The sequence below is a fragment of the Sturnira hondurensis genome, unplaced genomic scaffold (genome assembly GCF_014824575.4).
Source record: "Sturnira hondurensis isolate 20B ecotype Veracruz unplaced genomic scaffold, ASM1482457v3 Scaffold0004338, whole genome shotgun sequence".
In the NCBI taxonomy this organism is placed as follows: Eukaryota; Metazoa; Chordata; class Mammalia; order Chiroptera; family Phyllostomidae; genus Sturnira; species Sturnira hondurensis.
In genome coordinates, this window is record NW_028076969.1 from 131,394 (window position 1) to 1,284,826 (window position 1,153,433).

A 1,153,433-nucleotide genomic window follows, 5' to 3' on the forward strand; every position below is an offset into this window, starting at 1 on the left:
TAGGTGGGGAGAGAAAGAGAGAAGAGGAAGGGGGAGAGAGAGAGAGAGGGAGAGAGAGAGAGAGAGAGAGAGAGAGAGAGAGAGAGAGAGAGAGAGAAGCATGTGCGATGAGCAATAGCTGTGGACCTTACAGTTGCTGCTAACTGCCCTGGTGTGTGTGAGGGAGAGAGAGAGGGAGGGAGGGAGAGAGAGCGCGCAGCGCGAGAGAGCGAGTGAGCAAGCGAGCAGAAAAGAGGTGGAGAGGGGGGGAAATAAGAAAGAGAGAGGAGGAAAGGAGAGAAGGCAGGAAGAAGGCAAGGGAGGATACAACCATGCTGTGCTGTATGAGAAGAACCAAACAGGTAGAGCTAAAGATTTTTACTTCTTGCTGTTGTGAAATTACCAGAGCTCAGTGTTTCCCTGAGCAGGCAGAAAAAAAAAATGTTTTAACTGCTTCTGCTCTGGCCATGGTGCTCTCTTTTCCTTAGCATATGGTAACTGCCGGTTGCATCCCAGCTTTTATTCTGTTCTGTCTCTTATGCTCTGGTTTTGAATTGATGCTACTAATTAAGATGAGGTTAGGAAAAAATATGCCGGTTTGGCTAGAAATACGATGGTGGGGGGGGGTATTAGTAAATGTTTAGCATTTCAGGTCTGGTTTTGCTGGTGTGGGTGTAGAAATGGGTGTGGGGGAAAAGATGAAGGCTCTACCTACAAGAGGGGGAGGCAACCCTTTATATTTGCAAAAAGCAGGCTGAAAGAATGACATTCAGTAATGAGTATTGCTTGTGTTGTCTCACAATTTTCTCACATGTGCTGCGGGAGAAGCCTTCCTTCCTACACGCCTGAGCTTCAAATGGGCGCAGGTATTAATGGAAGAACATGTGGAGGTTTTATTTATTTATTTATTTATTTATCAATGAATGAAACTGTGATTTGGGAGATGCTTGGTTTTCAAAAAGAGAATTTGAAGGCGACGGGGGCTGAGGGACAAATTGGCCGCATGGAAGGGGAAAATCCCCTTAGCGATTGTGCACCAGCTGGTCGGAGGAGATGGTGGACCACGCCCCTAGGAGCTTTGAGCTCAGATGGGATGGGGAAGACTAGCCGAGTATTACCTGTTGGAAATCAGGTCTTTCCTCCCCTTCTCTTACATCTTTCCTGGGATTGTCAGTGACCAGAGTCAGGCTAACATTCTAGATAAGCATGGTGACTCATTTTCATCAGGAAGAGGGACACATACAAGATGAGCAAGAATTCCAGTCCCCGCCCTCCTCCCGCATTGCCCAGGTTTTTCTTCCATTTCAAATTGCTCACTTATTTCTTGAAAGACATTTTAGAAACTTGATTGGAGTAGGTTGGGGAGGAACAACGAGTACGTTATTCCGCAGGAGCCCACAGTGCCCTGGCATTCGCCGAATGAGGCTTTCAAACATTTATTGGAACACGTTTGAGTGATTTTGGCGAAGGATACGGGGCAAAATGGGCGAGGGTGTGCTTGTGCGTGACTGTGCGCGCGCCCTTGGGAGGGGATGGCAGTCTTGGTCAAAGAAGCAAGCCCTTTGCGATTGATTGCCTTAGGGGTGGGGGGCAAGAGATAGGAATTGGGCATTATTCCGGTGCAGGTATTGGATATTGAGCAATTTGTAATACACTTGCTAATCCAAAGGGGGTGAAGGAGGCGAGTGGAGAAGAAACAGCCTGCCAGATCTGAACATTTAGCCAGCGCCCTGAAAGGAGGGGAGGGGAGTAAGGCTGTAGGAGAAGGAAGAGGAAGGGGAAAAGAGACAGAAACAGAATATCAGAGCAGTGGGTGGAGAGAGAGAGAGAGAGAGAAAGAAAGAAAGAAAGAAAGGAAGGAAGGAAGGAAGGAAGGAAGGAAGGAAGGAAGGAAGGAAGGAAGGAAGGAAGAAAGAAAGAAAGAAAGAAAGAAAGAAAGAAAGAGAAAGAAAGAACGAACCTGGGATTTTGTGTGTGAGTTGTGTAGAGGTGTGTGGGGAAGAGCATGAAAGCCTTACGTGCTGCACTTCCCTAAACTGCTCTGTGGCTCTAGAGACTGATGTTTCCTTTGGCTCATTTTTCAAGCCAGGGCACTTCTCCCGGCCTTCATTCTAATACATAAATGCAATAGATACAGGTGGCTGGGTTAAGCACACTGTCAAGGAAATGTTCTGAGGTTGCCCCATTGATGAGCTGGGGAAATACAATTTAGGAAGGCGAAGCCCTAAGGAAGCCAGTGGTATTCATTTAAAAATGCTTTAATTTTTGGAAATAAGAATATCCTGCATTATAACTTTTTGCCACTTTATGTATACACTTGCAAGTATATGCATACCTCCCTTTGACAAAGGAAACCAGGCATGATCTTTAGAAAGGGAACTGGGGCTAAAGGAATTCTCTTCCCCCAAAGGGGGAAGCTGCCTTCACTAGGGTACTATCTCAGCAGCAGCCCCACGTGTTCAGTGAGATGTGCAAAGTGATGAAACTGAAATTTTGTGTTTGAGAGTCATAGAAATTAGCACTAAATGTGTATAGCATCTGCACACTTTGTATACAATAGTCATGCATGTACTCTGTATGGCGTCCACATGCCTGCCTGTGTGTGTTTCAGCATAGTTTATATTCAAGAGAGAAAATGAAAGGTATAGAAAGTGTTCCATTTTGCCCATGCATTTTATAAACATGGGCTTCTGTGTGAAATGGTCCTGTTCCCTCTTTATCACGGCTCTGTATCCTTCACATAAGTCAGCAGGTAGGATAATATGAAATCAAACTGAAGGAAATAATGTATTCAGGGCGTGGGCTCCATACGATACTGACTGGCATTTATGTAGTGTGAGTACTTCAGTCTCACACAGGTTTCCTGTTTGTGGGTGAAATGATCCTGTATCCTACATGGCAGAAACTGATGGTGCTTATGTTTCTTCTGGCATCATCCCAGCCCCTACCAGGGAATAGAACAAGGGCAAAAACCTGCAAAGGTCTAAACTCAGCCACACCCATAAAATCCAGCAGAAACATGGGAGGGGGCTGGAGAGATTGCACTTCCTTCCTCTTCCACTTGAGCGGCATAAAGAGGCGATCTCAGATTTCTGCGTTGTAACACATTGCCAGTGAGTGAGAAGAAAGCATAAATGATCTTTATTGACCATTCATTACCTACCAGTATAGATGATTACAGCAGGAGGAAGAGAATGGCAGTGGGGTGGAGATGGGAAGATGATAAAGGAGTGGGTAAAAGAGGAACGAAATAGAAGAATGCCTGAGATTTTATTGGCTTATGATTTTCAAATATCTTGGGGCTAACTTTAAATAGCTTAATTACCATGCATATTGCAGATGATGAAAAACTTGCAAGATAGGATCTGAGTCCACGAAGCCAGAAAACTACGAGGTATTTCCTTTGTTTAAAACTAAGGACTTTAACTGAAGTGTAAAGACTACCAATACAAGCAAGTAGCCCCTCAGCCCTCACCCTTAAACCATACCAACATCTGCCTTTTTCTTCATACAACAAATAAACCTGATCTTAGAGAGTGTGATCTGTGGTTTAGAGTCCCAACCTCTCTCTTCCTTGCAGTGTTGGAAAGGTGTGGAAGGATGCCGCCTGATTGCTTGATGCAGACAATTCCTCCTAGTTCTAAATTGGATTCCTCCTAAACCTCTCTGAACCACACCCAGTGTCACCCAGGGACTAAGTGAATTAATTAAATGGAGACATTCTATTGAATATAATTGAAACTGTTCATTTTTTTTAAAAAATGCTGATTTCTACCACACATTTCCAAATTTAAACAGAAGAAGAAATCATTTAAAGGGTTGGTTCTTTCTGCCAGATTATCTGGACTTGTAGAGAACCTTGGAAAATGTATGATGAATCTAGAAATGTGTTCATATCTGGGGAGTCTGTGATTCCTTCTAAGCCATACACAATGAGCCTGCTCTCTGTCTCATGCTGACAACTCTGGTCTCTGCCTCCTCACCCATGCTGAGGCAACTGGGATAAGAACACGTGGGGTTAATTTTTTCTCTTGCTGAGTTGGCACAACTAGAGAAACCTTTCATATTTTATGCTAAAGGGCAGTGCTCCTGTTCACTGAGAGGGAGATTGGCAAGGGGTCTCTTTTTCCTCTTTCTGAGTGAAGTTGTCAGTGATATGCCTGGGGCTGTTAATTCCACATACTTCAGTTTTTTTCTGGCAGGTGGGGGGGAGGAGGGGGGGTCCTTTCAAGCAGTACTAAAACACTTATATTAACCAAATGTTCTCCTTGTTCATACTGGTAAAGTAAGAAAAGTCTAAAATTTTCCTCTAATATTAAAGGAACATTTCAAAGGTTGCACATACCCAGGTCATCTCAAGAGAAGATACAGCATTCACTTCCCTATTAGCTGTCAGAGACATTCAGGCAACCAAGCGTGTCTGTTGTCAATCAAAGAAGTGACTGTGGGCAGGGATTCTCCCGTCTGAATTTCAAGTGTTGCCAGGCTGCCTCTGCACCACCACACTGAATTCTTCATAATGGTCTCTGAGGTGTTGTCTCTGAGGCACTGTGCTGGGAGTCCTTAGTTTATGTCATATACTGATTCTATGATCTTGAATGAATCATATAATCTTGAGCTTCATTTTCATTTTGTAAGATGGATGCTAGAACACCAAATCCAAAAACAAACAAGCAAATATCCCACTCTGCTTGCCTTAAAGGGTTTTTGTAGGGATTACACAAAATGAATGTGAAAACGAAGATTAATACAAAAGTTAAAAAAAATTTCTTTCCCAGATTTGCAATGTGAGATTTGGCTTAAAACTGCCAATTGTTCAAGATTGTCCAGTGTTCACTACACCATCTCTTTCTACTAAGGGATAGCTGCTTCTGGTAACAGTTGGTTCCTCTGTTTATGCCCCTGCTCCTCCTATTTTTCTCTCCAGAACCTCATTCCATCCTGTCCTACTCTCTCTTGAGATTTCGTCTTCTCCTTTCCCCATTGCCTATGAATATGGCATAGGCATATTCATGCCTATGTCTTGCCTTGCCTATGTCTTGTCATGCCTTGTCTCTTCTTTCTTAAAGGACCATCTCCTCACTCTCCTGTCCCTATCTCTACAGTGCTCTGGCTCACCCTCCTGTTAGAATAAAGTTCCTAGAAGTTCTCCCCACACTTTCTCTTCTTCGTTACTTCCCAGTCCCAATTCCATCTACTTTAATAGGCTTCTGTTCCCATAATTCAACTGAAACATATTCTGAAAAAGACACCACTTCCACCGACTCTTCAGTTTGTCTTTCAATATCCCTTTGACATTTTATATTGTTGTCTTTACTTCTTCCTGAAATGTTCTCCTCATTTGACCCCCATGGTAACTCTTCTCATTCTCCCTCTCAGACAGGTCTGTCTCAGTCTTCTATGTTGGCTTTTAAAATTCTCTTATCCCCCAAATGTCAATTATCTTCTGGTGCATGGTTTAGATCAATTTCTCCTTTTACTTTACACACCAGTTCTAAGTGGTCTCATTCATATTGGGAGTTTTAACCACCTGTGTGATTTCCAAATCTGTACACTGGATATTTCTCCTGAGTTCCTGGTTCATTAGGTATCTCTGTCTAGGTATTTAAGAGGTAAAACTGTGTTTATTGTGTACAAAACCAGATTCAGTCTTCAAATTAGTCTCCCTCCAAATTCCCATGGTATAGCTGGTTTGCAAACTCTAGAGACCTGGGAGTAATCATGAATATAGTACTTTTTAAAAAATCCCCACATCCAGCTACTAAACTCTTCAATTCTACTTAAAAAAGATTTTGAATCCATCCTCTACTTTCCAACTCCACCACAAATAACCTGGTTCAGACTTTTACTACCTCTTATCTGGACAAAGGCAATAGCTTTTTACATGGACTTCCTACTTCCCTCTTGCTCTTCTTCAATTCTCCTTGCAAATAACACTGCACTTACTTTTACCTAACACAAATATTGTCATGTGGTTTTCCTCCTTAAAATCCAATGTGTCCTCTTAACTGGAAGCAAAAGTACAAACTGTTCAGCATGGAAGACATGATCTTCTCTTGCTTACCTTCCTAGTGCCATCTCGAAACATCCTTTCCTCCCACCTTATGATACAACATGCATTTTTCAATCCTTGGTGCCTTTGGTCATACTATACTCTCTGCCCACATTACCCTCCCTCTCAGCTGGGAAAATTCCCATTTTCCTTCTGACAGTTAGCTCTTTGAAGCCATTCTTGACTTCTCTAAGTTAAATTTCTTCTACTTTCTTTGTAACTATGTTATATTGTATAATATCACTATTCTGTCAATTGTTGCACTATATAGCATTTGTTTGTTTGTTTGTTTTTTTCACATACTGATGTCCATACAGTGAGCTGCTTAAGGGAAATATGAAATCCTAAATCTTTTTCCTATCTCCAGTGCGTACTAGAATACAGTACCTGGTTTTAACTGTGGATGATCTGTTTGCTAAATGGGTATGGAATGTAGCTTATAGACTTTCCATTATTTGTGGCATACCTAAATGGATGGAACTACCAGTATATTTTTTCTTTAATTTATTGGCATTAAACTTTGAAGTGGAGCTGATTATCATTTGTTTTTGTTATTGATCTATAGGATGATAGCCATTATTAATTAAAGCAGGCAAAAAATGAGCCCATTAATACTGCATTTCTCCAAACTGCCATAACTGGTACCATCTGGAAACGCCCCTTTGCTGTCCTCCTCCCCACCAACCAGCAGCGTAGAGCCCCACTCTCTGAGATTAGCAGAGTCTCAGGAAAGACATGTGGTTAGCCCTTTCCTTTGGCTAAGTGCTTGCTCTTATTGCATTGTTCACAAAGTTTGCAAATAAACCTTGACTCAATTTCTTGCTATTCTTAGTTGACTTATTTCATTAATCACACAAAGTTCAAAATAGGCTGGTGTGTGCTCAGGGACCTGTGTTCAAGAATTAAGTTTATTTTCATTTTGGAATTCTTTCCTTTTCACTGAAATATCCACATAATAATATTCCTCAAAGAGAAATCTTTCATGGAGGTAAAGGGTGGTTGAATGGTAAGCAGTTTTTCAAAAGTCGTGTAAAATGAAGGAGACTCAGATCAATTTTTATCTTTTTTAGGTTTAATAGACTGAAGGGATTTGGATTCTGAAGTAGGCATACTGTGCCCAATATGAGGCAAATTATAACCACAGCTTTCCATGAAAATATTTCTTACCAGACTCCAGGTAGTATAGTTTTCTCTTACTAAATTGGCATGGCCTTCAGAAGAGAAATAAGACAAAATAAAATTTGTCTTCAACTGCCCAAATTGAGTAGTGTTTCCTAATGTCCACACTCTTATTTTATATCTGACACATTGTTCTCAGTCTCTGTTTTGGAGTTATTCTATTTTTTTGTCCTCCTCTCAAGTCCAAGTGTAGTTTTCCTGTTGATTACCACTACCTCAGGCGAGTGCTGAGTGGATGAGGTTATGAAAGAAGAGTTTTCAGAAAAACGTAAATCATTCCAAATGGGTATTTTAGACAAAACAGGCATTTTGAGCTGTGTCTGACCCATATTAACTTCTCAGTAAAAATATTTACTGAGGGAATAAAAGAAGTAAGGGAAGGATCATCAAGGACATTAGGGGATGTTTGGGACAAGACCATTCTCACACACCTCTTCGGAACTAACTTGGTATAAATCCATGTTCAGCTCTTATTGGTCCTCCTCACAAGGTGGTGTGGTCAAAGTTACACTTTCTTCCTGTCTGTTTAGCTCAGAGTAGCATACTTGCTGTGAATTTACATTGTAGTGTGGTGGTTTGACCCTCCAGATTCCCCATTTTTAATTATTTACAAGCTTTATTTTGTTTGTGTAATGTCCTGTTTCATGTCTTTGTAGTGGAATAAACCCTTCTTCTGGGTTCTAGACCTGGCTCTGCTAATTGCTTGTCATGTGACCTTGGGTAAGTAACTCAATCTTTCTGAGCCTCAATTTATTCATCTGTGTAGTAGACACATAAAAAATGCTCCAAATCCTGACTTATCTTTTCTACTAGACTGGTTGGAGGTTTAAATAAAGTTATAAAAATAAAAGTATGTTTGCAAACAATGTGTTTTTCAAGTATGGGATATTATTAGTTGACTACAGGAATTCCATATATTGAAACCTAAAGTATTTATGGTTCTATGCAAAGAAGTACCCTTGTTCTCTGTATAGAAGATATAGATACATAGACAGACAGACAGATAGATAGGGAGATATAGATGTATATCTTTTATTCTTATACCTTCTCTCTTATTCACTACAGAATAAATATTAACCATGCTAATGGATGAGAACATAGTATATCTTTGCCATGATACCCAAGGATCCACTAAAATGCATTAGAAAAATTCACTATATATCTTTTTCACTTTTTCTGTTTTAGTCTTTTCTTCACCTCTATATTTGTGTTCTTCATTTGCTAAGTGAGCTGCTTCTCCTTCATCTCCATCCCCACCCCCACCTCACTTCTAAATCAGGTTCTCAGCACTAATATTACCAAGCATGCTGTGCTCACATCCATCACAGGAGGGCCCAGTCAGGCAGAAGAGTAGAGAGGGAGCATGGGACTGGTTGGGAGAGTGAAAATGGAATGAAGTCTGGTTAAGGGAAGCTCCAAGATTATCATCTGAACACCATTTTCATACAACTTTAGGGTTTCTCAGTGCATCAAGAAGTGATAATACAGTACTGAACCTTTTCCAACTCAACTCCAAATTCCATAAATAATTTTCTAAGCTCTCAATATCTCTACAAAGGACATTTCAGTTCTCCTGCATCCCTGGTTGATTGGGATAAGTTAACTAATTTAATAAAACAAAGCTTATCAAATTTTCAGATAAGCAGTGGAGTTTTGAAAACTAAAGAATCTTATTTCTTAATATATGGATAACATTTGAAAATATTTTAAGTATAATAATTGCATAAAATTTTGTCTAAGAGATTTTGTTTTTCCTGGAAATGAAAAGCCTAAAATAGAACACTTAATATCATGCGTATTTTGAAAAAATACTTTTTTATAGGGAATTTAAGTAGAATTTAACAGAAAGGTTTGTTAACTAGAAATTTAGAAATAAACTGGTGTCCAGAGTGAAACAGTTATATCTTTGATCGTACTTATGCTAAGTTAATGGTCAGTGTCCCCTTTAATCATTCATTCTAACCACCTCTCTCTCTGCCTCTGTTTCTTGCTCTCTATGACCTTCCTGCTGTCTCTCTCTGTCTCTATCTCATACACAAACACATACTTCTATTATTCATGTGTCCTTTGATGGTGTATGAGTAATAGAAACGAACTTTAAGGGTCTGTAGAGGGAATCTGTTGAAAGAAACTTAGATATCACAGAAATCAGGAAGTTTAACAGGACAATTTAGGGGAACCAGAGTAGAGCTGGGAACCTCACCAACAGGAACTCATAGACTGTCTTCCTGGAGTCCAACATTTAAAGGATTCAGTTGTTAATAACACCAGTTTTTGTGTCTCTCCATTAAAATTCTTCAAAATTCTAATTGAAGACATAGGGAAGGAGGGAGAAAAGGAGAGAAAATTAAAATGAGTGAATCTGATTGGTCTTCCTTGAATCAGCTAGTTACCAATGGATCAATCATCTCTGACTGAGAGAAGAGCCAGGTCATATGGTTTAGACAAAATTCGGAAAGGCTACACCTGTGAATCTAGTGAGAAGATAACTTGTCTGAGAATGTGACTCCTGAATATATACCTGTATATCAATTATAAAGTAGCTACCCAGATCAGGAAAGATTTACCTCAAATATGAAGGGCCACTAATTTTTCCCTTTCATTTTGCCTTGTTTTGCATATTATTATTGGTAGGCTTAGTTAGCATCACTAATGATTCTGAAAAGAAGAAGTAGCCACACAGATAACTGATCTCATTGACTTTTATATCTATAAAAGAAAAGTTAGGGCAAGTGTCCACATTTGGAGTTGACAGGTATAGGTTTTTCACCATTTTTCCAAAGCTGAACACTGGCAGGTAGGTAAGCACCACCTATCTAAGAGGAAAACTCGCTCCTGTGCATCCTTGCTAACTTGGCATAGCAGAGCTTTGCTCTCTTTTCTTTTCTCTTTTTTTAATGTGTAGGATCTATTTTTGCTAAAGAATTGGGCAATAATGGACGTAAAATATCTTACTTGGATTATATCAGAAAAATGCTACTCTTTGATATTAGTCATCTCATTTTGAATGCCATTTAATTAATTCCATCAATAATCATCATAAAAGAATTTATCTATTTTTTTTAGCAAATTGGCACTTTTAAATATATTGAGTTATTGTCTCCATATGCATTTGTTTGCTCTACATGTAGAATTTTGGTAATTAGCCTTTCATCCATTTTTTTTTGTAATCCTAGTTCCAATAACATTCAAAAACATTATTTTTAAATGAAAATTTGAAAGACCTTAATATCTTTCCATTATTGACTATATAAAGAAGCTGGATGAGGCAAAGAAAAAATAAATGAAACTATCTCCAAAGATTAAGCAAACTCAAGAACTGATTGCTTTTCTAAATGGCTTCAGAACCTCTAGGCACAACGAGCCTAGGAGTTGGCCTCAACTACTGTTAGAATGCAAATGCTCTTCATCCTACTTTGCTTTAGATTAGAAACCAATTTACCTGCTTGAAATATAAGCTTAAAAGTAAAATTAATCTTCATATTAGATCCTTAACAGTTATTCCAAATGATGCATTCCACAGTTGTACTAAAAGTCCAGTAGAAGCAATTGTCTCCATTATTAACAACAACAACAAAAAAAACCAAGGCAGAATTTTTTAGGTATATTTTACTAATTATGCTATGACAGTTGCCCCATTTTCTCCCTTTTATCCTCCTGCACCCTACACCCTCACTCCAGTATTCTTCACTTAGTTCATGTTCATGGGTCATACATTTAAGTTCTTTGACTTCTCCATTTCCTATACTGTTCTTAACCTCCCCCTGTGTTTTTTGTGCTTACCATTTATGCTTCTTATTCCCCGTATCTTTTTCCCTATTCTCTCTTCTCCCTCTCCCTGCTGATAAGCCTCAATGTGATCTCCATCTGTGATTCTGTTACTGTTCTAGCTGTTGGCTTAGTTTGTTTTTTGTTTTTGCTTTTAGGTTCAGTTATTGATAGTTGTAAGTTTGTTGTCATTTTACTGTTCATAGTTTTGATATTTCTCTAGATAAGTCCCTTTAACATTTTATATAGTAAGGGCCCGGTGATGACAAACTGCTTTAACTTGACCTTAACTGGGAAGCACTTTATCTGCTCTTCCATTCTAAATGATAGCTTTGCTGGATAGAGTAAGCTTGGATGGAGGTCTTTGCCATTCATGACTTTGAACACTTCTTTACAACCTCTTCTTGCCTGCAAGGTTTCTTTTGAAAAATCAGTGGATAGTCTTATGGGAACTCCTTTGTAAATAACTCTCTTCTGTTGTCTTGCTGCTTTTAAGATTCTCTCCTTATCTTTAATATTGGGTAATATAATTAAGATGTGTCCTGGTGTGCTCCTCCTTGGGTCCAACTTCTTTGGGACTCTCTGAGCTTTCTGGATTTCCTAGAAATCTATTTCCTTCTCCAGACTGAGGAAGTTTTTCTTCACTATTTTTAAAATAAGTTTTTAATTTCTTACTCTTTCTCTTACCCTTCTGGCACTTCTATGATTCAGAATGTTTAAATTAGTCTCAGCACCCTGGTGAATACATAAGTCTCCACTCCTTACAATGTACACAAGTGTGCCCAGACAAAGAAATATGGCCTAAATGAAAGAACAGATCAAAACTTTTGAAAAAGAACTAAGCAACAAGGAGATAGCCAACCTATTAGATGTGGAGTTCAAAACACTGGTAATCAGGATTCTCACAGAAATGATTGAGTACAGATGTAAAATATAGGAAGAAGTGAAAGCTATGCAAAGTTAAATAAGGAAAAATATACAGGGAACCAAAAGTAAAGGGAATGAAACTGGGACTCAAAGCAATGCTTCTGAACAGAAGGAAGAAATAAACATTCAATTGGAACAGAATGAAAAAACAAGAATTCAAGGCATAATTTTTTAAAGAGAAAATTCTCAGTCACTAAATAATTAACTTACAGTTAGATTTCTAGGTGTGTGTTATATTGAGAAAAACCTATTTCAGTTATCCATTCCCTTACAGGGTTCTAATGGAGAGGGGAAATAGGCATTGAGTATATTTGGGGTGGAAAGTGCATTTCAAAATCCTATTTTAAACCAATAAAAATAGTATTTTTTGAGAGGTGTAAGGGAATAATGAGACGTCATAAGTGATCCATCACAAACTTTCCTCACTTCATCTCTTCTGAGGCATTTAGCAAATTTTTCTTTCAAAGTTTTCTTAGATTAATATTTCTAAAAATTTCTGAGATTTTCAAAGGAAGGAAAAATGGTATTATCTTATTTAAAATATATTGGCCCTTTATTTAGTTGAATCTCACTTGAGGGTTTTATTCAAAATATATACATATTTTTTTCTGAAGAGTGAGATCTTCAGAATTTTACACTTAACTCTCAATCATTCCTTTACTCCAGGCAAGAGAAGGCAGTTCTGTTTTTCTTTATCAATGGGGGAAGGTACTCTGGAGAAATCAGGTTGGTATTTAGTATTCATTTGGATATCTTTCATGCTAATCTAAATTCAGTGTTCCCATGGCTTTGTCTGCCTTTCACCGAAAGACAGTGATAGCTTTTGATAATTCAGCCATATTTGTACTCCATACTGGTGGACAGTTAACTCAAGAGCTGCACTGAAAACATCATGAAGAGCTACTTTCTTGTATATTCTTTCTTCCATCTTCAACTTTGTACTTTATATCTTTAGGGTAAAACCAGTATAAAGGAAGAAATTAAGATTATAATTGAGAAAGGAGGAGGAGTAATCAGATAGAATTACTTAGTTTGGAATCTGGCCATAACTCTCTAGTGAAAACTGTCATGGGAATATTAATGACCACAGATGGCTCAGACTTCACTTCTAAATGTCATCTGGAAGATACATTAAACCCAAGAACAAGAATATTCAGGGAAGAATCCAAGAAGTTTGGGCACTAGTATACTGAAGTGTACTTAAGCATAATTAGGACCTGTTTTTATCCTCACTTAAGTGGGAGAAGCTATTGATTTTCATTGGCTAAAAAAAGAAATGGAAATTTTGTCATCACGAGTATTGTCTTACTTTATGCTAAAGTATGTTTCAGTGTTTACCATTTTTCATCTAGACCTCTGCAATTCTCTTATGTCATCATTCCAGTATCATACAAACTGATCGGCTAGTGTACAAACTAAAGTTTATTTTATTAAGTATATCTTATCAAAATTATTCTTTTACTGAACTTGGGTATATTGTAAAAATCCATCCATAAAGAACGAAACTATAGAAACCATAGGAAAACCAATAGAAAAATTAACTTTCTCACAATTCAAGATTTACAGATATTAAAAGTATCAGTTTTCCCTCTATTCTTTGTTGTCATCTCAGAAGGTGTCATTTTTGAACTAATTATTTTTCCCTAGATTAAACTAATTATTTTCTCCCTAGATTAGATCTCTGACTCTCCTACTTTTGACAATATCATTTCCAGAGACCAGCATATTCTGTTACCCAGTTCATTGCTTAGAATAACTGATTACACTTCCTATATGACAGCTATACATGCTATCTTACCAGTTACCAAATTCTACTGGCAGTGTGGTTTACATCCGTCCTTTCCTTCTGCCAGCCTTTCTCAACCAGCATTCTAGAAAATAACCAAGCCCTGATACCCTAAGGCCCTAAAGCCCATGAATTAACTTCTTTCCTATGCATCTAGACCACATTGCTACTAGTTACATAGCATCTTTGTAAAAATTTAGAAACAGTCACTCAATTTTTTTTTGTTTTTGTTCTATGGTTCAGATGAGAAACCACAAGTGAAAAAGGCTGGATAGTCACTGAAATTTCTGGTTTTAGGCATTACCTTTACATGCTGCCTGCTGCTTAATCTTTTATTTTACTTCCCTTTTCCTCAAAATTTCAATAGCTTTTCTTCATTTATAGGGTTAATTGTATTTATTTATGAGCATTTTCAAGGTTCCTTTGAACCTGATAATTTTCTATTCTTGCCCTACCTCCTATTGGCTCTGCCTTTGACTAGACTAGTGAATGTAATCTCTCTGGCTTGCCATTTGTATATAAACAAAATTATTAAACTAAGTTGTTTCTAAAGCTTTGCAACTTATAAAATAACATGTTCAGTAGCAAAGCTCCTCCACTTTGTCTTTCTGTCCCAGACAGACTTAGATTGAATTATTTTTCCTTATTGTCATTTCTACTACTTGGAAAGCCCCCCTTCTGTCTCACTGAATCTCATCTGACCTCTGTGGCCTGAATCAAGAGTTATCTCTTTTGTGAAGACTTTCCTGACTTCTATCTTTCTCTGTGACTTATTTCCCTGTCGGTTCTTTAGTAGCACGTATTACCTGTTTGGCATTCATTAAACAAAACCTTACCTGACTACCACTTTTTATTTGTATGTACCTAATTTCCCCCAACTAGTTTGCAAACCCTTTGAAGGTAAGGCATCAAGTTCAGTGTTTGGCTCAAGAAACACATGGTGACTGATACATTGAAATGTACTCTGTGATAGCTCTATGTTAGACTCTGTTGGGGTATACAAGACAAACAGAAGACTCCGTAAACTCTCAGAAAGACAAGTAAAGCTATGGTGATTCTGGGGCATTTGAAACCATGAAACATGCCTTCTTTCCTGAATCTCTTTACCTTCTTGGCATCCATAAACACCTAATTTTGCTGGGGTTTCTCTCCTACATCTTTGGTTGCACAAGTTTTTGTTGTTGTTTTTCCTTCTTGGCTTCTCTTTACCAATCTCTGGAAAGTTGTTGTTACCCAGGCTTTGTCCTCATTCTTGTATGCTCTTATTCAACAGAAGCTCCAGGGATAATCTATTCTATGGTCATAATACTCACACAGACTAGTGGGTCTCAAATTCTTGCGGTTTTTTAATCACTGGGTTTTAGAGCTTTATGTCTAACTCTCTACTGGAAATCTTCTCATGATGATCCTTAGGAGCCCCAACTTCAACATATCCTAAAAATAAGTCATCAACTCTTATTGCAAAATATCTTCTCCTTTCTCATCCGGTCATCTAAATGGAAACGGAACCCTAATCTTCCTTTTATCATTAGATTCTACTACTTTTTTTAGTTTCTATGGGAAAACAAACAAATAAAAACACTTTTATTTGTTCTTGTCCCTCACTCCCTACCTCAATAATATCTTGACTCTTTTCACTTTTCTCTCTTTACACTGTCATCTCCAACTCAGTTGTTTTTCATGGAGACTAATGTAATAGGGCTTCCCTTCCAGTCTCCCTTCTTTTACCCTCAGTCTTTTAAGTTATTCTCCTCTCTGTAGCCAGAATAGTTTTTTAAGTGCCTATCAGATTATGTATCTTCTCCACTTAAAAACCTTAAATAGTTTTCCACTTCACTTAGAACCAAAACCAAACTCCTTATAACATGGCCTGTAAAGTTCTATATGATCCAAGCTTTGCTTCTTTGTAAGACTTCTTATAACTATGCCCCTTAGGTCACCAAGTCTGCTGATATCTCTTTTGTTTTTAAAACACACCATACACATATCTTCTTCAAGTATTTTGCATATGTTACTCCCTCTACCCAGAATGCTCTTTCTCTGACTCTTTGAGAGGCCTTCGGTGACAAATCCATGTGTGTGATGTCAAAATCACTCTCTCACATCTCACCCCACTTCTTTTATTTTTTTAAGGATTACTTTTAACCTGACTTTTTAAAAAAGAATATTTAGTTGTTAATTTCCTGGTCCCTGCCTATCTCTTAAAACTTCAGAATCTACCTCTCTCTCCTCACATCACATACTCCATTGAAATTGCATAATTTCATGGAATAACCCATGCTTTAAAAAATCTTTTCCTCCTTTCCAAACACTATGTCTTTTGCTTGGAATGTGTTTCGTTCTCTTCTTTTCAAGTAACACATTTCCAATTTTTTTCCATGATGTAGTTAGAGTTGTTTTCTTCTTAATGGAAACTCCCTAAGCCCTCCAGGCAGATATGACCATTCTCTCCTTTGTGCCACCCTCTTTGCATGTAGTGCATATTTCTATATTCAACAGACTGTATTAGAAGTATTCATTTACATGTCTGCCTGTTTTACTATACTAGGAGCTCTTCTACGGAAGAAATCATGTTTCATTTATTGCCTGTGTACAACTCATTTCAATGCTTTGCATATAATAGGCTCCTATTAAATAGGAGCTGAGTTAATGGAGCCGAAACAAGTGAACAAATATCAGTGTCCAGTCAGTAGTATGGCAAAATTTGTATAGGTCTCAAGCAAAGGTTTTTCACTTCCCACTGATCAATCACGGAACCTGCCCACCTGGCACAGTTTATAATTGGACACCTAATAGAGAGCTCACACAGAGCTAAGGCCACATGGACTTGGATTTCGCCCAAGTTATACCAGCTGGTTGCTTCAACAAATAATAGTCACCATTTTGTAGAAAGGTACTTTAACATGAAAAAAACATAGCCATACTTTAAAAATTAAATTTTTATAACCTGGAGTAAGGATGAGTAGCAGTTTAAAATATATACCTATAGTTCTTAAATCACTAATTTGTCTCCTAAGAATGGTGCTGAACATTTAGCCCTTTCCTAACACCTGAAATTGTGTCTTCTGGTACTGATCCCACAGACATCCTGGTGAGGCTTCTCATTCTTCCTCTTTGTTCATGATAGGACCCACAGCTGCATGTACACATACTCTCCTTTCGCTCTCTTTAATTTCTAGTTAGAAAAATTGTACACTGTGATATTTAGTTATTGTTGTTTTTTCCTGGTCCTTGTATATGTGCTATGAAATCATCCAGTCATCTGATATTGTTGTACCTATTTCCAAATGATAAACAAAATGGAAAGTACTAGTAATTTTCCCTCCAGGGAAGTAAAGAAACAAATGGCCAGGTAATCATTATCTTAACATCTGACATGTCTCTTATACACAAAAATACGATTCCTTCTGGAATGGGTAGCTGTGAAGGAATTCTGAAGAGGGAGAAATATTATTCAGTGTAGTCTGTTTTCTTTTTTAAGAATATGTATGAGAATCAAGAAGGAAGAAGGATGGTTCATGATCATTAAGTAGCTAGGTCTTGTTGAACTTAAGCTAAATAATGTAGAGATTAAATATACATTTTTGAGGCTTGGACAGGAAATTCAAACACTTTTTTAACTTTATTTTTCCAGGAAATGACGTTCTAAGTTTCAGACTGCTAACTTGCAAAGCAAACTTGGAAACACATCTCATTTATAAGTGGGAGTATAATGTTCACTCCAAAATCAAATTTGGGAGGAACCTAAAGAATGAAATTTTCCTGTTTAGGGAAAAGATGAGCATAAGTAAGGCCAAATAAAGAAGACTTCAGCTGAAAAAAATGAGTCACTTTCTCAGTTGTATGTTTTTTGTTTCAGTAATTATGTGGGAGGTAGAGAAGATGCATGAGTAGTTTGGGTTGCAGAGTAAAGACGTGAGAGAAGCTAGTATTCAACATAGGAGAGGTTGGCTTGGTGGGATTATAATGGAACTTTGAAAGGCCCATAAGACTCAGGTGGAACCTTTAGAGTAATTTCTAGCAAAGAATTCATTTTCCTTTCCACTGATCTAGCCATACATTCCTTTGCTTCCATTTCCCACAGACCTTTCTATAGGCTGTTTTCTCAGCAGAACCCTTTAAGTAGTTGAAAACTGTTTCATGTCAAGGCTCTGGACGGCCCAGTTGCTGTGTACCCAGAGACACTGCAGTGTTAAGCCACTTGTCCTATCAGACTCCAGGAATAGCCAACAAATCTGGGTTGTTCTGATTAATCCAAATTTCAGCCAAATTCTCTGGAACTAAGAAAGAAATTTTCTTTGGGCTCTAATAAAGGGTCAACAGGTCAGGCCTATATTGCTAAAAGAAGATTAGAGAATAGACTAGGCTAAGGGATAATAAAATCTTCTAGGCACACTCTATACATACAAACTTTTATTACTCCCTAACATTAGGTGGTGCTATTATTTCCACCTAAAATTCTTTCTCTCTGCCACTGTGCCAAATCTTGGTCTGCCTTCTAAAATTCTGTTGAAGAAATGTTATTTACAGCAGTGAAGGTTTGTAAGCAGCCCAAGAGCCCATCAGTGGATGTGTGTATAAAGAAGCTGTGGTACATTTATACAATGGAATACTACTTGTCCATAAAAAGAAGGAAATTTCACTGTTTGCAACAGCATAGATGTACCTGAACAGTATTACGCTGAGTGGAATAAGTCAGATAGAGAAAGACAAATACCATATGATTTCATTTATATGTGAAATCTAGTGAATAATATAAATGAACAACCAAAATAGAAACAGACTTATAGAAACAGAGAACAAATGACAGCTGCCAGAAAGGAGAGGGTTGGGGAACTGAGTTCAAAAGGTGAAGGCATTAAGCAAAAAAAGAAAAAAAGAAAGAAAGAAACAAAACAAAACAAAACAAAAAAACAACTCATAGACACAGATAATAGTATGTTGATTTTCAGAGGGAAAATGGTACAGGGGATTGGGGGAAATAGAATTCTGTTGGAAAATCACCTATTTATAAAATCCAGACATTTTCTTATTCCCCACTAGATTTATTCTGTGATTCCTTCTCCCTCATATTGCTTGTATGTGTGTGTAGTGTGTATATGTGTTTTATATTTATATGTATTGTCTTTTCCTATCTCTTAGGCACTGCTTAATTTTCATTCTTGAGTTCTCCTGTTTTTAGATTTCGCAAGTCACTAAATGATGCTTGCACATATCAAGTCTACAGTTTAAGTCACTAACTACCTTTATATTTCATCTCCCACGATGTGCAAAAGAGGATGAAAAGTTGTCATCCTCTTTTATTGTGTTGAATGCCTCTTTTATTGTATTGTAATCAATTTTCACTGATTCGTAGAGCTATGGTGATCTTAGAGACCACCTAATTCTTAAAAACTGTTTTTTAGCCACAAAAACTTTTGTCCTAGATATTTCTCAAAATCCAAATGCACAAAACAGATACAATTTGCTTCTGTGGTAAAGCAGAGTTTGGTGTCCCAGAGCTCTGTGTGGTCAGTCCTATCCTCTCCTTCAAAGCCCATCTGATGAAGCCTAGGGAGCAGAGTTTGGGAAACGCTGATCTACATCCAGTCCTGAATGGTTCAGATGTTGGGAAGTTTGTGCTCAAGGTGATTCCCCTCAAAGAAGGTTGAACTAGATCCTCCTGTATCAACACTACATAGACCAGAGGGGTGACAGAGGATCATGTTCTCAATTTCTGGACTTACCTATCCTTAAATATTCTAAATTTGTGAAGTCAACATTTAAGTGGTTCATCAGTGGACAGGGGTCTTTTACAAATGAAGACAAAAAGTTAGTTTTCTGTTTGTCACCTTTTGACTCATTTTTTCATTTAGTCTTTTTTGTCTGGAATCAAGATTTTCCTTAAATGTGATATAAAGTTCATGTACTCATTCAACAAACATTGATTCATCCTCTACTGAGCCAGAAGCTATGCTAAATACTGAAACTATAGAAATATTTTTTAAATGGAATACTCTCTATCCTCAAGCAGCTCACAGTAGAATATGGTAGGCCTATACGTGTCTATTTAAAACTTTATTCAAGAATGTGCTCTGAGATAATTTTATCAATCTTGGGTATATTTTTCTAATTCTCCAGGGATGTTTTCCATTACAGAAATATATTAGTTTTTTTTTTTTAATTTGTGTAGTTGTGACTATCCAACCTGCCTTGGAAGTTTGGAGGGTAAGTTTTGTGAATAAGATAATACTCATAGGTACTAAGACTTAAATACCACAACTCCAAAGGAGCTGTTGCTTACTCTTACTGTTGTTGTCGATGATGGTGATCTTGTGTGTTTGTTAAATTAATTATATTTCTAAGTATCTTTTGGTAAGAATACTTCAAGGATTAGTTTGTAGACTTTGGATAGTGTGTGTGTGTGTACATGTCTGAAGTTTAATAACATTAATGCTCCTTAGAGCTAGTATATATCAGTTCTTAAAATTTGGAACTGAAATATAATTAGCCTATGTTATAGATATGGCCAATAAAACAGGAATAGCAATTTGAGCATGCCTTACACTTAGAAGACAAGGAGACCATCACTTCCAGGCAACTGAAATGTGAGCCTCTTAAGATCTAGACTCAGCCACTTTGAGTCTTCAAGGAATGATGCAAAAATGTTTTACATTATCTGCAATGGTGATAGGACCCAGGGTCTGGAGGCTGTGGTATCCACAGACTGACGTCCTAATAAGTTAGTGGTCTTATCGTTGTCGTGTTTCCTACACTTGATCTTAGCCAAAAGGCCGAGAAGCGATACGTTGTTGTGTTTCCTGATTCCAGTTTGCTTTCCTTGGTTCTGGCCTATTTTTTTAGCCTAATTCTCTGGTCTTTCTGTCAATAATGTGAGCTCTGATATCATCCAGTTTCTATTCCTTACATCTAAGAACCCTGCTGATATAACCCTATATCCAAGAAATCAGGCCCAAGCTACTAAGATTTTTCACCTAGATCATTGCAACAGCCTCAAGTCTTTTTGCACTTACTGTTCCTTCTGCCTGAAATACTTTGTTCACACCTATTCTCATGACTTGCTTCCTTAATTTCTCGGGGCTCTGCTCCAATCTCACTTTTGTGGATATCGACAAGGAGGCTTTCTCTAATCACCTTCTATAAAGCAGCACCCCATCCCTATACTCCCTTTCTGTCCCCTTTTATTCTATTTCATTTTTCTCTCCAGTCCTTATTGATCTCCACCCAAGATAGTTATTATTTGCTCACACCAGTAGCATGCAGACTTTCTGAGAGCTTCCTGACTCTTTTAGTTACTGATGTTGTCTGGCACCTAGTAAAGTGCCTGCATATGTTGGATGCTCAGTAAATATTTCTCGAGTGAATGAGTTTAAATTCTGCTCAGATGCAATAAGAGCACTAAGCCAAAAACATGCTATAGTTAATATGGACACCTTCTTCCATGCCATTCTTGCTTTTGGTCCTTTAATCTTGACCAGTAGCCTCCGACATGTTTCTTTCCATCTCTGTCAGTCTAAGATATGTGATACAATGGATTTCCTAAGATTAATATAACAGAAATTTGGTCCTCCCTACCACTACAAAAGGCATATTTATTTCCCCTTTTACATTTTAATTGTTTAAATATCTGGGGAGGAATTTCCTGCTGTGGTAAATTTATACTCATTAAATTGTCAAATGCAGCTGTATTATTTATTTATTTACTGCAGGCACCGTGAGGGGAAAGGCTTACTTTTGCCATTGGCACCATATGGCTTTGACTTACTATTGTATTTTACCTGATAGTCTTTGGACAGGCCTATCAGGGTGATGAATGGGTAAGAGGGGGAGGAGTTCAAACACTGGTTGAGAAAGGATAACAAACCTGTAGCAATAAGTCACATACTGTGAAGTATTTTAAACACTGAATAAGATGGAACATCCATCGTACATCCTATTTGCATTCCAGTGTAATCTTCAAAGAGTCAACATGGCAAACACATTCCAAGATAAAAATAGCAAGATCTTTTAGAATAGATTTAACTTGCCACAAAAAAGAAAAATCCTATATGGTTACTAAACAAGCTGCGATTCCACATGGTTGGGATTGCAGCTGGAATTCTATGTATACTTTTTCTGAGCATCAGTGTCTTATGAATGGAGGTTTTTTAAAAATAAAACTTTAAAGACATTCTGAGGCATTCTAAGAGAAAATTTGATTTGTGGGAATTGAAGATTAAAATGCATAATGGCGCAGTACCAGACACTGTGTTCTGTGGTTATAACCTGATCTGAAGCCAGAATCTAATGCCCTGGCATTCTTGAAGTCCATTCTTCATTAGAGGCTTTATTCCAGACTGAAGCACAGTGATAGCTCTGCTAACATAGGGCGTGTTCAGTATATCTGGATCCATCTGCCACTCTTGTTAAAGTAGGGATCCTAAAGAAGGAAGCTATTATTTAATCTTTCATCTTTCCCCAGAGCAAGGCATCTTTAAGGTAATATAGGCTAGCTCCTATATTACAGTCATGTGCCACTTAGTGATGGGGATACATTCTAAGAAATGTGTTGCTGAGTGATATTGACCTTGTGGGAACATCATTGAGTGTACTTACACAAACTTAAGGGGTATAATCTATTACACACCTAGGCTATGCAGTGCAGATGATTGTTCCTAGGCTATAAGTCTATACAGTAGGTTACTGTACAAAACAACATGAGAAAAAGATCAAGCACAAGGGGAAATGATGCAATTGAAATGCAAGATAGACACAAGATGTATGAAGCTGCTGCCAGCAAACACAGCATACTGTTTTACACCAAACTTTATTTTTGTATGTAGAAAGAATGCACTGTAAAACAATGATTATATAAGTATGGTATTGTGACTAAATAAACCAATAACATAGTTGTTTATTATCACTATCAAGTATCATGAATTATACACAGTTGTGTGCACTGTGCTGTGAAGTTACAACAGCTATGGTGTTACCGAGTGATAGGAAGTTTTCACCTACTCTTATGGGAACACCATCAAGCAATTTCCCAAGAAAAACATTTTTTGAAGCTTTTTAACATTGGTTTTGGCAAGAATTAAGGCATCAAGAGCTCCCACAAAATGAAAAATAATTTGGCATGCAAGCACACACATGCACATGCATAAATATATATACACACACACAGCGAGAATCTAAACTATTGAAATTTTAGGGGGATGATGTGAGTTCTGGCCAAGATGGAGGTGTAGGTAGAAACCCTTCGCTTCCCCTCAAAACTGAAAGGAGGATAACAACCAATCTAAAATCAATGAACAACCAAAAATGGCAGAAAGTCAAACTGCATGGAGCTCTGACAACCAAGGAATTAAGAAAAAATCAACCAGAACAACCAGACCAGTAAGGCAGACCAGGGAAGCCAACTCAGAAAAACTGCAGCAAGGCGGCTGGCGGGCGGGGCTTACTGCTGAGCTCTGGGGAGCTGCTAGGGAGGGACTGACTTAAGGGAAAAACCAAGACTCAGAGCTGACCGTGGGCTATGGCTGGGGTGGCCACAGTGAGAGATACTTTCAGTCCAACACCACAGTCTGTTGGAAAATGCACCAGAGGCAAACAGGCAAGCTGCATTGTCCCCTCTCCGGCCCCTCCCCCACAGGCAGTGTAGCAAAGAGGGTTGCCCTGCCCAGCTGAATATCTAAGACCCCACCCCCTTACTACTTGGCAGGTGTACCAAGATAAAGAAATATGGACCAAATGAAAGAACAGAGCAAAACCTCAGAACTAACCGATGAGGAGATTGCCAACCTATCTGATGAATAATTTAAAGCCCTGGTAATCAAAATGCTCACAGAATTGATTGAGCTTAGTCAAAAAACAGAAGAAGAAATGAAAGATACCCAAAATGAAATAAAGCAAAATATTCAGGAAACCAACATTGACATGAAGGACACCAGGATTCAAAGCAGCAATTTGGAACAGAAGGGAGAAATAAACATCCAACTGGATCTGAACTAAGAAACAAGAATCCAAAAAACTGAAGAGAGGCTGAGGATTCTCTGGGACAACTTTAAATGTTCCAACATCTGAATCATGGGAGTGCCAGAAGGAGAAGAACAAGAGCAAGAAATTGAAAACTTATTTGAACAAATAATGAAGGAAAACTTCACCAATATGGAGAAAGAAATAGACTTCCAGGAAGTCCAGGAATCCCAGAGAATCCCAAAGAATTTGGACCCAAAGAGGAACACACCAAAGCACATCATCATTAAGTTACCCAAGATCCTAAAAGCAGAAAGAGAAAAGAAGATAATTACCTACAAAGGAGTTCCCATAAGGCTATTAGCTGATTTCTTAAAAGAAACCTTACAGGCAAGAAGAGTCTGTAAAGAAGTATTTGAAGTCATGAAAGGCAAGGACCTACATCCAAGATTGCTCTATCCAGCAAAACTATTGTTTAGAATGGAAGGGCAGATAAAGTGCTTCCCAGATATGGTCAAGTTAAAGGAGTTCATCATCACCAAGCCCTTATTATATGAAATGTTAAAAGAGACTTATCTAAGAAAAGAAGATAAAAAATATGAACAATAGAATGACCGCAAACTCACAACTATTAACAAATGAACCTAGAAGAAAAGAAAAACAACAAAAACAAAAACTAAGCAAACAACCAGAACAGGAACAGAATCAGAGAAATGGAGATCACACAGAGGGAGGTCCGTGGGGAGGGGGAAAGGAGGAATAAGGGAAAGGCACAGGAAAGAAGAAGCATAATTGGTAGGCATAAAATAGATGAGGAGAGATAAAAAACGGTATAGGAAACAGAGGACTCAAAGAACTTATATGTACAACCCACAGATATGAACTAAGTAGCAGGGAATGCTGGAGGGTTGGGGGGTCAGGGTAGAGAGGGCATAAAGGGGGGAACTGGGAAAACTATCATAGCATAATCAATAAAAATACTTAGAAAAATTTTAGGGATATTTGAGATTTCAAGTTTGGGTCTAATGTAGTGGTCAACTGTCATGCATCAGAACATTGGATTAATAATAATTTTTAAAAATTAAAAGGACTAACTTAGAAATTTTAAAAAACTAAAACTAAAGCATATTAGATTGTGCCTCTTAATAAGATTATTCTTAAATCATGATCTCAGAGTCACTGTCCGGGTCCAAAAACTCAGAGCCAAGGGTAAGTCAGCCTTAGATAAACAGATTGTCTGGCCTAGGCCACCAATCTGTCCAGCATTTGTGACCTATAAAGATTTTTCCTGCAAGCATCTCTGCTTATGCCAACTATTTATACATGCACAGTGGAAACTTCCAGAGCTGTCATTTCCCAGGTTTCCTTTGCTTACACAACCAATTACTACTGTACTGAGCCTTCCTTCCTCTCTCCTTTCTTCCCTTCCTTCCTCCCTTCTGCCATCTTGTCTTTCCTTTCTCTCTATCTCCCTTTCTCTCACCTCACACCCCCTCTCTCCCCTTCCCTCTTTGCTACTTTTTGGAGCCAGGAAAGTCTTAGTTAACCCTTACCTTTTGGTCAAGGATAGAAGCCAACAGAGAAGATTTTAAGATTATAATGTTCAGACTTTGCATTCTTGGTGATGTGTGAGGATGCAGGTTGCCACAGGTGGAGATACAGAAGGGTCTAATGAAAGGGATAGAAGGAATAAGAAAGAGATAGATAGATAGAGAGAGAGAGAGAGATCTTCACCTCATTCTGAAGAAATAGGAAAAAAAAGTAGAAATAATCCAAGATAAGGGAAAGGAAGCTCAACAGATATCTTGAATTAAACAAAAGCCTTCAGAAATACTTGCAGTGCCCTAAATTAGTACATTGCTATATCTTATACAGAAGATAAATCAGGAAAGACACCTTTGCCTTCTTACCCTGTTTTATATATTTATTAAGTATCTCTTTCTAGGAAGCTAACAACCAAGTTGTATTTCTTGAACCCCTATATGGACCTGTGATAGGTACTATGGGACATATTGTGATGGGGCAGGGGAATATAAACCCCACCACTGAGGAGGTGAAAGAAGACTGGTATCTAAGAAATATGTACAAACTGAGGAATGACACAAATGAAAATAACAAAACAACGTAGTCTGTAATTAAAATACACAGGTGCTGTGCTGTGAAAGATCAGCTAGGGAAGGCTAATATAAAGGCTTGAAAGGTGGAAAAAGTAGGGGAGTGTTCAAAATGAGGGAGAAGAGACAATATTCCATCTAAGTGAGATATTGGTGGAGCCTTGAAAAAAGAGAACAGTGTTTGATGGTGAAAATTAGCAGGAGTGGAATATGTGTGTAGTGAAGCCCAGCCAAATCATTTGTCCTGCTTTGCTAAGAAATTTGTACTATTAGCAGCTTTTGGCTGAAAGTACCATATGTTGTATATTTAGGGTACATATACCTGCAGCATTGCATGGTGGAGACTGGAGTCAGGAGGGCAAGTTGAAAGGTTATTTCTTTTTAGAAAAAGGATGAATGAGGAAGTAAAACCTTGAAATAGAGTGTTCACAACAGACATTGAAATGTAAAGCTAATTGCAGAGCTTTTGAGAAAAATGAACCATTTTCAGTGCCTATGGGCCACAAATAAGTGTCAATACATGTGGTCTGTGACCTTTCCAATTTGTCTCTCCAAGTGGCATGGGGTATAGGCAGTATGACAAGGTAAGTCATAGAAGCAGTCCTTGCTTTAGGTAGTTACCCCAGCCCTTCCACAGAGCCATTTGCTTTTCATTTCCCTATTTCTTGGGTTGCTAGCTTTATATCCCATCCTTATTTCTTTTGACCTGTTCAAGCATTTCTTTTTGGTCTCTGAGGCTGGGATCCCCTGCCCATTGGGCTGCCTGTCCTGCTCTCTTCTCTACCCTTCGGCACCAGTTATGGCATTGGACTCCATCCCTCCATTTCACACCCACTGAACCCTAGGAAGCATGCCAGTTCTCCTAAATTCCCCTGTGATGAGTAGAGAAATGAAATGTATAATCGTAAAATTTCCAACTTAGATAGTGGGGTGGGAATACTATTGGCAGAGTTGATAAACTTGAAATGAAGAGTTGTTTTTGTAAGAAAAACAATGATTTGGGTTTATGGTGTGGTCAGTGTGAATGAGGCATCCAGAAACAAATGCCTAGTTGAAAGTTCAGAAATGGAGGGAGAGGAGACAAGTGCAAGTGACTCAAAGGTGTTATTGAAAGCTTATTCGTTTTCAATGACTTCAGTTGAGCAAGCATTAGAAAGAGAAGGGCTGAGGGAAGGGGCTTACTTTCCCTTCAATGGAGGAAGATACCTCATTAAAGAAACAAAAAGATCAGTGAGCAAAAGAACCAGCATACAAAATGAGGGAAGTCCATAAGAAGAAAGCTCTAAAATAGAATAGAGGAGATTATTTATCAGAATGATCAAGAAGGATGAGAATGGAGAATATAGACCATTGAATATCAGAGGACCATTGTCAGTCTCCAAGGGGGCAACTTAATAGAGTGATGAGAATTAAAGCCAGATTGTAGGAGCTGAGAAAGTGATTGAAGTGGAAATGCAATTGACAGAGACAATTGCATTAAATTTTTTTTAGCAAGGAACAGAGGAAGAGAAATGAGATTCTAGTCTGGGTGCTATTTTTTCAAGCTAGGTACAGATGTGTCAAAGCAAAGGGAAGAATATGGAAGGGGAGATTGATAAGCTGAAGGAGGAAATGAACGTGATACCAGTGAAGAGATTGGTTCAAATTCTTAATTTCAAAAAGGTTCCTCGTGAAGAAACGACATGACTTTGAAATCATTCAAAAGAACTTATGCACCCCTATGTTCATAGCAGTGTTATTTACATTAGCCAAGTGTTGAAAACAGCCTAAATGTCCATCAGTACATGAGTGGATCAAAAAACTATGGTACATTTACACAATGGAATACTACACAGCAGAAAGAAGGAACTCTTATATTTTGTGACAGCATGGATGGAACTGGAGAGTATTACATTAAGTGGAATAAGCCAGTCAATGAAATATCATATGATCTCACCTCTAAAAAGGAATCTAATGAACAAAATAAACTAACAAACAAAATAGAACCCCAGGCATGGAAACATGGAACAGACTGAAAGGGACCAGAGAGGAAGGGAGAGGAAGATAATTGTGGAAAGAAGGGGAAGGGACTAGACAAAGAACATGTATGAATGACCCATGGACATTGACAACAGTGTGGGAATTGACTGTGAGAGCAGTGGGTAGGATGGGTGGAGGAGGGCAAAAGGGGACAACTGTAATAGAATAACAATTAAAAATGATTTTGAAAAAGATGTAAATAATTAGCCACCGGAAGAAAAAGGAAATAGAAGAAGCTATGAGATTCATTAGATTGGAATGGGGATCCTGTCAGATTTCTGACCCCTCTGCTTCCTTTTTTTCCCTCAGTGAATCACTACAATCAACATCTTAGCATAGAAAAGAGGAGACAAAGCCTTGGCTGAGTAGCTCAGTTGGTTAGAATGCTGTCCTGATACACCAAGGTTGCGGGTTTGATTCCTGTTCAGGCCACATACAGGAATTAGCCAATGAATGTATAAAAATGTGTAGCAACCAAATCTCTTTCTCTCTCTAAAAAATCAATTTAAAACATTTAGAAAAGAGGAAACAAAAATCTTCAGGAAAGTTTCCTAAGCATGAAGAGTGAGTCAAGAAACACGTTCCCAAGTGGCTTATGGGTCACCTGACTTCATATCACCTGGAGAAGCTTTTAAAAATGATGGTTTCTGGAGGAAAGACTTCATTCACAGGTTCCTCAGATAATTCTTATGCATGCAAACTCAGAAGCCGTGCCTTATTGGAAAGTGAAGCAATCTTAGAAACACTAATTTAGGAGCCTAATAAGAAGCTACAATGGCTCTCATCCTGTGCTCATTTAAATCTTCGCATCTCTCACAGTGTTTCCTTTCCTAAGTATATCTGCAGGGAAAGAACGGAACTCATCCTGCCTGTGCTGGCGTGAGCTCTTGGTTAAGCCCAGTATACCAGGAAAGCATTAAGGTCTGAAAACCTCAATACTGATCATATACATACATGAAGTTTAAAGGATGATATAAACCACTTATTTTTCCCGCCTGAATTCCCTTTCATTCTGTTAAGAGTTTATTTCAGTTAGAGGCATCTGGTAACTACCTTCCTTCTCGGGCTCCTTTATTTTTCTCTTTCCCTATATCCCATCTTTCGTCCCTTTGTCTCTCTTCCTCCCTCACCTCAGTTCTATCCAAAACTTGAGGTGGAACTTTAGATCTTTGTGGTCCTGTGCATTGCCCATGTTCCTTCCTAGTCGGTCACCATTAGCATCTTCAGGTGTTTGGTCCCTAGAGCTTACAAGCTGTTCATGTAGAAGACGAAAATATACACTTGCTAATCTTGACGCCTTCCTTATCATAACTATGATACATCATCGTATATTAAAAAGTCCTGTTTCTTAATCTAATCTTACTCCTCATAAGGGGTAAAAGGGGGAGGAAAGTGTATGAAAAAATGTCAAGTCCAATTTTTCCACACAAGTATACCTTTTATTATTTGGAACCCATTCGCCAGGAGGCCCAGAATAGGGAAGCAGAGGCACTAGTGGTTGAGTTCTATGAGTTGTACATTACAAGTTTCCTGCTAAGGGAAGCCCCTCCCCCAACCTCTCTCTCTCTCTCTCTCTCTCTCTCTTTCACACACACACACACACACACACACACACACATGACACAAGAACTGCAATTTTATTTTGTTTGAAAAGTTTGACTTGGTGTTTGAAAATTACCTCATTAGTTTGAAGTTTATCCAATTGGCTAATTGGGGTATTTTGCTTGGAAAAATCAACTCACTCCCAGTTATCTAGTTATCTATTTTCAACTGGTGTGTAGCAGGAATTTTTAAAACATGTAATACCTGAGTAGTGTAGTCAGGCACACTGACCTCTTTTCCTTAGGTTGTAAAAAAATAATAATAACAGCCAACACAACTATAGCTGTCTGATACCTAATGAATTTTTTTAGGTCAGGATGGCAAAAAATATAATGTATTTTTTGTGTGTGTCCTACAAAATGTTAGTATTTAGTTTATGTGTGTCATGAGAGAAAAAAGGTTGAAAAATCACTGATCTAGGGTGAGAAGGAGTCTATACTGCATGCCGCACAACATTGAACTGGACCCTGTCATCAAGAGTAAACTTATTCTAAATGCATTTCATATGTAAATTCTATACTTTTCTTTCCTCTCTCTGCATTCCATTTTATTCACCAAAGCAGAAATGAGAGGTTTTAATTCCTTAATTTCCTTTTGTCAATTTGCCAATATATTTGGTATATTTGGTATATTTTCCAATATACTAAAAATAGTAATTTCCTCCATTTATATCTGGCCCATGCTTTTCTAAAAACACATGTCATCTGTCTTTCCTTGCCTCCCTCACTGTTCTAAAAGTGTTCCTTCTGAGGTCGCCAGTGGCCTCTTCATTTTCATTTTCAAAGACCTTTTCTCAGTCTTCACTTAACATTTTCACTGCATTGGACTCTGATGAACACCCTTTCTTGGGATTGGTTCTCTCTTCACTTGGATCCTCTTTTGGCCCTTTTCAAGTTTTACTCTCCTGTCTAGGATGGATTTCATTGGATCAGCTTTCTCCATTTGTTTTCTAAATACAGCTATCCCCTAAAACAAAACCTTTATCTCTAATTTTCTTCATCAGAAATCTCATCTACCTTCATAGCTTCAAGCATCACCTAACTGACATTCCAGTTCATATTCGCTGTACTAACATGCTTCCCACTAAATCTCTCCCCTTCCAAACATTTATAATTAAAATGTCATCCATCAGTTTTCTCCAAAAATTCATCTCCCTGTTGGAATTTCCTCATTTCTGTTGATTTTTCTAGTCTGAGAGATGATTTTCTCATCTGATTTTTTAAAGTACATATTAAGTCCACCATCCATTAATTCCAAGTTTATGCTATTATATGTTACTTATTTCTAAAATTTTATTTTTGGTCACCACATCTAAATAATAAATATTTTGAGGGCAAGAATTGTGTTTTTCACATCTCTGCATTCCCGATTTTTATTCAAATTCAATAAGTGATTTTTATTATTAAGATGTTTCAGTCAAGTTGCCAATATTTTGCATATATTGCTCTCTTTGTGGTCATTTTTGAGAGTTACCAGTTGTGATGAAAATGAATACACATAAAGATTTAACTGAGGCTTAGGCCATAATCTTGAGATAAAATGGCAGCTAATAAATTTACTGATAGAATTTCCATAACATTATTAACAGTATATTTTGTACAATTTTATACATGTTTGCACTGAATGTGGCCTGCTTTTCAGAGCCTCTGACAGAACAAACTTTCAGTTAAAAGCCAGAGGAAAGTGGAAGAATCTAGAGTTAGATTAGGTTAAACAGACATCCTAATGAGAGGCAAGGCTGAGCCAAAAATTGGAGACTGGACTTCTATACCTTATTTTGGGGGGTATCAGGGGATATACATTTTCATTTCTTTTCTTTTTGCATTTTTTATTGTTGTTCAAGTACAGTTGTTTCCATTTTCCCACCATCACTATTCCTTGACCCAGCCATCCCCTCCTCCCACTCTCAATCCTTCCTCCCTTTGGCTTTGTCCGTGGGTCCTTTATACATGTTCCTTGATGACCCTTCCCTTTCTTTCCTGAATTATCCCCCTCCCCCTTTTCTTTTATTTTTCTTGACCAAAATATGGCACAGATTTTCCAGTGTCAAAGGAGGGTAGGAAAAGTTTTGAGTGGTGGCCCTTGCTTACTTTCGGTTTCATGCCATTAGTTTACCAAAGGTAACCTCTACCTCTTAATTTCCTATTTCTCTTAGGACTATGTTTATGGATTCTTAGAATTGATGAGCTGGAAGGGACTTGACCATTTGGTTCAAACCTCTTGTTTTGGGTTACGTGGCCTGCTTCCCTTGCACCTTATCTGTGAAGCCTCAACTTTATACTGGCCCTTGAATTTGGGTAATTCATCCAAATGAAAATATTGTTGTTTTATTAAGGATAACATATTTGTCCTGTTTCTATTTAATAGATTTTCTTATGAAAAAGTGGATTCTATTATTTTTGGATATGTAATCTTTGAAATGTAAAAATTAGTCCCAAAAATATTTCCCCAATATATGGAACAATAATAGGAAGGAAATCTCTGTATCTCTCTTCTGGTCACACCTTCCCCCATCCCAAATCAACAAATACATAAGCCCTGATTCTGCAATAAGATAACTGCCATTTTTGAGGCTGGAAAAGTCAGCTCAATGGATTCTCATTGGTTTGGAGTTTTCTGTACTGGTATAAAAGTCTGTATTTCAAATACTCCATTGTTTTCCATTGAATTTATGAGTTGGTCGCTATATGTGTGACCCACATTCTTGTTCACTTGTCTAGCTATAGTGGATCCAACAGCAGATTAAAAGAGCTAATCTGGAAAGTTTTTCTCTGGAGAAATAGACTTAGGAAATACAAACTCTCTCTCCTGAAGGACCCAACTCTTCCCAGGGAGATCTGAGGAAATGTGAGCAAATCCAATACTACTTCAGCACACCTCTCTCATACTCTTTTTTAAAAAGCCCTACTTTATCTAAACACTCCTTTCCTGAGTCAAAAGAGTGCTTTGGTAAAATCTGCCTTTCTATGGGCAAAAACGATCTCACCCGTCACTGTCACTGTTTTAGAAAGGCAGATACTGCTGAACTGGACAAACGATGCTGTTTGGTTTTTTCTCCAGTAAAAGACTGTTCAAATTGCTTGAGAAAGAGATGCAATGCAATGTTTATCTCTGTTTACAGATGTTTAACCAGTGCCCCTTTGGAGGGTCATGGGCCTACAGACAGCATCATGGTAATTACATCCATTGCTGCAAAGAACAGATGTGCAAATTGGTAGTTTCTTAGGGGAAAATAATACCAAGTCCACTTTCCAGAAATGTACACAGTGAAGTGCAGTTGTAACATCCTGTACTAAGGTTTCTTTTGTGTCTATAACTGAATGTGCTCGCATTTAAAAAACATGACAGTTCAGTAGGACACCTCACAGGGACATCCAGGGAACTAGAAAATTATTCACTTTGGGGTGTTTAGAAATTCCTAGTGATACTGGACAATTCTTCATATCCCAAAAAGGAATAATAAATCTTATTTTAAAGTTTTCCAGGCAAGAGATATATATTGAGTAGAGGATTGAATTAGGAAACCTCTGGTGCTTCATAAACCTCTGAGGTCTATACATCTTAGATATAAACAAGACTTCAGTGAGGCCAGAATATACCAAGGTGATTATAACTTTGACAAGTGAACAGCAAAATATTCCTCAAGTGACCACTGTGTGGTCTGGCAGGGATCAGTCTCCAGGCTCTTTCCTGAAAACTAGAAATACATGGTTCCTTACTTTAAAAGCCTTGTTACCTTGGATGTAGCAAGAAATATCACCTGAAATCATTTCTACTAATGCCTTTTTGTATTAAAAATACTTGCTTTCTCTCAGGATTTATATTTATGTGAATGTATGGAAATCAGTGTTATCCCTGAAAATCAAAACTAAGATACACTAACTAAACAAGGTAAGCTTATTGTTTTTAAATAGCTTATTGACAGTTCTCTTATCACAAATATGTATATCATTATAAACTTCGCTGCTTTCTCTTTGTGTGAATTCTCATTTTCTCTGAAACTATGTCGAATATTGTGTGCAAATATTATACAGAGATCCAGTGCTCCTTGAAGGTGAGAGTCCTTCCAGACTGGGGCTATATGTACCTTCGTATATGTACCAACCAAACTTTGTGGAGCACTGTATATCCTATAACTTAGTAAATGTGATAAAACTTTGGAAGTTAATTTGCATTTACATTACATACTGTAACATGCAATGACATTATGCCTAACCTGGGAAGTTTGTTTCTGGGGCAGAAAAGCATTTTTTTGTGCTTTCATAATTCCATACAAACTATCCAGCAGCACCAAACCAAGGATCTATGATTAAAATGTAATGGAGAGACCATCTAGTCTGCTACTCTGGATCTTTCAGGCCAAGAATGGAAGGATAATAAAAAAAAAATCTTTCAACTGCTTTAGGCCAAAGCATGCCTTTTGAAACTAATCATCTAATTCAGCTATCTACTTTGTCCCAGATTCAGCCTCTCATTCTCTGGCCAGAGGACTCAAACAAAAACGCAGGAGGACATGAAGGGTAGCCTCGGCTCCATCACTGATTGCCTCACTTTCTAGGCCTCAGCTTCCATGGCTATGAAATGAAAAGGTTTAATGATCTCCCCTAAGACTCATGACTATGTTCAGTGTGTCTATGCATGCTGAAATTTAAAATTGAGTTCCTATTTGTGGGATAGCTCCAAATGCCTCTAAAATCAGGAGACAATGGGATAGGGATAGAAATAGAGACATTTCTGTCCGTATTCCATTGATAGGGACATTTTCAATAAAAGCAAGGACGATATTTCTAAACAGGAATATGGCTCAGGCCTCATTGTGGTCTAAGCCCCCTAGAGTTCTTACTAAAATGTGTTTCAGGTGCTCTACAGCGCTCTATACCAAACTCCCTCAGTCGGCACCGTAGGAGGTGGGGCCACAGATCTGATCTACACAAGCACACCGGGTGGTAATATATACGGGGGTGTACTGAAAGCCCTAATCTGGATTAAAGAGTACTTTTTCTGCTAATCTAAAATTTAGTTGGGAAAAACCCCATTTAATCTACTCTAAAACACAGTTTTGTAATAATGGAAGCATTATGTGTCCTTCCTCATTTCCCAGAAAGGAAAAGTGTTAGTGGAACAGCCCTTTAGAAAATAGCTTCTTAGAAAAGCAAGCAATTTCCTAGTTACAAATGGATTGTATTTCAAAAATAAATTGCTAAACCTGAAACTTAAAGTACTTTCTCCATTGCAATAATGTAAAATAGTCTTAAGACTTCTAGACCTATCTATACAATTTAGGTTGATCCAAAATGTAGCTGAAATTCTCTACCTCTGTAATGAAAACGTAGAAGAAAACAATAATGTTACTGGGTTTTGGAGAGTAATAGAACCAGTTCTTTATATCCGGCTTCATTTTAAAAATATATATTCAGGTGTGCGAGCACGAACACACATGCACACAGCTGCCGTTTTCTGATCAGGTGTCATGCCAGCCCATTCAATAGCGGTGAGAATAAAAATTGTAGAGAAACTTCCGTTTATGAGGTAACTTTGGGTCATAATGGCATGAGTGAAAAGAGAGATGGATCAAAAGGAAATTTCCAGTGATGTGTGGGCAAAATTTAGAATGGAGGGGTGGGGAGGGAGGTTTGAGAGCAGAGCAGGGGGAGAAAACAGGGAGAGAAAAAAAGAGAGTTAAAGAGGAAATGAGTATTTTATGTGGGCAGGTGATGAGCTGAAGTGGAAATGTAGGAGAGATGAGTTGCTTGTGCTTATTTACATGTAAGGAGAAAACTTATGGGGGTTTATATGTTTGCGTCCAGACAGAAGAGAGAAACACTGGTTAAGATATTTTTGTCAGTTACCCATATTTACCACCAGATGGCAAAATTAACCCAAGGCCTCTTGGGACCTGGTGTGGGGTTATAGGAAAGAGGAGGGAAAAAATATGTCACTTGGTAATTCATTCTTTTACGCCTCCAATATTGAGTTCCCACTATGTCCAAAGAACTACGCTAGAACTGACGTTGACCTGACCAATGAATGGGTCAAAGTCCCTGCCCTCAGTGAACTCACAGTTGGGTGGAGGGCTAACCAGTCACAAGACTGGCCCCGGACGACTAGTGAACATTCTTTTTAAGTAGTGAAGAACAGACTTGCCCCTTTGGTGACTTGTCTCAATGTCTACCCTAACAAAACCAAAACCAAAAGACAGGCCCCGTAGTTCTTTTTCTCCACTGACCTGCCCATACCTCCTTGGCAGTGCCTCCCACACCTCTGCACCCCACCTCTTGGTATTTCAGGATCCTGTCTTCAGTCTTCTCTCAGATAAAAATGTACTGGTCTTTGGCCTCCTGCCTTCAAAATGTTTGCCTTGTCTAAGTGACTGGTATGAATCTGATTAACCAAAGACAGGAGGTTATTACACCCTCACTTCTAGTATCCGATGCATTTTAGGTGTTTTTGTTTTTCCCACAATATCAAAACCTTGTAACATTTAAACTTTGGGGGGTAATGGACACCTCTTGACTTTCTGAGAAAAGCTACGGACATTCAGCAGAAGTATAATTATGTAAACATAATCACATAAACGAACTATATGACACACTGCTTCAGATTCAGGGGCACCCTGAAGCCCATCCTTAGACCACCGCATCTATCTATCTATCTATCTATCTATCTATCTATTTAATAATTCAAAGTACCGACCCAAATGGTGAGAGTTGTGGAATATAATGGGGAGCAGGGGAGAAGGTGTAAGTAAACTTTTCCTAAGCCGGTCTGATTCTGACTGGTGTCTCCCACAAATGTTTTCTCTCCAGCGCTGGCAACTGTTTGGCCTCCCTTCCCCAACTCCAGCCTTTGTCTCCGGGCCCCTCCCCGGCATATGCACTCTGGTTTCAGTCCCACTGCCCCTCACAGCGGCTTTTGCTCAGCTTCCTTCAGGCGCTCCCTCCGGCCTCTATCCAGGATGACCTCATCCCTTTGTTTCTCCAGGGTTGTCACCAGTCTGCAGCTCCCGGAGCCCCCTTTCCGAGCTCGGGCAGGGCTGCAGGAGTGTTGGGCGAGGCCTGGCCCCTGGGGACTAAAGGGACCCTGCACTGGGCGTGGCCTCTGCCTGCCGCCCAACCCCGGGAGGCGGTTGGTCTGCCAAGCCCCTCCTCCAACACCCCGAATCCGAGGGGGGCCTTCTTGCTTCCCCAAACAGCTTGGAGTTTTATTTTATTTTAAGGTACCGCCACAGACTCTTGTTTGGGAGATCAGTGCTTCTTTCAGTGGCTGGAACAACAAAAGCCTCATCCCACGCGCCAGGCCTGGCCAGGCGGCGAGCTGCGGCACCGTCTCCCGCTATTGCCCGGTGGTTAGTCTGGTGGCCTTCACCTCCCACCCGCTTGCTTCCTGGGATGGAGTTCTCTCGCGCGTCAAGGTTGCAAAGCGGGTGGGGAAGGAAGAGGAGGGAAAGCTGGGTCAGTCGGAAGTCCGCTCATGGTCCCTCCCAGTTTTTCCTTACTAGGGGCTGCCCAGAACCTAAAGCATTCCTCGGGCTGTTGGCATTTGTTTCTCTAGTGCAGGAAGGAAAGACACAAAGCTACCGGTAGGAGGGTTTCTTCATGTCTGTTCTTTTCACCTTTGGAAACTAAACAGGAATTTCTTGTCGTTTTAATGTAGCAGAGGCAAGGAGAACAGCTAAGGTCCGATCACAGAGACAAAAGTGTTGTAGTCTTCTTCATGGGAGCTTTCTGTTTCCCACGATAAAATGCGGGTCCCAGAGACCATGGCAAATGCGTTTCTTTGGGCGTGGGGTGCAGGTAAATGATGCGGGGGGGTGGGGGGGCGGGGGAAGAAGGGAGATGACTTCTGTAGGTGTGGCCAAGTTTAGGCTTGGGGTGAGATTTTCTGCTAACTTGGAAGCACATGGTACCGATACGTAGTCTTTATTCATTCAGTAGTATTGTAAAAACATGATTGAAGAAGACAATTGTAGGTGATAAAAACAAACTTTATTTAACACTTCATGAAATGGCAGTCTCCCCAAGGGTCCAGGGAACTGCAAAAATGGGTGGAAAGCAGGAAACTATTATAAGATAGAGAATAGGAAATGTCAAGGTGAGAAACATTCAAACTTTTAAGAGGTTTTTTAGGAGTTTATTTGAGCCAAAATGACAATAATTGCCAGGAAACAAAATCTTAATGGATTGAGAAAATGCTCCAGAGGATGGTAGATTTGCAGCTTATTTTATACATTAAAATAAAAGGAGGACATGTAGGAGAGTTACTCGAAATCCATTGGTGGTAGATCAAGGGGACGGGAAAGCAAAGCAGGGGCAGGATAAAAAGAAAACGAAGAGACGTGTACTCTGCTTTCACATTGATGGGTACAGGATGGTGAACATTCACAGCACATGGAGATGGTATTCAGGAGACAAGATAACAACGAGGGGTTCTGTGGTCTCCTGCTTTGGTGCAGAGGTTGTGCCTTGAGGAGTCTGGAAAAGATTACTTTGACATTCCAAGAGTATGTTATCTTAGATGCAAAAAGGAAATTGGCAGGCTCACTTAAGGTAAAGACTGACCGTTGTCAAGGAAGCTACAGGTCTAAGAAATGACTACCACTGTGACCTGTTTTTAGTTAGGCATTTTTATGTTCGGACCCTTTTATGTGGTTGCTTTTGGCCTCTGACTTTGTAAGACCCAGCCTGTAGGCCTCCTCTGAGCTTGTCAGGTTTAGTAAGTGGCCCCTATTTTGTCCACAGAAACAAAGAATTAAGTACGGAGCCCAGAGTTGGCTTGGTGTTGGGGATTGGCTAAGGAGATTTCTGCATGTCTGGTCAAGTGGAATTCTTACAGGGACATAGAGAATTATTTAAGTTTTGGTTTGCTGACATGGCACCCCTGGGATGGAGTGAGCCAGAAATTTATTTCAACAGTATTTATTGAACACTTACACTGTGACGGACTTTGTTTCTGGCTGTAAAATGACCTCAGGTCCACGTGAGAGGAAAGCTGAAAGGAAGAAAGAGAAGCAGAGAGCCCAGGCATTGAACTGCTTTGGGCCTGAGTGGGTCCGCAGCCCTGGAGTGGGATGACTGTGAAGAGACCTGGGAGCATGGAGCAGCTGCAGAGGGGGACCAGCCACACTGGCAAGTGCTGAGGGTAGGAAGCTGATGGGAGGCGGAGCTTCCACTCCCTGTGTTCTGACCTCTTTTTCTTGCTTAAATAGGTTGAAACCAACTGTGGCAGAGAATGAGTGATTTGCATATCTTATTTATTTATTTTTAGCAGCCTTGGTTTTTTCCCTCTAACTAGGCCAGTAGATTTCATTCAGATTTTCCACACAGACTGACAATTTGGCTTTAAAAATTGTCAAATAAGGCATTCATTTAGAATGCTTTACTCTCTCTTTGCTTTTGGGAAGGTGGAGAAGGTGCAGCTTTTTGTTGACTGATGAGTGATGTGTTCCCCCATTCTGAGGGGGTTGGGGTTAGTCTCAAAGGAAGGCAGCGTCTCCTTTCCTGATACGGTGGGTCATTTACTAGTTCACAGAAACATGTAGGTGAAGTCATTCTGACCCGTGCAGAGTCAAGAGTCTGAGCACATGGGAGGGCTGGCCGACAGACAAATTCTGTGCTGGATCATTTTGGTGATCTCTGGGGAGTGGCACATTTAGGAAGACTTTAATCTCATGATATTTTGCATGTATATAATTAATTTTAGAAGGTACTGTATTTTTCAGACCATAAGAATCATCCTCTAGGTGTTAGAGGAGGAAAATAGGGAACATTTTTGAAGCAAAAAATGTGGTAAAATATTTAATAACATAAATAACAATAGTTCACCAATGTAAATGTAGAGAACTCAACAGCAACATTAACAACGATTATTCCTACCAGATTTGGGGGGTGTAGTCTGAAAAATAAGGGTAAGTTGACAGTAGAGGCTAAAGTGTTGAGGACAGGGGGTACCTTCCATGCCAGAGTAGGATTAGATCACAGTGAGCTTCTCTGCTGCTATCTTATTTAGGGCAATTGGAAATCAGAACATGTATAACTGAAATTTGCACACAGTTAGGACTTCGATACTTTGAATGTTTGCCTCTTTAGTCTCCTGGTGAATTCCCTCAATGCATAGACAGAGTAACGAGGTCTAGAGAAGTGAAGAGACTTCCATGAGGTTGTAGTCAGTTTGACACTTGTCAGATTTATAGTCCTTGTCTCCTGGTTTCCAATCCAGGGCTTTTGCTGCTTTACCTGCTGCCTCTTAGCTCTCTGAATTTCATAAAGGTACCTCTGAAATTGTACTTTTGTTTAAAGAGACATTCAAAAGAACTGTGGATTTACCAGGACAGATGTGCTTAGTCTGAGTGTCATAGGGCAGTGCATTTCACACTGTGATGTGTGAAAGATTTATTACAATGTAGATCCTGATGAGTGGATCTGGGCAAGGTTGCAGTGCATCACCACCCAGCTCTTGGTGGTACAGATGCTGCTGCTCCCTATGCGGAGCAGAAAAATTGTGAACATCACCTTTCGTCCTTGCCTGTCCTTTGTCACTGATAAAACAGCTCTGGGAATTCGGATCTCTCCCCTCCTTTTTCCCCTCTGGTTACCAGGTCATTGTGCTCCTTCAGCTAATCTGGATGCCATTCACTACGTGTCCTCACCCAGACCTGAGACTGTTAGAAATAGTCCCTATTGATAGGTGTCTTGAACTGGAGGGTATGATCTTTTGTCTAGTGAGTTAGCACTATCTAACTTGATTTCACAAAACCGTTTGTACATAAGCAACTTGCTTAAGTCTGATAGTAAAAACAAACAAACAACAAATCTATTTCTCTCTCACACGTGCCCTCACAGCTGCAGCTCCTCCCCTGGGAATACAGCTGGCTTGCTGCTAGCTCAGAGGTATGGCCTTTCAGCTGGGGCTCACTCCGCAAGTCTGTGAGCACTTCCCACCACTCACTGCTGTCCTGCGCCTCTCAAGCTGCTCGAAATACCCAGATTCAGGTCTGCCTGCCTTTGTGCACGGCCACGTCCAGCAATTAGCTAAGTGATTACAGGGAAGAGGCCCTTCTATTGCGGGGAAGCGCCAGCGGTGACCATTTCTTGGTTCTCTGAAGCTTGCCTACCTCAGAGGTGCCTCTTTCTAATTGTAAGCTATCCTCAGGAAGGAAACAGAATTTAATCCAAATTATAATACATAGTCACTGGGAATTTATGAACTCCTTACTGTATGAAACAGTGATCAAGAGTTCACATAGCAAAGGGGTAGGGAGGGTGAAAGCTATAGTCAGACTGCTCACATTGTCAGATCCTAGCTCTACCCCTAGTAAATATAAAATCTCCCCAAGTATTAGTTTCCTTCTGTAAAAATAATAACATACCCACCCTGTACATTTGTTATGAAATTTTCTATTGTAGGGGAGAAACAAACTTCCCCCTACCCTAACCAAATTTAATGCATGCATATGGTTGGAAACTGTGCATGCATGAGAGTCAGACCTACATGCAGGAGAGGTTCATCGAAGACATCCTGAGCCAGATGTGAGGTAAGGTGCCTTGGGGGCTTCAGGGGGTCCTAGCATGATGATAAGAAGAGTAGACATTTAGTAAATAAATATTTGCCCTGCCATATAGGTGGGTCAAAAATATTATCGCTGATAGTCTCTTATGAGCAAGGCCCGTAAATCAAGTTCTTCTAAGTATTAAAGGAAGGAGCAGAAGTTTCTCTCGAGCCTGACACTAAAATTGCCTTGATCTCAAAACAATCCATATACCACAGAAGCACATCTTTGGGTGGCTCATTCTGAACCCCCGTATCCTGCAAAACACTTAACTCAGTATCTGGTATAAAGTGATTATTGAATGCTGTCCTCTAAAAAGATCTTGAACTCGATTACAGTGTGGTGGAAGGGGGTTTCCCCTGCCAACAACAATTCTCTAGGCACTAGCTGGGTGTCATACCGTTCAACTGAATGCTGACACTATGCACAGGGTGACAGAAACAGATTCCATAGGTAAAAGGCTCAGTTCCACAAGACGACCCTCCACTTTAGATGCCAATTGCAAGGTCAGGTTATTAACCGTTGCTTCTGATGACCAATCACAAATTGGAGTATCCCGTGACCCTTCGCTATCTGAAGATGCCAGTTATAAGTCCAGGTTGTTGCTGACTGGCCGGCTGCAAATCACAGGTTCCCACAACCCTCTCTTCTTGAGTTCAGTTAATTTGCTACAGCAGCTCACATAACTCAGGAAATCTGTTTACTCACTAGGTTACTGGTTTATTTTATAATATATGTATAAATATATATGTGTTTATAATATATATTACATATTATAGTATATATTCATAATATAAACAATATAAAATATTCTTAATTATATTCTACAGATATACAATATATCACATATAAATATATAGGACATGTATTTATACAAATATAATTAATGTAACATATAATAAATATAGCATATAATAAATATACATTTAAGATATACTGTACACTATATGCTAAGTGTATAATATGTAAATATAATATATATTTATCATATTGTTTATAATTTAAATTATATAAGCACATATGTATTTATGATATAAATATATATATATATATATGGAACAGCCAGATGAAAGAGCCGCTGCATGGGAACAGACCTGGGAAGGGGCAGGCGCGTCCATGCCCTCTCGGAGATTGCCACTCTGCCTGCGTCCCCATGTGTTCACAAAGCCTGAAGCACTTCCCACCCTGTCCTTTTGGGATATTATTATAAAGGCCTCATAGCATAGTAATGACTGATAAAATCATTAGCCATTGGTATTTGATTCAACCTCCAGCTTCTCCTTCCAAGTGGTCAAAAGTGAAAGCGAAAGTTCCAATCCCCTAAGCATGGTTTGTTCTCCTGGCCAGGAACCCCATCCTTGGGTGAAGTCCAATAGTTACATTAACATAACAAAAGACACCTTTATAGTTCTCATCACAGGAAACTCAGGGGTTTTAGGATCTCTGTGCCAGAAATGGGGACAAAGACCAAATAGGGTTTTCTTTCTATTTTTAAAATTTTTTAGATTATTTATTTATTTATTTATTTATCTTTAGAGGGGAAGGAGAGAGAGAGAGAAACATCAATGTAGGGTTGCCTTTCGTGCATCCCCTGCTGGGAGTTGGCCTGCAGGGAACCAGCCTGCAACCCAGACTTGTGCCCTGACTGGGAATCGAACCTCGATCCTCTGGTTCGCAGGCTCGTGCTCAAGCCACTGAGCTATGCCAGCCAGGGCCCAAATAGGGTTTTCTTAATGTAAGTTGCAATAGCACAGACTCTATTATTAATATAACAATATTCCTGTGCTTAAAGAGTTTACAGAGTAATGAAGAGTTTGGGGAATAAGTGCACTAGAAACTACAATGCAAAATGAAACAACAAAAATTTTTTAAAAACCCAAAGCTGCAGTGGGAGTTTAACATAAAGGTAGGTCCTGCCCCAGAAATTGGCAAACTGCACAGCCTGTGGGCTGTTTTTACGTTATAAAGTGGGGGACAGAATATCGAGAGTAATGCTATTTTGTGATAACTTTAAAATAATGTGAAATTCAAATTTAGTGTTCCTACATAAAGTTTTATGGAACACAGCCCTGCTTATTCATTTATGTAGCATCTTTCATGTACAGTGACAGAGTTGTCACAACCCAGACTATAGATGGGCGGGCAAAACTAGGTTTACAGTTGTGAGTACACGAAGCACAGTTTATTCTTCTATTATTATTTATTTATAAATTATCTATTTATTATTGTTACTATCAATCTACTTTTGCCCACCGCGTATATGGCTCAGAAAACCAGAATATTTACTATCTGGCCCTTTGCAGAAAAAGTTTGCTGACCCCTGGAGCTATCCATGTAGGATGACATAAGAAACTCTCCACCCAAGGAGGTGAGAATTGGGATGAGTTGTGAAGGGTAGGAAGGAGCAGTGTTTGAGGGGCCCAGAGAACTCAGGGACTGAGGAGCACATTCAGTGAGCAGCCTGTGTACTTACTTGGCTAAAGTAAAGAGTGTGGGAAGGACAGACCGGGTCCGTTCCATGATTTTCTCAAATGCTAAAATAGCACATGACTTCTTATCTTGATAAGCAGTGGGGATAGTTAAAGGTTTCTCGGGGAAGCAGAGTTGGGGTGTTTGGGAGTAAGCATGTTATAACCATAATTCTGTTTCAGCTCAATCTGATAAAATGTGTAGCGTAGCGTGGAAGACCGACCAATTAAGAGAGCATTTATAGTGTTAGCGTTCAGTGTGCTTTCAACCTTAAAGTAAGGGAATAATTCTCAAAAAGGGAATAATTTGAGTCTTTTGGTAAAAGAAAATTCTTTGTCTAGGAGTTCCGTGCACACCTCCTACCACCACTGCCAACCATCCCCATTTACCTTCTCCACAGTGATTTAAACCTGTGCTATGGTTCTGGGAGCTTCTGTGCCATGGCACAGTGGAATTGGGGTGTAACCACAAAGGCTGTACAGGGACCAGGCAGATTTATTTTGTTAGGCTTACTGAGCTTTGATGTGACTTAAAACTAAGGAATTATTGTAGCATGGAGCTGTTGAGTTGCCCCAACCACAAGGAAAAATGGCTGTTGGATTGCCCTGGGAATCTTTTATTCCCAGTCTTGGGTCCAGTCCTGAGCTGACACAGGGATATGGGAAATCATTGCCTTCTGGTGAGTAAATCAGAATTGTGGGAAGAGTGGTTGAATCATCCTACCTTCCTGGAACACTTGCACTCAAGGCTCCATGTTATGACACATCAGTAACGGATCCGCATTGAATGCCGTTTCACAGTGCCAGGCACAGACTTGGTGCTCTGTGTCTCCTTGGATCATGCAACACTGCTTATGAGAGGGTTGTGGCCCATCTCATGGCTGTCTGTACATCAAGAAGAAAGTAATTTTCATTGAGCTCAAGACCTCAGAATCAGACTTGATTTTTAAAAAAAATTCTACTCAATTTTGCTGAATTATTCTGTCTCAATGATCAGATTATAATAAGTCACTGGATGGCAGGTTTCTATGGACTAATTCAGAAATTGTAGAATTTGACTGCCTAGTTTTAAAAACAGATTAAAAGTAATTCCCTGTCTTTGAGGACTGCAGAGGATACAGTTTCTCCCCTCAGAATGACAAAGTGGGGGTGTGCTGGGTCTCTGTGCCATGATGGACCCTGTCATTGGATTCCTCCAGTGAGCTATGTGGCCACCAGAGAAGTATGATGTCCATGGAATAGTTCTAGATGGATTTCTCTATCTGCCTCACTACAATTGTGAGAAAAATATCAAGAATAGTTGGTTCAAAGAAAAGGCAGTTGTTTAATTTAGGAACTCTGGCTGGATTTAAATTTTCAGACTTGGGAGTAAATCACAGAATTTATTGTTTACCACCTGTCCCATTCCTTCCTTCTGATAAGAATGCACAAGAGTGAGTCTAGTTTGTTTGTCTGCTTATCTCATTAAATTAAATAGCCATAACTCCTGACCTGTTCCTCCCTCTTCCCCCTACTATTGTTTCTATGCTTACTCTCTGGTATTTTCTCTCTTCTACTTTCCCAATTGATATGAAACCTGGTCTCTACACTATTCTCAACATCTCAAGTGTGCCTCTTCCCTGTCAAAATCTTAAGAAGGAAAATGAGTGATGACATCATTTGGGTGATGAGGTCATGATACCACAGCCCTTGCTTTGAAATTTTATTTGTACTTTTCTGGTGTGAAGAGATTTTGAAAGGCGAAGTGGAGATTGCAGTGACAAGTCTGAAGCCTGGTTCTTTAGACTCTCAGACTAGCTCAGCACTGACCATGACAAAGTCTGGCTCTGGATTCCCCTACCCTCCACTCCACTCTTCACCTTGTCTGGATGACTTGGGAAGTAACCTGCAGAGAGTAGATCAGCCCTATTTTCCTAGAGTGATTTTACCTTACATGCAACTTGTACAAATATTTTGAGTTCAAATCTGGCTCTGCCACTAAATAGCTGTGTGATTTTTGAGCAAATTACTTAATGTCCCTGTGCCTCAACCCCTTCCTCTGTAAAATAATAGTGCCCATTGCACAGTCTTGTTAGAACTAAATTAGTTAATATATGTAATATATTTAATGTATATTATTTGCATGTATGTATAAAACATAGTAATGTGCTTAGAAGAGTGCTTGCACATAGGGCTATATAGTAATTTTTAAATTCGTTATTAGTATTATTTTCTCCAAGGATCTGAATGTATATTATAGTCTTTACCTTTAAAGGATTTTTTTATTTGGAGGAGAACATTTATTATTTTTATGAAGAGTGTATAGCCCTGAAAAAAATGATTCCATGACCTATCAAAGAGAGAAAAATCATAAAATATTTAGCAAATAATGCACCTAACCTTTAGCCTCCAGGAAGTATCAATTTTTACTTTGTTTATATTGTCTTCTTTCAAGCAATTACTTATTGAGCTCTTACCTGTGAAGCACTTTACCAATACTATTTTTCATCATCAAGAAAATTCTGCACAGTAGATATTAGTATCCCCATGTGAAGCATGAAGAAATTGAAGTCTAAAGAAATTAAAATTTACCCCAGGTCATGAAGTGAAGCAGTACCTGAGCCAGGATTTGAACTCAAATCATTTGACCCCAAAGCCAGGCCAGGGAACATGTGATTGTGTCAGTGTCAGTGAATGATGACCAAAAGGACCCTGGATGCCAAAAACGAAGGGAGAGGCAAGAAAGGCAGAATGACAAGAACAAGAACATCATGAGCAAATGTAGACTCAGTTATGATTTACAGAGTTTTCTAGTGTCTTGTATATTTGCCTTTAAAGTGACTTGCAGGTCTGGGATAAGAACTCATTTAAAATGGAAGCTTATTTGTCCTCAAACTGTATATAGTTTACCCAACACCCTTCCTCCCGCCAAACCAAAAAATTCAATTTTTCCTCGAATGTAGAAGAATACAATATGTCTTCGAGAACCAGAAAGAGAATATACTTGCATTTTTTTTCTCTCTCACTCTGTTGTAAAACGGCAGTCACCTGGTGATTGGTGTAGGACATAAGGCATGTGTAGATTTATGTGGGTAGATAGCAGTGTCCCTGCGAAATCATCCCACCAGCTACCTTATACAAAGGAGCACACTGTGGAAAGCAGCATGTTTGCTGTGCAAGTGCAGCTTCAAGAAAAATCACTTAGCTCCCCCCATAAATGTGTCCCTGCCCCTGTCCCTCCTCCATAGAGCATCTGGAGCAGCCTCCGTGATAAGATTGGAAATGTAGACCAATTCTGTGAATTAGAAAGTACTTCAGCCCTGGCCAGGTGGATCAGTTTATTGGAGCGTCATACTGTACACTGGAAAAGTGCGGGTTCGACTCCACTCAGGGCACATAGCTGGGCTGTGGGTTTGATCCCTGGTCAAGGCACATGTGGGAGGCAACAAATCAATGTTTCTCACACTGATGTTTCTTTCTCTCTCTCTCTCTTTCCTTTTCTCTCTCTTAAAATCAATAAAAATATATCCTTGGGTGAGGATTAATTTTTTAAAAGTATCTAAAATAGTCTCAGGGCTGATATTAGGATTGTTACTTATTCAATCATGCCTTTTGAGTGATAAGTATTGAATTCTTTGATTGAATTTTCTGTTTGGTTTCTTAAAATGTAGAGAATTGGAGGCCTAGGTTAAAGATACATCCTACCATTTGGGGGGCTTTCCACCAATCTGTTTTTTTTTAAATTTTATAATGAGGGCAGCACATTTGCTTAGCCTATTTTATTGTAATTCCTTGAGGAACAATCTTATGAAGTTGAAAATACTTTATAATCAGTAATATAAAAACTCAAGCTACTGTCTTTTTTTGCAAATGGAGTTCCTTTCCACTCAACTAGGCTTTATAATAACATGCACTCTGATGACACATATTATGTACCCCCACTAGATATCAGGTACAATGACATTCAGAGAAGCTTTACAGACTGACTCTAATGGGGCTGTGATCAGATAGAGCTGGAAATCCCAAATCCTGATGCTCCTCTCCTTAGAAACAGATGCTGCTCAGCTAATCTCCCACCAAATGGCTGGCAGCTGCATCCATAGCTCTTACCAGATGTGAGTAAATAGATTTCAGAACTTGAGCAGGTAATTGTTTTACTGGGTGTGTAAGGGACACAGCTAGGTCACTGGGATAAATATATGAAACAGTAGGTAAATTAGATTTTTTCTTCTTTTTTAAAGAATATTTTAATTGATTATGATATCACAGTTGTCCCATATTTTTCTCCCCTTTATCTTCCTCTGCCCTGTACCCTCCTCTCCTTCCAGTAATCCTCCTGTTAGTTCATGCCCATGGATTATACGTATAAGTTCTTTGGCTTCTCCATTTCCTATACTATTTTTAATCTTCCCCTGTCTATATTATACCTACCAGTAAATAAGATTTTTCTCATTGGTAAATGAGGTGGAGGTTGTCAGGTGAAGAGCACATATTTTAAGAATGAAAAGACTTCTAGTTTTAAGTGGATTTCTGTCAACAAGATGCTGGACCATGCAGTGGTTTAGGGATGGATAAAAGAATTAGTGTGTGTTATGTGGTAGAGAAGTAGGATTGTGATTCATCATGAAAATGTAAACAGATCCTCCCCCTTCCCGAGGATAGGAAAGAACTGAATTGAGTATTGCGGTGCACTTTGGACTTATTTCTTTTGCTTATTTCTTTNATTTTAAGAATGAAAAGACTTCTAGTTTTAAGTGGATTTCTGTCAACAAGATGCTGGACCATGCAGTGGTTTAGGGATGGATAAAAGAATTAGTGTGTGTTATGTGGTAGAGAAGTAGGATTGTGATTCATCATGAAAATGTAAACAGATCCTCCCCCTTCCCGAGGATAGGAAAGAACTGAATTGAGTATTGCGGCACACTTTGGACTTATTTCTTTTGCTTATTTCTTTGACTTATGTCTTTTGCTTATTTCTTTGAGGATAGATGGCTCATTAGTACTGTACAGTTAAGAAACTGGACTCTACTTTGCCTGGATGGGGATACCAGCAACCATGGAGATGAATACAGTCTCATGACCAAACCTCCTTTGGTATTTATATTATTAACACATCTTGACTTCATCTAATAATAATGTGGAAATTTTTGTGAAATGATATTGATGACAGCCGTGATTATGATGAGAAAAGTAGTGGCAGTTACTCCTTTTTTGAGCATGTACTGTACAATATGTCAGGACTATGCTAAAAACTTTATATACATGAACTAATTTAACCCTTACAGCACCCCAGTGAGATGGTTCCAATATTTCCCCATGTTACCCTTAGAAAACTAACTGATGTGCCCAAGCCAAGAGCTAATAATTAAGTGGCAGAGCCCAGATTCAAACCTATATACCTTTAACTCTACAGCTCGTGCTTTTATATACCAGGGAATATTGGCTTTGCACGTTCTTTTTCTTTTAGTTTGTTTTCTGTATTTTACTTTTTTAGTGTATTTTTTCCATTACCATTTAGTCCCCTTATACCTGCCTACCCCCACTGCAATCAGAACACTATTGTCCATGTCATTGGGTCATTTTTCCTTTTTGATCAACCCTTCCACCCTTTAGCTATTATCCTGCTCTCCATCTATGAGTCTGTCTCTGTTTCATTTGTTAGTTCAGTTTGTTCACTAGGTTTCTCACAAGTGAAATCATGCTATTTGTCTTTCTCTGACTGGCTTATTTCACTTAGCATAATGTTTTCCTTGACCCTCCGTGCTGTCACAAAGGGTAAAACTTTCTTGTTTTTTTATGGCTAAGTAGTATTCCATTGTGTAAATGTCCCATAGTCATTGAACTCACTCACCTACTGATGGACACTTGGACTACCTCCATATCTTGGCTATTCTAAATAATGCTGCAGTAAACGTAGGGGTAATTATGACCTTTCAAATTAGTGTCCTAGGTCCCTTTGGATATATATTTCCAGAAGTGGGATCACTGAGTCCAGAGGCAGATCCATTTCTAAGTTTTTGAGGAAACTATTTTCCACAGTGGCTGTACTAATCTGCATTCCCACCAACAGTACAAGAGGGTTTTCCTTTCTTCACATCCTCTCCAGCACTTGTTGTTTGTTGATTATTGATAATGGCCATTCTGACGGGTGTGAGGTGGTATCTCATTGTGGTTTTAATTTGCATTTGTCTGATGATTAGTGGACCTTGAGCATCTTTTTATATGTCTATTGGTCATCCATATGTCCTCTTTGGAGAAGTATCTATTCAGGTTCTTTGCCCATTTTTTAATTGGGCTGTTTGTTTTTTTGGTGCTGAGTTTTGTAAATTCTTTATAAATTTTGGATATTAACCCCTCATCAGATGTATTGGTGAATATGTTTTCCCAATCTGTGGGTTGTATTTTTATTTTGTTAATGTTTTAAGCACTGGATAACATAACAAGGAACAGGACTGAATGTAGGCTATGACCCTTATAAACTGGAGAAAATGGACCCCTTTATATTTTCTCCATGTCTCAGTTGGGTTGTGTTCCTCACATAGTCTTATGAGGATTGAATTAACATACTAACTGTATATGTTGGACACTCATAAATGTAGAGGATAGAAGAATGTGACTGCTGAACAGTGGCTTGATGAGGACTTCTGGCATTCCTTGCCAAAACAAGCAAAACAAGGATATGCAGCGAGTTATCTGGGTGCTGTCCATTTGCATGCTTTCTGATCACTAACATAGTGTGACACAGTCACTTAACTATAAATAAACAGTTTTGGAGCCTCAGCCATGTTCCAACACTACTTCAGCTACCAAGCTTTTGAGCACTGTACAAAACTGAAGGGCCTTCTCTCAGAAAATTTATAGTGCAAGGGAAGATTCCGTTAATAATGAAATAAAATGCCAGGTGATTCTGGCACGAAGAATGAAAAGCAAGGTAAGTAGATCAAACGTGACGATATTTCAGAAAGACTGCATAATAGAGGGGATAAGGAAGGTCTTTCTCATTCATTTATTCACTGAACGAACTTATGAAATACGACTGACTTAGAATGTAATTTATGAAAGATGTTTAATTTAAAAATATATTAACAATCATTATTCAGTATAGTAGGAAGAATATAGTAACTTTTTTATTTTTTAAAAGATTTTATTTATTTATGCATTTATTTATGTATTTATTTATTTTTTAGAGAGAGGGGAAGGGAAAGAGAAAGGGAGAGAAACATCAATGTGTGGTTGCCCCTTGCATGCCCCCAGTTGGAGACCTGGCCCACAACCCAGGCATGCGCTCTGACTGGAAATCAAACCAGAGACTCCTCGGTTTGCAGGTCAGTGCTCAATCCACCAAGCTACACCAGCCAGGGGAATATGGTAATTTTTAAATAAATACTTGTCATGTCCTGTATTCCTAAGTGTCCAACATTAGTCATTTCACATATCTTACCTGGAAGGAAGACAGTTTTCTGCCAGATTTCCTGGGCTCAGGCTTCTCTTTCTTCTGGTTGGCTCTGAATGCTTTCTGCAGCAGCTCAGACTGTGGTTTGCTCTTGGGAACTCTCAACAGAAAAGAACTAACTGTGATAGTGATACAAGGTGCTGTCTGTTTGGTAGGCTACCTTTCTATCTTTGCTCAGATGTGTTGGCTGCCTGCTGCTCTCCCCTTCTTTCCATTTGTTAATAGAAGAAGTCTCACCGTCCCTCTCATGTCCTTGTGGATGATTTTAACCATTTAAGCAGCTTGGTATGGAATCCCTCCTTTTTTGTTCCCAGCTCACTGGTGACTAAAAGCACAGAGACCTCTCAAAGAGTGGGGTTTAGTGTCTCCCTTACTTTGCTTGCCTTTCCCTTCTTTGAGCATGACACTTGTCGTAGTAGTGAACACTTGCACAAGTAATGAACATTTGTAGAGGTAGTGAATAGCTGTAGAGGTAATGAACACTTCTAGAGGTAGCAAACACTAGTAGAGAAGTAGTGAACAGTGGTAGAGAAATAGTGAACACTTGTAGAAGTAATGGGCATTTGTAGTGAACAGTGGTAGAGAGGTAGTGGACACTGGTAGAGGTAACAAGCACTTATAGAGGTAGTGGACACTTGTAGAGGTAGTGAGCAGGCAATGTTTATCAGGATCTGTTCTTGCGCATCAAGAGTGGAGCCCCTTCCTCCCAGAGCTGACTCTCAGCACTTATTTGCCTGGGCATCAGTGACTTTGATCTTGATTCAGTCAGGTGACCTATAACTCTGTCTGACATACCTAGACGTTTTCTGAAAGAGTTTAGTCACATTATTCTGCCCAGCGTGTGCCCTGATAGATCGACCAGCATAAGTATATGCCTCATTTCAAACCTGGGCTCCTTCTATCCCCAGTATAAGAAAGGGAACTTCATTCCTTGAATGACTAAGAAACTAGTTATCCTACCATATGACTTTAGACTCCGGGTTCATTATACAGAAAAATGTAAATAGAGAAAAGGGGAGAGTTTTCAGTAATCCCCCATAAATATTTTCACCTGTTTTACTAATGGAGAAGCAGAAACATATTTAAAAATAATTTTATTGATATGACCGTAATGACTATAACCAATCCATACATAAGATGAATATAAGCCCATTGCTTTATCTTAGATTTATTGACATTTCCGGGAGCTTTTAAAAATTGCTATTATCATAATGTAATTTCTATAGTTCTGTGACCTCTCTTTGTCTGATCCCTGCTCATTCATTTTTCATAATTGGTTTTTGTGTTCAATCTCACCATATGAAGTCAGATAATCAGTTAGGTATTGGGGAAACATACTTGCTTTAGTCAGATGCTTTTGAAATCCATCACTGAAAAATAAAGGATTTTAACAAAAATTGACAAAATATAATCTAAGATGTTGCCTATCATCGTCTTTCTGAAAAGGCAATAATTGAGATGTTTAAATTTGGATTTATTCAATAAATGTTAATAAGCATCTACTTTGTATCAGATGCCATCATAGAAACTGGAGATTCAGCTTTGAACAAAATAGAAAAAGCATTACACTGCTGACTCTTGTCTTTCAGAAGGCATCAGTTATAATATTCCCTTTGCCTCTTCTCTATATCTGTCTCTGTGGGACAAATAGAATTACAAATTTACAAAATAAAAATAACTCTTTTGAATGAGCACTGAATTCTCCAGTATTACTTTATACTGTGTTGAACTTTCCACCTCATATTCTTTTGGAATCACATGAGATGTACATGTTAAATAAATAATATATGAAATTGAACTAAAGACCTATATCTTGATTACTTAGCTATTATTTGAAAAGCTAACATTACCATTCCAATGTCCAATGTGGGATATTTGGTTTTCTTATATTTATGTCAATCAGTGAGCATTTATTGACCACTTATTATAAAACTTTGAGCTGTAGCAATATGCTACACCCTTCAATTGAAAAGGAAAACCAAGCTTCCTTACTACCATTCTGCCAGGGTTGACGAGATGACTCTTGATGTCTCACATTCTCCTGTAGAATTGCTTATTTATCATATATTTGTGCCCTCACCTACCCAGGAACTACAAAAGGACTTTGCACCAGACTGAAAACCGGAGTTTTAAAAAAGTGGTGACATATCTTGGCAAAATCACAACAGTTTCATTGCTTCTGCCTGCACCCTGCTCCCCACCCACTCATATCATAGTTAGATCTTTAAACTGGATTGAGTGTTGACGGGACCCTGGGTATCTCAGCAGAGTGTATTCATCTTTTAAATAACACCTTCTTCCCTACAACTGCCCAGAAGCATGAAGGTAATTCATCTACCAAACTAGAGAACACTAGCCCCTTCTCCTTTCCCTCCTTCATAAGGGCCATTTCACTGGATTTCTGATCTTTGACTAGATTCAAAGAAAGCACAGAAGCTTCACTATGAACTTCTTTTTTTATTTTTTAAAGATTTTATTTATTTATCTTTAGAGGGGAAGGGAAGGAGAGAGGGAGATAAATATCAGTGTATGGATGCCTCTCATGTGTTCCTTGCTGGGAATCGGGAACTGGCCTGCAACCCAGGCATGTGCCCTGACTGGGAATCAAACCATGATCGTGTGGTTCGCAGGCTCATGCTCAATCCACTGAGCTACACCAGCCAGGGCTGAACTTCTTTAATACTTAGACATTTTTCCTAAGGTACATGCTATCAACTATGCTTAAAATCAACTAAGCTTAAACATAGAGTAAAATTTTCTTATGCAAATTTCACCTCAATAAATTATTAATTAAAAATAGAATAAGTCATAAGTAGATATCTGCCAGATTATATATATATATATATATAACACTCTGGTCATTTTCCCTTATGGGCTGCATAAGATTATGATAGGCATGGAAACTATAATGTGTTAAAGAAAACTTTGTTTAGAATATTTCCAGCCCTTAAATTTTCCTTCCCCAAAACACTTTTTGCTCAATCAAATTAAAAATATTTGGTTTACTAAAAATATTCTTAGAAGAATTAGTATACATCAAAAAATGTTTAAAAAACATTTACTATTCAATACTGCTTAAGAGAACATTGAGGTATTATAATAGTAGTATTTATAGCTGGCAGAAGTAGATACAGAGCCAAGTTTTTCAGTGCTCTGAAGGTTGAAGTATTCCTATGATAATTGGAAAATGTTAAATGAATTGAGGTGTCCCAGTTGAATGGATGATGTTATTTTAGTTCTAAGAGTTAGGCATTCATGGATTTCTGCCTAAAGTTCTTTTGTAACATAAAGAATAAAAACCTTTGGACATCTTTGAATGAATCTTAAATTGTCCACTTCTCCTTCCTCCAACCAGAGTAACTATGTTGGATATTAAATAACTGCTACTTATTTTTGGCTTTCTTATCTGTGATTCTTAAATATGAATGAAAATCATTGCCTTTTCATCTAACGAATTTAGAAACTTGACTAGGTTCCAATATTTGGTACCCTCCATCCTCTTCAGACCAACATTCATCCAAGATTCTAGCCTTGGTTGAAAAGTAAAGATTTCAGAAGAAGAAAGGAGTTCAGCCAAGTTGAAGGCATAGGTAGATACACTGTGCCTCTTCTCATAACCAAAAAGAAGGAAAGCAACACACTTAAAAACAAAAAAACAACCACAACTGACAGAAAAGTGAACTGTATGGAAGTCTGAAAACCAAGGAGTTAAAGAAGAAACATTCATCCAGACCAGTAGAAAGGGTGGAGATGGGCAGGCGGGGTAGAGAGGACTCATGGCAAGGTGGCAGCTGGTGGACTGGGTGGTCCCACATACATGTGTGGATAAACCAGGAGGAACAACAGGGGAGGGAGACAGACCATGCAACCCAGGTTTCCAGTGTGAGGAAATAAAGCCTCAAAACCTCTGACTGAAAAAACCTGTGGGGGTTGCAGCAGTGGGAGAAACTCCCAGCCTCCTAGAATGCATGCAAAACCACCCACCCAGGAATCAGCACCAGAAGGGCCCAATTTGATTGTGGGTAGTGGAGGAAGTTACTGAAAGCTGGCCAAGAGCCAAGCAAGAGGCATTGTTCCCTCTTGGATCCCTCCCTCACATACAGCATCACAATACAGTAATGGGTTGCCCTGCCCTGGTGAATACCTAAGGCTCCACCCCTTACTGTGTAATAGGTGCACCAAGGCAAAAAAAAAAAAAAAGGACCCAAATGAAAAACAGATCAAAGCTCCAGAAAAAAAGTAATTAAGAGATAGCCAGCTTATCAGATGCACAATTCAAAACACTGGTAATCAGCATGCTTACAGAAGTGGTTGAGTATGCTCTCAAAATAGAGAAAAAATGAAGGCTATGAAAAGTGAAATAAAGGAAAATGTGCAGGGAACCAACAGTGATGGGAAGGAAACCAGAACTCAAATCAATGGTTTGGAGCAGAGGGAATAAATAGACATTGAATCAGAACAGAATGAAGAAACAAGAATTCAAAAAAAATGAGAGGTTTAGGAACCTCCAGAACAACTTTAAACATTCCAACAGCCGAATCTACAAGGAAGGCCACAGTATTGCAGGTCATTGAAGCAATAAAATTGGCCTTGGGGTTGGGTGGGAAAGGAGAGGACCTGGGTTCAAATACAAGTTGAGGCACTGACTGACTCACGCACTCTATGAATTTAGGCAGGGTAACTTTTCACGGCCTTTTGTGACCTTTTCTTTCAGAAACTGAAAAAGTTGTGCTAAATGTACTGAGTGATCTCTGGTTTCCCTGGGCTCAAAACTCGTTTGTTGTATGTAAGCTCTTGTATTTCAAGTCAAGGAAAAGTCTATTTGGCCTAACATGTTAGGGTTCTCCCCACAGCTACTCATAGGAAAGGTTCTCTTCTTCTTGTCATCATTCTACAATATACATGTATTCTCAGTTCAATCACTTCCAGTACTGTGAACAGAATTATGCCAGAAAATAACCTCTAGTTTAAGCTAATTAATAGAATCAATTACAGGTTAAAAAAAAAGACACACACTATCTGGCAATTTTTACCTAATATATATTTTTGTCTCTATATGTTCAATTACTTAAATCTGACCTCATCTTAGGCTGATTTCTTCCCTCCACTTCCCTCCTCCTGTCCTTCTCATCTCTTCCCCACTCCTTTCTCATCATCTCTTCTCTCTCCCTTCCTCCCATGCCCTTCCTTCCCTTCTCCCCCTTTCCTTTCCCCTTTCTCTCTCTCTGTCTCCATCTGAAAAATTTGTAATAGTTGTCTTTTTTCTATGTAATCCAGTGTTTCTATATCTCTAATGGTGTCAAATGGTCCAGCCTGTTCCTCCAGGCTGAGCTATATGCCCATGGATTACTTTGAGCACCTCTTTGGGTGTATCTACCCAGCTGGGCACCTAGCTGTTACAGAATAATAACACTCCTAAATCTGGTCTTTCAGAATTCTTTTCTTCCTGCACACCCCTTTCTCTCATGTTTCTTTCATTCCTGGACTGTTTGGGTGATCCCACAATCTTGGCACCCAAATGCATGCAGTCTGAGCCTTTCTATACAGTCATTGTTAACATAGAGGCTGTGCACAGAAGCTTAAGTCCTAATCATTTGGAAAGTTAAAGTGGTGGATGAACTGAGAAATTGAAGTGGGGATGGGAGCATTGAGAGGAGCTGTGCCATTATCCGTGTAAAGTTTCTTTCTTTATATCACTCAGACTCTCAGCTTCCTTATTTTTATGTTGCCCATCTTTGAGTTTCATCTCTTTTGCTTTATATTCTTAAGAGGGCGGGGGGAACTCTACTAGGGTAGCTTTCTTGAGTTATCTTGAATTTTCTGTACACCTGCCCACTCTGAGATAATTGGTGTGCCTACTTCTCAAGGAACAGTATTTGTATTAAAGAATCACTCGGTGTCAATCCCCAAGTACAGATGTCTTGTCATGTGTGATGGCACCTCATTCAGAGAACTCAAGGTACAGTAAAATAAATTAGCAACATCTTAGTTCCATGCTCCAGTCAGAACTGTTCGTTTGACAGGGTCAGGCTTCTGTCTCTGAGCAGAGCGCTCCTGGCAGACAGCTGCTCTCCTGCCCCAGAACGTGGTGTCAGTGTCCGAGGAGGAGCCGCCAAGGGCAGCAGGATGGGGAAGGCGGTAATGCATCAGCAAATTGAGCAGTGTGGCATCAAGGTGCTGGGAAGAGGGAGCAGGTTAGGCCTCTGCAAAACGTTTTTCATCCACGTTTTCTTTCTTTGTGTGGATACCCACACAGTTACCTGAGGAAGAAGAAAATCTTGTCCTGAATTTTTTTGGAAGATTGTCAGTTCTGCTTTTACTCTCACATGTAGCTTATTTTCAAACATACCTTTGTATATCCATGACATGTTTTTTTGTGATTTATCAATGTATTTATTTTTTTAATTTTAATTTTTATTTAATTCTTGTTCAAGTACAGTTTTCTGTCTTATATTCCCAGCCCTGCCCCCCCCAGTGCTCCCCACCTCCCTCCCATTTCCGCCCCCCACCTTAGTTATTGTCCATGTGTCCTTTATACTTGTTCCTGTGAGTCCTTCCCCTTTTCCCCTATGATTCTCTCCCCTCTCCCCTCTGGACCTTGTCAGCCTGTTCCGTATTTGAGTGTCATTTATATCCATGACATGTTGATGTAGCTACAAAACAACAGGCTTATATGTTTGTCCAAATTATGTCAGTCAGGCCTATGTCATGATTAGCTGCATCTAGGTCACTGGGGCAGAGCTGGTATGATGTACCATTGTCTTGGCTTGCTGTGGCTTACCTCCTAAACTGGAGCGAAGGTCATGGTCAGGCCAAGGTAAAGATTGGGGCCAACCACAGAACTTGGTACATAACAAGCATTTTATTATCGGTTTTTAGAAAGAAAGTTGCTGCATTGTTCACTGTTGTATGGAACAATGTTCGCAAAAGTTATGTATTCTACAGTTGAAGGAAGGAATACATGGAGACCATAAGTAACCACACTGGGGCACCATGGTGAGCAATGGAGCTACGTAGAATTTGGGTTCTTGCCTGTATGTTTCTTTCCATGACTATACCTTCTATCTCTATCCTGTGATTTAATTTCCTTGTGGAAAAATGTCATTTGCAGCATGTTATTTTGTAAATGTTATATCAAATGATAAAATTTTGTATTATAGTCTCTTGCTTTTAGTACTAGAATGACTCTATTGATAATATTCTAAAACGAATTTTAGGTTTAAATTGCTTGGGAGTAAGAGTTTGTGATTTGAAATATATGCTGTTTTATCAAAGGTGGAAATGGTGGGGTTTTTTTCTTTTCTTTAAACTCAAAGAATAATGGCCATTTTCTGTCTTTAAATTGTGAAGATCTAGTGTGTTGATTACTGGTGTTGGACCACACACAAGGGAAAGCACAAATCATTTTGTGACTGGCATTCTGAATCGTCATATTCTGAACAAAAAGCTCTGGAACTCCTTTGCAGTTTATACTGATAGAATTTGTTGTCTAAACCTTGTCCTGAATCTGTTGATTTTCTCGCTAGACTTGAAGTCTTAGGGACAGAAAAAAGACCTTTCCATAATATTTTTTGAATGTGAAGTTTTGCACAGAGTCGATCTTAGAAACTCTGAAAAAGCAATGTCTTTCAGAGTTCTTTAATTAAAACATAGGGTGAATGTGCTGTGAATTGCCAGGATCCATCTGTAGAAATGCTGGTTGAAGTTTGGCAATGAAGAGACATTGAGCTGGGGAAAGAAATGCAAATAAAATAATACCAGTGGTACTGCAAGGCCAAAAGGACATGAGTTTTCCATAGAATAATGTGTTCTCTGCCCAGTCCTCCACATGGACAGCGGAGGCTTCATTTGAATTTCCACAGTATTGTTGGTGTGTATGCTTGGCACAGTATAAGACATTCACTAAACATTTGTTAACTGCTGTGAGCTGAAGGGAAAAAAAATCACTCCATCTCTCCTTTCTCCCCTCACTCCCTTCTCTCCTCCAAGGTTGAAAAAAACGATGAGGACCAAAAGATTGAACAAGATGGCATCAAACCAGAAGATAAAGCTCATAAGGCTGCGACCAAAATTCAGGCTAGCTTCCGCGGACACATAACAAGGAAAAAGCTCAAAGGAGAGAAGAAGGGCGATGCCCAAGCTGCTGAGGCTGAGGTGAGTGAGAAGAAGGAAGATGTCCCTGCTGCTGGTGGTGCCGAAAAGAAGGAGGGAGAGGGTTCCACTACCACCGAGGCAGCCCCAGCCGCTGGCCCCAAGCCCGAGGAATCCGGCAAAGCAGGAGAAACTCCTTCCGAGGAGAAGAAGGGGGAGGGTGCCTCTGATGCTGGTGCAGAGCAGGCAGCCCCCCAGGCCCCTGCCCCCTCAGAGGAGAAGGCCGGCTCTGCTGCGACAGAAAGTGCCACTAAAGCTTCCACTGACAACTCGCCGTCCTCCAAGGCAGAAGATGCCCCAGCCAAGGAGGAGCCTAAACAAGCCGACGTGCCTGCTGCTGCCACTGCTGCTGCTGCTGCCACCACCCCTGCTGCAGAGGATGCTGCCACCAAGGCGACGACCCAGCTTCCAACGGAGACTTCGGAGAGCAGCCAAGCCGAGGAGAAGATAGGTGAGCAACAGTGAGGGGTCAGAGGCCATGAGAGAGGTAGGGGTCACCCACAGAAGCCTTGGGAAGGCCAGGCCATGTGGGCCAACAAGAGAAAGGGAGAAAGTGTAGCTTAGACGGCATTGTCAGGACATTAAGGAAAGCTGTGCTTAATTCCCCAAAGTGGCAGGATAAGAACCAACACTGGCCACTTGTATTCCCAAACGTCTCCAAGCCTGAGAGAGAACTCTGCCAGGAATAGAATAAGCTGGCAATTATCATATTAATTGGATTGGCATAACAAGTAAAACTAGGTAATCCTAGTTTAAAAAATATTCTGTGTGCGGGATAGACAGTTTAATTATTAATTACTGAGGCCACATATATTTTCTGAATGGGAATTAGCCAGTGTGAGGATTTGGCTCTAGGAAGTGTCTGTTGTTAGTACAGCCAACTTCTTATCGATTCAGATCATCTAGTTTGTGAATTTCCGGTAGCAAAAACATAATCTCAGACCACCTTTCTCTTATCCCACAATATGTTACTGGGCATTCTCCCCACCATCAGTTGGTGAGTAGTGTGCCTATCTGTGTTTATGCTCAGAGAATGCTGATCATACCACTAACTGGGGTCATACTAATTAGGGAAATATTGTCAAAAACAAAAGAACCCCCCCAAATATAGACTATATTGTGAAGTTAAACATAAATTATCATTTTATTACAGAAGAAACTACTTCCTACCATATGTATAAATAGTTGTGGGTTGACTATAATTACTGAAATGTTCTGGATTTTCTTTGGTTAAGAGCTCTTACTCGAAAATCATAGTGTTTTCACTACCATTACCAAAGAGCCTGTGCAGAATTGAAACAGAGCATTCCCAAAGCAAGATAAATGTAACAGACTCTTACCTCTGGAGACTGAACCCATCCCTCACCCCATCCGTTCCCCAGTGCTGAAAGAAGTCAACAGCCTCCACCACCCTTTTCACTCTTGAACACCCACAAAGACCTTCAGGGGAAAGTTGCTTCTGTGACAGTTTAAAAGATGGGTTTACTCCTTTAGAATTTCATGAACTTAACGCATGTGTCCAAAGACCCAAATTTGGACTGGACCACACTTTGTCTTGGGAAAGGACTTATTCAATGAGATTGTTTTGGGAAATGTTTGACAGCTGACCATTAGATTGAAACAGTAATTATTGGGAATTTGCTTTTATTTCTGTTTTTCCAAATTAGATACTGGAGATGAAGGATGATTATTTTAAATATTTTCAGTTCAACTTCTGTCATCTCACCTCAAAATTCTGTAAGAGGCCAGATTGTATTATTAATAGCATTCTCCAGCTCAAGATAAATCACATGCTTCTTTCTATCAGTGACTCATTTTCAGTCTTTATTCTAACTACATACCTGCCTCAGGGGCCAGACTTTGGGGTGAAGAAGATGAGAATGTTTTTCCTGGACAAGGTAAGGCGTGTGGCAAAGAATGGGGTGCTGGTTTTAATTCACTCAACAAAACAAACTCTGTTAACTACTTTTCTTTAGATTAAAAACTTTACACTCAGATATGATGGCTAGAAATCATTTTGCATATAACAAACAGGCTACCTACTGCATATTTTCAAAAATCTTATAAGTTAATTATGCTTTTAAAACAATAGAAATTATTTGACATTATTCAGACCATATTTTTAAACAGGGATTTCTAAAATTGTGAGCATACACAGAAAATCATGATGTGATTTTAGGTATATAATGATGATGTAGATTAATAGAAGAAGGACTTCTTGAATCAATGAAAAGTATAAAATATATATTTTAAGAACATTTTTTATTATTTTTCAAGTTATGGTAATTCAAATTAATTAGTAGAGTATTTTATGTAGTACATGCTGAATAAATGTCAAATAATGAATGAATAAAAATGGACTGGATTTGATATATGGGTAATTTGTTCACTGGCTCATACAATCCTCCTGCAACCTTGCTTATCCTACTTGTTTATTTGATTAAAAATGTGCCTGGTGAGTAAAAACAAATAGAGATCTTGCTCTGTCCTAAATTTTACAAGTTCTGGCTGAAAAATATCTCATTAGTTTGATGTTATTATGTTTGTTTTAAAGGTAATTGAAGGTGTAAGTACAGTTCAACTCGAAGGTAATCACAAAGGCCAATTGTTTTACATTGTTTCTGAACTTTGGCTGAGTAATATCCTCTGGGTTAGATCCTAAAATGCTGTCTGTAGCTTCTCTCTGGAATGATGTATCTATCAGCCTTGCCTGCTGTGCGTAATGGGCACAGATTGCCCATATATAGCGAGTTCCATGGAATCATAGAAACTAGAGGTGACGAGGAGAGCTATCACAGTGTCTCTGGCCCAAATTCCCAGAGGTCCTCTACAGCACTTTCTTCTATCTCCCATTGGGTTTATTTCCAGTCCAGGGTAAACTAATATTTCCAGCTGGGCTCTACTGTTTGGAAATGGATGCCAACCTTGGGTTGCCTGGAGACATGCAAAGAGGTGATCTGAGAGGGTGGAGTGGGGTTGGGGCAAAAACAAGTCAAAAGAGAGAATTCAAGACAATAATTCCATCAAAAGGTTTAGACCAAATCTGATCACTGCTTTAATATATATGGAAATGCTTTGTAAATAATAAATATGTTGCTTATTTTACCTTGCTACCTCCCTTCCTTTTTTTCTTCCATTTATATAAACTTTTTACTGCGATAGGACTTGGGGTCACAAAGATGAGTGAAGTACGGTTACTGGTCTTGCACAGTTCTCATTTGGAAGGGGGGGCGGGATGAAATTCAGAGGGTGGTGTTGAAAACATTCACAGTAATAATCTCAACTCAATTTGATTTGCAAACAGATATAGGGTTTCTCTATGTCAAGGCACTGTGGCAAATAATGTGAATGAACCGGTGATTTTTGCAGTTTGATACATGCTATAAAAAGAGGTTTTACATAGTGTGTGTCTCCATAGCTAAATTACTAGCCAAAAGAATAGCTGCAAAATTTAGTTTCTGGAATGGTAATTATGTGTAAGAAAGTGACATTTTCAGCCCATCTCTCTATTTGGGGAAATCGTTTTTGTTCCCCATAACAATGTTTTACTAAGGCCCATAGTAACCACCTATAACATTTTTCTCTCTCCACAGTCTAGATCCCCTTCCACTGAACTCTGTGATAGATGTGAGGTTTCCCAAGGATATTTATACTTATTTGGCAGGGTGCCTCATAGGCAGTTTTGATTTGAAATGTGGTTTCAACCACTTCCCAAATTTATACACTACTCGTAAAGAGTGAAATTTGGATTTCTAAAGTCCATAAATGCTGTCTATAAAACACGGACAGCTGTCAGAGACTCAGTGCTGCTTAAACACTGTTGATTATTAAGCTCTTATGGTGCACTTTTATGTTGCTAGAGTAATCATTTTTATTGGCTTTTCTTGACAATGATCCAGTGGCATTTGACGGTACTTTTCTTGTACTTTTACATTCTGAGATTGGGAGAAAATAAAATAGGCTTTGTGCCCACAAGCATATTCATACACAACAGGGTCATACTGATGGGCCTCTAAATCTTCTCCTTAACTTCAGCCCTGCAGTTCTTGACCCTCTTTTAAAGTGCTCTGTTTTATCTCAATTCTCAATTGCATTTTTTCTTTATCTTATCAGTTGTGACACTTTTTAGTTATCATTGGAAAATACCACCTAGGACTTGCCCTGGGTAATTTCTGTCCGGCATGCCCAGTAAGATAACACAGAGGAAAGAACCCTGGACTAGAATGAGGACACCAGGGCTCTAGTCCTTAATATTTCTACCACACAGCTGTGGGGTCTTAAGCAAGCCACTGCTCTCTGGTCCCCAATTGTCTCATCTTCAAGAAGAAGGGCTAGGATACTTGGTTTTTAAGGTTTTTCTTCAAAGGTTAAAATAAAAATTTTCTATATTTGGTGGCCCTTAATGAACATTTATTAATTGGCAAGCCCTGTGCTAAGAGCTATGTGGAGATGATCTCATTTAACCATCATAACCACTCTATGGTATAAGTGCTGCAATTTCCCTTCCCCTTTTACGGATGAGGGATCTGAGGCTTAGAGAGATGGTGGTTCCTAGTTGCTGTCAAGAGCTAGCAAACCATGGGAACAGAATCCCGGCTGCCTAGTTACAGAGGCCACGTTTTAAACCCTGACACCACAAGTACTATTCTGGAAGAAACAAAGACAAGAGAGATGTTAAGAACCCCAACATTGTGTCCTGATCTAAGAGCATCCCCCTCATTTGTATAACTGGATACTGAAGATTCATTTACAGATGGGTGTCCAGTAACTAACCATAGTTCCTGGTCATAAAGGCCTCAAAGTCCCATCACCCTGAAATGATAGGGAATATTAAATAAGTTCTGAGTCATGGGTTCTTAGCTTGAAAATACTTCAAGTACTGTTTTATTAGGCCTAAGAGAGCTGTAAAGATCAGCTGAAATAGATGTTTCTTAGCAAGAAAACTACTGACTCCATTAAATATGCGGGGAGAACTAAAAATGAGAAACTGCAAGTTTCAGAGCTCAGTCAGAGGAAAGTAATTTCTTGATTCCAGGTGATCCCTACCCTAATTTGGATTATAAAAATTAGTATCTTAAAATTCTTGTTCATATCCCACCAACCTTTGGCAAGGTGTATTTCCAAAGGACCCTGATATCTTTATATTTATAATTAAAATGATATAAAGAACTTATTGGACAGATTGCAGAGCAATCACTACCTCTGACATTAAAAAATCATAAGCATGTAAAAGATAAGATGTGTTTTAGAATCAAGAAGCTCATATTGTGAAGACTTTGATCTGTTTCTTTCATAGCTCATATTAAATAACTACTGTCATCTAATAAAGAAATAAGTAAACAGAAAGACATGTAAGTAACTTCTCCAATTTCAAAGCAGTAGAACTATATTTGGGACTGAAAGTCAAACAATATTTCTTAAAAATATAAAACATGTTTCAGATGCTATGTTCACCAAATGTTTTTTTCTTTTTTTCTCTCTATACACACGTGCACTCACATAGTCCCAGAAGGAGAAGGAGAAAGAACCAAAGGCAGGAAGTGTTATTACACAGTCAGTCCATTTGGCTACGCATGGAGAGAGAGCAGAGCACTCAATGTAATGGACTAAAAGCATTGTGTGGTCATCACTTTCATTTTGTGCTCAGAGTGATAGATGGCTTCATTAAATAAAGAATGAAAAGCCTTCTGTAACCATGCATAAAAGGAAGGGAAGAAGGAAGCCAATGGTGCTGTTTAAACTGCAAGAACTGAGCTCTTGAAGATCTCCCAAAATGATGTCGTTTATAGCATGCACATAAAGAAGGGGGCAGTTTGAAAGAATATATAAGTTTTGTGAGCTCTCTTAGTCATGTTTAAATTTTGCCCATAAAAAATTACTGAATTAGGTGCTGAACTTCAGCTAATTAAGAAATGTTGAATCTCTTCTTTCTTCAAAAAACCTTTAGCTAGTTTTTTATCTCAGAGCAATAAAACTTGGCTCTCTAAGCAAACAATTTATTCTGGGTTCTTAAAAGGATTACCCATAAATTGTTTTCATAAGGATAATGAATATGATTATGTTTTTAATTGATCCAATATCTTATAGGATGTATATAATGCACACATTCTATATTTTCAGCATAGAAGACTAAATACCATTTAAAATCAAGACACCTAGGTTCTCATTCAGACTCTGCAAATGATTTTAGGCCAGTTTTGTTCACAAATCTACAAGGAAATGGGGAGAGTTAGAAGTCGAGACTGAGGCTCTCTGATGAAATTTATGATATATGAAAATTAAAGTCCTGCTTAGGCTGATTAGTGGAAAATAGTCCAGGAAGACTTCTTGGGGTAGAGGTTACCTTAACTGAGTCTTGAAGGACAAGAAGTAGCTAATGAAAAGGGATACTTTCTACAAAAAGCAAAACACACACACACACATGCACAAAAACCTCATTCAAAAAAAATTTAATTCATCGCAATTCAGCAGTAGCTATTGAAGATTACCCATTGGTAAAAAAAAAAAAAGTAGCTCCATGCTATATTCTGTTTATTGTTGAATCCCTTGAACCTATAACAATAATTGGGACATAAGAGATAGTAAATATTTGATGAATGAGTTAAGAATGAATGACCAATGTTATTATAGTAGAGAAAGTCCAGGAGACTAGATAAACTTCAGCCTTTGAGCCCTGGCTGGTGTTGCTCAGTGGGTTGAGTGCCAGCCTGAAAACCACAGGGTCATGGGTTCGATTCCCAGTCAGGGCACATGCCTGGGTTGGGGGCCAGGTCCTTGGTGGGGGTGTATGTGAGGGGCAACCACACATTGATGTTTCTCTCCCCCTCTCTCCCTTCCTCCCTCCCTTCCTCTCTGAAAATAAATAAATAAAATCTCTAAAGAAATATTAACTTTTGGGCAGGCAAATTCCTTGAGTTCTTTGGGTCTGAGTTTTTCCTTCATAAAACAAAAAATGTTGGACAGAGAATCTCAAAATCACCACCATTTCAACAATGCCCACATTATGACACATTATAAATGTATATGCAAATTCTAAGTGACAAGGGGAGGCAGACACTTGCTAAATGGAAAGCTGTGCTGCCGTCCACCTTGCTGCTGTTTCAGAACTGGAAAGCCATGCCATTACTCGGGTATTTGTCAGGCTTGAGGCAGCCAGATTTCAAACCACTTAGAGCCTCAGAGACCAACAAGAGCATTTCGCATTATGCTTAGAAACATATTGAGAACTAGAGGAAACCAAGACTGCTGCTTTCTGAGAGCAGGTGATTAATTCCATTCCAACTCCATGAATGACCTGTGTGTGTGACTCTTGCCAGTGTGTGACAGGTACACCCAGGGAAGGAATGATCTGCCAGATTCCTTGGCTCCTTTTCCTTGTTTGACATGTTTAAGTAATCTTTACAAGGTGTTAAGAGTCTCCTGAACCTGCTGTGTCCCACTATAGGATAAATTGTTAATATGTTTCCAAATCAACAGTGTTAGGACAGAGACCAGAAAATAGGCTTTCCTATTTCTGTTGCCAATTCTCCTTTCACACAGACTATTAACACAATTTGTGTAGAGCTTATGAATCACTCAATCTACAGACCAGAGACGACATTGGTATAGGGGGCTGCACAGGTTTCCCCCCACATATAAACTGTAACTTGAAGCAATTCATCATGTATGTGATAAAAAGACAGACAGGACCCCACTTTGTGGAACTGTCTCCAGTCTAATACAAGGGCTAACAAAGCCAGAGTTTAGCAATGTGATTGCAGCATTCTCCCCATTGGTATAGTCAGATCCTCTTAGCAAGAACAGCAACAATGTAAGATTTCTGTTCCCCCTTTTTCTTCTTTAATATGGATGGCTTACTACAGTAGGTTGATAGGAGAACCTGGCTTTCATTGGAAGGAACAAGTCAGTGTCCTTTCCTTGCCAGTTTAAAAAGCAAGATGGTAAAAAATAAATAAAACAAAACCCTTTCACTTTCTAATTAGCTATTTATGCTTTTTACCCCAAATGAAAATCAGCCATTTAAGATGTACCACTGTGTTTTTGGGACATTGATAGTGGTATGCACACAAAATTAGTACAGTTGTCAAGCTACATACCACTTTTGAACTACTATGAGGAGAAACCCATCTCTATTTTCCTACTATGCTGATAAAGCAGGGGTTTGCAGGAGTGCCAATCAACAAATGACAGAATTGTTTTTCATGTTCAAGATTAGGCTGTGACTTTGGTACACATATTTATCACATCAGGAGTCTCTGTCACAGGGGTAAGTTGCAATAGGAGTCCGAACGAGCATTCTGCATATTTTTATGTAGCATAGAATAATATTTCCTTCTCCAGTCTCTCCCCGTAGCATTCATTGCAGTTATTGGGCATGTGCCCTGAGGTGTGTGATGATTGCACATGGGTGTGTGTTACAATATAAAAAACAAAGCATAAGTCATTACGATCTATGGTTTTATCAGATATCTGCAGTGATGTGTCAGTAAACTGGCTCTCTAAAAAATAAAAATAAAACAATAAAGAAAAAACATTACTCCAAACTCAAAAAGCCTTCATTTACAGTGTTTGACAATCTCTATGGTTTAAATATCCCAATGGCTGATTCCAAGCTACTGAGGAGTTTTCATTGAACACACAGTTGGGAAGTGATGATCTCAGTAGCCAATATGAGCCAGCTCCATCATACCCCAAATCATTATGCTTTAGTGATTTAGTAAACTTTTGGTAACTCCAAAATATGGGAATACTAATTATCAGCTCCCAAACAATGCATCAGTATAGAAGCACATACATATCTATTTAGAACATTCACCTGTTTATATGCATATGCATGTGAAGCCTTGAGAATTAGGTTTAACATTTGCAATGATTTCTGTTATGCATTGTACATTTATTAAAAGTTAAGGTAATGGGTAAAATCTGGAATTGTACCTGCTATCCAATTTGGAAAATAATTGTTACTGAAGGGATTAATCTATTGTACTCACAAGTCTGATCTGAGTTGCATGTTTTTGATGAGGTTTTATTTTTTTTTAAATTTTAAATTTTTTCAGAGTTGAATTCAGGATTGGGTTGAATTGCAAGCATTGCTCACTTTTTATTTCTATATTTTAATTTGACCTTTATTGTATTTTTTAATTAGTATTTAGTTCCCTTATACCCCTCTCCCTCCAGCAATCACTGTAGTGTTGTCCATGTTCATGAATTCTTTCCTTTTTGACCAATCCCTCCAACCCCCAGTCTCCCCCTGCCACTAGCTGTCATCCTGCTATCTATGAGTCTGTCCCCATTTTTCTTGTTAGTTCAGTCTGTTCATTAGATTTCACATATGAGTGAAATTATATTGTATTTTTCTTTCTCTGACTTGCTTATTTCACTTAGCGCAATGCTCTCCAGGTCCATTCATACTCTCACAAAATGTAAAATTTTCTTCTTTTTTATGGCCAAGTAGTATTCCATTGTGTAAATATTCTATAGATGTTGAACCCACTCATCTACTGATGGACACTTGGGCTGCTTCCATATCTTGGTGATTGTAAATAATGCTGCAATGAACATAGGGGAACTTATGTTCTTTCGAATTAGTGTTCTGGGTTCCTTTGAATATATTCCCAGAAGTAGGATCGCTGGGTCAAAAGGCAGATCCACTTATAATTTTTTGAGGTATCTCCATACTGCTTTTCACAGTGGCTGTACCAATCTGCCTTCCCATTAATAGCACAAGAAGGTTCCCCTTTTTCCACATCCACACCAGGACTTGTTTGTTGATTTACTGAAGATAGCCATTTTGACAGGTGTGAGGTGATATCTCATTGTGGTTTTAGTTTGCATGTCTCTGATAATTACTGACCTTGAGCATCTTTTCATATGTCTATTGGTCATCCATATGTCCTCTTTTAAGCAGTATCTATTCAGGTCCTTTGCCCGTTTTTTAATTGTTTTTTTTGTGTGTGTTTTTTTTTGGTGTTGAGTTTTGTAAGTTCTTTGAATATTAACTTCTTATTAGATGTATTGGATATGTTCTCCCATTCTTTGGGTTGTCTTTTATTTTGTTGATGATTTCCTTTGCTGTACAAAAACTTTTTAGTTTTATGTGTCTCATTTGTTTACTTTTCATTTCCCTGTCTGGGGAGATATATCCGATAAAATACTGCTATGATCAATGTCCAAGATTTTTGCTATGTTTTCTTGTAAGATTTTTATGGTTTGGGGTATTACATTTAAGTGTTTGATCCATTTTGAATTTATTTTTGTGTGTGGTGTAAGAAGGTGGTCTAGTTTCATTTTTCTGCACGTATCTGTTAAATATTCCCCAACACCATTTATTAAATACAATGTCTTGAGCCCACTGTATGTGCTTATTTCCTCTGTTGAATATTGATTAACTATGAAGGTGTGGATTTATTTCTGGGCTCTCTAGTATGTTCCATTGATCTATGTGTCTGTTTTTATGCAACTACATGATGTTTTGATTACTATAGCCTTATAGTATAGTTTGACAATAGGTAGCATGATCTCTCCAACTTTGTTTTTCTTCCTCAGGATCACTGTTACTATGTGTGGCCTTTTGTGGTTCCCTATAAATTTTTGAAATATTAGTTCTAGTTGTGAAATACATCATTGGAATCTTGATAGGAATGGCATTGAATCTATAGATTGCTTTGGGTGGCATGGACATTTTAATGATGCTAGTTCTTCCTATCCATGAATATAGTATGTGCTTTCACTTAATTGTGTCTTCAATTTTTTTCTTCAGCATCCTATCATTTTCCAAGTACAGGTCTTCTATGTCATTGATTGGGTATATTCCTAGGTATCTTACTCTTTTTGTAGCAATTGTGAATGGGATTGTTTTTTTAATTTTTCTTTCTGTTTGTTCATCATTAGCATATAAAAATGCACCTGATTTCTTGATATTAATTTTGTATCCTGCTACTTTGCTGAATTCATTTATCAGTTCTAATAGTTTCTTGGTGGAATCTTTGGGGTTCTCTATGTACAGCATCATGTCTTCTGCAAGTAAAGAGTTTTACTTCTTCCTTTCCAATTTGCGTGCCTTCTATTTCTTCTTCTTGTCTGATTGCTGTGTCTAGGACTTCCCATAATCTGTTGAATAAGAGAGGTGTGAGTGGACATCTTGTCTTGTTCCCAATCTTAAGGGGCATGCTTATAGTTTTTGCCCATTAAGTATGATGCTGGCAGAGTTACATGTACATATGTTCCCTCTGTTCTAACTTTGCTGGGAGTTTTTATCATTAATGCATGCTGGATTTTATGAAATGCTTCTTCTGCATCTATTGATATGGCCACATGGTTTTTATCCTTCATTTTGTTTATGTGGCATATCACATTTATTGATTTGTGAACATTGTACCAAATTTGCATTCTTAGAATAAATCCCACCTGATAATGGCATATAATGTTTTTGATGCCGTTGCTGTATTAGGTTTGTTAATATTTTATTGAGGATTTTAGTTTTTGTGTTCATCAGGAACATGGGCCTATAATTTTCTTCCTTTGTAGCGTCTTTATCTGTGTTTGGAATTAGGATAATGCTGGCATAGTAAAATGACTTTAGAAGACTTCCCTCCTCTTGAATTTTATGAAATAGTTTGAGAAGGAGAGATGTTAGTTCTTAGAATGTTTGGCATAATCTACCTGCGAACCCATTTAGTCCAGGGCTTTTGTTTGTTGGGAATTTTTTAATTACTGCTTCAATTTCACTACATGTAATCTGTCTATTCAACTTCTGATTCTTCTTGATTTAGTTATGGGAGATCTTATGTTTCTAGGAATTATCCATTTCATCCAGGTTGTCTCACTTGTTGGCATATAGTTGTTCATATTTTCTTATAATCCTTTGCATTTCTTTGGTGTCAGTTGTTATTTCTCATCTTTCCATTCTGATTTTATTTATTTGGGTCCTTTCCTTTTTTTCTTGATGAGTCTGTTAAAAAGTTTGTCAGTCTTGTTTATGTTTTCAAAGAACCAAGTCTTTGATTCATTGATCTTTTGTATCACTTTTTTTTTAGATTTCTATTTTGTTTTTGTTTTTTTTTCTGCTGTAATCTTTATTACTTCCTTCTATTCACTTTGGGTTTTGTTTTTCTTTTTCAAATTCCTTTAAGTGTGAAATTAGATTATTTGAGCTTTTTCTTGTTTTTTTGAAATAAGCCTGTAATCCTATGAAGTTCCCTCTTAGGATTGCTTTCCCAGTATCTCACAGATTTTGGGTTTTGTGTCATTTTCATTTGTTTTAAGGTCTCTTTTGATTTCTTCCTTTATCCCATTGTTGACCCATTCTTTGCACATTTTTCAGTGTCCTTGTGATTGATTTCTAGCCTCATAGCATTGTGGTCACAGAAGATGCTTAATGTGATTTCATTCTTTTTAAGTTTATTAAGACCTGTTTTCTGTCTAAACATGTGGTCTATCCTAGAAAATGTTCCATGTGTACTTGAAAAGTATATATATCCTGTTGCTTTGTGGTGAAATGCTCTGAAGATATCAATTAAATCCATGTGATCTAGTGTGTCATTTAAAGGCACTGTCTCCTTGATTTTCTGTTAGGAAGATCTATCCATTGAAGTCAATGGTGTAAAATCCCCAATTATGTATTTCTATCAATGTATCTCTGTATGTCCATCAAGATTTGCTTTACATATTTAGCTGCTCCTAGGATGGTTATGTAAATGTTTACAAGGGTTACATGTCTTGATGTATTGCTCCCTTTATGTTTACATAGTGTCCTTTATGACCCCTTACTATAGCCTTCACGGGTTTTACAGTCTATTTTGTCAGGTATAAGTACTGCTATACTACCATTTTTTCTTTTCCATTTGCATGAAATATTTTTTGCTTTGCTTTACTTTTACTCTCTGTGTATCTTTCAATCTGAGATGGGTCTCTTGGAGAAAGCATATAAATGAGTTTTGTTTTCTTACCCATTCAGCTGCCTTATGTCTTCTTTTTGGAGCATTTCAGCCATTTATATTTAAAGTGATTATTGATAGATGTGTATTTAGTGCCACTTTATTTTTAGGCTATTTTTTTGTTTTTAAATTTTCTCTTCTCCTCCTCCTTCTTCTTTGTCTTCATTTTTGTCTTCCCCTTCTCCTTCTAATAAGGCCTTTAACATTTGTTGCAGTACTAGTTTGGTGTTAACAAACTCATTTAGCTTTTTCTTGTCTGGGAAGCTCTTTATTTCTCCTTCAATTTTAAATGATAGCCCCACTGGGTAAAGTAACCATAGTTGTAGGTCTTTGCTTTTTCTTCACCTTGAATATTTCATACCACTCCCTCCTGGCCTGAAATGCTTTGTTGAGAAATCAGATGACAGTCTAATTGTTGCTCCTTGTATGTAACTACCTGCTTTTCTCTTGCATCTTTTAGGATTATCTCCTTGTCTTTAAGCCTTGTCATTTTAATTATGATGTATCTGGGTATAGGCCTCTTTGGGACCAACTTGTTTGGGACTCTCTGAGCTTCCTGGACTTGTGTGACTTTTTCCTTCACCAGATTAGGGAAATAATAAGCAGTTTTCAGTCCTTATTTCTTCAAATCAGATCTCAATCACTTGCTCACTCTCTTCTCTGGGTATTACCATGATGTGGATGTTCTTTATTACCCTTTATTTTGTCCAAAATATTTCTTAAGCTCTTCTCATTTTTTAAAAATTCTTTTTTGTTTTTGCTGCTCTGCCTAGCTATTTTTTTCTACCTTGTCTTCCAAATCACTGATTCAATCTTCTGCTTCATCTAATCTGTTTATTGCTTCTATTGTATTAATTTTTTTGGATATTGCATTTTTTTAAATTTCTGACTGGTCCTTTTTTATGGTTTCTGTCTTTTTTCATGCTGTTGAGTATCCTTACAGTCATTACTCTGCACTCGCTCTCTCTAATAAATTTCTTCCCTCCATTTCATCTAGTTCTTCTGGAGAATTCTCTTATTCTTTTATTTGGGGTCTGTTTCTTTGTCTTCCCATTTGGGCTACTTCTTTGTGTTTTCCACCTTAGTTGTTACACTGATTAGTGATATAGCTTCAAGCTATAATCAGAAGTCTGACTTAAGCTTCATAGGGTGGGGCAGAGTAATTCCTGAAGGAGGAGCTATTGCCACCCTCAGGTTGATGAACTTGGAGAAGAGTGCTGTCCCTGAGAAAGATGGCTTCTGTAGTATGGGGAATGACTCAGCACAGGGATTCTAGCAGCTGTTCCTTCAGTTGTCTCCCCAGAGCCACCAGTGCCAGTTTCCTCAAATGTCTCCAGTCTGTACTGTCTCCCTCTGCCAGAGCCCAGAGTAAGTGGCTGCACACAATTTTTTTGTTTTGGCTCTGTAAGAAGCTCTCTGTGTCTCTAGCTGTCTCTCCTTGGCAGACAGAAACCCTGCTGCTTTTCATAATTGCATGTTCTCTACATTCCTTTGCATCTCTGGTGCTGTAAGTTGGGGATCCCAGCTTAGGGTTTAGACCTCACACTTCTCAGGTGGAACCCCTGGGCTGCTGAAATATCCCTCTGGAATTTCAGCTGCCACCTGTGAGAGCCCAGCCAGTCCTCTCACACACCTCCTCCACACTGTCTAGGAGTTTCATTGTGGTGAAATGATTTCTTCTGTCTGCCTATGGTTATAAGGCATCTCTCCAGCTAGTGTTCAGTGGATTATTCAAAATGATTTCTCTGAATTGCTGACATTTTAAATTTCTAATGCAGAGGAAGTGTTGCTTTTTGTCTTAATAATTTTTACCAAGAATGATGCTTTTAATTCTAGGGAGGAACATTGTGAAATAGTGAATTTACAGAGAGTAGAATAAAAAGTTGTTATAATTCTCAGCATGGGTACCACTTGTTAAAAATATGCATATTATATATTGTCTATTGTATATTATATATTAGTTATATATCATATTATATATTAACCTTCCAAAGAGAGCTGATCCAGCTGAGAAAGGAATGGTAGGGGAAATGAAGATAGCTAGACAGGCTCAGAACTCCTTTAACTCTGTTTCTATCCTTCCCCTCTCAATGGACTTTCTCTGGGCTGTGAAGTACAGTTTGGAAATTACAAATTTAAGGAAATTTTCTGTCAATGACTTTCTACATGTGGCCAACAAATCACCAATGTCCAAATAAGTCCCCCTCACTCACTGTAGCTGTCCCTCACAATGAGTGCAGTTAAATGCCACCATGCTGACTGAGATAGGTGATGCGTATCATGTCAAAGGTCAACAGATCCTTTCTTATATTATAGTCTAGTTGTTTAGTCACAGGTGGGATTGGTTTGAGTAGCCTCTAACTGTGGGGTTAGGTCCACCAAACAATGTTCTAGTCTACTTTGGTTCTATAATGTTAAAGCCATGCAGAGTTAATTTATAAAAATGTTTTATAAAGATAAGCCCAAGGAGCTTTTATTTTATAAACCCTCGTTTTAAATGCCTGAATCAGTGAATTTGGATTAGGTTCCCTAAAGCCCTGGAATTCCAAGCACCTCAGGAGCAGCTTCTGGGTCTGGGGTTGTTTGGCAGAGGCCAGACTGGCTGGGACCCAGTCCTCCACAGTCACGCAGTTCTCTTCCCCCCTCAGTGACCCCTTCTGGACCTTGGTAAAATGTTGACATTTTAACAGGTAATTATTGAAATTACTGTTCTTAAGTAATTTTCTCAAGTAATTTAAGGCCATTTTCAAAAGTCCTTGAATTTTGGCATGATTAAAACTTAACAGAAGATAATTTAAAACTCGTATTTTTATTCAGGTGTCCACTCTATACTTGGCTCATATTGTTTATTTTTACAAATAGATGATATTCCCAGGTATATTATAGGAATTATCCAAATTCAAAAAAATGTATAGTATGAATTATAAACAAATGAAAGTTAGGTGACTCATTCAGGGATACTAATCAAAGCTAAGTAAAATTACTACATCCATGGCTTCTGGGTCTCTAGGAAAATGAAACAGTAATAATGCAATAATATTATTTAGTTCAAGTCCAATTTGCAACATAATTGTATGAATAAAACATTCTCTCTGATAAGATACCACTGAAAGAATTACATCTATATAATTTTGAAGTCTCCACAAAAGTAAGATTTCTAGGAAGTTAAAGCCCAAAATCTGTCTCTAGAATTCTGAAAAATCTGTCACCTTTCTCTCTCTCACTACTCATCCCAGTGGATGAAGGCTGTTTGTGCTTATCTAAAAAGGATGCCTAAGAGGAAAACACCCATGGATAATGGGGCCAGTTCTTATTTAACTCAACCGACCAACATTCTAAATGCCACTTGAATGATTAGCATCCCATGAAGCAACCCATTGGGATAAAAGGAGTAGATCCAATAATGTCATAATAATCTTAGGCTTAGGGTTTGAGAGGCTGCCACTAATTCTTTTAATTTCTCACAGACCACTCTGAAGACCACTCATACAAAACTACATACTTGTATCTCTGCATATAAATACCCTACAGAAAACCTCCCAGTGCTTACTTTTTACAACCCAAATGAAATCTAAGTTATTACCATGGACACAAGGCTGCCTATGATCTGACTTCTACTTGATCTCTCTGATCTGGCCATATACTTTCTTAAAGTCTCTGAACACACCAGCTGGGGGGCTTTGCACTTGGTTTCTCCTTTGATTTTCCCATAGCCACTTCTCATCACTTAGATCTCCATTTGGATGTCACTTCCTCAGAGAATTCGCTCCCCATTTACCAAAATAGCACCACTCCTGCCAACCCAATCAGTTCTACGTGGAGTTTCCATATCGATCTTTATGCCTAAAAATGACCGTATATCTATCTAAAGTGACTTATTTATTTCTCACTAGACTTTCCATCCCTTGAAGACAAGGACTTGGCATTCTTTAGCACAGTATCTGCAGTATTACGAATGGAGTCTGTCACACAGACCTCAAGGGATGTCCACTGATTAATTAATAATATGAATTTCACCTATGAAAAGAGAGTTCTTTTTATAAGCAGTTTGAGGAAAGGAAATAATCATTTCATTTTTCCAGTTAAAAGCCCACAAAAGGAGCTAAAAATGTTTCAGGCAACTGCCCATTTTTATTGCTTGCGACCCAACTCTTAGAGTTTGTAAATTAGAAGCTTCGTTTCCAGGACCTACTTCTCAACATCACCCAGGCACCCAGACACTCTGAGTCTTGAAGAGGATGTTTGGTTCAAAAAGGAAAATTTGGCTCAAAAAGGAAAATTTTCACACTCTGTGAAAATTTCACATGGACCGTGAAAGAAGTTTGGGCTCCTACGAAGAACCAGGTGGGGTGGTGGATAAGAACTTTTTAATGAAGGAAGAGAAAGGGGAGGTAGGAAGAAAGCATGGGGTAGAAAATGGGAGAAAGTCCAGGGAGAAGAAAAGTAGTATAGGACCAGAAATGGAAGTATTAGAGGCAGAAAGAATAAGGAAGGAAGTCAAGAAAGAGAAGGTAGAAAAGGGAGGAGAAAGCACGGGGCTGTGAGGGGCAGTGCAGAGCAGAGGAAAGGTGCTGAGCTGCGTACCCAGTGGGTTCCCTGTAAGCTCTGCAGTTAACACCTGTCTGGCATGGGCAGGACAAATGTACCTTCCTCTCTGGTCAAAAGATACAGTTCTTTAGCGGTCTTTCATCCCTAGCAATCTCTGTTCTTGACTTCACAAATAGCAGGCCCTAAAGGGCTCCTTGGCAAATGGATTTTCTGTCTTTGAGCAGGTCTAAGTGGCAGATGGGGCCCAGCTCCCTAAGGAGAGACGTACCCCTCCCCCTCTCCCTTCCCCCCCTACACCAGGCTCACTGCTGTTAGGGCCCTTCCGCAGTGTCAGTCTCCAGTCACCCCGTGCCTCAGCACACCAAAGAGAGGCTCTGCCTGTGCTTGCTACCAGGCAGAAAAAGAAAAGTTGAGTTTCTTTATTCCACAAGTTTAAATGTGAGTCTGTTTTCAAACAAATATGTTACGAGTTCCAAGGCACAGTTTCAGAAACTTTTTTTTTTTTTTACTTAGAATGCTCATATGGATGCAGTATTAGAATTGGACCATCCTGAGTTCACTTCCAGGCTTCTCCTTGTGTGGCTTTTATGATTTGTTGAACCCGTCACTTCGTCCATAATAGAGAGATAGTACTGTTACCCTCAAACAATTGTGGGAATTTAATAATGTGACGTGACGTATTTAAAGAACCTGGTGCAGTGTAGGTCCTCAATTAATCATTTTTGCTTGACTTTTCTACTGACAATCTGCAGAAAGTTCTCATGTTCCTCTCACCCTATATGGAGATCCCCTGGGCAGATCTTCACATTGGAGATAGTTAAAGCAGAGGCAATTTGTCACCTTTCCATGGTAATACAGTGGAAGAGAATCTTTCCAGTAAATAAAAAGAAACTTTTATTAAAATGAAATGTGAGGACCTACATCTAAGATTGCTCTATCCAGCAAAGCTTTCGTTTAGAATGGAAGGGCAGATAAAGTGCTTCTCGGATAAGGTCAAGTTCAAGGAGTTCATCATCACCAAGCCCTTATTATATGAAATGTTAAAAGGACTTATCTACAAAAAAGAAGATAAAAATATGAACAGTGAAAGGACAGCAGACTCACAGTTATTAACAACCACACCTAAAACAAAAGCAAACTAAGAGGACAGCTAGATCAGGAGCAGAGCCACAGAAATGGAGATCACATGGAGGGTTAGCAACAGGGGAGCAGGAGGAGGAGAAGGGGGGAGAAGGTACATAGAATAAGTAGCATAGACGGTAGGTAGAAAATAGACAGGGGGGAGGGCAAGAGTAGTGTGAGAAATGTAGAAGCTAAAGAACTTATGACACATGGACATGAACTAAAGGGGGGATGGTGGGGGAGGGGGTGTGCAGGGGAATGAAGGGGGAAAATGGGGCAACTGTAATGGCATAATCCATAAAATGTATTTTTAGAAAAATTATTTTTCTTGGTGATCCAAAGTAAAGTATTTCAAAGTGTATAAAGAGCTACGTCAGAAAAGTACGGTACATAATGGATGCTGCAACAGTAGACAGAGAATTGCAACAGCCATGCATTTAGCCAACTCTTCCTTGGAGGCCTGCAGTGCAAGGGGAGGGCCACAGGTGTTGGAGCTGAACTTGTCATTGTTTGAATCAGAGGTCCTCTCCCTAACCAGCTCTGTGCCATCAGGTTTGCCATAATAATACCCTCGTTACTGAACTTGGTAGTGGTTAGTATTAAATAGATCACGTGTAAAGTGGATGCTATTATGTTTCATTAAACACACAGAACGTGCCTTACTTCTGGTTCCTTTTAACTGAAGCATTTTTTTCTTGGCAGTACACTTGTGATTTTATAAAGGAAATTAATGTGTAAATAGGATGTGGTTTATGGCCTGCAAGGAAGATGAATTGATTTGCAGTCTCTTCTGGGAGACAGAGACTATTCTATTTGGCTCACCTGGTAGCTCAGCAAGATTACCGAGTTCTTACATTATCACTGATGACTGAGTCTGGAAGTCAGCCAGCGCCACCGGGTAGTGATGCTAGGCCCCGTGTAATTGGTCCCTCAGAAACTGCAATCTAGGGATTTGATAGAAACTATTGGGGTCCCCTAGGGGAAATAGCTAATACACTCTTTCTAGGTAGATACCAGCTATCAACTGTCATATCTTGGTTCAATCTTATAGTCTCAAACCTAAAAGAAAGCTTAAAAATCACCTAGACCTGGGAACTAGGTCATTTGCAATGTGTTATATTGTATATGTACATGGATGATATTCTCATAGCTTGTATTTCATCAGATACTCAGTTGGGACCATGCACAAGTAGAGTAAGTTCCCTGTACTTGAATGTCATTAGGGTACGTTGTGTAGCTGTGTGTTTTAATGAACGACAGAATGTATTCAGGGATTCGGGCTGCCTGGTCTGTCCAAGGTCACATAATGAGCTAGTATGAGAGCAGAGGAGATAAACCCAGATGTCCCCATGACAGTATTTTCCTGCCATTCAATAATTTTGATAGTATATATAATTTTCATGCTGCAATAGGCACTATCAAGCATACAGATGTATAAAAGTGAATGTCCATTGTCATGGAAGTTACAGTCTGGTTGAGAAAAAAAAATAGGATCTTAAAAAAAAAAATCCAGGACCAACCAGGTAGGAACAATGTAAGTGCATGCCTGCTGGCAAGCTGCTGTTGGTAGTTGCAGAGAAGGAATGCAGACGTCATGATGGCAAGTAGGGTCCAAAGAAAAGAAATGAACATCGCTCTGGAGTATTGGTTTGGATCCTGGCTCTGGACCCGGGTGTTAATTGGGGGAAGGTGGGATATCCTGGATCCACTTATTAAAAGCCTCGAAGCAGCAAGAGGACTTCCCTCTCGGTGTCAGTGCCATAGCGAATAAAGAGTGGTTGGAGTTTTACTTTATTACATTATTGTTGCCTCAAGAATAACTCTGGTATCTCTGCAAGGAGTACACATAGCACAATCCACTCTCACTAATTCAGTTCAAAGGCTAATAATAATTTTAGCTTATTCGATAAAGAGGATTTGATGAACAGTGCCGAGGCTCAGTTTTTAGCCATTTGAAAGAACTGAAAAATAAAAATTAGTTTCAGAACAGCTTAAAAGTAGAACCCAGTCACAATAGGTTGTTTATTTTCTATCGCTTGGCCTGGAGTCATTTCTTCCAGACTTCCCCTTTCATCCAGGCTCCACAGCTGGAAAAGGAATTACGCTGGTGCCCTCTGCTGGAAGGAAACGGGAAGTGTTTCAGGAAACAATGGTCCTGGTCCTTCCAACGCAGGGGCAGAGTCCGCCTTTCTGGGCCCACAGCAGCCTCCAAGCTGGATTCATTTAGGGCTCTTTACAGGCCTCCCAGCCAGTTGTGCTGTGGCATCCTGCCTGGACTTTTTAGCCAGAAGGAGTAATCGGATTTTTATTGTAAGGAGGTTGTCACTTGATTTTTTTAAGTAGTCCAAGAAAACTGCTCCCTTTTACTGTGTAAAAGAGTAAGTTTGAGAGTTGGACACTCCTTTCTTTGGACACAATACTGTGACTCATCGTGGGTGGTAGCCATGTTGCTACAGAACAATAAATACCTCTTGAGAGGCCAGTAAGAGACTCTGAGGCCATTTTTTAATCCTGTTCAGTTATTGTTATTTTAATAGTGAGGAAAGCACATTGACATTCATGGCTAATTTCTTGGCTCCAATAATTGGAGTTAATGGCATGGTGTTAAATTAGACTTAGAGTGTCTACTCTGGTGTTCCTGTGGTGCCCTGCTCCACTGATTCTTTGCTAGAGGTGAAAAAACAGTCCTCTGCAATTAAGAAAGGAGTAGGGGAGTGCTGAGAGGGAGAGCCAGAAGGGAGAAGAGTTGGGAATTCTCACGTGTGCAAAGTGGAGGTGAACTTCTAAAATACGAGGATGGGGGATGTGGAGAGGATGTATTGAAATGATCCTTCCCAACATCCCACTTTTATTTTTATTTTATTTTCAGAATCAATTCTGTGGACATGGAGGGCTGCCTCTGGTTTCCATAACAACCTGGCTTATTGAAAGACTGCAGGCTCCACAAATCCCCAATTATCAGCCTTGCAGGACTTATTAATGGAGCCCAGCATCCCAGTGAGGCAGGCAGCTCATGGCTGGCACGTGTCTGCTGGACTGGCAGGCAGGCGCGTGGAGGGGACAGGAAGGAGGAAGGTGGGGGGAGACAGCAGCCATTTCTCCTCCTGTCACGTCAGGAGGGTGCAATCATTCAGGAAGCTACGCACGCAGCTCTCTAAGAATGAAGTGGCTGTGTCTGCTGTGGCAGGCAGCCTAGAAATCAGAGGGAAGACTCTTTTCTAGCCCCACCCCAAAAGCCATCTCTGCCTGAAGTAAATCCAAATCAATATATCGCATTGCCATGTATGTTTATTAAGCTCCTATAATTAATTGAAACTTCCTCACAAAGACCATGGTGATTCTAAATTTCTAATATTAACTCAAGCCTTAGTTACAAGTGAAGCCAACTTAATGCATATTTGACAGCTTTTAGGTCCTCACCATAGAACAAGCGCAATAGCAACCATAAAACCACTGAAGACAACAATGTGTATAACAGTTACTAGTCTTCTGCTGGCCTCTCTGCTAAATTCTCTGCAGGGAGTTTCTGTTTAAACCTCACAATGGCCCTGTGATGAGGGGTGTCACTGCCCCTTTTTGTAGATGAGGAAACAGAAGCAAGAAAACTTAAACATCTTAGGCCACATGGCTAGTGAGTGGGACTACATCAGCATCTCTTTTCTGCTTTCTCTATATAATTACCTCTATTGTTTTCTTGTTATTTAACTTGGATGACCTCAAGATAAAAAACGAACAGCCCATTTACAGTAAAGTCTGTGTTCTCCACTGTGATTAGGTAGTGGAATATGCTGGTTAATCTTTTAATGACATGTTTTGATTAATAATTACCATCTGTGTTGTTATTGAGTTTTCAGTTGGGATATAATAAAATATATACAACATTAGAAGTACAGTCATCATGATCATAAAATATTTCAAGACCATTACACAAATGTCAATTTTTGTTGTGGTGAAGACATGTAGGTGGATAGAGATGTCTGAGTGACAGAACACCAGGTGTACTGTTTTGTAGCACAGAAAACTGTCAGTGCCTTAACGCTGTGAATTTTATGTATTTCCAAGTACTTTATGTGAACTACCACTGAAGTTCAATGTGGTCAGAGAAAAAATCTTTTGGTGTTAAAGATTAGTGCTTGGAAGACCTGAAATTAATTAAGCACCCTGGATCACTAGACTGGGTTTTTATTAAACCAGAACCTTATGCCATGTGAAGAGTGAGACATCACTGCCTTGAGGTGGTTCAGTCCAAATCTGTCCTCAAAGACAATGACAGGAGATCGAAGTTGGCAGCATTTTCATTGTAGTCACTCAAACAACAGTTTTTATTATTTTAGTCTTCAGGGCTGATAATAGAACTTGCTCACAAAGGCTCTGTCTTTTTAAAGACTAAGAGAAGTGATAGTAAGGACTATTTTAGTTAACACGTACGAGCATATCATTGAAGCACACAATCACCTGGGAGGCGTGCACTATGTCCTCATTTCATAGGTGGAGAAATCAAGACACAGGATGTCACATAACTTGCCCGAGGTGTCGCGTTTGGGAAGCGGAGGGTTCCAGATTCAAGCTCTCGCAGTCTAGATGCCAAGTCTGTGTTCCTAACCAGAGTTGTCTATACGCACGGTCTCCAGTTTACTTATTCCTGTTCTCTCTGGTATCCACGACAACCACACCTAACCTCCCATGCTACACTGAAATAACTTGCCAAAGTTATAATGACCTCATGTTGCTCAAATCCAATGGTCAATTCTAAGGCCTTTCTTTTTTTTTTTAATCTACCAGTAGCACTGGAATTTTGATCGCTCTCTCCTGTTTGAAATACTTTTGTTACTGGTCACTGCTCATCCAGCATATTACCTATTCCTGGTTTTTCTACCTATTCCCTTTCAGTTACCTTTGCTCTTCTTCTTCATTTCCTGGTTTCTAAATGTTGGAGTTTCTTTCTTTTTTAAAGTACATTTTATTGATTATGCTATTACAATTGTTCCAATTTTTTCTCTCCTTTCTCCCCTTCTTTCCTGTACCGCCCCCCTCATGCTCCAGCATCCCCCTGGCACACACAGTTCATGTTCATGGGTTGTACATGTGAGTCCACTGACTTCTTCATTTCCTATAGTATTCTTAACCTCCCCCTCTCTATTTTTCTAAAGATTTTACTTATTCTTAGAGGGGAAGGGAAGGAGAGAAGGAGAGAAATATCAATGGTTGCCTTGTATGGTATGTATGGTTGCCTTCCATGAGTCCCCCGCTGGGAACTGGCCTGCAACCCAGGCATGTGCCCTGACTGGGAATCGAACCGCAATCGTGTGGTTTGCAGGCCCGTGCTCAATCCACTGAGCTACACTAGCCAGGGCCCCCTCTCTATTTTGTGCCTACCTATTCTGCTTCTTATTCCCCGTACCTTTTCCCCCATTTCCCCCCTCTCCCTCCCCATTGACAACCCACCATGTGATTGCCATTTCTGTGATTCTATTCCTCTTCAAGTTGTTTGCTTAGTTTGTTTTTTAGGTTCAGTTGTTGATACTTGTGGGTTTGTTGCCATTTTGCTGCACATAGTTTTTGATCTTCTATTCTTAGATAAGTCCTTTTAACATTTCACATAATAAGGGCTTAGTGTTGGTGAACTCACTTAACTTGACCTTATCTGGGAAGCACTTTATCTGCCCTTCCATTCTAAATAATAGCTTTGCTGGATAGAGTCATCTTGGATGCAGGTCCTTTAAATACTTCAAATACTTCTTTCCAGCTCCTTCTTGCCTGCAAGGTTTCTTTTGAGAAATCATCCGACAATCTTATAAGAACTCCTTTGTAGTTAACTGTTTTCTTTTCTCTTGCTGCTTTTAAGATTCTCTCCTTATCTTTAATCTTGTGTGACTTAGTTATGATGTGCCTTGGTGTGTTCCTGTTTGGGCCCAATCACTTTGGGAGTCTGGGCTTCCTGGACTTCCTAGAAGTCTATTTATTTCAACAGATTGGAGAAGTTTTCCATTAATGTTTGTTCACATAAGTTGTCAATTTCTTGCTTTTCTTCTTCTCCTTCTGGCACTCTCCTGATTCAGATGTTGGAGCGTTTAAAGTTGTCCCAGAGGTTCCTAAGTGTCTCCGCATTTTTTTTTTTCATTCTTGTTTCTTCATTCTGTTCTGGTTGGATGCTTATTTTTTTTGTTTTGTTCCAAATCATCTACCTGAGTCCCAGTTTCCTTCCCTTCACTGTTGGTTCCCTGTGTATCTTCCTTTATTTCACTTTGTGTAGCCTTCATTTCTTCCTTCATATTGACCAAGCTGAACCAATTCTGTGAGCATTCTGATTACTAGTGCTTTGAACTCTGCATCAGATAGGTTGGCTATCTCCTTGTCCCTTAGTTCTTTTTCTGGAACTTTGATCTGTTTTTTTATTTGGGCCATATGTCTTTGTCTTGGCACATCTGTTTTGTCTAAGGGGTGGAGACTTGGGTATTCACCAGGGTGGGTCAAACCTCTTTGCTGCTCTGTGGCATTGCATGTGGAAGAGGGGTCAGAGAAGGAACAATGCCACTTGCTCTGTTCTCGTCCCACTGTCCATCACTTCCCTTGCTTCCCACAAGTGATTTGTGCCCTCTAGGTGCTATTTGTAGGCAGGTGAGTTTGTGCTCATTTTAGGAGCCTATGTGTGTCTCCTGTGAGGCTGGGAGTTTCCTCCACTGCCACGGTCCCACAGATCTTTCTCTTAAGCTGTGGTGTTGAGGCCTTAGTTGCCAGCACTGAAACTCTGGATATCATGGTTGGTCTCTGTGCTCCGCTTTCCCCGAGGCTTGACTGCACACCAGTGTAGGATTGCTTATGCAGTCTGCCTGCTGCCGCCCTCTCTGCCCTGCTGCCCATATCGGCCCTCCTAACTCTGGTTGAATGTTTCTTCAGTTCCTTGGCTGGTGAACTTACATGCAAATGTTTTTCTGGCATTTCTGATTGTTCTTTGTTTTTAAATTGGTTGTTCTTTTTTTGGTTGTGCGAAGAAGTGAAATGTTTTTGCCTACACCTCCATCTTGGTCCCTCCCCTTAGAAACCCCTTGGAGTTTCTAAATGGCTTCATCTTGTACCTCCTCTTCTCCACTTATTTTTTAAACTTATTTATTTGTCTTTAGACAGAGGGAAAGGGAGAAAGAGAGGGAGAGAAACCTCCATATATGGTTGCCTCTCACATGCCCCCCATTGGGGACCTGGCCCACAACCCAGGCATGTGCCCTGACTTGGAACTGAACCAGCAATCCTTTGGTTTGCAGGCCAGCCAGTGCTCAATCCACTGAGCCACACCAGCCAGGGCTCCACTTACATTTACTCCCTTTGTGATCTCTTCTAGTTTGTGGCTTAAAATATTGTCTACAGACGGGTAAATCCCAATTTTCCATCTGTAGCCTAGACTTCTCCCTGCATTTCAAACAGCTTCTTACTCTACACCTCAACTTCTATATCAGTAGACACTTCAAACTAAACATTTTGAAAATAAAACCCCTGTCTTTGCTCCCTGAACCTGTTCCTTCTCAAGTCTTCCCCATGTCAAGTGGCTAGTCTATCTTTTCCTGAGGCCCTGCCTGTACATCTTGGAATTATCCCTGCCTTTTTTCTTTAACAACATTAAATCTGTTGGCAAATCTTATTGCCTCCACATTCAAAATATATCTAGAATCTGAACACATGTCACTTGGATAACAGCTAAGTCTTTACAATGGCTGTTTTAACAGCCATTGATCAAGTCTGTGATTAACATCCTCCCCGTTAGATCACCACTTGGCTCTCATCTCCCTTTACTGTCCCTTCCTAGTACCATGATTTCCTTGCTACAACTCTGAGAAACACGTGCTCACATCTAGTGCATTTGTATTTGCTGTTTCCTCCACCTGCACACCTCGTCCTCCAGATGCTCATTGAGTTCACTCGCTGGCCTTCTGTAGCCCTCTGTTCACACGTCTGCTCTCAAGGAGACTTTCTATTAGATACTGTTTACTCCACCTTCATCCCAGCTCTTGCCACCACCTAATGTGCTGTACATTTTAATTTTTTAGTACAGTAAAATAAAAGCTCCATGAGGTCAGGGTGTTTTTAGTCTTACTATTTTGTACACTGCTATATTCCCTGCAGCTAGAACAGATAATGAATACTCAGTAGGTGTAGCTGATTCAATGAGTGAGGGAGAAGATACCTATTTAGTCAGAGTAGCTGAGTGAATCCTTATGGTTAATGCATAGGTGACAAAGGTGACCCCAAATCACCCTCACATTCAATTGTTTTATTCCTTGTCCTCTCTGCCACCTAGACAGATGTTCCCCGCCTTCCTCTGCCCCTGCAAGTTCTTCAGTGACTCTATAGTTCTCACATGTTATTCTATGCCTCTTAATGACCAGAAGATGTTGGCAGCTTGACAGTGACTATAAATGGGCTGTGTCAGTCAGTGGCTCCTGAGGGCCAGATTCTTGTCCTAGCCTCAGTGCTTCTCCGTTGCTCCCTACAGGGAGTGCAGGGTGTGGAGAGGAAGTTGGTTCATCTTCCCATGTCTAAAAGCAGATAACCATCTCAGCAGTTCAAAACTACTGGGAATTTTCACTGACTGGAAATAGATGACAAAAACACGCTTTTGCTTAGGAAGAAGCTGCCCTTCTCTCTTGTTAAATCATCAAATCAAAGTCATGCAAGCTTTAATCTCTAATAAAGAGTCTCTGGTGGATTAAAATATTCTACTTATCATAAATTATGGTTAAATGAGTGTTTACCTATTAGTAGCCCCTTTTCAGTATGTTGACTTTGCATACATGTTGATTATAGTTAAAATGATTGGGTCATTTTTCACACAGGAGCATATTTTTTTCCAGAAGAACCATTGAATAAAAATTTATATATATATATATATATATATATATATATATATATATATATATATATTCAGGAGTCTCTATTGGCTTTTATCAGTTGGAGTCCAAAGATTAATGCTTATATCATTTGTTAGCTTTGCACAATTGGAAAACAGTTTTGTGACCCAGATAGCTCCAATAAAACCAGCAGTCCTTCTATTGGATTCTAACCGTGGTGGGTAAGGTTGCCTCAGTCAAGGTAAAACACTGTGAGACAGACATAAATAAACCTTGTCTATATAGCTGTAGACAAACTGGGGTGAGAAAAGGCTGCTTTGCCTCCCCAAAGAACCTGGAGTTTCCTGGGGGTATGTCTGTATGTGCTGGTACTTAGTTAAGAAAATGGGTTGAAGAGATGTGGATAGGGGGTGGAAATGGGCACAAAATTAGTGATGAGAGGCGTGGGGTATGGGTGCCAATGCTACCTATAAGTTGCAATCAAAAGGAATGTCTGATGGGAAGGAAACAGGGTGACATCAAGCAACTGTAAAGCTTCAAAAATCCATGGATTGAAACCCATGATGGTAGAAATTTAAATAAGAGAACAAAATGTGTTTGTATGATTGATGCATTGGAACTCGGAAGCAATTCAGTTACCCGCATTGGTAACTCTTCATTTCTTCCTCATTCCCTTACGGTTCCCACCACCATCCTGCCTTTTAACAGCAGCCCAGCCCTTGCATGACAGAGGAAAGTGGGAGCAGCAGGAAGGGAGACCACTGTAGGTGCAAAGAGCTGTGATTAATCTCCATTGCCGCTTGCCTGTAAAAGCAGCAGCCATTCTTAGGGAGGGGAATTTCCTACGCCCCAGACTTCAGACAATTGATTCTGCCTGTCTACTGTGGAAAGCTTTGGTGTACTGAGGAAGTTGTTTGGCACTGGCAGGAGGTTGATGGGAATATAATCGTGCCAGCTCAGCTATTCATCTTTAGCAACCTGTGTCCTGACACCTGCAGAGGATGGCAGGTTTGTGCCTTGTCACCACGTGTGTAATGTGCACGAGAAAAACAGTAACAAGGTTAATGTCATCCTCTCACAAAGAGAGTTTTGTTTTCTCTTGCTCTCTCCCATAGTGCTGTAATTGTCCCCGTGCCATCTCTCCCAACCTTCCATCCTCTGCTGCCACCACCATGCTCCTCCCCAGATCTCCCGAGAGTCATCACTCCTCAGCCCATCAGCCAAAGTTAGTGGGTTCCCATGGTTACCAGGCAGCTGGTGTCTAGACACTGTGAGATGCCTTGCAATTGAGCTGCAAATCTAGCTCCTATCACACATACCCCTCCCTTCCCTCCTCCTCTTCCTTCCATTTCCTCTTTATTTACAGCAGGCATTAATGCCAACACAGGAAGGAATTTCCTTTTGACAGGCCATTAAAAGGAGGAGGGGGAGAGAGAGGGAGAAAAACCCAAACTTGCTGTCTTGTCATATCCGTGAAGTGAGAAAAAAACTGAGGTGACAGGCCCCAATCTTTCTTCCTCATGAAAGACTTTATTTAATTAAAATATTTTAAATTGGAAAACAGTGCCACTGGTCCACTGGGAGCCATAAGCATCTTTAAGAGCCAGTTAAAAGCATTTCAGGAAAGGGCTTCAGCTGATGGCTCTGGGTCGAGGTAGAATCTTTTCACCGTCTCTGTACAATCAATGCCAATTCTCTTTTCTCAAGGGAATCACACATTCATAAGCATTACTAGATGGAAAAATTCAGAGTGGGACACAGGCAGATACAATGACTGGCCTTAGTAATAACACCTCAGGTATGGAAAGTCAAGTTTAATCTCCCTTATTTCTTCTGAGAAAGACAAAAGCCGCCCCTGACAGCCAGGAGCTGGCCTGGCACTCACAGATAGGCCTTAGCTCTCCAGTTAACATAAACAAGTTCATAGGACACCAACATCAGACTTTGTATGATGGTTCAAGGCAAAACAAACCACCGTAATCATGTTTGAACACAGACTAAGTATGGGCATTGTTTAAATCATAAAATGTCCAAGTATTTCCCTAACCTGCCTAGTAAGAAAATGATGATAGTTGCCTCGTTCTTCCTTTCTTCTAGATATTGGTTGAGATTTGCAATCATAAAATGACCCTGCTTCATTACAGCATCTAATTCAGAGCTAAGCTCTGCTTCCTTAAATCCAAATCTCCTAGCACAAGCTCGGGAGATTTCTAACCCCTGACACTGTGATGTCTTTTGGTTCCTCATGGTGTATGTTCTCTCTAGCTACAATGTGGCGACGAACCCTGCTTTGTTCGACCACGGGTGATTTCCTAGTACTCTTTGGCTGCAAGGTATGGACACTTTATAGAATTTCATTGTGTAGTATAATTTATACTCAAGCTAACTTCCATGAAATATCTTTTTCTTATTTTCCCCTACAACTTTTGAACATTGCCAGTACTGTCTTTATCCCCAGAATTATTACTATGTCTCCCTTAATTCACTAATCCTCCTTCCAAGATCTCATAAAAATCTAATTTAGAAAACGAAATTAACTCTTTATTTTCCTATAGCTAGTATTTTTGTTTGTTTGTTTCGATAATTAGACCAGACGGTCCAGGCTCCTGGAAGAGTTGAGAAGATTCTGTACTGCTCTTCGGGACTTTGATGACCCGATTCAGCAGTGATGGCAAAGACACGCAGGTCAAACCATCAGCCAACATCCAAGTCCATCTGAGTAAAATTATAGTGAGACTACGACAAAAAAGGATTTCGTATACATTCATCTAAATGACAAGAGAGTCGTGTTCCTTGTCTCTGACTCAATGGCATTAAGGAATTTGTGGGGGCAGTAACCGTCTCCTCTCCCGTCTTACATTATCATCTGTTGGCTCTTTGTAGCTATTTTAGCCACCACTATCCATGACAGAGAAGATTTCTAGAAGACTAACTTGGAAGCAGAAAGATGTGTTCAGATATGACTGCACTGGTGCAGACAGCAGTGTCTCCATCACCCCCTGAAATGCCAGCCAGGTATAGTGCCATCTATCTCTATAGGCCCCACCAATGATGTCACTCACTATCCCTCTTTCAGGCTGAGTTCTGTGCCTAGTTCTGGGATTTATGTCATTCTCATTCCTAGGCTAGGAAAATAATTCAAAGGGCCCTACACACACAAATTGCCTTAGCATCAAGTCAAATTATGCCTAAATACCAGTAATTGACTTTTTTCTTTAAACAGTTCCACTAACTAGACTGCTTCTTGGATTGCTTTATCTAAGTGCCTGTCTCATTCATCTCTTTTGTACCCTTGTCTCTCTGAGTCTAAGGCCATTCCTTATTCTCATCACTCTCTTAGAGATTAGAATCTTGTTCTTAGACCCAAGATTACGGAGCCCTATGACTGGCTGACAGATTTCCCCACATGTCCATGGTTTATCTCTATCAGTCTCTTTCTAGTTACATTCCACTAGCCTCTAATGCTTGTTGACATCCCTTGCTGTTGACCTCCTAGTTGACTATTTTCTCCTATTTTGACTTCAGATATTGTGTTAGCCTTACTCACTTTCACTTCCTTCCATTGCTACTGCTGGTTTCACTCTCCAGTAGTAGTAGTAGTAGTAGTAGTAATAGTATGGTTAGTCTCTATTCCCTTTGACTCTGGCATGATTTTCATCTGGTGCAACAATATAGTTCCTACTTTTGTTTTCTTCTTTCTGTCCCATGGCCACAAGTAAAAAGATGTATTGAGAAAGAAGAATCAACAGATATACATAGGTTGCGTGTGGAAAGAGAGAATTTTAAACTTGGCTCACAGAGAGAATGGTAAGGCCAATCTGGTTATATTTTAGTGAGAGTGATAGTATGGTATAGACTGAGTATGTCCAGTATAGACTGAGACATAAGGTTAGCATCAGGAGAAGAGTCAAAGATGTAGAGAAGCATTAGAATTTGATTCATATGAGGCCAGGAATCATTAGTGTTTTGTGATAGAGGAAGTAATATGCTTAAAGTGATGCATAGGGATTAACAATATGGCAGCAATGATATAAATTTGCTGGTAACCTGATTATAGGGTCAGGATTGAAGTCATTTGAAAGAATGAGTTTTCTGATGCAGAGTTAGGATGTAGATTTTAGCTAAATGTCAGGAGTATTTTATACTTGGAGCTGAAATGGCCCATTGACACAGAGGCTAGGAGTGCTCTGGGGTCCCCCGTGCTAGCTAAGGCACTGTCGGGGGGTCTCCTGAGGTCCTTTCTACTCTAAAGTTTCCATGCAGAATCTGATTACTTTCAAGTAAATAGGTTTTGAAAGAAGGAAGATAGTAAGAGGTAAATTCTAGATATCAGATGTTTGAAAAATGGTTTTATCAGAGAAAAAACACTGGGTGGAGAAAGGAGAGAAAGCCTCCAGTTGAATGATTTTTCAAATGGCAACATTATTCGGTGGTAGACATAGTTGATTCTCAAGTTATGTCCCAGATGAGCTACAGACTCACCATGAGTCTTCATTCTTTAACTACCTATTGTCCCAATGTCTCCAGATAGCCAAAGCTATTACATTCTTTGCCATTAAATACAAGTAAAGAGCTTTGGCATCTTTGACTAAAAAGAGAAAAATCAGTACAAATAAAAATATTACTTTTGCGATAAAGCTCTGGTTGTATTCCAGTGAGTGCTATTGATTCTTAAAGCAATTTTTCACTCACAGGCAGTGCCATAATTTGACAGGCCCCAGGAAGCCAAAACTCACAATGAGTGCAAAATGAATTGTCACAGTAAGAGATGGGGATTGCATTTACTCACCTATGTGCAAGCACAAACACCTTTATAGGGCTTTCTTGTTATAATAATGTTTTTTAAATTAATTTCAAAATTGAGTTAAACCTTCTCAGTTGGTTTTTTAACACTCTGCTTTCCTTGGGAAGTGGAGAGAGTAGTAGTCAGGGGGATAGCATGCACTTTTATTTCCTCTTTCTCACAACAGAGTCATGATCTCTCACAGATTTTTAGATATGACAGCATTTGTAGTAATTTTTGCTACTTCTGAACTTTCATTACCTAGTAACTCTTTAGTTATTTAGTTTCTAAGACCTGCCATAATTGATGATGACTATTCAGCCTAAGTTACAGTTGTAGAGATGCCCACTTCTTTTCCTCTCTTTATAGCGTATCCACTCTACCTCTCACAATTGGCTCTTAGTATGTTGAAGTCTGATACAACAATAATCCCCAGCCCTGGTTCTGCAAGCCTCCAGAACATCTAAAATTACTTCTGGTAGTCCTTAAAGCAAAATTATATTGAATTTGCCTTCTTTTTCACAAAGGAGAAAATAAAGGGAGGGAGGTGAGGACGAGAAGGAACAATGAAGGAGGAGAGGACAGAAAAAGGAAACGGATGGAGGGAGAGAGGGGGGAAAAGAGGGAGGAGGGAGAGACAGATTTATATAGTACATTTAGTACTACTGGAGAGAAAGGCGAATTGAAATCAAGCAGTACGATCTTCTGATCCTCCAAAGTGTGAGAGGTGTTATAGTATTATGGGAAGATCCAGTGAATTCTAATTAGCTCTGTGACTTTCGACAAGTCACAGAAACTCTCCATTTGCCATTGTTCTCAGAGGAAGTGAGGAGCTGAGATCAGAAGATCCCCAAGATCTCCTGCAGCTTCCACTATTCTGTAATTTTATAATGACAGCTGACTCTGTGACAGTATATACAGAATTTTAATTTTTGTCCTGAATTGTATGGTTTATCCATTTGCATTCATGAAATTAGCAAGACCATTGCCAAGTGTTTAGTTTTCTTTGTGCTGTGTAGATACAGCCATAAGGGGAAATTAAACAACAAAGATAATTAATTGTCTGGCTTACTGCAAATACTACCCAAACACATCATGGCAAGTCATGGCAAGGCCCGAGCTGAATATGACTCATAAATGCAGTGCTTGCATTTGAAAATTTAAATGCTACCCGAGCATAGATATCCATATGTAGGAAAACATTTTAGGGAGCTGCATTGCTATTGGAGTGACTCTTCCAGAGTTAGAAATATATCTAGTTTGGGTTTCTGTATTTAACCCTGGAGTCAGAGAAATCATTTTATCACACATCAGATTGTAAAATTTGAAAACCTTTGTTCTGCTTCTGTTTTTAAAGGCAAACACTGAAAACTCAAAGTTTGTAAAAAAGTCGTATTAACTCAACATATGTTTAAATATTATACATAATTAGTTGGATTTTTAAATGCAGACCAGTATCACCTATGTTACAGAACAGAGGCCCAAGGGGGGGGGGCATTGTTTGGCCCACCTGGGGACACCAAAAACTGTTATAGAACAGCTACACCAGGGCCCAGACTTTAGAGGATTGTGTACTAACACCATCCACACCACCTACTGGGCCTGGTCGCCAATTGAAAAGACATCTCTTAATGCCAGAGATTTGTGAAAAGGAATGGAAATGTTTATTTAATGCTATGCAGGCCTAACTTAATAACCTAACGTCTTCATTAAAATATCAAAGTCCTTTAGGATACCCACCTACGAACACAGTGCTCCCTTCTCCCCCTGTCCTAACTCCAGGTACCAGGTACCGTAACTCAGGAAAAGAGCAAACGTCTGTTTTTCCAGGCCACTGGCATTGTCAGCTGTATCGCTGTCTAGACAGGATCTCCAATTAATCAAAAGTCATGTGCCACCTTCTCACAGTCCACTGGCAAGAGTTACTTGTACCCATTTTTCCAGGCAAAGTCTCTCGTACTTCCCAGGCCACGTGGCCAAAGGAAGCACCTCAAAGCAAAGTGGGCCTCTTCTACCAAAGCTGCAGTGGTCTGCACTCCACCAAAAGCGCGTGGCTTTCTTCTTCACCTGGCTGCAGGGGTCCCCACTCTGGCAAAGCCACATGGTTCTCCTTCACCTGGATAAGAGGGGGTCCTCACTCCGGTAAAACCACATGGCTCTTCCTTCAATGGCTGCTGTGTCTGGGTTCAAGTCCCCATGCCCATCTTCCTCTGTATTCCTATTTCCAACTCCTCCCATGATCAGTTACACCTGCCAGTATTTCTGTATTATTGCAAGTTTACTGGGCTGCCGTCATTAGTCTGGGCAGCTATGGCCCCATGTCCTGGAGCCAATCTTCTCCAAGCTCCCACACAGGTGCTGTGGGGAGAAGTGACTGCCCCCAAGTTACATCCTGGGGGGAAGTGACTTCATCCCCCCGGCACCAAGCCTGGCTACAGCCATTTAACATATCCAAGTGACCTGCCAAAGTTTATAGATATGTTAAATGACTATGCCATGTATTAGCACAAGGCTGTGGCTGTACAAAACAGCCTGCATGGTCCTGCTCCATGTGTCCCTTCCCCCAACTCACACCTGTGGGGGAAGGGGTGAGGACATCTTATATGTTTCTCCATTAATGCCTATACACCTTGAGTTCTGGACCCCATTCCAAATCCCTTTTTGCCACCCCCCCTCCCCTAGGTGCACCCTGTACCACCTAGATTGTTCATTAACTTATTCAAGGTCTGACAAACAGAAATTACTACACTTTTGTAAATGATTGCTAGTTAAGATCATCATTGAAAACAATCAGAATTGTAGAAATACCTAAGGAAAAACTAACTTGAAATGCCTAGTACAATGCCTGAGCAGCTTGTTTCAATAAATGTAAAAAACTGCTAGAAAGAAAAGCTAATAGAATAAATTCAGTGAAAAATGGCAAACATGATTAGCCTGTTAGTTTGTGGTATTATTTTTAGTCTTCTTGACTGAGAACTAACTTCTCAAAGGAAAAGAATACATTTGCTAGCATTTAAATTCTACAAGGCAGAGATTTTTAATTTTGTTTACTGATAAATCTCAAATGCCTATAAAAGTGCCTGGTAAATATATATATATATATACCACAACTAAGTATAGACCTAAATGATTAGCAGCAAATACCTGAGGTCTGATTTTTTGGAAATTATTAATTTTCTCCAAAATGTAGCAGGAGGAATTAAAGATAATACTGGGAAATAGGGGATCATGTTTTTACAAGATTCCCCCCAAATTATGGTATTTTTGTGCCAGAAATTCTTTTAAGAGAATGGTCCCTTTCTACTTTATCCTTTTGGAGAAAAAAGATATTCTCCAAAATCTGCTAGAATTCCTTGCTTCAGAAAGCCCAGAAAAGACAAAAATTGCGCCTATGTAGAAAGAATTGCTCCATCAGAACAGTCTGCTACATAGCCCCACCAGTTTCTCCCACAGTGTATGCCCTGTCCCCAGATGACTGCAAGTCTTCTTGGAAATGAAAAGATCTTTGTCATTATGAAGTTGAATTTTTTTACTGTCTCTGAACATTTTCCTTAAGGTTAAGAGACAAGAAGTTTTAGGTTGTTTTTAAGCTATGATTTTGATAATTATTACCAATTAATTACCAATTAATGAATCTCCAGGCGTAAGAAATTTTTCTTACGCCTGGTGATTCATTATCCTCCTGTGTAACTTGCCTGCTGAATCCATGATTTACTACACATCTAGGGTCAGGAGGTGGCTTGGTTCTTGGTCACTCAGTATGGTAAATTTTTGCTGCAAAATTTAGGGAGTCATATGAAGCTAAGGCTGAGGATAGGATTTTTACTTTTGAAATCAACTGTCTGCTATTCTACTTGTATGAAATAGAGAATATTGTTCTATTCTGGAGGAGAAGCAATCAATAACAGAGATGTTCTTGCTTTTTTGTCACAAATCCCCGCTAGTGGGGTCCACAGCGTTGTAGCTGAAACAAAAGAAATTCACTTGGACTACCGAATCCCGTGGGAGAAAAGGGCAAGTGGCTTCTCTCTCAGGGGAAGCAAAAGTCTCAGCCTTTGCTCCAATGAGATTTTATTGTCTTACTGGGCACATTACCTGAAGGTCCTCATTAACTATGCACAGATTTGCTTTAGGTGGTTACCTTATACAGAAAGCAAAAGGGAGGATGCTGGTAATCACATCACAGAAGAGGGATATTTGCAAATGAAAAGGCAAAAGTGGCGGAACCGGTTACACTGGTCCTTGGAAGATTTAGCATGGATTTTAGGAAGTTACTATGCAGTAAATGTTTGCCACTGGGAGCTGGGCCCACACCACGCAACACCACGCACAATGGTCTCCTACACCTTTTGAGACACTACTGTTTAGCAGCCTTGATTCTTGCATCACAAAACTATGCCCCTCGAGTTTGATCAGTGGTCAGTCACCTTTGCCCTTGCATCATTTCCGGAACTGAGCCCTTGATGTCAAAGTCTTTTTTCAAAAAATTCTTTTTTTCACTTTGCAAGCAAAAACTTCATAAGCCACAGACTTTTATTTCCCTTTCTTTGGATATTTGAAGAAAGTTTCTCTTTGGTTGTGGGCTAAGACTGAAGAAGCACGAATGTGGAGAGGGGAGTCGACAACTCTCATGCACTAAGCACATAGGTGATCAAGGTAGAGGCACCGTATTCGGTCTCATTTAATGCTCATCACAGACTATGAGGTGGATACTATTATTCCCATTTTACTGATGAAGGAGTGGGAAGGCAGGGAAGATGTATACTGAATACTTACATGTGAAACCCCTTAGAACAATGACTGGCGCAGACTAAACGCTGAAGCAGTGTCAGTTCCCTTCAGTCACTTAATAATAGCCAACACTTACTGAGCACTTACCGAAACACACCATTTGTTATTAAGTATTTTAAATGATTAACACAGTTAAATATCATAACAAGACAATGAGCCAGGTACCAATTTTATCAACAATTACAGATAAGAAAAGTGGGGAAATAAGAGGCAAAACAACTTACTCAAAATCATGGTAAAAGTCTGTGATAGGATTTAAATGCAAATAGTCTGGCTCTAGAACCAGCTCTCTTGACCACTGCTCTGTGAAAAGTTTTCTTAGGCTCTGCCAAAAAAGAAATGCCAATCAGCCACAAAGTTAGGCAGTATAGAGCTTTATTGGGGTTTGTCAACCCAGGTGAGGTTCTCTGGTCCACAGAGTGGGGACGGGAAGTCGAGCCAAAGCAGGGAGTGTGGCGGGGTTTTATTTTGGTTGGCTCTCTTGGTGGAAGCTGGGGACTGGTCCCCTTTGAACAAAGCGGCAATATATCATTGGTGGCTTTCCTGGGACTCAGGTTGCTATGCGGATATCCGTTTCAGCAAAGCCCACCTTTTCGGCTCCCTGGTTTGATGTCAGCCATCTTTTCTGGGTTGTAGTTCAGCCACCATTTTGTCCTACCCTGCCCGTCCTGACACTCTGTACCATCTAAAAGTTGTTATTCTGATAGTGACTATCTATTTTTTCATTTGGGCTTTATATATAAAAATAATGTTTTATAAAATTAGAAGACATAAAATTAAAATCAGCAAAAAAAGAAAGCGGGTTGGAGGGGGGGAGATGATGGAATAGTGTTTTCCATGACAGTAATCCAGAATACTATTAGGGTTACTTTTTATATGCCAGTGTTTTGAAATTCATACCAACATCTGAAATTCATCTGCTATATGATCACGGTAATATTAAAGGTCCACACTTTTTCTGCTTGAGGTATTTGAGGTTTTATCTACACATCACAAAACAGTCTTGGGATTTTCCCCTTTTTTCATTACTTTCTATAAATACTGAATGCCTATTTTGTTATAAGTATGACACTGGAAGCTGGGGGTGGCATAGATACATTGATTCATTAAAAATATATGTCTATATTTGCAGATACTTTTGTAGGCATTTGGGTTTATCAGTAAACAAAATTAACAATCTCTGCCTTGTAGAATTTAATTGCTAGCAAATGCATCCTTTTCCTTTGAGAAGTTAGTTCTTAGTCATGAAGACTGGAAAGGATACCATGAACTAATATATAATGTAAAGATATAGTTTCTCTATAAGTAAAGAGAAGGAAGTGGTTGATTCTGCCTAGGATGGGTGTGGAGGAGTGGAAAGAACATTTGACCTGGGTCATGAGGGGTGACTAAGCAGCACTTGCTAGATACACTGACAAGGGTCAACGGACTGGCTTGCCTTCCAACTCCAGTCCTCAATTTTTGGTTAAAAGAATAACTTTGGTCCCATTCTCTACAATCAGACCCTAAGAAAACAGTCTTAAGCCAATACTTTATTGGTTGGAATCTACAAGTGAGTGAGGAAAGAGAGGCCGGGAAGTAGATAGACAAGAAGTGAGTTCAGGAAAAGTGTAGTCTCAGCCTGATCCCCCAGAGAGCTCTAAAGCACAAATTGTACCTCAGAGATTGTTTTGCCCAAAAGCAAGGTCTGTGGAGTCATGGGGTGAAATGGGAGCATGACTTCTCAGGCACCTCAAGTTGAGGTGGTTCACACATCCTCTATCCAAGGGACACGTGTGGGCATTGGCCGCCAAAACCTCCCACAGCTGGATGGTGAATGCAGAGGGCTGGTGAAAGAGATCTGGAAGCCATAGGAAGGGATGTAAACATGTTGAGAAGATTCGAAGGAGAGTTAGGGGAGAAATGATAAGGAGAAGTAATTTTTGTTTTTGTTATCTTTTTTTGCTGTGGTATCCTATTTATAAACTCTGAAGTAGTCATTATTTATTTTTTACTTCATTCACTAAAAATTCTTGAGCCCTGGCCAGTGTGGTTCAGTTGGTTTGGCTGTGGTTCAGTGATTTGATCAACCCACAAATCAAAGGGTCACAGGTTTCATTCCTGATCAGGGCATAGGCCTGGGTTGTGGGTTGCATCCCTAGTTTGTAGGGACCGATTGATGTGTCTCTCTCACATTGATTTTTCTCTCCTCTAGTCTTCCCTCCATTCCCCTCTCCCTGGAATTAATAAAATACAAAAATTTAAATCTTGAAATGTGAATAATTTAAATTTAGCAAAATGCAAAAGGTGGCACTGTTATTCAGAACTCCTGACTGAAGTTAGTTCTTGAACACAGATCTGGCTATTTTTTTTATTCTGATTAAAGAGAACCTCTTCTATTTTGAGTCAAAGTCCATATTGTATTTTCCTGGTACAATTTCAGATCCCTACTCCAGATACCCTGTACCTCTTCTATTTGTCCAGTGAGAGAGTGTTTTACAATTTTTAAATGTCATTAGGCAAAGCCTGCACTTTTCAGTTCCCCGTGGAGCCACCACTGGTTTTCCCTCTGGCCAGGTTCCCACATTAATATCGTTACTTGCTTGACTCTTTTGCAACTGAGTCTGTAAAAGCTGGAGAGATGCAACTAAGATTTTCTCCTGGGAAGGATACTCCTCACCTGGGATACTATAAAGGGAAAAGGGAAATTGCAGAGTTGAACTCCTGTCAGATCAAATTTTGAACTTTTAAAAATACACATATGATTTTACAGAAAAGAGCCAAACCAACTTAGTTTCTAGGCTGAACTGTTTCTGATCCTTGCTCTTAGGTACATTCGATGTCACAGCGTGACTTCTCCATCCCTGACACTGCCTGCTCAGACTTCTCTGTGCCAGAGGCATGGTCTCGGGTCCTGCTGACGCCCCATTGTCCTGTTCTGCACAAAGGCAGCGTTAAGCAGAGCCTCACATTCTTCTGCGAACGCAGCATGTGATTTAACTGAGGGGAGGAAAAACAATCTACCTGACTGTTGGCCAGAAATACACCCCAGTTTTTGTTTTAACATTTAACCTTGAAAAGTTGATTTATTCATTGTGATAGTGGTAAGAAATAACACAAACACCATTTAATCTTTTATATTTATCCCATCTCGTCCCCCAAATTATTGAAGGCAACTATACAAGCCACATAAATTATAATATCAATTATAATTTTTTAGCTTTGTTTTTGTTCCAGTGGAGAAATGAGATTGAATACTAATTTTGTACAGAGAATATTTAAGAAGTTTTCAAGGCCAAACTGTAGTTTCTTTGAGTTTTCCTTTTTTTATTTTTTTAATCCCTGAGTTTTTTCTTCTTTCAGAAAAAGCATTAACTTTTGTTTTTTTGTAAGAAATCATAAATTCTTTTCCAATGTATTTAACAGAATAGCTCTATTAAATTAATCTATCACTAGTATTCTCATTTTCTGAATAAAATTAGATGAGTTATATACTATACAGGAACATTCTAGGGGAGAAATTGTCTTGATCATTAACCTAAGAAATAAGATTTTTTAAAAGATTTTATTTATTTGTCTTTAGAGAGGAAGGGAAGGAGAGAGGGAGAGAAATATCAATGTATGGTTGCCTCTCATGTGTCCCCTGCTGGGAACTGGTCTGCAACCCAGGCATGTGCCCTGACTGGGAATCGAACCTCGATCATCTGCTTTGCAGGCCTGAGCTCAATCCACTGAGCTACACCAGCCAGGGCAGAAATAAGATTTTTTTTAAATTTTTCCTTTGGGAAATTTGTTTATTTCTTCCCTGGTTGAAAATGTTAAATTTGATGGGTGCTTTTTTTTTTTACCCAAATCCCACAGGTTGGATTAAAAATCTTGACATACTACATTCTGCACTTTAAATTTTATAAAAAGTCTTTTCAAATACCTTCCTCCCACCTCCAACCAACCTGCAACAAGGTGAGGCAAGCATTATTATCCATATTTTTTTTGTAAATTAGAAAATCAAGACAAAGAAAGGAAAAGTAACTTCTCTGAAGTCAGATGACCAGTTGGTTGCACAGTCAAGGCTAGAGCATCAATCAGCTTGATCCTAGGCCTCAACTTCTGAAAGAAGTGAATAGTGTTACAAGCAATACGATTGTACTCTTTCGAAGGCTCAAAAAACAAGGAGGGAATATAGACGATATTTGTACTACTCCATTGACATCCAAATGGTGTACACCGGCTCAGTGCTTTGAAAGGACCTTGAAATGTAAAATATGATCACGAAGAACATAAAACATGGATCTCCAAAGCAGTGACCCCCCAAAGCCATGGTCAGGCTCCAGATCCACATCTGGTGCACAGCTCAAGAGGAAGACCACATAAGTGCCAAGTGGAGCATAGGCGAATGAGCTGCAGAATATTTTTATCACTTTCCTTCGAGTTTCTGAGATGATGATATTTAATATTCAAGAAAGATAAAAATAAAAAAAACATAGAAAGGGAGCAAACACCCCAGCCAGCAGTGACTGGTAGAGTAATTGTGGGCATGGCCCCAGGATGATAGCAGCTTCTACTTAATCAATGTTGACAAGGCTGGGGAGAGCTGGGCAGGTCCCAAGAGGTAATATTTTACTCGGAAATCCACTCAACCTAATTTCAGTAATGTAGGGCTGTGGAGGGGTCTGGACCAGAGCCAGTAAACAGGGCCATTAGAGCTCAGTGTAGGCGCTGGCAGCTGGGAACACCGCCATCCCCCACCCCCCCAGCAGCATTGCAGCCGGCTGCCTGGCTGACTCGCAAGCAGCCACTGCTGCATATGCTCCTGGTATTTGCTCACCAGCAGAATGTGCACATGTGCTATTCTCCCCCTTTCTAGGAAATGAATGGAATGCATAAAGGCAAGAACTGCTTCCAGAACCTATTTCAGCAAGGATCAGAGAGGAAATTGGGGGTACATTTTTCAAGGACCACACTGAAGGCACCCCTGGGTCCCCTTACACTACCACTGCACTGTTCCAAAGGGATACGAAAATGACTTCCACTTTTCTTGCTGCCTCATTGTGGTCTGGATCTTTTTTCAAGAATAGTGGCTGTGGAACCAGATTGTGAAAACTGCTAGGGTTTTCCGTATTTCAAAACTCACAAGACTCATTCAAGATACCCAATTTTGCAAACCCAATGGCCCAGGAGAACTTATGCCCCTTTGGACTGAGTTCTTACCCAGCTACTATGTTTTCCGTTACCACTCCTTCCCCAACAAGCAATACACATGATGGTCATTGCTAGCATATAAATTCCAAGAAGGTAGAGATCTTTGCTTGGTGTTTGCATGGCGGCATTTCCACTACTGTGTACATAGAACAATGCACAGCACATAGTAACTGTGATCCAGGAACTTTCACAGAATGAATAAATGAGTAAATTTGCACATTTTTTCTTTTAAAGCATCCTTCAACTCTACAACATTAAGAAGGTATGCCTTTACTGTTTATGATGTTCATTCTGTCCTTTTAAGTTAATGCAGAAAATTATCAAATACATAGAGACTGCTAGAGAACATGGTTATTTCTAAGAGATCTTTGGGCCTGGAGAAAGTTATGTTTTCTCCAGGTTAAAATGTCAAGGCTAAAAAAGGTTATGGCTCTTTACCAGATTCTAACATCACCTGTAAAAATTGACAGAATGTAATTTTTGAGAATTTAAATATTATTTAATATAATTATTATAAAAATTTGCCCTATTTTATTTTTTTAAAATAAGTTTTTCCCCCTCATAAACCAAACCATTAAACTGCAGCATCATTTTTTTTCTTGGACATATTCTATCTCATAATCAAACTGGATTTAGGGTTGATTTCCCCTGGAGAAGACTGATTCCGGAAGAGAAGCCAACACTAGACAGAACATTAGTGACTCTTAGTGACGAAAAGTTCACTGGTCACCATAGATAGATAGGTAGATAGATGGATAGATAGATATCCTGTGATTAATTTAACCTTGCTCTTTCCTATAATATCTTAACCAAAATTATAGTGTTATTATTAGATGAATATCTCATTGAGCTTCATTAGCATGATGTTTTCATGCTTAATATAAACAAAAGTATATTCAGAGCTAAATTGAAAAAGAAAAAGCAGTTTCTGCTCTTTAACACGCTGGGTGTCTGCTGTCATACCAGCAACTCTAGGCTTTCCTCGTTCGCCAGCTTCAGGCCCATTTACTTCCACACACTTGTTCTGTGTCATTTGGTATTGAAAATCTCATTTGATCTTTAGCTTCTACAGCAATAGAATTCTTCTTAAGCAATAACTATCTCAGAGGGAGGTTGAGCCTCTAGATGGGGAATGTGATTAATTACCCTAATTGGATCATGGTAATTGGAGTGACCAGCTGGCTTCAGCCATTCATCTATCTTTGTCACTCACTATGATGATCAAAATTCTTGCACAAAATAGTAAAGATTATATATTAACTCATCTCTAGCATTTACAAATTATGTAATTAGTGCCCGAAAGTACCAGGACAAGATTCATATTATGCAAGATAATCAGGATTCTTTCCTCCATTCTGAGCTGCTTTAATCAAGACCAGCGTTTAAATTTTGTAGGCCTCCGGCTACATACCTGCAACTCGCTGCTCTAGCTCCCTTTCAGGGAATATCCACCCTTCTAGGACAAAGATAAGAGCAGGGAGAGCAATCTAAAGTAGAAGCCACCTAGATGGTCCTGTCCTAGGCTGGAACTCACTGCTGCCATTCACAAACAGTGTGGTCTTAGGTAAGTTACTTCATCTCATTGTGGCTGAGTTTTCCAGCTATAAAACGGGATGCATAAGGTACCTGTACGAATGAAATAAAATGATGTAGAACACTATACTTAGATCTGTCCTGAGCATAGAGTAAGAGGTCAACTACATTAGCTATAGCTAAATGCTTCATGCAAGGGGCCGGGAAAGTCATAATGCATGGTTCTTCCCAGGCAGAGAGGCTGCTGAATAGAACAGGTAAGAAAATGTACATATACACATACTTGTATATATGGTCAACATGATTTATTAACTGTGCTGACTTGTCTAAAGTTAGCATCAGTGAGAGAAAGAGTAAGTTAGCAATCTCCAGAAGTTCTTGCTGACGTTCAGGCTCAAATGGACCCATTTATATGTAAGTCAGATTGTGTTCACAGTAAACTTCCCTTTGCGTGAGATTCAAACCTCTGCAAACTCATGTACAATCTCCCTTCAAAGTGGCTCTAACTACAGCAGGTCTGTGGTCCACATCTGATTGCTTTTTCCTTTATTTGTGTATAGGTTTATTTTTAAAAATATTGTTATGATTTTTTTGCTTATCTCACTTTTGTGCTTATAAAAGATTGTTCCTTTATATTTTTTATTCCCCATAATTTCCTGGTGGCCTATAAGAATTTTGTTGAGCCCTGGCTGGTGTGGCTCAGTGGGTTGAGCACAGGCTGCAGGCCAGGGGGTTGCCAGTTCAATTCCCAGTCAGGGCACCTGCCTGGGTTATGGGCCAGGTCCTCAGTGGGGCACGTGAGAGGCAGCTGCACACTGATGTTTCCTCTCTTTCTCCATCCCTTCCCCTCTCCAAAAATAAATAAATAAAATCTTTTTTAAAAAAAGGATTTTGTTTAATTCACCAACTTGACACGTTTTATTTTTTCTAACTAGCTATCCCATCATCTAACATGAAGATAACCCCTTTGCTTAATATTCAGTAATATCAAACAAGTATAAAATTACTCTCATCTCATATAAAATATAATGCATATACAGTCTAATTGTGTGTGTTCAGCTGACTTACATTCCAGCTAACTGATTGACATGTTCCCTTTTGTAGTTATCTAACTGAACTTTATCAGTTTTCATTTTATTTTACATTTTGAAACAAGTTTGTTTTTAATCATGGAAGTTTTATAGGTCACTAAAAGCCTATGAGCCCTAGCTACTTAGTTTCCAGTGCCAAATTGGTAAAAGGGGTTTGACCTCACCCTACTCTGGTTGCGTTTGGCCACCTAATGTAATGGAAAAACCCGGACAAGTAGAAGACCTAGATTTTAGTGTGGGCTTGGTTATGAGCAAATCTTTTGATTTAGGGACAATCTCTTGCTGTGCTTGGACTTCACTTTTCTCATCTGTGAAATGAGAATGTCCATTTAGTCTTGCATTCAACAAATATTAATTGAGGGCCTTCCCTGCAATAGGTTCTGTGCTGGACATAGTGGGGGTGGGGGCTAGTTGTTCAAAAGTGAGCAAAAATAGATATTGTTTTTGCTTAGAGTTATGGTTTAATGACTGGATGATCTTAAATGTCCCCCTAACTGTTGATAGTCTATAGTTACAAATTTTATTGTTTGGTAAAAGTATATTATAAAAGACTTACACAAAAGCAAACATATTTGTCATGTTTTTTCATTGCTTCTTCTCTATACCTAGAAGAATGCCTGGCTCATTGCAAGTGCTTGGTAACAAGTTATCAAATAAATAAATAAATAATTATATTTCAAATACTTGGAAGCATTTGAGGAAAGACTGTGTAGATACTGAAGCTATTTTAATAGAAAAGAGCTGTGACTTCCTGTTACAATCAGCAGATGTGTGTTGAGTTTCACCTTTTCTTCTCCGTGCAGGGAAAGGATGACTAGAGAAAGTGAGGGGATTTGGGAGGATGTAACCTGATTCGACACCAGTAGTTGACAGAAAGTATGGCTGCTTCTCAGAGTCACCTTAATTTTTGTTCTTTTGTTGTCCCCTTTTGAATTCTGCTCCCTTTATTCCACAAATATATAATTCTTCTTGCCTTCCCCAGCCTACTTCCACCTTTTTTATTTTGAGTGTTTTAATTTTCCTCAAATCATACATAATAGCTCTCAAGTTTTTATTCTAGGAAGAGAGTTTTGAAGTATTATCTTGTTCCTACAGCTAATCCTTCTATGTGATTCTAAACAGCTTAGATCACTATTCTGTTCTTTTATAGTTTGAAGAGGGCACTAAATATGTTCTTTCTTAGAGTTGATCACAATAGTAAACCACCCTGGGCACACCTGCAGTAGCCAAAGGTTTGGGCAGGGCTGGGAAACTAAGTAAATTCTCTAAATAGATTTCAAATTGCTTATAGAAGGCCCTCACTAAAATAAATCTGGACGCATTGTTCAGTCAGAAAATTAAATGATTCATTAGCATACTAAATTTCTGTAATCTATGAGGAAGACTGATGGTACATAAAGTATTCTGATGATCAGGATTGAATTAGTTTCTTCCAATTTTTTTTTGCTGGAAAATATGATGGGTATGCTGGTTCTTTAAAGGTTAATAATGGTAATTATAGAAGGCTATGGCCTTAAAAATCTTTATGAGAAGTAGTAAGTAGCCTTACTAAAATGACTGCAATTTGGAAATAATGTATAGTCAGTTACAAACCCCTGAAATAAATTAGACTTTAAAACTTTGGTAAAAAATGAGTCATAAAATAAAATTTTTTATCACAGCTACAACCTTATTTACAAGACCAGCCTCATTTGATTATAAAAAGCTCATCTATTTGCAAGGAGTTAGACATTCTCTCTTACTGAAGAGATCTTTAAAAATATTATTAGATAATACTCCAAAGAAGAGATTCCAAAAATATATTTAGCAGCATTGGTCTTACTTGGCTGTAAATGTTCGGCTTTGTGTGAATGTAAACATATAGCTGACTGACCTGAAAGAGGTGTCCATTTTTAGGAACCCCTCTAGTGTTCTTCTAAAAGAACCTCATTTCTGGGACCTCATCAAATTAAAGAGTTATTGCACAGCAGAGGAAACCATCGACAAAACGAAAAGACCGCCCACTTAATGAGAGCACATATTATCCAATGATATATCCAATAAATGACTGATACCAAAAATGTATAAAGTCCTATTAAGTCCAACACCCAAAAAGTCCTATTAAGAAGGGGACAGAGTACCTGAATAAACACCTCTGTGAAGAGAACGTACAGATGGTCAACAGACATGAAAAATGCTTAACTAACCATCAGAGAAGTGCAAATTAAAACCACAGTGAGATAGCACCTCACACCTGTCAGAACAGCTACCATCAATAAAGCCACAAACAAGAAGGGTTGTGGAGGTTGCAGAGATAAGGGAACCCTCGCTACTGTTGATAGGAATGCAGATTAGTACAGACAGTGTAGAAAACAGCGTGAAGTTTCTTCAAAAATTAAAAATGGAACTGCTTGATTACCCAGCAATTCCACATCTAGGTATGTATTGAAAGAAACCCAAAGCACTAGTTTGAAAGAATATATGCACCTGTTTTTCATTGCAACATTATTTATAATAGCCAAGATATGGAAGTAACACAAATGCCCATCAATAGATAAGTGGATAAAAAGTTGTAGTACATATGTACAATGGAGTATTACTTGGGTACAAAAAAGAACAAAATCATAGACCTGGCCAGGTGGCTAAGCTGGTTGGAGCATTGTTCCATGCACAAAATGTTGTAGGTTTGAACCCCATCAGGCTACATACTTAGGTTGCCGGTTCAGTCCCTGGTGGGAGTGAATACCAGAGGCAATAGGTGGATGCTTCTCTCTCACACTGATGTTTCTCTCTCTGTTTTCCTCTCTCTTTAAAATAAATAAATATATCCTTGGGTGAGGATGAAAAAAAGAAAAAAAATCTTATCATTTGTGACAGCATGGATGGACCTAGATAGTTTGTGCTAAGCAAAATAATTCAGACAGTGAAAGACAAATAAGATATGATCTCACTTAATATGTGGACTCTGAAGAACAAAATATTGTATTGGCCAAAATGTTTCGATGGTTTTTTCCCTTAAAATAAAGACACATTTTTTTTCCATTTTCATCTAATTTTATTGATTTGGATATTTTGAGTTTGTCCATTTTCTGCATGACATAACGTTGATTGTTCTCAGTTAATGTCTTGATTTGATCGCTATCAACTTCAACTTGTCCATCCGACTGTGGAGCATCATTGTCCAGCAAGAAATCTCCAGCATGAGACTTCACAAACCACTTTTGACACATCTGATGAGTCAGAGCACCTTCTTCATACACTGTACAACTCTTTTTTGTGTGTTTCAGCAATGTTTTTACCTCTCTTGAAGTAATAAAGCATAATATACTGAAAATGTTGCGTATTTTCTTCTACAGATAGAGAGGACAGACTGATGGTTGGCAGAGGGATGAGGGGTTGGGGGGCTGTGCTAGTTACAAAACAGTCATGGGGGTGTAAACTGCAGCATGAGAAATATGGTCAAGAATATTGTAATAACAAGGTATTATGTCAGGTGGGTAGTGGAAATATTGGGGGGTGCACTTAGTGAATTATATGATTGTCTAACCACTGTGCTGTACACCGGAAACTAACACAAAATAACTTGCATGTAAACTGATTTATAAATTAATAAACAAACAAACAAACAAATAAATAAATGCCCCATTTTCTCTAGTCTCAACATCTCTCAATTCTTAGGAAGTTCTGCTGATAAAGTTGACCCTTGGCTGGCATCTAGGAAGTTGGATTTTGACAGGGTTCTCATTGTTCTCTTACCTAAGAATAGTCACTGTGCCTAAACTATGCAACAATGTGGTTTGTATTGGACGTCTCTTTTCCTTCTGGCTGTCTGGATTTGGTTACTGCTAGGTAGCAGGTGCCTCCATGACCAGCCCCATAAAAAACTCCAGTTCTGTTAGCTCAAGTGGGCTTCCCTAGTAGATGACATCTCAAACAAGCCACAGTTCACTGCTGGAGGAATTACACAGGCCTATCTGACTATCGAATGCTTGTGGGGAGAGGATTAGTGGATGTTGTGCCTGGTTTCCTCTGAACTTCACCCACGTAATTTTTCCCTTTGCTGATTTTGCTTCATATCCTTTCACTGTGATAAATCACATCCATGAATAAGACCGTGCATTGAGTCTTGCAAATTCTCCTAGCAAATCATTGAACTTGTGGGTGGTTTTGGGGACCCTTGATACAGGAAGTTTAGGTTAGTACTACAAGTGATTTCAGGGAAACTAAATTCTCTTTCCACTAGCTGGCATATTAAAAACTACCTTGTAGCATGAAATCAATTGTCTGAGTTCTTTAGGGAAACCAGACAGAAGAGTTATTAGTAAAGTCGCCTGCTTCCCACAGGGGAAAAAACGTGATACTTTAAAGACACAAAGCACACTTGCCTTATATTTTTGATTTCAAGAAATCAAAAACTGCCACAATGGTTTGAAGAGGTTAGTTATTTGTCTCACATAACAAGTCTGAGGAGGACGTGTTTGAGTGGTATGGTCACTCAGTGACAGATTTTTATCTTTCTGTTCCACCATCTTTGGTGTACAGCTTTTGTCCCCATGATCACAAAATAGCTGCTGCCCTGCCAGGCATGTTTGATGCCTCAGTCATCAAGAATGGGAAAAGTAAAGGGCAAACACTTCCTCTGGATTCCTCCCCAGAGAGTTCTGTATGTAATTGGCCATCACTGTGCTACACGGACATCCTTACCTTTAAGGGGAGCTGGAAATTCAAGTATTCCACTTTCCAGCCTTTATAGTACTAGAAATAAGGGATGAGAGAATTGGGATGATGATTCCATCATCCACATGAATTATCTGTCACAATTACTCTGACACTAATGGAAAAATAGATACACGATTTATGTTGATTTCCTCTGTTAAGAGCCTCTATATAGATAATTTGGTTGTAAGGCTGAGATTAAAGGCCATGGTAATTTCTGTGTGGATTTCTTGCTCCCAGTATCATAGCTTTGTTCCTGAGGTCTTTATATGTGTCATCGAACAACCTTCTGGGAGTCAGTGCTTCGGAACTTGGAAATCATATTACTATGATAGCAATTTCTTTTTATCTTAAAGCTCTTGTGAAGCGGTATGAAAAGAGCAAATGCATTGCAAATGCACTATCATCTGAACAGATGAGACAATATACTAACACTTCTCCCACTCCCCACCCCCATCTTGTTTTTTTTTTCCTCAGAAGCTGTAGATGAAACCAAACCTAAGGAAAGTGCCCGGCAGGAGGAGGATAAAGGAGAAGAACGTGAGGTGGACCAAGAACATGCCTGAACTCTAAGAAATGGCTTTCCACGTCCTCACTGTCCCCTCTCCGGGACCCTGTCTCTCCCTCCCTCTTCTCAGCTCCACTCTGAAGTTTCCCTTCCTGACCTGCTCACATCTGTGAGTCTGTCCTCTCCCACCCACTAGCCCTCTTTCTCTCTATGTGGCAAACATTAAAAAAAAAAGCAGGAAAGATCCCAAGTCAAACAGTGTGGCTTAAACATTTTTTGTTTCTTGGTGTTGTTATGGCGAGTTTTTGGTAATGATGATCCAATCATTTTGGGAAATTCTTGCACTGTATCCAAGTTTTTTGAATTGGTGCGTGTGGCCCTGTGGGAGTCCACTTTCCTCTCTCTCTCTCTCTCTGTTCCAAGTGTGTGTGCAATGTTCCGTTCATCTGAGGAGTCCAAAATATTGAGTGAATTCAAAATCATTTTTGTTTTTCTCCTTTTCAATGTGATGGAATGAACAAAAAGAAAAAAATTCAAAAACCCAGTTTGTTTAGAAAATAAATAAAGCAAATGTGCCAATTAGCGTAACTTGCGGCTCTAAGGCTCCTTTTTCAATCTGAATATTAATAAATCATGAGAATAATCAAACTCCAATGGCTCCATGTTTCTCTTTCACTTTCTCATTGATCTGATACCTCTCTAACTGGGGTCTTACATTGTATCTTGTTCTTGACACCAACAACCCTGATAAAAAAAAAGACAGGTGAAGCCTAAGGCTCCGGTCAGAACCAATGGCTTTTGTCCTTGATTGGACGGTTGGGGGCTACACTGGTTCCCTAGTCCGCTGTAGCAAAGTGCCACAGACTGAGTGGCTTAAACAACAGACATTTATTTTCTCACTGTTCTGGAGGCTTGAAGTCTGAAATCAAGGTGTTGGTAGTGTTGGCTCCTTCTAAGGGCCATGAGGGTAGGACCTGCTCCAGGCCTCTCTCCTTGACATACAAATGACCATCTTCTCTCTATGTGTCTTCATTGTCTGTGGGTGTTTATATGTCTAACTTCAGCCTTTTTGTAAAGACACCAATCATATTTGGTTAGGGCCCACCGTAATGACCTCACCTTAACTTTATTACCTCCAAATAAAGCCATACTCCAAGGCATTGGAAGTTAGGATTTCAACATCTGAATCTGAGGAGGAGGGGCACAATTCAGACCATAAGAAGAACTAAGACTTACCATTACTGATGTCTTCTCAGTATTTTCATCCCTCAAGAGAAGTATGCACTAGAAGGTTATTTTAAGTTTTGCTGAGTTAAATATTATAGAGAAATGCATAACTCAGAAACTTTAGATGATTTCATTTACCCCAAGTATTGACACAGCCCATTCTATCTTTTTGTGCTTATTAACTTCTGTTGGACTTATCCCCACACGAGGCAGCTCTTGGATTCTTGATTATTTCCTGTCATTGTTGCTGCTCATGGTGATAGTATATAAAATGGTGTTCATTTAGCATATCTGTCCTTTTCAAATTTATTTCCAGTTGATGTTTTCTAAGTACCATCTATTAGAAGATAAACAGTTCCCATGAGAAATAGAAGATAAACAGTTCCTAAATCTTGAAGAACCTGATACTCTTCTTTTTTTCCTCTAAACTTTATAAATCAATCCTGGTATAAATTCCTAACAAGTCATGCCCTGCCTGACCCTGAATTCTCTCCCATAGATAAGCATGGACAATGGACCCCCTTCAACTTCCTATAATCATCTGCACGTAGAATTTCCTAGCAAAGAAGAGAAAATTGTTTCAAGACCTTCAAATAATAAAGTTCATGGTATTCCACTGTGTAAATGGACACAATAGAATACTATGCAGCAGAAAGAAAGAAGAAATAATTCCTACCCTTTGTGACAACATGGAAGGAACTGGAGACTATTAGGCTAAGTGAAATAAGCCAGTCGATGAAAGACAAATACCATATGATATCACTTATAAGAGGAATTTAATGAACAAAACAATGAGAAAAACAGAACCAGAGACATGGAAATAGGGAACAGACTGACAGCTCCCAGAAGAAAGGGGGTGTGGGGGGAAGGGAGAAGTCAAAGAACATGTATGAATGACCCATGGACTTGGATGGACTATAGGAGTGGGGGATGGGACAGGACAGAAGAGGGCAAAGGGGGAAAATTAGGGCAATTGCAATAGAATAAACAAGAATAAAATAAAATTTAAAAAGTCAAGGAAATATATGACCTTAGGGGGTACAACCTACACCTTGGTAGCTACTCAGCTCTGTGTGGAGCTGGTGCCTCCTTAGTGCTTTGAGGAAGCTAATGTCACATGAAGGATCAGTACTGACTAGATCAAGGGGTCGTTGCTTGGCACTAAGATGAAGTGCAATTTCCTTAGAGAGAAGCAACCATAAAGAAAAAAGGTCAGAAATCATCGACCGTATTAAAATAATTTAGGAGTTTTACAGCTTGGTATGATTTCAAAGAATTTGAAGCAAGTACCTGGGACTTACTCTTCACCTGATTAAGGTCTCGTCAGATTTGACATGAGGTTTTAGAAAAGGTCTTCCATGGGATGGAGCCCTGTTGGCAGTGCATTGTTTCAGGGATTCTAATTTACCCCTAAGCTGTTGGGGCTTTTTGTATAATAAGTGTTTTAATTTCTTTTCTGAATTTGTCATTGAAAGCAACATTCCTATGACTTGAAACAGTTCAGCTTCTTCAAGGGATGATTCTAAATTTCTTCCACTGAATCCATGCTCACACTGAAAACAATAGCATATAATTTTAAGTCTATGTTAATATACATTGTTTAGTAATCTTACTAATTTTGTCAGAGTTGGGGTTTTGTCTTGTACTTATGAATATCTATTTTTATTTGTTTTATAAAGCCTTGACTCCTTAACAGAATTTTAAAGGTGGGAAAAGACACATCAGAGAGATTCATAATAATCTTAAAAGACACACTAGGAATTGCAGACTTCACGCAGACACAAAGCAACACGATTCAAACTTGTACACAACATACACAAAGTCAAGTGTTACTGGGAAACAGGTCATTCAAGGTACAAGGGTAGAGTCCAATTCTGTTCAGAAAGCAACATGATTTGTTGACTCTAAAATATCTGCAGCTGGTTTACTTTCTTAAAAAGACAATGACTAGGTTGAGAACAAGTAAAGAAAGTTGTCAACATCGGCAAGTGATTCTTTAAAATCATAATAAGATCATATTCTGGGCACCAAACTCAATACCCCATTGTTAGAAAACCATGGCCATGTCTGCATGAAGTAATCTCTTCACTGAGCTGTATCATTTGGTTCTAAAATGTTCAGTCTTGTTCTAATACAATTTGAGTCTCTTTGAAGATGAAAGCATTTCTAAAATAGAAATCTATTCCTATTACTCGACACTTTGATCATCCTGCAATCTTTTTCACCATCAGCTACCCAGTGGCCTGGTTCAGAAATCTATGAAGCAGCCTGATTCTTCTTTTTTCCCCCACAAGACATTTAATTCATAAGCAAAATTGTTGATGTGGATTGCAGAAGAAAATAAGGATATACTTGTGCCTGCTGCTTTGATCAGAAAGGTGAAGAAAAATCTTTACTTTTCTTGGTCAGTTTGAGGTGATCTGAGGGTCTTTTACAATTGTCCCTTCCCATATCCTGTCCCTAAGGGAGATTGGAGAAGGTTTACCAAATCTCTGTCTCAGTTTCTCAGGGAAAAGAAAGCTCAGAACTCTAAAAAATGTGTTATTCCCAACATTAGCCAGTCCAAGGAAAGTCCATTCTGCAGTTGGCATAGAAGCCTGAGCAATAAGAAAATCAAATTAATGAGTGATTTCCATAAAGCACTGTTAGGATCATCACAAATTCCATAGATTTTTTTAACCTTCCATATATTGGTTTGTTGTCATGGAAACAGTTTCTGCTAAGCTGGCTTTAAAATTAATTTAATGATTGGTGACCCTTCTAGCTAAATGCTAACTAATGAGCATAGAAATGTGTGCTTTCTTCATAGAAAAAACAACTCTTTTTTTTTTCTCTAGGAAATTAAAGCTCATGCCTGCCTATCATCTAAGCAAGGTGTATTCACACCTATCACCTCTTTTTGTTACATATTTACTCCTATATAATTGCAAATTTGTTTTTTCTTCCTGAAAAGAAATTCAGTCTTTGAGAATGAAGACAAGATTATAGCTATGAGAATGATGAGTCACTAAATGCTTTTGGAAAATTCTATTAAAGAGGCAAGGACCTTTTGAATGCACACTTTCCAGAAGATTGGTTACCTGATTTTTCTTTTTAAAGATTTGTGCTACTGTTGGCAATTACAACATATCTATTGTCACAGTTGGCACCTCACTGATACACATTTTGGTGAAGTGAGAAGCCTCCACTCAAAAAATACATGTTTCTGGTTAACATTGCATCCCACATGATCAGGCTATGAGAGCACATGGGGTTGTCATGAGAATCTTAAAGTACTTTTATTGCTTACCCACCCAAATAATACTGTTTGAAAGGAAGAAAATAGAAGTAAGAAAGAATATAAGATCATTCACAATTTACCATTTGAGTATTTTAACATTTAGAGATATATCTTTACAAAGTCTGTCTGCCTGTTTGTCTGCTTTACTCCCTTCCTATTATACTATCCACTTATCTATTTATCTACATTCATATGAATATATACAGATATGTATATTTAAGACATCAGTGGGCTCATGCTTTACATATTATTTTGCAAACTGCTTTATTTATGAGGACATTTTCATGCAGACTGACAAAATAGAGACAGAGGACTTTAAAATTCATGATTCTTATTACTTGCCAGTGCCTTATGAAAGCCTGATACAAAAAGAAAAATGTGCATTTCTATATACACTTATTAAAATATCCCATTTTTAACCAAGTGGGAAGGTTAATAAAGCTCTATAATGAAAAACATGACTACATAGAAAGCCCCATGTTGCCCAATCTGTTGGCCCATTGTTGTGGACCTTGATAAACCCACCTGCTGGTGGGCAAGGCCCCATCAAAACAGCAATCAATATAAATAATATTTAAGGCAATATTTTAAAAATCAAAATTAATGCAAAATATCTACACTAAACAAACAATGAAAATGTCAAAGAAACACAGGTTGCTGTTGACCCTGGCCAGACCAGGAAACTGAGGGTTGATCGGAAAGGACAGACACTGTTGCCTAATAATGCAGGGTCAACAGCAACCTGTCTTTATTTGACATTTTCATTGTTTGTTTAATGTAGATAGTTTGCATTAATTTTGATTTTTAAAATATTGCCTTAAATATTATTGATATTGATTGCTATTTTGATGGGATCTTAAATTTTGCCCTTGAGACAAGCACCTCACTCGCCTCACCCAACTCCTGGCCCTGAGGCTCCTGAAGGGAATGCTAGAGTTGTTGTTTTCTAGACCAACATTTTCTGATGATTATATGAGGTCTTAGTGATTATCCAGAACTATAACGCTCAAGACTGGGTCGGCTGGTGAGGACTTTGGATTTAAATTCCTAGAAAGCTAATAGAATTGCTTGAAGAAGTTTCCTTACTTTCTAGAGAAGGTATAGACTATGAAATGCTGGTTGTAGGAAACGTGGAGTGGTTCCAAGCTGATCGGGTTTGTGGTAAACTGAAGAATTCATGACCTACTTAAACACTCTGAAAAATAAATTTAAAAAATAAACAAGAATAATACCGGGCCTGCCAAACCAAACCATCAGTTTGTGATGCCTGGTGGGCTTTCACCACTCCCCACAGCAGCGTTTTTCTGGGAATAGTATGGTTATAAAACTAGACTTGGCCACTTTAAAACTCACGCTCATGAAGAAGATGATTGACTAGGGCCTCTTATAACCTGGAGCCATTACTAAGTGTTGAGGGAACTGAGTGCTCATTCATTAACTCATCCTAAGTGCAAATTTATGCTTAAATTATGTATAAGAAGATGGGTATTTCATTTTATACATTAAAGTAAAAAAGCAGGTATTGCTCTTTCTTAAATTTTTTAAAGCATAGGAGGAAGAATTATACTTTTTAAAATTTCTCTTCCACCACATTGGGAAAAAAGATGCAGGGTAGGAACAAAAAGAGGAACATTCGTACCTGTCTGTCTTTGTTTCCCTACCCTTCCTAGTACCTTCTCCCTTCTTCCTTTAGTAAGTAGAATAAGGGAAGAGTCTAGAAACCCTGGAATGTTTATTAAGCCAAGGGGGAATGTGAAGGGGCAACATCTGTGTCCTGTGTTTGACAGCTGCAAGAGTAAGTGAAGGCGCTAGTCATCCCCTCCAGCTGGGGAGGGTAAGGCAGCCTCTGCCTCAGCGTAGGAGGTCACCAACCATGAACACTCTCCAGCGCTGCCCTTACCAACTCTCTGACCTGCAAACCAAAACCATGAATTCTGCCTTCCTCCCCAGGAAGTAGCCCACACTGTTGGTGCAGACAACCCCTCTGAGACAATAAAATGCTTAGGTGTGGGTTTATTTTTTATCATGCTTAATTTTGTACCCTGCTTTCCTGAGTGCCTGAAACAGAGACATAGTAAATAAGTGCTTCATGAATGCATGAATGGGTGAATGGATAAATGAATGAATGAACTATAATTCTGGCCTGTCAGTCTCTACTTTCTTTTCCCTTCCTTTGGCCTTGCATACTTCCCACAGGAGCACCAGTTCCAACTCAGGCCCCTCATTTAAGAAGAAGTATTTTTCTGAGAATTCAGATATACCAGATGATGAACTTGGGGCACCAATGGCCACATGAATCTGACAAGTTTTGATTCAATCACTAAATGGCAGCTGAGAAATGTGAAGCACAGTGGCCTTCTCATAGTCCCTGCTTGTCCATTCCCGAATTTGCAGGAGTGGATCTCATGAATTTACTGCCGCCTTTGGTCTTATGGTTCCCTCTGCTTGGAATGCTCTTCCTCCAGATATGCACCTGTCTCCTTCAGGTATTTTGCCAATGTCACCTTCTCAAAGTCTCCCGTGATCAGCTCACTCAATATTGTCTATCACCCTTTCCTGTGAAAATATTTCAAGCAGATATAAGTCTTGTTTCCATTTAAAATACTAGATTCTTTACTCAATTATTTTATTTACTTGTCTTCCATCACTGGAATATAAGCTTCATCAAGGCAAGCACTTTCCTGTTTTGCTTCTGTCTCTGGCTCTTAAGACACTACCTAGCATTGAGCAGGATCTTAAAGTGGCAAATTAATCTCTCTCAAAATTGCAATCTCAAATGGCACTTTGTCTTTTAATTGTTCCTTGAGTCTGGCACATACTTCCTGGATATCTTACTTTTAAAACTCCTTCCTCCTAACTATAGTATTTATCTATGAGTCACTGTCCTGTAACATTACCTAGCAGTAGATGTTCATTGTTCTTGCCCACCCATCATCTTTTTCATATTTTTGTATTAACAGACAACCTCTTTTCTATGTTGACCCTATTCTATTAAGTTTGAGCAGAGCTGACTCAGAATCTTTTCCTCTCATGCTAAACACACAATAATAAGAGCTAGGCCTGGTCAATCAAATAATCACATTTCCTGGCTGCAGTGATTGGCTTAGGCATGGGCAAGTGACTTAAGCCAGGTCCTCCCCTGGGATTTTATGCCAAAGCTAGAAGGAAAAATTTTCTCCCTAGTAGGATTTCTAGACAAGTGAATGTAAGTCTTCCACAGATGATGGTTGTTTTATGACCATGTAGAGAGAGCCTGCCCAAGAAGTGGGAAGAGACAAGAGTCCTGGTAACATTGTTGGTTCTTCTAGTTCTAGTAATCTTGAAGCAAGCACTGTTCTTGGACTTTTGATTTATGTGTGTTTGTAGTTTTTCTTTTTGGTGTAAGCTTACTTAAATTGTACATTCGTCATGTATGGCTTAAAGGACCTATCAGCCCCTCCGTGCTCCCCCAGTCCTAGTAACCCTGGCATATATAAGTGACCCGCCAGGTGATGGCCTCACCCAGCTGGCCCTAATTTCCTGGCACTTGGACATTTTTACCATATCTGTGGCATAAGCATGGTGACTTGTGGCTCAGTGTATGTAACATACTATTTTTTCCCACATGTTGATCAAATATATTCAAGATTTAATGTACATGGAGGAAGGAAGATGGCGACAGAGTAGGATGGAGCAGATTCCATTCACCGTACACATGGGAGAAAATCCTGGCAGATCTACTGAGGAACAGCGCAATCAACCAACAGTTCCCCAGCACTTATGAAAATAAGTGACAAGAGATTGTGATGGACACTGAAGGACCAGACAGTAAGGGGACAGCTGCAGGTCAGTGGGGTCTCGGGGACCTGAGCAAAGACAAGAGAAGTGGTGGTGTTGGCCGGTGCCCAGTGGCCTCGGCCAGTGCCTAGCGACCTTGGTTGGGGTCCACCTGCCTTGGCTGGTGACCAGCTCTGGGGGCATCTGCCATTGACTCTTCCGGAGCCCCAGCACCTGGTGGGTCTATGGCAGACTCTTTGGGAGCCTCGGGCCTGTTGCAGGGTCCTTGGGAGAAAGATGGGTCATCAGCTCTCTCCCTCCCTGTCTAATCAAGGTTGGGCAACACCGGGCAGAGACCTGTCTGCTTGAGTTTACAGAGAGGGTAATAAAGACAAAGGGCCATGTTGAACCGCCGATTCTGTGGTCACCAGCCCAGCTTGGCTGGCTCCCCACCCAGCCTGGCAGCAACCCAGAGGATGGGCGGAAGCCCTTGAGTCCCCCCAGAGAACTAGGAAGGACTGTGCCAGATCCCTCAGGACCCAGGCAGCCTGGCTGGCACCTGAACCCCACCCCACAGAGAGGACCCCCAGGGGAAGTGCTCAGAAAAGAACCTAGGTCACCTTCGTGGGGCGCTGGGAAGAGGTGTCAGGCTAGCTCTTGGGAGAGCACTTGCAGAAAGACCACAGGAATTGCCCCTCAGCCTGCTGCAGCCAGAAAAACCGGTTTGGCCAGCTTGAAACCAGCATGGAATTTTGTTGTTGTTGTTGTTTTTAGTAATCTTGTATCTTTTTAATTTTATTATTGTTTTATCTTGCAATGCTTTTTTCCTCTCCTTTCTTCTTTCCTGTGTTATTCCTTCTTCCTTTCTTTCCAAACTTATCACCCTTTCCTCCCTTCCCTGGCCTTTTGTTTGTTTGTTTGTTTTCTTTTACCCACAAGGGACACAAACAACTTGGAACTTCGAAAAGACCAGAGTTGGACCCAAAGAGGGGCATCCCAATAGTAGAGACAGAGAGACAATTTTTACTTTGCTATAGCAGAGAAGCCACAAGTTGCTGCATATTTGTATTATTATTTCTTCATTATTCTCACTTCTTTTATATTTTAATAGTATCTTTGTATTCCTCCTCTTTCTGTATAGGCTTCTTAGCCTTTGCTGGTTATATTGCATTATTTGACAGGTTTCCCCTGTTCTCTCCTCCACAGTGTATTGCCAATTTTCTATACTTCACACAACTTGTTTTCCTTTAGCACACTACCCAAAGGTCTATACCCCTAATTCATGTTATCCTGATCAGATAGAGTCTGTCATATGATTGTTGGTCTAATATTATTATAAATAATAGTTGTTCTATACAACTGTAAATACTTCACAACATATCTCCCAGATCTTAGCCCACTTTACAAGTTCCTGAATTCTATTACTTTATTAACTGTAGTGATTAACTTTATTTGCTCACACACTACACCTACTTACTATCCTTTACTCTCCCCTTACTTCAGAATCTGACTGCCTGCAACCTACTGCTTTCTAGATCCAACTCACAAGCCTTCCCTCTCCAACAAGAAACTTATCTTTTGTCCATTCTTTTTTAAAACTGGCAAGGTGAGTTGAAGATTATGGCTAACATTATATGTAGCCTAAAGATCTTCTGTGTCTTCTCCACTGGCTCTGACTGAAAATATTATAAAATACTTTCCTGCTGCCATAAACCATTTTGCCTCCCCCTCCAACTAATCACACAAAAAAGGAGTAGGTGGAAGTGGAGAACATCAAGATACCTGAAGGAGACTGCACCACTGAATTTCACAGGTATTCTACCACAGAAATTCACACCATAAACCCAGGGAGTCAGAACAGATCAATTTAAGAAGCTGGAGCTAACAAGAAGAGTCTAACAAACAATGGGAAGACAAAGAAATAATCCCCAAATGAAAGAAACAGAGGAAGCCTCAGAAAGAATATTAGATGAAATAGAGGCAAATCAACTATCAGATATTGAATTCAAAGCACTGGTTACCGGGAAATTCAAAGAGCTCACAATAAGCTAACAGAAACTAGAGGGGAGCCACAATGAACTCACTGCAAACTATATCAACATGAAAAAGTAAATAGAAACTATCAGCAAAGGCCAAGAGGAAATGAAGAATACAATTTCTGAACTGAAGAACACAGTAGAAGGAATCAAAAGCAGGATAGATGAAGCAGAAGATCAGATCAGTGAGTTGGAGGACAAAGTAAAAAAAAAAACTCCCAGAAATACCAAGAAAAGAAAGGAGAGGCTCAGAAAGAATGAAGAGGGATTAAAGAAAATGGAAGACAACATGAAATTAGTAATACAAGTATACTAGGGATAGCAGGAGGAGGAGAAGAAGAGCAAGGGATAGAAAACCTATTTGAAAAAGTAATGATGAAAAACTTCTCTAATTTGATGAGAGAAAAAGTCACACAAATCCAGGAAACACAGAGAGTCCCAATAAAGAGGAGTCCAAAGACGCCCACTTCAAGACACATCATCATTAAAATGGCAAAATTCCAAGACAAAGAGAGAATCTTAAAGGTAGCAAGGGAAAACAGGAAGTAACATACAAGGGAGCCCTAATATGGCTAGCAGCTGACTTCTCAATGGAAATGCTCCAATCCAGAAGAGAATGGCAAAAAAATATTCCAAGTAATGAGAACCAGAGGCCTGCAACCAAGGCTACTTTGCCCAGCAAGGCTCTCAATCAAGATACAAGGCCAAATAGGGAACTTTTCAGACAAAAGAAGTCTAGAAGAATACACTTCCACCAAACCAGCTCTGCAAGAGATGCTAAAGGGGCTGTTCTATTCTTGTTGAGACCCAGAGAGAGAGAAGAAACACAGGTACAAAAATGGCAATGGATAAGTACCTATCAATAATAACCTTAAACATAAATGGATTAAATGCTCCAATCAAAAGACACAGAATGGCTGAATGGATAAGAACGCATGACCCACACATTTGCTGCCTACAAGAGACCTACCTCAGGACAAAAGACATACACAGGGTAAAAGTAAAGGGCTGAAAACGAATTTTCCAAGCAAATGGACAAGAAAAAAAGCTGGGTCAGCAATACTCGTATCAGACAAATTAGACTTCAAAAAAAAGGGGGGCCATAAAGAGAGACCCAGAAGGTCACTTCATAATACTCAAAGGAAAAATTCACCAAGAAGACATTAACATCATAAATATATATGCACCCAACATATGAGCACTGAAATATATAAGAAAATCTTAGAGAACTTCAAGAAAGATATTGACAGTAATACAATTATAGTAGGGGATTTTAACACCTCACTGTCAAAACTGGACAGATCTTCCAAACAAAATATCGACAAAGATATTGTCGATATATTGTCGAGCCACGCCCTAGATGAAATGAACTTAACTGGTATATATATAGAGAGAGAGCCCTTCATCCCAAAGAAGCTAAATACACATTCTTTTCAAATGCACATGGAACATTTTCAAAGATAGACCACATGACAGGACACAAAACGAGCCTCAACAAATTCAAGAAAATTGAAATCATACCAAGCATTTTCCTTACAACAAGGGGCTAAAACTGGAAACCAAACCCAAAGGAAAAAATCCAAAACACCCAAAGTCATGGAGATTGAATGACATGCTTTTAAATAACGAATGAGTCAAGATAGAAATTAGGGAAGAAATCAAAAAGTTTCTGGAAACAAATGAAAATGAACTCACAACAACCCAAAACTTATGGGACACAGTGAAGGCAGTCCTGAGAGGGAAGTTCATAGCAGTACAGGTCTATCTAAAAAAGATAGAAGCATTTCAAACAAACAACCTAGCCCTATGCCTACAAGAACTCGAGGAACAACAACAAAGACAGCCCAGAATAAGTAGAAGGGAGAAAATAACCAAGATCAGAGCAGAATTAAATGACACATACACTAAAAGCACAATTGTAAGGATCAATGAATCCAGGAGCTAGTTTTTTGAAAAGATAAACAAAATAGGCAAACCTTTAAGCAGGCTCATCAAGAAAAGAAGAGAGAGGACCCAAATAAACACAATCAGAAACGAAAGAGGAGAGATTACAACTGACATTGCAGAAATAGAAGGAATTGTAAGAAATTACTATGAAGAACTGTATGCCAAGAAATTTGAAGACTTAGGTGAAATGGACAAATTTCTAGAAAAATATAATCTTCCAAAACTCAATGAAGAAGCAGAAAGCCTGAACAGACCAATAACAGCAGATGAAATTGAAGCAGTAATCAAAAAACTCCCGTCACACAAAAGCCCTGGACCAGATTGTTTCACAGGAGAATTCTGCAAAGCATTTAAGGAAGAGCTAACCCCTATCCTTCACAGACTATTCCAAAAAACCCCACAATGATGGAAGACTCCCAAACTCTTTTTATGAAGCCAGCGTCATCCTAATTCCAAAACCATATAAAGATACAACAAAGAAAGAAAACTTTAGGCCAATATTGCTGATGAACATAGACACTGAAATTCTCAAAAAATATTGGGGAATCACATCCAACAACACATTAAAAAGATCATACACCATGACCAAATGGGGTTCATCCCAGGGATGCAAGGATGGTTCAATTTTTGCAAATCAGTAAATGTAATACACCACATAAACAAAAGCAAAGACAAAAACCACATGATCATATCAATAGACGTGGAAAAAGCTTTTGATAAGGTGCAACACCCATTTATGATAAAGGCAATCAGCAAAGTGGGAATAGAGGGAGAATTCCTCAATATAATAAAGGCCATATATGAGAGACCTACAGCTAACATCATACTCAATGGGCAAAAACTAAAATTTTTTCTATTAAGATTAGGAACAAGACAATGTTGTCCACTTTCACCACTTCTATTTAATATAGTGTTGGAAGTTTTAGTTATAGTGTTGGATGCAGGCCTCTGGTTCTCATTACAGTGATCAGACAAGAAAAGGAAATAAAAGGCATCCAAATTGGAAAGGAGGAAACAAAGCTGTCATTGTTTGCAGATGACATGATAGTTTACATGGAAAATCCTATAGACTCTACCCCAAAACTGCTCGAACTAATAAATGAATTTGGCAAAACAGTGGATTACAAAGTCAATATCCCTAAATCAAAGGCATTTTTGTATACTAACAATAAAACAGTGGATGCAGAAATCAAGAACAAATTTTTATTTGATATAGCAAAAACAAAAATAAAATATGTGGGAATAAATCTAACCAAGGAGGTAAAAGTCCTGTATACAGAAAACTATACAACACTGAAGAGAGAAAGCAAAGAAGACACAAGTGGAAACATATGCCATGTTCATGGATTGGAACAATTAATATCATCACAATGTCCATACTACCCAAAGCAATTTACAGATTCAATGCAATACCTATGAAAGTACCAATGGCATATTTCACAGACATACAACAAACACTTCAAAAATTTATATAGAACCATAAACAACCCCAAATAGCAGCCAAAATTTTGAGAAAGAAGAACAAAGTAGAAGGGATTACAATACCTAATACCAAACTGTATTACAAGGTCACTGTAATCAAAACAGCCTGGTATTGGTGTAAAAACAGGCACATAGACCAATGGGATAGAACAGAGAGCCCAGAAATAACTCCAAGTCTTTATGGGCAACTAATATTTGACAAAGGGGGCAGTAACATAAAATGGAGTGAAAATAGCCTCTTCAACAAATGGTGTTGGGAGAACCGGACAGCTACATGCAAAAAAATGAAACTTGAGCACCAACTTACACCATACACCAAAATAAATTCAAGGTGGATAAAAGACTTAAATATAAACCGAGATACCATTAAAATCCTAGAGGAGAACATTGGCAGGAAAATCTCGGATATTTCACACAGCAACATTTTTACTGATATGTCCCCTAGAGCAAGGGACATAAAGGAAAGAATAAACAAATGGGATCTCATCAAAATTAAAAGCTTCTTCATGGCTAAAGGAAACAGTATTAGGGTAAAAAGAGAACCAACTGTATGGGAAAACATATTTGCCAATGATACCTCAGACAAAGTTTTAATCTCCAAAATATACAAAGAACTCACATGACTCCACTCTAAGAAGACAAGCAATCCAATTAAAAAGTGGGCAAAGGACTTGAACAGACACTTCTGCAAGGAGGGCATACAGAGGATCCAGAGACACATGAAAAGATGCTCGGTATCACTAGCTATCAGAGAGATGCAAATTAAAACCACAATGAGATGCCACTTTACACTGGTCAGAATGGCCATCATAAACAAAGCAACAAACAACAAATATTGGAGAGGTTGTGGAGAAAAGGGGACCCTAGTTCATTGTTGGTGGGATTGCAGACTGGTACAACTACTTTGGAAACCAGTATGAAATTTTCTCAGAGAACTAAAAATGGATCTGCCTTTTGACCCAGTAATTCCACTGCAAGGACTATATCCTAAGAAACCTGAAACACCAGTCAAAGAGAATCTATGCACCCCAATGTTTATAGCGGCACAATTTACAATAGCCAAGCTTTGGAAGTAACCTAGGTGCCCATCAGTAAATGAATGGATCCCAAAACTATGGTATATTTACACAATGGAATTCTATGCAGCAGAAAGAAAGAAGGAGCTCCTACCCTTTGCAGCAGCATGGATGGAACTGGAAAGCGTTATGCAGAGTGAAATAAGCCAGGCAGTGACAGACAAATACCATATAATCTCACCTTTAACAGGAACCTAAACAACAAAACAAACAAGCAAGCAAATTATGACCAATGACAATGAAATACAGAACAGGCTGACAGGGACCAGAAGGGAGAGGGGAGAGAATTTTGGGGGAAAGGGGGAAGGATTCACAGGAACAAGTATGAAGGACACATGGACAAAAACTAAGGTGGGGGAGGGAGGAATGGGAGGGAGGTGGGGAGCACTGGTAGGGGTGGGCTGGGATAGGAGTAAAAGAAAACTGTATTTGAACAATAATTAAATTTTAAAAAAGAGAAGAAAAAGATTTAATGTACAAACCGAAAATGCTGAGAGACAATGCCATTATGTCTACAGAGGAGGAAAACATGATAACATGTAACTGAGGGTGGAAGTGAGGTTCAGTGATGCTGATGACACTTCTCTCACCCCAAACTGAGTAAAAGTCATAAAACATCTTATGCTTAGATAAACAAGATACTTGATGTGATTTAATCTTAAAATCTCAGGTGTCTGTTTCAAAAATTGAACCTTATTTTACATAAGAACAGCATATGGCATGACAGTAATTATACAACATAATGAATGTAAATTCTTTACTATTAGCAAACTATGTTAAACAAATATTTTAAAATATTTTCTCTGGGTATAACACTGTTACGCTACAATAGAGTAGGTGTTTACTGAAATAAAGATTTGTTGCTTAGAGTAACAAGACCCAAAATATACATGTATATATACATATATGCATATATACATATATACATGTATACATATATGTATATACAAGGTCTGTCCAGAAAGTATCTAGCCATGTAATATGAAAAATAAAGATATTTATTAAAGAAGACACAAGAAACACTGTACATAGGACAATGATGCTTCAGTCCCTTTCAAAGTAGGCATCTTGGGACCTCACACAGTTCTCCCAGTGGCTCCTCCAGTGTTTAAAACACTCTGCAAAATCCTTCATCGGAATTGCCATCAGGTGCCACAACACATTTCAGGCCAAGATCCTGCATCAAAATCTTGGACACCATAGTTTTTGGAACCCCCAGATCAGCTTCTAGTTCTTGCACAGTCAGTCAGGGATCTTTGTTGACTGCAGCCTGTACAGGTTCAACATTCTCAGGTGTTCTCCTTGTTGCAGGCCTTCCAGAACATGGATCACTTTAAACAGATTCTTGATCATCTTTGAAGCATCTGTACCAAGCTTTTATTTGCACTGCCCTCATTGCATCATCCCTGAAAGCTTTCTGACTCATCTAAATACTTTCTGCAGAAGAACGTTCAAGGTTAATGCAAAATTTGAGGCAGATTTGTTGCTCTCCTCACTCGGTCATTTTGAATGCGATGGCCACACAGTACACCTGTTCACTCAGTGGAATCTACTGCCCCCACTGACTTGTACAGTGAAGTTGTCATTATTCACATAGGTACATTCCAGCCCACTCTCCTTGGCTGCTAGGTTACATCAATGTTGTTCAAAGTGTTCTTGTTATATTAACAATGGCTGGACTTTTTCCAGATAGACCTTTGTATACAAATGCACATATATATAATATTTTGACAAGCTGTAGCAAATGAGTCAGGAAATAAAAAATTGAAAACAAAACAGAAACAAAAAAACTGGAGCCTCACCTAAACAGCTATAACACTCACAAAACCAATTGTCACTTATAGCTATCCTGGATATTTTCCAGAGGAAGAGTCCATTTTGCCAGGGTGTCATGTAAAATAGAGATGGTTAGCTAGCACCCAAGATCTTTCCTAGAAAGGACTTTTTTTTGTATGTCTAAGCAGCCAAAACCATGTTGTTTTTCTAGCATATTATTAAGTTCAAGTCTTCATCCACTACTTTAAGCCATTACCAGAGCAACTCAGCTGGGCTCATCTTTCCTATTCATATAAGCTCAATCTTTGTTTTCTGGCCACTTCACAGAAGTCTAGAAGCTACTACAGGCTCAAGATATCATCAATTTACTTCTAATAAATTTATTAGTCCTAGACACAGGAGATAGCACAAGAAATAAGACAAGGACTATATAATTAAGGGGAGCATGAAGCAACGACAGTGTGAGGTTGTGATGACTGCTGTAGAGGAATAAAGAATGTGTGAGAACCAGGAAGAGGTGTACTTAAAACTGTGCAGAGAATAAGGAAGGCTTCCTGGAAGAGGAGGAGGAGTCAAAAAAGTTTAATCTCAAGTGATGTGGAAGTTTTCTGGGCAAAGAAGTAGGTGAAAGCTACTCTAACTGGGAAGTCCAAGATTGAGGTGACAGGAATTTAGTTATTGATGAGGGCCCTCTTCCTGGCTTACAGGTGGCCACCTTCTTGCCATATCCTCACATGGCAGAGAGAGAGAGAGCCCTGGTGTCTCCCCCTCTTCTTATAAGAGCACGTCCTATCTTGGGGCTTCACCCTCATAATCTTATCTAAATCTATTTGCCTGCCAAAGGCAAATACTATAATGTTGAGGGTTGCAGCTTCAGCATATGAATTTTATGGGGGGAAGCCAATAAGTCATAACACCTTCAATTGTGGTTTATGTAGATTCAGAATTGATACTGTTCTTTCCATTACTTAAGGCTTGCTCAAGGCCTTGGCCGAGTAGCTCAGAGCATTGTCCCATATGCCAAGGTTGTAGGTTCAATCCCTGGTCAGTGCACATACAAAAATTAACCAGTGAACCCAGAACTAAGTGGAACAACAAATAGGTGTTTCTCTCTCTTTCTAAAATCAATTTTAAAAAAGACTCACCACAGTCTCATATTGGAGAATTTTTCAAACATCTTTGACCTAATTAGAGGTCATCTTCCATGTTTATTATAACTACTTAATATTTGCTTAAAATGAAATTGCTTAGAAAACTTGAGTAAACATAATGCCATCTGCAAAATGGCACCTTCCTCTATGCCTGAGAGCATTCTCAAGTCATACAAGGTAATAGCAAGCTGAATCATGCATCACTGACAAAATTTCCAGATCATTTCTAATTGCTTGGTCTTAATTTCATTCTTTATCATAAGTAAAAGAAAGGATAGCTGGATTTTCTGCTGATGATGAGATTTATAATGCTGACTACTGGGGAAAGAAAAGAACATGTCCTGCTTGGTGTGACCAGGTTGAATAGTTGAGAGAGTGAGCAGCCCTGACCAGGTAGGTCAGTTGGTTAAAGATATGCCAAGGTTGTGAGTTTGATTTCCAGTCAGGGCCCATACAAGAATCAATCAATAAATGCATAAATAATTAGAATAACAAATCTCTCTCTATGTCCCTCTCTCCAGAAAAAAATCAATAAATAAAAATTTTACTGTGTGGTGATTGCTGGGAGGATGAAATGATAATGGGAAATATATATACAATAGAGATTATATATTTAAAAAATAACATAAAAGTTTTTTTCCTGAAAGTTTGGGCCAAAATAATTTTTTTTAAAAGAGAGTTAGCAGAACACAAATCCAGAATCCTCTAAACATATATTAGTGTTCTATACTTATTCTTTTTATCTCTCCTGCATTAAATGGGCTCATTTAGAAAATGAAAATGAAAATTTTAAAAGAGACAAAAATCTTCTCTTACATTTCTGTAAGGGGCCAAACGAAGGAAACATCTGCAGGGAAATGCTGACGTATCATATTTAAGTAGGGCTTCCTTCACTCTTATTCAGGCTTCAGCTTACCCCTTCAGAAACAGTCACATTTCATTCTTCCTCCTTCCTTTGTGGGCATCAGCCAGAGATAAACTGGCAGTCGCTGAAGCTGGATGAGAAAAACAGCTTTGCCCTACTCCAGTTGATATTGACTTGCTCTGCAGTCCTGTCTACTTCAGCGATGGAAGCCGATAGGAATTCCGTGATTGAACCAGGCAGCAGGATCTCCTGCAGGTACCCACCCTCTTTGGGAATTGGTCATGCAGTAGACTCCTGAGAAATAACACAGGAAAGAATTTGCCAGAAGCTGTTGATAGATTGGCAATGAGATATAAAGGGTGAAAAAGAGAAAGTGAGGGTGACTGGAGGGTTGTGAGTCTGAGAATTTAGAAGGATGCTGGTGGCAAGAAAGACAAATGGAAATGTGTGATTGTAAGGACATTTGACATTAGATAAACACCTTGGCTGTTTGTCTCTGTAAACCCCATTTATTACTACTTAGATTGAATTGATTTCTGCATGGCAAATATTGACTCATCTTTTGAAAGCCCCAGCTAAAAATGTCACCTCCATGGAGAAGCTTTTCAGACACTCCCCAGGAATTTAGTTGTCTCTACAAGGCCCACAGAGCACACAGTGTGTATACTGTTCATGTGGCCACAACATTTCCCATGCTGTAATTTGCTGCTTATTCATTTTCTTTCTCTGACCAGTGAGTCAGCACAGTATGGTGAAAAGACCACCGATTTGGAATAGACAGAACTGGTTCCAATTTCAGCTCTGTCACCATAACATAGGGATGTCAGAGATGACTAAGGTTACATGCAACATGAGAACACTAGCACTTTTGTAGGATTGATGGTGAGAATTAAATCAGAAATACACCCTAGAGCTTGGCACAAAGATAGAACTTAATTCATGCTCTTCTAGTTTCTTTCTTTATCTTGTTAAAACCATGTGTTCCTTGAAGGCTGAGATTGGGCTCTTGGGATGCCTTGTTCCTAGCATAGTGTAGTTGCTCAATCAGTGTTTCTTGAATAAATGAACAAATCCAGTATCTATATCCCTTAGTTAGATGAAGTTACCTCTTCTTACAGTCATGGTGCATTTTCTGTTTATCCATGTTCTTCATTACACTGTGAGTCACTCAAAAGTTGTTGACCAACTTGTCTACACCTCCCCTCATATTCACCAACTTTATGACTCTCTGCCTTCTGGCCATATGCTAACATTGCACTGCTTGCTCTGCCTTTGGCTGTATGGAGGCCATGGAACTAGTTCTGGCCATTGGTTGCAGGTATTAATGACTTCTTGGCAGAAGAACGTACTATGTGCACATGTGAGACTCACAAATTCTTTTTTTCTGTCTCTGAAATTATTAGTACTCAAGATGGTTGTTGGCCAACAGCTCATTTCCCTGAGTGACTACAAAAGCAAAGCTCCCATTCCCTGACATCCTCAATCTAGGAGGGACATGTTAAATAATCAAGGATATGACTTAGTTGGCTTAAGTCACTGAGACTTGGGCCATGTTCATTATCACAGCCTTATCTCATCCTGACTGGTACAGGTAGCAATAAATAGAGTGCCTAGCATTGTATTCAGTAAAAGGCCATTATCAAGAGGTATGTTCAAGAAATCAGTTTTACAGCATTTAAGAAGCATTTTGGAAGTATTCTATCATTAATACTACACATTCCTATGAGGTGGCTGAAAGAGTGATGTTATCCCAGTTTATAGATGGGAGCAAATAAAATTGGCAATTGCTATCCATGAGAACTTCAGCAAATCATGCAAACACTTTCAGAGTCGGGAGTAGAACCTGTGGTTTTTGTCTCTCAGATAGGGGACCTTTGACCAAAATGCACAGGAAATATTAAAAAATATAAAATTCACACTCATAAAAACCCCTACTCTTGATAAGCCTACAGTTTTACTGAAAGCGAAACAACTTGAAATCATTATGAAACAGCAACATAAGATTTGTTTCTATAGGAGTTCTTCATGAGTTATAGAAGATCAAACACAGGAGAGGTTAATTTGTGATGATCAGGGGTCTTCATAAAAAGATGAGATTTGAGATCAAATACGCAACATTTTATTTGGAAGAGTTTGCTCGAATGCAGCTAGGAGTTGTGTAGTGTTCCAAACAATCGGTCCATTCTTACTCATATCTCAGGATTCAGTTCAGATGCTACCACTTCTGGGAGCTCTTTCTCAACTACCCCCATCTGCTTGAGGGCTCCTCCCACATGTGTCTTAGCTTGCCGTGACACTTAACTTCTGTGCTAGCACTCTACTGTTTCATAGGCACCCATTTAATTTTCCACCCAGTTAGTTGCCTATATGATGCTAAATTTGGTCAACTATTAGCCTCTAAGAAACTGAGGGCAGAGACCTAATGTTCTCTACACACAGCCAGCAGCTGGTACTGAAGCTGACATGTAAGTAGTCCTACAATAATATTTGTATTGTGGACTGAAAAATGTGTGTCCTCCCCAAAATGCATGTATTGAAATCCTCCCCCTCCCCTTGTGATTGTATTAGGAGGTAGGGCCTTTGAGCAGTGCTTAGATCTTAAAGGTGGAGCCTTCATGAACTGGATCAGTGTTCTAATATAAGAGGCCCACAGAACTCCTAGCCTCTTCTACCAGGTGAGGACAAAGTGAGAAGTCAGCAGTCCACAAACTAGCAGAGGGTCTTCACCAGAACCTGACTATGCCAGTGTCTTGATCTTGGATTTCCAGCCTCCAGAACTATGACAAATAAATTTCCATTATTTATAAGTCACCCAGTCTATGGTATTCTGTTATAGCACACTGAACTAATTGAGACAGTTTGTGAGTAGAAATTATAGTGGCTTTTCAATGGCTCAGAGAAAATTCTGTAATAGGAGGATGTTTTATAGACTTACTAATTCCAAAACATCTTAGTCAGTGCTTATGCCATCTCTGGCCTCAAGGAGCTCCCACAGGGATCACCAGTTGCAAAATAGCTATTTTTCCTACTTCAGCAATGCCAGAACTCAAAAGAGAGATATCAACTTGAGTGCTGAGTGGTTAATTATAATCATGGACCATCCAACAACTCAAAAGTGATTTTATATTGTGTGGAGGTAGCTAAAGAGAGAGAAAGAAAAGAGGCACGTTTTTTTCCCCAGACCAGAAAGCAGAAGGTATCACCTACTGACTTAACTGGTCTTGACAGTGCACAGGGCCATTATTAATAAAGGCTTTCTAGCCTGTCACATGCATGCCTGGGCTTAAAATTCCCATTCCCCCAGGGCCATTAGGGAGAGAACTGGGTCTGCTACCACACATGAGTCTGTGGGGTGGACTCCGGCAGCTCGCCACTGGGAATGCAGGGCTGCTGCCCACCTGACCACTGGGTGGGGCTGAGACTGTGGTTTGGAAAGAACTTGGGAGAGTAAGATAGTTTTTGTTAATGTGGAAAAGTATGAAAGGGGAATACATAATAAAAAAGAAACAATAAGTAATTAGTCTGTGCCCCGAGCTTTATATGCTTTGCCGTATCTAATTCTCATCACACTAATCTAAAGGGAATGGCATCCCACTATCTTCCTGATTCTGAGTTTCTTCATCTTGATATGGAGATAAAATACCTCCAAGGTAATGCGGCCAGTCAACCTGAGAAACCAGATTCCAACCAGGATTCCTGGAGAGAAAGGTTTGTTTATAACCACTGAATTATGTGGTCTCCTACACCTTTTCGGTGTGAAAGGCACAAAGATGTTGGAGGTCTAAAAGGAACTGGCCAAGACTGCATGCTAGAGAGGAAATGGGGATTTTTGTCACGGTGAGAAGCGTTTTATTTTATATCTGCTTGTTTTGCTCTGAAATTGCCTTAGTACCTCTGAGCATTTCATTATTCAGCCTCTGTCTCCATTTACAGAAGAGTATACAGAGTTTAATGGAGTCCCTTGGCTTTTCCCTTTGAAATATTTATGGGCTGTTAGCAGTTCCTTTCATGCTCACCTTCTCCTCCATTAGGGGAAAAACCTTGAGGAGCTGAAGGAGGGGAAGAGGTGCAGGAGGAGATGAGTGCAAGCGTGGCAGGTGCTTGCTCCCAGCTCTGGGAGGGGAAAGAAAGTGCTCATCCCTCCCACGGGGCAAGCCAGCTTTCCCCAGGTCTGAAAGAGAAGGAGTGCAGAAGTGTCACATTCTGGAAAAAGGGGTTTATTCGGCCATGTCATTTCTCTCCCTGTGTCTTCCTTCCCCACTAGGTTAGAGTCTACCAAGGCTAAAAGAATAAGGAGAAATTGCCCTCATGGAAGGCTTGGTGAAGGGTCAGCAAACAAGATCAAAGCCTGAAGTGACCTCACATTCATTTAATTAGCATCTCCACTTTGCTAAGGTTGTACCCCTGATCCACCTTCAGACCCACTCTTTCAGCTTCTTTCTCTGCTGTCATTCATCTGCCCCCTCCCTAATCATAGGAGTGACATGGCAATCACATGGTAGTATAGCAGGGTGCCTCCATGATTTTAACCCTGATTTACTAGAGTGAAAAAGGAAATACATATATATATATATATATATGTATATATAAGATAGATATTTTTGTGTCTGTATATATTTATATCTACATATGTATGTATATGTGCATACATTAATATTGATATACCCATGTTTATGTGTGTATATATGTTTTTTATTTATATATGTATGTGTATATATCTATTTTATCTGTATATATATATTTTACATGTGTGTACATGTATAGATAGCAAATACTGTCTACCCAATGTGAATCCCTTTCTAGAGAAAACTAGCTCTTTTAGAAGCTATTTTTCACAGAGTACCTATTGTGTGCCAGATACCATAGCAGTCTTGCCAAGTCATTACAGTCCTCTTTGAGAAAGAAGGAAGTTGAGATTCAGAGAAATCAGATAATTTTAAGCCTCTCTTAAAAGAGCCAAGATTTGCACCCCACTATAATTTCAAAGTCCAAGCCCTCTTCCTTTTTCTGCCTCTCTTGCTAAAAAGGTAGTTTGAGAGTTTCTACACCTAATATCATTTTTAAAATAAACAAAAGATTTTCAGGAAGAATAAAGATACTCTTTAAGTTTGGGGGATTCATGAATAATCCCAATTAAATAAATGTTTCAAAATAAAGAGCATAAATTAAATAAAAGCCATAATAATTGCCAATTGTAAGCTTATACAAATATTATGTAATTGAACTATAAATTATGTTAAGTGGAGGAATTTCTATGGGAAGGAAATGTGAAAATGCATTTACGTGCACAAAGAAAAAGCTAGATAAAACTTAGAGATTCAATAAATAGGCAAAATAGGAAAACAGTGTCTAAAAAAAGTAAATTACTTATTAATACTGTTTCTTTAGGTCCTAAAAATTGCCCTTTCTTCCCTTAGGAATTCTTCCATTTAACATAATCTATAGTCATATTGCATGATATTAATATAATAGCTCTTTCTCATATGTTTATTGAGCAATGATAACTAATTTATTAAGTACAATACTAGGTGTTCCAGGCACTGGTCTAAGTAATTTATATATATTGCTACACTGAATCCTCACAATGATATGAAGTGGACATTATTTTTACTCCCGTTTATAGGTGAGCACACAAAGGCACAGAGAAGTTATATAACTTGCCCAAGGTCACTCAGCACGTGACACAAACAGAAACCAAACTCAGGAAGTCCATTTCCATACTACAAAAGACATGATTCCTCACAATTTCCTGCATACCCAGGTGTATCTTTTTGTAGGATCTCTGTTTTCAGATTCTAATCTCTGATCTACAGCTCCTACCCTACTTTGCACTGTCAGGCATTGAATGAAGCCACAAGATGAAGAAAGTGCATGCTGTACTCTCCTAAGGATCTCATAGTCTCCTAGCAAATAAGGCCTGGGATCAGGCCTACTCCTCGGACCTCTGACCCAAGCTCCCTTAATATCCAGGGCTCTGTTGACACCTCTCTGAAGTCAGAAGCTCAGAAAAAAAGTAAAATCACTCCCCAATAAGAAACTAACATTGAGTTGCTATAGAATTAATTGTGTAAGCCATGCCAAATAAGTACAGAAGAGCATGAAAGTATTTTACACCATTCTCTTATAACAAAAGGTATAAGGTAGGAAAGCAAAAACTGGCATTATGTCTAAAATGAGCTCTGATTTTATCTGAGAAACCATTTGGTTCACTTGCTTTGATACGCTGAAAAGGCAGTTCTGCCTGGCCATATAAAAATAGAGCTTTTCCCCTCTCCATTCTGTAAGGAGGGGGTAGGATCCAGCTTTAACTACTGAGATAAGAAAAGCAGAGATGAGAAATGACACAGCAAGTTAAATGGGGCTGGTGCAGTTCCTGTCCCTCATGGCTATGTATTTTTTTTCCCTTTACAAAAGTTAACTTTTCTTGCAGAGGCTTTAAAACACAAACTGATATTACATAATGATTCCAGCTGGGATAAAGGTTTGACAGTCTTCCTTGCAACTGCAATTAACTAGATCACCAGGCAATTTCTCCCCACAGGTCAAGTGGTATAATCCTCCAGTTCCCCATCCTGAGATGGAGCTGAACAGAGCATCCGGCATCAGCTGCGTATGCCCCACTGTGTCAAAATCTGATAAAATAAGGATTGGGGTCCAAAAGAAGGCAATGAGGCCTAAATGAAAGAGAATCTTGAATGCCATGTCTTCTTTCATAAAATACCTCCATCTCACAAAACCAGTGTGTTTACACTTTAATACACTCTCACTGCCAAACTGGTAATGGCCTCATCTGCTGCTGCTCACTTAAGTTAAAATATTTATCTGCAAATTGTACCTGAAGTCTGTGCCTACACATCATTTGTAACTGTTTTCCCATCCTCTGGGATCCCTGCAGTCCTCTGTTGTCAGTAAAATGTAGCTAATTATACATTCTTCAAGATCACACTGACAATTACATGAAATAATATATATTAAAATGTTAAAGAAATAGATGTCTGGGTATGGGCAGTCTATTGCAAAAATGACTGCAGTTTTTGATCCCTTTCTGTGTCCATGTCCTTTATAATATAACTTTGGAGCTCCTCCCATTAAGAGGTGGAGTCTATTTACTGATCTGGACTGGCCTTGCACTTGCTTTGGCCAGTAGAATGTGGCAGAGGAGATGGCCTGTCTTGTAGGCTTTTGCCTTCTCTTGCTCTGCTTCCTTTGCTATGAGTAGTCCTGGGCTAGCCTGCTAGAGGGATGTAGGAGAAACATGAGGAAGAACCAAGGCTGTCCTAAACCAAGTAACAGATGGCAAGCAGCCAGCCAGCCCCCCAAATGTGAGGGAATCCAGCCAACTTCAGCAAAGCCAATACCCAGATGACCACAGATGGCTGACTGAAGCCAGTTGGGACCAGAAGAAGCTTCCAAAGACTTCTCAACAATAATAAATGGTTTATTTTTTTAAGGGTTTTTAAAATTTTTATTTATTTGTTTTAGAAAGAAGGGAGATAGGGACAAAGAGGGAAAGAAATATTGATGTATGTGGAAAACATTGATCAGTTGCTTCTCACACGTGCCCTGTCCAGGAACCAGGCCCACAGCACAGACTTGTGCCCTGCCCAGGAATCCAAGTGGTGACCTTTGACTTTGCAGGATGATGCTCAACCCACTGAGCCATGCTAGCCAGAGCAAAAAACAGTTTCAGTCCATTAAGTTTTGGGATGATTTGTTATGAAGTGAGAGCTTACCTTTAGCCTCTGGATCATAGGACCCAGTGGTAGAGCCCAAATTTCTGCAACTTCATAATGTCCCAATCCCACAAATGGGATATTGGCTAAAAAAAAAGCACACACATATTGAGGAGCTACCTCAGGCTTAAATCAGAAATTAGGGGTAAAGGGACTTGGAATTTGCACATTTTACAACCTCCTCAGGTAATTCTTAATTATCAATAAAAAGCAATGATATAAGAGTTCTGGCCAACATGGAAAGGTATAGTGAGAAACACTTTGTTTCCTTGCATAATGAAAAGAAGGATAACAACCAATATAAAAACAATAAAAAAAACAGAACTGCCAGAAGAACAAACTGCACGGAACTCCAACAACCAAGGAATTAAAGAAATTTTCATGCAGATCACTAGCAGACCTCATTGGTGAGGCAGGGGCTGGCCGATAGGGAAACTAAATACTCAAAACCTCTTGCTGTAAAATCTGTGGGGGTTGTGAAGGTGGGAAAAACTCCCAATCTCACAGGAGAGTTCATTGGAAAGTGCAGCTAGAGAGGAGTAATTGGGCGGTACTTTTCCCTCTCTAAGTCCTCTCTCACAGACAGTGTCACAAAGAAGGTTGCCCTGCCCTGGCAAATATCTGAGGCTTCACTGCCTTACAACATGACATATGCACCAAGACAAAGAAATATGGTCCAAATAAAAGACCAGATCAAAACGCCAGAGAAAAAGCTAAGTGATGAGGAGATAGACAACCTATCAGATGCAGAGTTCAAAACACTGCTAATCAGGATGCTCACAGAATTGATTGAGCTTGGTCACAAAATGAGGGCTATACAAAATGAAATAAAGGAAAATATATAGGGAACCAACACTGAAGGAAAGGAAACCAGGACTCAAACCAATGACTTGGAACAAAAGGAAGAAATAAACATGCAACTGGAACAGAATGACAAAACAAGAATTCAAAAAAATGAGGAGAGGCTGAGAAACCTCTGGGAGAACTTTAAGCGCTCCAACATCCAAATCATAGGGATGTCAGAAGGAGAAGTGGAAGAGAAAGTGAAAACTTATTTGAACAAATAATAAAGAAAAACTTCCCCGATCTGACAAAGGAAATAGACTTCCAGGAAGTTCAGGAAACCCAGAGAGTCCCAAAGAGATTGGATCCAAGGAGAAACACACCAAAACACATAATCATTGAGTTACCCAAGCTTAAAGATAAGGAGAGAATATTAAAAGCAGCAAGGGAAAGGGAGATAGTTACCTACAAAGGAGTTCCCATAAGACCATCAGCTGATTTCTCAAAAGAGACCTTACAGGCAAGAAGGGGCTGGAAAGAAGTATTCAAAGTCATGAAAGGCAAGGACTTATATCCAAGATTACTCTACCCAGAAAAGGTATCCTTTAGAATGGAAGGGCAGATAAAGTGCTTCCCAGATAAGGTCAAGTTAAAGGAGTTCATCATCACCAAGCCCTTACCATATGAAATGTTAAAGGGACTCATCTAAGACATAGAAGGTCAAAAATGTGAACAGCAAAATGACAGCAAACTCACAACTATTGACAACTGAACCTAAAAAACAAACTAAGCAAACAACGAGAACAGGAATGGAAGCACAGAAATGGAGATCACATGGAGGGTTATCAGTTGGGAGGGGTAGAAGGGAGAATGGGGGAAAAGGTACAGGGACTAAGAAGCATAAGGGGTAGGCATAAAATAGACAGGGTGGGGGGAGTTAAAAATAGTATAGGAAATAAAGAAGACAAAGAACTTGTATGTAAAACCCATGGACATGAACCAAGAGGGGTGGGTGTGCTGAAGGGTTGAGGGGTGAAGAGCAAAGGGGGGGGGAATAAAGCAGAGAAAAATTGGGACAACCATAATAGCATAATCAACAAAATACACTTAAAAAGCAAAACACCCAAACAACAAAAAAGTGATGATCTAAGCCAAAGCACACATCGCATTGCATGAACTCATGTTTATCCGGCTAGGGCCATAGAACATAGAACTTCAAACTTAAAAATACTGTCCCTTTCAATTAATTTAAGAAGAAAAAACTTCACATATAAAAACTATTCAATAGATGATAAACACACACCTTTAACATAAAAATTCATGAATCAGATTTTGGCAAGATTGAGAGGCAAGGTTCCAAGGCCTTGGTTNTTGACAACTGAACCTAAAAAACCAACTAAGCAAACAACGAGAACAGGAATGGAAGCACAGAAATGGACATCACATGGAGGGTTATCAGTTGGGAGGGGTAGAAGGGAGAATGGGGGAAAAGGTACAGGGACTAAGAAGCATAAAGGGTAGGCATAAAATAGACAGGGTGGGGGGAGTTAAAAATAGTATAGGAAATAAAGAAGACAAAGAACTTGTATGTAAAACCCATGGACATGAACCAAGGGGGGTGGGTGTGCTGAAGGGTTGAGGGGTGAAGAGCAAAGGCGGGGGATAAAGCAGAGAAAAAGTGGGACAACCATAATAGCATAATCAACAAAATACACTTAAAAAGCAAAACACCCAAACAACAAAAAGTGATGATCTAAGCCAAAGCACACACCGCATTGCATGTTTATCCGGCTAGGGCCATAGAACATAGAACTTCAAACTTAAAAATACTGTCCCTTTCAATTAATTTAAGAAGAAAAAACTTCACATATAAAAACTATTCAATAGATGATAAACACACACCTTTAACATAAAAATTCATGAATCAGATTTTGGCAAGATTGAGAGGCAAGGTTCCAAGGCCTTGGTTTTAAAGCTTGGCTGCAGCTTGGAATCACCTGGGTAGCCTTAAAAACTAACCAGCTTGAGTCTAAGCCCCAGAAAATCTAGTTTGATTGGTATATTATGTGACCTGTGCATTGGAATTTTTAAAACACCCCCTGCTGGTTCTAATGTGCAGCCAAATTCAAGAACCACAGCTCTAAACTTCACTGTACAGCACCATTTCCGTAAAAATGAAGAGAAACACAAAAACAAATCAAACAACAGGTGTTTGTGGTGTGGTCATTAAGATTCCCTGTGATGGTCCAAATTACCTACCCTTCAGGAAGCCTTGTAGCTCAAATGACAATTTACTAGCACAGCAGCCTGTCTTCATCCTAATATAGATTTGAGTGGAAGGAATCATGAGACACAGAATTCTGGCCTGATCTGTCTTAAATTACTAACACATTAAATTCATCCACAAAGTTGGATGATTTGGCAGTTAGATATTGTACACACACACACACACACGCACATGAAATACATACTTATTATAGGAGTGTTTTTCACAATGCAGGTGCTTAATATTAAGCCTACTATGAATAACTGTGACTGGAGGACACAGTGGATGACAAATCTTAGTTTGATGGAACAAAGTGTGATCCTGCCATGGCCTTGAGTGGTTTTAATCTAAGTTGACAGTGGTCCAACTTTATGAACGTCGTCATCAGTAGATGCCTCGATTAATGCCTCAACACCATCACTAATGCAGTGTGTTGATACGATGCACAAATTCGTAGGACTCACTCTCTTCCCTTATTACTTGAAATCCAGATTAATTTCTGAACGTAAGAATAAGAGGAAAAAGAACATGGCACCAAAGTTGATTTTTAAAGTTTTTGTCTACTCACTGGCTGTGATCTAAGCACTTTTAAAACTCTTTAATCAATCAAGCACAGTCTGAAAGAGCTCTTATGCTGGCCTGGTTCTTTCCTGCTGAGTCCTGATCATGAAATAGGAACTTAAAAATTTCAATGCTCATAATTATCTTATCTGTGATGATCATCACAATATACCCACCAAAAAATACAAAACAATTGTCGAGTGCTTACTATGTTGTAGCGAGTATGCTAAGGTCTTTATAAATGTTATTTTAATTTTTACAATGGTTTTGGAAGGCAGGAGCTATTTTATTATTATTATTATTATTATTATTTATTATCTGCAGTTTATACATGAGGAAACTAAAGCACAAAAAGTTCAGTAATCTCCACATGATTCCTTGACAAATAAGTAAATAAGTGCCATGCAGTCAGGACTAGATCTTTGGCTGATGGATTCATTAACCACTAGACCATATGGCTATACGTAACATGCAATGTACTGTAATGGCAGTTACCAGATTCAGTGTATGCAGGGTAAGACAGAAACTCAGAGATACTTTCAAACCCTCTATTTTATTTTGTGGATGAGGAAACAAAATCCCAGGAAGGTAAGCGATTTGTTCCAGGTCATTGTACCAGCTTCTAGCAGTGATAAAATTAGAATTCATGATTCCTCAGAAAATGTACCTGCAGCTCCACATTTTTAAAAAGTTCTAAAATATTGAATATTTATCCATAAAAACCCACGTTCGGGGGATGTTTTTATGTTCCAACACATATGCAAAATGGTTAGTTCAGTGCCTGGTACACAGTGGGTACTCAAAAAATTTTAGTACCTTCCTTGGCATTTTCACTAAGATGTTTTTTCTCTTTATCAATTTTTCAGAAGAGTATAGAATAACCTTGATCTCTACCCAGTAGGCCCTCTTACAACTCTCTTCTTGGCTTCTCCTGATTACTTTTCACCTCTGAAAAGATCACTTTCAGCCATCTTCAAGGCTTCTTTTCCTTCACTTTTTCCTCAATGCTAATGTTTCTAGATTCCCCACCCCCCGCCCCAGTTCTCATCTCTTGCCAGTGTGTATGTCTTTCCTGAGCACTTTCCTTCTTCTCTATTGTATCACCTACCTTCTGTGTGCCACTGAGTTCAAAAACTCTATCTCGAGTTTAGATATCGCTCCTGAGCTATACAGTCTTGTTGATTAAAGCTGCTTACTATGCACCTAGATGTCATCCTTTCTGAGGTTTACGATATGATTCAATGTAGAGCATTTGGGGGCACGGTGCTGGTGATGGGTGTTTTTGGAATAACTAGAGTTTCAACCTAATTTTCTGAAATGAATCACCTGCCCTCTGACATTTATCTGCAAAGCAGAGTATTTCATATCTACAGAGATGTCCAGTGGTTAGCTTTTCCTGCTTTGCAGGTCAAGTCCAAAACTCATCATTGAATATTTATTTTAAAGCCTCTGTTATTTCAGAATATGTCTTTTTAAAAACTTTTTCCAGGCCTCACTATATACTTATATAAATGGACATATGTATTTATACGTACATGCATATCTATACACACATACATTTGTATACATATATAAATACATATAAATATATATGCACGTACACACATACAAATTTCCCCCTCCCTCTTTCATAGCATGCTTGAGCGGTAATGGAGTGAGTTAGGGGAAGAAACCACAACACTCACATATCTATTAGTAGCATGAAAATATTCATCTCACCGCCCACACACTCTCCAAGAGTGAATGCTTATCAAAGTGTTCACAGATTTTGTCGTGCTGCCACAAAATCATCTTAATGTGTCCAGGATCTTCCCAATTATCAGGTATTCATATGCCTCCCACAGATTTTTCCATAGAATCATGGCATCTTGTTCTGTCAGTCCGCCGACCCCAGGCACAGAGCCACCTGACGACCACATCACAGGAGCAGGTATGCAGAGGAAGAGAGCACAGGCAAAAAGATGCACTTTCCTGGTAAAGACAGGAGGAAGCCCCCACTGCTGCTGTGGGGCCTCAATCCGGGGAGATGGAAATGTACAATTCCAGGAGATGCAAATGTAGCACATTGACTTAGGTTTTTTAAAATATATTTTATGTGGTTATTAGCTCTGAGTCAGGTTTTCATTTTCACTCTGTGGCAGTACATATTTCTAAATTCAACTTCTTATAGGCATAAAATACATTTCATTTGTTTTATCATGTCCTGGATATAAAAGATCATATAAAGGAGGAAGACAATTTTTACTTCTACTTCTTATCTCAATTTATCAACCAACTTTTCACCCTAAAATAAATTGTTTTGATATTAGTATTATTTCAAATTCCCTCGAATATCGATCATTGCCTGTACAATTGAGTGCTTAATTAGTGCTATTATTTTATAAAATTCAGAAAACTACATGTATTAACTCTATAATTAAAGATCTCCACGAATTAGTATTTGTTATATGTATGTAGTTAAAACTTGTCACTTTACCAGGTTTTTATTTTTATATGTAAAATTTTATGTTAGTTTTAAAAGCTTGAAATCAGTGTAGCATAATGAAAAGAGTGTGAGCCATACAATGCATGAATTTTAAACTTCTTTCACATATAGTACAATAATTGTGTGACCTTGACCAAGTTACTTTCACCTTTAGTTTTCTTGTCTTGGATCTGAAATAACAATGTTTACATCTCAAGTAGTTTCTAGGGTCAAATGAAAGAGCCTGTAGAGGTTAGTTCAGAGCCCCTCCCCTCCTCTAAGACCTGGGAGAAGGTGACACGAATCCTCATCCTGATTAGCACGGCTGGCCTGGAGGTCAGAGGCAGGAGTTGAGAGCTGAGGGAGAGAGATGGCTCTTGGGTGGATGACACAGGAAGTCTGCTAATAATAGTAATGGTCACTTGCTTTATTTACCCTTGATTCTTCGGGTCCTAGCATTGCCCCAAATCTCTCTGCTGCTGATCTCTGAAGCTGTCACCAGTGCTGACTCCTCTGGCATTGAAGTTCCCCACTCCTCTCTGATCCCAATAGGTCAGTAATCTTTAGTGCAGACCACTTCTTCATCCTTCTCCTCTCTCCCTTTCCCACAGCAGGAGGCAAAGATGATAGAGATAAAACCAGTTTATAAGAAACTTGCCAAATCAGTGTGATTGTGTGGTTGCACAGAATTTTGTTAATGTGGACACATTGAGAGCAAATTGGTTCTTAGCAAGAAAAGAGGGAACAACAGGTTTGGCCTGAGTTGTAAATGAATAACTGAAAAGCTGTGCTGTGGGGAAGGAGGCTTCCAGACCTAATTCTCAGCTTCAGTCTCTCTTGTTGAGTAGAATTGAGGGTTGTGGTGGGGGACGGTTAACCTGGTACTTAAGGCAAAAGAAGTATTGGGTTGACCAAGGTTTTTTCTTTTTTCCCCCCATAAAACAGTTCTAGTAGCACTTAGTTGTCTTTAACTTTAGTCAAAACATTTTTGTTAGATTATATTGTGACAGATATCATATCAGCGTGCATTTAAAAGACTTCATCAAAATTGGTGAATTTTTGTGTAGCCATTTTAGTATTGAAGATGGAAGAAAATAAGTGACATTTTTGGCATATTATGCTTCATTATTTCAAGAAAGATAGGGACTTCTGGCCAAAATGGAGGCGTAGGTGGAAACACTGTGCCCCCTCCCACAACTAAATTTAAAGACAGCTAAGTTTTAGAAACAAAAACGCAGCCAAAACAGTGAAATTGAACTGTACAGAAGTCTGACCACAACAAACCACTCAGTCAGACAGGTAAGAGGGGCGAGTCAGCAGCGGAGTGGGGTTGGGCTGTAAAGACCTTTTGGTCCCACCCAGGAGTGGAGGTGGGGGAGGTTGGTAGATCCCAGGCCTGGGGTGGCGACAGGTGGACCCAGTGAGGGCGCAGGGCGGCTGGCTGACTGTGGTTACACATTCTCGCGCAGATAAACCAAGCGAAGGAGCGAATAGTGAGGCAGACTTCTCAGGCTAGGGCCCCAGCAATGGGAATTAGAGCCTGAAAGCACCAACTGGAAAGACTTTCTCAGGGTTGAGGAGCCAGGAGAGGCTCCCAGGCCCACAGAGAGTTCATTGGAGAGACCCACAGGGTCCTGGAGCATACACAGGCCCACACACCCGGGAACCAGCACCAGAGGGGCCCAATTTGCTTGTGGGAAGCCAAAGAGGGGACAGAAATCTGAGAGACAGCGGAGCTGAGCAAAGCACCGCTTTTTTCCCTCTCTGATCCCGCCCCCACATACAGCATCACAACCCAGTGACTAGGTTGCCCTGCCCTGGTGAACACCTAAGGATCCACCCCTCAAACATAACAGGTGCAAACAAACCACACATTATGACTCAAGAACAACTCAAAGCCCCAGAGCCTATAATTCTAAGTGACCAAGAAATAGCCAGCCCTTCAGATGCACGGTTCAAAACACTGGTGATCAGGATGCTCACAGAATTGGTTGATTTTAGCCACAAATTAGAGGAACATATGAAGGCTAAACTGATTGAAGTGAAGGAAAATGCACAGGAAACCAATAGTGATGGAAAGGAAACTGGGATTCAAATCAAGGGAGTGGACCAGAAGGAAGAAAGAAACAACCAAACAGAAAAGAGGAAAGAAACGAGAATTCAAAAAGTGAGGAGAGGCTTAAGAACCTCCAGGACATCTTTAAACGTTCCAACATCGGAATTATAGGGGTACCAGAAGGGGAAGAGGAACAGCCACGAGTGGAAAACTTATTTGAACAAATAATAAAGGAGAACTTCCCCAGTCTGGCAAAGGAAATAGGCTTCCAGGAAGTCCAGGAAGCTCAGGGAGTCCCAAAGAAGTTGGACCCAAGAAGGAACACACCAAGGCACATCATAATTACATTAGCCAAGATTAAAATGAAGGAGAGAATCCTAGAAGCAGCAAGAGATAAGGGGACAGTCACCTACAAAGGAGTGCCCATTACACTGTCAGCAGATTTCTCAAAAGAGACCTTACAGGCAAGAAGGGGCTGGAAAGAAATATTCCAAGTCATGAAATCCAAAGACCTACAGCCAAGATTGCTCTATCCAGCAAAGCTTTCATTTAGACTGGAAGGGCAGATAAAGTGCTTCTCAGATAAAGTCAAATTCAAGGAGTTCATCACCACCAAACCCTTATTATATGAAATGTTAAAGGGACTTATCTAAGAAAAAGAAGATAAAAAATAGGAACAGTGAAAGGGCAGCAAACTCACAGTTATCAATAACCACACCTAAAACAAAAGCAAACTAAGAGGACAGCTAGATCAGGAGTGGAACCATAGAAATGAAGAACACATGGAGGGTTAGCAGCAGGGGAGTGGGAGGAGCAGAGAAGGGGAGAAGGTACAGAGAATAAGTAGCATAGATAGTAGGTAGAAAATAGACAGGGGGAGGGCAGGAATACTATGGGAAATACAGAATCTAAAGAACTTGTGACACAAGGGCATGAACAAAAGGGGGGATGGTGGGAGAGGTGTGCAGGGTGGAGGGGAGTGAAGGGGGGAATGGGACAACTGTAATGGCATAATTAGTAAAACATATTTAAAAGGAAAGATAAAAACTCAACTGAAATGCAAAAAATTAGATTTGTGCAGTCTACAGAGAAGGTGCTGGGACTGATCGAATGTGTGAAAAGTGGTTTATGAAGTTTCAAACCAGAGATTTCATGCTGGTGGTAGAACAGTTGAATGCTCTGTGGTAGAACATTTGAAGTTGATAGCGATCAAGTCAAGGCATTAACTAAGAATGATCAATGTTACATTATGCAACATACTCAACATACTCAACATACTCAACATAGCCAACATACTCAAAATGACCAAATCAATAAAGTTATTAGTGAAAATGAAAAAAAAAGTTTTCCAAAAAATCTTTTATTTTATGGAAAACAACCACACAAACGTTTTGGCCAACCCAGTATAAACAGCTTGGCTGTGGCTCAACTCGTCTTTAATCCTTGCCCACAGGATGCAAAACTAGTAGATTTTTGTCAAGGAGTTAGAAAGACCTAAGAAGGAAAATAGGCAAAGGAAAGACTTGGGGAAGGAAATGGTATAAGGCCTGATCTCCAAAGCTGATAGTATCTGGTTTAAAATGTCCCCACAGCAGAAGGCTTTTCATTCTGGATGAAGTGGGCTCTAGAGAAGGTAACAGATGACTTGCCCTCCTGACAAATAGGAGCTGCTGACTCGATATCTTGAAGTAAACCAGAAAAGACGAAAAGATGGGAAGGTAAGGCCAGCTTAATTCTTTGCAGGGACTTAGGAGGACCATGGAAGGGACCAGGATCTCAGTGAATTTTCTTCCTCATGGAAGCCACTTGCACCATCTCATTGAGCCCTGTGACCAAGGGGCAAACAGATCAGAAAAGTAATTTCTCATCCCATTCTGTTCAGCATTAACTACAAAATCCCATTAGTGCACTCTAGGGGTTCATTTCAAAACAGAGAATGGCCTCTGAATCAGCCTGCGATGCATAATCATCTGGCAATGGAGAAATTGCACAATCAAAAATTTAGTGAAGGACTGTGAAGGGCATCTATGTGAGGTCATGCTCATTCCTTCTTTTGTGTGGAGAAGAGGACTCACTTCTAGGCTAGCAAGGTAGGTTTTTACTGAATTCTTATGATCAGTCCAGAAGAGATACCCCAAACTTTTTTTTGGAGGAGAAAGTAAGAGGAATGTTCTTTTTATTACAACTATTTTATAAATAGGTGAAAACAATTTTACATGCCTGCATTCCCTACCATCCTTTTTAAAGGAAAATTTCTTCCTTTTTCTTTCATAATGACCAAGTCCAAGAGGATTGTCCGTCATCTCTGTCTTCAGCCTATACTGTCTCAGCTCTAGACCTGCTTTTCCAATAGTGTGCCAGGTTTTATCACATAGATTTCCTTCAAATGCATGTCTGGTATCAAAATATCATCATCATGCTTCTCATCCTTTATTTTTGGATACATTTATGGGCACTAAATTCATACAGTTTTTCTCTGCTCTTAACATAGATCGTTATCTTGATTCCTACAACTGGTGAGTAACAAACTCTATCAGGATTCTCTCAAATCCTTCTTTCTGTTTTTTTTTTTTCCTTTCTATTCTCACTACTGTCTCCCAGCTTAAATGCTCATTATGTTGGCAAAATTTATGGCTATCTTTATATTGGCCTTTGTGTCTTTGTGTCTTCCATGATTAGGTTCTTCAATTTCTCCTGCTGCTGGAGTAATTTTATAGCAGCAACCTTCTGGTTAGCTCTTTTTTGCTTAACTTGCTGACATTACTCACTTAAATAAATGAATTAAATTACTTACCATATAAAAATAAAAGCCCTTCAGCCTAGTATTTGAGGCCCTCAATGAAAAGACTCAGCTCTCTTTATTTTAAACCTTTATTTTGTTCATTATTTCTTACCTGCCTGTATACTTCCTTCTGTGAAAGGTCTTTGGAGAGTTCGCTTTGCCACATCTTCCTGAGTGGCCCTGTGGCCCCACTCATCTGCCTGTGGATGATTGCACAAGGTGTAGCCACTGACCCAGCTAGACCAGTCACATCTTCTGTCCAAGGAATTTAGATGTGGACCTCACCAAGTCAGTTGGTGGTTTAATATTACCAGTAATATTGATGCAAGGGCGTGTGACTATCATTCCACTACAGGTGTTTGGGGCTTATAGATGCTGACAGCTGGGCCAAAGTAGCACCTCAAAGAGAGGAACAGGTAAATGAACCAAAATCCAGAAAAAAGCAAAAACTAGATGCTCAGAGAGAAAAGAATGGAAACTAGATGCCTTGATTCTTGGAGGCATACTCACCCTTAGTTCTACACAAATATGAGGTTCTGCTGCTCGGCCTACCCTCTTGTTCTTAGAATAAATCCCCATTAACTTAAATTTGAGTGAATTTCTGTTTCTTGCAACTAAACAGTTCCTAACGGATAAGTATTCCCTAGGGAAAGCCAGATCATCCCTCTCACCAGGCCTGAAATGCATGTTGCCATTTCTCATACCATCTGTCAGAAAGGCCCTCAGCTTTGATTTTCTTGCATTCTTCAACGTTCACTCCAATGCCATTTCTTTTATCCACACTTTGATAATTCCCTTCTTCTGAAAGGCAAAAAACAGCTTTCAGCAATTCTGCAATCTAAAATCATGAAGAGAATTTAAGGAATTGACTTCTTTTTAATCTACTGGATCTTTACAGAAATTGTTTAGTAGAGAAAAAGCAGGACAACCCTGTTTTGTTTCAGAAGAAGAAAAACCCCTATCTCACTCATATTTAGGGAAAACCCGATTTAATAAATTATGAGATGTTTGGGGGTATTAAACTAAATCTTCTGTCTTCAGTGCACATTTGGCCAGTGCCTTGCCTGTAACCCTGCCTCTCCACCAAACCCTGATTTTCAGTTACTTTAATGATGCAATCCCGTGAGCTCATCTCAGTGGGGCTACAGTTCTGGAGAGGAGCACACTCTCACAGCTACAGTGTCCCTGGGTGGACTAGAAAGACCACCCTGTTCCTTCTCCTCTTGTGTTTTGTAACCCAGACCGGCCACTTTGCCAACACACAGTAAATTTGCTACCTATGGTCACCTCAAGGTCTCTTGCATTATCACTATTGTTCCATGTGCTCCTGCTCATTGAATTTATCATTGAATATATGGTGCTCTGGATACTTCCCCCAAATGATTTAGTTAGCATTGATTCAAGCTGAAACTCATTTTCCCTTCTATTTTTACAAATTCTGTTTTGTGCTGCAGAACAATTTCTTTCTTTCTTTCTTTTTCTTTCATGTTATCTTGCACATTAGAGAAGACTGCTGAATTATGTACTTCAAGCGTTTGGCCCTGGTTTTGTCCTGACAGCTTTGCAGTATGGCCTGGACCATCTTTGAAGCTGGCTGTTGTAGTAAGTTCTCTTTCTTCACAGGCCTCAGTTGAAGATATCTCATTTTATTGCAAACATTATTCTAATTCTAGGATTCACTATATTTGCAATGTACTTTCAAAAATCACTTATATATTTGCTAATCCAAATTTTATTTTTTATCTTTTTCTTCCAAATAAGTCTCTAATTCTGTAAAAATCATGCTAAAGATTTCTGATGTGATTTTACCACTTGTTCGGCAGGGGGCTGTTTCTGCCTTGCTGATTGGTCTACAGTTGAAATATCATTCCTAAATACTTCTCCTTCACTCACTGGGCTTGGGAACCTGCCTCTCTAATTTTGTGGCACCTGTCAGAACCTCTTCTGTATCCAAGCTCCTCTTTCTGCTTCCTCCTAACCATCTTGTTTCTGAAACTTCCCATGCTGTGTTATGAACAAATTCTGTTGGAAAACAGTTGCAAAATACATGTTAGTGGCACCTAAACACCTTTTTTTTCTCCAGTCTTCTGGAAACCAAATTTCTATTATGTGACCTTGTTCCCTTCTCTGTAGCTGCACAACCAACTCAAGCTCAACTGTTTATCCCTTTTCTTTGGGGAATTTGAACTGAGAGGTACGGGAGTAGGAACATCGTGTTTGTATTCATTTTGGGAACAATTGAATGGAGAGCAAATATTTTATGAATTAAGAGAAAGAAGGGATTTGCTGGATCAATAGCCTTGAGTAGGAAAGAATGAATAGAATCTAATCCACAAATGGAGAGACTAGCTTTGGATGAGTGTGGAAATGCCATCCATGGTAATAGGATGGGAAGTAGCATACATGGGTATAGAGGCTGGTAGATAGGTATATGTGATAGTGTTGGGATATTCTTTGCTGATTACTTCCACTTTATCAAGAAAGTAGGAAATAAGTCTTCAGCTGAGGGTAAGAATGGGTAACAAGATGTTGGGAGTTGAGAAGAAAACCCTGGGTAGTTGTCTAGGAGATTGGAAGAGTGGAGTGAACCATAGTTTGATTGCCTATCAGTAGTAAGGGCCCACTTAGGAGTCAAGATCATAAATTTAAAATTAGTTTTTTGGGTGTATTTTCCTCAAATTATGTTCCATGGCACAGGTGTAGTTTGGAGTAAGCAAAGAGTTAGATTCCAACTTGGAATTTAGCTACTGAGCATGTACAATAGCAAAAAAGGTGGAGCATTAAAATAGTGATTTTAATGACTGAGTAAAGGACTCAGTGGGTAAGAAGAGGAGTGTGGATATCAAGGGGGTAAGAAACAATCACGGGGTGGTGGGATCGAAACTCTGGTGTCTCCAGCCTGGGGGCACACACTGCAGATTTTGGATTGGCCAGCCTCCGTTATTGTATGAGCAAATTCCTTAAACAAATTTAATGTACACACTGTCTGTTTCTCTGGAGAAACCTTGCTAATATAGGTGGGAATTGCTGGGACAGGGGTCGATAAGGAGTGTATTGAGTAAGTGTAAGTGTATCAGAGCCTTACATAGATTACTGTGTGAGAGATGAGAGGCTGGCTACCTAGATGTCTGGGAGGTTCCTCTTGCCACAGACATAACGAGAAGTGAAGGGACTAGTGAGATTAATCCCCAAAATGACAAGGCTCTTTGTTTGTGGGGTATGGAAGAATATGCTTCTAAGGCTCACTCTTCACCCAAGAAAAAATCTGCTGGGGTCATGAGCTTAGTGTTCATTCACATTTCTCGTGACCCCAGATACTGGGATATAAGGCTTATCAAAAATTTGGTTGCAGATCTGTTCAAATTCACTTTTCTTTTGTTGGCAGACAGATGATCTTTTCCTAAGCATAAATGATCAGTCATGAGCATTGTTGATGGACTGAAGGAGTTCTGTGGAAGTTGAGTAAGACCGAGAGCATTAGACCTTCTTCCTCCCTTGAGGATGGGGATAAAGGACCAGGGAAAGCCTGGTCTCAGGCCTGTTGTGCAGCCAGTGCTTTGAGTGCCAGGAAGAGAAAAAACAGGCAAGATCTTTGCCCTTGTGGACCTTACATTTTAATGGAGAGAGACAGGGAATGAACAGGCAAAGCATCATTTTTTTTACATTTCTGAGTTATTTAAACTGTGAAATAAAGCCTAGTCAAGGAAAGATTCTTTGAAGGTATGATATTTGACCTAAGACTCTTGGGGTATTCAAACATACATTATACTTCTTTGAGGAGGAGTGTAAATGTTAAGTAGGAGGAAAATGTGATGAAGTTGAGAATTTTATTCACTAGATATTTCTTGTAAAAATCATCCAGGGAAACTAAATATATATCAAGGGTACCAGTTGCCGCTCTCCCCAAGGAGCCAGGGAAAGTGGGTGCAGGTGGTGATAGTGCGCCCCAGGCCTCCTAGACTAGCTTGTACGGTGGGGGCTGACATCCCTGTGGTGACTTGCCACAGGGAGATGGGGCAGCAAAGTGCAGGAGACAGAGAGAGAGGATAAAAGGAGCAGAACAAGGAGAGACAGCTGGACTGCGATCGGAGGGAGCAATGATGTTTAGAACCTGCTGCAAATTTGGGAACTTAGGGAAAAGGAAAAGATGACTAAATAGAATGTTTGAGAAGGGGTCTGGTGTTGGGTGGCATCAAACTAGGATGGTGACCGTGTATCTAGCTATGCCTGAGTTAGTCTTGGTTTCTGCCTGTTGATCTAGCATATTTCTAAGAGACATGTGTCCTGTCAAAGCTTCCAAGTATGAACAGTAGGGTACAGGGTTACCTTATTATATAAAACCTCTCCACTGAGCCCTATATGAAAACCCACAATAACAATCTACATTTTTCAAGGTTTGTAGAGTTAGATTTATGGTTCTTTTGAATACCACTCTAAGTAAGAATGGATTACGTGAAGCACTGACTCATATGTGGATTATAAAAGTAGTTACTGTGACATTTTAAAATTGGAATTTGTCAATCTTTATTTGATCTTTATGGAAATAGTTTACGATCTTCCTGCAATGAAGCAAAGGTGAAACAGGCCTAGAAATAAACAAATGCATTTTTATACTAAACTGAAAGTTTACCTTTTGCTTTTGCTCTTATTTTAGTCTGGGATATTATGTTAGAAAGGATTGACACTCACTCAGATTAGTTTAAGCAAAGGGGAAAATGATATTGGATTTTATTATATTTTCCTATATCCATCCAGGGGCAGAATGTGAAGCCAGGCCTTACAATGAATGTGTAGCAAGAACTACAAACTCATCAGGGGCCATAAAAGCTATACTCACCCTCTGTTTCCATCTCTCTCTCTCTTTTTTCTGGGACTCAGTCTCTCACTCTGTAGAAGTCTGTCGTTCCCTGCAGACTGGCTTTTCTCTGTTCCACTCATGACTCATAATCACTGTTCTAAAAAAGCGTCTCAGTCTCTGAGCAACAGGATACTCCAGATTCGACTTCTGGAGTTCCTGGTCCAGTATCTTTGTCTCCATATTGTAAATTATTGGGAGAGCTTGTCTGATCAGCCCATCTCAGCTCGTTTCATGGGTGTATGTGGGCTACATTCCTTAAAAACAGAGTGTAGGATTAGGGAGTAAACACAACTTTTCATGTACCTATTCATTTTTGAAAACACTAATTTAACATTTACTATGTGCATAGTGTGCTAGTGAATGTGTGTACTATTCCTATGATGTGTGTGCTTGTATTAGAAGTGAAGGTTCTAGGGAGAGTAGGTCTTACCAAGATGAATAAGGTGTATCTATAGTTCTCTGGAAGGGGAGAAAATAGACACATAGATAACATGTATCAAATGCTTTCTATGAGTTATTGGGCTTTGCTCAGGACTTTCTATACCTTATATCACTTAATCTTACCGTCATATGGATATCATATTAATACTCATTTTTATGTCACTTGCCTAAACTCACATTAAAATACAATTCTGAACTCAAGTAGGCTTGTCTCCAAACCTAGGAGCAAGTCTGCAATAAAAGACAAAGTATGTGTTAAATGACCTGTTAAAGACGGGAAGTATTATGAAAGCATGGAGGAAGGCAGAAATCACATAGGGAACACAATAAAACTACCCAATGCTTATTGAGCTAATTAAGTGTCAGGCACTGTCTTAAAGCACTAACACGTTGTAACTCATTTAATCCTCCAAACCACTCAATGTGTTAAATACTCTCATTACCCCTGTTCTAAGGATGAGGAAATAGAGCCACAGAAATGCAACTTGCTCAAGGTCATACAAGTAACAAGTGGTAAAACAGGAGTTAGATCTTTGCAGACTGGTTCCAGGGGAAGTGCTTTTCTCTTTAAAAAAATTTTAAAACCTTTCATTTATGAATAATTTTAGACTTACAGAAAAAATGCAAAAATAGTACAAAGTTCCCATGTTCCTTTTACTTGGCTTGCTCTAATGTTAACATCTTGCATAACCATAGCGCACTTACGAAAAATCAGGACATAAATGTTTGTTCAATATTAACCGAACTAAAGGTTTTATTAGAATTTCATCAAATTTTTACCTTAATGTCTTTTTTCTGGCCCAGGATTAAATCTAAAATCATGTATTGCTTTTAGTTGTGTCTCTCTAGGCTCCTCCAGTCTGAACCCACCTTTATTCTTTCCTTTTATTTCATGACCTTGACAATTTTGCACAGTACTCCTCAATTATTTTATAAAACTCTTCTCAATTTTGGCCTGTCTGCTCTTTTCTCACAGTTGGATGGAGCATTTGGGGGCATGAATGTCATAGAAGGGCTGGTGTGTCCTTCTCAGTGTATCATTTCAGGGGGGAGCTAATGTCAATATCTTATCACTGGGGATACTAATCCTGGACACTTGGCTAAGGTGGAGTCTGCTAGATTTCTCTAACCATAAAATTACAATTTTTTGTAATTGATAAATATCTTGGGAGGTATGCTGTAAGACGATGCACACATTCTGTTTCCTCTCAGTAACGGATCTGCTCTTAGCTAGAATTCTACATTTCCCCAGATTGGAATAATCTTATGAGAGAGTCAGGGACAAATTTATAGAAAAGAAAGCATTTGATCTGCATCAGAAGGAAGCTTTTAATAGGCAGAAACGAGGAGGAAGAATGTTCCTGGCTGAAGAAATAGAATCGGCAAAGTGTCAGGTGTCTGAATATGCATGTTGCCTTCAATGAGACTGCTCTATAAACTGTGCCGGAGGAGAAAGTGAGAAATGGAGCTTAAAAGATATAGTGGCACAGGTCACCCTTGCCTTAAATTTTCTACTGAAGAGTTTGGACCTTTGTCTATGTGCCTCAGTTTCCAACAAATTGTGATTTGGGGTTGAGGGGAGGGAGTCATACTTCTTAGAGCCTATATCCTTAACTGTAAAAAGACATTAAATAGTCTTTAAAGCCCCTCTCACTCATGAAACTTTATGATTCTGTGAATTGGCAACATATTGATTCTTCCCGTGTGGTTGTATATAGAAGAATCCAAAGTTCATAGCTCAGTGGTTCTCAAAAATCTACCCCATGAGGCCACTTTCTCTTTTCCTCTCATGAAATCATACTCATAATCTGAGCTGCTTGTGCCGAAGAGGATGCTAGAACTTATTAAGGAGACTCCCCTCCCATATTGCCTCTGATCAATAATCTGAGCTGCTTGTGCCGAAGAGGATGCTAGAACTTATTAAGGAGACTCCCCTCCCATATTGCCTCTGATCAAAAACAGAAGAGAGGAGGCAGAGTTGGTTTACCAGGAAGAATGACAGACTCCCGTTTGGACAGGGTTGCATCACAGGGACAGCAGGGTTAGTCTTTAATCAGACACACAGGGCAGAATCAGCTGTCCAGATTCCATCGCTTTACTGTGCGGTCCACCACGGGAAGGCAGCAATAAATCTACAGACCAGGAACAGTGTCTCCTTGAACCATAAATCTAAATAATTTAAAGATAGCAGTAAACAGAAAAGAGGAGAAAGATTACAGAGGAAAATTGGAAAAGTAGGGAGGAATGTCAGGACATTGGCAGGAAGTATAAAGTGCGCTAGTTGTGCTGTGAATTTAGAGAGCCTGTAGAAAATTCGCCTTGATCTTTCCCTTAGGCTTTGGAAAGAAAAACAAAGGGGGTGGGGCTTTCTAAACTCACTCAATTCTATTAGCAGACATAGCTTTGTAACTGTACCATATTGCTAAAAACTAATTTTGCATTGCCTTTTTATTACTGAATACAACTATGCTTTATAGCAGAGTCCCAGAACGATGTTAAAATTTCAGATCAGTGAAAGACAAACTATGATGGATTGTCATTGGGTTCCTGATGTTCTCCGTGAGCTTATCCGGTAACAACTCTGTGTGTACTAACTAGGTGTGCCTTTGATTAGGGAATACAGAGAGAGACATGCAACAATTTTGAAACCTAGCCAGTTCACTAGACTTTTACTTTAGAATGCTTGTCTCATGCAAAAAACTAGTTACTAGTTTGTGTGAGTTTAGCTGTTTTAATTTTTTCAAGTTCATTTTTATAAATGCAAGTAATGACACAATTTTTGCTTTCTGAATCATTGGTATTGGGGGTATTTTATGGAAAAGATTTAAGATAGTTTCAGAATTACACGTCATACGTGAAGATAATATAAATTAGAAGCAAATGAGGAAGAAAAAAGTCAAGCATCAAGTCAGGACCTAAATTAGAATCAGAAGTGAAACTGATGCAACAACAGATTTCTATTCTAAGCTTTCTAGCATCCATTTATATAAATTCTAAGAGGATAAATTCTTGGCAAACAAGTTTTTCTCAGTGAGGAATAGGTTCGTTTCTTAGACTATACAGACATTTCTCCTGAGGGTTTTATCAAAAGGATACCGCACTGTCGGGAACAGATACCCCAACAACATTCTTATGTTTAAGGCAATGCATTTCATAGAGCTGCTTCTTAACGAGTTCCTCAAACAGAGGCTGGCAGTATCGCACTAGACACAACACAGAAAACACTACTCTGTGCAACTTTGAAATGCCTTGACCATGTGAAACCCATCTAGTTAGCGGCACTCTGAGGTCTTGACTTAATCCAGAGCAGATTTTTTTATAGTATCTGGAGAGATGGGTGTACCACCAACCTTCAGGCTTTACCAGCTCTCTCAGCTAAGCTCGTGATAGACACTGGGTACCAATTATGCTTTAGTCAGGAGATTGTTCATTGGAGGGAACAGATACCCACATACGCTGATACCAGAAAAGGAATTACAGATACACGGAGGACTTCAATAATTTAAATATAAGAAATAAAGAATGTCCAGGCTTTGTTGGAAATGAACCTAGAAACTGCAGAGAAACAAAGGCAGCTGATTCCTCTTTCTCTCTCTCTCTTTATCTTTCATTTTGTAATTTTGTATCTGCTGTTTTCTTCTCTTTAGGGAGGCTTTGCCATCAAGACCCAAAGCAGCCACTCCAGCTCTCAGAATTAACAACCCAGCACCAACAAATAGCATGTTACTCATTTGAATTGAACAAACCCAAGTTCCTGGGAAAAGACCTTGATCTAGCTCTTCTTTCTGACCAGCTGTAGGCAGCTGCCCAGTGTTGGGGGAATAGCCTTTGAATCTAATGTCTTTTGGCCCAAAGAGTGTGTGGGGACACTTGGTCCAGGTATCAGGTATGGAACTTCAGCATAGGAGGTGGAAGTGAGGGGAGATTCCAAATATGACCAGAGCATCATTCCCAATGGGGCATGTTACTGAGCTAGCCACACTTCTTCAAAAACAGGCTATTGCTTGGTTATGCTGGATGTCGGTAGACAGGCAGGGTGGGCTGGTCTAATAGCCTCTTGGGGGGAAGAAAAGAGACACCTACTCTCTCCTTTCCACCTTCTGTCTCTCCTTAGTCAAATTTAGCCTCTTAAAATAGCAATCACCCTACACTCCCAGTTCATGTTACCTAGGTGTTTGGTGCAGCTGCTGAGAGCCAGATCCCACACTTCGCAGCTTCATTTAAGCTTCATTCGCAGCTTCATTCACTTCGCAGCTTCTTCGCAGCTTCCGAATACAGATTTTTATCTTAACTTAGTCTCTACCCCACTTGTCCAGCTGGACTCCCTTGTCATTGTCCAGTATAGTAATGCAAAGCAAGCATTCCTTCTGTCCTAGGGGATTTGCTGCAGTCTCCATTCACCTCCTGTCGCTGTGCGCTCTCCCTGAATTCGCTGGGAGGGTAACGGTGCTGCTGGGTGGCGGGGGCATCCACTGGTTCCTTCTCATCCCCGTTTCCTCGGCCATGCCACAACCCGGAGAACTCATTTGCGTTATTGCTCATGTTGTGACACCCACAGCTGAACTTTTCTGCCTGTTAAATAAAATATATTTAAAAAATTAAAAACATATATTAGTTTATTCATGTAATCAGTGGTCTCTAAAGGAGAGTATGGGTTAGCTGATGTAATAGAGTTCAAAATGGTAATATTATCATTTATATTTTATATTTTTATTTCATCTTATTAAAGATTTATTATTTGTGTGTGTTTCTATCTATCTATCTATCTATCTCTCTCTCTATATATATATATCATTACTACAGATATTTAACAGCATACTTTGCAAATAAATACACATGCTTGAGGATACATACTCAAATTATTTTTTCTTGTCTGGGTGTGTGATGTACAGTTTGGAGCCCACAGATACTGAGGTCTCAGTGAAGGGGCATTACAGTTATTATATCCATAGAAAGATGAACAGCTCCCATTTTGGGCCAGTGGCCAATTCTGATTCTAACTTCCTTGTAAGGACCCGGTCCCATAGCCCATTACATTATTCAGCACATTATGCTTTCAAACCATCACCCTTTTCTTTAAATATTTATTTAGTATGAAACACTAGGAGACAGACTGAATTATGGTAATTTATTTATGTGTTTAATTTTAAGTCAGAAATTTTGAAACAACAAGTCCATAATCACCACAGGGTAAGTGCCAGTCTCTGAATATCAGTTGTTATCAGCTTGCAGAATTCCTTGGGATCTTTGTTAAAACAAGGTGAAATTTTGAATGGGGAATAGAAAAGCCTGTGTCTGTTTCTCATAAAGACTCCCTTGGTAATACACACTCATGCCCTGGAATGTATCATATAGGTCCTCCACAGGTATTGCAATTTCCAGCATATAGCATGGGGCAAAAGTAGCTTTCCAGTTGTGAGTACGTGAAACATAGTTTATTCTTATATTATTATTATTTGTTAATTAGTATATTATTTTCCATACAAACAACTGTAAACTTACTTTTGCTCCGCCCTCTATGGTGAAGGTCAAGGACTGCTGAACTGGGTAAAGATCAGAGAGGACTCCAGGGTGACTCTCAGTGGTTCGCAGGGAATGCAGAGCAGAGGGCTTGGGAGGAATGGAAGAAGGGAAGGACACCGATATTCAAGTGAGTACTTTCCACAGCAGCTCTGCTCCAACAGGACCATAACTTACACGTAAGAAATACAGTATTGCAAAACTAGGGTTTCTGTACAGTATAAGTGAGTATTAACTTTTTCACATCACTGTTTTGATTTATACATCAAATCACATCTCTTTTACCTCTAGGGTTAGGCCTAAAATTTTTGTGCAGATTAAAATAATTGCACTTTTTAGTATTTCTTTTATTTTTTACTATTTATAAGACTAATTACTAAGGAATAAAACTGTTTCTTTTTCAACTAAGTATTGACACATTAATTTTGTTGTAAATTCTATTAGCTTTTGAGATCATATTCTCATGCGTGGGGGCATGTGTGTACAGCAGAGATGGTGTGCCTTGTGTGAATTGTTTCTTAGTCCTTCAATAGAGGCAACCTTTGTGGGAGTCCAATTCTTTAAATAACGTTCCATTTCCCATTTCACTGAATAAATTTTCACTCAACAGTGTTTATTAAATACTTACACTACGTCCAGATCTATGAATTTCTATGAGGGATTCGAAAGGAATAAACAACTCCACTCCAGCTCTCATGAAATGCATAATCTATTACTTTTCTTTTATGCTTAATATGTATTTTTTACTTTTAAATAATTTTAAGTCTCCAGAAAATTTGGGAATTTAATACAAAGAGATTTCTTCCCCTGAGTCATTTGAGAGTAAGTCACCAGCACAGGGCTTAATCATCCACAGCTCATGACTGTGTGCTTTTAAAAAGTATCTTCTACATACCACACCCCAGTCACCAAAATCAAGAACTAACATCGATCCTTTACTCCCATCTTATGGTTTTTACAGCAAAATGAGTTAGTTCAGAAAATGAGCTGCACCTAGCGGCCATGTCTCTTCGGTTTCCTTCAGTCTGGATCGGAGCTTCAGTCTTTCCTGGGTCTCGACCTTGACCGTGCTGAGGGTTACAGGCCAACTGTCTTGTCAAATGCCCCTTGATTTGTCCTCTATGTTTCCTGTGAGGACACAGGTTACAGAAGTGATGCTATGCTCCTTTCACCGCATCCTGTCAGGTGGCGCGTGATTTCGATTCGCCCCAGTGCTGAGGATGTTCACTTTGATCCCTAGATCAAAGTGTCTTCCAGCCTTCTCCACGGGGCAGCTCCTCTTCTCTTTCTGTAATTAATGAGTGTTCACTGTGTGTGTGTGTGTGAATGTGTGTTTGTGTGTTTGGGGTAAGGCGACGGTTACTCTGAAACTATGTAAATATTTCCTTCCTCAGTAAAATTTCTATTTATTCATTTATTTATATCAGTATGGACTAAGCTATTTTATCTAATGATCTGTAATCTGTTGCCATTATGATTTATTTTAATGGTCAAATTGTCCCAGATTTGGCCAATCACAGCTCTTTCAAGCTGGCCTCTGTATCCTTATTATATGCCTCTCTTGTTCTTTGCACCTTTAAAATAAAAACTTTTAACATAAAAATACATTCCAGGTTTATTTTGTACGTTCTATCCCCAGCCCCAGAAGCAGCCACCTCTCCAAGGACCCTCGTTGCCATTATTGAAGGATGGTGTTTAGAACGAAAGCCCTGGGAGCTGAGTGAGCTCATCATTTTGGGGGTGTTGCTGCCCTGAGTGGATAGTGCTAAGGTTACATAGGTGTACACACACATACATGGGCACACACTCACACCTGCATTTATCTACCACTTATCTATCTGTCATCTACCAGCTCTATTTGTATCTTTCTACAGTGAAAAGTGTAAGTTTATACCAGTACCTCTGATTCTATCATAACATTAGAGTTCATTCTGTTTTCAGTATTTCCACCTCCTGCTCTGACAATGAGAAACCTAGCTCCCATTATCCTTAATATAGGTATTTATTGATTGATTCCTTGTGTGTTACTACCTTTCCATTGCCATTGCCACACTGTAACACTAAGCTTCAGGGCCTCTCACCTGTAGGGACCCTAATGAATGCTGTGAGTTTCTGGGGTTCTAGCATGTTCTCGATGGGGGTGGAAAGGCAAGTTGTAATCAGGACAGTCTTTCTTTCTTTTTTTTTTTTAAAGATTTTATTTATTTATTTATCTTTAGAGGGGAAGGAGAGAGGGAGAGAAACATCAATGTATGGTTGCCTTTTGTGCATCCCCTGCTGGGAGTTGGCCTGCAGGGAACCGGCCTGCAACCCAGACTTGTGCCCTGACTGGGAATCGAACCGCGATCCTCTGGTTCGCAGGCCCGCGCTCAATCCACTGAGCTACACCAGCCAGGGCCAGTCTTTCATCTAAGCATTTTTGGTAAATTGCTTGAAGAATTTACAGAAGAAAATGACCTGAACCTCCAAGCTTCCTATTATTTGTTGAGACTTTTATCTCATTCTGATGAAATATTTATTTTTAGTACATTGTTCTGTAATAGAAAAATGTTATTCTTCTTCTTAAATAGGATCTTCCAAATTGAATAAGGTTTTGGATTTGCCCATATTACTATATATTTTATGTGCTTTGTCTGATCTAATGTGCATAATTAACCTTTGAAGCAAGCATTGTGATTAATACATGAAGACAGTGAACCTCCGACAACCCAGGTCATTGGCTCAAAATCACACAGCTTGGAATTTGAAACCAGCTTTTCTGATGTCCAGCCCACGAATCGTTCTAATACATCACCCTCCCTCATGGAATACAGCCTTGATGTAATGATGGCGAGGGGTTGAAGAGGTACCTCTATAGGGAATAGACAGTTTTTACATGCTTGTTGAAATGTGAATGGCAAAATATCTTTGATTTTTTTTCTCTATTGTGACTGGCTAGTTTAGGTCTAGTGGCCGGAAGTGCCTACAAAGTATACTGGTTATTGTAGGCACTGGAGTAGGAATTGACACACTGTGGCCCACAGACCAAAGCTCGCCCACCACCTGTTTTCTTTAGCCCTGCCTGTTTCTGTACAGCCTGCAAGTTAAGCTAAAAGTGGCCTTTCCATTTTTTAATGTTAAAAAATAAAAAGAATAACATTTTGTGACAAGAAGAAAGGATAAGAAATTTGTACTTCAATATCCATAAATAAAGTTTTATTAGGACACAGATATGCTCATTCATTTATATACTGTTCACACAATAATACAGAGTTGAGTAATTGCAATAGACCATATAGCCCACAAAGCCTAAAATGTATTTACCATCTGGCCCGTTTCAGAAAACGTTCGATGGCCCCTGAGCAAGAGGCACACGCACACTTGCATTTGGGCCTTGGCTCCCCCACTTATCAATTGTACAATGGTGTGTATTTTATCTAAATCTCAAGGTCTAATTTTCCTCAACTATAAAGCAGGAGTAACAATGATATCCACTTTATTGTGTTATTAAAAGAATTTAGCATAAGAAGCCCACTGTAAATGTTAATGTTACAAATATTTGGGTGCTGAAAAAATGACATTTTTTGATTTGTCTAAGACAAACAAACTGAAAGATGGCTCAGCTCCCACATGTCAGGACTGGAAGGGAAACTTACCTCCATTGTTTTGGGAGAGCTCTTCCACCTCCCTTGGGATCACACAAGAATCCCAGAAGCATAGTTAAAGAGGTTTCTTGTAGGTGGTCCCTGTGTCTCTTTGACCAAGTCCTTAAAGCCTATCCAAGGCAGGGATCTTTGCTCCTGCCTCCCCCGCCACCACAAAAGGCCACGGGACCTTCACCACAGCTCCCACAGCGGAGGCCCAGGCTATCTCAGCGCTCTCCTCTCCCAAGGTTTGGCACTGTGTGGAAACAAAGTGCAGGTGACACTCTCACAGGCTACTCTTCCCAGACTCCTCTGTCCAACTCCAGTTTCATCCTCTTCGACCCATGGGGCCTCCTTCTTCTCTGGTCCTTCAATTCTCCATTTCCATCAGCCTTTGAATCCACCAGGAATCACATGCTCAGATTCCTTTCGAAGGCCATGCAGGTGAAAGGGCTGAGTGGGAGACAAATAGGTCAAGGTGGGTACTGTGGCAAACTAGCCCGTCTGATAGTAGTAACAGTTCCTCAGCGCCCAGGGATGGTTGCTATTTAGGCCCAGTGTCTCTGAAGTTTTACTTGTTCAGGGGAAACTGTAAATCTGGGCAGATACATGAAAATTCCCATTAAAAATAGTAAGACTGAGTCTTGTCCAAAGGTAGTCAAATAACCCTAGTTTTCCTGAAATTAAAATAAGTGAATAAGGTGTCTTTCTTCTCTGGAGGTAGTGAGACCCAAACTTAGCTATCTTCTTGGAAAGAAAAAAAATACGTATTTCATGCTCAATCCCAAACCAAGGAAACAAGAAAGTTCATTTCTTGACCAACATTAATTTTGGCACATTGTTATTAATTATAATTCATCACGTAAAAATAGTGTATACCTGGCATATAGCACGTAGTTAATGTGCATTTATTACTATTATTATTCATGTTACCACCCCCTTCACCCTATTTTGGAATATGTTAAAAGGAGAGAAATCACAACAGGACACCAGGACCATGTGTGTCCGTGCGTTTGTGTGTGTGCGCGTGCGCGCGCACCCGCGGCGACAGGGGTCTGACCGAAAGAACACAGTGGCAGAGCTCCAATTCCAGCCTCTTGGAGGCTGCAGGTTGACCGCGTTGCTGCCACCTGCCGCCCAGTTCACCAAACTGTCAGGGCTCACAGCCCCACCCGCAGGGGAGGGCGGCTTGCCTGACGGCCCCTTCTGGGCTGCAAATCAGTCTTCTTCCCCTAACACTGACGCTTCGGGCCGGCTCCATCACTGCCTGTCTTCCAGGGGGCCAACCAGCGCTGCCTTTTAGATTCTTTCTGACTTAGGGGCAGAGGTGACTGGTCCAGTTACCAGGGGAAGGAAACTAAGAGAACTGGCGGGCGAAAGGGGACGGTCCGGGGCTAGCCGCGACTGGCCGACCACAGGGGCCACGACTGAGGGTGGCGAAAGGGATCCTCTGGGAGAGGCACCGCTGCGGGGGGCCCAGCGGGCTCTCGCAGCTTTGCTCCTTTTCCTTCCCTAATCAGAGGCAGGATGACTCATTCCTTTGTTTCTGGAAGATATATCCGTAATAGCCTGCGGCAGAATTCACCCCTCCCGCACTCCTCAGGAATCGCTTGCTTATTCGCTGCGCCCAGCCTTGCAGCCTAGGACGCGGACGGAATCCAAACGCCGGCTGTCAGCCGCAGTGATGGGTGACTCGAAATGAGCAACCTTCGTTCCCGTCTTCCGAGCACACCAGGGTGTGCATCACGGTGCTTGCTCGCCCGCCGGTGCGCTCCTCTGCCCCCTCGTGGCGGCTAGGATCATCGCGGCAGCGCCCACACCACCGCCCACCTGCAACCCTCCCAGAGTCCTTCTGGATGCTTTTCAAGGGAGCATTTTTACAGTTCCATTCAACCGCTGTAGATAGATGTGCTTCCCAGCTTAATTACTAATAAATGGGAAAGTGTGTGTGTGTGTGTGTGTGTGTGTGTGTGTGTGTGTGTGAGACAGAGAGAGAAAGGGGGTGGGGGAGAGAGAGAGAGAGATACTGTGAGAGCTCGTTTGTGACAGGATAATGGAGAGAGGAGAAAAGAATGGGAACGATGAAGGAAATTAAGAAGTGAGAGTGGCAAAGTGACAGTGATGAGGGAATAGAGTGACAGCAAAGGATGCAGAGAGAATAATGCAGGGAGCAACAGTTTGATGAGAACTGGGAGGGGACTTACTCATAAAAGAGAAGGGGAAGGGTTTGACATCCGTGAGAGGTACAGTTTCATTTTGGTGAAGTGAACCTTGTGAACATTTCAATATACCTTTCTCCTATTTTACATCCTATTTTGTTTGGCAGCTGCTAGGGATGAGTTTCCATTTTTCCATCCTGTTTTAATATTCTCGTGTCTCATACATCCCTAGATTGTTAGAGGCAGAAACAATTATGCCATACATTCTTGGTGTCTGACAGAGCGCGGGTGTGTGTGGGCTTATTAGGTCCCCACCCTGCTCAGCCGCCATCAGCCACATCTGCTTTTGTTATCTGATCCAGGTTTTACCATGGCGTTCTCTCTACACTGACCTCTATGGGCTAGCTTGTCCTTTTGTGAAATAGACCAGGAGCTGGTCAGAATTCAAATGTGTGTGATAAACACTCTCACAAAGACTTCTGCTACCCACCCATCAACAAACAGAACAAAGCCCAACAGCAACCTATGGCCTCAAAAATGGTCCTTTTGAATGACGCCTGCAACTCCTGATCTACTCCATTTCATCTCTGGAAGAACAAAAGAAGGAGAGAGAGGGTGCAAGGCCTACACTAAGTTGTGACTGGGTACGAACGGTGATGAGATTTTCCACTTCCCAGTTTCAGTTATTATTTTGCCAACATTACCCAATCGTGTTCCAGATTTGAGGGAGGGGGGGTCAAATTTGGAAACCCTGGACAGAATGATAAACACTGTTTTGGCAGAAGATAAATCAATGCATATGGGCGTGGGCAGTAATGCCCAAGCTCATTTACCACAACAAATGGTTTCATGAAAAATGTTTTGATCAATACAGCTTATTTTTCCATATGAGGAGTAGTTGCCTATCTGAATTGTTGAGTGGAGGGGACAGGTCATTGGAGGGAACTCTCTGGGGAGTGGCCATCCTTGGTGTTTGACCCTTATTCTGGGACATGCCAGGGGTACTCCAGGGATGCAGTTTGGAGGTAAACCATTTGTCGTTGTGGTTAATGAAATGAGACACAGACAAGCAAAGGGAGGAAAAGAATGCATTGAGCCCTCAGAATACAAAAGTTTTCTGTAACACGGTTCTTGTCAACTGTAGAGAGTTACGTCACTAAATAAGTTGTTATGAAATTCAAAAATTATAGGTGGCCATGCTTTGCAAAGTCAGAAGATGCTCCTCAGAGCTAAGGTAGGACAATGCTGTAGGGAAAAGCGTGTCTGCCCCAGCTTTTTCAGAACCAGTCAATGCTGTATCCTCGAGTCATTAATTCTCTAATTATCTCTTTAACACTCAAACATTTACATCTTATTTCCTTAGCTTCCTATACACTCCTTTTATACATTTCTGTTGAACCTGTTTAGTGATTTTCTTATGGCCTTTGATCAGGGTATCAGCCAAGGAGCCCCGGGTATAATTGGGATTCACCGAAGTGGTGGTGCGGTTGGTCTGCAGCAGTCAAGGAGCACCACTCGGCTCCACTCTCAGCCACTGCCCCTTAAAGAGAGCTTATCACAAAGAGGTCAGATGAATCTGCGAATCTGCTCTTCATTGGAGTGGGGTACGAAGCATTTAACTCTATTTTTTTTAAAGATTTTATTTATTTATCCTTAGAGGGGAAGGAAAGGAGAGAAGGAGAGAAATACCAATGTATGGTTGCCTCTCATGAGTCCCCTGTTGGGAACTGGCCTACAACCCAGGCATGTGCCCTGACTGGGAATCGAACCGCAATCATGTGGTTCGCAGGACCGCACTCAGTCCATTGAGCTACACCAGCCAGGGCTCTATTTTCTATTGATAGAAACTGATTAAAATGAGTGCTATGTATGTATATACACATATATTTGTATGTGTATATGTGTCTGAAGTCTCACATTGTATACATTAAGCCTCTCTCTCACACAAACATATCTAATTTTTTATCTCTACAGACACACACACACTTCCCTTTACTAATGTTTTTTTTACCCTAACCCACAAGATTTGTCACTTTATAAAACTTGGTAGTTTGCCTTCAGACCTGGAGTGAGAACAAAAATACATGGGTTAACCCTAGGCTTAAAAAGCAAGAAATTTTAGCAGAACCTTTATGGACCAATAAACTTGTTCTCTGTATTAGATTGCTGAGACCACCATAACCAAATATCACAGACTGTGTGGCTTCATCCATAGAAATTTATTGTTTCAAAGTTCTGGAGCCTTAAAGTCCAAGATCAAGATGCCTGTGGGGCTGGTTTCTCCGGAGGCCTCCTTGGCTTGCAGAAGGCCGCCTTCTTGCTGTCTCCTTATATGACCTCTTCTCTGTCTACCTGCCTCCCTGGTATTTCCTCTTCCTATAAGGGCACCAGTCATACTGAATTAGGTCCCCAGACTTACATCCTTATTTAACCCTAATGAACTCTTTAAAGTCCCTATCTCTCAACACAGTCACATTCTAAGGTGTACTGGGGAGTTGGAGCTTCTACTATTAATTTTCAGGGGACACAATCTAGCCCATAACCCTCTCCAAGCATATTTACGTGGGTTACTGAAGGTGGCAACTATGAGTCTTCCTCCAGGTTCCACAGGGAGAGAGATCTGCAGTGGGAACCACACCAATATTAGACCCAGAAGACCTAGAGGTCAGGTGCTGGGGTCCCCCTTTCCTGCTGGCTGTGTGACCTTGAGCCAAGCAGTTAATTTTCTGAGGTTTAGTTCTTATATCCATGAAACACAGACTACCTGATGGTGTTCTGCCACTAATTATTAGTGCATTTATTATTACTATCTGGTACCCTAGTCTAACTATGTAAAGCAGTTCTGTGAAATGATACGAGCTACTTTAATATATAGTATTTTATGTATTAAAAATACTCTTAATATACTCTTAATATAAGAGTCGGTGACTCTTCCGACAGGTACCTTTCTGCTGGGAGACAGTGTAGTGGTTAAAAGCAATGCCCGTGGCAGCATCCACATCTGAAGTTGGGTTCCAGCCTATTTACTTCCTTCATGCCATCCTTTCACTTTGAAAGATTCAGTTTCTCCTGTGGAGAATGGAACTAATATAAACAACCTCACAAAAGTTATATAAAGATTAAAGAAAATAATACATATGCAATGTGAGGGCTTAAAAATAGTTTACCATGCTCATCAATAATTATCTCTGTGAAACCTTTCCCTTGCTCTTTTCCACACTTCCCTGACCTCTGAATGGAGTTCAACCCCACGCCTGACTCGTGTTTCCTGAACAATCATTGTGATATGCTCTGTGCCGATGACAGCAATTTATTCTTTAGTAGGTTCCCTTTCTTCTTCCTCCTTTCCCCACATAGGTGCAGAGCTCTTCACCTTTGTGAAGGAGGAATAAGTATTCATGTATTTTTCTTTCAAAAGCATCATCTCTCTGTGAGAGCAATCCCATGGCATCGCACACAGGAGTGTCAGAGCCATTTCTTTCAGTTTGCAAGCTGACTCGCTGCCACAACCCGATCTCATTTCACACTCTTTCAAAATACCCCTTTCAACTTGATGCTTGAGTAAGCAAGGTAGGGATGAGGCTCACAAAACAGTACTCGCCTCCACTCATGGGGCATTGCAGCACCTAGCACAGTGCCTGGCAAACAGGAAGGACCTGCAAATATTTGGATAATGAATGAATAAATGGTGTGTTGACAAGAGAGTAGCCAAAACTCTAAACCTGTTTTTTTGGTGACAGGTAACAAATGAGACAAATTTCAGAGGGGATAATGACTGAATTTAAAGGGAAAAGGAGAAGGAGGGACATAGCATGAGGTGAAGGGCTCTGAAAAGCTGCCTCTTCCATCCATAAAGCCTGTTCAGAGTCCTTTCTTTCAATGACCTCAGATCTACCTGGGCCCAGCTCCAGGTATAGGTAGTTGTTTGGTCAAATGGCAGGACCTCGAAAGGGTCATTGAAATACCTTATTTGAATCATAAAGGGATTGATTAATAAATAAATCTTTGTTAAATGTCTGTCTTTGCGGCTGAACTTAAACTCCAGAGGACAGGAGCTTGTCCTCAGGGAGCAAATAACTAATTAAGCCTGGTGCCAGGCCCACACTAGTCTCCTTAAGAAGATTTGTGAATGAAAAGCAAATGAATGAACACAGGGCATAGTACAGTAATTGGCATCTTGTATTCACACCTCTCCAGTTTTCCCCACTACTCCCACTGAACAAATTGCTAAGTACTGAAAAGTAACCTCACATTGGCGGTGGCACCCTCTTCTGTCTGAGCCTCCCTTTGAGGTTGAATTTTGCCCCCTGTCGACAAATGCTGGGTTTCTGTCAGATTGCCAGGCCACCAATATCACCATTAGCTCTCCTTCCTTCTCATCACCGCGCCACACATGCCGATCTTGAATTAGTTCCATTGTTATTTACGTGATAATATTTCAGGGTGTATTTATTTCAAAAAGGCTAATGTATTTAGCAGGTGTTATATATACAGGCGGTTTTAAGTGGGACTAAATGCAGCAATTAATGCTAATGAGTCTGCTGTTAGCATGTAATATTCTTGGTGTTATAATTATGCTTCACCAAATGTGGAGCCTCAGTTTGCTCAACAGATGCTGATTTTAATGGCCCCATTCTTTTCCCATGGATAAGTTAGCTTTAGTTAAATGTACCATTAAAAATAACTGTTTAAAATGTTAATGAAAACAGTGATTGTATCCACCAGGACTTTTTGTTTTAACCTCTGCTTTATTACTTCTTATTTTCAAAAGGATTCTGGGAAGGCGAGAGCCTATTTTAGGAATTTTAGAGAGGGGAAAAAGCGAAGTTCCATCAGTTTCAGTTATGATCTAGTGTATACAGGTAAGAGGAGGAAAAAGGGACTCATGGGGGAAGCCAGTATGACTTCTGTTCATAGCAGACTGCAGGCCTGTAGGAACACTAACTACACTTGGAAATTAACTCACTCTCTGTGTTTTCATCTCATTTCCTCTCAATGTTTATTTAGGATACGAGCAGAACAGGGTAACTGGGGTCCTTCCAGAACAACAAGAAGCCTGGTTTATGTCACAATCATTAATTTATGGTTGACAAAAACCTCGGTTCATGAAGTAAGTGGTCAATTCCAAGAAACATAGTGAGTGATTGAATCATCACTGGAGACTTGAGAGTCTGCCAGGATATAAGATGCTGTCCAGCTAGTGCGACACTCTCCTGTGAGAAGTCCACAGGGTGAGTCAGGCCAGATCTCTGTGGAGCAGAAGGGGAAACCCCAATCTAGTGAGAGAAGATGCCCACACCTCCCCTACCCCCGCTCCCCTAGAAAGGAGGTGTGGATTGAAGCAGCAGCAGGTGCAAACGTCTGCTTCCCCAGGAGGGGAATTGCAGGAAGCACCAGAGGCTGCCTAGATTACAAGTGAAATGGAAACCCAAACCAACAACAGCTTTCCCACACCCTAGGGCTTCTGTAAACAAAGGCAATAAGGCTGCTGGAGCGTGGGGGCTGGACACCCCACCTCAGGCAGAGACACTTCTACACCTGTGTGTAGCTGGGAAACACCTGCCCCCTTCTGCAAAATGGCAGCCACAGAGGAGCAAAGACACTGGGGAGCTGACAAACACGGCAAACATTGGTGTGCATCGGTTGATATGCCAGATACTCTGTTGCACATGGATTTCTGGGCCGAGTCTTTAAAATGAAACTTGCCAAGATACATGCAGCCTTTTCCCTTCCCCTTGCTAGTCTGGTCGGCCATAGTGGGCCTGAGTTCCTGAATCCGGTGGGCCCTAGAGGCTGCATGGTCTAGGGAAGTTCCTTGTGCCCTGCTCGCACAGAAAGTGGTAGTAGCAATGGCTGTGTTGGCATAACCCGGACTGGCCAAGTGCACACAGACTCCTGATAGATGCCTGGAGCCGAACCGTGACCTAGAACCTGCCAAGCAGTGTAGATGAGCACATCAGCACCACCTGTGTTCCCCAAAGAACAGTACTTCAAGTGGGAAAAGGGATTCCAGGCACATTCTCGAACTGGTCTGGCCTGGCAGAGGGTGGCAGGTTATGTCTTTGGGTATTTTAAAGGGAGTGGGGTTTGGGGCAGAAACTTGCCATTATTCCAAAACTGTATAACCTTTAAAATAAACAACACCTTCCCTTTTCCACCAAACTTCTGACTCCAGTTTTGCCTGTAGGCGGCGGGCAGTAGGGTCCTGCTGACTGTTCTACAACAACATTGGATGTTCTGTAACCCAAATGGCACCCATGTGTGGCATGAAGTGCTCATGGCCGGTTGGCCCCACCCCCCCGAAGAGGGAGAGTGAGACTGTGGGGTTACCCAGCCTCTGGGAAATTCCTCACACACCAGCCTGAGGCATTGGCCACCTAAACACACCTGGCAGGTGGAAAGGAAATGGGTCTAGGAAGGGACAGACCCTATGAAATTGTGAAAATCACTCAAGTTTTGGTGCCACAAAATGGGATCTGGGCGAGAATTGGCCAAGCTTTGGGGAGGCCATTGCTTGGTGATTATGGTTTGTGAGAATGATTGGCAGATCACTATTCTCTTTGGAATAGTGGAATTGTGGATTTTTCTGATCATATGTCTTGACTTGTATGTCCATGCCAGTAAGGGCAGTTCTGTGCTGGCTCCTGGAGGCTAGACTTTTAGTGAACTGCAATATGTAGTTATTATCCATTGTCTAAGGAGGTATTGGCTTATTACTTTAATATTGTGTGGCCTATGTATATTTTGGACTATGGGGGAAAATGGTACCTAAATAGTTTCTGTACCATCACACAGTTGGAACAATATTACCAACGGTTGGGCAAATGGAACAAAAGCAATTATGTCAATGCCTTTATGTCATTGTGTAATAGGGTTTCATCAGAGACAGAGAGCTGCTTGATGGTACAGAGAAGAGGAAAGGCCTCAAAACCTCTCCCTGATAGTAGGACATAGGAAGACTAGGAGATAAGTCTCATTAATGCCCTGAACCCAGGAGACTCGAGGTTGGTGGCAGGTAGACATCCCCTGTCACCACCCCTCTGCTAGTTGCCCCTGAAGCAGGGCCCAGAGAACCAACAGCTCCGCTTCAGACTTACTGACGTGGGAGGATTCCAGCCCCCTACATAGGGATGATCTGCAGAAAAACGACAGATCTTGTTGCTTCCATTTTTGCTACTCGCCATCCAAACTGGGCAGATGCACAGACTTTCCTTAATATTTTGCTAAGAGTGGATGAGAGATGGCAATATCATTATTTATAAGTGAAGAGGCTTTGTACCTCCACCGAGAGAATCCCAGTGGGACCTCCAACCCAGCTGGGGCAATTCCTTTGACAGACCTGAACTGGGACCCAAACAGGGGGAACCTTGCCCTACTGGAACATTACTTAGGGTGCATTTTGGAAAGGGGTGCCCAAGCCAAAGACCCTGAGTACGATACAGGCCCTTCAACAAAAATCAAATGATGAGCCTTTTGAATTTCTAGAGAGGATCTACCAGGCCTACGGGAAGCACACTGATGCTAAGTGCAGGCACCAGAGAATGTGCGGCTGATGAACATGACTTTTATTGGGCAAAGTTCCCTGGATATCAGCAAGAAATTCCAGAGTTTAGATGGGGCACTGGGAATGAATTCCTCTCAGCTGGTGGGCATAGCTCTTAAAGTTTACAATGCCCGGGAAGCAAGGAAGATAAAACATGCCATGGTGTTCTTAGAAACAGGGTAGAGAGGCCAAAGAAAGAAGTAGGATCCTAAAGAAAAAAGAAAAAGCCCACTAGGTGCCAATCAATGTGCCTATTGCAAGGAAGAGGGACCCTGGAGAAGGGAGTGCTTGACACTCCAAGGAGAGAATAGAGATGATAAAAACCCTCACTGAGAAATACTGAAAAGGAGAGGGAAGTCTGATGATGAGTGGGAAGGCCCAGGGGGTCCTTTGGACATCTCCCAACCTATTACTAATTTCCCACAAGGGCTCCAGGTACAGTTGGCTGTGGGGAACAAGCTAATTGATTTCCTTGTAGATACAGGAGCTGCATGCTCACTGTTGAATACAAAATTAGTGAAGGAAAGTTTGGATGCAGTAATGGTTACCTGTGTGACTGGGCAATTACAAAACTAGGCATTCCTTTAACCTCTGGAAAGCTAGCTTGGGGATCAGAAGCTTAGGCATAGCTTCCTCTACCCGCCAGACTGCGCCATCCCATTGCTGGGCCAAGATTTACTTTGTAAATTGCATGTACAAATAACTTTTCTCCCCTGAAACGCAGCAGTTATGTGTTGAGATCCCATTGGAACGCACTCTCCATCCCCAGGCACTCCTGACTTGCCTGGAAGGTCCCAGAGGCGAACTTTTCCCACCTGAGACCTGCGAGCAGGTCAATCAAAGCATTACGGCTGATGGAAGCCCAGGTAAAGTGGTTAACACACAATCCATAAAAGTTAACCTAAAAGAAGGGGTGTAGATCCTGCAGAAAAATAGTACCCCCACAGAAAGGAGGCTTTAGAGGGGATTCAGCCAACATTACAGAAAATTTTTAAATTGGGACAAATTTGGCCTTGTCAGTATCCTTATAACATTCTTATCATGCCAGTCAAAAAGACTTGTTCTGACAAATATTGACTTTTATAGGATATTAGAACCATAAGTAATACTGTGCAGGACATTCATCCCACAGTGCTCAACCCCTATGCTCTTTTGACCATGTCAGTCCTAGAGTTGAAGGCTGCCTTTTTCAGCATCCCAATTGGTGAACAGGCTCAATTATTGTTTGCCTTTGCATAGCAGGACCTAGAGACTGAAGCCATGCTCCAATAATGCTGGACTGTGCCGCCACAAAGATTTAAGAACTCCTCGATGTTATTTGGGGAGGTATTGGCAAAAGACCTAAGGGATGTTCCATTGAAATCAGGAGTTCTTTTGCCACATGTAGAAGACCTATCGGTAGCTAGTAGCACCTATGAGGACTGTTTGCTCAACTCCATCACAGTTATAAATTATCTGGCAAAAAGCAGATATTAAGGTATTGCTTCACAAGGTCCAGATTTGCAAACAGGAGGTGGCATATCTGGGATTTCAAACGAAACAGGGTGCCAGGAACTTGATGGCAGATAGAAAGCAAGCCATTGTCATACTCAAAACCCCAGAGAAGTGGAGAAAACTTCATGAGTTCTTAGGAATTACAGGATTCTGCCATATTTTGATTACACACTTTGGACTTAGAGCAGAAGTGCTATACAACTACTTAAAAGGAATGAACTCTGAACCTTTCGAACAGACCAGGGATTGTCAGGGAGCATTTGACTCTGAAACTGGAAAAGACCAGCATTTGTGCTGCCTGTCACACACCAAACCCAATAGGCCTAGACAGGAATTGAATCTTTATGGGCACTTTATTCAGATGGCTGGTGATCTGAGAAGATGGCTGGTTTATACCCCAAAGGACTGTTTTACATTTTCCTCTTATGTAAAACTGCTTTCCTTTTATGCCCTAGTGCTTTGGACAGAAAAGGGCCAGACGTGTTAAAGGAGGGAATCCTAGAGCCTGAGTTGACATGAGTGGTCAAAAGGGCTTCGGACAAGTGTGACCTGCTCTCCTTACCTTCCTCCAAGAAAACCACTTTTCTTAATGTGAGCTATTGTAGAATCGATCCCTACCTTTGTCATTTAGTTGCTATAGTTTTGATGGTGCCTCCTAACCTTCTTACCAGATCTGCCACCTCCAGAATATGACGAGTGTCCAGCAGTGCCATCCTTTGGACATTGCACATGCTGCCTTCCAGGGACAGCCAGCTGACCTGGACTCTGCAAGATCCTTCTCCCTCCTGTGAATCCTTCCTTCTACTCCAGATCCCTCTTATTTTTTCTTTTTATAGAAATCCCTGGACCAGGGGACAGGTAGGATTGTGCCTTTGGCAAGCAGAAAGTAGAGCAAGAAGAGCAAGACCTTTGCCCAGTGTCTTTGTAAGGTTACAAACTCCAGAAGTGTTAAAGGGGGATGATAACAAGGTGAGCCAGGCCAGATCGCTGGAGAGGAGAGAGGGGAATCCCAATCTGGCCTGAGAAGCTGCCCCGACCCTGGGGGAAGGAGGGGGCCAGGGAGAAACTCAGTCGAATGGCAGCAGTGACCTTATTTCTGCCTGTAAGCTCAGGGAACTTTACAGGTAGTTCATAGTTTAAAAGAAGAAAAGGGCTAATGTAGATGGACCTAGCATGTCAGCTTTACCCCCGGGAAACCCAGAATTAAGCTATAGAGATGCACATTTTCAGCATCAGGTATTAAGGTCTTGGGAATTTATTGTTTCAATGTCTTGTAAGACCTTAATTGCTGTAGTCTAAGTAGGTCACACTTTCTCATCTTATATGGCTAACCCCTAAAGACGTAAGTCCTAACCCAAAATATGTCCACCAGTAGACTGTCTAGTGGACTCATATTTTAGCATTAGAAATTTCCCAAGATCTTGCAGGCCCGTGTTTCCAAATATCTTGTGGAAAGTATCACATGTTGAAGCCCATCATGTAATCCTTTACAGAGGAGGAAGACATATAACTAATTAAAAGACCTAAAAGAACCACCAACTGGGGCACATACCCCGGTAGCAAAACAACTTTAATCAATGATTATCCATTGAATACAGTTGTGAGTACACAAAACACAGCTTATTATTGTATTATCATTTAACATATATTTTATTCTTATATTATTATTTATTGTATTTTTTCATATGAACAACTTTAAATCTACGTTTGCCTCACTTCATATTTAGTATGTGTCAAACACTGCTGTAGACACTGAGGTGCATAGGACAGATAAAAATCCCTATGCTCACAGAGTTTAGGGTCATTGTCACATGTGTATGTGTGCATGTACATACAGATAAAAAAGAAATATGTAAAGTAGGTCGTTTGTCCGAGGAGGTTAATGTCTGTGGTAGTTTTGTATCATGACCACGTGGCAAAGCTGGAACCATGTTTCCCAGAATCCCTTTCCTCAGGGGGGTCCTAGATGAAGCTGGCCCAAAATGGAATTTACCAAAGGTGGTAACGCTGGAAGTGAAGCAGCAGTCACTGTCTGAAGATCTTCGTGGTTAGATGCCATGACAGGCAGTCCCAGTGGATTCCGCTTTGTCTTCTCTTGCCTTGATCTGTGTTCAGCTCTCCCTCTGACATCTGCTCTTCTGACCTATAGCAACCTCGGGCTGACTGACAAAGCAAAGGCAAGAGCTCCCCGTTGACTTCTCCACCTGCTCTCCCGCTCTACTCTGCCCTAGCTGGATGTGCCCCACACCCCACAGTCCCTTGCAAGCTCCTACCTGCCCATCTGGAGAAACAGTTCTTCCTAAGAGTGGGCTCAGAACTTTCTTCACTCTCCCAGCTACATTTCCAGACCTTGTCTTGCTGAACTTCTTGTACGATCGATGGTGTAACATTATATTTCCATAATGCACCATATTTCATATTTTAAAAAAAGAAACTTCATTTAGGATTTCTCACCGGAAGACAGAGTTTGTAAAACAAAGGATTAACAGATGCACAGGGAGAGCTCTGTATCTTTCCACATTTTATCACTAGTCAGGCTCTGAGACAGAGCCTCCGTGTCTTAGCACATGGCTTAGCACATGGCTGCATGGTGGGGGAGGGGAGGGGAGGGAATGTCTGTGCTTTGGGAGAGCCCATATGTATTTAATGGGTATGCCCAGGCCTCTTCTTGACTCATTTCTTCCTGGGAAAGGCCCTCCAGGCCTGACTAAATTTGTTCAGGGGAGTGGAGCTTGTCTAGGCTGGGGAAGAGCTAAGCTGGGAGGGGTCAGCCAAGAGCTACCTCTCGGGAACTAACCTGGGCTCCCAAGAGCTAACCTGGGAAGCATGTTCAAAAGGCTCCCAAGGGTGACAAATCATGCTGCTTTCCTTCAGAAGCCAGGACACTCACCTTCATCCTAGCTCTTACCTGCTGTTTTGAACATACTTTTAAATAGATGGACATAAAAAATGGCCTATACTGGGAGGAATTTTTTCTGAAGCACTGGTGATGACAAAGTTTTGACATGGTGTTAACTCTCGAACCTTGAAGTTTCTGTGGTTTAAAGAAAATAAAATCTCCAGCTAGCAAGGGACAATGCTAATAGAGATGCCAAGTGGTTTTTTACAAGATTGGCAACAACAGGTATATAATAAAGACTATGGCTAGCCTTTGTCCCCGGTTCCTGGGAGGTAACCTCTAGGTCCTTGACATTTTCCAAGCACAGGCAGTCTCCTGCTTATAATAGTTCAACTTAAGACTTTGTGAGTGTGATATGCATTCAGTAGAAACTGTACTTGGAATTTGGATCTTTTCCAGGCTAGAAACATATAGGACAATACTCTCTCTTGATGCCAGGCAGTTGTGGTGAGTCAGAGCTCCCAGGTGCCATGGGATCACGGGGGTAAACAACCGATACTCTGCAGTGAGCTGTGGTGCCAGCATCTTTTGGATATCATGTTTTGTGTTTCCCCGTCCCATCATGTCTCTAAAACCCCAACCTGTGTCTCCTGCTTCGGGTGAGAAGAGGAAGGCCATTACTCTTGAGATGAAATGCAAGATAATTGCCCAACTATAGGCCAATGTCAGTGTTCTAAGCATGTTTACTGTAGGCTAGGCTAAGCTCTGATGTTTGGTAGGTTAATATTTTTGATATTTTCAGTTTCTGATGAAGTGGGTTTATCCAGAAATAACACCCATTATAAGTTGAGGAGCACTGTTAGTAGGAGTTTCTTTGTTACTCTGTTGGTTCCTCCTTGAGCCACACTTAATAGTTGACACTAAGGAGGTGACTCATGGTGGACCCCTAAGGAGATAACTGAGGAAGGGACCAGCTGTGCCAGAAAGACCAACCCTGTGGTTAAAGTATCGGAGCTTCGAGTCATATGATAGCAATATGAGATTGAACTCCTGGCAGGGTGGGGATACTGAAGGCTGATTTCAACTGTGTAACCAATGATTCAATCAATCATGCCTAAGTAATGAAACTCCAATATAAACTCTGGGCACCAAAGCTTGGGCAACATTCTGTGTACTGTCTCACGTCAGAGTGCTGGGAGGACAATGTGTGCTGATCCGCAGGGAGAAGGCAGTGGGAACTTCACATCTGGGACTCTCTCAGGCTTTGCCCTATGTATCTCTCCCTTTGGCTTGTTCCGATTTGCATCCTTTTGCTATAATAAAATTGTAATAATAAGTTCTGAGTTCTGTGAGTCATTCAAAAAATCATTAAATCAGAGAGGACAGTTTTGCCAGCTGGTTAGAAATGAGGATGGCTAGAGGACTCCAAATTGTGGCCGGTGTCTGATGTGAGGTCTATCTTAATCGAGTGCTGTGTCTTTAACCTTGAGTTTGGCAAACTCATTGAAGAAGAGCGTCTTCAGAATTTCATATAAAATTCAAATTTGGGGAGAATGGGTTCTTTGAATCAGAGGAGACCAGAGGTTTGGCTTCTGAGAGACTTTGTTGATTATCAAGGCTGTTCATGAGTGGTCATTTCCCTACCCTCTCCCCCCACCACCCCTGCGATTTGATATCAGTTCTGTTGTTTTGTTTCTGACCCATTTTGGCTCCTAAGTGTCAGACTTCAGACCTTCCTAATCACTTCTGACATATGGTTGGTCAACTCACCCCTTTGGATTCTGGATTGCTTATTTCTCATTTTCTCTTGCCATCTCCTACCTATCCCTAAAACTATAGGAATTCCATTGAGATTCTGGAAACATTTGGTGAAGGTAAAATAGCGCTCAGCAGGAATAGAAAACAAACTGCTTTTTTTCATAAGTAGAAGAAATTTGGCTTTAGAAGGTAACTTAGTTCCTTCAAATTCTATCAGGTAGGTTCCTATGAAAACTAACACTTAAAGATACACTTTAATGGAGACTTTAAAAAAAGGGTGTACCCCCTAATGTTTTTGATATGTCTTAGGGTTTGACTCCAGTCTTACAGTCAAGGACTTTTTCTTCATGCTTTATCTGTAGCTCCCCAATGATAGTTTGAGCTTATTTTGTATGCTCCTCTAAGGAAGAAGAAGAGAAACTTTCAGCTTATCTCTTTGCTTAGGTGAAGACAATTATTGTAAACACCACATTCCATTCTGTGAGAGAAAAGAGACATTGGTAGAGAGACTTCAAGCGATTCTTCAGCATTTTGTCCACTCTTTGCTCACACGATTTTCATTATCATTGGCTTCATTCCCTATCTTATTCATTAACACTTCCAAGAAACAGTGCATTCAACCACAAGAACACTGACTCAGATCAATGAAGACACATCTCCTTTTCACATTTATTTCATTTTGTTTTAAGATCACAGAAGAGCAGAGCATTCATACGTAAAGTAACAGAAGAGAGAAACGGAATTTAAATACATTGAAAAAGAAAAGGAAAAAAGCTTTTTGTAAATTTTAATTTTTTTTTTACACACACTGCGCTTTTTTGTTTCTTCACAGAGCTAGTATCCAGGAGGAAAATATCCACCCAAGAAACAAAAATTTAAAACCTTGAACAACCCAAATCAACAACAACAAAAAACCCCCCACAAAAATGGCCATGTGTTTATATCAAGGAAAATTCTGTTGATGTCTACAGGGCTGAAAAAAGGAATATATTTATATATTTATATATATTTATATGTATATAACACTGTTAATAAGGAGAATTCTAACCAAGAGCAGGATTTATACACCATTCAGTACAGCAGTGAGAAGGAAGGGTGAAGCATTGGGGATGGCAGGAGGGAGTTGAAGGTTTTCTCCCATGCTTCTTCCCCCCTGCAATTTCCTCCCTTTAACCTTCTCCCACTCCCAGTAAATATGTAGGTTGCAGAACTTGGGCCATAACTCACCAGGATGAACCATTTATATTCTCTGGTGAAGAGCAAAGACTTAGGGAAGTGGGTTCAAAAAGGCTCCCAATAGCTTAGGTTTACTGCTGCGTGCCATGAAGCTAGTAGTTCAGGTGTTTTCATTTGCAAGAAGCAGATTTTAACTCTGTGCCTGGCTTTACATAGAGAGGGCTTGTACAGAGAAAAACACAGCTGACGAAGCAGATCCAGGAGCACCACTCAAAAAGCGGCACCTCTGAAATATCTATGGAAAATGGGAGTTGTCCTGTGGGCAGGTCATTTTCCCACTTAGGGGAGCTCTGTAAGTATTCAAAGTACATTGCATTTCCTTATCTACATAAAGGGATAGTAATGCTGGGAAGTTATGTGTAATCCCTGCTCTGGTGTACAGGAGACTCCGATTCTTTCTGTTCTCTTAGGCAATCCACGGAAAGCTACCACTGGACAGATGCTAAACTGAGCCTCTAGGACAGTGTGGGGCTACATTGGGATGGGGCAAGACAAGTGAGTCTGTACCTAATCCATCCAGAACATGGCACAAGAAAGTAATTTCTCATTAACCACCTAGAAACCAGCCTTCCTGCTTACCCTCTTCTCAGAGAATGGAAATTTCACATTTGGTTTTTGGCCTTCACAACAACTCTTATTATATTTAGATCTGCGACCTCCTACAATGTGTTTATTTTTGTCCTATTTTCAACTTTTCTTCTCTCCATGGTATTGTCATGTTTTTTTTTTTCTCTCTCCATGCACTTGCTTGACTTCATAGACTATAAGTCAAGTTTAGAGAAACTTATGCCATAAGAAAATCCTTCCAAAATGATACACAATCTTGCCCTTTTCTCAGGGAACTGCCTTTGGAACCTGCCTGGGACTACATGCTTACTGTCACCAGCACAAGCAAAGTGTTTTCAAGGACATACGTTTACTAAAGTGAGACACTTGGCCCAGGATGAGCGAAAACTGATGCTTCCTTTCACATGCACAACTTCCTCACTTGTTACATGCATAATACCCAATCTGGTTGTTTTCCTTCCTGTGAAAGCTTATTAGAATATAGCTCAACAGTTAGATTTTATTATCAATAAAGAAACAACTCTAGCTACTTCACTGCCTTCAGTTTAGTATGAACATGTCCCTCCTCAACGTTGCTAAGAAGTTTTGATCAGAAGAAAATTGTAGAACCTGTCCAGGGATCCTACATTCAAGGAAGTTTTGGCTTTTGAAATGGAGGTGATGGAATGATGGTTCTGAGAAGTGGAGATAATCCAGAGACCAAGCTAGAGGTGGCAAACAACTGCTTGGAATGATTAGCTGGGCACAACACTCTATGGTATTAGATTCTTGTTCAGAATCAGGGAGTTGAGAGTTGCCAGAGGTTTTAGAGATGTCACTCACATTCCTCACTTTCAGGATGAGAAAACCAAGAGTCAGGAAATTTACACGACTTGCTTAAGGTCACATAGCTTGTCTGTGGCTGGCCTGAGGGCTAAAACCAAATTCTCCTGACTTCCAATCCAGTACACATTCCACCCCACTTTAAAGTTGTCATTTATCTTGGGTAGGGGAGTGTATTTTAAGTGGATTATTAATTTGACCTAAATTTCTTTCTAACGCAGTATTTTCAGAAAATTCATGTAGTCCTTGAAGTCATCTCTTTGACAACTTTTTAGGTATCGGTTGTTTAGATTCTAGAAAAATTACATATGTCTGTTAAACACATCAGACATTTCAAAAAGACTCCAAGAGAAAGTGTGTGAGACGTACTCCCAATTGAAATGATTTTGTTCCCATTTGCAATATTCAGAATAGATATGAAGACCTACAGGCCTACTGGATTAAGTAAAAGTAGTTATTTCCTAGGGTGCTTTAGCAGGATATTTCTCAAAGGTATATACCATATTCCTTTATCCCACAATATTTTATGATGAAGATGACAAATATTTCCCAGTGTCTTTGGTGGATGGAAAACAAAAATTGAGTAATATTTTGTTCATTAAAGTGTAGTTGATGTTCTTGGAGCTATTTTAATAAGATATCTTAGATCGTGAGTAAAAAGTAACAAGAAGACTTTTGGGAGTTGATGCACCAGACACAAGAACCTTTAAAATTCCTTCCTCCCTATCTCATCATTTCCTTTGCTTTGGGGGCCATGTGAAGCTATTGTGGAAACAGCTAGGAAAAATCTACTTAGGTCCTGAAGGGACAAAGAGGTGACTTCTTGTGCCTTGGGTGGATTAGGAACCTCTAACGCTTTCTGTGGTCTGCTTCCTTTTTCTGGGGCAACCTCGAGTTTGGGCATTAGTCATTCGTCTTCCCATTCTGACTGTGAAAAGCTTTGGCTTTTATTTATTTTATTTTTACTTTATGATTCACAAGTTTGACTGAACTTGAGCCCTGCCTGAAAACTGAAGTTTACATAGTTTATATTATGTACTCAAACTAGTGATTTACGTTGATTTACACATGATTGGTACCTAATTTATTAATCAGCACATGTAATGTAAATATGCTGAAAGGAAATCAAGATTTTAAAATAAGTTTTTCATCATATCCATAAACATTTGCCCTAGAATAATATTAACCCTAGTCCTAACGTGAACATCAGCTTCCTGGCCACGAGGGAAGTAACAGACATTGCTGGGTGAAGAGTTCCTTCCTGAATTTCAGTTGGTCACATTTGACAGCATAGCTACATGCAAAGGAGAATAGTTTATTTTTCTTTCACTAGTACACACATAAATGTAAACTCCATTTTGCATTTAGGGAGATGTTTACTGATCTTATGCCAACCACAGGGCAAAATTCACATCACTGGGGCAAATACAGTCTTTGTAGAAGAAATATTTTAAAACTTAAGAAAGGAGGCTTTCCAAACTTATTTAAATGTCTTAACTCGGGGTCTTATCTCATTATTTTGTGGTCTACCTAACTTTTGCCTCAAAATGATAGTATTTATAGGTAAGATATTGCACTACATATATATTTCTATAAAAGTGATAGCAATTGAGAACCAAGACTAAATTTAAGCTGAAAGGTTTTGAAGATAAAGAGAAAAATAATCCCATGGAACATAGTCCATAAACAAATTCCTTTTAAATAAATAATAACAAAATGGAAAAAATGGGGCTCCATGACTTCCTAAATGAAGCATAGCTCCTTTTTTTAACCCAAATTCAGTACTCTTCTCTCTTTTAGGTTTAAACAATTATTCTAGATTTGTCTTCTAATACACATAATATTGTAAATATAGCATCTGTAAAGATAAAAAATAATACATACACACATATATTATTTTTCCACAAATAATCAAGGCCTATGAAAACCAAAATGGGAAATTCTGGGAGATGAGCCAATAGAAACAGTCAAACCACAATGAACCAGGGGACGGAAACTGTGACTCTGGAGCAGTTGAGAAGCTAACGACTTGGTAGGTGATAACTCAGATACACTTTCACGCTGAGGAGTCTAGTTTTTGTGTGCAAAGGAGGTAAGTCCATTTTTGGAGGAGAAACAGACTCTTGTTTCTGTCCTCCAAGAACATGAAAATCACGAGTACTTTTACAAGGTCTCTATGAATAACCCCAGTTGTCTAAATACGTAGTTAAAAAATGCCCATAACAAGGGAGAAATCTGCCTGAACTTGGGAGAGAAGGTGGAGGTCAATGGGACAATTCTTTCCAAGAGAAAACTCCATGGCTTTCTCACAAACCTCGGTTCTTTCAGAGCAGAAGGATATCGTGTCTCAAAAGAAGTAAGACCAATAGCTTCTGATGAACAATTATCCAGGATATGTAAATCTGCAGTTGTAAAACCTAACATTAGTTCTCATAGTTCAGAAAGAGCCCTGGTTCAAGGTTATTTCTTCTTTTTTTTTTTAACTGGAAATTGAGTCTAAGGATTATGTTTTATAATGATGTTTCTTTTGCATACAAAGAACATTAAACATATTCGTTGTTCAGATTAACAGATGCACTTCACTCACTCTTCTCAGTGGATTGCTTCTAGCCTCTGGGTTCTTTCCAGTTCAGAGTTTAAGCTTGGATTACCAGTGGGCAAGATTCTTGAGGGGATTTATAGCAATATGATGAGCTAATGAGTTAAATTCCAAGAAGTCCCATGTTCAGACTCAATTTCTTGGTGACAATCCTGCAGCTTCTACCTTTTCCCTGACCTTTCTCCATTCTTCACATTGCTTAGAGACATTCTCAAACCTACGAGGTTACTGGGGGTGATGTTTGCTCTGAAACAGGAGCCAGGATGACTTTAAAATTCCCAGAGCCTGCCAGAGATATATGCAAAAACCACACTATTCAATAAACATTTGATTATGTTTAATATATGGTCCATCATAGTAAAACTCAGGGAACATATGGTGCTGACAAGGCAAAGACATTCCTTTCAGTGGAGAATTTCCTTCCATAAAATCAAGACCTTGTCCTTACAATAGGGGAGGGACAGTAAGAAATCTAGGCTTATGATGAAAATCTGTGACATGCCACCAAGATCTGTTCCTGAAATGGATACTAAACTGAATGAACCCCTGTTACTTTCCTGGTAGATCTTTATATTAGCATGTATTCTTCTAAAGCTTCTGCTTAAGGATGTGGCCGGCTCTTCCTATATATGGGGAACATTTATCCCCAAGGATGATAAACTTTTAATCCTGCACTAAAAAGGCCAAATTATTAGAGAAATCTCTGGTTGTCAGTAAGTTGACACTGCATAGGAATATGGCCAACCTTCTCTGTGTTTGAATAACTTCCTATCTACCGCAGGATTGGCCATAAATGCTCTTCATGATCCCCAAGCTCAACTTGTTCTTCCATTTTATGTCTAAACTAAAAAATCATAGAAGAAAACTGGTGATAAACTTCTAAAAAAACAATAGAATCTCTTAAAAGAGATTCAATACTGCTATCAAGGAGATTATTATGGTCAGATTCATGGCAAAGAGCCTTGAATTGAAATCTGTCAAGAGAAATTTTTCTTTCTTCCTTCTTGCTGCCCTCCCTCTCTTTTTCCTTTCTTCCTCTCCTTCTTATTTGCAGTTATGAAATTTCCTGTTTTATAGCACATGACAGCTATTTCTTAGGTTTCAAAACTTGGTGAGGTACTACATTTGGCTTTGCTCAAAGACGTCCAATTATGACCTTGATAATTATTGTCTGTCTTTTGACAAACTGAGTCACTTCCAATGTCTCCTACAGTGTTGGTTTCATGACAAAGCTACCTATGCACATAGAGCCAGCTCTCTCTGCAAGGTCTTTCCCAAGAAAATCCTTCTGTTGTTGTGATGATGCCACGCTTTGTGGTAGGCATACAACTTCTGCATAAATTATTACATGTTTCCCAGCTCTTTTGGTTAAGACTCACTAACTCACATTTCAGTGTAAATGGCAAGACGATACTTTCTGATGCAGCCTTAAACACTATATCCCACATTGTATCTTTTTCAGGAGACTAGAAGACAAAAGTTACCAGGGAAATTGGAATATAACTCCATTCCTAGTGGCCTGGCCTAGAATAATGATGGAGGACTATGGACAATGGTGCGGAACAGACGGGAGATAATGTGGACAACCAATCAACGTAGCAGCCTAGAACACCAGGACAAAAATCTGCAGAGGAGCACGGGAGTGCATTCCTTGTTGTCATGGTCGGTGCTTGACATTAGAGCTCCGTCCACTACCTCTACAACACGAGTGAGGATCCGAGCATCTATCCCCTTCTGCTCCGCTCACTCTCATTGTATTTTTGTCTGAAATAGGAAATAATCTCTGCTCCGGGGAATCCATGGGGCAAATGCAGTGTTACTTGAAGATGAGGGAGGGGGCAAAACGGGGCTGCTTGTATCTCCACGTGGCTCCTTACCCTTTCATTGGGAGGTAACACTCGGAGACCTTCCTGCATCTGGGGATTTACTCGGCACATGCTACTCACCCCTGCAGCAGAACGGGACCCAGCCTGCAGCGAGCCAGCAAAATCTACAAATCCCTCAGACTCACGGAACAAGAGCGAAATCAGAAACCTTCTCTCCTAGGTCGCCTCATCCGCGTCACTGATTTCTCTACTGTTTGCTCACCCCATCAATAGTAGGCACTTTCATTTACAGTGATATTCTGAGTGACTCTCGACTGGATTCTGATGATTGGACTAGGAGAAGTATGAGGTTCCGCCCTTGGAGGGGGGCACAGCTTGGTTTGAATACGCACTCGNCCTGCAGCAGAACGGGACCCAGCCTGCAGCGAGCCAGCAAAATCTACAAATCCCTCAGACTCACGGAACAAGAGCGAAATCAGAAACCTTCTCTCCTAGGTCGCCTCATCCGCGTCACTGATTTCTCTACTGTTTGCTCACCCCATCAATAGTAGGCACTTTCATTTACAGTGATATTCTGAGTGACTCTCGACTGGGTTCTGATGATTGGACTAGGAGAAGTATGAGGTTCCGCCCTTGGAGGGGGCACAGCTTGGTTGGAATACGCACTCGTGCCATGTGACCGCCGTGGGCTGGGGGACGGGCCTCTGCTCCTCGCCTTGCACCACGTCCCCCAGCGACTGGTCACAGCTGCGCCTCACAATCACAATGCGGGACAGTATCTACAGCACGAAGTCTATGTACACATGGACCATTCCCTTGGCATGCTTTAGAGGGACACACACGCTCACACACATGTACACCCACGTGAGAGCGAAAGACGTGAGCACGCACGCGCAGCGGAGAAATTAAAACGGCACTTGCTAGCATTCGCGGCATGACTAGTGCTCAGGGTGGCGCGGGCAGGTGGGGGTTGGGAGGGGATATCTGGGATGGGTGTGGAGAGAGAGAACACGCTGAAGGGGGAGGGGGAGATGCCCTTAAGGACTGGGGAGAGTGTAGGCAGAAAAGCCTGCTTGGATTTCATTGATAGTCTGAAATGGTTACAAGTCAGCTCAAATGAAAAACAATGAAAAGATGAGGGAAATATACACACCGAAAAGCAAGACCTTATTTTTTTTTCCTCTGGCATGAAAAAAGATGGAGGAAGGGTAGAGTGTGTATGGGGGGGTTAATGTCCATCGGCTACTTCCTCACTTGTCCTATTTTCACAGCATCTGGATGTCCTTAGTGTGGCGTAGTTTTCACAGAGCATACATTTGCTTAGATAGACACATACCCTGGCAGAACTTTCCCACCCTGAATTACACTCAAATATTTATTGATGGACTTGGAAATTGTTTGACATGTTGTATTTTTCTTCTTCCTTTTCTTATTTCCCCCTTTATTTATAAACACACAAAGTTGTAAAATAAACAGTCTCCCCCCATCTCTCTCTCTCTGTCTCTCTCTGTATCCTGTGTGACGCATTTTTTGTGTTTTTTAAAATTATTTTAAATTTTTTATTCTATTAACATTTGCTGAGAAGGCAGAGCAGAGATGCTGCCAGCAGCCACAGTGGTACGGCCAGACTGATGGATCCGTTTATTCCTCTCACCGACCCAGGTCCTGCAGTGCAAAAGAGAAAGAGAGAAAAGAGAACAGTTACATCCAGCCCACTCTCCATCACAGCAGACTGCTGACGTCGCGGAGGTAAGACCAGGCCAGGTACCAGCCTTTCCCAGTCAGTGCGCTACATACAGCCCAGCAAGAGCTCACCATCTTTCCTGAATCCTTCCTGAGCTATAAACAACGTAAGGAGTATCATTGGTTGAAACACCTCTAAATATAAAATGTTCCATCAGAGAAAGCCCTAAACTGGCTATCACTGATGTCTCTGATGGTACCACGGGTTCCTCCTCACTAGCCACCTCTTGCCCACTCTGCTCGCATGGCACCTAATGCCATCACTCATTAATATGCCAGGCATTGGTGAGGGTCCTTCCACAGCCAGACACGTGAGCTCCTCCAGCCAATTTATCACGGCATCTTCATCAATAAAACATGGAACCAATCTGTGATTCTCTTGTTTCTCAGGAGGGAAGCAGTAATTATTTATTGGTTATAGGGAGGGGAGCTGTTTCAAGGTGATATTGACTGGTGACGCTTTAGCTGCAAGGTAGAAAAGAAGTCAATTCATTGTAGGGTTTTAAGAGGAAACAGGGAATCATGTGGTCTAAACTCTTTATTTGACACTTTAAAAATCAAAAGCAGCCCTGGCTTGTGTGGCTCAGTGGACTGAGCCTGGGCCTATGAATCAAAGGGTCACCAGTTCAATTGCCAGTCAGGGCACATGCCTGGGTTGGGCCAGATCCCCAGTAGGGGGCGCGTGAGAGGCAATGACACATTGATGTTTCTCTCCTCTTTCTCCTTCCCTTCCCCTCTCTCTAAAAGTAAATAAAATTTATACAAATAAATGAAATAAAAATAAAAAGCAAAGACAACCACAACAGGAAACAACAAACAGACGTAACGTGTTTAAGAGGCAGGTACAAAGCAGAAGCAGAAATGAGACTTGAACTTGCCCAGAATCTATCCTGGAATGGCAGCCTGTGTGTTTTGCCCACAGCTACCCTAGTTTTCCCCACATGGACATGATTTGGGGAGACCATGTGGCTATAGATCAGATTGGATTGGAGAGGAAAAGTGCAGACATGATCTATGTGTTGACAGAAAGAGAAGGACTGGGGAAGAAAACGTAGGTCTGAAGCAATTGCCTTTCGTGCTTTGCTTGTCCACTCTTCCATTTTTACAGTGTTGTTTGTATAGATCCATTATAAGAAGGAAATATTTGTATTTTTCACACTCAAGACTTTGGGATTTAAGGCTGTATACTTAGATGATGACATTCAAAAGAGATCAGCGTGACTGTAATTATGGGACACTTTGAAGTTTTAAAGGCACATATGCAGATGAATTTGTGTGAATGAGTGTGTATGTGTGTGTGTGTGCATGTGCATTTAAACTTACTGCCCTGGCTGGTATGGCTTAGTGGATGGCCCCCGGCCTGTGAACCAAAGAGTCGCTGGTTCGATCCCCAGTCAGGGCATATGCCTGGGTTATGGACTGGGTCCCCAGTTATGGATGTGGGAGAGGTAGCCATACATTGGTATTTCTCTCCCTCTCTTTCTCCCCTCCCCTCGGTCTAAAAATAAATAAATAAAATCGTAAAAAAATAAATTGACGATGGTTTGCAAGCATGATGGAAACATCCTCCGGTATGTAAATGTTCCCAAAATTGTCAACAGACAGCAGATCAGAGGTAAGAGAACATGGAAAGTTTTGCATTCAAGAGTAGTTTTATTCTATGTGTTTTTGTAAACAATAATAGCAAGAGCAACCAAATAAAACCAGTAAACAATTACATAGCTCTTACTGCAAGGCACTGTTATAAGTGCTTTACAGATATGAACGCACAACCACTGTGAGGCAGGTGCTCCTAAGGCCCTGGACCACAGTGAGATAACAGCAAAGAAAGGGAGAATCACTTTTACACGTTCACCCAGCCAGCGAGCCGGGTTTTCACCCCAGCAGCTGGTTTCGGCATCTGTGCCTGTCGCTGCTGCACAGTGAAGTTACCCAGTGAAGGGGGGCTGGTGAGTCTCTTGTGAAACGCTTGGCAAACGAAATTTTCGTTTGTTCAAAGTAACAGCCAGAACAAACAAAACAACGCGAAGGCATCCATTATCTTTCTAAAAAATGATTTCAATAGAATATATGTACTAGAATGCCTTCTTAAAAATTAAAAACACTAGTTATTATAAAGATATGAATATATACGAACTTCAAACAGCATAGTTATAGTGTAAAAATGAGCTTTATTATATGTAAAGATATGGAAATACAGATTCAATTTTTAAATATTCAAAGGCTATAGGATCATATTAATAAAAAGACGTTTAGCTACGTTCAGGTTCATGCCTTCTGTGAGGAATTAAAGTGCAAGAAGATCAGGTATCCTGCATAAAGCACCTGACCAGACACTAGAATCCAGGTGTTCTGAGTCTTAGGTCAATGCCATTCCTAACCCACGCCCTCCCTGGCCCCCACCCCCTGTCTTTTTTGCCCCTATATCTTTAAGCTCTGCTGATGGCAGGTCCCCAGGGCTCCGCCCTGATGGCCACTGAGTCCTTCTATGTGCCGTAGATGGTGGGAGCTCTGGGGCACATTTGTTTGAATCGGTGCATCAGTGAGGCTTCCAAAGTAGAAAAAGACTACACAAAAATCAAGGCCCTATACGGCGAAACAAAAATGGTGTTTGTTTTGCTCTAGGGATAGTGTGAAACAGGAGGCTTCCACAAAGAGTCTCATTCCGCCCATTTCCTTAATCCCGTTTTGAGTGCTGGGGCAGGCTCCGCTGTCGGTCAGGCCCCTTGGAGGTGAGCAGCACTTGGGAGCCTCGCCTTGCCGTCCACGAAGGGCAGTGAGTGTCTGAGGAAGCAGAGGTTCTCTCATTGCAATATGGACATATATGAGCCTAGACCAACATAGTCAATGTAACATTTTGCTAATGTATGGGTACATGTCTATACACAGATACAAAGAGAAGAATGTATGTCTATGCATATTCATATATCCACATACGATATACACAGGTATTATCAGTCTTTTTGTACACATGATTTAGCATGAACTATTACTTTGACATGGTATTCTATGTTATGCATAGGGATTCCCAGTAAATGACTGTAGTAATAATCCTTAATTCTATCCTTAATAAAATTATCACATCTTTAAAGTGAAGCTTGTGGGTTTGTTAAAGATATTTTCATCTCTATCAATTATTATTTATTAAGTGCTCTCAGATAGCTATTTGATGTACTTATATGACTTGCTGTTTTCACAATGGGTTTTGAGAGTAAATAAATAGGTTCAAAAATGCAGGGGGGAATGGGTGACAGTTGGGGACTCACCACGAGTGTGTATGCAATTATCCTCGTAGATACGTAGAGATGACTGTGCAGAAGAGTGCTTCAGTTAATGGCCATTTCGGGGGAGAATAATCAGCACCATCGCTAATTATGTTTTAGCTCATACTTATGAAATTTCTGCTTATTTGTGGAAATGCAAATGATAAATCTTACTTCCCGCACCAGATGGCGAAGCTCAGCAAGTACTTTTATCTACCGACGGACAGAATGAGAGTAGAGTCTGCAAACACAATGTAGCCTTAAGACTAGGTGGTTGACTAGAACCACAGTTCAAGAATTGCTACATGCTCTTCATATAACAGGCAAATAGCATATCTTGGTTGTTAGCCACATTGTATATGTGTGTATGTGTGCGCACACTTTCATGTGTGGTGTCTGGTAAACTTTCAACATACGGCAGCAGAATCATTATTTTTATTAACTATAGATGTTTGGATCACCCCTGAATCAAAGGACTGGTTTGTGAATTGGGTCAAGGCTTTTAATGTTTGACCCAAAGGGGCCAAATGCAGCTGCAGCAAGATTAAAGATTTTGAGTCAACTCACCAGGCCAAGGTGCTCAGCCCAGGACAGGATGGGAAGTGAGACGGCATCCAGGTGAATGCCGGGCCCCTGGACTTTGCCAGGGCAGTACTTACAAAGGGAATTAGTGACGAGGGGCAAAACCAATAAGGCATCCAGAAACTGAGAAGTATGAGTACGTTTTAGCAAGGTGTGCACACTACAGCGCTGAAGCAGGAAGGACCGGTGATTTTTCGGCACCAGCTTTAAAGAGCATGCTCTGACAGACAGTGTGTGATTCAAGTCTGACTGACACATTTCTGTTGCTTCTCCGGGGTATTTAGGGCTCGTTTCCTGGACTGGGAACTACGTTTATTTAGAGTAATCATTAGTCACAGTCTCAGTGGTTGTTGGGAGACCCTTTGCCCGTTAAGCAACCGAGGTCCCTCCTAATCGTCTCCCTGCGCGTAGTTCAGCCCTACGAGAGAAGGTGGCCAGGCAAGTTTCAGTTTGAATTATTCTGAGAATTAATCACCAAGGGCTGGCTGAGTGACTGAAAATAAGACACAAACCCAAACAATACACAAAACAATAGTTAAGTGAAAGGGAAAAATAATCTCCTAAATCTCGCCTAAATCTCTCCTAGTAGATGGTATACGGTTGTGCAGACGGAGGCCAGAGCCGGACTGGGAAGCCACAGTCAAGGGAGGCCTGAAAGGACGGACTTTGGCGCCACCTGCTGTCCATGCTCAGCCAGGACAGCTTCCTCTGGTGAAGGAACTCAGCGGATTTGAGTCTGTACTGTCCTCTGGGCTGGAGCAAATCGGAAGAGATGTATACTGACGTTTCCTTCGAACATAGTGTCTTAGAATTAAATGTGGGCTCCTTCTACATAATTTCATATGCATTGCCTCCCCTCTCTATGAAGTGTGTCTTGGGTAAGACTGAAATATTCTCACAGTAAAATTGGAATTATCATCTTTTCCATCAAAACAGCATCAAATATTTTGGCATGAAAAATTGTGAAATTTTAGGCCAGTATTTAGAATTACTTTGGATGGCACTAGAAATTTATCTCAATGGTCCCTGAAATAAAAAAAAGGGGGAAACACCTATGTCTTATTTCTCCATCCACACCAAAGCCCTGAGGTATCACTACTTTAAGATTCTCCTAGAGTTGATAATCATGGCATTGGGAAGAGAAGGGCTGAACTAGATAGTACCTTATATTTCTTGCCCCAAATGATGTTGGTCCTATACAAGTATTTCTGGTTGCCTTCTGGGACGACTGGCTAGAGAGGGCCATAAGCAACGTGCTGGCCGTTTCCTGAGAGTAATCGACACACTGTCCCTCATCTCTGTGGTTCCTGGTCACTGGTGGGGACTAACCCCCACAGGTTTTCACTATTAATAATGATCTTGGTTGTCTCATCTCCTCTGAGGCTCAGAGAAGAAGATATCTTCATATGAGATAATTACCAATCCACGTGGGTGGCCCCAAAGACTTAAGGAGGGTGGTGTCTGGCCACGTAGCTTCCTCTGTGGCTCTGGTCTGAAGCCTTCTGTTATGTGTAAAGAAGGCACCTCTGAAGTAGTAATTGTTTGCGTTTTAAATAGGGCCCATTTGCTGAAGCTTTAACCTGGTTGCACTGTCTTTGTTGGGGAAAGTGTGGGAACCACAGGCCACATGGCTGATGGAACTATGTGGGGCGGTTGGAGGGCAGGGGAAGGAAAATCCCGGGAGACCCAGGTGTGCTGTGGCAGGGGCAGGCGAGGTGAAGACTGGTGGGGGGGGGGCACTGAGGCAGGAGGGAGGATGAAATTCTCAAGGGCTTCATTTTAGGAGATCCTGCTCTATTTTCCTTAAAAAGACATCGACGTGAATAGCTGATGAGGAGCGGGAAAGTAGGCTCTGTGTCTCTTCTGAGAGCTCTCTGTCACTGGACTGTGAACCTTTCCAACAGCATGGCTCCGAGAGAATCACCGTGGACGCGTAAGACAAGAAACATCAGCTTGTAAAACAAGCTGATCAGTTGCTCAGCTCCAGAGATTCAAAAACAGGTCACTTTCAAAACTATGGGGTAGATACGGGTTGGACCAGGGTCTTTTTGTGAAGAAGAAAGTTTGCAATTCAGGGAAAAATAGTGGCAAATGTGTTATGGGAATTATCATTACAAATTATTGAGATGAAATGGACTCCACTGTCTAAGACCCCCAAGACACTGCCATGAATTTTAATTTAAACATGTAGAAGGTAATTAGAAATAAGAACCATACCTTTTTGCTTGAAGTTCACGGTGGTGCCAATTTCTAAAAAAGAAACATTTAGCAAAACAAAAACAGATAAAAATGCTTTATCAATTGAGAATAAGCACAAAAGTAGTCTGGTACTCTCCACCAAAAGGAGAATGAGAGACAAGGCAGAGAACCAAGTAGAAGCCCATGTGGATAGAGACTGGAAGAAAGGCACCACAAGAGACTGAGAAAGGAAGAGACAGACAGAAGGAGACCGGTTGCTGGAACCAATGCAGTGCGATTGGAGGGGCACCGTCAACTTGTTACTACAACTACTGGCTGCTGTGTGTTGTGTGCGTAGACAGGTTGGGGGACTCTGAGCATGGCACGCAGATGAGCTCCTGACTGTGATCCGGTGAAGGGACAGGATGTGTGTGTCTCCCAGCCCCATCCTACCAGATTGCCAGTAGTTCGTTCCACTCTTTCTTTTCTTGTAACAAGCTAAATGGATTTCAACTTTAAAACATTAGCAGTTGCTGTTTCATCTGCTTGGAGTGTTCTTCCCCCGGATCTCTGCCTGGCTCACTCAGTCACTTCATTCGGATTTCTGCTAAAATGTTTCCGTTGCCAACCCAGAGAGGACTTCTCCCCTCACCCTATCAAAATGGTTCCCTTGGTTACTTTCTATTCCTTCACCCTGGTTTACTCACATTATAAAGTACTTATCGCTACCTGGCTGCATGTTACATATTGACTTAGTTGCTTGTCTAGAGTTTATCTCATCCATTCGGTCCTTCAGAGGGCAGCAATAGCGACTGTCTGTCAACCAAGGTGTCCCTGGGGCCGAGATCAGAGCTTGGAGGTAGGTATTCAACATGTATAAATAAATCTCAGGACTGTAAAAGTTCAAATAGGTCGCATACTTGCATTCCTTCTGAAGTACCCTTATCAACTTACCCAGAATACTTTGAGAATACTATAGAAGTAAATATAAAAATTTTCCACAGGACACCACTTTGAACTCGAGGACGGACTGAGTGCCTGGTCACAAACAGGAGCCCAAGCTGTGGTTGTAGGATACAATTTTCTTCTCAAAGATCTGGACAGAGCCTTGCATTATCTCTGAGTAACATGCTTTTACTGAGGAAGTAAACTGACTACACTCTGAAACCAAAGATAACTTTTTGAACTAGACATCAGGTCACCTCATCGCCCTGCCTGAATCTCATGGATGCTCTCTGGTGGCTTCCAGGATAAACGCCAACATTCTGGGTAGGACATCCACAGCTCCACCTCTCGCCTTTCCAGCCTCATCAGTGTTTAGCGTCTCTACCCCCTGGACCCCTTGCCTACTTCCTCCTCCGTGGCACCATGCTTCCTCTGAAATAGGGCCTGTGGCCCAATAAAATCTCTGCTACACACTTCTCTCATCCTTCAGAATTCAGTTAAAACTTCCACAGGGCAGTCAGTCTCCTCGGTAAGATGAAGTCCCTTTATCACAAGCTCCGCTCTCCCTCAGAACACTCATCTCAGTTTTAGTTTCAGATACGTTTGTCTGAAGTTTTGATTACTGCCCGTCTGCACCCCTGGACTGGGAGTTCGGCGGGAGCCAGGGCTGCCTCGGTGACTGTCTCCCGGGGCGGGGGGGGGGGGGGGGAGGGGGGCGCACAGCAGATGCAGGAAGCCACTCGGAATGCTCAATGGGCCACCACAGAAGATCTAGAATCAATGAAATAGAAGAATAACTGTATGCCAAGCCTCCTCCTAACAGAGGATTGGAGACTCTGTTAAAACCACAGAGAATGGGAATAGCTAAATTCTTTATTCTGTGACTGCGCACGAGGAAGCCAGATCTGCAGAATCAGGTCTGCCAAGTTTCTGAGGTTCAGTGCAATCTATCAATCCCCTCACTTACAGATTTTTCATTTGTCCTCCCAAAGAAGGTCCTAAGAAGAGGCCCTCCAATAGCGCACTGTTTTCTGAAATTCTTAAGGTGGCTATAAGAAGAGCATCATTGTCCTGGGGTCTGGAGCCTTGAACACGTTTCGCTGTAATTCAGCATTAGCGAAACCAGTGTCAGCCAGGCTATTCGTAAGTGCAAGCTGTACACACAGCTTGCACTACTCGTAAGGACAGTTCCCTAAACTGGTTGGAGGCAGGGTGGATGGGAAGCCCAGTGTCAAAGCTTTCTGTATCATGCTTCCCGGCGGACTTCCAGATGCCCTTCATTCAGTCAGCGGCCAGCACCCACACTCCCACCCTTGAAGGGCTAGTCACGTACTTGTGGAAGGAAAGACTGCATTCTGGATGAAAGTCTAGACAGAACGATGGAGGGAGAGTTTTGTCCCTGTTGAGCAGAAGCCGGCCACTGATGTCACTCTCACCCCAGATGCGTAGCCAGGTTCTCGCGAGATCAAAAACACCCGCCGCTCCCCGTGGACCACACTGATCACTCCCCTTTCAACCGTATATGAAACACCCTGCCCCTCGTTTTCCTTCGTGATGCTTGCTCTGGGGACTCTTTGAAATCAACACACTGCTTTAAAAACCGTTGAAGAGGTACCATAGTGAATATGCTCACCACAAGATGAGGAAACCGAGGCCCAAAGAGGCTAATCGGTTCCCCAGGGGCACATGGGTAGCCTGAGGCAGAGCTGAGACTGTGATTCAAGGCCCCCAGCTCTCCAGCCAGGACCCTGTCCACTACTCCCCTGCACCCCTCTGGTGCGTTTATGAAATCGAGACTACGTAAACCGAGTTTATAAACCCCCAGGGTGATCCCTGGGACATTGAAATGATGCAGTATTGACTGGGAGAGTGTGGCCCTGATCTTGTGCAACTTCCCTTCTTTCTTCGGTCAAGCCTTTTGACTCACAGATCGTTCAGATTTGTACGGACCTCTCGAGGGCACAAAGTAGTGCTCTTCGCCCACAGGAGGGCAGATTCCTGATGGGACCATCTTTATGGAAAGAGCACTGGATGTGCCACCCCCTTTCCTTCCCTGGTCCACAGGCCTTGTGGGAATAACTTCGAGCAGTGGTTCAGGAGCCTGGGCAGAGGGGGAGACCAATTGTTTTGCTTACAGTAGAAAAAAATCATGTAACCTCTCTGCCTCAGTTTTATCACTTGTAAAAATAAGTTTAGTTAACATGTTTCTTATAAATTTGTGCTATCAGTTAGGTAAATCAATTATTCCAGACCCATATTAGCTGCTCAATAAATAAGACTGTCAGTTTTGTGGTAAATGCCTTTTTCAAAGGACTATCAGTGAAAGTTTGGTGAAAAAAATCTTAAAAACAATTGATTTTAGAGAGAGGAAGGGAAAGGGAGAGAAATAGAAATGTCAATTAATTGTTCCACTTATTTAAGCACTCATTGGTTGATTGTTGTATATGCCCCGACTGGGTATCGAACCCATGACCTTGGTGTATTGGGATAATGCCCTAATCAACTGAGGAACCCAGCCAAAGCTAGAGAAAAATATATCTTAACAAGTAAGCCATGGCAGTGTAGGTTCAAAGAACAACAACAACAAAACACATTTAAATATACTGCAACAATACAGATGAACAAAATGCTGGGGGAAGCTAGCACACTGAAGTAATAGGGAAGATTGATCAGGCAGCATTTTGGTCAGAAGCAAACAACTAATGTGACTTGGTTAACCGGTCATTGCAACAGGCTTGGGCAAGAGTCTCTACTAAACAGAACTTTCTAGTTGATCTCTAATCAATTAAAAACAATTCATTAAAAGAAGGACTGAAAAGCATTGCCAAAATATTACTCTCTATGAGGAAAACACCGTAAGAATCATAAAAATATACATTTTCTTGAAATATTTTTAAAGAGCAAACTAGCTTACCATTTAAATTTTTAGAAGTACTCATTACTGTAATAAATGAACTGGTTTATGAAATACTAATGATATTAGGACTCAGAATTCCATTTGCCTTTAGGACAAGAGAATTAAGTGCTTATTTGGTACGATTATTTCTTATTATCTTCTGTTGGAATAGAACATTATTCTCTTCAGGAGCAAAAATCATATTTTTTGTGCCTGGCTCTTTGAAAAACCTGGTTGTGTGCTGCCATCTTGTGGTAATACTAAGACATGGGCCCATGTAGTGTAGAAGGAACACCCATGCCCACCAGGTGGCAGTAGTTGGAAAAAATAAAAGCAACATTCCTTTTTCAGTCAGAGCAGGGCTGAAACTTTACTCTCCAGAAAAGAGTATTTCCTATTGTTATACACAAGAAAAAATTATTTTTAGTTTCAGCAACTATAAATTATTTTTCCGTCGCAAAGGTGATCTCAAGTTCTTGAGAAAAACAGCTTTGCTAGGGATATTATTTCTGTAGGTATTGACTTGATACTCATTAGAATATAACTAAAACTCATGATTTATGCCTTTCAGAGATACTTCTCACACGTATTGCTTTAGCAAACACACTTAACAAGTAAGCGTGGCAGGGAAGGTCCAAATAATAAAATAAAGCATAAATCTACTGCAGCTATACTTTGGGGAAGTCTAGTACAGGGAAAGTTCTAGAATTCTCTGGAAGCATTATTATCATATGCCTAGATATTACCCCCTGATAAGAGGGTACAAAGAGGCAATGGGAAAAATTAATACTAGGAAAAGGAAATGCCTTGACAAATTTATTTATGCTAAACCATCTTTGACTTTGTCTTTCCTGTTAAATAAACCTGCAGCATGAAGAATAGCCGATTCATTCTCTCTCGCGGGCACAGACAGTATCTTCCTGTTCACTATTGCAGCCTCAGCTCAGTATTTCTCTAGCAGAGTAAGCGTCCAATAGATTGGCTGAACAAATGTTCGAGTGCACGGATGAATGGAGTGAATGGAATGAATGAATGGATGAGTGAATGCATGAGAGAATGAATCAATTAAAACCTCAAGAGCTGCCCTAGCTAATATTCTAGGAAGGGGAACGTTCTAGTCTCCTTTTGGAACTGACATGCCGTACTTACTCCCCACACAGAACTGTTCTGGGGAATGTAGCCATTTGAAGAGCCATGTGGGGCCAGGAGGGCCTTTTCATCAGTCCGCAAATCCTGGCAGGTAGAAAGTTTTCTGGAGAGCTGAGCTTTGTTGAAGGATATCCTAGTGACTCATGAAAAATTTACACCTTACAAAATAAAAATCCAAGCTGCTTTTTTGTTCAGAGGCCAGAAGATTTACGCTTTTTCTCTTACCTCTCGTCTCCTATTATGTGGTGTCACTAGTTTTCTCTCTCTCTCTCAATTATAGTGAGTATTGTGAAGGTGAGAAATGATTCATTAGAAACTCTAGAGTTTAAAGTTTGGTAACTCGCTAATTACCTGAGAGCCTTTTCATATTTACGTTTATGAACAGTTTTGGCATTTTGCCTGCTCCGAGTTCTGTGTGGGAGAGGAGACAAGGGCGCCACAGGCCCGTAGAGAAATGATTGGTTTTCCGCGCTCTGACTCTCGACAGCTTCCCTCCAATCCTCTGCTTGCCAGCGTTCGTTCCCACCCCCGCGTGGCATACACACAGTGTGGGGGGTCACATTGTTTGCATGGTTTTTCTAATTTCAGGGTTTTACTTGGACGTAAATGGCTCGTTTTTTAACCTCCCACAGCCACCTGAGCAAGGAGTCTCTCTTCTGTGTGCATGGCACAGCTCTGTCTCGAAGGCCAGCCTTCGGATGTGCCACAGGTTTTGGGAATGACGTATTAGAGAACGAAAGTAATTAATGGCACTCCTTTTTTTCTAGACTAGAGTTAGTAAGCAAAGAGGGAGGGTTTAAATTCAAAAAAGATTTTATACTCCAGTTACCTGGAAAAAGTGAGAGAGGACGGGGGTTAAAATCACAAAGAAGTTTAATAAGAGAAACAAAGGAGAAGATTCATCTCTCACTGACACTGAGGGCCTGACGCATAACGGGTCAGGCGGCTCCATGAGTGTGCTCTGAGTTTTATTTTTTTGCCAAGGTTTTGAAAAATAAAGCCTTTATTATTATAGTGGCTTAACATGGAGACTTTTTTATTAATTCAATTTTCAAAGCCACACTTTGAAATTTATTAATTTCTTTCTGGAAGGTTTCTCCACTGTACTCACAGGGTTTAGGGATTAGTGGTTTTGGCTCACACGTATTATTATTATTTTTTCTTTGATATAGAAAAAGATATGCCTGTGATTTCTGTTTGGATTGTTACGGTTTTTTATTTTCTCCCCCACACTACATTCATGTTGTATAAACCCTAATGCCTAACGTTTCTACAGTAATGTTCTCTAAGAATCATAGTAATCATTCTAGGTCTAGTTCAGGGAGAAAAAGCCAAAGGAGAGAAATAGGTCTAAACTGCAATGTTAAGGTTATTCATGTTGTTTAAGTTAGTTCATGGATGGGACCATTAACGTGACTATTAAGAGAGAATTTATCAGATTGGTTTGGAAAACGAAGAAGTCTTAACGTGTCATTAATATTGAAGGTAGGAAGTTGGCCTTCCTCAGCGAGAGTTGACTCCTAGAGGGATCCTACACTTTACCTTCAAACACAAGGGCCTTTTTTCTGAGAGTTGATTTCAGATGTTTGCTGCTGTTTCGGGTGCAGGAGGGACATGAGTGATTAACCAGGGTGTTGGTCACCTTGGACAGGTGGTGATAACTTCCTGTTGGATGAGTGAAGAAATCCAAACCAAAATAATAATTTCTCCTTACGTAACATCAGTAAAATATTTGAGACTCACTCCTTATTCTCATTATTAGTGGACCAACCCTCTATAAACTGAATGTTCCATACTGAAGAAAATCAGAAAAATAATGTTTTTTAAGTAAAAGATAATTTCATTAAAACAAAAAAGAGACACATTTATACAAGGAAAAACGCTGCTATACCAATTTAGAGAGAGGATGTAGGAGCTCCCACATCCGAAAGGGGGATTCTTGCTGGAAATCCTGGAGACGACACAAGGAAAATCTCTTTTAAGTCAGTGGAAGGAAATCCCTGGTAAAATGAGTCAGGTCGGATGCAGGGCCTGGAAGGGCTGTGAGTGAGCAGGTCGCCCTGGAGGCAGCCCAGGCCCAGGGCCAGCCTCTGCGATGGCCTTGAACTGGTCACAGAAATGCCCGCCTCCGAGAGGGCAGGAAATAGAGAACAGTTCAGGAGGTTTAACTTGAATATTTTACAGTACGCCGACAGCTCAAACATCCAGATAAAACATTTGTTTATATCATATTAATGGAGTTATCTCTGAGGTAAGAGCTTATATATGATCGGCGTTTTCTTCTTTATAGTTTCATAAATTTTCAAGTTCTTCCATAATGAAAATGTATAACATTTATGATCAGAATAGAAAACTATTTATAAAAACAAATCAATGCATTAAAAATACCCTCTACATCTGGGGGAAGTTAATAATCAATTTCTGATCATTGGGCTTTGGGTTGACATTATTACAAAAGACTGAATCTTTCCCCCCACTTTTTAGTTGGCTGGTATCATATAGAAACCCAGACGGGGGTGGGGGCTAATGTTTGTAAAGGAACATGGTCCCCACGGCATGAAATTATGATGCAATAAGAAATGTGCTCTACGGGCTGATGAGGTCCTTCTGACAACAGGCCTCACGTACTCGCCCTGCAGAGTGAGTGGAGGTGTGTGATGTGACTGCAGTAGCCACCCTGGCTCTGCTCAGGGACAGCAGGCAGTGTTCCGGGAAGTGTGGTCTCGCCACGTGTGCCAGCATAAAAAGAAGGCTATGGCAAGTTGCTTACAGCAAGTCCACTATCTCAAATCCTGTGGGTTTCTGAGAGGTTTAATTTTTAATAGTCAGTGAATTGAAATATTAGAGAATGCTCAAGAGGCTAAGTTTAATATAGGGGTTTCCCTGGGCCATTCCACCTTAAAAATTTGCTTAAGGTTAGAAAAACTCCAGGAATACACTCATTTGAATCAGCTGTCAGTAAGGTATTCGGGCTCCACTCGCAGTTTCTGTCTTAAGAAAGATGTGCCCGTGCCCTTGGGCCTGGGATGCGCCCATTACCCCTGCGGGTAGTACCCTGGCCCTTTATCCCTTGTTGGAATTAAAGACCAGTTATCTCCTAATTAAGTGAGATCAGGAACCACCTCCCAGCCCTGGTGGCTGGTGCATCATTTTCCGTGTTTAAAAACATGAATTTTAAAGGCTTTTGTGCCTTCATTTATTTGACTTGCTGAAAAGGATTAAAAGCAGAGGTTTGGGTAGGTCTCTAGAGATTTTCTCCCTTTGGGCTTTTCTTCATCTCTTTCTGTTTCTCAACCCTAAATTGTTTTTGGAATACATTATAGATTTACATTCTAAGGGATTCAAGACTGTCTTTAGTCCATATAATGTATATTTTTATTTTACATGTTTCAAAATTTAAAACATTCAAATAACATGAAATGAGGTATCTGGCTTATGGAATTTGAATGCAGAGATAACCAGAGAGTTTATGAGATTTCCTCTGGGGCTTTAAGACTCTTGGGAATAAGAAGATTAGGGATTGATAATAGTGGTGTATTCCTAGTTACCCTGGGACCCACATGCCTTGCACTAACCACCACAGTGCAGGATTTGGTGAAGGCAGGTCTGCTTCGGACCCCACTCAGTGCCTTTAGTATTCAGAGTGCCAGGATCCGTCTGAAACTCCAAACATAACATCATTGTCAGGTTCTGGGGCAGCTGCTGGAAAACACTGATGGCTCCTTACAACTTGATCATTCCTATAAATAAAATAAAACCTTACCATTAAGCCTCCCCGTTGAGAGACAGAAAGTTTTCTCTAGAGCAGGGGTATCAAACTCATTTTCCCTGGGGGCCACCTCAGCCTCTCGGTGGCCTTCAAAGGGCGGAGTGTAATTTAGGACTGTATAAATGTAACTGCTCCTTAACAGTTAAGCAAGAGCTTGGCGGTGCCACGGGGTAGAAACAAGGTACTGGCCCGGATAAAACAAAGTGGAGGGCCGGATTCGACCAGCGGGCCTTGTGTTTGCCGCCTGTGCTCTGGAGGTCCTGCCAGATCCTGGGCTCTCAGACTCCAGAAAACTAGCCCTGAATGGGCCCCCACCCTGCAGTGGACAGGACTGGTACCTGCCTGCACAATGAAGCCAGATGTACTCTTCCTTCTGAAGGTCTAACAGAGGTGGAAATGCTGAGCCCCATTCCTTTAACTCAATTGGCTTACCATTTGCTTTTTTTAAAAAAAAAAAAAACAGGCCAAATATAAATGACAAGAGGAAAGAAACTCATAAGGCAAAAATTGTGTTTTTTTTCAGACTTCTAAAATTATTTAGACTTAATATTGTTCAGCTGTCTTTGAATTCTAGACCTTTATGCACACTGGAATGTTCTGCCCTTCTTTTCCTTTTCTCCTTTCTACCTTTTAAATTTCACTTTCTCCTGGAAGCCTTCTTTGTCCAGACCAGGCTAGTTAAGGTGCCCTGTTCTGTGCTCCCCGAACACCACACAGAGATTGTAAAGTTAGCAACGCTCTTTGTGATTTCTTAATTCCTCATCTGTTGCCCCACCTGGTTGGCAAACTCTGTTAGTGTAGAGGCTGTGTCTGCCTTGTTTGCCACAGTCCCGCCCAAGATGCAGCTCTGAGCTTGACACACAGAAAGTATTAGAATATGTATTTTTTGAGTGAATGAATGGGGTCATCAAAATATTTAGCATTATCAAATACATTAAACCTGGGCCAGAAGCTATGTTTTTTTACTGCCCATCAAGAATGAAGGTTCTTTCTTATATTCCTCCTAATGATTAGAAATAACAAAGAAAACATGAGCTCTAAAAGAAACTGTACAAAGCAAAAGCAAGTGGAGAGTACATCTAAATGCAGAGTAAGAAGTCACGCTTTTAATTGAATGAGTTAGAGAGAGAGGGTGAATCCTCTAAGGGAAGACCGACCTCCAAGTTCATTCTGTCTTTCTCAACACTGCAACGCGAAGCAACTTCCAGTGATGAACTTACCTGTGTTCTGGACCTCCAGGGAGGAAAATAGAACAAATCTCCCAAGGAACTCTCTCACTTGCTAGGCAACACAGAGAAGTGCAAGCTAGTGCTTAGTTTCTTTTGTTTAAGCTGTTTCTGCTCTGCAAATATCCCCTGCTTCAAGTCAGACAAAATCTACACGTATATCTTAGGAAGCATTTTAGAATGGCCAAGCAGTGTTCCCGCATAGGACATGGCTGGGAATGCTTGGTGCTGTGTGGGTGGCAGAGGATGGGATGGTAAAAAGAATGGACACTCAGCCAAGGCACAGTCCTCCTACTGGGTTGTTTTTGTGCGTCTAAAAACCACAGTAGCCTGTTGTTGCCCCCAAATGATGTCCTCTTAGGTAGGTAGAAAAGTCATACTGAAACTGCAAGGTTTAGAAGGTGAGAATCTTGTTGTGAGTATGGGGCAGATAAAGTAGGAAAGATGAGTAGCTGTGATGCAATGATTCATAGTAAAGATATTCTGTTAGTGGTAATGTTCAGGCATTAAAACATGCACATGTGTTACAGAGATGTGGCAAGTGTTTCCTTTTACAATCATAGTAAACTCTGATGGTGCTTGGCTCTCCAGAGTCCAATTAGGAAGCATGATAAATGACTTATAAAGTCTCTCCCCACACCCACTGATTCATGGTGGATAGAGGCTGACAATTCTTAGTGGAGTCCCAGTGGGCAGTCTGCCTACTGCCATCATCTGGGTACACGTGAACACCTTCCACTGGAATTCCAAAGTCGTTATGTCATGCTGTGTTCCGACGTGGCAGGTTGGCTTCTTCACAGCAGTATACATGGGGAGATGTAAGAAGGTGGGGCCACTTAAGGTGATTTTTCCCCCCATGGAAGGGCTCCTTTAATTTAACACCCACTGAGGACTTGTGATGATGAACACATACCAAGCACTTGTGAGTTCCGAGTGACCACAAATAGCAAATTATTGCTAAGGTTGTTTTGTCTCTTGCCTCTTCAGAAGTAGATGTTTCCTCTAGAAAGAGGGCATAACAGCTTCATGGTGCTTGCATGACTGATTATCAGTGTTTAGAAGCTAAGGCTACCAAAACCTTTTTTTTTTTTTGGTTTTATTTGAAGGATAGCAAAGAAAAGGTATATATGTAATGCAAGATGAATATGGTAGAAAATGTGGAGAAAAAAAAGAAAATTAAGAAATACAAACCAGTAATAATATTTTTCAATGAGAAAGAGAAAGCCAAAGGGCAGACTGAAGTTTAAGTTTATACTTTTTGGGGGCTATGAAACAACACTTGTCAGGGGCTGAGACTGTATTGATGACTGATGGAATTCTGGAAGACTCCGTATTATCATTGTTGTTGTTGTTATTGACTCTAAGTAGTCTCATTTCCTTTAAGGAATCTTGAACCTAGAGCAAACCGCCCACAGAAAGGACCTCCTCCCTGGCTATACCCACCAATGCTCCTCACAGGAGAGTGTTGCCTTCCTGCAGAACGGCTTAGTGATGCAAACACCACAGTAATCTCTGCTGGGGGCGCAGAGACTGGGAACCTGCACCAGCATTTTCTGTCCATTCAAGATTCTGGTCTTTTCACTCTTTGGGGCAGCATGTCGATGTATTTTCTGCTGCAAATCTCATTGAGCTCTCTTTAGGCAGAGTTATTCCTTTTAATTAAAAAGACAAGACTGTCAATTACTTAAACTTAATCCCCAAATGTAATTGTTTCTTTGAAAGATTTTTTTCCATAAAGCTCATAGAAGTATTTCTATCAAATTAAAATTTACTGTGAGCTTAGATTTTCAAAAAAATTATTCATCTTCAAATCCCTGCTGAATCTAGAAATCTAAATCGCACAGCCATCCAATAGCACAGGTTGGCCATCAGGGAAGGTGGACTGGTGTGGGCAGATCCAAACCAGGAAAATAGGAAAGACTTTAGAAAAGAGTCCAAAGAACTAAAAATTCTCCTACTTGTAAATTGATGCCATAGGATTTTTAGCCATTTAGTTTAAAGCTAATGTACCTTCCGAGAGAGGTGACGCGGCCAAGCTGTTGTTGGACACTGAAACAACAGTGTAAATAAATTTCAGATTGATTCTTGCTAGCAAATTTGAACATGGGGAGAAGAAGAATTGTTTAAGAAATAGCCGAAGGAAGGATAGAGAGGTGAGAAGAGGAAGACACAGAAATGGATTCAGCAAAGACAAGTACCTATCGGGTCTAAATCACTGTGAGGTCTAAATCATCGGATTGGCAAGTGCAGTATTGATTCCAGGTGAAGTATTGGTATAACTCTACCACTTGGTTCCCAGTTGTTTACGACAATCAGGAGGAGGTCGGACTGTTGTTCCCAGGGTTACTCTTAATTATCTTCTTGTGTATTAATCAGGGCTCGTGGTTTTCTGGTGAATTCGTGACAACACAGCTGCTGCCGTTCTATCAGTGAAAACAAGGCTCTCTCTGCACCGGTTAGTGGGAAAGGAGTGATGTATGTAAAAACTGAAACCTTTCCTCGAACATGCTTTATACTTTCGACCGGGAAAAAGAGCAGTTTCTTTAAATTGCTGACTTTGAATTAGTCTGACAGGTGGTGATGCGTGCGTGCCGCACAAAAGGAAACTGCAACTTGCAGCTCCTCTGAAGTTAATATTGTAATATTGATGAAAAAATAAAAGTTTTTATTTGGCCTTGGGATACTTCTATATCTAAACTTGGTAGCACTGTGGGTATTTCAGTTATGCCTAGAATCCATAAGACATCAAACTATAAGGAAGCCATGCTGAATTTATCTCTAGCTAGTTAATATCCAGACAATATGATACAAGTACATCTCTAAATATCAGTACTTTTAAAAATCATGAGAAATATGCATATCTGAATAAGGTTATTTTAAATTCAATATGCTTTCTTTCTAGGAACTTGAAAGCTCTCTTTAATATATTATTTAAAACACGACTTTGAGCTTGTAGGCATAAAAAATATAATTTCTTTCCCATTTCACAGTTGGGAAAACTGAATTAAAGAGAACAATGCTAGTAATTATTCATGATTAATAGAGGTGTGTATGTAAATCAGCCTGAATAAGTGTGTGAAATTAGACGTGCTGATGCCAGAGAGCTCTTTTTAAAGAGAGGTTTTTTAAAGATGAACGCCCTCACATAAATCTCTGCATGAGCTGGGCATACATTCTGTGTGGGGAGTGTATTTGGAAATAGACTTGGTAAAAGTGTATGGATAGTAAGGTAACTGAGTATTATAAACATTATACTACATAAAGTGTTAGGTGAAAACTTTAAATTTGTTAGATACATATTTAATGAACATAAATGCATACATAGTGTTTATTCGAAATGTGCTCTAGATTTATATATGTTCCTGGGATTATGACGGGTAGACTGGAATTTGGGTGTATTGTGATGATTAAAAAATGTGGGAGAAGGTACACGTTAGTTTCTTAGGGTTGCAGGGACTGAGTTAACACATGCCGGAAGCCTTAGAACTCTACTGCCACATGAGACGCCCACTACCAGTGTCAGCTACTATTATTACTATTGTCATTATTACCACTATCAGACGAGGTGAAAGTGCAGTTATAGTAAGGAGCTGAAAAGAGGCATTTTCTCATTGATTCCCAGGATAATATACTTATCCTGGGAATAAGTATAAGTATACTTATACTTATATTATTAACAGAGAATAAGTACAGCTGTAGGGGTTACCCAGTCCTCTTTACACCAGGGACTATTTTAGGACTTTTCTTCCAGCTTTCTTCTCATCCCATGGAGTCTGATTTTGAGAATCCGTTCCTGACAGTGCCAGGGGAGGGCAGGTATATCCCATTGTCCTGTTGTAGATAGAATCTGGCTGTTTGGCTGCCAGTCCTGCCCACAACAGCCCTGATCTCCCTCAGGAGGAAACATACCAAGCAGACTTCAGATTTCTGCAAGCCTGGTTTGTTTGTGGATTGGATTTTAATTTTTTAACTTTAATTTTGGGAGGTTTTGTTTTGTTTTCGGAGAAAGCTTTAGACAGCTGTATTAATCATGCAAACCCAGCCATGTGCAATGTGTTTTATCAACGGAAAAACAGGAACTGAATGGCAAGTAGCTGTGAACAAACCAAGTGCAATGCCTGAACGTGGAAGATAATCTCAACATTTCCCAAACCCGCTCACCACACTGGGTTAGTGAATGGAAAGGCTGTTCACTTGGGACAAATAATCAGATGGGAGGCAAACAAGTGAGACATTCCACTTATTAATTTTTTTAAAGTTTCTGTGATAGGGACGGATGGACTGATTGAGCCCTGAGAGCCCGAAGCTCAAGGGAATTCTTCACTTGATAACAATAAGACAATGCTGTTTATCCTTGTCCTTTTCTCTTCCGGCATGTCACATTAACTTTCCGAGGCTGGTTTGCTCACCTCATTTTTAACCTGCAGTCCTCCCAAGTGCGAGGGCATCTCCAGGGGCACTTTCCTCCTGATGGGCAACGGGAGAGGACGCTTGGTATCCAGAGGCCTCGGGGAAATGATTTGAGACTAGCAAAGTGAGAAAAGTTCCCTCTGGGTGGACTCCTTCCTCATTTTACAATTCAGTGGAGTTTCTACAGAGATATATTCTGGGGTAGTTATGCAAATATATGCCATTCAAGGACTCATTTCAGAATACATAAACCAAAATTAAAATTAATGAGCAAAGCACCTATCAGGAAGAGATCAAGGATGGAACACTATTATCTTTAAAAGATATATATATATATATATATCTTTAAAAGATATATATATATATATATATATATATATATATATATATATATCTTTTAAATTAGGAACAGGGAAGAACACTGATTTTTTTTGGTTTTATTTGTGTTTGGCAGAACAGAAAAGGGCATTTGAAAAATTTCTCATTGTCCACAGACAATCCAAATTATCCTTTAGTGTAATTCCAGTATTATCACTGCAGAAAATCAAACAATGTGATGAAGGAAACCCAGGGGAAATACATTTGACTTATTGAGACTTGTTTTTGTTTAATCACAGCTTGAAAGGGCTGCATTTCTGCTGGGACTCTGTTTTTTCTCCCCCGTCAGCCTGACGAGCCGTGTCGAATGGACTGGGGGTGGGGGAGACCCTCCAGTGAGAGGTGTTAGCAATGAAGCCCCTGAAAATATACATGCATTTCTGCTACTGGAAAGTAGGAAGGAAAGTTTTCTTCTTTATGATGGGAGGACAGAAAAGAAACTTTGGGACTTCCTCTTGCTTTTGCAGCATCTTAAGGAAAGTAATTGGCTCAAAATCCTTTGACCATTTGCATCAACCAACAGTTTATAGACTTTTGAACACTTAGGTCTGAAATGTAGGATTCCATATAGATGACAGAATATGATATTTAATTAAATGAAGGTATCCAGTGTTACATATAATTATGATCACAGTGAGGCTGGCATGCATTCCATGTATATTTGAGTACTTAAGCGGCACTGTAAAAAAAGTTAAGGATCCTATAAGTTAGTACTCCCCAACCCATGGGAAACTACATTTCATGGGAAATGTAGTTTGGGAAAAAAATGGGGGAAAGGGATTTGATTTCTAGAAAAAATAAAGTCCTTGTAAGGAATAGGGAATTTAAGAGGACACTATCTTTTCTTACCAACCTCTCACACCAGCTACCCCGAGTCTCCATGAACAGCTTTTCAGCTTCTACCAGCAGAAGCCCAAAGTATTAGTAAGATAAACTATGTTCTCTAAATCTATTGGATCTACAAAAGCTATCTACAGTCTATCTACAACGTAAAATCAAACCTAGGGTCATTCTCCAATCAACAATTCAGTTTGTGGGAAAATATCAAGTTCAACAAAATCCCACACACTCCACCACTGATCCAGACTGTTTTTCAATATCCAACAGCTGTCCTTGGTGAATAGTGCCTGGCTTCATTTTGTTCAATGTTACATATATCATAAAGCATGATCGGAGGAAATATTTGAGTTCGTAGCTATAGAACTGCTCTCACAAAGGACACTGAGAGTCATAAGTGACACAGTGCAAAGTTTATCTTGGATGTAACACTTTTTTGAAAATGTTATCCATTGGAACAAATGTGTATGTGTGTGTTTGTCACATCAAGATACTTGCAAGATGGCAACGTGATAAAATGGTGTCAATCTCTGCAACTCTAGATGGTGAATGTCTTAAAATAATCATGGTATGTCAAGAATTCAAAATGGGATATTTTCCATGAATTCTAAGTTTGATGTCAAATCTGAAAAAACAGGCACATTTTAAGTCTTATTTTTAGTGGCTGGTATAAGAAACAGATTTCATTAATGTTTTAGAAAAGGATTTTTTCAACAGTTCTTCTAAAAATAGTTTGAACTCTTCTCAAAGTTTAAGAATAACTTTTAGTAAGCTGTTTAATTGATCCTTAAAACCTTGCAATCCTCATTTCAAATATAATTAAGTTTGCATGTCTGTGAATACATAGATATGCAAAACATTGCATTATTGACACCCAATTTTAGCTTCATTTTTAGTTTGGACAAGTGTTAATGAAACATGATCTGTCTTTAAACTAATAAAACAGCAGTTCTCTACCTTTAATTCTGAGCACATTTCCTTTAGAGTGCATACAATAATTTTGTTTAATTGGATTTATTTTTTCCACATTAGCCTCTGCATGGCCTACTTTCCATTTTTTCTCAGGTCTTTGACTGTTATTTGCAAATCATTTTTCTGGAATTTAATTTCAATGGTAGGTTGGTTTCATTTCATATTTTTGTATTGTTTTAATTTTATTTGCCAATTTGCCTTTAAACAGCCTTAAGCTAGAAGGTTGGGGCTGCAACTTGCGTCGAAATGTGATGTAGGAGACAAAATATAATTTGAGTGTGTAGAAACTTTTATGAAAAGAAAGACAGAATGACTGTCTTTTTTTTTTTGCTTGTGTGTTTTCTAAAATAGTTATCCTTGTAAGGAAAAGCCCCTGAATTGGCCAAGATTGAAAGAAAAAGCAATATCCTTGTGATATGCTTGAGTTCAACCTTAGGCAGTAGATAAATTCATTTTTACAAGTAATACTCCAGATTCGGATTCTATAAACCTCCAAATATGAGTGTGGTCAGTGAGAGGATTCATAGTTTTATGAGCTACAGAATTTAACTGCCCATGTTCCAAATATGTGGTTCACAGTTTCCTGTAATTGAAGAAAACATTGCATTCTGAATTAGTATCATCTTCCCAACTACTGACCAACCTGAACTTTAGTCAGCTGATGAATCTGTTACATGCCTATGGGAGCAACTGATTGACTTTCTTTTGTAGGTTTAAAGAAAATTATTTCAGTTGTGTGTTACTTTTGTGAATGTATTTCATTTTGTGAATGTTTGCACATTATAGATGATGGAGAATGACCCAGCAATAGAACTACAGTGACAAAAATCATACTGACCTTGAATGGGGTGGGGGATTGTGGGTAAAACACGCTCTGAAGGGGAAAAATAATAAGTAAGCATCATGGAGAGTTTATATATATATACATATATACGCATAGACCTTACTCATGTTTAGCTGCTCAGACCATTATAAAACAGATGAATTTGAATGCCTGTCTCTTCCATAAAGTGTTTGTCTGTTCTTCCTACCAACACGAAAATATTAGAGAGCTATTAGTAACACAAAATCCAAAGCCTTTTGAAAAAATTTAGCAAGAGTAGGGAACAACATCCTTATGTGATAAGCCTAGAAACAGGGATCCACCTTTCAGTGGAAAAACCCACTACCAGAATTACAGACTTTTTGGAGGATTATGGTTGCAGGTATTTAAAGTGGTAGTAATCACGTTCAGGTCATGCATTTTGATCCTGGTTGTGATCTCTTTGACTCATAACAGATGGACCTCTATGGTAGCTAAGGATGCCTTTCCTCTCCCTTAGTGCTCGGGGTCATGTCAGCTTTAGCTAAGCATCTGGAAAGTTTATTTTGGGAAATACTAATTCAACTTTTCCCTCAGGCTTTTGCTTCCACATTACTGATATTCATGCAAGAATGATGCTGAGGTAATAAGTTTCTTGTCAGGATATAATTTTATTTTTAGTCTTTTCCTTAATCTCACCCTCTTGTAGTAATATAATCTCTCCTGAAATTTGATCAACCAAATTTGCTTGATGATGCATTTGCTACTGAGTAATAAGCAGTGTTTTTCCTTCAAATGCCTGGGTCTTAATTTATGTTGTCTCTCACAGTCCCATCCATCCCTAAGCTACTGAGCATAAATTGTGCATGCTGACAAAGCTCAGGATTGAAGGTATTCTCTAGATACCTCACCAAAACCCCAGGTTTAACTCTAAATCTTCTTCTGAGGCTCTTTCAGGAAGGTAGAATGGTGTATTAGGGATAGGATGCTTTACTTACTACCCCCAGACTCTGTAATGTAATATAATTAGCACACACTATTCTACATTCCTCTTAGCAGCTTGGTTAATTGAAGACGGATGATAAGTGAAAATCAACAAATATCAAAACCATAAAGACAAAAGCATATGTACATATTCAAATTTAGCCTTCATGCCATTTTTTGTCATAAGCTTTAAAGAGTAGATTTTGCCTGGAATTCGGGCACTCAGTAATCTGGACACAGAAAACTCAGTCTCCTTGCAGAGTGGGCTTTTTCTCTAAATCAGCCGAAAATTGTAGCTTAAATGCCAAAGTTTCCTAAGTGCATTACGATGGAACAGGTCAATAACAGCACAGTGAACGATTGTGTCTTAGTTACACAAGTGTCAAGTAGAAAAATGGCTTAAACCTCCACTTGTTATTTGGCGTTAAGTTTCCAGCTTTGAAAATAAATAGCTAAACTGCTTTCAGCCATTATGTAGCAGTTGGAGACCGTGGTCCTATATTATGTTCTATCTACTGCATTTTATTTCTATTATTACTATTACTATTTAGACTGTTAAAATAACTCTGCTTAATAGTTTGTCATCACACTGTTCACAGCTGGTAAATGCACCCTTCCCTCATNACGATGGAACAGGTCAATAACAGCACAGTGAACGATTGTGTCTTAGTTACACAAGTGTCAAGTAGAAAAATGGCTTAAACCTCCACTTGTTATTTGGCGTTAAGTTTCCAGCTTTGAAAATAAATAGCTAAACTGCTTTCAGCCATTATGCAGCAGTTGGAGACCGTGGTCCTATATTATGTTCTATCTACTGTATTTTATTTCTATTATTACTATTACTATTTAGACTGTTAAAGTAACTCTGCTTAATAGTTTGTCATCACACTGTTCACAGCTGGTAAATGCACCCTTCCCTCATTTCTACGAGACCGTTTGTATTGCTGAACCATCTCACCCACACTCCTTTCATGGCCTTTTCGGCTGTTTCCCAGCTTGTTAATATCATCTAAGCCCCACCCTATTATCATCATCTTAGCCCTATGATGCCCCATTAGTCATTCTCATTCTCTTAATTCCATCCTTACCATTCCTTAGATCAGCTTTTAATCCTTATTCTTCCACCTCATTCTGCTGTATTTCATAGTCCATACCAGTGTTTGTGAGCTCCTCTACAGTAAAGTAAATGTCGCTTATAAATGAAAAAGAAATTCTCCAATTTTAATATTAGAAAGTCAGGAAGGGCAGGGACCTTGGTGCTCTGTGCTTTGCCTTTTGGCTGCTAATACAGGCCTACCTTGTTTTATTGTACTCACTTTATTGCTCTTCATAGATATGTGTTTCACAAATTGAAAGCAAGATCCTCCACCAACATAAAAGATTACATCTCACTTTATTGCAATACTTGCTTTATTGCAGTGGTTGGAAGTGAACGTGCAATATCTACAAGGTATGCTTGTCCTTGATGAGGTCAACCTAGCTTAGCAACTGATTGGGAGGTTTTAGTAACAGAACTCTCAGGTTGACCCCAGTGCTATATTGTGGGGCTCTTAGTAACTCCCTTGACTCTGAGCTTCAGTTTCTTGTCTGCCAGATGGGGGTATGGGGTATTATTAACGGATTCTGCTAGAACACCATGAGAAATAGTTATATGGGCCTTTTCATGTCACAAGAAAACCCTCTCCATTAAAAGCACCTAAGTGACAAAAGCTGGAGTTGAGGAAATGGAGGTGTGCCTGGGTGTGTATACATAATTTATTAACTGTGATACGATGTTTAAAAAATTTTCAGTGGGTATTGCAGATGTTCAATGGTCTTTCTGGAAGTCAGCATATTCAATCCCTGTTCTTAAAACTAAAACTAGTTTTCCAGCTATCTTCTATCGTATCCACAGAGAACCTTTATAAGTAGTTTACAGCCAGTCTTTCAAATTACATGTGGGTCAGTGTTCAAATAGCTGCTCAAACTGTTTTATTATGTGGCATGCAGAAGTAGCTTATTAAGAGGCTTTGCTTCATCTTAACTAGCATTGGGATAATAACTTAAAATGGTTTCTGAAGAAGCAGAGGATGCACTCATTCTGAGGGCTCTCTCCAGGGATGGGCTGCTGAGGTAGTACTTGAAATTTAATCAAGCATAGCTTTACAAGTTAATAATCTTTTAAAATTAAAGAAAAAAATTTAGAAACCTCCCACACACTGATGTGGTATGACCCAGTATAGATTTCTTTGTACTTTTGACTTTTTTTGTACTCAACAGCCTCAAAATTGTAGTACAGTCCCTCACCAACCCACATATTGGTCAGTGAGACGGTCCTTCCTTAACATGTGGGGCTATTCCCCTCAAGGGTCAAGTGCTGGCCACTGGGATGAATTATCAGTTCAGAATCCCAATGTGCTAAAGAAAAGCCAGCAGTTTTTCCAGGCTGCGGAGTGGAGGCGGGGGGAGCGGTTACCAGAAATGAAATTGGGATGTGGTGTGTGTAGTGCTCCTGGGTGGGAAGAACTATGATGGTGGTGGAAAGACCTCATTAAATGAAAGACGAAGAAATAAATTAGATGTCTCCTCACCTCCAAACGGCAAAAGAGACATCTCCTAACGCTTCCCCATGGACACAAATCTAGTGACACATTGATCTAGAGCCTGGACTCTGGAAGCAGATGTCATGAATTTAAGTCCCAGCAGCCTTACTTAGTTGTACTTAGTAACATAACTTCTTTGCATAGTGGAGAAATATGAGTACCCAATAGGGTTGTCCTGATGATTAAATGAGATCGTGTATGTTAAGTGTTCGGCACATGTGCAGAGTACCTTGTAAGTACTCAGCTGATAAGTAATGATATTAAAATCATTATTCTTCCTCACTATCTATTTCTTTAAAAGTAACTCAATGTAAGCACTGAAGCAAGATAGGGCTCCTTTATGGGTGCATCACAATCATCACTGTGGAAATATGGAACTGATTATGTTACACACACTGACAATGAAACTGCTCATGGCATTATCAGAAGACTGAGTCCTCACACAGGTGATGCACATTCCCCCATCTGATAAAGACTAAGGAGTTGACTCCTTGCCCGTACACACTGTACCAATAGATTATGTGTTCAGAAAAATTATATAATGGAATGCTTTGCCAAGGATATAGAAAAATATATAAAAGGCATTAGTTGGATCTATAGCCTGAGGTAGTATGGATCCTTGACAAATAGAATGCTAGAATGTGTAGAGAACAAGACATATAAGAAAGAAATGCTTCCATTGGCTTAGGAAAAAGTTCCTATGAATACAGTGTATTATTGCATTCTAGTCCATTGTTTTGATCCCTTTGGAGAGCAATATTTGAATACAGAATGGAGAAGTATACATATGTGTGTGGTGGAGGGCACTATGTGTCAGTGACTGCAAATTGACACTGCATAAAAAGTCAGCACAAAGTCACTGCACTGGACACCGAAAATGTGCTGATGCACCCATGAAGATGGATAATCATAAACTCTACAAGGACTCTGGCGCTGGTGCCTACTTTGCTGCTGCCTCTCGCTGGCAGCAGCTCACCAGCTGCCTCATCTGCTCTGGAATGGCTGGGTCAGCAGAGCACCCCGCTGCCTACACTGCGCTCTCTGTCAGGGGGACCAGCCACAGCCATCCCTCCAGAGCACTTTTCTCCTGACCCTGCTCTGTGTAAAAGTACCACCAATAGTGCCTTCCTTCTCCCCATTAAACCCTCTGCCTCCTCTGAATCTAAGTGGTGGGCAGTCTGTTCACAGATGAATTGTTTTCCTTCTCTTCTCTCCCTCCTTCCCTTGCTCCCACCCTCCTCCCCTCTCTGGTCTGTCCCCGCCCCCCCACCCACGCCACTCCGCGTGAAACAGGCTGCCATAGAGCCGCATTCCCAAGGATTCTCCTGTGAAAGCTGTAGTAACAATGCACCTGGGAAACCTAAATGGTGGTGGTGGAGTGGGCATGGTGGAGGTAATTCCTGTACATAAGAAGCAGAGAGAACTCCCCCCTTCAAATGTTTATACTTAGGCCTTGGGTCTAGGAAATAGGGCAGTCAAATCACAAATTTTAGGCCATTTTAAAAGCTTCTTTTCCCCTCAGAGCCTAATGAATTTTCTTGTTCTGTTCTTCTTGTTATACCTCCTAACTTTCCCATAATGTGGGAAATCAATGCAAAACCGAATGCCGATGCTCATGCTGCCTTTGCCTGCTGCTCCCTTCAGGGCGGGTACCTGAGAGGGCTGCTCTGCAGAGGGCAGTGCAGCTCAATGGGAAGCAGTACGTGGTTTATCAGAGCACTGAGCACATCTCACCAAGGGAACTGAGGGTGACTTCTGTGGAGTTGTCAAGGGCAATCTGATTATGACATACTTGTTCAATTCCTTGATTCCCAGTATACCAATAGGAATTCTGTCAGATTCTTGTCATTTTGCTGGACATTTCTTAACTTTGCTTAATTTGAAAAGTCCTTTAAGTGGACTTTTGTGTTTAGGAAAATGTTATTATGAGGCTTGAGATACCTTTCATCACCAACCCCAGACTAGCAGTCTCTTCATCACCTTTGACCCAGCCTCTTTCTGTCCTCCTCATGTACGCCATCCTTCCTCCCTTCTCCCCCCCTCTCTGTCTATAGCTGTCATTTATTAATTACTTGAAATATATCATTAGTGCATCTGAGTGGGATGGAAAGAAAAGGTACTTTAATGCAAATTTATACTTGTTCTAATCCTTCTCTAATCCAATCACCCAATTTTCTCTTTTCCAAACCCTATAACACTTCCTGTTAAGTATACATTGTTTTATTGAACCAGGTCACGCTAGACTTTTCAGAACCTCAAATTCATCGTTGAGGCTGTTTCTCCCCCTGCTCTCATTTATGAAATTCCCAAAGTCAGGAATGAAACGGGCAACTACATTTCTTAACGAATGTCTTCTCAAGTGTCTTGAGATACTGATGTCTATATCTGAAATAAAGAACACTGATATTTGGTCTTCAAAGATAAGTAAACAGGGCTATGAATTTTAAACTTTATATAGATGTAGCATTTGTGTAGATGTATCTTATCAAACCCTTATAGACTGCAGTTAATGGAAGTTATGAATGAGAATATTTCGTGGTTGTTTCTTATAAGTAGAGTTGGACTTTGAGCCATTTTAAAGTGACTTTAATACTATATTTCAAGAGAGCTATCACTTAAATTGATTTTTCTTCTAAAAGTCATTTTTTCCCCTTAAAGTCTCCTGTAAACTATATAAAGTTAAGATGGAGGCATCACTCCTGGCCGTAGTATCTCTAGATTTTTCAGTTGAACCTGTGTACAAAAAAAAAAAACCCTCCTAGTGGCTTGTTATTCTAAAATAATAATAATAAATCCTTTGGACTTTCTTTTTTAGTCCAAATGAACTTTCTGGCCTAGCACGTGCTAACATTTTTGTGTGTTTCACTTGTTCTTATAAACACACCTGTATTTCGCAGGTTACCATCTTTCAGGATCTCACCTGTCATACTTCTGTTTCTCAGGGAGCATTTGCTGCTATGCACAGAGCTCCCAGCTGGCAGGGCAGGAGGCCAGATACCTGACTGTAACGGGCTGCTACAGAGCAAGGCACCAAGGTGGGCTGCCCCGCTAACATCAAAAACTTACCACGACTGGTCCCTCCTGGGTCTGCCTTTAGGTTCTTTGCCGGTCTTCAGAAATACCCCTCTCTCCTACTAGGGCATCTCTCTTCTAAAAATACACCAGACAATGTTTCCTGCTGTCAACCAACGGTTTCCTTTCGGCAACCATTTTTCCTCCTTTAGATTTCATATTTTAATCCTTCGTTCCATCTTTCCTCGTGTGTTGTTAATAATACGCTTTCTTTTTCCAGCCTCTCTTTTCGCCCAGCTCCTCATCCATCCTCACTACATATTAATCAGTTAATCCCTCTCGTCACTGCCCTTTTTTAACTCTCATCCACATTCTAGGATGGTACAGTCCCCTCTGCTTCTCAAAGAGACATTCACCCAAAAGGCATAGAAACAACAGACAGACAAACAAACTGATGAGAACAAGACAACTATCAAAAGTAAACCAGGGAATAGAGAGAGAGAAGTTATTCCATGTGTAAACTTGCCTTATGCATAGGGATTGAGAACCTACCTGTATTTTTGTTTCAGTGACCGTAGGCTGAATTTTATATAAATTTACCTTTAATAAATAATAATTTTTAAGCTTTCCATGGCAGAATGTGATCAACCAGATGCTCCCAAACTGGGCCTGCATTGGCATACTTACTGAAAAGGACTAGGCTGGCATTGGTGACCCCCAGCTTGTTGGCAGCCACGCAGGTATAGTTGCCATAGTGCTCCTCAGTGACATTGGTCACTGTCAGGGAGGACTGGCCCTCGGTGCTCTTAATCTCAAGGCCATTGGCACTGTTTATCCTAAGAGTTCAAAAACAGAAGAGTGAAAAGAAACACCGATGAAGATCTGGCATAGTAATTCCATTTTTATTATATTGGCGGAAAAGAAGAGAAAGGAAGTGGTTAGAGTTTGTTGTTCCATGCTCATCCCTCATGTCAATGGTGCAACCCCATATTATGAATCTGCGTCCATCCACAGAGGAGACTCCAGAGGTGGATGAGTTTCCTTGGGCTTGACTTCTACCATAAGCAAGAAAGACATGCAGGTGGAAACTATCCACTGAACCGCCTATCTCACTTCTGCATGTAACCTGAGTATTTTGAAGCTTCAGCTTAAGTATTATCGTCCTGAAAGCACTTGAAAAAGGACGTTGAGAAGAAAGAGTCTAGGGGATAGGCCTATGTAATTATAGCTAGGTTTATTTCTGTCATTGGGGCTCCTAGTGGTGCCCTGAAGACCACCTATCAGAGCAATTGGGCACAGCAAATTTCGCACATACGTACCTGGTGTCATCCCGGTACCATTCAAAGTCAGGCGCAGGCACTGCGGAGGCCTCACATTTGAGTGAAGCTTGTCGCCCTGTGGTGGCTTCATTACTCTTGGATTCCGTGATAGTGGGGGGATCTGTGGGAAGGACAGGCACATGGTTTGCATGGCAGTCAGAGGGCACTCCAGCATTCCCACGCAAGGAGAATTTGGAAAGGAGACTCTGATTGGAGAGGTGCTGGAAAGAAACAGTCTTAAAGCTCCATTTACATGAATTTATGATCAGCTGAAAGGGACTGATCACTAGAAAACCAACTAAAAACAAGAGGTGATTAATGAAGCCACAGATTTGGTGTACTTAACTGGGACACTTAACGAGGCTTTATGGAAAGAGAATCTAGGATTTCTTTTTCTTTCCAATACACCATCAGTTATTTCCAGCGTGGCTTATATGTGCATATTTTTTTATTTTCATAAATTAGGTAGTGATACTAAAGGACCTGGGATTTTAATGTATGATTAGAGCATTTATCTTTTTCATCATCATCATTATCATCACGGTGATTGTTACCAGTTGAGATGACAGTAAGGGTCTAATGAAAATAACACAGGTCTAAAGTTCCTCAAACCCAAGCTTAGCCTAGTATTTTTTCAGGAATTCAGAAAAACAAACAAAGTAGCATTATATGATTACTAAAGCATATTTTTCTTTTCTGTGTTTCCTTAGTGCTATGGCCCAGGCAAACCATTGCTTCTATGTGGGAAGGTGCACTATGAAGTCTGTGTTGGTACATAGAGGCCTTCCTGGTATATCATCCTTCTACTGTCTCTGGAAGTTGTGCCCTTGATTCTGCCTGCCTACCACCGGCCCACAAAACTGTACAAAACATATCTGACATTCTACTTTGTCATGATTATATATATATATATATATATATATATATATATATATATATATACATATATATATATATATATATATATAAGTTTATTCTCCTTTACTCTTTACCACTCTTTTTTATGTTCAATATTCAATATTATTTTGTATTAGTTTCAGGTGTGCAGCATGGTGGTTAGACAATCATATTCTTTACAAAGTGTTCTCACCAGTATTTCTAGTGCCCACCTGACATCATACATAGTGACTACAATAGTATTGGCTATCTTTCCTATACTCTACTTTACATCCTCATGACAATTTTGTAACTACCAACCTGTACTTCTCAATCCCTTCACTGTTTCCACGGAGCCTCTATGCCCCCCATACCCTCTGGCAACCACCAGTCTGTTCTCTGTTTCTTTGAGTGATTCTTTCAAACAATCCTATGGAGGGTGGAACAAGTGTCTACAGATCCACGTGATGGAGTAAGGTTGGTAGATGTGAGCTCCTGGCTTGATGATACTGTGTTTGACAAGGTTATGGACCTTTAGGGAAAAAAAGAATTTTTTTTTGACCAAAACTTATTTGCCAGAAATGGCAACTTGGCTGCAGGCACATAAAACAAGGAGACCCAAACAATATGTAGACTTTGCAGAGAAAAAAGTTTATTTAAGGAAAATTGTAAAGTGATTTCTAGTATATAAAATTTATTTAAATCTCTTTGGTGCCTGGTTCAGCTCACTTATTTCTGAGTTTTCTTTATACTCAGAAACTATTTTTCAAGTTTTCTGCCTAGAGAAGACTCTGACCTTAGTTAGCAAAGATGTACGAAAACATCTAGTTAGTCTGCAATTTTCTCTCCCATTTCATTTTTACATGAGCTTGGACATCTTTAAATCATTGTCAGCGAAGAGGAGTTAAAGCACATTTGGATAAACACCACCAGCCTGCGTGTAAGGAGACGTGCCAGAGTGAGTGATGGTTGTTGTTTTGTTGCTTTAGAATTATCTGCTCATTTTTGTATAGGCACAAAAAGGCAACATGATGAGTGGAAAGAACCCTGGGTTGGAAACTAGGAGTCCTGGAATTTAATTTCAATTTGCTTGTGTGGACCTTCCATCACACACTTTATCTTTCTGAGCCTTGGTTTTATTACCAATGTAATGAGGGAACTATATACTTTAATGATTCCTTCCAGCTATTAAAAAAATTCCAGTTCTAGTCAAAACTGCCCATTCTTTACAAATGGCCAGTTTGTTTCGTTATGATCCAAATGTATTTTCATATCCATTACTTATTTAACCCTTCAATTGTTAGATTTCAAAATTGCAGCTCATTTATTCATCTCATGGATTAGGAATTAGGATTAGCAGTCAGAAATTGAAACATGAGGTTTGATTTTGATTCTTCTCTTAAACAGAACTGTGGGCTAGGCAAGCATCTACACCAGTCTGAGCCTTTTCTTTCTTATCTTTCAAAACAAGGGCTTAGTTTTAAATGAGCACTAAGGGGTTCCATTTAAATTCATTCATTCCATGATTGGTTACATAGAGCATTGGAGCACATTAGTTCAAAGAATAATACAATAACTGGGGCGGTGGTGTGGGTAGAGGAAGTGTTTGTGGGGATAAAACATCCAATAGAATATTGAAAAGTTTGGATTTGAAGTTTGATAAACCCAAGCTTAAAGCTAGGCTCAGTCTCCTGTTTTCCTTCCTCATTAGCATTTAGTACTTTGTCTAGAGTCATATGGCCTCAATTTTCTCATCTATGAAATGTTGGAACTGGAGAAGAGGCAGTCCAGGTGGAGATTGCTGAAGGATTCCAGAGAGAGCCTATACTTGGTTTATGATAAAGGGACTGGAAGAAAATGGAGGGATTTGAGATTGAGAGATACGGAGCTTCAGAATTGATAAGACTAGATGTGAAGGGTGAGGCAGAAAAGGAGGCATGTCAAAAATAACAGATAACAAGCAAGTTTCTGGCTTAAACCTCTAGGTGATGCCATCCACTGAGATAAGATGCATAAGAAGAAAAAAAGGTGATCAGCAGGAATACACTGAATGAATATTAGTTTCCTGTCCTCACCTCTTCACTGTTGAGTTAGTTGACCCTCGAGCAATATAGGTTTCAACTTCATTTATATCTGTTTTTCAAAAATAAATACTATAAGTGTTTTAACCTTTTCTTTTCTCTAGCTTACTTTATCATAAGAATATATTATATAGTATGTGCAACATATAAAATATGTGTTAATTGACCATTTATATGATCGGTAAGACTTCTGGTCAACAGTAGGCTATTAGTACTTAAGTTCTGGGAAAGCCAAAAGTTATACATGGATTTTTTAAAAATGTTTTTTAAATTTATTTTTAGAGAGGGGAAAGGAGTGAGAAAGAGAGGGACAGAAACATCAATGTGTGGTTGCTTCTCGTGTGCCCCCTACTGGAGACTTGGCCCACAACCCAGGCATGTGGTCTGACTGGGCCTTTGGTTCACAGGCCAGTACTCAATGTAGAGCCACACCAGCCAGAGCTATACATGGATTTTTGACTGCATAGGGACTGGTGCCCCTAACCTCTGCATTGTTCAAAGGTCAAGTGTATTAGGTTCTTAAGCTGCCAATGACTCATCAATCTGTACCATGTTGGCTGGAGAAAATAACCTTGCTTATGATTCTATTGTTTTGGTCAATTGCTCAAATTGTGAAATGAGTTTTAACTAGTTTGTGAGTTTCTGGAGCCATGTGCTTATCACTGACAAATCCTTAATGATGAGTACTACTGTGTTCGACCAGCCCTAAACTTGGGTCAGACTCCACACATTTCACCTCCTCCACCTGGGCACTCATTGCTGTAGCACCTCAACCTAATAATGCCCTGGTGGAGCCTCCCAGTCTCTGCACCAGGAGACCAGGAATACAGGCCTCAGACCCACAGCCTTGTGGGAGAATCCTTCTTCGCTCTGGATTTTCCTCCCATGTGGCAGGGGCTTATTTAGTATACCTCCTTGCTCCAGGAACGAGGGGGAAGAAATGGTTTTTCTGACTAAAAATCTGGGGAGTAACAAAGTAGGTGTGTTTGGCTTTGCTCTTCCCCGTCTTCCTTTTGGGACTAGGCGTCCAGTGGGGGACCAGAGCTTCTCCTCTACTTTTCCACACTGAAGTCTTCCTTGGGCTCTCCCTTTCCCACTTGCCTGTGGGCATGCCTGTCCCAGTCCGGGGCTGCCATAATCGGGAAGGGAAGTTGGCCACACAAACTCTACCTCTCACCACTTTGACTTCTAAGGATGAGGGCAACTGTGTTCAGAACCTGCAGAGTTAAGTAGCAAGCTATTTGTGAACTCCTCAGCAATGCCAGCATGGGAAAGGTGGAAGTAAACTGGACTTAAATACATTAACTCTACAGGGGCAGCAGGATAGTGCCATTCAGCGTCAAACGTGAAATGCTTGCTTCTCTCATTGAAAATTTAGGAACTTTCTCATATTGGTGAAAATTTACAGGTGATGATAAATGCATGAAGAGCTTGTTGTTTCCAATATTTCTCAAACGACACAGTGGTGCAGGTCTATTTGTTCATGGCTTATTGGAATGAACATTTCAAAATTCATTTGTGATAAATTCTACATTGGTGAGGCTAAAAAAATATTACAGATCATATTGTGACATGCCCATTGTAGTTAAAAGAATAGCTGTCCTTGCTCAAAATATGGTTATAAAAAAAAACTGTGATAATAATAATGCTGCATGGAGATCCACTGTTATTCTTTATGTGACTTTGGAATAGCATACAGTTGTTAAATAATTCTTCCAGTTTTTATTATTTCAAAATTATGGGTTCTGAAAATATTAAAGAGGGCACTCTTCTTACACCACCCATAACAAGACTGTCAATTAAGATAACAATGACAGTGGTCTAGCAAGCAAAATATCATTTCTTTGCTGTTCCTAATATGAGGAATAATAGTTTAAGTAACAAAATTCTTAATAATGAATTTAGGTTGCAAGCATTTACCATATGTCAGCCCTATACTAAGCTTTACATAGTCTTTTCATCCAAATAATAGCCACTTAGGAGGTAAGGATTATTAACCCGTTTTATAAATGAGAAGACAGGCCTACAGAGGGCTAGTAACTTGTCTAAATTAACATAACCAGCATTTGAAGGGGTCTAGATTTGAACCCATCTCTATGAAGTTCATGCTCTGATCCTCTCTGTGCTTCCATGTGAGTGAATTCCTGCTAAGGAAAAATATCATTTACAGAGGCACGCTGGTAGCTTAAAAGGTCAATGTTACCTAATTCTGCTGTTTCAGACAATAAAATGGCACAACATGCATGGACATAGTGCATATAAACTCACATTTGGAATCAGGAGATGAGGGCTGTTTCTGCCTAGGCCACTTAGGTGGATGCCTCCTGGAGGTGGCACACTAAGGTCTTGGTGCCTCTGACCTGTGAATGAATGTAGGTGGTGATACCTTCCTACCTATCCTTCAGGTTTGATGTAAGAATCAGATAAAATCACAGATACGAAAGCATGTTTAATACCTAAAGTAATTACATGCATTCTTTTCATTGCTATTATCATATTGTGTCAGTGAAGGAAAGAAGACTTTGGAGTTAGATCTGGGTTAGAGTCTTAATTCTGCTACTCACTAGGTCTTTGATTTTGTGGCAGAAAATGCTCACATGCTCTGAGCTCTGTGTTTGGCCTCTCTGTGTGGGGATGGTCCAGTTGTCTCCCAGGATGAGTGTGCAGTGGTGGACCGATGGGGTGGGAGCAAAGAATGCGGGCAACAGGAATGACATTGTCCATAGAGAATTTAGAAACAGTAATGGAAATAACTAAAAACTGTCTTTTTAAAAAATCACCATCGATCAGCAATACTCAACAATGTCAGTGATAAAGTAAATATTCCTGCTGTCTGGCGTAGGTTCCAGTCCAACATGCCGCCCCACTTAGCTGGCCTCTGGCGCTGTGATGATTACAGTGAGACATACAAAATCTTTAGCATAATCTTGGCACTCTGAAGTCACTCATAAAAGTGATGGTTCTTGTTCATATTGCAAAGTTATGGTTGAAGACTACAGTAACTCCAGATTCTTAATGAATATTTCCTCTCAAGATCCCATAAGAGATAATAAACATTAGAATGTATCTTTACTGATACTCTCCCAAATATAAGAATAAACTAAAGGCTGGCATGGGGAATGGAAAGATGAAGCTATGAATAGCTAGGGAAGGTGCCAGCTGGTTCCATATTGAGCAGCTATTTTACAAAAATTTCCTCAGCAGGTGATTTTTGAATCAAAGCCCTGAAAGAGTCCAGTTAAAATGCATTTGTATCACCTGGAGAAAACAGATGTCTCCAGTCCCAACTGTGCATTCTCTAGTAGTAACCTCTGCTTCCTCTAAAATAATAGCTTTCAAAGGTAAGGGGGAGCTTTAGAAATGCCAGCATCTCATGCCTCTTAACAACTATGGTGGGTTGGTTATCTCTGGACACCAGGGTGGCAGCAGAGCTGAGTTCAAAGGGTGACAAGCAGAGGAAAAGAGATTGTAACAAATGACAATGAGAACATAGTTGGAGAGATAGCTGTGGGAAGGCAGAAAGCCATTAGCTGGTCATTGAGGTGAGGGTGAAAGATTCACAGTGGGGGTAGGTTGTGAGAAGAATTTCTCCAGGTATAGGACAAGAGTCCAGTGTAGGATGAGTTAAAATAAAATTAATAGGCTGTATTTATTAGACATTTACTATGCACTAGATATTGTGTTCAGTATACTGGACACTTGGAAGAGACAAACCCATGAGTAGATCTGCTTTTAATGCACTGTGAGAACTGAAATTGAGGGAGTGCACACAGACACTGTACTAAAAGGATATCTGTCCTTAGGGCTGGGATCTGGGAGAAACGAGCAGCTATCCTGTAAGTAAGATACCAGAAACCAGAAATGGTGCCTATTGTCCAATATTTTACTAGGCTTACTTAATTGAAGAGATTTCAGGTCAATAATTTTAGCTTCTGTGAACTCCAGGACCTCCTACCATTCAGAAAACAGATTTCAGGTGTCAGATGGTTATGTGCAATAGCACAGACCAAGTAGGGAGGAGAATTATCAAGAGAAATGAAAAGGGGAGACTGTAGAATCCAGCTTGTGAGCTTTGTCTCTCTGGTTTCCTGCTCTAGCTTCTCAGTGCACTGTCACAAATGCCTGTTGGTCACTGAAGAAAGGATTCCATAAAATGCTAGTAGGAGATAGTCAGCACTGGGATTTTTTTCCAGTGCTGTTCAGGGTCTCTTTCATGACAATAACCTCTTTCGCCATTAATTATCTAAGCCACCCGGATTCTCTGACCTAATTCCAAATCCTGTGTTTTGAAAAGCAAAAAGAGTAAATTTAAATAATGGGACATTTCCACAGTAGGCAGGCTTACATGAAGTGGCAAAAGTGATAGCAGATATTTGTCAGTATTCACGAGTTTTGCTAGGCAGACCTGGTTCTCTAATGTAATCTTGGAGACTTCATCTCCTTAGTGTGATTACACTTAAGCAGAATAAATTGTTTGAATAGGGCATGAGGAGCAATGGCCAGTTGTTTTAATGTATAATAAACATAGCTTATGAAATGTTGGTAAAAAGGTGATTCCAAAGGAAACTGTTATTTGAATATACTTCTTGATTGTAACTGATGTCATTGCAAAGCTTGTAGAAATGTTAAGAGGGCAGAGTTTGCCTGTGAGTCTTTTACCTGCTCATTGAGTAAACGTTTACTGGAGGTCTGACTAAGTTTGCTAGAGTAGATCTCCGTGTTATGAGGTCTTTTTTTAAAACCTTAAGATTCTATCCATAATCTCCTGTGGCTCACGTGTCACTAGCAAAACCTCACAGGTTCACAAAAGTCCTGATTATCGGTATTTTATTCTTTTCTAAGTTACACTTTGGGGACAGTCAAAAAGGAGCAATGTCAGACTAATTGCACTAATAATAAAAGGGCCCAGGCGGCTGGCTTTGATCATGGGGACCATCTGCAGTGCAGGCCACTTTGATGTTCACACAATGGAAGCATAAATATTTTCTGTGTATTCCATGATTGGACTTTCAGAAATCTAATTAAGATGAAGGTCAATTAAGAGAAAATAAAACCTTAACTCCAAAAGTCAGAGAGGAGGTGGAAGATGATGGAATGGCTGTGTGTACATAAAAGCAGCTAACTAACCTAATTATAACTTGTATAAACAGCCAGAGAAAGTGCCTTTCATGTGAAAAAAAAAGGTCCTAAAGCATTTTATAACATTGAGATCATTAATGTGTCTTTGAAACACACCCAATACTGGAAAAGAATAGTGATACTGGCATTTCAGAACTCTATCACTAAAAGAACTGCAGGCAGCTAGGGGATAAAAGCACTTCAGAACTCATCAAAAAGCAGCCCCTTGCTTCTTGGAAATAAGTGCCATAAATGTCTACGGCACAGTCATAGCTCCTGGATTCTTCTCAGAATGCTGTGCAGAAGAACCTGCTGGCTGTGTCCGAAGGCTGCAAGGCTGGAGGAAGGGTTCTGGACACAGTGTAGCCCAGCAATGGCTGGGTCACCTTAGGCAAGCTTGCTCAGCCGTCTATGCTTCTGTTTTTAAAGTCAGAACAAGAATATTTATCTCATGACTTTACTGTGTATTAAATGACAAACATAAATTCCTTAATCCAGTGCTGCCCATTGTAGGCAGTAAGAATGAAAAATCCTCCTTCTCCTCTTGTTTTTCTTGAGATCATGAGCTTTAGAATCAAACTAAGTCTGAGTCCCTCTCTTCCACCTGCTTTCTGTGTCACTGGAAAAACTATTTTACCTCCTTGGGCTTCAGTGTCTCAAACTATAAAATGGAGTAAATTACATGTACCTCCCCAGAGAATTTATGTAGAATCACTGGCACATAGGTAACTGCATGGAGGAGTTAAGATAACAAAAAGTAACTCACCATGGTCTAAAGCATATTTTCAAATAGGGGTTATCATGTTATATGTGCACATGTACATATATATCTGCATGTAGAATGTGTATTTGTGTGTATTGTATGTGCACATGTGTGCATATGTATGCATATACATGTGTATATATCTGTATATATATTTGTGTGTATGTGTTAAATACATAGGAGGAAAGAACTGTCAGGACATCCCTTCATCCCTGGTCACTAGCCACAATTGTATGATGTGAAAACTTAAATTTTAACGATGTGGCAAGTCATTTCTAACTGAAAAGGGTAAACAAATTCTTTTTATTCCTTCATTGGGCAACACATCATATGAATCCAACCTTACCTACTGTCTCTTAAACGACATCTAAGGATTCTTTCATCTGAGAAGTTCAAAATACACCTACTCACCTATGCAACTTAGAAAAATCTTACTTTCCAATGCCCATACTTTGGGACAAATAGATAGCCAAAATTAACTTATCAGTTATCCCTGTCAGCCCCTCAGGGATACGGTATCCAACCACAATGTCTTGAATTTGTTACCAAGGCCAATTAGTTAAATAGCAGAAGATAAAATATAATCTTGGGTTATGTCCTCTGACAATGCATTAAGATGAAAATTTCATTTAAGGCAGATATGAATCATTGCTTTGTTGCTTTTTGTCAAAGTGGTGCGACCTTGGTCTCCACAAAGAGTTGAAGAGTGATTGCCAGAAATGCTAGCACTGTCTGATCCTGTTTTCTTAATTCTATAGTCTGAGTAAAAGACAATGTGTATTGTTAAATATATTATGGGTTATATTTACAGTTGATAGAGTTGATTTATCAAATTCAAAGGCCAAGTCCTGCCCTTGGATGTATCGAATGTATAAATGTGCATCCCTGACCAGAGGAACATCTGCTTGAAATGCAATGTTCTTTTGCTAATGGGATCTGTAGAGCTCACTGGAAGTGGAGGTGGGCTGGGCACACAACACTTGCTGGCTGCTGCCATACTCACAGTTCACAGTGACCTTGACTTGTTTGACATCTGCCGAGGAGACCTCATTGGCAGCTTTGCACTCGTATTTGCCTGACTGCTCCCTGGTGATGCCGAGGATCTCCAGATATTCTTCTTCTCCTTCAAATTCTCTTCCTGAAAAATAGAGGTTTGCGTGATTGTTTTTTAAAGTGTAACATATGCAGCAGATCATCTCTCTTTTTTTTAGAAGCAATCAATCCACATGCCTTTTCTATAATTTGACAGTGTATTTGGCTAGGGCCAATTCTACAGAAGTAGACTCCAAGACAAAATGTCATGTGAAAGTGATCAAAGAGGAAGTGTTATCAGGAAAATGTAGGGGAGTGGGAAACGGAACCTGGCAAGAAAGAAGCCCAGCGAGGGTGTAATGCCAAGTTTCCCAGAAGGCCAGCTGGCTCAATCTCTCAAGGAGATCTAGGTATAGCACATGTCTCACTTCAAAGTTGTCCTGCCCAAGAGGTAAGAAGCTGAAGTGCTTATATGGCCTCGTCCCTCAATCATTGGTTAAGGGCTCAGAACAAAGTGGGAGTTGCGGGGAGGAAATCACAAGTTGTAAAGGACTCAGAGGGGCTATAGGTGAAGCCCTGATGCCATGAATCACATCATGCTGCAACGCATTCTTTCAACCAAGGTTGTTGTTAGAAGGAGAAGTGGGTTTCTTTTGAGAAATTTTCACTCCTTTCCCCCCAGTTTAGGTGGAATTCTGCTCACAGGGTCATGTTCAAAACCCTGTCTTTCACTTATGGCTTCCTTGTGCAGTATGAAACTACATCATTACTGAGACCTCCAGGCCATGGACCAGATCCATGAGAATGCGCCCCTCATGGTACATTTTCTGACAGACTGTGTCACATGAGGTGACATCAGGGAGCTAAGTACCATTTGCTTAAATAGTTAGCATTAGGGGTCTAGTGGCCCTTTTTTGAAAATCCTATAAAGTTGGATATTTCCATTACAGTAAAGAAATCTCAAGATTGGCAGGCTTGTTTAATTCCCCTCATGTGGAGTAAAAATGATTAAATGACTTTCTTTGGGAAGGGAGGAAGGAGATAGATAATGAAGGGGAAATGAAGGGGAGGAGAAAGAAAGGGGACGGGGAAGAAAAGAGATCGAGCAGGAAGAACTTGACCTTCAACTCTAGTTAAATTGAACCCCCTCACTCCCAAGTTGCAAAACTCCACTGCTGCTTCGGCCAGGAGAGAGCAGCTGGGGGAGTGCTGAAGAACACAGGCCTGCCGTCTTGAAGAAATCTTGCCCTGGTCATCCTACGCTAAATGGTACTAATTAATAGCTCTACTCGAATGGCACAAGCTGTTTTCCTTTTCTGGAAATTCCCTGATGGCCAAACCAACATAACAGATAGTCAGCACAAAGACAAATTCACTGTCTAAATATGTCGGCTGGGCCTCTTAAATGGGCCCCCAACAGGAAGGTAGCCTCTTTGATAACAGGCTACAATACAACTGTCAGGAACACTCCAAATTTCAAGTCAATGCCTCTAACGCTAGTTTTGAGGAAACTTTGCAATCCTAGTAATATAAAGGCAATAGTAACATACAATTATTTGGCTCTGAAGTCCTAAACATTATCTAGCATACACTTCTACTAAAAATGTTTCGTAGAATAAGCTTATAAGTATATAGGTGCATATTATTTATAAAAGACCAGTTTTTAGAATCTGTGTTTCCCCTTTTTTTCTTCTCCACAGTCAAGCAAGGAGTCACACCTGACTTCATAGGTCACAGATGTGGAATGTGGTAGAAAAGGAAACAGAAAACTCAAACAAGGTAATAGTCCACTATATTTGGATTAGATGGGAAAACTTGGGCTTGGAAGAAAAAAAAAAGATCACGAATTCTTGTATCTATGGATCTATGAACTGAGAGTCAGCCAGCTAACTGATGCTAAGAATCTTCTAGCTAAGCATAAATACCCTGAAAACTAATGGCAGCTCTGACTACTGCAGGCCAAATAGAAGTGTAAGCTCATTAAAAATCTGTAGTGGGAAGGGAAATTGACAGTAAGATACAATTATTGATTCCAAGAATGATGATGGGTTGAATGAAAAAAAGGGCTCAAGATGGTTTCAGAATGTTTTATGATTTCCATCCCACACCTATCAATCTTATACCCAAGTGGGTACAGATGTGAGTAAAAGAGAGAGCAAGTGTGGTCTCCTTAGAGGTGGCTAACAGCGCTGAGTTCTTTGCAACTTCCATAAAATACCTAGAAATGGAAAGTAATAGACCTCAACTTTGCATTTTGAATTTATGAAAGATGTAAGCCAGTTTCAGGAGAGAAAAAGATAATTTTAGCAGCAGCACCACCTAAGTCCCTACCAGTTTGGAAAGATAGCACCATAAAAGTAAACATTGAAGTAAATTAGAAAAAAAATAATATTTACTGGGTTTTGTACCTGGGATTCTTCCTTGCCGGTGCAAGTATTAATAACCTCATTTCTTCCCAAGAAGCCGGTAATAAAACAGATCCTTATGGGATGCATTTTCAATCCCACATCTCTAGGAAGAATTCCCCTTATTCCTATCTGAGGATAGAGGGGCGTTTTCTCTTACATGCCCCAGATGTAAGGCAGAAAGATCACTTTTGCTTTTCCCGTGATAACTCTTTCCCACTGTTACGATGGCCTCTGCTACCAGCATCAATGCACAGCTATTTCAGTGGAGTGGTGAGCCTCAAAGGGGAAACCAAACACAGGTGAGAGAAACTAGCCTGATGGGAATTTAAAATATTAAACAGCATCTCTGAGCCCTCCTTCCTGTCATTCTTCCTTTACCACTTCGATCCTCTAGTCGAAACTCTTGCACTTCCGGCAAGTCTTGCTACATGTTTTTATTTGCATTCACAGGAGCCTTTGCCTACAACACATTATCTCTCCTATTTTGCTTGAGAATTTCTCATTAGTCCAGTGATTTAAGAGGAAATGGGAGCTTTCTTGCCACTGGAAAGCCAAAGAACTACATTGCAGATTCCTCAAATGACATTCTTTTCTTTTTCTAAACAGTTTATTTTTTATTGTATTTTTTCCATTACCATTTATCCCCCTTATGCCTTCTTCTTTTATTTGCAATATCCCTGTGAACCAGTCCAGAGTTTGGCGAGATTAATTTTTACTCCATAAATATGTGTTTGAGTTAGCAGAATCAAAATAACAAGCAAGAACTAGAGTCAGGTTCAAGACATTATATACCTCAAGAGAACAAGCTAAGGATGGAAAGCTGGCTAAGTATTTCTGTACAAGAAGCTGTATATACATCCACTCCCTTTTAATGATCCCGATAAGAGAACCCTTTTATTGGGGAAGGATGTGCTTAGTACTCTGCTATAAAAGGCTGGATGGGGCATCTCTGCTAGTGTCCCGAGGATGTATCTGTTGTGTGGAGTTATCATTTCAGAAAAAGGTATGGAAACAAGAACAGAGACCCTGGTGGAAACAGGAATAATGGCATTTCTTTCATCTGAGTAACTGCAGTTTCTGGTTTCAAGGCATAGAACACGCTGTGTTAGTCTTGAGTCACAAACCTCTAAAATGCACTCCGTGCTCTCCATCCCTCACCCTTTGGCCCAATGTGTCTGTCCCCATCAATGCACCTTTCTCATACCCTTTCAGTTCACTTGGACAAGCTGCTTTTAACCCAAAAGTCCTGTCACTATTTCCTTTCATTCTCTCAACCTTAAGAAGGGTCTCAGGCCAGAATGTGACCCTTAGTTTGTTAAGTTCTTTGTGGAATAAAGCCCTATGGCTTCAACTTCGGCCCGTCTCTTATTCCTGTCGATTATTTTCTGTCCTTGTATAAATGTTTACTCGAAGTGCAAATTTCAATATTTTGCTATTTAAAACATCTCAACCTATTTCCACAAGCTTGCTCACATCACCAAGTGTTACATCTATTCTGGGATCTGGTGTTTAGTTTAAATCTCCCTTTGCTTAATATGTTTTTGTGTCTCCTGGCAATATGCAGTTGCAATATGCACCTTCCAGACTCTTGCACATAATTAGCATATCTCCTCTTAGTCACTGTTTACTCAAGTTGTACGTATTAGTTCTTTTAATATTTCTTCATAAGTCAGAAAGAGGGTCCTAAAGCTAATGGCAAAAGCAGAGTGTTCTCTTCTGTGTTTTACTAACATAGAGACAAATCAGCCAGGACCACTCCAATTAAACTATGCCAGGTGCTGCCTTCTGAGTACAGTGCCTTCAGAGTACCGACTGTGCTGTGGTGAAGCACGTAGAAACCACATTCAAAATGTTGATTTATTTAGATTTCTAAGGTCAATCAGGCATTCATTCATGAGCAAGCAGTCATTTAAAATTAAATACATTTCCATGGTACTTCTCTGTCTCACTTTTTCCCTTTATCTCTTTCCTTCCTCTCCCCTAAGAACCCCATCCTCCTTCTCCCTCTCATTGGATACTCACACAAACACACTCGCATGCATACTCACACACATAACGCTACTTACTTACATATAACCTTCCACTCTTTTAGAAGACCGCATGCAATTTTACTAACACCCAAATATTTGCTCACTAAATAGAGCAGATCTATTCTTGGGAGTTCCTCAGGACAACACAAACAGTCCCCTGTTTGAGATTTTTTAAAAAGATTATTACCCCAAAAATCTATAGAGGATTTTTCTTTTTTTCCTTTTGAGATACAACAAATAAAATTTAGGAAACTTGTTAAATTTGAGTGTTTTGAAACTTTGAAAAGGTAGAATCCCAAGGATTGTTACATGGTAGAAAATGAATGAGTCATTTTTTTCATTATTCAGAGAATACTCTTTTTTAAAATCTCTGTAGATCCTTTTTTTTTGCAGAAGGGAGGATGTCTTTGAAATAGGGTTGACATTTCCTTTACTCACCTACATTTGAGTATTTACAAGTAGTAGCTGTAAACACAATAGTTCCAAACACAAAGGCATAAACAGATTAATGAAAAGCAAACAAGTGGAACTTGTCTTGCAGGGTATGTGTGTGCACACATGTGTGTTTGTGCAGTTGAAAGGCAAGTGAAAAGGGCAAGTAAAAGCAAGCTATAAACTGTTGCCTCTAAAAATAAGAGAAAGAAAGATTGTGAATCAATGATGCCATTTGAAGTTCCCTGTGCTAACTTCACATGCTGTAACGAATTCCTGTTCTTACAGTACATTTCACATTTTTTTTCCCTAAGGACATACTCACCTGTTCCTTTTTTTGTTTTTTTTCTCTACTGCTTTTGCACATTATGTTCTATACAGGCAGGTTAAAAAAACAAAAAAAGAAAGAAAAAAGCTAGAGAGAAACACAGAAATCTAGAAAAAAAAAAGGCCTGCGATATGGTTATGTTTCCTATAGGGTCTCTTTCCTGATGCGTTTGAAATTTTTTGTTTCTCAGCTTTACATCCCATCTGAGAGATCCGTTAGTGTTTGACAAGGTTTCTGTCCAAAGGCTGAATCCACTTCTCATCACTACTTCTCATGACCCACCAATAAATAGGTGAAGACTGGTAAGTGATCTGTAATTTAAAGAAGGTAGGTGTGGGGGACAGACACGGTTGCCAAAGCAGCAACCACAGGAAATAAAGAGACACAGGGAAATGCAATGTATTAAAGAGAATGGAGGGGCAGGACAAAAAAGTGACATAAGGAAGATGACTTTAAGAAAAAGAGGAAAAGAAATGAAAGGAAACTTCTCTAGAGAAAGAATCATTTGGCTATTAAGATATGTGAACTGCATGGAAGAGAAGGGATTGGTTACTCTGTTGTAGAAATGTTCCCTGTTCAGATACTACAACATACCAGGGTGTGGAAACTGGCTCCATGCCTTCTGCAGTAAGGGTATAGTTAGTACCCAGAAACTGGAGGCAAGCACAGTGCCAGGGAAGGTTCGCAACTGCCTTTGGCTCTATGAATGATCACGGGCCAAGTGAAGAATGCCCTGGCATTATTTTCCTGGCATCCAGAGAGATCCAATTCATTATGGCTTGCATGTTCCCTTTAACATACAAAAATCAGTGAGCTGACATAGTTTGAGCTCAGCAACCCACTGGGGGCTACTATCCACACATCCTTTTCAGCCCTGGGCCATGACATTCTGGTATTGTACTAAAGCTTAACCTTTGCCACCTACTTGTTCTCAGTTTTTAGAAACCATTCTGCCCTTCTAAATGCCAGGCTTGAAATCAGGATTCCCCTATGTCTGGTTCTCTGAGGAGGAATTATATTGATAATACCTATCATTCCATTGTAGGGACCACTGCTCATCATTGTACACCATTGGACAGCACAATGCTGGATGCTGGCATGTTCAAGAAATACTGCAGAGTGACTGCTGAATTAGCCACTACTTACGTAAACATGTTCTGGGCACTGCGCTAAGTCACTTGAATATTTCCTTATCTGGTTCACAATACTGTTACGATTGTTTAAAAATGAGGAAACACAGGAATGCAGGTTTAAAAGAGGACTCTCAAGGAAAGCACCCAAGTTTCTGATGTTATTAAAAGGGAGCTGAGGTTTGAATCAGGTCTATGAACTTTTGGAGTCCATGTTCCCATTAGGCATGACTACTTTTATTATTAGAATGCCAGGAGACCCTAGAGTTGGCTGAATTCTGAGCTCGAAGAATCTGCCCTATTTCTGTTTCTGAGTATCAAATGGGATTCCGAGAATGGGACACTTGGGGAATTTCCAAAGCAAAGCAGATCAGTTATAAAGAAATTTAAAAGATACCACCACTTTTATAAGCTTTGTACTCCTCACTTAACTTCTTTATTGAGAGAATAAAATAAAGTAGTAAGTGAGAAAACAAGCTGGTATGTAAAATTTTAGCCCAACCCACTTATGTATAAAGCTTCACCTCCAACCCCAGACAATATGAGGCACTGGTGCACATACATTCCAACAGCCAGGACTGAGCTGCAGGAACAGTGTAGCATGGATTCATATTAGGAAGGACTTACTGGGAGAAGCTTGTTTTCAGAAAGTTGAAAAACATAAGGGGAGAGAATCAGAGCTGGCCAATTATAAAAGGGTGTGGTAGTCTGGTTTGCCTGCCTAGAAAAGAGTTCTTCACACAAGAGAAATGAGCAGTATGTTGTGACAGCAGGACATATACCAGGGTGTGAGAGGTGGGGTGAAGACTCTCGACTTGCTGTGTTTAGTACCTATGCATCTCAATAAAGACACAGTCAGGCCCTGGCTGGGTAGACCAGCATTCCTGATATGCCAAGGTTGTAGGTTCGATGCCCAGTCAGAGCACATAAAAGAATCAACCAATGAATACACAAGTGGCACAACAAATTGATGCCCCTCTCTCCCCACTCCCTCTTTCTCTCTAAAATAAAATAAAAAAGATATAATGGCACCTTTAGGTGCCCACAAAGTACTGAGTAAAATTGACATTTTAAAGAGTTCCTTCCCTTTCTCCCTCCTCCTGTCTCCCTTTCTTCCTTTCTCCCTTTTCTGGAGACAACATGGTATATAAGCATGGAATCCCAGGACAATTCTATTTGTTTAATGTCCTTTCTGTATCAGCACCACCTTTGCTTGGTGCAATTTCTTGGCAATGAGCCCTAATACATAGTATAACAAGCCACCCTGTGAATTGCTGTGAAAGAGAAAATAGCTCTTTAAGGATGTCAAATAGTCATCATCAGTCCTGATTACGTGGCAGTGGCTGCCTGGAACATGATATTGAGAAGGATTCTGAGGCATGGCCTGGGCTCAGTGTCGAGTGAGGGGCAATATCTGTGAGGGCAGAGGGAAGGTGCATCACCGGCTGGACCTTCACCAGCCCTGAGGTCTCCTGGGGTCCACTTGAGTCTTTTGGGCATGAAGAAATATATTCTAAATGCAATATGTAGGTTGAAAGCTAGTGACTTGCTGAGTTTAAATGTAGTTGACGCCCCTCAGATTAGGAAGGAGTGTTTATTTTGGAGTGGAGGTAATGCATTTGACTTTTGACATGGTGAGTATCAGTTTTTCTTAGAACATCCTGGGTAGTACATTCCATAGACACCCAGAAATATGAAGTTTCTAAGACACTGGGGCTAAATGAGGATTAAATATGTAATATATACATTGGTGGTAATTCAAACTACTCAAAGAGGGACTGCAGAATATTTGTGTGATGTAGTATGATGTCATGAAGCAAGGACTCACTGTGTCACTTAATTTTTATTATCTCAGGTATGTGGGAAAGAAGAGGCCAAGAGGCAAAACTATAAAAAGAAATATCTAGAAATGTCCTTCACAATAAAATAAAACTCCTACAGGTGTTGATTATTTTTTGGACTGTTTCCTAAGAAGCGGGTTGAGGCAGAACAAAGAATTGTCAGTCCAAGGGAGCAGCAAACACGATCTTTCACCATTGTCATCAGAACGGCAGGGGTATTCTGTGACCTGTCATTAGTGACTCTGCCGTGGCTGAGGATTAAATATCAAGAGATAGCAGAACAGCAGTTGCTGTTTTCAAAAGTCACATAAATCAATTGGCATTTCGTGAGTGAATGTGTTAAACTCGGCAGGGTAATTGTACCGTGGAAGCATCGCTCGGTGTGGTTTTGGGCTGCCACAGAAGCCTTTGAAAAGTAATTAAAATGAGGTGGATGATAACTCCATCTGGCCGTCTGTACTTTTCTTACAGGTCCCACTGCTGCAGTGACCTCCTTTGGGCTCAACCCTAAACCCCAACCTCACGGCTTCAGCTGCCCTCACTGCTGAAGGAGCTGTTCAATCCCATTTAGAAAACTGTTCTTGCTTAAAGTCAATCAATAAGTAATAAAGAGAAAAGTAGGAGTAAGTGGGGAAGGAGTGAGTAGACCAAAAAAGGAAATGGTTTAAGCTTGAACTAAAGTGATATTCTTACACTGTTCCCATTTAACATAAAGTTGGCAGCCTTCAGGTGCTCAGGGGTCAACCCAAATAATAGTAACAAGTCCAGTAATTTGCTTCTTACTCTTAGACCAAAATGCATGAACTAGGAATCACCACCATCAACATTCAGTTTGAATGGCAGTCCTCTGCACAACAGCAGGCCTGAATCCTGGTCCCAGTTTTTGGACTTTCTGTAAAACAGATGGATCTCAGAGGGAGTGAGGGTCCCAGCTGCAGTGTTGGCAGAACTAGTTGAGGTGGGGTGGGAGAGACCAGGAACCAGCTCACGTCTGCTTTTGAAAGCAGTCTTCTCCCAGGCTCGGTCTACCCACTCCTGGAGGGCTGTGAGGCCAGTGGGCCAAAGCTTAATAGGAAAACAGCAGCGATTTGTCTCCACTGCTATTTATGTTTCAAGCGCATGACAGCCTGTCAGTGAAAGTGAGGGTCGCTAAATTTACTGCCTTTCAGATTACTGCCACAGTCTCTGACTTGACAAGTCACTTCATTTATACAGCACGGCATGAGGATGTTTCTTCTATTTCTTTTTAAATAAAAACAAAGGGAGAGGAAAAGGGCCACCAGAGAGGTTCAGATGAAGTGGTTGAAATAAAGAAAGCTTATAAGAGTCTCAGCCTGATGGGAGGGGGCTGCTTTCATAAACTCCCTTCGGAATAAATTGGCAGGGAGGGAAAGGGCTACCCTGAAATTCTTGGTCCGACTGATTTGCAGGCTGGACGGTATTTCTAGGGGGGAAGGAATAAAATGAGTTTTTATATCTGTTGAATGTGAATGCTTGCAGGACATTCAGGTGGAGATTCCTCCTAGACAACTGGATATAAATGAAGAATAAAACCAGTTATTTTTTGTTCTTTATTTTTTAATTAATCATTTAATTTCTGAGATCTTTATAGACTAAAGAAATTAACTATAGACAAAAAGAAGATGTTAACCACCTAGGGGGTATAGGGCATAGAGATGAGGTACCTCTGAATTCCAAATAAGATTAATAATGCAAAATGTAGTTCTTTTAGTATAAAAAGAACTGCACATAAATACTTAAAATATATGTGCAAATAGGCTGTGATCTGAACAGTAGAGCATGGCTTCTGAGTACCATTATAAATAGTCAGTTGACAAATATCAGCTGCTACCATGTGGCAGCCGATGATTTAAACAGGAAGCACAAGAAATAAAGGAAGTAGTAAAAAGATATTATTTCTAATTTTCATAAACTTACGTTCTCATCAGGGATAAATACAGTTAAATAGCTCTGGAAGGCTCTGACTTTATTTCAGGGGAGTGGGAAATGGATTAAAGGACTCAGGAATTAGTTTCTATTAAAAACTGTTAATCATACCCCCTTAATGATTTTAAATGCTACTCTTATTTAGTTGGGTTTGTTTCTGGATTCTGTTATGTTTCTTGATTTTGTTTGTCCATTCCTGGGCAAGTCTCCTACTATTTTATTATGCTAGCTTTTTAATGCTTTTAAATTAAAGATAGGAATAGTTGTTTCTCAGCATTTTTTTTCTGATTGAAGTGTCCTTTTTGCCATTCTCTAACCAGTATTAGTCATATTAAAAACTATATTTTTGTGTGTCGGTAGTCTAACTAGCTACCCAGTGAATTGTCTTTTCCTCTCACTGTCACTAAATTGGTGTTGCAATAACAGGCTATCCTGTTTTGAAAAAAGAAATACCCTCATTTTATTCACCAAAACAAACTCAGATGGATCAACTGATTTCAAATGAAAAATTAGACTATGAAAGAATTGAAAGAAAAGAAAATAATTTGGTAATATTGAAGAAGGGAATATGCTTCTAAGAAAGTCATGAAACAGAAGCCATAAAAAAGGAGATTTATCTGTCTGACCACATAAAAATAAATTTTTTTCCATAGTACAAAACCTCCATCCACAAAATCAATACATAAATTGCAAGATGAAAAATGTATTATAATATATTTGAGATAAGAGGGACAAAAATCCTTAAAAAGTTGACTTTTCAGTCAGTAGGCTGGTCCAACCATTTTGGGAAAGAGTTCGACAATATCGACTGTCACTGAGGACGTGTGTATGACCCAGCAATCCCACTGCCATTGCTGTGATGTCACAGAAGCAGTGGAAGCACCCACACTGTGGTGAGGGTAAGTCAGTTGCTGCATATGTCCCTAGAGGATACCATGTGGAAAGAAAATGAGTAGGTGACAGCTGTAAGTGGCAACATGGGCAATCTCCCAAACATAAAGTTGTGTGAAGTGAGTAAAACAGAAGAAAGAACATAGAAATCACCTCATCTGAAAATTGCAAGCCAATAAAACTAATCTTTATTTTCCAGGAATGCTACATAGTTGAAAAATTATAAAATCAAGCAAGAAAATAATTATGCCCAAATATCTAGCATTGTTATACCTAGTATTTATCAAGTGCTCACTATGTTTCATACTTTTTATATAAGTGTTCACTTAAGAAAATTTAATTCACATAATATGTTAAAACCAGGCACACAAAGATATATTGGTTATAGAATACTATATCTAGTATATTACCCTTTGTGTTTGAACATTGGATACACACATAAGTGCTCATATTCATATGTACGCTATATAGACATGGTGTGTACACAATGTTAGTAACAGTCATGCTTCTGAATTATGGAATCCGAGTGTCAGAAGTGTGCGGCCAGGGAATTTTTCTTCATTTCATGCTTTCCTATACTACTTGCATTTTTGACATAGGTCATATATTTTACATTAGGAGTATTTTTAAAAAATGAAACTGGATTTAATAATTTCAATATAAGGAAAAGACATACCCACCTTTGTGGCTATATCCTCAGGGTAGGTTTCTCACAGTGAAAAAGAAAAATCCCTGAGCATTTTCTATTTCTGGCCTAAGGAAAGAAGAACTAATAGGAAAACAAGATACCAAAACCTAATGGCAGGTGGAATAGTAGCAATCTGATATTATATACAATCAGACCAATTCTCTAATTGGCTGGATAATATGGAGTTTTAATGACTACGTGAGTATTGTCTCTTTCACCCTACCTGCTGTACTGTCCAACTATGTTCATTAAAGAATTGTGACCTGCAGGTTCAGCCTAGTCAGCCCTGAAACGATGAGATTTGAGCCTTTAAGAGAGGTCTGGACGTAAGAGTGTTGATCGTGAAGGTGAAAGGTATCTACAGGCATACTCCGGTGCCTTTTCCCTGCTGACTTTCTACCCTGTGGCACCACTTTGCTTGAATGCCCTTCAGTTCTTGCCACTGGCACTCAAACTGCACTCTATCCCCAGATGCAGCTAAAGTTGGGTTGAATTGTGAACCTGATCCATCATCTAGTTGTCAGGATCTCCTTTCCTCCAAGGCTAAAGTCTTTGTGCTGTATTTTTAGCACAGACTAACAGCTTACTAGCCATGCTGTGGCACCATTATCCAGAAATCTCTGTGCCCTGCTATTGTCATAGCCCTTTGGAACTGAATACTCTGAGAATGATCCTAACTCGAGTTTCTTTAATAATGTGAACAGTAAGTCTTCCTGGAGAGGAAGAAGGCCTGAGGTGTGGGTAGAAAGAATCCATCTTTTTCTTAGTTTGTTTTTCCTTTTATACTCCTTCAGCCCAATCAAAACTCAGCTTATGTTCTGTACAGCGAATTTCTAAGTTTGCTACTGGCTTAGGCTCCTCACAGCCTAACAGGGAAGGACCACAAAATTATTTACTTAAAAGTGTACAATTAGCCCTGGCCAGTATGGCTCAGTGGATTGAGCACTGGCCGAGAACCAAAGGGTTGCCGGTTCAATTCTCAGTCAGGGCACATGACTGGGTTATGGTCAGGTCCCCAGGTGAGGGCATCTGAGAGACAACCACACATTAGTGTTTCTCTCCCTCTCTTTCTCTCTCCCTTTCTCTAAAAATAAATACATATTTTTAAAAATTGTACAATTAATAGGTTCTACAGTATACATGGGCAATTTTTTTGAATGGAGAGGGCAGGTGATAACTAATACCTGTCATACAAAAATATCAGGCTCAGTATTTTTTCCACATTGTATAGCATGGAACCTTGTATCTCAACCAAGCACTTAAATGCAGTCAATGGTTGTTTCTATTAAACAACTTCCCAGCCCTGTGTTGAAGCTGTTTTCTCTCACTTTAGGCAGAAAGTCTGCTGCTGTCACTTCCCATACTACCATGTAAGGATCTCAGTGCAATCACACAGAATAACTGTCCAGAGATTCACCTGCTAAGGGACTTCAACCTAGGGATGTCAAATGCTTGTATAAGATATTTAATAATTACAAAGCATATTGTTGTGAACTGAACGTGTTTCACCAAAATTCATGTTGAAATCCTACCCTAGTGTGATAATATTAGGAGATGGGGCCTTTGAGAGGTGATAATATCATGAGAATAGCCCTCATCAATGGGAGTAGTGCTCTTATAAAAGATGCCAGAGAGCTCTCTCACCCGTCTTGCTCAGTGAAAACACAGGAAAAAAATGGCCACCTGTGCAATGGGAAGCGGGCTCTTGCCATACACTGAATCTGCTGGTTCCTTGATTTTGCACTTCCCAGCCTCCAGAACTGTGAGAAATAAATGTTTGTTGTTTAAGTCACCAGCCTATGGTACCTTGTTATAGCAGCCCAAACTGACTAAGACAGCATATCTACTCAGGATGCTGCTATGCATTTATTTAAGAGCGGAGTCTATCCAAGGATCATGTCTTCACAGTAAGCTACTTGGACCAAAATTATTTATTCATGTCCTAGAAATGGATTTACAGAAGTGAGACCATAGGTTTTCCTATAAACATTATTTAAAAACCACCCTTTTGAACATACTTCCTATGTATTTCATAAGCTTCAGTCAAATATATTACATTGTCTACTACATTACTCAATATCCTTCATAAATAAATTCTATGCATCAGATATTTGCAGAAAATAATGTCTCCTGAGATGAATAAATTCTTACTACCATTTTCAAAATAAAAACTGTGTGAATCATGTATTTTCCCCCTTGACTGCCCTTATATAAATATTATGCAAATATTGTCCCCAGATATTGCAATCAGCTTATTTAAGGTTCCTGTCAGCGTCTATTCCAGTGTTTCGTGACATGTGATCCATGCACCACTTATATAAGAATGACTTTGGGAGCTCATGATACATGCAGATCACTGAGCCCTTCCATAAAGTTACTGAACCAGAACCTCTGGGGGTGAGGCCCCGGAATTCCATGTGTTTATAAAGCTCCCGTTACAACGCTTGGGCATACCTACATTTGGGACTATCCATCTGATCTCAGTAGTCATACATACAGAGGCACATCCATCCCTTTTCTTCTCTCAAGGGGATTCGATTAACCTCAGCTGACAGATTTAACATTGGCTTGGAATAGGGGATATCCAGTTTTTAGGTCAGGGGAGATTAAGGAGGAAAATTAAATCATCACGATAAGAATCAACATTGTGCATTGAACTTGACACTCAATTCCTATTTCTGAGGTAACGGTTCAGCCTCCATTTGTTGATATCACTTTGTGTCACAGACTACTTATACAGACTAGTTTATTTACCTAAATAGTCATTCTCCTTTCTCTTTCTTTACAAATGAAAATACTTAAGTTTCGCAAAGTTAAGCAACTTCCCCAACATCACACAGATAAGTGGCAGAGCCAAGGTGTATACTCTAGTGTTTTTAATCATTATACCATGTGTTTAAAAAAATCTTAGTTCTATTCCTGGGACTGATCTCCATCTTGGCTACCCATTCTAGACACTCAGTTTCTGACAAAAGCCAATGCCGACTGCCTGTTGCTCTTCCTGGACCCCCACACAAAGCCTGGGGCCCAATTCCCAATTGTCTGCTGGCCTTTGCTTTCTTTTCTTTCCTGAAGGTCCCCGTGTTTTACTTGGCATGGTCATTAGACCATACGGTACAATTCACCAAGAATGGATTCTCCACCTGCAAAATTGGACAAGAAAAAACAAATTGCCTTTCCTACCTCCGTTATGCATCAGTTTTGTTACAGAAGCACCTTTGATTACTGGATAAGCTATCTGTAAACCTGGGGAAGAGCAGATGGATGCTGCTGACTTTCTCAAGCACTGGAATATCATTTAAGAGTAAATTAATTTACACACAGATAAGAGATTTAATTTTTGGTATCGTGTTATGTAGGATTCCAAGCATTCCACCCCACACTGCAGTATGCTGGTTGTAGAGTTACCTTGAACTTCCATGGGGTCAGCATAAGGTGTAGGGCAGGTAAGGTGATGCAAAGCAGGGACTGCCTGTATGCTGAGATCTGACAGGTTGCCAGGCAAGAAAAATTGCCTCAAATGTATCAAACTTTAAAGCTTAATTAATTTCCCATTAAGACTTCTTTTGCAATCCAAACATTAATGCAGGTGGTTATACCTTTTATCAGCTAATGTCTTAATTCTCAAATAACCCTTAAGGGACTTATCAGCCTGTAGGCAAACAGGATAACTACTTGTGGGGATAAGTTCTGGGGAACTGGAGGGACTAGAATGGAAGAAGAGGGGTCACAAGTTCATTCAGAAAGCACGTCTTACAAAATGTTGGCTTACTATGTCCAAATGTTTGAGGTCACTAAGAAGTATGTAGTAAATACTGAAACAGAAAATCATTCTCACCAATATCTAATACCCTGATATAAAATTAGTTGCAGATATGGATAAAAAGGTCATGACGTGTGATATATAAATAAGTCTGCCTTGGAGTAGGCATACACTAAACAAACTAAAAGTTTTGGGGTCCATATTAGGTCATGCTAGGTGGTCTTTTAAGCTTGCTGATCCATATCTTGATGAGTACAGTGATATCCAGTCTTTCAGGAGATAATTGGGTAAGTTCTGAGCAGGAGGTCTTGGAATATCTTCAACAGATTGTTAGACTTTCAAATATCCTCAGCCTTTCCTTCCTTATACACTACTCTAAAATGTTGCTGGTTTCCAGGAAGCTAAACTTGCTTATATCAAGATTTTACCATAATGCAGACTGATGCAATTTCAAGTTCCTGGTCTAAAAGCACTTTACAATTTCAAGGTTTCAAGGTGAAAAAGTTAAGCACCTCCGATCATCCCCTTGGACAGATGGTTTCACCTCAAGGCAAACTTAGCTTTGATTCTCATGCCATACTACCTGACCCGCTATGTTCAGGGGAAGAGGAGACTACAGGGAAGATGTGAAGGCAGTAGACAGTGAGGGGAAGGCCTGCAGCAAACAAGAAGGTAATAGAGTGAGGCACAGGGGGATCATGGGAAGAAATCAAGTAAATCAGACCATGGGAAGAATAAGAGTAGGAAGAAAATGCTACAAGAACAGCCTAGGGTAGACCCATAGATAACTCCAGAGAAGAAATCAGCCTTATTGGCAGTCAGGGCAGACAGAGGTTTGTTTTGATTGGTTGAACCTAAGCCTATTCACAAAAAAAGACTTCATTTGGATATGACACAAAACAACCATGCCAGGAAGTGGTCACCTGTCATTCTACATATCTGAGAGTAAGTAAATAGATGAGCATATGATTGCAGAGGTGACTGGGTATAAGAAAGTTTGAGTCACAGAAGTCTGGAGTCGTCATTCCTGACACTGTGATAACTTAGTGTTCTTTAAAGGCCCCTGTGGTCCTAATCGTGTTTTTTTTAAAACAATATCTCCAGTCCTGATATAGTTTTAGGTGGTTTAAGGGTTTTAGCTTTACGTTTGGGCATGCTATCAAGGCACTCTCTCCTTAAAAATAATTAAAAAGTTGTGCCCTATGTTTAACTCTGATCTAATTGAGTGTCTACCTAAAGAGCTGCCAATTGCTATCATGGACAAGAGATATCAGCCTTAGGAATGATAATGAGGATGCTGGCTGTATACAAACTGCATGGGTTGTTGTGGGGCTAACTGAACCGAGGTTAGAACATGACTTGGTTTGCTGACACCAATCAGAGAGTGGTGCAAGTCCAAAACTCTCAGGTGCTTGACCTCTCCCTCAGTCCAAGCATCGACCATTGAGAAATCTACCCCTCTTTCCATCACATAAGAATGTCTTGAAGCGATTGAAGGACAAGAGGTATTTGGAAGAAAATATATGTGTTTATGTGTGTGTAGAAAGGTAAGTGGCTGAATATAGGTTTGAGCAGAGATGTGGAATTATTCCTTAAAATATCAAAAATATATTTTTCACTAAAGAGTCAAAATATAAAACTTGAAACATATATTTAAAATAAAGTTTGAGTAAAGGAAAGTTTAAAAGTATTTTCATTTAATGTAGTCCAAATCATATAGATTTAAATTCTACTTTCTGGAAAAGACACTAATAACTTTTTAAAATTATAACCCAGGGCACAGGTTCTCAAAATTGTTCAGGTAGCAGAGCACCTGAAAATGATAATGCTCTGCCTAACAATAAATCCAAATACGAGAGACAAAATACTTGATTACATAATCTTGTGATTGTCCTGTATTGGATTGTTAGATTCTAATTCAGGAAAAAATTGTTCAGACGCTAAAAAATGTATTTAAGAACTTATTATGGGATAACCTTCAATCAATAAAATCCTACTTGGTAATATTTCTCTTCTAAAAAATCATGAAAAGAATGCCAATATTTCATTTTAGCAGCAGAACCACTAAGGTCAGTTTCTGGAACACCAATGTTTTCTGGCAGATAGTTTGAAAAGCACTGAAATAATTTCCAAAGGAAAAAAATCAATGCAATTATGTTCAATGGAAAAACTAAAATTAAATAAGTCCAAGGAATGGTAAAGATTGTGGCTGTTGCATTTAGCAACCGCTGCCAATTGTCAAAACTTTGATAACCAGATATGTAAAACCAAAGACATCAATAAGGAAACCGGTTTCTTCATAAAGGTGGATTCTCCTACCTTGCGGAGGAAGGGGGGAAGGGAGGGAGGGAGGGAGGAAGAAAGAGAGAGAGAGACAGAGACCACAAATATAAGCAGGGGTTTTTTAACCCCCCACTTGATGAGTACTGCTTGCTCAGAATAGAAAGCATAAGAGAGAATTTAATTTGACAACTCTTTCATGTCCAGCACTGTGCTAGGAAGATACAACAAAGCATAATAAGACAATACTGAAAAGTAAAGGGGATACAGCTATTTGTGAAACCATTATGTTGATGATAACTCATTAATAATAACTTGCATTTGCTTTTACTGTTCATATTCATTACTTGTGGGTGCACTAGTTCCCTACTTTTGAATGTGGTGAACAGTACCCAGACACAGTAGGCACTCATTAAATCTGAGTGCATGTTAGCCTCTTTCTCTTTCTGCCACAACCGTCAGCAAGACTTTTTACCTCTGAGACTCTGCACACCAGCTCCATTTCTAATGAACCACTTGTAAAATGAAAGATTTAACACAGATGTCTTTCCTGAACAAAAATCTTCCATTCTTTTATTGCTGGACATATTACATATATAATCTCTTATCATTTTATTGATTAAAAATTGCTATTTAAAATAAAACAGTCAATTCCAGAGACTGGTGTATTCTTTGACAAATTTGTTTTAAGTTGGAAGCAGGAGAGGCACAGGGAGGGGGTTAGCAAACTATGGCCAATGGGCCAAATCTGATCTGCCTCCAAGGTTTTCTTTTCTTTTTATTTTCATTGTTACGTGATTAAAAAATAAAAAAGAGCAATGTTTTGTACACACTGCAACTACAACATATTCAAATTTCAGCATCCATAATTAAAGTCTAACTGGAACATAGCCATGTCCCACACATTTACTTAATGTCTAGACTTTTATCAGCTACAACTGCAAAGTTTAGTTGCAACTTAAACTATTTACTATTTGGTCCTTTATGGGAAGCATTTGCCAATTCTCAGTATAAAGAAATAAACTAACAAGCAAGAACTGCATTTTTCATTCCACTGTTGTGTTTCCCATTCATTAAATTGGGAAATATAGTAGATGGCACCAAAATTGCATTTCAGAAATACCATTTTATGATCTAGGATCTAAGCAATTATTTTCAACTAATTATGATAGTAATACCTATGAGTCTACTTGTATTTTTAGGTCATGCTAAATACTGTTCTAAAGAAGTAGTTCTCTTTGATTTCCAGTCAGGGCACATGCCTGGGTTGCAGGCCAGTTCCCGGTTCCCGGCAGGGGACGCATGAGAGGCAACCATATATTGATATTTCTCTCTCTCTCTCTCTTTCCCTTCCCCTCTAAGGTAAATAAATAAAATCTTTAAAAAAAGTAGTAGTTCTCAAACTAGGAAAAGTCACCTTGGGGATTCTTTAAAAAGGAATATTCTTAGGCTCAACTCCAGAGATTCTAGTCCAGTAGGTCTGAAGTGAGCCCTAGGAATCTGCATTTTAACACTCTAGTGGTGATTCAGATGTATATTTTCACTGCAAAAGCTTCACGAAGCTTTCACAAAAGCTTCCAAAAACCCCGGCTCACTGGTTCCTTTGCCCTGGCCTCAACAAAATAGCCATTGGTGTGAAGAAATCTTCAGAAGGTCTGGCTATAAGTATAAAATGGACTTTTTGAGCTTGCATCCTGAGACTTTCTAGGGAAGAGGTTGCTGTGGAGTTGCTCCCAGGAGAAATGCAGTAAAAGTTAGAATCAGACTGGCAGCCTTATACTTGTTTCTTTCTAAAAAAAGCTGAAAAGGCCCCAGGCACTTCTTTTGCCTTAGAGAGGGATGGGGACCTCAAATCCGTAAGGTGCACGGCATCTTGGTTTCAACAGCAGAGCAAAACCATGATATCAAATCACACACAAACACCCCCAAAACAAGATGGGAGAGTAATGGGAACAAAGCCGTCAAAGAGCTGTCATATGATGAAAATAGAAATTATATTTCCAAGAATTGAAAAGTTTTCCCCTCTGAGAGTGGTATTATTCCAAATTCACAATAAACTTCTTTCTCATTTTACACTACCTAGAAGTTCTTTAAATTGATGGACAATAGAAAACGTGGCATGATATTCTCATAGGGACTGACAGCCTGAAATGATCACATAGTTTAGATCGTGAAACATAGAGATATTCATCCTTTCCCCTTTTCAAATGATCTTCTTTGCCCTGAGTCAAGGCTCAAGACAAGATTAAGTCTATTCAGCAGGGAGAGAAAAAATGGCTATAGGGAATCAGAAGACAATCATCCTTAGAAAGGTGCAGCCCTGGGTAATCAACCTTACCGTCAAAGACTCCCAGGGCCCTAGCATGTCTCCAGAAAGGCAGTAACTTAAGGGAAAAAAATATTAGCAGTGCAGTGCTAAAATAAAAAAGGGTAAAAAGGCAGGGTGCCCTGTTGAAATTATTCCAGTGAACAAAGAACAACTAGCTCCACTCAGAGAAAACCAAGGTAAAAGTAGTGTGTGTGTGTATGTGTATATAAATATGTGTGTATTCATATATGCATGTATGTGTGTGTATACATATACACACATGAAGAAGCCCAACTAATGTTAATATCACAAGAATAGTTTGTGTGACATTGATATAACCTGGAAGCCAAGGAGAGTGGACTGAAATGTGCATATGTGAACAATGATGGCTTCACTGTATTTGTCTGTAGGGGTGGTAGATGCTGTTGAGTGAGCATGTGTACTGTGTGGCTGTCACATTCAAAATGACTGAGTAAGAAAACTATACTCAGAAAGAAATTAAGGAAGACAAACAAATGGAAACATATACCATGCTCATGACTCATAAGAATTAATATCATCAAAATGTCCATAGTACCCAAAGCCATTTATAGACTCAATGCAATCCCATTAAATTACCAATGGCATACCTCACAGATATAGAACAAACACTTCAAAAATGTATATGGAATTGTAAACAGCCCCAAATAGCTGCAGCAATTTTGAGAAAGAAGAGCACAGTAGGAGGGATCACAATACCTAGTTCANACAAGAATAGTTTGTGTGACATTGATATAACCTGGAAGCCAAGGAGAGTGGACTGAAATGTGCATATGTGAACAATGATGGCTTCACTGTATTTGTCTGTAGGGGTGGTAGATGCTGTTGAGTGAGCATGTGTACTGTATGGCTGTCACATTCAAAATGACTGAGTAAGAAAACTATACTCAGAAAGAAATTAAGGAAGACAAACAAATGGAAACATATACCATGCTCATGAATCATAAGAATTAATATCATCAAAATGTCCATAGTACCCAAAGCCATTTATAGACTCAATGCAATCCCATTAAATTACAAATGGCATACCTCACAGATATAGAACAAACACTTCAAAAATTTATATGGAATTGTAAACAGCCCCAAATAGCTGCAGCAATTTTGAGAAAGAAGAGCACAGTAGGAGGGATCACAATACCTAGTTCAAATGTATCACAAGGCCACTGTAATCAAAACAGTCTGGTATTGGCATATGAATAGACACATGGACCAATATGAATAGAAGGCCCTTAAATAAACCCAAGTCTCTATGGTCAGTCAGTATCAATAAAGCAGGCAGCAGCATGAGTGGAGCAAAGGTAGCCTCTTCAACAAATGGTGTTGGGAGAACTAGACAGCTATATGCAAAAAAATGAAACTCGAGCACGGACTTACACTATAAACAAAAATAAATTCAAAGTAGGTAAAAGACTTAAATATAAGTCTTGACACCATTGAAGTCCTAGAGGAGAACATATGCAGAAAAATCTCAGATATTCCATGCAACAATATTTTCACTGATACATCCCCTAGAGCAAGGGACATAAAGGAAAGAACAAACGAATGGGATTTCATCAAAATAAAAAGCTTTTGCACAGCTAAAGAAAACAGCATTGAAATGAAAAGAGAACCAAGTATATGGGGAAACGTATTTGCCAATGGTACCTCAGACAAGGGTTTGATCTCCAAAATAGATAAAGAACTCACATGACTCCACTCCACGAAGACAAGCAACATAATTTAAAAAATGGGCAAGGGACTTGAACAGTCACTTGTCCAAGGAGGACATACAGAGGGTCCACAGACATATGAAAGGATGTTAAGTATCACTAGCCATCAGAGAGACACAAATTAAAACCACAATGAGATACCACTTCACACTGGTCAGAATGGCCATCATAAACAAAGCAACGAACAACAAATGTTGGAGAGGGTGTGGAGAAAAGGGAACCCTAGTGCACTGTTGGTGGGATTGCAGACTTGTGCAACCACTATGGAAAACAGCATGGAATTTCCTCAGGAAACTAAAAATGGAACTGCCTTTTGACTCAGCAATTCCACTGCTAGAATTATATCCTAAGAACTGTAACACCAATACCCTGAAACACCTACTCAAAAGAACCTATGCACCCCAATGTTCCTAGCAGCAAAATTTATAATTGCCAAGTGCTGGAAGCAACCTAAGTGGCCATCAGTAAATGAATGGATCAAAAAACTATGGTACATCTACACAGTGGAATTCTATGCAGCAGAAAGAAAGAAGGAGCTCCTGCCCTTTGCAACCGCATGGATGCAACGGGAGAGCATTATGCTTAGTGAAATAAGCCAGGTGATGAAAGACAAGTATCATATAATCTCACCATTAACAGGAAACTAATCAACAAAACAAACAAGCAAGCAAAGTATAGCCAAAGACATTGAAGTTGAGAACAGGTTGACAGAGACCAGAGGGGAGAGGAGACAGGATAAAGGGGGACAAGGGTGAAGGGTTTACAGGAACCATTATGAAGGACATATGGACAATAAGAAGAGAGGGGTTGGAAATGGGGGAGGGAGGCGGGAGGGCTGGGGTGATGGGGAGGGGTGAGGAGAAAAGCAGAAAACTGTACTTGAATAACAATAAAATAAATTTAAAAAATCAAAATAACAGAGTGAGTAGAACAATGAATCTGCATCAAATTTTGCATTAGGCTTTGAACATTCCTCCGCAGAAACTATTCAGATGACTTAGAAGGTTTTCAGAGATGATGCAATGAGTGCAGCACAAATAGAAATGTGGCACAAACACTTCAAAGATGGTCAGGGATCTGTTGAAAGTGATCCATGTTCTGGAAGGCTTGCAACAAGCAGAACACCTGAGAATGTTGAACCTGTATGGGCTGTAGTCAACAAAGATCGGCGACTGACAGTGTAAGAACTAGAAGCTGATGCGGAGAGTCCAAAAACTATTGTGTCCAAGATTTTGATGCAGGATCTTGGCATGAAACGTGTCATGGCAAAATTCGTGCAGAGGTTTTGGCATAACATTAAAGCACCCAGGTGATTCAGTCCCCCTACTGCCTAGACTTGGCTATGACCTCTGGCTTTTTCCAAAACTAAAATCAGTTTTGAACAGTAAGAGATTTCAGACTGTTGATGAAAATCAGGAAAATACACCAGGGCAGCTAATGTTGATTCCAACAAAAGATTTTGCAGAGAGTTTTGAACAGTGGAAGAGATGCTGGGAGAACCGTGTGAGATCCCAATGTACCTACTTTGAAGGGGACTGAGGTGTCATTGTCTTATGAACAATGTTTCTTGTATCTTCTTCAGTAAATGTCTCTATTTTTTATATTATATGGATGAATACTTCTTGGAAAAACTCTCTCTAACTTTCTACTACCTGAAATTTTTGTCTATATATCTCACCTAAGTGTGTCCCATTGCCTGAATTTCCTGAGGTACTGTTGAAGGTTTGTAAGATTCTAGGATGAATTAAAGATTTGTGTGAATGAACAGAGCAGGAATAGCATCTGCATTACATAAGCTGGAAATGTATGACACACTCCATCAGTCCTTTTGCCTCAGGACATAAAGTGGTCACCAGCTAGACTGAGAAACATCCCTGCACCATGTGGCAGAGGACTTTGTGGGAAAGAAAAGAAAAGTTATGCTCTGCTTAGAACAACCTTACAGCCAAGCTGATACAGTTAAGGGAATGCTGGTATTAAAAGTAGTGAAATGTTTTTATCTGGTTGTCATTTATATCTTAGCATCTCCCTTTTTGTCCTCTTTTGCTTTCTTCTTAGATTTTTATTGACTGGCATACTGTTATTTCCAAAAATCAGTGAAGAGGAATTAAACAGAAATATAAAGAAAAAAGTTCCCACAAGATTGAGTGAGGAAGTGATCACATGCATAATTCTTGGGTAGATTTCTGTGTGTGTGTGCATACACAACTGGAGAAGGTGATGAGTCAAGAGGATCTCTGCTGTCCAATACATTTTGCTATCTCCAGTCTCCCAAATCAAAGATATCTACATCATTATCCTTCAGTGTAGGAGACATTCTGCATGGGCGGGGCCCAGCTCCCACTGGGAAATGCAGAGGATCCACGTCCACGGATAGGTTCTCTTGTGGGGGATCAGGCCTGTTATGTACTTAGGCCACTTTGAGTCTTGCTTTATGCTAAAAGCTCCCTCACCCAGATTTGTGGCCCGGATGTGAAATGTTTGCCACTTTCATATGAATTATCTTATTTAACCTTATTGAGAACTCTGTAATACAAGTTTTATTGTCCTTACACATAAGGAAACTGAAGCTCAGAGATATTAAGTATCTGGCTTAAGATCACACAAATGGGACAGGAGTTGTGAACTAATATTGTTTCACAGAGTAAATATTTATTGAGAGTGTATTGTGAACCAGGAGCATGTGCTAAGCAATTCCACACATACTTGTTTAATTCAGAACAATGTAACATTATGATATATAACACATACATCTATATAATGATATAGATATATGTGTCATTACAATTATACTTAGTAGAGGTGGATGAGGCACAAATATGAATTAGTTTTTCAAGATTATAAAGATAATAGGTGGCAGAATCAGGATTTAAATTCAGCTCTGTCTAGCTCTGAAGTCCACACCTTCTAAACTAGAGCAGAAATTCTATTTCAGAAATAAAGAAAAAGGACCAGACTGAAGGAAGATCTATGGCTTGAGATAGAAGAGATCAAGAAAATTAAGGGAAAAAATGATGTATCTCAAAACTAACTAGCTGATAATTAGGTTAAAAGTGAATTAGATTAGATTCTAACTTTTGTCCTAACAAGGGAGTCAGAAAATTTATTTTAACATTTACATTTGACTTTTCTGGTCATTCCACTTTATTTAATTGCTTTTTTTTTTAAATAAACAAGATTGTGTAGTATAACAGAACCTTGAAACTGAATTTAGGAAACATGAGTTTATAATTTTGCTATTAACTTTGAGCAAATACTTAATTTAAAAAACTCCAAAATTCACTTTCTTCATCTATAAAATAGATAGTACAACACCTTTCTTGATGATCTTACAGGATGACTAAGAAGCTCAAGGGAGGTAATATATTCAAGGGGTATATATCTGTAAATATATGCATACAAGTACATTTCACAGTACTCTTGTCTTAGACTGATGGGAGCTGCCAGCTTGCTCTTCCTTTGTCCCATGTGCAGACCATTCCACGATTCAATTTTCCATATTGGAACTTGCCCATGAAAAGTACTCAGGCCCCAAGGAGATGAGTACTAGTCGTTGGCAGGATACCAGAGCCCCCATACATTTAGAAACATTTTACACTCTGTGCCTCTGCCATCTTAAAGGTTTATTCTTTCCTTCTGGAGACTTTTCCAAATTGTAATTGTGTATTTAAATCTAATCAAGCCTTGAATATCACCTCTGGATATTGCAAAACATCAGGGGTTTTAAAAAATATTTTATTTATTTTTAGAGAGATAGGAAGGGAGGGAGAAATCAATGTGTGAAAGATACACTGACCAGTTGCCTCTCACACACCCACAGCCAGATACCTGGCCTGCAACCCAGGCATGTGCAAGACTGGGAATTGAACCAGCAACCCTTTGGTTCATAGGCCAGTACTTAATCCACTAAGCCACAACAGCCAGGGCAGTTTTTTTTGTTTGACAAAATAGAGTTGAGCTTTTAGATATCGGTGTACAGAGTAATGAAAACAATGCCTGCTGTCCCTCTTCCTCTAGAAAGACATTTCCTCTGCTCTCTGTCTGGGCTTTTTCTACTCAACTTTTAAGAACCAGTGCAAAGTGGCATCTTCTTTATGAAGTTTTTCTCAGAATCTTCCCTTCTCCTGCCTCATTCTCTTCTTAATCCATGCTTGAATTACCCTTATTCCCAACCCCCATTTCGTTTTGGTTTCTCTATACTTTCAACTAACTATATTACTGAGTGCCTATTACCTACCAGACATTGTGCTAGGTGCTGAGGACACAGCAGTGAATAAAGCCAGCGTATATTCACTTTCATGAAGCATGCCATCTCAAGTGTGAATGTGTGTGTACTTAAGTCTCAGTTACAATCCTGTTCAGTGCGAGGAAGGCAAGATAATTGGTATGGAAGAAAATCTATGGAAGAGAGATTTTACTTAGTAAAGGAGGTCGGGAAAAATCACCTAAGAAAAAGCCACTTTAGTTGAGATCACAAGGATAAAAATTTTATTACCAAGTAAGGAGCTCACAGAACATAGTAAGTACTTTAAACAAGAAAACATAATAAAACAAAACAAAAAAATGAAGAGCCTCCTCAAATGAAACAGAAAAGTTTAATAGTAATAACTGTTATTTATTTAAGGTCTTTTATACACATCTGTGTCATTAAAGGTAATTTTCTTAACAGCCACTGAGGGAATATTCTTATTTTTTGTATCACAACTTCAGAAGATAGATTAGAAATTAGACAGTGACTTAAATGTAGCATAGACTGTCTACTTTCAGTCCAAATCACAAATTATTCTAGAGATCCTGTCCCAATGTTTTTTTCAGAAGAGATGTTATCTTTTTCCTTTCTGTCAGAGGGAGTAAGCCAAGTAACCTTAATCTATCATTTGAATTTATTTGTTCCAATTGTATTCTTTATCTTCACCTTCCAAATAAGATTTTCTTCATACTCTCACTGATATCCATACTGAAATACTTAATTGAGTGAGATTAGAGTAGGGGCTTTATAAGTGGTTGCTGTATTTAATTTTAACAAATGTAATAGGTTATCAAAATTGCTGCACTATAGTCATATCTCTATAAATAGAAACCCATTACTAGAGGGTACAGGATAATTATAATATTATCCCAAATATCACTATGCACTATGCCTGTCACATAGTAGATATTCAATAAATGATGACTTCTTAATGATGAATCTGAAATAATTTTTCTTTGACAAGCCATTGCTGTTGTGATTGACTATTCATTTTTGGGGTCACTGCCAGGGTTGAAGACCTTGGTCAAAGGACAAAGTGAAGCTCCCTAGATTATGCAGACTGTCCTTGTTCCTCTGACCTCATTAGCAGCATTCTCGGGATTGAGAATTGAACTAAATACCAAAAATAAGCCTTATGACTGCATTAAGGAAAATCACAGTTCTCCTCTACAGGAGAACAAACATTGAAAGAGTGTAAATATGCATATATTTTGAAGTAACTTTACAAAATGTGACCCTGGATGAGCTTTACGCAATAATGTTTTTCTTCTAAAGTTTAGGAACAATATCTCTAATTTTATAAGTAGTATAAAATCAGGCTGATGGTGTATTTACATAAGGTGAAGTCCTCCTGTACCTTTCACAAACAGGAGGTTGATTTTTTTCTTTCATTTTAGTTCTTAGAGCATTGAGGAATTCCTTTGTGTTTGGAACTATAATGAGGGCTCTCTTCAGGAGATGTGTCTGTGGCGAATTTTTAATGCTAATCAGTCATATGGTTATCCCCATTTTAACACTCCTATGGATCCAGATCTTTTGCATAAATTATCTCTGCATTAGCCTGGTAGAGGATTTCAATTTTACTCAGTAATGCCTTCAGTCCCTCATTCACTGTCACTAAAAGAAGTAGTTCTGAAAAAGAAAGCAAATTGTTTTTTAAGACAAATGATACCCACAGTTTGTATAGTGCTTACTAACTTTGCCTCAATGAAGGTTTAATTTCCAACAGTATTATAAATATATCGACCAATAACTCATCCAGAGTCAATAGTCAGTACTGCTAAAAAGTGAGCATGTGTTTAACTGCAAGGGGGACCAAGAAGCCAAGTGCTTTTCGCCACAGAGTCTGAAGTTACTGTTGATTTCTCTCGTACCCCTTTGCTTGGTTGATTTGATTTCTGTTGCAATCCTGCCACTGGTTCATTCTCTGGACCAAAAATCCTGCATCACAACTGTGTGCAGAGTGACTTCACCCACATTTCTGTCATATGATTTCACTCAGAGGAGGGGCATCTGGTGGAGATGGAAGAGTAGTAAACACAGCTTGCTACCTCACACAACTATATCAAAATTACAACTAAATTACAGAACAAGCATAACTCAGAGCCATCAGAAATTGAGTTGAATGGAAGTCTGACAACTATGAAACTAAAGGAACCACACCTACCCAGAGAGTTAGGAGACACGAGACATGGGGACTCAGAATGGTTTGGTCCCACACTCACATACGGTGGATAAAAATTCAGGATGGATGTCTTGGGAGTGAGGGGTCCCAGCCCCACACCCGGCCCCCTAACCCAAGGTCCTCATGCCAGGAAGATAAGCCTCCATAACTTCAGTCTGTAAAAACCAGTGGGGTTTGAGTTGGTGAAAAAACAAAAAAATGTATTGGATTTCCAAGCAGTTCTCCTTAAAGAACCCACACACCAACTTACTCAGACTCACTCCCTCTGAGCTCCAGTACAAGGTATCAGCTTGAAAGACATCAGTGGCATATGAGGAGGAACTGAAGTGGCTGGCATCAGGATCAGAGCTGGGGGACAGCTTTCTTCCAAACAGAAAGGTGGATGGAAGCCACTGTTCCTTTTGTGAGCCCTTCCCCCACAGAACCACAGAGTCAGCATATGGGGGCCATATCTGAGACTCCATTACTCTGGCTCACATGTCTTGTTCCACTCTGGTGAATCCCTGAGGCTCCACCCTACCCAATTTACAACCCACCCAAGCTGTTAACAGTGACTTTTCTACAAGAATGGCTGGTCTCAGCTCAGGTTTCACATCTACCTAAATTCTCTCAAACAAGCAACAGCCAGCCTCAGCCTGTCTCCCCATTCTTGTACCTCTGGCTAAGTGGCCCCAGGATTGGCACTAGCAGAAGTGGCAGCCAGCTTTCAGTTTGCCTTCCTCTGGGAACCTCCAATCCCAGCATGAGTAGCAGCCATCTGCAGATTGCCTTGTAGCTTATGCTAGGTGGCCCTAGGTAAAACACAGGTGGTAGCTGACCCTGGACTGCACCACCTGGGGAACCCAAGAACCTGTGCACCCAGTGGAAGACCATGTTTGAGAACCATCACCCTGCCCTTGCACAACTGATACTCCACAGAGGGTGGAAATTGGTGGTCAATGGTCACAGCCAGTCCTTGCAGCTGACTGGCTTGGGTAAATCACTCCCATTGACCTGCCAATAAACAGAAATCAAGGCTCAACTACAAGAGGATGGTGTGCTCAGCCCACATGGAAGGAGCACCTCCAGTACCCAGCTTGGGTGATAGGGGAGGCTGTACCATTGGACCCTATAAGACATAATATAGAGCACCAAGATAATATAGACCAAGATATAATATAGCATGGTCTAATATAGTAGACCATGCTACCAAGACAAGGAATTATAGCAGCTCTACCTAATATATGGAAAAAATACAGGGAGGCTGAAAAAATGAGCAGACAAAGGAACATGGCCCAAATGAAAGAATAGATCAAAATTTCAGAAAAACAACTAAACAAAATGGAGATGAACAATCTATCAGATGCAGAATTCAAAACACTGGTTATAAGGATGCTCAAGGTACTTAGTGAGGACCTCAACAGCATAAAAAAGATCCAGGCAGAAATACAAATGGAAATGAAGAACGATTTACATGGAATAAGCAGTGAAGTGGACACAGCCGAGAATCACATCAATGATATGAAACATAAGGAAACAAAAATCAACCAATCAGAATAAGAAGAAGAAAAAAAGAACAAAAAAATTAGGATAGTTTAAGAAGCTGGTGGAACAACTTCAAGTACACTAACACTTGCATCATACGAGTATGAGAAGGAGAAGAGAAAGAGCAAGAAATTGGAAATGTATTTGAAAAGAAAACTTTCCCTAATTTGATGAAGGAAATAGACATGCAAGTCCAGGAAGCACAGGGAGTTCCAAACAAGGTGGATGCAGAGTCCCAAGACACATCATAATTAAAATGCTAATAGTTAAAGATAAAAAGAGAGCATTTTAAGAGCAGCAAGAGAAATGAAGTTAGTTACCTACAGGGGAGCTCCCACAAGAGTGTCAACTGATTTCTCAAAATAAACTTTGTGGGGTAGAAGAGATTGGCAAGACATAATCAAAACTATGAAAAGCAGAGACCTACAGCCAAGATTGCTCTACTCGCTAGCAAAGCAATCATTTAGAATCAAAGGGCAGGTAAAGAGTTTTCTAGACAAGAAAAATACTAAAGGAGTTCATCATCATAAAACTGTTATTATACGAAATGTTAAAGGGACTTATTTAAGAAAAGGGAGATCAAAACTATGAACAATAAAATGGCAAAAAATACAAATCTTTCAACAATTGAATCTAAAAGCACAAACTAAGCAAACAAGAAGAGACAGAAGCATAGATACAGAGAGTGTTTTAAAGGTTTCCAGATGGGAGGGGGATTTGGGGAAATAGGTGTACAGATGAGGGGATTAAAAAGTATAGATTTGTAGTCACTGAATAGCCATGAGGTTGTAAAGTACAGTATAGGAAATGGAATAGCTAAAAAACTTATAGGCATGACCCATGGACATGAACAGATGTGTGGGATTTGCTTCAGGGAGTTGGAGGTGTGGGGTGGGGGGAAAGGGGGAAAATTGGGGCAACTGTAACAGCACAATCAATAAAATATAATTTAGAAACGAAGGAAAAAATTTTACCCAAGACTTCCCATTAGTTACACTGTGTTTCTCATTTCAATCACCCTATAGCAGTTCTTCCTTTTCCTCTTTCAATCTATTTTTCTTCCTCCACTGTGATTATAAACATGTGAATAACAACAACATGCTCAGATCTCATAACACCATATAAGTTCCCCAGTTATGATTCCGAGAAGACGTGGATGGCTCCCCATTATCAGGAGAGCAGTTTTAATGAGCTTTTTCTTCTTACAGTTCTTCCTTCTATCCACACTCTCTTCCCTCCCTAACTCACCCTCTCCTGTTTGGAATCTCTCCAGTGATGAAGCAGAAGGAGGCAGTCTGAGAAAGGTTAGGCAAACACAACAATATTACCGGAATAAGTAACATATTGCTCATTAAACATTTAAAATCAACAGTTGCTGGCTCGATCTGCCAATATTTTGAGAAATGCCAGTTTTATTGCTAGGTGCCACTTGGCTTGAGCTGCTTAATTCATGATTTGTGAACTGACATCTGGGCTAACAAAACCATATTCCAGTTAGGATTTTTTCATCAAGAGAAAAGCTGAAATTTCACAACACAAAGCTCTCTGTTTCCCTCCCCTTTCTGCCACCCCCCTTCCCTCCCTTCCTCCCGTCCTCATGCTTCTGCCTTCATTCCAGAAACAAATGGATGTGTTAAAACAGTGAAATGTGTTTGTGGAAGATAAATAGTTTATCTTAAATATACTGTTGTAGTGTCAAACCGACTCTCAAATACATGTACATATTTTATTCACAGATACAGAATTTCAAAGCATCTCTTTTTCAAACATTTATACATGAATGCAATGTCTACAAAAAATAAGAAAGAAATGACAATGTAGCTAAGATCTTATCATTATTATGTGCCGATCTCATCAAAAACACAAGCTCAGAGTGTATTGCTTTGTTCTATAAAAGCCATTGCTTGCAACTGGCAGCAGAAGGAAGACTAGATTTTGAATACATCCTTCTCTTTTCTTCCATTTTGAAGTTTTGTTTCATTTTCATTCTGCTGTCACAAAAGTGACTTTGTGGCTAAAGCTTCTAATCACAAGGTCATGCTCTGTATTGCAGCAACAGGATCCGTTGGTCAGTTGAATGACCAGTAACTTACCAGGCATTGTGGAATTTGGGGGAGAGGGTTGCAAAAATAAACAAAATTTGGCTCCTGCCCTTAGGCAGATCATAGGCTACTGGAGAGATAGCCAAGCAAACAAATAATGATGTGGAGAAATAACCGCTGAAACAGGGGTGTTTCGATCCATTACAGTTCAGGCTTTCAGACTCATTGGGGTAAGATGTGGGCTTCAGGCCCATGAGCTCCATTTGCCTGACCTGTACCCAGAGGTACAGTTGTCATGCCACACATAGGAGGTGCGTGACCACCTGTGCTGATGTACTAAAATGATGATTATCAACATCCACATAGTCATGGAGAAATAATCATGAGTGAGAAGGAAGAACCTTACAAGGAAGTAAGACTCTTCATGAATGTCTGCTCAGAAAAGTTGTGCATCTCAGCAAAAGACAAACTACATGGAAGGGGAACAAGTGAAAGGTGATGCAGGCCACTGTGCACCAAGCCTATTACCACTGGTTATGGAATACAATTCTGTGTCAAAAACACACAACGACAAAACATTTTGTTATCATTATAAAGAATGATAAAGAGGAGAGGGTCCCTGGCTGGTGTGGCTCAATGGATTGAGTGCCAGCCTGTGAACCAAAGGGTCACTGGTTTGATTCCCAGTCAGAGCGCATGCCTGGGTTGCACGCCAGGTTCCCAGTAGGGGGCATGCAAGAGGCAACCACACATTGATGTTTCTGTCCCTCTCTTTCTCCCTCCCCTCCCCTTGCTCTAAAAATAAATTAAGTCTTAAAAAAAAAAAACAAGGGAGAGGCAAAAGAATGCACATACATCAGACATTATTAACCAGTGAAAGATTTGCTTTGTACTTTGAGGACATGCTATTCTGTAATAGAAGTGTAATATAATGACAACGATGGTACATGTCACCAACTCCAGAAGTAATTGAGTATTACTTGGGAAGCGATATAAATGTGTGGTAGTTAAAAAGGATTTGGTGAATCTAATTAGTTTTGGTGAGTTATGGGGTCAAATTGAGTAGTAGAGACTGACACCTCTGAAACCTTGGTATTTGCACCATCTGCAAGTTGAATATATCACTCCAAATTGGCGATACCCATAGCTTAAAATTTTGATGAAAACTACATGACAGTGAATTTATGATAGGCCCTAGTCTTTGGAGATGCAAGTTCAGTCAAGTTTGCATCATTATTACTATTCCTTGCGCTTACAGAGGGCAAATTTTATGATCCAAGAAGTACAAGTTCAGCCAAGCAGGTAAATGGGTCCAGATTTATTGTGAAGTTGCACGGCTCTACCCTCTTCTGCCACCTATGGCACAAGTCTGCAAATGTGTTCATTGAATGAAATTAATGGAAATTGTTGATTTCAAATTACCCAAGCCATTGGATGCTTAGAGTATCATAAATAAGTAAATGAAACCCAGAAGTAAAGTTCAGACTTTATACTGATTAAAATTTTCCAATTTCACTTCCATCACTGACACATTTATTAGTTACTATTAGGTAGAAAAACTAACCAACCTGGGCCTTCTATACCTCTTAAAAACATGTATATACTCATTTAGATTGTTAATATTAAATTAAAAAGCTGACATTAGAAGGTAGGAAGAGGAGATGTACTCATTCCTTTACTCAGCCATTCAACAAATATATTACAGTGCCTATCATATGTTTCACTCATCGTGGGGTTCTATAAGGGGAGGACAGGTCCCTGCCCTTAAGGGGCTGACATTAAAGCAAAAATTTAAGACTAGACAGCAAGCCCTGAACAACTGAGAATGGGCTGATTAGCTAAGCCAATGTGTAGATGAGAAATAATAATACCTCATTAAGAAAGAGGCTACCTTTTCAAAAAGGAAACCTGGGTAAAACTCTGAGGCACAAACAGAGTCTTTCTTCTCTGATCTTTCACTTAAAAAGTTTTTATGACAATCCCTGCATCACAGATCAAAATACTTAATTTGACTTTAAAATGTGACCAAAAATCATAAGCTCGGTATTTGTGAAATTAAACTCATTTAATTCCATATTTTTTTAAAAAAACAATTCTGATTAGGTGTAAACATTAAGACCCATTAAAGAAACACATACTTAAAAATAAATTCACTGTAAAAGCTCATATGGATTTCAACACACTGATGACCACAGACAACATAGAGTCTTACTCTAATGTTTAAGACAGCATAAGTTGAGATGGGTTCCTAGATATCATTGATTTCTCTGGTGACCATTTCTATGGTATTGGTCTCTGGACAGACTGTTTGATCCAAGGGGAAATATTACTTAAAGCTAGACTGATAAAATTCTCTCCTGGAAATGTGAAACTTGAATGGAGAGGCTCTGAATGAGATGAGTTTCTTGAGCATCACGCTACAGAACAAGTGCCCAAACATCTACTTAAAAGTTGCCTTATTTTTGTCTTACCAGGAACATATTGTCCAACTTTTCTTTCAAGTATATAATTTACACTCTGTTTTACCCTATGTTAGGTCAGTCAGTCTCTGTTGCTTACCACCAAAGCACACTAACAGAGATAAATACTTGGCAACCAATGTTTCCTCGTGAGCTACTCAAAGTCCCTACAAAATCAAGGGTCACACTGAAATTCTGTTTACTTAGCAAAACGTCTAAATCACTGGGCAAATCTAAGGATTGTTAGTAAAATTTATGTAATCACTTAGTAGCAAATAAAGAATAAAAATATTTCTAATGAGTTAGAAAATCAGATTTCGAAATCATGGTTAGATTGCAGCTAAATATTTGAAATCTGCCGTGTTAAAATAAGGCACCTAGTGCTTTCTGCACCATCTCCAGTGAAGTTGTATCATCTTTACACCCAGAGCTATTAATATCATACTTGAAAAAGCAGCATTTTAATAGTTTTATCATTTGCATTCACAGATGTTGCTTCTAAAGGTGGCTGTAAACCTGTGTTCAGGTAAAGAATTAACACATAATCATTGCTCTTTGTCAGCCTTAGCATCTTTGAAAGCTTCTCCAGAATCAGTAAGTTTAGTTGTCACCCCCGTGCCTTCTACCATTTGAAGCCCTACAACAGGGCTATTTTGAGTGCTAGGTCCATATTTGGGCATTACTTGCCTACCCTGCATTTCCAATTATTCTTTTTGCAAGGTTTATAGACTCTTTCTGTATTGTCTGGGGCCTTGCTTTAATGTATTCTGCTGGTATGTCTTTTTCTCTCCTTGTTTATAGACTCACTCGTACAGCTGCTTATAAATTGTCTCGCAGGGTAAAGGCAACACGATTTATAAGCAGCTGTATGGGTGAGTCCATAAACATTCTAAATATTAAGAGCAAAAGCATTAAATATTAAGTCCCTAAACAACCTAAAATATTAAGAGCCAACATTCTCTTACTGCTTCTTGGCTGCTTGTTGTCATGGACTTGGTAGTTGTTTATATTCACTTGTTACTTAAAGGCGGGTTTTAAAATGACAGTGATTAAGCCAGATGGGACATGTGTAGTAGGCTGAATATGATCCATAGCCGTAAAGAACAACTGGAAAATATCCAATTCCTATAAAACGTGAAGTTGGTTTAGAGTCAGACTGGGCCATGCTCACTTTTCCATGCACCTTATAAATAGTTATTGATTAGTGCAGGCAATGCTCTAGGTATCAAGTCTAGGTTCCCTTTCCAGAGGGTACACCTGTCCGTCTCTCAGCCACTGTGGGAGATATGGTTAGTAGCTTATACCTGTGGCTTCCTCTGGAGAATTTTTGGTGGATGGGAACCAAGATGTTCAGAAATTCTTGGGTTACAACTCAGCCGTTCCCAGATAATTAATGATGGACTGATTCAAGATTTAGCAAGCCTGGCCTTTCTATCTCAAGGTGGGAATATGCTGCAGTACTCTTTGGAATCCAGAGCCTCACCACAAACCAGGGCAAGGCAGTTTTCTTCAGGCATTATTCTTTTTGGCCCTTACTCCTTCCTCATTTCACTTTCTCCTGCTTTCAGGTTTTTTTTCCTGAGGAATGGTCCTCAATAAGTCATATACCCCTAAAATGCTGTCTTAGGTTCCCTGTTTAAGGAACTTGACCTAAGATAATCATTTACTTTGTTTCATGTATTAGTGATAAAAATCTGAATAAGATATTGTCCCTTCCCCCAAGTGCTTGAGGCTTATTTCTTTTCTGGATTTCTCCAGACACATTCTTGTCTAATAATTGCTGGTCCAGTAAATGGTTTTCTTGACTCACAATTTCCTGTTACTCTGAATCTATACATTCTTATACACCTTACTTTGTTGAAGAGCCAAGCTTCTAAAAAGTTATATAATAGAGTTTCTGTAAATAGAGTCATATTTGAAATGACACAAGAAACTGTGCTATTAAAACCATTATCATTAATCCTTTAGGATTAATCATAATTAATCATAAAGGGATTAATCATAAAGGGAAAAATCATAAAGGGAAAAATCCCATTAATCATAAAGGGAAAAATCACAAAATTACTCTACCTTGACATTTGAATTCACATACATCACATTACTATAAAGAAGACACTGCTTTACTGGGTAATGTATTAATACCAAAGGAATTTACTGGTGGCTTCTCCCTTCCAATCCTCCCCCGCTCCATTCTTATTTTTGGACTACCATTCCTGTTTGTATGGCTGTGCTATTATGGCCCCAGTGCTCCCATTCTGCTGAGTTTACCTTATGCTGATCACATTCAGCTCTTTTCACCTCTTTCCCTTTGCGGGGCATGCGGGTGGATGGCTATAAGCAAGAATTTGTGCATGATACAGGGAGACTAAGGCAGATAGACTGAATGAGAATTTAAACTGGAGGTGAGCTCCTAGTACACTAAAACTATAAAGGATTATTTATATTTTTACAGTATCTAAAAACCCTCTTTTGTCAATGGCCACTGGAAACAAGTAAACTACTGGCTAGGCTTTGGGACTGTCTTGATTAAACGGAGGATTTTGTTATGTTATAGTCTATCAGAACGGGTTTGGGTAAGAGAACAGAAAAGCAGTTTTAAAGAGACTGAAGTATAAAGATCAGGAGGTGAGAGGGTAAGTAGAAGGGCAAAAGCCAGAAAAAGGGGCCAGGAGTAGACTCCTGGTGTGACTGTACTTGGAGGGAACTGGGTTCTGAAGTGATGAGACAAATATGGGTGCTCCCTGGGCTCCAGGGCATGTGTGTGTGATTGGGCTTACAGTGTAGGCAGCATTGGCAGTGTAAGCAGATGGTGTAAGAATAGAAAACAGGTCCAAATGGGCTGATGAGATCCTTGAGAAGGCACCGAGTCCACATCTGAGGCTCTGTAGGGTTCCTGGATCTGAATCTGGTATGGTGGAGTAGTCGTCCTGGCTATTCTCGATTTACTGTTCATACAGGGCAATGGTAGGGTATTATAACATAGAAAAGGAAAAAAAGAATTCTACAACACAAATGAGTCAGAGTTGACACAAATGATTAAAGTTAAAAGAAGGATTTTTAAAACCTCATGAGGATATACGAGAAGGGAGAAAATAACTGAGTGAGTCAAGTAAAAAAATAAATGAGGGACACGACATTAATGATAAGTCCAAATGGCTGAGAGACTCAACTAATTTCTTAAATTTCATTTTAATAAGAAAACAATTACTGTGTATGATTAGAATATAATTAAGTTTCTGCAAAAACAGCTTCTAAAAGCAGAAAATGGAGTAATTGGAAAATCCAGACATTAACAAATCAGTGACTCTGGGTATATGGTGCCTACAATTGACTTGATAGCTGGGTGTCACAGTGATTAAATTTGATTGTTGCAAAGGTATAAAGAAAAAGAGATCTCTATGTATATCCAAAAGATGTAGTAATAATGGGTGAATTGAACTCATCTTCATAATAGGTAAAGAGAATGATTTTGGAGGCTGACTTAAGCAGTTTTCAAAACGAACAGATGTTCATAGAGAACAATCTTAAACATCAAGATGACAGGTAAGCAATATTATCTCGAGAAGAACAAATGATGGACATCATTTTTGATAGCTTTATGGTAGATAGAATTATAAGTAAGCAATAAAAGTCAGCATAGGACAACTCATGTAGTTGAATTTCAAAAAAATAGTTATTAAAGATTCTATTTCAATTCAAATTCAATCTGAAATTAATGCTCTTGGTTTTTCAATGAGTAACCATTTATTATGACTGACTGGAGATCTAGTTCCAGTGATCTTTTCAGTGGGGGCACTACAAGGTTCACTATCGTACATAAGAATGATTATGGAGAAGTTGCAGATGGCCCTAGACTTAAAGATATTGCAAATGTCAGAGAACAGAAAACAGTGCTAGGGTTGCCAACACATTTACACATATGAATGGAAAGCATCTAAAATAAGATTGATCATGGACATGGACAACAGTGTGGTGATTGCTGGGGTGAGGGCAGTATAAGGGGGCCAAATAGTAATGGAAAAATGCAGTAAAGATTAAATAAAAGATAAGATGAAGCTTAGACAAAAAGAAATGCTCTAGTGGAGGAGAAGTCAACCTAATGGACACATATATTCAATAAGAAATGAATCTGGAAATCAGTAACACTGAAAACAGAAAAAGCGTGAATGATTATAAGAAATACAAGTATATTCTGAATACAGCAAATGTAAATAAGAGTCGTTCTTTAGATGTCAAGTGTCAGAAAGCATTCTTCAAAGGTTAGAGAGGTGCCTATAGCTATAACATAGGCAAATTGAATTCTTAAAAAAAGTCATCTAACACTAGTATGTGCAAAATACTAAGCAACACTCACAAAAGTATATGAAACATGCAAAATTGAATTAAAAATTCTTATTACCCAAATATAAAAACTGAGGATATTTACAGAAGAGAAGGGTAAAAACTAATAAGATGAAGAACCTGTAAGAGTGATACAAACTTAATTCAATAAGTTCTTAAATTGAACACCTGTCCTGTGCAGTGCAATGTGCTTAGTGTTCTGAAGGGGGGGAAAAAAGCAGAATTTGCATGTGTCTGTTCCTGTCCTTGACATTTTATTCTTCATTTGGGAAAGAGATTCATATACAACAGAATCTGCCTCCTATTCAAGAATTTTAAGAGTTTTAAATTTGGAATAGAGGAAAAGGCAGTGAAATGAGCAAAGATCCAAGATCCATTATGATTATGAGATAAAGTGGTCAGGCAAGATGATCTCAATACCCTTTTATACATTACAAGTCCGTGGTTTTCACTTCTGAGGAAAAGATTAGAAGACAAGAGGCGAAACAAGTCCTTATCAGCCAAAGAAAGAATAACGGTTGATCAAAGAAGAGAGATTTAGTATTATCTATAGGCATCAGCTGCTGGTCAAAATCAAGGCTGGACTTAACAGAATCAGGTGGTGATCAGCAGAGGTCAAGTTTCGATGGCAAAATATTGGCAGGGACAGGGATGAGGGTGGGCAAATATTTGCCACAAAATGCAAGGTAATCCTTTATCTTATTTAGATACTTTTTAACAATCAAACAGAATATTACGAACAACTTAGAGAAGTAAGGCTGAAGTTAGAGCCAAGAATCAGTCATGCAAGTAGATGCTGCCAGGATATGTAGCAGTACCAGGATGCCAGAGGGCCTGAAGGCAGGGTTGCCCTGCCATCCCAGAGAGTTCCCCAGGCACTGGAAAGCGAGCACTTGAGTTCTTAAAGCACCCAATCAAGGACAACTTTTGAGTTTTGCATCTGTCACAGGACTTCGTCGGTGCAAATATGGTTTTTAACGAATAATTGGTTTCTTTCAGTCTTTGGCGGAGATTTTTCCTTTGAGAGCACAGATTCCAAGTCTCCTCCTTTGATGCGGTTTCTCAGCAGAGGGACTATTTAAAAGAGTACAGAGAAGTTACTGTTGAACATGAATAGCAGGGTGAATGCTTCTTCCTTCCTTATTTTAATTGAATACTGTATAGTTTTACTATGTCCACGTGCTAATGTGTTAAAACAAAACTTACAAGGAGCTTGTCAACACTTGTCTACCCTATAACACTTAATGAAAGTTAAGGAGAGCCCTGACTGGTGTGGCTCAGTGCATTGAATGCCGGCCTGAAAACCAAAGGGTCACTGGTTCAATTCCTGGTCCAGGGCACATGCCTGGGTTGCAGGCCAGGTCTCCATGAGAGGGTAGGTGAGAGGCAATCACTCACTGATGTTTCTCTTCCTCTCTTTCTCCCTCCCTTCTCTCTCTAAAATAAACAAACACAATCTTTTTGAAAGTTAAGAAGTCCTATTTTAACAAACACTAGCTAAATGTTGATAATTCAGATCCTTGTTTTTATGACATTATGTTTTGTAATTTCTTACATACTTCAATTTTAAAGGTTAATAAGGATAAAAACGAGGGGAAGTTAAGGTGAACCTTTACAAAAGCATATTCAAAAGTGAAAAGTATATTCAATAGAATCATAGAATGTTAATTATGGAAGAGACCTTAGAGATTTAATTTAAGTTCTCCTTCTACATTCGAAGTAACTGAGACCAGAAAGGTGAAGTGAGCAGTTGACAGTGGCTCCAATTAAAATTGAAATCTTCTGACACCTATTGCTATGCAGAGTTTTTCTTAAATTGTATGCTAATTATCACTACTATTCAAAGTGTGGTCTATAAACTTTTTTTGCTGGTTCACCATGTAAGTGTGCCTATCTACACATTTACTCTCAATTTCTATATTTCTCTCGTTGTAGACTGTTAACAGTCTACTCCCTGGTACTGGTCCATGGACCTCACTTGTAGAAGCAGTAATGTAAATGACAACATGTACCATTTGAAATTAGAGCAGCCAAAGATGGCTATAGAGTAGAAAGATGCTATATCCAAGTAAACAAAGGTCCAAAGTTCAGCTTTAAATCTGTGTTTTCTTCCCTATGACTTGAAATACTAGTGGCATTCCGTTCCTAGATTTTCCCTAACCAAATTGCTTTCCTACTTTCAGTTCCAACCTTTAGTGTTTTTACCCAGCTTAGTTCTAATCCTTTCTTGAGTGGTTGTCAGAAACAAAGTGGGTAAACAGGGCTGGCAGAATGGGCTAAAGCTTCAGCTCCAAAAACCCACTTCACTTGTGACCCACAAGGAAATGAAGATGTTGTCTCTGAGGATGGGATGTTATTTGCAGGTGCACAATGTGGTATCTTTTCTTGTGTAATTTGAAAATTGGAAACCATCCTTAGATAGTAAGTCAAGTATTTTTGTTCAAATTGTTGAATGTTTCATTGCTGCCTATGTAAACAGGGTTCAGCAATAATGTTCCCTTGGATAAACATGCTCAACTTTAATCATTTTTTAAAAATCATTCTCCCATGACAGAGGTCTAATACAAATGCCATGCCCATATCAGCAATAATTAACATATGAGGAATTTTATATGTTCTTGATATTAGAACAGCAGGTTTTCTCTGAATCACCTTGACCTTAAAGCAGGGCAAAGTAATAACCTACACAAATAGAGATGGCTTTCATAAGAACCCAAATAATTGTTTTATCAAAATTTCAGCAAATTCAATTAGTTTTTAAGTGGGGTTTAATACTTTCTAATATTAAATACTTTATAGTAGAGCTGATAATGGTTAGAGGGTTGACTATATGAGAGCTGCCTTTCTCTTTTGCCTTATGTTTATTATTTGTATAATTTTATTATGTCCATACATTTATGCAAGAACCAGAAACTACAAGAACAGCTTGCTGATATTTATCTTAGACTATAAATCAAAGAAAACATAGATTCTATTTTAATAAATAGCAAGGAACAAAGTTCTGCATGTATGAAGACCACTTCACTGCTCTCAATGAAATGAATAAAATGTTTTAACAAGTATCTACCATTTCATAATTTCACTTAACTCATATATTGCTCTTATGTTTTTTTCACTAAGTAGGACAAACATATTAAATTAATTCATGTATGAAGATAAATATTTCAAATATGTTTCGGCCATTTCTCCAAATTGCAGTTAATTTGTGGGGCAGGGATCAGAAGTGTTATGTTTTTCAGTGTGAGAGAGAGACAAAAGCTGAGATCACCCTGTTTGTTATTTAACGAGTTATCAATTCAGCCAGCATTTGGAATTCATACATACCTACAATATTTTAAATGACAAAGGAGAGAGTGGGTAGAAAATAGGTAGAAATTTAAAGTAGGTGACTTCAGGGAGATTGGCAAATCATGTATTCTGCTTTGTGAATCACAGGTGAACTAGGGCCTGCTTCAGCGGGCTGCAGTGAACTTAATTAAGCCGAGAAAGCACAGAGTGAAGTATTGATTACTATTTCTCACATAATACATACCTAAGATACACTTTTTCTACTGAAGCTTATATATTGACTTGTTTCATGGGCAGTAGGGAAACCACATCTCCCATGTCTCAGGGTCTTCACTTTACAAGGGGGAACACCTGAGGTCTCAAGGCCCCATGGGTCTTCTTCAGGTACCCTTTTTGCTTAAAGCTGCAGCCATCTGATGCTAAAGGGGTAGTGGAGAGGTAGAAGATACTGACTGTTCCACATTATTGTTAAAAACGTCATCTGAGATGAAGGGTCATAAATCCTCATGGTTTGTAAACTCACTGCACCAAACCCAGAGAAAATCATGATAGCAGATTGGAAATCAGATGATTACACATCTGTTTACCCGGTCAAAGACATTCTATACTTCTATATTTAGACTGACAAGGGTACATATAAAAATATACAGTCAATTATATTAAGAATTTAATAGTAAGTACCAGATAGTTATCACTGGTAATAATACTTATATATCTATTGATATACAATTACTGATACTTATAAAGAATATACTTATGAAGAGCTCTTGCTCTGTGTAATTGATACTGTGCAATATTCTAAGAACCTTTTTTCATGCGTCTTCATGTTTCGGCTCCTTCCACTTGCCACGAGAACAACATGCCCTGCCCCTGAGCACCAGCATGAAAACCAACCTGCACCCAAATCACAACCTGAAGCCAAGCCCACCTGACTTGTAGCCTGATACAGAACCTCACTGCTTAGCCTACCTTAGATCAGTCAAGACACAGGTAACTTGAAAATCTATGAATAGGAGAGTGAATGCTTTTTTTTCTGAAAGCAGTTTGAAGGTGGTTTGTTACACAGCCTTATTGTGGCAAGAACTGACTGATATAAGTATTAAGTCTGAATTGCCTAGAGCGATCATTGGCTAAATAGTAACCATTTTTTCAGAGTAGTACACTGACATCCATCTTGTCATTTGATTGGATTTAGATCAGACATTGATGAATGAGAAGGAAAAATTTGTCCTTTCATATTCTCACTAAAAATACATGTATTTGTGGAGATGTGCATATGGCTAGTTATACACAGAATTCTGTTGCTTTAGAAAGCAGTATAACAATTATTCTTCTACTTTCTCTCACAGACCATGACATACCATAGCACAACTTAAAAGAAGTACAAGCTCTTAACTGCCAATGATCTTGCCATTGACTTAGCTGTACTAAGATCAACTTCTCACTTCTCCTACTACATTCACGTTTATCTTTCTATTACCACCCCAGGCCTTTTCTGTAGCTTCTAGTCCCATCTGTTACAAACCCTTCCTTATTTAGGTTTTATTTAGATTATAGTTGCTAATTACCCCTTTAACACCTCGGTGCTATTCCACACAGCATCTGACCCCACATCACACTCCATGCTTTCAGTATAAATCATCCCCCCTGTTTCTCAGAGTTCCAAGTTTCAACATTTTCTCTCTCAAGTCAAATATCTTGCTAATACTCTTTAAGAGGAGCAGGGAATGTACTCCAACTGACCTAGTTCATTCCATTTTATGGTTCACTGTTCTGCCGAAACCCTGTTCTCATTGAAAACCAGACTTCCATGCCTACTGCCTGCTCTTCTGAAGCTCATAACTTTTCTTTTTGATATTTGGAAAAATTCAGAAAAAGAATGGATATGTTGAACAAATTTCTCATTCTTCACACTTCTTTCCACCTTTACTACCCTTATCCCAGACTGTTGGGAAGATGATGAATTCACAAAAGGGAAAAGTCAGCTATGTGGCTAAATAGGATTGTCAAGATTACTCAGAATGGAAGCCTTTTATATTCTAAATCTATGATGGGAAAAAGTGAATTCTGGAGAAGAAAAAGCCACTCCATCCCAGTCTTTTGAGCACAAAAGATTTCAGTCGATTTAAGGATTCAGTTCTGCCCTCTGCCACACAGAGAGAATAAACACAGAGGGAAAGAAGAGCAATAGAGTAAGACCATGCCATGTTTCTGCTCTCTGTTGAGACTCTGAATGTTCTCATTCCCCCTAAAGTGCTCTTAAGAGTAAATGTGTTCCAGTTGGGTTTTCCCAGGATCTTTCTCCATTCCATTCCAGGTACAGCAACCTGGAATTGGAAGGTGGAGCCCTAGGGCGGGCAACTATGCTTGTGTTGAAAACGGAAATGCAGTTAGCATTTTGTTTTTCTACTTAATGAAAGTATTACTCATTTAAAATTGAGTATAAAATCTGAGGTTGAATATCTGTGAAACCAAATATACTTAATGCCAGATGTTATATTGTATATTGGTGAAACTTCAGAGTTCTGCGCACTGCTAGGGTGTGTGTGTGTGTGTGTGTGTGTGTGAGTGTGTAAGGGTTACTGAAGAATGAAACTTGGAATCTGATGTTCCAACTGGGGCTGTATTTACATGGGGTCTAGGAATTTTGGAAGGAGTCAAACTAATAGTCTGGGCATTGACCCAAATACAAGAAAATCAGAAATTTCTAATACAAACACATCATGAATGAAATCTCAGAAGGCCTGGTTTCCAGCTCTGGTTTGTCCCCCAGTTAGGTGTAACTCATAGATGAAGGTGGTGGCATTAGACTACCCACGAAATAGCTGTGGAGAGTAAAATGAAAGTGAAAACTGGTATTGACCTTAGAGATTCATATTCTATAACTCTATATGATAATCCTATAGTAATAATTTCTTCCTTATTATATCTGAATTCTCCATAAACAATATAATACTAACAATTCTGTGTAAGCAGCTCTTCCTGATTATTGCCTAAGATATAACTCTAAAAATTGAACACAATGAAAGAAACTTTGTCCATGCCTCCATCACTACTAAAACAAAGTGAGAAACATACAAATCATATTAAGATCATCCTATGTAGTATGTACAATTATGGTGATCATGGTGGGGAGGCGGGTGGGTGAAGGTGGAAGAGGGTATGGGGAGATAAATAGTAAGTGAAAAATACAATAAACTTTAAAAAATAAATAAATACAGTTACAGTGGACAAGATAATTTTAGGTATTCCCTCAGACCTAGGAAGAACATCCCCTTCTACATCTCTTCTGTTTGTTATTGTCTGAAGACACAATGCACACCTAACACTTATTTTATATAAATAAATTGAAAAAACTCAATAAGCAGTGCATCCTTCATACTCTTTAGCACTAAATTCCTATTTTAATGAGATTTTAATGAGATTTGGATTCAATATAGCAATTTTGATTTTCTTCAAGTTGCTTAAAATGAGATTCTACCTGAATTCCTAAATTTCAAAAACAACCATAGCTCTATACCCAGGCTCAATACAGAAAATTGTTAATCCGTGCTGTCCCTGGGATATTTTGCACATAATTCTCTGAACTTGTCGAAAGGATAATAGAGCATCAACCAGCCAAAATTATTAACAACTTTGTAGATTAACAGCCATAACTCTACATGATAATCCAAAAAGAACAGTTTACTTCTTCACTATATCTAAACTCTCTCTGAAACAAAATGGCACTAACAGTTGAGGTCAGGCACCTTTTCCAGGGTACATTAAAGTATGGCATGAGGAAACGCCTCACTCTTCTACTCAATGAGACGATGTTGTCACAGGTAGAAGAGACAGAGAAAACTGAACCCAAATTATGAGGCAGTTTGTCGTCTAAGTCCTCTGTCTTCCTCTCTACTGTTTCTTTTCTATATTTCCAAAGTATGTCTTCTGCTCTTTACTGTGGCCGGGTGTCAAGCCTTTTGGTGTCTCTGTGTCACACGGGAAGAACAAGAGTTGTCTTGGGCTGCATGGCAAATACACTGCAATGTGTAATCACTAAAAAGTCATAGTGTTGTAAGTAAATTTACAATTTTGTTTTGGGCTGCATTCACAGCCACCCTGGGCTGCAATTGGATACCCCTGGAAAGCCTTCCCCATATCTATTGTGTTTTTCTCCAGGAAAACAAATCAAAACAAACAAAACAAATAAAAATAAAATCTCAGTAAAACATTTAGTGATTAAGCTTTCATGTAAATGACTGTGCTATGTTCCCCCAGAGGTGCTTCCATATGGAAAGAGCCTCACACCAGAGGGATGAGTGTTTGGTGGTGAAAGCCTGAGCAGCCTCTGTACTCTGATGAAGGCCTTTCCAACTAGTGGGCTGAATCACACAGGTGTGACAGGAGTTGGTGTGTAGAAATATTAAGTCCCTTAGCCATCAGAGGATCCGCACCATTTGTTCCTCATCATAAGCAGCCCCATCTGCGATGCTCTAAAGATGTCATCATTTTCCATGCATGCCTCGATGTGACAAGGGTTTGTGCTCAGTTAAAATGAAGGTAGACATTCTGGATGAGGAAGGGTGTTTCTATTGTGACACAACTTATACCACAGGTGTGCTCTCTTCATACTTTTCTCAACCAACCTTATATTACTCCCAAAGCTACAACTAGTTGTGTGTGGAGGGAATGCCAGGAACCAGACCTGGATTTACTGGACACCTAATTTTCATGGAATAGTGGTAGGAATGGCCCCAATCCTCTTCCTTCCATTTATCCATATTTGTTGCTATGGAATTTTATAGGCCTCTCCCTCTTCTGACTCTGACTTCAGCCTTATGACTAGCTTTGAGTAGTGAGATGTTAACACACATGATATAAATTGAGGTTTAAAATGAGCTCATACACAGGGGTTTGTTCTACCCAGGCTCTCTCCTATTGCCATGAAAAATAGAATGCTTGGGCTGACTTCATGGAAGATGAGAGACATGAGAAGAGCTGACTTATCACAAGTCATTCCAGTCAAAGCCTTCTTAGGTCAGCTGATTCTGGCAGCATATGAGTGATCTCAGCCAAGATTAGCAGACCATGTAGCCAAACATTCCTGACACATGAGCAAAATAGGCTTATTGTTCAATGTCACTGAGTTTTGAGGTCATTTGTTATCAAACAACAGATAATGACTAATTTAATGGGCTTTAATTTTCAGGATCCCTCACTTGCCAAACCCCTTCCCAATCCTCTTGGAGAGGCCTTAGTTGTTTGTTCAGTTTGGTCAGATGTTTTGTAAAATTTGCAGAAATATCATATTTTAATCACAATGGGTTACAACTGTTGCCTCCTTCCAACCTTCTTCTCCCCCATCACAATTTAGTTGTGGGTGACATTGTACTGGCCTCAGTTTTCTTGGGAATCCTGCTAAATAGAAATTGAGTTGGTGCTGCATATAATTAAGTTGAGTGGGATGTACTGATGAGGTTCATGGTTAATTCCTTGCAGAAGTAAGTTGTTACTAACACCCTAGTGTAGGAATGTACCTATGTCCTACTGCTATTTCTCACTCAGTATTGCAGGGACAAAGGCTGTAGCATGATATAATCATATATTACCCAGTACCAGAATTACATGAGTAATGGAGGACAAAGCTTGAAATGTCCAAAGCCAGAGCTAGTCAATAGAAAATTCTTCCAAACATCAACCAGTCAAGTTCAGGCAGTGTGGTTCAGCCACTTGTGAAAACTATTTGGCAGAATCTGCAAAAGTAGAATATTTGCTTACCCTAGGATCTGGTAACCCCACTCCTAAACACATAACCACTAGGAATGGATTCATATGTTTATTAAATGACATTATATGAGAATGTTCTCAGTAGCACTATTTGTACTTCTAGTCCCAAAGGAAACTGCCCAATGTCCATTAATAATAAAACAAATTTAAAAAATTGCAGTCTATGTGCAATTGGAAAACTCTACAACATAAGAATAAACTAATCTAAGAGTATGTAAAAAACCTATTGTGGGAGAAAAACCAAACACACACAAAAAGAAAAATATAGGTATTCCATTTGTATAAAGTACAGCAGCAGGCAAACACTGACTACTCTCATAGGGGGTTGTGACTGGAAGAGGGAAAAAGGAGGGCTTTTAGCAACCCTCCTACTAAAGGTACTAATAGTATTCTATTTCTTGACCTACATGTCTATTTAATGAAAGTATATTTATGAAAGTTTAGTGAGGAATATAATATGATATGGTCACTTTTCAGTATGTATATCCTTGACTAAAATAGTAGAAAAATTATAAACAGTAGATTCTGTCATCAAGATGAAAACCTTTCCTTTCAGGAATATATTTGATGATGCAGTATACATAATTATGAATATTCTGTATATAAAAGATATATTATGTGTTATTTTTATGTAAATTGTGTGAAATGGCATTTATCAGCATTGTTTTAGGGAAATAGAGTGTTCTGTCACATTTCTACAAATATTGGGCATTGAAGTATGGGAAATTGTATGTGAAGTCATTGAATCAAGAAATGTATAATTTTCTTGCCAACTTTATACAAAACACTAAAATCAAAACACTAAAATCAGGGATACCATAAAACTCTTAGTTTTCTACTTAAATGAGAATAATTGGCCACAAAGTGGTTAAAGATTGCTGTCAACTCAGACTATTTAAGAGTAGTTGCTGAACTAGAAAGCTTGAAATGTCCTTACCTTTTAAAGTTTGTAAATAAAAGAATCCCAAGAGGTTTCTTTTCCCCCCAAACTGACAATACCCTTAACACTTGGGTGACATTGCCAGTAACAGTTGTGAGATGTAAACAAACTTTCTAAATTATCAATAATATAATACAAACTTTGATCATCCATAGTAAAGACAAAGTTAAATTATCCTTCCATATACTCTTTAAATATATTAACAAAACTGTAGCCTTATAAAAAAGCAATCAAAATATATACAACCAAAAAATGTAGGGATAAAGCTATCCAATGTATATCAGAGAGCTACTGGTAATCATAAAATGATATTCGCTTGGTTTTGTTATGTTTACCAATTTTTCAAGTTTTTAATTTATTGCTTCTATTTTTAGTTTAAATAAAAAATGAATTTTATGCCCAAATTGTATTTTTTATAAGAGGACTTACAAATTATGGAAGTTGCAGGCCCCACAGGACACAGGCACCCAGGCGTATTCTGCAGCCGTCTCTTGCCAGGCAGACCGCCATCTCTTCTAACTCCTTCCACCTCCTGCTCCCCCTGTGCGGTCAGTCAGGCCTTCTTTTCTGTTTTTCTACTTTTACTTTGCCCTGTTTTTATTTCTTAGTCTTAATTTAGACAGTCCCATTCTGCAACATAGTCTGAATTAAAGAAGTATGTGTGGATACCTCTTGATTGCACCAGCTCCAGCCCAGTAATTCAGACATCTTTTCTCATGTAGTTGGACAAAGTCCTATGATGGACCTCCTTCATCTAGGGCAATGTTCCCAGAACTCCAATTCATCTAGCAGAGCCCTAACATTTTTCTCGCCACCTACAATTCCTTGCCTCTGGCCACTGTCTATATAATTAATACAGCGTGCTCTGCTCCCACTTTGTCCGTAGTTGCATGCAGCACCTAAGGGCAAAGGTGAGAAGCTGAGAAATGAAGTATGTGCTAACCATACATGAGACTGTCAAAGATCCTCTGTGTTCTCTGGATGAAGGAATATCCTCACACTGATATCCTATATGAGGAAGATGAGAAAATGAGCTCACTCTGAGCTTTCTATCTTTATGCTGCAGTGTGCAGTAAACAGAATGCAGCAAGGTAGAAATAAAGGGTTTCTGTGGCAGACCATCTTATCTGCAACTACCATCTTCTGAGTTAGGATCACTAACTCAACATTCAGATTTGATTCACTGTTCATAAAAAATAAAAATGACATACATATTGTTTTCTACAAGGAGTTCAGGAAAAAGTCTCAAGCCACTGAAAGAAGGATTAATTTGCTTATAATGAAACTGACACAGAAAAAACTTATAATCAATCTCATGATTAAAAGCAGAACAACACTATGATGTTTCCATATCTTCTCCTTCCCACCACTAGCTTGTTGTGAGTGAACACATATCATGCATATTACCCACAAATCTTTCCTCTATTTAAATTTAAAAAAGAAATACTATGTTTTTAATCAATCTATTTGCACTTTGCTGTCAAAACTCACAAAGGCACTTTGATTTCCTTTCATTATTCTCAAGAGAACCAATTGCAGATGAATTAAAAAAGAGATAATGAAAAAGAGGGCAAATTAAGAGTTAATACTCCTTGCTAAATTCAGACAAATGTAAAAAAATGGAGAACTGTGTTTATTCATGTCTTTTAAAGAAAGTGTGCAAATACTACCCTCCCCAATGACAATTACCGGAATCATCAGGCATACATACAGGCTTTGGTTCTTTAATTACCTGACTGTTCTTCTATGATTCTCCCCCCACCCCATTTCATAAGTCACAGCTCTTGACATCAGAACTGTCCAATCCCTTATGTGATTTACAAGGTCCTAGAAGCTGGATAGGACCATTATTAAGAACTTCAGAGGTGTATCATTTTAATGCAATTCCTCAAAACTCTTCCTCTAACATTTGAGAGACCCAACACCCATTGAGGGACCAGGTGAATGGAGTCTGATGGCTTCTAGCAAGTTCCAGGTGCTGGGAGCAAGGGGTCTCAGCAGAAACAGCAAAAACTCCATTGGTTACACAAACTGACTGATCATCAGAACTTTTTGACTGCAGTTTCCAGATTTAGCAAAGGAAAAATGCAGGACACTTGACTACATTTAAATTTCAGATGAACAACAGATCATTTTTCAATATAAAGCTCCCTTTGTCTGGGTACATCAGGAGGGGATGTACTTCTCTGAATGGATCTGTGGAATGTGGGAGGAGCAGGTGGATGCAAGTATTGTGAAGAGGGGTATGCATGTTTACCATGTAATAAAGACATGTGACAAATTTGTAATTCCCTTTCAGTGTACTTATTCCTGGCAGCATAAAAATATATCTGTAAGACTACATTTATCCAAGACTCTTTGGAAATGATTCATTCTGGAAAGCCAAATAGTTTGTTTGTTTGTTTCTCAGTAGCTGAGGGGTTCTGTCTTTAAGCAGTAAGACATTTTACATTTTAAATTCTTTGGATGGAAATCTTTCCTAAATGTGTCACGCACATATTCTTGCCATTTTAAACAGAAAACACTGCTATTAATTCAACTTCTGTCCCTGAAGAGCCAGGGTTATAATTATGAACATTTATTAATGTAACAGATTTTTATATATTTAAAATTCATTGAAGGATCTGCTGGGCTTTTTGTTCCTTAACTAAGTGTTCCTATTCTGCTCTGAATTTTAAATTTTCATGTCTGACTTAGTTGTTTTTCTGTCTTCTTCTGGTCAGGCTATTAACTATTATTCTTGTTCTTTTCTAATTTTTCCTAAATTCCTTCTCCTTTTAATTCATCTCTCCTTATGTTCTAAGGTTTAAAAATAAGACAGTGAGGCATTAAATTTAGTTTTCAAAGAGCCCCATACTAAGGTCTTAATGGTATATCCTATAAAGTGCATTAATAGCTAAACAAACAACTCCTCCCCCCCCCAAAAAAAAAACAGGACCATAAGCTGTCAAAGTAGTTGCCACTTAGATATTCTACTCAATTTGACTGCTAGATAGTCCCGGTAGGTGTGGTTATAACATAGGCATTTATCTACGCCAAGTAGATAAATGAGATGCTATACACTCCCTCTGGACATACACAGTGGTGCCTGAGAAAAATTATCATGAGGGCAGACAAAGATGGAATTATTGGCTGTAATGCAAGTAGTCCAGAGTCCAAGAAACAGTGGGCATTGGGGCCATCATGGCCTGTCAGATACAGGGTATGGATAAATTATCTGGTCTGCCACTCACTAGCTTATGTGACCTTGTACTATTCATCTAATCACCTTGTGCCTTGGTTTTCATAATTAATACCACCTTTGGGAAGTGCCGGATGCTTCTGCTGCTCTCCTCATTTTTCTAAACTGGTCATAGAAGATGCAGTGTCCACTATTTTTCCATGCGATCCACACCTCATTAGCCTTAATGGAAGGACTTTCTAATTTGATGGAACAGAACCTCTGTCCTTTATGGTCATAATTTCCAAGTGCAGAGTTTTTATGACTTGAAGATGAGTTTCTAAGTTCTACCTGGCACTTTGGTGTTCATGCATAGGGTTCTCTTGTGTTCCCTGGAATCAAAGCCTCAGCAACACTGGGGTTGAACCTCCATGCCTGCTTTCATTCCTACTCCTTGTTTCTGCCACTGGTTGGGTAAAATGCAGACTTAGACTGACCTTTAGAGGAAGAGGTAGAATGGGAGGAAATAAGAATCCTCACTTACCATTCTTAGCCTAAGCTTCCCACCGGTGCCGCTTACCAGAGAAACCTTGAACTGGGTAGGGTTGGACTGTGTGTGAGTGGGGAGGGGGGCGCAGAGCAAGAGTACGTCTGTGTAGACTATTCCTCAGATGCTTGTCCAGCTAGTAATAAAGCCAACAATTTGTCCCTTCATTTGGTCAGTGTTAGAGCTGTGTATAATTTTCTCTATAGAAAACTTGGAAGGCGGAGGGAAGAGCAGCATTAATTTTACTAAACTCATCCAGAAATCACATTACCCTTAGAGGATTATGGTGATTACAGGATAAAAAAGGTTGACACACTGTAGGCCCTGACTCATTTACCGCTCCCTTCCCTCCACAAAGAAAAGAAGGGAGGAACTGAGTGAAGAGCAATGAAATGGTGAAAGTGGTGAATTATAATGTTCTACCTAATGGGGAGGCTGTGAGGAATAACTAATAAATGATTAGAAAGCCTTTTGGAAAGATAAAGTCTATAGAAATACAAAATAATAATATCAGGGAAGTAGAGATGTCAGTTGAATATAAAAGAGACAGCTTTTATTCCCATGCAAATATCTTGGTCACCATCAGCAGCAGTGGAGAAGAAAACAGAAAGAAGGATATGTGACAGTTTAATTGTGTTTTGTTAAAAATAGGACTCGTTTTAATAGTGTCTGGACTTTCTTTAAAATGGAAAAATGAGCACTGACTCACTGCCTGCTGGAATAGTTTCAGGAGTGCCTCTGGCAAAATCACTGGCTTTCCCACCTCCAATTACTCTCTCTCTCTCGCTCTGTCCCTCTTTCTGTCTCTGATACATTAAGTTTAGGGCTTTTTAAATTGCTGATTACAGATTTAAAACTATGGAATGTGCACTTCTTGGCGTGTTAATTAGAATGGAAGGGTAAATTTGGTTTATTAGAGGAACAGTGTCAGGAAGCCACGCTGGTAGGCCAAGTGCCACTCGATGTGGGAGCAGTTTGTGAATATCCAGCTAGGGACAGCTCAGCCTCCCAGTCCAGACTCAAATCCCACTCCAGATCCGAATTTCTGGTCCCTCATATTCCTCCTGAGGGTGTCATAGGAGTTTAGATTAGCTCAAGACCACCAGCTTAAGGATTTACATTCAGGAATCTGGGACAAGCGGGAGCTCTTGGTTCTTATTGTGAGTGTTCAGAGTTGCCCAGGGCAGCACTGTCTCAGATTAGGAATGATGATAAATGCTATGAAAAAAGTAGTATCTATGGAAAATACGTTTGGGAAACACTGGGTTAAGGAGAAGAATAACAGATTATTTTTAAGTAGTAGAGCTTCTAACACATTTAATATGCAAATGTATGTTGTGAATTTCTAAAAGATAAAGACAGTGTGTTCCCCACATTTATTTGACAATGGAATTGTTTTTCAAAGTGTTTAGCAGGTCAAGCCATGAAGCACACTTTGGGTGAAACTCTTCTGGGACCACCAACAGATTTTTCTTTTTAACTTGGGCTTTCTAAAGATTTTCTAGACAGAGTGTATTCCCAGAAAAGTCGAGAAAGTGGATTTCATTGAAGTCTGAACAAGCTACCTAGGTTGCATCTCAGACCTTCTTAGTACCAATGTGTAAATCTCTAAATATGTCTTACAGTGTGCAGGTTGATGTACATATTCAGGCATTCACAAGAGAGCTCCTTGAGCTCGATAAGATACAATTAGTTTGAAACTCACCTCTAATGAACAGCCAGTGGCCCACCCTCCCTTGCTAAGCCTGACTAAGGCAGACCCCACTTAGTAAAAAGCTCAAGACATGGGGGACATCATGCTTTCTTGTTTGGAGTTTGTAGTAAATCTGCAGTGGTGACCACCCCACTACATAGGCATAAAGGAAGCTTGAGCAAGGCAAGAGAGGAACTGGTATATGTGAAGTCCTCTTAGGCCACTGAATACATTTTGCGTGTGGGCTGAAGAGGCCACGGGTTCTGCTGGGCAATGGCCATTTGAACCCATGCATCAGTGCATACAGCCATGAGCATATCAGATGCCACCACAGTATAAGTACAGACAAATTAGTTCAGTATCTAGAATCCAAAAGAGAGAATTGTGCTGAAATTGTGGAAAGGAAGAAAAAAACGCCTCATTTTAATATGTTAAACACACATACACACTAACTAAGGCAGCCAATCTGAGGCAGAGGCAGATGTATTCAGAGTACAAAGAATAACATTTTTAGCTAGCTCGGCTTCCTTTCAAACAGTTTTTCTCAACATTGAGAGCTTTCTGAGAAATGCATTTATGTAAGTACAAAGCATGTGTCACTGTGACAGCAGGAGTCCTTATTTGCATCAGATTTACGTTAACACCTGTTTGTTTCAAAGGGCCCTGCCTTCCTAGGAAACACTCCAGAAAAAGACTTACAGAAAGGAAGGATGCCTTCTTTTGGAAAGAAGAGGCAGAACAGAGCACCCACAGTTACGATAAATCAAGAAGTCTACTTTCCTTGGCGAATAACAGGAAGGTACTTTTAAAAAATTATTATTAGGAGAGCTGTGATTACCTGTGCATGCAAAACTGCCTGATGCCTATTTTTAACCATGTCCTTGGAACACAATGAGTATTCAGGAAGAGCTGCACAGTGAACTATTTCATAATTCAACCCTGCACATTCACTAAATTTTATTTGTCAAATTGCCATAAAATCTAAATGTGATGCTCTTTTATTCTGTTGATTAGAATGATTTGGTATCTATCTCTATACATAGTCCAAACACTGACTTTGTATAGTCAGCAACAATCTTAAACATCCTGAGAAGGGGACGTGGCATCTGGCTGCACTGTAAATTGTGCTTACTATCCACAACAGAATTCTCTAAAAATGGCAGTGAAGTCTATATTTATATGTAATTTATTTCAGAGGTACAGACCCAGTTTCCAAATTGAAATATGGTCCTCCTGATGACCATCAGGAATGCCCTGCTTTCTCTAAATGTAAAATACAGAAGGACTTCTATATATTTTAATCCTTTACATCCTCACAGTGGTGCTCTAAGCATGATAAATAATTTGAATGTAGAATTACAGTGAACTTTTTACATTGAGGACCTCTGTCATTACCAGTCATCCCTTAACTGAACAGATTAGGGAATTTCAGTGTGGGTTGTGACCTTAGGGGTGTTCCTTTCTAAGTCAAGTTGTACTGATAAGGAAACTGAAGGAGAACAAAAATAAAAGCTTCATTTAAGATCAAATTTCGATTTGATATCGAATCCAGCATTTCCCACAAACTCTGACCCCAAAGCTTAGAGACCAGGGATTTAAGGATCCTCTACATTTGCTAATTTTCCTCAGGGTGATAGGATACTAGGGTAAATGAGTGGGGGTCGAACCAAATGGAGAGGTACTGGCTGCCCCACTGATTTAATTCCTGTCCTTTATCATCAGTATCTGGGGAAGAGCTGAAAGTAAAATAATACTGGTGAATTGAAGAGAAATGTTATTCTCTTCTTAGGTGCCCTCCTGGGCCCAAGGGACTAATGCAGTGAATTTTGCATCAAGATGAAAAGAGCTGATTTTGGCTTATCGCTATAGATCCTGGAGTCAAAAATGTTCAGTGTAGTATAAGGTATTCTCTTACTTATTTGGATGAATTCTTTGCTAAGATTTTTACCTTCTCCCCTCCCAATTTAAAAACAACACAAAATTCTATTTCTCCCATGTAGGAGACTGTTCTGCACGGTGTGAGCCCAGCTCCCATTCAGAGATGCACAGGACCCACACCCATGGACACGTTCTCCCACGGGGAATCAGGCCTGCAATGTGCCTAGGCCAATTTGAGTCATCTTTGCTAAAAACTCCCTCATCCTGAATTGAGGAAGCAAGTGCTTACTGTAACTAAGATCCTTGCGAAAACCCCTCAGTATGGAGTGTAACCAGTTCAACTACTTTTCCCTTTTCATTTGCAAATAACCCTTTTCTGTGATGTGATTAGTGGCATTGGCTCCTTTGTTTTCTGTAAAAGGTAACCACCTAAAGTGAACCTCTGCATAGTAAATGAGGACCATCATGTAATGTGCCCAGAGATAGAAATAAAGGCCTGTCATGGTGGAAGCCATGGTTTTCTACTTCCCTTGAGAAAAAAAGCAATGCCTGACCTTTTCCTCCACAGGACTTGGTTGTCCGCGTGAATGTCTCTCCCCCATCCATAATGTCTCAAACCCCACGAGCCAGGGTCTGCATCACTACCACCCACACATAATCTTTCAACCCCTTTGTGTTCAACTTTGCTTTAGTTGTGAGTGGAGGGCCCTCTCTACAAGGTTAGTAAGAGAAGCTAAAGCAGTGGGAATAATGTTCATGGATGCATTCACTGTTGTTAGCTGCTTGGACAAACATTTGGGGGCCTTGCCACGAGAAATATTCAGAGTCTCAGAGTCTGGGTTTAAGCTGTCAGCAATGGCAGCAACAGGCAACTTACATAATCACCACCTATTTAGCAGCAAAATATTAGATAGAAGGGTGTGTGAGGAAGGCATATGTACAGTAATACATGTTTCTAGGTTTCAAAGCATGTCCTCCACTGCCTTCTCTTCTCATTCTACTTACTTTACCTGGGTTATAATTATGCCTTGATGTGGATGCCTCCCAAAATAGTGTTTCAAGGCCAAGTCTCTCTGTTGAACCACAGGTACCTATTTCCAACTATCTTCTACAAATATTAACCTGGAGGTCACACCAGCATTTCAAAAGCAACATTTAAAATTCAACTTTTTATCTCATTTGCACAAAGCAGCCTGTGCTCCTATGTCTCTGATATTGATGTACAGAATCTAAATCCATTCAATAACCTAAGTCAGAATATGGCTGAATCATCTTAGATTTCAATTTCTATAATGCTAGCATCCCATTAATTATCAATTAAAATCTTCTAAATATATCTCTAATACGTCTTCTTCCTTCTCTTTTATCATGACCTTAGTCCAATACATTATCTTATTTCATAAAGGCAACTAAAATTAATTCCTGAGTGGAGATAGAAAATCATGCATAACAAGTAGAAAATAAGAATTCTCCTAAATACATATGGATCATTTACCAAAAAAAAGACTGCATTCAAGAACAAAAAGAGCAGATCTCAATAAATAAGGCTGCTATCTACTGATTACAACCTCTGGTCAAAATGCAATTAAATTAAAAATCAGTAACAATTTTTAACTTCAAAAACAGCTTATTTAGAAATTCTAAATAAGTCAAGGGCAATCATAATAAAATAAGATGAACAATAATAAAAATATCACAAACCAACTCCTGTGGGTTTCTGTTAAAGCATTCCTTAAAGGGTAACCTGTAACAATGTGTTTATGTTCTAAATAAATAAACATTGAAGATTAATGAGCTCAGCATGTATTTTTAGAAGGTACGAAAAGAACATCATAATAAACTCACAGAAAGCAAGAAGGAAATGATAACACAGATAAGAGATTAAATTATTGGAACAGGGAACAATGGGACACAATAGAAAAAATCAACAAAACTAAAAGCTTATTCTTTGAAAAGATTAAAAATTATCAAGCCTCTGTTAGGAGACAAAATTAAACAAATAAATATTAGAAGTAAAAAGTGAATATGAATAGAGATGCTAATAAAAATTGGATGCCACTATAGATTAAAAAGATAAAAAATGTTAAAAGATAATATTTTATACATGTTTTTTAGAACTATTTATTAGAAAAATTCATGTCAAGTCCTTTTAAAAATTGAGATGAAGATTTCAATATCCTAAAATAATATAACTAGAAAAACTGATTAAAGAAAGAATAAAAAATATTCATAGTTTTATAAACATTTTAGAAATTTAACTGTTAGCTAGCTCTAAGTCTTCCCACAAAGAAAACACCAGGCTTAAATATAATTGTACAAAAAATCTACTTAATATTTAAGAAAAATAATAATAAATAAATCCAAACTTACCACAATACTCTTGCATATATAAACACAGGAAGTACTTTACAATTAACTTTATTAGACCAGTAAAACTTCGAAATTATTTCTTAATTTGTGTCCTAGTTTCTCTCACTTTTATAGATCTACCCATCACTCTGAGCATGGTCTTTCCCAAATGCAAATCTGATCTGCCAGGCCTTGTGGGACACTTTTTTCAGTTGTTCTTCTCTACCTTCCACCAGGATAAGCCATCAGAGCTTGCTCTTCTGGTATCATCACTTGCCTTCCTTCCCAACCTCATCGTTCACGGCTCCCCATGTGTCATTGTTGTACTCTTCTGAAGATGCCATGGCGTGGTACTTCTCTGCTGCTACACTCACACACTCTCTGACTTCACACTCTCGTTTTTCTAAACTTGATTTAGTTGGTCCCTCCTTGGGACCTGCAGAGCACTTCTGCATATCTTTTTGTTAGCACCCATCCTGCCATATTAAACTCTGCTTACCATAATAGTTTTTCTTTCTCATGATAAGTGAAATTCTTTGAGGGGATTTATTTGTGGGTCTTCAGTGATTAGCACATGGTAGGTATAGACATATCATGGATAAAATGATTTTTTTTTATAGTTTGGTAACTTAATCATCAAACAGAATCTTATTTCTATGGGAAAATGCATTGCAGGGAAAGAGAACAAGAAGAAATATACTTTTGGAACACAACCCATTTGTACTGTGAGATCTGTCTCTATTAGCTATGACATGTTTCTCAAATGTTTGGGATATGGGAGGAAATAAAAGCATCATCTTTCTCTCTTAGGTATTTCCAAAAACAGAAAGCTCAAAGGCACTCTAATATGAGATGCTGATGATATGGGGAAGCATTTTTGGGTGCACAGACGCATGGCATCCCGAAAAAAAAAAATCAATGTTTTACTTTCTTCCCTGCTGGGTTTCATTTCATAATACACAGCTATCATCACAAACCTCCAAAATATACCTGTTTGGTTTTTCATCTGTGAACAAGCTTACACTGATTTCAATTAAATTCCAAAATAGATACTCCAGAGTTCTTCCTAGAATTTTTAATATTTGGCCTTTAATATAAATTTATCTTTTGCTATTGAGTCGGTAACATAAAACCAGAAAAAGGCTTTGAGAGTTATTAAAGCCATAGGCTGTGCAACTATACAGGGCATACTTGGGAGCATGTGCTACAGAAATACAGTCCTACATAGAAAAGTGACATATTTACAATACATTAGAGTCCTAGCTTGCGGAAGCAGAACCTACACCAAGACGTTCACTCTCTGCAGCTGCACTGGTAACTTGCGGTTCCCAATGGAAAACAAGGTTTCATCCTGGCTGGCCATCAGTAGCCTCTCCCATTCAAGGGTATCAGGAAGTCAAAAGCCTGTGGGATATTTGTGAAGAGAAAATACTGGGCATTCCTGTTTTGGACAATGCTGGGGAGGTGGGGTTAAGTTAGTGAGGTCCAGAATTCCCAGGTCATGAGGCTATGGCAAAACTGCAAATAAAAAGCACAGCTTCCGGTTGTGTCTGTTCATTTGGCCACTGGACCCTGGAAATAGTATTGAATCCGACGGAAAACAATGAATGCTCCCGTTCAGATTATACGCCTTTGCCAGTGTCAAAGGGGGAAAGAGCGGATGAGTTCACCAGCACAGGCGATTTCTCTCTGTGCCTCATTTCTTCACTATAACTGTATTCAGTGATGGAGTTCTACCATTTATAGAATGTATCATTTTGTATTTGGGAAAACAGAGGTAACTAAGTGATGTTACTTTTATTTATTCCATGTCATCTATCTGAGACCAGCATTTATTAAGCATGGTACCAAGATTACACTTGATTTTCCCTCAGTTTTCTTTTATTGTTTTTGCATGTAAGCCTTGGGGAAAATAATAGTGCTCCAGAGAGCGAATGACTTAAATGAATCAGATGTCGTCTAGGTGTAGGTATTGCTCCGAGACCAACTTTATTATTAGTTGTTATCAGAGTTATTGCAACATGCAGCTGTCTGCAGAATAAACCTCGAAGAGCAGGCCATTTGCTCTGTAATCCAAAAGGGAAGCAGTATGGCAGAGCAGAAGCAGCATTAATTTTGGAATCCCATCTCTCTCTCCTATTACCTGCGTATCTAGGGGCAAGTTACTTCAACCATCAAAGCCTTAATTTATATACCCATAAAGTAAAACTAATAGCTTGTTTGCTGAAGGCTTTCAATAAATGACCCTGTATAAGAGTTTAGCACAGTTTTTGGCACACAGAAGGCATTCATTACATGTTAAGTGGTATTCCTCATTGTAGGCATGGTTTTCCAAGAGAACTCAGAGATAAGATGTGGTGCAATAATCATGTGTCACATATTAAACTGAATTAGAGGAGGTTAATGATATCTCTGCTAGTTTGAGTTCCAAGAATGGGCAAAATAACTCTTGGGGTTTACTGAAATTTTTAGTCAGGTTCCCCATTGAAAAACCCAAGTAGAGAGGTAGACAAAAATTCTAATAATGTAATGTTAGCACCAACTCAGAAAAATTTGAATACTAAAAACAAGCTTCCTTTTCATCAAAAATCACTCCAGCGGATTGGCTTCCCATCTCAGTCCTACACTGTCAAACATCTCCAACACACCCAATGCTGTTTGCCACCGTCACCCTCAAGTCTTGTTGCTTGCTTCCAAATAGGAACCTGGACCCAGTTCCTGTTTAGTTTCTGACATTGGCTCCAGTTTTCATTCCTGATCTTCTTATTCATCTTCTGACTTTCTTCTCTCCCTCAAGCTCAATGCAGTCTACATATAATTCCCCAGTCAGATCTGACTCCACATGAAAGAAAATTCAGTAAGAGCAGTATAATAGCAAAATGTACTTCCCAGACTATTGGAAACTGATCTATGAGTATTATGTAAACTTGATGGTAAAAAGTTTTTCAATGAAATAATTTAGATTTGCCATCAAGGCAAAATCATAAATTTATATCTCAAGAATTTTCCTGAAAAAGAAAGCATATGTATTAGGTAAGTAAGACATGACACAATTTGGGGGCTACTAAAACCTCTTATCCTGAAGATCATAGTCACATTTGCTGGGCAGTTTCCAATGAGACAACATAACCTTGTCTCATGTCACTGCTGACTTCATCTAACTATAGATGAATTTTTAAAGTTGAAAGAGTGGTAGGGACCTACACTTAATTCCTGGGGAGATTTGCAGCCAGCATGTAAAATCCTGGTGTTTAAACAAGGGGAAGATTAAAAAAAAAACTTGCTACATATTTTCTTAGGAGAAACATCACCTTTTAAAAAACTTACCCCTACACATCCAATTGAATGTTTTGAGTTTACTTCATAACTTACAAATTATGCTGTATCAAGCTTATTCAATTGTTGACTTCATCATCTCTTATCTTATTATTATTATGAGACCATGAAATCTCTCCTATAATCTGTCTATTTGTAAGGCTCAGAATAAAAACATAGTAGGTGGGCAGATTTGCAAAATTCCGAACAAAGGAACCTACCTTGATATCTAACAAAGTGAACAGTCAGGTGGACTTCTGTTCAGAACCTCTATTAGCCTGATTTTGAAGTTGCTCATAGCAACTATGATTTTTCAGATATGCAGCCTCGGATATCTCTACAGAACTTATTACTACAGAGCACAAAAGATGTAAAAGTAAAAGGACAAGAAATAGTATTATTACTGATTTCTCTTAATAATATTATATTTCATTTAGTGCAGAGAAGATTATTTTTAAGTCGTCTTTGACATGGAACTTGCAGGAAACAAATCTACATCTATGTCAGAGCTTAGCCTGCTTCCGTTCTGAAGTCTTCTCCACTTACAGCTCCTCTGTCTTCCTGTCAACCTACCTAGACCATCAACCTTGCCCCAGGCACTAACTCCCTCCTGCCCTCAGGCAAGAGCCAAGCAAAGTGCTCTAGTTGGAAGATCTCCAAGTGAATGATTCAAGTGTCAAATGCTCAGCAGGTATTTATTTTTGTTCCCTTGATATATTCATTCACATAACTTCCATTAATTAGTACTTGTCTTCTCTTCAGCAGCAATATAAGATTCTGCCCTAGTACCCCCACATCCCAATAAATACACCTCGGCTTGTGAGCTCCTATTCCTAAGTATAGACTCGATCTGCCAATTTTTTTTAACATTTTTTAAAATCAAGAAATACATCACTTCTCATAACGGACAGTATCAGTCCAATAGGTTGAAGGTTTCCCTCTATTTGATTTTTGGGAGATGGTGAAAATATTCTAAATGGTCTAGAAACAGACAGACACTATCTACATTCTACCAGTTTGGGGTGGAAGTTGAAAGAGACTAGTTGAGCTAGAAGAGATCTGTTCAGAAAAAGTCCAGCCACTGGCAATATAATGAGAATGGTGTGTGCGATATCAATGTAAGCAATATTTTTATTTATTTATTTATTTATCTTTAGAGGGGAAGGAGCGGGAGAGAAACATCAATGTATGGTTGCCTTTCGTGCATCCCCTGCTGGGAGTTGGCCTGCAGGGAACCAGCCTGCAACCCAGGCATGTGCCCTCCTGACTGGGAATCGAACCGCGATTCTCTGGTTCGCAGACCCGCGCTCAATCCACTGAGCTACACCAGCCAGGGCTCAATGTAAGCAATATTAATGTAACCAGGGAGCAGGGACTGCAGTGTGTACGTGTGAACAATGACAACTTTACTGCACTGGTCAGTGGGGGCAGTAGACACTGTTGAGTGAGCGTGTGTACTGTGTGGCTGTCACATTCAAAGTGTCTAAGCCAGTAGAGCAACAAATCTGCATCAAATTTTATATTAACTGCAAACCAGACGATCGCGGTTCGATTCCCAGTCAGAGCACATGCTTGGGTTGCAGGACAGTTCCTGGCAGGGGCCAGTTCCCTGCAGGGGATGCACGAGAAGCAACCATACATTGATGTTTCCTTCCTCTCTCCTTCCCTTCCCCTCTAAAGATAAATAAATTAAATAAAAATAAATAAATAAAATAAAAAATATTTTAAAAAAGTATCCTAGATTAAAAAAATTTATATTAAGCTTGAATATTTCTCTGTGAAGCTCTATGAATGATTTAGAAGTCCACAGCTATGGGAACTGGTGATTGGCAGCTTCATCCTGATGACATGCCCATTCACGCATCATGTCTAGTGCAGAGTTTTTTTGAGAAACATCAAATTACCGAGGTGACTCAGCCTCCATAAAGCCCAGATTTGGTGCCGTGACTTCTGGCTTTTCTAAAAACTAAAATAACCTTTGAAAAGAATGAGACTTCAGACTGTCTATGAGATTCAGAAAAATACGATGGGGCACCTGATGGCAATTGGGAGAACTGTGTGAGGTCCCATGGTGCATACTTTGAAGGGGACTGAGGTGTCATTGCCCTGTGTACAATGTCTCTTGTGTCCTTTTTAATAAGTGTCTCTAATTTTCATATTACATGACTGGATACTTTCTGGACAGACCTCATATATACTTTACTGAAAATTTTGCTTCACTAAAGAGGAAGTAATTTTGCCCTTGTCTAGTTCATTCTACATAAATTTATAGTACCTGTTTTACTCTTCTAAAAAGTCAAATATATTTTCCCTCTTGTTTGTACTAATATGTTTATATTAGTTATTTTTTCTTTGTAAGGCACATCTAAGTCCTTCGTACAGTATGCTCATATCATTGTTTCTCTTGGTAATAAAAATACTTTTTGATTTACAGATATATTTTTCTTTCATCTGATCCTTATAATAACCCTGGGAAGAACTTTTAAAAATTGTTATTCCCAATTTACAGAGGGGGGAACAAAAGCTTAAAGAAATTAAGTAAAATATTTAAAGTCCCATGCCTAATAAAAAGTAGAATCCATGCATTTCTCTAAATCCTCCTTCTTTCCGTTCAGTACTTAAGGGTTTCCACCCACGTGTACTGGGGAACAGAGTAGCAAAAATCCTTGTTCCTAGGGAGTCTCCAATATAGTTTCCAACGTCTATTGCAACTATGAAACATGTTTGATTTCTGACATTTTATAAAAAATTCAGTCAAAATTTGCATTATACTCAATATATGAGGGTGTTGTAAGGTAAACAAAACCTCTAACTTTTACACCCTCCCATTTGATTTTTTAAAAATTAACTGTTTTGAGTTCAATATAAATTCACTTATAAATATAAGAAATAATACAGAAATCCCTGTGGACATTCTATCTAGTTGCCCTCAGTGGTAAAACTAGAGCATAATATCACAATGAGGATATTGACATTGATATACTGGGTTGGCTAAAAAGTCTGCATGTGTTTTTCCATAAAATAAAGGACACATTTTTAATTTTCACCCATAACTTTATTGATTTGGATATTTTAAGTATGTTGGCTGTCTTCTACATGGTATAATGTTGATTGTTTTCAATCAATGTCTCAATTTGAATGCCATCAAATACAAGTGGTCTGCTCAACCATGGAGCATCACCCTACGAGAAATCTCCAGCATAAAACTTCACAAACCACGTTTGACATATTCAATCAATTACAGAGCCTTTTCCATACACTGCACGAATCTTTCATTTTTTGAGTTTCAATTGCTTTTTTACTTTTCTTGAAATAACAAAGTATAATATGCTGAAGATGTTGCTTACTTTCTTCCACCTTCAATATTAAAATGGCTACACAAAGATTCACCAATTTTGATACGTTTTTTTAAATGCATGCTGATAGGACCGCTGTCACAATACAGTCTCACAAAAAATTGTTTTAAATGATGTTAAAGGCAACTAAGTGGAACTAGAGCCATCCTATGGAAAAAAAACACAACAAACTTTTTGGCCAACATAATAGTTAAGATATGGAACACTTCCATCACCACAAGGATCCCTCATGTTGCTTTTTCATAGACACGATAATGCCCTCCTGTCCTAACTCTTCCTGAGCCTTATGGACCACTACTATGTTCTTTGTTTCTATAATTTTGTCCCTTTAAGAATGTTATATAAATGGAATTACAAAGTAAACAACTTTGGGTATTTACTTTTTCACTCAGTGTAAGTCACTGAACAATCATCCAGTTTGTTTCATGTGTCAGTGACTAATTCCTTTTTATTGCACAGTAGTAGTCCAAGGTGTGGGTGTACCACAGTTTATTTACCCACTGAAGGACATCTGAGTTGTTTCTGGTTTTTGGCTATTACAAATAAAGTCTCTAAAAGTATCTGAGTACAGGTTGTTGTGTGAACATAACTTTATATTTCTCTGAAATAAATGCCCATGAATACAATCAGTGGAGCACATAGTACTTATATGTTTAATTTTTAAAGAAAATGCCTAACTTTTCCCAGAGTGGCTATGCCACTTTACATTCCCACCAGCAATGTATGAACTACATCCTCTCTATGGTTTGGTGACATGGTTTTTTTGTTTTTGGTTTTTTAGATGTGTGGTGATAACTCCTTGTGGCTTTAACTTGCATTTCCTTTATTAGTTCTTTTCACACTTATTTGCTGTCTATATGTCCTCTTTAGAGAGATGTCTGTTCATTTCCTTTGTCCACTTTCTAATGAGTTTTTTATTTTGTTTTTGCTTGTTTGTTTTTCTATTGTTGAGTATTTAGTCCTTTTTATATTTTGGATACCAGTATTTTATTAAATGAGTAGTTCATTTTACTCTCTAATTTGTCTTTTCATTCTTTTCACAGGGTCTTCTACAGAGCAGAAATACTTAATTTTGATGAAGTCCAATTTACTGATTTTTACCTTTTTATGGATAATGCTTTTGGTGTCAAGTCTGAGAACACTTTGCCTAACCCCTAGATTATGAAGACTTTTTTCTTAAAAGTTTTACGGTCATAAGCTTACATTTAAGTCTGTGTTCCATTTTTTAGTTCATTTTTGCATAATGTGTTAGTTAGACTCAGGTTGATATGCAGTTTCTTTTGTGCCTGTGTAAGTCCAACTGCTACATCACCATTTGTTCCATCTGTCTGACATTAACCCAGTTCTGGAAGTGGGTGGGCTCATTACTGTTGTGTGGGTAAAGCCCAGATTCTTCACGCGGACTCTACTGACACCCAGGAAGTGGACTGAGAGCTCATTACTGGTCATTGGGGATGAAGATCTCAGCACCCAACTTGGCTTTCTCTGGCACTTCCCTGGCAGAGGCATTGGATGCTTTATGACAGCCACGTGCGTGTGGGAGCCTAGGCTCCACAGTCAACCTCTACTGGTCTAAGTAGGAATAGAGTCAGTTTTCTTCTGGGGCATTGGGTTAGAATAGAGCAGTTATTGTCTAAAAGTTTTCTGCTTTGCTATTCTGCCTCTTTCTTAGTCCTTTGGGTAGAGAGAGTAGACTTTTTCTTTTTTTGTCATCATTTTATTTTTTTAATATTTTAAATTATTTTTAGAACAGTTTTCTGCCTTTCCCCTCCCCCTTCCCCACCACACTAGCCCTCCCCATCTCCCTCCCCCATTTTCACCCCTGCCTTGTTGTTGTCCATGTGTCCTTTGTAATAGTTCCTGTAAACCCTTCATCCTTTTCCCCCTTTCCCCCCTCCCCTATCCCTTCTGATCACTGTCAGCCTGTTCTCAACTTCAGTGTCTTTGGCTATACTTTGCTTGCTTGTTTGTTTTGTTGATTAGGTTCCTGTTAATGGTGGGATTATATGGTATTTGTCCTTTATCGCCTGGCTTATTTCACTAAGCATAATGCTCTCCGCTTCCATCCATGCTGTTGTAAAAGGTAAGGAGCTCCTTCTTTCTTTCTTTCTGCTGCATAGAATTCCATTCTGTGGATGTACCATAGTTTTGATCCATTCATTTACTGATGGGCTTAGGCTGATGAATGGCCTTTATTATGTTGAGGAGAAAATAAACTTTTGTCAAAGCTTCTTTTTTTCTATGTCCATTACATTGCCAGGTAGTAAGCTTCTGCAACTCCTAGTCCGAGATGTATAAAACAAACAAACAAGAAAAAGAGACCCCAGGGAACTCAGGATCATGTTTTTGCTCACATCCTGAGGTCCTGACCTAGCTTGTCCCTTCTCTCCAACTTTTAGAGTCTTCTATGTTTGTTTTATAAGCAATATGCAGGGTTTTGTAATCCTACTTTTTGGAAGAATAGAAATAAGTATATCTGTTGTGGGTGGGGATTAGGCTCTTCCACAGGATCTCAAGGAAAGCATTACAGGGGTTCATGCACTGGAGACTGAGGGGTGACATGGTTTATTCATGTGGAGATGGAAGCTGCTTCCTCAGTTTCCAATGTCCTATCCCCCTCTGTCCAGCCATGGAAAAAGTCCAGTCATATCCTCACCTCCATCTTTCCAGAAGTAGATGTTCCTGAATTTGTTTTTTTAAGTAAAACTTGATGGCCTAGCACATACATCATGTTTACTCCTGCAGGAAAACTGTATTGTTTTAATATACTATTCAAAGTTCATAGCACAAAGCTACAAATAGGACAGATGTTCCAATAAGTTACTGGATTTTCGTGTTGGTGATGAAAAAAAGAGAAAGACAAACTGATCTTTATGAGTTGTATAATCTGCACACTTAATGACCCCTAGGGGAGAGAGTATAATTGATATCATTTTTATCTCTCTCTGACTTTAGATTCCTCTAGACTTACAGCAGCTGGTTTTCTAGTGTTTTCTCTCTATCCCACTCCATTTGTTGTATTGACACCTCCAGCTCATGTAGCTGCATGGCAAATCCGTATCCTTACTGACTTGCAGGCTTCTGTCAGTCCACAACTATTTATTGAATGCTCCGGGGGCAGAGACTTGTGTTGGGTGCTTAGCAGCCTGGCAGCCGTCAGTGCGTGCTTTGGCCTTCAGCTTCCCCAGGGCAAGGACTGCCAGACAACGAAAGGGTACGCAGGTGTTTTAGGTTTTTAAAAAATTACCTGGAAATTCCTTTCTTCAACAAAGCTCTTTTGAAGCTGTGTCTGAGTATTGTCTTAAGGAAAGGAAAAATAAATACATATACTCCCCTTTCCATTGAGGATGAATTTCTCTGTGACATATAATTGGAGGAGAAAAGAGAATAATGCATCATTTATGTGGGTTCTGCCATGAATCAATTTTTCCATGAGGTTCTTCCATAAAGAAAGGAGCTGTGTCTTTTTCATTTGTTTCCTAGCATAGCATGGTGTTTGGCACAGAGTAAAGGTTAAATCCACCTATGTCAACCTGAGCTGCAGTCTTTTGTAAACCCCACGTGGATGTTAAGGACAGAATGTCCAAAGAACTGAACTCCACAAATCCAAAAGCATAATTAAACATTTCAAAAGAAGGAAAGAAAGCATGAAAGAAAAGATGAAAAGAAAGAAGACCATTACACCAGTAAGTTTCATAAGATCACTGATTGTGGCAGCTCAGCAAATATAACACATTGGTTAAAAAAAATGAAGACCCCCTCCACAAAAAACATAGAAGATTCAGAGAACTGACAAAAACTCTTGTTAGGGAAAAATTATTCATGACACTTATTAAAGACAGTAAGGCCAACTTTATTTAAGACAACCGAGAAAGCGGTAGGGACCACTGCAATGAGCTTTTGCAGCGAGGGAGAGAGATTGGGCACAACTCTGAATGCAACAAGAAAATATGGGAATTTACAGCCAAGGAGCAGGGTGGGGTCAGTGGATAAAACATTACTAAGAGCTATGGGGGTTTTCTGGCTAAACCACCTAACAGGACTCTTGTTGAAGGCAAGCAGGATGATCAGGTATTGACTGTGGGGGATTCTGGCAAAACTGATTTAATATGACTCCTGCTAGGATGAACAATGTGGAGATAAATGTGGAACCCCAAAAGTCAGGGCCTTGTCACAAAGAGAGCTCAGAAGAGCTTGAACAAAGTTTAGACAAGGAGAAAATCTCTGTTACTCTCATTTTGAGCAAAATTTAGTCAGGTTCTTCTGAGCCATCTTCTCAATTAGGCCTCAATTTTGGCCTCTGTGCTTGCTGGGACTGCATTTCCCAGTTTTAGCAAGAATATGGCTAAAACTGTTCATTAAGAATCCTTCTACCCTTATCACACTCAGTGCCTGATCAAATTCCCTGTCCCCCCATAACCCACCCTTGACACCTGATCATCTTGACCTGTCTTTAGCAAAAATGCTGTTAGGTCACATTATCAAAAAATCCCTGTTAACCCTTGATGTCTCCTTTAAGTAATTTCATTGTCTGACTAACCCCCTCCTTCCCCTGCCTCAACCTGGTTCTTGGCTATAAATCCCAACTTGTTATATTAGGAGTCGAGCTTCATCTCTCTGGAAATAGTCTCTACATCTATTGCAATAATATTGAATAAAGTCCTCCTTAACACTTTAACAAGTGTCAGACTAATTTTTTCTTTAACAAGATCTAATAAGAGGAGAACTAGAAAGGCAGTCTTCTTCTTCTTCTTATCACCCTGTATTATATTTCTATTATCTCTAAGAGTTAGAAAAACCTAAGAGATAAGCATCTCTCTTACAAGGCAGACCTGCTCACTGCTACTCCTGGGTCTGTGCTTTTTAGCTGCATATCACAAAAAAGGCTGACCTCTGTGTCAGGAAGAATGAGACACTAAGTACTCTCAGGCACATAGGTTTCACACATTGCTTCGTTCTTCATAACCTTTTAGGATTCTTCTGCACTGCTGGGAAGTTGGAACTGGGAAGTACATTTTTATACTTGGAAGGCCTGTATCCTGAGTTGGACACCAAAAGAGGTGAGAACCATCACCTTGAAAGGGGTGGGGTGGGGTGGAGGGATGCATAAAGTGGGGGAATTTTACTTCTTTTATTTACCAGAAAAACAGAAGGCTGGTGGCTTGCTGTGATATCAAAACTATCTGAAAAGAAATGTCCTCATACCCTTTCCTTGCTTTTATGCAAATTAAGCTGGAATTGGGACACCAGGATCTGCTGCACCATTCGTTCTCTTTGGTTTTCTTCAGCTGTGACCAAACACCTGAGTGAAAGTTTGACTTTCCTACCTTGGCTAAAACAAGTCCCATGCTATTAAATATGGCTAACTCAGCTCCCTTGTATGGGGCAATGTCTTGTTGACGACTGAAGTGATAAATTTAGAGGTGGAAAATTGAGATGAGGTTTCTCCAGTGTCTGCTTGCCTTGTTGTAGGAGGTTTTGCTGACCACAGAATTTTGCTGCTGTAAAAGACCTTTAAGATGAACTAGGTCAACTACTCCCTTATTTCATAAGTGAGGGGAAAGAATTTTAGAGAGGTGAAACACTGTGACTCAGATCACCTAGCTAATTCATGTAAGAGAAGGTAAAGAAGGTAAACACTACAGCGATTTTCCTCTGTTTCGTACACCGATATTATGATCGAATGCCCTTGACAAGTGCTCTTGATCTGAGCTCTGTAGATCTTGTTTTCCTCCAGCCTTTTCTTCACTATCACTGTATATACAAAATGAACCTGGGTTCATTTTGTTGCAGCCTTTAAGTGTCGGTCTTGGTAATCCGGGGATGATAATATCTTTTACTAGATACATCCCCTAAAACAACATTATGCCAACTCTAGCCCAGACGGGAGGGTGGTCAACATACAAGAAATGCCTCGGAAAGACTCTTCTGTTTTCAGTCATTCTCAATTGACAGAGCATGAAAGAGGTTTTCCTTTTTACTTTATGGATAAATGAAACCCATCTAAAATGTTGAATATTAAAGCTTAAGGCCCGACACCAATCTTCCAACACATAAATAAGTAAGCAGATACAGCAAGCCACAGAGAATGCTTAGGGGGATGCCTCCACTTGCCTCTCCTTTTTAAAGCCCACTGCTTAATCAACTGGAGTATGAACTGTGAAAGATTTAGAATGGAGCTCAGCAGCCAAGAAACAAGTAAATAGATATTTACACAATGAAATATGAAAGTTGAAACATCTGAAATATAAAATAAAACAAGCAAAAATTTAACTTTCTGTAAACAGGGGCCAACAACCCCCAGGCTGCAGAGGGCAGCAAGGGAAGCTCGCTTGAGCTCCGCCTCCTGCCCTTCCTGCACCCCCCCCCCCACCAACCCACTGCAGCCTGTGCTCCGCCTCCCTCTGTGGAAAAACCAGTTCCTGGTGCCAAAAAGGTTGGTGGCTGCTGTTCTATAACACGTCTGGCAAATATCACCTCTTCCTCTCAAGTGCAAATCCCCATCATCTAACATCTTAATTGTTCTGCACAGCTCAGATCAAGCGCATAAAGGGCATTCAATCATAATATTGGTGTATGAGATGCAGCAAACTAAGGGAAATCTCTACAGGGTTTAGTGATGCTCTCCTTTGCCTTCTCTTACACTATTTTTTTCCATGTGCTCTTCCCCCTCTCCCAGCTTTATGGAGACACAGTTGACACATAATTATAATTGACATATAACACCGTAATTTTAAGGTATACATTTTGATGGTTTGACACGTGTATACACTGTGAAACGCCACAATAAGGTTAGTGAACACATTCTTCACCTCACATAATTACCATTTTGTTGTTACTGTTATGGTGAGAATGTTTAAGATCCATTCTCTAAGCAACTTTCATTCTATCACACTAATTTTATTAATTCATTCATTCATTCAAAGTCCAACTTTCCAGGCATTTCAGTTGTCAGTGGAAACTTAAAAATATTTCTAGGGTAGAGAAATGAATGAACATAATTTCCTTTATTTGTTGTGACAGCAATATAATGAAATAGATATGATTCTCATATTGCAGATGGGAAAACTAAAGTTCTGAGATTATAAGTCATTTGCCCAAGATCAGAAACTACATCTAAATCTGTCTGTCTGTCATCAAAGCACTATTCACATTACAAGTATGCCTTTACATTTTTGGAGACACAGGAGAATAAGAATAGAAAAAAGTAGGATAGAAAAGAAGTGGTAATATTCTCCTTTTATAGGGTAGCTTCACTTTTCTATCAGTGAGATTCCCAACTTATATACTATTAAAAACACTAAGTTAGAGACCCGCAGTTCTGCAAAATACCGAGTAGTGGAACAGGGCCTCTGCTAATGATTTCCTGAAACTTGCCTCGGGCTTGCAGCTGGGAAGAAGAAAATGATTGCATCCCAAGGCACACAGTAACTTACTGTGGGTGGTTTCAGATATTTTCTAGGTTGGGAAACTTAAAGGAAAAATAAAATACTAGGTTGAGTGTTGAACTAGGGCACTAAAAAAAATGCTCGATAGCCATAGGCAATCCCTGGACGCTTGCTGCCATACTTCTAACTTACAACCAACCCTTTGTTCCAGGACTTTCACTGGCTGTTTATCACTTGTCTCCGCTCATATGTTGTTGCTGCCTTTTGAAAGAAAATGCTTTAATCTAGGGATCATAGAACCTCTTTAGCAAAAGAAGTAGTCTCTCATTGATGTCTCCTGTATTACTCTTTTGGGGTAGCTCCAAAAATATTGTTATTACTACCCCCTCTCCCTTCCTGATGCTACTAAAACCCTTTACATTTTCCTTAAAAACTGCAGGATCCGTGTCTCTCTTTGTTTGGCACCATCCCTAACGGTACTTATATGTATTTTTCACATTCTCTCATCCATTTACTCCATTCCTTTCTATTCTATCAAAGTCCCTATAAAGTTATTAAATACCTTTTCAAGTTTATTACTATGAGAGATCTGAAAGTTTGTTTTGGATGAGAAGAGTATCCCCAGTAGGAAGAAAGATTCATTTGCTGTCTAATGAATATTCCAAATAGAATGGAATTTTCTTCACTTTTCTCATTTTTACCATTTGCCTAAAAAGTGATAAAGCACTTTATTTACTTTATTAAGTACAGCACATTAACCTTGCAGATATACTAATGACTGAAAATCTGCTGCCTTAGCAACTTCCCTGAATGTAAAAACTCTCTGTTCATCACAGAGGTTTTAATTGTACATTATTATTTTCTAGGACCACCTTTAGTTCCAAACTGAGGCAGTCTTCAAAATGCAAGCACTGTTCTGTAAAAGCTACATCCAGGACCAATGCTGTGGCTGTGGGCAGTTCAGAGTCAACTGAACAGTGCTATCTGTTGACCTCTCCGGTTCTCTGATGGCTCAGGGCAGTGGTCATCGACTCTTCACAGGGGACAAAGAAGAGGCTTTATTCTTTAAGTGCCATTAAGACCCCAGGTTTATTGGTGGATTCTTATGTAGAAAGATCACCAGCACAGGTCTAGGATAAGATCCTATAATTCCAAGCAATACAAAGGTTAGGGATTATTCTCCCTGGCCACAGTAGAAAAAATCACCAAGTGAAATCAAGTGCTAAAAGACTTTTCCCTAAGATGAGAAATGAGTGATGTTATCTGGTGTGGCATTACGTGTTCCTTCAGTAAAACAAATCCAGATTCAATCATTTAAACAACACTTTCTGAGATCATGATAACCTCTGAAGACAGCCTGCTATGGTTTAGGTGGCAGCGGGAGGCTTCCTATTTGTCTCTGGTCAAAACTCCTACCTACATCAGTCTCCTGGTGGCACAGCTGTGATGAAAGACACAGCAATGACACCAAAGTCAGCTCAATTATTCTGGCACTGACTGCGGCTTTGGCTGGGTGATGATGAACTGCCGCTCTCAGTGGCTGCTTTGCTGAGTAAATCCCCAGCTGGCTCCACTTTTAGATTAGGGACAAGATCTGAAAAGACAATATTTTGTCCCTATTTCCATGGTCCTTATAGTTCACTGTGATGGGGGTGGGGTAGTCTTAACTGCATTGAAAGGAGTTTAGAATGAGTTAAATTTGTCCAGATTAGATAATAGCTACCAATTATCTAGTGCTTTCTACAGGCCAACCGTGGTGCTAACCTTCTTACATGCGTTATCTTATTTAATTTTATAATCTTAACACGATCTACACTGTTTGCCAAGATACGTGAAGAGAGGTGGAATTATCTGCTTTAGAAGGGTTGATGCTTCCGTACTTGCTGTAGGACAGACGGACCATACAGCACTTGGGAAATTCTGCTCCCTTCACCCACCCTCACTCCAGACCCCACTGTCCTGCTGGATGATAGGTTGTCAATAGGACATTCTATATTTAGCTTCCTGAATGTAGAAATTAAATGCCAACTCGATCCATTCAGTTCTGTTTCTATACACCTGAGTTGGTTTAGCCCCGAGGGAAAAGTTGTAGGTGACCTTTCTTGTTTTTATTAGAGTCAAATATACATGTAATTAAAGTAGCTGGAGCCCTGGCTGGTGTGGTTTAGTAGGTTGAGTGCTGGCCTGAAAAATGAAAGACGGTCAGTTTGATTCCCTGTCAGGGCACGTGCCTGGGGTATGAGCCAGGCCTCATACCCCAGGGGGCGTGTGACAGGCAACTAACTGATCTACGTATCTCTCACACATAGATGTTTCTCTTCCTCTCTTTCTCCCTTCATTGTTCCCCTCTCTCCAAAAATAAATGAATAAAATATTTTTTAAAAAAGTAGCTTGACCGGCTGAGAAAGAAGGATACCACTGTGTCACAATAGGCCAGACTTCTGCGGGCAAACACTTTGTTTTCCACTTCAATTCTAGAAGTTGGTTATGTGTGTGAAGCATGTGTGTGTGAATTCCAGAGAGCTGTTGTGTGTGTGTGTATGAATATATCAATACGTGATGACCTCTGAGTAAGTGTGGATTGATGTCTGAGATGTGAATAATTAGCATCTTCTTTGTTTACTTCTTTCCTTCCTGATTCTGAAAATGCTATAAAAACCAGGTTGTTTTTTTTTCCTGATTGCTCAATATCTACAGAAACCCCAGGTTGGAAGAGGTAGGCTCTGATATAGATTGATATATCTGATATAGATTGAAGTTGGTAGATTCTCTGGAGTGGTAAAATCTGGAATTTAAAAAAAATTAAGTTTACTATAATACTTTATACCTGAAAAAGTCATATATATGTATATACACACTTATGTACAATGTACTATACTTCAATGTACTTTGGAACCTACATCTATCTATCTATCATCTATCTACCTCCCTATTTATTTATCCATCTATCTATCTAACTAATCTATCTGATCTCAGTTAAGTTTGCTTTAACCTGAAGATTAAAGCTTCAGTGATTCCTAAAAAATGTAAACTCCTTGATAATGTATATGAGATATTTTATAACATACTTCTTTAAGCTCATTTTAGGGAAGGAGAAGAGAGTAGCATAGTGATTCAAAGGATGCTGGAGACTAACTGCATTCGTATCACAACTTTATCACTTGCTAGTTGTGAGATCTTGAAAAATTTGGCCTAAGCTTCAGTATTTTCATTGGCAAAATTAGATAGTAAGTAATATTTGTTTGTAAAGTCATTGCAAGTCTTTTAAAAAATTATTTTGGTGAAAATTTTTTCTTAAATTTTTAAGTGTAGAGTATTGTTTACTATAAGCATGCTGCTGTACAGCAGATTTTGAGAACACTTTCATCTTGCATGACTGAAACCCTATATTCATTGAATAGCAAATCCCCATTTCTCTGTTCCCCTATCCCCTGGCAAATTTTTTCTACTTTTTGTTTCTATGGATTTGAGTATTCTAGACATCTTATTTAAGTAGAGTCGTGTAGTAGTTATCACTCTGCGAGTGACTTATTTCACTTAACATAATGTCCCTGAGGTTCAGCCATGTTGCAGCATATGGCCGGATATCCTCTTTAGGGCTGAATAATATTCCATTGCAGGTATACTTATATCACATTTTCTTTATCCATTTATCCATTGGCAAACATTTAGGTTGTATATACTCCTTGTCTAATGTGAATATCGCTGCAAAGAACATGGGAGTACAAATATTTATTATATTTTTGTACCTTGATTTCAATTCTTCTTAATAAATACCCAGAATAGGATTACAGGATCCTATGGTAGTTGTATTTTTAACTTTCCGAGAAACATACATATTGTTTTCATACAGCCTATACCATTTTACATTACTATCAACAGTGCATAAGGCTTCTCATTTCTCCATATTCTCTCTAACACTTACTATTTTCTGTTTTGTTTTCTTATAGTAGCCAGCCTAACATATATGAGGTGATACCTCATTGTAATTTTGATTTACATTTCCCTGCCAGTTAGTGATGCTGACTATCTTTTCCTATATCTCTTGTCCATTTGTACATCTTCTTTGGAGATTTATCCATTTTTAATGTCATTATTTGGATTTTTCATTTGTTTTTTGTTCTTTAGTTCAGGCTTTTCAAATCCGTTAAGACTTGTTTTATGATCTAACTTATGATCTATCCTGGAAAATGTTCCTTGTGCACATGAAATTGTGTATTCTGCTTTTGTTGAGTAAAATGTTCTGTATATGACTGTTAGGTCATTTGATCTATAATGTTAAACTCTTCTGTTTCCCAATTGATCTCTTGTCTGGATGTTTTAATCCATTATTGAAAGTGGGATATTGAAATCCCCTTCTCTTATTATGTCGCTGTCTCTTTTTCCATTTAGGTCTATCAGTGTTTGCTTCATATATTTGCGTGCTCGATGTTGGGTACTCATGTGTTTACAATTATATCTTCCTGATGAGTTGACCCTTTTTTCATAATATGATGTTCTTTGTCTCTTTTGACAGTTTTTTTCACTTAAAATCTACTTTGTTGATTATAAGTATAGCTACTCCTGCTCTCTTTTAGTTATCATTTACAAAAAATATGTTTTTCCATCCTATCACTTTCAGTGTTGTGTCCTTAAATCTACAGTGAGACTCTTATAAGCAGCCCAAGTATCCATCAGTAGATGAGTAGGGAAAAAGGCTGTGGTGCATTTACATAATGGAATACTATTTGGCCATAAAAGAGAAGGAAATTTTACTCTTTGTGACATCATGGATGGATCTGGAGAGCATTATGCTAAGTGAAATAAGCCAGTCAGAGAAAGAAAGCCAGTCAGAGAAAGTTGTCTTCTTTTCTTATAATCATCGATTTCTCTCTTTTTTTTTGAAGTAATGTGATTTGATGCCTTTCCCATTTTCTTTTTGTATCTTCTATAGGTATTTTATTTGTAGTTACCAAGGGGTTTCTATTAAAAAATCTTACAGTTATAACAATCTCTTTTAGCTGATAACAACTTAACTTTAATTGCAAATAACTTATCTACACTTTTGATTTTTCCACTCTATATGAACTTTATATTAGTGTATTACAAATTACACATTTTATATTATGTACCCATTAACCTTTTAAAAATTATTTATTTATTTATTTTTAGAGGAGAAAGGAAGGAGAGAGGGAGAGAAATATCAATGTATGGTTGCCTCTCATGTGTCCCCTGCTGGGAACTGGCCTGCAACCCAGGCATGTGCCCTGACTGGGAATCGAACTGCGATACTCTGGTTTGCCGGCCTGCACTTAATCCACTGAGCTACACCAGCCAGGGCCCATTAACTTTTTATAGTTATAGTTGTCTTTTATACTTTTACCTTTGAACTTCTATGCCAGAAGTAAAAGTAATTATGTGCCACTATGACAGAATTATAATACTCTGTCCATATATTTACCTTTACCAGAAAACTTTATACTTTCATATAATTTGTGCTGCTGTTTAGCATTCTTTTTATTTATTTTTAAATATATTTTATTGATTATGCTAGTACAGTTGTCCCATTTTTCCCTTTCACTGCTCTCCCACCTGCACATTCCCCTCCTTTGGTTCATGTCCATGGGTCATACATATAAGTTCTTTGGCTTCTCCATTTCTTATACTATTCTTACTCTCCCCCTTTCTATTTTCTACCTACTATCTATGCTACTTGTTCTCTGTATCTTTCTCCCTTTCCTCTGTCTCCCACTCCCCTGTTGATAACCCTCCATGTGATCTCCATTTCTGTGGCTCTGTTCTTGTTCTAGTTGCTTGTTTAGTTTGCTTTTGTTTTTGTTTTAGTTGTGGTTGTTAATTGTGAGTTTGCTGTTATTTTACTGTTTATATTTTTTATCTTCTTTTTCTTAGATAAATCCCTTTAACATTTCATATAATAAGGGCATGGTGATGATGAACTCCTTTAACTTCACTGTATCTGGGAAACAACTTTATCTGGCCTTCCATTCTAAATGATAGCTTTGCTGGGTAGAGTAATCTTGGATGTTGGTCTTTGCCTTTCATGACTTTGAATATTTCTTTCCAGCCATTTCTTGCCTACAACGTTTCTTTTGGGAAATCAGCTGATAGTCTTTATGGGAATTCCTTTGTATATAACTGTTTTTCTCTTGCTGCTTCTAAGATTCTCTCCTTCATTTTAATATTGGCTAATGTATTTATGATGTGCCTTGGTGTGTTCCTCCTTGGGTCCAATTTGTTTGGGACTCTCTGAGCTTCCTAGACTTCCTGAAAGTCTATTTTCTTTGTCAGGTTGGGGAAGTTCTCCTTTATTATTTGTTCAAATAACTTTTCCTCTTGTTACTCTTCCTATTCTCCTTCTGGTACCTCTATAATTCAACATTGGAATGTTTAAAGATGCCCTGGAGGTTCCTAAGACTTTCCTCATTAAAAAAAAATCTTGTTTCTTCATTCTTTTCTGATTGGATGTATTTTTCTTCTTTCTGGTCCACACTGTTGATTTGAGTGCCAGTTTCTTTCCCTTCACTGTTGGTTCCCTGTACATCTGCCTTTATTTCACTTACTGTAGCCTTCATTTTTTCATTTAATTTGTGAGCAAATTCAACCATTTCTATGAGCATCCTGATTACCAGTGTTTTGAACTGTGCATCAGAGAAGTTGGCTATCTCTTCATTGCCCTAGTTGTATTTTTTTCTGGAGCTTTGATCTGTTCTTTCATTTGGGCCATTTTTTTTTTGTCTTGACCCGGCTATTGCATAGTGAGGGGCAGAGCCTTAGGTGTTCACCAGGGTGGGGTAACCCCGGCTGCTGCTTTGTGACCTTGTGTGTGGGAGAGGGGTTCGAATGGGAACAGTGGCACCTGATTTGCTCTTTGCCTACTTTCAGTCACTTCCCCCGCTACCCACAAGAAAAGTGGGCCCTTTTGGTGCTGATTCCCAAGTGGGTGGGTTTGTATACATTCTAGGACCCTGTGGGTCTCTCCAACGAATTCTCCTGTAAGGATAGAAGTCTCTTCCGGCACCTCAGCCCACACAAGTGTTTTCAATCAGTGGTTTAAGGCTTTATTTTTCCTGTCCTGGGTTGGGCAGTCCATCCCACTCCCCACTTGCTTATCCTGATTTATTTGGCTGCAAATGTGGGACCACCCTGTCCGCAATCTGCTGCCTTGCCAGTCTGCCTGCTGTTGTCTTGCCAGCCAGCTTCAGCCTTGTGCTCCCCACTCTACAATCCTCCACCTTGCTGGATCCTCCAGCCACCTCCTTTCCAAGAGTCCTCTCTGCCTGGCTGCCTGTCTCTGCCCCTCTTACTGGTCTGAATGGATGTGTCTTCTTTAATTCCTTGGTTGTTGGACTTCCATAAAGAATGGTTTTCTGTCAGTTCTGGTTATTTCTTGTTTTTAAATTGGTTATTGTCCTTCTTTTGGTTGTTCAAGGAGGCACAGTGTGTCTGCCTATGCCTCCATCTTGGCCTGAAGTCCACCCTGTTTACATTCTTACATTTCAACTTGAAGAGCACTTGTTAGCATTTCTTATAAGGTAAGTAGAGTGGTGATGAACTCCGTTAGGTTTTTTTTTCTTTCTGGAAAATTCTGTATTTTTGGTTGATAGCATTCTTTTTTCTTTCAGTGCATTGAACACATTCCATTCTGCTTTGTCTTGCAAGGTTTATGTTGAGAAATTGCTTAAAGTCATATGTTAGTTCCCATGTACACAACCAGTTGCTTTTCTCTTGCTTCTTTCAAAATTCTCTCTTTGTCTCCAACTTTTGACAATTGGATTATAATAGGCCTTCGTGTAGATTTTTTTAGCTCTTCCTAGGTAAAGTCTGTTAAGTTTATTAAATCTAGATGCCCACCTTTTCCCCTGATTCAGTACATTTTTAGTCATTGTTTCTTTAAATAAGGTGTCTGCTTCTTTTTTTCTTTTCCTTCTGAAATTCCCATAATTCATATATTACTCTGTTTTTAGTATCCTATTAGTCCCTCAGGTTCTCTTTATTCTCTTCATTTCCGTTTTTCCTCTTTGTTCCTCTGATTGGATACTTTCAAATGACCTGTAATCGAGTTTGCTGATTCTTTATTCTACTAGATCAAATCTTCATTAAATCCCAGTAGTGAACTTTTCAGTTCAATCATTCTTCAGCTCCATAATTTGTTTTTTAAAATATTTTGTATCTCTTTGTTGACCTTTTATCTTGTTCACACATTATTTTCTTGATCTAGTAGAGCAAATTTATGGTTGTTATTTTGAATTATTTTTCAGGTAATTAGTACATTTCAATTTCTTTAAGGATAACTTCTAGAGATTTATTATGTTCATTTCTTTAGTATATGCTTCCCTGCTTTCTTGTTTGTCTCAGAACTATGTTTGTTCCATCAGCACTCCAGATGTAACATGACAGAAAGCAGTTCCTTCAGCAAAAAGCTGGAACACTGGATGTACACTCTACTCTTCTTATTTCACTGAGAGAGAAGTTATGAGGCAGTGCATTCTCTCTCTGTACTAACCTGTGTCAGCTTGAGGGAAGGTCTGATGCAGATCAAGGGAAATTGCTCTCTTAACTTGTGTCAGTGCAAGTGTTGTTGGCTTTGTGCACATGTCGGGTACTGAAAATTCTTAACTGGATTATGGAATTCTCATAATGGTATTTTGGTCCACATATCATTGTTAAATTGGTGTTTATGTGTGGGGTAACTTCTTATGCCAATATCTTTCTGATATCGGTCCCCTATAGATATTCACATAATCTATGTAAAGTGTTAGACACATTTTTTAAAAAAAACATTTCATTTATTTCTAGAGAGATGGAAAGGGAAGGAGAGAAACATCAATGTTTGGTTGCCTCTCAAGCATCTGCTACTGGGGAGCTGATGTGCAACCCAGGTGTGTGCCCTGACTGGGAATCAAACCCATAACCCTTTAGTTTGCAGGCCTGTGCTCAATCCAGCTACACCAGCTAAGCCTAGACACATTTTTTGTTATAGAGTATATGGTCAATGTATCTCATTGGATATTAGTATTATTCAAATCATCTTCTTCCACTTTACTGAAAATTCATACTGTTTCCAAAACACAGCATGATTTCATGTCTTATATTGTCTCTTCCACCTGAAAAGCTTTTCCTTATTTTTTCACTCAATGAACTTCTACTCAGGTTTCTAGAAGCCTGAATGACACATTTATTTTCAATCACCAAAGAAATTTTTCCCCTTCTGAAATAGCCATAGTAATTTTTTTTTCATTTTTACATTAGAACCCATATCACTTTATATTATAATAGGTTTCAGCATTATCTGTCTCCAGATTCCTTCAGGAGAGGGATACTACCTAAAATAATCTGTGTTTCTATTCTTGACACCTGTCTTATCTGTTTTTTTCCAGTACCAAGCAAGGTGGCCAACATGAGGTGCTTACTAAATGTTTAGCAATTGAATTATATAGGGTAGCTATACTGCTTTCTTTGAATACCTAGGCATATAATTCAGTTTCACATTAGCAAGAGATAATAAAGGTTAATTTTTCCCAATTTGAAAATGTTAGCCTTGATTAAAATTCTCAGGCAGAATGAAATATCATTGGACTTGTTCTGCGTGGTTCTAGATCAGTGAATGCACAGCAAGGCAGGGATGGTGTTAAAGCTGAGTGGGACCTCACAGGTTTCCCAAGCGTTGCCCTCTCACTTACTAGAGGGGAAGACCTATTTGTCTAAAGTCATTTAGCCATTTAGGAAGAGTGAAGACACTGCTCATTTCAGGTTTGGATAGAAAGCAATTTTGAAAGATTGTTTCACTGAATATTAACCAGGGTGATGAAGCAGGACAAAATTACTTTGTTGTCCTCCAGAATTCTTTATTAGGCCTCATAGGAAGGTACCATAGGGAAATAAAGTATGCTTTTTAAAAACAGTAGAAATTATACATAAATAAATGTTGGATCAAGTTGTTAACCAGAAACCCATTTTACTTTAGTCTCTGCAACTAAAATCCTTCTAGAGTTTATCTCTCTGTTAGCACTGTACTTTATTTAGACCCAGGCTAGGATATCTCTTGATGTAGGTCCTACACTTCAGCTGGCCCTGTTCTGGCCTTTCTCTTGCCATTATCTACCTCATGAAACAAAGAATTCACGGTACCAATGGGATGTGCCCTATCACAGCCAGTATCTACTCCACAACCTCTACACCATGCCCTAAGCATATGAGACCCCCAAGTCTTCTGCCTAAATAGCTAATAGCTCCTACTTGGTTCCCAGGCTCTGCATTGCACTGCATATATCAGGGGGTGAGCTGTGTTACAGGAGAATGTATTGCTAGGCCTAGGGGTGTGGACAAGGAATACATATCTAAGGAAGAAGTTTATGGAGCTTGGACACATGGGTACAGGTGTCCTCACATGTGTTTAGAAAACTACAGGTGCTTTGGAACCATGCCAAGTTTGAAAAGAGAAGAGGGATGGGCTACGAGCCAGGATGCAGGATTCGGCTTTCAATGCCACCCCATTCTGGCACAGAATTCTGAGGTATTCAAGAATTTTAATTTCAATCCAAACTTGGTTTCCATGTCATTTAATAATAATTTTATAAGTTAGAGGACAGAATATCTTTAAAAGCTTGGTTTGTAGCTTTAATATATATACATATCTATTAGGATATGGGCCACCATTTGCACTTATGCTCTAGGAATCACAAACATTACTGGAGGGTCCACTGACCTTGGTAAGTATTAAGTGTCATGAAACAGACTAGATGTGTTTTGATAATTGCAACCTGTGCAACAATATGAATCAAAGACATTGCAAACATTTTTGGATTATAGCTAATATGAACTGACCCTGAAACATACCTTGAAAGTTCTTAATTAAACTCTCAATTATTGGCTCAGTTATTTAAAATTTCTCTTTTTATTCTAAAAGTGGAATGCCACTGATTGAATAATCCAATATTCCTGTTAATTAGGTCAATCAGCATTTTCCTGAATAATATTATTTATGAATGGATAGAAAGTGTTGACAAGCATACTGAAGGAAAACAGGTGGAGGAGAGGCTAAATCAATGGCAAGGATTCTATAAGCCAAAAAAGAGAATCATATAATCATGCTATTTGAGGAAACCTTTAGGTCCATAGGTGAAAGAGAACTAAACAACTTAAATAATAAATACATAAGGTACAAAGATAATAACAGAGAAGAATCACAATACATCTTGCAGTGCATTAAAAAGAAACCTTGCCCTCACCAGTGTGGCTCAGTTGGTTGGTCATCCCACAAAGCAAAAGGTCACTGGTTTGATTTCTGGTCAGGGCACATACCTAGGTTGTAGGTATGACACCCAGTCAGGGTTCATATAAGAGGCAACCAAATGATGTTTCTGTCTTGCATCTATTTTTCTCTCCATCCCTTTCCCTCTCTCTAAAATAATAAATAATATATAAATAAAATTTAAAAAGAAAACCTTGCAAAAGGGTGTGTTGAACTATTGTGTGAGAAGTGTGAGGAAATGTGGAAAACAGGCCTCGAGATGAGCAGGCACTGCTTCCAAGACCATGAGCAATGCTGTTACTTCTGGACACTGAACTTGTGAGAATTTGGAGCGTGTCTAGATGAGAGTGACTGGAATGGTAAAGGATCTGACATCTCTCACACAGGGGGATCAAGAAAACTCATTGTTAAGAGGTGCTATCTTCAAATACCTGAAAGACTGAGATATGCAAATGCAATTGAACTTCGCTGTAGTACTTAAGAGCAAAGGACAGGAAGTCTGAGGGAAATGAATTAAACAACAATATACACAAATACGTTTTTAGCATTAAGAGCTCACCTACACAGTTCCATGAAGAGAGAGAAAATATTGGCTCTGTTCACAGTTGGATCATTACTGCAGTGGTTCTCAAACCTGGCTGAACATCTTGTGGAGACTTTTGAAAAGATACTCATACTAATGACCCTTCATTGGAGGTTTGAAATTAGAAGGTCTAATAGGAATATGTGTCTCTGGAGACCTGACATGTTCCATAAGGGTGCTGATACGCATTAGGAGTCAAGAACCCTGGTCCTTATGTGAAAGATAAGGCATGGCACATGCTGAGACTGTATTAATGTCTTGACTCTGGACCTTAGCAGTTGCTGTTCCATCTGCCTAGGACATTATTCTTGAGGTTTCTGAAAGTTTTGCTCCATAACTCAGATCTAAGATAAACTCATTTCCCACCACTTCCTTATGTCTTATCTTCTTTACCTTCTTTGTATTTACTGTTTATCTGAAATTATGTTAATCTGTTTACTGGTCTCTTTGTCATGGATATCTTAGTTTCATGAGGCTAGTGACTTTGTCTCATTCCCTGCTGTCTATACATTTTTTAGAAGAAAGCCTGGGTAACAATATATGTGGAACAAATATTTGTTAAGTTAATGAATTGATAGATGTGTGAATAACTGGTTATTGTCTGGTTAACAGTTTGGTTGACAGACTGAATAGCACAAGCCCTTTATGAAGAAGATATCCAAGCAGAGGTTGGCCAACCCTAGTTTTTGAGAATGCTTTTGGGGAAATGCATCACATAGAAGTTGTATCTCAAAACTTTTTTTTCAAGCCACAAAGATTAGACAGGAGATGCTGAAGAAAAGGAGGATGAGAGAGCTGGCATAAAAGGCAGCAGAAGTAAGAAGGAAGTAGAGAGCATTGGAGTGAAACAGCTTGCTGAGAAGCTGGCTATGGCAGCCGACTTGTTGAAATATACATCACACTCTGAAATAACAGATGTGTATTGAGAGATCTGTGTGAACATTTGTAATCTGCTTTCTATTTTCTCTCCTCCTACCTGTATCCTGTACACAGCAGCTTGCTGCCTGCCATCCATTCCCAGAAAGCTCGCTCCTTTCCCAAAAAGAGGACCAGCCCCACCCCACTTAATTATTCCTGAAGAAAGGATCTGTGTTCCTCCTTCCCTTCACTATCTGTCCTCCTCCCTTGTCTCCAAGGCTACTCCTGCCCTTGTTTACTTCAGCCACGCTGGCCTTCCTGCTTTTCTTCAAACACACACAGCACGTCTCCACCGCAGGGCTTTTCCCTGGTTGTACTCTGCCTGAAAAAGTCTCCCTCCACTTGACTCCTTCCCTCCTCCCCTGCTTCAAGTCTTTGCTCAGTGAGTCAGTATGACTTTGACAACCCTATTTCAAACAGCCACCTTGCCTTTACATATTCCTGAGACCATTATTCTGTTCCATGTTTTTTATTGTTCTGTGTATACTTACCATTTGGTAATATGTTTTTAAATTGTATTTATTATGCCTAGTTGATTATCTGCCTTCCCACAACACCTCCTCACACTGGACTAAGGTGTGAGGAGGGCAGTAAAGAACTTTTGTTTTTTTTCATTGTATTCTCCACAAGCAGAAAGGTACCTACCATATAGTACCTACTCAATAAAAATTTGTTGATTCACAAAGTGAATCAATGAATGAATAACATATTAAACAGAATCTAGGAAAAAGTACTAAATAATTCTTTATTCTTTAATTTTTATTTTTTTAAATGTTAATTGTTGTTCAAGTACATACTAGACAATTCTTATTCCAGTGAAAGAACCTAGGAACCCCCGGTCCTTTTGACTTTAGATTCTACCTTGAGTTTATATTTGGTTCTTTTGTTCAATGATTAATTTATTCAAAAGCATTAACATCACCAATTATAGAACACCTCACTGAGCTCTTGAAGGAGGCAAAAGCAAAAGAAGACATCTCTCAGTAACTCACAATGTGGATATAAAGAGAATTTCTCACATTGATAAAAATGTCACCTGTCCACAGATGGTGGGTTATAAAAAGGCTTATACCACGTTTCCTTTGCTAACATGTAAATGTGAGAAATGTAATAGCTTTAATTGCTAAATGGAAGTCAGGGATGCTGGGGGGGAGACAAGGAGCTGCCTTTAACATACTGAATGGATATTGTGAATGGCTGGGTTGGTTTTACAGGATTTGTTGAATTATGTCCAAATATGATGATCCCTGGCAGGAACGACAGAGTGCTAGTGAGTGACTGGGGGCAGGGAAAGGAAAAGAGGGAGGAACTGGAAGGAGTATATTTGAGTAGGTAGCATACCGGAGAAAAGTAAGAGACAAAGGAACATGGGTCCAGAATATTCAAGAAACTTGACCCCAGCATGCAGAAACTGAACTTCGTTCCATGGATCTCAGGTCATAAGCCATTAAAAAGAAATGGAGGAAAATAAAAGAATTTTGAGGGAATGTTAAGATGTTTTCATTTGAGATGTTACGGGCAGAGAGGAACACAGATGTAAAGATTTATGCGGGAGGAGACTAGTGTCACAAATGTTGGGATGCCAATGTGCCTTCTGTTCCCTATTTGACTAATGATTTATTGTAAAGAATTTTTGCTGTCTGTGTTTGTACACACCACAGGAAGTTGAACAGAGCTGTTAGTACATCTTTGCTGGGACAATATTCCAGAGAAGTCTGTGGCTGACTAATGTGGATTCTTCATATAACTAGATAAAGAGGTTTCCTTAGACCCTGTCAGGAAAGCATCTTAATCTTCTAGTGCCCCAACTGGAGAAATAAAGGTAATTGATTAACTCAGGAATGGAGAGTAGAAAGCAAGTCAGAGAGAAAAAACAAACAAAAACAAACAAACAAACAAATAAACAACAAACAAAATCTCTTAATCCTGGAGGGGAAAAGAGAAAACGTCAGGAGGAAAGGGAGGAAGGGTCTCTAAGGATTGGTGAGAGTGATAAACATGGGCTTACATGGGACTCTACTTATGATATTATCTCAAACCTCAGGCCTCAATCTTCAAACAGGTGGTATTTGATCAAACTGTATATTTATTCTGCACACGTAGAGTAGGTGAGAATATAAAGACTCCCTTATTTTAGATTCTTGCTGGTGGCTCTGAAGAGAAAGCACATGGAAATGGAAACAGTCTAGTTTGTAAAACATCTCAGCATGGAGTAAAAACTTCGGTGTTCTGCAGAAGCTCATCCTTTAACCACTTGTGTAATTTTAGATAAATTTCACCCATTGACCAGGTGGATTATAAATTCCCTTCCTACTAAAAAAATGCCATGGAATTCTGAATTTGCTTTATTAAAAAAATGTCAAGATGGCAGGAAAAAAGTCCCCTGTGAGATACACAGGGATTCTTTCTATGGTTTGGTACTAAAAATGCTACTCGGTAGTAAAAGTAGCAAGCTTCAAAATAGCTTGAAAGGGCGAAGATTCCCTTGCCCTCCTGCACCTGTGTTCCTTGAAATTCTACTCTTGATTTCAGGCTTTTTTATTAAGTTACTTTTATTTCAGTGCTCATCTTTAAAACACCGGCACTCCTGAAAGGGACAGTGCCTGACACATAATAAGTACACACAATAAATACTTAGATACCAGGTCTGTATTTTTACCATTGATCTGTGAGTACAGAATTTAGACTGGGGAAAGAGTTAGTTATGTAATGAACTACCTAAACAGTGGCTTGGGGTATGACTCCAACACAGCCCTGTCCATTTGTCAGTTGGGTCTGATTTTAGTTCAATGAAGAAGGAACCTCATCCAGTCAAAATTACAGATTTACTTTTGAGAGTCCCAACGCAGCCCTTTAATCTTGTGTCTCTATAGCTAAAAGGAAATAATTAACACCTAAAATGCACCTATTATGAATCAGGCAGAATGTAAGATGTTTTATTTTCACTTTCATTATTTGAGTACCTCTTCTAGAAGGAATTCTGAGGGATTCAAGAATAGCAATAAGGGCATTTTTTAAGGTTACTTAAATGTATTTTGTTATAAAATATACATTAAAAGGGACTATAGACTTATATGTACACATTTAGAAAGAACAATAAAACAAATACACATTTATCAACCATGGACCTCAAAAATTAGAAAATTAGTTACAGCTTAAGTACATTTCTATTTCTGCCTACTCTGTCTGGAAGTCAATATTATAATACTTTCATTAACCATTCTCTTCACATTCTTTATGGTTTTATCACACATATATGTCCTAAAAGTATACTGTTCAGTTTTACCTACTTCTTACTGTTACTTTTTAAAATTGAATTTAATGGTCGGACATTGGTTAATAAAATTATTGAGATTTCAGGTGTGCAATTTTATAATGCATTGTCTGTACTCTGTGCTGTGTGCTTACTACACAAAGTCAAGTTTCTTTTCATAACTATTTATCCTCTCCTTAATTCTCCCTACCTCCCCTCACCCTGCTTTCCCTCTGGTAATTACCAAATGGTTATCTGTGTCTATGAAGTTTATATTTTCTTAATACCTTCGGTATTAAGCTTTTTCAGCTCCCCCACCCACTCCCCTCTGTCAGCTGTCCATCTGTTCTCTGTCTGAGCCTGTTTCTATTTTATTTGTTAGTTTAATTGTTCATTAGTTTCTATGTATAAGTGAAATCATGTGATAATTGCATTTTTCTGACTTGCTTAATTCACTTAGCACAATACTCTCCAGGTCCATTCATGCTGTTGCAAAATGTAAGATTTCCTTTTTTGTTATGACCAAGTAGTATTGCACTGTGTATACCACACTTTTTAAAAATACTTTAAAATTGTTGTTTGAGTACAGTTGTCTCCATTCCCCACCCCCCACCCTAGCCATCCCCACTTTCTACCCTTGAGCCTTCCCCCACTTTGGTTTTGCCAATGTGTCCTTTATAGATGTATCACAGCTTTTTAAAAATCAACTCATCTATTGATATCGGCCTGCTTCCAAAATCTTGGCTACGATAAGGATATTGGGGCTAATTTTCTATTAGGGAAAGTTTTCTTATTAAGGATAGTTTCCTACCTGTAAAGTTCTTAGGGAGTTTAACCTGGAAAACCCAGTCTACAGTAAGTAAAAGGACAGATGTGATGAAAGAAAACCCACTCCAACCCACTCGAATCACTAGCACTTAATATCTTTATTTCTTAACTTTGTTTCACTGAATAGCCCACAGTCCAATGAAGCTTTGTGAACCTTTTGGTTTGGATGGCTTTAAAGTACAGAAAAATATCTCATTGGTGGCTTAGTTGCTAACCTTTTTATTTTCCACTTTGAGAAATAAGAGGAGATAAACTGTGGCCACTGTGTGGAGAAGCTTCTGCCCCTCCACAGCCTCATATCACAGGGCTTTTCCTGGCTTGTTTTGGGGAGGTCATATGGTCTCCCATGTCTGAATAGGGGATGGAGATGTGAGCCTGAAAATCTTAACGACCTATTCTGGTTTTTTTTGCTATTACATTTTATGATGAAAATGATATAAATTGGTTGAAAAGAAATAGTCTTAAAGTTGAAATAAGTCCTAGGTTCTTTAATGAACTCTTCTGTTCTTGAAGAAAACGCAATGAGGTCAATGTTGACTGCAGATGATGAGCCAACCAGTTGGGTTCTTATTCTAAAAATATCACTGCTGCCATCACCCTTGGCAGCACCCCGCCTCTTCCTTCCATTCAGAATTTCCCCTAAGATGGGGAAAGTCCTGATCACTAACCGGGAGGGAAGAGTGGGTGCTAACACCCACAGCAGCAGTTCACTCAAGCCCATCATTAATTTTCCTTCTGCCCAAACTCCCAGCAGTCCCTGGTGAAAACCTGGACCATGGCACACTGTGAATCCCACGGCCCCTCACTAACACTTCACTTTTCATGGAGGTCATGACTAAGTCGAGCAAGGCTTTCTTTGCCTGCTCCCAGCTGAGTGACCTGCTTTCTCAGCAGCATGATTTCTCTAATGAGATTGTTTCACAAAGAGAAGAATAAAATCAAGTGTCGGGGGGTTAGATCAAAGTGATTCTTATGCTCTGAGGCACAGGGTCAGACTGCAGGTACAAAGGAGCTTTGGGACTAGAGGAGGTCCTGTTGAGAGCATACTCCCTGCTCCCTTGTTTTTTCATTCTTTTTGTTATGACCCACCTTTAAAACTATGGACAAGGTCTCCCATCCAAATACTTGAGTTGATTTCAAAAAATATTTATGGGATACCTAACATATTCTTTTCAGCACTTAGCTCATCCTACACATTCCTATATCAGTCATCATTGCTATACTTAATAGCAAATCATTAGATAGAAACAGTTATTATTCCAAGTTTATTAAAGGAGAAACAGAGTCTCAAAAATATTGAGTAACTTACCCCAAAACAGACTGCTAGTAAGTAGCAGAGTGGAGATTTTAACCTAGTTTTATCTGTCTCCAAAATTTATGAGCTCAAATTCTAAGGCACAGCAAGTAGTGCATACCTAGCATGAAGATGGGCAATATGGTGGGTGTAAAACAGAGCAGGCTGTGGTTTTACAGAGTTTATGGTATAGTGGTTGAGAAACACATGAACTTAAATTATAGAAAGATAACATGTGGAAGAATGTAAAACTTAATGTAATGTGAAAGAAGATGCATTGGTAACATTAAGGTGTGAGGCGATAATAAAATATCATTAATAACATCTATGATGTTGTTTTAGACCTGAAAACTTATGAGAAAGATACTGTGATTATTTGCATATTATAGATAATGAAACTGTGTATTACCTTAAGTCACCAAGGAAATAGAAGGAATGGAATTTGAACCTGGGTCTTCTGACCACCATTCCTGCACTCTTAACTTTCATGTAATTCTAATTGACTGACAGGGGACATTTTCATAGAGAAATTGTAATTTGAGCTGGGACTGAATGGATACATTTTTTACAAGAAAAGTTTTTTGTAGATAAGGAAATTCAGACAATGAGAAAAATATGTGGAAAGTCTCAGATGTGAGATAAGATATCAGGGTAGATTCCAAAATCACTAAATAGTCAATTACTGATAGAGACAGGAGAGAGCTCATTGCTAAAATTAAAACCTAGAAAATTATTACTTAGATCTTGTTCTGCATGTATAGTACAATGTATAGTACAAAGTAAATATTAGAAAAATCAAAGTGGTCAATTTGGAAACACATTATAACATGTGACATGGTTCTGTATATCATCTTTAGGTACTCTCTGTTTTTATCAGTTATTACTCTTTTCTAATCGGGTAGTTATTTATAAAAATAATATCAATATCATAACTTTGTTTATTAGAGAAATATTCACCCAATTAAAATGTTTTTTGATTACTATGATATGCCAGTCATAAGAGAGTAACGGCCAAGGAACACACATTAAAGTTACGGGATACAATTCTATGCAAATGAAGAGATAAGTTTCGATGCTGAACAGGAGGCATGGGATAGAGGTAGAAATGTTGTGGCTCTTAGAAGAAGGAGGTGAAAGTGATCTAGTCCTTGAGCATTCCTTCCACTGATAATAATTCAGGGAAAGAAAGACAAAAACAAATGGGTAAGGTGTAGTGAGCAAAGTGAGAGCTGGTAGTCAAGGAGGGCTGGGGCACACGATCACATAAGAGGATGTCCTAAGCCTTAATTAATATGGGGAGGATGTCATGGCCATGCACACCGAACTGAGTTTGGACTCTACTAGGACAGCTATGGAAAGCCCTAAGGTTATTCATGGTGTAGTGACAGCAGCAGAGTATCAGAGCATTAGAATCTTTGATTCTACAAGTAGTAATTTTGAATAGTTTGGAGTTCAAGAGACTGAAGACAGGAAAGACCAAGTGGAACACTACAGCTCTTGTTCAGGTAAGTGATCTTGATAGTTACCAAATGAAAAGGATAAATCGGGTTAAGAGGTGTTACAGAGAGAAGATCACCAAACTTTATGAGGAAATTTAGGGAACAAAGGAGAAAGAATCAAGATAATGCTAGATGATGGAGGAAGAATTAACCTTCAGATAAACTAGTTGTTGTGGAAAGGAAGATTTATTGGCCATGATGAAACTGAGGTATCTATAAAACATCCCCAAAAAATGATCAGCAGGCAAGGAAATTCAGGTCTGGAATTCAGGATAGTCTGCTTTTCACCTCTGGTTAATATAGGCATAAGAGCAGCCCTGGTTGAGTGCATAGATAAAGAAGATCAATTCTCGAAAAATGAGGAGTATCCCTATATTCAGGTGACAAGGAAATGAGCAGCCATCTGAAGAGTTAGTAGAACCAGGGTAAAGTGTTATGGGACTAGGACAGGAGAGTCAACAGTACCAAAAGTTGCAGTGCCCTTAATGAGGGTGTTGGTAACTTTCTGGGAAGAAAATAATAGAGAGTTGGGGACAAAAGTCAGCAATTAGGATTAATACAGCCAACGAAGAGAAGGCAGTATATGTGTAATCCATTCTTTTCATAATGCTGGCACTGAGAGGATGGGAGAAACGAGGAACAGTGTCCTGAGGAACTAGCTATGTAAAAGAAAAGTTTTTCTAATGGAAAACATAATTCTATCTATGTCTTTTGTATATAACCTTGGAATTTAGAAGCTTAAAGGTATTCACTGTAAAATAGTACACCAAGAGCTATTGAAATAAAGAACAAACTGACGGTAACCAGAGAGGAGGAAGGAAAAGGGTAATAGGGGATAATAGGAAAAGGGCCATCAAGGAAGATGTATAAAGGACATACGGACAAAGCCAAAGGGGGTAGGTTCGAGGGTGGGAAGCAGGGATGGGTGGGGTGGGGGTGCGGTGGGGTGAAAATGGAGACAATTGTACTTGAACAACCATAAAATAAATAAATAAAATAGTACACCAAAATGATATCCTTAAAAATATAGTTTCTACTGTGTTTTAATGGTATTATTGAATGAAATAAACATCCTATGTAAAATAAAAGTATATTTCATTTGAACTTCCGGACCATGAGAAATTGGATGCTGTATTATGTTCAATAGTAGTACCTGATGAACTGATGGTTTGAGTAGACAGAGTTTGTGTTTTGCCATTAAGCCAGACTATTTATTTTCCTTTCTTCATAGATTACTTACATGTGGCTCTACCTCCATTTGTGGAGGACTTGTGTAGGTAATGATTTTGGGGACCAGCTCTGAAGCCTGGGGCAAATTCATTGGCTTGCATGGGCCTCTACACTATTTTCTAAAACTAAATATTACAGACTTGATGATCTCTTAGATTCCAGCTGGGAGGTGTGACATGTCTTCCTTTTCTTGCTCTATCTGTATTTTGACGGGGATTTTGAATACATTATATACATGTGACGAATAGGACTAGAAAAATTGGTCAAGCTTTGAAAAAATATTTTCAAGAACTGAGCAGTGAATTATCTATTTGGGAATAAAGGTAAGGCATGAATGAGACAAAATACACAAAATTCACCAATGGGAAACTAAAGAGAATTATAGTTTCTGGAATATTAAACATAATCTTGAAAAACAAAATAGAAGGAAGGGGTAATTTGATCAATAAAATATGGAAGCATAATTTTTACGTGGTCATCTTATAGACCCATATATAAGTTTACTTTTGGTTTAATTAAAAAGAACCCCTATAATAGTCTTCTAACCCATAATCACTTTGGCACACACTTAATAGACTCTTTGGTTGTACCTTATTTAAAAAAGGGAAAAGAGGACAAGGGAGAGTAAGGGAACAGAGAAAGTAAAGTTCAATCAACACAGGCAATTTGGTTCAATCCTCATTTTCAGATGAAAGAAGAGTCTTGATTTGAGAATGATGAATGAGCTGGAGGCATGAGAGGCCCTGAGAGATGATTTCTCTACTTTTTGAGAACATGATGTGGGCCATAGAGCCTGTTGAGAAAGTCAAGTGGAAAGAACCATGGACAAGGGCAAACTGCACTCTGGCCTTTGTGGTCCTTGGGGAAGCAGTGGACAGGGTGTGTGTGTTGTACTTCATATGCTGCTGGTTCCAGAAGAATGAAAGTCCACTGGGCACGGACAGTGCTGAGGCCTGAATGCTTGTGTACCCCTCACCTTCATTCATATGCTGAATCCTAACCCCTTGGGTGATGGCATTTAAAGGTGCAATCTTTAGGAGGTGATTAGATTATGAATCTGCGTTAATTAATGTGACTAGAACTTTTATAAAAGAGGCCTAGAGCATTCGTGTGACCTGTCTGTCATGTGAAGTTGCAATGCAAAGGTAGCTATCTAGAAAGCAGGTTCTCACCAGACACCAAATCTACCAAAGACTTGATTTTGGACTTCCCAGCCTCTAGAACTGTTAGAAGTAATTATCAGACTATGGTAATTTGTTACAGCAGCTTGAACAGAGTAAGACAGGTGGCTTTGCTGTTTTCTAGCCCCATCTCCTTGCTTCCTTGGCCATAAACTCAGAAAGCCTGCCTTACTGGGAGTTGGTTGGGTAGTTGCAAATTTGTTCCTTTCTGATTCTGAGACATACCTCTGCACCTGATATATTTTATGTGAGAAGAGACTCTCATCTCAGGGTGGCAAGATGAGGGAATGTCTTTGGGAGAGTAGGAAAAGAAGAGACAAGGATTTTTCACATCATCACAATTTCAAGAAACAGCAAAATGTTTTAGTATCTGTAAAAGGTAGCAAGGTGTCATGACACTTCTTGGCTGTAAATAGCACTCTTTCAGAATCTGAAATGTAATTCCAGGTGTCTTGTCAATCTCCTCCTTTTCTTTCTACCACACATGACATAATACCTGTCCCAGGCAATCCCATCAGCTGTGACTTTGTGATCTGACCAAACCTTCACTATTTTGGTATTAAATTGGATTTGAACTTGGGTCTCAATTCAATTTAGTTCAGTTAACATTTATTGAACACTTGTCAGGCAAGGTCTTTAACTTTCTCTCTAAGTCACATTTGAACCTCTCTAAACAAGCAAATTGAACTGGAAGTCTGAAAAGAACCACACTTTCTTACAACACTTGTAGTGTCCTTCAGTGTTTTGCTACTTTAAATATCTCAGGGTTGCTTTAGAGATAAGTATTACTTGGTAGCTGGGATAGCTAAACTAGATTTCATACAGATCTTGAGTCAGTTGAATTTATCCTGCCAACGATTCTGTAGGTCAGATTTCAATTGTAAATGAATACTAGAAAAGACAGACTTGAGTTGCTGCTACTGGCTCTTCAAACACTGGAACAAAATGAATCCTTCAGTTTGGGTATTTCCTGCTCTTATTAACTGGTGTTTCCTCTACTTTCTATTCATTAATACATTTTGAGAACACAAACAAGAGTGAGGGTTCATGAAAAGAGAACCCTCATGAATCCTGGATCAGCCATCTAATGTATGTGAAACTCTGGACAAAGTGCTTGATCCTGCTTGGGTTCCTTATTTCAGTAACACCTCTATCATGTGTCACTCAACACTCGACACATTAGATGATCAACTCTTCCTCTTCTATATACATTGGTCAATAAATAATGTCCTTTATATGTATTAAAATAACTAAATGTAAAACCTGGTTTTGTTCTCTCTATTCAAATGTGTTTTAAATGTTTAGCTTGTTTGACACAGTGACAATATTATTACCATAATAAAAATTACCAGAATAATATTTTTATGATCAAAGCAGTGATCAAGAAAACAACAGATGATATGTTTGACAGCCTCCTTTTGATTTTATACTTGACACAGAATTGAAAGTGATGATAGAAGGTCATTTCACTCTGACGTTTCAGGGAGTTGACAAAGGGTTATCTCTGTCTCCAGAATTAGGGAGGAAGAGTGAGGCTTCTAGGTAATAAGGAAAAGCAGCAATCTAAAAAATTAGACTTTGGGAGCCTGAAGGCAATTTCTAAGCCAGGGAAAAAGCCATATCCAAAGCTAATTTATTGAACACATTCATTTAAAATTATTAGATTAAGTTCCCACAATATTCTGGGCAATATTCCCACAATATCCCACAGTTTTAGATGCAGGAAATGTATGGAACAGAACATACAGCAAAGTTGCCACTTAAGTTAGCTAATTAGGGGAATTCTAACACCAGGCAGAAAGTTTTAGCAAATATGCAAACTAGATCTGAGTAACTTCAGACTTAGATAAAGCTTCAATTAATAGTCATTGCTATTTAGTTAAGTACATAAATCCTATTCATTTATTTTAATTAATTTTAACTTTTTTCCACGTTGTATGTCTTCCACACACTCATGAATTATACTAAAGATGCCTTTAAAATAATATATATCTTTAAGATATTTTTAGATCACAAAGCGTAATTTAATCAGAAAACTGTGTGTCTTATTTATCTACCTACTTTTAAAGTTTTTTCTATAAAATTTTTCTGAGGAAAAATCAGTAACAGCAGCATCTGGTGTAGGATTTTCTAATTTTAGGCACAATGAATAGGGAATATAGCTCAATGCAGTAAAATTTCATGCAAGTTACAATTTTTTAAAAAGAACTATGGTGGCATAAAAACATGTCTTGCATTATATACAAATTTTAAAACAGTGTCTAATTTCTAAACCAGCCTTTACCTCACCACACCTGCTTTTTAACCCTCCACTCCTCTGTTAAAAGGGATGGCCAAGACATGCTGAATGGTACTGAGTAATACTCTATGCCTACTTACTTCCTCCACATTTAAGCTGTATGCTTACTTAGACATGGGTTGTGTTTATTACCAAACCTGTTTCTCACAGTCATACTAGTAATTGTTATTAAGTTAGCTTAATATTGTGTAGACTGTCGCAATATGTGTTAAAAGGTTTTTATTTAAACTATAATCAATAAACTGGAAATAGTTATTAGAGAAAAGTTTTAAGTACTATTTTATTGGATGTGGGCAAGACAACAATAAAAGATTGAAAGTAAATGTAAAAATACTGCACTCAGATCATTTCACAGAGGTCTTTAGGTTTTCATTGCAGTTAAAAGAATCTAAAATAGGAACTGGAAGGCAATTTTCTATGGGTGTAGTTTATGAGAAGAAAAATCATTGAACACTATTAAGCAGACCTGTATTATCCCAAATTATCATGATACTAAATAAAAAATAAGGATATGAATATATGTTCATTTGCGTACATTGATATATTAAACTTTTTATGAACTATATTTTTATCATTTCCATATTTGAAATGACTTTTCCATAACTAACCATTTAAATTTCCTATTATATTAGGTTTCACTTATAATGAATATCTCCCAAAATATTTAACAGAAATTCATGATAATATTTTATCAGAGATGTCATGTTGAATAAATTACCAACTATGTTTATGCACTTATAACATAGAGTCATCACTTTAGGTAAGCAAAATATCAATCCATGTCATCTTGGGTGGAATTAGTCCTGAAAAATGTGAGTTTTGAATTATAGAGTGTTTTAAGAAATACATAAAATATAGGGACAAAAGAAGATATAGCACACAAAAATTTCATTGTCTAGATACAGCTTGTTAAATGTAGATATATGAATATATGAAGATTAATAGTAGTTTTCAGTATATGGATAATTGTAGTCATATAAGCTACCAAAATGATCATTGGTACAAACCTCCATTCAAACTAAAATATATATATATTTTTGGTTTCTGTCAATATTTCTTTTACAAGACAGGGAATTAATCCATTTCAGAACCTTGCCTAATTTTATTTTGAGTTCCTAGCACCAGGACAGCAGGTGTTAGGTAAATAATAATTTATTATAACAACATAGGACTTGATAATTTTTATTCTGTCTGCATCATTGACTTTCAGATTCTGTTTTCTTCATTGACTTCATTGGTCTATGACTTTTGGTTTATACAGGAACAAAATAACAGAGGGACCCTTTGACTTTAAAAGCAGGTTTTGGAGGTCACAAAATGATATGCTGTCACAAGATTAGCTTGTTGAATGTGAATGGAGATGTTCCATTAATGAAAAGCTGGGTTCTCACAAATAGTAAAATGAGTTTAGCATTGAGATATAAGTTTCAGTGGAGCCCTAGTCTTAGATTCCCCATCTTAGATGTAAAATACGAAGTAAGGGGAGAAATATATAGCATAAAATAGGACAAAACAAGTAGGTAATGACCTCATCTCAGAATTCACTATCATGCTCCTCTCACTGTACCAGACTGCTTCCTGAAGGATGTTTTATTTCCTTGTGAAAATTACTTTGTTTTTTTATTATATTTTCTCTGTTTGTTATGGAATAACTTGATATTTATTCACTACATGCTGCTAAAATTGCAAAAGATACTGGTAATCTGGCTAGTTGCTAAAGGAAGAAACAGTAGATTCATGCTAAACAATGACAGAAATGAAAGAATAGGCTAAGGAAAGAAAACAAGAAATATCTTTGCCAACAAATTTAGTGTCTCTCTTAAGTTCCATTGTAAATATTGTCTGGCTTCAAGTGTGTATCTTTATTATTTTCTCCTTTATATGAAAACCTGGCTGCCTTATGAAAGTGCAAGTATTTCCTATCACAAAGGGTCATAACTCTATTGGTATCTGAGGAGCAAAAGGATCTGTTTCAAAAAACTCTGCCAAAGCTAGGCCATGATGATTGAGTCAGCTCCTCCTGTATAACTGGAGATTATCTCACACTATTGTGTCCAGTTATACTGGAGATTATCTCCTGTGTAACTGGTAATTATCTCACACTATTAAAGAAACAACCACTCAGTGGAGAATATGTGCTTTAAGAGTGCCACATTCAGAAATGTGTTCTACACTTTCATAATAAAAAACTTAATAATAATGTTTCTAGTTTCCCACACAATTTTTGTTATTGTTTCATCTTACAACCCTAAATAGGATGACTTAATCATCTCAAGTTTTAACATACTAGACACTCTTCATGTGTTTGTTAAAACACATGATTTCCAGGTCCTTCTTCAGAAATTCTGATTCAGTAGGCCTGTAGTGAAGCCTAAGAATGAGTATTTTTAAAGTTCCCAGTAAATTTTCATGCAATTGATCTGTAGACCACATTTTGGAAACTTTGGATAATGACCTACCTTGAATTCTTAGGTTTACATTAAAGGTAAAAATAAAACCACATTAACATCCAGGGCTTTCTCCTCACATTGAGTTGTCAACATTAGTGCTTTACAGACTGATTTTATAGTCTATTGGAACGAGATGAGTATAGACTCAAATAAGCATAATACAATGCAATAAAAAAGTACTCAGTGAATTGCATAGATGAACAGCATAAGTTACAGAGAGCTCATAGGAAGAAAAGATCATTTTCAGTTTTAAAGTTCAAGAGCTGAATTCATTTGAAATGAGATTTGAAATGTGAGTGTTTATGTGAAGGAGAAAAGCATTTTAGTAATGGAGCAAGTTATAAAAAAACCAAAAATAAACACCTGGAACAATGTTCCACTTGAGGTATGGCAGGGGAGCCAGAGAGGCAGAAGCACTGGGTGCATGTCTGAGAGTCCTGGGAAGAGAGCTGAGGAGGTCAGCTGGACTAAGACTTAAATGATGATTTTATTCTCACTCTCTCTGATGTCGCTCTGACTTCTGGGCATCTGGATTGACTTTTCCTCGAGATCAGCTTCACATACCCTTCTCCGAAGTTTGGGAGCTAGCAGTTTCTCCCTCTTTTACACGAAGTCAAATGAACTACATTCCCCCCTAATTGAGTGTCCACCCATAAGAAGAGAGTAAGTGGAATGCTGGTTTCTTACTGCTCTACTGCTATTGTTAGACTGACTATTCCCCCTAAAATCAGTTAGAGCCTGAGCACATGACAGGCAGCTGTCTGCTCTTAACTCCCTGGGAGGTCTCACTTCCTCTAGCCCCTCTGAGGTTTCTTTAATAGACAGCTACCATATCCTGCTTAAACTGTTCTCACTTAAAGGATGAAATAGCTTGAGCAATGCCACTTCACCTTCTCAGGTTCAATCTAAAACTGGAGCTAACTGTACATATGGAGATTTAGAGCTTCCTGCTCTCCATCTGCTCTCACTGCTGCCTCCTGGGATCTGGGGTTGAAGGTAACTCTTAGAGGATCCCACTTTGCCAAGAAGTTCTGAACTAGCCCTCAAATAAGCCTTTGGGGGAAATTCCCAAACTGCTTCTAACTATTTTTCTCTCTCTGAGGGAGAATGCATCTCCTTATAACAGGCTTATTTAGGAACAATTTCCCAGAAATTGGTGGTTCCAAAGCTAGGAATTTCTTAAGAAGAAAATGATACATACCCAAATCTACAGACTTCCAGTCCAGTATTAAAAGCAATTATTAATATAGTGTTCCCACTGTACTTAATGAGGATGATGGCTGGTGGTAATGATAAGTTTCTGACAGTACACTCTTGCCAATGGCCCTCTGGGAAAGGAAGCTGCTGCTGGTTGAGGCATTTAGAGTTTGCACTAACCTCTTCTCAGAAGGAATGTCCTTGCTGGAACTGCTGGGGAGATGAAGGACTGAAGGTGAGGTATTAGCTCTCATTGAAATTAAGGACATATCGACCCTAGGCTATTAAAGACAATCTCTTTAAAAACACACATTGTTATCAATAACACTGCAGTTTTGCCTATTTGAAATTCAGCCTCATGTTTTACAATGAACCCCTGGGTGACTGTCAATTTGAAACTTTAAAGAGGACTTCTAAGTTTCAGCTCTTACAGTCCCAACCCTCTTGTAGATTAATTATTCCCAATGGAAATAAAATACGGTAGGTTTCAAAGGCTCTGAGACCCTAGTGAACCTTGTTCTGCCAATCCTGAGCTAATCCTAGGTATCGCTTAAGGAGTGCTTATGTGATAAATACTTAATAAGTTATCTTAGTTAATCATTGCAATAGTTCTCTTTGTTACTATCATTATCCACATCTTACAAATAAGAAAAGTGAGAGCCAGAGTTAGGTATTGTTCAAGGTCACATATCTTATACAAGACAGACTCGGAATTTGAACCCAAGAATATCTGACTCCATAGCCAGGGCTTCTTAACCTCCATAATATGGTGTCTCCCTTTAGTCTCCTGGGCCCATCCATGTTCCCTCCCTCTGTGCATTTGTCCAAATTACTGTGCTACTTGAATAAGGTTCCCCTATATGCATTTCCTTCTTTCTGCATATCTGTCTATCAAAATTCTATATGTTTCCTCAATGCTGATCTTAAATATATCTGCATCATGAAGCCTATCCTTATTTTCTTTTCCTTTTCTCTAGACTCTTCTAATCAGATATATGCTTCATGTTTTTCATACTCTGAGCAGCTTCCTTATTTTGTTACAGGTCTTACGTTATTTTGCCTTGTTTACTTGGCTATTGAACTGTAAACTCCCAAATTATGGCTCACATATATTCCTAAAAGACTTAATCAAATATTTTCCATATAACAGATGCTCAATAAATATCTATAAAATGTAATTTACTACAAGCATTTCTGGGATAAATCTGAATCAGGGCTCAGACTAAGAACCTATTTTATTAGATATTCACATAGTGGGGCCCAGGATCATGAGCCTTTGTCTCCTGTGTGGAGGACTGAGGGTTGTAATCTTTCTAAGCTCTACCAGGATTCAGATGTTGTGAAGGGGTGAAGGATGAGAGGCAGGAGAAAGTACTTACTAAATATTACACAACTTTGAAGTTTTGGAGCCACTGAACTGTGATTCCTATTCCTCTCTCACCAGTACAATAGTATTTTTCTACATCTTGCTGACTCAGAATAACCAGTGGCTTTCAAATATCTTGCCTTCAAGTGTTCTGGTCCTAGGGTCCAACACTTTTTTCCTTACAATGTAACTGGAAGCTTGAGAAGAAATCAGACTTCAGCTTTAAGAAATAAAATTACTTAATTGCTTTTTTAAAAGCTTCAATTTAATAGAGTCTTAACTGTCATAGAAACTGTCATAGTTGCTCAAGTAGACAAATTTCAATAATCACAGGTCGATCATCAAGAACAAAGATGGCTTTTGAGTTCTTATCAGCACCCCCCCCCCCCACGCTGCTTTGGAATTTGGAATATTTGTTTATTCAAAGTATGGGGCAAAGAGCCCAAGAGAAAGCATTAGTCCCTGAACTGGAAGACAGACACACATAACATATATACATATATACATACATAGTACTACCAAAGCAGCTAGGACATGAAGGTACAAACCCTGGGATCTGTGAGGAATTTCCCCTTAAGGTATATGTCAACTTCCAAAATGTATGTGCATGAGTTAAGATGCCAAGAAACCAGGAAAAAATGCTGTTAAGAGACAAAAACATCTGCTCTGTCTGGTGTGACTTAGTGGATTGAGCTTCAGCCTGCAAACCAAAGGGTTGCCAGTTAGATTCCCAGTCAGGGCACATGCCTGGGTTGTGGGCCAGGTACCCAGTGGGGGGTGCTCAAGAGACAATCATATACTGATGTTTCTCTCCTTCTCTTGCTCCCTCCCTTCCCCACCTCTCAAAATAAATAAATAAAATCTTTAAAAAAGAGACAGACTAAAACATCTAAGCAGAGATTTTGTTATTTTCATAATACTGAGCAATGAAAGTTGAATGTAAACTTGCTAAGGAGCCCTGTTAAATAGCACATGCTTTCAGCTGAGACCTTTGGAAGACTGTACACGAAGTAATAACAAACATGAAATAGACTAGCTTTGGTTGGGTCAAGTTAATCTGTGAATGTGCTAACAAATGTTATTGGAGGAAGTCAGCATCACCCTGGGTCTCTAGTACCGTTTAATACAATTTCTGGTAGTTGATAAAACATTACCACACTTGCCCAGAACTAGGATTTGATGACCAGAGACTAAGAGAAAATATATACCCAAAAATAAACAAATAAACTCACCCAAGGGTTAGCCAGGTATTGATTCAATTAGATGGCAGAATTTAACACTGTGTAAATAATATGTCCAAGAAAACAGAGGATGACTTGGACAACTTTAACAAAGAAAAAGAATCTCTAAAATAAAATATACTAGAAATCAGAATTTGAACCAATATTCAAAAGATAGATATAATGATGAGTAGAGAACTCAAAAGATAAATTGATCCAGACTTATGCATAGAGCATTTTTAAAAGTAAATAGAGCAATGTGCATGTAAGATATACAGAACATGACAGGAGGTTTATGATAAGTATAATTAGAGTTGTGGAAGCAATCTTCATGGTAACCATTAAAAATAATTTTTCAAAGTACATAATGAACAAACTAACAAATGTGGAATAACTTTTAAAATACATGAATCCAAATGAAGTTATAAATGAAGAAAAATTAAAAATATAAAACATTAAGAATATAAAAACTAGATGTAAGCGATTAGTGCCAATATATTTGAAAACTTGGATGAAAACATGTATCACTTGAAAAACAATTTCCCAAAATTGTCACAAGATGAATAAAAAAATCTAAATAGCCCAATAGCTACTGAATAAACTTAATGCATGTTTAAAATCTTCCCATACAATGAACCTTGAGTCCTTCATTAATGAACCCTTGCAATCATTTAAGCTGGAAGAAAAAAATCAGAAGAAAAAGGTTTTTGGAGATTAAAAAGGAAGGAACATTTCCAAAATCATTTTTTTGAAGTCATTTTAACTTCAATAACAAGACCTGACCAAAAAAAATGCAGAAAAGTAAAATAATAAGCCTATTTTTCTGCAAAAATAAAATATTAGAATACCAAAATCATATATATTATTACATATAACATTTCAAACAAAGCTAGATTTTTTCCTCAGAAACACTGTTGATTTAATATTTAAAAATAACACAATTTACCATATTAACAGGATAAAGATGAAAATTGATTTGATCCCTACATATATAATGATTTATTAAAATTTAATAATCATTGATGACAATAATACCTAGCAATTAAAAATAGAAAGGAATTTTCTCTGACACTAACAGATCAACAAAACAGCTACAGTGGACATTATATTTGATGATGAAATATTTAAAATTTACCCTTTAAAAAAATGAGACAAGAATTTCTACTCTCCTTTGTAGTCACACTATACTGAAACTCTCATGTAATGCAATAAGGTGAGAAAAATGAAAGTTATGACAATTAAAAAAGAGGAACAAAATTGTCATTATTTGCAGATGACATGATACTGTAAGTGGCATATATGCAATCCTGAGTGAAAGATGACAAACACGAGAGTGTACATATTATTATGAGATCCCATTTTATTTGAGAGAGAGAGAACCTATCTCTGGTGAAAGAAGTCCTGATGTAATAATGAGGGCATCATCTGGGTCTGATCCTGTTTTATTTTTTTGACATGGGATGTGGTAACAGTATGTTCACTTTGTGCAAAGTCATCAAAGTCATACATAAGATTTTGAATCTCTACTGTATGCATAACATATACTTTAATTAAAAGCTATAAAATAATTTTTTAAAATGATTGCCTAATAACCCATGCTTAGGTTAAAATTGGCAAGTTGACAATTAAGTGTGATACAAGTTTGTGAATTAGTAACTGGTGTCAAAGCAGAATGAACTGAGAGTGGGATAAACTTGGAATGAGCCAGGCTCAATAGGTAACATACTACGGATTGTGTTTCTTTGCATTCTTGTTACGTCACAGCTTACTCAGACATCTCCAGGCAGGGAGCTGGCCAATGGGAGGGCTCTACCCTAGGACTACACATTTAGGAGAGTGTTCAGGAGCCAGCTAAGAGAAAGTATGTCTATATAGGTGAAGTCTTTGATTGAGCTATGCAGAAAGGCAATATTCACTTTACTGTATCATTTGCATATAAAATAGAGAAACTCGGAGGGCTGGAGAGTTGAGTCCAAAGACATTTCTATTTCTTTTGTATCAGGTCTTAACAGTGAAGATGTCCTAGTTGAAGTGATGTGAATTTCTAAATACACTTATCCTTATAAGTAATACATTGTATTAAAAGACGAGATTTTATTGAATGACAGTGCCCTACCTCCACTCCCCCACCCTTGGGTGTTCATGTACACAGCTCTGTGAGCTCATATTGAAAGGATAAAATTAACCTGTCTCCTCTTCCAGATATACAAGCACAGGAAAACTACTATGGGGAGCAAGAAAAAGTAAGTTCTTGCTCCCCATGGTAGAATCCCTGTGTAAAAGTAATCAAGTTACTTTTTTAGTAAGAGGCCAGGGAAATTGAAATGCACATGACAAATGCAGAGAAGGAAGAGGACTGGAAAAAATGCAAAAGTGTGAAACGTTCCTGCTGGATGCATGAGCTGCAGCATTGAGACAGAATGCTCAGCTGCACTAAAGCCGAGGTCTTTCAATATTGGGGCCAAATACAGACTGGAATGAAAGGGCACAGGCCAATGAAAGGGCAACTGAACACATGATTTTTAAGGTGGCTGGCAAACAAAAGGCATTCTCATCCCAGAGCTCAGCATTTATTAGATGTTACCTTTATGACTACTCTGACAAAAGAGGAAGACACTAGGCAACTTTCTTAAAGTAGTTCCATAATTATTTCCTTGTAAATGCTCCATACCTTGTTACTAGATTGCTGTCTAGTGGCTCCTGACCCTGTGTGTCCATCTAGTCCTTGGTAATTTATTCCAGTCCTTCTGTACTTGACTTTGGCATCACCCTTCCACCTGCTTTCTTCCTAATATTTCTGATATTTTCTCTTACAACTTGGTACACATACTCAATGCTTACATCCTGATAGGATTTCTCTGTTTTTATTTTATTTTATTTTATTGCTTCTCCAGAATTATAATTGTTTTACCCATGCTCTTGGTTTGGTTCTGATAACTTTACTAAATATCTCAGCAGATCATGTTCTCATGCTCTGAAAATAGAAGTAATACCAAACTTCATTCATTGTGTTAATCTATTCATTTACAAATATGTATTAAGCATCAAGTATATGTTGCTTATACTTGACACTGTCCTAAGTACTAAGAATACAACAGTCAATAAAATAAGTATGATATCCTCAGGGAACTCACATTTACTTTAAAGGGTAAACTTTCAATCAAAAGATACAATGATTACTGTAGCTGTTTGGCTGACCCCCTCATATCAGAGAAAATTCTTTTGTATTACTAATTACTAAGTGTTATTGTCATGAATGATTATTCAAACAAGTCATAGTAACTGCTGATGATAAAAAAAAAACAAAAAAAAACAAAAAGTAGTGGTAACCAGCAGCTCTGTCTGTGTGTATTATTAGTTTTTACTTTTTGGCGGAAGTGAGAGATCTAAGTGGAGATCTGAGGCTTAAGTCAGAATTAGCCAAGTACTTTGTATGAACAACAACAAATGAAATTGTCTCTGCTTGGTGCACTTGTGGCACCTACATCTCAATTACTCTGCTGCTCGGGGAACTCACCTGACTCTGGAGCTGCCTCCAACACAAATCTCCAAGATGAATGCTTCTGATCCTGGGAAGGTCAGTGGTCCCCCATCACCCTTAACTATTTTGGCAGGCAAAAAAAAGTGACGCCCTCTGCCTAAATAACTGGAAGCTGGTATCAGATCTTTTTATCCTCTCAAGAGTTTTATTAGAAAATTCAAGGTACTATCAAGGAGGAAAACAAGTGGAGCCATATACATGGTCACCAGGGGTGTAACCAAGTTCAAATGTAGGCTACCATGATTCACCTTCATGTCTAGAACCTCACCTGGAGACATACTACTCCTCATAACAACGTTTCAGAAGAGCTTATGACCTCTTCCATGATTATTGTCTCCGTATTGGAAAACTTAAAATCTGAGTTGGGGGAAGGATGTGGCAAAGCACTGGGAGAGCTGAGATCAGCGGGTTGGGGCCTGAACCTGCACACAAGGTTCTGTTGCAAACAGATCTCAACTAATAGGCCTCCTACCTGAAAATGAACGGCTGTGTCATTCTGGAAAAAACAACCCTAAAAAAGACAAGCTTCTATTATAGTCTAACTAGTCATTTCCAAATGATCTCAATACACAGGGAAAAAATTCTTTGTCTTGACAGGTTGACACAGCTGAGTATCTACCCTATTTTATTTAGAAATAAATTCACTATTTTGGCATCACAGTTTTCAATTGACTCATGACATACAGCTTGTTGCCCACATCTGTTCTTAGATAAGACCTACTTTTTGGTAGAAGATACTTATTTTCTAAAGATAACTCCCATGAAAGTGGAGACAAGTGGAGATAAGTAGAGACTTATCATGCAGAAAAAAATTCACTAAAAATTTGGATTCAGGTACCTGTCATTTTTCTTCCATGATAGAAGAAATCCCTTTTATCCTTCTCTTATTGAGAAGGAAAACTTTGGGGACTAACAGGTAAAGCCTTTATAATTCTTTAACTACTGGGTTACCCCAAAAGTTTGTTTGATTATTTTTCTGTAAAATAAAAGACACATTTTTTTCATTTTCACCAATAACTATTGATTTGGATATTTTGAGCATGTTGGCTCTCTCCTGCATGGTATAATGTTGGCTGTTCTTAATTAATGTCTTGATTTGATCTCTATCAACTTTAACTGGTCTACCTGACGATGGAGCATCATCCAGCAAGAAACCTCTAGCAGGAAACTTCACAAACTACTTTAGACATAGTCAATCAGTCACAGTACTCCATACACTGCACTGCACTTTTTTTTTTGGCATTTCAGTTGTGTTTTTACCTTTCCTGAAATAATAAAACATGTATGCCAAAAATGTTGTGTATTTTCTTACATCTTCAATATTAAAATGGCTACACAAAAACTCACCAATTTTGGTGCCTTTTAAAAAAATGCATGCCAACATGACATCTTTCGTATTACAATATAACAAAAATTACTTCAAACGAAGTAAATGAACAATAGTACTAGAGCCATCTTATGGAAAAACCAAATTGGCCAATTTTTGGCCAATTCAATATTCTCCAATAAAAGATATCAGTTGACATCTAATTCTAGCACATTTGGAATTTTCAAAAGTTTCTTGGATTTAACATATTCTTTCTTTCAGCCCCAATTTGTCCCTAATAGATTTCCTGAAGAAGTTAGTCCAAAAGTTTTAGATGCTGTAAGCCTTCCTGAAGTTGAAAGCTTACTTTTTCCTTTTTTTTAAAGAATCCTAGTCCAACTGTATCCTCAACCACCATTTATGGTCAAAATTAATAAATTAAGCATTTACATTCATCCAATATTGCTTTGAGTATACCCTGAGCATTCCTCTTTGTGAATATCTTATAGAAGTTTAACTCAAATTAAGTGACTAATTTATGTAAGTTAGTGGTACTCATGATAAGCATGAAAAGTATGGTGTTTTTAATTGAAGAAATCTTGTGCCCATAAGAGGTCAAAATTCATAGCGGACAGACAGGGAGATCCACTGAAGACAGACACAGGAGTCCACTCTGTACCACACTCATCCCCAGTGGCTACAACCACTGTGCAAATAGCTTATGTTGGAAAACAGAGCCTTTTGGTTTGGAAAACTTTTACCTTGAGTACTTTGTGGTCGTAGACCAACTTAATATTCAGCAATACCTTCTCATTTCTGTCCCAGCCCCAAGCTGCGTTCTGAGTATCCTGAGTCCCTGTCACCAATATATTCACTTTTAATCTTTTTTTTGAGAAGACCTAACCCCCGATGCACTTGTGGCAACTGGACCGAAATGCCTAACCCATAAAGGGACATTAGGGACAATATTCTACCAGTTTTCTTGCCATTATAAGACAACTACGTCACTACTGTGAGTTGTATACCAGGACAAAGAAGCTGAGGAAATTGTATTTTCCATGACTGCCTCAAATTCCTTTGTGGTATAATTTCAATGAATTTAATGCTTCATTTGCTTCCATCTCAAAGCCCTGGTAACATCCTTGTAGTTTTAGTGTTTAGAGAAAGACATTTTGTACCTTTTTCTGGAAGACATGGTGGCTCTCTTATGCAGGAGAGCTTCAGAGACATGCTCTTCTATACCACAAGACTCCCACCTGTAACGGAACTATCACCTCATATGGAAGGTCCTTTCTCGTCTGCAATCTCTATGTCACCTTGATCTTTCATTCAGTGCATTTAGGGGTGTGCTGCTCAGGCTTCCCAGAAGGAAAGTGAGAGGGGAAGGAAGCTCCTCCGATCCCTGACCAGGAGAGGAGAAGAAAAATACTCCTATCAAAAGAAATGTAATAATAACCATTCCTGAGCCTACTATATTTCTTGAGATGAAAATAATCGTGTTTTTGTTTATCCATAGGCATGTGTATACATGTGCATATTTTGGCTCATTTTATGAAGGATTTCATGTGTGAACATAAATGAATTGTCATAGGAGTTATGCAATGCCTTTCTTAATGACTTATTAATATAACTTTAAGGTATAGAGGAAAAATGGTCGATTTTAAGAAATATTCTTAGTATGCTTCATTTTCCAACTAGATTACAAATGACTAAAAGGTGGGGATTTTTTTAAAAGAATCTTTACTGGGCCTAGTACAATATTTTGATACAATGGTCATTTAAAAGCTTCAAAGATGTTTGTGAAATTCTACACTGGCATTGCTAGCATTTTTCTTCAATTTGCTCAGATATTGTAAGTCATGTGTGGTAAGTGAGGAGGAAATGGAGGGCAATGTGAGGTTGCTATCGCTTCCCTGAAGGTTAGCCAGCAAGCTGGAGGAAAGGACAGAATTAGAACTCACGCCCCTTAATTTTGCAGTCTGTGCGTAGCCCAGTGAACCCCATTGCCTCTGACTCAGGGCATTAACATAGGCTGTGAAGCACAGATTGCCTGAACATATGGCAGAGAGGATGAGAAGATAATATTCCGTGGCAGGATGTGTTCCTGCCGACGAGCGGCTGAGAAAGCTGTTTTTCTGCAGAGGAGTCAGCAAGTGAAGCATTAAGTGCTTTTCTTATTTTTGTCTCCAAATGATATACCTTTTCCTCTTGAATGAGATCAATTTCTAGCATTCCTGTTGTGAGGGGAAGCTGATAGAAGTGAGGCCAGGAGGTGTGCGAGCTTCTCCACAGGCTCTGGTGAGGACAAGGCCCACGCAGAGCACTCAGTGTTATACCTGGAGGGGTGCCTAAATAATCGTTCCCTCACTTCATCAGCAAACCACATCCTGTATTTAAGACACGGGTTCCAGAAATGTCTCCCGATCTAGATGTTTCTATCCCCCTTAGAAATAATCTACAATATTCTATGCTGTTCCTAGGTCAAACTATGTTTTTATAACTAGATGCCACTAAGAAAGTAGTTCGGGGTTTCATATGATTCCTTTGGCAAGCATCCAGGATTTTAGCTCCAGATTCTTTCTTGAGCAGAAGATAGCAATATAAAGTTCGTAGGGAGAAGGAAATCAGAACAGATGAGAGTGTTCAAGGCTTCCAAGGCAGGGAGTCCCAAAGTGCAGGGACTTTAGGCATGATTCAGGGCTGTGATTGTCAAACTGGTAGACCCTCCAAGAAGAGGAAATGGGGAGACAGCACCCCTCTGTATACCTCTCTTTGACTTATAGCTTGCATATCTGTGCTGTATAATAGAGCGCCATGCCAGAGTTTGGTTGAAAAGAGAGAGTTTTGTCACTAAAACAGTCTTTAAAGCATGTTTTAGGAAATGGCTGGTTCTATATAATATAGTAGAGTAGTTAAGAGCACAGGCACTGGTTTTAACATAATATAGTTTTGCATCTCCTTAATCCTTTGAACTCGGACCGGCTGCTTAGTGTTCCTATATCTTAGTTACTTCATCTATAATAATGGGATAATAATTGTGTCTATCTCATAAATTTGTAACAAGATGTGAAAGGTAATACATAGAAGTACTAGGCATTGAGACTGACACACAGTAAACACTCACTAAAATGTAGCTGTTACTGTAATTTTATTATTGCCATTATTATTACTTTTGCTATTATTATTAGAGCTATTCCAACAAGGTGGATTCATTGTCTTAATCTAGTTTGGAATTTGTGTAGAATGCTATGAGACTCTAATGGTCTTTTATTGAATGACAGGTCTCCCACTCATTTGGGGAAGGGAGAGAGACTGAGAGAGAAAGAGAGGTAGAGGGGAGAAAGAGAGAGAATAAGACATTCTGGTGGCAATGGGAATAAAAAGAGATTCTACATGGGGGTGGAGTTTCAGGGTCTAGACCATGTTGATTAGCTGAACATACCTAATGCCAAACTGGAGATTTGTGTCTTTTACTATTACAGACTGAATTATTTCATGTTCTACCCTATCCACTCACACCATGTAGAAAATTTCTAACACTCAGTATCTTAGAAGTCATTGAGGAAGTAATTAAGTTAAAATGATGTCATTAGGATTGGCCCTAATCCAATATGACTGGTGTTTTAAAACAAGGAAATTTGGACACAGAACATGCAGAGCGGCAGTCAAGATGGAGGTGTAGGTCCATCACATGGCTCACCTCCTCGTACAACCACATCAAAATTACAACTAAACTATAGAACAACCATCATTCAGAACCATCAGAAATTGAGCTGAATGGAAGAGCTACAATTACAGAATTAAAGAAGAGACCACAACAAAACTGGGAGGAAGGGCAGAGATGTGGAATGGGCTGGTCCCACATTCACATGTGGCAGGTAAAAATCAGGAGAAATATCTCCTGATTTTCAGGAATGAGGGGTCCCCTCCCCACAATGGGACCCCCAGTCCAGAGTTCCAGTGCCAGTAAGATAAGTCTCTATAACTTCTGGCTGTAACAGTTTGCGGGAACAGAGGCTGTGGAAGACAGGAAGTGCTGGAATTCCAGGCAGTTCCTCCTTAAAGGGCCCATTCACAGACTTACTCGGACTTATTCCCACTGAACGCCATTGCTGGGGCAGCAGCTTGAAAGGCAGCAGAGACATACAGGGAGAAACTGAATTGTTTGGCATCAGGGTGAGAATTGGGGGGTAGCTTTCTCCCAGACGAAAGTTCTGGCAGAGGCCATTGTTCCTCTGATGAGCCCTCCCACCACGTAGCTAGCAGGCAGGTGCCATATTTGAAATAATCAACCTTGGTCACACTGTTTTTCCCACCCTAGTGATTCTCTGAGGCCCTGTGGCACTCAACTTTCAGGCCCACTCAAGCTCTTTCCAGTGTTTTTTTCCATGTGAATGTCTTGTGTTGGCCCATTCTTTAGATTTTCCTAAATTCTCTCATACAGGTGGCATTAGGCTTCAGGGAGCCCCATACTGTAACAGGAGGATCCACTCCTGGAAATGGGGGATGGGTTGGGAAGTACTGAGGACTGTGCATGCATGCAACAACCAGGCCCCAGCAACTGGGGCAATGCAGCATGATTCTGTAGGAAGAAGCATACAGAGTGCATGTGTTGGGCTAGGGAGGTGATTGGGTGGAAGGGTATAGCCTCCCATCTACTTTTGCTGTGCAGGGCATTCTAGGAGTAATTTTTAATAAGAAAAGCACACAGAAACACCAGGCTCTTTGCTGTCCCCTCCCCTTGCTTGTCCAATCAGCCACTGGGGGTTCAGGTTCCTTGGCTGGTGGGCCTTGGAGACTGCATGGTTAGGGAGTGTTCCCAGTGCTCCTCCTTGAGTGCTCCAGGGCCTGCCAGGCCAGGAGCACAGCAGGCAGTGGGCCCATAGAGCAGACGGGAGAAGGTCCAGGCCAGCAAGGCTTGGGGTCTGTGTGGCTGGGCAGCAAGCCACACACCCCTTCGACCCCACTGGAGGCCACAGGAGCACTGGGGGCTGCAACAAGCCAGAGAACGGTGCTGTGGATGAACATGGAGCACACCTGCCCTGGCAAGCCAATGCTGAAGAGAAAGGGAACAAATGTGGGGCCAGTGGCCAGAAGTCAAGGAAGGAGTAGTGTGCTACAACTGGGACTTTGGCCAATGTGCCTAGACTCTAAGGGTGTCTGGAACAGACTGTGGCTGGAAGCATGCTGCAGTCACCTGCGTTCTCCCAAGGATGGTACTATTAAATGAAAAGAGGAATTACGAGTGCAATGTAGCATTGTTCTGGTCTGGCAGAGGGTGGCAGGGTTATTTTTCTTTGGCTATTTTAGAAGTAGTGGGCTTTGAGGCAGAAACCCGCCTTTATTTCAAATTGTATGGTCATTAAAAAAATGCCCTTTTTCCTTTGCACTGAACTCTGTCTCCAGCATTTTGCCTGTTTAGCAGCAAGCAGTAGGACCCCCACTGGCTGGTTTTGGTAACAATAACCCTTGCTAAGTTGCCCCAGGTCTGGCACTAGCAGCAGCTGGCCTTGGTTCATAGCTTGGCCTCTCCTGGCACCTCCAAGCCCCGTACAAGTAGCAGCCATCTGCAGATCACTTTGTAGCTAATGCTGTGTGACCATGGTCAGCACACAAGTGGTGGTTGACCTTGGATATACTGATGGCAACCAAGGCTCAACTACAAAAGTATGGTGTTCACAGCCCATATAGTTGGTATACATTGAGTACACAGCTTATATAATAGGGGAGGCTGTGCCACTGGACCCTACAGGACACCTGCTACATTATTCCACTCTATCAAGCCTGAGAGACATAGCAGTTCTACCTAATACATAAAAACAAGCACAGAGAGGCAACCAAAATGAGGAGACAACAAAACATGGCCCAGGTTACAAAAAAAAACCAAAAAAACACAAGACAAAACTCCAGAAAAATAACTAAACAAAATGGAGAAAAGCAATCTATCAGATGAAGAGTTCAAAACACTGGTTATAAGGATGCTTAGGAACCTAGTAAGGACCTCAATACCATAAAAGAGACCCAGGCAGAAACAAAGAAAACACTAATTGAAATAAAGAATAGTTTTACAGGGAATCAACAGTAGAGTGGATGAAGCCAAGAATCAAATCAGCAATTTAGAAGATAGGGAAGCAAAACAAACAAACAAAGAAACAAAATAACATCAACAACAACAACAGAACAGCAAGAAAAAAACAAGGCAAAAAATGCGGATAGTGTAAAGAGACTCTGGGACAATTTCAAGTACACCAACATTCACATCATAGGGGTGCTGAAAGTTGGAGAGGAAGAGCAAGAAATTGATAACATATTTGAAAAATAATGAATTAAAATTTCCCTAACTTGGTGAAGGCAGGAGACATATAAGTCCAGGAAGCAAAAAGAGTCCCAAACAAGATGGATGCAAAGATGCCTACTCCAAGACACATCATAATTAAATTGCTAAAGTTTAAATACAAAGAGAGAATCTTAAAAGCATCAAGAGAAAAGCAGTTAGTTACCTATAAGGGAGTTCCATGAAACTGTCAGCTTATTTCTCAAAATAAACTTTGCAGGCTGGAAGGAATTGGCAAAAATATTCAATGTGATGAAAACCAGGGATCTACAGCCAAGATTGCCCTCCCTGGCAAAGATATCATTTAGAATTGAAGGGCAGATGAGGAGTTTCTCAGACAAGAAAAAACTAAAGAAGTTCATCATCACCAAACCAGTATTATATGAAGTGTTAAAGAGTCTTTTTTTAAAAAAAGAATAAGAACAAAAAATATGAACAATAAAATGGAATAAACATATATCTATCAACAATTGAATCTAGAAAACAAAATAAACAAACATACAGAACATAAACAGAATCATAGATACAGCAAATGTTTTTATGGGTGCTAGATGGGAGGGGTGTTGAGGGGATAGGTGAAAAAGGTGAAGGGATTAGGGAGTATAAATAGGTAGTTACAGAATAGCCATGGGGATGTAAAGTACAGCATAGAGAATACAGTAGTCAAAGAACATATTTGTCACCCATGGACATGAACAATAGTATGGGAATTGCCTGAGGGAATAGGGAGGACTGGGTGGAGGGGACAAAGGGGTAAATTTTGGGACAACTGTAATAGCACAAAAAATAAATGTAATTTTTTTTTAAAGAAAGAACATGCAGAGAGAAGATGATGTGAAGATACAAAGAGAAGACAGCTGACTACCAGATAAGGAGAGAGGCCTGGACCAGATCTTTCCCTGTCAGCCCCCAAGGCATCAGACCTGCCTACAGCTTAACCTTTCTACAGCTTGTTGAAACTATAACAACTTTCCATTGTTTAAGAAATTTAACCAATAAATCCAGTCTGTAGCACTTTGTTATGGCAGCCCTAGCAAACATCGGAGATTTCATATTTTCTGAAATATGAATCCGAAAGGTGAATTTTCTTTACCAGTTCAAGTGCAGAGAAAACAAGTTGGGGCCTGGTACTCACCTGGAATTCCAATTCTATTCTTCTTTTTTTCCAAAGTAAAATGTTACATGTTGGAATCTGTTAGACAACCCCAAACCAGCATTTAATTTTTTTAGCAAAATATTTTAGTCAACTTTTTACCTGGTATTCTCTACCACCCCATCCTTTCAGCCATTGTAATGGCATCTCTAGCATGTGGTTGGCATTGCTTTCCAGCCCCACACTGGTGCCTGGCATATACACCACCTAGAGGAAGGACCTGAGAAGAGTTGCCAATTGAAGTTACAGTTAGACATTATAACGCCTGACAAGATAATGCTTCTGGAATACCCTGGAATCAGTTGGTAATAAAAGGCAAACAAAAATAATCATTAAAATTTTTCCCACCACGAAAAAATTTTAAATTCAGCTGCACCCACAATGAAATAACTATCAAAGAAAACACCCCTACTAGCTGTCAGTTTGCAGCAACTTCAATCAGCTGGTGTGCCTGAGCCTGAGGGAATATTTTCCCAGCAGCCTCCCCCATGCCAAATGTGACTGCTCTGTGCGAGCCACATTAAACCTGTCTGTCATCAATCCCCGGGTCTCTGCTGCAGCAGCTTACAGAGACGAGGGAGCTGGCATCACCAAGAGGCAAATGCTGTTTTAGAGGGAAGCAAAGAGAGGAGCAGTGGTGGAGAAAAGCTAGATATAGGCCATTAAGCAACAGGATTTTTCTCCTAAGATCTCATATTGTCATTTCTATGCAGATGTGTTGTTTTTGAACATCTAACATCAAAACTGGCAGTGGAAGATGAGTTAGGAAGCACTAAATCACAGCAGCTTGGTCACACTCACACAATTTGTCTTATGGAGAAACTGGAGGCTGTGCCAGTTTCTCTCCATGCATTTCCTAACTATTAAGAGAGCCACCTCTGCCTAGAATGAGCCACAGCTTCAGGTCAGGGGCTTCCTTTAGAATTCACAATAAGAAACAAAAGAAAAGAAAACAAAACAAAACAAAACAAAAAACAAAAGCAGTACACGTTTACTTTTTGCCTTCTCAGACAAGTCTGGCTTGAAGCACATTTGCAGTGTATATTATTACTAGGGGAGCTGACCTAGCTTTCTCTTCCATTCTTCCAATGAACAGGCCTCGCCTTTGGCAACAGGACCAGTAACTAAACAGAGAATCAGTCCCACAACCAATTCTCTGTGCTAGCAAACAATACCATGCGGGGGCAGCTCAGCCTTCTCCCGCGCTCTCTTCCTGGAGGCCAGTTTCACAGATTGCTTAAAGACCACAGCAGTGTTGGATCTGGAAGGGCTTCTGGGAATAGAAGCTGAACTTCTCTTTGAAATGCCTCCCTCCTGCTGTTCTTAAATAACAGTGACAACAACAATAGGAATTTGTACCAAGACGGTCCTTCAGAACCTTATTCCGTCCTTCCAAATATATTCTCTTGCTTTCTACCCAGCAAAGATAATACACTATGTCACAGGTGCCCAGCTTTTGGCTATTGGAACTATCTGCTGTCTAAAATAAGTTTTTATTCATGTCTAGGCTCTACTATGTGACCAGCAAAGGCGCTGGTGTGCAAATTTCTTTGACTCAGTAATATGATGTGATATGTTTTTTTAAGCCACAGAAAATAATTTTTTAGAGACAGGGGAAGGGAGGGAGAAAGTGAGGGGGAGAACGATTAGTTGCCTCTCACACGCTCCCAACTGGGGACCTGGTCTGCAACCTAGGCATGTGCCCTAACTGGGAATTGAATCAATGACCTTTCAGTTTGTAGGCTGGGGCTTAATCCACTGAGTCACATCAGCCAAGGCAATCCTTTAAATAATAAATAAATATATCACAGAAAGTCAGCCAAGAAACCTAAATCATCTACATGCCCAACCATATATTTGAATGTGTGACATCTGAATTAGCATTGCAATGAAGGAGCATTCCAATCTCAACTTGAATGTCTAGAATGATAAATATAAAGGTTATTATCCACTGTGTACTGGCTCTTTTTGAACACCATTTCCCCTTAGTATGCTTAAACTCTCTTTTTACTATCTCCATTTAACTTATCCCTTTCCCCCAAAGCAATGAGTATAATGGTACTTTGTACAGAATGTGACCAGTACTGGAAGAGTGACATTTTTGTCCCTGTCTTTCATAATACAATTTGAGATAACTCTCTAATGACACAACATGGCAGACTGAAGACAGCTCTGACCTTGGACTGAGAAGATGCAGATGTGAGTCCCAGCTTGATCATTGACCGTCTTGTAAGTTGGGAGGCCCATCACTCTCACTATCTACTTATAAAGGGGGAATGAAGCTGTATGTCCTCAACAGGGTTTTTGAGAGAGTTAAATGGGGTAATATATGTGAAACAACTTAAAAATGGAAAATTGCTACATGCATATGAATTGTTTATTCCTCTTAAATCTTTTATACCTCCAAGGTTACTCCTTGGAAAATTGTGCCAAAGTGGGTGGAAAGGGAAAAGGGGAAGAGCACAGTGGTTTAATTAGATCCACAGGACATTGCCCTCACATGGGCAGATGGAGCCCCCAGCCCTTCCCATTTCAGCACATTGATATGTGGTAACTTAATGGGCAAATGAAAGGCCTCAGAGGGCACCCAGTCTCCAAGTGTGCCAATTAATCAAGAGAAACAGTATCCTCTTTTAATTCCACTAATGAGAGGATCAACCATAAGCTATAAGGTTTCAGAGCTACTGAGGTTTAATAAATTTGCAATAAATTATAAGTAATACATTAACCAGGGACTAAATTGCTACTGAGTGATATAATGAGGGAAATGTGTAGTGGTAGTCTATATAAGTAAAGATTTTTTTTCCTAATAATAAATTTCTTATTATTTTCCATCTTTAAAAGTTCTGAACAGCTTGGTTGTGGGGAGCCATAGATCCCCATGGTTCATGTAACAAGGAGTCTAGAAGTAATATATAAGTGCAGCTATTAAATAATGTGATAGGGATTTCACAAATGTGTAATTCATCTAAATGGATGCTTTCTTAGAAACAGTCACTCAATAAATTTATATACTTGTTCTAATGAGACCACCATTGCTAAAAATTAGGGATTCTTTTGAGAATTGCCCTAAACCACTCATTTATTCATGTCAATCTCTTCAGGGCAGCAGATCATAATTGAGAGTAAATATGAATTTGTAGGCAGTGAAAAATGTTTGTGTCTAAACTAAAGAACTTCCTCTTATCAAACAACATTTTGAAAAAACAAAATGCCACTGACAAGATTTTTTCCTGCAATTTGCAATTAATATAACTGATGAAAGGTTATTATTCGGAGTAAATACAAAACTCATAAAATCAATAAGAATAAGATAAACAGAAAATGGAAAAGGTATGAATAGGCAATTTATAGGTGAGAAAATCCAAATGATTAAAAAACATATGTAAAGATAAAACCTCAGTACCTTCAGATACAATTTTTTAAATGTTATAATATTTAACATTTATTTTGACAAAAGTTACAAAAGTCTGATAATTTTAATTGTGACAAGTAGGCAGAGAAACAGAATACTCTTAGTCTCCAGGTAGTGAACACACTAGCACAACCACTGTGGCAGACGTGCAAGTTATCCCCCAGGATTAGTCCTTCTCTTCTTTCTCAGTCATAGGAACTCTATTGGTAGCTGGGTCCACAGCCAGTCAGGATGAATGCATAATGTCCCATTTTTTCATGAAGCCAGCTATAGCCATGTAAGTTCTGACTGGGGGATCCTTTGAAAAGGGGCTACGTACATCTTGTTTCTTTCTTCTTCTTCTTGCCATCCAAGTGTATAAATATCCCAGCTGTGTTTCAGAAATAATTTCAGACCCTGGGTTGACTTTGTGGGTAGAAACTATTCATATGAGGTGACCTATAAAATATAAGGAGCCTGGGTCTTTGACACTGTGGAGTGCCTTAACATGTCTGGACTGGCCAAGTCCAGAGTTCTTGAACCTGAGTTAAAAATGCATGAATTTAGCCCGGCTCGGTAGTTCTTTTTTGTTTGTTTGTTTCCTTATTTGTTTTAATTTAATTCTTGTTCAAGTACAGTTTTCTGTCTTATATTTTCAGCCCTGCCCCCCCAAGTACTCCCCACCTCCCTCCCATTTCCGCCCCCCACCTTAGTCATTGTCCATGTGTCCTTTATACTTGTTCATGTGAGTCCATCCCATTTTCCCCTGTGATTCTCTCCCCTCTCCCCTTTGGACCCTGTCAGCCTGTTCCATATTTGAGTGTCATTGGTCATATTTTGCTTGCTTGTTTGTTTTGTTGTTTAGATTCCTGTTAATGGTGCTATCATATGGTATTTGTCTTTCACCACCTGGCTTATTTCACTCAGCATAATGCTTTCCAGTTCCATACATGATGTTGCAAAGGGTAGGAGCTCCTTCTTCCTTTCTGCAGCATAGAATTCCACTGTGTAAATGTACCATAGTTTTTTGATCCAGTCATTGACCGATGGGCATCTAGGTTGCTTCCAACTCTTGGCTATCGTAAATTGTGCTGCTATGAACATCGGGGTGCACAGGTTCTTTTGGATTGGTGTTTCAGGGTTCTTAAGATATACTCCTAAGGGTGGAATTGCTGGGTCAAAAGGCACGTTCATTTTTAGTTTTCTTAGAAAATTCCATATTGTTTTCCATAGTGGTTGTACCAGTCTACAATCCCACCAATAGTGAACTAGGGTCCCCTTTTCCCCACAACCTCTCCAGCACTTGTTGTTTGTTTCTTTGTTTATGATAGCCATTCTGACTGGAGTAAAGTGGTATCTCATTGTGGTTTTAATTTGCATCTCTCTGATAGCTAGCGATATCAAACATCTTTTCATGTGTCTCTGGATCCTCTGTATGTCCTCCTTGGAGAAGTGTCTGTTCAAATTTGTAGAAAAATATAATCTTCCAAAAGTCAATGAAAAAGAAGCAGAAAACCTGAACAGGCCAATAACAGCAGATGAAATTGAAGAAGTAATCAAAAAACTCCCATCACACAAAAGCCCTGGACCAGAGGGTTTCACAGGAGAATTCTACAAAGCTTTTAAGGAAGAGCTAACCTCTATTCTTTACAGACTATTCAAAAAAATCCAAAAGGAGGGAAAACTCCCCAACTCTTTTTATGAAGCCAGCATCATCCTAATTCAAAGCCAGATAGAGACACAACAAAGAAAGAAAACTACAGGCCAATATCACTGATGAACATAGACGCTAAAATATGGCTCAGTAGTTCTGTTTGTTAGAGAATCATCCCAATATACCAAGGTTGTGGGTTCAATCTCAGGTCAGGACACTTATAAGAAGCAATCAATGAATGCAAAAATAAGTGGAACAACAAATCAATCTCTCTCTCTCTCTCTCTCTCTCAAAAATTTAATTAAAAAATGCATGGGTTTAAACCATTGTTGTTCTGGATTTTTTATTACTCACACCATTTAGCCAGATTCTAACCAATGTAACATCATTAGGAAAAACATTGGCATTATCTCATAAAGTTGAAGATGTGCATATCCTACAGCTAGTGATTTCTCTCCTAAGTATATACCTTGAAGGATCACATCCTTGTGTGAACTGAGAAGCATGTACAAAAATGTTCAGAATAATAATATGGTTCTAAGACTAAATATTGAAAATAGCCCTAAAGCCCATAGATAGGAGAATTAATATTTTATTGCAGTATTCTCATTCAATGAACTATTAACATAGAGCTAGTAATAAATTCAATCTCTAAGGAATCCATTGGCATAATATAATTTATAAAAATTCAGCAGCAAAGAGACAAACAATATATTTGGGGGGATTGCATACACCTACATACAATTTATAAGTAAAAGCTAATAGAAAGATAAAACCAAATTCTGGAGGTTTATAAACTCCAGTGTGGGAAGGAGAGGAGCTGCAATCAGAGAGAGGCATGGGGGGACTTCTAAATATTGATAAGTTCCTATTTTTAAAATGCTAGACCCTCCCTAAGTACAAGGGTATTGATTTTAGTATTTTTACCTTTAACTTACATGTATGTTGTAACATTCTTTCGAATGTGTAAAAATTTGTAATAACAGCAGGAAAAATTGTTTGAAGGACAAAGTAGTGGTTGGATTTAAGGTGTATGAATAAAGTAAATCTATCTCTGGAGACACGAAAAGATTTAAGTCTGGAGGCAGACTTCTGGCCAAGATGGAAGCATAGGCAGATATACTGTGCCTCCTCCCACAACCAAAAGAAGGACAACAACAAATTAAAAAACAAAAACAACCAGAACTGACAAAAATCAAACTGTATGAAACTCCAACAACAAAGGAGTTAAAAAAGAAACATTCATCCAAATAGGTAGGAGGGGTGGAGATGAGCAGCTGGTGGAGAAGACTCATGGCAAGGTGGCAGCTTGAGGACCAGGGAAGGTGAGGTAGCAGCTGGCAGAGCAAGTGGTCCCACATTTGCATGCAGATAAACTTGGAGGAACAACTGGGGAATGAGATAGACCATGCAACTCAGTGTTCCAGTGTAGGGAAATAAAGCCTCAAAACCCGACTGAAAAAACCAGTAGGGGTTCAGAGGCAGGAAAACTTCCAGCCTCACAGGAGAATTCACTGGAGAGACCCACAGGGTCCTAGAATGTACGCAAACCCACCCACCCAGGAATCAACACCAGAAGAGCCCAATTTGATTGTGGGTAGCAGGGTAAGGAACTGAAAGCTGGCAGAATGCTGATCAAGTGGCATTGTTCCCTCTTGAACCCCTCCCCCACATACAGCATCACAATACAGTGATGTGGTTTGCCCTGCCCTGGTGAACAACTAAGGCTCCTCCCCTAACTACATAACAGGCCAAGACAAAATAATGGCCCAAATGAAAGAACAGATCAAAGCTCCAGAAAAAAATAGAACTATGTGATGAAAAGATAGCCAATCTATTGGATGCACAGTTCAAAATGCTCGTAATCAGGATGCTCAAAGAGATGGTTGAGTGTGGTGGCAAAATAGAGGAAAAAGTGAAGGCTATGCAAAGTGAAATAAAGGAAAATGCGCAGGAAACCAACAGTGATGGGAAGGAAACTGGGACTCAAATCAATGGTTGAAGAACAGAATGAAGTAACAAGAATTCAAAAAAATGAGAAGAGGTATAGGAACTTCCAGGAAAACTTTAAACATTTCAATATCCAAATCATAGGGGTGCCAGCAGGAGAAGAGGAAAACTAAGGACTTGAAAACTTATTTGAAAAAATAAGGAAGGAGAACTTCCACAATCTGGCAAAGGAAATAGACTTCCAGGAAGTACAGGAAGCTCAGAGAGCCCCCCAAAATTTGGACCCAAGGAAGCACACACCAAGACATATCATAATTACTTTAGTCAGGATTAAAATGAAGGAGAGAATCCTAGAAGCAGCAAGATGAAAGGAGACAGTTACCTACAAAGGAGTTCCCATCGGACTATCAGTTGATTTCTCAAAAGAAACCTTATAGGCAAGAAGGGGCTGGAAAGAAGTATTCAAAGTCATGAAATGCAAGGACCTACACCCAAGATTTCTCTATCCAGCAAAGCTATCGTTTAGAATGGAAGGGCAGACAAAATGCTTCTCAGATAAGGTCAAATTCAAGGAGTTCATCATCACCAAGCCCTTATTATATGAAATGTTAAAGGGACTTATCTAAGGCAAAGAAGATAAAAAATATGAACAGTAAAATGACAACGAACTCACAACTATCAACCACCAAACCTAAGAAGAAAACAAAAACAAACTAAGCAAACAGTAGAACAGAAACAGAATCACAGAAATGGAAATCACATGGGGGGTTATCAGTTAGGGGGCGAATAGGGGAAAAGGTACAGGGAATAAGTAGCATAAATAGTAGGTACAAAATAGACAGGGGAGAGTTAGGAATAGTATAGGAAATGGAGAAGGCAAAGAACTTATATGTAAGATCCGTGGACATGAACTAAGCGAGGAGGGAGTGGAATGTGGGTGGGAGGGGGTGTGCAGGGAAGAGGGGAATAAATGGGGCAAATGGGACAATTGTAATAGCATAATCAATAAAATATATTTTTAAAAAGGTGTAAGTTTGACCATAACACTCAGGCTTAAGTACCCCCTCTTTTGCAGAGCACTTCTTTCTCCTTTAAATGTTCAAATAATTATCAATACATGCAATCCGAATAGATGAAGGTTACCACTCCTTTGGCAAAGAGACTGAACACTCATGTCTACTTACCACCATTCCCACCATCCATCTCCACCACTGCTACCACCTTCACCACTACCTTGATATCATCACACAGCAGTAAGCTTTTATGTTCCTAATACTTTACTAAATGCTTTATTCCATTGTCTCAATAATCTTCCATAATCCAGTGAGCTAGATGTTATTAACCCTTTATAAGATCTGCTTGAAGTTAAGCTCAGAGTTGTAAATAAATAGCTAGTAAATGGCAGTGCCTGGGTTCAAATGCAAACCTGTTTGTTTCCAAAATGTGTTCTCCCAACCATCATACTGCTTCTCTAAAGCCCTCATTTCAAATATGCCTGTTTTTACTGCCACCCTTTCACTGACAATAATATGTATCATTATTGGCTGTTGCTTCTCTGAAGCAACAGTCATAGAAATGCTTTGAAGGAGTAACAAAAAAAGAAGAGAGTAAATGTATGACTGATCATGGACAATTCTTCTGAGAGGCTGGAAGGTGAGACACCGAGAGAAAAGAAGCAGAACTTTCTGAAGTATTGAGGGTGAAAGGACAGAAATGAGTAAGACAAATTAAAACCAGGGAAATAGTCAGAAAAAAAGGAATTAGGAAAATGAACAGAAAATAATAAACCCTTCCTAAAGAATTTATTCCCCCCCTCCAAGAATCTTCTTTCTCACCTTGGAATAGGTGTTTCATCTTTTGAAATAAGTTGGATAAATAAGAAGAAAAGGTTGAAAAGTAATTGCAAATCTGCAAAGCAGACACTAGAATAGATTTTTCCCTCAAAGCCAGAAAGCTTTAAGGTCTCCTGGTTTGGGCAATAACTACAGCAGTGATAATAACAATACTGCCTAGCTGGTATTTCCCTTTGGCAGCATGTGTGTGCCAATCAGTTTGTCATAATAATATTTTCAAGTTCACGCGCTGATTGGCACGAATACGTTAGTCTACAGAAGTAAGTGTTTTTTCATGCCCTTGGACCTTAGTGTATTTGGGACTATGTATCTTTGACATTTGCACTAATGAGGTTCTTTTAGGTTAAAACAAAGAAGTTGCTGTGAATTATTGTGTACATCTAAATATGTTGGCTCTGCAGTTGAATGTATATATCAGAGATATATGTAGAAATTTCTGTGGGGTTTGAAACCCAAGATTGTTAGGTATGAATGTGCCATTGTACTCACAAAAAAAAATTCTTTAAAAAATAGAACATTTACCTATTCATTAAAAGAGATACTTTTGGTCCTGCTGGTTTCAGCAGGTGGAGCACATGGCAGAACCCTTCCTCTTTTGAATTCTCTGATGCGTGTGTTGTCCTGAAAGATGCTATCTATATGTATTGTGGAGTTTTTATGGCAATCACCAGATATTATCATTAATTTAATCCCTCTTTTTATTGTAATGATGTTTTTGGTGTTGAAAATACAAGAGAGGAAGCAGGCAGATAAAAAAAATGGGAACAGTTCGTTCATCCCTTCCACCGCGAGGCAGGGCCAGAAAATCCAAGGGCATATTCAGATAATTCTGAGGCACGAAAGGCAATCCTATGGTATGTACCACCAAGGGGAGGCTCTGGAGCGACAGGCATGAACTCAGGAAAAGTTTGCAGCACAGGTTTCTTACTCTTCATTTTAAAAGTTCAAAATTATGCCTGTGCAATGTTGATGAAAAACCTATTATGATGAAACATGCCTCTGCATGTTTTTGTTTGTTTTCTACAAAATTTTACAATAAACTAAGAGGTGAAAACCCATATGATTTTTAAAATTATGACAACGACATATGCATATTTAGAGTATAATGGCAGGAAAAACTATTGTTAGAACTTCATAAAAACTCTTTATTGTTTTACTTAGACTGAATTTATTTTTTAGATTTATTGGGGCAACCTTGGTTAATAAGATTATATAGGTTTCAAGTGTACATTTTTATGGTATATAATCTGTATATTATATTGTGAACCTAACACCTACAGTCAAACCATCTTCCATCACCACACATTTGGCCTTCTTTACCCTTTACTACTTACCCCACCCTTTCTTCTGATAACCACCGTACTGTTGTCCGTGTCTGTGAGTATCAGTTTTGTATATTCCACGAGTAAAGTCATACAGTTTTTAGCCTTTTCTGACTTATTTCACTTAGCAGAATATTCTCAAGGTCCATCCATGTTGTCACAAAGGGCATTATTTCATCTTTTCTTATGGCTAAGTAGTATTCCATTGCATATATATACCACATGTTCTACACATGATCTTAGCCAAAAGGCTGAGAAGAGATACCACATGTTCTTTATCCAATTATGTATTGAAGAATACTTTGGTTGTTTCCATGTCTTGGCTACTGTGAATAATGATGAAGTGAACATAGGGGTGCCTATATCTTTATGATTAAATGCTTTCAAGTTTTTCAGGTAGATACTCAGTGGAGAGATTGTTGGGTCATATGGTAACTCTATTTTTAATTTTTGAGGGACCTCCATGCTGTTTCCCATGGTGGCTATACCAGCTTATATTCCTATCAGGAGCAAATAAGGGGTTCCTTTTTCTCTACAACAATTGTTATTACTTGTTTTGATAATAATAACCATTCTAACAGGTGTGAGGTGGTATCTCATTGTAGTTTTGGTTTTCATTTCCATAATAGCTAATGAAGTTGAGTATCTTTTCATATAACTGTTGGCCATTTGTATATAATCTTGGGAGAAGCATCTATTCAGTTCCTCTTCCCACTTTTTAACTAGATTGTTTGTTTGTTTTGTGTTGAGTTGTATGAGTTCTTTATATATTTTGGATATTAATCCCTCATTGGAATTGTTGTTTGTAAACATCATCTCCCATTCGGTTGTTTACCTTTCCATTTTGTTGGCCATTTCTTTTGCTGTACAGAAGCTTTTCAGTTTGATACAGTCTCATTTATTTATTTTTGCCTTTACTCCCCTTGCCTTTATTGTCAAGTCTACAAAATCTTCTGTAAGACCAACATTTAGTAACTACATTTTCTTCTATGTAATTTATTGTTTCATATTTCATATTTATGCCTTTGATCTACTTTGAATTACTTTTTGTGCATGGGGACAAATTGTAGTCTAGTTTCATTCTTTTGCATGTGGATTTCCAATTTTCTCAGCACTATTTAACGAAGAGGATTTCTTTTCTCCATTGTATGTTTTTCGACTCCTTTGTCAAAGATTATTTGCCCAAATACATGTGGTTTTATTTCTGAGCTCTCAATTCTGGCCCATTGATCTGTGTTTCTGTTTTTCTGCCAATACCATGTTGTTCTGATTATCGTTGCTCCGTAGTATAATTTGAAGTCAGTTAGTAAGATACCTCCATTTTCATGCTTTTTTNCATTTTCTTCTATGTAATTTATTGTTTCATATTTCATATTTATGCCTTTGATCTACTTTGAATTACTTTTTGTGCATGGGGACAAATTGTAGTCTAGTTTCATTCTTTTGCATGTGGATTTCCAATTTTCTCAGCACTATTTAACTAAGAGGATTTCTTTTCTCCATTGTATGTTTTTCAACTCCTTTGTCAAAGATTATTTGCCCAAATACATGTGGTTTTATTTCTGAGCTCTCAATTCTGTCCCATTGATCTGTGTTTCTGTTTTTCTGCCAATACCATGTTGTTTTGATTATCGTTGCTCCGTAGTATAATTTGAAGTCAGTTAGTAAGATACCTCCATTTTCATGCTTTTTTTCTGAGAATTGCATTGGCTATTGTGGGGTCTTTTATGATTCCATACAACTTTGATAATGACAATTTTTTGTTCTACTTGTTTTAAAATGCCATTTGGATTTTGAAGGGGACTGCATTAAATATATGTATTGCTTTGGGTAATGGACATGTTAACTATGTTGATTCTTCCAATCCATGAACACAAATTATCTTTTCATTTTATTGTGTCTTTTTCAATCTCTTTTAATAATACTATGTAGTTTTCAGTATATAGGTCCTTTGCATCTTTGTTAAGTTTATTCCTAGGTATTTATTCTTTGGTTGAAATTACAAAAATTATTTTTTTATTTTTTCCCTTGAAGTTTCATTGTTAATATATAGAAAAACAAAGGATTTTTATACATTGATTTTTTTATCCTTCAAATTTACTGTACTTATTCATTGTTTTTTTTTTATTTAATTCTTATTCAAGTACAGTTTTCTGTTATATATTCCCTGCCCTTCTAATAGTTTTTTTTTTGGTGGAGTCTTTAGAATTTTCCACATAAAGAATCTTGTCATGTGCAAAAGGTGACACTTTTACTTCATCATTCCCAATTTGAATGCCTTTTATTTTTTTCTCTTGCCTGAATGTTCTGGCAACATTTCCAGTACTATGTTGAATAAGAGTGGACATCCTTGTCTTGTTTCTGATTTTAGAGGAAAAGTTTTCAATACTTCATAATTGGGTATGATGCTAGCTAAGAGTTTGTCACATATGGCCTTTATTATGTTCAGGTGCTTTCCTGCTATACTGATTTTATTGAGTGTTTTAATCATAAATTGATGTTGTATCTTATCAAGTGCTCTTTCTGCATCTATTGATAGGATCATGTAATTTTTATACCTTGTTTTGTTAATGTGGTATATTACCTGGATTTTTTAAATATATTTTGAACCATCCATGTGCCCATGGAATGAACCCTACTTGATCATAATGTATTATTGTATTCAATTTGCTAAGTATTTTAAAAGAATTTTTGCATCTGTATTAATCAGAGACCTTGGTCTGTAGTTTGTGCGTGTGTATTATCCTTGCCAGGTTTTGGTATCAGAGCTATGCTCTGATAATGTGTTTATGTTCTGATAATTTCATATAATGTGTTAGGAAGCATTGCCTCTTCTTCAATATTTTGGAAGAGTTTGAGAAGGATGGGTATCAAATCTTTGAATGTTGGGTAGAATTAATTCACAAGTGAAGTCATCTGGTCCTGACTTACATTTTTTCAGAGGTTTTTAATGGTGGTTTCAATTGTCTCACTATATTGGTCTATTTAGATTTTCTAATTCTTCATGAGTCAGTCTAAGAAGTTTATGTATTTCTGGAAACATCTATTTCTTCTAGGTTATTAAATTTTGTGGTGTATAGTCTTTCATAGTATTCTAGTATGATTCTTTGTATTTCTGTGATGTGTGTGTAACGTCTCTTTCATTTCTGATTTTGTTTATGATTCTTTTCTCTTTTTTACTTAGAGAATATAGCCAGGGGATTGACAATTTTATTAATCTTTTTAAAGAACCATCTTTTTGTTCTATTTATTTTTTGCATAGTCTCCTTTCTTCTATTTCATTTGATTCTGCTCTATTTTTTATCTTCTCCCATGTACATTTTTTTCATTGTTTTCAAGAGAGAGAAAGGGGGTAAGAGAGAGAGAAACATTGATTGGTTGGCTCCTATATGTATGGACCAGGGATCAAATCTGCATCCTAGGCATGTGCCCTGATCAAGAATTGAATCCACAACGTTTCATCTATGGGGTGACACTCCAAGCAGCTGAGCTGCACTAGCCATGGCATGGTCTAGTTTTTATTATTTTCTCTTTTTCTGCTGACTTTAGGCTACTTTTGTTCTTTTTCTAGTTTTTAAGATGTCAGGTTAAGTTGTTTACTTGAGACTTGTCTGGCTTCTTGAGATAGTCTATAAAGTTTCCTCTTATTATTACTTTCACTGTACCCCAGAAGTTTTTGTATGTTATATTCTAATTCTCATTTGTCTCTCTATATCTTTTAATCTCATCTTTTATTTTTCCTTTGACCCAGTCATTTTTTAAGGAGTATGTTGTTTAATCTCCATATATTTGTGTTTTTTTAACCTCCTTTTTGCAGTTGATTCCTAATTTCAAAGCATTGTGGTCAGAGGATATGCTTGGTTTAATTTAAATCTTCTTAAATTACTCTAGGTTAGTTTTGTAACTCAACCTGTGGTTTATCTTTCAGAGTGTTCCATGTGTACTGGAGAAGAATGTATAATCTAATGTTGTGGTAAGAAAAGCTCTGTAAATGTCAATTATGTCCATTTAGTCTAATGTGTCATTAAGGCCAATATTTCTTTATTGATTTTTTGTTTGAATGATCTATCTTGAGCTGTCAGTAGAGTATTATGATCACCTATTATGATTGCATTTTTGTCAGTTTCTCTTTTTAGTTCTGCTAGTACTTGTTTTATATGTTTTGAAGCTCTCTGGTTGGGTGTATATTTATTGAGAAGTGTTATGTCTTCTTGATGTAGTATCCCTTTTTCTATTATTATAAAATGTCCATCCATGTTTCTGTTACCTTTCTTATCCTGATATCTATTTTGTCAGATATATGTATGGCTGTACCTCCTTTTCTGTGGATGCTGTTTTCATTGAGAATTATTTTTCTCCTCTTCACTTTGGGTCTATCTTTGTCTTTGCAGCTTAGATGTGTCTCCTGAAGGCAGCACATGGTTGGGTTTTGTTTTTTGATACAATCTCTTACTCCATACCTTTTTATTGGTGAATTCAGTCCATTTACATTTAGAGTAATTATTGATACATGATGATAGCCAATTTACTGTATCTTTTGTTTTCTGGTAGCTCTGTGCCTCCATTGTTTCTTTCCTTTGTGTTTCTGTATGTTGTTTTTGTTGGTGGTATTCCATACTTTTTCCCTCTGTTCTCCCTATTTTAAGTTAGGTGTTTTAGGATTTTGTGTGTGTGTGTGTGTGTGTGTGTGTGTGTGTGTGTGTGTGATTGGTTACCATTAGGTTTATGATAAAGTTTCATACATACAGCAGTCCTTTATCTTTTGAATGCATCTGATCTCCATCTTTCTTTGCAAACTCAGACTTTCACCCACCCCGTTTTATGTTTTTGTTGCTACATATTATGCCTGTAATTTGTAACAACAAAAATTTTTTAAATGTATGCTGTAAGTCATCAGTGATCTTGCTTGCAGTTTTGTGACCTTTTGTTCCTTGTTTCAGGTAGAATAATCCCTAGTATTTTCTACAATGAGGATCTTCTGGTGATAATTTCCCTCAGCTTCTTCATGTTTGGTTAAGTCTTTGTTTCTACTTCATGTCTAAAGGATAACTTTGCTGGACATAATATTCTTGGCTGGTAATTTCAGTAGTTTGAATATTCTGTCCCACTTTCTTCTAGTTTGTAGATTTATTACCGAGACATCCAATAATAACCTAATAGGCTTTTCTTTATAGGCTATTTTTTAAAGATTTTATTTATTTTTAGAGAGGGGGAGGGAGGGAGAGAAACATCAATGTGCAGTTGCCTCTCACATGCCCCCTACTGGGGACCTGGCCCTCAACCCAGGACTGTGCCCTGACTGGGAATTGAACCCACAACTTTTTGGCTTGCAGGGCTGTGCTCAATCCACTGAGCTATACCATCCAGGGTATAAGTTTCTCTCTTTCCTTGGCTGCCTTGAGAATTCTTTCTTTGTCATTAATTTTTTACTGTTTTAATACAAAGTTCTTTGGAGTAGGCCTTCTTGGATTGAGATAATTAGGCGTTCTGTTTCCTTCTTGGATTGAAGGATCTAGCTCTTTCTATAGGTTTGGGAGTTTTCATCAATTATATGATTGAATAGGCTGTTTCTTTCTCCCCCTCTTTATTTTTTGGTATGTCTATTAGTCTTATATTGTTCTTTCTGATGGAATCAGGTAGTTCTCATAGAGTTCTTTCTCTCTTTTTCTTTCACGCTCTAGTGTCTCTCTTTTTCCCACCACATCATTTCTGGATTTCTGTCTTTGATATCACTAATTCTTTCTTCCATCTTGATCTCTTTTATTGAGTTCTTCATCTCCAGAATTTCTACTTGGTTCTTTTTTGAAGTTTCTATTTCTTTGGTAAAATATTCGGTTTGTTTGTTGATTTTTTCCTGAGTTTATTAAACTACATATCTGTGTTTTTTAAATCTTGTTTATTTTCTCAGAACTGTAATCTTAAATCCTCTGTCTTTAAATCACATATTTCCATATCTTTAAATTTATTTTTTAGATTTTTAAAAATGTTTTTCTGAGCTGCCTTGTTATCTTGGTTACTCATGGTATTTGATGGATCCCTTCTCTGTCTAGTCATTTATGTATGAGTGACACTTCTATATTAGACTGATAAGTTTTTTAGCTCTCTTGTACTTCTCTGACTTCTTAGTTTCCCACTGAGTGGTGGAAAATGGGCTGTGTTCCCTGGGAATATGGGCACCACCCCTGTGGTCTCGTTTGTCCAGTCCAAGGGGACCAATCCTGCAAACAAACACAATGAGCCATGTGTCTCCAAAACTGTGAAATCCCAGAGCTGTCTCCCAGAGCCAGATGTTACTGGCAGTACAGCCTCCATGTGTGGGGACGAGGTGAGCTGGGGGAACCGTGCTGCCTCCTTTGTTGCTTTGACCTTCCAGCAATGGTGACCAGTGGACTCCCATGGCATTCCCCCCGTGCCTCCACGCAACTTCAGAGTGCTCTCTTTGTTAAGGGAAAATGTGCTTGTATAGTACCAGTTCTACGGTTTGCCAATAATGTGCTCTGCCACCCAACATTGAAGATGAGGGGAGATGAGCTCTGGGAGCATAAGGGAAGGCAACCTGGCTCTGTGGCTTTGTTTCTACATCTGGGGTACCAATTGCTGGATAACTGGGGCCACACCTCTGTGCTTTGTCCCTGTCCAGGTCACTGGGTTCAGCTGCAGCTTGTACTGCGTACTCCTGCAGGAATGCTCACTACATCTCTTTGCTCCCCTTGGGAGTGCCTGACATAACCCAAGTCCTCCCCTCTCCAGGCTGAGCCTGAAAGTGAGCTTGGGCTACAAGGCTGCATCTGTGGCTCCTTTCAGCTGTTCTCCTTTCTTGCCTCCCTGGTTCACTCTCACTTGCCCACCTTTGGATGTTTCAATGTGTGAATCTCTCAGATGTGTTTGTGCAGTTTTCATGGAACTATTTGTTGAATTATAGCTGTTCACACTATTGAAATATCAAGGGGATAGACCAAAGGGCTCTCTCACACCACTGTTTCTCTGACATTACTCCATAATAAAGCTCTTTAAACGGGCTTTATCTTCAAAAGCCCTACAGGGAAACACTCACTCATTTGCCTTCATGTTAGTAAAAGGACTCTTGCTTTTATATGAAAACCAGCCTTTTTATTTCTAATGCATTTATTAACCTAATACTATTTAAGCTTTAAAACCTCAGCATCAAGTCTATTTTTCCTAATCATTATTATTTTATTGCTGCTGTTCATGAATAACATGCATCATAGTATCTGCTTAGCTTTTCCTAAAAGTTAATAAAAAACAAAAATTCCCCAAAATTCTCTTTTGTTGACCCCAACATTTTAACTTAGCTATTAACTTTTGTCAAAGTCATTATCATCCTGGGGATTTCCTTTGCATACTACATACAAGTTAGGCGATTAGAATACCTACTAGATAGTAGGCTGTATAAGAAAAAGATTCCCATAGAAGGTGCTCTATAAATGCTTATTAAATAAAGAAATGGATGGATTAATTATGTGTACGAGTTTAGCAGAAATGTACCTAAAAAATGGATTCCATGCCTTTCTTTTCCCTTATGATTTCATTCTGAATTGCACTAAACTATCATTTGAGAAAATACATTTTCTCAGTTTTTCCATGGCTATATAATATAAATCATACCAATTCTATACATCTGTTAGGTAAAGATAAAGAAAATAATTTTCAAGTTAACACATATTTTTAGGTTTGTTATACTAATAAGAAAGCTCTAATGGGGAAAAATCTATGAATTCTGGTTATAATTATATACTTAGTCTCTCATTCTATGAATAAATTCTATGAGACCATAAAGAAGGGTTTGGAGAGTTACTAGAAACAATTTTGACAACATCCAGCATTACCCTAAAGAAATTTAGGGTAAAAGGAATGCTCAAAGATTTTGAAACTCAATCAAAGTACTATGGAAAGTTGCAAAAATAAATCATCTGATTCTAAAGTCAAACTTTGGAAAAATAAAGGTAGATATGCCAACTTAATAGAACTATACACTAAAAAGGGTGAATTTTATTACATGTAAATTATACTTTGATGAACCAGACTAAGAACTTATAAGTATTTAAATTGCCATTATTAAAAATTTCACATATTACTATGTTTCAGTGACATCATGGGACTCATTGCTTCACCTACATGTGTGGTGCTAAAATTGAAAATATTTGGATTAAGGTTAAAAGTACTGACTTCAAGGTCAGGCAAATATGGGAAGCTGAGTTATGTTATGTTACTTNATGGAAAGTTGCAAAAATAAATCATCTGATTCTAAAGTCAAACTTTGGAAAAATAAAGGTAGATATGCCAACTTAATAGAACTATACACTAAAAAGGGTGAATTTTATTACATGTAAATTATACTTTGATGAACCAGACTAAGAACTTATAAATATTTAAATTGCCATTATTAAAAATTTCACGTATTACTATGTTTCAGTGACATCATGGGACTCATTGCTTCACCTGCATGTGTGGTGCTAAAATTGAAAATATTTAGATTAAGGTTAAAAGTACTGACTTCAAGGTCAGGCAAATATGGGAAGCTGAGTTATGTTATGTTACTTTAGGCTAATTAAAAAAACCACATATGGAAAACAGTAAATATGTGGGAAAATTTTTGTGAGAATTAGCATGATAATGTATGTAATATCTTTAACATACATCTCAAAACACTTTGTATTGTATATTACTTTCTACTGGGTCAATCAACAAAGGCTTCACAGTGAAGGGTGAGTAGAAAGGACATTACTGGAAAGGAGAGGAAAATGAACAGTGGGGCAGAGACAGACAGGAAAAGGACGTACAGTTTGAACGCAGTCATGAATCTCTGCAAGGGAGAAATAGATCAGTCTTGATATGTAAAATATCACCAGATGGTGGATGGTATCAAATATTACTTTAAAGAGTTTGGATTTTTGGATTTCAATGGGTAATAAAAGATGATTAAACATGTTGGAGTAGTGAAATGACATGATTTAAATTGTACTTTAGGAAGATTAATTTGGCAGCAATCTACAAGGACAGACTAGGGGTGAGAATGGCTAGAAATGGGAAGCCCTCCTAGGAGGTTAATACTATTCTTAAGTGACAACTGGGTCTTGAATTAGAATAGCAATGATGGTGGTGACAGTAATAATGAAAAAGGTATGGAGTTGGTGAATGAAAAGGGAGGTTTCATGGAAAGGTTTCTTGTGCATTATTTCTGTGCATCTAGGTTAACACACCTTTGAAATAAGTCATATCATATACCATAACATATATGATATGTTCTGAGAAAACAACTTTGGTAAATCTGTAAAATGAGAAGTCTGATTAATGAAGCTTCAAGACAGCAAGCAAGAAAGAAATAATGGTATAGAGACAGTTAATAGAGATGCCTTACTCAAAAATAAATACTATTCTCTTGGTTTCTACACTTCTGTGTCTACCAAATTATCCTCCAACTTTTTGGAGGATTTGTGTAAACCTCCAAATTGTTGACTTTCTTGGTCATCATCCAGTCTATGTTATTGACCTATTGAAAGTCCTTGACTAATACCTTTTGTGCAAATGAAGCACAAATGTATATTTCTAATCCTTACCTCTTTTCTGAGTCCTAGCGTATTATTTCAAAATCACCTATATAATCACCTTCACATGTCTGTCTACCTGCAACTCAAACCAACTGTTCCTTGTTTCCAAAGCAACTTCTCTTCTGGCTTCTTCATTTCACCATTTTCTCAGTGTGATGGTTAATTACATTGGTCAACTTGAATGGGCAACAGAGTGCCAGAGTTTTGGTCAAACATTATTCTGGGTGTGTCCATAAGGGTGTTTCTGAACACCGTTGAATTGGTAGGCCTAGGGAAGCAGGTCCTCCTCCCCGATGTGGCTGGTTCTTCTCTTGTTAATTGAAGACCTCAATAGAACAAAAGCATTGAGTAACAGGGAGTTTGGCCTGCCTAAACTGGGACACCATACTTCTCTTTTCCTCAAACTGAAATTTATAGCATTAGCTTCCTTGGTTCTTGGGCCTTTGGACTCAGGTGGAAACTATATGACTCAGGCTGGAACTACAGGACAAATTCTCCTGGGTCTCCAGTGCGCTGACTGCAGATTGTGGGACTTTTAAGCCTCCATAATGGTGGGAGTCAAACCCTTAAGTCAATCCAGTTTCTTGCTTCTATTTTTCTCAAGAATTTTAATATACTTGGTCACTACAGTTTGAAGTCTTACAAGGAACTTTAATTTTCCACTCTCATGTTTTCATTAGTAAGTTCTGTAGCTTCTTTCATCTCTCTCCCTCTCTCTCTCTCTTCCTCCCTCTTCCCATCTCCTTACTCCCTTCATCTCTCTCTCTCTATTTCTGTCTCTCTCTTTCAGATTTGAATATAAACCGTTGACTGAGCAATTCCAGTTATAAAGGAAGGCATGAAGGCTAAGCTAAAAATAGAAAGAAGACATTTTCATAGACTTAAGGAGCTGAATGAATTACATTCACCCTAGGTTATTTTAAAAATTTGTAGATGTTATGACACACTCAATAGCTTTTTTTGTGTGTGAGTAGTCATGGAAAATGAAATCCCCAGGGACAAAACTCTGGGAGCAGGAAGAGACTTGGACACATGCTCTTCTGTTTTAAAGCAAGAAAGTTATAGTTATTTCTTTCCTATGGCAAAAGCAAAAACTGCTCCCTATAAAAGAGAAAAGTAAAGGACAACTTGGGTAATACGAGGATGTGTTTAATATTGGCTCCCAGTGAAAATATATGATGGATCAAAACAGTGTTTTCACATTTACAAGATGCTTTTATGTACACTCTGTCATCTGATTATCACAACAATGAGAGAAGTACACATTTTAATCCTCATTTGCAGATAAGGAAACTCAAAATCAGTGAGGCTAAATCACCAAGATCTTTAACATTCTAATCCAATAATATTTGCACTGTATCAAAAATGATTTACAAATAGTTTACTATATCAAATTTTGAAAAGCAATGGTGCCAAAAAAGAAATTTCATTTTTTATGATATTAACAAATTACAAGGAAAAAATAGGCTCAGAAATGTAGTATTATTAATACTATTTCAACTAAGTAAACAAATTCCCATTTCATATATGAGAAAATAAGAGTCAGTGAAGAAAAAAGAGCAGTTGTCAGAAATACAAAAGAAAGGAAAAATAAAAGAAGAAAAAAAGAAATAGGGCCTGTCTGTGGCTGTTAGAGACCGGGTACTACCACGAAACACAGAGAACTGAGATGATGGCCAGGACCATCTGATTTTGCAATTAGGTAGAAAATGGTGATTGCCAAATTTGACTAAAAGAGCTGACTAAGGATATGAAGTCTACTGTTTTGAAAAACATGGTCCAAAAGAAGAATTTTTTGATTGGTAGAGAGGGTGACATTATAAAACAGAAAAATATGTGATAAAACTAAGTCTTATGCATGCAAGGCAGAGCAGTAAGAATGAACAGAGAGCTACTGAAAAGGCCAAATAAGATCAATATATAAAGAAACCCAATATTTAGAAGCTAGAGAAAAGAGTAGACAGATGGAGAGGGAGAAAAGGAAAGAGTTAGGGTAGTTGGTCACATTTGAGCTCAGCCATCAATCCTAGAAAATGTTTACTTTGTACCAGTATTTGTTTTAGGAGGAATAGTTTGAATAGGAAAAAAATGAAGATAAAAATGCTGATACTCAAGGGCTTTAGCTTATCTAGCAGAAGAAAGTGAGAAGAACTAAGAATACTGCAGAATTTACTAGCTTGAAAAGAATGTATATGAGATATGCAGAAGGAGTTAGATACAAATATTCTCAGTAGCAGGAAGGAGTCAGTTGATTTTAGAAAGCATGGATTTGATGGTTCTATGATTTCCTTTTTTTCTTTTTTGGAGCCTAGGGATATGAACAGAAATTAGATAGTGGTTATTATCCTGATTGGAGGTTTAGAACATCATTTCTTGATATAACCTTAGAATGAGCTTCTAAGAGAAATTAAACCTTTAAATATCAAATAGAATAAATAATACAATTCCTTTGAGTTTTGATTCCATGAACAATTTTGATCATTGTACAATAGATTTCTTGCCTCTAAATAGATAAAGGACAGAGATTATTCCTTCTAATTACGGTGTTTTTCAATTAGTTCAAATATTAATCTCTTCTTACAATAGGTGTTTACTATCTATTCGGTAAATAATTCTAAGTGCAAATAGGCTTTGATGAGATTCAAGTACCTTTACTGAGACTTAATGATTTTTCTGTGTAAAGATACCCTTTCATCATTAGCATATTTGTTTTACTATTTTTACAGATATTTTATTAAGTTATATTCATGTCTTCATTTGGCTCTAAAACCAACTTGTATTTTGACTTCATTAACTTTAGAACCTGCAATATACTGCATCTTATTTTAAGATAAGCTTGTCACACAAAATATATAAGGTGCCCTGTTATACCCCTAGAGTGTGTCTTAGAATTAGGAGAGGTGTTAACACGTAGAGAAACATTCTTAACTTTTCAGACTATTAATCCTTTGCCAATTAATTTCTTTCTTAAGAAATGATCATTTCATTTAAACTACACATTTGTTATCATTTGGAATTGCATAATAATGCTAAAAAAGTAGATTGTAACTACTTTTCCCTTATTGAATTTAGCTGCTCAAATTGCTTTATGGCTTGGAAAATTTCCACAGTTCTCTGAACTTTCTGAATAGATAATGCTTTGTAATTTCTCAATATTTTTTCTTGTATCAAAGAAAAATAAGTCTTATAGTAATAATTCAGATTGGAGTTTGTCTTTTTTTAGTGTAGAAACCAATAGTTTTCATTTTTTACTTTGAGACTATTAGACAGTAGAAAGCATTTCCATATTAATTTTCACATACATTTCCTTCAATCCTGATTTTATGAGTGCAATAAAAATATTAGAATATAGCATGTTGGTTGACCCACTTTTAAACTCTTAGAATACCTTGAATAATTATTGAGGCCTTGGATTATTATCTGTACCAAGTTTTTGGAGATTCATCCACCTCTATTTTCCATCTAAGGGAGACCTTGGTCCTTGTGACTTTGAAAAGGAGAAGCCCCAAGGTCCCAGCTGCATTCTCCTTTTGTTCCCTAATCTGAGTCATCTCACTCACCTGCTAAGGCCACATATCTCTTGCTGTTCTCTGTTGCATGAAGTGGCCTTTATGCTTCAGAAAATTTAAAGGTCATTTTCCTTTCTTTGAAACCTCCGTACATTGTGTTACTTATAGTGTCAGTTTCAGTAGCAGAAAACAGAGAAGTGAATTGTTATTTCACTGATGATAACCAGAGCTTTGGGGAGTAGCTCCTAGAGTTGTTTTTAACCCTGAGTCACAATGCCAGTGTCCCAGACTGTGTTCCCTTCCCATTTAAACTCTATAAACTATAACCCTACAATGGTATGGTATTCCTAGTGTGAAATGAAACTTGTTCCATAAGAAATTGTTTCATCATAGAAAGCATATAGAAAAAAGAAAGGAATTGAGCTTCCGATCGCCTAGAAGGAAAATGAGGATAGACCTAAAAATATCCTGCCCTCCAGAGCTAAGTTCCTTGGAAGATATTGGAAAATTAATATGCACTGCAGCTTTCTGGGAATCTTCTTTCTCAGATAAATCATTAGACATTTATCTAAAGCTGATCCTTTTGCAATAAGTAGAAAGCAACAGGTATTATACCATACATTCTTTTCCATTTGTTTGTTTTGGGCTTCTATTCTTTTCTACTGTTGATAGTGAGACTTTATTTAAAAATATGTATCTTCTCTAAAGCAGCAAAATTATATTCCAAACTTGTTACCCCTGCTGCCTTGTAGAACTGAACTCTGATGCATTATTTTATAATTATTACAAACCTGAATGCTGACTTTCATACATTTGCTGACAGTAGTCAGCTACTAATCACATGAAATGAATACCAATTGGATGGTATCTGCTTGCCATGAATTCTGATTGGCTAGCTGCTCAGCTGCTTGAAGGTCACTTGTTGAATTGTTCTGTGCTTTGGTAAATATTCCCCATGTTCTCTTGAAGACTTGATTTCTGAAAGCATATTTTACAACAACAAATCCTGCCCTTTGCCCTCAAATCTTCACATCAGAATTCTAACTAAGAACCCTTGTTTCCTCCCAATCTTTAAAGTAAAACTCTAGCTATGGATATCATATTGTTCTTTTTGTGGCACTTAATAGCCACACAAAGATAACTTCACAAAGATAACAAAAAATGCCCATCTACATGTGACTGGATGTCTAACAGGAACATTGTCACAAACAATAGAAAATGTGAATTGGAGGTCCAAAGGATACACTTGTGGCTCTTGGTAAATTTTTTTCCTTTAGAAAAAAAGGCATTTGGAAACATCAATGCTTCACTTTTTATTTACTTCGAAGGAGGGAGGTGCTACAGAATAAAACAACCATCACTGTGAGTCCATTCTGAAGATAGAGAAGGAATAGAATTGGGACATTTTAATGCTTTCATCAACTGTTGTTGGTGAATGAAAGGAAATAACATCTTTATTCACCAGGTGAGTGTGCGAGGATGAACTGTGAATAAAGAAAAATGTATTTATAGACAGAAAGGCAGGGATGGGAAGCAACTGCAGGAAAAGCAGACAGTATGATTCTTGTTCAGGAGAGACATTTGCCAAGTTCTCTAACTTCCTATTTTAGGAACTAGGCTTCCAAATCATCCGAATGCCTATGGGAAGTTCATCTGACTTTGAATTTTGTCTCATAAGACAGATGTTCCTAATTGAAATGTCTATTTATTTATTTTAAATGAAAGGAGGAATTCTTTAAATTACCCATGATTTTTCTGGCAAAGAAGTTAATAAAACAACTGAGAAGTGAGACCCAAGATGTTCTCAGAGTCTCAAATTCCCATTTTCTGTACTCTTTGATTGGTTTCTCAGATTTTTCAACCTCTCCCTATGTTCCTTTTCCTCTTGCGGTGTATGTTTTCTTTCTGTGCTCTTCTTCCCGCTCTGGGCTTCAACCCCTCATTCCTCTAGCTTCTCTAAGTACCAGAAGTACAGACTATATTTCTCCTCTTTCTCTTCTTATCTCCTTCACTGTCTCAGGCAGGGCTTCTCAGGCACCTAAGATTTTTTATTTTTAATCATTTTCTCCTTTTCTGTTTTTCTGCTTGCCACTGCCTTTGCTTGCTTCAGCCTCTTCCTATGGGTGAATCATTATCTCTTTTCTCCACCTCAACCAATCACTGCCCCCAAAGGCATTATGTTTTAAATCTAGTGTAAGGCAAAGTGTGAATAGAGAGATCCTTGGAGATCCTATTTAAAAATGAAGCTACGAAAAACCAAACTTTTCACTATCCCTTTCTTGCCATTGCCACTGCCAAAACCAAAATACAAGCAACGAACAAAAAGCCCACAAGTGAAACTAAAACATGACTCGCTGAGACCCAAAAAGAAAAATGGGTGGATCATCTTGGACATTACTGGAGGATCCTAACATCTAAGGTGACATTTAGCAGTATAAATTAATTAATGGCTAAATTACAAAATGCATTCTGTTTTTGGTTTTGTACCCTTTAGTGTTAAGATTTCTGACAAATATGCATTGAGTCAACATATATTTACAGAGCGGGCTGTGTGTAAGGAGGATTTTCCAGGATAAGTAGTTAAGATTTAGTTAGAGAAAGACCCATAGAGAGGGAAGAGCAGAGCACATGAGAGAATGGTATCCTCTAGTTTAGTTAGGTTTGGCTTCACATATTTGGGGCCTAGAGGGAGGAGGACAGGCAAGAGATAAGTCTTCAGATAGGCAAGGTGGAACCAGGGAGTGTTCTCTGTGTCAGTACAATAGCAGTAATTAACATGATGGGAATGGGGAGCTACTGACAGTGGTCCAATAGAAATAGCACATGGGTAATTTATGTAGCAGAATAATCATTTTACAGCAGGGTAAGAAAAAACTGGAGGAATGTCAGGTAGGAGGCAGAGAGACCAGTTAGGAGGCTCTTCTGGTATTGTACACAAGACATGATAAGAAGCAAGAAGATAAGTAGAGAAATAAAAACAATTCTAGAGATATTTAAGTCACAAACTTAGTGACAAATTGGGTATGGAGAACAAATAAACAGGAGGAGTCTGGGATAACATTCAAATTTCTGATTTGGGTGAATGGTGGTGCCACTCACAAAGAAAACAAATCAGGAGTAAAAATGAGTATGAATGGGAAGCATGATGAATTAGATTCTGTACATATTGAATTCAAGTTTATTTTGGAAATTACAAATGAAAATTATTATCAAAGAGTTAGCTATATGGATATAAAACCCAGGGCAGGAGTCTGGACTGCAGTTAAATTTTTGGAAGGCATAGAGTATAAATTGGTGGTGTACATAAATTGGATCATCCAGGGAGAGCAGGTACAATTAGAGGAATCAGCCATTATCATCCACTATGGATTTGTTAAACACTTATTGAGGTTGACTATTGATAGAAGGTGATTAGTGAGCTTGGCTTTATGGTAAGGATTAAAAAAAGAAAGAAGGAATGATCCTCATCAATTCATTCATATACTTGCTTATGTAGTCAATAAATATTTATTTTATGATTACTACTAGAAATCCAGTAAGTTAAGAAGTAAGATTGATAAAGTTTCTATGATCATGGAAAGCAATTTTCAGTGCAGTTCCTTTGAGGACTAAATACTGTAGTTCAGGAAACAAGGAGATAAAGCATGAGTCAGTAAAGGTTTGCATACATTGCAATAGTTGCATAAATGAAGGAGCAGCTTAAGGGATCTATACAGGTTTGGGGGAAAGGCAGGTAACCTTAGGTAAAGTGATTGGCATGTACAAAGCACAGAGGTATAAATGTGCTTATCCTATTTTATAGACAGTGAGCAGTTATGTGATTAGAGTACCAAGTATGCATGAAGAGTAGTTGGAGATGAAGGTAGATATATAGACTGAGCTTGGAATACAAAGGGCCTTGTGGGCAACAGTAAGGAAGTAAACTTTGTTATGAAGGCATTGGAGCCACAGAGCTGTCTCTCGATAGACCGACATGCTCAAACATGTATTTTACAGAGGAAATTATGGTCATTTTAGGGGGGATGGATTTGTCATAAGAGAGCCTCCATGCAAGAAACATTCAGGATCATTTAGGGTTTTTTTGTGGGAGCTATTATTTAAGTATCATGGTCAATTAAATAATATCAGCACTAGGAGGAGAGTGCTGTTATAATAAAAAGCAAAGCAAAGCAAAACAAGATGTATTACTGGCTTAGTGGTTAATTGGTAAGAAAACTAAAAGTTTGGTAGCCAGCCGAGGACTAGGCACATGCTGTAGTATGTGAAGCAGTACAATATTAAAACCCACCTGTGTTAACTTACAAGAGAGGCTATATGCTTAGAAAGTGAACAGATTGGAGAGAAATTTGAAACCTTTGTGTTTACTACTCTTGGCTGCTGTCGTAAGCAGCCTTTCAGATGGCCCCCGACGATCATCGTCTCCTGGCATTCATACATACCTTCTACCCATGTCACAGTAGGGTTGGTCTGTGTAAACAATAGCATGAGACACATGTCACTTCTAAGACTAGGTTATAAAAGACTACAGTTTCTGTGTTGGGTGCTCTCTGGTTCACTCATTCTCTTTTACTTTCTTTGGACCAGACATAAGCAAGGAACTATGTCATGAAGAGCACAACGGATAGGCCCAACTATGAAAAACGGAAGCCCCCTGCCCAACAGCCAGGCAAGTGAATGAGCTTGGAAGTCGACTCTCCAGCCCCAATCAACTCTTCAGAGACTGTAGCCTCAGCCAGTGATTTGACTGCAATTTCATAAACGACCCTGAGGAAAGAGCATCCAGTTAAGCTGTTGGTGGACTCCACCAAAAATCCACCAAAAACATGGGATGATGAATGTTTGCTGTTTCAAGCTGATAAAACCACAAATTGATTGGGGGTAAATTTTTTATTCAGTAATATATAACTAGTGTAGAAAGAAATGAGCATAGGAGATGGTCCACAAGTTTGCAAGCAGAAACAAAAGAAAAAAAGAGTTCAGAAATCGGGAGATTTGAAGGGTTACAAAGTCCAACTGCTTCTTGATCTCAAACCATAGGAGATAGGGTTTCAAAAGATTATGAATAACAAAGGGCAAAAAAAATTCTTCTTAACTGACTAAAGAGAATCAGGGCAAAATTTGTATTAAGCGTAGGGCTTCAAGGCAGCTATTATTAAGGTTGTGGGGGAGGATATAGAGCTTAGGAAGCAAAAGGCACAGAGCATGCTTGAGTACTTTGTCCCCAATAGGACAAAAAGCACATATTGCTGACTAGAAGCAAATAGATCAGAAGCCTACTAACATGCTGGAGAAACTATATCACCAAAGGAACCATGAGCCCATACTGAACCTGCTAGAATTACTGAAAAAAGGTAATACTTGAATTTGTAGTTAATTGTGAAATTGGCTAAAGACTTTGTAGCTGTTTTTTAAAAACCTTGGGAGGGATACCATGAGAAGTTGAGTTGCAGAAGTTATACAGTCTCCTAAATGAGCTTATTTCCAAATTCCCACTTCAGATGTCATCAAGAAAATGCTGTGTGGGTGATAGCCTCCTCTCCCCCTACAGAAGCAGATCTAGGAGCTGCTGAGGAAAAGAGTGGGCAAGAAAACAAAATCAGAGCAACCACCAGGCTGGGGGATGGAGCTCTTATATATTATAACACCCAGTGGGATTTCGAAATTGCTTTGCACCAGTAACCAATATGTATCTCCTATTCATACTCTTCTCCAGTGAAAGAGTTTATTAAAATGATACAATCCCTATTCCATCCTTGTATATTAGGTGCATGTGTGATGGGAAAGGTGAGAAGACAGACAACTTGTCTTTTTTATTTTCTCATTTCTTGGGCTAGGAGGAACAATATCTGGACCTCATGGGTAAGGCTTGAAATTTGAGGTGCACGCAGTGTCTGGGAGGGGGATGATGGTATTCTGGAAGGGCTGACTGTAGCAGAGAATACATTCTGGGTTTACCATATCTCATGTCATTTCTACTTCCTGGGCACCAATGAGAGTACTGTAAAAATTAGTAAACAGGAACCTCATTTAAAACTGAGCAGAGAGGCTAGAAGAAGAAAACTCTCACATGGTTCACACAATGCACTATAGTGACCCCAACTGGTAGAGAAGTTTCTTGCGTCTCCAGTAGGGACACTGCTTGACCACCTCAGGAAAAGATTTCTGCTTGCTCAGTAACAGCTCAGCCAATGAAAGACTGCAATAACTCACCCAATGAAAAATCAATGTACTTTGAACTTTCAGTTTTGGCCAATAGGCTCTTTGTTTACAGCAGCCCTGCCCAAGTGTATAAAAGAGCATTCCTTGCTTTTGTTTCACTAGACTTCAGTGTGGTTTGCTACTAGACCACATGTTGCAAAGTGCAATTTTTCTGTTCCCAAATAAACCCATTTGGCTGGGGAAATATCTGGCTATTTGTTAAAGGTCAACACCACATTTCTGAGCCATCCATACACTAAGGGGGGGCCACAAAAATTCATTCTGGCCAATAAATTGGTGGAAGCGAAGTGCTTTTCTTTTGGGTGGAGGTAGTTACTAGTTAGAGACTTTTCCCTGTCCTCTCCCTCTTTGCCCTTCAAAATAACCTTAGAGTCTATGTTGTTAGATGGCAGAGCCAAAGGATAGAGAAGGATGATACACATAGACTGTATTGTGAGAAGGGAATAGACTTTTATTGTGTTAAGCCACTAAGATCCTAGGAATTAGAGTGTCAGCTAGGATTAATTACTCTGACATTTCAATTTCCTTCCCTTTTCTTTCCTATCCCACATAATAGTAAAATTATCTACCAAATAAACAATATTATTATGGTCAATATCCTCAAAGTTTAGGAAATATTAATCAGGTAGAATATACTTATATAATACTTTATTTATAGAAATGTTTCCTGAATGATCTTTGAATTTATATTTATGCTACCATATGATTATGCATCAGGACTTATTTTTATCGATATACTGAGTTCTGCACCATACCTACAAATAATCCTTTGGATATGAGACCTTTAATACAAGTATATTTTTCAATGAGGAGAAAATGCTTGAATATAGACAGAGCTTCTTTCTATTTAGATAATTGTATGGAATGACTCCCCTATCACTGTACACATAAAAATCTTCAAATTTAATTCTTCCAGCAGGCTAGAACTTTTATTTTTCTCCTATGCTTTTCTGTATACAAAAGTAGTACTATATTGCATGCCTGTGACTTTTCTAAAGCCAAATATGTGTTTCCTCTCTAATCACTTTCTATCTGGATGACTTTCTATTCTGATAACGCCTACATTGTCCCTTATCCTGGACAAATATGAAGATATCCATTCCATCCAAAACCTTTCTAACTAGAAGAAAATCAGATAATGGTTAACCACTACAACGGGTAACTTCTTTATACCTTCATGTCAATAACAAAACCACATAAAAATTTTCACCTCAACTGCCCCCACATATTCTGTGAATAACTTATTTTCATTCTCCATGTTTATGATTTACTAAAAGTGATGTATTAATTCTTCTTGTGGAGCATTTAATTTGGTCTCATGTGCCCACGAAAACAACAAGCATACTTTAAAAAGCAGTAACAAGGCAACACACAATGAATGCTTTCTGAAGCTTGCTTCTGGGACAAGTCACACATCGGCTATCAGAGCAGACAATAGAATGGCTCAGGGTAAGGAATTCTGTATCATGATTAGTTTTGGGTGAATTTAACGTGCACCTTTTAGAAAGAGAATAATCTTAAAAGTTAGAGAGCAACAAATTTAAACATGTTAACTTCTTTATACACGTTTCTAATTTTCTTCATTTTTATCAAGGAAACAATACTTTTGATTATCAAGGCGGCTAATGTTTTGTAAGCTCTGAAAAACAGTCACCCAGATGCCCATGCTTATTTTCATTAATATCATCTATTTTGTTCTTTTTCATATGCTGTTATCACAATCTAAAAGTGTATTTAAACAACACTTAAAACTGTTTCACTTTTCAGGGTGTTTCCATTTTTTTTCTTTTATTGTTTCCCTTCTCTCCAATAAAATGATACAATTTCTTTAAATGAGAGAAGCACGGTGATATCAGACAATGACAATTCATTTCTTAAAGGGCATTCAATTTTTACACTAAATTAGTGTTCTGAGGATGAGAGAACAGTTCAAATTATATGGTGAACAGAAGTGAAGAAAGTGAAAGAAATTCTCTAGGGAGAGAAGAAATAAAGGAAAAAGTAAATAGCTGATGTTCTGTGCACAACATAAATAAAGAAAATAAATTCTGGCTACATTCCTGATGATTTTCTGTTTCAAAGGAACATCAACTGTCAAAATTATAGTTCACATCATACATCATGTGACCTCTTAGGAGGGCCTTCTTTCCAAGAAGATATTAGTAATGCAACAAATATCACTATTCAATAAGTAGCATTTTAGTTTGTACTAGTGATGAAGCTTGATACTGGACACTCTAATAGTATTATTGAAAACTATTCTGTCATGGAACTGAATTCATATGATCTGTCACTTCTATAGTGACAGAGAGAAAAACCTTTGGCACTGTGTGCTGGAATTCGTGGGTGCAGCCTGGTATGGTCTTATTGTCAGTGATGCCGGCACATTTAACAAAGGTTTATAGTATGTCTATTTCTACAGGAAAACCTCCTTTATGGCAATGTATTTTGTCATGAGTTACAGTTACAGCCTTCAATTATTAGATGTAGAATAGACTAGATAGAACTGACTTATTTTTTTTCATCCTGGTTTTTAGCCATTATTATTACTAATGATAAGTGGATCAAATCTAGGCTGAGGACTTAGAGCTAGTTCGAGTGACACTGAATAAATGCAAGATTCTGGTAGATGTATCTGATACTTAAAAAAGTGATTAAGAAGAATATTCCAAGTATAATTTAGGGCTATAGTGCAAAGGGAGAGAAATTGTAAGGGGTGGACATTTAAGATCAGCATTAAGATCTGGAGAGGTTTTTGAACTGAGTGTGTTGAGCTGATACACAAAGAGGTTTGGGTGAAGATCAAGAGAATCCAGTTTCTAAGCAGCTTCCCCACGGCTGACAGTGGTTTTAAAAACATTCCTTCATTGATTCCTCCTTGAAATGTAATCTAGTCAGTGAAATAGAAATCTCCTTGTACTTGAGTCTTATTTGTCATAATTACGTATCTTTAGGGTTTCATAATGACCAATTTAATCACTTTGCTATAACAGCCAATCATGATAATAGGTTTGGTATTTGGTAGAAACCATTTAATGCCCAAGAGCCCTTATTCTGAGCCTCTTCATGCTACTTCAACTTGACAGGCAGCTTCTGATTAGCACACTTTACAAAAGCTTTGGTAAAATGCTCATTTCTTTTAAATAAACTCTGTGACCTAGTCATAGGAGTGCTGGCTTGCAAACAAGGTCACCATGTGAGAAAAGTTTTGTCTGAAATATTTACTCTTTTCCTAGTCATCCATTATAAAAATCTGAATACACCAATCATTTTCTACTTCCTCGGGAATTCCACATGTACCTTAGATCAAATTGACTGCTGATAATGCACCAGAACTTTCAAAACAAGCTCTGAACTGCCAATGAGTGATACTGGGAAAGTTGCAAGCTATGTCCACCTAAAAGTTACCCATTTCCTATCGTTAGTGGCATTCTCCAACAACTTGTCACACTAACATGATGAGAAACAACACGAGATCTTACAGCATTTGTGCTCCATCTATAGTGGACATAAGGATCCCCAGAAGAGAATGCTTTAGATGTAGCTTCCTGGAACTTATCCCAAGAGGCTCTTATTTATTATGTCGTGGGTGGCCCCAGGAAGCTCAATTTAACAAGCACCCCTGTGATTTTTATATAAGTAGCCCTGGATCACATTTTGAGAAAAGTTGTATGAGGCCAATTACTGGCAGATTAGATATTATAGGTAAAGACATCTCAGCATTTTATTTAAATGCATTGATAAAATGGTTTTCCTTTTTTCCCCTTCTGCCTATGCCTCAATTGCCTTTAAACTAAATAATCACTTTTCTAAAGTATTTTGTAAATAACTATTTAAGTACCTTTCTTTTCTTGAAAAAAGGTAAAAAATAGAGTTTTTGTGTTTGCATGGTATGATTGTAAAAATGAAGAGAGATGAGACATTTTAAAGCTTTGCCAAAGTCGTAACTCACTGAATAATAATTCAAACATGAGATATGAGTTCAAGTACCATCTATGTCACTTACTGAATCTTAGTTATTTAACCACCTAATTCTTAGTATTCTCACTGGTAAAATAAGAATAGTAATATCTTATAGAATGCCATAAAATTTAGATACCCCCCCACACACAAGGTACTTCACCTGGAGATCTTACATATTCATTGTAAACATCAAGAGACTAGAAAGAAATGTTAAATCCTTAAATATCTTTATCTATCTGGAAATAGGACCATGTGGCGTCTAGGCTTCTAGCCAATCTCTCTAACCTAGTCTTTCTTATAGGTAAAGTCTTTCTCTGAAACAGAGAAAGGAAAACTGCCATTTAAAGACAGACAGGCTGCAACTCTGGAAGGAATACCATGGCATTACAACGTAGGTGATGAAATGTGCTGAGGTTGGCTCAAGCCCAGCAATATTGTTGCAAGCTCAGATGGCAGGAATAAGGCAGCACCATGCTCTAGGTGTAAAGCAGGTTATCTGGAACTGTCTCCATTTCCCCACTCATGTCTGCTCTTGCATATGCTACTAGATTTTCCTAAAACACATATAGCCCAGTTTCTTGTTCTGAAAGGGGACAGATAGCATGCTTGCAGGAACTAAGTGATTTTCTTTGCCACCAAAGGAGAACATGTGCAGCACGTACGATTTTGTTATGACATTCTTTATGAAGTATGTTAGCTGAAGAATAATACTTTGGGTCGTTTTTCCCCAATTAGATATCATCAGCCCCAGCTCCAACTTTGCACCAGCATCAGCCTAGTGTGACACAGATGGGGACCCAAACAAAATGTCTCCTTAAGCTGTCGTTTGCAATGGCAGATATAGCTAATGAGGGCCAGAAGGTAGATGAGGGCAATGTAGTGATGAGTCACAGAATTGTAACTCTCTAGGTCAAAAATCTTTTTAAAAAATTTTTCTGCAGTGGCTACTAGTGTTCCTGCTTTATAGTTTGAAGATACGTGTTTAGCCTCCTATTAAAGTCATCCTCCTTCCTCTAATATCAGGATTAAAATCAGCCTGTAAATCAGATGACACCACTGGGTATATCTAGTCATTTGAAATTTCAGAGAAGAGAGAGAATGCAACATGGTAGCAGAGTAGGTGGAAGTTATATTAACTTCCCTGGACTGATTTGCAATTAAGGAAATTATAGAACAGTCATCTTGAACAACCAAATGAACACCAGCTGAAGACAAGCCTTATAACTAGAAACTTATAAAAGAAACCATTACCACAGTGAGACTGGTAGGAAGTACAGAGACACAAGAGGGCTGGTTTGCCTCCCAGAGGTGGCAGCTGAAATGTCAGAGGGATATTTCAGAGGCAGGAGGGGTTCCTCCTGAGACGTGTGGGATCTAAACCCCAAGCTGGGCTCTCCAGTCTAGAGAACCAGAACTGGGAAAGAACCCAAATAATACCTGGCTGTGAAAAGCAGCGGGGTTTCTGCCCACCAGGGAGAAATGGGGAGAGACACAGAGAGCCTACTAAAGGTCCAACACACAAATTTTGTTTGCAGCCATTTAACCCAGGCTCTGCCAGGGGGAGGGTAGAGTAGACTAGAGCCATGTGAGGAGATTCTGGGGTTGGTGGCTCTGAGAAAATAGCTATAGAGTCAGCCACCAGGATTCCTGTGCTCGGTCATTTCCCTTACTGCAGAAGCCATCTTTGTTGCACAGACCAGTGCCTTCCACGTGGCATTAGACTGCAGCGAAGCAGTAACCCCCACCAGCAGGATAACCAGTCACTCTACACTGTGGAGCTTAAGTCTGGCTACTGAAGAGTACATCTGGAGGCATGTTCAGCGATCAAACCTAATAGAAAGTCTACAAGAGTAGGTGGATCTCTGGGAGCTTTGAGATTTTAGGTGACCCTCCATCAGGCTCTGTGCAGCTAAAAGCTGGGCTTGTTGCACATTTGGTTCTTTCTGCACAGCAGAGGTAACTACAAGCTGTGGATTGAGGATAGCTCCAAACAGGTTGCCCAGGGCCAATCACAGGCATCTGTCATAAGTCTGAACCAGAGTCTTTACAGATCTACCTGATACATAGAAACAAATACAAAGAGGCAGCTAAAATGGGAAGTCAAAAAAACAGGCCCCAAATGGAAAAAAAAGAATTCTCCAGAAGAAGAGCTAAATAAAATGGAGGCAAGCAATTAATCAGATATAGAGTTTAAAGTAATAATTATCTGGATGTTCAACAGCATGAAAAAAGACATGACAAGCACAAAAAGAACCAGTCAGAAATAAAGAATGTAATATCATAAACAAATAATACACTGGAAGGAATAAACAGTAGGTTAGATGAAGCAGAGGATCAAGTCAGCAATTTGGAAGACAAGGTAGAAAAACTCACCCAAGCAGAGTAGCAAAAAGAAAAAAAAAATTAAATGAGAAGTGTTTAAGTGACATTTGGGACAACGTAAAGCAAAACCACATTTANCCTACAAGAGTAGGTGGATCTCTGGGAGCTTTGAGATTTTAGGTGACCCTCCATCAGGCTCTGTGCAGCTAAAAGCTGGGCTTGTTACACATTTGGTTCTTTCTGCACAGCAGAGGTAACTACAAGCTGTGGATTGAGGATAGCTCCAAACAGGTTGCCCAGGGCCAATCACAGGCTTGTTACACATTTGGTTCTTTCTGCACAGCAGAGGTAACTACAAGCTGTGGATTGAGGATAGCTCCAAACAGGTTGCCCAGGGCCAATCACTGTCATAAGTCTGAACCAGAGTCTTTACAGATCTACCTGACACATAGAAACAAATACAAAGAGGCAGCTAAAATGGGAAGTCAAAAAAAACAGGCCCCAAATGGAAAAAAAAGAGAATTCTCCAGAAGAAGAGTTAAATAAAATGGAGGCAAGCAATTAATCAGATATAGAGTTTAAAGTAATGATTATCTGGATGTTCAACAGCATGAAAAAAAGACATGACAAGCACAAAAAGAACCAGTCAGAAATAAAGAATGTAATATCATAAACAAATAATACACTGGAAGGAATAAACAGTAGGTTAGATGAAGCAGAGGATCAAGTCAGCAATTTGGAAGACAAGGTAGAAAAACTCACCCAAGCAGAGTAGCAAAAAGAAAAAAAAATTAAATGAGAAGTGTTTAAGTGACATTTGGGACAACGTGAAGCAAAACCACATTTACCTCATGGGGATAACAGAAAGACAAGAGAATGAGCAAGGGATTGAGAACCTATTTGTAGAAATAATGGTTGAAAGCTTCCCTAAACTGGTGAAGGAAAAAGACATATGCAGAAAGTGCAAAGAATCCCATACAAGATGGACCCAAAAAGGTGCACACCAAGACACATCTTTGTTAAAATGGCAAAGCTTAAAGATAAAGACATAATCTTAAAAGCCACATGGGAAAAGCAGTTAGTTACCTACAAGGGAGTCCTATTAGGCTATAATCAGATTTCTCAACAGAAACATTCCAGGCCAGAAAGGATTGGCATGAATTTTTCAAGGTGATGAAAAGCAAGGATCTACAACCAAGGCTACTTTATCTATCAAGGCTATCATTTAAAATTGAAGGAGAGATAAAGAACTTCCCAGACAAGGAAAAGCTAAAGAAGTTTGTTAACACCAAACTAGTGTTGCAACAAATGTTAAAGCGTTTTCCAAGGAGAAGGAGGAGGAAGACAAAGGGAGGAGGGAGGAAACGGAGGAGGAGTGGGAGGAGGAGGGGAGGAGGGGGAAAAGAAAAAAAAACAGAGGAAATTGTTAAAAAATAAAGTGACAGTAAATACATATCTATCAACAGTCACTTTAAATGCAAAAGGCTTAAATGCTCTGATCAAAAGACACAGAGGAGCTGAATGGATAAGAAAATAATATCCATATATATACACATACACTATCTCCAAGAGACCCACCTCAGAATGAAAGATATACACAGACTAAAAGTAAAGGGATGGAAAAAGATATTTCATGAAAATAAAAAAGGAAAAAAAGCTGGAGTCACAATACTTATAAATGTTAATAACAAGGCTATAGTAAGAGACAAAGAAGGACATTGCATAATGATAAGAGGACAATCCAACAAGAGGATATAACCCCAGTAAACACTTATGCACCCAACATAGTAGCACCTAAATATATAAAGAAAATCATGATAGACATAAAGGGAGACATTGGCAGAAATACACTGAGAATAGGGCATTTTACCACCCCATTGACTTCAATAGATAGATATTCCAGACAGAAAAACAACAAGAACACAGTGGCCTTAAATGACACACTAGATCAAATGGATTTAACTTATATCTTCAGGGCATTTCACCCCTAAACAGCAGAATATACATACTATTTCAAGTGCACATGAAACATTTTCTATAATAGATCACATGTTAGAATATAAAACAAGTCTCAATAAATTTAATAAGATTGAAATCATATCAAGCATCTTCTCTGACCATAATGCTATGAATGAAACTAGAAATCAATTTCAAGAAGAACACTGTAAAACATACAAAGACGTGGAAGCCAAATAACATGTTATTAAGCAACGAATGGGTCAGCAGTGAGATTAAGGAAGAAATCAAAACATACCTTGATATAAATGAAAATGAGAACAGAACAATCTAAAACTTGTGGGACACAGGGAAGGCAATCCTAAGAGGGAAATACATAGCATTACAAGCCTGTCTCAAGAAACAAACAAACAAAATACCCCTCAAATAAACAATCTAACTTTGTACTTAAAGGAACTTGAAAAAGAACAACAAACAAATCCAAAGTGAGTAGGAGGAAGAAAATAATAAAGATCAGAGTAGAAATAAATAAAATAGAATCTAAAAAATTTACACACAAGATCAATGAATTCAACAATTGACAAACCTTTAACTAAACTTATTAAGAAAGAAAGAGAGAAGACCCAAATAAACAAAATCAGAAATGAAAGAGGAGAGGTAACAACTGACACCAAAGAAATAGAAAAGATCATAACAAAATACTACAAACAACTACATGCCAACAAAATGGACAACCTGGACAAAAAGGATGCATTCCTAGAAACATGCATTCTTCCGAAACTAAGTCAGGAAGAACAAGAGTATCTGAATAGACAGATCACACCCAGTGAAATCAAAGCATAATCAACTCCCCGCCCCCACAAACAACAACAACAACAACAAAACTCTATGCTGGATGTCTTCACAGGTGGATTTTACCAAATATTCTAGGAAGAACTAACATCTCTCCTTCTCACACTATTCCCAAAAAGGTCAAGAAGAGGGAAGACTCCCAATCCCATTTTGAGTCTGCATTATCCTAATTCCAAAACCAAATAAAGATACTAGAAAAAAAAGAAAATGATAGGCCAATATCCCTGATGAACATAGATGCTAAAATTATTACCAAATATCAGCAAATTGAACACAGCAATACATCAAAAAGATCATACACCATGAAACTGGAAAGCATTATGCTGAGCGAAATAAGCCAGGCAGTGAAAGACAAATATCATATGATCTCACCGTTAACAGGAATCTAAACAAACCAAACAAGCAAGCAAAATACGACCAATGACACTCAAATATGGAACAGGCTGTCAGGGACCAGAGGGGAGAGGGGAGAGAATCACAGGGGAAAAGGGAATGGACTCACAGGAACAAGTATAAAGGACACATGGACAATAACTAAGGGTGGGGGGTGGAAATGGGAGGGAGGCGGGGAGCATGGGGTGGGGGGCGGGCAGGGTTGGGAATATAAGACAGAAACCTGTACTTGAACAAGAATTAAATAAAAATTATATTAAAAAAAAGATCATACACCATGATCAAGTGGGATTTATTCTGGGGATATAAAGTTAGCACAACATTCACAAATTGAAAAAATGTGATTCACCACATTAAAAAAATGAGGGATAAGAAGCACATGATCATATAAACAGATGCAGGAAAAGTACTTGATAAAATCCAGCACCCATTTATGATAAAAATTCTCAGCAAAATGGGACTAGAATGAACATAACTAAACATAATAAGGGCCACATATTACAAACCCACTGCCAGCATCATATTCAGTGGGCAAAAACTACCAGTGTTCCCCTTAAGATCGGGAACAAGACAGGGGTGTCCCACTTTCACCTCTTTAACTCACCATAGGACTGGAAGTCCTGGCCACAGCAGTCAGACAAGAAGCAGAGATAAAAGGCATCCAAATTTGAAAGGAAGAAGTAACACTGCCTCTATCTGCAGATGACATAATACTATATATAGAGAACCCTAAAAATTTCACCAAGAAACTTCTAAAAGTGATCAATGAATTCAGTAAAGTAGCAGAATACAAAATTAATACCCAGAAGTCAGTTGCATTTTATATGCCAATAATGAACTATCAGAAAGGAAATTGTAAAAATTCACAATTCCCATTCAGAATTCACACCTGCATTCGCAATTGCTTCAAAAATAATAAAAAGCTCAGAATAAATTTAACCAAGGATGTAAAGATCTATTCTTGGTAAATTAGAAGACACCAAAGAAGGAAATTGAAGAGGATACAAATAAATGGAAGCACATGCTGTGTTCATGGATAGGAAGAATTACCATCATTACAATGTCCATACTACCCAAAACAATCTGTGGTTTCAATGAAATTCCTATCAAGGTACCAATGATGCATTTCACAGAACTAGAACAAATATTCCAAAAATATATATGGAACCACAAAAGACCCAGACTAGCAACAGTGATCCTGAGAGAGAAAAACTAAGTTGGAGAGATCATGTCACACAACATCAAAGTACAATACAAGGCCACAGTAATCATGACAGCATGGTGCTCGCATAAAAACAGACACATAGATCAATGGAACAGAATAGAGAGCCCAGAAATAAACCCAAGCCTTTATTGTCAATCAATTATTAACAGAGGATGCAAGCACATATAATGAGCTAAAGATAGTTTATTAAATAAAGAATGTTGGGAAAGTTGGACAAATACATGCAGAAAATGAAACTAGACAACCTTCTTATACCACACACAAAAATAAATTAAAAGCAGATTAAATAAAATGTTAGACCTGAAACCATAAAAGTCCCGGAAGAAAACATAGGCAATACAATCTTGGACATTGTTCATAGCAATATCTTTTCTGATGTATCTTCTCAGGGGAGAGAAACAAAAAAAAAGATAAACAGATGGGACTACATCAAACTAAAATGTTTTTTCACAGCAAAGGAAACCAGCAACAATATAAAATGACAACCCACTGGATGAAAGATCATATTACTTATAAGGTCTTAGTATCCAAAATTTATAAAGTACTTACAAAACTCAACACCCAAAAAAACAAACAGCCCAATTAAAAATGGGCAAAGGACTTGAATGTACACTTCTCCAAAGAGGATATACAGATGGCTAATAGACATATGAAAAGATGCTCAATGTCACTGATCATCAGAGATATTCAAATTAAAACCACAATGAGATACCACCTCACATCTGTCAGAACAGCCTTCATCAATAAATCAACAAACAAGTGCTGGTGAGGATATGGAGAAAAAGGAACCTTCATGCGCTGTTGGTGGGAATGCAGACTGGTGCAGCCACTGTGGAAATTACTAGCAAGTTACCTCAAAAAATTAAAAATGGGTCTGTCTTTTGACCCAGGGATCCCAATTTTGGGAATATATCTGAAGGAACCCAAAACACTAATTCTAAAGAACATAAGCACCTCTATGTTCATTGTAGTGTTACTTATAATCACTAGGATATGGAAGCAGCTCAAGTGTCCATCAGTAGATGAGTGGATAAAACAACTATGGGACACTTATACAATGGAATAATACTTGGCTGTAAAACAGAAGAAATTTTACCCTTGGTAGCAGCATGGATGGACCTGGAGAGCATTATGCTAAGTGAAATAAGTCAGTCAGAGAAGGATAAATACCATATGATCTCACACATACATGGAGTCTAATGCACAAACCGTACTAAAAAGCAAAATAAAGACAGACTCATAGATAGGAAGGAGGCTGACGGTTGTGGTGGGGGACTGTGGGGGTGGAGGGGTTGAGCAAAAAAGAAAAGGGGCTCAAGGACATGGACAACAGCGCGGTGATTGCGGTGGGGTGGGTTTGAGTGGAGGTGAAAGAAGGTATAAGGAATGATAATGGAAAAATACAATAAAAAATTTTAAAAAGAAACTTCAGAGAAGAGTCTTCTCATGTAATGTAAATAAATATAAAAAGGGTCATTTTGCAAAATGTTTAGTCATAGAAAACTTTTAAAAAATGCACATGTTTTGTGTACTGATGGCCTTTCTTCCTTGGTGGAGGTCTATGATAACATGTTCACATAGTCATAAAGATGACTGAAGGAAACAAGGAATAAGTTGAAATAAGTTTACAACAAATCAAAGCTGTCTTGAGAAGGCTAATTAATAAGTTGCTTTGATGTGACTAGTCATAAATTTATCTGCTGCTCAAGTTCATACTGTGTGTTAGATAGGTTAACAAAATGTCAGGTTAACAATGACCTCCCCCAGGGCTCTCTGTCTCTTCAGTCACAGGAAGTTAGAACTTGGCAGAGCCCTCTTTTCTGGTTCTGTTTTTTTCTTCTCTATCTGGCTGATACTGGTCGTATGCACGGTGGAAATTTCTTCAGCACCTGTTTTCAGGTTCCTAAGTACGATACAGCATGCAGGTATTTGGCCTCAAATGAATGTTTACCACACCACTTTACCCTGTAAGCAGGATAAAATTTTAAACTTATCTTACATACCTATTCTCTTACATAGGAATAGGGTTATATTCTTATTATTAACACACCAATGTTTGTAAAGCACAGAGATTCATGAGACATGGTGATAAACAAAAGCTTAGAAAAAGACACTAACCACAATCCACCTAACTTTTTCCATTGGCAGTTTTAATGTAGGACATAAGCCTGAGCTCAGCTCAACTATAAAACCCAACACATTGTTTTGACAGGCTTGGAGATGTTAGGAAAAATCCATCATTTGTTTTACATTCTGACTGCTCTGTTACCTATGGGCATGTTTTCCTCTGTGTGGTGCATCTAGGAGACATAAGGAACTTAGTATTCCATAAAGGAATCCATTCCTCAAAATCTCTGGCTATATTACACAGGTTCAGATAATTTTATTAACACTTAATGATTATGTAAACTAAATTCACCTATTACTCTTTCAAAATTTGTTAATAACTTCTTGTCTTTTGAAAGTTCTTACAGTCATACTTCATGTTCATTTGATTTTGTTTTATTTTCATGGTTGCTTCCCATGTATTCTTAAAGAAACAGATTATATATTTTTTAATTATAGAAATGAATGTTGATTTTTTTTCCTTTTGCCCTGAAAATTGTGACACTTCTGCAATGGTGGTATTTAAAATAGTTTAATGTAAGAGATTAGGTAAAATGTAAAATTATCATTTTATCCTACCCCATTCCCTTTTCTTATTGGTATGTGGTATTTTATTCCTAAAATGAATTAATTAAGATGTGAATGTTGATATGTCTCAGGAAAGGCAATTTATAGATGAAAAGAATGGTGTTGATAAGTTCTAGAACTGCATCCCCTTAGAGATTGTTTTCCAGGTTTGAGTTCTGTTTTAAGAGTCTAAAAATTAGCAATTCAAGTCCTAGAGCTTCCATATAGTGGAAGTGGGGACAAATGAACTTTTCTTGCCACCCCTCTACCCCACACCCTGCCTCATGCCATTGTGATTTGAGTCTAGCCTTTGGAAATGACCAGTGACAACTCAGCAATGCAGCAGTGACAATAACAATCAGAAGAGTGACTTTCTGGATCTCAAGGCAACACCAGCTCCCCAGAACCCCTACCCTTAATGGTGGCATATTCAGAAAAAAGCAGTCATCTTCATGCTGGGTTGGTGTGGTTCAGTTGGTTGGAGGGTCATCCCGTGAACCATCTCAGTCCCTTTCTTTCCTTCTCTCTAAATGAGTCTGTCCTCAGTTGAGGATTAAAAAAAAAAAAAAAAAAGGCAGTTGGCTTCCAGGCCAGAGGAGGGAACCGAGATGGAATTTCCTGAGTCTATTGCCTGGGGATTTGTGCAAAGTGACTCTAGAAAGGGAAGAAGATGATCTCACTCACTGTAGGCAAGAAGATAGCTCTAGTCATGATAAAACAGCCACCATCAGGTTAAGTGAAATAAGCCAGGTGGTGAAAGACAAATACCACATGATCTCACCTATACGTGGAACCTAATCAACAAAACAAACAAGCAAACAAAATATAACCAGAGATAGTGAAATTAAGAACAAACTGACAGTAACCAGAGGGGAGGTGGGAGGGGATAATGTGGGGGAGGAGGAAGGATTTTGAGGAACATGTAAAAAGAATACATGGACAAAACACAGGGGGTAGGATCAAGGGGGGAAAGTGGGGATGGCTGGGGTGGTTGCGAGTGGTGGGGGGAAAATGGAGACAACTGTACTTGAACAACAATAAAAAATGTGAAAAAGCCCCATCTATCATCACCCCAAATACAACTTTATTTGGTAACCTTACTTAGAAAGTGGGTCATGTCAGTTATAAAATGTCAGAATCCTGTGACTCTTTATAAGGGTTACTTTCTTTTATTATTTATTTAGTCCTCATCTGTAATTGATGGGTTTTGCTGTGGAATAATCACTAGGGTGGCCGTGTTGACTGCTGAAAGCCAGCTTTATTTCAGCACAAAGTAATTGATCCCTATACACTGGTCGTGGAATGTCCTGGGATTTCCATGCATAAGAGAAAGCATGTAAATACAGTAATTAAGACTGAATCTTCCCTTTGAAACTTAAAAATTAAATTTGGCCAGAGGTGACCCCATATTTCCTTTAGCTTACATCTGTGGTCCCAAAGAGAACTACAGTCTCTTTAATAACTTTAGCTATTCAATCTTAGCATACTACACATATTAGGGTTTGGTTAGGAACAGCCATTTGCATGGAGTGCTGGGGCAATAATCTACCAGACAAAGTCTTTTCTCCATTTGTCTCTGAAACAGATGTACCAAGTGTGCTGCAGATGTAAGTGAGAATGTAGATGCCTAGGCATGGCATAATGCCCATAAGGTTTATGCAAAGCATTCCTAGAAACTTCCCTTGTATACCTACCATTGTTGGTCTTGGTGGTTTAAGCTTTCCCCACGCAGAATCCATTAAAGAATTGTTCCATAAATTCTTCTAAAAAACTAGGAGAGAAGCCTGTGTGATGCCACCATTGTTTCTGGTAGTAACAAGGTCATTAAGGGTACACATGATCAATAGCTTGCTCCTTCCAAAGCTTCTTTATATTTTCACCTCAAAGTGCCCATTCATGGTGGAGGTCAGTGCTGACTCCAGACAAGGGTCCCTTGTTCCTTTTGTTCCATTGAGGGCCTTTCTGACTGCATGGCACAGCCTGCATTCTGCAGGCTACTCAGTGAATATTTGTCGATGATGACACTGATCATTTTTCCACACCGAAGACCATTAGTGCCTTCTCTGATGAAGAAATACCAAATTCATTAGCTATTTGTTTTGTATTTTTGTTGTTAATGAATTAGAAAAAAACTATATGCATTCTAGAAAATGCTCAGAAGGTAGTCTTAGGATCAATTCAGACTTTTCAATCACCTGTTTAATGACTAATTTTATACTAGGTTTATGGTGATGAGAAGAAGGTAATAAAATAGGTGGATATATATTTTAGTTCCCTTGACTTTACACATTACTAATAGGGCAGAAAAGTCATTCAAAGCAAAATTGAGAAAAGCAATAAAAGTAATAGTTGATCACCAATGACTTATCCTCAAGATCAAATTTTCCCATAAAATTAATGGGCATTTATTAGGATCTGGTGGGGAAACCTGTATAATATAAATTTTCCAGGAAACATCAGTGATTTGTCTCTGAGGACATACAGATTATCATCAGAGAAAGCTTGGCTTGAGACAAAATATATTAACAATTAAAACTCTAGGGTGAAATAAATATCTGAGTTTCACTGACTGTGATTACCAACCAACTGTTTAAAGAAATACAGTACAATATAATAGAATTTAAGCAAAAAAAAAATCTGTCAGAACCTATTTTTATAAGAACATGGAGTATATGGACTGGGTTATGGTAACAAAGATTCATAACTGATTAAAATCTTTTCCTAGAGAATTAATTAAAGGACTGATGTCAATTTGAGGGACTAGAAAAGAACAAGATAATCAAATTTACTGGTTATAACCAGTTAAGCTGATTAAAATAGCTAAAACACAGAATAACAGTGCTAATAAGGTTCAAACATTGATTTTAGTACATTTTAGAAATAATTTCATGATAGAAAATATCTGAAGAGTGAGTTCCACATCTCAACTGACATGTGCAAAAAACCCATATAATCTTTTAATTCAAGGGAAGTATTCTGGAAATTAATGTTGTGTTTAGATTTTGTAACCAGAATTTCAAGACCAATGCTGTATTATAATACTGCAACAATAAAACAAACATACTAAAGTTGCATATAACAGGATACATGTAAAGTGTTTCTTTTACATGAAAAATCATTGTAAATTCAAGCCAGGAAATAGATGGCCCATTAGGCTTGTGTCTGAAATCACTCAGAAGCTTTTTGGTTGACTGTGGTCTCACAGCCACTGGTATGACTATGGGAGAAAATGTCCCCCCAATTTTTCAACATCCTCAGGGTACTCATTATCTTGAGGTTAAATTCATATTGTTTTTGTTTATTCTTTACTCATGTCTCACCTCATTCTTTTTTTAAAAAATTCTATAATTTTATTTTTTTAAGATTTTATTTATTTATTTTTAGAAAGGGGAAGGGAGGGAGGAAGAGAGAAAGAAACACCAATGTGTGGTTGTATCTCACATAGCCCCCAGTGGGAACCTGGCCCACAACCCAGGCATGTGCCCCTACTGGGACTTGAACCAGTGACCCCCTGGCCCCCAGTCTGTGCTCAATCCACTGAGCTACACCAGCCAGGGCTCACTTCATTCTTTACTCATTACAATTTTCTCAGGGATCATTTCCTTCCTTCTTGTCTGGCTCCCTTTAACTTTCCAGTAAAATAATGCAGGTCTATTCAATGTTAAATAGTACACATTGGGTTCCTGCCCAGAGTTATGCTCTGCATCCTCCTCCTATCTGCCACCTACAGAGGCAAAACAAAGACAAGATTTGTGATCTTTTTCTAGCAGGACACTAGAGAAATGGGTCTGCTGGCAAAATCTATGTAGAGGCTGGGGAGTGAGTGCTTCCCTGTGAGACATAGGAGTTAGAGATTGTTCAGCCCAGGGAAACTCATACTCCACTGTATATAGAAAGTACAAGGAAAGCTTGTTCAAAAGTAGATTCCTAGACCCACACCCGAGACATTGTGTTTTATTAAGTCTGGAGCTGGGCTTAGAATTCTACATTTAAAAAAAAATATATATATATATACCCAAGTAGATTCAGTTGTGTGTTCATTCATTTGTTAATTAATTTAAGATATACTTTTGAGCAATAAATATGTCTTGGGCATCTTTATAGGGTACAGGAATATCCCCAAGAATATGGCAATGAATAAGATAGAAACAAATGAACACTATTATGGGACTTATATTCTCCTGCGCATCTATGGATAAAACTATCTTGTGAATAAGATAATAAACTTTTAAACAGTGACAGTGGTAGAAGAGAACAAAAATAGCGCAATGGCAAAAATGTAGCAGAGTGTGTGCTATGTGAGCAAAGGGGATTAGGGACAGTTCTCCTTAGGATGCTGTATTTGAACTAAGGCCTTAATGATGAAAAGAAGCGTGGGCTTGTGTGTGTGTGTGTCCATATCTAAGTCACAGGATGTAAAGCCAGTTCAAAGGCTCTTAGGTAGGAAGAAGCTCAGTGATCTTAGATAATGGAAAGCAGGCTGGTGGGCTAGAGCATGGTTTCTCAACAGCAGAGCTATTGATATTTTGAGCTAAATAATTGTTTATTCTTAACGACTTTCTTGTGCACTGTGGGATTTTAATGGCATCCCTGGCTTCTACCCACTAGATACTAGTTACACACACTCAGTTGTAGACAACTGGAAATGTCTTCAGCCATTGTCAAATGTTTCATGTGGAATAAAATTACCCTAAATTGAAAACCACTAAGGTGAAGCTAGTGGAAGATGGAGAGTGGTAGGAGAAGGGGTGATAAGGTAAAGCAGGTAAATCACTAAGGGCCACAATAATCCTTAGGTCTTATTCCAAGACACTCTAAACATCAATGAAGAGCTTTAATTGGGGGTTAAAGGATTGATATGATCTGATTTATGTTTTGGAAAGGGCACTCTGTTGACTGGCGGGAATAGAGGAGGTAGAAAGGAGAAGCTGGGACTCAAGTAGTTCAGCAAAAAGACGATGGGATTGAAATAGTAGTTAGCTTCCTATTAACGGCGATATCATATGGTATTTGTCTTTCACCTCTTGGCTTATTTCCACAGGAATCTAAACAACAAAACAAACAAGCAAGCAAAATATGACCAATGACACTCAAATATGGAACAGGCTGACAGGGTCCAGAGGGGAGAGGGGAGAGAATCATAGGGGAAAAGGGGATGGACTCACATGAACAAGTATAAAGGACACATGGACAATAACTAAGGGTGGGGGGCGGAAATGGGAGGGAAGTGGGGAGCACTGGGTGGGGGGCGGGCAGGGCTGGGAATATAAGACAGAAAACTGTACTTGAGCAAGAATTAAATATAAATAAATAAATAAATAAATAAATAAATAAATAAATAAATAAAAATAGTAGTTAGCAACAAAGATGGTGAGAAGACCTTGGATTTAGAAAGTGTATTGGAAGGAGCCTCAGCAGAACTTTGGGTGGGCAGTAGACCAGACTTGAAGGGACAATGTTCTTGATCCTTGCTACACAAAATGGGATCTACGGACCAGCTACATGGTCTTCACCTGTACGTGTAGATGCACCATTCCATGGCCCCACCCTAGGCGTGCCAAACAAAATCTCTGTTTTAATAAGATCCCCTTAGTCATGACTATGTAGGTAAAAGTTTGAAAAATCAGCTCTAGGATAGCTTCTCATTTTAATTATGTATAAAAACAAGAGGTGCTTTAAGGTAAAGAATGGTCTGTCCAAGGTCACATAGAGGGTCGAGGGCAATCACAGCTGGAAACCCAGTTTTCCCGTCTCCCTGCTTGGTTCCAGGTCCTCTCTAGCAGCCTGCTTGGTAGAATATGTATCTCCTGTCAGTGTCCTTCCTTAGCCAGAAATTTAAAGTTTGTTTCTTCATTCTCACAGGACAAGAATAGTCACCCTTCAAAAAATAAAATATCGAAATTCCTCTAGGGAAGAGTGAAAGGCCTATGGTATCAACTTAAAGCAAAGAAGTGTTTAAAAACCAATTACCAAGCTGTGTCACTGCTGTTCACAGAGCTGGCATCTTTTCCCTGCTCAGAGAGCTAACACTGCAAATACAAAACAAATCCCTTGAAAAGTGATGCCAGCATTAGGTGTGGGCAATGCTGATGAGGCTTTGAGATTGGCCTCTGCTCAGAGTTGTGCAGCTGCATATTCAGTGACAAGGATATTCTGGATCACAAGCAGCAGGATTTGCAACTTGAATCTTATTTTTGTTTCCCTTCATGTAAAGAGAGATTTTGGAATCCTGAATATCTGTCTGTGTTCCCTTGTCTTTATCATCTTCCTCTCTGGCTAGCCCAGACTTGCCGCTTTCTCATCCAGCAAGGAAAGGGACCATTTGTCAAATTCTTTTCTGCTCAAAAGCTAAATCACAAAATAGCTACTGTCCTTTGGCAGCTTCTGCAGAGCTAATATGCTGTGGTTATCCCAATATGTGGGCCCCATCATATCATAAATTAGAGAGCCTGCTTTGGAGGATGAGCTGGAGGGGAAAGCAGGATAAGAAAAGTGATTCAAGTCCAACAGGCTGCCTTTCATTTGACAAGAAACCGATCTCCATCTCTAAGCCTCAGGAGCGTGAGGGCAGCTGTGCCTCCTTCAGGTCTGGGAGTGATTTGGTGAACCACTTCTGCCAAGGGGAGTTTTCCAATTTCCTGGAGTTAGTGGGTTTATAAGGGGCAGATAAACCAACCGCTGTAGGAGCACAGTGGCTGTGGGACAGGGGTGTAGCCACAGGCTCACTTGGGAAGGACAAAGCTGAGCACCTTTTTAGGACTGAATGTGAAACAGCTCTTCTCTGCAGGGGCCTGGCGCCCCAAACACACAGGTTCCATCATGGCACAGCTGTCATCTGCCATTAGCAGGTTCCTGACAAGGACATGTGGAGTTTCCCAGTGTTTCTCCCAGTAATGTGTGTATGGGTGCGTGTGCATGTGCGTGTGCGTGTGTGTACTGGGAAGACACATCAACAAAGAAGAAAGATTTAAACAGTATAGAGGGAAAAGAGCAGGAATTGAGCCAGATTTTTCATTTTGTTATTAGGGAGTTTGGATAAGTCATTTTAGGCCTCTAACCTTCATTTCTTTTCTTTACCAATAGAGAAGAGCAGCCACCTATAATTTAATTTCCCGGCCCCATGCTAGAGCACATTGTGGATACCACCTCACTTAATCTTCATGATAACCTGATGAGACAGGAGCTGTTCTTATCATTTTTTGCAGGTGAAGAAACTGAGGTTTAGAAAAATTAGGTAAATTTCCCCCACAGCCCCCAGATGGTGGTGGGGGCTGCAAAAATTGTTCTATTCTACAAAGTATAGTTAGTTATGACATGGAGAAGGGGAGTGAGAAGAGTAGCTATTGGCTCTTCCCTACAGTAACTTCCCTTTTATCAAGTGCTGGGAAGAAAAGTAATGTGTCCATACAGTAGGCTCATAGCACCAGAAAGCAAGGATATCCCACCTGCTCACCAGTTGAGGCTAAGACTGACCCACTGCTTACCTCACCTCTTTTCCAGCAGAGATTACTGACTGTGAGGTCTAATATCAGCATTTTAAACACTGTACTTAATAGTCGCTGTGAGAGCTCCTTTTATTTCTCATTCTATCACTTTCTAGGAAATTTCAAGGTAAATATCTGAAATGAGTAAATTTAATTCTCGAACAGTTAGGCAGTATGCCCCAAGTTATAGTTCAATACCTCCCGACTGGAGGTATTTAACCTGCAACCTTGGTGTATCGGGACAATGCTCTATCAAACTGTGCTACCCAGTCAGGGCCCTTGTCCACCTTTTAGAAGCTGCCTATACTCCTTTGCTTGTGGCCCCTTCTCTATCTCCCCTAACAATAACTCATTTATCACAATCTTCTCTATTTTCTTTGGGTTAAAATTTTTAGAAGCAATAACCCCTTTCCATATATGATGGGTAGGGTGATCCTGAAATGAAAATTACTGAAGTTTCATAATATTTAGGGAAGTAAGTTCATATAGAACCTCTACTACTATTTGACCACAGAGTCAAATTCAGCAACTAAGGGGCAAAGCTGACAATTGCCCACTGTACCATGTGTGGCCCAGTGACACTATTCCCCAAAGATGATTGTTGCTTAGACTTCTGTTTCTTAAGACTTAAAGATGGAAACAACTGAAAGTAGGAGCTTAAAAGGAAGAAAGAAACTGATGGAGAATATTTTCCTGGCGCCGGCCAGTAGAGAACACAGAGGAGATTAGGAAGGAGAAATGAGGAGGCAGAAAGCCAGGCTGAAAGAAACTGCAGACGCCACCTGACAGGCCTTTTGAATGTGCAGGTTTGGCCGCCTGCCCAGCAGCACCATCTACCCTACATCTCTCTGTGCCTTGAAAGAGGAACAGGAAAGAATCCCTTGGAGCAAAAACTTCTCAGTCCACCCAAAGAATAAAGTTACAGGAGACACGCCAAGGGGCAGTGGAGGTTACAGCTGTGTGGGCACAACATGCAGGCAGAAAGAAAGTCCACACAGGTTGAGCCAGACTTGTGTTCTGCTATCCAGCTATGGACAAATGCTCTCTCTGCTAACCTTCTGCCCATGTTGGTTGCTTGCCTCTGAATTAATTGGTATTTCTTTTTATCACAAATTTGAGTGTTTCATAAGCCTGTCGTTTGAAAAACCATTAGGTTTTAAATAGGGCACCTGACAGATCCATTATAAGCAACATTTGAAGCAACAAGATCCATTACTTCACTGTGTTCAAGCTCAGTTAAGACACAGAAAAACTCCTTTAGAGCAAAGCACTGGGGTGAAGAAAAGATGAAAGTGTATCATTGTTAGCTGTTATTTAGTTTGCTTTGTGTTTGTTTGTTTTTTTCTTCTTTTTCTATGGGCATGGGCACTTGTGGATTGGTGCTTTGCACACAGACAACACCTTTTTTTTAATTAGAAATTTTAATGGAATAATAGTAATAGGAACTAGGTTTCCTAAGAGCTTAACAGGCCAGGAAGAGCCTCATGAACATTATCTCTTTAATTCCCACAACAATAATGAGGAAGTCATATCATCTCCCCATTTTAGGTCATTATATGGCTAACGAAAGTTGTTTTGCTACAGTCATAGTTAGCAAATCATATATGAAACTCAAACCCAGGTCAGCCTACTTCTTAATTTTAACCTCTCAGCAACAATGCTTATTTGCTTTATGTTTTTTCTGTAAAGATATTTTCTTTATAGGTGAACTCAGAGAATTGTGAAGTATATGAAATTTCTTCTCAGATTACTTAATAAATAATAAAGGCAAGATCTAATTGCATTTGCTTTGAATATCGCAGTACTTGGAGCTTCCCAAGTCTACCTTTCAAAAGTCATTTGGGTTTGTTCCACTCAAATTTTATTACTCTCTATTTTTTCCCTGCAAAGCAGATTATAGTGTGTTGAGTAGTGGCCTCCAAAAACCTATGTCCAAGTTCTAACACTCCAGAAGCAGTGAATACAACCTTATCTGGAAAAGGACCTTGGCAGAAGTATTTAATTTAAGGATCGTGAGATGAGACCATTCCAGATTTAGGGTAGAACCTAAATCCAATGACTGGAGTCCTTATAAGGTACAGAAAAGAGAGATTAGAGACACCCACATAGAGAAACAGGAGAAAAGGCCCTGTGAGGGTCCAGACAGAGACTGGAGTTATGCAGCTGTGAGCCAAGAAAGATCTGGAGCCACCAGGAGCTGGACTAGGCGAGGAGGGATTCTACCCTAGAGCCCGTGGAGGGGGTGCAGCTTTCTGACACCTTGATTTTGGATTTCCAGTCTGCGGAACAATGAGAAAATACATTTCTATTGTTTTAAGCCACATGCTTGTAACAATTTGCTGTGGCAGCCCTAGAAAACTAATACAATACCTGGGTGTAATTTAATTGTACAGATATCAAGAAAGTTTGACAAACACTACTAAAAGAAACTGTGTGATTTGTGACTATAACTGGGTCTCAGAAATGCAGCTTTGTGCCTTAGTTTCTTTCTAATACAAATGCAGAAATCACAAGGTAATGTAATATTTATTTTTAAAAATCTAAAAGGACCAATAATATCAACTTCATACAAATAATACAAACAAGTGTGTATATAATATATAAATGTATATATGATATGTAAGCAAATGTATATACAGTTATATACACTTACATATATACACATATACATATGTACTTTATATTACTTGTTGTATGTTTTATTGGTTTCTTCTGAAAGGCCAATAAGGAGACAAATTCATACAGAAACTCTATTAATGTCTGATAGATTTTGCTGTCTCTGATTAAAGCCAGGCTGCCCCTGGGCAATGATCTCAGGCCCAGTCCTTAATTCACAGGTGATTGTTTATAGAGCTCTGGGTTTGGGCTGGGAATGAATTTTGAAAATTCAAGGGATCACTCATGGATGAGTCACTGGTAGCTCTTATAAAAACTGGCAGTCACAAATGCCAAATGCCATGATTTGCACGGAGCAGGCACTCTGTCATTAACAACAGTAGTTGATACTAATGAGGTTGTTACTAGTGATGGTAGTATTAGTAATAGTAATGGCACATGGGGTGAGTAAACATCTGAAGACTGAGTTTTGTTGTCCAAGTCTCATGGAGCTCTCTCATATAGGATAGAAGCCCCAAAGAAAGGGAATCAGCTCCTTATCTTGATATTTCAGTGGATACTGAATCTATTTGATAGTTTCAGTGGATAAGAATCTATTAGAACCAGAAAAAGTACCATCTAAAGAAACTGAGATCCAAAATGAATGTTCTGGATCTACTAAAACTCTTAGCCTATCTCTACAAGGAGACTCTATTTAGGATGAAGCAAGATGCGGTGCTTACAGGCTGGCTGTGGTAGCAGCCCTTCATACCTCTGAGTCCCTTATGTAGCATGATAGAATAAGGTTATGGATTACTGCTGGTGCCAGGCACTTCCTTGGCAGGACCACAAGAAACAGACTTTTACATTCTTAAAGGCTTAGCAACGTTGCATACCAGCCTCAGCAGACATTCTGACACAAAAGCTGAGTCAGCCTGCTGTGGAGACCTTAGCGTGCTTAAATGTCCCTGGCGAATTATCTCCTGGAGCAACAATCAGTAACAGAACTTTCAAGGGTAGAACGTTATAGCTACACACACATATAAAAAACAAATTATTCTGCCCTGGCTGGTGTAGCTCAGTGGATTGAGTGCAGGGCTGTGAACTAAAGGATGGTGGTTCGATTCCCAGTCAGGGCACATGCCTGGGTTGCAGGCCAGTTCCCAGATGGGGACCCATAAGAGGCAACCATACAATGATATTTCTCTCCTTCTCTCCCTCCCTTCCCCTCTAAAGATAAATAGATAAAATCTTTTAAATAATAAAAAACAAAAAAGAACACAAATTATTCTTTCAGCCTGGCCTGGGTACATTATAGAAATAACAGAATAAAAGAATGAGACATGTTTTGGGTCTCCTACTGGAGAAGGTACCTGGGGTTTCCTCTATTGACAGGACATTCAGACCCTGGGAGGGGAGCGAGCTGTAGAGTGGTTGCTCTTCCCATTTGGTCTCTGGACTATGGCTGCCAATCCTGACTTTAAAAGAGGAGTTAACTGCAAGATATATCCAATCATAAAGAAATCTGAGAACAGAGCCATTGCAAGTCTGTGACCAGGAAACTCAGAAAAAGATGGATAAGCTAGGAATCTAGGTGGCCGGCATCTTGACAGCAGATGCTATAATGCTGTAGACTGAGTTGTGCCCCTCTCCCCTCCAAATCCTTATGTTCAAACCATGACTCCCAATGTGTTGTTGGTATCTGGAGACAGGCCTTTGGGAAGTAATTAGGTTTAGATGAGGTCATGAGGATGCGACCCTGTGGTGGGACTAATGCCTTCATAAGAAGAAACTCCCGAGAGTTGCTTGCTTTTCCTCCGTGTGTGCACACAAAGAAGAGGTCTGGTGAGTACACAGTGAGCTGCCGGCCATCTACAAGCCAGGAAGAAAGTTCTCACCAGAACCTGACCATGCTACACTCTTATTGTGGACTTCTAGCATCCAGAATTGTGAGAAAATGAATGTCTTCTCTTTAAGCCCCATCTACAGTATTTTGATATGACAGCCAAGCTGATATGTTAGCAAGGCTGACCAATACACGATAGTGACATTTTAGAAAATAAGTGGGCTTATTTAATTATTATTAAATATGTGGGCGTATAGAAGTCACTACAGGTACAGCCAGACTAGTTATCACAACTGATTGCTTTGCTAAAACATAGAAGATGTCTACCTCTTCTTTCTTCAAGGAACAAGGGGGATCCATTTATCTTTCCCCAGATGGCTCCTAAATTCAGCTATCAAAATTTCAGAGTTATCCACAGAATTGCCCACTTTTGTGTCCACAGCAAACGACCATTACCTATGGGCAGCCAAGTTCTCAATATCACGTGTTATGTTTGGAATAACTTTTGTTTTAAGGTCAACTTCTAGAATTTATATTTTGTTGCAATTTGAAGCAATTTTGCCTTGGCTTTATTTATTTGGGGGAGGGGTGTAAGAATTTTTCAAAACGTAAAATGTTTCCTGGATTGCCTTATGAAGATTAACATTCAGTAGCCATATTCCCATCTGCCTTTCAAATCCCTCATTCCCTGAGCTGGATCTGTCTTTCCATAGTCAGAATAACACAGAACTTCAGCGACCAGGCCAAGAAAAAAAATTTTTTAAAGACACTAATGTCATGTACAGACTGACATTTCAGTTTTTATTACTAGAATACCTTGAAGAATCAGATCTGATTTGCAATGATATTTGCAAAGTGAATTATTATTAAAGTCTATTTTCTTTTTTCTTTGCTTTACCAGATTTTAACACTTTAGTCAACAGGGGACAAATTTAACACTCATGTGATTTTACAGAGCCTTCTGGGCTTTTGAGTTGTTGACCAACTTGAGAAAAACACCTTATTTGATTCATAAAATGAAGGTAGGTAATGACACATAAAAGAAATGGCAAGGCAGTTTTTGCGAAGGAGTATATTTTCACAAATGTTTAAGTGACATGGGAGATTTTAATTGGCATGCCTTTTGTGGGCAGTGTGACCCAATTTGAGTTACCTATTGAAGTTTCTTTGTTTTATTAGAATTAATTGCAGCCTTGGTCTACTGGGAGACTTGAAACTGAATATGCCTAGAAAAGGATAAGGATTTCAGAAATGTTTGTATATTTTAAGTAATATGTTAGCCTCAAACATTATTAGACTGTAGATAGAAAAAGACAAGGTAGAAATTTCTGTGAAGTTGTTATTTCTAAATCTCATCTAAAGAGAGATGAGATTTCTGTCACTTCATATAAAGTGACAGAAGATCTAACCATAGAAATGTGATAGTGCATTTATATATCAAATAGTTGTAAACACACACACACACACACACACACATACACACTCCAGGTCAGTAACAATTCCCTATTGATTTATTATTACACAGAAAGACTGTCTAGTGCTCCTATACTCGTGCTTGATGAAAATAGCACACAACTCTCTCTCAAAAAAGATGGGTTCTTTAAGTTTTATGTGCATCAGAATTACCTTCAGGGCTTATTGAAGTAAAAATCATTCAGCCTAGAGTTTCTGATTCATGTAAATCTGATGTGGGGGGTCCAATAACTTGCATTTCTAACAAGTTCCTAAGTGATTGCTGGTTTGGGGCCCACAGTCTGAGAACCATTGCTTTGTTACTCATTTTGGTCAAAAGGAATGTTTTATACTCTTGCAGTCAGTCCTTTCTACAATCAAACCAAAATGACTATTGTAATTAAAATGCATATTTTTGCATTGCACAAGATAAGATAGTATAATGACAGATAGCACCTGAATAATGACTTATCATTAATAAGTAATTTTATACACATTATCTNCAGCCTAGAGTTTCTGATTCATGTAAATCTGATGTGGGGGGTCCAATAACTTGCATTTCTAACAAGTTCCTAAGTGATTGCTGGTTTGGGGCCCACAGTCTGAGAACCATTGCTTTGTTACTCATTTTGGTCAAATGGAATGTTTTATACTCTTGCAGTCAGTCCTTTCTACAATCAAACCAAAATGACTATTGTAATTAAAATGCATATTTTGCATTGCACAGGATAAGATAGTATAATGACAGATAGCACCTGAATAATGACTTATCGTTAATAAGTAATTTTATACACATTATCTCACTTAAGAGAACACAGGAATCCTGGTACGTAAGCAAGTATTACATTCATTTTTTACATATGGAAAGTTGAGAGCTAAGTGACTTACCTGAAACCCAAAGAAAGTAAATGGTGGAGAACGGACTCGAACCCAGGCTCCCTGCCTCTAAATGTCCTATTCGTTCTACCAAGTCACTCCTCCTGTTAATCCCTTACATTTATAGAGAACTTCATGCTTTTCACACTAGTCATATTCATTATCTTATTTGATCCCTCAAAGCAGCAGTGTGAGACAGGAAGGGTACATGCTATTGTCTACATTTTTGCAGATAAAGCTGTTATAAAAGATGATGGAAAAAGTAGCTACTGTCATTCAGATGTATTTCTTCACACACGAGGCTAAATTTTCCTGAAATATTTAGCAGCAACATCTGATGTAGATAAAGTTAGATGCTCTCTTTTCCAAGCAATAAATAGTCAATGGCACAGTATTTTAACCCAACCCCACCACATTTAAAAAAAAATTCTTGGTAGGAATGCACTTGGAAAGAAGAGAGGTGGGGATGGCGTTTAGGGTTACTAGTTGGTAGAAAAGCGGGAAAAGTTTTTATACTTCAAATAATTAGAAAAACAGCTTTCTCTGCATGCAAAGTCTCTTTACTTCTAGTCCAGGGCTTTTCAAAGTTTAAAGTGCATATAAACAATCCTGGGGATCTTGACTAAATATAACTTCTGATTCAGTGTGGGTCTACAGTGAGCTCAATATTCTGCATTTCTATGAAGTTCCAAAGTGATGTCAGTTCTGTTGATCATGGCCCAACCATGATAGGCAAGGGTCAACCTCACTTCTTAAATCAGTAACTATTTGCATTATTCTCTGAATCACCTCTGAATCTCTATGGTGGAACAGGGAAACTGAAATGTAAAACAAGAAATGTAACAAAATTTGATGAACACCGTGTACTTGGTGGGACTTACCTACATGTTCTCTGTGGTAAACTATTCATACATTCCAGTATCTTCCAACCTACTTTAATGTCAAGATCCAGAATGATGCTTAAAATGTAGTCCATGCACTCATAGCACCAATATTACCTGGATGCTTATTAGAAAGGCAGAATTTCAGGATCCACCCCAGAACTAGCAATTTTAACAAGATTCTCCAGATGACTTTCCAGCACAATAAAGTTGAAAATCACTCCTTTAAAGCTTTTGGCCCTCCTGTGCTTATTAGTCATCATCCTGCTCACCTGGCTGGCCATCTGCCTCATCTGACTCACCTGGCTGCTCACCTGACTCGCTCCCTTTACTCTTACAGAATCCTAGAATTCACCAAAAGGGGTGATTTAAGTGTGGGGTGAGCCAGGAAATCTGTACTGTTTAAAAAAAAAAACAACTTTTACCTCTAGGTAATTCTGATGACTGGCCAGATTTGATTATATAATAGTGCAGAAGACAATCATGCCACAGGTGGCCACACCCAGGTGGAATGGTTTATAGTGAACCACAGAAGGTATTATAAAATGTATGGATCTGTAACGGAGGTTTCTTTCTCCCAAAGGAGGTTCCCTGACTCATCCTGTGAACGTTTCCCTGCTCCCGAAGCCACAGTGGGCCTGAACTTCTGGCACCCAACCCTGCCCCACCCATCCTGCCCTCACCATAGAGCTAGTTCATTGGAGTGATAGTGCTGAAAGCTTTGATGCCACACATTAACAGAACAAAAACTCCCAGATACAGAACTCTGCAGTCAACATTTCAGTGTCTTAGTGAAAAAAAATACCCTCTATATTTGAGATGTGTAGTATTCAATCAAGCAAAACTATAGTTTATGAAGATTCTGTTCTTAAGGTCTAAACTGTAAGCAGGTTCTAACAGAGTCTGACATTTATTTAGAATAAATATTTACTGAGTATTTACTCTTTGCTAGGCATTATAATGGAACTAAGGACTTGCAGGTGCCTGCTTTCATGAGGAAAAGAGTAAAAAAAGTTTAAGATAGCAAATGTTTAAGACAATTGCTGAGTGTGATAATGGCTGAGAGGGAGAACAGCTGCTGACAATAAATGAATGTTAAAGAGAATATCAGAGGATCTGAGACAAGAATGTGAGAATTTCAGAGCATTCTCTGCAGCCTAGTGGATGATGTGAGTCAGGCAGAAGTGAATTGGCATGTCAGGACAACATAAGGAGAGCAGGACATGAACAGGACCTAAGCAGAGAAATGTACTGAAATGCCCAAAGCCTTCTCAGAAAGAATTTAATTAAGCTATTTAATTAAGAATTTAATTCAAGGCCCTGGCTGGTGTAGCTCAGTGGACTGAGCACAGGCCTGCGAACCAGAGGATCGCGGTTCGATTCCCAGTCAGGGCACATACCTGGGTTGCAGGCCAATTCCCGGCAGGGGACACATGATACATTGTGTGTCCTCGGCAGAGGCAACCATACATTGATATTTCTCTCCCTCTCTCCTTCCTGTCCCCTCTAAAGATAAATAAATAAAAATTTTAAAAAAAGAATTTAATTCAAGCTATTGCTTGAATAGCTTTAGTTCTATAATTCTATTGTATCATTTGCAGTTTGCTTTAATTACTTATCAATATGCATTTAGTTTATACTTGCTGATGTTATTTCCCAACAGTTATTTTTAATAAAAGCTTTAATTGAACACCTGAATTGATTGATTGGCCTATTACACATATCATCAGGGTATAGTTTCTGCATTTTTATAGAGCTTACAATCTATAGGTTGCACATTATTAAAATGAAATTTTATTAGTTTTATATACGGTTTCCTGGAGAAAGTGTTAACTTAAAGGTCTGGCAAGAGAAAGTCATACCGGCAAAGTGGTGACACAGAAAGGATAAGAAATCATATTTCAAGAAGAAAACTGGGATATGGAAAAAAACTCAAAAACAAATGGACAAGGCATATTTTTGTAATATAATTACTGTAATCTATACACAAGACAAAGTTGACTGGTTAGGGGTTTAGGAATGTGCAGTTGAATGAACGGCTTTAATGCTCAGTAGTTGGAACTTTATCCCAAAGGCATTGATTGAGGAGTTGGGAAATTAAATAGAGAAATCAACTTCACCATTTTAATATTTAGAAATAGTATTTTTGTAGTAGGGGGAATACCTAGTAGCAAAGGGACCAATTGAATAACGGTTGACATGCAGGTGAGAGAAAATGTTGGATTATTTACATTGTGACAGTGACAATGTTGGGAAGGAGAATGAGTTGGTAGCTACTAAGGAGGTAGAATCAAGATAATGTGTCAAATAAATCACTCCTGGAGAAAAGTAAGAAAAGAGTCCAGTCTCACTCCCAATTTTCTAGCTTAGACAAATTTTTATCTTCTTCTCTAAATATCTTTTGGAACTTATCTTCTGGTACCTTTGCTTCCAACTACCCTCAGTTAATGCCTTGATTCCTGGGAGCTAGGAATGCCCTTCTTACCAAGAAACTAAGTGATATATTCTCTGACATCTCATGACAGTTCCTAGAATAGACCAAGCTGATTCCAGAGTTACGGGTGGGTGGACCATAAGAATTAGATAACCTATCCTGACTTTTTTTTTGTATATATGAGCCATATCACATATACTGTAAGTTCAATGTCTCCATTTCTACAGTGGTTTGTTTGGCTCTCAAATAAATCAGCTTATACTTATCTTAATGAATTGCATTGTGTTAACATTTACCCATTTCAAATTTCACAATCACTTTGACTTTTTAATATGCTTCTCCAAAAACCTATATTTAATTTTTTTAAATTTTAAAAAATTTTTTTAATGCTTTTATTGTGTAGCCCTGTAGGAGACCATTCTGCATGGCATGGGCCCAGCCCCCAGTGGCAAACAAACATTTACTGCAAAGTAACTTCCTAAAAACCATGCTAAACCTTCCAAGGAGAGTGTAACTGGTTCAACCACTTTTGCCCTTTTCATTTGCAAATATTCCTCTTCTGTGATGTGATTAGCGGCATTGGCTCCTTTGTTTTCTGTAAAATGTAACCACCCAAAACAACCTGCGCATAGTAAATGAGGACCATCATGTAATGTGCTGGGAGAAACCCCAAAAAGGCCTGTCATGGCAGAGGCCACGGCTTTTGCTCCCCTTGAGAGAAAAGCCATGCTGTCTCTTTTCCTTCACCGGACTCAGTAGTCTGTGTGAATGTCTCATTTCATCTATAATGACACAGACACTGTGGGCTGGTGTCTGCATCATAGCCCCACACTTGTTGTTCAATGGCTTAATCATGAACATTGCATGTCACTTTTGTGTGTCATACTACATTTATTGTCTGAAACTTCAATTTCGTAAATAATAATAATAATAATAATAATAGTAAAAATGTTTTAATTTACAAGCTTTAGATTCTACATACCTACTAAGTATTTGTGGTTACATAGCCAGACTCGGTGCAAAATGTCACCTAAGAGAAGCATGGACACATGAATAAGCTATACTAGAAAATATCTCCCTAACAAGAAACAGTTGTCCTGCTCCTTTGAAAAAGGAACACCTCCAGCGAGTATGTTGAGATGTGATACAATATAATACATAAAACAATAAAAGTTATCTTGATAAGAACATTATAAAAATCCCCCTGGTTTTTGTGTTCAAATGGAGGATAGACCTGAATAAAGGTGACATTGAGATTGTTTCCAATCAAATCACTGGCATTCCTCCAAATTACCATTATAGCTGATTATGGATAAGTATGATTAAAATAAATAATAAGATAAGTGTTAATAATATCTAATACTGTACTAAGGAATCGGCTTACACGTTCTCTTTTAAGTCTAATGATCATTCTTTTTTTGTTTTTGGTCATCTATATTTTATTTTATTTTTTGAATTATATTTTATTGACTATATTAAAAACAGTTGTCTCAATTTCCCCCCCTTTAGTCCCCCCACTTTGCACCCTCCCTCTTGCAATCTCCCCTCTTAGTTTATGTCCAGGGGTTGTACATATAAGTTCTTTGGCTTCCAGAACTCTTCACTATACTTAACCTCCCCTGTCTATTTTATACTTACCATTTATGCTACTTACTCCCTGTACCTGTCCCCCCATTCTCCCCGCTCCCCCTCCCTGCCAATAACCCTCCCTCTCCCTGCCGATAACCCTCCATGTGATCTCCATTTCTGTGATTCTGTTCCTGTTGTACTGTTTGCTTAGTTTTTTTTCTTTTTTTAAGGTTTGCTTGTTGTTAGTTGTGTTTCTTGTCATTTCACTGTTCACATTTGTGGTCATCTTCTTTTTCCTAGATAAATCTCTTTAACATTTCATATAATGGCTTGGTGATGATGAACTCCTTTAACTTTACCTTGTCTGGGAAGCACTTTATCCGTCCGCCCTTCTATTCTAAAAGATAGCTTTGCTGGATAGAGAAATCTGGATGTAGGTCCTTGCCTTTCATGGCTTGGAATACCTCTTTCCAGCCTCTTCTTGCCTGCAAGCTTTCTTTTTAGAAATCACCTGAGAGTCTTATGGGTACTCCTTCGTAGGTAACTATCCCCTTTTCTCTTGCTGATTTTAAGATTCTCACCTTCTCTTTCATCTTGGCTAATGTAATTATGATGCACCTTGGTGTGTGCTTCCTTGGGCCCAACTTTTTTGGGATTCTCTGAGCTTCCTGGGCTTCCTGGAGGTTCATTTCCTTTTCTAGATTGGGGACGTTCTCCTTCCTTATTTTTTCAAATCAGTTTTCAATTTCTTGCTCTTCCTCTTCTCCTCTGGCAACCCTATGATTCAGATGTTGGAATGTTTAAAGTTGTCCTAGAAGTTCCTAAGCACCTCCTCTTTTCTTTGAATTCTTGTTTGTTCATTCTGCTCTGACTGAATGTTTATCTCTTCTTTCTGGTCCAAACCGTTGATCTGAGTCACAGTTTCCTTTCCGTCACTGTTGGTTCCCTGTACATTTTCCTTTATTTCACTTTTCCTAGCCTTTACTTTTTCCTCTATTTTGCCACCATACTCAACCATCTATGAACATCCCAATTGCCAGTGTTTTGAACTCTGCATCAGATAGGTTGGCTATCTCTTCATTGCTTAGTTGTGTTTTTTTCTATAGATTTGATCTGTTCTTTCATTTGGGCCTTTTTTTTGTCTCCAAGTGCCCATTCCATAGTAAGGGGTGGAGCCTTAGGTATTCACCAGGGCAGGGCAACCCATGTTGCTGCATTGTGGCACTGTATATTGGGGAGGGGTTTGAGAGGGAACAGTGCCACTTGCTCAGCTCTCTGCTGGCTTTCAGTACTTCCTCCAATACCCACAAGCAATTTGGGCCCTTCTGGTGCTGATTCCTGGGAGGGTGCATTTGTGCATATTCTAGGACCCCATGGCTCTCTCCAACAAACTCTCCCATGAAGCTGGGAGTTTCTCCCACTGCTGCAGCCCCCACAGGTTATTACTGTCAGATGATTTGAGACTTTATTTCCCCGTGCTGGAACCCTGGGTTGGGCAGTCTGTCTTGCTCTCCAGTTTTTCCTCCCAGTTTATCTGCATGCAAATGCGGGACCACCTGGTCTGCCAACCTCTGCCTCCCCTGCCCAGGTCTTCCAGCTGCTGCTGCCTTGCCTTGCATCCTCGCTGTCCCAGCTGCCCATCTCTGCCCCTCTTATAAGTCTGGATGAACGTTTCTTTAACTCCTTGGTTGTCAAACTTCCATACAGTTCAATTTTCTGACAGTTCTGGTTGTTTTTTATTTTTAAATTTGTCCTTCTTTGGTGTGCAAGGAGGCAAAGTGTGATGGAGGCATCTACCTATGCCTCCATTTTGGCTGTAAGTCTCGTGATAACCTTTGATAAAGATTCTATGTCTAAACTTACTTTAAGTAGGAGAAAATACATACTATTTGAAAAAATGACAAAGATATTTGAAGTGGTAATGCTGAGAGATGCGGTCCTATGTTATACTAGGTAATGTACAAAGTTTGTGATTAAGCTGTTCCCCCTCCCCCAACCAAGCTTCCAAAGTGTCTTAGAGCAATTGGGTCCAAGCCAGTCATTCAAGGACCCATCCAGGGTGATTCATTTCCCTTTAGAAAGAGAAGTCTGGGGATTTGATGAGAGATGTGATTAGGGTAAGAATGAAGTCCAGCAGTTCAGAGTGGCCAGTGAATCTGGTTATGGAGATCCTTCCATGGTTTGAAGGTTGATAATGCTAATTATTAGGAATCTTGTCTAGGAGTTTTAAGGTTTGGATGCTAGTAATCACATGGTTAAATTTTATAGTCTTCATTTTCTAAGTTACCCATTTGTTTTAGTGATAAGTTCACTGAAAAGGATTTGAGTTGACTTGCTTAGGCTATTTTGAAATCACCTATGTCAGAAAAGAATATGCTTCTTACCTAAATTTAATATACTCATATACGCAAATAACTGTCTATATGCTTGTTATTCTGGGAAAATATATATGCTGATATATACAGCATTCTATATTTAAAACTAGTATATAAGTAAGGTACTAAAAATACATAGTGAGATTTTTCTTTTTTTAAAATTATTTGATTGTTATTTATCTATTTTTTTGCTCTTTGAAAAGAAAAAACAGGAGTATTAAAAAGTAAATAAATATATGTGCTAAAAATTTATTTAAACATTAACAAAGGTGGCATAGTTAACTACTAACATCATGGTTTCACATAAAGATTCTCCTTGGATTCTTAAATGCATTATTACATAAGCGTAGGATACTCTTCCTTCCCCTATTTTCTTGGTCAGGTTTGTTCATCCCTGAGTTCTCAGCAAAAGTTTCCCTCAGGGGAGCTTTGCTGGCCTTGCAGATTTTACTATATGGCCCTGTTTTATGGTTTTATTGAATGCTATAATATTCCTTTATACTATATAAATCCAATTAAGTGGTTATTCATGCAATTATTAGTTTAATGCTCTGCTTTCTTGTTGAACTATAAGCTCCATTTGTGCAGGGACCATGTCTATCTTGTTCTTCACTTTGTCCTTTTACCGAGTAAGCATTCTATAAATACTTCTTAACCAGAGAACAAATTATGAGATGGTGATCAAGGTCAATCTGAATATAATTCTACATTGGTGGATGACATATTTAAAAATAAAATACAAGTAAGACAATGAAATAAAGCAGATTTTTTGCTGTTTGTAAAGAAAAAATGGAATATTCAAAATAAAAATACAAGAAATAAATGAAAGCAATGAATAGAACAGGTTGAACCATTAATCTCATTTAAATTGTCACCATATAGTCAAGAGACTTTACCTGCAAAGTGCTAAGGTTTGATTCCTTCACATCCGTACACTACCAAGATTGACTCAGAGAACCTTCTGGAAGGTCTATATAGAAAAAATCTCAGAGAAAGAATTTCCTGAGAAAACTGTACATCACATATTCTCTGTGTGAAGTCTGAAGTCATACTAATTCTATAATGCTAACTAAAAAGAGTAGATGATAGTTACCTATAACATGTGTAACATGTAATCCTGGATTTCAACTTAAATAAATTAGTTTATTTTAACATTATGTATTTCTCCTAAGCCCATGAGAACAGAGTCTAGGCTGGAAATAATAATTGTGTGAGTTATAAAATTAGAAGACAGACAGGGTTATAGCACTAATGCCGTTTAAAAGTACCATCAGGCAAGGATTCAGACTTGGAAATGGATTAAAAGGACATGTCTGACTAAGTGATTAAAACCCAGCATCCAATGAGACATGGGATTTCAGACTCTCTAGAGTCCTCTTGGCTCCTCCTAGCACATTTTCCACCCACCCTATCAAAATACAAACTATTTCTTAAGATTTCTATACTTTGTATCAGTGTTAAATCTGGTTTCCAGGTTGGTCAAGAGAATTGTATAGCACTTACTAAGTTGTTCTCAGTCTAATTAGCTAAAATCATCAATGTGCTTTTTTTCAGGTACAGAAAGCTACCGAGGTTGTAAAAACCTGTATAGAAATGAAATGCATAAAAACTTTCTGTAACCCTGAGCAATCTTGACACCACATGAGGCACACTTAAGAAAAGGGACTTCCTCTGGCTTGTGAGAAGAAAGATTTAGAAACAAAGTGAAACGAAGATGAGAGTACCACAGGTCACGGAAGGGAGATCAAACACTCCATAGAAAATACACGTTACGGTGCAATTGCCCTCTGGGAGTTACAGGATTATGAAAGTCTAACTTAATTAACAAAGAAAATAGGTCACATTTAACAACGATATATGCAACACATCATTTTGACTATATAGAATATCTGAAGAGGAGAGAAACATTAAAAAATCAGAAATACAGGAAAGACAGCCATAGAATACATCAATCTCTCTTCTTTCTAAATCAGTCACATGATTTGATTTTATATATATGAAAGATTTACCATTCTTCTAATTTCCCTCTCAAAAATTTTTGCACTATACTTGAAAAGAAATCTGAGGTGTCCAAAGAAAGAAAAACAAAATGACCAAATCTAAAATTAAAAAAAAAACTAAATTAAGAGGGAATACATATTTATCTCGTAAAAATAAAGCTTGCAGTGTCTTCCCTTTCTCTTTCCATGTCATTATGTGACAGGTAATCAGGTACTTGTGAACCCTACATGGAATCTTCCCCCTTTCAGGGCCTGATATCTCTGTGGGTTTGAGCTAATTACAGGTACATTTCCTGTGCAAGACAGTTACACTCTGTACTGTAGAAGGCACAATTAATAATTGAACAAAGCCAGCTGGATTTTTTTCCTCACATGGCCATGGCTTGTAGGTAACTGTGCTGCCACACAGGGAACAGAGCGTATTATTTGGGCGTCTCCAGGAAAGGCTTTTGCATGATAGGCTAAAGAAGATCCTCCCATTGTCAAAGTTTGAAAAAAGTAAAAGAAGAAACCCACAAAACTGAAAGTGATAATAAAATATAAAAATAAAAAATCCTAGTTTCCTTTATAGAAGAGTAAAGGCAAATTCTCTTTCCTGTCACCAGGAATATGATTATGATCAGATAGGTGGTTATTTAGGTCAGCTGTGGAAGAGATGAAAGAGCAGGCTTGGAAATTAACACCCGTTGTAAGGGAGAACGGGAGTTTGTCCTTGAGCCTGTGCCTGCAGCAGGGAGCTAGTTTTGCATGTGCAAGAATAGACTTTGACCCACAGAGAGGGTCTGGATGGAGGATTATAGAAGAACAGAGTTGTTTCCCCTGAGATGTCCTTAGGAACTTAATGGATGATCTCCAATGCCCTCTGGGGTCAAAGATGAGTGCAGAAAATCCCTGTCCTGTGCTCCAAGACTTAGTCTTGAACAGCAGCCTGTAAACTGTACTGTAAGAGGCCAGATAGAAAATATTTTAGGCTTTGGGGGCTAAACCACCTTTGTTGCAACTATTCAGCTCTGCTGTTTGAGAGTAAAAGCAGTCAGATAATACATAAATGAACAAGCTTGGCTGTGTTTCAGTAAAACTTTATTTATGGGCACTGATGTTTGAATATCATGTATTTTTTGCATGACAAACATGGGATTCTTCTTTAGATTTGCTTCCAACCATTTAAAAAACCATTTTCAGACTGTCAAAAAGTGGAGTGGGCTGACTTTGGTCCAGAGACTGTAGTTTGCTGACCCCTGGCCTGCCTATTGGGAAACCCTGTGAAGAAACCTGTTTTTCTAGTTGATTTTGAGAGTTCCTTGAATGTACGTAAATGCTGCCTTTAATTTCAAAAATCTGGCCTGATTTTTGGCCTTTGTTAACTTGAAACATCATGGATAACCAGTTTATTCAGGGTTCAGATCACATGTTCATTATCATTAATAAGTTTACTAGAGTTAGCCATAACGATCTAAACTTGTACACAAAGCCTGAGAAGGCCTTGAAACTCTGGTTGTAGTTGTTATTCTGAATTCAAGGAGCAAAAAAGAACACATTTTTAAGTTCAGGTCACCAGTAGCATTTTTGACCGAGGAAAAAACATCTACTAAGCAATAGTGCACCAAAAGAAATAAAATATTTTTATTAATGCAGTTCATTCCTTCATTATAAATTGGATATAATCTATCTTCCTTCTTTTCTACAATTTTTTAACAAAAAGTAAGAGATTATAAATAGCATATTTCACATACACACTTAAGTTAATTATAGAAGGTGAGACAATATAAAAATAATGGTAAGGAAACAAGGAGACCACAAAGACTTGATGTCACAAAATCTCTAAATTTTGCTTAAAATCCATGTTGTTAGCATGTAATTTATATATGATTTCCTATATTCTTTTAGAGATGGGTCACAAATTTGGCTCTACATTTGGTGTTATTCAATACAATGAAAAACTCATGATCATCTGTAAACATTCACTGGATTCATTTGTAAGATAAACAAAAAATTGCTTAGGAAAAAGGACAGGAGAAATAATGGAAAGAGGATTTTTCTCAAAGGGTCCTTGAAAAGGAAACTATGCCATAAAATTAACAATCTTTCAAAAACATTACAATAAATGTAATGATTTTAGAGAACTTTTATAACGTCTTTAAATGTGGGCCAATAGTTTTATACCAAATTGTCATTCAGTAAAAGCAATTCTTATCGGGACAGGGGTAGGTGGCACAATATTGGGTTTAATACAATTCCATCCAAGTAGACTGTGCTCTGGTGGTTTAATTTAATCCAGCGAAAAAGTATATGAGGTATATGATACCTAGAGTTTCACACTTCAGGTTATTTTCCATGAGTATTTTTTCCCACATGAGGTACAAAATGGATCTGAGAGGAAATGAGCTTGATCTCAGAAACAGTGCGTCATTTATTGTTTTTATGCATTGTAAATAAATAAATGACATGTTGCATGCATTAATAGCACAGATGGCTGTTGAGTAATATTTCTTCAAGAAAGCAGAAGCCTCTAAAAAGAATAGCTGTTTTAATAAAAGACAGTTCCATAGATTGCTCAAAACTTCACTTGATAAATTAATTTGATGTCTATCAAAATGGAGGCCAATATTCTCACAACACAAAATAAAATTTTTGTTTAACAATACTGTAACCAAATACTACCCTATACTTTTGGAAATATCTCAGGATAGCTTCTATTGTATGTCTAGCTTTGCACAACAAATATCAAGGTGTTCATTCTAAAATGAAAATTATAAATTAAATCTCTAGATACTTATATAAAGAAACTTTATATAATGTTTAAATCAGATATAAATCAGTTAAAAGTTGGAGACTATCTACTAAAAGAAATGATAATTTATAAGACTAACTGATCATACCTCCTCTTCCCAGAAAAATTCAACTGAAGGCTCCATTCTACAGACTGTGTATTTGCAAAGGCATGGCTTTTCACATAAGTAAATATAATTTGTGGAGTAGAGAAACATGAATACAGTTAATCCTTGATAATTTGGTAAGATATTTCAATGAAGTTCAAAAAGCAGCAGGGCCTCAGAACCCAATTATGGTGATGGTGGTGGGAAAGAGCAGAAGACATACCTAGAAAAAGTTTTTCTGACTTGTACTGAATTAGCACCAATAGATAGGGACCCATAATTAACTCCTGCACTTATGCCCCTCCACTGAGCAGATGACAAAGACAGGATTGTGACATTATATGTCACAACTTTGTATTGTTCATGAAAAGTTTCTTTCATAAGGTGCTGAATATTACTATAGTTCAAAGCAAAGCCAAATAAAAAACACACAAAGTATATAAATTTAATCCATATAAAACATTGTCCCAAGAGACTCAAGTGCCAAACTAGCATACATTTTAGACATAATATGAAGTCATTTAAGGCATTTAATGCTTCTATAGTTGTTGCCTTGGGAAAGTGTTCTACTGGAGATAAAGTCATATATATATAATATACAAATACACACACACACACACCATGGTCATAGACTTCATAGAGAAGGCCAGGGAAGACCCTAAGTGACTTCCATGTCACAATTCTATTCATTTTAAATAACAGGATCCATGCTTGTCTTTCAGATCTTAAATAGTGTGTGGCGTTTTGAAGACTGGAGTGTTGCTTACCAGTTGGTGTAAGGTGTCTCCAAGTGATAACAGGTTCAGGACGGCCATTGGCCATGCAGACCAGGGTCACGTTGCTGCCCTCATTCACAGTGACATCTGAGGAAATGTTGGAGATCTTTGGTGGCACTGTAAGGAGAAAAGCAAATCGGAAGTGTAACTATGCCAGTGAAAACAGGCTTGCAGCACTGGCCCATGCAACCAGAAGTGGCAAATGTGAGCTAAGTGCTCTTATAACTTAAAATCTCTGAATCTTGGGGTTAAGAAGCCAGAGTGCTTTAGGCCCTCCTTAGAGACCTAGTGAGCAGATAAAAAGCATGAGTCTTCCTATAAGGTGAGACTCTTCCCACTATGGACAAGTGCTACAGGAAGTACACAGAGTAGTATAATAAAGAAGTGCAAGCTCTTTTCTTATTAGAATGACCCTTTTTTGATATTACAGATCACAGACATTTATACATAGAGGAATAAATTTTCCTTACTGTCACCTACATTTATTTTCTTATGTATATAAAATTAATCTAATCCAACCTCTCCTTCAAATGTCAGGAAAAAGTGTTATTTAGCATGAGATTGCATGGTTGTGTTATTAAGATGTAGTAAAACCTGGTTACTTACAATCTAGGCACAGGAGGAAACCATCAGTTAATCACTAAAATAGAGAGTCTCTAAATATAATCCTGGAGTGTAGCAGGCCAGATAATATACCTTAGAGCTTAAAAATTGAATGAATAAGTCCTATGTCACAGATAGGTAGACATTACAAAACATACCATTATTCCTAGTAAATATCATCACCATTTACTATAAACAATTTAATAATAGCTAATTTTAATTGTTTATGATCATAGGAGCCTATATATAGTGCTTTGCAAATATTATCTAAGTAACTCCATATCATAAGGAAATAATATCCTATGAGGGTTTTATTTATAGGTGGGAAACTGAGGTCTAGAGGAGACTAGGTGAGAAGCAGAAAATTGATTTGACACTAGGCAGACTCCAGGGCCCATGCTCTTAAGTACTACTTAAATGAAACTTCATCTCCACAGTCCAGGCTACCAGATGGCTGAAAATGATGGGAATTACTTTTTGGTGATGTGAGAAATGAGTCCCTAAGGGCTAGCGGTGCTGCCTGCCGTCTGACTCCCTTCATTAGCGTTCAGGGCGGCCACATTAGAGCTCGCACTGGTAGGCTCCACTGGAAAGTGAATTACTCACAAATTTCATCACAGAGGTTATGCACTGATTACAAATACTGGAGTTTATGGTTTGACTGTGATTTTCTTTTTTATACGTTTAGTTGCTTATGCTGTCCTTGAGAAGGTGTGTGTTGAGGAAAAGGAGAGGGCATGAGAGCCTGAAGGAGTTCAAGAATCTTCCTTTTTCTGACTCTTTCTGCCCATTAGGAGCTCTGTGTGGTGACAAATAAAACAGGAACATCTTCTGCTTGTAGAGACAGCTGGCTGACTAATACGAGTGTATAATACCCACAGATCCCTGTTAGGAGACGTTGATGGTACTTGGCAGTTGACCATATCAGAGCGTGTCAAGAAGGAAGTAGGAAGAGAACTATCATTATTTTAAGGCTTCTCTCAAAAGGACATCTTATATGGTCTTTGGGTGGAAACCAGTGATTCCAAACAAACCCACTGACAGAAATAGAATATAATTTCTATTTATAAAGTATTTATTTCCCCTTTTATCTATTTGGGTTAAGGGTTGCTTTCTTATATGCATACATTGACTTGTAATAAGATACTTCCAGACTTTTACAATGTGGACCTGAGAAGTAATACCCATTTTATAGAAAAGAATAGGCGACACAGAGAGGAAAAATGGCTTGTCAAGGGTGGTCCCATCAAGAATTATAGATGGATTTACAACTCAGAGATGGACTTACAACTGTTCTGTTGTTGTTTAATATTTGCAGCTTCTAAGTCCCAACTGAATAAGCCTAGTTTCTGAACATCTCCAAAATGCTAAGATAAAATACAAATGTATGATGAAACAAGATTCACTCATCCTAGGTGTCTTCCTTAACAATATGAAACCTGTAACAGGGGTCTATATAGTAATTATAAAAGCTCACATTAGTCAAGTTGTAGTTAATTCTGAATTGCAAGGGACATAGCATAAAAGAAATAAAAATGTGTTCTTACACTAAACAAAAAAAGTGGAGTTGGGTGAGGGGATGCTCTATATCCCTAGTATAAAAACATTCAAATTTATAAAACAGAAAAATCTCTAGTGTTTGAGCTCTCACAGAGTTATTATCTGTGATACAGTTTACTCACATAATCCCTCTTTTATGAGAGGAATATGCACCAAGAACTTTAATTTAATGGCATGCAAAGTGAGCCACTTGCTCAATGGTACGTAGACAAGTAGTCATGTAATTGGGCATAAATTTTATAATAATTGACTGCAGCCTATGTTTTGGCCACCAAACAACATTGTTTCTTCTAATTAAGGGAAATATACTCTGGTCCTGGATCTCAGATACCAACAGATAACAAAAAGCATTTTTTTTGTTGAGTAGTTAGAAATCTAATCATGTTGACATTGTATCACATTTTTCTCTGGCTCACTATCAACAGGTTTCACTCTGTTATTTATCTTCCTACTTTATAGTACTTTGCACAAGCTTCTTTCCATCAATATTTATAAATAATGTAATTCTTTTGCTCTAGAAAATATCCCTCTGCAAATCCCATGTTGCCCTTCTACTAACTTTTAACCTTTCTCTTTCTAAATTTCTTGAAGGAATTGTTTGTTACCATATCTCATCTCCCATTCTTACTTCAACCTGCAGTGCAATCTGGATTTCCTCATTTACCTCCAGAGAAACTGCTCTCGGGAAGCTCACCAATTAGTTTGGAATCATGTTATTTATACATCCAATGATCAATATCTGTTATTATCCTATTTTTCCTTGAAGTATATGACTTTGTTGGCCATAACCTCTTTCTTTAATTATTTTCTTGTCTTAGTCTGTAGGTCACCAAATTCAACTGCTTCTTCACTTAGCCCTCTGACCAGCCTTCCTATTTTAACTCTTGGGCTTATCTTGTGCTGTTCCTTAAATATTTGTATTCCTGAGGGCTTAATACTGTCTTCTTTGTTTACGTCCTTCACTGTGAGTGATCTCATCCTCTCTCTAGCTTCAGAAGCATAACCCATGTTATTGATGAGTCTCAAATCAGTATTTTCTTTTTTTTTTAAAGATTTTATTTATTTATCTTTAGAGGGGAAGGAGAGAGGGAGAGAAACATCAATATATGGTTGCCTTTTGTGCATCCCCTGCTGGGAGTTGGCCTGCAGGGAACTGAACTACAACCCAGGCATGTGCCCTGACTGGGAATTGAACTGCGATCCTCTGGTTCGCAGGCCCGCGCTCAATCCACTGAGCTACACCAGCCAGGGCTTCAAATCAGTATTTTCATTCGAATTTTCTCATGACCTTTATACCTAGCTTTCTATTTAAGGACTCTACATCTCTACCAAATGCCTCACAGATGCCCAGGATTCAACATGCGCATCATCTTCCTTCTCACAGAACATTTGTCATCTTGAGTATACTACCTCACTAAATAATGTCACCATGTAAACAGTTGCCCAAGCTAAAAAAAAGGTTTATCTCCCTTGACAGTTTTCTTCCCTTCACTGTCCCATATAAAATGGATCCCCAAGTTCTGTGGCTAATGAATCTTTAGATTGACTCATTGCTCTCAATCCTTATTTCCACTATCCTTTTCCAGTCATTAACTTTTCCCCCTCAAATTTCTGCAGGAGCATCACAACTGGCTTCTGTGCCTCTCAACTTCTTCTCCTTAAGCTCATTGTCACTCATATACCACACAGTAATCAGAATTTTTCAATAAATTGTAAATGTGGGTATAGTATCCCCTGATTAATCGCATTGTCCTATGGATAAAATCCCAATTTCTCAATATGGCTCTATAGGCCATTCATTATTGGTCCCTGGTTCTCTCTCTAACCTTAGTTCCTAATCTTGGTGTATTACATCATCCAATCAGATCAAACAACTTCTGGTTGTTTGAATATATGATCCTTGTTTTCTCCTAGGCATTTGACTTTTTTTGGTACATGGAATCTTTTTGTTTCAGTTCTGCATGTGGTTAGCCACTTTCCTTCTTCAGGTTTTATCTCATCAGCTTATTTTCTCACTTTTTCCTGGAAGATTGCTCCGTCATTCCCCACCCCCATCTCCATCCCCTTCTGACTCCATACTGGGTGAAGCACCCTCCTGTGTTCATAACACTGTGCCCCTGAATTGCATTGCTGGATTATTTACCTGTGCCTGTCACAAAACTGAAACAGGCAGACAGGAGGGCCTTTAGTTTTTTTGACCACTAAATCTTACAGAGCATGGTTCTTGGAACATAGTACTCACAGAATGAAAAAAATAATAATGAATTTGCTTCAACATTTTTTTCTGAGCTAAAGAAAATCATTTCATTGGATTTTTGTCAGAAAGGAGAAAGCTTTTATTCTGAACCAATAGAACACTGCTTTTATCAGTATCTCTGTAGCTACCCCTCTAGTCATGTATTTCACTATCAATTTTTTTGACTCTTAATTAAAAGAATTGACCATGGGGCAGAGAAATATTTGTATTTTAGGAACACAGGAAGCAAGACAAACTTGGTGCCCAACTTCCTCAACTATAGATTTTTCAGGGTTTTAACTTTTTTCTATGAGGAGCCATATATAAACATTATTAGTTTAATAGCTTATCAGTTTTTTTCCAGTTTCCTGTAGTAATTCGTGCAGTTTACCTTTACACCATCAATGGTAATACAACATCAAAGTAACAATTCAAAGGTGTTATTCTTTTAGTTTGTAAAATCTTTATATGGATTGTGGGAAGTAAAAAGTATTGTTGTCATTACTGCCATTTTACAGATGTGGACACAGGGAGCAAAATGAGTAAAAATTACATAGCTAAGAAATTACAAAGCCAGGATTAAAACTGAAGATTTATAGATTTCCCAAACTTAATTCTTCCTCTAGATAATATTCACTCTAGCAAAAGTGGTTCCAAATAGTATTTTTTGTCATATTTTAATTCTCAATAATAGGGATGACTACTTAGGGAATAGTATTAATGTAATAATCTTATTTGTACCAGCAAATGTAAATAATTTATCCGAATTACTGTAGTAGAGATTTATGTATGCTCAATTCTTGAATTCTTGGGTCATCACAGTACTTTTGAGTTTTGATTTTTTGTTGTTTTTATTTGGTTACTTTCTGGAATATTGCCTAACAATTTTTATTCACAGGATATTAGTGTGATTTATTATATTTTCCTAAATGTAAGGCCATAAAACATTTATTTGATGTTTTCAACATATTCAGTTTCAGTGATCACTCCAATTTGTTTGGATTATATTGTTTTCTTACTGATTAATAAGAGCTCTTTACGTCATGAGAAATTGACCTTTTGTTGTCATGTTATGTCAATCTCCCCAATTTATTCCTAACTTCTTAATTTTATGAACATTTTTTGTTTTGAAGAAGTTTTATATCCCTTTGGTGATCTTTATTTTGTGATTTCTTCTGTTGCTTTTATGGATACTAGGTTCTTTCCTAACATAATATCAGTTAAATGCTTATCTCTATATCTTCTTTTCTTTTAATGATCCTTATCATCTTCTAACATTGAACACTACATAATGTGAGATTTATTTATGGTATGAGCTACAACCAGGTTTTTTGCCCATTACTTTGAATCAACTTCCTCAATAACATCTGTGAAATATTATGAAATGTATTTGGTTTCAGAATTGCCCTATATAGTGCTACCAACTTGGCCAGAGCAATGCTTCTGGGAAACATGCAAATATAAACCTTATTTACCATGCAAATTAATTTTATCAAAATATTTAAAACTATAAGTCACTAATCCTTTGATACCATATTATTATTATATGTCATCAGTTCCAAAGTTAACTGTTTATTAGATGAACATTTCCTAAAATGCTGACTAAAAGATATAATATAAATATCCATCTCTCAGGAAACTGGCAAAATTCATTATTCAAAGAAATTCTCATGTTTTTCCATTGTTAAAAAAACTGTAAAATGAAGATGCCACAATAGTTCAAATTTTAAAATCTGAATTATTAACTAGGTGATATTCTTTCACATACTGAAATACACACATATTGCATAAAATACACACCTATTGAAATACACATAGAGTCTGTTAAAGAAATGTATGCTTTTTCTATTCAGTATGTATTGAACAGCAGTTTCTAAAATAATGCTAACGTCTATGTGAACTTGGACAAATGAATGAACGAATATTAACTAGGACTATGATACAATCTCATTCTGCCACTCATGATTTTATTGTACCTCTTCCCTTTTGGGGGGTGATTTTCATATTCTCTATCTCTACAAAAATATCCAGGTTCTGCCCTGGCACTTGCAGACCCAGAAGTGCCTGTACATGTTTATACAGTTCTCTAGGTTCCAATCACTCCTTCTCTGGTATATGACTTACATCTTTTATGTATGTCTGAAAGTGGAACTGCAGGCAATGTCAGAGACATAGTGGAGTGTTTTACCTGCCCAAATTTGCACTTTCTTCTGGTAAGACATCCTGCTTTTCCTCTGAGAAAACCACCTCTCATCCACTGCCGTTGGTTTGTTGAGACTATCAATCAAGTGACTTACTCTTTCTTGGCCGAGGATTGGGTCTATGACATAAATTGAGCCATTCAGACTCTCTCTACCTGGAACTTGCTTTTTATAAGGAACGGTGCAAGAGATGTTAAAATTGACTCTAGTTGTGGTAGATTGTGCTGATGGCCCCAATTTCTCACTCTTCCCTGTGTTCATATGCTTTTCCTATGGTGGGTGGCATGCAGTTTTCCAATCCTTGGCCACATTACTGGTTTTGGCCAATGATACTGGCATAGGAAATACAAACAGTGTCTTGGAAAGGGCCAGCACAATTGAACTCACTTTGGCTGTGCCTCTGCCATCACCATGAGAAGAGCACGCCCCACTGAGCCTGTTGGTACCAGGAGAAGGAGAATGAAAGATGGCAAATAGTGTTGCTAGATAAAACCCTGAGTATCCAGTTAAAATGAATTTCAGATAAACAAAAAGATGCTTTTTTTAGTATAAGTTCCAAATATTGCATGGGATGTACTTATACTAAAATATATGTTATCTAAAATTCAAATTTAACTGGCATCCTATTTTTTTTGCTATATCAGACAACCCCAGCAACAGCCACCTGTAGCAAAGTCCAGCCCAACTCTGCTGACTTGCATGTGTGTGAGAAATAAAGAATAACTACTGTTTGTGCCTCTGATTCTGCAGTGGCATATTCATCAGCAATGGTTAGCTGATACATATCATGAAAGAGCAACTGTGGAAGGACCATTCTTTTTATTCCTTTTTTAATTTTTTAAAGATTTTATTTATTTATCTTTACAGAGGAAGGGAAGGAGAGAAATATCAAGGTATGGTTGCCTCTCGTGAGTTCCCTGCTGGGAACTGGCCTGCAACCCAGGCATGTGCCCTGACTGGGAATCAAACCGGGATCATGTGGTTCGCAGGCCCGAGCTCAATCCACTGAGCTACACCAGCCAGGGCTGGAAGGACCATTCTTTTCCCCTAATGTCTGCAACCTGCCTTCTGAGACACACATGACTTTGTTCTTCAAGGCAAGATTTTTCTGGTTTTCTTTGGATTCTGTGAGCTATTCCATATTCTCCTAATCAGCTATCCTATATTATTCCTTTCTTTAAACATCAGAATAGCCAATTTCTGTTGTTTAAATCAAAGAATCATAATTGTTACTAAATGGAAAGCAGTCATAAGGGAGAAATTTGAAGAGGAGCTTTTTCGTAGAGGTAAACTGTTGTCTTCTCTGCTTACCCAACCCTTTTGGGTCTTCACAAAAGCAACTTAGTTGCATGTTTAGCATTGGTCCTTATCTGTCAGTACACATTGTTTTAAAAATAATCCTAGGTTTGCAAGACTGTCTAATTCTAGCTATTACTATTTTAATAGCTTTATCCTTGGTCCTTCACTAACCAGCTTACAGAAGGAAAATATTTGTTCCAGAGTAGGGAAGAAAAGTGGTCAGTTGTCTTATTTCCCTAACCTCAAATAATTAGCTGTTATTACTTGTATGTAATTCAAAATGCCATTCCTAATGGTATAAATTAGCAACAAAGTGGTCTTATTTGTTCAGTTGAAGTTGGGACAAAGTGAGTGTATCACTGTGTACATGTTGGTGGTGGATATGTTAAAAACACAACACTATCAGCTCTGGCTGGTGTAACTCAGTGGATTGAGCCCAAGTCTGCCAACCACACGATCACGGTTCGATTCCCAGTCAGGGCACATGCCTGGGTTGCAGGCCAGTTCCCAGCAGGGGACTCACGAGAAGCAACCATACATTGATATTTCTCTCTTTCCCTTCCCCTCTAAAGATAAATAAATAAAATCTTAAAAAAAAACCACAACACTATCAACTTCCTAATCTCTAACTTTTCGTTGGTATGGCCATAGAGGCTTAAGCCCTGTCTTGTTGGGTATGTAACCGATTATATGGAACAGCGTGGTGTGCTTATATAAAAGTTGGGTTAAGAAATCTATAGGATATTTCTTGAGCAGCACTTGGCTTTAATAAGCATGATCTAAGAACTCAACAATAAGAATAAAAATACACAACATCACACATAAGTTCCATCTCGTGAAACATCAAACATCCATCTAGCCTGACATTTTGCTTCTGAAAATGCCACGGAAGCATGTTTTTGCTGCATGGTGTGGTAGTTTCTGGAATGAATGACAGGATTAGAAAATGTTTCACAGTGTACTAGATTGAAAACAAGAGGGCTCGGATCCCGCCCCACCACTAGTTCACAAGGCAACCACATATTCTCTAATACTTGCTTTTGAATCTTCCTCAGCAGATACGTTGTAGATGCTTAACAAACTTTGAATGAGTAAATGAACAATTAATGACAAACTATTCAAATCTCTGAGCCTTAGTTTCCTTATTTGATCATTGGAAATAATGTGTGAAGTTGATGTTAGGTGCTATTATAGGATTGCTACTTGAGTCAAGTGAGATAATGCATGTGAGCTTATTCTGTAAACTATAAAAGGTCCTACCAGTGTAGCTATTATTTATTACATGCTAGAACTAGGCAATAAAACAGAGTTTGCTTAACCTTTCCTAGGATAACCTGATAAGGCAGTGCATACACTTCTATAGCAAATGATACTCTACTTATATATTTCAGGGTGCCATTACAGCCAAAGCATAGGTAATTATTACAATTCATAATTAATCATTAATATTGGCATCAACAATAAATCACCCCAAAGATATACACTGAGTCCTTATCTGCTAATGGACAGAGCTATGCCAGTATGTTCAGCCCTTTAGTCAATGTCTAGGCATTTTATACCTGTAATAAAAGTGACACAAAGATGTGTGAGTGTGCAATGATAAGTAAAATAAGTTTCACCAAAAAATTTTAGAAGCTTAACTCTTGGGATCCCAAGAATAAGCTCTCCAAAGGAAATCTCATCACCGTTACTTAATCTAAAATACAGGTCTCGGTAAAATCGAGGTCTCCTTTTATTTGTTGTTCTTATAGGTAACAGCTGTTGCCGGGTTCTTCTGCATCTGTACTTTGAGTCTTGGAAGCCTTAGATTTGCAGCAGAGCACAACTGGCAGCGATCATTTCTTTCCACTAGATCTGGTTCCTGGTCCTACTAGGTTCCCTGTACAAAGCAAGAGACATCAGCCTATGAAGCAGATATTTGAAAAGGAGCACTCTGCAGGAACACGATTTCTCTTAGATACAGGTTTCACGGGTGAGTAGGAAAAATGTGGAACCTCTAGATTCTTTGAGTGTCCGATGAAACTAGAGGTGGGAGACACTCACTATAAGTATCAGCTACTCAAATCTCTCTTCCAGGAGAGATTAGAAATGCTGCATTTATGCATGTATCAAATGATAAAAAAAGTAACATGAGAAAAGAATAATGTGTTATAATTAAGAGGAAAAGATAAAATGTATGTAATATAAAACAAGGTGATGCCAAGAGCCATATGAGTGGTGATGTGGTAAAGTCAGGGAAATTGAAGAGAGGGAGCCCATGAAACGACATATCAAAACAATACGCAGTCAAGAAAAAGTCATCCTCTTTATTCAGACTGGAGCAGCTTAGTTTGTAAACTGTGGGTATAACTAAGGTAGTACCTGAAGCCTCACTCCCTATAGTTTACTGTGCTGGCCAGAGGTGCTGGCCTGTGCCAGCTTGGTAAGACATACTTATTCTGGGCCTTTGAGCAATACTTTAGCATATTCGCAAGTGGTCATGAGTTCCCGGCCGCTGTCCCTAGAGACTTATGCAGACAGTAGCCACTATCAAAAGGGAGGGTTAACTTGGGTCACACTGCCCTAACTAACTCAAACTAAGAAGCAATGGCACACGATGTGCTAAGAGCTCATTCACACGCCACCCAGCGGTGTCTGTGTACTTGTGGTGATGCACATGTGGCACGAATATGGCATTTGGTTGAGTCCCCTGGTCTACCTGAAAAGAAAGCACTGTAAGTTAAAATTTTTCTGTACTTCTTAGATGTTAAAAATTACCCTGGAATTTAAGTGTGTGGACTGGTTTAGAAAAAAAGACAAATTATTCAGACAACAACATTTGCATTCGTGACCAGCTCAGGGTGTCCATTATTGCTGCTTCAGCAATAAGCCTGCTCTGTGGGATATCAAATGGCTGTTCCCATGTATGGGTCATTGCCTCGCTAATTAAGAGCAAATGGAACTATCCTGACTCTGCTCACTGAGGCTCAGTGGCTCAGCAAGTCAGCAGCTTCTCCAGAATCTCATATTCCCAGACCCTTATTCCAGCTGCTTAGATATTTGTTTTTGCTAATCTGGGAGATCATCCAGAAGCTGATCTAATCAATAAATGGGAGGGATGAATCTGCTATCTTAATTTTTTTTCTAGGCAAAATAAATTTCTCATTTCTGGTACTGACAGCATAGTCTTTACACACAGTCTACCCAGACCAGATGGTTTTGTTATCTGGCAGAAATGGGGGCATTGAGCAGAGGGAAGCTCAAAAATACCAGACTACCTAGGTAGGTGGCAAATAGCAACTGAGCGAATTCCAAGGTCTAAGAAGTGGCACTGTGAGACTTTATCAGAGGACAGAGGAGTGCATCTTTTCCTCCTTTGCATTAAAAAAGATATTTTTCCATGTGAAAGAGAATTGTTTGCTATAATTCTCAGAATAGATGAAGACTCGGGCTATCTTTCTGCTATCGACTAAAACCCATTCCTTATTCCATGAACAGCCTGTAGACTTAGCCCTGAACCCTGACATATTCTTAAAAACTACAAAGTATGTTTCATTCTGTGTTTCATTAACTTTCTTAAAAAATTAAGTGTGGGGTAAACATTACCTGTACCCCATAGATGAGTTATTTAGCTATTAAGAGAATCTTATAAACGAGCTCTTATATTGAAAGCAGAGAGGATTTTAAATCAGTGAGATAGGAGCTGTGAGTAGAGAAATGGAAGTATAAAGGTTTCAGAGTCCAATCTGTTGTCTATTATGCTTAAGAATATAAACCGACTGCATTTACCAAGCACCTACAACACAGAAAGGCACTGTGCTAGCATAGGCAGAAGTGAGGAGGGGATAAAACAATGACAATTATGACCTAGGTCAGCCAGGTTTTATTCTGTCAACCCAGGTGCCAGTGAGAGGTTATCCTGAGAATAATAAGAATACTTCTTCTAACATTTTTAAAATGGCTTGCTGCTCATCTCACTTCTTCATTGTGTTTTGGGAATCAGAAATATGTACAGATAACTAAGGTGCTTGTAAGAATTCTTTAAACTTAATGATTTCATGCCCACATTCTAGACTAACGTGTTTTTTTAGTTGCTTAAGGCATATAGTGTTCTTTGTGTGTAGGGAAGGAGGTAGTAGATTCTAATAGAAACCAACCAGGGTGAACTAAAGCATGCCTAGAATACAATGAAAATAATCAAAGTTGTTTTCTGCCATTGCTCAAGGGCCCAGAAGATAGAATATTCAGGAAAAGAATATGATCAACAGGAGGTTTTTAGAATTTCTTTCTTTGCATTGCCCCTGTTCAAAACTTACCCATGAACCATTATGAACAAAATGTGGAACATTCACATTACTTTCTTCTAAACAAATAAAGCTACCATTGTTCCTTAATTAATATATTCATGCTAAATATAACTGTTCAAGAATTTTATACAATGGCAGAAAACACAGTAACTGTTGCAAGTGTTAAATGTCACTAGGAGAAATAGAATATTTTCCGCAACTTTAAGTAGGTTTGAAATTTCCAGAGAGGTAGTTGAGTGTGCAGTGTGTATGTGTGTGTGTGGTGGGGGTGGTGGGGAGGGAGGGAAAGCATAAAAAAGTAAATAAAAATTTGAGTCGATCAATGAGTTAGATCTCTATTTGATCTTTGGTTGACCCCTGTTGGAGGGGCCAATGAACATTACATAATGAAAGAAGATGCAAGCAAGTAGAAAAGGAGAAATAAGAAAGAGAATAAAGATAATTAATAGTATCTTAGGTAGTATAACATTATATAATTTATAAAACCCTTGCATACACCTTGCCTTATTTAATTCATACTCTATTCTTGTATGATGACTGGGATAAGTGTACTACTACCATCTCCCACCAAAGTATTGGTTGGATAACTGAAGCTCAGTAATGGCCAAGGTCACAAATCTGGGAAGTGAAAGTACTTAGTTTATAATCCAATCTTCTGATTGTGTCAAGACTATCCAGAAAGGCTTTACTATTTCACAGACTAGATTATCTACTGCTGAGATGTGAGATGCTGCCATATTGATTGAATTGAATAGCTGCCAAGATAATCAGGGCACAACCAGAGATAGGAAGTCTGGGTAGGTGGGGTGTTGTACTGAGCACAATGATAAAAATACCACTGGTTGTGCAGAAGCTCTGGACGTTTAATGTACTGCTGAAGTTGGTTTTCCCTGCATTATTCAGTTCAATTAATATTGTATGGCTAAGAATCTGGCTTTCTGGTTTTGAGGGATTTTTAAAAATGATGTTTAAAATATTTGTGTCTGTAACTTAAAAATCTTAAACATGTTTACAGTGGAAACTAGAGCCATCCTTATAGGCCTTATTTACTGCCTGTATCCTATTTCCTCTTGCTGAATTTAGCTAACTCAAAATGGGATTCCTCTTCTCTGTCTCTCCTCTTTTTAAAATTTAAGAGAGGGCCATGGTGGTAGTGGTGAGAAGGAACATTCTGTCCCTGCCTCCACAAATGAAACCCTAATGGAGCGAGTCTCTCATTAATCTTGAGATAAATGTGAAGTAAGACACGAAGGTACCTCAGGTCCTACCAGCTTGTTCAGAGTCCTAGGCATGTTAGGCGAAAAATGTCAAAAATTTCTCTTCTCTTGCTTCTGTACCCTGCTGGAATGTTTTACTCAACTCTCCATGTCCCAAGGAAACAATACACTGCTTATCAAAAATTCCCCACCTTACTCGCTATCATACACATAAACATGCACATAAACAGGCACAACACCTGTGTTTAGGAGAGCTGATCAATTCTTGCAAAAAGCAGTCTCCTGGTAACACACTGCAAGGCCAGAATGCTCAGGTGAGTGATTTCTGAGTCAGTGTGACCCTCTGTTACTGTGTTTGTCTCCATCTCACAAAGCTTGTGCTTATACAACAGGATGTGTCCACTGACCCAGCCTTCCAACAAGGTATGGTTGTAAGTACCAGCGGAACTCTGAGTTCATATGGATAAAATCAAAACTGCTGGACAAATAAAGCAGGAATGGGGGGGGGGGGCGAGGAGATACAGATGTGACTGAGACTAGGCGGGAATCAGCAGCACTTCCACCAGAGGAAAAGGCAGGATTTGTGCTGGGCTCTACATTGGCTCTGTATTCAGTAATTATTGTTCTGTTGGCCAGCAGGATAGTAGCTTGTCCACAGTTCCTAGGCCAGAATACTGTGGAAAGGCATCTGAGTTTCTATAGAGACTCTATGGAAAAGTGTGAGCATTAGAAAAGGAAAGCAAGTAGCTCCCACTGTCACTGTCTATCCTATGTCTATTGCTAGTACAATAGTCAAGTTATGAAGTGGAAATTAGGAAGAGGTTGTCATGCACTTGAAAGCACACTGGCCTTGTCAGTCCTCTTATCTATAAGCATTTGACTGATGGAAGGCAGCTGCTCTGATGGCGGCTTTCTTTTCTATAACCCACAGACCACAAAAGGTAGAGATACACACTGTAACAGTGAAAAGGATTCTTGTTTTTTAATTGGTTCTAAAGAGCTCCAGATGCACTGAGAACCAGGCCTGTTGGCCATCACAAGTATTCTTGATTCTCAATCCCAATCTCTCCATTTCAATCCACTGGGAAAGGGCAAGTGCTCCCCTGGTCTATTACTCCACCCACCTTCCCCTTGGCCTTGCGCAAGTCACTTAACCTTCTTATCTGGAAAAGGGCTTGGCCCTGAGAGAGTGGCCATCAAGGATCTTTGATTTCCATGAGTCAGACCCACTCATTGCCTGTTGCACCAGCAGGAAAACACAGTGCCTAGCCTGCTTTGGCTTCTCATTAACTGTATGTTAAGGGAGTGAATAAATCACTTGACTGGATCTTCAATACCATGTGTAAAATTATACAGAAACAATTAATACTCAGGGCCACTTGTGATTACATTGCTCTCTTAGCCTTCGCTAAATGCTTTCTTCCCTTAATTATACAGCCATCACATATGTCCTGATAGTAAAGTAGCCCAAGTGGCTCAAGTCCAACTGCAAATTTTTAGCTATTTGTCCTTCTTCTAATGATCTGAGGCTGTATGAGAGAAGATAACATCAGCCTCTTTCCATGTGTTGTAAATTAAATGTATGCCCAGAGTAGCTAAGGTTGAAGTCTATAAGAAAATGTTCTCTAACATATAGACGTATTTAAAAGAAAATTTCCCATATACATATATACCACCAAAGAAATATAAAAGGATATAAAACATCAGGAAGCTCCACAATACATTATGCTTTGCCTTATGCTGGCTCCTCTGATCACTTTGGGAGTCAGATCAGGTTTCAGCTATAAGCCAGCTGGTGCCATTCATTTAAGGAAAAACAGCTATACAAGTGAGCAAGATTCTAATCACTAAATCTAATTACAAAGTAAAGTAAATTATTATAAATGTTCTAGAGGTGTCTTAAAACACTATAAAAAAGAAAAATTACCAACCAAACAGAAATCGCCTATGATAGGATTTGATAGCATCATTTGGGATTAGGACATTCATGTGCGTAATGTTATGTGCTCTGGCGTTTTTGATACCTAAATCTGACATCCACACATTAAAAACTATAACATTGCTTTCTCATTCAGTCAGAAGCTAAACTGTTTAACTCAAAGTACACCTGAGTTTGTAGGTCCTAATGGGAGTTACAGGAACATTTCACTTACACTAGACTGAAGAAAACTTCAAATTTCTCCATTAAAACAGGAACAATTAGTCAGTTAGTCAGGGAAAAGAAAATGCAATAGGGAAATGAAAGAGAGACACCTTACATGGATGTGTGTATTACCCAATGCAGATCTATCTTCTTCTTTTTAACATCCTTCATTAAAATATTTCAAGTGCCACACATTCCCTACATTACAATGAAAAACTGAAGACAAACACATGTAACATTTAATCCTTGGCTTCTAAACTAGCCATCTGCTCAGACATTCCTTATATCAATTGTGCCTGTATGCAGTCAGGGCACCATGGACCTCATCTTTAGTCTGTTTGTTTCCTCAGAGGATGTATGTATATGTTTGCAATGGTCAGAGCTCTTTAGAATTGCATTCCCAATTTATTGTCTATGATGTCCTTTGGGGTTGAAGGGGAGGCTATTAGTGCTAGGTGCCTATGAGCTTCATTGCATTTCCCAATCTCCTGTGGTTAGTTTGGAACCATATGATTGAGCTTTGGCCAATAACATCTTGAGGATAGTGAGCTATATCCAGGCCTGGTCCTTAAAAAAGAAGGCCAGCATTCACTCAAGCACTTTCCTACCTTATCATGGCAACTTCGGGGATATGTCATCCAGATGGCACAGCTGCTGTGTAGCAGGGAGCTGCCTGACCTGGACTGAACTTCATAAGCAAAAAAAATAAGCCATGAGAGTTCAGCAATATCTGCTGTGGCAGCTAACCTTAATTACACTGATCAAAAAAAAATCCTTAACAACAGCAAACTATATGACTTTTATTTAGAAGTGTACTGGCCTAAAGTTGGAAATTAGATAAGATGTTACCTCAAGGTTCCTCTTATTTCATAATTATGACTTTTGAATGAAAACCCTCTTTTCCTCCATTCAATGAAGTCTTGATTGGCCACAGCTCTTGACTACTCAATTAACCTTCTAGTCTACTCATCCATTTCTTTCCTATTTCCTGACCAATTGTAGCCTCTTGCCTGACTTTGCCATCACCTTATAGGAGGTGCAGAAACCACTCCTTTGCTCTGTAGTATTGAAGCCATAATGCAGAGGCAGAAATGGATGTCTTCATCTAATTCTATACCTGGCTTTTGCCTTTACTACCTACCAGAAGTTTCCTACCCATACACCTACCTCTGATTATAAACTTCTGGTGTTAAGAATGAAATGCCTGCTTCTAGACTTCTGTCCTCTAATCTATAAGTCATCTATTCCAGGAATTTAGCATTCTCAAGTGAATTTCATAATTCTTTACAAGGTACATAATGTAAAAATGATTGCTCTATAAAAGCTAAGCAAAGATAGTACAAAATATTATTTGAATTAGAAAAATGGTATTTTCCATCACAAGAGTCACAACCTCTATTCATAACTATAGAGATAATGAAAGAGTACCATATATTTCTAGAAACTGCCTGAGGAAATATTGTACTAAAAATGCTTATTTTGTACTCCAAGAACTAGGACCAAATCTCTTTCCATTTGCATATTCTTGCTAGTAACACACTGCCTAGAAATACATGAGTCCTGGGTTATATTTTTGGCTGTCCCTCTGTCTTAAATTCTTTTGTACCTGCGGGTTTGGGTTTTTTTTCTTCCCTCAGCTAGAGAAGGAGGACAATGCCTCCAGAATTATTCAAGGAAACTGTGTTACATAATGCAAGAACTCAGAGACCTCTGTATTAACTTTCCTTACTAAATACAGAATCATACTTTACCAAAACAAATATGGTTTCTAACATGGGTTGAGTATGTCCTCAGCTTTCTCTTGGTAAAATGATTTCATATTTGGCATTCTGCAGGCCTTATTGTTACACAATCAGGTCTTCATAAGAAAACCACAAAATAATTTCAGTGAATATATTTCCAGTACAGGAAAGATTTTTAAGGCCAGCTGGGGAGAATTCCATAATAACAGTGAGGGAACACACTGAATATAAGTGACTCTGAATAGAAAATAAGATCTGACCCACATAGGTAAACAGAATTATCTAGGAGCAGCACCACTCACTAAATACAAGGCTTCAGGGAGACCTAGATTTTGAGCCCATACTTCTTGTCACTCCCAGTAGAGCCCCTTCAGGCCACAAAAATCTCTCTATACCTCAATGTATTCATCTCTAAAAATAACAGTTTTCTAAAAATGCCATTTTTAAAGAAATTCCAGGGTAGATACAATAACTAACTAAATAATTAGGGGGAAATATATGAGATATATATGCTTAAAACATTTTCTTTTACCCTGGCTGGTGTAGCTCAGTGGATTGAGCACAGGCCTGCGAACCAGAGGATCGCGGTTCGATTCCCAGTCAGGGCACATGCCTGGGTTGCAGGCCAGTTCCCAGCAGGGGGTGCATGAAAGGCAACCCTACATTGATGTTTCTCTCCCTCTCTCCTTCCCCTCTAAAGATTAAATCAATAAAAATAAAATCTTTAAAAAAAAAACATTTTCTTTTAATTAATCTTTTTTTCCCAAAAAGCTGAAAAGGAAGATAAAATTGAGTTAGGATTACATGGTAACCTGACTCACCTTTTATGTGGGCTGCAGAATATGCCCATGACGACTTGGCCTACCACATGTTATCATACAAATTAGGGACTCAGGGATTAACTTTATAGTTTGTATATATGTCAACAATAGCCTATATAAAGATGTTCTACCCAACCTCAATGTTGTAAATTTATTCTATTAAGATGGCTTTAGGAGTCAATCAAAGGATGGCTCCTTGAGTGGGCCATGCAGCGCTATAGCTAATGCGTTCCTGTATCCATAAATAGAAGAGGTCAAGGGTCTAATGTCAAAGGTGTGAGTGTGATAAATGCTCTGACCAAGGAATAACTCAGCAATGTCTGAAGACATACAAGGGTAGGAACCATCTCTTTCAATATATATTTATAGATAGAGTATAATTTAGTGGCTTGACACTGAACTCTGAAGCCAGTTAAGGTTCTAATACTGGTTCCTCAACTTACTAGCTATTCTACCTCAGGAAATTATTTGGCCTTTCTTTGCATCAGTATTCTCATCCTCAGGATGAGAAACATACCCTGTCTCATAGGAGTTCCAGTATGAAGTGAGACAACTAACGCATGTAAAGTACTTAACTTGATGCCTAGAATATAGTAAATACTTACAATAAATGTTGCTGATTTCAGTACATTTTAGCAACTCCTGATTGGAATGTCAGGGATGGTAGTTTAAATATATTTAATACAGAGGGTCTAATGAATGAATGAATGAATCAGTAAAGCACAGAAGAACAGAAGAATTCTTTGGAAATATACTTTGGGAGCTAACATTGACCAGTAGCTTCTACTTACCTACTTTATTCTGTGATGTAGCTAAAGAATAAAGTAGAGTATCTATATCTACATAATATTTACTTCTTCAGCATTATGGTACACTGAATGCTTCCTTTATGTTTCTAATGTCTGTGCACTCAGAGGAGTCAGAGTCCAGCTCCTCTTCTGAGATGTGTACTACAGTTGCTCAGCACTGCCACTTCTACTCGAAGGCCTTCATTTGATAGGTCTACAGTAAGGTAAAAGCACAAGTCAAAATGCCAAGGGAGGGCAAAAGAATAGTAATGTTGCTTAAATGCTTGTCGTTTTCTCCACATCATACGACAGATAATGGGAATCTTCCCTTATATCAGTTAAGGCTTATAGTTGATTGGGAAACCACAATCAACTATAGAATAGAATAATAGAATAATTAGAATAATTTCCTTTTCACAATAGAATAATTTCCTCTTTATGCATTTAAAATACTAACCTCAAGGAAACATTAGACTATTTTGCATAAGATTTACTTCAGGTTTTTATGCAATTTTTCCATGGGGAAAAAATCAACTGAAGCAATTCCAAGGTCATTCTTTCCGCTACAGAGAATTGGAAGTCTGTAACTGGAAGCACCTTTTGGGGTTGAGAAATGTAAGTTATTGTGGAAGCTCAACAATACATGTTGAAATAATTAAATCTTTTGGAAATGATTGAAATAGATGTTTTCAAAGAAGCAAATCTACATTTGTCATTCTGAATTATTTTTATGGAAACATGGTATTTCTCCCTCCTATTTAGGTAATTAAAAACAGTCATCTGAAGATCATCCATTATCAAACATTTCTGCATATAGTAAAAAATGTTTTTGGGCTGAGACCTTGCTTGCAAAATTTCATTCTTCAAAGGAAGACTTTCTCCAGAAGATATTATTCCCTCTTGGAGGGTGGGATTAAAAGCATTACTTCATGCCTAAGCAGTGTGTTCACAGCATAGAGTGTCTTTCCCTTGGTGGTGAGGCTCCAGTGTCTGCATTTTATGCAGATGCCATGCACCATTCTGAAAAGCTGGACACTTTCCAGTAGCATTAGGATTTGGAGGAAGAGCTGTTGCTCCTTAGAACTTTACTTCTATTATGAATATCATTGTCTCAACTTATTTTAATGCGATGAGTGGGAGAGAAGGTGGGAATGAAACATACACAGAAGCCTCTAACTAACAGTCCGACTGTTTTGGGCATCACAAAAAGAGGCACAGGAAAACCTTTGAGAGTTTGGAGCCTGCTGTATGAGAGAGATAAAAGTAGAAACAGCAAGTTGGCTGCAATATGAATGGCAGGTGCATTTGTTCACTGGAGGCAAGTTGGCAATTTAGTTTTCAGTGGCCAGCTTGTCTCTCCAAGGTTCACTTTTCAAAGTCCTCCCTTTTGCCCTCAACTTATATTGCCAAAGCTCTGCCTCATCTCCAGTCCCTAGCCTCCAGGTAATAGACACTCTTTCTCCTGCTTCTTTTTTTGGAAAAAAAAAGTCCTAGTCCCCCTTTGCTTATTGAAAATGGAATTAAAAAGAAGGAAATTGAAAACTTGCACAGTGGAACAATACACCCAAAGAGAAAGCAAATGTGTGTTGTGTAGGGGTGGTTTTGTCCTACCTGTATGAACACAAACTGAGGGGAAGGGAACTCTCTGGCAAAATACTGTAACTCTGACCTCACTCCAGCATTTTGACAGGTAGCAGAGAATTCAAAGCCTTTTTTTCTACTTCCAGGGTGGGACTTAAGAGACACAGGAAAAGAATTTAGAGTAGAGAAGCTGATGGAAGCAATCTGTCTTCACTGAATGAAGATGGAGGAAGATGGCAGTTTCCAACTCCCTACCTCAGATAAGCAAGCATAAATGACTGCTTTCTAGATATAGCTCATCTGGATCAAAAAAATCCTCTTTGCTTTTATGTAAAAGCAAAGCATAATGTTAAAATGTACATGACATACATGCTAACCCTTGTTTATTTGTATAGCCACCATTCCTATTATATTGCTTAGTTTTTCACCTTTATGTTATCATCATTATTAAATATCTTAGCAATTCCTCTTTAGAACATCTTGGTGTAAATGAACAAGATCATAGTGTGATCTTCCATGAAAACCTCATTTTAGAGGTTTTCGGAAGTATATGGAGTAAACTGGGTCACACAATATTAAGGCCTCTTCTGGTCAACAAGATGGCATATTGATTCAGGGCAACAATTGAAAGTATATAACAAATAAGGGAGTCATAAACTGCATGGTGGTCTGGTAATGAACATCAATTTATTAAATATACTTATCCCAGGTTTAACAGAAAATTGATGAAACACTTCTGTCTCAAAATTTTCTCTCCTATCTGTGAAATCAAAGGTCTCTGACTTTAGGAAGGTGAATAGGATTTCTATTCAAAATTGTTTGTTTGCAGGTGAATGATTAAGCATTGAGTGTCTTCTAAGACAGGCCCTCTTATTCCTGTTCCTACAGTGGAGGGAGAGGGGACAACGTAGGGTTCACTTTTCAAATGGTCTTGATCATGCCAAAGTGATGTGTACCGTAAAGAAGGAAACAGTAGAGATGGCGGTAGAAACTAGTGCTTGATACCAACAGCTTCTCCGTACTCTCCATAGGTGCTGCTTCTGGAATATTTCACTTTACATCACTTCATATATCATTTTAATCCAGTAAAAAGGAAACAAAGTCATGCATATGTTCTGAGTGCCACAAAAGTAAATGGAAGTATTCAAAAGTTAACCTTGATTTCCAAATGGAATACATCATTCCATACAACAACCCACTTGAAAACTTTTCAAATGTGGTATCATCTTCTCAGTGGTTATTGTACTTGAATATACTTGGAGCATTCATCTGTGCTTGAGGTAAACTGTATTATTTGCTTTTTCTTGTCATAGATCTCTGCACACTGCTATGGTAGAACCAACATATACTGGGTTCGGCACAAATAATGCCCCTTTTGCTATTATAAAATCTTTTATTACAAAATCTGTACTTCTGTAACCTAACACAAGCACACCTTATGACATTTTAGGTGAAATGTTAACATTAAAACTATAAGTTATCAAACCCATATTAATACCCTACCAACCACACTCAAGCTGGTGTTATTTCTGTCAGACCCTTTACATGCATATGTATACACTTAGACTGATTGAAGTTGATGGTACATTAAATTTATGAGCAATGTTAGGTAATGAACAGGACCTTCACTGCCTGAATATTCACCTAACATTCTGAAACATGTGTGACTCTATCAAGTTTAGGATAACCTATTCATATGTTCCTACTATGAGAAGATGATGACAATACCTAGCACTCATTAAGTGTTTGGCCTATAAGAATTCATTGAATCCTCTTTACTACTCTAGAAGATAGGTGCCATTAATATTTCCATTTTAGGGATGAGGAAACTGTGTTACATAAAGTTGTTTAAATAGCTTATGTTCCCTTGCTAGAAGCTCCAGGAGGGTAATGATCCAATGTTTTGTGTTTTTTTCCCCTCAGTCAATCTTTGATCTGTTTGTAAATTTTACACTTTTATACACATTTTTCTAGTGCAGGGATTCTAAGCTTTACTGACATTATAATCTGAATAACTCTTTTTGTGTGTGTTGAGAGTTATTTTTTTATTTGTATAATGCTAAGCAACATCCCAGGCTACTACCCACTAGACACAAGTAACTTCCCACTCCCACGCTCCCCCCTTCCCTGTCAGCCTTGACAACTAAAATATCTTCAGACATTGTCAAATGTCCTCCAGGGTAGAACCACCCCTAGCTGATAACTTCTGCTTTAGAGGGTTGTGTTGGCTAGAGTGGTGAAGGCACCGTCTACTGAGTTACCAGTAAATGAAGATGTCCTCACCCATCTTTCTGAAAGACAACAGCAGTTCCCACAACAGAGGGCTTGACCTGAAAATCAAATTGCTCTTGTGTCTCTAGTCCAACAGTAAAATTAACTTTGTAGTACGGTTCTTCTATATCTCCAGAAAGTATATTAGTTTCATATATCAAGATGTTCCAATTAATTAAAAAGTAATAAAGAATGGTTTCATCCTAACATTGTTATTATGTTTCACTTTTTAAACACTCATCTGTGGTTACTGCATCCTTTAAAAAATAATTAATTTAAAACCTTCTATTTAGGTGCTTGCAGAAGGTTCTATGGTAAGGATTCTGTCTACCTTCTTCCATGTAGAATACGAACCATGAGGATTTTGGCAGGCTACTATGTAATTACTGATGTCATTTAAATGCTGATAGACATGAAAAGGTTGCTTCTGATTCTCTCATCTGCTTGAGGGAGGTGTGATGCCACTATCTCCCTAACTCGGAACAGATGTCACCTCAGCACAAGACAACAAAATGGCATTTCTGGGCACTGAAGCAGCAGCACAGTGTGAAATACTATCCAACAAAACTTACTAAGAACACCACTATGTTAGCTCGCTGCTATGCAAAGCAGACCTGCCAGCAACACCTGGCCTGTGTGCAAATGGCTCGGTACAATTGGAGAGAAAATGGAAAGCATCTATTCTTAATGTCTTTGCACTCACACTTTCATAGGTTCCTCTGTCTTACCTCCCTTACCAACTTAAGGCAGAGGTTCAACATTATTCCTCTTTCAATTCAGGTATTACCAAGTAAGATGCTTTAGATACACAGACAGAATGTCCTCGGGGGAAATGCTCAGGGTTGACTACCCGGACGTGTGTTGTACCCTAAAGGAAATGCTGCTCTGCTTTCTGGATGCAAAGCAATAAGAATAATAATATGTAAATTGATGTATCGAGATTTCTGAAAGTCAGCGTTATTTCCCCTAGCCCAAAGATTTCACCTCGCCTTATTAACTATTCTAACAACTCTGCCTCTTTTTTTTTGTTTATGTAATTCTTGTTTCCTCCCATTTAGCACATAGAAAAAAGCATTAGTAACACTCTTGGTTTTAAATGAACCCTATTAATATTCGCCTCTGCAAGGGACTCTGGGATAATTTTGATAAATGTGGCCATGAAGCTGATCTGACAGAGCTAAGTGTGATGTTTGCGTGTTCATGGGGAACTGTTTCATGCACAAGAGGGGACAGACTGAGATGGGGCATCTGACTGGTCCCTATTTCTGAGTCACAGTGAGCAACCTAAACTAGAAATGTAATTGTACTTTAAAAACCTAATCTGAAATCATAACAAGCAATCCTTGTGAAGACATAACAAACCCCACTACTTTCTGATCAGGAGATTATTCTCATAAGAGAATCCTCAGCTCTCACAGCTCTGGCTGACTAGACCCAGAAAGCTGCATGGGAGGGTAATGAGCACAAAACCTGTGTGTTTAGGAGAAGAAGAGGTGAACACAGTGTGTATGGGGGGGGGTGGGGCTCAGACTGCTTTCCTGTTTGTATTCCCCTAACAGTGGAAGCTGTCCCTGAAATGTTAGATGCCTATAGTGGTAGGTGGTAATTACATTTCTAGTATGTGTAGGAAAACAAAACAAAGCAAAACAAAACAAAACAAAAATAGGCTGCCATTTCTGAAAAGCTTTATAGCAAATGTCAGAAGTTCCTGGAAATGGGATCATTCCATATACTTGGCTTGCTTGAGGAGGGCCTTGTGAAGGTCGTTAGCTTTAAAGTAGAATATATAAATAAGTGCTGTGGTATTAAAGGCTTATAAGCAGCAGAAAAGCAGTTATTCTGTTAAAGAATCTTCTAGCCTAAGTAAGATGAAACTCCAAATCTGGGTACACAGACAAAAGAGAAAAATTTATGTTCTTTCAACAAATGCCTTGAAATATTGCCCTTTATTTTCTTTGGTGTTCTAGGATTAATATTTTTTACTTTTTTAAATTTTTATTTTAAATTCTTAATTATTCTTAATTAATTATTCTTAATTATTCTTAATTATTCTTAATTAAGAATAATTAATTATTCTTAATTAATTATTCTTAANAATCTTCTAGCCTAAGTAAGATGAAACTCCAAATCTGGGTACACAGACAAAAGAGAAAAATTTATGTTCTTTCAACAAATGCCTTGAAATATTGCCCTTTATTTTCTTTGGTGTTCTAGGATTAATATTTTTTACTTTTTTAAATTTTTATTTTAAATTCTTAATTATGGTTCACATATGCTATTACTTTAGTTTCACGTGTGCAACTAAAGTAAGTATATATATATAAGTATATATATATAAGTATATATATATATATGTATGTATATATAATTTACACATTCATATAACTTACAAAGCAATCACCCCAGTAAATCTAGTACTCTTGTGACACCAACCTGTATTAATTTTTGTTATGACCTTTGACCATGTTGTGAGAACAAGTGTTCACTTCCTTAATGCAAAATAAAATTTCCCCGACAATCACAGTGACTACGAAGAGGGCGTTGTCAGAGAATAAGTAGGGAGTGAAGAAAGTAGTGATTGTGGTTCGGTGATCATACTTTGGAAAGAGATGGCAAACCTGGGAGAAAATGATAACAAGGTTAAAAGAAGTACAAAGCCACAAACAGCTCAAAAAGCACTTTGGGGTGGTGAAGGTAGAAGATCGGAATCTTTCACAAGGTGAATGCTTCCTAAGTGTTTCTGAAAAGCAGAATGGAAAGGTTGACGCCATGGCTATCACTTATTGCGCGTGTGCTGTAACAGCAAGCCTTGTTCTAAAAGCACGTCGTTTAATTACCAGATTCTTCTTGAGATGTAGATATTATACCTATTTTACACATAATTAAACTGAGGCTCAAAGAGATAAACCATGATGAAAAATATTAGTAAATGACTTCACTCTCATAAGGCAAAAATTCTGGCTCGAATTTAGGGCTTCCCAGAGCCCCACAGCCTTTGAGCTATAGGCAGGCCTAACTTCAATTCAAAGGCACTCATGCTCTTGATGATTTGGTGCTTGTGTTAGCAGATGGGAAACAGAAACCCCCTTTGAAAGCTGAAGTAGGTGTGTGTTTTGCTACTTAAGTCATTCTCTGTCCATATAATTTTCAGTTTTTCTCTAAAACTCATGTAAGGTGACTCCATTAACATAACATCTCTTAAAATGTAAAAGACACCACAAAGCTGTATTTTTGAAGCTGAGATGGCTTTTATTTTGCGCTGCATTGCCTTTGGGGTGGATGCAGCCCTCCCGTTCTTAACTTGGTTGCTGGGAGCCTCCACCTGGTAGAGGCATCTCCATCTGGTGGTCCAATCAGAACCCATTAAGCACTGAGTTAGACTGCCTGGAAGTGGAAAATATGGAGCACAGAAGCTAAGCTTGGGCTACATGACTTCACCTTTGTGGGGAATAAAAACAATCCAGAAAAAAAAAAAACCTTAAAAAAAAATACAGCCCACACAGCCTACAGAGCAATTGTTCCTGCAGAGCAACTCCGGTCTAATTGATTTGGACAGCACAGCTAATTTTCCCTCAGACATCTGTTAGCACACATTAGTGGATGTCGTTAGGTAGGGAGACATAGATTAGATGGGGACAGAGCTCAAAGGCCCTGGTTTAGGAGACTGGAGCAGACGGAGAAATGGCAACAGACAGAGGCTGCCAGTTCCCCAGCAACATCAGATACTTCTGCCACACAACCCTGAGTGAAAATAGTAATGGCTAGAAAACCATGGCGATCATGCATAACAGTCTGATCCTTTCTTGTGTTTTGCCAAATAATAGGTGCTTTTTGAACTTCCAAGGGCAAAACAAAGGTGCTCCAGATATCCACAGAGCCAAAACACACATTAAAAAAAAAAAAGAACAAAACCCCAAAACCAACAGCACTGTCAATGTCCTTCTATCTTATCCCTGTCTCATTTGCTCCCGTATTTCAGACACTTGTATGCAGTGAGATCCAGGGATCACTCTCACAACAGCCAGGCCGGTGATCAAATGCTGGTGAGGTCAGAGTCATTCAAACCATCTCCCACTGCAAAGGGCTGAGAGAGATGTCCTGTTTTATTTATTCTGTTTGATGCAGCTGTTTTCAGATACTGATGCCAGAATGCAGTTCCCATCTTTCTTTTGCAGTTGAGCAAGTCAAAAACTTCTAAAGCCCTCAAGGAAATCCTCCATGGGCTGGTCTATGCTGAAGACTACTTTGCCAGTGAATACATTTAAAAGATTGTGATCCTCTTCCAGAAGCAGCATGCTATGCATTGTAAATAAGCTGAAGGAAGAAAAGGCTGCATCTCAGTCTGCAACAGAAAAATTCTACATACAGGCAAGCATTTCCATGGGTGCTACAGACACTCTTTCCCTCACTGCTCCTGGCAACCTTTACAACACATTTAATCAGTTCACTCCCCTTTGAAAATCCTTACATACCTTAGTCTGCAAGGTAAAGTCAAATATCCTTCTCAGGGTGTTCAAAATCCATCATATGTTGGTGTCAAGTGATTTTCCCAGCTTCACCTCCCCAGATTCTTCTCAACATTCCTCTTGCTCTATTTAAAACAGACTCTTTCCTATTTCTAAAATGTCCCTGCCAATTCCACACCTGTGTCTCATCTGTTACTCCAGACTACCTGACAACTCTGGCACCTCCTTCAAAGCCCTGCACCACATCGCTTCCACAGGGAAACCTCTCCCATGTTCTAGAGAAGGAGTCTTTCCCTCTCTGTATGCCAACTGGGCTTTGCTCGTGTTTCCATAGTCCTTATCACACATTGTATATTTGTTTGCATATTTAGACTTCCTTCTCCCCAACTTCCCTGTTTAGAATCCATCCATACCTATTTATCCCTTGATAGCAAGGATGTATTGTCAGTCATCTTCGAATTTCCCTGCTTGGAATCCACACCTATTTGTCCCTTGATAGCTGAGCTATTATCAGTCCTCTTTGAATTTCCAAAATCTAGCACAGTGCTTGGCATGTGGTAGGCCTTTAATAAATATCTGTCAAAGGGATGGCTTTATAAATAAACTTTGCCACTAAATATAACTGTCTCCTCGGTAGCAGATGGTACAGTGATGAACTGTTAGAGAAGAGTATTGATGATGGAACTTTTGAATGACCAGGACCCTCTTTTTTGGTGAAACTGACAAATGTATTCATCTTGAAAAACATTGTAATCCATGCACATTTCTTACATAAGATGGTAGAGAAAATAATCACAAAGCATAATGTCCCAGAATGTCACCAGTCTACCAAGGAAGGAATATTTTGGGCAGCAACAGTTCTGAGAGCTAAGTTATTGTGAATGATATCTGAGACTTTGAGAAATGATAAATTAAAATGGAGTAACAAGAGATAATGCATAAAGTACCCATAGAAGCATATCTCTGAGCAGTGTGACTTAGCTATGGATTGGTCACCAGAAGAATTAATTAATAAAAAAGTCACATAATTTACATTGTAAGTAAATTTAAAAATATACGTTCAACAACAGTATTCCCTGTGAGCTGCTTTTGCTTCCACACTATTTCAGTGATAGGAGAGAGAAGAATAAAATTGAAGCACTTACTATATATTGGGCACTATGTCAGGCCCTTTTATATTGTTTTAGACAAGATATCATACCCATTTAAAAGATTGGAAATTGAGGTTTAATGAAATGATATCACTCATCCAACTCATCAGTCTACAGCTGCAGTGCCAAAACCAAACAAGTGTTCTGTTCTTGAGGTCATTACTTCTTCTACTATGCCATTACTTTCTCTTTCTTTTCTCCATTATGATGTGAGACAAAATAAAATATGCAGAGAAGACACAGGAATTAAAAATAAAGAGGGCCAAGACAGCTGAAAAAAAAAAGGAGGTAAAAGGCAGTTCTGGAATGGGTGAGGTGAGGGTCACTGCTAGCAGTAACTCCTGTGGGAGCTGATACTATAGAAATGGAGTTGAGCACAGAACCTACTCTTGGTTCACTCTCCACCAGTGATTAGGAGATGAGAAGCACTGGCTGCATTATAGAGGATGCAAGGCCCTGCTGGAGCTTGAAGCCAGGGGTGTCCATCTGTCCTTGCTTTAATGGGATTGATCAGGCTTTGCTATCTCTGCTTTCTGCCAGACAGAATCAGAAGGCATCAGTGTTAGTAATTTGGGAGCAGTTTTTGGCTACATAAGTGGCTGTTAGTAGAATTTATGGACAGTAAAGCTCGATTTAGGGCCAGCCTGCAGCAAAACCAGGGAGTAGGCAGTTCATCTTCTGTATGTCCTAAGTGTTCCATTCTTCCCCAGGACCATTAGCCTGGAAAGAAAGTATTTGAATCATTCCAGTAATAGATAGCAAGGTGTTGGTGTCACCTGCCACCTCTACCCTCTCCCAACTAAGGGATATTTGCCTTTAAACTCTGTCTTTAGTTCTGTGACTGTGTAATAGTTGCAACAGAGGTCATAGTAGGGTAATTACTTATATAACCACCTTTGCTGATTACTCACAAAGCTGCCGTTTTTTTCGTCTTCTATTGATTGGATATATGAGGTTTCTAGCTATTCCATGCATTAACCAAATCGTATCTTCTTTGATCAATTAACCACTTTCTATGAATAAAAATAATTTTGGATGCATAAAAATGCACTTTTAATATCAATCAGCCTTCAAAAATTGGATAAAAATGCCAGTGTTTTCACTTTATATTCTATTGCATGTATATTTTAATCAAAACCAAACACTGAATCAAAACAGACAGCAAAGTCGAGTTAGCTAATACATAGGATTTTTATCTGAAAAAAAGGTCAAAGGTTCTGCTCACTTACCCTACTAAATGGAGACTGTACCCCTTTAAAAAAAGATGAAGGAATCATTCTTTTACTGGAAATCTTCCATTTATGCAGTGCTTTCCATCCAAAATTCCCCCTGCTCTGTGCCCTGGAAGGCTGACTACATGAATCATGTCAATGGTGTCCTTGCCTCTCTGGCTTCCAGGGGGGATAAGCCAGTGAGCAACATAGCTGAGAGATTTGAGTGTGGTCTAGGCATTTATTTCCCTGGCTCCAGCACTGCAGTCTCCCACTCTGCCTCCCAGCTCGTGACAGAGGCTCTCTGCACACAGTTCTCTTCTTTTCTGGTTTCTACCCTCTCTCTTATCAGACCTAGAGATGATAACTTCCTGAAATTCCTAGTCCTGGGGCACTGTACTGTCCCTTGTAATTTTCTTACCCCTGCTTCTTGCCCAAATATTAAAAAACACTCTCTATCACACACCTTTGAAATTATCCAGTTTGAGTCTGCCATCTGTTTCCTGTAGGGACCCTAACTGATTAAGCCCTATAACTCAGAGTTACCTTTATTCTGCAGCCTGAAAATGGTCCTTAGGGAAATCAGAAAGAAAAAAAAAAAGCTTCTATTAAGTTACAGGGTTGAAAATGGGCAGTTTAGCTTAGAAAAGCACCAGGAAACCAGATGAATTTCTTATGCCAGATATTGGCCATTATAATGTGACTCACATTCACACACTAAAGCATGCTTCCCAGCCAAAGTTTTAATAGCAAAATAAAAGGTTTGGAGTCATCTTTGCTCTCCCCAGGCCAAGGGAATATTTCCCAGTTACTTCTAAATGACTTCTTGTTTAAGAGATCCAAAATATGAGTTGCTATGAAATGCTTACTTTTTCCCAACAGCCATAAAATTCATTTATTTCAGCAACGTGATAGTGATGCCTTGTGAAAGATAAACGGGGCCTCGGAAAGCCACAGTGCAGGGCACACTGGAGTCCAGAATCACAACATGTCTTCAAGCAAGAATTCCAAAAATTCAAAGAACGTGTTAAATAATGAAAGAGCATAAAATATTTGAAATGATAATGCAATGGACTCTTCTTCCATGCCTGCCTCCAGCAGAGACTTGGTGAGAGCGGCAGTGAGGGACGTATTTGGTAGCCTAATTCCATCCCCCCCGACACCCNCCCCCCCCCCCCCCCCCCGGCTGTGTGGAATTTGCAACAACAACATCATCAACAAAATGAAAGAGCTTTGGCGAGGCACCTGGCACAGTGAATCATTAAGGCTGGCCCAGGAGCAGCAAGGTGAATGACAGTGACCTCCCCTGTCAGGTTTTAGCCTCCTATACATTTGGCAAGAAAAACGAGGCCTTAAAATAGCTTTTCTGCAGGTTCCATGTGACTTGTCACTGGACCCAGACAGCACAAAAGGGATGATTAGTGAGGCAAAAAAAAAAAGGATCTTCTCCTGAGATGACTTCCAAAAGCTGCTTCTTGTAGCACAAATCTCCCTTTGAAAATGCAGAACTTGCTAGGAAAGGCAGTACAGTCTCCCCTTCAGATGGTTAAATTTTGCTTGAGAATCCCTTTTCCCCCCGAGATGAGGATCACCAACCAGCTCCAACAATCTGTACTTTGAGGAGAAAATGAAAATTTAAAGAACCATCTCTCCCCAAATCTGCTATATGCTCACCTTCTTTACCACTGGCCTTCAGCAAAGAATCTCAGCTGCTTCTTCACAGAGTTGTGAGCAATCACTTCTTGAACAGCTCTGACTGCTAGCAGAGTCACAGGGATGGTTGCTTCCAGTTTGGGTGCCCACACAGAAGGCGATGAAGTCCCCATCCATGTCAGAGCTACCAGTTGAGAAGCACCATCAGCAGGTGCATATCTCTGAAATGGGGCAGGGGTCAGGAGAACGGGGCAATTCAATTTTCCCCTTGAGGGAGTAAAGTTGCTCCCTGGGGGAACAGCTGTTATCCTACCACCAACTGCTTCAGAACTTCCTTGTGCCCATTTATGCAGAGAACAGGAAAACCAGGAGATGTGCTAAGATGTAAAGTAAGGTAAAGATAATAGAGGAAGTAGGGATTTAAGATAAGAAAGGGGAGTGGAAGGAAGAGAAGCCATAACCTGGAGAATTGCCACTCCAGGCTGGTCAGTGATGCAAGCATTTTTCAGGACACTGGACAGTGGTCAACAATGACTTCACAACAATTCCTTCATCGATAGCTTATGAGAATGGATTCACAAAATCCTCTGTGAATAGAGCCAGCAATGAAGAAAAAGAAGAGGAAGAATATGGATGAGAAAAATAAGACTATAGAGGAGGGGGTAGAGAGAGACACACACAGAGTAAGAGCGAGAGAGAGAAGCATACAAACATTCTAATTAAAAACTTAGAAAAAATAGAGAAACATTGTATGTGACTTTTGTTTTATTTTCCTCTTGTTCCACAGAACAACTTGAGTTGTAGCTTTCATAAATAAGTACTTATTTTAAATTAAGTGAACAACCATACATATGGCATTTAAATTTATTTTAAGGACTGCTTCCTCTTGTCTGGCTTTACGCCTCTAGAGTCCCAGTAGGTGGGCACCGTGCCAGTGAGTCCATGAAGTTCAATGTTAAAGAGTGAATGGACAACAAGACACGATATCCTGCAGAAGACTTGTAGTGTTTAACCTCCCATTAAGAAGAAATCATGCACCTGCTAGATTAGTAGTTCTTGGGCATTTGGGCTCCATTACCCAAGACACTGCTTTTGGAGAGGGCCCACACTTGTGCATTTTGGTAGCAAACAAGTAAGTGTGATGTCATGCAAGGTCCTTATGTGCTCCCAAACCTATTTCACACCTCATTGCTTAGCTGGATGGAATTTGATGGTACGTGCTCTTTGGTCTCTCTAACATGGTAGAGAGAATCAACCAGTTCTAAAGTGAAACGTGGTGTCATTAAGGGAAGCAGAGTGGAATAAAAAGTGAAAAGACTTGAAGTAAGATCAGGGTAAAGTATCTATTCACAAGTTGTCCTGGCTGTAAATTTGTGGAGAGAGAAGGGGCACATTCACTCTGTGGCCTGTGGCACTACCTGTTACTGTTGCTCACTGTCACCAAAAATAAACATTCTTAGTTCACAACTTCAAATATAGATCTCCATATCATATTTTAGAACTGTATATCCCACTCCTGGCTCTAGCCCCAATGATAAAAGCCAAATGTTCAGCTCAATTTGATCATGGTTACTGAGCTCCTAAGTCAAGGGGCTTTGGTGGGGGGGAAATAACAACAGGCAATTTACTCAAGATTTTTTCCTATCCTCAGTGTTCTTAAAACTGAGAGGTGACAGGCATATAGATAAACATAGCACAATGAAATGGGCGACACTCTGAAATAAAACCAAACTATTCATAAAAGTATTTTGAGGAAGGAGAGATCAATTATAGATGCTGAAAAAGTCTCTTTGAGGACACAGCATTTAGAACTTATATGTATGAACCACGGACACGAACTAAGGTGAGGAATGATGGTGGGAGGTGGGGTATAGGGCAGAAGGAAATAAAGGGGAGAAAAATGGGACAGGTGTAATAGCATAGTCAGTAACATGTATTTAAGAAAGATCAGGACTTCCGCCAAGATGGAGGCATAGGTGGAAACACTGTGCCTTCTCCCACAACCAAGTTTGGATACAACAAAAGTTTTGGAGAACTAACACACACCCAGAGACCAGAAAACGGAATTATACAGAAGTCCGACAGCTATGAACCGTTCAACGAGGACGGTAAGAGGTGGAGCCAGCAGCGGAGCTGGGTCGGGCAGGACAGACCTAGGAGCGCAGGCAGCCCAGAACTAGTCAGGGTGCAGAACAGACTGACCAAGGTCGCACATTTGCGCGCAGTGAGACGGACCACGCAGGCCCCAGGGGGCGAACCCAGTGGTGGAGGGCTGACAGCGGTGGCACAGTCTTGTGCCGTGGAGCGAGGCGCGTGGGCCTGGTGACGGTGGTGGCTGCGGTGCTGGTGGGGGTTGCAGCAGGAGGCAGAGAGAAGCCATTGTCCCTCTTTGACCCCGCCCTCACATACAACGTCACAACCCAGCGACTGAGTTGCCCTGCTCTGGTGAAAACCTAGGGCTCCGATCTGGCTACTTAACAGGCACGAACAGCCCGAAAGATGGCTAAAGAAGAACTCAAAGTCCCAGAGCCAATAACTCTAAGCGACCAACAGATTGCCAGGCTCTCAGAAGCCCAATTTAAGACACTATTTATCAGGATGCTCACAGAATTGGTAGAGTACAGTCACAAATTGGAGGAACATATGAAGGCTAAACTAATTGAAATGAAGGGAGATGTCCAGGAAACCAATAGCGATGGAAAGGAAAATGGGACTCAAATCAATGGAATGGACCAGAAGGAAGAACGAAACATCCGACCAGAAAGGAATGAAGAAATGAGAATTCAAAAAAATGAGGAGAGGCTTAGGAACCTCCAGGACATCTTTAAACGTTCCAACATCCGGATTATAGGGGTACCAGAAGGGGGAAAGAAACAGCCACGAGTGGAAAACTTATTTGAACAAATAATAAAGGAGAACTTCCCCAGTCTGGCAAAGGAAATAGACTTCCAGGAAATCCAGGAAGCTCAGAGAGTCCCAAAGAAGTTGGACCCAAGAAGGAACACACCAAGGCACATCATAATTACATTAGCCAAGACTAAAATGAAGGAGAGAATCCTAGAAGCAGCAAGGGATAAGGGGACAGTCACCTACAAAGGAGTACCCATCAGACTGTCAGCGGATTTCTCAAAAGAGACCTTACAGGCAAGAAGGGGCTGGAAAGAAGTATTCCAAGTCATGAAATCCAAAGACCTACAGCCAAGATTGCTTTATCCAGCAAAACTTTCATTTAGAATGGAAGGACAGATAAAGTGCTTCTCAGATAAGGTCAAGTTCAAGGAGTTCATCATCACCAAGCCCTTATTATATGAAATGCTAAAGGGACTTATATAAGAAAAAGAAGATGAAAAATATGAACAGTGAAAGGACAGCAAACACACAGTTATTAACAACCACACCTAAAACAAAAGCAAACCAAGAGGACAGCTAGATCAGGAGTGGAACCATAGAAATGAAGAACACATGGAGGGTTAGCAACAGGGGGGTGGGAGGAGGAGAAGGGGGGAGAAGGCACAGAAAATAGCATAGATGGTAGGTAGAAAATAGATAGGGGGGAGGGTGAGAATAGTGGGGGAAATATAGAACCTAAAGAAATTGAGACACGTGGTTATAAACTAAGGGGGGGAGAATAGTGGGGGAGGGAGTGTGCGGGTGGAGGGGAATGAAGGGGGGGAATAGAACAACTGTAATGGTATAATCAATAAAATATATTTTAAAAAAAGAAAAAAAAAGAAAGATCAGAAATATTATATTGAATGGGTGAAAAGGAAATTCTTGGTTGAAGAACCCTTGGTGTGCAGACGTTCAAAGGGGGTGAAGTTGTTTTTCAGGGATATGCAAGTCATTTGACATGACAGAAAGTGGGGAATGTAAGTAAATGTCAGAAGTGACATGGTTGGAATGTAAGGTTATTGAAAATTCATAGGGAAGATGAAAGCCAGGCTAAAGTGTGCTACTTTATTCAGTGGGTCATTCGAGTGTTCTGCACAGAAGAGTAACAGGCATTAGTTGTTTTTGAAAGGCAGCATGAATAATGAGGCAGATTGGAAGGTTTTAGATTAGATGCAATTGACAAATTTGCTTTCATCAGTCCTATACACTTTGTTTCATTTTTGAACACTGTATTCATTTTCTGTTGCTGCTATAACAAATTACCACAGAGTTTGTGGCCTAACGCAGCATAGATATATTATCTTACAGATTTAAAGGTTGGAAGTATGAAATGGGTCTAAAATCAAGGCATTGGAAAGGCTATGGTCCTTCTGGAGGCTCTAAGGGAGAATATATTCCTTGACTTTTCTAGCTTCTAGAGGCTGCCCAATTCTGGGCTCTTGGCCCCTCTCCATCCAACGCCAGCAGCTTAACATAGTCAAATCTCTCTCTGACTCTTACATTCTGCTTTCAACATCATAACTCCTTCTCTGACTCACAGGACTCTTGTGATTATTACTCTGGGACAATTTGAATAACCCAAGATTAACCTAATGTCAAAATTCTTAATCACATCAAAAAGTTCTTTTTCCCATATAAGATAACAAATCACATGTTCCAGGATTAAGATGTGAACATCTTCAGAGTGGAGGCATCTTTCTGCCTACCAAGACATACTTAGCACAGAGTTTAAAGTATAAGAGAAGGTGGAGCAGACACTCCAAGCATGGACTTCTGGAGACATGTCCTGGATTTTAGCCAGTGTCACATAGGTGAATCGAAATAGTCCTAATTGAAGTCCCCGAGGAAAGGACTTCAATTAGAACTTTGCTGCCCTACTGACATATTTAAACTATTTTGCATTGATACTTCTGAGTGACACTGAATAAAGATTTAACAAGAACACAAAAGATTACATTCATTTATTGTTAAGAAAAAGTAGAAAATTAATTTTTCTAAAAGTAGTTAATGAAACATTTGGAAAACTGAGATAACTCTTCTGCCTTTACCTCAAAATTCAGCAACAATGAATCTGACATTTATATTCACATTTACTATCATGTGACTCTGTCTTGTTGCAAGATCAAAGAACATAGTGTTTTGTGTTTGGGGTGCTCCTTTCTGGGGGTTGAGGCTTTGGAAGGTCTAGGAATTTTTCCAAATCTCTATTATATATCCTATGCTCCAGGTGCATAAAAATATATTCTGAAACATGAGTGTAGATAATATGAGAATGTAGTACAAAGACTCTTGGCCTGGGATTCAGGGAAACACCATAACTGTCCCTGGTTTGCTGTACGATCAAGACCAGACTAACAAATATTTTCATGTTTAAGTTTTCCAGTGTTACTCAAGTATTAAAAAAATTTTTACCTCTAGTTATGCTATGAAGATGTTGTGGTATAAAAAGGGATAATATACCAGAAAGTCCTTTCAAATAAAGTTCAAAACCAAGGGAGGTTCCTGTCCATTCACTGACCGCGTGCTATTTCTCATGCACCCTACTATACCAGGGGTAGAGTGATGATAACACGTGTCCTAAAGACACGAGTGGACAAGTATAACCTGGAAATAAGTACAGAGACTCATGGTCACTGCTGTAAAAGAGGTTTAGAAATTGTGTTCATGTACCTTGTTTGGTAGTTGAATGGTTAGAGATAGATATGATGGTGGGAGTCTATTCTAGAAAGATGATGGCAAGCATTCTCTAGAAGTCAAAGTTGAAGGGTATTGTCTCCCTCCCTAATCTTTTGTAAATACTGATCTACCTCACACACAAAAATATGAAAATGACTGCACTGGGCAGTGTCTTCAGCTCACAGGTAACCTAATGCAGACAAATAGGGCTCTGTGGAGTTTACTGAAGACCATATTTCTCAGTACTGGCTCACCCTGGGACCTATCCCAGGATCAGTCATATTTCTCATTCTTCATATGTGTGTGAAGGGAGTAAAGAGTTATTGAAGAAAAGTGACAGTGAATCCCATATGCTTCCTTTCTAAATCACTTATATAGAAAATCTGCTTAGTCTACATGTCAAGAAGGAATTTTTTGAGCTAAGGTTGCAAATTCCATGCAGGTTCTGAAATTATGTTTGTTCTTACATCATCACTATTTTCAAAGAGCCTGCAGTTGGTGTATAATGTTATAACTAAGCAAAAGATGGGAAAGGGCCTATTTTCTTCTTACGGCTCTTGGTTTAATAGGGCTACTAGGCAGCAGCTACTTTAAGCCTGCAGACTTGCCTTATATGAAATAATATTTCTAATTCCACAATTAAAAGGAAAGATACTAAGCTTTCAGTCTTCACTCTGACACTGATTTTATTTATTAATTTTCATCTCTGGCATGTATTCTTTCCAAGAAACAGTATAAACTAGAGAATGGGATTATTATATAATAATAGTATGGTAAGAGCTAACCCCAGGTTATGTGGAAATATGACCCATAACTAAAAATACAGTTCCAAAAAGTAAACTGATAACATGTAAACTTATGATATATAACCCAGATATATCCTAATTGTTCTTATAATGAAAAATAGAGAGCACAACATGTTACATAATAATATTAGTCAGAAATTCTTAGAGGAAAACTAGTTTAATTAACTCTAGACATAAAATTATTTTTAATAAAGTTATCTTCAAGTTCAAAGAAGCAACTCTACAAAAGTGATTTCAGTTCCCCTAGTCTCAACCTTTTGTACTTTCTTTTCCTCAATAATTTCTCCTTTATCTTCCAGAGAGCAAAAATGCTTAAAAGAAAAAAACCCTTTCTTTTCTGGGTTTGGAGAAAAGTAGCTAAGAAACAAATCCTTACCAAGGAGGGCAGTAGGGATCTAGATTCACCATCCCTTGAAAAGACTTCAGTCATTGATTTGTGGATTCACTAAACATATCTTTAGTGTGTATCTACCATGCACTGAGCAATATGCTAAACATGGCATTTATAAAGTGACTGACAGAGAGATCGCCTGATGTGCAATATAAAGAAATACACAATTAAATTGAGCCACAAAGAATTCTAGCTGCTGCCTTTATAAAGATAGCACTCATCTTTCATGCCAAAGCCTGAGCCTGGCTGCAACCCTTGCTAAGACCTCTTCTGAACAGATTTCCCACTGAAAGTCAAGATTCGTTGACAGGCTAACTATTTTATTTGTAAATGCTGCAGGGCAACTAGAAACCCTCACTTTGAACATTGCTTTGCTAATTGGCACTTTTAGCGATAAAGCAAAAATGAAACAGATAAGAAACTCAACTCCATCAATCAGTTACTAGATTACAGGTAAGACAATTTCAGTCTGCAAAAGTGTATTTTGGCATTTTTAGCTATAGATACATATGGGTTTTATTTGCAAGTAGAGTTGTCTTTTACTTTTTGTCTGCCTAGCATTTTTTCTTTATAGAATTGTAGCCACCTGGTGAGATTACCATACAACTAATACAGCACTGGTCATCGCACTGAAGTTTCACTGACACAAGAATTGGCCACCTTACTTAAACTAGCGCATCACAGTACTGTTCCACCAGAGAAGGGGTGGTTGGGTCATGAGTGGGCATGTGACTGAAAGCGTGCTGATCGGTCTTTCTTTTCATAGGCTGAAATGGTTGGAGAAGGAGAGAGAAGGGTGGTGGGGAAGAGAGGTGGGGGCGGGGAATAGAAATAGAGAGAGATAGGAGATGGAGAGATTCAGAGAGACTGATTTATTTTCCTTCAGGGTCACCCTTCCCCTTTTATGTTAAAACCCTGACTGAGAATAAGGTTAAGGGAGAAGAAATTATAGCTAAGAGGTATAGAGATAAATAGAATACTTATGATATCATTTGAACTTCTGAATCCAACCATTTTTGAAATTAAACCACCCTTATGTTTTCCAGTTACATGATCCATACTTTCTCCTTTCTACTTAACCTATTTTGATATGACGTTTTTGCCATTGATTTATTCACTCTCAAAAATTAAAATATTATGGCTGTGGTTTGAACATGCATACACATACCTACACATATACATATATAAACACATATATACATATATAAACTGAATTTAATCAAATTGAATTTATTTGGCAAAACAAATCTGTTTTGGGGAAGAGGGCATGCTGTATGTATGTAATAAATCTATACCTTCTGTGTCATGTGCCGACATAGGTACTTGAAGTTGAATGGCATTTAGTCTAGCAAAGCTATGGTGGGGTGTGATGGTACACTGGGAAGAGCATTCTATTGGGAATTAGAAGGGACAAAGTCTGCTAAATTTTCTACGTGAATATATTTCATTTTTGAAGTCAGAAAAGGAATAAAGGCAGTTCCATTTTGGAAGTGAATTGGGAGGATCTCGGTTCTAGTTTGGATTCTGCCATAAGCTTGCTCTTTGATTAGTTTCCTTCTTTGTAAAATAAGGGGGTTGGAGCTGTGGCTGCCACACCAGACTCTAATGACCCCTGGATATGTTAAGGAGTACACTGAAGGGTGGGATGTGGGGAAAAGCGGCAAAGGAGGGTTCCCATACCCTTCCACCCTGATCTACAAACCAGAGGAGCTCTAACCATTGCCTTTCTTTTATCTACTGAGCTTGAATATCTGCTTTCAGCTGAAGGGTTTCTGTGCTTTAAAATTCAAAGGAAAAAAAGTTTAAAACCACCAGGCTTGATGATCCCTAAATTCCTTTTGCTTTATAACACTCTTTGAAGTTAATCTCCAAATTAATGTTTTTTTTTTCTCTCAGAAATGCAGTACCCTACTCACAGAAAATAACCATCCTCTGTAATTGCTTTTACTTAATCCAAGCCTGTTGGTCATATTAGAATACTCAGAATCTTTACTTTTGTGAAGTATGGTATTTAAAATTTATAAAAAAACTTAGTCTGAGAATTCAAATTAGTGTTTTAAGTATTCAGATTCAGAACATTTAAGAAAGAGAGAAAAGACAAACTGGATTTATATCACTGTGACACTAGGGAAGGAACTGACCATAGATAAATGGCGTTCATCAACTAGTAAAAAGGTTTCTGTTTATTTCTATCATTACCAACAAATACTGGCTCTATGTCCACTCTATTCTGGACAGAATGGTAGATCTCTGTAGTATATGAAGGCCTATGACACGCTCCCCATCTAATTAAGAACAGACATGAGCTTAAATATAACTACAGCTGCAAAGCTTCAAATGGTGTGTGCAGAGATTAAATTTTCTGTCTGAACAAGAATGTAGCTCATTTAGCACCTGGCTAGCTGAAGTTTCAAACGATTTAGGTTTTACCCTAAAAACTTATTGTACTTCTTTTGTGAAATAAAGTGGTAAATTATTTGGTCAATTATTTTTATTAAAGGATATTTAATGTCCTATAAGAGATAGGACATCAGAACAAGTACTAGCCTTTTGCCTTACCCAGCCCTCTCCAGTCACATTTTTGAAGAGACTAAAAGAAAGGGGGAAAAAAACTAATATAGGTTGTGTTCCTTCAATTCTGTTTACTTTAGATTCTCTGTAGTATTTTGTTTTTCTAAGTGAAAGTGTTGTGGGAGAAAACATTTAGCTCCTGAGAATTCTAATGCTTAAACCATTATCACCGTTGTTCTACTTTTCTGAGCTTTCTTCTTTCTTCCTCCAGTGTTTCCTACATCAAATATCATAGTTCACCTGGGGGAAAGCACAGCACAGTTCCACCAAGGAATCAATAGGCCAAGCTCGTGTCTTCTAACATAGGAGTTTTCATTCAAATCTCAGCTGTGATAGACTGAAAGTCATGTACACACAAGTAGCCAAACCGAAGTAAATGAGGTTTCTTAATTAATTGTCTGGATGTTCATTGACTGACTTGGCTGCATCCCAGTTTTTTCATTAGAAAATGAAAAAAAAATCACCTGAACTCTCTCTGACGAAATGCTGCCTGCTCTGGCATGTGGGTGCTGGTGTGAATCACCAGGAAGGGTAATAAGGAGCTTTCAAGGATCCCACTGAGTTTGCAGCCCTGCTGCTGGAGAAACGGCTGGGTTGCCACAACCACTTGGAGTTCTCCCTGAGTCCTCCATTCCTGGCTGAGTACAGAAATTCTCTGATTTATCTTACATAGAAATGCCTCTAGGCAAAAATGCTGCCAGTCATTACTCACTGGGAAAATACAAAGGCTTTCTTTGGGTTGTTCTCTGTCTCTCTTCCTTCCCTTCTCTCTTGTCCCTCCCCTCCTCTCTCCTTTCCTCACCCATCCTCCTTTTCCATCTGTACTAGTTTCTTGCCAAATCTTTCTAGCAATATACTTCTTCACTAGCAGAGTTTGACGGTAGCAAAATAAAAGTCGATTGTGAATTCTTCGCTTCCTTCAGCTCAAATCAATCTAAAAAGTTGGAACAACACACAAATACATAAAATTTTCTTTAAAGAAGTAACACAAATGCTCAGTGAAGTTTTACTAGCTAAGAAAACTCAAGCACTAATGAATAGCTTGTCTCATGATGTGAGAGATGGGATCTCTAAAAAGGAGGGATTTCTTTTAAACTCATTTATTAATTTCACAAAATTGTAATGCTTTTAATATACAAGGCACTAGATACCTAAATAAAAAAATAAAATATGACAATGAAAAAATAAAAAAATAAAAAATCTCAACCATATAGTTTACTTTCTAGTAGACAGGGATATAGTTTTCCTCCCATATCCATGGTTTCACTTTCTGCGGTTTCACTTACCCAAAGTCAACTACAATTTGAAAATATTAAATAGAAAATTCCAGATAGTCAATAGTTTGAAACTGTGTGACTTTCTGGGTAGCACAATAACATCTTGCACTGTCCCATTCCATCCCACGCATAGGTGACTCATCCCTCTGTCCAGTGTATCCATAAAAGTGTTATCTGCCAGCTAGTCACTTAGTACTCGTCTCGGTTATTTAGCTAGACTATTGCAATATCACAGTGTTTGCATTCAAGTAACCCTTGTTTTACTTAATAATGACCTTGAAGTGCAAGAGTGGTGATTCTGGCAATTGGGATACACCAAAGAGAAGCCATACAGTGTGTGTATGTGTAGTAACAAAACACAGTATACACAGGGTTGGGTACAATCCGTGGTTTCAAACATCCAGTGGGTATCGTGGAACTTATTCCCCATCGATTACGGGGAAATACTGTGTATAGAAGACATGAGACCACTCAGCCTCAAGTTGTAAGGGTAATGGAACTGTAGAGAATAGAGGCAGGGACTAAGAGAGACTCTAGTCAATTAATATTGTCATTTTTATTTATTAACACTTATTATATTTCCCCCCAAACATTTTAATATTAATATTTCTACTTTGACAATGAGTACACAGAAGCTCTCCTGCACAACGTACACAACTAGCAATGATCAGAGACAGGGCTCGAATACAGGCCTCTTGGCTCCAAAGCCCATGTTGTTTCTAGCACATCACATAGCAAAGGGAACTATACGTAGTGCACCTAACAGGATCTGATTTAAAATGAAAATGATACAATTAATTATGATAAAATACTTAAGTCCCTTTTCCTCAGATGGTTGAGGGAACAGGCTGCCGTGATCAGGCCTTACCACGTGTGGACGTGGGACTTGTGTGATGCAGCCCAACCTGCACGGTGATGGGCAGAGTTGCATGGTGGTGCTCAGATCATCACAATTCCCTCATCTCCTTCAGGTACTTGCTCAGATATCATCTTAGCAGCCCAAATATCATCAAGAGGTCACACTGCTGAAAATTGCAAACACCCTCCCAACACACAACTCCAATGCCCCTTATAATTTTGCCTTCTTTTTCTCTGAAGCATTCTCACCATCAGACATACTGTTAGTTTTTCTTGCTTTGCATATGACTGACTGTTTCTTTTTTGGAATCTAAGTTCCATGAGGGGAGTTTTTTTTTTTAAACTTTATTTATTTATATTCAGAGGGGAAGAGAAGGAGAGAGGGAGAGAAACATCAATGTACGGTTGCCTCTGGTGTGTCCCCTGCTGGGAACTGGCCTGCAACCCAGGCATGTGCCCTGACTGGGAATCAAACCACGATCGTGTGGTTCGCAGGCCCACGCTCAATCCACTGAGCTACACCAGCCAGGGCGGATGAGGGGAGTTTTTAAAAAATCATTTGTACTCACTCTTCTATATTCAGTATCTACAAGGCACATGGAAGATGTTGAACAAATATGTATAAAATATATTGATCCATATTAATTTTCAGACAACATTTATAGCAAAATAGTTCAAGGATCTTATTCCTCTTTTCATAACCTATTTCATTCATTCTTCTCTGTAAGTGGGGTGACTCTGTACATGAAATAAAGACACTGGCCCCAAAAGGAGAACATTAGTTTCTTTTCAGAAGAAAATGGACTGGAATTGTAGTGAAAAGAACCTCTGGCATATCTGTCTTATTTAAAAATTTTATAACAAAAATACGTTCATGAAGTACTTTAAAATTACATAGAAAATAAGTAAAAATAAGGCACTAAAATAAAATCAGTTTTACTACTGTTACATTCTATTTTTTCTACTAAAATTTCTGTAAAAGTTTCTAAAATGTCTTGCATATGATTGCCACTTAATGAACTAATAAATAAAAGACTATTCAGTTAATAACAAGAGTAGTGTATGAACAACAAAACTACATTACAATTAAAAATATAAGGACAATCCCTGGCTGATGTAGCTCAGTGGATTGAGTGCCAGCCTATACACCCAAGGGTTGCAGTTCAATTCCTAGTCAGGGCACATGCCTGGGTTGCAGGCCAGGCCCCCAATAGGGGGCGTGTGAGAGGTGACCACACATTGATGTTTCTCTCCTTTTCTTTCTCCTTCCCTTACCCTCTCTCTAAAAATAAATAAATAAAATCTTAAATATATATATATATATATATGTAAGGGTGAGAAATGTTGAGATAAGGAATTTGTTGAGATATGACATGCTAGTAATTCCTATAGTTCTTCTCCAAAATTCAGAGATAGAATCTCATCCATTCTCCCATGCCTAAGATATAAGAAAATCATTGTTACTAACTTTGTTTTTCAATAAAGCAATAAATTAATAAGTAATAGTGATAATACTAGTAGTTAACTCTTATTAAGTACACATACTATATGAGTCAACTTATATATACATATATAGGCATATATGTTCATATGTATGTGTATCTATATCAGTCTATCTGATTTTTAAATGATTTTAGATTCCTTGGATCTGAGTTTTGTGTATTTCACTGATTTTGAAAAATTCTTCACTATTATCACTTCCAATATTTTTCTTCTACCTTTTTCTCTCTTTCTTTTCATTCTGGTATTTTACCATTTCATGGTCTCACACAAATCTGGGATACTTTGTTCATGTTTTTCAACTCTTTCAACTGCTGTGTGTTCACTTTGGATAATTTCTATGACATTTCTTATTATCTGTTTTTTGTTTTCTCTATGCAGTCTGCTGACAATGTCATCAAATCAATTCTTTATCCTAATTTTTCCCATTTCTAATATTTCTCTTTGGATCTTATTTTAAAGGTTTAATTTCTCTGTTGAAATTCCTCTCTTCAGGTATGTTGCTGATCTTTCCCACTGAATTCTTTAATATATCGTAGTAATGAAGTCCTTTTTGATATTTCCATTATTTGGGTCATCTCTGGGTTGGTTTTATTAACTATATTATCTCTTAATCACAAATTCTATTGTCTTGCTTATATTAGCCCATTTATCAAATGACAAAATCTGTGCATAACAGAATAAAGACTGAAATAAATAATGTATTGCACCTTAGACAAAGATCCATCTCTCACTTGTGGGCTGTTAATGCCAAGGACTGAATCAATGCAGTCTTTAGCTACTCTGAACCTGGGCATTGTGGTTTCAGTTAACTTCAGTATATCCCCGGGGATAGATTCTCTGAAAGCTAGACTGGCATGCCTTGGTCTTAATATAATACCTGGAGTAAAGAGGACTTTTCTCAGTTCTGTTTTGCTCACGCTTCGGCTGAACTTGTGAGCTTGTATTCCTTTCCCTTGGAGTTGAGGGATGGACCTCGCTCCCCTCCCCTTCTCCTGTAGATGGCCACTGGTATACAAGGGTGGGCAAAAGTAGGTTTACAGTTGTAATACAAATAATTACAATCATTAATAAATAATAATAAAGGAATAAACTGTTTCATATACTAACAACTGTCCATCTCCTTTTGCTCACCCTTGTATAGTCAGCATGAAGCTTAAAGGGCAGAAGGTCTTTTGTTTCTATATGTGCCTTCTTCTTCAGACACACACCAGCCTTTTGCAAGTGCTCCGGAATCTTTTGCAGCTGCCCTTCCCTCAGGGCTAGATGATACCTGCCTGGTGTGTTGCACAAAGCCGTAAATGCCTCCTCCCAAACAAGTTAAGAACCTTAGATTGCTTTAACAAAAAACTCATTTTTAAATATTTTTTGATATCACTGTATTTGTTATAGTCCCCTCTTATTTTTAATTGCCTAATTAGCCAACATTTAAAATTCCATATCTGTTTATAGTTACCAAAACAATTGCTAATATTTTTGTTCAGTATTTTCTTATATTTTACTTCTTCTTTTTAGGTTTACCTTTTCGCCAGAAGTAGAAAACATTTTTTACCCCCATGGAGATAGATCACTGAGGTATGTGAATGTTATATTTTTCAGTGTTTACTGATTTGAAAATATTTTTATTGAAGATATGTTCAAAGTCAACTTTATTCTTCACCAACGAAAAAGTTTGACTCCTAATTTTTTCCTTTTTTTATTGTTGTGCAATTACAATTGTCCCCATTTCCCCCCCACTACTCTTCCCTGCCCTACATACCCCCACCTCCCACATTCAACCCTGCTCCCCTTGTTGTCTGTGTCCATGGGTCCTTTATACATGTTCCTTGATGACCCTTCCCATTCTTTGCCCTGTAACTGTGGTACATTTATACAATGGAATACTATGCAGCAGAAACAAAGAAGACACTCCAACCCTTCATGACAGCACAGATGGAAATAGAGAGCATTATGTTAAGTGAAATAAGCCAGACAGTGAAAGACAAATACCACATGATCTTACCTATAAATGGAACCTAATCAACAAAACCAACAAATGAGCAAAATAGAACCAGAAACATGGAAATAACAAACTGACTTAAAAATATTTTATTTTGATCTCACCCTTAAATATTTTTACCTGAGTTCATTTAGGTAGCTGACATTTATCTTCCCTCAACTCTGTATAAGAATTATACCATTATTTCCAGAAATTACATTATTGAAGAATGGTCTTCAATCAGATTGACTGCTTTTCCTTTGCCGGCAACCTGCTTTAACTATGGATGTTTTGGGATTTTTTTCCCCCTTTGCCTTCTATATGTTTCAGTTGTATCATAATGTGTCTGGGTTTGTAAATATTTTTAATTTTGGTATTTTTCACTGAATATGATTCTTCAATCTATATGATGTTTTGAGCTCGAGAAAAAATTCAGACCCAATTTAATTAATATATCTCAATTCTTCCTATTCTCTACCAAAATTTATTAGATGTATTTTGCAATTTATTCAATCTTTCACGTCTCATAACATTTTATTTTTAAAATGTCCCATATGTTTACCAACTAGAGATTCATTCTGGGTAATTTACTCTGAACTATGTTTCACTTCTATAACTCTCCTTCTGCTGTGTCTAACCTAGAACTTAACTCTTCCATGAAAGTTTTTATAATACAACTGTTCTTCTCTCTTAATATGCTGTTCTTGCTTAGTAGATAACTGCTTGGAAAATTTAAGCATCCTAATTTTAAAGTGCCTTTTAGATTCTCCTATAATCAGCATTTCCTTCTGTGTAATTGTCCTATACATTGGACTTCTACATTACATTTCATAGCATTGAATTTCCTCTTGAACTTTGTACATTTTAAATATGTGAATTAACAATGAATGGAAATGACCCCCTGAATTAAGAAGCCCTAGGTTGAAGATGTACCCCTATGGCTGGGGTATCAAACTCATTTTCACTGGGGGCCACATCAGCCTTGAGGTTGCCTTCAAAGGGCTGGATGTAATTTTAGGACTATAAATGTAACTACTCCTTAACAGTTTGAAGCGAGAGCTCCATGCTGCTGCCAGGTAGAAACGAAGTGCTGGGTCAGATAAAACAAGGTGGGGGGCCAGATTCAGCCCCTCGGCCTTGTGTTTGCCACCTGTGACCTAAGGGATAGGGTCATGATTTTTTTGCTAGATAGACATGATAATCATTGGCCTTAAATGTATTTTTGTATGTATACTTGAATGAACAATATCTAAGGTATGCTAATGCTAAGCCTACTATCTATCCATTTTTAATTCTTTCTGGAAAGTAAGAAAGAATTATGTTGGTATTAATGGATTTCTCATCTCAGAACTAGGTGCTATTCAGACTGTTCTATTCTGGGGCCTTGGATAGAGAGCTGGGATTCTAGACCCAGCTCTCACAGTGACACCTCTTTCTTGGCTTCCAGCCTGCAGTGTAGAGATCCGTTTCAGCAACGTCATTCTGCACTGATCTCTCATGTTAGTTCCAGTTTCCACTTTTACATTATATGTTAGCCCCATAACATAACCAGTTCTGCTATTACTGAGGGCTTCTACTTTTAACTTCTATTCATTACAGTATGTTTTCCTTTGATTTTTGTTATCTGTAGGTTACCCTATTAGTTATGGCTCTCAAACAAATCCTTTCCTGACGAGTGGATTGGATGAACTTGAAAAACTCCATCTTAAACATATTTGTTTACTTTATCATTGGTAGAGAAGAATTGTTAAGGAACAATAACATCCCCATCATTTTTCCATTTAGCCTAAGAGGAGAGACACAGAGGTTAGGGTTTATAACATCAGAAGTCATTTTATAGTTCAGTTAACAGCCTCATTCTCATTTATCTTGTCTGAGTAAGAAGACTAGAAGATCATAACTAACCTTATATGTTTTTTAAGTACAGAGATCACAAAATAGAATTTATTATATCTTGACACATGGACATAATTTGTGTATATGTGTTTTTATTTTTTAGGATTACTTATTTATTTTTAGAGAGGGGAAGGGAGGGAGAAAGAGAGGGGGAGTAACATCAGTGTGTGGTTGCCTCTCACATGTCCCTTACTGGGCACCTGCCCTGAAACCCAGGCATGTGCCCTGACTGGAAATTGAACCAGTGACCCTTTGGTTTGCAGGCCAATGCTCAATTCACTGAGACACACCAGCTAGGGCATGTGTTTGAGTTTATACAGACATATTTAGTTTGTTTAAATTGTGTTAACAAAACTACTTTTATTTTTAAGTACATAAAAGTATAACATCGTTATCTATAAACATTTGAGAAAATTTACTTTATAAAATATTCTTATTTCAATATGTAATTATTGTTCTCATTGTTTTGAACAATTACTTTTGAAATTCTCTCCTAAGATGTTAGTATCTTGGCAATAAATATTTATTCACCAAGTCTGAATCCCAGTATTAATAATTAAAGTGTGTAATTGAGCTGGGTAATACAGTAAAAAATAAAACAAAATAAAATAAACATTCATAAAGTAGTAAAAATTATTTTCCTATTGTTCACAAACATGTTAGTTAAAAAAGTTCCCTAAAAGGGGAAAACACTACAATATTCAAAGTATACCATTTAAATAGAATGGACTAACTCAAAGGATAAAATTTATTTGAATTTATAAGCAACTCCTGTTGTTTATAGATTAATTATTTATTACTACTCCTTGTATCTGTAAATGTTTGTGTGTATGTGCACATATTACTACCTTGGACTCAGAGTAAGCTTGTCCAATTTAATCTAAACACCGAATCTAGATGTCTGTTTATGGCATTCCGATCTTTGGATTTGACAAACCTCATTAAGCATTTTAGAGCTGAAATTGCTCTGTTTAGTACTATTTTTGAATTGCACGCAGTACAATTCTTGTGATTCTTTACCAATTATGCTGTTAGGACACACTGAAAAAGCAAAACATACAAAATTCTACCTGAGCCACTTTTTCTTTTAATGAGAAAATGAGATTATTTTCCCCATTGTCAAAGGCAACTCAATTCATATCATGTTTCCGAGGAATTAACTCATCAATCCTGTGGCAAAAATAAACAGAATACTTGTGTATGTTGCTCTATGAATACTCATCATTACATTAAAAATATGAATGCAAAATCAAAGATCAATTAGAAAATAAAAACATTTTAAGTAGTGTCAGTTTATGAAAGAAATCAGTGAAGATAATATAGACCTTCCTCAGGTTGTCTCACATAAAAATTTTTTTCTTCAGAATGCATAACATCTTAGCAAAACTATTGTTTCTTCTAAACCCTCCTTTCTCGAAGCATCTGATTTCTTCCCTCATACTTTGAAGCATCCTTTAATCAATTATCATTTGCTTTGCTCTATGCTATATCTTTGGCCAAATCCTAAGTAAACACAATAAATAAATGCTGACATAGAGTATTAATCAAGTCAATAAATTATAGTCATATTTTCTTTCTTTTTAAGATTTGGTCTCAGGAGAACAGAGTTCTAATGAAAGATCAGTAATTTACTAAAGCAAACATCATTAATACTTCTCAGAAATATAGCCTTCTTCTTTTAAATGTCATAAACATTTGGCATTTTCCTGTACAAAATAAATGTAAAACTCTCAGAAACACAGAATATGAATTTGTACCTTTCTTTATCCTACAAAAACTCATTTTGATGAAAAGTTAAATATTTTAATGTGATAAAGTGGTAAAAAATAGCCCAGTTGTGGATAACATGTTTTGAAAGGAGATAAAACATTTTAAGAATGACAATAATAATGCCTAATATTACTTGAGCACCTACTGTTTGTCAGGTAATGTGGTAAAGACTTTAGGTTACATTTTCTCCTAATATCTACATGTGCACACACACACAAATAAGTATAAGAGCGTTACTGTTGCATTCTCTATTTCCAAAAAAGAAAGTAAAGTACAAAAGGTAATATACATCAAATTACACAGCTAGTACATGAGTCAAAGAGGAATATAATTCATATATTGTCATCTTAAAATGTATGCTCTTAAGCCACTATGTACTAAAACTTTATTGCAAAGTTTGGGAATTTGGCAGGTCCTTTATCTAATATTCTAAATGTCAGGTTCAATATAATAAAAATAAAAATAATAAAATAAAAGATTAAAAATATTTTCATGTATGAGCTCCTTCTTCAGATAAACATTTCCTTGATGTATAAGAAAATGATTCAGTAGCAGACTTTTTTCAGATAGCACTTAAAAGATGACATTTCCAAAAAAAAAAAAAAAAGAAAGAAAGAAAGATTTCCTGTAGACTGGTGGATCGCATTCACTTTGGAGTTTGTGGCTGATCCTGCAAAGGAATTCTGTGAAGAGCTGTTCAGTCAGACTATATGACAAAAAGTGGGTTCAAATTATACTAATGCCAAGCCAAATAAGAACAGAATTAAAGATGATTAAAAACAACAAAATGTATTCAGTATTAATGATTTCTATTATTTCATCAAATAATAATACCTCAACGATCTTTATATGTTCAGGTTTTTTCCAAATTACATATTCGATTTTGTTTACTGCATTTGGTCAATTTTGCGACACTTGCTACCTGCTGTAGCTATCTAGGCACTCAAAACACAGTTACAATGACTTATGCTGTAGGAGATACTAGCAATAAATACAGATTAGCCATGTAGATCATCACCCTCACTTTTAGCACTATTAGCATGACCTATATTTATTATCATAATCAACTATTCTTCCACTCCATTCCTCAAATGAGGCTGTAGTTCCTAGCATCACACAATTCACAAGTATGCAAAGAACCACCCCAGCAAGTACTTCGTCTAAGCAACATCTCCAGATGGCTAACTCAAATTAAATATTCCCAAGAGAACTGCTCACTATCTTTTCTTTATATCCCTTCTCTGTGCTCAAGGAAGCTGCATGTTAGGAAAATAAGCAAACAAATAAATAAACAAAAATGACTTTTGGAATCAGACAGACCTAAGTTTGAATTAGGACACTACCACATATTAGTTGGGTGGAATTGGGTGAATTATTCAATTTCCTCTGTTTCCATTATCTCATCTGTAGGGGAGATGAAAATATTCACTCTAGAAGGTTTAAGAGAAGTTTATAGATAGTGAATATGATAGAAGTTTACAAATAGTGTCTGGTACACACAGTGGGTTCTTCAAAATGGGAATTATTGCATTACTACAACATTTCATAACATTCTAGTGGACACATACTTAGAAGAAAACTCATGTTCACTTTTAAACTGTTTATTGCTTTTCTAATAAAATTTGAGTATTTTTGCCATATACATACAGTCTTCATTCATTTAAAAATTGCCCCACCTTTTCCTTCCATTAGAGTGTATTCTAGGCACCCTCTTTCTGATACTACCACTATTGTGTAGAAACTACCCTCAAAACATCCTATTCCAGATTATCTTTCCTAACACTGAAGATTCCATCCATCATTTTTACCAAATTAACACCTTATGATCTTAAGAAACTTGTAACCTCACAGCAACTGCCTTAAAAAAATTTCTGTATGACATTCCTACCCTAATATATCTCCCTCTAATCACCTACCACTCTCTGTGTTCTAAAATCATTCTTTCCCACAGATTCATTATCCATTTTACCCATCTCTTATTTCCTTCAATCTTCTCTACTTTCTCCCTCCAAATCTCCCCTCCCCTATTGTTTTCCTGCTTAGCAAACATTCTATATCTGATTTTCAAAAACCTGTGGAAATCCCCACCTTTCCCCCCAGGAACCCTGTGAGATTACTATTTAGAAAAGAAGCCTTAGATGAGTTCATACGTCTGCCTTAATAGAGCAATTCTTACCTGCTTAAGTCCTCTGCAACTTAGGGCAAAGCATCAGTAACTCCCTTCAATGTCCAAATCTCACAATTCCCTCTTTAGGCTTCAGTGTGACCAAACATAGTCCTTTAATGTCTTCCTTTCTACCTATGTATGATGCCTTAATATCTGAGTCTGCAACCTCCTAGAGAGCATATAATGTGTCTGCCTCAAATAGTAGCCTACGCAGAAAGATACTTCAAAATATTACTGAAGCTGATGAAGAGGAAGATGAACGAAAATGTGCTATTACTGGCTAACCTGCAAAACACAATCCTAAAATTCTAATTTTACTCAAACCAATTCTACTACCCCATGCCCAGAGGCACTCAAGCATCAAGACTGCGAAGCTTACACACACTGCTGTGAAATTCAGACTCATAGAGCAGCCGAGGCATATAAATATGCAAATCATAGATGTATACAGATACAGCCTTCCAATAGAGAACACCAGCTGTCACAGGCAGGAAAATCACTCCAAGGACTTGGCACTGGTGAACTGGTAAATACCCCCTGGTTGTTGCTACCCCATCAATCATGGGCCATTTGGCCAGGCTGCATTCTTGAACAGGTTTTCTCCCTCTTTCAATTTAGTTAAAGAACATTTTTTTAGGGCAATGAAATAATCTGGTATAATTTTGATCTGAGTTGGATATAGGAATTTATCATCCTCTGGACATACGCTTTTCTGTAATTTGCCATTGGAAAAAAATCTACATCCCTCTCCAAACCCCACCAAAAAACCCCCAAACCTCCGAATAAAAATATTAAGCTGATAATTTGTTTCTCTTTATTAAAGAATAATTAGAAAAGATTCTGCTGGGATATGAGTGTTGGGCAATGTGCAGAGTTTGGTCGTTGGTTCACCATTTTTTTTTCTCAGAAACTATTGAAGAATATTGGCCCAGAAAATTTTAGATCCTCAAGTTTTCCCAAGTGATTATAAAATGAAAGGGGAATGAGGAGGAGAATGAAAATTGAGTGGTATGACAAACTTATGATACCCCCAAAGTTTATGGAAACTCCTGTTTAATGGAGGGGTAAATAAGAAATTTACTTCTCAACAAAAAACAGAGAATGGTTTACAACCATAGAGGCATTGTTAGAGAAGTAAATATGTCATCGATTTTAGGTAGCAGTACTACCCAGCAGAGAGCTGATCAATGAAAGTTGCATACGTTTTCAGATGCTGCAGGATATTAAAGAAAAATCCCATTTCTCCCTCCATAAACCATTTCATCCCAGTAATTTAAAGTGTACCAAAAACCATTATTTGGTCAGCAACCAATCAGCATTCAAGAAAGTTAGATCTACCCTTCTTTTTCTGTCTTGGAACTACCTAACACGCTCTTAGTTTTGTTGTAAGCATTGTACAGTTCTTCTGACTGGATATTTTGTAGAAAATAAGTTGTCTTCCCGCTTTAATGTTTTCTCATGGTAGCAAGTACCAGACGAGAAAACTGACATATTTCTTTGGAAAATTTAAAGTACTCAATAATTATTAGATGGGCGATGTTCATTACACCTTTATAAAGAAGCTGATGAAGTTAATTGCTGTTTCAAAGACAGAGGGAGCAGGGTACAGATAATGACAAAGATATGCTCCTTTCAAGCAAAGATAGGATGATGGAGAATCACAATGAAAAAGACTAAGATTTTGATCATCAATATTCTTTATGTGATTCTGTCCTCCACTGCAAACCTGGATGCTACTGTGAGAAACTTAATTCTAATCAATTACCAAGTATTTTCTGAACTTTATTTTCTGAAGTTCTGTGTGGTTCCAAAGAGGCACAAGGCACAGTCTGTTCATGCTGGGAGCTTTTACTAGTAAAGAAGAAAAGATACATATTCAAATGGACAGGTTATAAGGTAGAATATGATGCGTTCAGAAAAAGATAAAATGATTGCAGTTGGGAAAAGAGAGCTTGCTTGTGGGTATAAGGTCAAATAAGCCACCAGATAGAAACCACTCTACACAGAGTATGCAGGATAACTTTTTTTTAAAAAACTTCAGTGAGAACTTGTTCTCCCCTGCTTAAAACATTCAACTGACTTCAGCCACACATGAAACACCCAAATACATGTCACCAAAAGCACAGCAAGACAAAACCCTAACATACCTACAAGGATCTAAGTCTCTCTGCATCATCCTCTTGCTCCCCATCCCTCTTTGGTCACTAGGTTCCAGCTTATTGGCTACATACCCCAAGTCTGCCTGAAATCCTCTTTCTCATACTCCATGCCCAGATAACTCTACTCACAGAAATTTGGTGGAAGAACTAGATTATCCAGGATATAGGGCATGCACATATGGAGAAGTTAGTTTAGAAAAAAATTGTTGTAGAAAAATCACTTAAAACAAGACTATTCTGTGTGCTGTTGTGAGAACTTGAGAGATAAGAAATATTAGTATCAGAGCCATATTTCACAAATATCTCTAAGTGATATCCAGGACAGTCTAGAATACAGAAATGTTGAAACAAGGGATACCCCTTCTCTTGACAAAATATGAGAAAGAGATGACAAGGGTCTAAATTAGAGAATATAAGAAAGCATTATTTACAAAAATGTGTAACTGATTGAATGGAAGAAATAGATATGGATGGAGAAGTTAGAAATAACCCTGCTTTCAGAGAGATTAATTGTGCCATTATCAGAAATAAACAAATTAGAAGGAAGAAGAGGAGATGCTTCAGAGAGAAAGATTAATTTTGACATGAATACATTAAACATGAAGTGCCTAGAAGATAGAAAAAAATCCTTTACAATGTATTTCTGGACTAGAATTCTCTTTGACTCCAAACCCCTCAACTCCACCAAAAAAGAGGCAAGACTGGCAATGGAGACTTGGAATCAAACTATATAGATGTTACATTAAAGGTGAGGTCATCATAGCCCTGGCTGTTGTGGCTCAACTGATTGAGCGCTGGCCTGCATACCAAATGGTTGCTGGTTTGATTCCCAGTCAGGGCACATGCCTGGGTTGCAGACCAGGTTCCCAGTTGGGGGCATGCAAGAAGCAACCACACATTGATGTTTCTCTCCCTCTCTTTCTCTCTTTGTTTCCCTCTGTCAAAAAAAAAAATCCTTAAAAAGGCAGAAATAAAATAAAAGATGAGGAAAAAGATGAGGTCATCAATGGACAAAAAAATGAAAAGGATGAAGCAAGGGCAGCTCTGATGAAACATACAGAAATAAGATCATATAACCAAAGAGTTTCAAGTTGACATAGTCCGAGAGGCAGAAAGAACACTAAGATAGGGTATAATTTCAGAAAATAAGAAACAAAGGGATTGCAAAAAAACCCCAGGGATTATTAGTAATATGACAATGGAAATCAAAGAGGCTGGAATGAAAAGATTGGCTCTTTAGAAAGGGAGGGACAGTAGAAGGCTGTAAACACAGAGTAAGGAAAAGATTAGGAAATGCTAATTTGGGCACTGAGTTCCAAGTCAGCCAGTGATAAATAGAGTTCTGGAAAGCGTGAGGACACAGCTGAGGTTAGCATGATTTTGTAGGGTACTCAATAAAATGTTATGATATCCCATTTCCTAGCAACATTTAGATGAGAGGGAAAAAAGAATTATCAAAGTTATTCATGGTTAGAGACTACAGAGGTCATGTTAGATCAAACAGATTTGAATTTAGGGTGCCAGGAGGGTGGCCACTAAAATGACTATGGGCAGCTTGGGTAGACGGGCAAATGAATCCAGTATGTACCTGTAGCAGCAGCTAAGAAACACAGAAAAAAGGGTGTTTTGTTGTTGTTTTGTCTTGTTTTTGTTTTGAAATCAGTATGGGGCTTAGAAATCTTATGCAGGGAATTGTTTATTCTACAATTTTACTTTATTTGAGATTGACAAGGTCCTCCTTATAAGAAATCTTGATCTTTGTTCCTCTTCCTCAAGACTTTGTAGCATGTGTGTGTGCGTATAACATTAGCTTCAAACATTTTTCTTAGAAAGAATACCTTTGCAAGGCATGAGAAATTAAGGCCTTATCATTTTTACAATAGATTACTTTATGAATTTGTTTCTACCATGAAAAAGAGGTAGAAAAACACACAAGTGAGGGAATGATCAAGGGTTGAATAAGGAAAAAATAAAATAAAATAGAGGTAGAAGGCACCATGTTTTCTCTGAAAATATTTCTGGGTCTGTCATCTCAGTAATCATGAGTTTATTATTTTAACAATTTTTAAGGTATCCTTCAGTCATTGTACACATACGCAAACATTTGTAAATTAAACTTTTTCTTTTTATCTATAAAACAACATTTATAAAACTATTGTTAAAAGCTATTGTGGTCTCTTTCATTCTATCTTTTTACCAATGACTGTATGAGTGCATATGATTTGGGTGCATACTTTTAGGTTACAAAACTGAGGTTATAGGTATATTGTTCTGTAAGCTACCACTTTACTTAACCATACAGTATAAATATTTTTATATGTAATAAAATGTTTTCTAAAGCATGATAGTCAATAACTGCTTAGACGTGTAAGTCATAGTTTTTAGTTAGAAGAAACTGGAAGCATCTCTGACTGTCTTATGTAGAGAGAACTTACTGCAACTCACGTTCTGGGAAGCCTGCGAAACCAGAGCGGCGCCGCAAAATCATAGAGGAGGCCCAACTGCGTCTCAACATCAGACGGCACAGTTTTCACCACCAGCAACATGGCCCTGGATCCAGGCATTAATAATTTTTAGAGACATACAAAAAAGTTCTGCCTACCTTGGGAAAATTTTCATTTCACATTACTTGTGTTGCCACTCCGTGATTAAATACTTCCATTCCATTAAAACAACAACCAAAATGAAAAAAAAAAAACACAAAAAAACCTTTTCTTTTATTCTCCCAAGTAAAGTGATATCAGTTTCTGCACTCAAGTTCTCCACATTGCTTGTTTAATTCATTCCTAATTGATGTTATATTTTTGAAGTTTTGTGAATGGCCATTTTAAAGTATATTTTGTGTATTTATTATGACCAAACATAAAAACTATTGATTTCACATATTTCTTCACATAACTGGACAATTTATCAAACTGCTATTAGTTCCCTATTTTTCTCATTAATGTATAAGAGTTTGTTTTTAAGATAGTAATCATTTTAGCTGGAAATATTAAGTATAGTTCCTTCATTCCCACAACTAAATCTTTTGCTTTGATTTTCTTTTTTGAAAAAAGTGCGATTATGCAACAGATGGTTATAAATAATTAATAAAGGAAAAATACAAATATATTTTTACTGAACAGCTACTCATGAAAATTAATACTGGATCTCTAAAAGATTTAAAAGTAGAAAATAAAGGAAAAGGCTGAAAGAACCACTAATAAATTTGTATCTTACCAGCGTAAGAATGGTTTTCTTAGTATAAAAATGAGTTAAAAAGCATAAGGAAAAGTGAATAAATTTGACTATATATATAAATATATAAAATTAAGAGAAGTGATAAAATGATTTAAAAACAATACGTATAACAAAGCTTCAATGCCATCGGTGTATGAATGGATTCTGACAGGTCACAGGCCTTAGTGAAGCATCAATAATACAAGCATTCCCATGTAGATTCATTGCTACTGGTGGTGCCAGTGTCTGAATAGATTCTCTTTGGTCCCTAGTTTCTTGTATCAACGTCTATTAATAATCCCAAGTTTGAAGCAGGTGCGAGTTTTCAAGGCCTGGATCTCATGTCCAAGCCCTAGTTTTGAGAGTGTCTGAATTTTATTTCAGTTTTGACACTGGTTGGTAACGTCTACATTCCAACAATCCTGTAAGAGGCCAAATTTCTGAACACCGGGAAGAGGTTTGAATGCTGGGCAGCCAATCTAAGCTCTTATAATAATATTTCTCTTTATGAAATTAGTTTAACTCCCTCATTCCTCATTCTAAATATTTAGGATGTTTGCATAACTGTTTCTAAAAATAATTCTGCGATGATCACTTTGTACAAAAATCTGTAGTTTCATTTGGGAGGTTTTTATTTCTACACATTCATGGAAGTGGAATTACTAGGTCAAATGATAAAGTATATTTTAAAACTATGGTAGACATCTCTATCTTTCCCTACTAAAGTTTCCACTAATTTACATTCTTAACAGGGAGATATAAAAGTGGTAGCTTTCCTACTGACTTTCTGATTCAGGTTAGCCACATTTCGTTGACCCTTTCTCAGTATTATTGGTTTTTTAAAAACAACAATTTATTGCTGTTTTACTTTGCATTTCCTTGATTATTAGTGAGGTTTTAATAGATTTAATCAGTTTGCTATTTCCATGGGAACTTTTGTAAACTGGCACTGTGCCTTCAACAAATTTTAGTCATATTTTCTGTATATTTTCTCTCTTTATAAAGCTTGTTCCATTACATTGACTAGAATCTCCAGAATAATGTTATATTTTAAAAAAATGATTGTGCTCTGGCTGGTTTGGTTAAGTGCATTTAGCACTAGCCTGAGACCCAAAGGGTCACTGGTTCGATCCCCTGTCAGGGCACATGCCTGGGTTGTGGGCCAAGTCCCTGATTGGGGGTGCATGAGAAGCACATTGATGTTTCCCTACTTCTCTATCTCCCTCCGTTCCCCTCTGCCTAAAATTAAATAAATAAAATCTTTTAAAAAATGATTGCTGTTATCTTTGCCTTATTCTATTTTTTCTATAGCACTGTTGAAATTATCCAGTTATTTCATGTTAAGAAAGATATCCTCCATATTTAGCTGAGTAAATTTTTTTAATATAATTTTTATTTAATTCTTGTTCAAGTACACGTTTCTGCCTTATATTCCCAACCCTGCCCGCCCCCCGCCCCATGCTCCCCACCTCCCTCCCCTTTCCACCCCCCACCTTAGTTATTGTCCATGTGTCCTTTATACTTGTTCATGTGAGTCCATTCCCTTTTCCCCTATGATTCTCTCCCCTCTCCCCTCTGGACCCTGTCAGCCTGTTCCATATTTGAGTGCTGAGTAAATTTATAAGTAATTAAAAATTAAAATGTACAGATTGATTGAATTATATTGTATATATTTTTGTTGATTATTGGAATTATCTCATGATTTTTCCCCTTTAACTTTTTGGTGAAATATATTTTATTTATATATTTCTTTATAATGGATTATGTTTGAAAATGCTGTTGATTATGCTATATTTAATATAATTTTGGATTTTATTTACTAGCTTTTAACCCTGATGTCTACCTTAAGTATATTATATCTGTGTTACTTTTGTTTTGAAATGATTTCAAGTTTACAGAAAAATTGCAATAATAATACAAAGAACTCCCATATACTCTTTAACATAGGGACTTCATTCAAGTTTTGCCAATTGTCTCAATATCTTTTCTAGGAAATAGTCCATTGAAGATTAGATGTTATCCCCAAGTTACCAAGTCAATCGGGGGTAGTTCCTTGGTCTCTCCTGACTTTCATGACCTTGACATTTATAACATTAACAGGCCAATCTTCCTATAGAATGTCCTCCATTTGCTATATCCAATATCTTCTTATGATTAGACTCAGGGTTTGATAGAAATATTACAGAAGTGACGCTGTATTTTGCTTATTGCATCCTATCATTTGGCATATGATGCCCATTTGTCTAATCGCTTGCAGTATTAACTTTGAATGGTGTCAGCTAGATTTATTTATTTTTGTACTTTTTATTTTTTCCTGTTGGTACGTAATACATAGTTTTTAGGGAGCTACTTTGAGATTATGTAAAAATCTAAGTATTTTATTTTCACCACCCCATTTCATAACCCATTGATGTTTTTTGCCTGGGTTAATTATTTCTGCAGCGGTTGCCAGGTGATAATTTTCAAATTCCATCATTCCTTCTACATTGATTAGTTGGCATTTTATTACAAGAAAGTTATATTTTCACTTTCAATAACCATTGCTTAAGTTATATCATTATTATACTATATTGCTTTCATGTATTTCAATACCCAAGTTGTCCCAGAATTGGCCAATGAAGTCCCTTTCAAGCTGGCAACTGTGTACTGTTGAAATGCCTCATTTTGTTTGAGGAATTCCTTACTTTCTGACAAAACAGATGCTCAAAACTCATATTGCTTTTTCCTTGCCCCAGTCCTGGAATAATCTGTTTTTCAAACTAGGCTGGCTTATTTTAGTAAAGAGTGATATTTTATTTTATTTTTTAAAGTTTTTTAAGTTATTTTTAGAGAGGGGGGGAAAGAGAAAGAGGGGGAGAGAAACATCAATGTGTGGTTGCTTCTTGTGCGTCCCCAACTGGGGATTTGGCCTGTAACCCAGACACAGGCCCTGACTGGGAATTGAACCAGCAACACTTTGGTTCACAAGCTGGCACTCAATCCACTGAGTCACAGTAGCCAGGGTTAAAGAGTGATATTTAAAAATCAACATCTATATGCTAGGAGTGCTCATTTCTACCAGGGTGTATGTATTCCAAGTCCCTCTCAATGGGCAAAGCTAGGAAATATAGACACATATTACATCTATCTATCTATCAATCACTGCCTAGCTATCTTCTATTAAAACTCATGAATAAACACAAATAACTTTGATTTCAGATTTCAATCTACTAGTGAACAACACAAGGTTCACTTTAATTTTCCCCCTTTCCATATTTATATTTCTCTAATAGTGAAAACTGGTTATCATTATCTTCAATATATTGAATAACCTTTCTCAGTTACCTTACATGTAGCCAATGTCCTAAACCTTCATGACTGACTTCCCATACAGATGCCCCTCTTTTATGAACCCCATGCCCTGTAAGGGTCACACCCCACTCCAAAAACTTTCTTGTGTAGGTCCTATCACAGGCCGGGCTCCTTTCCCACTACACATCCGCTTGTGTAATAGTTTTTTGACTGAAAAACGGAAAGGGGTCTTACGTGTTTTGTGTGCTTTGTGACTGAGGCAGACGTAGGGCTGGACAAATTACAAAGGCAACCTAAGTCATCTCATTGTCAAAAAATAAATGTTATCCATTTATAACAAAATGAAAACAATAAAAGTACGTACATATTAAAAATATCAATCTATATGCCATATTTTTTGACTTTTAAATACAAGTTTTCTAGAGTTGCCTTTAGCCCTGACTGATGTGGCTCATTTGTTTGGTCATCATTCCACAAAGTGAAAAATCACCAGTTTGATACCTGGTCAGGGAACGTGCCTGGGTTGTGGGTTCAGTCCCCAGTTGGGGAGCACAGGAGAGACAAATGATTGATTTTTCTCTCTTGCATTAATGTTTTTCTCTCACACTGATGTTTCTCTCCCTCTCTTTCTCCCTCCCTTCCACTCTCTCTAAAAACAAACAAATACAATATTTTTAAAAAGTTGCCTTTAATATTTTTCAGAGTACAAACTTTTGTTTTCAGTTGTTTTTGGTAATGTATAGAAAATATAAATGCTACAGATATTGATGATGTATGGTGACTTGTGGTATATTTAAAATTTTTGAAAGTCACTATTCTTATCTTTATAGGTAAAATCTTTGTGTAAAAATCTCACACATTTGTGAGTAGCCACATATGTTAGTACGTAAATGTGAGTAAAAATAACTTTTGATGCAGACTAGACATAGTTAAACTACCTAAGAGGTGTAGACTCAGCATGGAATAAATCTCCACCCCAGATTCTCTCTAATCACCATGAAAATTCAGATGATAAAATTCAAGATTTGAATATTACTGAACATTTATTAGTCTATATTTTCAAGTAGCTTTCTTCATTTCATGGAGCTTGGGTTTTACTCTGAGCCAAAATAATTTAATCTTTCTTTCCTTATTTTTTCTCATCTTCAAGAGAGATAAATGCAGGTTAGAGTAGAAAGTATGTAGATGTAAATAGTTGATTTATTAACTAAAAGATGGACTGCATATACATATGAAGACCTTGGAGACAGTTATTGATTATGGGTGAATGAGCTTGATTTAGATAAAATGTTTCTTATAGAGGAAAGGTCAGATTAAAACTGCATGAGGTAATGTTCCCCAATATTTCAGTCCCAAAGTTTCATTTCTTGCTATTACATTAACTCCGCAATTGCTGATATGAACAGTGATGTCTTTAAAGTCTGAATGTGACCTATTAACAGCTAATCATGGGGATATTGTGTGAAAAATTAAGCTAAAGAGTAGAAAAATTAGTAAACTTCAGCATGTAAAATCCAAATGAGAATTCCAGTTAATCATTAAGATTCCCCATAGTCAACAGAATTAACCTTAAGATAAAATCTAACTAAAGCTTTCAAATACTTTATTAGAATGCTTTAAAAATGTAGAGCTCCAGGCTAAGTTCAATCAGAATGCAGTGGAAACTTTGCATGAAATTTTGCAGACAATGCTGACTTATTGGAAAAATAATCAATGCAACATGGAAATTAAGGATGGAAGAAGAAGGATGGAAGGTAAAGGAGAACCAAGAAAGTAATAAAGGAAGGGCAGAGGAGAGAGAGAGAAAGGACACCTACTTAGAGTATTGGATGATAGATTTGGTGAAAATTAGGAGTGTTTCATAAAATTGTTAGATGCTTCTAAGAATTTAAATCTTATAAACAATAAGTCCTAGATGAGTATTCATTTTAAAAAATTTAATAACATTTCAATTTTCAATGATCAACTTAAAAGGAAATTTACTGACATTATAATTGTAAATCATTATCAATATTCTGTCAGTAAACATAAGTAAGATACATGAATTATGGCTTTTTAAATGTAGGGGTGGGAAAACAAACAGCAAACATGTTTAGTCTCAGAATGAGTCCCATTTTTTTTCATAATTATATTGATTTAATTAAGGTGATTATTCAATGAATTTCTTTACAAATAATGGATTCTCATAATCTATGAATGTGATTTGAGTCATAGTTCTGAGGACAAATTTTGAAATTCTACTTTATTGTAACCTAGCAGACAAAGGCCTGTCTGCATGGCATCTTGGTGAATGACCCAACAATTAATTTTGGAAGGAACAGGTTTTTATTTGCAATATTCCAACCTTGGGGGAACTCAGAGCACTTAAGTTCAGAACCCTCTTCTCCCACAAGACCCAGTAATTCCCTTGTTCCCCAAAGAACATGAGCTAAAACCAACTCCAATAGTTCCCCATCTCCTATCTTAAGCTGGCTGCACATAGAGTCCTCCAGTCTCTTTGGAAGGTACCAATGTTGCCATCCTCAGGCAGCAGCTCTCTCCTTTAGGATCTGGGGTATGACATCATCAGCCTCTGCATTATAGTCCAAGAATACACGTGCTGCAGGGCACTGGATCATGATGAATTCCAGGAAAGACATAGTCCCAAGAGTTCAGATAACACCCACATTTGATGGCAGCGGGTCAGTGCTTTCCAAGGCAGGATCCTTGGTGGCTTTGGAGTCCACTAGAGCACGCATGATCAGAGCAGCAACATGCTATTCTTGCCCTTAATATACCAAGCCACATGGCTAAATAGTCCCTACAAACTGCATAGCTGCTACTTCACTACAGGCAATGTGGCTCATTCCTTCACTACAAGCTACATCATGGCTTTTCCCCTTTACTCTTTCTCCTATCTCCCTTCCGGTAGTATGGCTTTCCTTTATGGCTGCCTGCCTTTAGTTTAAATCCTGACCCAAAGCCTCCTGCATAACCTCATCCTAACTCCTCCCCAAATGAGCTACATTTGCCAGTTTCCTATACAGCTTGCATCCTGTCTGCTGCCATTCCCAGGCAAGGCAAGAGCGACTCGGTGATCCAGGTGGATCCTTCCCCACAACCCACTACATCTCAAGTCAGTATATACCCTGAAAGTCACACCCACCTTGCCCTGGGGCAGCAGCAAAGCTGTTATTTTTGCCTTTGTTATGAAAAGTATCTTAAGCCATATTGTCTGCTCCCCTCATCCCCCAGCACCAACTGTAGGCTGTGGGGACCTTGGGAATCCCTTGCTCAATACCTCACGACAATTCCCTCTTTTTTGACTTTGGACCCTTTACAATCTTATAAAGGACAATGGGTGAAGGTCTTGTGAGCTCCTGGAGCTATTTCTTGTTGGCCAGGACCATCATCCTACCGACTCCTAGGTCCAGAAATTCCTAACAGAGTGTGGGTTTGGAGCAGAGGGTGGCATTCATACATGGGGAAGGACCTTGCACAGTCTAGGTCAGTTCATAGTCTTTGGGGAGCAACATGCTCAGTATCCAAGGGCTGACACTCCTGGACATGTTGGCTTCCTTGTATTCTGGGGGTAACAGATTTGGCAACAGGGTTAGAAGTCACAATTGAAACCCTGACCACTAAATGACAAAGGCAGGGACTGAATCTTTAGTGTCCTATATAAAAAAAAGTGGGTCCCCTGGAGGGAGATGTGAAAGTCATGTTACACCAGTCCAAATATGCCCAGGAACAAGAGGCCTTGGGCAGAGACCAAAATTCCACACAGGAGTCTCCCTTCTCAGAAAATCATAAGCTTCACCATGCCCAGTCCTCAGGTGCCTTCCACATGACAACTAACTGCATGAGCTCCCTTAAGCGTGGCCAACAGGTGTGTTGCACACCTTCCTTCAGGTAAGCCACTCCTTTCATAATGTGAGACATTGAAAAGAATCAGTCCCTGCCTTTGAAATTGTAGTAGTTATGGTTTTAATTATGCCTTTTAACCCTCTTGTCAAACTTGTTGTCCTCAGAATACGACAAGGATGCCGACATGTCCCAGAGTAGCAGGCCTTGGACACCAAGCATGCTGCCTTCTGGGGACAGCCACCTGACCTGGACTCTGCAAGGTGCTTCCCCACAAGTGAAGGCTACCTGCCCTACACATCCCCACTTTGTAGGGATCCCTGGACCCAGGAGTAGACAGGACAATGACCATGGCCAGCAGGAAGTAGCTCCAGAAGACAGTGAGACCTATGCCCATTGTCCTTTATAAGATTATAAAAGATCCAAAGTCAAAGGGGGGATTGTAATGGGGGTACAGAGCGAGGGCTGCCTGGGAAAATAGGAGACAACCCCTATAGGGAAGCAGATGATACAGCTCAAGATACTTTAATAATAAAGGCAAGATGATGGTTGTGCTACTGCCTTGGTGCAAGGTGGGTGTGACTTTCAGGACATATCCTTACTCGTGATGTAGCCAAGGAGGGGCAGGGGTCCCCCCCTCTATCCCTGAGTCACTCTTTCCCTGAATGAGGATGGCAGAAGAGAAAATGTAAACTATATCGAAAACTGGCAAATGTAGCTCACAGTGGGAGAAGTCAGAGGTGAGGTCACCCAGGAGGCTCGGGGTCAGGATTTAAACTAAGCATTGACAGACATAAGGGATAGAGGCATGATGAAGGGGTGTATAAGAGCCATGTTGCCAGTAGTGAGATAGGAGCCACGAGACAGGGCTGTAGGAGCTAGTCCACCATGGACTAGTAAGAAAGCAGCCATGCTACTTTGATCATGCTCACTGTGACAGACACCAAAACTGCCAAGGATCCTGCCCTGCAAGATGCTGACTTGCTGCCATTCAAACTCAGACTTTATCTGGACTCAGGACTTATATCTTTCCTGGACTTCACCATGATCCAGTGCACCACACCATATGTATTCTTGGATTATAACGTGGAGGCTGATGACAACGTACCCCGGATCCTGAAGGAAAGAGCTGCTGTGAGACTGCTCACACAGCCAGTTTAAGATAAGGAATGGGGAACTACTAGGGCTTTTGGCATATAGCCTTTTGGGGAATAAGGGAAATGCTAGTTCTTGAGGGAAAGGTTGGAATATTGTAAATAAAAACCTATTCCTTCCAGCATTAATCATTGGGCCATTTGCCAAGGTGCCATGTGAATGGCCCACTGTCTGCTTGGCTACAATATTATAGTGAAATTTAAATATAAACTTAGAAATACATTTTTGTTTTTTTAAACTATCCCCAATTCTAGAATAGGCAGATTAAGGCATTTCCAAAACAATTTTAGCCAAATCAGAGTAGTGTAAAAAGTGAGCAAAAGACTCAACATTGAAATGACCACTCTGCTACGGGTACTGAACATTTGGCATAACATAACAAATAAATGGAAAACATGATAAGTCTGGTAAGGTATATTGAATGAGATATTTAAATAAATTTTTACATCTTTAAAATATTGTTGTATCACCATTTCCTTTGTATCACATACGTATGGAAAGTCTGAATGTCACAGTTTAAAAGTCTTATTTTGGAGCCACTATTTCCACTATTTCTTTGGGCTCAAGAACACGAGTTTAACCTATGGTCTGGATGGGCACACAGACATATTTTATTTTATTTTATTTTTCTATTACAAGGCTTTAGTACATGCTCCTCAGAATTTTAGAAATGATGTGCTACCACATCGTACAGAAAAATGAGCAAGCAGGCAACAGCAAATTCCTTTCGTTGATTGTTTAGATCCCTAAAACAGTGGTTCCTGGTTTTTCACATGTATCTGATCACCTGAAGAACATAATGCATTTGCATATCTTGACCACATCCCCATAAACTCTGAATCTGCATTTTGACAAGCCTAATGAACCCAAATGTTGACTTGTTGCAGGTTATGTAAGGATTACATAAAGAGAAAGAGTGCCTTGAAAAAATTCCTGACAAACAAAAGTCCTGGGCTGGATGGCTTCACAGGTAAATTTTACCAAACATTCAAAGAACTCAGACCACTTTTTCTCCACCTATCCCAAAAAATTCAAGAGGAGGAAAAACCCTCAATCACATTTTACAAAGCCAGCATTACCCTAATTCTAGAACCAAATAAAGATACTACAAAAAAGAGAAAATGATAGGCCAATACCCCTGATGAACATAAATGGTAAAGTTTCCTACTATATCAGCAAACCTGTTCCACTGATACATTAAAAAATCACACACCATGACCAAATGGGATTTATCCCAGGGACACAAGGTTGATACAATATCCACAGAGCAATAAGAATGGTACACCAGATAACCATAGTGAAGAAAAAACTTATGTGACCATATCAGTAGGTACAGAAAAAGAAATTTGATAAAATCCAGCACCTATTCATGGCAAAATCTCTTAGCAAACTAGGAATAGAGGAAAAATACCTCAATATAATAAAGGTCATATATTCCAAACCCACAGACAATATTATGCTCAATGGGTAAAGTACAAGTGTTTCCCTTAAGATCAAGAACTAAAGAAGGATGTCCACTTTCACCATTCTTATTCAACATAGCACTGGAAGTCCTAGGCACAGTAATCAGACAAGAAGAAAAAATAAAAGGCATCCAAATTGAGAAGGATGAAATAAATCTGCCATTGTTTGCAGATGACAAGATATTGTACATAGAGAACCCTAAAGATTTCACCAAGAAATTACCAGAACTGATAAATAAATTCAGTAAAGTAATAGGATACAGAATAAATGTCCAGATATCAGTTGCAATTTTATACACCAGTAATGAACTATCAGAAAGGAAAACTAAGAAAATAATCCCAGTGGAAATACATTATTGTCGAATATATTTAGAAGTTATTGAAATTCAGTTTAAAATTTAAATGTCAAAAATTTGATTGTAACTAAAACCCTCTGATGGGAAAAAGCTCTCAAATTCTAGAGAATATGAAACTATAGCAGCTAGTTTGTAGAGCTGAAGAGCAATATCTTGATTTTTAACTATTTTTTGGACAGTCTTATTTCTGCTTGAAATATACCCAATCACCTTATTATAAATGACATTTAGCAATATCAAGTTTAACAATGTTTAGCAATTTCCAGAATATACTTCCACACTTTTACTTAAATTTTACCTACTTAATAAATGTCTTCTCTGTCACATTAAGAATTAAAAAAAATAATCCCATTTACTATTGCATCAAAAATAATTTAAAAACCTATAAATAATTTAACTGAGTATGTAAAAGACTTGGAAAATTATAAGATACTGAAGAGAGAAATTAAAGAATATACAAATAAGTGGAGGCATATACTGTCTTCATGGATAGAAAGAATTAACATCATTAAAATGTCCAGACTACCCAAAGCAATCTATAGAGTCAATGCAATTCCTATGAAGACACCAATGGCATGTATCACAGAACTAGAACAAATATTTCAAAAATGTATACAGAACCACAAAAGACTGAATAGCCACAGAAATTTGGAGAAAGAAGATCAAGTTTGGAAGAATTGTGCTACCTATTATCAAACTATTCTACAAGGCTATAGTAATCAAAACAGTATGGTACTGGAATAAAAACAGACATGTAGATCAGTGGAACAGAATAGAGGGCCCAGGAATAAACCTAGGCCTTTATGATCAATTAGTGTTTGACAGAGAAGGCAAGAACTTAACAATGGGGTAATGATAGTCTATTCAATAAATAGTGTTGGGAAAATTGGACAGATACATACAAAAATAAAACTAGATCACCTTCTTACACCACACACAAGAATAAATTAAAAATGAATTAAAGACTTAAATATAAGACTCAAAACCATAAAAAACCTAAAATAAAACATAGGCAGTAAAATTTCAGACATTTCATAGCAATTTTTTTTTGGATATAGCTCCTCAGGCAAAGGAAACAAAAGAGGAAATAAACAAATGGGACTAAAACAGTATTTGTATTTCAAAGGAAGCATCAACAATGTGAAATGACAACCCACTGAATGGGAGAACATATTTCCCAAGGATACATCTGATAAGGGCCAGTAACCAAAATTTATAAATAACTTATACAGCTCAACATCAAGAAAATCAAATAATTCAATCAAATATGAGCAAACAAGTTTAATAGACACTTCTCCAACGAGGACATACAGATAGGTGATAGACATATGAAAAATGCTCATGTCACTAATTATTATCGAAATGGGAATTAAAACCACAATGAGTTAATCACCTCACCCCTGTGAGAATGGCTATCATCAATAAATTAACAAACAACAAGTATTGGAGAGGATGTGAAGAAGAGAGAAACTTTTTGCATGGTTGGTGGGAATGCAGATTGGAGCAGCCACTGTGGAAAGCAGTATAGAATTACCAAAAATATTAAAAATAGTACTTTCTTATGACCTAGCAATTCCATTTTTGGGAATATATCCAAAGAAACCTGTAACACTAATTCAAATATATGTTCATCACAGCTTTATTTACACTAGCTAAGATTTGGAAGCAGGCCAAGTACCCATCAATATGAGTTGATTTAAAAAGCTGTTGTATATTTACACAAAGAATATGACTTGGCTGTAACAAAGAAGGAAATCTTACCTTTTCCAATAGCATGGATGAACCTGGATAACATTAAGCTAAATTAAATAAGCTAGTCAGAGAAAGAGAAGTATCACATTATTTTACTTATACATAGAACCTAATGAAAAAAATAAACTAACAAAATAGAAACAGACTCATAGAGAATTGACTGACAACTGTCAGAGATGAGGGGGTTTCAGATGGCTGGGTGAAAACAGTGAAGGAATTAAGCAAAAAAAAAAAAAAAAAGACTCAGAGACACAGACAGCAGTATGATGATTACCAGAGGGACAGTGTGGGTAGGGGAGATGTAGAAGAGAGTAAAGGAGGAATAAATGGTATTGGAAGGAGACTTGACTTTGGGTGGTCAACACACAATATAATATAATATAATATATTATAGAACTGTACACCTGAAACCCATATAATTACATTAAGCAATGCTACCAAAAAATTCAATAAAAATTTTTGAAATAGAAACTTTGGTTTAACACAAGTGCCTCCATCTCTGGCATGAAAAGAGAAAGAAGGAAATCATAGAAATGTGTAACCTTTGGAAAAACAATTGGAATTATTTACAGGAACAAATGTCTATTTCATTAAAGTTAATGATGATGTTTTCTTAATCTCTGATCTAACAATCTATAAAGGGGATAGTACAGGAACTAAAATATAGGGCTTTAGAATTGGGTCTCACAATTTATTATCTCAAATGTATGTTAATATTTGAAGTCTTGGCTTCCATTGATGTAACATGTAATACTATTGAATACAAGGGATCCCAAAGGTCATTATGGACTTATATATTCACTGGTGAAAAACTTTCACCTGTGTAACTGATAAGGAAGGTGTGTGGAAGTCATGGAGCTAAAGACTGAGTTTAGAAAGCCATTCAGGATATTTATTTCAGCACAAGATATTTTGCATGTAATGTCAGTCATAAGCTGATAGAAACTTTCTTTGTGAAAAATAATCATTGAAGTACAGAGAAAATATTGGAGATGTTGTAAACTTACTAACATGGTGGGAATGTCTATAAAAGGAAAGAAAGATGCACCAGGGGAAATGGAATGCAGGCAAAATGTGAAGAAGTGCAAACACTTGAAAATTTATGAAGATTTTTTGATGTCTAGAGCAGTTTTTATGTCTCAATAACTTTTTTTCAGCTTTGATACTTATAAATGGACAGTTTAGAAAGAGGAGATTTTTCCCCCATAGGACTTAGCTAGGTAAGCAGTCTTGGAAGCCATAAGTTGTTACTATGAAAGTTAAAATATTTATCAATCTACCTGTTATCTGTCTCATGTCCAGCAAAATTCATTTTAGAAGTATTTACAGGTGTAGCACAGTATGAAATCAAATAAAATTATGCATAATTACTTCTCTAGATGCTTTTAAGGCACCCAAGTCTTTTAAAAGACTGGTTCTCAAAATGTGATCCTTGCACCAGCAGCTGGGGCATTATCTAGGAACTTGTTAGAAATTATCAAACCCCACCCCAAAACGACTGAATAAGAAATTCTTGAGAGGTTTCACCAGTTTAAAAGTTAACATCTATGTTTTGCTGATGTGTACAGTATGTTCTCCTCAAACATCCTTAATAAATGTAGCTAAGAACTTAAAAGTTATGCTAGTCTAAAAAGTCTTTAGAATCCTAAAGAAATAATGTTAAAGACTAGATGCTAAGAAAAAGAACTAGAGAATATAAACTGGAGTGACACAAAATAAAATTTGAAAGAGCCAACCACAAGGCTAATAGGCAAGGGTAACAGCTGTTAGATACTGGGCATCATCCCCCCAGGGCCAAAGTCAGCCTTATGAGAGATACTGTAGCAGCAGCAACAAAATGTCATAGTAGCTGTAGTCATCATTCATTGTCCTCATCATCATGATGTAGTCATCATCCTCATCATCATGATCTATTGGCTGAGAACACACAATCTCTAAACACCAGGCTAGGGACATAAATAGATCACCTGATTTAATTCTTGTAGTAACTTTAGAGGGTTTAAATTTTTAACTTTACCTGTGTTTTAAATATGACAAAATTAAGCCTTAGAGAAATGAAGCCATTTACCCCAAAATTAATTTTAGTAGCAGGAAGGAAAACCAAGATTCAGGAGTTCTGGCCAAGATGGGGGCATGGCTAGATATACTGCCTCCTCACAAAAGAAGGACAGTAACAAATTTAAAAACAATAAACAACCAGAACTGCCAGAAAATCAAACTGTATGGCAGTCTGACAACCAAGAAGTTAAAGAAGAAGCATTCATCCAGATTGGTAGGAGGAGCAGAGATAGGCAGCCAGGGAAGAGAGGATGTGTGGCAAGAAAGCAGCTGGAGGAGCAGGCAGTGCAGTGGCTGGCAGACTGGGTGTTCCCACATTTGCATGTGGGTAAACCTAGAGGAAGAACTGGGGAGAGACACAGACTGCACAATGCAGGGTTCCAGCACAGGAAAACAAAGCCTCTAAACTTTTGGCTGAAAAACCTGTGGGTTGAGGCAATGGGAGAAACTCCCACCCTCACAGGAGAGTTAACTGGAGAGACCCATGGGGTCCTAGAACATACACAAACCTACCTACCTGGGAATCAGCAACAGAAGGCCCCAATTTGCCTGTGGGTAGCCAGGGAAGTGACTGTTAGCCAGTTGATTGCTGAGCAAGTGGCACTGTTCTCTCTCCGATTTCTTCCCCACATACAGCACCACAAGGCAGCCACATGGATTGCCCCAACCTGGTGAATACCTAAGGCTTCACCCCTTACAACATAACGGGAGCTCTGAGATGAAGAAATATGCCCCAAATGAAAAAAATAGACCAAAATCCCAGTGACAAAGAGATAGACAACCTATTAGATGCAAAGTTCAAAATACTGGTAATTAGGATGCTTATAGAAATGGTTGAGTATCATCGCAAAATAGAGGAAAAAGTGAAGGCTATGCAAAGTGAAATAAAGAAAAATGTACAGGAACCAACAGTGAAGGCAGGGAAACTGGGACTCAAATCAATGATTTGGAACAGAAGGAAGAAATAAACAGTCAACAAGAACAGAATGAAGAAACAAGAATTCAAAAATATGAGGAGAAGCTTAGGAACCTCCAGGACCATTTTAAACATTTCAACATCTGAATCATACAGGTGCCAGAAGGAGAAGAGGAAGAGCAAGAAATTAAAAATTTATTTGAAAAAATAATGAAGAAAAACTTCCCCAATCTGGCAAAGGAAATAGACTTCCAGGAAGTCCAGAAAGCTCAGATAGTTCCAAAGAAGTTGGACCCAAGGAAGCGCACAACAAGGCACATTACAACTGCATTACCCAAGATGAAAGAGGAGAGAAACTTAAAAGCAGCAGGAGAAAAGAAGACAGTTACCTACAAAGGAGTTTCTATAAGACTGTCAGCTGATTTCCCAAAAGAAACCTTGCAGGAAAGAAGGGGATGGAAAGGAGTATTCAAAGTCATGAAAGGCAAGGACCTACATCCAAGAGTACTCTATCCAGCAAAGCTATCATTTAGAATGGAAGGGCAAATAAAACACATCACAGATAAGGTCAAATTAAAGGAGTTTATCATCACCAAGCCCTTATTATATGAAATGTTAAAGGGATTTATCTAAGAAAAGGATGATCAAACCTATGAATAGTAAAATGACAATGAACTCACAACTATCAACAACTGAACCTAAAAAACAGAACCAAAAATTAAAACAAACTAAGAAAACAACTAGAACAGGAACAAAATCACAGAAATGGAGGTCATATAGAGGGTTACCAGTAGGCAGAAGGAAGGAGGAGAATGGTGGGAAAGGTACAGGAAATGAGAAGCATAAATGGTAATCACAAAATGGACAAAGGGAGGGTAAGAATAGTATAGGAAATGGAGGCGTCAAAGAACTTGTATTTACAATCCATGGGCATGAATTAAAAGGTGGGGTGCTGTGGGAAAGAGAGTGCAGGGTGACGGGGAATAAAGTGGAGAAAAAATAGGACAACTGTAATAGCATAATCAATTAAATACACTTAAAAATAAAAATAAAAAAATTAAAAAAGAAGTAAAAAGGAGATTCAAACAGGCAGTGTGAATTCAAAGCCCACCTTTGAACTGCTATTCTTTTGTGATATTTCATAGCCTCTTTGAGCAAAGGTTGGTCTCAAAAGGTGAGCAAGGAAAAAAATATAGTATTTATTTAACAACTATTTAAATTGGATTTGCAGAAACCATGGAGGGTGAGCAAGACATAACTTGAAAAAGCCTAAAGACACTCATATTCCGAAAGAAAGTGCTGTGGGATTGGAAGAAAGGAGGATGCCAGCCCTATCTAGAAGCAGAATTTTTGAAATGGGAAAAAATGTAGAGTAGAGGCATAAAGTAGGAAGTAGTGTGAATGAACAGCATATAGGGATGGAACCTATGTCGTAATCACAGAAGTGAATGAACTAAAAAAAACTGATTCAGCAATCTGCTGCAAATGATCAAATGCCAACATCCATATAATGGTCCAAAAAAAAAACAAACCCCTTTTATGAATCAGGCTCAAGGAAGAGACAATTCTTTCTTCATCTCCTTTATAAATATAGGTTTTGTTGCTCATTTTCTCTTTCAAAAATAGGGTTAAGATAAAATTTCAATAACATCTTGAATCAAACAGATATAGGATTGAAACCCTTTCTCAGTGAACAGGGGAGAGGGCCTTGAGTAAGCTCCAAATTGTCTCTGAACTTTAAGATTTTGCCTATTTTTAATAACGTTATTAAAATCTACTTAAATAATATTATTAGAATTAAATGAGACCAGCAATAAATGGTGCCTGGCACTTTGTAGGTTTACCTCCACCAATTAATATTAAGTTAAACATAAGTTAATTTCACTTGTGTTGATACGGCATCGGAGGTGTGCACAGTGCAATCTGACCTGGTTCTAGATTTAACCTTCTTGAGATGATCATGTTAGTATCTAAAAAGTGTACAGATGAGTAAGAAAAAAGGGAAAGAGTATTGAACATTCGGCACTAAGAGCTTAGACTTAAATATAAATGTGGTAGTTCTTAAGGTAATAATAAAAATTACCCACTCTAGTAGGAAGTAGTTCAGATTTGATTCCAATTTGGTTTGGCTCCAAACTACTTCCAGAACTTTCTGTGTGATCTTGAACAAGTAAACTCAATTTAATGAGCTTTTGTTTCCTCATCTAGAAGCTATGAAATATAATACTTAGATTGTCCAATTCTACTCAGTATGGGACAATACATGATTTCTAGTGAGGTCTCTGGAGACTTTCCAATAGCATTGAAGGCTGTGAAAGTACAAATATTGTGTAGCAAGCTCATTATATAATGTGGAGCTGGTCATTAGATAAAATCTGATTTAAATAATCTTAAGTGAACTAGTTATCTCTCTTCCTTCTGCTATCAAATGAGGTAGAACTTCTTTGATTTTGAGGTGTGTGTGTGTGTGTGTGTGCGAGAGAGAGAATGTGGGCATTTGTTTTGCAGGAAATGCTAAATTAACCGATTCACATATTTATAATTCTCTAGTTATGCTTAAACATTTTAAATAGGCTGCTGGAGACCCAAGCCCTGGTGTCTCTTGCAATTGGCTCTCAAGTACTGTCTACTAAAGTGAAAGAAAAACATTCTATGCTTTGAATGTGATAGGAACTTTGCAAGTCAGTAGACATGCCTTTTAAAAGCAATAAAATGAAGCTGTCAGCCATTGCAAATGGACCAAGATGGAGGTCACATGACTAAACCACCCTGCAGCAGGCAGCCTCTGATGTATTTTACTACAGTTTCAACCTATTAATCAGAGGAGCTGGAAGAGCAATAATTTAAATGCTGCAATAATCAATTCCATACACATTAATAGAAGCTACAGTCAAACTTTGTCACACCACTGACTGCACTGGAATCTTGACAGGAGCCCTAAGGCCATGCCTAATTTGCATTAAATTTACATAAAATCATAAATCAAGAACACATGAACACAACCCTAATATTTGTTAGTGCTTAGATCTTGTTAGGTGGATTGAAACTGCTGGTGGTTTGAATTCGCTTACAATAAAATTGTGCAGCTGATCAGTTTTGTTCTCATTCTGCAATTATGGGGAAAGGGACCCAAGAGAGCTATAGTTTGGGGGCATGTGTGTGTGCCATTTAGCATTTCCACCTTGTAAAATCATGACTCAGATGTGCCCGTGGAAACCAGAGTCTAGAAACACATTGTCCCCAATGACTTTGCAGATCCTTGTCACTGGATTTGCTCACAAATAACTTGCCATTAGATGGAGCCACAAGCTACATAGAAAGCTGGTCAGTCAGCTGAGAGGACATCAAGGCCTCTGGTAATTTTTATTTTTCCAAACAACATTTACTATCATAAAAACAGATAATTAGTGATATTCTCTAGGCTGAGTGTAACAAGAGTCCAGACCTTAGGGTGTTCTAGCATATAGAATAATAGGCCTGGCTGGGGGAAGGGGCACATGGAACAGGGCTACGGAGAGTTATTTTTCAGGCCAGCTTCATATGTGACATGCAAAAACGGTTATTTTGTATAACAGTAACAGCAGACTAGTCTTCCAGCCAAAATGGAGCCAGAAGGTGTGCATAGCTTTGATCCATGTTATAACTGGGAAGCAGCTCCCCTTGGCTACAGTGCCTGTGTGAGAGAGCCTGGAGATGGTTTGCCCCATGCCCTGGGGCCACGCCTGCCCAGACTTATTATGGCAGCCCAGAAAGGCTGAAGACGGCAGGAGTGCTAGCAGGTATAGCCCATTATGAGAGAAGCCAGAAATGGGGTTATGGAGGAGGTTCCAGGCTGGGATTTAAAACTAAATTGGTCTGCCACCAGGGAAGGGGAGGACAATATGAGACCATGCAGAAAGGAAAGGGGTGAAAGGATGCTCAATGGTGAGCCGTGAGAAGGTGACACATGGTTTTGGATTAAGAAGTGGAGATTGCTGGGGCAACACAGGTGATGGTGCTGGGGACTGTGGGAGGCCTGCCCAACTGAACATGGATTATTGGGAGGAGCTGGGAGTTTAGCTGAGCCACAGACTTCTATTTCTTTTCCTGAGATATGGCACCACTGACTGGCCTGACTGGGCAAAGCAGGGAGGCAGAACTGTGTGTGCGTTAGTGGGTGTTTTAAAGGAACTTTGGGATTTTTAATGGATACATTCTGCCATTCCTCTAAACCTGTATAACTTTTAAATAAATAGTTCCTTTTCTTTTCACCAAATTCTAGCATTGAGAGCGCTAATTCCTAACACCTGGCAGTGGGCAATGAACTCACAGTGACAGAAAGACCCCGGGGGAAGGGGCTTGTTTGGAAAACAGTACATGGGTGCTCCCAGGGGTCCATTCTGCATCAGAACAGGTTAAAAATCAAACCGTCAGCAAAGTATTCAATATCGGCAGTGTGATAAAGTGGACTTGACATGGTTTTAAGCTTTTTGTGTGTTCTTGTGCTCCTGTTTCAACTTATTCCAACAGCTATGGTTTCACACTCAGGGCTAGGAGAAGACATTCTCACCACGGGTACTGACTCACAGTGGCAAAATTCAAGTCTTTATATTCCCCTTGGTCCTCTCAAAACAAATTTAGGTCTGTTCTTGTGGAGAGAAAACAGATACTTAAGTGCCATGATGTATTTCATAGTCTTTCTTTTTATTCCCAGAAAGGATTACGCAAGCATTTTATACATCAAGATTACTCAATTCCTCCTACCTCTCCTTCCCCACCCACCTATCCCATCTTTTTCTTACCTTGCACGATCAAGTACACTTGGGAGGTCTTGGGCTCATGCTGTGTCTGGACAGAGCAAGTATATGAACCCTCATCATAGACATCCACCTTCTGGATTCGAAGGCTGTATTCCAGAGAATGGCGTTTCTCCAGCTCAACCCTGGGGTCCAGAGACCACTTGTCATCCCCAGCAAAAATGATTCCAGAACGGTTCAACCAGGCCACCTTTGAGTTCTTATCTTCTACAACGCACCTGTCAGAGAAGAATGAGAACACTGGAATGTTAGCCATACCTGCATCTGCATTCATTCTCCATATGGTTATTAGACTCAACAAGACCAGCCAAAAATAATTTTATGTAGGATGAGCCAGGACAGGCTATTTTTTTAAGGTCTTATGTATTACCACTATTTCTCCTTTAGGACCTAATTACCATTAAATGGATAGATGTCACTATATTAAACTCAATTCAGCAATAAACAATGTGAGTATGAGTAATGCAGGCAAATAAAGTTAAATGGGTATTGATTTCCCACTAGGTTATCTTCTTGTCTAGGAAAAGGTCATTCACACAGAACCCCATCTGTTTAAGTAACTTTGAGAATTAGATGATTGATAATGTGGCACATTTACTCAATTTTGAATTATACTCATTCTTTCATAAATATTTCCTAGAGTCTTGTGTGATGGAGTAGTCAAGTACTGCCCCACCACTGTAGAAATCAGACTAGATTTCAGAGTTTGCATTTGATCTGTGTGAGTTGGAATGCCCATTCCTAGGAGGAGATGTGTGTGAGCAGATCCAAGTGAGTGGATAGGTATTGTGTCAAGGTAATACAAGCTAACGTCATCTTGCCTAAATGTGGTTCCAGCTGCTGAGGGCAGCAGGTTGTCTGCTGGCAAGACAGCTTGCCACCAGCATTTTGGATCACATTAGAATGAATTCAATCTTTTATGGGAGATGGAGACACCCCTTGTGTAGTTTATACTCCAAGGAAGATGAAGAAAACTACTTATTTTAGAGACCTAAAAGAGTCTCTCCCTGAAACTTAAAAGAAAGGGGCAAAGAGCACAGAATAGCAAAAGGGTCAGTGCTTCATGGTGAATTGTTTTCTTCAATTCTATTAAGAATCTGGGAATTTAAAAATCAAACAAAAAATTCTCTCTATCACTTTGGCAAGATTTATGTCTGCCCCACAGGAACATTGTCCCAGACCCTGTGCACAGCTGCAGAGCCAGCTGCTCAACACTCTGGGGCACAAGAGATGGACAGAAGGAGCCTGGAATATGACAGCAAAACAATTAAAACACCATGTTTCCCTGTATTTTCTGAGCCAGCTCAAACCTAGGTTTCCTCTCAGGTCAAAACAGCCAGGCATAGAGATTCCACACCCGTGCACAGACAGGAAATCAATGTCCTATCCACAGGCTCTTCACCATAGGGATACGGAGGCCAATTTGTATCTTTCATAAGAGAGAGGGAAGCTGAGTCATTTAAAAATCCCTATGGTACAAAAGATCTACTTACCCCATTAATTTTTGTTGAATTATGCATTTTATTTAGCATGATTATTTTACTTAATTAGTTGGGTACCTTGGTATGCAGGTCTTTCTTTTCTTCTCAGCTTATTTATTTTCCTAAACCCAGGCAAATTAAGGTACCATTTAATATCTCCATGGCTCAATATGTGTTTCTCTGCCAGGCAGATGTGAGTGGGATTCACTACCTGCATTTGATAATTTAAAACTTCTCCATGAGGGAATGCAAAGCTAACTTCATGGACACTTGCTGTTTCTTTCCAGACTCGATATTACTTGTCCTGCTCTGTTCCTTTATGGTATCACTTCTCTGCCCTTGGTGATGTTTGTGGCACTTCTCTAATTACAACCATGGATGAATGAATGAATAGGCTGCTTTCTGCCTTCTCAATCATAAATGAAGTTGTTCATGTAGATTTACTGTGTTTTTCCTTTCTACTGAAAAGAATGGAAATGGACCTCTATAAATGCACTTTAAATCTTCTATCACACTTCTCCTTGCCCTTGTGTCATCTCCACAGCTCAACACAGCAGCAGGCGGATATCACAGACATGTGCTTTGAATGCTGTTTAGCCTGGCATATGGTCCTAATATGTTGTTGGGAAAATGCCATGTAGTAGGTTATACACAAAAATGGTCCATCAATCAAATGAAGACCAAAATGTTGCCTAATTCATAAAGGCATTTGATTTGGTCATTAAGACCAAAACTAATGTGGTGTAAAACAGTAAATGCCTGGTAAATACCGGTCATGTAAACTAACAGAGTTATAGTGTGGACACAAGACATATGGTTAGCTATAGGTTTACAATTGTGAGTAACACAATTGTAGGTTTACAATTGTGAGTAACAGTTGTAAGTATGCAAAAAAGTTTATTATTGTATTATTTACTGATTACTGTATTATGTTTCATACGAACAACTGTAAACCTACTGTTGCCCATACTGTATATTTCACCCCAACCCAACCCCAGTCCCAAGCTCTACAGCATCTACAAGTGTATTGGGCAAATTTTCTTATCAGCACAAGGGAAGTTTCTAAGTTGGGTCTGAGGGTCCTTTTGCTATTTTAGCTATTTTTTTCCATGAAAAGTTAACATTACCACACAGACCATTATACCAAATTATTCTCTAGGTTTTGAGGTTAAATTCATACTCTGAGTTCTAGGAAGACCCCTGTGACTCAAATGTACTATCTAGTCTGAAAGCATTTGTATTCTACTTTACCACCCTTTCTGTCTCCTGGGGTATTGCCGCTTTGAGACTATATGACAGGATAGGCATCTCCTCTCACAATGACTCAAATGAAAATAATAGGCAGAGATAGGGAAAGAACTAAATCTAAGTAGAGATTAATAAGGCATTGTTTTGAACTTATTTTCTTATTTCTTCTGACTTGTTATTAAGTAAATAATAGGTAATGACATTGTCTATCAAGGCTACCTTTAGAAAAGGGCTCTGCAGTTTGGTTTGCCTTTATTGTAAAGGTCAAGGCCTCTTATGGTAAAGACCTTAAAATTAAGACCTTAATAAGATTCTCTGCCATGAATCCTATTCTTTATTCAGATTGCAACCTCATTCTTCATTGTTCTTGTTTCCCTTTTACCTAAAGTACATTGTGCAACCTTTTCCTTTGGCAAACTCCCACACAAAATCTGTCTCAGATGCGCCCAACCTTGTGAAGTATTGTCCAGTTTCTCTGCTTGTGCTAGCATTATAATTCTTTGTTTTTCTCCTTCTCATCACTATTGAAGAGTAAAGTACAGCCATATCTTCTCAACACTTACACCTTTATTGTCTCACAAAGAGCCTGACACATAAAAACCCTCAATAATTGTTTAATAGATAAATGAACACACCAAGATCTTTCTCCTCTGATTTCACATTCTTAGAGATGTCTCTCTTCTAATAGAATACTGAAGGTGGAAGAATTTTACTATTCCTAGTGGTTTTGTACTGAGGACTAACCACCTTCAGCAGCACAACCTAATCTCTATGAGTCTGTAGAGGGCCTATGACTAAGTCATAACCAATTTTTTCACTATTCATCTCTGTTGAAATAAGTTAATTTGATTTCATTGGATTTTTTTCTTTCCCCAATATACTTCACTCTGAAATTAGCAATTATTTTTTTCCTTCAAGATACTAATTTCCTCATTCTCACCATGACTCGTGTGGCTCAGTGGGTTGGGCATAGATAGACTTGCAAACTGAAAGGTCTCCGATTTGATTCCCAGTCAGGGCACACGCCTGGATTGTGGGCCAGGTCCCTGGTTGGAGGAATGTGAGAGACAACCGATCGTTGTATCTTTCCCTCTCTTTCTCCCTCCCTACCCCTAAAAATAAATAAATAAATAACCAATAAAAAGATACCAATTTCCTCATTTTGAATGACAGCATCCAAATCAAAAATCAGGGCCAAGCAAAACTTCCCCAAAATACTGAATGAGAGAAAAATAAGTACACACAAAATATTTTTAATGATTCACAGCTAAGCTCATCTTAGTCAGATGGATAATAACACAGTACTGCTTTTTATGTCTTGCTCTTTCTTTTCCTCTAAGGATAGGCTTCCTAAAGTTCTTATTTTTACATTCAGTCTGTTCTCTAAAAGAACTTTGCTAAAGGAAGTAACTACTATAGTTCATTAACATATTGTTAACAAAAGAGATGACAGGCCTAAAATGGAGTCACTTGTGGTATACCATGTCACCAAAGCCAGATTTAATACCTAACTTAATTGTAGTTACAGTCCTTCCCAGGAATGTAATTTTAAACCAGTCAACAGGAAATCTCTTACTGTGTAGTAGTGAGGTCATCTACTACTGATAGGCCCTTTCCAACCCTCCCAAAGAAGTGAGGTCATTTACTTTTTCTTGGTCCCTGCTCTTCTCGGCCTATAAAAATTTACATTTTGTAATGTTTCTTGACTTCTTACTAAATGCAATGATTGCCCAATTCTTGAATAAAAACCAATTTGATCTTTCAATTTACCCAGTTGAATTTGGTTTTCTTAATGGTATATTCTTATATTCACTTACAGATTTCTCCTAATCACTAGTTAGCAGCAACAAAAAGGTAGGAGGAAAAGAAAGCGAGATCAAAAGATGTATATTCAAATGCAAAACAACTTGTCCTGTTAGCCCCCAGAGACAAATAAGTGGAGAACCTTCTCCATTGTGTAGTCAAGTGTGTGTTTCTGGGAGGCCTCTGTTAGATGTAAATCTGCCTCAGGCAATGTTTAAACAAATTAACAGCCCAACAACAAAAGCAAACCAAGCCTGTATATTTTGTTCTTTCATGTAACTCACTCAGTCTTTGTCCACCATGTTGGACAGCTAATATTATTTTACAAGAAAGGTTAGAAGAGCTTAACAATCTTATATCAGCTATTAACCCCTTCTATGATATTGTTTTTGCTAAAATCCTTCATTTTTAAACATCACAAAATGTCAGATACTGGGTTGCACAGAAAATACAGGGTTGTAGAAAACAGAATTTGTTCCCGGGTGTTTCTTTGCAGACCATCCACAAGTGAACTACTACTGATACAGGCTGCAGCCAAGGGGGGGCCCAGAAAAGATTTGGAATGGTGTCCAGAACTCAGAGTGTACAGGAATATTGGAGGAAATATTAAGATGTCCTCACCACCCCCTGCCAGGTGTCAGTTGGGGGAAGGGACGAATGGAGCAGGGCCATTGAGAGCTGTTTTGCATAGCAACAGTTTTGCAGTTAACCTCTAGAATGGTATTTAACATATCTATAACCTTTAACTGGTTTCATAGATATGTTAAATAGCTGTGGCCAAGTTTTGGGCCAGGGAGAAGTGAGTGGCTGCTACCCAGGCTGGAACTGGGGCTGCTTCTCAGAGAGAGGGCCTGCTTGAGAGCCATGTGGCTTTAGCAGAGTGAGGACCCCCTCTTGGCCAGGTGAGGGAGAGAGCCACGCTATTTTGGAAAGATGTAGACCCCTGTAGCCATTAGGAGGGAGAGCCACACGGTTTCAGCAGAGTGCAGACCTCCTCTTGGCCAGGTGAAAGGGAAGACCACACAGCTTTGCCAGAATGGAGATCCCTGCAGCCAGGTAAAGAAGAAAGACACGCTTTTGGTGGAGTGCGGCTTTGGTAGAAGAAGCCCACGCGGCTTTGGGGTGCTCCCTTTGGCCGAGTGGCCTGGAAAGCAGGAGAGACTTTGACTGGAACTTGTTACAAAGAACTCTTGCTAGTAAAAGGTGCCGCATGACTTTGGATTAGTTGGAGATCCTGCTTAGACAGACGACACAGCCCACAGTGCCAGCGACCTGAAAAATGGACTTGTGCTCTTTTCCTGATTTAGGGTACCCGGAGTTGGGACAGTGGGAGAAGGAAGCGCTGTGTGTGTGTGTGTGTGTGTGTGTGTGTGTGTGTGTAGGTGTATACCCTTAAAGACTTTAATATTTTAATGAAGGCATTAGGCCTGAATAGCATTAAATAAAGATTTTGTTTCTTTTCACAAATCTCTGGCACTGAGAGATGTCTTTCCAATTGGTGGCGGACAGAAGAGCCCGATAGATATTAGTATACCATCCTTGGGAGGGGCCCCTGTTTTCTGAAGCAGTTTTTGGCATCCGTGGGTGGGCCAAGTATTGCCTGCCCCTCCCCCGGACCCTTGTTCGGTAACACTACTGCAACTTTCTCTAAAACAGGAAAATGCAGTTTAACTCTGTCACTCTACAACACTACGCCTGCTCACCCCACCTCTCCAGAAGGAGGTATGTGGTATGAGATCAGACCAAAATCTCCCTAAAAGACCTTATAGTTATCCCATTCCTTCTCAATGTCAGATGAAAAGCTAATAACAACATATCACAGGACAGAATCATTCTCCACTTAACAAACACACTTTTACTCGCCATCCTTGGGAAACACAGCCATAGTGGAGGCATAGTATTTGAAGAGCTGTTTGTTGCCTGGGGTCCCAGGTGCTTTCATAGCAGGCTGCAGTGTTAGACATAGGGTGGAAAATGTGCTGGAGTATCAGCAGGCACAAACCCTGAAGAGTCGACTATTCTCTAAAAGCCTTTTGAAGGTTTGATTGGGTTGTGCAATAGTTAGCACATTGAAGACATTGAGGCTTCTGGCTAGGGAAGAAGCAGTTTTCAATTTGCCTAGGAAAAACTGTTTGCCACAGCTGGTGATACACAGGATAGGATAAAGGCAGACAAATTGCCAGCCAACGCTTTGAGACTGTTCCAACCACAGTAGAAGCAGAATGTAACAGAAGGAACTGCCACAGAGACCTCCCAGCTTCCCGTGCTGTCTACTACTCCCAGCCATGTCCGTCTGGATAGAAACAGTTCTGGGTAGACAGATTATTATTAAATAATAATAATCATTTATTATTATCACTTAATAAATGATTTCAAAATATGCCTTCTTTGGGGCTTGGACCTAGTATACTCCATGTACAAGTAGATTTCACAAAGTCATATAGTTAATGACTTTAGTAGTCTGTTATTTTTATTTTCCTTCCTTCCCTCTCTTTTAACACTTATTTTTAGCCATAGGTCATGAAAAATTTGTTTAGTATATTATTCGCAAAGATTTGCAGGACTATTTCTTTTCTGTTTCATTAATTCTGTTAATTTACCAATTAATTGGGTAATGACATTCACTTCCTTTTCACTCCTCTCCTGATAAGAGCCTTCAGTGAGCTCGAGGTGGCTATAAAGGATGTTGGTGCAAAATCAAGAGGACTCAGGCAGCATGCTGGCAGCATTTGAAAATCGCTCTGCTTCTGCTCACTGGCACTAAACTTTCAGAGGCAAAGTTAGGGAACTGAAGAGAAGGGGTTAGATAACACAAGACAGCTTCTCCCTCCCGTATGTGAAAGATAATTACTCAGTGGGATTTACCTGGACAGAAACCACCTTCCGTGATGACGCCTGCTTTCTTGCAGGAGTTAGAAAGGTGCATTCCAACCTGGAATGCGGAATGACAGAGAAATTGGAGCTCCGCAGATGCTTTTTAACAAGGGAGTTCAAGGTCAGGACAGGGATACCCCTTAGAAATGTGGCCCTGGGACCACAACGGATCAAAAACCAATTATTCTTTTAGTGATAGAAAGTATACAAATATGTGTACCTCAACAAGAGAACTCAAATGTGTGATGAAGGGCCGGATGGAAGAGAAGAACAGAATTCAACCTGACTATGCTTTCTAAAACCGCGAGTACATTTTTTCTTTAGACCCCAAAGGAGGGGATTGGGAGGGATAGTACGCTTCCAGATGACTATGATAGTCAAAGTAATAAAAGATCTAGAAATCAGAATGGCTCACATTCTGAAAAACAGTCATTAATTTAACAATTAAATGTTACAATCCCTACTCAACCCTTTAGTATTTTAATAGATGGATCCTTTAATCCACAGAACTCATGTTCTCGCATGCTTTTTAGAAACATTGTAAACAGCCTAGGAAGTTTGCAATCAGGAAGACTAGATCTGGTGGGATCTGCAAGGCAGGTGCGAGAAGTCCCAAGGATTGTCAGTAATTAGAGAAGGAAGGCAGGAAAGAATGGGGTTTGAAAAGAGGACCATCCAGGAATTTGACTTTGCTTTCTATCCAGGGAATCTTCTTTCAAACACCTGGGCCAACACACCCCACAATACCTTCGTCAATATCTGTATTTCTCTTTTAGTCCACACAGACCATTTTAAAAACAAACATTTACAATCTGATTTACCCGTACCTGACTTAAGTATTATTTTAATCTTTTAATTATGCATAAAGAACTGCCATGACTTTAGCTTTTGACCATTTAAATGTGAGCTTATGTTATATTCATATTCCTAATAATTCTGAAATATTTTCCTAAGTACTAGGAAGTTTAAGGTTGTGAAATTCCAGTGTTCGGATGCTTTTTAAAAAATGTATTCAGGCAGAGGAAGAAAACCAGCAATATGTCTGTATCAAATAAACATGAGCGCGAGTGTGTGACTAAAAGGAAGAAAGAACCCCAACTCAGTGTCAGAGGATGTGAGAAACAGAGTGAGAAAGAGCAGAGAGAAAGAGAGAAATGCACAGAGCAACTATACAGACTCAGATAAAGGAGCTCATATAAAAAGCCAACGGAAATTCCAGAATAGATATTCAGAATGACTGGTTTTTAAGGAGGAGATATAGGAAAGAGAAGTAAGAGTACTGGTGTTCAAGCATGTTAAATCGTGCTCTCTCTTCATCTCGGGTCTTGCCACCTCCCGTGCCCCTCTGAAACAGCAAGCTTGAAGGATCAGTAAATGGTGTAGGGTACAGAAGTCTAGAAATTCAGAAGTATTCCCACTGTGTGTTCTATGGTTCTCAAATAACACATTATGCACCAAAATTTCAGAAAATATAGAAATAAATTTAATCAGAATATTAACAACACTTAGTTCTGGTGATTTATATTTAAAGTGATACAGTCACACTTATGTTTAATTAGAGTCATGTTGAAATTACAACTTGTAAATTTATACACTTACACAAACATATGTAATGTTGTACTCTACTTTTAAAAATAATTGTATTAGATAAATAGTGCAAGTTAATCATTGCATAATATACTTTCCTTCTTACCTAGTTACCAAGGGGCTCTTGAAAGTGTGCCCATAAAATAGGGATTCTGGGACAACCCACTCTAATGCCTGTGTAGTACACCATGCATGAGGTTAGCAGGATGTTAACTCACTCTGCTCAGTAAAGTTAAACTTATGTGGCAGAGTCATTTCCCTAGGCCAGCTACTACCCTCCCTCACTACCACTCTTAGGATTTATAACTGATTCCTAGGGCATCTCTAATGAACACTGCACTGTGTCCCCAATGTATGTGCATTGATGTGTGGTATGGAATTCCAAAGTTACTACAGTGTAATGAGGAAAAGTAGTCTCAGGAAGTTACAATCTCAACTCCACAACACATCAGCTATAATAATTTAGGCAAATTATTTCACATCTCTAAGTCTCAGTATCTCCATTGGTTTGCTTGTTGTGACTTAATAAATCATTAAATATAAAGCCCTGAGAATAATACCTGGCATATGAAAAAGGATAAAAATTGTTATAAATTATCATTGATACTGCCCTTGTTTTATTATTATTGCTATTATATGTACTAGTCACAAAATGGAATGAGGAAGGATGGGATATGAGACATTTTTTTTCTGAATCTAATAGGTCAATGATTGCTAGATACAAGTAGCAGTGAGGAGGTCTCAGGAAGGTTCACTCTGGGGAAAACACTGATTGAGATGTAATTTACTGAGATGACCTTCTAAATGGGAAAAGACACACTAGAAGACTACATTGAGAACGTGGAACTTTATCTAAGCCCTACATTCCCAGAAAGCAAGTATGATCAACACCAATCCCCTACCCCACCTTTGCACCCCACCCCTGCACCTCGTCGCCACTTTTGTATTCTGGGAAGTGGAAAAGTGCAAAGGCCCCCCAGTGCTCTCACAGAACATGAGGTGAGACTCATCTCTATTCTTCTGCATGACCTCCAGGAGGCTCTGATGACTCTCTGGCCCTATGAAACCCCAGCTCTCTTGTTTCCTCTTTTCGCAGTGATGTGAATAACATCATTTCTGTAGCAGTCTGGTGCCTTTTGTCGTTCACAAGTATCATAAAGTTCCCTGTGCTGGGTTTTCCTTTGGAAACTTGGTCTGGGAGCAGTGCCCAGGGCAATCCTGGACAGTGAGTGAGATGGTAGGGAGAAGTTTAAAAAAGAAGGCTTTATCCTTATTTGGGTGTGAGCCTGCTCATTATATACTACCCCTTATTTCACAAAAGAGGTGCATTCCAGAAATGCATTTTTTTTCTAGTGTCTTAGTGTGACAGCTATTAGAAAACCAGAAATCCCTGAATATGATAAAATCCTGGGATGTAATAAAAATCAAATACTTAAGAAAGTGGTTGTAGCACTTTTTATACTCACATATTTAAAAGAAATAGTAATTCTGCTTTTATGAAATACTAAAGGCAGTACTCTCAGCACTTATAATTTTATCATACCCACCATATTGGTCACAATGAAAATACTGAAAGAAACAGCCTTAGGTAGATTTTAGATTTCAGTGGTCTGCCTACACTTCAGATCACTCCTCTGTGTGGGTCATAAAGACAGGGATTTGGCATTCTTTGTCTTTTCAGTTTAATTATTGTGTCAGCAGGGTGTAGAATCCCTAGATTTTATTATGCTTATCTTTATTTTATGTTGCTGGGTCAATAGCTGAGTATTGCTAGAATATCTTGCAAATGTAGATGCTTTTAAATAGTATTTTATAAAGAGGAAGGGATTGTTTTGCTTATTATTCATCTCTTTATAATTGTTTGTAGGTTTTGAAGGTTTTTGGAAAACTTTAAATAAAATATTTAGTTTAGCTCAGATTATATGAAGTGATAAAATAAAAACAATGTGATTTGCATTCGGAGGATTTATTTTTTCTTGAAATAAGCCAACACATTCATGTTACTTTTAATAGAGACCAAATAGGAGACAAAGTTGGAAGGGGTCTTAAGAATAAATAGTAAAGGCCAGTGTTTGTTGAGCATCTATTTTGTGCCAGGCACTGCTCAAATATATTTATGTTGTTAGATTTAATTCTCACAACAGTCCATGTGAGGGGTAAATACTCTGATTATCCCCATTGTGCAGAAGAGGAAAGAGAGTCACAAGTCAATGATATTGCTCAAGGAACTTAGTCAATAAATGGTGGTTCTGGGAATGTCATTTAGTCCATTCTTAAGTTTTTGCTTTCTGTATCTGTTACTCTTCTTTGCCTTTGTCCTAAGTTCAGTCTTTTCTTTTCTCTAGTCCATAGTATTCTTTTTTTTCTGTTTATTTATCCATTTTGGTGAAGCATATCTTCCAATAACTTCTTGATTAAGATGTGTGACATGTATTCATTATTTTATAAATTTTATGTCTATCAATCAAATGTGAAGGGAAAAAATCAACTTTGTTCAGTTAAGAGCTCTAGATTTGAAATTATTTTCCCCCACAATTTTGAAATTATTTCAGTTCTAAATGGCAGCTTGCTATTAAGAAGTCCAAAATCAAGTTGATAGCTGATCCTTTGAATGTGACTTGCTTTCTTGTTTTTATTCCTCCTTACTTGGATGCTTACTGAATCTTCTCTTTGTCCCAGTATTTTGGAAATTCAAGGCAAAGTATTTACCTAGGGTGGATTACTTCCATCATGTTTTTAACCATTCAGACCTGGAAACTCATGTTCTTCAGGAAATTTTTGTTGAGCTCTTTCATGGGTGATTTCTGCCCTTCCTTTTTCGAGAGTCACTATTATTTGGAGTGTAGGTCTTCTGAACTGCTTTTGTAGTGTAATCTTTTTTCCCTCTACTTTCCCTCTTTTTGTTTTTTTGCCTCCACTTCCTGAGTGATTTCTCAGTGTCCAGTGTCAATGTTTCTTGAGTTTTTCATTTTTACCATCATGTTTTAAATTTCCAAGATTTTTGTATATGGGTGCAATATCTTTTATTGTCTAAGAATAGTAACAGTATTTAATTTTTTTCCCTTGCTCAAATCCTCTCTCTTTTCTTCAAGTTGCTTTTATCTTTTTCTTTTGGTTTCTCCCATTGCAGAGGTATTCCTTGGGTATCTGGTAATCTTTATTTGCTATTAATATTTAATATAGGGAATAAAATATAAGTGAATCTTGGAAGACTCATTGGCCATATCAAAAGTTTGACTATCATAAGCTTCCATGCTGGAGACCCCATGTATAGGTACTCTAGCAAAGCTGTCTAGCTGAGTCCCACACTCTAATTACCCCATAAAAGTGCCAGAAAAGGGAGTGAAGCCCATCCAGACCCTGCAAACCAATTGTGGGCTGAACTGCATAAAGTGGCCTCAATCAACACCACATGGACAAGAAGAATCATCTAGTTAAACCTTGTTCAAATTCCTGGATCTTGAACTATAACAAAGTGGTGGTTGTTAGAAGCAACTAAGATTTGGGTAATTTTGTGTGTAGCAATAGGTAATCAAAACATTACATTTATATGAATTTACATGGACAGGTAATGTCTTAAATGCTAGTAAGTTAAAATAAATGCAATTTGTAGAATGACTTAAAATAGTGATTGGGAATTCTGATGGTTGAGGTGGGACTCCTTGACAGGGAGCTTTACCATAAGGCTCCTTAGAGGAACAGCACAGACTCCCCCATCCTGTTATTTATTATCATTATTTTATGCTTTATTTTTAATTACAGTTATGTTCAATATTATGCTGTATTTTGTGTTAGTTTCATGGTTGCCAGAGCATAAGGGGTTGGGGACTGGGTGACAAAGGAAGAGATCAAGAAGTACAAGTTAGTAGGTACAAAATAATCACAGGAACATTACTATTTTTAGAACAATTTTAGATTCACAGAACAATTGCAAAGTCAATACAAACTTTTCACAAACTCCACATCAATTTTCCCTTATTAGTAATATATTACATTGTATGTTACATTTGTCATAATTAAAGGTAAGAGTCATACAACATTCTGTATAAAAGGTAAAATCTAGCTGCCAATATTCTGGAGTCTCAGTGGAAAATTAAAGCTGGGTTTTATATTTAATGTGACAACATCATGTACCTAACTTTCAACTGAATCTGGTTCCCCGAGCACGAATACCCTGTTTTACTTTCTTCAGAGAATTAACCTAGATTACTTTGCTTAGTTTAGTTAAGGAGAGTCAGCCAGGAAAATGAACAAAGGAAGAGAACTAGGGATTTAACTAATTTAAAAATATCATTCAAACAATTTTGCTTATTTTAGTTGCCCCTCCACCTCCACCTTGATTTTCCCTTATTTCCAGTAGTCTACAGTGCTGCCAATTCCTAAACACTGTGGTGAATTTTTAAAAATTGATTAGGCTATTAGTTGTTTCTGTCTTTTTCTCCCCTTTTCTCACCTCAACCCAGACCCACCCTCTCCTCTCACTCTGTCTGTGTCCGTGGGTTGTGCATATATGTTCTTTGGTTAATCCCTTCACCATCTTTCATCTAGCTCCCCCTCTTCCCTCTGGTAACTATCAGTCTGTTCCATGTATCCATGCTTCCGTTTCTATTTTGTTCATTAGTTTATTATGTTCATTAGATTCCACATATAAGTGAGATCATGTGGTATTTGTCCTTCACTGACTGGCTTACTTCACTTAGCATAATATTCTCCAGGTCCATCCCTGTTGTTTCAAAGGGTAAGAATTTCCTCTTTTTTCACTGCTAAATAGTACTCCATTGTGTGAATGTACCATAGCTTTTTAATCTATTCATCTGCTGATGGGCACCCATGCTCTGAATATAGAAGGGCAATATTCTTTTTGTATTGGTGTTTCAGGGTTATTAGAATATATTCCCAGAGGTGAAATAACTGGACCAAAGGGGAGTTCATTTTTAATTTTTGAGGATAGTTTATATTGTTTTATACAGTGGTTGCACTAGTCTGCATTTCCACCAACAGTGCACTAAGGTTCCCTTTTCTCCACATGTCTTCCCAACACTTGTTTTATGTGGATTTATTGATGGTAGCCATTCTGATAGATGTGCAATGATATCTCATTATGGTTTTAAGTTGCATTTCTCTGATGGTTAGTAATGTCAGAGATGCAAATTAAAATGCTGTGGGGATTTTGTGGGAAGAATTAGTTTGGTCTCAGCCCTCCTTGTTATTGGCTTAGGTCTCAGCATTTTTATGGTTGCTTAAACAGTTTCACTCATCCAACTGCCTTACAGCTTCCAACATTGATTTTGTTTTATTCTCCTGTCTTGTTCTCCCAACTCCCTTCTAATTGTCTTTAGGAAAAGAAAATCCCTGTATAACAGGTTTAGTAGAGTTTGGGGGAGAGCAAGTTGGATGTGTGCTCAGTCTGCCATCTTTTCACAGATTCACTCAGATTCACAGAGGCTCTGTGTTCCCATTACCCACACACAGGCCTGATGAAGAGTAGAAAACAAATATAATTGAGTGTTGCATAAATGAAAATAGGAAGCAGTGTCGGGACTCAAATACAAATCTAAACCCAATTTAATTTTTTTTTACATTATACTCAAATTCCACTCCTTATCAATTATAAGGTTTGTTATCTTCAATATTTAAAATGGGATTTTTGATCATAAGATTTTGCAGATCAGTGCTTTTCAAACTGTTATGTGCATACAAATACCCTAGGGATCTTTTAAAATGCAGATTCTGATTTAGTAAGTCTGGACTGAGTCTCTGCTGGTCCGGGACCACAAACATGCAATGCTAGAATGTTTATTAATAGATAAACAGCACTATATATTCTAACATTAAAAATGTCATTGCATATTTTATTTCTATTGTAGAAGTACTATTTGCATAACAATTTCATCACAATCAGGAATTGGATGGCAAGAAGTTGAGCTGTCCTGGGGAAAGGAAGAACTTGAAGCTCAGGTCAATCTACCAGTTGAATAAAAATGTGGGATGTAATGTGAATGTGCAACCAGTATGGATATTCACTTTGAGCCAACTGCCCAGAGCCATATTTATGATAACTCTCTCATTCATGTGCATATATTTTGTGAATATATTTTGTGTACATATTTTGTGTACATTTTAAAGCACGTATTTCGTGCACTAACCTCAACATTTGTTTTATTTCATCTTATTGTCATTTTTCTTTTGCTTTCATTTCTTTGTCTCTTTTAATAAATATTACTTTCATGCATAGTTAAGCCATCTTAAATCAGTTTGGTATAAGGTATAAAATACTGTGTATAATACATAGAGGTATATATTACACACATATATTTACATGTATGTAGTCACTTAATAATTATTAGCCCCAACCATTTCTTCACAGATAGCAATCTTAATCTTATGGCTATCTAGTGAAATAAAGTTTCCAGCGGAATATATGAGCTCTGTCTGAAAAGTATCCAGCTATGCAATATGAAAAATAGAGACATTTATTAAGAAGATACAAGATACAAGAAACAGTGTACATAGGACAATGATGCCTCAATCCCCTTCAAAGTATACACCCTGAAACCTCACACAGTTCTTTCTCCCAGCCATCATCAGCTGTCCCATTACAATGTGGTGAAGCTGCCAATCACCACTTGCCCATAGCTGCAGCCTTCTGAATCATCCAAATAGTTTCCATAGAAGAATGTTCAAGCAATGCAAAGCTTGATGCAGATCTGTTGGTCTACTAGCTCAGTCATTTTGAACGTGAGGGACACACAGTGCACATACTCAACTGTGTCTACCGCCCCCACTGACCAGTACAGTGAAGTCGTCATTGTTCACATATGCACATTCCAGTTCACTCTCTTTGGCTGCCAGGTTACATGTGCAAATCATTCTTGTTATATTAACAGTGGTTGGACTTCTTTCAGACAGAATATTATAATTTCACAGTGGAATGGAAAAATACATATATGTGTATGTATCTATAAGTCTACTTAACTTCTACTTACAAACACTCCAAATAAACACATATGAAAAATTTTGGTTTGGGTTCAGGGGTTTTAAGAACATCACAGACTTTATAAGTTTTTCCTTAGACCCTGAGTAAAAAGCAAACAAACAAATAAAGTTTGATGGATTCTTCTGCTATCATCATGACTTGAGACAGGCAGCCATTCTGATATTCTTGCTAACTTTCCTTTATTTTAATTCTTTACTCATTAAGGGACCCTCTGATTACAGAATATCAACAGTTTCAGATGGATGGCATGTACTGTGAAGCCCATTATGGGAACCTTAGGTTGAGCACTCAGGTGGAGGGAGATATGATGCCCTAGAATTGGGAGGTCACAACACCTTTAATTATTTTATCCCAATCACATTTCATTTGTGGGTACTTTTCTCATTAGTTGAGCTCACTGGCCTTTCAGCAGAGCTTTTCACCCAATAATAGTTGCCAATAGTAAGATCTTAAGCTGAAAACTAAAATACTGCCTTCTTGCTTAGCACTGAGATCTCAGTGAATAAAAGATAAGCATTTTATTAATCTATAAATATTGGGCCTAGCAACAAGTTTGCAACTTTTCTGACCTTTCCAGTAAACACCAAAACAAACTTCATGGGTCATAAAAATTTGTTTATTCTCAACAATAAGTCAGTTCTGGGATATATGGTAGACTGTAATCCACACAATTTTTACTTTATCTAAACTATCTTATAAATCGTAAAAAAATAAATCACAAACTACTCCCATGATGAGAATAATAACTGACAATGTTTGGTTGGCATAGTATATCTCCTTCTCTGAAGAGTTCTCTAGAACCTAAGAATGGTTGCTTACGTGTAATGAGATGCTCAGATGAAGCCAAGTATTTCTCTCTGTGCATTCCAAGTATGATCTCAACGAAACTTTCTACTAGCAACACTGTGATGTAGGCATTACTATTATGTCCATTTTAGAAATGACAAAATTGGTAGGTGAAGCAATTCACCTAAGTCATACAACTTTAAATAGCACAAACAGGTCAAAACTCGTGCAGGCTGGCTCTGCATGGCTCTAGAGCCTGCACATGTCATTATTTTATAACAGGTACTCCCTCCTCAGAGGCCTCACGGAATAAAAACAAAAATCGAGGTATTAAAACATTGAAGACAAGACAAGTGTGGAATAATAGGAGATGTTAAATAATATTGGTTTAATTTAATTTAATTCTATGCTGTCATTAAAATGTAGGTGGAAGAAATAAATAGTGGGCTGGTAAAATATTCACAATATACTACTCAATGAATCCAGCAAACATGCTCCACAATAAAGCACATTTATACAGACACACAGAAAAACAAACACACACAAATACAGGATATATATAAAAAATGTTATTATGATAATTACCATAATGGTGGTAAATAGGTAGTTTTCATTTATTTTCTCAAGAATGCTCTTCTGATCTTGACACAGGTGACTTTTTTTGGCTTTTTGTGTTTAGTCTAAATGTCCCCTATTTGAAGAGGCCTTCCCTGATGTGCTGGTCTGAAGCAGACACCCAGATGCTCTCTGCATCTCCATATGATAAGCACTCTATCAGACTTATGACACTTTAATATTTATTATCTTTTCTTATAAAGTTTTACATAGGTTTTGACTTTTATGTCATCTCCACTATAAGCAGCCTACAACACCATGTCCCTCTTATTCACATCTGTATATTTCCACCATTTAGAAAGCTTTATGGGTGTTCTACAACTATGTATCAAATAAACAAGTGAACAAGTGACAAAGAAATTATATATCTACAACCTAACACATTTTTAAAACCTGTCACTTAATCACAGCAAATCTCAACTTCAAATTTAACCAAAGAAAGTTCAAAGCTTCTTTCCCTTTAGCCACCCCATTACCCCTAGTATCACATGTAACTGGGTACACACTGAAGCGTGGTAGTCATGGGAGACTTGGAGAGAGGATCCTATTCCTTAGGTTACATGTAGGTTTGAAAGATTTGTAAACAAATTACTCTACAGTGATAAAAGATACATAAGTGGTAACATAAACTCTAGAGACTCAGAGGGAAGACTAACTTTTTGTGAGTTACTTTCTAAAATGGAGAAGCCAAAATAACTTTTTAAAATTTATTTTTTAAATTTATTTAATTATTTTTCAAGTACAGTTTTCTGTCTATTACTCCCATCCCATCCCAACCCCCCGTGCTCCCCCCTCCCTCCCATTTCCACCCTTCTCAGTTGTTGTCCATGTATCCTTTATATTTGTTCCTCTAAATCCCTCCCCTATTTCCCCTGAAATCCCCTCCCCTCTCCCCTCTGGGCACTGTCAGCCTGTTCTCTATTTCAATATCTTTGGTTATATTTTGCTTGCTTGTTTGTTTTGTTATTTAGCTTCCTGTCAAAGGTGAGATCATATGTATTTGTCCTTCAACACCTGGCTTATTTGACTCAGCATAATGCTTTCCAGTTCCATCCATGATGTTGCAAAAGGTAGGAGCTTCTTTCTTTCTGCTGCATAGAATTCCATTGTGTACATGTACCATAGTTTTTTTTATCCATTCATTTACTGATGGGCACCTAGGTTGCTTCCAACTCTTGGCTATTGCAAATTGTGCTGCTATAAACATTGGGGTGCATATGTTCTTTGGGATTGGTGTTTTAGGGTTCTTAGGATACAATCCCAGCAGTGGAATTGCTGGGTCAAAAGGCAGGTCTAATGTTAGTTTTCTGAGAAAATTCCATACTGTTTTCCATAATGGTTGTACCAGTCTGCAATCCCACCAACAGTGGACAAGAGTCCCCTTTTCCCCACACCCTCTCCAACATTTGTTGTTTATTGCTTTGTTTATGATAGCCATTCTCACCGGTTTAAAGTGGTTTCTCATTGTGGTTTGAATTTGCATCTCTCTGATAGCAAGAGATATTGAGCATCTTTTCATGTGTCTCTGGTTCCTCTGTATGTCCTCCTTGGAGAAGTGTCTGTTCAAGTCCTTTCCCCATTTTTTAATTGGTTTAGTTGTCTTAGAGTGAAGTTGTGTGAGTTCTTTGTATTAACTTTTTAAAGTTTTTTTCAGTAATCGTATATTTTTTAAAATCTTATTATTGCTTTATCTTTCAATACTTTGTTCCTCTCCTTTCTGTTTTCCTGTTTTAGTCCTTCTTCCTTTCATCCCAAACTTATTGCTTTTTCCTCCCTTCTCTTGCCCTTTTTTGTTTGTTTGTTTGTTGCTTTCTATACCACTGTAAATACTTCACAACACATCTTTTGGATCTTAGCCCACTTTACAGGTTCCTGAATTCTATTACTGTAGTGATTAATTCTACTTGCTCACACACTACACCTATTTACTATTCTTTACTCTCACCTTACCTCAAAATCTGACCGCCACAACCTCACTGCTTTCTAGATACAACTCACAAGCCTTCCCTCCCCAACAAGAGACTTATTTTTGGTCTATCCTTTCTTAAAAGTGGCAAATTGGGTTGAAGATTATGGTTAATACTATATATAGCCTAAAGATCTTCTATCTCTTCTCTACTGGCTGTGACTGTAAATATCATAAAGTACTCTCCTGCTGTCATAAACCATTTTGCCTCCCCCTCCAACTGATCACACACACACAAAGAAAGGAGTAGGTGGAAGCGGAGAACACCAAGATACCTGCAGGAGACTGCACCACTGAATTTCACAGGTATTCTACCACAGAAGTTCACACCATAAACCCAGGGAGTCAGAACAGATCAATTTAAGAAGCGGAGGCTAACAAGAAGAGTCTCACAAACAATGGGAAGACAAAGAAACAATCCCCAAATGAAAGAAAAGGTGGAAGTCTTAAAATTTATTTTTGCGATATCAAAAATTATAAGAACACTTCTCATGGTAAAAATCAACAACAGTAAAAGACTAGTGTTTGATTAGGTCCCTTCTGCCCATTTATAACTAATAACCGAAGGTAGTGTGAGCTGTCTTTTGCATTTGGACACAAGTGATTTCATTTAATAGGAGCCTTGGGAAAGTGGCCCATAACACCTGCAGTCATGGGACTTAACTAAAGCAGTTTTTCCCTAGAGACATATAGTTTATCCTCTATCTATATTCTGAACATAACTTTTATTTCTGGCAATTCATATGGAAAGAAATAGCAAGAAAAATTTAGGTTTTTCAACTTCGATGACATTCCAACAGTAGGCAAAGCTATACCACCACATGGGAAATATTATGAGTTGTAAGAAAATTGAAGATAGATAACAATTATTTATTTATCATGGAACTTGAAGAACAAAAACCATTCTGCTTTAATTGTTACACTCTTTTCTATACCCCTTTCTCTATAATTATTGTGAATCAAAAGTTTTCTCTTGAATTATTTTTACCTTAAATGAATGTGTATACAAGGTACTAAACTGGATGAAAAAATCACTATATTCCTTGAGACTTTGTTAGCATAACAGATATTAGGTTTACTCAACCCATCTTTGGAGTAACCTACCTGCTTTGGCTTTGATATTGTATGATAGTCTCATAAATTTTGAGATGACTTAAGTAAATGAGTTTCAGATAATATAAGGTATATTTGGAGAAAAGTTTTGTTATGTAAGGAACTACAGAACTACAACTCTGGGACAAGGGGCCATATACCTTCCTTCCCATCAAATTATGATTTGGAGAAAAAATCTTATGCACTCAGGATCTATAAGAATACAAGTTTGGGACAAATGCTTCCTTATCACCTTACGTGGTTAGACTGCTACACATAAAAGCAAAATATATTAAATTCTTTTCATATGTTTGCTAGAAGGTGGACTTCTCATTTAGAAAAAAACAATGGAACATTCAGTATTGTCCATGATGTGCAAAGAGAGCAAGTAACTGAGTCACTTGAATGCAGAGAGGCCCACAAAAGTTGTAAATCTTTATCAACTGAAACTTTTTCAATTTGAATAGAAGATCTACCACTTTCATACTCTAGAAATCTGAAGATAGCATTACTTCTAAATCTAAAAATTATCTGTGGGCTCTGAGGTCTTCTGAGTTTCTTCAAAGTTAGTCTAAAGATTATATTCTTGTCTTAAACCAATCTAGCCTTGGTGAAATAATCCAGGTTAATGTCATTGTCTCAAACCTTGAAAATTTTATTTAAATTAAATCATCTGGGAAAAATTAAATCTAAATATATTTATCCTTAGCATTTAAGCATTTTAAGTTAATTAAAATGTAAATAACTTTGAAAACATTTTAGGGACTAATTCACCATCAACCATATTTATAATTACAGTTGTGAACAAGTTTCTGGCCAAGAGAGATTTAAAAGCATAAAAAGGAACATGTTAAACTGTGAGAGTAAATATCCTCCATTCAACTTTAAAAGTACAGAAAACCTGGAATTAGGAGCCATCTAAAGAAATGAAGTTGTTTACAGCAGTTACAGACTGCTGTAGGCATGGAGATGATCACACACTTGAAGATGAAAATTCATTTGGGGTCATAATTACTTAGAAGTTTTAAAAATATTCATTTTCATTTACACATGAAAAGGGTTATTGTTTTCATTTGAAAACTCCATTCCTAATCTTGAACAGCAAAAACTGACCTTTGCTAATTGTTGGGGGTGGGGAGTACAAATTAGATAGCAGGGTATGGAAAGATACTCATATTTGGGGTTTTGAAAGGAGACATTTAAAAAAATAAATCCCTGCAACATTTCAAGGTCATTTATTTTCCAGGGACTTCTGGCTTAGAGTGGTGTGTTTCCATTATGTAGGTGTCCTATCTACCCAGTTAAGTCTTTCCACTTGAAAGCAGAGAATGCTCTCTCTATTACAGGGAGCAAGAAGTGACAAACTCATTTCCATATCTAAAGCCAGCTCTGAAATATTATCATATAATGAAGTTCTTAAGAGAACAAAGTAAGACTTCATCTGTTTCTGTGCTTATTTTTTCCCAATAATAATCAAGTGATAAGCGTCTTTTGGAATATTCTGTTTGCTTTCTCCCTCTCTAGTCTCCCTTTCAAAGTTGTTAATTATTCATAACAGTTTTTTCTACCTCCTATTCTCTCTTTTCTTCAGTGTGCTCCTTTAGCTTTTCTTGGTATCTATGTTCCCTTCTTAATATTCTTTTTTTCTTGTGGCATCTACTGCCATTCTCTTTTTCTCTTCTCCTCCTTCACCGGATTGACCCTCTTCTCTGTTTTCCCAACACCGCCTACAATGTCCCTCAACTTGACTGACTCTTACGCTCAGAAGGAATTGGTTTCCAACAGATTGCATTTATTTGCCGCTTTATTTCAGCTGAACAAATAATGAAACAAAACAGCATTTTGTATACTAGCTCCTAGGAGGTTTTTTTACCCTAAATTTACCTTCAAACCACTAGTTATAATGGGTTTTATAAACTAGGACAGTTCAATAAATAATAAAGAAAAATGAAAACAAGAACAAAAAATCTTGGCAGAATATACTTGATGGTATTCCTTCTGGCAAGATGGACAACTGAAAACAATCTAAAATTAGTAACCAAAAGAAAAAAGACAATAAGTGTTAGAGAATTAGGATCTGTGGTGGTGCCTGGGCTATTGCTCTTTCATGGTAAGTAATGTCCTCCACACATTACAAAACATAGAGCCATGGAGAAAATGCAAATGACAGAATATGGACTGAGTCTTTCCTCCACACTGCAGCATTTCATATCCAATTGCAGGTGGGATTCTTCTGCAAACACCAGGGATAAAAAGAAGGAGGGTTTTTTTTTTAAGAGTTTATTTATTTATTTATTTTTAGAGAGAAGGGAGGGGAAGGAGAGAGAGGGAGAGAAACATTAATGTGTGGTTGCCTCTCGCACACTCTGCACTGGGGACCTGGCCTGCAACCCAGGCATGTGCCCTGACTGGGAATGAAACTGTGACCTTTTGATTCACAGACCCATGCTCAATCCACTGAGCTACACCAGCCAGAAAAGAGTTTTGTTTTTTCCTCTGTTTTTTTTTTTTGAGGGGGGAGAGGATTAGGAAATTGAGATACATGTGGCTTTGGACTTTGAAAATATCAATCCAAAGCTTCTAAATTTTTGTCTGTATGACAAAAACAAAGAATCTAAAAAATTCAGCTAACACATTTGAATATCTGACCATATTTTGTTTGGCAATGTATAAACTCAAGTTGAATCTCAGTCCAATCAGTATGAGTCATAACTCACCCTAGCCTCCTCCATATAACTCGTGAAATTTGAGGTTATATGGAGCCAGAAATCTATAGGACAAGTCTCTCTCAAAAGCATTATCAATGGGACATGCCCAAAGGATATCAATCCTTCTGCCAAATTTCTCTTGGAAGTAAGGCAGGGTGTGTTCAAGATCTAATAAATGACAGAAAATAGTACAGTGGATTATGTCCTTCCTTTATGTTTGTTAAGTATCAAAGCCCCGTGCAGTGGCCTGGGTACTCAAAGATATAAATAGAATTTTAAATTATCCCTTAAGGGGTTAAGAATCTAGCTGGAGAGATGAGAAAAGCAGGCCAGTAAATTCTACTACTTGCACATGAGATTTGTCTGGACTCTAACTCTTTCCTGTTCTGGGGAGATTCAAGACAATTTGTGAAAAGAAATTTTGCTAGCATGAGAATTGCCAGTTTATATCTTAACCATTTCTATAAATTTTTCTGATGTCTGGATTCGTTTGTTGTGATTTACTTACAGGAAATAACTCAGAAGATATAGTAGGTATCTCTAGGATTTGCCATAAATGGTTTACTAAAAAGTGCAGAACCATAGACTTTTATTATTTAATGTGCCATATCAAAGTTCAATTAATTAGGACATCAAATGAGTTTGGTTTATATGTTAAATTAGGTAGTGGTTAGTCTGAGCATTTGATCAATTTCTGTCAATACTGACAATCATAGCCAAGTGACACATACGTGCGGTAGACATAAGACAGAGATAAATCCATCCCACTCCTTTTGCATCTGTAGATCCCACTTTAGTTACATAGAAATAGTATGATTCAACTAATGTTTTTTTAATGTAGCAAAGGTATTTTGAGAGAAATTAAAGAAAAGGGAGGTAACAAGTAAAAGAAAAGGAGAGAAACACATGTTCAAATTAATACCATCAGAGTACATTTTCATGTCTTAAATCATTTTCAGAAAAAGTGCAAATGCACAAGTACAAAAATATTCACACTTCAAAATATAAATTGAGAAAGTTCCTTTTGATATAACTTCTCTCAAAGTGGGAATTGGTATCTCTAGAAAATATAGAAGCTGAATAGGTCAATGTTTTCTTTTCAGTGTTTGTGGATGTTTCTTGTATAGGCGTTGGCTCTTAAGATAAATAGCAGTGCAACCCTTTGACTTTATAATGGGGACATACTCAAAATGAGACAATTCCATATTTCTGATTTTATTTACTAGGAGAGTTAATTTAATTTTAAACAACATACATTTCTTGTAAAACAACTATTTTAAAAGATCAACTTCATTCATCATACTGCTTAGCATCTCTAATAGAAATTTTCAAAGCATTGCTATAAATTGTTCAACAGGTTCCTCAAGACTTAGTTGCATTTTCATTATTACAACTGGGCCAAACAAGATGAGTGAAGCAGTTGGAGTACTTTCATTGGCTTGCTTCAGTTTTGAATTTAAATCTCTGATGTGATTGTCAGTAATTCACAATTTTCATGTTCATTTATTTATTTATTTATTTACTCAATAAACATTTATAAAATTGTTTTGCTTCAGGAAATGTCCTAAGTTTAGGGGATCCTGGGGTAAACATGTAATGGTTGCCTCAACAAGATCATAGCGTAGTGGAAGAAGAGTCATACATTGAACAACTATTGTCAATCAGACCCCTTTTTATAGACATCTCTCCACTTCTTTCTCCCAAGAAAACAACAAAGATAATCTGAAAACTTGGCTAATTTTATACAGCTGGAAAGAAGTAAAAATAGAATTTGAACACTTGACTTTCTGACTCCAAAAGTCATACATTTTCCCCCTCAAAATGATGTTCTTGGACACTGGTAGAGCAGTTTCTCCCCTTGATGCTTCAGTGAGGACACACATTCCCACCATGTCCATGGGTGAGAGGTTAAATAGATTTGTTCATGTTATTTACCCTCAAATTCTATAGCCATTGCTTTCATAATTGTATTATGGTCTACATTATATGATATAGAGGACAAACCTTAGGACACAGCTGTGCTGATACCTACTCGAATTGCACATTGGAAAACTACTTCAATATTCCAAAGAACAGTATCATTTAGGTGGCCATTGTTGCTATATATGAAGTTCCCATCAGTATAATTACAAGAGGCATTCCTCCACTGTTTAGTTAGAAATCTTAAAGAAAATATTCAGACAATGCATTTCTTCAACAAAGTCTAGAAGTAAAATAAGAACACAATGCAGAAAAAAAAGAAAAAAATAATTCTCACTTTCATGTGACCTCTGAAGAGAAAATAAACATTAAAACAACATGTCACTAGAATTTTTGCTAAATGCCATTCATATGTCACCTAAGCTAACTAAAATTCTTTCAGCAATGTGACAACATTCCAGGGTATTTGTCAAAAACAAATGTTCAAGCTATTGAAAACTATGAAATCACAATAGACTGGATTTTGTAGGTTCATAGATGGGCATGGTGAAGCAGAATGTCTAAGGGTATGTGACTCTATTTATGTTGCATCATGATATTACCTGCAAAACTTAACAAAATGAGAACTCATAGGACCTTAATATTTGGCAATAGGAAACATTGATAAAATTTATTAAGCAATACAGAGGAGTGTCAAATAACAGACTAGGTATACAATATAATTCAAAATAATGAACTTCCTTTTGCATACACAACAGCTTTTGGCACAACTTTGGGTAAATCATGAACATAGAACTGGAACTGCATTGCACTTCATAGGACGTGTTCATACCGAAAAAGACAAATAGGAGAGGTTCCGATTAAATATTTGTTCAGAAAACACCCTCTGATAATGTACTGCCAACTTCTTACCTTGGGTAAATAGCATCTTCCTCTTCCAAGGTAAGTAGGTCTCTGCTATATTAGATTTTATTTACAAAATGGAACTTGGGCCATGAAACACATAGCAGTTATGAGGAGGATATGGCCCAGCTTGTCTCAAAACACTGTCAGTGTGACCTCTGGCAAGGAACTAGCAGACAACCATTTTCCCTAAAGGAAACCAACACCCTTTCCCTATAATCCAACTAGCACAATATGGGTTTAATAAAGCAAGGCCAGCTTCCAGTGGCCATAGCACAAATTGTCTCATTTGGCTTGGTCACTGGAAGGATAGATGCCAGGTGGACATGTGCACACATGAGCATATGCACGGTTTCCATGGAAATTCTACTTTTTCTGCCTGCAAAGTGTTGGGGGATGCATCCAGCCCTGCAGGGATGTGCTGTAGCTTTCTGGAGGTCAGCCCGGGGAAAAGTAAAGCATTAGAGATGCACCCAACTCTGCGTTCTGTGTGTTATCTGGAGGGTGATTAAAGGAATTGGGTTACCAATGTCAATCTTACTTTCAATATTCACTGTATCCTAGACACCAACTCTGAAAATAGCATCCAGTCAGAGTCCAAATATAAAAATGACAAGCTTTCCCAAGCATATCAGGGAACACTTCCAGTAGTTTCAAGGACAGTATTTTAAAGAGAAAACATTTTTTGGTAATTATGCCAAAAACCAAACTTTGTACCCATCTCATGACTGCCCTATCTAGCTGAGTTTCTCTCTTCCTTCACTTCATGTATCTGCCACTGTCTCCTCCCCTCTTGTTACTTGTCTCCCTCATGTATGCTGGTCTGTGTCCCAGGGAATTCCCTGGAAGGTAATTTGGCTAATCAAAATATCTACAATCTGATATAACCAACCAGGACTTCCCATCAAGGTCGCCCCATAGGTAAATATGGCTCCCCTCCTCACATAACCACATCAAAGTTACAACTAAATTATAGAATAGCCATCATTCAGAACCATCAGGAATCAAGTTGAATGGAAGTTTGACAACTACAGTATTAAAGAGACTACATCCATCCAGACTGGCAGGACGTCTATAGATGCGGAACGGGCTAGTCCCACATCCATGTGGTGGGTGCATGGTATAAAAAACTTTGCAAGGTATATCTCAGAAGTAACAGCCCAGCCCCACACTGGGCTCCACAATCCAGGGTTCCAGCACCAGGAAGATAAATTCCCATAACATCTTGCTGCAAAAACCAGCAAGGATTGACTCAGTGGGAAAAAACTACTGAAGTCCCATGCAATTCCTCTTAAAGAACCCACACACAAACTATAAGCTCCAGCACTAGGGTAGCAGCTTGAAAGGCACCAGTGGCAAATGGAAAGGAAGTGAAGTATCTGGAATCAAAGTGAGAGCTGGGGGACAGCTTTCTCCCAGAGAGAAAGGTAGGCAGAGGCCATTGTCCCTTTTCTGAAACCTACTCCAAAGAGCCACAGAGCCCACAGGTGGTACCATGACTGAGCCACCATCCACTTGGCTAACACTGTTTGTGATCAGTGGAGATCACAAACCTGGAGATCTCCTGAGACTCTATCCCACAAAACTTACAGCTGCTAACAGTAGCTTTTCCATATGAATGGTAGGTCTGGATCCATGCTTCACAACTTCTTAAATCCCTTCAAACAAGCAACAACCAGCATTAGTAAGCCCCTAGCCACCCTACTTCTTGCTAAGTGGCCCCAGGTATGGCACTAGTACCAGCCAGGTTAGACTCACAGCTTGGCTTTGCCTGGGAATCACCAACCCTAGCACAAGTAGCTATCATCTAAAACTGCTTTATAGCTCAGGCAAGGTGGTCCTGGGCAAAACAAAGATTGGGGCTGACCTTGGCCTGCACCACCTCAAAACCTCAAGGACTGCACACCCAGTCCACAGCTACAGACCATGTTGGAGCGCTACCATCCTCACCCTGCACAGCTGATGTATTATGAAGGGCAGAGTTTGGCTGTCAGTGGTCACAGTCAATCCTTGCAGAAGACTGGCCTAGGTAAAGCCCTCCCATTGACCTGCCAACAGCAAGCAAGGTTCAACTACAAGAGGTAGGTGTACTCAGCCCACACAAAGGGTGCACTTTGAGTACACAGGTTGGGTAGTATGAAAGTCTGTGTCACTGGACCCCACAGAATATCTACTATATTAAGCCACACTACCAAGAAACAGAGTTAATCAGCTCTGTCTCAGACATAGAAACAAACACAGAAAGGCTGCCAAAACAAGGAGACAAAGAAGCATGGCCCAAATGAAAGAACAGATCAAAACTCCAGAAAAAGAGCTAAATGAAATGGAGGTAAGCAATCTATCAGATGCAGAGTTCAGAACACGGGTTACAGATGCTCAGGGAATTTAGTGAGGACCTCAGAAGCATAAAAAAGATCTAGTTAGAAATGAAGGATACATTACTTGAAATAAAGAACAATTTACAAAGAAACAACAATGAAGTGAATGAAGTGAAAATGAAATCAGTGATTTGGAACATAAAGAAGAAAAACACCAATCAGAACAACAAGAAGAATAAAGAATCCAGAAAAATGAGGACAATATAAGCAGCCTCTGGGACAACTTCAAGTGTACCAACATTTGCATCATAGGAGTGCTAGAAGGAGAAGAGAAAGAGCAAGAAAATGGAAATCTATTTTAAAAAATAATGAAAGAAAACTTCCTTAATTTGGTGAAGGAAATAGACATGCAAGTCCAGGAGACACAGGCAGTCCCAAACAAGACATATGCAAAGAGACCCATTCAAAGATGCATTATAATTAAAATGCCAAATGTTTAAATAAAAGAGAGAATCTTAAAAGCAGTAAGATGCTATTAGTTACCTACAGGGGAATTGCTGTAAGATTGTCAGCTGATTTCTCAAAAAAACTTTACAGGCTAGAAGAGATTAGCAAGCAATATTCAAAATCATAAATAGCAGGGACCAGCAGCCAAGATTGCTCTACCCAGCAAAACTAGCATTTAGAATCAAAGGGCAGATAAAAAGCTTCCCAGAAAAGATAAAACTAGAGGAATTCATTATCAAAAAAACATTATTGTATGAAATGTTAAGGGACTTATTTAAGAAAAGGGCAAAGATCAAAATTATGAACAATAAAATGGAAAAAATGCATATCTATCAACAATTGAATCTAAGAAACAAACTAGGCAAACAAGAATAGAAACAGAATCATGGAGACAGAGAGTGTTTTGATGGTTGCATGATGGGACAGGTGGTATAGAGGAATAGGTGAAGAGGTGAGGGGATCATGAAGTACTTTTATGTAGTTAAAGAATAGCCATGGGTATGTAAAGTACTGGTAGGAAATGGAGTAGCCAAACAGCTTATACACATGGCCCATGAACAGGAACAATGGTGTGGGGATTGCCTGAAGGAGTAGTGGGTGGTGGGTAGAAGGGGGCAAAGGGGAAACATTTGGGACAACTGTAATAGCATTGTCAATAACATTTAAATTAAAAAGATTTCTACAACCTGGTAGGATGATTTTGTATACATACAAAGTCAAGGTTATCAGCATATGATTAGGAAGCTAGAGTTGACTAAATCTCAACTGTATAGGTACAAATATAGGTAGTTGAAATTCTTACATGAGCTGGTTTGTTCTTTCAGACATAGCTCAGTCATCTAATGCCCTACTGGAAAAAAACAATGACTAATCAATACTAACACATGGACTAAAAATGATGTCCATTTTAAAGATAAGGCTTTGGAGTTCTGGCTAAAGATTCTTGTATTTTTTCTATACATTATTGACCACGTTGGAAATAGAATTTGAAGAAAAACGTCTTTTTTATTATAATGATGAAACTCAAAAATAATTTATTCTTATTCTCATTGCCCCACTTTAAAATATTTGTTATTATAGGTTTTGAAATAAAATATAATAAGCATATATTTTAAATATAAAGTATAGTCAAAGGTTCTTTCTTATAAACAAAAAAACTTACCTACTTAGACATTCTAAATATGTATCTAAGTATAGATGTTATCTGTGTACCTTCCTTCCATCTCCATTCCTCTTCTCCATCATCTTTCTTTTTCCTCATCAAATCCTTCCATTTCCTTCACTCAGTCTTGCTCTAATATGCACCTTTTCCCCTTACCTGAGAACATTTTTTCATTGTTTTGAGAGAGAGAGAGAGAAACAGAGGCATCGAGGTGAGAGAGAAACTTCTGATTGGTTGCCTTCTTGTATGTGCCCACACTGGGGATGAATCCTGCCAGCGGGGTATGTGCCCTGAACTAGAATCAAACCTGCAAATGTTTGGTCTAGGGGAGTATGCATCAAGCAACTGAGCTGCACCAGCCAGGGCTCATTTTTTAGAAAAATTGAAAAAAAAATTTAGAGAGGGGAAGGGAGGGAGCAAGGGAGGGAGATAAACATTGATGTGAGAGAGAAACATCAATCAACTGCTTCTAGTATGTGCCCCAGCTGGGGATCAAACCTGCAGCCCAGGCATGTGCTCTGACTGGGGACCAAACTAGGGGAAATTTCTCTTTGCAGAACAATGCCCGAGCAATTGAGAGACAATGGTCAGGGCAAGAATATATACTTTCATCTCTCTTGCCTTTATAAATTTGTGACCCACTTGCTTACTGCAGAGATGGTGCCCAGGGATGAGCAAGCAATGTATCTATTATTGGTCCAGAGACAGGCATGTAGACCAATCAAGCCCGTAAAATGGAATAAAGTGGTTTGAGATTTCTATAGGCTTTGGGGAGAGAGAGGCTTGCTCTTTCCAGGGTATTTAAAGGCTGGAGGACACAACGTGCAGTGCTGCAATGGCCATTTTCTGACCATGTGAGGAAAGCCTGTCAGGCAGGGGGGGAAAAAGTCAACAGAGAAGCTAGTAAGGCAGGACACAGAGGGAGTGGTCAGCTGACACCTGTGGCTAGACCCTCACTGTGCTGATGCAAATCAATAAATTCCCTCTATGCTTAAGTGAGTTTAAATCAGGTATTCTGTGTTTTGTAGCCAAAAATGTTTTTAATGATAAACCGGCCTCAAAACAGTACAGAACAGGTAGATAGAGACTGAGTCCATTACCAGTAGCTCCCCAATTTTCAAGTCCAAGGACCCCCTCCCCCCCTTGACAACTGCTGCTCATCCATTGAGAACCGCTACTTTAATCCTTTGCACTTAACAGCAAGTTACCCATAGAGCAATTCAGCGAAGAAAATAGTCCAAACGCCTCAGAATTAACATCCCTTAGGTCTTTGAAAAACAAGCCTTTTTAACCTGGTAGCACATATTCCCCACAGGAGGCTCAACAGCTGAGATAAGCCTCAACTGGCACCACTTGGCAATAAGAATGGGGATGAAAAGAATGCAAAACATCTGGCTTTGTTCGCTGTGCCTGATGGATTATTTGTAATGACACATGGTCCATGACATTTCCTTTGTAAAACAGGGAGTATAAAAACTCAAACAAAAAAATGGAGAGTATAAATCTAGTGACTAATGTGTTTCTCATGAACTTCTCATGACAGAAAAGTACCCACAATTTTAAAAGAAAAAAGTCTTCAGTTAATACACTCTTTCATTTTGTTTTTCTATACATGTCCCATTTTCTTCATCTCTCTTTTCTCCCCTGAGTTCTCTCCCTTACAATAGCTGAGTACTTTTATTTCTTTTTAACTGAAATAGCAACAGCAAAAAACATTTCAATCAATAATTAACAACGTGATATAGTTTAGTGAATGATTTCATAGTTTATTTTAACCTTAGTATATATCTCTCCCCAAATACACTAGCTTGAATTATCCTGTAATGTTTATCTAAGACAACCTGCAACTCATCCTATCAATCTATTTCTGTTTCTTCACAGTACTTCCCTCAACGCCTCCATGTTTGTATAAATATAGTATAGGGAACGGTGTAGAATGAGATCACGATCATGATCATTCCTCAGATCACTAAACCAAAGTTTTCTGACATAGCCAAATCTCTTCTCTGTGTTTGAATGAGGCTGAGACATTCCCATAACCGGAATCCTCAGAATGGAGCTTTTAAACATTAGCATGTGCCTTCTTGTCTAGTCACCGGTAGAAGGTACAGAAAAACACTTAGCGAATTCAAATTTTGGCTCAGTTGCGCACCCTATGAGAATTCCAGCATCTGCCTTAAACTCAGTGGGCCTCAGTTTCCACATTTAAATTGAGAATAGTCATACCTAACTAATTAATTCAATATATAGTTATTTAGCATCTGGATAGGCATTATTCTAGGGGGTCATAATATACTTTGATTAAAATGAAATAAGCCAGGTGGTGAAAGACAAGTACTATAGGATCTCACTTGTAAGTGGAACCTAATCAACAAAACAAACACATGAGCAAAACAGAACCAGACATGATGCATAAAGAGCAAATTGACAGTGACCAGAGAGGATGGGGGAGGAGAATAATGGGGAAAGAAGGAGAAAAGTCAAGTCAAGGAACTTGTATAAAGGGCCCATGGACGAGAATGAGGGAGGGAAGGGAGGAATTGAATGTGGGAGAGGGGATGGGCAGGGCAGAGGATACTAATGAGGAAAAAAGGGGACAACTATAATTGAACAACAATAAAAATCTTAAAAATAGTCAAAATTCAATTATAATTACATTTATATTTCACTTAGGAGCTTTGTGAATAAACTAAATTATATAATTTAAATAAATCCAGGGTACATGGCCTAGCACCCAGTAAAATTCAACACATAGTACCTACGGGAAGCTCTCTTTCCCAATTAGGGCATTCCAACTTCTTTTTTCTGTTAAAAATTCCTTTAGTCTCTTTAAGGTTTTTGGAAAAGTTAGATATAAAGCATCACATTTTGGAATGAGCCAGAATATGACTTCAATAATCTAGAACTCTCCCTTGAATAAAATACTTGGGCTGATTTAGGCTTGATTTGGTCCAAGTTGATTAAAATGTTTATCTGTAAAAAGAGATAAACATTTTTTTGCCATAAATTCTTTTTAAGTCATCCTTGATTCCTTTTTCAAAAGATTTTCTTCATGAAAATTCATTAGCAATGCTACTCCTCAAATATACGTCATATACGTTTTCCTTCCTTTCTTCTCTACTACTACTACCCTTGTATACATTTCTGTAATGCTAGTATAAGCTACCACCATCTGTCTTCCTGGCATGCAGAATTACCTTTTAAAAGGGAAGGCAGACCACCCTCACCAGCTCTAATATTGTCGGATGCCTTTTTGAAGCACTTACTATAAAATCCAAACTCTCACCATCTTTTATGATTTTACCATAAAATCCAAACTCTACAAAGCCTTTACATGTTTGCCTCTTCTAACTGTTGACCTCATATTCTACTAACACATCCCTGGGTCACCATACTCCAGACACCTGGCCTTTCTTTTCGCATGTTTCTGCCTCAGAGCCTTTGTATTTGCAGTTCTCTTTGCTTAAAATATATTCACACTCCCTTCCCATATTTGCATTCTTTCCTAGTTTAAATGGAATTATTTCAGAGGGGTCTATGCTGACCAGTAACCTCTCTGAATCCCCCAGTCACTATGTTTATTATCACCTTATATTGTAGTTACTTTAAAAGGTAACCACCTTCCCCATGTAGATTGTGAGATCTATGAACAGAGATTTTCATATCTGGTTCTTCTTTGTGTCCCCACTGTTTAGCTATTGAAGGTAATCAATACATATTTGTTAATTAAATGTACATAATCAACGAACTTAATAATTCTCTAGGCATGTACATAGATATTTCTTTCTAAAATTTGTCCAGGCTCTCAATAATCATCTAAAAATGTTGCTGATGGAATGTTTATGGTGTGTGAAGCACTATGGACATGCAGAAAGTATTCCATATATATTACAAACATGAATTTTCCATTGGTCTTCACGACAGCATTGAGGGTTTTACATTATTGTGTTCAGAACCATTTATGGTTTTAAAAAACTAAAATTCAGAGAAAGTAAGTTTATTTCTCAAGAATTCAAAACTCATAAGTGGCAGAGCTTGGGTTCAAATCGAACTCCATCAGACACTAAAATTGGTGGTCTTCCTCTTACAAACATCACCATCAACCATGTCTTTTCATCAGTGCTACATACCCAACTAGAAGTGAGAACCTATCAAAACTAATAATGTTAGTTTCCTATTTACTGAAGTGCACATTATCTACATTAATTCTCACAACATCCCTAAGATATGGGTCCCTTGCTTCTCAACTGAGAAAAAAATAGCTCAAATAAGTCAGAGGGAACTTGACTCAGATCTTGTCAGACTCTTGAGCCTGAACTGTTAAATACTATAGGATAGCATTTCCCTGACCCAGTGAAAAGCAGCATAACTTGCCAAGTCAGAGATGGTAGAAACTCTTACTCTAGGCCAGTGCTACAAGCTGGGTGCAGCCCTACTGCATGGCCGGGACATTCGTCTTGGTCAGACGACAGGCGCATTGTGTCTCCAAGTGTGGAAACCAGCAATTGCTCTACTGGTGGACCACCAATTCTCCGTCAATAGGGAAAAAACTAGCTTAAACTTTCATTACTACATTCATGGTGCCTCCTTCATTTATTTTATAAACATAAACTGTGCTCATCCATTCTTTTAATTAGAAAGTTTCAAATAAGACCGAAGATAATGCATCCCATAATTTCTCACCCTTTGGTCCATAGGATCAGGCAGAGCTGATCCCAGGATGGAATTTGCATTCTACTGATTGATGAGGCTAATAAAATGCCTTTATTGTGATATAAATAGCCTTAAAAATGTCCTAAAAAGTCAATATCAGTGCTTGATTGCCTAACACAGGCAAGGCCTTTGCCCTAAACAGCACTAAAACTTAATGAGTTATGCTTTTGAAAAAGTTTGGTCATTGAATTTGGATATTGATTTGTAAGGCTACAAGGTGGCAATACCCACATTAGTAACACAGATGGAGCAAACTATTAAAAATACCCATTTGTTTCACACACCTAATACATCAACAATTTTTTTAACTTATTTGAGAGAGAAAGAAGAGGAGGAGGAGGAGGAGAGAGAGAATAGAGAGAAACATTGATTTGCCTTTCCGCTTATTTTTATTCATTAGTTGATTCTTGAATCTGCTCTGCTGGATCATTCAGCTTTGGCAAGGAACTGGAAAAGTGTAAAACAAATCACACAAGTATTCGCTCAACCAGACCAATGACTGTCACTCTATACACACTGGGCGTGTGCATACACCCCCTGGAAATAAAAGTATGTTTTAAAAACTCACCTTAGTCACACACACACACACACACACACACACATGCACCCACAGAGGTCAATCTAGGGATAAAAAATGTTTTAACTTTAATACCTTGAACACCCCTGGAGTTAAACTCTGATTGTTGAATTGGAGAGTAAAAACTATTCATTAATTTCTTTGTGTATTGGGAATATCATAAGGCAAGATTATTGAGGCAGGTTAGTAAACTAGGACAGTAGAATAGGGAAACTGAGACAGATACAGGGCCAAACAGTTTACAGCCATCAAGTAAATTCCAAAATCCTATCTTCCCTAACCAAGGATGGGTAAGACTAAATGGTTTATACACTTCTCCCTAATCAGGGGGTAAATAGCATAAATCACCCTACTCAGGGAGGGAGATATCAGAAATCTAGTTAGGGCCATTTTGTCAACCACACCCAAGGACAGATGAAGTCAAGAGAATAAATTTCATCTTGGCAAATCAACATAAAGCTGACAAATGTTCTTTTGAGTTCCTCCCCTAACACCTAAACTCACAGCCTCCCCTTAACTCCCAGCCTTTAAAACTCTCAAGGTGAAGGACCCAGGGCCTGCTGGCTCTGCCACCCAGGACCATGCCCAGGACTTTCTTCCCTCTCAGAGGTGGTCTCCTAAACTCTGAGAGTTTCCATGAGACTTGCAACAGGGGGAACAATGGGCAGCAGCAGCTTGTCCCAGGCTGGCCCCCTACCTATCTCCAAGGACCCCTTTTATCTGACTTTCCTGGGAGGAAAGCAGCCCTACCTAGGCTCTGGCCTGTTGCTTCTTCTATCCTAGGCCCTTTCTTGTTTCACTATTCCCAGCCTTAATTAACACACTCTCAAAATCACCTGGACTCATGTGAAATCTTTGCTATACAAAGTTAAGAACCCACACACCATAGGCTGGCCCGAAGCACTCTTTCTGTGCCTGGTTCCTGTCCAGTAGTGGTTATGGTTCTTTATAAACAGAGGGACATAACTTTGTTTCTTTAAAACCTTTGTCCTTACATTTTCAAAACTGCTTTAAAAATCTTTAAAAACTACTTTATTTTGCTTTTCTCTTTTCCTGCCAGTTTTCCCATTCTTGGCAGTATCATCTCTTCTTTTCACTTGTCTACTTGTTACTGCTTTCTGTTTTTATCTGTGTGTGCATGTCTTGTATTCTGTGCACATGCGTGTGCTTCTACACTCACAGAAACAGGGTGATAAGTATGTATTACCTTTAAGGTTTAAACTTTAGTTATTAAACTGATATTTTATAACTGTCTCAACTAATCGATTTTGAAATTACTGATTGATCTTCAGAACAGTTTGAAACAAGACAAAAATATCTTGAATACCATTACAAAGTATTCTACATTCTAGACAAAAGACCAGTGTACTTTATGTTCAAGAAGATTACATTCATATTAATCTATATAATAACATCTTTATCAAAAGGAAATGAATACCCACAAAAGGGATTTTGTGTTTTAGCCTATGGACAGTGGATATAAACACAATCTCTCTACCCTCTTCAATAATAGGTCCTGTTGGAATCAATATAAGAGAAGTATATTTGTATGGCAAAAGCTTAAGAAAACAAAGCCTGACCATCTTAATAAAGAAACAAACATATAGAGAAGCAGTGCTTTCACATAAGAAAAACTTAGGGATTTTGTTAAAATGAAAATTGCATCGTGGTCAGTGGTATATCCTACGATTTTTGTGTTTCTAACAAGCTCCCAGGTAATGAACAAGGACCACACTTTTAGTACCAAGGTTGTAAAGGATCAAGCTATTCCAACGGAGCTGGCAAGAATTACAATGTCACACAGGCTAATGATGACTTTAGTCATTCAGCAGACATTCATTGGGCTCCAAGTCTGTACCAGCCTTTGTGGTAAATACAAAGATAAATGAAATATAATTCATATCTTCAAGATTTTTTCACAGGTATAACATCTGGCATCTACTTTCCTTTTCAAACACTATTAGAAATATGTATATAAATAAAATGAGTAAAATAAAATATTTTATAAATAGGCTAAAAGTTAATCTGTGCACAGCGATTTTTGAAAAATTGACACACATTTTTTTCTCTGTCTAAAAGGTACACTCTCTCAGCAGTGTGGGGAGTGTCTTTCTTTCCTGAGGATGGTTCTCAAAGAGAGATCATGACAACACAATTCAGGTTGGGTTTGGGGTGCAAAAATCAGAATAGGGCTCTGGGGGCCAGCCTGGAAGCAGGTGCAGCACTGAGTAGGGATTACTCATAAAGAGACAATAAAACATTCACAGAAAACCATTTTAAAAAAAAATGGATAGATTCTTATTTTTTATTTAATTTAATACTATGCCTTGCTAAAGAGATGTGCTAGAGACTAATAGTTCTAAGAGTATAGAACTAATAGTTCTAATAGTTCTTAGTACTATTAGTTCTTAGTACTAATAGTACTAAGATTGGGGAATTCATGGGCAGGTAGCTATCAAGGCAATTTGTTAGTGATTCTTGTTGTGTCTGAATCACCAGAGAGTAGTCTGATCATGACAGTGGTCTACATGTTTATAGTGCCAACTGAAATCATATATTGAGCATTACACACATATGTATACACACAACATAGGTATACACACATGTGTAACATACAGGTATTATATATGCAATGTGTGCATATATGGATAAATGAATGCATGTGTATATATATGTATAACTTATACATACACATTATACATTATCAGGAGGGTCTTTAAAGCGCTAAAAATCTTGCCCTGTGAGAAACCTGCTCATACTCGCTTTGCTATGGAAGGTAGCAGTGACTCTGATATTCTTTAAGTCTGACACACAAAGGCAGCTGCGGTGCCATGACTTCCCCAGTACATTCTCACAGAAGGGGGCTGTGATGCTGCTACCAATTTTGAAAGGATGAATGCTCACATTTCAACTTATTTTGACCTGAAGCATTCCAGACCATAAAATATTCATTTCTAATGTTAAACACGAATCTTCTCCAGTTAGTAGACCGAGGTTTCTGAGGCCAACCTGGAGTCCCTCATAACATCAAAGATGATGGCAATGACTATTTTAACCGCCATAACCAAATCTCGCAGCATAAACTAAAAGACTAGGTTTTGTATTTGGAAAGTTTAACTATATTTCTTTGCCCCCAAAAGCAGACAGGGTGGATGAAATATTTGGTTTTGCTATCTTCATTGATCAAACAAGCTAGCCAATTGCCAACTATATGCTGTAGGGTTTTATGCATAGCTATACTCTTTAATTCATTGATTATCAACCTATGGGCCTTTATTTTCCTCCTTACAGGTCTATTCAGCCGAACATATAACAGCACTTTTGGGACCTATTTATAGACTGATAGTGCTTCTCGTGGTTTCTGCATTTTGGAAAAATGAGAATGATGCAGCAAGCGGGAACATTGTTTTCTGTTCTAGCTAGGTATTTATTTATTTATTTATTTGCATTTATTGTGTAACATTGGTTAATAAAATAATATAGGTTTCAGGTGTACAATTTTATAATATAGCATCTGTACATTGTATTGTGTGTCCACACCCAAAGTCAAGTCTCCTTTTATCCCCATTTACCCCCCCTGTTATTGTTACCCTCTTCTACCTTCCTCTACCCCTTTTCCCTCTGGTAATCGCCATACTTTCTTTGCGTCTATGAGGTTTTTGTTTTTGCTGTTGTTTTTTTGCTTAATACTGTCACTTTTTCACCCAGCCCCCCAACCCCATCCCCTCTGACACCTATCAGTCTGTCCTCTTTCTCTGTGAGTTGTTCTTATTTTGATAATTTATTCGGTTTATTAGATTCCATATATAAGTGAAGTCCCATGACACATGTCTTTCTCTGATTGGCTTATTTCACTTAGCATAATACTGTCCCGGTCAGAAAATTTATGACTCATTTCAGTCTAGGGAGGTGAGCATTGTACCTGCAGACTGAGTTTGGGTTTTGTTACCTTGGGTTTTGGTTTAAATTGGGTTTTGTTACCTTGTCTGTGGTTCTCATAGGGTGTATGCCCTACTTTTCACAAATAAGCAAAGGGTCACAAGAGAAGCAAGATGGTTTTATCAGTGCAAAAGGTTATCTAAGATTTCTTTAAGTTTCTACAAGTTACAAATACATGTGATGAAAAACATGGGCCGGGGGAAGACACCAAGAATCCCTGAGCAGTAGGTTGGACTTCCCAGAATGAGAAATGGTCTTTGGTCTTAGAATCTTAAAAACTTACAGAATGATAGAAAAGATTTGCTAGTTCCATTCTTGACTACCCTTGGCAGTTAAGATAACGCTGTTCAGTTTCCCAGAGATTGATTCTTTCTCCGATAGATCAGGACATTAAAAACACTTGAGGAAAAGCCAAGTGCGCTAACTCTAATATACCACCAGGTGACAGTGTTTCTAAAATTAATCTTTGAATCTAGAGGACCCAGACCCTTTTTTTGGTAAATGGGACCACATTTTAACAGGTGAAAGCATAATCACATGTTTGCTTTTAAACCTGTCAAACACAATTGAATTTCTTTTCTTAATTACAATTAATTAAATGTGATTGGATCACATGCCCAGTGACAGTAGTGGAGTTAATCTTGTGCCCAATGGCCAGGATGACTAGGTCACCTGAGAAGAGACACTGTGTGAGCAGTTTAGAAAGCTAGTTTTCAGCAATCCCTCTAAAGATTGGGACCAGCTAAACTGAACTAGAGAAGATAGAAAGGAGAATTCATATTTTCATATGATGGCAATAAAACACGACATTGAGACTTTAAGGCAATAGGTAGTAATCGATTCACAGCAAAATAAACATTCCTGTAATTTTGTCACAAAGATATACCTGCTGATGGGCTTATATTGACTAACAGATCAAATAAGTATTTGGGATTCATTTGCTGAAATGGTCATAATTTTTTAAAAAGTGAAACTACAGAGGGTAAATGTTTACACTAATGCAAATAAAGTAGGAAATTAAGATTACTGGAAAAGAGAGTCAGAGAAGAAGGAGAGGGAGAAGGATAAATGATCAGTGCATTTCTCCATAGGCTTGATATTCAATAACTACAAAGGATTTGCACTGGCCTGAATGGAAGAGTCATGAAAATAAAACACAATGAATCTAGCTCAAGCAATAAGCTACCCCTGTTGTCTCGGAACATGCTATTGTTGTCCAAGCAGTTAGAGCTGATGACTTCAGTTCCATTCATTTCCACTAAAATGTCTCAAATACCTGCCAAAGTGACTGAAATCTCACTTATAGTTTATTTAAGACTAGATATTTGACATTAAAATTTATTTTCAGTAAGTGGCAGAGCTGTAACATACATCTAGACCCCCTGATTATAAACAGTGTTCTTCCCATTACACACCATCAAGGCCTGTCTACTCCTATTTTTAGGCATGTTAAATGGAGATAATAGCAGCACAACTGCCCATCAGCAGATCAGTGGATCAAAAAGCTATGGTACGTTTACACAATGGAATACTACTCAGCCATACAAAAGAAGGGAATCTTACCTTTTGTGACAGCATGGATAGACCTGGAGAGTATTATGCTTAAGCAAGTTAGGGAAGACAAATAACATGTGTTTTCACTTACATATGGAATCTAATAAACAAAATAATGCTAACAAAATTGAAACAGATTCATAGAAACAGAGAACAGACTGACGGCTGTCAGAGAAGATAAATAACATGTGTTTTCACTTACATATGGAAACTAATAAACAAAATAATGCTAACAAAATTGAAACAGACTCATAGAAACAGAGAACAGACTGACAGCTGTCAGAAGGAAAGGGGGTTGGGAGTTGCATATAAAAGGTGAAGGGATTAAGAAGAAAAACAACTAACCTCTAGACACAGACAACAGTATGGTAATTACCAGAGGGAAGGGGGTGAGGGGAGGTAGGAGGGGGTGAAGAGGAATAAGTGGAGATTTTACTTGGGGTGGTAAATATGCAATATAATATACACATGATATATTATAGAATTGTACACCTGAACCCATAAAATTTTATTAACTAATGTCACCCAATAAATTCAATAAAAATTATAAAAATAAAGTGAAAAATAAAGATAAATTTAAAAATAGAAAAAAGATGAAAAGGGTATGGGGAAAAGGTTGGGAAAAAACGGAGGGAGGGATACTTCAGAAAGGTGTACATGAGTATGAAATAAAGTGCAATTTATAATGATAGCTAAAAAAAGAAGTTAATACAGTCTCAGTCTTCTATTCCACTTTCTCCACTTTCCCTTTTCCATTTTCATGATGCCCTCCTGTTCTCATTATTGCTTTTACACCCTCCTTTTCTCATTACTACTTTCTTAAAGTTAAATCCCAAGTCAAATTTTAGAACAAGGTAGGAAAAAGAATGAATCCTTAACGCTGCTGAGCTGCTGAATGCCTGTAGCGATACAAGTATCTCCTGGGAGTCCTCATGTGGTCATCTGTGTCAGTATAGTATGGATCCCATAAAAAGGGACACTGAAGACCTAAGGAATCACTTATAAGTCAGGTTGCTGGGAAACAGCCTGTGGGATTGAATGTGTTTGCAAAAGCTCTGGAGCTGCAATGGCCTTTCAGAGTTGTATAGCCTTAGGCAAAAGAAAGTTAGTACTTCTTATCAACTAGTCACTGAATTGGACTCTGTTCAGAGAGCGGCAGAGCCTTAGGTGTTCACCAGGGTGGGGCAACCCTCATGGGTGCATTGTGAGGCTGTCTGTGGGGGAGGGATCTGAGAAGGAACAGTGCCACTTGCTTTGCTCTGTGCCAGTTTTCAGTTACTTCCCCTTCTTCCCACAATCAAATTGGGCCCTTCTGGTGCTGGTTTCCTGGGGTGGGTTTGTGTACATTCTAGGACCCTATGGCTCTCTCCAACAAACTCTCCTGTGAGGCTGGGAGTCTCTCCCACTGCTGCCTCAACCCCCACAGGTGTTTTCAGTCAGAGGCTTTGAGGCTTAGCTGGCTTGTGCAGTCTGTCTCTCTCCCCAGTTGTTCCTCTGGGTTTATCTGCACTCAAGTGTGGGACTGCCCAGTCTGCAAGTCACCACCTTGCCTGGTGTGCCAACTGCCAGGTTGCCCTCCATGGTCCTCCAGCCATTTCCTTGCTGCAAGTCCTCTCCACCCAGCTACCTGACTCTGCCCCTCCTACTGGTCTGGATGAATGTTTCGTGTTTAACTTCTTGGTTGTCAGACTTGCATACAGTTCAATTTCCTGTCAGTTATGATTTTAGTTTTTAAATTAGTTGTCCTTCTTTCGGAAGCATAGTGTGTCTATCTAGGCCTCTATCTTGGCTGAAAGTCCCCACCCCCTCCACCTTTTATTTTAAATGTAGCCCTGGCTGGTGTAGCTCATTGGATTGAGTGCCGGCCTGTGAACCAAAGGGTTTCTGGTTCAGTTCCCAGTCAGGGCACATGCTTGGGTAGCAGGCCGGTCCCCAGTGCGGGGTGTGCAGGAGGCAACCATACATTGATGTTTCCCTTTTTCTCCCTCCCTTCCCTTCTCTAAAAATAAATAAATACAATCTTTAAAAAGGCATTTTTAAAATGTTGGTTAGATTTGCTTTTTCATGAATTTCATAAATTTCATAAATTTTGCTTTCACCGCCTGTGAAAGTAGTGGTAATTTTAAGAGTTTTTCTCTGGGTAACCATGTTTTTTTAATGAACAATGTTTTCAGTTACAAATTCTTTCCAAATAAATTGTCTTCCATTTGGAAAACTAATCATATACATTTGGCAATTTCTCAGTGATTTAGGCTAGTTTCAGTACTCAGAAATTATTTTGATCACTATAAAGTTCAAGTTCTAAAGTTCTGCCATAAAAATTATTTTTTAAACCTACATTAATAATAACATTTATTTTTTTTACTGAAGTTGAAAGGATTGGAAACAGGTCATTGTTTTCTTGTATATTTGTAATGTATTATACAAAAATGTATTCATACTGAAAATTTCAGTTAAGCACAGTGGTATGGTTGCAATTTTAAAACTTAATTCATTGTTTTGTGTCATTAACAAAAAATCAGCAAGCACTGATCAGGATCTTCTAAGAGGTAATTTACCTCCTTTTTCCTTTTAGTGATCCTTACATTCCAACTTTTCATCTCGGGGGAAATAATAAGAAGGAAACATAATTAAATTGGGGGATAATCTAATCTTTGTTGTTTAAATAGTGTCACTTCTCACCATCAAAGCCATTTTTCTGGCCTCAGAGAGACAAAAGAATGTCTCCACAATGTTCTATCTGGTGACTTGAAAACTGAGGCTTTAGTTAGGAAGAAGTCACTAATCGTCAGGAAACTTGTATACCACTATCTGCAGCATTGTTATGCTAAAATCATTTCTTTCTTTTGACTTAATTTTACTAGTGCTTTGAATAAAATTTTGTTTAAAAAACTTTTAAGTGTGTTTTTTAGTTTCTCAGCATATCATATTGGAAATTGGGGCAGTCATATTATGTTGTTAAAGTTCTTTTTGTGATTTATTATGTCAAGCTCATAGTGATCACCACCTTCTTTTCTCACAATTAAGTTGGTAATTTTTTTCAAGTAATATTTTTCAAGAATTGGTAATAGGCTTTATATTATATGGTTTATAATATTTATCTCATTTTCTCTTTTTAAAAACCAAGGCCCAGTTTTCTCATCTCTAGTGTTCTGATCCATTATCTTTGATTTTTCAGAAATCTTAAGTCAGTTTCATTAATTTTATCTGCAAGTGTCTGGTCAAGGACAGCTGAACTCACTTAGATGCCTTCATTATTTCTGCATATTTTGAGTTCCATCTTTTTTCACTTTGGAAATCTTTCTCCATTACACGAATCTTAATTTTAAAATAGAAAAAGTATGGTTCTATTCTTTTCTTTTTGTCTGAGCCTAGCTGTTACTTATTCTCCCCCTTAATTTGAATAAAACTAATATATAATTTTTTTACCTTTAGACATTCTCCTCACAGTTTACTTTGTTCTAATTGTAAGACTTACAAACAGTGTTTTTGGAGGTTCACGGCATTTGGGGAGTATTTTTTCTTCACCATGTACTAATCCTTTGTATTACTACTATGAAAAAAAACTATGCTGCCTCTATTCATTAGGAATAGTTTCTAAATTGCATTTATACCCTCAGAGCTAGTTAAATAAACAATGTCAACAACAACAGCAACAAAACAAAAGAAATAGGAATTATGGTTGGTTCAGTATTTATTTACCAAAATCAAGCATTAGCCAATGTTATTTTATATAGAACAGGAAATCCCTTTTGCAGAAATGAATTAATGCTCAGCTAATGTCACATAGGTGGTCCTTGCTCACCTTCTTGGGCTTATGATTATTAGGAACAGCTGAGGTCAGTACAGTGAGGAGCAATGCAAGAAATTTACCTTGCTCCCCTACATTCTGGAGCAAAAGCTTTATATGTTACTGCAACATTAAAAAGTCAGTCATATTACCTTTATAGTCATACCCAACTGCAAATAAAAGGAGTCATTTGGGGGGCACAAGCCAGTGCTCAAGAAGTAGACAGTGAACCCCTAATGAGTTCAAAGTAGTTTTTAGCCATATGGGAAAGTCTTAGTGAAGTAAAGACACCAGGAGGTAATGATAAGCCACCCAACATTTTTGTTCCATGTAATCTCAGACTAAATTCACTTGCCTTTTACAATGCATCTGTCAGAATAATTAACATACGATTGGTAAGCAGAAAGAGACCTATTCCAAACTCAGAATAAAAGAGTAACTGACATTGGATAATAGTTGCCACTGTTTCAAAAGAATGTCAGGAGTTTGCTTATAGAAGTGTGCACACAGCAAACGACTGATTCTGGATGACAGGTGCAATCACAGAAGTCCATAGGGGAAATGGTACAGGCTATGAAAAAACTAGTAATAATGGGAGACCCACTGCTATGCTGACAGAAAGCCACAGAGCAAGTGATTGCATAAGATCATCTATTCCGCCCCTAATGAGCTGTTGTTAGTGCTCTGTTGCACCTTCCACTAGTCACCAATTATGTTTACAATTAGCAGTTTGAGTACACAGTCACTCTTCTGGAGAGTGGTAGTACGTGCAGAGCTGTGGTGAACGGATCACAATATAATCCACATGCCCTCAAAGTACAGACTTCGGGCAGCCCTGCAGTATAGTTAGATTTGTGCTGGAAGAAAGGGAAAGAACAGAGGAAGAGAAAAGAGTATGGCCAAGGGGCTGAAAGGGGTAGAGTAGAGGAGGAGGTTGTGTACTGCCTTTGCTGTCCCTAACAGGAAATGACAACAAATCCTAAAGGCTTGGCCTGTGACTAAAGAAGCATTTGTTCCCAACCATTAAACCTAGCTTGCTCACCAGAAGGATTTTACAGTCCCTTTGACCATGTTGAAAATTTGAGGATGGAGCTAATCCCTTTCACTCCTGTTTTTGTTGGTCTGCAAAACTGTTTGAGAGATTGAACCTTGAGCATTTGTCAGTGAGGTCTAATGCACATTTTGCTCTCTTTCAATGGGTATTCAGCAGACTTCAGATCTATAAAAATTCGACTTAGTCGTTGCCCATTTTCTCATCTATGGGGGCTGGGCAGCTCAGCGTTATCTGGGAGGTGCCAGCTGTTGCTATTACACACAGCATTCAACGGTTCATTTATCTGCCTATGTACTGTTACTCTGCAAGATCTCAGGGAAGGAGACTTTGTAGTGATGGTGATGCAGTTCTTTTTTGATGGAGCTCTTAAATAAATATCATTTTTAAAGGAGAGCTCTCCGAGTGACTGGAAGCATTTTTTATGCACATAATGACTTCAGCAGCTGAGATAACCCTACTGAAAATATATGTTGTTGAAATAGCAAATATCTTTCCAAATATAGCACTGAATATTACTTGGGGTAATATTAAAACAATAACTATGTTACATATAAAAACAATATAAAAACAATAACTATATGTAATAATTATGTGATTCAATTATTTGAATCAATAATTTGATTCAAATTCACATATTCAATTATTAGATGATTGAATGTTGAACTGAATGTAAAAACCTGATTCAAAAGTATATGGACTCATTAAAGCCACTTGGTGTGTTTTAATCAGCAAATTATATTCTTCTGACCTCATGAGTGTGTTAGAATTTCACACACTTGATTTTCACAGCAGGGGCCTACGTTTGGTCATCACTTTCAGTTAAATTAGTACAAGAAATCAAGGTTTAGAGTTTATTTAAGTCGACAAATGATTTTTTAAGCACCCAACATAAAAACAGATCCCTAATTCATAAAATAGCTAAATCTTCTCCCTTATCCTGGATTCTAGTTATGGAGTGATAATTGAGTCTAACATCTGTACTTGCTGATTTAAAAATACTTAGATACTTGGTTTAGGGAACTTTTTACCAGTCTCAAGAATAAGGAAGAATCTTTTTAGCAGGACTGTTGTGACACTTTTTTTTTTTTTTACTTCCAATGGATGCTTTAGGTGAAATAATTCAGATAGCACCTACATGGTAGCAGAAAGAAAAGGGAAAATTGTGTTTCTATTACTAGTAAAAAAGACTGTCTAAAGAAAAAAAAACTAGAGATAGAGAAAAAGGGTCATAGACTGCATGGGGCTGAGGGCCAAGAAAGCAGTTTGATGATAAGTGATGTATAATTATAGAAGTCAGAATGATTGAGGATATAAAAAGAGACATAGCTATCTACTTCAGGGGCTGGGAGATGCAGTAATAGAGGGAACAAGCAGTTTTAATTTGATCCAAAAGTGTTAGTAGCAAGTTTTAAAATATAAATAAAAAATATGAGGGTGTTATATTATAATAAAAACTACTAATTTGGAAAGAAGAGAAACCTGCTGAATAGGTAAAAATCTAAATTAGAAAATATATTAAAGAAATGCAATTCTACCACTTATAGCATATATAAAGTAAACTATTTGGGGCTGATAATGTCTTTCCAGGTAGTGTGCTGCTAGGTCCACTTTAGGGCTTGGGTGAGCCATGCCACAATGTCTCAGTAGAGGACATTGAGCACAGACTATTTTCCATCCTTAACTAGTATTTCTAGAGGTCCTGCTCTGCCCAGCCCATTTTAAACCCTATTAATTTCAAAATCCTTTTTTACATGGAGTAAAGGTCAGCCCTGAGGATACCACGCCAAAATTTAAAGTCATTGGCATAGCAATATCTTACAACTTAACAAGAAAGATAAAAAAGTAATAGTGGAATTTACTAATGTTGTAAAAGACAAAAATATGCAAAGGGTCTACTGGGTTACAAAGGAGGGCATTTATCTGAGCCAGAGCTGAGGTGGAGAGGACACAGTAAGGGACTTCCTGGGAACAGAGACATGTCAGCTGCATTTTTAAGGATGCATAGGATTTAGCCCAGGATAAGTAACAGAAATGGGTATTCCAAACAAAGGCAACAATTTCTTTAGAGGCGGAGAGACCTGAAGGAGACTGGTGTGATTAGGAAGCACATAACACTTTCTACAAAACTCAATAAGGAAGCCAGTATTCTCTTCCTCTTTAAATACTTCTTTTCTTTTTCTTTTTTTTTTTTTTTGGTAGAAAAGTATCTATTATTCCTCTTCTGTGTATCAGGTCAGTCTCTTCCCTTAAGGTACTTAAAGTTGAGAGTGGTGATGGGGAAGGGACAGAAAAATCTGCCTTCACTCTTGAACTTCAGTGTGGCCACACTGGCACATCCCAGGGTTTCCTCATGAAGACTAAATACTAGCAACTTGGTCAGCTCTACAGAGAAGGGGCAGGTCTTCATTCCTTCATTACAATGCAGTTTAGAGAACCCCCTTTACCTACCTTCCCACTCCACAAACTCCTCTCATCTCTTGTCGCTAAACCCATGAAGAAGGTTGTTCTTTTTTTAGAAAGGCATCCAGAAATCACACAAGATTCTAGCTGTAATAAAACTAGCAATTACTTGGGGGGGAACAAAGGAATAAGAATTTACTTATATTTCTGTCCAGTGTTTCCCTCTTTCTTTTTCGGACCTCTCGAGACCTAACATCAGGCCTACTTCACTATCTCTTACCTCTCTTCTAAGAAACCCCTTGGACTTTGTTCTTACTCACTAAGTTTGTTTAGTTCCTGCCCCAGATCAGGTATGACACAAGTTTTTGGTGCAAAAGTTATTTTAATCTTATCATGTTGTACACTTTTTAAATGCTAGGGCATTCTTGGGTTTACCTCATTGTGTGCAGTGTCCATGAATAGTAGCATCTGAGGACTTTACCATGTATCAAACAACCTTCTAAGTGCTGTTCATGTATACATTTATTTTTCTCTATTAATGACTGTGATTTGGTTATGACTGTTACCCCATTCTAAGATATAAACGATAGCTGTAAGCTAAGGAATGTAAAGAAGGTCATAGCTGGTTAATGCAGGAGCGGGTGTGCTTATCCAGGCTCTGTGCCTACAGAATCTGCCCCGTTAACCGTGATGCCGCACTGCCTCAACCGCTGTGCTCTGTAGTGCCTCAGTTGTACTACACTGAGCTTGTGTAAGTTAGAAAGGGTATCGATTACATTTCCACTCACATCCAACAATTAATCAGTCAATAAATATTGAGCAGGCAACGTCTGTGTGCCAGGCTCACTGTTTTAGGCATCTGGATACACAGGGGGAGAAATCATATGGGCAGTATTTTGATACAGATTAAATTCAAACACGACTAATTGAAATTACAGAAGATCATGTGAGGCAGGATGTGTGGGAGATTCAGAGATCATCAAGTCTAATTTACTTATTTAGCAAAACAGGAAAATAACGCCAGAAATAACACCCAACTTATTTAAAGTAATAAACATGTGATTAGAAGAGTGTGGACTAACATCCAATGTCTGTAGTCCATCCCACTGGCTCTTGTCACTTATATGAGATGACACATGGGGCTCTGAACATGGTTTTAGCTCTACAAGTGAGTAAATCAATGCTTTAAAAAAGATTAGAAGTAAATTTGCCAAAATAATGCCAGTGTTTACTTTTCCGTGATATTATGATAATTAAAAAAAACTATCCTTTGTATTTTAAAAAATAAACTATACTAAGGATATACAAATATCCAGAAAAAATGTTTCAAGTGAAAAAAAAATACCTTCTTATAAAAAATATGAGTATTTAGAACCATTACATGCACTTTTGCAAAATTCTTTTGGGTTTGATTTTATGTTCTGCTCAAGTTCCTCCAAAGCTGAAGCCCCTCCGTTATCTTCTAGTCACCCCAGACTATCCTAGAATTCAAAGGGACTTCTGAGACGGTACCTGTAATATGACTCAGAGAATGACTCGTCTGGATTATAGGAACAGGAGAGTAATTCCATATTTTGGAGCTCAGCTCTTCAGGGCATCTTCTGGCTAATGGCTCTGAATGATGCTACATGCTTGGAGGGCTGGTGTTTTTCTAAAAAGAGATGAGTCATCAGACTGTGCCATCTCTTCGGGAAATTGACTAGGCAAAAAAATCTACCAAGGATGAAAATAGCTTTGGTACTGGATGCACATTTTCCAATAATGATTGTATTGATTAAAGATAAAAAATAAGATCCATCTGAAACTTTTATATTGTCCCATTTCACTAAGTGGACTACAGTTCATTTTCCAACTTCAGTGTAGTGGTGTGTATAAAATTATTTTTTATTTTTCTATAGAATGATGATGGTACATAAAAACAATACTGAATTCAATTAAGAATGATAAGGAGTTTTATAGGGTGGTAACACATTCATAGAAAACTATGAGTAGCCTCTCATATTATTAAGAAGAGAATTGGCATTGTGTCGATGAGATTGATTGCCTATCACTTAACTTTTGCTTAGGGCTGAGAATTAGTGCTAGAGGCAAAGGGGCACTTGACCTAGAAACTCCTTATTTCAATCCTGTGAGATTTCTTTAAGGGTACTTTTAACACTTTGCCTTTAACTACAACCTAGTCTCAACTAGCATATTTCCAGTAGTTGGCAACTACTCATTTATTACCTTGGCTAACAAAATCTGGTAGATTTGTTCTGTAAGAGTAAGGAAAACCACAGTAAATTCCATACAAAAGTGTGGTCAAATCTTTGTTCTTAGATCATCAAAACTGACCAACCAACTAGACCTTGAGCAAATGAAGCATTCTAAATCTGTGTTCACTTATATAAAAATTTGACAAATTTCCCAAATTAGCTCATTTATTATGATATCACTTTTAATAATAACCTATAACATAAGTCTATGCACCTCATAGTTTGGTTGAAGGATTAATGATTATTGCAAGTGAAGTACTAAATTTATTGTTCTATTATATATTTTCAAAAAAGTAAAGCAGTATGTCAAAAGAAATCTGATTCACAGCTATGATGATGATGGACACTGTCATAATTACCAGTCACAAATATATATTTGTGCATTTGAGGAACTGCAAGACCAATTATATTTGTTACGCTATTTGGTATGTTATGTACCTCAACTAATTTAGAAAGGCATTTTTAATAACAAAGCTTGGATCACAAAGAGTGTTTTCACAAACTTTGATTTATCTTAACACATTCACTGACAAAATCACTTCCTCCAGGTTTAATATGCTCTGGTAAAATACATTCTTCACAATTAGTTAAAATGGTCTTTTCAAAACAGAAATGAAATCATCTCATCCACTGATTAAACTTTTCACAGCATCCCAATAGTCTTAAGTTAACGACCTAAGACCAATGTCCTGCCTGGTCTGAAACATAAGATCTCTGAGTATCACTTAACTGTCCCCTCTCTCACTCATTCCCACTGGGCTCCTTTCAGCTCTTCAAACATTCCTCACTTCCTTCTCCTTCAGGGAACCTTGACACACCTTCTTCTCCCACTCCTACTCATTTTGCTCAGTCAGCTTATCGACATCCTCACAGAGGTCTCCACAGTAGGATGTGTTGTGTGTACCCCATGAAGAATGGAAGACTGTCTTTGGGGACTGAGGAGTAATGGGAAAAAAACCTGTTTTTTATTTCTATTTTTTTTTACTTAAATTTAAAGGATTTGTACATAATTAATCCATATTTGAAGTATATTGTTTGAAAAATGTCTGCCTCAGATCTCAGCTCAGCTCAGATCTCAGTTCAAAGGCATTCATGATGTCGCCTCATCATGAATGACTTTCTTTATCAATCCAACTAAGACAAAATCTCCCCTGTAGACCCATTGTGCAATATGCTTCTGTGAATCATTATGGGGGTTATGATTTTACATTTAGCTCTGAGACTATATGATTAATATCTCTTCTCATTCACTGGATTCTCTCATGAGGGCAGGCACTGAGGTCTATTTTTAATCACCTTTTTCCTTAATAATGCTTAGCATGTTGCCTGGATTATAGGATGTACTTGATAACCCAGACTGATGTGGTTCAGTGGATTGATCACTGGCCTGTGAGCTGAAAGGTTACGGGTTCAATTCCCAGTCAGGGCACATGCCTGGGTTGCAGGCCAGGTCCCCACTTGGGGGGTGTGAGAGAGGCAACCAATCTGTTTCTCTCACACATCAATGTTTCTCTCCTCTTTCTCCCTTCCTTTCCTTCTCTCTAAAAATATATAAATAAAGGAAGTACTTAAGTATTTGATGAACATAGATGTGTGTGTGCATATGTATGTAACTCAAATGTATATATATTTGAAACATATAGTTTATATTTGAAACATACACACATACATGTATACATAAATAAATTGGCCAAAATCAAAACTCTTCAAAGGGAGAGCTGAAATGTTTTCTTTCTTAGTTTATAACCAATAACCAATAAACACTTTCTCCATTTTTCCAGTTTCTTTTTTCATTAATTTCAGTGGACTATATGTGTGTCATATGCTACAGACTTGTCAAGACAAAGCTCAAATATTAGCTGGGTCCACGATGCCCACTGTAACTGCAAAACTGTTTGCTGTAAAACAGATTAAGAGGCCCTCCTCAGCGAGCACTGAGCCAACTTCTCCCCTGGCTGCCCAGGAACATGTGGCAGGGCTCTGTAATGTGATGGATAGCACATGAAGTGCAGAGGGCTGCCCATATGCTATTGCAACTTTCCTGTACAGGATGTGCTCTTTGGACTTAATGATGGTGATTAAGGACGCTGGTGAAAATTCCAGTTCTCTTTATGTCTCATTCAGAGATCCCAGGCAGGGGGTGGCAAACCTATAATCCACACTGCAGGAAAGAAAATGAAGGAAGGGAAAAGAGACCTCTGGGACTGACTCATATTAAAACTGATCAGATCAGTATGTACTACCTGTCACAGGAAGGAACAGATATTGCTGCTGAAATCCTAAAAGCTGAGTAAAAGAATAAATGAGGTCACAAATGATGGTTCTAGTTTAGATTGGGGTTGGAGGAAGGAATCTTTGTTATCCTTATCCAAAAAATTATTCATATAATTTGATGTCAATTATTGATACCTATATCTATTATCTAATACATATATGTGAGTGTGTTTGTGTTGTAGACCACTCTGCCTGGTTTTAGGAATTGTATCTCGACCCCTTGTGGCTAAGTGCCAGAGACGACCTTTGGAATGAGAGCCGCAGGAGACATAGCTTGTCTCTGGTAGCAAATGCTGCCTCAGTTTCCTCTCCCTGCCCCTAAAGCTTGGTTAAAGTCAATGACGGGTAAGTGCTCTCACAGCGGAGGGACAACCTAAGCCAGACTCGATCACTTGGGAGGCCTTCATGGAAGGACTCGGGGGGCTGCAACAAAGAGCAATGGGCTCTCGCCCCCCAGCTTTGACATAGCCCCATGTTCTCTGGGAGAAGTGCTTCCTGGCTCTAATCCCCTTAAGCCTGAATACCTTTTGGGGAGAGGTGCAGCTCCTTGCCTTGCTAGAGTATGTCCTGGGAAAAAATCTGGCACCACAAAGACTTCTTGATAAACCTGTGAAATCTGCTCTGCTAAGAGTGCTTTCATTCATACCAAGGCACATCATAATTACATTAGCCAAGATGCAAATGAAAGAGAGAATCCTCGAAGCAGCAAGAGATTAGGAGATAGTCACCTACAAAGAAGCTCTCATCAGACTGTCAGCTGATTTCTCAAAAGAGACCTTACAAGCAAGAAGGGGCTGGAAAGAAGTATCCCAAGTCATGAAATCCAAAGACCTACATCCAAGATTGCTTTATCCAGCAAAGCTTTCATTCGGAATGAAAGGACAGATAAAGTGCTTCTCAGATAAGATCAAATTCAAGGAGTTCATCATCACCAAGCCCTTATTATATGAAATGTTAAAGGGACTTATCTAAGAAAAAGAAGATAAAAAATATAAACAATGAAAGGACAGCAAACTCACAGTTATTAACAAGCACACCTAAAACAAAAGCAATCTAAGAGAACAGCAAGATCAGGAGTGGAACCATAGAAATGAAGATCACATGGAGGATTAGCAACAGGGGAGTGGGAGGAGGAGAAGGGGGGAGAAGGTACAGAGAATAAGTAGCATAGATAGTACATAGAAAACAGATAGGGGGGAGGGCAAGAATAGTAGGGGAAATATAGAATCTAAAGAACTTGAGACACATGGACATAAACTAAGGGGGGAGTGGTAAAGGAGGGGGTGGAGGGGAATAAGGAGGGGAAATAGGACAACTGTAATGGCATAATCAATAAAACATATTAAAAAACAAAAGACAAAAAAGGGGTATGAACAGGAAACCTTAAAACTCTGTTCCTGACAGGCTAACTCATAGTAAACCCTCAGATTTCTTTGAAATGTTATCTACTGTTTGATCCTTGCCACCCTGTATTCCTGTGTATTAGATTAGAACCCAATAAAAGGCTATGAAGGAGGGGGCTCGAGGCCTTTTTCTCCTCGAGAAACTGGCCACTGCTGGCCTTTTTCCCCTGTGAAACTGGCCACTGCTCACTTCTCCTCCCCAAGCAGATCACATCATGTCTCAGTCATAATTACTCTCATCCGTGGCAAATGGGGGGACTTTGCGAGGAAAGTCCCTCCCACATGTTTGTATGTATGCATGTATGTATGTATGTGTAAACCACTAGTGAGATTAGGAAGACACAAGTTGGAGACTTGGAGCAGTGAGAAGATGAACAGCAGTGCCCTAAAGAGTGCCAGAATCTTCGTGGGCAGGAAGCATGGAATGATAGGGATATAGCTATTAAATATGATGAATTAAGTCAGGCTTTACTGACAGAAAAAGTAGTCCAGAGGATTACATTTTAAAAGGATAGCAAACTGGAAATTTTTTGGAACAGAGAGACCACTATGATGAGGCAACACAATACTCGAGCTAAAATTGAATATTACCAAAAGTTATCAGGATGTAACCAGGAGAAAAGAAAGCTCTGGAGGAATGTGATTAGTAGCATCAAATGGGAAAGTATGTTTTGCAAAAGGAGTATTAGGTAGAGAATTAGGCATATCTTACACAGACATAAAAAGCAACACTGAGACCTGTGGATAGATGCTTCAAAGATGAGCTCAACTCCATTTAAGAAAAGATGTTATTGGACTCTGTGATGTTTGGGTAGGCAGCCTCAAGGACGGTGAGTGTGGACCCCTGGAGGGGATCAATCATAACCCAGATAACTGGTTTCCAGATCTTCCAGATTATCAAAACCACCTGGAGAACTTTCTAGCCCTAACCGAAGACCCAAGCCAAGCTATTCTTATGATGAGGCAAAGTGTAGGATCTGAGGCCTCGGTGATCATTATGTGATGTAGACATAGTTCAAGCCGAATGAGGGAGATGATTTCTAAGAGTCCCTTCATTTTTGAGACACTGACCACATTTCTTTATAATTTCTAGTGATAATAATAATCGAAGACCTGACAAAAGGAAGAGGCCTTCCTTTTGAACTATGATTTATGAGATTTTCAGTGACAGTTTTTATTTTTTTTTCAGGTGCTCCTATGTTCTGTACTTTATTCTCTGGTTTTGATAATACAGTCATTAACAAAGAGGAGAGATAAAGATTCTTGCTAGTCACTTCAACCAAACCATTTAGTAATTATTCTCCTGATAAGAATTACTTCATGATCCCAAAATACATGAGAAAAACATAACTCAATGAAAAAAAAGAGAAAAGAGAAAATAGAAACAAGCAAGCGAAACTATTTTAAATAAAATGTATTTGGCAACATTTGGGTGAGTAGAACATGAATGTATAATGGATATGAGGACACACTATGAAACATCCTGAAATTTCACTGCAAATAGAGAATATTTGAGAAGTATGTTAACATGCAGATCTGAAGGCCACACCCCAAATATTCTGATTGCAAAGGTCTTGAATGGGGCCCGAGGTTTGTGTTTTCAATAAGCAGAAGAAACAATTGCACAGACCACATTTAGGGAAAGAATATTTCACAGAGTTCTCTAATAGAACTTTCGGCAAGAATAGAAATGCTCTATCTAAGCTTTTCCATGAGATAGTCCTTAGACAAATGTGGTTGTTGAGTCTTTAAAAAGTAGGTAATTGAGTAAATAACTGAATTTTCAATTTTACTTATTTTAATTACTTTAAAATTAAATGGCTACGTGTGGCTAGTGGCTGCCATATAGAAGAGCTCAGCTTTAGAATATATTTTGTTATGAGACAAGAATGAAAAAAAAGAAATATGCAGTTTTCTTTTGCATTATACCCAATACGGTGAGGAAGAAAGAGATTCTATATCTCAGTGAGAACAGCATGAGAAAACGTTTTCTACAGGATGTTCCCATTCAATCCGCAAGTGAATATAGCGATACGACTTTACATTATCAGTATTATCCGAGTGAACATTTTAATTCCCCATCCTGGTCTGTAAATAGCGAGCAAAACCATATTCATGGTGTGAACTAAATGAACCATCCGTGGTTATCTCCATTTATTCATACTTAAAATGCCTGAAGAGCGGGCAGGGGTATGTTGTTAGACCATGTGGCGATCCCACAGTTGCCTTCATGACTATTCTGCTTGTGGCTGATTAGGTTAGGTACACAAGCCTTTGGTGTTAGGTGTAAAAATGACTACACCATGGGCTTAAGAAGCTCACCAAATCCACAGACTTCTGATTCTTAAGCAAATAGTAGGAATGCCGATTGTCAACAAAGTCATAACAGAAGAAAATAAGATTTCAAGCTATCTTATAAATGGTTTATTGTCAATAAATATTCAAAATCAATGAGCATCAGTGTATAGTATTCATGTACCAAACAGAAACAAGACACAGTGGGTTTTTTTTTTCTTTCAAAAAATTAGTTGGATTCCTATGCCAGGCTAGCAAGGACATAAAACCTTATCTTTATTGACCTGTGCTAAGAAGCATTTAGGAAGAAAAGCTAAAAACGGTGTGTGCACACAGACTAAATAGATGGGGTTTGGCAGACAAGGGAGAGCAATAGTAGACTTGGATGCTGAAATGAGAGTGCATAATCATATCAAAATTACTCACCTCCAATCAGAAAAAAAATAGGGCAGGAAAAAAACATTAATGGTCTGTCTGCCTTCTTTGCCTCTAGAGACAAAGGTTCTTTCTACACATTCACATTACCATTTTGGCATATGAAAATGAATTCTAGTGTTAGTCTAAGACTAATTACTGCTTTCCAAAATAGTCTTAGACAGCTTCATGGGGCTGGCAATAAATGGTCTTAGACAACTGTTTTTAGAAATTCTGTGATTGGCAGTAAGTACACATGCTTTGTATATGGGTTGGTGCTGGCCATATTCCATGACCTGTGTAGATTGGTTAAATTGCCTGGTTCTTGGGAGGATCTTCCCTAGAAAACTGGTTCTGGCCAGAAAATGGGAGGAGAGAGAGAATCTGGAGCCAACATTTCTAAATATCCCCCCAATGACCCTAGAAGACAGTGAGGGCTCAATTCATAGATTTGTTCTTTAAGACTCACTTTGTAATCAGAGTTGGTATACTATTCCTTACTTTCATGTTTTAAAAGCTATTCTTTACATGGCACTTCTGTTTTCCTTTGCAGCCAACCTTTTGTGGGTTCAACTCCTTGGACTGTCACAATTTTATAGATGCAAAAGTGAAAGCTCACATAATAAGGTCTGCTTGAGCTGGGGTCTCTGAATCACAAATGTGCCAAATATTTGTACAACCATTGGATAATAGTGTTTTTTAACTCAACTATGCATCATGCTTCTTACATGTAGGTTCTATGTACTTACACAAAATGCAGTTAACAAGCATCTGGATACCAGTCATATTATTCAACACCCAACAATGCAACAGATAGCCTACTTACATCCTTTGAAATCCTAGCCCACCCTTCTTCTCTTCCATTCCTTATTCCAAATAGTTTTGTTTTTGTTTTAGAAAAAGAGTGAGCACAAGTAAGTTTTGCTGTGAAGATTTGGGTGTGAAGATGTATTATTGTAATTAATGTCTGATTCTGAAATCAACACTGGGTTGCTAATTCAACTAACATAGTATAGGAAGCATCTTTATGTTTCAGATCCTCTTCTCACCACTTCAGATATAAGCGTGCACCTGATGCATTGTCTGCTCTTAAGGAGCCTCTAGCTTAAGGAGGATGACACTAGGGGACAATATATCTGTCAAGTACTTGGTTTTAGGGGAACATGAAGGAGCTGTCCCTAATTAGTACTGAGGTATCAGCAAAGGAAACTAATTCTAATGAATACTTATAAGTGGATAGCCTTCATCAACTATTGCCTCTCTGAGCCTGACTCATCACTTCTAACTTTAAATAAATTTCATGGAGGTCTAATGTACTAGGGATAGTAGATATAAACATTCCCCAAATCTACCCTTCCAATGTTGATCACTCAATGCTTTGTCCAGGCAGAAGGTCCTGAGTTGAAATTCTGTACACGCATCCTATAGACCAAGGCTACCTACCTTTGCCCTTTGGCTGGGGAGAGGAGCTGGCCTCGAAAGCCCAGCTGGCTTATCTGCAGTCACCAGTGAGCTCTCCTTGTTCAGAGCTTGGCTCCACACTGCAGTTGTGCCCCATTATTGCAGACTTTTCCTCTTGTGTTAAATCAATAGTTTATGACATGTACAAAGAAAAGCTGTAAATTTAATTTTATCTCCTGCAGTGTGATTCCCATCTTGTTTGCTGGCAACATAATGAATATTTTTGCCCTCCAGACCCCCAGCCCAGTGAAGCAATTATAGGATAAAGAAAGAGGTAAAAAAAGCAAAGCACAATTAGGAAGATAGATTAAAACTGGATTAATCAAAACCTCAACTAAAGATAGACATATGCCTTTTGTGCGTGTGCGCACAAGTATGTATATATGTATATGGGCATAATTATTTTTGGAAATTCACTAAATAGGAGATGATAATTGATAATTAAGGAAAACTGGGGCTCTATTTGTGCCTTTGGAATTTAATGGTAGTCCAAATAGATTATTTTTAATTCTGAGGGAAATGCAGGCAGATCAGGCTGGCTCTATTCAACTCCACAGGCCTCACTCATCTGTTGTCACTGCTGCTCCCCACCCTGCCTTCTATGCTGCAAGAATGCCAAGTTCCTTATTACCAGGAGCCCCCATAATGCTGACCCCCTTGAATGTCGTCTCCCACTCTATGTAGGTTTGGTTTCTTCCCATTGAATTTTTAGCAGCCTTCCCACTTCACCCAAGCTCTTCTGATCCCTTTAGCCCTGTTGCATAATCTCTAGCCTTGAGATCTATTTATCTGTCTACAACATCTATCTATCTATCTATCTATCTATCTATCATCTATCTATATATCTACCTACCTATCCTAGTTTTATCTGTCTCTCTGTCTCTATATGTGTATGTCCTTGTTTTTTGTTTCTCCAACAAGAAGGTAAGTTCAGTGGGGGCAGGGAAATTGTTTGTTTTATGCCCTATGCAGAAAGAGTGACTACCATAACATCTGAGTGAGCACATTCCATAATGTGCTGAAAAAATGAATGAATGATATACTGAGGTAATAGTTAGTATGAAAAAAATACTTCCAACATCTTTTGCTATTGTAACCATACCCCAGCTGATAGCATCAAAGTTATCCTTTAGATAGCATTTGCCACATAATAGGTACTGTTCTAAGTTCTTTACATACTATATTTAATCTTTTAAAAAACTGAGAAGGCAGGTGCTATTATTATCCCTATATTTTAGATAAGTAAATTGAGGGACAAAGATCACAGAGAGTTTCAGTTACTTTCCTATGTTTGCAAAGTTGCCAAGTGGCAGAACTGGTATCTGGTTTGGGGCCATTTGGTCTAAACTCTATGTTCTTAGGGACTCTACTATACCTTCTCTTAAAATTATTATGAGCAACTGTAGGCACTCAGCACAGTTATATAACAATAACTTGAAAAGGCCAAATGTATGTGTGTGTGAGTGTGTTTGTGCTCACTTTATGTAATTGCATTGGACCATCAGCTCCCAGAACACATAGTCAAAGGTACTAGAAAAAAATCTAGTGTAGATATTGAGAGTCCATTTGCAAGGTCCTGTGATCAGAAGTTACATTATCAAACCTATTTAGCTTATACCTCGAGCAATTTGTGTAGTTGCATTGCATATGAGTAAAAAAAAAAAATTTCACAGCATTACTTGGGCTGAGAGGTTGTTACACAAATCCACTCTTCAAAAATGGTGGCTAGAAATATGTATGTATGTGCAAAAACTATAAAGGTGGATTAAAATAAGAAAGAAAGACCTCAGGATATTATAAAACATATACAGCCTCTGTGCCTGGTCCATATCCATGTGTCTGTCTATCCATCCATCCATCCATCCAATGCCTGCTATGAGTTCATTACTATGTAAATGATTTAAGAAGGAGATGTAGGCAATAGCAAGGTGGATCCATCCTTGACCCTGCCCTCTCAGAGATATATTGTTCTCAACACTCCTAGACCCTCATCCCAAGTACAGAGCTATTGTGTGAAGTCAAAAGGCAGAAAAATGTTGCTGCGTGAAATATCTGATATTTTCCTGCCAATGTTCTCCTCTAGGACTTTAATGGTGTCACGGCTTATATTTAAGTCTTTTATCCACCTTGAATTTATTTTGGTGTATGGTGTAAGTTGGTGCTCAAGTTTCATTTTTTTTTTTTGCAGGTAGCTGTCCAGTTCTCCCAACACCATTTGTTGAAGAGGCTATCTTTACTCCATTTTATGCTATCAGAGAGATGCAAATTAAAACCACAATGAGATACCACTTTACACCAGTGAGAATGGCTATCATAAACAAAGCAATAAACAACAAATGTTGGAGAGGGTGTGAGGAAAAGGGGACTCTGGTCCACTGTTGGTGGGATTGCAGACTGGTACAACCATTATGGAAAACAGTATGGAATTTTCTCAGAAAACTAAAATTGGACCTGCCTTTTGACCCAGCAATTCCACTGCTAGGATTGTATCCTAAGAACCCTAAAACACCAATCCCAAAGAACATATGCACCCCAATGTTTATAGCAGCACAATTTACAATAGCCAAGAGTTGGAAGTAACCTAGGTGCCTGTCAGTAAATGAATGGATCAAAAAACTATGGTGCATTTACACAATGGAATTCTATGCCGCAGAAAGAAAGAAGGAGCTCCTACCTTTTGCAACAACATGGATGGAACTGGAAAGCATTATGCTGAGTGAAATAAGCCTGGTGTTGAAGGACAAATACCATATGATCTCACCTTTAACAGGAAGCTAAACAACAAAACAAACAAGCAAGCAAAATATAACCAAAGACACTGAAACAGAGAACAGGCTGACAGTGACCAGAGGGGAGAGGGGAGGGAATTTCAGGGGAAATAGGGGAGGGATTTAGAGGAACAAATATAAGGGATACATGGACAACAACTGAGAAGGGTGGAAATGGGAGGGAGGGGGGAGCACGGGGGTGAGATGGGGTGGGAGTAATAGACAGAAAACTGTACTTGAAAAATAATTAAATAAATTTAAAAAAAAAGAAAAACAAAACAAAAGGCAGAAAAAATAAAGCCATAGAGATCAGGAGGAAAAGCTCTGTATAACAGGAGAAGCAGTGGTGAGAAGAAAGGAACAAGTACAAAACTGGAGATAAAATTAATGGCATCTAGGGAAGGGACAGATCAAGGAAAGAATGACAACCTTGTCCCATGAATTTCAGAAAGTTCATCCTGTATACCAAGGACCAATGCAGACATTGCTCATCTTAAAGTGTTTTTCAGTGTTTTAAGATATATTAGAAGACATAAACAAGTTGTTCAAGTTGTTACTTTTTCTAAGAAATATGACAGACTCCACCAGCGCATCATCACTATGTTTGTTTGGGGCCAAACATGAGAGCTTCTACTCCTTTATTGACTGAAGGGGTCTGTTCGGGTACAGGAGATGACACCTTTGGAGGGGAGCTCTCTGTGCCATGGTGGGTGGAAGAACTAGCTGCATCTCTCAAAAAGCAAAGGACACTTATCTATATTTGAAATAAGAGAAAAAAACACCCTTATTTTACTGTCAGTTCTGTTCTACTCAATCCACTCCTCAAGATGACTGCAAAGTAGACCTTTGAGGAAAATCCATCCAAGAAATAGGATATAAAATTTTAATGAGATTATACTGGTGTTTACAATCTCTAAGGATGTCCTTCACAAGTAATACGGAGGGAGGCATTTTCTTCTGCTTCTCCTCTGCACACATCTGATCTCTGAGCATTTAACTTACCATGTCTTGACAAGACTGACTGGAATGCTCCTGGCTGTGCAGGATGTGCTGGCCGTGTGGTATGAGTTGACAGGCCACAGGACAGCCTCAATGACCCGCGCATCTCCCCCACGGGTGCCTAAAGTGCCACCATTAGTGATTAATGCTTAGGGAGATCAAGGAGCCATTATGGATTAGGTATTTGTAAGTTGTTTCTTAATTACCAAAAAGCACGGTGTAATTCATTATATATTTCTAAACACTCTGTCTAATTCTGCTGCTTTAACTGGTGTCTTTCTAAAATGAACATTTTCTTTAAAAGGACAGATATAGAAAGAAGTCTTTAAACATGTATGCTTAACAAGTGGGGATAAGGCATATAAAAAATCGAAAAAGGCAACCCCCCAAACTTAAATTGCTCTTTCCCCCTAAAGGCCTCTAGTGAATCTAGTAGTAGAACAGTCATCCTTTAAGACCCTTTGCTATTTCCCAGTTTGTATCTTTATCAAAAAACAAAATGAGAGACACGGGCTTGGGCAAGGCTGACCCCAAGGGCTGAAGCGTTTCCCACAGGTTGAGCTTGCAGCTCCTACTTCCCTTCCCATTGACACCCTCCTCGCTTCTCTGCCTCTCTTGTATGATTTTGTGAACCAGTGTCCTGCCAGTCCATTTTATAAAAATAAATTAATTAAAGTAAAAAAGAAAAAAAAGATATAGCAGTGAACAACACAGTCCTTGTGAGTGTTTCCAGGAAGTCCAGGGCCCAGCAAGGCCCACAGAACACACTTCACTCCCCGCAGCAAAAGTCATCACTGCTTAGGAGGGTGGCCCTCAAGATTTCAACTTATTATTAAAAAATTGTCCTTCATTTTAAAAGCAGAGCCCCCAAAGGATAACTGTATTTCTTTAAACTCATTTCATTCTTTGTGTATCAGAATAATCTTTGAGGATTTCAGCTGAAAAGGTTTTAAAAATCTAATTTATTTTTCTCCCCACTCATGCTGTTGATTACTGTCAGTAGGTCTCATGAAACTAGATTCATCTATTTTTAATGTCTGCCACTCAGTACATTTTTAAAATAAATAGATGTGCATTTGAGTAAAGCCTGTATCTGTCTCTAGTTATAGGCTGTAAACACCAGTGGTAGGCAATGGCAATTTTCTTAGCCAAAGGGCACAGCTACTGATTATTGATGGGCTTAAACCTCATCTAAGAGAAATTATGATCATAGAGCCAACTCTCCTGATTGCCTTTAATCTGTTCTGGTGTTTCCTGTGGATGTCTGTGTGCTTTACTATATGTTTAGATTTTTTAAGATGCCCAAAACTTGTTCAAGTTTTTCTTCAATAAGCCAATGCAGGGAAAGCATGTATATATTTAAAACTAATCATGTGAATAGGCAAAACTACTATCAGTAAATTTCAATCTGAAATTTTTCTTGCTTCAAAAGCAAGAAAAAAATGTCAACATTTTTGCTATCAATTGCCCTAACTTGTTGTCTAAGCCAATCAGAGGTGAGCAGTATTTAAAATTTAATCTGATTGCTTAGTTGCCTAAAAGAGTATAATGTACTTGCTTTGTGACTGCTCTTTGACAAATTTAACAGAATTTATATATAAATAGAGTTATAGATATAGATGACTTTCTCATTATAAAGGGTAAAATATGCTTTGTATTATAGGCATCAGATAAGAAGGTTTTATTTTTAAAAATATTTATGATTGAGAAAGACAGTGTGCAGTAAGAACATGGGTGTTGGTGCCCAGTATATTGGCCTCTGCCATCAACTTGCTACATGATTGTGGAAAAGAAGCTTATTCTGTTTAACCTTCAATCTGGATAGGAGTATAATAAAACCCATTTTAGATTGTGAGCATTACATAAGATAATATATGTAACATACTTGCTATATGACAAGGAGTGGGATTAGCATTCAATGTATTAATAACTGCTTGGATGCATTTAGCTATAAAAAAGAGAAAGTCCTGAAACAGGATTGAGACAATGAGGATGAGGGTGTTTATTATGCCACATAACTAGAAGCTCATAAGTGGAGCACGCTCCATGGTGGTACATCTAATCATTGGCTTTGCCTCCCTGGGGTTCCTGGTAATCCCTTTCTCCCTTCCTCCGCTGGTTCAATTCTCAGGTGCAAGTTAGCTCTCTGAGAAAATCCCAACAACTTTTTTTATTACATTATCATTGGCCAGAATTGTGTCAGGTGTAGAATAAAACAGTGATTAAGAGAACGAGAACAGAAGTAAGATACTGAGTTTGAATTCGAATTTGAGTTTGAATTGTTGAATTTGAGTTTGAATTGTTGAATTTGAGTTTGAATTGTTGAATTTAAATTCCAACACTGTTGGGCAGTTGCTTTGTTTTTCTGTGCCTCAAATTCCTTATCTATAAAATGAGAATGCTAATACTACCTTCCTCGTTGAATTGGTTGCATGGGCTAATACAAAGCAAACACTGAGAATAGTACCTCGCACATGCTGCATGTTTAATAAGTGTTTGCTATTTTTAATTCTAAGTCAATCAATAAGAATCAGAATTAAATTACCAGTATTGGTTTAGATTAATTACCTTAAGAAAGGGTCACTTTTTATTTAGTCATATGGGAGAACAGGAACTTTAACAAAACTGAGTTACATAAGGTAGGCAATGAAGTCTGACCACCACACTCAAACTATTAGCACTCTTACTCCTCCTCCTATTCTTTTAATAACATCACTGCATTACCTTTCTTCCTTAATAAAAATCCATAGACTAAACTACAGGTGAGACCTGCCTGATTGTTTTATTTTTTACCTGTCATTTTAAACATGGAGCATATTTTTTCAGCAACACTTTTTTAAAACTGTATTTGTACAACTATTTGTCACCCATGATATCACTGAAATAGGACTTCAAACTAGCCCTGAGTTAAGTCTGCTGTAGCATTTCTGAACCCCAAAAATCTAGAACCTTCCAGCACCTCCAATCCCTCCTGTTCTCTAAGTATCATGGACCCTGGTAAGGAAAGTGACAACAAAAGGAAACCATGGGAGACAGGGGTATATGGAGCAGTTGGAGAAGGGTGGGCCAATCCTTAGAAGGGCAGGGAAGAGCTTATTTATCTGCCTATTTTTGGAGTTCATCACAATGCCCAGTGCATTGTGGTTCCTCAAAAAATAGCTTGTGAAAAAAGGAGAGAGCGAATAGACATGCATAGATCCTGTATAAGATGAGCATGTTTTCCTTCAAAAAAGTTTTATTTACATGCAATAAAATAAATTTATTTTGTGTTCAGTGCCATTAATTTTGACAAGTGTATATAACCATGTACAATAAGTATTAATTGATCTTCTATGTTGTGTCAGGTGCTAGTCAAGTATAGTTGACCCTTGAACAAAGAAGGTTTGAACTGCACAGATTCACTAGTACGCATATTTTTTTCAGTAAATAGACAGTCAGCCTTCAGTATTCCCAGGTTTTGCATCTGTGGGTTTTACCAACTGTGGATGAAAAAGTATTTTCCACCTGCCTGTAGGATTCAGAGGATGCTGAATGCCAACTATATGCATTATTCCATTCCATTTTTAATAAGGCACTTAAGCTGCAGCAAATTTTGGTATTCAAGGGTGGGGAAGATGCTGGAACCAATTCCCCCCACAGACAAATGGACAATTATAGTTAATTTGGGAGAGTCAAAAGTTTCACATGGATTTTTCAACTGTGCATTGGTTAGTACCTCGTGTGTCCACATTGTTCAAGGGTCAACTCTCTAGTTACAGGTTGGTGAAAAGAAGATCTGAGCTCTGACAAATGCAGACATTGTAACAGGCTGTTTGTTTGTTCATGGTTGTCTATACCTTGATGCAAAAGGCTTAAAATTTCACCAGGCAGAGTAAGTGAGAAATAAAACTGGATGTTTAACAATTCATTGTTTTAGGATTTTACTTTCAAATTTTATTGAAAGCTCTGTAGGTTCTTTTAACCTAATTATCAGTATCTCTCCCTTCTGCTAGAGGCAAGAAAATAGGTAAGAACCAGATACAAATGTCTGGAATTTGTTACTGGGGGGTTCCAAAGAGCTGATACTTTTTTGCTTAACCTTGTGATGGAGAGGAGAAAATGCAGTAAGGATACAGGGCAACTTCAAACCTAGGCTTCCGAGTATCTCATGGAAGCTAGTAGCAATACCGTAGAGAGGTTATGACATAGGAATGTTAACTACCTAGTCGATTTCAGATTCCCTCAAGAAAGCCTGCTTCCAGATTCATTACTGTTATTGATGCTGTGTGTCGTGATTCAAGCTTTGTTCAATAACCTAAAAATAAGGATCAGTTTACTTATCCTTATCAGTTTACCTTGCCATGTGAAGTATTTCTCTCCCATATCCTAAATGACATGAAACATAGCATAGTTTCTCCACCTACAATGGCTACCAGGACACAGGGAAAGACACACTTGGAAAGAGGGAAAAGACTAATACCCTTTTCAAATAAGACACCAAAAGTCAAGTAAATTGTCAATAGTGCTATCTATTAAATTCTCAAAAATGTTAATATCTACTTACTACAACATGTATCAGTCTTATGTTAAAGCAGCCAGGTTAGCTGTCCTAATCACTGGCTGAGCAGAGGAAGCCCATATTTGGTTAAATCCCACTGTTATTTGTTTGGATTGCTTCTCTCAAAACTTGGATGAAGAGAGTTCATATACTGTGGCCTTTTCAACTTGTCAATTAAATGGCTAAACACTGATCGATTTATGGATAACAAAGGTCCATTAAAGAAACATTAGGTGCCGGCCTGTGAACCAAAGTGTCGCCAGTTTGATTCCCAGTCAGGGTACACGTCTGGGTTGCTGGCCAAGTCCCCAGTCAGGGGCATGCAAGAGACAACCACACACCAATGTTTTGCTTCCTTTCTTTCTCCTTCCATTCTCACTCTCTAAAAATAAATATATAAAATATTTTTTAAAAAAGAAAAACATTGGTAGTAACTCTAGAATTTATAGTCCACTGCCAAATGTCCACTAATAACTTAAGAATTAAACTATATGCAAACTATTAATATCACCTTTTATTGCCACTTTCTTTACAGCAGGAATAAAACTGTTTTAAGAAGAAAAAAACTCTTTCTATTTCTATCTCTGTATTTCTCCCTCCCTCCCTCCCTCTCCCTCTCTGTTGATTTCTATGATATGTATAATGCATTTTTCATCTTTCATCAAATATTCTGAAAACTCAGAAATTTGGATGATAAAAGAATTTTAAAGGCAAGTGATTTTTAATGGAAGGTAAAGGCAGAGTTCATTTACCAGCTGATGTATATCTGACACAATAAATTAAAAAGAGAAAGAAGGAGAGATATTTTCTTTTTCTTAACTACTGGGAAAATAATCTCCAGTTTCTTGTGCCTTATTCCTCTTATATCTTTCCTTGTTCCAAAGATACATTTCACACAGTTACATTGTTACTGGGCAATCTATTTTCTACCCCTTTTGAAAAAGTATCTAGCACTTTGATTAAACAGTTTTTGGCCCCTCACATTCCAATACTTTTCAACTCTGACAGTTTAATTTCCAGACTCAGAACTTTTCCAAATCAGAAAATGCCAGATTTGTGCATCGTCAAATGTAAAAATCAAAGCAGTTTCATTTATTCCCAAGGGCTGTTTAGCTGCTTTTAGACATATTTAATATTATAACTCCAGAGATTATTTCTTACAGTTTATGGCTGTGGTTTGAGCTACCATCACAATTAGTTCTTATAAACTTCCAAAGACAACAATTACAACCAATATTGTTATGACTATTGATGATGACACCCTGCATTTGTATGGTGCCTTTTACTTGACCTAATTACTAAATAGTCTATGAGCTTTATCCTCAGACATCAATAGCTGTTTAACTTAGTGCTGGCCCACAAAATACCTCATTGAGATTATTATTCTCTCTTCAAATCTTCAAGCAAATTTATAATAAGAAGAATCATAAAAGCTATGTTTTTATTATGCTCATTTTTTGCCCTATTCATAGACCAGAGACATTTTATTTTCATAAAGAAAACATGATAACGTCACTAAGAAGCCCTAAATAATTAGTCTATAAAATTATGGATCATCAAATCTAGTCATATCTCATTCGTATCCCTTCCCCTTCATTTCTATAATTGTGATAACTCCTTATTATGTCTTAGGAGACATTTTTGTGTCCAATCTTCAGTTGCTTTCTTATCTTTCTGTTCTTTTTCTATGAGGTGTGTCCAGAAAGTATCCAGCCGTGTGCTAGGAAAAAGAGATGTTTATTGAAGAAGATACAAGCTATATCTTGAACCCATGTACAAGAAACATTGTACATTGAACAACGACACCTCAGTTCCCTTCACAGTTGGGCACTAGTCATCTCGGGCATGCCAAGTCCCTAGGCATCTTGGGACCTCACACAATTCTCCCAATCGCCATCAGCTGCCCTGTTGTATTTTCTTGATTCTCATTGATGGTCTGGAATCTCTCCCCTTTCAAAGGTGATTTTAGTTTTGGGAAAAGCCAGAAGTTGCAGGGTGCCAAATCTGGGCTGTAGAGGGGCTGAGTCACCTTGGTGATGTTTCACCAAAATGTCTGTATGACATGTGATGCATGAGTGGGCATGTTGCTGTAATGAGACTGCCAGTTATCAGTTGCCCAGAGCTGTGGCCTTCTGACTCATCTGAACAGCTTCCGCAAAAGAATGTTCAAGCTTAACACAAAATTTGATGCAGATTAATTGCTCTGCTTGCTCAGTCATTTTGAATGCCACACCACACAGAACACATGCTCATTCAATGGCATTTACTACCCTCACCGACTAGTACAGTGAAGTTGTTACTGTTTATGCATGCACATTCCAGTTCATGCTCCTTGGCTGCCAGATTATATCAATGTGGGGCAAACTGTTCTCATTGTATTAACAATGGCTGGACTTTGTCCAGACACACCTTGTATAGCTAACTCTATCTCAAATACAATATTTACTTATTCAAAATTATGTACAATGGCTTGCCGCTATCAACATCATATTCAAACTACCAATTACCTGTCAAAATCACACATTGTCTTGTCCATCCACTGCTTTCTTCCTCTTTCTTCTTTGTACTTGACCACGTGTGCATAATCCTTTGCTTCAAACTATTTCCTGTCACCTAACCTTATTCTTCAGTATTTCACCTTTCTCCATTGGCTTATGCTACTTCTCCAGTGCTCACCTTCAAAAACATCCTTTTAATCAATATAAGAACAAGTCTAAACTCCAAGTATTTTTTCTTATTAAGTAAAATTGTCACTGGAACCATCTTTTTAGTGTAGGTGGTAATCCTTTCTGACAGTATATCAACCTTCTTCCTAAGATATCTAAGATCATCAGTCTTTTCTTTTTTCTTTTTTCTTTTTCTTTCTTTTCCTTGTTCTTTTTTTGTCTCTCCAAGTAGACTATGCTTTGCAAGGCCAATCACATACCATCTAATTTCTTTGACTCTACCAAAGCATCTACAGCAGTGCTGGGAAGCCAGTGACTATTCAAGAAATACTGATTAAATTACTGTACAAGAAGTGTATGCCCAAAGAATATGAAGATTAAACAGATCTGCCACATCATGAGCACATTTCAACAGAATCGCATATAGATACATTTTAGAATATTTCTTTTCATCTGAAAATGAAAAAGACTGGGTCAAAGTGTGTATTACAGAGGTGTAAGCAGGCATCTTTACTAAATAGCTCATAATGAAGGCATTTTTGTGCTACAAAGCAGAGCCAAGTTTCTTGGCACTTCCAGAAAAATGCAAAGACCATTGTGTTCATGGTTCTAGTCAACCTAATGAAAACTCAAAGTGAAGGATGTGAAAGCCTAACACCCAAGACAAACATTTTTTTCTATTTATAAAAGTGCACCCTTGTCTAATAACACTGAATCATAAAAATTAAGAGGTGAAAGGAGCTTTGGAGGTCACTACTTTAACCCTTTAGGTAATGTATAAATTCCTCACATAATATCCCTCCTAAAAATAATTTTCCACCTGTTAGACCTTGGCATGTGGTTAAAAAGAAACAACCCTGCAATATTTCAATGATTTTCCTCATCAGAACAGTTAGGAATGCAGAAATATAATAACTGGTATTTTCAGACATATTATTGAGTATCCTATAGGTGAAAATAATTGCACTAGAAACAGGAAATGGAGCAGTTCACAGATGGGTGAGAAATAATTTCTGCCCTCAACAGAAATAGGGAAGTATAATAAGTTTGCAGAAAAAATATGCAAGAGAAAAATGAAAGAGAAATGCTAAGTATGGGATGAATGCAGAAGTAATCAGTTTATGTTTAGAACTGGGAGGCAACACATAACTGACAAAAACTTTACTACCTGAGAACAATTAGCACACCTCATGATCTTACTAGCTCTCAGCATAACCAACCACTGCCATGATCTCACTTGTCAAATTAAAGAAAGGGTGAATCAACCAAACAACCAACCAGCAAACAACTAACCAATCAACCAAAGGCTCTTCCTTATCAGAAAAGATATATATCAAAATGCGGTGCTGACTAGAGAATAAGGTAAATGTGGTTTGGAACTCCTTTCGTCTGTACAGGTTCAGGCTCATATAACAAAACAACAAAGCCTGGGTAGCTTATTAACAACAGAAATTTTATCTCACAGTTTTGGAGGGTGAAGTTCTGACATCAGGGTGCTACCGTGGTTGGGGGGTGAAGGGCCTGTTTTAGGTCTCAGGTTTTGCTTTGTAGCCTTACATTACAGAAGAAACCTGATCTGTGTGGAACCTCTTTTATAAGGCATTAATCCCATTCATGAGGGTTCTGCCCTTATAACTTAATTATCCCCAAAGGCCCCATCTACTAATTCCATCACCTTTGTTAATTCAAATGTAAACAATTATATTTTATTTGGAGGAACACAAATATTTAGACTATAGTAAGAACCATATATAACTTTTTGTTTGCCTTTTTGAACTTGTTTAACTAGCAACATATCTATTACCTGGCACATAGACTCAGTCATAACCATAGAATCTTGAACCATTTTATGAGGGGTAAGGGCATGTGAAAGAAAGCAATAAAATTCTGCCTGCATAAATGACTTTTAGATGGGGTGGGCATTAAGAAATAATAGAAAGGAGGTTATAAAAGCTTCTAGTACTTGAAGAATTGCTTAAAGTTAGTATCAGGCTCCATATCTTTGTATTTATCCCCTACTATATTTAATTTCACCTATTTTTAAGCTTTGGAAATTTTATTTTTGTGGTGAATGCTGTTTTCCAAAGTAAAGTCTTACTTGGAACCCAAGTCATACAAAATAGATAAAATCAAAGTTGGCAAATATGGAAGCTTTTCTCATAGGAATCATGTAACTCTTTTATGAAGGCTAAAAATCACTGGGATATAGTTTAAAAACCACTTCCCCGAAAGAGTCAAGTTGTGCAGTGTTTGTGTAGCTGTGTTGCAGCTTTGTATGTAACACTGCTTATATGAAGGAACAGCAGTTCCCAAGGCTGACATTTCAGAACTGCAGTATGTCTCAGAGATTTAGGATAAGTAATGTTTGGATCCTGCCCCAGAAGTCAGTCCAGAACCAAAGGGGAGTCACTTCACTATGACCGAAGTTAATAGGAATCCATGTACTACAGAGGATATGAATACTCTGTAGAAGAAATCTTGTGCCAGGGAAGCATGAGATACCCCTCTTGAGATTCAGTCAATGTAAAATAGGTCTGTATGTTTTCCCAATGTGGCCAAAGGGGTTTTATGTGTGCTCTACACTATGAAATGCCACAGTGTGAACAAGATCAGGAGAGAGTATAGGTAAAAAATTAATTAAAAATAAAAACAGTTCCTTCAGAATTATCCAGGGATGAGAAATGAATACATCTTTTTGAAGGTTTTTATAAAAATTCATCTCACAGGGAGAAAAAAATGGAGGAGCGGGGAGGAAAGGAGATAATTACATCTAATTTGTCATAGGGCCTAGATGAGATAATCCTCAAAATCACTGAAAGCAGTCACCCATTCATTAAGCAAGTATCTATTAAGCAACTATTATGTAAAAAATTTGTCCTAGTTATTATAAAGATGTGGAAATCAATATAATGTTCCCTCTGACTTATGGCAGTTCACAAGTTAGATGGAGAGGACAATGCTTTCATAACACAGCTGGTAGATATATGGTATACCATGCTAAGTTTTATCAGAGATAAATTAATGGAAGTCTTAAAAGTAGGAGTTCTAGGTTTTAAACAGGAAACACTGAAAGCAGGGTAAATACATTATACATTACAAGATCTGTCCTAATTGGAAATCATTCTGATGGTCTTGTGTACATGTGTAAGTGTGCAGTAGTGGGTATGCATAGTTGTACATTCTTGTGCATGCGTGTACCTGCTTGCACATGCATGCAGAAAGGGAGAGACTTAAAGCAGACAGAACAGTCGGGAGGTGATTATAAATTTAGGTATTATTACCTAAACCAGTGGTAGAGCAGGAATGACAGGATGAATTACGGGATGCATGCTACGAATGCTAAGAAGGAGCAGGATAAATTAAGACATAGAAGTAACAAAAATTCTGCTCCTCTGAAGAAGGCTACTAAGGAAAAAGGAAAACATTCTTGTCACTTGGGAGCCCAAGATAACTCAAGTCCAATTCTCATCTGACTGTCTATTTTATCCAAAATAAATAACAATAAATAAATATAAAATTAAACAAAATAAAAAGGTATTAAAGGGGCATTTGGACAAAAGTGTGAATTATTTCTTAATAAAAACTTCTTGCCTGAAACTCCCTTAAGTGTTACCTGGCCTCATTGTCTTTTCTTTCACCCTTCCTCTCCTGAAGTGGTCTGAATCCATGAAATTCCATCAAACTGAGTTTTAATCATTTTACAGTTCATAAAATGATATTGCATCCAGTCCCTCTGTAAGGTCTCAGCCTCCCAACTTTTAATATTTTAAAAAACATCTCTCTTGACAGAAGTGGCCTCCTCCCACTTCCTGAAAAATGACCTCCCATGGTTGCATCATAGTTTAAATTTCTCCAAGAAGATAGTCAAACATGTTGAAGAGAAGAGCTTACAGAATAAGGCTTCTTCCTGCTCTTCCAGGCTGCAACCTTCATTGCCACAAACCACAAAATCCTTTGCAAACATCTCTTGGAAGCAGTTTCATATATAGGCACTTCCTCAAATAATTCCTCAGCTTAGCAAACAAATACACAGGTAAGATCACTGAGCTGCATAACTTCCGGCCTCAAACACCTCCCATGGAAAAACCCTGTCTAAACTTGATGCCTACGCACTGGACGATAAATTTCACTAGAAAGAGGTGGTTACAGAGTGAACAATTGATCAGATAAACATGCTTGACAGTTCTCAAGGATATTAATGTCAAGAAAAATGTGATAAAAGAGTACCTAACCAATTGTTGCTAGAATGAAATACTTTTGACTTCCCAGCCTCTTTATTGAAATTTTTTTAACAGCATGATTGCACTTGACCACAGAAGTAGTATTAGTTCTAAGTACATGTAACACAATTATAATAGCATTATAATAGACAACTTGGGCTCAGAACTCAGATATTTATTCATTTTCAATCATTTATATTTTCCATGTGACAAACATTTTTAAGATTATGCCCATCTGCTTAGTCACCAGGACATCAGAGGAAATATATGTAATAAACATATGTCAGGTACCATGCATTGTGGTGGGGGCATATCCCTGAATTAGATGGAGAGAGTCATTGCCATCATGGAATTTATTGCTCATTTGGAGTGGGCAGCAGACATTACACAAATAACTGTTCGAATGAACACATGATAACATGCATGATAAGGGAAAGATAGACAAAATACAAAATGCTATGAGAGTGTATTATCAAAATCTGGAGATATAAAGATTTGAAGATTTAGATATTTTATTCCAGATGTTCCATAATATCAGATTCTCCCTTAAAGGCTATAGAAATGATGCTCAACTAGTTAAATACCTGTCATGGCTACGAAAAGAACTATTCCACAGGGAAGATTTCTAGAAGGGTGAAGAACATTGGCAATGTAACTTCAGACTGGATCTGACTAGCATAGAAGGGAAATGGTCACAAAAATCCCCTTAGAATATAATAAGTTTCTTATCTTCATAGTTGAAGAAGTGGAAGAGAAGAAGCAAATATGAGATGTGCCTAGACTTGAGGACCAATAGTTTTTGGACTAATCCTTTTGGGACTTAGAAAGTTATGTTTTTCTTACTGAATCATACCTCTTGTATATAAGAAGGTCAAAGCAAGAGTATAATGAAATGTACAACTATTATGATTGCTATTACTATAAATCCTCTTAAAGATCTGAAGAGCCCTGGCTGGTGTAGCTCAGTGGATTGAGTGCAGGCCTGCGAACCACACCATCGCAGTTCGATTCCCAGTCAGGACACATGCCTGGGTTGCAGGCCAAATCCCCACTGGGCTGGTGCAATAGCAAACATATTGGTATTTCTCTCCCTCTCTTGCTCCCTTCCTGCCCCCCTCTCTATAAATAAATAAATAAAAATATAAATAAATAAATAAAATCTTTATTTAAAAAAAAGAAAAAAAATAATGAAGAAAAACTTCCCCAATATGGTGAAGGAAATAGATTTCCAGGAAGTCCAGGAAACTCAGAGAGTCTCAAAGAAGTTGGACCTAAGGGGGAGCATACCAAGAAATATCATAATTCAGTTACCTAAGATTAAAGATAAGGAGAGAATCTTAAAAGCAGCAAGAAAAAAGGAGACAGTTATCTTCAAAGGAGTTCCCATAAGATCATAAGATTATCAACTGATTTCTCAAAACAAACCTTGCAGGCAAGAAGGGGCTGGAAAGAAGTGTTCAAAGTGATGAAAGGTAAGGACCTACAACCAAGATTATCCTGTCCAGCAAAGCCATCATTTAGAATGGAAGGGCAGATAAAGTGCTTCCCAGATAAGGTAACGCTAAAGGCATTCAACATCAATAAGCCATTTTATTATACAAAATGTTAAAGGGACTTATCTAAGAAAAAGATAAAAGCTATAAACAGTAAAATGACAACAAACTCACAACTACCAATAACTGAACCTAAAAAAATAAATAAAAAATAAAAGCAAACCAAGTAGAACAGAAACAGAATCACAGAAATGGAGATGATGTGGAGGGTTATCAGTGGGGAAGAGAAGAGGGAAGAATGGGGGAAAAGGTACAGGGAATAAAAGGTATAATTGATAGGTACGAGATAGGCAGGGAGAAGTAAGGAAGAGTGTTAAGAAACAGAGAAGCCAAAGAACTTACATGTATGACCCATGGACATGAACTAATGTGGAAGGAATGCTGGAGAGAGAGCAGGCGCAGGGTGGAGGGGGAGAAAAGGGAGAAAAATGGGACAACTGTAATAGCATAATCAATAAAATATACTTAAAACATAGTTACTACCCCAAAGATGGCTGCATTGTGAAGATGAGTAAATGAAGTGATGCCACAGTTATGATTTGTAGAATATTGAGAGATCTGCTCAAATAAAAGACAGAGCATCGGTGCTGCTGAAAATCAGCTAAGAACAGTCCAAGATGATTTTCAGTGTTTTGTACTTCAAATAATTATTTAAACCTTTAGTATGCCATGTATATAGTAGTTTCCTAATTAGTCTATTTTGCCTAATTATAACTTCTCTGTAAAATTCATACCACTGTCCAATAATTTGAGCACCCTTATTGGAATAAGTAGTTTTAATCTCCTTTGATTCTTCCCCTCACTCGAATTGTGGTAAAGTAGTAACAAAGGACAGGTTTCCAGCCCAAAGCAAAAGGTTCTATTTGATATATAGTTCACCAGTTGTGAGCCGCAGATATAACAGGACATTATTGAAAAAGACCCTGGTACTAAGGTTTGAAGTCATATAACTGCTGTACAAATATTTGATTTCATATCTACAGAGAAAGTTTATGTCTGTAATGAGTTAGAACATCCCAAATTCACCTCAGCTCCCTATATATACCCATCATTAACAGTATCAAGACTCCTTGCTAATATTGTATAATGATATCTGTATGATGGATACAAAGTAAAAACATTGGCATTCTTCTAAATACTTGGCATTTCTGTGCCCATGACTTTCACAAAGCCATACAGCCTTCTCATCACAATATCCTGAGGCAGACAGCCTTGTTGTTCAAACACTGACTTTCAGTCTCATAGCCACAGTGACTCAAGGATTTGAGCATCTATACATCAGCTTTCCTTAGGAATTGGTTTAAAATTTAGATTTAAATTTTCCAAATAAAAACCTCCTTGGGTGGGACCCAGAAATCTGTTTTTATGTAAAGTTCTCCCAGGTGGCTGTGTTTCAGTCTATCCAACAATTGCATTTAGGAATCATTGGTGTAGAAAAGTCATAATAACAATTTAAAAATGGTAAGATATAAACTTTATTTTAAAATGAGTAGAACATGTGCTTTGGTGCCCATGAGAATTACCAGCTCACTCTGTATGGGTAGACTGCAAAGGTGTTATGTGTGAAAGTTCTTTTAAATTAAAGAAACCAGAAGTCATTTTCCCATGAAAATATGTAACTTGGTGGAGACTAGCCAACCAAAAGAACATTGATAAAACCTCTGTAGTCAATGATGCGGCAGTAGAATGCCAACTCTGGTAAAAGCATGAAAGCTGAACTTGAGAGAATAGACAGTGGAATCTGAGAGACCCATTAGACGACATTCAAGAACTGCTGGGTGACAAAAGTAAGGGGGAAAAAAGGCAGATTATGACATCACAAATAGTCTCATTAACAACTACTAGATAGGTTCAGATTAGAAGGCTCTGAAATCATTGCCTTCTTCTTCATCATCATCATCATCACCACCCCCATAATCACAACTGAATTTATGGAGCACTGTATGTATCAGCTAATTTAAACTTGACCACAACTCTATAATATGGTTTCTACTGCATTTATAGTTTAGAGAAGAGAAAACTGAAGCACAATGAGGTTAAATCATGTGCCCAAGATCACAGATACAGTAAATGGAATAACAAGGATATGAAAGACAAAGGTAGGCATGAAGTCATCTCTACAGCTTACACTCTTTTAAAAAAATTTTAACCTATTATTTTTTTCCATCACCATTTATCCCCCATACTATCTTCCACCTCCACTCACCACAGCTCCCACACAATCAACACACTGTTTATTGCTACATTACAGTGACTCTCTGAGAAAGTGGAGAAGTAAAAATAATTTCAAGATGATAGACTCAATCTAACTTGGTAACTAAATGGGATATGCAAACTAGAAAAAGTGGGAAGAAAAAGTAACCCTGACATTCTGAAGAGGGCTAACTGAAATTTTGTCACATTTTTAATATAACATGTGGGGCAAGAGAGGTTTTTGTGTTTGTGCGCATTTGTGTGCGGGGGCAGATTGTTGAGGAATATGTTGTAAGTACCTGCAAGGGGCATTTATGTAGTTGTAAATGTGCAGCATTTGGAAGCATTTTGAAACATCAACCTGTTAAACAAAAGAAGGAGAGAGTGAAGGATGTGGGCAGGAGGCTGGGGGAGAGAGAGAGAGAACCGACTGGAAATATGGACGACAAACATACCAACCCAAAAATAACCTTGTAGAGCTGAATCAATAGATGTTAATTCCCAAGTTCCCTTTTTTGTTATCCTGCCAAATTAACCATGTAACCTTATGATCTATCTACCTGTCTACTTACCAGTATCTGTCCATATACCTATGTCCTATTAAAAATACATTGCAATGTTACATTTAGAAAAGTATATAAAAGTCCTTATCATTTTTTTATGTTTTAGTTGGCTTTCCTGTCAAAAAGCTAGGGAGATGTCCAGAGTTATTGCCTAATTTACTAATTTATAGATAATTTAAAAGTTGGAATTGGAGAAGGGGCTTCCATAGGACAGGAGGAAGTACATAAAATATTTTTACTTGTTAATGGAGTCACCTTCGGGAATAGTATATCTTGGTATGGCTTCTTCTTTAATTTCCTAGTTGTAGAACTTCCATTCAACCAGATTTCAGACAATTCTAAGTGATGATGGTTCTTTAGTTGCAATTTTGATATGATTTTTGGGAGAAGAGAGTATCACATTTACCTACACTGCCATCTTGCTTGGAAATCTTATTTAATATTTTTATGTTTGATTTTTTGTTTTTTTTTAGAAAGATCCTGCTCTATATTGAAAGAATAAAATATTTTCCCCAATACCAATTGTAAATAGTTTTAAAAATAATTTTCAAATGTGCTAAATTTAAAGGAGTCCTAATAGTTTTGCTAACCAATTATTACCACTTGTAGAAGCTGAGGCACCGTTCTCTCAACAAAGGAGGGTTTGTAAGCATTTACTGAGTGTTCTTTTCATTATGTATGTCACTAATAAGGCTAGTATGGAAATAAAACAGCCAGTGATCTTATCATTATTTTATATAGTTACTCTGAATAAGAAATTAGCACTGTTGCCCTGGCTGGTGTAGCTCAGTGGATTGAGCACGGGCCTGTGAAGCAAAGAAATTAGCACTGTTTAGAAATGTACTGACCCATTTTATAAATAACAGGAGTAAATATTTCAATCAGATTTTCCTTTTTTCCTCCTAAGCCCACTATCCATACTGGCCATTAAATGATGAACCAAATTTCCTACAAGATTCTATCCCTTGAAGCTAAGGTCTAGTTGAGCTTCAAGCAGACTCCTAACTCAGCTACTTGATTGAAAGACACTTTTAGTATTAAATTTTTAGTTCCTCTTATGGGGTTTTCTATGTTGATTTCTTACATTCTTGGGGCTTCCTCTGGTTGGTTGGATTTCCAGTTTTTAATTGTGTTTCTCTCTCCCAGAGATGGTTTTTTTTCCCTTTTTGTTCCTTCCAACAAGAGAGTCTTTGACTTTGCTAGTTACTCAGGCAGTTTTGTTTTACTTTTACCAGGCCTTGGTCCCTTTGATCCTCTAAATACATTTATTCTAAATTTCCCATGAGGTATTTTAAATGTTTCCAGGTTTTTTGTGGTTTATTTAACTTTGGAGTTTCCCTTCAAGGTTTTTTTTCAGTTCTCACATTCTGGCACAGTTTTATCTCCTGGAGTTTAATAGCTGGATGATAGATTTCCTCAATGTCTTTCTCTCCCTCCAGAAATGTGTGTGCGTTTGTACATGTGCTTGTGTGTGTGTGTGTGTGTGTGTGTGAGCAGGTGCATCAGCTCTTGTTCAAGTCTAATGATTATCTCCAGACATTTCCTTTTCATTTGCATTCCAGCCCCTGTTGTAGAAGTAGTCGTTTAGCCTATTTGGAAGACTTATCACCCCCCACTCCTGCTGTGTGTGGATGCAACACTTCATATCCGGCCAATTCTTATCCCTCAGTATTACTGCTTGTCCTTTTCGTAGATTCTGTGTCCCTCAATGTTTTAAGGCCAGGCTCATTATTTTGGAGAGAAAGTCAAAAGTGTATCCTAATGGACACATTTTGTTATTTATGTGGGTATTTTCACACACAGTGATTCTATCATACAGCGTTTCCTTTGTACTATGGGGTTTTCACTCCATTTCTGCTTCACAGCCCTCTTACGTACCCTTATTATAGATTCCAAAGGCTATTACATTATATTCTATTGGTTATCTTTCCTCCGCAGCACCACCTAGTTTTAAAAACAGCTGTCCCAACCAATGTTTAACAGTTGTTGAACATAGTACAGTGCTTAGAAACATTCTAATTATCTTTTGTCATTGTTCAGCAGTAAATGAATGTCCGGACTTTGTTATTCACTATAGTGGCATAAGTGCTTCTTCTTAGGAGACAATGCCTTTCCTGCACTATACCCAGTGTTATTTCTTACTGCTAAAAATGAGAGTTGAGTTCAAGGGTGGGAAGGGAGAAAAGGAAGCAGAAAAATTTCTCTAGTTTCTCCTTTAAAGAAAAGTAATGATTTTCTCCTAGAAGAAAATCAAAGGCTGCACAAAATGTCTGCCCCTTTAAAAAATGTAAGCTGATTTTTTTTTTAACACCAGGCACTTTTATCCTTGTAGCTTAAAGGCAGAGAATGAATGAAATGTAGAAAATGAAGGACATGTGACAGCATCAAAGGAGCAAAGCAAAGACGGAGAGTGTGTGCCTAGCTCTGTCAGGCCAGGGTGGGCCTTTTTAGGCAGACCATTAAGGCAATCTGGCTGCCAGATGAAGTCTCTGTGACAGGGCAGAAAAGATGTATAAAGTCTTTTTGATGTTTTAAAGGAATCTCTCTTTTATACTCTCCCTCCCCTTTTCCCCTCATCATCTTGTCCCACCAATACCATCTCACTTGCAAGGCAAACCATAACCAACTATAGAAGTGTTTTATGTTTCAAAGCATTTGGATCTTGGCTTGATCTCTATCTTGAGGGATACTCGAGCATTTTTCATTTCTGCTAGGAGAAAATGGTGAATTTCTGGGTAAATGTGTAGAAGTCTGCAGGACATTTTGAAAAGCAGTGGTTAATCAGCGGAGAATTAATCAAGTCCTATTTACCTAATCAAGATAAGGATTATTTCTTGAGCAGACTTAATTACATCACATTGGCACCATTAGGACATCATGACAAATCCCCTCATTTTATAAAGAGAAAATTGTGCTTTAAGGACTCACAATTAGTCCAATGAAGTTATAGGACCACAATCCATTTCTCCATACTCTTGCTTCTTATACCATATAATCTCACTCTTTATGCTCAGAAGACCCCACTTACCACCTCTACTCCTGCTTCTCTTTCCAGGTGTTTGATTCAACTTCTTTGTCTGGAAAGATTATTTGACCAGCAGGGTTTGTATTAGCTGACTACGCCTCTGAGTGTGTTAAAGGTTGTGGCTTTGAACAAAGCTGGGTTAACATGACAGAAAGTCCCTGCGGTCCTGAGTATTTCCAGTGAGGGCAAGAGAGATGGGCAGCTTTTGGTGTTGGGTATAGTAATAATAATCCAGTTTCCTGGAATAATAAAGGCTACCAAAGAGGAAACATCATGCCCTTACTCTGAGTTTTTGATTTCCAAAGTCCTTCTAAATGTCTTCAACCCTCCCATTTTCTAGATCTACGTCAACTTCTTGGCTTATTTCATGCCTTTTCCATATTGTGCTTGGTTTGGAGGTTGTGCCACATGAACTTCGCTGGATACCCTAGGGCAGCATGGAGCAAAAGCGGACTGGCGTAAAGGGAAATGGAAGAACTCCTGACCCCAAACCCTAATGACTAAAATCCACCCCTGTAGCTTTCAAAAAATTACAGATGGGAAACCTGGTCCAGAAAGTTGAAGTAAAATGAAGAGGTCAGATTTCAGAACTTTTCAAGTGTTTTTCACTACTACCTTTCTCTAAAAACCAGGGTGGGGGAAAAGCAGCCTTTCCTTCCTCCTTTGCCTGGTCCCTACTCACCTCCTATCCTCCTTTGCCTGGTCCCTACTCACCCCCTACCACTCTTCTTTCTCAATCACTGTGACCTTTCTATGGTCTCAAAATGTCAGCAGTGCATTTTTAAAAATATTAAGGACTCAGAAGAATGGGTAAGCTTTGTATTTTTCCTCTGCTTTTCGTTTTTGAGAGGAAATCTCTTCCTTCATGGTAATTACACAGTAAGTTATTGAGCTATGAAACTTCCTTCTGACTCACTCACTCAGCATCCTTTCCCAATCAGACAGCTTCCCCTCAACACCCCTCACCTACACCAAAGGTATTATCACACCTAGGGTTTTCTATATAGATAGAGAAGGCATACTTTTACCTTTGTACACATCTTTCTATGCAAATCATCCTAGCACATAAAACCAATAGTCTTTTTACAAGTTTGTTATAGTTCCTTGCTGATGTCAAACATCATAGCTATCTGTCCTTCAATGGTCTCCCAATCCTGAAGGGTCATTAATAGAGTTCTTTGTCTCATGTATTGGCCAGCTATGGATGAAGAAAGGCAGATGTGAAAACTCCATTGCCTCAGAAGGGCTTCCTGTAGGTTCATGCCTTTTTCTGGCTGACACCTCAGGAAGAGTTACCTCTGAGACTATAGTAGGAAGCTCAATTGATTAGAGATCTAGTATGACATTCTTAAAGCATATTTAGGAATGCCTGGCACCTGCATGTGTCCTGGGGCCCCAATGGGCACCATTAATCTCTGGAGCCACAGGGCTGTTTCTTCTCTGCCCTGAAACCCCAGGGATTTTAGCTGCTCTCATGGGCAGCTGCCAACATTGACTTCATCCCCTGACTTTGTAATCTCCCTCTAGCATGTTTGTGCAGGCTCTCAAGTTCTTGCTGGCCCTGACAGATACACAGAGACCCTTTTTATTCTAACAGATTTATTGCTAAATCTTTGTTAGGAATTGGAAAATAAGAACAACAGAAAATGTGGCAAGTTCATCTCCATCTACAGGTATAAATTAAGCTTTTATTCTATTTCAGGCATTTAAGTGTAAATGCAAAATGAAACTTCCTCCAAGAAACTCTCAGTGTAACAGACAAAACCCATATATACTCAACAAATGCACTTATAAAAAGATAAATGCAGAAGGCACGGTAGAACAAATAGTTCCCATTATATTTAAAGTCAAAAATATTCCAGAATTGTAAAAAGTTGTTGTGATCTTCTTCTCATGACTATTGATTAATTACATGTTTTATTTATTTATTAATTCAACACTTATTTCTGAGTACCTACTACCTGTCAACTTTATTATAAGTCCTGGAGATGCAATAATCGAGAAAACCAACTAATTTTCTAGTTTACATTCTAATAAAGGAAACCATTAATAAACAAGCAAACATACAGTTTCAGGCCATAATAAATGCTATGAAGAAAAAATGGATAAAAATTAAAGTGTGGTCACTTCTCTGAGGAGGTGACATTGCAGTGGAGGCCTAAAGTGAACTAAGATAGAGAGAGCTAGATGATAGCCTAAGGGAAGAATTTTCCTGATATAAGAAGAAACAAGGATGTAAGGATAGTACAATATTTACAAATAAATAAATGTAAACATCACATAAACAAAACAGCAGACAAAAATCACATGATCATATCAATAGATACTGAAAAGGCTTTTGAAAAAACCATTTATGATAAAAACACCCAGGAAAGTGGGAGTACAGGGGGCATACATCAATATAATAAAGGCCATATATGACAAACTTACAGCTAACATCATACTCAATAGACAAAAGCTAAAAGCTGCCCTCCTAAGATGAGGAACGAGACAAGAATGTCTGCTTTCACTATTTCTATTCAACATAGTAATGGAAGTTCTAGCCACAGTGATCAGACATAAATAAATAAATAAATAGATAGATAAATAAATAAATAAATGGCATCTGGATTGGAAAAGAGGAAGTAAAACTGTCATGGTTTGCAGATGACACCATAGTGTACATAGAAAATCGTACAGACTCAATAAAAAAATACTTGACCTATTAAGTGAACTGGGCAAAACAGCCAGATACAAAATCAATATTCAGGAATCGAAGGCATTTTTGTACACCAACAATGAAATATCAGGAATAGAAGTTAGGAAAAAATCCCATTTACTACATCAACAAGAAAAATACAGTATGTAGAAATAAACCTAACCAAGGAGGTAAAATATTTATACTTAAAAAAAATTCAGAACACTGAAAAAATTAATTAAGGAAAAACAAATAAATGGAAGCATATACTGTATTCTTGGATTGGAAGAATTAACATCATTAAAATGTCTATACTACCCAAAGAAATTTATAGATTCAATATAATTCCTATTAAAATACCAATGACATATTTCACAGATATAGAACAAATATATCAAAAATTTGTATGGAAACATAAATGACCCCAAATAGTCTCAGCAATTTTCAGAAAGAAGAATGAAGTTGGAGGGATCATAATACCTGATATCAAAATATATTACAAGACCACTGTAATCAAAACAGTCTGGTACTGGCATAAGAACAGATGCATAGATTAATGGAACAGAATAGAGAGCCCAGAAATAAACCCATGTCTCTTATGATCAAAATATTTGACAAAGGGGGCAAGAACATAAAATGGAGTAAAAATTGTCTCTTCAATAAATAGTGTTGGGAGATCTGGACAGGTACATGCAAAAGAATTGAACTAGACCACCAATTTACACCATACACAATAATAAACTCAAGATGGATAAAAGACTTAAATATAAGTTGTGACACCATGAAAGTCCTGGAAGAGAGCATAGGCAGGAAAATGTCAGATATCTCACACAGCAATATTTTCACAGATATGTCCCCTAGCGCAAGGGATATAAAGGAAAAAATATAAGACAGAAAACTGTACTTGAATAAGAATTAAATAAAAAAAAAAGAAAAGAAAATTCATCATTTGTCAGTAATATATGTTTTAAAAAATGTTTCTCTGGTTGGCCATTTGCCTTTTGATGATAATACTTTTGCTGTGCAGAGAATTCGATTTTTAGGTAGTAAAATTTATTAACTTTAAAAAAAAGAAAAAATAAACAAGTGGGACTACATCAAGTTAAAAAGCTTCTGCACAGAAAAATAAAAAGGGAACCAACCCTATGGGAAAATATATTTACCAATGATACCTCAGACAAGGGTTTCATCTTCAAAATATATAAAGAACTCATATGACTCTACACAAGGAAGACAATAAATTCAATTAAAAATAGGCAAAGAATCTCTATAGAAGGAGGACATACAGAGGACCCATAAACATAATGAAAGGATGCTCAACATCACTAGTCCTCAGAGAGATGCAAATTGAAACCATAATGAGATAATACTACATACCAGTCAGAGTGGCCATCACTAGCAAATCAACAAACAAGAGTTGCTGAGGATGTAGAAAAAAGGGAACCCTAGTATACTGTTGTTGGGAATGCAGACTGGTAGCCTCTGTGGAACGCAGTATGGAATTTTTTCAAAAAACCAAAAATGGATCTGGCTTTTGACCCAGTAATTCCATTGCTGGGATTATACCCTAGGAATCCTGAAACATCAATTCAAAAGAACCTATGTACCCGATGTTCATAGCAGTGTTATTTATTTACAATAGCCAAGTGCTAGAGACAGCCTAAGTGCCCATCAGTAAATGAGTGTACCAAAAACACCTGTGGTACATTTACACAATGAAATACTATGCAGACAAAAGAAAGAAGGAACTCCTATCCTTCACAACAGCATGGACAGAACTGGAGAATATTACACTAGGTAAATAAGTCAGGAGATGAAAGACAAATATCATATGACCTCACCTATAGGTAAAATTAATCAACAAAACGAACAAGCAAATAAATTAGAATCAGAGACATGGAATTAAGGGCAAAACTGACTGTGACCAGAGGGGAAGGCGGAAGGGTATAATGGCAGAAAGAAGGGGAAGGTTCAAGGAACATATATATAAACGACCCATGGACAAGGACTAGCAGGGGGCAGGCAGGATTGAATGTGGGGCTGGTGGGGTGGGCAGGACAGGGGAGGGTAATGGGGGAAAATGGGGACAACCGTAATTGAACAACAATAAAAATTTAAAAAAAAGAAAGACTTTTAAAAAAGGAGAAACAACAGCAAAATTTGTGAGGTGAGAATGACATCGACAGTTTAAGGATCATGAAGAATACCTGAACAGACACAGCAGTGCCTCTCAATTCACCACAATAGGAATATTTAAAGCATGGAAACTGGAAAACACTACAAATCGGATTTTTCTTGGTCTGGGCCACAGCACACGTTCTGTCTCTGAGTAGTGAGACAAGAGAAAAAGCCTACTTCTCAGATCTCTGAAACATCTTTGGTTCAGAGAAGATCTCCAGCAGAGATGGTCAGTCACAGGGCCTCATCCCTATAACCATAGTGCCTAGAAACTTCTAAAGCTGCCTCAAATCCAGTGTAGACAGAACAAATGGAGAACGTACTCAGAGACATTTTGATACAGGTTTCTAAATAGTCTATATTAGTTTGGAAAGAACCATGGCTTCCCCAATCTTTTTTTAAATCAATGCAGAAGCCCAGTTTGCCTTTTCTGCTTTTTGTCCTATGAGGTTATACCAGATACATCACATATAAATGTGAAATATAAAAGACATTGGCCTATGCACAAGAAGAGATACAAAGAAGCTGAAAAGAGAATAAAATAATTATTTTATAGTTTAAAACTACCGAGAAGGTATAAATGGTTGCCAGATTGGGGCAGGGGGTTCAGAAAACTAGGTGAAAGAGGTGAAGGGAATAAGAATTACAAATATCCAGTTACAGCCCTGGCTGGTGTAGCTCAGTGGATTGAGTGCAGGCCTGCGAACCACACAAATTTCCAGTTATAAAGACAGCCACGGGCATGTACATTACAGCATAGGAAATATAGTCAATAACACTGTGATAACCACATATGGGGTCAGATGGGTACTGAGTTATTGGGGTGATCACTTTGTAAGTTATAGAATTGTCTAATCACCAGGTTGTATACCTAAAAGTAATATAACATTCTATGTCCACTGTAATCAAAAATTTTTAAAAAGTACTAAGAGGAGTTGCCACAGGGAATGTAAATGAGTGTCAAGCAATGTGAGATTCAAAAGCCAGACACCAGGATGAGCCTCGGGTGCAGTGGAAGAAGCACAACACACACACATGCACTAAGAAAACCCTACTCTATAAATCCTCATACCTCTGCTGGATGATCTCCCTACCCCCACCCCAAAGTCCAAGGCTGTGCAACTGGCACACAAGAGACTGAAATAATTATATGTGACACTTAATTAAATATCTATACTTCCAGTAAATAAAAGATCTACCTTCCTTTTTCCCCCTTTCCTTATAGGCAGCTCTGAGATAAAAAAAAAAAAAAAACTCTTCAAGTTATGAGTAATTATATCCTGCTGAGAAAAGTGATGGAGTGCTATACTCAGAAGGTCTTATCAAGCGCTGAAAATGTGGAGTCAACACTTAAGACCAATTTTTTTATTATTATTTTCCCAGACACTAACAGTTTCCCAGCTTGTTCCCAGAGGGAGATAAACAAACAGTGTGTACCTGCATTTTAATGGGAATAAACAGGACAGGCTCATTCACTTCTTTACTACACAGGCTTCGTATTTCTAAACCAGAGGGATAGAGTGAAAAGTACATGTGTTATGGACAGTGGTAAGTTACAAGGAGGGTGACATTTCTTTTATTATGGGTGGAATCACAACATTTGTAAACAGAATTTAACAGCTTCTATTATTCTTTCAGATGGTGCTGGGAAATTGGGAAGCACCCTTCTGAAGCTCATGCTAAATTATATGCCCTCACCTTCAGTGAAGAAAAAAACAAAGAACCAAGAACCACTGTCCTTTCTAGGGACAGTGTTCATCCTAGCCTTAATATTGGCAACATGGAAACATTGTTTAAGCTAGGAATAAGATGACTGAGTTAGTGTGTCAGTCTCAACTTATTTTTCTGATGGTTGATTTTTATCTGTGCTCAATGGACATTTAAAACATGGGTTCTCGCCCTGGCTGGTGTAGCTCAGTGGATTGAGCTCGGGCCTGCGAACCACATGATCGCGGTTCGATTCCCAGTCAGGGCACATGCCTGGGTTGCAGGCCAGTTCTCAGCAGGGGACTCAAGAGAGGCAACCATACATTGATAATTCTCTCCTTCTCTCCTTCCCTTCCCCTCTAAAGAGAAATAAATGAAATCTTTAAAAAAAAACACAAAAAAAACACATGGGTTCTCAAACTTTAAATTGCAAAAGCATCAGCTGTAGAGCTTGTTAAAAATGCAAATTCCTAGCCACCATACATAGACAATGTTTTCATAGGTTTGAGATGAGAATCAAGACTCTGCATGTAAACAAACACTAACAGACTCTGATAAAGTGGTCAAGCAGAATACTCTGGGAAACAGTCAACAGACAGGTTAAGGAAGTCTATGAATGCCTACTATGGAATGAAATAGTCATGTGAGTTCTTATGACTACACATTTTGGGGGCGGTTCCTAAATGTATCTGCAGTGTAAAGAAGCTTAAAATCCTTGGGGAGACATGAGTTCAGGTAGCCTGGGGATTCTACTCAACTTTGAGATCCCAACCAGCTTTACTGAGTGCCAGGGTCACCCAGCAGCTTGGCTTGAGAAATGGGATTCATTTCCTTTGTTAGTTTCTTGGTTTAGCTACTCTGCTCTGAATCTCTGAATTTGGTATTCTGTGCTGTGCCATTGTCCCAGCATTTTTGCTTGATAGTCCTGTGACTAGTCAATGACATAGTCCACGAAAATAGATGACATCGTACTAGATATTAATACAATAATTCATTAAAGCCAAACAAAGACTTTATTCTTTTTGGTTGTTCCTATCAGTGACAGGGGGCTTGAGAACCTCCTTTTCCTATGGTATGAGCATGTATCAGAAATGGTTCCTAAGTCCCAGCACTCCATCTACTCCTTTTTAATCACTCTCCTCTTTGCCCAGCCATCCCATCACCTTTTCTCATTCCATGGCTCTCTAAAATTTCCAACTTTTTTCTAGTTCACCATTCCTTCCTTTTTCTTCTTTCTGCCTGAGTCTTTTTCTTTCCCAGTTTTGCTCTCTTCCCATTTACTATTCAATAGTCTGGGGAAATAGAATTAGAGAGAATGCGTTGGAGAATATGAAGGCATATGAAAATATTATCAATAAGTAACACCTGGCAAGGCAGAAAATAAGAGAAGAAAATTAAGTGGGTGAGTCAGCAAATACAAGCAAATGGTTAGAGTTTCTGCATCCCACCCATCATTTCTGCTACAGCTGTGGTAATGGTTAGTGCTATGCTGCTATTCACCCCTGGTTTTTGGTGGGTTTTCTAATGAAGCAATTAAGATATTGAAATAAATGATTGCTAAGAACCTCTCCAGTTCTGGAAGGCTGGCTCATGAACAGGGAGCTGTCCAGTCCAGAGACTAAATGCCCAGTCTAATTTCTTTTACCTGGTAAATGTAATTGGATTACACTGGTATCAGAGGGGCTTCACTACCACTCAATTAGATGACTTTTGTCGTGATATGCCAACCACTGCACTGTGACCGAACACCTCTGAGGTAGGTGATTAGTTCCTTGTGCAATTAGAAGTGAGGATGAGAAGGATGTTAATGGCTTTCAGTCTTATAATGCTTTATTTCATGGTTCTGAAGCACTTTCACATACATGAACTCACTAAGTCCTCACTGAAATAGTGAATTATAGGCAGTATTTCAACATTTTACAGTTGGGAGTGCTGAGCTTGCAGTCATTTGAGTTGTTAAAGTTGACCAGGAACTATAAGGTAGTCTTCTATCTCCCATAAAAGAAGGGGAATTGATTCCTGCTTATCTTAGTTTTCCCTGTATTGTACAGGTAATTGGAGGATTTGTACTCAGACAGTGTATTCCTCAAAGCACCCACCTATGGAGTTATTATCACAACAGAGATGACTCACAATGCTTGGAATCATTTATTTCTGGCAGATAAGCAGTTCATTAAGGCATTTGTTTTTGGAAAAACAGGGTATCATTTATATGATGATTTCTCAGATTTAAATGAATGCCCTTCATCTGAAAGACTTGATAAAGCTTGTAAAAAGAGGTATATGTACAAAAAAGAAATGAAAAAAGTGGTTACTGCGAAATGGTTACTGAAAAAAATGGTTACTGTGCTGCACAAAGGCTGATCCCATTTTGCAACAATATACTTCATTTCAGGACTGGAACTTGCTCAAATTCATATGAAAAAGAGAGCTGGAGAGGACCTGAAAGCCTAGCCACTAGAACATAGACAAATGCACCTAAACCTCCCTACCCTTTGGCCCACACCATTCAACAAAATAAAACACTAATGTGACATGAAGAGTATTAAATCATGAAAACAATATATTAAGACCACAATTAAAACAACAAAATAATAACTGTAATACTCTAGGAATTGAACTAAATGCCACTCCATCACCAGCTCCACAGTCTTCTCTTTGTTGACCCAATCTACTCTTTTTGTGGTGCACGGTGTTTCTTTTTATAGCTAGGTCATACTGAGTTTCAGACAGAAAGCTGAAAACCTTTTGTAGCTGCATTCAAATCGAAATTAGAGCTGGACATTCCTAAAGCTTATCAATGAAAGCAAGCCCCCTCCTGTAGGAAAAAAATACATCTACATAAAAAATAAAAATACATCACACAAGGAAGAAGTGGGGGAAGTGACAGTGGGAAGATCAGAGAAGTGATGATAGCCAGTAGGAAATAGATGCAAGGTATTACTGCCTAAATCAGGATACAGCAAGCTGAAGACGGCCCAGTGCACATGGCTACCATGTGAGACCCTTGTGAGAAATGCACAGAGCAGTCTAGGAACAATGTCTGCAGTGGAAGAGACATGCAGAGAACCACTTTTTTCCTCAACTTCTGTGGATCTCAAGAACCACACTCCCAGAAACAAACTGTAGTTTTGACGTGGAGCATTGTTAAATGATCTCTCCCACACACCCCTCTACCTTGTCTTACGCTCATCTAAATCACCATTTAAGGTTCAGGTTTGGTACAATATAAAAAGGGGGCTTGTAAGAGCTATCAGAGACAAAGTTCTTGGCATTAAAGTAGATTTGGGGGAATTATTAGAGTAAATTTGGAGAATTATACACATCGCTGCTGGTCCTTGGCTCTATTACTAAGCTTAATTAGTTACACAAGGAAGCTATTGGACTAAGGTGGTATTAAAGTTTGGTTTGGTGGCAAACTCAAATCTAAGCCTGTAAATATCTCAGGCTGTGAAATGAAAACCTAAGGACAACTAATCACAAACAGCCAACTAGTTTTAAGCGGTAGCCAGTCAATCATTTCCTTCCTTTGCTCCCACCCTTTCTCTATACAAGTTTTCCCCCAGCTCTGTCAGAGCAGTTCTAAATGTTTAGGGTTTGTGTCTGCACTATTCAAATAGATTTTTTTGTCCAAATAAATTCTTAAAATTTTAATATGCCTGACTATCTTTTTACAACCCCTTCCTTTCTCTTCTGATTTACTGTGCAGAGGACTACGACAGCATTTCCCAGGTTCCTCTGTCGACTGGGTTCATTTGTTTAGTAAGAATGACAGGCAGAAAATTAGAGGTTATGGTATGGCAGAAGCCAGGGTATTTCTCCCCTTTTTTCTCTGCCTCGGCGACCATCTTTGGCTCTAGCTATATCTCCTCTAGACATCAATCCCTTGGCTCTGGTATCCTAATTCCTCCCACTGTCTCTGTAGTTGATGAAACTCTCTGGGTGGCTTCATTGCTTTCTGATTGGCTTGTCACCATTTTATCACCTGTGTAACAATTTTTTTAAATTTAATTTCCTTTATTTAAATACTTGGAGTGTTATTTCCCTGGCTGTTACTCCACTGGTTCGATCATCATTTTTCAGAATTTCTATTATTAAAATTTATTTTGATAGTTCTGGTTAAATTATTTTGTCATAGCAGTATTAATGACTATAACACACATATAGTTAAATAGTATGTACAACTCAACTATATCTCTAAACAGTTTTGCTAAATTTTCTCCTAAACTGGCATGACCACGAGTCAACATTAGACTGTAACCTCCTGCAATCACTATTGTCTGGAACATTAAAAAAAGGAAAATAACAAGCAAACAGCTGGAATGGTACACCGTCTAATAGTACTTACTAATTTTTGATAAAAATGGAAGCCCCAAAATAAATGAATAATGTTTTAAAAATCTGTTCTAGGAGAAAGATCTTTTAGGGAAAAAAATGGAGACAACTTATCAAAAAAAGGTCCTTCCATAAAGCAGTGTTTCTCAAATTACTGTTCATAGATCTCTCATACTAGAATTACTCAGGCTGCCTGCTAATTTTATATTATTCCTGGTTCCTTTCTATACATACTGAGCATCTTTGATGGTTGAGATCCAGAAATCTATTTTAAAAGCAACAATACATATTGAGTAATTTTTATGTAAATTAATGTTGAGAACTGGTGCTCTGAAGAAGAAAATAGAATACTATTGGTGATGAGAAATGACTGATGTAGTAATAATCTGTTAGTTGGAGCAAAGCCCACATTTCAGAAGTATATCGTCTTTTTTTAATAATAGATATAACCATATTCATCAGTTCCCTTTACTCCATTTTCTCACCAATTTTCCCTAGACTTCCACCGATCTTCAGCTGAATTTTAATATCTAGAGTTCTTTAGCTAAATTTTCATGTGTTTTTACTAAGACTACTACCAAGTACTCAAGGGGGGAAAGTTTGATCCATAGTTACAGTGATGTCAGGCCCTGTATTATTATAGCAACTAGAATAATTTCTGGCTCCAGTAAGTCCTCTGTAAATATCTGATTAGGATACTGTCTAATTCATCTCATCATCCATAGAACTCAATACAGTGTCCAGCTATCAATAAGCATTTGTTTACATGAATTGAATTGACAATAATTCCACTAAGTCCATTTATTTCCTGTACATTTACCAAGAGGCAGATGGAAATATTTCCATCATGTCTCTACTAGATCATAATTAGTAACAGTATTGGTTTTATTTTTACTAATATATTACTCAAGCCATCATGTTCATTATCAGGGACTTTTATCTACTGTTGCCCAGATCAAATCCTAATTTTCTATGAAAATTATATTGGAACTGAGAGAGAATTTTCTTAATATAGCAAGAATTTTTCTGTTTTAGAAATTTGCCTTACCGTGTGTAGTCAAAATAAAAAGCCAGTGCTTGTCTTGGTTAAAATTCTAATGGAGGGGAATAGTACTTTCTTTTTTCCTTGGGGTATTTTTTTGACTTCTAAAAAATACTTTTTAATTACTGCCGATATACAATATTATTTAAATTAGTTTCAGGTGTACAGCACAGCGCTTAGACAATTATGTAATTTGTGAAGTGTTCCCCTGATTATTCTAGTACCCACCTGGCACCATACATAGTTATTACAATGTTATTAACTCTATTCCCTAGGCTGTAATTTAACTCCCATGGCTGTTTTGTAACTACTAATTTGTTTTTCTTAATCCCTTCACCTTTTTCTTTTACAGTCTCACCTTCTTCTCTTTTCTCTCATTCCTTCTTCCTAGCAGTCTTCTCTGGATCACCCTCTCTGCAGGCACTGAAGAGCTCCCACACCCTTTCTAGCTACATCCCTGCTAACATGCTGATTAACTCCTGAAAGCATCCACCCTCTGTGTTTTTCATTGGCATCGTCTCTAATTTTGTTACTCTCTTTACCTGGGACCAAGCTGGCTGTGCCTCCTAAAAGGTCGACTGAATTAAGAGTAGACGAGAGCCCATTCAAAATCTCTCCGTTCCAAATAAGAAGCACTTTTGAGCAGCAGTCTCTGATCATAGGGTCTTCTGGCCAGCCATCAAACAAAAAGTTACCTTCCCCCTTTCTCTCTCTGAGTTCCATTAACCACCTCACAACCCTTGTCTCTGCTTGCCTTTTTATCCTAGAAAGACGAGGATTGGTTTGGGAGAGATGCAGAAGGGCTGCACGAATGCAGGTTCCGGGCACGAAATTTAGAACTGTTCTCGCCACTCATCCTCTAAATATCTCACCAACAAATATTCACACAGAGCCAGCTGCTTCCAGATGCAGAATATATATATATGTATATGTATATGCCCGGCAATCATGGTTGACAAACTAGTATGAAGTGTACGAGTTCCCCTTACTCGGGAAGATCAGGTAAGTATGACAGTACGAACTCAGCATATTACATAAGTCAGAGGTTGCCTAAAGCATTGTGCCCACTCTGCAAAGCCTTCCCTCTTTCACTTCTAGGCAAGGAAGCAGATTTTATAACCCAAGGATGTGGATTGTTCTCTTTTCCTCATTGTACAATCTTCATCCCTCTATTCCAATATCAAGACATTTTTTCAGTTTATTCTTAACAATAAGAACCTCTCATTCTTTAGAAGAACCCTAGGAAACAGAGAGTTAAGGGAACCATAATTTCATTCTATATCTGAGCAGCTGGGCATCTACTAAGCACTAATGTTAAGACTCAGCCCTTCGCCCCCAAAAGATGTGGTCCACTGGGCAGACACGTGAATAGCCAGCTTTAGCATAACATGATTCATGCTATAGAGAATAAAATTTGCAGAAGTTTCCACCACGAAGTTAGAAATCCTGGTGGAAATTTCTGTCAGAAAATCAAAGCTCAGTATAAAAATTAGTGTTGAGATACATGCTAGTGAATCATCAGTATTTTTCCAGGGTTAAAGCTATAGAAAGTCTGGAGCTGAATGGGAAGCAGGCTGAGCAGGAAAGCTTAGGCATCTACTTTTATAAAATACATGGTCAATTTGTTCTTTAAAATTTAAAACTCAGCTCAGTTGCCACTTCTTTGAGGAGGTGTTCCCTGATACTCAATTGGATCAGATGCATCAACCTGTGCTCTTTTCCTCTCTGTCTCCAATCACACCACATTTGCACTAGCATCAAAATGAACTGGCCATATATCATATTAACTTCTTTGCACTATTTTATCCCCATTGATATAAAGTTTATTTAAAGCTGGGACTGTGATCTTCACAATTTTGTAGTCCTAGAATACATCACAGTCTTAGTATCAGTCAGTCTCAGGGCAGAAGTCTAATACATGTCTTCGAAAATAAATGAATAAACATGAGTGGATGACTGAATAAATACAATAAAGAACAGTGAGATAGGATTATCAGAAAGATAGGTTGACGGAAAGTCAAAATTTCAAGAAGGCTAACGGTATGAAATGCTGTATAGCAATCAAGTAGAGTGAGATCAGAGGAAGGCAAATCATTGAACTTTGGCAAATAATTTAATTGAATGTTTGGGCTTTTTTGTTTTTTAAACAAATTTCTTTCAGGAAGCAGAGGTCAGAATTCAATTCATTGATGAATGTATGGAAGGGAGGAAGTGGGTCCAGCCACCATTGACTATACTCAGAGAAATTTATAGAATTAAGGGAAAGGAAGAGTATAGATGTTGGTGTTAGGTAACAAGAATTATATATTTTTGGAAGGAGAGATGAGAGAAATTGAAAAGGTGTGTATAATGAATCCAGAGTGATATGGTGATAGAATAATCAATAGTAGACAGATACCTTATATTTTTAGTGTAGTTCAGTCTCACTTTCCATCTCTCTTTCTCTTTCTCTGTCTCATATACTCACACACACACACACACACACACACACACAGCTAAATGCATAGCAGTTATTTTCTAACCACTTGTTGGTCAACTGAGAGTTTCAAAAGTTAATAAATGCCAGGAAGGAGAGAAGGCTCCATTTTCTACTGATACTATAACATTTCATGAAGTTTCAAATACATGTCGGGAGAAGTAGAATAGTCACAATCATATAATGGGACTTCAATAAAGACTCTTTTAAAAACTATTTCTGGCAAGCTATTAGTGGGGTGGTGGTTCAGCCACGTGCTCAAGTTGAGGACAGCATTGGTATTGTTCCCCGAGGTATAGAAAAATGGAACATGCCATTCCCAATTAAATTTGATGCATCATATCTGCTCTCTTAATGACAGCAGATTTTTCAGAGAAAGGCAACTGTAACAGACTCATCTATTGTGCAATTCGACTTATTGTTGACAAAGTCCTGCTTTCTGGCCTTGTTTCACTTAAGCTGCAAGATAATTGGCTCATGACCCCCCCAAATGAGACACAGCCCCAGTGGCTTCTAATGTTACTGGTCATGAAATCACATATTCTCCTTTAAAATCCCGCAGAAGATTTGATTCCTTGCCTTCCTGAGGTGGTGAATTTGACAGGTTAAATAACCATCTTATGAAAAGTTTTCATTTGTTCTAAATTTACTACCCACTAATGCCATGAGTGACCCTTTGTTTTCCTGTGAAAACAACCAAGAAAAAGCAGGAAAATCAGTAGAGCAGCTCAGTGTAAGCCTGGTATTGCTGTGTTTTCCCTTTTCTTGTTCCTCTTCTCTTTGTAGGTAAATAAACACCCAAGCGCCTGTCTGCAAAATTCAGCCCAAGTTCCCACCACCCTGTCAAACTCTTCAAGGGAAACATTATTGCCTTAATTGCTTAAACCAAATTTGCATAATATGAAGTTCTGGCTGCCACAAAAACAGGGATGCAAAAAGGAGATTAACAAGTGAGGTGAACGCTCAGCCAAGCCTGTGCAGTTTGGAAACGTGAGCAGAGAAGAATTCATTGGATGGGTGGGTTTGTTGTTTCATCTGCTCTTTGCCCCTCCCTCGTGCTCCTCCATCCCACCTTCAGGTTTGTTTGTTTTTCATTTGCATTCATTTGCTCCCAGTGTGTGCCTAGCCTGTTAATTGGCATTCCCAGGAGAGACTCCTTTAGGCCCCTGTAAAGCTCAGGAGGCTCCAGCCTGCACAGATTTAAAAAAAACCTTGCATCTTTATGCTAAGCTCATCCAAACATTCAAAATGTTAACACTTTTTTTTCATTTTAATTTAATCTTTTTCCCCCATTACAATTAACATTTTTCAAGAAGGCAGGGACTGTGCCTTCCCCTTCCCCGTCTTTGTGCTTTGGGGAGGGTTTTTTTTCATAAAACTATATGAATATCTTTTGGGAAGAGTCAGGGACAGTCAAGTCCTCTCTGTGATTCCCATCAACATCCTTAGCAGGACAGCCAGAGTGCCCCTAGCCTCAGGGCAGAAGTCTAGCCATTCTGTTCTTTGAGCACTTCTGTGGCTTCCTGTTGCCTACAGGTTAAGGAATCCCTTAAAATGGCTTCTAATCTAGACCCAGGCACCCTTCATTAGTTTTGTTAAAGGACAGTGTTCCATTTACCAAGGCACTTGCCCAGAAGATAGAGAAACTGCATGGTATTTCTCTGCACTTGCTCTAACCAGCTGAAGCTGTTGAAGTGCAGTGAACTCTGAGATACCCCTTCCAGCCACTTTAGACTTTTACTGGACCAAACTTGAAGACTCTTTCCTTAACCAATTGTGTAGAGACCTAGGGACTCATTCTATCCTATCCAGGGTGTTAGGTTTTCGTTGTTAATTAGAATTAACACCATTAATTCCCACCTTCCATAACTTAGAAATCCCTAACATTCCTCACCCCCACCCCTATCACCAGTGAAGCACTGGGTGAATGACCTCGTGGGTGTGGCCTGGCAAGTTAATATACTCACGTCCACCCCTCAGGTCTTAAATGTATTCTCTGACACTTGCAATTCCATTTTTACCCTAGCCTCTATCTCTTCATTACATACCCTATCAGCAAGACTGACCTGCTCCCATCCATTCACATCCTTTCCTTGCCTCATTCCTACCCATATTGGTTACCTGCTCCAGAAACTCCTGCTGTAGTAAACCTTCCCTACTCCCAAATAAACTCACCTAGGAACCAGCAACTTTTACCTTCTGCCCAGCAAGGCATCATCTCTGTGAGTTAAGCATCTAAGCCTCAGTCCTTGTACACAGGCACCACTAAAGTTACTCCAGAAGGAGAATATAGAATGTGTTCTTTGTTGAAGTACACCAACATAATTGAATTTGCTATATCGATTTCATACCCAACCACCCTCCTAAAGTATTTCATAGTTCTAATAGTGTATAAATCTGCTTGCTTTATGTAGGCAATCATATTCCCTGCAAATAATAATAGCTTTAATTCCCACTTTCCAATCACCACGCCTTTTATTCTCTTTCTGATCTTGCTGAAATGCCTATGAAGCTTTCTGTGTCGTGTTGTGACATAGCGCGCATCTTTGTCTCCTTACCGATTGTCAGCACAGTACTTAATTTGACCACTAATTTTTGGCTATATTTTAAGATTTTTTATACGGTAAAAAAGTACCTTAATCCTAATTTGCAAAATGCTTTTATTATAAATGTATATAAAACTTTATAAGTTTTTCCTTAGTTATTTTTGTATAAATGTCCTTTCCAAATTCTACGTGATTGTTGGAAGCATGCGTATTTTTCCTTTTTCCCCCATGCATATAGTTTTCCACATTTTTCATATATGTGTGATTATTTAAGCCAGTAAATTTCAAACTGAGGTATCTTCTGTATACACTGCGGTTTCAGTGTTTGTGTATGTTCATATGTGTTTGGGGGAGCTTTGATTTAGGGAAACTAAAAGGAGTTAAGGTGAAACATGCCCCCCAAAGAAAAGCAGTGTGCAATGAAGTAGTATTTCATTTTTAGTCTAGAGTTTCAGATTGAACAAATAGATTTTGGGGTTTTATTTTATTCTTTTGACTCTTCACTTAATATATTGGACACTGTTTAGAAATCAATAATGTGTATCTGGCTTTAGTGTCCCATGTTTTATTCGTGATTATGATGATGATAATTTGAAAAAGCCCAGTAGTAGAGAAAACTTCTAATAGTGAGTGACTGTATACAAAGTCCAAGACAGATGATCAGAAAGCAATAACTAAGGTTGCATTAAGCTAGATTGACTTTATAGTCAGCCAACCCAGAAATACGAGAAAGTCGAAAGCTTTGAGGGTATTTAAAATAAATATTGGGAATCTAAAAGAGAATAAGGTGGTTACTCCATTATTCACAGCTTATATATAATAATGGGCAACAATTTGCCGGTTTTATGTGTACATGGCTGAGTTCTTATTGGATGTCCTGGATGTGGGCACCAGACTTAAAAGAACCAGTCAATCTGGCAAAAAAAATATGAAATATGACAACTAATTTTGGGTTAAAATTTATCTTGAGGAAGGAGGCCCATATTATTTCTTATTTAATGAGGATTCTGCTATCAACCAGCCTTTGTTTTCAGACATAAACAAAATGTGAGAAACAAGCAGGAGAGAGATCAGAGCAGGAGACCTTCGTTTTATGGGTTAAAGCTTGTGTTAGTATTCTGATTGTGTTTCCCTACCTATAAAGAAGAGACAATTCAGGTTACCACTGGATTCTTATTGTGAGAATGACGGAAAAGAATGCTAAGAAAGGAGGCTCTTACCCAATCCAGTGACACAGGATATCATTGCTTCATACAATGTGTTGAGTAGCCATGAGGCAATTTACAGTCTAGTACTTCTGGAAAATAATGAACCATGTGTGCTGTGGTATCAAATAGATGGACATTGGAATTGAGAGAATGCTTATGATCAGCCAATTGGAAAGATGCATATTGTCCAGTTCTAGGTGCAAAACAATTCAGGAGCAATGAGAAACTAAATTTTAAAGATGCTAACAATGAAAGTTTCTTCTCATTTATGGTGATACTATGATACTTCCTGAAAAAGATCAGAATAACAGGAAAAGCCCATTTTAAACAGTAAAAAGAGGCAAGTAATTGAGAAACAATTCCACATAGACTGACGTTCTTCTGAGCATAGTCACTACGAAATTTCACTTCTGCCATTTGCTCTATTAAGGCAGAGATAATTTAGAGAATTTTGTTTAGAGACAAAAGAAACCTTCAAAGAGACTACAGAAGTAAAATCAACTTCAAAGACACCCTTCCAAATTGATTTGATACTATAAATGCTTATTTAAGCATTTAATGACCATCTAGCTAATGCTTAAAGCTTGTAATAAAAATAATAGAAAACAGGTTTCAGAGTTTCAAGTTTATTTTAGTGCCAGGTGCTTGTAGTATTATTCCCTCTTCATCAGCAGGATGGCTGTAACTCTATGGGCACACCCTGGAAAGCAGCATGTTTCAGGAAACCTGGCTTATTTGTCTCTATAAACACCAAATTCCACTGCCTTTCTGCAATGATGGTATAACCTGTGAGAACATGTAAAGATTGTTAGATTTCATCAATGAGAAGTTCCAGCAATATGAGAATTTTCAGTGGATGACTTCGTAATTTGTGTATTTTTAAACTATGTTCAAAGATTCTGAAGCTTCATTGTCTGTTGCCTTTTAGAATCATGGGGAATTTGTTTTAAAGTATAGAGATCTCATAAGAAGAAAGACAATGTTAAAATTATTGCTAGATCAAAGGCTACACATTTAAAAAATATGAATATGTCCCTAAACTTTAAATGGAATTTAATGGCAAATTATGCTTCAAAATAGTTTCATTTTCTGAAAAGGAAAAATTACTGTCATAAAAATAAAAAATAAAGAAACAAACACTCAAGTAAGTAACTGCTCAGGGGTTGCTCTGTTTAACTGCAAGATGTTCTCCAACATTTATTTTCTGTTTCATCTATACTTGAGTTTTAGCTGGTCGCTGATCACTCAAGCAAGACTTTGTTACCCAGTCTTCCTTACAACCATGAGAAACCATGCAACCATGAATGCAACCATGAGAAAAAGTCTGGTGAATGCAATGTGAATGAAGCTGATATGTCCCACTTCCAAGTTTGCTCTTTAAATTATTGAGTGCACAATGCCTTGGCACACTTCCAGGAGCCTGGTGCTGTAAGGAGGTAAGTAGGGGAAGACTGCCTGGCTCAGAGAGGGGGAGGCCACTTACTGCAGATATATGAAATCACCCTGATCAAGACTGCCTACATCTGACCTAGTTACCCAAGAGAGAAATGACCTTCTATTGCATTTCTGCCACTGTTTTTCCCCTGTGGTATATTTGTTGTAGACTCTAAGCCTGGAACCCCACTAATTCAGCTGCCAAGCAATCAGAGTGGTGAGATTAATGTACAAAAACCCTTGAGGTGACTTTGAGGAAGACGATGGGCATAGATTATCCAGGAGTAGATATCTATATGCAGTGGCACCATGATCAGGATAAACTATGATAGGTGAAAATAACTTCACCTATAGGTGAACCTATCACCTATAGGTGATATGTTGATTAAAGCAAAAGGTGCTCACTAAGAAATTGATAAATAGTGACCAAGACATTTTTCAGTAGCTGAATAGATATATAAATGGGGGCACATCCGGACAATGGAATATTATTTAGTGATAAAAAGAAAGGAGCAATCAAGCCATGAGAAGACATGGAGGGATCTTAAATGAATATTACTAAGTGAAAGAAGCCAATCTGAAAAGGGTATGTACTGTATGAATCAAACCATTAAACATTTTGGAGAAGACAAAACTATGGAGACAATAACAAGATCAGTGGTTTCCAGGGTTGGTGGGAAAGAATGGACAGACAGAACACAGAATTTTTAAAGTTGTGAAAGTACCCTGTACAATACTACAATGGTGCATACATGCTATTGTACATTTGTCCAAACCCCTATAAAGCACAAGAAGAGGGAATCCTAAGGTAAACTAGGGACTTCAGGTAGTTATGATGTGTTAACGCAGAATCATCAGTTGTAAGATTGTATCATTCTGGTGGGGGTTGGTGATAATGGGGGAAGAAGCTATGCATGAAGAGAGGCAGGAGGTATATAGGAAATCTTACTTTCCTGTCAATTTTCCTGTGAATCTACAGCTTCTATAAGAAAAAGTAAAGTCTTAATAAGTTCCAATGTTCATTTAAATTGGCTGACCTTTATATCTAAATAACATCTCAATAAAATTGTTTTAAGAAAAAATGGAAAAAAAACAGTAAATAACAAGGTTCAAATGACTGAAGAATCACAGTCATTAAGCATTTTGGACAATCCAAGAAGTTATGTGATCTATTTCCCTTCTCTAACATGAGTATATCCTGTAAAATCCAGATTAACTAGACAGATGACAGCTTCTTGATGGAGGAAAGTCAGGACCTCACAAAGGTGTTCAACCCTTTTTATATAGATCAAACATTAAAAATTCTGCTTTAGAGGGGTCTGAAATCCACTTATCTTTAGTTTCCAATCAGTAGTTTAAGGGTTTTTTTTTTGTTTTTTTTTAAAGAATTTTGAGGAAAGACTAATTTTTTAAAAGATTTTATTTATTTATCTTTAGAGAGGAAGGGAAGGATAGAAGGAGAGAAATATCAGTGTATGGTTGCCTCTTGTGAGTCCCCTGCTGGGAACTGGCCTGTAACCCAGGCACGTGCCCTGACTGGGAATGGAACCACCATCATATGGTTCGCAGGCCCACGCTCAATCCACGGAGCTACACCAGCCAGGCTCAGTAGTTTAAGTTTTATCTTTGCAAGTAAACTTAATTCTCCTATTATTGTACTATGTGATATACCTTGAAATCTTAGTTTGTCATGTTCCCTTTAGCCTTTTTATTTTCAAATAAACTTCCTCATTTTTTAAAAATTTTTCCCTTACCTGCCATGACTTCCAGGCTCATTGCCATCTGGATCACTCTGGATCATGTCTCCTTCCGTTTTCTGATGTTCTTTAAATGTGCCCAGAATTGAATGTACTGCTCTAGCTATGCTCTGATGAGGACAGAGAAGAAAAGTGACATTCGCTGCCCTTGTTCTGGGCAATGCACATCTTGTAATAGAGCATAGGATCAAATTAGCTGCTCAGGGTTGTTTTGTTCTGTTTGTTTCTTCCTGGTAGCCATGCTTTATTATCTAAAACCTATTACTTTTACATCTTGTCTGAGATGGTACTGGCATGAGAGAATCTAAAAGCAGAGAAACAGAAAATAAAATTTTCATAATAATCTAATGCATGAGGTAAAGAGAACGGGAGGGGAGAAAACCAGAAACTGTTTAGGAAAAAAATTAGTTGGTGTCATAACGAATTGGATGTGAATAGTAGGAAAGTATACTTCACTGAAATGACTATGAGTTTAAAACAGGATATACTTATGGAGGAGTTTAGGGGAGGAGGTATTCGAAAGAGGTGAAGATTGAATTCTGTCGAAATCTTCACAGATAGTTTCTGCTTTACTTGATGGGGAAAGGAGAGACATAAACTACTTTGGAAATAGATCATGTTCTGATGCCAAATGAGACAGGGAGAGGAGAATGCTTGTTCTTATGTACCGTTCAGAACCAGGATGGGAGCAGAACAGATGGTTTGGTGGTTAAGATAAGCACTAAGTGAGGCTGTTCTTATCCTAAGCTCATTTCAAACACCCAGTTTTCTTGACTCTGCAATATGACATTGGAAATATCACAATCAGGAAGCTTTCAAATGAGATTTCTGGCACTTTCGGAGGCTGTTGTAGTCTCCAAAAACTGTTTTAATTAAGACTCAGGAGATTAATCCTTACTGCTGTTGGCTGTTGTGGTAGGAGCTCACACGTTCACCAAACAGATAAATTCATGCAGGTAATTGAGCCAAAACACTTTAATATCAAGGCCCAATGATTTATAGCTGTTTTCATCACGAAGCCTGTAGAACTCAAGAAATTGTGCTTGAAAAAGCAAAACCTAACCCTCAAAAAGTAAAGAAACTCGTGAAAAGTGTTTATGTTACGGAAGACTGACTGGCAGCATACAATAAAATATATCCGGCCTCAAATTTCAGCCCTTCCAACCATGGATGACTTTGGGCAAGTTATTTAAATCTTCTGAGCTAATGTTTTATGATTTATTCATAAATGCAAACATTCTTGCATTCATTACTTCCATATTGTCTACTATGTTCTGTATGGATATTAAGGCACAGTCTCTGCTCCAAGGAGTTAACACTCCAGTGGGAAGAAGCACATGGGATTATAGTTTTCTATTCTCTTGCATAAAAGAACTGCCATGTGACAAGTACCGTGCCAAACATTTTATATAGTATTTGCTTCTTTATTTCACACAAAAGCTCTATGAAGATAGTAACTTCAATTACAAATGAGAAAACTGATGATTAGAAGGTTTAAGTAATTTGTTCAGGTTAATGCTCGAAATTAGGTATTTCTATTCCCGTGCTTTTGTTTCCAGTCTCTGTACCACACTGCTTATATCTGCCTAAGTGCTGGGGTACAGGATTAGAGGGGACCATGAGAGCCAATGAGGGGCTCCCACCGAGGGGCTCCCACCTTAGGCCATAACCCAGGCAATAGTAATATTTCATTCAGAGGGTTTAGGAGAGGCTTTTACTCACATGGAAGTTCAGGTGAAAGGACAGCACATTGAAAACTGGGAGAAAAGCATGTCTAGTCTTAAACTCTTTCAGAATTTGAAGATGCTACTGAGCCATCTCATAATGCAAGAAAGAACAGAGCATGTGGACTATGTGGTCTGGGTACCCAGAGGTGGGAGGCAAGTGTGGAGATTTGGGGAGGGAAGGAAGAAGAGGAGTGGAAATCTTCTCTTCCATGTAGTCACCTTTTAAGAGCAGTTGAGCCCATTAGATGTTGGACAATGCAGACTTTTCCAGCATCTCATGGATTTAAGAGAAAGAAGATGCAGACTAACTATGTAATTGATCCTAGAAGCAACTAATATAGATCAAATGTCAACATATTACCTATGAAGTGCAATAGATGATAACAGGTTTTATCTGATGAGATCTGTTTTAAAACAGGGATCCCCAACCTCCCCACTGAAGATGTGTGCCTGGCCTGGGCCTCTTAGAAACCAATCCACATGGCAGGAGATGAACTTGAACGGAATACACTGGAATCATCCCCAAACCATCCCCACTCTCTTGGTGTGTGGGAAAATCATCTTCCACCAAACCAATCCTGGGTGCCAAAAAGGTTGGGGATGCTGTTTTAGAAGGTACAGGAACAGTGGGTTTTCATTGGTTATTTGCTACCAAAATATACTCACAATGTTACTGTTTAACTTAACACTTTCCTTGCCACCACTGCATCCCCCTTACCCCACCACATCCCTTAATTGCCAACAGTTTTGGAACAGATTTACTAAATCTGCTTCCCTGTGTTTTAGCACTGTGGTATTCTCTGTGCCCAGCAGTACTGAGTGGAGCTCACTGCTAACCTCCCACAACCAGGCACTTCTCTCCTAAATGGGCTGCATCTCTCTCCCTTCTGCTTTCATGTTTAATACCATGTGATCAGTCTTCAGCTTTTTAACTTTATTTTTGAGTGGGTTCAAATTTCTTACTGGTAACGATAAACCCTAGTAACAAAGAATCTACATTTTAGTGAAGTCTTGCCATTTTGCCCTGTCAATCGCATCTATGTGTGTGTATATGTGTATGTATGTGTATGTATATACCATCTATTCTATGTGTAATGTATATGTAAACACACATATGCAAATACACACATGAGACAGCTTTACAAGGAACAAAGTGCCAAAGGAAGAGGGACAATGACAATAGAAGGAGATCAGTTGGAACCAAAGCTCCATGTGTAAAGACGTAGACTAGAGGACAATTCATCAGTCTTTGGGAAGGAGAGTTTGGGGACTTAAAGACATTTTGTGGTGCCACGCATTAAGGAAGGTAGACAGTTGGAGACGTTGCTGTCTTTTCTACCCAGATGTCAGGGTTTGTTCGGTTATGAAGCGGCCATCATGGATCCTCAGGCTTTCGGAGTTTCAGGATTTGTATTTATCAAACCGGAACTGAGGAATGAGATCAAGGATTTGGGGGCCTCTTATCGGCTGCTGATACCAAGCACGATGGAAAACAATTCTGACATGAGCAGGAAATACAGCCACTATGAAGTTAAAAGAGTATTAAACGGGGTTCAGGAAGTATGCTTTCAGTTCTGACCCTGAAATTAAAGAAAATGGGAGACAACAAAAATAATCTAAACATTTATTTAAGATACTGAAAGTACTTGTTTACATACACTGCTTCATTTTGTCTTAAAACAGGCTCGTATACAAGTTTTAATTTCCCCGTTTTATAAACAAGAAAATTGAGGCTCAGCAAGTTAAGTGACTCGTTCAAGTTCACAAATCTGACAAACGAATGGAGGCAGGTTTGGGATCAAGAATCTCAGGATTCAACATGACAGCCCTCTCTGCTCTCCCACCTCATCCCCTGACCAGCTGGGGAAACCACTCAGCAACCCCACCAGTCTGGACCTCCCCAGGACTGCTTCTAAAATGAGATAGCTCACGTGGATCAGTGGTTTGCAAGTGTGTGTGTGTGTGTGTGTGTGTGTGTGTGTGTGAGTGCGTGTGCGAGTATGTGAGAGAAAGGCAGAACCTTCATGATCACAAAATACGACACAGACTTTTGCATATGTAACAGACTAACACAGCTGTGCTGAGAGGTACTGACAAGGGCCCTGGTGTCTTACCCCTCCATCGCCACTGTGACCCAGAGAGATGCCAAGAAACACGTAACTTTGCTGAGAACAGTTTAAAAACTTCTGTGTAACATTCTGTGAACAGAATGGGGCATGCAGGGTGGGGCATAAGTAGATTTCAGTTATTTGTATGGAAACTGATACAGTATTTAAAAATAATATAAGAATAAACTCCTTTGCGTATTCACAACTGTAGACCTGCTTTTGCCCCACCCTGAATGTGTGTAGGTGGGGTGCTGTAAACCCATTGACATGGCGTTTTCTCTTGCCCTTCCTGAAAGACTGTAGGTCTGAGGAGACAGCCTCACAGTGGACTCACCTCCACTGGATCTGGTGGCTGCTTCTCTTTCTGGAAGAAAGATCCATAATGATGGAATTATACACCCTGTGCCCCTGCCCCCCACCGGGGGGGTTCTAGTTCTGGCTCCGACACTAAGCTGTGTGATTTTGGGAACCTTGTTACTTTCTGGATGTGATGTTATGCCTATCTTATGACTTCAAAAATAGAATTAGATACTTTTTAAAAATATTTTATTTATTTATCTTTAGAGGGGAAGGGAAGGAGAGAAGGAGAGAAGTATCAATGTATGGTTGCCTCTCGTGAGTCCCCTGCTGGGAACTGGCCTGCAACCCAGGAATCGAACTGCGATCATGTGGTTCATAGGCCTGCGCTCAATCCACTGAGCTATGCCAGCCAGGGCTAGATACTTTTTTTTTTTTATTTCCGTAGTGCTTCATCCTATGGGCTGACAGTCTCCTGCCATGGATGAAGTTACTTTTTAATAACTACGTATTTGGTGCTCATTTAAAAAAATTAAATATCCCCTTTAGGTCATAAACACATTTCTATATCAAACTATTTAAATATGAGGTAGGAAAAGGCTTATTCTCATAATTTGCCATTCTAATGCTGTTGGTTGGGCTTTTAGTCTGGGTGTGAAGTTGGGTGACCAGAGCTGTGTTTGGGAGTTTCCTGCTGTGAACAGTGTACACTGGGGCATGGGGAAAAAAAAGAGAAGAGATGCTTTTATAGAAGCCAGAGGTGGCCTCTGTGAAGGAACTTAACATCTTCTTTACCTCTGCTGCCTCTGATGATCTTTTTTTTTTTCTTATCATTTATCTTCTCACCCATTTTGAATGGACTTTTGCGGTTTTCCATGAAAAAAATTCTCTTTTCAAAGTACATAAACCACATAAAAGACAAATTGTTCTTTCGTGTAATATAGTCACAATTCAATGCATATGAACTAAAGGAACTATTAATCTAGATCTGTGTTTAATATTTAACAAGTAACAAATATGGGAAAAGTCAAGAGTAAAAAGTATTCATACAATTTGGTGACATTGTAAAATATACAACTCTGGATTAAGTAATAGAAATTCCCAAATCAGAATGATATTATTGGTAACACTAGCCAAGAAAGGACAAATGTAATTATATTCATCCCTTTGCCAAATATTTATTAAGCATTTACATTATACAAGAACTCTTTATGTGTCAAAAATTAATTGAAATTTATCTATAGTAATCAAAAATTAGAATCAATCTAAATATCCAAAAATAGAAGATTTATCTAATGTGGCCTATAAATTAAATAAAATATTATGAAGTCACTTAACATTAAAATATATAAGCCATTTGACATCAAAATACATAAGAATTGAAAGTTGCTAAAGTGATAGTCTAAACAATTGAAAATGTTTAGACTATCACATTAAATAAAAAAAAGCGAACCACAAAATTGTTTGCACATGAGTATCTCAACAAGGTAACATATATGTTCACATAAACAGAAATTTGAAAAAATATAAAAAAGTAAAACTTAAGGTTTTATTAAAGTGGTGATATTGTATGTTATCCTTTTGATAATTTGGCATTTAATGTTGATGTTGTAGTACGTTTGTTTAACATTTTAAAAAGAACCACATCCTCTAATGACACATTGGGTGCATGCAATCGTGTTCAGCTGCACGAGAGACTGCTTACGGTCCGTGCTGATTCCAGTCCTCCCACCAGGCTGCCTGAGGTCTGAACCTGTATGTGTTCAACTGCACAGAAGATTGTTTAACCCTTTGGAAACTGATGATACTTCTATAGCCCTAATTCTTTCTCCAGGGGGATATTTGAAAGTGGTTCCTTTGCTGACTTCATAAATTTTCATTTCCAAACTTTCCCCCTTAGTCTCTTTCTAATGAACTTTCTTTAAAAAAAGAAAAACCCTTCATGAAGTGTCACACTGTAGTACTTCCTGTGGGTACGATTCCCCATGTGAGAATGTCAAATTTAATTAGATTGTGCTCTCTGTTACTTAATGACTCAACTAGGCTTACAACTTCCAGATCATAGCCTCCATACCAGGCTGCCAGGTTAGCTATTTCAAGGAACAACTATTCATATTATCTAACCATAATTATTTAAAACCATATCCACAAAATAATAAAAATAGTAATACTCATTTAATTAGACTCTTCACTCAAGGATTTCTAAGCATTTTCTTCACTCAGCCATTTGCATAATACATCCAAGAAACAGGTGAGCAATATTAAAAATCATACCCCTTAGGGCTTCCTTAAAATATATATATATTCATTCTCAGGTTCTTTCTTTTCTTTTTATAATAACTAGTCAACTTGCTGGCAGATCCCAATAGAACATAACAAAACAGAGAATCCAGAACTAGATAACACAAAAAAAACAAGCAAACAGGAAAAAAGGATATATTTTTCTAGGTAAAAGATGTTCCTTATCTTCTAAAAATCTTAGCCTATTCATTTTCTAGCTCCTCATTAATCATTTGGTCTATAAAGTACCTATAAACATGTAACCAATGAAGCAACACATGAGAAAAATTCTGAGACCTGAGAAAAAACCAGTCAACCTTACAGAAGTCAAAGGCACAAAAGAAAAGGACCTTATTTCTGTGCACCAGAGCCACATTCCTTCAGCTCATTCAGCTTAAAGCAGCGCTTGTGAGGCCATGTTGCTCTGCGAGAGTGCTGCCCACCCTAGGGTGACCTTCGGTGTGAGTCCCTGCCACCTTGTTCACCATATACATCATATACACCATATATGTACATACACCATATATGTATATTCCATATACACCATATATGTATATCCGGCAAATAGGACAGTAGGTCTGGCCTCTAGGAAGTGCTTAGTATTAATTCATATTTGCCATGTGAATAAATCTATAGTACTTTTGATTTATGGATCAGAAGCAGATTTTTTAAGTGAATAAATTAAATACGTTGCCCATTGAATGAACTTTTATAGTAATTTTAACAAACCAGTTGTAAAGGGTATGGTAGAAATAATTTGGGGGAAATTTGAATAGGGACCCTGTAATGGATATGATTGGCCCCCAACTGCAAAATAATGCAGCTACTATGAAAAACAGTACTGAGTTTCCTCAAAAAACTAAAAAATAAAACTACCCTATAATTCGGCAATTCCGCATCTGCATATTTATATGTGGAAATCCAAAACATTAGTTTGAAAAGATATTTACACTCATATGCTAATTGAAGCATTATTTACAATAGCCAAGATACGGCAGCAACCCGAGTGCCCATCGATAGGTGAGTAGATAAAGAAGAAATGGTAAAGTGATGTGGAATATTAGGCACAAAAAATGAAGTCTTACCATTCGTGATAACATGCATGAACCTAGAAGGTATTATGCTAGGCAAAATAAGTCAAAGAGAGAAAAATATCATATGATTTCACTTGTATGTGGAATCTAAAGAACAAAAACAAAATTAGAAACAGATTCACGATACACAGAATGGACTGACGGTGGCCAGATGGGTGGGGGGGTTGGAGGGATACGTGAAAAAGGTGAAGGGATTAAGAAGTATAAATTGGTAGTTACAAAACAGTCATGGGATTGTAAAGTCCAACATAGGGAATATAGTCAATAATATTATAATAACTATATATGGTGCCAGGTAGGTACTAGAATTACCAGAGGATCATTTCATAAATTATACAAAAGTATAACCATTGTGCTGTATACCTGAAACTAATATAAAATAATACTGAATATCAACTATAATTGAAAAATAAAAATAAAAATAAATAGTGGCTGTCCAGAAGATATGTCCAAGTCCTAATTCCCAACTCCTATGAATGTTACCTTCTATAGAAATAGGTTCTTTGCAGATATAGTTAAGTTAAGAATCTCAAAATAAGATCACCCTGGATTTAGGATGGCCCCTAAACTCAATGATTAGTGTCCTTCTAAGAGAAGACACAGGCAGAAAAAAACCCCACACAGAGACACAGTTAAGAAGGTTATTTGCAGAAACAGACATTGGAGTTACGCTGCCACAAACCTGGAGCTACCAGAAGCTGGAAGAGACAAGAAAAGATTCTCCTTTAGGGTCTTCAGAGGAAGTGCCCCACCTGGATTTTGACCTTTGGTCTCCAGAAGTGTGACAATTAATTTATATTGTTTCAAGCCACCTTGTTTGGGGTAGTTTGTTGTGATAGTCCTAGGAAATTAATCTAGATCTTATAGTACCTGATATTAAGAAATAAAGGAATTATTGTTATTTGTGTGAGGTGTAATAATGATAGGAAAGCTATGTACAAAAATGTATTTTTGAAATTATCGATAAAACTTCATTATTACAGATGAAATATCAGATGTCTTTAATCGGCTTTAAAATACATTGTCAAAAATAAATTATATGACAACATGATAACTATTAAGTCTGGGAATTACATATTTAATGCATTATTCTATTATTTCCTGTATATTTTCTTAGAATTAATAAAATACTGAAAATAAACATTGCCATAAGCTGATTTAAATTATGATGTTTGGTTCTTTAAAATAATAATCAGTTTTCCAAATAGACACTCAGTTTTACAAATCATCTTCCAATGCCAAAAAATAAGCATTCATCTTTATTATTTTTTTCTTCTATGCCTTGTGACTAGATTATTTAATCTTTTCACAACTGTGCTCTATTCATTTAGCTCTCCAGCTTTCAAAATCAAATTGAATGCTCTTCATGGTACCTCTTCAAATCTTTCTTTTTCTCAGGTTGAAATCATTGAATTGCCCAGTGTGCAATGGATAGTTTTTTCTAATTTTCCTCCAGCACTTCATAAGCTGCTCTACTGAACAACCACCACGAATCTCCAAACAGCCCTTCCTCCATTCTCCCGAATCTTAGGCACCGGGTTTGTAATCATTCTCATGCTTTATAGTCAAGTCGCCTCCTCAGATGATAGCCTGTCTCCTCAACTTCTGAAAATAGCTGATTGTCTACCCCAGAGGGACAGCATCAAAGTTTGACAAATTGTCACTTATTTCACTTCTACTTGAAGGTGATCCCAGCAAATGACATTTTCTTTTTGGTACTCCTTGGTTCTCTCTCAACTCATCGCTGACCTTTGCTGGAGGGATAGAGCAGTCCATTTACTCTATTTTATCACCAGAAGCTGTTCTCATAACTGTCTCACAGTGACCCTATCCTCTGGCCTATAGAACTCATCTTTTGATCACTGGAGAATCACTCAAGGCTCTACTAACACCCCGAGCACTCCCTTGTCTAGAGTCAGTGACATTGAGAATTGGCTATTCGCCCTCCTTTTCTGGCTCACATCCTTGCAAAAGTATACATTAGATGATTTAATGCCTTCCAGGGTTACTGTTCTCTTCCTTTGTGTGTGTGGAATGTAGACATATCACAGATGAGCATCATACACTGCATGGCTGGCATTATTGTAATAGGATGACTACCTCTTTCAACCTTTCCTGCAGTGGAATCTGAGGAGCCAGGACCCACTAATGCCCCTTCCACCCGACTCCCACACACCAGCCAGAACGGAATTGTGTTTTGTAGCCTTTCTTCCCTTCTCCCTTCACTCGGTAACAAATTTAGGTCATGATTATTTTTCCCCCAGAAACATGCCACCAGTGTTTTATCCTGATCACTTCTATCATTATCATCAAGGAATCAAAGGGGTTTTCCTCGAGAATGAAACTTGGGTTTTCCATTCTGCTCCAAGTTCCTCTAAAACCACCCCCTCCTTCAAGTGAGGCCTATAAATCATCACACAGTCACTTTCTTAGGATTCACGAAGTCACTGCTGTATTGTAAACATTTTCTACTATAACCAATGCACTGCTCTTCACATATGCAGAACCTTCTCATCTTTCTGGTTTTAGTTTAACCATTCTTTGAAGTCATCTTACCCAACCACCCAATCTAAGCAATATCTCTCAGGTATGTTTTCATCATAGCACTAATCAGAATATGTATTTTTATACTATTTATAGGTTAAAACTTACTTCTCTCATTTGGCTTCATACATTTGGTACATTATCAAGTGGTGAGTATATAGTTGTTAAATTACTAAGTATAGTATACCTCCAAAGTCCACCTTTACCCTGCTTAACTGATATTACCTATCTATCACCTATCTGTCTACCTATCTATTGATCTATCTATCTATCTATCTATTGTGAAGCTATTTTGTTCTCAAAATAGGATTTTTCCTCCTGTTCTCCTCTATTTTTGTTGTTCCTCTCCTATTTTTCTTATGTCTCTTATCTTGTTCCTTCCTTTCCTTTTTTCTTCTCTCTTCTCTGCTCCCTATTTATGAATGTTGTAGGCAACACCTCAGTTATAAACAATGGAAATGAATGAGAGTTGGGTCACATTTTAGAGGGTCATAACTTTCAACCATATAATTTTGCTAAGCATAGCAACAGCTTTGATTTTTAAATTCTTATCAAAATTTAGTCATACTGGTGTTGGTTCAAAGGAAAATAATGGTAAAGCATTCTAGACTCTACTAGTTCATATTAGTCATATACAAGGATATAGCTATCTAAACACATTGATACATATTTATACATAATGAGTGCAAACTTGTTTTCTTGGAAAAAAGTAACATAAGCCAGGTCCAAAAAACCAAACAAAATACAAGATATGTAGTAGAATGTGCCTTCAAAAGGGAGAGAACATCATTCCTGCCGATTTTTAAAAATTTAATGTTTTTAAAAAATCCTCCTTAAAAAATCCTCCTCAGTTTTTCCTACACTCATCCAAATTCTTGAAGAGGTAGTAAAGTATTAGAGAAGACATCCCTTCAGAAAGCCTCCTGTGATAGTATTTGATGAGAAATCAATTTTGCCAAAACTAAGTCATATACTAATCATTCTTAAAGGATATCAAGTGTGGAAGAGACACACCAAAATATACAATTTCTGCATCATTGAACATTTACAACTCTGGCTCTGGAATCAGAAGGACTTAAGTTTGAGTGTAGATTTCACCCTCTACTAATCACATCACTTTGGGCTAAACATTGAACTCTCTGAGCCTCAGCTTCTTTATACGTAAAATAAAGGTAATTAATTATTTATACAGTAAGTACTCAATTAAATGATAGCTATTACTATTACTGTGATTCTCATGGGCATTGTTATGTTATTGTGGTATTGGTACCAATCACTTTGTTCTTGTTAAATGTGAAAAAATTTTGTCAAAAAAGGGAGGTCAATTCTAAGTGCTGTCATATGGAAAACATGTCAAGTAAAGCAAATGTTGGTACCATAAGAAAACTAGCATGGGTTTTAAAAAGAATATTAACATTAATCCCCTCTTTACCACTGAAGGAAGCTGAGGGCCTGAGGGCAAGCAGGTTGTCTATTCAATATCTCATGTAGTATTTCCTACAGGCTCTTTCAAATGATAACCTGAGGAACCACTTGGGAAATACTAGCTCTATCACATTGCTCTAGGGATCAGTGAATTCATTGGGATTTAACAAGTAGTAAAAATGTTTAACAAATTTAAATCCAAATAAATGTCACCTTTTATAAAAATTTGAATAAGTCCAGCAATTAAGTTTCTCTAATTTTTTTTTCTATTTTGTAAGCTTTCTCATAAGAATTTCACAAAAATACCAAAACTTTTTTTGAAAATGTTTTTTTTGGGGCCCTGGCTGGTGTGGCTCAGTGGGTTGAGTGCTAGCCTGCAGGCTTTCAAACAAAAGGTTATCAGTTCGAATCCCAGTAAGAACTGGGTTGCTGGCTGGGTATACAAGAGACAATGGATCTGAGGATTAGCTCTTGGATCATCTTTTGTACATTGATGTTTCTCTTTCTCTCCCTTCCTTTCTTTCCACAAATAAATAACTAAAATCTTTAAGAAGCTGTTTTAGGGGGAAATTACAGCCTTTTTACCACAAAAAATATTTTGAGAAAAATGAACAAAAATATTTGCCTTTTACATTCCCAAATAAGAACATAAGATCTATTTACTTATTTAAGAAAAACAAAAGGAAATATAGAAGCTATAATATCTTCTCAGAGTACTTAAAATCTAAATTCAGATCAACGTTAATACCACACAGCTGAAATCAGCTATAAATTCCTAGTCTAGAGATAGTCTAGAGATTAAATTTTGATAGTCTAGAGATAAATTTGCTATATGGATAGTACCAACTTATATTCCTGAATAGTAATAACTACAGGCAATTTCCAATATACACATTCCAAAAGGACACATTCCAAAATTTCATTTACACTTCAGTCATTTGGACCTGGCAATGTACTTTCCCCATAGAATACTTTTACAGTTTGTGGTTAAATTCATATGCAAGGCCACAAATGCTACTTTTACATAAAATCATTATGCTATATTTTACATCTACAGAAGAAAACTAACATATACTCTTTCAATAATAAAATAAAAATAAAATTCTGAACTGCAATAAAAGGTATTATTTTATATATTTGAAATTTTATATGTTAGAAAAAAGGATGGCAAAACTCAAGAGGGACAAGAGGTGTGATGTCTTTGGTAGCGTCTGTAAAGAAGGCAGAGGGGCGTCTTCAAGACCTTCAGTAGTTATCAGACCCCATTCTTTTTTTTCCCTACATAATTTCAGATCTCACAGATGGTACAGGTAGGTTTTCATAACCATATTTAAATGATGAGTTATTGACTGAAAAAATGTAATGGGGAGATAAAATGAGAAGCTAACTGACTTACAAGGAAATGGGGCAAGAAGGGAAGAAAGGTTTTAATTAAACATGTAGAAATGTCTGGAAACAAAGGAGATTGCCTGGGAGGAAATTATTGAACTGTGTATAGAGAATAATAGAGGTGCAGGATTGTGTATAATCCTTTGACAGCAGGTTAAGGAAATGTTGGGACAGAAACCGGGGCCTCCTCGTTCTATGAGATGTCTGCAGAGTGGCGGGGATGTTCCCTCCTGACATTTTGTTTGCCAAACAGAGAATGCCCAGGAGTTGTAAGAAGGTAAACACTTAGAAGGCTCTGTTACAATGTAGTTATGGAGCTTTTTAAGCTTGTAGATAGAATAACTTTGCTTGTCTTTGCCAGTTTACTAGGTTAATATGCAAATGTTGGCCAGTACTATCTAGCCACATACTAAGTTTTGGGTTTTGGCTTTTTTAGCACATCATGAGACCGCTTCTTACTAAGCAGCAAACACTAAATAGGTGGTATAAAAAGGGCGTTTGATATTATATTCATCCATACTCCAGTGCTATGCCACTGCAGCTGTTTTCATATATTTCCAAATTTGCCTGATTTCTGGGTTCCTACCTGACAATAGACCTAGCAAGAAGTCCAGAGAGACTCTCTATGAATAACTTTTTTCCCATAATGCAAAAGTGCTTTACCTAGTCTGTAGTCCCTGTCACCTTCAATTAAACAGTGGCTCAATCAGTGTGAAGACAGCCTTCGTATTTTTGCCGTAGAAATGTTTCTCCGTTGTGACTAAACCTTTTCCAGCTGTTGAGATGTTCACCAGTTGCTGCCTCAGCTCCTTGGAACCCATTCAGCTCGCGGGTGCCAATGCATTTACTGTACTAGTAATTAATGCTGTTAGCTTTGTAGTTAAAAAAAAAAGCTTTTTGCCTTTATATTCAGGATGATAATGCTGCAAGTAAAAATTAATTAAAATGAGATGAATTGCCTTCAGTTAAATGAAACGAAAAGAGAAAGGGAGGGGTAAGGGAGGGGTAAATGACTAAAAGTTTGTAGCCTTATTAGTGAAGCAAATCGAGGAGGCTGTGCTTTAAATTTTTTTTCCTGATTCTTTTTCTTTTGTGTTACTACAGTCTGGGTTAGTAGAGGCAAAAGCTATCAGTTGGTTAGCGAACACAAAATAGTTTCATTTTTCTTCCTTTGGCTATGGGTCACTATGAAGACCACAAACATGAACGCCCATGTTTGTCCAAGCCCCGCTTTCAAATTACTCATATTGGGCTCTTTGAAGTAATGAGCTGTGAAATGGGCTTTTATATGGTTATTAATTAAATCCGATGTCTGATTTTTCTTTTTATCACTTGATGCAGGAAAACAGTCTGTTTCTTTTTATGGGACAAACACCTGAAAAATTCAATTCCTGATCATAACAGAGTTTGAGTGAGAAAATCTGACTCCTTGCATCCTGAAGTGGAGAGCCAAATTCTTCATCTCTCCCTCTCCTGATTTTCTTAAATTTAGCCTACCATTTCTGAGGGTCACAGCTTTTCTTTTCAATTTTAATTTCTAAAAATACACTTGGTATTTGATATTATATTAATTTCAGGTGTAGAGCATAGTGGTTAGATACATATAACCTACAAAGTGATGCCCCCATAAGTCTAGGAGCACAGCTTCTTTTAAATTAATGTAATGTAACAGTGTCCTAACCTTCATGAAGAAGAACAATCAATTCATCAATAGACATGTGCTTAATGAAATCCTGGGATGTACCTTAGGATTATGTCAGGTGCTTTAGGGGCTACAAAAACAGTGAAAAACATAGCCCTTGTTGTCAAAGAATTGATACACTCAGTGGGGGGAAAAAGCTAAGTTGCATGGGCCACTCACAAGTGGGCTATTGAAGGCTAAAGGCTCTGACACTCTGAGTGTAATGGCAGTCTGTATAAAGGGAAGGGAGACTGTGGTCTGGAAGTGAGTAAAGACTTCGTGGAGAGAACGAGCCAAAGGAAAGGAGCATAAAAAAGGACACAGTCAAGGAGAGGCATTTCACCACGGCTCAGAACATAACATTTCGTACATCTCAGCCATCATTCAAGAGGGAATAAAATTATCCGCAGGTAAATAATTGTGGAACTTCTCTACCATGCTAGGAGGCTTCTTTTGTACTCTTAACAATATCCAGAAGACTCCTTTGGTTGTGTTTGGTATTTAGGAGATTGTTACACCTTGGACATTCTACCCCTTTAAGGCTTTGAATCTGCGATATACTTTTGTTGCCTTTTCAGCCAGAAACACATCCCTACTGTTTATAGATGGGAAGCATTATATAGTTCATCTTTCAAAGTAAGGACCATAGATGTGGTGAGAAACACATTGAACCAACAGCTCTCTGCCTGAGTTTTGAAATTAGCACAAGATGAGATGCTGGGGAGCCTCCAGATAATGTCTTAGAAGAACTGAATATAGTCCTCCAAATTCCACAGTCGTCCCATGTTTCCCACCATTTATTTCACAAGCATCACCAGGTAAAAACTTTCTAAGGAAACAGTACCATATGACTTCTTTAACGTCTGTTCTCAGCTATTACAGATTGTAAAATTAGATTCCTTAGAGTTAAGAACAAAGTTGATATTCTCTTAGTGGAGCCGTCTGCATTTGTATAAAAAGAACTCGTAAAAATCCCTGCAACCAAAGATGCTTAGAGAAAAAGGTTCACTTGGTCCATTCAGCATCTGCAGATGGAAAGCCTGCTGACGGTCTGTGGAGCCCTACAGAAGCTGCCCAGATGCTTTATAAAGGCCCTGCCTTGGCCGTAGATCATCTGCAATTTCCAAATAAGGAAAACCAATCCTAGCTCCAGCTAGTTCAACCTGAGAAAGGGGATGGTTGGAGGAGTTTGGGGTTTTTTCACTTCTTTGTTTGCAACCAAGTACATTTTGCTGCCTTAGGCAAGGAAGGTCCTGAGTTTCAGATAAGCACAGGTGTTAAACACTGAGAAAGTAGAACAATTAGGTTAAATGAACCTAGGTGGGATTTGGTGGATATCAGATGGGTTTCTGAGCAGCTGCTAAACTACTCAAACTAGGGAGAAGCCTGCATCAATAGGAAGCATCCTTTTCCTATGTCAGTAAGAAATTAGCAAGAAAGGAAAATTTATTTATCCTTCCCTATCCCCTGCCTGCCTTTATAATGTGTGACAGTGTACTGTCAAGTTCTGTGGCACTGACAAAGTTAAAGCACACAGTTGATTGTTTTCTCGCTTTTTAAAGTAATTTCTTAGAACCTTGTAGAAAAGGAAACTGCCATTTAAAATATATGGCAGCTTGCAAGAAAAAATGTGTAGCCACATTTTAATTAAGAAACGATAGACTAGATTATATGATGACACAAGGAAAGATGGACATTGAAGTGATGAAACAGTGTAAAGAAAATGGGCCAGAATAGAAATGATAGTAAATTACTAGTTTAAGGTGAATTATTGATATTCTGTGACCTCTGTGAATTCCACTTTGCAGTTCAATTTGTAATGGTCACATGGTTTACTAGATTTTCCCTCCTAGTTCCAGAAGGCATAGCAACATGCTCTGTGAGCAAATTCTCCTGCTGACTGGTTCGTAGACTCTCCACTTGAAGTGCTGAACTTACAATCTGGTTCGAGTAAAGAACTGCTGACTGGCAGCTGGCATGTGCTTAACTATTGGCTCGAACACTTTAAGGTCTGGCTCTTAAAGGCAAATACAGTGAGATCAGGGATCTTGGAGTTAGCTGCACAGGACACAGCCTATCTCTATGCACAGTCTTTCTGTGACAGTTCAGTTTTCTTCTGTTGTATATTTTGAATAGGAGCTTTTCTTAGGTTTTTACAGGTCTGATCATTGATTGGGAATAGAGGCTCACTCATTTTTTTTATTTTAACTTCTCTTAGGGTATGTACAAGACTATGCTTCTCCTAGTATAGTCTCTTAAACTATCAGAAAGAAAAAAGAATGAAAGGGAATACACAGATAATAATTCATGAAATGACCAAATGCTGCCTAATGGATAAAAAGGCAAAACTTGGCAAAAGACATACACAGTGAAAGACACTGTAGCCAGCTTCAAGGCTTTTGAGAATTCATTCATTCATTCATTCATTCAAATATAGAACCCTATTTCACCAAAGGAAAATGCTTTCTTGTTTAAAACTCAACCATAAAATTAGCATCAGAGCTGACTACATTAGTTGTGACAGAGCAGGTTATTAGAAAAGAAAGAAATTTTATTCTAAATGTGTTAACTGAAATGTATTTTAAAAACAAGGCCTCTTTTGAAAAATAAAACTACCTTTCTTCCACATTCTAATTTTTAATTCTCTTCTCTTGACTTGAGGACATGAGTACTTGAATTTCTTGACATTGAAAATGAAAACTTTTATTTTTATAAGACCCTTTTTCCATCACTTTCAATTCTGAAGTATAATACTCATCCTGAAATTATGTTTCATGGACTATGTGGGGCATGTTATAGATATTTTATATAACAATATGCTTTTTGGAATTTCAAACCCATATAAACCTACTAATGTATCTGAGAAATCTTATTTAAAAAAGGACTTTAAATCTGTATCCATGAAATTGTTTAACCATGAACATATATTTTTTAAATGCTGCATAATTAAGGGACTAGTAAGTACAGCTGACAGTGACAGAATAGTCACAGGGATGTAAAGAACAGTGTAGGGAATATAGTTAATAATATTGTAATAACTATGTATGGTGCTACGTGGGTACTTGAATTTTCAAGGGGAATGCTTCATAAATTATATAAATGTCTAATGATTACACTGTACACCTGAAACTAATATAAGTAATATTGAATGTCAACTGTAATTGAAAAAATGTGATACAATTATATTTCTGAAGAATACATATTCTAAAAGATATGATTTGGGACATGCCGTTATAGTGCAAAGAAAACAGACTGACACTCAAGAAGGCCAACATCCAATTTTTTCCCCTGCTAAAGTGTACCCTTATTAACTGTGGAGATTACGCATGCACATGCGTGAACTCACAGAGGGAAGGGTGGAAGGAGAAAGGAAGGGAGCTGGGGTGGGAGTAAGGGAGGGTGGAAGAGAGAAATGGAGACTGAGACAGAGAGATTGATTTTGCTGTAAACCCTCAATAATTTAATCTCCAAATCTTTGTTATTTTATATGTAATGGTGACAGTAGTGCTGTACAGCCAAAAAAGAAAAGAAAATTACATTTGAATATCTACTCTGTGTCACTCACTTTTAAAGGGCACATTGTATCTGTTATTTCATAAAGTTATAGAAATAACCATTGCCAAAAGCATCATATTAAAGTAATTTGCTTTCCAAACATGCTATGCCTCTACAACTTAAATAATCCATATATATATATATATACATATATATATATATATCAGAAATAACATTTGCCATTTGAAATAGCCATTTCAAAATATGAAATGTAAAACTGAAGATATTAAGATTACTTTCTGATGATGACGTTGAAAACATGCCTGTATGAGTATACTTTAATTGGAACACAGGCTCAGTCCTATCATAACATGTTAGGAAAATCCACTCTCCACTGTCTACACTCTTCCATTCAAAGACTCAGCAAAGGTGAATGTAACATCAGTATCCACATAGAGATCCTACAAGCAATGTTATTTTCTCTTCATCGTGCAACTCCTTGTTCAATGTGTTCAAAAACAAGTACAACACTCAAGTCAGTAACAATTTAATACATTTTACCTTTTGTTTTCATTTTTCCTTTACTTAGACTCTACAGTGCCAATACAGATAGATGATTGTCAATAAATGGGCAAAGGAGGGGGAAAGAAAGAAGAGCAGGAGACTTTCTCATTATATGCAGGGAAATGAAGTATAGAATGGAATATCTATCGCAATGCCAGATTCATAGGCTTCACGTGTATCTCCTGACCCAATTAACATGGAGGTATTATAATTATAGGATACCTACTTCCATTCCCATCAACTATCTTCACCATTCTTTACTAAACACTCACAAGAGCACTTATTTCTCGTAAAAATTCTTAGAGACATTGCTAGCCCTAGTTTATGTATGAACAAGCTGAGGTTCAGAAAGAATTGTAAGTGGCCAGAGGTCACGCAACTTGCTGCCTGGGACTCACACTCAAGCCTTTGAACTCTGAAGCCCTTGCTTTAATTACTGCATAATTCAACAACACATTAAGCCAAGTTCTTGTGTGTGTCTTAAAGTTGATGGGGTCATAGAGGAACAGAGGGCTGACATTTAAAGGCCAATCCAAATGAATTCCTCAATTAGAGCTTCTCAGCTTTGCCACTACTGACAATTTAGTATAAACAAAACTTTATTGTGAGGAATAGCTCTGTGCATTGTAGGATGCTTAACAACATCTCCAGCTTCTACCAACTAGATTTCTTCAGTGTCCATCTCTTCCCCCATCAAGACTCGACAACAAAAATTGTCTCTAAGACACAGCCAACTGTTTCCTGAGGGGCAAAATTACCCCAGGTTGAGAAGCTGTGTTCTAGAAGAATAATGCTTTTACCATGGCCACCTGAATAATCAACCCTGCAAGGGTCCCAATATCTATCACAGGCCTTCTGGGGCTTGGATCTTCCTGGTTCTCTCCTACCAATGAATTGGTTCCCTCAAAGGCTCACTAAACATGGTCCGTCGGCTTTCACTAGCTAATCAAGCCCCATTAGTCACTGCAGCATTATTTTGATCTTCCCTGACATTTCTGAAAAATGGTTAAGATCCTAGAACAGAAGCATAGAATAGCTGTAATTTTGAAAAAAATTCTGACATTTTTGCTATCCCCACATAATGGTGATCTGCTTGTGCATGATTCCTGACTACTGCAGGGGATTACCCGTATATATGACTGTGGGTCACAAGACAGCATTTTCTGTGTCTACCTGTCTAGAATACTTGCTCCACGGCCCTCAACCGAGGTGCAAGATGTCCAAGAAGGAAAGACATGAAGAAGAGAAAGAAGATAACAGTGTCGAATGCCTTTATACAAAACGTATTTAATGAATGGTATTAGAGCCCCTTCCCTAGGTTGTCATGTCAGTTGACTAATCTATATAATTTGATATTTGCTGACTTCAGCAGAAAACGTGCTCAATCTAAAAATAAAATGATGACTTCTTTTTCTGAAGTGCAATGCTAAACCACTCTACCTGCACTACCCGCAGTCTTAAAAACAGATGGAGTTTCATGCTTTTATTTTGTCCCTCACCCCATGCATCATTGACACTAGGTCCTATAACCATAATTCAACTGACAAGGTTTTGATGATTCACAAGGCGAGAGTGAATTCAGCTTAGCTCTCCCCATGCAGCTAGGTATAGCTTTAGAAACTATGAATAGTAGACTTGCATTTGTGTCATGTCACCTGTGATAGTCCAAGTCTAGAATAAAGGGAATCTATTCCAGATATTCTTCTGTGAGGGTTGCTGACCTCACCACAGGACTGTGAAATATAAATATATAGTCCCCAGTCTGGAGAGTAAAGGGGATGACTTAAGGTTCAAATCCTGATATGCTGCCGAATGAATGTTCAAGTGGAGCATGCACATACACAGCCATATGTCTCTATCTTGATAAAGTGCAGTTACTAAACTATAGAAAACAGAAGTCACTTCCTGGCTTGCTAGGCTTTGGAGTTACAACCTGGGATCCACAAATCCTGGAATACATGGTCCAGAATGTATGTTTGGAAAAAAAAAGAGAAAGAAAAAGATTGGGGAAATTAAGGAAATCTATTAAAAGCCAGAAATCCTAATCTTAAATTCTTAATTAAATTTAAGACAAGGTACTATATTAAGAAATGTGTTGTTTGATACACTGAATAAATTAACAGGCACCTTAAATTAAAAGAAAAACAATTTAGATTTTTAAATGACTGAAGCAGAGAAAACAAATAAATTTGCAAAATAATCAAGAGGTACCTAAGTATAAAAAATAGACCTTCCAATTAGTGGTGCAATACAAGGTATATAAAAGTTACATAAAGCATCACAAACTTTAGATTTAAACTTATTCAAATAATAAAATTCTTAGAATACATTTAACAGGCTTCCTGACTGCTGGTCATCCAATCTCTGCTTAAACTCTTCTAGGGAGAGATCTTACAATTTAAAAGATTCAATATTCTTCAGCTAATATTCTACTTTCTTTAAGTCATCCTAATATTACTCTTATATCTTTCTACCCCACCCCATTCACATATCTCATACTCACTAGCCTTAGTTCTGATCCTTGGATCAATGCAGGATTAACATACTCCTGTTTTTTTAACATCAGTTGTTCATGATTTTGGAGAGAGCCGTGTCTGTACTTCCTTCTCTAGGTTAGATTTAATCAGGTAGGTTATGTTTTATGCTTCCTTGTATTAAAAGGTTTGTGATCTACAAACTCTGCCATTTGGAGTCCCTCAGTGAACACACTCTAGCTGCTATTGCTCTTTTCCATTTTTTTTTCACTTCTGTGATCACAGTGTATATGCAGTTAGTCATATAAAGCCACTGAGCATTATATCATAAATATTTCTTAATTTTTAAAGACTTTATTTTTCACAGCAGTTTTAGGTTTACAACAAAACTGAAGGGAAGGTACTGAGATTTGCTATACATCCCCTGTCCCATACCTCATAGCTTCCTCCATTATCAATATTATTCACCATAATGGTACATTTTTTTCCTCTAGGGATGAACTTACATTGAAATAGCATAATTACCCAAAGCTGGCAGTTTACCCTATGGTTCATACTTATTGTTCTTTCTATGAATTTAGACAAATGGACAATGATATATATTCATTATTATAATATCATAGAGTGTTTTTACTGCCCTGAACATCCTCTGTGCTTTACCTGTTCACCTCTCCATCCTCCTGTGACAACCACTGATCTTTTCACTGTCTCCATATTTTTACCTTTTCTGGAATGTCATACAGTTGGAGTCATATAGTGTGTGCTGTTTTAGATTGGTTTCTTTCACTTAGTAATAATATGCATTAAAGTTTCTTCATGACTTTTTTTATGACTTGATAGCTCAGTGGAATGTTATTCCATTGTCTGAATATTTCACAATATATTTATCCATTCACCTACTAAGGGATGTCTTGGTTGCTTCCTAGTTTTTGCAAGTAAGAAAAAAGCTGCTATAAACATCTGTGTGCAGGTTTTTGTATAGACATGAGTTTTCAACTTGTTTGGGTACATACCAAGGAGCACATCAGTTGAATCATGTGTTTAACTTTGTAAGAAACTGCCAAAACCTCCTCCAGATGGCTGTACTATTTTGCATTCCCACCAGAAATTCATAGAAACCATTCCTGTTGCTCTATATTTTTGGCAGCATTTGGTGTTGTCAGGGTTCTGAATTTTGACCATTCTAATAGGAGTATAGTGGTATCTCATTGTTGTTTTAAATTGCATACTTTGATAACATATTTTCATATGTTTATTTGCTCATCTGTTTCAGTGAAGTATCTGTTAAGTTTTTTGGTACATTTTAAAAATTAGGTTGTTTGTTTTCTTGTGCAGTTTTCAAAGATATTTGTATATAAGGATAAGAATACTTTTGCAAATATTTTCTCTGAGTCTGTGGCTTGTCTTCTAATTCTCTTTTTAAAAACGATTTTATTTATTTATTTTTAGACAGAGGAGAAGGGAGAGAGAAAGAGGCAGATAGAAACATCAATATGTGGTTGTTTCTTGCACTCCTCCCTGCTAGGGACCTGGCTCTCAACCCAGGCATGTGCCCTGACTGGGAATTGAACTGGCAACCCTTTGGTTCACAGGCCAGCACTCAATCCACTGAGCCACACCAGCCAGGGATTATCTTCTAATTAATTTTAATAAAGATTGGCTTATTAATTATTTATTTTACAGACTGTTTCTTTGGTGTAAAAAGACATTGCCATACCCAAGGTATTCTCCTATGTTATTGTCTGGGAATTTTATAGTTTACACTTCACAGATCTATGATCCATTTTAGGCTCTGTGGCTCAATGGATAGCTCATTGGACTTCTACATCTATGATCCATTTTGAGTTAACTTTTTGTGTAGAGTGTAAGGTCTGCGTATAGATTCATTATTTTGCATATGGGTGTCTAGTAGTTCCAGCACCATCTGTGGAAGGGTTAATTTTGTTCCATTATAACGTTTTTGCTCCTTAGTCAAAAGCCCGTTGATTTGACTTGATTTATGTATATCTATTTCTAGGCTCTCTATTATGTCTCACTGATGTATTTGTCTATTTTGCACACTGTCTCGATCGATTACTGTAGCTTACCATAGTAAGTCTTGAGATGGACAGTGTCCATTCTCCACATCTGTTCTCCTTCAATAATGTGTTGACTGTCCTGTTTTTTTTCCTTTTCTTGCCCTTCGACATAAATTTTAGAATCACTTTATTGATATCTATAAAATAACTTGCTAGAATTTTATGTTTTTAAAGCATTTTTCAAAGTGTAGAAAATATTCTCAAATTATATAATTAGTAAATGTTATAAAAAATATGGTTCTGAAAAGAAGTCAAGAAGCTTTACAAAAATAAATATCCTCTAATATTCTCATTATGAAAAACATATTCATTATATGAATGCTTGATTGGACAAAAATAATATGTCTCATAGCTGCTTAGAAATCCAGTCCTACACCTGGAATATTCCTCCTCATTATCTTTGTGTGTTTTTGATCTTCCTGTCATTCTTTTTGCCTCCTTTTTGCCATTTATAGGATATGTGGAGGCTGGATCCCTCAGAACTCCCATAAGGTCCATAAGTTTCCATAAGGCCTAATAAAAAAACTACATCACTTGACCTAAGTCTGCTGTTCGTGCATATCAAAATTAAACCTTGCCACTTAGCTCGGGGTTAAAAGGCTTAGGAAAACAGTCCACAGTAGCAAGATTTGAAAAAATTATGTACTAAATAAGAATGCTATATTATTTATTTTTATTGAGAAATATAGCTGCAAAGTAAAGCAAACCATTTATACTAGATCTGGTTGGCACAACCTCTCCCCTATAGAAAACACCATACAGGAAGAATAATTGAACTTGTAAGTTTACTTGACGTACAAGACGTTAGAGTAAAGCCAAAATGAAACATGATCAATATAGCTAGCAACACCAATTACAGAAATCCTATCAAGTATTCTGAACTGATATCCATGGACTCTGGGCTTTAAGGCATCTGTGATATCCAAGATATTGCAAGGAAAAAAATGTGTGTTTATATGCAAATGTTTATTTTGTGGGAGTGAGAAGACAATAATTTTATCAGATCCTCAAGAGGGTTTGCTATACAAACAGTGTTGAGCACTAAATAGTATGCCACACCAAGTGAACAGGAAATCTCATGTCATCTGTACAGAAATTTCTTTTCTTTAAAGAACTTTCCAACACACATACTTTTCATTTTCGCTCCTTTTGTTCTAGGTTTCATACAGACCATCCATTCTGTCCACACATTTTTATGCAATTTCTTAATGTATAATTTTATTTATGTTAAAAACTTCTGTCCATAAAAATATGACACAAGTCACACCATTTGGAGTCTAATTGTTTCCCTAGTTTCTTATTCACATATATAAGATCCTTTTCTGAGAATTGGTTGCATCTATGATCAGTGAATGCCATCCACTGAATCCCCATGTTCTAGAGGCCTCATATTTGGGAAGCTCCCAAATATGTGCTCTCCACATTACCACTGTTAGAGAAGGGACATGTCCAAGGGCATATCTACTGATGTTGAAGGTATAATCCTTTGCAAAGAATAGTGAATTTGGATTCATTACCTTTCACTTTTATACATCCCTTTTGGCAACTTGTGATTCTAGAAATCTGACAAAACTATACAAACACCATAAAAGTAGGACTCTCTTTAGATCCAACTTAACCACAGGGGCATGTTTTCCATTCCTCTCCCAAATATTCAGATGACACACGACCTTCCATGTGTTATTTTGCTTAATTGCCTCTATCTCTGTGGAGTACAGAAGCAGAAAAGTACCAAAAGAAAGAAGAGGAAAATAAAACAAATTGCCAAAGAAAAATAACCAAAAACTCATCACAGAGAGAAAAAAAAAATCGAGGTCTCCACAGATGAGTGCTTTTAATTAGAAAGAGAGCTGAATGGCAAAGAGCTTATGCTAATAAGCAGCCTCTTTTAATCAGCTTATTAAAAGAAACATTTTTAACAGCCAAAAGAGTTTCAAAAATGGTTATTACTACAAAAGCATTAGCAGGTTGGTGGTGGGGGAAGAAAAGGGCTGGCCAGGAACTGAAATTAAAAAGCTTTTGGGACTCTTCAGGCAGGCACAGGGATCTTGAGACGTGAGACAGCATCAGGGTAGGCAACTGTATCAGCTTCATCTCTTCCTTCTGGAAAAGACGGCATTCTTTCCTGGGTCTCCTAGTTTCCCACTTTCCCTTCTTTCTTTAGAAAAGATTTTAGATTTCATTCTTTTAGATTTCTTTAGATTTCTTTCTTTCTTTCTTTTAGATTTTTTTATCTTTGCTTCCCCATTATCATTTCTAACATGTTTTTCCCAAATACTTTTTCTCTTCCTACTTTTTTTTTCTGCAAGAAATTGTTTCCACTTTCCGATTTATAAATATGCTTCCCGTGTGTACCCAAACACGCTCAACCTATCTAACTCAGTTTTTTAATCCTCACCTAAGTATATGTTTATTTATTTTAGAGTGAGAAGAGGGGAGAGAGAGAGAGATGAGAGCAAAATAATCAGTTGCCTCCTGTACACACCCTGACCAGGGATTGAACCTACAGCCTACGTATGTATACTGTGCTGACCGGGAATCAAACCTGCTATCTTTTCTTGCACAGGATGACACTTTAACAAAATGAGCACTTAGCCAGGCTCTCACTCCAATTTTAATATAAAATTATCTATTAATATTTGGCTTCTAAGATATATTTCCAGCACTTTCACTTTGTTTTGTATCATAGAGCAAAACCCCCAACAAGGATCTCTTGCCCTGAATTAAGCTCCTAATCATGTTGTGTTAGTCAAGACAGAAGAAAAAAATAATCCTCTATGAGTATTTAACAAAAAGAGGAGATTAATGTAGGGTCTTGACAAACAGATGGTGGAAGAGGATGAGAAGTCAACCAGGGAACACTAAGGCCATAAAGTGATTAGCAACTAGAAAGCTACTTGCTCCCTTTAATTGTAGAGACTGGGGAGATGGTATTACTTAAACCTAGGAGCAGTAACTGGAACTATGTAGGCCTGTCCTGGGGATTTGGAATCATAGAAAAAAACTCAAGGGCTGTCCAAGACACCAACTGGAGAAAAGAGAACAATATTTTAAACTGTTTCCTTTCTCTTGACCTCTAGTTTCCCACCAGGCCTTCTGCTGGCTGAGCCCAGGAAGAGGCCAGCTTAAGAGAGGAGCCTTGGAAACGAAGCAGGTGGAGGTCAGAAACCTGCTACAAAGAAGGAGCCCAGCAGTGAAAGGCCTAAATCAGAAGAGCCACCATTCTGGGGCCAATACTCCAGCTCTTTGGAATAGTAAGGAAATTGGTTATTCTATTCTGAAATATTTTATCTCTTATATGTTAGCAAATAGTCAATACCTGCATTGAAACAGAATTCAAATATTTATACGAGGCCCCAAATCTGAAACATTTGGAAGTTTCTAAATTCTCAAGTCTTACTTATGCAATGCATCTTTTACCTTTGAACTAGCTATCTTGAAAAAGTAAGGGTTCAAAAACTCATATGCTTATAGACATAATTTCCCCACTATATCCATACATACAATTTGGGGAACATCAGGATCAGAAAAGATACAATATCTGTACAGCTGCAAATTTTACTTATTTCACAAATCATATGCTGCTACAAAAAGAAATGTGTACAGGGATATGGTAAAGAGATATGGAGAAGTTGATAAAAATAAAATCTATGACATGTATTTTTTATTTAAAGGCCAGGCTTAATCTATTATAAGCTATCTGCAGACTCATGATTATGGAATATTGATTTCCAAATTATAAATCTGGTGAATGGCAGAAAAAGCAGAATAGGGTCCTCTGATTTCAGTGGAACACTATATTGCTTGGCAAATCTTTTATTTGTACCCAGGAAGTTCTCTAATGCAGCCCCATGGAAGATTTTCTAAACTTTTACCACTCTGCTTGAAAGTCTGTATCTTAAATATATTCAGAATAAACTTCTCTAGGTGAGATCTTCCTCAATTTCTCTTCCAACTGCTTTAACACTTAAAGGTCTATTCATTTTTACTTAATCCCTATTACAAAAAAGCACTCTGTCCCCTCTCCCTGGAGCCCTATGTATATTGCCTTGGGACTTACTAAGTTCCTATCCTCTCAACAACTCTGGCATTTGCTTATCTCCATTAGGTTTTACTCTGTTTCTCTACCACAATCATCATTTCAGATTTCCTCTACAGTCTGGTTATTCTCAAATTTATGCACATGGATCTAATCTCTTATCGTGTAGCCAGGTACATTTCCAGCTTCCTACCAGGCAAATCCATGTTCTCACACCTAACATGTCCTGGATGAAGTCATGTGCCCTTCTAAACATACTCTGCTTTCTTCGTTCTCATCTATTTAAACTCCAAAATAGAAATCCAGTCCTATGCCTGGAATATTCCTCCTCCTTATCTTTGTGTGTTTTGATCTTCCTTTCATTCTCCTTTTGCCTCAGTGAGGCTTACTTAATCATACCAACTGAAAACAGCTGCCCTGTTGCTCGGACACAGCATCCTGTGTTATTGATATAGGCCATTACCAGCTTTGGATAACGTTATTCATGTGCTTATTCATGCACTGTCTATTTCCTCCCCACTAGAAAACAAACTCCAAGAAAACAAGGACTCAGTCTTATTTGTTGCTGACACATAAGAGGTATTCAATAAATATCAATAAACAATGATATGGTTTCCTGGTTGCATTAAATATTGAATTAGTAACCAAATCGCATTGATGCTACCTCAGAAATATTTTCCCCCTCCGTCTAATTAAGAGTCCTAGACTTATTTTTCCTGAACTATTTCTAGTGGTCTAAGCCTCCAGTCTCTCTCCTGGTAAACCACCTTTTAAATTAGTGTCAAAATCCTAACTATTATAAAACAAGTGACATGATCATGATACTTTGTTTTGCACATAAAAATCTCTCTTGTTTTCTTATTTCTTAAAAGGTAAAATCCCAAATATCTTAGCTAGGATTACAAAGTCTTCAAAATCTGGTCCATATTTTCCTTTTAGCTTTTAATTCCTACCATTTTTATCTACAACCTACATTTAAGTCATATAAAATTTATCTTTTTCCCCCAATATGTCAGACATTTTCACGACCTTTTGTTCTAGTATATACTGTTATCTCTACATATAGTGTTTCTCCTTTCTTCATTAGAAATTTATAACAATTCTTTTAAAACTCGAACCCAATATAACCTGTTCTGTGAAATGTTCTCCATATCTTCTTAGACAATTTGGTTCTGTCCCCTGTGTTTTATTTCAGCACTTGCTATTTCTCATTACACATATATGTAGGCCACATGCCTTCTCTGGACTGTCAATTCCAGTGGGGCATATTTTCTGACCACTGCTGTATCTCTATAACCTAGCACCTGCTTGCATCAGAGTTTGTTAAGTGAATGAATATGTGCAAAAATAAATTCAAATATGACAGACTACAACCATTTTGGGGAGTTGTCTATTTTCTCCAACAAAACAAAACTGAGGCACAGAACTACTGATTCTAAAGGAAGAAAGGGAAGAAAAAGTGGAGTGTACTGCAGAAATAAAATACATCCTGAAATATTCAGCTATTTCATTATGTTTTCTCTCCTTTCACTCCATGGTTCTTTATATGAAACAAAACAAAACAAAACAAAATAAAAACAAACAGACAAAAAACCCCACACAAACAGGCCAAAAGGTAGGTGTCCTACATTATTGTTCCTTTTTCATCATCCAGTCTAATCTCTTTCCTTTCCCAAGGAGAAAAAATAGGTATGACTTGCTGAAAATCACCCAGTTAATAAGCAGTAGAATCTTAATTCAAGTTTTCTAAAACAAAGATAAATAACCTTTCATCACATCATATTTTTCTTTCAGACATTTGTTTGTTCCCAGAGTTTAAAATACATTCTTATTCTTTTTACCATCATTTTTATTTCTATTTTTCAAATATACTCTGCATGCTTAAATGTATATTTCTGATATATCACTGCCCTAGTACATTTATGGAACTACATAAAAAAATAAATACAAAAACCCCACAAAATTTTGCTTGATAAAAAATGTTGTGAGTACCACCACGTTTTATGCACACCATGAAAGCTTATGAAACTTACATGCATGTAATTTAAAATCTCCATATTTTTATGCAAAAGTACCTTCTTTTCATTGTTATGTTTTGATGTGAATGACTATAGCAGGCAAATGCCAGTATTCACAGCCCTAGTCCTAGTTTGTCTGAGAAAATGATGCCAAGCGTGCAGTGCCATCTGCTCCTGTAGCAATGCCATCCTTCCATTTTTCAGCATGGTGATAAACAACCCAACTGCATGTCATTCTCTCAGCTCCACAAGCACTTCAGGGCAGGAGAGGGGAGGGGAAGTGGTCCCCCTATGTCACATCCAGAGTGATGCATTATGGTAGACCAGCGGAAGGGAGAGTCAGTAAGTGAGCACTTGATTCATGAATGAAAAGGCAGACCTAGAAATATTAAAACAGCCACGGGACAGAAAGATTCTCTAGTTTGCAACTGTTCTGGTAGTGGTGATGATAGGGCAGAAGAGAGGTGGAGTGAGGAACCAGGTAATGTTCATTTTAGAACATTTTGAAATCAACAAGCCTTATAGCAACTTTGTCATCCTCAATTTTTTTATTACTGTGGTCATATTCTCACTAATAAAGAAATGCTCAGGAAATGGATATGTATTAGAAAAGAAGGTGACAAAAACCACACAGAACAGTGCAGTACCAACAATTCACGCAGGGCTTACATATCATTTTCAGTTAAGACAAGTGAGGTCACAGAACTCTGATCTTGACTAGTGATGTGAAAGTTGAGAGCATTGTAAGTTTGGGAGTGAGCATTACCTAATATTTAAATGCTTCCTTAATTTCCCTACTTCTATAGTGAGCTGGCTTCTGTTTGTCCACAAACAGTGATAGGAAACTCATTACCTTTTTCTAGTAGACAATGACTATATATATATATATTCTAGACATCCCAGATCTTTTTTTGATATGTATGTCACAGTTTCTTGGTTTGTGAATATAGAAAATTATCATACTCAACTAATTATCATGATGCATCAATGGTATCCCCTGAGACACCAATAAATAGGTTGAAGAAATATTTAAGAAAGTCAACATGTCAAGATATATTTTGTTGATATGAGAATGAAAATCCTACAAATATGACACAGAAATTTGGAGAAATTATAAGAACCGACTGCTTAACAACACTATGGAAAGGAAAAAGTTTTGTGACTAAAGTAAGCTTATGAGTGCACTCAGGATTTGTGTGTCTGTGAGCAGAATTAGGAAAGACTATCAAATTGAATTTTAGCCTGGAAATAAGTATGGAATATAGAAAGAAGAGACACTAGGTCTTTCTCTAATTTTTGACTGCTTAAAGTACAGGTGAATTAGGTAAACATAAGGTGACAATAAAATCAGCAAGTGGGAATGGTTCTCAGGCCAAATTGACTCATCTGAGAGAGCTTAATGTGATTTGCTTATTCTTCCTAAATTGCAGCAAATGGCATATGTGAACCTTGAGACCTAAAGAACATGGTGGGTTTGAGACCACATAGTTGAATAGAGAAATCCCAGGAGAATAATAAAAAGATGGTGACCTGGGAGGACATAGTCTTTGAAAGTAACACTACTAATCACTGAGTAGTAACAGTTACCAAACTCTGTGTCAGGTAATGGACTAGATTCTAGAGATACAAAGATAAAAGAGACAGATGTCCTACTTCTGGAAGCTCAAGGATAGATGGAGAGATTCATGCACACCCAACTAATTAACTTAGGTGCAGGCAGGAGGGTCCACCTTTTGAAGAAAGTTGGAAACGGCTTCAGATTTTTACCTTACAGGACCTTTAGGAATGAGTAGGATTTTAACTGCTAGAAATGGAGAAAGGAGCATTCTAATCAGCTATAGTATCTGGACAAGAACTCTGGGTCAGAATAAGACATTTAGCCCACATCCTCCACTCTGTAAACATTAGCTAGATTTGTCAAAACCTCAGGCAAATGAGACCTATAGAGCCGTTTTCCATATCATGGACACCCTGCTCAGTTTTCAGGCCAACCACTTTTGACTTTTTTGGCTACTTACTCCCCTCTGCCTTGCCCTGCCCATGCCTCATCGGGGTTTCTTGAACAAGAAGTTAGGCTGAAGATCACTGTGTATATATGTAGACGTAAGTACACCCATATGTCTGTACAGACTTATGTTTGTAAGGTTAGCAGTTGCTCTTCAGGCTGATCCAACTCCCATCAGAAGAGTATTTAAAAAATAAACTAATGTTTAATAACACTTTGATACTGACAGAGTCAGGGTGTATGTTGATCTAAGGTGTGTCCAAACAATATCCCTCGGTTTCAGGATTAAGTCAGCTATTCCCTTTAGCTGATATTATTTTGCCTTGGTGCTTGGATGACAAACAGCTTTCTGCCTAATCCTGGGAGTTCTCAGATGTTTCATCAAGTTCTAGACAAAATTAGTAAAAGATCCTTTAATATCTATTTTTCTGGGTACTGCATACTCAGGAGAGTCTCAGAAAATATTGCTCTACAAAGCCCCTGTAGATTAATCACACTTCACCAAAATTATGGACCAATATTGCTCTTTAGCATGAATTTTATTGTTATAATTATTACTTATTATTATTAGCATTACCAATAATAATATCATACTGTTAACAACCCCTGCCATTAAAATGATCACTCATAATTTATAAAGTGCTTCTAAATGCATTATCTCATTTCAGTCTTCTAAAAACTCTAAGATAAACATTATTTTGAAGCCCATTTTATTAACAAGGAGCTGAGATCCAGAAAAACAACAGACTTCCCCAGGACCACTCAGCTGGTTGATAGCAGCGCTATTGATAGCAGTGCCCTAGAAAAACCCAGATCTTCCTCCAAACTCTAAGCTTCTCACAGCCTCCAAATGATGACTTGTCCAATACAGAAACAAATTCAATAAAATAAATAAAATAGGCTGCTTGACAACAAGAGCATGTTGTATTCCCCCCCTTATCTTAGTTTAAACAGGGATATCATGGCATTATTTTCCCTATGAATACTTGTTTTAATTGAGGTGAAATATCTGTTGTCTGAAACACTATGTCGAATATAGAGTACCGGGAGTTCTTGGGGCATGCTATCTGAACTAAAAGAACACACTCTAGTGCATTACGGAAGTGTTACACAATTGGTTAACACTTCCCCTATTAAAGAGCTGCCTCCTTTCTCCTTCACCTTGACTTCCATTTGTTTCAAGTCATCCTTCCCCAGAAAATACCCACAAAAGAATTACATCTGTGTAGGAATTAACCATAAAGTACTAAAAACAGTGTATTAGTTATTTTTCAACCTTATTCAGATGCTCAAACTTGTGTCTAAAAAAAGCAAAATAAATAAATAAAACCATATATGAGAAAAGGGGAAGTAAACTCATTGCTGTCCCTGTGTTTATATTATAGTTGAAACAAAATACTCAAGCAGAGAATAAATGATCAGCTCATTCACTAGGTAGGATTCCTTCGTGGGACATACAATTAGCTGTCCATGTACATACCTTCATCTTGTTGGCGTAAGTTCAGACCCATCTTTGCTAAGACACGGGGCCCTCTTGGGGATACAGGCATCCCCAAGCCAACAGTTTCCCCTTTTATAAAATGTATCCCTGTCATCTTAATGGATCAGCTGAAACTATAAAATCATGGAACAAATTATTAATTTATGGTTGAAAAATCTGACTTGAGCATCAATTTGTGAAATCATTCAAATTTCATAAACTCTATGATCTAAAATTATTGAACAACAATTAAAATAATTTTTTTTCAAAAAAATAAAAATAAAATGACTAATTCAGCCACAAAGTTAAGTGTTCATTTTTGGCAGAGGGCATTGGTAATACACAAAGGCAGAGATGGGACTGAGGCAGTAAATACCTCAATAATAAGAAACCCATTCTAACAGGAATCAGTCATTGGGGTCAGAGCCACCCGGAAGACACTTTACTCATAAGGTTAATCATAGGGAAAATGGGTGGACTCATAGCACAGGAGAGGTCACAAATACAGATATAGGCAGGCAAGATAAGATAGGTGAAGTCTGGTGGGTAACTCCTTTTATCTCAAGACTGTAGAGAGCACCTCCCTTAAAGGAGCTACTAGGCAAGGCAAAATGTTCAGACAGGAATAGGAAGCTGACTCCTTTCCTCAGGAGGGAGTCCTATAAAGGGTAGAAGCCGAAGCTGAATGACATCTGAAAACAATTACAGTGCTAAGATTCCGTAAAAGATTTCATTTTACAAATACGTTAATTTCATCTTATGAAAGTCTTATTTTTTAGACATACCCCAAATCAGTGCTTATCACTTGAATCATGTTGTACCTTTAAATGTAGATGGTTGTAAACAACATTACATTATTTGTTGAGCCTTAAGCCCTCAAAGCTGAAAAACTAATTTTGCCCCTCATGCATTTGACCAATAGTGACAAATCAGCAGCTGTAGGCAGCCCAAGAGGCCAATGTTTATTAAATGTCTCACTCAACCCCAAACCTCATGAATTGTTTAACATACAAGAGAAACAAAAAGCCAGTGTTTTTCCTTGTGTCAGCTCTCATTAGGGGAGTCTCTGCTTTTCTTGCTGCTGCCTAGGAACATTAACATTCATTGTCCTTAAACACATAGGGGCTACGGGGGCCCCTGCAGAATATAGCCAATCCTGTGCCAAGTGTCTACAAATGCACACCCAATGTACAAGCACAAAGACGCAAATGTGAGGGCCACACAAACAGCACATAATTAGGAAGGCAGGGCAGTTGGCAGTGTGCTCTGTCACCACTGGGGACAATTCAGATGTGCTAGAGAAAGAACCCAATAATCTCACACCAACAAGAAACCCTTATGAAATCAATGCACACAAAATGAGACTTTTCAAGTCATCCATTTAAAGTTAGCCTTAAAGGAATTGGCTTTAGGTAGCCTGTGACCTGTGAGAGGAAGATCTTATCCAGCCTTTTCAGTAGTGGAAGAATTTCATCATTGTTGCTTTCCCCCCCATGCTGCTTCCCTCAATAGTTGGTGGGGTAAAATCTGAAGGCACACTGCAGGGTGGTAGGTGACTCATTTGGAAAATCTCCTGTGTTCTTGTAATCATGAAGCCCTGTGTTTCTAAGTAGCTAAACATTTTTTTATAAATAACTTGTATTTTCTCTGAGAAGAAAATATTTCAGCATTATGAATGTGAATAATTCAAGGAAAATTTTACTGCAATAAAGGTCTGCTTAACAGGCATTCAACTCTACCAGTTCTGTAATTAGGGTGATTTTGGCCTTCCCCACAAATGTCACCATAAAGTTAACCTTGAATAATTTTTTTTCCTGCTTTATAACAGCCTTCAGGAAAACAAAGTCTTTGACACCTAGCATTAAGCATGGAGGGACGCCTCAAGTGAACTGGAGACATGAGTCCTGGTCAACAAACACAGAGGCCTATTTGGTTTACAATGCCCTGACCATATTCAAAAAGACACCCTACGTATTAAATAAGTTCATCCCTTTCTAGAGTTTTTGGGAAATATTATCCTGAGCAACAGTATCCAAAAATGATTTCTTTTCGTCTCTCTGTATTTGTATTTTAAATATTCAGAAACCAGCAGAGACTCTGTCGGCCATTTTGGCTTGAGCTAACTCGCTGGCAGTCCCAGGGCTGTTCCAGGTCTGGAGAATGATAAGAGCTAAGGAGCACAGCACATGGCCTCACCCTTTCCCTCCTCTTTCTTCCTCAAGGGAGATCTAGGAATGTTGAAGTCTAAGAAATAGATACATTTTGCAAGTTGAATAAAGACCGAAATAAAATGCTCTTCACCATCTGGACATATGGACCAGCCATATAACATGACTTGCAGTCATTAGATATCACCCATGGAAACAGAGAAAACAGACAGTGATGTTCTCTTAGTGACGTCCAATCCCCAAAGAGTTGCTGTTGTAGCTGAAAACATCAGCTAAAGTCCCCAGAGTAACACATTTTTCTAAAACACTGCATATATGCAATGCATACAACATGTTTTTATTACCATTATCTGTTTTTCATCTTTTGTAGATCGTTTCAGGTGATAATTCACAGCAATCTAAAATAAAACTGCAGAGGCAAGGGGAAAAGGAAGCCCAACATAAGCTTAAGGGCAATAAACCTTAATAATTCTCTCTTGCTTATTCACAAAGCTGAAGCTAGTCTAAAAGAGGACCTATGCAGTTTCCTTTTGCAAGTATAAGCATTTTTCATTTCTTGTTTTACATTGGACATGGGCAGGTGTCTTGTGCTTTACTAAAACTCAGGAGTTTTAAAGTAGCAAGAAAAAATAAAACCAATGGAGTTTGAGAGTTAAGAGTGGTATGAGGCAAACTGCTGTGAGGGTCAAGGTCAGAGCTCTCCTTTCTCAAGAGAACCTGGCAAGACTATCCTCCTTCCCCACTCATAACATTTTATGAAGTGCACATTCCTTTTCAGACCATCTAGTTCTCCCCAACCGAAATACCCTGTGCTTCTTTCACATAATTTTCTTTCCCTGAAGCTTCACGATAGTCCTCCATTTTCTAAAGTCCAGTAACACTGACTGCACATCTTCCATGGGGGACATTTAATATGATAACCTGCAGTTTCTATTTTACTGTATTCTGAATGTACATAAAATATTCCCTAAGGTCAGGGACCATAATATATCTCTTAGTACCCCCAAACCATCTATTATCCAACACAGAGAAGGAGGTTAAAAATTATCTGTTGATGATAAAAGTTTCTGTGTCCATTCTATAATCAACACTCTGTCCATGAATTAGATCTAGGTTTGACAGTTCTTATATTCATTCATCCAGGCAACAAATAGGTTAATGTAGGATTTCACTCACAGCTGTCTACTTGCTATTCAGAAAAGGACTATGGCATAATGTCGCCAGAGCAACCATGAGAGAAGGAAATAGGCTACTAAAGACAGAAAGAGAGATTAGAGATAGAGATAGAAATGGAGAGAGAGAGAGAGAGAAAAGAGAGAGATTAAGAGAACGAAGTCCACTATGTCAAGGTAAAAACAGCTTTGAATGTGGTTTCTTCCATTTCTGTCTCTCATGAGTAAACAAAACCAGTTCCTCTATTAACCCTTTCTTTCTGTAATGTCATAAAATGATTTTGCTGGGACTCAAACTTCAAGTAAGTCCAATGACTTCATTAGGACTTCAAAAAAAAAAAACAAAAAAACCCCGCAACCGGTAGCCTTATATAAACCTTTGACTACAATTTGTGTAGTGATTTGACTTGTTAGTTTAATCTTTTTTTAAAGATTTTATTTATTTATTTTCAGAGAGGGGTGAAGGGAGGAAGAAAGAGAAGGAGAGAAACATCAATGTGTGGTTGCCTCTCACGTGGCCCCCACTGGGGACCTGGCCTGCAACCCAGGAACATGCCCTGATGGGAATCAAACCAGCAACCCTTTGATTCACAGCCCACATTCAATCCACCGAGCTACACCAGCCAGGGCAATTTCAATCTTTTTGAAAGAAACGAGTGGTTGTCACTATTTCCAAGAAATTTCAATGAATTCACAAATTGCCCTATAATGTATTTTTCCGTAAACCTCCCTCAATAAAAACTTATTTGTAAAGGATATGCACGTTTGTCAATCTCTCAGACTCCCCCTTTCTGTGTCCCTGGAGAGGATTTCTAAGGGGATATCTAGTCTTCGTGTTTCTTCAGATTGGAGAGGCTCTTCACCAACTACTGAGGTGGGGCATGGGGAAGGCACCTTTCTCTTTGTCCTTTGGTCCTAATGGATGTGCCTTTCTTCACACAGTACTTCCGTGTGAAAGCACATTTCCTCTACATGTCTATCTCATTTTACAGAACAGCCTTCTTATAGATTCCTGTAGTCAAGGCCCTCTTCTTGATCCACCCATCATCGCTGGTGGGGATGTCTGTTATCAGTAACTTCTGTACTGAGATGGAACTGCAACAAAGAAACTGAACAATTGAGAACAGTAGATTTTTGAAGAAAACCTAAAATTATAATTATATTTCAGCACACAAGTTAAGAAAGGGAAGATTGGTCAGAGAAATACAAGAGTATGAGAGAGAAAGAGCGTGATGCTTTACACAAGAATTTATTGACAAGTTCGCTACAGGCTGAGGTCTTTGGTTAAACAGACACAGTGTAGAAGACTGCATGACAGAGCAGTCTGATTAAGTGCCCCGAATCCTTTTCACCAGTCATTTTGAAACATGTATATTTATAGACAAAGAACCATAAAAATTACATATGGTCTTCTGACCACTTGAACATTTAACTTTAGAGAAATAAAGTGCAAGCCAATTTCATCTTTTTTTCTCCTGCTCTTTTTTTAATGCTCCAATAGCACAATATTACACCTACTGTTAGAATTTGCTATTCTCTATTAAATCCCTGAAGGCCATGCTCTGAGATTCCTAAAACCAGAAGCTGGAGGATATAAAAATGGGAAGGATTGAGTTTACATGACAATTAGACAAGCAGTCCCTCTAGGAATCCGAATCAGCTTGGGTTTTAGGGAGAAAAAAAAATGTATGCTTCCAGGAAAAAGAGAAAAAAAATGTGTATTTCTAACATAGCCTAGAGGCAAAACCATACTTAAGTAGGAGGTGCTGTTTAAGGGGTTTATGTGTTTATTTTACTTATTTTTAGGTGACACATTGAATCACAATGAAAATAGTTAGACACCAATGGGTTGTTTATATTGCGAGCACTTTCCTTCTTTCCCGATTTCCCTTTTTCTTGTTGGTGCTTCCCTGTTTATCCGATCTAATGCAATAAAATGCATAATTAATTTCTAAATGCTTCCATTGAGCGGTGCAATTTGTCAAGTCAAGTTGCTAATAGAATTAAGCTTTTTATCAGCGATTAGCAAAAGAAGGTAAAAAAATTAATTACGGAATGGTATGCCTCCCTGGTTCAAAGCCAGGTTTTGGATTAAATGTTCGATAAAGTCTTCCTGACACGTTATAAAACATTTAGCAGACGCTGCTTTTCCCTGGTGCGTTTAAAACCTGTCTCTGTGCAAAAGCAACCAGCAAGGCAGAAGCATTTGGGCAGACCTTTGTGCATACCAGTGTGGGAAGGGAGAAATATCACTTTTATAAAATATGGAGGGAAAGCCTGGTTTTCCTCACACAGCTCAGGAGAAGAGACAAGCTATGACCTCACAGGTGTTTCCCATCTTTAATTTTTGGATAGGGTGATTTGCAGCTTGAGCCAAGTTGAAAAATTGTTGGAGGAAGTAAGAGAACAGCATATGATGGCATGATTAATATATAATATGCCTTCACCTATAATTGTATACCACAAACCCAAAAAGTTGAGAGTAAAGGGTTGAAAGGCTGCTCAAAATGTTTGATCCTCTCCAAATCGCCAACATCATTTATCCACTTCTCCTGTGATGGGTATCCTTCTCTTTCTTCTTCTGTCCCCTCGTCACCTCATTTTCCCTTGAAGTACAATAATTCAATTCATTTCATCCCCTCATTTTCTTCATTCCAGTGAAAAGGAAGGAGAGAAAGGATGAGTATGATGGGTCACACCAAGACGTTGGCTGAGTCACTTTTTGTGAGTGGCACAAGTTACTGTTCCTCAGTAGCAGGAAACGTGTCCCATTATCTTTTGTCAGCTGCTATACTCAAAACAGCAAGTGCTTCTTGCCTGTTCCTCCACCTCTGGGAACACCATCTTTGGGCCATCTGCTCCCAAGTCCCATGTTGGGGCCGCTTTGGGCAAGGCCCAGGGTGTGGTTTCCACAGTAAAATTTGTGCTCCTCAGACAAGAAATATCAGTGCATAGGTTCCAAGTTCTAAATTTACGATAGGGGGTCAGAGGTTTGCCCTTTAGCCTCAGAGTCACATTATGTGCTCTGACCCATTTCAAGCAGGCAGCCAAGCAATGGAGTTATAGAAGATGACTCTGAGAGACTAATAAAACCGATACACATTTACCCAATCTATGAATATATCCTCCACCTCTTAGAAACCTAGAACAAAGAGGAAACATTAAGCCCCAAACATATACTGTGTAAAGCATTCTTCCTCTCTGATTCTTCCTCTCTGCCTTAATCTGGGCTGCTATCACAAAAGTACCACATACTGGTGGCTTAAACAACAAACATTTCTTTCACACAATTCTGGAGCTGAGAAGTATAAGATCAAGGCACTAGAAGTTTTGGTATCTAGTGAGAGCCTGATTCCTGGTTCATTGACAGCCATCTTGCTATATTCTTACATGATATAAGGGGTGAGAGAGCTCTCAGAGGTCTCTTTCATGAGGGCACCAATACCACATCCTCACTACCTGATCACCTCCAAAAAGTCCCACCTCCTAGTACCATCACATTGAGCATTAGAATTACAGCATATGAATTTGGGAGATACAAAACATTACATCCATAACAAATGCTTACTCTTTTCTTAGTCCTCTTCATTTTCCCTTCAATTCTTTTCTGTATTTTCTGCTTTTCAACAGTGTTTGGATAATTTCTTTAGAAAAAGATTTGATTTATTTATTTTTAGAGAGGGGAAGGGAGGGTGAAAGAGAGGGAGAGAAACATCCATGTGTGGTTGCTTCTTTCATACGCCTACTGGGGACCTGGCCCACAGCTCAGGTGTGTGCCCTGACTGGGAATCGAACCAGCAACCCTTTGGTTTGCAAGCTGGCACTCAGCCCACTGAGCCACACAAGTCAGGGCTGGATAATTGCTTTTATCATGTAGGATTCAATTGTAAGCAAAGAGTAGTAAGTATACCTACTTTATGTAAAAATTTTGAATTATATGAAACAATGGTGTTATTGTACTTTCCTGTATAAAATTATAGATTTGTTCTAAGTATTTTCTGCCAATTATTAAATAAACAACAAAAGAGAGCATAGAACCAGCTTAAATATCTGGTTGAGAATTACCATGAACAGTGTAATTTTTCTGTTTTTTTTTTAATTTAAGCTCTAGGGGCATTTTTAGTCTTACTTATTATTGTAACCTTATTACTTAGACCTTAGTAGTAGGTACTAAGACCTTGATACATAGTAGGTACTCCAAAATATCAGTTAAATCAACAAATAGTTAAGTAAATATTATTCTTTGTGTGTTTTTCTTGTTTCAACTCTTTTATTGAAAAACTTCTTAAAGAATTTCTTTCCCTCCTCAGTAAACACAGAAAAATGCTTTCACTTTTCTTAATACCTCAAATTTTTGCAGTGCCTCATTAACTATGAGTAATATTAATTAGCACTACAAAATTAATGACGACAATTATCAGGTAAAATGGGAGGCATTTAAACTGATGCTCATTGACCCTAACTTGTCACCTCACTTGCTTTTGACTAATTCTTTGATTTCAGTGCATTTTCTTGTCCTTTATTTCATTCTTATTAAAAAAAAAAAGAATGTGCAATCCCTATAGCCTTTTGAACTAAATTGAATATAGTTGCCTTTGTACATAATTAATGAGTAAATCTAAAGATGAATCTATCATCTTCCAAATTATTTTCCAACCCTCATTATCATCTTTCCTACCATTTCTATCAGTCTCCTCTGAATTTTCAGTAGCTTTCAAAATGTACATTTATTGGCTGTGAATCAATGATAACTTAGTTAAATATTAAAACTTTAATGCATTTTTTTAGTAAGGATTCTCTCCCTTAAATAATTAGTATATTTGAAAACCTTAATCTTTAAAATATTAAACAAAGGGTCAGGGAGAACTTTTCCAAGTTTTTTTAATTAAAATTTAACAGCATTTTAGAAAAGAGGAACATTTTTAAAAACATTATACTGTAATTAAGTAATGAAAATCTCTTTTATATATAAATGTATCATGTTCTAAGTAACAACCAGTTCCATAGTTTCAATTAAGGAAGCACAAATGGCCAATAGAAAAATGATAAGAAAATATTATCACATCTTTAGCTCTGCTTCCTGAAGATGAACACAGTCACTTAACAGTAATACAGAGGTACTATTTTCAGATAAACATACGCTTTGAGAATGATCCCTTTTTGTGTATATAATAATGTACAGGGGCTACACAACAGAGAAGAGTGACACTGATGCATAAATTTGTATTTTCTTAGCAAATGGTTTACATATAACACTCTTGAAAACTTCTGAATAATATTTTGCATCAATGCATATTTCACTTTTTAAAGTCTATACATGTAGTCATTCTGTAGTTATTTCACATTTGGTTTGATCCTACACAAAGATTGTCTTTATTTTTTTTAACCAAAACATATCAGTTTATTGGTATGCTGATGCTATTCAAAATTTTAGTAATTAGTATAACAGAAATTCAAAATTCTGAAAAATTGTTCAGTTGCTATGCACTCAGCTGATAAATTTTCACAACATACATTTAGCTACTCAACAATATGTCAATCTTAGAATGCCAACACGATCTTACCAACAAAGCATATGCCTCAATCAATTTTATGTAATCAAAAGCATTTGTTTTAGGTTATTCATGACACACTGGGCCACAGACAGTAGTTGAAAACACTCAAATTAAAAACATGGTTTGTATGTTCTAATATTGCCACATGGGTATAAGACAGCACCCAACGGAAGTAGTTTCCTTACAATTGGTGAAGAATTTAGACTGGTACATTTTCAGCCCTGACAGTCTACAAATATGTACTAAAATTTGAAAACGTTGCCAAAGCTTTTTCTTATGTTCATTGTTTTTTATAATTATATGTGTGTTCTTTCTTATGTTAAGGCTTATATTGTTACTGTAGGTAGTTAACTAGTTATTAGTAAGAAAGAGAACAAAAGGAATTTGACATTGAGCTTAATAAAGTAGGAAGCATAAGCCTGCTTGCTTAGAGCTTAATGAACTGCAGAGCATAAGCCTGTTTGTTTCACCGGGAAGCTACAGCTTCACACAATCCAGGGGACTGCTGCAGAGGGGCTTCATCCTAGTAGCACAGGAAATCTCCCCAGGAGCACAGTTTGCCCTCTAGTAATGAATTGTTGGGGGATGCAGGGGCAGGTGCTTAACCATAGAGACCTATCAATCTAACTAGGGGCTGGACCGATCATAAGCCCCTGAAAGCATGGAATGTTAATTGGTTATTTTGAAAAAGTTCCTGGATGTAACCTCAGGGGAACAAAGGCCCTCTCTCTCTCTCTCTCTTTCTCTCTCCCTTTCTCTCTCAGTAACCTGTACTTTCCCCATGTGTTCTTGCATTCTCTCTTGCTGGGGACCACATGGCCATGCAGGTCTGGCAACTACTGGAACCCCTGGCAGACTTCATGGGCCCTGAAGGACTAAGCTTCAATATGAAACAGAAATGCTGGACACTAGTTTTTTTGACTTTGCTGAAGAACATGGTTGGACTTTTTCCATGGTGGGATAAAGGGAGATGGGAAATTGAAAACCCAGGGACAGATTTCCACCCAAATAAACCTTGTCACATCACAATCTCTTGTGTGTGGGTTCTTGAAATGCTTCCCTCCTGACCCGTGAAAGAGCCTGATTTCCACCAACACTACAACTTTGATTACTTCTGTATCTTTCACAACTAGAAGCCAGTATGATAGTGATGTGCACGAAACTAGTTTTTAATTTAGAAAGCCCTACACAAATATGTGCTGTCATGGTGCTGGAGGCATTGGTATGTAACGCTGTGGTCAAGTTGCTGGCAATAATATACTTCCTATTGTTTGAGTGTGCAAATGACTGAAGATTTCTTTTGCTATCAAACACCCTTAGATATAAGAGAGTGTTTCATTCTTATACTTCTTCACTCCCTGCCACCAGAACAACTAGCCTTATCCTCTGCAATATCATTCCTACTTGCTTTGTCCTCTTTGCTTCAGCTCAGAATGTTTTCATTTTTCATAGTTTTTCTTCTTAGTCTTTCTGCAGTTTCCCAGATAGGGTTGTTGCTTGAGAGCAGACATTTACAAGTGTAAGTATTTTCCTCATGAGTCTGGTCAAATCTTCTATTTACATTTAGGAAGTTCTCAGATGGTTGACTAACTGTCTTTCTCCAAGGAAAGGGATGCTAAGCTTCCCTTCCTCCTAATCTTTTCAATAAATATTCTTTTTTTGCATTTGTATAGAATATTTAACTTTCTGAAGGACTTTAAAAAAACAAGTTTTATCCCATTTGATATTTAACGAGACCTCTAGATGTAGGTAGGACTCTTTAACCTCTACATGCTTCTCTCCTATTGAAAAATATATACAGGGTCTGAGACAAATAATGCCCCTTTTTTATTACAAAATATTTTATTATGAAATCACAAGCATGTAATTCTGTAACACAACAATATGACACTCAAGCGCACCATATGACATTTTGTGAGAAATATTCAAATTAAAACTATACATTATTACACCCATATTATTACCACATCAACCACACTCAAGCAGGCGTTACTTCTGCCAGACCCTGTATATTTAAAGCACATGATCTCAAATATGCTTATTTATTTTCAAATAATATACACGAACTGCTTTAGTAATATACTACAAATCATATTAATATTCTATAGGTATAAAACATATAAAAATAGCAATAGAAATGAGAGCTAATAGTAGAAATTCTAGTAATTTCTCAGTACATAGCCTTGGGACTCTCTTTGAAAGCATTGCACGATCTGCCAGGTCATCAGCTATAGCATTTGGACACCTAGAGGGATAACAGGGAGGCTCCAGGATAGGGGTGGGGTGAAGTGGGACACTTGTATTGCTACGACAGCATAACTCTTAGGTTCCCATTTTTTTCTGGCCTGAGCCAAATCAGCATTTGTGAGGCTTCGAGAAAGGAAGTAACTGATGTGCATCTGTGCACATCAGTGAAGCCAACTGGGCTGGGGGACAATTGACATGGGTGAAGCCAACTGGGGTGGGAGAACCTGGGCCCAAGGCCCAAAGTCCAAGACATCATTTCATGTGGGAGATTCAGTCTTCAGTAAAGTGCTGCTTTTTGAGTGTTTGTTGATGGGGTAGAGGTGTGGGCAGGGATAGAGCATCACCTGGCGGGGGGATGAAGTTGAGGAATATGAAGGGCATGTGAAACAGTCCATGCACAATTAACTTTCCTGAAGAATATTCCAGAGCTTCCAAATTATGTTTTGTGTAGTATAATTCTATCCTATTACCTTTAGCCACATACATCTGGGTATCACAGTATTATAAGGTGCTCCCTTCCCTCCTAGTGTTTACAATTTTCTGATACAGCACTTGTAGATACTGATCGTTCATATTCCTTCCGAGTTATCACACTGAAATAAAACTATTTTATTCTACTTTTTTAATTCATATGTCCTAAAGTTATTTAATCGTTTTTGTTGTTGGTTTCTTTTTTCATTTTCAGTTATCAGTATCTTTCTGTTCCTGGGGCTCTCAAGCTTAGAAGGGGACTGCCTGATAGAGTCTCACCTTACCTTATAAATAGGAGCTACAGGCTACAGCTTTCTTGTGCTGTGATAGCCTGCATCTATTTATGAAGTCAGGGCTTTCCTGTATTTTTATTATCTTTGCATCACATTGAATTATCAGCATGCCACCTTGCTATTTAGAAAGCTGTTATCTGATTCTCTCTTCTTCATGGCATACTTCCACTTTAGCTCAATTTTTCTGGGTGCTTTGAATTTAATTTTTTCCAGTTTTGCTTTGCTTGAAGTGATCTGTGGTTTATACTATTTCCTGTTTAGGAAACAATTCTCAGCTAGGAAATTAGTCCTGCATCCAATCTTTCTGAAGGCTAGGTTCTTCAGAAAATTCTTAGCCAGCTGTGAGCACATTCTCAGAATGTACTGATCTTAGAAATGTCCTTTCCAAAATGCTCTGAATATGATCAATCTCTTTGCCACTAGAATGTGCTGCTACTTTCCATCTGAATATGTATATATGTACTCAAATCTTCATATATGTATATATGTACTCAAATCTTCTCTCTAAATTAAACTGAGAGAGTTGAGCAAATATTTTAATACCCTATGTGGTTGATGTATACAACAGAAAATAATTTGAAAATGTAATAGATACTAAATCACTTCCCTAATGAGTCTAATGGATCCTCTTCCTTACTGTCTTCTGTTTTTTTGACCCAAATGGAAGTAGAAATCTCATATTTTATTTTCCACCTAAGTGTAAGGACTGTTGTGCTAAAAGAATATTGAATATTTCTTCCTTTGCCTATGCAAACAGAATTAGTAACTACCACCTATTGTTGTGCCTTTGACTAGTGAGATTGAATCACAAATTTCATTTTAACTCCCAGGGAAGCAGAAATCATAAACTATAGATCCTACATTGTGGTGTCAAGTGAAGATTACTATCTTCTTGGGCTTCTAGATTTTGGGGAATGACTGATACAAATACTAAAAAATTCCTCCTTAGCTCCCTATTGAGGTTGCCTTTCATCCTCCCATAAGTGTATCTTTTTATGTTGATGTTTTACCACTCTGACTCAACAAAATATTCAAGGTCCTCCCTGGGAGTCTAGAATTATGGGCTGAAGACATGTGACTCTTTATTCACTCTGGGTGGCAGTCACTTTTCGGTGCAATAATGTGGAGCTACTAAAACTGGCTTTGACTACTATATCAAAAAAGCTACCATTGCACAGAAAAGAATGCAGTAAATTTCTGGTCATAAATCACTTAGCACATTTTGCTAAGAAACAGAGAAAGAGTTCCAAAGGATATTACCATGTGCTTAAGAGGAGACAAGAAGAAAAGAAAATTTATTGAGGAAGCCTGAAATCATTAAAATCAGAGCAAGATTCATAACTCCAACTTTGCCTGCTTGGCATCTTCTTCTTCTACGTCTCTCATTAGGTAGGTGCAGGGATTGAGGGGCTCAGATGCACTCACAGACCCTCAATAAGTAGAAAGCCCCGGGCTCCTGAAGTCATAGTTTGGTTAGAGAGATATTCTATGGGTTGGGCTCTGTCACTCTGCCCTTTGTCACCGGGGAAACTTGCCTGATCTTTAATAGTCGAGGAGGAGGTAACACGAGGAGGGGAAGAAAAAAAGATGTTGGTGTAAAGGCTCTTATATTAATTTATGAATAACAAGGATAACAAAGAATATGATCAGGACAAGATCACATGTCCATGATGAAGGTGACCATGATGAACTACGCAAACTCTCATTAACAGGAATCGATTAATCTACCACATAAAAGAATTACTACTGTTATAGTTGCATATATTTGGTAAGAAACTGTATATTGAGTGTCACATTTAAATATCTTTAGCTTGCAATTTTGAGAAAGAAGAACAAAGTTGGAGGGATCATAATACCTGATATCAAACTGTATTACAAGGCCACTGTGATCAAAACAGCCTGGTATTGGCACAAAAACAGGCACATAGACCAATGGAATAGAACAGAGAGCCTGGAAATAAACCCGAATCTCTATAGTCAATTAATATTTGACAAAGGGGGCAATAACATAAAATGGAATAAAGACAGCCTTTTCAACAAATGGTGTTGGGAGAACTGGACAGCTACATGGAAAAAAATGAAACTCGAGCACCAACTTACACCATACACCAAAATAAATTCAAGGTGGATAAAAGACTTAAATATAAGCCATGAAACCATTAAAGCCCTAGAGGAGAGCATTGGCAAGAAAATCTCAGATATTCCACGCAGCAATATTTTTACTGATACGTCCCCTAGAGCAAGGGATATAAAGGAAAGAATAAACAAATGGGATCTCATCAAAATTAAAAGCTTCTGCATGGCTAAGGAAAACACTGTCAAGATACAAACAGAAGCAACTGTTTGGGAAAACATATTTGCCAATGATACCTCAGACAAAGGTTTAATCTCCAAAATATACAAAGAACTCACTCGACTCCACTCAAAGAAGACAAGCAACCCGATTAAAAAATGGGCAGAGGACTTGAACAGGCATTTCTCCAAGGAGGACATACAGAGGATCCAGAGACACATGAAAAGATGCTCGATATCGCTAGCTATCAGAGAGATGCAAATTAAAACCACAATGAGATACCACTTAACACCAGTCAGAGTGGCTATCATAAACAAAGAAACAAACAACAAGTGCTGGAGAGGTTGCGGGGAAAAGGGGACCTTAGTTCACTGTTGGTGGGATTGCAGACTGGTACAACCACTATGGAAAACAGTGTGGAATTTTCTAAGAAAACTAAAAATGAATGTGCCTTTTGACCCAGCAATTCCACTCTTAGGAGTATATCCTAAGAATCCTGAAACACCAATCCAAAAGAACCTATGCACCCCAATGTTCATAGTAGCACAATTCACGATAGCCAAGAGTTGGAAGCAACCTAGATGCCCATCGGCAAATGACTGGATCAAAAAGCTCTGGTACATTTACACAATGGAATTCTATGCTGCAGAAAGGAAGAAGGAACTACTACCCTTTGCAACATCATGGATGGAACTGGAAAGCATTATGCTGAGTGAAATAAGCCAGGCAGTGAAAGGCAAATACCATATGATATCACCGTTAACAGGGATCTAAACAAAACAAACAAGCAAGCAAAATATGATCAAAGACACTGAAATAGGGAACAGGCTGACAGGGCCCAGAGGGGAGAGGGGAGAGAATCATAGGGGAAAAGGGGATGGACTCACATGAACAAGTATAAAGGACACATGGACAATAACTAAGGGGGGGGGTGGAAATGGGAGGGAGGTGGGGAGCATGGGGCGGGCGGTGGGCAGGGTTGGGAATATAAGACAGAAAGCTGTACTTGAACAAGAATTAAATAAAACAATTATAAAAAAAATAAAAAATAAATATCTTTAGCTTCACTTCTATGGAGTAAAGTATGACTTTATGGAGCATATATCAAGATTACAACTTTGTATTACCTCTCATTAGATCAACAGTTTTATGTTTTAAAGTACAGAATTCTAGAAATATGACCTTGTACTTATAAGACTCACTCCAAACAATTAATAACTTTATCCACTATTATTTGTCTACATATTAAATGTGTTACTTTTGTTGCCTTCTTTGGTTTCTAAGGAAATATAGCAGGATGGCTTTAAGGCTAAGATTATTACTAAAAGTGAAAGGGAGTTACCTGTGGCTTCTTTACTCAGATGGGAATGGGACACTCAATTGCTTAGGAGAACCAGAAGCAAACATAGAGGAAAGTCCAGATCACTTCTGAGAGGATACCTCTGAAAATGGTGTGCTGCTCCCAGGCAGGATGGCAATGCAAGTATCTGCATATTAGCTTACACTTGGCTGTTACCACCTGCCTGTCTCATTAAAGGCAAATACCACCTTTTATTATTAAGTCATATGCCAGTTCTGCAGAATGCTAGTGATGTATAGCTGCTCAGCAGATTAAAGTGGAAGATGCTCAGCATATTCTGCTATTTTCCTGGTCTCTTCCTTTTTACTTCATAGAACCCTAAAAATTCACTTTTTTGAGATGAAGAGATAAGAAAGTTCTCCATTTGTTCTTCTTTCAGATTACATTTTAATCTGGACTTAATTTTAGACCAAGGTAAAGAGTCATCTGGAACTGACTGTCAAGTTCAGGCAATAAAATACCTTGCAATATTTCCCATATACTGGAAGAACATGGTGTTCATGACACAAAACCCTGGCTCTATGAAGCCATGTTGAATGTTGGCTCAGGTCAGCTACTGAGGCCAGATTCTCTGGGAGGCTAATAGGAGTTAAGAAAGATTGTTCACTGTTTTTGCTTTCATATAAATAACAGGAGAATAAGAGAGGGAAGAGGTAAAGAAGATTTAGAGAAGATGGTGGTGAGGATGGGTAAATATTATTAAACTCATTAGTCTTATTTTATTTTAATTAAATCCACTTATTTTCCAAGCCTCTATTTTAGAGTCCTCTTTTTCTTCAATACTCTGATCATTTCACAACTGTGCTCTAATGTTTATGTACCACACGTGTATTGATGCTTTTCTATACATTGATTTGCAGTTGAAGGGGGTTTGTTAGAGGTTAGGCTCCAATTTAAATAGATTTATAATGTTGCATATGCTTGACTGAAAGCCATAGTTTTCAATTTTATTCTTTCTAAGGAAGGATTATTTAGAAAAAGACTAAAGTTCACATTGGAAATTATTTTTAATTGGAAACTTGGCACTTGTTTGAGGTACATATGATTTCCAAAAGATTATGGGAATATATTTCTACTAAGTTTCAATGTGGAACTGCATTTGGTGCTTTCTATCATAACAGGTTTACAACTGTCCTTTTGGTGATATGATAATTTTCAGATCCACATATAGAGGACTCATAGTCCTACCATCTGCTTCCCCATAAGAAGAAACTCTACAGTTTATAGTCTACTAGAATATGGCTTTAGTTTATATGTCCTGCTGTTCTGGTCATAATAATCTAAATAATTTTTCTGGGGTGATGAAGCTCTTAAGTGAAGACATTTCTCCCCACAGTGCCTTGTCTCACACCAGTGTCATGACAACTGTCAAAGACAGCTGAGTGGTGTATCATCTTTCACACAGGTGAGGAGAAATATTCTATTCAACAACATAGCTATCTTGGCCATTCTTTGGGGCTCAAATTCAGACTTCCTGAAATGTTTCTGTGTGAAACAGTCAGGTCCCCCTAGGGTTCTTTAGCCAGCCCCTGACTTCAGCACATGTCTTCCCCTTTTCCATTTCCCCCACCAGGGCTAGTGCTATAACATACATTGTGCTCTCACATCAAAATCAAAGACAACATATATATTTTTTATCTTTGACTTAAATGTTTAGAAAACATTTTCTTCAGATAATTATCAGCAAGAATGGGGAAAGAAATTGGTCTCTTGATTTTTTAACATAACGGAAGTATTTTGTCCTCCCCTTGAGTGTCTGCTAGTGGTTTTGTCTCCAGAGTGACGATTACTTAAGACTTTGTGGGGACTTTCACCAAGATGGAGGTGTAGGTGGAAACACTGTGCCTTCTCGCACAACCAAGTTTAAAGACAACAAAGTTTTAGCAACAAAAATGCAGCCAACACAGAAATTTGAACTATATAGAAGTCCAACAACAACTAACCATTCATCCAGATGGGTAAGAGGGGCAGAGCCAGCAGTGGAGCGGTCAGGCAGGAAAGATCCTCCGACTCAGGCACGCAAGCAGCCATGGGCAGATCCCAGGTGTGGGGTAGCAACAGGCAGACCCAGTGAGGGCATAAGGCAGCAGGCTCACGGCTGTCACACATTAGCGCACAGATTAAACCAGCAAAGGAGGGAGCAGTGAGACAGACCGTGCAGGCCCCAGCAGCGGGAAGCAGCAGAGGGGACTGCCATTTTTCCCTCTCTGACCCCACCCCCACATACAGCATCACAACCCAGTGACTGAGTTCCCCTGCCCACCCACACAGGAATAAGCACCAGAAGGGCCCTGTTTGCTTGGGAGATGTGGCAGAAGGGACTAAAATCTGGCAGAGAGCAGAGCAATTGCCATTGTTCCCTCTTGGACCCCGCTCCCACATACAGTGTCAAAATGCAGCAAAGTGTGTTGCTCAGCCCCTCATGGGTAACAGGCACCACAAGACAAAAAAAAAAAAGGCTCAAATGGAAGAACAGATCAAAGCTCCAGAGCTAATAAAACTAAGTGACAAAGAGATAGCCAACCTATCAGATGCACAGTTCGGAGCACTGGTGATCAGGATGCTCACAGAACTGGTTGAATTTGGTCACAAATCAGATGAAAAATGAAGACTGCACTAAGTGAAATGAAGAAAAATGCACAGGGAACCAACAGTGATGGGAAGGAAACTGCATCTCAAATTAGTGGAGTGGACCAGAAAGAAGAAAGAAACAACCAAACAGAAAAGAATGAAGAAACAAGAATTCAAAAAAATAAAGAGAGACTTAGGAAGCTCCAGAACATCTTTTAAAATTCCAACATATGAATTATAGGAGTACCAGAAGGAGAAGAGGAAGAGCAGCAAGTGGAGAGGTTATTTGAACAAATAATAAAGGAGAACTTCCCCAATATGGCAAAGGAAATAAATTTCCAGGAAGTCCAGGAAGCTCAGAAAGTCCCACAGGAGTTGGACCCAAGGAGGAGCACACCAAGGCACATCATAATTACATTAGCCAAGATTAAAATGAAGAAGAGAATCCAAGAAGCAGTAAGAGATAAGGAGATAGTCACCTACAAAGGAGTTCCCATCAGACTGTTTCTTTATCAAAAGAGACCTTCTAGGTGAGAAGTGGCTAGAAAGAAGTATTTCAAGTCATGAAAGGCAAAGACCTATATCCAAGATTGCTTTATCTAGCAAAGCTTTCATTTAGAATGGAAAGGCAGATAAAGTGCTTCCCAGATAAGGTCAAGTTAAAGGAGTCCATCATCACCAAGCTGTTATTATATGAAATGTTAAAGGGACTTATCTAAGAAAAAAAAGACAAAAAACATGTACAGTAAAATGACAGTAAACTCACAATTACTAACAACCACACCTAAAATAAAAAGAAAAACAAAGCAAACAACCAGAACAGTAACAGAACCACAGAAATGGAGATCACATGGAGAACTAGCAACAGGGGAGTGGGAGGAGGACAGAGGGGAAAAAGGTACAGAGAATAAGTAGCATAGATGGTAGGTAGAAAATAGACAGGGGGAAGGGCAAGAATAGTATGGGAAATGTAAAAGCTAAAGACCTCATGACACATGGACATGAACTAAAGGGGGGGGGATGTGGGTGGGAGAGGGTGTGCAGAGTGGAGGGGAATGAAGGGGGAGAAATGGGATGATTGTAATAGCATAATCAATAAAATATATTTTTAAAAAATTAAAAATAATGGCCAGTCAAATTTTACTTTGTGGTAAATAAGACATAACCACCTCTTCTTACATTTGTTTATAAAGGAAACTTTTTGTGGAAAGCAGAGTAGTCATGTCAGCTATGAACACCTCTCTTGCCTGGCAAGCCAAAAACTCNATTGTGCTCTCACATCAAAATCAAAGACAACATATATATTTTTTATCTTTGACTTAAATGTTTAGAAAACATTTTCTTCAGATAATTATCAGCAAGAATGGGGAAAGAAATTGGTCTCTTGATTTTTTAACATAACGGAAGTATTTTGTCCTCCCCTTGAGTGTCTGCTAGTGGTTTTGTCTCCAGAGTGACGATTACTTAAGACTTTGTGGGGACTTTCACCAAGATGGAGGTGTAGGTGGAAACACTGTGCCTTCTCGCACGACCAAGTTTAAAGACAACAAAGTTTTAGCAACAAAAACACAGCCAAAACATAGAAATTTGAACTATACAGAAGTCCGGCAACAACTAACCATTCAGCCAGATGGGTAAGAGGGGCAGAGCCAGCAGTGGAGTGGGGTCAGGCAGGAAAGATCCTCCAACTCAGGCACGCAAGCAGCCATGGGTGGATCCCAGGTGTGGGGTAGCAACAGGCGGACCCAGTGAGGGTGTAAGGCAGCAAGCTGACGGCTACCACACATTAGCACACAGATAAACCAGCAAAGGAGCGAGCAGTGAGACAGACCGCACAGGCCCCAGCAACAGGAAGCAGCAGAGGGGACCGCTACTTTTCCCTCTCTGACCCCACCCCCACATACGGCGGCACAACCCAGCGACTGAGTTGCCCTGCCCACCCACACAGGAATAAGCACCAGAAGGGCCCTGTTTGCTTGGTAGATGTGGCAGAAGGGACTAAAATCTGGCAGAGAGCAGAGCAAGTGCCATTGTTCCCTCTCGGATCCCGCTCCCACGTACAGTATCAAAATGCAGCAAAGTGTGTTGCTCAGCCCGGCATAGGTAACAGGCACCACAAGACAAAAAAAAAAAAAAAAAAAAGGCTCAAATGGAAGAACAGATCAAAGCTCCAGGTTAATACAACTAAGTGACAAAGAGACAGCCAACCTATCAGATGCACAGTTCAGAGCACTGGTGATCAGGATGCTCACAGAACTGGTTGAATTTGGTCACAAATCAGATGAAAAATGAAGGCTGCACTAAGTGAAATGAAGAAAAATGCACAGGGAAACAACAGTGATGGGAAGGAAACTGCATATCAAATTAATGGAGTGGACCAGAAGGAAGAAAGAAACAACCAAACAGAAAAGAATGAAGAAACAAGAATTCAAAAAAATGAGGAGAGGCTTAGGAGCCTCCAGGACATCTTTAAACATTCCAACATCTGAATTATAGGGGTACCAGAAGGGCAAGAGGAAGAGCAACAGGTGGAAAACTTGTTTGAACAAATAATAAAGGAGAACTTCCCCAATCTGACAAAGGAAATAGACTTCCAGGAAGTCCAGAAAGCTCAGAGAGTCCCAAAGAAGGTAAGCCCAAGGAGGAACACACCAACGCACATCATAATTACATTAGCCAATATTAAAGTGAAGGAGAGAATTCTAGAAGCAGCAAGAGATAAGGGGACAGTCACCTACAGAGGAGTTCCCATCAGACTGCTTCTTTCTCAAAAGAGACCTTCCAGGTGAGAAGGGGCTGGAAAGAAGTATTTCAAGTCATGAAAGGCAAGGACCTACATCCAAGATTGCTCTATCTAGCAAAGCCTTCATTTAGAATGGAAGGGCAGATAATGTGCTTCCCAGATAAGGTCAAGTTAAAGGAGTCCATCATCACCAAGCCCTTATTATATGAAATGTTAAAGGGACTTATCTAAGAAAAAGAAGATAAAAAACATGTACAGTAAAATGATAGCAAACTCACAATTATTAACAACCACACCTAAAACAAAAAGAAAAACAAACTAAACAAACAACCAGAACAGTAACAGAACCACAGAAACGGAGATCACATGGAGAATTAGCAACAGGGGAGTGGGAGGAGGAGAGGGGGAAAAAGGTACAGAGAACAAGTGGCATAGATGGTAAGTAGAAAATAGACAGGGGGAAGGCAAGAATAGTATGGAAAATGTAAAAGCTAAAGACCTCATGACACATGGACATGAACTAAAGGGGGGGGGATGTGGGTGGGAGAGGGTGTGCAGAGTGGAGGGGAATGAAGGGGGAGAAATGGGATGATTGTAATAGCATAATCAATAAAATATATTTTAAAAAAATTAAAAACAATGGCCAGTCAAATTTTACTTTGTGGTAAATAAGACATAACCACCTCTTCTTCCATTTGTTTATAAAGGAAACTTTTTTTGGAAAGCAGACTAGTCATGTCAGCTATGAACACCTCTCTTGCCTGGCAAGCCAAAAACTCCTCCTTCCTGTAAATCCAAGATTAGGCAAAATCCATACCCATTGCGTCATTTAAGGCATGACAGTGGGTTTCCTTTTTTGGTTCTTAGCTATATCTGAGGAACTCAGGATGGTGGATAAAGGTTTGGAAGGGGAGGACCACCAATTTCTTCACATGCTACCGTTGCCACATGGGAGTCTGGAGGCTCATGGTGCTTCTTTAACATCCTTATGGCCCTGAAATTTGTGGAGACAGCACTTTTAGCATCACTTTTTAAAAAAACTTGACAATTGTAGAATCACTCCATTTTTTATTTGACCTCATTACTCTGTGTGTGTTTCAGGATTTCTAAAGTTCTTTCATGTCTTCTCTCCTTTTTCTATTTTATTTCTTTCATTTTTGCTTTGTTTCTCTTGGGCTTTAATATTATAACTTTAGAAATTGTTACACAGGTTAAAAGTATATTTTTGAAGATAAAGGACAGGGTGGATAAGAGGACAGAAACTTGTATGGAGTAAAGAAAAGAACGTAAATTTTCTTGGGGTTTGAATAGTAAATACAATGGCAGTCCAACCAGATGGAAAAATCTGTGTAACATCAGATCCCTCTGTGGGCCTGATAGCCATGCGGATGGAGTTAGTGCATCGCCATGGGTCACAATTTCCCTGGGAGGGCCTAGACCAGCTCTCCCAGTGAATGGTTCCAGCAGCTCAGAAAGCTACTATGGTTAGGAGGGCTCTAACGTTTTCATTATCACTTCTGTCTACTCCTTCCTACAGGCTAAGCACGAAGTTTCTTAATGTATCTCTCGATTCTGCTAAAAGGTAAAATGACTAAGGGAGAAGTGAAACATTTTAATAATGAGTGGCTATAAAGTTTAACTTTTCACATATGAGCTGTGTGAGAACAAGCAAGAATAACCTCTGCAAGCCAGTTTCCTCATTTATACATGTGATTTGAAACTTTTCTTATTAAATATTTAATGATAAATGCAATGTACATATTATATACTTTTCCCATCTACAACTCCTATTTGAATTTCTGGCACCCTATATAGAATGCTAAGTAAATTGCTTAGAAATACTTACTGATACACAGAGTTCAATAAATATGTGTTTAAGTTTGAATAATACATAATGAACTAATGAATGAATGTCCTAATGGCACCACTCTGAATCCTAGCTAAATTTTATTTGTGAAATGTCACTCTATATTCAAGCTAACACTGAGCTTATTGCATAGTACAACAACTCTATCAATAAGGTGATAGTGTATAATTTATTATCCAAACAGGTTGGTTTTGAGAATGAAGAGGGTCACTATTAATAAATACTACTGGGCGACTGGTATAAACTTTTTTCTTTAAAAAACACATGGCTCTTTGCTTGAGCCCTTGGTCAGGATCACAAATGGACTTGTAGTTGTAAAACTTTGCACAGGTTTGATTCTCTCAATGTTTAAGCCAAGGAAACTGCACAAACATGGTACACATACAATTTACCCTGAAAAATGGGTTGCTTCCTGAACAACTGTATTTACAGGATTTTTAATAAATGAAAGTGCATATACATTTCCATGGGGACACTCTATTTAAAGAATCTCTGTACTGAATCATTTTTAAAGCAATGAATTCTAAAATTTGAATAATCAACCCCTCCACCACAAACCCAGATATCCAATGTATTTACTTGTAGATAATTTTGTTTTGTTTTTTTATATTGAGTTTTCCAAAGCAAGACTCATATCCAGGACAGAGTCTTGCATGAAACATCCTACAACGCACAATTGGTCAGTTATTCACTGAGGACAATTTTAGTCATACAAGATCTTTAATGTGATGAAAATGGTCACCTTAATGGGGGTGGTAAAATGGTAGAGGACTATCACTGAGTAAAAGGGTGACTTCCCTTCATGTTAGCACCTCATTTTCCTGGATGGCCACAGAATTAATATCCTTCTGCCCTATCCAACTCAAGTAAGGTTGTTGTCCAAAATTGCAATTGCAGGGTAAGATGAACTCCCAAATCTTCTTCATTGCATTTAAGATCTAGACTGCAATGGTCTTAACAGTTGAGCTTGTCAGAATGACTTCGGGAGCACTACAGATGGGTCTAGTGCCATCAACAGAAGCCTTGGCTCTTCAGCAGCCAACACGGACTAATCATGAAATAAAACATTGGCTAAGTTGCTCTCCATTAGGCCCAAGGTAATGTATTCCAAGAAGCACATGGGCTCTGTAATTGCTTGACCCAGTATAACTTTGACTTACTATGGGAGCTTTAATGTTTAACATATGTTGGAAGGGTACAGAAAACCTTCCAGCTGTGACTTTTATGAGGGCTCCCTGTTTATCCTGTTTAAGCTGAGAACACAGAATGTTACTTTACAGAGGATGTTAAGTAACATCTTAACATGTTAAACTGTACCCTTCCATATCTATCCAATAATTCATTTGAGTAGTTATATATATTGGGTTGGCCAAAAAGTTTGTTTAATTTTTTTCTGTATGGTGGCTCTAGTCATTCTTAGTTATCTTTAACTTGATTCTTAGGTGTCTTTAACAATTTTGTTACACTGTATTGTGACAGCTGTCATGTCAGCATGCATTAAAAAATGATCGAAATTAATGAATTTTTTGTGCAGCCATTTTAATATTGAAGATAAGAGCAAATAAGGAGTAATTTAGTAAAGTTAAAGTAAGAATGTGACTGAAACACAAAAAAAGACTTCTGCAGTATACAAAGAAGGTGCTGTGACTGATGGAATGTGTCAAAAGTGGTTTGTGGCCCTGGCTGGTGTAGCTAAGTGGATTGAGTGCAGGCCTGTGAACCAAAGGATCGTGGTTCAATTCCCAGTTGGGGAACATGCCTGGGTTGCAAGCCAGTTCCCAGGAGGGGACACACGAGAGGCAGCCATACATTGATATTTCTCTCCCTCTTTCCTTCCCTTACCTTCTAAAGATAAATAAAATCTTTTTAAAAAGTGGTTTGTGAAGTTTCTTGGTACTATTGACATCTTGGCCAAATAACTCCTTGCTGTGGGACTGTCTTATGCATTGGACATGCATGTTTAGCATGTTTAACAACACCCCTAGCCTCTTCCCACAGAATCCAATAGTGGGAGATGACCAACATATTGAAAATGTCCAAATCAATAAAGTTAGTGGTGGAAATAAAAATATGTCTTTTATTTTAGGGAAAAAATAACAGACTTTTTGGCCAACTCAATAATAAGCAGTAACAATACCATAAGTTAAAGTTAGAAAAATTTAAAGTGCAGGCTATTTTAGTTACTAGCTCTAGAAACGTGACAAAGCCTATTTACTTCTCTAGATTTCAATTACTTTATATGTAAAATTAGAGAATAAAGTCACATATACCACAGACTTATTTCTTAACTAACATTTTAGGAGTGATTCCTCAAAGCCTTAAATAGATAGAAACCTAGGATATTGTAGGGTGATATAACGATGTCCCATGGTCCCACTGTAAAGAGTTGATGGCCAAGGGAATTAACTCAAGACTTAAGCCAAAGAAGCAGAGTTCAGCCTTTCTGACAAGATATAGCTTATTTTCAGTATGCAAACAAGATATTATGCAATTACTACCACAATAGGTTTTTCAGTTTAAAAATTACTCTGTAATACCTAACTTAATTGTACCGCTTATCTTGGAGAAGTTAAACATGTTTCCTTTTTGCCAGAACTTAAAATATTCTAGATTTGCTTACACCCAGTTAATTTGTTTCATAGTTTAGATTTCTTCAGGTAGAAAATAACAACAAAAAAACTGGATATGTCAGAAAACAGTTGGAGCCAGATGTTCTAGGATTATTATGAAGAAAACTTTCACTTTATTAACAGTAGGAAACAAATGGAGACATTTTAATTTAAACCTCCCATTCTATACCAGAGGTATAATCTGCTTTGTGGACAGAACATGAAGTACAATTTGCTGAGAGATAATGAGCCAAGTTGTACTTAGTCTTAAAAAGAAGCTGGACTTTTATTACTGTTTTGTAGGAGGAGTAATTCAATCATGCACACTCATTCTTGGGCTCCTTTTTGCTACAAAGAAGGGCAGCTAGAAGTTAAAGTACAGTGGAGTGTTTTCTATACATTCTTTCTGAATTGAATACAGGAAAGAAAAAAATACGGTGGGGTGCAGTTGTGAAAAGAAAAAAAATATCAGTGATGAAACCAAGTTTGGATTTTAGAAAAGCAAGCAGAATGAAAGGAGATGGATGTAAAGATGAAAGAAGTTATTGAAACCCTTTCTTTGTCTTTCAGAGCACTGACTATTCATTCATGTACATGTATCATGAGTTACAGATCCACAAACAGACATGAATATAACAAAAACACATACAGGAACCATGTATATGTTAATAACCCTTCTGTCTAGTATCACATTTGTGCATGCACAGACTTATCACAAGTTCCATTGCCACTGATTATTTAGAAAAGGCAAAAACAACGCTAGGAAACAAAAACTAAACCCTACAACTTCAAGAATTTGAATTGGCATTCTTTGACTAGGAAAGATAAGTCCTATTGTTTGATACAAAGACCATCTGTAATAATTTAATCGCACTCATTGAATGATTATTCCCAAGCTAACAATTTTAATAATGGCTACAGTGGTAACAGTTCACTACACCTCCTCAAATTTGTCATACGATGGCCAACTGGCTAATGAGGAGATGTATTTTCTAGATGAAGCAAGACCTTGAACTGCATTGAAGTTTTATGTTTCTATTGGTCATAGTGTTTTCTTGTCTTTTGTTTTGATTCAGACAGGAATAACTATTCATCTACTGGCTAATCCATCATTTTCTGCATGACTGTGGCCTCCAAAGATGTAGGACACATACAAATAATGCATCCTCTATGTCCAGATATCTGCTCTAAAGAAATGGTAGAAAATTCTATTGACATGAAAAAATGTCCAGAAATTTTGGTTGCTATTTGACTAAAAAATCTTAGCTACAATAAAGTAACTTTTTGTTGCTTAATTTATTTGCTTTTTTACAGAAGCAGCACTTTGAGTATAAGTAACCTCTTGGAATCAAGTAAATTATTTCTGGAGCTTTATGTCATGATAATGTGTTCCCTCGGATTTCCTGAGTCCTTCTGATGTGAATAAGTGCTGTCATTCATTGTTTGAACACAGAATTGTTCACTGTTCCCCAAGAGGTCATCAAAGCACTTAATAATTTCAGAAAGAAATAAACAGGACAGAGGACCTTATCTGTATATCCAATGTGCGTTCATGTGTGACCTGTTACACCAGCCAAACTGTTGGCCCTGTCAATCCTATCTCCATCTCACCCTATGGTTGACTAACACAGCTCTGGATAAGGACTCATGATTTTCCATTCTCATCCTGGCTTCTAAACTGATTTGCTCTGTGACCTCTGACCAGCCACAGACAAAACCAAAACGAAACTCACCCCATCTGATTATAAAAAGGGAATAGAAAGAAGTAGAATATTACTGTAGAATGTATTTGAGGATAGAGAATGGGCATTCTTGTCTATAAGATAGAAAACATTAACTCCAAAAGTACTTTTGGCTTGTAGGTCCAGTCTCAGATAGAAATGAATTACTGCCCTGTTGCAGAAATCTTCTTCAGAATGTAGAATTATGTCTGTCTTATTTTGTACCACATATACGGGCAATGCACTCATTTTCTCTCTGTCTCTGCCCGTCTCTCCAGAAGAGCCTGGATGACAACCTGCCACAGGCTTGTATAAAGTGTCTGATCATGGGATAGAAGAATAGCCGCAGATGACCACCAAAATTCCTTCCAAGTTTAAGATCCTTCTTTGGCTCCTATCTGCATTTTTTTCTTATCTCATTGCCTTTAAATTTCCCTTTCAAGAGTTTCCATACTTAGTCCATGTGTTAGAATTCGTAAGACATGATGTTTGTATTGGATTATGATTAGCATTGTATAGCTTGTACTTGTATTTTTTTCCTTTCACTGTTATCTTGGAGCTCCTATTACTAGAATATAGCTAATATAATGCAAAATAAATGTCAGGAGCTGTTAAGAACTAGGAATGTAAAAGGAATGGTGTTTAAAAAGTGTATGTTTTTCTATGTATTAAAGGTTCTCTGCCTTAAATCAATACTATCGTACTATTTAAAAATATTTCATTATGCTTTTTTATGCTTGAAATACTTGTCTACATGAAATAAACATCCTCAATTCATGTGCTATAATTTAAATAATTAATCAAAAACACATTCACTGAACATTTACTAGATTCTGAACTAATAGCCTTTCTTTATCTCTTAAGCTACTTAAAACAACAGCTTCTATGAGGTTAAAAGTAGGGTGGGCTGGGCAGAGGAGGGCAAAGGGGGAAATATTGGGAAAACTGTAATGGAATAAACAAGAATAAAAAAACAGATGAGCTACTGGGGTGGGGTGAAAAAAAACACTCGAGATTCAACATACAAGTGTTCTTTGATGTGCAATCTAAGTGTATACAATTGCAAGCCCTGATACAACTACCCTCTTTCGTTTCAATTCATCTAACTCTGTCTTCTGTTCCATGTGAACTAACTTCTGAGGTACGGAAACAAAAGGTATTTATCACTACAGTTAGTAACAAAGTTTTGTTTGCTTGTTTTTTTATTTATATCAATTTTCAATCAAAAGATTTTTGCAGAAAAAGATAAAATTTATTTGCATGTGGCAGAATTTTTTCTCAGTAATAATAAATTAAATGTACAAAATTTAGTTAGTTCATCAGGTACCAACATAGTCATATATTGTGTATTTTTATAATTTATAAGGATTAATATCAAGTAGTAACATCCAAGACAATTTCTGGGGGAAAAAAGTCTATGTTTAAATGCTTTAGTCATTTTATTGTGGTTGGAAAAAATCCAGTGTGTGTCTGTAGGTGGGGAATCTGTCAGTTACAAAAATGTTATGTATTAAACAGAAAAACAATGGAAAAAATCATAGAGGATGTCACTGAATTTTCTATTTTCTTAGGCTTTTCATTTTTCTTTAGACGTTTGGACTAAAGCACAAGGCGAAATATATTATCAAGGCAAAATAACAGTCTTCCCAAATTTTGAAAAAGATTGTGGGTAACATTGCAAAATTTTCATCTTAAGAGGATTAAAACATCACTAGAAATAATGAGTTAGTCAACCCTTCTTCCTCACCTCCCTATATTTACATCTTTTATTCCAACTCTATTCTTCCAGTCTCAAATCTACATACCAATTAATCTTATTCCCATAATGAATAAACAGGAGAAAGCTAAAATAAATGGTAGGATTGTTCTACACAACTGAAAAAAACTAAATTGAGGAACTGCACAAAGGTAAAATTATGTAAACTTTAAGTACTTGAATTATATATATGCACAGGTGTAAGAAGATAAAAGACACCCTGAAGACTATAGATTTTAAGAGCAATGAGACTTAGAAGGTGCTGAGTTTTAATATTAGAGCTAATTGATTTGATGACTTCAAGAAGTTTTTCCTTGGAGGTGTACATGATGGATATCCCTAGGGAAATACTTCCTTATTTAGGCATTAATTGCTCTACAGTTGGGGACCTTATCTTGAGAGAACGTGATGCAGTATAGAACAGCATTATCTATAACTGGGAAATATTTGGATTAAAGAGAAAGTAAATGCATCCACCTGCTTCTCTTATGTTAGGGTTGGTGCACCTTTTGAAAGTCCTCAAAACAAATATTTGAAATTTTAAAAAATATGATACCTCATGCATTTTAGGCACAAGGAATTTAAGGATTAAGTTAAGAGTTATGATGAAAATAAACGTAGTTCACAAGGAAGTTAAAACATCTCATGGGCAACACATATACAAATTATTATTAAAGAAAGAGGATCTTTGCAGCAGCTACGAAGCTTAAAGACTGAACTCTGTAAAGAAATCCCATGAAAAACAGAATATGAGCCAAAACATGTGGAGCTGGCTCCAGTGAAGCAATTCTTGTTGAAAACATCATAGACAACTTGCTGAGAAAGATAGCCAAGAACAGTGCTTGTAATTAAATGGGGACACCACCAATGGCCATTATGGAGGGATTTTGGAATGAACGGGACACTTGCGTACTCATATTCTTCATTTCTTCACAGACATGTTCATGGCATATACACCGACAAGTTAGTTCACATGGAACAGAAGACAGAGTTAGATGAATTGAAAGGAAAGGGGGTAGTGGTATCAGGGCTTGCAATTGTGTACACTTAGATTGCACGTCAAAGAAGACTTGAATGACCATCAAACAAAATGCAAGAGAACATGGTCCCTGATAAAAGAGAGGTCAAACAATATTAGATCTGTAAATACCAAATTGTCATACTCTAGTAGAAAGTTTTGTATGGTTAGCATGTGGCCAGTATTCATGTAGCTTGTTATCAGCCAATGTTTATTGATTCAGATAACACACTGAGCTTTGTAAGTATGTAGCATCACTCAAGATAGAAGATATTCCAGGTTTTCTGTACTAATATTTGGCCAACATTTGCTTTTATTTTATTTTATTTTAATCCTCACCTGATGACATGCCTATCAATTTAGAGAGAGGAGAAGGGAGAGAAACATTGATGTGAGAGAGAAACATTGATTGGTTACCTCCCAGATGTACTCCTACCAGGGATGGAACCCACAGCCTAAGCCTGTATCCTGACTAGGAATTGAACCAGAGACCTTTTGTTTTACTGAATGATGGTCCAACCAAGTAAGCCACAATGGCCAGGGGAATATTTGCTTTTAATATAGTAATTCACTTGTCCTTCTTATGTTAGTTTTTATACATCTGTAAAAAGGCATGTAAGTCTGCATGCTCATGCCAATTTATGTCAGGGCTTTAACAGTCACCTGGTATAAGGTTTCCAAACATTCTGGGAAAATATATCAACTGTTTAAAGCATTATTAATAAACTCAGCATATTCTTATTTTTATTGTATAAATAAACAAATATATATATATATATAAGCAAAAATAAATAAATACTAGAAAAGAAAGTAATGTTTCTCACTTAAAACCAAATATTGTCCCTATCTTTTGGATACATACTGTATATTGGTACTGTGATGTACAAGAAGTCATTGCAATATTTAATAATCACTGTAATCCTATTTAATGTTATTTATTTATATGAGATATTATGCTGACAAAACAACACATTTAGAAGAGGGGCTAAAAGCAATAATCCTATAATAAAGGTGGAGTGTATTAAAAATGGAAAGCACTATTACCACAGGTAAAATCCTTTTAGGGCACTGAATGTTTCTCTTATTTATAATTTAGTCCCAGCAGGACAACCCTTCTCTGCACTGATTATCAGAACAATTCTAGCTTTGAGGAGCAAAAAATTTTTAAAAAAGTCATATATATACCCAGAAGCTGAAATAAGCTTTTCCTTTCATAAGATTTAAGAGCTATTGTCGCTCTGTGGAACTCTGAAAATTATTCCATTTGGAAATAATTCAGCTCCTAGATTATATATTGTCTAGGTTTCCTCTTCCTGCTCTTTACTACTGAGGACATTTAAATGCAACTATTAGCTGATTTTTTTACAGCGTATTCTCCACCTGAAGTTATTATCCTCAATTCATGATATCATACTCATCTGCAAAGCAACCAAACAGGAACATGCATTCAGTTGGGGGAAATAAACAAGAGGAATGGAGGGATGTAGAAAGCAGAAAGAGCAAGGAAGAAAAGTATCTCTGGGGAGACATGGGCATACCTATGTTTCTTGTCACTTCTAAGTTACTGATTTAACTGTACCTGAGTTTGAAGTAACTAAGAGTTGCTTCTATTGTGACATAATTTTGACCATGTTTAAAGTAACAAACCCTCCCATTTTTCCTTTTTAAAAAAATTAAATTTATTGAAGTGAATTGGTTAATATGATTATATAGGTTTCAAGTGCACAATCCTATGACAAATCATCTGCGTATTTCATTGTGTGCCCTCCATCGGAAGTCAAATCTCCTTCCATCACCATACACTTGACCTCCTCTACTCTTTACTACTCCGGCCTCTCCCTTCCTCTCTGGTAACAGCCATACTGTTGTCTTTGTAAGTTTTTGTCTGTTTGTCTTGTTTGTTCACTTGTTTCTTACAGTTTTATATCCCACCTATGAGTTAAATGATATAGTTCTTGACTTCTTCTGTCTGACATATTTCGCTTAGCATGATATTCTCAAGATCTATCCATGTTGTCACAAATAGTAGTACTCAATATCTTCTTATGGCTGAGTAGTATTTTGTTGTATGTAAGTACCACATCTTCTTTATCCAATCATCTAACGAAGGACACATCAGTTGTTTCCACACTTTGGCCACCATGAATAATGCTGCAATGAGCATGGGAGTGCCTGTATTTTCAGGACTAAATGTTTTCAAATTTTTCAGGTAGATACCCTGAAGAGGGGTTGCTGGGTCATATGGTAACTCTATTTTTAATTTTTTAAGGGCCCTCCATACTGTTTTTCTTAGTGCTGTACCAGTTTTTGTTGTTGTTGTTGCTGTTACACAAATACCTACCAAAATTAGCTCTCAAATGCCTGTCCATGTTTGACGTGAATCAAGTTTAAACTCAACAGCTAACGTCAAGCCTAGCACATGGCTGTTGCTCAATCGATTTTTGTTGAACAGCTTTTGATAAGTAATCTTTATTGAATTAGAGTCTACTTCTGCACAACTGAGTGCTGTGTTAATTCATTTGTATTAATTCATCTGCCTCAAAGAAGAAGGGTGACTCTTCTCACCTGCTGGTGGTCACTTGCCAGGGACAGCGGAGGAAACACTTACATAACTTGCGCCCTTGGAGAATATATCAATATGTGAGGCTTCATTATACAAAACTGTCAGCAAGTCTTTGTACTTGGTTTTTACTTTTGCTGTAGGAGAGTTTTCATTAAGATTCTTTTTTGCTGGTGATTGCCACTTGAACAAAATTTGTCATAGAAATGCATTCCCCATTACTTTATCTTGTATTTTAAAGTTGTATTACACTGTGTGTGTCCCCAGGAACTAGAGGTACAGAGGAAACACTATGCAAGTGGGAGAGTTTCCTGCCTCTCCCTCAAACACATACATGTCACCCCTTAGTAAATTACTGGTCACAAGAAGTCTGTCTTCCAGAGGAGAAAAAATTGTACAAGAGTACTGCCTGAAACAGAAGGGTTCCTTTCTCACACAAGGTCTGATTTCCAGCCTGCTGTTTCCAAAATGATGGCACCCTACTATTGGCTTTCTTGGCTGCCCAGAATATACTTCTCTCCCTGTGTAAATATCTTTTCTTTAGTTGAACTAGGTTCTCTGAGTAAAACCAGGTGTAGAAGAGCAGGAAGCCCATCAGCGATTGTGTCTGTGTCATGTGAAACATTCTTTGTGCTGATTTTTGCATGTGCTGACCTCAAATCTTAGGCATAAGTATTTTAATATGATTAAAAGAATTATGTGCATGCCTAGAGAAATATGTATTTTTGGTTACTGTGTTTTATTGCTTATAATTATTGAAGAAATATAATTATATTCAATAACACTGCTACTTGCATATTGCTGACTTCTGAGTACATATTATGTATATTGAATTTTGGAAATCAGTTATATAGTATATGAAAACTTTGTCTAAATGGCAAGCACTTCTAAATACACATTTTCCCTAAATTCTATCAGTTAATGATTATTGAACTCTGTTGTGAATAAATTTTGCATAATCTATGGCAGAGTAGCTGCATTTACCTTTTTTATCCAATATCATCTGTTCTGGTAAATGTCAAAAATACATTCTAAACATTTATCATTATTTATGGCTAGTCCTGGTTGGAAAAATAATAATTCAGAAATCTGAGTTTGGGCCAAAGTGTAGCCTGTAATATGGACATTTAGAAAGGATTCTTTATATTTAAAGAACTAAATAAAGGAGGCTTCAATTATTGACAATCTTTCTAAACTTTTTGTTTTGGTGTAACTTAACACAAAAGAGAATGTGATCAGAAATTCTTATACCATAAAAGACAAAAGAATAAAAAAGAGAATAGTATTGAGTCAATATGCATCAACTTTTTAACTTTCTCATATTTTACCCAAGTCATGTAGGTTCCCCACCATAACAACTGAGTGAGGAAACCACAACAGATATATATATATATAGTCACTTATATATATAAAGTCACTTTATATATATATATACACACATATATATATATATGTATAAAGTCACTTTAGAGATACAGAGGCTCAGAGAAGTGAAGCATCTCATGGTCATGTGACCAATGAGTGAGCTGGAGGGACCTAGACCAGGTTTCAAAGCCCAGTCTTCTTCTTTTTCATATACCAAAACTGGAATAAAGAGAGCATTTTCAAGGACATGGTGACTGGACTTTTTAATTTATATGTGCCATATTGTTCTCTTTCCTAAAGTAGCTTGGCTGTGGGTCAGGATTCAATCAATTGAAAATGAGAGCCAGTATTGGCATCCATTTCCATGGTGCTGGCCAGGAAGTTTTCAAAATGCTGTGCTGTTGGATGTGCTTAGGGACTGGGGCTTATAAACAAAGTTGTATAGATTTGGAAATAAACATCTTTTGAGAATGTGATCATTTACAGGAGGGGGTTAATGGGCAGCATTTTCTAGGTGACTGGCTTATGTCCTATAGCTCCTCTTCCTTTCAAGCAGTCTTGTGTCTCTCCTTCGTGATTCTGTTTATTCACATCTAGCCAGAAGCAATGATCCTAGGTCTAAATTTGAAGAGTAGAATGAGAATGACATTCTGACTCTTGTGAAAAGCCCAAGAAAGTGTGATTATTTTTTCCTAACAAAATACTCATCTACTAAGAAAAAAAGAAAAGATTCAATCCTCAAGACTCTGGAAGACATTGAATGCACAAATAAAAATGATAGATACAGGAAAAGGGGAAGGAGAAGGGAGGGGGAGGGCAATGCAGATGGTGGAATAAATATGACAGAAAAACCAGCAGCCATAATCTCGGAAACCGCAAAGGCCTAAGACTTACAGGATCCCTGAAACAAGGGGAAACAAGAAGTACAGGAAGTTAGATTGAACAGGCTTTGCGGAGGAAAATTTTGAGGATGTTTGAAGAGGGAGAAAAGAAGGATATTGAAGATAACTTGTAACTGGAGCAAAATAGAGGCAGGGGAGGATAGCTTTTACCTGTTACAGTCTATTTGTCAAGATTTGCATGAACTGACATCTTACTGTTCTCAAAGAGAAGTGCTTATTAGGAAATTGGTGTAACAGCCCATTTCCTTAGTGTTTGTGACAATTACCCATTTGTAATTAGCTAAGAAAGAATGACATCTATCCTAACTGATAAAGAGTCATATTTGATCTCTACAATGGCCAGATTCACAAGACAGTTAAACCACCATCTGAAAAACAGGCATAATGCCACTACCTAAGGAAACGCTTATGAGAAATAAGCTTATATTTAAAACCATTTTGTAAAATGAAAGATGCTACACAAATAATAATAAAATGTTTTCACTATTATTATTTTTAGCATGAATGCAATCCAAGGGCCTATCTCTTCATGTTGGACAGAAGCTCTGTTAAATCTGAACACACTAGTCATGTCTTTTGAGGAGAAGATTTCACTGAGAGTATCAATCACAGCATTCTGAAACATCTCTCTCCCACGCCCCCAGGATTTAACTTTTATTTTTTTGTGGCTCTGGGTGTTCTCCACGTTGAGTATGTCAGTTTTTAGTACTAATCAATAGATGTTCACTATATTTATGTCTTGAGAGGTGACGTTCGGAATGAAAAACTTCCGTTTTTCACATTAACAGCCTTCTTGATTAACCTTCTGACACTGCCAATAAGAAGGTTCATTATTGTTATAGGAAGGGCTACTATTTAAGTGATTATGAATGTGCTGTTGCTTTATCTTGTATAAGAAAATCAAGATTCTCTTTACAAGCATCTCCACTCTTTACTAAAAGTAAAGGTAATTTTGATAGATCTCCATGCTTAGACCCAAGACTTGGCTCATATTGGACAGGACTGAATTGAAAGAGCGCAAACTTGGTTTAATGGAACTAGAACAGATGATAAGATCCAGAGAGCAGGGCTTAGACATGAGGGTCTGTTAGTTGTCTCTGTTTTCTTTTGTTCCCAATTCTATACGAGCAAGGATGTCATGTCATATGCAAAATACCTCTTGGACAGTCAGCCCCTAGAAACCACTCATGGTTTAGGAATTCAGGGGAAAAATCTTGCTTTTTTAGCTAGTGGCAAATAAGACTTTCATAAAAATAATTTATTCAGCATTAGTTCATTGCTGTAACATTCCTTTTTTCTCTTAGTATGTTCTTTTCTTATGAGCACCTCCTTACGGAATAGGAAATAACTACTTTCAATGACTTCAGTGTAGCAGGAATAGGGGTTCCATCTAACATATATCACACATATATCACACCTAGCTGTGCTATGAACCCATGCTTCCTAATCTGTAAATAGCTATGACTCCAGTGTCCTGAAACTTATATTTTCTGGCATGTGGATTGTAACTATACACCAAATACACAATTCAGAACAATAACAACAATAGCAACAATGCCCTGGAATATAACTAAGCAAGGATGCTACAATATGAGAAGATTTCTCATTATCAGGAATTGCAATGACATCCTATGCAGGAAATATGGGAAGCATACATATATGACCATCTTTAAAGTTGACACTGAAACCTAAATGAAGCCAGTGTATTTCTTCCAGGTAAGACAAATGTGAAGCAAACACATGGAAATGTTTGGTTTAGACTCCTCGCCTGTTTCCTTTTTGATGCTCCTTACACTCTCCTCTGCTTCCTTTCTTTCAAAAGACTGCTCATTGCCCTCATTCTGCTTTTGGCTACTCATGATCCTGTCAATATTCTATAACAATCTGCCCTTTCTTGACAGCTGGCCACTTCTGGAGGCATCTCTCTATTATCCCTTCCGTAACTGAAGTACAGTAGTAGTAACTGTACTAGTAACATAAGCAGTAGCCATAGTCATATAAGAATTTACATTTGCCCTGGCTGGTGTGGCTCAGTGGATTGAGTGCTGGCCTGCAAATCAAAGGGTTGCTGGTTTGATTCCCATCAGGGCACATGCCTGGGTTGCAGGCCAGGCCCCCAGTAGGGGGCATGCGAGAGGCAACCACACATTGACTTTTCTCTCCCTCTCTTTTTCCTTCCCTTCCCTTCTCTCTAAAAACAAATAAATAAAATCTTTAAAAAAAGAATTTATATTTGATGAATGCTTTAAGCTTGTATTGTCCTTAAGCCTTCATCATAATACTTAATGCATATGACAAACCTATATGGGTGATATATCTGACCACATTTTACAAGTGAGTTAATTAAAATCCAGAGAAGCTATATCTTGCACTACTGGGAATAAAATTCCACAGGTGTTCAGTAGAGAAATGGAGATGTTTAAGATTCAAGATTTCTGACACTAATTCACAACAAATTCTTGCTTATGCTGGTCATTCAAAGGCCTTAGTTATCATTAGATGTGGGATACAGGAAGACAGTTATTAAAAGGCATAAAGGTCTTCTAAGCTATTAAATTATGACATAGACAAAGTATCTGTGGATAAGGCAGGGATATTCAGGTTATCTAACCAGGTAAATTGGGTTAAATAAAATAATATCTCCCTATTATACACTTTAGTAAAACTTAAGCCTATATTAGAACATATGAAAGGATTCTCAATAAATGAAGCATTAATAATAATAACTACCTAGCTGATTTTAATGAATACACAGTCTTCCACATGGTATATGTGATGATTAGAATGTTACAATATAAGATCTGGTAGAAGAAGGCATCAAATACGATAGGGAATTTTGAGATTTATGGTAGAAAAAGTAGGCTAGAAGACTTTAAAACTTTCACCAACATTAAAAAATATATATATATATATACATACATACACACACACACATATATATATATATGGTTTGAAAGCTAGGGGATATGAAAAGAGAAACTTTTTGGATAAGCTGGGCAATAGCTCTGTTCCCAATTGATTGATGATTTCCTAATCACCTCAAGAGAACTTTGAAACAAGTCTCTGAGAACTTTATAAGCAGTTAAGAGTCACACTAGACTTATCTCTGACTTAAACCTGAACACTCAGAAAGGCAAAAACAGGCTGAAAGTATAGCTAAGATGAAGTTGTTTATTATATCAACTTCACTCCCCAGTACCCCCAAAGACCTTTCCTGTGCATTAGACATATGCCCCTCATGGCAGAGAGCCAGCCTGAGGTCCTCTTAGGTCCTTCTCAATGGAAAAACTTGTAGAGGAGAGCAGGATTAAACAAAAAGCAATTGAGGTTACATAATTTGATTAGTAGGGCTTTAGAAGCGTCAAGTCAGCATTGGGAGAGGGGATACATCCATTGTGATGAAAGATCCGCAGGTGAGGACTTTCCAGAGATGGATGGGGTCTCCTCAGAATCCTTGAAGGTCATTCATTAGAGAAAGGACATAATCTTTTTCTAGAATTAGGGAAAGTAAAAACGTTTCCTGGTGACACCAATAAGGTAAGATGTTTCCTGGTCTCCTCACCCTTTCTCTCTCCACAAAGACCCAGCCCCAGACAAAAACAACAAGGACCAAATAGCTGTTGAATGGGAAGGAAAGAGAAAAGAAGCTGGTGCCCCCCTTTCCCTTCAAATGAAAATAAAATTGTTGACTAGTAGAGTTTGTCAGTTTAGTTTTAATCAAACCTACACTTCGTATTTAAAGCAACCTAAAACCTTTGTATTATCCGAGTTTTGGTCAAGGGCAGAGGGAAAATATCGCAGTGAATGCATTTTAAACAGATACTAGGAACAAAAAAAGAAAAGATGCTTTATAATGAACTCAATAGGCCTAGTTTTACAAGGTACAGAGAGAGGTTGTGATGGTATGAGGAGTCTACCCTATGGAAAATCATACGTTCCTCATCAACCCTGCCTGGTTTCTGTTTTGCTTCTCATTAGAATGACCCCTTCTTATCAAGACTTTATGCAGGCTTGCAAACACACACATACACACATTTGTGATTTTACATGTGGTCAGGAGAGACTAAAAAATGGAAAAAGTGTGTGGAAAACACTTTCATTACTTGTGTCTTCTAAAAATAAAGGTGTGGGAGTCTGATTTTACAGCTCAACTACTATAAAGATCATTTTGCTTCATTCCTGAAGTAGTTTTCTATTATCATGTTTCCTCTTGTGAAGTATTTCACTGCCTGGGTCCTTTAATTCAGAGTTCTGTGCCCACCCCCCAAAAGGGTCACTTTAAATATATTAATCTTAGCCCTGGCTGGTGTAGCGCAGTGGATTGAGTGCAGGCCTGCGAACCACATGATCTCGGTTCCATTCCCAGTCAGGGCACATGCCTGGGTTGTAGGCCAGTTCCCGGTTCCTGGCAGGGGACGCATGAGAGGCAACCATACATTGATATTTCTCTCTCTCTCTCTCTCTCTCTCCTTCCCTTTCCCTCTGAGATAAATAAATAAAATCTTTTAAAAAATAAATATATTAATCTTATAACGCTAGCCATATAGTTTTAATATCCTTTTATCTTAATAACATTTTTCAAGAAGAGAACATATACATTTCTATTACTCAGGAGGACCTAGAAGTCATGCAATTTACTAGTAATGAATTTGCATGTTTCTGGTTCAATAATTTAAAATTAAATTTTCTCTTCTCTAAGGTTAATATATCACAGAAGCTGTGGACCATTTCTGAGAAATTCAGCCCGTCTTCTTTCTTACCATCAGGTGGAATCCTTATATTCCATTCTTGACTTCAGCACAGTGCCTTGCTGCTTTAGTACTGAAGGAAGGATAGCTACTGGATTTACTTTCCCCATGGCTGTTACACTGCTCTATGTAAAACCATCAGCACCATCACTTCTATTTCATGAGTGCCCAATCCAAAGAATGCAAAGGACAGTTTCCAAACTTTAGAGTCCCCATAAAATGGTCAATTTCATCTGGAATTCAAATACTTGACTTCTCAAATAATCAAGTCTATACAGAATTCCAAGTAGCACTGCTCATCAGTGCTACTTGAGGAAATGTATAATGTGATGTAATTATGAAAATATGTGGTCAAGTATCTTGCTTAGCAAATGGCCAAATGATGTAGCTACTTTCAAGGACAAATAGCAGAAGGAACAGTGAGAGTAAAGATCTTGATCTGAAAGTTGAGACTAAAATCCTGGATTCCTAAGTAGAGTTGGTTTGAAGTTTGAGCTTTAGGGTTGACTTAGCCCCAATTGTCTGAGGGGGTTTCGGGAACCCCCTTCAAATTTCCTGATCTTTAGTTGCACCAAGTGACCTTTTAAAATGTAAATCATCTGCCTCCCTCTCCTGCAATGTCTTCCCATTACACTCAGAATAAAATTCCTACTCCTTATTAATTTTATAGCTCTACAGGAGGCACCAACCATTGCTTTGCTCTTTCTCCTCTAGATACACTGGCAATCCCATCAATCCTCAGGCTGGAGTTTATTGTTCCAATGTCATTTCATCTCCCTGGAATGTGTTGCCTCCAGACTTTTGCATGGCTGATTTCATCTTCTTTTAGGTCTCTGCTCTAAGGTAACTAAATACTCCTGAGATGTGTGTATTTTTAAAAATAGAACACACTTTTCAAACAACCCCCATTCCTTAAGTTCTTATCCCTGCTTCAGTTTTCTTCTTAGAATTTATTTAAAATGAAATGTTAAAATTTATCGTCTTGTCTCACCAGAATGTGGGAGTCATGAAAATAGCAACTTTGTCTCCACACCTTAGCATTTCCTGTATCCAGAATACCGCCAGGCACATAATAAGTACCCCTAAGATGCCGATGGCAGGTAAAAATGAATTTTCTCTCTCTGCAACTCCCCACCCAAACACAAACATTAGCTAGAAAACCTGTAAAAGAGAAAAAGGCAGTTGTGTGAGTCTATCAGTGGGAACCTGGGAGATAAGGAAGTTATGCTACTTCAGAGTCGTTCCACTGGGGGAAAAAAGCTAGGAGAGGTAGAGCTCTTTTAAAGAGGAAAGGGAGGCTTCATCTCTAGGACTTACAAAAAGGAGGGCAGAGACTATGGAGAGCCAGCGTAAGCCGGAGACATGACCTAGTGGGCTAGACTGTAGAAAGTGTCCTGTGGTTCGCAGTAGTCCTAGACTATGCTTTGACATTTCAAGAGAAGAGGGCACTTGACACAGTGTCCTCTTCATGTCCTAGGAAACAGAGGAGCTTTACAAAGTGTATGGAATATATCTGCAGCCCTGGCAAACATCCTGCTTTGGGAATGACTTTCTTACTTAAGCCAAAGACCTTGAAATAGAGACCTCATGTGTAAATATGTGCAAATGTTGAACTAAATTTATCCCATAAAATTTTTAGAAAACAACCTTGCCATGATACAAGCTGTTGAATACATTATCTGCTGGGGTTAACAGGGTTTCCTTCTGCAGATATAAATAAATTAAAAGAAAGCACTGAAGGGTTCACTACTCCAGATTTGTCTTTAATAACATTCCATTAAAAATGACAGAAAGCCACAGCTTTCACAATAATTCAGGCTCAGAGGGATGCTGTTCTTTTGGGCTTATGTCCTTAGATGAGGCTTCTGTGGTTTTAACCACTATTCTTCCTCTACCCCTGCCTTCAGTGTTCTACCCTCCGCCCTTTCAGTTTTTGGTCTATCGTTCCATCTATCTGACTATGGCTCATTGGCCTTGATTAACAGAGGAATTGGTATTACATTTTTCATTAAGGATTAGTGACTTTTAAACTATTTAAAACAAAAATTACATAAATCATCTGTACCATACAAATACTGGGATCTGAGATTTTTTTTAAGTGTGTTCAGCCTCTAGTTGGTTTTGATCAGTACAAGAACTTAATGTTCAGTATTAATGTCAGAGATTCTTCCCAGTTCTGCATTTCTGACTTTCATTTTATGCCTATTTATTGCTAAAATTAAAAAACAAAAGGTAACTAGCACCTAAAAAGTCTATAAAAAATACTGTCACAACAAGCTGTGACTATTTCATTATTTTCTGTCCATGTCCATCTACATATAAGATGGAATAGTCCCCTTCAGTTTTCCATTGCTTGCTATATGATAGCCACATATAGGCATAATCAGAATTAGCTGACAATATCCAGCTAATTTATGACGATATTCAGCTAATATATTCAGATATTTATGTGGAATTTATTTTAACTGCTTATGGCTTGATGATGTGTGTGTGCATGTACGCTTGTGCCTATGTGTGTAGAGAGTGGGAAGGTATCACAAATGGAGACTCATAAATTCATCCTTTAAGATAAGATATTGGTGCAGTGCTGTGTGAACTAAGGAGGTGAGGTCAGAACTGCTGATCACTCCTCTGATTTTCTCGTCTATAGCTCTCACAACATGACCCTCTAATATGAGGAGATGCACCCCCAAGCACAAAGCCTTCATTTACAATCTGCAGAATTCCCTCTGTCAAAGTGGGCAGTGGCCATAATCATCAGGCTCTCATCCAGCGCCTGTGCGTTTGTGCACATTGGTGCAGAGGGACTGCCTGCAAAATGCTCATTCCTTTTTGTGTGAATTATATCTGGCTCTGTGACTTACTGCAGCTGGATTCATGTAACATTTTCCAAAGACAAAAAGGTAAAGATTTAAAATATTAAGGACTTTGATAGCAAAATCCACCAGAAAAATAAACCTGAAAAAATGAGTGCTGGAAGGGAAAGAAATTTTTAAATGTTCCTTCCTTATCAGATGAAAAAGAAGGAAACTGAAAGCAGTGGCCATTTATCTAACTGTCTCATTCTTATCACCAGCATGTCCCAAAGTCCTACCTTCAGTCTGATCATCTCATGCTCCAACCACTAAGTGCCTTCCCACCCAATGCATATTTCTCTGCCTGCTCTTATAGAGTTCCTCGTGTGCCTTCAACCCCAAGTGTTAACGGGCAGTATCTCTGGCTAAGAAACACTGCACAAGCCTCTGACTTTATGTAATTCCAAACCAGAAGACTAGACTCAGGAAGTGTGATATTTCCTCTTCATTTCTAATAATTTTGACCTTGAAAGAGTACAGCAAGTGCTGCCTCCCCAGGAGAGAGGCAGGAGAAAATTATGTATGGTACCATAACCGTGTAAAAGAGAGTAGGGTATATTTCTCTTCTTTATTTTAGGGAAAGGAAGTAAAGCTTATGATGCTGATATCTATGGTATTATCTACATGAAGTGGAGGGAATGAGAAAAAGAGCAAGACAAAAATGCAAACAAAGGCATGTGGGGAGGTGATGCACAATGCCTTCTTGGAAGTGGATGAAAACTACTATTAAACACCATTCCTATCTTTCTACCTTTTCCTGTCTTCTGCTGCTTCTGCTTTCCTCTCTGCCTGTATTACTCAAAGAAAAGACAGATAAAGGGTGCACAGTTAAATGTGGGCAACATATTATAGTTGTTGGAAAAATGGCAAAACTCTCATTTAACCTATGTCCTACCCCTTCCAGGACCACTACAAGTATTGGATTAAAATGTTTGTTTACTGGTGCACCTGTGATTACTCTCACATTGTTGATTCTTTCCTGGGGATCTGTAGAATGAAGGTTGTATAATTTATAACTCTTTAAACCTTAAATAGCCAATTGAAAACTTCATTCCATTTTGTTGTTCTCTCTCTCACAAAATCTGAAGGGTTTTGTGTGTGTGTGTGTGTGTGTGTGTGTGTGTGTGTGAAACTCTAAAAATACTGAGAGTTTCAATTTTCTAACTTCCGTACAACATGCACTGGCTGATTTTTTTCAACCACTCTGGTCTCTTGAGTCTTCAACATAGCACTAGCAATTTTCCTGGCATAAGGCAGTGAGAAATTTCTTTTGCTCCCAAATCACCCGATAGAATATTTTTCATAAGGGGACCTCAAACAACAACTGGGATCTTGCCTTAACTACCCTAGTTTCTAAGACCTTGTCAACACCAAGAAGAAACAAACCAACAAAAGAACAATTCATTTGAGAATAAGGGAAGTGAAGTTCAATTTCTATATGTGTAAGCCATTTCACACATAGTAAAATCAGATCTGTGCTTTTCCGGTCTTAATCCCATGAGTTTATTAGGTTGGCTTGAAACAATTTACTCTAAAACAGTGCATGCTTAGAGATGGTAACTAAACTCATTGAAGCATGAGTTTTTGCTTATTTATCTGTTTTATAAAATTGCACAAAATATACTATCGGTAATATCTAAAATGATCAGAGAATGCCTAACATAAAAAAGCATATGACAGTGTATTAAAAGAGGAACAAATCATAACTCATATTCTTCTGAGATATAAATACATAGTTCTCAAAATGTGAGGAGAGGTATTTTCATTATCAAACATTTGAAAACCACTAAATATTGTATCAGTATTTTTAGATATTTGTAAGGCACCATAACATAAAAGGCTCCGAAAAGTCCCACTTGTCCAAAACATATTTAATTTAGTTAAACTTTTAAAATAGAAATTTTACCTGTATTTAACTTAAAATAGACTTTTCCCCCCAGGAAAATAGAATATCTACTAACATATAAAACCCTGGTTTTCACAGTTTAGGGGAATAGTGGCTAAGCCAAATGATGCAGCAAAGGCTGCTGAAGACCCTGTGAGTTTGTGATCAAATTTTCCCCACATCTTTATTCTGTTCCTTTTGTATATGTCATTTCCCAACTGCAGGTCCATATAAACCATCTATTTGACTTTGTTTATCCAAAGTAGCTCAATGTAATTTCCTATAAGTGAAATGAAATATCTGGTACTCACTTGGTAGCACACTATAATAGAAATCTTTTTTTTAATTTAATTGTTGTTCAAGTACAGTTTTCTGTCTTGTATTCCCAGCCCTGTCCCCCCCCTCCCCCCAGTGCTCCCCACCTCCCTCCCATTTCAGCAAATACGGAACAGGCTGACAGGGACCAGAGGGAAGAGGGGAGAGAATCACAGAGGAAAGAGGGATGGACTCACATGAACAAGTATAAAGGACACATGGACAATAACTATAATAGAAATTTTAGTCCACTCTCTACAACACAAAACTTACTTATTAAGTTTTAAAATATCAATTTGTCAATATTAAACATTAGATCAATATACTTATCAGTTTCCTGCACAGAACAGAGTCTCACTCAGGCTACCTTAAAAATTATTATAAAGATATGTAGCCTAAAGCTAAACCTGGACTAAAAATCTATATAGTACCACATAGCTATACAAACTTACCTCATTTCTCTCTCTCCCTCTCTCTCTTTGAATTTCTTCCATTTTCTCTTTTCATTACCTCCTGGTTCATCTCTCATTTTTTCCTAGGACAAATACCACAGGCAGCTAGTCTGACTGAAAGGACTATAGATAGAACTCCTATTATATGGAGTTCTTTGTATCAACCGGTGTCATGGACTCTAGAATGGCACCTTCGGGTGTACATCTCCTTCTTTAATTAAAAAAGACTTCTCTTTAGGCAGCCTACAATGACTTTCATGATAAAGAATTGGACTAGTGACATTTTAGTTTATAAGAGACATTGTAAATGGCAGTTTCTTAAATGGCACATCCCTGTACATTGCCCCTTACTACACTGATGTGGGGGAAATGTTAAATATCACTATTTGTGCTGTACCACACTCAAGAATAAGTAGACATTAAAAGCTGGAATCTGCACATTGAAGACTTTCTTCTTATCTTCTCCAAGATATAAGTAAAATAATTTAGAGAAGAGAAAAATACTTTCCTACTTGTTCTATATGCCTCTAAGTTCTCTCTGATATAATCAATCCCACACCCTGCTATCACACCACTCTAATTAATAATGGTTAGGGCAAACAACTGTTCTCTTTAAAAATCTCCAGTATCTCTTCTTGCACCCAGGATGTCTCTTAAACTCTGACATTGCACTGAAGAATCTATATATCCTTATCCTGAACTGCATTCCTAAACATATGTGTCCCTTTGGTCTAAAAGTAAATCGTTAGTCTTTGTACTGGTTGCTAAGGACAACAGCCAAATTCTCATGCTTCTGTCTTTTCTCGGGTCATTCTCCTGGCTGGTCATATTCCCTTCTGCCAGTTTACCCTAATCTAATCTGCCTACTCTTCTACACTTAGATGTTCTAAATTATAAGCCTGTGCTTTACTAATCAGGGTTAACATACATGAGGAGGAAAATTGAAACTGAATTTAAAAGAAAAATGATTAGCTTAGATTTTCTGGGGGCAGAACTACATCTTTGAGGCTCCGCCATATGGCCTGGCCATATGGACAGACTATATTGAATTTGACCAAAAGCACTGGCCTAGGAGTCATTAGAGCTGGGCTCTAATCCCAGATATGATACTAACAAGCTATTTAACCCTGGGCAAGACACTTAGCCTCCCTGGGTTTCAGTATCTTCATCTGTAAAATAAGTACTTTGCTCTAGATGATACCTGGAGTGTTTTCAATTCCTCATATTTTATGATGCTATGATGGATGTTTTCATTCTTATATGAGTTGGCTCCACTGGTTTGCCACTACTAATGTTAGCTTGGGAAATGGCCCAGCTTAGAGTTAGGGGATGGGGATTTATCCAAAGGCAAATTTTAGTTACATAATCAAGCTTTCATTATCTCTTTTCTCCTCTAAATCCCAGGTATTTTTCCCACCACACTGCAACTTTCTGATCCTGCCATGATTCACACAGACTAGGTACCTGGAACATTGGCAGAGTTCTCCAGTTGTGAAATAGACACAACCACTTGCAGACCAGACTTCAGAAGTCACATTAATCTACAGCAGTTTTCTTGAGAAAAATAGCCCTTGACTCACACTTGCAAGTGCCTGGCAGAGCTCCCATTGTTATGAAGCAATCTGCCAGGCAACAACTTTTTGGGCTTCTTTTTTTTTTTAACCTCTCTTCTTACTTTCTTCCACATCTATACAATTTTTTCCAATTCTAAGCCACCACTCAGCAATCTTCTTCAAAGTAAATTGTGTAAGAGCTATTCTAGTTAAAAAATAAATAAAGAAGGATAAATAAAATCTAGAAAGACTTATACTTTGTCGTATTTTGAAACATACCTTTTTTGGGAACAACATCCATGTGAAATGACAGCCCTCACAAAAGAGGTGTGGGAGAAGGTGGTATTTTCTCCACTGACCTACAGAGCATTGAGGTAATTTAAAATTTATCTTTGATAATCTCTTCTACTTTTTTTATTTACTTCATTTCTGCAGTTTACATGGAATGTACATTTTATAATTAAATGTAAGTAGGAAATAATATCAGACTGACAAAGCTCCTAATCTCCCCCAAGATATTAATAGTCAGTTCACCAAGTCAACTCATCTTTAATTCTGGGTCTCACTATGCAAAATGAAAAGATGATCAGATCAACCCTAACTTCTCAAATGATGATTATAGGACACAAGCTGTGTATATGTGATAGAAATAAATCATGAATATGGATAAAAGACCTGTGTGCCTATGTGTTATCTTCCTCAGGGTAAATGAGAAAAAAATTCTACTAGGAAATAGGAAATCAGGTTTCTAATGTCAGCTCAGCCATTATTTAACTGCAAGATCTTGGGCAAATGCACCCAGTACATTTCCCAGGGTTTCCTGAGAAATCAGTAAGGCAAGGTGAATATTTGGGTTTATAATTTGTAGTCAGTTTTACAAATATAAGACATTATCATTAGTTATTTACTCAACTTCAGTGCATCTAGGTGTACCTCCTGATTTCTGATCCACAGTATAAAATTTAACACCAAAAGATGATTTCATAAACAATCTTGTAACCCACCTTCATTTTCCAGAGAAGATAACTAAAGCACACAAAGTTAAATCGTTTGCTCACATACTTTCTCTGTTGTCCTGAAAGTGCTCATTTACAAGATAGTGAACCTAAGTGTACATAAGGGTAAGGCTCAGAATAATATAAATGTTCAATAACCCAAACGCTATCACATTAACCTTTGTAAGTCTATACCCTATGAGAGGGTTACCTCTTGAAACCTCCCAAGTCAGTCTTCCCAAAAGAAAGCAAAACCTATTTCTTTCTCCATTTATTTTCTTTCTTCGTCAAGAATGACTACGAACACAAAGGCCTTGTTTGTAGCACCCTCACTCTCACTCTCTCATACCCACTGTCATTTTCTTCAAAGAGTGTTCATTTTATATCTTTTTTGCTTTTTTCCTATGAGACTGAAACCCATCTCTGGATGCCTCCTGCTACTGGTGCTGCCGCTAAGGTGATTTCTCTTTCAAAGGACTCAATACTCAGTACTGTCTCCAGATTGTAATCACATTGGGAAACTTTATGAAGGATGTGGCTAATATTCATATAGAGGTCCATATACTTTGTTTTAAATTCTAATAAAAGCTATCAATAGTCATGAAGGTTATCCCTCAAACCTGGGAATTTTATAAACTATGAGGGGCTTCTAAATATGTTTATTACTACTTTATTTTCTATTTCCATTAAAATACATGTTTAAAAAATAAGAAGCAAGCTAGAGATATAGGAAGAAATGCAAATGTTTTTAACTTATAAGATAAGATTTAAGAAATATTGTCTATGGCTCATGGGGAAAGTGGATGTTTAAAACTTGTTATAAACAGTTCATACAGAAGCGACTTGTAAGAGAATTAAGATGATGATCATACTGGATAGGAAAAATTAGAGGATAGTTTGAATAAGCAAAATTATTATCTATTATAACATGAAGTTAATAGATCATATCTAAAATTTGTAAGTCTATTAACATCATTATAAGCATTACAATGAGATAGATGGAGCTAATCAACAAACTAATTAAAACAGAAACTGTAGAAGTAGTAAGTAGGACTTGAAGGCTAAGGCAGGGGTTTGTCCGGTACTTTAAAGTTTTTAGCTATATGTGTGTATTATTTGAATATACATACATGTGCACAAAAACTCACTGTTTCTCCTTCCAGGTGATATACAACATAAAACCAGTGTTATAAACCATGTCCTCAGTAGATACTGGTTGGTTACTTCATTGGTTGTTTAGTTGTCTACCTTGAGGTTTGAGTGAATGAATAATTGACTGCAAATTGGAATGAATCATCATCACATCTTTATCATCTTGAATCTGTATGTCCTGCACACATACCTACTAAGGCAATGATGTGACAACCCAGCAGAAGTATAGACACTTGACATTGAACACTGGCTAAAATCACTCCATACAGTGGATTGTTCACATGAAGATGATCAAATATTAATGTCTGAATATTCATAACTTAAGCTGCAAGGACAATGTTTCAGGAACAATATTTCTATGCAATTTTGAATTCTGATTTTACTCTAATTATTTCAAATGTTGAGTGTGAGTTTTACTACAATCTACACAGGTATTTGAATATTCTCATATTCAGAAATAAGGAGCAAAACAAATAATCACTTCTATTTCAGAAAAGCCAATTCATATGAAATGAATAAAACCATGTGGAAATCAATCTGAAGTGAAAAGGAAATCTTTAACAGACTCTTTAAATAAAAAAGAAGGGTTGGGTTTTTTTTTTGGTTACCATAGCAGTAGTGATTTTTAAATACTATTCATACAGATTCAGCATTATAGTAATCAGTGTTTTCTATTGTGCTTCAAGGTATTAAAAGTAACAGACAATGTTACAAGTTTAGATTGACATTTAAATTTAAATACTAAGAACTGTTATGAATCAAACATTAATTTGTAGGTTTTGTGAATAATACCTGATGTAAGATATTATAGGGGCAGCCATTTCATCACTGACATCAAATAACATAAGTATGCTGCACTTAACGTTCAAGCCTGCAGTGACTGAACATTTGGAGCAGTGAGGGAGGAGGGCAGAGGGTATACAATTCAACCTGTCACCAATAGAACTTACAGCATTTATACTAACTACAGGACAGACTGGATGAGCTGTAGCAGTGGCAAAGACTTTCCACAATCTTTTCCCAAAGCTCAATTAAAACTTATTGGCAAGGATATAGGAAATAAGGAACTAATAGGACAAATTTTATCTCCCAGCGTCAGGGAGTATAAAAGTAGCCCTGGGTGGAACACACAAAAAACTGATGGAATACTAGAGGGAAGAAGGTGATAAAAGAGGACACAAAATTACATTTTTACAGTTGATGGCCAAATAAAAAGTGGCCAGGATTGATATCACACAATTGTCCTACTCTCAGGGAGTCATACATCTGACCAACAATACAGGAATTTTTTATTCTGTCAAATGCTTTTTTTGCATCTATTGATACAATCATCTGATTTTTATCCTTCATTTTGTTTATGTGGTATATAACATGATTGATTTACAGATACGATACTAACCTTGAGGACTTTTTTGTCCAAAATAAAAGTAATGCTGAGGGGAACCTCGTTTTCTCAGTCTCTTTTCTGCACTGGGAAGGACTTGCAGTGCAGTAATATTTCAGCATATTGACTCTCCAAGATTGAGTTACTTGAATACCAGGTGATATCCATGGAGCCACATTTCTTGAGTGGATGAAGTTAATCTTCATTTAAAAGTTGTGACTTAGAGGAACTTGTTTATCCTTTTTCCACCTTGAGAAACATAGAGCTATCATTCTAAGTAAGTGTGACTATTCTGTGAACTTTCTATTATATGACTGGCCCCAAGATGTAGGCTCCTAGGATGAAGAAAGCTAGAGAAAGAGGGGACAGACAGTGTTAGCATGTCCTTTTAGTCATAGTCCCATAGTTTTATTCTCTGCTTGCCATTGTCAATAATAACAAAAGCACAATCTCATCATATCAGAAGTGACACTTGTCTTCTTTTTTAATTTTTAAAATATTTTTATTGATTATGCTATTACAGTTTTCCCGTTTCCCCTTCTATCACCCCTCTGCCCTGTGCCCCCAGCAATTCCCCCTTAGTCTACATCCATGGGTTGTACATGTAATTCTTTGAGTCCTCTGTTTCCCATACCATTTTTTATCTCTTCCCATCCACCTTATGCCTACTAACCATGCTTCTTCTTCCCTGTACCTTTTCCCCGCTGTTCCTCACTTATCCCTCTCCACTGAAATATCTCTGTGCAATGTCCATTTCTCTGACTCTGTTCCTGTTCTGGTTGTTGGCTTAGTTTTTGTTTTTATTGTTTTTCTTTTCTTTTGGTTCAATTGTTGATAGTTGTGAGTTTGCTGTCATTTTACTGTTTATAGTTTTTATCTTTTTCTTAGACAAGTCCCTTTAACATTTCATATAATAAAATGGCTTGCTGCTGATGAATGCCTTTAGCGTTACCTTATCTGGGAAGCACTTTATCTGCCCTTCCATTCTAAATGATGGCTTCACTGGACAGGATAATCTTGGTTGTAGGTCCTTACCTTTCATCACTTTGAACACTTCTTTCCAGCCCCTTCTTGCTTGCAAGGTTTGTTTTGAGAAATCTGCTGATAGTCTTATGGGAACTCCTTTGTAAGTTACTCTCTCCTTTTCTCTTGCTGCCTTTAAGATTCTCTCCTTATCTTTAATCTTGGGTAACATATTGATGATGTGCCTTGGTGTGTTCCTCTTTGGGTCCAACTTCCTTGGGACTCTCTGGGCTTCCTGGACTTCCTAGATGTCTATTTCTTTTGCCAGGTAGGGGAAGTTTTTCTTCATTATTTGTTCAAATAATTTTTCAATTTCTTGGTCTTTCTCTTCTCCTTCTGGAACCCTTACCATTCAGATATTGGAATGTTTCAGGTTGTCCCAGAGTTTTGTAAGAGTCCCTTCACTTTTTTTAATCCTTGTTTCTTCATTTTGATCTTTATGGATGTTTATTTTTTCCTTTTGTTACAAATTTTTGCTTTGAGTTCTGGTTTCCTTACTGTCACTATTGGTTCCCTGAACATTCTGCTTTATTTCACTTTGGGTATCCTTCATTCGTTTTTTTCATTTTTCAACCAAGCTCAATCAGTTCTGTGAGCATTTTGATTATCAGGCCTTTAAATTCTCCCTCAGATAGGTTGGCAATCTCCTCATCACTTAGATCTCTTTCTGAGGTTATGCTCTGTTCTTTCATTTGGGCCATACTTCTTTGTCTTGGTGCAGCTGATAGGTTGTATGGGTGCAGGGCCTTAGGTGTTCACCAGGGCAGGGCAACGCTCTTTGTTGCGCTGCAGTGCTGCCTGTGGGGCAGGGGCCAGAGAGGGAATGGTATGGCTAGCATGTTCATTTCTAGTGCACTTTTCAATGGACTCTCAGACTCTAGTGTGACACTGGGAGCTTCTCCTACTGTGGCACCCCCAGCCGTAGTCCACAGCCACCTCTATGTCCCCTTATGTCAGCCTTCAGGAACTCAGCTGCTAGTGCTGCCCCCAAGGTCACAGCAGTTTTTCTGAGTTGGACCCCACTGTCCGCCGCCTACACCAGTCTGGTTGTTCTGGTTAATTTTTTCTTTAATTCCTTTGTTGAAGTTCCATGCAGTTTGATTTTTCTGATGCTTTTGGTTGTTTATTAATTTCAGATTGGTTGTTATCTTCCTTTTGGTTGTGCAAGGAAGTGGAAGGTCTCTACCTACACCTCCATCTTGGCTGGAACTTGACACTTGTCTTCTGTTTCTTAATCATATTAGAACTCAGAAGGGCAATAAGGAGGTATTATATATTGATACCCATAATCCCCCAAAAGGAACATTTTACATAACTATGAAAATAGATGCCTTAATGAGACACTATGTGAGGAAACAATAAACTCCTTAAGTTTCAAACTTAGGTTAACAAGCTAACCAGAGAATTGTGTGTGTGTGTGCCTTTAGTACAGCATACTAGGAAACATATATACTTGTATACATAAATTTGGATGGAACATTATTATCCAGTTCAGAATAAATAACCCATTCCTGCTGAGTTTACAAGGTTCATATCTGTGCATGTGCGCTGGATGCACTAAAGCATTCTTGCCACATAATGTAGTAAGTGCGAGTATAAGTATGGTCATTTTATTCAAATCACATGTGGACAAACCAAGTCAATGGCTAAAGAGCCTGAAATGAACATATATTGGCACTGCTCTCTACTCCCCTACCTAATACCCCACTGAACTTGGAATGTAAAGCAAACTTTCTTCTTAAATATTAAGCAAGACAAAACTACTACATTTTGTGAATTCTTTAAACTATAAAGGCTTTTCTGTAAAAAATAGACTATAAGCACCCCACACTGAAAGGGATCTGATGAGAATAGCCCAGAACTACATTGAACAACTATTACAGTGTTTGCTTTGTCAAAGAGAGGTAGTTTCACATCCACGGAGTTTTTCAGGTGTTAGTCTTATACCCAAATAAGGATTGTTTCTTATAAGAAATCCTTAAGTACCTTCTAAGAATCCATTCTCACATATAATACATTAGACCAAGTATTTTAGGTGATTCAGAAAAGTTGAAGACGCAGGCCCTTGAAATATAAAATATGAAAGAACCTGGAAAAATAACCCAAGGTCCTTGTTTTACAGATAAGAAACTCAAGTAACAAGAGTCCAGAGAATTTAAATGATAAGCCCCAGATTATACAACCAGAGGAGCAGCCTTGAACTAGATGCCCTCATATAATTTTCCCCTCATATCTGTTGCTTCCACAGAGGAAATATAGCAAGACAGATGTCAGGATTCTGAATACCATGTAGTATGCCCCTTCCCACTTTTCTGTAAAGACTACAAACAAAACAAAATGCTGTGGCTGAATTTCTAGTGGATCCTAGTAAAGAGACTGAATTATTGTATCCAGATTGGAAATGAGTAAAAGAGAGATGAGATGCATCAATAGAAGACTCAGAGGCAAAGAAAACTACATTAAGTCCCTGACTTATGATGATTCAAATTACAATTCTGCAACTTTATGATGGCGAAAAAGTAATATACTATCAATGAAAACTATACTTCAAATTTTGAATTTTGATCTTTTCAAGGGCTAGGGATATGTGGTATGATATTCTTCTCGTGATGCTGGGCAGTGGCAGAGAACCCAGCTTCCAGTCAGCCATGAGATCACCAGGGTAACCGACCTATACTCTATAGCAGCGATTTTCAACTGGTGTGCCGTGGCACACAGTGTGCTGCAGGAATTTTTAAAGCATGCGAAACCTGACTATTTGGCCAGGGGGACTGACCTCTTTTCCCTTATGTTGTCAAATTAAAAAAATGATAATGGCTAACATGACAGTAGCCATCCAGTGTGAATGAATCAAAATTGTACCTATTTTTGGCAGATCAGAATATATACCACAGAATTTGAGTAATTACTTTATGTGTGCCATGGGATGAAAAAAGTTGAAATCACTGTTCCACAATGTACTAAGATGCCATTGCTATTTGGGTATTGTGTTTTCACACCCTATCATGTCTACAAAATGCCCATCTGTATCTCCTGCCTCTGGTGAGAGGAAGTCAGTTACAGATGCTCCTTGACTTATGATGGGATTATAACTCAATAATATGTGTTCTCAGCACATTTAAGGCAGGCTAGGTAAGCTGCGATGTGCAAAATTTAGGTGTACTAACTATATTTTTGACCTATATGTGGGGACCCAAGAAAAACAGAATTATCTCGGAGGGCATAGACCTTGTAGCACAGACTTCCCCATTAGGTGGGTGTTCTAGAAATTCATATGTATCAGTGTACCAGTTGATGGTGTTGTGAGAGGCTGCATTCAGCTTCAGTCAATTTTTTTGAAGACTCTTTTAATGTTTGCCCATTTCATGGTGGGTGATTTATGAGCACACCTGCCCACACCATGCTGAGTATTCAACAGTTTTTGACAAAAAATGGCATGACTCCTGTCCCCTGCCCTGCCTATTCACCTGATCTCACCCCAAATGACTTTTTTGTTTGTTCCTCTGGATAAAAAGTCCTCAAAGGGAAAAGTTTTCTAAATATGAAAGATGTAAAAAAGGAACATATATGTACAACCAATGTACATAAACTAAGGAAGAAGAGAAAAACTGAGACAATTATAATAACATAATCAATAAAACCTACTTAAATTATTTTCTCAAAATTTGGCAGAAGCACTAAAAGGCATCAGAACTGACAAGTTCAAAATCTGTTTTGAACAGAGGAAAAATGTCTTGATAGGTGTATTGCATCAAATGGAGAGTACTTTGAAGGCAACTGAAGATTAAAAATATAAGAATAAATACATAATTTTTTATAAATAAGTTCCATTTTGGGGGTCCCTCCTTTAGTATTTTTCACTTATGATAGGTCTACTGGGAAGTAACCTCATCATAAATTGATGAGCATCTTTAATAAGACTAATGTAAACAGCAGCTAATTAATAGCTTCTAATTACAAGCACCAAAATCTTGGGGAGACCATGAACTTCCCCATGATTCAATATTATTGTTATAGTCAAAGAAATCTGCCCTAGGTAAAAAGGCTATTGAGACCTCTAGTTGACACCCCCGATACGATGTAATATTCTGTCTGCTAATGAAAATACAGCTTAATAATTTTAAAAACTAAACTCTGCTTGATGCATGAAGTCTTTACATTATTTCTTGAAGGCCAAAAAAGAAAATATTCTTTTGTATAGGTGATGATATACAACAAGACACTCCCTACCTATTTATCTAAATTTAAGTGCTAACTTTGGCTCATACATAAAGGCATGTTTTATTTCAATACCTTTGCCTTATTCTTTTTAGCCTTATGCTACAGAATGTCTCTTGGAATATATTGGGAATAAAAACTACAAGATTATTATAAGACACATTAACCAAATTGATAAAGCCAACTTATTTCTCTGTAGATTGGCTTTTGTCACATATAAGAAGAATAAAAAGTCTGAAAATTACTGTTTTTACAAAAAGTGTCAAACTTTTGAGCTCACAGGAGTGGGGGGGAGCATAGGACCTCAGTTTTGTTCATTTTTTCTCATTTTAACTTTATTTTTATTCTTCATTGAAACCCCTCACTACTACCCTTTTTTCTTCTTCCAGAATCTAACTCTGCAGTCATAATAGATTTACTGCTTTTTGGCTCTATATCCTTTATCTTCTTTATGTGTGGTGTATCTGGCAGTCAAATAATCTTCCCAAAGGCATTCTGTGATACAATTCCTCAACGTATGTTCCATTTCTCTTTATCATCCATCTAGGTATCTATCTATAAATCCATCTAGCTATCCATTATGCTTTTGTTGCAGACACAGATACATAAAATATGATGCAACAATTGACTTACTATTTCTTGGAAGCTAAAGAAACCTTCTGTCTGATTCTTCTCTTCTGGTTCCAACAGAAATCTCTACAGATCCATGGGCAGAAGGGAGAGACTCTCCTTCTGTTCCCCTCTCTAATTTTCTGCCCATAATCATGTCCAGTTTTAGCAAATAAGCCATGAGTTTAAAGTCAGCAGCTTTATATATGCTGGCTACAACATGTCCGAATATGTTTGAGATATATGTGTGTTCAGAAGTTGAAAAAAAAACTGGGAACTAGGAAGCTATTCCCTGATTTCTGGAGTTTGCTAGAGAGAGAGGGGAGGAGGAACGCACAAAGGCACCACGAAATCTGGGCAGTGTTGTTCAATAGAAAATGTACGTAAGTGCTCTCTTCCAGTCTGTAAAGATGCAGTCATTAACCCATGGCTCTGGGAAAAAATAGCTCCATAGAATAATTTCCTTATCTGTCAATTAAAGTATGTTATATATGTTATAAGAACTAATTTCAAGGTACAGTTTCACTTTATTTTCTATTCTTCATGCTGGAGATAGAAATGAATTTCAAGTTAGACTTAATTAAACATTTACAATTTTTGAATCCACAGGAGGCTGTCTAGTGATACTGGTTTGTTTCGTGATTTATTTAGAGTTTCCCATCCTGTACCACACTCTTGGTGCAAGGAGCAGAAATAGACACAACCTATTTTTGTAGCATTTTCAGAATTGAGCAGTGCCTTACCTTATTTATGGTGTATATCTGCCAATCACTTGGGAACTTTGAAAAAAGCTAATACATTGGAAGTTGGTGGAGAATAAAACCAAAACTTAAAAACAAGATGAAAAGAAATAACCAGCAGGAGTAGAGTAACAGTGTAAAGCTGGCTTATTCAAATGACTCAGAGCACAGAGTCTTGCCAAGCAACAGAATGTAGATTGCCTTTTATTTTGACTATTCAAGTATTCCGTCCTTTCAATATCCCCAGGGAATGGCCACCCATAAGGCCTTAAACTGGTGAAGTAGAAGCAGAAGCACAATGACTGAATTTTTCCAAAACAGCATCTGTGGGTGGGAAAGGATTACTAGCGACAAGCTAAAAGGTCACCGATGTATACTTTGTGACAGATCGAGCCCACAGGAGACAGCATGTCACATCATAGAAACAGTATTGATAGAAACCAAATTCTTAGCAAATATTATGCAAACACTGTAAAAGGACTGCGCAAAACCACACAGGACCATGGTAATTCCTCTAATATCCATTTGATTGAGAAAGTGCATAGTGACAACAAATTCCTATAAATTCATAATTATTATAGCTAAACTTTACTCACCATGAATGTCCTTACATTAGAAATGATGGCAATAGAAATATGAGTTGGGTTTATTCTCTATATGTATAGATGTTCTGGGGTGTGCTTGTGGTTTCAAGACTCTGCAATATTTCCCTGGCTCTCCAGGTGTCTGGAACTACTGGATCATTGCACCAGCTCAGAATCTGACCTAGCCTTAGGGGTAGCAATTGAGAGGTCCCCAACTGTGGCTAGTTGTGCATGAGGCATGCAGAGTTATGAAGCAGCCCACATCTCAGAAAAGATATAAATAGTCTGTGGAAAACCCAGTCCTGGAAACCCACAGGTTGCTGCAACTATAGCCACAAGTCAAGTAAGCACTGAGCCTGACAACTCAGGGAAGTGACCCACTTCTTTCTGACTCAGGCAAAAAGGCTTTCTTTAGGCCTAGGGACAGCATCCCTAACAAGGCCATCTGTTAACGGCATCACCTGAGGCCCTTTCAGTAATTCTTCATTCTTTCCTTCCTCACCTCTCACCCTAAAGCCAGCCATTAATGTAGCAGGGACTGAGGAAAATGAAGCTGTTGATCTCAGTAAATATAACTGAGCTTCACACAGAAATGCAGCCCCGTTATTTAGATTCCGGTGTCAGGCACATTCTGATCACATCCATTTAGCAGAGGAGTGAAGGAAGAAAGCGGGTTGGCTGTGTGGCAGCTGCCAGTCATCCATCCCCTAGCTCAGGCAAAGCCATGAAGGAGAGCAAAGGAAAGAGTCCGGCCACAGTTCCCAAGGATTTGAACCTAGAGCTCATAGGAAACGAGAAACCACACATTCCCTTGGAGGAAGCTCTGGGCAAGTGATCGGGGTCTTGGGATTTATTCTCTGCTCTCCCATTGTCTTGATTTGCATCATGCTTAAAGTCACTTAAACTTGTAGCAATGGTTTGTCATATCTATAATTGAGATAGTGCTCTTCATCTCATCACATAATATTACATGTGCTTTTCATTAAGATAAAAGACCAATCTAAAACCGTGTACATATTTTGGGGAAATGATTTAACACTTTCAGGTCATCAGTGTCTGTCTTAACAAAAACAAAAAAGAAAAAAATAGTAATATTTTAATACCTAGTTACTAACCTAAAGTCTCAGAATATTATTTCACTCAAAAATGACAAAAGTTAATATACCAAGTATAATCTTGGAATATTTGAGAACTTAAAACAATATTTTGATATTTGGAAATTAAAAGGATAAAAGAAAAACTTGATATTGCCTAGCACCAGGATCATTTCATATTAAACATGTCTAGTGAAATGAAAATGCAGGAATAAAGATATGTTATCAAAAAGCCACACTGATATACTTGAGACTTAAAAGTATTTCAGCCATGCTGAAGGATAGACCCTGAAATTACTTGTATGTTGCTGCTGAAATTGACTCCTTGACAACTGAACTGACCATTAATGACAAATGACAATGAACTCAGGAGAAAAATTAACTCAGCCTTCTATATCTGAGGTGAAAAAACAAACAAACAAATAAAAAGAAACAAAATGAAACCAATGAGGGAGACTTCAACAAACATTTACAACCCAACGATGCAGGCATGGGAGCATAATAGAAGACTGTCAATAACAGTTTTTAATGTTCTCTCATTCTAGAGAAAAGTAAATTGCTGATTTCCAAGACTCTACTTCTCCTCAAAATGGTTTTTTTGCAGAGTTGTCCACAGTGAAAGGGTTGGGAGATATTTCCAATAATGGCCTGAGATTTATACATTTCATTGGATGAGTCATTAGAGATATGGCTGGCCTCATTCCTCATACATAGATTCATAATAAAAAAAAGTATTCCTGTCAAGTCATAAAATTAAGGCATTTATAAGCTAAATTTTAAAAAATGGAATAAAATTATAAAAGTACGATTTTAGAAATTATAAAGATAAATAGCAAGCAAGACTTTTCCTTGACACAGAGCCATCAGGATAGAGCCAGCAATTTGATCTTAATTGGTGGTTCTTCCCTCTTCCCCCATGAAGAGCCCTCAAAAAGAAAAATGGTTGCCAGCAGCTGTTGGGACAGGGTAAAAATTCACCCACATCCCACTACTCAGAGGAGCTCCAATGGGCAAGAATCAGTAGATTCTTCAGCTCAGGTCTGTTTTTGGTAACAGGCTGTTCAACAGCTCCATATACCATGGCAATCTGTCAAGAAAGAAGAACGTGTCCTGAAAGGAAGGCACTGATAACTGTGACTCAATAACACAATAGGCAGGGTCCACTTGTTATGGGTATCACCAGTGGCATTCTAAACAATGTGTCCTGTTTGTTTATTGTGGCACATTTTCAGAAAATGTCCCTTTCCAATTAAGTATGCTTGAGGTACCCTAAGAAAAATTGTATGTAACTTGTTTCCTTATAATTCACTCTCCCTCTGCAAGTATATTCATTTTACCTGTGCCACCTTCCATTAGTTCCTAGCCTTTATCTTTCTAAACCCCTAAAATAACTTTTTCTAACAGTTATTTATAACAGCAATCACCTCTATAAAATCCTCCTCGCACACTCAATTTATGTAAAAACCACCACCATTCTGCTAACTTTCTAAACCATGAAGGACGGAATATCAATGCTTAATGCAGTTTCCAATACACAGGAGGTATTCTATAGCACTTTGTGGACTGTTAAATAAATAACTCACTAAAAATATAAATACTATTTGATTTATATGTCTGAAGGGCTCTCGTGTTTTGGCATGTGTCTGCTTTGATAAAGAATAATGACCATTTAAACTCACAGCCCTGGTTTGTTTTTCAAAGCAATTCTATACCTTTTGTGCATGAACACAGCAGGAGTTAAGTAACTAGTTTTGAAATAAAAATATTTTGATACACAAATGTTTGGATGGACAGATGACATTACTGTATGGAGAAAGCTGACATATCTGAAGTAGCTGCCCCCAATGTTTCCATTAGCAAGGATATACAAGATAGGAAGGGCTAGTCTACAAGTTAGGCATTCATGTATCTGGTAGTCTCCTAAACAAGTATATAATTTTTATCAATCAGAGAATCTAGAATGCTAAACTATTTTGACATCTGTCTGCTGTGTGTGGTCCTAAATTCTAAATTACAAATGTCTTGAGCTTTTTTGTTTTTATTTTTGCCATAAACATTGAGAAATGAAACTGGAGAGGTCTTCTTGATCTCACAGAAATGCCTGGCTTCCTCTTGAAAGAGGGTAAATAGTAGCTAAAATGTCAAGTTGTCTCTGAATTGAATTAAGCAAACTACAGAAATCAGGTCTCCTGTAGAGGATAGTTAGGAGAAATGAAGATTTTGAGTAAACTGTCATACGTTATTAAAGTTTGGAAAATAAGTGAAAGATATGCACTATTTTGATTATTTTAAATAAAAAAAAACATTTCAGAGCCAGACTTTAAAAGAATTGGCTAACTTGGCACCAAAGAATTGAATGTCTGTCTATGAATACACAAATTTTGACATGTAGGCAAAACACAAGTGATCCCTAATAGATAGTTTTCACTTTGCTTTAAATTTGTAAGTACAATTATGTCTGAGATAGAAACAAAGCTAGAAAAAATTTATTTTACTCTCATTGAATTTTAGGAGCACAGAATTATTCCACACTTGCAAAAATTATGTCAACAAATATCCAACAACACCTCAGTGATTCACAGTATCTTCATGATCTGAAAATGGCCCAGACTAAGTGCTTGTGAAGTGTACTGAGAGGTTAATCAAAAATGTCACAGTCACTAACCCTGAGAGCGAATAATCTGTATGTGCAGACTGGCATAAGTGTACCCAGAGCACAACAGATTTAACAACTGGATGCACAGAGCAATCTTTTACATGGTGTGTGGTATTGGGGTTGTTATCTCTTATATCATTGTGAAAAGCAAGTGTGAACTGATAGAAGTGTTAAAACAGCTAAAGAAATTTAAGGGATGGCATTACTTGAAGGTGGGTAAAAGGATATTAAATGACAGGGCTTGGGTAGTACCTGTGGAGGAGTAAGATAACGGGCCAAAGCAGGGATACAACCTCCCATGAATAATCATGAACAGGTCATAAATGATTTTACCTTACTAAATGGGGCATGGTTAATAATGTCTAAGTTCTCTCATTGGCTATGCCAGCTCAGCTTGGTCTGCCTGTCCAGTAGGGTGTTCTATGGAGTTCAACAAAGATATTGAACTAAAGCTATGCATCATATCCTGAAGACTTGTAGAGCCATAGGAAATGATCTTTCCCTCAGAGTCAAGAGTTAATTGGAAAGAAACAGACATGTAAACAGTTCAACCCAATGCAATTATAATCATAGAAAAACAGATAAAACACAGAAGTATATAGAGGAAGGGGTAAGTAATTATATGGGACGGAGATTTAAAAGGAAAGTTCAAAATCAGGGAGACGTTTCTTAACAGGTGACACTCAGTTGGACATTCAGACCTGAAGAAAACAATGTCACAGACAAAAGAGAATACAGGGACAATATGAAATCCATGAAGAAACAAGTTAGCCACGTTAAGAGATGGGTGTGGAAGTGAGTGTGGGACACTATGGGAAAGGAAGCTGGGCATGGAAGCCATGGGTCTGTATGTAACATGGCCTTAATCATCCAAAATAAAGACATTCATTTTTCTTTTCTCAATATTGTATTGAATGTATGAAAGCATATATTCATTTTTCTTTTGTCAATATTTTGAGTTTGCATTCTGTGCCCAGCATATGAGTAAGCTTCCATATTAGGTTATTAGCTCTTTTAGAGTAAAATTTTCTTTCTTTTTTTTCCTTCCTTCCTTCCTTCCTTCCTTCCTTCCTTCCTTCCTTCCTTCCTTCCTTCCTTCCTCCCTTCCTTCCCTCCCTCCTCCCTTATTTCCTTTCTTCCTTATAATGTATTGAAAGACATTCATATACCAAAAATTATGCTATGAAGAAAGAATGGCATTTGAATGCAAGTACGATCCTTGCCCTCAAGCCCTTGAAGTCTGGTGTGGCTGAAGGGGTGAGGGAGGTGAAGTGAAGGTTTTATTCTTAGACTAAAGGTGGCACACCACACCCTTTCTCCACTGTAATAGGAGGTAGGAAGTTGAAGGGATGAATTAAGGTATAGTCAGATTAGAACATTTAATGTCAGGAAGAGGAGGATGTCCCCACATGCAACAATCCTTAAAAGAAATATCATTTTCTGTGTAAGTTGGGGAGGGCAAGGTTAGAATCTTTTATTCATGTGTGTATTCTTGGCAACATGCAGCGCAGTTCTTAGCAAATACTTAGTCCTCCTGAAATATAAATCATATAGGGAGTTTTTGAATGGGAATAAAGGAATGAAGGATTGAACAAAAGGTTCTGTTGTACTTAGAGGGCCTGCCTGGTAAACAGTTAATAAGGGCAGAGGAGTGTTTTTCAAAGTCAAGATCACTAGGTCCATAACTTGGGAGTCATCTTTGGGCTTAGTGGAAAAAATGTCCAAGTGACTTTTCTTTCCAGACACCACAGAGACAGGGAAAAGAAATGGAGTTGGAGCAGAGAACTATAAAACTAAAGGTATGTGATAACAGGATCATTGTGGGGTTTTTTTTTTTGCATGTTTCTTGTTCTATTCTCTGAAAGTAGGTGCATTTTGAGTAAAAATAGGATCTATGCCCCAGCAATAAAGAGATATAACTATAAAAATACATGTTTTATCATCAGGCATGTCTCTAAATAGAATGTTTTACCAAGTTTCCCAAGAGATGGCTGAGGCTCTTTAAATTATAGGGTATATGAGCTTCCCCACAGGGCAGCCTTTGAACTACAGCTCATTGTTGATCTAAAGCAGAATTGAGAAATGGACCTTTTCGGAAATGAAAAGCATGTGTTCTTAGCGCAGCATTTCTAGGCATCTCCCTAAAGATGTCTGCGGTCACTAAACAAGAATAGAGATGTATAATTGGTATGAGTCAAGTGAAAAAATTTAAATTGCATTCATTTGGGGGAAAAAATTCTCACGTCTTAAAGGTTACAAAATAATTCTCGCATCTCACATTTCTCTTTGCCTCTCTTTGCCAAGTTTGAGTTAGGGAAAGCAAACAAAAACTGCCAGGGTTGCCTGACCAGTGTGGCTCAGATGGTTGGGCATCACTCCACAAAGTGAAAGGTTCGATTCCCATTCAGGTCATGTGCCTGAGTTTCAGGTTTGTCCACAGTAGTGGTGCTTACAAGAAGCAACCAGTCGATATCTCTCCCTGACATCAAAGTTTCTCCCCCTCTCTTTCTCCCTCCCTTCCCTGATCTCTTTAATTACTTACTTAATTAATTAAAAAATAAAAAGGAACTGCCAGCATTCACTTAAATGGACAGAAAATACACAGGAAGTAATTGAGAAGAGTAGATAATCCAAAGATTACCTCTATTTGTATTTGTAATAGTATTTTAAGCTGATTTAATTTTTAATTATATTTTCCTTAGGTTAATATTAAGATTAATTTGCAATCCTTTAGAATGTAGCAGAGGCCTGGAAATATCCAGGCCTTCAGAAGGAATCAACTTGGTTTGTTCAATACCCCAGGGATAATTCCTGGACAAAATAATACAAAATAGAGTGTATTTAGCATGTGCTGTAGCCTTCAAGGACTGATTTTACTCTTGGTGATAGTACCAAAAAAATCTCATGGGACTTTTTCCATTAAATGGGCCTGTGAAGAAATTCGTGATTCACAAAACTCGTCAGGCACTGTTGTTCAAACTAGCAAAAAAATGGCGACAACTTAATGTCCAAAAATAAGGGACTAGTTAAACAAATTATAATGAATCAACAAGATGGTTTCTCTTACTATTAAAATAGCATTTATAGAGCTTTTTAATGACTTGAGAAATTGCTTATGATATACCATAAGAGGGAAGAAAAAAGGTTATAAAATCAACTATATAGTGTTATCACCACTATGTGGTTAAGAGCACAATTGTAAGAATCTGGCTGCATACCTCTGAGTCCTGATTGTATCAGTTATTAGATATTTGACCTAGAGTAAATTACTTCACCTTTCTGAGTTTCATTTGCTTTATTTGTAAAAGGCAGATAATAACACAACCTATCTCAAAGTGTTGCTATAGGATGAAGACATATTTAATGTATTTATAAAATGCCTGGAACTTAGTAAGTACAATAAAGAATACTACTTTTTCAGCCAAAGAGAGAGAGAGAGAGAGAGAGAGAACTCACGGATATGGAGAACAGTATGGTGATTGTGGGGTGTGGGAGTGGGTGGAGGTGAAAGATGGTATGGGGGATAACCGGTAATGGAAAAAGTATAATACAAACAATAAAAAATAAATTATCTGGGACCCTAATAATTAAGGGAAAGCAAGTAGTTTGGGTGAACAACTTACTTTATATATAATTAATAAGGATTGGGTTCATGAAAATACTATTTGTATTTGTTTTAAATCAACATAACTTTACTCATGCTGTTTATTCTACTTAGTGCCCACTTTCCCTTTGATTCTCACTCACACAGAGTATGAAGTTTTTTCTCATGACAGAATTAACCACCCCTTCCTTTTCTCTGTCAGAACACTTTATAATAAACTCTGTAAGAGCATCTGTACCATAGGATGATAATTAATGTGTATCTTTCCCCATAATGTGGGCCCTTCAAGATTAGGAACAGGGCTTGCTCTTATCTGTATCCTCACAGCTTAGCGAGTGCCTGACATATGAGAAGTGCTAAGGCCACGTTGGATGAATGAATGAATCAGTGATTCAATGAACCAATGCTAATTTTCATAGGTGAAGTAAGAAGAAAGAAAAGTAGCAGTTTCTTTCCCTGTGACTTGCAAAGGCTCAAGTGCACATTTTTGGCCTGGAAGAAGATTGAGGAATACTTTCAGTCCTATTTCATAACTCCAAGTCCTCAACATGTCTATTCTCTTTCTATAGTTGCCTTTCCTAATATAATACTTTTCCTTAGAAATAAACAACATGGTAAAACAAAATAAAAATGGATTTAGGAGTCAAGAGCTCGGGTTTTATTGCTCATATTCAAACATATGACTTTGAACAAACAAGTAAACCACTTTGAACATGTAAAATACAGATGATAATATATATCCTGTCTCCATCTACTTCAAAGGGTTATTTTAAGCATGAATAAGAGAGTTCATCTGACAGCATTTTGGAAAGGCAGCATACAAATATAAAATATTATCATTAGTTTAAGCTTAGCGCATTCAGAAATTCACATTTAGTATCAGACATTTTACAAACTTCAAATAGCCTATAATTCTTTGACAAGATAAAGGACGACCATTCAGTATTTCCCTTTGCCTCATTTTATGGAGAAGTTGTTGAAAAAACAGAGAAGATTAAATCTGTTAAATAGAGTTCCTATGGAACACACTGAAAATGAAGAATGTAATTCACATTAATATTTAAATATACAAATGTTCTTCTTTTTCTACTTATAAGAGCATCAATTAGCAATTACATTAAAATGCTCACATAATTCTATTTGGTTGACAGCATCTTTCTCCCATTTCATAAACAAACTGAGGCACAGCTAGGTCCAAATATATTATTGCAGATTTACCAAGTCTGATCTGGCAAAGGAATTGAGAATTCCTTTCTGAGCTGCCCAATAGAACTTTCTGTGATGGTGATGTTTGATAATCTGCACTATTTCAGTAACCACTACCCATATGTGGCTTTTTAGAACTTGAAATGTGGTTTGTATGACTCATGAACTTAATTTTAATTAACTTTAAATAGCTGTTTTGACTAGTGGCTACTTACTATATTACACAGTGCAGTGTTAACCAGTCACTGTATTTAGCATGATGATTTGCTCATTAGCCCAATGAACACTTTAAAAATATGAGAGCTAATTATTATATAAAGTGAAAGAAAACTTCCAAACACTGTCGGTGTGACCAATGTCTTTTTTCCATTGGACGAGCATTATGATCCAAGATTGCTTTAGGGGGCATAGAATCAAAAGAAAGAGAATAGAATGACTGGATGATTCAAATGTTTACTGGCATTCGGCTATAATAACTTGGACGACAGGAAAAACTGGCCTTGTTGCTAGAGTACTTAGTCCACCAGCCAAGACTTTCCTTGGATATTGATTTGACAGGCATGGTTGCCCTGGCTTTGGTGACTCTCCTTCTGTGGCCGCCCGCCTTTCTCCAAACTCACACTTGTTACAGACTGGCAGAGAGAAAAGCTTGCCCCATCTTTTTGGATGTGCTTTCCCCTAACTCTCAAGCCAACACACAGATCTTTCCTTATAAGCCAGAGAAATTCTGGGAAGGCACAGAAGGAAAAAAAAATATTTATTCTAAACCTCTGATTAGGAAAAAATTCAACCTGTCTGGGAACAGCCATTTCTTCTTTTCCTTCAGAAATACCATCAAGAGCATCTTAAGGTCAGACTATAAATCATGTAAAATGTCTTTACCTTTTCAGGGCATTTTTCAGCAATAGTATAATCAAAGACAAGAGAGGTCACAAAATTCCTACAATAGAGGTCCTCCCGGTGGCATGTGGGAATGAAACTTTAGCTATTGAAATGGCTCTTACAGAACTCAGTCAGGTTCTGGGAGGGGCTCATTCTTAGCCAAGATGAGGTCCTTGGTTTCCCAATGTGGTGTGTGGGTGTCTCTGATATTCATTAAGATGGCAAGCTGGCAGAATGAGGCATAGGCAACCTTTACCCACTCATCAGCTGTCCAGTTCAGAAATGCTCTGGACTATTTCAGGCTTTCTGTATATATAGCTTTTCAGACATAAGCTTCAAATCTGCCCAGCAAGATTGCTACTTGTTCCAGAACTGGCCTTTGAAGTAGTGAGTCTATATTTACTGAATTATATAGAAGCTTGGCAATTGAAAGAAAATGTCTCAAGATAGTTGAGTACTGATGGATGATGGTCCAAGATCTTACTTTCATGGATTTTCACAACTTTGAATTTACTGAGTCCAACTCCCTTATTACATGGGAAATTGGGGCCCAGAGAGGTAAAGTAACTTGACCAAGAATGTACAAATAGTGTCTAAGCAAAAATGTTGAAAGTTATAATTTGAAATCATGACTTATTTTGACTTTTCATGTATGATATGATAACTAGATTACTAGAATAAATAAACTGGTTAGAAGATGAAATCATTCTAGTGAAGTATTAAGTATCAGTGTGTAGTAACATATAAGATCTATTTAAGCTCAAGGGTTAAGGATAACCATTTATAGAATTAGCAGGTACCAGTCTGAAGCTACGGACAACTATTTTCTAGAAATTTGATGTGACATCTAAGACTCAGATAACCCTGAAAGTTATAGTCAGCTAAACAACCTCAAATATCCTTCCCCAATATTCACTCCCTTAGGATCTATTTCACCCCTTCTTAAATATATTACCATAGCTGTTAAGGATTAATAGTTAATTTCAAGATTGGCTGAGCTTTGGAATCAATGACAATTTTTATTTTTTTAAAATAATTTAAAATGATGGATTTCTTGATTATAACCCAAAGTTTCTTGGTTGCAGTCTGGATTCTACATTTTTAATAAATTCTCCCAAGTGATTTAGATGTCTCATTTGAGAATCACCATTCAGAATATTCAGTGCCAGTTACACTGATAGTTATTTCTCTGTCTTTTCATCCACTAAATGTTGAAGTAGAGAACAAGTCTTAATATATGCCTTTGGTGGGGGGGGGTGGTGGAGGTCTGGCCTCAATCCTATTTCTTGCATAATCATCTATACAATGATTTAGAACCAGAGACGTCTCAGTTTAAATTCCATCTCTGCCACTACTAACTAATGAACTTGAGCAAATTACAAAACTTCTGTGAGGTCTAGTTGCCTGTATCATTGTATATCCATCAAAGGTTTGTTGTAAAATACAAATGAGGCCATGGAGGTAACTCGTGATAATACGGGCTTTCAATAAATGGTACCCAGTAGTTGTAGTAGTAAAGATAGTGGTATTACTAGTAACAGGAATAGCAGTCGCAGTAAGTAGTACCTGCACAAAGAACACCTTTAACTAAAAAAGAAACAATCCCTTTCAGCAATCTGGAAGAAATAAGGCCCTGTGCAACAACTAATGCTTCGTGAGGATTAAATGGTGCCAAGTCATCAAATTTTCACCTCACATTGAGCAGCAAGCCATACAGAAAAGGAAAGTAACAGATGTCATCTGTCAATCAATAATGGTTTTGATTCAGTTCCACTGGGCATGCCCATCAATAAGTAAGTGAAAGGTGATCTGGATTTGTGCAGGTACAACCCTTTTGCTTCATCGCACTAGATCTCTCTGTGCATTCCCATTTCTCTCTCCTCACCAACCTCTCTCCAAAAGAAGAAAAAAAAATAAAAGAAAAAAAATCCAGGAATTGAAGGACATTTTTACATGAGGGTTGGATACAGATGGCAGTAAGGGGAGTAGTTCAAGTAAAAAGCTCTCCTTAGAAATGATGGGTCAGCAACCCTCATGGTCTCTGGAATTTCATTTGAGTTCTCTAGAGCAGTGATTTTCAACCTTTTTCATCTCATGGCACACATAAACTAATTACTAAAATTCTGCAGCACACCAAGAAATATATATACTTTTTGCCGATCTTACAAAAAATAGGTGTAATTTTGATCCATTCACGTACTGCTCCATGACTTTCTCACCTGTCCTCCAATTAATCACCACAGCTTTACAACACTTGGCAGTGCTCTGAAGTCACATGAAACAAAGTGTGCCCTTCTGCTGATGAAACTTTGCTGTGGGTGGAGATATTTTAACCCGCTGCCTGGATAATTACACGTGTCGCTCACATTAAAGACACAGTGACTTGAGGTTGCTGTGCCCAGCATCACCACATGGGGCTCTGCACCAGTATCATGGCCTTTGCCAGTTTTGGCCATTGCCATACCAGCTGTAATAACCTCAATCAGTTTTGCCCTCTCAATACTCATCTCACACTAACCATGTTTTCCTGCGTGAGAATTAAGGCAACTAACTACCTTCTGGCCTATGGGTGTTGGTCACAGATAGAGGAAGAAAGTCATATGCCTTAGAAAGGTCAAAATTAGTTCACAGGGCTCTTAGGGTAAAGAAGGGTGAGAAAGAAAGGAAAAGTAGCCATTTATAATAACTTAGAATGTACCAGATATTGTGCTAAGCATGTTCACACATGTCACATAACTTAATTCTCACAATAACCCAGTAAAGAAAAGAAGCTAAATGAAGTTAACTACTGAAAACCACACAGTTAGTTTGACGCAGACCTGGGACTAAAGATCAGGTTTCCTATTTCCCTTTCCAATGTTTTTTTCTATCAAAATGTGCATAATACATTGTTCCATTTATTCATACATTCAATCGAAGATGTTCATTTTTATATGATGTGATATCTAAGAACTCAGGCTCTGAAATTAAACTGAGTTCAAATCCTAACTCCAACATCTACTAATTGCACAACATGGGTAATTCGTTACCCTCTGTCAGTGATCTTCAACCTTTTATATCTCATGGCACACACAAACTAATACTAAATTCTGTGGCATATATATATGTACACACACACATATGTGTATATTGCCGATCTGACAAAAAGGGGTATACTTTTGATCCATTCACAACAGATGGCTATTGTTCTGTTGGCTGTTGTCATTTTTTTAATTGAAAATCTAAGATAAAAGAGGTTAGTACCCCTGACTAAATAGTTAGGCAATGTATTTTTTAAAATTCTTTTTTTTTAGTGGCATCATTTTTATCAATGGGAACAAAAGTTCCTTCATGAATAGAACATGTGCCTATGTAAACTGTAATGAGAAAGACCAAGCCTTAGGGCCATGTCACTGTGGTCTAGGTCTAAAAGAATGACCTCTATGCTGTCGAGAGACCTGGATTAAAGTACTGTTGCTTACTGTGATCCTGATGTCGCCCCCGGGCACTAACATTCTATGATTCTATATCCATCGTATATCAAGTCATGTCTGAAAGGAATCGCAGCTAAAGAGTTAAGGCTGCACTTGTTCTTCGTCCACATATCTAATCATAAATGATGAGCAGACGTCAGAAAGCTGTCTTCACGTGCGCACAGCCCTGAGATCATGAGAATGACACTATTCATGGTAGGACACCTGCTTTTCTTCTCTGGGCCTCTGGGCACTAGGCATGCAAAACTTGGAAACTCTTGCCTGCATGATTTATGGCTCTAACCCGTTCTTTGTTCTCTCACTTTCATTGTTTTTTATTTAACCTTTCTTATATATTTCCCATTATCATTTAGTCCCCCAGCAGTCACCACACTGTTGTCCATGTCCACGCATCCCTTTAATCCCATCCATTAAAGGGATTTTCTTTAATCCCTCCATCCCGTCACCTACTCTCCCCACCAGGTGTCATCTTGTTCTCCATCTGTGACTCTGTCCCCATTTTTTTGGTTATTTCAGTTTGTTCATTAGATTCCACATATGAGTGGAATCATATGATATTTGTTTTTCCTCTGACTGGCTTATTTTGGTTAGCATAGTGTTCCACAGGTCCATCCATACTGTTGCAAAGGGTAAAACTTTCTTCTTTTTTAAAGGTGAGTCATATTCCATTGTGTGTCCCATAAGGGTGAACCTCCTGTGGCACCCTGTATATACAAATAGTTCCCCATTTGTAAAATGGCATTAATAATAGTATCCACCTCAGACAATCATTATGAAAGTGAAAGAATTAGCCATGCAAAACCCTAGCACAATGCCTGAAACATGGAATGATTTCAAGAAACTCCTGATAGAATTCATAGGCTGGTGAAGAAGTTAGATGCATAAACAGATAATTATACTATAATATTTAGCATTTAGTACAAATACTAAAATAAAGTTAAAAAGAAAAAGCTATGGGGCCTGAGAGAACTCGTGCCAAGCAACTTCCACCCTGTAAATGTGAAATAAGTCTACCTTAATAAAAGGAAAACAAAACTCCTAATGGAGTCTTTAGAAACTGGCTGTGCCAGAAAAGAGTTATGTGTTTAACTTGTAAAGACAGATAAGATAGTTCCAGGGGCCATATTTTTGCTCAGAGCTCTCTGCTTGCTTCTGGAATCTCACTGGGGTTGCTGCATTGAGAATTTAGCTTGACCATTATCAGTACTGCTGTCAACATTTATGAAAAGCTAAACTCATCTTATTCAAACAAGCCACATATAAGGCCTATGAATGAATAATTTTCCATTGATAAAAGCCTCATAATTCCCAGAAAACAAAGCAATATCAATTTCTAGTTTTTGGGGGGTGTAACATACCAAACAATGATGGTATTTAAGCAACATAAATCAGATAAAAATATCACTAACCGGACTTCCACCAAGATGGAGGCGTAGGTGGAAACACTGTGCCTTCTCCCACAACCAAGTTTGAATACAATAAAGGTTTAGTAAACAAAGATGCAGCCAAAGAACGGAAAATTGAACTATATGAAAGTCCGACAACATTGAACCCTTCAAACAGACTGGTAAGAGGGGCAGAGCCAGCAGAGGAGCAGGGACAGGAAGGAAGAATCCCCCGACCCAGGTGCGCAGGCAGCCTGGGTAGCATCGCAGACCCAGTGAGGGTATGGGGCAGGCTGACTGCGGTCACACATTCGCACACAGTGGGATGGACCGTGCAGCTCCAGCAGTGGGAGGCTGCAGAGGGGACCGCCATTACTTTCCCTTGACCCCGCCCCCACATACAGCATCACAACCCAGTGACTGAGTTGCCCCACCCTGGTGAACACCTAGGGCTCTGCTCCTCATACGTAACAGGCATGAACAGTCCAAAATATGGCTCAACAAGAACTCAAAGCCCTAGAGCCGATAGCTCTAAGCAAAAAGAAATAGCAAACCTCTCAGATGCACAGTTCAAAATACTGGTGATCAGGATGCTCACAGAACTGGTAGATTATAGTCACAAATTAGAGGAAAATATGAAGGCTAAACTAATTGAAATGAAGGGAGATGCACAGGAAACCAAGAGTGATGGAAAGGAAACTGGGACTCAAATCAAGGGAGTGGACCAGAAGGAAGAAAAAAATGACTAAACAGAAAAATATGAAGAAACAAGAATTCAAAAAAATGAGGAGAGGCTTAGGAACCTCCAGGACATCTTTAAACGTTCCAACATCCGAATTATAGGGGTACCAGAAGGGGAAAAGAAACAGCCACGAGTGGAACACTTATTTGAACAAATAATAAAGGAGAACTTCCCCAGTCTGGCAAAGGAAATAGACTTCCAGGAAATCCAGGAAGCTCAGAGAGTCCCAAAGAAGTTGGACCCAAGAAGGAACACACCAAGGCACATCATAATTACATTAGCCAAGACTAAAATGAAGGAGAGAATCCTAGAAGCAGCAAGAGATAAGGGGACAGTCACCTACAAAGGAGTTCCCTTCAGACTGTCAGCAGATTTCTCAAAAGATACTTTACAGGCAAGAAGGGGCTGGAAAGAAGTATTCCAAGTCATGAAATCCAAAGACCTACAGCCAAGATTGCTTTATCCAGCAAAGCTTTCGTTTAGAATGGAAGAACAGATAAAGTGCTTCTCAGATAAGATCAAATTCAAGGAGTTCATCATCACCAAGCCCTTATTATATAAAATGTTAAAGGGACTTAAATAAGAAAAAGAAGATGAAAAATATGAATAGTGAAAGGACAGCAAACTCACAACCACACCTAAAACAAAAGCAAACCAAGAGGACAGCTAGATCAGGAGTGGAACCATAGAAATGAAGAACACATGGAGGGTTAGCAACAGGGGAGTGGGAGGAGGACAAGTGGGGAGGAGGTACAGAAAATAGTATAGACAGTAGGTAGAAAATAGATAGGGGGAAGGGCAAGAATAGCAGGGGAAATATAGAATCTAAAGAACTTGAGACACATGGTCATAAACTAAAGGGGAGGAATGGTGGGGGAGGGGTGTGCAGGGTGGAGGGGAATGAAGGCGGGGAATAGAACAAATGTAATGGTATAATCAATAAAATATATTTTAAAAAAAGAAATGTAAAAAAATATCACTAACCCTTAAATAGAACGAGTCTTAACTTCAGTATTTCACTCCAATTTTCCAATTTTTACCCCAATGCTGTGCTACACCTGCCAAAATGAATGATTTGAAATTTTCCTAAACATGTCTTCAGGCTTTCTAGCCTCCAGACTTTGCTGATTTCTGCCCCACTTGCTGAATTTATCTTAACCATATCCTAATTCCTTTGTCTCAAATTCTATTTATCAAGCCTCCAAGATCCATTCAGAGGCCTACTCCTTTCTAAAGCCTCTTCAAAGAATCAGATATTTCCCCAGATTCAACAGGGGCCCAGTATTATCTTCATTGTCTTTGTCCAAAACCCCATGGTATTATACTAGTTCTGGACGTACTATTTCTAAGTAGCCTTTTACACTGCATGTGGCATTTGTGTTTAGAAAGTAGAGGAACCTATGTACTATGTTGAGGGTGCAGAGATAGTCAGATACAAAAAGAAACCACCTGTGTCAATTTAGTATCCATTATATGACAAGCACCATAGACAGTTTTCCACTGGCTACAGTAGAAACAAAATACAGTGACTCTGACTTTATAGAATGTATACTTAAAGAAATTAGACCTACACACAGAAAACAATTATTTACAATGTAAATGTAAAATAATAATGCCTAATATTTTGCTGTATGCTTACTATGCTTCAAGAACTGTGCTAAGTGAAAAAGTTATCTATTTATCTCTGTATCCTATCTATCTACCTACCTACCTACCAGGTTCCCAGTAGGAGGCATGCGAGAGGCAACCCCACGTTGATGTTTCTCTCCCTCTCTTTCTCCTTCCCTTCCCCTCTCTCTAAGAATAAATAAATAAAATCTTTTTAAAAATGCTATAAAAAAGAACAATTGATAGAGGGCCTTGAGCATAAGTTAAAGAATTAAGATGTAATAATTAATATATTCTAGTAATAGAGAGCCATCAGAGGTCTTAGAGAAGCAAAAGGATGGTGGATTAAAACTACTGGTCATTTGGAATTACTTGTGAGTAGGGTTTTATACTGTATTACGCAATTTATATTCTCTATAAGATTCCATCTTTATTAAGCTTTTTAGGTTGTTTTAGGATTCATTTATTAATCAATGTCTCCTCCATGCCCAGTAAAATCCTTGACAAATGATCATAAATGGTTGTTGAAAGAATGAGTGTATAAAAAGATCATTGAGAGAAAACTGGACAGGGCAGTGTGGAAAAACAAGAGAAATAAGTATGCTTCGAAAGAGGTGGTAAGTATAACAGCATCACAATGAGCTAAAGGAGGATGAAAGTTGAGAAGAGCTTATTCAATTTGGCTAGAGGAGTGTTTGGGTGATTTTCAAGAATAGTGTTCTAATGTTAGAAAGAACCCAATCTAGTCTTCATGAGGTTGAAGGAGACCATAAAGGCAGCAGATAAGATCCAGGATTTTTTTTTTTTAATTAGCAGGAGAAAAAGGTTTGTAAGTGAGAAATTGGATCAAGAACCCATTTACTCTAAGAAGATCAAAGTTTCTTTCTTTAACCTGTTAATGTGCGTGTTGTCTATGAGCTTGATTATAAAACACTCATTCTTCCTCTTACGACGGCCACGTTCCATCAAACCTTTTGAGTCCCTCAACCTACAAGACACTAATCAAATGGTGGGGTTTTTGTAATAGAGTGAATGAACCAGATATTGAGAAACTAAATAATTCTAAAGATTTCATAGCACCTCACAGGCAGATATAAAATGTAATCTCCATTTAGTCTTCACACCAGGAGAAAGAAAGGATTGGGTGCACCCACCTTGGTAGCTCTTCCAGTCAGACTCTGTCTTCTCACTGACATTCTTTATAGTCAGTGAACCTCCTGCCTTTCCCAAGCCAGCTGCGAGCCTGACCTTTACCAATGATCCCTAGCTGTCTAATTAGCTCTTGGAGACTTTCCTATTATCCCATGGTTACAATTTTAACTAAGTAAAAATTACAAGTAAAGTTAAATAACAAAAACAAGCAAACATAATGCAGTTAGCATTCAATGCACACATCTAATTAATACCAATACCCATAGGAAGGCAAAATCAATGAAAACAAAATTCAATGCAATATATATTACATTTAGATACTCTAACAAAAACTTCTTTAAATATTTTCTCTGAGAGTGGAACATTTTTTGGGATGATAAAGCTAATTAAATACTGTAAAGGTAGTGATCCATTTGACAGAAAACATTAAAGCCATAAATAATTTCTATTAGAAATGCGAACTCCCAACCTTATTCTATCAGGATGATACTCCTTCCACAAGAGGCAGAAGGAGTGAAGAATGACAAAAGCAAAAGGAAGAGTGAAAGGCTAAGTTTGAGGCTCAACATTTTAGTCCTGTGCTAGATAGAGGAGAATGTCTTTACTGACAAAAACCAGTATTATATGGAATTGTTGGTAGGGGGAGGTTGGGGAATTATGCCCATGGTAATTTGTTAACTGAGTTGGAGAATCATAGATCATTTTTCTTTAAGCACTGGTATTCATTTACTGCCACAGGAACACACTTGTTTTACAGAAAAGTTAGACACAAATCAGATGAAATTTACTACGCTTCCTTTCCTCTATAAAAAAGTAAACAAATAAAAGAATGAGATTTCCCTGTTATTTGGGTATACATATTCCCAGCCGCAAGTAGTATTTTGTTAGCTGTCTTGGAGTGATTAGTTTTATTATGTCAGGCATCACCCCAGATTCCTCATTCAGTAGAGTTATTGTATAGAGATGGATATGTAGTTTCTCTTTCTATTAGATGCCTCAACTCGGCACCATCCCCGTTCATATTATATAAGAAAATCCAAGCATACCAACCAGCATAGCACTCAGAATGACTAGCATCCACCCAGCCGATTCTTGAAGCATAAACATTAATGAACAAAGATTTTTTTAAATCAAATGATTTTCTTATTTAAATAAACATATACTTTAAAAAAAGAGTATTAGGTGGAGATCGTGTAGATGAGAAAGAAATGGCACGTGTGTTAAATTCCTCATTTCCCTCTGGACCAGCACCCCTCTAAAGGTCAACTCACTAGCCTCGGGTTTGATTCCCTTTCTTGCTGCTACTGTTCAGAGGTAAATGCTCGCTTTTCATTAAAAATCAAAAGCACAGGAGCTTGCAAGCCTCTAGACTCAAAGTTCTTTTTTTTTTTAAGTAAAAATGGAAAGTTTAGCTCAAAGCAATAGCAGCTAAAATTAGAGTGAAAGCAGCAGCTGCTCCCCAGGAAAGATGGAAAACCAAACAATGTTTTTTTCTTTGGCTACAATTTATGTTGTTTTGTTGTTGTTTTTGTAGTTGTTGTTCTCCTTTAAATTTGGAAGACTTCCCAAACATTTGCATTTGTCTGCAAAGCGATATGTTATATTTGTAACCCCCACCTCTACTCCTCTAGCATAATGTCAGACACCAGCCTTCCAGATAAATGTACAAGAAAATTGCCATTGTGTTTCCAATGCTGCAGCCCATGGAAACAACTGCAATAATTCATAGCAAGAAGAAGACATTAATCTGTACCTTAAGCTAAACTTTCCTCTATTTCTCCTCTTGTACAGTTAGGACAACGCACATGACAGTTGACACAAGCCAAAAGTACTAGGTTAACCGAGGGTGTTGAGGTAGTTAGCTGATTGGGTTGCTCAGAAATCATGCCCAGAATAGGTCAGGAATCAAATATTAAGACAAAGCTTAAATGTCATCTATCCTCACTCTCACTTGCCTTTCTCTATCATTTTCTACTTCATTTGTCTACTGTTCTCTTGACACTGGATGTTAACTAAAATTACAGTGTGTATCACCTTGTAATATATACATATATCAAAATAGCATGTTACATCTTAGTACATCTTAGTTAATACAGTCTTAGTTAGTATATCTAAGACTAATACAATGTAGTATGTCAGTTATATCTCAATTTGAAACAGATGGTTTCCTCTTCCTCTCCCATTTCCGACCTCCCACCCAGCCCTCATTACAATGGCAGCACTAGCACACAAATGGCATATCATGTGCAAGCAGTGAACAGAATCCCACACTTGGATAAACTTACTCTCAATATTTTTTTCCTCCATCTGTCCTCAGTGTTTTCTCTTCCTGCCTTCAGGATCACTATGAGGGCATCTGGGTTGTGTGTTTTTCTTCTAAACCATTTCACGCCAGACTTCCTGTCCCTTCCATCTCTTAATTATTTCTTTGTAAGGATATCTTTCCAAAGGAGACATTGAAAAAGAAATCCTTCTACTTCCAGGAGCAGGTTTAATCACTGTGACTACGTAGAGAACAGCCATGGTCATTATTAGCAACTCATCTCTACTAAGTACTTAACTATGTGCCAAGGACCATGTGGGGGGCTTTTGGATCTCTCTCTACTAATACAACTCTATGAGGAAGGTGCTATTATTGATATTTTAATGCCAAGAAGGTTGAGTTGAAGAATTATTAGATACAACGGCATAACTAGTAAGAGATGCAACCTGGGTTCAAATTTACTTTGACTTCCACTCTTTCACAATGTCAGATGCTGTAGGCCTCTGTTGATCTCTGGCTCTCTCCCTTACATATATTCTTATTTCCTGAAGAGAAAAATATAAATGGCTTCTAAACATTCCCTTCTTCGAAACCAACTAATTGGGATGACACTGGAGCTGATGGTAACAGAAGGCTTGAAGTCTGATTTTGGTCCTGGTTATTTTCGACCAGTTTCCCTGCATTGAAACCTAGGTAATTTTGTTTTAATTTATTTAATTATTTTTCAAGTACCATTTTCTGTCTATTAGTCCCATCCCATTCCCCCCCCTGTGCTCCCCCCTCCCTCCCATTTCCACCCTTCTCAGTTGTTGTCCATGTATCCTTTATATTTGTTCCTCTAAATCCCTCCCCTATTTCCCCTGAAATTCCCTCCCCTCTCCCCTCTGGTCACTGTCCCCCTGTTCTCTATTTCAGTGTCTTTGGTTATATTTTGCTTGCTTGTGTGTTGCTTGTTTGTTTTGTTGTTTAGCTTCCTGTTAAAGGTGAGATCATATGGTATTTTTCCTTCAACACCTGGCTTATTTCACTCAGCATAATGCTTTCCAGTTCCATCCATGCTGTTGCAAAAGGTAGGAGCTCCTTCTTTCTTTCTGCTGCACAAATTCCATTGTGTACATGTACCATAGTTTTTTGATCCATTCATTTACTGACGGGCAGAAACCAGGGTCATTTTTATAGCTGTTTTCCAACATTAATTCATTCTATGTAAAATTTAGTGATGTTCAATTAATATGTAAAATAATGACACTAGAAAATAATTTGAGGAAGACACGTGGTGAATGCAATGCTATTTCAGGGAAGACATACTATTTATAGAACAATATAAGAAATCTGTAGTTAGAATATGCACTGAAGCAAAAGTAGGGTGTAAGGGTTATCAACCAATGTGCTTTATAACATAAATTGATCAACAGAAAGGGTCAAGAGAGTATTTCCCTTGGGAAGTATGATTTCAGATAATTAGACACATTTGAGGGATTTTACACTGTTCTTAGTAGCATCCTACACTAGCCATTTTGAGAACTGATAGATTGCTGACTTATGACTTTAACTCAGAGGTTCCCTGCATGATTAAACTTTTATTTCCTTTGCTAACTAAGCCATTTTGTAGCAACTCCCCCATTTCATGATCCAGAGCAAATCTCTTGAGTCCCCTTTATTAGGCCAGCTTACAGAACTGTTTCCCAGTTGGCAGATGCCCATTCAGTACAGTGAATGGCAGTAGAGTCAAATTGAGAATAGTATGGGGAGGAGGAGACAAGAGGACAAAACTTGGTGCTTAGTTTCTCAGCAAAGGTGAACAGTGGAACACTTTGCTTCAGAGGGGGCTGTGCTCATTGTAGGCACCATGGTGGAGATTTCTAATTGAAACATTATAAACCAACTGTGAAGAGAAAGTAATATTTTTTCCACCACTCCATTCTGCAGATTATCTGATCTGGATATTTCTGTACCTAAATGAATTATCTTCCTTTTTGGTAACTTTTTATTTCTACCATCAGTGAGAAATAGAGTTCTTCATCTCAGATTTATAGATCCATGGAAAAGCAGAATCTTTTCCCATATAAGGTTCAATTCCACCATCTTTTTAGGTTGACACTAACTCTTCCTACAGGTATGTAGACTCACCTGCAGACCAGTCGTGGCCCTCAGACATTCTTAGAACATACTGTTGTGCTTTCTTGTGGGGGCAACTTTTCTGGCAAGTCCCCCACCCATCCACCACAGATGAAAGTAAACAAGACAAGACGTGATCTGCTTGAGGAGGAGAGATGGCCAGTTTCTCAAGGGAAACAAAGGCCAGGAGTGGCCAGATTCTCCGAGGGAAAAAAGGTGTTCAGCCCCCTCCTCCAGGGGCTTTTATTGGGTTGTAATACACAGGAATACAGGGCAGCAAGGACCAAACAGTAGATAACATTTCAAAGAAATCTGAGAGCTTAGTATGAGTCAAAGTCTGTCAGGAAGAGAGTTTTGCAGAAACTTTGGGAGACATACTCATTTATATACCTGATAAAAACCAGGATTCTAAAAAGACATAAACAATTGGCTTGTATCATTATGTATTTTACAAACTAATTGAAAAAAGTAAGCTTTATAAGTTTGTTCTCCCTTGTATTTTTATTTACCTAAGTGTCATTTGAAGAGGGAAAAAGTATTGTTTTAAATCAAATCTCATCTTTGGACCAATACTATGTATCACATCACTCAGGGTTACACTTTTACAAACAATGCCCTAACACCTCATTTAGACAACTTAATGGCAGGTAATTGTGGAATGAGTAATAAAGCATTTTGGAGTCTCTTAAAAAGATCATGGAAATAGAATATGAGCTCATTAAATTAAATTTTATTCTTTAACCAGCAAGTATCTATTTAGCAACTACTATCATTAAGCAAAATCCCATTCTTTACATTGGCTAGATTTTATTGAACAACTACCATGCAAGTAATAAAGCATTAAAATTAAAGACAATTATTTGAACTCCTATGGGACTGCCTGTGAGTCTAGATCTTGTTGTCCTTAAGAAATATCTCAACTCTAGAAGACAGAAACATATGACCTTCACAAACACATAAGGAAGAGTTGACAATTTTCACTTCTGAGAAAGTAAAAAAGAGGAAGTAAGAAAGTGAGAGAGAGACAGATTATCTCCAACTTAATAAAATGTACAGACTTTACCATGTTGGGAAATTATTTTTTAAGTGCAGACCTGCATATTCAGAAATGTTACTTAGTCTTTATACTCTGCTATAGGTATGTATATTAGTGATATAGCCTGGCTTCTTCTAATCATGGGCCTAACCTAACTTAAATGACACCTCAGAAAAGCCTTCCCATGGTACCCTACAATTCAGTCTATCCTCCTTATGTAAGCAATGAATCTCCATAATGCTATCTTACTCTCTTCTTTTACAGTAATTTTGTTATTTCAAATCATCTGCCTTTCTCTACTGGTCTATAAACTCCATACCTGCAAGGATGGAGTCTAGGTAGTAACAATGGTGTCTATAGCACCGAGAACATTCCCTGATCCTTTAGTAAACATGCAATTATTGTTTATAGGATGAGTGAACATATGGATGGATGAATGTATGAATTAAAAATTGAGCGAATGAACAGGGATAGTAATTAAAAATTTGATACTATTACTGATATTCTAGGGCTTTTCCTATTTTTTGTAATTGTTATACATGAGTGTAATAGTTTATTCTATTTATTTGCTAAAGCTGTGACAAGGGGCTTCTTACCACCACTCTCAGTGTTGAGTGGAAGGAGCCTTTCCTGCTTAATTGTCTCTGATGTTCAGCTGATAAAAGGTGTTTCTAAGCCTTGTGTTTTACCTTTGAAATGAAGCAGAGGTAGTTCACAAATTACTCATCTTAGATTTACTTGATATTCAGACCCCGAAAATTTGACAATTTTAGATTATGTAGCCAGATCTATATATTACATGGTAAATAAAACTCTTTTTTCATGAATAACACTAGGGTCATAGTCTAGTCATTCTGAACTCTTGGGCATCTGAGTCACAACAGACAAGACATTGTTTTTACCCTGGATCCCCTTGGTTTTCTGGATTTCATCTTTTAGCTACAAGTCCTGCTGGATAACAGTAGCCCTTGCATAGTGTCTTCACTTGTGATGAGAGAAATTATGTTTCTCTTCTGCAACTTGTCTTCTCTAAGCTGGCCCCAAGACCTGGCCCATGAAAACCAGTGTACCTCGGTATTACCTACAGCATTTAAGATTCTACAGTCAATTACTTTCTCTCTTATGTGCTTCTTCTTCCTCATAGACCTTACTGATCATAATTTATTTTAGTCCTCCCAGGGTTAGATTGGGCCCCTCAGCTGCTTATATCCCTTCTACAAACTTCCCTCATACCCTTTCTCACCAGCAAGGTGTTGGCAAACACCTGTCATGCTGTCATAGTCCAAGATGATAACTTTTTTGGTTAATGTTTCTTGGCTACCTCTAGAACATCTGAACCCAGTGACTGTTAAATTTATAATCCAGCCAATTTAAATATATATATCTTAACAGGAATCACTACCTTCTCTTCCAGTTGCCCTGTGCTCCAACCCAACTTCACTTGTCTTACTTGTATTCCAGAGCTTATAAAGTAAATGACAAGGAAAACAAGGAAGGTCACATGGTTTTCTTAAAAGCTACCATCCTTGATTTCATTAAAGGCATAGAGTCCCCTCAAATCTTGAGATAAATCAAGATTTTATTTAAAGCAGAAGATAGAATTTCCAAAGCTGGAAAACAAAATCAAGTATACAGGCAGAAGGTCTAACCATTACATTTCCACTTTCTTAACTTCAACTCTCAAATAGTATCCTTTCCCTCCCTGAATTTCTGCTCTCTGAATTTATAACAGTTACATTCTCTTCACATGCATATCAGATGCAGAGTGTTAGGGTTTAAGCAACACTATTTGCCTCTGAGCTAAAGGTACCAAAAAACTGAATATAGAGCTATTTTGAGCCCTCAGTGATCAAAGTATTATTTGAGGACTCCCATAGCAGAGCAGCACTTCTATTTTGATGACAAAATTTTCTGCTTTCTCTCTACCAGTCAAAGAGAGGTTTAGGACCCCAAACCCTCAAAGAAAATAGAAGAAAGAGAGGATAAGCATATCCAAAGACATTGATTATTTTTTCCACAGGTTCCTTTTCCACATTTTAAATGAACAATCAAAGGCTTGAATAATTGAGAAATGGGACATTTTACTCTACCTACATTTGGACATGCAGACATTTCTCAGAAGAATCTTTATTTTCTTTTTTTTCCCACCTCCTCCAATTCTTTTTTTAAATTTATTTTTTTCCAATTTTTTATTTAATTATTTTTCCAGTACAGTTTTCTATCTATTATTCCCATCCCACCCCACCCTCGTGCTCCCCCCTCCCTCCCATTTCCACCCTTCTCAATTGTTGTCCATGTATCACAAGGCCACTGTAATCAAAACAGCCTGGTACTGGCATAAAAACAGGCACATAGACCAATGGAACAGAACAGAGAACCCAGAAATAAACCCAACTCTCTACAGTCAATTAATATTCAACAAAGGGGGTAGTAACATAAAATGGGGTAAAGATAGCCTCTTCAACAAATGGTGTTGGGAGAACTGGACAGCTACATGCAAAAAAATGAAACTCAAGCACCAACTTACATCATACACCACAATAAATTCAAGGTGGATAAAAGACTTAAATATAAGCCATGACACCATTAAAGTCCTAGAGGAGAACATTGGCAGGAAAATATCAGATATTTCATGCAGCAACATTTTTACTGATATGTCCCCTAGAGCAAGGAATATAAAGGAAAGAATAAACAAATGGGATCTCATCAAAATAAAAAGCTTCTGCGCAGCTAAAGAAAACAACATTAAAATAAAAAGACAACCAAATGTATGGGAAAACATATTTGCCAATGATAACTCAGACAAAGGTTTAATCTCCAAAATATACAAAGAACTCACTCGACTCCACTCAAAGAAGACAAGCAACCTGATTAAAAAATGGGCAGAGGACTTGAACAGGCATTTCTCCAAGGAGGACATACAGAGGATCCAGAGACACATGAAAAGATGCTCAATATTGCTTGCTATCAGAGAGATGCAAATTAAAACCACAATGAGATACTACTTTACACCGGTGAGAATGGCTATCATAAACAAAGCAACAAACAACAAGTGTTAGAAAGGATGTGGAGAAAAGGGGACTCTGGTCCACTGTTGGTGGGATTGCAGACTGGTACAACCATTATGGAAAACAGTATGGAATTTTCTCAGAAGAATCTTTATTTTCAACGTAACTATATAAGTAATGACTGACCTCAATTTAATCAATCAAATCATCTATGTAGACCTTTCAAGTCAATCATTAAAATGAGTACTAAAGCTTAAACTGTCCATGGTTTGGTAGGGTGGTTTTATCTTAAAGCCATGGTCTTTTGTACTCTGGAGCAGTGAAAAAGAAAAATAAGGTGACATTAATAAGGATTTGATCCTTATTCTCAGCTAGAACCAATCCAAAATTAATTTAAGTCTTTTTTTCCTGGCTCTCTTCTACATAAGGGGAGAAAGAATCACATTGTTTTAACATTTCATCAAGTCCTAATTCCGTTGAATAGGTGAACACAGCTATCTCCTAATGGACCTCTACTTTGAGTTTCTCCTAACTCTCAACGTCTTTGGGGTCTCTATTCCAAAGTGATGCTATACTACAATACAGAGAGAGGGACTAGCCAGGCCAGGGCTTTGTGAGCTCATGAGGCAACTTAGAGAAGAGAAAGTAGCTTTGAACTTCATATTATAAAAGCTGATTTACTCTGTATTTTGCTTCTTCCTTAGTCATGTGACTTTTAATAATTGACATCACCTGTCTTGATTCACGTCATCTTTAATATGAAGAAATTATTTATGATTTCACAGGGCTATTGTCAAGGACAATATGAGAAAAAACTGACAACCATTATATAGTGAAGGAATATTGGTTTTTAACATTAGTATTCAAGATTTTCTATAGTGTCCTCACCACCATCATTTTACCACCATATACTCAAGGCTTTCTATGCCCAGGTTTTCAGTGGTATTGGGGTCGGAAGGGAGGCAGGTGTCAGCAAAAATCAAAAGTTCAAGGCCCAAATTTAAGCTACTCTGAGGAGCCCATTCTTATGGGGGAAGAAAAAGAAAACAGTAGAGACAGACTGGCTGAGAAAAACTTCTGGGCTTTTGGCTTCCAGTTTTGTCTTCTTTTCATATGCCTACATCTACTACACCATTGCATTCTGTGCTTTATTGTGCAAACAAATCACTTGGAGATCCTATTAAAACCCAGATTTTGATGTAGTAAGTCTGGCCAGAGGAGCTGCATTTCCATCAAGCTCCCACCAAGGCCAATGTGGAAGACTGTAGATAAAACTTAGAGTAACAAGATCCTAAATGACCTTTCAAAATCTGTTGCCGACATCTCCCACCAAGTCTCCCACCTGAGCTCCTGTACTCGACCTTCCAGTAGGAACAAAGCATTGCTTCCAGAAACACTCTCGAGTTTTTTACTCTATACTTTAGCTCACCCTAAATGAGTAATAGTCTTTTTACATCTCTTTTAAACTGCCCAAAGACTATCTTCTCTAGAATTTTATCTTGTAAACCTCTGATCTTAGTTGTTGCTCTGTTCTCTATTCTATAGCCTTTGTGTCAAGGTTTAAGTTTATGTGGTTATTTTTTCCCACTAGGTGCTGAGGTTATTGAGGACAAGAACTACATTTGATTTTCTATGTCCCCAGCTGTTAGCATACTCTGTGGCACACTAGAGCACTTTATAAATATGTATTTAACTAAGTAGTGTGTAAAGAGCTCACTGAATTTTAGATCCATACCTGACTGATCAGGCAGTTGAGGATCAGATAGAATGTCAGTCCCTAATAACTGCTTATTATGCGCTATGACATAACATCCAGTCGGCAGTGAGTGTGACAGGTGTTAAATTCTTTTTTAAAGAATTTAAAAAAAGGAACAGGTAGAGTGAATTACGCTAAAATCTGTGCGACATGCTTTGAAGACACATCAGTGAGTCTCTCTCTCTTTCTCATCCTATTTGTGCTGAGATATTACAAAGGTCTGGACACCGAGGAATAATTGTGAAACCAAGTTCTATTCGTTACTCAGTTCTGTTACTTATTTCTTAGGCACTGATTCCCTCACCTTTCTTCTGTTTGTAGTTTCCTTTCCAGTGCTTTGTCTATGGTCTCTTTGATGCTCGTTATTTAAGAAGCTAACGGTCTAGGCCTGCTCCTCTGCTTTCACCCCCCTTCCCAAAGCTGGACAGAGGGAAGAGCGGTAATCCATCAGGCAAAGGGAGTGCTCCCCCACAGTCACCTGGGCCCTAAAGAGATATCAGGCCAAGGACATCTCCCTTCAAGATTCAACAGTTATTCTGCCAACACCAGGTGTTCATACATTCCTTGAATATTATGAAGGTGGACTTTATGATAAAATGATAAAGAGCGGGCCAGAACAAATGTACCACTTATCTTCACTTTAAATGTTAAATGGCATTTCATCTAAAACATGTTTTTTCCAATCACTTCCATTCCATTTTCCATGATTTATTTTCAGTGTGTTGGGGGCAACAATTAATTTCATACGTAATAAATAAGCAATAAGAATCTGGTTAAAACACTTAAAATAATACTTTTCCCATATAATTATAAAGCCTACTCTTTGCATTGAAATAAATTAAATTTCGAATGACAATGATTTAACACAGAGCCTGGCACAGAGCAGGTACTGAATAGTTACTGCTTGCCATTTCTATTTCCTACATCACTCTACCAAGAAATTTAGTCAAAAGGGCAATTAACTCACATGATCTTCGTACATTGTTTATTTATTAAACACATCACAATTAATTCAGTATCCTTTGGGACTTGATGTTGACTAGAATGTTACACAGCCTCTACTGGCTTTTCCAGTGCTAGAAAAATTAAGTAGTCCTTTGGAAAAGCAATTTTACGGCATTAAAATATAGAAAATATTCTCTAAGTTTTCTTCAAAATCCAGAGAGGCATTTTTACTATATTCTGCATTGTAGATAGACTTTTCATTCGAGTGTTTGCTGACCTAATGACTATTTAATTCCAAAGAAGACACTACTTCATAAAGGTCAACCACTTAACACCATTAAATTTCAAAAGACCCTCCTAGAGCCCATGGGTCCCCTTGAGGGACAAAGGCAAAGAAAATGTTCCTGCATGTTAATAGAGACCTTCCCCAAATTCTTTCTGGCTCCTCCTAAACTGGCATTGGCAAGATCTAGGTTAATGCTTCTTCTATTGACTATTCACCTGATTCATTGGGCAACTTGTTAGTAATTCTGATTTCAGGGTCCTACCCCCAGAATTGATGATTCAGTGGGTTCTAAGGTGGGTTCTAGACATCATCAATATTCACAAACTCCTAGGGGATTCTGATGCAGCCTGTTCAAGAAATACACATTTGAAGAGACAGATAGCTGGACCCAGCCTGAAATCCCAAAAGAGGAAAGAATGGAAGATAACATATTACTTGTTTCTTGCCCTCCACAACCTTACTACAGTCCTACAAAGAAGGACTTGACTTTTATTAGTTTTTGCTACTTTTATTTATTTTTCCAAAGGCTCTCACCTCTGTGGAGGATTTGGAGAACTTGATTCTGACTGATCCCCATCTCTTTAGCCTCCTTCAGATAAAGTTGTGAGACCGTGGCTGAGATTTAGGACTGTCATCCGGCAAGCTTAGCAAATGGAGTTTGACTTTCCTGCTCAGCAGATAAATGTATAATAGTAAGGTTCTCATCATAGCCTCTCTAATTGAATTACAGGACAATGTCCTTAGTGGCCTGTCCTTTACTCAAGAAAACTACCAAGGGTACGTCAGCCTCAAAGCTACAGAAAGTTCCTCCTACAAGCACTCTTTCATGCTCCCAAGCTGATCCTTTATATAGTTTCTTCTCTCCCACTCCATGCATGGATACTGGACATGTGAAATTCCTGACACTCTGAAGATTTTAAACCAGGAAATAAAAGTATTCTTTCTCTTTTATTTAAGAGAATTTAATTCCCACTGAGGGGATTGGTTGCTGATGCAAGATATGGGAGATATGATGTCTAAGGGCAGAAAGAGTTAAGAGATTTTTATCAGGCATTTTTCACAATGTGTAAACTGCCACCCTCCTCTGGTTCTAAACTTCAGACAAACGCTGAAGGAAGCTGTTGAGGCTCTTTGAAGATGTTTCCATCGGAGAGGAGCTGCTGCAGTGGCACCCCAAAGTGGCACTTCTGTGCACATATCAAGTTATAAATATGCAAATCAAATCACAGGGTGCTACTAGCCCAACCATTCACAGCACAGCGATTATCAGCTGACAGCTTTAAACTAGCACACCCCCTGCTGTGAGAGCTTCAGCAGGGATTTTATTAAAGTCTTGTTAGCCATCCCTGATGAAATGGGAAGGGAGCTCCCAGGATTCCTCCCACAAATGTAGCGGGGGCATTTTGAAAAACTTCAGGGAGAAAAGGTGGGGATGATAGACGAACAACTTTAAAAGAAGCTGCCAAAGATTTTACTAGGTTGCAGCAGCCCTACCAAGAGTTGGCATGGCTGTGGGTATTTGAGATCATCTCCACCTATAGAAGTAGTGTAAGTATACTCTGATGCCTACATTATTAGGCTAGCTGCCTAAGAATTACTAGGAGCTTGGCAAAAAACCAGAGATTACCCACTCACGAGAGATTCTGTCTCAAAATATCTGGAGTGGAGAACAGGACTTAATAGGTGTATCATGCTTCCCAATGAGGATGACCTACTTCCATGGTTGAGAACCACAAAAAATAAACCAAAGCCAGAAGAAAAAGAGTTTTTCAAGCACCCATGTAAAAACCTGAATTATAAAGGTTTTAAACATGTCTGAAAATTGATAATTTTCCCAAGAGAAATGGGATCTACAACTCCTCCCCCTGAAACTTACAGAACAATTGACCAGTAGAGTATAGACAAGGTGACCTTAAAAGATAACAGAGCTTCTGCCTGATTTTCTTAAGACACTTGCCTTCAGAGCCTTGATCCACCAAGTGGAAGCCTCAGGCTGCCATGTTTCCCACAAAGGCTTCACTGTAGGAAATTTGGCTGGTTGCCACAGCTGAGAAACCAGCCATCAGGGAGGCAACAGAGAGCATCCATGCCTCCACATATGACTATCATTATTGTTGAGTTACGCCAAGCTATTGAATCACCTCAGTTTGGGATCTTTCCCGTTGAAGTCCCAGATACTGTGAACCAGAAACAAGATGTTCTCACTAGGCCTGCCCAACCCCTGACCCACAGAGTTTTGAGCACAGTAACGTGATTTTTTACAGAACCAACCTGTGGGGTAAAACATGCAGCATAGCCAGAATCATGCAAGGCATTGTGGGTGATATAAGAATTACAGAATCGGATAGTCCCAGCTTTGTCATTCAATTACTCTTGTCATTCAGTTAAAATTTGTGTGACTGTATAATTTACTCTTGCTCTCAGAAGATCAAATTTATAATATGCAAAATGAGTAGAAAAGTATATATCAGAATTGTTGTAAAGATTAGAAGAGGGTTATATAGAAATAAATGTGCCTGACATAGTGCCTGTAATATAGTGAGAATGCAGTAATTGTTGCTATTACCTTTGTTATTGTTGTCACTGACATTGCTGTAACTAAATATTAAAGATCCACAGATATCTTGGTGGAGATCAAAAACATTACTCTTTATGATCGAGGGAAATCAATAGAACGCATCTGAGTCATGGCAAATAAATCTCATGGTAGGAAAGAGGATTACAGAATCTGTCCTTCCTAACAAACTCCTTATACAGATGATACACTGTTCAAATATTTCTTCCAGACCAATGAACCCATCATTTTTCAATGTGAGGACTTTTTCATGTATAAAACAACCATTGGGCACTCATATGATAGTAGCATTCACGTAAGTAAAAACATTTTGTTACAAAAATAGCCTGTATATACATATTAAAAATAGCACTGTATATCTGTCACAAAGCTGACAGATAGTACTTTGTAAATATAGATCCAAGGTCTATTAGAATAATGTCTTATTGCTCAGGAAACCGCGGAACCAAGGTACTGTCATGGCAAGTCAATGTCCCTTTTCAATTCTCCAATGTCTAAATGCTCTAATAGTGATGGTCCATATACACACCCAATAAGGAACATGCTTTGTAATTTTCTTTGGACCTGTCAAAATAATGGAAAGGAAAAATGTCTGAGAAGCTCTGTACATGCATTATCAGTAGTCCTACTAGACGAGAAGCTGATGTGATTAGTCATGTAGCAATAGACGAAAAGAGACCTAAATGATCCTTTTAGGGATCCAGATGGCCTTCAAGTAACTGAGATAATGACACTGAAACACTTACTACAATGATTTTTTGTTGTAACAATTCCAAAACATATATAGATAAAATGTAGTCTCCATAAAAATACATATTCTCAAAATCCCCATTTTTCTTAACTCACATAGTTCAACACAGAAAAGAGCAGAAGAGATATTTTGTTACGTATGAAAACAATGTTCAACAGTATTTTTCTTGTTTGGGTAGTCTTATCTCAGATCTTAATAAATCTTTTTACAAGTGTCCTGGAGCCCTGGCTGGTATAGCTCAGTGGATTGAGCACAGGCTGTGAACTAAAGGGTCCCTAGTTTGACTACCAGTCAGGGCACATGCCTGGGTTGCAGGACAGGACCCCAGTACAGGGCCCATGAGAGGCAACCACATACTGATATTTCTCTCCTTGTCTTCTTCTCTCTCTAAAAAATTAAAAAATTAAAAATTAAAAATTAATTAAAAATTAAAAATTAAAAATATAAATAAATAAAAGTGGCCTGGAAAAGTAGTTATTCTTATTGTGTTAATAATCCCCTGCATAAGGAATGAATGGAAACAGATAGTTAGTAGAACCTGTGGGTGATAAGATATATGGCAGACGTCATGAATGCTTTAAGATGATATATGCGTGAACCCACAGATGATAGTGATAGGAGTCAAAAATTACAAAATGAGATTCACCTTAGAAAAATGAAAACCAATACATCTTGAGCAAAATAACCCAATGGACAGAAGAAACCTGGAGAGTAGTAACACTAAAGGAGATTTGAAGCTGATAATGGAGGACAAATTAGATATCAGTTTGCAATGTGATATGGCTGTCAAAGGGGCTAATGCTATTTTGAGCTCAGTGCAATGATCCATTATGTTAGGGCAGAGCAAAAATATAGAGAAATGACTCCCATCTTCCTTAACTCTGTTATGGCTCACCTACAGCGTCAGGCCTTTCAAAACTCAAAATGTGTTGAGAAATTGGACTGAGCACAGAGGATAGCACTGGAATGACTAAAGAAATGGAATGATGTATTTATGGGAAGAGATGAAAGAAGCAAAATGTATATTGACTGGATAAGCAATGACAAACAGAGCTAGGGTAGCACTAAGTCAACATTTGGAAGGTCTAATTTTCCTTAGGGGAAAGGGCTATATAAATGTGAAATAACAGCAACAATATAAAAACACTATGAAAAAATGTAAAAGAGACAATGGCTTATCCTTAGTATACAGTTGGTAGTTAAGATCACTTCCTGACGTCGGCTCTCCTGACAGTGGTCCTTTCAATAGCCATCATGTTGTGGAAGAGCACTGGGCTCTCCTTAATCTTGTGACAGAGAAACTTGTCCAGCTCAGAGTTGTTAGTGGGAATCATTAAATTTTGCTAAGTTTTAGTGCCTTTCTTTTTTTTATTTTTTAAATTTATTTAATTATTTAGTGTCTTTCTTAACACTGGTCTCTATCAACCTGTGATCTCTATCTTTGATCAAAATTTAATTCACTCACCCTTGTTTCCAGAATCCATATCAAATTATGTTTTTGATTATATATCTCTAGGAACTTCTTCTAAGTGAAAAAATAGAGTAATCAATGGAGGATCTGAACAAATTTATACCAAGAGGTGAGTCTGTGAGTTTAATATATTTCTGACACATTAAAAGACACTAAAAGACAGACACTAAAAGACATTAAAAGACAGTATCTTTTCCCCCATAATGAGGTCTTCCTGTCCAGTAGATGAGAAATATGTTTCGATTGGGACCATCCCTGTGCCCTTCAAATCACATTCTTTGAGGTTCCAAGTGTCAAATGCTAATATTTGAAAGTGCCCAATGTACCATTCCAAGCTGCTAAAATAGATGCATCATAGTCTTAGAGATTGAATGGGCTCTATTTCAAAGGTATTTGGGGTTTTATAGTAAAAAATGCAGCTACAATGAGCCAGGGCATGGTCTGTTGAAAGCACAAATGCAAGAGAAATATAGCTTAGTTCCCTTCCAGTGCTAACATTCCAAGACTCTATAATTCAGTGACTGTAGGATCATTTTCATGATTCAAAAGTCAACATTGATGGATTCTCTCCAAAATGAAAATGTGAGAAAGTGAGAGATGAAAAGTTGTTCCATTATGCATTAAGTATTTACAATACCAGGGAGATACAATTTGGGAACAAAGTAAATGATGAAGTATGTAAGGTTAGCAAGCAAAAGGAGGAAATCTAAAACAAAATCAAACACACAAACAAACAAACCAAAAAACCAAGCCAAACTGCCACAACCATCCATCACTGATCCCTGGAGTAAAGGGGAAGAAAATGTGAAATTCCTACTTGTGATCTATTTGGAAAGACAGGATATTTTGCTCAGGGGGAACTTTAAAGAGTCAGACATCTGCTGCAGAGCAAACACAGTGAAACATGGGTCACTAAAGAGCCCCTAAGTTTCAGAGAGAACCTCTCTGTGGCTCTGAATATAGGAACACAGGCAGAGAGAAAACCCAGCCTAGATCTGCCAGCAACTGGCCTGAATGGATGGATGGGAATGTGAAAGCAATATAATAATCACCAGGGTCCACTTGTTACTGATATGCTAATAGCAAAGAAAATAGCTTCTTAAGTTTCAGGTTATTTCCTAATACAAATGTTGTAATGGAAACAAGATAGTCACTAGAGGCAGCCAGTTTAACCAAACATGGTCAGTAAAAGGCATCATGTTGGGTGTAAAATGGCCTGTACTCCTTCTGTCCACAGGGCAGTCTTTATGATAGATTCAGGTCACTCAGGGTTGACTGATAGCACAGCTCTCTGTGTTGATTATTAGAGGCCAAGCATAAGAACTGTTTTAGCCGTGCCTCATAAATTTCTCCAGCTTTCAAGAGGCACAGCCTGGGTCAACACCACAGAAACCAAATACAGAATGTGGGTCACTCTGAACTGCACAGACAGGCAGGATGAACCAGCTTGCAGAGTCTGTTTTGGTTTCATCCACATTCAGGTAGAGATTCTTCAGCCACCTGGTTTCTTTAAATAAACCTGAGTAGTTTTGATTGTAGCATTACTGTATAGACACCCTGAGAGTGTACATTTATTATTTATGAGTAAAAGAGAAGCTACATAATGTGTGGAAATCTCCTTGCTACAATTTTAAGGTAACAATTGTGCAAAAAGCAAGATTTAAAGATATATAAGACTTTGAATTACAGACTGATAAGCTCAGGCAGTCACCCAAAGCAAGCAAACAAAAATTATTAGGCTCTTAGGACCGCATCTGAGTAGTGCTACCACCGTACCTCATTCAATGCAAGGTAGTTTTGCCACATGGATTGGCTACATACATTAGATAATGGTCCATTGTACTTGTGCTTTTAGTCCAACTCAGCCAGCGGTGATTTCATAGATACAGACAACAGATATGCATAAAGATTTTAGTGAAAGAAAAATCATAAAATATTAAAGGAAAAACCAAATAACCCAGGATTTCCCTAATCACTTATGGCTTGTGGGAAAAGAAGCTTAAAGACAAAGCGGAGTAACTGATCAACAGCCAAAATGGAGTGGTGGAATGGGGTGGACAGGACATTGCACTACAACTCATTACAGATTTACAAAGGAGTTTGAGAAAAATCTTCAACAGAGAAGATTACATTATGCTTATAAACCTACATTAACTACACCATATTTACAAGAAATCTCTATCCAGCCTATTCCATCCCACCTCCTATAACTGTCATATCTAAAATGCACCTAAAGCCAACATATAGAAAAATCTACCCTAGAATACTCCAACTATAATTCTTTTTTTTTTTAAGATTTTATTTATTTATTTATTTTTAGAGGGGCAGGAGAGAGGGAGAGAAACATCAATGTATGGTTTCCTTTTGTGTATCCCCTGCTGGTAGTTAGCCTGCAAGGAACCGGTTTGCAACCCAGGCATGTGCCCTGACTGGGAATCGAACCGCGATCGTCTGGTTCGCAGGCCCCCGCTCAATCCACTGAGCTACGCCAGCCAGGGCTCAACTATAATTCTCGTGCCAGCTCCACAGCACCCAAATAATGACTATTTATCTGGACACAAAATGTGTCAGGGACCTCAGCAATACCTGTAATCCATACAGCAACTACAAAAGGTAAGTGCTATTATTCTGGTGTTAAAGAAGAAGAAACTAGGAGGACACATACTTACACAGTTCGTTTAGCACTCAAGGCTCAAAGCCAGGCCTGGCTAATTCTAAAGTTTCTAGCAGAGAAACAATGAAAAATAGATACACAGGTTTCCTTAAATTTATTGAGACCCCACTCCGATTTCTATATCATTCACTGCAAGCATTTCGTAAAAGTTGCTTTAATTTCCTTTAGGCTATAAGCCAATAGGTTGCAAGAACTGCATGTGCATGCGTGTACACGTTTTATTTGGTCAACAAATACCTATAGAACACAGAACTGTGTGCTAGGCACCATGCCAAGTGCGATGATTTAAGTAACAGATATGGTCTCTGCTCTCAAGAAGATTACCGCCTATTGCTTGCTCTGCATAATGAGGTAAAGTTATTTAAAACTAAATAGAAGTGTATTAGATCATGGAGGAGGTTGATTCCACTAATTTATAAAGGAAAATACATAGCTATATAAGAGATCAACCATATACACAAGATCAACCTTCTCATACTGTTGTCATGTCATCGTGATTATAGTTACATAATAATTCTATTATTGCAAAATTGGAGAAATTAGAATTCTGCAAGGCTGCCAACCCTCAGGTCCCCTGGAGCAATGATTGAAATGAGACACCTATCCCCAGGTTCAGAAATCTGGGTACAACACTCCTCTTTTTTCTGTAAATGAACAAAGAAATGACTACCTTACTTGAAGGCCATCAAAATAAGATGCTTCCTGTGACTTCCAGGAGCAGGCAAACTGGGATAAATACTCAGTTACATTCAATACTAAAACTGTGCTCACAATATCATTAATTTTCATTTTCTAATTTTTAGTATCAGATAATGTTACCTTTCAGAACCTCTGTGGTTTGAGTGTTTACTTTTGACTAATCTGAGGAAGAAAAAAATGTTTTGTTAATATCTAGATACCTAGCCCCGGAAGACCTGAAGTTGTTACCTAAAATTCAGCATGGTACTGTCAGCTGCTAGTCCAGCTATTAAGCCTAGAGCAGTTGGTACAACTGTGTGATTAAAAAGAAAAAAGAAAACAAAACAGAGAAGCAGGAAACAGAATTGGGCAAAGTAATAATTATTGATTGTTTCCTACTGAATTATTTCTTTACTGTGGATGTCATACTTGGTGAATAAATAAGTATAGTATGCCACACACATGATCTGAAGGAAGAATGCATTTTGAAGTGAGAAGAAGAAAGAAACAAGAAAGTATTCTACAAATTTAAAAGTCTGAGTATAAATTTAATTAGAAGTAACATTCATCCTGAAAGCATTAGACTCCGGAACCTCAGTAAAAACCTACATAAAAGAAAATTATCTTTTAATGGTATAAAACCATATCACCACAGATAAGCATTTCATGAAGATGGGTGTTACTTCTCATTGTTAGATGTCCAATTAGTGAAATTTTCTAATTTATGTGCCCAAAGAGTTTTTCCCCTACAACCAAAACAAATGATTTATTTTCAAAGACTTAGTTGAATATTACTACTTACTAGATAAAATTCTAATAATGGTCTACAGTTTGCCTCAGTATCTATGGGAATTTGTAGCTAATTCACATTATTATTTTTATTAATTATCACTATGAACTGCAGAGTTTTAGAGATGAAATGATCCATACAGATCATTGTCTAACTAACACCTTTGCTTGCAGAAGAAGATGCTGAGAACCAGAGAGCTATCGGTGCTACGGATTGTGGCGCAGGCATTTCAAGCAGCCCGGGAAATATTTCATTCGACAAACATTCATTAAGTACCTGTTATGTGTTGGCTTGGGTTCCCATGTGCCCCAGAACAGTAACCACCCGACGTATCCTCAATTTTCTCTGTCTCTCTTTCTCAGTGCTTTGAAATCTGTATGTTCATGTACTCACAGAGTAAGGATAAATTATACAACGAATCCCTCTGTCCCTAAAATCATTTCCTGGACTTCGTAAGTAAACTTAAAAAACAACTTATTTATGTGCAGTTTTAAAAAACTGTACCAAGTAATGCTATTACTTCTAATGAAACATTAATAGCAAATCAACTTTCCACAATGGCAAGAAAAATCCAGTACTGCTGAAATAATACAGGGAAGTACACTTTGTAATTTTACTTAGAGCTATGCATTGAGCACCAAAGAATGGATAATTTTATACTTACAAGAGCAAACACAGTCATAATAATAACAATCCTTCCTTTTATTCACTCTTCATGAAATGAGCTTCGGTGATAAAGGTCAATCTTTCACTACTGTGTACAGAACTTATGTTATGTCTTCTTCCCTATCCTCACCCCTGGTTCAAAGAAGCATTTCCACAGGTGGTGGGTCAGTCAAATAACTGCTTCAAAACAAATATTATCTCTCTTTAGACTTAGAGGCACGTGAACATGGTCAGGCAGTAACAATGTGTGTACAGAAATGACACTGACTGGGACTGAAGGCTTCGATCACTTGTATCAGGGCAGCCCTGCCATTCCAGCTCATTCTCTTCTCTCTCTCTCTCTCTCTCTCTCTCTCTCTCTCTCGTGTCTCTCTCTCTCTTTCTCTCTCTGCCTTTAAAATATTCAGACTTATTTTTATTCATGGACTGTAAGAGTTTCCAGTTAAAAAAATAATCCCTACAGTAGTCTTTAATAACAAAAATGGCAAGTAATAAGACAGTACTAAGAGGGTAAATAAGGTCAAAACCGAGAGGACAGAACCACTGCAAATGACCCATCCACATGGAGCCCAGGAAACTCACTAGGAACATCAGCTCATCTTTTTCTTCTATTTATAATTTAACAATTAGAAGGAGAGATGATATTATGTTTTGAGGATGGAGGAATGTAGCGATGTGGGAAAATGAAAAACTACTGAGTAAAAGAAGGAAAGAGGAACAGAGAATGACAGACATAAAGAAGTAAATGAGATGGAAAATATTACTGTCTATCTCATAGTTAAGATTTTTTGCAAGTAGACTATGAAGCATTTATGTGGGGGCATTTGTGTGAAGTCAAAGAAAAAAAATGAAAAGTCAAATATATCTAAAGTGATAATATATCTCAGCTTGCTTACAAAAGTCTGTGTTTTCTGATTATGTGCATATGTTTATATATTTGTATGAATACAAAGGAATGTATAAAAGAGAATATTACAAAGTATTAAATTTAATTACTTTAGGAAGGAGAGAGATAAGAAGGGTACAAGGCTAGGAGAGGTCTTCTTTTTACATTTTTATACATTTTATTAGTATTAATGTTACTTTTCTACATAAAAAAATTAAAGAAATCACAGAAAATAGGTTAAAAACTTAAGTGGGTGGATGTAAAGTAGCCCAAAACAAGATTAATTAATTTCCTTATAACAGTCCATAGTAGGTACTCAATAAATTCTGGTGGAACATAAATATAAATGTCATATCACTCAAGAATTCTCCAAGATTTGGCAGATAAAGCAACTGAGGCCTATAGAGGTTAATAATGGTTAAGGACATAAAAGTTTTTATTGCTGACACTATATACCCTAAATCAATTTATCTCTAGGGGATTTACCTATAGAACATCTTTAGTACCTTTTGTAAAGAAGTTTCCTGTTGTGGCCCTGAAGATGGCCTGAGAGTCTGTTGAAAAAGTTCCCATAAAGGAAGGAGGGATTTGGGAGTCTGGGTTTGGGGAAAGAAACTATAGGAAAGACCTTCATTGCTGTCAGTGAAGGCAGCACACCTGCTGTGTCCTACCCACTATACAACTGCTTTATTTGAATTTTGCTTCTGTGTCTTCCCTAGAACCTACCTTCTGGAGGAGGTGCTGCTAAACAGGAAAATGATCAAAAGGTAAACATTTGAAAGAAGAAGAAACAGAATGACACCTTAGTAGCATCACTGAAAAATTGAAAAGTGGCTTCTGCACCTGACAGGGGAATGCACAGAGGGCTGGCCTTGGCTACCTCAAGAAAGGGTCCTGAAGAATTTTCCTGAGTCAGCAGTATCTTCACGAATGCACCCCATTCATCCTTAGCTCTCACATTACATGTACTTATGTTTTTTCTCAACTAACTAAAGTCAGAGCTCCTCAGCCTAGACTAAACAGACTTTTTCTAATGATAAAAAGATGTGCCACTGGAAACTACATGTGAATAAGGCAGTGATGAACTAATTAAATAAATAAAAGCATAGCACCAAAAGCTGTTATGTATTTATCTGGATTTCTACTGAAATGTGGAAGATCTTGTTGCTACCCAGTACCATCTCCTCACAATTGGCTACTCAGGCTCATATGTGATGTGGAATTCTTGAAATTGTTCAAAGGTATTATTAACTAGAAGCCAAACAAAAGGATTATCTCATGTTCTTCTCAGGGACAAACACCATTCACCTGCTTATTTAAATATACCAATATCAGCAACATCTGAATATCATCTTCTTTCAGGTTAAAAGAGTGTAGCACTGGCTGGTGTGGCTCAGTGGATTGCATACTGGCCTGCAAACCAAAGGGTTGCTGGTTCCATTCCCAGTCAGGGCACATGCCTGGGTTATGGGCCAGATCCCCTGTAGGGGGCAGGTGAGAGGCAACCACACATTGATGTTTATCTCCCTGTCTTTCTCCCTCCCTCCTCTAAAAAAATAAATAAATAAAATCCTAAAAAAGAGTGTAAAAATATCAGTGATGATGTCAGAGGTCATTTTAGCTAAACCCTTTGCTCATTGTAACATGATCTTTCATCATCTCTATTAATTTGGTTAAAAGGTTTATCAGGCTTGGCTATATATGTGCAGACAGAGAAAGCAGACATGTACTCTAAAAATTGAAGCAGGTAATTCCACTTATGTTAAAAATACTCTCTGAAATCTCTGAGATTTGCACGATTAAAGTTAATTGTCAACAGAGAGTATATGTTAGAAAACACATCACTCCATTAATGTCCAGTTAACGTCAACCTGAGGTTGGTTATCAAATCTAACAGAGGACAGGACCCTGACCAGTGTGGCTCACTTGGTTGGAACATCATCTTGCAAAGCAAAAGGTCACCAGTTTGATTCCTGGTCAGGCCACATGCCTGGGTTGCAGTTCATCTCTGGTTGGGGTGAGTATGAAAGGCAACTGATAACACTTATCACATCATTCTCTTTCACATCATTCTTCTTTCCTTCCTTCCTTCCTTCCTCCCTTCCTACCTACCTTTCTTCCTGCCTCCCTTCCTTCTCTCTAAAATATAAATACATAAAATATTTAAAAAGAGAGAGAGAGAGAACAGGGTTCTGAGATGCATATGATGAAGGGTTGGGATGGGAAAGGAGAAGATAAGACAGATTCAGAGCATGGGACTTCCCAGTCAAAGCCAACTATCATGGGAGCATTTTAGTGGAAAACCAAGGCCACACATGCAGAGTAGGGCAAAGAGAAAGCCAGCGCCATCACCAACAGAAGTCAGTGGTGGGGATAAGAGTGGGGAAAGGCCAACCAGCCTTGTTTACAGTATCAGCCAAAGACAGTTCTGAAAATAATGATAGCTCATTGAATTAGTTGACTTTGCAGTTCTGATCTGCAATATGAAAACATTCTGCTGGATAAAAGATACAATACCAAGTCCTCTACCTCTCTCCAGAGAATGTGGTATGCCTCAAAGTAAAACATTCAAATAACTGAAAGTTATCTTCTTAATCTCTAAAACATGCTTTCATTTTAATAATTTTTCTTATAACTAACTATAAAAATATATCAATTACTTATTTTCTATAATTCACACATATTCTATTTCCAGCAAGCAGTTGTTTTACTACACTGTATGATTCAGCAAAATGACTTTCTTGGGATCGCTTAGAGTAGCTACCTAAGTTATTTACCCCAATGTGGAATGACCATCCTAAATTTATAGGCACTTAGTCTTATCCCTTTGTCATTAGTTGCCTGTACATAGAAATACTTCTTTTTATATAATTTGGAATTTCATACCCAACCTGGTTAAGATCAAAATATAGTTCTCCTTCTAAAACTCATTCAGCTCAGCTCTGTACCTTCAGTCTTCTGGTAGTGAGTAGCTAGACCTTGACCTCTGGTTAATCTGGATACTACACTTAAGCAAAGGATCATGAGAGGATCACTTAAGGATCATGAGACAGAGATGCAGCTGCAGACAAACCATGAGGAAATGAGGGTTAATAATGCCACATTCCTAGGAATGTTACTAAGTGATAAAAAAGGGTTGGATGACCTAACTGAGGAAATTCAGACAGAGATAAATTATATTCCTCTATTCTTGCTGAATTATTCAAAATGATAAATTAACACTGGCTAGTTCTTCCCACAAGAGTTACAGTTTGAACTATATAATTATGGTACTTGATATTTAATTTATCACTTTATTATAAACTTTCCTGGTATTGTTACTTAATTGCTTCATGCTCACAAGTGTTACTTCCTTAACAGGGCTATATTATCTTGTTGAAGGTAGGGGTCAAATCTTCCCCCCTAATCTGGGTTTCTCCATAGCTCCCCAGATAATCTAGTACATGTATAGAACACTCCATAATTCTACTGACTTGAATTGTTATATATCAATCTTTAAAGTTAGACTGAAATTGGACTAGTATAAATCTCCTTCTGCTATTATCTAGCCCAGTGACAATACAAAAATGGGAGAAGAGAAAAGATGTCTAAGTGTAGGTATCAGAAAATTATGTAATAAAAGTCATATGGCTAATATTCCATGCCCTATTTTAACATAATGGAATGCCTTAAGTACGTACATTTCCCTGAAAGTTTACAGATATGAGTACATTCATATAAACATTGGATTACACATTATTGGAGCCACTTCAGGAAATAATCATTTGAGTCTAACAACTAAAAAAACAAAAGCTCATTAAAATCTTTGTAGAAGAGTTTCTAAGATACCTCAACTGCCTACCCAGTCAATAATGTATTTACTGAAGTTAACAGCTACAGCTAGAATCATCCCACCATTTTCTTTTAACCTGTGAAGTTGGAGCCACTTACCACCAATATTTAAATTTAACCCTGATTAAGGTACATTTTAGGGCATCTCATCTTGCTCTCCCTTCATACTCAAATCCTAAATTTAAGTGCCTATCCTATCTTTTCCAGCCATAAATCCCTGATTCTTTCTAAAACTATCCCTGGATCAAAATCCAAAGGACGCATTCCCAAGATCAGATACTTCCACGAAAACTGCAGGTCTTTGTGATGCTGATCCTGTTTATAGCCACCTTCTTAGAAACACCTTTGTCGCCAGACTTAGTTGTTTCAGTCTTGACTGTTTCCACAACTATGTGAGTCAGAGCTCTGCCAATTATCAAAAGTCTTGCTGTACATTAGTCTTTACTGAATTTGTAGAATCATAGCTCCAGTGGCCTTTCCTTGACAACAAGAACATTCAGCCCTGGCTGGTGTAGCTCAGTGGATTGAGAACAGGCCTGCAAACCACACAATCCAGGTTCGATTCCCAGTCAGGCCACATGCCTGGGTTGCAGGCCAGTTCCCAGCAGGAGACTCACAAGAAGCAACCATACATTGATATTTCTCTCCTTCTCTCCTTCCCTTCCCCTCTAAAGATAAATAAATAAATAAAAATCTTTAAAAAAAAGAACATTTAAGTATTTCCCTGTACCTAGAATCACAGAATCATAAAAAATTTAGAGCTCAGAGGGACTGATGAGATCTTTCAAGTTTAAAGTTGAATTGGATGTTGCATGTAAATGTAGTATTTTATAGTAGGTTGCCTTAGAATTTGCACAAAGATCCATCATATGTTTAATACCCATGCATTCTGAAAGGAAATAAGACCAGGTAAACACTGAGGGCATCACCTATGCTTTTGTAACTCCATAAGGGAAAATGGATAAAGCCATCAAAGACTTCTAGGGCTGCAGACAAACTTTCCTATGTGTATATGTATCTGTATGTTTGTGGTATTTCCTTGAGGAAAAGAGGATTCAGAAGACTTAATGAATATTGCACACAACCCTTACATGTAAATAGTGTGACTCATTCCCCAGCCTTCCTCTATAGATGGTGTTTGCTTCTTATATACTACACAGTTGTTTTTTACATTTTATAATACGTGCTGACTTTATTAGCTATAGCTTCTATAAAATGAAATCCACTACATAAGATAACTTGAGTTCAATGCATACATTTATTTCCCACATTATATATGCATGTATATTTGAAATTGTAAGATATGAGTAATATCTGTAATATGAGGAAAAATTGCTAATTTATATAATCTGGTTTGCATTTTAAGCTAACTCTTTTTTAATAAGCATTCCCAATGACTAGAAACTACTATATGAAAGTATCTTTTTTAAAAATTGTTTTCCTTAGAAAGTCATTTTCTTATTATTAAACTCCTAAACAAGAGTTAGGACCTTATTTGACCTTACAGCGAGATCATCAAATTGCCAAACAAGATCACTAGGTCTGACAATCCCAATATGAATTTTTAGAGTCAATGTTGAAAACTATAATTTTACAATAAAGCAAATTTCACTCATCTAATTTGTCTCTATGTAATTAAGTGAAATTTTTGTTATATTTTCTGAAAAAGTAATAATTTTCAACATTTTCCTTGAAAAGCAAATTACCAGAATTTCTTTGGAAAAAAATCATGAATTTTTTTGTGGAATTACTGGAGACTTTATGAAATCAAAATCTTTTCAAGTTCAACAAGGATAATGCGTATCCTGAGATTATCCCAAACACTGACAATGGGTGACAGCTATGGATGTGAAGAGCAGTTAAAGCAGATAATCCAGCAACATGCACAGTAGCAATTAAATCCTTACAGGAGCCTGGGTCTAGGAGACTTGAAACCATAATTCACCCAGTACATTTCAAGATAACAAATATAAATGTTCTGATAGAGTGTACAATACTCAAAGAGATTGTTGCGTATGCAAACTGAAAAGGTTTGTTTTAAGACGAATATTATATATATGCTACATGGATTTTAGGTGAGGTTTACAACCACCAGGCCCAATGATCTTGTTCCAAAGCTAATGTAAATAGATAATAAATAAACTCTGAAAACAGAGTCTAAAACAAATTTATATCAGTTCATGCTCTTCAGTGAAAGTAACAGAAAATTTCCACTGGAGCTAACATCAAAAAATGGAACTGACTGGCTTCATAAAGTAAAACAAAGAAACAAAGAAAGAGTTCAGCAACTCAGGCCTTAAGAAAATGAAACACCTGAAAACTTCTGGGAGCCGGGAGGTAGGGATTCATGGACACTCTCCTGAATTTCCATCCTCAGGATGCAGGAGTTCCAGGTCCTTTCCATCCTCAGATGACTATGCTTCATATTCAAACTGATGAGCAGAGTTGTTCAGTCTAGTCTCGATAATCAAAGTGAAGAAGGCTTCATGGTTGATAGCCCAAATAGTACCAGATGGTGCGTAGGAGTGTCAGTTTCCCAGAGGAAAAGCTGGTTGTTTTGTTTTTATAGGAATGAAGAAAAAAGCATTTGGGTGAGCCAGATCTCTTCATTCAATGTAGGCCTTCATTCAATACAGGAATTTGCTGGACTTCAGCAGTGAGCTAATGTGTGAGGATATGTGAACACAGTACAGTTGTTGGATGACAATCCAGATGTCTTAGGAACAAGGCACTAGCCAAAACTGCAAAGGTACACAAGAGGAAATAGAACAGCAACTAAGCTTTGTCATGCCAAACTACATCTGAGAGAATACAAAGAAATGAAGCCCATTAGATATGCTCACTGGTAGAATACAATAATAAATTCACTAGTTGGTGTGCTTTTTAAAAAACTTTGATATGAGTGATATACTACATGAAAGACATTCTGTCTTTATGTGTACCTATTTCTTTACAAAAGTGTTCACTGAGTCAAAGTCTCTACTATGAAATAAAAATGTGAGATGTTCAAACATTTTATATTTTAATGGTAGATGCTGCTAGTTTTATAACATTTATAAAAACAGTAACAGGTACAAATAAAAAGCTAAGAATAGTTAATACAACAAATGTGGATTTGCATAATGTATTTAGTAATTATTCTTATCCACCAAAGACCATTTTGAAGTTTATGTAGGATATAAATAAATAGTCCAGTTAAAATATTTGGACTGCATTTAAAAGTCTGCCTATCTGCCTTTGATGTCTTTACCATGTATAACATGTCTTTTAACATACAAAATTAAAAAAAGATTGCTCTAGCTTCCCTAAAAGAAATTTGGGTTTATTTGAGCCTTTTCAATTGTGATTATTTTAAAATATTATATTTCAAGTTATATTCTACACTTATGAAGAACAGGGACTATGACATGTTTTACTTTTTAATTTAGCTCTCTTTTAAGCTAAGGTTCAATACTAGGTGTATAACATACTTTAATTAATTGATGCATAAATCAATATGTAAATATTGTTTCTTCTTGAATCAGTAGGTGATTAAAGAATAAAATTTGGGGGTGTAATACAAATAGAATCAAGATGCTGAAGCTTAACAAATAGCAAGAATTATGAAGGCACAGACGTGGCCTCTCTTTAACACAGCACTGTAGAATCACTCTGTAGCAAATCAATCACATTATCCTGATAAGAAAGAACAGATGTCAGAGGTCCACGGGGCGCCAAGTACCTACATTGTGTAAATGCTGCATAACCTATGCCCCTTAAGCAGCTTTTTTTTGTGTGGGAATGTGAACAGTCAGGCCTTAGGAAAGTAAACACCAGGAAAGAGCTTGAAGGTAGGAATTCAAGAAGTCTCCTTAGGTTTAATCCTTAGGATGAAGTTTCAAGACAATATTCAGCACAATAAACTGCAGTTTACTTCCAGCAAACTTTTTCTTTTTGGCTTTCCAGTGAAGTGGGTCAGGAGAGACTAGAATTCCTGGAGGCCAATATCTTACTTCAATCAACAACATCTCTTTCTAAGACTCATTAACTTTTTATGAAGGTGAAGACCAGGATTGACAGGCAATGAGAAACTGTATTTTTCCACATATAGTATTGGTTTTGGCACTAACTTCTCAGGCTATTTATCACTGTTTATGTCTTTAAGTAGTAGTTCATATTTGCCTACAGATATAACTGTCATTCAGAATCCTCCTCACACACATTTTACATAAGTGAATACAAATTTTCAAGGAATATGGAAGAAAACTTCAAAGGATCAAAGAAGTCCAGGCATAGGGTCCCCAAGGAGGTATGGAGGAAATGCCTAAGAAGCAATGCACTTGTTCACTTATTTATTTAGAAAATCATTTACTGAGTGGCTACTGGTGTTAAGAGGTAGGAATTAGGAAATGGTAAATCTATTATGTGCTTTTTATGGGTTATCCTCTCTGTTTTTCCTTAATAATGATAGCTGGGATTAGAAAATGATTCTAAGTGCCAAAGCAAAAAATGTGTTTATTGTTCTATATTATAATTGTTTTGAACCTTCCTCATCAATTACTCACGCACACACACACACACACACACACACACACACACAAACCACTACTACCACTACCACCGTGTATTCCTGAGTCACTTTTCAGCCACAAGTATTGCCCAGCCCTTTACAAAATATAAAAAAAGAGAGAGGGGGCAGATTGATTTGATTACCCAGATTTTAGGAATAAAGTTGATGGAATATCTTATACCTGAAACAATTACCCTTCTATGCCTTACTTAAATACTTCCAATAGGCACATTAGACATTAACAACCTGTTAAATAGCAATTGATTAGATTACTGTTAAAATAATTAAATTTTTTCATGAGAAGAGTAAAAGTTATGGACACAGACCAGTAAGATCCTGTATTTCTTGAATATATGTATCTGAGGCTTAAACTACAGAAATCTCAACCACTGGCATCTTCAAAATAGTATCACGGATCGATTCGTTAAGCAGGGCTTGTAGTATACGTGTGCCAAATACGTGAAAAGAAAAATCAGACAGCCACCATTACAAAGGCATTAGAACTGGAATATATTGTACATTTTTGTATCCCTTTTATTTCCTCATTTCCTATCAAATGCACTTCTTTCTGACCTAGTTTTTTTAAATCTCTGAACAGGATATTTCTTTCTCTTTTTTTTACATTTATTCATTTTCTCGCTTTTCCTTTCATTTCCTATGAAAACTACTGCTGACAAGCAAGAGTAATTATTCACTATTTCTTTTATCTTTGCTTCCCCACACATTCCTTCTAGGCCTAGTGACTGTGACTGGCTGCCGTCTCAGAATACACTGGACTGCAAGCACAAATGAAGATTCTCTTAACCTAAGACCATGAGTGGCAGGAGAGTGAGTGGGAGCAAAACTGCTCCTGGTAAACTCAGGTGGGCAGAAAAAGGTTAACTGCCTTTTACGTTCTTTTAAATGCTGTAATAATATTTTTCATTTAATTGTTAGAGAAGAGCAGCGGTAAAGCTCAGCAGGATGCCCGCAGTGTTCTTCTGCAATAGCGTACAGAGGAGATGGAGGATGTCCCCTGACAGGTTAGGACCGTGCTAATAATACACAGTGAAATGGAACCACAGGCACCTTAGCACTAACACTTCCAAAAGAGGTGATGGTGAAGAGTGGAACAGGAGCCATGCTGACTCTTTTTGAGCCCTAGTAACACTTTAACACTTTTATTTATACCTAGGTAGCCCACTTTTATCTCAGAAAAAAATATTTTTTAAATACAGAAGAACATTGAGTGGGAAGTTATAATAAGTCTACATAACTGACCATGACTACTGAGATACTAAACAAAGGGATCAACTGAAGGAAAAATAATTTAGATTGGTTCAATAAAATATGCCCAAGTTGCCTGAATAGATTTGGGGAAGACTGGCTTTAAATCTATTTTTAAGTTTCCTCTGAAATGTAAAGTTTAAAGAAGATGGTTCTGGACAATTAGGCTTCTAAGCTCCCCAAACCAACAGGAAAAGCAATGCCTGCAATTATGTTGCTTAGTTTTTGATGGAATATGAGTATGACATGGTGAAGACACAGTTAGTGACTGAATGCTTCACCAAGACAGGCTATATTAGAGGTCAGTACTTCTATTAATTAGGTGGTTATTTTTCAGAGAAGTAACAAATGCCTCCATCATCAAAGAAGTCAGAATATAGGAATTATAGTTATTCCTAGAAACTATATTTGTAAGACCTATAATATGTATATATAATTATATGCATACACATGCATACATGTGAATACACTTCTAGACACATACACCTGTGTTCACACATACATGTGGACACATACACATGTATGCATGCACGTGTGTGTTTGTGTATGTATATAATTTAAATGGAAAGATTCACCAAGGTTGGCTGTAAATCTTCTCTATATAAATTTCAAAAATAAGAAAGATTTTTAAAAATAAAACTAATTCATGGCCCAAAAATTAAAAAGTTACCTCATCAGAAAAAATAATCCTTATTTTTTAAAACAATGAACAAACATTCTAGAACTAATACGAAGTATCATATTTTGAGCTATTGAAAGTACATAGGTGTGTTTAAAAACAAATTCAATGACAAAGCTTAACTGGATGAAAGAAGGTGAAGGGATTAGCCAAAAAACATGTAGTCTGTCCAGAAAAAGTCCAGGCATTGTTAATGCAATGAGGATGGTTTGTGCAACATCAGTGTAACCTGGCAGCCAAGGAGAGTTAACTGGAGTGTGCATGTGTGAACAATGGCCACTTCACTGTACTAGTCAGTGGGGGTAGTAGACACCATTGAGTTAGCATGTGTACTGTGTGGCTGTTGCATTTGAAATGACTGAGTGAGTAGAGGAATGAATCTGCAACCAATTTTGTGTTAAGCTTGAACATTCCTCCATGGAAACTATTCAAATGATTCAAGATACTGCAACTATGGGCAACTGGCAGCTTCACTATGACAACATGCCTGCTCATGCATCACATCTCATGCAGTTTTTTTGTCAAGGCATAAAATCCCCCAGGTGACTCAGTCCCCCTACAGCTCAGATTTGGTGTCCTGTGACTTCTGGCTTTCCCCGAAAGTAAAATCACCTTTGAAAGGAAAGAAATTTTAGACTGTCAGTGAGATTCAGGAAAGTATGATGGGGCCACTGATGGCAACTGGGAGAACTGTGTAAGGTCTGGTGCCTACTTTGAAGGGGACCCAGGTATCATTATCCTATGTTTCCTGTATCTTGTATCTTCTTCAATAAGTATCTTTATTTTTCATAGTATATGTCTGGATACCTTTTGGACAGACCTCATATATACATATCCCATAGACACAGACAACAGTGTGGTGGGAGTCAGAAGGGAAGGAGAAATAGGCAAGCCTGGGTGGAGGTTAGCAAACGAGTGAAAAAGTGTGGTATCCATCATAGTGTCAACAATAAAAATAAAGTTAAAAAATAACAAAGCTTAGGACCTCATGTATAAAAGCTTAGCCTGAAGTTATAAAGAAAAATGTATATAAGCTGTATTAATGTTGAAGGAAATGCACAGCTTTTCCACAAGCATAAGGAAGAAAGCTAGTTAAGAAATGGATCCTATCATGTGAAGACTTTCAGATAGTGGCACTGAGAAATACAACAATAAATAAATCATAGCTTCTGCACACAAAGACCTTACATCCTATAGACTGAGGCAGACAAATGCAGCCAAAAGTTTTAATAATAGGCTGAATGTGATGCACAAAGAACAGTCAAAGGAAAAATGTCATTTACAATACTGGCTGCAATTTGAGTCATGGTAATAGAAGCATGCTTTTCAAGGAGAGGATTGCTCTTAGATTCTAGAAAACATCTTTCTGGAACTCTGAGGTTATTCCTTCTCCCCACCCTGGTAGGTCTGACTGAGAGAAGAGAGACTAATGAGTAATTAAAATATAAGAATTTAGGCCCTGGCTGATGTGGCTCAATGGATCGAATGCCTGCCTGTGAACCAAAGGGTCACCAGTTCGATTCCCAGTTATATGCCTGGGTTGTAGACTAGGTTCCCCAGTAGGGGGCACATGAGGGGCAAACACACACTGATGTTTCCTTCTCTTTCTCCCTTTCTTCCCCTCTCTCTAAAATATAAAATAAATAAATAACTTGGGCTTACCTTCTAACAACGCTAGAATAAAGAAGTGTTTTAGGAAGTGGCACAGGGAATTGGCAAAGAGGAGGAGAAAAAGGGGCTGGATGAGACGCTTAAAAAGGTAGTCTAGGGCCTTAGGGAAATAGATTGTTATGGGTTGAATTGTGTCCACCCCAAATACATAGACTTAAATTCCAAACACCAGTACTTCAGAATGTGATTATTTTGGAATAAGGTTTTAAGGAGGTAATTATATTAAGATAAAGCTCTTAGAGTGGGTCCTGAAATCAGTATGACTGTGGTCCTTATACAAGAGGAGGAAGAAACACCAGGGGCATTAGCACACAGAGATACAGCAATGGGAATAGGCAGCAAGGAGGCAGTCATGTACATGCCAAGGAGAGAGGCCTCAGAAGAACCCAACCCTGGCAGCACCTTGATCTCTCAGACTTCCAGCCTTCAGAGCTGTGAGAAAACAACTTGCAGTTTTTAGTCCACCTAGCTATGGTATTTTGTTAGGGTAGGTCTAGCAAACTAATCTATAGAACTAGTGAAGTCAAGATTTAAAAACCACAATAATGTGGAAAAAGATGTAATTTTTAATGTCCCTTCATTTTCATCAAACTTTTAACAAAACTATTTTCACATAATTTTCCAGCTGTGGTGTTTTGGGGAAGAGAAGAAAAAAGGTTTTTGGAGAAACCTAACACAAAGGGAAGACATTAGAAGCAATGAGGGAATCTATACTTATGCAATTAAGATTCCAATTAAGAAGAGGACCTTATTGTAACTGGTACATGCAAAAAATAAAACTAGACCACTATCTTTGATCATTCGCTAGAATAAACTAAAAATGAATAAAATACTTAAATAGAAGTTTTGATACCATAAAAATTCTAGAGGAAAACATAGGCATTAAAGTTTCAGATATCCCACATAGCAATATTTTTATTGATACATCTCCTAGGACAAGGGAAATAAAGAAAAAAATAAACAAATGGGACTACATCAAATTAAAAAGCTTCTGCACAGCTAAACAAAACATTATCAAAATGAAAAGAGAACCCACTGTATGGGAGAATATATTTGCCAATGATACATCAGACAAGGGTTTACTCTAAAAAATATATGAAGAACATATGCAACTCAAAACCAGGAAGATAAATACCCCAATTGAAAAATGGGCAAAGGTCCTGAACAGATACTTCTTCTAGGAGGACATACGGAGGGCCCACAGACATATGAAAAAATGCTCAACATCACTTGTCATCAGAGAGGTGCAAATGAAAACCACAATCAGATATTACTTTACACCTGCCAAAATGGCTATCATTAATAAATCAACAAAAAACAAGTGCTGGTGAGGATGTGGAAGAAAGGGAACCTTTGTGCACTGTTGGTGAGCATGCAGACTGATGCAGCCGCTGTGGAAAACAGTATAGAATTTCTTCAAAAAATTAAAAGTAGAACTGTCTTTTGTCCCAAGTATTCTACTGCTGGGAATATACTCAAAGAATTCTGAAACATCAATTGAAAAGAATTTATGCACCCCCCATGTTCAAGTAGTGCTATTTACAATAGCCAAGATTTGGAAACATCCTAAGTTCCCATCAGTAGATGAGCAGATCAAAAAAACTGTTGTACATTTACATACTGGAATATTACACAGCAGAAAGTGAGAAGGAATTCCTACATGTTGTGCCAGTGAGGATAGAACTGTAGCATATCATGCTAAGTGAAATAAGCCAATTGGTGAAAGACCAATACCATATGATCTCATTTCTAAGAGGAATCTAATGAACAAAATAAACTAATGAGCAAACGAGAACCATAGGCATGGAATCATGGAACAGATTGACAGCTGTAAGAGAGGAGGTGGGAGGCAGGGACTGATTGAAAGAAGGTGAAGGGGTTAGTCAATGCACATATATGAAGGACCCATGGACACAGACAATGGAGAGGGGACTGATTATGGAGGTGGAGAGTGGGGTGGGTGGATGGGGGCAAAGGGGAAGTAGAACAACTGTAATAGCATAAACAATAAAATATCAAAAAAGAAATTTATCTCCCTTCTCCAGCTTGATAAGTATTATTACAACATTGAATGCATTTTGCTAGAGATGAGTTAGTTACAAAGAGGTTACGTGTCTGACCCCATGTCACCAAACAAGTCAACTACAATAACCAGACTTTGGTCATCTGCACCCTAGCTACTAGATTTCTGGTTGTATTTCACTCTTACCCTTGAATGGTACAGAATTATAGCAAGAAACAAAGAAAGAAAAAACAGAGGATAATCAGAAAATCCTTGGCAATTGCTTCAAAGCCAATATAACAATTAACACTACATTTACTGATGAGTTTTTGATGTCAATCAAATGATAATCAGCATACTGATTTCTCTATAGACTATGCATTGACTCGACTCCAAAACTGAAAGGTCACAGGTGAGTTCTTCTAAAACCCAGAATATAACATGCTAATATAACATGCTACTGATGGAGGTTCTGAGAATGAGGAAATTGTCATGAATATATTCCCTAGGTGAATAAATTATGGTTTAGCCAAGATGCAAGATGCCTCCCCTATCAGCTGAAGATTTCCTTTAATTCCCCTGCCTTGGGTGAAGCTAATAAAAGGGACTGATTCTGTTTGGTAAATAAATAGCCTACTGCACAGATTGATACCATGAAAACAAATGTTATCTATGTGAAAATTGCTTTGAAATGTATGGTATGCTTTTCAAATAAATGCTGCTTTGTCTTCTTTGTCTGTCTCACTATTATGATTGTTATATTATTACTGACTGAAGAAAGCTAGGCTATTTCAGTTAATCTTGGGAAAAAGGACTCTAGGCTACATCCTATAGTGAACAGTTTGGGGCTGCTATTTGTTGGCGGGACAGTATTTGAAAAAAATAAATTTCATCATTAAAATATTAAGTTTAGGAAATTTATAAAACACCTAAAAAATTAAAGTAGTAAAAATGGTCCCACCACCTAATAATAATCACTACTAAAGAGGATTTTCTTTCTGTGCATGAATTTGGTTTTTGTCTTATACTGTGACTATTATGGTATATATAAATGTTGCATATTTTCTTTTTTAAAATTATTTTTAATATAAGTATTTTTATGATTTATAAAAGCAACAGTACTTAATGGGGGATTTCATTTGCAATATCTTCTCTATAAGGCATTGTCTTCACTTTTACAGTTGAGTATCATAAGATAATCCTGAAATTGTGTTGAAAAGAAACTGAACATAATCAATTAACTTACTCCAAGAGCATTATAGAATATTTCTGTCTTTCAATTCTCTAGCGTATTTTAGGATTAAAATTCCAGCACACTTTTCTATGCACTAAAGTTTTATTTTTGAGTTAAAATACTTGAAAATGTATACATTTATGTGAACTGCTTATCATTTCAGACTACTTCCTTTGTAGGGTGAATAACTGTTGTGTATATTCTTTACTATGTACATAATTTACTTATAATATTTATTTGACTCAACAATACACTAAATTCATTAATATTCAGGAATTTTTGATACTAATATAGTAGGATTTACTCTTCAGAACTTTAAAATAATTAGTTTAAATAATGCTGGCCAACAAATTTTTGGAACCCAATCTGTAAATTATAAAGCTACCGCAATTAAATGTTGTGTGACTTATCACTTCTTTATAAGAAATGCTCTTTGGATTCTGATAAACACAATCATAATAAGGTAAAACACCCACTGGATGGATTAACTTTAAACACTGATGATGAATTATTCTTGCATCTAATTACTATTTATCACATACAAGAACCTTACATCTCTTAGTTTGAACAAAATGTGTGATGAAAAAGTTCCTTCTTATTACAGTAACAAAATATTTTTATTTTCATGGGCCATACCAGAGCTTGATCTGATGTTTCAAAAATAAAAGACAATAGGAACAACAGCAGCATTACTTATATCAGGAGACTGCACTGGGATTGAAGTTGTATTTTTTAAGCCACGCGAACACGTGATGAGAGCTATAGTTTTAATTTTTGGTGGTAATGGCTCTCTGGGTTCATCCAAAGAAAGAACGTTTCTGTATTATCAGTCTGTATTTAAGCATGTTTTTCTTAGTGCAGGTTTTACATAAATGTTAAAACTAACACAAGTATTCTGATTTCTATATCTAGATATCTCTAGAATAGGTACTTTTATTGATGCCAAAACAAAGACAGCTGAACAAAGACACCCTGATGAGGTCAATTAGCACCTATAAATATTTATATAGTCAATCTGTTAATGCCAAATCAATCTTTCTAAAACACATTTTGTCAACAATTTCCATGGTCTATAACCTCCCAAAAATATTAAATAAAACCCAACTCTTCAACACTGTATTTTAAGGTGGCCTTCAACAAATTTATCTTGTATATTTGTATTATTTCTAAGACAATCTCAAATCTTTACTTTATATTACTCCTTTCTTCAACCTAACAGTTCAAATGCCCTTTCTCCTACCACACAAAACCTCACTATTAAGATTATTGGCCAAGATCTTACAATTTCTTCAAAGTCATATCCCATTCACCTCTCTTATTTTCATGATATGCACAACTGTTAATATTTAAATTCCACAAAACCCTTTTTGCTTCATAAAGAATGTGTGTCTATCACACACACACACACACACACACACACACACACATGCATAATCCCAAGAGACAGATTAGAAACACATCATTAGTCCTCTGTAACCAATAAAAACAACAACAAAAAAAGACAATGCATTTGGCTTGAAAATAACCAGTCAATGGAGAAGTAAAGACAGGAACACAGTTGAGCACATCTCTTTCAGTGTACCTGCAGCAAGTGTCAGTACGGCTCTTTCAGCCCACATCTCAGGAAGCAGGTCCACGACTTGGTGTCTGTTTCCAGAGCGGCCTAAGTAAACTTTGGAGCACATTTCTAAAATTTCTATGTCTCTCTCTAGAGCCTAAAACCAGCCACAGTAAACCTTCACAGTGCCTTTCAAGCCTCTACTTTGTGTAGGGTCTAACAAATGGCTTAAAGGGAGCTCCAAGGCTCATCACTATAAAGGCAACCTGGGACTATGGCCAGGCAGAGGTTCAGGTGGGTGGCCCGATTAGTGGATTGCTCCTGGTAACTGATAAAGCTTTTCTTTAAGGGATCGTCTAAGCTTAAGCTACCAGAATGGTGTTGACTCACTAAGTTGGGGAGACTTTTTAAATTCACATAGATAAGAGTCCTCCACAGGAAAAAAAAAATTTCTAAAGCCCACTGACCCTAGAGGTGGCCTTCTTTCAGTGGATATGAAAAAGAATGAGAAGAGTTTATGGTAGTGCGGAGAATAATTTAATAATATACATGAGAGTTTGTTTTACAATTTATAAAAAGCTATACCACATATCATCTTATCTGATCATGATAAAAACATAAGCAATTATTGAATTCAATGACTTTTCATTGAGACTTCTGTTTTGGGCACTGAATTAGATGCTAGTATTCATAGTCTTACAAGATAAATATTTTCTTTGATATTAAGTAATTTACAGTCTAATGGTGTAAACATAAATTAAACTAATTACACAAATAATTATCAGTTAAAGTTATAAAACTGTGCTAAGTTTGACATGAGAACTCCCAATCCCTTCAATAGAAGATCACCCCACCTATTCTGTCTGGTGTGTGTTATGTGCCAATGAGTTGCCTCTAACTTCTGGCAACTGTATGCATGAGAGATGCCCACAATATCCTGTTCCCATAGCCCTGTCCAGCTCCTTTAGACTCATGCCTATGGCTTCTTTATGTATCAACTCATTTCATAATTGCTATTCCTCTTTCCTGCTGCCTTTAATTTTTCCTAGCATTATTGTCTTTTCCAAAGAACCCTCCCTTATGATGTGCTCAAAGCGGAACAGCTTCATTTTTGTCATTTTTGCCTTCAATGATGTTTCAGGCTTAATTTCCTCTAGGATTCAACTACTTGTCTTTCTGGAGGTCCAGGGCATCTATGCAGCTTTCCTCCAATACCACATACATATACATATACATATGCATATATACATATGCATATATACATATACATATATGTATTTGGAACATTTTTTTTTCATTTTTATTGTTCCATTACAGTTGTCCCCATTTTTCCATTACTCTCCCCCACTATACCCACCCTCACCTTGCACAAATAATCTTTCCCTCCATTGTATTTGTCCATGGGTCCTTCATACAAGTTCTTGATGAGCCTTCTCCTTCTTTCCCCTGTTACTTCCCTCCCCCTGCTCCTCAGGATTCTTTCAATTTGTTCTTTATTTCCATGTCTCTGGCTCTATTTTGCTTGCTAGTTTATTTTGCTAATTATGTTACACTTAGAGGTGAGATCATATGGTATTTGTCTTTCACTGCCTGGCTTATTTCACTTAACATAATACTCCCCATTCCACCCATGCTGTCGCGAAGGGTAGGATTTCCATCTTTCCTTCTGCTGCGTAGTATTCCATTGTGTAAATATACCAGTTTTTTTGATCCACTCATTTACTGATGGGCAGTTAGGCTGTTTCCAGCACCTGGCTACCGTAAACTGCACAGCTATGAACATTGGGGTGCATAAGGTCTTTTGAATTGGTGTTTCAGGATTCTTCAGGATAATCCTACAAGTGAAAATGCTGGTTCAAAAGGCAGTTGCATTTTTAGTTTTTTGAGGAAATTCCGTACTGTTTTCCACAGTGGCTGCAGTAGTCTGCATTCCCACCAACAGTGCATCACAACCTTTTCTCCACAATCTTGCCAGCACTTGTTTGTTGATTTGTTTATGATGGCCATCTGACCCGTGTGAAGTGGTATCTCATTGTGGTTTTCATTTGCATCTCTTTGATGGTTAGCGATGCTGAGCATCCTATCATATGTCTCTGGGCTCTCTGTAGGTCCTCCTTGGACAATTGTCTGTTCAGGTCCTTTACTCACTTTTTAATTGGATTGTTTGGCTTCCTGGTGTAGAGTCATGTGAGTTCTTTATATATTTTGGAGATCAAACCCTTGTCCAAAATATCATTGGCAAATATATTTTCCCATAGGGTTAGTTCCCTTTTCATTGTGCTTATGTTTTCTTAGGCTGTGGAGAAATTTTAAATTTGATGATATCCCATTTGTTTAGTCTTTTCTTTATACCCCTTGCTCTAGAGGATGTATTGGTGAAAATATTGCTGCATGGAAAAACTGAAATTTTCCTGCCTGTGTTCTCCTCTAGGACTTTTACGGTGTTGTGACTTATATTTATCCATCTTGAGGAGTTTTTCTTTGGTGTGTGTGTGTGTATGTGTGTGTGTGTGTGTGTGTGTGTGTGTGTGTATGGTGTAAGTTGGTGGGTGAGTTTCAGTTTTTTTTGCATTCACCTGTCCAGATCTCCCAACACCATTTGTTGAAGAGGCTATTTTTAAACTGTATTATGCTTCTGCCACCTTTGTTGAATATTAGTTGACCATAGAGACTTGGGTTTAGTCTGGGCTCTCTATTCCATTCCATTGATCTATGTGTCTGTTCTTATGCCAGTACCAGAATATTTTGATTACACTGGACTTGTGATATAGTTTTAAATCAGGTATTATGATCCCTCTTACTTTGTTCTTCTTTCTCAAAATTGCTGAGGCTGTTTGGGGTCATTTATGATTCCATATAAATTTTTTAAATGTTTGTTCTATATCTGTGAAATATGCCATTGATATTCTAATAGGGATTGTACTGAATCTATAGATTGCTTCAGGTTGTATGGACATTTTGATGATGTTAATTCTTCCAGTCCGTGAACATGGTATATGCTTCCTTTTTTGTTTCTTCCTTAATTTCTTTGTTCAGCATTCTTTACTTTTCGTAGTACAGGTCTTTTACCTCCTTAGTTAGGTTTCTTCCTAGGTAGTTTTTCTTGTTGCTGTAGCAAATAGGATTTTTTTCCTGACTTCTATTTCTGATATTTTGTTTTTGGTGTACAAAAATGCCTTTGATTTTTTAATATCGACTTTGTATCCTACTGTTTTGCCAAATTCACTTACTAGGTCAAGTAGTATTTTGGTGGAGTCTATAGGGTTTTCTACGTACACTATCATGTCATCTGCAAACAATGACAGTTTTACTTCCTCCTTTCCAATTGTGATGCCTTTTATATCTTCTTGTCTGATCACTGTGGCAAGAACTTCTAATACTATGTTGAATAGAAGTGATGAAAACAAACACCTTTTTCTTGTTCCTGATCTTAGTGGAGGAGCTTTTAGTTTTTGCCCATTAAGTATAATGTTGGCTGTAGTCTTCTTATATATAGCCTCTTTTATGCTCCCTTTATTCCCACTTTGCTGAATGTTTTTTATCATAAATGGGTGCTGTACTTTATCAAATGCTTTTTTGCATTTATTGATATGATCATGTGATTATCTTTGCTTTTTAATGTAATTTATCGTGTTTATTGATTTGCAAATGTTGTACCATCCTTGCATCCCTGGGATGAATCCCACTTGACATGGTATATGATATTTTTAATGTATTGCTGGATGTGGTTTGACAATATTTTTGAGGATTTTAGTGTCTATATTCATCAACAACATTGGCCTGTAGTTTTCTTTTTTGTTGTTGTCTTCCAACCCCATATTTTAAATTAATCATTTTTTCCCTGTCAGCCTTCTTCACTGTCCATTTTTCACATTGGTACATAATAATTGGGAATACAAGAGTCTTCAGGAAGACCAGGATGGCCATGAATGTGGCCTAACACAAAATTGTAAATTTACTTAAAACACTATGAGATTTTTTTTTGTGATTACGTGTCACAATGTATTTAATGTGTGGCCGAAGACAACTATTCTTCCAGTGTGGCCCAGAGGTGCCAAAGGTTGGACACACTGGAGGTGATCTTAGCCTGAGTCTCTGATGACACATTTTTCTCTTGAAGACCTCTCCACCTCTGTGTAGTTTTAACCTTCTTCTGATTTCTTGGCTATAGTCTCCATTTGAATTCATGACTGAATAAAGGTAAGCAAAATCTTTAACAGTTTCTATGTCTTCATTGTCTCTGTAGTCATGATTTTTGTCTTCTTCATATTTAAATGCAGTCCTGCTCTGGCACTTTCTTCTTCCACTTTGACTAGGAGTTATTTCAAATCATGTCTATTTTCTGCCAGTAAGATGGTATCATCTACATAGCTTAAGTTACTGGTATTTCTTTCACCAATTTTCATTCCTTCTTCCTCTGAGTAGACTAGCCCAGTTTTTTGTATATGTTCAGCATACAGATTAAACTAATAGGGAGATAAAAGACACCACTGCATATAGGAAACCATTCCATATCTCTATATTCTGTCCTGACAGCAGCTTCCTGTCCACAGTTCATATGGTAGATATGGCCATAAGATAAATGGCAGCAATTTAAGTTTACAGATGAAGGAATTGAACTTGACAAATTAAACTGATCTTAGCCAAGGTCACATATTGGATATGTTGCAGAAATAACACATGTAACAGGACTGCTGTCTTTACTATCAGTAATTGTTAGGCCCCAAAACAGTGAGCTCTATTATGATACAAACAAGGTTATTTTTACTGCAAAAAGTTTTTGTGTGTTTGCAGGAACTCTGAATGCTGCTATTCCTTAAAGTATATTCTAAAGACATAAAAGTACCATAAGTGAAAAAAATAATTGTATTATTGATTATAAAATTTAAAGTTATGGTAATTATAAATGAAGACAATCATTTTATTGATTTAACCAAGGATATATTCTTATATGTTCTCAGTGCTACACTGAGAATTAAAGAAGTATACTGAGATAGAAAGTAACTAAGTGGCCCAAGCAACCTCTTTGAGAAGGTGAAGAAGACAAGAACCCAGATTCAGAGATTCAGGGATTCAAGGATTGCATTGTAAAAAAAGAGTACAGCTAGTCTCAGTCATGGGCAGTAGAGCGTGTGTCACTGGAAATTCAAAAAAAGGACAGGTCACAAGTTGCCTTTGTTAGCTGAAGAAGAAAACTGGGTTTTATTTTAGAAGTTATGGGAATACTGAAAAGTCCTAAGCAGAAGAGTGACCTGATTTGACTTACATTTTTATAAGACTGTACATATCAAAGTCTCTTGGAATCAAATGAACATGTGGAGTGGAAATAACAGTGCTCAAACTGAAAATGGTATTTAAGAATAATGCTTCACAGAAAGTCAGAAGGAACAAAAGAAAAAAAAAAACTTCTAACCAGAGGAAGAAGCCACAGCAATCAGAATAATCAAAAAGATTTGTAGTCAACAGGTAAAGAAGAAATTATAAATATTTGACAAGCAAGGAAAATAGTCATACATAGATAACTTGATAAGCACTTTCACGGATATGTGGGGTTAAAGGACAGAAACTTAGTCATTGTCACAAACTGTGGATCTCACATAGATTCCTTCTAGGTTCAGAATTTCTGAATCAGCATTTTATAATTACTGGCTTTCCTATATGTAAAAACTCTATATACTTGGAGCCTTTTTAGGAGACTACCACACATTTTGTGTGATAGCAACACAGAACAAGGGTTTTAGTCCTAGACCAAAGGTTTTGTTTGTTTGTTTGTTTTCATTTTTAAAAAATATTATGTTATTACAGTTGTCCCATTTTTACCCCTTCACTCCCCTCCATCCTGCACACCCCCTCCCACCCAAATTCTCCCCCTTTAGTNTTTATAAGACTGTACATATCAAAGTCTCTTGGAATCAAATGAACATGTGGAGTGGAAATAACAGTGCTCAAACTGAAAATGGTATTTAAGAATAATGCTTCACAGAAAGTCAGAAGGAACAAAAGAAAAAAAAAAACTTCTAACCAGAGGAAGAAGCCACAGCAATCAGAATAATCAAAAAGATTTGTAGTCATCAGGTAAACAAGAAATTATAAATATTTGACAAGCAAGGAAAATAGTCATACATAGATAACTTGATAAGCACTCTCAGGGATATGTGGGGTTAAAGGACAGAAACTTAACAAACTGTGGATCTCACATAGATTCCTTCTATGTTCAGAATTTCTGAATCAGCATTTTATAATTACTGGCTTTCCTATATGTAAAAACTCTATATAGGGTTTGGAGCCTTTGGAGCCTTTTTAGGAGACTACCACACATTTTGTGTGATAGCAATACAAGACAGAACAAGGGTTTTAGTCCTAGACCAAAGGTTTTGTTTGTTTGTTTGTTTTCATTTTTTAAAAAATATTATGTTATTACAGTTGTCCCATTTTTACCCCTTCACTCCCCTCCATCCTGCATACCCCCTCCCACCCAAATTCTCCCCCTTTAGTTCATGTCCATGGGTCATACATATAAGTTCTTTGGCTTGTACATTTCCTATACTACTCCTACCCTTCCCCTGTCTATTTTCTACCTACCATCTATGTTACTTATTCTCTGTACCTTCCCCCCCTCTCCTCCTCCCACTTCCCTGTTGATAACCCTCAATGTGATCTCCATTTCTGTGATTCTGTTCCTGTTCTAGTTGTTTGCTTAGTTTGCTTTTGTTTTAGTTTTAGGTGTGGCTGTTAATAATTGTGAGTTTGTTGTCATTTTATTGTACATGTTTTTTATCTTCTTTTTCTTAGATAAATCCTTTTAACATTTCTTAAAATAAGGGCTTAGTAATAATGAACTCCTTTAACTTGACCTTATCTGAGAAGCATTTTATCTGCCCTTCCATTCTAAATGAAAGCTTTGCTGGATAGAGCAATCTTGGATGTAGGTCCTTGCCTTTCATGATGTGAAATACTTCTTTCCAGTCCCTTCTTGCCTCTAAAGACTCTTTTGAGAAATCAGCTGACAGTCTGATGGGAACTCCTTTGTAGGTAACTGTCTCCTTTTTTCCTGCTGCTTCTAGGATTCTCTCCTTCATTTTAATCTTGGCTAATGTAATTATGATGTGCCTTGGTGTGCTCCTCCTTGGGTCCAACTCCTGTGGGACTTTCTGAGCTTCCTGGACTTCCTGGAAGTTTATTTCCTTTGCCATATTGGGGAAGTTCTCCTTTATTATTTGTTCAAATAACCTCTCCACTTGCTGCTCTTCCTCTTCTCCTTCTGGTACTCCTATAATTCATATGTTGGAATTTTAAAAGATGTTCTGGAGCTTCCTAAGTCTCTCTTTATTTTTTTGAATTCTTGTTTCTTCATTATTTTCTGGTTGGATGTTTCTTTCTTTCTCCTGGTTCACACTGTTGATTTGAGTCCCAGTTTCCTTCTCATCACTATTGGTTCCCTGTATATTTTCCTTTATTTCACTTAGCATAGCTTTCACTTTTTAACTAATTTGTGACCAAATTCAACCAATTCTGAAAGCATCCTGATCACCAGTGTTTTGAACTGTGCATCTGATAGGTTGGCTATCTCTTCATCGCTTAGTTATATTTTTTCTAGAGCTTTGATCTGCTCTTTCATTTGGGCCATTTTTTTGTCTTGATGCACCTGTTACATATGAGGGGAGAAGCCTTCGGTGTTCACCAGGGTGGGGTAACCCACGTTGCTGTGTTGTGATGCCGTATGTGGGGAAGGGGTCCAAGAGGGAACAATGGCACTCGCTCCACTCTCTGCTGAATTTCAGTCACTTCCCCCACTTCCCACAAGCAAATTCCGCCGTTCTGGTGCAGATTCCTGTGTGGGTGGGTTTGTGTACCTTCTAGGACCCTGTGGGTCTCTCCAACTAAATCTCCTGTGAAGCTGGGAGTTTCTCCCACTGCCTCAACCCCAACAAGTGTTTTCAATCAGTGGTTTGAGGCTTTATTTCTCTTTGCTGGGGCCCTGGGTTGCACAGTCCATCTTGCTCCTCAGTTGTTCCTCCCAGTTTATCTGCATTTGAATGTGGGACCATCCAGTCTGCAATCCACCACCTTGCTGGGTCTGCCAGTCTTGACCGCCCTAGTCCTCCACCACAGCTTTGCCCCGAGTCCTCTCTGCCAAGCTTCCTGTCTCTGCCCCTTCTACCCATCTGGATGGATGTTTCTTCTTTAACTCCTTGGTTGTCGAATTTCCATACAGTTAGATTTTCTGTCAGTTCTCATTTTTTGTTTTTAAATTGTTGTTGTCCTTCTTTTGGTTGTGTGAGGAGGCTCAGTGTGTCTACCTACACCTCCATCTTGGCTGGATGTCCTAAACCAAAGTTTAAAATCTAATGCAACCTTTTCTAGTCCATATGAGTCTGAGCAACTGTTTTAACTTCACTGATCCATGATCTTCTTATTGGTAAGATGATGTTATTAATAGCAGCAACCACCTAGGGTTGCTGTGGCTGGCAAAAAAAGAAATCCACATAAAGCACTGAGTACAGTACTTGGACAATATAAAGCTAATTTTAGGTATTACTAATTATCATATGTTATTAATTAGATGATATAAAAATTATCGTGATAACAAATAATATAATAATATAACATGCATTGTATTATTATATATATAATAATTGTATTATTATATAATAATTGTATAATTGTCTAATTGTATGTCAGATTGAAGTTATAAGAATCAAATATTATTAAAATTAATTAATGTTTCTTACATGTCAGTTAGCATATAATTGATTTATATTGCATTAACTGGTACTATATATTTAAGACTAATGATATATTTATAATATTACCCCCCATATTTGCTTTATGTATATGCTTTTCCCTATATTTTGTTTTTTAACTTGATGAATAAAGAAAAGTTTCACAATTTCTACCCATTTTTCATGCCTTCCCACTGGTACCCTCCTGAAGCAATTGATTTTAACAGGCTGACTGTATGTTGGTTTTCATATTCCTCCTTGCTCATATTAACACATGCCTATATTGTGAGAATTATGTTTACAAAGTGGGGGCTACACTGCATAGATGACTCTATGACTTAATACATCGTGGACATTTTCCCTCATAAATATCAGATGACAAGGGATATTTGCTTTATTTTAGAAGAGGCACTTACTCTTCCCTCTTTTTTGTTGTTATTTCATTTTGTTTCATCAGATATATGTGAGAGACAGATATTACAAGCATTGTGGGTTTGTCCTAGCCAGTGTGGCTCAGTTGGTTGGAGTGTTGTCCCATAAACCAAAAGGTCATAGATTCAATTTCCAATTGAGGCACATACTTAGGTTGCATATTCCATCCCTATTTGGGGCATGTCTGAGAGGCAACCAATAGAAGGTACTCTCTCACATCAATTTTTCTCTTTCTCTCTAAAATCAATAAGTATGTCCTCAGGTGAAAATTTAAAAAAATAGAGTGGGCTCTTTCCTAGAAAGTATTTACATTTCTCTCTCTCAACTAAAAATTCTCTATTGCGGGTATATTATAGTTCTATGAATCATTGGGAAGGACTAATTAAACACATATTAACTCCTTAACATATCTACTAACACTGTGTGTATATACATGTGAGCACACCTGAATGTGTGCATGTATGTGCATTGCATGTGTATGAAAGATCATGCATATCGGTTTTCTTTTGACTAACTTTTCTCATTGTTATGGGAGGATGGACAGAACACTGATTATTCATTGCCAAAAATGAAAGGAATATTAGTATTTTAAAAGGCACACTCTTCATTATGTCTCACAATACTGTATTTTTCCAAAAAAAAACTACCATCATGAAGTTATGAGTAGCTTAGAGACTACCTCTTACATGTCAATTTAATGCATCATGATATGTTAATGTCCCTATTCTGAGCACCTACATGTGAACATCAGTGTTCCTGTTGGCCCAAGAGTCTTAGGATCATACAATATGGACATGTCTCTGAGGTAGGGAGGAGTTGGCAATCCATGGCCCAAGGACAAAATCTGACCTATGGGTTATTTTTGTATAACCTCCAAGAAAAATAATGTTTACACATGCAAAATTTTTTTTAAATCTTAAAATTTTCCAAATATGTAATTTATTCCAGTTTTTGTTTACTCTGGAAGTAAAAGGTGCACTCTTTCTCAATTTGACTCCAAGGTAGAAAAGGGCAAAGTGCCTTACTATGCTGAGTTGCATTTGCTGAAAAAGTAAATACATAAATACACTGAACAGTTTTGAAGGATAGATGGCTTTAAAAAGGAAATGCGTAATGCAAACTTGCTGTCTATATATGCTATTAATCCCCCTTTGCTTGCTTTCCACCAACAAAGAAGGAATAATTATTATCCGCTCCAACTATCACAGAGAAATATTGTAAAGTGAGATGAGAAGAGATCAGAGCTCTTCACTGGATGCTGTACTGATCCAAGGCACTGCTATGATAATTTATTATTTAAGAGATTATTAATGAAGAATTCCTCCACAAGAACAACTACCCTAGGAGAAAGTTGGAAGGTGGCAGTGTTACCTTGCTGTGTATTTGAAAGTATGTTTTCATATCTAAAGGCTCTATTTTCTTCTCCCTTCTCTAAGTTTCCAAAGCAGGTGAACTCCATTTCCTGTGCTATTGATTACTAGTAGGCACCCAGGTATGTCCCATGACTCGAAAATGAGTCATCATGGTGATAAATAAACTTGATTTAAAAGTGATGCTATGGACACAAACATTGAGTAGACAAGCCAGGGACACCTGGAATTCTATTACTTTAAAGCAAAAAGGGCAACTTTGTTTTATCCAGTTCCTTTATTCCAATACTTAAGGAACCAGACCCAGAGAGAAGAAATAACTTGCCTTTATAGCAGAACCAGGATTAGTTCTTAGGCCTCTTGAGTTCCCAGTATTTTTTTGTAATAAAAAATGGAAACGGGAAGAAAAGATGAAACATGGAGCTTAAAAAATCAAGAAAATTGAAGAAGCCCTGGCTGGTGTAGCTCAGTGGATTGAGCACGGGCCTGCAAAGCAGAGGATCACGGTTCGATTCCCAGTCAGGGCACATTCCTGGGTGGCAGACCAGTTCCCAGCAGGGGCCAGTTCTCAGCAGGGGAGGCATGAGAAGCAACCATACATTGATATTTCTCTCCTTTTCTCCTTCCCTTCCCTTCTAAAGATAAATAAATAAAATATTAAAAAAAGAAACTTGAAGAAAAATGAAGTATGTAAATACAGAGAAAATGACATAAAGGATCTCTATGGGAGGAAAATAGGGGAAAATATTCAGAGTGGGTGACAAACTGGCAATGCATGTTTTTACTTGCCAAACCAGGATTATCCCAGTGAACTTGGGCCAAATTGCAGGACAGTAATTAGCCCTAGTACTTTGACAAATCATTATCAGGACATTAGTAAGAATTACCCATTTTTCACACACTGATTACATGCCACAGTTGGCTCACTAGCGCATTGGTGTCTAATAGCTGCTCTCTAAAGAGCACTTTCACCCTTAGTCTGAAATCTAAACTCACCAACCTCAAACCAAGCCATGTAAAGGAACTTCATTATATTAAATAAGTGCAAATCCATTTTGCTTGCTTAGGAAGAAATTTATTAAGCAAGCCAGAGAATTATTTGGCCCATCTCTGCTCAGCAACACACAGTAATCGACCAACTTCCTCTGATTAAAATGGTTTGTCACACATTTCGGGAAGAACAGAAAACCACAGCAGCATCCTTCAGACCTTCTCTGGTTACTTCTCAGGCTCCTGCTATCTCAGGTCTCAACTCAGGAAGAGACCATTTGTTGTCTTTATTCTGAGAAAGTCTTATATTTCATCCATATCAGTTATCAGTTGCCTTGGCTTATGGAACCATTAAGTTAGGTGTCCTCAACGGTCCGTACATTAGAACCACCTGGAAAGATTTCAAAGAAATATTGATGTATGGTCCCCATTCCAGCCCAAATAACTCAGAATTTCTGGAAGTAGCATCTGAGCATCTGTGTTGGTTTGTGTTAAGCTCAGAGATGAGTTCGATTCACAGTGAGGGTTGGAAGTTACTGCATTTTCAAATATATATTTAGGTCCAACCTATATTTTACCTACCAGGTAATGAAGGATGTGCAGAGTGATGAAGTTAACAAATCAGTTGCTTTATTCCCAGTATTCATGACAGATGGTATATTGTTCTCTGTACATGTGAACAATCTAAAAATTCTAAGCAAAGAAAGGGTAACATTGAGGGGGTGTTTTGTGTTTTTTTCTTGCATATTACCACCTGTACACCCACACAGAAAACCCATTTAATTTCAAGTCATATATTTCAGAAGCTATAATTATCTCATGCTATTTTATGAGCGATTATGTTTCCCTAATTCAAAGAAGTCCAGCATGGGCAAAATTCCCTTAACCTTTCCTCTCCCTCTCTTCATTTACAAAAGCTGTTTGTCGAAACAACACCATCCAGAATATGTGAAATGAATTACTGAGATGCTAGGAGCAAAGCAGTCTTTGAGGCTGGTTGGATTAAAGGACAAGCAGGGTGCATGTAAGTCACTGCACTCCACTCAGTTCCGGGGTCAGGATTTACCTCTTTTTATTTTCACAGGAAATTCAAGAAAAAGGAAAAATAAAAGACAAAACTGAAGAGAAAGAAGGAAGAGGAAAATGCTGTTTAATATGATTATCTCTCTAAGAGTCTAAAAAGGAAGACTGAGATTAGGAAAACTTGAAATTAGCTGTGCAACATCAGCCAAAGTATATCCCATCTTCAGGATTCAGATTCCATATTTGTTACATGAGAAAGTTGATTAAAATCCTTTTCAATTCTTAGCAAGGAGTAAAACATGATTCTGTGACATAAAATCTTTGAATACCAAATAGTAGGACGCACATAAACTGATTTTAGTAATGTAAGGTAGATCTTTGGCATTCAAGGATTGATTTATAGTCCCCACTACTTTACAGCACTCCTAAAAGGTAAAATTTAAGTTGGCTCTGGCCACGTCCAAGAGGCTGTGATATAGGGAAACCTTAAGCCTATTCAGCCTCTGCCTCAGTGGGGCATTTCATTCTCTACTGTCTTTACAAATTTCGGGATTCACAAGGGTCTCAGGCTATGTCTCTCGTGATTGTTAAGAGACTCTCCTAAGTCTACCTACATGTTACAGGAATGTCTACTTAATCTGGTATCTGTCTACTTTTAAATATCTACCTTGTCTAGTTATTACTTGGAACAATGAATGGAGGAATTTATTTAAAAGATAACAAATGCCTTGAAAACTGGGGGCGGGGGGGTGTATTAGTTTATTACAACTGCTGTAAAAAATAAAGTACTAAGATTGGTTGGCTTAAACAATAGAAATTTATTGTCTCATAGTACTGGGGGGCAGAGGGCCAAAGTGAGATTGAGGTGCCTACAGGGCTGTTTCCTCTGAGGGTGGTGAGGGAAGGGTCTGTTCTAGGTCTCTCTCCTTGGCTTAGAGATGGCTGTCTGCTTTCTGTGTCTTCACACTGACTTCCCTCTGCGCATATCTGTCTCCAAATTTCCTCTGCTTATAAGGATACCACCCCTATTAGATTAGTCTTCATATTTGAACTTCATTATCTCTGTAAAAAAAAAACCTAGCTGCAAATAAGTTCACTCTGAAGTACTGGGGATTAGAACTTCAACATAGGAGTTTTCTTTTGGTGCAGATGGAGGGAAGAGGAACAGTCTTGCCCATGAGAGGGAGTGTTCTGTATATTGAAAAAGAGTCTTAGCCATGAGTGATTTTAGTAGCTATGTATACACTGATCTTTTTGAAATGTGAATTAAAGAATTCAAGCAAGGAATAGTTATTATTATTGATATTAATACCAATAATACCACAAAGAGATAATAACTATGTATTTAGCATAGACTGGAAACTATAATAATCACCATATATATAAATTTAATTTAATCCTTAAAAGAACTTTATGAAATTCTTACTATTTCCATCATTTGCTACATAAGGCTGGGGTGGGGATGGGGTCACATGGTTAGCAAAGCAGTAAAGGCAGGTTTATAATCCAGATCTTTTAGAACATCTTAAAGCCCCTAGCACATAGTAAGTGGTTAGTATAGCACAGTGGTTAAGACAGGACTTCGAATAAAAGGAGTATATGATAGGCTTTCCTTTAATAAGTCTTATACTCAGCCACAGAGTTAATTTTCCTAAAGTTGTGTTCTGATTTTTAAAAATCTTCATGAGAATACATATTCATCCTAAATTCATCTATTTCAGACAGACATTCCAAACAACCCACCATCTATGGTTACAGTCTATGTTGCCAGTCTTAATGCCCACTAACCCACTATAGTATACCCAGTACTTTCATTTGTACATATTATTTTTCATTTATCTAAAATGCCGTCTTCCACCCTGGGGTGTCCAGCTAATGTGAACAGGGAAGTCTTAATGAAATAAGTGTCATTTAAACTGGATCTTAAAGGATCACTAGAATTTAGACTGGTGACGTTTGGACCTTGGAAAGAAGGGAAGTGAATATATGGCAAGGATAATAGGGAAAAAAGGATATTGTCTCAGAACATATATTGCAGAAAAATCAAGAAAACAAGTCAGGTCATTTGACAAGGAAATTAGGAAGTCATAAGGAAGATGCATTCACTGACCCAGTGGTTCAGTATTTCAAGTATAGTTTCAGTCAATTCACTGGAAGGTAAGGTGAAAGAACAAATATTAAGTATTTTTTTCATTTAGCTTTTGATTCTGACTTCCTCTTGACATTTTACATATCTGGACAATTTAGGCACATTGCTCTGTAATTGGCTGGATCTAACCAATAGACTTTTCTATTTTTTAAATTTATTTAATTATTTTTCAAGTACAGTTTTCTATCTGTTATTCCCATCCCATCCCCCTGTGCTCCCCCCTCCCTCCCATTTCCACCCCTCTTAGTTGTTGTCCGTGTATCCTTTATATTTGTTCCTCTAAATCCCTCCCCTATTTCCCCTGAAATTCCCTCCCCTCTACCCTCTGGTCGCTGTCCCCCTGTTCTCTATTTCAGTGTCTTTGGTTATAATTTTGCTTGCTTGTTTGTTTTGTTGTTTAGATTCCTGTTAAAGGTGAGATCATATGGTATTTGTCCTTCAACACCTGGCTTATTTCACTCAGCCTAATGCTTTCCAATTCCATCTATGCTGTTGCAAAAGGTAGGAGCTCCATCTTTCTTTCTGCTGCATAGAATTCCACTGTGTATATGTACCATAGTTTTTTGATCTATTCATTTACTGATGGGCAGCTAGACTTTTCTATCTTTATAAGTCTCTTAAAATGAAAATAAGACCTCCAAAACATTAAAAACTCTTTTACTAGATGCCAACACAAAGCACTGTTGAAGAGGAAGCAGATAGAATGAATATACATATTCTCTTTCAAAGTGGTAGCCCACAATCTGGGAAAAATTTTAATTTTCAGCTTCATTATCTTCTTTTTCTATGTCCCTGCTCTCTAATCTCTCAATAAACATACAAGAGACAGAAACATACAAAATATTACCAAAGTGATTTAGCAAATGTCAACTATAGGTCTTTTCACCAACCCTAATGTTCATTGAGAACAGAGTTCTGAAAGTTCTGAGCATAAGCACATTTAAAGGTAAATCAACTCTGACAGAAGACATTTTTTAAAACATGATCCTAATAGAACACACATTGAGATGAAGAAATAGAAGGCCAGGCCAGAAAAAGATGGGGCACTTTTGAGAATTTCCCATAGATGATTGTGAAGCAATAGCCAGAGGAACCAGTCAAGGGGCCAAGTTCTAACTGCGGATGTTACTTTCCTGTCTTGAAAAATGGGAAAGAGGTTTCCAACAGTCAAACAGGATGTTGAGACTTCTCTCCTGACCTTGGACCAAGACAATCTGCTTTTTAACTAGAGGCAACTGTAATTCATTCTGTGAACAGATGGAACACAGGAAAAATGCAAACACAGGCTCTCTAGTGTCTATTCCAAAAGCTAGCCAACCTCCAGCTGTGGAAGGATAAGCAAGGGATGATAAAGGTCTGAATGAGTGGTGGAAGGTTGTGTAAAGAGCATAAAAGATACTTTCTAACTGCAAAGAATGAGAGGCACTAAGGGCCTGCTTTGGTTACAGTGATACTAGATAAATTCATGTTGTAATCACCCATATTAGTTAAACCTCACAACACCCATGATATCTGCCTCTAAAACAGGCCTGTATCTTATCCTGATTCTATACTCTTTGCCCCTCTGACAATAACAAAGCATTTCAGTTATTATTTATTTTTAATTTCCCCTTTACATTGCACTACTTGGAAACCAGCAAATGTATTGTTAAAGTTCGGTCATTTGATTTACAAATCCACGGCAGGGTCACAGGAAAAAAACTTAGCAAGAGGAGATCTTTCTCATGATATAATCAGGGGGAAAACACACAAGCAAGAGTGAATGTCCGTGAAATGCCCAGTGCTGGGATAGTGCCAGCTTTGGATATAATAGTGATGTATCATATGTGTTGATATTCTCTCTTGTCTTCTCAACCTAGAAAGCATTGGTTGACAACTATTACTAATCCTGTAAAAATGTCACATAAAATACTAAGAAAAGACTAAGTTTAGGCACATAAACTCTAGTTACTAAGAGAAGAGGATGGAGGTTTGGGCCCCAAGGAACAAGCATTCCCACAGCTGATTATTATTGCTATATCCTATCAAATTAAACAAAAGCTGACCGTTTTAGCTATAACAATATTTAAAATAAACAGACCACCTATCCTCTGCGTATGAGTGCAATAGATAGAGATTTCTGCACTGGTTGGAAGCTTGGATTTGATTAGCTCAAAAAGGATCCTCCAAGTAAAAAAAACAAATGTGTCTCCTACAATTTTTTTATACATTTAGTTTACATTCAGCAACATGTACTGGATGACCATGTACTGGATATGGATCAAGGGTCCCAGGTTTTCAAAGATTAATAAAAACACAGACATCATAACCAAAGTAAACAGTCACCATTTGAAAATTAAAATTCAGTGGGATATATGCTATGTTAGCAATGAAAGGTGCTATAGTTTCATGATGAAATAAGCGTCAATTCATCCAGGCTTTAGAGAAGACTTTGCATAGAAGGAAAAGCTTGAGTAGGATCTTCAAGAATGAGGCAAGTGTTCACCAGCCAATCAAAGGGAACAGGTTTAGTTAAGAGCATTCCACGACAGAAAAGTCACAAACAGACACAGGGAACCATACAACATCATGGTTCACTGGAGATAGCTGAAGCAACCCTGTAAAGTTGGAAAGGAATGGAGGAAGGCAACAGAAGAGAAAGGATCACACTAAGACACAATGACAATATCCATATTTTTTCAGGCAGTATGAAGCCTGTAAAGTGTCATATGCTCTGACTCCCTACAATTTCATATACACCATCACCCACTGAAGTTGACTTAAACAACCAGCCCCTGAATATCTTCATCAGCGTGCTCTCCTAAAGCCTGTTTTGCCTAAACATATGGAGCTCTTTAATTACCCAGGAGTCTGTATTCCCCCAATAAAGCCTTTGACCAGTGATTCTAGATTCCGAGATATAAACACTAAGGCCGTCTGGCTTGTTAGGAACATTGATGTGTTCCCTACCCACTGTGGGATCTTGCATGATACAGCACTCTCATGTGCAATTCTTCTCCAGTACCCACTTTCCTACTCCTCTGCTGATTTTTCCTGAGAATGATTCCTGATACATCACTTTAACACAATTCTTCATTTTAGGATCTACTTTTGGGGGAATCCAATCTAAGATACTTTTTTAACTTAGAGCTGTGAGCTATTAAGTGAATTGGTAGGGAAAGTGTTTCACTGATAAACAAAATACAAAGCCATGCCCTGACTGGTATAGCTCATTGGGTTGGGAGTTGTCCTGCAAACCAGAACGTTGCTGGTTTGATTCCCGGTCAGGGCACATGCCTGTCTTGCTTCCAGATCCAGCCTGAGCTGATCCAGATCAAAGTTCTCTCACTTTCTTTCTCCCTTCATTCCCTGCTCTCTAAAAATTCCAATAAATAAAATAATATTTCAAAAGTTTAAATACAAAGCCATGACAAATGGGAAATCTGTCTCTCATTAGCTTTCAGCATATTGCAAGGTTGATGGCATGAGGGTATACATTTATACATTTGCTCTAGTTGTTGTACTGGCATTGGAACATCATTTCCTGGGCCAGTCCTGGGTCCAGGCACTGATATTATGGCTGGAGGATTAGTGAATCTGAATCTGAATCCTGTGACTTCTGCTTAGGGCTCTAGGCAGCTAAACACTGTTTACAAAACTGTTCTTGTTTCTTTCCCATATTTTTCTCTTTATTGGGGAAAGTTCATTTTAAGCCCACATATGTCAGGTTAGAGAACAATCAAACGATAGGGAACTTTATTACAGTAGCAAACATCCAGCTTCTGTGTATCATCATCTCCCTACTCACTCTCTGTCCCATGGTTATTTCGCCAGAAATGGCACATGACTCCTCAAAGCATCAGACACAACTAAATGATAATTAGTTTTTATACCTGTCACATTAGCCATGATTATAATAATAACATTGAGAATAAAAATCATAGAGCCCATTTATCCATCTAAATCATGTGCTTCGTCTGCTCCTCCCGACCCAGGCACATGACTAATTCTATCAACACACCTGGAATTTTAGTAGTGTTCTCCCCTGAAAAACAACACCTTGTCTCCCCCCAACCCCCACAAGCACTACATTGTTATGGATGCCAACCTACCTTAATTTTGACTCATTAAAGCATGACTCAGACCAGCCCTTCATTATGCTCACTTCCTAATTACCAGGGCTGAACAATTTTAGACAGAAAAAAAAAAAAAAAAAAAACCCAAACACTGAGATGTTGGATTCTTGATACTGAGTGACTTTTTGTTCTAGTAGTGACTCTTTCTCACGATTTCTCATTCCATTCCAGCTTCCCCAATTTTTTGAACTGATATGTATTTTTCCTCCTAAGTCCATTGCAAGAGGACAGAATCCTTCAGCAAGTTTTAATATGCAAAATCTTTCCCACTCACTCCTCATTCATTCCTTCATCATTAGCTCTCATAAGCCCAGTGGCTGCCAACACGAAGTTGCATTTATATAAACTGACAGTGACTTAGTGAAAAGATCTCAAATACACTTATTTCCAAATATTACTGAGAGCTGTGCCCCAGCTTCCTACAAGGCAGGCCATCTCAGTCCTTTGTTCTCTTTTCTATAGTTCCTTCCCTCTTTGGAATTACTATTCGTCCTGTATTCTATTCCTTCTGGCATTCTGTTTCTTTTTCTTCTTTTTACCTTCACTATCTATTGTGCTTCATATGTAGTGACTTATACATTCATTTCCTTTCCTAAAAATAAAATGGGAACTTCAAGGAGGCATGAATGATCTCTCCTGTTTTAATAATTAAAGATGAACCCACCAAAAAGCTTGCTCTACTATTCCCAGTGCTCAGATTAGATCATAAATGGCATATTTTGCCCCCCAAATAAATATATCAGCATATATTTCCCACCCAGAAATGCATGGGCATGAAGCCCAGCTTTTCTCTGGAACCAGCATGTAACCAATGGGTCTGTTTCAAAGCAAGTACAGTTGAAATGTGGGAAGGAGGATTTGATAGTGTTTGATAATGCACCATTCAACAGCTAGGGAAAGGTAGCTTATTATTAAATGCAAATAAAGTGAGATGAAGTCCAGCTGTCTGGATGCAGATAGAAATTACACAAAGCCCATAAGCCACTCTGGAGATCTTAACAACTAGACAGAACAGAGCTCCGGGAGCTGCCAGCAAGCACAAATCCCTTCTTTGAAGGGGCCTGCACCCTGTAATCTCTCCAGAGAAAGACTCAGATTATACAGTCTGCTTAGAAAACCAAGGTGTGACTCAAACAGAGCAAGTACAGCCACTTCATGGAAGGTGAACATGTTTTGAGTTTTAAAATATTCCAACCTCTTTACTTACTATTGTTATCTTCCCCTTCTGTAGAATAGTTTTTATTGGCCAGGGGGAAATTGCTTATTTTTTTTACGGGGTTAAAAGACATCCTGCCTACAGCAAAAAATAAATAAATATAAATATAAATATATATATATATATAGTTTCAGACTATTCAAATTCATCATATTTCTATGACTGATTAATAATGGTCACAAGTATGGATACAGTATCATAATAATTTCATATGAATAATATTTATATATCTTTGTTGGGTCTATTTATATTCTAAAACAGTGACAGCACTTCAAAGCTATGGAATTAAGAGTTTTCTCTCTTTTTAAAAAGATTTTATTTATTTATTTTTAGAGAGAGGAAAAGGAAGGGAGAAAGAGAGGGAGAAAAACATCAATGTGTGGTTGCCTCTCATGTGCCCCCTACTGGGGATCTGGTCCACAACCTAGGCATGTGCCCTGACTGGGAATTGAACCAGCAACCCTTTGGTTTGCAGGTCAGCACTCAATCCACACCAGCCAGGGCTAGAGTTTTTTGTTTTGTTTTTTTTCTCAACCCATTAGGCTTTAGGGCTCTGAGGGACAATATTTTGCAGGCAATACTAAAGCTGGATTTGCAAAACTGGATATATTCAATGTGGCCACCAGATTCACTTACTGAAAACAATGCGTTATATGTTATTCACTAACTCAGAAATCTCTAGAAAACTTTCTTACTAGATCAAGATTACATCAGTTTTTTCCACAACTTTATTCTTTATAACCTAATTTAGGATTTCCAATAATACATTCCTAGACAGGTGGGAAGATTTTATCTGTGTTTGAGCAGTTTTGTGTTGTTCTCACTCCCTATATTCTATTCTGGGCCTTGGACACCTTTCTCCTTTGTAACTACTGAAATTCAACACATGCCTCTCGGCCACTTCAAACCTTATCTTCTCTCCGGACCCTTTCCAGAACGTTTGTCTTCCTTCTCCGGGTTGTTACTGCACATATTTTCTCCAGCATTGTTTGGTACATAGATACTCTGTAACATACTACATCTAGTGCTTTGCAATGATTGTTAATTACTTCCACATGTCCAACATGTCCAGCCAGGAGATTATATCCAACATTATATCCAACATTCCTCCATCATTTAAAACAGATCTTTATCCTTGGACCACTACCTGGACCCTAGGTTTATTTATCCATCAGTCTACTCAGCATTTCCCTTGGGAGTCTAATAGGCATAGCAAACTTAGTGTATCCAAAATGAAATTCTCAGTCTTTAACCCCCAAAATCTTCTCCTCACATCACTTTCCCCCCTAGTTTTTAGAAGCTGCATCCTCCCAGTTATTCATGCCAATTTTTCGGTCACACTCATGTCTCTGCCATCATGAAATCATCTCACTTCTATCTTCAAAATAAACCCAAAACACTATCACTTCTACTTTGATTGCAATCACTTTGCTACGACATCATCATCTCTGTCCTACTACGATACTATTATAAAATATTAATACTAATTGGTCTCCTTGTTTCCACCCTGCACCCTGTAATCCATTCTCAATGTAGGAGCCAGGAAGTATATTTTGAAAACATTAAGTCAGATCAGGTCACTCATCTTCCCAAATGGCCTCACATTTCAGAGTTAGCGTCACAATCTTAACAGGGTGTTAAAGTTTTAACACTGACCTATAAAGCTTTACAGACTTGACACTCCATTATCTCTTTAAACTCATCTCCTTATCTTTCCACCACTGAATCTATACAACACACTGGCCTTCCTACTATGCCTGGAATACTACAGTCAATTTCCTGCCCCAGGGCCTTTTCCTGTGCTCCTCCTTTAGCCTGGAATGCTTTTCTCTAGTAAGTTTCACCTCCATATACCTTCTGTAAAACATCTTTGAATATCCCTTTCCACTTAGTTTTTGTTTTCCATAGTACTTATCACCAGCTAACATGCTTCTTTTTTTACTTCTTTTTTCTTTATAGTCTGCCTTCCCCCACTAGAACATAAGCTTCCTATAGGTAGACATTTCTGTACATTGTGTTCACTGCTATAGTGCCAGGTGCTAGAATGGTGCCAGGCAAAATTGGATGCTCAGTAATTATTATTATTTTTATTGTTCAATTACAGATGTCTCCATCCCCCCCCCCCATTACTCTCCACTGCCCTACCCAACCCCACTTCTCACATTCAATCTACGCCCCCACCCCATTGTCTTTGTCCGTGGGTCTTTTATACGTGTTCCTTGACGATGCTTCCCCTTCTTTCCCTGTTATCCCCCTCCCCACTACGCTCTGGCCGCTGTCAATTTGTTCTTTATTTCCATGTCTCTGGTGCTGCTTTGCTTGTTTGTTTGTTTTGTTGATTAGGTTTCACTTATAGATGAGATCATATGGTACTAGTCTTTCAGTGCCTGGCTGAATAAATAAACAGGCAGAAAATATATTCTTGCTAAATACCTCAGTTATTATTAAATAAGCATAGTGTAAAATAAATGGAAATATCTTTGATGCATTACTCCAAAAAAAGCACATTTCTCCTCTGGCATGGACAATTGTGTGTGTCCTACTGAGGCTGGGAATGACAGGCTCCAGGCCAAATTTAGCCACTGGTTACCTACAATACCCCAGGACAGGCCGGAAACTCTTCTTGCCTTGGGCACACATTTGTAAGTTTCTTATGATCCCTGTCATTAATCTGAGTGCTTTACACACTGTTTTGTAAATTTTTCTCATGCTGACTTCTGTATGATTAGTTAACTTCTAAAATAGAATCAACTACCTCTTTTATATAGCATTCTATATATCCAGTAGTAGACTGAAAATACAGGATTGGTAAATAAAATAATCTCTGTAATACATAGACTGATGCAGAAAAAAACAAGTTAAAAAACTGTGAACCATAAATTTAAGACCCAAAATAAAGATATGATTAGCCTTTATAATATGACGTTATAATCTTATGCTTGACAATTATACCATTAGTATAACATTGACTAGTTCATAGTATCTGCTCAATAGATGTTCACTGAGGAAAAACATAATAAAAAACTGAGAAATGATTTACTGTTGAGAGTGTGTACTCATTGAGGAGAGGAGAAATGAGGACAGGAAAGATGCTATAAGATGACCGCGGACTTTGTCTCTTTTAATGAATTAACTCTTTATCTCATTTGAAGAAGGATGCAGTGTTTTAAGAATTTTTGTTTATTGTAATAAAAAAAGAGATGGTCCTTGGACTATGTAATCCTTAGCGTACATGGGAAAATCACCCAAAGAATTAATGCATTTAGGCAAAATTTTAAAATGTGTATTTAAGGAGGGTGAAGAATAATTTGTAATTTCTAGAACACAGAAGAGGTCTTTAATTTAGAAGCTAAGCATCTTTAATATCATCTCAGTATAACAGGACTATTTATGCTTAAGTACCTATATGTGCCAGCCTCACCAGAGGAGTACAATGTCTTTGTTCTTGAAGACATAGCAATCTTTGGAGGAAAAACATAATGAAATGAATGAACCCAACAGACAGTCTTGAGTAGATGAGGTTTACCTAACCAAGACTACTGGTGGTTCAGGGAAGGCTTCCCAGAGAAAAGGAAAGCTGGGATAAAAATTGAAGAAAAAGTTCACATGAGACAGATAAAAAGGTTGGAAAAGGCAATGTGAAAGACAAAATGGTCCATTGTAGGACACTAAAGAAGATCATTGTGTTGAATTTCAGATGAATTGGATTACCTTTGTTTGTTTGCTTTGTTTGTTTGTTTGTGTTAGAAAGAAATTTTAATTTTATTGTAAGAATAATGGTGAACCACTAAAGTATATTTAAAAAGCAATGACATGTAATTAAAGTAGAATCCACATTTAGAAAGATCTAACTACAGTATGTAGAATAGGTTGGAAGGGCAATGGGAAGAATGGGTGACTCTTTCAATGATATTAACAAAAAGTAATGTAGGCCTCAATTGGATAGTGATGATAGAGGAAGAAATTAGGAGGATACATTTTTTAATTTACAGAAGTGAAATTGACAGGAACTTACCGTACAAAACATCGGAGAAGAAAGAAAGGTCATAAGGCAAAGTGGTTACAGTCAGACAGAGAGAAGCAGCACTAGACATGGGCAATCCAGTAAAAACCCCATTGAGGACCAGTGAAAGAACAGAGGTTTCGTCAATAAGGAGGAAAAATATCTAAGCAGTGATGAGAAATTTGGTTCCTGGGTCTTCCTTTCTGACGCTGCCCATTGAAGCCATATGCTCTGCGGCATCACGGAAAGAAACAATTCCTTTGATCTACAAGTTTATACCTCCATAAGCAGAAGCTACTGAGCAGCACAAAGTCTACGTGAATAACCAGCTCTGACATCTCACTGTACTTCATGTCCAGGCCCTGTTGTGGGCTCATTTATGTAGAAAACATTGTCAGTATAGGGCAGAGATTATGTATTTAGAGTGCTAGGTGTACGTGTTCCTGGATGGCTAAAAGTGAAGAAAGGAGATAGAATAGCAATGAAAAGATGCAAAATTAAAATATTACAGCTAAATATTGGCTTAAATCATTTTTCTATGCTTCATTCCTTCTGAACTAATCAGGAAAATCTGTAGACCAAACAGTAAGGTTAGGCTAATATTTTCTACAAATTGGAAAAGAGCTTTTGAATTTCTTTGCTTTCCCCATATATTATAGAAAAAAATAGTTAATTAATTAATTTTTTATTTTTTAATTAATTGATTTTTAAAAGATTTTATTTATTTATCTTTAGAGGGGGAGGGAAGGAGAGAAGGCGAGAAATATCAATGTATGGTTGCCTCTCGTGAGTCCCCTGCTGGGAACTGGCCTGCAACCCAGGCATGTGCCCTGACTGGGAATCGAACCGTGATCCTGTGGTTTGCAGGCCCTTACTCAGTGCACTGAGCTACACAAGCCAGGGAAAAACTAGTTAATTTATGATGTTGGTATTTGCATTGCTGTCATATAGTCTTCTCATGAGATTTCCTCTTTCCTCTAACAGCTTTAGTTACCACTGGGGATGTGTCAACATCTGGCACTGTCTTTAAACATCTCAAAAGTCAGGTGCTCTTCTATGCCTGGCTTGCCAACATCAGCACCACTTTCCTCCACTTCTGAACTTGTTCTTTTTAGATACTCCCCTTTTTATTCCTGAATGCATAAGCTTTTCATATTCTACTTTTGACTCCTTCTTTTATAGTATACTTGTTTTTTTAAACTTTTGCAATGTTTTGATCCCACTGCTCTAGCCTCCTAAGTGCAAAGCTACAAGAGCCATGAGATGGACACATAAGAAAATAGTGTCCCATGCAACCCCTCCCCTTTAGAAAGGAATTATAAAAGCATAGATCTCCAAGAGAAGGCCACTTAGGGTAGATTTGTAGTTCTGCTGTAGTTGACCACTGGAGATATGTTAACGTTCAGCATTGTTCGTAATGTTTTTCTGAGACAACTCTGGGCTCCAGGAGGACATCTGGGATAAGAGCTGTCTTATCATGAATTATTGGTCAATATTCTCTCTACTTTGCCTCATCATAAGAGCTTCCACATTAAATCCAGAAAGACTGGTTAGCAGTAAAAATGTGTACTATACTCTATATCTGGAATGATTTCTTTATAACAACCTACAACAACTTTCCCCTTGCTGACTCGATCATCTCTTCTAACCCTTTAAGACTTATGTATAATCTTCCCTTGCAAATCGGAGTACCTGAGTCTTTCTTTGTGTAAAATGAGCTTCTTCCTCTGTTCCCATAAAAGCTCATATGAATAATGCATTCATTATTCATGAACAATAAACCACATCAAGGTTACATAGGTTTTTCCATATAGTATCAGATAGATATATACACATTTACTACATGATTATTAAGTTGTGCAACTCTGCTCACTCTGTAGACAGTGATCCTGAGATCAGAAGCTTAGTGTTATTTTATGTCCTCATTGCCTAGTACTATACCTGATAGGTACTAACTAGGTAGTTAACATATTTTAATGAAAGGAATTAAACCACTTGCTACTTCATGAGGAATCTTATTTCATGTTTTCATCGCCCAATATAGGAAACCAAAATAAAAAACTCAACCACTGACATTTTTCAATAACACACTTTATTCCTTCATTGTAGAAAACATTTTGTGACTCATAGCCTAAATATACTATAAAGAACATCTTCTATGATGCTATTTTAAAGTGATAATTATGTATTTCATTTGTGATTTCAGCAATTAGAGCTAAAGACCAAATTTAGGTTAAAATGTCTAAAAAGCAAATAGACATTAGCACATCCACTCATTAATGCACTATTTGCAATTCTATTATGATGAATAATCACTTTTAATTTACAAAAGATCTTGACTCTTCCTGAAAACTGTCATCCTGTAGAACTGCTGACTGAGGATAGACCTGCGAGGGAAAGCAACATACATGCACTGACACCACTGTGCCATTTACAGCACTTCAACTTAAAAATAGCTCATCCTGATATCTCAACAACTAGAATTTTTAAAAAATTAAATAAAAACAAAACCCCCCTAATATATTTGTTTAAGCAAAAAGTCATTTTAGCAGCCTATAGAAATATAATCATGACCCTAGATTAGTTTTGTAATAATTAGATTGCTATTCATGAACATTAAACCAAATTTAGGTTGTATATATACATGTATATATATGTATGTGTGTGTCCACACATACGCATATATACACTCAAATTAAACATATATATATATATATATATGAGTTAATTTATTTGCAGTGTGCACTATGATTATCTTCAGCTTTAAAAATAAATCTACAATACAATACTAGATGCTATAAAACTTTATCTAATACTGATCATTCCTCTCTTCAGCATTCTTTGTGTATACCTTGCACTCTCGTGACATACCAGCCATATGTGTGTTTCACCAATGCTATAAGTAAATCTTTATGTTTTCATCAGATGAAAACCACTCTTGCCTTCAGGGACTGCTCCTTTGTCACCCACCTGTGTTTCAAGAGGGAACTGCCAATCACACAGCTCAAGTCTCAGGCCTTAACTGTTAGCATATGATCCAGCTATGGCCAATCACTGCATCTCATTTCTCTGATTACTCCAAAGTGATTACTGCAAAGAGAGAATGAAACCTAAACCAAGATAATCAGTCTCCTTTAAGGTTGGGTGATTGAGTAATTTCTTGCCCAAACTGGACTATTAAGAGTGAAAGAGACTGTTCTTAATAGTTATGCAGGAACAAGAGGATTGCAGATAGTGTTCTGGACAATAAACAGAAATTAATGGTAACCTTCTTCCCAAAGGTTTTCTAGATAGAGTTGGTATAGGAAGTTTCCTTTTCAATATGGTTGTAACCATATGGGTGTATGCGCAGAGCTGACAGCAATACTGTAGTCGTCTGATACATGGGAAAAGACAAAGAGCAGTACTGAAGAAAGAAGCCAGAAATGAGAAAAGCAGAAATAAGAAATTGAAAGAAAGAAAACGAGAGAGAGCATTTATAAGCTAGAAACCCTTAGGTTCCATTGCATCCTGAGGCCATCTTCACTCACATCTCTAGGGACAGTTATTTTTTCTTTTTTTCCCTTTTTTTATTGTTGTTCAAATATAGTTGTCTCCATTTTTCCCCTACCACTCCCCTCTGCCCCACCCATCCTCACCTCCCACCCTCGATACTACCCCACTTTGGCTTTGTCCATGGGTCCTTTGTACATGTTCCTTGATGACCCTTCCCCTTTTTCCCTCCATTAGCCCCTCCTCCATCCCCTCTGGTTACTGTCATTTGTTTATTTCAATGTCTCTAGTTATATTTTTCTTGCTTGTTGTTTGGGTCAATTAGGTTCTACTTATAGGTGAAATCATATGGTATTTGTCTTTCACCTCTTGGCTTATTTAAACTAGTAAGAACTGGGTTTCTGTTACCGGATAAATGTTGAATAAAAAAGGAATTGACCATCTAACTCAAGTACCTTATTTTATATATAGATATGCAAACTGAGGCCATCCAAGTTAAATTGCTTAATCAAGAATCCAAATATATTTCCATGTCAGCACATAACTCAGTTTTTTTTGCCTGTACTTCCATTTCACTTTATTTATATAACATCTCTTCTATATTACTATATATTATTATTTTTATCCTTTCATATTGTAAGCACACGTCAGAGAAAATTGTGTCTTCTTTATATAAACTTTTTGATATAGTTCCCATATTCCCGACCCAATTAATAACAGATAAATGAATAAAATCTAGCACATATTATCTGTACATATCACCTAGCACATATCACCTTTGTAATGATGAAAATTGATAGTAATCAATAATTTGTTTACATATATACCAATGGATAAATTTTCATTATAAAATGTTATTACCTCCAAATACCTATACTTGTTTGTAGAAGTATTAATATGTGCTTCTGTAAATAATTATAAAATTATAAAAACACATAGCTTCACCCTGGCTGGTTTAGCTCAGTGGATTGAGCATTGGTCTCAGAACCAAAGGATTAAGGGTTCAATTCTCAGTCAGGGCACATGCCTGGTTTGCCTGCCATGTCTTCAATAGGGCATGTGTAAAAGGTAACCACACATTTATGTTAAGAAAAAGAAAACAGCCCTGGCTGGTGTAGCTCAGTGGATTGAGCACAGGCCTGTGAAGCAAAGGGTCACGAGTTCGATTCCCAGTCGGGGCACATGCCTGGGTTGCAGGCCAGGTTCCCATTGGGGGACCCATGAGAGGCAACCACACATTGATGTTTCTGTCCCACTCTTTCTCCTTCCTGTCCCCTCTCTCTAAAAATAAATAAATAAAATACTTTAAAAAAGAAAACAAACAAACATACAGTTTCCTAGAGGTAAAGATGCTCATTTGGGATCTGAAAGATATTTCATCTAAGGGATGGCAACATAGGAACATTTTAGAGACATAAAACAACTAATAGAATTAAATCTTCATGAGGATAGACATCATTTCTATCTCAATAACTATTGTCAGGAAAGGTAAATATAAGGACTGGAGAACTATCATTGCATGGATAATAACAATAGGACCAGCCAGATGCATTAACAAAGGGAATATTCACCCAATATAGGAGCACCTAAATATATAAAGAAAATCTTGTAGGACTTTAAGAAAGAGGTTGACAGCATTACAGCCATGGTAGGGGATTTGACCATCCCACTGTCAACAATAGATAGATCTTCCAAATAAAAACTCAACAAGGATATGGCAGCACTAAATGACACACTACATAATATGGCTTAATTGATATTTACAGAACATTTTACCCCAAAGAAACAAAATATATATTCCTCTCAAACACACCCATCATTTTCAAATATAGACCACATGGTAGGACACAAAACAATGCTTAACAAATTCAAGAAAACTGAAATTGTATCAGTTATCTTCTCAGATCACAATGGCTTGAAACTAGAAACCAACTTTAAGAAAAAGAGTCAAACATTCAAATACATGGGGGCTGACTAACATGTTATTAAATACTGAATGGGTTAACAATGATTCAAGGAAGAAATCAAAAAGTATTGGGAAACAAATGAAAATGATCACACAACAACACAAATCATATGGGACACAGTGAAGGCAGTCCTGAGAGGGAAATTCATAGCATCACAGGCCCACCTAAAGAAAACAGAAAAAATCACAAGTCATCTAATTCTACATCTAAAACAACTAGAGCAACAATAACAAAAAGAAAACCCAGAGTAGAAGAAGGGTAGATTCAAGATCAGAGCAGAACTGAATGACATATAGACTATAAATAAATACATACATACATACATACATACATACATAACAATTTAAAGTATCAATGAATCTAGGAACTGGTTCTTTGGAAAGATCCAAAAGAAACAAAATCAATAAGCCTTTAACCAGTCTCATCAAGAAAAAAAGACAAAGACCCAGCCCTGGCTGGTATAGCTCAGTGGATTGAGCATGGGCCTGTGAACCACAGGATCACAGTTCGATTCCCAGTCAGGGCACATGCCTGGGTTGCGGGCCAGTTCCCAGCAGGGGACTCGCAATAGGCAACCATACATTGATATTTCTCTCCTCTCTTTCCCTCCCCCTCTAAAGATAAATAAGTAAAATATTTTTAAAAAAGAAGAAAAAAGACAAAGACCCAAATAAATAAAATCAGAAATAAAAAAGAAGTAACAAATGATACCACAGAAATATAAAGGGTTATAAGCATAACTACATAATTATTCATATACTATGAATAACTATATGCCAAAAAATTTGACACTCTGAGTGACAGACAAATTTAGAGAAACATATAATCTTTCAAAATTGAATCAGGAAGAAGCAAAAAACGTGAATAGACTTATAACAACTAGAAAAGTTGAAGCAATAATCAAAAAACTTCCCAACACACAAAAGCCCTGGTCTGGATGGTTTAACAAGTGAATTTTACCAAACATTAAAAGAAGAGCTAACACCAATCCTTCTCAAAACATTACAAAAAATTCTAGAAGAAGGAAGACTCCTAAACTCTTTTTATGAGGCCAGTATATCATAATCTGAAAACCAGGTAAAGACACAATGAAGAAAGACAACTACAAGCCAATATCTCTGATGAACATAGATGCTAACATCTTCAACAAAATATGAGCAAACTGGATCCAGCAACACATTGAAAAGGTCATACACCATGATCAAGTGGGATTTACTCTAGGGATACAAGGATGGTATGATATTCACAAATCAATAAACAGTACATTGCATAAACAAAATAAAAACAGAAATCATCTGATCATATCAATGGATGCAGAAAAAGCATTTGGTAAAATCCAGTACCCACTTATGATAAAACACTCAGCAAAGTGGGAATAGAGGGAGCATACCTCAACATAATAAAGGCCATATATGAAAAACCACCTGCCAATATCATAGTCAAAATGCAAACACTAGAAGCTGTTCCCTTAAGATCAGGAACAAGACAAGGGTGCACACTTTTACTACTCCTATTCAACATAATACTGGAAGTTTTAGCCATAACAATCAACAAGAAGTAAAAGGCATATGAATTTTCGAAAAGGAGGAAGTAAAACTGTCATTATTTGCAGATGACATGATAGTGTACCTAGAAAACCCTATAGGATCCACCAAAAAAAGTACCCAATCTAATAGGTGAATTCAGCAAAGTAGCAGGATACAAAGTCAATATTCAGAGACCAATAGCATTATTGTATACCCATAATGAACTATAAAAAAAAAAAACAAAAAAATCCCATTTACTATAGCAACAAAAAATAAATAAAGTACCTAGGAATATATTTAACCACGGAGGTGAAAGACCTGTGCTTAGAATACTATAGGACACTGAATAATGAAGTTGAGGAAGATACAAATAAATGAAAGTGTATATACTGTGTCCACGGATTGGAAGAATTAACATCATTAAAATGTCCATACTACCCAAAGAAATCTATAAATTCAACACAATGTACCAATGGCATATTTCACAGATCTAGAACAAATATTCCAAAAAGTTATATGGAACCAAAAAAAGGCCCTGAATAGCCTCAGAAATCTTGAGAAAGAATACCAAAGTTGGAGGGATCACAATGCCTGATATAAAACTATACTTCAAGGCTGCTGTAATTAAAACAGTCTGGTACTGGCATAAAAACAAACACATAGATCAACGGAACAACACTGAGAGCCCAGAAATAAACCCATTGTCTCTACGGTCAAATAATATTTGACAAAGAGAGATCTCAAAATGGGTAAAAGACTTAAACATGAGTCATGAAACCATAAAAATCCTAGTAGAAAACATAGGCAGTAAAATTTCAGATATCTCACAGAGCAATATTCTTGCTGATATATCTTCTGAGGCACAGAAAATAAAGAAAAAATAAACAAATGGGACTACATCAAATTAAAAAGCTTCTGCACAGCTAAAGAACCCATGATCAAAATGAAAAGGGAGCCCACTGTATAGGAGAACATATTTGCCAATGATAGATCAAACAAGGGTTTGATCTCCAAAATATTTAAAGAACTCATGTGACTCAACCAGAAGGACAAATAATCCAATTAAAAAATGGGCAAAGGACATGGATAGAGACTGCTCGAAGGAGAACATATGCATGGCCCATAGACATGTGAAAAATGCTCAATGTCACTAGCCATCAGAGAGATGTAAATTAAAACCACAATGAGATATCACTTCACACCTGCCAAAATGACTATCGTTAATAAATCAGCAAACAACAAGTGCTGGAGAGCATGCCCAGTAAAGGGAACCCTAGTGAATTGTTGGTGGGAATACAGAATAGTACAGCCACTCTGGAAAACAGTATGAAATTGCCTCAAAAATTAAAAATGGAACTGCCTTTTGACCCAGTGATTCCACCGCTGGGAATATACTCTAACAATCCCAAAACACCAATTCAAAAGAAGTTATGTGCCCCTATATTTATAGCAGCACTATTTACAGTAGCCAAGATTTATAAACAGCCCAACAGTTCCCATTAGTAGATGAATGGATCAAAAAAGTGTGGTACATGTACACAAACGAAATACTACTCAGCATATAAAAGGAGGAACCCCTCCCCTTGTGACAGCATGAATGGAACTTAAGACTATTATGCTAAGTGAAATAAGCCAATAAGTGAAAGACAAATACCACAGGATCTCACTTATAAGAGAAGTCTAATGAACACAATAAACTAATGAGTAAAAGAGAACCAGAAGCATGGAGTCATGGAACACACTGACAGCTGTACAAGGGAAGAAGGGAGACGGGGACTGTTCGAAAGAAGGTGAAGGGATTAGACAAAGAACATGTATGAAGGGACCATGGAAATGGACAATGGTGCGGTTGCGGGTAGTGACCGTGGAAGTGAAGGGTGGGCAGGGTAGTCAGGGAGCCAAGGGGGGGAATTGGGCCAACTAAAACAGCATAAACAATGAAACATTATTTAAAAAAAACAAAGGGAGTAAAAAGTCTTTAAAAAGGAAATTTAAATCAAAGTCATCATCAGGGCAGCCCCACTCAGAGCCAGTGGCCTTGTTCCTGGGAGTGGCGGGATTGGTGAAGGAGACACTAAAGAATTGGAAATAACAAACAATAGATCTCTACTTATATATAAATCACTACAAATGTATTTAAACACCCAGATACGTACTCTTAAGTTTGCTTTTACAATTCATGTTCCGTGAACATTTATATATCCACCACTGATGCTAGTTTAATCTAGGAAATATTCTGTTTATTTGCCAAGCTATATAAAAAAGGATCCCTTGGTACAAATCTAATCAATCTACAACTTGGACAGCATGTGTTATTCAAGTGCACATTAATAAAAAGTCTAATCAAAATGATTCTGTGTGCTCTCAAAAATGTATGGGTTGAATACATATGGGTTTGTGAGTTTACATATTTTCTCAAGATTGGTACAGTGAATGAATACCTGTCATATGTGACTGGTAAGCCACATGAAATGTTTTACAATTTAAGTTTGGCTTAGAATAATTTATATTTAAAAATAAATTCAAGAAAAAAGTATTTTTCTCCCAAAGTTTTAATTTATAAGTAAATAAATAAATATATGGTAAAAGAGTTCATTGTTTGAAATATTACTGTGGATTTTCAACAGCAAGACTGGATATGAATATTCTGTCTGTTCCATGATTATACTGATTATTGAGTTTTAGATTTGGTTTTCAGAAAATAAAATTTAAGTATCTAGTTCATATGACCCAATGGTGAAAGCTGGAATTTCCTCTATTTTTAATGTTTTGAATAATATTAATGTTTGCCTGCTCTGTTGGAGTTTCTAATAAAGTAAAAATATGCCCAATTACTACTATGCTTAATTAGCTTAATAGACTGTCATTGGAAAGCAGCTCTTGGTTCCTTGCATTGTGCCTTTCACCAAGTGTATGAATAGCAAACAAATGTGAAATTAATGGATGGATACATGGATAATGGGTGAGTGAATAAAAATAAGTTGTACATTCAAAGGAAGGGATGCTATTATTATTACAATGCTTATGATGATAATGATGGTGAACACAACTACTTTGTATTTCTACAGTTCACAAAAGAAATACCCTAATTTATTTGAATAAAATACACTTTTTTTTTCTTTATCAGTCAACCTCAGACAGATCACATGATTCCAAGAAAGGGGACAAAATTTTCTTTATTTCATTAAATATTACAAGCCATACTCAGAATTTACAGGAGAAGTAAAAATCATACCTTTTCCTAGAAATTTTCTACTTCTTGTCTTGTATATCCTATCAAATACATGGCAACTCTGTTTCTCTCCCTTTGAATGTTTCATTTTCTAGTATCCGAGGCTGGTGCAAACATAACTCAGGACTGTAGATATGTTAACATTGCACAAAAAAGGACTTATTGAAAAAGATGAATCAATGGGAAATTGTAATATAAAAAGCACCAAATCATTGTGTTCAGAGGCCACAGATTTTATTCAAATTGACATATCTATGGGACACATAGTAAAAGTAACGTTTTTACTTCCTAGATGTAGACAGATCAAAAAGACTCAAAGAAGAACAAGTACAGATGAGTGGTGCAGTCCACAATATTTCTATGAGGAGGAGGTCAGAATAATTTACCAGTCTTAACAACAGAGCTGTCTGGGTTGCAGTTTGGGGGTATCTCATATCCTATTATATTACACTATCAAAATTGCAGAAATAGCAGATGATATGCCATTACCTCCTAGACAGACAAGCTACTAAATTATTTGTATGGGGAAGATGAGCCATTTACTTATCTTCCTGATATGAATAGGAGATAGGTGGGGACTGTCTGGAAGACAGACAGTGGTGGGGACTGCTCTGTCTGGGTTGCAAAAATGCCACTCTTTGAGACGTTGTATTTGACACGCTGATAGGGAGAAACACGTGAGCAATATGAAAAGTTTCCAATATGATAAATAATTGGAGAGGTGGTTGCACCTGGACTTCAAATGAGCAAGTCAACAACCCATTGAAAGGTGCATGTTTTATAATCAACAAAAGTACTAAGTATAAAACAAGACTTTTAAAAATGATTCTCGAATATTTAGATCTATAAGGCTCATTAGAGGTGATATAGAGCAATCCTTTTGTCCCCTCAACTGAAGGTACTGAACCCACAGACGATGAGAAGTGCACAAGATCATGCATTCAGCCATTAACTGAGAAGGAGTGGAACCTGTCCTCCTTATGTGTTGGTAACGTTGCCTATGGGAATCAGAGTGGGGAGAACAGAAAAAAACCACGAGTTGCACGAACTAGAAACAATCAAAACTGAGTTTATTATTGGTGTCTGGGCCTAGAAAATTATCTGGATTCTGAGGTAAAAACTTTATTAGATTCTGGAGTTTCACTATGTTCATTTTGCTGTAAATTCAAATAGTGTAATTTTCTCATGGTAGTTAAATGTTTGTATCTTTTTTAGACCTAGTTAAAATCTGCAAGTGTGGTAGGCGGTTAGACAGACATGAAGAGAAGAACAAAAACAATAGATCAGGTATAGAAGGTCACCAGGGAAGAAAGCCCTGGCTGTCCTAAAAATGGGCAAAACTGGGAAAATAAGGATGACACCCCCAAAGTCAACCTTTCGTCCTCTACCATATAAAATTGGTCATGGGTTTAGATCCCTGACAATTCATATTGCTGGTAATGGGGGTCAGACACTCCCCTGACCTTTCCTCCCCTGGCATGCAGATTAGACCCCTTTAGAGAGAGAAGGAACAAAGGGCCCCCCCTCCCCCCCCCCCAGCATAGCCCTTAAGCATTAAGCCCTCAGGACAGTGAGGTTCTGGTCCATATCAAATGTATCTAAGGCCTCAGTTGCATTTTAGCTCCAGGCCTAGAAAAACAGCAAAACCAGGCAAATAATGCCATGGCTGACATTAGGACCAGCTGCACTGATGAATGACCCACCCTGCTGTGGCATCTACCAATCAGTATAGACCATGAACCTAAAAGGACACACCTGGAAAGCCAAACAATATTCTACTGGGATTCTCCCCTGAGGCCTCCAGATAAAATATACTGAAGAACAGGACCCAGCAGGGCTCTCTCTCTCAAGCACACCCGTGCCTTTCCTCAGGAGCAGTTCCCTTGCCTCTCAGTTTCTGTTAAATTCCAAGGGCCCTTCTTTCCTGAGCCCATTTCTTCTACAGCTCATGGCTCACTTTTTCTACCTCTGGGTGACTTTCTAAATAAACTTTCTCTTATTGTTTGAGTCTTGGCTGTAAATTCTTTCTTAACCAGAACTCCAGTACCGAGGATGCTGAACCAAGGTTCAGTGTTATTACACCAGTCTAACACATGGTGTTATTTTGGGCACCAACAAAAGTATGTATCTGCCTAAAAAAGAAAAAAAGAAAGTCAATGAAAAACTAGCCAAAATCCTTTGCTACTTGGAATAATCATTTATTCGAGGTTTGGGAGACTCTGGGGATTTATTACATAAAGCAATATATGCCACAAAAACTAATGCTGGATAAATTAACATACAAAAAGATGTATCCAAAAAGCCAACTCCTTCTATGCCTGGGAAATCACACTCTCAGTATAGGTTAAAACTTATAATATGAAGTATAACTGAGAATCAAATAAATGGCATCAAAGTGTTCCTATCTTTAAATCCTTGGAGGCATGTCTCTCTTTCAGGAAATACAGTTTTATTATGAATCCTTTGGGGGGGGGGCTATTTCCTTCTTGATTTTGCCTCACTGAACCTACTCTACTACTCTGCTAGCATACATTTGCTTCCTGACTTTTCTAATTTGTATTGATATTTAAATCAAATAATTCTACTTCAACTTCCCATTTCCCTGCATCTTCTTCTCATTCTTGGTTTTTTTTTTTTTTTTAAGGATTGGGTAGAAATTGCTCGTTACTGCAGGAGAAAGAACAAGTAGGAAATCTGAGAAACACGCATATTTTTTTCTCTAAAGGCCTACTCTTCCTGTGCTCTTTCCACTCTGCACACCAATAAAAATAAAAACTCAAATAAGTGGTCATTTTTGACAGATATTAGAGAGGGAAATAAAGAAAAAAAGCAGAGAGATTAAGAGTAAATATTAGTAAAATGAGTTAAACATATAAATGTAAAAAGTGAAAGATGAAGGCTAGAGAGAGATAAAAAAAAAAGGTAAGGCCAAAGTAGAAGAAATTTCGGGGGAAAAAGAATACAGAGAAAGAGAAGGACAAGTGATGGCTCTTTTGAGTAATTCTTAAGCCACCTGTCTTAAATTCTTAAAGCATCTATGAAGCATGAAGAAAATTTAAATTTCTTAAATCCAAATTTCAAGTTCTTTAGGAAGACTGATAAAAATAGCCAAGCATATCTGTCTGCGAAGGGAACGCACAGTACATTCTCATCAGTTCATCATCTATTCATGTATCCTTCCATCCACTTTCATCTTCCATCTACTTGTCTATACCAGTGTATTATTTATGTAGGTGTCATTCTAGCTATGCGCCCATCAAATACCTATGCAAAGCAGATACTGAGGGGACATCATTTGAAACAAAGCAGAAATACCTTTGCTACTTGGTGCATAAATGTAAAAGAATTAAAATAAAAGTCAAATGTAAAAGACCTTTGTAGCAACCGATGACCCTTAGTGAAATCTCAGTGCTGATTATCTTAAATCTTAATTAATATTATTCTCAACGGTAGCAAGCCTTTTAGAAACTTCAGTGCCACTTAGTTTCGTTGGGGTTTTTTGTTTGTTTGTTTTTATTTTCAAGAAGGCTCCAGCAAAACTATATTCCCTATCTTCAGTCCTTTGCAATGGATGCCTCAGTTATGAGAAAGATGCGAGTATAACCTGAGGGTTCGCACAAAGGCAACTGGGGACTGTGGAGGCAAGCTTGGGTGCATTCAGTCTCAGGATATTGTTGTTTATTGTTCACGTAGCACTCTTCATGACTGCGGTGCACGATTTTGATGCCTGATTTGCCCTGTCAGGTAAAATGATGAATTTGCATGCTAGGATCTGTAAATTGAGCATGACAGAAGCAATCCACAGTCCAATGCCTACTAACCCTACTTCCCTTGTGGCTACTTATGTTATTTGTTCTAATTCCAGGTTCGGCTGTCATTCTGCAGGGACACCCATTCTGGTAACACTCTGTCAAGTCAGAAGCATCTAGAAGCATCTTGTCTAGAAGTACCTAAACAAGCTTTGTTACATTTTGTGTAGTATTTAAACATACTATTATATAAACTCTGGTGGATAAAAAGGTAAACATCAAAGCCTGATATACATTTATTGGGTAGTAACTTTTGAGGTAACCATCAAACTAGAATATTTGTTATAACACTTCTTATACACTAATTAGAGACAAATCATGGACTCTAAGAAATACGTTTCTTAGAAGAAATCTTAAAGAAACATACACCAAATACTATTAACATTTTCCTTTTTTACAATATCTGTCCTTTATATTTTAAGTTATAAGTATATTATTTATCATTGAAAAATGTAATTTATATAAAATGTTACACTTGTGTCAAAAGTTAGTGTAAATGAGTAAATGGATGAATGAGACATTTATCTAATACTATTTGTTCTTCAAGTACAGAAAGAATGTTTGTTTTCTTCTTTGGGAGAAATTTGCTAAATTAGAGAATTTATTTGAAGTGGAAACACCTACAATGTGCAACAGCAAAAATAACATCTGAATGGCAAAGGATATTTGGCATCTTTCCTTTTGGGGCATTTTATATTGAGGAGAAGCAGTGGGCATTAAATTGAGTTGTCTTGCCTAGGAATTACATCACACCTGAATGACTATTACAAACACTACATTTATGTTCAGCACATTGAGAAGCATCATATCTTAACTACAGGCATGGTCAAAATAGGCATGTAATCCTCGTAGCCACCCTGTGTAATAGATAGTATTCTCTCTATTTGATGGGCTCAGAGAGGTTGGACAGACTGCACACGGTCTCACAGCCAGTTAAATGGCTGCATCTATCTGACTCCCAGGTCAATGGTCTTTCAGTCACACCATGAGCATAATAACTGCATAAAAGCATAACAACTGGCACTTGGCTTACTGATTTTTAGACACAATGACTATAAAGTGTAAATCCTTCTTTGCTGTAGTTGTAAATAGAGTCTTTCTCAGGGACAATTCCTCATTAAGTATGTGGTCTAGTACCTACCCAGAAAGACTGTAGTCTGGAGACATACTTTCTATCCCCAGGACTGCTGCTGAGTCATTGTGCAAAAATGGAAAAAAGCACTTTGCCTTTCTTCCACATCAGTTTCCCCATCTGTACAGCTGAGATCATATTTGCCTTGTAGTTACCTAGGAGGGATGTTGGGAGCTCTAATGAGTTACCATGTGTAAAGCTCTTCAAGTTTCTTAGATGACAGATGCTTTTAAGTACAAAGCTTTATGTTATCATTGGCATTGTTACGAGACACAGTAAGAGCTTAACCACCAGCTGTTTGTTTAAGCACTTTCCCTCCGGGCACCTCCGGCACAATGGAAGACAGGTGTAGACAAAGCATAATTTTTCCAGCCAAATTTGGTGCAAAGGCACTTTAAAGTGACCTCAATGATCTTTCTCTTTAGTCACGAGGAATATCTCAGAGAGATAAAACACCTCTTTATGTAGGTTTTTTTTTGGGGGGGGGATCCATGCTAAAGAGCCCATTTGCATGCTGAAGTCTGTACTTTCCACTCATCACATCTCCCTTTTACGAATGAAAGTAAAAATCATCGGATCCAATATACACCTATGGGAAACTGCCCTTGTAACCTTAAGACGTAAAAGCAACAGGTGGAATCAGCCCCTTCCATTCTGTCCTTTACAAATAGCACTAAGAAAGACTGGAAGAATGAGCAATAGATCCATTGTCATGCTGATGCCTTTGCTGGTGATTCTCCTGCCATCATTTAATTACTCCATACTAATGTATAAATACAGGGAGACAATCAAAGATAAGGAAGGTAGAGGAGCTGTGCTTATTATGTTAATTATTAATTACTAGGAATTTTCAACAGTGGGACATTAACCGCTTGACCTTTTAAAAAGTAATAAATACCAGACATATGTCTAATTACGAAGCTGTAAATTCTTTGGAAGAGCTGAATAGAAGGAGAAAGGCACTTTACTTACAGACTATACTAAATGTAAGAGTTATTGGTGCACTTAAAGCCAGCTTTTCCAGTACGTATCTGTTCAGATTACTAACCCTGGCTTCTCGCAGAGACTGGCACCGGGGTAAAGAGCTTGGATTCTCTAAGCCGCCTTCTTCAAAAAACAGTCTCTTTAGCGGCCCTCAGGCAAATCTCACTTTCCACTCATTCCTGAGTTTTCATTATGAGGACACTATTTTCATCCCATTAAGACAATTTCTTCTGCTTCTGCTGCTAACTCTCCATATAGCAACTTAATCACAATTCTAGGTAATAGGATTGCTAACATTCTTAATAGACTGTTGTGTCGAATAGAAGAACAGAATTGCTTTTGTAAGACCCTTGATTCTTGGTCCCCACCAAAGGAGGCTTAGTTAAATATTGAAGTGTGGAGAGGAGTTCATAAAAGGAAATTTCACATAAAGACCTCCAGTGTCAAGTTACTCCAGTGGACTCGGGCGAAGCTGATGGACACTGCAGAGCAGAAGGATTAGTGTTAGAGGAAGCTCTTTCAACCTTCCTCCATTACCTGCTGGAATTCACCTCGAAAAGTTTCTGCTGGTTTATACAATCTTTTTAGGATTATGAAATTAGCCTTCTTTTTTTCTGATCTTGGCACAAACTTCCTTTGCTTTCTTCTCTTTCTAGCTTCTATTTTGAAACACCCTCCTTAACGGCTTTTCAGACCAAAACTGTTCATAGCAAAATTCAGGTCACAGCAAAATGACACGTGATCAGACAAGTGCACAATGGTTGTCATTCGGTCCATCAGGCGAATACTGGGCCAACTGCCTATCCAGGTCAGTTCTCCTCTCTTCACTCTCCATCGCAAGCTGGGAAAGCCTGCAGGAGAGGTCGGGTTTTCTCAAGCCTTTCCTTCTGTGGTCTAACTCCGAGCATGAACAGCAAATCTTTTAGTTTGACTATCTCCGTTCATCATAGGACCTTCCTTCTTGGGGCCCCTTCCCCGGGAGCAGCTCTATCTCTCTGGGTCTGTCAGGTTAAATGGCCGAGACTATTAGTACCAGGGCACCTGTTCTCCTGGAAATTTTCCCGTGGAAGAACTTGGATGGACACAAGTAGAAGTCCTGGTTTTTCCTATGATTATACTACCCAACAGCCAGAATGGAAATGAAAACATTAAATGAACAGGGAGACAAGGTGATAGATTATGTTCAGTTAAAGAGATAGACTCTCTAGGAAAAGTCACAGAGGGGTCTCTTGGCTCTGCTTGCTGGGAACACCCTTAGTACATGCAATCCTAATATTTCAGGCTCCCACATTAAGGGTATTGCAAATATTTGCCTTATTGATGACTGTTTCTACATCTCTGGTAATTCACTTGAACTCTCCCCCTCTGTTATTGGAAATGTTTTGAGAAACCAAGGACCTGTCTCAAGGAGAAACAGGTTTTTAACAAGAATATAATCCACTGCTGAGCAAGAATTAAACAAGCATGACAGTAAGTTCCTAGTTTAGTAGCATGTGTAGAAGTCACTAACTACTTAAAATGTTTATAATCTATTCTGAGGTCACACAATTTAACAAAATTCTACTTTCATTTCTCCTCACGTTATACACATAATCCATTAAGCTGTTTTATAGAGGCTAAACATGAAAGATAGTGATACTGTAATACTTCTTAACCTGTTATAAAGACCACAATATCTTATCAAAAATAAAGAACCAAATGCAAATTTCCATTATTTGTGTATAACATGTATGATAATAAAGAATAAATCAAGGGAAAAAAATCACCAGTTACATCACAATCTGGGCTTGAGTCCAAAGAAGCAGTCACACCATCAAGAATCTAAGGAAAAAGTAGCTCCATTGTATATTAAAAAGTTATTTTTAATATCAAAGAAAGCATGGGGAAATTCAATGTTTAATATTTTAGTCTTGTTTGAGATATAATTGACATATAACTTACATTATTATCTAATATTGTTATGAGAAGATAACTTTCTAAATATTACAGCAAATGAGCTAAACCTAAGAATCAGAGAAAAATGAAAGTCCTTTAATATTTTCAACATGGAAAATATTAGATGGAACAAAGCCAGTGTGGAAGGAAAGAAGCCACATACCAAACCTGACAAGCTCAAGGCAGGCCTGCGTAGTGGCCTAAGAAACTCAGAGACCTAAAGTAACCACATAGGATGGGTTGGAATTAAAATTTACTAACTACAAAGCAGTACATGGTAGCGGTTAGCCATGTCCTATGCCAGTATCTTTCCCTAAAAAAGGTTCATATTTGCCTTAACTGGGCCTGTCTGTTGTGTTTTTACATCTGTGATAACACACCTCTGATGTCTTCTGGACCCTTCAAAGTATAGGCACCACACCAGAGAAGACCACAAATCCCCTCATTGTTACTGTTACCATGTTAATTGTTAACTGTTACCTATCCTATAACTACCGAGTAAACAGTGGGTGTCCGTCATTTTACCTTTTATCCCATCTGAGTGCCCCACCCACTTTGCTTTCTCCTGCCTCCCTAATCTATCATCATCGAATCTTAAGCAACCCCCTTAGGCCTCCTCTTTTGATTGTACTGAATAAAATAAGGTGCTAAGCTGCCATTCTCTGGAGCATTTCTCAGTTTCTTGAGATTTTGCTTTCCAGCCATTGTCATCAGTTTGGCTCAAAGGAACTCACCAAAAATTCTCTAAAGGTTCATGTTTCTTATCTTGACACTGGGAACAAATCTCAGTTGCAGGTACTTAATAAAGTGTAGCTGAGAAAGTAGAAATTTACTCCTTGAATTTAATTCACATTTTTTCCCATGTAACACATAAGAAAAGTTAAAGCAGCTGAATTCTCAGGGGTTGTTTATCATTAGCACTTAACAACAGCAGTAATTCTCAAAATGTGGTTCCCTGGACCAGTTGCTGAGGGCTCACCTGGGAACTTAGGAGAAATACAAATTACTGGGCTCCACCCAGAGTCACTGAATCAGAAACACTGGTGATGTGGCCCAGCAAGCTGTGCTTTTAACACAAGCAGGTGATTCTGATGTGGACTAAAGTCTGGGAATCACTGGTCTGTAGTGATTCAGTTACCCTAGGGCTATCCTACTATAGCCATTAATTACTAAAACAAACAAACAAACAAAAAACCCTCAAATTAGTCATACCTTTTTGTGGGGAAAAACATACTTTAAAGGAACACTTCCTCATTTATGTTGTGTGAGGCAATGTTGTATTCTTTACAGATATTCTATATAATTCTTAAAATATTTACACAAGAACTTCAAATGTTCTTCCCATGTGTTCATGTGCCCTCTACATGCTTGCGATGAAGTATCGAGAGGTTTAACCTGCTTGTCTATAAATTAAGCATTCACTGAACCAAATAATTCGGTCCTCGTGACACAGGTCACTATACTTCAAGTTGGGTCGGACCCAATATTCTGCACTGTCTCCTTCCTGCTTCCCATATCCATGTAGCAAGCAGAGGCCACTCTGCACCAAAGAGCACTGGTGCAAATTATCCACAAAAAAAGGCTCAGACATCAACTCTGGTTCAGAGCATGCTGGGTAAAGCAGTAAAATATGGAGAAAAAATTGATGAGAACGAATGTCCAATGAAAGAGGAAAGGCTCTGGTAAGAAACATATGGTTTCAGTCAGTCTGCGGAAAGCACAGGAAAGCTTTTTGAAAACAGTCACTTGCTAATCTCACAGAAAGTAAAAAAATAAAATAAAAACCCTGAGGAAACTGGTTTTGAACATTAGTCCTGTTTGTCTTCTTTATAGTACATGCATATCTCTAATATTTAATCAAATTTAAGGAGATGCTAAAGAAAGTGGGTAGGGAAGGGGGCTGGGGTATAAAAATGTCCAATAAAGGAATGTACATTATTTTTTTAAAGAACTTTTTAAAAACAGGCTGTCATATACTGTTAGATCATCATGCCAATCTTTATTTGGGGGAATGTATGGTGTGGGGGGGTGAATTTTATGCCTCATCTGAGGACAGCTATCACTGTTAGATATGGGCATAAAGAAAGCAAAAGTGGCAGAAGTATTCATTACAGGGTGGGGGGAGCCAGTAAAATTCTTTTCTTTCCCTAAAAAAACCCCTATACCTTCAGTAGTAGATTTCTCATAATAACCTGTCCTGCAGAGCAGTGGATTTCAATTACCTGCAGTTTATTGCACAAGTTCTTCAGTGTATCACAATGCTGCCTGGACTATGCCTATCAGCGAGTTTATTAATTAACTGATTAATGTAGTCATTCATTCATCAGACATGTAATATAAAACATGGGTCTGGCCTCAAAGATCTTACAAGAATTTGGAGCAGACAGCCTCATCCAACCTCGTGTTCTTCTTATCTCAGTGGGAATTATATTTCAGGTAAAACTCATTTAATTCCCAAGAAAGCCTAACTAGAGACTCTTTAGTGTGCCTCTAGGTTCTAGAAGGAACGGAAGTCTGGAAGGAATTGAACTAGTATTGTTGAGTATACTTTCTATTGGCTCATGGAACTTAATGAGTTTTGTTCTGTGGTCTGCTGCAATTACTATGCTCACCTACTTGCATATGCACTGCCATTTAATTCCCACAATTATCCTCAACAGTAGTGATGAAGTGTTCTCAATTGCCCATTTCTTACCTTCATTTTGTCTTTTCCTTACCAAACTTTGGTTAAGCTTCTCTACTTCCCACAGGCCCCTGAACTCAGTTTACTCCCAAGACTGAGCAAGCACCAAAAAAAAAAAAAGAGAGAAAGAAAAAAGAAGCCACACCCCCTTGTCAGTTTCTCCTGGGAATTGGTTGACCACAGACAAACCTTCTTGCAGACCCCAAGGACAATTTCCCCTTGCTTGACCAGCTTCTCCTCCAAAGATTCTGCTTCTTTCCACGTGCCCATCATTACCCTATATAAGAAAACCTTTATCTGTTTGATTTTGAGACACTTGCAGATCTCTGAGATCAGATTGTCCTCCTTATTGCAATAGTCTTGCTTTCTAATTAAAGTTTCTCCCTTGCTAATCCCCAAATGCATTTTTATATGACAGCAATTACTACAAACATTTTACAAATAAAGAAACCGAGATTTACAGAGGTGTCTTGAAGTCATGTGATGGTCCTATGAGGTCATAAGTGACTGAGTACAGAAAGATGTGTCCAAAAAATGATTGTTGGACAAGGTACAAAGAAGTATTTACCACTTCACAATACTGCTGAGGATCAGCTACAGATACATCAGCCCAGCCGAACAGAAGCCACCACAATTAAATCTGCTATGAAAATATAGGTCGGTCAATGGGCCTGAGACTAAAAAATAGATTTCTTGGTGCATTTCAATATGTGTTAACAAAATGATCAGGGCAGTAAATTGTTCTCTCTGGCACTGTGGCAGGAAGAGTTACGCAGGTTGTCTTGAGCTTCCTCTTCTATCTTGGAGAAAGAGCTGACACGCCCTCAAATTAGGTGTACAGGTGATGACCGCAGACTGGCATGATGAGGGCATTTGAAACTTCCCACAGGTAAAGTGTAAACGCAAAGCATCAAAATAAAAAAATAACAGTGCTTTACTCTTCATGCTTCATTGTAATGCTGCCGATGTCGAATTCACATAGGCCCTTGCAAAGAATGCGAATGAAAGACTGTGGAATATGTCAACAGGGCTTTGGGTGGAGGGTAACAGTGAGAAGTAGCCAGAGGGGAAAGACAGGTGGCCTAGTGGGAGGTGCAGGTGCAAGGAGCAGCACTGGGCAAATGCAGTCTGTAAATTTTGTAAATTTAAAAATAAAATGTTGACTCGGATGCAAATACTTTCCTTAAAGCAATGACATTCACAAAGGGTTCACTGTATATTCTTGCAGTTCTAAGCATAGAAATCATACATAAATTTAAAGGAACAGTTATAATTCACTTGGGTTTTATTTCCACAGATTAAAACTTAACTTTAGTCTGTGAAACCAGGGTACTATGGGAAATGGTTCTGGACCATTTGCCTGCAGTCGTAATTATTGAAATAAATGAGTCAACAAGCACTACTTGAGCACTTCTATGTGCCAGGGATTGTGCTGAGGCTGGGACCCCAAAGCCCGACAGGACAAGATCTCAAGGAACTCATAATCTTGATTGTTCTCTTCTCCTCTACTCCCAGTACTCTCTGCACCAAGCCCCAGCATATTTTTGGACTCTTCTCCCTCTTAAAATCCATCTTGGGCTAGCCTTCTCTACTTCTCCAGACTCACTTCCCTAGAATTTTCCAGGATTCAAGCCGCGTAACTGCTTGCTCTCTAAGTCATGCAGGCCCCTGCCTAAGTGGGTGCCTACACGTGTTTTGTCCCAGGACTGGAAAAGGAGTGAGGCATTTTTATAGAGTTGTAGTGCCATACTAAATAGGAGGATTTAAGGAAGCACCCGGATCAGAGCTGGAGGAAACTGAACACTAGGTCACTGGTTTCAGATACTACATTTGGAGGTAGAATGACGTATGGAATCAAACTGGGGATCCGAAAACTGGAGTGAAGAGACAATGTACCAAGGCAGGGGGTGGTGAATCTGCTCCAGTTTTTAAGGTGGAGTACGTGCTGACTTTAATACTTAGTGCGACTGGAAGAGAGCTGACACACCTTCAGTTACACCACCTTCTTTCTGCACATGTTTTTTCTCTTTGGAAAGCTCCTGTCCTTCGCCTTTTGGTGAATAAGTAGCCATCCTTTAAAGCTAGGACAAGCCTGCTCTTACACGAAGCTTTCCTTGGTTTCTTCTGGCTTACATAACACATGGTACTCTGTTATGGGCTTAGTTCATAGCTATTTTGTGGTTTATCTACCTACTGGGTTCCCTACTAAGTTGAAGGCATGTCCTTGATGCCAGAGACTTTCTTTTTGTCCTTTTTGTGTCCTCGGCCTTTAGAGAGTAGCTTAAAAATAAATAATACATATTGTAAAACAGAATCAAAGAAGTAGATTTAGAAGGAAGGGAGAAGGGGCAGTGAGGAAGGAAAGAAAACGGTAGTAAGGGAAAGGCAAAAGGAAGGAAGGGAGAAAAGGCAAGAAGAAAAGTGAAAGAATGAAAGAGTCTCTTTTTTCTCCCCTCACTTAAATTTGGGAGCAGTCTTATAAGTATTTGCTTTTCTACCTTCAGTTTTGAAAATCCTATTTGTTCTAATCTCCCATATTTTCTCCACCACCAAAATAAGCACTTCTCAATTCTTAAAGNGGGCAGTGAGGAAGGAAAGAAAACGGTAGTAAGGGAAAGGCAAAAGGAAGGAAGGGAGAAAAGGCAAGAAGAAAAGTGAAAGAATGAAAGAGTCTCTTTTTTCTCCCCTCACTTAAATTTGGGAGCAGTCTTATAAGTATTTGCTTTTCTGCCTTTAGTTTTGAAAATTCTATTTGTTCTAATCTCCCATATTTTCTCCACCACCAAAATAAGCACTTCTCAATTCTTAAAGTTCAAGAGGCAAAGATTTGGCTCAATGACAGTCTCAGAGGAGAGATATCTTTCCTCCTTTATCCTGAGCACCATAAATGAGCCCAGAATCTACAGTGGATTTCAAAACAGCAAAACAAGAGGTAGGCAGGCTGGGGTATAATTTCCTCCTCCTGAAAGGCAGAGATTTTATTGTCCTCGGAACAGGGTTGTTCCTCTGAACCAGTCCCAGCCACGCCGAAACATCTGGGATGGGGCCAAGGGGCTGTGCTGTCCGTGCCAGAGGATGGCTGTACCAGAGAGCAGAGATTAATCAATCCAAGACAACATCTGTCAGGATATTGAGTTTGGCTCTTGTTATCAGCCGCCTGCACTTCAAGGGCTGTGTAATATTCAATTTGATTATCTCTCACCTGAAAAGCGTTAAGCTTTTCTCTGCTTAAAAATCACTGGGACTAGCTGAAGAGGAATCGATCCATTGGAGAAAACGCTGACAAGAAAACACAAATCAGAAATAGGACAAGGAGATGACAAAGGAAGAAAAAAAAAAGAGTTTGGCTTATATCCTGGCCTTTGGGGGTTGGTTTTATTTTTAATCATCTGGCTTGGTTTCCTGTTGCTTTACGGGAATAAGTCTCTTTGTTTCACTTGTCAGTCCTGATTATGATAAATAAAATGATGGCGAGAGGGCAACACAAGTTTTCGTGTATTTCTTTCAGGCTCCATTAGTAAAAAAGAAAGTTTTGCTCTTTGTCTCTAAGGACAAGGACCCAAGTCCTATAGGTCTTGTGGATTTTCTGCTGGGGTGGGGGGTGTCACAGCAATAACCTGTGGCACTTCTGTACACTAAAGAGGAAAATATTAAATCCTAGGGACAGCTCTGGCTGGTGTGGCTCAGTGGTTGATTACTGGACTGTGAATCAAGGGGTTGCTGGTTCCATTCCCAGTCTAGGGCACATGTCTGGGTTGTGGGCCAGGTCCCTGGAAGTGGGCACAAGAGGCAACCGCACACTGATATTTTTCTCCCTCTTGTTCTCCCTCCCTTCCCCCCTCTAAACAACAAATAAATAAAATCTTTTAAAAAATCCTAGGGACAGAAGTGACAGGCTTGAGACTGCACAATGGCTTTAATAACCTAAACTCCCTTGATATACCACTGATGCAATCTTGAAAAGTTGTGTGCCATCTTTGAAGCATTTGTTTTGGAAATATATGTTCTCTTTCACTGTTACCTGAATTTCCACATAGTCCTTATTGGTACCACCACAGTGAAGTCAACACATTTTTATGCCATTTATGTTTACTTTAAAGTACTAGCTCTTTTTTCTACTACAATGTAAAACTTTCCAATCCAATTTTCAGCATTGCTCTCACTCATGCAATTTAGTCATTCATCTTAGTGAGCTAGCAGACAAGTTCCATAAATATTTTAATGTCTCTCAAACTCAGCAAATCTAAAAACCCAGTTCAGCACCTTTTCCTCACCAAACTGCTCCTTTTTGTTAATTTTCTATTTTTTGCAATATTGAAACTTCAGTGATATCTCTGACTCCTCACTCTTACATGCCACGTTGTTAACCAGTCACAGATGCTTGATTTCATCAAGATATTTCTCACAATGGTGTATGTATTTCTGTACCATCATCGCTGCTCAAGCCTATCTATGTGCCACCAAACACATACTATGACAAAATGCTTCCAGTCGATGCCCTATTTGCCAGCCTTTCCTCACTTTCAAACTATCTCACAGACCACAGCTATAGCAATGTGAGTTACCAAATCATTTCTTTTGCCTCAAAATATTAAAATTAAATTCAGATTCCTAAACCTTGTATTGAAGATGACTCTGACTGATCTATTCTACATTGCCAGATATTTATCTAAATTCTCTTTGCAGTCTTTATACCTGCCCAACAAGATTTGCCATTTTCTAAGATCACCTGGAGCTTTCCTAGCCGTACCCATTTGCTCATGCTCACACTCATATGGTGCTTCATTCATATCAACCCACTTTCAAGTCCCTGAATTCTCCATATACCTATAAAGGTCTATGCCATTGCACATGCTATTCTCTCATCCTGAAACATATTCTTCTAACCATCATTATCTCTTAGATGAAAACATTCAATATTGATGGCATTTTTCTAGCAGTTTCCCCTTGTCCCCCAGTCTATGTAGATGATTCATAAATATTCTGCAAAAGCACCCTATACATTCTTTGTCCCTAGCATTGCACTTGGTGATGAATGAATGAGTGAATGAATAAAGAACTATCCTGTTCAGAGTGGCCTACTTTTCTATTCTTCCTACATCTCTCCAAAGTTAATCTCACCATCATCCTTCAAGGATTCTCACTTGCCAAATATCTTTGAAGCCTTCTCTGCCCATACCAGATACAAGTGATTCTTCTTTTTAAATTCCTTAAATGTGTATTCCATAAGTCATTTACTCCTTTTTTATGTGGAGATTATACTTAGTAGATTATTTTCTGTGCTTCTTCAAGCTTTTAGGAATAGAGTGACAAGGTTTTAGTGGTATTGGTTTTAGAATTTGATTTTTGTCTGAAAATACTGGTGCTCTGGTCTAGACAACAGTATTAAGAAAATAGGAAAGGAGTAAACTAAGGCAGAGTAGGTCAAAATTCACAGCTGGAAGGCTGGTAAGATTTAAAAGATAGTGATTTGGAAAGAAAACAGCAATCTTTAAAAAATCCAAGAGTGGCAGCGATAGAAGCAAGGCAGAGACCAGCGGAAACAAGGGCACATCAATTAGCAGGGTGCAGACGGCAAGGAAGGAAGGAAAAATGAACCAAGTTGGATTAGGAAAGGTTGGGTACGTTTGTTGTTCGACAGGGAGATAGATTTGACTCTTAGTGTTCATCTCCTTGTAATGGTCCCTTGAAACATTAGAGGAAAGTATTTGAATATTCATTTAAACCACCATAGTGCCTTTTACTGAAATAACAAGCATAGTGCCTTTTACCAAAAAAGAACCCTCATGTGTCAGCTTCAAAATTTTGATGTAAAAGTCTAACTGTGTCATATTTTGCTCTTTATAACATGTAAAAACACTCTGTACCTACTCTTATTGATCTGTATGCTAAGGCATATTATCACCCCTCTATTAAAAACTTTTTGAGAGGAAAAGAAAGCCCCCATGTCTCTCTGTGCCTAATACAATAAATACTCAATTAAAGGAGCATATCTAGCACACCCTCTGGAAACCCAGGTAACGACAGGGAGGGAGCTATACAGAGTCCAGGTATCCTCCAACTGTGACTGCTTTGAGAACAAACTAACAGAGTCTGGCTTCATGCCCCCCCCCGCCCCCCAAAAAAGCAATTTAAAATAAACTGATTGGCAAAGATGGCAAATCAATTCTGTAGGGATAAAATAGTCTTTTCAACAAATGGTTCTGAACCAATTGGATGTCCACATCAAAAAATAAATTTAGAATCTACCTGACAGCAAACATAGAAATGAATGAAAAGTGAAACATAGACCTAAATGTAAGAGCTAAAATTATAAAAAAATTAGAAAAAACCTGGAATAAATCTTCATAACTTTGGACTAGGCAAAAAGTTCTTAGATCTCAAACCAAAAGCACAATTCACCAGAGTCAAATTTGGTACACTGAACTTTATTAAAATTAAAATCTTTTGTACTCTAAAATGAAAAGATGAGCCACCAATGGTAAGAAAATATTTGTAAATTCATATATGATAAAGGACTTATACCCACAAAATATAAAGAATTTTTATAATTCAATAGTAACATGAATGTCCCAATTAAAAATGGGGCCAAACATGTGAATAATATGTGATTCAAAGATATACACCTGGCAGATAAACAGTCAAAAGATACTCAACATTAGGTATTAGGTAAGTACAAATTAAATCCACAATAAGATAAACTACATGCCCAGAAAGACAAACATAAGTAAATGCTTATACTAAAAAGACAAACATTAATAAATTTTGGCAAAGGTACGGGAAAACTGAAACATTGCCAGTGAGAATATAAAATGGTGTAGCTACACTGAAAAGCGTGGCGATTTCTTAAGGTTAAATATAAATTTTCCATATAATCTACACATCCTAATCCTATGTACCTGTAGAAGATAAATAAAAATGTATGTTAAAACAATGAACGGCTCACCAATGTTCATAGAAATATTGTGTATAATACCCTAAAGGGCCCATTAACTATTAAATGATTCAATATAATATGGCAAATCCATGTAATGAAATAGTATCCTGTCATAAACAAGAATGAATCACTCCCAGCAGTGGACTTGCCGGATCAAAAGGCAGGTCCACATTTAGTTTTCTCAGGAAATTCCATTCTGTTTCCCACAGTGGCTGCACCAGTCTGCATTCCCAACGGTGCACTAGGGTTCCCTTTCCTCCACATTTTCTCCAACAATTGTTGTTTGTTGATTTGTTTGTAAGCAAGCCAAATATAACCAGAGACAATGAAATTAAGAAAAACCTGACAGTGACCAGAGCGGGGGGAGGGGATGATGGGAGAAGAGGGGGAAGGGTTTTCAGGAGCATCTATAAAGGACACATGGACAACACCAAAGGGGTTAGGATCAAGGGTGGGAAGTGCGAATGGCTGGGGTGGGGAGAGTGTGAGGAGAAATGGAGAAAACTATACTCGAACAACAATAAAAAGAAAAGTTTAAAAAATTTTAAATAAATAAACCCAAACTACTGATGCATACTACAATATGGGTGAACCTCAAAACATATCCTAAGTAAAAAAAAAAAAAGCCAGCTATACAAGACCACATATTAAATAATTCCACTTATATGAAATGTCCAGGGAAAGCAAATAGAGACAGAAAGTGGTGATTGCTCAGAGTCTGGGGTGGGAATTGGAATTGGTTAAAGTGGACATGAGGGATCATTGGGGAATGATAGAAATGTTCTAAAATGAGATTGTGTTGGTGGCTGCACAACTCCGTACAGTTACTGATAATCATTGGAACTGATGATTTTAGCCCGGCTGGTATAGCTCAGTGGATCAAGCACAGGCCTGGGAACCAAAGGGTGGCAGGTTTGATCCCCAGTCAGGGCACATACCTGGGTTGTAGGCCAGGTCCCCAGTGGGGGCCATGTGAGAGGCAACCACACATTGATGCTTCTCTCCCTCTCTTTCTCCCTCCCTTCCCCCCCTTCTAAAAATAAATAAATAAATAAATAAATAAATAAATAAATAAATAATCTTAAAAAAAAGAAACGGATGATTTTATATGGGTAAACTTTATGATATATGTTAAACTTCATTTATACTGCTAAAAACAATTAATAGTGCTAATAAATTTGTATAAGCAGTTTTTATGTCCCAGCTTCAATGTTACTTCTTCAAAAGGGCCTTATCTGGAAACTTTACCTAAAGTGCCCCATTTGTAGTTTCAGTTATTATATCCTGTTGATTTTCAATGACAGCACCACCAAAACCTATAATTCTGAATTATGTATTGAAACACTTGCTTCGTGTTTTCCTTCTCAATTGGAATGTAAGTCCCATGAAGGCAGGTACTTTAATTCTCTTATTTACAATTTTATTCTCACACCTTAGCATAGTACCCGGCACAAAGTCATTTTTAACAGCCCTTTGTCAAACATATGAATAAATAAGTAAACAGATGAGTAAATGCGTGGCCTATATTTTCCAACCGAATTAATTTTATGTGTTTTTAGGACCCACAGAGAAAATCTTCAATTCTGAAGAGGCAAAAAACACAACAGAAGGTAAGTGGTATGTTCTCGTGATCAGGAAAGCAGAACCCCTTCCCTAGATCAGGCATCTGAGACTTTTATACCCAAAGAGGACTAGTTGCCAGAAGTGAGCACAGCCAACTTCTACTGCTCTTTTTCTTTAACCATCCCAGTAACAAAACGATTTTCTCTAGGGTCTAGATCCAATTAAGAGCAAGGGCAGCAGAGAGGAGAACAGTGAGTGAAGCAATGTTAAAGATGTTGATGTGCACTCCTCTGGGGGGACAGAGAGAGCTTTACTGGCATTCCCACTCCTACTCCCTCCTTTCCCACCTCCCTCTCCCACCTCCTGAACTCCTTTGCAGAAGGCATCAGGACAGAGAAGCACCCAGCATTCTGCTCAGGAACAAAAAACTAAATACACTAGGAATACTCCCTGGTCCCTGGCTGAATACAAAGCGGTGATTCAGCAAATAAGCCGCAGCCTCAGTGACCACAGGGAGCCTGCACTGAACAACACAGCAATAGCAACGATGGGAGACAGAGGTGGGGTGGGGGGGAGAGAGAGAGAGCGAGAGGGGGAAAACATTTAGTGTCTTCACCATATTCCCCTTGTAAGGTCTCTCACAATAACAGGTTTCAATGCAACAGGGAGTGAGAAAGAAGGAGAAAGGGTAATGGACTGATAACCACGATGCACAAAGGGGAGTATAGAGCAAGATAAAAAAGAATCAGTGTACTCTAAAACTGAAGAGGAGAATAAAGTAGGATCTAAAACCGAGGGTAGAAATAGATGATTTCAAAGGAAAAGCAGAGAAAAATAAGTGCTGTTATTTATTGGTTAGTTCAGAATGAATCAGGGAGCTCTGTTCCACCCATGTCCTGTGGCCACTGACTTCAATTACCTTGTGAAAAAGCCAGTTTTCTTTCCAGTGTATGTGGTGGGTGGGGATACTGGGCATGTCCTCCTTTCCTTCTTCACTAGGGTCTGGTGAGAACTAATTAGGCAAAGTACGTGGCATGTCTTTAGAACTTTGGAATGCTAAACAGAATGCTTTTTTGAAGTGGCTGTTCATTGTTGGTGCTGAATAAACATTAAATATCACTTGAGCTTTGAGGCTGAGCAAGACAGAGCAGTTTATAGTTCATGGGGGAAAGATTTCAATTTCATTCCAGCATTTCTAACCAGTGACAAAACCCTACTAATTTTCCATAGCCCTGCCTTCTCCAAGGTGCCGTTATCGGGTAATGGGAGAGGGGAAACAGAGCAAGCTCTTACTAATGAAAGCTGAATGTTTTATAATCAAGTGAGGTTCATAGGATGATGGAGAGTACAGCAGTATGCTACGTGGGTAAAAGTGAAACTTGGATAAGTACGGAGCAAAAATTATGAGGACTATGTCCAGATCTTAGAGACTCAGTCTTAGACAAGACGAAAAAGGAGATAGTGTGTAATAGGACAAAAGCCCCTTCTTCAGGCCCTCTTTCCCAGAGCTAGCTGGACCCCGTAAAGTGTGACTGACCCTAATAGTTTTATGAGCCTTTATCCTCAGGACTAGAAAATTACTGGAAGCTCCCTGATGGTGCAGAGGCTCCAGGAAACGTATGAAGCAGGACATGCCAGACCCCAGCAACTGGACCCTACACCCAAAGATAACACTGACACAAGCTGCAGCCCACCTGAAACATCCTGCTTTACAATCATCCCATTTCCCAATAAAGCCCAAAGCCCTAACCCCTTGGGGCGGTGCATATACCCACACCCAGACCTTTCCTTCTCTTGGAAAAGTAAAATATTTTTTTTACTCTCTGCATTTTCTTCTCTTTGTGAATTCTTTGATAGCCCGTGTCACCAACCACCCTAACATTGTGGATTAAATATCATGTTGTTTACCCAATAAAATCTGCAGAACCTAGCGAGTCAAAAGCCCTGTAAGGTCTTAGAAAGCCAGGCTTTCCGTTCTTCTGATTGATGGAGCTCTGAATGCAGCAAATAAGGCTGGGTGCCAGGTTAATACTCTGCTTATTAAGAAAACTTGGGGGAATATGCCATTTTATTCTAATTTCATTTCTCCTGTATGCAGACTTCCATTTGTCTTGCCTTTCAACTAGATTAAATACTGTAAGTCACAGTTTTATTAGTAGAAAAAGGGGTATTTGCATTACTTTTGAAAATGCCATCCCCAAGAGGACAACCTCACTAATGAAAAAAAAGAGTGGAGTTTTCCAAGCCAAATAAATTACCTACTGTGGGGGCTGAGCACTTAGATATGACTTAGATCTATCTAAGTCATAATGCTTTTGCCAAGTCATCAACTCTGGAAATGCAATTATCACCCAAAATCAGCATGAAAATAATTTCAAAAGAATTGCTCACCTGTATTAATTTAATCGACCTCACAGGATTCACCACCCCATACTTACTTATGACAAGAGAAAAATAGATGTGCTATTGTTATACCATACCTTTGGCCATATATGATCCATCGAATGGAGCACAGCCACAAATATACCTCACTAGGTACCTACCACAAAAGAAATTACTGGGCACCTGCTATTTGTCCAGCTCTTTTCCAAGCACTACGTGGGGCGTGGAAGACAAGATGTTCTGGAAGTAGCATTGATCTAGAGCAGGATAACTAATTGTTTGACCACTGGAAAGGCATTACTTTCTGCCAGAGCTTTATTTCCCCTTGTTTAAAATACAGAGAAGATCATGTACTTGAGTAAGTATATCAGTACCATCATTGATGGAGAGATTACCCAGACCAATATACTCATGTGGTCTTCAACCTTCCTTGATTTTATGGCCTAGGGAGCTTACATTATAGTTGAGAATATGAAGCTAAAATTCATGAAACCATTAGCAAACACTTACGCATTAAAACTTGTTTGATATTTTCTGTAAATCTCAAAATAAATGAGGAAAAAATAAAGTGAGGATGAAATAATTAATGGTTACTTCTAGGAGAAAGGGCTTAAGGTAAAATTTAGGTTAGATGGAGGAGGAAAAAATAAGCCACATACCATGAAAGAAAATAAAACATTAATACAAATATACGAAGAGGGAAACATAGGTATGGGGTATCACGAAACATTCCTGACAAAAAGACAGGATGACTATCAGAGAGATACACTACAGCCTGATGGTGCTTTGAAATTGAGGCTGAAGAGACACAGACTTAAGTTTATTGAACAGGAAAGGAACTGAGAAAAAGCTGTGAATCCAAACAGTGATGAGAATCTGGATGGTTAGATTATAAACTCCAGATTACCCACTGTTCATTGCCAGTGCTCAATAGTATAAAGAACTCAATATGTGGAAAGACTGAAGTCAGTCTTGTACTTACAAGGGTTTGGGATAGAGTGATAGCAGCGGGGATAAAGAAGTCCCATTACTTAGGTACTGTTCATTAAATTTACCAAGCATTAAAAAATAAAAACAAGATGATGGTAATAATAATAAAAATTATAACAGCACTGCAGCACAATTGGGCAACCAAATCTGAAATGGGAATATATCGTCTGTGCTCGCCCTGTGTCTTCTCTCATCATCCTGAACCCTGGAGTGGTCATTACCATATTTCCTAACTTGGAGGCAACACAGAGCCGCCAACAGAATAGTAAGGCTGTATGTATTTCATGGTAAAGAGCGAGCCAAAGTAGTCTATAGTACCATGGGGTGTAAATATAATTAGTAATCTGTCTCATCATAAAGAAGTGTGCCAAGGGTCCAAAAACAAAGATCTCCTGGGGCTTTTCTCATCGTACACAACATGAGATTACTTTATTTATTGTGTGCGCTCTTCTTTACTGAAGATGCCTGCCTATTTTTTTTTACTGAAATGCCTGCCTATTTTTTCTCTCTGATTCCACTCAAGTTTTACCATAATCCCTAAGACTGAGCTTTTTCATTAAAAATATGCATACTAGCACACCAGCCCTCAGAAATTTTTGAAAAGCCATTTTAACCATCATTAGGACTATAATATTTTATTGTTACTTACTTTTTCATTTTTACAAGTTCCTTGAGGAAGTAGGACAAGTGTGAATATACATATTTGGGTGGCCTGAAATTTCTGATGTGGAGTCTTTCTTTAAAAAAGTGATAAATTAAAAACGATACATTAAAAATTAGAGAGAATGCTTCAGAGTAGGTAATCCACATAAGTGAAGAGCTCCAAAGGTAAAGCTTCACTGTAAATCTTCTGTTGGACATTTACTCAATCCTTATGGAATGCCCAGCACAGGGTCCTGTGCACTAACTATCCATGCTACACTCTTTCCCTTGGCGATTTCATGTGAACTATAGTTTGAATTAACCCCCAACAGAAAAACAGATGATGATCCGAAGTAACTCAGATCTTTGTTTGAACTATAGGTCCCCAGATTCACTCCCCAATAGATAACTGTACCTGAATATGTCAGAGACCCTGAAACTCAATTTAAAAACTAAATGAATCTTATTTTGAAATTCTATTTTATTCCAACTTCCAGTCAAGATGGCAGCATAGGTAAACACAGCTTGCTGCCTTGCGCGGCCACATCAAAACTACAACTAAATTATAAAATAATCATCACTCAGAATTGTCAGAAATTGAGTTGAATGAAAATCTGACATATGGTACTAAAGAAACCACATCCATCCAGACTAGTAGGAGGGCCACTGACACAGAACAGGGTGGTCCCACATTCTCATTTGGTGGGTAAAAATTTGGGGGGATATTTGGTAAGTAAGGAATCTTAGCCCCACACCAGGCCACCCAGCCCAGGGTTCCAGTACCAGGAAGATAAGTAACCCATGACTTATGGCTGCATAAAAACAGCAGGGATTGAGTTGGTGAAAGAAACTTCTGGTGTCCCAGGAACTTTCTTTTAAAGAACCCACAAACAGACTTACTCAAATTCACTCCCTCTGAGTTCCAGCATTGGGGTAGCAGCTTGAAAGGCACTGGGGTGATGGCTTTCTCCCAGAGAGAAAGGCAGGCAGAAGTCATAGTCCTTTTTCTGAATCCTACCCCCACACAGCCAGAGCCAGCAGGTAGGTGCCATATCTGAGACTCCATCAACCGAACCAATGTTCTTTGTCCAATTCTAGAAATTCACTGAGGCTCCACCTCAACTTACAGGTGTTAATAGTGGCCTTTCCATATGTATAGCTGGTCTTGGCTCATATTTCACAACTTCTTAGTTCCTTCCAAACAAGCAACAAGTGAACTCAGTGAGCCCCCAGCCCCCCGTACCTTTTGTTAAGTGACCCCAGGCACAGGCAATAGCACCAGCCAGCCTAGATTCACAGCTCGGCTTTGCATGGAAATCTCCAAGCTTAGCACAAGTAGCAACCATCTCAGGTTCCTATATAGCTCACACAGGATGGCCCTGGGCAAAACACAGGTAGGGGCTGACCTTGGCCTACACCAACCTCAAACCCCAGGGCCCGCACACTCAGTGGACAGCTATGGACTACATTGGAGCACCACCACTCTGACCCTTGACAGCTGATCCCCTATAAATGGCAGAGGTTTGTGGTCAGTGGTCACAGCCAGTCTTTGCAGATGACTGCCCTGGGTAAGTCCCTCCCATTAACCTTCCAAGAGTAACCAAAGGTCAACTACAAGAGGAGGATATACTCAGCCCACAGAAAGGGTGTACCTGGAGTACCCACCTTGGGTGATAGGGGAGGTTGTACCACTGGACTCTACAGGATACCTACTATAGTAGGCCAGGCTACCAAGACAGGGAGTCATAGCATCTCTACCTAATCTATAGAAACAAACATAGGAAAGTTGCCAAAACAAGGAGACAAAAAAAAAAAAAACAAAACATGGCTCAAATGAAAAAACAAATCAAAACTCCAGGAAAAGAACTAAAAAAATGGAATTAAGCAACCTATCAGATGCAGACTTCAAAACACTGGTTATATGAATGCTTAAGGAACCTCAGCAGCAGAAAAAAGATTCATTCAGAAATGAAGGGTACACCTACTGAAATAAAGAACAAACAGGAAAATAACAGTAGAGTGGAGGTGGCCGAGAAACAAACCAATGATTTGGAACATAAGGAAGAAAAAGACAACTAATCAGAACAAGAAGAAAGAATCTCTAAGAAAATGAGGATGGTATAAGCAGCCTCTGGAACAACTTCAAGAGATCCAACATTTGTATAATAGGGGTGCCAAAAGGAGAGGAGAAAGAGCAAGAAATTGGAAATCCATTTGAAAAAAATAGTAAAAGAAAACTTCCCTAATTTGGTGAAGGAAAAAAGATATGCAAGTTCTGGAAGTACAGGGAGTTCCAAACAAGATGGATGCAAAGAGGCCCACTTCAAGACACATCATAATGAAAATGCCAAAGGTCAAAGATAAAGAGACAATCTTAAAAATAGTAAGAGAAAAGAAGTTAGTTACCTATGGGGAAGTTCCCATAAAACTGTCAGCTGATTTCTGAAAAGAAACTTTGCAGGCTGAAAAGTATTAGCAAGAAATATTCAAAGTCATGAAAAGCAGGGACCTCCAGCCAAGATTGCTCTACCCAGCAAAGCTATCATTTAGAATTGAGGAGCAGATCAAGAACTTTCCAGACAAGAAAGAGCTGAAGGAGTTCATCATCACCAAACTATTATTGTATGACATGTTAAAGGGACTTATTTAAGAAAAAGAAGATCAAAATGATGAACAATAAAGTGGCAAAAAATACATAACTATCAACAATTGAAACTAAAAAACAAACTAAGCAAACAAGAGAAACAGAGACAGAATCATGGATACAGAGAGTGTTTTGATGGTTTCCAGATGGAAAAGAGTATAGGGTAATGGGTGAAGAGGTGAGGGGATTAAGAAGTACAAATAGGTAGTTATAAGCCATGAAGATGTAAAGTACAGTATAGAAAATGAAGTAGCCAAGGAACTTATACACATGACTCATGGACATGAACAGTGGTGTGGGGATTGCCTGTGGGAGTTGGGAGTGCTTGGTGGAGGGGGGAGAAAGTAGACAAACTACTCTGAGACAACTCTAATAACATAATCAAGAAAATATAATTAAAAATAAAATAGAATAAAGTAAAAACTCCAAAAAAATTAAAAAAAATAGAATTTATTTCATTCCATATATCCTTTTGCATTTGTTTCCTTTTTCACATCTGTATTTCCAATCATAGTCTATCTTACTTAGAGCTCTCTCTCTCTATTACCCTGCTGTCCTTCTCTTCATTTCCTACCTATATTCTAACAAGACCTATCCTTACTTGGTCTAAAATAGTCAAAAATTTTCTAAATGAGAGAATCCTTTTACCTTCAAATTTTCTAACCCCTTTGTAATTCAGGAAGTCTCCAGTAAAAAAAAAAAGGGGGGGGGTGAATAACGTTTAAAAAGTACCATAAATTCAGGAACAAATTATATGTTTCCCACTATAATAGTCATATTTGAAAAAGAATAATAAAATGATGTACTTTCCATTATAACACACATATTTGAAAAAGACTAATTCATTTATGTTTCAGATACATAATGTCTACGCATAATGCTTAAACTGCGCATGGCAGTTTGAAATCTTTGCAAAAATTTTGTAGCTCCCCAAGAGAAAAAGGCTTGGGGACTGATTGCCTAAACCTTTTCTCTTGGGACTAAGATTAAAGAAAACTGAGACTTTATCCACAAGGAATTAACTGACATATTTAGGACTTTGTTAGATAATTCTTAGGATCCCATGTCATTATCTTTTAACAAGCTGCATTTTAATTTTAGCATCCACAGATTTCCACTGGGGAACTGTGGCATTTGGGGGGAATATTTTCAGTTTTAAACGGACTGGGGCTATCTGTGTTTTACTCAAATCTTGACACCTGATCCTTTCCTAATCTGCTTGATCATAATCTGTCTCTATCTTTTCTTGTTTCCTTTCCCTTTAAATACCCACTTTTGTTTGCTCAATCTTTTTGAGCTTTTTCAAAATTATTACCCAAAATGCCACATTATGTATTTAAGTCACCTGGTTCCACAGACAAAGCTGTGCATCGATGCTTCTTTCACAATAAATACTGCTCCGGCAATGACGAGGAAATTGGCTAAGTACCTGTCAGCTCAACAGGAAAGAGACTGGTTTCATACTCTCATAATTGTGCTCTTTATACATTTCAACACTTCGAACTTTTAGGTAAAGTCATTTTGCAAAAAAGATAAAATAAGTAAAGATGCACACAAAATTAAGAAAGCAAACATGCTGAATTTGGTGAAAGAGATTAGTTTCAGTAGGAGGTAGAAATGTGCTTTACCAAGATATATTGAGAGATGCCATTTCTTGGCTGACCTCATAGTTAGTGGCAGCAGAGGTTACCTAAACTGTAAGAAGAGAAAATCAGACATTCAAATTTTTTTACTTCAGTATTTCTGGAGAAGGCTTTTAGTATAAAAAGTAAATGAGTGATATAAGCAAAGCACTCCTCAATTTAGAAATATTTACCCACAGACAAAGTCAAGTCCATGGTCTCAAGCTAACCATTCCCATTGTATTGGATTTCATCTCCAATGGATTTGTGGGAGTAAGCAGAGGGAAGGTTCTTACCATTATAAGAACCAAGTTATAGCTGGGGAGGTAACTGAGTTCTGACAGGGGTCAGAGGGAGCCAGGACCAAAGAGGTTTAAGGCCACGGATATCTAGGACATCAGAGTAGGAAAGAAGACAATAGGAAGCATGAATTTGGAGATAACATCACATTTTACTCTTTTAGACAGCAAGGGAGGTAACAATTAGAACCCTGTTGACAAAGAGGATGAGATAGGCTGAACAGTTAAGTTTTAACATAAGAAATCTTGTTTTCATAATTTTCAAATTCAGACGGCAAGATGTTCGGTAAGAGGTGAACATCAGTACGATGTAGAGCCACAAGATGGGCTGCAGACAAAATTATATTAACACATATGCTGAAGTAATAGAGGCAGTTAGAAGATGTAAGAGATGAGATCACCATTTAATCTGATCAACGTTATCTATTTCTGAGGATGGATGAATATAAAAGTATCCTTCTGAGGCCAAATTTGTCTTGATATTGTTCTACACAGAAAGATGAAAGGTCTACACAGACCACTTAAAAAATCACAGCCCCCCTCTCTAGAAAAGTCTGCAAATTCTCCAGTGGGATGAAAATAGTAGAGGTATGAATATTAATGCCCACTGAAAAAATAATTAGGTAACATATTTCCGAGTGGTATTCTTTATAAGCAAAGTTATAATGGGATGCCAGCAAAAATATTTAAAATATACACAAAAATTAACCATAGTGGAAATGCATAATATCACAGACTAATGGATTATTGGTAGTAGCAGAGATATGAGAAATTATTTCAACCTCCTGCTACATAAAGGTTGTTTCTAAAAATAATATTTCCTAATAGTGGTTACCTAGCAGGTCCTTAAATACTAAAATTACTAAAAATTTACTTCTTTGCAAGGAAACCTGTTCTACTTGGCAGAATAATGAATGGCATTTATTATATATATGTACATACATTTATATATAATTACACATATTATATATTATACATATGTATATCCTTCTTATTTTACTCTAACCTTCTGAGGTGAGAAGATAAACATTATTATTATCATACTCACTTTGTAAATAAAGGGCTGAGGCCCAGCAGGGTTAAGTGATTTGCCCATTCCCACAAAGCTGTTAATTGGCAGAGGTGGTACTTAGAGCTGTGACTACTGGCCCAGAAGCCGTGTTATTTCCATTATGCCATAAATCCATTGGAATACTCATTTTCAAAATAATTCAATTTTATTTGCTTATTTAAATTATGTTCTATTTAAATTATAAACCACCCACACTTTTGCTTTGTTTTTTCTTGCTTTCTTTTTTCTTCCTTCCTTTTAATGAGTTATGGTATAAACACACATACTTATGAAATATGAATAACATTCTTCTTTGTATAAAGTTACAATTTGTCCTATGGATTTCATTCATTTTACCTTATAATCCTGTCAACCAATTGAATCCTCATTTATTTGTGTCATGCACATGGTAAAAAGTTTGCTTCCTGTGTTTTTATCCAAATATTGAATATGGTCAAATGCCAACAAAGAGAATACTTCACCACTATCAATCAGCATTTCTTTGGTATAATTATCCACTCATCTAAAAAACAAAATCTAGCCCATTATAGACCCCAAATCTGTTCGTAAGTATATCAGGAGGAACTTGTCAAATTACAGATATTCAGAGTAAGTGACATTTCCCTGATCCTCAGGTCTGAAATGTTAGTTGTTTTGAAGAAATCTATTTACCATGTTATAATTTATTCCCAGAGAACCCATTTTATCTTCTAGTGATCACTGCTTACTTTTCAAAATGTTCTAGTACTTAGGCATTTGTTGTTGTTGTCAACTTAACACTAGTTTCCACATTTTATTTACAACTAGGAGGATATTGTATGCCACCAACATTGTGAAATGCCTTCTGTTTTCTACAGGATTTCATATGTTAGCCCCAGTACTTCAGTCATGCTATCAAGTTGTTTTAGTACCTTATGGATAATGGATATGAATATAACAGCTGAACCTGTTTCTTCACGTGACTTATGTCTTGAGTACTGAAAAAGGTATAAAAGCATAATTATGATCATTTTATTTGATAAACAAATTGAAATTTAATTAAAACTCATATTCTTCTCTTTTAATGGCTAATCTCTCATCCTGATTAAACATTCCTGTTAACAATCACTAGATATTATGACTTAGAATGAAGAAAAAAAGGAATTCAGGCTAGAATTGAGGTCACAAATACAAACTATTTGCTCTACTTTTTTAAAAAAATAGTTATTTCTTATTTAGCTAAGACAGCGTTAGTGTCTATCCTAAAATACAAATAGAAAAAAATGTTATGAGATTTTATTTTGTCCTTTAGGGGTTATATGATGACCAAAATGTAGTGGAGACAAGAAAGATCATCTGAACTGCCTTACAAAATTATTTTAAGACTTGCATAATGATTAAATAAAACATTAATTAAAATAAATTAAGAAAGCCATTGGATGATGCTTCTTACATATTGTATCTGTTCACACACAACCTTGATTACCTGGAAATTTTGGTTTTCTGCAATAAACTTCTCCACAATTGATGCATCAAATTAATTAGGGTCCCATAAAGTGTGCTGGGACTCAAGTTCACAATTACATTATCATTCACATTTCATGAACATAATTTTCACGTACACATAAAAAGCACATAGCCCTGGCTGGTGTGGCTCAGTGAGTTGAGTGCTGGCCCATGAACCAAAAAGTGGCTGGTCTGATGCCCAGTCCTGGCAGAGGCCTCGGTTGTGGGCCAGGTCCTTGGTTTGAGGTATATGAGAGGCGGCCAATGGATATTTCACACATCAGTGTTTTTCTTCCTCTCTTCCTCCCTCCTTTCCCCTCTCTCTAAAAAATAAATAAAATATTTAAAAAAATAAAAAGCATATATATGCTTTCACTTTGGCATGTAATTATAAATATTTGTAGAAGAAATTAAAAATGAAAACCTTGTGTTCAACATATCCACATAATATAAATTAAGTATATTCATGACATAGATCATTATATATCATAGCAGATTTTATACAAATACATAATTTTATTTTGTGAAGAACTGGATTTTGACTTCTGTTTTATTGTTATACAAGGTTCAAGGCATCAATGCAAAAATATTTTTACGTTTCCTATGCCATGACCCTAGTAAGTTAATATAGGAGTTTATTTTTTTAATTAGAGCATATCGTCACTGCATTTATAACATGCATTTCTTCTGATGTACTCAACCACATACAAAAATATGTCACTTCCTCAGACCAACATCTCTTTGCTTAGGAGAAAGGTAAGAATTTAACCCATCTTGGAGTTAGAACAGTGGAAGGTAATTCCCAGTTTTGATACAGTTAATAATTTTGGTGGAAACAACACCCAGATTCCTTGGTGTTCAATCTGGAAGCTGATCTAATCCAGTGATATCACAGAGACTTTAGGAATTTCCTTGTCATGGTGATGATGTTAGGTATTAGTTCATCATATTAGAGTCTCAAATGATAGAATAGAGGTCATAGACTCAAAAATATATTCAACTGGCAAGTTAATGATTGATCTTAAACTGCTGATCTTAAGATATGCTCATACAATTACATTATGAACATGCATAAGATTAGAACAAACTTTGGTTATCTCAAGATGAAGATCAGCTAAAATTTCACAACCATATGTGACTCAAACACCATAAAATAAACAGGCTTGATATAGATGTGCTACAATGAGGTGTAATAGAAGCAGCACAAAAATTAGAAATCAGGAAGCCAATTAATTTTCTCAATGCTTTCTCATGTAAACATTTCACAAGTAGGCTATGCATGACTTGGCGTTAAACTGCATCACTTTCATATTTATCTCTTGTCCCTAAGAGTGTGACAAATAGTAGCATGACTAAAGCACAGCTTTACAAAGGATACTGTTAACTGTAGATAACTTCAAAGTGGAACTTCTATATGGAAATGCATCATCAAAAAAAAATCACAATGGAATAAGTAGTAAGTAATGCATGACTGTATGAAAAGTTGGATTGCTTTTTTCTTCAGTTACAGGATTTTCCTCTGATCTTATATAAGCAATACCCTGTGCATTATGGCAAGACACACAGAAGGGAATTTGGTATTTTTACAAAGTCCACAGTGTCCATTCAAGTTTGAATTTCTCTAGGAGTGGGTCACGAGCTCTACACTACAAAATCCAAGTAAGCATCATTGGTCAGTACGAAAAATTGTTTTGACTCAAATGAGTCAGAGTAATCTGCTGCTCCTTGCCTTATTTCACAAGAAAGTAGAACAGATTATGTAAGTATATTTGTTTTATAACAATACCAACACTTTCCAGAACTCCCAAAACCCTTAGTCCCTGAAAGTTTCTTAGCCACCACTAGAGGGAGAAAGCTTCTCTAGCTCCTAAAAGGTGTTAGCCTCTTGCACCTAACCGGGATGCTGAGGTCTTCACAGACATTGGACCTGCCTCTCTTCAGGTGCACGGAGTGACTCCTAGTTTTGTTAAAAGCTAATCTATTAGAGAATGGAGCACATTTTGTGTGGGCACCTGTGACTAAAACTTTCACATCCCCCTAAAATTTCCCAATTTGCCTTTCTCATTTTCTAGAGGTCTGTGTTTGAAAAGAGCAGCTGAAATGAAAATGTTGAAAGTGGGTTTAGCCAATCCCCCTCTACCACCAGTGGTTAGAAATGAATCCATGATGTTATGATCCCCCCCTTTTTCAACCACACAACCACAATTACTCCAGTGCTGATTGATTTCATCACTAACATATTTTGCTTCATCCTTGTCTCCTTCCCATTTGTTTACTCTGTTATAAGCCAATTTCTGGCCTGCTTGATTTACAGTGTGACTAATTCTCTCTGTTAAATTCAGTGAGCAAATATATATCTGAGCACCTGTGGAACTACGGTATTTTTTGAACTGTAAGATGAACTTTTTTATCACATTTTTTGCTTCAAATTTTTTTTCCTATTTTCATCCTCGAAAGCCTAGGCGCATCTTGTGGTGTGGACCTCAGACGCACCTAGGTTTTAGAGGGGGAAAATAAGGGAAAATTTTTTGAAGCAAAAATGTGGTAAAAAAGTGTGCCTTATAGTCTGAAAAATATGGTAAGCTATATTCTGGGATGAAAAGGTAAAGTAGATGAGATGCTTGCCTTTGAAGAGATGATAATATATTTAAGGCAAGACAAGAGTGGATATAAATTTTTTAAAGTGCAGTAAATGCTAAATTGAAGTATAGATATGATTCAACACTCCCATTTCAAGGTATGTATCTGAGAGAAACAAAATCTGTATCACAAAGAGATAGCTGTACTTCTGGTTCACTGTAGCATTATTCACAATAGCCAAGATATGAAAACAACCCAAGTATTCACTGATGGATAAATGAATAAAGAAAATTTGAGCTCTATTTTATCTATCTGCACAGAAACACACAACTGAATATTACTCGGATAGAAAAAAATAAGGAAAAGAACCTGTATGAATGATCCATGGACACAGATGACAGAGCAGGGACTGACTAAGGGAAAGAGGGGTGGGCTGAGTGGAAAGAGGAAAAGGGGGAAAATATTGGCACAAACGTACTAGAAGAGACAATAAAAAATAAACATATTCTCAAATTAAAAAATAAGAAGAAGCCCTGGCTGGTGGAGCATAGTGGATTGAGTGCAGGCCTGTGACCCAAAGGGTTACCAGTTCGATTCCCAGTCAGGGTACATATTTGGGTTGCAGGCCAGGTTCCAAGTTTGGGGCATGCAAGAGGCAACCACACACTGAGGTTTGCTCTCTTTCTCTTTCTCCCTCCCTTCCCATCTCTCTAAAATAGATAAATAAAATCTTCTTTAAAAAATAAGGAAATACTCTCATTTGCATAAATGCAGATGAATAGGGAAGACATTATGCTACGTAAAAAACGCTAAATAGGGAAAGGTAGATACTGCACAATCTCATTGATATGTGGGATCTAAAAAAGTTAAAGTCATAGAAACAGAGAGTAGGATGGTGGTTGCCAGGGTCTGAAGGGTGGTGAAAGTTGGAAGATGTTGGTCAAAGTATATAAACTTTTAGTCATAAGTTAAATAATTCTAGACATAATGTACAGCATGGTTGGCTATAATTGATAATGATGTGTTGTATACTTGAGTTTGCTAGGAAAGTGAATTTTGGCTGTTCTACCACATATAAAAAAGGTTGCTATTTGAGGTGATGAATGTGTTAATTAACTTGATTGTAGCAATCTTTTCACTATACAGGACCTGCCCAGAAAAAACCCAGCCATTGTTAATATAACGAGAAGGGTTTGTACCACCTCTATGTAACCTTGCAGCCAAGGAGAGTAGATTAGAATATACATGGGTGAACAATGATGACTTCACTGTACTAGTCAGTGGGGGCAGTAGATGCCATTGAATGATCATGTGTACTGTGTGGCCATTGTATTAAAAAATGACTCAGAGAGTACAGCAACAAATCTGCATCCAATTTTGCGTTAAGCTTGAATATTCCTCCAGAGAAACTATTCAAATGATTCAGAAAGCTGCGGCTATGGGTAAGTGGTGATAGAGTTTTTGGCAAAACACTGTATCATCCAGGTGACTCAGCCCCACTACAGCCCAGATTTGGTGGCCCTGTGACTTCTTGCTTTTCTCAGAACTAAAATCACCTTTGAAAGGGAAGAGATTTCAGACTCTCAGTGAGATTCAGGAAAATATGACAGGACAGCTGATAGCAACTGGGAGAACTGTGTGAGGTCCCAAGGTGCCTACTTTGAAAGGGACTGAGGCACCATTGTCCTGTGTACAATGTTTCTTGTGTCTTGTACCTTCTTCAATAAATGTATCTATTTTTCATATCACATGGCTGGATACCTTCTGGAAAGGCTATATACATAAGTGTGTGTGTATACTTAAAGTTTATAAAATTTTATTAGTCAGTTATATTTTAATAAAGCTAGGGGATAAATATATAAAAGAGACTATCTGTAATAACAAGTACAGAACTTAGCCCAGTCTATGAGAATCAGAAAGGTTTTTCTGGATGAGACAGCACCAGAACTAAACTTGCACCTGCAAGAAGAAACAGCAAGGAGGTAACTGAGCTATTTGGTGGGTGGGGGTCAGTGTGGAGAGAGAGGAAAGGAAGCCCTAGATAGAGAAAGCAACACAAACAAAGGTAAGAACACGTACTGTTGTGCACACACAGTCATGTGTTCTTGAGCAGAAACTGTAAGTGGCTGTGAATTAGTGAAGGCAATGAGGTAGCAGGTCATGAAGAGTTAGCTGATACAAGGAGCTTTGACTTTACATTGTGGATGATGATGCGCTTTTGAAGGATCTGGTCCCATTTCTAGATTGACGTTAGAAAACAACAGACCTGAGATAGTCAGGTTCACAGTTTTGCTAACTATGCAGAGTTTTGGAAGTTCTAGGGAAACTAAAGAAGATATAATTAAGTAAAGTTACTTAAGGCAGGGAGAGTTAAGTGGTGCCACTTCTGACTTCATTTCAGACTGTTGCCTCCATCTTCCTCCACCTAGGTGGACCAGGTTTTATGGCCTAGAATTTATGTAGCAAGAGTTTTAAAAGTTGAAGCTCAGTCCTCTGAGATTCATATCCATGTCACACTTGGTTACAACAATTTTGATACAAAGCTTCACTTTATTCTTGACCAAGCTACCTATTTTAATAATATGTTTGGGGTGTGTCCCTTATTCCTGAGGGCTCTGCCCTGTTTCAGCCAGCTCTTGTCCCAAGCTCTGTTCCTTCTCTGAGTCTCAGCCTTGTGACTGAGTCTCTATTCTGATCTGACAGGCCTCCCTGTGGGGCTCCCTGAGAGTTGATGCCTTGTTTTTCCCTTTACTGTGCTCTGCTCTTTTCTTGTTGTAACATGTTTGACCTCCCGTGGCTCTACTACTCACCTGCTAATAAAGCTTTATGAGGACTTTTCTGCATGCCACACCAGAACCCACACCTCCCAGGTATCTTCAGAAGGGCTTATCACGCAGTGCCTCCACCATCCCAGGAGACTTGTTGGATCTTTGTCCAGTTCTCAGTGGAATACAACCAGATAATTGTTAGCCCAAAGTAAATTTTGTACAAATTAGAAAATAGTTGTGCCTTCCTTAAAGAATTCTACCTATGATCTACAATGACTATAAGACATCGAGAAACCCTTGAGGTTGTGCAAAAGATAACCTGGCCACTGGAAAGCAGAGACTTGAACTGCAATCTCATTGCAGCTGCTCTAATCAGGGTCTCTCAGAAAAACAAGTAACAGACAGAACCAGGCAGAAGGGCATAAATAANCCACACCTCCCAGGTATCTTCAGAAGGGCTTATCACGCAGTGCCTCCACCATCCCAGGAGACTTGTTGGATCTTTGTCCAGTTCTCAGTGGAATACAACCAGATAATTGTTAGCCCAAAGTAAATTTTGTACAAATTAGAAAATAGTTGTGCCTTCCTTAAAGAATTCTACCTATGATCTACAATGACTATAAGACATCGAGAAACCCTTGAGCTTGTGCAAAAGATAACCTGGCCACTTGAAAGCAGAGACTTGAACTGCAATCTCATTACAGCTGCTCTAATCAGGGTCTCTCAGAAAAACAAGTAACAGACAGAACCAGGCAGAAGGGCATAAATAATAACAAGAAGTTAATAAAGTTTAGTAATCCAAGTGAAGGCCTGGAGGGGTGGGGGGAAAGCTAAGAATTCAGATAAAAATTCTGACGAATAGGCAGAATACCAGAAGCAAGAAGAAAATATATTTATAAAAATGTTGCATAGGTTCTTCCATAACAAAAATGACTGAGAGGGTAACATGGAGACTGGAAGTGAAGGAAAGAAAACCCACTTGGTTAATACAGATAATATATATGTGAAAAGTGAAGCATTTCCTACAAAATTCCTTCTTGACTTGCACTAACCAGATAGTCCTCCACAGGTAAGTCCAGCTTTGATTTACAGGGACAAGAGACAAAAGAAAGGAGATGGAAAAAAAGGGAGAGGAAGAGAAATAAAAGGTGGGCATAGAAAGGAGGATAGACGAGAAAGAGATGGGGAGAAAAGAAGAGAGGAGAGAAGGCAAGAAGATAGGAGGGGAATGATGGGAAGACATAAGAAGAAGGGAAGGGAATCTAAGAGAAGACAGAGATAGACATTTTTACCATTATTTTGGGTTAAAAACAACACATCATAGGATAATGTGGAAACTAGGAAGATCATTCTGGAGTTCTGAATGATAATTAGGAGATAGACATTCTAGCTCTCAAACATTCACTAATATCTCTGGACAACCAATTACATCTTCTCTTCTCAATTGTATCATTTTAAAATGAAATGGTAGACTGCCTAATATCGAAGGCCTTTCCATACTATAAATTTCTACAAGCTTATCCTAACATAATTAACAAAATCTAAAGCATGGCTTTTGTGTGTGTGAAGGTTAATAACTCATTAACCAAAATTATGTTTTGATTACAGTTGACTACAAAAAATGTGTTCACTTGCCCTGTATTCCTGATTTTTTTAAAAGTTCAACTATATTTTAAGATACATGTGACTCTGAAGGACTTGAAATAAAATGATGCAGACATCTTAGAGCAAATGCTCAACCTTGACCAAAGAAATGAAAATCAAAGGCTAATTTTATTAAATTTTCTGATTTTCTAAAAGTTACTTCCTACTATGAATATAATGACAATAATCTCATTAAGAGCTTATATTTATACCATTTTACAGTTTACAAAACACTTGCAAACATAGTATCTCAATAAATCATAAAAATAGCTTGTGTAGTAGGACAAGTAATTGTCAGTTATCTTCATTTAATAGATAAGACTATTTCCATCTATTTAAATCTTGGTCTTCTGTGCATTTGTTCAGCATTCTGATGTACTGTATTGTTGATGGATGTCTTTACTTATGATACAAATACTTGTCTATAAGTTTCAGCTAAAGACTGATCGCTATGTAAAAGTTGAGATGAATTCTACAAACATGTAATTATTATTATCTTATAAATCATATATTTGTGTATATGAAAATAGAAGTGCACATAATTAATTCTGTTTGTATAAGTTCACACTGAAACATTTTTCTTACCTAAATATTGTCTCTTTTCTATCTTAGAGACAGCACTAAAAACCAGCACAGTTTTGTGTCTTACCTAATATAAATGAAAGGCAGAACACAATACAATCAACTTAAAATCAAGCCTAACGTTATTTCAATACATACTATGTAAATTAGATGGCATTAAAATAAAGATACTCCATTTTCCATGACACTGTAGTTAGGAGATCATATGATAAAGAAAAGAATCTATGACAACCTCTTTTCTCTCTTCCAACTGAATTTTTACACCTTTGCTGCTGACATATTTATCAAGCCATAAAATAACATGACTCTAATTTTTTACTGCATAGGTATTAAATGCTTCCCGCCAAAAAAATGGTTCTTAAAAGAGATTCCTCTACCAGTAAAGGAATGGTGTTCAACAATACGTACATATCAGTATCATTTAAAAAAATGCCTATGCCCAAGCCCTACCCTGAAACTAATTAAACCAGAATTTTCTGAGAGTGCAGAATGTATGGCTTTAATATTTTTAAGGTCCCCATTTGATTGTAATGTACAGCCATGATTGTAAATTGTCTAAAGCAGTCCTTCTCCTCCTTTAATATGCTTATGATTCATTCGAGGGTATTGTTAAATGTAGATTCTGATTTGTTAGGTCTTGGATAGACCTCAAGATTTTGGATTTTAATAAGTGACTACAACAGACTTAAAGATGCCCATCTGCAAGATACACTAGCAGTAGTAGGGGTCAGAGGTTATCCAAGTGTGGCCCAATCCCGCAGCATCAGCATCCTTTGAGGACTACTTAGAAATGCAGAGTTCAGACCCTACCAGAGACCTACTGAATTGGAAACTGTGAAAGTAGGGGTCAAGTAACCTGTGTTTTCACAAGCACTCCCTGTACATTTGATACACCTTCAAGATTGAAAAACACTGATTTAAAATAAATTCTGCCTATAGTCTGAACAACTGGCTGCATATGATTGGAAAACCACTAATACTTTATGCTTGTGTAGCAGTTTACAATTCAACAAACTTTCCTACTTTGCCTCTTATAAGCTTCCTTAAACAACCCTGTAGAGTAACTAAAATAGTTTCGGCACTTTATAAATGAAACTAGAGCTCAAAACATTTAAGAGATTTGCTCAAAGTCGTGTTGCATGCAAGGATAGACCCAAAATTAGAACATGTATCTTCCAAGTCTTACAAATGAACAGGCAAGAAATTCAAATAAGAATAGGGCAAATGGTTGTAAAGCCCTAAGTAATGCCCTGAGGGGAAGGGATCTCTAAGGCTGGGGGAACGGCAATGACAGCCAGGAGAATGCATCTGGGCAGCCTCCTCTCCTGCGAGTCACAGACATTTGTAAGTGGAGCTCTCAGAGACCAAAGCAAAAGGCACTAATCATTTTTGCCAAAGTTTGCTATTATATGGAACCATCCTCAAGAAACACAGATGTTTAAACCTCACCAACTGATTTTGTGGATGAGTTAGTCACTTTTGGTTGTTTCCAACACAATTATACAAATAATTCATTCAAAGTTAAATTATATAGAACAGAAAAATCACCTTAATATGTGGGGAGTGTATGTGTAAGTGTGTGTGGACATACTCCGGTGTTTTGTACTTAAAGAAACACACAATATCACAATGTGCATTTGTCGCATGAGACATGCCTGCTGCTTTCCTCGGGCCATAAATGACAACAGATGATATAATTCACAGGGATGTAAACATCCTTTAAAAACACGTATATAATAAGCCACATTCCTACACAATATACAGTAGTATGCCAGACTCCTTTATGTACCAAATATATTTAATAAAGGATTTGATGGGCAATGAATGGTTCTGAAGTATCAGTAATAACCAATAAATTTTGATTAGCTTTAGTGATTCAGTTACAGAAAAAAATAAAACAAACAAACTTATAATTGTAATAAGCTCTTCCTATAGACCCATGACCACAAAGTTTGTTTCCAAACAGTGAATTATACGTGGTAGAAAACCACATATTGTCTCAGGAGCTTGTTTGAGTGTTGACATTTTCTTAGTGAATGTAGGCGTTCCAGATGCCTTATAAAAGGGAGACCATTTTTTCCCTCGAAATTTTCATGCAATTTTTACATTTTACAGTCAATTAATCACATTTTTTGTGTCTTTTGTCCCTTAGTGCAGGAAGACACAGGGAAAAAATATGTAAATTTTTGAAAACTTAAAAATTTAACTTTCTTAAACTTAGATACTAAGTTTATTACAGGTATACTAAGTGGGAAAATGTTATCACCATAAAAAGTACTATGATATCCCACTAACATTGAGTCAGAATTATAAAATAAATAAAAGTCAATACCTCAAATTTAAAATATTTGAAGTCACAACAATGAACAGTTCCCTCATCTTATCATATATTTATTTATGCTGTGTATCCAGCTATATACACATTTGTAATTTTTACAAAGTTACCTTATGAACAGATACATTGAGATCATGTATTTTATAATTACTTTTAGAGACATATGCTGTGACACTGAAAATATACTCAGTGGGACAGTTAAAAATTGCATTTTAAAGGTTGGATTGTGACATTACCTATTTCTACTTTTTCTGAACTTATCAAGAAAGCTACATGGTTTCAACCTGCCAAGACTGACCAAGAGGTGAATCTCAATGGGGGCCTGTGTGTGAAGACAGGGTTGGAAAGATCAGTGTCAGGGCTCATCAGTCATTGATGAACTTCAACACTTGTGGGAGATGGCAGTGAGGCAGGTGGGCTTTGTTCAGAAAAAAAAAAAGCACCTGCAACTTCCCCACAAATAAAATCCTGCAAATAAGTGTGTCACATACATCACATCATACAAACACAAACGCAAATTCTGGTTCAGTAGATCTAGGAAGTATCTCCAGGTGCTGCTGCTGCCACCACTGGTCTGTGGATCACACTTTGATTATTTTCCTTTGAGAGGGAAGATGATATTGTGGTTTCCTTCAGCCCTTAAATAATCTCATAAAAGACTTCATAAAGATCTATAATCTTTTCAGGGAAACAACTGGGTTAAGTTTACATACAAGACAGTATCTTTCTTTCCATCTAATTTTATCACCTTCATTCTATATCTCCCCCTACCAAAGGTGGAAATTCCAGAACAAGACCCCAACACTAGTGTGTGCCTTCCTAGCAAGATGCATATAGACATCAAAAAATCATAGTTACGCACAAATGAGCTTCAATGTACAAAAGAAACACTTGTGTCACCAAAGTGAGGCAGGAGAGCTAAATGTTTTGAGGCCAGTCAGCCAAACTTCTGTCATTACACCACCAGAATTACAAACCACCCTTGTCTCCTGTTGCCATTTCAGATTATTCAGGGCCACAGACTCATTGAGGGAGGATTTTTCCCCCTTGTCACTTCAGTTTCACAGTGCCAAACATCTACTGTGGCTTCCAATGAATGAAGTTCTCCTTCCTCTCCTTCCCTGGAAGCTCATGCTCTCAGTAAAATGTCACAATTAAAGTAGAAGCGAGCCTTTCCCAGGCTGGACTTGTAAGCAGAAACCAAGAGCACCATTCTTCCCCAGGAAACTGACCCACAAAGTTTACTGGATTCAGTCAAAGAGACTGAGAAGAAGGTCAGCTAAGAAAACAAAGGAAACTCTCTCTGTAGTTACTTCTGATCAAGCTCCACCAACCTAGAAATAAAGCTTTGTCCAAGGCAAGGGAACTAAAAACGAGGGCACATTAGGTGGGAGGTCTGGGGAAGCAATGGACTCTCACAGGTGCCTTCTTCCCATTCTCTATTAGTCTATCTTCCATTTCCCAGGGAATAACTGCTTCTATATTTATTCTCTTTTCTCGCTGTGCCCATTTCACACTGTAATGTCTACTGAAGTATGTCACTAAAGATCTCCATTTCCTTTGAGCTGTAGACACCCAGAAACATCATCTATATTATATATAGATATGTATATAGCGACACTGTCTCTCTCAGACACAGACTTCTATGCACATAGTATATGCCAGTATAAGAATACCTTTTTTCTTCTGAATTAACATTTAGATGCTTATCTAAATTTTTGCTAGCTATGGCTTAAGGATATAGGTGTTGCTGATGTAGGAAGGCCTTACAAAGTTCATGGACATTTAAATAAAAACTTAGACATCATACTATTCACTTCTCCTATTCACTTCTCCCATACTCAATCTTATAATCAGTGAAAAATATTTTTAGGGGTAACATAAATTCTCATAGACTGCTTTATTGGTAAAGGGTTAATGATGTTAGGAAGTATGAATGCTAGCAGGGGAGACAACATGCTTATATGTGTGCAAAAACATTATCTGCATCATGCCCAAATCCCTCTGCAAACAGATAAATTACTCCATAAATCTTATTACTCCATGTGGATAAATCATACATGCAGGTTTACAGGGCTGGAGAGATAGAAGAGAAAAGCTGCTTTGGATAGTAGGATCTTTGGGATTCATAATCATCCAATGTTCAGGAAATGAAGAAAGGAGTGCTCACACATTAGGATTGTCTTAGATTTTACAATCTGCAGCAACACACATGCACACACAACATGGTATGCACCACACACACACACAAACACTCCTCTCTAACAAGGCTAGAGATCCCAAAGCAGGACACTGTGGCAGCCAACCAAATTTATTTCTGAGAAAAGGAAAGAAAACTTTGCTGCTCTAGGCAGCTCTGCTACAGAACTGCTCCCTGATGCCCCAGGGTTTATGCACTATCAGCTTCTTGCACACAGATTAGAGGTTTATTTTCTATTGTACACTGGTTTTTTTTTTTATTGCCACAACAAACAATATTAGCTAGATAGACAAACTGACACTGGGTCACTTTATTTGTATGAAATGAGATTTTAAAGGCTCTCTAAGGAGAAAATTTTCTTTCATTCTTTTTTATTCTTCTCCTGTTTTAATTTTTGTTAGAATCTGATAGAAATTCAAGAAAAGCTAGAAAAAAAGGACAAGGGGTATGTGCAGTACGTGTAGGAAGGTTAGACAGAAAAGACATGCAGGAAAAGAAGCTTGGAGCTTTTTAGAGACAGAATTATGGTTAGGTTCCATCTGAGTTTCTCGAGTTCACTATCCCTTCTAGGGGTCACACTACCAAGGACTTAGGACTCTTCCTTTCCAAATTTCAATCTCAAATTATATTTCAGAGTTTGGCAGAGCTGCATAGAGATAAGACTTGGAGGTCAGTAATCAATTTGAAATATCCATTTTATGCCAGGTTAATTATTTCCTAAGCCTCTGTGCTTAACACTCCTATTCTTAAATATCAGCAATTTGGCAAGCACTTTTTTTTTACTTCTTGTTATTTTCTTCATTCTTCTGTTGATTCTGTCTACATTCCAAAAAAGGCTCAGTAATCAACCAAAGTTCTAAGATTGATTTATTGCCTTGATGTCAATTAGAAGATTCTTTCAGCAAGTCTCCTACAAGACTACTGCCGGGGCAGAGGAGAGCCTTGAGTTGCTTATTCTCTCTCTCTCTCTCTCTCTCTCTCTCTCTCTCTCTCTCTCCCCCTCCCTCCCTGCCTCCCTCCCTCCCTCTCTCTCTCTCTCTCTCTCTCACACACACACACACACACACACACACAATGGAGAATGCAGCACTGTGTACCACTCTCTGAGAGCCATAATTCAACAACTCTTCCTTTTCAATTAAAGAACCTCGAACAAAACTCTTAAGTGTAAAGCATCTTCAATTACAAAAGCAAGAAATGCTATCCAAAAGTCACTAATAGCAGAGGGCAAGTTAGGCTTTCCTGGTAAGAGAAACAAGGTCCTCAGAACCAAACAAAATTTAACCAACCCTGCTGGTCCTTGACAGGGACCAGAATTCCCTTAAAATTTGTTGGCAGGTACCTCGGCCAGTCAGTAAAAGACATACACACAGACATATACACACAAACATACACACGCCTGCAGCATGGAATGCTGGAGTTTAAGGAGATATCACACACACACACACATAGACACACACACACACACACACACACACACACCCCGTAGAAAAGTTGCCCGAAAGCCCTACCTGAGGATGGCCGTGTCCCCCTGCCTCACGGTGATGTTGTCCGTGCCTCGATTAAAATCCACGCTGCGAACAGGCAGTCCTGTGGGGAGAAGGCAGAGCAATCTCAGTAGGACCAGCGGCAACTGTTTCCGATCTGGCTGAACTCTGCCCACCATGGTGGCCACGCCGCGGTGCGGGTTGGTGTACTCTGGAAAGGTGTGCGTGTGCTCGCTGCCGAGGGGGGCTTACAAACAGAGGGCTTTCATCAACAGCAAAGACAGACCGGCTCCGGCAGTTTGTGGTCCTTTCCACTTTGCCTCTCTCTTTTTCTCTCCCTCGCGCAGCCTCTTTTCCCTCTAAGACTTAACAAAGCACTCATAAAACCCCAGCAAGGATGGTTTGGGGTAAAAGTCAAAGGAACAAAATTAAAAACAAAACAAAACAGAGAGAGAGAGAGTACAAATATAAAACCCTCTGGAAAAGGTGAAGAGAAGACTGCAAAAGGGAGCTGTTCTCCGGTCTATCTGCGGCTGGATGCTCCTTTGCCAGTGTCTGAGTTGAGCTCCTTCCCTCTGTAACCCACTTTCCCAGGCGCGCAGGCAGCAAGGGAGTGTAAAGAAACCCACACAGCACCGGCAGCAGCCCAGAGTCTGTCTCCCCCTCCCCCTCTCCTGTTTCTCTCTCCAGTCCCTCCCTCTCTGCTCAGCACCTCCCCTGCCCCCACCGATTTCAGTAGCCCCTCCACGTCATCCCCCTCCGCCCTCCCCTTGGCGTGGCCCCTAGCTTTGCACAACTGCCCCCTTCAGCAGCGGCCAGGCTCAATGAAAGGCCGATGCACCTTTAGGTTGTCAGGACAACAGCTCCATCTGAGGCCTGGCTGATTTCCTTAAGAAGAGTGAATGGAGCTTGGAGATACTGTGCAGGAGAAAGGAGAGGAGGAGAGAGACTCGAGCTATGAAAGAACAGGAGCGAAAGTCCAGGAAAGGAGAGGGAGAGGTGAGACCAGAAGGAAAAGGAGATGGGAAGAAGAGAAGGCAAACCTTGATAGAGGAAGGGAGTGAAAGAGAGAAGAAGTGCAAGAAAGCTTGCAGGCTGGAGGGGGACCTGTGCTGAAAGATGGCATGAGGAATGTAAAACAATAAACTTGACAGTAGAGGCTAAGATTAAAAGACAAAGTTGATTTTAAAACTAACTATTCCTGGCAACCGACTTTTCATGCTCACATCTTGTTCCTTCTTTCTTCTCTCTTATACTTTCTCTTACAGGATTAGAAAGGTTTATTTTATCTTCTTCCCCTATCCCCTCCCCCTCTTGGAGCCCCCTTATGAAAGATGGATTGGAGACAATGCTGGTATTGAGTGGTCTGGGGTGTGAATGCTTGGTTTGTCTTTTCCAAGTGCCGGCTTCAGCAGCTGATCCCTGATCCCTAAATCAACCTCACTCTTTAGGAAACCCTCACTCAGTCTCACACGCGAGGAATGGTATATTAAGGATTATTGTTTAAATGTCATGCATGCTACCCAAGTTTCCACCGGCACTTTCTTCTCAAAATGTTCATATGCAAGGAAGGAGACTTGTATCAGAAAGCTTGTCATTTACAGGGTGACATTAAGGCTGCACACAGCACTTCAGCAAATGACAGACAGTTTAGTATTTTCTGTTATTCCTTCTATTGAAAGAGCTGAGCATAGTGATAAGGGTCATAAGGGAATAACCCTATTAGTCACTCAAGTGAGAGTCTCAAACTACTAATTAGATAACTCCCTCCAAACTGATGCTGAGGATTCAAAATGGGAGTGGCCAGACAAGAACTTCTGGTTTTATCTTTAAATTTTATTTATTTGGATAATTAAGATATTCACATGGTGCAAGTATGAAGTGGTACAGAATTCTGTGGAGTGAATTGTAGCTACCTCTTCAATTCCTGTTTTAGGCAACTCATTTCTCCTCTTTGGAAGCAACAAATACTTCCTTTTTTGTACATCTTTCTCTAAATATTCAATTCCATATAAGTAAATACACAAATGCACACATACATATGCAAATGTATTATGCCAACATTCTTCTTACACAAATGATTAGCCAAGGATATTTGGGCAAAAGAAAGAAATATGTTTAGGAATCCTTCTGAAACCTACCAGAATACTAGCCATATGGAGGCACTTATTACGCTGACACCTGCCCTGTCTCCCCAGCATATCCAAAGAATTTATCACTGCATTTTATCAATTTAAATGGTAGATACAATCTTTTAGATTATGAGAGAAAAAAGGAAGTCCTATTTTTTAAAGAAGTTGAAGGATTAGAAACAGAACTGCCAACAATTAAAGATTGATGGAGTTAATTTTTCTTTGTAGTGTACATTATTACATTTATACAAATCAAGCTATTCTAAGTTGGGGCTAATAAGTAGTCCCCAGATAGCATGCCAAATATAATCCACCACTAATTTGTAACTCAAATGGTTAAAACGTGGAACCCATTTTGCCACAGGAAAAATGGTTAAGTGGTTAGTTGAGCTAAAAAGCCCAAATTTTGTGGTTCCCAATATCATTGGGAAAATTAACTTGAGTGCCAAGTAGAGATGCAAATTACATAACTCTCTGCCAAGATTGCAGGAAAAGAGCACCCACCCCCACCCACTGCTGCCAACAGGCTTGAAAATCCCGGCAGGTTTCTTCTGAGCTTTTAGAGATGAAAGGTTGGCTTAGACAAAGGCTTAGATTTAATATCTTCTTTGGGTGGGTGGTGTTTCTCCATGTCTGGAGGAAGAAAAAAAAAAGCACAAATCACTGGGGCTACTAGGATATCTATTTTCATTGATGATGCTAGATGAATGGTTTCACCCTCTAGCCCCAGTGGGAACTAGATACTTTGAGGGGAGGGATAAGATATATCAAGAATATGAGCATCTTCCTGTAATCAGTGGACTGCATTTTAAATGAAGAAAGAAAGATTTCCAAGGCAAGTAGAAAGTATGGTGGGGTGCTAGCATATTATTTGTAGGAGATTGCTTACACATGGCTTTTGGCTAATCAGCTATCAGAAGGACTTGTCTGATCCTAGCATAGAGAATGAAATTTAACATACTGAGGTGCCAAATAATTCATACCAAAGTAGTAGGAATGAAGAATTTGTAGCAAAGCAATCAGATCTGGAGTTTGTCTCCACCATCATTCTGAGAAAAATGATGTATTAAGTTAATTGGTATTGGAATCAGAATTGTAATAGACATGCCTAACATTCCTAAGACAATAAAGTCTTAAGTACATGTTATATTTAAAAAAATGATTGAATGTAATTAACATATTTTTAAAAAGATTTTATTTGTTTATTTTCAGAGAGAGGGGAAGGGAGAGAGAAATATTCGTGTGTGATTGCCCCTCACGCGCCCCCCTCCAGGGACCTGGCCAACAACCCAGGAAGATACCCTGACTGGGAATCAAACCAGTGACGCTTTGATTCGCAGTCCAGATCTCAATCCACTGAGCCACACCAGCCAGGGCTAATTAAAGGATTTTTAAAAAAATACTTTCATTAAATAAAGTTCATTTCTTGTCTCCTTTTATTAAACTAGTTTGACTTACTATGTGTACTGCAAGGCAAAAAAGAAGACTACATTTTTAAATGCTCGTAATTCAGAATGGATTTATGGACAATTTCAAAATCATAAAGTTTATTATGTAAGATAATTATTTAATATTTATCATTTATGTCCAGCTGGCACTTCAAGTACAACTTTCTAACCCAACACTTGGCACAAAAGGGATACTCTACAGTTGATATATATATAAGAATAGAGAAATGATTGAATGTCCAAGACCATTTGCCTGGCTATCTCATCATGTAAAAAATAATATATCTGTTTGTTGGTACACTATCAACTTCCACTTCAACTTTATGATCTCTCAGAATCCTTCCTCTTTTTAGTTCCTTATGGAATCACTCTGGTTTTCTCTCCTCTCCATAAGATCTAGTAAATTCTCAGAAGTCCAACAGTCACTACATTTTGTGTAATTTATCTCATCCTAATAGTTACTCCCCAATTCCATTCCAGTATTACCTCCTCTTCTTGCTTTCCTAAGAAACATAGAGAAAGAAGCAAATAGGTGAGTTAATGAAATTTATATAAGCTATTTTTCTGTAAACCACTATATACATTCGTCCAAGAGGGCTGGCAAAAATGAACATATGTTCAGGTTATTTGTGAGGCGAGTATGGCTGTTAGCCATGTGAAATAGCCATCAACACCCAAGTAAAGCAATTTCAACTCCTACTTTAAAATAACATACTGCCATTCTGAAAGAGGCTTTAGAAGATTTTGGAACTCTCCAGGGACAAATGCTGGAGGAAAACCAAAAACTGGTTAATGTTGGAGCACCCTAAGAGCACGAAAGGTTTGTGCTTCTGTTAGCTTTGTAAGGTAATAGGCTAATTGAAAATCCAGGTACAGCCTGGGATGTACAACTAATTTAGCTACATTGTTTGCATTTTATGCTAAACATGTTTATAATATTATTAATATACCACTCTATATTTCTATATTTGTAAGGTCTTAATCATAATAATGCCATACCTATACTCTACTTTCATAAGCGGTATTAGCATTTCCAAATGAACTAGAAATGTGTAATTGTTAATACTTCTCCTTAGGATTCCTGCTATGACATTTTCAATGATTTTATCACAATTGAACAATGTTCAAGTATCTCAGTTTATGGTCATAAGCATGGCACTATCTCATGTAAATTTTCTTTGGAATTTGGTTTTTTATAATACAGTTGCTTCACTTACATGTGTCCCACTGCCTAACAAAATCAATCAGCTTCAAGTTAGTTAAATATTAGGTTGGCCAAAATGTTCATCTGGTTTTTCCCATAAGATGGCTCTAGTAGTAGTACTTAGTACTTAGTACTTCATTTCTGAGCTCTAGTTGTCTTTAACCCCATTCAACACAATTTTATTAGATTGTATTGTGACAACTATCATATTAGCATGCATTTAAAAAAACATTAAAATTGGTGAGTCTAGTGTAGCCATTTTAATATTGAGCATGGAAAAAATACAACATTTTTGGCATATTATGCTTTATTATTTCAATAAAGGTAAAAACACAACTGAAATACAAAAAAAGAGATTTGTGCAGTGTATGCAGAAGGTGCAGAGACTGATAGAAAGTGTACAAAGTGGTTTACAAAGTTTTGTGCTGGAGATTTCTCTCTGGATGATGCTCCATGGTCCAGTAGACCAATTAAAGTTGATAGCAATCAAATTGAAATGTTAATTGAGAACAATCAACTTTATACCCTGTGGGAGATAACTGACATACTCAAAATATCCAAATCAATAAAGTTATTGGTGAAAATGAAAAATATGTCTTATTTTACAGAAAAAAAATATGGATGTTTTTGGTCAGCCCAACATCATTCAAATCCTTACTATTAGAGAACCCTCAGTGATCTAAAACACTCAATCTATGGTCTGCACAACTAAAACTGTTCTTTCATGAAGTGCTTTTAGTTCATGCCTTTGTGATTGATTCATTGTTTTCACACTGGTGTCCTGCTTTTTTGTTCACTCATTCTGTTTTGGTAGGTATCAATGCTTATATCTGTCCAAGTTCTCAAAAGCTCCTTATGGTTCTTTTTTAAAATTTTATATGTTATTTTATTTTTTCTGGTACCTTTTGTCCCCCTTACATCCCCTTCCCCCAAGCAATCACCACACTGTTGTTCATGGCCATGAGTTCTCTTCCTTTCTGTCGAAACCTTTGTGATTCTTGAGCTTCTGCTTAGGACATCCCATACCAGAAAACTTTTTCTCATATATGCCTTATTATTTCTCAAACATGTGCTTATTAGCCCTTTGACATTCTCCTTTTCTAGCCTGCCCATTTTTCCACCATGTACAAGGAGGTGGCAATTGCTAAGTAATCTGCATTGCTGATGTACTTTCTGATCCTCATATATGGGAAGAACATTGCAACATCTGGAAAGATGACAGTAGTAGCATCCTCATTATAATAAGATGCTAATAAAAGCAGGAATCAGTCAATTACATCCTCTGTTTGTGGTCGTGATAGTGACTTTGATTCCTTCAATCAAAAAATAGGTCAAGGAGGGGCCCTGGCTGGTGTAGCTCAGTGGATTGAGCTCGGGCCTTCGAACCAGATGATCGCCATTCAATTCCCAGTCAGGGCACATGCCTGGGTTGCAGGCCAGTTCCCGGCAGGAGCCAGTTTCCAGCAGGGGGTGCACGAGAAGCAACCATACATTGATGTTTCTCTTCCTCTCTCCCTCCCTTCCCCTCTAAAGATAAATAAATAAAATATTTTTAAAAAAATAGGTCAAGGAGAAATGAACGAGAAAGAGTGGAGGCAGGTATGCAACTCTATGTACTGATATGCCCAATAGGTCTAATGATTCACTCATCTACTCAATGTACTTTTTTTGATATGGTAGTGAATTAAGACAGACCAAGACTCTATTCTCATAGCACCTACATTCTTGAGGCAGAAGTAGACACTAAGCAAGCAAATACATATTCAAATTATTTTGGAAAGTCAAGGCTATGGATAAAAATGTATGATACAAAGAAAATGGCCTGGAGGTGTAGTAAGGGTAATGTATGTCTTGAAATCTAAGAAGGCGGCCATGCAAATATCTGCAAAAAGACCTTTCCAGAAAAAAAGAAATGTCATGTGCAAAGGCCCTGAGGAAGGAATAGGTATGCCACACACCAGAAATCTAAAGAAAAACAATACACTTGAAATGGAGTTTGTGTGTTATGGGAGGTAGTTGGAAAAAGCAGATGAAATTAGAAATTGAGGAAGGGTTAAAATAAAAAAGATTCCAAAAGAAGGAATTTAGATTTTATTTTAGTGACTTGAATGGTAAGTAAAAAATTTCAAGCAAGGTATTGACATAATCTAATTTACATTTTAGAAAGATTGCCCTGAAATACCAGATGGAGAATGGATTGCAGCATGACAATAGTAGAAACAAGAAGACAAAAGGAAATTATCGTAGTCCAGTGGCAAGAAGCTTGAACTGGAGGTAACAATGGAAATGGAGAGACAATTGAGGAAACTAGACTTACTCATGATCAGAAGACCCATGTTCTCTCACAAGTGATCCACGTTATCCACATACCAGCATTCTTTCTTCTGTGCTAGTTTAATTCTGGTGTTCAATTATAGAAAGCCAGTACTCATCCTATCAGAACTACTAAAACCCTCATTGGAGTTGATCAAGTGGTTGGAGTATCTTTCCATAAACTACAAAGTGGCTGTTAGATTCCTGGTCAGGGCATGCACCTGGGTTGCAGGTTCAATCCTTACTCTAGACACATGCGAGAAGCAACCAATTGATGTTTCTCTGTCTCACATCTATGTTTCTCTCTCTCTCTCACTTCTTTTCTCTCTTTCTAAAAATTAATAAGCATGTCCTTGGATGCAGATAAAAAGGGAAGAAAATAGCTGGCAGAATGCCAAGTAGACTGTAATTTATACCATATAGTCAGAAAAAAAAACATGTCCCAGTTGGTGCTTTTCTTCAAATATAACTTCACTTACACTTTAATATATATTTTTGCATGTTAATTAAATGTTATTAAAATAAAGCATTTTGTTATAGATTAAGAAGTGCCTCACAAGATGAGCAGATGCTATTTAATTGCTAAACTTTACTAAATATTTTCTTATATATCTATATTTATTTAGCAGGCAATAGCTACTCTGGTAAATCTAAATAAAATACTTACTTAAATATCTTGAGGCAGTAAATCATGTAAATAACACTGGTATGTTTTCTCAAGAGTTTACTGACAATATTGAGCTGCAGGGCAAATCTATTGTTAGGTCATCATATTATTCAAAGGGTCCCAGAAGTGTGACTGCTTAAAAGTGTCTTTCTTTTTATTTTCAGCCCTCTCTGTTTTTAATAATGTAGGAGCATTGAATGTAGGAGCATTGCCTACATGAGCAGAAGAGGATTCAAAAGATATGTCTCATCAGTCATGTTGCCTTGTACAAAACAATTCATTAAAATAATCAATATTTTTGAAACCTATCATATGATAGGCACTGTACTGAGCTATGAGGAAACAAGGTATAAAATTGACACCCTGACCTCGTGCAATCTAACGAGGGGTATGTCATTGAAAGCCCGTCTTTGAAAGGGACCAAACATCATCTTTGTGCAAGGCAAGCTTTTCAAACCTGCTCTCCATTAAAGAGCAGAACCAAAATTAATCAACACATATTCTCAAACCTCTCTGTTACTGACCAGCACTACAAAGTAATAGAATTCAGAGTTCTCTTTTTCAGGAACCCAGGAACTCACAAACAAGATGGAGATGTAAGGTGAACACACATGAAACAGAACGTCAGATGGGCTAGTGCGCGATCAAGGACTAAAGGAGCAGAACCAAAACATAATGGTAGTTCAGAAAAGTAATCGAGACAGAGGCTTCTTGAAGTAAATGGTATTCTAGGTAATCCCTGGAATATGTGTAAAGAAGACAATGGAGGAAGGCAAAATCTTATGCAAAGGATGGAAAACACAACCAGAGGAACACATCTGAAGCAACAGAAATGGAGGAAGTCTTACCTGATTAGCAAGTGGGCGGGGGACAGAGAGAAAAGGTTGGAGGAGAAACTGTATAATTGAGAATCTGAAGTTCCTGCATGAAGAATCACATTTCTCATCATTTCATAGAAAGCTACTTTAGGCAGTAAAGTGAGATACTGACATCTTAGGGAGATTATTTTGGCAATGAAAAACTAAATGTTATATGAAAAATTAAGTAGAGAAGCTAGTTTAAAGGTTTGTTGGTGACATGAAAAAGGGGTAGACATCATTGATTATATGCACTACTGTTTTCTAAGAATGGGGGACTTTCTTTCTAATAAGAAAGACTTTCTAAAATCTTTCCTAGAGACTTTATATTAGTGGTGGAAGAAAGTTGTATAAAAGAATGTGGAAGCTGAAATGGGAAAAAGTTAGACAGGAAAATGAATGGTTTTTGTAAGCTAGGGGCAGCGAGGGTTTTGGTAGGCATGTTGGTGAGTTTGGCTTTATTTTGTACGCAAGCTGGAGGTTTTAGAAGTTTTCAGTAAGCCAGTGACATAATCAGACCAGTGTTTAAAAAGATAACTAACTGGCAATGAAGTGGAGGTGAGCTGGGACAAATCAAAGTCAGGAAAGACCATTTATAAATTTTTTTAAAAATAGAGCAGGAAAGAAATAACAAAAGCGGGCCACAGGGCAAAGACAGTGGAATGAGAAAAGGAGGCAAAGACTTCTAGAGGAATTTTGCAAAGAGGACTGATGGGAGTTGTCAATTAATTGGATGTAAAAGTTGAAGAAATAGGAAGGGCAAAATAGTCCTATCTCTGTATTTTTTTTCTCCTCAAAGACTGGGCTGAAAAAATAGAAAAGTGGAGTAAGGAGCTAGTTTCACAAAAATTTGCAAATTCTACTTTTAGAATTCTGGGTTGGTTCCTAAATTGGTACTTAAATAGCCTGTACCTCCAGATGGGCATGCCCAGGAAGTTGTCACAGGAATATGACATTGTTCACAGGATGCTCACTGTCTCTGAGTTCTGTAACAGACTCAGTCCAAAAATCAAGATTTTTCTCCCATATTTTCCTTATGTTTTCTCTTTCTTTCTCTCATTTCTCTTTACAACTTCAATATGGAGATATACCATTGAGCAAGTGACATAATTGTCAATAATATGAGCCTTGTTTTTATTTTTAAGGATGCATGTGCACATCATAATTAACTGTTTGTATATTTCAAGAAGAAATATAATCTGGACTTGTCTCCCTCTGCTGGCTGCACAATGAGGTATCATGGGTCTTTTTAAACCAGAGTGATAGTAGAAATAGAAATATCCAATAATGACTCGCTAAGCACACACGTGGGACTTTGCAGTTCATAATACATAGTGACACATATATTTCATCTTCACTGTAACCCTGTGGATAAACTCTGCAAATATTATTACCCCACCTGTCAGAGAAACACTTTGAGATTCCGAGCCATTAAGATCAAATGTGAAATTACAGAAATTGGAGGAAAATCAGGAAGCATGTGTAATTAAACATATTGAATAACATTAAAGCTGGAAAACACCCAGAAGATCTTCTTGCTTAATTTCCCTATTTTGAAGCTAAAACATTGAAACTTATAGTTTACACATTTGTTTAGGGTCACTGAGATTAATATTCAGAGAACACAATTCAGAGAACAGTGATCTTTCTTTTGTACCATGCTCTCTGCTTAATATCATCAGGATGTTAATCCTTTATACTATGGCTAAAACATTTATACAAGTAGGCTGGGTTGTGCATCACAAACGACTATTTCTCTGAGACTAGATCTACATGGACTCGGAACAATCCATAGCTATGTTAATTTTTTAAGCAAATAAGACACAAAAACAAATGTATAGAACCTGGACAAACAGATAATAAGGCAAAGACCAATTCCCAATTACCTGTTTGACTATACCTGTGGTTTTATACTACCTGGAGCTCTAGAACAACAGGCAAGGTTTAAGATGATTTTCAGGGACCCGAAAATATTATAAATTGTGTCAGCAGAAGAACTGGGGAGAAATTCCTCACTTTATACCTGTCCAGGGCTCCTTTGCATCTTCCCTGTATGCCCTCCATAGAGAGTCTACTACAGGTCTCTAGCTATTCACCTGACATACTACTCTCCAGTTATCTCCATTCTTAAAGGAGAGTCCCATTCTCTCTTAGAAGAAAACAAACTGATTAAAATAACTTATGCTTGTGTGTGAGTAACTTGTTAGTACCAATTCCTAAAGGGATATGAACATTATGTAAGAAGAGTCTCCTAAACCAAATAATTTTCCAATAGGTAAAATATGTTAAAAATACATTTTTTAAATAAAAGAGTCCTTTTGTAACTTTTGTTTCTTACTGACAAGACATAAAGGACTTTGGGCTAAAAACTGTGAAACTAACTTAAGAGCTCTAAAATTAAAATTTAAGACAGGAATCTACATAATGTCAATCCATTCAATCATAATATCTCCCTCCCCCCACACACACACAGAAGAAAACTCTCTGTACACAATCAACTCAACTCATTGTGCCTATTTTAAAAAGTTGTTATATAGGTAATAGATATTGGTCAGAAATACAAAAATAATAATATAGCAAAATTTGATACAATACATATATATATAGATATAAACAAATGTAGATATATTGAGAGTTCTAAAATAGAGACAATATTCAATACACTCAGTAAATATCCCCGATACCCATATCTAACAATAATTTATCAGTCAAAATTTTCACACAGGTTTTTTTTTAGTAGCAACATTAAAATTAGAGTCTTTTTTCTTTAATGGTGTTCTCTTTTCCTATCACAAGAAAGCATGGCAGAGTATTGATCTTAGGATAGAATCAGGTTGGTAAATGGCTTTGGGAGCCTTTTGTGATGTTTGAAAGCAAGGAGAATGAGCAGATAGGACTATTCACTGTTCCAGAAAAAAAATAGGTTATAGGTAGAGCTTTGATCTAGGAAATATCTAGCTTGGATATCAGGACTTAAGAGTTTTAGGAGGTAGAAGAATAGAGAACATAATAACCAGGTGTGAAAATTTGTGTTGTGACAGTACCAAGTGAACAAGAGGGAGTGTGAGCCAACATAGGCGATAAGAAGAAGAAATGAGGAAGTAAAGGGCAACTTGCAATGTGATCAAATGTTTCTAAAATAGGACATTCTTATTCATCAGCTGATGTGAGACCTTTTAATGCTGGTACCCATTTTAATGCATGTAGTGACAGAGTAAAATCATTTTTCTTGGGACAAAATGACCACCCTGCTATTGAAGAACAATACTAAGTGATGATTTGCAACTTCTTTCCACTCCTACCAATTTGATTTTCATTGTTTCTAGTTTATAATATTCTTAGCAATAACTGGTTATTTAATTAGATAACAAAATTTTAATGATTACTTCTGTGTAAAGGGGTACCCAGAAAGATCTGTGAGAACCATTAGGTATAGCCTCTAAAATAAGGTTTATCTGTAATAAGGGATTTTAACCTTGTTAGGAAAAAACATTAATACCTTAGTCAATGATTCAAAACCAGTATACAATTAAGTCTGAAATATTAAGAAAAGAGGGCTAAACAAAGAGAAATTCAAACATGGGAGATCACTTCAACCTTCTATGTTTCAGTCAGAATACTAAGTATTGAGGTCACAAAGAAGCACAAGGAAAGATCCCTCCTCTCAAAGAGTGAACATCTTTGAAAGAGGTGCAAACATTTGGGCAATGGCAGTGAGTAGGAACTATGCAAGTATCCACACAGTACTGTGTTTGCATAAAGGAAGTCATCTAATCCAAATGAGAGCGAAGGCCCTCTGAAAGAGGTAGTAACTGAGTTCTGTCTTAAAAGAGAAGTTAGGGGTGAGTCTTTAAGGGTATGTGTGGTGTTAACAGTTGAAAATTAGTGTGGAGTAAAGTTTATAAGGGTCAAGAAGGGGAATAACTGCTGACTTACGTTGCAACATCTTGAGGCAGGGAAAAAAGTAGTGTGCCTGACCAGAAAGGGTCCATGCTTGGTAATTGTAGGAAACTCATTTAGATAAAGAGGATGGAGACGGATTATAAAAGACCTTAAAAGACCAAAAGGAGGATATCTAAACTTAATGCATTAGTAAACAAGAAGTGTTTTATTTTCTTGGGCAAGTTCTTGGAATTGACATTCTGTATAACAGTTGTATTAAATGGAGCTAGGATATTGTCTAGCTCAGGACAATAGTAACTGAGGATCCTAGTAACTCAGGATTTAAAGGTAATGACTTTACAATGAGGGTAAAGAGGGATGTAAAAGATATAAAGGAGAGTGAAATAGAAATGTTGGCTGAATATATGAAAAGAATAAGAAGATATCCAAGATGAGACCTATGATCCACCCCTACTCCACCCTAAGTCTCTGAAGAATGGATGATCAGTGATAGTGATCCTGGAGTTGAAACAGCAGAATGAAGTGTTTTGGAAAGTGGGGAGGGCAGTAACCAATCCCTCCTAAGCATCAGGCTTGCCATTTGGTTAGGTACTGCTGCTGAAGGAGTGTTTGGTAATTGGTTTGGCTGCATTAGCACAATCTGTAAAAATTTCCCAGGTGTGCATAACTGAGAAAGTTAAAATAAAAAAACAACATATAACCCTTTCAGTATTGATGCTTCTATTTATAGTTACTAATAAATAGATTAGCATTAATTATTTGCTAATGTCCACTCTCTAAAAATGTGTACAAACTTTGGAACAAATACACATAACACCTGAGCTGAAGTGGACCTTACTAAAATTTGATTGTCCTAAATTTCTGTTTAACCTAATCTTAGATTTTATGTTTTACTAGTTCTCACTCCAGGCTCTGCTCACTGGATTTAATATTTATCATAATCCTCTACCCTTGACCTTCTTATACCTTTCCTTATTCTAATCTATTCTTAACTAGGGCCAGGCCATTAAAAAAATCTGTACAATACAAAGCACATTTTGAATATCAAATAAAGTTATAAAATAGTGTTTCTAATAATAAATACACAATGAACTTTATGTTGGGAATGTGAGATTTGTTTAAATATGACAGAAGAAATGTACACAAGATAATGTACATTCTAAATGTGGACCTAGGCTTTAAGAAAGGATCCAGTAGTAAAATAAAGTTTGTGGAGTCATCAGGATCAAGGTGGGATTTGAAATGTGTGTACATGTATGTGTGTTTGAGAGAAGGAGAGAAGGAAAAGAAAAGCAGAGTCTAAGAACTTCACTCTGGGTAGGGTTTGTCCTATTGGGACAAGAAAACAAGGAAGAAGCAAGGAAATGTCCCTAGAAAGCAGCAGGTCCAGAGTGAATCTCCTTTCGTTTGTAGAACACAAAGTGCTTTCACCACCATTTGTCTTCACTTGACACCCTATTGCACTCCAGAGAGCTCTTGGGAAGAAAAATGTTATCGATGTCAGATATTAAGATAATAAACATAAAAACAAGAATAGATACTCAAGTCTTTTAAATAGGAGAGTGCTGCTTGTATTCATCACTAAGTGGTTTGGATCAATATCAAAGAATAATTAGAAGCCAGGGTAGACAAAACTTAGGACATCCTTATGCATGCAATGAGATGATAAACACCCCGAGAAAAAAGGGGTGGTCTCCTCTCCAAATGCACCCCTCTGTCTTATCCAAAGTTCCATTAGGCCTGCCACCAATTCAACAGATAATTAGAGAGACTCATCAACAGATGAACAGATGATTGCTACGTATATAATGGGTCTTCCATGTTCCCAAGAGAAATTCTGACATCACAGGCCCTAACTTCATTATTGGCAGGTGATGGACCTTTCTAAAGGGAATGGTTTAAATACAAGTTTGATGTTTTATTCTCCTAAACAACTGAAATGGAGTCTATTCCCTAAAATGCCACTTCACAATAGTTACTCCAATTTGCAAATACAGTTTAAAACTTTGATATCATGCAGACACTTTACAAATGAAAAAATTATCAATGATAGCCAGCACTAAATTATCATTTTCCCAATAAACACTTATTTTGATGTTTATAGCAATTTATTCATATTTGTCAAAATTTCAACAAACCAAGATGTTCTTTAGCACATGGATAAACAGTGATATAACCAGATAATACAATATTATTCAGTGCTAAAAACCAAGAAACATTTAAAGGTGGTTTGAAAAATATATAGAATATTGCTCCAATATGCAAATGCATAAAGACATACATGTGCAAAAATATGTCTATCACAAACACACCAACAACTGGTAACTTATAAAGACTTTTTATTAAGTTGGTTATTTATCCACTAACTCATTAATTCAACTAAAACCTAACCATGTGATTGGCAGAGTTTAAATTTCTTAGTTGTGGTCGTGGTGCTTTCAGATGAAGCAAATGAGGTACCAGAGAAATGAAGAGTGAAAACTTGAGCTTCAAGCCTCCAAGAGATGTTTGCAGAAGGAAGGATGATGTCCCTGGTGCTGTCTTTGGTACTATATGTAGTTTGTGAGCTCAAAGTTTTCATATTTGACAAATGCAAATCCTACAGATATTCAGATATGAATAGAAGATTTGGTGCATATCCACCATATTTCTAGTCATTAAATTCCTGCTGTCACCTGAACCTTGGGGCTGTGTGTGACATTGATTCTTTATCATCTCTACTTTCCTAGGCAGATCCAGACAGAGTATTTTAGTGCATTGTATATCAATGTCCTAACTGTTAGCAGTGCCTTTTCTTATCTGAAAATTAGAAAAATAAGTATCCTTAATTTTTAAGAAAAATGTCAAGTTTATATATTAAGAATTGTTAGCTAAAAGCAATAAAATATGTATTTTGCTATTATTTTTCATATTAGTTAAGTCTAAAACATTTCCCTTTATGAAATAAAATATAGGCTAGCTTAGATCATTCCTTATAAAATGTTCTCGTATCCCCTAAATCATGAACTTCAGATCAAACAGGTTTAACTGTATCTCTCAATTTTTTTTATTGGATGAAGTCCTAGCTATCATACAATCTAGCCTTTCATTTTACATTTTACCCATGGAATTACTGAGATCCAGAGATTTTTAAAAGTCTTGCTCAAGGTCACACAATAAATTCTAGCAAAGCTGAGATGTAAAAGCACTTCTTATCTTCAGTTCAGAACTATGAACTATGCTGACACACAAGCATAGGGGAACATATGTGTTATGTGCACAGGTGTGTGTGTGTGTGTGTGTGTGTACTTTTGCTTAGTCTCTGTCCTTGGGGAAAATATCCTTACATCCCCTATCTCCCTGCCTCCAATTTTTGTAATCTCTTTATTGAATTTTAGAGAGAGAAAGGAAGGAAGAGAGAGAGAGGGTGTGTGTGTGTGTGTGTGTTCCACTTATGTATGCATTCCTTGGGTGCTTCTTATATGTGCCCTGTCCAGAAATTGAACCTGCAACCTTGGCATATTGGGATGATGCTCTAACTAGCTGAGCTACGTGGCCAGGGCCCAACTTTTCTTTATACAGTAAATTTTTACTCCTTATTCAAGACCCAGTTCAAACACCATCTCTTGTTGCCTCCCTGACTCATTTCAGGCAGTGCTAATTGCTTTATCCCTTTTGGAAGCACTTGAGTCATTTGGGTGGCACAACTGTCACACAGATCAGAGTTCTTTGCAAATATTTCTATTTCACTGAATAGATGACGGACTATTATCACCACCTCATGAACTTTGTAAGGACAGGAACCACAGCCTATTTGGCTTTAAATTCACGGTGCCTAGTGCAGCACTTGATGGTGGTGAGTGCCTTGCTCGACAGGGGTTTGCAGAAATGGCTCAATTTCATTTAGATCGATGAGCAAAAGCCTTACCCTTTAGGTATATAGTCTAAGTAAGAATTATACTTTTACTTTAGGCATCATATTGCACTATTTGTTTTAATCCATCTGGAATGTTTAGAGAGTATAAAGACTTAACTTTAATAAGTATTTTGTGGGATAGTAGGGATGGGCCACATGTTGTCTTTCAGAAGCAACACTAGTACTATGCCCACAAATTCAATAATCTAGACGAAATGGTCCATGTCCTTGAAGGACAGAAACAGCACTGGCACCTACATTTCCCTCTAAGTCTTATTCTGAAGAAACAGTACTATAACTTCTCTGGGCCGATAGGAACCGTCTGTTATCTTCTTTTGTAAAGACGATATTTCTCATCTATTTACAGCTCCTTTGTTAAAGTCATCAGAGATGATCTAAAATTTTAGGCCTCATCTTAAGTAGGTGGTGCTTCAATTAATGATCTGTTCACTCACCTCAAGATTTGCTATTGGGGAATATATGAACTAACACATCTATTTCTATGAGATTAACAATAAATTATTTATAGAAATTTACAATTTCGAAATATGTGAATAAGACCTCTGAGGACAAGACAATGAAAGCCCAGCCATCTAGTTTGGCTGTGTATTTCATAACAGATTGTGGAAGATCACTTAACATAAGCTGCACGTCCAGACCTCCCAGGCTAAACTATGACATATTTTGATCAATGAGAAAGCTGGCGGGGGCGGGGGTCAGTCACACAGTGTTTGCTTTTTTGTAGCATGTAACATCCTGTCTTTGCCCTCTGCCTCCATTTTCACTTTTTCCCCACCTTCCCCACCCTTCTGATTCATATTCAGTTTATTTTGATTCCTAAAATTTCCCTTATTTGTACCCCTCAAACTTTTTTTAAGGACTATCTCATTTCTTTCCTTTATCTTCACTTTTTAGCCCATGTCCCACAGTTGGCCATAAAAAGAGAATTGAAGTGTTTTTTTTTTTTTTGGCAGGTTTGGCTTTGTTCTTTTTTTCCCCTATCACCAATGATTCCCCCTCTACCTTCTTCCACCTCTACCCACCCCACCCCCCACAATCACCACACTGTTGTCCATGCTCATGAGCTTTTTTTTCTTTTTTTGCTTGATCCGTCCACCCCCAAAACCTCTCCCACCAAGGTTGTCAAACTGGTCTCTATCTATAAGTCTGTCTCTATTTTGCTTGTTAGTTCAGTTTGTTCATTAGATTCCACATATGAGTGAAATCATGTGGTATTTGTCTTTCTCTGATTGGCTTATCTCATTTAACATAATGTTCTCCATGTCCATCCCTGCTGTTGCAAAGGGTGAAATTTTCTTCCTTTTATGGCCAAGTAGAATTCTACTGTATAACTATACCGTAGCTGTTTTATCTATTCATGTATTGATGGAAACTTAATTATCTAATATGTGTCCTGAAAACTTTTTTTTGTTTCTTAGCTCTTAATTTCCCATTAGGTTTTAATTTCCAAGCACACTTGATAGGCTTTGAAAATAAAAAGAGTAAAGTAACCCTAAATATTTACCTTTGACAAAAAGAACAAAAAAAGAGGTAGATATGCTACGTGCTGGGGAAAATTTTTGAAAAGGACGAAGTCCTTGTTCTCAACAGTATCAAACTGCAGTGGATAAGGTAAATACACACTCAGATTGCTTTTTGCTTACATGTGATCTTAAACTGAATTTCAAATATTGTTTCTCTACTCCATCCTAAAAATTCTAGAATTCTACTCTGAATTTTTATATATTAAGTGAGGTAAAGCATGGAACATTACATAGGAATGCTAAATTGGGAACATACGGTAATCCTTCAAGACCTTTCTTAAAATTGGCATAAGCTTTGAAGACTTAAGGCATTAGTGAGGAGGAGACTTGGAGAGATTCTAAAGCAGAGCCCCCAAAATGATTAAAGCAGTTAGAAAAATTAGCAGATGCCCGTCAGTTTGGAGCCAAGCAGATATCGTTGCTGGCTCAAAAGAGAATCTGCCCAAAGGCCCTAGGAAAATGGTTCTGTAAAGTTAATGTTTTTAAACCATGAATGTCACCACAACTTCATTTTGTTGACATTGACTTAATCAGCCCCAGGCAGCTCAATCCTCTGCCAACCCTCATCTAAAAGTTTAGGCTTGCTACATTCTTGATACCATCTCATAGTTTAGTAGAAGAGGAAATGTCATCCAAACTAACACATTAGCACACTAGATATTTGAGATGCTGGGATAAGACAATTGCAAGAGGAAGAATACACACACACAGGTGAGATGAATTACAAGTTCTCAACATTTCTGAACAGGACAAGTAATTTCAAGGAAAGCTTCATGGTTAAAGGAAGGATGAGCTAACTTTCTAAAATAACTTAAAAGGTAGAAGTAGGAAGAAAGTCATACATTGTTCTAGTCAGTTGATACTGCAAGCTGTTTGGTATGTCTAAAATATGACTAAGCTGGAGATCTAAAGAAATACACAGGAGTTGGTCACAGAGGGCTTTCATTCTTACCCACAACCAAATGGAATGGAGTGATGCTGTTAGGGGACAGTATATACATTGGGTCACACTTCTTCTGCAGCTATGCATAGATTTATTGCACACATTCCACACACTACACATATCATTTTCTTTCTATATGTATGAAAAATAATGTCATATATTTATCCAAATTAAATTATTATATTAGGGGGAAAAGGGGACTCTGGTCCACTGTTGGTGGGATTGCAGGCTGGTACAACCATTATGGAAAACAGTATGGAATTTTCTCAGAAAACTAAAATTGGACTTGCCTTTTGACCCAGCAATTCCACTGCTGGGATTGTATCCTAAGAACCCTAAAACACCAATCCCAAAGAACCTATGCACCCCAATGTTCATAGCAGCACCATTTACAATAGCCAAGAGTTGGAAGCAACCTAGGTGCCCATCAGTAAATGAATGGATCAAAAAACTATGTTACATATACACAATGGAATTTTATGCTGCAGAAAGAAAGAAGGAGCTCCTACCTTTTGCAACAACATGGATGGAACTGGAAAGCATTATGCTGAGTGAAATAAGCCAGGTGTTGAAGGACAAATACCATATGATCTCACCTTTAATAGGAAGCTAAACAACAAAACAAACAAGCAAGCAAAATATAACCAAAGACACTGAAATAGAGAACAGGCTGACAGTGACCAGAGGGGAGAGGAGAGGGAATTTCAGGGGAAATAAGGGAGGGATTTAGAGGAACCTATATAAAGGATACATGGACAACAACTGAGAAGGGTGGAAATGGGAGGGAGGGGGGAGGATGGGGGGGTGGGATGGGATGGGAGTAATAGACAGAAAACTGTACTTGAAAAATAATTAAGTAAAAAAATTTGAAAAAAAAATTATTATATTAGGATCTGGCTCAGTTCTTGGCATAAAAAAACTTGAAATAATTAAAAATATAATGTAAATGCTTCCTCATATGTTCTCCCCAAACCTTTTAGCCTGATACCTATTATTTTCTTCTCATGTACCTCTTCATACCATACATACATACACACACACACACACAACACAGCACAGTTACCAAAACAGGGAGATTTAGGAAAATCAAAGGAGGACCACAGAAAGGGAGGACAGAAAAAATGAAAGAGACTGGAAGTGAGATTTTCAACTGCTTAGACAAGAAAACCTCAAAAACTTCAGAACTCTATTTCCTTTTGCTTATCACTTGACTCTTCAGATATTAGCCATTAAATAAGCAGAATTTCCAAAATCACCAGACATATCAAGCGAGATTTCAGCCAAATGTCTGATTTATAGTCCTTAGTGAGAGCATCTGATCTAAAAACCAACAAAAGTGGGTGTTTCAGAAAATTGAAATATTTATATCAAGAGACATTTTTGTTTTTTATTTTATGTATTAATAGACTTATAAAATTCAGAATAGTGATTGAAATTCCTTTTGAGGTAAAAAATATTTTAACTTGAAGTCTCAGGAGTTTGTTACTGCATCAGCAATATATAGATGAGAGCTGTCAAAATACTATCAGATAAATGCTTTTCCACCCAAAGCTCCATTTCTCCATTTCCTCTCTCAACTCTGTAGCCCATCTAGCAGTGTATAAACACACTGCTCTAAAAATTCAAACTTGGAAATTGAAATTAAAGTCTTAAAGAAAAGGTGAAAATGATGTTCAGGATTTACCATAAGCTGCAAAACCCAAAACAATAGCAGTCCTGTTCTGCAACTGAGGAAAGAGTGTGGAAACTTCTTTGTATAAAACACCGCTAATATCAGCATTTTGCAGAACTCTTTGGTAGAGAATGATGAGTCCTTTCCTAACTACTTCCCAAGCCCGCCTTTACTTGTGAAGTCCTCCTTCATTTAATCAAAAGGTATCTGTCCAGCTGCCATTTGTTTGGAGTGGACCACTGCATTTGATATTTTCCTACAGAAATTTCACCAAATTATTGGGTAAAAGGGGAAAGAATAAAACAAAGATGCCTGAATAAACAAGAACTGGCTTAGATTATATTCCTGACAACCTTTTGCTGGAATGTAATGAGGCATTTTGCTCCTCTGGGTTGCAAACTTAACCAGACTGCATTGCATGTCAATGAACTGTAGACAGTTCAGTTTCCTGATCCAAGTCATTTTCGTGGAGTGTTTTCATGGCTCCTCTTTTACTCTACTTATATAAATGATTCTTAGAATAGTATTGATTTGAAGGACATTACCTCCCCATGAACTCATATTTCTTTTTTGGTAAATATTATTTCTAGATATTTGTTTTCAGACAAGTCAACAATAAGCTTTGTCAACAATCAGCTTTTCCATTTGAGTTGATCTTTAACATCCTTTTAAATTTTCTTCTGAAGGGAATTCCAGCTACTCTAGGAGTGTTTGAATCTCAAAAGCGAGAGTGATACTGTTAGAAAGACCATTAGATGTCATCAAGTTCCCTGGTTTTCAAACTATAATCCTCCAATTTGGGAATTTTAAACAGGTTCCTAAGGCCACAGTACAGAGCAGGAGCAAACAGTGCTAAGAAAGGTTTCAATGAAAAAAAAAAATAAGATGTTAAGCACCAAAATAAGATTTTATACACCAAGCTTCCACTTCCAACTTCCTTTGATTAAAGATCTTCTTGTTAATGGATGAGAAGTTTCAGTCTGAGAGAGATTCAATGATATCTTTCTGATCACTCAACAAGTGACAGAGCCAGGATTAGAACCAGGTCTCCAGAGTCTTCTTCTGCTAAGCATCTTTTTGGGTGTTTAAAAGATACCTGAATCTCCTAATTCCTCTTTCAATTTATTGGCATCTACTTATTCCCTTTTAAGAATTTACCCATTCTCTTTTCTTTTTTTAAAGATTTTATTTATTTATCTTTAGAGGGGAAGGGAAGGAGAGAAAGAGAGAGAAATATCAATGTATGGTTGCCTCTCATGAGTCCCCTGCTGGGAACTGGCCTGCAACCCAGGCATGTGCCCTGACTGGGAATCGAACCGCAATCATGTGGTTCACAGGCCCGTGCTCAATCCACGTAGCTACACCAGCCAGAGCACGTTCTCTTTTCTTCTTTCAGCACTTTATATTTGTGCCCAAAGAAATTTTCTCTATGTATGTTATATTAAATAGCCTTTTCTCATCAATTCTGAAAATAGTCCACTGCCAGAAGACATGAGGGGACATTATCATTTTCATATTATCACCTTCCACACTGACAATATTTTACTCAGAGACATTCGGCTTTCACAGATTTACACATAGGTTAAATTATTGGTATAACTTTACATAACCTTATGAAATATAATATATGAGTATATAAACAAAGGCCCAGAAGTGAGAAGTGACTTAGCAATAGTTCCGAACCATTTAGAAGCAAAATCAGGCTGGAATTCTTTCCCAGCCTCTGAACTTTCTACTCGACCACTACCAACAAAGAGAAGTGGGTCGTGGTATGTATTAAATCCCCACCTGCATGGGGAGATCAGTCTGCCTTCCCTGGACATTTCAAATGACTTAGTGCCATATTAAATCAGTCATGCATACACTTAAAAATTTCTCCTTCACCTTGTCATCCTCACTACTAAAAGGCAGGAGCAAGGCCAAAGGGTCATACATTCCTTCCTTCATGCACTTTTCTCCACAACCCAAAAGGTTGATTGCCCTCTCCTTAGGGCATTCTTTGTGGCCTTTACATTTTGATGATGCTTTCAACACAACCAATCCTCTTTTGACCTTTCTTCTGTTCTACATTTTCCTTTCCACTGGACTTTTACTCACCTTGTCATTCTACTCATTCCAGAATATTTTGTTCTGGGAACAATCCTATGTAATATACTTCCCAGGACCTTGACTGTATCTTTGTCCTTTTGTGGAGACTCTAAGTGCCTATTTGAATTATTCAGTCTAGCAAACACAGGAGATAGGAAGAAGGACTGGGCAGAGGCCAAACATGAAGTAGACACTCTATGGAAAATAACAGTGGTAAGAAAAAGCAAATTCCCTAGCATCAGCATATACATAACTGCAAGGTAAGATATGCACATATCCAGTTAGATATTTAATGGATAGGAATATACAGATATACAAATATAGATATATAAAATAGATTTCGTGCAGCCCCTGAACCCCTACCTCTTCCATAATACAGTGGATGCAGAGAACCAGAAAACACCCCAAAGCAGCAAGTGCAATATAACCCTACCAGCGGCATAATTGACATCAAAATCTGAGGCCATCACTGGGTCAGTTGTAACACAATAATTACAACCCCATTTTCCTATTGTTTGATTACGTCAATGTCCACTAATGCCCTGTAACCATCCGCTTTGAGCTGTCACGTCATCCTGATAGCACTTGTGAGTTTCTTTATATCTAGTCTGGAAAACCAGTTGAAGGCAGAAGGCGGTTTTCTTTCTGTACTGTAAAAAGAGTTCTAAGAGTTCTCAAAGAGTTTTGGGTCATGGGTGGTTGCCTTTTCACTGTGCTTTTAAAAGAAGAGAGTAAATGCCTTCAGTTTGCTGGGAGCAAAAATATGTTATTTTTTTTATCTGAAACCATTCCTTCCATCTCGCTAAGTATTACTGAGCATCCCAAGAGTAGGTTATCTTCTTATCTATTTGTAACAGCAAACTGAATGTATAAGGAAAACTTCTTCAGAACGGTGGAGCCTAGAAGCTCAGGAAGCTTTGAGGAATAAAATATAGCAGGTGTCCTGGGTAGGCCAGCTGTGTGGCTGCACAGGAATTGCCACTTAAGTTAGGGTTGCTTGTTCCCGTAGCTTGTAGAAAGTTAGACACAATTCTATTTCCTTTAGACGCTCTTGGTTACAGTGAAAAAGCAGGCATTTTATCATGCCGTACGCCTCCTTTTTAATGTGATTTTAGGTTGCACTTGGACAGAACAGTTTCAGGTTCAGGAATAAAAATGTCAGTCCCTGGAGATACTGGACCATGGGCCCAGAGTCCACATGTCGTTAGTAGGCTTCCCCTCTGGGACAAGAACAGTTACCATGGTAACCGGCAGCTTAGTCTTATTAATGCTTGTTAGTGTTTAAAAGGTGACTTATAAGCATATAAATAATTGGCAGCTCATTAACAGGTGGGGCTCCTGAACTCAGCTACCTTTGGCAATTATCTAAGGATATGAGAGTTGTGCTCCTGGCTTCTGCAGCTGCCTGCTTCTCTCGTCAGAGACAATCAACCTCAAAAACAAAGCAAAAAAGAAGCCATCTATCAGTGAATAGGTAGAGCAGATCATGTGACTGATGGCTGTCACTGGCCTAGCAAAGTGAACAGGGACAGATAGGAAGGAGTAAAAGGTGCCTCACTTTGAATTGTTCCTTCTGAAAATGTACATACTGCATCTAAAAACTCTTGTTTCTTGGCAAATTTGTTAGGGAAAAAAGGACTTATGTATAACTTGTTGTTTATACTGGAAGAGCCCTTACCTAGAAATACCTTCTTGAACAGCAATCACAGAACCTGAAAATGCATCAGAATAGATGCGCTGCATTATGTTCAGCTCAGGGTGGGGGGTGTGGAGGGAGGTGTAAATGAATAAACTGTTGTTTGGGGGGTGTTAGAGAAGAATGAGGCTAAGAGAGAAGTGGAGTAGTTCAATATTCCAAACAGTAGTTAGCCCATCAACCTAGCTGTAGGTCAAAAACTGGAGAGACCCATGACAGCCTGAGAGGACCTAAAAAATAGAGCTGAGCATGTCACAGATTGCAAAAACCCATGGATCAGAGCCATGATTTTTCCAAATTGCAATTTTGAGAAGCTAGATCTGACTTAGATGATACTGGAATTTGTATTCTTTTTATTTTTTTATTTTTAAAGACCTTTTTTAATATCTGATTTTTGTACAATTTAAGAGTCTTGAATAATTATTATTGAGAAAATAAAATAATTGGACAATAGCATATATTCATCTCTCTAATGTGTCAGAAATATTATATTGATAATGATGATGATTGAAGATGATTCTGATACTTTGTTATTTTGACTTGAGGTATGTGAAAAATGGAAAAAATTATTGGAAGATGACACAATGGTATTAAGAATTGGGAAGAAAATCTTGGGAAATGAAAAGACTTTGGCAAGGGGAAGAATGAGAGAGACTAAAAAAAGAGAAACACTGGGGTTTAAAATGGAGGCTAAGCCATTTTTTCTGCAGCCACTTCTTTTGTTTATAGGAAATCTCAGGGGTCTAGAACCAAGCAGTGTGGGTGGCATAAATAAGTCAATCAGAGAGAGGCAAATACCATGTAATTTCACTTACATGTGGAAACTAATGAACAATGTAAACTAACCAACAAAATAGAGACTCATAGACAAATCGAACAGACTGAGAGCTGTCAAAGGGGAGAAGGGTTGAGTGAAAAAGGTGAAGGGATTAAGGAAAAAAATACTCTCACAGACACAGACAACAGTATGGTGATTACCAGAGGGAAAGGGAAGTGTGGAGAAAGGAAGGGATAAGTGGTGATGGCAGGAAACTTGACTCCGGGTGGTGAACACACAATACAGATAATGTATTACAGAATTGTACACTGAAAATCCATATAATTTTATTAACCAGTGTCAGTTCAATAAATTCTATAAAAATTAAAAAAAAAATTTAAAAAGCTAAAAGTACCGATTCACTGAAATCAGGGCAATATCTTACAATAAGTCTGTATGTCCCACACTGCCATATGTGTAATAGATATTCAATAAATGCATACAGGATGATTAAAAAAAGAATAGTAGTAGTATAAGCTTTGCATCACCTTGTAGTAGGGTATTTTGTCAACTCTAGGAAGTGTACAGAGCAGCAATAATGGAGAATATCTCAACACCAAAGGCGCTCATTGCCCCTTCAATTATTTTAATTTATGTAACAGCATATATTCTCCCCCACTCAACTAAGTACCTAATTCCACTGATGAAGGACCTAACTCACCAGCAACTTGAAAGTAGTTATTTAGAGTGATTAAACACTATTACATTTATGGAAATAACTTTTGTTTTAATAATTGGTAGTGTTTTTTAGTTCTACTTTTTACAATGTTTATTTTGCTGAGATTTTTAAACACATTCTGTGCTTTCTGAAGAACTCTATTCCAAATTTAAAAAAATAAAATTAGCACTCATCATCTGAAGGTAGGCTGTGATGAATCTAAGATTCATATTGTAATCTCTAAACCTATCTATACTTCCAAATAGGGTAGTCATTAGCTACATTTTGGTATTTAAATTTAGGTAAAAATTAATCAAAACTAAATACAATAAAAAATCCTAAATATTTGGAATTTAACAATCACATTCTAAACAACCAAAGAGAAAAATTACCAAAAAATGAGAAAATATTTTTATTTATAAAAATTGTATATTCTTACATTTATTGTTACTTTCCCTTTAATTACCAGTTTTCTTCTTTATTTTGTAAATATATTTATTAATTATGCTACTAGAGTTGTCCTAATTTTTCCCCCTTTGTCCACCATCACCTGGTACTCCCATGCCCTCCAGCAATCCCTGCTTAGTTCATGTCCATGGGTCATGAATATAAGTTCTTTGGCTTCTCCATTTCCTATGCTGTTGTTAACATCGTCCTGTCTATTTTGTACCTACCAATTTGTGCTTCTTAATCCCTATATCTTTCACCCCATTCTCTTGCTTCCTCCTCCCAAGTGATAACCCTCTAAATGATCTCCATATCTATGATTCTGTTCCTTTTCTGCTTGTTCTTAGTTTGTTATTTGCATTCAATTATTGGTAGTTGTGAATTTACTGTCATTTTAATGTTCGTCATTTTGATCTTCTTTTTCTTATATATTTTCCTTTAGCATTTCATCTCCTTTAGCTTTACATTGTCTGAGAAGCACTTTATCTGTCCTTCAATTCTAAATGATAGATCTGCTATATGGAAAAATATTGGTTGTAGGTCCTTGCTTTTTTTCACTTTGAATACTTCTTGCCAGTCCCTTCTAGTCTGCAAAGTTTCTTCTGAGAAATCAGCTGACAGTCTTATGGGAACTCTTTGTAGGTAACGATCTGCTTTTCTCTTGCTGCTTTTAAGATTCTTTCTTTATCTTTAACCTTTGGCATTTTAATTATGATCTGTCTTGGTGTGGTCCTCTTTGGGCCCATCTTGTTTATGACTCTCTGTGCTTCCTGAATTTGTACATTTATTACCTTCACCAAGTTAGGAAAGTTTTCTTTCATTATTTTTGTCATGTAAGCTTTCAATTTCTTGCTCTTCCTCTTCTCCTTCTAGCACTCCATATGATTTGGATGTTTGTATGTTTAAAAATATCCCTGATGTTCCTAAGTCTATCCTCATTATTTTTAAATCACTTTTTCTTCCTGTTGTTCTGATTGAATGCATTTTTCTTCCTTGCGTTTCAAATCATTGACTTGATTCTCAACTTCATCTCCTCCACTGTTGGTTCCCTGTTTATTTTTCTTTATTTCACTTAGTGCAACCTTCATTTCTGCCTGGGTCTTTTTAATGCTGTTGAAGTACCCAATGATTTCCTATAACATTGATAACCAGTGTTTTGAACTGTACATCTGATAGTTTGCTTATCTCCATTTCATTTAGTTTTTTTTTTCCTGCTGTTTTGTTCTGCTCTTTCATTTGGGTCATATTTCTTTGTCTTCTCATTTCAGCAGCCTCCCTGTGTTTGTTTCTGTCCCTGTCTTAGTAGTGTGGCCTACTGTAGAAAAGCACACCTGTTAAGTTGTATGGGGTGGAGGCTTAGGTAATCACCAGGGTGGGGAAACCTAAGTCACTATTCTGTTGCTCTGTGTGTGGGAGGGCTCAGAGAGGGGGCAGTGCTGCTGCCTGGCTTCTGGTGTTTTGCCCAGGAAGAAGCTGTCTCTTGGCGCTTGCACTTTGCTTTCTTCCCATATGCTACTGGTATCTTTCCAGCTGTTACCCAGGTATTGAATCCCTGAGAGGGTGAGTCTGTACAAGTCCTAAGTCTGTTGCAGGCACTTTAAGCGGAGTCTCTTGAGAATTCCTTATACAGCAAACCTGGGCTGGGTGGTCTGGACTGGGGCTGGGATCCCTCACTCCCAAGGTATCCCTCCTGTTTTTTATATACCACATATGGATGTGGGGCTGCCTGTTCCCATCTCCATGCCTCTCCATGACACTCCATGCCACCCTGTACCACTCTGCATCTCCACACTTCTCCAAGTCTCTCCACCTCTGCACCCTTCCTACCCATATAGATGAATGTGGCTTTTTTAAATCCTTGGTTGTCAGACCTCCACACAGCTTGATTTTCTGACAATTCTGGGTTCTGCCATGTATAATGTAGAATTTTTTGTGGGAAAAATAAGGATGTGCATTTTACATGTGTAGTATTAATTCTGCATCTATATAAATGATTTGAATTCTTTTATTTATGCTTATGTGTTAAAAGTATAACTCTAGAAAGCAATAATGATATCCATATGCAAAATAATGCCCTGGAATTTGATAATCAGCTTTGTTTCTAAATAGTAATGAATAAAAAATTGAATTTAAAAATTAAGACAAAATATTTTTTCCTGAAAGTTTGGGCCAAAATGCAGGTGCACATTATACAAGGCAAACTACAGTATTTGTTTTGTAGTCTAATTGTATTTTTTGCTACAGTTGTGCCTGGAGTGGAGGCCTGTTTACCTACACTTTCATCTTGACTGGAGACCTAAAAATTAAAAATTACAAACAAATTACAAAAAAGATGGTATACCAAATATTTATGATTTAGCTAAATCTGCACATGTATAATTCAGATTTTATAGAAAAGAAAGATGATTTTAAAAATAAGGTAAAAATTTACTTTAGAAGGTATACAAAATGTAGTAACTTAAGCCCAAAGTAACAGAAGAAAAATAAAGATAAGCACAAACCAACAAAATATAAAAGGAGCAGATATCAAAATATTGAAAGTGAAATCAGTAAAAAAGATTAATAAACTTGGCAAATCTCTGGTGATATTTATTCAAAATAAGAGAAAAAGCAAATTACCAACATCAAGAACAAAATGAGGACATCACTACATCTTAACAGAAAAAACAAATTTAGGCCAACACATTCTATAAGTTAGACGAAATGAACAAATTCCTTGAGCAATACATTTATCTAAACTGAGAAATGGGCAATCTAAATACTCTTGCAACTATAAAGTAAATTGAGCTCATAATCAAGAATTTTCCTACAAAGGTATTCCAGAGATGAATTCAATAAAATTTTATGAAGCATTTAAGTGAGGAATAATACCAGTTCTACATAAATTCTTTCAAAAATGAAGGGCAAAGAAAAACTATTCAAGCAATATAATTTGATATCATAACATAGCAAATATATTACAAGAAGAAATACTGACTAATATTTATTATGACCACATTTGCAAAACCCTTAAAAACAGAAACAAATTGAATACAGACAGACTGATGTATCATGATCGGAAGCTTTTATCTCAGGTATGCAAAAGTGGTTCAACATTTAAAAAAAAACATTCATGTTAATTATGAATATGGCAGTTGCTATGAACATTTTTAGAGTTATTGATTTTTGAAATAAATAGTTTTTAAAAACTGCTTATTTTAAAAATCAATAACTCTAAAAGAAAAGAAATGGAACTTCATCAAAAATTAAAATTTACATGATATTGAAAGAAATATTATAAAGAAAATTAACAATCAAAACACTGACTGGAGAAAAGTTTTCATAATACATATATTTGACAAAGAACTCATATCAAGAATATATAGAAAACTCCTACAAAGCAGTAACAAAAAAGCAAATAACCCAATTACAAAATCGGTAATAACTTGAACAGATACTTCATAAACAGGAAATATAAATGGCCAGTATATTCTTAAAAATGTGTTCAAAATGTTTTAAAAGACTGTAAAAATATATTTATAGCAACTTTTATATTCATAATTACACCAATATTCATCAATCAGAAAATGAATAAACAAAACATGTTGTAGTCATATAATAAAATGCTACTACATAATATAAAAGGAGAAACTACTCATATAAGCAGCAACATGCATAAATTTTAAAAACATATAAGTAAAAGAAACTAGCTGGAAAAATACTTAACTCAATTATTTTATTTATGTAACTTCCAAGGACAGACAAACCTAACCTATGGTGACAGATATCACAGATTGTTCACCTCTGTGGGTAATAGACTGAAGGGAAGGTTGACCATAAAGTGGCATGAGGAAATTTTTCCGGGACAGTGTAAGTTACATCATTAAGAAAAAAATAGAAGGAATGCAGCAGGCGGAAAACTTGGGGAAAAAAGAGCTGTGATCCTTTCCACTGAGAACGTACTTTCTTCTAAGGAGTCACAGTTGTGTGGATGTGGGCAGACTTTTTACTCTGGGACAAGTTATTCCAGCATTTTTACCTGTACGTTCTAAGTCAGTCAGGTGCATCAGTCCTCTCAGCAGAACCTACCTTAGGCACTTACCCTTTTGTGGCTCAGGTGTGCCAAGACAAAACAAAATGGCCCAAATGGAAGAATAGATCAAAGCTTGAGAAAAAAATACAACTAAGGGATGAAGAGATGACCAGCCTATCAGATGCACAGTTCAAAACACTGGTAATCAGAATGTTCACAGAATTGGTTGAATCTGGTCACAAATTAGATGAAAAAATGAAGGCTACACTGAGTGAAATAAAGGAAAATTTACAGGGATCAAACAGTAATAGGAAGGAAACTCGGACTCAGATCAATGGTGTGGACCAGAAGGAAGAAAGAAACAGCCAGCCAGCCAGAAAAGAATGAAGAAACAAGAATTCAAAAAAATGGGGGGAGGCTTAGGAACCACCAGGACATCTTTAAATGTTCTAACATCCAAATCATAGGGGTACCAGAAGGAGAAGAGAATGAGCAACAAGTGGAAAAGTTATTTGGACAAATAACAAAGGAGAACTTCCCCAATCTGGCAAAGGAACTAGACTTCCAGGAAGTCCAGGAAGCTCAGAGACTCACAAAGAAGTTGGACTCAAGGAGTAACACACAAAGGCACATCATAATTACATCACCCAAGATTAAAGATAAGGAGAGAATCTTAAAAGCAGCAAGAGAAAGGGAAACAGTTATCTACAAAGGAGTTCCCATCAGACTGTCAGCTGATTTCTCAAAAGAGACCTTACAGGCAAGAAGGGGCTGGAAAGAAGTATTCCAAGTCATGAAAGGCAATGACCTACATCCAAGATTGCTCTATCCGGCAAGGCTTTCATTTAGAATGGAAGGGCAGATAAAGTGCTTCTCAGATAAGGTCAAGTTAAAGGAGTTCATCATCACCATGCCCTTATTCTATGAAATGTTAAAGGGATTTATCTAAGAAAAAGAAGATGAAAAAATATGAACAGTCAAATGACAACAAACTCACAATTATTAACAACCACACCTAAAACAAAAACAGAAACAGACTAAGCAAACAACTAGAACAGGAACAGAACCACAGAAATAGAGAACACATGGAGGGTTAGCAACAGGGGAGTGGGGGGAGGAGAGAGGGGAAAGAGGTACAGAGAATAAGTAGCATAAATAGTAGGCAGAAAATAGACAGGGGGAGGGTAAGAATAGTATAAGAAATGTAGAAGCCAAAGAACTTATATGTATGACCCATAGACATGAACTAAAGGAGGGGGTGTGGGTGTAAGGGGGTGAGCAGGACAGAAGAAAATAAAGGGAGGAAAATGGGACAACTGTAACAGCATAATCAATAAGATATATTACTAAAGAGAAAAAGAATAGGCAAGCCACAGACTGAGAAAAGTTTTACTAATACATGTATATAATAAATAAAACATATACAGAATATTTGTATTCTGTATGTAGTTATATACATATATAAAATTGCAAAAGTTAGCAAATTGAATGTTTAAAATCTCTACATCTTCTTACATGTAAATTACACCAAAAATACTACTTTACAAAGTGCCAAGTTCAGTGCACCTCACTAGCGATATAGTGATGAACTAACTTTGCTCTCATAAAATTAAGATATCCAATAAATGACATTTCTTTGGCTATTCGAGGACTTAGATCTCATTACATCCTTCTCATTACTCTCTACACAATCAATTATTTTTATTAGTACATAATATATTTAACATGTGAGATATAAGAAATTAGGAGTATTGAGTTTTATTCACATTTCTGTCCTTAAGTAGGTTTGTGACCTAAGTAACACATTTATCCTTAATATCCTTATCTGTAAGACAAGGGTATCTGTCCAACATCCTTTTAAGTCCTACATCTTTATTGGTTTTTATTCTTACTACATATACTGAGAATAACATCATCTATTCACTATGAAGTTATAAATTTGAGAGAAATGCCTTTATCCTGGAAGAAGAGGGCTCTAATTTCTTGGCTATAATATACCACCATTACTGGCCATTTTTTAAAACTTTTATTTATTTTTAAAGATTCTATTTATTTATCTTTAGAAGGGAAGGGAAGGAGAGAGGGAGAGAAATATCAATGTATAGTTGCCTCTCATGAGTCCCCTGCTGGGAACTGGCCTGCAACCCAGGCATGTGCCCTGACTGGGAATCGAACCGTGATCCTCTAGTTCACAGGCCCATATTCAATCCACTGAACTACACCAGCCAGGGCCCATTACTGGCCANCATTACTGGCCATTTTTTAAAACTTTTATTTATTTTTAAAGATTCTATTTATTTATCTTTAGAAGGGAAGGGAAGGAGAGAGGGAGAGAAATATCAATGTATAGTTGCCTCTCATGAGTCCCCTGCTGGGAACTGGCCTGCAACCCAGGCATGTGCCCTGACTGGGAATCGAACCGTGATCCTCTAGTTCACAGGCCCACATTCAATCCACTGAACTACACCAGCCAGGGTCCATTACTGGCCATTTTATGGTCCTCCCACTGAGCCAAATCTTGTGAGTTAAGCCAAGAATTGAATAGAGCTTTTGGATTTTGGAGAAACTGAGGCCTGACTACTCTTTTCTTTATTTCAATTCTAATTGCCCTTTTAATAGCTTATTTGATTCTGTTAATTTTCAGAAAAAGTGACCAGCCCAGAACTTAGATCTTCAGATCAAAAGACTCCAGCTGCAGAAAAGCCATCTTCATCTGCCAGGTGCAGAAAATTATTTTTTATGTGAATTTGTTAAGACTCAGAGAAGGAATCTAAAATCTGTATGCCCACAAAACAGTCTCTCTTGTAAATATTTAGAGAACATACAAGAGTAAATTGCTCTTTTATGAGGTCTTCAGAGAAGCATAATGCAAAACTTGCTTTTGTTGTGATTTTTGAATTTTGCCTTTCTCAGAATTTATTTAACACTTTTTGGTTACAGAAATCAAACCCAAACTCCACATTACCAAATCTTTACACAAAGGTCCCATTCTGTCCCCCATGCTTCTTATTTTATCTTGGAATCTGACTTCTCTTTCTTTTTCACTCCTCCTTCATATCCATCCAATGTCTTTCCTTTCTTTCTGTGCACAGTCTTCAATTTACTCCTGTCAATTCTTTTCTCCAACACCATTTACCCATAACTGCTTACCTTTTGCATGACTTTTAATACCTTTTTAATAAAATTAATTCATTAATTGACTCATTACATAAAAACTTACTGAAGCCCAAACAATGTATACAAGATACTGTCTAAGTGCTAAGAATACAGGGGTGAAGAACGCCCTGCCTAAGAGATATTAAAAAAAGAATTGCCAGTGTGATTGTAATTTATCACATCTTTTTGAAACCTTTTTATTTGGCCCGTGTGTGCTTAGAATTGCTTTTCACTGACTCTTGGATTCAAGGTATCAAAGCACATCTAGTTTGTCTGTAAACTGCAAGCTACTCCTAGAGTGTTCTGTTTAATCACACGTTTCTTGCTCAAGAAAGTTTCTCAGCATTCTAAAAATATATTTTCCCAGGATCTCCCTAAGTAGCAAAAACAAACAAGCATACAATAAAACTGGTGGGAAAGGAAGGGCAGATATGGTAATTGTTCTATTCCTTTCATCCTGCTTCTAAATTTTTGCCATTCATTCTCCCATTAATTTATTTACTTATTGATTCATTCATTTATTTATTTATAAACATGTATTTAGTGTCTTACTATTATCCAGGATGTATGCTGATGAGTAACATCCAATCTTTGTCTTGCAGAAACTCAGAATCAAAAATACTATCTCAAAATTGTTTTGGCGCAACGAACCTGACTTTGCCAATCAAAAAAGTGTGTTTTTCCCATATTGTTCAAATAAGTGTTTGTAAAATAGATTTAAGAATATTTAAAGGTTAAAAAAAACCTACATTTTTTGTTGTGAAGTATTCTAATAAATATATTTGGTGTATATGCCTAGGCATATACATAGGTGTATATATAAGGTACATACATATTTGCATATTCTTTATATTTCTTTTAGTAACATATTTCTACAGAGGCCTTTTCAAACTACTTTTTAAATGAATCAAATTCTAAAACAGCCTTAAAAATACAAAAAGATGACAGTTAGAAAATCAATTTGAGACAAATTGCATGAAATTTTTAAAGCACAGATTTAAAATGTCTTTACTGCATCCTCTAAAAATGCAACATATTAATATGAGTAATGACAACACATACATAGCAATTCCATTTAATAGAAGGTGGTAATAGTTTTGGTTTATTTCAATCATATAAAATATTATTTTATTGTTATAAATAGTAACAGCTATTCCCATTCCTCAATGAGTATTTATTATATCTGAAGCTCCTTTAAGACAATATTTCATTCCATCAACCTAAGAGCTCATTACCTATATTTTATAGATGAAAAACTGAAGGGAAAAAAAGAGGTTAAAGAACTTGGTTTATTACATACTTAGTACAAAATATCACAAGATAATACAATTTGTTAGAAAAGTCATAAAACCTGCTCCAAATAACCTTTAATAATTGAAAATTATTTTTAAATAATGAATTGTAGTAAAAAAGTGATGAAATACTGTTTAAGGACATGATTTTCTTTCCTGACTAAAGCATAACTTTGGATAATTTTTGTCTCCTTGTTCATCTTCTTCTTGGCTTTTTACCAGTTCTGAATTTTTCCTTTCCTCCCTTATCTTCTGCACTGAAAAGTTTTAAATGACTGCTGTATTCTATAAGAAGGGTTTGAATACAGCATTTTAAACTTTAAGGAGCTCCTTGCCTCTTGGAAGAAATATAATATGCTACATTCATTTTTTTCCTAGAAAAAGAGCCACATATTTACTTTTATGTAATTATAAACAGTCCTCTAACCTTTTCATTATTCATTGAATGAATAGAAAATTTAAAAAGTATAACAATCTGCAATTTTCTCATAAAGCTGCACACTCTCATTCTGAGATGTCTGTCCTGTATCATCTTGTGGAGATTCCCTCTGCCCTTTGTCATTTTTCCCATGGTGTCCTTATCTACTTATGTTCTGTGCTCCTTTCTTCTTATCTGCCTCTTATATCCATTTTTTAAACATCATTAGCCCAGTTTCTTTTGACACAAAGGCTTAAAAGCCACTGCTTATTTCTATCTGTGTTGCCAACTTCTTATGTCCCTGTCATTAGTGACACCTTAAATCTCTGACAGAAAATGTCAAAATCTTCCAAACTGCACTGTAGAACAACTTTAGCTAAATTCAACAGAGCATTGGGCATCTCTGATTAAAACAATTGGAACTCATGAAAGTAGATGGTATTGATGGGGTCTAAATAAGTGGTCTTGACTGGCTATCTCAAGATACAGATTTAACTTTGCATATCATGTCCCAAACAAGCTAATTACTCTCAATGTTTTTGCCAGCAACTGCAGTGACTGTGTACAGGTGTATGGAGAATTGGCTCTAGTCAGTTCTCCTAAAATTTTAAGTATTGTCCATAGTTTCATAGCAAATAATAGATCTAGAATATAAAAGAAAAGGTTAGAATTTAAAAAGTAGTTAAAAGTCTACTAAGTCTTCATTCTCTACTGATTACCTATAAACTTTTGACTTTTACTTCCTAATCTTGATATACTTGCTTCAGCGACAAAGCTCTCATTCTCTCCTCTATTTTTATTTCTTTGGCATTTTAAAATACTCTCTCTTTCTTTTTAATTACTAGTAAATATTGAATGAATTTCCTTTTGGAATAGGGATTACAGCAGATTTGTACATCTTAGCTACAAAACCTCAAAACAATCTTTTAAAATGCTTTTTGAATCTTTGTTCAAAAATAGATTTTTCTCTTCTTAACCTTTAAAAATGGTTTGAAATGTAAAAGGACAAAGTGATTCTTAAATATAGTCACAGTGACATCTGCCAAAGCTAAAAATATCTCATTGGTTTAGCAGGCCAAATTTGTAGCCACTGTGAAGTCCTAATGTTATTGTAAATGCCTTATGATGGGTTATGTGGATAAAGCAATGGGTTTGTAGAATTATATGGTAACTCAAAGAGACACTGATAAGCTTTATTTTGCACTTTTGTCCCAGAAGCCAGAAGAAAACACTTAATGCATCTGATTTGTTCCAAAAAAACTGTTTTAATGACATTTGGAAGGACTTAATGACATTTTCCTTGTTTCTAGCTCTACTATTCAGCCATACTTCATCCTCCATGATTAGACTCTGCCTTTGCAGGCATAGCCACAGTACCTCATTCATTAAGTTCATCATTTTTTAAAAAATAAATTTTGTGAAGTACCTCTTTCCAAATAAATATGACTAGAAATTCTGTCTTTCCTCTTCCCTGGGCTTTGAGTTGTAAAGCAGTTGCTTGCATGAAGACTATCAGAATTGACCAACCCTAAGATCTTTTCTAACTACTTTTATCTCCTAAATTCCTACAATGAATTCAGAGGTTACTTTTATCTCCAAATTCCTGTAATGATTCAGAGATTATAAGATGCTGCATATAATAACAAAGATATAAGTGTAGGTCTCAATGACTGCAGAGTAAATCAGAGGGCACCATAGTAAGCACTGGATAAATAATAGGGCACTGTTACAATTTTTATGTTGAAGCCCTAAACTCTAGTATCTCTGGTGTGATTTGTTTGTGAACAGAGTCACTGAAGATGGACTTTGTTAAGGTGAAGTCATTAGAGTAGGCCTTAATCCAATATGACTGATGTCCTTATAAGAAGGGGAAATTTAGAACAGACATTCACACAGGGAGAAGAACACCATGTGAAGATGAAGGCTGTGGTCCAGGTGAAGCTCCTACAAGACAATGAATGCCCAAGCAGAAAACTACCAGAAAGTGGGGGAGAGGCAGGGACAGATTTTTCTTCACAGCCTTTAGAAGGAATCAACTCACTAAAACCGTGATCTTAGACTTCTATCCTCCAGAACTATAAGAAAATATATTTTTGTTGTTTAAGTCACTCACTTTGCAGTACTTTGTTATTGTAGCCCTGGCAAACTAACATAGGCAACCAAGTTGTGTAGATGCCTTCTAGGCAACAGGTACCGATGTCAAAGAAGACGGACAGCCTGATAGAAAATTCAAACAACTGTCATGTTCCATGGCAGAGACTCAGCCATGCTGAATGAACTTTCTTCCCTGGGGCAGGAGGAATTACCTGGAAATCAAGGAGCTCACAAAGTGGTAACAAAAGCTGAAATGTTTAAGTTATATGAATAAGTAGCAAGAGAAGAAGGCAACAGCAAATAGTTCCTATGAAACCAGGAGAGTCTGAAAAGAGCAGCAGAGCGGGGCTCTCATCCATCACTGAGCTTTATTATGTACACGGTGGGGATCATTTCAAAAGAGTAAACAAGGAGTCAAATACAGATCAAAACACGATTAAGATTTCTCTGGCAATTGTGTGAAAACATATAAAACCTTGAAGAGACTGGATGTAGAAAATAGGAAATGCTGAGCTTATTAACTTCAGCTTCCTCATCTGTATAATGGAGACAAGCATACAGCCATCTGGTTAAACTTTTGTGAGAATTACATGAGATAATCCATGTACAGTGCCTGATATAGCAAGCCACTGGATAATTCCAGAAGCACAGATATATACACAACTACAATTCAGATTTTTTTTCAGATGAAATATAGACACTAACATTTCTCCTTGTACCTTCCTGCCAGTTCTTTAAAGTAGTACCTGTTTAACTTAGGCTTGATTTTATCCCAGGCAACACTTACCCAATTATTATGTATAACGAAGAAACAGACATCTGAGACACAGGTGAATAACAAGCGATTATGAAAGAGAGGGTGCATGCTGATTCCCCCTTGTCATTCCCCATCTCTAATATCTGTCATTCTCTCCATCTAAATCTGAGCTCCAGGCAGAAACCATCACAAGAGAGTCAAAACATGCTTGTAAATTTGGGTTCCATTTTCTATAATGAGGTCTTGCCTTTCCTCACTTTCTAGGGGAACATAAAGCACTGAATGGCATGACTCAGAGGGCAGATAACGCCTCTTTAATATCTCTCCACATGCTGACCTATTTCAATGCACTTCTAGGGATGAGAAGCTATGCAAAGACTGGAAGAAAAACACCTGAGAAGCTGCCTCCTCCTGGGAATGTTTCAGCTTTTCAAGATTCTAGGTCACCCCTCTCCCTGATATTTGGAGTTCATTCCCACTGGGAAGGCAATCTGTTCATACAGCCTTTTTAAAAACAATTATTGTTCATCTATAGTCTAATAAGAACCACATTAAAAAATAAAGCCTCACATGGAGCTTTTCTTTTTAAATTTCATCAACTAGGAAGCATACATTGCATTAAGGTAATTTGATTAATTTGGAGTTAAATAATTGAGCCACCTCCTGAGAAAGTCATCATTTAACTTTCTACAAATGGCCAAATAGAGAAACTGAATGTTATTGATGACATTCATCTGGAATGGGTCGTTTGTTGAGGAACTGAGAGGTGTCCTGTGGTGATAGAAAGACTGAACAGATAGCATTCCTGGCTTCTAGTGGCCTGGTAGCTTCCTGTAGCAAAAACTGTTGCTCCTTGAAATGGATGGATGGGGACTTCATCACAAAGTGCTTTCAAATGTCAAGGAACCTCTTCTTGGTAAGACAGAAAATGTGAATTGAGACTCATTAGGATTAGATGTGTGTTACTTTTTCAGGGAAGACAGAGAATGTGCCTTCATGTGAGATGAGTGATTCATCATGGAATCATTTGTAGGGTTTCTGAAGACAAGGAAATCTTTCCCTATACTAAGTATCTTGCAGGCATTTCAAGCCATAAACTCAAGCAAGTCTTTGTGGCTGCCAATCTTACCACACTTCTACATTGCATGCACAAGTTTCCTAGAATGAGGGACTATGTTCTCCAGGATGTAGTCTCACTAAAACCACCATCCAGGAGATATCTGCACAATTTTTAAAGTTTAGAAGAATTAAGCAGCTTCAGAGGATGGCCTCTAGACTACCCATAAATCCCTCTTACTATATTTAATTTTCTTTCCTAATTTCTTTTTCACTGGAGTGTATGGATGTCTAGTGTGCTTTTGTATGCAGGTGTCTTTGTGTGAATTTGTTGGGTTTGTGTACATAGTGTGCATGTGTGTGTTTCACCTGTGTTTATGAATATCATTGGCTATTTCCAGACAAAAATTCTTATGCAGGAATTCTAGCCAAGCTGGAGGCATAGGTAGAAATGCTTCTCTTCCTCACATACCCTAAGAAGGATAACCGATTGAAAAACACAAAACAACCATACCTCCCAGAAAAATCAAACTGAAGTCAGTTTGACTGTCAGACTGAAGTCAGACAACCAAGGAGTTGAAAAAAACTTACATCCAGATAGGTAGGAGGGGCAGAGATATGAATGCAGGGTGGAGAAGATGTGCAGCAAGGCTGCAGACTGGGTGGGCCAGGTGGCAGCTGGCAGAGGGTATTTCCCATATTCACATGCAGATACACCAGAAGAAACAACTGGGGATCTAGAGAGACCATGTAACCCAGGGTTCCAGTGCAGGGAAATAAAGCTTCAAAACCTCAGTCTGTAAAAATCTGTGTAGGTTGCAGTAGTGAGAGAAACTCCCAACCTCACAGGAGAGCTCATTGGAGAGATCCACAGGGTTCTAGACCATACATAAAACCACCCACCTAGGAATCAGCAGCAGAATGGCCCAATTTGTTTATGGGAAGTGAAGGAAATGACAGAAAGCTGGGGGAGAGCCAAGTAAGTGAGCAAGAAGCATTGTTCCTTCTGTGATCCTTCACCCACATACAGCATCACAATGCAGTGAAGTGGGTCACCCTGCCATATGGCCCAAATGAAACAACAGATCAAAACTCCTGAGAAAAACTAAGTGACAAGGATATAGCCCACCTATCAGATGCAGAGTTTAAAACATTGGTAATCAGGATGCCCATAGATATGGTTGAGTTTGGTCACAAAATAAAGAAAGACACAAAGACTAAACAAAGTGAAATAGAGGAAAGTATACAGGGAACCAACAGTGAACGGAAGGAAGTTAGGATTCAAATCAATGATTTGGAGCAAAAGGAAGAAATAAACATCCAACCAGAACAGAATGAAGAAAAAGAATTCAAAAAAATAAGGAGAGGCTTAGGAACCTATGGGGGCAACTTTAAACATTCTAACACCCAAATCATAGGGGTACCAGAAGGAGAAGAGGAAGAACAATAAATCAAAAACTTACCTGAAAAAACAACAAAGGAAAATTTCCTCATTATGGGGAAGGAACTAGACTTATAAGTCCAGGATGCTCAGAGAGTCCCAAAGAATTTGGGTCCAAGAAGAAACATACCAAGATACACCATAATTAAGTTATCCAAAATTAAAGAGGAGAGAATCTTAAAAATAACAAGAGAAAAACCGAGTTACCTATGAAGGCTTTCCCATCAGACTGTCAGCTGATTTCTCAAAAGAAACTTTATAGGCAAGAAGGGGCTGGAAAGAAGTATTACAAGTCATGAAAGGCAAGGACCTACATCCAAGATTCCTCTATCCAGCAAAGCTATCATTTAGAATGGAAGGGCTGATAAAGCGCTTCCTAGATAAGGTCAAGTTAAAAGTTCACCATCACCAAGCCCTTATTATATGAAATGTTAAAGGGACTTTTCTTAAAAAAAAAAAGAAGATAAAAAATATGAACAGTCAATTGACAACAAACTCACAATGATCAACAACTGAATCTAAAAATAAATTAAGCCAACAGCTAGAATAGAAACAGAATTACAGAAATGAAGATGATATGGAGGGTTATAGGTGGGGAGAGGTAGAATGGCAGGAAAAGGTACAGGGAATAGGAAGCATAAATGGTAGGCACAAAATAGACAGGGGCAAGTTAAGAATAGTATAGGAAATGGAGAAGCCAAAGAACTTATATGTACAACCAATGGACATGAACTAAGCATGGAGAAATACTGGAGCATGCAGTGGAACAGGGGGGAGAGGGAGAAAGGGGAGAGAAATTGGGACAACTATAATAATGTAATCAATAAAATATACTTTAAAAATGTTTCCTATATGGGCACTGCTTTTTTCTAAACCCTAATATGACAAAAAACAATTTGCTGCATCTGCTATCAAAAAAAATTAGTAAGTGCCTTCTAGCCGACTGCCACCCCATCACAAAGGCATGTCAAATGGGATTAATTTAGAAATTGAGATTAGTTATGACTTCAATCTCCCCATTTTAAAAACAGTTCAAACAGCTCCCATTCTGGCCACTTATTTGGAGGACGAGATTCTCAAAAAACAAGAGAGACTTACTTAGGCACAGTTTGCAAATATGTATCAATCAGCATGTGCAAATACACACAGATGTGATGGGTAGCGTGCAACTCTAGCTATTCCCACTGCTGTGTCATAGTGGAGGTACAATCAATATTCATCTGAATACAAAGCTTTGCAGATAAACTTGGACGAATTTTCCATCAGAATGAAGGCTAACTTACTGAAAGATAAATGGTTCAAAAGAGATGGGCAATAGAAGCTAGATCAAACTGGAAAACCCTTTGCTTCACAAGATCCTATATTTCTTGTTTTTAAATTACAGTACACATTAAATATATTTTGTAGTTTCAGTTGCATGGAATAGTGGTTTAGCCATCATACACTTTACAAAGTGGTCTCCCTGCCCTGATAACCCCCCTGGCACTGTACATAGTTACTGCAATATTATTGACTAAATCCCCTATGCTGTACTTTACAGCCCTATGACTATTTTGTAACTGCCAATTTGGTACTCCTCAATCCCTTCACCTCTTCATCCAGTTTCCTGACACCCTTGCCCTCTGGTAACCATCCGTCTGTTCTGTGTGTCTATTACTGTTTCAGTTTTGTTTTATAGTGTTCTTTCGATGACACATATGAGGGAAATCACATATTTGTCTTTCTCTGACTGACTTATTTCATTTAGCATAATGCACAACATCCTATATTTCTTACAGCCACAGGGAAATCTCGAAGAGAAACTGCCTCAAAGTGGATGGATGCTAAAACACCCCCACTGTAATAGCACTTTCAGGAGGGAAAGGGCACTGGTCGTGCTCACTCACATACGTGATCTTAAAGGACCCTAGATATGACATATCCTTTAAAAAAGATTCAAAAGAAAATGTAAAACAGAAAATGGCCAAGGGGCCTTGCTTACTGCTTCCTCATAACGCACAACCTGTAACCCAAAGGCATCTATTACCTGCAGCTGGAGGACTACACCCGAGCAGATACCGGAGTTCTCCGGCAGCCTTAAGAGAGGACTGGCTGATCTGGGAGCGCTTCCAGTTGGGCTTCATTGGAAAGATGTTTACATTGCTGAAACTGAGCCTGACTGTGGAGTTCATCCTCATGTTCTACCCGAACAAACCCATTGACTGGCTCCTGAACCATATTCTGTGGGTGAGGGTGTGAGACTCTGAGAAGGACTGGGACCCCACACAAAGCCAATCTATGGATCTGCTTCAAGCGTCCTTCTTCCAGAACGTAGGCACCCACTCTTGCTGCCTGGTGGGTAAGATCCGGAAACTGAAGGACAAGAACTTGGGGGAGCAGGAATCATGGAAGGGGTGGCTGAGACGAATGCAAGCCTCCAGACGCACCAGCACTACCTGGGCAGGACTTCCTGCTGGAGACTTCCTCCAGGTGTCACGCAAGCCAGCGGAGGGAGGGACTCCATTGACCCTGCTTCTTCTGGGGGCTGGGTCCAGAGCATCCTTCTTCCACAGCTGAAACTCTGACCACCTGAGGGCAAGCTTTTCAAGGCCTGTGGAGGTGCTTCTCTTTCATAGTCCCCGGTCTGTTTAGGAAGCCAGACAGGAGGGCCACTGAGCCATTCTCTGGTACCTTCAGAGACCTAAGATCACCTCCAGAAGGCTTCTTAATACAGCGTGTGACAGGGCATGAGGTGGATGCTACCTTCGGCCTCCTGGAAGCGCTGTACCTCTTCATCCAGACAGACTTGGTATTGGGAGTCATTCTGATTGAAATCTTTCCTAAAAGATTGACTGAGTCCAGGTCTTCAGAAGGTGTACTTTACTGTCCCTGAAGCCCATGAGACCTGGGACGTCCTGACATATGTTTCTGGAGTCCAGGCCTACTTCCCTGCTCACTAGCCTGGGGTCACTGCTTACCCTGAGGCCCCAGGAGCTGGTGCTGCCCCACCCATCAGGCCACAGGAGGAGGTAGGCTGCTCACACTCTGTGCCTGAGGCCACCATGCTGCCCAGAGTATTCACACTCTGCCGCCTTCAGCCAGGCAGTTTTAGAAGAGCTTTTTCTTGTCCCTGGTGCAAACATTGGAATGAATATACCACTTCAAGTGCTGTGTCTTTATTCTTGGGTACATTTGATTTTTTTCCCTGTAAGTTCACATATGCTTTGGTAAGAGCATGACTTGTAATAAGGGATTAATAAAGGAAATGGTTTTATAGTTGCCAAACATAGTATGAAAGTTTTATGTAGCACATCTAGGGTCGAAGTCTTGCATAATTCACTGGGATCCAGGATGATGTCTTTCCTGATCTACAGGCTACATGAAGGAGAACTAAAAACTGTGGTATTTAAAATCAAAGGCTACATCTTGCTAAATCTAAGGTTTTCCACAGTCATCATCTTGACTTTCCTAATTTCCATCTATTTTTGGTGACTTCTCAAGTCATTTTAAGAAGATAGAGGCCCTGGCCAGGTGGCTCAGTTTATTGGAGGGCCATCCTGTGCACCAAAAGGTTTTGGTTGCATCCCTGGTTGGGGTGTTATTTCTCTCGCATACCACCAATGTCTCTCTCTCTCTCTCTCTCAGATCAATGGGCATATCCTCCAGTGATTATTTAAAAAAGGAAAAATAACGAGAGGAAGACAAGGAAGTTAAAGTTATATGTAGGTTTCTTTTTAAATTTTGAAGTTCAAGAAAGTATAAGCTATGCTTGTTTTAATAAAGTACTTGCATTATGGGCTATTTTATATTTTTATACTACACATAAAAAGTGCTATAGACGATTGTAAGATTATATTATCTTAGAGAAAAAGTTCATCTTTAGCCTCAATTTATTTAGTCTGAAAGTTTGTTTGTGTGCACCTCTCTTTCCCAAAGGGATTGGAGATGGGGGTCAGGAAACAAGAAAACTTTTAATTGCTGCTCACAGCCAAGCAGTTCAGCAACAGAACATTAATTTTATTTTAATAATGCTATTTTAATTGAATACTTTGCTGGTACTGCATTCAGTTGGGTCTGTTATTTAAAATTACACTAAGAAAGATCACCCCCATATACAACTAAGGCCACCCACACTCCCAAATAACAGGTTACCCATTTGGAAACATAATTTAAATTACTATTTCTTGAAAAATTCTTCGGCAAAATGGGATAAGTATTAATAGACTAGCAAGTTATTGTTTTAGAGTAAAAAAATTGAAATGTAACTTCTCTTCCATATATGGTGACAGTTATCTTTTACTGTCCACTGAATTCTATTATGTTTTCTCCTCCAGTGATAGGATGGTAACTAGGAACTCCCCTTGTATCTAGATGTGTCTGTAACTGTCTTGCCAATAGATATGAGCAAATGTTATGTGGGTCACTGTCAAGCCAAGGCTACTATAAAATGGGGTGTGTCTTCTCCATGACTGCTTTTTATATTTCTACGGCTCAACATTTATTATGCTATGGCTCTGTGAAATAGTGGAACAAAGATGGACTGACCTGGTCCCTTCATGATCACTTGGAGTAGATTTTTTTTCTGCTCAGCTTGTCTGTGATGTTAGTCTATTGAAATTTGTTTGTCCACTATTAAAGTCTAAAATTCCCTACTTCTTACACATCCCTGTGTAGATGGGCTATATTTTTTAATAAGTATAGAAAGTATAAAATGTCTATTGATTGGTTGTCTGTTTCTTCTGACATTTTCAAGAAGGGCCAGGCCAGCTTTGTATAGGAAATGCATAGTAGCAGCCAAAGTCTGGTAGTAATTAGAAGCCCAAAACTTTGAAAATCAGAATCTTTTCATTTCATTATCACTGTTTAAGAATACTAAGTAATTTTTATTGTTTTTGTTTGAATCATCGCCCATGTTTATTTTATTTGCTTATTTAATCCCCACCTGAAGATATATTCAATATTTTAGACAGAGAGGAAGGGAGACAGAGAGAGAAACACCAGTTGATTGCTTCCTCCCCAACTGGAGATTGAACTCACAGCCTAGGCATGTGCCATCAAACCTGAAAACCTTTGGTGCGTGGGACAACACTGCAACCAACTGAGCCATCTTGCCATGGCTAAAAATGCCAAGTATTTTGAATGAAGAAAGCTAAAAGAAAGAAGAATGCAATTCAGTTTGGTAACTAGCAAATTAATCAATAAATAAATGAGTGAGTAGGATGGATGGATAGATGGAGAAAAGAAGAGAGGAAGACTAGGATTTAGGTGAGGATGCAAGAGGACCAGTTGGTCCTCTTTTCACATCTTACAAGTACAAAAGATGCAATAGCAGTGCATCCTCCAATTGGCAGCAAGAAGAACATGGTATTTAGTATCAAGCAGATGAAAACTGGTATTTGTTAAACAAGCATAGTATGTCATGCGCTGTACTACATATTTCTATATACGATCTTATACCTTCATATGCACTTGTTTCATAAAAATACCGAAAGGGGAAAACCACATTATTGACTTTTTACAACTTTTTACAGTGAAACACTACTGAGGATCAGTTTCATCATCCCTGGATTATATTGCAGGTATGTGTCTGAACCAGAATTGGAGTTAAGTATTTCTTTTAAAAAAATATTTTTATGCTATCATGGTTATACCAACTTTTCCTCCTTTGCCCCTCTCCATGTATCCCATCCACCAATCCCACAGTCAACTCTCCCACTATTGTCCATGTTCATGGGTCACTCATACATATTATTTGACTAATCCTCTGACCTACTTTCATGAAGTCCCCACTTCCTCTCACCCCTCTTACAGACGTCTGTCCTGTTTTTATGCGTCTGGTGCTATTTTACTCATCAGTTTATTTTGTTAATTAGATTCCACTTAAGAGTAAGATCATATGGTATTTTTTTCACTGACTGGCTTATTCACTTAGCATAATAGTCTCCAGTTCCATCCATGCTATCGAAAAAGGCAAAAATATCCCCTAAAACAAACAAAAAAAAAAACCCAAACCCTTCATTTTTACTGCTACATAGTATTCCATTGTGTACATGTACCACAGCTTTTTTTATCCACTCATCTACTGATGGGCACTTAGGCTNTCCATGACTGCTTTTTATATTTCTACGGCTCAACATTTATTATGCTATGGCTCTGTGAAATAGTGGAACAAAGATGGACTGATCTGGTCCCTTCATGATCACTTGGAGTAGATTTTTTTTCTGCTCAGCTTGTCTGAGATGTTAGTCTATTGAAATTTGTTTGTCCACTATTCAAGTCTAAAATTCCCTACTTCTTACACATCCCTGTGTAGATGGGCTATATTTTTTAATAAGTATAGAAAGTATAAAATGTCTATTGATTGGTTGTCTGTTTCTTCTGACATTTTCAAGAAGGGCCAGGCCAGCTTTGTATAGGAAATGCATAGTAGCAGCCAAAGTCTGGTAGTAATTAGAAGCCCAAAACTTTGAAAATCAGAATCTTTTCATGTCATTATCACTGTTTAAGAATACTAAGTAATTTTTATTGTTTTTGTTTGAATCATTGCCCATGTTTATTTTATTTGTTTATTTAATCCCCACCTGAAGATATATTCAATATTTTAGACAGAGAGGAAGGGAGACAGAGAGAGAAACATCAGTTGATTGCCTCCTCCCCAACTGGAGATTGAACTCACTGCCTAGACATGTGCCATCAAACCTGAAAACCTTTGGTGCGTGGGACAACACTGCAACCAACTGAGCCATCCTGCCATGGCTAAAAATGCCAAGTATTTTGAATGAAGAAAGCTAAAGAAAGAAGAATGCAATTCAGTTTGGTAACTAGGAAATTAATCAATAAATAAATGAGTGAGTAGGATGGATGGATAGATGGAGAAAAGAAGAGAGGAAGACTAAGATTTAGGTGAGGATGCAAGAGGACCAGTTGGTCCTCTTTTCACGTCTTACAAGTACAAAAGATGCAATAACAGTGCATCCTCCAATTGGCAGCAAGAAGATCATGGTATTTAGTATCAAACAGATGAAAACCGGTATTTGTTACACAAGCATAGTATGTCATGTGCTGTACTACATATTTCTATATATGATCTTAAACCTTCATATGCACTGTTTCGTAAAAATCCTGAAAGGGGAAAACCATATTATTGACTTTTTACAACTTTTTACAGTGAGACACTACTGAGGCTCAGTTTCATCATCCCTGGATTATATTGCAGGTATGTGTCTGAACCAGAATTGGAGTTAAATATTTCTTTTTAAAAAAATATTTTTATGCTATCATGGTTATACCAACTCTTCCTCCTTTGCCCCTCTCCATGTATCCCATCCCCTAATCCCACAGTCAACTCTCCCACTATTGTCCATGTTCATGGGTCACCCATATATATTGTTTGACTAGTCCTCTGGCCTACTTTCATGAAGTCCCCACTTCCTCTCACCCCTCTTACAGATGTGTGTCCTGTTTTTATGCGTCTGGTGCTATTTTACTCGTCAGTTTATTTTATTAATTAGATTCCACTTATGAGTAAAATCATATGGTATTTTTTTTCACTGACTGGCTTATTCACTTAGCATAATAGTCTCCAGTTTCATCCATGCTGTCGAAAAAGGCAAAAAAAAAACCCTAAAACAAACAAAAAAACAACAACCCAAACCCTTCCTTTTTACTGCTGCATAGTATTCCATTGTGTACATGTACCACAGCTTTTTTTATCCACTCATCTACTGATGGGCACTTAGGCTGTTTCCAAATCTGGGCTATTGTAAGTAGTGCTGTTATAAACATGCAAGTGCATATGTTCTTTTGAATTGGCATCTTTGGATTCTTAGGATGTATTCCCAGAAGTGGGTCAAAGGGCAGTTTCATTTTTAAATTTTTGAGGAAATGCCATACCGTTTTCCACAGTGTCTGTACCGGTCTGCAGTCATACCAACAGTGCACTGGAATTCTTTTTTCCACATCCTCATCAGCAATTTTTGTTTGTTGATTTATTAATGATAGCCATTTGGCATGTGTGAGTGATATGTCATTGTTTTAATTTGCATCTCTCTGATGGCTAGTGATGTTCAGCATTTTTCATATGTCTCTGGGCCATCTGTATGTCCTCCTTGGGGAGGTGTCTGTTTAGGTGTTTTGACCATTTTTTAATTGGATTGTTTGTCTTCCTGGTGTTGAATCATGTAAGTTCTTTATATATTTTGGAGATTAAACCCTTAGTCTGATGTATCACTGGCAAATAGTTTCTCATGGCAAGTATGTTCCCTTTTCATTTTGTTGATGGTTTCTTTAGCTGTGCAGAAACTTTTTAATTTGATGTAGTCCCACTTGTTTGTTTTTCGTGTTTCCCTTGCCCTAGTAGATATATCAACAAAGATATTGCTGTGCAAGATACCTGAAATTTTTCTACACGTTTTCATCTAGGACTTTTATGGTATTACAACTTACATTTAAGTGTTTTATTCATTTGAGTTTATTCTAGTTTACAGTGAAAGCTAGTAATCTAGTTTCATTTTTTTTTGCATGCACTAGTCTCTATTGTAACAATATAAAATAATTTACCTAGGAATAAACTTAACCAAGGAGGTAAAAGACCTGTACTCAGAATACTATAGGACACTAAAGAAAGACATTGAAGAAAATACAAATAAGTGGAAGCACATTCCATGTTCATGGGTTAGAAGGATTAACATCATTAAAATGTCCAAACTATCCAAAGTAATCTATAGATTCAACATAATTCCTATATAAATACCCATGGCATATTTCCCAAATATTTCAAAAATTTATATGAAACCAAAAAATGAACCTGAATAGCCTCAGCAGTCTCGAGAAAGAAAAACAAAGTTGGAAGGATAACAATATGTGATATCAAACTATAATATAAGGCTGCTGTAATCAAAACAATCTGGTACTGGCATAAGAACAGACACATAGATCAATGGAACAGAATAGAGAGCCCAGAAATAAACTCACGCCTTTATGGTCAAGTAATATTTGACAAATAAGGCAAAAGCACCCAATGGAGTAAAAATAGCCTCTTCAATGGAGTAAAAAAATGTTAGGTATTTCTAACATTAACCAAGTTTACTCCTTATGGAAACTTGGTAGATAATCTTCCAACTATACTTATCTCATCTATAAAATGAAAATCATATCTGTTAACATAAATATAGTAATGTGTACATATGTACATATATTGTTAAAGGTCAAAGTGATTATTGTCATCCACTCATTGGGTAAACTGTACTGTAATTTAGAAATATCAGGTCTCCTGATAGGGTTTATTTCTGGATTAGACACTACTATTTGGATTTCAGAAGTAGAGGCCGTGCAAAATAGGAAGAAAACTAAGTCTGTGCTCTAGGTCACCCTGGCTGGCCTTGCTGGGTTTGCAGAACCCAATTGCTACAAGTCCTATTCTCTTTCATTGCCACTTTACATTGTAGACTTTCTATATCCTTTCAGTCTCTATTATTTTATCAAAATAGTTCTCTGCTTTTTTTGTCATTATTTTCTGACCATGTTTGAAAATGAGGTAAAATCAGCTTTTCTAACCAATTAAACCATAATATTCAAGTGATGTGGTATTACTGCTATGCAATGCCTTTCTAGAGGCAATGTCTTAAGCCTTAATGTCATCATAAAAGAAACATTTCAGGTAGTAATGAGGGCTGTGGGGAGCATGCTTTGAGACTAAGATGCTGACTATAATAAATAGTATAGTTATTATGTATTTAGAACCTAAAATGTACCAGGCCCTGTACTGTTTTACTATCACTATCTCATTTGATATAAATAATAAACCATGTAAGTTAGTGTTATCGAGGCAGGAATGGGAGAGGTCAAGTAACTTGCCTAAGGTCACATATGTTGTAGAGGGTACTGTCTGTCTACTAAAACCTAACCGTCACACTTTATTGTGCATTCTGTGCGTAAACTATCTAAGAGTTATTTTATAGGTTTTTGGATTAAAAATAGGCCACTCAGGGACAAGAACAACAAATGTTTGCTTTGATTCCTTAACGTAGCTAAGGACATACCAAGTCTTCAAAATGCAGATGCCAGAATGTAGCTGCAATACTGTGTTCTGAGAGAATGCCACCTTGTGGTAATTCACTTTTAAACGGAGAGAGACACAGCCTCTGCCTTTTAAAGGAATGAAGATGCTTGCTGGAGTTGGGAGGCCAAGGTCAAAGGACCGTATCATTCAAGCATCTGCATGCGTAGACTGCAGCTGGGAGCACATATGATTCCGCTTTTGGAAATAAAACCAAACCAAACACCTTGTGCATTTTTTACTTGATTTATAAAAGATGCTGGTGCCTTATGGCCTTTCATAATATGTACAGAATGGAAATACAATATTGATATGAAAACAGAAAATAAAAACAGTCCTTGAAAAAATAGGACAAAGGGCTTTTAATCTTCAGGTTAGAAATAAAAAAATAAAAAATAAAACTTTTCATATCTTTAAGGATGCTTTGACAGGCAATAAGTGAAGGTTTTCACTATAGTAGAAAATGAGCAATATTTTAAAACTATCAGGAATAGCAATGTCTTTTTATTATTGGTTCAATTTCATGTTATTACATTTTTTCTCTCTTCCTGCAAAGGTAGCTAATATTTCATTCAAAATATAGGCACATTAAAGTTTGGTCAGTAATTCCAAGATTATTTGTTTTATGGTCTTTCTTTTCTTTCTTTTCTTTACATGAAATGCTGTACTCTCATTATTTCCCAAGGACCTAAAGTCTAGTTATAAAATAATTTTGACATTGTATATATGTGGTTATGGGATGTTGGACAGCCATACCTTCAGAGATAATTAAGGGCAGATTCAGCAAAGAAAATGAAGAGAAGTATTAGGAGCTGGTAACCTGTGCCAAGAAAGACCTAATGATTAATTAGACAAAAATATCAATCATTTCTCTTTAGCAAATGAAGAAGGATATACAGAAGTAGGACTATTCAGATAAGACATTAAAACATTCTCATCAGAAAGATATTAAACCAATAATTATAAGTACTTTGAGAGTAGACCACACATTAGTTATGTGTGTGGCCTTAGTATTTGATCCTTAGCAGTCAAATTCTTGCACTGGATAGGAATTTGGCAATGGGAGTGGTGGGTAGGAATAAAGGAAGATGATGTGAAGCAGATATAACTTCAAGAAAGGAATTTGATTCTTCACGAAGGCAATGGGGTTCTTACAGAAGAATAAGAGATAAATGCCCCTGGTTACCCCATTGAGTGGGATGAGTGTCACCAGCAGGTTCATTAAGTCAAATAAGAAAAAGGGCAATCAGGACATGGGTTTAATAACTACCTTCTCACCCCGTGCTATCTCATTATAAAAGCGTATCAAATAGTATTAATTTAGAAATTTAGATTAGCTATGACTCCATTTGCCACATTTTAGTATGTGGTTCTGGCCATTTGGTTTTTTGGAGGATTTAGATTTCCTTTAAAATAAGGAGTAAAATTCTTGTATTGGACAGGAACTTAGTAACTGGAGTGGGTTGAGAATAAAATAAAATGATGTGAGGCAGACTTACCCTAAAAAAGGAAGTTGATACATTTAAAATAGGATAAAGTGGCAAGGGAACTTTTATTGTAAGTAGAAGAGGGTTTCGTGGGTATTCTTGAGGCCATGTTCTAAAGCTGCTTTATTCTTCCATTGGGTAAATGGAAGGCCACGGGTCTTTTAGGGAAGAAATAGAAGTAAATGCCCTGGCTAGCACATAAAGTAGGAACAGTCCCACTAGTAGGTTAGAAAAGGTTTCTTATTTAATACACCAGTAGCTTGAATAAGAAAGAAAAACAATGAGTCAGAGAATCCAAATATAGAGAACCATAGGAGAGCAGATTGTTAGTGAAATAAAGATGAGTAAGGTCAAGGCCAGGCAAAGCAGAAACTTCCACCTAACTGTAGTGAAAGGGATAATCCTGGAATCCCTGTCTATAGATAAAAATGTAACATAGGTTATGCAAGAGCCTAGATACCAAAATCCCTGTTGTTGAACCAAATGAATCTTGGGTAGCCACTCTAGTGTCCCAGTAAACTGTGTATTCCTCTACATTAAATTTTTTTATATTTGAGATGAGGAAAATCAACAAAGTTCCTTTGCCAAGGATAAACTAAGTCTATTTTTAGCTAAACATTCAGATTTAAAATCTCGTTCTTTAAATCTACTCATTGCATGCACATACACACATATAAATACACACACATATATATAAACTCATTTTTCTGTTGAAGCAAAGGTTAATGAAATTTATTTTAATACTACGATAATTGTTTTTTATACAGTCTGTAGGATATACAAGGGGATCAACAGACTGTTAAAGTCAGGTATAGTAGTATCCGGGAGAAGGAAGGAACACGTAATCTGGAGAGAATACCCAAAGAATCAAGGAATGCAGGTGTCTGAACATTTCCAAAACTTATTGAAGATCACTAGAAGTCTCCCAAAAGAGAAGAGTCAGAGGATAAAGAGTGCCACAGGAGGAAGAGGACAATGCTGAGAGCGAGGTCCCAGCGTAAAGAAGCAACTCCCACTTTTCTACAGTTAAAACCCGAGCACCATCTACTGACATGTTCTCTCTATATTGTGCATTAAAATATGCTGCAATTGAACTGATTGTGTTTAAGAACATGGAGAACTTCTGGCTCATGTGGCTCAGTGGATTGAGTGCCGGCCTGTGAACCAAGTGTTGCTGGTTGGATTGCTGGTCAGGGCACATACCTGGGTTGTGGGCCTGGTCCCCAGTAGTGGGCATGAGAGAGGCAGGCACATATTGACATTTCTCTCCCTCTCTTTCTTTTTCCCTTCCCCTCTCTAAAAATAAATAAATAAAATCTTATAAAATAAAATAAAATAATGTGGAACAAAGAGGAATAAGGCTCCAAGGAGGAGAAACTCATTAAGACTACAAAGTTGGTGATTTGTAGACAATCTTCAGCTAGAATTGTACCATTTTTACTGAAAAACTAATGTATGACCAACAATCAAGGCTGATTTGTGTGCTACTTAATGAAGTCTCATGTTCTTAAAACAAACACAGATTTATCTATACACTTTCAATCATCACCATTTAAATCAATAATCAAATCCCCACCATCATAATGTGCAATAGATAACTAACATCCACTGAACCTAGTTACTTACAAAAAGCAAAGGCTTTTTCCCCTTCAACAATGTTATACACTAATGTCTCCCTCAGGTTTATATGTTGATATCCTAACTCCTATGTGATGGTATTAGGAAGTGGGACCTTTGGAATGTAATTAGGTTTTGAGGGTGGAGCTCTCATGAATGGGATTAGTGCCCTGATAAAAGGAACTCCAGAAAACTCACCCCTTTTCTGCCATGTGAGGATACAAGGAGAAGCTGGCAGTCTGCAACCCAGAAGAAGGTTCTCACCAGAACCTAACCAGGCTGGCCCCCCGATCGAGGACCTCCAGTGCTCAGAACTTTTAGAAATAAATTTCTTCTATATGCCACCTCAGCTGTGCTGTTTTGTCATAGCAGTCTAAACTGACAAAGACACTCAGAAAAACTAGTAGCAGAGGAAAATTTATTGGAGTCCCTATATATGTGTGTATGTACATATATATGCATGTATAGTATACATGTATAAATATGCATCTATATATTATATGCATATAATATATGTATATGTGATATTAAATTTAACAAACATTATATATAAAGAATTTTAAAGATTAGAAAACTGAATATTTCTTTTTGGCAAAGCATTTTATTAACCAAGTAAAAATTTTCGTGCTATCATTGGATACATTTTTTCTTCATTGTCTGTACCTTTTCTTTAACTCTCCTCACACTTACAAGCATATTTAAATGAATATACAATGGATAAGATAAGGGTTCTTAGGGTCACCTACTTGAACCAACTTCTTTTTTAAGTATTTTCTCTCTCTCTCTCTCTCTCTTTTTGGTAGTATCTCCACTGTGCTGGCCTTAAGACTTTAGCTTTGTTCATCACTATTCTGTGAGCATGCCAGCCAGTCCTCTGCAAGGCATCTTTTCCCCCCTTACTTTCTCTCCTAAAAATACTGCCAAATTAGTTGGTGAGATTATATCCCTTACTTGAATATCTTCCATTAGCATTCATTGCCTCTGGAAGACCAAATGCTTAAGCCAGCCATTCCAGGTCCTCTGTAATTTGGTTCTACCTTTTGCTTTTCTCAGTTTTATCTCTTACCTCACCTGCACCCTTTTCCTACTAAAAACTGACTCATTACCACTTTCATCTTTGCCACGTTTTCTTAATATATTTGGTTCTATTAATACATATTTCCCAAGTTCATGACTGTGCTCATATCACTCCCTTTGCCTGGAATGACAACTTCTATTGTCCACATGTGTATTTGTTAAAATTGTATACTTTGTTTAAAGCACAGTTTACATGCCCTTTCCCTCAAGACTCCCTTTAGCTAGAGGTGACTGCATTCTTTTCTCAGGTTTTTTCTTTTATGTTGATGATAACATTTGAGTAATGTGTATCTCACATTGCCTTGTACTACAATTCTTAGTGTATTTGTTTTTTCTTCTACTTGATTTATAATCTACTTGACAGTAGTGACTTTCATTTCTCATATTTGACCTTGGCAAATTACATCTGAGAGACACTTAATAGATATATATTGACTAATGAATAGATCTTCATAATTTCCAATTGTGCCTAAGATATGGTGTCTGACACCTGGTAGTTATTAAGAACTCAAGTAAAAGTTGTAAGTAAACTGAGTGGGAGACTCTCCACAGCACAAATATCTGTATTCTTTTCTCTATTATAAAAGTAAGAATTATGGGAGCAGATGTCCATTTTTAAAAAAATATATTTTATTGATTATACCATTGCAGTTGTTCTATTCCCCCCTTCATTCCCCTCCACCCTGCACACGCCCTCCCTCACCATTCCCCCCTTTAGTTTATGACCATGTATCTCAAGTTCTTTAGATTCTATATTTCCCCTACTATTCTTGCCCCCCACCTATTTTCTACCTACTGTCTATGCTATTTTCTGTACCTTCTTCCCCCTTCTCCTCTTCCCATTCCCCTGTTGCTAACCCTCCATGTGTTTTTCATTTCTATGGTTCCACTCCTGATCTAGCTGTCCTCTTGGTTTGCTTTTGTTTTAGGTGTGGTTGTTAATAACTGTGTGTTTGCTGTCCTTTCACTGTTCATATTTTTCATCTTCTTTTTCTTATATAAGTCCCTTTAGCATTTCATATAATAAGGGCTTGGTGATGATGAACTCCTTGAACTTGACCTTATCTGAGAAGCACTTTATCTGTCCTTCCATTCTAAATGAAAGTTTTGCTGGATAAAGCAATCTTGGCTGTAGGTCTTTGGATTTCATGACTTGGAATACTTCTTTCCAGCCCCTTCTTGCCTGTAAGGTCTCTTTTGAGAAATCCGCTGACAGTCTGATGGGTACTCCTTTGTAGGTGACTGTCCCCTTATCTCTTGCTGCTTCTAGGATTCTCTCCTTCATTTTAATCTTGGCTAATGTAATTATGATGTGCCTTGGTGTGTTCCTTCTTGGGTCCAACTTCTTTGGGACTGTCTGAGCTTCCTGGATTTCCTGGAAGTCTATTTCCTTTGCCAGAACTAAAGGGGAAGTTCTCATTTATTATTTGTTCAAATGAATTTTGCACTAGTGGCTGTTTCTTTTCCCCTTCTGGTACCCCTATAATTTGGATGTTGGAGCGTTTAAAGATGTCCTGGAGGTTCCTAAGCCTCCCCTCATTTTTTTGAATTCTTGTTTCTTCATTCTTTTCTGGTTGGATGTTTCATTATTCCTTCTGGTCCATTCCATTGATTTGAGTCCCAGTTTCCTTTCCATCACTATTGGTTTGTCTTAAAGTGAAATGTTTCCATTGGATAACTAAAACCATTGTGTACAAACATGTCATGTATTTCTCATGTTGCTCTAGTGAACTAACTTTTGGATGTCCATGAAATATATATAACTCATGTGACAGTAAATAAAATAGGTCAGCCCAGTGACCAAATAGAACTTTATCTTTTTTACTTTTCAGTAGATGTTTCTTATGATTCCAAATACATTTCATATTATCATTCTTTATGCTTTTTTCCCCTGCAATTTATACCTAAAGGGGCTCTCTCAAGAACACAAATTTAAAATTGCTCAATTTCTCTAACTTTATAGCATTAAAAATTAGAAAAATTAATGATTCGTCACTTCCCCTTAAAATTAAACAGGCAAGGCAATCAAAGTGGTGGAATAGCAAATGAGTGAGTGTTCAATACTTACATAGGACTTGAAATAGCAATTTTAATTTTTGTTGTTCACATACTGAGAAAGATTTAATGTCTTACAGGTTGCTTATCAGTCAACTGTTAGCATTTATTGTACTTACTGAGTAAGTAAATTTACTTCACTACTAAGAGAACCAGAAGAAATAGATATATTAACTTAATGCCCTCAAGAAGCTTATCATTCTCTATTTGGGACATTTGTATGTGTGTCTTCTAATTATTGCTACAGATTTTATGTCTTCATTTAGTACCTATCAGATTCAGCAAGACATTTAATTGTAGTTGATTTTTCTCTATTGACCTACATTGTTCCTTAGCTTATCTATCATTAGTGCCTGATTTTCAGTGAAAGGTCTGGTTGGAACTGTCTTGATATTAACATGATTGATACTACTGAAACCAATATTGAACTTTATTTCTACGTCTCTTTCTAGTAGAAAAAAAAGTTTATTTAAAATAGTTAATGAAAATTAAACTCCAGAGACCAATTAAGAGAAAGGTTTTTTGAAGTCCAGGAGAACTCTGTGGGACAATATCCTCAAAGGTCTGGATTGCTATATTTTATCTCTTCTATTCAGATAGAACTAAGAAGTGAAAATCAGATGTATGGTGGATAGGGGAGGGAGATCTTGTACCTCTCTTTTACATATAGCATCTTTTAGGGACAGAAAATTAAGCAAAGGGGATAAAGACCTTTTCTTTGACACACACTAGTGAGACATAGGTCCATATCCTTTCAAATAATTAACTTTTGTAAGGAATTAACAAATCTGAATTATTTCATCTTCTTTTCCATTAAGACTTGTATCTCTGGGACTTCCAGCCAAAATGGAGACCTAGGTGGATATACTTTGCCTCCTTGCACAACCAAAAGAAGAACAACAAATTTAAAATAAAAAAAAATAACAAGAACTACAAGAAAAATAACAAGAAAATTGAACTGTGTGGAAGTCTGACAACCAAGGGGTTAAAGAAGAAACCTTCATCCAGACTGGTAGGAAGGGCAGCGGTGGGCAGCCAGGGTAGAGAGGACTTGTGGCAAGTTGGCAGCAGAAGGACTGCAAGTTTGAAGCTGGAGGAGTGGGTGATTCCCCACATTTGTGTGCAGATAAACCGTAAGGAACAACTAGGGAGCAAGACAGACCATGCAACCCAGGGTTCCAGGGCAGGAAAATAAAGCCTTAAAGCCTCTGACAAAAAACCTGTAGAGGTTGAGGCAGCAGGAGAGACTCCCAGCCTCATGGGATAGTTCACTGGGGAGAACCACAGGGTCCTAGAACATACACAAACCCACCCACCCAGGAATCAGCACCAGAAGGGCCCAATTTGCTTATACTAGTGGGGGAAGTGACTGAAAGCTGACCAAGAGCTCAGCAAGTGGCATTGTTCCCTCTTGGACATCTCCCCTACATACACACCACAACATAGTGAGGTAGGTTGCCTCTGCCCTGGTAAATACCTAAGGCTCCACCCCTTACTATATATCAGGCATGCCCAGACAGAAAAAAAATATGGTTGACATGAAGGAACAGATCAAAGCTCCAAAAATATAACTAGGCAATGAAGAGATAGATAATGATGCAGAATTCAAAACTCTGGTCATCAGGATGCTCACAGAAATGGAAGCAAAATAGAAAAAAAGTGAAGGCTATACAAAGTGAAATAAAGGCAAACGTACAGGGAACCAACAGTGAAGAGAAGGAAACTGGGACTCAAAGCAATGATTTGGAGCAGAAGGAAGAAATAAATGTTCAACTAAAACAGAATGAAGAAACAAGAATTCAGAAAAAAAATTTAGGAAAGGCTTAGGAATCCTCAAGGAGAATTCTACATATTCCAACATCCTGATCATAGTAGTGCCAAAAGGAGAAGAGGAAGAGCAAGATATCAAAAACTTATTTGAACAAATAATGAAAAAAAACTATACATCTGGCAAAGGATATAGACTTCCAGGAAGTCCAGGAAGCTCAGAGAGTCCCAAAGAAGGTGGACCCAAGAAGGAACACACAAAGGCACATCATCATTACATTAGCCAAGATTAAAGATAAGGAAAGAATCTTAAAAGCAGCGAGAGAAAAGGAGAGAGTCACTTACAAAGGAGTTCCCATAAGACTATCAGCTGATTTCTGAAAGGAAACTTTGCAGGCAAGTAGGAGCTCGAAAGAAGTATTCCAAGTCATGAAATCCAAAGACCTACATCCAAGATTACTCTATCCAGCAAAGCTTTCATTTAAAATGGAAGGGCAGATAAAGTGCTTCCCAGATAAGGTCAAATTAAAGGAGTTCATCATCACTAAGCCCTTAGATATGAACAGTAAAATGACAACAAACTCACAACTATCAACAACTGAACCTAAAACAGGACAAAAATGAACTAAGCAAACAACTACAACAGGAATAGATTTACAGAAATAGAAGTTACATGTACGGTTATCAGTGGGGAGCAGGAGTGGGGAGAATGGGGAAAAGGTACAGGGAATAAGAAACATAAATGGTAGATGCAAAATAGACAGGGGAAGGTTAAGAATAGTATGGGAAATGGAAAGCTGAAGAACTTATATCTATGGCCCATTGACATGAACTAAGGTGGCAGAATAATGGTGGGAGGCAGTACAGGGAAGAGGGGAATAAAGGGGAGAAAAAATGGGAAAACTGTAATAGCCTAATCAATAACATACATTTTTAAAAAGACTTGTATTTCTTTCTGGTATGTTTCTCTTTTAAAAAACAATAGTCTTTTTGGAAAACTTCTGTAAAATGAAATTTCTATGGCTGAAAAGTCAAAAATGATGTCCTTCAAGTTATACCTCAAGTTCTGTAAGCTAAAAGATCAACATCCAGAAAGAAAATTAGAACCAGTAATTCTCATCTGCTTCTCCCTGGCTAAAACTCTCTGCAACAGATCAATGTTCCGATACCTGTATATAGTGAATTATTAATCTAATATCCTATCTACTTTAAAGGGATTCAGAGACTCCTTCCTTAAATAGACCTTTATTACTAGGATATTGTTTCTCTGTTAGCAAATGTGTTGAGTTATAAAACAAAACAAAACAATAAGAAATAAACAAATCGAATAAAGTATGTGAAGGATAAACATTACTACATCAGGGAAGACCAAATGTGACACAAAAAGAAAGTGGCAGTGAATTTAAGAAAGGAGTAAAATGGATGAAGATAATACATAATAATATTAGTGAAATCTTCAAGGATATCCTATTAAAGTTTAATGCTAAGAGTTAAAAAGAGGAAGGTTTTCATAGTAAGTGAAGAGATTAAGGTATTAAAAATTAATCAAGAAATCAATAAAAATATTTTTTAATATTATGGGCACCTCACACACAAACACACACCTGAAAATAACTTGTTTATATACTATGGCAAGAGCCCTGGCTGGTGTGTCTCAGTGGATTGAGTGCTGGCCTGGGAGGCAAGGGGTCACTGGTTCATTTCCCAGTCAGGGCACAGGCCTGGTTGCAGGCCAGGTCCCCAGTAGGGGGCACTCAATAGGCAACCACACATTGATATTTCTCTTGTCTTTCTCCCTCCTTCCTCTCTCTCTAAAAATAAGTAAATAAAATGTTCAAAAAATAATAAATACTATGGCAAGAACAGGAAAGGTGATGGACAAAACAAACATAGGCAAAACACATACCCTTATGGAAATAAAGATAAAATTAACATTAAATCATTTTTATTATGTTTTATTGATTATGCTATTATAGTTACCCCAATTTTCCTCCTTTGTACCCCTCTGCCTAGTGCCCCTCTTCCTTCCAGAAATTTCCATCTTATTTCATGTCTATGAGTCATGCGTATAAGTTCTTTGACTCCTCTATTTCTTATATTATCCCTAACATCCGCCTGTCTATTTTGTACCTACCAATTATGTTTCTTAATCCCTGCACCTTTTCATTCATTCTGCCCCTTCCTCCTTTCAGTTTATAAGCCTCCAATCCAAATGATCTCCAGAGCTGTAATTCTGTTCCTGTTCTTGTTTGCTTAGTTTGTTTGTTTGCTCTAGATTCAGTTGTTGGTAGTTGTGAATTTCTTGTCTTTTTAATATTCATGGTTTGATCTTCTTTTTCTTTAGTAAGTTTCCTTTAACACTTCCTGTAATAATGGCTTGGTGGTGATGAACTTCATTAGCTGTACCATGTCTGGGAAGCACTTTATCTTTCCTTCCATTGTAAATGATAGCTTTTCTGGATAGAATAATCTAGGTTGTAGATCCTTGCTTTTCATCACTTCGAATACTTCTTTCCAGTCTCTCCTTGCCTGCAAAAATTCCTTTTGAGAAACCAGCTGACAGTTTTACAGGAACTCCTTTGTAGTTAACTGTCTCCTTTTTTCTTCCTGTTTTTAAGATTCTCTCTTTATCTTTAACCTTTGGCATTTTAATTATGATGTGTCTTGTTGTGGTCCCCTTTGAGTTCAAGTCATTTAGGATTCTCTGTGCTTCCTGAACTTGTATGTCTATTTCTGTCACCAAATTATGAAAGTTTTATTTTATTATTTTTTCATTAAGATTTCAATTTCTTGCTCTTTTGCTTCTAGCATCCCTGTGATTCAAATATTGGCACGTTTGGGGATGTCCAAGAGGTTCCTAAGCCCATCCTTGTAGTTTTTTTAATTGTTGTTTCTTCATTTTTCTTCTGGTTGAATGTTTATCTCTTCCTTGTGTTCTAGATTGTTGGTTTGAATCCCAACTTCCTTCCTTTCTCTGTAGGTATCCTGTACATTATTCTTTATTTCACTTAGGGTAACCTTCATTTCTTCCTTTTTTTTTTGCCATACCCAAGGGATTTTCTGAGAATCCTGATGGCCAATGTTTTGAACTCCACATCTGATAGGCTGGCTATCTTCATTTCACTTAGTTCTATCTCTGGGGTTTGTTAAATTCTTTCATTTGTGCCATATTTCTTTGCCTCCTCAATTTAGTAGCCTCCCTGTGTTTGTTGCTACATTAGGTAAAGCTGCTTTTACTTCCTGTTTTAGTAGCTTGGCCTAGGATGGAAAGAAAGCTGTAAATTGTGTGGAGCAGAGCTTTAGGTAATTGCTAGAGTAGGGTACTTGCCTCACCATTTTGTGGCTCTGTGGGGAGTGTGCAGAGGGCTCAAAGAGGGGACAATGTGGCCACCTAGCTTCTGGTGGTTCACCCAGAGCTTGCCCCATTTCCAGTTACTTCACCCCATTCCCATGTGTGACTGCTTCCAGCTGCTGCCTCAGTGATGAATCCTGGAGTCATGGGGTTTGCATATGTTCTAAGATGATGCTGGCCCATTAAGCAGTGGAAATCCACCAGTTTTTTCTGCTGCCCCAATCCCTACTGGTTTTTATAGTCAGAGGTAATGGGGATCTATCCTCCTGATGCTAGAACCCTGGGCTCTAAAGTCATTTTTTAAAAAGATGTACATGCTAACTCAGCATAATAATTTTGGATTCAAGAGAGAATACTTCTCTCTATATATCATGGATATATATACTTTGAAAGTTTGAGTAGGACTTCAGATTCCTCTGTATATGAAATATCAGTAATAACACTCTTTGACCAGGATATCTGACCAGAAAATTCTGGAGGATTTATAGAAGCTAAATTACCATTGAATCACAGCTTAAGGGTGTGGTGGGGAAACTTTTTGTAAAGGTTCTGTACTCCCACAATTCTGCCATGGTAGTACAAAATCAGCCATGGACAATATGTGAAAGAATAAACAGCTATATTCCAATAAAATTTTATTTACAAGAATAGGCTGTGGGCCAGATCTGGGTTCATGGGCTGTAGATAATCTTCCCCTGTCTAAAGCAATGTCACACATTAATTTTCTCTGTTAAAAAAAGGAAGCAAGAAAATGAATCCTCTATTTTTTAGCACGACATATAAACAACTAATTTATTTCAGACACATTTATTTTGCATAAAGAAATGTGTTATAGTGTTTGCTTTCATACCTTATCTAGAAGAAAGCATTTTAAGTGGGCCATGGTTATATAATTGTTAGCTAACTTTGAAAAAAGATAGAAAAGCAATCATATACTTTTTTTCCTAAATGCATTTGAACTGATTGATAAATTTATTAACTCATCAAGAATTAATGATGTAATTAGTTTATAAGATTCAATGACATTTTAAACTAGAACATGTGCTTTTCTGACACGATAGACTTTCCTAGCCATCAGATATTGCACAAAGCCAAAGACTGAGAGATCCCATACAACAGCAGATTGTTTTTTTGTGAAAAATAAATAAGGAACTTGTTAAATTTAAAACTTCAAGATTGACAGAAAAGAAAGGCTCCTATCTTCAATGGCTTTACAGAATGAATGTATTATAGAACTACAGAGTTGGAACTGTTCTTAGTTAAGGGAACCAAGGCACTTTGTCTAGAGGTCTCTTTCTACATCTAGCTTCATCAAAGTTTGTTTTCTTTCATGTGCAGTGGAGATGGGCCACTTGTACCTCCCAGCAACTTTGTAGCCCACAAGTACCTCCCACTAACCTTGGAGCATTAGAGTACTATCTCTGCTTCATGCTGTGTTAAAGAACTTCCTGCCTCAGGAACAAGAGGCAGGCTTGAGCTCCGCTCTCTGGAGATTCACATGCTCATAGAGTTTGGGAGCCAGGAAGGGAGTTTCTTATTATTTTATAAGAGACAGTCATTCCACAGTCATGATCCTAAGATTGGCTATATTCAGGTATTCTGTACAGTACTTCAGAAGGCATTTCACTCTTGGCTATAAGGTGACAAGAAGATGAAAATCTCATAAACATTGTTTCCTTATGTGGAATCCGAAAATTTTCTGTTTGGTACAATTTAATGTAAATTACATGTTTTCAATGCTAAGGGAAAATTACCACATCTTCCTGTGGTTATTTTAAGGTCTCACACACCGATGGTAGTCATGAAATCATAGCTTTTACTGCATTAACCTTAGCTTATTAATCCATATTTCAACAACTTTTAAAAGGATTACCAACTTGTTTTCAAAATATCCTACTGTGTTAGGAAATATGTCATATAACTGTTGATAAAAAGTTCAATTCATTAAGTATACCAAACTTGCTTTTTTCTACTTGCTTTTCTTCCTAAAAGTTAAAATATTTAATATAAAAAATTTTTGATAACTTTTGAACTGTACTTATACTTACCTCTGAATTTTTCTCCCTTTTTATATTTCTTCACTTCATAGTCATTTATATTTGATTTATCTTTCTCTTAATAAAGAAAGAATTTAGGTTTAAGCTAGTGTGGAGGGAAAGGATTATGACTGACTGAAGATTAGGGAGGGTGAATATAAGATGCAGGCTATTCTACTAATGGATGGTAGCACCTAAACTTTCTGGGTTCTAGATTCTTTATCTGTAAAGTGCAGTCACTCGATGACTTCTAAGGAACTTTACATCTCAGAGTTATGTGAAATATTTTTGATAATGGGATCCCAGAATCTTTCCAAGGAGTAAAGATGATGAATAAAAACTAATCTCTTTCTCTACCCTTCTTTCCACTCCAACATTTTTCTATCATCTCCGTTTCTATCTTGTTTTTTTCTCTCTCTTTCCTCTCTCTCTGTCTCTTTCTGTCTCTCTCACCTTATGGTAGAATCTGCAGGAATTCAGTTATACTACCTCTACAGACCTCATACCAAAGATAACGCCTGTTTTGAAGATTCATAAACTTACATATATACTACACAACTACACAGGATAGACAGATGATAACTAGATACACAAATAGATAGTGAAGGAAGGAAGGAAGGAAGCAAGGAAGCAAGGAAGCAAGGAAGGAAGGAGAGAAAGAAAAAAGAAAAGAGAAAACAAGATGGAAGAACTGGTGAAACTCTTTTGGAACTACACCTCTTCTACCCCTTNGTAGAATCTGCAGGAATTCAGTTATACTACCTCTACAGACCTCATACCAAAGATAACGCCAGTTTTGCAGATTCATAAACTTACATATATACTACACAACTACACAGGATAGACAGATGATAACTAGATACACAAATAGATAGTGAAGGAAGGAAGGAAGGAAGGAAGGAAGGAAGGAAGGAAGGAAGGAGGGAAGGAAGCAAGGAAGCAAGGAAGGAAGGAGAGAAAGAAAAAAGAAAAGAAAATAGAAAAAAAAGAAAAGAAAAGAAAAAAGAAAAGAGAAAACAAGATGGAAGAACTGGTGAAACTCTTTTGGAACTACACCTCTTCTACCCCTTATGTTGCACAAAAGTCAGCCTGTACATGATGATGATTCTGTGATTACAAGATACTGTTATTTCAAATTTCATCCTCCAGAATTTATACAGTAGTAGGTAGATGAAACTAGAAAGCTAATCTATTACTAAGACTTAAACAGCTCCACTGTCTGTCCAGAATGCTTTCTGGCTATGTTGTAGGTACATAGGAAAGGAGATAAAGGCTAGTCTGTTGTGACAGTTGATGTCCATGATTAATTGTAAGATAGTCATAAAATCCCTTGGTACATTTTGAAAATTCTAAAATGTTGGCCTTACTCTGGCTCGTGTGGGTCAGTGGATTGAGCGCAGGCCTGTGAACTGAAAGGTCACCAATTCGATTCCCAGTCAGATCACAAGCCTGGGTTGAAGGCCAGGTCCCCATTTGGGGGCATGTGAGAGGCAACTGATCAATGTATCTCTCACACATTAATGTTTCCTTCTCTCTCTTTCTCTCTCCCTTTCCCTCCATCTAAAAATAAATAAATAAAATCTTAAAATGTTGGTCTTAGCAATAGGAGATTAGGATGACACGCTAAGAACACTGAATGAAAACTAAAAATTGGAATGAGGTGTAACAAAACTAGTTATCTTTATTCTATGTTCTTTATAAGTTCTTAGAGGAACATAGATGCAATAAGTAATTGCAAAAATAATCTTTTTTAAAAGAGGAGAAAAACACCAGGTTGAAATAGCTCTTATTTTTAACTAATAAAACTATGAACAGCAGATTTGTGCAACAATGGGAATCGACCTCAGTGAGTGTTTGTGTCTGTGGGTTTGTTTTTTTTATAACTAAATTTTACAAATCTTAGGTACATTCAAACTATCTGAAATCCTGGAAGACAATCCTTGTTTAGCCATTTTCATTGTTTCACATGTGAAACACTTTCCCCACAAAACATACTTTTCAACTATGCTATACTTTTATAATTCATAATGAAATAGAGCAGCACTTTTATCACATCAATGATGTACAGTGAGACATTCTACTTCATTCTGGATATATTTCCAATGTTTAAATCTATAACATTAGCATTGTTTGGGTCCTAAGTATCTCAGCAATTGTTACTTTATTTTCCTTTCATTCTGTAAAAAAAAAAATGACTATTGCTAATTATGTCTTGATTTAGAAGACCAGGGGACAGGTAATTTTCCACTGAGATCCCTAGCATCCTCACCTATTATGATCAAGAGATAGCTGTTTGATTTTCATAACATGAAACAAAATATATTTGTTTAGGTTCGTTTATTCTCTCGTGAACTTTCTTTGCTGTGTTTTCCCCTCCTTATTCTTATTGTTTGTATACCATGTGTGTATCTCTTTAATGGTTGCGCAGTCATCTGGAAAATGTGATGAAAGAGAAAAAAGCTTCTGCCACATTGTAGGTGATTGAGGTTAAACTGCCCAAGGAAACAAAATAATAGTATCATGTACTAGATGAGACCTTGGAAGATATTAATTTAGAATGGCCACTGCCCTTCAACTCAAATTACACCTAAAACACTTCTAGAATAGAATTATTTGTGATTTTGAAAGCCCTGTAGAAAAAAATAAAGGGAGGCTACAACCTCTTTGCGTTGTTAACACTTTTAGAAAATGATAATGTATTTCAGCTTAATAACAACTGTTGTTGTCAAGTCAGTCTTTCTTATGTTCAACTCAATTCTGACAGATTAATTTTTCATGTTCTTTGTTTTGAAGCAAAGGGATAGTTAGAACGGATACTTTGGGCTATCTGTGATTTTCATAGACTCCTGTCCTGCAGAAGCAGAGGAGAAAAGTCAAAGAATTCTTGTTTCTTCCTTTCAAATACACAGAGGAAGGCTTTCACTGCCTTCTGAGGAATAAGATGCAGTGGAGCCTTGACTCCACAGCGGTCAGGACTCATCTCCTCAAGAGGAGGCTGAACAATCAAGGGCCCTGTTCCTCAACCTTAGTCAGGAATGAGGGGCTCTGAGAGGGGCCACCTCAGATCCAGTGTTCTCAACTGCTCTTAGATCCAGTGTTTTCAAGAAGAATGTACCTTCAATATCTCAAGAAGAGCTGTTATTTTAGTTCTTAACACTTTTTGGAATTCAAATGCAAAAATAAATTCTGAAGGATCCTGTATATGTAGGACTTCCAAGGAAATAGATTCAATAGACTAATTGGTGCAGAGTTTGAAAGGTGATCTTTAATGCCAATGGCTTCCTTTAAGGGAAGATTATATCACTGGATTGTGTCTTTGTTCTTGAAATACAAAGTTTATATTTTGTTTCTCTAAGGTTCATTGCTTTTGTTATGGTTCTGTTTCATGTTAATTAAATTTCATCATTATATATCTGCCAATTACCCTGAGACCTATGACCTAGTGTTGTGCTACTTCTCTCTTCCATTTTTATTATCATTGTTTTTCGATTACAGTTTTTATTCAATATTATTTTGTTTAGTTTCAGGTATACAGCATTATGAGTTACACAATCATATACCTTACAAAGTGTTTCCTCTGATATTTCCAGTACCCACCTGGCACCATACACAGTTATTACAATATTATTGGCTCTGTTTCTTATGCTGTACTTTACATCCTCATAACTAATTTGAAACTACTAATTTGTACTTCTAAAACCCTTCACCTCTTTCACTCAGTCCCCAAATCCCCCTCCCCTGTGGCAACCATTAGTCTGTCTGTATTTATGTTCTTTTTTCTATTTTAATCCTCAGATAATCTCATTAGTTTTCAGGCTTTAAATTCTATCTAGTACATCTCAAATATATACTCATACACAACACCTTTTCCTTTATCCAGAATCTTTTAGCTGCTTAAATTATATCTCTACATAGTTACCTAAGAGGGATTTAAAAAGGAACATGTTGCAAAAATAACCCTATTTTAAACACCTGCCACCACTTAAGTGGAATCTTCCCGGGTTTTTGCTATTTCAGTAAATGGCATTTTTATTATTCTGGTTGTTTATGTTAAAAGCCAGAGTGATTCTAGAGTCATAATCTTTTATTTACACACTACATTAAACCCATGCACACATCATATTGTCTCTTCCTCTAAAATATATCCCCCAAACTGACCACGTCTTACAACCACCATAACTACAAACCAGCTTCCAGACATTATTTGTCTGGATTGTTGTAATGATCCCAGCTAGCATCTCTCCTACAACAAACGCCCTCGCCCAGAATCTATTCCCAACTCAACAACCAGAACAATCCTTTACAAGTAAGTCAGGTCTTGTCATTCTGTTTAAACAGCCCAGTTGTTTCCCATTTCAGACAAAGCTACACATTATTCACCTCTTGCCACCTTTCTCTGACCTCATCTCCTATTTTCTTTCACGGACTGTCTTTCAGACACTGGCCTCTTTGCTAGTCTTTGCCTTCTGCCTCAAGACAGTTTTTTTTCTACTATTTTCTGTAAAATAGAATTTTCTGGAAAACTTCCTTGGTATCTTCCTTTGCTTCCATATCTTCTTTAGATCTCAACTCATATAACTTATCAAAAAGTCCTTCCCTGAACCTCTTATTTTACATACACTGCCCCTTCACTTATCCCCTTATGCCCCTCATCCCACTTATTTTTATTCATAGCACTTTTTACTACATGACATTTTATTTAAACTTCATGAACTCTTTAAGGCAGGAATTGATTTGTTTGTTGTAGCCACAGAACCTAGAACAATGCTGGAATAAATTATTTGTAAGAACTTAGGCATTGCCTCTGGAGTGGAAATGTCTATTTGGGGGGCTGTAGTTGTAACAAAGTGTTTCTCAAAATCATTAGCTACTTTCCTTTGCACCAAGAAATTCAAGTAACAAATGAATTCCATACCCTAAACTTATAATTCTGAACTTTGTAAATGTATAGTTCTAGAAGATTGGAGAATGTTATTAAAGCTTGCCAGGACCTCTTTCATTAGCCAAATCATTCATTCATTCATTCACTTATTTAACAAGCATTTATTAAATCCTGTTTGAACAAAATGCCCTACTCTGAAACAATGTGAATTTGATTTAGAATTTCTTGGAGATAATTTATCACCTAATGGGAAGATTTTCAGTAATCTGATTTCACTTCACATGGCTACTCATTTTCTAGATATTCCTAACAAATCAGTGCTCCAGAAATAATGGAAACCCAACACATTTTATTACAAAATAATAACAGTAAAATCCTCAATCAGATTATAATTCAAAAGTGTCTGAGAATCCAAACTTTAATATGCTTTTTAGTTAGATTCTTAGAATGATGACATTCTTTGAAACTGTTTAGTGTTTTCATTTGCCATTTACTAAATAAAATTTGGAAATTATGTCTAATGCATGTAGAAAATATGACTCTTGACTATATTTGTTTCTAAATGATTATTATATGTGTGTGTATTAAATATGTATATATATTTAATTGGGAGGCATAACTACCACAAAATTACTTAATTTTTAAGAACTTCTGAATCTTGCAATAATGACTGCCATGTCTGCAATTTTGTTATTGCACTAATGGATATCAATATCAAAATTATGTTACTTAACGATTTAATTGTGAAAAATGCAGGAATTTATATTTCAAAATTAGAGAGCGAAAAAGTAATCTTAATTAAATCTTGTATAAGTGGGCAAAGTAAATTTGAATTATAAAGTAAAATAAAGATGCATAGATTGCTTTAGAAATAAAAATAATATCTAATGAACATTGAAGTGAAACATTTAAAAAGATGAGTACCACTGACACACTAAATGGTGATTAAAACAAGATAAATATTTATTAAATGTGACTGTGATTTATTAGGTTGTGTTGGACTAAACAAAGTAAATTTGATCTCATTATGATATAGACTTCATTAAATCTGTAGTCTTGAATTTGAAGGATATCATATCTTCCCTTCAGTTTTTAATCTCTTTGAAATACCAGTTTGATTCTTGGGAAGGCTCTGAAAGTCACAGACTAAAGTTACTTGATTATCAATAAAGTTGTCCAGTTCTTCCAATACTGGCTAGAGAAGAGAATATGTCAACCTCTATGAGGGTATTGACCTCTGTCATTACCAGGGACCTAGACACATGGCCTGGCACATGTGTGAGGACTCAATAAATTATATTTATATTTATATACCTATAGTTATATTTGTATATTTATATTTTATCTAAATTACCTCTTGATTTCTTCATCTCTAAAATGATGTTATTAACCATGGAAATATTTCCCAAAGTGAAATATAAGTTTCACCAGTTAGATATTGAAAAGGATTCTCTGAAAAAAAATAGATGCTATTAGACAAACAAGTTTGGGGAACAGAGCATTAAACAAAATTAGAAGAATTTTTTTTGTAGGAACTTTATGTAAACATGCATTACAAATATACAAGAGAAAAAAGCACAGCTAGCATTTCTTAAACCTTTCTTTTTCCTATAAAGTATCTGTAAAAGTCCCAATACATAAATTAACCTATTTTCCCTTATCCATTGACTTATAAAAATAGTTTCTGTTTATTGATTAATAATTATTCACTCAAAAATATTAATCATGTTGGAACTGGAGAAGTTGGCATTCATGCTGCTTGTCACAACTAGAACCAATAAGTAGGGACAAGAATTGAATGTTCATGGGCACTTTATTGAGATGCTGGTAAACTGAGAAAGCAGCAGATTATATATCTTCAAAAGCACCTTAATGTCTAATCTCAAGATGACCTTTTTTTAAAGTATATTTTATTGATTATGTTATTAGAGTTGTCCCATTTTTTCTCCCCTTTATCCCTCTCTGCTCTGCACCACCCCTCCCTCCAGCATTCCCCCCACCCTACTTAGTTCAGTTCCAAGGGTTGTACATATAAGTTCTTTGGCTTGTACATTACCTGTACTATTCTTAACCTCTCCCTGTCTATTTTGTGCCTACTGGTTATGCATCTTATTCCTTTATCTTTTCCCCCCATTCTCCTCCTCCTCCTCCCTGCTGATAATCCTCTGACAGTCTGATGGGAAAGCCTTTATAGGTAACTCTCTCTTTTTCTCTCATTGCTTCTAAGATTCTCTCTTTATCTTTAATCTTGGATAACTTAATTATGATGTGTTTTCGTGTGTTTATTCCTGAATCCAACTTCTTGGGGACTCTCAGAACATCCTAGACTTGCAAGTCTGTTTTCTTTTCCAGATTGAGGAAGTTTTCCTTCATTATTTGTTTAAATAAGTTTTCAATTTCTTTTTTATTCCCTAAATAGACACTTCTCCAAGGAGGACATACAGAGGATCCAGACACACATGAAAAGATGCCCAATATCGCTTGCTATCAGAGAGATGCAAATTAAAACCACAATGAGATACCACTTTACACCGGTGAGAATGGCTATCATAAACAAAGCAATAAACAACAAATGTTGGGGAGGCTGTGGGGAAAAGGGGACTTTAGTCCACTGTTGGTGGGATTGCAGACTGATACAACCATTATGGAAAACAGTATGGAATTTTCTCAGAAGAGTAAAATTGGACCTGCCTTTTGACCCAGCAATTCCACTGCTGGGATTGTATCCTAAGAACCCTAAAACACCAATCCCAAAGAACCTATGCACCCCAATGTTCATATACAATAACCAAGAGTTAGAAGCAACCTAGGTGCCCGTCAGTAAGTGAATGGATCAAAAAACTATGGTACATATACACAATGGAATTCTATGCCGCAGAAAGAAAGAAGGAACTCCTACCTTTTGCAACAGCATGGATGGAACTGGAGAGCATTATGCTGAGTGAAATAAGCCAGGACCATATGACCTCACCTTTAACAGGAAGCTAAACAACAAAACAAATAAGCGAGCAAAATATAACCAAAGACACTAAAATAGAGAACAGGGGGACAGTGACCAGAGGGGAGAGGGGAGGGAATTTCAGGGGAGACCCAACTCTCTATAGTCAATTAATATTCAACAAAGGGGGCAGTAAAATAAAATGGGGTAAAGATAGCCTCTTCAACAAATGGTGTTGGGAGAACTGGACAGCTACATGCAAAAAAATGAAACTTGAGCACCAACTTACACCATACACCAAAATAAATTGAAGATAGATAATAGACTTAAATATAAGATTTGACACCATTAAAGTCCTACAGGAAAACATTGGCAGGAAAATATCAGATATTTCACGCAGCAACATTTTTACTGATATGTCCCCTAGAGCAAGGAATATAAAGGAAAGAATAAACAAATGGGATCTCATCAAAATTAAAAGTTTCTGCACGGCTAAAGGAAACAGCATTAAAATAAAAAGACAACCAACTGTATGGGAAAACATATTTGCCAATGATACCTCAGACAAAGGCTTAATCTCCAAAATATACAAAGAACTCACACGACTTCACTCTAAGAAGACAACTAACCCAATTAAGTTTTCAGTTTCTTGCTCTTCCTTTTCTCCTTCTGGCAGCCTTATGATTTGGATGTTGGAACATTTAAAGTTGCCCCAGAGGTTCTTAAGCCTCTTCTCTTTTTTTGAATTCTTGTTTCTTCATTCTGTACAGGTTGGATGTTTATTTCTTCCTTTTGTTCCAAATCATTGATTTGAGTTCCAATTTCCTTTCCTTCATTGTTGGTTCCCTGTATATTTTCCTTTACTTCACTTTGTATAGCCTTCATTTCTTTCTTTATTTTGCAACCATACTTAATCATTTCTGTGAGCATCCTGATTACCAGTGTTTTGAACTCTGCATCTGATAGGTTGTCTATCTCCTGGTCCCTTAGTTCTTTTTCTGAAGTTTTCATCTGTTCTTTCATGTGAGCTATATTTCTTTGCCTCAGCACACCAGTTATGCTGTAATGGTTGGAGTCTTAGGTATTCATCATGGTGGGGTAATCCAAATTGCTGCAATGCGATGCTGTATGTGGGGGAGGGGTCAGAGAGGGAACAATACAGGTTGTTAGCTTGCTCAGCTCTCACCCCATTTTCTGTCACTTCCTTCTCTTCCCACAAGTGGATTGTGCGCTGTCAGGCGCTGATTCCCAGGTGTGGGGGATTGTGTACATTCTAGGATCCTGTGGGCAACTTCACTGGACTCTCCTGTGAAACCTGGAGTTTCTTCTGCAAGCACAACACTGACAGATTTTTACAGCCAGAGGTTTTGAGGTTTTATTTCCCCATGCTGGGACCCTGGGTTGTGTGGTCTATCTCAATTCCTAGTTGTTGTTCCTCCCAGCTTATCTGCATGCAAATGTGGGGTTAGACAACCACCACCTGGCCAGGCCCTGTTTACCAGCTGCTACTTTGCCCCATGTTCTCTCTACCTTGGTTTCCCATCTATGCCCCTGCTACCAGTCAAGCTGACTTTTTCATAGGAGAAGAAAAGTATATTTAAAGGGTTTGAGAAGATTAGTGAGATAAGAGTTGCAGTCCAGTTGGGATTTTCCTAGTATTTCTATATCTACTGATCAGTAATACTTTATCTGCATCCTTCCCTAGAACTCAATGGCTCAGATACCATCTCGATTCCTTCCAGAACTACCTGGGGCACAAAGGTTGAACTGTTTTTCAAACCACCTCGACTCACTAGGTTAGGTTTTTCAGTTCCTGGAACAACACTTTTCCACATGCATTAATCACTTACGCCTGTCAACTCTGACTGAAGTTAAAATCTAACTCTTGAATTCTGCTATTAATGTTCTTTCTTACCTCCTCTACAGCTTTCTAGGTTATGTAGCAAAAGAAAAACTTTGTTTTTGTTATTGTTCCATTCTTGCCAACATGGACAAATTAAAGTTGAGATGGAAACAATATTTGAAACAAATTTAATGCAAAACCTTATTTTTTTAAAAAAAGTTTTGCTGAGCCATGTTCAGTTAGCATGGTCTGGATGGTTAGCCTTGCTCCTTAGTTTTCTTACTAAAGAAAACTGGAAGTGAGTCCACAACTCAGAAATAAGCCAGTATTGAAGAAGGCAACAGGCCTGGTCTCAAAAGAGGAACTATTCTTAAATTACTAATGATATCCAGTAAGTTCATGCATACATGTGGGGGATACTCCCAAATATGGAATTTACTTATTTAAAAAATGTATTTATTCTTACGTGTTTAAACTTCAGTCACCTTTAAAATATTCTCCATTTGATGCAATACACCTATTGAGATGTTTTTTCCAATGCTCAAAGCAGTCTTTTTTGGGGGGGAAGGTAAGTTTATGTATGTATGTACATACATATGTATGTGTGTGTGTATGGTTAAGTACAGTTGTCTCCATTTTTCAAAATAGTTTTTTAACTTATTGATTTTGATGCCTTTCAGTATTTCTGCCAGTTTTTGTTTGTTTATTTCACNCTGGAAGTGAGTCCACAACTCAGAAATAAGCCAGTATTGAAGAAGACAACAGGCCTGGTCTCAAAAGAGGAACTATTCTTAAATTACTAATGATATCCAGTAAGTTCATGCATACATGTGGGGGATACTCCCAAATATGGAATTTACTTATTTAAAAAATGTATTTATTCTTACGTGTTTAAACTTCAGTCACCTTTAAAATACTCTCCATTTGATGCAATACACCTATTGAGATGTTTTTTCCAATGCTCAAAGCAGTCTTTTTTTGGGGGGAAGGTAAGTTTATGTATGTATGTACGTACATATGTATGTGTGTGTGTATGGTTAAGTACAGTTGTCTCCATTTTTCAAAATAGTTTTTTAACTTACTGATTTTGATGCCTTTCAGTATTTCTGCCAGTTTTTGTTTGTTTATTTCACCTCTTCCACATTGGCAAAACATTTTTCTTTGAGGGCTTTTTTTTTTTATGTGGGGGGAAAAATGTCACTCAAATTGAGATCAGATGAATAGGGAGGGTGGGGCTGGAGGTCATGCGTTTTTTGGTCAAAACTACTGAACACTCACCATAGTGTAGGCAGATATGCCCATAAATCACCCCTCAGTAAGTGAATAAATGCATTGAAAGAGTCTTCAAAGAAAATTCAGTGAAGCTGAATTCAGCTTCTCACAACAATGCCAACTGATACACTGACATAGATGGGTTTCTAGAACACTCACCTAGTGGGGAAAGCCTGTAATACAAGGGGCTCACCCTCCATAAAATATTCCATTTTGGGGGTATCCCTCTTGTAAGACATTCACCAAGTATATAGAGATATTATTTTTAATTAGTTGGTATATACTTACAAAGTTTTCTTCAAAAAAACTATTGATTTGAGAGAAAGAAAAACACCAATTTGTTGTTCCACTTGTTTATGCATTTATTGGTTGATTCTTATATGAGCCCTGACTTGAGATCAAACCCACAACCTTGGTGTATCTGAAGGATGCTCTAACCAACTGAGGTAACTGGCCAGGGCTCAGAGTTTTCCTTGAATGCCTTGAATACTTGTTTTCGATGCCTACAGGCAAGTCATTCCTGATCAAATATCATGGTCTTTGGGTTCCTGGGAAATCTCTTCTTTGGTAATATTTGAAATTCTGAAATTGTTGAACCCAAACATCTTTTTATCCTCACACCTAGCTACCAAAGCATTCTAGAGTCTTCTTGCTTTTCTCTCATTTTGTAATGAGCTATTTATTACACACATTCACCTGGATACCTGAGTATTAGGGCTCTTTGACACTATTGTTTCTGGAGTTAATGTCTGAGTAAAAATTCAAACTGTAGCCCTGACGGGTGTAGCTAAATTAGTTGAGTGTCAGTCTGCAAAGTGAAAGTTTGCTGGTTTGATTCAGTCAGGGCACATGCCTGGGTCACGGGTTTGGTCCCCAGTCAGGGTACATACAAGGGGCAACCAATAGATGTTTCTCCCTCACATCAATGTTTCTCTCACTTCTTCTCTCTCTAAAAATAAATAAATAGAATCTTTAAAAAATTTTAACTATACCATTTATTGTCAGCAACTCATTGTCCTGACTCAATGACATTCCTTCATTTTGAAGAACAGAGAAATACAGTTCTTAAGTCAAACTTATTATGAGAATTAAACAAGAAATGGCATAAAGGGGGCTTAGTAATGAATTTAGCCCAAAATAAGTTTTCAATAACTACTTATTATAATAAAATCCTCTTTAATAGTCCTCCTACTCTCCACTCTGTGTTGACCTCCATTCCCGAGGAACTATTTTCCTTTAATCTAGCCTTTTTAAAGATCCAGAATGATATTGCCTTACCTAAATCAGAGGCAACTGTTGTTTCTCCATTATCAATTATCTATAGTGTTTATCATTCACAAACAAAGTTTTAGTATCCACCAAAGATAGCATATATTCAGATATGTGAAAAGGATTGCTAGGGAAGGGGGAGCAAATAGGGTAGTAGAGGTTGAGAAATGCTGAGTTTTTTCACACTAATGGTTTGCACCAATTAGTCACCCTTAAATATTCAGCATATAAATAATTCATTTTGAGTCTATAAACCCAAGTTTATGCTCTCTATATAACAGGCTTAATCTGCAGCAGCATAGTAAATTCTTTCTTTCTTTTTTTTACCGTGTCATATTAACAAGTGATACCCCAACAGTTAATCATGGCTAGATTATGGTACTCCCAATAATATATCAAAGGGGTTAAAATAGCTAGATCAAGTATGGCACAGTCTGCTCATTTTCAGTTGTCTAGGCATGGCCTGAAGCTTTCACTTCACTCAATTCTTTGTTGACCCTCACTTTTTTATGCGATTTTTATTATTTTTTATTTAATTGCTGTTCAAGTACAGTTTTCTCTCTTTTACTCCCATCCCAGCGCACCCCCTCCAGTGCTCCCTACTTCCCTCCCACTTCCACCCACCTTAATTGTTGTCCATGTGTCCTTTATACTAGTTCCTGTAAATCCTTCCCCTTTCCCCTGATATTCCCTCCCCTCTCCCCTCTGGTCACTGTCCCCCTGTTCTCTATTTCAGTATCTTTGGTTCATTTTGCTTGCTTGCTTGTTTTGTTGTTTAGCTTCCTGTTAAAGGTGAGATCATATGGCATCTGTCTTTCAACACCTGACTTATTTCACTCAGCATAATGCTCTCCAGTTCCATATATGCTGTTGCAAAGGGTAGGAGCTCCTTCTTTCTTTCTGCTGCATAGAATTCCATTGTGTATTTGTACCATAGTTTTTTGATCCATTCATTTACTGACAGGCACTTCCAACTCTTCCAGCTCTAGGTTGCTTCCAACTCTTGGCTACTGTAAATAGTGCTGCTATGAACATGGGGTGCATAGGTTCTTTTGGATTGGTGTTTCAGGATTCTTAGGATATAATCCTAGCAGTGGAATTTCTGGGTCAAAAGGCAGGTCCAATTTTAGTTTTCTGAGAAAATTCCATACTGTTTCCCGTAGTGGTTGTACCAGTCTGCAATCCCACCAACAATGGATTAGGGTCCCCTTTTCTCCACAATCTCTCTAACACTTGTTTGTTGCTTTGTTTATGATGACCATTCTGACTGGTGTAAAGTGGTATCTCATTGTGGTGTTAATTTGCATCTCTCTGGTACCTAGCAATACTGAGCTCTTTTCATGTGTCTTTGGATCTTCTGTATGTTCTCCTTGGTGAAGTGTCTGTTCAAGTCCTTTGCCCAATTTTTAATTGGGTTGCTTGTCTTCTTAGAGTGGAGTTGTAAGTTCTTTGTATATTTTGGAGATTAAACCCTTGTCTGAGGTATCATTGGCAAATACATTTTCCCATATAGTTGGTTCTCTTTTTATTTTAATACTGCTTTCTTTAGCCATGCAGAAGCTTTTAATTTTGATGAGATCCCATTTGTTTATTCTTTCCTTTATGTCCCTTGCTCTAGGGGACATATCAGTAAAAATGTTGCTGTGTGCAAATCGGAAAGGAGGAAACAAAACTGTCACTGTTTGCAGATGACATGATAGTCATCTGAAAAATCCTATAGACTCTACCCCAAAGCTTCTCAATCTAATATATGAATTTGGCAAAACAGCAGGATACGAAGTCAATATACAGAAATCAAAGGTATTTTTATATACCAACAATGAAACAGCAGAAGCAGAAATCAAGAAAAAATCCCATTCAACATAGCAAAAGAAAAATAAAATACCTAGGAATAAACCTAACCAAGGAAGTAAAAGACCTGTATGCAGAAAACTATACAACACTGAAGACAGAAACCAAGAAAGACACAAACAAATGGAAACATATACCATATTCATGGATTGGAAGAATTAACATCATCAAAATGTTCATACTACCCAAAGCAATTTACAGATACAATGCAATACCTATTAAAGTACCAATGACATACTTCACAGACATAGAAAAAACACTTCAAAAATTTATATGGAACCATAAATGACCCTTAATAGCAGCTGTAATTTTGAGAAAGAAGAGCAAAGTAGGAGGGATCACAATACCTGATACAAAACTGTATTACAAGGCCGCTGTAATCAAAGCAGCCTGGTACTGGCATAAAAACAGGCATATGGACCAATGGAACAGAACAGAGAGCCCAGAAATAGACCCAAGTCTCTGCAGTCAATTAATATTTGACAAAGGGGACAGCAACATAAAATGGAGTAAAAATAGCCTCTTCAAAAAATGGCTTTGGGAGAACTGGACAGCTACGTGCAAAAAATGAAACTGGAGCACCAACTTATACCATAAACCAAAATAAATTCAAGGTGGATAAAAGACTTAAATATAAACCATGACACAACTTAAATATAAGCCATGACACCATTAAAGTCCTGGAGGTAAACATTGGCAAGAAAACTCTCAGTTTTATGGAATTCTGTTTTCCTATTTTTATTGAATAATTAGGAATAGGAAAAGAAACAGTGGTAAAACATAATCAGCAGTTACTTGCCAGAATTGTATGACAGATTTTTTAGAGACATGAAAACTAGTTATGTCCAAGGGCAACAAATACACAATGTACTAGCACTGCCCATCTGATTTCTAATAAAAAAAACTTCCAGGTCCATAAATGATGAGTCTGGCTTAAGAATCCAGTGTGTCAGTACATCATCCTTTTCTTTATTATTTCTTTCTTTTCCCAGGAGAAAACAAAGGAAAGGTTGCTCATCTGCACAGAGACCATACATAACAAATTTTATTCTAAAATATACAAAGTAAATTTACAAGGAAAATGTGTGTGGAGAAAATGTGTGTGAGGAGCAAAATGCCATCCAAAACTACAACAAAGTAACTGATGAACAGCTTTTGGAATGAGTAAAACCAAAGTGATAAAAATAGATAAGGAGTGCATTGAAATTGGAATGGTAGTTAGGAGACAGAATAATCCTAATCTGAATTTATATAGAATCCAGAATACATAAGAGGGAACTTTGCTTTTAGCATTCTGTACCTGGGCTAAAGAATGTTATTTTCCATCCTCAAATGTTTATTGACTGGGGGAAACAATCGTGATCATAGGAGACAGAGACATTGCTTGATCAATGGCACCAAAGATGTTTTATATCATCCTCTGTCGACTTTAGGGCTATACATGAAGGACCTTTTAAAATTATTTTCTGAAAAAATGCTCTTTCTGCCAATGTGGCTTATTTTATCCTTGTAATATATAGCATATAATTTTCATTTATGTCTGTCTTATTTTTGCTTTTTTTCAAAACATACTTTCATAGACAAAGGTTAGAGTAAAAGTAGTTTCTTTGGAAAGCACAGGGGGCACTGGCAAAAAAGTGGTGAAGTAAGACAGAAAATGGGAGGCAAGCTTACTCCCACAGAGAGACTCTGGGAAATGATTAAAAGAAAGAACACATCTTAGAATGATTACTCCCAAGTGGTGGAGGAGTAGGGATCTTTGTATGCTACTTATTGTAAGTCTTCGGTTGAGGCTACTTGGGGTGTTAAATTCCCAACACTTCTCTCTGCTTTATGAAGTTCTTGGGGAAAGAGTCCTAAACACAGACTCAGGTGTGGTCACTTGAATCCTGGCTGGGATATGCTACAAGTTAGGCCATATGGCTAGAGCACTGAGAGCATCTGCTCACTAGTGTTACTTTTTTTTATAAAGTGCAGAATTAAAAAAAATACCCCTATCTAACTATACCCAGTTAGATATAGGCATAGGTCCTATATCTAAGACCATATTTCATTCATTTTTTGCATACTTGTTTGCCCCTCGTTCTACTTATTTTTGTGCTCATTTTCTCCCTTCCCAAAGTTTTATGCATTTATTTTCAACTTGTATTCATTTATGTAAGGTTCCTCACATAATTTTTAGAATGAGACTGGGTATAAACCAACAATAAGAGCTTAGTGACCAAACAGGTATATATTAAATACCTACTGTGTGTCATGTACCATTAATGGCACTCATAAATTGGTCAGCAACATACATATGATTATCTATCCTTTCTGAGGTTAAAGCCTATTCAGAATTTCCCCAACGATACTACTGGACATGACAACTCAATTACATAAAATCTTTAAGAGATCCATGTAGTTTTTCTAATATCTTATATTTATTTCCTTCTTGATAGTTGTAACCAGTTAATATATAAAATTTTGAAGATATTTGAAACATAAAGAATAAATCAGATATCCACAGTCCATCCAGACTTATTCTAGGGAGTGCTGGCTAATTTTGTCTTAAGTTGAAACCTTTTGATTTTTTTAACTCATTCAAAAACCATGAGAGCCTACTTTTTTCCAGGCATTAAATTATACCCAGGCATTAAAATATTTTTAAATAAATAATACAGGGGTGAACAATACAAGATTTCTACCCTCAGCAAGCTTACAAACTATCTGGGAGAATGACAAGCAAAGACACGAGAATAACAAGAGTACAGCCACATCTGTACAGCCACATCTAGAATTTACAGTAAAATGGCATGTGACCTACACTGTTACTTATGAAGTGTCAGATGTCATTTTTGTCAGCCCCAAATTTTGGAAGGCAGGATTTAAAGTTTAAATATTTACTACCCGTGGTTGAACTGGGCTGGCTGTACATGTTCAAAGTGATGTGATCCTGTCAGAATACTAATAGATAACCCCATTTCAACTTCTGTGTGGCTGGGGTGCATATAACAACTTGTCTTCACCCAGCCTACACAAAAATGAGTTCACATCTACCACAAACCCTTCAGCCTCACCACAAATCATTCTCTCTAACTAGTTTCTGGTGTGACACTTAGATATACAAAACTTGGAGAAATCTCTTTGTTATACATTAGGCTAAAACTTCATTTATAATCTTCATTTAGAGAGTTGTTGCAGAGATCCAAGACTGGTAATGTCAAGAACTCAAATCATACATAGTACAGCATGTTAATAAGAAGAAACTGGTCCACTAGTGTAACTACTGTGTACCTAGGAAAGGACCATCCCTTTCTCATAAAAATAGGGTTTGCTGTGTTTCCAGAAGTTAAATTGACATTCTGAAATCAATACATTTAAAATTAGCAGTTTTTAGGCATGCTTTCAGGACTTTTTTTGGCTAATTTTTAGATATGTACATTGAGCAGAACACTTACACTGAGTTTAACACATTTGTTTAACTTCTAGGTTCCCTGCATAAAATTTAGGAAATAAATCTTAATGTTTTCAGACTGCAAGTGAAAATGGCTGCCTCCATTTAAGACCTCAAAGTGAGTATATAAATACCAGTTTTCAAAACAGACAAAGGATTTGAAATACTAAGGAAAAATTAAGCTTTAGATATCCCTAGCAGTTTGTGACTTTGGCCAAGTCAAAAAGATTCTCTGTTAAGACAGAATTAAGTGGTTCCTTACATGCCTTCCAACTTTGTTTTTTATTTCTTGCTGATTTTCAGTACAAAGAGTAGTTTTCCTTAAGTGTAGAAGAAAGTCCACATCAGACCTGGCTTAGAAAGGTGAAGGATCTGCTCAGGAAAGGATATAAGCAGTACAGTTTTCTCCAGAGATCCAATTAGGAATTCCTATTTAACTCAAGGAAATAGCCTTTCATAGGCCTAATATTCAAAGGGAAGAATATGAAAACGATGTGCCACAATCTGTGAGGTATTTATAAATACTATCTCTTTTAGTCCTCATAAAGCATTGATTTGTCATCTCTATTTTACAAGTGATAAAATCAAGGCTTGAAACAGTTAGAGAATTTACCCAATAAATTGTCCGGACAGAAAGGAGAAAATATTGGGAGGATTATAACAGCAAAAAGGGACCTCGAATGTGTGGACCACACATGTGTGGACTAACATGATACAGCATCATAAAAGCTGAGAAAACTGAAGTGAAATATGAACAATATTCCACAGAAAGTGAGTCCAAATTTATAGTCTGAATCTAACTAAATTGCTGCAAAAACAAACACATAAACAGTCTCCAAAGGATTATAACAAGATTCAGAGTCTGCACAACATCACATTTAAAATTACTCAACACATAAATAGCCTAAAAAAATATAATATTCTCAAGGAGAGTGATAGCCAAATGAAGAGTCAATGAACTTAAAATAGCTCAGTAGAAATGTTCTAATATAAAGGCAGAAAGAAAAATAACTTCAAACAATGAACAGAGAATTAAATATTGGTAGGACACTATCAAAAGGTCAAAAATATAATTGGAGTCCCAGGGGAGAGTACAAAGAGGTTGTAGTAAAATTATATTTTTTAATTAATAATGGCCCAAGTTCTCCCAACTTGTGAAAGCCATAAATTTGTAAGTTCAGGGAGCTCTTTAACTCAACATATGATAAATTGAAGAAAATCATGTCTAGGCACATCATAATGATACTGATGAAAAACAAAGTGCAATAATATCTTAAAAGTAACTAGAAGTGATTCACATATTATGTAAAGGAGTGCAATGTTTCCAATAATCACAGATTTAATAAAGGTTTTAAAATTTTATTATTTTTTTTTCACTTGTAGTTACATTCAATATTATTTTGTATTAATTTCAGATGTAGATTATAGTGGTTAGACAACACATACTCTACAAGGTGTTCCCCTGATATTTCCAGTACCCAACTGGCACCATACATAGGTATTTTAATTAGTATTGAACGTATTTCTTATGCTGTATTTTTATATACCTATAACCATTTTGTACACACTGATCTGTACTTCTCAATCCCTTCACCATTTTCACCCAGTCTCCCAACCCCACTTCTCTGGCAACTGTTCTCTCTATCTTTGAGTCTGTTTCTGACTGTTTATTTTATTCTTTAGGTTCTACATATAAGTGAAATTGTATGGTATTTGTCTTTTTCTGACTGACTTTAATTATGAACAACTATATGCCAACATACTGAACAATCTAGAAGAGATGGATAAATTCCTAGAAAGAGGCAATCCCCTAAAACTGAACCAATAAGAAACAGAAAGTCTAAACAGACTAATAACAACTAATGAAATTGAAGCAATAATAAAAAAACTTACAACAAACAGAAGTCCTGGACCAGATTGCTTCACAGGTTTTTTAAATTTTACCAAGCGTTCAGAGATAAATGAATACCTATCTTTCTCACACTATACCAATGTCATTTTGTGAGGCCAGCATTATCTTAATTCCAAAACCAGATAAAGACACTACAAAGAATGAAAATCATATGCCAATATCCCTGATTAGCATAGATGTAAAAATCCTAAACAAAATATTAGCAAGGCAAATCCAGCAATACATTAAAAAGATCATACATCATGATCAAGTGAGATTTATTTTGGGGATGCAAGGTCGATACCATATCTGTAAATCAATTAACTTGATACAACTCATAAACAAAATAGATTTTTAAAAAATGGAAGCTGGAAGACAGAATTTTATTAATATACTGAGAAAATATTTTAAAATCTGTCAAAATAAGCTTTTTAAAACTTTGTACAATGAAAATATCTTTTAGTAGTGAAGGTAAAATAAACACATTTCACATAAAGAAACACCAAGAGAATTTGATGCAACTTATTATTTCTATAATAAATGCTAAAGAAAGTTTTTAAAATGAAGACAAAGCAACCTGCAACTCCAGGAACAAATCAAGAGCGTTGGAAATGGTATGTGTTTAAATATGAAATATTATTTTTACTTTATGTTATTTAAAAAGCATATGAGTGCTTAAAGCAAAAATTATAACATTGGTGGTGTTTTCACTATACATATAACCACTATAAAATAAAAGACATCAAGGGTGAGAAAGTGGATATTTATTCTTTTTGGTGGTGAAATTTCTACATTTTATATAAAGTAGTGTGATATTATTTATATATAAGTATATATTATACATATATACATATATATTGTGTATATATACTATATATACACACATTAACATATGTATCATATATGTGAGAAGGAACTGATTTGGCAAGATGGCAGAGGAGTGAATGAAAGTCACACTAACCTTCCAGGATCAATCTGGACCAACAAACAACTGAATAGTGAGAAAGAAGCCTTATCACCTCAGACAGATAGAATAATCAGCTTCAGCACAACCTAACTGGTAAGGAGTGTCATGGAGGCTCAAGAAAGCTGGTTGGGTGCCCACAGGTGGCAGTGCTGGAGGGATACTTAAACAGCTGGCTTAATCCCCCTGAGAAGAATAGGGTCTAAACCCTAAGCTGGGATCCCAGAGCCCAAAAAGTACACAGATAACAATCAACAGTGAAAAGTGGCAGGATTGCTCTCTGCCACAGATGGATGGCTAGGGATGCAGAGAGCCATCTAAAGTCCAGAGCATAAATTTTCATTTGCAGCCACTTACCCTGGACTCTGACAAAAGTGGGAACAGAGTGGGCTGAAAATACCTGAGGAAAGGCTGGGGATGGAAGCTTTAGGGAAATAATTCTGGGAGAGAGTAGACTCCCAGATCCCAACACTGAGCTATCCCTCATACTGCAGCAGCCATCATGCTCAGGCAGACCCCCCACCTTCGAGTGGCAGCAGCCAGAGGGGAAACAATAGCCCCAATCCAATGAGTCATTCTCCCCATTCTTTGGTGCTTAAACCTGATTGCTGAGTGCAGAGTGACTAGATTAACAAATGACGAGACAGCCACAGACAGTAGATCCCTGAAAGTCTCAAACAAGCTGTCTAAGGTCAGATGGGGTGAACATCTGACATCACCAGAGGCAGATCCCAAAAGAAAAAAAACAGGAGTAAATACTGGAGGCTACCAAAACAAAATCTAATGTGGTCTTCTCCATGATTTGTGGTATTTTCTTTCCTGAATATCTTTTTAACATTCATTTCTTGTCCAGCAAGTTTGTGCATACTCTGCCTTCTTCATTCCCTTTTTAATTCATGATGTAAATTTTACTTTCTCTCTTTGCATTGCTCTGACACCCAACTCTTACTAGTGCTCCTCCCTCTCAAAATCATTTTTCTTTCAGTAGGTCATGTCATATTAATTCTCTTTTCTAACAGTCTTAATCTCTTTACACCCTTATTAATACTGGTTCATTTGCTGTTGGTAGTGAGATTGTGAGGAGGGGGTTGTTTTTGCAGATGTGGGCTTGTCCCCTGGGCTTTGTGGTTTTGTGCATACAAGATGTAGTAGGCACAGTGACACTTAGTCAACTAGCTGGATAGAAGGATCCACCAAAGAAGGACCAAACAACAATCAAAACCCAATTACATCCAGAGAGCCAACATAAACAGCATAGAGGGCATCACAAGAGTATCAAATTCAGGAGATCAAGGAGACTGCACCACTGAATCTCACCGGTCTCCTATCATAGAAGTTCACACCAAAAATTCAAGGAAACAAAACAGATCATTTTAAGAAGCAGAAGAAAAACAAGAAGTGTCTCACAAATAATGGGAAGACAAAAAAATCGCCAATCAAAAGGAAAGGAGGAGCCCTGGTTGGTGTAGCTCAGTGGATTGAGCTCAGGCCTGCGGACCACATGATCACAGTTTGATTCCCAGTCACGGCATATGCCTGGGTTGCAGGCCAGTTCCCAGCAGGGCACTCATGAGAGGCAACCATACATTGATATTTTTCTCCTTCTCTCCTTCCCTTCCTCTCTAAAGATAAATAAATAAAATCTTTTTAAAAAAGGAAAGGAGGAATCCTCAGAAAGAGTGTTAAATGAACTAGAGGCACATCAACTATTAGATATTGAGTACAAGACAATGATTATAAGGAAGCTCAATGAGCTCACTGAGAATTACCAAAAACTATAGGGATGCTACAAAGAACTTACTTCAAACTATATCAGCATTTAAAAAAGGACATAGAAACAATCAACAAGCACCAAGAGGAAATGAAAAATACAATTTCTGAATTGAAGAACACAGTAGAAGAAATCAAAAGCAGGCTAGATGAAGCAGAGAATTAAATCAGTGAGCTGGAGGCAATGCAGAAAAAAAATTCCCAGAAAGAACAAGGAAAAGAAAAAAGACTCAGAAAGAACAAAGAAGTGTTAAGGGAACTGCAGGACAACATGAAATGTAGTAATATCCATACAGTAGGGATACCAGAAGCAAAAGAAAAGGGCAGGGGATAGAAAAGCTGTTTGGAGAAGTAATGATGGAAAACTTCCCTAATTTGATGAAAAAGTCACACAAGCCCAGGAAGCACAGAGGGCCCCAATCAAGAGGAACCCAAAGAGGCTCACTCCAAGACACATCATAATTAAAATGGCCAAATTCCAAGACAAAGAGACAGTCTTAAAGGCAGCAAGGGAGAAAAAGAAGTAACATACAAGAGAACCTAGATAAGATTAGCAGCTGACTTCTCAATGGAAACACTCCAAGCCAGAAAAGAATGGCAAAAAATAGTCCCAGGAATGAAAAATAAATAACTGCAACCAAGACTACTCTATCCAGTAAGGCTCTCATTTAAAATGGAAGGAGAAATAAGGAGTTTTCTGGACAGAAGTAGGCACAAATAATACACCTGCAATTATGCTAGGCACTGCAAAGATACCAGCCCTGCTAGAAAGCAGCACTACAAGATATGCTAAAGGGACTACCTTCAGAAAAAAAAAGAGTGCAAGCAAGAGGAACACAGATACAAAGGGGGTAAAATGGTAATGAATAAGTGCCTATCAATAATAACCTTAAATGTAAAAGGATTAAATGCTCCAATCAAAAGACATTAGGTAGCTGAATGGATAAGAAAACATGACATGCACATATGCTGCCTACAAGAGACCCACCTCAGAACAAAAGACCTACACAGACTGAAAGTGAAGGGTTGGAAAAAATATTCCAAGCAAACAGACAGGAATAAAAAGGCAGGGTAGCAATACTTGCATCAGACAAAATAGACTTCAAAATAAAGGCCATAAAAAGAAACACTGAAAAATACTTCATCATACTCAAGGGAAGGATCCATCAAGAAGACATAAATATTGTAAATGTATATGCACCCAACATAGGAGCACCCAAATATGTAAGAAAATTTTTGGAGGATTTCGAGAAAGACATAAACAGCAACACACTTATACTAAGGGATTTTAACACCCCACTGTCAAAAATGAATAAATCTTCCAAACAAATGATTAACAAGGATATTGTGGAACTGAACAACTCATTAGATCACATGGATTTAACTGATATATATATATATATATATATATATATATATATATATATATATATATATATATAGAGAGAGAGAGAGAGAGAGAGAGAGAGAGAGAGAATCTTTCATCCCAAAGAAGTAAAATATACATTCTTTTCAAATGCACATGGAACATTTTCAAAGACAGACTACATAATAGGACACAAAACAAGCCTCAAGAAACTCAAGAAAGTTGAAATCACATCAAGCATTTTCTTGGGCTACGAGGGCTTGAAACTAGAAAATAATCTCAAAGAAACAACTCAAAAATACTCAAACTCATGGAGACTGAATAGCATACTATAAAACAATGAATGGGTTAAGCATGAGATCAAGCAAGAAATCAAGAAGTTTCTGGAAACAAATGAAAATGAACACAACACAGTCCAAAATCTATGGGAAACAGTGAAGGCAGTCCTGAGAAGAAAATTCATAGCAATACAAGTATCCCTAAAAAAGATAGAAACATATTTCAAATCAACAACCTAACCCTACATCTACAAGAACTGGAGGAACAAGAACAAACAAAGACCAGAGTGAGTAGAAGGGAGGAAATAATCCAGATCAGAGCACATAAATGACATAGAGACTAAAAAGACAATTCAAAGGATCAATAAATCCAAGAGCTCATTCTTTGGAAAGATAAACGAAGTCAACAAGCCTTTAACTGGACTCATCAAGAAAAAAAGGTACAGGACCCAAATAAATAAAACCAGAAATGAAAAAGGAGACATTACAACTCAGAACAAAAATGCAAAGGATTGTAAGAAGTTATGAAAAACTATATGTCAAAAATTTCACAGCTTGAGTAAAATGGATGAATTTCTAGAAAAACAGAATTTTCCAAAAATGAATTAAGAAGAAGAAATCCTAAGCAAACCAATAACAGCTGCCGAAATTGAAATAATCAAAAAACTTCTGGAACACAGAAGCCATGGTCTGGATGGTTTCACAGGAGAATTTTACAAAACATATAAGGAAGAGGTAGCCCCTGTCCTTCACAGACTATTTAAAAAAAAAATCATGCCTTGGCTGGTGTAGCTCAGTGGATTGAGCACGGGCCTGTGAACCACACAATCGCAGTTCGATTCCCAGTCAGGGCGCATGCCTGGATTGCAGGCCAGTTTCCAGCAGGGGACTCACGGGAGGCAACCGTACATTGATATTTCTCTCCTTCTCTCCTTTCCTTCCCCTCTAAAGATAAATAAATAAAATCTTTTAAAAAAATCAAAGGAGAGGGAAGACTCTGAAACTCTTTTTATGAATCCAGCAACATTTTAACCCCAAAACCAGATAAAGACATAACAAGAAAAGAAAACTACAGGCCAATATCACCAATTAAAGTAGGCACTAAAATCCTCGACAAAATATTGGCAAACTGCATCCAACAATACATTAAAAAGGTCATACACCATGATCAGGTGGGGTTCATCCCAGGGGTGCAAGGATGGTATGATATTTGCAAATTAATAAACATAATACACCACATAAACAAACACAAAGACTAAATCACATGATCATATGAACACGTGCATAAAAAGCACTTGATGAGGTATACTTGATAAGGTACAGCACCCACTTGTGATAAAAACACTTTTCAGAGTGGAAATACAGGGTGAATACCTCAACAAAAAAAGGCCACACATGAAAAATCTACAGCCAATATAATACTCAATGAGAAAAAACTAAAATCTTTCCTACTAAGATCAGGAACAAGACAAGCATGTCTGCTTTTACCACTTCTATTCAACATAGTATTGGAAGTCCTAGACACATTAATCTGACAAGAAGAAGATATAAAAGGCACCCAAACTGGAAAGGAGAAAGTAAAACTATCATTGTTTGCAAATGACAAGAGAGTGTACACAGAAAACACTATAGTCTCAACCAAAAAACTACTTGACCTAATGAGTGAATTTGGCAAAACAGCAGGATACAAAGTCAATATTCAGAAATCAAAGGCATTTTTGTACCCAAGAACAAAATATCAGAAAAAGAAATCAGAGGAAAAACTCCCATTTGATATAGCAACAAACATAAAGGACCTAGGAATAAACTTAACCACAGGAGTAAAAGACCTGTATTCAGAAAACTACGCAACACTGAAGAAGGAAATTAAAGAAGACACCAATAAATGGAAGCATACACTGTGTTCATGGACTGGAAGAATTTACATCATTAAAATGCCCATACACCTTGAAGCAATCTTGATTCAAAGCAATCCTTATTAAAATACCATGACATATTTCACAGATATAGAACAAATATTTCAAAATGTTTATGGAATCATAAATGACCCCAAATGGTCTCAGAAATTTTGAGAAAAAAAGAAAAAGTAGGAGGGATCATAATACCTGATAACAAATTATGTTGCAAGGCCACTGTAATCAAAATAGTCTCATACTGACATAGAATGGACACACAGACCAATGGAACAGAATGGAGAACCCAGAAATAAACCCATGTCTCTATGGTCAACTAATATTTGACAAAAGGGATAGGAGCATAAAATGGAGTAAAAATGGCCTCTTCAATAAATGGTGTTGGGATATATGGACAAGTACATTAAAAAACATGAAATTCAACTACCAGCTTACACCATATACCAATATAAACTAATAATGAGTAAAAAATTTAAAATTAGTTTTGACACCATAAAAGTCCTAGAGGAAAACAGGCAAAAACACACATAGCAATATTTTCACTGATATATCTGTTAGGACAAGGCATACAAAAGAAAGATAAACAAACAGTACTACATCATATTAGAAAGCTTCTTTATGATTAAAGAAAATATCAGCAAAATGACAAGGGAACCAACCATGTGGGAAAATGTATTTACCAACGACACCTTGGACAGGGGTTTGATCTCCAAATTACATAAAGAACTCATACACCAGGTAGACAAAAAATCCACTTAAAAAATGGGCAAAGAACCTGAACAGACACTTCTCCAAGGAAGACACACAGAGGGCACCTAAACATATGAAAAAATGCTCAATATCACCAGCCATCAGAGAGATGAAAATTAAAGCCACAATGAGAGATCTAAATGAAAACTTTACATGTCAGAATGGCCATCATTAATATATAAAGAAAGAACAAGTGCTAGCAAGGATGTGAGAAAAGAGAACCCTAATACGCTGTTGGTTAGAAAGCAGACTTGTGCAGCCACTGTCGAAAACAGTATGGAAATTCCTCAAAAAACTAAAAATGGAACTGTGATCTAGTGATCCCACTGCTGGCATTATACCCTAAAGATATTGAAACACCAGTTCAAAAGAATCTATGCACCCCAATGTTTATAGTAGCATTATTTACAATAGGTAAGTGATGGAAGCAGTCTAAGTGCCCATCAGTAAATGAATGAATCAAAAATGTGATACATATACATAATGAAATACTATACAGCTGAAAGAAAAAAGGAGCTCCTACCCTTTGGGACAGCATGGATGGAACTGGAGAGTATGATGCTAAGCAAAACAACAACAACAACAAAAACACACAAAAAATAAAACAGGTGATTAAAGACAAATACCATATGATTTCATCTGTAGGTGGATTCTAATGAAGAAAAGAAACAAATGAGCAAAACAGAACCAGAGACAAGGAAATAAGAAACAAACTGACAGACCACAGGAGAGAGAAGAGGCTGGTAACAGGGAGAGAAAGAGAAGGGTCTAGTCAAGGACCCACGGGCAACAAGAAAACCATATTAGTGGGAATTGACTGTTGTACTGGGGGGGTGGAAGAGCTAGGAAGTTCAAGGCAGGCAAATTTTGAAAAATTGTGATTGAACTACAATTGAAAATTATAAAAGCATTGGTATGCAAAAGAAAACAAATAAAAATAAATTTTCCAGTAAAAAATAAGTTCATTGCCTTGACTGGTGTGGTTCAGTGGATTGAGTGCCAGCCTACAAGGTCATTGGTTTGATTCCCAGTCAGGGCACATGCCTGAGTTGTTGTGCAGGCCCCCATTTGGGGGCATGTGAGAGGCAACCAATTGATAAATTTCTCGTACGTTGGTGTTTCTCTCCCTCTCTTTCTCCTTCCCTACCCCTCTTTCTAAAAATAAATAAAATATTTTTAAAATTAAAAACTAAACAAATAAGCATTTTTTAAAAGATAGTTAAACCCTCCAAAGAAAGATAGTAAAAAGAAAATGAAGAGGATGGGTCAAACAAAAAAATACAATTAAAATAGCAGGGCTAAACACAACAATATCAGTTAATAATCTAAATGCTTTCATTAAAAGGCCCATAATACCAGAATGTATAAAAACACAATAGTCTAGAAGTATGTTTAAAAGACATACTTCAAATATGAAGAGACAAATAGGTTACAAGAAAATGGTTGGAAATATTTACAAATGTATTTATATGTATAGTATATATTATATATATATATTATATAAATATAAGTAAATAAAGCTTATCTGATATTTTATGTCAAATAAGATAGATTTTAATACAGGGAATATTATAAGAGACAAAGAGAGATGTAACTGTGAAAATGGTCATTCATCAAGGAGACATAATAATCTTAGATATGTATACACCTAGTGATGGTCTCAAAATCTATGAAGCAATAATTAAGAGAATTGAAGAATAAAATAGATAACATCACAGTCATAGCAAGAGAGTTTTAACACTACTTCTAAGTAATCAATAATAGAAGTAGTCAAGATCAATAATTGCATAAAAGTAAATGCATAAAAAATGACTGAATGCACAACACATCTGAATAGTACTATCGACCACCTTTATCCAAGTGACAGAGCATATAGGAACAGTGCATATAGAAACTTTGGAATACAGATACTTTTCAAGTTTACTAGTACATTCAGTAAGATAGCTTATATGGTGGACCATAAAACAAATATTCATACCTTAAAAGGATCAAACACATACCCAGAATATTCTCTGACTACATTTAAAATTAGAAGATATTTAGGGAATCTCAACTATCTACAAATTAACATCATGGGTTAAAGAAGAAATCACAAGATACAGTTATCCTTCACCTATCACAGGAGTTAAGTTCCAGAAACCCCCACGATAGGTGAAAATCTGCAAAGTAGAGGTGTTTTATTTATTTTATTATCTATATATATATTTTAAGGCTTTATAAACCCTTCCCACACTCCTATAAACCTTTACCACTCTCTTACAAACACTTTATATGCTCTAAAAAACTTTCTACACTCTTAAACCTACATAATTTTAACAACATGTAAAATTCTATATGGGTACTCACCAGTGAAATGTGAGTTTTAAACCCGCGATACAGTGAAGCCGCAATAAGTGAACTGTGATATAGCAAGGGATGACTGTAATATGGAAACATTTTGAATTGATTGGTAATATAATGCAACATACAATGATTTGTGCAAGGCAGCTGAAGTAGTATATAGAGGAACGTATGTAACCTTAAGTACATATTTCAGAAAATAAAAAATGATGTAAAGTAAATGACCTATAGTTTACATTAAGAAGTCAAAAAAAGAAGAGTAAGTTAACCCAAGGTTAGTAGAAGTAATAAAGAAAACAGTAAAAGAAGCAGAAATCATTAAAAAATAATAATACAGCAAGTTCCTAAAAGCCCTAAGTTGGTTCTCTGAAAAGATCATCAAAATTGATAGGAAAATGGAGTGATGACTTAAATCACCAACATAATTACTAAAAAAGAATATCACCAAAAATTCTATACACTAAAACTCACACTAACAACACAGTACTATGAACTAGACATTCAATATCTTAGATGAAACAGATAATTATATTGAAAAATACAATTTATAAAAATTAACAGAAATATAAAATGAATTTAGCCCTACTGCTATTTAACACATATACTTTGTTGTCAAAATTTTTTCAAAACAAAACAAAATACCTTCAGACCCAAGTAGTTTCATTAGTGCATTTATCAAACATCCAAGGAAAAAAATATATACGTTTTTTTCAGAAAATAGAGATGAATAAAACCCCAAAAGTATACAACATAAAATTTGTAAGATTGGACTTCATTGCAATTAGAAACTTAAAGCCTACAAAAAATTCCATTAAAAGAAAGAAAACACAAACCTCAGATTGGGAGAATATATTTGCAAAATATATATTAAGCAAAGAACTTGTGTAAAGGATATAAAAAGAAATCTTACAACTCAGTAATAATAAAATGGACATACTAAACAGTAAATGAAGGTTTGAACACAACCATTAAAAAAATAAAAATTTGCCCTGGCTGGTGTAGCTCAGTGGATTGAGCACGGGCCTGCGAACTAGAGGATCGCAGTTCGATTCCCAGCCAGGGCACATGCCTGGGTTGCAGGCCAGTTCCTGGCAGGGGACACACGATACATTGTGTGTCCCCGGCAGAGGCAACCATACACTGATATTTCTCTCCCTCTCTCCTTCTCTTCCCCTCTAAAGATAAATAAATAAAATTAAAAAAAATAAAAAATAAAAATTTGTTTAGCATCATTAGTAATTGGAGAGATGCAAATTAAACCACAATGAAATACTACTACATGATTATTGAATTGGTCAGGATGTGGAGCAACTGAGATTTTCATGTGCTAGTGGTGGAAATATAAAATGCTACAACCATTTAAAATAATGCTTTGATAGTTTCTTAAAAGTTAAATATATGTTCTTCATGTAATTCTTCCATTCTACACATAGGTATTTAGCCCAATAGAAATAAAAACATATGTCCACATATGGATAAGTGTTCATAGCAGTTATATTTTTGAATAGCTCAAAACTGGAATCAACCCAAACTACCACCAGTTGGTGTCCAAATAAACAGATTATATCTGTACAGGCAACACCACTCAGCAATACAAAGAACTTATTGATATACACAAAAACATGGAATAATTTCAGAATCATTATATCCAGTGGGAGGAAAAGATAAAATAAGAATACATGTTGGGTGGGTCTATTAAGATAAAATTCTAACAAATAGAAATTAATTGATAATGATAGAAGGTGAATCAGTGGTTGCCTAAGGATTAGGGTGAAGAGAGGAATGCATTTTGAAGAAGCCGGAGGAAATTTTGGGGGGTGATGGAAATGTTATCTTGATTTTAATGATGGTTTTGTGGTTTTTATACCCATGCTGTAATCCAAGAAATTATACATCTTAAATATGTACAATTTATTAAAAATCAATTACAGATCAAGTTGTCTATATGAATTCAGAATCAACATCTCTCTTTATCTAATAATTTTTGCTAAAGTTAAAATATATTCTTACCATTTTCTAAATAAATTCAATGCTCTCAAGAAAAATTTATGCAGAAACACACCCCAAATATTCAGGCATTATTTCCATTTTTAGAAAACAAATAAATAACATATAAAAAGAAGAAAATTCAAGCAAATTTGTTTCCAAGCAGATCATTCTTTATAGCTAGCCTCTTAAAAATAATAATCATCAGAATATTTATTTCTTCTCACTAATTCTTAAAAATTTTTCTCAATACCTTGGCCATTGATCAGCTTATAGACTTGCTGAGGATACTATTCTTCAATGTTTATTAGAAATGTGATAATTTCTGGGCCATACACATCAACCTCTATTAACTGTTTGAGTCTTACTTTCTTCACACAGGAGATTTTTCTGCATATTGTTTGTCCATTTAAGAACCAATTAAGAGTACCAGTCAGCAAGAAACAGAAATACAATAGAAAAACTTGAAGAAACTCAGAGAATTATTTAGGGAGAACTGGTCAATAAATATCAAAAAACCTTTATATTCTAGGTATTTTTGACCTGTGCTTTTTGTGTTTTATGTTTTCTTTAGTACACACTGGAGACAATAACAGTATTGCCCATGTACTTCTGTTATGACTAATAGGTTCAAAAACTGCTCCAGGTATGGGTTTCTGCTTTTTTGGGTGGGGTGGGGGGATAAAAAATGTGCCTTTTATTTTATGGAAAAAAACATACAGACTTTTTGACCAACCAAGTACTAATTATTCCATGTGTTATTTCTAGTGTTTGCTATCACAATCATCTTGCCATGAAGGCATTGGTACATGCATTTCACATATGAAGAAGGCCGTGTGTGTGTGCACACACATGAATACACAGTAGATGGTTGATGGATTATTTTAAACATTATAAATAACACATCAAGGTATATTTTAATTGCCTGGTTTTACTCAGCGTTCAGAAAATAGCATGGCAATTTAGAGACAAGATCTAAATCCGAGTCTGTTCCACTGCCAGCTCACCCTTCCGTGCTGCCAGTCTGACAGGAGTAAGGAGCCTGCATGAGAGTTCATCTGTCAGCCGTTGCCGAACACTCACTCAATGCTATTTTGCTCTGAACAGTGATTGGACCTGGAAAGAGTATCAGGCTGCCTGTGTTCACAATACGGTTCTACAAAGTGTTCTTCATACACTTTTTCATTTTCAAAATGAACTCTGAAATAAATAAAATGTCATATACCATTTTTCAGATGAGAAAACTGAGGTTCCACAAACATAAATGAGTGGAGACGCAAACAGATCTTTCTGATTCTTTCCAGTGATCTTGACTAGAAATGCCTTTCTCACCTTAGCTTGTCTTGTGTTCACCCCAAGTGTACTTCCAGTGCTCCCCAAACTTTTAAACATAGCAACAACAAGTCTTCATTGTAGGCAAAGAGAGGTGTGATTTGCTCAGTATCCTGGGGCTTCAGCTGTCCCTAATTCCCTAGGCACACTGGTAACCCACACCACAGGAATTCTATGCTGCAGAAAGGAAGAAGGAACTACTACTCTTTGCAACATCATGGATGGAACTGGAAAGCATTATGCTGAGCGACATAAGCCAGGCGGTGAAAGACAAATACCATATGATCTCACCGTTAACAGGGTTTCTGCTCTTTTTCCTTTGTTTACTCAGTAGTTTTCTACAAATACATATCTATTTTTTATCATAAGGTAAATACGTATCTATTTTTATATCTGTATTGTTTACATTGTTAAATATGTATTTAGTATGAAAAACAAGATGATATAGACATGTAAAACTGTCAAAGTTTAAATCCCCTATAATTTCACTAAAAATTATTTGTTTTATACCTCTTCATTTTCCATGCAATTTTCTGTTTTTGTAAAAACACTGTACACACACATGCACACACTCTTATCTTGACTAATGTTATCAGATGAGATGTTACGTACTGTTTTTAGTTTGCTTCTTTTCACTTATTAATACTAAAGATCTGTCTATACCTGGACATAATTTATCTTCTTTGTCAACTCTTTAATAGTTTAATGTACATATCTTCCAAAATTTATCAAATTAATCTCTTATTAATTTAGATGGTTTACAATTCTTTGCTATTGTGATGAATGCTGGAATGAATATCCTTATGCATATGTATGTATATCTGTGTACTTGCATGACTATTCCTTCATTTACTCAGTAGTTTTCCACAAATACATGATTATATTTCATGTGTGAACGTTATATAGTAGGAATTGCTGAGCCAAAGCAAACACATTTTACATTTTAGAAAGTATGTTTAACTTGTTTTCAAAAAATGAGTGTTCCAATTATCATAGAGAAAATGCCCATTTCTCCATATCAGTCTGATTGTTTAGGTACACACTGCAACTGAGTAAAGCTAGTCCACTGTTTCTTTGAGACTTTTACACAATATTTAAAGTAAATCAAATTCTTCTGATAAAATGTCTATTTCATTGCATGCCTGAATTCTACAAAATCCACAGTTGGTTATGCTAATGTTCAAAGGATACCACACACAGCCTGGGACGTAAGTGGATTCCCACTGCACAATCAGTTCCAGACACCAAACGACCTTTATCTTGTTCTCACTTTTTTGTCTGTTTCATGTACCAATATACAGAAGAACCACTAAATTCCATATTTCACATAAAAGAATGTGGGGCCATTAAATCTTGCCTTAAACTTTCATCCTTCCACCTTTTGACACACAGGAAAGAAAGGATTCAAGTAGTTTTATTTCATTAGCTTCCCTGCTGGACAAAGATGTCTTTGCTGATGGAGCGGAAACGCTTTGCGGGCCCATAGTCCATTGTCTTCAGAAGCTATTTCGAATGGAAGCCACTGCCATTATGTGAATAAGTCATGCATGATCCCTGGGTATATTATCAGCCCCTTGTGGAACATTTTTACCAATGATGAAATGTTATTGTTGTCACTGTCAGACATTCAGTCTTTATCAGTCTCCTTCATGACAGCCCTCATTATTCAGGCAGACTTGGGACAACTTCAAGGTGAGAACTTTCCACACAAGGTCAGGTGGACCAAATTTCTTCCCTATCCACTGCTCAACCATGTCCTTTCCCTTTCATCATGACTCAGAGATCAATCTTTCTTTTTTGAGGAGAGCAGCAAAGGAGTGCAATGGCAACCTTGTTCTGCTGTGATCCTAGAACCATCTACATAACAGAAATGTATCATTTCTCACTGGGTTTCCATAAAGAGCTTAATCATGTCCTTAAATGTCGGCACACATCCTTATCCACAAAATTCTTGTGGAAGCAGGGCTCTGTATTAAAAACATTTGTAGGTTTTGCACTGACTGGTGTGGTTCAGTGGATTGAGCACCAGCCTGCTAACCAGAGGGTTGCTGGTTCAATTCTCAATTAGGGCACATGCCTGGGTTGCAGGCCAGGTCCTGTAAGGGGCACGTGAGATGCAGCCACACATTGATGCTTCTCTCCCTCTCTTTCTCCCTCCCTTCCCCTCTGTCTAAAAATAAACACATAAAATCTTTAAAAAGAAAAGACTTGTGGGTTTTAGAACCAGAAGCATTTTTTTTTTTTCAGATTTCAACTATATAAACGTTGGCTAACTAACTACTTAACGTCTCTGGGCCAAAAGTGTCGTATCCAAAATGCATCAAATGCTACCTGCCTGGCAGTACCAATGTGAGCTTTAAATGTGATCATGTATATACAAATGTCTTGCTCATTACCAGGATTGTTAATACAGTCCAACAAACATCCCATTCTTGCCTCCACTTTATTCTTATAATGCTTTGTAGCAAATACTGTTTCAACAGCTTTATGGTTATTTTGACCCCCAAATTAGTGATATCCTTGGGAATGGAAAAAACATAAACTTTAACCCAGGTGTTCCTGGTAGTTTCCTAACATCTGAAGCCTGAATATCAGAGGTAAGACCCTGGTGTGATGGCTGCTTTGCCCCATACTCCTCTTTCTTTCGCCCACCTGACTGTCACTCACAGCTCACAGATTGCTCAGTAGCTGTGCTAAGAGGTACCTGCACAGTTTAGAGGACTGGCTGGAATACACACATGAACATGCCAGAGTGTCAACTTTCCACATTCAGACTGGCAGATTGGACACGCATTTTACATCATTATGCAAGTGGTAGAACCATGATGACAGCCCTCCAGTCTCCAAGGAGCAAGGCTGGGGTTCACAAAACGATGGGGCTGAATGGGAACCAGTCCTCCATGGCAACAGATCTTTCAGAGGAGCAAGGAAAACATATTCTCACACAGTGTGTGTGTTCTACCATTTTTCTACTCTTAATCAGCAAAAATAAACATATACATCATAAGCCTAATAGTACTCAGAACTGCATTTTCTACAAGAAGCTTATGGCCAATGAACTGATGCATATACCAACAAAAGGGTGTAACAGAGAACATACGTAGAGTTACCACTAGAGAAACTTAGTTAGTAGTAATTGATTTTAAGAACATACTGACTGGTGGGGGGGGAGGGGGAGATAAAGCAACAGTACCCGAAAGCAGTTATTTTCACATAGTACTTTATATATTATATGTCATTCTTACTTTGTGTGGGTAGTTTATTGGGCACTTCACATGGCTTATCTTATTTAATTCTCACAGCAACACTTGGGAGTAACTACTGTGACCATGCATGAAGGGAAGATGAGGAAACTGAGTCTGGTAGAAATTGATGATCCACGATTACCCAGTTGGCAGCCATGGGCTTTGAACCTATACCTATCTGATTAGAATTTTTTTTTTAAATTTTGCTAAACTTAATGTATATACATGATAAAATTAATGTTGCGGCAACAGTTGTGTTATCTGAAGAAGCAAAGCAGATAAGCCTCTCTGTGTACTTCATGGAGAAAATTCAAGAACTTATCTGCCACTTATACAATTCATATACTCCTAAAAGTATCCTTGAGTACCTAGTGCATACAAAAACCCTAATAGGCATTTCTGAATTAGGATATAAAAATGTCCAAGATTAACAGTTATATAGACCCAAGAGAAGCCATAATCAAAATAATGTTCATGTTCAAATACTTTGGTTGTTATTCATTGCAAATACCCTAAAGTGTGTTGTAACAATATTATTATAACTGTTACATGATAATAACCACTATATAAATGTTATAAATTTGGAGCCCTTGGAAATTTATCACAGAAACATTTCTCTAGTACTCAACAATCTAGCAACAAAGTTAGAAATAGTATTAAGTGACTCACTTCTCCCCAGTGGGGAGTGGGGACTAATTCTACTTATATTACTCTAAGATATCTGTTTAAACAGTATACTCTCAACTACACCATACAAAAAGAAATGAGAGCCAGAGTCAGCAAATGATTACAAGTTAAGGCTATAAGTCTAGACTCTCTGGGTTTGAATCCTGACTCTATCATTAACTAGCTGAAAGACTTAGAGCAAGTTATTCAACATTTTTGACTTCATTGAAGGTTGTTAAAGGGTTAAAGGATTCAATACATTTAAAATGCTTAAAATCAGTTAAATAATAGATACATTGGAAACACAGAATAGATGCTAGCTGCTATAATTATTATTTAAAAAATAATTTTCTAAAAAGAACTAGAAGAAGGAGACCTGAGATGGTGGAGGAGTAAGTGGAAGCTACACTAATCTCCTCCCAGGGACAACCTAAAATTACAACTAAATTGTGGAGAAATCTTCCAGAATAACCAACTGAACACTAGCTGGAGAAAAGCCTTATAACCAAGGACAGACAGAAGGAAACATTTCATCATTATGTGAATGGCACGGCAGAGGGAGCCACATACTGTGGGTCATTGATAGCTCCAAACAGGTTGCCAGGAGAAGTCACAGGCAGCATCTGATAAAAGCCTACACCAGAGTCTGCAGATCTACTAATACATAGAAACAAACACAAAGAGGCAGCCAATGGGAAGACAAAGAAACAGACCCCAAGCAAAAGAACAAGAGAATTCTCCAGAAGAACTAGATGACTTGGAAGCAAGCAATTTATAAGATAGAGAGATTAGAGTAATGATTATAAAGATACCAACAGCATGAAAAAATACATAGGACCAGTCAGAAATAAATAATGCAATATCTGAAATAATATACTGGAAGGAATAAACAGTAGATTAGATGAAGCAGAGGATCAAATCAGTAATTTAAAATTATTTTCCATGCTAGGGTTTATATTATAACTCTTCACTTAAAATATCACTTTTAGTTTTAACTGAAAGGAAGGAGAGATAAAGAGAAAAAACTAATGACATATCCCAAAATGTAGTACATTATCTGTTGAGTGTAGGATCATGGAATAAATAAAATTTACTGAAAGCATGTGTTCATTAATAAGGTAGGGTTTTCACAAGTAGATAAATAATCATATGGTTAAACAAAAATCAGTAACAATTACTTCTTCAGATTTCCTTAAAGCCTCATAATAATTGTTAATTAACTGAAGGTTGTTAAGCAACAATAATACAAAAATGAAATAATGATGAAAGGAGGGTATAAGTCAAATAAAGATAGAAAACAAACCTATCACAATACATTTGATTGAAAAAATAGACACTAGTTTGCTCTTATCTATGGTTTCTCTTTCCATAGTTCCAACTAACTCACAATCAACCACCAGAGATAATATTAAATGGAAAATTCCAGAAATAAGCAATTCATGTTTTAAATTGTGTGCCATTCTGAGTAGCACAATAAAATTTCATGGTATCCATCTCTGTCCTGCCCAGTATGTGAATCACCCCTTTGTCCAGCATATATGTACCCTGTATGCTACCCACCCATTAGTCACTTAGTAGCTTTTGTGGCATTGCAGTGCTTATGTTCAAGTAATCCTTATAGGAGCCTAACACTAGGTCACAGTACCTATGTCATTCGCCTCACTTCTCCTCATCAGGTAGGCATTGTGTCATCTCACATTGTCTAGTACAATAATATTTTGAGAGACAAAATTTGCATAGCAATTATTTTAATATATTATGATTGTTCTATTTTATTATTAGCTATTGTTGTTAATCTATTATAGTACCTAATTTACAATTAAATTCTATCACAGGTATGCATGTATAAGAAAAAACATAGGGTGTGTTACTTTCCTCAGTTTCAGGCATCTACTGCAGGTCTTGGAATGTATCCCTCAAGGACAAGGGCAGACTATTTCAGTGAACTTACCCAGATATCCCTGTTGCATCCTGTTTTAACTATCTTTATAAGTTCTAGCATATGAAGAGAGCAGTGAAATTTCAGGGGTATGGTTACTGAAAGTTCTTCAAAGTATATTCAAATACAGAAAGATCTTAAAGACTTTGTTTTGATTTCAGACACACACTAAGTAGCTGATAGCCTAGACTCGACCATGTTCAGGTGCCTTTAGGGAAATAATGTTTAGAATGATGGTATGGACCTTTAATTCAGTGTATGACTAACAGGTACCACCTAGAGAGGAATGTTATAAACTGTCCTTGAAAAATCTGATATAGTGTTTCTGTAGGATAAAAATAAGCAGTTGACAGACTGGTCTTTATCAGGAAGGGAAATAAAATGCAAATAATAACTTTACTTATAACAAAATCAAACTTTTTTCTCACTTAAAATGTTCTACTTAATTTGCATCACTTTTTAAAAAGAAATGAAACACATACCTCTGTGGTTAATTGCCAAGAGAATGGAAGCAAGCAATGTGCCTGTGTTGCGATGGGACACCCAAACTCTAAGAAATCTTCGTGCTGCGAGATGAGAGATATCCCGCATTGCTGAGGGATATGACCCCTAGACCAGTGCAAGTTACAGGTGGGGTGAAACTAACCTTACCCACAAAATTAAAAACAACAAAGCAGGTCATCCCCACCAATGAATGTGAATTACTAGGGTAAGCAAGAAAAATATACAGGAGGGATGACCCCCCCAAAAATACATTTATTTATAAAAATGTGTGTATTTATTCTTAAATGTTTAAACTTCAGTCACCTTCAAAGTACTCTCCATTTGATGTAATACACCTATTAAGATGTTTTGTTTACTGCTCAAAAAAGTTTTTGAACTCATCAATTTTGATGCTTTTTAGTGTTTCTTCCATTTTTATTCACCTTTTCCACATCAGCAAAACATTTCCCTTTCATGGCTTTTTTTATTTGGGGAAACAAAAGAATGTTGCTAGGGGCAGGGTCAAGTGAATAGGGAGGGTGGGGCTTGGGAGTCACGCTGTTTTCAGTCACAACTACTGAACACAGTGATGTGTGTGGGCAGGTGTGCTTGTAGATCACCCATCATGACATGGGCACCCATCATGACTCTTCTAAAAAATTCACAGAAGCCAAACACAGCTGTTGCAACAATGCCAGCTGGTACACCGACACAGATGGATAGGTAAAACACTCACCTAGTTGGGGAAGCCTGTACTAAGAGGAGCCCACCCTCCAAAAGATAATTCCAGTAATTTTTGGGTCCACCCTCATACAAGTTGTACTTTTAAAATTTTGCTTCTATTCAGCTGATCGATTTTTCCCAATATTGAAAACTCAGTTATGCATTAATCTTAAGTTTATTCTTAAATAGCTCAAAGGTAAGATAATACTTTTTCTTGAGTTTTAGGTAAACATGTTCCTTAGCCCACTATATTTACCACCTTCCTGAAGCTAATATTGGCCTCAGAGATCTTACTCTTACCAAGTGACTTTTCAGAATATTTTTAATTGGCCTGCCTCCTTCCTTTCCCTACCAACCTTTATTTACCCTAAACCACCCAACCACACATACCAATCAATAAACAAGAACATAAAGAAAGGGGTTCTGTTTTAAAACAGTTTCTCACCTTGGTAAGCAGAATATTCTATAATGTGATAAGTCAGAGAAGGATAAAATTGCCACCGTGGGAAGAGGCTCTTTTCCAAAGATTGCCACTATAGAGGTCACCTTGGATTCTGTTTTATATCTGACTGATAGCGTGTTCTCATTCTCTCCAATTAGAATCATAAGATATTCAAATGGCCTGAATTGTCATCCCTGTTTCCCCTAGATAATTGTGAACTGACCTGAAATGGAAAGGTAAGGTTATATCTTATCTCTCCATCCCAAATTATCAGAGCCCGAGGCACTCCCAGCACTTATGTTAAGGTCCCTGCTTATTCCCAATGGAGAAAATATTTTTGAAGTCTCATTTCACCCAGAATGTAGATAATTAATGTGGTGAACACAGTAATGCTCTCCATGTGCCATGCACTGTTTTAAGTGTTACATATTTACTCACTATCCTCACAGCAAACCCATGACATGGATACAAAGCATGCTACTCCCACTTGAGTAACTTGCTCAAGGTCATATTCTACTAAGGCATAACCAGCATTCCATCTCAAGTAGTCTCTACTGATGTGGGCCTAACGGAGTCCAGTTCACATGGCAGAACCTGGATCCAGCCTGAATCTATTAGATGGTACTTTTGCTGCTGGGCTGTGCCCAGATAGAACTGTAATAAAACATGCATTAACCCTTAGGTAAATGTCCATGAATGTTATTTGCCATTCACAAATACAAATGAGTATGGATGATAGCGCCAGTTAAGCATTTAGGAGTCATTGAATGTGAAATATGATTCCTGACCTCGAGAAAGTTATAGCCTCACAAATCTGAAGAAAGTCAAGCAGAGAACTCACTTTTTGAAAGCTAGAGGAATGCTTGTCGAATAGGCTCACTACTGCAGCGTAGGTATCTTGAGTGGAGGTTACCAACCACGCTGCTATATCATCTCTCTCTTTTCTATATTGTTTATAATTCAGAATTACATTATTCTATTGATTTCTTGTAGTTTACCATGGCATCAAGTGCCATTTTCAGACTTCTCCCATTGGCGTGATTCCCATCTCACCATGGTGAGGCCTCACACCTCTTATTAGTCCAGAACCGTTTTCATACAGATTTTTTTTATTCCCAACAAGTTGAATATTTTTTAATTATGTATAATTCACATTTATATAGAGGCTTTCATAAAATTATACACATACAATGATGACTACTGCTAGTAGCAATTATAATTATTGTACTCTGACAATTCCAAATGGTTTATATTTGTAAATTCATTCACGTTAGTGTTACTATATATAGGATATTGTACATATACTTTTGTGTACTCTTCCCAGTATCCTACTTTCTTTTTCTTTCTTTCAAGTATCTTGCACATGTATGAAACCCAAGGGTACTGAGTGGGAAAAAAGATTGATGACAAATAACTCCCGGTTAGTAGCACAGTCAAGTTTTGCCGTAAGAGAGACTCTATCATCTAGGTCTTTAACACCTAAGGAATTTGCCCAAGAATTAGGTGCTTATCTCATTACTTCAATAAAAATCGATTTTGTTCCTCTAGGGCTTTTTAGTAGATTTTGTAGAATAGGGGGTTCCTACTCATTCCTGTTTGTGAAAGATACAATACTGACAGATTTACATGATGAATTCTCTCACTTCTGAGTTTTAGGTAATTTCTAATACCTTAAGCAAGGGAAGAAGAATTTTGAAAAAGCTTATGGAAATAGCTAGATTCTCCCTGCTGAGCCGTCCCAGACCTAGAGTTTTGAATAATGCATGTTCCATAAATCTAAATGTCCCACTATGCCACATTTTAGAACAAGGAGAGAAAATAATAGCTACTGTCCACACTTATCACTAATAATAAATTGCAGGGCTCCTGTGTGTGGTGGCGATTAATGCAAAATGCAACCCCAAACATACAACTAAATAAATAGATAGTTTGACTTTCTTGGGGGTTATCTCTTTTCCTCCTTCCTTTTCTCTCTCCTTTTTAAATAGAAAATACATTTTTAAAAAATCCCTTGAACACCTACTTTATTCTCTTTGAGACAGACAAGCAGGCTCCCCCACCCCCGCCTTGGCAAATGCAGGTTTGTGTGTGTGTGTGTGTGTGTGTGTGTGTGTGTATGTGAGAGAGAGAGAGAGAAAGAGAGATAGAAAGAGAAATAAAAACACAAAGAAATCCAGACATGGAGACCGAGCTGAGAACTCACTGGCAGGGAGTTGCTGTACTGCGGAATTTACATGCACTAGTCAGGTAGAAAGGGAACGTGGTAATGGGCACAGTGGCTGTACAGCGTTGGGAATCAAACAGAAACAGGCAACGGCCGATTTTTAGAGGATGGATTTGCAAAAGAATGTCAGCACTGATTGCTTTCAGTTAGATTTTAAAATGTTTTACATAGAAATCACACTCTCTAAATCCTTCAGAAATTAAAAATATATTGAAATTTAAATGAATGTTAGATATCAGTCATGCAGGAAGACAAAAAAAAAAAACCCTGTCAGAAGGTATGAAGTTAACTCCCTCATCAATAACTGTTATTAGTTGTTAAAGGCTTCCTACATGCTGCTATACCCCATGTAGAGCCACCATTTTTTGAGACCCTTCAATTTGCAGGCATTCTACCATCCAGTTCATATATTAGCTTATTTCTTCTTCTCACCAACCCTGTGATATATATAGTGTTATCTCTGTTAAAGCAAGGAAACTGTCTCAGAGAGACTAATTACTTAAAGGCACACATCTGCTAGATAGCAGGGTTAGGATCTGAATTCCTCTTCTGCTAAACACCAAGGCCAATGTTCTTTTTCACTCTGCCATGTATAGTGTGGCCAGATGAAATATAGGTCATCCAGTAAAGTTTGAATTTCAGATGAATAACAAATAATTTTTAGGGTAAGTATATCTCAAGTATTTCATGGGATATACACTTCTACCAAAAATGTATCATTATTTATCCAAAATTCAAATGTAACTGGACAGCCTCTATTTTTATGTGGTAAGCCTGACGATCCTTGCCATATATCTTCTCTGGATCCAGTTGTCTATCACTGAGAGAAGAAAAGCAATGAAAGGGCAAGTCAGTCTTCATTGAAGAGAGAGTATTGAGGAGCCTATACTATTCAGTGTCAGCATGTTCCCTTGTGAAAGAATTTCAATAAAAAAATGGAACTGGAGTATAGGAAATGGAGAATCTGATGCAGGTACTCACAGAGGAATGGAACTTAAGAACAAAGAGACTGATTTCCACTAGATAACTGATTTACAGAAGACTGAGATGTCTCCTGACCAATGAACATCCACTGAGAATCTCTCACCATTCTCAAGCTAATGAATTTACTGCTTGGACTCTGGCTGGAGTTACCTCTTTTGCACTCCTTGCCCATAAATATAGCCCACCCCAAACCCACAATGAACTCAGCTTCCACTTGCTTCAGCATACAATTCCAAAACTGCAATTCTTTTGCTATTACAGAATAAACTCAAATTTAGGGTTCTGGCTATTTGAACTTTCCTCAGTTTACCTCCTTTATTTAGGTTGAAACCCACAAGGTGAATAATGCTGTTGGGAAGATTATCAGAGTCTGCAAGATAATGCCTGGCGTCAAGGAAGGCAAAAGTGTGCCAGTTACACCGTGAACTGGGGGGAAAGAGTGAACTGATGAGAATAATTCTGGATATCAAACCTGCCACTCGGGAAGTGGATGATATCTAAGCTCCACCTTCTCTATTCTACATGTAAGAAGCCAAGGAAGAAATTTGTGCCCTAAGATTTGTTTGTTTCCACTGTACTCCACACCTTCAGGATGTAGATGAACGCCCCAGTGCCCTGTTCACAGGAAAGAAAAAACAATACCCCCTTCTCCTGGAACTGTGTTTTCAAGAGAAGCATTCCTGCATGTTTGAATTCAACCTTTGGCTACACAACTGAGATTTTTAGTATTGCCCTTTGACCACACTTCCTCTGCCCTGGTCACTGTTGCCTGTCTTGGACTAATTCAGCCCCTGAGTTGCGGACCATTCTTCGTTTTCTTCTTCTCCCCCAGTTGTACCAGTCAAAACTGGTAAGCTCTCTGCCTCACTTACCTGGCATTCAGCCTTTTCGCTCTCTGCTAGGGAACTCATAAACATGATGTGAGCTAATATGTGAATGGCCATCAAAGGACTCATCCCTCCCAGATAATATCTGCTACCTTCTTATGCTATAACACCAAGGCATAGTGGGATGGTAGTGGAAATAATGCATATCAAGTAGATGTTTTCTTATCACTTCCTTATTACGGCAAATAAATGATGCCCCACCTTACCTCCTCTCATGCAACTGATCAGCCAAGCTATCTATTTCCTCACTCCATCACATTATTCAATTTATTTAAGTGTGGCATAAGAGGAAAACTAGTTTTTCCCCTATTCTGAACTGAAGTGTAGTTGATTGAATGGAAGTAGCCAAATCTGTTGGAAGTAGTAAATGGAAGTAGTGAATCCTTGGCTCTTTTCCTTCATGCCCCACCTTTATTCTTACATATTTTTAAAGAATCAATTCATGTTTAGCTCTCCTAGGGCTTTTCTTACCCCCAACAAATTTCATCATTGATTTCCCCATTGTATCCTATGATTTTTTCATTATAGATCTCTGATTAAAATGACAAACTCAGGAACTAAACTATGTATATGCAAATTTTGACTCTACTATTTAATAGCTGTGTGACCTTGGACAGGTTAACTTAATTTCTCTATGCCTAAATTTCACTTCTGAGAAAGGAAACAATAGTCTTCCCTTTCTCATAGATCATCTCTGAGGATTGAGTAAATATATATTGTATGTATGGGTGGGCAGATAGACAGATATTGCATGGATCAGGGCCTGGCATAGAGCAAGCATGGCATAGATGCTTACTTTTATTACTTATTTTACATGTATTTACATATCTCTCTTCCAATACCATGTGGTTTTGGAAGGCAGAAAATTTATGCAACTCATGTGTAGTGTTTAGTGGCCTGTCCATAGTAGGCACTCTATAAATGTTTGTGTGATATATCCCCATATATAATTCTAATGAAAAATGTGACCTAAGCTTGGGCTATTATTCTAAGGTTAGAATGCCAAGTAACTGGCAACAGAACTCAAAAATAACATTTTTTTCCTGTGAAAATTCAAGGTCTGTTGAGACTCCTAAACTTCAAGAATAAAAGACATTTGATTGATTTGCTTATTTATCTACACTTATGGAATATCTAGCCTGAAATGACCGATTTTTATTGGGAGTCACTTTGCTTTTACATAGGAAAGTCATTCTCTAATCAAGAATTTTTCTTTTCATATTAGTATTCATTTTCAGTAAAAGTCTTACCTCTTCAAAGAAAAATATTTTGAACCCCTCATCACCTGTACATGTGTGTATAAATATATTAGTATGCATATATATATGTGTGTGTATAAACATGCATACTATGTATACACATTCATATATATGTGTTCAGTATATATACATGTGTGTATATACATCTATAAAACAGTCTTTCTCTGATTCATATTTTCTTCCCAATATTTAGTGTAAAAAACTTTATAATAAAATATTCTAGTTTTTATATTCCCCAAAACTAATTTCCAAAGATGCCTGCCTGAAGTATAATAAAAAAGTAGGTCACTTCTGTTTTCCCAGAACCCTTTGCAGCCAGGCTTTATATCAATGGGCATCCAAGGCCTTCATATTTTCCTTCTCTTTCCCCAGTCCCTTTGCCTGACAACTGCCTCGGCCACCACTGCAGCCGTCCAACATCATTATCTTTTGGCTCTACTCTTTAGAGTCTTTCTTTTTATCAGAAATATAACCCACTAGTGTGAACTAATGTGTGTATGACTGACACTCACTTCATCTTCCCAGATAAGTGACCCATTAAGGTTTATATAATACTCCAATTACATTTTCATCACAAAATGATAATTGCATTTCATCCTGAGGTGGGAGAGAAAGGGGGGATAAGAAGGGAAATGAAAAAATTCTTAAATTCCCTTAAATTTTCATCAAATCAATTTCAATTCACCAAACTTAGGGTCTATACTATAGGAAGGCAAAGATGGCTCTCTGTACTCTAGGAGTTGGTTACTTAGTGGGAGCATCTATGGCCCTGACCTCAAAGGAATTTAGATCCCCAAGTCCATGACTCCATGACTCCATATAAATATCTGCAACCCAAGAATATACACTAATCTATTAGCATTCCATTGTGTCCATTACTCTTGATAGGGTGTGTGGGGGAGAACAAGAAGTGCTAGGTGAGATGCCTACAGCACACAATCACGCATATTTCTTTTGTGAATATCAATATGATTTATATCAATATTTTCTAGGTTTAACTCTCTCTTCCAAGGCCGGAAAATTGAAATAAATACACTTCAAATATTTACATATGGCCTTTCACCCCAGGAAGATAACTCTGATGCATTTTATGATAAAGACTTAATTTGCATGACCAATCTGCTAGCATTGTCACTCATGACTATTTCTGGCCTTTTCTGACCCAAGAACACTTCTATTTGTAGAATGAAATGATGCATTGTGCCCTACTAGGCACCACCATAAAGAATTATTTTATTCTTTTGTAAAACCACAGTTGAATTTATACTTCTTTCACAGTGAATAGAAATAAAGAATTAATTCAGTCTTTGGGATTTTGGAGGTTTGGCGGCTTTGATAAGATAAAGTGAATAACAAATTTCTCTCATTATAAGAGATTAGTAACAGTTTATTTACTCTTGAAAAAATCAGGAGTGAATGAGCCGATACATACATTTCCAAATCTAACAATGAGGAAAGGATAACATAATAAAAGATTCAACATAACTCTCAGCCTGTTGGCCTATTTCTCAGTGAGCTGACTATGGATAATTATGCTGGTTCCTGATTTAATTTCAGTGTGGGCAAACCTCAACTGTTTCACTTATGATGATTACAGAAACCTGGTGTTCTCTAAACCCCTAGCTTGGGAAGCACAAGAGAACAATTCCAACATTCCTTTTAATACTAAGATACTTTGAGCCATTCACAGGTAAGTGAGCAAACATCCTAAGAGTTATCAATGAAACTTTATTCTCTTCAGGAAGAGCCCATTATTTTTTTCTGGGTTATGTACTCTAATCAAAGATGCCACTCAATAGTGCATGGTGTGTAGAGAAGGAGACAAGATAGAAGGAGAATAAATGTGGGCACATATCTGTTTTTATTTTAACTTTGCCTAAAAGAAATATGAAGTCATTTGTCAGATCAGCATTTTTTGCCTTATCATATGTTATCACTAGCAAGAAACATGCACACACACACACACACAGTATTCCATAATGTAGTATGTAGTAGTATCAGGAGAGTTATGATTGAACAAAGGAGTGTAATCACAAGCTTTGCCAGCTCAGCATTTGCATTCATGTTAGTACATCAACATTATATTAAACATATCAAGAGTGAAGGAGGTCATGGAATCTTAGAGGTGAGAAAAAGAGAAATTTTACAAATTACATTATGCATGTTTTTTAACGTTTCTACTACAAACTATGTATGTGAACAAGGCAGTGTTTGGTATCAACCGTGCTGTATATATACTTGGCCCTGTTTTTCATCTAGAAGATACAGACATATATGGATCCTATCAGTGTTGCAAGTAATGGAGCATTAGTACAGAACTCACATGACGTATTTTGGTTATGCTATTAAAATATTTAGTTTTTAACATTAGAAAGGGTAGATGACATTCTTAAGTCTCCTCCTCCAGGTTGCTAATATTTTCACTCTAGTTTGGGTGGGTGAAAGGAGATGGGAAGTCATGTCACTTGTGGGCTCTATATTACTATAGTCATCAACAAACTTAATTCGCCTTTATATTAACAACCCTATTTATTAAACAATAGTGGAAAATCAACAAAATAAATCAGAAACTAGAGCTCTTCAATACTATCCTTTACTAATTCCTTTAATTAAAAATAAAGTATAATGTGGAGATCTTGTATTTTTAGAGAAAGTCTCTCATGGTAGGAGGAAATGATTTTCCATGATGACAGGTGGTGTTTACATTTATAATTTCCTTATTTTTTTTATTTTTGGGAATTGAATCAAAGGGAAGAAGAATCTGGCAACCATTGAAGCCCTGGATATCATTTGTGGCATCTTTCCTGGCCATGTAAAATATACTTGTAAAATATCCTTTTCATTGGTAAAATTGGATCATTCGGGGGCAGAAACCAGAAGGTGGGGCAATATTTCAATGCTTTAATCAATAGGCCTTGAAACTAGCCTACTCTGGGGCTTTATCTTTTAAGAAAGTGATACCATATGTAATGAAACTTTGTTTGTTAATCACTAGTTCATCCTGTGAAATAAAGGCTGTAAATCTTAGATATAAATCTGGCTAGTGAAATTTCCTATGGAGAAGTAAAAACAATGCATACAATAATTTGAATTTAGGCACTAATGTTATGTGCTCTTAAAGCATTAGTATTTTACTTACAGTGCTATAATCTTCAGAGACCTGAGCATACAACACCTCTAAACATCAGGTCAGCCTCAGAGCAACTTAGTTGTTTAAGAGTCAAGTGCTGTCCACTGACTACACTCTGCTAACCCTACAAGAAGGAAGAGATCTGATGGCTTCTCTCCAGCACAATCTGCGATTAATAGACGTGTACCTGGGCCATGTTAACTCTGCCTGAGATTTTACAGGCTTCTTGTTTTTCCTCTGACTTGTGGTCAAGGGATGGTTCTTTGAGGATCCTTGGCTTTAATATTAGCAGGTGCTGCCCTAGACAAATTAGAAACTATAATCTTTAATGTCAATTAAGGCAGGTCTCCTCCACTTCCTTTTCAACAGGATGAGGATGTCAGGAAGCAGTACTGAAACTTGTTTTTTAATTATTTTTATTTCATACCTCCATTATTTATGAGCAAATGTATCAATGTAAAGATAATTTATCTAAACAGAAAATAATTTGTTCTAAGTTCAATTTTAAATGGTTTTTATACATACAGCATACAATAATCTAAATTCAGTGGTTTTAGTATATACCCAAATGTGTGCAACCATTATCACAACCAATTTGAAAACACTTTCATAATCCACAAAAAAAAATTCTGAGACTTTTAGTTATTATCCCTAAAAGGAGATAACTAAAGCCAGCATTTAAGCCAGCATTAAACAATTACTAATCAAATTGCTGTCTGTAAAGTATTGAGTATTCTTGATATTCCATACAAATTCAATCACATAATATGTGTTACATTGTGACTGGCTTTTTTCACTTAACATGATATTTTCAAGGGTCATTTATGCTGTAGCATGTATCAATCAGTACTTCCTTCTTTTTTATGGGCCAATAATACTGATTGTACCCATAAAAGGCATCTTGGATATTCAGGCTGTTTCCATCTTTTGGATATTGAAAATAGTGTTGCAATGAACCTTTACAAAACAGTTTTTGTTTGGATATTTGTTTTCACTTCTTTTGGTTATATTTCGAGGAGTGGAATTATTTGGTCACACGTAATTCTATGGTTAACCTTTTTCTGCAGGGCTGAACCATTATACATTCCCACCATATGCTCCATTTAAAACTGAAAAATTAGCCCTACCTGGTGTGGCTCAGTGGATTAACTGCTGGCCTGCAAATCAAAGGATTGCTTGTTCAATTCCCAGTCTAGGGCACATGCCTAGGTTGCAGGCCAGGTCCCCAGTAGGGAGCATGTAAGAGGCAACCACACATTGATGTTTCTCTCCCTTTCTTTCTCCCTCCTTTCCCATCTCTCTAAAAATAAATAAATAAAATTCTTTTAAAAAAAAAACTGGAATATTAGTCTTTAATCATATCAATGCAAATATGTTTAAAAAACTGGTCTCTCCCTTTTCCAATCTAGATATTAGTAAACAATGGTTTTCATGGTTTCTGGTGTCTTCTCTTGCAAGAAAAGATAGTTACCTTTACATAGAAAGGTTAAGTCATATGTTTGGGGACAAGAGAAGATCTAGGACTTATAGGCTGTGTAATGGAATAGAATTGGGGGGCATAAAGTTACCAGGCCAAAGTACTTTACCACCACTATACTTTGAAATAGTCCAGAAATGGGAAAAAGGTGAAAAAATGATAGAAAGTAATGGTTGGAGTATGACATAGGGAGTTTAAACACAGAGTCACAACCTATTAAATATTATCATATTTGACAAAAATGTACAGAAATAAACCAATAGCAACTTTTTTACCCTTAAGCTACAAATGACCAAAATGCTTACCTTTGATGATGCATTGTTTTGAATATTTTACACCTAAACAGTAAGTGTAATTCTGGGGGCTAAAATGCAGTATTAATGGAAAAAAAACAGTATCTTGTTATCAAACCTATTTTATAATCTTTTTTCATATGTGCATTCTTTCTATCAGCCCTCATAATTTTGCTAGGTGATTTGGGAATTCAAAGGAAATGAAGACACTGAGGAGTTTTTAGTTTAGATAGTACACAGGGGAAATACTTACATAATAATGCAAGAAAGAACGTAATTAATTGACAGGGTGAATGATGAAGGTGTGAGTTATGGGATTACTTTCAGAAGCCTGGTAGAGCAGGTTTCATGGAAGAGGAAGAAGGGCTCATGTTCAACATTTACAAGCAAGAGGAAAGAGACAGGAAATTCAGACCCTGGACATACAATGAGCAAAACCCCAAAGGCAGACCGTGAGGATGGAATGTTTAGTAGACAGTCCATAGAGCACTCTACCAAGAAAGAAGACCTTGTGGGGGATGGGGGGAAATAGAAGGAAAGATTGGGAAACAGGCTGTGGTTAGAAAAACCGTGGCTTTGCATGTTAGGTTCAAGCATTCTACCAAAAGAAAAGCTCTCCTGAAAGGGTTAGAAAAGATTGTCATCAGTATGCATTTTTAAAATGGCATTTAAAGGAAGGAGACAGGGGATTGCAGCCATTGCAAAAATTCAGTACTCTGATGGTGAGAACCAACTTTATGGAGACAGAAATGAAAAGGATGAAATAGCAGAGAAGTGGCAGCAGTTGTGGATGAATTGGACAAAGTTGGTAGAAAAAGTAGTCAAAACAACTCAAATTAAATAATGATTATTGTGAGTGATATTGTGGCTATTTAGAAAATTGTTATAGATAGGAAACTAATCATAAGTCATCAAAAGAGATAACACCACTGCAAAAGTATGTCATGAATTAACGACATGAAATAAATTAGTTTTTAAAAGTATCTCTCTGCTATTTATATCTGGAATGTATAAGTATCTGAATGTGCAAAAACCCAAAGCAGGAAGGATAGGGTATAAAGCATTCCAGATATAATTTTGAGGTGGGGAGAGAGAGAGAGAGAGAGAGAGAGACTTCCCTTAAGAATTGAATATGTAAAATGTGTACATGTTTCTAAGACATAGGCAAATGATGACTTCAATGAATTTTCAGAAAAGTCACATATTTCTCTATAGATCTATGTAGAATAATGTTAGCATCTCCCAGAAATTCTGTAGTGGTGAATTTTTATTTTATTTTTTTCTTTCCAAAAATTTTTGGGATTCTTCAGAAAATACTATGACATTCCTGGGGAAATAGAATTTTTCCAGAATGATCAGAAAGTATCTGGGGCCATTTTTTTTTTTTTACACTTTGGCAGTGGGCTTCAGTGATGTATAGAAAGAAACCTTGTGCTCAAATCCACTGTAGCTCTGAAACTAATGAAAGAGATGTGGCTAAGAAGAAGAAATTTGCATCAAAAATGTTTTTGAAGATTAAAAAGTAAGTTAAAAAGCTTAGACTTTGGAGACATTCACCTCCTTCCCTATTCCTTTACATAGGTGTTTCCTGTGTATTTACCCACATTCATTCTTTGACAAGACAAAAAATAAAAGGGTAGGATCTGGGTTTCAAGGAAAGAAAAGGATCAGAAGACAGAGAGATGTATTGGAAAGATTCACAGTGGGGAGCACAATTTTAGCCAGTGTCCTTGTGCAAATAAGGACAATCTCAGCTTCATTGAAATACCTGACAGGGAACAGAAGAATGCACGTTTCCCTTTTACAGAACCTTGGGAGACTTCTATTTTTCCTTTTCACATAGGACAAGATTGGTACCTTAAACATTCCTGCTGCAAAATCAATTAATTGCTGCCACTAGTATAGTAGTTTTGATCACTTGAATTCCTTTAAGTGTTATAATCCATGTGTTACTTAACTTTGTGAATGTAATTATAAAATATCAGTTTGTTTTATTCTGAACTGAAGCCAATAAAGTGTGCATTTTAATAAATAATGTTGTCTCATTATCTCATGGTCTTACTTTGAGTATTCAGGGACTTAGGCAATATTTGCACTACTTTTTATCTTCTTCCTTTTAAAAATAAATGCATTTAAAACTGGAGAAACTACCTCTGAAGAGTGTATCTAACTGAGTTTCTGCTCTAAGTACAGGTCAAATTAACCTTCTAAATTAACCTTTATTGCATCTTTTTTTGTTGTTGTTTTTTGATTTTAGAGAGAAGAAGTGGGGGGGGGGAGAAAGAGGAAGGAAGAGAGAGAGTAATTTGTTGTTCCATTTATTTATGCATTCATTGTCCTTTCCAGGGTTTGAGCTCATAGAGCTCACACGCTTGGCATATTGGGATAATGCTGTGCCCAGCCAGGGCTTGTACTCAATCTTCATCTACCTTTTTTTTTTCGTTCTGTTAGAGATACTTCTACACTAATTTGAAAAATATTCACACACTCGCAAAATATACAATTACAAACTTTGCTTGTTAAAGAGCGTTTTAGCTCTAAATCTGAAGTTGTATGATATATTACTGTTTTGGCTCCATGACAAAGGACAGAAATACCAAGCTGTCAGTCCCAGGTATTCCAAACTGTAAGAGTATCAGCAGGCCTTCCGTGGTGGTGATAATGAGGCAGAGTACTAAACAAGGCAAGCAGTGCTTTAGGTTTTTTCCTCATCCCTAAAGTCTCTGCTAACTTCAAAATAAAAATTATATGAAAACACCCTCAAAATGAACCAGGCTATTATAAGAATTCTGATATCTCTTTTGGTCCATCAAGGATATGGAAATGCACATTAAGTGTGAATTTAGAGGGAACTATTGAGATTAATACTTACTCCTTAGTGGATTGGAGAGAAACTCACACTGAATCTGGTGGTCCACCCAAATCCCACCCTGAAAGAATCTCTTCACTTACAACTCTGTCAGGCAAGTCTTTAATTTGGGAGCTCTCTGTCAAATAAACCCAGCAAAGATACCTGGTACCTAAAATCATTTGGGATTTTCAAGATCCACCTAAATATTTGAGAAAGTTGGAATCTTAGCAGATGTCTTTCATAACTTCTTGTAGGAGAATTAATTTTTTGCTCCCAAGAAAGGGAAATTATCTCCAGTGAGCTTTAAAGTGAAGTAGCATTAATCTTAAGAAAACTAGAGAACTTTTGGCCAGCGTGGATGTGTAGGTAAACACACTGCCTCCTTGCACAACTACAAGAAGAATCACAATTAACCTCAAAACAAAAACACCAGAACTGTCAGAAAATTGAACTGTATGGAAGACCAACAATCAGGGATTTAAAGACTCCATATCGACCCAAATGGGTAGAAGGGGCAGAGACAGGGTGTTGGGGTGGAGAGGACAGTGTGGTGTGGAGAGGCAGCAGCTGTGGTAGTGGAATCCGAGGTGCCACATTTACATGTGTTCGATAAAAATTGGGAGAGATCCCTTGGGAGCAAAAGATCCCAGCCCCAGGCCAGACCCCCCAGCCTGAGGATCCAGTTCCTAGAAGGGAAAGCCTCATACCTTCAGGCTGCAAAAAAAAAAACAAAAAAAAACAGTGGGGTGGGGTCAGAGGAAGAAATGGCTGATTTCTCAGGAGAGTCCATTTAAAGGGCCCACATAGACTTAAAAAGTATGCAAACCCACCCACTCTGGGAATCACCACCAGGGCAACAGCTAGAAGGGTGCCAGTCACATATGGGAAGTGGGTGAAGTGACTGGAAATGAGGTGAGCTCTGGGCAAGTCTTCAGAAGTGAGGCAGCGGCACTGTCCTCTCTCCAGTTCCTCCGCCCCCACAGCACTACAAAGTGATGAAGCAGGTTGCCCCATCCTGGCAAATACCTAAGGCTCTTTCTCATAAAACTTAACATGTGTGTTAATACAGGGAGTCAAACCAGGTGTACCTAATACACAGAAATAAACACAGGGAAGCTGGCGAATTGAGAAGACAAAGAAATATGGACCTTCCCCCCCTCAAAAAAAAAAAAAAGAGAGAACAAAACCCCAGAAAAAAAAAACTAAATGAAATGGAGATAGCTAACCTATTAGATGCAGAGTTCACAACACTGGTGATCAAGATGCTCACAGAACTTACTGAGTATGGGCAAAAACATGAGGAAAGAAATGAAGGTTACACTAAGTGAAATAAAGAAAAATCCACAGGGAACAAACAGTGAAGGGAAGGATGCCAGGATTCAAATAAATAATTTTGTACATAAGGAAGAAATAAACATTCAACCAGAACAGAATGAAGAAACAAAAATTTAAAAAAAAATTAGAATATAAGAAGACTCTGGTACATCTCCAAATGTGCCAATATCCAAATCATAGGTATACAAGAAGGAGAAGAAGAAGAGCAAGAAATTGAAAACTTTTTAAAAATACGGATGAAAGTTAAGTTCCGTAATTTGGTGGAGGAAATAGACATGCAAGTCCTGGAAGTACAGAGAGTCCCAAACTAGCTTGACCCAAAGGTGGCCACAAGACACATTACAATTAAAATGCCAAAAGTTAAAAAGAGAATCTTAAAAGCAGCAAGAGAAAAGCAGATATTTAACAACAAAAAAAGTCTATCAGCTAATTTCTCAAAAGAAACTTTTCAGGCAAGAAGGGAATGGCAGGAAGTATTCAGAGTGATGAAAACAAGGGCCTACAATCAAGAGTACTCTATCCAGGAAAGCTATTATTTAAAATGCAAGGGAAGATGAGGTGCTTCCCATACAAGGTAAAGCTAAAGGAGTTCATCATCACCAAGCCATTATTACAGGAAATGTTAAAGGGACTTATCTAAGAAAAAGAAGATCAAAGCTAGGAACATTAAAATGATAAACTCACAACTATAGCGACTGTTATACAAAACAAAAACAAAAACAAACTAAGCAAACAAATAGAACAGGAACAGAATCATAGATATGGAGATCACATGGAAGATTATCAGCTAAGAGGCGTGAGGGGTAATGGGAGAGGCGTGAGGTATAGTGATTAAGAAGCATAATGGAAACTAGTATAAAGGACACATGGACAACAACTAAGGGGGGTGGAAATGGGAGGGAGGTGAGGAGCACGGTGTGGGGGTGGGCTGGGATGGGAGTAAAAGACAGAAAACTGTACTTGAACAATAATTAAATCAAAAAATTAAAAAAGAAGCATAATGGGTAGTTACAAAATAGAGGATGTTAAGAATAGCATAGGAAATGGAGAAGCCAAAGAACTTATATGCACAACCCATGGGCATGAACCAAGGAGGGGATTGCTGGAGGGAAGGGGCTACCAGGCAGAGGGAGGCAAAACTGAGACAACTGTAATAGCATAATGCATCAAATGTACTTAAAAAAAAAACGGGAACAGGAAACACAGGAGCTAGTTCTATTTCAGAATTCCAACAGCAATTGTTATATATAAGAAAGATTATGTAGAAAAGGATGGATGAGGAATAGTTAGTGTTTACAGCAGTGTTTAAAGGTATAGTTACCTTTAAATTTCTTTGAATTTTTTCAACACGTCACTGTATTAGACAGAAATAAAATGTATTACTGTATCGTAACAGTTTAAAAAAGTTTTATCATTTTTATATCAGTGGAAAAGTTTAGTTAGTTGGAAATCCGAGCTTATTCTATTAATAAATGGGTGAAGTAGGGGTAAATGTAAATGAACTACTAATCTACTAAAACATTTATTTCCCCCCTCTTTTTATGCATTTTTTTTGTCTCCTGCCAACTGAAAGGGCCTCTGTGTCCCTGCCAGGAGGTGCCTGGTAATGATTAATTGATTTAACTGTCTAACTAAGGCAGTAGGTGTCTCGGAGGGAGAATAATGTGAGGGACATAGGCCNAGTAGGGGTAAATGTAAATGAACTACTAATCTACTAAAACATTTATTTCCCCCCTCTTTTTATGCATTTTTTTTGTCTCCTGCCAACTGAAAGGGCCTCTGTGTCCCTGCCAGGAGGCGCCTGGTAATGATTAATTGATTTAACTGTCTAACTAAGGCAGTAGGTGTCTCGGCGGGAGAATAATGTGAGGGACATAGGCCATGTTTTTACAGGGAAATTTTGTTTGGAGACCTTTTGTAGTAAAAATGGGTGTGGGGAGAATGAAGAAGGAGAGGTAAATGGCTATACAAAGGCATGAGTCTACAAAGAAGTCATAATAAGGGGGTTTCGAACCTCCTAGTCTTTATGTGGTCACAAATTTCTTTACTTTTTAAAAATTATCTCTTGGCTAACTACTAGAAATCTTACAATATATCAGTTTACTTTCTAAAACTGTCCATGGAATCTTTTTCTGCCATGTCTCTCCCACGAGTCTGATGAAGTTACTGAGATAATATATTTTGATTTTTCTGAAAATGGAGCTAAAACCTTTAACAGAGGGATGCTATGAAAAAACACACAAGTGATAATCTGATGTAAAAATAATACTGTCATGCTAAAGTGAGGACAGTGTAAAATTTTATTCTCATATGTGTGGAGAGAGATCTCCATAACAGATATAGATCTCCACACATCAGACTTCTAGTTGTTCAACCTTCCTGCTCTAGTGGAAATTTAAAATAATGGAAAATGCAAGAATTTTGGATTTGTTTTTGCTAGGCCACCAATCCTTTGATCTTATTGATAATATTGCTAATGAAATGTTGTTATCATACTCAAATTTTCCCACAAATATAACCTTGTTATGAAGAGTTGAAATGAAAATTCTAGATTAACGATGTGCTAAAATTCTTGGGCTTTTCAAAAGCACCACTCTTATCTCTATTTGATAGGAATCAGGTTAGGGAAAGGGAAAGAGGAAAACAAACTCAAGTCTGTTGTTTTCTAAAGCTATGGTCAAAATTCAGGAGTCTTATCAACTTAAAGAAGGGGCATACAAAGTGGTGAAAATCTTGACAGAAGGTTAGTTCCAACTTTTCATCTTATGTACAGAATTAGATGAGTTATGTATAGAATTAGTTTATCATGCTCCTCCATTGGCAATGGAAAGTTGGTATGGTACTGCTTGAATTTAATCTTGTCTTTTAACATGGCTGATGAGCTAGAATCTAGGGCCTTGTCGAATACTTAATTATTTAAAACTCAACACCTAAAACATTTACCTTCTATATTCAATTTTACTTAAAAAAGCAGTTTACTATCACTTTAGTGTACCATTAAGGCACTATGCCTGATTTAATTTTTTGTACTAAATGTGCTATATTTTTAAAGTACAAATTGTATATAATAATAATTTGGCACACAGTGAGAAAAAGAAGTGTAGAAGTGTATGAATATCAAGTGTGTAAGTATATGGATATCTCGTACTAACATTTCAAGTAGCACCTTTGTGTCATTACTTTTTTTGCTAAGATTTTCTTTGTTTACTCTTATAGAGAGGAGAAGGGAGGGAGAAAGAGAGAGAGAGAAACAGCAATGTGCAAGAGATACATAGATCTGTTGCCTCTTGCATGCTCTCAGCTGGGAACCTGGCCTTACAGAGCCAGTAACCCTGACTGGGCATATTCCCTGACTGGGCATCAAACCAGTAACCTTTTAGTTCATAGGCCAGCACTCAATCCACTGAGCCACTCCAGCCAGGTGATTATTTTTTAAAATAAAGTTGTATGGATTTAGTTCTCAAGAATTTTGCTAAAATTAAATGGCTAAGATGATATTTATGTTGTTGCATTGCTTCTGTTAATGGACCTGGTCTTACCTGTACTAATGATGGTGGTAGTTAACATTTTTTCAGCACTAATCTAGGCCATGCATTTAAGCTTGGAATATCTGAGCCTCATAGCAGCCCTCACAGGGAGATTTAATTTTCCACATAAGGAAAATGAGTCTAAGAAAGGATACATTGATTTCTTAAAGTCACATGGCAAGTTGCTGAACTGGAATTTGAACCCAGTCCACCAGATCCTAATGCAAAGTCTTTACCGCCCCCTGCCATGACCCTCTTTTCCAGTCTGGCCTTCTGTAATTTCCACTTTTAACTCTCTAGTTTTCTCTGAGAAAACATAGCTGGAGATGTTTCGGCTTTGTGTTATTCCAACTCTTTGCATAGGCAATACTCATCACTAGAGACTTCTACATGTCTCTTCCCAGAGACATGCTCCTTTTCAGGATCTTTGCTTTATATGTTTTCAGTTTCTTTCCTGATTTATTATTAGAGGTATTCTTATCAATATTAAATGTATGCTCTTAATACTTTTTATTTGATTCCCCACTGAACAACTCAATAACGTTTTAAAAAATAACTTTAAAATTTGATAAAATCAGTACAAAAACTAAAACAAAACAAAAACTATGGGCAGTTAAAATGTGCTAGAACTAGGCTTGCAATTCAAGACAGAGGGCTTATCAAAGCTCAGTCCATAAAGTGACAAAGTCAAAAGGAGACAGGCATGTAAACAAATAAATTAGAGCACAGGCAGTAAATACAATGATAGGAACATGAGTGTGGAAGAAACTTGGACTGATTAATTGTGTAGAGGTGAAGGGACAAAGAATTAGAAAATGACACCCAAGTTGAGTTTTGAAATATGAATAAGATTTTGCCTAGGGTGGAGGCTTGAGGTGGTTATGAGAGGAAGAAGGTATTCTGGGCTGAGGGTATATATATCATGAGTGATCCAGTTACCTAGTGCATAAGTTCAAATTTCAATTCCCCAAGGATAATCCTAATAAAAAGCACCTCTCTCCAAAGTCATTTTCTCAAAAATGCCATTGCCCATTAATACACATGCTTCTTGTCAAGAACTCAGAATACTGAGATGGCAATTTAAACACTAGCTACACTTGCACTTTCAGGTGTATGTCCTGTATATTTTCTGAGTATCTTATTTGACCTTATTATTCATTTTTGTTATTTTATAAACTATTATTCCTAGACCTGCTTATATTAATATGATCTATTATTAATACCAGTCTACAAAAAGGGAGCATAAGACAATGTTAGTATTATCATTTTTTATAATATGTATTCATTAAAAAGTCCAAAGCACAGTCTGATTATTCTAGCCATCAAAGATTAGAATTGAGTTGAAAACTATCAGACTGGATTATAGTGCTTAAGGGCAAGATGTAATGGCAAATGCCTTTTAACTTTAATGCACACCAGGATTTTGTTCTGATAAGTACTTTACATGAGTTTTGTCTCTTTTAAGGTCAATTATGAAATCATTACTTAATATCTACTTTTTCAAATCAACTTTTTCAGCTCAACTTTTTCAGTGCTGTGCACTATAAAGAGGAGGCATAGAAATCAGTCCTGCCCTTGAGGAGTTTGAGACTTTCTTTTAAAGATAATATTAATATCTAAAAAATTGGAATTTGCAGCAACATGAATTATAGCAGCAATAGCCAAAAAGTGGTAAACTTTTATCACAAATAATAAAAAAAATTAACTGTATTACTTTTATTTTTGTACTCAAGAGTTTTACAAAAGAGTTAAAATCTATAATTTCAGGGGTATTATAATCTAGCTAGGGAAATTTTTTTATTGTTGGCACTATTAGAGATGCCCCCGATTTCTCCTCCTTTGGCTTCCCTCCAGCTAACCTCACCCCTACCCCATGGCATCCTCTGCATTGTTATCTGTGTCCACAGGGCATATATATACATATACATACATATACATATATATATATATGTTTTTTTTTCTTTTTGTCCTGTTAAAATAGAAACTAGAGCTTATCACTGCCCTCATTTACAAAATACTTTGCATTTTGCTATGCCTGATGTAAAATTATATATAGTGGGCACTAGATTAATGTATCGTAACTCTTTTTCACTCTCCAATGATAATATTCTTTGTGTTGCTGTTACTTTTCAAGAAGATATATAAAAAGCTCCTTAGCAAAGGACATGTAAACATATATATATATGTGTGTGTGTGTATATATGTATATACACACACACACATATATATATATGTTTACATGTCCTTTGCTAAGGAGCTTTTTATATATCTTCTTGAAAAGTAACAGCAACACAAAGAATATTATCATTGGAGAGTGAAAAAGAGTTACGATACATTAATCTAGTGCCCACTATATATAATTTTACATCAGGCATAGCAAAATGCAAAGTATTTTGTAAATGAGGGCAGTGATAAGCTCTAGTTTCTATTTTAACAGGACAAAAAGAAAAAAAAACATATATATATATATGTAACTCCTTGAGAAAGACTGCTAGTAATAGAGCAACAAATGAAAGTTGACTGCCGGCAATGTTGATACATAAAGTAAAATGATGCAAAGTAGAAGAGCATATATAAAGATATATGGCTACCTCCAGAAACTGCCAAGAAGGTGAGAGCTTTGAGCCCTCATTTGAAAATGAAGCCCATGCATTGGAAGGGTGCTGGCTGAACAAAACATCCTGGATGAACTGTCAAAGGTCTGAGAGTGTGTGAGGCCACCAGACCTGGCTGGAATAGGGGTAGGCCAAAGCAAGAGTGACACATGATGCAATGGGAAAGAATGGTGTGGGCAGATGACAGAGGGTCTTGAATTTCAGGCTTGGAGCTAAAACGTGACTCATTAGACATTCAGAAACCCTGCCGGAGGGTTGGGGTAGGAAGGAAAAGAAAAGATTGTGTGGAAGCTGTATGAAGAATGAACTTATGTAGGAGAAACTGGGGTCAATGACTGAAAGTAAATGAATGCCTACCGTAACGTAGAGGCTGTAGATTAGAGATGGAGATGAATGAGAGAGAGAGAGAGGATTAAAGTGACTGATTAGAAATTGTTAAGACAATCCCAAAGTTACTATTTGAAATAGCTTAATGGGAAAGAAATATTGAAGGACCAAGGGAAAAGACAGCTCTTAGAAAAGGAGGTTAAGGTGGACTGGAAGGTAGGCAAAGGCAATAAAGAGGCAGAGGAGAAGAACAGCCAGGTGTAAGGAGAAAAGAATTGTGTGTGTGTGTGTGTGTGTGTGTTGCGATTCAAAAGGAATCATTATACACAAAAGTAGTGTCAGGACATCAATTCTACAGTATCTTCTTTTACCTTTCAATTATTGAGGGAGTAGAGGCTTAATATTTATTGTATATCCATAGTATATGGGGTACTGGTAGGCAAATGTCTTTTATCATTATTGGCAATGTCATAGGATGTATGCCATACAGGTAGAACCAGCAGGTGCAAATCAATAATTGGGCTTTATGAAACAAGATAACATTTTTTACTGTGCATATATATTTGCTTCCATAATATCAAGAACATGCAGTTTTCCCCCCCACAGGTATGGCGGAGATTTTTAAAAATAGATGGTGACTACAGGTAGCATTTCCCATGAATATTTCTAATACTCATCCACAATAAATGTGGTTATTAAGGACAGCCTAGGTGGACATGAGCACACTGTTTGTAAATTGTAGCCTTTGTAAAATGACCGCATTTTTCAAGGCCCTGTAGCATTGAACGTGAGGCAGAGCCCTCTCTGCCCTATCTATCTCTTGGCAATGCATGTGAGGAAAATAGAAAATGATGGCCTCCCAAATCTACACATTAGTGAAAACAAACTCAGCCACACAGTGACATCTTTCTCCTTAAAAATAATGATGCAGTTTGTCTCCATTACTTAAGGAAGCCAGAGCACACACTGAAAGGTGTCAAAAATGCTGTATTATCGCACTTTGCCTGGAGCTGCCCTGACAGCACCTTTTCTGCCATTTAGAGTGGATTACAGGCAGGGTGGTAATCAGCCAAGAAGTTAGAAAAAATATAGGTTCTTTTAAAGCAGGGTGTGAACCTGTAAACATCGTAAGAAGAGTTTACCACTACACTGACTAAGGGACACAATTAGCTCCCTGCTGCCTTAAACTAACCAGAAACAGCAGGGGCCTTCCTACTGGTTCCTGAAGGGCAGCAGGGAGTTAATTGGCCCTTTGACAAAAACAGTGATGAATGTTCTACAAAGCCTACTAAGTAACAATTAGGTTGAGCTCTGAGGATCTCAGGTGAAAGGCACCATAGGAATGTGGGGAGACAAACCAGTGTGGTGAAATGTGAGAGGCAAACAGATGGCCATGAAAAGGAGAGAGGCAAGAGAGGAACTCAATGGTGCTCTGGGCAGGAAACAGAAGGAAAAAGTGAGTCAAAGGAGAAACAGGAAAGACACCACTGAATTCAGAGGCTTTAGTTGAACAAATTCACCACAGTTTAATTCATCAGGACTTCTCTGAGCTGTCCAACAACTGTGCATGATTGAAACAAAGAATGGTCTCCAGGTGACCACTAAGGTCCCCAAAGAGCCCCTCAGTAGCAGGTATTCTATTGTTTCTCTAGGTTTCCACCTTCTTACCTAATTAACTGAGGGACTCTGGCCAGCTAACAAGGACATCCCAATGAAATGCAGAACTCAAGGGAGACCCTAGGCTAAGGAGAGTCAATGTTGCCACGTGAGTTTTAAGAGGAAGAAACCCCAGGCAGGGAAAGAGCTACCACTGGAACGCATCCTCATCCCATGCCTTTGGAGTTGGATTTGTCTGTTTCCAGGAGACCAGCAGATCACCTGTTATTCTCCAGCAGTGAGGATGACTGCTTGTCTCCATGTTGGTCTTCAGGGCATTCTGGTTTTCTTTGTATTGTCACACCTTTATGGTACAAATAATGATAACAGCTTTTTATTGAAAACTATGTACCCCTAATTGTGCCAGATGACAAAACTATGTAATCTCCTTTAATCCTCACAACAATTTTATGAGGAAGGTATTATTATTTATTATTATTATTATTACTATTATTATTATACTAATTTTACAGACCTTGGTACTGATAGTTCAAAGTTAAGTAATCTCCCAAGTCCAGGTAAACAAGAAGTTGCAGCCAGGCCAGGCATGTCGATGCCAATATTACATTTGTTTATTTATTCTATTATTACCCTTTATTTTTTAGTAATAAAAAGCTGGATTTTCCTAAGCAACACTCTTTTTAAAGAAATTATAAAAATTGATAAAAAGACAGAATTCCTAAAACATTGTGGACTGGGATTATCAACGTGGCTGGATAAAAATACTAATTCACAGAATCCCAGGACTTTTCCTCACCCAGTTTTAAATGGTTCCATTTTTCTGCAGTGTATTCACTAATTGGGCACACAGGCTGTTCTCACTCTGCAAAGAAATTCTACTTCCTAATCTATTCTTTTAAGCTAGTGTCTATGACCAGATGGGGAATTCCTCTGAGCTCCTCCACCAAAGGTCCTACACATTGAAATCTGCAGGTTTCTAAATTCTACTCCTTCCTAAGACTTTCCATCATTTTTTTTCTTTCCGATCTAAGAAATGCCCTTAGATACCAGCTCAATTGTATAACAAACAAGATCGGCAACCCGAGAGAACAGTGTAGTCTTTAAAAAATTGGGTTATAAACAGCTTGTTACTCTCAAGAATGGTCACTTTGAAATACACTGAGAATCGGACCACTTCCCATCTTCACTGCAGCCCTGACCCATCAGTCATAGCAACTGTCCTCTTTCGTATGGATGATTTTAATAGTTTCTTACTGTGATGAGATCTGCTTCCACCATTTCTTCCCTACTGTCTATTTTCCACACAGTGCAGAGCAGCCAGAGTAAGGCTGTTTGACATCCTAAATCTCTCCTCTGCTCAGAACCTCCTCTGGCTTTCCTTCTGACTCAGAGTAAAATCTAAATTTCTTGCCATGGCCTAGAAGGCCCTACAGGGTCTGCCCCTTACCTATTCCCCTCCAGTCACACCAGACTGCTTGCTCTCCTCAAATATGTGCGTTCAAAGCATGGCCACCTCAAGAGCGTTGCACTTGCTGGTTTTCTGTGTAACTGTTCTTCCTCCAGCAGTCATACCTCTCTAAAGCTCCATTTTCATGGGTCTCTGCTTCAATACCTCTTTCTCAGTAAAGCATTTCCTAATAACCTACGAGACACACAACTTCTTCCGTTTAAAATCCCCTTTTCTGTTTTCTTATTTAGCATCTCTAAGAATTGGATGCATCTTACAGTTGATGGCATCCTATAATTATAACTGGAAGCTTTTGTTTCCTTTTTAGCAGATAAAGATAAGTACAGATTTCAATTATTCATGTCTTTGGTTCGATAAAATTATGGTAATACAGCCCAAACTATTCCTTTCCAAATCATCACTTTTCATGCCTGATATATTTTTTGTCCCTAGCACCCTGGGGTACCCTATATATTTGTTAGTTTATTGATTTATTTTCTTTCTCCTTCAACTAGAATGTAAGGCCCCTGAGAAGAATAGCTTTGATTTTGTTCCAGGAATGTGCTTGACACATGTTAGACATCTCATCAATCTTTGCTGAATGAAAGATTCTCTCTGATACTTCGTTTAGTTACGAGCCCTACTATCCTATCCCTGGCATTAAGGGATAGTTAATAGACACCAGATCCCACATGTGCAAAATTTGGAAACCACCCACTAACTATCCAGTGAAAAATCATAGGCATATTTTAAAGAGGTAAAATCTTATAATGCCTCTCAGGCCCAAATAGGGGGGGGAAAACATCAAACAACCTAATAACACAATTAGCTGGTGAACTTGGACTAGACTAGGGGCTCTGTCATACCATAGAAAGTGTTTTTTCCAGAATGATTCCTAAGGTCATTCATTCAGAAATTTGGAGAGTAGTTCAATTTTACGAACTGGTTCCTATTTATAATGTGTTTGGGGAGATTCCCCGACTGCAGTTCAAACACCAGCCATGCAGAGAACAGTTCCTCTTGTGTGTGTGTGTGTTTGTGTGTGTGTGTGTGTGTGTGTGTGCAAGAGGAAGAGCTGCTAAAACTCCAAAGCTGCCCAAGGGCGTCCATTAGCAGAACATCAGGTCTGTGCACACATTTCCAAAAGGTGCAAAACATTTTACACTATTTATATTTTATGTGTTGTAAGAGTTTTTGTCACAAACCTCTGTAAATAAATGGTTTTCTAATGTAGCCACTGAACCACAAGATCATTCTGTTTGCTTTTACAACTCAGTGAAAACTTTAGAATTCTATGAATGGGGTCCCCAGGGAGCAGCTCCCAATTTATTCAAACAAAGAAATCTACAGCCAATTCCACAAACTCATCTCAGAACAGTCACCAAAATTTGCTGGTGTATATGTTCTTCTACAAATGTGAACATTTTAGCACGCCATGGGTGACAGGCTCGTCTGTGGCAATGCAGTTGCTTTGAGTGGCAGATGCCCCTATGCATGGGTCTCCCTCACTAAGGTTATATTTCCTGTCTTCTAACTTAATAGCCAGACCAATTTTAAGGGAATTTAGGTGGAGAGAAATATTCTGAGACTGAAACTTTTTGAGTCAAATACTGCACCCTGGGGCCAATTTATACAGCTAGGAGAGAATGGGCATGGGACGTAATGACTGACAGGCCCTCGGGAATGAGAGTGCTTTCGAGTGTCAAAATCAACTTCGTACATTTTGTCATGGCTTCAGAGACCCTTAAAGAGAAAGTACCCCCACTCAAAAAATGTACATGTGGTAATTCCAGAAGGCACCGTTGTCCTTTGAAAATAAAACCAAAAATCATACTCCTCTCTTACAACTTGGGTCCCCAGTTTTCTGGCATTTGCACGTGAAAGTTTTCTAATATCTTAGAAGTGAAAGACTCCAGATTCTTCTGGCTGCTTAGACTACATGGTTTGGTAGACATCAATGTTTGTAGGATGGGTGGTTTTCTCCTGTCCTTTCAGTCACAGGAAGAGCTCCTGTGTTACAAATCAGAGTAATGTCAGAGCCATACTGCTCCAATGACCCCTTTCCTCCTGTTCACTGGCAGTTTGAAATCTGCTCAGACATAGAAGAAGGCTTCTTGCATCTCTTGTCTCTCATATGGTACATAGGAGGAACAATGGAAAAGCAGACTTTTAAAAATCTGCATACTTATTCATTTTTTTTTCAGTGAAAAAGATAATTTGAAACAAAGTTGAAAGTGAATCCCCTAGGCATTCCAAAAAATTGCAGCCAGGTGGAACAGCTGGGTTTGTTTGCATCCTTGGTTGATTCCAGGAATGGTCTTATGTAAACCAACACATGAAACTATCAGTTGACCCTGGATGACAGAAAGACACATTCTAATGAACAGGTCATTTTATGTTTCACAAATCTACTCCTTCAGGAAAGATGCAAACAGCCTTTCCCAAGTTAATGTAATACTCATCCTTGATAGTCAACACTCTTCTGAGAAAACCAGAACTCTGACACTCTGACACTCCTCTGACAAACTCTGACACTCCTCATGAGAAATACCTAATAGTGTAAAAACTGTCTGTAAGATTTTGTAAAATGGTATCTATAATTAACTCTAGAGTGATGGACATTCTACTATAGTGGGCTTAAGATTCAGCAACTCAATCAAGATGCTCTAGCTGAGGCTTGGGAGTCTGAATTTTGATCACACGTGCTGAACGATCAGATATAAGTAGTCTGTTGGCCAACCACAGAGATGTCCTGACTTGTGGAGTTGACTTCACCATGGGAGGCTCCCCATTTAGGTTTCTCATGTTATATAATTTTTTGAAAAAATATTAAGTTTTTAGGGAGGTGTTATCAGATAATATTAAATTATATTAACCAGAAAAATAACACATTGACTATATCAGGGGCCTTTAATTTACTGATCATAAAAAACCACTTTGCTGGACTTTCATCAGGAGCAGAACTCAGAGGCAAGAACAGGGATGAACTAATGGGCAGGCAGAAACAGTGAATCACTGCGATAGGAGATTAGACACACTAGGAAACAGCAGTGCAGTGAGAAGTAGAAAGGGTTAGCCTTCCAAATTTGACTTAAAATAGTATATAGCCATGTCTATGAATCACCTTCCAGTTTATAAAGTATTATCTTGTACACTTTTAATTTTATGCTTGTGATCACCCTTGTAAAGAAATTAATAGTATCAGCACTAGAGTGTAATGATTAGCAACATGTCTGTACAGTCTAATTTCCCTGGGTTTAAATCTGTTGCACCACTTTCTACGTTTGTGAGTTCACACAGAAAATGTAACCTCTGTGTCTCAGGCCTCTTATCAGTGTAGTAGGAACAATGATACTGCCCACCTCACAAACTGCGACAAAATAAGATGAATCCAGAAGATTTCATTGTCTCAGTGTCTGATAGTTAGTATCCGGTTGGCCAAAAAGCTTGAAGTAATTTTGAAGATGGAAGAAAATATGCAATATTTTCAGGATAGTGTGCTTTATTATTTCAAGAAAAGTAAAAACATAACTGAAATGCAAGAGATTTGTGCAGTGTATGGAGAAGCTGCTGTGACTGATCGAACATGTCAAAAGCGGTTTGTGAATTTTCATGCTGCAGATTTCTCACTAGACAATGCTCCATGGCCAGGTAGACCAATTGAAGTTGATAGTGATCAAATCAAGATGGTAACTGAGAATAATCAATATTAAACCACACAGGAGATAAACCACATTTTCAAAATATCCAAATCAATAAAGTCCTTGGTGGAAAAAATGTATCTTTTATTTTACAGAAAAAATACAGACTTTTTGGCCAACACAGTCTGAGATGAAATGTAAACTTTTTTTTAGTTTTTATTTTGAAAAAGAAATTAACACTCAGAAAATTAAATGATGGGGTCATTCTACTAGGTGATGGCATTCACAAGGGACTGAAACCTGTGTTTCTGGATTCTAATCCTGCATCCCAACTTTTTGCCCTATACTATCACTCTTCAAAGGACAAGTTGGAGATGAAGAAATGAAGACTTCACTAACTTTGCAATTGCTTTAAATTGTGCATTTACAATTTTTACCTGGATTATAAAGGCCTCTGTGAAACTGGATCAGTAGATTGTCAGAAATATGTCAGAATAATCGTGACTCACAGACTTTGCAAAACATCCAGATCTATGGGGACTATCCAACTGCTATTTAAATGCTAGATTTCAAACTCATCATTGAGTACTACTAAATAGAATAAAGTCATTGAAGATGTCCTACAGAGGTGAAATTGAATTTCTTCTAAACAGAGAATGAGTCCTCCTCACACCCCTAGGGCTTAGATCTGTGCTGAGATCCCCTCTTGTCTGCACACAAATCCCTGACTTTCTGGTTCCTGGGAGCAGCCCTAGAGACAAGAGGGACAGCCTAACATGGTGCTGCTTCACCAGTAGCACAATCAGCTTCCCTTTGGAGGAAATCCCCCCACCCAAAACTAAGGTAGACAGAGCTTCACTAACTCTGGGAACCAATAAGGTGATGTCTTAATTCATGAGACTCACTTCAGGTAAAGGGTGGTTTGATTTATAGTCTCCTAATTGAGCCCTCAATTTCTTGTGTAGTGTTGAATACATTATAGCTATCAAACTAGCCTGCTAAAACTATTAATTCCTTTCTGCTATATGTACAAAGAATATATGTGTATATATATTATGATTAGAATAAATAGTGACAATATTATTTGTTTATGCGAAATCAGAATGTACAGCTACTAAAGCACTTTGTAACTAAGGATGTCACAGACCTACAGGCACTCTCTGTCTCTGTCACCACTAGCGTCACAACAACTATGCAGAGCATGACACTTCCTAATGCATTATCCATTGACATCTACTAACTTTTCCATGGGGGATAAACTCTAATAGAAATAAACTACCTCTAGCCACTCCTGCAAAAGTAAAATGCACCAAAGGTGCTATTTCTGTAAAGCTTTTGATCTGAGTGTTCAACAACAATGGTTTTAAAGCATAATGTGAGATTTTCCTTCTCTCACTGTCCTAAGTATTGAACTCCAAATTACCCAGTTAGCACTTGAAGCATGTGCTCTGCATTATGTATGGAGGAGAAATATTGACAGTGAGTGCACTTAACTAAGCCCTCCCACCCCCCGGGCTCTGAAGTTAAAATCAGAAGGTATCTGTGATCAATTCCCTCATGGAGCTGTTAAAAAGCCAGCGTATACAAGACTCTGGTCTCAAGATGAGATCCATAACATGCTTGCTTATCAAGGGATGAGGGACAGTAGACAGAGGCATGTCAAGTGTGTAGGTGAAAAATAAACTTGATCTAGAAAGGATTTTAACCTTGGATCTGTGCTGTCCCTTTCTTTTTTGTCCTGTGGCTTTTTAGTTAAAAAGTTTGACAGATAAGCACTGGTAGTCATCTTTTCTTCAACTAAGTAGATAGCTTTGTTTTTCCTTAGGCTTTGTTTTGTATTCCCAAATCAGGATTCCTATTTATCTCATGCTGTTTATACATTTCACTACATCCAGTACTGCTTATGGTTAAGTGGTCATCGGTAGAGAAGCAATGCTGTAAATTAAATTTTAGGCTTATAAGCAAAACTCTGCTCCCCACAATTGTAGTCCTTAAGATAATCATAGTGATACAGGGTGAAGCCCAGAGGGGGGCCCCAAATAGGGATTTGGAGTGGAGTCCAGAAATCAAGGTGTCCAGGATATATTGGAAAGACATATAAGGCGTCCTCATCCCTTCCCCCTCAGGTGTGAGTTGGGGGAAGGGACACATGGAACAGGAACACGCAGAGCTGTTTTGTACAGCTTTGCAACTAACCTCTGTCATGGTCATTTAACATATCTATAACTTTAACTGGCTGCATAGATATGTTAAATAGCTGGGGCCATGCTCTGAGCCAGGGCGATGGAAAGGGACTTCCCCCCAAGATGTAACTAGGGGGCAGGTCCCTCAAGTGACAGTGCCTGCCTAAGAGCTTGCAGAAGATTAGCTCCATGACATGGAGCCATACCTGCCCAGACTCATGATGGCAGCCCAGTAAACTCGGAATCATACAGAAATGCTAGCAGGTGTAACTGATTGTAGGAGGAGTTGGAAATGGGGGTACAGAGGAAGATTGGCATAGGGATTTAAACCCAGACACAGCAGCCATTGAGAGAGAGCCAAGTGCTTTCAGCCAGAGTGGGGACCCCTATAGCTGGGGTAGAGGGAATCACCATGCGGCTTTAGCAGAGAACCACCACTTAGCTTTGGCAGAGTGGTGACCCCCTTCGCCATGCAGCTTTGGAGGACAGGAGAGATCCATGTGGTTTGGCCAGAGTGCAGACCCCCACAGGTCTGGTGGAGAGAAGAACCATGTGGTTTTGGCCAGATTGGGGGCCCCTGCAGCTTCGGTAGAAGAGGACCATGTGGCTTCAGAGTGCTCCCTTTGGCCTCGTGGCCTGGGAAGCAGGAGAGACTTTGCCTGGATGAAGGGTGAAAGAACTCTTGCTAGTAGGCCATGAGAAAGTGCCACATAGTTTTGGGTTAATTAGAGATCCTGCCTGGATGGCAACACAGCTGATGGTGCCAGCAGCCTGAAGCACGGACATGTGCTTCTTTTCCAGAGTTACAGTACCCTGAACTAGGACAGGGGGGATAAGGAAGCACTGTAGATGTCTATGGGGATCCAAAATGGACTTTGATATTTTGACAAAGACATTAGGTCACTACTCTAAGTCTGTATAGCATTAAATAAACATTTCCTTTCCTTTTCACAAATCTCTGGCATTGAGAGATAGCTTTCCTATCTGGCGGTGGACATAACAAACCTGGTAGGGGGTCCTTTCGGTAATAGTATATTGTCACCCCCCCCCCCTTGGCCTTGTGTGTGTGCTGTGTTCAGTAACAATAGCACAGTTTAGTACCTTACACTAGGAGACACTGTAAAATTTTAGTGTAGCACATACATTGTGCTACACTAAGCTCATGCTCGTTGAATTTTTTTCTGTAACAGTAACTTCAATTCTCAGTATTTCTAGCAAAACTAATTCTAACATCTAGCTACAGACACAGTGCTACTCACTTCTGCTGAGTATGGCCCTGGTCAGTTTTACAAGTACCCTGTGATCTGAGTTCAGTTCACCATCAAAAGTGTTTTCCTGTGAGTTTCTTAGAGTATTGGTGCTATGATGTCAAAGACTGATACAGACCTGACTTAGAATAGTAGTGAGAGATCACTCAGAGTCAGGCAGAATAGGATTATCAGGACCAGGTTCCATATCCCACTGACAATATAGCCAGGCCACAGCTAAATCAGCTTCTGGTTTGGTTTAATTTATGATGACAGTTGGGCTATATCTATACACCTTTTTAAAGACAACTTATTTTCTAGAATTCATTGCAATTTAAATTTTGTGTATTTCACTGTATACTCAACATTTCAAGTTAGAGAATCCCAACTCAAACAAGGTTAAGAAAAAAGAAAAAAACATGTCTTGGCAATAAAAGTCCAAAGATAGATCTAGGTTCAGTTGCAGCTGGGTCCATCTCCTCAAGTGATTAATCTCTCTCCCCTACTTTTAGACGCTCTCCCTATCACTCCCCTTCTCTCTCCCTCTTTCAGCTTTGCTCTTCTCTCCACTGGTTTCATTTTCAAGCATAGTTTCTTACCACATAGGTGGGTGTTTGTTGCATAAAGGTCTAGGAAGCATTTTCACCATCATAGTTCGTTAATGGCCTGGTGAATATCTGTGATCAATTCCCTCATGGAGCTGTTGGTGAGCTGTGATCACCTACAATTGAGCTGTGATCAATTCCCTCAGAGCTCCTTGGTGAGGGCTTTGAGACATCAGACTAGATCACATGGCCACTCCTGACCAATCACTGTGGTCAGGGGTGGGGTTAGGCATTCTAATTGGCCAGTTCTGAGTTAGATACCCTCTTTTAGGCCTATATGGCTAACCAGAGTTATAAGAATACTAGACATGATGATTCCCCAGAGGAATAGACTGATGACAGACAAAATAAAATTACATTTTACTTTTCTGTCCATGGTAAATCAGTATAGTACTGTCCAGCACTCAGCCTGGTTTCCTATACCAAACAGAAACTGTACTTTTTATTGGTTTTCTTTTAGGCAAGTTAGTGTACAACCTCCATTTTTTCAGTTGTACATTGAAGCAGTCTGCTTGTTTTCATGTTATGGCGCATGGACACTATAGAAGAGCTGCTTTGTCTACAGACTCCCCTGGTGGAAATTTTATAATCTTATTGAGCTGAAAAGTTTTCCACCTGCCCAGGGAACGTGTTCTAGTGTTGCCCTCCAATCTTCTTGTGGCCTGCAGTACAGGGATGAAAGTACTAGCATGCTAATGAGTCTATTGTGCCAGTGCTCCACTTTGCTAATTATGGGGACAAGGCAGGCTGGGCATCAACAGTACTGAATGCAAAACCCATCAAGTAGCCTTGGCAGTGTTGTTAGAACAACTAAGCTTGTGGGAGAGGTTCCATTTTCCAGAACTCCTAAAGGTCTCGGGACACTTTAAAGTGAATCAGTAGAATGAATTCGTCTTTCTACTTTCCTACAACTGAGATTTAGGAAAAAATCATATAAAAGCCAACCTGGAGCTTGCACTATCCTGTTATTCCATGGGTTTCTGACTGATGATGTCTTACAGAAGTCTGTAAGAATGCTAACTAGGATTTCCAACAGTAGTCAATGTAAGAGATGATTTCAATCAAATTAATGTATTAGATGAAGCCAGTCAGATGTTGTTTTGGTTTGGTAATTCAGATGAAAAGATAAAGTTGTTCTAATACCAGGTGTCTTCAGCTTTGATAAAATTTTGACATTTTTCCTACTTAAGAATCAAATTGCTGAGAGATAGCTCAATTTTCATAATGATGAATATCTAAATATTTTGAGACAAGGAAGGCCATGCATGTCTATGATCCTTATCAAGGACTATAAAATTGTGCATATCATAGTCCAACTTCCTTGTAATTCCAAAGCTCAAGCTGCATTCAGTGTTACTCATTCTATGGCATGCTGAAGACTGATGAAGAATGAAACTGAAGAAATACATTCTAGAACTTTGGGTAATATAGATAGATTGTTTTTCCTGTTTCAAATGTTTCTGTATATGCTCCCAACTCCCAGGCTGTCCTCTCCTTTGAATACTAGCTCTCCCATAAAGTTATCTTTTAAACAGTGTAACTAGAGCATAATCCTTATCACACAAGCACTACATACTGACCATATGGATGCTATTGTATTTACAGAAAAAAATTGTCAAACCGATGGGGGGTCATGACTCTGTTACCATCATGGGATTGGCAGAATTTTTTAAATGTACATAAATTAGCTTGTATCTTTCTCTTCAAACTTGCAAGAAGCACAATACTGGTTCTTGCCATATTTACAAATGCAACTAAGATCAGTTGCCTGCATGAAACTCACAACTGCTCATTTGCCCTGTTTTCACCATTTATAATCCATTCCGATACAACTACTAATTAGCTACTGTTTGTAAACTTAGATATGTGCACAAGTCGATGCCTTGCTGATCTGGCTCTTCTTATTTGCTTATTTTTGTGGTTACAGATACATCAGAAGAAAAAAAAACATGGTTTGGATGGTTTCTGTTCCAAGAAGCTAAATGTTCTTCAATTAGAGTAACTAATTAAGAAATTGGGTTTAACACCAAATGCAGTCATTCTGTTTGAGAACTGGCATATTTGAGTAAATAAAAATGTTTCACACACAGTAGATATTGGTGATTAAAGTCTCAAGGTGAATAAAATATCGGTGCTTGATTGGGGAAAATAATTCAATTTAAAATTTTTTTTGAGGTTTACTTTGTGGCAGATACTGTGATCCAATTGTCCAATTTTCTTCCTCTCTTCCTTTCTTGCTAAAAAGCTGCAGTTGGATTCAGAGCATCCTTGTGCTTAGGTAAACCTTACTCTTTTCAGTCCCCTTTGTGCTAAGAGATAGCTGTAGTACCTTTTTTCTTGTCAAGGAGACAGAAGTAATATTTGTTGGTAGTTCATTCCTAAGAAAGCATTTGCTTTATTGATGGAAGAGAATATTTTTGGCTATTATATTCCTACTCTCCTTTCTGCCTTGAATAGAACCTAATATCTACAATTGAGGCCATCATTCCACAATTATACAGAAAAGCCCCAGAACGTTGCAGGTACTTTAGCCCTGGCAACAATGAGATATTGAACTGAGAGCTGCAGATTCCTACATCTATGCTTCTTGATTTATAAGGAAAAAAAAACCTTACCTTAAAAATAACTAGCTTTTTGTTATTGGTTTTTTGTTACTTGCAGCTTAACACATTGAACAGACACATGGACTTCACTTTCTATCATACCTTTTAGGAGCACCACTCAAGTCTCTAATCACTAGGTGGAAGCTTCCACATTAGCCAAGGTAGTCACAAACACTGCCCCTAAATTCCATTCAACTTAAACCCACTCCAATTACATGAACATCTGAATGGTAGTTCTCAGAGAGTTTTCTGTTATGTATTGTACAAGGTATAATTAACTTCTTTTTCTAAGTAAAAAAAAACTAAGGGTCAGAGAAGACAAGCAATATTTTAAATGACATAGAGCTAATAATAAATGGCCAATTCAAGACTAGAGCTTAAGTTTTCTGCTTCCATTTCTGCTTTCCCCCACTCCCCACAATACACTGCATCTAGGTCAAAAAGGAAGGATGATGAGAATGCAGCCCAGACTTCAATACTAGCACTGGAAAATTTTGCCAACCTAAAGCTGTACTTAAATTTTACCTGCTTTAAACCTGTAGTTAATGTAGGTTGCATATAAGATAACCTGCAGTAAGAGGGTTGGAATCTAGGTAGGGATGCAGGTGTGTGGGTGTATAAGTGGCTCAGAACAAGCTTTTTAATTTAGAGCCCTGGGTGTTTACTGTCTATGAATCTTGGTGGTTTTATGTTCTTACTTTTCAACAGTGTGACCTATTCTGTGTGTGAATGCCTGCTTGTTGGAGCAATACAGAAAACACTCTTGACTCTGCGTTCCATTTTTAACTTGCACAACTATGCTCCATATTTCTCAGCTTCTTTTCTTTTTGGCCATTATTTGTTATTGGAGAAGTTAACTACATTACTGAATCCTGGGATGCAGTTTAGAGAGCCAGGGTACATAAATGTATAAATAAATCAACCTGAGGTAAAGCAAATTCTATTAGAATTTTCTCACATTTGTAATGCAAACTATCAACAGATATCAGAGAGCATTTATTGCGAGCAGCAATTAGGTGCTGTAAACTAGGTAATTCTGTCATGCCCAGAGGGTTTCAAGTCACAATTCTTGATTTATAATACGTGTGCTTTACCCCAGAGACAGTGAGTGATGATCTAAGGACAGTCAGTATGATGTGTTAACCCAGTGCCTTTTTCAAAGACAGATCATGAGAGCCCATGCAGTTATGGCTACTTCCTTATTTATAGTGTGCTCATCTCACTCCTGGGCGAACTTGGTGGCTCTCAGATGCATACAATGTGGAGAATACCCTCCTATTGTAAACCGGTCGGTCCTCCTTCTCTAGAACTATTATACCAGAAATGATAGTATCATTAGCTATTTTAGTCACCAAAGTTTCTTTGGAGAAGGACACTGTCTTCTAACTCTTTGTATCTTCTATAACCTCCCTCACAGTATTTTGTACAGTGTAGGTCCTAAGTAATAAGAGAAAGGCTAAACAAGAGGAACAAGATACAGAGAGGCACAAACCAAAGATCAACTTTGGACTTCAACTATGTTGCAATTTGCCTAAGGTAACTCAGAAAAGAACAAAGGCAGCTCAAGGAGCTATTCCAGTCCTGTATTTACGCTGACCTGACACAGAGCAAGATACAAGCTTACCTCTATAAGTAGTAACCTTTTGTATCTGGCATTGACCCGAAGGCATAAAGAGGCTGTCAAGAATGGTATCTCTCCTGTAGAGGCACAATCCTTCGATAAAAGAGAGACTACCTGAAGGTAGGGTGATGAGAATAAAGAAAACAAAGCTGCAACACACAGGAAAATACCTCTGCTGCAGACATTTCTCTATCAATCTGTTTAGTGTTACTTCTGGTCCACTTGGCTCTCTCCCTGTGCTAGGAGAGGAAGCATTTGTGCTGGAGGGATGTTCCAGAGCCTTAGCCAAATACGAGTTTGAATGCTTAACATTTTACAGGGTTTATTAAGAGTACTCCATGCACTACACAAAGGCATATTCATCATACATTTCTGTGTCGATGTAACCCCAGATCTCCATGCTATTGAAAGTTGGCAGTAGATTCTTTTTCATTCCTGTGTGGAGCATTTGTGTAGTTGTGGATCTGTTAAGGAGTGCTCACGGTACTTTCTAGAACTAGCTGCAAAACAGATAAGTCTAAAATAGAACACAGCAGATCATCTCATCAGTTAATGAGTGGTGTCTGGATCTAATTTGGAGCACAATTTTGCTGTGGATCTTTATCATGGTTTTTCCAACAAACGAAAGATATTGTATTAATGACGTTTTAATTGACACACAAAATGGACCATTTTGTTACCCATGAGTGAGACATTAGTTTACAAATTATCTATAAAAATGTTAACCCTACTTACGTAATTGGCTTCTAGGTCATTATGCCTGCTTTCCCGTGTGTCTACTTTTTAGGCACAGTATTTATTTAAAAATCAGCTTTGACCATTAAAAGCTGCATAAACTCAAGCAAGTATTCCTGCCCCACAAACTAGATTATCTCATGTAATATAATTCATACAACAATCCTGTTAGGTGAGTACCACTTACACCTCTAGTTACACAGAAGAGGAAAAGGGACTTAAGGAGGTGAAGTAGCCCAGCTAGTATGATAGATTTACTAAATACTAAATGGTGCCAAACCAAGCTAATGCAGTTAAGAATAAAAACTAAAAAATTTTCATTGGTTGCTGTTTGGGATTATCACTGCCATCGCTGCCCTCTAAATACATGGTTAATGGAATTTTACTTAATAAATTCATTTTAATCGGAGGAAGCTTCAGGAAAACCCATTCTACACTGATTAATAAATGGAGAGTAGATATATCTGTGTGCCTCTATGTAAAACCGGCTTTATGGTCCCAGCCAGTTGAAAGACCGCCTTGAGCTAAAAATACTAATGCAACATCTTCATTCATAGCCCAACCCTCCCCAAAATGATGCCAGAATTCCTCATTCTGTGGCTCTAAGGTTTTAGCTAACAGAGCTGAATAAAAAATCAGATTTCCCCAAGGTTAAATGGTACAGCTTTTCTCTCACATCAATAACTCATTTTGCCTCATCTTCTCTATACAATTACTTCCCCTCTTCCAATGTATCTACTTGTCATAGATGCAAGCTTAACATGAAATTACAAATGGTGGAGTCATCATCTCAGCTGACCGTGCCCAACACCCACTGGCTCTATCAACTTTTCTGATATCACCAATCTCTGCTCCCTTTGGAAACTTGGCCTTCTATCTGTTCTTCAAATGCAATGACCTCTTTCAGGCTCTGTGAACTTCTTATGTGCTCTCCATGCCCATCCCCTTATTATCCAGGTGTTTATCCACATTACACTTTCTCTGAGAGGCCTTCCTTGAATACCCAATCTAACAACTTCCCCAGAACTCCTTCAGTCTTGTTAGAATGACTATTCTTAACAACTTTGGATATAAAAACCTTGAAGTTATTCCATAATCACAATATTCTTGTTGTACAGGTAACTGTTAGTTGAAGAAGAAAGACTGGACCTTAGGGTCTGATTCAAAGATTCAGTCCTTTTAGTCTGAAGGAGGAAAGGCAGATACAAGGGAAAATAAAGGAAGATACATAGGTGTGGAAGCGACTTTCTTTGAGGTCTCCGCCCCCCCACAGGTGCCACAGATGAGAGTAAATACGACTGAGACATGATGTGAGACATTTCTGAAATGTCTCAGAAATGTCTGCAAATCTGAGACATTTCTGCTTAGGGAGGAGAAGTGGCCATTTTCCCAGAGGAAAAGGCCATGGGCTGGTGGCCAGTTTCTCAGGGGAGACAAAGGCCAGTTTCTCCAAGCCCCCTCCTCCAGGGCCTTTTATTGGGTTCTAATACACAGGAATACACGGTGGCAAGGATCAAACAGTGGATAACATTTCAAAGAAATATGAGGGCTTCAGAGTCTGTCAGGAACAGAGATATAGGGTTTCCTGCTCGAACCTTTAACATATGAATGAAAGCACTCTTAGCAGAGCAGATTTCACAGGTTTACCAGGAAGTCTTTGTGATGCCAGATTTTTCCCTGGACTTGCCCTAGCAAGGCAAGGAGCTGCACCTATCCCCAACAGGTATTCCAGCTTAAGGGGATTAGAGCCAGGAAAAGCTTCTCCCAGAGGACACAGGGACTCAAGCTATCTCAAAGCCGGGGGGCGAGAGTCCATTGCTCTCACCTTGTTGCAGCTGCCCCGAGTCCTTCCATGAAGGCCTCCCAAATGATCAAGTCTGGCTTAGGTTGCCCACCTAAGGTAAGACCACTGTGAGGGGTCTTACCCGTCATTGACTTCCAACCAATCTTTGGGGGTAGGAAGAGGAAACTGAGGCAGCATTTGCTACCAGAGACAAGTTTTGTCTCCTGCGGCTCGCATTCCAGAGGTCATCTCTCACCCTTAGCCACAAGGGGTTGAGATACAATTCCTGAAACCAGGCAGAGCAGTCTACAACACACAGGCTCAAAGAATACTCTAATGTTTTGAGAAGAAAATAGCATAGGGCTGCTGACGCAGGCTAAATAAAGAAAGGGTGTAGGAAGAAAATAAAGTCAAAGAGGGCCAAGAGAAAAAATCAACATCATGAGTAAGTTAGGAACAAATGAAGAATAAACACTTCTGAGTTAATACTTGGAACCTATAGTGAGATATATTAGAAAACTGAAGTTTGTTAATTACTAAATGTACCAATTGATACTGGTGATGACTACTTTTCTGGACTTTTTAAAGCTATTTTTAGAGAGAGTGGAAGAGAATCAGAAAAAGAGGGTCAGAACATCAAAGTGAGAAAGAAACATTGATAAGTTGCCTCTCATATACGCCCCAACCAAGGACTGAATATACAACCCAGGCATGTGCCCTGACCGGGAATCGAACCAGCAACCTTTGGCCCTGTGGGATGATGCCCAACCAACTGAACCACACTGGTCAGGGCTGACTACCTTTCTTTATCATATTCCCATCGTTTCATAGATATCTCGAATAATAAGAAATAGTGTAATCTTCATGTGGAAAGGATCCTGATAGAATAAAATGTATCTTATGTGACAATGTCTTAAGTTTCTCTTGGCTCTGCTATTACACAGCATTTAGAAACATCTAATATGCAAAATTCAAAGCAAAAATGGTATACTCTATAATCTCATCATCTATCTCACAGAGTAATTACTTTGAAATCATTAGCAGGGTATTTAAAGTACACACATACACACACCAGCATCATACTCTGGAGGCCATATGGACACATAAAGACTATGAAAGATGTCGTAGTGCATTTCATTTACAGTGACCTGAGACAGATGCTTAATAATTATACTTTTCATTATTTCCTTCAAACTGTCGTCAGTTCAAACGTTTCTTTTGGAGCAAAGCTATTATCAACCAGGTGAAATGTTTCTTTATGAAGGGAATGGCTTTGCTGGGCTTTATAGTAGAGTATCTTTACAATAGAGTATATCACAGATCCCAGCTTCAGTTCTGTCTTCTGATGAGGTGTGTGATACTTGTCCCTCATCTACCTCTCAGAGACTGTAGAGTCAATCAAATGATGTCACTAAAGTTCTCTTAGCTGCTGGTGGCATCACAAATATGAGACAACATGTCATTTGTGAGTCAGGTTTATTACAAATGAACCTGCAAGATGTAAAGTGAGTTCCTATTGGAAGGGGGCCCCTTGAAGGCTGGGGGTCCCTTGAGTGAAAAGTTAAATTAGGAACTGAGAGAAGGAAAGGGCTGCTGAAAGCAGGAATGACCTAGGAGTCTGTGCAGGCCTCTGAGGCGTCTGTACACACAACCACTTGGGCTCCCTTTGGGATTACAGCAATGCAAGTAAAGCAGAGGAGGGAGCACACCCACTACCTGTGGGAACACCATACTAGAAGGAAAGAAGAACTCAAGAGACAGGATCCATGAAAGGCAGCTGAACTAAAGTAAAAAGGAGAGATGTTAAAGGGGGTTATTTAAACAGGACCTTTAAGGTAATGGAATAAGAATTTCCTCGCCAACCTTGCCATAGCCAAGAATTTAGGGATTCATTTGCTTGCAAAGTTAGCCCTCCCACTCTTTTTAAAATTTTTATTTAAAATACTTTCAAAATGTTTGCAAAATTAACATAGACAACATCTGTATACCCTTGCCCAGTTTTACCAATTTCAACTATTTTGCCATCTTCTCTCACTCTCATTTAATTATAACCCTTGAAAAACATGGGTTTGAACTACGGGGGTCCAATTATACATGGATTTTTTTCTCAGGTAATATACAGCTGGCCCTTCATATACCCAGAACTCACATCCACAAATTTGAATGAACCACAAGTGCCCCATGGATGAAAAACAGCATTTCTGATCTGTGGTTGGGAATCTGCTGATGGAGAGGCCAGCTGTATGCATTGTTCTACAGCATTTTATACAAGGGACTTGAGCATCCACGAACTTGGGGATGTAGGTGGTCCTGGAACCAATCTCCCATGGCTACCAGAAACTATTGTAGTTAAGGTTTTAAGGAGGCCAAGTTATGGGAAGATTTTCAGCTGCACAAAGGATGGTGTGAGTTACCTCTCACCTCTATGTTATTCAAGGTTCAACTGTAATTTAATGCTAATATATATCATATGTACATTAAATTTAACTCAGATTCACAAAGTATAAAAATGTAATGCTTATTTAATTTACACTCTATATTCCAATTTTACTAAATAACTCAGCTATGCCTTTTGTAGCATAACTATAAGACCCAGCAGTTCATGGTGATTTATTTCATGTAGTTTTTACATATGATATTTCCCCTAGATTCCATTCAGGTAATACATGCTTCATGCAATACTTTAAAAAAAGTGATGTGTCTTTCTTAGGATATCATATCTGAAGTCATTTTACCCACCTGCATTGATTAATTTTGATTTAAACACCAAGTTAAAGTATTTTTTTAATTTCTCCACTACATAGTAACTATTTTCGACCCTTAACATTTTTTTTTTCGCTTTTTGAGCACTTCCTAAATGGTAAGATGTTCTAGGATCATCTTACACCCTCTCTACTCTAGCCCTAAACTTAGTCAATATCTTCAATTAGCCCTGGTTCTATTAATGGGGAATGGCTTTTAGAAGCCAGTATCTAGGCTTACAGTATGCTCATTATTCCTGAGGTGACATTGGTTCTTCCACTTTTAATGAATATAGGAAATAAATGCTCCTACTGGTATCTCCAACTCCAATCTACCAACCTTATAAAGTTCTTCTTCCCTTTGCTCATTCCACATTTTCTTTTATCACAGTAAAAACCTTGGCTTCCCCCAACATAACCATATTTATTCATTAGTTCAGTTCTGCAATGCACAGAAAGTACTTTCAGAATTGTTGGCTCATACCACTACTAAAATCAAAAAAACACAGGGTAAAAAAGAGTTTAAAATTTGTTTGCAGCTGTGCCTCTAGATCAAGAATATACAGAAAAGCTACTGTGTTCAAAAGATAGTTGTATACATTTGAAACTAGTAAATTTTATTGAAAATTAATTATATCTTGATAAGTATATACTTATATTAAAATATTTGATTTCTTTATTTTTTTTCTTTAAGTGTGACTATGCTCTTCATTTAAAAGATGGTCAGGGTTGTTTGTTTCTGGCTGTGGCTAGTTATTAGTTTTGTTCTTTCCATTCTTATTGATTTAATTTTTATTTTTGAATTTGTAGAATACTAGCAAATTTACAAAAGTCTAAAGTGTACAAAAATTATATTCAGAAAGTGTCATGTTCTCCTTGAGTCCTTCTACATTTTTCTCCTGACTTGTAGATATGAACAACTTCTTTAGTTATTTGGTTTATATCTACTACTACATTTTTCTTGTAAAAGTAAGCAGATACATGCCTAATTTCTTATTCCCCCCACTTTTTACACAAAATTTAGCATGTAACATATAAGCTTTTATAACAATGTACTTGTAAGTAAGGCAAAAATATCCTACTAATATCAAAGCACTTTTGTATCTATTGTCTACATTACACGGATAAAAGTATAAGACATAGAAAGTTCATATTGACCTAGTGTGAAATCTGCTATCCAGTTACTCAGCTATAGTATATTTGTAGATTCTTTTCTTAGTAATTAGATAAGCAGACTATATGCTACTTTTTAGATTCGTTCAAAATCTTCCCAGATTAAATAAAGCAATAGCTTTCTCTAATTTTCCCTGCCATTCTTTTTTTAGAACCTCCACCCAAACAATAATCCTGGATTTTTCCTCTTGAGTCCCTCAGCAGAAAACCTCTCTACTTTCTATAGAACCTTCTCCCTATTCTTAACCCCTTCCCCTTTTGGTAACAGAATTGTCATGATTTATTAGGCTCCCACCCTCCCTTGGAGGAGGGCATATATACAAAGTAAGCCTTCAGATTGAAAATCAATAATCCCCTCTCCATTGCTTTATACATTTTGTATTTTTAAAAAACATTTTACTGTGACAGCTGCTATAAAGTAGATTTTATATTCTAGTAAGCATTTTGGTTAGTGGGGAAAAATTCTAGACCAGGAAATATTTTCCTGATATACAGTTATTTCCTCTGACATATTTGAACTTTCTTAAATCAAAGTGGTAATTTGGGCTGTGCATGTATTTGTGCTCGATGTTTGCTAGATCATGATAGAGCATGATCTTGCTCATGGAAATAGAAATGCACCCCTAACAATGGGACAAAGATTTAGAAAAAAAGAGGCTTTACTACCAAATTATGTTGACAGTTTATGAATGATCTAAAAGAGTAAAACACCTGCTTTTCAAGCAAGCAATTCCCTGCAAGTATATGTTAAACCGCATCACCGCCGCTCCTCCAAGATTATGAGCCTTTAATTATTCCTATCCTAGAAGCAAAGGTCCATTTTCTGTCTAGTTATGACCTGCCTGTGTTAAACACTCCCCAGGACCATACTCTGTTCTGCATAATTACTTCACAGTGAAAGTTAGTAGATGAAAACAAAGAGATCTGCTTTTCTCCAAGCAATTCAAAACCTGAAAATTAGATGTCAACATTCACTCAGACCCAGCTCTGTTTGCTGCAGCACAGTAATTACTAAATGAAAAAAAAATCCAATGCATTTTTTAATTCACTGCCTTTCTAAAATAGTTCATCGCCCAGGTGGAGAAATGAAGCACAAAGTCAGAATTATGTACTGGATTGTGGAAGGACCTATCCTCAAAAAGCTCTCCTTGCTAATTCTTGCCGGAGCCCCAAAGCAAGCCTTGCTGAGATGCCTCCAGGTGGGCTCCGTCAGGTGGGGCACATGTCCGGGCTTCTATATGACAACCGCCTCCTGAAAACAAGGCTCAGGAAAGGAAACAGCAGGCTATGGGAAATCATAACTGAATATTGTTGGAAAGACTCCATAAAACAATTTTTCCTTACCAAACCTATGTATAATTATGCTAGGTTCACAAAAATTCGTGCTAATTACTAATCCTTTTTGGATGAATGGCAGTTCTAGGAATGAGGAAGAAAAGTGATCAGCCTGCGTATAATCAGTAACTTTCCTGAAGTTCACTCATTCATTTTTCCTTTCACTTATTCTACAATATTTTTTGAATATCTACTATGTTCCAGGCATTGTGTTATGCACTATGGTTTGATAGTATTTACTAAACAGAAATGTTACTACCTACAGAGTGAGCAGTTAGTTTATAGATTATTGAATGCATAAACGTTGCACAAGTGAACAAGTCAAAGAGAAAAACAGCAACAAACAATTGACCCTCAGAATTTGCATTGGTAATTTTGGCTCAATGTGCAATCTCAGGAAATGGACAGGGATCTTATCATTTCAGTGTATTAGAGACAGTGTCTCTGTCACATATTGTCTTGCAGAACATTTCAGAATTATGCATGGGAACAGTGAAAAAGCTTGAGGAGTATTCCTCTACTGACATATTTATTTTAAAACAAAGTATCCCTAGGGTCTTCCAGAAGAAACAATACAAGTGGAAAAAGTAAATAATAGCCTTGCTGACCATTTTAAAAGCAGAGACATGACAGCAGAAACCAAGCCTATATTACTATTTTATTCCCACTGCAAAATGAAATGGCTGGAATGACATTCATTAGGAGCAAAATAATCTCTTGTGGAATGAATGAATTAATAAATTTATGAATGAGTAAAGGAGATTTGTAGTGTTTTAGAGAAAGAACATGACATAGACAATAGTGAGGAAAAAATCTGTATTACTTAAAATAGAACCACTATATGTCTCTTCCCATAGCAATTGAAGTAGCAGCTACTTCCCAGGAGCCACGTTACACTGAGGAGTATTTATAGGTACTAATAAATTCAAAGCATCTCATTACAGACATTAGCAGGAAGATATAAGTGCAGTCACTTACAGAAATGCCTTTATGTGGATTGACAAGGCTCAGTAAGAGGTTTATTATTTTCCCAGGGCCCTCATCCAGGGGGGGATGCTGTGCCTCCCAAGATTCATCAAATTCAGTTGCCACTTACTCAGTTGATTCATGTTGGAACAAGTGGTTGAGCCAGAGACAGATGGAATGTATCTTTAGTCACTTTGACCTTGGTCAAGTCATTTTCTATTTCCAGGATTTAGTTTTCTTATTTTCAAAATGAGAAGAATTGATGCCAATGATATTTAGGGCATTTCAATCCTCAATTCTATAATTTTAAAACCTGAGTAGCAATTATTGGTTCAAGTAGAATTTTCATTTACATTTTAAGATTATTTTTCTGGAAGAAATTTTTGAATGTAGATAGTCAAAATGAAGATTTTCTGTGGGTGTTAAAGAAAAAATATGTCAAAGAGCAGCTCTTTATACCAACAATGTGGATTCCTAGAAAGTATACAGTACATCTCACAGAGTAGGCAATAGCTTCTGCTTGGCAGAAGACATGAGTCCTAAAGAATGAAAAAGAAATTCTATACAATATTAGAAATAATAGAGAACTACATAGTTGACAGGGAAAGGAGGGGAAAGGAAGGGCAGGGGTTATGTGGGGACTTTACACTGTGATTCCCCAAAAAGAAAAACTGACAAATAATTCCTATGGCTTAAGATCCTATTACTCAATGGAAAAAGTATGAAAAATAAAAAGTGATTATGGACTTTAATAGAAGGATTTAAATATGATCTTTGTTTCTAGGAATAATGCCTCTGGTGAGAATATAGACATACAAGAGAAAATTTCTGATCTGGAAAAGTGGTGGAAAATGTTTTGGTGAAACAACATTAATAATTGAATCAATATTACCATATGCACATGTCTGTATTACAGTGTCTATTACATTGCACTGTAGTCACTGTTCAAATCTCAGTTTCCTCCACTAGAGGGCATGTTTCATGAGGGTGGAAATTTATTTCTCTAAACTTTCTAGTTGCTGGAACAGAGTAAGTCATTTTCTGTGGAATGAACGCTCAGCCAGTAATAACAGCATGTCAACTCCTGAACAAAAACACAAAACACAGACAAATATTATAGGGCTCCAATGATATAAGGAACCTAAAGTAGTACAATTCACAGAAACAAAAAGTAGAGTGGAGGCTGCCAGTAGCTGGAGAGTGGGGGAATAGGAAGTTGTTTTTAAGCAGGTATAGAATTTCAGTTCTGCAAGACAAAAAAGTTCTGGAGAGCTGTTGCACACCACTGTGACTATATTTAACACAGCTAAACTTTATACTTAAAAATGGTTAAAGTGGTCAATTCCATGTTATGTGATTTAACCATAGTTAATTAAAAAATATTTTAAAAAGAGAACATAATCTATAATAAACCTCCTTGGCCAAAACTATTGGAATATTTTAAAGCTGGACAGCTGGTCTTAGAAGGCAGGGAAGCAATTATTTATTCAGAATGTTCATACCTTTCTTACTCCAACCACTAGGGAACCTATGTTTAAAAACGAGTAGCAGTTGGCCAGCCAGACTGGCAAACATCCTGGAAGCACAGCTCCAGCGTTTCGCTGCTCAAGGACTCCTCCCCTGTGACCCCTTCTAAGGCAGCAGGGAAAATCTCGGTGAATGATGCCCTTCTCATTCTCCACTCCACTGGCCTCCACAGCCATGACGGACAATGCATCCATTTGTAATTCCCTTGTGGCAACTGGACTCCCATGTGTGAAACAAGCTGAAATGCAATTAAAGAAGATATGGCACCGGCGATCTTTCATTAAGTCCTTTGGCAGCAAGCAGAGCTGTAGACATTTCTTCCTTTCTTCTGCCTATGAGGCAACCCCAGAGTTTTAATTCTGAGTGAGGAGAGATCCAGGGGTTTAATTCTGTCCTGAAAAATAACTTCTTGGATTGGAATTTAGAGAATGTCAATTAAAAAACAAACAGAACCTCATGCTCTCGCAGGAAGACGAAAAAAGTGGATCTGATTGCATTTCCTATCAATAGTATAAAGCAGGGCTGGAAGAGAGGTGGTAAATTTGACAATAATAGTTTTCAGCAGGTCTGACAAGCCAAGAAACTTCATCTGTTCATCACGTGCTTTCCCTCTCTGCTGATTTTAAATGCAAGTCCCTTACTTCAAGCCTGACTGACTTCTCCCTTGATTAAGAGTAATTGGGATCCTCAGAAGCTTCCTGGAAGGAAACATTTGCTGATTGGATCATCTCTGGGTGTTAATACTAGATAGTGGTCTGGCTTACGATCAGTATTTTTGGGTTTCACATTGGGGACTGAGGGAGTTGGGCTGCGGAAACCCAAAACAATCCACATTGAGGGGAAAAGTCACAACAGCAGCTTCTTCCCTCTTACCTACATCATCACCCATTTCAATTACATCGTGAAACAAAAACCATGATACAATGTGACATGTTAAGACATCTAAAGGAATCTTGAAATATTTCCAACCTTTATAAACCATGTCACACGTGTGCATGTGTTGAAATATGAAGGCATTAACTACACATTGCAATTACGTTGATTACTGCCTGCCATCGTTTCAGATGGGGCTTGAGACATCTAGTCTTTTGATGAGCCGTATGGATTTTATGTTCTACTTTTAGTCTGGAAGATAGCAGTAGTTCCTCGCAGTGGAGATTGATTCCAACAAGTCTGGAATTTTAAGGTCAGCTTGTTTTCCATTGGATGGGATGCTTATTTTATTAAATGGACAAAATACAAGAATCAGATTATCTTGAGGGTAAAGTATAAGGACGAAAAGAATGATTTTCTAGGGAATCTGATTTATTAGACAGTTACCATGGATAATTCAGAGCGTTTTCATCAGCAACTTTCAATACCCAGTTGCTTTAGCTCTTTACTTTGTATGTATACAAAATTGGAGGAAATATTACTTATAATGTCCTCTAATCTCCAGAGCACACTTTCATTGAACTAAGCTGAACACTTTCCTTTCCTCTTTATTTATCTGATCACATATTTCAGCAGCAATATTCATATGAATACCATTGTGCATATTTAATGTAAAAAACTGTAAATGTAAAAAAAATATCACATTTGTGTTTGTCCAGTAACTCTGAAAGTCACACCACCCATTGCCGATTTGGTGTGATTGCTCTCTTGCTACTCCTTTGTTTGTTTTGTTTATGGCTTTTGTTTTACTTTTTGTTTTTTTGCAAGTAGTTTGCAAGAATTGACAGATGTGTCCTCATCCCTACAGTGTTACTGATACAAGTAGACCTGGCCAGGTAGCCTGGCCAAACCCGTGGTGAGGGAGGGGCCACAGGGAACATCTGAAGTAGCGTGGGTGAAGCCACGCTGATAGTGCAGTAAGGGATGACAGATTTCCCCCTTCCAGGCAAACACTCGTAAGAGGCCTTGCATGGATTGTGTGTGAAGCTACTGAGAGTGATTGACAAAGGGGAAAACCCTCCTACCCCTTTCCAGTGTCTGACCGAAGGTGGGACCAGGGGATACAGCAGCATGGGTACTATAAAGGTCAACTGTCTGCATGGGGAGTGCTGTCCTGTCAGTCTAGCCTGGGGAAAGGACGGGATTGGCTAAGGGAGCTGGACCCTTCCCTAGTGCATGAAAGTTTGTGCTGGGAGATTTACGAGGGAAAGCAGAGACTCTCCCTCTCCTTCTCTGTGGGACAAATGGCGCAGACATGTGGGCCATGGCCTGCTGGACTTCTGGGTCCCAAAAGCTGCATGCCAAATGGCAGCCCCAACAACATGCATGGAGTCTGAGAAACAGGCTCTGAGAAATGAGCTTGAAGCTGGAGAGCAGTCCACTTAGCAGCCTTGAGCTCCAGAGGACCGATTAGAATGGAGTGGGATTTCTGGGCACTGTTTGGGGTTTCAGGCTTTTGGGGAAGAAATGGTCTTTGTGGTTTCAGGAAGAGAACAGCCTGGAGACAGTGAATTCCCTGACCTCCAAAATTGTGCAACATCTTAATAAACACTTCTTATTTTCCCCATCAACGTTTGTCTCCGGAATTTATGTATGGGAGGCAGCAGGCAACTGAACTCCACTTTTGTTCAGTAACATTACAGTAAGTCTAAAATCTGAAAATGTTTCTTCATTGAGGGAATCACATGCTAACCTAAACTCTTAGGTTATAGACCATGAGAGCATATAGATACAGACCTGTATATCTTTTCTCAAAAAGAAATTATACAACTGAGATGGTGTGGAATTTAACTTTGACCATGAGCCAGCAATCCCCAACCATTTGCATCTCCAAGGCCCCAACAGGCTCAAATTTAGGAAGGAAGAGCTTTGTATTATGGGTGCAATTGTCACAGTAATCAATCCATTAAAAAGTTAATCACTTTCTTTAGGAGAACAAAAAAAATGAAACTTTTGGGTGAACATAAGAGCAGCCTAGATGTGAAATGGGAAAACCTGCAGCAGAGTTGTCCTGTAGCTTTTGTTCAGGGCTTACACACCTTTGTGATTTATTTCCCTCTGGCTTTCCCAGCTTCAGGCATTCTGATTTCTGCCTCCGTTGCCAAGTCTTGGTCTCTTTTCTAAAATTTATTCTCTGACTAAAATTAACTCTTTTTAACTTTCCCTTACCCCTCCTCCCATTTTCCTAAGCACTGTTTTAATTAAGGTGAAAAGATAGAGATGTCATGTCTCTTTTATAGAGACTTTATAGAAAGAATAGATGCAAAATAAAAGTCCTCAAGATGCAAGTGCTCTTGCCAATAAGTTTTAGACACTATCAGGAAAAAAATAATGAAAAAACCCTAGGTTGCTTTTATTTTGTATTTCACCTTTGATTCAAAATAGGAGACAAAGAATTCCATTTAACAGCAAAAGAATATTTTTTCTCCTAACACGATCTGGCTGATGGAATGGAGTTTTTAAATAAAAGCTCAGCGGAAGCCTTTGAGGAGAGAAGTAGTGAAGAAATAAGGGTGGCAATAATGTTTATTTTATTGTCTCTAACATGTAATAAAAGAGGATGTGTGTGTTTATCTGTGAGTATGAGTGTGTCTGTGAGCATGCTTAGAGTATGTGGGGTGTATATGAAAGCAAAATTTGCCATCCTCAAATATACCACTTTGGTATATTGATTATTTTAAATTAAAGTTGCTTAAGAAACAGCCTGTTCAAGAAGGACATTCTGACCCTCCTCTCTGTCTCCTGAAAGCAGGACATAAATCTCCATGTGAAAGGAATCCTTGCTGCACCAGAAGGTCAAGAGTCATCCTTATTGCCAGAGACGGGAAATTCAGGGCTGAGAAGGCTGTGTGAACACACTCTGCTCGGATTCCTAACTAATTGCTAACCAAGCCTAACAACTTTATTTAAAAAAGTATAAAAGCTGTTACTTTGGTCAATTCTTTAGGTCACATATCCACGAGACCTCCGTGCATGTGAAACTAACTTGAGTTTTTCCTTTTGGTCTGTCTCATGTCAATTCAATTCTTAAACCAGCCGAAAGAACCTAAGAGGACGTTTGTGTTTCTCCCCACCCCCTCCTGGTTCTTTTTTGGCTTGAAACTGCTTGCTGTTCAGATCACTGCAAATAAAGAGTCCCTGGGGCCTTGACCAAAAGCAAACAACAACAAAAAAAAACAAATAAACAAACAAAAAACTGGTAGAATGTAACAATTTTTATGACATCAACATCCCTAGATTTCTGTATGTGGGTGCAGTGGTAGTAAAAGTGGCAAGAGTCCTTTTTTTCTCTTTCTAAATTTAGATTACCTGGGGAAAATATCTGTGGAATTAGTTTCTTGGACATAGCAACTGGTAAATTTGGTAGATGAGCACCCTGTTTTTACAGATCCTTTTTCTCCCAGAGGTAGTCACTGTTTTTCTTTCTCTCTGTGTTGTGCCATTGGTCACAGGGGAAAAACCAGAGTAAGGATGCAGGCATAGGCACTATAAGCTTGCTGTCTGAGCTGGCCTCCCACACTGATAAGTTAATGATTTTCACTAGACCAACATCGTTTAGACAAACTTTGCTGTGGGTCCCCTACATAAAAACTAGATGAGGACTTTCTCTTTGTCTTGTTCTATATCCTGAGAGCTTGGCTTTGTGAGCAGTGAGAATATTCTCTCTGGTCTCTGCCATCTGGGAAATGCACCTACAGAGGCGGACCATGGTAGTTGGTCAAGTATTTAGCCTGGGGTTTGAGTCACTAAGTCATGCAGTACTCTGCCCAGCTGGGCCCACACCCAGGGGACTTTGTCACGAGGGATCCCAGTCAGTAAGGGGTTTGCCATCTCAGCCTTCATTGTTTTGTTAGTGCTGAAAATAGCCCATTTCTGTGTAGACTGCCCACTGTCCCAGATTAGCAGGCCTGTGGCTGGAGGCACCTCACATTCTCATAAGGAACTAGAGACCCTTTTCACTACACCTGCCTCTCCTGTGCAAGCAAGGCCTTTGCTTTCTCAGACTGTCCTTGGGAGTCAACTTTCTGAATCTTTAAGGGCTGCTCTTTCTCTCCCTTTTTTTGTATTCTCTTTAGGGATACCGCTTGTGTCCACGGTTAAGCCACCAGAAGAATTTTGGGTTTGAGTCACTATTAAGATGGTCCCATTCATCAATGGTCAGAGGATGGATTCTTTGAAATAGAAAAACATCTGAATTGAAAAAAAAAAAATTAGAGCTCTCTCATTATAAACAGTTGTTTTATTGGTATCTTTAAACGGGCCAAATTTAAAAAAATAGATACAAAGAAGTATAACCTAGGCTTTAGGAGACACTTTGGAATGCTCCTGAATTTTCAGAAATTGAACAGAACAAAATTGAGGTTCACATCTAATGTAAATCTCCCTCTCCTCCCTCTTGGGCACCTCCCTACCCACAACGGCCTGTCCCCTCTCCTTCCAGGAGATCTGTAGGATCACTGTGCCCCGGGCTAACCTCCCACAGCCCGACCTCCTAACCCCCACCCACTGCCCCATCAAAACCAGCTCGATCTCCTCAGCCAATTCTCTTAAAACCTAAAATTCCTCCACCTTTCCCAGAAAATCCCTTAAATACCCAGCTGCCTGTTGTAAGTCCTCTTCCTCTACAAGATTTACAGAGAGCACTCCATCCTAATCTCTAGGCTCAAAGTTACTCATGCAAATGCTAAAAGCCAGAAAATAAATTCAGCAAAACTACTCTGGATGGACAATAAGGTTCAATTTGCCAGGCTCTGTAATCAGGCTCTGCCAGCTTCAGGCCTTTCTATGCGATGGACTTTGCAGCTTTGAAGACAGCTTGCAGGAATGCAGATTTTTTTTTAAAAAGAGAGTTAGAATCATCAATTTTTGTTTAGCAGCTTAAATCTTAAGAAAAATAAAAGTGTGACTCTGAGAGTAACTAAAAATCTACTCAGACCACTTCCTACGTGGTCTCCAGACACTTGCAGATATTGTAAAGATCAGAACATTGGAAGTATAATTGTCCTGTGCTTTACAAAAAGAAATTTTAAAATAATAATTACCCCAGACTTCTGATACACCCTAAAATGCTGAGGAAAATATAAGTATGCCCATGTCTTTGAAATACAAACACCCCAGCTCACAATGGCCTGAGACTGAAAGAAAAAATGGAAAGAAGCCCTTTTAATATACAAAGTGCTGAAAGGGCTGTCTTGCCCAAACAGTAGAGCTCTTTGAGATTGCTCCCAAAGACAAACGCGAATCTTAGAAGTCTCAATAAACAGTAAAAAGCTTTAATGAACCGAATAAACTTAACTTATTCCTACTGTTATTTGTAAACTAGTGAGTGGTATATCATTTAAAGTAGAAATGGTGAGACCTCGGTGTTTGTCTATATGTATGTCTATGTAGATACATTATAGAGATGCCATTTTTCTATCTCCAGACAGTATTGCAAGAATTCATGTGTAAAAAAGAGCTCGGTTTAACTGGCTTAAAAATAAGCACATATGAATTGAATATTTTCTAGTTCATGTTATCTAGGATAATTTTTGGTAAATAAAAACTACAGTCGACCCTATAACAATGCAGGATTGAATTGTGCAGTTCTACTTATATGTAATTTAAAAATTGCGTAAGTGGACCCACACAGTTCGAACCTGCATTGTGCAAGGGTTAAATGTATTTTCAAATTGTGGTTGGGAATCTGCATTTGTGGAGGGTTGACTTAAGTTATATATGGATTTTTCAACTGCACAGGTGGTCAGTCCCCCTAACCCCTATGTTGTTTGAGTCAATTATAGTTTAAGTTTGTTGGGTTAATTAAGCAGGTGTGTCTTCAGAGTTATTAGAATAAAATATAATGCAGATAAATAACTATTAATTTACCCGGACTTATTAGTCTAATACTGTATTTTGCCATGTATAATGCACACCCATGTTTTTGGCCCAAACTTTCAGGAAAAAAGTCTTTCATTTTAATTTTTAATTCATTATTTATTTATTTATATTTAGATACTTATTTTTGTACTCTAAGTAAATTTTAGCCTTCATTTTTTAACATATTGTGGTACAGGAAATTTTATGTAGCAAATAATTACAAAACATAATAACAGATACAAGGTATTTCAGGCACTACCCATGTATAATGTATATCCTTATTTTTCCCTAAAATATTTGGGTAAAAACATACACATTATACATGGCAAAATATGGTAAACACATGTTGTTTCTGTTGCAATATTTGTCAGTCAAAAAATAACTGAAGATGATGGCTGATGTTCTCTGGTGTCTAATTAATCTTTTTTTTTTTTTTTAGGTAATGTGGACATGATTGTTAGGAACAAGCAAGTTAAATAGACGTGGGTGGGAGAAAAATATTTTAGATAAACTTTTCAGTAATGATTGTTTAATAATGCGTCTACTTAAAAGTAGTTTCCCAGAACTTTTGGGTAAGCTCCACTCTTAAAATTTTGATCATTTAAATTAAATGATGAGAATTTATAAAATATCTGGATCATTTCCAAATAAGATAAAATACTAGAACACTAATTGCTAAGTAAATCTAAGTTTACTTCTGATTTCTTATTAGAGGGAAACTAAAGATACTTGGGTCTTTTAATAAATGTGTCTTGTGTCATAGTAACTAACTAACTAACCAACTAACCAACTAACTAACTAAATAAATAAATAAACTATGAGGAAGCATATGCTTTAGAAATTATGAAATGTATTCATAACTTTGTCAATCTAAAGAATACTGATGTAGCAGAGTGATCACAATTGCATATTTTTTTAGTTTCCACTAAAAATTAAACTTCCTAAGGATTAAGAATTCTAATTAATATATGTTATTAAAGCTACTAGAATAATAAGCGAAACCACTTTGAATGCAAGCTAAGTAGGATGTGAGTTTTCAATAAAATAATTTTATCCTAAATAAATTCAGAATGGGAAAAAGGAAAACATGACAAAATCTGAATGTAAAACAGAAAGTTGTAATAGTTTCGTAAAAAGAGGGAACTTTGGACAGAAAAGTTAATGTGTGGTCAAGCTAGCTAAAGTTGAAATGAATTTAATTGGGTGAATGAATTTCAATATCAAGAGGAAGCTGGTTAAAAATCAGAAATAGCTTTTTTCTCTTTTGTTAAAGAGACAAGAGTTATCTTGGAATATTTACTCTCTTTTTTTAAATTTAATATTTATTTTATTTTTACGATTACCTTTACTTCCCTTATACCCCCTCCCTCCAGCACTCACCACAGTGTTGTCCATGTGCATGGGTCATTTTTCCTTTTTGCTCGATCCCTACACCTCCTAATCTCCCCCTGCACTAGCTGTCATCTGCTCTCTATGAGTATGCCTGTTCACTTGTTAGTTAAGTTTGTTCACTAGGTTCCACATATGAGTGAAATCGTATGGTATTTGTCTTACTGTTTTCCTCTGTTTTTGTTTTTTCCTTTTCTCTTTTTCTCCTTTTTAAAGCAAGCCCTTTAACATTTGTTGTGGTACTGGTTTGGTGTTAACTGACTCCTTTAGCTTTTTCTTGTCTGGGAGCTCCTTATTTCTCCTTTGATTTTTTTTTATTTTTAAAATATATTGTATTGTTATGCCATTACAGTTGTTCCATTTCAGTTCCCCCCCTTTATTCCCCTCCACCCTGCACACCCCCTCCCACTCACATTTCCCTCTTTAGTTCATGTCCATGTGTCATAAGTTCTTCAGCTTCTACATTTCCCACACTACTCCTCTTGTCCTCCCCCTGTCTGTTTTCTCCCCACCGTCTACCCTACTTATTCTCTATAACATCTCCCCCCTTCTCCTCCTCCCACTCCCCTGTTGCTAACCTTCCATGTGATCTCCATTTCTGTGGTTCTGTTCCTGTTCTAGCTGTCTGCTTAGTTTGCTTCTGTTTTAGGTATGATTGTTAATAACTGAGCTTGCTGTCCTTTCACTGTTCATATTTTTCATCTTCTTTTACTTACATAAGTTCCTTTAACATTTCATATAATAAAGGCTTGGTGATGATGAACTCCTTGAACTTGACTTTATCTGAGAAGTACTTTATCTGCCCTTCCATTCTAAATGAAAGCTTTGCTGGATAGAGCAATCTTGGATGTAGGTCTTACATTTACTTGGAATAGTTTTTTTCCAGCCCCTTCTTGCCTGTAAGGTCTCTTTTGAGAAATCAGCTGAGAGTCTGATGGGAACTCCTTTGTAGGTGACTGTCCCCTTATCTCTTGCTGCTTCTAGGATTCTCTCCTTCATTTTTAATGTTGGCTAATGTAATTATGATGTGCCTTGGTGTGTTCCTCTTTGGGTCCACCTTCTTTGGGACTCTCTGAGCTTCCTAGCCTCCCTGAAGTATATTTCCTTTGCTAGATTGGGGAAGCTCTCCTTTATTATTTGTTCAAGTAACTTTTCCACTTGTTGCTCTTCCTCTTTCCCTTCTGGTACCCCTATAATTCGGATGTTGGAACATTTAAAGATGTCCTGGAGGTTCCTAAGCTTCTCCTCATTTTTTTTTTGAATTCTCATTTCTTCATTCTTTTCTGTTTGGTTGTTTCTTTCTTCTTTCTGGTCCACTCCATTGATTTGAGTCCCAGTTTTCTTTCCATCACTATTGGTTCCCTGTGTGTTTTCCTTCATTTCACTTAGTGTAGCCTTCAATTTTTCATCTAATTTGCCACCAAAATCAACCAAATTCTGTGAGCATCCTGATCACCAGTGTTTTGAACTGTGTATCTGATAGGTTAGCTATCTCTTGGTTGGTTAAAACTATTGGCTCTGGGACTTTGATTTATTCTTCTGTTTGAGTCATAGTTTTTTGGTCTGGTCACACCTGTTATGTATGAGTGGCAAAGCCTTAGGTGTTCACCAGGGCAGGACAACCCAGTGGCTGGGTTATGAAGCTGTATGTGGGGGGTGGGGTCAGAGAGGGAATGGTGGAGCTTGTTCCACTTTCTCTCAAATTTTAGTCCCCTCTGCCACTTCCCACAAGCAAATTGGGTAGGTACTTCTGGTGCTGGTTCCCAGGTGGGTGGGCTTGTGTACATTCTAGGACCCTGTGGGTCTCTCCAACAAGCTCTCCTGTGAGGCTGGGAGTCTCTCCTGGCACCTTTTCAATCAGTGCTTTTAGGCTTTATTTCCTGTCACTGGGGCCCTGGGTTGCACGGTCTGTCTTGCTGCTCATTTTTGCCTAGTTTATCTGCGCACGAATGTGTGACTGAGGTCAGCCAACCACATTATGGGCTCTGCTGGTTTCCTCCCATGCCCAGGGTCTCCTAGCCCCACGCCACCTGTGCTCCTGGGTCTGGCAGCCATCGCCTTTTCCTGCTGCGATCCCTTTCTGAGGGCTGCTGACTCTACTTCTTTTATCGGTCTGGTTGAATGGTTGTTGGACTTTATACAGTTCAATTTTCTGTCTGTTCTGGTTGTGTTTTTATTTCTAAATCTTCGTTGTCCTTAATTTTGGTTGTGTGAGGAGGCACAATATTTCCACCCACACCTCCATCTTGGCTGGAAGCCAGATGANTAAATGAAAGCTTTGCTGGATAGAGTAATCTTGGATGTAGGTCTTACATTTACTTGGAATAGTTTTTTTCCAGCCCCTTCTTGCCTGTAAGGTCTCTTTTGAGAAATCCGCTGACAGTCTGATGGGAACTCCTTTGTAGGTGACTGTCCCCTTATCTCTTGCTGCTTCTAGGATTCTCTCCTTCATTTTTAATGTTGGCTAATGTAATTATGATGTGCCTTGGTGTGTTCCTCTTTGGATCCGCCTTCTTTGGGACTCTCTGAGCTTCCTAGCCTCCCTGAAGTATATTTCCTTTGCCAGATTGGGGAAGCTCTCCTTTATTATTTGTTCAAGTAACTTTTCCACTTGTTGCTCTTCCTCTTTCCCTTCTGGCATCCCTATAATTCAGATGTTGGAACATTTAAAGATGTCCTGGAGGTTCCTAAGCTTCTCCTCATTTTTTTTTTTGAATTCTCATTTCTTCATTCTTTTCTGTTTGGTTGTTTCTTTCTTCCTTCTGGTCCACTCCATTGATTTGAGTCCCAATTTTCTTTCCATCACTATTGGTTCCCTGTGTATTTTCCTTCCTTTCACTTAGTGTAGCCTTCAATTTTTCATCTAATTTGCCACCAAAATCAACCAAATTCTGTGAGCATCCTGATCACCAGTATTTTGAACTGTGTATCTGATAGGTTAGCTATCTCTTGGTTGGTTAAAACTATTGGCTCTGGGACTTTGATTTATTCTTCTGTTTGAGTCATAATTTTTTGGTCTGGTCACACCTGTTATGTATGAGTGGCAAAGCCTTAGGTGTTCACCAGGGCAGGGCAACCCAGTGGCTGGGTTATGAAGCTGTATGTGGGGGGTGGGGTCAGAGAGGGAACGGTGGAGCTTGTTTCACTTTCTCTCAAATTTTAGTCCCCTCTGCCACTTCCCACAAGCAAATTGGGTAGATACTTCTGGTGCTGGTTCCCGGGTGGGTGGGCTTGTGTACATTCTAGGACCCTGTGGGTCTCTCCAACAAACTCTCCTGTGAGGCTGGGAGTCTCTCCTGGCACCTTTTCAATCAGCGCTTTTAGGCTTTATTTCCTGTCACTGGGGCCCTGGGTTGCACGGTCTGTCTTGCTGCTCATTTTTGCCTAGTTTATCTGCGCACAAATGTGTGACTGAGGTCAGCCAACCACATTATGGGCTCTGCTGGTTTCCTCCCCATGCCCAGGGTCTCCTAGCCCCACGCCACCTGTGCTCCTGGGTCTGGCAGCCATCGCCTTTTCCTGCTGCGATCCCTTTCTGAGGGCTGCTGACTCTACTTCTTTTATCGGTCTGGTTGAATGGTTGTTGGACTTTATACAGTTCAATTTTCTGTCTGTTCTGGTTGTGTTTTTATTTCTAAATCTTCGTTGTCCTTAATTTTGGTTGTGTGAGGAGGCACAATATTTCCACCCACACCTCCATCTTGGCTGGAAGCCAGATGAGTCTCTCCTTTGATTTTAAATGATAGCCTTGATGGGTAAAGCAGTCTTGGTTGTAGGTCCTTGTTTTTCATCACCTTGAATATTTCACACCACTCCCTTCAGGCCTGAAATGTTTCTGTTGAGTAATAAGATGCCAGTTTAATTGGTGTTCCCTTGTAAGTAACCACCTGCTTTTCTCTTGCAGATTCTCTCCTTGTCTTTAAGCTTTGTCATTTTAATTATGACACATCTTGGTGTAGGCCTCTTTGGGTTTAAATTGCTTGGGACTCTCTGAGCTTCCTGGACTTGTGTGTCTTTTTCCTTTACTAAGGAAGTTTTTGGCCATATTTGTTCAAATAGCTTCTTGATCCCTTGTTCACACTCTCCTCCTTCTAGTATTCACATGTTGTTATGCTCCATGTCCAAGATGTTTCTTAAATTCTCCTCATTTATTTTTAATTCTTTTTTTATACTGCTCTTCCTAACTTTTTTTTCTACCTTATCTTCCAAAAATACTAATTTGATCCTTGGCTTCATCTAACCTATTGTTTATTCCTTCTAGCATATTATTTATTTCAGATATTGCATTCTTTACTTCTGACTGGTCCTTTTTTATGGTTTCTGTGTGTGTGTGTGTGTGTGTGTGTGTGTGTGTGTGTTTTCCCTGCTGTTGAGTCTCCTTATCATCATTACTCTAAACTCTGATAAACTCTATCTGATAAAGCCTCCATTTCATCTAGCTTTACTTCTGGAGAATTTTCTTGTCCTTTCATTTGAAGTCTGTTTCTTTGTCTTCCCATTTTGGCTACTTCTTTGTAGCTTCCGCCTTACCTTATTAAACCAATCAGCCATTAAACTGATCAGTTTTTAACCCAAGTTTCTAACCAGCAGCCTGGCGTAAACACCACAGGGTGAGACAGAGTAATTCCAGACAGTAGGGCTATTACTTCCCCTCAAGCTGAAGCTTCTTGGAGTGGAGTGCTCTGCCTGGGAAAGATGGCTTCTGCCATATAGGGAATGACTCAGCACATGGATCCTGGTAGCTATTCCTTTAGTTCTTTCCATAGAGCCACCAGCTTTAGAATCTCCTCAAGTGTCTCTAGTCCACTCTGCCCTCCCTCTGCCAGAGCCCAGGGTAAGTGTCTCCAAACAAAATTTTGTGCATTGGTCCTTTAAGAGGCTCTCTGTGTCTCTGGCCATCTCTCCCTGGCAGATGGAAACCCTGCTGCTTTTCACAGCTGGATGCTATCTGGATTCATTTCTAACTCTGGTGCTATAGGCTGGAGAACACAGCTTTAGTTTTAAATGCCACACTTCTCAGGTGGAACCCCATGGCTGCTGAAATATCCCTCCAGAATTTCAGGTGCTACCCAGCCAGCCCTCTAGTGCCTCCTCCTTACTGCCTACTTGTCCCGTTGTGGTGAAGTGGTTCCTTCTGTCTGTCTTTGGTTATAAGGCTTCTCTCCAGCTAGTGTTCAGTTGGTTACTGTGGATGATTTCTCTACAATTTAGTTGCAATTCCAGTTGGGTCCTGGGAGGAGGTCAGTGTAGCTTCCGCTTAAGCCTCCACACTGGATTCTCTATCTACCCTTAATAAGATTATGAAACATTTTCTTTGTCATTTGGATACTTTGCCCCCAAAGCAAAAAAAAAAACAAAACTGTGTTTTACTAAAACAATTTTCTGTTCTTTATCAGGGTTTGGTTCATTTTGCTTATAACTGTAAAGTCTTTGTCATGATTAAATGAATAACTAAGTATTCTTTCACAATGACCTATGATCTTATTTGACCAAATGCTTTAAAATCTTTTGATATTTTGACAACTTCCCCAAATTCAATTCTAAATGAAGTATTTTTAACCTCAAACTAACTTTGATATTTTTGGAGTGTCCCTTAATTATCTCAAAGATTGGTTCTTGACTTTCTGGCCAAGATGGAGGCACAGGTAGATACAATTTGCCTCCTCCCACAACCAAAAAAAAGCATAACAACAAATTTAAAAACAAAAAAACAACCATAACTGACATAAAATCAAACTGTATGGAACTCTAATAACCAAGGAGTTAAAGAAAAAAATATCCATTCAGAACTTTAGGAGGGGCAGAGACAGGCAGCTGGGCAGAAAGAACTCATGGCAAGAAGGACTTATGGCAAAGTGGTGGCTAGAGGACCTGGGCAGGTAAGGCAGTGGCTGGTGAAGTGAGCAGCCCCACATTTGCATGCGGATAAACTCTGTGTAACATCTGGGGAGCGAGACAGATCATGCAACCCAGGATTGCAGTGTGGGAAATAAAGCCTCAAAACCTCTGGCCGAAAAACCTGTGGGGGTTCAGATGGCAGGAGAAACTCTCAGCCTCACAGGAGAGTTTGCTGTAGAGACCCACAGGGTCCCAGAATGTACACAAAACCACCCAATCAGGAATCAGTACCAGAAGGGCCTAATTTGCTTGTGGGTGGTGGCAGAAGTGACTGAAAGTTAGCAGAGAGCTTAGTAAGCAGCATTATTCCTCTCAGACCCCTCCCCCTACAGGCAGTGCCACGGGGCAATGACATGGTTTACCCTGCCCTGACAAGTTCCTAAGGCTCCACCCCTGACTCTTTAACAGGCACACCAAGACAAAAAAAAGTCCCCCAAATGAAAGAGCAGATCAAAGCTCCATAAAAATACAACTAAGTGATGAAGAGAGAGCCAACCTATTAGATGTATAGTTCAAAACACTGGTAATCAGTATTCTCACAGAATTTGTTGATTATGGCTACAAAATAGAGGAAAAAGTGAGGGCTATGAAAAGTGAAATAAAGAAAAAATGTACAGAGAACCAACAGTGATGGGAAGGAAACCGGGACTGAAATCAAAGGTTTGGAGCAGAAGAAAGAAATAAACATTCAAACAGAACAGAATAAAGAATTAAGAATTCAAAAAAGGGAGGAAAGGTTTAGGAACCTCTGGGACAACTTTAAATGTTCCAATATTTGAATCATAGGAGTGCCAGAAGGAGAAGAGATAGAGGAAGAAATTGAAAACTTATTTGAAAACATAATGAAGGAGAACTTCCCCAATCTGGCAAAGGAAATAGACTTCTAGGAAGTCTAGGGAGCTCAGAAGTTGGACCCAAGGAAGCATACACGAAGGCACATCATAATTATATTGTTCAAGATTAAAGATAAAGAAAGAATCTTAAAAGCAGCAAGAGAAGAGGAGACGGTTACCTACAAAGGAGTTCCCATTAGACTATCAGCGGATTTCTCAAAAGAAACCTTATAGGCAAAAAGGGGCTGTGAGGAATTTGAAGTCATGAAAGGCAAGGACCTACATTCAAGATTACTCTATCCAGCAAAACTATCATTTAGAATGGAAGGAAAATAAAGTGCTTCCCAGATAAGGTCAAATTAAAAGAGTTCATCATCACCAAGCCCTTCTTTTCTTTTTTTTTTTAAGATTTTATTTATTTATCTTTAGAGGGGAAGGGAAGAAGAGAGGGAGAGAAACATCAGTGTATGGTTGCCTCTCATGCATCTTCCTCTGGGAACTGGTGTGCAACTCAGGCATGTGCCCTGACTGGGAATCAAACCGCGATCCTTTGGTTTGCAGGCCCGCACTCAATCTACTGAGCTACACCAGGCAGGGCACCAAGCTCTTTTTATATGAAATGTTAAAAGGACTTAACTAAGAAAAAGAAGAAGATAGAAAATATCAACAATAAAATGACAACAAACTCACAACTCTCAACAACCAAATCTAAAAAAAAAAAAAAGAAAGAAGAAAGAAAACTAAGCAAACACCTAGAACAGGAACAGAATCACAGAAATGGAGATCACATGGAGGGTAATCAGTGGGGAAGGGGAGGGGAAAATATACAGGGAATAAGTAGCATACATTGTAGAAAGAAAATAGGGGAAGGTTAAGAATAGTATAAACAGTATAAGAAATGTCAAAGCCAAAGAAATTGCATATATAATCCAAGGACATGAACTAAGTCTGGGGCAGGGGGTGAGGGTGGAAGAAGGTGTGCAGGGCAAAGGGAAATAAAAGGAGAAATGGGACAACTGTAATAGCATAATCAATAAAATATATTAAAAAAGAAAAAAAGATTTGTTCTCCCTTCTTATAAAAAGAGAAACATAAAACTAACTGGACTTATTGATATGTTAAAATTAATGAGAAGCATTGTTAAACAAGAAATAGTAGTAATTATTATTAGTACATTATATTTGTATGCATATATGTCATTAGTGTAAGTGATCTGGAAATTGTATAAAATTTCTAAAAATCTGATGTGTAATATTATCAGTCATAATTCCAGTTATTTTTTAAGTTATGTATATCACAAAAAATTTCTTTGTCATTTCCATATCATGAACTCTCATCAGGTCTTGAACAATGGCATTTTTAAAACCTGTTGTCATTTACACATTTATTGTTTTAATGTGTTGCTTTGTGAAAAATGTTTTTGTGAAAGTGCTTCATCTGCAAGGAGATTCAAAAAAGGACTTCTGACAAGTACATGTTCTTACAACTTTCAGATCATAACACTGAACTGTGTAAGAATTTACAGAACACAGAAAAAACTGCATTAAAAAATCATTATCAAAGAGATCAAGATCAACAAAAAATTAATAGCATGGGACTGAATGAACTAAGGAGGATTATAACTCCATGAATCTTTATTTGAAATATTTCTGGCTCTTTAATTTTTTGTATTTCCAGATATAAAGAAAAACTTTCCTTTTAAGCTAACTATGAGTACAAGAATTTGATATATTATGCTTTTGAATGCAGAATGAAAACATTTATGTATCTTTTTCTCCTTTCCTGATTCCTCCAGAATTTGGGGACTCAATAAGTATTCTTATTTCCATGGCAATATAGTTATTTACCTAAGTTCAGTGAGAATCTGTTCTTGTAACAGGACCCAGTTGGAAACATTGGTTTTATTGTCAAGGTTTTGAATGGAATATCATATTGGAGAATGTGTATATGCACATAAATCTCTCAAAAGTAATACTTCCAATTTTTCTCCCACCTTTCCTATTTGAAATCATTGAAAACTAAAACAGCCCTTCCTCCTGAAATCCTGCAAACTAGACAACTTCTTATAAACTTCAAAGAAATCATGTCAATATTTCATGTCTAGGCGATGTTTGTGCCTGCTGTTGTGTGGGCCTCTCAGAGTTCTAAACCTTCTCATTAATATTTGCCTTTCCACTGTCTCATACATCATGTTCCTGTTTACTTACCAAGACAAGCTTATCCAATAAAATAAGCTGAATTATAAAGTACAAAGTATTGTAAGAAAGTAAGACAGATCTAGATTGGGCTGCTTAAACAGACAATGTAGCTTTCATCACCTGCCTAAGATCACCACTAGAATTTCAGATGACAAACAGGAATCCGTACTCAATAACAGCAAACCTGATGGGAAATTGTGTCAAACATGGTGAATGTACGAACAGGCCAAGAATGTGTCATGGCATACTTGGAAGTGCAATACTACTAATTTGCATATTTTGCAAGTTATCACTGAGATATCATAATTTGTCCAATTAAAGTGCTTAAAAATATAAAAGTTTAATGGGTTTATAATCCATTGCACTTTCTGACATTGCTTGTTGACACATCCTGGTACCGTATATTTTAATGCTTTTTCGCACTTGACATGACACTACTGTATAGTAATTAAGGTCCCATTAATATGTTCAGTAATGATTGCTATTTAAACTGATTAGCCATTGATTCATTTATATCAATTCAATGACAATTCTGCTTATCAAATTAAGCAAGTCAACAGGATTATGATAGTTTTAACTTACATCATTTAATTTAAAGCAAGGATAAGAAAAAGAATCTATTAGGACAACATGCTTGGCATTGGTAACTGTAAAATCATGTTTAATAACTGCTGAATTTTTTCAATGTATGTACTTGTTTTCTTACATTACAAAACTTGAAAAACAGGATTTGTATGAAAAGTACATGATTTTCAATGTCCTTAGGAATTCAGAAATACATTGTAAAATATATGTGAATGGAATATCACACAGATTTTTTTAATCTCAGAACATTTACCTTAGCCCAGCAGATCAGATGAGTTTATGCTATTTTACATGTCTATAACTCTTAACATAAAAAATAAAGGTAATTATTCTGCCTGAAAGCATCCCCTGCTTCCCTTCACTCTGAATTCTTCTAAACGTGTTCCTACCCTTCAAGTTTCTATATAACCTAGGGATAATATCCAAACTCTATAATGTGGCATTTGAAGACCAAACTATATACTGTGGCATTTTGCTTTCAGTCATTGTCATCTACTTATCTCCCACATAAACTGTATTTCAGAGGATCTTGGCTAATTACTCTCATCCAAACAAAACTAAGAATTTTCCACATTCCTCTCTCTGGTCACTGATTCCTTTGCCTGATCTTTCTGTGAAATATTTTTGGATTTTCCAATTGCTGTATTTTTTCTTTCTATTTTCCTCCACATGAGAATGTAAATCACTCAGAGGTGATTCATTTTCACCTTAAGCATCACAAATGGTCACATGTATTTTACACTACCTATTTTTAGGGGATCCTATCAATAATGGCCAAAAAGAAAACAGTGAGCTCTGGTGAGGTATCTGCTTCCACCAACTTTGTGTTTCATAATCAATATGTGCCTGAGCAAACACTGGACACACATTGAACACTGTAAGCATCAAATTTTGGCATCATTTTCAAAACCAGAAATGCGAACAACAAAATGAATGAAGAAAATGTTGATTCTGCCCATGTATCTGCCCAGGTCAGAGAAACGTTCCTATCTTCATGTCCAATTGCTCTGAGTCTGCTGCATAAACCAAAACAGAATTTTTAGTGGTTAGATCTTCCCATTTATCTAAGGGAGGTATTTGCACCTGGGAGTTGGAAGTCAGTTATCTTTACAGACTGCTCTTCTGCATTGCTGCCGCCTTATGCCAGCTTCTTTTGTTTGTTATTGTTCTTAAAAAAACAATAATATTTAATGTTTCTTTTTTAGTATTCCTGATAAAAACTCAGAAAATTATTTTAAAATTCTTTCCTATTCCAGCCTCTCTGACATATGACACTGTTCCCCACCTCCATTCCCCAATCTTTTGATCATTTTTTCCTCTGCTCTTTTTTAAAAATTCTTTTCTATTTTCTTTCCTGTTATAGTTCCTCTAATGATCACCCTTTAATGTCTCTCCATCCTCTGTTTATCTGTCTACACCCTGACTCAGATAATTCATCCAATTACCAGATTTCCAGAACCTTTCTATGTAGAAGATGGACAATAATTTCTGTTTAATTGTATATATTTTGACCCTTTCTCAAGCTTCACACCCACATTTCCAATGCCCAACTTATCATAATCAAATTTAAATGTGTTCAAACAAGACCTTTCTTCATTTAATTCTGCCTTCCTTTTCTGTATGTGTTAATGTATTACCAGTCTTCTTCTCGTGGAGGATTGAAATCTTGAAGCCATTTTTTTTCTTTCCTCTACTTATCTCCTCTAGCCTCCCAACCCATCAGTAGTTAAGGCATACTAATAATTCAATCAAAATTACATCTCACACCTGGCACTATCTCTGCATTCACACCATCACCATAGTGCATGTCCTTATTACTTCACATCTGTATTTAGATTGAGATGTAGAAATTATTTAGTGAGAATTTGCTGTGTGCCACATACTGCTAGGTGCTTTCACAAACATAAATGTTTTTCTAGATTCTCTATCTTCCAAACTATCCTAAGCCAGATTTTAAATTACTGTTCACAAAATGATGATGTGGTCATCTTTTTTTTTTCTCCTGGGAAATCCTTCCAATGGCTCAATTTGCAGTTATCCAACTATATTTTTCACTTTTTTCAATATTAACTCTATTCAGTTGAAGCCACACCTTTGCTCACTGCTTCATATACTGCAATGCACTGATAAAATGGCCAGGCATTTCTCATCTGCAGATAAATACCACTTTGTGATGTGAATTCATACATCCTCCAATCAAAATATGGCATATATTTCTTGACTTTGTCTTGTGACTAGCTTTGGCCAATGGGACAATAGCAAACATGACTCAAGCAAGGACTTTTTAAAAAAACATTTTTAATTTAATTCTTATTCAAGCACAGTTTTCTGTTTTATATTCCCAGCCCTGCCCCCCCCACAGTGCTCCCCCCTCCTTCCCATTTCCACCCCCCACCTTAATTATTGTCCATGTGTCCTTTATACTTGTTCATGTGAGTCCCTCCCCCTTTCCCCTATGATTCTCTCCCCTCTCCCCTCTGGACCCTGTCAGCCTGTTCTGTATTTGAGTGTCATTGGTCATATTTTGCTTGCTTGTTTGTTTTGTTGTTTAGATTCCTGTTAAAGGTGAGATCATATGGTATTTGTCTTTCACCGCCTGGCTTATTTCACTCAGCATAATGCTCTCCAGTTCCAACCATGATGTTGCAAAGGGTAGGAGCTCCTTCTTCCTTTCTGCAGCATAGAATTCCATTGTGTAAATGTACCATAGCTTTTTGATCCAGTCATTTACTGATGGGCATCTAGGTTGCTTCCAACTCTTGGCTATCATAAATTGTGCTGCTATGAACATCAGGGTGCATAGGTTCAAGCAAGGACTTTAAAAGTAGTTTTGCATTAGGACTTGCCTATTTTTATTGCACTTGGAACTTTGAGAATACCATGTTAATGACCCTAAACTAGCATGATGGAGAAGCTCTCTTGCAGGCATTGGAAAATCACTGGACATGGAATGAAGCCATTCTTAATTACTAGCTATCAGCCAAACCAACAGCTGCCCAGAGACCCCAAGGAAATGAGCAGAGCCAGTCTGGACTAGAATAACTAACTATCCAGCCATCCACAAAATCATGACGTAAATAAATTAGTTGTTTTAAACCACTAAATGTTGGTATTGTTTTCTACACAGAAAAAGCTAATCAATACCTTAGTTTAGTTCCTTTTTTAATGTCTTTCTTAAATATTCTGGTCCCACAATGCTCTCTCTCTAGGTTTTTATAGCATTCTGACTAGACCAATAATTACAGGAGATTCTGTTACTTTCTCATGCAATGCTGCATGTTCCTTTAATGGAAACAACTGGTCTGTACCACTTACCAGGCACTTCATCACAGCCTGTTTCATTGTTCACATCTTATGAGTCTAAGTCTATTTTCTCTAAGTAGGTAACAAATCTGACCCATTTCCTTGAAATGTTGATATCTGTTCAGAATTTACCAGCATACCATGGCCAAAGTAGACATTTGAGAAATAATCACTGATTAAATAAAAATTATTCCACAATTAAAATAAAAATATGAAACCATTGTGGTACAAAATTGAACAGATAATTTCTAAGAATGAAAAGACACATATTCAACTAAGTTTTACATTTGAGCATGATTCCTTTCTCTGTCCTACTTCTGTGTTCATCTCAGAAATCTGACTTAAGAACTCATTACCCAGAGAGAGCAAAACAGGGGAAAGAGTAAGAACAAGCTTGCCCTTCATATATTTTTCTAATCCTCCATAATAAGTAATATGATGAAAGTGGTTTATCTTATTTATCTTTCAGCTTTATGTCAAATGTGCATTGTGATATGCAGAGGATACACGATGAAGCTGAGATTTTTCTTCTGTAAGACCATCAAGTTAGAAATTTCTGGCTTTTATTTTCTGGAGTGCTTACAGCATATCTAGTTCAGTGCTGCATTAAAGTAATTTTTATGTTTAATATGGAATAAAGGCAAAGCTGTCTCACAATGCTCTACCCACAGGTACGTAGGCGAACAGTTGTCTACAGATTATAGCTTGGAAACAGATTCAAAGGAAAGCTAAGAAAGGCAAAACAACTCAATTTGAAATCTGAATCAGCTTTAGAATCGGCAGGCTTCAGTGAGGATGGTTTTCTTTCTCGCTTCAGAAATGGTGCCCCAGTACAAATTCTGCTTCAAAGCTGTAAGGGTTCTTGCATTTCAATCCAGCCAGGTTTTGAGACTCCTTGAGCACACACTCAAATAAATAGCATAGCATATGGAGTTCCCATCAACTTGCTGTTAAAGACAAATGCTTACATATAATTATCATCTCTAGGTATTTTATTTCCTGTGTACCTATACCTTTCACACCTTAAACTCCTGGTCTATGAGAGTGCAGAAATGGGGAATTTTAAAGCATCTAATAAAAATACAATAGTTGAATCATTTTCCAATTGTTTATGATGGGTATACATTTTTGTCTTGTTTTTCACTTTTATGTCTTTATCCATATATTGTATAAGGCAAAGAGAATGATAATGCAGCCTCCTTTGGCTCTGGCTTTCTGATTATTTTCAGGATATGTGTATACAAATTCTTTGAATTCTTCTTTTTGCTTCAAAAGCTATACTCCTTAGTGACAAGTAATAGGAAATAAATTCCCAGTTAAGTAGACATGGGATTGCAAAGGAAGGAAGAAGTATCAGATAACCTGAGGTTGAAGTAAATGAAAGAGGTTAGGTTCTCTCCTTTTTTTCTAAATTTTCAAGACTGAAGACTTATTTTGTTTACTTAGTCTCATGCTCCATTCTTATACTGATAAAAAATAATGCCCCAAACTAGAAGCACTAAGATGTTACTTCAATAAGTGAATAAATTAACTGTGGTATAGCTATGCAAGGGAATATTATTCAGCAATAAAAAGAAATAGTGATCAAACAATAAAAAGACATGAATGAATCTTAAATGCACATTGCTAAGTGAAAGAAGCTTGTATGGAAGGCTGCATATTTTATAATACCAATAATGTAACATTCTGAAAAAGGCAAAACTATTGAGACAATAAAAACATAAGTGGTTTCCAGGGATTCAGGGATGAGGGGCATTGCATAGGCAAAACATGACTTCTTTTTTAGGGTTGTGAACCTCTTCTGTGTCCTACTGTAATAGTAGGTACCTGATACTATGAATGTGTTAAAACTCAGAACTCTAAAGGAAAAAAGTGAACTTCAATGTTTGTAAATTTTAAAAACTCACTTATAAGGTTGAGGTTCCCAGACTGAATAAAGAATGTGAAAAAAAAAACACCTAACCGTATTACGAATGCATGAAACAGCCTTAGTGAAGAGGTGATAATCCATGTAACTTTGGAAGTTGATGAAGTTGCGTTCTGTAGGTGTACAGGTTAGCCATTCTCAAAACACTACATAGATATAGTGGAATTGAAATTTACTGCGAAGTAAATGGGAACTTTATGTATTATTGTCACAGTTTTTTGTAAACCAAAAACTTCTGAAAATAAGTTTATTAAAAAGTGTTGGGCACATAATTTGTTATGTACTATTCTAGACTAAAAAGTAAAGAATAAAGAAGTTTACAATCAAATGAAGGAGCATGGTAGAGGGTGAGGCTTGTTGAGTATCTAATATGCCTTTATAAATGCTGTCTGATTTAGTCCAGTATGTTATTTTCTCTATTTTACAGATGACAAAAATAAGTCTCAGGTAAATTATATCATTTTCCAAAACCAAGACTAGGGAAAAATTCTGCACAATGCAAAGCTCATGCCTTTTGCATTATTCAGAATTTCCCACACATGAATAGATAGGATACCTGTTCAAACATGGAATTTATAACAGCTTGTATCAAGTGCTATGAGTGGAACTAAGACAGTATTGTTGATGTTCAAGAAGGGCGCCATCTACTGGATTTCTTGGCAGAAAGAGTTTTCAGTTAGATTTTGAGGCAAGTGAGATTTTAATAGGTGAAAGGAGGGGGAAATAATTTCACGCAGAGGGAACCGATGGAGATTAAGCCTATGAGATGGGGGTCTCAGAATTATAGCCGGTGTAGTTTGGACAGAGGGTAGTGATTATCTATGAGAGTACTGAAACAAAATTAATGAAAGTTTATTTCTCTTCATTGTCTGTCTTCTCCCAAATCCACACAAAGCTTCAGCAAAACTTTATAACATGGAGACCCTTTAATCCCTCAGTAAATAGGCAGGTCCTTTATGAAAGACCTGATGGAAGTGCTAGGATATTCACACACACACACACACACACACACACACACACACATACATCTTCTAATCTTACACATTAGAAAAAAGTGAAAGTATCCATTTATGAAACTTAATAATTCACAGGCTTATATCAGCCTCCTTTATATTAATCTAGCAAGTACCTATTCTAAACCAGGTGCTATTTCAGGCAGTGAGAAGCCAATGGCACTGTCTTTTCTCTTTCTCATTGTATTATGATAATTTGTTTACATGTCTACTTTTCCTGCTGGATTTTAAATTCTTAGAGAGCTTATAAAATATCACTGAGTAAGACAGCTTTCTTCTTTGACACTTAAAATACCATGTCCTTCTATTTTTTAGACACAAAATAATCAGGCTGAAAAATTATTTATAGAGAAGTAAAATTATTTTTCTGTTCTGCCTTAACACAAAATATTTTAGTGTTGGACTAATTATTACTACAGACAATTATTCTTGTGGGCAAAGTTTTCTTGGCCTAAGAATATGAAAAAAGATGGATTCAATGAAGATTTTGGAAAAGAAAATAACGTTAGCCTTGCATTTCACCCTCTTGAAAACTATAGACAATCTGTATGCTTTTATTTATTGAAAAATATCATATACCATCTACTATGTGAGTTATGCTATTGTCCACTGATGGAAAGATACTTCATCTACCCTAATTGAAAGAGCAGTCCAATGGAAAAACAGATACAGATATATAAAATTAATAAAATTTTTATTGGTCCAGAACAGAAAGGGATAAAGTGGGGACCCGGGAGAGAGAAGGATAGCTACATAAATGCCACACACTGTGTTTTAGAATTTATCATATAGGTAATTTTAGAGCATTGCAGATTTTTATGTTATAGAATAAATTGAACAGATTCCCACTTTAGAGGAAAGAATTACTGACAGAGTTGCCACTTGGTGGCAGGGAAGCCAGTTAGGAGGATAATGCAATGAGTACTCCAGGTCCAAGTGGGCATAGGGGGTAAAGTGTAATGTTTCGTGGTCAGAAATAAGAAAAATAAGAACGAAGCAACTAACATCCACTGTTCCCTATGCCAAGAACTAAGCACTTTACACATACTAACTAATTTAATCCATCCACTAATTCTATGAAGTTATTGCCAAATATATCTTCATTTTCCAGAGGTAGTTCCTAATTTTTCTGAAGCAATACATCTTGGAAGAGTAAAACCAAGGCTCTGACCAACATGTGCTGCATGTACTACTCTGCTCTAGAATAGAGCCAGATTGTCTTAGTAAGCAAACACAAGGGGGTGAAATTAGTGGGAATATTTATCAATGTGGTCTCAAAAATGAGTATGCAAGACCTAAAAAAAGAGATACACAAGAAAGGTAATTTTTGTGTATCTTTTAATATATAGGTTGCTGTGGTTTGGCCATAGATAAGAGATCAATGTAATGTAAGCAAGAGGGAAGCATCTGGAATGACTCCAAAGTTTTTGTTGAACTTGAAAATCATCCAAGCATTAAAAAAAATGTGGAGAGCAAGGGTAGGGTGACTTACTAATTCTGCTTTTAAATGGAGGTCTTGAATGCATTCTGGTAAAACTATTTAGTAGATAGTTGAATTATTTCAACACTCTTGATAGTTAACTCTGCTTCTTCCATTCTGGCATCTTCTATGGTATATAATCAACATAGGAATGAATAAGATTTTTTATTGTCTTTTTCTTTTTTTTAGATTTTATTTATTTATATTTAGAGGGGAAGGGAATGAGGAAGGGAGAGACACATCAATGTATGGTTGCCTCTCATGAGTCCCCCACTGGGAACTGGCCTGCAATCCAGGCATGTGCCCCGACTAGGAATCGAACCACGATCCTGTGGTTCACAGGCCCACACTCAATCCACCGAGCTATGCCAGCCAGGGTGGAATGAATAATATTTTTAAAATATTCGGCATATATGGTCAATTGATCATCAACCAAGCCACCGAGCCAATGAAATTGAGAAAAATAAGTCTTTATAACATATTTCTACATGAAAAAGCAAACAAACTATTCAACCTTTACTTCATTTTATATACAAAAAATGATTTGAGATGCATCATAAACCTAATGAAAAACTAATATTGTGAAATTCTAGAAGAAAGTAGAGAATAGATTTGTGAAACATAATAGAGAAATTGTTTTAAGCAGGACAGAAAATATTGATCTGAAAAGAACAGAAGTGATTAATTGGATTTCACCAAAAGTAAAAATGTTTGTTTATCAAAAGATTCTATTAAGAAAATTAAATAAGCAGACTATACACTGAAAAATAATATAGGTCTGTCCAGAAAAAGTTCAATCATTATTAATATAATGAGAACGGTTTCTGCAATATCAATATAACCTGGCAGCCAAGGAGAATGGACTGGAATGTGCATGTATGAACAATGATGACTTCACTGTACTAGTCAGTGAAAGCAGTAGATGCCACTGAATGAGCATGTGTACAGTGTGACTGTTGCATTCAAAATGAATGAGCAAGTAGAGCAACGGATATGCATAAAATTTGGTGTTAAGCTTGAATATTCCTCCACAAAACCTATTAAGATGATTCAGAGTGCCACAGCTATGGGCAACTGGTGATTGGCAGCTTCATTGCAAGAATATGCCTGATCATACATCACACCTTGTGCAGAGTTGTTTTGGTGAAACATCAAATCACCCAGATGACTCAGCTCCAATACAGCCCAGATCTGGCACCCTATGACTTACATCTTTTCCAAAAACTTAAATGATCTTTGAAAGGGAAGAGATTTCACACCTTCAGTGAGAGGTAGGAAAATACAACAGGACAGCTGGTGGCAATTGGGAGAACTGTGTGAGGTTCTAAAAGTGCCTGCTTTGAAGGGGAGTGAGACATCATTGTCTTACATAAAATGTTTCTTGTATCTTGTATCATCTTCAATAAATGTCTTCAGTTTTCTTATAACTTGGCTGTATACTTTCTGGGCAGGTTTTTCAAAAATATATTTTACTGATTATGCTATTACACTTTGTCCCATTCCCCTCTTTCCCCCCATGTACCTTCATTCCCTCCAGCAATTCATGTGTCATGAATATAAGTTCTTTGGCTACTCATTTTCCTATGCTGTTCTTGACATCCCCCTTACTATTTTGTACCTACTAGATTGTACTTTTTAATTCTTTCCCTTTTATCCCCATTGTCTTATTTCCTTCAGATGATAATCATTCAAATGATCATATCTTGATTCCATTCCTGTTACGGTTGTTTGCTTAGTTTGTCTTTTAGAATCAGTTGTTGATAGTTGTGAATTTGTTGCCATTTTTATGTACATAGTTTTGATCTTTTTCTTATGTAGTCCCCTTTAACATTTTGTGTAATAATAGCTTGGTGATGATAAACCCCTTTACTTTTACCTTACCTGGCAAGAACTTTACTTGACCTTCTATTCTAAATGATAGCTTTGCTAGATAGAGTAATCTACATTTTAGGTCCTTGCTTTTAATCACTTTGAATACTTCATCCCAGACCTTTCTTGCCTTCAAATTTTCTTTAGAGAAATCATCTGACAGTCATGGGAATGCCTTTGTAGTTAAAACTATCTTCTTTTCTCTTGCTGTTTTAAGATTCTCCTTTATCTTTAACTTTTGGCATTTTAATTATGATGTGTCTTGGTGTGTTCCTCTTTGGGTCCAACTTGTTTGGTACTCTCTGTGTTTCCTGGTTTTGTATGTCAATTTCCTTCACTAAATTAAGAGAGTTTTCTTTCATTATTTTTTCAAATAAGTTTGCAATTTCTTAGTCTTCTTCTTCTCCTTCTGGCATCCCTATTATTCAGGTGTTGGTACATTTGGAGATGTCACAGGAGCTCCTTATTCTAGCCACATTTAAAAAAATTTTTTTTTCTTCTTGCTGTTCTGATCAAATGCTTTTTTCTTCTTCTTTATATTCCAACTAATTGAGTTGATTCTTGAACCCTTCCCTGACACTGTTGGTTTCCTGTAGATTTTTCTCCATTTCACTTAATACCGGGGTGTCAAACTCATTTTCATCTGAGGCCACATCAGCATTGCAGTTGCCTTCAAAGGGCTGAATATAATTTCAGGGCTATATAAGTGTAACTATTTCTTAACAGTTAAGTGGGAGCTCGGCGCTGCCGCTGGGTAGAAACAAGGTGCCGGGCCAGATAAAACTAGGTGGAGGGCTGAATTTGGCCTGTAGCCTTGTGTTTGCCACCCGTGACTTAATGCAACCTTTATTTCTGCCTGGGTCTTTTTTATGCCATAGCATAAAAAAGCAGTATACAGTGACTTCTTTGAGCATCCTGATCAGTGTTTTGAATTTTGCATTGGATAGGTTGCTTAACTCCATTATGTTTAGTTCTTTTTCTGGAGTTTTGTTCTGTTCCTTCATTTGGGCCACATTTCTCTGTCTCCTCAATTTAGTGACCCTTCTGTGTATTAGGTACAGTTGCTTTGATTCCCTATCTTAGTAGCATGGCCTATTGTGCAAAAGGTATCTGTAACTTGTGGGGGGATGGATCCTTAGGTAATCACTAGGGCAAGGCAATGTGTTTCACTACTTTGTGGCTCTACGTATGGAAGGGGGGACTCTGCTGCTGCCTGGCCTCTGGAGATTTGCCCAGGAGGAAGCTGTCTCTCAGTACTCACTCTGTTTCCTGTCACTTCACTTTCTCCCCATATGTCACTTGTGCCCTTTGAGTTGTTACCCTGGTGCTGAATCCCAGAGGGCATGGATCTGTGTGAGTCCTGAGACTTTTGTTGGCCCTTTAACAGGTCTTCTGAGAATCCTGCAGTTTCTTCTGCTGCCCCAACCCCCACTGATTTTTACAGGCAGAAGTTATGCAGACTTATTTTCCTCGCACTAGATCCCTGGGCTGGGTGGCCTATCCTGGGGCTGGGATCACTCACTCCTGAGGTATTCCTCCTAAGCTTTATCCACTATAGGTGATGTGGGACCATCTACTCCTCCCTCTCTCTATGGCTGTCAAACTTTCCCTACCTCTCTACATCTCTGCCCGTCCTACCCATCTGGATGAATGTAGCTTCTTTTGATCCTTGGTTCTTGGAGTCCATATAGCTTGATTTTCTGAGGAATCTGGGTGATATCTGTTTTGTAGTCTAGTTGTAATTTTTGCTGTAGTTACGGAAGGAGGCGAAGTGTGTTTACCTACACTTCCATCTTGACCGGGAGTTCAGATTTGACAATATATTTAAAAGATTATATGCCATGATCAAGGGGGATTCATCCCAGGGACACAAGGATAGCTCAATATCTTCTGGGTGCAGGGTGTGAAGCCATCTTGATCAGTGTTCCAGGGCCACTTATTCCTGAGGGAGCTTTAACACTGGTGGCTCCAGTCATCATGGGGGCACTTCAAGAACTGCAGTGGAAGGGTTTGTGCTAGCAGTCTCGCCCAGAGACAGGATGCTACTTCACCTACCTTGAGCCCTCATCTCCACCACTCAGCTGCTGCCTCTTCCTTGGACTGAGCATTTCACACACACACACATGCACACACACATAACTTACATATATATATATAAATAAATTTATATATATAAATAAATTTTATAAATAAATAAAAGCTCATTTAGAAATAAATAAAAATTATATATATAATTTAACTTTAATGCATATAAATTATATGCATATTAACAGAACTGCATATAAATTATATATATAATTATATATATCTAAAATTATATATATAATTTTTATTTATTTCTAGATGAGCTTTTATTTATTTATAAAATTTATGTATATATAAAACTATATATAACTTTTTGAGAGAATATATAAAGAATCTTTACAATTTAACAAAACAAAGACAAGCCACTCATTTGCAAAATAGACAAAACACATGAAACAGCAGTTCACAAAGAAAGGTATAGGAATATCCAGTAAGCATAGGAAAGGTGGTTGTTATCATCATCATTAGCCAACAGAGAAAAGCAAATCTGAACAAAGACCATTTCACACCTACTTGTATGACTAAAATGTAAAAATATTAGCAATATCAGTGGAAAGCAATCACAGCCATTATAAAGTACTGGCGGGAGTACAAAATTATACAACCATTTTGAAGAACTGTTCTGCAATTTACTATGAAATTGAACATATACCCCACAACCCAGCTCCACAGCTAGGCATATACTCAAAATAAATAAAAACATATGTCCTAAAAAGACATCATAGCAGCATTATTCATAACAACCCAAATAACCTAGTAAAGCCCAAATAACCATCAACAGGAAAATGGACAAATAAAGAATATAAAAATATAAATGTTGGGATAGTATACAGCCATAATAAGAACATGGAAACATTACATTAAGCAAGAGATACCAGAAACAAAAGAGTACAGGAAAAAGGGAAAGTTGAATGAAAAAAATGCCAGAGGGAATTTCTGGCTTTCTAAATTGTATTCTGGGTGATGGTTACATGGGTATATACAAATGACTCTGGCTGGTGTAGCTCAGTGGATTGAGCATCAGTCTGTGAACCAGAAGGTTGCTGGTTCAATTCTTAATCAGGGCACATGTCTGGGATGTGGTCTAGTCCTCCGGTAGGAGGTGCATGAGAGGCAACCACATGTCAATGTTTCTCTCCCTCTTTTTCTCCTTCCCTTCCCCTCTGTCTAAAAGTAAGTATATAAATAAATAACCTTTATACAAATGTGTAATGGTCAAGACTCTTAGAACTGAAAATTTAAGACAAGTGGATTTTATTGCTTGTAAAATGCACTTCAATATAGTAAACAAAAGAAAAATTTTAAAAATGAAACATAAAGTAGATTGTGCAGTCCTGTAAAAAAGTCAACATTTTACAAAGGCCTTAGAGACCTGAATGTAACCTTCTATTCCTGAGCTCCGCTCTGTTATTTTCAGTCCTCGTTTCCTATCACACTCCCTCCTTTTGTCTGTCCCAGCCACTCTGGTTTCCTTGCTATTTCTTGAATATATTAGGCAAAGTCACCATTCAGGGTGCAGTTGGCAAACACAAGGCCCTCGGGCTGAATCCAGCCCTCCACCTTGTTTTATCCACCTGTCGCCTTGTTTCTACCTGGCAGCAGTGCTCAGCTCCTTGCTCCTAGTTAAGGAGTAGTTACGTTTACACAGTCTGAAATTACATTTGGCCCTTCAAAGACAACTGGGAGGCTGATGTGGCCCCTGTGAAAATGAGTTTGACATCCCTGACTTAGGGTATTCATACCTGCTGTTTTCTTTTGGAAAACCCTTCTCCAGGGCTCACTAATTTGTCTTACTGCTTCTTTTAGTGTCTGCTCAAATGTTACAGTATTATAAAATATTTCCTGCCAACTGTATTAAAAATAATTTCAAACACATAAACAGACACAGGCATGAATGTACACACACCTACACATCCATACAACACTATCACTATAGGAATAGGAATCTCCATTCTTCCTAACTGCTTTATTTTTCTCTGTAGCACTTAGTACCACCCTACTTACTATGAAATTTACCTATTTTGTTTTTTAAATTTTTTCTTTCATCTGAGGATATGTTTATTGATTTTAAAGAGAGGGGAAGGAAGGGAGAGAGAGATAACAGAGATAAACACTGATTGGTTGCCTTTCAGACGTGCCCAGACCAGGGACCAATCCCACACCCTAGGCATGTGCCCTGACTGGACACTGAATCTGTAACCTTTCACTTTTGCAGGATGATGCTCCAACCAACTAAGCCACACCGGCCAGGTCTCCCTCTTTACGTTATACCACTTACTTCCCTATGTAGAATAGGTGTTTACTACAGCAGGGGCTTTGCATTTATATTTCTTCATTTCCAGTATGTAGAACAGAACTGCATATAATAAGCTCTTGATAAATAACTGTTGAGTAAATATTACTTCAGTGTAAATGATTCTTTTAAATATTAGGTTATATAATCTGAACAAATTAGATTGCATGGCTAAGAAACAGAATGCATAAATGAAAATATAAATGTGGAGTTAAGTTGATGAGTCAGGTAGCGGTCACAGTCTAAAGTTGTGAATCAGCTAAACTCATGCATATTTACAACTATTTTAGTTAGAGAAACACATTTGTCATTATAGCCTTGCATGTGATTATAGTCAATGGTCTTAAAAGACCTGTTAGTTGTACCCTAAGAAGTTAGGAAGCAGTAAAGTAAGTAGGGCTTTATACATTTTATGAAAGTATTTGATTTTTTAGTCTGTTCAAGCTTTACTTATGTTCATAGCATAGTAATATAATAATGCTAATTTTAGTGAAATAAAGTATTTTGGATCTGAATAGAAAGTGCATTTAAATCTATTTAGAGCTTTACTTTATAAATAATTATGTATTATTTTAATTGTCTAAATTAAATTATGAATGTAGCTAATCCAATTGTTCTTTAAGAGTTTAGCAAGGAGTGCTCTTGTCATCAAAGTTCTGTTTCATCAGGGGCAAGACAACTGGGCAAAGCAAAACAGAGACTAAAATTTTAAAAGACATTTCCTTAGGAACATAGGTGTTTAAAGAGAAAAACATGAAACTGTAATTTGAGAAAGTATATTATGAAAACACTATAGAAATACTTGAAAACATATAAGCAAAATAATTCTTATATCTTTCTAGTTTATTCAACAACTGAAAATAAAAGCTAGCCCAAAAGTTGTAAGGATGAATTAGAAACTTTGTATATATAGCAGGAGGCAAGAAGTAGTTACTGAAACACACAGTTTTGAACAGTTTAAAATTAGAAGGAAGCTTACCAAAAAAAGGTCTCGACTGGCTGACCTGCCAATGTTACACTAATATTAAGTTCTCTCTGTGGCTGTCCTTGATTCTAATGTAAGAAAGCATGTAGGACAAAGGTCTATGTCTACTAGCTTCTAAGTCAGAATGGTTACTGGAAATTATTATGCATGACAGGACCTGAATGTATGAGACTTATTGCTCTCCATTACATACTTCATTATGCAATTTAGCTCACAATGTACTAGTTCTCCCCTCTAAGTTTGAAAGAACCAAAAATGTAGAAAAGCTACAAATGTAAAGAAGAGAAGCTAACATCTATTTTTTTCTATGTGCCCAGCACTGTTCTGACTTGTACTTTCATAATTTCATTTACTATATATAATGATCAACATAAGGATATCCCTGGGATCCTGGCCATAAAAGTTCCTTATAGATCAGACCATGTTTCCCTGAGTGGCTTTTGGTATTATCACAACTATTCCACTTCAGCTGAGGTCATAGCTTTGGTCTTAAACATCAAAATATTTTCATTGTGAATTGTGATTAGGAAACGTTCTAGCACATATATTAGAAACACCTCAAAAATGCACTGACAGCACCTTCTGATGTGGCAGGATTCTTACAAGTTCACATTCTTTATAAGATTTTTTCTCTACTAAGAGTTCAACAACAACAAAAGCAATCAGATGCAGGATCTCTCCATTTCTCTCTCCACCCCGCCCCTCCCCTCCCCCCGCAAAAAAAGTGACAGAGTAAGACAGGTAAGTTATCTGGACGGTGACTTTTCTTTTCCCTGCCCTCAAGCCCAGAATGAATTAAATGACAAACAGTACTTGGCTAAAGAAGTTAGGAAATAAAGGTACATTTAGAAATTTATGGAACAGAAGAATTCTTATAAATTCCATGCCTGAAAAGAAGTTTAGTTTAAAATACATAAAAGAAAAAAAGCAGGCCAAATGTAGACAAAAGAATGAGGGAAGGTTTGAAACAAAAACGCCTAGCCTTATAATCTTCTTAGTCTGGAATTTAGTCAAATGATTGAGCCTGGGAACATCAGGCCAGAAAGACCTAAAAACATTCAAGGAGAAAGGATGTGCTTGGGCTTGGGGGAAATGAACCAACCGTGAGTAGAGAATGAGAGCTGGTTAAAGGGAGAGGAAGAGTCGTGAGAATTCAAAGCAGTGACAATCTGATTGCGTTGAAGTGGTGTATACATTCAGTATGCTAAAAAAAGACAAGAGAACTTCTTAGGGCCAAAGTGGAATGTGATAGCAGAACCAAAAAGCCTTAAGCAGCCTACATGTAAGGATCATTTAGCACCATTACACAGGGCCATCAGTGGTGCTTTGAAGAGGAATTGCTTAAAAGAGCTCTTCTCCTCTCTAGTTATCCTATAATAAAGTACTATGAAATAAATAGACTAGTCCCTAGTCTCCACTTTTTACCTTCTTCAAGCTGGTAAATTACAAAGCCTTGTGGTTTTGCCAAAGCCTATGTATACACTAGATGCTTAATAAGTGATTTGACATCTAGGTTGTGATTTGACATCTAGGTTGTGGCAAAAGTTTCATATAAGAGTACAAATATTCTTACTAACATAGTTTAAAAGTCTTCTTTATTTCAGGTGGGTAGAAAATATTAAGGAAAAATTGACTGAATTTAAAAAGAGTGCAAAGTTTATTCCAATTAGGGAAGATTAAATACCAGCAGAGAACTCAAAGATCTCAGAAGTCAGCACTGCTCTACTTGATTCTACCTTTGTAAAGAGTGCTATGTATATTCTTAGAGACAGAAAGGAAAGATTATCTGTCATGTAGGATACAAATCATGCTTACTCAGGAATGCTGTCTTAATAGTAAATCAGTAGAAATTACTGCCTAGAAGAAGATATTATTCACTTTCAACAAGCTATCATTTGCAGGTGATAGCATATTTATCTCATTAATATGTACAGTGCAAGTGTAATTCACCTTACTGAAGTGTTTATGTTCAGCTGTAGACAAAATGGGGTCTTCATAGCTCTCTCTGTTTGTGTGAAACACTTATCATGCCTTCTTCACCCTTCAGGTCACCAAACCCCCCTACCTCCTAGTCTAACCAACTCGGAGTTTGCATTTCCCCATCCAAGCCTGCCTTCAAGTCTTACACTCAGGTCCATTTGCACTTGTATGCATAACTCCTAATTCTGTCTTTCCACATGTCAACCCACTAAAGTTTGTCTCCTGCCTCCTTTGATAGAAAGAAAATCCCAGGTTGTAATAAAAAGATCCAGGTTAAGCTGTTAAGATCTGGTGATGAAAGCTAGTTCCATTCCTCTTAATATGTTGATCTGGGGATAATTCACTAACTGAAAGATGAAATTGTCTGTAGCAAACTACCACAGGAAAACTGTTGTTGCAAAACTTTATAGAAGTCTTTCTCAAAGAGAGTATCGAAAGAGCTGGGGCGCATCTCAAAGGGACAAAAAAAATTAAGAAACAATGAAGGCAGTGGTAGTTGTGCTTCAAATGTGTAGTTGTGTTTTATAATTATTTTAAAAGTCATTATCAGTATAACCATTTTGGGCCTGAAACTAGGGGTTTCTGTCAAACTTACTAATGCATTTGTTAAAATACTTTCTGCAGTTTCTTCACAGGCACATACCCACTTAAAAAATTATTAAACATATTATACATAAAGTAAGTATTGAGAATGGAGAATATGCAGTAATTCTACTTTAGGTCCCAGCATCCCTGGTTATTAATTTTCATTCATTCATTCATTCATTCATTCATTCATTCACTCATCCATTCAACACTGAGATATCATTTTATATCCAACACTGAGCTTGATACTGATTTGAGATTTTTCTTCTAGGGATATTTTAAAGGCCAAGTTTTATTAAGGAGTAAATGTATGCAGACGGTGGGATAGTCATATTTAGTCACATAGGAGATGAGCCAGTGAATGATAGCAAAGAAAAACATCATTTTTAGAGTATCAGAAGATTATTTATATTTTTTAACATATAAATGCAATGGGATAAGAAAATATCAAAAAAAAGGAAAGGGCAATATCCATTGCCTAAGATAATATCTGGTTTAGAGTTATTATTCTAAAATCTCACTGCAAATTTTGGAGCGGGTAAAATTTGCCAAGATTGATTATAGGATTCCTAAATAGTCTACTAACACAAACATTGTTAGGAGGAACTCAATGACATTTTACTCACTCTGGGCTGTCTCGAGTGCCCTTTCTTGGTTTGCATCGTAAGAAGCATCCTATCCAACACAACAGCATACGTGCTATCTATGTTTTATGTACATATATAAAAATATTATTTCTTTTGGCTTTAAAGAGTGTTTGAAAGTGGGTAATAGGATAGTCAGGAAGGTAATTTGGCAGCCAGGCAGATGCATAAAGTGAATTCTGGAAGAGGAGCAGAAGATAAAGAATTATGTCTCCAGTGTAAATTAATCCAAGCTGAAGCTGAGGCAAGAAGACCAATAGGATTTATAGGTAGTGACAAGTGATCACCATAAGGATTCTTCTGTGATGCAGTTCTTCTGCACTCTCTCTCCTCCGAGTCTCACACCCATCACTCTGGCTCCTGTAATGCTCATTGAAATGATATGTGTGTATGCACAAACAGTTGTATTTGTCCAAGCGGAAATTTTTCTCATGCCTTTAAAACACCAAAACAACTTTTGGTTAGTCATGATTAATATTTGCAAAGAGGAGTGGCTATACTTTCATTGTTGTTTTTATTTATGATCCAACAAATGTGTTGGATTTGGATAGATTTGTTTGTGCGGTGGGGCCTTGGGGCGGGATGCCTCCAAAATAAGACTGCAAACCATCTTATCTCTGAGTCAGAAAAATGTGCTTCCTCAGAGAAGCATCTATTTCATTACAGATTTTTATAAAGACCTTAAAATAAAAACAAAATAAGAATTTAACTGTTAGCTTTCTGCTTGCTCAGTTTGGAGTCTTTTCCAGAGCCATGAAACAGTAACTGAATACTTAACCAAACCTTTCTGCACAGATGTTTCTCTCCGCACACAGCTGCCATTTTGCTGACCTCACTCTTACTACCTGGCAAGTTAGGGCAGGGCAAATACATTTGATGGTGATCACATTTCCTGCTTTTCTCTCCTTCCCTTGTTCTTTATCATTAAGCAATCAGTTTTCGTCCCTCAAGTATCAGGTGAGAGACCACCTGCTGTGTGAAGCTGTCTTTGACACCTCCCTCTCTAGTCAGAAGCAATTGCTCCTTACCCAGAATCACCACAATAATCTGTTTGGACTTCTCTTCTACCTACCCTTGTCACATTTCCACCCTTAGCAGCTAGAGGACAGATTTATCCATTATTCTATTATTTTTATCCCAAAGAATAGAAAAGAGGTAGAAGGGAGTGAGGGAAGCATAAAAGGCAAGAAAGCAAATATTAGTCATAGCTAAGTTATATGGAGTGCTTATTCATGAAATACTAATTGCATTGAGTATTTTGTATATTCATCTCATTTAATTAAACAACTGCTGGCTAGTACCAAGCACTTTATATATACCATTGTTTTTGGTCCTCACAGAAGCTCCATAAATTGTAGTTATTGATATCACCATTTTACAGGAAATAAAAGGAAGACTCATAGACCTTAAATAACCTGTCCAAGGTCAAATAGTCAGCCAATTAGAGAAGGAATATGAAGGCAAGTTGGACTGATTCCAAAGTCTGTGACCTAAACAGCTACGCAATGCTATTAATTTGTGGAGATTTGAGGAATTTGGCAGATGAAATCTGACTGTTAACAACACACAGTCTCAGGATAGATGATGACGGGAGCAGGTAGGATATGCTGCTGCCTAGCCTAGAGACTGGCAAGATGAACCGCAGGGATGAGGAATAGTAGAGAAGATGCTGCATAGGCAGTGACAAGACGGAGAGGTTATTCTGATGTGTGATAACAGATAATAACCTTGGGCTTATGAAGTATGACTCAGAGTTCATTCCAGTACAAAGCATAATTCAAAACTAGATGTAATTTCACTTTTTCTATGCATCAATCCGAACAGTGGTTAACTAAAGTTGTGAGTCCATTCTCATGTGGACCTGCAGCTATGAGACAGTACCAGAGCCTCCAGAGGCAGCCTGTCAGAGCTCTTTGTGCCTCAGCAAGTCAAGGGAAAAGCCCCAGGTGAGCTTCACCAGAACGTCCCTTAGTAGCCTACTCTCTGAATCCCGCTAATACCTGGCCACACTAAAAATTCATCCTCCACAGACACCGCTTGTTCAAAGATCACTAGACGGTCATACACATTGTCTCACATTCTGAAGGTCCTGAAACTCCTTCCCAAGAGACACTATCAGAAATAGAGTGTCAATCACAGAGGAATGTTCTAGATTATAAGATACCAGCCCTAGAAGTGAGATAAAGCTCTCTGTTTGCAGGAGAGTTACTTAGGTCAGGATGTCTGTTGGTATGTGTTGTGCCAATCTAAGAGTTGCTAATCATGCAAGTTCATGTCATGGCTCACCCTTCCCTGGAAAGGTTATTATGTTGTTATATAACAGCTACAAAAAAGACAAATGAAACAATAGTAATAACACCTGTGATGGCTAACAGTTTTTGAAACATAGGCTAGGAAAATTTTCACATGTACATCTATTAACTCATAAAATAAAAGCATATGTGGATATATAATATAGACATAAACCATACAGAGACCAAACCCACATTAATTCTCACATTTAACCTATGCCCAAATCATTCAATTATCAGACAGAATCCAGAAAATCTGAATCCAGGAGTTCACAGGTTTCAGGCTTTGGGATATTTATTCCTGTGACTCTGTGATGAAACCTAGTTAAGAAGTGTAACAAACCCTTTAAGATTTTCCTAACATTGGACAATGGCAAGAATCAGTTTAATTTAGGGAATGGCATTCTACACATGGAATTTGAGACCATAAAACCCAAGGTCATCTACTAACCAAAAGTATGTTTTGAGGGAAATTATTGTAGGCAAAGAAGTATTAAGTTATAACCATCACTTTTTGCTGGAAGGGTCCTTGGAAACACTTAAAAAGTAATAAAAGTAATAGAAATAAATGAATGTATGGATGTTTGTGAAAAGGAAATAAATTGTTCTAATTATTTGAGAAGCAAAAAGCGGTCTGATAGCTAAGTGAGATATTTTGCTAGCCTCTTATCCATTCGCCAACCAATATCTCTTTTTCTACCTAACATCACCCACTTCCAAAAGGGATATCTAAAAGTATTCTTTAATTGACATCTGGGTAGGAAAACATAGTCTTTCAATTCAGGCACAAAAGACATGAGGTCTGTCCAGAAAGTATCCATCCATGTAGTATGAAAAATAGAGACGTTTTGAGGAAGATACCAGATAAAAGAAACATTGTACATAGGACAATGATGCCTCGGTCCACTTTAAATTAGGCACTGTGGGACCTCACACAGTTCTTCCAACTGCAGCATGATATTCCTTCTGCTCTAGTAACAGAAGCCGCAGAAGAAATTCTGCCACGACACATTTCATGCCAAGATCCTGCATCAAAATCTCAGACACAGTTGTTTTTGGAATCCCCCAGATCAGCTTCTAGTTCTTATACTGTTAGTCACCGATCTTTGTTGATTGCAGCCCATACACATTCAACATTCTCAGGTGTTCTGTTTGTTGCAGGCCTTCCAGAATGTGACTCACTTTCAACAGATTCTTGACCATCTCTGAAGCATTTGTGTCTCACTTTTATTTGCATTCATTGCATTGTTCCCAAAAGCCTCCTGAATCATCTGAATAGTTTTCCAGGAGGAATGTTCAAGATTAAGGCAAAATTTGATGCAGATTTGTTGCTCTATCTGCTCAGTCATTTTGAATGTGATAACTTCAACAACATCTACCACCCCCACTGACTAGTACAGTGAAGTCATCATTGTTCATGCATGTGCATTCCAGTCTACTCTCTTTGACTGCTGGGTTACACTGAGGTCATACAAATTGTTCTTGTTATATTAACAATGGCTGGGCTTTTTCCAGACAGAATTTATATCACACTCAAGGATACAGCTCAGGAGGAAATGAGGCAACACCTGCTTGCAGCATTAGCAAGTTTCTTTGCAATCTCAATAAAAATCCATTTGTGCCAATGGCAGTCTTTTAATTTCTTTATCTATGCAAAACAGAACATATTTCACATTTTTATGCTCACTCTCCAAATACTTACTCTGATACCTCCTAATGCCACATGTATTTACTTGATGCCTATGAAAGTCCTAACAAAATTCTTCTGTTATCTATTACTTATTCTATGATCAGCCTTGGTCTCTAGATACACTTTCTAGGCTGTGTATACATATTTAGAATCTGGCCTCTGAAACACCTCTTGTTCAATCGTCTTTGAGAGAAAATATATTAAAGTAATACTGAGAGGAAGTTAGACTATTAGCTCATATGTGTACAGAGGTTATGTCCTCCTGCTTCACCAAAACTCTAAACACAGAGTTCTTAGAAATAAAAAGGCAGTGTGGCCCTGGCTGGTGTAGCTCAGTGGATTGAGCACAGGCCTGCGAACCAGAGGATCGCGGTTCAATTCCCAGTCAGGGCACATGTCTGGGTTGCAGGCCGGTTCCCTGCAGGCCAACTCCCAGCAGGGGACACACAAAAGGCAACCATACATTGCTGTTTCTCTCCCTCTCTCCCCTCTAAATATAAATAAATAAATAAAATCTTTAAAAAAAAAAGAAATAAAAAGGCAGTGCTAGAAACACATTGATACATGGTTAGATAAGAGTAACATATTCTCATTTACTTGTTCCTAATGTTAAGATTTTAAATAGGAATAATTTTTGTCTTATTTTGTGTGTGTGATATTTCTATGATATATATGTATACATATGATATATGCAAGCACATATAATACTTATACATATACACATACCTCTACTTATATGTGTATGTATCTCTATTTTTTCAAACTTACAAAACAGAGTCCAGTTGGTAGATATGTAGAAATTGCTAAAAAAGAAAGAAAGAATTTCACTGATTTCAATGATTGGTTTTTAAAGAGAAAGAAATGTTTTAAAGTTTGACCAGGAGAGACGCCACTACTCTATAATGATATTTTTAGGAGTTACATAGTGTTTGGAAGAAAAGAGATCCTTAGTGCCTGAATTCACAATGGCAGCCTATCTTCCTGCATGTACAATAATTCAAGGAATGGAGGAGAGCAAATGAGCTCAAGGACTAGGGAATTGGGATGACAGCTGTCATTTCCAGTTGCTTCAACCAAAACCCTTTTTACATCTCTAGTGCAGCTTAGCTTTTCCGAGTTCTAGTTTTCACTTTGTAAATTGGGATTTAAAGTATTTAACCTCTTTGGAGCATATTTAACAATTTCCAGTGACATTAGATCACAATAATTAGTATTTGTAAAGAGATTTGGGATTCTGGATGAAAGCAGTTATAAATGTGCGGGATACTCGCGTTTCTGCATATCTTGAGATAACCTTAAACAAAACAGAAATAGAACAATCCAAGAATCTAAGAGGAGCCAAAGAATCATACATATATTAGTGCTTTATCTTACAACAACAATAATATTTTTTCTCTGGTTTTCAAGCAGAGTTTACATTAGCAAATACATTAAAAAATGTGAACATACTAAGTCAACATTTTCATAGTTAGATACATGTGGGCTTTTCTTTTTCTCTCTTGAAAGATGGGATTAGGCTGAGCAGCAGTAGCTGTCGAAAGCTCAAACTCCCTGCCTCCCAGAATGGGTACTTGTAATTAAAAGCTTAGCTCACCTTATCCTTCCAGTTTCCCAGGTGAAAAGTTAAATCCTGCATTTAATTGCATATATATGTGTGCATGTTTCTAAAACCAAAGCTTTAATGAGAGCCAGTGCTTGGGAGGTGAGAAGGCTATGCATAGATATTTGACACAACCAAAAATAAAAAATTAAAAAAAAAAAAACAGAAAAAGGGGGATGATAAGACAACAGAAATGTGGCATGTCGTTTCCTTTTGGTTTGTTACCAGCTAGAATACAAAGTTCTTGCTGTTTGGCGTTACTATTTAGATAAGCAGCAAAAACAAACCAACCCAACTATGCTGTATTTGAAGATTTGCCATAAGCATTTTCTATTTTTTGGTTGGTGTATTTAATCAGAATTCTATCAGAACTGGGATTAGAATGTGGCAGCATTATTCTGTTGAGGGAAAGCCCACAGCAAGTGTGCCCCGTGGAGCCTATCTGTGGCATGGAGTGAGGCTGGGTGATCATTCAGAGATCAAGTCTGATCAACTTACAGAGAAAGCAGGATGCAAACCCCAAGAACACTGGGACAGAGGCCAAAGTGTCAATTTTAAGCAGAAAATGGACAGTGAAAAGGAGTTTCCAATAGCCAGGGGTTAGGAGGTAGGGTGCAGTAGCAGTAATCATGTTGGGGGGTATGATTCAGTCTTTGAGAGATTTAGATTAGAACCCTCAATACTCACTGGGGAATAAGGAATCATTTGACTGGATTCAGAGAGTATATCATGATTATCAGCAGCAAAAGGGACTCGGTGGTAAGCCCTGCTGAAAAAACAATGCTTGAAGATTATAGACCATACAGGGCTAGATAAGGACTATCTAGACTCACAGTGTCTGACACAAGTATATTCTTAACAAGCTACTGATTGATAAGAATAAATGAACTGACCTTGTAGATATGCAGAAACTTAGTCCTGAATTGGGGATAGTGGGAAATGACCTGCCAAAGTAAAAATGTTAGATAGTACATCCCAGCTAGAATCCAGTTTTCTGCCAAGGCTACAATCCTTAACAGTATATACTACCCAACTCTGGAGAGCAATATGCAGATTTCCTGGGGCTGAGAGCCACGTAAGTCCTGATGCTGAGGTCAATGGAAGTCAACAAGCCCAGACAAGCTTTAATGAACTGACATTGAAGTACATGAAAGACAAAATAGTCATTTTTTTTAATCAAAATGATTGAAAAATTCTCCCTTCCTTCTTTCCAAATTGTGTGTGCATAACATGCCACAACATTTTACTAGGGAAGGGAATTAATCTATAATTGAGGAAATTCAGTTATGTAGAGAATGAGTGAACACACACACCCAAGAGGAGCAGTAGAGTCCTCTTATCACTCCTCAATACACATTCAAGAAAAAAACTACTTTAGCTTGCTCCTGAAACTATGTAGCACTAAAAAGAGAACCCACACTCCAAGTCTCAGTGAACAACTGGTTTATTTTTTGAGAGGTAGGAGATGAACAAACTTTCTTTAGACTTAAAAATAGAGAAATTGAAGAAAGCTACTCTACTTAATTGCCACAGGAGCCAGAGGCATTCCTTCCTTCACTGCACCGCACTTTGGACTGTAAAGCATCTTGTTAAGGTCCCCTATACAGAAAACCTCACTTGAGTAACTTTTACATGGCTTTTCAGAAAGCCATTTCTTTGTTTTAATACCAACTTTCATATTACATTCTGTATCAAATCCCAATTTTCTATCTCATCTCAGAAGTCCCTGCTTCGGGAAATCATCTTTGTTTTTCTGGACTCTCTCATCCTCTGCTAAGGACTCAGAGATCTTGTCTGTGGGTAGTTTGCTCAGCTCTCTCTAGTATATTCTCTGCTGCACACAAAACAATGCTATCCTTCTACTTCCAGGGAACATAAGACCACAGGTTCATTGATTTATCATTGTTTAGCCAGTGTGTCCTAGCAGCTGGCTAAGATACAGAGAGAAAGAGTTTTTTTTTCAAGTCACAGAATCCCTTAGAACTCAAAACAATATAGAATTGGAAATTTTACTTAGCAAATAAAAAGGAAACAACATCAAACATTGAAAAGGGGTCGAGAAAGTCAGTAAACAAGAGAAGGGTGAAGGTCTTCCCCACCTAAGCTCTTTGCGGGTTTATCTCTTTTTGCTGCATGTGTGTTATGACAGCTGTGTTATGTAGAAACATGGCTCTTCTTCTGATGTCTGTGTAGAACCAGGCCATCGATTGATAGGTGAGGTCATGGAAGAAACAGGCAACTATTGGGGGTGGGGGCTGAATTTAGTTAATAATACGTATTGGCCTCTCTTGGTCTGTACTTTAGAGAGTCCAGGGGTATAGGGTTGTAGTGTTGGCTGCAGGCTACTAAGATGAAGAAAGACTCAAGAAAGTAAAATGCAGTTTTGTAGATCAGATTATCTCCAGTAGAGATTCTAGAATTATTATTTGTGGCCTATGTCTGGACTCTAGGGAGTCCATGAGCTTTATTATTTAATACACAAATGCTGTATTATTTATATGTAGTTTAGCCAGTAAGAGAATCCATAATTTACATTAGATTCTCAAATGTCTATAATAGCACAATAATGAGAAGACATGTGTCCTCTATTTTCCTCTAATTTCCTTTAATATTGCATTGCTTAAATATTCCAGTCTTGTCTCAGCTGGCGTATGGGTATTAAATTAAGAGTTATTTATTCAGACTTTGTCCAGGGTATTAAAAGAGAAATCAAGTCTCTAGGGCATTTTTGAAATGTCAGCATTATTAGTAAGGGATCCATGGGGAAGTTGGCCCTCAGAGGAAAAGTGGCATTGCATGTTCGAGCTCCTCTTCCTCAAGGATAAAGTGTCCCAACAGCACCAGAGTTGGAAATTTGAGTGCTAATTTTACCCCAGAAGGTGGTCTTCTCTAATAAAGACTAGGAGGGTTTCTGTATACAATGCCATGCAACAAACTAGAGGCAAAAAAAAAAAACATGAAAATAAAAAGCCAGTTGCCACCTGCTATTTTCTTTTAGCAGAAATCAGAGCTTTGAACACATCTGACCTGTGAATATACTAACCCACCATCCTACCTCCACAAAGAGGTGATAATGAAAGGCAAACGGCAAGCAGCCCTCCTTGGACCGTCAAGGAAGTACATGGACTTGCTTGCCTCGCTTGACTCAATTGAATGTCATAGCTGCCCTGCCTGCTTCACAGGAAAAGAGCTGAATGACCCAATGAATGTGAAAGCATTTCACACACACCAAATGGGCTTCATGGGTCCTATGTGTGTATGTCATCTGCATCCACTAAGTATTGTTCTAGTAGAAAGGAAAAGTGGCTAAACATAGGCAATCTGATAATAAAGCATAATTCTAAGTATGTATTGCCTTAGACCCAATGATTCAACTAAAACATAGTCAGGCTATAATCAGATTAATATTAAAGTTATATTTGTTAAAGGTTCATGCATATTATTTATAAGAATATAACATTTGACATAGTCAAAGTACTCATTAATAAGAAAGGGATCAAATACATAATGATCCTAACATACAATAGAATTCTATGTAGCCTTAAAAAATTGTTAGGTAGGTCTATCTTTGTTTATATAGCATTTTTTCCCACAACAGTTACTTAAAACAGGAAAGAATAAAGTATATCCTATAATCCAGTTATCTTTATATTAACAAAGCAAAATATTTATATTAACAAAGCAATATATATATATATATATATATATATATTTGGTAAGAGTTGATGTCTTTGAATAAAGGTCTTATAAAATATTTTTTTCTGTATGTAATCCATACTGGTATACTACATGTATGGATTGCTTTGATGACCATAAAATGTGGATAAAACTATTCTCATTCTGAGTGGCAAAAGGTACCCTCCCTAGAGTTTTTAGCTCCTCGAGACCCAAAACGGTTCTCTCCAAACACTGTCAAGTTTCAAGAATGAAGAAAATTTTTAAAAAAAATTATATTCATGAAAGGGGATATACATTCACTGAATTTATTGTTGTGGTTGTTTTGCTTTACCTACACTTATCAAATCACTATGTTGTACACTTCAGTTAAAGAAAATTATTCAACCATGAAGAAGTAAAGGAGTGTAGGGACACCTATCATCTGCTTTGCAGCTGTGCCTCACATGTGCTGGGTGTATTATTGGCCTCAAAGCAAGCATCTCCCACAACTCATCAAATTTCCGAAGGCCAAATCAATGTTTTTCCTTCTTCCTTTCCTCTATTTACTTCCTTCTCTGATGACTCACTTTTCCTGATTCCAGGTGAATTCTCTTTATACCTTTATGTCAAATAAAAGAAAGACTTCACTGGAAAGACTGGAGAGTCGTGTTTTAGTAAGCTCCTCTTACTTAAACTTGCTAATTCTTACCATATTAATGTAGAAGGCAGGGAGGGGAGAAAGAAGTTCTATGCTTTGAGCCCTGAAAATGTTCAAAATTACCCTAAGAAGCAGCTGTCTTTTTTCTCCCTCATTTTTTTAGATGCTAAAACCAAAACCACAATTAATTTGAGTAATCTCCTCAAGGTCACAGATCAAAAATGACATAACCTGTTTTTTGATCTTAGGTCTGTATGACTCCAAAGCCTAGAAGCTTTCATTCATTAACTCAAGAATCTTTATTAAATGTCTACTATGTACTAATACTACATTAGGTTCAGGAAATATATAGCCATTGTCTTTGCTGTCAGAGTCCATGAGGACAATGCTGTTATGACACAGCAATTTAGTCAGGGGCTTTACAGAATTGCTTCAAGAAGCAACCTTTAATTAGAGAAAATTTGAAATCCAGGGAAAGTGTTTTAACTGAGGAAGAAAGTGTGTTAATTAGAAATATATACACAATTTTCAAGCAGAGTCATGACAGTTGGGATCATACTCCCTACACTGCATGATAGATTAGTTATAATATGTCCTTATTGCAATTCTGCAGTTTGGATTTCACAATGTTCATTCACATTACAGAAAAATACTATTTATTTTTGTGTCTTTCTTAAACAATAGAGTAAGACATAAGAAAGGGATATTTGTGCACATTTAGCTGCCTTTTACATATAATAGTAATCGTTTTATTTTAGTCTTGTGGTGGCGTTTTGCATTTTGTACCTGCTATTTTAGCAACCTTGATGAGAAGATATGAGATTTCCCAACAGGAGAAGGACATCCATCTTCATCTTCGTATAAATGAATTACTACATGTGGAAGGAGACTAAGAAAATAAAAGCCTAGAGGTGCTTATTATTTTTTCTTTTTTAAAGATTAGTGTACAGAAACAAAGTGCAAATGAAAATGGGGACCTGGGTAGCACCATCCCCTCCTGAATTCCTAGCTGCCCTGCACATCTGCCTGTCACGTTGGCCAGGGGGCTTCACTGGGCAAGCTCTGGTCTGAATATTAATGGCACTTAAAACCCAAGTCCATTTTTTCACATTCCTTCCAAGTTGTGAATACATTAGCATCTCTGGCTGACACCAGCAACAACCTCACATTATATCCAAATAAAAATTAAAACATAAAAAGAGTAGCTTTAAATGCTAAGTCAACAATGTTGTCTACATGGGTGGCATGTTAGAAATTGCATCTGGAAATATCCACTACTGCATTTCCTTCTCAAATGTGGTACCTATTGGAAAACTTGCTGCCTTTTCTAAAAAAAGATTTCATTTTATTTTTTTAGAGAGAGTGGAAGGGAAGGAGAAAGAGAGGGAGAGAAACATCAATATGTGGTTGTCTCTTGTGTGCCCCCTACTGGCGACCTGGCCCACAACCCAGGCATGTGCCCTGGCTGGGAATCAAACCAGCTATCCATTGGTTCACAGGCTGGCAATCAGTCTATTGAGCCACACCGGCCAGGGTGAAAACTTGCTGACTTTTTACCACTCACTGAGGGTAACGTGGAGCCTGACCTAGGAACCAGAAATGATGTAGAATGCACCAAAAGGGGCAACGGAGCTTCACAACTGCTATAAGACAAACTCTTTAGTTACTTAGCAACATTTTTTAAATTTACTGCTAGTGTGATGTCTGTACCTGCTTAGTGTCATTACATTGCCAAAATGACTGGTACTGGTTGATATCCTTTTAATTTACCATTTTCTAGTGCTACTTGGAAATTGGAAATTTTTTATATTATGCAGCCATTTTCCTATAACAAACTAGTTTTAATTTTATGCAAGGAGTGTGCAAAGTATAGTTTGGTACTCACAGACTAGGGGGCAACATCCTGCAGGATGACAGTTTAATCACCACTCTCCAACTCAGGATTCTATTGGGCTTGTAACTTTCCAAGTTCTAACCCATCACTAGGCTGCACAACTTTTAAAAAGGCAGAAGGAAAGGGGGAGGGGTGTGTGCTGCGGAATGATTTATTAGGATTGTAATGCTAGGATAGCACAAAACTCCATAAATATTCTTCTTAATGTTTTATTTTGTATGACAGCCTTCAAGTGATATATTATCTGATAATTTTCAAGATGGCTATATAAACACTTTTTTTTCTTTTGTCTGCAGCCTAATATATGATGACGTCTCTACAGGCTAATATACGAGCCAGGGTGTGTTCTAGTGTGCACAGCCCTGATAACAGAGATTTCCATACCTAAAATTCTGTCTTGGCATTACGCCATGGATTTCTTCTTAGCATTTTAAAATTAGAAGAAATGTAAAGGAAAATAAACAGTAATCAATATTACATGACATGTTTCCACGCTTAGTCAAGCAACCTGATTATCTGTTGTTTTTCAAATACAGAGAACTCACAGCAGTAGAATCTCTTTTCTCATCTTTGTGGGTCTCTATACCATAGCGAACGTTTTTTTTTAAAGATTTTCTTTATTTATCCTTAGAGGGAAGGAGAGGAGAGAGGAAGAGAGAAATATCAATGCATGGTTGCCTCTCGTGAGTTCCCTGCTGGGAACTGGCCTGCAACCCAGGCATGTGCCCTGACTGGGAATCGAACCACGATCATGTGGTTTGCAGGCCTGTGCTCAATCCACTGAGCTACACCAGCCAGGGCATGAAAGTTTTGATGGTACCTTTTAAATTAGATGTTTAAAATTAATAGGTAATTGATTTTTTTTTAGTAAGACAGCTATCGAAGACTCGAAAAGCATAATAATCCTGCAGAAAAACTCCTTGTACTCACTAAAATGAGATAGTACAACACTAACAAGTATTTATCATTTTGTTTCTTAAAGTTGGTCAAAATATGATACTCTACATAACTTTAAACTAAAGCACATTGTGCCTTGTGGCAAAGAGTGGGGAGGAAGAAGCTATCTGAAAACAAGGAAATTTAGGTTCAGATGAGTAACTCTAAGGCAGATGTGTTAACTCCAAAGAAGAGAGTCTGCGGTTCAAATCACTGGACACAGAGTAACACAGGAAATCCTCTAGGTTTGGGGCAGTTTTCCAGGAAGTCTGCTTTAAAGGAAGACAAGGAAGGGAGGACAAAGGAAGGGTGGGCTTGATATCTGGAAGCCGGTGTGGGAACTGAGCCTAGATGTCAGGGTGCTCCACTGGAAATTAGTCAGGGGAGCAGACAGTGACTGACGATGCTGGGAGCAGGAATTAAACCCTGGAGGATGAGATCTGCAGTAGCTAGAAGGATGCTTAGAGCCACAGACAACTGGGTTTGGGCTTGGGGTTTGTTGCAAGGGACCCAGAGGGGCAGGTGGCTCAGTAGAATGGAATGGAAATGTGGAGGAAAGGGAGGGGGGATGATGAGTGAAAGCAAGCTCAGCTTGGTGCTGATGCAGTCCTTGGGAGAAAGGGACACCTGGCATAGGGCTACACACTAATTTTCTTACTCCTCTTGGTAGAGAATTAGTTTCTAATATACCACCAGGCCTGAATCTTAATGATTCAGGAATTAGGCAAAACTGAGCAATCTGTTGGGAGCTCTTCAGTAGCCACAGCTGGGAGTACAGTGGCAGGAACTGACAAAGACATCCATACATAGTGGGGATATTTTTTTTTATTTTAGAAAATTTAAAATAAATGGGAGAATCCATTTAAAGGGACACATTCAGTGCTTCAAGAATGCATAAAATTTAACTATTTGTAGGAAAAGAATCTGTGCAGTGATTTCTCATTAGAGGCCGATATAAAAGTTATATGTTCAAGAATTATTCTGTAGGGTATAGCATGCATTCAGTCTGGCCTGACTACAATTTTAAAGAAAACGTGTTTCTAAGGAAAACCTTTCTTTTAAAGATTTGATTTATCTTTAGAGGGGAAGGGAAGGAGAGAGGGAGAGAAATATCAATGTATGGTTGCCTCTTGTGAGTCCCCTACTGAGGACTGGCCTGCAACCCAGGCATGTGCCCTGACTGGGAATTGAACCATGGTTGTTTGGTTCACAGGCCCGCACTCAATCCACTGAGCTACACCAGCCAAGGCTTTAAGGAAAATTTTTTTAAAAAAATTAAATTTATTGGGGTGACTCTGGTTAAAAAATTATGTAGGTTTAAGGTATACAATTCTATAATACATTATCTGTAGATTGTATCATGTGTTTAGAAATCAAGTCTCCTTCCATCACTGTTGATCTCTTCTTTACCTCCCCCACCTGCCTTTCCCTCTGGTAATCACCATACTGATTCCTGTGTCAATGAGTTTTCTTCTTTTTTTTTGCTTAATTCCTTCACCTTTTTCACCCAGCCGCCAACCCCCTCTCCTCTGATGGCTGTCAGTCCTGATCTCTATTTATGAGTATATTTCTATTTTGTTTGTTAGTTTATTCTGTTTGTTAGATTTCATATGTAAGTGAATTGAGATGGTATTTCTCTTTCCCTAATTGGCTTATTTAACTTAATGTAATGCTCTCCAGGTCCATCCATGCTGTCGTAAAAGGTAAGGATTCCTTTTTTATGGCTGAATAGTATTCCATTGTGTAAACGTACCACAGCTTTTTTATCCACTGACGAGTACTCGGACTGCTTATAAATCTTGGCTATGTAAATAACACTGCAATGAATGTAGGTGTGCACATATTCTTTCAAATTAATGTTTCAGGTTTTTTGGATATGTTCCCCAAAGTGGCATTGCTGGGCCATAACGTGGATCCATTTTGTGTTATTTTGAGGTAACTACATATTGCTCTCCACAGTGGCTGCATCAATCTGCATTCATACCAACAGTGCAAAAGGATTTCTTTTTCAACATATCCTTGTCAGCACTTACTGTTTGTTGATTTATTGATGATAGCCATTCTAACAGGCATGAGATAATAGCTCACTGTGGTTTTAATTTGCATTTCTCTAATAATTAGTGGCACTGAATATCTTTTCATGTCTGTTGGCCATCTGTGTGTTCTCTTTGTAGAAGAGTCTACTCAAGTCCTTTGCACATTTCTTAATTAGATTGTTTATTTTTTTTGGTGTTGAGTTTTATATGTTCCTTATAAATTTTGCACATTAAGTCCTTATTAGATGTTTCAGCAAATATGGTGTCCCCTTTAGTTGGTTGCCTTTTTATTCTGTTGACGGTCTCTTCTGCTGTGCAAAACCTTTTAAAAATAAAAAATGGGACTACATCAATCTAGGGAAAATCTGTAATATAAAGACTCAATTCTGCTTTTAATATTAGAAGAAATGTACTATTATAACTACTTTCTCACTTGTAAAATAACTTGTGAGAGGAGGGTGTAGAAGTATGAATAAAATGACTTTTAAGGTCCCTTCCAACTCTCACATTGTATGATTCTATGATTTTTTTTTATTCATGTAGCACACTTGGCACTACCAGGAGCTATATCTCTAAGAAAAAGTAGATTTCAATCTGCACGAGGACTATTCGTAGAGTAGAGAAGCTCATTGTTGCTTATTTGCTTTCTGAGTGTGGTTAGGCAGTAGTGAGGAGTCTGCAGTTCCTCAAGTCTCTCCACTAGTCTAGACCAACCACCTCACTGGGAACCAGTAGAATTTACCAGAAAGTAGACAAACGGCTCCAATACCAAATTAGAAGAATTCTGTATTAATCTATACTCACTGAATCAGAATCTATTCCAGAAAAGCAGGATAGCAATTTACCTGAAATGGGTACAATGCTGTTTAATCCCAGCTAAATTGCTTAAATTAAAATAGTGTCATTTCCCTTTGTAAAGATTATATGAGTGTCCCAAAAGACTTCAAAGAGAAAAACATGACTTTTTCAGTAGCAAATCAGACAAAAATTACCTAGGCACTGATTTTTATTTATTGGATCAATTAAATATTTTCAGAGAAATTCTTGAATGTCTAACAATTACTTTGATAGATTCTTTCACTTTGTGTAGTTCTAATTCAACTGCTGAGTGAGCAAAAGAGGGAAGTAATAGTATCTTCTTTCATTATACTGGCTATCTATCTCTGTACTGTCCATAGTCACTAGCTAAATGTGGCTACTGAGCACTTAAAATGTGGCTAGTCTTTACTAAGATTTAATATAATGTTAAATATACATCAGGGTTCAAAGATTTAGTATAAAAATGTGAAAACATGCATTAATTTTATGTAGATTATGTGTTGAATTATAATATTTAGATATGTTGGATTTAATAAACTATATTAAAACAAATTTCTTCTTTTTCAACATTTGTTAATGTGTCCAGGAGAACAATTTATGTTTTTTATTTGATTTATGTTATATTTTTGTTGGACAGTACCAACCTACAATCTGATTGAGATACAACAAGTAAACCAAACACTCATGAGACCAGGTGAAAAGTCTAAAAGACTTGGACCAGGCTAAAAGAGGTCAAAAATGAATTTGAGCGAGTATAAGTCATCGTGCAGGAAGCTCCCCCAACTATCTGCCCCCAAACCTGTACATCACATACTGGGAATATGCATCTATTTTCTGGCTTTCCTGTTGCTACAGATACTTAATGAGTCTCCTGTCTAAGGCTAGTGCTGTGCTATGCCTTACCTTCTTCTCAGGAACTTACTTAACAAGAGTTTTCTCTCTGTTCTTCATTTTTAATTTTGACTGTTCTATAGGCCCTTTCTCTGTGCTACATAAACAGCTCTTTCATAATTAAAAATAAAATTTTTCAACCCATATTTACCTTTAGCTACCAATGTCTTTTCTCTTCTCTCCTTCACAGACAATCTTTTCTTATAATACATTGCACCTGTGGTTTCATCATTGACCTCCTGTTCACATTTTAATCCAAGGCAATCTTGCTCTGCCCCCATGAGTTCATTGAGGATGCTTTTGCCAGAGCTCCTAATGATTTCCTATTGGCTAAATTCAATGCCCACTTTTCATTTCTTATCTCACATCACTTCTTAGGAACATTCAGTTTTGTTGATCAGCCTTGCCTTATTTCTTGACAGTTGATATGCTATCATACTCGTCTATTTTTTCTCCCACTTCTCTGACTATTTCTGTTTAGACTACTTGACCATTCCTTAAATATTGGTGTCATTCAGGGTTATGTTTTACATTCTCACTTCAGCGTACTCATCTCATGCTCTGTTTTCAGTTAGTGACCATCAGTATACTGAAGATTCTCCAATCTAATATTTCAAACTAAATCTCCCTCCTTTCTCATTCTGTAAATCTATTTTCTTACTGGATAAACTTTCCTATTCTAATTCAATAACAGCTATTAAAAGCCCCTACTTTTCTCTCAGTGTCAGCCTTCATCACTTCTTTCATTTGTTCTGTGCTAAGATTATTTGGAAATCTTGTATACTCCTCAAATATTTTGTGCCTTTTTTCACCTTTGGGCTTTGACACATATATTCCATCTTCATGGAAACTTCCTTCGTCTTCCTTATTCATCATCCTGACATGTGCTGAAGTGTTATTTCAGCATGGGCTTAGATGTCACTTTTTCTTAGAATCCTTGTTTCGTTGCTTGCTTACGACTGGGCTAAGTTCCCTTTCTATGGGCCCCATAGAACCCTGTGGTTTCTCCATTACAACACCTGTTGCACATGCCTGTGCTACTCATTCACCTCTTCCTGGGCTTAAAAAATCCTGAAGGGACAAAACTCCTACTGCTAAGTTACTCACCACTGTATTTTCAGCAGCTAATGCTCATACAGTGTTTCATCAATAAAAATGTTTTGCCCATGGGAAGAAGAAAAGAAGTCCAGCTGGACTGAATAAAAGGTTTTGTGGTAGATATGGCTTCAGAGCTGGATCTTGAAAGACCAAATTTTATCAGTTGAGAAGTTATTTCAGACAGTGGAAATCACAAAAGCAATCAGCAAAGCATCGATAGGGACCCAGGACACACTTTATAGGCAAACTGGGAAGTGGATAAAGTATACATGGATGTAACAGTATTGACTAAGATCAGAGATAAACTTTGTTATGAAAGACCTTGAATACCAGGTTAAATTTGTACTTCATTTAAAAGTTAATGAAGGGTAACATGAGATGATAAAAGATTTCTGAGAACAAATGGCATGACTGGTGATTTTATGGGAAAAAAAAGGAGCAGTATTATGTGGGATAAGAGTGACAATTTTTTTTAATTTATATATTTTATTTTTTAAAAGATTTTATTTATTTATCTTTAGAGGGGAAGGAGAGAGGGAGAGAAACATCAATGTATGGTTGCCTTTCATGAGTCTCCTGCTGGGAACTGGCCTGCAGGGAACTGGCCTCCAACCTGGGAATGTGCCCTGACTGGGAATCGAACCGAGATCCTCTGGTTCGCAGGCCTGTGATCAATCCACTGAGCTACACCAGCCAGGGCAAGAGTGACAATTTTAATGTTTTAATAATATTAAAAGCTAAACATCTCTCACTATACTTTAAATATGTGGGATGATGAAAAGGAAAAGGGAAAAAATTATGGGTGATGAAGAGAAACAAGAAAAAGGCTCAGGGTCTGAATGAGGGCAGACAAGTAGGAACAAGTGAAATGAAGCCAAAATTGGCCATATATGTAAGCCACAATTATCTTCAAGCCCAAATGATCACTAGGAACCTTATAATTGTGCTAATGTCTAAATATGGCCATGCGTTTGTGAAAGCAAATACCAAGGCTGTCTCATCAGGGTCTCCTGTAATTGAATCAGCACAGAGAGCAAAACCTTTTTCTCTTTTAGGACAAGAGAGAGAAATATACAGAAAGAGCAAGCTAAGCACAATACCATTTTTATCTAGTCATTTAACAAACATTAATAGAGTCTCAGGAAACAGAAGGTGTTGATCATTTTCCCTAGAAAAATGAAGGGAGCAATAAAATGGCTCTAAACACCAAGGACAAGCCATTTTCTCTATACCCTCTTGAAAAGCAAAGCGTTATGTAGGATTGTATCCAGGAAATGCTGGTTTGAATAAGAACAGCATATAATAGCAAATGGCAGAAACTGTTAACCATCATTATAAAGCTTAACTTTTCTCCCTGGTCAGTTGGCTCCGTTGATTGGAATATTGTCCTGGACAGCATGAGTTTGAGGGTTTGATTCCTAGTCAGAACAGATATCTGGATTGATGGTATTATTCCTGGTTGGGGCATGTATCTCTCACACATCAATATTTCTCTTTCTTCTCTCTCACTCTCTCTCTCAAATCAATAAATATATTAAATATATTCTTGGGTGAAGATTTTTAAAAAAACCTGACTTTTCTCAACTGAAATTTGAGTTACTTTGTTTCCCCCAATAAAATCATACTTTAAATATGCTTCAATAGCTCTATTACTCTCAAAATGTTTACCTTTCAGAAGCTATTTCTCCACTTCAATGAAGTAAAGAGACTTCTGGGTGTTAAATAGTAAGGGAGAAAGAAAAAGAGAAAGCCCCATCCATGTTGCATTACTCTGTGTTTAATTTCAAATCAGATATTTCACTATACATATGATAAGTACAGTTCTAGGAAGGTATTTTACTGTAAACTAATGAAGTGAGAGATGTGAGCACCGTAGGACATGGTAGGCGGCCACAGAGCCTAGGTCGTAGTACTCATTCTAATTCTCCCACACAAGTCTTGGGATCAAGGGTGAGCTAACATTCTTTTAACTGCATAATATTCCAGATCCATTTAGCTGTACCATTGTTGTATATTAAAAAAAATAATGCCTTTGGTCTTTGTCCCAGGTACTAGCAGAGTGCCTCTAAAACCCTTGAAATTTCCTGAGTGACAGAAGTGTCTGTTATTCATGAGCCCTTTGCTTCACACTTGACATGACTCTGAAGGGACTCATGGCAGGCCCCTAGATTGCTGCAGGAGGGGGCCTGGTCCCCAGCAAGACCAACCTAATGATAATAGGGGTAGAACCTTGAGCTAGCCTTACCTTTGGCAGAGGGGAAACTGGCTGGAGATTGAGTTTAATCGTGTGGACAATGATGTAATCTACTGTACCTATGTAAGGAACCTCAATGTAGCCTCTAGACACTGGGGCTCAATGGAGTTGACTGATTAGTGGACACACTCATGTGCCAGAGGGTGACACACTTCGATTGAATGAGGAGAGAACACTGACGCTCCATTTTAGACCCTCCCAAACTTCCCCCTGTGTGTCTATTTATTTGTCTAGTTCTGATTTTTATCTCTTATAATGAAACTCCAAATATAAGTATAGCACTTTCCTGAGTTCTGTGTGTTAGCATAGTAAATTATTGAACCTACAGAGGTCATAGGATCCCCTGAATATGTGACCAATCAGTCAGAGAATGAATGGTTTGGAAACGCTCCATGTATTGCTGGTGTCTGAAGTAAGAACAGTCCTGTTGTGGACCATAACCTTAAGCTTGTGAAGTCTGATGTTAACTCTGAGTGTTTAGTGCCAGAGTTAAAATGCAAATACCAGTTATTATCAAAATATACAATATTTGCTTGTGCAAGGTCAAATATAACTAATATCAAAAAGAGGCAAGGGCCATTCTTTCATTTAATGTTTAGCAGAAGGCTTAAAGGGAAGCATTATTGATATAGACCAGTAAATCCTGAGAACTCTGGGTTAAAGAAACAACTATTGATAAATCTGGTGGATGTTCTGATGTTAAGAGAACCATAAGGAAAAAGAGTACCATAGGAACCTTGTATCCTTGTTGCACTTAGAATCTTCAAAAATATTACCTGTTGTTAGTATAAAAACTAGAAATACATTAAGTAGATTCTGGGTCAGTCTTGTCCAAAATAGCATGTCATTTGCATCTCACAGATTATTAAGGCTTGTAACATGAAGCTGTACTTGATACCTGATGACTATTTCCATTTCCTCTCTACTATAAAACTTGCTCAATCATATCGCAAATTCACAAAGCTTCATTCTCATTCTACCCATAGCAATTGGATAAAGGAGGACAGAGAAGAATGGATGGAGTTGTATTAGGTTCCTGGTGTCAAGTTACCTACCTCTCAAAAGGCCTCCTATCAAACAGCAATGTGTGATGAAAGACAAAAAAAGCCCCATCAGGTCTCTCTCTTGCTAAAGAAGTTTAGACTTTCAACATGATAATTCTCTTTAATTAAAGAATAAAGGGATGTGTTGTCTCTAGAGGGGGTCGCTGGGGTTCCCATGATCTTCACAATGGGTGAAGCACCAGGTATCCATTTTTTCCTGTCTCCATGTTTGTCTTTTCTACATGGCTAACATGAAAGCCACAGATGTCTGATGCTACTCAAATGATTCCTTTTAAACTACAGAGATAGACTGCTACCTCCCTCCTGGTGAAGGATTGTCGTTTGTGGGAAAAGAAACCACAAAAAGGTAGTTTCTACAGCTTTCATTAAAGCTGCTGAATACCGAGGCCATGAAGTATGAACAGCAACTGTGGCCCTTCAAACATCACCAGAAGTATTCATGCTGTAGTCATTTAGCCATTTGCCCAAAGAAGCACACACCAAATCTTTAAGGTGACCCCATGTCCTTCCTTTCTTCCTTTCCCTAAAGGTTTAATTAGATATTTAATCTTTAAGTGATATCGGGAGCTTCAGAAAATTTAATCCTAAATCAGTTAGTATTAGCTTTCCTGGTGAGAAAATGAGTCCCCATGCCCACTTCTAGATGCAGCAGGAAATGCAAGTGACCCAGGGCTTCCCAGGGAGATTGCTTGTATCCTGAAGGCTGAACGGTCCTTGGAATCCCAGTGAGTGTCACTTTAAGGCACCCTAAAAATTAGAATTTAGAATTTGAGCAGTCTGGCTGCCTTTCACTCAATATCTATAGCTATTGTTTGGACAATTCGTGTTCCAGCTCTTCGTTCTGCCTCTTTTTGTGCAGAAAAACACACATCTAAATATATTTATACATATTCACACATCATCTTGTCTAGCTCAGGTCTGTGGGTAAACTATATTTACACTCTACTATTTTACCCATTAAGTTTCAAAACATTCACAGCACTTGTGAAGTCAAAGTTCCTAGGTTTTTGTTTACACCACAAAACCCCAATTCCTGGCCTGTATACATATTATAACTCATGATTGCATCAGTTTATTGGGTGACATATTAAATTGACTGTAACTATAAATGTGTCAGAGTAGATGAGGGACTTCCAAACTCAGACTCAGATTCTGTAGAGTGGCCACGAAGTCTCTGTGCATGCCAGTGAGAAGGTATCTCTATGATGCCTCCAGTGTCTGTACAGTGTTTGTGCCTAGTCTTCTGGGTCGCATCCATATTGTTGATTGGTAGTGACTGAAATAAATATGACAATTCCTTTTAGTCTTCAGCTATGCTCAGGCACAAGCTCATGCACAGAGACATTGACCATTCATTAATTTCCACCCTGGGCTTATCTATCTCTTTTCTTGTGTGGTGACAATGGTACTTAAAGTCAAACACCCAGTCCTCATCTCTCACTTTCTACTGAATAATTTTGGATACGTTGATGTCGGATGCTTGGTATCACCATAATGTTATTTTTTCACTGTGCAAGTAAGGATAACAATGCCTACTTTAAAGGATTATTGTATGCAGTAAGTGAAAAGTTGTGTTTAAAATCTCAGCATAAAGATTGGCCTATAACAAGTACTAAAAATATGTCAGATTTTTGTCCATGTAGAAAAGTCATAAACTTCAGGTACCTTCTCACAAACCTAAGAAAGAAGGAACAATTTAGAATATTTGAGCCAGGTGGGGAGTGTTTTCTTTCCAAGGTAGAGAACTGGTATGTATGCAGCTGTGTATGAACTTTTCCATAATCTTCAACTCCTCATTTTAAATTTTGAGTTTTAAATTGTTGCCCACATAGCCATACAAAAAAGAAAGGATGGGGAAGAAAAGGGAATAAATGTGCCCTTCCCTCTCCTGCTGCACTGTCATTTTGGTTTAAATATCATCATTTGCATATTTTTTAATCTGAATTGAAAAAGGCCACCTTCTTGTACCTACCTAATCACCAGAAAGCAGCAGGCAGCAGCCTTGGAAGCTTTTATCAATATGCCAATTTTTATTTTAGTTTATAATTTAAAAGGTGAGAGTGAAGTGACAGAGATGGTATCATTTCAAAGTCTTATAAAAGAATATTAAAAGCTTTCTCTCCCCACTCCCTCCTTTTTATGAAAATGAGGAGGAGGAAATACATGGAAATGAAGGTAAAAAATAAAATGAGAAATGATCAAGACTCAGAAGGGAAAAACAGCAGTACCAGTCACCTCCACCTCCTTCTTCATATACACAAACTATCAGTATGGCTGAGGAACATAAGGTTAGGTGAAGCAAAAAGAAAAATTTATGAGCGGGCAGTGCGTAGATTTGAAATGATAGAACAATATGAACAGTCTTATTTTTTAATTTAAAATTATCATGGTGCAAAATGTTTGTTAAACTGGAGTTCCTTTAGAGTTAAATTAGAAGTTAAAAAATTACATAAAACTGCCTTCAATCTGCCTTTTGGGAGCAAAAAATCTAATAGGAATAAAAATAACAATAGCGTATATGTCATTTCATTTAAAATATAACAGACACGATTTATTTAAAAGTATAACTTCAAGTAGGTGCCTAGGAATGCATTGGGATTGCCTGGGGTATAACATCTCTGAGCTCTATCATCTATGAATACCCAGTAGAGTGAGGACTTCTAACCACATTTCTTCTACAGTCTCTTCATATATGCTCAGAGTAATAAGGCAGATTTTTTTCTCTTTATTTTTTTTGTTCTTTTTTCTTCATTCCTCAAGACAAAAATGTCTTTGGTAAGACAGACTTTTTTCCCCTCCACAAAATAACTCATCAAACTAATGCAGTGTGAGTTGACCAATATTCTCAAGAGAAAAGTATCTTTGTTTGCAGATGCACTGATCTGAGAATTTGATCTTTCAGAAACATCTACAGAGTATACACCCTCTAGGACAACCCTAGGACCACACAGACTTTGGAGTGTGCCTTCCTGAATGAAGTCAATACTCATTGGAAGTACTATGGATAAAAACAAACAACCAAGGTAAACATGAAGAATTATAAGAATAAAGGGTGATCTGAGAAGACACTGTAGATGCTCTTTTTCTTGATGGAAACAAATAAAAGGAAAGGAAAAGAAGATTTTTCAACATTCTTGGGTTTCTCTATCAAATCCAGTTTCTTGTCTGGCTCCATGTCTTAGCTTGAACTCTGACTCTTGGCTTCCATGGCCTCACCTTTTCTGGCTGCTCTTTCTTAATCTCCTGCACATGGTCTGCTTCCTGTACCAATCCTTTTACATTGTGTTGATCCTGGTTCTTCTGTTTTTGTCACTCTTAGAAACCTCATAGGACAGTTTTTTCTAGTCTCTGGCATTGAATGCCAAATATAGGCAGATGACTAACACACACACATACCAGATATCACCTGAGTTCCAGGCATGAATATCCAACTGCCTAATTAAGTGCTTACACACAAACACTTCAGGAAATCCATATGTCAAAGATAAAATTCTCTGTCTACAACAAATTTACTTCTATTTATCACCATCCCAATAATTATTCAAGTTTGATATATAGTTGTTTCCTGGACACCAATCACTCTGTCATTCCCTCAATCTAATCAATAAGAGAATCCTATGGAATCTAGCCCATCAATCTCTGGAGTCTTTCTGCTTCTCTTCATTGTAACTGTCACCACTATTGTCCAAGGCAACAACATATTTCCCCCAGAGCACTAAACTATCTGATTGGTCTCTTTATCATCGGTGTTTCTCTCCTTAAATCTATTTTCTACTTTGCAGTCAGAGCAGTATTACAAAAACCCACAATTTTACATGGCATTTCTCTTCATAATTTATTTCATTTTATTTCAAACATAATCCAATCTCCCCCATACACACGTGCACACACATATGCTACTGTCCTGCTCCTTTTTCAAGACTCATCTGTAGTTTCTCTCCCACTAATCACATATGGAACTCAAACTATAGCAAATGCATTGTATTGCTATATTGTCAAAACACCAGGTAGTCTCTCTCTTTTTCCTTGGGACATTTTCCCCCTCTCAGCACCTAAATATTAGTATAGAATTCAAAATGATGAGATTTATCCAAAGAAGCCATACAGACAGCCAACAGGTACATGAAGAAAGGTACTCAACATCACTAATCACTAAGGAAACACAAATCAAAAACACGGCAATATGATATTACCTTGGACTTGCTAGAATGGCTATCATCAGAAAGACGCGATAACTAATGTTGCTGAGGATGGGAAGAAGAGGGAAACTTACTGCACTGTTGGTGGGAATATAAATTGGTGCAACCATTGTAGAAAAGAGTAGGGAGGTTCCTCAAAAAATTGAAAATAGTTTTAACATATGATCCATTGATCCCAGTGTTGGGTATATATTAAAATAAAATAAATGTAGGATCCTAAAGAAACATCTTCATTCTCATGTTCATTGTAGCATTAATCATAATAACTGAGGCACGGAAACAACCTGTGTTTATCATTATATAAATGGATGTAGAAGATGTGGTATACACACACAATAGAACATTATTAAGCCATGAGAAAGAAGGACATCCCTCCATTTGTGACAATATGTATAAAACTTGAGGACATTATGCTAAGTGAATTAAGTCAAAGATAAATACTGTGTAACATTACCTATATGTAGATTCTAAAAGACCTGAACTTATAGAAATAAAGACTAGAATGGTGGTTACTAGGTGCCGAGTAGGGAGAGAAAAGGGGATATTGGTAAAAGAGTATAAACTTCCAGTTAGAAGACGAATAAGTCCTTGGGATCTAACACACAACATAGTGATTAGAGTTGCTAATACTGTATTATGTACTTGAAATTTACTGAGAGAGTAAACCCTAAAAGATCTCACTACAAAAAAGAAACAATAATTATGTCATATTTTATGGGTGTTCGCTAAAAAGGTATGGTTGTGATAATTTTTCAGAATATAAATGTATTGAATCAGAAGGCTGTACACATTAAATTTACAACAATGTAATTTGTGAATTATGTCTCAATAAAACCAGGGGTAGGGCAGGAGGTTTAGAGATAAAACCTGGTTTTGCCCCTTGCTAAATATGTGATTTTTAGAAAAGTACCATTCATTTCTTCACTGGTTACTTAAAATGATTAGTAACTATCTTAGTAGTATCTATTTCACAGCATAAAGTTTGTAGATTAATAATTTAACATTGTAGCTTCTAATTAATATTGCTGAGCTTCAATTTTTGTAAATAGAAATACAATGTTATTTTAAAGAGTAGTTGAAGATTAAAACTCATTGGTAAAAGCATTCTCTAAACCTCACATTATTATGATTAACTCTCATTAAATATATGTAATACATAAAAATATTAGCTATATTAATTTCTATTTTATATCGAAAATAATCAGTTCAATAAACAGTCCTAAATAGATATATGAATTAAAGAGAAATATATTTATTGTCAATTTTCTGTTTGAAAACCACAAGAAGCATTTATACTAAAAAATTTAGGTTCATAAGTTCATTGCAATAAATGAATAAAAAAGTGATTAGGAACTGTGAGATATCTTAATCAGAGGATGTCAGACAGGACTTGTTATCAGAACCAGGCTGGTTACATAATTTGGGGAAATTTAAATAAATGGGGTTTACTTAGAGTTGGATGCTCTCAATGAGTATTTAATGTATCTAATCAAATGTTCTCTTATTATCTCATTAAAATTATTCACAAATACACATGTATTGTACTTTCCCTTTGCTTTACTAGAAGGCACAATGAGAGTGAGAGAGAGAGAAAGATCGCCTCATTAAATAATAATATAAAAGGTAGAAACACAAAACCTCTTTTAAAACCACTCATTTAAAATAATTACGTTGTGTTTTTTGATAAAAAAATAATACTAATAAAATTTACTTGTTACTAACACACTACAGAAGTCTCCATGAAGACATCAGTTTAGGGATTATTTTTTGTTCTCCACAGAGCAAACTGAAAACTGAAAGACAGGTGAAAAGGGAAGAAAATCCCATTTGCTCTGAAACCAGCAGACAGAAACAGTTTTGATCCAAAACTTATGAAAAATGTTTAATAGATGCACAGATCAAAAGCAGTCTTTCACTGGAAGTCTTCACATGTGTGCCATGGGAACATACCAGGGCCCCTTTCTCTCGGGTTGAGGTGAATGAAGATAGTTCCTTCATGGAATGTTGGCAGAGAAAAAATAGATAAGAGACAGGAAATATCGGATGGGTAAATACTGACCCACCACACAGAAGGCTGTGCATTGTTAAGTGAATTGGGAGCACGTGCAGCTGATTGAGAAGGCAGGGCCTACAGCAATGAAGACATGCCACCGTGGCAGAGAATGTGTTGAATTTGATGAGAAAACTCTTCTGAGAAAGCTTACCAGATTCAAAATTTTGTTTTCCTATATTATGTTCTCCCACTTCCCCTATTTTTTTAAAAAAATAGTTACATCATATAATAATAATTATAAAAGCATTATATATCCTATCCAAGGGATATGAAGAAAGCTGTGCTTGAAAGAACATTATACAATTAAATCCTTACATTTTTAAAAACAAAGAATAGAAATACATGGATTAATTATTTAACTCAAGAAATTAAAGCAACAAATTATATATTAATAAAAAAAGAAATCTATTTTATAAAGATAAAAGCCAAATAAAAATTAATACATCAAAAACTACAAAATAATTAAATAAATCTGAAGACTGCTTTTTTGAAGGGGCAAATAAATCAATTATACAATACTAGTTAACCTAGCCAATAAAATAATGGAAAAAGTAATACAAACATTTTAAATTAGAAATAAAAATAGGAAATTATCCACATATAAAAGATACTAAAAATATGTAAGAAGCATAAGAGGCTTTCATATATAAATGTATGTAGATATACACATATATACACACATACACATACACACACATGCATATATACACACTTGCTCTTTGTGGAGCAAAGAACTTGTCTGTGTTGTTTCTTGCTCTGATGGTTGTTTGATAAGTATTTGCTCATGAATGAATATATATATGAATACACACACATATGAATACACATATATATGCTATATATATAACATTTTGTTATTTTATGCTATTTACAAATATATATATATATATATATCCAAGTGTATGTGTGTATATATATATATATCCTGGCAAACTTGGATAGAATGCAAAACTGACCTAGAATAAAAGGAATAACATAAAAAAGTACAAATAGTGTTAATAAAAAAGGGGGTAAAATGGCAACCTACAGACTAGGGAAAGATATTTGTAATGCCTTATAAAAAAAGAGTTTGGAAATCATAATCATAATATATAAATAATTTCTAAAATCAATAAGGAAAAAGATAATTCAATAGATAATCTGGCCAAATGATTTAACAAAACTTCATAGAAAAAGCTATCTAAATGGTCAATAAACATATTAAAAGGTGTCCAATTTCATTAGTCATTCCCAAAATGCAAGTTAAACCACAATATATAGCAATATCAACATAACAAAATGACTGCCTTTAAAAAGAGAAATTACCAAGGGTTAGTAATTAATTAGAGCAATTGGAAATCCCATACACTGCTGGCAAAATATAAATTTGTAAACTAATTTGGAAAACTGTTTCACAGTATCTACTACACCCGAATGAACACATTCTACCACTGAGCTACTTTACTTCTAGGTGTTTATTCAACAAAAATAAGTTTGTAAGTTAAGATAAACAAATAATAAAATAGGAAGAATAGAAACATTTACAAAAGTCTCTAACTGAAAAATGCCCAAAATGTTTAACAGAAGAATAGGTATGTCATAGTAATTTCACAGTTTTACATAGTGGAATGCTACACAGAAATAAGAACCAATAAACATCAGAGTGAGATGAATGAATCTCACAACTATAATGTTGAGAGAAAACAACTTAGACACAGTGAGCATTTAGTGTATAATTCCACTTATACGAAGTACAAAAATTGGCAGAGTAAATGTATAGTGACAGAAGTAACCATAGAAGTTTTTCTTGGGAGTGGGTAGCAACTAGAATGAGTGCTAAAGGGCTTCTAGAATGCTGGAAGACTTCTGTGCATTTATCAAAATTGTTGTGTATTTGTCAGTTACCAAGTTCTGTTCAGTAACAATTCATTGATTGCCACCTTAAAAAAATCACCCCAGAAGAGCTGGAGAACCTAACAAGCTGTTTGCTACAGAGAAAAATTGAAAAAGTTGTCATAAAACTACCCGAATCTTGTCATGAACCACCCTCCATTACCAACATCAAAAATAAACAAGCAAACAACCAAACCCCCCAAAACACTTCCATCTTTGTCACTTAGGGGAAAATCTTATTCTTTTGAGCATAAATGAGAATGTAATTTGCAAGTTCTCCTTACAAAGCTAAGAAAAAAATGATATAAAAACTTGTCAAACCAATGCCAAAAAAAGACAGGAAATTGAGATAAATTTTATGGCTTTAGATGCAAAATACGAAATAGAATATTACTCAACAGCTTGTAGCAGAACATAAACTGAGGTTCATAGCAGGATTCAAAGCAAGGGTGTTTCAAACAAGCAAATCTACTAATATCGTTCACCATATTAAAAAGTCAGATATAAAATCTATCAGAAAATGTCAAATATATATTAAAAATATGCATGCCTTTCTCATTAGGAAAAAATCTGAATAAAATATATGGATAACATATTCAATTGTTTTTATCATTTGGGATCATGTATACTTCCTGCCAGTGCTTTTACCCCCTTTTCATTACATTAAAATTCACATAACTCATCATTTTATGCACCTGAAGTATATAATTCAGTGTCATTTGCTACATTAACAATGTTTTGCAATGTAGGATCATCTCTATCTACTTCTAAAATACATTAATCACCCAGTAGAAATCCTGTACCCATTAGCTGGTTGCTCCTTATTTTCTCCACTTGGTCTCTGGTACCCATTAATATGCAGTCTGTCTTTATGGGTTGGCCTATTCTGGATTTTGTATATAAATGAAATGATACAGCATGTGACCCTTTGTGTCTGACTTGTTTTATTTCGTATACAGTTTTCAGATTTATCAATATTGTATGAGTAGTATGTATCTGTACTTCATTCTTTTTTATGGCGGAATAATATTCCCTTGTATGGAGATACATTTTGTTTGTCTGTTTATTAGTTGGTGGCCATTTGTGTTGTTTCTACTTTTTGGTTATTGTAAGTACCATTGTTATAAATATTATGTACAAGTTTTTGCTTAAATATCTGTATTAGTCTGCTAAAACTGCTGTAATAAAATACCATATATTGGATTGTATAAACAACAGAACTTTATTTTCTCACAGTTCTGGAGGTTGGGAGACCGAGAGTAAGGTGCCAGCAGGACTAGTTTTTCCTGGGGTCTCTCTCCTTGGTTTGAAGATGGTACCTTCTCACTGCATCCTCACATGGCCTTTTCTATGTAGGTATATGTCCTTCGTACCTCTCTCTTCTTAGAAGGGCACCAGGCATAGTGGCTTAGGGCCTATAACCTTATTTAAGCTCAATTACCTCTTTAAATCTCTACCTCCAAGCATAGTCACATTGGGGTCAGAACTTCAACACATGAATTGGGGGAGTGGGGAGCGATAATTCCGTCTAGAGCATCTTTATGTTGAGGTATATACCAAGGCATGGAATTGCTGGGGCATAGGCTAATTCTATATTTAAAATTTTAAGGAACTCCCAAACTGTTTTCCACAGTGGCTGCACCATTGTACATTCCCACCAGAAGTGTATGAGGTTTCCAATTTCTCCACATCGTCAACAATGCTCTTATTTTCTACTAAAAAATTATAGCCTTTCTAGTGTGTATGAAGTAGTGTCTCGTGGTTTTGATTGGATTTCCTTTATGACAAAGAATGTTGTGCATCTTTTCGTGTGCTCATTGGTCATTGTACATTTTCCTTGGAGAAATGACTACCTATTCAAGTCTGTTGCCCATTTTTTAAATTGGGTGGTTTGTCTTTTAGTTGTTGATTTTGTTATAAGTAAGATTATAAGTTTAGTTGTCAGTGTTGGATTTTTGTTAATACTGCATTTCACACATGCATATGCCTTATAAGCTCGTGTATAACAAACACATATATGCATAGAGATTTCTTTCTCTCAAACTAAAATCCAGGATCACATTCAGGTGTGAAATATTTTGATGTATTCCTTATAAAGTTAGAACCAAGAAAACAGCCTCCAGTATCAAAAATACTTAACTCTTATGTGTAATCAGTGATCACTCTAAACAAGCAAGATAAAGAAATAAGATTATGTTCTAATAGTAAAGTGAAAGCAACATTGTCATTATTTAGAGATACTATGTTTAGGTACCAGTAAAACCAGAGGGGAAAAAACTGGAAAAGTATTGGACAAGTAAGAGAAGTGTGACAGGAGGCTGAATGCAAAGTGAACATATAAAAAGAAACAGCTTTTCTACATACAAGCAAGTGCCAGTATAAACATAAAGGAAAAAAATCATCAGAGAAGCATTGGGCTGCAGATACCAGTGAAGTAAAATTATACTTGAAAAGCCATTGACTAGTTCTAGGGTTCAGTTTCCTCATTGATGCAATGGGTATAAAAATCCCCATTTCATGCTACTTCACAGAGGTATAGTGAGGATCAAACTAGAAGGGCCTTGCTTGGTAAGGTACAGATGTGGCTGCCACTAACACATGGCAGACCTGGCCTGGGTGTGTCCCATAATAATAATTTCAGCGGACAAATTCACATGCATTTGATCTGTTTCAAAGTCTTTAGAAGCTCCAGACTGAAGTGACATTTTGAATTCTGATTTGTCTCATCCAGTAATATGTTGCTATTTTCTTTCCAGGGGGCTGTGTAGTCATCTGAAATAACCAAAAGTGGGATTAAGTGCTATGACAAGATTTAAAAGAGGTGGGGAGCACTGGGGTGGGGGGTGGGCTGGAATAGGAGTAAAAGACAGAAAACTGTACTTGAACAATTAAAATAAATAAATTTTTAAAAAGAGCTGGGAATGATAGTAGTTCTTACAAGAGAAAAGGAATGCATCGTAGAAACATCTTAAGTAAGAGTAATTGATCATTGTATGTATGAAATGAAGGTAAGAATGTCTTGGAGGAAACAGTATGGTTGCATGTTTATGAATTTTGAGATTAGGTTTATTTACCCAGTTTGCATGTTCACTTGAAGGCATACATTATCTTCTTCTAAGGTATTATTTTGTCTTCTCTAGGCTAATACTGTAAAATCAAAGGTAGACAGCGATACTCATTCTTGAGTCACTTGAATCCCACGAGTAGACTCGGTTCCAACTATGGACTAGAATCACAAGAAGCTATTTTAAAATATTGATTCTCAGGTCCCACCTCCAGATATCCTCACTTAAATGGTCTAGGTTGTCACCAGGGTATTGTTCTTTTTAAAAGCATGGTAGGTGATTCTAATACGCAGTCATGGATGAGAGCCATATGGTCAATGAACCTAAATGGAATGCACCCCCACTTTACCCCATCCCCCTTTAACTTCTTTTTCACATCAAGGCGATTTTTTCTTCATAGAAACTATGAAATGCTACAATTTTATACAGTCTTTCAATTTAGGGACTTAAATATCTTTCATTTTATTTTTTTTCCAAGGCATGAATCACCTAAGTCTCATACAACTAATGATATACATGAGTAATGGTTAGGATCTATTAACACACTCCTCAGACAGGCGGGAGCAGATGTTTAATAGCAGCAACAGAACCTCCACCCAGAAACAGGGAAGAGTGCTGTATCCTAGTAAAACTGTCTGAGGGAATTTAGAGGAACATAATAATTAATTTGCATTTGGATTTAGCTTAGGGGCCATGAGTTAAGACCTGAAAATTATATACCTAAAACAGATCTTTAATATTGGCAAGCCATCTGGATCTTGACTTTATGTATTATCCAGAAATCATTGCACCCTTCGTAGACCAAATATCTTCGCAAATGAAGAGAATATTCATTTCTTCACATATGGCATAGCCTCAAGTGTGTAGCTTATCAAGGGTAAACAATAAAAAAGAGATTCATTCAGAGAACATTTTAGTAATGGTACTGATTGCTGGGAAATCAGATATTCTCTAGTCATCTCCCAAGCAAATTCAAAAGATTTCAATTTATTGTAAGTAGAAATCAGGACTAAAGCATCACCCCCCCCCACCCCGACACACACACACACACCATCTCTGTTTTTTACAAAAACAAAACCAATCTAAAAATTGAGGGAAGTGTCATCAAGGAACATGTATAAAGGACACAAGGACAAAGCCAAAGGGGGGTAGTATCAAGAGTGGGAGGTGGGAATGGCTGGGGGGTGGTGGGTGGTGGTGGGGAAATGGAGACAACTATACTTGAACAACAATAAAAAATAGAGAGAAATATAAAAAATAATAAAGTGTTTAACTCTCCAAAATAAAATAAAAGTATACTGATAAAAAATTGGAATTTACCTTAAGAAAACAATGTTCTTGTAAGTGTTTTAAAGAATTCCTCGCCAGGCAAATTATGATAGAGAAAAAAGTAAATCCCCAGGAGAATGTATCTTTCTCTTGTTTCATTCAGTGGCTAGAGCCTGATGATCTTCAAAGGTAGAGACTTAGAGGATTTGGTCAAAAAGCTGCAATTAAGCTTGCATTGCAACGAGGCACACTTTACTTCTGACTGTATAGCCTCATACTGTCAGAGTTAGCCCCAGTAGTTAGAATACGTGCCTCTCTCTATTTTTCCTTATCAACAGGGGCAGCCCTGAGGAGAATCCAAGTTGTTCTGAATAGTAATCCGTCTCAGAACTTGCTACTCCAGGGTCCCCTATCCTGTGGAGCTATGAAAGATCAGGAAATCCTTATCATTCAGAGCTGTCTCTCAAATTTACTTCAAGTCTGAGTTACCTCTGGCCCTGGAATATCCTCTAATGAATATGCAGCTTTCTGGCCAACCTAGGAATGCCAGACAACAAGAGGGGCACAGAATAAAACATCTGTAGGACCCCTTACTAAATGAGACAACCATATGGTCTCACAAGCAAACTCCTCAAATCTGCTCAAGTTAGCCATTTTGGCCCCTGAGTAGCATCTAATTTGAATCAAACTCCTGGGAGTTGCAAACTGGATATCATATTAGTCATATTCCCTGTGTTGTAAACAGCAAAACTAGACTTTGGTACACTTTAAGAAAACTAAAGAACTTTAGAACAGTATGTCGAATGGTTTATACAAACATAGCTTAAGACAGACACCCAGGCACTCTCCACAATGTGATTTACAGAAACTCTGAAATATCTCAGAGGGCCCTTCTATCCAAGCCACTGACCTTCAGCCACTTTATACCTTTGGGCCAATCAGCTTGCAATGGACACCTCTTACTAACCTAATTTTATTTTCCACAACTCCAGGATCTTACAAGTATCACTATGTCATTTTGTACTTGGGAGGAATTTGCCCAGACCACCTAACTAGTTGGTGTGAAAACTATACTCGAAAGCATACTTCCTAAATCCAAATTGTATATATTTTTTAATCTTTTCATATTGGTGGAAAGCAGCTGGACAGGTACTGGGGTGAATACTGCAGTGCTGTTTTCGTCTCCCAGGAGAGTTTGCTGTAAGATACTGAGAATGCTAGAGTGAGGTTTAGAAAAATGAGGTGGAAATGACTTTTTTTCAAGAAATGGTATTGGATATAAAAAAGCATAGCCTTTGGAATTTTATAATCACAAGTTGAATTCTGCCTTTTTCTCCTATTGCCTGCATGACCTTGGGCAACCTTCTCACATCTATTATATCAGAATAGAAATACCTACTTAGAGAGTCTTGAAAGAATTAAATTCAGTAATATAAGTAAATCTCCCAGCAGAGTGATTTTAATAGAATAAGGAAGAAAGAAAAGTAGAAAATAATAGAAACTAGTAAAAGAAGAATAGAACTAGGGAAAAGCCAGGTAGAAATAGAACAAATCCATCTAAGAAATACATGTTAAAAAAACCAGTAGTGGGAAGATGATACACAGTAGAGGTAATCAATGGGGCCATTAGGGTTTGATCATAATGCCATCTTTTGACTGGTTTTCTAAGAAGTAGAGGGTGTATAATGTAGAGACCATTTAAAGAAGCAAAAGATAGAGAATTAGGATTCAGTACTATGATTATTAACCAAGGAGGAGATGCGATTCCATGCTATACAAGAGATGGAAACATCACCTTAACAAGCATGGACAGCTCCCAATGGACTGTAAAATTTATTTGGTGGCTGTGATAATTCAAAGGAGCCTGGTGGCATGTCAGTAACATCAGAAGACATGAGGCTCGTGTCTTCTGACATGAATTTCAATTCATGAGGCTCATCAGTGTCCTGGTCAGAGAGGGACAAACCCTGGACTATGGATCAGTAATCTAATCTAATCAGAAGAGAAAGCATTTTCTACTAGAGAATCCTTTTTAAAAAGTACTTCATATGGGTGTGTGCATGTGTGTGCACATGTATAGGAATTGGTGGCTGAATTCTTGAAGGAGTAGGGTGGGTGGGAAACAATCAGTAAATTTTTGTATTATGTATTAAGCTAACAATTTCTCATCCTCGAGGCAATTGTCTCCTTACTGAACATCTGAATGTCTTTATTACTACCTTTAGTAAAGTAGAGCTGACCAGGCCCTATGTCCTGAAGGGAAAAGACTTGCCTATGTAGCATAAACATGACTCTAAAATGAAAATACTTTTTCCTTTACTGGTATACTGTAGAAAGTAATTATCTTTATTGAGAAGACACATAAAACATGACAGGAACAATTCATAAATTTGCTAAATATTTTCTACAGTAGACACAGTCCATGTGGTTTCATATATAACAGACTTTCCTATGCAAAATACTGTGCACCTACACGCACACTACCAGAGTGAGTCTGAGTGTCTACCACATTGCCTGAATTAGGCAGCTGCTCAAAATTTAAGGAATGATGGAGTCCTTTCTAGTTTACTTTTTCACGTGGCTTATACCTTCCCTATAACTTTCTCTCTCTCTCTCTAAATATATAAGATATATTGATCTATATGCATACATGATAATAAATACACATCTATAGGTCTACCTATTTACTTATGATCTTCCCCACCTCACTGCCACCCTCTTGGCAAAGCCATTGCTGTCTCCGTCTTGAACAATCACAATGATAGCTGAATGCCAGCCATCATCTCATTACCGTTCAAGCTGGCCCTCACATTTGTCACAAGAGTTACCTTTCTACAGCACAAAATGACCCTTAAACATAATATTGCTATTTGTTCCATCTCAGACTCATCTTCATACCCTCACACCTTGCTCCATTCCATTTACCTGGCTTTATTTCCCACTGTAGTACTTGTCAGCTCATGACATGATATTTGTGAGTTTTTGTTTTAGTTCCTAGTTATTGTCTTTCTCTGATCATGTGATGTGAGCTCAGTGGACGCAGGGACTTGGATGCATTCCCTTCTCTATCATTAGTGTTTGCAACAGGACCTGACACTACTTCAGGTTCAAAACATATATTTTTAAAAATAAATGAATCCTTATACTACCTAGATAGAGCATAGTGCCTGATACAGAGCAAACAATCAAAACTATTTATTGAAAAAAATGAATAAATGTATGAACATATCAAAATTTAAAATATTTCTAAGAATTTTCAGATTTCTGAAGAACTCAAAACTAGTCTTTGACTAAAGGCCAAATCTTTTCCTCTCTGTATTCTCTCTCCTTCCTTTATTCAGTCTTATGGTTTTGAAGTTAATGATAAAATAAAGTATGCATGAATTCTCAGGTTGAACAAAGCACAGTAGGGCTGAATTGAGGAGGTCATAGAGCCTCTTCTGCATACTTAACCAGCTAATCCTCATCACAGGATGCTTTTACTCTCCACTCCCTTAAAAGCAAGAGCCAACAATTAATAAATTAATATTATTCTGCTCATATATACAATAAATTAACACTCTGCCTACTCATTCATATTTTTTCTGGGACTCCTCCAAAAGCTCTAAATCTAACAGACAGTGGAGGAACAACTGTGAGACTATTATGCAAACAATTCAAATGAGAATAAAATGCTTCTAAAAACAGAAGCCAGATATTCACAAGGTTCCTCCCTTAGGTCATTATATTTATATATATATATATATATATATATATATATATATATATATATATATATATATATATATATGTGTGTGTGTGTATGTGTGTGTGTCCAGAATATACTTTATAAAACAATCTAAAAGATCCTGTTAAAAATTCTTTAAAAACCCATTTTTATAAAGCCAAGAATTTTAACAGTTACCTTAACCATATACTGTTCGAAACAGCTTTCTTTCTTTTTTCATTCTTGACACTATTACAGATGTCTCCCATTTCCTCCACATTTGCCCACCTCCACCCAACCCCTGTTCTACCCCCCAGCCTTCACCATATTGTTGTCTGTGTCCATGGGTTTTGCATATATGTACTTCATCTAATGTCCTTCAGTACTCCTCCACTCCTTACCCTCTGATACCTGTTAGTCTGTTCCATGTATCCATGTCTCTGGTTTTATTTTGTTCATCAGTTTATTTTGTTCATTAGAGTCCATGTATGAGTGAGATCATATAGTATTTGTCTTTCTCTGACTGGTTTATTTCTCCTAGCATAATAATCCTCTCCAGGTCCACATATGCTGAGTAAGAGTTCCTTCTTTTTTACAGCTGAGTAGTATTCCACTATGTAAATGTACCACAGCTTTTTCATCCACTCATTAACTGATGGACACTTGGGCTGTTTCCAGATCTTGGCTATTGTAAATAATGCTGCTATGAACATAGGAGTGCAAATATCTTTCTTACTGGTGTTTTGGAATGTTTTGGATATATTTCCAAAAGTGGAAATGTTGGGTTGAACCAACAAGTGCTGGTGTGGATGTGGAAAAGAGGGAACCCTAGTGCACTGCTGGTTGGAATGCAGACTGGTGCAGCCACTGTGGGAAACAGTATGAAATTTCCTTATATTTCTTTCTTTAAAACAAACAAACAATGGAGATCCCCTAGGACCAACTGCTTAAGATATTTCTCATCTTTCTTACAATACCCTTTCTGTTCACAATTTTATAGTTATAAAACAATTTCAGTACTTCTTTTAAAATGTAAGGAAAATAATAAAATAGTATTTTTAGAAAAAAATGTTGAGACGCAAATATTTCTAAAACAATTGACCACTCACATATTCAGCAAATATTTATTGGGTGTGTACCGTGTGTCAAGTGCTATCTTAGAGGCTACAGGTAGAGCAATGAACAAAAGAGACACATATCTACGCCTCAAGGAGCCTACATTCTGATTGGGCAGGTAAAGGTGAACATAAAACAAAATTTAAAAAGTGAAATGCATAGTTTGTTTAATGAATCAAGTGTTATGGAGTGAAATGATGCAAAGCAAGAAAATGGGGAAAGTTGAATGGGATAGTGGGACAATTTTAAATAAAGTGGCCAGGAAAACCCTGCTAGGAAGGTGTTATCTAAGTACACATTGCACAGAGGTAAAAGCAAGAAGCCGAGTGGATATCTGGAGAAGAGCCTCAGGTACTCAGATCCTAGGTCTCATCTTTGATTTCATGGTTCCTTCAAGAACCACATCTATATATGCAAAGTTACTTAGGACAGGGCTTTTTGACTGAAGAGCAAAATAATCTTTAAAAAGAGGTGAAGTTGTACTTTGCAAGTTTGCCTTCTCAGATTTGTAGTTTCCTTACTTTATCTTTATTACTTCTTTTTTTATAATGGGAAAATGTAAATTTTTGGATAGATCTGTCATGTGATTGATTCTACTATGTAATCATCAAGGATTTTGTTGCACAATTATTAGAAAACCATGGGTTTTAGCACAATTCAAAGTGCTCAAATTTCTCACAATACAGGAACAGATGGTGAGTCTGATCACTGGCTACTCTTTCTGCCTCCAGGCTCTTAATCTTTTTAAAGAAAATACATAGGCAGAATTGGGGGTTAATTATCAGCCTTGGGCAAATTCTTCAGGCTTAGATAATCCCATGCTGGACCCTTCCTATAGACAAATTGATACTGAACAAAGTTTATCAGATCATTGACAAAGAAAAGGTATGATATGGGTAAACCGCCTTAAAAACCTAAGAATTATGTAATAAGAGATTGAGTTGAAAGAGACTGCATATGAATTTCTAATCCTAAAATCTAGCTTTACAACATAGACAGGGATACTAAGATATAAGAGACAAATGGTCAGTAAAAGTTATACCAGAAAAGAAAGTAAAAGTATGGACTTTGCAAATAAGGGGGGGGAAATGTGAAAAGAAGTTGAATGGAATGGGATATAACAGAAAGAAAAGGCATGGAGGTATATAATATTAATATGGTACAGTTAAAGCATATTTAATTTAGAAAGAATTAATATAGGCTGCTAAAAGAAAAAGGTAATACCATGTTAATCAAGAATGTTTTATTTACCATGCTATTATTGAGTGCTCCATCCTCTAACCTCAATGTCATTATTCTCTTACTTACTTTTCTACTCTAAGAACTGCTTCTTATCTGCTGTTCCCTACCTTGGCAAACACCATTGCCATCCATCCTGGTGCTCAAGCAAAAGATAAGAGTTATCCTTGACTTTTCCCTTTGCTTTGCATCTCACCTTCCCACCTCTTCTTGTCTAGATGAGACAGCCATCTTCTGAATTTTGACATCTCTTACTGGTCTCCATGCTCCTAGTTTTGCACTATTTCTTCTCCAACACCTATTTATTTTCAGTAATGTTGTCACAGTTACTTTTCTAAAACCCAAATCACATCATGTCTTTCTACTTCTTAAAATTCCCCAACATTTATCTACCCATAAATTTTAGATTAGGATCCAAATTATCAGTATGTGTGTTATATCAGGTTTTTAATGATGGTCCTTGCCATCTCTTCAAAACTGTCTTGTCACTCCCCTTCCACACAATGAACTTTCCATTTCTGTTTGGCTTTCCCACTCCCAGAATGACACCCTCTCTTGTCTACGGCCATACCACCCTGAACGTGCCGCTCTCGTATGACCTCGCAAGCTAAGCAGGGTCGGGCCTGGTTAGTACTTGGATGGGAGACCAGAATGGCACCCTCTCACCCACTTTCCTCGGTTTGCCTACCTCCTCCTCCCTTTCAAAGCAGTGTTCAGGAATCATCTCTTCTAGGAAGTCTTTTGTCATTCCCCAGGATAGGCAAAGTAATTGTCTTACATTGTTCCATAACTCTTTCTACATCTCTCTTTTTTAAGAGGGGAAACTATGGTTATTTCCCTGTCTCTCCAAGCTCTCAATTACTCCTGGTATATAACAGGCCAAAGTTAATGTTTGTGGAATGAACAGTTACATGCATACCAGACAATCAAATGAGCTCCTGAGTAACTAAGAAAAATAAAATGGGGTGACTACCTTAAAAAGCTAATAATTACTTATATTTGGTTGTAGATTTCTCTCATAGTTTATACAGGGTGGGCAAAAGTAGGTTTACAGTCGTGAACACAAAGCAGTTTAATCTTGAATTATTTATTAATTATTACATTATTTTCCATACAAACAACTGTAAACCTACCTTTGCCCACCCTGTATAATGATTTTAGGTTCCTTACATAAAGATGGTGTTGAGTTCAGATTTGAACAGCCCTAATGATTCATTTGCCCTTAAATTTCAAGAAGATTGTTTATGTCTGAGTTCATTTGAATTCCTTTTGATACTACATTACAAAATTTGAATGATATAACCCACCTTTCAATTAAGTGAAGGGAGTAGTGACTTATATGAACTGTAAATGTATTGAAAATGTCACAATAATTTTATTTATAGAGCAACATAAAAATGTAATTCAGGTACTTAAAGAAAAAATTGACACAGGCTGAGCAGAGAAGATGAGACAGAGGGGATTACTTAGTGATCTAAAACTCAGCCCTGCAATATCTCGAACTTGAGCTTCAAATCCAGCATGGGTCAAGACAACCTGTCATTCTCCAGAGAATGAGCACTGCCTATCTCATAGTTCACTGTGTGTGTTTTTCATATTGCTCCAGGACTCTATGTACTTAAAAAACCTCAAGTGATTTTCTTATAAATGATAATGCTATTCCTAATAAGCTTAGCCAAATTCAGAGAACTCCTTGATACATAACTAGCAGCTCTGGAAAATGCCCTCGGGTTGTTATCCATTCTACAAAAATCAAATTCAGTCAACACTTCAGAACTTGAGTTTGTCAGAAAGTTATCTCATATCACTTTGGCCTCCCGCACCCGATGTCTCACAATAATGTCTAATTATTGATTTTGTGTGAGTAAGAATGTGTTTCGTAAAACCGGTGAGAAACATATCTTTTTTTGACTTTTCAAGTAGATGTGGGAAGCAACCTGATTAGATTCTCACTTCTATGATTCTAACTTGTTTTATGTAACATCCACAAATGACAATGCAAGCAGAATAGAAGGGAAATTTGGATAACTTGGAAATTTTATGATGGATAAGGCATTTTCTTGTCAGTTAAAGACACTTGTATGGCAAATACTCATGTTATAAGGTGGTTCCTAGATATAGAGAAATAGATTTTAGTCTGATAAAGGACTTTTAAGATTTCAAGAGCCATTCCCTTCAGGGCAAGAGGATTAGTGCAGATATTTCAGGACACAGGCTTCCTCCATTCTGAATCCAGTGACTCAGTGAGGAAAGAAAAGGCATTTGATTCTCCCTATACCAGCACATGCACACACATGAGTGTGCACAAACACATTTAGAGAATTTAGAATGAAGGTAGAGAAAAGGCTGGTGAATAGGGACAAGAAGGACCAATGGGCCTCAGGGGAAAAGAAACAGAGAAATTAAATTGGTATCTTACTGATTCACTATTCTCTCAGACAAGGAGACGAAGGTGTGCAATATCTCTGGAGGATTATTTTAACCATACACAAACAAAAACTGGATTTAAAGCCAAGGCCAACCAACAACTTGTGGTCTTAGAGATGAAAAATCCTAAACATAGGCATAGATGATTGAGCAAATTAAATTCAGGCCATGAGGATACTGGGACTCAATCTGAAAGTTTTCCTGAGACTTTTCAAGAAAATAAGAAAGCAAGTAACTCTTTAGAAAATTACAGCCATCTCAACACAAAGGAATTCACATTCTTATCTAAGTGTTCCAACCAATTTCTGAAGGTGCTTTTGAATAATATAGATCTGAATTCCCTTGCCATCTCAAGAATACTGAAGTGAGCTTTTAGAAATAGAATATTTACTCATTTACGCCTTTTTTTTTAGGTGGGAGGCAGCTGAGGCAAATCACCTTCAATTGGGCACCATAACACATGAAATCAAGCTGAGATTCACCTTCAAAAAAATTTTTAGGAAAAACTTCAAGGACAACGTGGAGCCCAAGGAGCCCGATGGAAGAAGGCTTTGACCTGGTGATGGACCAAAAAATATTTCAGATGTGAATGCCTACAGGCAAGTATACAAGCTGATTGTGAGCATGTGTGTTGATGGTTAAGCTTGCCTGTGAATATCAGGTGGTCTGTGTTTTGTTTTGTTCTTTCTAATCTCTTTAGTACCAGCCATCTCCTCCCTGTAGGGTTACATTCCACTTCCTTTAAAAGCAAAGGGCCTGGAAAATATTTATAATACCCAAGAATGGCTTAATCCTGGGTATGGTGGACAGATTAATGCCCCATCCCCCCAAGATGTCTTATTTCCTGGAATCTGTGAATATGTTAGTTTACATGAAGTTTTGAAGTGTGATTAACTAAGGAAGTTAACAATAGGAAGATTTGAAGTGTGATTAACTAAGAACCTTGAGATGGGGAGATAATGATGAATTATATTGGTGGTCCTGATATAACCACAAGGCCCACAAAAGGTGGAAGAGGACTGTATAAGAGTCAGAAAATATGTGACAATAGAAGAAATGGTCAAGGTGATATGGGGCCACAGGCCAATGAAAGTAGGCTGCTTCTAGAACCCGGGGAAGGCAAGGGAACAGATTCTCCTGTAGAGCCTCCAGAAAGAGTGCAGACCTGCTGACTCATTTTAGATTCCTGATGACCAGAAGTGTGTGACAACACATTCATGTTGTTTTAAGGTACAAGCTTATAGTCATTTGTTAAAGAAGCAACAGGACAACAGATGAACCTCTTCTCAGGTATTTTTCCATAGGAGGGTTACAGAACAGATACACTGGGGCCCGGACTCCAGAGGATGTCACACTAATACCGTCCGGACCACCTACTGGGCCCTATCATCCACCACCAATCGGAAAGACTACTCTCCATGCCAGAAATTTGTGAAAAGGAAAGGAAATGTTTATTTAATGCTATACAGATCTAATGTAGTAACCTGACATCTTCATTAAAAGATCAAAGTTCTTTAGGATATCCACCTATGCACACAGCACTCCCTTTCCCCCTGCCCTAATTCTGGGTGCCATAACTCAGGAAAAGAGCATATATCTGTGTTTCCAGGCTGCTGGCACCATCAGCTGTGTCACCATCCAGGCAGGATCTCCAATTAATCTAAAGTCATGTGGCACCTTCTCACACTCCACTGGCAAGAGTTCTTTATACCCATTTTTCCAGGCAACTCTCCTGTTTCCCAGGCCATGCAGCCACCGGGAGCACCCCAAAACCATGTGGGCCTCTTCTACTAAAGCTGCAGGGTTCTGCACTACACCAAAAGCACATGGCTTTCTTCTTTATCTGGTTGCAGGGGTCCTCACTCTGCCCAAAAATGCGTGGCTCTTCCCTCAATGGCTGCCATGTCTGGGTTTAAATCCCTGTGCCAACCTTCCTCTGTACCCCTATTTCTGACTCTTCCCACAATCAGTTACTCCTGCCAGTATTCCTGTATTATTGCAAGTTTATTGGGCTGCCATTGTGAGTCTGGGCAGGTATGGCCCAATGTCCTGGAGCCAATCTCCTCCAAGCTCCCACACAAGTGCTGTAACTCGGGGGACCTGCCCCCCAGTTACATCTTGGGGGGAAGTGACTTCCATCCCCCTAGCTCCAAGCCTGGCCACATCCATTTAACATATCCAAGTGACCCATCAAAGGCTACAGATATGTTAAGTGGCCATGTCATGGATTATCTGCAAGGCTGTGGCTGTACAAAACATCCCTGCATGTTCCTGCTCCATGTGTCCCTTCCCCCAACTCACACCCGTGGGGGCAGGGGGAAGGACATCTTATATGTCTCTCCAATATTTCCTAGACACCTTGAGTTCTTGGTCCCATTCCAAATCCCTTTTTGGGGCCCCCTCTTGCCTGTACCTTGTATCAGGAGCACAGCATTTTGACCATTCATTTTCTTAGCACGGATTTGTCATTTATTTTCTCAATCAATTCAACTCACTTTCCTAGGAGCTGGTGGATCCTGTCTTTAGAGAACACAATCAAATAAGAGTTGATATAGTAGGAATAAGGACAGAAGTGTACCGAATCTACAAGGTAGAACCCAAAGGATAAAAGGTCAGTTCTGCTTAGGAGTAGCTAGAAGATATATTCTTAAAGGAAAATTTGAAAGGTGGGTTTTGTTTGTTGTTGTGGTTGTCATTTTTAGTTGTCAAGTGAGAGAAGATGAGGAAAGTGAGGAAAGATCATTCTAGGGAGGGAGTAGAATAAAAAACCCCACAAATATCCAGATGCTTAAGCAGCTGGAAATGTTCTGGTGGAATGCAGTGTCTATGCTGATAGAAGCAAAACTGGAGGCCTAAGTTTAGAAGAGAGGGTCTGGATTTTTTCTTGTGAGTGATGAAGAATATGAATAAAAGAAGCATCATCTGAGACCTATGTTTTAAGAAACTGCTTAAGTAACAAGCCAGAGTCAAAGAAGTCAGATAAAAAAGTTAAAAGGGTATGGCAGTGATCTGAGCCAAAGGAAAAGCAGACAAATTTAAAACTGCAGCATAAAAGATGGAGAGAATGTATTGAATCAAGAAATATTAGGAAGGTAGAATCAACTGGACTTGATGATTAGCGGAATATAGTGGAAAGAGAAAGAGAGAAATTTTGTAGGAAATCTGCAGTTGAGGCTTGGGTAGTTAGTGTGCTGCTTTTCTCAGAGAGGACCTTCAGAAACAGAACAAACTTCATGTAAACAAACAATGATTTGATCTGTATACCCAAGTTGCTGTTAGTGTATTCCTTGAAATTCCAATTATTCCATGAGATAAGGTATATGCTGTCAAGAGAGAAGGGACCACATTCCTACCTTTAACATTTCCCTTGCCTACCATAGTGCTAAGCACATGATGAATTCTTGCTAAATTGAAGAGAATATTGTACAGTACAATAAAGAGTTGTGCTTTGATTTTAGTTCAGAGTGAAGCTTGGAGTTTCTGAAATTACCCTGAAGGTCAATCAACATAGCTGTAGACAAAAGCATATCTCTTAGAAATGGATTAAAGAACAATTGATGTTAGAATTTTTCTTCTAGTGATCCAAGATGGCAACTGAGTAGGTGGAAGCTACACTAACTTTCTCTCAGGACCAAACTAGAATTACAACAAATTATAGAAAAATTATCATGAATAAAGAGCTGAACACTAGCTGGAGAGAAGCCTTATAACCAAGGACAGACAGAAGAAACCACTTCACCACAATGAGACTGGTAGAAATTATGGAGGTGCAAGAGGGCTGGCTGGGCTTCCACAGGCATCAGGTTAAGTTCTGGAGGGACATTTCAACAGCTATAGGGTTCCCTCTGAGAGGTGAAAGGTCTAAACCCTAACCTTGGAACTCTATCCTAGAACACCTGACCTGCAAAAGGAACCCAAGTAATATTGTCAATGAAAAGCAGCAGGGTTCTGTTCACCAGGAAAAGATAGCTAGAGACACAAAGCGCCTCTTAAAGGACCAACACAAAAAATTTAATTTGTAGCCACTTACCTGGGGCTCTGGCTGAGGGAGGGCAGAGCAGACTACAGCCCCTTAAGCAGAGTCTAGGTTTGGTGACAATGTCCAGAGAGCTGAAGGGTCGGTCACCAAGATATCTGTGCCCAGTCATTCCCTCATAATACAGAAGCCACTTTTCTCAGGCAGAGAATGTGCCTCTGTGTAACATCAGCCTGTGAGAAACAATTGCCCCACCCAAAGAAATTCCTCTTGGCCCACACTGTGGAGCTTAAATCAAGCTGCTGAGGGGTACAGCTGGAGGCACTTCAGTGATTAAGCCTAACAGTAAACTGGCAGGTGAAGGCAGATCTCTGGCAGACTTGAGACTTTAAGTGACCCTATACCTAGTCCAGTGCCAGTAAAAGCCTGCTTGGTTCTTTGTGCACACACTCAGGCCCAGCAGACAGAGATAAGGTTGGACTGATAACACCCCCAAATACGGTGCCCAAGGCCAGTCACAGACATAGTGTTCAACATAGGTCAGAACCAAAGTCTTTGCAAATCTACCTAATACATAGAAACAGACACAAAGAGGCAGCCAAAATGATTAAGATAAACAGACCCCAAATGAAACCAGAAAATTCTCCAGAAGAACTAAGTGAAATAGAGGCAAACATTTTACAGATATAGAGTTTACTATAATGATTATAAGGAAGCTTGACAGCTTGAAAAAAAGACATAGAAGCCAAAAAAAGGACTAGTAAGAAATAAAGAATGCAATATGTGAAATAAACTGGAATATATAAAATGAATATACTGGAATATAAATGAATACACTTGAATATACTGGAATGAATAAAATATAGGTTAGATGAAGCAGAGGATTCAAATCAATAATTTGGAAGACATGGTAGGAAAAAACCATCCAAACAGAGCATAAACAAGTAAACAGAATTTTTAAAATGAGAATTTAAGAAAACTTTGGAAGGAAAACGAAGGTTCCAATATTGATAAAGCATAACAACATCGCTTTTTCCAGAAGGAAAGAGAGTGAGCAAGAGATTGAGAATCTGTTTCAAAAAATAATGACCTAAAACTTCCCTACACTGGTAAAGGAAAATAAAACACAAATTCAGGAAGAGCAAAAAATTCCAAACAAGAAGGACCCAAAGAGGCCTACCTCACGACACTTCATAATTAAAATGGCAAAACTTAAAGACAAGGAGAGAATCTTAGAAGCTGCAAAAGAGAAGCAGGTAGTTACCTATGCAGGAACTCCCATTAGATTGTCATCTGATTTCTCAACAGATATATTTCAGGCCAGAAGGTATTGGCATGAAATATACAAGGTGATAAAAAGCAATGATCAACAATCAAGGCTACTTTATCAAGCAAGGATATCATTTTAAATTTAAGGAGAAATAAGGAGCTTCCCAGACAAGAAAAAGCTAAAGGAGTTTGTTAATACCAAACCAACTCTGCAACAGGTATTAAAGAGTTTGCTTTAAGTAGAAGAAGAAAAAAAAAACAAGAAAATAGTTAAAAAATAAAATGTCTCTAAATACTATCACCTCCAATCAAAAGACGTAGGGTAGCTGAATGGATAAGAGAACAAGGCCTATACACATGCTGTCTCCAAGAGACCCACCTCAGAATGAAAGATACACAAAGGCTAGAAGGAAAGGGATGAAGAAAAAGTTATTTTATGCAAATAAAAGAAAAAAAAGGTGAGGCAGCAATACTTATATTTGATATAATAGACCTTGAAACCAAGACTGCATAGTAAGAGATTAAGGATGCTACATAATGATAAGGGAAACAACCCAACAAGAGGATACAAACCTAGCAAACACTTATGCACTCAACATAGGAGCACCTAAATATGTAAAGAAAATCTTGATGGCCTAAAGAGAAAGATTGAAGAAATACATTCATAGTTGGGGATTTTAACACATCATCATCTTCAATCGATAAATCTTCCACACAGAAAACCAACAAGGAGACAAAGGCCTTAAATGACACACTAGACCAAATGGGTTTAATTGATTTCTACAGAGCATTTCACCTCCCAAAGCAGAATACACATTTTTCTTCTGCTCATTGTTGCACATAGTTGCACATAGAACATTTTCTAAGATAAAGTACATGTTAAGACAAAAAAACAAGTCTCAATGAACTTAAGAAGATTGAATTCATATCAAGCATTTTTTTTGAACCTAATGTTATGAGAGTAGAAATCAATCACAAGAAAAAACTGAAAAATATACAAATATATGGAATTGAAATAACATGTTATTAAACAAAGAATGGGTCAACAATGAGATCAAGAAAGAAATAAAAAGATACCTTAAAACAAAAGAGAATGGCAATACTACACACCAAAATCTGTGGGGCACAGGGAAAGCAATCCTGAATAAACTTCATATCATTATAGGCTTATCTCAAGAAACAAGAATCAGCTTAAATTAACAATCTAACTTTACACTTAAAAAAACTTTAATAAGAACAACAAACAAAGCCCAAAATGATAGAAAGGAGGAAATAATACAGAGCAGAAATAAACAAAATAAAATTTAAGAAATTATTCAAAAGATCAATGAATTCAAGAGCTGATTCTTTGAAAAGATAAAAAAAGATGGGCAAAATTTTAATAGACTATCAAGAAAAAAGGAGAGAGAAACCAATAAATATAATCAGAAGCGAAGAAGGAGAAATAACAACTGACACCAAAGAAATATAAACAATTGTAAGAATATATTACAAACAGCTATATGACAATTTTTGGACAACTTGGATGAAATGGATAAATTCCTAGAAATCATAAAATCTAAAACTCAATCAGGAATAATCAGACAATTTGATAGACAGATTTTACCTAGTGAAATTGAAGCAGTAATTCAAGAATCCCCAACAAATAAAAGCCCTGTATGATAGGGCTTCACAGCTGCATTTCATCAAACATTCTGAGAAGAATTAAGACCCCTCCTTCTCAAAATATTCCCCAAAATTCAAGAGGAGGGAAGACTTCCAACTTCATTTTACAAGGTCAGCATTACCCTAATTCTAAAACCAGATAAAGACACAAACTGACTGTAACCAGAGGGAAGGTGGGAGGGGATAACAGGGGTTAAGGGGGGTTTTCAGGAACATGTATAAAGAACCCATGGACAAAATCAAAGGGGGGTGGCTAGGATCAAGGGTGGGAAGTGTGGATGGCTGGGGTGAAGGAGAGTGGATGGGGGGAATAGAGACAACTGCACTTGAACAAAAATAAAAAATGTGGAAAAAACAGACACTACAAAATTATAGGCCAATATCCATGATGAACATAGATGCTAAAATGCTCAACAATATTAGCATACTAAACACAGCAATTTATTAAAAATGTCATAAACCATGATCAAGTGAGATTTATTCCAGGAATGCAAAGTTGGTACAACATTCACAAATCAATAAATGTGATACACCACATAAACAAAATGAAGAATTAAAAACCATATGATATTATCAATGGAGGCAGAAAAAGCATTTGATAAAATCCAGCACCAATTTATGATAAAAACTCTCAGCAAAGTAGGAATAGAAGAAACATACCTAAACATTATAAAAGCCATATATTGAGATATGACAAACCCACTGGCAGAATCATACTCAATAGGCAAAAATTACAAGTGTTCCCCTAAGATCAGGAACAAGACAGAGACTTCTGCTTTCACTTCTTTTATTCCATATTGTAATGGTAGTCTTAGCTATAGCAGTCAGACAGAAAGAAGAATGAAAGGCTTCTAAATTGGAAAGAAAGAAGTAAAACTGTCATTATTTGCAAATGATATGATACTGTACATATGGAACCCTTACAGTTCCACTAAAACCGACAAATGAATTTGGTAATGTAGCAGGATACAAAATTAATATCTAGAAATCAGTTGCATTTTTATATACCAATAATGGATTATCAGAAAGGGAAATTGAGAAAACAATCCCATTCACAATTGCTTCAAAAAGAATAAATGACCTAGGAATAAGTCTAACCAAGGATGTAAAAGATCTGCACTTAAAAAATTATAAGACACTGAAGAAAGAAACCGAAGAAGATACAAATAAGTGGAGGCGCATACAATGTTTGTGGATGAGAAGAATTAGCATAATTTAAATGTCCCTGCTACTCAAAGCAATCTATATATTCAACACGATTCCTATCAAGATTCCAATGACATATTTCACAGAACTAGAACAAGTATTTCAAAAATGTATATGGAACCACAAGAGGTCCCATATAGCAACACAATCCTGAAAAAGAACAAAGTTGGAGGAATCACGGTATCAAATATCAAACTATAATATAAGGCCATAGTAGTCAAAATAACATTGTACTGGCATAAAGACAGACATACAAATCAGTGGAACAGAATAGAGGACTTAGAAATAAACCTGTGCCTTTATAGTTGATTAATTTTGATGAAGGAAGCAAGCACATACAATGGGCTAAAAGGTGTATTCAATAAATGGTGTTGGAGAAATTGGACAGAACACAGAAAAATAAAGCTAGACCACCTTCTTACACCACACACAAAAATAAATTCAAAATGGATTAAAGACTTAAATGTTAGACGTCAAACCATGAAAATCCTAGAAGAAAACACAGGCAGTAAAATTTCAGATATCTTACATATTTTTTCTGTTATATCTCCTCAGGAAAGAGAAATAAAAGATGAAATTAAAAAATGTGACTACAACAACAAAATTATTTTCAATGCAAAGGAGATCATCAACAATATAAAAAGACAAACAGTTGAATGGGAGAATACATTCAGCGATATATCTAATAAGGAGTTAATATTCAAAATTTATAATGAACTTACAAAACTTAACACCAAACAATCAGCCAAATGAAAAAAAATGGGCAAAGGAACTGAATAGACACTTCTCCAAAGAGGACATGCAGATGTGTGTATGAAAAGGTGCTCAATATCACTAATCAAAGAACAATATTAAAGAAAGCCACAATAAGATATCAACCCACACCAGTCAGAATGGCCATCAGTAAATAAAAACAAACAAACAAACAAACAAACAAACAACAAATGCTGGTGAGGATGTGGAGAAAGGAGAACACTTTTGGACTGTTGTTGGGAATGCAGACTAGTGCAGCCACTGTGAAAAGCCATATGGAGATACTTCAAAAAAATAAAAAATGTAATTGCCTTATGACTCAGAGATTCCACCTCTGAGAATTTGTCTCAAGGTACCTGAAATTCTAATTTGAAAGAATATAAGCACACCTATGTTAATTTCAGTGTTATTTACAATTATCAGGATATGGAAACAGCCCAAGTGTCCATCAATAGATGAGTGAATAAAAAAGCGATGATGCATTTACATGATGGAATACTACTTGGCTATTAAAAAGAAAGAATTTTGACTTTCACAACAGCATGGATGGACCTGGAGGACATTATGCTAAATGAAATAAGCCAGTGAGAGAAAGACAAATATCACATGATTCCACTCATGTGTGGAATCTAATGAACAAACTGAACTAACAAGCAAAATACAGACAGACTTCTAGAAAGCTGGCTAACAGCTTGGGGTATTGGCATTTAGAGGGTGGAGAGATCCAGAAAAAAAGATAAAGGACTCATGGACATGGACAACAATGTGGAGATTGCAGAGGGTGGGGTGGGAGAGGGGATAAATTGTGATCGAAAATTTAATTTTAAAAATCGATAAATGAAAAAAAATTCTTTCTGAATGATACATTGTCTTCAATATTAAGGAAAAGAATAATTCCCTTTGTATTCCATTCCTTTGGTTTTAGGAAAAGCTACCATACAGAGTGAAATTTCAGTATCTTTATTGATAATCTATGAAATAGAAGTATCTTTGAGAATCTACCGTATTCATGAAGTTCCCCTAACACCAAGAAGGAGGCATTTTTTATTATATTAAAAGCCAATTCAAAATCTGCAAGGTTGTTCAAATTGTCTACTGTACACATTATACTAAAAATTAAAATTACTAAACTAGGGACAGCACAGCTAATTCAGTCACAGTTGTAGACATGACAGAGTAGAAGAAATTTTGGTTCCCCCAGAGCTGAATCTAGTGAACCAAAATGGATTTTGATTTTGATTTGAATCAGACAATACCTCACTTCACCAGTTAATATATATTGTTTTTTTCAGATTTTATTTATTTATTTTTAGAGAGAGAGGAAGGGAAGAAAAAAAGAGAGGGAGAGAACATTAATGTGTGGTTGCTTCTCACGCACTCCCTACTGGGGACCTGGCTCACAATGCAGGCATGTGCCCTGACTGGGAATAGATCTGGCAACCCTTTGGTTTTCAGGCTCAGTCCACTGAGCTACATCAGCCAATGCTAATATACATTAAGTCTGTAGTCAAATATGGAAGAAAAGCATCTGAAGTTTTTTTCTATTCTAATGTCCATTGGGAGTATGTCCTCCAACGAACAAGTCTCTGTAACTGAATACTGAGAATATTCTAGAAAGACCTCCTAGCACCACAGCAACATCCTCAGGCACCAAAGCAGATATGAGTCTTAATTATATGGTACTCTGCAGAACAAACCTGGCGTCATGGCACTTGGGGAGGACAGCTGATGAGAATATTCTAGATGCCTTCATTGTGTTTCCTTGCATAAAGCAATAACAAATAATAATTCGGGTTGTAGGAGTTCCTTATTAACCCACAGTAACTGGTGAAGGAAATGATGATTTTTTTAGTGAAGAATGTATCAGCAAATATCATTTCAAAGGTTTAATCTTTTGACCAGAATCAATAATTACTTCACTATTCCTTGAGCATGAAGGACTCAGAGAGTAAATGATTTATTGTTCTGACAACATAGAACAAATTTTAATATTTTGAAAAAAATTGAGACCTATTAATCCTGGCATGTGTTATTGCTAAACCCAAGGAAATGAAGAAATATTGATCTAATTTCTGCCTTTCAAGAGTGAAATTATGTATTAACCACAGAGCACCCAGCAGCATGCACAAACAGCACCCCCAGAGATAGTTAGCCTGACATCAGAATTTTGTTTTGGTAGCTAAAGACTGATTCTCTCTACAGCATTATGCAATTTGTTTCCAACAGGCTGCTTGATGCAGTAGCCAGGAAGTCAGCTGAGAATTCTCAGAAAGGAGGGGAAATAAAGGCAAAGGGGCCAGTCACAAAAAGGCAGAAACAGGAAGGAAGATTATCAACAGCTGGGGACCAAGAGTTATTTATTAACTGGTTAACACCAGGTAACCCTGGTGTTCTAGTCAAATGCAGATTCTGATTTTCTAAATCTAAAGTGTGGCTGAAGGGTTTACATTTCTAACACAAGACAGAATTTGCTTATCCCAGGAACCCACTTTGAATACAGAGAGTAGCACTTTTCTGTGTCTAAGGAGGCTCAAACCTCCAAAATAATACCTGCACTGCATACGTGGCCTCACCCTTCATGCAGCCTTCGTATTCTATTTTTGGGGATATAATTTTGTTTCTAATATATTTCATTTGTTTTTTGTAAGTCCCTTATTGTGTGTTCCATTAGATGCTTATATGATTTTTGGACAAAGAGTAAACTCTCTGTCCCAAAAAACATCCCTTTCTTTACCGCTGCTTCCCAGTTAGACTGTGAAGCAGACATTGCATCTTTTCACAACTGTCTCCTTTAAAAGACACCTGCATGATAACCTAGAGTGAGACTTACTACCTATCCTTGAAAAAGAGAAAAGGAAGAGGAAAAGAATTCTATAACACTCAAGCAAGTAGTGAAAAGACAAGACTGCCAGCCAGCCTCCACCACGGCAGAGAGGGCTGTGAATATTAAAATAATTTTAAAACTTTTCAAAAGCACTCTTCATGCCTTAGTTCTCTCATGTGAAAGACTGAATAGGACCAGGTCTGTTGTGAGTGTGGGATTCACATCTGTCTCTGCTGCTGTCTAAATATTTTTTCAGCTAAGGAAGAAACATTCCCTGTGAATTTCAGGCATAAAAGCCAGACTCTCTTGGTAACTAGGAAGACGTGAGGAAAAATAAGGAGTAGGGTACAGGTAAGGAAGAGGCACTTCAACACCTATTTCCTCCTGTAAGACGTACTCCTCCTACTAGAAGAGAAACATACAAGCCAGAACTTTACTTTCCCCTTATACCATTTATACAAGCAAACACAAGTTAGACAAAAGTAAGGGGATTAAGTAAATATCATATTCCATAGAAGGGAAGCAAATTATAACACAATACAGGTCAGCTTATCCAGATTTGTAAAGTGATATTCTGAACATTTGACTTTGGTCAGAAAATTCTCATTTGTTCTCTGTGGCTTGCATGACAGGTCAAATCTCACAAAAGAGAGTATGACAAGCATTCCAAAGGGTAGTAGTCTTCATTCACTCCGATAAGAACGGCCCAGGCAGAGGTGGTTTTGGCTACTGTCTGCTTCTCGGGCAGCACCTGTGAACTGGGAATCCTACCAGGAAAAGCACTCAGAGCTCTCGAGAAAGAACAAGAAGTAAAGTGTTATTATGAACAAGAAGTAAAGTGTTATTTTCACCGTCATTACCACCACCACCCATCCAGTCTTTTAGACGTTTAAGAAAATACAGAATTTGTTAAAATGGGATACATATTTTTGGCTTATTCAATCAGTCAAAAATAGGTATTAAGCGTGTAAGATTCTGATACTGAGTCAAGTACTCCAGAAACAAAAGCATAAGACAGACTGCCCATATTTTGTGTGGCCAACAATCTTGTTAGACAAGGTATATATACATATATCATGTCTATATCTATATATATATCTATATAGAGAGATTCATGAAGTACATATATACAGAGAGAGATTTATGAAGTAATTGTATGATAGCTTTAGACAGTATATAATTAAATATTAAATTATGCAGTCACATATAAATACCAAAATAAATCAGAGAAAAGAAATACCAATACAGGCTAAAATGGAAAGAGAGTAAAATTTGGGGCAAAGGGCATATTAACAGGAATCAGAACATCCGGTAGTTGCATGCAATATAGGACCTGGGACTGGTTATTTCATCTGCAAAATGGGAATGACAGTAATATGTACTTCACAGGGTTATTTAAAGACTTAGGTAAAATGTGAGAATAAAAATAATCTTACTTAGTAAAGCCATGCACATTTTCTGTTTTTTTTTATTATTGATAATTAGCCTATATTTTAGGAAATGAAGAGCATTTTTGCTCTCCTGGATATAGTATCAGAGAGAGGGCAGTTATCTAGGAAAAGAAGGAGGATGTAAGAAAACATAAAGGAGGAAATAAGCAATGAGCATAAGAAAGACAAAGCCCTAAGAAGAAAGACAATAAAGCCAGAAGCAGTTGAGTTCATTTTGAAAGAAGAGCGAATAAATCCATTTCTTTAGGTGGGAGAATGCAGGTGTCCACATAAATGCAGCAGCAGGCTCCTTACACTGTTCTCCTGCTTCATAGTATCTGGTTCTCTCATCAAACATCCCTGGTTCTCAGTCTTCCACAAGCTGACAGAAAGCAAAACAAAATAAAACAAAGCAAGAGAGAAGAAACTAGGGGACAAAAAGATTGCCTGACTCTCATTATGTGGCTACAAGGACGTTCACTAGAGAAGAGATTAGAAAATGTATTAAATTCTCCCCTGGCCTCAGGTAAGGCATTTCTGCACATTACTAGACTTTCTCCTGAGCCAACGAATATACTTTACTCTATGTCCCCAAGCAAGGTGGCTTGAATAAGAAGAATATTAGGGGATGGAAATTCTGTAGTTGTAAAAAGTACAAACTCAAAAGGAAGAGTGAGAGGAAAATACAGGAATGGAGACTAAAATAAGGGATTATCGAAACCAGAGAGAGATAAAAGTGCAAGAGAAAGGTGGTTCTAATACACTAGGTTAATCTCTACAACATTGTACCAAGTTTCAAAGACTTTAAGGGGATTTTAAAAGAGAACAAGCCTAACAGGGATGTGAGTAAATTATGTAAAATGTAAAGTTGACTTTCAGATTAAGAATTAAAAAAATATTATTTGTTAAAATCCTACTGTGTGCCAGGCATTCTGTTGGGACTTGACATCATCCACAGGATATGAAATAGAGGTCTGATGACACATTACCCAATATCCTCTGCATTGCCCCATAATGTTATTTTAGGGAGATGTCACCATATCTAATATCTCTACATAATATTTTTTAAAAATTATTTATTTACTTTTAGAGAAAAGGGCAGGGAGGAAGAAAGAGAGGGAGATAAACATTAATGTGTGGTTGCCTCTCATACGCCCCCAACAGGAGACCTGGCCTGAAACCGAGGCATGTGCTCTGAATGGGAATCAAACTGGTGACCCTTTGGTTCACAGGCCAGCAGTCAATCCATTGAGCCACACCAGCCAGGGCCCTACATAATATTAAAGAAAGTATAATTTGAATTGAAATGAAACAGAATCCAGGCAAACACTTTGAGGCAAAGTGTGGAGAAATTTTGGACAAAGTAATGAGGTATGATGAATCTCTTGACCAGATGGAAGAGTATGGGCTTCCTGGTCAAACACAGGCAACCATGTGTAATCCAAAATTATACTTACCTCGTGTCTGCTGCTTCTTTAATTGTATATTAATTTCATATTACTAAGTTGCATGCTGTGAGAATTAAATAAAATCACATATTTAAGAGGCCTAGCAGTATATTGGTTCTCATTTTTTACTCTAAGTAGTAACAAATAATTTTATTTGGAAATAAAAAATCAGTGATTATTTTGTTAGTTCCAGAATGCCTTTAATATCTCTTCCCCAGAGCCTAATTTTGCTTGAACCCTTTTCTCTTCTTCAGAGATGATGATAAAAAGAGATACAACATTTTTTCCTTGATTAATTACCCACCCCCAGCCTCATTCCCAGTGTGTAGGAAAGCAGAGGCATAAAACTCTTATTCTGTCTTTCAATTTTTATGTGAAGAAACAATGACAAAGCAAAGTATCTGTAGTATTTCTTCAAGAGCCATTAAAATTCTGAAGTACAAGTAGTACTGTGGTTTCTTCTGTATTTTATAAGGAAGAGATTGCATATGTTGTTGTGGTAAAGTATGTAGTTGGAGGTGCTTACACATGCATGCACCTTTATTGTTTTATGTCACTTACCTAATCCCAGATGGACACAAGAGAAAAAAAATTTTGAATTTTGGCTGGTCAGTAAACAAATCAGTTAATATGCTTTTCTATTCTCAGTCTTTACTGAAACTTACGGGCAAAGATTCTTTTGATTTTGGAGCTTGGTTTTGAAAAAGAATAGGGTAGAGCATGACTTGAATATTATTGAGCATGCTCTCTGTGCCAGAACCCATTGCAGATACTTATTTAATCCTTATACCTATTTTTCCCTTTTTTTTTCTGGCCTTCTGCTAGCACCAAGAAGAATGTCTGGCACACAATAGTAGGTTAGTATGCACTTATTCAATAAATAAATGAGCAGTCCACCAAGTTGAGTATCATTATCATTATTCTAATGACAAAAATTTCAGGAAGATTAAATGTCCTGGTATAGTCTTAAGCATTAGGCAGAGCCAGAACTTAAACCAAAGCTGTCTACCTCCTACCACAAGGACACCCTTCTCTTTACTATATTGCCTTTGTAAAAATGAACAACGGATTTACTTTTGTGAGCAAGGGATGAAGTGTCCTGTGAAGTACGGGTAGAGATAAGTTTGATACTTATTTAACCAAGAAAAGCCTCTTCTAAAAGAAGAGATATCAAGGAATAAGAGAGTGATTTTATTAATCAGGCTGCACCCACAGATAATGTCTCTAAGTCAGCTCTACCATCTTGTGCTTGTTTCTCTTCAACAGTGATCATTCTATTTAGTGTGCAAGCTAAAATTCTCTACACATTTTTAATTTTAAGTTTTCCAGTATGTCAATGGTCTGGGATATATGTTCATATAATTTTTGTGTATGATTATGAGGGAAAGTAATTAATAAGACATACTCTTCATTCTTCTTCTTCTCTGTGGAGACCACTTTGAGGGCCTCAGCTCTACTTACACAATGTGGTCTAACACCCATGACCTATCTGACACACCAACAAGTGTTCAGTGGTGCATGGCACAGTAAAGTATGACTGAAGAGAGAAAATACCATGCAGAAGAGAGAGTAGAAATAAAGTGGAAGACAAAGTGACAGAAACTCCGCATTATCCCAAATACTTTAGGGAGTAGAGGTCAGAAAGTGATGGTTACTGTGCCTTTGGGTTACAACCACACAATAAGATAACAGAGTCCCAGCACTTTCTGTCCCTTATTTCTCTATTAAAAATTATAAAAATGCCAAATATAAAATCTATTAAAAAGAAAATTCTAAATATAAATGCTACCTTTTTGCAATGCAAGTTATTTCCCCAGTCTTTTAAAAAATATTTTATTTATTTATTTTAGAGAGATGGGGAAGGGAGGGAGAAAGAGAGGGAGTGAAACATCAATGTGTAGTTGCCTCTAGCACACCCCATACTGGGGATATGGCCTGCATTTCAGGTATGTGTCCTGACTGGAAATCAAACCGGTGATGCTTCGGTTTGCAGGTCTGTGCTCAATCCACTGAGCTACACCAGACAGAGCCCAGTTTTTACTCTGAAACTTACTAGCAAAACTGACCCATTTTCAGCATTGAACCCTTCTTCTAAATTAACATATTTTAGAAATAAACCTTAATGTGAAGATGAAAGAAATGCAAGAAGATATGTTTACCTTTATCACACAGTTAAAAAAAACGATAAGACGTCGTGCCTTTCTGTATAGCACTTCCCTTACTATCATCCCATGCTATTGCCACCTTGGGTATCCCCAACTATTTCAGGAGTGAAAGATAGCAGAGATAATTTCTCCATTTACAGACTCAAAGGCATCACCCAAGGTCACATTGCTGGTTGAACTGAACCCCAAACTGGATTCCTATGAATTCACTTTTGGGGCTTTGTGCATTTGTTTATAAATCTTGGTCGTATGTTTTCACTCCTCAAACCCTCATTTTAGGTTACAGTTATCAAAGGGAAGATACAAATTAATAATCAAACATAGCACTGTGACTAGGCCTATATCTAAGAAGCATCATTCAGTATACATGCGGATTGTTATATAGGCTAACAAAACCTCAGAAATATTCTCAGGTTCTAACAAGTAAGGACTTGTATACTTTATTTTCTCTGGCAGCTTAATGCTAGACAACGTACATGCTCTGAAGTAACCATCTCTCACTTCCCCCTCCTTAGAGCACAAAGTAACAGATGGGCTATCTCAACTAAAAATGTCAGCATTTTATTGACCAAGCTTCTCCTAGATTTCACAATAGCAGTATGTGAATTATGATTTCTCCTTTTATGGACTAACAGGGACATTATTATTATTCAGGAAAACCTGGGTTTTTTATTCTCTCATTTCAAATGTTATTCCATTTTTAAGGTGCTTGTATTTTTCCTATTCTACAATATAGTCCCATATAAGAAGTACATCCTTACAGACTCATAATTCAATGCTCAGACTATTAGACCATACCACCTGCTAGAGGGTGACATGCATCTCATTAAAAATAGCTGCCATTATTAATGATCAAGCACAGTTCAATGAGTACAGTAAAAATTTAAACATAAGCATAAAGCAAAACACTAAAGATAAATTAGGGCTGCAATGAAACTCAGCTTCGGTGAACCATCTGGCTGAATTATCTATACTCAGCTTCAATCTAGAAAATACTAGCTGTTGAATACCAACTATGGATATTCTACATAAAAAACATTCATACATTAATCTTTTATTCATCCTGCAAGTAAACCTAAGTCTAACTCATGAAACCTAACCTAAAAATTTTTAACGGAAACTCTATAAAATATAAATTTACAGAATTTATCTTTCATGGGGGGGCACATTTTATGAATCAGGTGTTATCTACATTAGCATGGTACAAGGAACATGTTAAATATTTTAAATTACTTGACCCAAATTTCCCTTCTGCTTTCATATTGAGTAGAATAACAAAACACATTCCTCAATATACCACTGTTCGTGCTTTACCATTGTTTCTTCAAATGTGAGAAAGGGTCCAATTTAGGGCATTATGCTACTGCTGCTTTATCTTATGAAGTGATGCCCTTTTCTGCCTATCTCATCCAAATAGCATCTGCTAGTCACGAAACTAGAAACACACCTTTTAACGAACTGTTTATTTTGTTTTCCTAGGAACGATTTATTGTAGAATTACTTTTTCAAGATTTACTATTTCCTTTCCCTTTATCTCAGGCCCCACTATATGTTCAACATGTCCTCTGAAGTACCAATCGTCCCATCTGGCTGCCAAGTGATGGACATGGTTTCTTCATCACACTGCACAGTCCGTTCTTGGCAACTCACACCCAAAGGATAGCGACAAGTTGGATGGAATTCAGAGAACAGCCAGAAAAATGATTAAAATATGGAGGCATTGACCTATAAGTAAAGATGAAAGGATGACATCTGAATAGCTTGGCAAAGCAACAACTTAGGTAACATATGATGCGTCTATAATCATTTGGAGAATGCAAACACCAAGAGAAGGAACTTTTTTATACTGGTCTAGGGAAATGGAAAATTAATAGGATAAAACTGAAGACATGAGAGGGAGAGAGATGTAAAGAAGGGATGCTCATCAATTGCAGATTTTGATAGATAATGATGCAAAGTCTAAAGAGAAAGATTTCATCACATGCTTTTAGGTTACAATCAGAGTTCACCTACGTTGAGAAAATGGCAAGTGGGAGAGAAAATAGCATCTGTTTGTATGGGTACATAAAACATTTGTACTGTCTTTTCCAGTTTACCAAGTGCTTTCACATGCATTATCTCATCAAATTATCATGATGACTTTGTGTCATTATTAGTTTATCTTAAATAAGAAAAAGATGAAGGTTACTTCTGCATAACTATTGAGGCAACCAGGAAAAATGCAAGGAAAACATCTCTAACCCTGTGTTGATAAACTATTGGCTCTCTCAACACAGTCTAAATCAAGACAATGAAATTGAAACTATGTCACATACAATCTACATAAAGAATTTAAGTTTGTATGTTAAGCAGTAGTCTGTCTTCATTCTACCTGTTCTCTTGCTCTTCTTTCCTGGAGTAGATTAAATATGAAGTACTATCAGGGCAAAATTGTGTGTTAAGTAACCTTTTAGTGCTATAAATGACCCCAAGTGAAAATGAGTCCTGTGTTAGTTGTCTGGTTGCCCTTTTTACTTGGGTGATGAGTTTTATCATGTCTTCACTCCCTAATTCTGTTCATTGTAACCCTCAGATCATTCATCAGTGCAACGTGTTGAGATCCATTTCACATGATACCCCATCTCTTGTAAGACTATTGCATAACCTGAATCAAGTTTTTAAAAGCCTGGAGCTCAAGTGTGCTGAGTCATCATTTGCATTTTGTTGCCAGAATCAAGGCCATGAATCTTTTCAGTCACCTACCACGTGCGTGGTATCCAATACAAATACATAGGGAATAACCCAGGTGTATATACTGTTGTTTGTAACTAGAGCTTCAGATCCAAATCCACTGAAAGTTTAACATTGATGAATCTGTCTAGAATACATATAAGCTGTGAAGACATCTTTTGCAAAGGTAAGAGTGTGAACTATGTTCTCTGTTTCATGCTTCCTTTTCGTGGTCCACACAGTCATTTTTTGTTAGCTATCTAGCTGGAAAGGGAAAAAGGAAACATTTCTTACCCATTAGGAAACTCCGAAGTACCTATACCATAATAGCTGTGGGGAAGAAGTGAAGGGATTGATCCAAAAGTAAATAATACAATGAAAACAAAAGATTACCCCCAAATCAGTAGAGTCTTCCTTGTAGAAGCAAGCTCTTTTAGAAATTTTGCTATTCGCCCTGGAATATGTGAACCTTTGCACAAAAATTGTTTCCTCGATTTAGAACATATAAAACCCTGAATTGTGAAAGTATAAGAATAGGGAAGTATAAGTATTGGGAATAGGGAAGTATTGACCGTCACTCTAAAAATTGCAGGAGTTATCCTGAATGCAAAGAAGAGTTTAGCAAATGAAGGTTTTGGCATAAGAGCCATTCTGAAATGCTATCACCAAAGGTGTTCAATTGTGACCAGCTCTATCTGTTAGATGTTAGATGATTGTAATTTTTAAGTGGATATGTTCTAGAGCAGTACCTCTTAAACTTTAATGTGTGTATCAATCACTGGGGTATCTTTTTAAAGTGTGGGTTTAGATATAATAAGTTTGGGTTAGAGCATGGGATTCCTCTGGCTTTCTAAGAAATTGTAGAAGATGGTGTTGATGTTGTTGGTCCATGAACTACATTTAGAGCAATACTTCCATTCTGGTTGTGTGGCATAGTGAAAAATGGCCAAACTGGCCATATACGTTTTGAAAATTTATCTTTGATTTATATTCTTTGTTTCATATGGAATTACTAGAAGGCACTCAGGTAATAAAGTAATGCATGTATTTGTAGTTTTATTTACAAAGATTTTACAACATTTTTCTTCTTTTAATTAAAGCTCCATTTTTATAAATGTTTTTAAGCCCATAACCTTATTATGCTAATTCTATTATGGAAAAGAACCCCGACAGAAAAATACCCAGAAAGGTCAAATTGCTACAAGTCTCATGGCAAAGGCCTCAAATATAGACTATTGGTGCTTTACCCAGAGTTGCTATGTTTATTTTTGATGAAAGCATTAATTTCTAAAAGATAAAATGACAACATTTAACATTCTCATATAGAAGGCAACTCAAAAAAAAGAAAAAAGAAAGAAAGAGAAAAAAAAACTGTCTCTGGCCTGTCTTTGCCTCTGAAAGATACTTTTTTTTTGCAATGATTTTTAAATTTTGGCCCCCAAAGTGGTCTTTCGTTCTTCTTTCTGCTGAATAAAATGGAAACCAGAATAAAGAGCCCACGAGTGGCTGCTTGGGAGGGTGGAGGAGGGGCTGTCCAGAATCACCAAGGAAACATAGGGTCTATTTTTCTGTGAAGCTAAACTTCAAAAACAAGCTAAGAGACACAAAGGGAAAAGTGTGACTGCTCTGACAACAAAAACAAGCAGATATCTCCAGAGGGGATTAGTCTCCCTTCTTCAAAGTAACCAAAACAAAGAGAGCTGAGCATGCTTCCCAGGGAAACAACACCTGTCCCTCAGACGAGGATGAGCTCATCAAACAGCCAGCAGCGCCTCCGTGCAGGATTCAACTGCCTGGAGGGCTTCATACCAAGTCACACATGTTCACTATCAAGATTTCATTTTCAAAGTGCAGTTCCTTCTCCTGAAATGTAGGGACACAGGAGGCCGTCCACATCCAGGCCGGACAGCCACTGAGCGCCAGCATGCCCTTTCTGTGGGCATCATACAGACATCGTACCAGTCTGTCTTCCAGGCTCGCCTGCCGCAGGGCCCTCCTTGTCTCCCCAAACAGCTTTAATTGTTGGAAGTTTTTCCTTAAATTGGAGCCAAATTTCAAGTCTAATTTATGAAGGAAGTTCTGGCATTTGGAGAACAAGGCAATTTCACTCACACGCAGGAACTCTTCAAATAAAAGAATGGCTGTTAACATCTCCGTGAAACATCCCTTCTTCCAATTTAATCATCTCCTAGGATGGTATACACATTTTTTTTCTTTTTTTACCATCTGATTACCAGCTCATTTTCAATGGCTCTTGTAAAATATATTGGCAAAACATAAGACTCCAGATGTAACCTAACCAGTGCAAAGTAAGTTTGATTTTTTACCTCCCACCATCCGGAGGCTATATTTTTATTAACTCACTGTAATACCACTCTGCTCTTTATCACAAATTGTGCCAACAATTAATGTCTGTTTTTACATGAACTGATAATAAGTTACATTTCTCCGAACCTCTCTGTGCAATGGAGGTTTTAATCTAAGTGTGGGGCTTTGCATTTATTCCTTTGATTTTCAGTTTGTTAGCTTTAGCTCACTGTTTAAACTGGTAGTCTTTTGAATTTTTATTTTGTTATTCAGAATATTAGCTATCCCTCACAAATTAGACTTCTGAAAATTTGATAGGCAGGCCCTCTATTTTGTTATCTAGCTCACTACTGAAAATACCAAGTAGAAAAAGGCCCAAAGCAGATATAAATGCAGGTTTGTAGAGACTTTCAGTATATTTTATCAGCCAAGTACAGATTTGCTTAAATGCTTCGTATTTTTTCTTTCTCCCTTTTCCACTTTTCCATTTACGGGCCTCAAGCAAGACTTTTGCATTTGTGAGAACATAAAAGAACCCTTACTTTGACTATTGGTTTCTCATCCTTCTTTCCTTACTAAAGATAATACTCAAGACTAAAGATAATACTAGAGATAAAACTCAAGCCTAAGCAGGACTTGCTCTAAACATCATGTTTTTTTTTTCAATTACAGTTTACATTCAATATTATTTTGTATTAGTTTTGGGTATATGGTATAGTGCTTACACAATCATATACTTTACAAAAGGTTCCTCCAATATTTATTAACTGTATTCCGTATGCTGAACTTTATATCCTCACGACTAATTTGTAGCTACCAATTTTTACTCCTTTTTAAAAAAATGTATTATTTATTTATTTTTAGAAAGAGGGGGAGGGAAGGAGAAAGAGAAACATCAATGTGTGGTTGCCTCTCATGTGCCCCCTACTGGGGAACTGGTCCACAACACAGGCGTGTGCCCTGACTGGGAATGTATCCCTGGATACTTTGGTTCGGAGGCCAGCACGCAATCCACTGAACTACTCCAGCCAGGGCAAATTTGTACTTCATAATCCCCATCCACCTCTTAAAACCACCAGTCTGTTCTTTATACCAGTGTTCCCCAACATTTTTGGCACCACAGACCAATTTTGTGGAAGACCAGAGGAGGCAGGGCAGGAAGTGGAGCTCAGGTGAGCTTTGCTTGAGACTTGGTGGTTGGGGACCCTGCTCTATGAGTCTGTTTCAATAAGTCTTGAAAAGTACATTACCCTGCCTTCCCAGAACATACAGGATTCCACCGGACATTCCCAGAGGGCATATTAGAGACTTAGGTGACTCACACTTTGGGAATTTAAACAATGATTTGAGACCAACTATCACAATTGAAAGCACTCCATGTGGATGGACTTAGGGATGTGTTCCTTAAAGTAAATAAATAAAATAAAATAAAATAAAATTTAAAGTGTTGGTGATTTTACTTCCAGGGACAATGCAGTACTGCAGTAAGTCAGCAGTTTAAGCTTTCAAGCTGCCCACAGAGTTNACCCTGCCTTCCCAGAACATACAGGATTCCACCGGACATTCCCAGAGGGCATATTAGAGACTTAGGTGACTCACACTTTGGGAATTTAAACAATGATTTGAGACCAACTATCACAATTGAAAGCACTCCATGTGGATGGACTTAGGGATGTGTTCCTTAAAGTAAATAAATAAAATAAAATAAAATAAAATTTAAAGTGTTGGTAATTTTACTTCCAGGGACAATGCAGTACTGCAGTAAGTCAGCAGTTTAAGCTTTCAATCTGCCCACAGAGTTAGATTTTGTAGAAATGCTCAGCATGATAACTAATCAGCACAGCCTCTCCAAACATCCCCTGCCTTTATTTTCAGTTGCTTGTTACTTCAATTCTCACCAATTTATCCTCCCTCACAACTCAACCCACAACTTTCTCATTGCCTGACCTGAGGCGTGGATAGCAATTTTTAGCGTAATCAACCAGAGGATGTAATCAGTGCAATTAACAGATGGATTGGGAATACTACATGAAGCCTAAATTAAAATTCCACAAAAACTGCTATATAGTATCTGTAAATACCCACACTAAACAATGTCTTGGGAAAAAATTTCTGGCAAATAATTTTAATGTAAAACTTCTGAAGGAGTTCAGCCCCCACCCTCATCTTCAATTCAATGACTCAGTATACTTTATTGAGCACCCACAGTATTCCTATTCTTATGATGAAAGAAAAGTAAAATAGGATGCGCTATCTTCCCTCAAGGAAGACCATTGTGTGAAATAAATAAGTCTTTTTGAAAAAATTATTTTATTGTTGTCCAAGTACAGTTGTCTGCATTTACTACCCCCCATCACTCCATCCCAACCCAGCCATCCCCACCTCCCTCCCCTGTTTCTACCCCTCGCCCTAGGTTTTGTCCATGTGTCCTTTATAGTTCTTCCTTCCCCCTTCCCCCTCCATTATCCCCACCCACCTCCCTTCTGGTTATGTAATGTCTTGAGTTCCATGGGTCATCATTGTGATCACTCTCAACCTCCTGACTCTTTTCCTTCTCCATCTTACCTGCTTTACCCAACCCCTCTGCCCCCTTGCAGAACCACCTGTCTTCTTTAACTTGCTTGTGCAGAAGAGCCTAAACCTAAATGGTGCCAAGGAAGGAGGGGGAAACAAAAACATGCAACCAACCTGATGAGTTTCATTTTTAAAGTATTTTTTATTATGCTATTAAAATTGTCTCAAACTTTTTTCTNCCCATCACTCCATCCCAACCCAGCCATCCCCACCTCCCTCCCCTGTTTCTACCCCTCGCCCTAGGTTTTGTCCATGTGTCCTTTATAGTTCTTCCTTCCCCCTTCCCCCTCCATTATCCCCACCCACCTCCCTTCTGGTTATGTAATGTCTTGAGTTCCATGGGTCATCATTGTGATCACCCTCAACCTCCTGACTCTTTTCCTTCTCCATCTTACCTGCTTTACCCAACCCCTCTGCCCCCTTGCAGAACCACCTGTCTTCTTTACCTTGCTTGTGCAGAAGAGCCTAAACCTAAATGGTGCCAAGGAAGGAGGGGAAAACAAAAACATGCAACCAACCTGATTAGTTTCATTTTTTAAGTATTTTTTATTTTGCTATTAAAATTGTCTCAAATGTTTTTCTTTCCCTTATCCCCTCCACCCTGCACCCCTCCACATCCCCCCCCCAGCATTCCCCTCACCTTAGTTCATGTCTATGGGTTGTACATATAAGTTCTTTGGCTTCTCCATTTCCTATACTATTCTTTATCTGCTTGTCTATTTTATGCCTACCAATTATGCTTCTCATTCCCTGTACCTTTTGCCTCACTCTCCCCGGCCCCCTCCGCAACTGATAACCCTCCATGTGCTCTCCATTTCTGTAATCCTGTTCCTGTTCTACTTGTTTGCTTCGTTCATTTTTGGTTTTGTTTATGTTCAGTTGTTTATAGTTGTGAGTTTGTTGTCATTTTACTGTTTATAGTTTTTGATCTTCTTCTTAGACAAGGCCCTGTACCATTTCAATAATAAGGGCTTAGTGATGATGAACTCCTTTAAACTTTCCTTATCTGGGAAGCACTTTTATCTGCCCTTCCATTCTAAATGGTAACTTTGCTTGGCAGAGTAATCTTGGATGGAGTTCTTTGCCTTTCATGACTTTGAACACTTCTTTGGGCAGCCAATTGATAGGTAGGAACCCCTCCTACCAACCTAGATAAATGTTTCTTCTTTAACTCCTTGGTTGTCAGACTTCCATACAGTTCGATTTTCTGCCAGTTCTGGTTATTTTTTGTTTTTAAATTTGCTGTCCTTCTTTTAGTTGTGTGAGGCGGTAATTTGTATATACCTACACCTCCACCTTGGCTGGAAGTTTTTTGTTGCTGTTCTTTTTTCCCCTCATCACTCCGCTAGACCCCAGGGACCTCCACCTCTCACCCTCGATCCTACCCCCCTTTTTAAATGAATATGCCACTTTGCTTATGTATCCACTCCTAAAAACAAACAAAAAAATACCTCTGTGTGCATTGCAAGCCACACTATTTTACGAATTTTGTCTCAAAGCAGAAAGTTAGCCAGTGTTTTGTGCACATTGTAATTGTGTCTTTAAGAAAACTGTCTCAAACCAGTCACGCACCTAAGCTTAGACTGAACAATATAAATGGGGTCACCTTTTGTAATAATTTTGTTGTAATTGTCCAAGAAATACATAAAATGTTCACTGAACAGGTAAGGAAAACTATATGAGGATGCTGCCTGTTGTATTCAATTCCATTATTTCTAGTCACAGGATTCTCTGGTTTAGCTTAGAAATCACTTTTGCATGCCATTCAGCCAGAGGCTGAAGCACTGCTGAATGGAAGAGAGAAAGAAAGAATGAAATGATAACTGTCCTGCCACATACCATTGGCCAGGGTCAGACTGTGCCCATTTGTATAAGGAAACGGTATGCCTGCTCATCAGCTATTTCAGTGCTACGTGACTTGGAGGGACAAAGCAGCAGGACTCTAGGGAGCTACGATTTCACCGTGTTTCAGCCACTGTTTTTTCAATCTAGACACTTGCCTATTCTGCTTCAATGTTTATGAAACTGAATGCATTTCCCATTCCCTAGCAACCATTTGATCCCCTCTCCGGGAGCCCAGGTAAGGCCGCAGGAGCACTGTGCCTCCACAGCCACAGCTGGCAGCTTGGTTTCTGGACCCATAATGAAGCCAATCAGTGCTGCCTACACAAAGCCTTTACAACAACCCAAAGCCAAAGGCCCCGGTTGATGCCACCAGATTTTTCTTTCAACTCAAGTCATACAATTAGGCAGCTTTGTGGGTTTTTTTTTACACTTATGCATTATGATGGTTATTTAGGCTGAGCACAATAGTCTCCAAGAATATGCTTCCCCAATCCATGCCTTCTTCTTACTCAGCAACGATGCTTAAAAAATGCAGACATTCAATGAAGGTCACAAGCAATGATGGCCATTAAGGCAGCAGACAATGGATTATTTTCCCCTGGCTCTCCACTGGAAGAAAGCATAATATAGAAACCTCCATGGAACTCTATGTCCTGCTCTACCTTCATAGCCTGCCCCCTCGTCCTGATACACCCCCCCAAAAAAAATCTAAGCATTTTGTTCCTGTAGTTGTGCCTTCACAGAAATCATGTGGTCATACCCATCTGTAACAAGACACATAATCCGCTTACCTGATATAGTTTTAAAAAGTCTTACTAAAAAGAAGTGGTCATTTCTTTTGCAACTGTGAGAGTAAGAGCTTTATTATAGTACCTGGCAGCTACACAATAAATAGGTAAGAACATTTTAAAAACAAGCAAAAGCTGTGATCATCTGTTTTCCCCCCTTATAAAGTAGTTTTCAAAAGCACCAAATACATAGTAGTCAAAGTGAAAATAAAAACTCAAAATTGAACACGATACTGTAAATCTCTCACTCTTGATGGAAGAATGACATTTAAGATTGAACAGTGGAAGTATCATAGCCTCTTTCCACGTTTCTACTCTGTGAGGGTAAGTCACTCCTCTAAGTAAGAAATGGCGGGTATTTTTGTTTGCTTGTTTGTTTTTTTGGGGGTAGCAAGATAGAAGTATTACAATTGCTGCTATAGAACTTTAAAAGCAAACAAAAATAAGCTATTCTTAGAATATTAACTAATGCAGACAATCATCATTTTGTAGAATATAGGAAGGTAAAAGCATTCATAAGAATCAATAGAAAACAATTCTACTTAAAGTGACCTTTTAGCATTTAAAGACACAATGGTTAAGAAATGTCTTCAAATCATTAAAAGAGCCCCCATCAGTGGATTCGTTCTATTTCAGTATACAGCGACAGCCGTCCGCAACAAACAGATCCTATCAGAAGAATCCTCATTGTACCAGAATAGATTATTCTTTTAAATATGCTAATAAAAACGCCTTGTCTCTTACTTTGGTAAACCCTATGGCCTAATTTTTGTATGTTACTGTTCATGGAGTCCAGTTCTGAATTTGTAATCCAAAAACATTATCTCCGAAGCCCTCCTATCATGTGTGGAAAGTTCCATTTATGTTCTCTAAGATTCTTGCGAATCCATGGACCTTCTATTCTCATGATAAGAACCTTCTTTCACTTTTGACCTGCTCTCTTAGTCTCATGCTCCTCTTGCTTCTTTCGACTCTCCTTGTCTCTCTGTCCCACGTAGATAGAACACGGATCCTTTCTCATGATAACTTAGACATTACTTGTACAAAACACTAAAACACTGACTACATCCAGGGGTAAGGACTGAGAAGGGAGATACCACTTTGCGGCACATCACAGCATATAACGTAACATTTCCTTAGGTACTTCTTAGGTTTTTAGGTAACAATGACTACACTTAATTCCTCAGTGATTGATTTTCATTCCAAACTCACTTGACCCTACCATGAGGCAGAGTTTCTAAACTCACCTGTGGAATTCCCCTCACATATTCCCATTTCATGCCAGAGAGAGGTGAAATAGTAGCAATGAGGACTAAGTGTTGCTCACGTCTGTCTGGGTGGCCATGTGGTAGCCATACAATCCCGTGGTTTTTACTCGTAGCTACACCGGCTGGAGACAGGGAGACCTGACAGGCATGTATGCAGAAATAGTCCTGGTCGGGTCTCATACCAACACTGGCAGCACAAGTTGTTTTTCTGCATTTTTGATCTGTCCTGTATTAGATATTTAGGCCCAAGACTTATTAGTACTTATGAGCTTTTAAAATAACTCTTGCCATTTCATCTGGAGTAGGAAATGAAGGGCCAATTCGGATGATGGTGGGTGTGCTATTATGAAGCCAGACAATTAAATATACTATCTTTAAAAATCCTTCTGACAGATTACTGTCCTCGGAGAGGACAGTGTGTGCTCTCAAGAGTTTACTGAGTAGGTAGAGGCAATGTGAAGTGCCTCCAAGAATATGGAAACTGGTTTGCTCATTGACAGTGCAATTATCAAGAAACAACACAAAGTAGATTAGTCATCTGTAGAAGTGCCAAAGAGAGCTTGTAAAATGAGAAACAAAGCATCTTTGAAAATACCCAAGTTAAAATAAGATGACTTAGGCAACACTTAAAGAAAAAGGACTGGAAAATGAAAGATGAAACTCAACCATGTTATTTTAATTGACCTGAAGAAAAAGAGAAGAACAGGTTGCATAGATTCACAGAGAAAGCCAAGGAGCAAGTGTACCAGTTTATTTTCAGCATAATCCAGGCCAGAAGGTTTCTTGAAGAGCAAATGTAAATCTGTAGTTGAAACATTTATTACTATTTATAAAATGGAGTGAAAATTTTTATCATGTTATCTTGAGGCATTTTACCGCCAAAAAAATCTACCTAAATTGCAAGGCTCTTGCTCCCTGCTCACCAAGCAACCCTTCTGATTAAAATAGCTGACCCCTCCGGTAGGATCTTATGACAGAGAAGAGAATACACTGAGAAGATGACATAATTGTTTGGTCTGGTAAGCCTGGGACTTCCATTAGCTTCTGTATGCCTTAGTGTCCACATTTATAAAGTGGAATTAATAACAGTGTGTGTATAAGAGAGAGTTATAATAATTAAAATATGTAAAGTACTTAAAGCAGTGCTAGATAGACACTTGAATTCCAACTAAATATTAAATCTTATCAATGTTGTTGAAAATTATTATGCTGACAAGAAGCTGAGTTAGAGAGATAGGAGTTAGTCTCCCAGACTTGATTATCTTTCAGTGCAGTGGCAAAGCCATGTATAATGTTGGGGACCCAAGGTAATAACTTTTGCAAATTACTTCTACTTTGTAAAGCATGAGCCAAGCTGTCTCCTTATATCTGTTTTTCCTCTACATTCCTCCAAAAGAGTGTGTCTTTTGTAGAAAGCCATTTTATTTTTAAGGGGGGGGGCACATTTCTTCCCTAGTGAGGCTTGTTACTCAAAGCATGTATGAGACTTACTGTGAATAATTTTACATTTCCAATGAGATAAAAGTGAGCTGAAGGGAGCCACAGATTAAGAATCAGCAAACTTTTTTATGTCCAAGGAAAGATGGTGAATATTTCAGCTTTGTATACAATACAACTTTTGTCATAACTGCTCAACACTTAAGTTGTATCATTAAAGCAGCCAAAGAAAATAATGAGCGGGAAGATGGCGAGATGTCGGCACAGCAGGAGGATCTTTCTCCTACCTCCTCCCAGAAGCAAACTGAATAAATAAATTCAGAAATAAAACTAAATAAGGGAACAGCCACCCAAAATAAGCAAATGAAGAGTCCCTGAAGAGGATACTTTTAACCGAAGATGGGCAGAAACCACCCTGAAGCCAGTAGGAAGGGTGGAGAAGTGAAAGGGGCAGGCCCTGCTCTCATGGGTGGCAGGCTGAGGGCACAGCGTGGCTGTGGAAGCCTCCCCTTGAGAGCAGTGCAGCCTGGACCCAAGGCTGGGCTCCCAAGCATGGAGCACCAGAACTGAGAACGGCTAGTCCACATAGCATCCCATGGTGAAAGGCCTCTGGGTTTGGGGTTTTTTTTAAGGCGTCAAAGCATATGTTATTCATTCGCAGCCACTCACCTTGAGAAACAGAGAAGGGAGGGCGAGGGCGATATGGACTGGAATTGTGTGAGGAGAGTCTGGAGTGAGAGGCATAAGGGTGAGATGAGGGCAGTGGCTGCTGGCATCCCTGTTTTGGGACATCCCCAAATAACACAGCAGCCATTTTTTTAGAAGAACGAGCCCCTCCCATGGTAAAAAAAAAAAAATTACCTCACCCTGTGGAATAACTCTCATCCCACCCTCTGAGACCCTGCTCTCCCCATCCTCTGGAATCCTGCTTGCCTGACCCAAGCCTTTACCTCCCCCCCCTCCATGCTGCATTTAATCTCTGCCGAGGAGACGGCCATATAGGCAGAACTGGGGGGTTTCAGAGACTGGCTTGGGGTATGGCCATTCCATACATTTTCCTGGGGACTCCAGTGGTGCTTCCCCTTCATGAGAGAACCAAACTCTGGGCTCTGGAGGCTCTACCTGCTTTTCTACTAGGGTCTGTGCCCTGCTCAGTTCAGAGAAATAATTCAGTATAGACTCAGATGTGTGTTTCAGGGCCAGGAGAACACACCGACCATCTTCCCTGAAGGGCACCTCCCCACCACAGGAGATCCAGGGTTTCCATCTTCCTAATTCCACCAGAGGCCCTCTCAGAAAGGCAGATTAGCTGCTACAACTGACAGCAGGCCAGCAGGCAAAGGCAGATGGAGGCAGACACTACGGTATCTTGGGACCTTTGCTGACCTATTCATGGGCCCAGTGCTGATAAAAGCTGGTCCTGTAATTCAACTTGACCTGTCCTGTGCACAGCTAAGCATGGAGGAGACGGCCACAAACCATGTATTGTTTGCAGCTCTAACAGGCTGATGAGGGCTAGACCTGGANCACCAGAGGCCCTCTCAGAAAGGCAGATTAGCTGCTACAACTGACAGCAGGCCAGCAGGCAAAGGCAGATGGAGGCAGACACTACGGTATCTTGGGACCTTTGCTGACCCATCCATGGGCCCAGTGCTGATAAAAGCTGGTCCTGTAATTCAACTTGACCTGTCCTGTGCACAGCTAAGCATGGAGGAGACGGTCACAAACCATGTATTGTTTGCAGCTCTAACAGGCTGATGAGGGCTAGACCTGGACAGCATCTGACGTTGGCTTACACCAGCTTAAGACAACATCAGAGTCATAGGGAAAGGGAGAACCCAGCAGGCAGAGACTAAACTCTGCTAAGATGAATTCCATTTTGTTCTTTTTCTCTTTTTCATAGCTTTTTTATTATTTCTTTTTTCTCCTACTTTTCTCTATTTTTCTTTCATCTCTCTATTTCCTTGTCTTACTGTATTTTTTCTTTCTTTCATTTTATTATCTTTATTCTTTCTCTTTCTTGATTTATGCCATTTTTCTCCTTCTACTTCTTACTTTTATTGTTTCTCTTCCTTCTTCCCTGGCAAAATCCTGTTTCTTTCCTTTGTTTTCCTCATATTCTTTTTCCATTTCACTATTCTGTTTCTCTTTCCTCTTATTCTTTGCTCTTATTCATCAATTTTGCTGTTGTTGGCCTTTTTTTACTTGTTTTTGTTGTATTTTTTCTGTTGTTTTGTTTTGTTTTGTTAATACCTGTAAAACAGCATACAAGATATCACAAAAAAAAATACAAAGGATTGTAATAAAATGCCATGAACAACTATATGCCAAGAAATTAAACAACTTGGGTAAAATGAATACATTTCTAGAAACATACAATCTTCCAAAACTGAATCAAGAAGAAGCATAAAGCCTGAATAGACTAATAATAACTAATGAAATTAAAGCAATACTCGACAAGCTCCCAGTAAACAAAAGCCTTGGACCAGATGGCTTCACAGGCAAGTTTTGCCAAACATGAAAAGAACTAACACCTATTGTTCTCAGACTACTCCAAAAAGTTAAAGAGGAGGGAAGACTTCCAAGCTTTTCTTACCAGACCAATATTCTCTTAATTCAAAAACCAGATAAAGACGCAACAAAGAAAGACAATTACAAGCAAGTATCTCTGATGAATATAGATGCTAAAATCCTCAACAAATATCAGCACATCAGATCCAGCAATACATTACAAAGGTCATAGACCATGATCAAGTGGGGTTTATCCTGGGCCTGCAAGGTTGGTACAATATTCACAAATCAATAAATGTGATACATCACATAAAAAATGAAAAGTAAAAATAGCTTAATCATATCAATGGATGAAGAAAAGCACTTGATAGCATGCAGTGCCTATTTATGATAAAAACTTTCAGTAAAGTGGGGATAGAGGGAGCATACCTTAACGTAATAAAGGCCATGTATGAGAAACTTACTGTCAGCATCATAGTCAACAGGCAAAAACTAATAGTGTTTTCCTTAGGATAGGGAGCAAGACAGGGATTCTGTTTTTATCACTCCTACTCAACATCATATCAGAAGTCCTAGCCACAGTGATCAGAAAAGAAGAAGAAATAAAAAGCATTTAACTTGGAAAGGTGGAATTCAAACCGTCATTATTAGCAGACATGCTATTGTACATAGAAAACCTTATAGGCTCAACCAAAACCCTAATAAATGAATTTGGCAAAGCAGCAGGATACAAAATCAGAACTCAGAAATCAATGGCATTTTTATACATCAATAATTAACTATGAGAAAGAGAAATAAAAAAAAAAACAATCCCACTTACTCGTGTAACAAAAAATTAAGGTACCGAGGAATAAATTTAACTAAGGAGGTAAAAGGCTTGTACTTGGTGAACTATCAGAAAATGAAGAAAGAAAGATAACACACTCATAATTATGAACAACCGAACCTTAAAAAAAACCAAAAACAAAAATGAAAGGACAGTGAAGAAGGAAATTAGGAAAATACAAAGAAGTGAAAGCACATAGTGTGTTCATGGACTGAAAGAGTTAACATCATTAAAATGTCCATACTAACCAAAGCAATTTATAGATTCAATGCAATTTATATTAAAATACCAATGGAATATTTCACAAATCTAGAACAAATATTCCAAAAATTTATGTGGAACCAAAAAAGACCCTAAATAGCATCAGCAATCTTGAGAAAGAAGAACAAAGTTGGAGGGATCAAACTACATGATATCAAACTATACCTCAAGGCCATTGTAATAAAATACGGTCTGATATTGGCATAACAACAGACACAGAGATCAATGGAACTGAACAGAGACCCTAGAAACAAACCCACACTTTAATAGTCAATTAATATTTGACAAAGAAGGTGAGAGCATACAATGGAATAAAGGCAATCTCCTCAACAAATGGTATTAGGGAAACTGGACTGGTACTGTACATACAAACAGAAAAAAAGAAACTAGACCATCAACTTACACCATATACCAGCATAAACTCAAAGTGGATAAATACTTAAACATAAGTTGTAATACCATAAAAGTCTTAGCAAAACAAAACAGGCACTAAAGTTTCAGATGTGTTGTGCAGCAATATTTTTGCCAATACATTTCCTAAAGAATGGGAAGCAAAGGAAAATAAAACATAAATGGTATGACATCAAATTAAAAGGCTGCGTGGCTGAAAGAACCAATCATCAAAATGAAAAAGGAACCCAATGTATGGGAGAACACATTTGACAATGCTACCTCAGATAAGGGTTTAATGTCAAAATATATATAAAGAATTTATTTGACTCAACACCAGGAAGACAAATAATCCAATTAAAAATGGCAAAGGACCTGAACACACTTCTCCAAGGAGGACATACAGACATATGAAAAGATTCTCAATATCATGAGCCATCAGAGAGATGCAAATTAAAACCACAATGAAATTAACACTCACACCCTGCCAAAATGGCCATTATTAATAAATCAACAAATAACAAGTGCTGGTAAGAATGTGGAGAAAAGGAAACTCTACTATGCTGTTGGTGGGATTGCAGACTGGTACCCACTGTGGAAACAGTATGGCGTTTCCTCAAAAAATTAAAAATAGAACTGAGTTTGACCCAGCCATTTCACTGTTGGTAATATACTCTAAGAATCCTGAAACACCAATTCAAAATAACCTATAAACCCTTATGTTCATAGCAGTGTTATTTACAACAGCCAAGATTTGGAAACAGCCCAAATGCTCATCAGTAGATGAGTAGATATAAAAAGCTGTGGTACATTTATACAATGGAATTCTATGCAGTAGTAAAAAAGAAGGGATTTTTACCCCTTGTGGCAGCATAGATGGAATTGGAGACTATGATGCTAAGTGAAATAAGTCAGTCAGTAAAAGACAAATACCATATGATCTCACTCATAAATGGAATTTAATGTACAAAATAAACTAATGAGCAAAATAAATTAGAGGTATAAAAACATGGAACAGACTGACAGCTGTAAGAGGGGAGGAGGGGGATGGGGATTGATTGAATTAAGGAAAAGGGATTAGTCAGTAAAATATACATGCATGTCCCATAGTCATGGACAATAATGTGAGGATTGACTGTGGGAATGGGGTTGCAGGCAAGAGGATGAAGGCAAAGGATGAAATATTGGGACAACTGTGATAGCATAAACAGGAAAATGTTTTCAAAATAAAATGAGAACTTTAGTTAGCAAAAGCATATTGTAAACTGAATTTGGTTCATAGGCTATTACTTGCTGATTCCTAGTTTTGATTAAAAAGACTGAAGAGATATTACTAATCAATTGCAATAGAAATTGAAATGGCTTAGAACTTGATTCAAACTGATTATTTATTGATCTAGCTATACTCATAGAATCTCCCATACACGAATGCACATTAACACCCATGTGCACCCATGCAATAACATGCAGGCTAACAAATCAAAGAAAGGAAGCCAAGTTAAAGTTCAAGATAGAGCTAAATAGATGGCATCTGTGACATAGGATACCTTGTGTTGACTTCAAAATTACTGTCTTAAATGTTTTAAAATTACAATTTAATGAAAAGTACAATGGAATATGATTTTGCTAAAAATTAAAAATTCTAATTACTAACAAGCTAGACAGGGTACCAGTTTATATAATATAGGGCAAAAATAATAAAGTAAAGATAGAAGGAGTGGGCATAACTTTTCCTCAGAGGACTTCAATGTTTGAACCTAGCTCATGCAAGGAAAACCAACAATGGAAGTTGACTGCGTGATGTGAGATCCACATCTAATTATGGTTTACAAAGCAAGACTCCAGGCCTCTATACTTTCTGTTCTCTCACCCTGGAATGTTTTACCTCGCTTGCTAAACTCTCCCTTGACAATTTAAGCCACATTCAAATGTCACCTCTAGGCTGAGTTTACCTCCCTGATGCTCTACTCCCTTTTATCTGTCATATCCAGTTGTATCATAATTGATCTGTGCGCACTGCAGCTGTACTCAGAACCCTTTAAAACAGAGACAGCATCTTCCTGGTGTCCTGAGTAGCATCCATAAAGCCTAATTCACTATGCATTCACCAATTCATCAAGGAACATATCTGAAGGACCCATGGACAAGGCCAAAGTTGGATAGTATCGAGGGTGGGAGGTGCGGGTGGTGGCAAGAAAACGGTGACAGCTCTACCTGAACAACAATGAACAATAAATTAAAATAAATTAAAAATGTCTTGATTTACTCCATGTTTATTAAGAAAAGAGAAGGAGAATACTGGACCCTGTTGACCCTGCACATATCCACTGGTCTCCAACAGGTTGCATTAGACTCTTCCCTTTCACCCTGAAAACTTCAAACTACCCAGGCCAGTTAAAAGTTACCTCTATTAGTAAGTCTCGCAACGATCTTTTACCTCTCCCTCTGCGGTCTCCCCTTGGCACTTGGTGTGCCTGTGTTCGAACACAGCAATTTTGTTATTAATTCTAATACAGAATTACCTTTACCGAATTCTTATGTTTGGAGAGTAAGGGCTATGCTCAGCACAGCATTTTATGCAGTATAAATTCTCAATAAATTTGTTTGAGTGAATAGAGTGCTTTATCTGTATACTTCAAATTTAAAATTGGTGTCAAGAGTTTCCGAGCAAACCTTTTAATCAATTTATCAAATCTACTTTCTACGACCCGCCTGACCTGAAAAAAGTCCCTTAAGAGGCTTCACTCCACTTTAAGACATTTTCAATCTACCTGCTTGTTGGCAGTTAATTTCTTCCACTCTTGCTTTCCCAATAATAGTAAAATAATTTCAATGTCTCTTTCTAAATATCCCATGCTTGTAAACTGCTTTTCGAATAACTGCTACTTTTAAAAATCCTCTCTCTGCATTTGCCCCTTGAGCATACCTCTGTACTTACCACCTCAGCCTTCAAGAACCTCAGTTCACCATTAACCAGTAAATATTTTTATGTTTCTAAAATTAAGCGTGCTTTATTTTTATACTCGCCAAGAGCAGGCTTACAAGAAAAACATTCATTTGAAAGAAGAATGGTTTCATTTCCTGGAGCTGATAAGCCTTTTCTTTTTAAAATTTTTCTTTCTTGTGTCTCCATTCCCAGAGTTCACCCGTCTTTTTCCCTTAATTATTTGCAGGTTCTTAGATTTCTTTGACCCTTCCATACCAAATTTATTTTCATATCTTTTCAAATAGTTCATTGCTTTTCAATGATAGATTCCTGCCTTTTTAAGGCTGGGGAAGAAAATTTCTAGTGTCTGGAATTTGACTTTCTAGTTTTTACAGTCTAAGAACAATGCTTTTTTCTTGATTAAAATGAGGGGGGAATAAAAGGGGAAGACAGAAAGAGGTAGCAAGCAACTAACTGATAGGATTAGCTGCACAGAGTCATATAGCTAGTCAATTATCTGGTAGCCAGGACATTACATTACCAATGAGTTGCTTTGCCAGTTATTTATCCCTTGGTCTGGCCTACCCACAGCACACAGCAATGTTAGCTGGGCACAAACCACTATGTAATAAAATTTAGGGGCTCTGTGACATTCCTGCAGTTGCACAAATGAGAACAGCTTGGCAGGAAGACTGTGACTTCTGAGATTAAATACAGTCGATATGCAACATACCATTAAAATGAATAATATAACTTGAAGCAGGACTCATTTTAGACATTGAGGAGACACTTCCATAGCACAGTGCTGAAGAGACAGGCTTAGAAGCCAAGCTGCTTGGGTTGAAAAGCTGGCTCTGCCTCTTAGTAGACAACAGCCAGTTACTTATAAGATTTATCTCAGTTTCCTAATCTATGAAATGGTGGAATGATAGTATGTATCTCAGGAAGTTATTGTGAAGATCAACTGAGTTAATGTTAGTAAAACACTTAGGATAGTGCCTGCCACACAGCAAATGTTAGCTATTGCTCCTATATAATAGAAACATTGACAGCTCCACATACTTGGATCATGTGTAAAAACTGAGATTAGGTTGCTTATTGCCGAAGGAGGCTTCCATATGAGCTGCCGAGGGGTGCCTACTGCAATCAGTAATAATTGCTACTTGTGGGTCTTGTGATCAAATTATTCCTTCCAAGGCAACACTCTGTGTAATTTACTGTTATTTAGTTGCATGACATTCTCTCCCTAGGCAGCTATTGTTCTCAAATTATTCTCATATTGGTTTAGAATAATCCGATTTGACCCTTACTAGTGCCAGGAAGATTAAACTAAAGTTTTTGGCAGACAAAAATGCAAGAGTTCAGGCCAATGGTCCCAGACTAATCCCTGCCATTCATGGCCTTAGGGCAGATCTGTACCCAGACCAAAAACTCCTTAGTAGGCGCTTGGCTCAATTCCTTGAATACTTCCTGAGTATTCTGTTAAAGGTCTCATTCAAGAGAACAGAAGCGAATGCACCACTAACACACCAAAACAAATACTTGGCAAGATGAGTTTATTTCTGGTTTAATCCCCTAAAGTGTGTGCATGTTAAGGCTCAGAAAATGTAGTTATTAAAACAAAGCCTGTTAACCATTAAAACCTGGATGAGTATTTCTCTGGATGAGTATTTCTAAATGTCTCCAAAGCAAGCATAAGAAATGTTATTTCAAGAAAAGTGTTTGGTTATAGAAGTTTTTGCAAAATATGGGGAAAATCGAGTAAGAGCACCTTTGTGGTTGGATACTTTAGGGCAAGGATTTGAAAAACATGCACACCTGTGAACTCTGAAGCATTCCATGCCACACGTAATGTTTGATTAATCACCAAAGTGATTATGCTAAGTGGCACCCACAGTAATTTAAACAGATATATAGATGGTTTGTAATTACAGGATATTGGGCTCTATAGTTCATCACTTAGCAAAGAAGGGTTTGTTGTGTAATTACTGTATCTCTGTGAGATATCTGCTGTGCATTCACAGGGTAGTTTCTCTTGATCTTGCATGCTACCAGCTACCTTTGGTTCCCTCATGTCCAAACTCAGGAAGTCTTCTGTAAAGGGTAAAGCCACAATTACCTTGGCAGATGAAACACTGTCTACTACTTGAGAAGCTGAAAATGTGGAGAGATTTATTACAATATTTAAAAAGCAAATACAGGTAGCATACCATTGAGAGGTAGCACTGGTGTGGTTAACAGCATAGCTCAAAAACTATGCGCAGCTTAACTCACGTCATGGCCCACGACCCATTCTGTGGACTCCAGGAGTGTACATTCAATACAGCTTACTAGTATAGTAGAAACTTTGACCAATATGCACTGGAAAACACATATGCCCTTCACACAGATAAAAACACAGTGCTGAGCTGAGGTGAAAAGCTGACAGAAAAAAACCAAAAATGTTTTGTTTTTCTAATCTAACTTTTTGCTTTATCCTCTATAGGATACAATGAATAGATTACTTATGCCTGTGAAAGTGGCTGAAATGTGATATGTGATTGTGTCCAATTGTCTTATTTCCACTCGTAAGAAAATAAAAACTAAATTCTCCCTGAGAGAGAGAGACAGAGAGAAAGAGAGAGAAAAGAAGATGGCAAAAAGAAAGTTAAACATCGACTGCTTCCCATGAGTATTTTGAGATTTTTCTCTAGATTTAATCATTTTAATATGTTGTATTATCTTTATATAATGTATTTCTATAAGTTTTGCTGAAATAGTTGAAAACATCTGCTGACATCATGACCCTAACCCCCAAATAATCAGTATTCATCAAACAACATTATTATTACATTGAAGAAAATAACTGTAATTCCATAATTTTTTAATTTTTTAAAAAATTATGTTTTACTGATTATGCTATTACAGTTATCCTGATGTTTGGAATTTATTCAGGCCAGTCAGCTGTAACAATTGGCTGTGACCACTTACAACCAACCTCCAACCTCCATGGAGGATCAGCTGTGCAGGAGCATAGTTCAGCACATCTTGGTTGCTGGTGCTCAGATGTGGTCTGTAGCTGTCCATTGGATGCACTGGCACTGGGGTTTCCTGGGTGGTTCAAGTCAAGGTCAGCCACAACTTGTGTTTAGCCTGGGGCACCCCTTCCTGAGCTATGAAGCAATCTGAGATTGCTGTTATTTGTGTTGGACTTGGAGATTCCCAAGTGAAGCAAAACTGTGAATCAATGCTATGCCTGGGGCTCAGAGACTGGTTGTTGTTTGTTTCATAGGATTTAGGAAGTAGTGAAGCATGAGCCAAGACCAGCCATTCATTTGGAAAAGCAACTTGGTTAGGCCCATAAGATGGGTGTTGGGGAGTCTCTGGGGGTCTCCAAGGCAGTCAAACTCTTTTAGCCAGGTTGATGAAATCTCATAAATGACACCAGCTTGCCAGCTGTGTGGCTCATTGGGAGGAGGGTGTAGAAAAGGGACAATGCCCTCTGCTTGCCTTGATGCCAGACACTCCAGGTCCTTTTATGCCACTGATGCCTTTCAAGCTGCTATCCCAACACTGGAGCTCAGAGGGAGTGAGTCTGAGTAGGTGAGTCCATGTGTGAATTCTTTAAGAGTGATTTTCTGGTACTCCGGTAGTTTCTTTCACTGACTCAATCTCCACTGGCTTTTGCTCTTAGAAGTTATGGGGACTTATATTCCTGGCACTGGAACCCTGGGCAGGGGGCCTGGGGTGGGGCTAGGACTTCTCCTCCTGAAATATCCCTCCCGAATTTTTATCCACCATACATATGTGGGGGACCAGGCCCTTCTATGTCTATATCCCTCCCAGAAGTCTGGATGGGTGTGGTTTCTTTAATTCTGTAGTTGTCAGACCTCCATTCAACTTGATTTCTGATGGTTCTAAGTAATGATTATTCTCTATTTTAGTAGTAATTTTGATGTGGTTGTGTTAAGAGGCAAGCCATGTCTGTCTATGCCACCATCTTTGAGAATATTTTTTTTAAAATAATGAACAATAAGTACTGAGACCTACAGAAAAAGAATCCAGTTAACAGAAAGAAACAGGTAAGAGGTTTACATCTGATGGTAAATGGAAATGTGAGATTTCTGGATTTGCATAATAATGACTTCCTATAGACAAAGAGCATAAGCGGGGAGAAGAAAGCACAGATTGAGGGAGCACGCTTGGTCTACCGCAACTTAATAGCTGGTACCCTCTCTGAGAGTGACAAAGACCATGGAGAAGCTAATCTTTTCTATATATTGACATGAAAGTGTATGAGATTCACGGTGATGCTCATATTCAAAGGTTGTACATTGATCACATCAAATATTTTGAGGAAATTATGACCTCCAATTTAAATGATAAATATTTAAGCATTGATAGGAAAAGAATACAGTTAGCAGGAATAAATAACATATAATCAATGATTTCATACAAGAAAAATAAAGATATCTGGAAAAAGTTCTCTTACATCAAGAAATTTAATATTGATTTAATCTTGATGTGTGGTTAGTACAGAAGATATAGTATCTGGGCATATTAAAATTACACCATGCATGGTCTTTATAATTTTACTATGTTTGTTAAACACATACAAAAGAAATATGCATATAAACAGAAATGTTAACATTTTCCTGGGGCTTTATGGAAATGAATCACAAATTATCACAAATTGTGTTTTTTAATTATTACCAGGAAGAAAAGATTACACTATATCTTCATAATTTTAGTAAATTTAAAAGTGAGGTTCATGATAAAAAGGTACACAGAAACCATTAAGGTGTTGGGCATAAAATGTTCAAAGGTTTCTAGGCATCTCTTCTATGATCTTTTCATGTCAGTCCTTGTGGAGCACAGTCTTCTCATGTTACAGCCTGGCCATGGCAGACTTGTTTAGAGATAGAAAGTACAAACTTAAAAAATGAGCAAAAATAACTTAAAGATGTGTATAGAAAGAAAGGTATATATTTACATATAAAGAGAGAAAGTATATTCTGGAATAATTTTCTAAAGCACTTCAGTTTCAAGTATTCTTTCTTAATGTTTAAGTAAGCATCTCAAATTTCTAATAATTTCCATTATTCCAACAATTAATCTATATTTTAAACTTTAGGCATAAAATGTTTTTATGACATTTCCATTTTAAACTTAAAAATATTACCAAACCTATATTGCAACTACATTAAAAAATTTTGGACATATTTTAAGTTCAAAAGATTTTTGAAAATTCACATCATTAGGTTTTCCTCCTCTCTTAGTTTCATCCTTACACTTCCTACCCACGACTGTGGGTGCTCTTGCCTTTCTTCTTGTTGTTGCTTAAACACCACCTCTCAGTGAGGTCCTTTCTGACTGCCCTTGCAAAAATTACAACCCTTTCCACGATTACGACCCTTGCACTCTATGTCCCTCTTCTATGCTCTGTTTATTACCAGTTGATATATTGTACATTTTACTTTTTAACTTATTGTCTGACTCCCCTGAAAAATTGCAAGTTCACACACAAAAAAGCTGGAATTGCTTTATATTTTAGTCACTTCTAAATTCTCAGCATCTAGAAGTCTCTATGGCTTATAATTTGGCTTTCATTAAGAATTTGTTGAATAAATAGATGTGTTCCATGATTTCAATAGTGATTTTTATATGGTCGGCAAGTGTGTTTCTTCAGCCTAGTACTCTATTCTGGGTTTAAAATCTATGTATCCAACTGTCTATTTGAATTCCCAAAATATGACAAACTGAAAACACTCAAAACTGAATTGTCTTGCCTCTACACATCTCTCCATCATCCCTTCTACCTCCTAATAGTCTTAAATGATTTTTTTCTGTGATGAATATCAACCATCAGCCCAGATACCTTGTGAAAAAATATTGAAATTATTCCATAAATTCTTTTTGTTAGAATCTTACCTGCTCCTGTATCAGTCTCCCCATTTCACTAACCTGTCTTAGTTCTTTTGTCCAAATAAATACAATATGCTTTTAATTGGTCATCCTGTTTCTTTCTGGCCTCACCTTTCAATAAGCTCTATTTATCTCAAATGCAAATATGGTTGTGTCACTTTCTGTCTTAGAAGCATTCTATGGAAGTTTGTGACCATAAACTAATTAGTACAATAAAGAGATCCTGCCATGATTTAGCCTCTTTCATCTACATAGCCTAATTCCCCATGTATTTTGAGCTGAATCTCAATGTCAACCCCCGTTCCAGTTCACAGGTGCCTTATTTATCCATGCTCTTATTCATGTTCATCCTTTAGCAAAGAAAGCTGTTCTTCAGTTTGCAAGCTCAAACTTGTTTTATTCGAGATTTAGCTTAAGCTCTGCCTCCCTATTAGTTTTATACTTCTTTGCTTAGAGAGAGATCACAACTCCTTCCTTTATACAAAGTTTTGTATACACTCTATAATAACATTATACATTCATTGTACTCATTTTATATATTTCTATTTTGTATTACTAGATTATAAGCTCTTAAAAGACAAGGACAATATCTTATTCATCTTTGCCATCTCAGTGCTCCTTATAATATGGATAAAAAACACCTTATCTGAATAAGTAAACAAATGAAGAACTATGAGTTTGAGTAGAAGCACGAAACAGTGAGAATGCACAAGAATTTAACTTGTTATTGAGTCATTATAAGTTCATGAACAAGGAAGTTAAATAATAAAATTTCATTTTAGATATTTGAATCTATTATAAGCATTAAGATGCTTTGGGTTGAATAAAGGTAAGGCCTAACAATTAGAAAACCACTGAAGGAATCTAGAAATAAGATAGAGAAACACACACACACACACACACACACACACACAAACTATACCAATCCAGCAGGCTGAATTAGTTGCTACCATTACATCTCTCCATGTCATTACATTTAAAATGCTTGAAAAGTTCCTATTCATAATGTCTGACAAATGACAGATACACCAACATTTTGCATGAGTGAGTTAAAAAGAAAAATAACAGCACAGATTAGGGTAATGGCAGTGGGAAGGAAAGAAAGGGGGGATAGCATGCAAAATTTCAACAGCAGAGTTTCTGCTGAGGTGGCTTAGTCTTGTCTCTTAATGTTCTAGGCATAAGCTCAGTGCTCATTCATTACCCCCCATCTCTTCATTTCATCATGTCTTCCTTTCTCTTGCTTTGATTGCTCTATCTCTGCTTCAGTGCTTAGCTGGCTTTTTGGTAAATAAGCATTCAATAAATCCTGCCTGAACTATATTCTAAGTCCATGCTTTTGACAACCAGTTTTCTTGCTAATCAATCCAAATCGTATCCTTAAAATCTATAGTTATTTTTCACTATATCCATGTCCTTCTAAAATGCCTCCCTTAGCTCATCTCTATTTCATCTACTAATAGTTGCCTGGCTATCAGTACCCACTACCCATCCTCCCACACCCAGGTGCTCTCCATCCTCTTTTATCCAAGTGGCGAATGAATGCTCAGTCTCTTCTATGTTTTCTTTACTCAGCCTCCTCTAAAAGTGTAACATCTTGAAAATTTACACCTTAAATCTATGATCCCTGGCTGCCCACCTAGTGACTTTAGGATGAAGTTTATTTTCACGTGAGGCCAATTAATTGTCATGACCCTGTCAGCAAGCTAAGGCTCATGTATTCAATTTTGTGAGCTTTGACAATGTCAGGGTCTATGGCTGCTCTGTATTGGCTCTAGAGCAGTGAAACCTATCAAATTAGTCATATATGTATACATATATGTATACATATTTATGTGTGGACATATATATAGTTGTTCTAAATGTGATTTAATGTGTTTTTCTGGTAGGAAAGTGATATTGTGCATAGTTATTGAAAGAAATTCATGCTATACAGATAAAACATGAGAAAATAAATATTATCTGAAATTGCACAATCCAGACAATCATTTCCAACATTTAATAGATAGTTTATACTGTTTATTATAGTGTTGTATCAATATTTATTTAACCAGTCCTTATTAAAGGATATTTTGCTATAATTCTTGCTTCTGCACACATGAAGTCTGTCCAAAAAAAGTCCAGCCATTGTTAATATAACAAGAATGATTTGTGCAACATCAGTGTTACCTGGCAGACAGGGAGAGTGGACTGGAATGCACATGTGTGAATAATGACAACTTCACTGTACTGGTCAGTGGGGATGGTAGACGCCACTGACTGAGCACGTATACTGTGTGATCATCGCATTCAAAATGACTGAGCAAGTAGAGCAATGAATCTGCTTGAAATTTTGTATTAAGCTTGAACACTCCTCTGAAGAAACTATATGGATATTTCAGAAGGCCATGGCAACTGGTGATTGGCAGTTTCATCATGACAACGTGCCCACTCACGCATCATGTCTTGTGCAGAGTGTTTCGGCGAAACATCAAATCACCCAGGTGACTCGGCCCCCTACAGCCCAGATTTGGTGCCCTACAACTTCTGGCTTTTCCCCAAACTAAAATCACCCTTGAAAGGGAAGAGATTTCAGATCATTGATGAGATACAGAAAAATATGATGGAGCAGATGATGGCAATTAGAACTGGGTGAAGTCCCAACATGCTTATTTTGAAGGTGACTGAGGTGTCATTGTCCTATGTGCAATGTTTCTTGCATTTTGTATTTTCTTCAATAAATGTCTCTATTTTTTCATATTACATGGCTGGATACCTTCTGGACAGAACTTGTATATCTCGGTGCCCTTGTCTATTTAGATGTTTTGGGAAAATTCTGTGAGGCAGAAATTCAATGCAATGATTCCTAAGATGTTTCAGCATTCTAAGTGCCTGGCTATTTTAGTAACTTCATTTACTTCCAGGTCATTGATCTGCTAACCAAGAAGTAATCTGGAATAACATCATTAAAAACTTGAATTACATGGATTTTTACAGTGGTTAACACTGTTTATTATGTTTTTTGTTTTATTTGGACTTTTAATCATATGGACTGAATAGATATTAGAGTGGTTGAAAAATATGTCCTAAAGTAATTTAATAGCAAAAGAGCTAGTTGTGTTTGTCTTTCTTAATAAAATAAGTACATGGGCTGTGGATATTAATGATAGCAAACTCCAGGGCAAGTTCTTCCAAATGCCACTTTGAAACAAACAAACAAACAAACAAAACTATTGACTGTGGTATTGAACAAAATCGATGTTAGTAAATAAAGTTTAGGTCCAAGTAGGAAGTTGCAGACAAAAGGACCTGAACATTAAACATACATTTTAATTAAATAGCACTGAATTCAGTTTTGCATGTACTATGCCTCTAATTCATACCTTTTTGATATATCTATTGCATCATATACAGAAACTTGAAGGCTTGAAGGCAGTAACAGTATTTTCAATATTTTAAGAGAAGATTTTTAAAAATGAAACTAAAATAAAATAGAAATAAAAAGAAGAAAGATGAAAAGGATCACTGAAACCTAAATTCTCAAATATACAAATGTCAGACATTTCACATTTGTGGTGCCCATGGTGATTATAATCCAGCCCCACTATGCATATGCAATAATCTAGAGTTAAGTGCATATTTGGTAATATGAAATGTTACACATGCTTCAAGCGGGGAAGAGTTATAGTTGCTGTGGGAAACAAAACTCTAAATTCCCTGATTTTTGTATTGTGAGATCTCAGCCATCAGGTTGCATTAGCGTAATTTTCTACATGTAATAATGGATTGCTCCATTGTTGCTTTCAAGAAAGCAAGGCCTTTCTCCCCTTCTCCTGATATATTTAAAGTGATGGGATTTATTTTAAATTGAGTTAACCAGAAAACACAGGTTCTTTATCAGATATAAGTGACAAGCAATAACCCTGCATTCTGCCTCCAATTAAACAATTTAATCAAAATAGTAGTTAAAGGGTTCTTAATTTTTTAGATGTGAAATTCATATTAACTGGGTTGACAGCTATAACATTTATAAATTATCTACTCAAAACCATTTAAGCATGTTATTTTTAAAATCTTTCACACAATACCCTTTCCCCTAATGGCTACCTATATTATCATAATCTACAATCAAAAGCAAGCATTGTCTGATTTCACTGTATAAGGGAGTCTGTTATGGCTGTGACTGAATTTTGAATAATCACCAGACTCCTCGAAATCATTTTTCTACATTTAAGAAATTGGAGCTTACAAAGGTTAAGTAAATCACTCATGGTCAGAGAATAAAAGCCGAGATTGGGCATAGCCAGGTCTGAGGGTTCCCCAAATCCACGCACTTTCTGTTACGCACTACAGCTCCTGTCTTGCCTTCCTGTGCTTAACCTGACTGAAGTATCTATCTATGCCCACTAAGGAGAGAGAATAGTAATAATGCCCATCATCACCATCTTCAGATGCAAAAGCCTTAGTTAATCAGCCATGGCATTTCTGTGCAAGAAAACAGGAACTTTGGGGCCTGAGGACCTACATTGCAGTGGAGTTGGAGTGAAGATAAACTAGTATATTTTGTATTGTAATGATTGATTGTCAAAGCACAAGCAACAGCTTGAATCACAGAGGACTTACTAAGTGCCGGGCACCATTGCAAGAGTTTTAGAATATGAACTCATCTAATTCTCAAAAAAAAAAACAAAAACAAAAACAAAAACAAAAACACTACGATATAGTTGATTATAATTATTCTGATTTTACAGATGAGAACTCTGAAGCATGGAGAGGTTATGTGCTTAATACCCACAAAACATGCATACATCCTCACAGCTATTAAGTATCAGAACCAGGCTGTGAGTGAGGCTGTGTGGCTTCAAAGTTGGTGCTCATAACCGCCATGCAAGAAGACAAGGGGGTCGTGAAACACGGAGAGAGGACTGCGCATGAGCAAACGTATGGTTTTTTTTTTTTCTGTTTGTCTTCGGCCAGTCACGTATGCCTGCCCACAGAGCACTGTTGTACCTCCTCGAGATACCATAAGATCTTCAAGAAAAAAGTCAAGAGGTAATTCAGACCACCATTCTCACCTATAAAGATCAGTTTTTAAACCATCAATTTTTAAGACCTTCAGTTGATAATGTTTCCTAAAAGCTGCTCCCAAATCAGCCTTATAAACACCTTTTATGTCTCTAACAGCTCATAGCCTCCTTGCAGACTGAGTTTGACTATATGCTCTCTTAGTCTGACTTCCTAGAGATTGTGAGCCTCTAGTCAACAACTCCTGCCTGAATTGGAGTGTTTGTTTCAAGCGTCTCAGCTTTCTCCTCTGCAAATGCAAATGCCGCCAGGGAGTTCTGGCTTCCTCAGTGAGACATAGTGTTCAGAGATGTTCAGAGTATTAGAAAGAGATCATAGTAAATAAGGCAAAGGACTCTAATTCATGTTATGATCTTCACATGAAAGAAGAAATTATATTCCTCCTTAAATATACAAATTTGCCAAGTGCTGAGAAGCAGGAAGGGAGGAATAAAACTTCATCTTAAAAAAAATCAATGAGAAAACCCTGAAAAACAATCCCTATCCCTTTTCTCCTACCCTCCCAAAATTTCCAGCCCATCACTTGCATTAACTGCCTAAGCACTGACGCCATCAGATAGCTGAGACCCTATCTGGTACATCAGCAGAGCCCAGCCACTCCAACCAGACAGCAGGGAGCCGGGAGCTCCAGGCTTTGGCTGTGAGCTTTGATAAGCTGAGCAGAGCCTCCCTGAGATGTGGCAAAGCAATTAAAACTGCAGAAGGGGCTTCTCTCCCCCCTTTTCCTATTTCTTTTTCCTCCAAAGTTGAATAAAAGTGGTTTGATAAATTATTCTTTTCAGAGCTAACCACTCAGGGAAAAAAAAAAGGTAAAGTCGCTCTTGAGAACTCATTATTGGCATGAATTCCCAGAACTCCAGCAATCATTACAGATCCACACAAGAGGGAAGGCGATGGGATAAAAGGACGGAAGGGAGTTTTATCTCCAGACACACAGGAAAGAGGGAAATGTTCCCCATAAACTCAGAGCCTAGATACACTGGAGGCCCTGTTAGCCTACCTGTCTTTGAAAGAAAGACCCAAACCCTAAGCATTAACCCAAACCTTGAATGGAAGCAATAAGCTTCTATATCTCTTCTAAGACAAGGGCATACCCAGAAGCCTGGCTAGGGAAGTAAGTACCTTCACAGAAAGTTAGAGCTGCAAGGAGACATCCAAACCAAGACACGCCCCCACCATCCCTGAGGAGTAAAAGGAAAGAATGCTCTAGGGAATTTAGCAGGGACTCTGGGGAGGGCGGGAAACCTCGTCAACTAATGCAAGCCCCAGACAAGAATGTTCAAACAGAATAAAACAAAACAAACAGGGACGCTGGGGAGAGAGAAAAATACGAATTTAAGATATCGATTAAGCACACATGTAGAAGGTTCTTCATAAATAGATTGTGCATGAATAAACAGCCTTCATGCTAAAATCTGCACCCAAGAAAGTGAGCTTTGTGCAGCCTCTATCGTGTGCATATGAGACAGAAGGGCTTCTGATGGCAAGACCGCCTGACAGTGTCTGTCATAACAGCCACTAAAAATATTGGCCATAGTTGAAGACATTAAAAAAACGACAACTAAGGATTACAACTCCCCTTGCCTCTAAAAGGAGACAGGGAGGGTGATTTTTGAACTCTAATCTTGACACATTGATCAGGAGGACTTACCGATTACTAAAAATCTAAATCACTGAACCATCCAGGAGTTATGATTTATACATATCTGATAGAAAAGCAAATAATATTTGTCCTCCATAGTTATGGCGTTATGATATGGTACCATAAAAGGAATCTTTCCCCCCAAATATTTTTTCTTTCCTGAACTCAATTATACTTGACCTCACCAATCCTGTCACACTTCTGTACTTGAAGCAAACAAAAAATTAGAATTATATTGCTTTCTGTGCCTCGAAGCAATTTTGATACTTTGTGAAATTGTGATAAGAAGGCATTTCTTATGTAGCCAAGTCTGAAGTGCAAGGGCAGCATGCTCTGAAAAACACCGAATAAAGGACATGTGGCCAAACGGCAAGAGAGGAACAAGGAATGTGAGTGACAGACTGTAACTGGGGAGCTGCAATGTGGAAATGGAGCTAATGGAAGATTCTTTTCCTTTACATTGGAAGATGATTCCTTACAGCTCTCCAAGTTAAGTAGACATCTGGGGCCCCTCAGAGAGCGTTCTTCTTCCCAGATCCTTACCCTGTGCATGTAACCAGTCATGACATTTCAGTGACTTCTGCCGCCTAAATTTTTATAGCAACAGGGTCAACGTAGAAGAAGCAGTTCCGTTAAGTGTGGCCTAAGGGCCACGCACTTGCTTTGCATTAAGGCTGCAGACATGGACATAATGCAGTAGCTCTCTTGAGGAACTTTTATCTTAATTGAAAAATAAGAAATTTCAATGTACCTGGTATGGTGGAAGCTCACAGGCATAGCATCTAACCCAGACCAGAATATAGATAAGGAGAGGAAGACAAAGGATACTTATTGGGGGAGAGGAAGTTCTAAAAGTTGAAGATGATGAAAGTCACAGAGGGTTTTTAATACTAGGTGAACAGATGGAGTAAAAGTTCATAAGCATGCAATAACACCAAACAGTGGAAACCACAGTTGCTTGATATATTGAAAGTATAAAGATTCAGGAAGATAGGAGAATAGAGAGGTAAGCAGGGCTCAGACTACAGAGTAATAATTCAGCCCTTGGAGATGACCTTGGATTGTAGACATTGCTTCATTCATTATTCCACTGCCTTGAGCTTAGTCAAAAGGCCACGAGTAGTTTAAAGGGATGCTGGGGAACACTGTCTATAGTTGAGTAATCGGTGTTCCAGGAACAAGGGAAAGGTGGATATTGAGAACATAACTGGCAGTCTATGACATATTTTATCTTATCGACTATAGAGAGTTATTGAAGGATCTGAAACATGGACATGTCATAGCTGTATCTGAAACCCAGAAAAAAGAGTTCCTGTGGAAACATAAAAGAATTATTATATAATATAATGGAATCAAGACATCAGCTAGCAGAATGACCAAGCTGCTGACAGAACTCCAACCAAGGTGGCAAGATGGTGGTCTGGAGATGAGATTAAGTTCATTTAGTATAAAAGTAGTTGTCTTTTGTAACCTTCGTTGACAAAGATTTACTCTTACTATCCGTATCTCCAACATTTAAATTATTTTTACCAAAATCAAACTCATTTGGCATTGCTGGAGGGATTTCCAAGAATAATCAATAGCTTGTGTAAAGGCCTAGACAAGACACAGAGAGAACAGTTGATATCAAAGAACCAAAGACCTTATGGCCTGTCTAGAGAGGTCTTGTTGAAAAAAGATGCAGGAGTGGTAAGCAGGTTACAGGTTTTGCAGCCTCTCTTAGGCTATCCTGAGGCTTTGGGATTTGTCAGGTAATGCAAGAGCATTGCACAGGGGTAAACAAGGAAATTAGATCATCAACATTTTTGTTATTGAGAGATCAGCTGGATGCAGACTGCAAATTGAATTGGGGGAAAGAAAGGGCAAAGCTTAAAGCAGGCAGACTAGTTGGGAGGCTACTATAGTAATCCAAGGATGAGAGAATGATGACTGAATGTAGAGTGTACGTGATAAAATTCCCTCCTCAAACTGGAAAATGGACATAATTATAGGTCCTGTAAGTAATTTATCGTCAAGGTACGAAGGCAGACAGAAGTTTACTGAAGAAAGCAGATGGCTTAAACTGACTCAGGAGCCAGCAGAAGGAAGATTATCAGAACACTGCATGAAGGGGGTAGTTAAGAAGGGGTGAGCCAAAGGTACTGTTTTAAAGACAAGACTCTGAAGGGCCATCCATCAAAAGTAGCTCAGCCTTTCAGTCCCACTGCTAACAGGTGATGAAACTGGATCCATAAAACATTCCCAAGGTGTCACTGAATTGAAGCATTAGAAGGTTTTACTCACCCTGAATAAGAAATTCCTTCTAGTGCTTGAATTTTAATAGATTTTCTTCTCCTCCCACTTGACACACACACACATGCATGCACTTTTTTAATTATATAGCTGTATTAACTATGGACAAGGTAGCAAGAAACCACTCATGTCAGATCATATCATATCACATCATTTTTTTCTGTTGTTATGACTGTTTTACTCATTCAATCATTCATTTATGCATATATTCATTTTTGGCATTCATTGAGCTCATTTCGGGAGTTTTAGGTACTGTCTATAGTGGAAACAAAAGCAGGAGGTGAGCCCTGGCTGGTGTAGCTCAGTGGATTGAGTGCGGGCCTTCGAACAAGAGGATCAAGGTTTGATTCCCAGTTAGGGCACGTGCCTGGGTTGCCGGCCAGTTCCCAGCATGGGACACAGGAGAGGCAACCACACATTGATATTTCTCTCCCTCTCTTCTTCCCTTCTCCTCTAAAGATAAATAAATAAAATCTTTTTTAAAAACTCAATAATAAAAATACTCAATAAAAATAAACAAAATATTTTTTAAAAAAGCAGTAGGTGATACAAGATCTTTTTTCAATAACCATTGAGGTAAAAATCCCCAAATCCCAAAGGGCCTTAGCTGTTATCACACTGAGCTCTCCAAATCACCCATGATACTCCTCCATTATATTCATTCATGTTGTGTGGACCAGGCTCTGAACAATTCCTGTGACAGTGGGTTTTCTACCACCAGGTAGCTTATTAATAGACATATATTTCTTAACCAAAATCTAGTTTCTGAATTTTATTTATAAACTAATATTTGTCATAATGATTAAACAAATTCAGTCTCTGTTTCATTCTGTAGTACTCCAAGATTTGAAGACTTTCTCATTCCTCTACCCTCATTCTAATTAAATAAACAACGGTTATTTTAGTAATTCCTCATTATGAATTCAGACATCCAGCTACCTTATTTACTTTTATCAGTGTGCATCCTATATTTGCTAGGGTTTCTTTTAATTCTGTTAAGAGAACTGAATATTACACTTCAGGCATGGTCAGAGTAACCAAAATAGAGCAATTCTCTTATCTCCATCGGTCAAGGAATTTTACCCCGAGGACTTCCATTTGGAGGAGTGTAGCAAATCAGACACGTCAAAAGGCACATCTACAGCAACACAGCCACATTCCTCATAAATGACAAGGCTACCTTTTATACATGTGAGGTAAATGTCCAGTTCAAAGTATACAAAAATAGCATCAGAATAAACCCAAAGAAAATACATAAAGATTCTAAAATATAGTAGAATAAGTTAATAAAATAAGATACAGTGAAAAATATGTAGACATTCAACAAAGCCAAAATATGTTTATATCAAAAGACCAGAAGACAAAACTCTGTCAGAACTGATGAAGGATAATAGACATAAAAAGATTAAATTTATAAAAGCAAAATATGTGCCCTGGATGGTATGGGCTTAGTTAGTTGGACATGGCCTTGTAAACTGAAAGGTCATGAGTTTGATTCCTGGCCAGGGCTCATGCCTAGTTTGTGCGTTCAGACCTGGTTGGGGTGTACATGAAAGGCAACCAATCAATGTTGCTCTCACATTGATGTTTTTCTGCCTCTCTATCTTTCTCCTTCTTCTTTCTCTAAAACAATCAATAAGCATTTCCTTAGATTAACATTAAAAATAACAATAAAATTTTAAAAATGAATCACACAATTACAAAACAAAGTATGCGAACAAGTTTATACCAATAAATTTGAAAATTTAAGAAAATTGGATCCATCCTATACAAATACAACATACCAAAACTGTTTCAAGAAGAACTAGAGAATTTGAATAGTCCTATAATCAATTATTATAATAACAGAGTGAGCAGTTAAAAATCTTCCTAAAAGGAAAAGAAAGAGGTCATTTGAACCCTATGCATTATTTCCAATGAAAAGAAAAAGAGCAAACTTTCCCGATTTCAGGAGGCTATGATATCATTGATACGAAAACCAAGCAAGGATCACAGTAGAAACAAAAGCATAAACCAATCTCAATCATAAACTTGGATGTAAATCCTAAACAAAATACTAATAAAAATTCAGAAGTGTGTGAGGAAGATGATATATCATGTTCTAGTTGATATTATCTCAGGCACCAAAAGATAATTCATTATTAGAAAATATGTAAATATAATTAACCCCTTTTACATATAAAGAGACAACAAATATACAATTATCTCAATAAACACACAAAAAGCATTCTGATAAAATTAAACAACCCATCACAAACAAAGTGAGCAAGTTAGGAATAGAAGGAAGCTTCTGAAACTTGTTTAAATATCTATCTAAAAAGAAAAATATCTAAAAGGAAAAATGTCCAGTGAAGAACTAGAGTTTATGGAAGAGATAAAGCTGGAGATACTGACTTATCATCTGGGCAGAAGTGATTTTTGGCTCTATTGTAGTAAGAATAAAGGTACTTACTCCATCATAAGCCCAATTTCACAGAGATCTCAACATCAATTAAAATAGTTCAATATTACCCATATCTGGTATTTTTAATACTTTCATCCATCTAGGATGTTTATTGTTTCTCAACTTCTCTGACTTTTAGAAAACAAACCCAACTGAATGAAAAAGGTGAAGCATTCTGAAATTCAAATTGGTAGTTACAAAATAGCCATAGGGATGTAAAATACAGGACAGGGAATGTGGTCAATCACATTGTAATAACTACATGTGGTACCAGGTGGGTACTGGACTTACAGGGTCATCACTTTTTAAGTTATGGAAGTGTCGAACCACTATTATGCTGTTCATCTGAAATTAATATACAATTGGATGTCAACTATAATTGAAAGGTTAAAAGACAGATGAATAAAAGTTAAATTTTACTTGCTGTCAAAGAAATCAAGAAGAAACGCAAACAAGAGCCAGGGAAAGACACATCCAGAAGGCAACTCCTGACCTCACTGCCATGAACCACACCTCCCCTGAGACAAAGGAGAACAGAGCCAGGCTACTTGCTGGAAACAAATGGAACGGTGAGCGCATACTGGGAGAAAAAAGCACACAGTCATGTCTCAGAAAATTGGCTAACCCTAAAAGAATGGAGTTAGGTACTTTTTAGGCAATGAGGAGCAATTAAAAAGTTGTTTGATTTTTAACAAAGTGATGTTATCAAAGTGAGATCTTAAGAAAATTCATTTAAAGGTTGGAGGAGGTAGAAACCAATGGTGAAGAAATTAGTATAAGAAATGGGTGAACAGAAATGCAAATAAGAATTTTCTAAAGTTTAAGGTATTTTTGTCTCCAGTTATTCGTATTTTTGTATCTTTAACACATTATTAAAAACAATGGATGAAATCAATTTACCCCAAATTACTGGGGTAAATTGATTTCATTTTATGAGATTTAATTTTATGTCAGCTTGACTACCCATGGGATGCACAGATAATCTGTGTTAGACATTATCTCTGGGTGTGTCTATGAGGGTAGTTCCAGATGAGATTAGCATTGGAGTTAATAAACTAGGTTATCCTCCCCAATCTGGGTTGGTTCTATCCAATCCACTGAAGGCCTGATTAGAACAAAAGATGGAGGAAAACTGAGTTGGAACATCTAATCTCATTTTCTCCTCAGGACTTAAACCACTGATTAATGCCACTAGGTTTTAGGATTTAGAACTGAATTAACACCACTGGTTTTCCTGGGTCTCCAGCTTTTAGATAGCAGATCATGACATTTTTGCATGAGCTAAATCCTCATAATAAATAGATACACAGATAGACAAATAGGTAGACAAGTAAATATTGGTTTTGTTTCCCTTGAGAATCCTGACTAGATATACTAATTCTAGGGAAATGAAGTAACCAGTTAAGGAAACTGGTAACTTCATTACCAGTTGATCAGGAAAACATAGGCAATCCTTGTAATGGGGTCATGGGAGTTTCAGGACATCAGTGAGGAAATAATTTAAGAAAAAGTTCTACAAATTATAGTTGAGTGATACATCAAGAATGCCAGATCTTCATCTTTGCCTTTAAAAATATATTTTCCATTTTTATGTACAGTTTTCTGTGAACTGATATCATATTAGTGCATAAAACCCTCCTTATTGCCTAAAAGTCCAAATATTAGTGTTATTCCAAATTATCCAAACGTTAGTGTTATTCCAAATCATCCATATCCATGTTAGAAACCTGCTTAGATACCCAAAAGTCCAAATAATCATTTCATCTTTTTTTGGTAAATTGTTGGTCTCACTGTGGGAAATGAAGTGGGGAAAAGGAGTGTAAAAGTGGTGGTTTGTGGAACTGCCTACGCTTATGAATGCATTTCAAGTTTACGTATGAGAGCCTCGGAATGAGGTCCTGCATGTACTAAAGAAGAACAAGCTGTCATTCATATTCTACCATCTCTGACGGTGGTATATCCATCCTCTAGGTTCTCTGGGTTCCAAACCTTGTTCTTGAAATCTTTGCTTTCCTAAATGCGCTCCATTCTTCCAGTCAACAAGTCCTTTCGTGCTGTCTCCATGTTCCTCTGATTGAGCTATTTTTTAAATTTTGTAGTGTGTGTGTGGATTTCTGCAACTATTTCCTGGTTTGTTCTCCCTAGGGTCTCTCTTTATCTTCTCCCAGATGACAGATGGCCAGCTGGAATATATTGCTCAGTTTCCTTTTCCCAAAACCAAACTACATACCCTCCTGTGGACTCAGATCCAAAGCTTTCTAGCAAATGAGTCCTTGTTATCTATCCAGAATCATCCCTGTCTTATTCCTCAGAAAGCATGTGCTTCCATTTCAGGAAACAAAATCCGGTCTGCTTGATGCTCTTGACTTACCCACTCACACATCTGTGCCTTCTTCCTCCGTCTTAATAACACCTTCTGCCAATGTTTTTATCGTCCTATAAAACCCATCTTCAGGGAGAATTTTGCGACTCTTTCTGTGCCAGCTAAATACTGTAACACTCCGTGACTGTGTGTGTCTAACCATGTATATCCATTACATACTCTTAATTGCCGGCAGCATTATGACTTATCTCTATTTGCTTCATTCAGGTCTCCATGAACCTTTTTCAAAACAGCTTTTTTTTGTTAACATTTTATTAGCCATTCCATTCAGCAAAAGACCCAAAGCTGAGATGAATAATTGGTATAGTGGATAGAAGACTCACAATTGAATATAATTTCAACAGGATATGGGGCATTGCTTTTAAGAAATGAAATTAATGGAAACATAAGTATTGCATTGGTGTCATAGTGGGAAAAGCACTGAGCTGTGACTACACAGTGTGTTGCCTTGGCAGGTCTCTTTACAAACTGAACCTCGACTTTCCTTACCTGGAAAATAGAGAGACAGGACCAAGTGATTTCTAGTACCCTTTGCGATCTAATCCTCTGTGTAAAAGGTGCAAAGGTGTCTTCAGCAGTGCTTTTCATAGAAAAGAAAAGTGTACCCCCAAAGAACAAACACTCTTATTCCCAGGGTTGTGAATACAGTACCTTACACAGCAAAAGAGACTTTGAAATAGTCTCTTTTCAAAGAGAGACTTTTGAAATAGTAACTAACAAACAGAACTTAAAAAGAGAGAGATTATCCTGGATTACCTGGTTGGGCCCAGAATAGTTACATAAACCTTTAAAAAGGAAAAAGAAAGTCAGAGAGACTGGAAGCATGAGAAGAACTCTATCCATGAATGCTAGTTTGAGGATGAAGAAGGCTAAGGTCACATGGAGAGCATAGAAGGAAATGCATTCTTCCACTGCCAGTGAACTTGGTTATCCATGCACCCCAGAGGAGACCCACAGCCCAGCAGATACCTTGATTCCAGTTTGGTAAGACTCTGGGCAGAGAATCCAGCCACGCTGTGCTGGAATTCTTACCTACAGAACTGTGAGAAAATAAAACAGTGTTGTTTTACACTGCTAAGTTTGTTACAGATGCAATGGGAAAATAACGCACTCTCTAAGAACAGGGTGATGTATTTCTCGTTCTTCTACACCATATTGTAACCAACACAGAGTAATCTGGAAATGCCCAGTGGGCAGCAGGACATAAAAACCCTGGAAGTCATAAGAGAGCAAGGCTGGAGTTACGGACATTACGTAACTCAGTCAAAAGTGACTGTTGACTACAAAAATGAATGCACTTACTAAAACATCTGAGTAAAGCTAGGAGAATAGAAGCACTTACGACCACGTCTTCATGAGTGTCCCCATGGCAGCTATGAAAAAATACAGGAACCATAATTAGGGAAAAGGAGAAGAAATGGTCAGATATTAGGCTGAGAATAGAAAGTTATATGCATGAAAGGAGCAGCTTATGTATGTATGTATGTATGTATGTATTTTAAATCTTCACCGGAGGATATGTTCATTGACTTTTAGAGAGAGAGGGAGGGAAAGGGGTCTGTGTGGGGAGAGGGGGAAAGAGAGGGGGAGAGATAGAGAGAGAGAGAGAGATCAGTCACCTCCTATGCACCCCAAACAGGGATTGATCCCCAAACCTAGGTATGTGTCCTAACCAAGGATCAAACATGCAAACTTTTGGTGTATGGGATGATGCTCCAACCAACTAAACCACCTGGCCAAGGCAAAGGTGATACAGGGTGCGGCCAAGGGGAGGGGGGGCAAAAAAGATTTGGAATGGTATCCAGAACTCAAAGTGTCTAAGGATATTGGAGAAAATATTATTAAGATGTCCTCGCTGCGGCCCCCCTCCCCTGGCCAGGTGTCAGTTGGGGGAAGGGACAAATGGAGCAGGGCCATTGAGAGTTGTTTTGCATAGCAACAGTTTTGCAGCTAACCTCTGGAATGGTCATTTAACATATCTATAACCTTTAACTGGTTTCATAGATATGTTAAATAGCTGTGGCCAAGTTTTGGGCCAGGGAGAAGTGAGTGGCTGCTACCCAGGATGGAATTGGGGGCTGCTTCTCTGAGAGAGTGCCTGTGGGAGAGGCATGTGGCTTTAGCAGAGTGAGGACCCCCTCTTGGCCAGGTGAGGGGGAGAGCCACGCTGTTTTGGAAAGATGTAGACCCCTGTAGCCATTAGGAGAGAGAACCACGCGGTTTCAGCAGAGTGCAGATCCCCTCTTGGCCATGTGAAAGGGAAGACAACTCATCTTTGCCAGAATGGAGATCCCTGTGGCCAGGTGAAGAAGAAAGATGCGCTTTTGGTGGAGTGTGGCTTTGGTAGAAGAGGCCCACACGACTTTGGGGTGCTCCCTTTGGCCGAGTGGCCTGGAAAGCAGGAGAGACTTTGATTGGAACTTGGTACAAAGAACTCTTGCCAGTGGAAGGTGCTGCATGACTTTGGATTACTTGGAGATCCTGCCTGGACAGTCAACACAGCTCACATGCCAGCGACCTGAAAAATGGACGTGTGCTCTTTTCCTGATTTACGGTACCCGGAGTTGGGACAGTGGGAGGAGGGAGTGCTGTGTGTGGGTGTGTGTAGGTGTATACCCTTAAAGACTTTGATATCTTAATGAAGGCACTAGGCCTGAATAGCATTAAATAAACATTTTGTTTCCTTTTCACAAATCTCTGGCATTGAGAGATGACTTTCCAATTGGCAGGGGACAGAAGAGCCTAATAGATATTAGTATATCGTCCTTGGGAGGGGCCCCTATTTTCTGTAGCAGTTTTTGGCATCTCTCGGTGGGCCAAATGTTGTCTGCCCCCCCCCCCCGCCCCCGGACCCCCTTGTTCGGTAACAAAGGTATAGCATTTTTAGAAAGAAGAGCTGGTCACACCACATGGTTTTCATTATTTCAGTGAAATGGGAGGATGAATCAATTAAAACTGGTACTTACTGAAACACTGAGAGCAAGGTTCTGCAGTAGCCTTTGAGTGAAGGTTCTAGAACACCTGTTCAGCCTAAAGTAAGGGTGTCTCTTTGGCAGTAGGGCCAGAATGATTTTGTGGCAAGCCAGGGGCATAGTGGTGTTTCATCTTCCTGAACACACCGTGATTTAGACCCAGGGAGCCACCGTGACAGGCACGGGCACACTGCGCACAGCAGACCAACGAAGATGCATTCAACAAGAACAGTGACTAGAACAGAGATAGATGTGGGAAAGCTCTTATTACAATAAGGAGCAGACTGCATGCCTGTCTGAAGTAGCTGAGAGCCTTAAAGAAAGGGTGAAAGACCGGGTGGTGCTGGGGAACAAGAGGTGACAAGCGTCCCTGACCGCAGCCCTCTTCCACATAGGTCATCATAGTCCATCTTCTCAGTTTTAAAGGAGGTACTCTTTCCTTTCCCTTTTTTACAAGTTTACTTTTAATTACCATTAACATTGGGTATTATTTTGCATTAGTTCCAGGTGTACAGTAGAGTGGTTATATTCATTTTCCACATACAGAAATAGAAACTCAAATATTTGTGTGGCTTATCCAAGAGCATAGAGCAGCAGGTCGGAAGCAGACCTTGGGTTTGAAACCTTTGCATCTGCCCCTAGGTTCTGCCGCAGGTGAAGGGTCTGGAAAGAACCACACCAGGGACCAGAACCTCTGACAGCACCATCATCCCACAACCTTTCAAAGCCTGCGCTTAGTTACATCCAAGTTCCTTCATGAGCATTTTTACATGCATTGCTCATTTCATTCTGTTGGCAAACCTTTGTGACCAGGTGGGTATTTTCATCTCCATTATACAGGTAAGGAAACTGAGGCTTAGAGAATGTGAGGCACCTAACCCCAGTAACATAGCTAGTCAAAGAGAGAGCACTGTTAAACCAGCTTTAACCCTACCACCAACAATGGTTTTTTTTTACCAACTACCTGATTCCTGCATTCTTTTGATCTGTTTCTCTTACTTGTTTTAGCTCCACTTCCTGTGCTGATTCATGTACACCAGCAACATTGTGTCTGTTTCCCACTGTGCCCAATCAGAGGAAGGACAAGTGACACACCTGTCACTGGTCTGCAATGGAGCTCAGAAGAGACTCCTCCCTCTTAGAGATCGCTTGGTCAATAATGAGCAGAGGGATTGGGTGGGTCCTTCCTTACCTGGTTTCAGGTCACAGGGGATGAAGGTAGTACAATGGAGATACTTTCAGAAGACTGACAGCCCATGTAAAAAAGCTGAGTCAATTTGTGTGTAAAATGGCAGGATGCCTTGGAGAATGTGAAGCAGTTAGGGGGGAGAAGAAATAATAGATCTCATAGAGGAGAGGAGAAAATGGGAAAGGAAAAAAACGGAATAGAGAAATGAAAACAAAACAAACAAAAACAAAACCAGAGGAAAAAAAATAAAAGCACGTCACAAGGAAATAGATTCTATGAGAACAATTGAATCACAATCAGCAGCAGCAGCCTCTAAAATGCCGGCTAAAGAAGAAAACCACATGTCAGCCCCCTCTTGGCTCCTTTTTCCTAGGAGAGGATTTGTTAGCTACCGGGCAACAACAACAACAACAAAAATCACCAAGGTTTGCTTTACCTACCTAAAATTAGAATATATTTCTTTATTTCTACATTTTCCCACAATAGGTACATAACTATGTAAGGGAGCCTATTTACTCTGCATTTTATTCTTTTCCTGATCCAAAGAAATGAAAATACGAGAAGAAACCCACTGAAGGTTAGTTGGTAACATTAGTCACTGTATTAATGAAGCCAAGAGATGCCACAGTGCATCCTGGGGGAACAAAATGCCTGCATAATGGTTAGGACAACACTGGCCATCTCTACCCCTTAGAAAATACAATGAATCAGAAGCAACATCTAACTCTCCACTGGATTTCAATAACTTTAATTTAGGTAATGAGCACATAATTTTATGCATTCTTCTTTGCACCTAGGCAGTGGAATGCTTTAAAATAGAAATAATTCTTCCCCCCCAATACACTTTCAAGCTAATTTGTTTTCCCGGACCTTTCAGGGCTCCTTTCAAAACAGACATTTGCACCTGCTGTAAGAGGCTAAATTGTGAGATGGAAGCTCCCTCTACTGGACATATCGTTAGTTGCAGGTGTGAGTCCGAACCTGCTTTTGAGCTGCTAATTCCTTGTGACTAGTGTAGATGATTATGACTAATGAAGTGAGCAATAAGGATAATGTCCAATTAACATGTATACACACCATTCCTCTCCAAAAGTCTAGCACACACTCCAGGTGTGTTAAATTCAACGGAATGAAATGGAACATCTTTCCTCAAACATGTTTTAACCCAGGTACAATTTTGTGATTGTGTTAAAAGCGAGCTTCTGAAATAAACCAGTAGAGGCCTCTAGGGCTTTAAGATACGTTGAATCTATAAAAGTTACTAAGGTTCGGTTTAAAAACCTTATGTGGTGGGGTGAGGGGAAGAATCTACTACTTCAGTGATCTTCTGTCACTTCCTCCCTAATGTCTTTCTCCTTGCAGCCTTTTCAGTTTTGGTATTTGTTTTTCTTAGGCGCATGTAATAACGAAAAGAGGACAATTGAGTCAGACATCCTCAGCCACAGTTAGAATTTCAGTAAACACACTTTAAATATGGTTGTGATGAAGAGAAAGACATTCAGGTCCACAGTCATTCTTAATATCCATCTAAGTTTCATCTAGCTGTACTAATTGTACCTCTGTAGACTGACTATGTGTCTCTTCTGATGTGTCTACCTAGTAACCTTACTTGGATGGGAACGGTTATATTTTCTGGTATTTTATCACTGCATAGAAATCGCAAACTAACTTCCTTATTTCCTTCTCACTCTAACAAGGAGAAAAGACTGGGAACCAGGAGAATCAGGGAAGGGGCCAGGCTCCCCACAGGAATATCAGCCATGAGATATTGTGAATAAATTCAAAGGTCTGGGTAGGCTGAAGGGCATTGTTGATGTAGCAAAGCCAAGAACCTGAAGTCAGTGTAAAGGCCACGGCCAGACTCCAGGTTAGTATTAGCAGGGCAGGAGGCAGAGCCCTCCGCACAGTAAGGCATTTTCAAAAAGACCTGTTCTAACTTGGGTCACAGAGAACAGAATTAAGAGGATGGCATCTCACATCCATTTTTGACACACATTGATATTCTATTAATCTTTCTACCACCATGCTCCCCTTCCTTTTCTGCTTTTTGGCCTCCCAACATTCCATAATTATTTTATGCCTTCCTCCCTTCCCTGACCCCACCTCTCTCTTGCCTCTGTACCTGTGTGTGCCTGTGTTTTGAGGAAGAGGCATTTGTTCTCCACTTTCCCAACATACTCATCATGAAGAATTCATTGTCAGAAACACCATGCCCATCTCTGCCTCAGGCTGACAGGGGTAAAAGCTAATACCTCTTGTAAGAGACATTCAGATGGATAGAGTAACCATAAATAACAAATAATCAGAAGAACTCACAGAGAACAGCTTCTGCTAATTAGAAAAGGAAAGGCATGGACAGATGAGAAAGGTGCCGTCTTGGTCATTCCACTGACTGTGAACAATCCCAGTAACATCATAGATGACCATCACGTAAAAGAAAAAGATGAAGTTGCACTGAGGAGGAAAACATTCTCCCTTTATTCTCAAAGTCGTCATTTATTCTCAAAATTACATATTTCTTCTAGCCATCTACCTGCCGTGGAAATCTTCAATTATCCAAATTGTTCTGAGCACCGAAACTCATGTAATTCACATGGTTATTGAAGGAGGTAGATATTGAAGCGGTTTTTCCTCCAGTCTATGGGTGAGCCCCTGTACCCAAGTGAACATATCACGTAAGAGTTGGAATTGTGAATCTTGAGCTCAGAAGAAAACTGAAGAAAATGCAAGGTTTGGGCTTATGCGTGGTCCATAAAAATCAGAAGTGGGTGAGATGGTCTGATAAGACAATGTTGTGCACAAAGGGAAGAGGATCCTGAATTGAGGTGTGAAACACTCTAGTGTTTAGAAGTTGGGGGGAGACAAAGGAGCCAGCAAAGAAGACTGAGGAGCAGAGAAAAAAATGAAACAAAATCACAGGAACAAGACATGATAAGCCAAGCGAAGACGGTTGCAAGAAGAAAGGCGAAAGTAACTCTGCTGAAAGATGCGTAGAGGTCACATAAAACCAGGGTATGAAAAGCGCTTCTTGAATTTGGCAACATGTTGGCCACTGGTGAATTTAGCAAATAACGTGCCAGTGCCATGTGTGGGTGTATGCCAAGTTGGAGAGGGAACAAAAAAGGGAGGGAAAATCATTCCTAATTCAAGTTTAAAATAATAATTTAAAGAGAACATTGCTAGTAATGAATGAGTGGGGAGCAGCATGTAGCAGGACTGTAGCTTGAGGAAATGGCATTGCAGGGTCCAGGATCTGCATTTGCTTACTCTGTTAGGCAGAATTCATTGAAATGCTCGTGGAAAGATGGTAAAAAAGAGAACGAGTGAAGATTTCAAAGCTCATGTGCACAATAACTGATGGAATTGTAACTCACAAAAAGAGAAGGGGGTTACAATTCAGAAAATTTAATTTCAGGTGAAGGCAGATTTGTAGATCAGGTAATGGGAAGGCAGACGAGGAGCCTGTGTTTTTCGAAGGAGGACGCTGCTTGGAATAGTACTGTATTTTCCCATAAAAGCACATGACAATACCTCCAATACAGGCTACAATGCCACGTGGATAAGCAAAGTAAACTTATTGGAATTCTAAGTGGCTGGGATGTGCATAATTTCAGAACGTTGGTGTTAGCATCTTATCTAATGTACAGCATTACAAAGGGAAAAATACTAAATATTAAGAAATATGTATCATCTATGTGGCAGGAGAGTTTCCTGAGCTTTTCAGAATGTGGATTTTTGAGTCCAGTCCTCCCCTGAAGGGTTTCCCAGAACCAGGTCAGGGTCCCATTCTGGGGAACTGCCAGAGGTTATTCAAGCAGGTGTCAGGTAGCCACACTGCCCCTTGGCGTAAGCATAGTAGGAGCATGCAGCAAGTGTGTGTGCCTGTGTGTGTGTGTGTGTGTGTGTTTTAAATCATGTGCTGATATGTCAGCACACACAATTTTATAACCTGGAAACTGTAATCCTAATGTAATTCTTCCTGTTTATAGAGTATATTCATAGATGGATAAAGACCATTTTTTTCAGATTTGTTCACTTTTTCTAAACCAGTGATTACCATCAATTTACTTGGAAAGGACAAAGCCATGCTATTGCTTGTCTTGGTTATAATGCAGAAATAAAGTTAGCCACTATTAATGTTTTTACATTTTTATATTTGGTGATATCATCTATTTATTATTTATCAGAGGACCAAGGTATTATTTAAAACATCCATTATTTGTGTGAATAATGAATGTTTCATAATACAAACATTATGATATTATTAAAGATTCAACTTTGAGTATGACCGAATGCCTAGAACTGTATTTAAAGTTCAACATTAAGGAACAGAAAAACTACCCAGGACTCATACTTATGGATAATTCTGATGCAGGCAGTAATAGCGATGATGGTGGAGATGTTACTGCTAGGGATGATTTTATAGATTATACAAGCTCAGGGTAAACACTTGTTTCCAAAACACTCTCCTAACAATGGCCAATGTACCGAAGAGCATTCTTTCTTCACAGCCAGCCCACAATCTCCAAGTAAAGGAAGCCACGTTGGGAGCTGAAGTGCCTCTGTATGTTCTGTAGATTTATCGCTAAAAATATCTCCTTGCTCCTGACAAAGGGCTATTATTGGCCCAACCCATAAGGAAGAAACTTTTTTTTAGGTGACAAATACATCTTTTGAAAAAAAAAGATGTTTGAGACCTTGATTTAATACATTTTTCTCTAGAAAGGCTGCCCTATATACCACCAAGGGTGTATTACACCTGGCCTTTCTTTACTGTGCAGCAATGGGGAATAAGTGACTGGCCAGGAAGTTAGCTGTTAGGAATATACTTCCAGGGAGGAAAAAAATAGGCCGACACAAGGACCAGTCCTGAGACAGGGTCAGTGTCTACACCTGGGGAAAAGCCAACTCAGGGAGACACCATCATTCCCAAGGAAAATGGAAATAGTGAATAATCTGCAAAGTGCAATGAAGATATTTTTATAACATTTATCCTGGAAATAATAGAATTTGAATGCTCACTGACAAATATAGATACATAGATTGTGGAACATTCACTTTGTGAAATATTATACATTGATGAGAAATAAATATGCATAATATTGCTGAGTGCAAAGAGAAAGCCCCATGAAACTATATATATTTAATATTATTCATAAAGCTTAAGAATAAGCAAAATAAACTAATTTACATGTATACACATATGCACATTGTATATGTATATGTTGTGTGTATGTATGTGTACATATATATATACATATAAATAGATATTTTATCAAAAAGCAAATGAAGAGTAAATATAAAATTCCAAAAAATGGTTATCACTGAAGAGAGGAAAGGGGATGAGATATGAAAGTAGCATATATATACATGCAAATTTGGTCAATATCCAGTTCTTTATTTGGTTATTCCTTATAAAATATTTCTTTGTAATTTACATAGTATATACAGGTCTGCCCAGAAGGTATCCAGCCATGTAATATGAAAAATAGAGACATTTATTGAAGAAGATACAAAATACAAGAAACATAGTAAATAGGACATTGACAGCTCAGTCCTCTTCAAAGTAGGCACCTTGGGACCTCACATAGTTCTCCCAGTCACCATCATCTGCCCCATCATATTTTCCTGAATCTCAATGACAGTCTGAAATCTCTTCCATGTCAAAGGTGATTTAGTTTTGGGAAAAGCGAGAAGCTGAAGAGCACCAAATCTGGGCTGTAGGGGGTCTGAGTCACCTGGGTGATTCGATATTTCACCAAAATGCTGCATGAGTGGGCACATTGTTGTGGTGAAGCTGCCAATCACCAGGTGCCCATAGCTGCAGGATTCTGAATCATATAAATAGTTGCTGTGGAGGAATGTTCAAGCTTAACACAAAATTTGATGCAGATTCATGGCTCTACTTGCTCACTCATTTTGAATGCAACAGCCACACAGTGCACATGCTCACTCAGTGGCATCTGCTGCCCCCACTGACAGTGAAGTCATCAGTGTTCATGCATGTGCATTCCAGTCCACTCTCCTGGGCTGCCAGGTTACACTGATGTTGTGCAAACTGTTCTCATTGTATTAGGAATGGCTGGGCTTTTTCTGGACAGACCTCATATATGTGTGTGTAATATATCTGTGTAAGTAAACATAAATGTATGTGTATCCACAATTATTTAAATGCAAAGTAAAGTAATGCCTCAGTATTAATAGTTGTTATTTCTCTAAAATATGAAAACAACTCATGTTAAAACTCTATATTCTCAATTGTCAATAACCGAGGATTTACTATAGGGCAAGCAATCAATGAGCACATCGCATCAGCCAAGTAGCATTCACGTCCCACCGTGTGTTTTCTGTCATTCTGTTGGCATTTTTTCCTAAATGTCTGCACTATCTAGTATGCGATACTTAATACTATGTAATGATGCCAAAGAAACACATGTTTCGCTGAGTTCTGGGATGAAGGATCAGGCCATCCAGATGTTGAAATAGAGTGCTCCCACCAGTGTATTTTAGGAGCCATTTATGCAGCAACAGTCCTCACTCCAGGTTAAGGTATCATACTATTTTGAGGCTGGTGACTTTCTTTGCTATTTTCTAAAATACATGGCATTCTGATTGCATGTATCTCCTCTTCTAGCCAGTCATTTCCAATCTGGATATGCAATTCTGCATTAGGTTGGCAGTAGACACATGTGCGTGACCTGACACGTGGAACATTAAACTTCGTACCACATTTCCTCCATAGCTGACTGAATTAGGAATGGGTACCCAGTCCCCAAAACACCCTTCAACTAAAGCCAACTCCAGATTCTGCCTGCCCAGCAGAGTTGTGCCTTACTAGAAAGGTACCTGGAGGACCTATTTGGATTCTCCATTGGGGTTTAAATTCAAAACCTAACAACAAAGGATCCGTATAGCAGTCACATCCAGAAGATAGTAAACTTCAACCTTAAGACAGAAAAGTGTGTAGGATCAAAAGGACACAGACCTCCTTCGCCACCAGAACCTAATCATTACCTCTGGGGTTAGTAGGCTTCCCCAGGCCTGGGAAGCTGGATGAAGTCTTTTTTTTTTTCTCACACTGATGGTAGTCAGCAACTGTCACCAAATAAATAGTAAATTCAGGTGCACCATTTCACATAGGTAAGTCTATTTGCTATAAAAACAATCGACTCCTTGGTTCTAGAGAATTTATGCAACATTATTAAACCCCTATTACATATATGCTAAACACTGTCCTACAAATTTATAGAAAGTTAAAAGACAGAAAGAAAAATAATACTGGTTGATAAAATCACACATCACAAAAGTAGAAGCTACTATAATGTAAATGATAAAATAGCAATGCAAGCTTATGACTTTAAAAATAAAACTTTGTAGCCCTTTCTTTGATACTCATTTCCATGAAAGGGAACCTGGACTCCATGTAAGGCAGCTGATTCCATTTCTCGGGATAGGAGAACCCAAAATGTGTCTGAAATATCTGGTTGCCAGAAACAAAGAATCTTCCTGAAAATAGCAGGGATGACACTGAAAGAACAAGCAGCAGCTTCAAGGATGTCAGACTGTCTAGTTTGCGATACGTTGAATGCCATTTTGACTTGCTGAATGTGTGAGCAATCTAATGATACTCAGAGAAAAGATTGTTTAAGTTACAAAAAAGTCACAGTGCAAAAATGAATGAAAACAGATATTACTATTTTATTAGTGTTATAAATATGTACATTTTTATTATAGAAAAAATACATAGTTCCTTACAAGTAAAAAGTTATAGTAGCATAGAACACACCCCAACAGTCCTCTTAAGAGGAAAGATGAACTGCACTCAGCTGCCATGATGCATCTCAGAAATCCCAGCAACTGCCCACACGACTGAGGGAAGCCTGCCCAATGCGAAGTTTTCCTGGCTTCCCCATCCTCACCAGTGAAAGACTCTACTTCTACAATTGCACGAATTGTTACTAAAATTCTGCCGAGAGAGCCATGATAATTACCACTGCTTCAGCAGAGCTACAAATCTACTACATAGTTTTCAGCCAAAAGATACATGATTCAAAAAATCATTTCTCTTGTACATAAAGCCTTGACCCAATTATCCAGGAAGACCGGCTTCCCCGTGGTGGAGAGTTAGGCACTAGGGAAACTCTTTGAAGCCTCTAGTGCAGTAGCCCTCAAAAGACCGNATTCTGCCGAGAGAGCCATGATAATTACCACTGCTTCAGCAGAGTTACAAATCTACTACATAGTTTTCAGCCAAAAGATACATGATTCAAAAAATCATTTCTCTTGTACATAAAGCCTTGACCCAATTATCCAGGAAGACCGGCTTCCCCGTGGTGGAGAGTTAGGCACTGGAGAAACTCTTTGAAGCCTCTAGTGCAGTAGCCCTCAAAAGACCGGGGAGATGCTTCCCCTGAGAATATTTTGTGTCTATCTTCTCATTAAACGGTACATACCTACAGGCACCAACTGTGTTTTCATTTCCAGGGGCTTACATGTTCCTGAAGCTCGGCCCCAGGCTGAGGATCTGTGGACTTCCACTGCAAATGGTTTGCCTGATGTCCACAATTTCTTTGTGTCAATGCGAGTAATGAGGGTGAGATTTAGATGGAGTTTTTAGCATCACTTGTTTGGATTGTCCCAACAATCCCTTATTTGGTCTCTCTGCACTTGAGTGCCATCAACCTGTCTCCCACACTGCTACCGTAATGCCCTCTTGAACATTAAGATTTGATCATTTGACATGCATACACCCACCACTTCCTGCTGAATGTTTTTCAAAGGTTCTTTGTCATCATTAGGAAAAAAACCTGAAATGCATTTGCAAAGTATCCAAAATTCTTCCCTTCCCTTGCCTTCCTTTTGAGTCTCATCTTTGCCCATTGGACCCCAAGCCCTGTGCACTTTGCCATGTAATATCACAGTCTGAGCCTTTGGACATGGGTTCCCTCCACCTGGACTGTCGTCCTGTGCCTGTATTCTGAAGAAAATAGCCCTGGCTGCTGTAAGTCAGTGGATTGAGCACGGGCCTGAGAAAGGGCTGTGGTTCAATTCCCAGTCAGGGTGCTTGCCTGGGCTTCAGGCCAGGTACCCAGCACGGGGTGCTAGAGGCAACCCCACGTTGATGTTTCTCTCTCTCTCCTTCCCCTTCCTCTCTCTCTAAAGATAAATAAACTTTAATTTAAAAAAAATAATGATTAATTATTCACTCTTTGTAGGACCCAGAGTGGCCTTCGCCTCTCTCAGGGAGCTTCCTCTAGCCCTCCCACGGTGTGTCAAATTCTCTCCTGCGTTGTGCCCATGCAAACCTATGCAATCTCCCGGTCTGACATTTCCCAGTGTGCCCTACCACACACAGGCTCCCTCTCCAGGCTGTGAGGTTCTTAATAGCACGGACACTATTTTTGTTATTTTACCTACAATGACTGCAAAAGGATGCTTGACACAGCAAAAATGGAAAACAATGTTCATGTGCAGTGACAAAGTGGCAAAACTACTTGTCAGGAACAATATAGTTCAGAGAAAAAAGAACTGAACAGGTTGTCGGAAGACTTTTTTTCTGTTCTGGGGTCAATTAATTTACCGCAGACCCTTGAGGAAGACATTTTATTTCTGAGTTTTCTTTCCCTTTATGGAAAAATGAGGTAGTTGAACTGGATGCTCTCAGACGTCCCTTTCTTTCAACTCTACATTCCAATTTTATAAAGTTTTCTGTTTAGTTTCTCCATCTATCCAAGATGTACCTCACTGGTGTGTTACACAATTTGAGAAGGGGGGAGGAAGAAGATGGTTTATAATACATGCACTCAACCAGAAGACACCCAGCAATGTCTTCCAGAAACATTGAAAACAAGCTTCTATTTCCCAGTTACTTTTCCCTGCTGTGAAACAAAAATAAAAAATACATTTTCATTATACTGTTCTCTGTCATTTTTTTTTTGTTTGAGGGAAGTAAGCAGAGAAGGAAAATGTAGTGAACCAGCTTACATTCTTCAATTGTTTTTAAAACAATGTTTTAGGTTTCAAAATTGGCATTCCTGACATAAATTAAAATAAAAGGGCATAGTCCTCGTATAAAGTTTTATGAGGACAAGGACTGGTCTGTTTGGCTAACCGTGGCTTCCTTGGTACCCAACATGTATTGGTTACTCAGTGAGTATTTATTAAATGACAAGTATTTTCCACTACTCTTTTCAAATGTATCGAGGAGATCACAGTCCAGGGGACATATGCAGTGCAAAAGAATTTATTAATTTGATCTTGAATATTTCAAAATAGATGGTTGGATATGGCCTGCATGTTTATAAAGGGTTTGCTAAGCTTTCCTGGCTGCTCTTGATATATTTCAGAATGCAAGTTCAAAAACAATAAAAAGGTGACCAGTACACTAACTATATTTATTTTAACCTATTCAATGAAGCAATTACCCCAAATAATTGCCTTAGATGACTCTTTAAAACCTTTTTTTTTGTATAAGATGCTATATTTCTTTCAGCAAAGTATTTAGTTGACACTCCTGATTTATAAGAAAGATAAATTAAATTATAAGTGTTTTCCTTATAAGTGTACTTTTTCCTGAACAAGTAGGTTCAAATTAACAACATAAATAGTTAGTTCAGATTTAAAAAGCACTAAATGTTTAGTTGCTTAATCGAATATCAGGAGGAATAAATGAGCCATTGTCTCTGGACTCAAATATATGCAGCCTAAGGGGAAAATGAAATATGTACTCACAGGATAAAATGCTGTACATGTAAGGTGTAACAAATATTATCCTTTTTTGTATAACAGGCTGGATGAGGGGAATGTGAGATTTCTTTCTTGGCATAACATTCAGAGAAGTTATTAGAGAGGAGGAAGCATGTAGACTGAATGTGTCCTTGGGGCATGGGTGTAGTTTCAGTAAGTGAAAGGGCGGGGGAAGACACTTCTGGTAGAGAGAACCATGTGGCAGAAATCTGGAATCCAGCGAAGGCCAAGATGCATGAGGAGCAAGTTCACATTTGAGACCACAGAGTAGGAGCTTTGGCAGCAAAGACAAGATTCTGAAACACGCTGAAATCCACCTTTGGAAGAGTGACTTTCATTCAGGGCTCAGTGGGCATCCAGTAAGAATGAACGAGCAAATGCAGAGACCAGAGCAGGCAACCGAGTTACATGGCTGTTGCATAAACCGGTTATGGGTCAGGAAGGAATTACAGTGGAGGGGCTGTGAATGGAAAAATGGGGAAGGGGAGTAAATTTGAGAAGAATCAATGTAGCCAAGAGATCTTTTTGGATGATAGGTGCAAGAAAGAAAGAGTGGTGAAAAATGAATTCATTACTGAAAAAATGGGGAGAAAAAGCCAAGTCAGGAAGGGAAGTGGATTCACCAGGAAAATGACAAGGCTGCCTTGTTCATTTTTAAATTGTTATTGTCTTTACTTTTTATTTTGTTAAATTACAGTTGTTTCTATTCCCCACCCCAATACTCTCCCCATTTTTTAAAAATATTTACTTTCAAAGTGCTGAATTTCAGGTGAAAAAAAGGGCCAGTTGGAGGATGTGAGTTTAGGCTTAGGTCAGAGGTGGTCATTGCAGTTCTTCAGAGATTTGTGACAACAGGCTTATTGTCACAGCTCAGAAACAGTTACATGGTGCGACATGATCATTTGCCTTGGGAGCGAAACATATCTAATTGGGGACCTCACCCCCCTCACATCTACCATCACATTCTCCCCTTCATTGCTAAATTTTTGCCTAAATAATTGAAAACACTGTAAGCCCAAATGAATGCATTGTAATTCAGCAGCTTGAATTAAGGTATACATGCAACATTTGAAAGGTAAAACTATAAATGTCTTTTAGAAAAAAATAGCAGTTAATAGATTACTTGATGTGAGCACCTGAGACTATGAAGGTTTGGCCGCTCTTAATGACAGTCTAGTTACACCCAGTTATAGCCCATAAAGAAAGAGCCCATGGCTCCCTTTCCAAATAGCCTGAGGCCCCAGGCAGAAACCTGGCGGCTGCTGCTGCTGTTACTGCCATACTCTGAGTCTTCTCTTCGGTGGAAGGGGCTGGCTTGGTTGCTTGGGGCCCCTCGAGCTGCAGGGAGGATCCCTACCCTCCCTATCCGTGGTCAGTACGCTCAGTATCTTCCCTGAATAGTAAGAAATTACACCCTTTCTTCCCATTCAGCCTGGGGACGTCAGGAACAACACAAATACTTATTTCCATCTTTAAATTTAGAGAGTACTAAATCAGTTTAATGCCGATTTCCTCCTAAAGAGAAGGAAGATGAATTAGAGAAACAAACTAAAAACAGTTATGAGTCATTCACTTATTCTTTTCAGAGATTTTTATCACAGGCCTGCAACATCCCTACTAAGAACTTAAACCTCTGTGGACTTCATTTAGCTGGCTGTCTGGAAAAATGCCCGTGATAAGTAGTATTCCATGAGAAACTCAGCGTGTACCTTCCTTATCTTCTTTGATAATTCCAGAATACCATGGGAGGAGTAATTATATCCACAGTGATGAGTGTGCCTTGGGAAATTGTTAAGCTTTAGAATTCACAAGGAAAATACATTTTCCCCTATCAGACCAGATTTTCTCCTGCATGCTATGCTCAAACTCAGGGAATCTCGAACTGTCACCACTTCTCTGGCCAGCTGAGGGCGCAATTGCTCTGCTTTTGCACCAACAACCCTTTTGGAAAAGAGATGCCCCCAAGCCATCGGCAGAAAGGGGTCACAAATAAAAAGGGAGTTGGGAGGTGGGGGAAAGTAGGCAGGTGAATCTAAAAGCTGTAACACAGGAAAGCTCCAAACAGTTTTAAGAAATATAAAAATATAATATTTCATACATAAAGCTCAATAGCTTTTGTATGATGAAATGTATTAGGTTTACAGAGCAAATAGGGTGATTTTTTTTGGTTTTGTCTAAGTGTGTGGGCAGATATAATAAACACTTTCTGTAATTTTAAACACCTGTCTAACTTTCCCATATTCACATCAATTAAAAAAACTAAAAGTCCGACTTTGAATTTCTCAGCTGAGTAAATACATTGATAGGAGCTGTATTGGTTTGATAACTTCTTTTTATATATATATTTTATTTGTTTATCTTTAGAGGGGAAGGGAAGGAGAGAGGGAGAGAAATATCAATGTATGGTTGCCTCTGCCGAGGACACACAATGTATCATGTGTCCCCTGCCGGGAACTGGCCGGCAACCCAGGTATGTGCCCTGACTGGGAATCGAACCGCGATCCTCTGGTTCGCAAGCTCGTGCTCAATCCATTGAGCTACACCAGCCAGGGCATGGTTTGATAACTTCTTAATTCAGGTATGAAATAACGTGAGAGAGACATCCTATTGTGTTCTGGGAGTACATATTTTTTCTCACTTTGGATGTATACCCAGATGTATTTATAATCCATTAGCATAAAGCTAAAAAAGCAACCTTACAGACCTCACCAAATAACTTTGTAATATAAGATGTCTAAAATATTTACTTGGGGGTCTCCATTCCTGGGGAGAGTTGGGGTTATTTGCGGTATGTCAAGATTTGCCCGGTGCATACATGGCTTCCACCATCCTCAGGTCCCATTCCAGATGACAGTCTGGAATGACTTGGGCCTGACAAAAATCACTGCTGCTGCTGGAAAGCACCTGTTTTTGCATAGAGTTGACACCTAGGAATTTTTCGGTTTCAATACTTTTTGAAAGTCCACGGTATACCTGTTGGGTCATAAGGTGTACATGTCTTTCTTATGAAAGTTTTATCTGTTTAATTGACTCTGAGACCCTCCAAACCCTTTCACTAAGGTGGTCATAAACACGGGGGCCCACTCTCACTGAGGAAAGAAATACTGCCCGAGAAATCTCTGCAGGTCTCGAGGTGCAGGATGGGTAAAGCCTATCAAGATACCAATTCATCAAAATTACAGATGTGAGGTTAGGAATGAGATTATAGACAATTTGATTTGTATTCTATTGCTAGACTAATCTTGTTGATGCACAGATCGATTCATTTTACTTTGCTTCCTATTATGCACAGCCTGAAACCATTGGCCTTGGCCTAATGTTGACAGCACTGCTTGAATTGGCACCAGCCAGCTGTCCCAACCTTCTTCCTACAGCCCCTGGGGCTCCAGTCACACTGGACTGAGGGGTGTCCACATTCATGTTCCTCCACCCTGATATCTAGGTCGGCCCTCTTCTCTAGAGTTCAAATGGAGTGAAGAGGGACCTTGTTCTGTAAAAGCCGTTTACCTCCCCAGCTGCATGCATCTATGAATATTCTCGCTGACCCAACCCAAATACAGTTTCTGCTGTGTGTTTCCCCTGAAGTCCTCAGTTTCTCAATGTGCATCACATTTGGCCTCTCTTAAAGACATTCAATCCTTCCTACCTCAAAAAATAGGTCTTTGTGGACATACCTTTTCTAACCAGCCACAACCGATTGAGAGGAGAACCCATATCTGAGGCAACTCTTTGTTTTCTAAAATATTCCCTGTAATTTCCAGCACATGTAGACATTCAATAAATGAAATCACAAACGAATTAATTCATAGTTTCTTCTGAACCAAAGTTATTTCTAGAGAGGTGTATGAGTACAATACAGTAGATATGCAAGATATGGCCTCAGCCCTCACTTAGATGGAAAAGCAATTTTACCAATGAAACAAATTAGTACACTTTTATGCCAATATATAATGAAAAAATGTCATGGGTCAATGTGTATTTTAAAAAGGTAGAGTTATTGATGACTTTAAAGTTTTTAAGGAAATTGATTGGAATTTTACCTGAGTCGAGATGGTTCTTAGTAGGCAAAGATTGGGCAAGAATAGTCCATTATAAAGTGTGGTCAATAAAGTAAGGACAGGGCAAAAATGGCATATTTATTCAGTAGTAAGGAAATTAAACTGATATCATAGTAAGCATCTATTGAGTGTTTATAATGTTACAGGCCTTGTACTAAAGAATGATTGAATAGGTCGTGTTAGGGTTAGTGGCTCTTTCGGTGTGTTGTCCCTGGGCTGGCTGTGTCAGCATGCGTGACCTGTACAAATGTGTATCCTCAGGCCGCCCCAGCCCTACTGAATCAGCAATTCTGGGGCTGTGGCCTAGGAATCTGTGTTTTAACATCCTTCCAGCCTCCTCTGATGCATGTTAAAGTTTGAGCACTGCCGTATTAGAGGAAAAGAGGAAACAACCCTGACCAGATGGCATAAAACCTACATTCCAAGCAGTACAATTGCTTTAGATTTATTAGAAACAGAAAGAAAGTCACAGATGGATTTTAATAAGACCAGTGGCATCAGGAAACCGATGTTTATTTTGTTTAGGTTACTCAGAAGAAATATTAGCAGAGGATAAAAGTCTGAAAAGCATTATTATTGGAAATTCTGAAATCTTATAAAAGTCCTTTTGAGCCATACAGACAAGTATAATGAAACAATTCCATCTTTTGAGAAAAACAAATCATTCTTTTAAAAGAAGTTTTGTTAAGATATCTAATTTCTCTGGTCTTATATTCTCTTTACCTTCTTTAGAGCCTAAAGTAGAGAGCAGTGTGAAAAACTGCACTTGACCTAGAACTACTGGGTAGAACTTCTAGCACATCATTATTTTTTAGTGTACTTAAATTTTTTACACCAACTTGAGCTACTAACATGAGGGAAAATTAAATATGCTGCCTGGAATTTGTATGTTTTTTTAAAAAATTAAATATTAAATCTAAATCTCACAGCTATTTATTGCAAACACAAGTATCCTCTTTATTATATCTACTTATAAAGTAGACACTTCTATCCTTAACACACACACACACAGGCTTTAAAGTGTCCCCCACTGTGAGATGCTTGGAGGGAGGGTGAAGACCTGCCAAGGGTATGTATGGGTTGGGAGGGTGAGCTTCTGGAGAGCCACAAAGGATAGGAGCAGTTATTGGTTATTTCAGGTAGGAAAGAAAAGCAGCGTTTAAGATAGTGATAGGCAAATTCTGAAATATGATGATAAAACTGTAGACATTTAAGTATGAAACAGGAATTTTAGAAAGCTAAAAACTGGATGTTACTGCTACACAATCAAGGTTTAATCACCAGAGGATAGTTCTAGATAGCCTGTTGCCTGCAGTGCTTAAAGACCTTCCTTCATGAGCCCTGCGCTGTTTGGAGAAGCCTCTGTCTCTTGAAAGGGCTTCCTGGAAGACAGAGGACATTGACCAGATCCTGCAGGTCTGTGGAGGTGGAAATCCTCTACTCTCTAGGAGCCGGCACTGTCTGGCCCTTCAGTCTAAATTGCAGTTACAATCGATCCTCATTATTGTGGGGATCCCATTACTTGCAGATTTTCCTACTCAGTAAATTTATTTATAATCCCTCAAATCCATACATCCAGGTCAGTCATGGACAGGCACCGAGCCGTGAAGCGCGGGGGGGCCCAGTGCCCATGCCCCCAGCAGAGCCACCTTCTCAATTCACTCCCCATAATATAAACAAGTATCTTTTTGTGTGTTTACTTACTGCCACTTTTTCACATTTGTGTGGGTTTTTTGTTGGTAATTTTTGCTGTTTAAAATGGCCCCCAAGTGTAGTGCCAAAGTGCTGTCTGTTGTTCCTAGGTGAAAGATGTGGACAGTGAGTGAGGTAAGCTCCATTCATGAATAAGTTATAGAGATGTGGGTGGAAGTTCAGTGCTAACGAATAAACAATATATTTGATAAGGTGTCTTTAAAAAGCAACACATCAACCGAGGTTATGTGTTGAGAAGCGGAAAATGTTGTGCCCGGAGGCTTGCAGGACCCTTGCCCTGTGTCCACCCAGGAGCAATGGCTCAGTGTTTTCTAATTCAGTATCTAGGCCAGTTTTACAGAACATAACTAATGTGGGTGATGAGAACCAACTGTATGTTGCATGTAATTTTGAGTATGAACTCAAACAGTAAGTGCCCTGATTTTATTTGCCCTCCATCCTATGTATGTTGGCTGTCCTAGCTCACAGTTCTTCAGAAGGAAAGGGCCAAGCACAGAAACTACTGTGCAGAGGCTGCCGTGCTGACAGCCATCTAGTGTTTGGGGCGTTAATAATTAAAATTTTGTCCTTGTGATTGAACTTGCACGGAGTCCCCAATCAGGATTTATGGGTGCCTTTGTTTATAATTAACATCTTAACCAAATATTAGTAAGAAGGAGCTTCTGGGAGTTTTCTGATTTAAACACACACTGCCTCTCCCCCCCAAAGCTTTGATACATCACTGCCCAGAAGGTCAAATAACCTCATTATCTTAAAAATTTACCACACACAGGCCAGTTGGATCCCTTAGTATCCCCATGATTACTGGAGAAATTCCATGAAATGTTTTCTTGCAGGCACCCGTCAGCAACTCCTAGGCTGATTTTTATACAGAAGAAACACAGGGGGATGGAAACATATCCCCATGTGATGGAATGCAATAGCCAGAGACGAATTCAGCCTGGTTCTGCATCAGACATATAGAAAGTCTCCTTGAGTTTTCTCCTCATCGGCATCTGAGCAAACGCCAGCGGGGCAGCTCGTAGGGAGAAGAGTGCATCCCCAAACCTCACAGCTGATGCACTGCTTGATGCAGACCAAACTAAGTTCCTTTAAAAGCTCCAGAACCACAATGAAAAGGAGAATAAACAAAGCAAAATAAAACAGCAATCCCTACCTGGGATACTGGTTAACCTCCCATCCACGAAGGGTAAGAAATTACAAAAGGTAATTTTGTCCTGTCTCTGCCTTACAGTTTTCTCTCTATATGAACACATTTCAAAAAGAAAGTGACAGTGTTGGAATCCAAATCATTTCTCAGTAATGTTTCTGTCTCCACACTCCCTAAAATTTTCACAGGTCTGGGAAGCTAGACACCAGTGAGTCAGGTCTGTGTGTGTGCGCACGCATCTCTGTCCCTCCTCCTCCGCCTCCGTCCCACCCCCACCCCACCACACGTCATACTATCTTTGTAATCAGAACTCTGCAGACCAGTATAAGGGCACTAAGAATCCGGCTCAGTTAATACTGTGATTTAGAGCATGTGTGTGGAATACTGTTGCCTCTTCCAATTTACCAGTGAAAAATAAACTTCTAGAATAAATTAATCTGCAAAATCAGAAGGCTCCCTCACTTTACGAGACTAGGACAGTGGTGAGGGGAGACAGCATTAGTGACATTCTGCCTCCAACTGCTCTATCTGCATTAAGGATGCTGAGACAAAGAGACTTCAGGGCTCATTTCACCTACTGAAGACCCAAAGTCAGAGGGGTTAAGAGAACGGCATAGGTATGTTTAGAGGGCTTCAGGAGTTTATTTAGTCTGCTAGGTCATTTTGTGATGGAATGAAACTTTTAGGATGGATACAGACTTTTTAAAATGATTAAAGAGAGTAATTTCCTGCTGAAAAAGTTTCTTCTCGCTGCATTGTCAGACTACACTGTCTAGCCTACTCACACCGGATATGCTGCTGAATAGACAGAAACTTAACATGCTAGTAAGTATTAAGACCAGAGGAGGTGTTCCCACTTTATAAAAGATGTTGACACACTGTGTCTAAGGAAGAGCTGCTGCTCTCCGGGAAGCACAAAGGGAGCCACACAGACTGGCAGAAGCTTCGGCTCAGAGAGTCATTTCCCCCACAGGAGGCGGACGTATCACCATCACTGAAAAAGGTGAGGGCACAAAGCCTTTTCCCCGGTGACAGTGGCGCAGGGGGAGTGAGGCCTTTGAGGCGTCCCAGATAAAGGGACGTCTGCTCACCAGATCAAGGTGGGGGAGGGACAGAGATCTGCTGGAACCACCAGGCTGCCACGTGGGGCCACCGGCTGATTAACAAGGATGTGTCACATCAGAGAACTTGGCCACCAAGATCTGTTTCAGAATTGAGTCCCCAGTGTTTCTCAAACAGCAGCAGAAAGCTCAGGATTTGGAGAAAGGAAATAGTGAAAGGTGTCCTTGAGATAAATTCTTTAAAAAATTTTTTTTAAATTTTACAGGCTTTCAACAATGACTGAAGAACAAAGGAAATGATGCAAGTGGTTTTTTCTTCTGCTCCACAAACTACTTCTCCTTTTTCAGGATATTAACTATGCAGAGAGGACTTCTATTGCAAGTGCATTATCGATATTCATGAAATAATAGATCTTCTTACTTTACAAGGAAAGAAATATAATAGAAAAGAACCTAAAGTAACCTGTATTATTTTAACCATTAATTTTTTTTAGATTCTAGGGAGACAGGAAGGGAGGAAGAAAAAGAGGGAGAAAAACATCACCATAAGTCAGAAATATAGATCTGGGTTGCCTTTTACATGGGCCCTGACTAGAGACTGAACCCATAACCCAGGTATGTTGTCCCTACCAGGAATCAAACTCATGACCTTTCACTTCACTGGATGGTGCCCAACCAACTGAGCCACATTGGCCAGGGTATGTAGCCTGTATTTGAGGATAATTTTTAAATTATATTTCACTTTGAAAGCATTTCTAATTCTAAACACAGAGAGGTATAAACACTCGTGCTCACATAAATGTTTTATGCATGCTTTATGCAGTAATTAAAACAGACAAATTTAGTCCTCAAGGAGATTGTAGTCTATGATCAATATGATTACATAATAAAGATATTTTTTCTATAAAATAAAATTTAACAATATGTATTTTAATATTGATGAGGTCTATCATGATAGGATGTTTTGACCTATAAGCAACACAAAAATGATGTAGTGAATATTGTCTCTTAAATAGTCAGATGGAGTTGATTTCATGGACTGTGTCTAATTAGTAGAGTGTTTAAAAATAAAAAAAATAAATAAAGTAAAAGCAAAGAATTTGCAAGTCTAGAGGAACAAGTGAGAAAAAAAGGAGGTATGATGAGTAACTATGACCATCAAAGGGCTGGTGAGAGTTAGACACACATCTAAGGACCAAGGAGCTAGCCCTGACTGGTGTGGCTCCGTGGACTGAGTGCCGGCCTCACAACCAATCCACTGTTCGGATTCCCAGTCAGGGCATAAGCCTGGGTTGCTGGCCAGGTTTCCAGTTGGGGGCATGTGAGAGGCAACCAATCGATGTACCTTGATGTTTCTCTCCCTCTTTTTCTCTCTCCCTTCCCCTGTCTCTAAAAATAAATAAAGAAAATCTTAAAAAAAAAAAGAACCAAGTAGATAAAAGGGCTTGGTTGGCACCGAGTCCTTCATGAAAGGTTTTGAAGGTGAGGGCAAGGAAATTGCTCTTAATACATTAGACACTGGAAATTACTATACTGTTCAAAAGGATGGAGAATTACATGGCTTTATAATGCAAGTGGTGAATAGAAATGAAATTTTAACTATGGTGTTCAAAACAAGAGAAAGTTTAGATCTTTACATATAATACATAGATATAAACAGACATATTGATCTAGAGCAGAAGGTACTTTGGCCTCCTGTGGCCCAAACGACTCATCTCTCATTAATTATTCAGCCTCAGGTGAGTAAATGGCTAGTGTGAGGTCCTAAAGCCAGTCCAAGGCAGAGGCAGGACTAGAACCTGAATTTCCTGATTTAAACACCTGGGCTTTCTTCCATTATAAGACTATTAAACATTTTAGAATAAATGAACTTTTCCTGTTAAAAAAGCTTACACAAGGATCCAGTATGTAAGATAGATGACGTCTTGCTTTGGTTAAACTGGTGGATGAGTATGAGGGGCTGAAAAGGAGTCTGGAGGAGAAGGGAGAGCCCCTCACCCCACCATCTCCGAGGGCCCCCCAGAGGGCTCCCAAGCCCCTTAAAGCAATGGAAAACCTTGAAAAATAAGACCTTTTCTCTATCTTCCTTTCAAATGAAGAATAAGCCAGAATACCTTAAGTAAAAGCTTCTGAAAAGTACAAAACTTTTGAGAAAATAAAATTATATTTAAAAAAACACAGGTCGCTCCATACCATCTTGAGAAACTGTAGTGTACACGATTTATCTTTTTTCTTTGAATATTCAATTGGTTTGCTGTATTTGATAATTAATTCTTTCAACTGATTCAACAAATATATAGTTAGCACTTATTACATGCCAGTCTTTGGGCCAAGTACTTGAAAAAGCCAAATAAGAGGCTGCCTTGTCACTAAAAATTGTACTAAGGCTTGGGCTCCTTCAGAAAGGATGTTCTCAAAACATAGGGAGGAATTCAAATCAGGGAAGCCTTCCTGGTAAAGCTGATGCTTGGATAAGGATTTGGAGGCTATGAAGCAAATAGCTGACTGCAGAGTGAGGGGCCTATCCCAGATAGTTACGGCAGCAAGTGCCAAGGCTTGGAGGTAGGGAAGCCACAGTGTGTTTAGGGAGCTCATGAACTGTGGGGTGGGTTTTGCAGTATTGAATGTGGTTCTGCAGTATTGAATAACTAAATAAGCTTTGAAACTTTACTGAATTGTTACTTAAGGGTAGTAGGTCAAATAATTAAGCTAGAAAATGTCTCAACTCAGTTGCCTCTCCATAAAGGGATGAATAATGGTAGCATTCATCTCCCAACTATTCTGGGAGACCATTGGCCATGTTTTCCTTTTATATAGCCTCCCTCAGGTAATGAGAAACACAAATTAAAACTATAAGGTGATGCTATTTTTTATTTATTAGACTGGAAAAATCAACAAGTTTATGTGGAGAAGGAGATGAGTAAAAAAGCATTTGTACATCGCTGATATGAATATAAATGGCATACTTCTGTGAATGTAATCTGTCAATGTGTTTTATTTGTAGAATTATACAAATCCTTTAGGAAATGTCTCTTAGGAATTTATCCCATAGACTCAGATATGGGATAAATATCATAGACCTCAGCTTGTTACATGAGTATCCAGATATTGTTTAACATCATTTTGGGTTGAAACTAAAAACATACTAGAACACAATTTGATTGGATTTTATATCCTGGTGTTCTGAATCTTATAACTCACTCCTTATGTTAAAGAACAAAAAGTAGTCTTAGCACCTAAAACAAAGAGATGGTGGGAATTCAATGAGTAAATCCATGTAAAAATGTCTTGCATGGTGTTTACCACATAGGTGGGCTCAATAAAAGATGTTATTGTTAGTTTTAGATATTAGCTAAAGCTATTAGAAGTCACTTAGTGACTTTAAGCAGAAATTGATTCAACAATATCTGGGCCTCAGAGTAATCACTTGGGTAGCCATAGAAGAATAAGGTGGAGACAGGTGACCCCAGTGGTCAGCAAATCAGTCGGAAGGCTATTAAAATTGTCTAGATAAGAAGCTACAGCATCAGGGACTGAGAGAAGGCAACAGATTAGAAGATAGTAAAGATAAAAAATCTTCAGTATATGGACGTGACAGAAAAGAAGAGAAAGTAAATATCAGAAATATTTATATATCACATGTATACTTTGTAGACACCTTTAATATTGAGGAAAAGCATGGGGAATGTTGAATACAATGGAATAAAGTCAATGGAGCGACATCTTTGCCAGCACTCTTTTGCCTGGGCAGATATTTTTATTTCTACTCAGACTCTTTCTTGCCACCAGGAAACTCACACTCACACATGTGTGCACACACACTTGTGCACTGACTCACTCAAAGGATGCATTCTCTCCTCTAAGCCAGGATGGCCCTAGTACCACGGCACCTCAGGGGCAGAATCCTTACCGAGAAATGGCACCTCCTCACCACTTACATCCACGGTGGCAGGGAGATCTTGGCCCTCAAGGGGCGGCACACTTGTAGCATTCAGCCATCAGTCCCAAGTCCCTCAGACCAGCCTTCAGGAGGGGGTGCTGTGCCAATATCACCATGGACTGGGAAGTGATAATTTTTGGTTTTGAGTTTGCTTTGTTCCTAGTATATGTCTGATGACAGGCATCCGCTGTATTGACTCATTATGGGAAGAAGAATTTCACAACATTTGAAAAAGAGTATAAAATGTGACTGTTAACATGGCAATCCAACCTACCACCCCGCCCAAAGCCAGCCCAGCTAGTCTAAAAATTGTATTGATAATTTAATGAAAGTTTAGAGGCAGATTCATATTTATTTCTATTCCCAATCATGATTTTAACATTTTTCCCAGAAAATGTTGCCTTGATTCCTTTCTACCTCTTCACTTGCCACACATCTCCTCCAGCAACATCTCCAGTCTTTAACGGGTGACAAGGAGCTGGTGCTGCTCTCACCCACCATCTGCCCTGGAGAAACTTAGATAAGCTTTTAACCTCAAACATTTGCATTCAAAATAAAAATTCTCCCGAGCTAAGTCATGTCAGGAAAAGTATGGCTCACAGAGAAGCACCGAAGCTGCAACCAGACCAGGCCTCAAGAGGGCAATACACTCTGGGCTGTTTAATCAATACTTGCTGGTTGACTGACTGCTGGCCCCTTTCCAGTACTGAGGGGCTGCTGCCATCTCTGAGCACATACGCAAGAGCAGAAAACAAACTATTTAGAACCCTGAGCAGCAGGACTGGGCTCCCAGGCATATGGAACAGCCGTTTGACTCTGCCGTTAGTTTAGAGGGCTGCTCGAAGGACTACAGCCCCCAATTAGCATTCCCATTTCAGCACTAGACATGTATATTTCTTAGGTTAAGGACCCAGAATAGGAGTCTTCTGTCATGATGCAGAGCCTCTACAGGAGTCACATTTTAGGCTGCAAATACTCCTTCGTGCTTTAAAAGCAGGGGTTATTGGGTTGCTTTCTAGTCAGCTAGAGAGGGACATGGAAGATGCTATAATGGTGAAGGTGAGTGACAGTGAAGGCTGAGCCTCTGGCTGTTGCCCAGAAAGTGTAAACCAGTTTGAGACCCAAGAATCGGGAGCTATATTGATCCAAGAGTTGTCATCTGCTTCAGCATTTTGCTTTGGCAGTCCAGTCCTGCCAAATGTACCTCTTAGCAAACATCCCCAGCATACCAATGTTTGGAGAGGCTGTTCCATTCATCTCTCCCATTACTTCATCTAGTATAATGGACAGCATTTAAAAAAATATTTTGTTTATTTTTCGAGAGAGGGGAAGGAGGAGAGAAAGAGGAGAGAAACATCGATGTGAGAGAGAAACATCAATTGGTTGCCTGTGGTATGTGCCCTGACGAGGGACTGAACCCACAACCCAGGCATGTGCCCTCACCAGGAATCCAACCAGTGACCTTTCCCTTTGAAGGATTATTCCCAACCAACTGAGCCATAATGGTCAGGGCAGGGAAGCATTTTTATTTTATAGGTTACAAATATGTGGTGAGAGAAATCAAGCACTTTGTTTGGCTTTGTTTTTAAACCATCTAATATAATATAATTGAGGAACACCGTTTATAAAGAAGTAGCCACAGGGCAAATAGACATCTGTCCTGCTCTCCTCTAACTCTATTTCTAATACTTATACGGAAGTGTTTTTTCACAGAAAGAAAAAATGCCTTTAAGGGAAAGGAAATAACTAAGAGCATATGCAGCCAGAGAGAACTAGGTGACAGTAGATACACAGTAATAATCGTGGTAAAGGTGGGTTCCACATAATTACAGGCCAGCCTCGGCGTAGTTACAGTGGTCCTAGATACTTTCTCCCTCACCAGGTAGAGCTGTCGGGAATTGTCTCTTCACACATTAATCAGTGATCAGTCCTGGAGTCGTTTCCATTTGCCTTGGCTCCTGCACTAGTATCACCAACCGGTGCATTGTATCTAGCTACTGACTGCTACAGACTCATTCTTGATACCGTGTGACCTTCCTTTCCCATTTGGATCAGCCAAAGTCATCTTCTGAATACATAAAGCAGACCCTGGTGTTCTCCAGCTTCAGCCTGTGTGAAGTTTCCCCATGGCTCTTAGAATAAGATCCCACCTCTGTACCTACTGCAGCCTGCAGTGGCTTGTCTAGCTTGGCCTTCCTAGAATCTCCAGGGTCCCTCATGTCACTCTCCCAAAGCGCTCCATGCATTTTGGCCTCCTTTCGTTCCTCAAGTATGCCAAGCCCATTTCCTCTGCGGCACCTACTTGTTCCTTTAGGCTTCAGTCTCTCTTCTTTCTTTTCTTATGGCCAAGTTCTCATCCTCAGTCAGGTTTCATCTCCTCAGAACCTAATGTTGATTCTTCTTAAGTGGTTCACACTATCCCTACCATCATTCTCTATCAAGGCACCCTGACCTTTTCATTCAAATATTTATCAACATTTATGTAGATATTCATTGATGTATTTCTTACTTAACTTGTATCTTTTGTTTAATTTGACCTGGACAGTAGCTCATTGAAGGTAGGCATTCTTGTCTAATTAACATGATTCTTAGTCAGTGCCTAGCACAAGCCTGGCATGTCTCATTTATTTACTAAGCATTTGGTCTATGCATGAATCACCCCTGCTTTTCTAAATAGCTATTCTTCATGATATTTAGTCAGGACAAAGAATTAAGAAGAAACAACCATAGTATACTGATCTCCCTCCACAGGCTGAGCAATAAGCAGAGATCTTAGAATTACTTTTCCCAAATTTTGCATGTTATAGCCAATTTAAGTCAGATTCTTATTAGCTTGCATCCCACACACAAGCACAGTAATTTTTATTCTGCTCCTTTGTTCTGAGTTTTGATCTGTGACAGTTTCAGATAAAAGAAAAGGAAATTAAGAAAATAGATGAGGCTTGGTGGGAGAATAAGAAATTACTTTTTCCTACTGTCAGCAGTTTATAGATATACTTAAAATGTATGGTTTTCAAAATAAAATAAATAAAATGCATGGTTTTCAAAAGTTCTTTATTTAAAAACTACCAACAACACAAGTTAATGTGAAATTTTCTAAATGTCTGATATAATTCTTAAATATGTATTTTTGGCAACATTTGTGATTTTATGTTTATACAACATCTTATTTTGCATAAAAGTATATTTTTGTATATCCAGTTTGTATAATGTGGAGAATAACTGCAACCCAAAACAAAGTCAGACTTGGGATTCTATTGAAGCATGTTTGACCTTTGCTCTTTGCCCTCTTGCTTGATAGTTGCACAGTCTTGAACTAGTAAGTTGGGAAGATCTCTGCTGAGTTTCAAGTTCCCAGACTGTAAAACATAAGTGTTTCCATCTGCCTCATGGAATTATTGTGTAATTTAGATATAGAAACATTCAGATGTAGAAATATTCAGATCATTGCCTTGTGTGTCTTGGGTGTGTACTAAAGGCTAATTCAATTTAAATCTAAGTCTTTTCCCATTTTTCAAAAGTTTTTCATTGGCCCCTCTGCTAAGAATCACCTCCACCTCCCAGTAAATCCAGTCATGTGATTGGATTCTTTTGAGCCTGTATTTCTGTATTCCTAATTGGATAGTTGAGCTCAAGGTTCCGTATAAAAGCCAGGATCTACAATCAAATTATAAATCAATCAACAATGATAAGAAAAACAATTAATAGCCAGCAGTGGTTTCGATTATACAACTGCAGGCTTGCCTGCTTTACTTTCTCTGATATCAGATGCACCCATCTGAAAAGGCTGCAAGTGCTCAGAATGCACTAGTTGCCCTTCTCTAGGAAATTCATCCACTATGGGTGTTCACCAACACGATTCTTTGACAATGTGTTTCATCTAGGAGAGGGAGAACACCTGTGCTATCATTGTTAGGTGTTTTGAATATAAGGTGAGCTTCAGTGATGTTCTGCCACTTTAGAACAGACATACATTCTCAACTTGAGCAATACCACCCCAAAAGGGGTAAAAAAAAACACCTCTCAACTGTTAGAGTGATTTGTGGTTCACAGGACACATATGAGAAACTAAACAGTGCATTATTGTGTTGAAATTTCATGGGATGCAAAAATTTGTTTAAAAGGCTCTTTCAGTGGTATGATAATATTGAAAAGGTCGGGAATCACTGCCTTGCAGGAATATCCTCTTCTCCTCGTGGTATGCTCTTTTTTGAAGAGTGTGAATGTACAGCAAATGCCTTACAGAGACTAGAAGGATTCCAAAGACCCATGCTTTGGCTTTACTCAGGCTTTAACTCATGGCAAGAGCACAGTCATTGGAGTCAGGCTCACCTGCATTTGAATCCTGGGTCTGCAGACTCATAACTACAATAACACTGACTATCATTGTACTGAAAATGCAGGGCTAAGGCACAGATTAGAGGTAGCAGTGCCCTGTTTCTGGCTCAGGGCAGGCATGCAGCAAATGGTTGCCATAGTTATTTCCCTGAGTGTTGTCACCAGGGGCTATGAGATGGCTAGGAACCAGCAGCTCAGAGTCCTGTAGGGGGAGAGGCCTTGGGTCATGTTAGATGTGAAAAGGTGCTAAGAACCTGGACTTGCCTTGCCTGCTTGATATTTTCCTTTGCGATTTAGTTTTAGCTAAATTCAACAGCTGTAGGCCATGGAATTACTTTATTACTTTCAAATAATTATGTTTTACCATTCTTTCCTCTGGGCCTATAACCTTGCCACTGTGCTAGTTTTATAATTGTGGTGTTTCTGTATATTGCATGAGGACATTATTTGAAGCACTTGTTTCTACCCAAGGCTGTAGCAAACAGTATTTCAGCCAGGGAAAAGTCGTCGCAATAAATGAGAGGGGCTGCTGCTAGCATTTCCTGCGTAGTCACCTGAGAATTGGAGCAGTGCCGATCTCCCAGACTTCTTCCACAGAATGATTTATAGAGGACACACATAGCATAGCAAAGAGATATATTTCATGCTTAAAAGGTTAATTCTTGATTTGATTTGTTTTAGCAGTCCTGGAGATTCAGTGGAGGACAAGAAAGACAAAGGGAGGAATTACTGGTCTCATGCTCTTCAAAGAGAATAATAAGAAGAAATAAAGAAATGTATGGAAATAATTATTTGGTGCTCTTGTACATGTATTTGTCTAATTTTCTCATAATCCTATTCTAATACTGCTTTCCTTCTGCACATCTTTCCTGTTCGGGTACCAGGTATTCTTCCTTTCCATTGTTGTTTCTCTCTAACTTCTCTCAAAACACATTTGTTTTCACAAATATGTCTTGTTGAAGGGTGGAAGAAGAGAAAGACAGGAATAGGAAATTTTGAATAAGTAAATATTTTTATGTGTGATATAAGGAAGATATCTCACATATTTGGACAAATACTTTCCAATGCATTCTTTCAAGTCTCAATTAGGCATGATGCACACACATTCCCTGCAAAAAGAGGTGTCCACAAATGCCTTTAGTGAATTTCAGAATGTATTGTTCATGAGCTACTTACATGATAACAGACTTAAAAAATAGAAAATGCTCTTATAATCACCACTGATATTTTATTCATGTGTTTGCTTCCTTGTGCTGAAAAGTAATGGCACCAATGGATACGTTGATTATAGAAAGTTCACTTTTCCCCCCCTAAAGGGCCAGAGGTTGAGCCATAGATTTTCACAGATATACTGCAGTAACCTCACATCTCTACAGAATCTTTCAACACCCTGGCTGTCACACATATTTCTCAAAAGTGTAGTGTTGCTTCCATGAATTCAAATGAGATAGTAGTTCAGGCATTTGCACTTTGATACACTAGAGGAGGAAGAATTTTTAAACAATTGAAACTGTTGGGAGAAATCAATTTTGGAAGCCAAAAAGAATTCCCTGGCTTTGAGTTAAGCCAAGATATTGGAGTACATTTCTTCCCTCAACATAATTCCTAGAAAAAGGAGGCAAAGAAGGCAAAAGGAGGAGGGCACTGGGGAGGCAAGGATAGATACATTGTGCCTCCTTGCATAACCAAAAGGAGAAAAACAAACAAAAATGCCAGAAAATTGAACTGCATGGAAGTCCAATAACCAAGGAGTTAAAGAAGAAAGATTAATCCAGACCGGTAGGAGGGGTAGAGACTGGAAGCCAGGGTGGAAAGGACTCATGGCAAAGTAAAAGCTGGAATACCATGGTAGGCAAGGCAGCAGCTTGCAGACTGGATGAGGTGGTGGCTGGCAGACTGGGCAGTCACATGTTGGCTTGTGGATAAACCAGAAGGAACAACTGGGAAGCAAGACAGATGGCACAACCCAGTGTTCCGGTGTGGGGAAATAAGCCTCAAAACCTCTGACTGAAAAATTCTGTGGGGATTAAGACAGTAGGAAAAACTCTCAGCATCATGGGAGAGTTTATTGGAGAGATCCACAGGGTCCTAGAATGTACACAAACCCACCCACTTGGAAGTCAGCAGCAGAGGGGCCCAATTTGCATATAGAAAGCAAGGGAAGTCACAGAAAGCAGGTCAAGAGGCCAGCAAGTAGCATTGTCCCCTCTCAGAACCCCCCCCCAACAAAGTGACATGGGTTGCCCCAGACCGGTGAATACCTAAGGCTCTGCCCCTTACTATATAACAGGTGTGCTGAGACCAAAAAAAAAAAAATGGTCTGAATGAAAGAACAGATCACAGCTCCAGGAAAAAAAAAACAGAACAAAGCAATGAAGAGATAGCCAACCTCTAAGATGCACACTTCAAAACACTGATAAGCAGGATGCTCACAGAAATGGTTGAGTATGGTAGTAATATAGAGGAAAGAGTGAAGGCTATGAAAAGTGAAATAAAGGAAAATGCACAGGGAACCAACAGTGACAGGAAGGAAATTAAATCAACAATTTGGAGCAGAAGGAAGAAATAAACCTTCAACCAGAACAGAATTAAGAAACAAGAATTCAAAAATGTGAGGAAAGGCTTAGGAACCTGTGGGACATCTTTACATGATCCAACATTCAAATCATAGGTGTGCCAGAGGGGAAGCGGAAGAGCAAAAATTGAAAACTTACTTGAACAAATAATGGAGAACTTCACTAATATGGCAAAGGAAATGAACTTCCAAGAAGTCCAGGAAGCTCAGAGAGTCCCAAAGAAGTTGGACCCAATGAAACACACACCAGGGCACATCATAATTACATTACATAAGATTAAACACAAGGAGAGAATCCTAAAAGCAGCAACAGAAAAGGAGACAGTTATATACAAAGGAGTTTTCATAAGACTGTGAGCAGATTTCTCAAAAGAAACCTTGCAGGCAATAAAGGGCCGGAAAGAAATATTCAAAGTCATGAAAGGCAAGGACCTACATCCAAGATCACTCTACCCAGCAAAGCTATCATTTAGAACAGAAGGGCAGATAAAGTGCTCCCCAGATAAGGTGAAGTTAAAGGAGTTCATCATCACCAAGCCCTTATTATATGAAATGTTAAAAGAACTTATCTAAGGAAAAGAAGAAGATCAAAAACTATGCACAGTTAAATGGTAACAATGCACAGCTATCAACAACTGAATCTAAAAAAACCCCCCAAAACCTAAGCAAACAACTGGAACAGGACCAGAATCACAGAAATAGAGATCACATGGAGGATTATCAGCAGGGAGAGGGAGGGAGGAGAGTGGGGGAAAAGTTACAGGAAATAAGAAGCATAAATGGTAGGTGTAAAATAGACAGGAGGAGGTTAAGAATAGTATGGGGAAGCCAAAGAACTTATATGTATGACTCATGGGCATGAACTAAGGTTGGGGGGGGCTAATGCAGGAGTGAAGGGTTGCAGGGTGGAGGGGAATAAAGAAGAGAAAGTGAGACACTGTAATAGCATAATCAATAAAATAAAATTACTTAAAATAAAAGAAAAAGGAAAAGGACCACTGGGAATAAAAAGATAGGTGGAGTTTGAAATCATACTTGGAAGCTCACTCTCAAGTACACTTTAGGAAAAGGGGGGATCTTTTAAGAATTTAATTCCCACTATTAGTGGATTTTATATGTATATAATGTCTCATGCAGAGTTTTTTGGTGAAATGTCAAATCACCCAGGTGATTCAGCCTCCCTACAGCCCAGATTTGGCATGCTGCAACTTCTGACTTTTCCCTAAACTAAAATCACCTGTGAAAGGGAAGGTATTTTTTTTTTCTTTTTTAGGCCATTGAGGAGATTCAGGAAAATACAATGAGGCAACTGTTGTTGATTGGCAGAACTGTGTAAGGTCCCAAGGTGCCTACTATTAAGGGAACTGAGGCATCATTGTTCTATGTACAATGTTTCTTATATTTTGTGTATTTTTCAGTAAATGTCTCTATTTTTCATGGTACTTGGCTGGATATCTTCTGGACATCCATTATATATACAATGTTTTGACAAAAAACTCTGTACGAGACATGATGCATGAGTGGGTGCCTTGTTGTGATGACTCTGCCAATCATCAGCTGCCTATAGCTGTGGCCTTCTAAATCTTCTGAGTAGTTTCCACAGAAGAATGTTCAAGCTTAATGCAAAATCTGCTGCAGATTTGTTGTTCTATTCGCTCAGTCATTTTGAATGTGATGGTCACATACTACACATGCTCAATCAACAGTGTCTACTGTCCCCACTGACTAGTGCAGTGAAGTCATGATTGTTCACACATGCACATTCAAGTTTACTGTCCTTGGCTGACAGGTTACATCAATATTATGCAAATCATACTCATTTTGTTAACAATGGCTAAACTTTTACTGGACAGACCTTGCATACATCTCACTGTCTCCGATGCCCTTTATTAGTTAGCAGGCATCATCCCACAGTTCTCCTTTTTGAGGAAAGCAACTTGCAGCCAGTTTTTCCTTTTGGGAACCTGGATCTCAGTGGTGGAACCTATGGGAACAGCATTGAGGCCACTTTCAGCTGTATCTCCAGTAAGCAAAGACCCTGCTTAAGTAGGAACACTTGCAGAATCACCTGAGCTGTTTTTGTAGATTGCTTCAGGGGTGGCTCTATACTCCAAACTCTTAATTCATGTATATCCCGCTTTTAACCTGTAATTGTAGGTTTGAAGCCTTTGAAGACCAAAAAAATGCCTGGTTCTCTCTGACTCTCCTTCCTTTCATCTGTGTAATTATCACTGAGCACACTCTCACAGCATAATAAGTTTAGACTTGTTAAATAAATAATTTAGAAAAATTATTTATTTTTGTTTGGGATTTTCATTAATGCCAGGGTGACTGATGCTCTGTGGGTTACTATTGACAGAGTCAGCCTCACACACTTACACTCTACTCTTTTTTTTTAAATCAAGCCTTGGTCTAAATCCTACTCATGCCACTTCCTAGTCTAAGGCCCTGAGCAATAATTTCACTTTACTGACTATTAGATTTTTCTTCTACAAAATGGTAATAATGAGACTAACTCCCCCCTACACTGGTAAGAATTCAATGCAATAATACTTGTAACAAGCTGAACACAGGCTGGTGCATAGTATATTTAATTATAACTATTTATTATATTATTAATATTTATGTATAATTTTTATTACTAGCATATATTTATAGCCCCCTTTGCTCTTGTTCCCACAAGGCTTTCTTACATAAAACTTTAAGGGACTTTAGGGGTTACCTAGGACACATTTACCAATGTTACTAAAGTAACAGTCATTCAAAACCTACCATGAACAGTGCTATAGAAACATGAAAGACAATTAGATGCTTCCAGCTATGTGTGAGACATTATCTTCAGTTTAACAGAGGATCTTAAGCTGTTTCTTCTCCAACACAGTTGTTCCTCGTGCCTGCATCTTTTTCAGAGTGCAAAATGTTGTCCTTTCCCCTCCATGCCAGGTTACAGTTCTCAGAAAAATCATCCACGCATTTGCTGTTGAATTGAATCTGAGTTGTTCACTAGTCATCATCCAAGTCCTGACTCTTCTCTTCCCACCATTCCCTCTGGTCTCTCCCTTCTCTAGCTCCACTGTGATGGTCTGAGTTAAGTTCCTAAAAGAATTTCTTTAAAGGCTATACAATTTTTTAAATTTCTTGTCATTTAAGTGAGTCTACCCCTTCAGCTCAGAGATGCAAAAGAATTATATCCATTTTAACCAGGTTCTGGAAATGGAGTCTCTCAACCTCAGCTTCAACAGAAAACAAGGTGAAGAAAAAAGCTTTTACCAACTGCTACAAACATCCATCAGATGCTACAGCTTTATGGATTTTGAAATCCCCTTAACATAAAAAAATAATGTCGCTAATCATCAGAGAGATGCAAATTGAAACCACAATGAGCTATCACCTCACACTAGTCAGAATGTTTATCATCAAAAATTAAACAAGTGTGGGTGAAGAGGTGGAGAAAAGGAAATCCTTATGCACTCTTGTTGGAAACCAGATAGGTGCAACCACTATGGAAAGCAGGATGAAATTATCTCAGAAAGTTAAAAATGGAACTGCCTTATGACCCAGTGATTCCACTTCTGGGAATATATCTGAAGAAACCTGAAACACTAACTCTAAATAATCTATGTACTCCAATGTTCATTGTAGCATTATTTACAATCACCAAGATTTGGGAGCAGTCCAAGTGCCCCTCAGTAGATGAGTAGATAAAAAGTTGTGGTACATTTACACAATGGAATACTTCTCTGTCATTTAAAAAAGGGAAATCTTACCCTTTGCAACAGTATAGATAGACCTGGAGTGCACTATGCTAAGTAAAACAAGCTAGTCAGAGAAAGACAAATATATGATTTCATGCATATGTAGAATCTAATGAACAAACTGAACTAACACATAAAATAGAAACAGAGTCATAGGTAGAGACCAAATGAACAGCTGTCAGAGGGGAGGGGAGTTGAGGGCCTGGGTGAAAAAGGTGAAGGGATTAAGTAAAGCAAACAAACAAACCTCACACACACACAGACAAAAGCATGGTGATTACCAAAAGGAAAGAGAGGTGAGAGAAGATAGGAGAGGATAAAAGAGGGATAAATTGTAATTGAAGGAGACTTGACTTGGGATGCTGAACGATATACAGATAACATATTACAGAATTTTATCTTGAAACCTATATAATTTTATTAACCAATGTCACCCCAATAAATTCAATTAAACAGAATAAAGTAAAATAAAAATTATCCAGATCACTTCTCCTCACAACTGGAATCCAAACATTTTCATAAGACATCTGATGACTTTTAAATGTCATCATACATCTCCATAGTTCTCTGAGTACACTCATCAGCACTGCCTCAGGTATACATGTGCTTTAGACATACCAAATTATTTGCCTTGGACATGATCTGCTCCCTCACAAGTTCATGAATTTGTGTACCCTATAGTCTAGAAAGACTTATTTCCTGAATGTACCTCCTAAGTTCATTCTTTGAGATTCTATTCAGGTGTCTCTTCCTTCAGGAAATCTTGTACTCCTCAGACATAATTAGGGTCCTTTCTTCTCTGCCTTTGAAACACTTGAATTCTAAATTGAAGCAGTAATCAAAAAACTCCTGACACACAAAAGCATGAACTGGGTGGTTTTACAGGAGACTTCTACAAAGCATTTAAGGAAGATCTAACCCCTATCCTTCACAGACTATTCCCCCCCAAAAATCCAAGAAGATGGAAGACTCCTAAACTCTTTTTATGACTCCAGGATTATCCTAATCCCAACAGCAGATAAAGACACAACAAAGAAAACTTCAGGCCAGTATCACTGATGAACATAGATGCTAAAAACCTCAACAAAATATTGGTAAACCACATTCAACAATACATTAAAAAGATCATACACCATGACCAAGTGGGATTCACCTCAGGGATGCAAGAATGGTACTATATTTGCAAATCAATAAATATAATATATCACATAAACAAAAGTAAAGACAAAAATCACACGATCATATCAATAGATGCAGAAAAAGCATTTAATAATGTACAACACCCATTTATGATAAAAAAACACTCAGCAAAGTGGGAATAGAGGGAGCATTTCTCAACATAATAAAGAGCATATATGAGAGACCTACTGCCAACATCATACTCAATGGGCAAAAACTAAAATCTTTTCCACTATGGTCAGGAACAAGACAAGGTTGTCCACTTTCACCACTTCTATTCAATATAGTATTGGAAGTTTTAACCACGGTGATCAGACAAGAAAAGGAAATAAAAGGCATCCAAATCAGAAAGGAGGAAACAAAACTGTCACTGTTTGCAGATGACATAATTGCGTACATGGAAAATCCCATAGACACTACCTGAAAACTGCTCGAACTAATAAATGAATTTGGCAAAACAGCGGGATACAAAGTCAATATTCAGAAATAAAAGGCATTTCTGTATGCCAACAATAAAACATCAAAAATGTAAATCAGGAAAAATCCCACTTGATATAGCAACAGGAAAAATAAAATACCTAGGAATAAATGTAATGAAGGAGGTAAAAGACCTATACTCAGAAAACTACACAAAAATGAAAAAGAAATTAAGGAAGACACAAACAAATGGAAACATATACTGTGTTCATGGGTCAGAAGAATTAACATCATCAAAATGTCCATACTACCCAAAGAAATTTAGAGATTCAATGAAATACTTATTAAAGTACCAATGGCATATTTCACAGACATAGAACAAACACTTCAAAAGTTTATATGGAACCATAAAAGACCCTGAATAGCAGCCGCAATTTTGAGAAAGAAGAACAAAGTAGGAGGGATCACAATACCTGATATCAAACTGTATTACAAGGTCACTATAATAAAAACAGCCTGGTGTTGGCATAAGAACAGACACATAGACCAATGGAAGAGAATGCAGAGCCCAGAAATAAAACCAAGTCTCTATGGTCAATTAATATTCAACAAAGGGGGCAGCAACATAAAATGGAGCAAAAATTGTCTTTTCAACAAATGGTGTTGGGAGAACTGGACAGGTATATGCAAAAGAATGAAACTCGAGCACCAACTTACACTATACACAAAAGTAAATTCAAGGTGTATAAAAGACTTAAACATAAGTCTTGACACCATGAAAGTCCTAGAGGAGAACATAGGCAGGAAAATCTCAGATATTCCACACAGCAATGTTTTCATTGATATGTCCCCTAGAGCAAGGGACATAAAGGAAAGAATGAACAAATGGGATCTCATCAAGATAAAAAGCTTCTGAATGGCTAAAGAAAACATCAGCAAAATGAAAAACGAACCAACTGCATAGAAAAACATATTTGCCAATGATACCTCAACAAGAGTTTGATCTCCAAAATATACAAAAAAACTCACAGGATTCCACTCTAAGAAGACAAACAACCCAATAAAAAATGGGCAATGGACTTGAACAGACACTTCTCCAAGGAGGACATACAGAGTGTTCAGAGACATATGAAAAGATGCTCAGTATCTCAGTATCAGTAATTATCAGAGAGATGCCAATTAAAACCACAATGAGATACCACTTTACACTGGTCAGATTGGCCATCATAAACTAAGCAACAAATAAGTATTGGAGAGGTTGTGGAGAAAAGGGAACCCTAGTGCACTGTTGGTGGGATTGCAGACTGGTGTGACCACTATGGAAAACAGTATAAAATTTCCTAAGAAAACTAAAAATGGTTCTGACTTTTGACCTGGCAATTCCACTGTTAGGAGTATATCCTAAGAACCCTGAAACACCAGTCCAAAAGAACCTATGCACACCAATGTTCATAGCAGCACAATTTACAATAGCCAAGTGCTGGAAGCAACCTAAGTGCTCATCAGCAAATGAATGCATAAAAAACTATGGTACATTTACACAATGGAATTCTGTGCAGCAGAAAGAGAGAAGCAGTCCCTACCCTTTGAGACAGCATGGATGGAACTGGACAGCATTATGCTAAGAGAAATAAGCCAGGTAGTGAAAAACAAATACTATATGATCTCACCTTTAACAGGAACCTAATCAACAAAACAAACAAGCAAGGAAAATATAACTGAAGACACTGAAATTGAGAACAGGCTGACAGTGACCAGAGGGGAGAGGGGAGAATATTATAGGGGAAAGGGATGAAGGGTTTGCAGGAACAATTATAAAGGACACATGAACAATAACAAGGGAGGGTAGAAACAGAAGAAGGAGGTGGGAAGGGCTGTAGTGGTGGGAGGGTGGAAGGAAAAGGAAGAAAACTGTACTTGAAGAACAGTAAAAAATGTTAAAAAAAGGAAACACCCAAATTCTCATCTATCATTACACAGAATTTACTGTCTTATTACTTACATGTCTCCCATGAAAGGCTGAGAGTTATTAGAAGGGCTCGAAGTTTTAAAATTTCTCTTATATTCATTGTATGGTGTTTAGCCCTTATTGAATAAAAGAATAAATAATGAAATTGAACCAGGAATGAAACTCTCTTTTCAGGACTCCCCAACGATTCCACTCACTGGGTGTTGCCTTCTGCACAAATCATTTTGAGTGAGGGTCTGGTTATAACTTGCCCAAATATGTATAAACTGAGTCAGTGTGTACCTACAACAACCATGCTGCCTGCCTTACTGCTCAACAGGAGGCAAAGACCATGGGGCGCGATGAATGGCCAAAACAAAGGGCCAAGATAGACCTTTACATGGATTAAGTTCAACCTTCTGCTACCTTTCAGGACAAACAGGAAGAAAGTTTCCACATCTCTCGGCCTTATACCTAACACTCCGGACTTTATAAAGTCTTTCATTTTAGTTAGTGCCTTGGGTAGATCTGAAGAGTAAATCCAAGGTCTCTACTAGCTAATGGTATCTATCTTATTTTAAAGAACATATAAAAAGTATCTATTGTAGTAAATGGGAAAATACAACAATAATCAACCTCGAATTAAAAAAAAAATACTGGCTGAAGTCATCCAAATGGAATGGTGGCTAATATTTCTTGTAGTGACGTGTCTTTGGGGCTTGATGATGAATAAAAGGACCGGGGAGCAGGTCTGAAGACACTTTCCTTAGCTGTTAAACACTTGTGACACGTTTCTCCTTCATCTCATTATTGGCTGTAAATTAGAGCAAGGTGAGAGGCAGTTCTCAGCCTTACAAAATTAGCTTCCTGCTACCACCCTACTCACAACCGCCCCAATTAATCACCATCTAAATGACTACACAACCACAGATTTAGTAAAACACAGTTTTCATCTCAAGAGTAATTCACAGCAAGACATGATCCTCTCCTCACCCCATGACCCTTCAGAACCATTGCGATACAGAAAATAACACAGGATGGTGCCTGCTCTTGGCATTCATCTTATCCTGAATGTGGGAAAAATTTGAAGGAAGGTGAGATCAGAGGTTCCTTCCAATTTTCACCCTCACTCTAGGTCTTCAGCCAGTGCATGTGAGCATCACAACACTGTGCTTCGTGGATCGATGCAGGAGGAATTGAGTAGACGTGGAGAACAGAGAAGAGGAATGTTAAAAAGGAAGGTAAATCTTTAAGAGTGTGTTTTAATAGTACCCATCCAAGAATGGAAACATGAATGGCTATTGATGATGCAAAGACACAGAGTCAGAAAAACAGGGTGTGAGTTCCAGCTTTCTAAATATATCACCTTGAGAAAGTCACTTAACTTCTCTGATGTTCAATATTCTCTCATATATAAAATGGAGATTGCTACACCTTCACTGTCTTCATCATAGGCTTAGTATGAAGATTCAATGAAGATATGTGTACATAAGAGTACATTTAAACTATAAAGAACTATGCTAGTACCAAGGATTTGTATGATCCTTGAACACAATGCCTCACCACATAGTACTACTGGTAATGTTAGAGTCCCAGAAGATCTCCGATACCATCTAGTAACACTCCAGAGCATGTTCCCTCCACTAATAGACGAGCAGTGGAAATCAGCCTCAATATAGACCCAGCCAGGGTGTGTGGGTGGGGCAATTCACTACTTTATAATTAGATGCTTTGAATATTGAAATATGGTTCAATACCATTTAATTTATTAAGAAATGCTTTTATTTTCTTACATTTACTATATAATAAGAAAGGGCTCTACAGAGCAGTTTACAAACAGGATGCAATGCAGTTGTCTCAACAATCCTAATAGAGTATATCATTTCCAGTATTTTAAATGTGAGGAAACTGAGGTTTGGAGACTTAAAATCATTCACCTGAGATCACAGATGAGTGAGTGTTAAGAGCTGTAAGCTTTTTAGGTAGTGACAAGCTCAAAGGAACAAATAATGCTGCAGCTCCAGGCGTCTGATGAGATGGCAGGAGAGGTATGTAATTGTTCCTTTCTTCTCCTTGCCTCCCTCATTCAGTGTGAACTTAGGAAAACATGACAGTGTTCTTCTTCCTCTACGTATAAAATGAGAAAAATAATACTTTCTAGGAGCCTCACAGGGATGCTTGAACAAATTAATGAGTTAATATTTGTAAAGAACATTGTGACTCTTTAATAAAAGCATGTTGTAACTGAGAACCAAGTATTTCATTACATGAGTGGGTAGGCAGATAGCTCAATAGTAACACTATAGCCTGGTTTTGAACTTGTTTTTAATAATAGCATTGTACTGGGTTAACAGAGAACAAAGCACCCGCAGGAACAAAATCCAAGTAATTAGAAAAACTGAAATAATAGAACCATAGGATACTCTCTGTGATTTGTGTTGTTTCCTGGCTGCTGATGCTTAAACCATAAATCTCTTTTTAGACCTGTCAGTACTTTGAATTGTATACTACCTTGGAAGATGGTAGAGGAACACATGTAAACACATGTGCAGCCTGACCTTTTAGTGCAGACTAGACCACATGCTTCTATCCTGTGGCTCCTAACATGCTACTGGTCTTTGAAGATGTCACAAGGCCAGTATACTGTAGCCAGATAACTAGTAGGTTTTAACAAAGTGCAGATAATTGGGACATGATCTATATTCAAGAACTGGGCTTACACTTCATGCCAAACTGAGATTAGGCTGTCTTCTATCTTTTAACATCTAGGTGAAAGAAGCCATTATATTATTTTGTTTCTTCCTATTGTAGCCTTAAATATCAAAACTCTTGCCTGACTATTTTACTGAGGCCAAAAATACATGAAGGGGGATTGTCTCCTATATATCATATTTTTTAGACCATAAGATGCACCTAGGTTTTAGAGGAGTAAAATAGGAAAAAATTTTGAAGGAAAAATGTAGTTAGTATTTAATAACATAAATAACATAATATTTCACCAATGTAAATGTAAACAGAACTCAACAGCAGTATTAACAACCATTATTCCTCCCAAATTCTGGGGGTGGGGTGTGTATTATAGTCCAAAAAAAACGCAGTAGTTCACCATTATTCCCTGTATTTTTCTGTTCAGTTATACCCAAGACTGAGTACAGAAAGTTCATTCTAAGGGCATGTCCTCCCTACTACAGAAAAACTTTGCATTAAGGAGTTATCCATTTGGATATGACACCCCCAAAGCAATTCAGGTTTCATATTCACTTTGACTCTCCTGTTTTGGTTTTTCCTCACATTCACTGAAATCTTCAAGCCATGACACAAACAACAATAATGGTTTTATAAGGAATAATTATAATAATAAGGCTTAAAACAAAGAAGAGATGGAGATATTTAAGTAAGAATAAAATATGTAAAATACCTTGTCTCTCAGTCCCTCTTCCATTTTATGCCATTTTCAATATTATTTATAATCCTATATATTAAAAATTAGATGAAATATACAATAGAACAAAACCAGAAATGAGATACTTTTAATTTTTTGTTTTTTTCTTTTTAATATATTTTATCAATTATGCCATTACAGTTGTCCCATTTCCCCCTCTTCATTCCCCTCCACCCTGCACACTAAAGGGTGGGGAGGGAATGAGACATTCCCCTTTAGTTTACGTCCATGTGTCACAAGTTCTTTAGATTCTATATTTCCCATACTATTCTTGCCCTCCCCCAGTCTATTTTCCACCTACTGTCTATGCTACTTATTCTCTGTACCTTCTCCTCCCTTCTCCTCCTCCCATTCCCCTGTTGCTAACCCTCCATGTAATCTCCATCTCTATGGTTCCACTCCTGATCTAGCTGTCCTCTTAGTTTGCTTTTGTTTTAGGTGTGGTTACTACCCTGAATGTGCCTGATCTCTCGGAAGCTAAGCAGAGTCAGGCCAGGTTAGTACTTGGATGGGAGAAATGATGTACTTTTAAAAAGCGCTATAAAGTAAGATCTTTCAAATTAGAATCAGGAAACTTGTTAAGTATCTCTTATATGCCCAGCATATAGTAGATACCACAAACATTTGGTTTAATAGAAATTAACATAAGGCTACAAATAAATTGTCTAAAAAAGGGGAATAGAAAAGAATATTACTCAATTTATAATGTTTTATTTATAAAAGCAATTAGAAGTAAATATGACAATGCTAGCACTTATTCACTTATTAATTCTGCATGGTGGTGAAAATTTGTGATATAAACTTGGCAATATCACATACATAACTGTAGCTATAGAACTAGTGTTCAGTTGGAAATTAGGGTGAGCTGCTTATTTTGGAGACACCCTTCTATTCTCTATTTTCCTAATTTCTCCACCAACATTGTACTCACCAGTACATAATTCCTAGGAATTTCAAGTCAATTAAGTGGCTATTTATAATTAAAAGCAACACGTTTGCCTATCCCTAAATTTACTCAAAACTCACACATGATAATTATATAATTCTAATTATTTATTTATATAAGATCTCTCTTAAGAACAGAGTCCTTCCTGATCTCATATCTTTGACCTATTTTTCCTAATGGGCAATTTTGAAGAGGGAATATCCCTCTCAGTAAACTTTGCAACACAGGATCATTAGGCTTATCAGTCTTCTTTTATCCTATGCATTTGTCTTTTGATACCTTATTTTCAAAGTTTCCATGTAAGACAGTGTTAAAAAGGTGTGAATTAACAGATTTGGGGGAATATAAAAGTAGAATAAATAAGCTTATTTTTCTGTGTTTAAAATGATGAGAACTGAATTCTATTCCTGACTCATCTACTACTCTGCAAGTGATTGTGGGCATCCAACTTCATTTATTTAGGTGACAGTTTTTATCATCTATTACAATAGAGATATTAGACTAAGAGCTAGTTAGAATTTTTTCAATTGGGATATTGTTTGATTTCCATAATATGTGAAGTATACTAATTGAATAATCAAAGAGCAAGTCTAGTTTTCAAGAAAAATGTTAGCCTGATAAAATAGTTTACAGTGGATTTGTTTGGCTTTCATGAACCAAATAAAAAAAATAGCTCAACTATATTTCCAACTTTTCAAGGTGAAAAGTCACGAAAGTACTATTTAATCCTCCAGCAACACTACAAAATAGACAATACTTTATATATTTTATATTTGAGAAAGCAGGTTCCCAAAGCAGTTAGCAAAGCATGGCCTGCTACAAGTTCCACAGCTAAGAAATGAGACTTCTGAGATTTTAGTCCAAATTTTTGTTGTTGGTGGTTGAATGAAAGGATGAATGAGTAGATACAACAGGACACTTTGTTAGGGCTAAAGTTCCTCTCTTGCTATTCAAAGGCAATTTCCTGTTGTAAGAAGGAAGGAAGACACAGACAGGATAAGATAATCCCTAACATCTATTATTTGAAGAGAGTCTAGCCTTGGAACTAATAAATACAAAATTCATAAATATAATATTTTTATCATTTTTGTTATTACAGTTCTTCAATGGTTTAACAGATTAATAGTCCCTTGTGACTAATAAACAGCAATATCCGTTATCACCAAAAACATTTCTCAGTTATTTTTGTAGGATGAAATACTAAAAAGCTGAGGACATAGGACTGTTAACAACATCAACATAAGTATAAATTAGAGGAATTGGGAGAGAATTAAAGGCAATTTATGAGTAAAATTCCTGGTCAGAAGGCTGAATATGTAGTGCATTAGCTACGAATAAAACACTGAGCTATAGACATAGGCATGCTGAGTGGGTACAGCACCTAAAATTTCTCCAGTTTCAGCCATATGCTTGGAAAACTGCTTCAGACACAATTCTACTAAAGCAAAATATTTTATATAAATATACATGCTATGTGTTTGTTAAACAAGAACATGGTATGTACAGTTGACCCTTGGAAAGGATGGGTTTGAACTGCACAGGTCCACTTACACATGAATTTTGTTCAATAAACATATAATCAGTTCTCTATATCCCCACGGTTTTTATCCATGGATTCAACTAACATGGATCAAAAACAGTATTTTTCTGTCTGTGGTTGGGAATCCATGGCAGTGGAGGGCTGACTGTATGCATTGTTCTATGTATGCCATTTCATATGAGGGACTTGAGTGTCTACAGATTTTGGTATCACCAGAGGTCATGGAATAAATCCTGTGTGGATACCAATGAATGACTGTATTATAAATTTTATTTATTAACTAATTCCAACAAACTGTTATAAGGCCTATGGCATTATATTTTATGTTTGAACAAAAGCTGTTTTTCAAATACTTCAATATTCAAAGGTGAAAAGAGCAAGCATTTATATATCTATTATGAGCCAGGAGTATTTCTATCTATTTTGATATATTAATTCTTTTTAATTTTAGAACTACTCTGTGAATTTCTCACACCCATTTTATAAATGAAAAAACTTAAGCACAAAGACAATAAAGAATTTGTCAAAAGTTACACTGTTGGGTAGTGATGAGATAGGTTGAATCACAGAGAGACCAATTTCAGAGTTTCTGCTCTTAATCACCACTGAACTAGTTATTTGTAGGGCTCAGGCACTCTGTTTTAGGGCAAATGGTCAAAAATTGGGGGGGGCCCAGTGAGGAAAGCACAAGGTATGGCTTAGTTAAAACAAATCAAGACAATGAAAAAATCTTAATAAGAGAATAAAGCAACTTTTACTTAAAGTAAACTATATTTAAAAGATAGTTAAAATCTAGATATATTATTGTACAGAGTTGAATATATTTTTCCTTAAATTTATAATTTCTTTATTAATGAATTGACAAGCCAGTGGAGGAACTTACATTCTCGCGGAAAAAAATCAACTCTTGTCAAATGCATATTGCTATACTCCAATGAAGGGTGCATTACTAAATTAAAAAGATGAAAATAGCATGAAATCAAGATTCTTACGATATCTTAAGACCATGTATATATGAAATACCCAATTAATTCTGGAAATTTAAGAATTATTTAATCTAATATATTTTTCACAGATGATTACATCTTATCACAATCTTTTTAAAAGAATAACTCGTATTTCTCCCAAATGTCCTTTGCTCTTCTGGGTCTTGGTCATGGAATTTTCTATCCAGTGCAATTCTAAACTGCCTACCATCAAATTTCCATCCATCTTCCATTCCTGGCTCACAAATAATTATTTCATTAAGCTTTCTATTATTTCACAGCCCCAAATAAAACTTTTTCTTGCAGTTATAACACTCTACATATTCTTTTTAATATACACTTATGGATTCTTTATATATATATACATATATATATATATGGGAAAATAAACAAATGGGACTATATATATATATACCTTGCTTATCTCTACCACTCCATTAAAAAAAGAGGAGGCTACTTACAAAGATCTTTATTTTTTTCATCAGTATTTTCAACAGTACCTAACATGGTTCCCCATGATAAAGAAATGTTTATTTCTGATTGTTGAATTGAATATTTCTGATTTTAAAAAGATGGTCTAAAAAAGTTTATTTTTAATATGCAATTTTACCAACACTATGTAAAGACAAATAATAATTATAATTGTTTATTTAGTAATAAAATAATGTTAACTAATGACCATTTAAGCAACCCTATTTTCTATGTATATATATGTTATGATACCTATATTTATATGTAAATATACATTATGATAATTATAGATAGATATAGATATACATTTTTTTATTGTTCAGTTACGATTTTTGTCCCCATTTTCCTCCAGTACTTTCTCCTGCTCTACCCATGACTCACCTCCCATATTCAGTACTTTCCTTCCCAATTGTCTTTGTTCATGATATAGATATATTTCATTCTTATCTCAAGGTGCCTTATGTTTAAAATTACCTAACTTCTATAGTTTTAGAATTGCCACTCAAAACTGTAAATAAAATTCTATTATTATAGAATTTTGCATTTGTTTATAAAATTAGATGCAAAAATATGCTAATGTATCATTAAGACTGAGATTATAATTTCATAGGAATCAGAAAACTCTCTGTTCAAGTTCCCAAAGCAACCATAATTCTTTTCTTTGAAAGTATAAATAAAAATACATATTTTTAAAATTTGTTCTCCTGTGGTGTTAAAAGCCTAAACACAAAAGAAACTTGAGGTAGTATTTGAGAAATAGAGAATACAGTACAAAACTTAACTGTGGAGAAATTTCACTATCTTGAACAGTTAAAAACTTTTTTACAAAGAAAATAAATTATATGATTGATGAGAAGCCCATTTGAGTGTAAAATATCTTAAAGTTTCAATAATGCAAGGTGTTAATAATTGAGAAAAAATTGTAAAATCTATAATTTGGGTCTTGCCTGAGATCCTCAAGCTATAGAGTTGTTATAACAATGCTGCCTAAGAAAATTAATGTTTGTAATTAGGCCAAAGCTTTAATACCATAAATTCTAATACATCTATTCATTTTCAGACTATTAAGGATATATGGCTCCTTTTTGGACTCAGTGATTTAGATTTGTATTTCCTCTGTTTGAGGACCACCATTATCGCAGTCAGGATCACCATTACCACCAAACTCTATTTAATATACTATTTTGATTGGTCCCATCTCAATAAACACACACACGTTTAACCAAGGAATACACTTAACCAAGACGGTACTTGGAAAACTAAAGAACACTGAAGAAAGAAATTGAGAAAAATACAGGTGAGTGAAAGCACATACCATGTTCATAGATTGGAAGAATTAATATCACTAAAATGTCCATACTACCCAAAGCAATCTAGATTCAATGCAATTCCTTTTAAAATGCCAACAGTATATTCACAGATCTAGAACAAATATTGCAAAAATTTATATGGAACCAAAAAAGACCCCCAAATACCCTCAGCCATCTTGAGAAAGATAAGCAAAGTTGGAGAAATCAAAATATGTCATATCAAACTATACTATAACGCCACTATAATCAAAATTGTCTGGTATTGGCATAAGAACAGACACATAGTTCAATGGAACAGAGCAGAGAGCCCAGAAATGAATTCATGTTTTTATGGTCAATTAATATTTGACAAAGGAGACAACAGCACACAATGGCGTAAAGACAGATTCCTCAATAAGTGGTGTTGGGAAAACTGGAGTGGTGAGTACAAAAATAATGAATCTGAAATGAACCCACTTAAACCATATATCAGAATAAACTCAAAATAGATAAAAAACAAATATAAGTTGCTATACCATAAAAATCCTAGAGGAAAACATAGGCAGTAAAATATCAGATATCTTACATAGCAGTATTTTTGCTGATATATCTCCAAGCTCAAGGAAAGCAAAAGAAAAAATAAACAAATGGGACTAAATCAATTTAAAAGCTACTGCACAGCTAAAGAAATCATCATTAAAATGAAAAGGGAACGCAGTATGGGAGAACATATTTGCCTCCAGAGGGTTTAACCTCCAAAATATAAAAAGAACTCATGTGACTTAATACCAGGAAGGCAAACAATCCAATTTAAAAAATGGGCAAAGGACTTGAATAGGCACTTCTCCAAGGAGGACATGCAGATGGCACGGAGGTATATGAAAAAATGCTCAATATCACTAGCCATCAGAGAGGTGCAAATTAAAATCAGAATAAGATGCCACTCACACCTGCTGAAATGGCTATCATTAATAAATTAACAAATAAGTGCTGGCGAGGATGTGGAGAAAAAGGAACCCTAGTACACTATTGGTTGGAATGCAGCCTGATACAGCCACTGTGGAAAGCAGTATGAAGTTTCCTAAAAAAAAAACTAAAAATGGAACTGTTTTTTGACCCAGTGATTCCACTTCTGGGAATATAGCCTAAGAGTCCCAAAACACCAATTCAAAAGAATATATGCACCCTTATGTACACAGCAGTGTTATTTACAATAGCCAAGTGCTGAAAACAGCCAAAGTGCCCATTAGTAAATGAGTGGATAAAAAAACTGTGGTACATCTACCTAATGGAATACTGCATAGCAGTGAAAAGAAATTCTTCCTTTTCGTGATAGCATTGATGGAACTGAAGACTATTACGCTAAGTGAAATAAGCCAATTGGTTAAAGATAAATATATGATCTCACATATACATGGAATCCAATGAACAAAATAATGAGGAAAACAGAATCAGAGGCATAAATACATGGATCAGACTGAAAGCTGTAAGAGGGGAGTGGGAAGGTAGGGTTGGTTGAAAGAAAGTAAAAGGTTAAATTTAAGAACATATATAAATAACCCATAGACACGGGAAACAGTGTGGGGATTGCTTGTAAGAGTGTGTGGAGGGCTTCGTGGAGGTGAGCAAAATGGAGAAATATTGGGACAACTGTAGTAGTATAAACAATAAAATCTTAAAAATAAATAAATAAAATAAAAAATCACCATTGGTTAAAAAAATCTCTACAAAGTCTAATCTCCATCATTTGAGGGTTTTTTAAAAAGATTTTATTTATTTATCTTTAGAGGGGAAGGGAAAGAGAGAGGGAGAAAACATCAATGTATGGTTGCCTCTCATGGGTTCCCTGCTGGGAACTGGCCTGCAGCCCAGGCATGTGCCCTGACTGGGAATTGAACCATGATCCTCTGGTTCACAGGCCCACGCTCTATCCACTGAGCCACACCAGCCAGGGCATTAGAGGTTTTTATAGTGGCCACTGTCTTAATCTTTGATAGCTATTTAAGTAAATATGTGTTCTTTCTATATCTATCTGTCTGTTCATCTATCTGTCCATCCATCAATCCATCATTAAATCTTATGTTGATGAAAACAGAGTAAATAATAAACAGGTGAATATCAAAAATGGTAACTTAAGAATTACAAAGAGAAGGCATTTCTAAATGCTTTAGAAAGCATTTCTAAAATGTGTCATTCATATTTTTGCCAGATTATAATCACACAAAGAATTTCTGATCATGCAACATGCATCTAAGACACAGCTTGATAAATGAGAACCACAATGATATAGCTGTGTAACTTTGGTATAAATGGCCTATATTGTTCTACTGTAGAATTTGAATACCACTATTTTGCATGGCTAAGTGTTAGAAAGAGGGGCATTTTGTTTTTGAGACCTCATCAAGATCTGTCAGACAACACCCCATGAAAAACTCACAAGAGACGGCATAGTAAATACAACATATGCAAACAATAATGGTAGTCTTTACATAACAGTCTTCAAATGATGATCTGGCTCATGTAACGATTATACTATCAGACCATTAGACTCTTAAGTAAATAAAAACTCTGGAATCTGTGCAATTAAGTCCCTAGCTAAGAAAAACCAGGCAAAGAGAAGCAGTTACCTGAAGATGGAGAATAGAGAAGCCGTAATAGAATAGTTACGTGCCCCAAATACATGATTTTTCTCCAGGAGAACAGTGCTTTAAAATCAGGATTGGCAACTTACCTAAGGAGAGAATGAGAAAAAAATTGATCACTATAAGGGGATTTTTAAAACATTTTAGAAGCATGGTGCATGTTGACAGGCAGAGCTAGGTCTGTTGACATAGAGAAGTTACCTAAGTGCACTATATGCTCCCATTAGAATTTTCTATTTCCTAATCACTTTAAACATCTCTTATCTTCCTGTTTCAGGCCTGCTTTCTCCTATGCACTCTTACTTCACACCAATATTTGTAGGCATCTCCTTGTCAGGCTTACTTAACTCCACTAATGCCTGTGTTCCTCAAAAATGGATAATTTCATCCAAATACAAAGAATTGGGAAATTTAGACTAGATTCCAGACTTTGCCTCTTACTAGAGTGCCACCTCTATCAAGACAAACCATCTGTGAACTGAAGGTGACTGCATCATTAAACTTAAGTCTCCTTCTAGCTTCAGGGCTCTATGCTGTTGAGAGAAGGCAGCCAGAGTGACCAAAAGTAGTAATTTCTCAATAAAATGTTAGATCTAACAGTTCTCAGAATATAATGTGTGGGATAGCCCCTTCCCATGCCACTCATTTTATTTTAGTCCCTTAAGATTGGCTAATTTTTGTGTGGGCAAGAGTGATTTGGCAACCCAAACCAACGCTGACAGGCTTAAAAAGGCTTATAGGTCTTTTGCCCATTTTTAAATTGGGTTGTTTGTTTGCTTTCAGTGTTGAGTTTGGCACATTCTTTATAAATTTTGGCTATTAACCACTTATGAGATGTATCAGTGAATATCTTCTTCTACTCTGTGGGTTGTCTTTCTATCTTGTTGTTTTGCTTTGCTGTGCAAAAACTTTTTAGTTTGATGTAGTCCCATTTATTATTTTTTTCTTTGGTTTCCCTTGCCTGGGGAGATATATCCAATGAAAAATTGCCATGAGCAATGTCTGAGATTTTGCTGCCCATGTTTTCTTATGGGATTTTTATAGTTTTAGGTCTACCATTTAAGCCTTTAATTCATTTTGAATTTATTCTTGTGTGTGGTACAAGAAGGTGGTCTAATTTCATTTTTCTGCACGTATCTGTCCAAGTAGCCCAAGTGTCCATCAGTAGATGAGTGGATAAAACAACTTGTGGACCTTTACACAATGGAATACTACTTGGCCATAAAAAAGAAGAAAGTTTTACCCTTTGTGACAGTATGGATGGATCTGGAGAACATTATGCTAATTGGAATACGCCAGTCAAAGAAAGAAAAATACCTTACGATTTCACTCATATGTGGAATCTAATGAACAAACTGAACTAACAAGCAAAATAGAGACAGAATAAAAAAAGAAAGTAGGGTAACAGCTAAAGTGGGGAAGATTAGAGGGTGAAGGGACAGAGCAAAAAGGAAAAAGGACTCAAAAACATGGACAACAGTGTAGTGATATGCAGGGATGAGGGTTATGAGTGGACTAAATGGTAATGGAAAAGTTACAATAGAAAATTTAAAGACTTATAAAAAGCTATGAATTGGGATTAATATAACTGCAATATCATCTGTGAAAGGTAGAAGACTGGGATTGGAGTTAAAAGATGGAATTGTGGAAATGAACTGAGATGACTTGGTAAAATGGATCTAGTTTACCCAAAATCACTTTGTAACATTTAAATTCAAAGGCAAATATTGCTCAGTGCAGTTGTCAGGTGGATTACCTACAAGCACGTATAGGAAATTTGTGTTCCCACAAGGATACATAAGCAGGCAAACTATGGCGCTGGGAGCAGGCAAAGGGCTGACTCCCAGAAAGGTGCTGTGATGGTTGCCGAGGACCTAGTGCAACCTCCATTTCTTTGGGAATCAGCTTGGAAAATTCTCTAGGTGCACAACCTTAATATTTCTCCCGCTGAAAGCTGAAGTGCTCATTTTATGCATTGACTAATTTATGAGTTTAGTGAGAAATTCTTTGTAAAATAAATTCTAGAAAAAGAGAAAGAACCTGAAAATGAATTCCCTCTGCACAACATGTGTGTATGGTCCCATTAGCAGTTGCACAGTGGGCAATCGATTAGGGAGGGAAAAATGGCTTTTTTTATGGTAATGGATTTTGAGCCTCCTGGTGATAATTTATTTACTAGAAATTTTGCAGAGCTAGCTAACACACTGATGAAAACCCTCTGAATATGTTCATTTAAAAAAGAGGAAAAAAGTGTCTTGGCTTATTTTTGAAAAATACTGTTATTAAATCATTGAAAGCATATTGATAAAATATGCCTGAAAGCTATAGTCCTGTAATTTATAATAAAAATTACATTGCTATTGACAAATGGCGATTTAATCCTGCAATTAACTTTAACAATTTAAATTATTCTGTTGTA

The 1,153,433-nt window shown here is 37.9% G+C and overlaps 2 protein-coding genes across 4 annotated transcripts; one reads left to right on the plus strand and one right to left on the minus strand.

The window, feature by feature from the left end:
• Positions 1-212: 212 nt before the first annotated feature.
• GAP43 (growth associated protein 43) lies at positions 213-109,648 on the plus strand. The gene is made up of 3 exons (XM_037045537.1): positions 213-341; positions 58,815-59,427; positions 108,970-109,648. Exons 1-3 carry the CDS (start codon positions 312-314, stop codon positions 109,056-109,058), a joined length of 732 nt encoding a protein of 243 aa, XP_036901432.1. The 5' UTR covers positions 213-311; the 3' UTR covers positions 109,059-109,648.
• A 75,149-nt stretch (positions 109,649-184,797) lies between these two features.
• Positions 184,798-815,658, minus strand: LSAMP (limbic system associated membrane protein). Of its 3 annotated transcripts, XM_037045538.1 has the most exons (9): positions 815,034-815,658; positions 488,646-488,878; positions 411,633-411,758; positions 226,415-226,549; positions 216,574-216,694; positions 215,942-216,090; positions 208,713-208,748; positions 191,332-191,364; positions 184,798-185,191 (listed from the first exon to the last, which is right to left on the minus strand). In XM_037045538.1, exons 1-9 carry the CDS (start codon positions 815,186-815,188, stop codon positions 185,094-185,096), a joined length of 1,086 nt encoding a protein of 361 aa, XP_036901433.1. In that variant the 5' UTR covers positions 815,189-815,658; the 3' UTR covers positions 184,798-185,093. The 3 variants fall into 3 exon arrangements, with proteins under 3 accessions (XP_036901433.1, XP_036901435.1, XP_036901436.1); XM_037045540.1 differs by lacking the exon at positions 191,332-191,364 and having other exon boundaries at positions 815,034-815,657; XM_037045541.1 differs by lacking the exons at positions 191,332-191,364; positions 208,713-208,748 and having other exon boundaries at positions 815,034-815,656.
• Positions 815,659-1,153,433: the final 337,775 nt, after the last annotated feature.

Coding starts and splice junctions, on each gene's coding strand:
- GAP43 (XM_037045537.1), top strand. CDS start 312: ATGCTGTGCTGTATGAGAAGAACCAAACAG. Junction 342..58,814: donor GTATGAGAAGAACCAAACAG/GTAGAGCTAAAG, acceptor CTCTCCTCCAAG/GTTGAAAAAAACGATGAGGA. Junction 59,428..108,969: donor CCAAGCCGAGGAGAAGATAG/GTGAGCAACAGT, acceptor TTTTTTCCTCAG/AAGCTGTAGATGAAACCAAA.
- LSAMP (XM_037045538.1), bottom strand. CDS start 815,188: ATGGTGGGCAGAGTTCAGCCAGATCGGAAACAGTTGCCGCTGGTCCTA. Junction 488,879..815,033: donor GGGGACACGGCCATCCTCAG/GTAGGGCTTTCG, acceptor CTTCTCTGACAG/GTGCGTTGTAGAAGATAAGA. Junction 226,550..411,632: donor GAGACACCTTACACCAACTG/GTAAGCAACACT, acceptor TCTATTTTTCAG/GAAGAGAATTTGAAGGAGAA.